The sequence below is a fragment of the Carcharhinus amblyrhynchos genome, chromosome 25 (genome assembly GCF_965287045.1).
Source record: "Carcharhinus amblyrhynchos chromosome 25, sCarAmb.v2.hapA, whole genome shotgun sequence".
NCBI classification, from domain to species: Eukaryota; Metazoa; Chordata; class Chondrichthyes; order Carcharhiniformes; family Carcharhinidae; genus Carcharhinus; species Carcharhinus amblyrhynchos.
In genome coordinates, this window is record NC_137348.1 from 14652126 (window position 1) to 15798618 (window position 1146493).

At 41.5% G+C, this 1146493-nt stretch overlaps 4 protein-coding genes across 15 annotated transcripts; 2 read left to right on the forward strand and 2 right to left on the reverse strand.

Moving 5' to 3' along the window:
- Positions 1–1110: 1110 nt before the first annotated feature.
- On the forward strand, positions 1111–38513 carry phf19 (PHD finger protein 19). Its single transcript, XM_080212480.1, has 14 exons — positions 1111–1310; positions 2590–2671; positions 6651–6746; positions 10211–10311; positions 12043–12191; positions 14002–14097; positions 16319–16387; positions 19557–19680; positions 22984–23051; positions 28960–29136; positions 29850–29952; positions 32249–32334; positions 33087–33182; positions 33901–38513. Exons 1-14 carry the CDS (start codon positions 1122–1124, stop codon positions 34226–34228), a joined length of 1764 nt encoding a protein of 587 aa, XP_080068606.1. The 5' UTR covers positions 1111–1121; the 3' UTR covers positions 34229–38513.
- A 9957-nt stretch (positions 38514–48470) lies between these two features.
- Positions 48471–70787, reverse strand: LOC145358110 (protein CutA homolog). The gene is made up of 7 exons (XM_080211782.1): positions 70764–70787; positions 65786–65976; positions 59821–59880; positions 55872–55917; positions 55158–55207; positions 50718–50826; positions 48471–50045 (listed from the first exon to the last, which is right to left on the reverse strand). Exons 1-7 carry the CDS (start codon positions 70785–70787, stop codon positions 50028–50030), a joined length of 498 nt encoding a protein of 165 aa, XP_080067908.1. The 3' UTR covers positions 48471–50027.
- Positions 70788–132754: 61967 nt separating this feature from the next.
- LOC145358418 (disabled homolog 2-interacting protein-like) lies at positions 132755–871757 on the forward strand. 8 transcript variants are annotated; one of them, XM_080212472.1, is made up of 18 exons: positions 132755–132838; positions 244785–244906; positions 263184–263310; positions 580918–581021; positions 642622–642740; positions 750231–750384; positions 762573–762671; positions 770787–771341; positions 812004–812148; positions 814003–814147; positions 817697–817933; positions 819583–819784; positions 822966–823147; positions 826830–827703; positions 852848–853003; positions 859498–859700; positions 863709–863796; positions 867877–871757. In XM_080212472.1, the coding sequence occupies exons 1-18, from the start codon at positions 132763–132765 to the stop codon at positions 868042–868044; spliced, it is 3756 nt and encodes a 1251-aa protein (XP_080068598.1). In that variant the 5' UTR covers positions 132755–132762; the 3' UTR covers positions 868045–871757. The 8 variants fall into 8 exon arrangements, with proteins under 8 accessions (XP_080068598.1, XP_080068599.1, XP_080068600.1 ...); XM_080212473.1 differs by having other exon boundaries at positions 826896–827703; XM_080212474.1 differs by lacking the exon at positions 852848–853003.
- A 118659-nt stretch (positions 871758–990416) lies between these two features.
- Positions 990417–1123630, reverse strand: ttll11 (tubulin tyrosine ligase-like family, member 11). 5 transcript variants are annotated; one of them, XM_080212169.1, is made up of 10 exons: positions 1122862–1123630; positions 1110965–1111064; positions 1106621–1106754; positions 1076450–1077025; positions 1066994–1067089; positions 1048600–1048718; positions 1006758–1007006; positions 1002359–1002465; positions 992616–992939; positions 990417–991573 (listed from the first exon to the last, which is right to left on the reverse strand). In XM_080212169.1, the coding sequence occupies exons 1-10, from the start codon at positions 1123204–1123206 to the stop codon at positions 991398–991400; spliced, it is 2226 nt and encodes a 741-aa protein (XP_080068295.1). In that variant the 5' UTR covers positions 1123207–1123630; the 3' UTR covers positions 990417–991397. The 5 variants fall into 5 exon arrangements, 4 of the variants coding, with proteins under 4 accessions (XP_080068295.1, XP_080068298.1, XP_080068296.1 ...); XR_013889460.1 differs by having other exon boundaries at positions 991472–991573; positions 992196–992939; XM_080212172.1 differs by lacking the exon at positions 1076450–1077025.
- Positions 1123631–1146493: the final 22863 nt, after the last annotated feature.

Consider the following 1146493-nt stretch of genomic DNA (forward strand, 5'->3'; position numbering starts at 1 on the left):
AATCAGATGGGACTCAGATGGAGTGGGTGCCAGGGATCCCCAGCCACGGGGAGCCCTGAGCCCACATGTTGGAATGTACACACAAGCACTGTGTGGATCTATATCTGTGTTTGTTTGCTCTGTAAAATAAAAGAAAATTTTTCAATAAACATATCAAAAAAGGCTTCAAAACCAAGCTCCAGAGATATAAATGTTAGTTTACTGTCAGTGGTGGGGAAGATACTAAACTCATTGTTTATTAGTGTCACAAGTAGGCTTACGTTAACACCGCAACAAAGCTACTGTGAAAATCCCCTAGTTGCCACATTCCGGCGCCTGGTCGGGTACACTGAGGGAGAATTTAGCGTGGTCAATGCACCTAACTAGCACATCTTTCAGACTGTGGGAAGAAACCAGAGCACCCGGAGGAAACCCTCGCAGACATGGGGAGAATATGCATAGTTGGTACAGACAGTGACCCAAGCTGGGAATTGAACCCGGGTCCCTGGCGCTGTGAGGCAGCAGTGCAAACCTCCGTGCCACCCCCATCACTAAAAGATCAGATAACAACATCTAGAGACAGAGAATATAATGTAAAAATGCATGTGTTTCTAAAGTCAAGATCATGCTTGCCCAACATTATTAGCATCAGTAATAATAAGTATCTATTTATATGGGATCTTTTACATAATAAAATATCCCAAAGTGTTTCACAGGGGCATTTTAAAACAAAATATGATTAATGAGCCACATGAGATATTAGAGCAAATGACCAAAAGCTTGGTCAGAGAGGTAGAGTGCACCTCAAAGGAAGGTAGGGAGGCAAAAGAAGACTACTTATCCTTTGAAAAGTAAGGAACTAATTGGTAGAGAATATGTGGGGCGCGAGGAGGCTAGTGTGGTGCAAGAACAAGCTGGGTCAATCGGTCTGTTTTCTGTGCTGTAGTTTATTACTACTACACAGAAACTATGCTTTCAATTCTATTTGTAGTAACTTTGAACTAAACAGTTGGAAGTGGCCCAAGGTCTCCAGAGATGATGAACATTTGAGTGCAGCAGAATTTGTAGGTTGGCTGATCTTATGTTGTTAATGTGATTTTTTTTTCTCTCTCATTTTGGTTTAAAGGCAATAGGAGGAGCTGATGGAGAAAGGCACATTGCAATCACAAGGGAGAGACGTTGGTCCCATCTCCAAATGCATCCAGAAGATCTCCAAAAAGTCTCTGCAAAATGGAACAGTGCATTTGGAACAGCCTTGTGTATTTACTGAAGGGCAGTATGTCTTATCCAGATGGACAGATGGGTTATTCTACCTGGGAAAAATCAAGAAGGCATGGATATTCCTTACTAAGACAGTTAAAGAAATGTTTGTTCCGTAAAATGTCTCTTCATATATATGACTGTGTATTTCTATTTATTTGTCTTTTCTTTGTCCCTTACTGTCCTCTCTGGTTGTGTGGGCATGAGATCCCAGATTGTGTAAATCTTGATACCCCTTAACCAATCCACCAACAGGTACAAAGAAACATAGAAAATAGAAGTAGGAGGAGGCCATTCAGCCCTTCGAGCCTATTCCGCCATCCATTATGACCATGATTGGTCATCAAATTCAATATCCTGATCCTGCCTTCCAATCCCCATATCTCCTATATCCCATGATCCCTTTTAGCCCCAAGAGCTATATTGAATTTTTTCTTGAAATCAGACAATGTTTTGGCCTCAGCTACATCTGTGGTAGTGAATGCCATCCATCACCTCTCTGGGTGAAGAAATTTCTCCTCACCTCAGTCCTAAAAAGTTTACCCTTATCCTCAAAATATAACCCCTAGTTCTGGGCACTTCCACCATCGGAAACATTCTTTCTGAATCTCCTCTGCCTAACCGTGTTAGAATTTTATAAGTTTCTATGAGATCCCCTCTCACTCTTCCAAACTCCAGTGATACATTTGGCCAATGCGGGAAGGAATGTGACCATCCACAACCAAATTCTTTTCTGCCCTTGCCTTCCAGGCACTGAACAACCCCAGGAGAAACGCAATTATGAATTGCAGTTGAGCTTGAGGTCCAGACCCAAGTTTCCTGAGTTTTCAAGCTCACTTTGTGATTCTTGGTCCATTATTATGACTGTGTAATGAATGTTAGCGAGGGAAAGATAAACCCCAATATGGAGGAAAAGCCTACTGAGTTCATCCCCACAGTGAATTGACTCTCTCAACATGGTCTCTAACTGTATTTTGAATAACTCAGTTTTCTCAAATCTGGTTACCTTGTAAACATTATAGAGGGAATTTTTCCATCCCGCCCACCATGGGAATCGTTGTGGACGAGGGGCAGATTCTGGAAAGGCCTGTTGACGTCAGGCGAGATTTTCTGGTTTTAAGAAGTGTGGCCAGAAAATCCTGCCCTTAATGTTAACTGAGTAAAAAGTAGTTTTCCATAGTCTGCTGTAAGTAGATTTCCCTGATACAATAGCATTTTAGAGAAAATCTGGAGAAAGTAATGAAAATAATATTTATTTTTAAGATAATTATCTATTATTAATCATTGCTGAAATATTAATCATGCATTTGGAACTAAACTAATGAATGGATTTTGCTGAAAACTTTCCAGGTGAACAAGCATAAACACAGTTGTCTTTTAGTCTTTGAAGATAATTCTGAGTTTTGGATTCTTTGGAAAGATATACAACATGGTGAGTATGGTAATCAGCACTGTATGGACAGCTTTTGAATGGAGGGTCACCACATTACAGAATCATTCCTCTGCTTAAAAGGTCAATATGCTGACTTTTCATAATAATGGACTCTCTTTCACTCAATAATATTAGTATTGTATCACTACTTTTTAATGTTAAAATTAATGAGAATAGTAAGGGGAACCTGGATTGTATTGTATCGGATTATTTTATGGTTTAGCTGCCGCACCAGAAGGCTGCTACGTAAGATAAAGGTGCACAGTGTTGCAGGTAATATATTAGCACAGATAGAGGATTAGTTAACTAACAGACAGCAAAGACTGGGGATAAATGGGTGTTTTTCTGGTTGGCAATCAGTGACCAGTGGTGTGCCTCAGCGATCAGCGTTGGGAACGCAATTGTTTATGATTTACATAGATGATTTGGAGTTGGGGACCAAGTGTAGTGTGTCAAAATTCGCAAATGACACCAAGATGAGTGGCAGAGCAAAGTGTGCAGAGGACGCTGAAAGTCTGCAAAGAGATATAGATAATCTAAGTGAGTGGGTGAGGGTCTGGCAGATGGAGTACAATGTTGGTAAATATGAGTCATCTATTTTGGTAGGAACAACAGCAAAATGGACTATTAATTAAATGGTAAAAATTGCAGCATGTTGCTGTGCAGAGGGACCTGAGTATCCTTGTGCAAGAATCTCAAGGAGTTGGTTTGGAGGTTAACAAAAATTTATCTATCCTTGCCTTAAAAACACTCAACTCTGGAATCAACGCAGTGAATTTCTCCTCTGCACCCCCTCCAGTGCCAATGTATCTTTTCTCAAGTTAGGAGACCAAAACTATACACGGTACTCCAGGTGTGTCTCACCAGCACCCTATACAGCTGCAACATAATCTTGCTGTTTTTAAACTCCATCCCTCTAGCAATGAAGGACAAAATTCCGTTTGCCTTCTTAATTACCTGCAAACCAACTCCTTGAGATTCCTACACAAGGACACCCAGGTCCCTCTGCACAGCAGCATGCTGCAATATTTTACCATTTAAATAATAGTCCATTTTGCTGTTTATTCCTACCAAAATGGATGACCTCACATTTACCAACATTGTTCTCCATCTGCCAGACCCTCGCCCGCTCACTTAGGTTATATATATCTCTTTGCAGACTTTCAGCATCCTCTGCACACTTTGCTCTTCCACCCATCTTAGTGTCATTTGTGAATTTTGACACACTACAATTGGTCCCCAACTCTAAATCGTCAATATAAATCATAAACAATTGCGGTCCCAACACTGATCCCTGAGACACACCAGCAGGCACTGATCGCCAAATAGAGAGGAGAGACTGAGTACACTGGGGCTATACTTGTTGGAATTCAGAAGAATAAGGCGAGATCTTACAGAAAGAATAAGATTATGAAGGGAATAGATAAGATAGAAGCAGGGAAGTTGTTTCCACTGGCAGGTGAAACTAGAACTAGGGAACATGGCTTCAAAATAAGGGGGAGCAGATTTAGGATTAAGTTGAGGAGGAACGTCTTCACACAAAGGGTTGTGAATCTGTGGAATTCCCTACCCAGTGAAGCAGTTGAGACTACCTTATTGAATGTTTTTAAGGCAAGGATAGGTAAATTTTTGAACAGTAAAGGAATTAAGGGTTATGGTGAGTGGAACTGAGTCCACAAGAAGATCAGCCATGATCTTATTGAATGGTGGAGCAGGCTCGAGGGGCTGAATGGCCTACTCCTGCTCCTAGTTCTTTTGTTCTTAAGGTACAGTATCACAGGTGCCAAAGGCTTTCGTCCAAGTGCAAGCTGTTAGGACCAGGTGAGAAGAAGTGAATGGGCTCCCCCCTATTCCATCCCCTCCATTGGTCACCACAAAGATAAGTGTCTTTTTCACGAGGGTATGCCGTTTCCAAATCAGAATGTATTTAACTGTTGAAGCTATGAGAAATAAGGAGCCAATCAAACAAGGTCTTCTGGTGGCAAAGGAAAAACAGATGCAGAGTTAAGCATTGAGCCTCTTGCAGTTATCTGGACATTTTAATCAGAGTAGTAAGGGTGTGGAATGCCCTGCCTGCAACAGTAGTGGATTCACCAACATTGAGGGCATTTAAATGGTCATTGGATAAACATATGGATGATATTGGAATAGTGTAGGTTAGATGGGCTTTAGATTGGTTTCACAGGTTGGCGCAACATCGAGGGCCAAAGAGCCTGTACTGCGCTATAATGTTCTACGTTCTATTTGTGCAAGTCCACACATGTGTGTGCACACAACACACGGGTGGAAAATAAAGGGAATGAGAGTCCAGTAAAAAAAATGGTAAAATAATATATGGTTAAGTGCCTTCTGAACTGTAGATTTTAAACATTGCAACCGATTTGGGTTAGCTGGTTTCTTGGATGCAGTCAGATGTAAAAGATGTTGCAATTGTTACGAAAACTCAGTTCACAGCTGATTTCTGGTAGAGTTGGTTTCTCAAGCAGGGCAACACATTTATCCCAAAAGAGAGACGGAGAGCTGCTCCAGCCTCTTTCCTCTGCTGAAGACTTTCGCAGGACACAGCCTGTGTGTCACTTACAATATTTCTCAAGTGGCTGGGCTTGCCTTGACAAACTTCACCCGTTGTGTATTTCACAGAGGTTTTGGGTCAGTCTGCCTGTGGGAGTCGTTGTTTTAATATCCAGCACTTTACATTTTTAATATCTATTCCTGAGACAATTACAAATTTTGATTGGTGTCTGGATTATAGGAATTGTCTCTCTCTTCACACTCCCCAGAGGATGATTTGTTTGTTTCTTATTTTCACCTTGGGGTGTAGCTTTGCATTTTTAAGCAATTTGCTCTGTATCAGTTCAAATCGCAAAATTTCCAGTCAGCTAGTTGAAAAATCATCTTTTCAAAATCAAAGGGGCATAGCCTTGTAGCAAGTCCAGAGTGTAGTTTGTGTGTTCAGTGTGAAGATTGTTGTGCATGTGCTCCTTGTGGTCCTCAGCCTCACATCTACACAAGTGAATTTTCCTGTCAGAATCCATTGATAACAGTCAGCTTTTCCCCTCCTTAGTTTCCTCTTGAGTTCTCTTCCTGAAGGCAGGTGCTTGACAGTTATTTGTTGAACATGTTTGGACAGTGGTTAGCACTGGTACTTCACGGCTCCAGGAACCTGAGCTCAATACCTGATTTGGGACACTGTCTGCGCGGAGTTTGCATGTTCTCCCCGTGTCTGCAAGGATTTCCTCTGGGTGCTCCGGGTTTCCTCCCACAGTCCAAAGATATGCAAGTTAGGGTGATTGGCTATGCTAAAGTGTCCCGGGATGCGTAGGTTAGAGGGATTAGCAGGATAAATGTGTGGGATTATGGGGATAGGGCCTGGGTGGGATTGTTATCAGTGCAGACTTGATGGGCCGAATGGCCTCCTTCTGCACTGTAGGGTTTCTGTGATGAAGCTGATAGCAGCTGTCCACTACTTCCCCCAGGTGACCACTCTGTATTTGAACTTAGAAGTGAGAGTCAATGGTCTGTTGGAAAATGGGGAAGTGTCATTGCTGAGATGACCCTGAAATTTGCACACACACATGCTGTATAACAGCAGTCAATGGGGTAGTTATTGATCTGGTGCAGTGGTGTCAGACAGGTGCTAATGAGATGGCAGCCTGTTTTTACACCTCTCCTGATTTTTATTGACTTTAATAGAGTTAAACCTCAGAGAGATACAAAACAGTGTGCTGATTCACTCACGTCCACTTCGCAATATTAGGCAAAGTCAAGATCTATCCTGCTGCCTTCAACTGGGGGTAGAAATCTGAGCTGAATTTCAACCCCCCCCCACACCTTTTCTGGGCAATTGATGTCATTTGAAAACTGCAGCCCTTGAAATACATGAAAATTATTTCACTCTTGTTTGCCTTCTAATTTTCCCTTGCACTTGTTTCACTGTCCAAGGTTTGCACATTAAAAGACCATTTTCTTTTTCTAACAGCTGGCGTTCCTGGGGAGGAACCGAGATGTAACATCTGCTCGGAGAAAACATCAACAGCACCTAATGAAATTTTGATTTGTGGCAAGTGCGGACTAGGTAAGAGGCACTGATAATAACCCCCTTGGAGAATGCTCATGGCTTACCACAGAAAGGGCTGGAAGGTGATTGGAAACGGTGTTCAAATGGCAACCTGCTCTCCACAGAATCAGTTTCTGAATCTCGTCCAGAATTTCTCCTGAGCAGCACCCCAGGGGGTTTCCCAGTGAGAGAGAGAGAGAAGGCAACTGGGGGGAGGGAGAATCCCTTTGAGCAACATTAGCAGGGACTTCAGAACAGACAATTTGAGCCATGTAGGAGATGTGACAAGTGAGCGTTTACAAATGTACCCCATTCCATGCTGTGTGGTGCTGAGGAAATAACAATGCAACTGGGAGGAATGAAACTGAATCAAATCCATCTTCACTATAGGCTTACTACGCTGGTCATTAAAATCAAAATGCGGAAGATACTCATTAGGCCAGGCAGCATCTGAGGAGAGAAATAGAGTTAATGAACAGGATTTTCCAGCCCTTCCTGCTGGTGGAATCTTCCAGTCCCACCGAAGTCAACTCCCTGTGGGATTCCCCAGAGGTGGGGCTGATGAGCCACGCACAACACCGTAGACTTTGGCAGGACTGGAAGACCCCGTCAGCGGCTTGCTACATCGGCCACGAGAAAACCTGCAGCCAGGGAAGCAGGGGGAAATCTCGGCCACTATCTCTGGTCTGAAACATCTTGAAAGTTAACGCTGTTGCTCGCCACAGACGCTGCCCGGCCTGTTGACTATTTCCAGCCTTTGCTTCAGATTTTCAACCTCTACTTTTGTCTTGAAAGTACTGATCTGAGAAACAGAGAAAACACTAAATTACTAAATGATATATAGTAAATATTCCTCATTCTAACATTCTGGTATTTCATAACCTACCCCCATGAGCTGCACTGTTGAAGTAACATTAGTTGTATTACTGGCTGCTGGAAGGTTCCAGGTACACTCGTGTTTGGAATTGTAATTATCCCATGCTGTGTGATTAAAGGCAAATTGTCACCTGTTTCTTTTTCCAAAGTTTACATTTTGATGGTAGAAAAGATCGTGATCAATTTATTACCTATTTGTCTTAGTAAACTGCAGGACCACAGGATTTATCACATCAGCGATAGTGGTGACTCTCCGCTGCGCTTTGTGCATCGCTGTAAATGGTGTGATTAAAAAGCCCCTTCCTATAAATGCAGCCCCTGAGGTTTGTTGCAGCCTAATTGACTTTGGCTCCAGCATTAGCAGGGATTTTGTATAAAATGTTCCTATCGAGCAGGCAGCATTTTATGTCATTGAGAGATACCATTGTTGCACCGAATCCTAGAGATTACATTATGGAGGACATTCAACCCACTGTGCCTGTCCTAGTCCTTTTAAATCCAGCTACTTACTCCACACTGCCCTTTCCCTGTGTCTTTTATGTTTTTCCTTTTTAAGTAGTTACCCAATTCTCTCTCTTTAAGTCACAGTTTACTCAATAACCACTCTTGTTACAGTTTTCCATGCCCTAATAACTCCCCCACTGTGTGGGAAAAGTTCTTTTGAATGTGACCCTTCACTCTGTTTCCCCAGCAAGCAATGTAGGGACACAGTGAGTAGCATCACAAAACCGTATCATTTGGAAGTTTTATTTGCTGAAGTTTACTTGTTGCGCATCGTGGGATTGTAGGTTGTATATGTGAACAGTGCCTGGGCAAACAGTTTGTCAGTTTCAGTTCAAATTCAGTTGAAATTTCAGTTCAAGCAGAAATTATATGACATAGGAATTGAAAACAGACTGGAAAATCTTAGGCTAGAATTCTCAGGCCATTCACGCCCTTCAGCCACTGCCAGCGAGATTGGAGAATTTGGTACTCAGCCAAATCTCCCTTCACTGCAGCAGGACTGGAGAATCGCAGCAATTGGCAGAGAATTAGCCATTTAACCAAATTCTTATGAATTCATATAATATCAGCATCGCTAATATATTATTCCTTTTACTTTATGCAATTTCCTCTTGTTTAAGACTATGGGTGGAATTTTTCGGCCCCATCATGGCAGGGACAAGACTGGAAAATGCAGGAGCCTCTCAAATGTCCATTCAGTCAGCAGGACTGGAAGATCCTGTAGTTGGGAGGGGCTGTAAAATTCCAGTCAATTACAGAGAGTAGTTCATCCCTTTGGATCTGTTTACAATATTCCTTTTTTGTTTGCTCTCTTTTCCTCTCCCTCTTTCCCCTTTCTCTCTCTCCCCTCTCACCCTTTCTTGGTCATTTCCAAATTTGGCTGGACCAAGAGTAGAAACTCAATGTGCAGAATTGGACACGTTAACAATCCATATTAGTGCATACCATAACTAATCATAGAATTATACAGCGCAGAAGGAGGTCACTGTTTCATTGTGTTTGTGAGGTCTCCCAGCTTAACAGATACTCCCATTCCCCAGCTCTTTTCCCATAGCTCTGGAAATGTTCCCTTTGCAAGGATTTATCCAATTTCCTTTAGAAAGGTTCTAATGAATCTGTTTCCATCACTTTCTCATGCAGGGATTTTTGAATCAGAAATAAATGTTTTTTCCTTTCCTCTCTTGTCCTGTGATTTTAAACCTGTCTCTTCTTTCTGTCTCTGGTTACTGTCCTGCCTGCCCTTGGAAACAATTTCTCTCTATTTACCCTGTAAACCCCATCATAATTTTGAATGCTTCTATTAAATCCCCCCTTAACCTTCTTGGTTAGAAGTGGAATAGTACCAGCTTCACTAATCTCGTCAATAACTGAAGTCTGCCAATTGACATTCTTGTTATCTTGTACTTTGAAAGAATATTTTAACTGATAGGTGAGTTAACTGAAATTTCCTAACTTGTAGATCAGATGTTCTGATTAAATGGAAATGATAAAGAACAATAAATGCTGTTTAGTAAAGTGTATTATTTTACCCTGTTGCATAAGTTCATCTAGTATTTCTGAATATACGGTGCATTGGAGGAGTAATGTTTGAGTACACCAGCTGCCCGATACATTACATTACATTACATTACTCTTAAGGGGAAGAGGAACCTATTAGACTGAAGGGAGTTCTTGCTTTCTTTTCAAAGGAATGGTTTTAAATTGAAAGTTATTAGAATAAAAAGCTGATTGTCAGGGTTGTTTGTGACTTTGAACAATGGATTCCACCGCGCAAATTCATCACCAGACTGGCCTAGATTAGTAATCTCACACGGCTGGTATACAAAATATTACACTGACGAGGTCCCTTGTTGAAGTGGGCTTTACCCTAAAGCTAACGATACCCTTTCTAGACTGGGAGTATTCAATGCCAGACACGCCTCATCTTGATGGGCACTAAATCTCACAAAAATGTTCCTATTTGTCTCCGAACGTATTTACCAAGTTTACTTGTTGCAAACACTCTATTTTTTACTTGCGCTACCAGAATGCAGATCATTTGTCTCTCGTCGTCAAATGTAGTATATATTCAATTTGAATAGTAAAACTCTGTTTCTCTTTAGGTTACCATCAGCAATGCCACAATCCCAAAGTAGATAGCACAACAAATTCATCCACCTCACCTTGGTTTTGTCGACAGTGTATATTTGCATTGGCTGTCAGGGTAAGAGCAGTTCCGGCTTAAATAAATTTGTATGTTTTGGCAATACTGTCTCCAAGCTACTAAAAATTATAAGTGCATGTTTATAAGATTATTCAGCTTGTCTAATGGGTAGTAAATAGTTCTGTATCATTCCGAAGGCAGAGTCATTATGAAGCAATATTTGGGAAAAGATTTAAAACAATTGGTATTAATGTACAAAACTCCAGAAAGCTAATGGAGAACATGAGGAAAGAAGGAATTTAACTGACAGGTTTGCAAGAAATAAAGAAGTTGTTGGCTATGAGCTATTGTATCTTCATCCCAGTTGTTGATGGGTTTCCATGCTGCTCAGTGCACGGATTTCTCAACCTTACAGGACATGGAGCCAATGATGGGCACGCTTCGTAATCCCTCACTGAGGAATCAAAACTGCATCTGATCCCATCCTGAGGATGTCCCAAGGCTTTTCCGAGCCAGTGAATTACTTCTCAAGTGTGACAGTCCCTGTTGCTATTTAGGAAAACAGATAGCCAATTAGTGCACAGCAAGATCCCAGCAAACAGGATGAACGACTTTTTTTTGGCATCATTTGGATGAGGGAAGATGTTGGGCAGGATAATGACCTGTGTCTCAGAACTCTGAAAAGCAATGAAAATTCTCTTCTTGATTATTGATGGGTTCTCACTGGCGTGAAGAATTGTCAGAACAAAATCTGAATATTCAACTCCAAAACACAATTCTTCACCCTATACCTCTGAGTCTGCACCCTGTTTCATGCTAGCTTCCTCAGGCTGCACAATGTTAGTCTAATACTTGGAGAGTTTCATGTCTTAACATGTTTTGCCCTGCTAATCATTTTTTTTCAAATGACTAACAGTTCTCCCATGGAACTACTTGCAGAAAATTGTAGGATATGCTGTTTTATAAGGACAGCCTGTTATCCACATGTCGCTAAGATGTCCTTTTACATCGCAAAGTTTAATTGCTGAGAGTAGGTATTATCTGAGTCCCATTAGGAGGTAATTGCTGTCAGATATATCCTGAGTTCAGATTCAGTTTAATTGCTATTCCTCTTTCTTCTTACTCTCTTTTTTTAAACATTTCATGCATTGCTAGGTTCTCGATCCATTCAGTTGTGATTTTTGATGCTGTTTGGTGCAGGTGCCCTATTTGTAAATCAGGTGCAACTGTGAAACCTTCATGTTAACCAATGCACCACCTACATTAAAAGGACACGGCCCAATCTGAAACCAAATTCCAAAAGTTCTAAATCCCCCAACCACCAGGAAAAAAAAACTAGATGCCAGAAACCAAGTTCTCAGCACAGATGAATCAGTCACAGCCTGTTTGTACCCATATGGTGGATAAGTTGGTGCAGGCAGCGCATAGACTAAGCTTTGAGGTTGAAGGATAGTACAGGGTCAGACCAAAAGAGAAATGCTGGATAATCTCTGCAGGTCTGACAGCATTTGTAAGGAGAGAAAAGAGCTGATGTTTCGAATCCAGATGACCCTTTGTCAAGCCTACTGTTCAGTGGGGGAATAACAGGCTGCAGAGAAAGATGATCCAGCTTGGGTGGGTTCGATAATTACCAGATTTTAGACTTAGGCAGCAAGAAACCATAATGAACGCTTTACTTGTACTGAGCGGCTATTGAAATGTGTAGAGTTTCTGCTGGGGATGTAATAATGCTGAGGTATTGTGTCTGTGTTGCGATAACACTGGATTTGTTTTGCTGTCTCTTTATAACAGAAAGGAGGTGCTTTGAAAAAGGGGCCACTTGCTAAAGCCTTACAGATCGTCAAACGAGTTTTACCCTACAATATGGATGAACTTAACTGGGATTCTCTGCATAGAACTAACCTTCAGCAATGTTACTGTTACTGCGGTGGACCTGGAGAGTAAGATTTACAGATTAGATTTTCTTTTAAATTGCACTCACCCCAAACCTGCCTTGATGTTTCTCCCACTATCCTGGGTACTTTATCCTATTCCTTGACCAATCTCTGGGATACATCCACTGAGAGTGGCACAGGTAGATGTTACCTCAGAATGTATAATCCACCCCACCCCAACTGACTAATAGAGTAGTCAGAGTGCTCAGTACTGGCTAGACGCTGGTATAGTGGTATTGTCACTGGATTTAGTAATCCCGAGGTCCAGGCTAACACCTGAGGAGCACAGGTTCAAATCACACCGCTGCAACTGGTGCAATTTAAAGACAATTAATAAATCTGGAATTGAAAGTTACTCTCAGTAACAGTTACCATGAAACATTGGTTGTTGTAAAAATCCTTCTGGTTCACTGGTGTCCTTTAAGGAAGGAAATCTGCCATTCTTGGTCTAGTCTTCATGTGACTCCAGACCCACAGTGATCTGGTTCACTCTGGAACAGCCTAGCATGGTTCAGGGGTAACTAAGGAAGGCAATAAATGCTGGTCCAGCCTGTGATGCCCACATCTCATGGAATAATTTTAAAAAGGCACAATTTGGGTCAGAGCTCATCTCCCCGCAAATGCACATCACTACTTGTTGCACCAAATCTGAAGGTTTAAACACCATAATTAAAATGATTAGATAGGAAGGACCATTAAATGTCATTTGGGTAGCACAGTGGTTAGCACCGCTGCCTCACAATGCCAGGGTCCCAGGTTCAATTCCAGTCTTGGGTGACTGTCGATGTGGAGCTTGCACGTTCTCCCATGTCTGTGTGGGTTTCCTTTGGGTGCTCTGATTTCCTCCCACACTCCAAAGATATGTGGGTTAGTTGGATTGGCCATGATAAATTGCCTCTTCGTGTCCAATGATATTTTGGTTAGGGGAATTAGTGGGGTAAGTACATGGGGTTAGGGGGATAGAGCCTGGGTGGGATTGTTGCCTGAGAGGCAGACTGGATGGACTGAATGGCCTCTTTCTGCACCATAGGGATTCTATGTCATTCCACCTAGTTTCCAGCACTTTTGCTTCTCTACAATGGCAAATTGACAGAATAATAAGGTGCTTAGACATTTTAACAATCTTTTTGTCTATGTTTAAGATCTAGTGAATCACGATATTTCTGCACCTGCCCTGCATTATATTGGTGCGTAAAACCCCCCTTAATGAGCCAGTGGGCACAGCTACTGAACAACACACACCAGAGGATCTCAGATTGGTTTCTAATTTCTGTTGGGACAGTTACTGAGGAGCAGCATTGGGCCTTGGCTTAAAGAGGGAAAACGGTTGGTTAAGGATCACATTCCTGACTGTTGCCCCATGTCTGCTGCTGGATTTAGGGTTTGTGGACTTTAGTTGGCAGTAAACAAAATGTTTCTCATGGTTAATGAGCCCGCCAACAGCAACCACTTGGCTGAGGGACGTTGGCACTCGTGGGAATATATTCGAGGAATGGTCTTCACTGGGAAAAGTGGGAGAAAGTGGGGAAAATGTACAAGACTGAGAAAGCTTTACATATTCCCAAAAGTCCCATTGCCATTAATTTTTTAACAGTCGCTACGAGAGAAATATCACACAGAGGGTACACGATCTTTATGCACAGATAACACTTTTTAAAACATTCCGAATTCTCACTGTCTAGTCTTCAGTTTACGAGTTCGAAATGATCTTCAGCCACTCATGTGTTGGAGAAGGAAGGTTCAAATGCACTGACTTGTTTGATTATAAATGTGCTGATGTTTCACATGATGTAAACCTCTTGCCTTCTGACACCAGGTGGTACCTGAAAATGCTTCAGTGCTGCAGATGTAAGCAGTGGTTTCACGAAGCCTGCACTCAGTGCCTGAGCGAAGCCATGATGTTTGGAGACAGGTCTGTGTTCACATTCAGTCATTTTCCTAATGTCACGATGAATGATAAAGGGTGGGGTATGGGGTGGAGTCATTCTTTCACTCACTGCCACAGTGTACTGTGACTACTATTCCCACATGCTCTGCAATGTGTTCTAGTACATGTCAGATGCCTTTTGTGTTGACACCTACACTTGGGAAATTGGCTAGTCCATATTTGCTTCAGTTAGAAATGTGTTTGTTTCTCTTTTCTTGTTGTTACTTCGCTTTGACCAAAGGTTTATTTCACACGTTTTGCTGAAAGTGGATATCGTGCACCTATTTTGTGAAGTTAGAAATTTTTTGGCTAGACAAAACTCTTCACAGTACAATGTGGAATTTTCCCAGGGTATTCCTGATGCTGGGGGGTGGGGAGTAGCGCTGGAATTCAGCCACCTTGCCCGCCACAGAATAGGAGCGGGCAAGGGGCAGACAACAGAAATGTCTGTTGACCTTGGGTGGGAATTTCCAGTCTCACTTGACCAAGGTCATAAAATCCTGCCCCAGATTTCAGGTGGCAAGTATTGTGGTCTCCTCGGCATTTGAGTACGTAGCACTGTGGTTAGCACTGCTGTCTCACAGAGCCAGGGACCCGGGTTCAATTCCCACCTTGTGTCACTGTCTGTGTGGAGTCTACATGTTCTCCCCGTGTCTGTGTGGGTTTCCTATGGGTGCTCCGGTTTCCTCCCACAGTCCAAAAGACGTGCTGGTTAGGTGCATTGGCCATGCTAAATTCTCCGTCAGTGTACCCGAACAGGTGCTGGAGTGTGGTGATTTGGGGATTTTCACAGTAACTTCATTGCAGTGTCAATGTAAGCCTACCTGTGACACTAATAAATAAACTTTAAAACTTTATTAGCTGGAGGCTCAATGGCATTTTTACAGAAGAAATTTTAAATGTGCAACCAGGCTGGGGGAATGGGGCAAGAAATCACCCCCGCTTTCTGTTTTGTAAAGAAGGTTATCAGCCCGTGTCTCAGAGGTTTCAGTACTTAGATGACTGGATGATTAAATTTAGCTTTTTGCATCTCGTTTTTGTTTAAGTGCCCCACAGGTGCTCTGCTGTTCATGAGCTGAAGTTTACTGGTGACCTGAACGTAATTGAAGGCACTTTCCATTCTCCCTGCACTCAAAATCACACTATCAGATGTTGCTGGAATAGCACAACTCGTGGTAGATGCCTTTAGTTAAAAATATTCCCACTTTCTTCAGTTCAAATTGCACCATAACTTGCTGAAAGGGAAGGCGATGGACTAGTGGTATTATCGCTGGACTATTAATGCAGAAACTCAGCTAATGTTCTGGGGACCTTCTGAAGGGCAAGTAGGCTTGGGTAATAAATGTTGGCCAGGCAGTGATGCCCACGTCTCATGAATGAATACAAAAGATGTCAGGACTGATCATAGTGTGGTGAGGGTGACCAGAGTATCTGTGACCTCAGTGAACATGATGTGGAGATGCCGGCGTTGGACTGGGGTAAGCACAGTAATATACTGTGCTTATACATAATATAACTGTGCTTAACCTCGGTGAACCCCAGACCAACAATCTTAACCAAACAGATTTGGGAATAGAGAAATAAACAGAGGAATGACTGAAAAGCAGGACAAATCAGAGTCAAATCAGATATAAGAGAGAGAAATAAAAAGAGGCATAGGAAGATTTGTTTAAAACAGTGCAAAAAGAGACAAAGGAAAAAGAAGAATGTAAACATTAAATAGTTTTACATTTTTAAACTCTCCCAACATAATCACTGTTTGAAAGAACAAAACTCATTAGTTTAAATTGATTGTGTTTTCTGGGCCACAGAGTTTGTTTGTCTTTACAGTAACTATTCTCATCTTGCTGAAAGAGGGCTTATGCTATTAATTACCACATTTATCTTTCTGTGGCAAGTTTAATGGACACTTGATATGAAAATTCAAAAAGTCCTTAAACCTAAAGTGTGGCTAAGAGGAAGATATCCTTTGTGCAGAGCAAATGGTGAAACTGTATTAATTGGCCAGCAATTCTAGAGGTTTGCAATTTAAATCCTATGGACTTCCTGACTAGTTTGCACATTAATAATGGTGTGCATTGCCTACTCCTAATTCTCCCAAGTTCCACCCGAATGTTTCCATTTGTCAAACATCCTCATTAACAAGATGCCCAATCACCACATGTACCTTTATTGTTTTGACTGTTTATTGTTCTCCTCTTTTCAGGTTTTATTTGTTTGTATGCTCAGTGTGCAATAAAGGACCTGAATATATCAAACGCCTACCCCTCAGATGGTAAGTTATTCAATGGATTTTAAAAAAATAATTTAAAGTTTGATTCACAGCAGGTCGATTGTTTGTCTTGTTGCTCAGGCATTTTCCACCACTTGGAGTGAATGAGGCACTGACCCCTACGCCAGGTCACATTTGAAAGACAATCCTCAACTCAATCACCCCCAAGCTGGATATAATCATAGATCGTGTTGCTATATTGGGATGGGTGGAGGTGAAGACTGAAGCAAAGTGCGTGTGAATTACTCACCAACAGAAATCAGTCGTTAATGGGCTATCGACTGCTGACAATTTGGCATGCTGCGTAGTTATACACCATCAATTAATAATATGATCAGAGGTCCAACCAAAGAAACTCAAGTGCCACTTCTTCCTGCTTAATTAGCTTTCATTAATATTGTATGATTAATATGTGGAGAAAACAGATGCTTGGCTTTCAGCATTGAATATTTTTAGAAAGACCTTTATATTCTTTTTTAATGAAACAAAAATGAATAAATTAAAAAATGGTGGTGGGTTGGGAGAATTACAGCCCCTGGTGGGGCAGTGTCACAAAAAACAAAACATTCAAATAGGTTTATCTGATCAAACCAAAACGTCATTCCCAAGGATAGTGATGTGCTCCAGCCACTGTGGTGCCCACCAGGCATGGAGCATATCAATGGACACACCAGCCTCCCTTTCCAGGGGCCCTCAGCCATGTACATGACCACGGTAGAGGGACAGATAGTCAGGAGAAAAACGTTTTATGAGGAATTGAGTTTTACAATGGATTAGCACATTGCATCTCGGGCCAGTATTTTAATTCCTGCCTGTGTAAATGGGATGAATGTCTTCTTTCTCTGCTAGTCTTGTTTAGATGAGTTTGTCAAACCTAGTCCTAATAGGCAAAGTTCTACAAGAAAGCGATAGTCTGCACTAACAGTAAAGTGGTAATCCCACGCAGAGTGAGGACAGAAGTTCTGCTGTTCAAAGTGTAAATTCACGCCGTGCTTTTAGGAATTCTGTTCTGAGGCTGGGCCTCATCATCAGTTCGGGGTAGAGGGTACTTTAGTCTACACGTAAACCATGCAGTAAATTCCCAAGTGACCTTGATTCTGAAACTGGGTGCGAGAAATGGGGAAATGTATAATATTGCTGTATTAATATGTTTGATCCCAGTTGTTAAGACCCAAGACCAGAAACTTCAAGATGTTTTATGAAATTAATCTAGATCCTAAATTTTACATTTGAGTTTGGCATTCAGGTAAGCATAGGGTGTTTAGCACCAGGTATGATTCAAGTGGCCCACTAGGAAGCTTTTATCAAACAAAGTTTATTGAAGAACACGGTTAAAATATAATAAAAAGAATTAGCATAACTTTACCAATTACAAAAATTAAACACGGCACAGTATAAACCTTAGCAGCTAGCTACTATGTTGTTCCAAGTTAAACACCATCCTACAGACATACACCTTTCTTCAGTCTTGGCACAGAAACAAGTATGCTCCTGAGATGCTGGCTTTCCAGCTTTTTAACAACTGCTGTGAATTGATCTTTTGAATGTTGGATCAGTTCTCTGAGGTTTCCCAGTCCTGGGACATTCAGCATGCCTCTAGAGACAGAGAGAGAGAGAGAGAGAAAGAAAGAGACACTGCATTCTTCCACCAGCTCCTAAAAGCAACTGAGAAGATTGAAATAAAACTTGAACTTTTCTGTGGAGGAAAAATGTACCTGTCCTCAGGCATACCACCTGACCTATAAATCATCCCCAAATCAGCTCCACTCAGCAATCCTCAAAGGACTATAAAGCCCAGGACACTGTTAGTCCAGATTAAAATCAGCATGTTGTTCACTATATTGCTCTATAACAATAGAGGACACCAGTTACAGACAACATGGCACCAATAAAATCTCCCAAGGAGCATGATTGAAATACATTTCTTAAAGGCACAGTATCATCAGTAATTAACATCAAAAATTAAAGTAACAAGAGAGGGTGAAAATCTTCTCCTCTAAGGTGAACTGGGTAGCAATAGATATGACTCACTTTTCTTTATAACCCCATGCATTGACTCAATTTCACAGCACAGCACTCCTAACCTCTCTGGGGTTAGATCACAGTGCAAAATCTCACCATTCTGGGTGGCTGAACAGGGACCACTGGAGTATCCTCGTCTGGTCTCAAAATGGCAGAATCCCACCCCACATGTTCAATGACAGTTTCTATTTTCTTTTAAATTTCCTAATCGAAAAGGAAATTGGCCATATCTAAATTCCCAATTTACTCATGGAGAGCATCGTATCATATTGGATAATTCTGGTATTTGGTGACTGAATACATCAAACTCCGCAGGAAATGACAGGATTTTAGGCAGCATCTTTTCAAATCTGCGACCACTACCATCTAGGGCGAGGGCAGCAGGCGCACGGGAACACCACCATCTGGAAGTTCCCCTCCAAGCCAAACACCACCCTGTCTGGGGAATGTATCACCATTCCTTCACCATCACTGGGTTAGAATTCTGGAACCCCTCCGCCCCCCTCCCTCAACAGCACCATGGGTGTACCTACACCTGAAGGGGCAACTGGGGATGGGCAGTAAGTGCTGTCCTAGCCAGCGACGCCAACATCCCACGATTGGGTAAAGTAATTCCAGTGCTTTGTCAATCATATTCCGATGCTCTGTCTGTTTTCTAGGAAAACCACAGGTCACCAGCACAACAGGCCAAAGGTGTGCAGGTTAGGTGGATCGACCATGCTAAATTGAACCTGGTGTCAACGGGATTAGCAGAGTAAATATGTGGGGTTACAGGAATAGGGCCTGCGTGGGATTGTGGTCGGTGAAGACACAGTGGGCCAAATGGCCTCCTTCTGCACCGTAGGGATTCTATTCTATTCTAACACAGCCTGAAAATGACATGTTCACACAATCTGTGTGGCTACACCAAGGGAGATCAGGATCAAAGCTACTGTTTGTACTGAGCAGGTGACTGGCCCAAACGTGCGGCACCAGATATTTGGGCAAGATTTTGGTGGAGTGATTCTGGAATCAGTGCTGAAGTGTAGTATAACTGAACGTCACACACTGGGGGCTTTGAGTGTCTGATTTCCATATCAGTAAATGCTACACATGTTTTGGGAGCACCTCATTCTTTTAATAAAACCCTATCCCTGTGCTTTATTTCCAGGGTAGATGTCGTGCACCTTGTTTTGTACAATTTAGGGGTCTGTGGGAAAAAGAAGTACTTTGATTTTGAAGAGGAAATATTAATATTTATTAATCAAAACTGGCTGAGCCTCCAGCTTGGAAAGGTAGGTGTACATGTTTTTGTGGGGCGGGTGTAGAGTTAAATGCTCTCCTGTTCTGACACAGGCAGTATTGTTCTGGTTTCCTCCCACAGTCCGAAAGACGTGCTGGTTAGGTGCATTGGCCATGCTAAATTCTCCCCTAGTGTATCCGAACAGGCACCGGAGTGTGGTGACTAGGCAATTTTCACAATAACTTCACTGCAGTGATAATGTAAGCCTGCTTGTGATGCTGTTAAATAAACTTTACAATTCCACATCAACAATCTTTTCTAATATTAAAAACTAGTTTATCTTCAGCAGTATCTGGCAAAGTGGTTGAAAGGTTATTTGATTTGAAGCCAGTTTGATGGATGTTAAGGAATAGATCCCCCCAGTGTTGGTCACCAACATTCGAATGTAGCTTATTTCGGATTCTTAACCTTTCAAATGCCAGCATAAAATCAGAAAAGCAAACACTCAAATGTGACTTCCCGAAGAAATAAAAATCAGGAATACAATCAGACATATACCTTGATTTTTAGAACTGCAGAAAAGACATTCTTTGTTTTATGGTGATAAGGGTTTAATGTTTTTTTCCATAAAATGTACTTTATTCATAAAATGTCTGAAAAAAACATTTCAAATTGAATCATAGGAAAATGCAATGAAATTCACATTCTCTTCAGAGATCAAGCTGCACCCGGAGGTGTTTCAATACATTAATGAGATTGTTACAAACATTTCAATATTTTCATCACAGAGCACAATGCTGTTCAAATTTTACACAGTCACACAACACCAGCTTAAACTCCAACAGGTTTATTTGGAATCCAAGCTTCTGATGTGGTACTCCTTCGTCAGATGAGCTCCGAAAGCTCATGATTCCAAATAAACCCGTTGGACTTTAACCTGGTGTTGTGAGACTTCTTACTGTGTCCACCCCAGAACAAAGCTGACATCTCGACAGCGATTATTTATATATATATGAGGTGCTTCAACATTTGCATATATAGTCAAGGTTAAGCTTACAGTCCAAGGGGTTTTACAATGTTACTAGCCCCTCAGTCTATATTGGCTGAAAGGCTACACATTGGCCTTTCCCCATTAGGTCTTGGTGGCGGCTGCCACAAGCTTGAGTGATCCTGGACCTTGGAATGTGCCAGTCTGCAACACTTGGCCAAGTGCAATTGTTTGCACTGGAATCTCAACAAGTTCAATCAGAGAAAGAAATTTAACTGCTTTATTTACTAAAGACTCTTAAATTGATAATGATGAGACATTTTCCATCAGTAAGTCACTCTTGCGCTCGAGGAATTCCTTTAAGAACATAAGAACATAAGAAATAGGAGCAGGAGTAGGCCATCTAGCCCTTCGAGCCTGCCCTACCATTCAATAAGATCATGGCTGATCTGTCGTGGCTCAGTTCCACATTCCCGCCCTCTCCCCATAACCCTTAATCCCCTCTCTTATCAAAAACCCATCAACCCGTGTCTTAAAAATATTTAGCGAGGCAGCCTCCACCACTTCAACGGGCAGAGAATTCCAGAGATTCACCACCCTTTGAGTGAAGAAGTTCCTCCTCAACTCCGTTCTAAACCGCCCCCCCCCCCCTTTATCTTGAGGCTGTGCCCCCTAGTCCTACTGTCTTTTTTGAGCGGGAAGAGTCTCTCCACCTCTATCCTATCCATCCCATTCATCATCTTATACGTCTCAATGAGATCTCCCCTCATTCTTCTAAACTCTAACAAGTACAAGCCTAGTTTATTCAGCCTCTCCTCATAGCTCAACCCCCTCAACTCCAGTAGCAGCCTAGTAAACCTCCTCTGCACTCCCTCCAAGGCCAAAATATCTTTAAGTGAGCATCTTGACTGGATATCTTCTGCATATTTCCCCCTGGTCTTAATCATGGATGGGAAGTGTGGGGTTTGAAGAAATGGGCAAACTGTCTGGTCCCCAAGAGTTTACCTTTGTTCCCTCTGGGCAGGGAGAGAGGAATTGTGATTGTGGTAATGTACACCTCAATGGGGCAGCGTGGTGGCAAGGTGGTTAGCACTGCTGCTTCATAGTGCCAAGGACCCAGGTTTGATTCCCAGCTTGGGTCACTGTCTGTGTGAAGTTTGCATGTTTTCCCTGTGTCTGCATGGGTTTCCTCTGGGTGCTCCGGTTTCCTCTTGTATTCTGATAGACATGCTGGTTAGGTGCATTGGTCTGAACAGGCACTGGACTGTGGCGACTAGGGGAATTTCACAGTAACTTCATTGTAGTGTTAATGTAAGCCTTGTGACTAATAAATAAACTTTATAACACAAAACCTGATTAACAAAGACATAAAAATTAACTCAACAAAAGTCTTAGATACTGAAATCAGTTGCAAGATTCTCAATTTTTGAGCCTGAAAGTAAATAGGGGGTACAATAGAGATAGGAGGCCTAAGTTAAGCTCTGTGTAAGTGGGCAGGTTTCAACTGAGTTTAAGATCTCAGCTAGAGAGTATAGTCACAGAATCATGGAATACTACAGTGCAGAGGAGGCCCTTCGGCCCGTCGAGTTTCCACCAACACATGAAAGGTCCTGACCTGCCCACTTAATCCGATTTGCCAGCACTTGGCCCATAGCCTTCAATGTTATTGCATGCCAAGTTCTCATCCAGATACTTTTTAAAGGATGTGAGGCAACCCACCTCCACCACCCTCCCAGGCAGCGCATTCCAGACCGTCACCACCCTCTGGGTAAAAAGGTTTTTCCTCAAATCCCTAAACTTCCCACCCCCCTCTTTTAACTCGTGTTTCCTCGTAACTGACCCTTCAACTAAAGGGAACAGCTGCCTCCTGTCCATACCCCTCATAATCTTAAACACCCCAATCAGGTCACCCTTTCAGCCTTCTCTGCTCCAGATGATTCCTAGTGTAAAGGGAATAAGCTATGGGAAGAAATCCAGGCTTTTTACTGTTGGATCTTGATGGGTAATATCCCAACCTAGAGTGAAATTTAATCTCAGTCACCTGCATAAATTGAGTTTTCCATTTCTGAGCGAGCTCGTGAATCTAGCATGCAGAGTGAGAACAGTATATTCATCTCACTAGACAGAGCAAGGAAGCTGCTGAGACAAGATCCAAACGGTTAATAATTCTCTTCTCAGCTGTGGATCAAAAACATTTCTGGTCCATGTGAGATCTGGAGCATTTAAAAAAAAATCAATAATTTTTTGATTAAAAATAATCATCGACCCCCACCCCCCGTCTCTTTTCCAGATTAAAATCTCAAGAGATATTGTTGCTGAAATATTGCAGTGTTTCCGCATGGAATAATTATTCTTATTTCTCTTCAGTTGACAGAAATGACAATGCATGAACGGAAGCAGCATCTTCTCGATGCTTTAAACAGCTATAAAAGCCGGTGAGATGTTACCTTGTGTTTTATGGGTGGGACTTGGTGAAATTGCAAATGCCACATCTCCATTTGATGAGTTTCACGAGAGGCTTAGTGATGAGAATAATTTGTACATTCATGAGGGGGGTGGGGGGAGGCACTGCCTGTCACCCTCGGGTGCTAAATTTGCACCCCGCTCATGTTCGATATCTCTGTCTGCAGTACATGTAAAAGTTCAAAGTGAAAATGTGTTTTTGCTTTTCCTGAAGGGAAAAACATTCCAAAACTCCCAATGAAGATCGTACCTCATTTAAAAATCCTGCAATTGCTGTGCACAAACTTCACTTCCTGCACTCACCATTTTTGGTCATGTTTTTACACCATGATAGAATCCTACATTGCAGAAGGAGGCCATTTGGCCCATTGAGTCTGTACCGACCACAATCCCACCCAAGCCCTATCCCCATAACTCCTCCCATTTACCCTCGCTAATCCCCTTGACACTAAGGATCAATTAAGCATGGCCATTCCACCTAACCTGAAATCATTGGATTGTGGGAGGAAACTGGAGCACCCAAGGAAACTCACGCAGATATTGTAAGAATGTGAGGACTCCACGCAGAGAGTGACTCAAGCTGGGAATCGAATCCAGGTCCCTAGTGCTGTGAGGCAGCAGTGATGACCGCTGTACCACCCTGAATGGTTACGATCACTGAGGGAGGCCATTTGGACCCATCATATCTATGTTCCCTCTCTGCAAGAGCACCTCACTTAGTCCCACATTCTTGCAAGTCTTTCCTCTGGATAATTATTCAGTTCTCTTTTGAATCTGCCTCTGCCAGACTCTCAGCAGAACATTTCAGATCCTCAGCACTTGCTGTGCAAAAAGGTTTTCCTTGATGTCAGTGTTGTTTCTTTTGTCAATCACTCAAACTTCTCTTGCCCTGAATCCTTCCGCAAAAGGAACACTTTCTCCCTGTGTCTTTCACGATCTTGAACACTTCTGTCAAGTCTCCTCTTAATCTTCTCTTCTCCGTGGAAAACAGCCCAAGTTTCTCCAGGCCGTCCACGAAACTGAAGTTCCTCATCCCTGGAACCATTCTTGTAAATCTTTCCTGTCTGCTTCCACCTCTCTCCCTCCCTTCTCCAATAGCTTCACATCCTTCCTAATGCATCACACTTGGTGCCCAAAAATAATCCAGTTTTTAAAAAAATTCACTTGTGAGACATGGGCGTCACTGGCTAACCAGCATTTATTGGCCATCCCTAGTTGCCCAAGGGTAGTTGAGAGTCAATCACATCGCTGCGGTTAAGTTCAAACCGATGTTTCTAGCTTGTTTATCATAAAACTTCCTCACTTTTTAAAATTATTTTGAGCTTCACACCCCTATTTATAAAGTTCAGGTTCCCATTCAGTTTATGAACTGCTTTCCCAACCTGCCCTGCCACCTCTATTGATTTCTGCACTTATACCCCAGTTCCCTCCTGCGTCCTCTTTGGAATGGTGCTGCTTATTTTGTTTTTATTACCTTCCCTCGTTCTTCCTACCCAAATGATTCACTTCACACTTCTCTGCATTAAATTGCATCTGCCACTTGTCTGCCCATTTTACTGGCCTGTCAATGTCCCATTGAAGTTTAATACTTTCCCCCTCCCCATGTAACACTGAAAAATTCAAATATGGAATTCTCCAACAGGGTGGCACAGTGGTTAGTACTGCTACCTCCTAGCACCAGGGAGCCAGGTTCAATTCTGGCCTCGGATCACTGTCTGTGCCGGGTCTGCACACTCTCCCCATGTCTGTGTGGGTTTCCTCTGGGCGCTCTGGTTCCTCCCACAGTCCAAAGATGTGTGGGTTAGGTGGATTGGCCATGTGAAATTGCCCCTTAGTGTCAGGGGGACCAGCAGAGTAAATATATGGAGTTATGGGCTTGGGGCCTGGGTGGGATTGTTGTTGGTGCGGTCTTGATGGGCTGAATGGCATCTTTTTCCGCTGTAGGGATTCAGTGATAAACTGGTTCTCTGCTGCTGTATTTGCAAGTTACAACCACTAAGTGGCAATGTAGCTCTACAGTCCCCTGGTTGGGATGGGGGCCAGGGACTTTGCTGTCACTGGGGAAGAGGGAGAAATTGATTGAAACCTACAAAATTATAATGTTCTTATAAAGTACGTTAAAAACACAGAGGATGGAATTTTCCCCAAAAATGTGTTAATATGGGTGAGAAAAGATCCCAATTTTCCCACACTTTTGTCATTTTTTTGGGAAGGGGTGAGTTTTGCACAGGCTCTGAGGTGGCGGGACCTAAATGCTCTAGCAAGCCCAGTGTTAGAGACCGGATGCTGTTTTCAAAGTGTGCTCCAACCTCAAAGTGAAATTGAGGACTTCCTCCTTCACTTGTGGTCATTGAGACCTCCCCCCACCATCCCCAACTCACCGAAGGCACATCTCTCCCCTCCCCTCCCCTCCCCACTGTAGATCGCCAGTATTGGGACATTCCCAATGGGTCCCACTTCACGGTCCAGTCCCTTCGTGCTCCACCTCCTTGGCACTGTCCCTGATGCCCTGGCAGTGCCATGCCAAGTTGGCAGTGTCCAATGGGTACGGCCCAGCCACGTCCCCAACTACCCAGGGGCTTCAGTGGCCTCTGAGCCCCCCCCCACCCCCCCAGCAGTGTGGCCACCATGGCTGGTCTCTGCTTATGGAGACCAGTAGCGGTTCTCGGGTGTTCTCGCCGTGCCAAGGATCGGAAAATCCCAGGGAGCAGGGAGAATCCGACCTCAAACTGATTTGGTGTACGTTCACCTGTTATCCCAGAGTAAGTCCAGGAGCGGTGGCTGGGAGGATCACAGTGGGATTTCGCACTGGTGGTGAAGGTGCTAGGCCCCTCTCCTGCCATTCTCCAACCCCACTCTGTGCTAACGCAATCTGTGCCAAACCATGGCCAGATTTTCATATTTCTATAAATAAGTGAAATTTAATAATTATATAACACTGTTCTGCTTTATTGTTGTTTTCTTTTTGTTGGTGCCCGTTTTTAAAGTTCACACTTCAAAAACAGCGTCTGGTCTCTGCGATGCTGGGCTTGCTAGAGTATTTAGGTCCCGCCATCTCAGAGCCTATGCAAAACTCATCCCTTCCCAAAAAATGACAGTAAATTTCAGGGGCCAAAATGGGGTCACATCAGGAACACACTTGGGGAAACACTGGCCGGAATTCTCCCATCCCTGGAATTTTAGCGGGTGTGTGTTGCCGACAATGTGAAACCCCCATTGACAGTAAGAGGTGAATTTCTGTCTTTTAGACGACAGCAGTCAGAGAATTCCACCCACCATTTAATCCAAAAAGTAAGATTTAAAAGCACCCTAGTGTTGAGAAAGGCTCCGTTGAATCTTGCTTGGGAGTGCTTGATGTTGAGACCACCAGTCTCATATTGGCACAGTTTTTTATATAGTTTATCCCTGGGGCAGTTTCTGCATTTCCTCCTAAAAATATGTTAAGACTTTTTTTTTTGCCAGAGTCGTTTACCTTGCAATATTTCTTCCATTATTATTCTTAACTGTACAACATTAATGTAAAATCACACTTCTGATTGATCGGGCAACTGCAAATATTCAATTAATCACCCACTCGGTGGAAGATGTCATGGGGGAGATGATCAGTTATCACCGTCCTAATGTACATCAGCTAGCTTCCTTCACATTCCCGGCACATTGTTGCTGTTGAACCAAATTTACCAGCCTGCCGTTTAAAAACAATTCTGAGTCCAAGTCTCTGGGGGAATTTTGTCTTTATTTTACCCCAGCGACCGATGTGAGGATATGGATGGAAAGGGACAAATTAAATTCCAGCAAATATCATCTCGATGCCACATGAATAATTTATAAAAGATAACTTTTAAATGAGAAAAATCTTACTCCAAGAGCTTCAAATAAAATACCAGCCAGGACCCTCACTCGGTGACTTACAGTCACTACACTTCACCTTGTTGTATTTTTTAATATTCATCCTTGTGATGTGACCATCTCTGATAAAACTGGCATTTATTTCTCCCACTATTGCTAAAGCACTCACCTCCCCTTCGCAGACAAAACAGAACCAAATAATGCACCATTTAATAAGGAAAGGAATGTTTTATTATAAACCAGATTCATGTTTTAGAAAAACAACACTTGACTTTTTCCCCTCTGTATGTTTTTGCTGGCCACTTCATGGTCCAGGAAACCAGCCCAGGTTGGAACGAGGTACCCAAACTGACAGGAGAATAATTGGCCATTTTTTTTTTAATATTCCTTCATGGGACATGGGTTAGCCAGCATTTACTTACTGCCTATCCCGAGTTGCCTGAGGACAGTTGAGAGTCAGTCACATTGCTGTGGCTCTGGAGTCACATGTAGGCCAGACCAGGTAAAGACAGCAGATTTCTGTTCCCTAAAGGACGCTAGTGAACCAGATGGGCTTTTACGACAATGGTTTCATGGTCATCAGTAGATTCTGAATTCCAGACTTTTTTTATTGAATTCAAATTCCACCACCTGCCGTGGCGGGATTCAAACCTGGGTCCCCAGAACATTAGCTGAGTTACTAGATTAATAGTCCACCGATAATACCACAAGGCTATCATCTCCCCCGATACCCTACTAGCTGCTTTACTTGAACTTTGTAATCTGGGACTGGTGGCACCGTGCTTGTTTAATCTGCCTGTGAGATTGACAATTGTTTTCCCAGCTCTGTGCCCATCAACAATCTCAAACTCCCCAGTGTAGCCGTGCTTCACCGTCACAGTCAGGAATCCCTCAATCACCCTGGAGCACAGTCAGATGAGAACCTGCTGCTTTCCATATTTCTCTGCATTCTTGATGCCTCTCGGGGGACGGGGGAGAATATTGATGCGCACTGTGGTACCGCTCCATTAATGTGGCAAAAGAGAAGGAAGCTCAGGCCCACGGTGGCTGAAAATCAGTGAGAATTAGGAGATAGGGAGGGGCTGGCGTGCATGCCAAAACCCCGGAATGATGGGAAACCTTGCTGGAAGTTTGGGGCTTCAACAGCTGGAGGCTATTTTCACAATGAATATCTGGCAGTGAAAGGGGAGATTGTCCATCTGTCACCCACTCACGGTTTCTGGGTGTACCTTGTGAAGTTGAGCTCATCCTTAGTGGGAAGACATTTAGTGAACTGGATCACATCCAGATTGAGTCCACACCTGTCACATAACAAATTGCTGACAGTTTTTGCTTCCATGAGAAGGTGTGAGTTTGAAGTTGGGTGGGTGAGTCTCCAAAAATGGAGAAGGAGAGGAAGAAAATCTACTGGTTAGACTCCTGGACCTCTCTTGTGGGTGTTGATGGAGAGACATTCTAAACAGCCATGGGACAAACCTCCAGACTGGCCTTACAGTTAGAGAAAGAGTTGTGGTATTTACAAAAGGGAAGAAAGATACATTTTTATTGATTCAAAAGCTTCGATTTAATTATCATAGAATCATGGGATCCTTACTGTGCAGAAGGAGGCCATTTGGCCCATCAAGTCTGCACCAACAGCAATCCCACCCAGGCCCTCTCCCCATTTACCCAGCTAATCCCGCCAACCTACACATCCCGGGACACTGAGGGGCAATTTTGCACGGTCAATCAACCTAACCCACACATCTTTGGAGTTATATTAAAGGGCTGTGAGTTCAACCATCTGCTCGGCCCACCTTTCCTATTCAGCATTTAACATTCTCCTTACTGTCGCAAAGAATTCCATGAGGTTCATCCACATGAGAAGTGCAACAATTTCTCAGTGATACAACTCCCAACATCAATCCTCAGGGATTTAATGTTGAAAGGGTGTAGTGTCATGATGTGCATTGGAGGCTAATGACTGAACCAAAGGGAACCTTCGATCATGCTAATAAAACAACCTTGATGTACTTATCTTTTATGTTAAAGGTTTGTTTGTGGTAAAGAAATTAAAAAGAAAAAATGTATTTTTCGTCTCCGTACTCGAGTACCCCCAGTTCCTCCAAACATCGTTTTGCCAGAGAATATTGGTCAATTGACTGATAATGGTTCCAACGAGATCAAGAGGAGAGGAAAAAACATGTTAGTGTTTGCGCCAAAGTATGGGTATGTATTGAGCATGTTTACGGACTCACACCGCTGGCTATGTGGCCCGTTAATCCAGTGAATACTTCAGTTTGATGGAAGTTTACAGTAAATGCTCAGTGTCTGTAGTTATATGAATGTCACACCCGTGGATGCAGAAATCTCATGGCACAGTGGGTAATCTTCCTGCCTCCGACCCAGAATCGATTCCATTTATTTTTATTTATTCAGTTTATTTGTTATTTTGTAAATTGAGTTTGTGTCTTTATATGCCCTGTTTGTGAACAGAACTCCTGCTTACCTGATGAAGGGGCAGCACTTCAAAAGCTAGTGGCTTTTGCTACCAGATAAACTGGTTGGACTTTAACCTGGTGCTGTGAGTCTTCTCACTGTGTCTGACCCAGAAACTCAGGGTTCAAGTCCCACCTCAGGACTTGATGGCGATGGAAGGTGTACTCAATCTTATCAGCGTGTAAATCCTTCCAGTAAGCCTGAAGGCAGGCAGTAAGAGTGGGAGACTTTGGTCAGCCGTGCCACAGAAGGTAACGTCAAACCACTGCAATACTTTGCCAATGTAATCATGGAATTCCATGGAGGTCACCCCCAGTGCCCTCTTAGGGCATGGGATCTGAAGGAGCAGGAATAACTGTTTAGACTGACTCGATTGTTTATGAGAGCCTGTCTGGATCTCAACCTGGTTTAATTGCCTTTGATTCTTGCTTGCTATGTAACAGTCCCTTGCCAGAAGTGCCTCAACCTCGCAGGCGAAGACTCCCATTGAAAAGGGGAACGAAGAGCAGAAAATCAAACTGGTTTCTGCAGGATGCAGTTCCAGAGGTTAGTTACACCCACGCCCCCCCCACCACCACCTCCACCTTCTGCTTCAGCTGTGAATTGTAAAGCCCCCTGTAAGACAGTCTGTATCATAACCAGTAAAAGAAACACATTATTCTGCTCCAAAACCAACTTCCTGAGTAATCCGGGATGCAGTGCAGGAATGCTGGTGACCCAAACAACCTGGAGTATGTAACAATGCATTGGTCATCAAAAGACACAGGGAGAGAATTCTCCAGCCGTTCTCACCAGGGTTTTCCAGTCCCGATGGCAGTGCTTCCCCCTCCCACGGGTTTCCTAGTGGCCTGGGGGTGACATCAATGGCAAATCCCATTGACTGCGGTGAGACCGGAGACACTCGCTGCTAGCGAATGGGATGCTGCCTCCTGCCACCGAGAAACACGTGGCTGGGAGGCCTGAGAAATCCCCCCCTCCGTGGGCTGGAATGTTTCAGTCTCGCGTGCCCCGCTACCACTGCCAGGGAGATGGAGAATTTGGCACTCAGCCAAATCTCCATTCCCAGCCGCGGGCGAGTTTGGAGCATCCCGGCTCCAGGCAAGGCCAGAGCATCCCAGCCGCGGGTGAGGCCGGAGAATCCCAGCCATAGGATTTGTTTGGGTAGGTCTTATGAGGAAAGGTTGAGGGAGCTGGCGCTTTTCTCTTTAGAGCAGAGGAGGATGAGAGGTGACTTAATAGAGGTTTATAAAATGATGAGGGGGATAGATAGAGTGGATGGGCAGAGACTATTTCCTCAGGTGAATGTAGCTGTTACTAGGGGGCATAACTTTTAAGGTTCATGGTGGGAGATATAGGAGGGATGTCCGAGGTAGGCTCTTCATTCAGAGAGTGGTTGGGGTGTAGAATGCACTGCTTGCTGTGATAGTGGAGTCGACACTTTAGAAACTTTCAAGCGGTTATTGGATAGGCACATGGAGCACACCAGAATGATAGGGAGTGGGATAGCTTGATCTTGGGTTCGGACATAACTCGGCACAACATCAAGGGCCGAAGGGCCTGTACTGTGCTGTACTGTTCTATGTAAAGAACGCAAAGGAGATTTCCCAGCACTTAAATTATGTTGAGGGAAGATGAGATTGCCCTTTGTACAGCTCGAGAGGCCGAGGGGAGATTTAATAAAGGTGTTTGAGGGTTTTTGATAGAGTAAATCAGATAAAAATTATTCCACTGGAGGATGGGTCAGTAACCAGAGGGCAGAGATCTTAAAAACTGAGCAATGCGCTGCCTGACAGGGTGATGGATTCATAATTAAACAGTAACTTTCCAAAGAGATTGTTTGTTTGAAAAGGGAAAATGAGTGGGGCTGTGGGGAAAGGGTGGGGCCGCAGGAGAAAGGCAGGGGTGTGTGGGGAAAGGGCAGGGCTGTGGGGTAAGAGTGGGGGCTAATGGGGGGAAAGGTGGGGGCTAGTGGGACTTTGGAAGAGAAGATTCGCCATGGCTCCTTCAACAACACCTTCCAAACACACAACCACTACCATCTAGAGGGATGAGGACAGCAGTACACTGGAGCACCACCACCTGCAAATTCCTCTCTGAGACATGCACCATTCTGACTTGGAACTATATCGCCATTCCTTCGCTGTTGTTGGGTTAAAATCCAGGAATTTGCTCTCTAACAACAGAGTGTACTGATATCACACGGACTGCAATGGTTCAAGATGGCAGTTCTGCTATCATGTGACTCTCTACATCATACTGTGGGTGGTTCTGTTCTCCAGTCCCACCTTAACCTATACTCTGTCAAACGCTCTTACACTAGATTTCCTCCCCCTCCCAAGTCCTTATCTAAATACATTTACAATATAACCTTTACTTGTTACCCTTTGTCCCCTACCTCAAATCTCTGACATTATAAATTCTGATGGTCTGGATGCTTGACACTTTGGGAGGAAACTGGACCCCCTGGAGGAAACTCATGCAGACTCCACACAGCCACTAACCCAAGCCAGGAATCAAACCCAGGTCCCTGGCACTGTGAGGCAATAGTGCTAACCACTGTGCCACAGTGCTGCCCATGTGACTCTGCATTATACTGCAGACTGTACTGTTCCCTCGTCCCACCTTAACCCTGCTCTGTCTTATCCTACACAAACTAAAATTCCTCACCCATTGCACCAAAACCTGGCCATTCCTTTCATTGTAGGATGATGTAGGCAAAGTAACGCATGACATCCAACATTCAAATATTTCCCGATGATAAGGTGTTTAATGAGTGAGTGAATTATAATAATTTGCAAGTAACATTCTAATTGTTCATCATTTTACTTTCCTCCAACCATAGAATGATTTCTCAACCGCTGAAAATACCAGCTACTATTTGGCAAACATTTTTGATTTCACCGTGGATGACATTCAGAGTTTGAAAAGGTGAGTGGGGTCCTGCCTTTGAGTTGCATGTTGTAAATAGTCTCAGGATGTGCGAGCTGTGTCAGAGCAGGTCAGACATCTGTAAGGATGGGCTGAATGGTGCTCCCTGCCCTTGAGCCTCCCTTGAAAGTTGTGGACAGCACGGTTGCACAGTGGTTAGCACTGCTGCCTCCCAGCGCCAGGGACCCGGGTTCAATTCTGGCCTCGGATGACTGTCTGTGTGGAGTTTGCACTCTCTCCCCGCGTCTGTTTGCGTTTCCTCCGGGTGCTCCAGTTTCTTCGCGCACTCCACAGATGTGCAGGTTAGGTGGATTTTCCGTGCTAAATTGCCACTTGGTGTCCCAAAAACGTGTAGGTTAGGGTGATTAACAGGGTAAATACTTGGGGTTACAGGGAACAGGTCTGGCTGGGATTACGTGGGGTTACAAGGATAGGGGCCTGGGTGGGATTGTTGTCGATGCAGACTTGATGGGCCAAATGGCCTCCTTCTGCACAGTAGGGATTTAATGATTCTATGAAGCTCAGCGAAAGGTGGGAGACACCTGGTGATAACAGATTCTAGCCTCTGCACAGCAGCGTTAAACTGGCTGCAAGGAGCAGCTGCAGACACAAACCCATTTGATGCTCAAGTTCCAGCCTGGTTGGACTCCGACATGCCTCACCTTCTCTGCCCTCCTCAAAAACTCTGTCAGGCATGATTGTCCCTTCTCCCTGGAGATTTTAGATCTGTCTCTTTTTTAACCTGTTTTCAGTGATCGCTCTGAGGGGACTTTTAATTCTGATCTGGACTCAACTGACGCAGCAAGCACATCCGGTTCTGCTTCCACCAGCTTGTCCTGTGACTCTCTGTAAGTTTTGTTTCACGATTAATTATGTAAACGTGTAGAGTCTGCCTAATGTTACTGTCCAGCTACAGAAAGATCCATCCTGACCCACACAATACAGGCAGTGAGAATGTTTTTCACAGAAAGATGGCACATCTTTCATTAAAGCTTAGGCAGAATTGTGTCATAAAAACATTCTTCCTACAATTCTGCAGATCTTATGAGGGGCAGCACAGTGGCATAGTGGTTAACACTGCTGCCCCTCAGCACCAGGGACCCGGGTTCACTTCCGGCCTTGGGTCACTGTCTGTGTGGATTTTGCACGTTCTCCTCGTTTCTGTGTGGGTTTCCTCCGGGGTGCTCCGGCTTCCTCCCACGGTCCAAAGGTGTGCAGGTTAGGTGGATTGGCCGTTCTACGTTGCCCCATGATGTGTGAGTTAGATGGATTAGCCATGGGGAATGTGTGGGTTTATGGGGATACGGTGGGGGAGAGGGTCTGGGTAAGATACTCTGCCAGAAAGTCAGTGCAGACTCGATGGGCCAAATGGCCTTTGCTACGCTGTAGGAGTTCTGTGAAAGAAGCAAACTATTGCAGATGCTGAAAATCTGAATTAGAAAATAAATACTGGGAATGCTGAGCAGTTCAGGCAGCGTCTGTGGAAGGAGAGGAACATTTTCCGTGACCTCACCAATATTGTTATTTATTATCTTGACTTGTTCTGTTTAATTTTCTTGCTCTTAGAAAGACAATGGGGAGTCGTAAAAGAAAGGCACCAATAGAATATTCACTGAACAGCAAAAACCAACAGAGGGAAGGCATTGATGACCCAGTGAATGGGGTGGATCAGACTGATCAGTGCATGGATAATAATTACATTAACGGCCACACCTTTAACAACATGAGTGACGATGACACCACCTTGTCCCATCTTAAATCCTCGATCACAAATTATTTTGGTGCTGCAGGAAGGCTGGCGTGTGGCGAAAAGTTCCAGGTGCTTGCCCGGAGGCTGACTCTGGATGGCAATGTGCAGTATCTGGTAGAATGGGAAGGTGCCACTCCCTATTGAAGAACAAATGGGAACTGCCCCTCAGTGACCAGAGGAAGCCTGGACTGGAAACCTGGTGTCTGCAGTTGTTTTTTTTTTAAAAAAAATCAAAGCAAACTACAGTGGAGCTTTCTTATTTAAAACATTAAATCAAAGACTTGAGATCGCCTTAGCTGCCAGCTGTACTAATACAACTTCCTTTAAAAAATGTAGGTGGGATCTTCTGCTGCTGGTGGTAGCTCGAGTACATAGTAAAGATCCAACTGAAGAACATTCCAGTGGCCCTGAATGAGGGCTGCACCTGCTTTATTCAGCTGTGCAGATAACCTGATGTGGAAACATCATCAATGGAATGATCTTTCTCATTACGAGGAGGATGCGGAGCGTATGTAGAAGTTATTGAATGGTGGAGCAGGCTTGAGGGACTGTGCGCTCCATTCTGCTGCTCTTATTTCTTAGGCTCTTGTGTTTATTTTTGACTGGGTTGCTGGTGTTGATGTCAGTGGCCAATGAGTGAGTTTGTGGTCATGAAAGTCTTATTTAAATCATGATTTGCAGGAGTTTTTCTGCTCTGGGTGAGGGAGACAGCTCGTTTAGTTTTAAGTGACTGAAGAGCCAAGTCGAGATGTGAAAGTTGTGATTGTAAGTTTCGATTTCGCAGATTTTAAACTGCAACGTTGGATGCTGCGGTGAATGGAAATGGCGTATACTGAGAATGGTTTATCATAAAGTGGGATTAAGTTTTCGCAAAAGTTGATCTTAAGTAGAGCCCACTGTATCTGCTGCATACCTAACTCTCTCTACTGATCCATTTTCATAACATGACTCTGCTTTAGAATTATGCCAGCTGATAGTGCAGCCAGTTGCTATGTAACTGATGGGACCACAGCTAGCTAGCTTTTTGAAAAAGTTTGTACTTTTGCATTTGTTGGCCTCTACTGCTTAAACCTTCCTTTCAGCCAGCTTTGCTAAAAGTTTTATTTTTGGCAAAAAAGGAACCCTTGTTTATCAGATGGAAGTCAATCTGTCTGCCAAGGGCACATCCAGCTTCTGCAGATGAGGCGATACATAGATTTGTTGCTGCTGCATGTTACCTGCTTCTGTGGGTACTGACAAGTTCCTTTATTGGAACTGGAATTTCCAAGATAGAGAATATATAGAACCCTGCTTGAGAGAATGTGAATTGACAAATATTTAAGCTGCTGCTTTTGCTCCGTGGGTCTGTCTTATTTGTACAGACTTCACGTGCTTTGCCATCTTTACCCTCCCTTCAGAGTTAGCTTGATATACCCATGCCAAATGTAACCAGGCTAAAACCTTTTCTTTTTACTGCCAGGGTAATGACCGTAACATTGTGTGCGGGCCACACACTGTTAGATTCTTCCTTCTGTCACCCTCATTTGGTTGCCGTAAATTGGGATTTTGTTCTGTCATTTCCCTGTTTCTCGAAGGATTTCATGTTGTTTCTGTTGTTTAGCGGGCACTTTAACTTTTGCGTTGGATTTTCAGCAGACCTTGACACCTTTATCAAGTGTCCTGACCCTCCAACATTCTGTAAACCTAAAGGAGAATGGAGGCCTGGCAGAGTACATCAAATATTTCAGCTTACTAAGACCATGAAGTCTGAATTTTCAAACGTTCAGGGGCCACTTTACCCAGTCCGTTGGTTAGAGAACAAACTGGACGGTCAACCACTCTCCCTTTCCAAAGTGAGTGTCAACACGCTATCCGAATCCGGAAAGCATCTCGAGGGACAACATTTTTCAAGGCCTTTGGAGAAGAACTTGGAGACAGTAAAGTTGGCAAAATGTACGGCATGAGGTGCTTTGCCCAGGGCTTCTCATTACATTGCCATTTTGCCAATGTGGCCCACCTGCCCAGAATCCAATTGAGCAACTTAAGTGGCCAATTAAGCACTTCTTGCTGCCTCCATTGCCATTTTACCAGCACGCCAGTGGGTACTGTCATAAGAGTCATAAAATTCCTACAGTGCGAAAGGACACTATTCGGCCCATTTGAGCCAACGTTGACAACAATCCCACCCCGGCCCTGACCCCGGAACCCCACAAATTTAGCTTGCTAATCCCCCCCACAGTAAGGGTCAACTTAGCATGGCCAATCAATCTAACCTACACACCTTTGGACTGTGGGAGGAAACTGGAGCACCCAGAGGAAACCCATGCAGACATGGGGAGAACGTGCAAACCACATATTCACCCAAGGCCGGGATTGAAACTGGATTCTTGGCGCTGTGAGACAGAAGTGCCACCATACCACCTCTATTGGGTGAGAAACAAGTCAGGTAAACCCTGACAGACACTAAGGGTGGGGTGCCTTTTTGGGCACTTGTTGGCCCACAAAGGAATGCCCTATCTGCAGTCACCATTGCCGTGCATTGGTGTTGCAATGCCCTCAGTGACCACAACCCCTCCCACTCACCAGAACCAGCCTGAAGGACCCTGAAACTTCCAGACCCCACTTCCTGTGTTCGGAAACTTTCAGGAACCATCTGATCTTGCAGCCTCTTCTTCCAGATGTAATTCCAGCAGTGGCCACTCAATTATTCCCCCCCCCCGCCCCCTCACCTCCAGCCCTGGCAACAGCATTCCTGCCTTGTCCAAAAAAATTCCGACTGTGATCTCAGAACTGTCCTCAGCTAATCCAGCAAGATTCCCAAGGTAACTATCGGGAGCAAGAATTTCTATCGATCGCTTTAGTTTTACTCCCCCCAGACTGGTCCCAGATTCCAAAACCAAATCTAACATTCCTGACAGCCAACCTTGGTGGAGATCAGCACAGAAGCAAGGATCAAGCCTGGGACTTTCCTCTTCTGCTTGGCTCAGCTCCAACTATCTATGCACTTACTAACCGAGCACTCATAAAAATCTAAAAATACTTTAATAATTCACTTCTGCAGGAAGGCAAAGAATTATCCACTTTGAAAGCTATAGAGATTCTGTTTGTGCTCCAAGGTTGAGCTTTAATCTATCCAAATGTACCAACCTGGTATTGTGAATGAAATGCTTGGACATTGGATACTTTAGTTGCAATGGATAATCAAAGTGTGTGATTGATATTGTCGCGGTTAAGTGTTGCTGGAGCTGTCATGGTCCAATAGCAATTTAAATGTGAAAATGAGCTCTTTTCAGATAATTCTCAAACAAAATTAGTCTCTTGTAGCCACATTAAAGATGTCAGTGAATTGTATCTTCTCTCAATGAATGCCAAAGGTATTTTTATTGTGAGAAATATAGCTCTTTCTCTGATTTATCCTGTGTGGGATTGAAATTGACAGGGAAGATTATTCACTCAAATCATGTGCTCAGGAAAACTGGCAACTTGATTGAGTGGGATCAAAATATGCTGTTCTTAAACACCCCCTGCTTTAAATCTTTAAGGGAGACAGATCACCTTTTTTATTTCGATTTATGGCAATAAAAAAAGCACAATATTTCAAGTGGTTTTTTTCATGTGTGCAATATGGAGAATAATTTAGTGGTGATTTTAGGCTCCGCTAAATAGACCCGGCCCGTGCCAAAGACTTTGGGGCTTTTTGTGGCTTTGTTTTCCAATGGACAAAGCTGTTACAAAATTGAGAAGGGAGAGGAACTCACCTTGGTAAAGGAGCAAGAGATAGTGAATTATCAGTCAGAGTAACACTCTCCAATTTGTTTTTCATCAGTTGGGAGTGATGGAAAATGGGCAGCCTGTTTGCTATCTGCAATTTTGCGCTATGACCCAAGGTGTCTAATGAACATGAAAGGCTCATCCATCCATCAATAACTACCAAGTAGGAATTTTTACCATTGAACTCACACACATGGGGAAGACCCTGAACTTTCTATGCCTATTTTACAGGCATACATGTGGGTGCAAAAAAAGAGCCAATATCTGGAACTAGTGGCCCTGAACCTCCAAAGACCCTGGCAAAATATGATCCAATAATGGCACTCTGAGAGGTCACCATTACAACAGTTAGACCCTTTGCAGGTGTTAATGAGGGACTTGTGTGCAGCCCTACGGAGGAACCAGGCATCTGCTCACGATTCTTTCGCAGTTATTGAAGCCTAATCATTGGCTGACAATGGAAGGTAATTTTATTCAATAAAAGTTTCCAAAAACATTGTTCTGAAGTCAGGCAAAGCAAGTTTGAAATCCTGCTGTTGTATTAAACCTGTCCCTACTCCAGGATCCAGCCAGAATGAGATCTGAGCCAGTCAAAGGCTGGCTTGTTTCTCCCTGTCCATCTGCCTCTACCAGCTGAAATAAAACCTACCCAACAGACAGCAATTCACTTACTAAGTTACATCCATGTCAGCTGCGGTGAGCTATTCAAAGCTTTTCACAGCTTCTGTAAGTTGAAGGTTTTACACTGATGGTATCACTTGACTGACGCTCAGTTCTGGTTGAAAACAGGTGAAAAATCCCATTACTGTGGCTAGAAAATGCATAGTCTGTTTCATGAATTTCCTTTAAATACACTTTGCTGAGATAATCTTTATAAGGGGGGGAAGAAAGAATTGAGTTGCAAATATCAATATTATTTCAGAAACTTTTTGTGTAAAGTCTTGCTGTAATTTGTTCAATCAACTTTTCACTTCCAGTTTATTTCGTCATTGTAATGTTCCAGCGATTGCTCTGTGCTCTGATCAGTCACTGACTAGACTTGAAAGGCTCTAACTTTCAAAGTTGGTACAGAACCATGAGTGGGAGTACTGGAGGGAAACTGAGTATGAATTATGCTTAGATCTGTACCAGGTCTTCACCCATGTAATGCATCTTTCAGTCCTCTGCCCTCCCAGCATTGTTGACTATTTTTTCCCTTTATTCTTTCATGGGATGTGGATGTCACTGGCAAGACAAGCATTTGTTGTTAGCAGCAGTGTGTACCATCTAGAAGATGCACTGCAGCAATTCACCAAAGATCCTTTGACAGCCCCGTTCCAAACCCACAACCACTTCCGTCTGGAAGGACAAGGGCAGCAGATAAATGGGAACACCACCACCTGCAGGTTCCCCTCCAAGCCACTCACCTGACTTGGAAGTATATCGCCGTTCCTTCGCTATCGCTGGGTCAAAATCCTGGAATTCCCTCCCTAACGGCATTGTGGGTCAACCCACAGCACGTGGACTGCAGCGATGCAAGAAGGCAGCTCACCACCACCTTCTCAAGGGTGACTAGGGATGGGAAATAAATACCGGTCAGCCACCTTCCACAAATGAATAAAAAAAAGTCCCTAATTGCCATTGTGTTGTGGGTGGGGCCATTTCAGTGAGTGCGTTGCTGTGGGTCTGGAGTCACATCACCTGGAGACCCTGGTCATGAGTGAACTGGATGGACTTTTACAACAATCAGTGATGGTTGTCATGGTCACCGATACTGAGACCAGATTTACGAATTGAATTTAAATTTTACCAGTTGTCATGGTTTGATTTGAACCCATTAATCTGGACATCTGGATGACTAGACCAGAGACACCATAATTTTCCCCTCCCTCCCCGCAACAAGTCTGACATGACAATCTTCATAAGAATGTTGCCTGCACAATGTGATTTGTGTAACCAGTAGAGGTTCGACAGTATTACTTTAATATTGTACATTTGTAAGCAAGCACAATTACCCTTTACTTCTAACGTAACATGTACTCTTCACTATGCAGTCAGTATTCTTTACTGTATTATCCAGCTATGCAAAACAATTGACAATAAATCCTTGGGTTAAGTTGTTCTGTGCTTTTGTCACTTTTCTCACTTGTGATCACTTTCCTAGAAATGTGTACAAAATTATAATTTTAAAAGCAATATGAATTCAGTACTTATCACTACTGTGCAGAAAGAAGTTATCTGGCCCAACAGGCCTGCACTAACAACAATCCCACCCAGGCCCAATCCCCATAAACCTCACATATTTACCCTGCTGGTTCCCCTGATACAAAGGGGCAATTTTAACATGGGAATCAACCTAACCAGCACGTCTTTCAGACTGTGGGAAGAAACCGGAGCTCCTGGTGAAAACCTACACAGACACTGGGAGAACATGCAAACTTCACACACACAGTCACCCAAAGCCACAATTGAACCTGCATCCCTGGCGCTGTGAGGTAGCAGTGCTAATCACTGTGCTACCCGGCCATCTTTCCAGCAGTTCCCTACTACTCTCCAAAGGAGAAAACTGTGTGTGTGAAAGTATCAATTCTAACATCATGTCTCCCCCTCTTCTTACAGTGCTCCCTAGGTGGCAGGAGCTTGGCCTTAGAGGACATTCCTGTTGACCTCTGTTTATATCATACAGTTTTCTGTAGAAAGCTCTTTTTTTAAAAAAAATTACCCAATCATTCTGCCCACACTTTGATTAAAATCTAAGATTTGTGTCAATTTCATTATCCCATTCAGGAATATATATTGTCCAGCTATTTTGTCAAAGGTTTTCATCTTGCACTCATCAGGATAGTCATAAGAATTTTTATTTGATTTATTATTGTCACATATATTAGTATGCAGTGAAAAGTATTGTTTCTTGCATGCTAAACAGACAAAGCATACCGTACACAGAAGGAAAGAAGAGAGTGCAGAATGTAATGTTACAGTCAACTATAAGGTGTGGAGAAAGATCAGCTGAATTCAAAGTAAGTCCATTCAAAAGTCTGACAGCAGCAGGGAAGAAGCTGTTCTTGAATCAGACTTTTGTATCATTTTCCTGACGGAAGAAGGTAGAAAAGAGACTGTCATTTGGCAATGGGGTTCTTAATTACACTGGCTGCTTTGCCAAGGCAGCGGGAAATGTAGACAGTGTCAATAGATGAGAGGTTGGTTTGCGTGATGGATTGGGCTACGTTCACGACCTTTTGTAATTTCTTGTGGTCTTGGGCAGAACAGGAGGCATATCAAGCTTGATATAACCAGAAAGAATGCTTTCTATGGTGCATCTGTAAAAGTTGCTGAGAGTTGTCATGGACATGCCAAATTTCCTTAATATTCTGGGAAAGTAGAGGCGTTGGTGGGCTTTTTTAAGTAGTGTCGGCATGGAGATACAAGGACAGGTTGTTTGTGATCTGACACCTAAAAACTTGAAGCTGTTGACTATTTCTACTTCGTCCCTATTGATGTAGACAGGGGCATGTTATTCATTGTGCTTCCTGAAGTCAATGGTATACTGAGATTTTCAATGTCAGGAAAAACAATAACTGTCAAATCACCATTAACTGGTGCATTCCCGTGACAGCGTCTCCACCAATCTACTTAATAATAGATCAGCACTCTTCTTATACATTACACTCCCCAACATTGACATTCTTGCCATTGTCCTGGGGAGTGCAAGATGAAAAGTTTGACAAAATGTTCTTTTTTCGGCCAATACTAAAGTTCTGTATTGCCAAATGACTAACTGTCCAGTTGTTGGTTTATTTGGAGTTCCATGACCTTCATAAAGCAACTGTCTCTCATCTCTTCAAAGCTTCCAATCTGAAACGATAGAGCAATGGCTGAGCTTGAGCTGAGTGAGCCACCCAGACAGCAACCCAGCTCCATGGAGGAGCTATCGATTGACTGGGACAATGGCTTCCAACACTGGGATGAAATCACTGAAATCTGGCTGAGGGCTTTATTCTCATTATGGTTCTCGAGAGCTGTGTGTTCACACGAGCAGCCTGACATTTTGTCAATACTGTTTCCATGACGACGTGGAAGAGTAAGTGTGTGTCTGGTGGGTTTGTACAGTCGGTCTGTAACTCAGCATTTGAAAGGCAGTGGTATAATCAGACAAATACGGCATGGATTTACAAAAGGGAAATTACGCTTAACGAATCTATTTGAATTCATTGAGGATATAACCAGTAGAGTTGACCAAGGATAACCAATGGATGTGGTTTATTTAGACTTTCAGAAGGCTTTAGACAAGGTATCTATTATGTCAAGTTAAAACACATGTGATTGCAGGTAATGTCTCGATGGAAAGGACACTGGTTAGCAGATAGGAAGCAAAGAGTTTGCATCAATGGGTCTTTTTCTGATTGGCAGTCATTGACTTGTGGGGTCCCGCAGGGATCTGTGCTAGGAACTCAACTGTTCACATTTTATATTAATGATTTGGAAGAGGGAACTGAACGTACTATTTCCAAATTTGCAGATGATACAAAGCTGGGTGAAAGGGTGAGCTGTGAGGAGGATGCAGAGATGTTTGAGCGTGATTTGGACAGGCTGAGTGTGTGAGCTTATGCATGGCAGAAGCAGTATAATGTGGACAGATGTGAGATCATCCACTTTAGCAGCAATAATAGGAAGACATTATTACTTGAATGGGTTTAAATTGAAACAGGTGAATATTCAGCGAGACCTTGGTAGCACCCCATGCATCAGTTGCTGAAAGTTAGCACATAGGGACAGCAGGCAGTAAAGAAGGCAAATGATATGTTGGCCTTCATAGAGGATTTGAGCATAGGAATAGGGATGTTGTGTTGCAATTGTATAGGGCATTGGTGAGGCAACACCTGGATGCAGTTTTGGTGTCCTTATCTGAGGAAGGATGTCCTTGCTATAGAGGGAGTGCAACAAAGGGTTAACAGGCTGATTCCTGGGTTGGCAGGTTTGACATGGAGAGAGACTAAGTTGGTTAGGATTACATCACTGTTGTTTAGAAGAGTGAGAAGGGATCGCATAGTAAAATTAGAATTGTAGAGGATTACAACATGAAAACAGGCCTTTCGGACCATCTTGTCCATGCCTCCCAGTTTTCACCATTAAACTATTTCCAATTGCCTGTGTTTGGCACGTATCCCTCTATACCATTCTTAACCATGTAACTGTCGAAACACTTTTTAAAAGATAAAATTGTACCCACCTCTACTACTACTTCTGGCAGCTCATTCCAGATACTCACCACCCTCTGTGTGAAAAAATTGCCCCTCTGGAGCATTTTGTATCTCTTCCCTCTCACCTTAAACTTATGCTGTCTAGTTTTAGATTCCTCTAGTTTTGGGAAGAAATGTTGACTATGCCCCTCATTATTTTATAGACCTCTATGAGATCATCCCTAAGCGTCCTACACTCCAGGGAAAAAAATCCCAGTCTATACAGCCTCTCCTTATAATTCAAACCATCAAGCCTTGGTAGCATCCTAGTAAATCTTTTCCACACTCTTTCTAGTTTAATATCCTTTCTATAATAGGGTAACCAAAACTGTACACAGTATTCCAAGGGTGGCCTTACCAATGTCTTGTACAACCTTAACAAGATGTCCCAACTCCTGTATTCAATGTTCCGACCAATGAAACGAAGCATGCCAAATGCCTTCTTCACTTTGTCCATCTCTGACTCCACTTTCAAGCAGCTATGAACTCGTAACCCCAGATCTTTGTTTTATAACTCTCCCCAACCCCCTACCATTAACCAAGTAAATTCTGCTCTGGTTCGATCTACCAAAATGCATCATGTCACATTTATCTAAATTAATTTATCAGCCCACTGGTCCAACTGATCAAGATCTCCAGGATCGCAATCCTAGATAACCTTCTTCAATATTCAAACAGGTTAGACAGGATGGATTCAGAAAGAATGTTCCCGGGGGTGGGGCTCCCGTACTAGGGGTTGTAGTTTAAGGATGAGGGGTAAACTTTTCAGAGTTGAGGTGGGGAGAAATTTCTTCACCCAGAGGGTGGTGAATGTGTGGAATTCACTCCCACAGAAAGTAGTTGAGGCCAAAACGTTGTCTGATTTCAAGAATAAATTAGATATAGGTCTTGGGATTAAAGGGAATCAAAGAGGAGGGATCAGGATATTGAATTTGATGATATCAGCCATGATCATAATAAATGGCAGAGCAGGCTAGAAGAGCCATATGGCCTACTCTCACTTCTGTTTCTATGTTTCTACGTCTCATCAGCTTGTTGCTCAATTTCTGAAAAAGAAAATTGGAAATGAGAAGCAATCCATTTATAGAATGTCAACACTGCCCTGGTGAGAAAAATTGGACATGTTAAATGGGGGGCAATTTTTCCAGAATGCAGCTGAAATGGATAAAGTATCTGGACTGGAAATTATAACAAGTGGCTTTGAGAGCCGGAGGAGCTTTAAATAATTACAATAAACAATCCCAGATTCACTGTGTGGACCCACCATTCAGATTGTAATTACTGACAAGATGGGTGGAATTTTATGAGCTTTCCTCTATGGGTCTGGCTAGCACGAAAACGGGAGAGTTCCTGATCCATTTTTTGGGGGAGTTTTCACGTTCAATTATATGCTTTGAAAATATGGGCTAGACTGTTTCTAGTCGCTAGAAGCAGTGGGCGTGATCTAACTCAGAACAAACTGTGCATGTGCAGCAAAATTGGGGGAAAAAATTCAGCTGTCTTGGCAGAACCCTCCGGGACAGATACAGCCTCCCCCCAACCCCTCAACATTACTGACCCTCTTACCTTTGCCACCCCACCCCCACACCCTCTTGCACACGGCCCTCTCGTCACCTCTCCTGGCCCCAATGGCTGACTGACATGACCCTTTCTCTTCCCTGTTTTTCCACCTCCACCCTGCCCCGCTTATCACTGAGGCACAAACTGCAGCCCAACCTCCCCCCCCCCCCCCCGCCCCACACTCCATCAGCACACCTACAAAGTGCTGCCTTGGCTTCCCCTCCATGGTAACAAGGCAAACTGCATAATACTCACTGGAATTCTCTAACAGGTGTGTGCCTCACTCAAACTGCCCGCAGCTGATCTGCCCCAACAAAGAAAATCTCCATAAAAAGCCCAAGGATGGAGAGACAGACAGGCAGGCAGTGCAGGGAGAAATGACCTCCAGGAAGATAACCCCATTTTTCTGATGCTGATCTGGCCAGGTTGCTGGAGGCAATGGAGATAAGGCAGGACACCGTCCCAGGGGAAAGGATGGAAATGGAGCCTGGGAGGCAGTGGCAGCATGCCTCCAGAGTACAAGCCAGGAAACTGAATGACCTCATCTGGGCAGCAACTGTGAGTGTTTTACCTAATCTTGCATCTTTCCCCTGAATGACCCCCAGATCCCCTCACTCCCAGCAGCCTGCTTGCTTCCAGCACCTGACCCTCAGGTATCTCCTTTCACCCACTCCACCCCCACACTCCCCACCCTCAACAGCATCTCAACCCTCACCCTCTGAGGGCCACCCCCTGAAACCCTGCAGGATTTGTGCTGTCAGATTCAACATGGCTCCTTCTGTCCCCACAGGAGAAGGAGAATACCCATAACTGTGAGAGGGGGCGAAGACAGGGGGTGGTGTGCCTGAGATCCGGGTCCTCCCCCCGCCTTTGAGGAGCTGGCACTAGAGCTTGCAGGAGAGGAGGGCATGCAGACCATTAGTGACACTTGTTGGAGAAATCTCAAGTAAGTTGCAGGCAAACCAGATTGTTTTCTAGCAACACATACTCCCCATAACTCTACACAGACCCCAGCAACACCCACACCCCCCATACCTCCCCCACAGACCCCCAGCAACACATACTCCCCAAAACTCTGCACAGACCCCCAGCAACACACCTCCCCATATCCCTCCCTACAAATTCCAGAATGGCAACACCCCCGCCCCCACCCCCCCAACCCAAATCGCAACATGGCCACGACAAACTAACCCCCTCTGAGCAGCCCAAGGCAGTATGAGTACACAGACTTACCTCTTCCCTCACTCTCTCTACTCCAGTACCTGAATGTGTCTTTTTTACGAGGCGTATCCCTGACCGATTCGGCTGTAGAGACCGAGGTGGTGAGGACAGGTGAGCTGGGACGATTGGGAGTGAAGCTCACTAATTACTTTGAGGTGAATGCAAATTGACGTTTTGGGCAGGATTCCGATCGTGCCAATTTTTTTTTGATAAAATGAGAATGGGCGCAAAAACGGCCCATTCCGGCCAGTCGCATCACGCCTGATTTTACAACATTTTCCTGCTGCAAAACAGACACGATGAGGTCGTAAAACTTCCTCCCAATTTCTTCCCAAATCGTAAGGCTTCCTATTATTAACTGAAGGTGGTGGTTGCTGTGCTATCACGATAAAGTTTTTCTTTGCTAATTAGGAAAACTCATTCGCTTAAAAGGTAAGAGCTTTCTGTATGATGTGAGTGCTTGTATCCACAAGCATTAGAAAAGATCATTTGTTATATTTATCCAGTACTGCCTCACAGCTTGAGAAGAAACAATCCAGTCTGGGTTCAATTTTACAAGGATGTTACTTTAGATTGCTGAAGCTTTCTCATGTTTTAGGGTGGTACAGTGGTTAGCACTGCTGCCTCACAGCACCAGGGACCTGGGTTCAATTCCTGGCTTGGGTCACTATCTGTTGAGTTTGCAGATTCTCCCTGTGTCTGCGTGAGTTTCCTCTCACAGTCTGAAGATGTGTGGGTTAGATGGATTGGCTGTGCTAAATTGCCCTTAGAGTCAGGGGGACTAGCCAGGGTAAATGAATGGAGTTATGGCAAGGACTTGGATGGGATTTTGGTCAGTGCAGACTCAATGAGTCAAATGGTCTCCTTTTGCACTGTAGGATTTTATGAAAGCATTTCACAGATGAAACATTTGCAGATACATTTTCTTTGTGTTTGTGCTTTCTCGCCAGCTGGGTAGGGGAAATTGTTTCAGTTGCCTTGCAACGTCTATTCTCGACTGGTTTCCAGGAGGCATGTGCCTGAACATTGATTAGTGGACTCGCCTATTCTTGTTCCTTGAAACCTTGGCAAACCTATAGTGAATTTTTAGCATTTCTCAGTCTGGGTAAGCGAAAAATAATGTGCACACATGCTCCATGTTGGGCAGAAAGAGCTCTCATGAGCCACAGTCCCAGGAATGCCTCCCTCACCATTCAGGCATCAGAATATGCTGTTCCCAGATATTAAGGATCTAACTCTGCTTTTACTCTCTGCTTCAACCATGTCTCCCATTCCAGTCCTTTTCCAACTCCGAGTTTATCCCCCTGCTTTGCTTCCCTGCATTCAGGTTGAAAATACAAGCGGATTGACATTGAGTGAGATTTTCTGGCTGTTGCTCAGTGTTTATCTCAGTGACGGGAGGCAGCGTGTCATTTGCTGGTGGGGGAAATGGGGGTGGGGGGGGGTCGAGTTCTCTGGTTCTGCCACTGTCAATAGGAATTCTCATTGAAGCCACCCCACACTGCAGGGAAACGCGTGGCAGGGGTACATTGCCACCAGAACCAGAGAATTCCACCAGTGAGATCTTTCTGTCCAGGGAAATCTAGGACAGAAACTTCCTTACTCAGGACTGTGACTCTTTGGAATTCTCTACTCAGAGACTTGTGGATACTCCATTGATGAATATATTCAAGGTTGGGATCAACCTTTTGGGTCTCCCAGGAATTAAGGGAAAAAAGGGGGAAAGTGGAGTTGAGGCAGATCTAAGTGAATGACAGAGTAGACTTGAGACGCTGCGTGTTCTGCTCCTAGTTCTTAAATTCCTACACTGTAGCCTGGGTGGCACAGTGACACAATGGTTAGCACTGCTGCCTCACAGCACCAGGGACCTGCGTTCGATTCCTGGCTTGGGTCACTGTGTGTGTGTGTGTGTGTGTGTGTGTGTGTGTGTGTGGAGTTTGCACATTCTCCCTGTGTCTGCATGGGTTTCATCTGATGCTCTGGTTTCTTCCCACAAAGATTAGGTTGATTGGCTGTGATGATAAATTGTCCCTTATAGTGTCACCTGAGACTAGGAGGGTAAATATGAGGGGTTACAGGGAACAGGACCTGGGTAGGATTGTTGTCAGTGCTGCTCGATGGGCCAAATAGCTTCTTCCTACATTGTAGGGATTCCATGATTTTGACCCAGGTTATCCATGGCCTACGTTGTATTATCGTTAGACTATAAATCCAGAAACTCAACTAATGTTCTAGGGATCTGGGTTCGAATCCTGCTACGGCAGATGGTAGAATTTGAATTCAATCAAAAATATCTGGAACTAGGAACCTACTGCTGACCATGAAACCATTATTGATTGCTGGAAACTACCTACTGTCCTTACCCAGTCTGGCCTATTTGTGACTCCAGAGCCACAGAAATGCGGTTGATTCTCAACTGTCTTCTGAACAAGGGTAACTAGGGGTGGGCAATAAATGCTGGCCAGCCAGCGATGCTCATGTCCCACAAATGAATAAAAAAAGTACATGTGTGTTTATATTAGTTTGTGTCCTATTTTGTTACATTTTCAAAAATCTGTGTTGCACTTTTTTTTTGAAACTGACCATTTCATTTTGCTCTCACAGAAACGACTCAAACAACTGAAAATACCATTTTTATTGACCAGATGAGGCCAGCTACATACAAATCTCTTAGACAACAATAGAAACATCACACACCAGCTTGCCCTCACCTCAGTAGCGATGCGCAAGGCCATGGGAGATTGGATAACTTAATTTTTATCAGCTATTCTCAAAGCACGCCTACTGGGCTAACAGTAAATATTTCAGTTATAAAAGTCATAGTCTCTTTTTTTACTTTGCCACTCTTGCCTTTTTTAAAAAAATGAATATATAGTAATAAAAGTTTCAGTATTAAAAAGTTAAATTGTGAAGGGAGAGCTGGAGTTTTCCAGTCCTGCCAGTAGATATGGTGGGCTGACCAAAAGTACATTTGACAGGGACTGGAAGATCCCAGTAATGGGTTGGGCTGGAAAATCATTTACAATTAATTCAAAGTTAAGGGTCGGATTTTTCTGGGCTGTTCACGCCAGTGGGATTTTCCAGTCTCGCTGGCAGCACACCCCCGGCTGCGGGTTTCCTGATGGCATGGGGTCACGTCAGTGGGAATTCCCATTGACAGTAGCGGGGCCAGAGAATCCTGCCCCTAGCAAACAACGTGCCACCTCCTGCTGGCAGGAAGCGTGCTGGGGAAGGCCAGAGAATCTCACCCCAGATGTTTCACTGTTGCATACATCTTTAATTAAAATTCTCATCAGTCACTAATGTGTTGGAAAAAGCTGTGGAGTACAAGACAACTGCACCCATTTTACAATCGCAAACCTTTTCCTTTACATTTGTGAGCAGTGGGAAAACATGACTTTCTTGTACAATATTGAGCAATGAAAACTTGCAGGTGTATTTCGGTTATGTTTACACGCACTTTCGTTTAGGTATATTTTTAGCCTGAAAATGTCTTTGTTTTGAAGGCTGAGCTTGTCTTTGGCTTCTCTCTTAGACTGGTGACCGAGGGCAGGAGTTTATCATCCTTTCCGACAGGATCTTCCGGCCCTGCTGAAGGCAATGCCGTCACAGCAGCTTCCCCGGCAACAGGATAGGTAAGTCATGCCAAATGCCATAGACATCGGCAGGACCAGAAGATCCCTTCGGTGGCCAATGGGGAGGTTGGGGGGGGGGGGGGCGGAGTTTGGAAGAGAGAGCAAAACCAGTATAGGTATTATGAACATTAGTGAGGAACAGGGTTCCAGTACAATCCTCTGGATCTGCTTCTCTGAGTTAAATGACAATCATTCACTGCACCAGGCAGTACAAAGGCACCTTCTCCTCTGAAGCGGATTCATTATTGAGTCTTACCGTGACTGTTCTTCCTTAACAGGTCAAGTTGTGCATTCATACAGCAATTTTTAAAAGTCTGTAATGGAGATTGAATTCTATGGGCAGGATTTTCCAGACCCACACACCCTGAAACCAGAAAATCCGGCCCAAGGACAAAGACCTTTCAATGGTCCACCCCTCGCCCACTCCGATTCCCATGGCGGGAGGAATTTTTTTTTTTTAAACAATGAGTGAATCATTCTTCTGGCACAGTCTCTTCTATCCATTTCAAGTATAAAGGGTTGCCTTGGTCAACTGAGAGGCTTATAACTTCAGGAATTTCAAAAGGATGAACTGACCTGGGGGAGGGAAAGAAAGCAAGATTTAAGGAGATAGAGGTTTACAGCTTTTCTGGCAAAACTAATTCCAAAATGTTTCTTTCAAACCCCAGCAATGCCCTGGTAGAATCCAGAACAAATAAGTTAAACAAAAACAAAGACTTATTCATCATCTTGATGTCAATAATTGGCCCCTGTAGGATCTTTGATCTCATTCCTGCCAGCTGTAAGGGAAAAAGGATAACAACTTGGACGCATTAAATGAAGAAAGACTGCACAAGGCAGCAGCACAGAGGGATTCAGGGGTCCTCGTGCATAATTTAAAAAAAGCTAGCATGCAAGTTCCACAAGTAATAGGGAAGGCAAATGGAATCTCAGCTTTTATTTCAAAGGGAATGGAGTATAAAAATAGGGAAATCTTACTAACATTATACAAGGCACTAGTTAGACCACACCTGGAATACTGTGAACAATTTTGATCTCCTTATCTAAGAAAAGCTATACTGGCATTGGAGGCTGTCCAGAGCAAGTTTACTGGGTTGACCCTGAGTACAGAGAGATTTTTTTTTAACAAGGAGAGATTGAATAGACTGGGCCCATACTCATTGGTGTTTAGAAGAATGAAAGGCAAACTTACTGAGACACAGAATTCTCAGGGCCTTTAACAGGGTATATACAGAGAGGTTGTTTCACCTTGTGTAAAAGTCTAGGTCCAGAAAGCATAACCTCAGAGTGAAGGGTCGCCCATTTAAGACAGAGAAAAGGAGGAATTTCTTCTCTCACAGGATCGTGAAATCCTTTTCTGCAGAGGGTTGTAGAGGCTGCATTGTTAAATATGTTCAAGGCTGAGGTAAACATATTTTAGTCAGTAAGGGAATTGAAGATTATGGGGATAAGGCAGGAATTGGATTTGAGAATTATCACATCAGATCAGCAAAGATCTCATTGAGTGGCAGAACAAATTTGATGGGCCAAATGGCCTACTTCTGGTCTTTAATATAATAAAACATTCCAAGTTACATCAAGGAACATTAGAAAGCAAAGTTTGTTGATAAATCATACAATATGACAGCAGGTGACCAAAGTTTGGTCAACAAAATAGGTTTGGTGCACCTTGAAGGAGGAAAGAGTGGTCGGGGTACACAGAGGTTTAGGAAGGGAATTAAAGAGTTTGGGGCTCAGGCAGCTGAAAGCACGACCAGCATTAGTGGGGCAGTTAAGATCAGAGATGCCGTTGAAGCCAAATCAGAGGAGCACAGATGTTGAGAGGGATGAGAGGCTGGGAGAGATTCAAGATTGAGCAAGCCCATGAAGAGATTTGAAAACAATGATGTGAGTTTTAAATCTGAAGTTTTGGTTTGATCAGAAGCCAATGCAGGTTAGTAAGCACAGGTGATAGGCAAAACATGTGTGGACAATGGCAGCAGAGTTAGAATGACTTGAAGGTTACAGAGGGTAGAATACAGGAAGTGAATCAGAGTGCACTGGAATCATTGAGTCTTAGACGGACAAGTGTTTCAGCAGCAGACAAACTGGGACATGAGATGAGTGGGGCAATGTTACAAAGGTGGAAATTAATGGTCTCAGTAATGGTGCAGATATGTGATCGGTGAATCACCGTCAAATCATGGTGGCACAGTGGTTAGCACTGCTGCCTTACAATGCCAGGGACCCAGGTTCAATTCCCGGCTTGGGTCACTGTCCGTGCAGAGGTTGCACGTTCTCCCCATGTCTGCATGGGTTTCCTCTGGGTGCTCCGGTTCCTCCCACAGTCTGAAAGACGTGCTGGTTAGGTGCACTGGCCATGCTAAATTCCCCCTCTGTGCACCCGAATAGGCGCTGGAGTGATTAGGGGTTTTCACGGTAACTTCATTGCAGTGTTAATGTAAGCCTATTCGTGACACTCAAACTTAAACAGTGGGGATGATTTGGGTCCTGAACTTCTTTGTAACTGATTGAGCTGATTCAGGTAGCTAATCTCTGGTGAGGTCACGTGCTACCATATTTTGCTTGAGTTGAAGCCAGTTAAGCAGAGTAACTCCTCTGACTGAGCTGCAGTAAGCCTCAGACTCAAGCTTACAGCATTGCTGACAGTATAATCCAATAATGCCTATCTCACTGCTGTGTTTCCATGGAGGATTCACTTTAGGAAAATAGATGTGTGAAAATCTAATTAGTCATTTATGAACTGCTCCAGAGCACCATGAGTAGGATTTACATACAAGTTTTTCTTGTTTGTATTGAAAGCACCTAATTCTTTATATTTGGAAATCAATGGATGTCTTCTTACGAGCAGCTGAGTGTAGTTTCAATGATTAAACTGTAAAGATTCACCTGAGTCAGCGAATATTTAACTTTTGTAAATTGGTTAATTTCAGAGAGTCAAATCCATAGAGTAGAATCTCTACAGTGCAGAAGGCGGCCATTCGGTCCACTGAGCCAGAACTGACAATAATCCACACAGGCCCACCCCTCCCCACTCTATCCCGTAACCCCACACATTCACCCTGCTAATTCCCCTAATCTAAAGGATGAATTAAAATATGGGCCCTTCACAAGGACAAGATATTAAAGATTATGCTAGTTCCTTTAACACTGCTGTACACTTTAAACTCCTTAGGCATCATCTCTTCAAGATGTACCTTACGTGAATGATTTCTGAATTGATGGTCTATTGTCTGAGAAGAAAGCAGTTCTTGAGTTCATCTAATGACCAATGGCTCCTTCAGTGCTTGGATCTAGAATCTAAAACCTTAGGTCTTCACCTAAACTCAAATTCTGGTGCAATGATCTTTCGACTTTCCTTTACAATGCCTCTCTCTACACGCAGAGAGTGGAGGTTTGGAATTCTCTTTCTCAAGCAGCGGTGGATGCTGGTTCAGTTGTTAGGGTTTAAGTCTGAGACAGACCATTTTTTAATTGAGCAGGGGTATCAGGGATATGGGCATGGGGCAAGTACATGGAGTTAGGCAACAAATCAACCATGATTTCATTGAATGGCGGAGCAGCCTTGAGGGGCTGAATGGCCTAATCCTGCTGTTAGGTAAGATGATGCTTTCATTTTCTTTAATTAGCTAAATGCCTGTATATATCTCGGTGCTGGCTGGATTACACCGGATAAAATGGACTGAATCTCAGGCAGATTGGGAGTACAAAGTGACTCTCAGAGTGGAATTACAACATTGAGGAATGCAGCATCTGCAAAAACTCCTTTCATAATCTAGGGACATCCTAACTTTGAAGGAAGCACAGTAGCTAATGTGATCAAGACCCCACCAACAACAAGAGGTTGTTGCCTAAGTATAATAGTAACATCATAGAATTTTCCTACAGTGTAGAAGGAGATATTTGGCCCATTGAATTGGAACCAGCAACAATCCCACTCAGCCTCTTTCCTCATAAAGATCACGTTTACTCTGATAATCCCCTGGCACTAAGGGCCAATTTAATATTGACAATCTACCGAATCCACACATCTTTGGAGTGTGGGAGGAAACCAGAGCACCCAGAGGAAACCCACGCAGACATGGGGAGAACATGCAAACCTTACACAGACATGCAAGCGGGAAATCAAACCTGAGTCCCTGGCACTGTGAGGCAGTGGTGCTAACCACTGTGCCACCCTTTAGTAATGTGAGACATTCTGTACACGTGAAATAGAATCATAGAAACTCTACAGCACCGACCACAATCCCACCAAGGCCTGACCCCCATACTCCTACATATTTATCCACTAATCCCTCTAAGCTATGCATCTCAGGACACTTAGGGAAATTTTAGTACGGCCAAATCAACCTAACCTGCACATCTTTGGACTGTGGGAGGAAACCGGAGCACCTGGAGGAAACTCATGCAGACACGAGAAGAGTGTGTAAACTCCACACAGACAGTGACACAAGCCAGGAATCAAATCCAGGCCCCTGGGGCTGTGAAGCAGCAGTGCTAATCACTGTGCTACTGTGCCAGCTTTGACTGTATTTTAGCATCTGGATCAACATCAGTGACAACAAATCTTTTCCCAACTAAATGTTGATCATGTTGTGAAAGTCTGTTAGAAATGGGGACAACAGCAGGGCAACAGTCACAGAGCAAGGAAAGGGAGGGTGGAATGTATATGAAAAATGTACTAATTTCTTTATAAGCTTATACAAGTCTGTACAAATTCTCCAGACCTACAGAAGCAAAAGGTGGAAAAATATTTTGTTTGGGAAAAGCAAACAAACTACGATTCCAAATTCTGAAAGGTTCCTTCTCAGTAACTCACTTTTCCATCTCTAAACATTACCTCCAGTTGAGTGAACGATAATCAAACTATAACCGTGACAGTTCACAGGAATGATTCATTATGAAATTAAAGTGGACAGGTGGCAAAACACAAGTGTGCCACAGGATGGTTCATTCTGCCAATAAGATAATGAAAGGTTCAACCGTGGAAGCACAACCCAATTAAATTTTAATCATATTCTGGAGCTCTTGCTTGATTACCTTTATGGGTCAGTTCAAAATATTGAGTAGTCTACTCTCGGGACAGTAAATGAGTTAAAGTTTAAGATTGTTCACATTTTGGGTCGACTGGGCCTATATTCACTGGAATTTAGAAGAACGAGAGGAGGATCTAATTGAAACATAAAATTCAGGCAGGGCTGGACAGACTGGATATTTCCTTTGGTTGGAGGGTCTACACCAAGGGCTCACAGTCTCAGGATATGGGGTCGGCCATTTAGACTGAGATAAGGAGAAACTTCTTCACTCAGAGGGTGAACCTATGGGATTCTCCACCTCAGAAGGTTGTGGAGGACAAATGACTGAATATACCTGAGAAGGGAATAGATACACTTCTAGACTCTAAAGGTGTGGTGTCTGAGGGGTATGGGGAGAGCACTGAAGACTGGTGTTGAGATAGAGGATTGACCCCCAGTCATAGTGAAGGGCTGAGCAGGCTGGAATGGGCAAAAGCCCATTCCTTCTATTTTCTGTGTTTCTAGGTTCACGGTTTGTGAAAGGAATGAGTTTGAAGGGGTTGAATGTTTTTTACAATTTATCTGAGATCTTATTTTCTTAAAGATAAAGAAGGACCTGTATCTGATGAGGTAAAACCAGCCACAACCACCCATGGGTAATGAATATACTCACTTAATAAATTCTGTCAGTTCATGTATTTTTGAGCTTCTTGTTTTTATCACCTGCAGAAATATAGAAATCACCTATTAATCCTCATTTGCAACTAATTAAGTTCTACCCTGGATATCTGGAATTCTAAGGGGCAGCTTTCAATGCCATGAGGCAGGTGCTATCATCTCCTGCTTTCCCTACAGGGGATGTCTAAGCACACTGCCTTGCTGCCCTCTGGGGAGAGTGCCCTGGGGAGCCAAACCAAGCAACCTTCCCTGTCTCAACATAACGCTACACTTAATCATTCATCATGCCTGCAAGTCTCCATTTTCCTGTCTCTCCATTTACTTAACCCTTCTGGCAGCCACATATTTTGTTTTCCCTTATAATCTTTCAAAAGGCTGGAAAAGATTTTTCAGAATTTTTTTTTAAGTAGCTGTGTCCCTTGAAAGACCACAATTTCCAAATGCTTTTCAGCGAGTTCCTACCAGCTGGTGTTATGCAGAGACAATGTGGACTGAAATCAAATTGCCCTAAGCTGGATAAGTGAGAATCCCCCTAGCTTTGTGGTCCAAATACCTGATCAGAAGATAAGATCCCCCCAACATGCTACAGTGCCTGTCAGTCAGTCTGCCATGTTAACACTGAAAACATCATCGACCAAACCCACAATCGAAGGGCAAATTCTCAAAATTCTTCCCATGTTTTGAACAATCCAGCCGTGCAGCAACTCACCATCAGAACTTCAATGGTTTCTGTTATTTCACGGTCCCAGTTGTATCTGAACATATAATGGAGGGAAACACAGTGGTCAGCTGGGCGGAGGTGATTATTGGCAATTCTAGAATCGTTCCATCTGTTAGTCTTGTGTGGGACATAGTAAAGGACAAGCTTTAAAACTGCACAAATCTCTTTCAAATGTCATAGAGTTTGGTTATTGCACAATTGTAAACATCCATGTGTAATTGTAACTGCTACTCCTTATACCTTCCATACATTACTTATAGATGAGATTTAATGTGAACATCTTGCTCTGGATCAGCAAGGACAAGCTGGGCTTAAGGGCCTGTTTCCTTGCTGTATGTCTTTATGACTTTATGGGGGGTATTTTCCAGCCGTACTTGCCCCAAGACTGGAAAATCCCACCTGAGGTCAGACCTTTGCACGATCTGCTGCCACCCGCGATGTTTCCCACGGTAGGCGGGATGAGAAGATTCCACCCTATGACTCTGTCCTTACTGATTATTGGGTGTTAAAAATATTTTTAAGGGTTACATGTTTGGTCTAACCAACATAATTCATAATAAAAACAAAAGAAGGCTAGACTAACTCAGGAAGTCTGGCAGAATCTGTGGAAAGGGTTAACGTTTTGCGATCATATAGCCCTGCTACAGAACTGGTTATTTATAGAACATGGTTGTCGTGTACAAGGCCACTTTTGTTTTCAGAATGCTCATTTCTACTTGGAGCCAACCCCACTGGGATTTCCAAAGATAAGGTCATGATGCCCTTAAGATCAAGTGGAAAACTGCAGAATATTGGGATGCTAAATGCCAGCCAATAGGGAAAGAGTTTAGGAGACTTTAGAAAGCAGAAGGAGCCAACAGAATGACAGAATTGGAATTTCAGAAGACAATGACATGGTGACTGATAGATCAGCCTCTTAAAGTGAAAGGATTAGGAAATAAACTGTCACCAGGGTCCCGGAAGCGCAAGATGCCTCCTGAAGGTGATTTGATAGAGTGGAGTAAGGCTATGGAGTAAGGGATGAGGACATTGATCAATTCACTGGGACAGAGTGCCACTGGGACCTCCCAAGGAGTGTTTGAGAGGCACAGGGACCATGCAACTTATGGAATTTTGAATTTTTGTGAAGGTGAAAAGGTAATGAATGTGTGGACTAAGATTTGCGCAGCAGTGACAATGCTAGAAGCTGAATGTGGCCTTGCCAACATGGGAGGTGATGGTCTAGTGGGGAGAGAGGCAATCAGTGGTTGGGGGATCTCGTTACCACTCTGTACTTTGGGCTGAGTGACAGAGGGAGGGAGGCCAGTGATTGGGGCTGGCCTTCAGAGCGGAGGTGGGGTTGGCAAGCGTCGAGGTGGGCTGGGAGGGGAGTCGAGGCTAGGCCAGACATGTTTGCAGGGTCAGTGATCAACCCATGGTTGGCTCGGAGGGTCAGTGTTGGGGGGGTCAAGGGGCTGGCCAACGATCGGGAGACCAGCAGTGCGGGGCTACTGCAAATGCACCAATCTCCGCAATGACAGATCAGTGTGATGCTGCTGGCCTCTCCAGCGATAATAGGCCCTACCACCTGATTTTTTTACATGATTTACACTATTGCACTCTGCAGTGCAGAGAGTGTGGGAGGTTCATTTTGAAACTCCTGCTGAAAAAACCAGTAGCATTTACTCCAGTTTTTACGTGAATTTGCTTCGGGAGAATTGCCCCCATTCATTTTATAGAAATAGCTATTTAAAACACTACGCAAAATTTACTTTGCAACATTTCATCGTTAAATGTAATTTACCTATTCACCATTAGACATGTGTAAAAGATGTCCTCTTCTATTTCCACTAAACTTGGAAACATATTCTGCACTTGACAATCTGTGGAGATGCCGGTGTTGGACTGGGGTAAACACAGTAAGAAGTCTCAAACGTCAGGTTAAAGTTCAACAGGTTTATTTGGTAGCAAACTCCAGTAGCTTTCGGAGCTCTGCTCCTTCGTCAGGTGAGTGGGGAGTTCTTCACTTGCTCACTTGAGGAGGGTGGGGGGTGGGGAGTTCTCCACTCACCTAACGAGGGAGCAGCGCTCTGAAAGCCAGTGGCGTTTGCTGCCAAATAAACCTGTTGGACTTTAACCTGATATTGTGAGACATCTCACTTTGACAATTTGGACAGAATTCTCCCAAAACATTCCTGAGGCTGGGATTTTGATCCCACGTTGACCGTCCTGGGGATCAGCAGTGGGAACTCAACATCAGGCAAAAGCCGGAATTTGTGAATCTCACCAGCGAGTTTGAGAGTTCCAGTTTTCACTGTCCTCTCACCAGTGACATAAACAGGCCCATGGCTGCCATGTCCATGAAACTGATTTCACAGATTTTAATGGAGAAATCTCCATTCTCTGTAGCGGGACTGGAGAATCCCAGCACCTCCCTACCCCCTCCCCAAGTGAGCAACACCCTGCTATCAGGTCACTAAAGGGCTTCTCTCAGGTCCCCCTGCATGTGTGCCCCCCTTCTTCAGGAGCCCCCCCCCCATTCCCCTGCTTTCAGGCTGTCCCATGTTGGCACTGGCAACTTGTCATCCTGGCAGTGGCAACCTAGCAACTGCCGGGTTCCAGGGCACCTCCCAGCCACTCAGGGACCTCAATGGCCTCCAAGCCCCTTCCTGTTGTGGCCATCATGACTGGTCTCCAGTTGTGGACATATGTAGTAATTCTCGCTGGGTTCCCGCTGTGCCGAGGGTTGGAGAATCCTAGAATCCAGAAGAAATTAAATGTGCTAAACTGTTTCATGTCTTCCATTACCTCAGCATGCAGGGGTTGGGAGAATCCCATAAGGAGTTCTCGCTAACTGTGTTATGGCCCCTCCTTTGGCCTGAGGGTGACATGGTGGCACAGTGGTTAGCGCTGTTGCCTCACAGCATCGAGGACTTGGGTTTGAATCCCACTTGGGTCACTGTCTATGCAGAGTCTGTACGTCCTCCCTGTATTTGTGTGGGTTTCTTCCAGGTGCTCCTCCCACAATCCGAAAGAGGTGCTGGTTAGGTGCATTGGCCATGATAAGTTGTCTGTCAGTGTACCTGAACAGGTGCTGGAGTGTGGTGACTAGGGAATTTTCACAGTAACTTCATTGTAGTGTTAATGTGAGCCTACTTGTGACTAATAAGTAAACTTTAAAACTTTAGATATGCACTTGAGCACTGAAGGCTAGAGAATTGTGCCCCTTCATAGACATTCACAGATCCCCTACAGTGCAGAGGGAGGCCATTTGGCCCATTGAGTCTGTACTGACCAGAATCCCAGACAGGCCTTATTTCCATAACCCCACATGTTTACCCTTCCAATCCCCCTGACATTAGAGTCAATTTAGCATGGCCAATCCACCTAACCCGTTCATCTTTGGACTGTGGAAGGAAACTGGAGCACCTGGAGGAAAGCCATGCAGACACAGGGAGAACATGCAGACTCCACACAGACACAGTGACCCAAGCCTTTCTCCTTAATAATCTTTGTGAAGACAGAATTCTACAGTATTTGGATTAATAACATGCAAAAAATCTTATCAAGATTAATAGTGGCAAGTAAGGAAATTTTTAACCTCAAAATGATTCAAGTCCTAGATGCATGAAAAGATCACTCAGCTCAGTGGGCCAGTGTAGCATTTTGTTGGCCATATTAGTTCTGTTTTATTTTATCCCAATTCCTCACCCTTTCTCCTTGTCCTTCTACACTGCCTTCTAACTAACTGATTATCTGTTTTCCACATCTCACTTGGTCCTGTAACTAAGGTCGCCTCTGCAGGACAAATTCTCACAGGCCTTGGTCTGGAAGTTTGGCTGAACTCCCTGACGGTACTCATTGTAATGGAAATAGGCACGGGTGTGAATTCTTGTAACTGGTTTGCTGATAAGACTAAACCTTCAAATAAAGTTTTTGTACTCCGTCTTTAACTTACATGGAAAACACCTCTGGTAAAACGTTCACACAAGCAGCCAACTTCTTCTCCATTATGGTTCTGAAGGGGGAGGTCAAAGAGGAAAAGTTCATTAACAAACCAACTGAACCCGTGGCTGAGTTTTAAGATTTGAGGTTGATTTTTTTTACTTAATTTTATTATTGTTGTAGTCGTCCTTTCTCATCTTTAATGTGCCCCAAGAACCATCATGTTATCGTGGCAATTCAATCAGAGATAGGGACTCAAACCTCGGAGATAAAAGCAAAATCCAGTAAAATACACAAAATATAGCACTTGGGGTGATTGGAATCAAAGGTCATGGGAAGACAGCAAGATTAGGCTATCAAATTGGACGATCAGCCATGATCATAATGAATGGCAGAGCAGGTTCAAAGGGCCAAATAGCCTCCTCCTGCTCCTATCTTCTATGTTTCTAGTGCAGATGCTAGATTCTGAAACAAGACCAAAAATGCTGGAAAATCTCAACAGGTCTGACAGTGCTTGAAGTTACCGTGAAGATCCCCTAGTCACCACACTCCAGCACCTGTTCGGGCACACAGAGAATTTAGCATGGCCGATGCACATCTTTTGGACTGTGGGAGGAAAACAGAGCACCCAAAGGAAACCCACGCGGACACGGGGAGAACATGCAGACTCCGACAGTGACCCGAACCGGGAATCAAACCCAGGTCCCTGGCTCTGTGAGGGAGTTCCTGAGTTAGCATTGGCTATGCTAAATTCTCCCTTAGTGTACCTGAATGGGGCCGGAGTTTGGTGACCAGGGGATTTTTACTGTAGCTTCATTGCGGTGTTAATGTAAGCCTATCTGTGACACCAATAAACAAGAACTTAAAACAAAAGATGACTGGAGTTAGGTTGATTGATCATTGTAAATTGTCCCTTAAGTGTCCCAAGATATGTAGGTTGCGGGTTTAGCAGGGTAAATACGTGGGGTTACAGGGATAGGGCTTGGTTAAAATTCTAAGTTGGAGAGTTGGTGCAGACTTGACAGGCCAAATGGCCTCCGTCTGCACTGCACGAATTCTAATCTATGCAATCACGGTAATAAATAGAAGGAAAAAGTTAGGTTTTTAGACTCTAAGACTGGAAATTTCACATCGCACCGCAGGAATTGTAGCAGGTGGGGCATAGACCATGCAAAGGTTCACTGAGGTGAGCACAACCAGAAAATCCTACCCTAAAGGTGTCAAGGGGTCTGTGGAGCGTGCAGGGATGCATGTTGAGGTGGAGGATCAGCCAGAATCATATTGAATGGTAGAGCAGGCTCGATAGGCCAAATGGTCTGCTCCTCCTCCTATTTTCTTTATCTATGTAAACGCTCCCAATATCAGAGCTCAGTAATAACACTTCTCTGTAATAAGAACATATTAAAATAACATTTCATAAACTATGTACAGCTTAAGGGGAAATAACTGAATTTAGTCGCTGCAATTTTTATGTTTTCCCAAGTCATAGGAATGAGAAAATTAGGTGCATCATTAATTAACAATGTTCAACCAGATTTCAAAAGAAAATTTTTGTGCTGGAACAGTTTAAACTACATTTCGGAATGCCTGTGGCCAAGTGGATTAATGTTAGACCCAATGTCTGATATCGTGATAGTGCTAAAGGGTTGTGACCAAAAGAATGCAGCATAATGTTTATCTCAAGAGTAAAGTTGTTTTGCGTTTTAAAATAATTTCTTCAAATGCTCACTTCCTGCCAAACCTTCAAAATAAAATTCAATTTGAAGGATTTAGCAATAACTTAGCAAGAGATTAGCCATGTCTCCAATAAGAATAGGACTACCATACTGGGCAGGTACCTATAAGGAATGAATGGCACCCCTTGTTCATTCCAAAAAGATAGTTAAAATTAAACTGTCATGCCCTAACAGTTCATCTGTAGTGACCTTAGTCCCATTGCTACAAGATGAGCACAAGAACTTCACACTGTTCAACACATCCCAATGTTGAATCAGACAATGGGCAGGATTTTCCAGTCCCTCTGCAGAATCCTTTCCCATGGCGGAAGCAGTGCGCCATTGGCGGGACCTTCCAGTCCCACCGAAGTCTCCGTTGTTTTGTACAGCTCGCCGACCCCACTGCTGGGGAACCCGCCATAAGGGGGAACTTCTTTGGCGTGACTGGAAGATTCCAATGGCAGGCGGGTCTGAAAATGCTGCCCAACAAGCTGCGAGTTTTTGTGCTGTTTGAGAAGAAAGGGCACACCTTGGACTGCAACTCCAGGACTTCTGTCTTTAACTGAATGTGTGAGCTCACCTGAAACTGTTATCCAATTTGTGTGTAAATTATCACTGGCCGCATTGGCTCATTGTCATTTGATAGTAAATTCTGGCCATTTATTATTTAAAAGCTACATGTTTTAAACTGACATGGATACAATTCCAGTAACTCATTCAGGAACTAAACCAAGTGATCAGTGAACCAGCTGTACTGGCCAATGATTTCTCAGGGTCAATGGAGTTCGAAACCAATCAAGAATTTTAAAACTATTGGGTGTTCATCTTCAAAACAGAGGGTAGAGTTTCTTGACTTTTATTTCTGCTGCAGTCTCAAGTTGGAAAAGCAGAGCCAGTTGCTTTGCCGGGTTTTCCTGCTGTATTTTTAAACACAATGGAGGACAGAGGTCCTTGATGCTAAGCTGGCTCTGACTTAGCCTCTCTGCTCACAACTCAACTCCTGACAGTGCGCCCCCCTCTAAAACAATAAAAATAAAAGCAGGAACACCCCACAGAATCCCCCCTCCCTCTCACAATGGACACAGGATTCCCCACCCATGGAACCCCCTCCAACCCCAAAATGTCTTCAACAGAAGCCCTCTCCCACCTCTCGCACTACATGAGTGTGAACCTTTCCCTAGTGGGTTCTGTTTGCCAGATGCCCATTTGTCAAGGTCTGTTATAAACCCTGCCAACACGATGTCGTGCTGGCGAGGCAGGTGGGAGATGATGGGGCAGAAAGTCTTCACATGACTTCCGCTGATGACACTTTCTACATTTAGTTGTGCTTACTTTATATCATGTCAAGAATTTGAGTTTTCTTCACTGTTACTTGTTTACTTAGTCCACTACTTAATTAACCTACTTCAACCTATTGGTACTGATGGAGACCTTGAGTTGATTTTAAAGTTCTATTGGCTGTGTGAAGATTGTGATCTGATTATTAATTAAATTTAATTTAATTAATACACCATCTCCAATCGGAAAAAAAAGTTGCATAATTAATAAGATTCAAGTTACAAAAGATAAAGTAGGTCAGACAAGCTGTGGCATGAATTTACAAGCATTTGACGAACCTTTTGAGGCAGGGTGCCACTTATAAGATGGCTTGATTCATCAGTGCTCACTGTGCTGAGATGCTGACAAGACTGTTTCTCAGCAATTACAGCACATGGTGTTGCTCCGATCAGAAAAGTCAGGGATTTATGTAGTCACATCAAGAATGCAGCTGCGTTGATGCCTGAGCTGTAATTAGGTCTCGCTTTTCTTGGGGGCTGCAGGTGCTGCAGCATCAGTGGAGGATGGAATGAGGTTTGGTTGTAAAGAGATCTGTCAATACTCATTGCTGAGGCTTCCAAGAATGGTTACTTTGCTGAGTAGTGCGCACACAGAGTAAGTCCATCGTTATTCTTTCAGAGAAGTCAGTAAAGGAAAGAAAATGTGTTTAAAAACACAACTACTGAAACTACAGACAAACAAGTTCAAAGTTGGCGGGGGGGGGGGAAGGAGTGATCTTACCATCGCGGCCCACTGACTCATGGGTGGGGCAAGCCAGTAAAATCATGAGGGAGCCGAGAAATTAGGTTCACACCCGATTTCTTACCGGCACCGGATATCCAGCACAATCATGCCCATTTGTGGCACAAAGCTGAATAAATCATTTACATTTAGTTTAAAAACTCATCTACATGGAATTAGTGAGCCCAGGACGGTTTGTCTGAGCCCACTTGCCTGTGTGGCATCGCCAGGGGAGTTTCTCCATCAACGGGTGACCAGACGTGATGACCTCACCAGTAGAACCAGAGGCCATTGGGGCTGCCCCAGGAAGTCAGAGGCATGGGGTGTACCCTTGGGCAGTGCCAGTCTGGCACCTTGGCACTGCCCACCGGAAACCAGGCAGTGCCAAGGGAGCAGAGTGATCAAGAGAAATCTCTGTGCACTCTGCTATAGCGATCAGTTTGGGGGAGGAACAGCTGTGCACTCTGCCACAGCGATTGGCGGGGGGGAGGGGGGTGGGGGGTGGCGGGGGGGGGGAAAGGAGGTGGGGACTGCTGAAATTTCTGCACAATGATCGTGGGGAGAGAAGGAGGGTGGTGATTGATCTGGCTGGAGATGGGGGGTGGGGGGGGCAGGGAATGATCGTTCTGGGTAAGGAGGGGGGTTACGAACATCCGCCCCACTGTAGTGGGGGAGAGGTGCTGGGTTTAGGCCACGGAGGCCAGTCTGCTACAGCAGCAGAGGCAGTGACAGCTCTCTGCTGGTATCAGCATAGAAACCTGCACATACGTTAACTGCGCCCTCTGCTGCTATCAGCCAGCTTTCGGGTGAGTTAGGCTCCGCCCACTTCCCCTAAGGCAGGAATCGGATTGGGGGAATTTTGTTTCTTCACAGAGTACCTAAGGTTTGACTTGTGGCCTCACCAAAAAAACGGATCTGAAACTCTCCCGTTTTCCCACCCATTCTGGACGTTGAATTTTTTCAGGAAGATCATCCCCAGAGAGTTTAAAATTGCTCTGCTCTATGGCACAAATCATTCAAAACATCTGTCTGGACAATAACATGAGAAATTTCAACCTTACTACAGTTCCCCACTTCAACCAACCATTTGGAAAGGCTATTGTGAAAATTCATTAAACCTTTAAAATCCTTCTCTCAGTTAAAGGTTTACAGGAGCACAACTTGCTGTTTTGCTTCCCTTTGCTCATCAGCAGGATAACACGGTAGCAGTGGTTAGCACTGCTCCTTCACAATACCAGGGACCTGGGTTCGATTCCCAGCTTGGGTCACTGTCTGCACATTCTCCTCGTGTCTGTGTGGGTTTCCTCCGGGTGCTCTGGTTTCCTCCCATAGTCCAAAGATGTGTGGGTTAGGTTGATTGGCTGTGCTAAAAATTGCCCTTAGTGTCCTGAGATGCGTAGGTTAAAGGGATTAACGGATGAATATGTAGGGATATGGGGGAAGGGCATGGGTGAGATTGTGGTTGGTGCAGACTCAAATGGCCCCTTCTTGGTTTCTGTGATTCTTTCTATGCTTATCTGTGGGAAAATTTAAGTTAAACAACATAAGGTGATAGTGTTGCAGTTTTCTTTAAAATAAAACTCTGAAACATGACAAAAATAAACAATAACTTCCTAAAATCAGCATGGTGGCTAGTACAGCTGCCTCATAGTGCCAGGAACCCAGGTTCGATTCCTGGCTTGGGTCACTCTCTGTGCGGAGTCTGCACGTTCTCCCCATGTCTGTGTGGGTTTCCTCTGGGGACTCCAGTTTCGTCCCAAGTTCAAAGACGTGCTGGTTAAGTACATTGGCCATGCTAAATTCTCCCTCAGTGTACCCGAACAGGCACCAGTATATGGTGACTCGGGGATTTTCACAGTAACTTCATTGCAGTGTTAATGTAAGCCTACTTGTGACATAACTAAATAACCTTTTAAAATCATAACTCTGAAAGAATTGTATGAATGTATGATTTACGCAATGATGGAAAACCATGATTTTACCAGAATTGATTGAAGGAGATGGGAATTATACAAAGGACAACAGGAAGGCATTTTAAACGAGGTAGGGTTCTTTGTGCATACTGATAGACTTGTGTATTTCCTGAACAAATTGCTTTTAATTCAGTGATTTTACTTTGGTGAGTGAACACTATAATGGTCCTCAAAGCGAATTCAGGTAATGAATTGGAACATGATGCCAGTAACCAAATAACTTATTTCATACCTCGCAATGACCTTGCCAACTTGTTCATTGGGGCAGCTGATGAAAACTACAGAGTGGCTTCCAGAAATGTAGCTCCCTGTTACTGCCGAGTGCAAATATACAGCAATGTTCTTCAGCCCTGGATACAGTAACAAGTAAAAAGTCTGACAACACCAGGTTTTAGTCCAACCTAACAAGGCCATAACAAGAACCTAAACATTAAAAAGTGGAGAAGCATTAGCTAGTTAATTGTCTAAGCTTTAAGCAATTACAATAGTCTGACTGTCAGATTAACAGATGACTGAATACTTTCAACTTCACTCTGCAATAAAGAATAAGCTCACACAATTTATTCCAAGTCTGTCAAGCATCCACAATCGTTTTTCTGTTGTCCCTCCCCCAATCCAAAGTTCACAGAATCCCTACAGTACAGAAGGAGGCCATTCAGCCCATCAAGCCTGCACCAACAACAATCCCATCCAGGCCCTATCCCTGTAATCCCACATATTTATGCTGCTAATTCCCCTGACACTAAGGGGCAATTTTAGCATAGCTATTCCACCTAATCTGCACATCTTTAGACTATAGGAAGAAACTAAAGAACCTGGAGGGAGAACATTCAACTCCACACAGACAGTCACCCTGAGGCTGGAATTGAACCCAGGACCCTAGGGCTGTGAGATAGCAGTGCTAACCATTGTGCCACCAGGTCACGACTAAGTTCATAACCTAGGGAAGTCTAGAGAATGAATTCCAGATTATCAGGTCAGATGATTCAACTGTCTTCTGATCTGAAATTACATTTTGATTTTGGCAATCTAACTAGTGCCAGAGCCTGTGTTACCTTTTCAATTAGTGAAAGCTTTCAAATGACAGTGCCCCATGGTTGTCTCTTGACAAAAATATTTTTCTTTTAAAATTGCAAGAATATATCACACCATTGAGCCTGTTGCTCTCCATTGCCCTCCTTTCAAGTGTTGTCTTGGGCTCTGGCACTTGCTTTAAATATTGAGATTCAACAAAAGTTTCTGCCTTCCTCTCCCTACAACTAAAACAAGCAGAACTCAAGGATGTCCATTTAATGTTGTGTTTTACAGCATTCATTATTAGTACAGATGAGTCAGTATAGTGTAATGTGTAGTTGCTGTGTACAGTACAATGTTTCACCCTTCTCACTAAATATTTTTAAGAAGCGGGTTGATGGGTTTTTGATAAGCGAGGGGATTAAGGGTTATGGGGAGAGGGCGGGAATGTGGAACTGAGCCACGACAGATCAGCCATGATCTTATTGAATGGCGGGGCAGGCTCGAAGGGCTAGATGGCCTACTCCTGCTCCTATTTCTTATGTTCTTATGTTTTTCTGTATTTCAAAATTTTACTCCATTCTTAAAGTTACTTCGCCAATGTTCAGAGTAGACTGGGCAAATCCAAATCCATTCCTTGCTTGTTCCAAAAACCAAATTCAAATTGAATCCAATTCATGGTCCCAACAAGAGAGACAAGCAAGATCCAAGCTGACAAGATAAAGCACTTCTTCTTGGGCTTGATCCAATCACCCATATTTGAACAAGTTCCAGAGGCAGTAAAATAATCACATCAGAATTTGCAGGTTAAATAAGGGAAAGGCTGTTACAGTAAGACTGACAGATACATTGATATCTGCACACACACATTTACATGTAGAATTCAGGAAGTTACTGTCAGAGGTATCCGGCTCCTCCCTCACAGGCTCCAATGTTGTAGTTTTCACCAATGGAATTAACATACAAATCAGAGCTAAGGCTTGAACTTAAATTAATTGCTCACTATTTTTACTCTAAAGGCCGATTTTAAAAACAATCTTGTTTATTTAGGAGGAACTGAGTAATTAGGGGTGGCTTTGCGATGGAGGATGCAGCAGAGAACAGTTAACAGCTTTTCTTCAAATTCAAACCAGGCAAATTGACTTCTCGCCTGAGAGTCAGGCAACGCATTGCCATGGGGAATGAACCCAGGAATGGCTGTCCCCAGTGCATTTGCTTAGTTGAAAAAAGCCCAATGTGTGAACATGTTCCTCAGGATGGGCCCCTGTATATGAATATATCTGGCCTTCAATATCTGTAGGTGAGCCACACTTCAAACACAACTGATTTATCTTAAATTGATTTTCCAACTTACAAGTGTTACATGAAACAGTCTTGTAATTTTTAATCACAGTTGGGATTGTTTAGCAAGTGTTGTCCAAATCACATCTAATGTTAAACAGCATATTTTGAGTTTTGAAAGCACGGATTGGTTGGTTGCAATCGCTACTTTTCCAGTTGCAAACAGCCAAAGCTACATTATGTTTGATACAATCAGCCAGTCGTTGGGCAGTACCAAATTCCAGCTAACACTGGGAGTCCTGTGCTTGAAAACCCGTTCAAATTATGGACAGCTTTATTTCAGCAACATTCCTTCGCCACTGACTGCAAAACTCAGCCTGATGTTTCTGAGTTTTATTTGAATAATGAGAAACCCAAGTGCCACAACACTGGCCTCACTAACCAGGAACCATCATATTTTAAGCAGCATTTAATCAATTCTCTAACTTTTAGTCCAATTCTGTGACACATATTCAATCAGTAGTGTTTATCTGTATTAATTGATTGCAGTATTTTCTTTTGCTCACTTTTTTTGCTCCAATTATCAATGTAACAATGGCAGAAATAAAATTTCTTCCAATCTCAGCATATCTGAAGCTTATTATTCATCTATTTGTGTAGTTTAGATCTTGTAATATAAATGAAATAGCTTACTTTGACCAGTGTTAACTATTTCATTCATTATGTGTACAGCTGCAGCAGGTATCTTGTGTCTGAGCCTGACTTACTGGTGATTATAAAGGCAGAACCTGAGGACCCAAGATAGGGATCTTCCTGCAATTACTTACCTGCTGTTTTATTGACCTTGGTTCTGCTGAGTAAATATGTGTCTTTAAGCTAATGAGTGACAGGCTCTTGTCAGTGATGTAAATGTCTTTACTTCCTTTTCATTAATCACAAGATGTAATATAGGCCACTGACAGCTTAAATGAATAACACAGAAGTGAGAGAGTCAACACTAAGCCATATTGGATTTTCCAACTTACAAGTGCTACATGAAACAGCCTTTTACTTCAACTGATGAAAATAAGAATGGGCTGTAACATGTTCACTAGGCAGAAGGGTATTAACAAACTCTGATCATACATGCGCAATTTTAACAAAGGTTTGCTCCTTAATTTCTAAAGAGTTCACTATGCTCAAGTTGAGGCAGGTAAGTAAATGGTTCAAAGTACAGAGATTGCCAGGAAAAAGGCACTATGTACAATGGTAAACATTTAATTTAAGTATAGCACTGATGTACTTTGATCTGTTCACAAAGGTATGTGAATCTAGCTCCTTTATGTCGGAGTTGAAGATACATCTTGTTGATCCATTGCCCCACCAGTGCCAGGCTTTTAGCAGCTACGCCTTCAGCTGTCTAGACTCTAAAATTTCCAAAATAAACCCCTCTGTTTTCCTCACCTCCTATAAGACATTCCTTAAAATATATCACTATGACCAGCCTTCTGACCGTGTGTTCTGATGTCTCAATGTAGCTCTGTACAAGAACATTGTACTTTAAAAACACTGTACAGATGAAGTTGGCACTATATAAATGCAAGTTGACACTAGATAAATGAAGTTGGTGATGTTAAATCAAGTCACTTTTATTTTACAGCCATGCACCAACTTCTGCTACACTGTTCTTGTGCACTGAACAACATTCCCTACTGTAAACTGCCTGACCTATATTGTTCTGGAGACAGTGGAGAGGAACACTTTTTTTTCATGTGAGAATTAGTCAAGGGCTGATAAGTTTCAGTAACACTGACACCACACAAGTACCATCTCTCCAACGAGAGAGAATCTAACTACCTTCCCTCGATATTCAATGCTATTTCCAATTCCAATTCCAAATCGCCCAACATCAACATCCAAGAGAAACTCAAATGGAGCAGCCACGTAAGTGCTTTGGTAAGCATGATGGGTTTTCTGGAGTATGGCCCACCCCTTATCTCACCAAAGCCTCAGCATCAGCTCCATGACGTGTTAGGAGTGTGACTGAATACTCTCCACTGAGATGGGTGCAGCTCCAATAATTCAAGAAACTCAATCCCATCCAGAATAAGGCAATCAACTTTGATCAATAACCTATCCACTGACTTTAACATCTACTCCTCCACCTCGCTCTTGTGAGGTCTACAAGATGCACCACAGCAATCACCTCCTTCAACGGTATCCCTTATCACCGGGTAAGACACAGGAACCCTACAATTCCAAGTTTCCTTTCACACTGCATAACCACTCAGAAAAATTTTGCCCTTCCTTCACTGCCACTAAGTTCGGAAGGCCTGAAATTTCCAGCTTGGCAGCTGTTGGGGGGAGGGTACTTTCACCACACAGATGGCAGGGTTTCAAGAAAATACCCCCCCCCCCCCACAATCTTCTCAAGGGCTGCTTGAGATGAACAGAAAATGCCAGCCTTGCCCACATCCCAATGCCCTGAAGCAATGTGCTTGGAGAACTCAAGTCAATCTCTCCACAACTATTGCTGGGCGAGATTCGATCTGACAGCCCTCCAAATCAGTTCTCAGTTTATTTTTGACAGTGTCGCACCCAGCCTGAATTTCACCCCAAACTCTTTCCAAAGTTGCTGTTATCTTGCCCAATGGGCCCAATGGCACATGGGTATGGAGCTATTAGAACTAAGCAATAAAAATAACCTAATCAACTGGGAATGGAGCACAAAAAATAATGTTCCACTCATTTGAATTAAATAACATTGGATGAGGAGTGGGGGAGAGGGCCTGGGTACTAGTCAAGGAGTCTCTGTGGACTCAATGGAACAAATGGCCTCCTTCTGCACTGAAGAGATTTTATTGAAGTAAACTGTTATAAGTAAAAGATTCCAGTTACAAAGTCCAGTGTTCATATAGCTGGAGTATGTTACTTACCTGTCTCAGTATTAACACTATCATGTTAGTTGGTAGCTGTACAAAAAAAGGGAAAGACGGATATGGAGAACAGGTAGGGAGGTGGATTTGAGGCCAGAGAGAGATCAGCCATGATCGAACTGAATGGTAGAGCAGGCTCAAAGGATTGAATTTGTCTACTTTTACTCCTAAATCCTACGTCCCTATGCCATTGCTCTGAATCAGATGATAATTGGACTATCATGGATCTTTACCCATATCACCAAATGGGCAATGGCGAATCAGCTATTTTTACATCTCGCCCAATCTTCCTTTTCCATTGGGTTACCCAAAACTTATTTCTTCCCTTTTTATGTTAAAATCCCAAGTTCATACGCTCACTGATTCAGTGGTAACCTTCAGAAGATACTTGGATAAATAGTTGAGAGAAAATTAAAATGCAGGGATGTGGACTGGAAATAACTGGAATGTTCTTTGAAAGAGCAGTATTCCCAGACACGATGGATTGAATGGCCTCCTCTGTGCTATTCAATGATCATATGATACAGTAACATAGCACAGAAATTGGTGGCACAGTGGTTAGCATTGCTGCCTCTCAGCATCAGGAACCCAGGTTTGATTCCTGGCTTGGGTCACTGTCAGTGTGGAGTCTGCACATATCTGTGTAAGTTTCCTCTGGGTGCTCCGGTTTCCTCTCAGTCCGAAAGACACGCTGGTTACATGAATTGGCCATGCTAAATTCTCCCTCAGTGTACCTGAACAGGCACCGGATTGTGACAACTAGGGGATTTTCACAGTAACTTCTTTGCAGTGTTAATGTAGGCCTACTTGTGACATAAACAAACTGTTAAGTGCTACTTTGTCAGAAGTGTTTTTTAATCGAACTGTTGCAACAGGTGGAAGTTAAAAATTCTATGGAAAGCAGTATTCCCAGTGTCCTGTTTAATATTCCTCCTCATCCAGTACCATTTAAAGCAAATAATAACTAACTGTTCATTTCTTTCTCAATGGAAAATAGCTGCCTGCATTTCAAATCCTTGTGACGTACTTTGCAACCTTTCTGCAGAATGGTGACAGCTTACTATAAAAATATAAGTTTTATTTATTAATTTACATTCAACTAGTAGTTAAAACATTAACTGCAGTTATGAGGGCTGTGTGTTTGCAAATAAAAAATTCAGTAACTTCCCTAAAAACGTTCTGTTTGTTTGCAAGCTGCTGAAGTGTTTTGAATATAGTAATGCTGTACTCAAGGAGCTTCTGTGCAAATCTTAATATTTACATCTGCCATTTGTATGGCCATTTAACTCTTGCATTTCCAAATAGTTTCAACTCTTCCAGATAAAGCTCCAAAATAGTTTAAAGCAAATCAAATTAAAAAAAAAATTGCTGGAGGAAAAATAAAATCTTAGCAGTTTTGGAGTTACCATTTCAGGTCTGTGAACTTGTTTCACTCTCTACACAATTGCTGTCTAACAAGCATCTTCCGTTTTTATTTCAGATTTCCAGCATCTGTAACACTCTGTGTTTTGATTAAAGTAAACCAAGTATTCTTGATTTTCAGAAGGCCTTTGACAAGGTGCCTCACAAGAGGTTATTGCAGAAGGTAAGGGGGCATAGAGTTGGGGGTAGGGTGTTAGCGTGGACAAAGGATTGGTTGTCAAATAGGAGGCAGAGAGTGGGGATTAATGGGTGCTATTCGGATTGGCGGTTGGTGACTAGTGGAGTGCCCCAGGGGTCGGTGCTGGGGCCTCAGCTATTTACCATTTATCTAGATGATCTGGAGGAGGGAACCGAGTGTATGGTGTCAAAATTTGCTGATGACACCAAGATTGGTGGAACGGCAAATTGCGCGGAGGGTGTGGAGAGTCTGCAGAAGGATCTAGATAGGCTGGGCGAATGGGCCAGGAACTGGCAAATGGAATTTAATGTTGGCAAGTGCGAGGTGGTCCACTTTGGTAGGAATAATGGTAGGAAGGATTATTACTTACATGGCGAAAAACTGCAGCAGGCGACGACGCAGAGGGACCTCGGGGTCCTTGTGCATGAGTGGCAAAAACCCAGCCTGCAGGTGCAGCAGGTGGTCAGGAAGGCAAATGGGATGCTGGCCTTCATAGCGAGGGGGATTGAATATAAAAGTAGGGAGGTCTTGCTGCAGCAGTATAGGGCATTGGTGATGCCGCAGCTGGAGTACTGTGTGCAGTTTTGGTCGCTGCACTTACGCAAGGATATTTTGGCCTTGGAGGGAGTGCAGAGGAGGTTTACTAGGCTGATGCCGGAGTTGAGGGGCTTGAGCTATGGAGGAGAGGCTGAATAAACTAGGCTTGTACTTGTTAGAGTTTAGAAGAATGAGGGGAGATCTCATTGAGACATATAAGATGATGAATGGGATAGATAGGATAGAGGTGGAGAGACTCTTCCCGCTCAGAAAGGACAGTAGGACTAGGGGGCACAGCCTCAAGATAAAGAGGGGGGGGGAGCGGTTTAGAACGGAGTTGAGGAGGAACTTCTTCACTCAAAGGGTGGTGAATCTCTGGAATTCTCTGCCCATTGAAGTGGTGGAGGCTGCCTTGCTAAATATTTTTAAGATGCGGGTTGATAGGTTTTTGATAAGCGAGGAGATTAAGGGTTATGGGGAGAGGGCAGGAATGTGGAACTGAGCCACGACAGATCAGCCATGATCTTATTGAATGGCGGGGCAGGCTCGAAGGGCTAGATGGTCTACTCCTGCTCCTATTTCTTATGTTCTTATGTTATGAAAATGTATTAATTTTAAAATAAATTGTGAGATAGTGTCTAGACAAATGCATGAATAGGATGGGAATAGAGGGATATGATCCCCCGGAAGGATAGGGGATTTTAGCTCAGTTGGGCAGCATGTTTGGTGCAGGCTTGGAGGGCTGAAGGACCTGTTCCTGTGCTGTAATTTTCTTTGTTCTTTGTTTAAACACTTGTACAAAACTTTGGCTGTGAGCAATGTTTAAATTAAACTGATCAGAATTTAATAGAGTGGGAGTGGTGGCCGGGGTTAGGGGGTGGGGGAGGGGGGAGTTAAGCCTTAATATCATCACTTTTAATGCATCTTAGAACATATTAGAATTTCTAATTTAAGGTCAGTTGCTTGTCTGCATGGTTGCAGTGTACAGTCAGGAGGGAGACAGTGAGGGTGATGAGTAATTTAGAAAGCTGGATTAATTCTCCAGAGACGTGAGTGCAAATCTCAACACAGCAGCTGGTGTATTTTAAATTCAATTAATTAATATATCTAGAAGCTCCATCTGGTTTCTAATGTCCTTCAGGGGAGAAAATCTTGTTCTTATCAGCAGTTAGACCTATATGTGACTCCAGACCTACCGCCCTCCAAACTGGCCAAGCAAGCTATTCAATTCATCACTACCAGAGCAATTTCAGATGGGTAACAAATGTAGGACTTTGTTGTTGATCCTGTTCTGGGCCGGGTCAAACCATTTTACGTTTGAGAAATTTGTGATGCTTACTGTTCTAGTTAGCTATCTGATTCAATAGAATTAATTTGAAAATCCAATGGTCGAGAGTCACTTTCATCACATTTAATGCGACAATGTTGTATTAAGCAATTAGTAGCAATAATGTGACCTGAATTAGGCCTTTTTAAATTAATTTTTGAATTATGGAATCCCTACCGTGCATAAGGAGGCCATTCAGCCCATCAAGCTCATTTGACAACAATCCTATCCAGGCTCTATCCCCATACCCCAAATGTTTACCCAACTATTCCCCTAACACTAAGGGCAATTTAGCATGGCCAATCAATCTAACCTACACATCTTTGGACTGTGGGAGGAAACCAGAGCACCCGGAGGAAACCCACGCAGACACGGGGAGAACATGCAAACTTCGCACAGACCCAATTCCGGCACCCAAAGTCACATTAAACATGGGTCCCTGGAGCTGTGAGGCAGCTATGCTGATCACTATCCACCAAAATATTTTACCAAGTCCTTCTTCCAAAACCTTACACATTTACCACGCCTAATCCCATTTTACCTACTTATTTTTGGATCTTTGGACAGTAAGGAGCAATTTAGCATGTCTAATTCACCTAACCTGCACATCTTTGGACAATGGGAGGAAACCAGAGCTCCCAGAAGAAACCCACGCAGAGACAGGGAGAATGTGCAAATAATTTAAGTTTAGTTACTAGTGTCGCAAGTAGGCTTATATTAACACTGCAATAAATTTACTGTGAAAATTCCAAAGTTGCCACACTCTGGTGCCTGTCCGGGTACACTGAAGGAAAACTTAGTATGGCCAATGCACCTAACCAGCATATCTTTCGGACTGTGGGAGGAAACCAGAGCACCCAGAGGAAACCCACCAGTTTTTGCATTGATCCAAGTTGATTAGTTTCTTGTGGCAGGGCATTGTATCAAAGTTTCCTGACCAAGTGCAGCCTGTTTTCCTTTCCAACCTTTTAATGTATTTACTCATCAGATAGACTCTTCTCCAACAAAAGTCTTTCAGTTTGCTCCTATACGTAAAAATAATGGGCCCCCCGATTAAAACCGTATCACCCAATTGATATACAGTTTACACAGGAGATGTGCCTCTTGTAGCTAAGAGCTTCATAGTGTTTGGTGAAAAAAAAGAAGGCATTGTCTTCAAGAGTTTTGTAATTTTCCTATTAGATTTGTTGTACAACTGAAGTATTTTCTGAAACAAAACATAACACCACATGAATTCTCATGATTGGATTGTTGGTGTATGCAGGAATAGAATTGTTCTAAACATTCTGATGTTAGATATTCTGATGTGTTACAAAATCTCCATTAGTTGGAAATCTTAGCTTCTTTCAGAGTGGAAAATAATTATTCTTATCACAGAAACAATCTAGGTATGATGAAATTTAAGCAAAACAGATTGTAGGACATGGATTCTTCATTTTTGTAATGAAGGCATTGGAATACAGTCCATTAAAATGCGCTGCATGAAGTGAGTTTTGAATGTTAGCTGAAATCTAAATTCAAATGTGGATTCTTATTCAAATCCCTCCATGGACTTGACTGTCCTATCTCCGTAATCTCCTTCAGCCCCACAAACTTCCAAAATATCTGCATTCCTCCATCTGAGGCCTCTTGTTCATTTCAGTTTTGATTGTCCCACCATTGGTGGCCGTGTCTTCGGTTGTCTAGACCTCAGGTCTCGGGTCGGACTGTGGCACAGTAGTTAGCAATGCTACCTTATAGTGCCTGGGACCCAGGTTCAGTTCTGGCTTTGGGCAACTGTCTGTGTGGAGTTTGCAAGTTCTCCCCATGCCTGTGTGGGTTTCCTTCCAAAGATGTGCAGGTTGGGTTAATTGGCCTTGATAAATTGCATCAGGGAATTAGCTGGATACATTCCTGAGGGTTATGGTGATAGGGACTGGGTGGGATTATGGTCAATGCAGGTTCAATGGGCTGAATGGCCTCCTGCACTGTAGGAATTCCATTCTATATTCTCCCCTCTACCTTGCTCTTTTTTTTAAGCCATTCTTTAAAACCTACCTCACCAATTATAACTTTTAATCATCAGACCTTATATCTCTTTCTGAACCTTGGAGTCACAAATCAGTTCTTTTATATCTCTGTGAAGCATTTCATTATGTTAAAAGTGATAAAATGTGATATCTGACATTGAAATACGTCACTTCTATTTTCTGGTTTTATGTCACTTCTACCATGAACACATTTGAACCTGTGTGGAAAGTTATAACATGAGATGTATGAATGGATTTATTATCTTCTTTCTCCTTCAATAAGGCTGGATGCAGTTTGATTTGTATGTTTGGTGAAGTATTCACTGTATCAATGTACAAACATAATTTTTTTTGCAAATGTAATTAATCACTGTGACAAGCTGATAAATTGTGCTTTTTGGCAGCATTGTTTGTGCCACTGTGAAGCAATGTAAGGCACAGTGTTCAGCACAAGGGAGCATTGTCTCTGTGAGTTACTTGATTTGCAATGTGAGTAGATCTCGATGGAACCATTATTATTGTATTTCGAGAAAAGAACCATCTCAGGTTGGAGAAATTTGACGGTGTAAGTTTTATCTCCTGCCCAATGTAACCAGCTTGGTTGGCAATGAGATGCAACAGTGGAACCATCAAGTCAAAGCCAACACCCTGGCGACCTGTACTGGCACACATCACTTACCCTTCTCCCACCAGTTCGCCATGACTCAGTGAACCCCTCCCCCCTTAAAACCCAGCAAATCAAGGGAAAACAAATACCTTGCTACTCATCGCGTTCCTTACCTCTGCTGGAAGTCACTTCATCCCTTTTGGACCAAGCACACAACCTCAGGCAATGCAATGTAAACCCTGAAGAAGCTAGGAAAATGAATGGTTTTCACAAGATGTTACGAACAAACACCTCAGGAAAGATCTGACACAGAAGCCCCCTGGTTTTTTTTTATTAGTGTCACAAGTAGGCTTACATTAACACTGTAATGAAGTTACTGTGAAAATCCCCTAGTCGCCAAACTCCAGCGCCTGTTCAGGTATGCTGAGGGAGAATTTAACACAGCCAATCCACCTAACCAGCACGTCTTTCAGACTGTGGGAGCACCCAGACAAAACCCACGCAGACATGAGGAAAACATGCAGGCTCCGCACAGACAATGATCCAAGCCAGGAATCAAACCCCTTGCACTGTGAGGCTGAAGCACTAACCACTGTGCTACCGTGCCGCCCCATTTGACCTCCCACAAAGCTCATGGGCATCCCACAATCGCATCTGTACAAACCATGGCAGGTGCAGATTTCTGATGCATAAAGGGAAAATTAGAGTCTCTCCTGAGTGCGACTATGGTCACCCAGAACAGATCATGGAACACATAACAATTCAATCCCTCACCCATAAATATGAAGGAAGTATTACAGCAATACATACTGTCACTCCTAACGTAATATCCTGGCTTGATCATCTCAGTGTAAAATTATTATTGTTCCATCTTCAGATATATGAAAGAAGAAGCAAACCCATCAGCACAGTGTTTAGCAGTGCTGCCTCACAGCTCCAGGGACATTCATTCAGCTTGGGTCACTGTCTGTGTGGAGTTTGCACATTGTCCCTGTGTCTGCATGGGTTTCAGGTTGGTCAATCTCACAGAATTACAGATTTTTATGATCCAGAACCAGGCCATTTGGTCCGCCCCAGTGCTTTGGTTCCACTAGAATCACTTGGTGCAATCCCATTACAGAAGGAAAACGCTGCAGCTGCTGAAAATCTGAAATAAAAACAGAACATTTCAGAAATGTTCATTATGTCAGATAGAATGTGTGGACAGAGGCAGAATTAATGTTTCAGGGTAACAACTTTTCATCAGACCAGCTCTGAGAAAACATCATCCAACTGAAATTTTAATTTTGTTCTGCCTCTGAAGACAGTGGAAGTAGTGCCATGGAATATTTTTAAGACAAAGATAGATAGAATCTTGTTAGGCAAAGGAATTGAAGGAATACGAAACACAAACACATTGGCACAGTGTTTAGCACTGCTGCCTCACAGTTCCAGTGACCTGGGTTCGATTCTCAGCTTGGGTCACTGCTTGTATGGAGTTTGCGCATTCTCCGTGTGTCTGTGTGCTTTCCTTTGGGTGCTCCAGTTTCCTCCCACAGTCCAAAGATATGTGGGTTAGGTTGATTGGCCATGCTAAATTGCCCCTTAGTGTCCCGGGATGCGTAGGTTAGAGGGATTAGTGGAGTAAATACATGGGGTCACAGGATAGGGCCTGGATGGGATTGTTGTCATTGCAGACTTGATGGGCTGAATGGCCTCCTTCTGCACTGTAGGGATTCCATTGTATGATTCTATGATCTTATCAAATGGCGAAGCAAACTCAAGGGGCCGAATAGTCTACTTCCGCTCCGATTTCATATGTTCCTCTTCGGATAGATATTGCCGGACCTGCTGAGTGTTTTCAACTTTTCCACCTTTTAAATTAAGTTAATCCCATTGTCATCCTGGATTCCAAAACATTTAATATTCCTCCTCTTCAGACAACAATGTAATTTCATTTTATGGACTCTGCTTCCACAATGGTCTACAATTGAGAGTTCCTACTTCTAAGTAACCTTCTGTGTAAAGAATATTTCTCTATTGTTAGTTTCAGAATGTATTGTTTCACACCTTTCTGTATTGACCTATATCTGCCCCTGTTGTTATCCTATCTGTTTCATAATGCAGTGTAGATTCAAAAAGTGAATCCTTTCTCACTGAAATAGTACAAGAGACCTTGGAACGTCAGAATCTCACACAATAGGTAAAGATCAATAGGTTCAAACATAAAGTTCAAACATGCAATAGGTAAAGTTCCCTACTGCTCTCAACTTCCAAATCTTAGTGTGGCGAAATTCCAACAGAGCCTGAGATTAATGATGATTGTTTCTCGTATGGCTTAGCTGATTAAAGGGGTGACCGACACAGCAACTACAGACAAGAGCTTTTTTCACAGTGCTCAAGGAGACCATTCAGCCCATTGTGTCTGCACAGGCTCTCCAAAAGAGAAATTTACTTAATGCCATTCCCCCCATAATCGTGCACATTGCCTCTTTTCAAATAAATCTAATTCCTTTTTGAAGCCTCAATTGAACCTTCCTCCACCAAGTCTCAGATAGTATTCCAGGCTGTAATGACTCAGGAAGTCCAACTGGAAAGGAATGCAGAAAGTAAAACCATTACCATGATGTACACACTTGCCTGGGACTACAATTTCAGCAGACCCAGTCCTAGGCCTGTTTCATAAAAGACTCAGGTAATGAGTTCCAGTTGGGCAGGCCACTGCCTGTTACCAGGAGAACTCATATTCAATGAGCCCGACAAGGAGATCAATCAATGATTCCACATGGGCTTATCACATAGTCCTTAACCATTCATTGTGTGAGGTGTTTTTCTCATATCACTGTTTTGCTTCTTTCATTACTTACTTTAAATCTGTGTCCTTTCCTTCTAGATCCTGTCACTAATGGGAACACTTTCTCCCTTTTCACCCTGTCCAGACCCTCCCTCATGATTTCAAATACCTCTACCAGAGCTCCTCTCAACCTTCTTTTCTCCAAGGAAAACAGTCCCAACTTCTCCAATGTATCTTCATAACTGAAGTTCCTCATCCATGGAACCATTCTTGTGAATCTTTTCCGCACTCATACCTTCATATCTTTCCTGAAGTGAGGTACCCAGAACTGGATGTAATACTCCATCTGAGGCCAAACTAGTGTCTTATACAAAGGAAAGTTTTTGAATTCGATCTGCAGTTTGTGCTGAAAGAGCTGACCTTAGCCAGGCTGATGTGTGGAAGCTACAGTTGACCTCCTGCTCTGTGCTGGATGGAAGATAATTCATAGTTAGTGCTTTTTTTAATTACTATCCAATGATGTTTAGGACATGGACACTGGCTAAAGATAGAATCAGACTCATTTACATCTCATCTGACTCATCTAGTATATTAACCTGATGAAACCCACTACCAGCCTTGTCAATACAAAGTGGATATTTGAGTGAGATATTGCAACTATTTGCATGATCGTCCCGCATGGAGATTTTAGAGGAGGGTGTGGAGAAAAATAGTGATTATAAAAAGAGCAGTTTATGTATATATTTTGTTCATGTTAACTCTTTGGTGGGTTAGGATTGGTATAAGCAGCAGCATCACCGTGCCAGAGTCTATACTTTCTTGATTAATAGTGATTTGGTAGTACAGAATTTCAGTATTGCTGTAAAAGACACATGTTGTCAAATCTTTCCAACTTGTACTCATCAGGACAATTTGCAAGAATATCAAATGTAATGGGAACAACAATTTATATAAGAAAGTGCTGATTTGTTGGCAAATGGATTTTGTAGAAGTATTGTCATGGGCAACTCTGAACCACTTTTGAGCCTTGTCAATAGCTCTGAGAATGGAATCCTTCACTGGCACATCAAATTGGCAAATAATGTCCCAATCATTGCTTACAATAATATGAGTCTATGCCCCATTCTTTAGATTTTTCCCATTTTTGCAGTGTCTACCCAGTCACTTTACACATTGGCATATGTGTACTTTTTGCCTGGGACACATCTATCAGATTTTGCACTTGCAATGCATTTATACATCACCTTTAGCATCATTGTAAAATGGAACTGCTTTTCAAATGCAGGATGTGGAAATTAGATTGATTTACCCAACTCCAGCATCTGGTAGTTTAAGACCCAAACTATGAATCTCAGACTACAATGTAAACCCTTTGGTTGTCTCTCGTAAGGATAGAGTTTAAAATTATTTTAAAGGAAAAAAACATCAACTATTGTGAGCAGAACATGTCCTGGATATTGCCATGAAGCCATCAAAAAGATTCTCGTGAGCTTGCATTAGGTTTTGGAGGCGTGAATGGGAATCAAAACTGACTGATGTTGAGGGTAGTTCACTGCAGGTTGTATCGATGGAGTATAAATAAATTGTTACCTTGTTGCAGAGTCCAGTAAGTACATTTCTTTTTATGGTTTGAATCTTCAACAGCAATTATTTTCCATTTGGAACTAATTAAGTTGCTAATTAACATGCCGATAGCCCTTGCTGCTTTAGTCATCATGGTTGCAACTTGCAATCTGTTTGTGAGTTCATAGACCTCCTACTTGATCAATGCACATTAAATTCTCAAGTACCATTTCATGGTCTTAAGGGATTGAATAATTTGTGATGGAAGGGAAAACAGAGTAGGGCAGGTGAACTCTACAACACCTTAATTGAGAACAAAAGCTCGATTTTCATCAGCATCAAGTTTAGTCCAGTCAGCATATACTGACACACATAAAAACCTCCTAAACTCTTGCTTAATTTCAGTTTGGTTTTTCTATACATAGATTTGTGACCACAACAGTTGGATATGTGCAAAAGTGGTCTCTGGGTGGCAGTATAAAACTGTCAGGTTGATTTGGAAGAAATAATCAATGTAAGAAACAGATTAGGCATAATCTTTCTCTGTGTCACAAGTTTGGAAGAAGAGGGTGAATGGCTTGTACAGAAGCAAGCCATTCACCCCCTTCTTCATAGATAAATATACAGAAGCATTTATCTATATGCGGCAGAAGGCAATGGTGAAGAGGTATTATCACTGGACTACTAACCCAGCAACCTAGGAGAATGCTGTCTGGACCTGAGTTCAAATCTCATCACAGAGGATTGTGAATTGTGATTGAATTCAGTAAAAACTTGGAATTAAAGATCTACTGATGACCATGAAACCGTTGTTGGTTGTAAAAGCCCATCTGGTTCACTGATATCCTTTAGGGAAGGAAATCTGCTGCCCTTACCTGGTCTGGCCTACATGTGACTCCAGAACCACAGTTATGCAATTGGCTCAAAAATACCCTCTGAAAGGTATGTTTCCAGCCAGAGAGCAAGGAGTCTGAACCCACTGCTTTTCTCTCTTGGGTTTCTTCACTAAACAGATGATTGGCCTCCAGCCACTTCTTCTATTCTTGGAAGACCTTAAATAATGAGTAAATCATAGAATCCCCACAGTGCTGAAGGAGGCCATTCAGCCATTGAGTCTGCACCAACACACTCCGACAGAACATCTTACCAAGACCCACCACCCCGTCTTAACTCCATACATTTACTCTGCTAATCCATCTAACCTAACACCTTGGGACACTTAGGGGCAATTTAGCATGGCCAATCCACCTAACCTACATATTTTTGGACTGTGGGAGGAAAACCACCCAGACGTGGGGAGAATCTGCAACCTCCACTCAGACAATCACCCAAGGCTAGAATTGAACCTGGGTCTCTGGTGCTGTGAGACAGCAGTGCTAAATGAGATGCAGGAGGTAACAGAATTCCAATGAAATGAAAGTGAATCCAAGCCAAAATAGCTTTGCAAAACTACATTATTTTCATCTTCCCAATCTAAATCAACAATGGTTTCAAAGTCATCATTGGACTTTTTTTTTAAATCAAATCATAGAATGCCTACAGTGCAGAATGAGGTCATTCAGCCCATAGAGTCTGCACTGACCACAATCCCCATAGCACCATGCATTTACTCTGTTAATCCCCCTGCAACTAAGGAGCAATTTAGCCTGGCCAATCCACCTAACCCGCACATCTTTGGAGTGTGGGAGGAAACAAGAGCACCTGGAGGAAACCCACCAAGACACTGGGAAAACGTACAAACTCCACACAGACAGTGACCCAAGCTGGGAATCGAACTTGGGTCCCGAGTGCTGTGAGGCAGCAGTGCTAAACACTTTGCCACCGTGCTGCCCTTTTAATTCCAGAATTTTTATTCAATTCGGATTTCACCATCTGCCAAGGTGGGTTTCAAACCTGTATAATCAGAGTATTACCCTCAGCCTCTGGATTACTAGTCCAGTGGCAAAATAACGGTGTCACTGCTTCCTTAGTCACCTCTACTTACAATGTTTTTCTGGCAACTCCTGTCCTATAGCTTTTATGAATTCAGCTCATCTGAAGTCTATATCCTGTCCTGTATTGGGTCTCTTTCACTCGTCAACTCTGCCCTCACCCTGTTTTTAAAAATTCTTCTTTCACGGGGCATGGTCATCATTGGCTAGGCCAGCATTTTTGTTGCCTGCTCCTGATTACTCATGAGTTGCTGTTGCTTGTAGCTACTCTCCTCATGCCTCCAGTTTAAAATTCACTTTGAAACATAGAATGAGAGAGAAGGCCACAAGGACCTATCTTTCATGGGAAAGCATTAGAGGGATATGAGACAAACACGGGCAATTGGGACTGTATGGGATGGCACCAGTTGGTTGGCATGGACCGGTTGGGCTGCTTTCGTGCTGTATTCCTCTATGACTTTCCAATCCAAGCCACTGTATACTCTCATCTTCACAGTAACTTTCAGGATGGGTGGGCACTTTTTATTTATTAATGAGATGTGGGTTTCTCTGGCAAGGGCAGTATTTGTTGGCCATCCCTAATTGCCCTTGAGAAGGTGGTAATGAGTTGCCTTCTTGCACCGCTGCAGTCCCTGAGGCGAAGGTGTATCCACAGTTAGAGAGGGAGTCCAAAATTTTGATCGAATGGTGATTGAAGGATTGGTTCCAAGCTCCAAGTAAGGATGGTATGTGGTTTCGAAGGGAAACTACAGGCAGTGGTGTTCCCACATGTCTGATATCTTTGATCTTCTAGGTGACAGAGGTCATGAGTTTGGAAGGTGCTGTTGATAGAGGCTTATTGAGTTGCTGCAGTCCATCTTCTATGTTAACACTGCTGATGTTATTTGCCAGTAGTGGAGATATATTTTGGGGTGCTGAACAAGCATGCTGCTTTGTCCTGGATGGTGTGCCGAACTTCTCAATTGCTAAAGCCACCCAGACAAGTAGAGACACACAAGAACACAAGAAATAGAAGCAAGAGCCAGCACCGGGCACATCAAGCCTGCCCCACCATTCAATATGACCATGGCTGATCTATGCTGGCCTCAGCTCCTTTCCTGTGCCATTTCCCCATAGCCCTCGATCTATCAAATATTTATCCACCTCCACTTTAAATACTTCTAATGACCCAGCCTCCACTGCCCTTTGGGCAGAGAATCCCATTGATTCACCAGCCTCTGCTATTCCCTTGTACTCCTGGTCGGTGTCTTGTAGATTGTGTACAGGCTTGGGGGAGTCAGGAGGTGAATTACATGCTGCAGAATTCCTAACCTCTGATCTGCTGTTGTAGCCACAGTATTTATAAGGCTGGTACACTTGAGTTCTAGTAAATAGTATCACCAGTGTGTTGATGCTGGGGCTTTTAGCAATGGTCATGGGTTTTCACCTTTTATTTTGCAACTACTGTACACGAAGGCACAGTATCACAATAGCTCAATGTACAGATCTTCTCATGAACAGCATCAGAGTTGCTTCTACATGGTTGGGCTGAGAAGAAGATGTATAAATAGAAGCACCAGAGTCCATCTGCCGTATAAATTCAACAAAGCCTGATCAGTACCACATCTTCAGCAGCCGTTCACCTCTGCCTCATCTTTCATCTTTTACACTTCAGCCTGTACATACACTTCTTCCACAACTTGCTCTCATGTCGACAAGGATCTCAAAATCCCAGAACTGAAAGGAAGCAGGGCCTTCATTTTCCAGCAGCATCAGGGTTTGGTTTCATTCAGTTGGACCAGGTTTATTTGTGCAGAGTATTCACAGCAGGACTCAAACCTACAGTTGTCTGGTAACATCACAGCTAATGTCAACTGATCCATTAGGCCATGCGGTCTTCACACAAAGCATTAGCCTGGGCACCTGGATTACCAGTCTGTCAATATTATCACTACACCCTTGTCTAGTTGAATGTCGATGGGTGATGGTTAGATTGTCTCTTGTTGGGGATAGTCATTGTGTGGCATGAATGTTACTTGCCACTTATCACTCAGGGTATGGTGTTGTGGAAATCATGAGGGAACTTGGCTATGTCCCAGCTTCATCTACTTAGGCAAGGGAGAGCCAATGATGGCCAGTTGGAATAGGTCACAAAGACAGCACAGGAGGGAAATAATGACTGTAATTTTTTAGGGGCAATGTTTTGGGGCAAGAGCCTCTCTCCCCCAATTACCTACCAGATCACAACGACATCATTCAAAAAACAAGAAGACATTTTCAAAAGGAAAATCCATGCCTGCGTATCCAAAATGGGGAAAAACATTTTGGGCCGGATTCTCTGACCTCCCCCTCAGCCGGGATTCTCTCGTCTCGCTGAGTGCCAAATTCTCCGTTCTCGCTGGCAGTGGCATCTGGACTTGAATGGCCAGAGAATTTCAGCCTACATTTATCAATGGCATTCCTTAACTCAATAGATAGAAAAAAATCTTCTCCACACCAACTCTCAGCAAACTCACTACAGTGACGCAGACAACACAATTACTCCCCCACCAACCCATCACCATCCCCAACTCCCCCACTTCCCCCCATTCCTGGAAGTTTTGTTTTTGTATTTTCCAAGGCTTGGCTTCTGCACATATTTGAATAAAGTTTGGGAACATTAAAGACCAATAAATAAATAATTTGTTGGGATAAGCAGGCAGAACACAGCCATGTTTGATCTTTATTGAAGAAAAAGAAGAGTTTGGTTTTCACACTGACTGAAAACGGCTTGCTATAAATAAGTGACTTCTATCTTGTGGGGGTTTAATTAGCTTAGTTTCAGAATGTGAGATGCTCACACTACAAAAATATGAGGCACTTAATGAAGCTCAAAGTGTTGGCAGCAGATAGAGATGTTAACCCATCTGGAGTGACAGTGCATTATTACATTCTTCAACTTTTAATAATTCCTAATAGTTAGAACATTAGAAAAATGTAAGCTTCAAAACGAACGGGACTGTTCAATATACAAGTCCTTCCACAATCAGCATTGGAGGTGCCTCTAAATTGTCAGTCGTGGAAAATGATGTATGAGTAGAAGTGTAAGAGTCCATTTGCCATGTAAAAAGCCTGATCAGTACTGCATCTTCATCATTTGTTCACCTGGACCTCCTAATTATTCATGAGCTGCCTCACTGTTTGATTACCATGAGGAAAAATATCAGCATAGCTTTAGTTTGCTAAATTAAGGACTGCAGAACATTGCGACACTCCTGAAGTTGAGTTTGAGTAAGTTTGGGTGATTTGATAGATTGCTCCATATTGTACTCAGGTACACGTGTGTGTCAATGAGGTGTGTAATTGAAAAACTGTCACTGAATGCATATTTGGGGACAGTGGGGGAAATTGACCCCAAAAGAGGTCAATTGGGGTAATTGCGAATATAGCTTCCACGTTTGAGTGAAAGCAAATAAAATAGGGAATAGGGTTGAAAGCAAATGTTTTTCTCACCACGATAGAGCCAAATGCTTATGAGGATCTGGCAAGCTAGTATGGTCTGTGAGACCACAGTACTATGGATAATTCAGGAATTAATGACATTTTGGGCCCATATAATGGCACGATCAAGGGTGAAATTACACTGAGTGTTACACTCCTTAGAATCATGATATCCCTACAGTGCAAAAGGAGACTATTCAGCCCATCCAGTCTGCATTTACTCTCAGACAAGAGCATCTTACCTAAGCCCTATCCCAGTAAGCCCACATATTTACCCCACTAATCCCCCTATCCCACACATTTTGGAACACTAACGGGCGTTTCAGCATAGCCAATCCAACTGACCTGCACACCTTTGGACATCCTTCAAAGGAAACCTTTGCCAAGTGAGATTGTAGGTTACATTCTTGAGTTAAAAGAATTCTCCCCCATTCCCATCGCCACCCCACTGCGTCCCCCAATCCTGTCCCCATGGATTTAGTGCAAAGCCACCTTAGAGACATATTCCTGGAAGCCAAAAGAAAAATAAAGTACATGTTAAGCTTTGGAACAAAGCCGATGCAGAAGGAGGCCAGGGATGAGACCATATCCATGAACATAATGGGAAAAGATGGTTGCAAATTGCAAGGGAGTTCTTTCCCTGAGCTGACAGGAAAGGTCCACATACAATTTCTGCGAGATCCAGACCACGGCAGCTGAGTTCACAGTCACAATCAGAAATTTCAATATTACTATTGCAATTGTGGCTAGCAATTATTTAAATGCTCCCTTTTCCAATCAAAGCCTGTGGGAAAGTCAATCACATCCTGATAGCCTGCAGGAGCATAAGAAACAGGAATACTCCAGGTCACAGTAAAGAAGCAAGTTGCAGTGATGCATCAGGGTATGGTGTATAAACCTAGTTCAGGAAATCTGGAAATCCACGCGTGTGTATATGATCGATATGGAAACAGAATTGATGTTATGTAACAGAAAGGTCAAGATTTGTACTCCATCAGACAGCACAAAAAAAACACATGGGAAACCAGAGTAAAAGGATAAATTTCAATACCCACAATAAAAATGAAAATCCAAGATTCACACCTTACTTCCTGCATTGGAATAGCTGCAGCAGTGTTTGTTATATCAGACAGTACAAGAAATCCCAATGTCCTGCTCCCTTACACAAAATTGGTGTGAAGCCGACTATTTATTCAAATAACAGTATTTCCAGCCAGCATAATCAGTATTTCCAAGCAGCCACACACTCCAGACATAACCTCTTCCACTTTCTTTCGTCAGGAAAAAGATACAAAAGTTTGAGATCACATACCAACCAACTGAAGAACAGCTTCTTCCTTGCTGCTGTCAGTCTTTTGAATGTACCTACCTCAGATTAAGTTGATCTTTCTCTACATCCTAGCTATGGCTGTAACATATAGTAGCTGGGCTCATTCCTACACCCTTTTTTTTTGACTGAGGGTGTAACATTTATCTCCTGTTCTCTGATTCCACCCTTGAGTCTAAGGAAGACTGGAAGGAGTCCAGTGACTCAGCAATTCCCATACGTGCTTCCCTCATTATCTTTGGATGCGTCTCATCTGGTCCTGGTTCCTTGTTAACTTATCAATTATAATGCCTTCAATTGTCAGAATGGCCTCCTCTTTCACAATGACCTACAAAGCATTTTCTTTCTTGATAAAGACAATTGCAAAATATTTATTTAATAATTCAACTGTGGCCCTGTCTCCATTGATAAATTTCCTTTTTGATCTCTCATCAGTCCCATTCCTCTTTTCATCAGCCTTTTACTATTTGTACATGTATAGAACAGACATTTTAGGTGCTTGATAAACAGGGACTAGGCATGGAGGCCGTCGCAAATCAGAGTACTTGCTTCATGCCCAACTGTACCAAGTTTTCGCATCCGAAAACGGACACAACTTGATGGTTAAAATCAGGCCCTGAGGGTAAGAAAATATGTCTGGAATTCTCCAGCCATTTACACCGGAGTGGGGTGATGTCAATGGGAATTCCCATTGTCGATGGCTGGACCAGAAAATCCAGAAACTTTTGCAGCACATCTTTGACATACAAACATACTGATCACAGGTTTACAAAGTAACACATCAGTTCTGTCCATGGCAAAACTGGATGCTGCAATCCAGGACAAAAGCCATTGCAAATGAACCAAATTAAACTTCACAGGAGGAGAGAACAGAGCTCATATTTCAATATTAGCTCAGTTTTCTCTTCACAGATGCTGTTAGACCTGCTGATTTTCCAGCACCCGTCGTGATTTGCTTTTATTTTAAACTTTACAGGAATTGGAAGAGAAGGGAAAAAGTAACATAGCCAAAGTTGTTGAAACAAGAAACAAAAGGGATTACAGCAGCAGGCTTTGTGAGTACGAACAATAGTGAATAAGATAGCTACTTTCAACGAGAAAGCATTTATGCAAGAGGAGGATCAAACTTGGCAAAAAATAACTCATAAACATTAACAGTTAAAAACTTTAGCTAAACAGATGCAACTGCATCTACATAATAAAGCATGATGATTCAGGGTGCTAAGGAAAGGAAGTTCTATACTATACAACTATACAAGGCATTGCTGAGACCCCCACCTGGGGTGTTGTGCACAGTTTTGGTCACCTTATTTGATGAAAGAAGTCGTGGCATTGGAGACACTTCAGAAGAGGTTCCCTAGATTGATTCCAGAGATGAGGGGTTTGTCATATGAAGAGAAATCAAACAGTTTAGGCCTGTACTCTCTGGAATTTAGAAGAACGAGGGGAGATCAAATTGAGGTATACAAGATGGGAGCAGATGCTTCCACTGATGGGGTATTCTAGGACGAGAAGTCATAACCTTTGGGTAAGGGGAGGGTAGCAAATTTAAAGCAGAGTTGAGGAGAAACTACTTCTCCCAAAGGGTTGTGAATCTGTGGAATTCGCTACCCCAAAGTGTGGTGGATTTTGGGACAGTGAGTAAACTTAAGGAGGAGTTGGACAGATTTTTAACTGGTAATGGGTTGAAAGGTTATGGGTGGGGAGAAGGCAGGAAAATGGGGATAAGGAGCATATCAGCCATGATCGAATGGCGGAGCGGACTCGCTGGGCTGAATTGCATAATTCTACTCCTATCTTATGAACTGATAAAAATACTGAATGAGAATCTCGGCCTCACTCCAATTTTGGAACAGGTAGAAGATACAGCACCTGAAACAGGCCTAATTACTGTACCCCAGATCTGTCTCGAAGAACAGATGCTAGAGTTGGAGCTTCAGGAAGGAGAGGAGATGGAATTCCAGGAGAGATTTCTAATGTGCTTCCCTGTTCAAAGACCTGAGAAAGAGTTGTGGACAAAGAAAAATCAGCACTGGGACAGATTACAGCAACTAGGTAGAAACTGACTTTACCTAGCAGTATTTCAATGTTCTTCACCAAACAACAGGCAAACATTAAGAGAGATGCCTCACACGGTCAAAGTGCCACGGGGCAATGGAACCAAAGCTGGCCATTCACCTGTGGTAAGTAGTGTCCCAAAGAACAGATTGGGGAACAACTCATCATAAGGGTAGTACAAACAGGGAAGTCAACATGCTTTCAGACGGACTGCATTTGTAAAAGCCACATGGGAAGTACAAGTGCAGCTAGCATAGAATTAACCAGTAAACCATCACAGAATCAAGTTCAAAACTTAAATCCACCTGAACCTAGCAGTTCAATTTCCAAGGCAACTGATGATAAGGTGCCAGAGGCAAACCCAGACACCTCACAGAGATTTAAATCGATACATCTCACACCATCAACCTAGAAACAAGAATAATCAATGAACCAGAACCTAAATGATCAGAATCCTTTGTTGTGGAATCAGCTGTGAAGAGTACAGGCCATCCAATAAAACCAGCACAGTAATTTACCTAGACAGCATGGAGTTTGCACTTTCATCACCAGCTAACTATATTGAGAGTCATATGTCCATTCCTTGGGTACCAATATTAATAAACAATCAACAGATAATTTATAACGGCAAGGGGATTTTAAGAAAAGGGAATGAGACAGAGGAACTGTAACAATGCCAGATTACCGTGTGTGTGAATATCTGAGTGTGGATGAATATTAACATTTTCTTTTGCCTTGCAAAGAAGCCATGCAAAAATTGTCATCAAGAGTCCGTTGTTCCCATGCTTTGGAGGTGTGTCATGTCATAGTCTATTCGATTTAATGTTGATATATTAAAAAACAGACAGCAAAAAAGAGGATCACATGATTTATGGTCACCTTGGGCTTATCCGATCAAATGGCCTCAAGAGTTCTAGTTGTCAATCGTTCATGATTAGAAACAATTTAAGCACATTATTGAATAGGAAGTTAACAGGCCGTTGCTTACATCACCTGATTCCAAACACCCTTTAATACTTTGACCTAGTTCAATTTATGCTTACAACCAATCCCTGTGGTAGGCATTGTCAGACTAATCAACAGAGCAATGCAACAGTTTATTTTCATTTTGAAGAATTGTAAGGAAAGTTAGCTCCCATTTTCAATCTAATGATTTAAAAATTGAAAAAATAGAATATTTTCCTTTCTATTTTATCATATAGGTTTATGCTATTGCTTTCCTGGGTGTCAATTTTCAAGCTTTTATATTAAAATAAATTCTGTTAGCATATATGATATTGTGCAAGTGGTGGGCTTGGATAATTAAATATTGTGGTGTGCTTAGTGCAATTTTAAACATCTTATTGGTTGTTTTTATGAACTATCTCCTTCAGTAACCGAATTATTTCATAGAATCCCTACAGTACAGAAGGAGGCTATTTGGCCCTTTTATTCTGTCCTGACCACAATCCCACCCAGGCCCTATTCCCATAAGCCCAGACATTTACCCTGCTAATCCCCATGACACTAGGGTCAATTTAGCATTGCCAATCAAACTAACCCACACATGTTTGGACTGTGGGAGGAAACCAGAGCACCCAGAGGAAACCCATGCAGACATGGGGAGAATGTACAAACTCCACACAGACAGTGACCAAGGCCGGAATTGATCCTAGGTCCCTGGCACTGTGAGATAGCAGTGCTATCCACTATGCCACCCTGCTGCCTATTGCCACCTTGCCACTCAAATTTATGTTAGTTGGTCCTGAGTTCTCATACTCTGTAAAAAAAATCATGATGGGAATTGTCAATTGATAAAAAATGGTCCTATAACAGCTTCTCGTGCATGTGATGTTCATGTTTATCAAGACAAAGTATACAAATATAAGGGAAGGATGGTGCTGGTGGACCTAAAAATGGGGGAAAAAAATCTGAAATGTATGTTTAATTAATTGAGATGTTTGATGAAACATATATGATTACGTCTCTCCAAATTATTTTTAATTGTGTTGAAAGTCTGTACATAATGTTATTCTTTGAGATGTTGCTACACCAGTTAAGTTTCCAGGCTTAATGCAGACCTCATTGAGCACTGCTACTGTTAGAGCAATAGGAAAAGCATTGTACAGAGATAAATTAAGTTCTGTATAATATTTCTAATCCCTGCTGTGCTACACGGTGCTAAGATTCATCAGAAGAATAACTTGATAAATTATACATAATAAGCAGATTTTGTTCTGTCTGAAGTTGAATTATTTTACTGAACTTCTAAGCTTCATGATGAGAAGATGGTAAATCATTTTCCTTCAGGTCTGCAAACTGAACAACACAAATGTTAAAGATTTGATTTCCTTTGGGATTTGTAAGCAATTTTCTTGTCTGGTGATTGGCTTTTTGCCACCTGTTACTGTTTTATTTCGACAAAACCCAGCATTGGGTGAGGACTACCAAGTATTGCAATATTATTGTTTTGTGTGCAATTTACAAAACTCGATGACTGAGAGCAAATGATAGACCTGTCACTCGATTTGCGTTATAGTCTATGCACATGGTACTTCTTAAATCCAGTGACAAATCTGTAATTTACTCTCACCTTTCATTATTTTTATCAATGTGAATGACAATTTGCATTAAATGTATTTAAATACATTAAGATACAACAGATGCTGGAATCTGAAACAAAAACAGAAAAATGCTAGAGAAACTCTGATAGCTTCTGTGGAGAGAGAATAGAGCCAACGTTTCAAGTTTGGATAACCCTTTGTCAGTGCTGAAAGCTTTTATATCAAAATAAATTCTATGAATATATGTGATATTATGCAAGTGGTGGGCTTGTATAATTAAATGTTTCTTGTGGTGTGCTTAGTGCAATTTTAAAAATCTTCTTGGTTGTTTTTATTAACTATCTCCTTCAGTAACCAAATTATTTTATAGAATCCCTACAGTTTTATACTATATATCCTATGGGATGGGATTGGGTAAACAAGCTGTCAAACATCATGAGGGAAGTGGAAGGCAAAGAAGGTGGGCAGAGTGAAAGAGACAAACGGAAATTCTGTTGGAGAGAAGAGCAGTACAGCCCCCGCTCTCCCCCATCCTCATAGTATAAAGCTCATCCAATTTTCCTTGCTTTCAGCGCTGATTAAGGGTCATCCAGACTCGAAACATTGACTCTATTCTCTGTCCAAAACTGCAGTCAGACCCATTGAGATGCTCCAACATTTTCTGTATTCAAATACATCCCATGGTTGCATTTGCAAGACTTCAGTTTTGATGATGCATAATGTATATAAGAACATAAGAACATAAGAAATAGGAGCAGGAGTAGGCCATCTAGCCCTTCGAGCCTGCCCCGCCATTCAATAAGATCATGGCTGATCTGTCGTGGCTCAGTTCCACATTCCCGCCCTCTCCCCATAACCCTTAATCCCCTCGCTTATCAAAAACCTATCAACCCGCGTCTTAAAAATATTTAGCGAGGTAGCTTCCACCACCTCAACGGGCAGAGAATTCCAGAGATTCACCACCCTTTGAGTGAAGAAGTTCCTCCTCAACTCTGTTCTAAACCGCCCCCCCCCTTTATCTTGAGGCTGTGCCCCCTAGTCCTGCTATCCTTTCTGAGCGGGAAGAGTCTCTCCACCTCTATCCTATCCATCCCATTCGTCATCTTATATGTCTCAATGAGATCTCCCCTCATTCTTCTAAACTCTAACGAGTACAAGCCCAGTTTATTCAGCCTCTCCTCATAGCTCAAGCCCCTCAACTCCGGTATCAGCCTAGTAAACCTCCTCTGCACTCCCTCCAAGGCCAAAATATCCTTGCGTAAGTACGGCGACTAAAACTGCACACAGTACTCCAGCTGCGGCCTCACCAGTGCCCTGTACAGCCGCAGCAAGACCTCCCTACTTTTATATTCAATCCCCCTCGCTATGAAGGCCAGCATCCCATTAGCCTTCCTGACCACCTGCAAGCTGGGTTTTTGCGACTCATGCACAAGGACCTCGAGGTCCCTCTGCACCGTCGCCTGCTGCAGTTTTTCGCCACGTAAGAAATAGTCCCTCCTACCATTATTCCTACCAAAGTGGACCACCTCGCACTTGCCAACATTAAATTCCATTTGCCATTTCCTGGCCCATTTGCCCAGCCTATCTAGATCCTTCTGCAGACTCTCCACACCCTCCGCGCAATTTGCCGTTCCCCCAATCTTGGTGTCATCAGCAAATTTCGACACCATACACTCGGTTCCCTCCTCCAGATCATCTATATAAATGGTAAATAGCTGAGGCCCCAGCACTGACCCCTGGGGCACTCCACTAGTCACCAACCGCCAATCCGAATAGCACCCATTAGCCCCCACTCTCTGCCTCCTATTTGACAACCAATCCTCTATCCACGCTAACACCCTACCCCCAACTCCATGCCCCCTTACCTTCTGCAATAACCTCTTGTGAGGTACCTTGTCAAACGCCTTCTGAAAATCAAGAAAGACCACATCCACCGGCTCCCCTCTATCCACCGCCCTAGACACATCCTCATAGAACTCCAGTAAATTTGTCAGACACGACTTCCCCTTAGCGAAACCGTGCTGCGTCTGCTCTATCAAGCAATTCCCCTCAAGATGCCTTACAGTACTAATATTCATGAAGAGTATTGCTACACCTGTTTCCTCAATTGTATTTGCACTAGTGCGACGTTTCAAGGGGGTTGCTACCAATTTGAAAGTTATTGTACCCACTGGTCACAGAGAGCTCTGTTATCACATTGAGTGGCATGGTAGCACAGTGGTTAGCACAGCTGCCTCACAGCTCCAGGAACCCAGGTTTGATTCTCGGCTTGGGTCACTGTCTGTATGGAGGCTGCACGTTCTCCCAGTGTCTGCATGGGTTTCCTCTGGGTGCTCCAGTTTCCTGCCACAGTCCAAAGACGTGCGGGTTAGATGAACTGGTCATGCTAAATTGTCCTTTAGTGTCAGGGGGACTAGCTAGGGTAAATGCATGGGGTTGGGAGGATGGGGCCGTGGGTAGGATTGTGGTTGGTGCAGACTTGATGGCCAAATGGTCTCCTTCTGCACTGTAGGGATTCTATGAACTCTATGATTCTATTATATGCCGCAAGGGCAATGAGCGTCTTGTGTCTGAATTGTCAAATAAAATTACTGCTGAAAATAGTTGTTCAATTGCTTAATCAGAATTGTAGTTAATTTCAGCACGTTTTTACTTGATGTGTATATTTGGTTTCCTAAGAAGCTTCCTACATATGAATCCAAAGTGTAATACCTCAGCCAAGAACAGATCAGATTCACCCAAGTGAGTTAAGCAAATCTGACAGTTATAGCTAGCTTCAGGGCTTCAATACAGGTCCTTCAGCAAGGAATCAAATCCTTACTTGCTTGAGTTACTGGACCGTTTAGGGGTTGTTTGTGATTACTTTGTGATGACAATCAAAATCCCAATACAAGAGCAACATTTTTCATAATTATGCCAAATGATTTTCAGAATAAGCTTTGAAGCACAAGGTGGAATAACTAATTATTATGTGAAAACATTCCAAAACCTAGCCTTGGGTCAGCAATCTGTCCTCATATTTCAATTATTTTACTTTATTTCTATAAAACCCCAAGTGCTTTCTGAGAGTCAAAAAAAAAGCATGCCGGAGGGAAACTGGAGGAAAAGAAACACTCCGCCCATACATTACAGATTGTAATATCCCACCTAAAACTAATAACCCTCATTACGTATAACTGTCAGGTTCTACTCTGCCACCAAGACTAAAACCTGTTACTATAGCAATGTGAATCAAATCATCTTACTGTTGTTGTACTGGTCCATTGTTCAAAGTCTAGATTCTGACTTCTGTAGCACCACAATCTTCTGCCCCTGTGGTTTACTGTAAGGCTGCCTCTTGAAATTTATTCTATCCTGCAAGAAATATTGACCCATTCAAATTCGATTCACATTGTGGGGAAAATAAATCATTTGTCAAACTGGATACACTCGTCTGGACTGAAAATGTTTTGACATAAAAGGAACCTTCTGCAGGTGTGAAATATATAGATCCTGGAAAGCTGCAAGTGAATTATAATGCACTAATATAATTGAATGGGTCATAAGCCTGAGCAGTTTGTGTTTCTTGTCTTAGCTCTGAGTCAGATTATTATCTTTACCCTTCAAATATCCTTCAATCAAGCAATGAAAATGTTGTTTCTAACGACTCCCTGAAAGTAGTTTATTCATATCTCTCATGGGCTCAGTGCATCTTTAACCTCTGGTTTTACCTATAGTTCTTCATCCATTGACATTTTTAAATGCACTGCAGCAGGTTTGTCACCCAAGCGTAAGACTGATATGGAAAAGAGAGTCCACTATAGAAACTGCTGGATTCTCAGTTCTGTCAATGTCAGTGTAACCATTGTTCCTCTGAACCTCTTTCTTTCTTTCCTGCCGAGCTCCATGTCATTATCCAGCATGGGCTTCCCTGCATCATCAGTGTAGCTAAGATCAGGATTTATCGCACTATCTATCTCTTCTTTGCAGATTCTGAAAGCTGTAAAACAGTTTCAGTTTTACTTCCATTCTATTCAACACTATATTCTGAAGACTGCTTCTCAATTCATCTCATTTTCCCTTTTTGGCTTCAGTGATGTTCAGAACTATGAATGTGGTCCTTAACAAGGGTATCATTTTTGTAAAAGGAGTCAGTGTGATACTGATAAATCATTTCATAAAATTTTATTTGGTTTGCTAAGAAAAGTTGTTCAATAGTGACATTTCTTTTGTGTTAGAAAATAGTCCCAAATCATGAGCTGATTAACATTTTTGTCCTTATACCTTAAAGATCACAAAGTATTTATACAGAATTTCCCTCAGGATATTGACTGGATAGAATAGGGCTCAAAATAGGGTTGATTGTAACTGGTGGGTGGATGAGTCAAATGTGTTTTTAACTTTATACTGCTCAGCTATGGCTCAGTTGGTGGAACTATGAGTCAGAAAGTTGTGCTTTTGATGTTTCACTCCAGACACTTGAGCATAAAAGTCTAGACTGATGCTCCACTGTAGGCTAGTGGAGATGCTGTCCTTTGGAATGTGTTGGTAAACTGAGAGTAATTCTGCTTTCTCCGATGGAGATAAAAGATCTCACGGCCGGTTCCTCAATCAACAACACTACAACAGGTGATCTGGTCATTATCATATTCCTGATTGCGGGAGCTTGCTGTGCACAAATTGGAAGCCATGTTTCCTTCATTAAAACAGTGACTGCACTTCAAAAGCATTTCTTTGGCTGTTGCATGCTCTGGGATGTCCTGAGGCCTTGAACGGCGCTCCATGTAATGCAAATCTTCCTTATATCCAATAAGGAAGCCACAGAAGTCTAAAGACATGATTTTCTGCCCCTCCTACCCTGTTTTCTGGTGGAAGAAGCAGGTCACCATTGGCCACTGGTGGGATCTTCTCGTCCCACTAACGTATTTTTTAAAATTCTGTTATGGGATGTGGGCGTAGTTGGCAAGGCTAGCATTTGTTATCCATTCCTAATTGTCCTTGGACTGAATGGCTCACTAGACCGTTTCAGTGGGCAGTTGAGAGTCAACCACATGCTGTAGGTCTGGAGTCACATGTAGGTCAGACCAGGTAAGGCCAGCAGATTTCCTTCCCTAAAGGATATTAGTGAGCCGGATAGGTTTTTATGACAATCGACAATGGTTTCATGGTCATTATTTAGGCTGTTAGTTCCAGATATTTTTAAAATTAAATCCTGTCAGTATCACAGTGACTCCTTTTACAAAAATTTCACCATTTGCCATGGTGGAGTTCGAAACCAGATCCCCAGAGCAATACCCTGGGCCTCTGGATTAATCCAGTCACCATACCATTATGCCATTGCCACCCCCCACCGTCCCCCCACCACGTCTGCAGCATTTTGCGTGGTTCACTTGTCTGCTGCCAGAGGGACAAGGAGATCCCACTGGCTGGAAGGGCTGGAAAATCCCATTGTAAATGAATCATAGATTTACAACATTTTGGACTGACTTTAAGGAATAAAGAATTAAAAATAGGACTCATTATTTTCCATTCAGCCACCGTTTGATAATTACATTTTGTTTACTTTCAAATTACCCTTGGGTAACATCTAAATTGTTTTTGAAATCAAGACTACCTTTCCTAATGAATTTTTAATGGTTGAAAACTACACCATCATTTCACTTCAGAAAAAGTCAGTCTTTGTTACTGATTGTGATCTTGTATGTCCAATATAAAACACATCTGGGACTCTCACAAACTAAAATGCAAGTGGACTCTTTTATTCCAAACCTGGTTTTTTATGATAGTTGTTGAGTCCTGGGTAGACGGAAAAAAAAATTCCATTCATTCAAAGTAATTTACACAATTGTAAAAAGATGAAACAACAATAAATATGGTTCAAAACTCCTTTTTGTCCACAATGGGTGAGAGAAGAAACCTCAGTTTCAGACTATGAAAAAAATTGTGTTTTTCTAACACAACACTTTTAAATTATTTCTGTGTCTTACTCAGTTGATGTCATAAGATGTCAAAATAACTTACTTCCAAAATGTTACACTTGAAGTTCATCAAAGCTGCTTCTGTAGATCAACTGGTATTAATATTACTCCATTTCATAACTATTTTTAAATTTTTTGTCCATATCACTTGTAATCACTTTTCAATTAGAATTTAAAAATATGTAGAGAATCTTGCAATATTTTAGCATACGGAATGGAATTTTAGGGAAGTTTAAAGTATGTGAGCTTGTGTGTGCGTGTGTGTGTGTGCGTGTGTGTGTGTGCGTGTGTATGTGTGCGTGTGTGTGTGCGCGTGCGCGTGTGTGCGTGCGCATGTGTATGTACATGTGTGTGTACATATGTATGTGCATGCGCATGGGTGTACATATATGTATGTGTGTGTGCATGTATGCATATGTGTGTGTGTGCGTGTGTTTGCGCACACACGTATATATGTATATCTGTGTGTATACGTGTGTGTGTGTGTGTGTGGGTGTAAATTGTAAATTAAATGTAGGTGGCAAATTATGGAACTGTTAAAAACTGTCCTTTTTAAAGATATTGATGATTGCTACTAATATCGTGCATGTAATTGAGCTTATACATCTTACCTGGAGTCGACTTGCTAATGTTCAATTGTAACAATCAAAGAAAAATTACTTTAGTTGCAACATCACTCACTTTATTAACAGAATAGGAACATCAAATTACCTGGGAGAAATCAAATATAGAGTAGCCTTGTAAATTGAATGCTTAGTTTTTGATTAATAAAATATTAATACTTCATACATTTATTGAAACCTTGGTCTCCATTTAGCCTCTTTAAGCAAAGTATTTCCTTTTTGCAATAAATAAAATCTATTGACTACACACAGGGCTGCAGATTATCACCCAAAATGCACCAGATGAATTGAATAAATGGCATTCTCCAGGGTGCTGAGTTACAACTTGGATTTGTCCACTACACGCCAAGACTTAGCAGGAAATATTGTTTGCGTGTAAGCTGTTAAAACATCAAATAACATAACACTGAGCTCCCCAGTTCCAACATTTCTCCATGGATTTGCAACAGAACAGCACTCCTTGACACCATATTGGAATATCAGTTTGATGTATGGATTCAAGACTCACAAATGATGCTTAATCCCCATTCACAGACCATTAGCTATAAATCTGGACCAATTGACACTTTGGGAGCAGTCTAATAAATACTTCTGTTGCCATATAACTGGCTCCATAAATCCTTGGTCCAAGCTTAGACACATAAAATATTTTTTAATGATGTACAATTCTGCAAATTATGCAACATTTACTCCAAGATGATACTTATTATTTATTATCAGTGATAGTGCTAAGAGTGCTGAAATTTATTTGGTAGTTTGAGTATCTTTTATTTGTAAATCTGAAAACTATAGATCCAAAAACGATCTTCTTTTTGAACCCCGTCTGCCTTCAGTGTGGGAAGACTATTTGTCTGCATTGTTTATCTTGCGATTCTTATGCTGAACATGTCAAAGAAAACATTTCTCAAGCACCCTGTATTCATTATTCAAAGTACAGCACAGGAACAGGCCCTTCGGACCTCCAAGCTCGTGCTGACCATGATGCCCAACTAAACTAAAAAAAAAGCCTTCTGTCCTTACTCGGTCCGTATCTCTCTATTCCCCCCCATTCATGTATCCATCCAGGTGCCTGTTAAAATGTTACTTATGTGCCTGCTTCCATCACTTCCTCTGGCAGCACGTTCCAGGCACACACCACTCTCTGCATGAGAAACCTGCTGCACACATCTCCCTTAAACATTCCCCCTCTCACCTTGAACCTGTGCCCCCTTGCAATTGAAGTGTGTCTTACTTTTCTTGCTACTTTATTTACTTCCGATTATAGCTGGCCTATTGTAAAGTATATGAAAACTGAAAAAATGTAACTAGCTCCAATGGATTTGGATGAAGGATTTTTGAACTGTATATTGCAATTGTAGGAAAAACATGCAGATGCAAATAATTATTTTTCAATCTAAAATTAATTTGAATCACTAGTTGGTTAAAATGTGCACAGAATGACACTACTCTAGTTAGAAGAGAATACACCAAGAACTGAAATATTTCCACCAAAATTCCCCCTGTTTCTTGGATCACTGGGATATTTGTGATATTGCTGCTCCCATGATGGTATTGAGACCAATTGTTATAACAGCATAACAAATAGAAGCAGGAGTAGACCATAGCGTAGTGATAGACATGCCCCTGTCTACATCAATGGTGATGAAGTGAAAATAGTCAAGAGTTATGACTGTAACATTATATTCTGCACCCTCTCCTTTCCTTCTCCCCTATGTACTCTGAATGGTAATCTTTGTCCGTACAGCTTGCAAGAAACAACATTTTTCACTGTTTCCCCAATACATGTGACAAAAATAAATCAAATCAAATCAATACTATTATGGTTGATCATCTACCTCAGTTCTATCATCCTACCCTGTTCCCCACATCCATTGATTCTTTGAGAGACCAAGGCCATTTTCATGGAGACGGGAGAACTCTATGACTTTGTAAAAATAGTGCTCGAACTCCAAATCCAGAAGCCCCACTCCCATCTACGGCACCCATAACTTTGGTAAGGGGACAGTAATAGGGGTAGGATGTATTTGACATGTGCACAGTACATGGAGACAGTGGCATGCTTAGAATTGCAGCTGCCTTCACTCAGAAATAAATCTCATCACCAAGTTTACTGAAACATGACTTGTGGAATTTACAAGTTTGAGACAAAGGTCTAAACCTACCAGAGTTATTTGCAGGAATCAGATAGCCTTTTGGTGAAGTCAAGTACCCTTTTCAGATATTTAAGAGTAGATGTCAATTACGTAAAATGTAAGTATGGTCTGTGGAACTATCAAGACATTTAAATCTCCTGCTTTTCAAAATTTGGTACAAAAACAGCATGCTATTTCTCTTGAATGAAGAAAAAGATACTTACAATTTCAACAGCTTTTGAAATTATAAGTACCATTTTGTTGACACACAAGTGAGGGCTGTCATTATAATATTCATACTATTTGATTGTTTGCACAACCTATTGTTATCACAGTGGGAAGCCTGTAATTTCACAGTTTAATTGACAACTCAGAGGTTATTAAAGCAAAAAAATTCCAAAGATACACAACTCTTTGAGTGAAGACATTTATCTTCATCCAAGTTCTAAATGATCATCCTTTATCCTTAAATGGTGCCCCCATGCTTCTGCAGGTGGGAATTAACCTCTCATTGTCCACATTGTCAGCTTCCTTCAAATTTTGAATTTATGACAAAATTTATGACTGGGTGGGATAATGTGTCATGCTCAGTTGAAACACGAGGATATTGGAAATTATGGACTCTAAGATCAACCTTTTTGGAAGTGGCCACAAAAACTGTTAAGGTGGCTTCAATTTAACATGTGACTATGTGACATTTAAACTGTGGACAGTGTTCGATTCTATGACCAAAATTTAGTTAATTATGAACCTGAATACAGGATCTTTCCAACCACCTGTAATGTTTAAACATCTCGGGCGAGATTCTCTGGTCTCCCAGCTGCATGTTTCCCACTGTAAGTTTGCTAGTGGTGGGATTCTCTGGTCTCGCCACTGTCAGTGGGAATTCCCCCTGACGTCATCCCACGCTGGTGGGAAACCCATGGGTGGGGATGCACTGCTGGTGGGGCCAGAGAATCCTGCTGCATGAATGGCCAGAAAATTATGGCCCTTCTTTTTTAAGGATGAAGCAGTGTTTGAGGAATAGGAAATCTCTTGATCGTTGGGCTCTGAATTCAATAATGAATAAAGGAGACTATTTAAGCTCTGGGTGGGACAGAGTTAAGAATGAAATACCATAGGCAACGGATATTGTGTTGTGGTGGTCTGAATCCCAGATGTGTTAACCCTGCAGTCATGTGACTGAAATTAACTATTCAGGATTGCAGTGTAATACCACATCAGCAAAGCTGTGCACCTGAGAAACATCTGAAGCACCAGGAAACATCTGAAGCGGCTGAGACATTGGAGCTGAAAGTCTGGGGTGGCACGGTGGCATTGTGTTTAGCACTGCTGCCTCGCAGTGCCAGGAACCCGGGTTCAATTCTGGCCTCAGGTCACTTCTGTGTGGAGTTTGCACATTCTCCTCGTGTCTGCGTGGGTTTCCTCTGTGTGCTCCAGTTTCCTCCCATAGTCCAAAGATGTGCGGGTTAGGTTGATTAGCCATGCTAAATTGCCCCTAATGTCGGGGGATTAGCAGGGTAAATATACGGGGTTACGGGAATACAGCCTGAGTGGGATTGTGGTGGGTACAGACTCGATGGGCTGAATGGTCTCCTTCTGCACTGTGGGATTCTATGATTCTTCTAATGCAGCCAATGTGCTTTACTTGTCCCAGCTTCTAACTCTACCTGATAACCAACCTCCTGGCTATTGGTTTATAAGAAGCTTTGCAGTTTCACGAGCACCTTTTATTTCTAAAATATCTTGGCTGCGATTTTGCATCTGTGATCAGCTTGAACATTAATGGTGATGTGGGCACAAGATATTGTGAGGCAGGAATTCTACTGCCCCGCTAGCCATGGAATCGGAGCAGGCGAGGGGTGGACAATGGAAATATCCATTGTCCTCTGGCAGGATTTTCCAGCCCTGTGCAAGCAAAGCTGTAAAATCCTGCCCTGAGACTCTGAAAATGGGAATATCGTTATTGTAATCTTGTTTTCCAATTCTCTCCTCCCCTCACCAGTAACCTAATAAGGTTCGGCCCCCGGATGTTCGGAAACCTCATTTCAATAAATTTAAATATAATTAGCAAGCTTCCCCACTGTATCGCACCTCCCATTTGGAATTCCACCTCCCCCCATATCCATAGAAGGGGGGTGTCCTGTATCCATGGGGAAGTGGGGAAGGTCTCCATGTGAGTGTGGGATTCCTGTTTTTCCTATCAGAGATCTAGGAGCCCTTTATCAATCTCAGGATCCCCAGCTTCTGGCTTTGTCTGGCCCCACCTCACCAGCGTGTTGATGTGGGCCACACCAGCAGAATTTTTTAGCACAGAGTGCTGGATTACCTGGAGAGAAAGCTCGGCTTTGCAGCCTGCCAGCTGCATGCTGGCTTTCTCACCTCAGCTAGCACTCTGTGCAGAGAATGGAAAATTCAACCCCTTCGCTCCAACTGAAGTATCAGCCAAACCAGGAGGACATCTGCTTGCATTAATAAGATTATGAATTCAATTTTTATAATTACAGCTTTAACTTCATTGGTACCTAACCTTTGCACGTGAGATAAATATGTGTGACATTGCATTCAAATATCTAGGGCAAGTGTGCAATAATAAATAACCTCTGTTTTTAAAATATGCACCAAAATGCTGACTGCTTGAATATATTTTAAACTAGGAAGAATATCGTAGAATCACAGAACCTTACAGTGTAGAAAGAGGCCATTTGGCCCATCAAGCCTACACCGACAACAATCCCACCCAGACCCTATCCCCGTAATTCCCGGAATTTACCTTGCTAAGGGACAATTTTAGCATGGGCAATTCACCCAACCCACACAACTTTGGAGTTTGGGAGGAAACTGGAGCACCCGGAGGAAACCCAGCAGACACAGGAAGGATGTGCAAATTGCACACAGAGAGTCATCCAAGGCTGGAATTGAACCCAGGTTCCTGGTGCTGTGAGTGCTAACTACTGTGCCACCATATGATCCATGAGGATAAGGTGATATATACATTTTACACACATATGCCCTGATTATGAACAGGAAGGGATCATACAAATTCTGTCTGTAGCCGTATCTGTCTGTAGTCGCATCAAATTGCTATTTTTCTCCTGCCAGTGATAATGTGGTAATGAGAGTAAGGGGTTGTTAATGAATTCTGGTAATATTTACTGCATAGTGATGGAGCAAGTGGACATTTATTTCAATAGCGAGGCACTGATAAAACAAATTGCTTTGTCTTGTCTGGTGCTGAGTTTCTCAATCAAGTATTTTTGGTGGATGTAATGTCCTAGCTGTCTTAGACATTGTGAGTTTAACACAAAAAGAAAAAAAGATGTGGTTTACACATGCAGATTCAAAGTAACAATGTGGCTTATTGAAGAATCTGTTGCCTGTATGGAGTATAAATTGAAACAAAGCAGGAGCCTGTGAAACACCCTGATAACATCGCCATCAAGTCATATGTCTGGTTCTTAAAGCAATCACGCAACCACTTAAACATGTAACAGTAGGTCACTTGTTTACATAGTAAGCTGATGTTTCTCTCTACCCATAACTGCAACACTATATTCTGTGCCCTATCCTTTCCTCGTCCCTATGTACTCTATGAACAGTATCTTTCGTCTGTATAGCGTGTAAGAAACAATACTTTTCACTACATACCAATTCATGTGACAATAATAAATTGAATCAAATCAAATCAGACCTGACCCCTGTCCTGCTCTAGTTGATGTGGCTGGGCCAATTTCTGGATAAGTCTGTTAATGCTGAGAGTTTCAACAGTGTTACCATAGAACACCAGCTGGAGGGGCTTGGAGATTATCACTGTCTGGTGCTTGCATAACATAAATGCTACTTGACACTTGGCAGTCCAGGCTTGGATGTTACTCAGATTCTGTCACAGGCTGGTACAGGGCTACTTTATCATTGAAGGGTTGCAAAATGAAGGAGCTGTGAATAAACCTGACGACTGAAATCATCGATGATCGGCCCCATCGTATATTTTTGATGGTGGAACACTGAGGAAGAAGCTGAAGATGGTTGGGCCAAGGAGTCTGAGGAACTTGTATTCAGTATGCCTCAGCCATTGAAAGGTTCCCTTTTGACCTTCAAATGACTTCTGTTTTGGTCAACTGTTATGAATCATTGAATCATAGACCTCTACAGTGCAACAGGAGGCCATCTGGCCCATCGAGCCTGCACAAACAACAATCCCACCCAGCCTCTATCTCCATAACCCCACATATTTACCCTGCTAATCCCCTAACCTACATGTCTTGGGACACTAAAGGCAATTTAGCATGGCCAATCCACCTAACCTGCACATCTTTGGACTGTGGGAGGAAACCCACACAGACACGGGAAAAATGTGCAAACTGCACAGTCACCCGAGGCTGGAATTGAACTCGGGTCCCCAGCACCGTGAGGTAGTAGTGCTAACCACTCAGCCACCGTGCCACCCCAATGGTGCCATAATTGTTTGAATGCCTTGTAGATGTAGAAGAAAATGATATATAATATATCGATTAAAAATGACAAATTCAAGTTAACCAAAAGCCCTGTGTAAATAGAATAAATCACAAATGATTAAATCCTCAATTTTTCTGCTCACAAGTGAGATTATTAGTCCTGTTAGCTATGCTGTTCTCCAGCATGTATATCTCAGAGCTGTGACCTTGGCTGTCTCCTACATACATCTGCTTAGAGTTTAATTCATAATTTCATTTGTAAATGTTTTTAATTTGTTCGAAGGGCTGATTCATTCTTTAAGAAGCAGTAGAAACACAACCTGAAAAAAAACGTTAGGTTAAATCTAAAACATATTTATAAAGAAACTGTGCTTCGTTATCTGAATGCAGCAGGAATGTTATGTATATTTTATAAACGCTGAAGGCACATTGCACCTGGAAATCCATTGGAGGCTACATTGTAAAGAAACTGTAACACCTTTGACAAGTGAATTAAAAAGCTCCAAAAATAAAAAAAATCAGTTAAAGCGGATTGAGGAGACAGATAATGAACTGAGAGCTTTCAGCCGGTGCAAAATCACGAGGGACATACTATTGGCAGAGGAAGCCCATGAATATTCATGAAATTGATCTGTAATAGCTTCCTATTTTCCATAATCATCATTAAAACTTATTCCAAGAGAATAGCACATCAATATACTTTTTGTGTTTGAAAAAGTTTGGCCCCCGGGTCTTACTCGTGACTGGTGCTTAGGGGATATATTTTATCCTTTATTTTATTGTTCCGGAAAGGGCAGAAGACATTTTGTTTTAACCATCTTCTGCTGTAACATGCTATAGATGGAGCTGTTGTGCAGCATAATTGTTATTTGGTTAGATCGCTTCAGACAAAGGCTGTGCCACTGCAGTGGAAATACTGTTGAGTAAATTTTCAGTGGTTACAATTACATTTAAACCTAAAAAAAATAATTATTTGGCAGCAAATTTTGGAATTGTCTTGCACAATATCTTTTTTTTAACAAAATGAGGATGTCCAATATAGTGGCCAGCATGGTGGCACAGTGGTTAGCACTGCTGCCTCACAGTGCCAGGGACCCGGATTCCATTCTGGCTTGGGTCACTGTCGATTTGATTTGGCTTGATTTGATTTATTATTGTCACATGCCCGCTATACACAATCAAAACATACCGTTCATAGAGAAGGAAAGGAGAGAGTGCAGAATGTAGTGTTACAGTGATAGTTAGGATGCAGCGAAAGACCAATTTAATGCAAGATAAGTCCATTCAAAAGTCTGCTGGCAGCAGGGAAGAATCTGTTCTTGAGTCCACAGACTCTTGTAACTTTTTCCCAAAGAAAGAAGATGGAAGAGAGAATGTCCAGGGTGCGTGGGGTCCTTCATTATGCTGGCTGTTTTGCTGAGGCAGCGGGAATTGTAGACAGAGTCAATGGATGAGAGGTCGGTTTGCTGATGGATTGGGCTACATTCATGACCTTTTGTAGTTCCTTGCAGTCTTGGGCTGGGCAGGATCCATACCAAGCTGTGATACGGCCAGAAAGAATGCTTTCTATAATGCATCTGCAAAAGCTGATGAGAGTCGTAGCTGACGTGCCAAATTTCTTTAGTCTTCTGAGAAAGTAGAGGCGTTGGTGGGCTTTCTTAATTATAAGGTCAGCATGGGGGGACCAGGACAGGTTGCTGGTGATCTGAACACTAAACCCTTGAAGCTCTTGACCCTTTCTACTTTGTCCCCATTGATGTAGACAGCATCTGTGTGGAGTCTGTACATTCTTCCTGTGTCTGCGTGGGTTTCCTCTGGGTGCTCCAGTTTCCTCCCACTGTCCAAAAGACGTGCTGGTTAGGTGGATTAGCCATGCTAAATTCTCCCTCAGTGTACCCAAACAAGCGCCAGGGTGTGGAGACTAGGGGATTGTCATTAGTAACTTCATTGCAGTGTTAATGTAAGCCTACTCATGACATGAATAAATAAACTTGAAACTAGTTTACAGTGTGCAATAGCATCAGAAGAAAATAGGTGGGATGTTGCTGGATGTGATTAAATGCTTAGACAAAGAAAAATTGCCTTACACAGAGATGTTTCATGATCACAGGATGCCCAAAGTGTTTTTGTGAAAGGGAATTTTTTCGATAGACTATGAAGATGGTCAGAGGAGCAGCCTCAATAGTGTAGGAACCTGATGCTGAAAGGAGAGGGGGTACACACTGAGCACCAGAGAAACAAACAGGGGCTGTGTGCTGAGATGTCGGGAAGGTTGCCAAACTAGCAGGGGGTCATAGCAAAGCTTGGCCAGGATTTTACAATTGTTACATGGGGAAGCAGGAGGTAGTAAATTGATAGTGGGTGGGATTGTGGTTGGTGCAGACTCGATGGGCAAAATAGCTTCCTTCTGCACTATAGGGATTCTATGATTCTATCCTGTGACACGGAAAACAATGGGCTGCCATTCTTCCCCGATGCCTGCATTGAGTTCATGATGGCACTCTTTGGAAAATTGCAAATATTAATTGTGAATCCCTACTTGTAGGTTAGGTAGTGGCTTAGCTAACAGGAACAACAGTTTTAAATGGGAGGCAAATGAGGAATCTGAGGGAATTACTGAATTTCATCTGCAAACCTGCACAAGCAGTCCCTAATTAGAGTAAGAACAGAGAATGCTGGAAAAACGCAACAGGTCTGACAGCATCTCTACGGAGCGAAAACCCTTGGCATGGTGGCAGAATGGTTAGCACTGCTGCCTCACAGCACCAGGGACCCGGGTTTGATTCCAGTTATGGGTCACTGTCTGTGTGGAATTTGTACATTCTCCCCGTGTCTGCATGGCTTTCTCCCGGGTGCTCTGGTTTCCTCCCACATTCCAAAGATATGCAAGTTAGGTTCATTGACCATACAAAATTGCCCTTTTGTGTCCAAATATGTGTAGATTAGATGGGTTAGTCATGGTAAATGCACGAGGTTACAAGGATTGTGGCGGGGAAAGAAGACCTGGGTGGGATGCTGTTTCCGGGAGATGGGGCAGACTCAATGGGACAAATGGCCTCTGCACTGTAAGGATTCTATGGTACTATGCTGCCAGACCCGTTGAACGGAATTTTCCAGCTGCACTCACACCAATGCACCCAAGATCAGCAGACCTTCATATGGTCGATGTTCCACCTGCTGTGATTCCTGTGATGGGCAGGACAGGAAAATTCTGCTTACTAAGTTTTTCCAGCATTCTTTATTCTTGTTTCAGGTTCTCACATCTGTAATATTTTACTTTTATCAATAATTCGGGCTTTGCATCTATGTAGAGCTTACCTTTTACCAGTTTTACCCTTCGCTCTTTTCAGCAGGTATCCTCCGTTTTGGAAGAGTTACACCTCCAATGCTAATATATTCTTGTTTTTGTCCTGTGATTCCAAACATGAAGCATGCTGTTGCAAAATTATTGATTAGGTTTGGTATTCTGATTCTCCATGTAAAATACACACAGTTGCCAGGTATATAATATTAGAGCCAGCATTTAAGATGTCCAGTCACGGTGGAACATCATCTGTTGAAAATAAACAGAATGCTAAACTATATGGTGAAAATAACAACAGTTGGAGCCAATGGTTGTCCTGTTGGCAGGGGTTACATGTTAAAGCTACTGAAAGACTAATTTAACGTTGATGCCAAGAACCTGTTCATGCAAGGAATGATAGGCACTTGGAAAAGCTCTGGAATCGTTTAACAAAGCCCTTGGCTGGCTAGAGATGCTGAAGGGGAACTGCATATTTTTCTAGATGAATGAGCTAAGTAGCTTGCATGCTAACTTAACCATCACAACAAACACCCTACCATCTCAGCTTTTTTAATTTGCTTGGTAAGTAAAGGTCCCTAAGGTCTTTCTAATTTATTCCACGATAACACCAACTGCCAGATTTGACAAAAGCCAAAAATTTTGTGAATAAAATGGAGAAAATTGAGAAAGGTCATGTTTTGCAGAACAGGAGCTGATCTCCTTTTAAAGAGTTAAATGCTTGTGAGGTGCTAGGGATTAAACAGCTGCTAACGGTTTCTAATATTGCTTAATGTAAATCACAGATTTCATTCGGATAGTGACACTAATCTAACAGCATTCATGGAAACCCATTGTTGAAATATGGGATTTGCGTCCAGCATTATTTTAAGGAGTGGTGTTTCAGATTATGCAAGCTTTGTGAAATAACTCCTCAGAGGCTGGTGCCCGTTTACCACATTCCTTTTATTTACAAACGTATTTCCACTCCCAAGGGTGCATCAGGTACAAAGTCAGAATCTGGAGTGCCAGTGGACCCGACAAGTGCTATTATATACACAGGTGAGACTTGCTGATTGAGCAGGCCGTCATTACCTCAATCCGGGAGCTCACACTCCAAGAGACCAACCTCATGGGCCTCGCTGCGGTCATTGTACTTTGGGAAGATTGCACTTACAATTAATTTTGCTTACATGCGGCTTATATTTTGTTATTATATACATTATTACATGCACTAGACATGCTAAATTCTCCCTCAGTGTACCCCAACAAGTGCCAGAGTGTGGTGACTTGAAGATTTTCACAGTAACTTCATTGCAGCGTTAATGTAAGCCTATTTGTGACATTAATAAATAAACTTATTTGAAATATTTAAGCTATTAACTGATTAAAAGCAAACTAGCAGTCTGACTGAGATGAAAATGATTCCCTTCATATTTTACTTCTCAATTCATAACTCTACAGTATCACTGCTCCCTTGTAAAATGTGCATCAATATGCAAGCTTGTTTACCCATATTAAAAAGCAGGATATTCTTGAGAAGGTAACAGAAGGTGAACTGTTGATACTATTCATCTTAATCCCACACCTGAATCCAGTCCCGATGTGGACAGAGAAAATTCACCAAATGTTGGTACGGATTAATATCTTGAGTTAATTGAGTGAGGAGAATTATAGAGATGAACAGTTTAGTTTAGCCAGGACTTCGAATAATTTCTGTATAAGAATATTTTGATACCCCAGTTCCCAGGTGGAGGTGTGTAAGGGAGTTTATAATAGATCCACCAAGTGAATTTAATGCACACTAAAACTTAATTGTGATTAGAAGTTCTATGTGAGCATCTGTTCCAGTCCATGCAGCAGAGGATTGCAAATTATCATCCCAACATGGCAGATTGGATTAAACGCTTGTGATTCTGATCATGAACTTCATGATAGACCCATGTCTTTACCATACCACACCAAATCTGTATCACTGCAAATTGCTGCAGAGTTTCATACAGGCACAGCAAACCTGTTATATAAACAGAAGATAACAGGGTAGTCCAATGTGCAACCAAATGTGCTCCAAACTAAAAGGTGTCTTGTGAACAATTGCTTACTGAGATCCCTCCTTTAATGAATAGCTTGAGCTAAATCCTTCTCTGCCCATTCCATTCATTCTGTAATGACTTGTGCCATAGAATAATTAAGGAACTTGAGTGCCAATCTTTAATGTTCCTTTTCAAACTGCCAACTTGGAAATAATACTTTAAATATGGAATTTGCATTTATCATAGAATCCCTACAATGCAGAAGGAAGTCATTCAGCTCATTGAGTATGCACCGACCACAATCCCATCCAGGTCCTATTCCCATAACCCCACATATTTACGCTGCTAATCTCTGAGTTGACACTAGGGTCAACTCAGCATGGCCTATCAACCTAACCCAATCTTTGGACTGTGGGAGGAAACCGGAGTACCCGGAGGAAACCCACGCAGCTACAGGGAGAATGTGCAAACTCCACACAGACAGTGACCCGAGGCCAGAATTGAACCCGGGTCTCTTGTGCTGTGAGGCAGCAGTGCTAACCACTGTGCCACTGTGCTGCCCATTCAGCCGTTCCAAAATGCTTCATGTTAACTGCAATGGGGGAAAATCGTAGACTCGAATTGCATAGCTTTGTGAGATGTGTTTCTAGAAATAACATTTTTAAACCATATTTAAAACTATTTCAGAGCTGTAAACTGGGATTCTTACATCATTTATATAACAGCATGATTGTGAATAAGTTTTTGCAAAGCAGCCAGTCATCAACTTGGGTCAGGCTACTGTGGATGCCAACCTGAATGTCTGTTAATCTTTCCTGGAGTGCATACAGCAAAACAGTCTCAAATGTCAGCCAAATCAGTCAGAGCTGAATCTGTTCCAACCTGTATGTCAGCAAAACAAGGATACTTCACAGATTATATTGCAGTGCTTCAGGCAGTTGATATAATAGCATCAGTAGACTGTAAGCCAACCTTCACAATGGTTAAACTAAACATCATTGTGACTGGAATCATCGACAAGAAAAATCCAGTGTAACATTGAAGCCACTGAAACGACCTTTATATGACTTGCAATTGAGTATCGAGCATGTCATTGGACAGCAATAGACTGCCCTCTTGCAAGCTTTGCCACGTTGAGAACTGCAAGTTTCTGATGTCTTCAGCATCCCATCGCTGTAATATAATTCAAACAAGAATGAATAACTTGCTTAATATTTGACACATCTCATATCAAAGGTGTTTAAAAATCAACACACGTTACTGTTGAACCTGCACGTTGCATTTTTTTCTGCCATTTTGCACAGTATTAATGAGCCTCACAAATAATTACATTAAAAGAGACACATACCGAAAACCATTAATGACCCCATTCATGACACAGTTATGAACTCTCTGGAGGGCGTTGGATAAGATCAGGGACTCCCTCCTCAAAATCTACTTGTTCTTTTAAGTAGATGCATTGTTCGCTCTCCTTATGGTAACATTAAGCCGAGTGTCTGGTTTGATTTGAATCTTAACTCCCAAACGCAAGTGGCTTAATGTGTGTTGGGATGTAGAAATGTTAAAAAGCCGAATCCTCACCCCCATCTGGCTCCAATGCACCACTTCCAGATTTAACATAGGCAGAATAAGGACAACAAACCTGCTGCTAAGTTGGTCCTCCATTGAGTTTTCCAGGCTTTAGCAATCCTGACACCTAGATGTGCGGGTTAGGGGCATTGGACACATTAAATTGCTTCAGTATCCAGGGGATTAGCCAGTTAAATATCTGGGGGGGTTTTCTTAGTAATTCAGAATTTTTTATGTTCAAAATGATAAGCAAAATGTTGAAATCTATTGACTAAATATTTTGTAATATTATGGACAAAATTGTGTGTTTACTTATCGCCTGCAGTTGAAGTATTTTATATGTGAGGCACATGTATTTTCTTATCTATTGAGCCATTTCCCCAATTTAAATAGCAACAAACTTTTTGTGAGTTCAAAAATAAAGGTTTATAATCATATACTTGCCCTGGAGGTTTGAAAATGCAATGCTTTACTCTCTCAACTTCCATACAATATCACTCATTCAAAAATTGAATTTAGATTAAGAACAAAATATTATGTACATCGATAAAAAATATATTAAACAAATTATTTCAATCTCTTTCATAGCAGGATTGTGGTTTCTTAGGTAAGTTGATGCTTATCTAAGTTAGAGTGCAAGTCTTGAAAAAGCAGAGGATTCTCAGTAAGCTACAACACTTCTTGTTGTTGGTTTTCAGGTGAACTTGAAATTTGAACAGGTTTGAGAGAATCCTGCTACCAGTTTCAAGGTACAACTGTTTATTACCTTAGTTACTTAGTTGACTGCAACTGGTTTGGTGGTATTTTGCTGGTCTCCCTGCTTTAGAACAGCTTCTGCTGTAATTTTAAAAGCAGACAAGAAATGTCGCTATCTTGTCTTTTTTCAAATAGGATGGTCTGTTCGGCCAATAAACATCATGTGTTGTGGTTTTTCACACCTTGAGAGTTTGAGACAGCCAAGGCCTTTGTGTCTGGATGAGGCGGTCACATAAGGATCCATTTCACATATGGCTCATACCCATTGAGTTTTGATATTCCTGACGAAACATGGATACGAGTTGTCTATAAACCTCATTATCTCTGGGTTCTGGTCCATTCTTAAACAATGATATCTGTGAATTTCAGAAGCGGCTGTGAAGTTTCTTCACTCAGGCTCACATTTAATCTGGTACTGGCCGCAGACTCTGTTATCCGCAGTTCAGATGCCAAAAGTAACATGATGTGCTGCAGCCATCTTAACAGCTATTGTTGTCAAAGCAATGCTTTGACAAAAGGGTTGTCTGGGCTCGAAACATCAGCTCTTTTCTCTCCTTACAGACCTGCTGAGATTTTCCAGCATTTTCTCCTTTGGTTTCAGATTCCAGCATCTGCAGTAATTTGCTTTTAATGGCTATTGAGCAAACTTTTTGTAAAAGATATAACTTTAAACTTTGTAATATCTTCATGCCTGTATTCCTGTGTTTCTGTACTGGGCATGACACAATACGTTATAAATTTACCCACTGGCTGTGTCTCCTCATCCCTTCATTGAAGTTCACACTTCCATGTCTAGGTTTATCCCAGAAGCAAGGGCTTTGATGGAATATTTCCTCTCTCAATCATATCTGTACATTTGAAGAATGTGCTATTTGGTAGATTATTTTATCATTCAACTGTGCACAAGTCTGAAATGAAGAGTGGAGAGGACGGCCCATCAAACTCCTTCTCCAAATGAAACTGTGCTTTCATTTCAGCCACATATGACATTAATTTGACAAATGCTGCTTCCTTGTGTAGTTTCACACACATGGATAACATTTATTACAGGAATGTATTTTTCTTTTGGAAACAGATGAAAAGGATACAAACAAATGTGGCCATGTCAGCCTAACCTGCCCAGTGGCAAATTAGCAGGATCCGATTGATTTGCTACTTCTGGAATATGCCGGAAATAAATATTGGAAAAATGTATAGTGTTTAGCCAAGATTCTCCATCTATTTGTTTTGAGAAGCAAAGTACTTTACTGCAGGAATGTAAATAGATGATTAGCTGATAATAGGGAAAGCAGTGGGAAATGAGAAGGCTCAAATAGGATGCAGTTGGGTTGGAGGAGAAGATTAGTGGCCAAGAACATGGTGGTGTGGGGGAGTTAGAATGACAGAATTCCTACAGTGCAGAAGGAAGCCATTTGGCCCATTGAGTTTGCACCAACTCTCTGACTTAAAATCTCTGTTGTTTCAATAAATTCTAAAATCAAACTTTCTGCTATAAATAGCATATATAAGCAAATGAAAAGAAGCAATGATAGAATTTAAAGCTTTGCAACACTTTTCTCGTTTCAACATATTTTCCCCTAATTTTTGATTGGATTTTCCATAGAAGACAAATAAAAATGTATCTGTCAACAACCCTTGCAAACTCCCAGAACATGCAAATAATACAATTTCTATTGAACCACTGACATTTAATTATGAGAGAGGCTTACTGTACCAGTACCACTGTTGGCACTGCATTCTGATTTCTTGTCTCTTTTCCAATATCTGTTAGACGTGAAAGTGGAGATACCAGACAAATCAGAAATAATGGCTCCTAGTTTACAAGTGATGCAGACAGAAGGACCAGACAGAAATACTGCCAAGATTAGAATTTGTCTGCAACCAAAGATGCCCAGAGATGAATAACAATCAATTGTTTTGGATTACACTAGGAATACTGAATGAGGGTGAAACGGAAGAGAATGTTCAGGCATGACTAAACATTCCACAGATACTGCACATGTGTTTGAAGGAAGAACGTGATGGAATTCTGATTCCACTTATAAGTCATTGGGCTGAATTTTATAGGAATTGCACCTTCACACCCCCCCCAAAGAAATTCAAAGCCAAGTTGACCAATGCTCAACAAGACTGTCCCGCTGTGATAAAGTGCTGCCAATGGCATGAACAAAGTGAGAGCGGGACTTCTGTCCAACAATGATTAATTGGTAGCTCCAGAAAGCCAGGAATTGAACCCAGGTTCCTGGCGCTGTGAGGCAGCAGTGCTAACCTCTGTGCCATCATGATGTCCTTGAGACACCATGCCAGAATCAGTAATGGGCATTAAATTTGGCCTAGCCCACGTCATTGGACACATTTTAAAACATAGTATGAACAAGAAGGAGATTAATTTGGATGGCACAGTGGCACAGTGGTTAACACTGCTGCCTCACAGCTCCAAAGATCCGGGTTCAATTCCCGGGTCACTGTCTGTGCAGAGTTTGCATGTTCTCCCCCTGTCTGTATGGGTTTCCTCCGGGTGTTCTGATTTCCTCCCACAGTCTAAAGATGTGCAGATTAATTGGCCATGCTAAATTGCCACTTAGTGTCCTGGGAAGTGCAGGTAAAAGAGGTAAATATGTGGGGTGTTGGGGATAAGGCCTGGGTGAGATTGTTGTCGGTGCTGACCCATTGGGCCAAATGGCCTCCTGCTGCACTGTAGGAGTTCTAAGAAGCTATGAATTTAGACAGCCCAGATTATTTAAACAGTCCTGATTTCTCCTCTCACCACCCGCCCATTAACAGAAAGGTGTTTTTGAGTGTGGAATCCTCCCTTTAAATGTGGTGGTGTATTTTCCCAACCATTTGCCTTTAGTATGATCCAATTTCTACTAAAATACCCACGACAAGCTTGAGCTATGGAAAAAAATCTGAGGATAGTTTATTTAACACACACTCAAAATACAGGAAGTGGGTTTGCAACAACATCCCCCACGCCGCACCTTTTGCATTCTTACAGTAAAAGAACAAAAAAAAGAGGCACAAGGCAAAAACAACAATCATAGAAATCACAGAATCATAGAAACCCTACAGTGCAGAAGAAGGCCATCTGGCTCATCGAGCCTGCACTGACCACAATCCCACCCAGCCCCTACCCTCATATCCCTACATATTTTATCTGCTAATCCCTCTAAGTTATGCATCTCAGGACACTAAGGGGCAATTTTAGTCTGGCACATCAACCTAACCTGCACATCTTTCGACTGTGGGAGGAATGATGTGGAGATGCTGGTGTTGGACTGGGGTAAACACAGTAAGAAGTCTGACAACACCAGGTTTAAGACAGGGGAGAACGTGCAAACTCCACACAGACAGTGACCCAAGCCAGGAATTGAACCCAGGTCTCTGGAGCTGAGAAGCAGCAGTGCTAACCACTGTGCTACCGTGTACAAAGAAAAATGTTGTTTCAGATGAGTCCAGAATCAAACGTCCAATGGTGAATTCCTTCACCAGGTCAGCAAGGTGAGACAGACGCTGGATAACCTATCTTTCCAATAGAGATGACTTCCGTCATGTGATAGGCAGATGGACACAGATTTTAGGTGCTGATACAGAAATTCAGAAGTTCCAGCAGAAACAGCATACATGGGGCCAAACATTCTAGTTGAATAGAGCTCTGGTACTGAGCTGCTGCTTGTGAGACTGAACTTTGCACCTCCAGCAAGATAGGGTAACTGTTTCTCCCAGCTATGGAGGGGGGGAGGCCCCCCTCTCCATAGTGTCATATGATACGTCTTCCTCTTCTTCACTTTGATTCAGACAGAGGATATATATTCCTTTGTCATTTCAAAAGAGAACAAAGAACGAAAAACAGCCCGGGAAACAGGCCCTTCGGCCCAACAAGCCCGCACTGCCATTTTAATGTTACCAGTCCCCCCCTCCACCTATGACCCTTATCTATTGTTTTATGGCAATCCACATTGAGGGAAACTAATTTAGGGACAATTTATTACTTCCAATCAGCCTAATAGCACATCTTTGGGGTGTGGGAGGAAACCGGAGCACCTGGAGAAAACCCACGCAAGCACAGGGAGAATGTGCAAACTCCCACAGACACTGGCCCAAATCCATGTGTCTGCACAGCAAATAGTGATAGTCACTGATCTGTCGTGTTGCCCAGCATCTGGTCCCAGTTTAAGCACACACTAAGGACATGAAGCACTAGGCCAATCTCGAACATTCAAGAGCAGCCCAAGTACAACCCATCGCGTGTATGCCCCTCGTTGGAGAACAAGGCGGACCGACTTAAAACCTGTGAATTAAAAGAGAAAAGACATTATTATCATACCATATCCTTTTACATTACCAGGGACGTCCCACTGCTAATGAACTTTATTTAAAACAATCTCCTATATCCTCCCATCTCCAACCCACTCATGTGACTGTCTAAGTTACTCTTAAACAACTCCAGCGTGCCTGCCTCCACCACCTTACTTGGCAGAGCATTCCATACCCCCACTACCCTCTGTGTGAAAAACCTCCCTCTAATATCTGTGTTATACCTCCCCCCCTCACCTTAAGCCCGTGGCTGCTCGTACTATGTGTCTCTAACATAGGAAATAGCTTACCTCTGTTTACTCTATCTATTCCCTTCATAATCGTATATACCTCTATCAGATCCCCCCTCAGTCGCTGTCTTTCAAGGGAAAACAGCCCCAATTTGCTCAATCTTTCCTCATAACCCAGTCCTTCCATACGAGGCAACATCCTGGTAAACCTCCTCTGCACTCTCTCTAGAGTCCAGTAGTAAGGTGACCAGGACTGGACACAGTACTCTAAATGCGGCCTAAGGTTTCGGAGTCCTTGGTCCTCGCAGAATGGTTATCTCCATTGGTTGTCTTGGCTTTAGAAATATATTTATCCTTTGTACAATTCCCTTGGAATTTAGTCTCTGTTGCCACAGTTTCTTTAAAGATAATGAAGTGTCAGCTTCTCTGAATGCTGAAATGTTCATCTTGTTTCAGCCGAGGCCAGTCATGACTTAAGATATTTGAAAGCCTTTGTCCAGTTTTTTTAGAAAAGAAAATTAGCCGCTATAAGAACATAAGAACATAAGAAATAGGAGCAGGAGTAGGCCATCTAGCCCTTCGAGCCTGCCCCGCCATTCAATAAGATCATGGCTGATCTGTCGTGGCTCAGTTCCACTCTCCCGCCCTCTCCCCATAACCCTTAATCCCCTCTCTTATCAAGAACCCATCAGCCCGCTTCTTAAAAATATTTAGCGAGGCAGCCTCCACCACTATGTGTTTAAATTAAAAATAGCGAAGTCTTAGTCCCTGACAAATGGCTTTGGGTTTATGAGCTCCTCACAAGAGAAAAATTGGGCTTAAGCATCAAGAATTTTTTTGTATTACATTTATTTAATATTAAAGGATTTTAGGATTATTAAAATGTTAAATTACATTCAATTTTGCTGAGACTTTTTGTATAAATGTAAATCTGATTGCTGATTAATATTAGGAACATTTTTTTTCTTGCTCCCTTGGAATTACTATTAGAATTAAATGAATGGTTTGCTGTTCAATTCCCATGGGCTGCTTTTAATGAATTTCACTGAACAAATTGAAAGGCAAATCTGTTATTTAATGATTCTAAAATCTATTGGTAATAAAGTGTGCAATATTTTATTATGACTTCATTATTCCACTTGGATAGACTCCAGTGCTTGTAACTAAAGACAACAGTGTAGATTCTTATGTGACTACTTCTATCAGTATGGAGGCAAGAACAGCCAGCCTGTCCCAATTCTAATGGAAATAATTGTAGGCCCAAGTCTTTTTTGGAGTCAGTTCTCAGGGAAATTGTAATGCTGCACGCTCAGAGACTTTGTCAGAAATGCAAAATATATTTATTAACAAGGAAAAACTGTACAGAGGCCAGCAGTCCTCCAGGTGAAGTCCACTGGCTGCATCATATCTTCAAACTGTGTTCTGCCCAGAAGAGGACTCCAGCCTCTGGGGTGATTACCCACTCTTCTGCTGTATTGTCCTTAAAGGAACAATCACCACAATTTCTCATTGCCAAGCTTTCTTCTTCAAGCTCTTATTCTCCTGATTCAATTCTTCACTGGAAATATTCTTATTTTATCATTGATTTTTTTATGGAGTTCAGCTTAATCACCAGGTTTCTTTAAATTCTCCTTTTTCTTAACCTTATTTTGTCAATTTATGCAACTTTAATCAAGTTTGCTGTCAGTCATTTCATCTTGCTGTTTTAATGTCTTCGTTCGTGCTTTTAATTATTTTTTGCTGATTCCTTCCTATGTTCAACCTTCTGAGATCATCTCCAATTTTCCTGCCCGTTGCTGCTTTAAGGCTGTCAGTTTTTTAAAGCTGTTAGCCACTGCAGGTTCTCGCTATGTGTTTTTCCCGTGCTTTTGAAGTTTTGCTGGAAACCTGCTGCTCTTCTCTTGAACCTTTTTTTGATATATTTATTGAAGATTTTCATATATTTTAGCAAACAAACACAGATACAGATCCACACATTGCTTCCGTGTACGTTCCAACATGACTGGGCTCAGGGCTCCCCGTGGCCAGGGGACATGCCCGTACTCCCAGCACTCACCCCATCTGAGCCCCGTCTAATTGCACTGGGAATGATGGTGATAATATAAAAACAAAAAGGCAGAGGAACATCGCTGGGAAACCAACTGAGCACCCAAGCAACCCAAGCTATAAACTAACAAGCGGAGAAAAGAGAAACAGTGAAGGTGAGAGAAGAAAGAGAGAGGGAAAAGAGTAAAGTTCTCAAGTTGGCCCCCACATCTCGGCAGGGCGGGCGGGTGTACTCAGGCAAAGGGCCAGGGTGTGTCCACCAATCGGGGGTGGGGGAGAGGTGGGTTCTGTGGAGCACCCAGGGTCCTATGACCATCGGGTATCTACTCATCTGGCTCCAACTGCAGCATCCCAATATGCACTATAAATAGCTGCCAGGTCCTATACAACCTAGCACTGGACCCATGTAGCGTGCACCTCATCTTCTCCAGCTTAATGATATCTACCACCTCCTTCACCCACTGAGAGTGTCTTAGGGATGGACTTGACCTCCACCTAAACGGGATTAGTTGTCTTTGTCAGGAGTGTCATGAAAGCTACGAAATCTGCTTGGAATTTTGGCAGTGGCGGATTCAGTGGCACAACCCCAAACAGGGCAGCCTGGGAGATGCACTTATATCCTGATCTAGCGTTGTCACAGTTGTCTCAAATATCGATGTCCAGTAGTTATTGAATGATGGGCAAACCCTGAACATATAAAAGAGGGTGGTGGGAGCTTGCTGGCACCACTCACAAATGGGGCACGTGCCTGGGTACATTCTAGAGAGTCTAATCCTGGTTAGATATCTCTGTGAAGGAGTTTACGTTGTATCACACCCAGCTTGGCACATACTGAGGAAGAGTGTACTCGATGAAGCATCATGTCCTAATCCTCCTCAGGACTCCTTCCCCAGATCCCATTCCCAAAAAAGATTTAACCACTGATAGAGAGGAGTTTTGTTGGGACAGAATTTAAGATTGAACCTTTTTTAACCTTTTAAAAACTTCACTTATTTTTACTAACGGAAAACTCTGTGATCTCTGTAGGTTTTTTTTTCTCCTCCTGCTATTTGAAGAGTCTGTTTTCCCTTTGCTTTAGATGTTCCTTTTTTTTATTGACTTCACAGGAAGATTCTGCATTCTTGAGGTCCAAAGGGCTGTTTATAAAACTTTCTAACTTTTCATTAAAACAGGTTGAGGACTTATTTTTTAATATTTCAGAACCTTGCTGCTCGCACTCTCTTGGTGCAGGGCCCCACTGCTACAGAGGCACTGCTTAGATCAGGAGTCTGGCAATATCAGCCTCTTTATTTTCCTGCGCTTCTGGAGACTATGCTATTGTTCCCTGGGGCATTTCCCCATTCCCCCCAAAACATTGATCTCTGTTCTTTTCTCATTTTTTAAACTTTTCAGCAACTCTGATTTTTCCTTAAGCTCCATTTTTTTTCCAGACTCTCAGCTTTTTTCTGAAGGTTATTTTTTCTTATTTTGTTCTAAACTTCTGACTGTACCGGCCAGGCTTGTTCCATGTCTATCTGTCATGATCTGGCAATATCTCTACATTTCACTTTGGGTCGATTTGCCCAGAGGCATCCAGGTGAGTATCTCTTTCTTCTGCCTTTGATTAAAACATGATACTCACATGTATCAGGCCACAGGCAGTATTCTCATAATCCATCCCATCCTCATCAATAATGTAATGATGAGGATGGGATGGATATTTACTAACAAGGAAAAACTTTAGAGGCCAACAGCTCCCTAGCTACCCCAATAGCTTCATGTCTTCTACCTGTCTCCAGACTGTCTTCGATCCAAGACTCCATCCACTGGAGTAATAACGCATTCTCAGTCCCAAATGGTCCATCTGGCCAGATGATCCTCTCTTGCTTTGTCTTTTTAAGGGCAACAATCACCTCAATTACTACTGAAATATAAATCCTCCATGAAGCAAAGCTGGTCACGGAAATCAAGGTCATTCCAGGGGAGGACCTGATATCATAGGCAATTTTTGTATTAATGCTTCTTCTGGCCCCACAAAATAATATGAGTGAGTTACTCATGAGGTTTTTAGAGCAGCTTGTAGCAGTCATTTAAGAAGCTGCTGATTTGGTGGTTTAATTCCATGCACCAATGGTAGAGCTGTGTGTGTGTGTGTGTGTGTGTGTGTGTGTGTGTGTGTGTGTGTGTGTGTGTGTGTGTGTGTGTGTGTGTGTGTGTGTGTATACGTATTGCATTCCCAGCCCAGTGATACTTGAAAATTGCTTAGGAGTCCTATTCATATAATAGGATTTCTCCATTTTGCATTTTGATGATGGTTCCCTGTTTTTGTTGGGTATCTGGGCATTCCATTTCGGGGCTTCTACCAAAATGGTGGCAACTGGAATAACAAGGAATGGTTCATTAAATGCTGCACTCCAATTTTTGGTACACTGCCACTTCCCTCCTGTCTTAAGGTGAAGGTGGAAGTGAGTCTCCATATCACTGAGATTATTTCACTACAATGATCAATGAGAACGTTGAAATCCATGTATTCTAAAGTTTAAAAAGAGTAAGTGAATTTTGTGAATTTATTATCCATGTAGCTTTCAGCTTAAAACTTGAAATCTTGATACTTCACCATTTGTGATGTATTTTTATATACTGTATAAGTAATGTACAATGTAGATACAAACAGTAATTATTTAAATTGAACATGGATGGATTTAATTTTCAACTTTTGTGCTACATACTTGAGGATCTCAAAAGGTATTATGTGGCATAAGCATTATTTTAATAATTGACAGACAGACCCTTGATAGCAAACTAGGAAATAGCAGAAAATAAGCAGAAAAACTCAAATGCGTTAATGAATTCTTGTGCAGGTGACCATTTTATGCCATTGCAGCATTTATTGAACCTCCAATTTATATGCTAAGATGACAGAGTATCCACGTTCAATTCCTGCACACCACTGAGTTCTAAATTCCAGTAATGTTGTTGTGTGGAGCAGTGAAGAGACTCTTGATATTTGACAGCTGATTCCTGCCTATAGGAATAATTACTACAACACCTGCTGCATTAATAATTTCCTCAATACCAGATAGGTTGAGAATACCCTCCAGCTACACAGGAAAATAATAAATTCACAAGACTCACTTACTCTTTTTAAACTTTAGAATACACTTTTCCAAATAATGGCTGCATTTGAATAACTCAATATACTTTCTCTTTGTAGTTACAGGTGCACAGATACAACCTTCTGGAAGACAATCGCTATTCGAGTCCCAGTGCAGGAACAGCAGCTGTCCATCTTCAGCGTAAGGATTCCTGGATAATGGTCTCTCGCTGGGATGAGCTACTGTTATAAAAATGTTAGTAGGTGGTGTGAAACAGCAGCCAGAATAGTGGCATAATCTATTCTGTTGGGCAACATAGTGACATAATGTACCCTACCGGACAGCATGGTAGCACAATGGTTAGCACTGGTGTCTCACAGTGCCAGGGACCTGTGTTCGATTCCCAGCTTAGGTCACTGTCTGTGTTGAATCTGCACGTTTTCCTCATGTATGCATGGGTTTCCTCCGGGTGCTCCAGTTTCCTCCCACAGTTTGAAAGACGTGCAAGATAGGTGCATTGGCTGTGCTAAATTCTCCCTTGGTGTATCCGAACAGGTGCTGGAATACAGTGACTAGGGAATTTTCACAGTAACTTCACTGCAGTGTTAACATAAGCCTATTTGTGACAATAATAAATAAACATAGACTTAAACTGCTGTGCACTTACCTGAATAATTGATTGGGTGTGCCAGATTACAGATGGTGATCATGCAATGCAATGCAATACCGGAATTAACATCTAAAGTTCCATTTAAAAAAAATAAATAATTAGAACACAAATTATGTAGGTTTTACTGATTATCAGAATGTAATTATTACCTTAGCCATGATAACATAGAGTTGTTAAGCACTGTTCAGGTACTTATCCATCAGGCAGGTGAAAGTGTCCTGCAAGGCACTCTTAACATAAGAACATAAGAACATAAGAAATAGGAGCAGGAGTAGGCCATCTGGCCCTTCGAGCCTGCCCCGCCATTCAATAAGATCATGGCTGATCTGTCGTGGCTCAGTTCCACTTTCCCGCCCTCTCCCCATAACCCTTAATCCCCTCTCTTATCAAAAACCCATCAACCCGCTTCTTAAAAATATTTAGCGAGGCAGCCTCCACCACTTCAACGGGCAGAGAATTCCAGAGATTCACCACCCTTTGAGTGAAGAAGTTCCTCCTCAACTCCGTTCTGAACTGCCCCCCCTTTATCTTGAGGCTGTGCCCCCTAGTCCTACTGTCTTTTTTGAGCGGGAAGAGTCTTTCCACCTCTATCCTATCCATCCCATTCATCATCTTATACGTCTCAATGAGATCTCCCCTCATTCTTCTAAACTCTAACGAGTACAAGCCTAGTTTATTCAGCCTCTCCTCATAGCTCAACCCCCTCATCTAACAGCTTATTTCAGGGCATCATTAGTACAGACCTTGGAGAAATCATTTTAAATCCAGAAAAGAGAAGTGGAGAAAAATACGTAATTCCAAAAGAATCTTCAGGTGCTGAGGTGAGAACTTTTTGTTTATAAATACTTCCTAAATTTTAAACATTTATTTCTTATTATTACCTTTTTACAGTCCTTTTCTTAAAATGTGACCTGCGCCTGGTTAGAGGTTTTCAAAGTGTCTCTCATGAAATGTCTCCTTAGAAGCTACAGCAATTAGAGTGTATGCATCAATAAATCTGCATCCTTACTGACCAGAATGCACCTTGTACAAGCATGTGATAGTTTTGTACAGTCTTCCTCATGAACAAGTGATTTAAGGTGATGGTTTTATTCACCTTCCATGTGCCTGTGCATATTTGACATGGAATAATCAAGCAGGATGATTGACAGGAGAGTCAGATGCCATGGCTGTAATTGGTGTGAACCTGACACACCGCATCCTTTTTTAACTACCTGTACAACATTTTTCTTATTTAGTCAAAAACACTATGTCAAACAAATGAATAAAAGTAATCCATTGTCTGTAAGTTCCAAGGGGTGCCTCTCTTTCTGCAATCTAAACATGCAAGTGCCACTAATAGCTGTCAATCAATGTTAAAGTCAGAAAGCTAAGCATACAAATGATATTCATTTATATTCCCCACTGTCATTTACTTCCCTGTAAAATAGATTAAATAATGAAGTAGGAAACTCACATTTTTAAAAGATTCCCGTATAACCTTTCATCTATGGTTCAAATGTTCTGGTGAAAGGTCATTGATCTTAATTGCTAACTGTTTCTCCCACAGATGCCACCTGACCTTCTGAGTATTTGCAGCACTTTTGTGTTTATAGCCATCATCAATACTATTTGCTTCCACTCCTGCAATGTTGCTTGCTCCTACTTGAGTCTGCCAATAGAAATCCTTATTAATGAACTGAGCTATAAAATCCTGAGGGGATTTGACAGGGTGGCTGCTGAGACGATGGGAACAATTCTCCAATCTGGGACTAAGTTGCGTGATGGAGGTAAGGGCAGAGACATGGGTGGGGACAGGGAGTGTTTTCCACTGTGGAGGCTGATGGGATCATTAATTATGTGGGTTTTGTGATATCTTCAATAATGGGAACGGCTGGATGGCATGTACCCCCCATCATCTCCAGGTAGCATCTTAAAAAGGGCACCCAGACATCCCCAAGGTCAATACAAACTACGGATGTCTGGAAGAGGAAGTGGAGGTGAATGCACTGTGCCCAATTTTAATGATACCTCCCTGCAAGATCTCCTGGTCCATTCCAGCTCAGCAGTCATATTTTCACCTACCTGAGGGGAGAAAGAGGCCAAGCAAAGAAACCAATTCTGGATGGGCACAGGTGACTGATACCATCAGCACCTTGGCTGTGCAAAAGAGGCAAGAAGATGAACAATCTCATTTGCTCTGCCATGGTAAGTAACTCAGCTGATTGCAATGAACAAAATGAGACCAATGTGTCAGGGTACATGGGCATTAGTGGCAAAAGCATATTCATAGCTGACAGCTCCTCTGCACTGCATCCACTCTGTGATGGAGTGACAACTGTGCCTCCTTCACCCTTCAACACACGTAGAAGAGCTGAAGATTGCTGTTGACGGGGAATGGAGCTTCGGCACGGAGGGCACCAATAACCTCAGCAAATCAGATGCCTGCATGAGCTTTTTCCGGTGGATGGGCTCAGCACTCTGGAAGGAGATGGTCCACAACCTTTCTAGACATCTTGCGGTGCAGTTATGCTCTTCCACACCAACAATCTTACAATTATGAGGATAGATCTAAATTGCAATGTTCAAATGAATGCAACATGCAACTCCTCGTTAACCCACTTTGTGTTCTCTTTGAGCAGGAGAAGATGAGGCAAACTGGAGAAAACGGGACAAGGGGTGGGGTGCATTCACATTTAAGATATCTGACAGAGTTCAAAGAGAGGGCAACTTAGATGGCAGGTGTGGAGTGGGAACCGACCACTGGTAACGGGGGGCTTGGACTTGGGCATCTACCCAATAAGGAACCATTCATGGCAAAGAAACCAGAGGGTCAAATGTGCCTCTATGTTGGAGCAGCTGATGCTGTCACTTGCACTCTCCTCTCTCACTTACAGATACCTCCAGGAAAAGGCCAAGGCTTGAGAGGAGGACTCTCTCGCAGGCCTCAGCCCAGAGAGAAGCCAGCAGAGAGGAGGAGAGGTCAACACTTGCATTTTCCGATTTTCTGCTGACTTCCTGCCCATGTCTGTGATCCAGCAGACTCTAATATGGGCTCAAAACCGCCCTCAAGGGTCTCTGTTTAAGGCAGATACATTTTTCTCTGAATGTGTGGAATTTTCTTCTCCAGAGAGCAGTGGAGGCCAGGTCATTGAATGTACTTAAAGCTGAGTTGGATAGGTTTTGAACATCATGGGTGTCGCATTATATGAAGCAGATAGGAAAGTGGAGTTGAGGCCACAATCAGATCGGCCATGATGTTATTGAATGGTAGGACAATATCAAGGTGCCAAATTTGACACAAAGCTCTCAGTTTGACCTCTCAACCTCCAGAAAGCACCAGACTTGCTGAAACTATGTCATATATAGCCTGTCTTACATGTTTAGCTTGTTGACATATTCCTTGTTGACCTATTGGCTCCCCATCACATTACATTTAAAATGTTTGCCATTGTTTTTTAATCTCCTCCAGCCCTAAATGTCCTTTTCCTCTCACTAGTGTTCCGTGCATCTTGACCTCTTTTCACCTTACCATCAGTGCACAGCATTAAGTTTTCCACCCTGGTCTTTTGCTCTCAAAAAAACTCTCTGCTTCTCTCTTTACCTTTAAATTATAAGACTCTTCTCCAAAGATATGCAGGCAAGGTTGATTGGCTGTGCTAAATTGCCCCTTAATAGCAGGGTAAATATGTGGGGTTACAGGGATAGGGCCTGGGTAGGATTGTTGTCAGTGCAGGCTCGATGGGCTGAATGGCCTCTTTCTGCACTGGAGGGATTCTATTCTAAAAGCTATCTGTTTGATAGGCTGTTAGTCAACCCCACTATCCACCTCCCTGCCCGCCCCCACTGCAATTTTGACCTTGTGGCTAAGCATCCATTTCCTTATGCCTTGTTTGTGTTGGAGTTTGGGACATTTCTTTTCAAAGGTATTAAATAAATGCAATCTGTTGTTCTCTGACTTAAGAGCACACCAAACATTTTAGTGACTGATCAAGGTAAGCTAGTAATTGCATTTATGCCCCTGTAGGGAGGTGCTTAGAGGAAGCTAATCGCTATTGCACTATAGCTTGTGAAAATCAGAGTCAAACTTGAGCATTAATGCATTGCTCGCTTGCTCAGAGCAACATTAACAGAAACCTGTGAGCACTGCATCTGCCTGTTTTCCCTCCGTTACAGCCTACACGTGGGCTGGGAAACCAGGGAATTGATGAGATAATAAGAGGATTGCAAGAGAAAGAAACATTAAAAACCTATTCTTTTCCTGTCTGTTTTTGCTGAAGCATGTGCTAATGACATCCTGAATGATAAAAAGCTGGACTAAATAGTCAGGCCATCAGTGTGGTGACAGAGCTGAATCAATCTCAATAGTTAGTCATTAACCTGGCATGATACAAGGATCTACCATTTAATTGTACATGCTAATTCATTTCCTCTATATTGTCTGAGTCACCTGACTCCTCCCTGCCAATTTCTCCAATTAGGTCATCAGTATTTATTATTTAAGCAAATTATCAGAAAATCACTAATACTTTTGTTAGAAAAATCAAGATATGCTGGATCATTGATTAACCATGGAATCCCAAAGGTTTGCTAATTTATCATGGAATCCTTCAGTGCAGAAGGAGGCCATTTGGCCCATCAAATTTGCACTGACCACAATCCCACCCAGATCCTATCCCCATAACCCCAGTTGTTTACAATAGCTCGTCCCCCTGACACGAAGGGGCAATTTAGTACAATCAAAATCCAACTAACCCACACATCTTTTGACTGTGGGAGGAAACCCACACAGACACAGGAAGAATGTGCAAACTCCACACAGACAGTGACCCAAGATCGGAATTGAACCTGGGTCCCTGGTGCTGTGAGGCAGCAGTGCTAATTCTTTTTGCAAACAAAATGATTCCAATGAATGGCTAGTAGCCCACTTAAACTTTTTATCATTGGTGAACCCAAATTTTTAATGCAATTTTCTGGTGTTGGTTGGTCACGAGAAAATGAAATACAGTAATTTTTAAAAATGCAGCAAATTTAGCAGATCTAATGGAGATAATTGCAGCAATATTTTGTGTTATTTAAAGCTGTTATATAATTTTATGTCAGTTAATACAAGTCCCAGAAAAGTATAATTTTATTTTAAACTGAACATGATCCAAAATTAAAAGATGGAAGTGTATTCCCCCCACTTCTCAGTACAATAATGTTAAAGTCTATCCAATATTTATCACCAGATTTTTTACATTTTCTCAAAATTCAATTAGACATACTTTATTTGGAAATAAGATATGCTAGCAAAAATTCAGCATAGCTCCTAGATCAGCAGTAAGTCCATTTGGTTGGAAGTGCATTTTACATATTTTGTTACATTCTGTACAAGCACCAAATACCTGTACAGCACTACATTTTGGAGGGAAAGTACTTCAATTTAAGTTTAATAATATTTTTATTATAGTAAAATGTGTCTAAACCCGGTTAATAGTGCATAACTCTAGGACAATTACACTAATGCAGCATAATAGACTGCTGATAATGAGTTACAAGGAAATTCAATACATTGGGACTGTCAAAACAATTGAAGCAAGCCTCCAGTTGTTCATGTATATCTGCAGAAACCCTTGAGATTTAGTCACTAGCAATTAGAAATAATACCACACAGCTCATTAGATGAAACGGCATTCTTCTGAAAATTATGATTTGATGTTATGCAAAGAGCAAGTGATGGTGGCTACTATAGAGTATCCATTATTTTAACATTTTAAAACTAACATGTATACATATAGAATGCACAGACACAGAATAGCTTATAATGATTTTAATATTAGTTTTATCAGTACAAGACTTGGGCATGTGGCACGTAAGAATGAATAAACTGACATCACTTTGGATACTATAAATTTCACACAGAATTGACAAGCAGTATATGTCCTCAGGAAGTTTCTGTTCAAACTGGGTCAATTAATAATTTCAAACCAGTGACAGATTTTTGTTAATGGGATATGGACCACAAGAAATAGGAACAAGAATAGACTATCTGGGCTGTCAAGTTAATTCACCATTTGATAAAATCATGGCCATTCTTGGGCTTCAACTCCATTTTCCTATCCCCTCCCAATATTCCATTCCCCACGAGGCCAACAATCTGACTCTCCCAGTCTTAGCTATATTGAGGGATGCAGCATTCGCAAACCTCTGGGGTAGAGAATTCCAAAAGAATCACACCCATTTGAACGAGGTAACTTCTCACCTTAGTACTAAATGATCAGCCTCTTAAGTCGAGAGTCTGTCCCTGTGTTTTAGATTCCCTGGCCAGCAGAAACATTTTCAATCAAGCCCCTTCAGAATTCTGTCAGTTTCAATGAGATGGGCCCTTTAAAACTACAGAGAATATAAACCCAGATTAGTTACAGTGGCACAGTGGCTAGCACTGCTGCTTCACAGTGCCAGGATTCAATTCCAGCGTTAGGTGACTCTGTGGAGTTTGTACATTCTCCCCATGTCTGCATGGGTTTCCTCCAGATTCTCAGGTTTCCTCCCACAGTTCACAGATGTGCAAGTTAGTTGATTGCCATGCTTAAATAATTGCCCATAGAACCAGGCAGACTATTAGAATAAATACATGAGGTTACAGGATTAGGTGCTGGATGGGATTGTTGTTGGTGCAGGCTCGATGGACGTACCTTCAGTACGGTAGGGATTCTATGAGTTGGCCTCTCATTAAACACCAAAGTGGGTAAAAGAAGTTAAGTTGCAAGATCGCCCATAATCTAAATGAGTTTAAGTTTATACAATAGTGTCATATGCAGGCTTACATTAACATTGCAGTTGTTACAAATCAAGTCAAATACTTCAAGGTGTTCTATGAAGCTTACCTGCCCAGCAACATATTACGCTAAATTTGTCTAGGATGAGCACGAGAAGTGATTCAACTGATCCACAAGGAGCTTTTATCAGAAACAAAGATTAATTGAGAAGATTGTTGACATGTATAGTAAGACAATGAGCAAGAACTTTTAACAATTACGAACAAGAAACACAACAACCATGATAATGTATAACTCTTAAGGAATATCTCTAATATGTTCCAACCAAAACTAACATCCAATACACAAAACCCTTCAAATAAACACAATACAGCATTGGTTAATGCGTACTTGTTACAGGAATCCAGCCTCCTGGGTTGAATGCTGAAAATCCCTTGCATAGAAACTCAGAAGAGGTTATAGTAAAATCTGTTTCGCAAAACATAGCTCCTTTAAGGCAGGCTGGCAAAAAGTCTTTCCTCCGGCTAACTTATAATAGTTTCAGAACCAATCAAAAAGAACAGGGAGAGAAAGAGACTGCTTCTTAGCTTGCTGCTAAACAGTTTCCAACACACTCACCCCAAAACAAAACTGAAAGCCCAAAGAGAAAAAAAACTATCACCTGACTGCCACAAACAAAACTAAAATCCCTATCACCTGACTGTCACAGCTTAACTCCACCACCAATTACATCACTGAAGCTGTAAGCTGCACGATTTTTAAAAGAAAATCTTTCTTAAAGGTACACTCACATGACACAATGAAGTTAGTGAAAATCCCCTAGTTGCCACACTCTGGCGCCTGTTCGGGTAGCTGTGTGAGAAGCTGGCATGGCCAATGCACCTAACTAGCACGTCTCTCAGACTGTGGGAGAAAACCGGAGTACCCGGAGGAAACCCATGCAGACATGGGGAGAATGTGCAAACTCCAGTCTGACCCAAGCTGAATACAGCGTTGGAATAAACTTGAGGGTTGACTCCAGTTCCTATGTTCCTGAGTGCCTTTTCTCAGCAGCCAAATTATTAACTGCGAAATCAGTTTGACATGGTTTATGCCATGAGAAAAATACGTTGAAACTGCATTTCATGATGCAGACTGAGTTTGCAAATCTATTCTCACTGTTCATTTTGTAGCTAATATACAAACTCAAGGGCAGTTGACATTGAGTCCATTTAAACATAGTTACAGATGGGAATGGGACTGATGAAGACTGAAACTAGTCTGCAGAGCGAGGCGGTGCATTCTGAACAGCAATTATCAGTGCATGTTGGGGACTTCTGATAATGAACTTTTTCCCTTTATTAGACCAGGATAGATAGGGCAGCTCCCTCCATTTACAGTGTTAGTTAAAGTTCAACATTCGTTTTTGGTTATTTACAGATTTCCACATCAAAGTTTATTGCCCCCCTAATGGTGTTGCATTGTAAAGTTGCATAGTTGCATCCCGTGTCTAAAACACAAACAGAACATTTTGGAAATACTATGCCGGTCAGGAAGCATCTGCAAAATATAAAATAACATTTTAGCTTAATGACCATTCATTGTGAAACATCGGCCCCCATCACAACTCTGAGTTAAAACCTGTCCATTTCCATTCACTGTTTCTCCATTGATGTTATCTGATCTGTTACCTGATCAGCTAAACATTCTCAGTATTTCTGTTCTGTTTTCGATCTCCAGCATTCGCTTTGTGTTCCAGAAACACAAGTGGTTGTTGCCTGCAGTGGTTTCCTGGTAAATGCAGTAAAAATGTTATTTAACCCTGCAGCAATGTCAAATGACCCTATCTGTACACGTTGCTGCCAAACCCGCAAGTTGAGAAGTTTCCTAGTCTCCTTGCTACATCGGGCCCGCCCCTCGCCGCCACTGATTGGCCATTCGGCTTGGAAGACGCCCCGCTGCCGCGATTGCCTATGGCTAATGTGACTGTCGATCACATTGAATATGACATATGATTGGATAAGAAGTCTGTCGATCAAACTTAGAGCCCACTCGTGAGTGGACAAAGCGGCAGTCAAGCATTCCACATCCTCCAATCGGATTGAAGTTGGAAGGCGGGAGGTGTGTGCCTCTTCCCGCCCACACCGCCGGCTGGAAGCTCGAAGGCAGGTGATTGAATTCGAGGCGCCGACTTTGACCAGGTCTGGGGAGGAGGGAGAGAGCCTTTAAAAGTTGGTTTTATTCACCCGAGTGAAAAATAAATTAATAATTTCCAACAACAAAAAAAACCACACGCACCACACACGAGGCGCTGAAGCTATTTGTTGGTGTTTGGGTGTGGAGCGAGGGGGACCGTTGGTCGACGGCGATGTGAGGGGTGGCCGCTGGGTGCTGACCGCCATTCCATGGAGCCTGTCATCGAGGTGGACTGGCTTCTCTACTTTGCTGCCAGTTTGTATCAGGGCTGGCTCCGAGTTTACGGTGAGTACTTGTCAGCTTTATTAACAATTGGCAGCCGTGAGAATTTCCATCAAACTCAAAGTTTCTACCGACCGCTGAAAAAGTGCGAGGCGCCTCGACCAGTCCCACTCCCGCCTCAAAATCCATTCAATGTTTTATTTTTTTTGAAGTAGTGAAGTAGCTTCTGTCTCCTGAAATCGGCATTTTTTTTCGGTGTATACTTAGGCAATAAACTTGCACGGCGAGGTGGATTCGTGCAACATCGAAATCAAGCGCCGCTTCATGTCTTGTTTTGATTTTAAAAAAAAAATATTTTTAGTTCTGTCAAGTAGCTTTCCTTTAATCCCAGGTGTTATTGTCAGGAGTCCCCCTCCTTCGGGGCTTTGAACACGCTCGGGTGTGGGAGTAATGAACGTGTGTGTAATATAGTGTCTCGAGCAGGCTAGGTTGCGAATGTTGTTGTAAGCTGGGTGTGTGTGTGTGTGTGCATGTTGGATGTGCTCATGCAGATGCCAAACAAGATGGTAAAATGTGAGTCCTGTCTCCCGCCCCCGTCCCTTGCATGTTGTAAGCTGAAATAGCATTAGGTGCATTTGAGTCAAGAACAAAGTGCACCTGAGTCAAAGTGCGAGCACAGAGGATGTCCCTTGGGGGAAAGTGCAGTTGTAGTTACTTTGTCAAAAAAAATGTGGGCTAATCATTGAGGTTGGGAGAATCAATTGGAACCGAAGAAATGCAGCTTTCGGGCTGCTTGTCAAGAGATGGAAAACGCGAAGAGAGGTGTGTGGGTGGTGCAAGTTAAGTTGTGGGCGTGGTGTTAAGTTGACATATTGGATGTGAAGGCATGCAGAGACTTTGAAGGGCATGTATAGATGAACATTGCAAGGGCGGGATTCTCCGGCCACGCTTGCCTCAAAACGGAGAATCCAACCTGAGGTCAGTGGATCTTTGCATGGTCCGTCCCCCGCCCACTACATTTCCCGTGGCGGGTGGGACGGGAGAATTCCGGTAAGGTGTATACAGGGTTTCAAGAATATTTATAGGTGGGACACTGGTCAGGTGAACCTACATTGTTATGTTTTGGAAAGTTTTTGTTTTCTAGACCTCGTTTTGGTTGTGATGTTAAATTGTTGATTGCAAAAGATTTTTTACTCGCAGCTAAGGAACACTGATGATCTATACATTTCAGTGGTTGACTAACACATTAAAATTTCAATTTAATGTTTGCTAGTCATCAAATTTATCAGCCTCTGCAGAAGCATTGTTTAGTGGACCAAACTTCCCAATGTACGAAAATTGGCCAATAGTATACAAATTGCACAGCACCCACAGATCATCTGTTTAGTATAAAATTAAATCTTGTTAAGGTTCTTGCTACTGATGCTTCACTAGACACCTAGTTCTAATATGTCATACACATTTGTTCCTAATCAGTTGTACATTAGCCAGAATCATAGAGGTTTACAGCATGGAAACAGGCCCAGTTTGTCCATACTGCCAGTTTTTACCACTAAGCTAATCATAATTGCCTGCATTTGACCCATATCTCTCTCTACCCATCTTATCCATGTAACTGTCTAAATGCTTTTTAAAGGACAAAATTGCACCTACGTCTGCTATTACCTCTGGCAGCTCGTTCCAGACACTCACCACTCGGTGTGAAAGAAATTGACCCCCTGGACAGTGGCATAGCTAGAGGGGGAGCAGGAGGAGCAACCACTCCCCTGAGCACATTCTTCAAAAGTCGCGTCTTTTCAATGTGGTGTTCCTCACGGGCCCCTCAGATCTCTTCCTGAGATCTGAAGTCCTCAATCCGTGTACTGCAGTCGCAGGTTGCAATGTGGACGTGAGGACTTCAGGCAGCGATGAAGACATGCAATCTCCTGAGAGGACAAGCAATCATGAGGATAATTGCAGAGGCCATGAAGGGCATAAATATGAAACCACTTTGATGAATGGGCAGTTGAGACTGAGCATCCCTCGCCGACGGACATCACCAGCCGAGATTGGGTGAGTGAATAGATTATCACTTGAAGAATTTAAACCACTACAGAGTCCAACGTTAGCAGGTTTAATTTAAATAAACCAGCTTATTTAAGAACATAGCAAAGGTTAAGAACAAGAGTATGACATCGCAGGAATGGTTTAGTGAAAATATTCGCTGCCTAATTTATAGATTTCATCACCATTCATTCAATACTGTGTATCATCAGAATTAACTACTTAAAAACTGAACTAGAATCTGGCGCCATGTATCTGTCTGTTTGCATGAGCATTTGATTGCTTTGTCCATTTTAAGCACTGATTATTTTGAGCTAGCTGTATCTTGAGCATAGCCAATGAATTAATGAGTTTACAGAAGTGACATGATTGCCTGTTTCTGGAGGGTACAAGTGCACATGCCCTGCCATGTGTGCTTAGTGGGAGCAAAGTGAGAAAGGCGATGTGGATTACGAGGTTGTTCAATTTAATATACAGCATATATATTGCAAAGGCAAATTTAAGTTGCTTTTTCATTTTATTATGAGGGTACTATATGTCTATTGTTAAGATTGCCTAGAAAAACTATCATAGGGTTGTGGAACGATCCTTTAGCTAGCTCCAACACATAAAGCCCTATCTTTGTTCTACAGTGGGGGAGGATAGATTGTCTGGATTAGCTTTGGTCTCCATTGAAAGACAGTTGGCTACTGAGGTAGATTATAATAAGGTAATTTTGCTAGAATGAAGCCTAGATGAAAGAGGCTGTTGTCGCTTTGTACTTTTTTTATATATTGCTTTGTTTTGTTTTGATTTTGTTTAAAATGTAAAATAATTAAATAACGTATTTTATTATGTTTTGATTTTAAATACAAAATAAAAATGTATAATGAATTTAAGGTTATTTGGTATGCGTGGTGGCACCTTCTTTATGTGCTCACTCCTCCTAACTTTAGAACCTGGCTACACCCCTGCCTTTGCTCCCTTTTGTATCTCTCTCCGCTTAGCTTAAACCTATGCCCTCTAGTTTTAGACTTCCCTGATCTTTAGGAAAAGGTGTTGTCTATTTACCTTATCAATGACCTTCGTTATTTTATAGACTATATAAATTATCTTATATAGCTGCCTCCACTCCAGGGAAAAAAAGTCCAATCTATCCAGCCTCTGCTTATAACTCACCTTCTTCACCACTATACCCACCTTTTGACTCCACTTTCGAGGAACTATGAACCTGTACCCCAAGATCTCTTTGTTCTATAACTCTCCCCAGCGCTCTACCATTAACTGAGTGAACCAGGGCAGGACTTAATCTGCCAAAATGCATTACCTCACATTTATCTAAATTAAACTCCATCTGCCATTCGTTAGTCCACTGGTCTCTCTCCTCTGGCTGACTGTTGCAGTACGGTTTCATGGTACCAGTCACATTTCAGAACCTTGCATAAAAATTGGCATTATTTATTTTTTAGTACTGTGACTAGAGAGAATGGGGAAAATGAAAATGTCTGTATAGTGTTTTTCAAGGCCAGCGGCCATCTCAAAGTGCTTTACAGCCCATTATGCACTTTTGAAGTGTAATTGCTGTTGGAATGTAGTAAACACAGCAAACTCCTATAGCTAAGTCACCTGGTACTTTGTGTAATACAGAATGAGGGGTAAATATTGGCCAGAACATTGGGGATAATTCCCCTGCTTATTCTTTGAAATTGTGCCATGAGATCTTTCACAGCCACTAAGTAGGCAGATGGAACCTATCTGATCTGAAAGATGACATCACCAGTGGTGCAGTCCTCCTTCACTACAGCCATGACCTTGATATTGCCCTTAATGTCCCAACACCAACACTTCATGGCTCTTATGAGTGGACAGTTCAGGTTTAGGTGGGTAAGAGGAAGAAATGAAATAAAAACTTATTTTTATGGATGTTACATAAATGTCTCAGGACCACCCAAAGCCATTACAGCCAACTAAATACTTTCATTAAGTGTAATCACTGATATTTAATAAACGCATTTAGGAATTTAAATATTTCATAATCACAGCTGTGAATTTGTAACTGAAGTGAATATAATACACTGTTGCATTCACAAGACTATAAAAAATGAAATGCATACCTTTTTTCATTGGCTAGACCTGTGTCCAATTTTCATCCCCTTAGAATCATGGTAGCTTATCATATGATTATAGTACAGAAGAAAGGATAATTAGCTTGTTGAGCTTGTGCTGACTATCTGCAAGAGCAACTTGGCTAATCTCATCCCATGCTCTTTCCACATAACCCTGCCAATTTTCTCTCTTCAGATAATTATCCCATTTCTTATTGAAAGCCATGATTGAATCTGCCTCCACAACACTCGCAGACAGTGAATTCCAGACGCTAACAACTCCCTGCATAAAGAAGTTTCTCCTCCTGTCACATTTTTTGTTTCTTTTGCTGTTTACCTTGCATCAGTTTCTTCTGGTTCTCCATCCTTCTACCAATGGTAACAGTTTCTTCCCACCTACTCTATGCAGACCCCTCATCATTTTGAACATCTCTATCATATCTCCTCTCAATCTGTTCTTCCCTGAGGAGAATTCCTGGAAGCAATCTTGTAAATCCTTAAATGCCTTTGCATCGTTCCTAAAGTGTGGTGCTCAGTACTGGATGCTATTCTGTAATTGAGGTCGAACTAGTGTTTCATAAAGGTTAATTAAGCATAATATACTTTTGGACTTAATAGCTCTTTTTATAAAGTCCGGGATCCACTATGGCTTCTTAACACCTTTCTCAACCTAGTCTGCAATCTTCAGTGATTTGTGCTTACATATCTCCAGTTCCTCTTGCAGTCTTTTTAGAATTATATCCTTCAATTTAAATTGCCTCTCATTGTTCTTCCTACTAAAATGTATAACTTCACACTTTTCTCTAAATTTCATCTGCGTTGTGGTTATTTTCCTTGACATTTATCCCTGTCCTTTGAGTTCACAATATTTCCAAATCTTGTATTATTGGCAAATTCTAAAATTGTGCCCTGTGCTGTCAGCTCTGTGTAGGTCATTAATATAAATTAATAAAAGCAGTGGTCCTAATACTGCCCCCTGAGGCAAGAACACAAGAAATAAGAGGAGCAGACCACAGCCCATCAAGCCTGCTCTGCAATTCAATATATATCTTTGGGCTGCAAGATTAATTCCCAGATGGGCTTAAAATCTTACTTTTATCTTCTTCAGTGAAAAAAAGACTGGGAATTTCATCGAGGCTTATAAAAAATATTAAAGGACAATATTATGTTCGCATTAACAATCTTTTTTCAGTTAGACCATTTAAACAGGATAAAATTAAAAGATTCTTTACGGAAGTTGTTGGCTTGCACATTGAGCTCACTTGCACTGTTATGCCTTCAAGGGGTGGAGGTTGCAAAATATCGATCCAGAGTGCCAAGTCATAGTCAATGTGTCTTGGAATAATTTTTGTTGCCTGGGATGGTTGGAGAAGAATTTGCCAGAATATTCTCTCCTCAGACAGTTGCATGGTTGGGAAGGAAGTGTCTGAATTGTATAAGACATCATGATTATATTAAGAGTCTAGATGGATTCTAGTTTTTTCTGAATGACTTTTTGTTTGTACATGCCTATTTTAGCAAGGAGCTCTTGACAATGATCACATATTTTTCCCCCTTTGCTAGCCTAAGGGGATTCACACCATCCCAATTATTGCTCTGGGTAAAATTAAATAACCCTGTGGACCAGGGACCAAATCTGATCCCTTTCTATTCTGTGTGGCTCATCTAGTCACTGTCTAAACTGGCTCAGTCATGGGAAAGTGCTGCAGTAGTTTAAAATATTTGTTTGGAAAGCATAGTTATAATTTTGCAAATCTAACTGCAATTTCACTGGATATATGATTGTTATATTTCCATTTGCTTCTATTTCATGGACATCCAATTTTTTTTTTACAGTACTGAGTAATTCAGAATTCAGCCTCAAGCTCTAGAAACTAAATTCCTTCAAAACTGAGCACAGTTAGTGGTTGTACCAGAGTCGCATATTCTTTGTGGTAGTCATAATTTAACCATGTCATTGTTCCTATGTCAAATATCCATCCCTAATAACTTCATTTTGAACGTAGCAGTAATTGCTGTCTTTGCTAGGGAATTAACATTTGAAAAAAAAATTGTTGATATTAAGTATTGTAATTGTGAACTGATGGTTGAGATGGAGTATAGAGATCATTTATTTATAACTGTTACATGGGACTCTTTGATTTCATACCATAAAATGACTTTCTTCTTTTTATAGCTTCCTCAGTAGAATGAAATGAGTCCTTTACATTGCAGTGGCAGTTCCATCATTCTGAATGTAACAGTGAGGTCAGTAGTTTCTGTGACAGATCAACCAAGCTGATGATAAAAGGCTCACTAAGGATGATGCTTCAGACATTGCTTCTCTACTGGTTCAGATTTGTGGGCAAGGACTTGCAGAAGACAGGTTTATGAAAATATAGATCTAAAGTGTAGAATGTAGAATCTTCATTTTTAATGTGCAGATCTTTTGGGGTCCTTTTTATAAAGCTTGTTCAAGGAAGGTTGGTGGCTTATTTAGAATTATGGAGGGAGTTTTTTTAAACTTGATGTGCTAGTCGTGGGAATGTTGTAGGGTGTCTGATACCGTTTGGTAGGTCTTAATGAAGTCTTCGTTGTCTTGGAGAACTGTATCTGTTTGTTAGCTACAAAAATGAAGTGAATATATACGGTAATAGGTTCAAGCTAGGAACTGTCTTCATGCCTGTCCACATAGCTTTGTCCAACAACAGATTAACCTTTGGGTGCACTGCACATGTTCTCTTGCATCATTGTATGGGCAGTAATGTGGGGTTAACATGGGATGGGGCACATGTGCACCTCCCCTAAGCCTTTATTCAATATATTTCAAGTTATTCTATTTTACCCCCTGTATTTTTCACATTGTTATTATTATCATCCCAACCTAAAGTCTCTGATTTCATAGATTCAGGCAGTCTGGAGGTCTTGTGACTCTTCCATATCTTGTTTGCATTGTTGGTGGAAGAGTGGTAGGTTCTGTTGCTGCATAGAAACTGTATGATTTGGAGGTTCTATTCCTTGGTATTGAATCACTTAGTTGATTTAACAGTTATTGTGATTGGTTGTTGTTCCATTATGTTTCTTGCAGGTGGATGAAGATTGTGCTTGCTTCAATGTAATTTTGTTTCTTTTTCCTTTGTCATGTGGGTCATTGTGATGGAAGATGGTTATTCCTGTTATGAGGATGTAGTTTTAATTAACTCATATTTGTGTTAGGCTGTTGACAGTGGACACCTACTACTTGGTTTCAGCGTTCTTTTGTGGCACAGGTATGTTGGCCGGGAGTTGCAGCATTTGCTCTGTGGTCGTAGTGTTGACCTCATCAAAATAAATCAGAGCTGAGGTTGAAGCTCCTCTGGCAGTTTGTTGCTCTCTTGTCTATCCTCTACTGGAGTCATTGTGATAACCATCTTTGTGGTTGATAGGTTAGGCCAATGATTGCTTTCTGACAGCTGTAACAAAAATGCTCTGCAAAGAGTTCTGAGCTGAAGTCCTAGTCTAGATAGTCTTTCTTATTTGAGCCCTTGGGAACTTGAAGTCTTGTATAATTTCTGACAGTTACTGTCTTGATATTGACATTCAGGTCCACACAGACATCTCTGCGGGAGAGTGTAAAAGACTGATTATGGATGACGTACATCAGCTTGAAGATTTGCTTGCTGCCTCATACAACTTATTGGTTCCAGAATCATGCTTATGACTGGAAGTCTGATTACCTTTGGCTGCCTTCTTGGATCTTCAGGGGGCCTGTTCTGAACCCTCTACTTAAAGCCTGCTCCCTGCAGCCCCCCTCCCCTCTTGTTTGGAGCCTGTTTCACTTTTGTTTACTGAATGTGGGACCTATTCCTGTTCAGTTCTCAATTTTTGGGACCTCTCCCGGTTCTTGCTGGCCACCTGGCCTGGGCTTTCATACTTCTTAAAATTTTCATGGCTTTTTTAATCTAGATGTGGAGATGCCAGTGTTGAACTGGGGTCCAACCTTTTTAACCTTGCACAGGAATGCTGGTTCCGAAGAATGTAAAAATTGCTGATCTGCAGTTGCAAAAGCTTTGAGGTCTGTCAAGTTGAAGTTCTTGACCTCTGCTCTTAACAAAGTAAGTACAGCGTTGTTAACAAATGCTATAGTGATGGTATAGTTCATGGAAATTTGTCAGTTGAATGCGTGCTAGTCCTGTGGTGGCTTGTATCCTCTTTAATATCACCATAACAAAATAGGGTTGATGGAAACGTAGCCTTGACCCTTGAGTACCCCGCTGATGTGCTGCAAAGTGTTGTCCGACTTATTGCTATCTACCTATGAATTTGGTATTAAATCACAGCTAATGACTGTGTAACAGAATCTGTAGTTTATCGCAGAATATAGAGGTTGTCATGCTCTTGAAGTCAGTGCTAGAAAGAGCATTTGGAATGTTCTAAGTACGTTTTATGTCTGGATTAAGGGGAGGGGTGATTGTGAATGCTGTATAAAAGTGCTGTTGTTACAAAATAATTTAACATCAGTATGAATTTTCTGTATGAATGTATACTTCAACAATAAAGGATACTGCAAAACAAGAGCCTTTTCATGCAAGTGTTAATTCTGGTTGTTGGTGATGCATAAACTGTATTCCATACCTCTTGAAATCCTTAATATTCCAGACTTGTTTTTAACAAAATCATAATCTTAGACAACTTTATGGCAATAAAACATTTGTTTTTATTATCAGACCACCAGTGTCAAACAGCAAGAATGTATAGGTTTATACTGTACAAAGTATTTATGAACTATCTTTTGAGTAACCACAAGTTTTGATACCAATTCTGTTATTTATTCATTGAAGTTCAGGATTTCATGATTCCCCCTCACTTTGTGTATTTTCCACTTCTTGCTGAAAACTTTCCTATGGCTATAATTGATGCTTGAGTGAACTCTTCACCCCTTGCTCTCTACGTTATGCTCTTCTGTGCCTGGCTCTGCTGCTAAATTCAAATTAAGATTCATTGAACAATTTTGCATCCCATTTTATTGTTTGAAAACTTTTGGAACTATGGATATACAAACCAGTTATTGTCATTAAATTTTACTGAAGCTCTGGTGTTTATACATCATAGATTTGTCACCCAATTTAATTTCCTGATTTATCTTTTACATTTTTACACTTTTGAATACACCCTGCATCTTGGAGCTTGACCCTTCAGTTTCCTCCAGTAATTACATGAATGTTTGTTATGCTGTTTAGCTAATATCACTACCATTTTTAAAAAGTGCACCTTGATGAGAGAAATGTACTCCTTTCTTCTGTAGTGATGATGGTGGAGGAAGTCACGATTCTGTAAGCTTGACTGTCAATTGCATTCTTTTACTTGGCAGCCTTGCTGACATCATAGAATAGTTTCAGTTCAAAAACATGCTGCCAGTTTATGACATTGTAAAACAACACATTGGAGCACCTAACTTTTTCAGCTGTTGAACTTTAGTTTGGCGGATTGATGGTTGCCCTCTTCCTCAGTATCTTCCATGATGAAGTTTGACCGCCTTTGCATAACTTTAGTTTGCTGGTTTTTCTTTTGGGATATCATTTCGAGTTAACATTACTGGAGCCCAAATACCAACTAGTTAACCTACTTAAAGAAATTGCATATTGTAAGTGATCTTGTAAGTTGAAGCTGTCAATGGAAAACAATACTTGTTAAAAAGGTTACTATTTAATGGATGTTATTGTGGAACAGATCTTAATCTGTTAGCCACATACTGCAAATCATTGGAGAAAAGAAAACCTTATTGGTTTCAGCAGATGTGGATGCATGTTTCTGTTCCAATTTCCATGCAGAAATCAAACAGACATTGCCTCAAAGACAGAAATAGCTGCTTTAACTGGTAGTAGAAAAGTTTGTGACAATTCAATTTATTTTTCTCTGCCATCAAAAGGCAGATGTAGATGCTTTGTATTAAAGCATAATTGGGCAGTACAATATTAGAGAAAAGAACACCAGCAGTTTAAGCAGCAGAGGTTGTGAAGCAACATTCAAAATTGTCTATGCAGACACAAGCAAAGTGGCAGATAAAGATTGACATTTTACCGGGTCTCTGACAGTTTCTGCTGAAGATATGAAGATTGTAAGATTATTGATGCAAGAAAAGCAGAGAAAATTGATTAAATAGAAATTATGTACCAATGAAACAGGTTCTTCAGTTTTGTAAAAGAAGCTGTGGTAAATCTTGTGCAGTTGATACTGCTATATAGTATGTGTATATAAATGATACGCTAGATATTATGAAATAAAGATTATATTACTATGATCATGGCTTTTGGGGAAAGGAATAAACTGTTGTACACTTTTTTGGATTCTAATTAGATAATAAAACAAATTGGTGGCTGTTCAAAGGCACACACATTCATGTTATTTTGTAGATAATTCTACTTTTTTACTGGCATATTGACATTTGTTAACTTTGAGTTGTGAAGATTTGCATTTTTACATGAACTGGGTAATTAGTATAAATTTTATATTTTTCAGGTGTTTGCTCTTGGCTAATTCATGCTTTTGCTGAGCCCGACGACATTATTTCTGAAATAGAGGAAAAGAAGTATTGTTGGGGATGCGGTTGCATGTGTTAACTTGTGTATTGTGGAAAATATAACTGGAAACAATTTGGCAAGATTGATTTCAGTAGAAACTTAAATGTGATCTTTCAAACAGAGCACAGCACATGCACAAATGAGAAAGTTCCAGAAATGTTCCAGTTAATGTTTTTGGAATTATTAATGCTTTCGATGAATTTGTAGATTGGTGTGATGCAGCAGATAATGATTAGGAACAATGATCATAGATCTTATCCAAAATCTGAAGATAGAAAGAAGTTTGGGGTGGTGACAGCAATGCTAAGGCCAGAAAACCTCAACATGCTGTGGGATAATATATACAAGTGGAATTGTTTGCATCAGTCAAATGACATCCTATGTGACTGTGATAAAGGTATCCTATCCTGTCTTGTCTTTGGTTACGATTCCCATAGAGACCAACAACTTTTAGAAAGAAATAACTTCCAATTAATAGGCGAAAGGGTGATCCAACAAGGTTTTGTGTTTTATTTTAATGAACAAATTAGGAGCAATATTTGATGAAGCACTATGTATGTGGCAACTTGTACTTTAAATTACAGAACAGAACTTCCCCTTTTTCTTCTGACATGGTTGAAAACCCACTTCACAACTCTATTTTACACAGTTCTTTAAGTAGATGCGTTATTCTCCCAGAACCAGTTCAAAGTGCTTTTTGGCTGCTAAGGCTTTACTTCTGTTCTTTTCCTAGCTTATTCACTTTTTTAATCTCAACTGTCTCTCATGGTGAGGGTTTTTCTTAGAGATCTAGCACAAAGTAGGCAAATCTTCCAATCTTGTTTCAAATGCTCATGAATTTGGTCTTTTCAATTTGAGCATGAGCTTCTACCTGCATTCCTGTTGGTGAACCATAGAGCTTTCAGCCTATTGCTACTTTCTTCTAAGATCCTGATAGACTAACTAGTTTGGGAGGTTTTTAGGAAAGCCTGCAACCTGATCTTCCATGGTTTCCTGAAGACTTTCTTGTCTTCGGAAAGCCCATATCCATGGCAACATTAATTATATGAGCCTGTATCCAGTTAGAAATACTATCAGCTATTCTTTAGATTCAAACCTCAGCAAGAAACAATGCGAAATGTCTGCACTTCAGCACGGACATTCTCATTGAGTTCTGCCATGCCCTGGAAAATCTGAGGGGAAAATTGTATAGCTGTGAAATTGACCATGGCAATTAATTATTATGCGTATGGTTCCTTCTGGGCTGGAAGTGCAGCTATTTGTAATATCTTGCTGTTTGCTGAAGCATCTAGACTCAAAGGGAATTGATTTGCATTTCATTCTCTCTCTTTTCTGAGAGTGAAGCAGGCAGAATGAGCATAGCATAACAATTCAGGCTTCCTCATGTTGCAGGGTGCCATTGATTGCTCACACACCACTTTGTGGGCATGACAGGAACCAAAAATGTGTGTGCATATTTGTGTAAGGATGGCTACTCGGTATCCAAAACTATTTCCTGAGGCGTGATTCTGACCATTGTGTCCATATATGTTGTCCTGTATACTCAGCACAACAGGTGTTAACATTCGTGATGGTTTCCAAGCTGCAGAACCTTGCCACCACGAAAGACCACCCTTGCCATTGGTTGTACGGTGAGTAGTTGAAGAGTAGGATATGATGCAGAGGAAGAAGTGATCATAACCCTTGGGCTTTCTATGGAAAATTCATTGGAGTGTGGTAACTGTAACTTTTACAATCCCACACCATACCTTCCTCCTTGTATCTGACCAGCATAACAACTGTTTAGCCAATGTAACAATAAAAGCTGCCGCAATGAAAATTCCAAACCAAACTGATGCCAAATTGTATACAAAAAAACAACTTATCATCCTTTTGTATTCCTTTAATACCTATCTTAATGCTGTAATGTAGTGCTCCTTTAGTGGCTGTAGCAAAGCTGATGACTTTCAGTGGAGAAGAATGCAGATGCCCTTGGAGGATGACTTTGAAAAGCTCTGGCTTAGAAGGTCTGGCTCCAGACTGTACCATCTTGGCATGGGCAGTTGGGTAACTGTTAATTTTCTAAAGCAGGCTCATGCTCCCAGGCTGCACTGCCACTCCCTTGTGGCAGCAACTTGCCAATTCTAGTGATCCGTTGAGCTATTGCTGGACTGCTGTGGTGGTAGAAAGCTGCCATTTCATGAATTAAACCTGAGCTTACATGTTGTATCAAGCTGCTTGTGCTGCTGTGGAAACTCTGACCCACCATCAGATCCTGTATTGTGGCAGGGTCCCTAAATGTTTAAATGGAGTTATCTATCACTGGAAAGAATGGGCTCCAAATTCTGTACAAAATTGGTGTTGTATCAAACATTTCATTATGCAGACCAGTCAATGTTCTTTTTTAGGCTGCCCCATTGAAGTGTCGATGAATCCTGTGCAGCAAAACCTGCATGTGATTTTGATTTCCGCCTCTGGCAAGATGGCAACATAAGAACATAAGAAATAGGAGCAGGAGTAGGCCATCTAGCCCCTTGAGCCTGCCCCGCCATTCAATAAGATCATGGCTGATCTGTCGTGTCTCAGTTCCACATCCCTGCCCTCTCCCTTTAATCCCCTGGCCTATCAAAAATCTATCAACCCTCGCCTTAACCTATCAACCCCCCCCCCCCCCCCCGTGCCCTCTAGTCCTACTGTCCTTTCTGAGCGGGAAGAGCCTCTCCACCTCTATCCTATCCATCCCATTCATCATCTTATACGTCTCAATGAGATCTCCCCTCGTTCTTCTAAACTCTAATGAGTACAAGCCTAGTTTATTCAGCCTCTCCTCATAGTTCAACCCCCTCAACTCCGGTATCAGCCTAGTGAACCTCCTCTGCGCTCCCTCCAAGGCCAAAATATCCTTGCGTAAGTGCGGCGACCAAAACTGCGCACAGTACTCCAGCTGCGGCCTCACCAGTGCCCTGTACAGTTGCAGCAAGACCTCCCTACTTTTATATTCAATCCCCCTCACTATGAAGGCCAGCATCCCATTCGCCTTCCTGACCACCTGCAGGCTGGGTTTTTGCGACTCGTGCACAAGGACCCCGAGGTCCCTCTGCACCATCGCATGCTGCAGTTTTTCGCCATGTAAGTAATAGTCCTCCCTACCATTATTCCTACCAAAGTGGATAACTTCACACTTGCCAACATTAAATTCCATTTGCCAGTTCCTGGCCCATTCACCCAGCCTACCTAGATCCTTCTGCAGACACTCCACACCCTCTGCACAATTTGCCGTTCCACCGATCTTGGTGTCATCAGCAAATTTCGACACCATACACTCGGTTCCCTCCTCCAGATCATCTATATAAATGGTAAATAGCTGAGGCCCCAGCACCGACCCCTGGGGCACTCCCTGTGCTATCCTTGATTGCAGTCCTGGCTGGAGGTTACTTTTGCCTGTTGTCTCACCACGTGCAGATATTGCCTCTTTACTACCCTCTAAATTGTGCACATATTATCTCTGAGACGATTAAGTGGCTGAGTGCCCTTGACTTGTTTTCACTGTGTACCTCCATAGCCTGACCATGTTGCACTTCTTTTGAGAAAGACATGAGTGTGAGAGGTAAAGTAAGCGATACATGCTTGTGCCATCTACAGAGCATACATCAATGAATGGGATGAAGGCAAAATGTGAGAAGGATGATCAATTATGAAGATACTGTCATCTTTGATGGTTTGCACTGGCAATGGGAATCCCCAATTTTGTCCAACATCATCATCTCCATAAGAGTTAGGAAATACAGGTGCAACTGTCCCTCTCTGGTTGGCCCCTCTTGCTGTGTCCTACCTTGTCTTGCAAGAGAGATAGAAGTATGTCAGTAAGTATTGCGCAATCAGTTTGGGTGATGTGCTGGGTTGATTAACTGGTAGCGTGCACTTTTTGTGAAATCTACGTGAGGCTTTCAGCAATGCTAAGTTTGAGGGTATGGTAGAGAATGAAAGTCAGGCATGAGTGCTGAAAGAGATTATTGTAGTGGAGTGAATTGTGCCATGTCTGAAGCTAGGAATATCGGGGATGTGACATTTAAAGAGCGTTCATTAATCTTGACCACTTGTGTGAAGTAATTTGAATCTCTTCTGACATTGCTTCTAGGTCCTCTGACGTAAGTCTCATCATTAACCTCTTTGGCTATCTGCTCGAGCTTCCATTTGAACAAGTGCCTGGAGGTCAGCTGACCTGCAAATAAATGTACAGGCAGTCCTTAACTTTGACATTCAAGTTGCGATATACAGCACTTGCAAAATTTATAAATTGACATGCAATTTTGACGTTACAATTTCTGTTTCCACTTTATGATGTCATGCCAAAATATCATGTACGCATTAATGTTCTGCACTGTCTATCTGTATAACTGAGCAGGTCAAACTGCCTTTATTAGGTTGAAAGTTAGTGTCTTATATTGTTAATGAGTTGGTGCAGACTCAATAGGCTGAATGGCCTGCTTCTGCACTATAAGGATTCTACGATTCTGACCTATGGCATTTTGACTTGCAATTGGTTCCTGAAAACTGCGTTGCAAGTCCAAGGACCGCCTGTAAGCATGTCTTCTCAAGGGCTCTGAAGCGGTTTGAAAATTGAGTGCTTTCTTCCACCTCGTGTTTTTAATGCTTCCCAGGTCAAATTCACTTCTGTATGCCTGCCCCTGCTCCAGCTTCAATGCACCCAAAGTTCAGGATAGCTTTAACCAGTTACTCATATTTGTCCCCTGCTGATGCATCCAGCCAAGCAATAGCATGGTTAGTATTGGCTGGAAACTGAAGTCAATGAAATGAGCAGGCAGCACAAAGTTTTTGGCTTTCTGCCTGCAGGATGACCTGTACGTATGTATTAAAAGCATAAGAACATAAGAAATAGGAGCAGGAGTAGGCCATCTAGCCCTTCGAGCCTGCCCCGCCATTCAATAAGATCATGGCTGATCTGTCGTGGCTGCACTGGTAATGGTGGAAAGGAACATTAAGATGGAGGTTGGAAATGCTGAATAAGCAAACTGCTTTGTCTTGGATGATGTGTTGTGTTCATCGCAAGCATTTTTGGGGGCTGTATCATTTCAATTCTGTTAGTCTGAAATTCCCCCTTTAATTGAGGCTTGAACCCAGTGAAAATACTGTTTAAAGGCTGTTTCTAAAACAGCAGTTAGGAATTTCAAACAAGACTGGGTGGAATTCTCCTGTCCCACCTGCCATGGGAATTGTAGTGGGTGGGGGGGGTGGACCATGCAAAGGTCCACTGACCTCGGATGGGATTTTCTGGGTTTAAAGCAAGCATGGCCAGAGAATCCTGCCCCATGTCTGTTATTCCATTGTAATTTTCGAGGTGCTAATCCTTAAGGTCAAATCATTTAAGCTAGGAGTTAATCATTTATCCTGCTTTGCAAGTGGATTAGAATTTGGTTCAAAATTTTAATAACTTATTCTTTTGTTCCTAAACTGGATATGCATGCTGCGCTGTTCTTGAAATAGTATGAAGTGTAATGCATTATTTTATTCTGCAACATTATAATTTGAAACCACATGTTGTGATCCTGGACCAGACCCCAAGTTATTAATATGATCTTTTTAAGGATCAGTAATTCTGATTAAAGTAGACAAAGTTTCAGATTCAAGATAACTGCTAAGAGAATAAAGCCATATCCTGCAGCTTTTGAGCAAACAAAATGCACTTCATACAAAGTCAAAGATAAAGCTACAATATCTATCCTGTATTAACCCTGAATCTTGGAGTTTTAGTACATGTGAATTTACAGCAATTTGTGGACAAACACAGCACAATAAATGGCAAATGTGACCAAGATGCTTCCCACAAATCTTTCAACCTACCCAGTATACACTGAGTCAACTAATCTTGTTGAAATGCTCCCGCGTGAGGGATTGCAGTCTTTACCTTTTGAAAATCTAAACACTGAACTTATTTCAAACCTGGTCTGCTTCAATGACTGCACACCTCACAGGGTTTTGGTCTCCCTGGATTCCTGTACTCCAGCACCCACTCAGGAGAACTATTCAGCTTTTTGGTAGAGCAGAACTCTATTGCTGCAAAGGATACCTTTGTTCAGCAGCCTCAGAATGGAATTGCTAATCTCCTGCTGCCTTTAATTCCCAGGGCTTCTCCCTTGAGCCCTCATTACTTAGTAGCCCCTTTTATATTTGGTGCCTCTTTCTCTGTTGCTTTCTCTTCCTTCTCAGATAGGACCTCTTCCTGTCCCTTGTATGGGATTCTTCTCTGATATGCTTTTGTGTACTTTGTCACATGGTTGGTATTTTTGCGTCTTTTTATGCATGTGCACTGGATATATGGCTTTGGCATGAAGAACTAATGCTGGTCCGCCTACCAACAGATACTCATGGGGCCTTTGACCCTGCTCAATGAGAAGGTAAGTCTTTGGATCACGTACCACATGTGAATAGAATATTGGAAGTGAGTAAATTTAAGGGAGCTTAGAGAACTGCCTCATTAGATTTGGCGTTGTTTAAAAGCGTAATTATCTGCAACGTTTGGGGAATCTTTGCCTTCTCAAAATGAAATTATCTTTTGGAAAATAAATACTTGACAGTTAATGATTTCTGACATTGTAGTCAATGGTTGATGATCACCTTTGATCAATTATTCATGGATATCCCATATCTTAAAATGCAACGAAGGAATAGCAATTGGGTTTACTTAATGCGTATTGCTTCATTCAAAAATTGAAGTGTTGATAATTTCTATTGTCATTACCCCACAGAGACTTAAGATAATTTCAGTTAAAATCGCATTTGGCTATTCCCTCACTAAGCTTGTAAACATTAAAACTATATTTGTCTTTATAATAGTACGATTGAAGAGGCAGCATGGCAAGTTCATCTTCTTTGAGTACTTTGTCAGTATCTATGTCTGCTTAAACAATTTTAAGTCTTAGATAATGGCAACAACTACTTGTCTGGTGCTTTTAATGCAATAAGTCCCAAACCACTTCACAGGAGTATTATAAAACCAAATTAAAAATATTGGGAAAGATGGTCAAAAGCTTGGTCAAAGATGTTGTGAGGTTTTAAGGACCCTCTTGAAACAGGTTTAGGTGAGGAATTCTAGAGCTTGGGAGTCTTAGCAACCAGATGCATGGTCACCAGTAGTTGAGCAATTAAAATTGTGGATATTCAAGAGGCTAGAATTGGAAGAGTATGGATATCCCTGAGGATTGTGGGATTGGAAGAGGTTACAGAGATGGTGGTAAGTGAAGCCATAGAGGGATTTGAAAACTGATCAGAATTTTAAAATTGAGGTATTGGTTAACCATGAACACGTGGAAGTTAGGTGAACAGGACTTGGTAATGGTGTGGATATGTGGCAAGAAACTTACCTCTGGGTTAAATGACACGTGCACATATACAGATCAGAAGTGAGAAATGGGTTCTAAGTTTTAATAATAGGTGTACAAATGAAAGAAACGTTCTGACTGTTGCAATTTGGGTAGCACTGACTTTAGCAGGTGAATGGGATTGAGATACCAATGTTCTGCAGTTTATTTGAGAAGCTACACTATTTCCCTTTTCAGTTATAGCTTGGCTGACTTGGCTTGCTTCAACAATTGGAGAGCACCTCCAGACCTTTGCAGGGGCCTGCTGCTGCTATTTTTTCTCTTGTGTTCCACAGGCTGACACACCAGCACTAGCTGACACTTGATCAAGCTTTTCTCCCAGTCTTTGTGTATTCCTGGCAGGCGCAAACCACCTGTCTGGGCCATTGCACGCAGGATATGTTCTTGTTGAGATACTCATCTCACACTGTCGCTGTAGGAGATGGTGATTAGTTTCAGGATGGCATTTGTGCTTTTGCTGTATCTTTGGGAACAGGGTAGAAGTCCATTGTCTCTCAATACCATCTATCAGTAGTTTAGCCAGTGATTGAATTTACACCCTAGGCTATCTTTAGCTGATACATCACTTTTAAAAATCCGCAAGTCTTATTTAAAGCTCATTATTTCATATGTAATTTTGGTGTTTTTTTTCCTCCCAACATTGTGACAAGGAACTGGGTTAGTCTGTAGACAAAGGTTTCAGTCTTTCCAATTAAGTGGGAGCATTTTGTTTATTTGGTGCTGGATGTCTGACAAGCAGTCAAACAGTAGATTTAGACAGCAAAAGGTTGAGAGGAGAGGTGTTGATGTTGATATTGGTGTCTCCTATATACATGTAGAACGTGACACAGTGGGCCATAACTTCTTTGTGGTGGCAATCAGTGTTGTCGGACTGCCAATCTGTGCCTACTTACTCGTGCTAAAATTCTGAAGTACCTGTCTCATCCAACTTTCCTGACTCGGACTGCATGAGATGCAGGCAGCAAATCATGTCCCTGGCACCAGCGTCTAAGTCCAAAAGAAGTGGTGAAAAGGAGAACATTATTTTTACCACACTAGCAGCCATAAAGCAGGTGAATTTAAAAGTCCTATTGAAAATAACAAGCTAGAGAAAAGGTAAGTGGAAAGGATTTGGAAGTGGGGTTGGGCATTGTGGGCGAGGGTTAGGACATGGTGATGGGGTTGGGGGAGGGGGGAGTGTGCATGTGCGCCAGCCAATGGGGAAGGGCCAAAGATGTATGCTGAGCATCTATTAGAGGTAGTGGTTTAGGAGCATGTCTGATTTGAAATACATATTGAAATGCCAGCTCAGGGAATCTATTTTTGCTTGCGTTGTGTTCCTTTTGTCATTCTGAAGACTTTAAGGACAGCCTAATTATTGCTGGTCCATATTTCATTTGCAACTGCTGTTGATTTGCTGTGTTTAAAACTTGGGTTTTGCTCTCATTTTGTTCTGATTTCAGTGAGTCTAAAATAGCGTTTGAAACGTGAACTTATTGAGCTTGTTACAAACTTCCAGGAGCTTCTTGAAATAGTGTTCAAATATTAGAAAGCCCTGTTTTCGTGGTTTTACAAATTATCATGTAAATTATCATGCATTCAAACTTGCATTTGTGACACTTCTTAAAAACATCTCTTAAAATTTAAAAAGACGTACAAAAGGTGTTGGGATGGAATGTGTCCTTCGTTGTCCATTAATCATTTAAACTGGATTGAAGGTATTAATATATTGTGACGAAATGATATAATTTCATGGTTTAAAGATAGTTGCTAGAGGTTGTGTTAGTTTTTTTTTGCTTCAATGATGGAGAATGGAGAAAAAATTGTAAAGGATCATTGTGATAATCAACAGTCGCGCTTTGATTTTAATGGTAAATGTTCTTTAACTTGGCTCCCCTCTTCCTTCTGTAAACAGATCTGATTTCTCTTATGAGCTAGTGTAGCTTTTCTTGAGAAGTAATGCATCTTTACCTAATCAATATCCAGATAAATGTATATACGATCAAACAGATGACCTTAATCACTGTATAGTCTGATTTAGTAGAATATTTAATGTGTTGCCATTTGACTTCCCTTTTTCTGGGTGGCAGAATAATATATACTGTCATGTCTCAGCCTGGGTCGTGAACTAACAGACAAATTAACATCAGATAGCTTAAGTGCATAATAATTAATGCAAACAGTATATTTACAGTGGCTGTATACTTTACTACTCTCCTTGAAATGTCAAAGCAAGCAAATGCTTCTCTTGAACTAGTCCTCAGATTATCTGATCCGTGAAATTTAATCACTTGCTTATATGATGAAATGCTATTAAAGCCTTATTTTTGTTAGCCCAGTATCTTTAATTGTTATGATCTGGTTAGGGACCAGCAAATTTTTGTTTAAAGTAGACTAAGTTTGAAATCCCAATCATGCACGAAGAGAATAAAGCCACAAGAATCCATGGTTTTAAACAGTCAAAAAAAGTCTCCAAAGTAAAACAATTTGTAAAACCTGTCTTATACTCTGACATGAGGAAACTACGAATTAACAGGCAAACTGTGGTTGAACACATCACACTGCACATTAAATGGCAGATGCAACCAAGATCGATCCCATGCATTTCTCAGCAACCCTCCTGGATGTTAATCACTTATCTCAATCTCGTTTAAAATTTTCTCACTGATGGAGAACTGAAACTCTTCACTTTAGAAGATGTAGCCTCTGAGTTCCTTTGAACATCACTCTAACTTGGACTGCCGCAGCAACTGCTCGCCTCATGGTTCAATCTCTTCTGAGATTGCATTCCACAGGATTCACAAAGCTGCGTTCCTGCCTATATTTACTGATGCACATTCAACTGTTTTTCATAGACTGCTAGCTTTACCAAGCTGGCACTGTACATGAGTATTTTAGGTTCATAGCTGCACAGAGCTATAAATGGATTCCAGGGCTTCTCTGAGCCCTAACTGTCTGGAATGGAACCAGTGACCTTCTGCCACCTTCAGTGCCACCTTCAAGGGTCCCAAGGACTTCTCTGAGCCCTAATTGCCTGGAGTCTGCTAAAAGCAGTATCCTTTTCAATATGGAGCCCCTTCCCCTGCTGCTAAATACTCTTGATAAATTGAAACCAAAGAACTTTCTAAAGCTGCACACATCTCCATTGCACTGCAGCCTTTCAGGGTTCACTGCTGTAAAACTAATTCAGCTGTGACTTACTAAACATCTCTCTGGACTGCATTCTTTGCAAGCAGTGTAAACATTGCGTCAAATACAGAATTTTAAGTGTATGTTTAATTTTAGTTCTCCAGCTAAGATGTTCACCTGCTGTTTTATGGTAGCATCTCTTCAATTCTGCTTCTTTATTAAATAAACACAGGTTACCTTTTGAACTACTATTTTCTTCTGGTTGCTCTGGTAGTCTTTAGAGTCCAGCATTTTAGTTACCTTATCTTCACAATGATAATTTCCCAAAAACTAAATATCTCTAAAATAGCAACATGACTAGATATTCGTCACATAATACAGTGCTTTCCAAACGTTTTCGTACATTTTAATACTTTTTAAGTTGATGTGAGCCTTGGGAGTGGAGGTAGGAGCTGTGCAAGCTGTCAGGAGGAGGGAAGAGTTGTATGACTTCCTTGTTGTTACATTGGTTGTAAGTAATGTAGCTGAAGTCCTGTGAAGGCCTCATGTGATGGTGGTGTTTAGGACTTGAGAAATTGGGTATATCTAGCCCAAAGTAAGGTATTGTGATTGTTCCAGGTCTATCATTTCAGTCCTAGGATATCACTGCTGCAGTTCCTCAGAGTAGCGCCCTAGGCTTAATCATCAGCTGTTTCATCAATGACCTTCCTTCAAGTGAGGATGTTCATGGATTTTACAATGCTCAACACTATCATGACTCCTCAAATACTGAAGGTGTCCATGTCCAAATGCAGCAAGGCATGAACAATATCCTGGCATGGGCTGACAAGTGACAAGTAACATTCATGCTATCCAGAAGAGAGAATTTAATTATGTACTTTGATTGTTAAGATTGCTGAATACCTTGCTCAACCAATATCTTTGGGGTTATTGTTGACTAGAAACTGAACTGGATCCACCATATTAAATACTATGGCATGAATACTACAAGGGTAGATCAGGGGCTAGGAATCCTGTGATAGGTAACTTGTCTCCTGATTTTCCCCAAAGCCTGTCTAGAAGAGACAAGTCAGGAATGTGGTGGAATACTCTTCCCCTTGTATGGATGAGTGCAGCTCCAACAACAGCAGAAATTCACTAGCCATTCCTGCCAGCAGGATTCTCTGGTCCTGCTGCTATGAATGGAGATTTGGCTGAGGGCCAAATTCTGTCCTCACTGGCAATGGGACATGAACGGCTGGAGAATTCCAGCCAACATTTTAGAAGCTTGACACCTCCCAGGACAAAGCCTACATAATTGGCTCCCCGCCCATAAGCATTCACCACTGATGCATTAGTGCCAGCTGTGTGCACCATCTGGAAGGCTCTTTAGACGGCACCTTCCAAACCCATGACTGCTGCCATCAAGAAGGACATGGGCAGCAGATACATGGGGACACCACCACCTGCAATTTCCCTTCAAGCCATTCACGACCCTGCATTGGAAATAGCTGGATCAAAATCCTGGAACTCCCTCCCTAATAGCATTGTGGATGTAGCTACCACATGGACTGCAGCAATTCAAGGAGACAGCTTTCATGGGCAGTTGGGATAGGCTGGCCTAGCCAGTGAGGCCCATGTCCTGTGAATGAATGGGAAAAAAACAGGTTGGTGCAGATTCCCCTGCAGCAGGTCTTGGTGTTTTAAGTTATCTTTACATTCAAATTGTAATGTGATTGTTTGGTGGTTGCGTTATTTTAAGGTAAATATGGTAGAGTTGGCTCTGGTATCTCTAACTTTTTTGAGAGATCCCTTTTTATTGGCGAATGGCAAACTTGCTGGCTTTTAGTTACCATTTTAAATAAATACGCATAATGTTGCAAAAAGCTTAAATTGTGGGTTGCTTCAGTATGGATTGATTTGAATAAAAATTGGCAAGGCAGTGATAAGATCTGTAATTCATGATTTCTGTTCCTCTCTTGTTGTTTCCATTTATGCCATTTTCATTGGCTGAATTTTCCAATCCATAAAGGCACAAATAGATGTTTGGCTGGCAACTAATATGATATGATAACCATTTGGTGCTTCATCTATCTATAACTTTTAATTATGTGAGACTGCTTGTGGGGTAACGTGCATAGCTGCAGCTAATAAGATAGTAATTCATTCAAGAGATTCTGATGCTGTAAATCTCATGAAGCTCAAACAATTTAAATGTCAGCTGACTTCATGGTTGATATATTGTTTATTGAATTTTATTACTATACATAATGTCCATTCATACTATTTTTAAGATGCTCAGGTTACTGTAGCAACTGTAATAAAGGTGTAGAATGAAAAAAATAATGTAAGCGCTAAGGTTTTGTGCCTGATCTGGCATTATAATAAAGTTTTATTTTCCTTTGGTCGACTAAAAAATACATGATAACATTTTCATCTGGATGTAGTTGAAAGCTGCAGATAAGCAATTGTCTATCCTTTTATCATTTAACTTTTAAGATGGCAGGACTATGATGAATACAGGCTTTTCATAAATGCATAAGCAGCACAGTATTCAAACTGTGATACCAGCAGATATTTGCATGGTAAAGGGGTTCATAGAAGTTATTTTTCTTTGTCATGTGATTTACTTGACTAAGATTTTTGGGAAAATTTGTTGACCATGTTAAATGTTGCATTATCCTTTTCTTCCTTTGCCAAAGACTACATTGAAATGGTTCCCTCAGCATTTTCTGGTTGAACCTGTCTGAAATCAATAAAGAACATAAGAAACCTCTTCATGAAAGAGGAGCAAAAAATTGCCGGTAAAATATTCAGCATAATGGCAAAGAAATGGTGTATGAAATCTGAATTTCAGGCTCTGCTATAAATATTGAACTACTACTTCTGTTTTTACTTAAATATTGTTGCTTTTGGAATCACTTGGCACAGAGAGTAGCCACTCGGACAAGATGATCTGTGATAAATATATTTTAATAATAAGTGAATAAGGAAAAAGCATTTTAACTTGTGTTGCCAGGCTCAGATGTTGGGCTGGAAATGTCACTGTATACCCCTTCAGCGAGCTGCTGAGGATGATTCTGTCACTGACACAAATATATTTGTTTTCTTTCCAGTTACCTCCCCCCGTAGTTTCCATTTGTGCATCTTGATTGTGAATTTTTAAAAAAGGACAAACTGTGCATAAGCTGGCATCTTTGTTTATTCATGAGTTATGGCCGTTCTGAGAAAGGGGAGATAAATCTTTTCGAACTATTGTTGTCCATATGCTGACACGCACTCTGGGCAGGAGGGTTTATCGTGGTTTGATGCAATTAAGTGATTTGATTTGTTTGGTCACTTCTGAGGGTAGTTCAGAGTCAACCACATTGATGTGGGGACGGATGTTACATTTGGGTGAACCAAGTTGAGAAGGGCAGGTTGCCAAGGTAAGTTTGCACTTGTTCTCTGGATATTGGTTCATGCGTGTGGATTACTATTCCAATGACAAAACCACTACACTTACAAGGTCTCTGCAGTTACTTGCAGTATTATATCTGCTCCCAAGTCATTTAAGTTCTGTAGGAGTCACAATAACTGGAGATTCAAACAAATGCCCGGGACTGAAGGATCTAAACCACTCCACCTTTTCCTGCATCCTTAAGTCTCCACTCTTCAAATTTAGCTTTTGATCACCTTTCCTCATCTTTTGCTCTATGGCTCTTTTCTCTATTCCCAAAATAGTGACATTGTGTCTTGGTGCAATTTGTTCTTGGAAAACAAAGAAAAATTGGAATGATCACTGAGTAATCTGTAATGCCAGTGTTAAAAAAAAGTATGCTTATGTACCCAAGATTTCCCTGGGAGCCAGTGAAGATGGTCCTTTGTATTAAGTTTTGGCACATCAAACAATCCAATTTTTAAAAAATTGGAACTCTATTTGAAAGAGCGTGGAATTCATTTATCTGACAAAAAACCCAGCAAATTTTCAGTTCTTAACAATTCCCTGCAGCTCAGTTTGCTGGACAGCTGATGCAGAGTAATACCAACATTGTGGGTTTAATTCATGTACTGGCTGAGGTTATTCATGAGGACTTGCCTTTTCAACTTTGCCTTTTGCCTGAGGTGTAGCGATCGTCAGATTTAATGTGTGACAAAATTAGTGCAAGCCAACATTTTTCGCACAACTCCAATCAGATGTTTTATATAAAAAAAATCTTGGCCCCTATTGAACTGTGACTGTTTTGAATCTTTGTGCAATTTTGGCTTTTTCCTCTGAAAACAGGCACTGGAAGAAAATTGGCAAAGAGATTTCGAAGGTGAATCCCACTGGGCTACTCATTCCTACCAATAATAACTGACATTGGGACACAACCAATCCACTTTTAGTTTTTACAATAAATGAAAGACGTAGACTTAGCTTGAAATTCACAGCTGCGACTTGATATAGTTGTGTTGAAATTTCTCCTGCCTGTAACTTACAAATCTGTAGTTTCCTCCAGTTATGGCTAGGGAATTCCTGGATTTGTAGTATGTTGAGTTAAAATGAAACATACTAACTAACCTCTCCTCCTGACACTAAATAAATGGGCCTTTTTCGCAAGAAGCCTCTTATCTCCTGCAAGGGCTGGAGCTGCTGGACTTATCAGGGTAACTGGTCTCTATCATTAAAAAGTCTGACAACACCAGGTTGAAGTGTGGATATGCTGGCGTTGGACTGGTGTAAACACAGTAGAAAGTCTGACAACTATGTTTACTGTGTTTACCCCAGTCCAATGCCGGCATGTCCACACTTAAGCCTGGTGTTGTCAGACTTTTTACTGTGTTTACTCCAGTCCAACGCCGGCATATCCACATCATGACTCTATCGTTAACCCATGGCCATCCAAAATTTATCAATAATGATGGAAATGTTTGCTAGGAATGTGGCCTTCTTGACGGTCTATATTAATTTTGGTCTACATTGGGAAAGGACGATGAAGGTGGAAACATCAGGGTTGGAGGAGGAAAATAATATAAAAAGAGGTGTAGATTTAGCAGGCTTAAAAGTAGATAAGTTCACAGTCTCGGATGTGATGTATCTCAGGCTGTAGAGGGAGGCTAGGAAGGAGACATCAGTGGCACTGGCAGTAATTTTCAAATCCCCTCTGGCCACAATATTCAAAAAGGGAGGTAAGGATAGACCAGGAAATTATAAGCCAGTCAGTCTAACTTCAGTGATGGGGAAGTTGCCAGAAATAATTCTGAGGGAAAGAATATATCTGCACTTGGATAGGCGTGGATTGATTAGCAAAGGATAGCCAACATGGATTTAAAAGAAGCTCATGTATGAAAAAAAAATTGAGGTAACCAGGAGTGTTGATGAAAGTAATGAATTTGTGGTTCGCATGGACTTTAGCCAAGCTTTTCATAAGGTCCTTTATCACAAACTGGTCAAGAAAGCAAGGGCATATTGGATCAAAAATTGGCTAAGAGGCAGAAAGCAGAGGGTGATGGTGGAGGGATGTTTCTATGACTGGAAGTGTGCTTTGAGTGGGGTTCACACAGTAAGGAGTCTCAACACCAGGTTAAAGTCCAACCAATTTATTTGATAGTAAACTCACAAGCTTTCGGGGTTTGCCCTTTGTCAGGTGAATGGAGAATTCTGACCCCAGACAGAGCATATAACAGCACACACCTTACAGATTACTGATAAGAATGCGAGTCTTTACAACTAACCTGCTATTCGAGTCTTAAGGATGCAGACAACATGAGTGGAAAGAGCATTAGGCATAGGTTAAGGAGATGTGTGTTGTCTCCAGACAGTACAGTAAGTGAGGTTTTGTAAACCCAGGCAAATCATGGGGGTTACAGAATGCAACATGAACCCAAGATCCCGGTTGAGACTGTGCTCTTGTGCAGAACTTGGCTATCAGTCTCTGCTCAGCGACTCTGCGCTGTCGTGTGTCATGAAGGCTGCCTTGGAGAACACTTACCCAAAGATCAGAGGCCGAATGCCTGTGACCGCTGAAGTGTTCGCCAACAGGAAGGGGACAGTCTTGCCTGGTGATTGTTGAGTGATGTTCATTCGTCTGTTGTCATAGCATCAGCATGGTCTCCCCAGTGTACCATGCTACCATATGTTAGTTTAACGTCTGTGGTAGGTAAAATGTTAGAATCTGTCATTAAGGAGGAAATTGCGAGGCATCTTGAAGGGAATTGCTTGATAGAGCAGACGCAGCACGGTTTCATTAAAGGGAAGTCGTGCCTGACAAATTTACTGGAGTTCTATGAGGATTTGTCTAGGGCGGTGGATAGAGGAGAGCCGGTGGATGTGGTCTTTCTAGATTTTCAGAAGGCGTTTGACAAGGTACCTCACAAGAGGTTATTGCAGAAGGTCGAGGGACATGGAGTTGGGGGTAGGGTGTTAGCGTGGATAGAGGATTGGTTGTCAAATAGGAGGCAGAGAGTGGGGGTCAATGGGTGCTATTCGGATTGGCGGATGGTGACTAGTGGAGTGCCTCAGGGGTCGGTGCTGGGGCCTCAGCTTTTTACCATTTATATAGATGATCTGGAGGAGGGAACCGAGTGTAGAGTGTCGAAATTTGCTGATGACACCAAGATTGGGGGAAACGGCAAATTGTGTGGAGGGTGTGGAGAGTCTGCAGAAGGATCTAGATAGGCTGGGCGAATGGGCCAGGAACTGGCAAATGGAATTTAATGTTGGCAAGTGTGAGGTGGTCCACTTTGGTAGGAAGAATGGTAGGAAGGACTATTACTTACAGGGCGAAAAACTGCAGCAGGCGACGGTGCAGAGGGACCTCGGGGTCCTTGTGCATGAGTTGCAAAAACCCAGCTTGCAGGTGCAGCAGGTGGTCAGGAAGGTGAATGGGATGCTGGCCTTCATAGCGAGGGGGATTGAATATAAAAGTAGGGAGGTCTTGCTGCAGCTGTATAGGGCATTGGTGAGGCCGCAGCTGGAGTACTGTGTGCGGTTTTGGGCACCGCACCTGCGCAAAGATATTTTGGCCTTGGAGGGAGTGCAGAGGAGGTTTACTAGGCTGATACCGGAGTTGAGGGGGTTGAGCTATGAGGAGAGGCTGAATAAACTGGGCTTGTACTCGTTAGAGTTTAGAAGAATGAGAGGAGATCTCATTGAGACGTATAAGATGATGAATGGGATGGACAGGATAGAGGTGGAGAGACTCTTCCCGCTCAGAAAGGACAGTAGGACTAGGGGGCACAGTCTCAAGATAAAGGGAGGGTGGTTTAGAACGGAGTTGAGGAGGAACTTCTTCACTCAAAGGGTGGTGAATCTCTGGAATTCTCTGCCCGTTGAAGTGGTGGAGGCTGCCTCGCTAAATATTTTTAAGACGCGGGTTGATGGGTTTTTGATAAGAGAGGGGATTAAGGGTTATGGGGAGAGGGCGGGAAAGTGGAACTGAGCAGCGACAGATCAGCCATGATCTTATTGAATGGCGGGGCAGGCTCGAAGGGCTAGATGGCCTACTCCTGCTCCTATTTCTTATGTTCTTATGTTCTTATGTTCATGCTTCGGGAAATCCTGTCCTGCAGCGTATTAGGTAGACAACATTGGCTGAGTTGCAAGAGTATGTGATGTGTACCTGGTGGATGGTGTTCTCACGTGTGATGTCATCCATGTCAATGATCCATCGTGCCTTGCAGAGGTTCCTGTGGCAGGGTTGTGTGGTGTTGTGGTCATTGTTCTCCTGAAGGCTGGGTAGTTTGCTGTGAACAGTGGTCTGTTTGAGGTTGTGCGGTTGTTTGAAGGCAAGAAGTGGGGGTGTGGGGATGGCCCTGGCGAGATGTTCGTCTTCATCAATGATATGTTGAAGACTCCGGAGAAGATTTCGTAGCTTCTCTGTTCCGGGGAAGTACTGGACGACGAAGGGTGTTCTGTCCACCGTGTCCCGTGTTTGTCTTCTGAGGAGGTCAATGCGGTTTTTCACTGTGGCGTGTCGGAACTGTCGATCGATGAGTCGAGCGCCGTATCCTGTTCTTATGAGGGCATTTTCAGCATCTGGCGGTGTCTGTCACAATCCTCCTCATCTGAGCAGATCCTGTGTGTACGGAGGGCATGTCCGTAGGGGATGGATTCTTTAACGTGTTTAGCGTGGAAGCCGGAGAAGTGGAGCATTGTGAGGTTATCTGTGGGCTTGCGGTACAGTGAAGTGCTGAGGTGACCGTCCTTGATGGAGATGCGTGTGTCCAAGAATGCCGCTGATTCTGGAGAATAGTCCATGGTGAGTCTGGTGAGGTGGAACTTGTTGATGTCAGCATATAGCTGTTTCAGTGATTGTTCACCATGAGTCCAAAGAAAGAAAATGTCATTGATGTATCTAGTGTATAGCATTGGTTGAAGGTCCTGTGCGGTGAAGAAGTCTTGTTCGAGCCTGTGTGTGAAGATGTTGGCATATGGAGGTGCGAATTTAAGCCCCATGGCTGTTCTGTGTGTCTGGATGAAAAACTAGCTGTTGAAGGTGAAGGCATTGTGGTCCAGGGTAAAGTGAGTGAGTTGTAAAATTGCATCCGGAAACTGGCAGTTGTTGGCGTTGAGTACTGAGGCAGTTGCAGCAATGCCATTGTCATGGGGGATGTTGGTGTAGAGCGCCGAGACATCCATTGTGACGAGGAGTGTCCCTAGTTCAACTGCTCCATGTGTCATGAGTTTCCATAGGAAGTCCGTAGTGTGCGACAAAAGCTGGGGGTTCTTTGTGCAATGGGTTTCAGGATGCCCTCGACATAGCCAGAGAGGTTCTTGCACAGAGTCGTATTGCCCGATACGATGGGACAGCTGGGTGTGTTTGCCTGATGTTTCTTTGGGAGGCAGTAGAGATCTCCAACATGGGGAGTACATGGGATGAGAGCACAGAGTGTGCTCTGAAGGCCTGGATCAAAAGTCTTGATCAGAGTGTTGAGTTGACGGGTATGTTCTTTGGTCGGATTTGCGGGTAAATGTCTGTAGCGTTCCTCATCGTTTAGTTGTCGGTACACTTCTTTGTAGTAATCCGTTCTGTTCAGTGTGACAATGGCCCCTCCTTGTCTGCTGGTTTGATGACTGTTGCGGTCGGTCTTGAGAGCGTGGGTGGTGTTGCGTTGTGCTTAGGTGATGTTTGGGGCTGTCTTGTGAGTGCAGCTGATGAATCTGGTGTTAACGCACCTCCTGATGGTTTGGGCGTACATGTCCAGCCGAGCGCAGCAGCCTTCCGGAGGAGTCCAGTTGGACTATTTCCTCTTTGCACTGCAGATCTCTCTGGCTGTTCTGGTTCATTGGCTGTCTCATTGTGTTTGCCGTTGGCCTCTTGGGGTTTGTGGAAAAACTCCTGCAGCCTCATTCACCTGGTGAATTCCTCTGTGTCTGCTGTGAGACTGATGGGGTCCATTTTGGTGGTGGGGCAGAAATTGAGCCCTCGGCTGAGAACTTCGATTTCATCTGGTTGAAGTGTGTTGTCTGACAAGTTGACAATTGACTTCCCTCCGGCAGTACTGTCTTCTACTGTGGTGCTGGGGGAGGCTTGGTTGTTGCTGCTGGTGATGCTGAGTTTTTCAAGTTTCCTGTTCTTGATGTACATGTAGATGGTGTAGTTTCTTTGTCTGATCTGCTTGGCAGAGTTTCACAGCTGGTCTGCATCCTGAGTGCAAGTTGAGAATATGTATTCTATTTTAGTTTCCAGGGTGTGGCGTTTGCTGTAAAGCTGGTGTAAGAGGTGGTTGAGGAGTGAGAGAGAGGTGCAACGGCAAAATCTCAGCGTAGTCTGTGTTTATAGGTTGAAGGATGTCCCGAAGCATGGTATGTTGGGGAGACCATGCAGATGCTACGACAGTGGATGAATGAACATCGCTTGATAATCACCAGGCAAGACTGTTCCCTTCCTGTTGGCGAACACTTCAGTGGTCACGGGCATTTGGCTTCTGATCTTTGGGTAAGTGTTCTCCAAGGCGGCCTTCATGACACACGACAGCGCAGAGTCGCTGAGCATAGACTGATAGCCAAGTTCCGCACATGAGCACGGTCTCAGCCGGGATCTTGGGTTCATGTCGCATTCTGTAACCCCCATGACTTGCCTGGGTTTACAAAACCTCACTTACTGTACTGTCTGGAGACAACACACATCTCCTTAACCTATGCCTAATGCTCTTTCCACTCATATTGTCTGCATCTTTAAGACTTGAATAGCAGGTTAGTTGTAAAGACTCGCATTCTTATCAGTAATCTGTAAACAGTGTGTGCTGTTATATGCTCTGTCTGAGGCCAGAATTCTCCGTTCACTTGACGAAGGGGCAAACTCCGAAAGCTTGTGAGTTTACTATCAAATAAATTGGTTGGACTTTAACCTGGTGTTGTGAGACGACTTACTGTGTTTGCCCAAATCCAATGCTGGTATCTCTGCATCTTGAGTGGGGTTCCACAGGGCTTGGTGCCGGGGCCCCTGCTATTTGTGGTGTACGTTAATGATGTAGAATTGTGGGGTATGATCAAGAAATGTGCGGATGACACAAATTGGTAGGGTGGTAAATGTGGAGGAGGATAGCCTTAGATTGCAGGAGGTTTTATCAATGTATCGGTCAGATGGGCAGAGTAGTGGCAAATGGCATTCAGCCTAGAACAATGAGGTAATGATTACACCGTGGTAGAACCCTGGAAAGTACAGAACATCAGAGATCATTGAGTGCATATCCACACACTCCTGAAAGTTAACAGGATAGCTGGATAAGGTTGTTAAGATGCCTCATGGGATACTTGCCTTTATTAGCTGAAGCATAGAATACAAGAGGAGGGAGGTCATACTGGGACTGTTTAAAATGCTGGATAAGCCACAGTTTGCTTTTCTGGTCACCATGGAGGGGGGGAGGGGGTGGGGGAGGCTGCAGAGGAGATTTACCAGATGTTGGCTGGGCTAGAGGATCTGAGCTACGAGGAAAGATTGAACAGATTAGGGCTGTTTTTCTTGGAGCAATGAAGGTTGAGAGGGACCTGGTAGAGGTGATTGAGGGGCATAGGGTGGTAAGGCACTTTTTCTATTTGCAGAATGGTTAATAACCAGGGCACAGATTTAAGGTAAGAGGTAGAAGTCTAAGCGGAGAATTGAGAAGAAATATTTTCGCCCGCAGGGTGGTGGGAATTTGGAACTCTACCATTTAGTTATTAACTTATACTGTTGTAATCTCCAGAGCTCTGGCCATGCACTGGAAAATGTAGTCAGATCTTTGTTGACTGGCATGGACACGACTGACTACCTCCTGTGCTGTAAACGTCAATGAATCTTTGCATTAATGTGGACTTGTAGATAAACAGTAACAAAAGCAAAATCCTATCCAAACAAGTTGTCAATTCATTGTCACTCATGATAAAACAGTTCAATTATTTAAATACTTTGTGAAAACAATGCTCAATTTTATTAATAATTAAAATTTCTAATGACAAATTTACTCAAAGCAAACTGTATTTTAGGATTCAGTTTTTTATTCAAATTAAAATGCTTCACAATTGCATGGTTGCAGTTGCATTTACTATTGAATTTAATACTTAAACCTTTTTATTTGAAACCGCAGCCTGTTTCAACTTGTGCTTTGATTTGATATTTTAACCTGATATCATTTGAGTCACATTTTCAACTGTATCTGTGTATTCTGAACGTGTCTAGCTTGCAGAATCTCCAAGAAAGTAAGTTATATACTTTGAATAGTTTGCAGGGCTTTGAGCAGGTAATCTAAATCCACTGTACTTGAGCCCCATATACCCTTGTGATGGTTTGAAATTTTATTTGATTTTTCCAAAAGTCATATTGAGACAAATGATGTTCATTAGCACTTGCACTATAATCCTCAGACAGCAACAGTGCTCAGCCACTGCGGTAATTGTGATGTCTATTGTTTTCTATTGGAAAATGACATTGTTTATTGGAAACATTTTTTGCTCCGTTCATATGGAATATCATTTGGACAAATGATCTTGTGCACTGTTCTCTTAGGCATTCTATAAAGGTTCAATGGTAACTTTCAAAAGGAATTGAATAAACACTGTTTTACAAGCTGATGTAGAAAGGGCATAGTGGTGGACTAACTGGATAGCAAATAATCTAACGTGGCCTGGATGGCTTCCCACAAGGATGCTATGGAACAATTATTTAACAAGGAAATAACTAAGCTATCAAATGTACTCTCCTGAATCAGGAGAAACTTTTAAGAACAGCTACAGTTTAGTCTGGGGGAACAAGTATTAAGTAGGTCAGGTGGAAGTAGCCATGGCAGAGACAGGCCCAACTCAATGCTCTAGGATTTAATCCAAGTTGTAATCAAAACAAAAAACAGCCCTTGCCCCCTCCGTCTTTCATGCATTCCTCAGGCCACCATAGTCAGCCCTCAGAAGCCATGTTAAGATGAAATAAAAGTTCACTATATTTTAAAATAACTCTTTTTGATAGTCCACCTAATGTATTTAAGTTCTGTCAAGTACTTAATCATTTATAAAAACAAGCATTTCCTCCAAGGACTTAATCCTTATGAAGATAAACATTTATATTCATAGCTGCACATCAGAAACAGCTAATCTCTTTATAGTCACTTGGAGCTATCAATCAAACTGTGAACTCGCAGGGCCCCAGCTGTGGTGATGGGCTGTGGAAGCATTGAAGCAATCCTACAATGAAAACCCCAGACTTGTGTTAACCAACATTTGACATTGCAAGTTCCGAACGTTTTTTTAAACTAGGGGTCACAACTGACTTTTTTATTTTAAAATTTAAAGGCCAGGAGAATTGATTGACTTGATAGCTTAATATTTCCACGGAGCAATATCATGGAAATCATGACAAAATCATGGTTGGAATGCGAGTCTCCAATCATTCCAACCATTATTTTGTAAATTGAGCTTGTGCCTTTATATGCTCTGTTTGTGAATAGAACTCCCACTCACCTGATGAAGAGGCAGCACTCTGAAAGCTAGTGGCTTGTGCTACCAAATAAACATGTTGGACTTTAACCTGGTGTTATGAGACTTCTTACTATGTTTATCCCAATTCAACGCCGGCATCTCCACATCAAGAATCGCAAAGGCATATCTGAACCTCTGCTAAAAACTCCAGTAGGATCAAGACCTTTTACTCAAATCATGTTTCTGAAACTTCAGAGACCAAAACTATTTCTGTTTGAACGCTGCTGCACTGTGTTCTGCCACCTCTGTGATCTGTGAATTTGTGCAATACCTCTTTTTTTCCTCATCATATTTGGCTAAAATGATGGGTGCCTGGTTCATGGGCGGGATTTCTGGATTTTGGGCTCTGGTATTATTTTGATTAAGGCATGGAGCCCTTCTGACCTCAAATTCAGGCCTACGCCTGTGATTTGCCACATACAAAGTGATTCAACTCATCCGTACTGCAAGGAAACACTGATATGCAGAATGAGCATCAGATATTTGCAGAGTTTGCCAGGCCAGTCAGAGGCTGTGGGTGGATTTGGTGAAGGGACATCTACATTCCATGAAACACATGATGAACTGGAAAGCACTGGGCAGAATCAAAGTTTTCATTCCTCTGCCAGTTCATTGCTATATCATATTAGTTAGGAGTCCTGGCTTTACGTTGTTTAAAAAGCTATCGGCGTCTGGTAAAGAGAAGAAACTAACAGGCATTCAGCCCCAGCGCAATATAATTGGAATCTTCATTTTAGGTACCAATTCCAGCGACCAGCTTTCAATTTTGGGCTGCTAAGACAGTACTGCTGGTAAATGTATGGGTCAGTCTCTGAGGTCCAAAGAACCAAATGAATGGTGTAAAACATGTGGAACTTGCTGCCTCCTTCAAACACCTACCTACTGGTTTTAAAACTCAAACCTGTCATCATTTAATCATAGATTCCTGATTCACCTTGACTTTTTTACTTTTTAACTTTTCAACTGTAATGCTTTCCCACACCATGGATCTTAAAAATGTTGATTTCTAATTTTAAAGCAAAAGATGAATTTGTAATTATTTATTTTGTCTTCTGAGAGTACACATAAGCTACTGCCAAAGAGCCCGATGCCCACTAAAGGCATTAAGCCAGCCAAACCAAAATTTCCTTTGTCGTGATGATCATGGGCTGAATGGCCTCCTCCTGCACTGTTGGATTCTATCGAGTTTGTACCAACCACATACCCTATCCCCATAACTCTATTTACCCTAGTTAGTTCCCCCTCATACTAAGGAGCAATTTAGCATGGCCAGTCCATCTAACCGGCATGCACATCTTTGGACTGTGGGAGGAAACCCATGCAGACATGGGGTGAATGTGTAAACTCCACACAGACAGTGACCCAAGCTGGGAATCGAACCGGGGTCCCTTGTACTGTGAGACAGCAGCACTAACCACTGCCACCATGATCGGTGGTCATATAAATGTTATGATTTGTAAAACAAATGCTGACCTTGCCAGGGATGCTCATATCCAATGAATGAATAAAATAAAAAGGTTAGCATCAGAAGAATGGAATATTCAGAGACAGAAGATTGCTAAAATAAGGTGAGGCTAATGTTTCTCTTTGTTTTATGGATGATTGCCAAATAGAACCTTTTTAATCAGTGGCATCTAACACCTTTTATTATGGTATTCTTTAGCATGTTTGGTATATTGTCTGAGGAGAGTCTTGAACTTGGACTGCATTTTATAGTCAAGATTGAGCTAGAAAATTTTCAAAGCTATCATTTAGACTTAGTGTAGTGCCTACTATGGCATCATAGAATGATATAGCACAATAGGAAACCATTCAGACTATCGAATTATCCCCATTCTCCTGCTCTCTCCCCATAGTCCTTTTTTTTATTTGCAAGTTCTTATCAATTTTTCTGTTATATATTACTATTTAATCTGCTTCAACCACTCTTTCAGTGCACTAGAAGTCACATCATCTCTTGTCTTTTGTAGTTCTCTTGTATTTCACGCATGAACTCTAAACTGAGAACCCCAACTGTGTTCCTTGTGATGTACAATAATGTTGGTTTGAAATGCAGACCTGTCATTTCACGTTGGCTCTCTTAATCCTGTGCGATGCCAATCTATACCAAAATAAAACTACAACTATGTCTGATCCATGAAATGAACTGCTGATAACTTAAACAAAAGAAACTCCTACCGTCACAACCTGATTCTGACAATACAGCATGCTTAGTGATATCCTCAAATTAAAATCTAAATTTTACCTTCAGCACAACACTATGAAGAAGTTGCATTTTTAATGGATGTAATGCCCCTTTACCAGACTTCCTGGTTCCACTAAGTGGTCAGAGATGGTCACCCAGTTTTTTTCCCCTCACCATTAACTCTGACCTTGAAGCTTAATTAAACCTCAGCTTGCTTGATTTGCCTTCGTACAGAGTTGTTTATCAGTTTCTTAACTAGGCTCTTCCGTTGTCTTGTGTTTAACTGGTTCATTACCAAGACTAAAGTCATATGTTTTAGAATATACCTTTATAAACTAGATATACTTAATGTAATCATTTTAAAACTTTGTCCTCTAGTTACTGACAATTCTGTCACAGGAAATGTTTTTTCTTTATTTGCTTTGTCAAAGTTGCCTCTTAATTTTCTTTGCTCCGAACAGCTCAATTCCAGTCTCTCCACGTAAATGACTGCTTGACTGAGAATTGAATACAACATTCCAGCTGAGGCCTCACCAGTGCATAACTTCTTTCCTTTTATGGTCTATGACTCAATCAATAAAGCCACCTTTCCCATATATTTTAATAGCCTTCTCAACTTGCCCTACCTCAGGAATTAGGAGAAGTAGGCAAATTCAGCCCTTCAAGCCTGCTCTGCCGTTAAATCAGATCACAGCTGGTCTCTCCACAGTCTCAAATCCACCTCCCCACCTGTTCCCATATCCCTCTTTCCCTTTACTAGAAATATGTCTATCTCCCAAAAAACGTTCAACTCCACTGCATTATCGGACAGCAAGTTCCATTATTTCACCTCTCTCTACAAGAAGTAGTTCCTCCTCATCTCAGTTTTAAATCTTCTGCCTTTCACCCTATACCTATGACCTCTTGTTCTAGATTGCCCCATAAGAGGAATCATTTACATTTAGTTTACCAATCTCTTTTTATATGCTACAATCAGGTCCCCTCCTGTCCTTCTAAACTCCAGCAAGTACAAGCCCAAACTGTTTAATCTCTCTTCGTCATACGTCAACCCCTTCATCCACAGAATCAATCTGGTGAACTTCCTCTGAACTGCCTCCAATACTACCACATTTTCCTTCAAATAGGAGACCAAAATTGGACGCGCTACTCCGGATTGGGCTCACCAACTGTCCATACAATTGCAGCAACCCTTCTCTACTTCTATACTCCTGTCCTTTTGCAATAAATACCAGCATCCCATTTTCCTTTTTATTACATGCTGCACCTGCATATCAACTTTCTTCAATTCATGAACATAGATACCCAGCACCTTCTTCCCAGATGCTTTGTGAAGCTGCTTTCCATTTAGGTAATTTGCCTTTCTATTTCTGCCAAAATGGATAACCTACATTAAATTCCATCTGCCAAATTTTGGCCCATTCTCTTAGCCTATCTTTGTCGGTAGAATCTTTATCCCTTTCACTGCCTGCTTTCCCACCTATTTTAGTATCATTCACAAATTCTACTACATTACACTCTGTCCCTGCTTGCAGGTCACTTACGTAGATTGTAAATAGTTGAAGTCCGAGGACTGACCCCTGCGGCACCCTGCTAGTTACATTTTGCTGGCCAGAGAAGGACCCATTTACCCCAACCCCCTGCTTTGTCAGTCAGCCAATCCTCAATCCAATCTAGTACTCTATTTTGATCATCTGTGATCTCACCTTCTGGATCAGTCTTTTATGCAGCACCTTGTGAAACAACTTCTGGAAGTCTTGAAATACCACATCCATAGGCTCCCCACTATCCACCTTGCTGGTTATGTTCTCAAGATTTGTGTGCGTACAGCCTGAATTTTTTTCCTAAAAAAACATACCTGATAACATTTTAAAAAGTAAGTCAAAATATTTTGACTTTGGAGACACATGGAAATTACAGTACAAAAAATTCAAAGAGAATGTTCTGAAGTGCCTCAATGGAAATTCTTTGTGGGTTTGATATTTACAATATGCACTCCATGTTGGGTCAGAGGATAAAATGCTTCCAATTGAAGGTTACAGAATGTGCGATAGAATTGAACTTTTCTCCATACGGCATGGTCCACTGTGGGGTGTTTTAATGCAATTGCAACACTCAAGTCAGGCATATAGCCCAAGGGCTCTACATAGTTTCCAGCCCCTCAGTGCACTATGGCTGAAAGGTTTTGGTCCTTTTCCTTCTCTATTGCACGTCTGACAGCTGTCCCAGACTTCAGTGCACTTGTAAGCACATAATCCTGGACCTTGAAATGTGCCAGTTTGCAACACTCAGTTGAAGGCAACTCTTTGCACTGGAGGACCAGCAAGTTTCAGGGAGACCAAAGAACACCTTTCACCAACTTAATGGTCTTCCACCTGCATTTGATTTTCATCTCTGGTATATGCCTGAGAGCCCTGAGTCCTCTGCTAGGAATGAACCTTGACATGCATCTGTCCCCAGATTTCTTTTTGTAAAAATACTTTCCACAGGAATGTCTCTATTCTATCACTGCCACCTTGAAGGCAACGTGTGGAGGGGGAGAGACTCCAGGCATGTACGATGAGAGGGCCTTTTTCACCACCCACCAAATGACATCTTGGTTATTTGAAAGTTCTGGTGATGAGGTATTCTGCCAAATTATTTTGCTGGCCTGCTCAGGGAACCAGCTGACAGGGTCTATGATCTCCTTTACCCACAGGGCCTTGAGGATGTTACTTGCAAACCACTGCCTGATGGACTTGTGGTCAAAGGTGTTTTTCTGTATAAACTTTTCAGTGAAGGTTGGGTGTAACGGAATGGTCCAACTGAATCTGTGGCAATGTGGCCAGATTTGTCTTGCGCACTGCTGAGAGCAGGTGGAACCCAGTGATGTGCAGGATCGAAATTCCTGTATGAAGTGGGCCTTTGGCTGGTATACCTCTTGCCTGAGATGATTCTCAAGGTTGGCAGGGCTGGCAAACCCTGGCCATTGTGTTTTGTACTGAGGTTTCATGTGCAGCTTGATTCAGCCTCGCAAGTGGCTGAGGTTGATGTTGCGTATGTTTTTCATCCCCCCCTTTATCTAGAGGTTTATACGTTATGTCCCTACAATGATGACCTATTTCCAACCCTCAGATAGAGTGGAAGATAGTAATGCCATAGTGCAGGGGCGAGGAGTGGACAAGACCTGCTCTATGTACATCAACATTGAGAGTGTTTTGCAGCTTTATATTGTGATAGAGAAGGAGCATCACTGTCAAATGCCCATTTTTTGTTTTTAAACCATTGCTATTTGTTCCTTCCAATATTTAGTACATGCCCTGGCTCTTTTAAACACCTAACTTAAGGTAGTCAGGCCTGACTGTAAAAGGGACAAAGGATAGACTCCATGTTCCCCTCTCTCCCCCCGCACCCCCCCCTCCAATTTTTCTATCATTTAGTTTATATTGAAGTTCATTTATTCTTTATATTAAAATGAATCATTTCACATTTGTGTTAAATTTCATCTGTATGTATCTTCATTTCACTTTTGATCTCTTGAAGTCTTTTGCTAGCCTTCTCGGTTTACTATATTTTAGTTCCATCTGCAAACTTTATATTATGCTTTGCAGAGGGTTAGCGGGATTAGTGGGTAAATATGTTGGGATATGGGGGTAGGGCCTGGATGGGATTGTGGTCAGTGCAGACTCAATGGGCGAAATGGCCTCCTTCTGCACTGTAGGGTTTCTATCATTCTATATCTAATTGATGCATTATTTATGCACTAGTCCATGTAAGCTAAATCTTCAATAAAGTCTAGCTTTGTGCTTCTAGTTCTAATTCTGTGAAAGATGAAAAATATATCAATATGTGAATGGTTAATCTATCGAATTTGGTAGACCTTGTGCAGCACTTCCTTTCATCCACTGGCCTGTTTCCTAGATTCCAGGAATAACCTATTGTGTGAGTGGATGCATACAGACCTTATGATATAAGAACATAACATAAGAACATAAGAAATAGGAGAAGGAGTAGGCCAACTAGCCCTTCGAGCCAGCCCCGCCATTCAATAAGATCATGGCTGATCTGTCGTGGCTCAGTTCCACATTCCCGCCCTCTCCCCATAACCCTTAATCCCCTCTCTTATCAAAAACCCATCAACCCGTGTCTTAAAAATATTTAACGAGGTAGCCTCCACCACTTCAACGGGCAGAGAATTCCAGAGATTCACCACCCTTTGAGTGAAGAAGTTCCTCCTCAACTCCGTTCTAAACCACCCCCCCCCCTTTATCTTGAGGCTGTGCCCCCTAGTCCTCCTGTCCTTTCTGAGCAGGAAGAGTCTCTCCACCTCTATCCTATCCATCCCATTCATCATCTTATACGTCTCTATGAGATCTCCCCTCATTCTTCTAAACTCTAACGAGTACAAGCCTAATTTATTCAGCCTCTCCTCATAGCTCAACCCTCTCAACTCTGGCATCAGCCTAGTAAACCTCCTCTGCACTCCCTCCAAGGCCAAAATATCCTTGCGTAAGTACAGCGCCCAAAACTGCACACAGTACTCCAGCTGCGGCCTCACCAATGCCCTATACAGCCGCAGCAAGACCTCCCTACTTTTATATTCAATCCCCCTTGCGATGAAGGCCAGCATCCCATTAGCCTTCCTGACCACCTGCTGCACCTGCAAGCTGGGTTTTTGCGACTCGTGCACAAGGACCCCGAGGTCCCTCTGCACCGTCGCCTGCTGCAGTTTTTCTCCAAGTAAGTAATAATCCTTCCTACCATTATTCCTACCAAAGTGGACCACCTCACGCTTGCCAACATTAAATTCCATTTGCCATTTCCTGGCCCATTCGCCCAGCCTATCTAGATCCTTCTGTAGGCTCTCCCCACCCTCTGCACAATTTGCCTTTCCACCAATCTTGGTGTCATCAGCAAATTTCGACACCCTACACTCGGTTCCCTCCTCCAGATCATCTATATAAATGGTAAATAGCTGAGGCCCCAGCACCGACCCCTGAGGCACTCCACTAGTCACCATCCGCCAATCCGAATAGCACCCATTGACCCCCACTCTCTGCCTCCTATTTGACAACCAATCCTCTATCCACGCTAACACCCTACCCCCAACTCCATGTCCCTCGACCTTCTGCAATAACCTTTTGTGAGGTACCTTGTCAAACGCCTTCTGAAAATCAAGAAAGACCACATCCACCGGCTCTCCTCTATCCACCGCCCTAGACACATCCTCATAGAACTCCAGTAAATTTGTCAGACATGACTTCCCTTTAATGAAACCGCGCTGCGTCTGCTCTATCAAGGAGTTCCCCTCAAGATGCCTCGCTATTTCCTCCTTGATGACGGATTCTAACACTTTACCTACAACAGACGTTAAACTAACCGGCCTATAATTCCCTGCCTTTTGCCTGGCACCCTTCTTAAACAACGGCGTAACATTAGCCGTTTTCCAATCTTCTGGCACTTCCCCGGAATCCAGTGACGTCTGGAAAATAAAAATGACATGTTCTCCACTTAATTTTCCCTATAATTTTCACAAGCCCCCCCACCCCCTTGCCCTGCCAGACAATAACTGGAATGTAGTTTAACATGAGAATGTGAGGAGAAATGTTTACTAAGTTTGTGTTGTTATCAGTGGGGTGGGTCTGTTTTTACTTTTGAGCTCTGGGACCTGTAGTGCTGTGTGCTGTTGAAAGCCAGTGATGATGGAATGGTTTCGAAGTAAGTACGCTCTTCTGGTAACGCTGTTTCATGTTATGGAGTAATGCATCAGTAAATGCTGAATAATTAGCATTAAATTTAAGCTGAACAGAAGTTGAGAAGCAAGGTGTTGTGTGTTTGGAATAAAGAACTGACAGCTTTTTACTTGTTCTGCCTTTTGTTATTCCCAAAAAGAATAGGCAGATGATATTGTTCCAGGACATTGCCAACCAACAGATAGAAAAGGATGCTTGATTGGCTTGGGATAAATTGCCTGCCAACATTCCATTCTTTCACAGTATCTGCTGCCTTGGCAGCTTAGCTGAAATTGTGATTCATTGCGTAAAAATGCCACTGAAGGATCAGTATTAAACAGCATGCACACGTTACAGAATGCTTTGAATAATTAAACCTTTTAATAACAATATATTCCTCTTAAACTTTAACACTTTTTCTTCTTGCCTCCTATGTCCCTTGCACAAGTGCATCTCTTACAAATCTGTCAGTGTCATCCTTGGCTGGTCACCTCTGCCTGACGGCTTCCCACAATGGTATAATGTGGTTTAGCTGAACACATCAGATCTGGACCCTTTATGTTGCCAGGTGTTTTCTCTGAGAGACAAATGTTCAAAATCATTCCTGTTCTAAGTGTCTACCTTTGTCATGACAAAAACAAAATGGACTCTGCTTGGAAATGGGCTGTTTCATGTTGATGCACTTGTAGTACCATGACTCAAAATTGATCAGAATGCTGGTGTTAAAGCCTTTGGCAGCTTAACACTGTCCCATGTTGTCTTAGTGCTAGAATAAGGCTTAGTTTACATGTAGGTTGATAAGGTTTTGTTTGTCATGTTAGAGACACCCTCGCATTAGAGTGAAACTAATAGCAGTTTGGAAGAATGGATCGAAAAAAGGGGTAAGACTGTTGATGCTGTTCAATTTATGGACAACTTGAATACCTAATACGTTTGTAGTTCTAAAGTCCAAAAAACTAATGTGCTTGTTTTGCTATTGAAATCTCCAAGTGCAATAATCATTGAGTTGAAAAATCAGTTATTGTGTCTTTTATTTCTGCAAAGATTAATCTTTATTTGTCAAATCTGATTGGTGTGTGGTTGGTTTTGCTGCTAATCTACATTCACATCACAGATGGTTGTTAAAGGCAGCTGAACATTGGAGATACAATTTCAGCTTATGTTTGTTTTCCTCCCTGTGGTACTTTTTTTAATCATTCCATTTGCTGGAAAGCAAAGTACAGCACAGGAACAGGCCCTTCGGCCCTCCAAGCCTGCACCAATCGTGATGCTGCCTAAACTAAAACTGTATGCACTTATGGAGTCCACATCCTTCCATTTCCTTCCTATCGTATTTGTCTAATTGCCCCTTAAATGCCGTGTTCCAGTCATTCACCACCCTCTGTAAAAAAAAAAAAATTGCCTAGCATATCTCCTCTAAACTTTTCTCCATCCATCTTAATCCTATGTCCCCTAGGATTTGACTTTTCTATGCTAGGAAAGAGCATCTGACTATCCACTCTGTTCATGCCACTCATTGTGTAAACTTCTGTCAGGCCACCACCCCCTCAACCTCCAGTGTGAACAAATCGAGTTTATCCAGCCTCTCCTCATAGTTAATACCCTCCGGATCAGGCAACAACATAAACGTCTTCTGTACCCTCTCCAAAGCATCCATATCCTTCTGATAGTGTGGCAACCAGAATTGTGCACAATATTTTAAATGAGGTCTAACCAAGGTTCTGTACAGCTGCAACATGACGACCTGCAAATTTTTACTCAATTCCCTAATTGATGAAGGCAAGCATGCCGCATGCCTTCTTGACTACTTTATTCACCTGCATTGCCATTTTCAGTGATTGATGGACATGTATGCACAGAGCTCTGTCTGTAAATACTCAAGAGTTCTACCGTTTTATTGTATAATTCCTACCTGCATTGGATCTTCCAAAATGCATTATCTCACACTTGTCTGGATTGTGGTCGGTGCAGATTTGATGGGCCGAAGGGCCTGTTTCTGCACTGTAGGGTTCTATGGTCTAAACTCCATCTGCCATTTCTCTGCCCAAGTCTCCAACCGGTCTATATCTTGCTGTATCCTCTGACAGTCCTTTTCACTATCTGCAACTCCACCAATTTTTGTCGTCTGCGAACTTACTAATCAGATCAGCTACGTTATATACACTCTGCTAGTTACAGCCTTCCATTCAGAAAAGCATCTCTCTACTGCTACTGTCTTCTAAGGCCAAGCCAGTTCTGTATGCATCTTGCTACCTCTCCACTGATCTCATGTGACTTCACCTTTTGTACCAGGCTACCTGAGATATCTTGTCAGAGGCTTTACTGAAGTCCATGTAAACAACATCCAATGCCTTTGCCTCATCTATCATCTTCGTTACTTCCTCAAAAAACTCAGTCAAATTAGTGAGTCACAACTTCCCCTTCAAAACAATGCTACCTGTCTCTAATAAGTCCATTTGTTTCCAAATGTGAATAAATCCTGTCCCTAAGAATCTTTTCCAATAATTTCCCTACCACTGACATTAGGCTCACCGACCTATAATTTCCTGCATTATCCCTGCTGTCGTCTTAAACAATGAAACAACATTGGTTACAGGTGAAGATCCAAAGGACAGCCAGTGAGGATACAAAAATTTCTGTCAAAAGCCCAGCAATTTTCACTCTTGCCTCCCTCAGTATCCTGGGGTAGATCCCATCATGTCCTGGGGACTTATCTCTCTAATGCTTTTTAAGATGCCCAATACCACCATGACTCTCAGTGAATACTGAGGTACAGTATTCATTTAGTATCTTGCCCATTTCCTCTGGTTCCATGCATAGATTCCTTGAGTGGACCAACCCTTTCCCTGGCTACCCTCTTGCTCTTTACATACGTATAAAATGCTGTAGGATTTTCCTTAATCCCCTGTTTGCAAGGACTTTTCATAATCCCTTTTAGCCCTCCTAACTCCTTTCTTAAGTTCCTTCCTCAGTTCTTTATATCCTCAAGGACTTCATCTGTCCTAAGCCATTTAGACCTTATGAATGCTTCCTTTTTCTTTTTGACAAGGCTCATAATATCCCTTCTTATCCAGGTACTTGCCACATTTTTCCTTCATCCTTACAGGTAAATACCGGTTCTGAATTCAAATCAACTGACATTTGAAAAACGCCTACATGTTGGATGTTGCGTTACCCTCAGGCAGCCTTCCCCAATCTACACACTCCAGATCTTGCCTAATGTTGTAGTTAGTCTTTCCCCAATTTAACACCTTTTGCCTGAGGACCGCTCGTGTCCTTATCCACGAACACCTTTAAAACTTATGGAATTATGATCATTGTTCCCAAATGCTCTCCTACTGAAACTTTGATCACCTGGCTGGGCTCATTCCCCAATACCAGGCCTAATATGGCTCCATTCTGAGTTAGGCTGTTTACATACTGTTTCAAGAAACTCCCCTGGATGCTCCTTACCCCTTATTTTTTGGTTAGGTCTTGTTAATGAGCTGAGGGGGTTCATTTGTTCTTTCATGAATGTGGACATTTGTCATCATCTCTAATTGCCCTTGAACTGAGTGTCATGCCATACCATTTCAGAGAGCAGTTAAGAGTCAATCACAGGTGAAGTTCCAGAGGACTGGAGGATAGCGAACGTGGTACCGTTGTTTAAAAAGGGTAGTAGGGGTAACCTGGGTAATTATAGGCCGGTGAGCTTGACGTCAGCGGTAGGGAAGTTGTTGGAGAGGATTCTTCAGAGATAGGATGTATAAGCATTTAGAACACGGCAATCTGATTAGTGACAGGCAACATGGATTTGTAAAGGGGAGGTCGTGCCTTACGAATCTGGTAGAATTATTTGAGGAGGTGACAAAAACGGTTGACGAAGGATGAGCTATGGATGTCGTCTATATGGATTTTAGTAAGGTGTTTGACAAAGTCCCTCATGGGTTGGTGAAAAAGGTTAAGGCTCATGGGATACAAGGACAGGTGGCTAGATGGATTGAGAACTGGCTTGGTAACAGGAGACAGAGGGTAGTAGTGGAAGGGTCTTTTTCTTGCTGGAGGTCAGTGACTAGTGGTGTGCCGTAGGGCTCAGTACTGGGACCTTTGCTATTTGTTATATATATAAATGATTTGGAAGAGGGATGCGGTGGGCTTGAGGAAGAGTTCTTGGAATGCTGTCAGGATACTTTCCTTGAACAGTATGTGACGGAACCAACGAGGGAGCGAGCTATCTTAGATCTGGTGTTGTGTAACGAGGCAGGAAGAATTAGGGATCTTGTTGTGAGGGATCCTCTTGGGACGAGTGATCATTGTACGGTTGAGTTTTTGATGCAGATGGAGGATGAGAAAGTAGGGTTCCGAACCTGTGTCCTTTGTTTGAATGGAGGGGAGTACGATAGGATGAGAGAGGAATTGGCAAATGTAGATTGGGGGCGCAGATTGGTCGGTAGGACTGCTAAGGAACAGTGGAGGATCTTTAAGGAGATCTTTCTCGGTGCTCAGCAGAAATATATTCCGATGGTAAAGAAGGAATATAGGAGAAGAGATAACCAGCCATGGTTATCGAAGGAAATAAAGGAGAGTATTAAATTAAAAGCTGATGCGTTTAGAGTAGCTAAAAGTAGTGGGCGAGTAGAAGATTGGGAGAGGTTTAAAAATCAACAAAGAATGACTCAGAAGTTGATAAAGAAAGGAAGGATAGACTATGAAGCTAAACTAGCACTAAATATAAAAAAAGGACAGTAAGAGTTTTTACAAATATATAAAGAGGAGGCTGGTTAAAGTGAATGTTGCACCCTTAGAGGATGAGAGGGGGGATTTAATGGTGGGAGATGAGGAAATGGCGGAGGCCTTAAATAAGTTTTTTTTTGCCTCGGTCTTCACGGAGGAGGACGCAAATAGTTTGCTGGATATTAAAGATAGAAGGATGGTAGGAGTTGAGGGCCTGAATGCGATTACTGTCACTAGAGAGGTAGTGCTTGATAGACTAACGGGACTGATGGTGGACAAGTCCCCGGGACCGGATGGAATGCATCCCAAGGTTCTGAAGGAAATGGCAGAGGTGATAGTGGACGCCTTAGTGATTATTTACCAAACTTCACTGGATTCCAGGGAAGTGCCGGAAGATTGAAAAACGGCTAATGTTATGCCGCTGTTTAAAAAAGGTAGCAAGCAAAAGGCAGGGAATTATAGGCCGGTTAAGCCGGTGGATGTGGTGTTTCTCGATTTTTCAAAAGGTGTTTGATAAGGTGCAGCACAAAAGGTTGCTTCAGAAAGTTAGGGGGCACAGAGTTGGGGGTAAGGTGTTAGCGTGGATAGAGGATTGGTTGTCTAATAGGAGGCAGAGAGTTGGTATCAATGGGTGCTATTCTGATTGGCGGTTGGTGACTAGTGGAGTGCCGCAGGGATCGGTGCTGGGGCCTCAGCTATTTACCATTTATATAGATGATCTGGAGGAGGGGGCTGAGTATAGGGTAACGAAATTTGCTGATGAGACAAAGATGAGTGGAAAAGCAAACTGTGCGGAGGGTGTGGAAAGTCTGCAGAGGGATCTGGATAGGCTGAGCGAGTGGGCGAGGACCTGGCAGATGGAGTACAGTGTTAGCAAGTGTGAGGTTATCCACTTTGGCAGAAATAATAGTAGGAGGGATTACTATTTAAAGGGAAAAAAGCTGCAGCATGCTATGGTGCAGAGGGACCTGGGGGTCCTTGTGCATGAGTCGCAAAAACCCAGTCTGCAGGTGCAGCAAGTGGTCAAGAAGGCAAATGGGATGCTGGCCTTTATAGTGAGGGGGATAGAATATAAAAGCAGGGGGTTCTTGCTGCAACTATACAGGGTACTGGTGAGGCCACAGCTGGAGTACTGTGTGCAGTTTTGGTCGCTGCACTTGCGCAAGGATATTTTGGCCTTGGAGTGCAGAGGAGGTTCACTAGGCTGATACCGGAGACGAGGGGGTTAGACTATGAAGAGAGACTAAGTACTTGGAGTTTAGAAGGATGAGGGGGAATCTTGTAGAGACGTATAAGATAATGAAAGGGATGGATAGGGTAGAGGTAGAGAGATTCTTCCCGCTCAGAAAGGACAGCAGGACCAGAGGGCACAGCCTCAAGATAAGGGTGGGGTGGGGGACAGTTTAGAATGGAGTTGAGGAGGAACTTCTTCACTCAAAGGGTGGTGAATCTCTGGAATTCTCTGCCTGTTGAAGTGGTGGAGGCTACCTCGCTAAATATATTTAAGTCATGGGTAGATAGGTTTTTGACAGACAAGGGAATTAAGGGTTATGGGGAGAAAGCGGGAAAGTGGAACTGAGCCACTTCGGATCAGCCATGATCTTATTGAATTACGGGGCAGGCTCCAAGGGCTAGATGGCCTACTCCTGCTCCTGTTTCTTATGTTCCTATGTAACTGGTGTGATCAGCAAGTTTGCAGGTGACACGAAGATGGCTGGACTTGCTGATAGTGACGAGCAGCGTCAGACAATACAGCAGGATATAGATAGGCTGGTAAATTGGGCAGAGAAATGGCAGATGGAATTTAACCCAGATAAATGCGAGGTGTTGTGTTTTGGAAGAAATAATGTAGGGGGGAGTTATACAATAAATTGTAGGACTAATGAGTATATAAACACAGAGGGACCTAGGTGTGCAGGTACACAAGTCCTTGAAGGTGGCAGTACAGGTGGAGAAGGTGGCAAAGAAGGCTTATGGTATGCTTGCCTTTATAGGAAGGGGTATAAAGTATAAAAGCTGGTGTCTAATGTTGCAGTTGTATAGAACGTTGGTTAGACCACATTTGGAGTACTGCGTCCAGTTCTGGTGGCTGTACTACCGGAAGGACATGGAGACCCTGGAGAGAGTGCAGAGGAGGTTTACCAGGATGCTGCCTGGTATGGAAGGACTGGGTTATGAGGAGAGATTGGGCAAATTGGGGCTGTTCTCCCTAGAAAGACGGAGAATGAGGGGAGATCTAAGAGGTGCATAAGATTATGCAGATAAGATAGAGTGAACAGTGGGAAACTTTTTCCCAGATTGGATACAAAAAATCACAAGGGGCCACGGGCTTAGGGTGAGAGGGGAGAGGTATAATTCAGATGTTAGAGGGAGGTTTTTCATGCAGAGGGTTGTGGGAGCCTAGAATGCACTGCCAAGTAGGGTGGTGGAGGCAGGCATGCTAGAGTTGTTTAAGGCTTACCTAGTTAGGCACATGAGCAGACTAGAGATGGGGGGGTTACAAAAGACTGTTCTAAATAAGGATCAAGAGCCTCAGGACGTTCCTGGGAATCAGTAGATTCCTATGGGCCGTCCAACATATTGTATGGCTCACCTGTCTTACGTTTGAGCTTCTGGGGATCTTCCGTGAATGCCTGTATAAGCTGTGTATGTTTATTGATGTCTTTTTTCACATCCACAGGTGATTCAGTCCACCTTGTTGGCCAACAAGGGGCATACATGCAGTGGGTCGTGTGAGGGCTGCTCTTGGATGTTGCTTCGAGAATTGCCTCGTGCTTCACGTCATTAGCGCACACTTAAACTGGACCAACTGATGGGCAACACGACAGCTCAGTGACTATCACTGTTTGCTGTGCAGATACATGGACCTAGGTTGGATCTCCAACTTGGGTTGGTGTCTGTGGGAGTTTGCACATTCTCCCTGTATTTGTGTGGGGTTTCTCCGGGTGCTCTGGTTTCCTCCCACACCCCAAAAACGTGCTTTTAGGCTGATCGGTGTTAACAAATTGTTCCTAAATTAGACCTCCCTCAATCTGGCACACATATATAATTCTCTAAATTTGCACACCTTTATTGTGGAGTCCAAGAGGTGCAGGCAAAAGTCATAGGTAGAAGAAGGATTGGAATGAGGTGCTCACTGAATGTTAAAATGGTGGCACGGGCTTGTTGGGCCGAAGAGCCTGTTTCCTGTGCTGTGTTGTTCTTTGTTCTTTTGTTCTTCATTGTTGTGGGTCTGGAGTAAGCCAGACTGGTAAGGATGGCATATTATCTTCCTTAAAGGACAATATTGTAGTGTAGTGAGGTGAAGCCTGAATTCTGGTCAGTGAACTAACAAAGATTTATTATCAGAATAAGTATATACGTTACAGACAAAGAAGGTCTTAAATCCACAGGCCCAAAACTCCCAGCTTTGAGGAACTTGCGCAAGTCTAGGTGAGTCCCCAAATCTGCTGATTGAACAACCCCTTCCCCCACCCCTCTTTGAAGGCCACTACACCACAAATAGACAATTGTTTCAAGGTTAATTCAGCTGCAGTGGGATCCCAGGGCTGGCACTGTAGCATAGTGGTTAGCACTGCAGCTTCACAGTGCCAGGGACCTGGGTTCAATTCCTGGTTTGGGCCACTATCTGTGTGGAGTTTGCATGTTCTCCATGTGTCTGCGTGGGTTTCCTCTGAGTGCTCCAGTTCCCTCCCTCATTCTGAAAAATGTGCTTGTTAGGTGCATTGACCCAAACAGGCACCGGACTGTGGCGACTAGAGGAATTTCACATAACTTCATTGCAGTGTTAATGTAAGCCTTACTTATGACTAATAAATTAACTTTACTTTTATTTGAACCCTTGTTCCTAGAACATTAACCTGGGCCTTGCTGGTGCATTGCTATAGTGCCACTGACTTCCTTGTGACTCTGTAGTGAGCAATGAACCTGTTCATGGTGTGATGAACTTGATTTTTTAAATTTCTTTACAGAAATTAAGCATGAATGTTTGCATATACAAAAAGATCCGAGTTGATCAATGCCAACAATACAAGTGATGTGCACACTTTTTATTATTTGAATTTAATTTACTTTTGTTTCAGATTTTAAAACTGGAGAGAGTGATCACATACATACAAGCAAATAATTTAGCTCCAATGCCATAAGTTTGTTTTTAAAATGCAGAAATGGCTATGTATGTGAATTCGATGTTGGCACTCAATGCTCTGCTGAAGTCCCTACAGTCACAGTAGAGCCTTTGGGTAATACTTAACATTTAAGTTGTACTTGAGAAGCATGAAATGATTATAGCTAAGTCCCAATTGCTTTGATTTATGTTGGTAAAAATGACATTCCCTAAAACTAACTTGCCCAATGAGAAATTTAAGTAATCAACAATGTTAAGACCAGGATGGGAGAATGCACAGTTTATCTAGTCCCTCTCCTTTACAGGGTGCAATATTGGTTTGACAGTTTTTATTCACTCTTCATAATGCCACTTATTTACCTTTTTGTAACAGTTAGACTCAGAATAAAAGACTTTAACTAGGCTTATTCTAACAAATTCAATGATTTTATTATTTAAAAAAAGAGTTTCAAAAACTGGTGAACACACAACTGTAATCAGGTAGGATAACTATCTGTTTTAAAATTCCCCGGTGAGTGAACACGTTGACAAAAGACAGATGTCCCTGTGGAGATGGGCAGTTAAAGAATAAACTTGGGGGGAGGGGGTGGCGGGTACATGTAGTTTAGTGATTTTGTTGCTGTTGATCTGGAGAATCCTTGTGTGAAGATAGATTGTTAGTGCTGATAAAGGCCTGGAGGATCTTACCAATATAGCCAAGCAAATGGAGCCAGAACAATCCTTGCCACCTTGGCCTCTTAGCTTTCCAAAGATGGACAAGTTACACTGCGATGAGGATTCCCAGTGGGATACTGACAATTACATGGCATCAAGCAAAGCAAAGTGTGAGCTGGACAGCTTTTCATTTTCTTGGTTTAGTCGCAGTTGAGTTAAAATTCAAAACCCCAAACTCATCTATCATGTGATTTCCAGTAAACCATTAGCTTTGCCTTTATATCCCCCCCCCCAACAATTAAAATAATTGCAGTACAAACAGCTCTGCCCCATCAAGTACCATGCTGGTCAGCCATTTCTTGGAAAATGTATGCTTGCCCCAGTCCAAAGATGAATTTATGATCTTTTGGAGAAAAACATCTAGGTTAGCTTCCAAATGTCCAGATAATGCCATGTCCTTCCAAATTTAAAAAAAACTATCATTCTTGAAGATATGGTTTTCCCAGCAGCCTTCCAGTTGTAATGGCTTTTTCTTTCTGAAAGTGGAAACTATTCCTTTTATAACCCTAAAGGTATCTTATGTTTTTTAAAAAAGTTTATTTCCAAGAAATGAGAAAATCTTTTGAAACTATAGATGATCTTTTAAAGCATCAGGGTGGGATTTGATGGAGGTGGATTGGATGGGCATTCCTCCATCTGTGTGCCAGGAGCCACGACATGAATCTTCTACTTTCTGGGATGGCCTTTGAGGTGGCATCTTTAGCGAATGAAGGAGCCCATCATTGGGGGTGAAATGTAGTGATTAGGAGAAAAATTCCTGACTGTGGCACATCTTCTAATTTTCTGCCGTAGTTGATTTAGGTATGTTATAGGATAAAATTTCAATTTACAAATGCTGTCTCTACCATATTTCGTTACTGTAACTTTTCTCCTTTTACAAGGTGCATATTGTAACTGAGCACTGCAGTGTGGGAGAGGGGATTTAATTTTCCACTCATCCACTGAGCTTTTGATCTTTGCTGCTCAGCATGTAATTGAGGCAAATCTTTAACAATAAAGATGGGGGTCAGGGAAAAGTTCTCCAATCTCTCCTCATGGCTGGAAGAGGCGTTATATATAGTTTTGGCAAACCTAGGCAAAAAAGAAAGACAAGAAGGGATAATTAGCAGAAAATTAATGTTTTTGAAAAGCAGTCATTTGTTAAGAGTCTGCCAAAAATGTTGGACCATGCTTTCTGTCTTTAGCAGTTGTAGGGTTAGCTTCACTTCTGACTTGATTGTTGTATAATGCAATGTTTTGCAGCTCTCTGGTCTTGTACCTTGAAGTGGATTTAGCAGTTCTGACACTATTAACATTTGATGACCAAGAAATAAATAAATTTTTATGAGCAATTATTTAATTGCTCATAATATACCCTCTGTCAAATGTTAAAATTCAATCATACATTTTGGAGTTTATTTTTTTAAACTGAAGTCCATTGTGCTGTTTTGATCATCCTTGCTAAAGTCACAGTATCCCAGTAAGTTGAGGGAGAGCAAGGTAAGGATGTGCGTAATGGTTTTGATGAAGGGCCATATTCTCTTAGCAGGTTCTGCCTGATCTCAGTATTTCCAGCATTTTCTTTTCAGAATTCGAGAATCTATGGAATTTTGCCTTTGTGCATGTTGGTTGTCTGCTGTTCTATGTGCCTTTTGCATCCACAGCTGGAATATATTGAATTAAGCAGCAACTTGATCACCATGCTAAATTACTTCATTTGCAAAAGCAAGTTTATTACTTGTCAGCCCAGTTAAAGGTGTAGTGTTTGAATCAAATTCAGTGGCAAGGTATTACCGCTTTAGGATGAGGGGCTGAGTTTATTGCTGCACTTGTCTTCTGAGTTCTTAACCAAAGACATCTTTGCTAGTTGGCCTGTTATTTCTCTCTCCCTCTGTTTAGTGGTGGAATAAAAGTTACTATGGTATGAAACTTATTTAACAGATATGCACCAACTGTTTTCTTTACATCCTAACACATTAAAGGAGACCACCAATGCACCAGCATCTCAGTCTGTGTGCCCACTCTGTGCTGTCCTAATGGCAGAGGTGATAGTGGATGCCTTGGTGGTTATTTTCCAGACGTCGCTGGATTCCGGGGAAGTGCCGGATGATTGGAAAACGGCTAATGTTACGCCGTTGTTTAAGAAGGGTGCCAGGCAAAAGGCGGGGAATTACAGGCCGGTTAGTTTAACGTCTGTGGTAGGTAAAATGTTAGAATCTGTCATTAAGGAGGAAATTGCGAGGCACCTTGAAGGGAATTGCTTGATAGAGCAGATGCAGCACGGCTTCATTAAAGGGAAGTTGTGTCTGACAAATTTACTGGAGTTCTATGTGGATGTGTCTAGGGCGGTGGATAGAGGAGAGCCGGTGGATGTGGTCTTTCTAGATTTTCAGAAGGCGTTTGACAGAGTACCTCACGAGGTTATTGCAGAACGTCGAGGGACATGGAGTTGGGGGTAGGGTGTTAGCGTGGATAGAGGATTGGTTGTCAAATAGGAGGCAGAGAGTGGGGGTCAACGGGTGCTATTCGGATTGGCGGATGGTGACTAGTGGAGTGCCCCAGGGGTCGGTGCTGGGGCCTCAGCTTTTTACCATTTATATAGATGATCTGGAGGAGGGAACCGAGTGTAGGGTGTCGAAATTTGCTGATGACACCAAGATTGGGGGAACGGCAAATTGTGTGGAGGGTGTGGAGAGTCTGCAGAAGGATCTAGATAGGCTGGGCGAATGGGCCAGGAAATGGCAAATGGAATTTAATGTTGGCAAGTGTGAGGTGGTCCACTTTGGTAGGAAGAATGGTAGGAAGGACTATTACTTACGGGGTGAAAAACTGCAGCAGGCAACGGTGCAGAGGGACCTCAGGATCCTTGTGCATGAGTCGCAAAAACCCAGCTTGCAGGTGCAGCAGGTGGTCAGGAAGGCGAATGGGATTGCTGACCTTCATAGCGTGGGGGATTGAATATAAAAGTAGGGAGGTCTTGCTGCGGTTGTGTAGGGCATTGGTGAGGCCGCAGCTGGAGTACTGTGTGCAGTTTTGGGCGCCGCACCTGCGCAAAGATATTTTGGCCTTGGAGGGAGTGCAGAGGAGGTTTACTAGGCTGATACCAGAGTTGAGGGGGTTGAGCTATGAGGAGAGGCTGAATAAACTGGGCTTGTACTCGTTAGAGTTTAGAAGAATGAGGGGAGATCTCATTGAGACGTATAAGATGATGAATGGGATGGATAGGATAGAGGTGGAGAGACTCTTCCCGCTCAAAAAAGACAGTAGGACTAGGGGGCACAGCCTCAAGATAAAAGGGGGGCGGTTTAGAACGGAGTTGAGGAGGAACTTCTTCACTCAAAGGGTGGTGAATCTCTGGAATTCTCTGCCCGTTGAAGTGGTGGATGCTGCCTCGCTAAATATTTTTAAGACGCGGGTTGATGGGTTTTTGATAAGAGAGGGGATTAAGGGTTATGGGGAGAAAGCGGGAAAGTGGAACTGAGCAGCGACAGATCAGCCATGATCTTATTGAATGGCGGGGTAGGCTCGAAGGGCTAGATGGCCTACTTCTGCTCCTATTTCTTATGTTCATTTGGGGTCTTCCCCTAACTCCTTTGCAAAAGTACTAGTCTGTTCCCTCTGGTGAGCTGACAAATGAACCATCCTTTACCTCTGATCTGGCGACAGGTTGTCTGTACTTGGTGTCTTACCACATGCTGATCCCAACTCTAGGACGTCTTCAGTGCTGTGCTGTTGCTCTCTTTCCATTGCCTGGGGCTCCTGTGCCTGGCCAGTTGGCAGTTCTTGTGTGTCTGAAAGCAAAAGCAGTGGGGCAGGAAGTGAGAGGTTCATAATCACATCATTAGCTTTTTGCCATCATACCAGATATCCAGATCAGGATGTGCTGGGACTTGAGAAGGGGAGAAGAGATATAAGGCAAGAATATGCCGTCATCCATGTTCTCAGCTATCTTACATGATGTGAGCTCTGTTGCAGCTGGTACATGATTAGTGAACAATTTCCTTTGCAGTGCTCTGGAGATGCTGGCTTCCTTGCATCTGCTGTGCTCCCTTTTGTTGTGTCCTGCAAGAGAGAGGCAAGCATGTCAGCAGTTGTGTAGCATTGTTGGGTGATGTCTTTGGTAACTAGAGGTATATGGAGGCAGCAAGAATTTGCAGGTGAGGATGAAGTGAAGTATCTGGATACTGGTTATTAATGAGTGCCAGCAACTGGATGAAGAATGAGGGCATGTTGCATTGAGCAGTATGCAAGGTTAATGTCGTGGTAGGTTCGGATATCCTGTAAAGATGCACGCGCTGGCATTGATCACCCAATTCTTCTGGCATAGCTGCCAATTCCACTGCTCCAGACCCCAGAAATTGACCTACCTGGCACAAGCACTTTGTCTTCTAAAGGTGGTTCTTGAGGCTCCCAATGAAACCATTGCATCGTTCCCCTTGCCCACCTGCATCCAGTGCTACACCTGTCACCCATGGATCCCTCTGTCTGCCCTGTTCAGTTTGCAAGATTTTCTGTTGACCCTTCACTGAGTCACTGCTTTCTCTTTTTGTGTGCAAATTTCCTTCTGTTTGCATGTGCTCTGTCTTGCTACCCACCCCACCCTCACTCAAGTCCAGTTGGCAGTCAGTGTACTACTTCTGCTCCTGCAACTGGGATTGTTGGGCTCAATTCCTATCATCCATAAACTGATCCTTTACACCAGACTTAAATAAAACCAATGAACCTGGGGCTGCAAATTTTATAATACAAACTTGTTTTCTTCACTGGATACAAAAGTTGCAAGTCTGATTTTTGCGTTGTGTGCTACTTTATAATTCCATCTAGGACACGAGTTGTGATAGTGTGTAACACATACCAATATTACTTTGTAGTAAATGGCTTCTACCTTATTTTCCAGACTATTTATTATGTTAAAAATGTAGTTAATTTCCCCAGACAACAGCTCCCTCTATTGACTGTATGGTACAGCAACATGTATGACCTGAATTTTTTTTGATTAGTGTAAGATGTGGGAATTTTGAGTCCTTTGTATTAAGCCACGTCAAACCTGTCTATGGTTTGCCACTCTGCTACTATTTACTTGCGATGTGGAGATGCCGGCGTTGGATGAAGGAACATCGCTCGACAATCACCAGGCAAGACTGTTCCCTTCCTGTTGGCGAACACATCATTGGTCATGGGTGTTCGGCCTCTGACCTTCGGGTAAGCATTCTCCAAGGCGGCCTTCACGACACACGACAGCGCAGAGTCGCTGAGCAGAGACTGATAGCCAAGTTCCGCACACATGAGGACGGTCTCAACAGGGATCTTGGGTTCATGTCACACTATCTGTTACCCCCATGTCTTGCCTGGGTTTGCAAAACCTCACTTACTATACTGTCTGGAGACAATACACATCTCTTTAACCTGTGCTCTGTGCTGCTTCCACTCACATTGTTAGCCACCTTAAGACTTGACTAGCAGGTTAGGTGTAAAGATTCACATTCTAATCAGTAATCTGTGAACTGTCTGTGCTGTTATATGCTCTGTCTGAGGCCAGAACTCTTCATTCACCTGACGAAGAGGGAAACCTCAAACTTGAGTTTACTATCAAATAAATCAGTTGGACTTAAACCTGGTGTTGTCAGACTTTTCACTATTTACTTGCACCAGAGCTCCATGTTTTTTGCCTGGGTTTCTGAACTGGGAGCCCCTCCTCGTAGGGTAGAATTGTTGAAGGAAGTGCCACTCAAAGGCACTTTGAGAAACTATAAGGAGAGAGAGAGTGCATCGGGGGTAGGGTGGATTGCTGGTGATCAAAGGTTCAGAGGAGAGTAGTTCAGGTCAGATTCAGTAGTACAGTTAGTTACTGTGGAATGAAAACTTTTTAGTCATAGTTTTTGCTTGAGTAACTATTCTGGCAGGAGTATTGGAACCACCTGGCATCTATGACTCCATTTTGGAGAGTTCTAAATGCAGCTGAATTGCCCATCTGAAGTCCAAATTTCCCAGTCAATTCTGTATAGTCAGTGTGTGGTGACCTACAAGGGGTTCCCCAGTACATCTTTGGGGGTGATATGTCTGGGGAATGACAATCTGGAGATTGGAAGCTCTGGGCCATTGACATTTAAAAGGGTCTATTTGGCCTGGTTTACTGCTTGACATGGAGCTTGCTTAATTCACAATCAGTGATGAATGATGATTGTGTCAATTCCAAGCTGGCTTCATTTTTGGAATATTAAGCAAAAATATCAATGACCATTGAGCAACATTGGAATGGGTAAAAGAGATGCACTTAATCTACTTTGCAAGAAATTTCAAATGCTTCTTGTGTCCAGTAATGCCTGATTAATAATCTACATTGTGAAATGCAACTTAAAATTAGGTTGAGGTGCACACATTTTAAGGATGATTGAACTGTATGACTGACATCTTACTGTAAAGAATGATGTGTGCTGTGAACAGTATGTATGTTACTTCATGTTGAACTGATTATGTACTATTAAAATACTTTTCTTGTTCATCAGTATTTTTCTCTTTTGCCTATCTTTAAATCCAGTGTTCAAATATTTTAAATGCATAGTGTGAGGAACATGGTTGAGCGATTCTTTTCCTTTGTTCCTTGCAAGTAGCCAACTGGTTTCTCTTTGCCTTTCCTACAAGTGTATGTAAAGATAGACAGTAACATTTTTGTTCATTTCTTCAAAATGTGTTTGTTTTTTTTGAACAGATTTTTTGTTTTGTTTTTATTCCAATTCAATCCAATCAAGTCTAATTCAGAGTCTCAACAAGTTGAGACATTCCCAATCCAAGCTGACAAGACAGGGCTCTCACCTCCTGTCTTGGGTTTGATCTACATCATCCAAGCTGATTGGAATAGGCATTGCTCCTCCTCTAAGGTTTGATCTCATTTGCATCTTAGCCAAAAGGCCAAGATGCCACTTCTAAAAATTGCTTCAAATGAAGCTAAAATGTAACAATGACTTCAACCAAGCGCAGCATGTTGATACTACACTTGATCTTAGCCAAAAGGCTGAGGGCTGAAACCACAATTTATTTCTATTGCTCTGTTGTGGCCTTTACATTTAGGGTAACAGTTTGATACAGTCACAGTTTGGATTTGACGTAAATTTAAAAAATATTTTGGCATTAGCTAACAGTTTAAGCATCCAGGTACTTGTAATATATTTTAATTAGACTGGTAATATGTTTTTAATAGGTTGGAAGATCTTCTGTGATGCTGATCACATTACATTTATCATAACAATTTTGTAAGGAACTGGGTGCAGTGCCAGACAGCATTGCTAGGGAAGTTGACATTGAACTGGTTGAAGCCTGGGATGAGGAAGTACTAAGAAAGGAGCCTAGAATCTGGCAGAAAATGATGGGTTCCTGGAGTCTAGTGTCACTTTGAATCCTAGAGTCAGTTGGAGGCAGGCAGATAGGATCAGGAAGCACTACAAATCCAATCATGGTATCTGTGAGCACCAGAGAGCTGTAGCATCCCAGGATCTATGGTTTAGGAGGAATTTAAGGAGGGGCTGAGGGGTGGTTCTGATTACTGCTAGATTGCAAACAATGGTTGTTTATGGAATCTTTAACCAATTGGAGGGATCAGTGGCAAATGACCTTGTAAAAGGAGAGTCAGAAGAATGGACCAGAAAGAGCATCCCACCCCTCCGCATATTCCTATTGCTCAGTGTATTTATCATGGCTAATTCAACTATACATCCCTGGATTGTGGAAGGAAACCCAGGTAGAGATGGGACAAATGTGCAAACTCCACACTGTCACCCAAGACTGGAATTGAACCCAGGTCCCTCACCTGGTGTACTTCATCCAGTTCTGGTACTTAAGGATGGATGAAGGCATTGAACTCAGTACAAGTGGAGTTTCACAAGAATGGTTGCAGAGATAAAGAACGGCATCTGTGAGAATAGATGGAGCGGTTGGTACTGTTTTTTTTTGGAGAAAAGAAGGCTGAGAGGAAACCTGACAGAAGTATTCAAGATCCTGAGGGGTATGGACAGGATAAATAGTGAGAAACTGTTCCCACTCGAGAGCATCAAGAATTGGAAGGCACAGATTCAAAATTTGCAAAAGGGTAAATGTGACATGAAGAAAAATTTTTTTCACTTGGAGGATGTTTGGAGTCAGGAACAAACGTCCTGAGAGGGTGGTGGAGGCAGGTTTGATTTGAGGTATTAAAAACTGAATTATTTGCTATCTTGGAAAAAAAAGTGCAAGGTCACAGGGGTAATGCAGGAGAGTGAAACTAGTTAGAATGCTCTGAGAGCCAGTGCATGCTTGATAGGCCATACGGCTGTCTCCTGCACTGTAAAGATTGAGTGTTAATTTTAATAACTATGTACTCAGCATAGGAACACAAAATTTCTTTTACTGTGCTATTATTGAGCTTGCCAACCGTGCAGTCTTTTTTAAAAGACTTAAGTTTATCTCTTGTTCAAGCTTTCTGGTAATACAGTATCAATTTGTATACAGAAAAATCTTTAAAATTCAAACTGAGGTTCAGAAGAAAGATTTCTAACTGAATATTCTACCACAAAAAGATGATGGTTGAAAAAAGAAATGTTCCCATAAATAATTGTTTTCTTTCTGTCAATCAAAGCATGATTTTAGATACTAGTTGGCATTTGTTTTATTTCTCTGGCTGATTTATATTGTGCAAAGAATGTAGGGAAATTCTACAAACTGCACATGGTCTGAATGCATAACTTTTAATTAAAAAAAAATCCATTTGAAGCCAAGGCTTTTAAAATGGGCAGAGGTATTAAAGTAAAAATTTTAATGGAAGTATTTTAAGATGGAAAAGGCATTTGAATGGGTAAATTTAATCCTATTGCTTTGAAATATGTCACTGAAGAATTGTTCAAAATTTTATTTTGGTCACAGAAATTTCAGTTATAAATATAATTTGAGTGATTTGGTTAATCAACAAACATAATGGTGAAATATTTTCATATTTGATGTCTTATCTTCTACATTCTATAATCCATTATCTGTAATGATATAAAGTGTGATTCAAAATTGTGTTGACAGGATGCAGGTTTTTGTCACGATGGAGTACTCAAGTTTTTTATATGTTAGTTTAGTATTAAATTGGTCAGATTTTGTATAAACTGTAGAGCTGCAAAGCAGTAATGGTTAATTAACATTTGACTGAATGATCTGCAAATAGCCACTGAATGCTTCAGGAATCTACTTATGCAAAACATGTGATTGTTGATCTACATTAATGGATGGATTGGTGGGGATGGGGAGGGAGGAAGTATCATCAGACTACAATGAAACCTCTAAATTAAGTACATCTTATGGACTGACATCTGTGTTTTTTGGCAGGTGCTCCTATTTTGAAAATGGTCATTGATTACACTGTTCCTAAACACAAAATGACGAGCTCTTTATCAAGCATTCAGACCCAGAAATTTGTTTTTCCTGATGCTATGCATGCCATCCTCACATTTCTCTCGCTAAACAAGTTGCTCCGTCGTGTTGAATGATGTATACTGACCTCAGCAGGCTCCATCCCATGATTTAGATGTAAAGTGCTTGGTTTCTGTTATTTGTGAATGTCCATGATTTTGGAATGCCTTTAGAAGTATAGCTAGAAAAGTGGAAAGTATACAAGTTATTCAACTCTCTCCAATTATCTATTTTTTGGGAAGAGTCCTATATTATAAGTCCTATATATAAATAATGGCATATCATTTGCTAAAACTTGGCAAATTAGGGTCTTTTTGTAGGTAACAAATCTTCTGATTTTCAGGAAAGGGTAAATTTTGTTTGAAGTAGGAATGTCCTTTGGCCTAATTAACACTTGAAAATAAGTGGGATTGAGAACAAGCTATTGTGAAATTTGAGAACACACAAGCATCCTGGCACCTGACCTATGTGGGTTGGCTGACATAAAAACAGTGCTCAAAAAATACTCTCCAGGTCTGATGGCATTTGTGGAGAGGGGAATGGAGTTTTAAGTCCAAAATGACTTATTTGGAACTGAGCTGTGAATTTGATTCTGCCAGTTGTGGGTCATCCTAAAATGTACAGTCAGTGCTATAAAATGCAAATTATTTTTATTTCAGTGCAAGTAACAGTTATTTATTCCCATACTTCAGGCTTTCCTTTAATTTATTTTAATAAAATCAAACTACCATTAGGAAATGAAAATGTTTCAGCATGCAATCTTGTTGATGTCTGTTCAGCCAGTGAAATGGAAATGCTTTATTTGCAGTATTTTGACGCATGATGAACAAAGGGTAGAATTTGAATAAGATTCATTTTGCAATCAGGATGCAGTGACATCTAAATTTATAACAATTTGCCAGTAGAAATTAGACTATTAAATGAAGCAAACTATTTTCAATGAATTGAATAAAACTAAAGTTCAAGCAGGGAAATAAATGTTCAACTTGTATAGGTTAATGACACTTGAATCCCAGTCAAGATCTCAATATTGAAGAAAGGGTATTGCAGTACTAGAAAAAATGCAGAAAAGATCTGTAAAAATGTTACCAAGATTGAAAGAATGAAACCATAGGGACAAGTTGGCAGCCTGGGCGCGCTCTTTCTGGAAAAGACACAGATTTCAGAGCCCTTTTAAAAATTGTGATGGGGTTCAACAGCATGTGTGATTGAAGACAGCTGCAAACAGATCCTACATACTTCATTTGAGAAATTTATTTTCGTGAGGGGTGAAAATGTATGGAACCTGCTGCCACATGGAATGGTTGAAGCAGATAACATTGTTAAGGGATGGTTTACTGCTTGCATGGGGGTGAAAGCTAGAAAAAGGAAATTAGTGAAAAGATGTGTTTGTGGAATATAAATGCTGGCATTGACCACTTGGACCCAATGACTTGTTTCTTTTACTGTAGACTCTATGTATGTAATTGTGTTACTGCGCTGGACAAAGTTATCATTAACCTGAATTAAAATCTATGCTAGACTAATGGTGCTGCTGGTCTTATGAATAAAATTAAGTAGTAAAGTCTGAATTTAGGAAATCGAGATCATTCAAATGAAGAATAAGGCTAAAAAGCGCTATCTATGCACTTCACTAATCTGTTTTCATTTTTCAACTTGGGTGCACAATTCTCAAAAGAATGCTTTGAGAAAAAATGTTTTTTGTAGGTGTTACACAAAATCACTTTTGGAAATTCTGTATTTGAATTTTTGATCATTTTGAGCAAGAAGAATTTTCACATTTATCTTACAAGCCCACTCATCACTTCCTGTATCCTCAAATCTATATCGCAGACATCATCAAAAAGGGGAGGAGAGCCAACATTTCGAGCCTAGCTGACCCTTTGTGAGCCTTGACAGAGCTCTGACAAAGGATAATCTAGACTTGAAACGTTGGCTCTATTCTCTCCCCACAGATGCTGTCAGACCTACCGAGATTTTACAACAATTTCTGTTTTTATTTCAGATTCCAGCATCTGCAGTATCTTAACTTTTATCATTAATTTTCTGGTATTCAAAAAATTGGTTGGTCAGTTGGGGGTTAGGTTTGGTGGTTGGAGGGGGTGGTGGAGTGTCCCAAGGGGGTCAGGGTGGTTCAGCACTATAGTTGTCCAGGAGTTACTAATGGTTTTAATTTTTAAAACTTTCCTCTGGTAAATATTTTGCTCAGTTTGAGCCCACCAAAGTTTGCAATTTAAATTGTGCTTTCGGATGGTTCTGATTGCAAGACAGTTGCCTACTGGAAGTTTGAACTTTGCAGGCAATCCTTACCTGGGACTCCTGGAAAGGGGGAAGAGATTCCTAGAACATCTGTGGAATACTCCCAGATACCACCCTGAAGCTCAGAAGTTACAGCTCTGTTTTCCAAAGTCAGGTTGATTTGTGACTTGCAGGGGAACATGTACCTGCTACTTTTGTTCTTCCAGATATTGGAGATTGCGAATTTGGGAGGTGCTAATAAAGAAACCTTAGCAAATTTCTATAGTGCGTCTCATAAGTGAGCATTAAAGGGAGTGAATGCTGAAGGTGCTGGATAGAGTGGCAATCGCATGGACTGCTTTGCCTTCAATAAGGCCTAGTTACTTGTTTGTGTTCATCCCAATAAATGGAGAGTATTCCATCACATTTTTGTGTCTAGATGGTGGAAAGGCTTTGGGAAGCTGGGAGATGAATCACTTGCTGAAGAATACCCAGCCTCTGACCTGCTTTTGTGTCCACAGTGTTTTGTATCTGATCCATTTTAAGCTTCAAAGAGATCCTGTATATAGTTGGGGGTTTTGATTATAAAACAATGAAAGATAAGGAGTGATAGTTTACTTTCTTATTGGACATAGTCATTGTCTGACACTTCTGAATCGTACTTGCCACAAATAAGCCCAAGCCTGAATAATGTTACATCTGGATACTGAAGGCCTTGTTATTTGAAGAGTTATGGATGGAAGTGGACATAAGCAAACATCTTCACTTCTGACCTTGGATGGAGGGAAGGTCATTGATTAAAGCAGCTGAGGATACTGAGAAATAATTTCATCAAGCCTTGATGCTGAGATGATTGGTTTCCAAATAAACACAACTATCTTTTTGTCTTTGATCATTCCAGCCAGTTGAGAATTTTCCATCTGATTCCCATTGATTTCAATTTTGTTAGGCCTCCTTGATGCTACACTTGATCAAATAATGCCTTAATGTCAAGGGCAGTGACTCTCATCCCACTGCTAGAGTTCAGCTTTCTCCTCCTGTGGAGGTCAGGTGGAAGTCTCACAATGCCAAGTTAAAGTCCAACAAGTTTCTTTGGTAGCACAAGCTTTTGGAGTGGTGCTGCTTCTTCAGGTGAGACTCACCTGAAGAAAGAGCGACACTCCAAAAGCTTATGCTACCAAATAGTCCTGTTGGACTTTAACTTGGTTTGTGAGACTTCTTAATATGCTTACCCCAGTCCAACGCTAGCATCTCCACATCAGGATCAGTTGGGTCAGTACTATGTTACTTTAGGTAGGAAAGTGAATCATGAAGAGGACAAAAGGAGACCACAAAAGGATGTAGGTGAGTGGGCAAAGATCTGGGAAATGTGGTAAAATGTGAGGTTGTCTGAATGAAAAAAAAAGGCATGCTGAGAGATCAGAGAGCTCTGAAATGCAAAGGGATTTAGATGTCCTAGTGCATGAATTGCAATATGCAGGTTCAGCAAGTAATTACCAAAGTGAATAAGCTGTTATTCAATAGGAAAGTGATATTTGTTATACAGGGCATTGGTGAAAGCACATCCGGAGTACCTTGTACAGTATTGGTCTCCTTATTTAAGAGAAGGTGTAAATGCATTGGAAGCAATCCAGAGAAGGTTTACTAGATTAATACCTGGAATGAACAGGCTGTTTATGGGGAATGCCTGGGCTGGCTAGGCTTGTATCTGTTGGAATTTAGTGGAGTAAGAGGTGAGTGACTTGATTGAAACATATAGGGCGGGATTCTTTGACCTCATACGCTTGCTTCTCTGCACTACCAATGAGAATGGAGAATTTGGTGCTGAACCAAAACTACATTCATTGCAACAGCACTGGAGAATCCCAGCTGTAAATGAGGTTGGAAGTTTTCAGTAATAAGATCCTAATGGATTGACAGCCTGGATGTGGAAAGTTCTAATGAGAGCATCTAGAACTAAGGACCACTGTTTAAAAATAAGGGTTTGTTGAGGAGAAATTGTTCCTTTGTTTTTCAAAAGGCGACTGCAGCAGAGTTTATGAATATCATTAAAGCAGAAAAAAATTGCTTCTTGATAAGCAAGGGGGTGAAAGGTCAAGTGGGCTGGGCAGGACAGTGAAGTTGAAGTTAAAATTAGATTAGCCATGATCTTGAGGGACCATATGATCTACTCCAGCAGCTAATTTGTGTGTTTGTATGTTCAATTTGGACATAATGTAAAGAGGCCAAGTGTCTTAGCTGAACCAAAACTGAGCATTGGTGAGTCGGTTATTGATGAATAAATGCCATTTTGATATCATGCTAATGACACCTTTCATAACTTTACTGTCTCGTCAGTCTGCTTTTAAGTCATCTGTGATTTGGATTTGTCCAGCTTGTCAAGATTAGGACGTACCTACATATTTTCCACTTTGATGTTCTGGAATCTGCAGGTATTTTATGCAACCAACTAAATACATAAATTTTACAGTTGGGTAGCTTGAAAATAACAGGGGAACAGCATAATATAAAAGTAAATTACTGCGGATACTGGAATCTGAAACAAAACAAAATGCTGGCAAATCTCAGCAGGTCTGACCGTGTAAAGAATAGAGCTAATGTTTTGAGTCTGGATGACTCTTTGACAGAGCTCAAGGTGTATCAGTATGCACATTCATACATACGTTGTCAAAATTATTCCCCCAAATTGCAGAAATAGTCACTTGCCTCAAAATTCTAAAAACAGATGAAATAAAAAGAAACAATGGGTGGAATTCTCCCATTTTGGGACCAAGTTCTGTGGCAAGGATGGGAACCCACAGCACATGGACTGCAATGTTTCAAGATGGCAGCTCACCACCACTTAAAGGCAACTAGGGATGGGCAATAAATGCTGGCCAGCCAACGATGCCTATGTTCCATGATTGAGTTTTTTAAAAAAAAGTCAAGTGATCCTGCTGTAGAGGCTGGTGGGAAAACACCATCTTCCAGTGCCGACCTCTTAATTATAAAATCAGGCGTTTTGGGCCATATCTTGTGGCAGGGCAGACCTAATGACCTCCAGAAATTTGGAAGATCCTCCTGCAGATGCTCCCCCAGTCCACCTCTGTGGCATTCCAGAGTTGTGGGTGGCCTCCTTCCTGAATTCTGGGATTGTTCAGGTGAATCCTGACATCTGCAGGCTACTTTGGGCGGTGGGACGATGGCACAGTGGTTAGCAATGTTGCCTCACAGCACTAGGGTTCAATTCCCAGCTTGGATCACTGTCCCTGTGGCGTCTACACATTCTTCCTGTATCTGTGTGGGTTTCCTCCTGGGTACTCTGATTTTCTCCCACAGTCTGACGTGCTGGATAGGTGCATTGGTCATGCTAAATTCTCCCTCTAGGCACCCGAACAGGTGCCGGAGTGTGGTGACTAGGGGATTTTCACTGTAACTAATGTAAGCCTACATGTGACACCAATAAATAAATTGTAAAACTTTATTTCAAGTGTGTTCACGCCAGTGTGTTTCTCTGCTAGCGTTGCAGAGAATCTAGCGTGAAGACTGGTGCCTTCATCTGCATGCCATTAATGGGAATGCAGATTACTTTCTCGCCAACCCGTAGTGGATTTTCAGACCACCATGGTGGGTGCTAGCAGAAGATGCTGCTGTAAATTCATGCCAGTGTGAGATTGATTTCTGGGCTCTCTACTCCATATCCTCCCCCATGCCCACTATCAAACTTGTTGATGGCTTGGGAGAATTCCACCGAATAAGTTTAAACACTGAGCTACCCATCCCGTCCTCCAGGGTCAAATAGGCTGATAGTGCCAACATTAATGTTCAGAAGTCCCTTTATAAAAATGACATTTGGAACCTTTTAAATTAATCTAGCACCATTAAGCCTGTTTTTAGGTACAAAAGTAATGCATTTGCATGTTGTTTGAGAGAAATCTGATTTTGCAACTGATAGTACAAAACCACACTAGTTATTACTGTGTAAGGTTTTAAAGAAAATAAAATCATGATTTTCTTCTGTATTTTGGGGCACTGTAGTGTGTAGGAACAATTTGCCAAATTGACTTTAACCTGCTTTTTAGTTTAGAAGCATGTATCAACTGCTCCCTTAACAGGATGGGTTTGATGACTTTCCCTTGCTATATGAATATTGTACCTTAATTTGAAGAAAGGTGACTGCAGTAGCCAAAAGCTGAGTCCAAGTACCTGAAAGGTCGACAAAGGACGAGCCGATGATGTTGTCTATATGGATTTCAGTAAGGTGTTTGACAAAGTCCCTCATGGTAGGTTGGTAGAGAAGATTAAAGCTCATGGGATACGTGGCCAGGTACCTAGATGGGTAGAGAACTGGCTTGCAAAGAGGAGTCAGAGTAGTAGTGGAGGGGTCCTTTTCTACCTGGAGGTCTGTCACTAGTGGTGTGCCGCAGGGCTCAGTACTGGGACCTCTTCTCTTTGTAGTGTATATAAATGATTTGGAAGAGGGAGTAGGTGGTGTGATCAGCAAATTTGCTGATGACACCAAGATCGCTGGATTGGTGGGCAGTGAGGAGCAGTGTCTGGCAATACAACGGGATATTGATAGGCTGGTTGATTTGGGCAGATACATGGCAAATGGAGTTTAATCCGGATAAATGTGAGGTGATGCATTTTGGCCGGAATAACATAGGGGGGAGTTATATGATAAAGGGTAAGCCCATAAGGAGTATAGAATCGCAGCGAGACCTGGGGATGCAAGTGCACAAGTCTTTGAAGGTGGCAGTGCAAGTGGAGAGTGTGGTGAAGAAAGCCTATGGTATATTAGCCTTTATAGGAAGGGGTATAGAATATAAGAGCTGGAGTCTAATGTTGCAGTTGTACAGAACGTTGGTTAGGCTGCATTTAGAGTACTGCGTCCAGTTCAGGTCGCCTTACTACCAGAAGGACGTGGATACTCTGGAGAGAGTGCAGAGGAGGTTTACCAGGATGTTGCCTGGTATGGAAGGACTGGGGTATGAGGAAAGATTGAAGAAATTGGGGCTCTTTTCCCTTGAAAGACGGCGACTGAGGGGGGATCTAATAGAGGTATATAAGATTATGAAGGGTATAGACAGAGTAAACAGAGGTAAGCTATTTCCTATGATAGAGACACATAGGACAAAGGGCCATGGGCTTAAGGTGAGGGGGGAGAGGTATAACACAGATATTAGAGGGAGGTTTTTCACACAGAGGGTAGTGGGGGTATGGAATGCTCTGCCAAGTAAGGTGGTTGAGGCAAACATGCTAGACTCATTTAAGAGTAACTTAGACAGGCACATGAGTGGGTTGGAGATGGGTGGATATAGGAGATTGTTTTAAATAAGGGTCATTAGCATTGGGGCGTTCCTGGAAAGGTAAATGGATATGGTACAATAATGTTTTTTTTCTTTTCATTCACAGGTTTTAAGTCAGTCCGCCTTGTGTCCTACAAGGGGCATACATGCGATGGGTCGTACTTGGGCTGCTCTTGAATGTTTGAGATTGGCCTAGTGCTTCATGTTGTTAGTGTGTGCCTAGACTGGACCAGATACTGGGCAAGTCGACAGCTCAGTGACTATCACTGATTGCTGTGCAGACACATGGATTTGGGCCAGTGTCTGTGGGAGTTTGCGCATTCTCCCCGTGCTTGCGTGGGTTTTCTCCGGGTGCTCCGGTTTCCTCCCACACCCCAAAGATGTGCTGTTAGGCTGATTGGCAGTAATAAATTGTCCCTAAATTAGTTTCCCTAAATTAGTTTCCCTCAATGTGGATTGCCATAAAACATTAGACAAGGTTCATGGGTGGAGGGGGGGACTGGTGGTGTTGGGATGGTGGCGTGGGCTCGTTGGGCTGAAGGGCCTGTTTCCCGGGCTGTTTTTGTTCTTTTGTGTTTTTTTTGTTCTTTGTTCTAAATGGTGCAGTTTATCAAATCAATTACTTTATGCTACAAGCAAAGATTGATTGCTGTGTAATTAAAAAATCATGTTATGTGGTTAGCACTGCTGCCTCAGCTCCAGGTTTGATTCCAGATTTCAGTGACTGTGTGGAGTTTGCACGTTCTCTCATGTCTGTGTGTTTCCCCGGGTGCTCTGGTTTTCTCCTACCGTCCAAAGATGTGCATGTTGGGTGGATTGGTCATGCTAAATTACCCCTTTGGTGTCCAAAGATGTGTAGATTAAGGGTATTAGTGGGGTTACAGGAATAGGGTGGGCCTTGAAAAGATGCTCTTTAAGAGAGTTTGTATAGACTTGATAGGTTGAATGGCTTCCTTCTGTACTGTTGGGGTTGTGTGCATTCTTACACTAATAAAACCTGATTGGAAGAAAGAGTAATTTTCAATGGCTAATATAAACAGACAGGGCAGTAATTGGCTGGCTATCATTTAACTGATGAGCAGAGTTTAACCCTTATTTACTAGATATTGTATATCCTCCATTAAGTTAACTGTACTAATTAATTTCAAGGGTGAGTAATTTACATTTTATTTTCTGTCAGCTTCTCTTGGGATTATTATATGGAAGAAAGAGACCAGCTGTGAACAGATTAGTAGTCATTTACAGAGCCAGTCAGAGGGCTACACATATTGCTTTGAGGCCTGTATAGCCATATTGCCAAGTTAACGGGATAGTAGATTAAGTATGAATGCGTCTATAGTATATTGTAACACATCTAATATTTGATCTTTACACTAAAAGCTAAACTCTAGTATAGCAATAAACAGTAGCTGATGTCCCCAGAATGATAGGCTAAAGACTAATGTGTGTGTGAAAACAAAACTGTATGAATTAACATCTGAGAGAAACTTTCTTAATGAGCATGAATTGTGCTTAACTACCTTTTGAATTTTGGCACAGAGCTAAAAGTAACTGTGCTGCCTGATGTTAGTTGTTGCTCCAGTTCCACAATGAACAGATGGTTGAACTATGCTTTCAACTGTAACCACTGAAGGGACTTGATATTTCATTAGTTAATATTTTAGAGGGTAATAGATTTTTAAATTGTATGATTTGTACGATTTCTTTCAATAATGATGTCTTGGCTGTTAGTTGAACAAGTAGTATATAAATAATACATTTTGAAGGTGGCAACTTTTATTTTTAAACATGTTCAAAATGCATAATTTCCTGGTTGGAAAAACCCAATTTCTGCCATTTGTTTTCCTGTGTAACTGCAACTTTAACACTCATCACTTTCATGGCTGTCTGCATCGCCCCCACAGCATTTGAATGTTGTCTTTATTTCTTGAGATGGTGATGATGACCCCTGGATTTGAACAACAGTTTGAGAACTGAAGATTGTCTGTCCTCTTTGCCCTTGATCAGCTGCCCTCCATGAACAAATGCTCTCATTTTTGTTCTGCACAATTCCAGCAGAGTGGGATCCATTGAATATGGAATCATTTCCATCTATGCCTGTTAGTAGCATGCAACCAGATATTTTATCCAATCTATTTTCCATGCAGTTACTGTTTTACAAGCAGCTTCTAAAAGATAAAGGTAAGTTAAGGGAATGGGCAAAGATCTGGCAAATGGAGTATAACGTGGGAAAATGTGGAATTGTTCATTTTGGCATGAAGAATAAAGAAATATTAAGTGGTGAGAGATTGCAGAGATCTGAGGTACAGAGGGGTCTAAGTGTCCTTGTGCATTAATCACAAAGCCAAAATGCAGGTGCAACTAATTAGGAAAGGAAATAGAATATCATTTATTGCAAGGAAAATTGAATACAAAAGTAGGGAGGGTATGCTAAAGTTGATAATCCACATGTGGTCTCACTATGCCCTATGTGTCTACAGTATTGGTCACCTTCTTTAGGGAAGGATGTAAATATTTTGGAAGTAGTTTAGAGAAGTTTACTGGACAAATATCTGGAGTGGGAGGATTGTCTTATGAGAAATGTTAGACAGTCTATTCTGGTATCCGCTGGATTGAAGAGCAAGAGTGACTTGATTGAAACATGTAAGAAACCTTGTTAAGACCCTCAGGATATGTGGAGAGGGTGTTTTCTCCTGAGAATCTAGAACTAGTGGTCACTGTTCAAAAATAAGGGGTTGCTCATATAAACCCGAATGGAGCAATTCTTTTTGAGTCGTGAGTCTTTCAAACTCTGGAGAAAATGGTGGAAACAGAGTCTTTGAATATTTTCAAGGTAGAGGTGGATAGATTTTTGGTAAGCGAGGGGGTGTTAGGTAATCGGGGGTAGGCAGGATTTGGGACTACTGTCGGATTTGGGTCTACTCCTCTATTTTCGTATGTTTAAAGGCTTTTATTGGTAAAATTGCCATGGTTCCAGGTAAAAAGCTACTCTCCCCTTTTTGAGGGGGAGAGCTGACTGGTGGTGATGTGACCTGAGGATCATCACAGCTCAGGCGAGAGGCAGAGTTGAGAGGCTTAGTCATGAATAACCTTAGCCGGTACAGAAATTGAATCCATGGTATTGGTGTTGCTCCACATCACAAACCAATATAACTCCTATTTGGAATGTATTTTTACAGACAAAATATTAAATTAGACATTTGAAAAGATTTTGTCCAGTGTTAATTATTTCTCTGCATCTTATCCTATTTGAGATTTCCAGATGAAGGAATTTGTCACATTTGATTAAAAATGTGACAATTAACAATTTCTCAGCCCATAATTTAGTATAGCCAATAGTCTACAACACTAGAGCAACCCAATGAACAAAATCTGAAGCAGAAGTTTATTAATTTCAGACTGTTTTCTTATTTCCATTGTACTGCAATAGTTCAAAATTATTTGTGTATTAGAGGATTTGATTCAAATCCTGATGCTTTTTTAATCAACAGTGAAACAGCAGATGATTGCACAGTGAGAGATTAATTAAGTAGTTAATTTACTACTTTAGTTTACTGAAGAAGTCAGGTGACTCTCATCTTGTATATATTGATGGATGCAAAGTCGTACATAGAATGTTATCATATTACCCAGTTCATGTTGAGTTGCAGCCTGTGAAGTTGGATCATGGCTCAGTTGAGTCTCAACACAAGACAGTGTCAATATGTGTATTTCTGTCCTTGATATTTCTGTATGATGTACAGTCATGAACAGAACTGTGCAGGTGCACCTTTGAGAGAAGAAATTCTCTCAACTCATGGTGTATGTCTGTTATATTTCCTTGTATTTGATCACAGAGTGCATTGGGAGATGCCTGGGAGCAGGGTGCCTGCCTTTCCTTTTTCCAAAAATAGCACTAAATTGGATCTGTGCAAGCAAATTAGGAGCAGGTGTGGCTACTCAGTCCCGTTCACTGAGATCATGCCTGAACTGATTGTGGTCTCAGCGCCACATTCTGCTAACCTTCCTTTATTTCCCTTGTTAGTCAAGAATCTATTTTTGTTGAAAACTATTAATTTCCCCAAAGAATTGTGGAGGCAGTGTCAGGGAGTTCTAAAAATTCATGACCCTCTGGTGAAAAAAGTGTTCTCTTTGTCTAAAGTAGGCGACTTCATGTTTTTAAATTGTTTCACCCTCTAGTTCTAATGTCTCTCAAGATCACCAGCATCTACCCTGTCAAGACCCCTCAGGATCTTTTATGTTTTGATAAGATCACCTCTCAATTTTCTAAATTCCAATAGCCATAGCACCATCTAAGATATCAGTCAACTGAGCCTTCATTGTATTATTTCTAACACATTCCTATCCTTGCTTCATACAGTTTCGTTCTTAAGGATGTTAGATGTGGTCTCACCAATGTCTTGTGCAAAATATCCCTACCTTTATATTCCATTTCTCTTGCAATGAACAGCATTCCATCTGCTGTACCTGCATATTAACCTCTTGTAATTTATGAACCAGGATTATCAGATCTTGCCATATCTCGAGTACTGAAATTGCTCCTCTAATGGCTATGATTCTTAGGGCCCATTTGCCATGGGTGCAAGTCCTATTATGGTCACTAAATCCCGTGAGAGGGCCATAATGGGAATTGCACCGTTGAAATATCAGAGAATGCAATGTCCCCAACTACTTCCAATGAAGTGATTCTGTGAATCTGATTTGCATAAATTTTAATGAATTTAAATTTCATTAAATGGTTTTATGCCATTGCTTTGGGCTACATCAAGTGCTCCCATCAGCATGATGTTATGCCAGCAGGAATCACTACCAGTTACTGTGTGTGTGGGTGGGTGTGTGGTGGAGTTTGTCCTCTGTGTTTGAAGCTGTTCTCCGTGGTGTGTGTGTGTGTGTGTGTGTGTGTGGTGGAGGAACTGGCCTTGCCAGTGTTTTTACATGCTGCCCCTCAAAAATGGTGATGCAGAATCTGCATCCCTGCTTTTTTTGATAATACTTAAGATCTGGAGAGAAAACATGGCTGTTTCTCTAAGGAGAAACACACTGGTTTTCAGTCAGAACCTGGTGCTGACATATGTTTGCCCACTCGCTTAACCTATTCATGTTCCTTTTGTGGCCTCCTAATCTTTTCATGCCTCCTTATGATTATTTCCTCACCTATCTTTCTGTCAATAGCAAACTTGCTAATTATATGATCAGTCTCTTCATCCAACTCACTAATGTAACTTATCATTAGTTGAGTCCCCAGCACTGATCCCTGTCACACTCCACTTGATCCTTTTAGCTTGATGTTTATTGCCTGTTAGCATGATAAAGGATTGGTTAGTTAATATATTACCCTCTACGCCATGAGCTTTTATTTTGGACAGCAAGTTTTTGATGTGGCACCTTGTCAAATGTCTTTTGGGAATCTTAAGTACAGAACATAGACTGGTTCCCCTTTATCCACGTCACTTGTTACTTAACTCCTCAAACATCATTTTGCAAAACCACATAAGAACATAAGCCTTCCTGACCACCTGCTGCACCTGCAGGTGGGTTTTTGCGACTCATGCACAAGGACCCCAAGGTCCCTCTGCACCGTAGCATGCTGCAGTTTCTCACCATGTAAGTAATAGTCCTTCTTACCATTATTCCTACCAAAGTGGACAACTTCACACTTGCCAACATTAAATTCCATTTGCCAGTTCCTGGCCCATTCACCCAGCCTATCTAGATCCTTCTGCAGACTTTCCACACCCTCCGCACAATTTGCCGTTCCACCAATCTTGGTGTCATCAGCAAATTTCGACACCGTACGCTTGGTTCCCTCCTCCAGATCATCTATATAAATGGTAAATAGCTGAGGCCCCAGCACTGACCCCTGGGGCACTCCACTAGTCACCAACCGCCAATCCGAATAGCACCCATTGACCCCCACTCTCTGCCTCCTATTTGACAGCCAATTCCCTATCCACGCTAACACCCTACCCCCAACTCCATGCCCCCTAACCTTCTGTAATAACCTCTTATGCGGCACCTTATCAAACGCCTTCTGAAAATCAAGAAACACCACATCTACCGGCTCTCCTCTATCCACCGCCCTAGACATATCCTCATAGAACTCCAATAAATTCGTCAGACACGACTTCCCCTTAACGAAACCGTGCTGCGTCTGCTCTATCAAACAATTCTCCTCAAGATGCCTCGCTATTTTCTCCTTGATCACGGATTCGAGCATTTTACCTACAACAGACGTTAAACTAACCGGCCTATAATTCCCCGCCTTTTGCCTGCCACCCTTCTTAAACAACGGCGTAACATTAGCCGCTTTCCAATCTTCCGGCACTTCCCCGGAATCCAGCGAGGTTTGGAAAATAATCATCAAGGCATCCATTATCTCCTCCGCCATTTCTTTCAGAACCCTTGGATGCATTCCATCCGGTCCTGGGGACTTGTCCACAGTCAGTCCCTCCAGTCTGTCGAGCACTGCCTCTCTAGTAACAATAATGTCATTCAGGCCCTCCACTCCTACCATCTTTCCATCGTTAACACCCAGCAAACTATTCACGTCCTCCTCCATGAAGACCGTAACAAAAAAGTTATTCAAGGCCTCAGCCATTTCCCCATCCCCGACCACAAAGTCCCCCCTCTCATCCTCTAAGGGTCCAACGTTCACATAAGAACAGAAGAAATAGGAGCAGGAGTAGGCCATCTAGCCCTTCGTGCCAGCCCCGCCATTCAATAAGATCATGGCTGATCTGTCGTGTCTCAGTTCCACCTTCCCGCCCTCTCCCCATATCCCTTAATCCCCTTGCCTATCAAAAACCTATCAACCCGCGTCTTAAATATATTTAGCGAGGCAGCCTCCACCACTTCAGCGGGCAGAGAATTCCAGAGATTCACCACCCTTTGAGTGAAGAAGTTCCTCCTCAACTCCATTCTAAACCGCCCCCCTTTATCTTGAGGCTGTGCCCTCTAGTCCTACTGTCCTTTCTGAGCGGGAAGAGCCTCTCCACCTCTATCCTATCCTATCCATCCCATTCATCATCTTATATGTCTCAATGAGATCGCCCCTCATTCTTCTAAACTCTAACGAGTACAAGCCTAGTTTATTCAGCCTCTCCTCACCCTAATCAGCCTCTTTTTATATATTTATAAAAACTCTTACTATCCTTTTTTATATTTAGCGCTAGCCCAGCTTCATAGTTTATCCTACCCTTCTTTATCAACTTCTTCGTCATTCTTTGTTGATATTTAAACCTCTCCCAATCCTCTTCTCGCCCACTACTCTTAGCTACTCTAAACGCATTCGCTTTTAATTTAATCCTCTCCTTTACCACCTCCGTTATCCACGGCTGATTATCTCTCCTCCTACGATCCTTTTTAACCATCGGAATAAATTTCTGCTGAGCACCAAGAAAGATCTCCTTAAAGATCCTCCACTGTTCCTCAGCAGACCTACCTTCCAACGTGCTCCCCCAATCAACTTTCGCCAATTCCTCTCTCATCCTATCGTACTCCCCTCTGTTCAAACAAAGGACACAGGTCCGGGAACCCACTTTCTCCTCCTCCATCTGCATCAGAAATTCCACCATACAATGATCACTCTTCCCAAGAGGATCCTTCACCACAAGGTCCCTAATTCTACCTGCCTCATTACATAACACCAGATCCAAGATAGCTCGCTCCCTCGTCGGCTCCAACACACACTGTTCAAGGAAACTATCCCGGCAGCATTCCAAGAACTCTTCCTCAAGCCCATTGCGTCCAGCATGGGTCGACCAATCAATATGTGGATTGAAATCCCCCATAATTATTGCCGTTCCATTCCTGCGCACCGCATTTATTTGCGCGTTAATAGCCCGCCCCACCTCCAGATCATCATTATTTGGGGGCCTATAGACAGCACCCACCAGCGTCTTCTTCCCTTTGCTGTTCCTGATCTCCACCCACAACTATTCCACTTGCTGCTCTTTGGTTCCTATATCATCCCTTACTACCACCCTGATGCTATCCTTAATCAGCAGAGCTATGCCCCCCCCCCCCCCCTTTTTCCTCCCGCCTATCCTTCCTAAACACTTGATACCCCTGGACATTCAGCTCCCAGTCCCTGTCACCTTGCAGCCACGTCTCTGTAATGGCCACCAGATCATATCCATTTGTGCTGATCTACGCCACCAGCTCATTCACTTTATTCCAAATGCTTCGTGCATTTAGATAAAGTGCCTTCATCCCAGCCTTCACCTGTACCCTATTTGCAGGAACGCCACCAACCTTACTCACACCCCCTACTCCCTTTATTATTGGGACATCCTTGGCCTCTTCCCATACCTGTACCCTCTCCTTTACTTTAGACCCTGTAATTTCACCTACCCGCCCCCCCCATTAGTTTAAAGCCCTATCTACAGTCCTATCTACACGATTCGCCAGGACTCTGGGCCCAGCACGGTTCAGTCCAACCCCATCCCACCTGAACAGGTCCCACCTACCCCAATACTAATGCCAATGTCCCATAAATTCAAACCCATTCCTCCCACACCAATCCCTGAGCCACCCATTCACTTCCTTAATCTTATCAACCCTACGCCCGTCTGCACACAGTTCAGACATTCACTCTGTTTGCATTTTTCTAAGTGTCTGAAATAATTTCCTTGGAATAGATATCAATAATTTCCCTATGACTGATGTTAGGCTAATTGACATATAGATCCTTGCCTTCTGTCTCCCTCCTTTCTTGGACAGAGGAGTCACATTCGCTATTTTCCAATCTGGTGCGACCTTTCCAAAATCGAAGGAAATTTGGAAAATTTAAACTCCATTTATCTACGATCTCGGCAGTCACTTCTTTTAAAACCCTAGAATGAATTCCATCAGGGCGTGGAAACTTTTCAGACTTGAGTGGCAATTTTCTTAGTAACCAATCCCCAGTGATTATAATTCAAGTTCTTTCCTTTACCTCCAGATTTGCAATTATTTCGGGGATGATACTAGTATCTTAGTGAAGACAGACACAAAATACCTGTTCATTTTATCCATTTCCTCATTTACCCCAAATTCCCCATCCTTGCTGCCTGTAGACGACCTTTTTATGTTTATCCTTTTTAAAAACCAGGAGAAACTCTTATTACCTATGTTATATTTCTAGCTAGCTTTCCCTACTTATTAATTGTTTAGACATACATTGCTGTTCTTTATATCCTGTCTAGTCTTCTGACTTGCCACTCATCTTTGCAAAATTATATACTTTTTCTTTCAAATTGACACTATCTTTAACTTTAGTTAACCATGGAAGGTATGTGCTTCCCTTTGAATGTCATCAAATAATTCCTTAAATCTATGCCACCTCTGATGATTGGTCCCTTAACCTAATTTTCCAATTTATTTTAGTCAGCTGTGTTCATGCCCTCATAATTGTTTTTATTTAAGTTTAAAACACTAGTCTTAGATCCACTTCTCTCTCCCTCAAACTGAATATGAAATTCAATCATTACAATCACTCTGACCAATCTTTACTATGAGGTCATTAGTTAATATCTATCACCGTGCACATTCCTAGAATGTGTGTAGCCTGCTCTCAGGTTGATGCTAAAATGTGTTGCTCAAATAAACTGTCCCAAAAACGCTATGAATTTATCATTACCTACCTTTGCCCATCATTTGTCCATTGGCAATCTTTATGTAGATTAAAATCAGCCATTTTTCACAAGCACTCATTATAGGGGCTTATAAACTACTCCCAAAAGTGACTTCTTACCTCGACTATGTCTCATCTCTACCCAAACTAATTCTACATCTTGACATTGAACTGAAGTCTCCTTTCTTTCTTGTACCAATGTCATTCTTAATTAGCAGAGTTACCCCTTCACCTTATCCTAGTTTCCTGTCCTTCCCATGTGTCATGTACCCTTGAATATTCAGACCCTAGTCTTTGTCATCCTGCAGTCATTTCTCTGTAATGGCTGTCATATAACATTTATTTATATCTGTATTATCAATTCATCTGTCTTTATCATGAACACTGACATACAGAGCCTTAAGTTCTTTATTTGTAGTATCAAGCCTTATCTGTTGTTACACACTACCCCTTTGTACAATACTCCGATCATTTCCCTAGTTCCTACCTTGCTGCCTTGCCTTGTCTTCTCTAGTTATATATTCCTAAATTTTATCCCTTGACCTCACTATTTAGTTTATGCCCTCTCTAATGCCTTGATTACAAAATTTGCTCGAACACTTGCCCTAGTATGGGTTAAGTCAAAATTGTCCCAAAGCTACAGCGTCCACTTTCCTCAGTATTTGTGCCAGTGCCCTATGAATCAAAACTTATTTTTCCCATACTGCTCTTTGAGCCATGCATTTAACACTCTAATCTGATTTACCCTGTGCCAATTTGCTTATGGCTCAATTAGTAATCTAGAGATTGTTACCTTTTTTTGAGGTTCTACTTTGTAATTCAGTCGTAAAGCTTTTTCCTAGTTCTACTTATGTCTCTTGTACCTCCGTGGACCATGTGGGACCACCACCACCGCTCCCCCCCTTTCTTTCACAAAATCCCCATCAGACCAGGGTAGATGTCTCAAACCCTGGCACCAGGCAGGTAATACTGCTGTCTTGGCTGCAGTGAATGGTGATCATCCCTTTGTACTGTCCCCAACTGCTACTACACTCCTATTAACTGTTCACATGCCCCCACCTAGAATGGCCTGCTCCCTGTTCCATGGTAAGTTTGTTCATCCATCCTGCAGCTACCACTTTCTTTCTTGCAGGTGGCAAGAACCTTGAACCTGTTAGACAATTGCAAATACCTTGTGGGTTCCAGTACTTGCCTGGATCGCATTCACGCTTTCTGACCAGAGGATCCTATCCTAAGAGATATGACCACCTCCTGGTGCGAACTGTTCAGATAAATTTCCCCTTTCCTGATACATCAGTGTTTGCAACTTGGTCTCCAGATCAATGGCCCTGAGCCAAAACTCCTCGAGCTGCAGACATTGCCTTGGATCACCATGATGTCCAGGAACTCCCATTCTGCAGTCACAACATATTACCTACTCTGCTGTCTTTACTATGTGTAATTTTAATAAAAATAATTTATACTTGTTAAACATTGCTACTCCCAATAATCTTTTTACTATTGCTAGTAAACCTTGCTGCAACTAATAAAATCCTGCAATTACTAATAAATTATTTGGCTTTTGAAGACAAAAGGGCAAAATATTCACCAGTCACTTATTTGTTTTCCTGTGATCCTACACTTGATTTCTCTCAGAATTTGGCTGCTTCCCTTGAGCTGCAGACCGGACTGCATTAAGTAGCTTTTCTAGGTGCTGCTGACTGCCTCCAGGTTATCTTGTGCTGTATACAATGGGAGCAAAATCTGTCAGATAAATTCTTGGCCTGAAACATGAATTGTTTCTCTTTCCACTCATGCTGCCTGATGGCTGGGTTTTATTTTAAGCATTTTCTATTTATTTTTGTCTTAAGCTGTACTTGAACTTTATTTCTCTTCAGTTAAGAAATTCCCATGTAAATAGACTAGTGTTCGAAATAATATCAGATTTATTGGGTAAAATTCACTGACACTATTTTTATTTGTATTTTTCTCGGTGTGTAGTCCCAACTCTTGGAATGTGCCAACCTGCAACAGTCGATGGTTGACGACTTTCCAATGGAAGACCAGCAGGTTTTGGGCAGGCCAAAGAGCCTCTTTCCAGCAGCAGTTGATGTTTATCTTGATGTGTCACTGGGAATAGCCAGCAGAGTGCCCAGTTCTGTGTTACGCATCTGTTTTGTAACCAAAAATCATTGCATACCTCAAGATGCATTCTAGAAGAAGGTGCGCAAGTATGGACGTGGTGAGAATCAAGGCCTTCTGACAGGGCGGGCCATTCTCATCACCAGCCAAGCTATGTCTTTGTGCTTGTCTAAAAGTTCTGGTGATGAGGTATTACGTCAAATTACTTTGACAGTGTGCTCAGGGAACCATCCATCAACATCTACCTTCTATTTTTCCCACAGGCCTCTAGGTGATTACATGCAGATCACTGCCTGATGGGCTTATGGTTTTTATGCACAAACATTTAAAGTACATGTGACAGTCTTTCAGTTGCAATGTGATCAGACCCAACCATCTCAATACTAGGGACCAATAGAACCATGGCATGTAATAATGACGTTTTTGTGCCAAGCTTGATACAGTTGCAGACAAAGGTGATCATCAGGATGTTTTTCTCCCTTTTTATTTAGAGATGCTCTCATCACATCACTATGAATGTGGTCCATTTTCAATCCCCAAATAAAGGCTGAGGGCCTCACTGATTGCCATGACACAGGATGGGGAATGGGCCAGACCCATGCCATGTATATCTCTTTGCAAATGTTTAACAGCACTTTCTGACAGTGTTGTAACATCTTGGACTTGCCATTTTGGCCTTTTTAATTCATTTATGGGATATGGCATTGCTGGCAAGGGCAGCATTTTATTACTGATCCATAACTACCCTTCAGGTGGTGGTGGTGAACTGCCTTCTTGAACTGTTGCAGTCTGTGAGAGGGTCTATCCACAGTGCTGTTAGGAAGTGAATTCCAGGATTTTGATGCAGTGACAGTGAAGGAAAGGCAGTATATTTCCAAGTCTGGATGATGAGTGACTTGGACGGGAGCTTCAAGGTGGTGGTGTTTCTAGGTATCTGCTGCTCTTGTCCATCTAAATGGTAGTGGCTTTGGATTTGGGAGTTGCTGGTGAAGGAAACTTGGTGAGTTCCTGCAGTGCACTTTTTGGATGGTACTACTGTTTGGTGATTGAAGGATTGAATGTTTGTGGAAGGGATAGCAATCAAGTGGGCAGCTTTGTCCTGGTGGTGTTTCTTGAGCATTGACACTCATCCAGGCAAGTGGAGAGTATTCCACCACGCTCCTGACTTGTGCCTTGTTGATGGTGGACGGGCTTTGGGGTGTTGGGAAGTGAGTTACCTGCTGCAGGATTTCTAGTCTTTGACCTGCTCTTGTAGCTGCAGTATTTTTATGGCTAGTCCAGTTCAGTTTTGGGTCAATGGTAATCCCCAGGTTGTTGATAGTGGGAGATTGTAATTGCATTGAATGTCAAGGACTAATGGTTAGATTATCTCTCGTTGAAGATAGTTATTGATCAGCAGGACTTGAAATTGTCCAGGTCTTGCTGCATTTGGACATGGACTGTTTCAATATCTGAGAAGTCGTGAATGGTGCTGAATATTATGCAGTCTTCAGTGCACATCTCCATTTCGGATCTTATGATGGAAGGAAGGCCATTGGTGAAGCAGCTGAAGATTGTTGAGCCTAGGAAATTACCCTGAGGAACTCCTGCAGTGAAGTTCTGGAACTGAGATGATTGACCTCCAACTATCATAACCATCTTCTAAGCTAGGTATGACTCCAACCAGTGGAGGGTTCCCTCTGATTCCCATTGACTCCAGTTTTGTTCAGACTCTTTAATGCCACACTCAAGCAAATGCTGCTTTGATGTCATGGGCTCTGATCTTATGTCTGGCATTCAGCCTTGTGTTAAGGCCCAGGGCAGAAACTCCAAGGTATTTTGTAAAGCTAACCTAAACCCTAAGTTTTACATTTCATTTAAACATTAGTGAGCATAAGGTGTTTTACTCCAGGTATAACTCAAGTAACCCACTAGGAAGCTTTTATCAAACAAAGTTTACTTAAGAATACAGTTAGAATATTACGACAAGAATTAGCATACCTTTTACCAATTATAAAATTTAAACTTGGCATAGTACAATTCTTAACAACTGGCTATTTCTGTTGTTGCAACTTAAAGCCGTAGATGTGCACCCTTCTTCAGAATTAATTAGCACTAAAACAAGTTTGCTCGTGATGCTAGATTTCCAGTTTTTTAACACCTATGGACAGAAATCCAAACAGCAGTTTTCAGAGAAGGATATATCCTCAAGACAGCAAACAGAAGTAAACCTTGTCTCCAGACTTTGGAGACATGAAAGGATGCCTCCCTTTCTCTCTCTCTGCAGTTTCCAAAACAGCAACACGCAGACAACTCCATAGAGGGGGAAAAAAAGAAAGACTATTCTCTCTCAACTCCAAACAGCAACTAATTCTCTGTGAATGTCTAACTGTCTCCAGGCTTGTGACCTGGTCTGTTAGTCATCCCAATCAAGTTCTATCCTGCAGTTCCAGGGGAACCCTAAAATAACAGAACACTGCATTAGCTCAGGTTAAAATAAATATGGCATCAATTATTCTGCTTCAGTAACAGAGGATACCTGTTGTAGGCAAATCGGTTCCAATAAAATGCCAAGGACTGATAGAAACATCCTGCAGCAAAACATGATGAAAATACACTTCTAGGCACAGCATCTTCACACTTTTATATGAATCATGGACAATCTTCTTAACTCTCCTAACATGAGAGAAAGGGGCTGCAATTAGTGCGTTACTATATGTGCGCAGTAAAGCATATATTATTGCATAGTAATAGTTTTGTAGCCTTCTATAAAAATTGTACTCTTATTAACTTAACATTAAAGAAGAAAATTGTGGATTTTGTTTTGACTTGTATACAGTTTGAAAGGTAATTTATTACTTTGTCGTGGTTCAAACCTGTCACATCTTGATGCAATGACTCATCTTCATTGTTCTGTGTAGTATCTGAAGACAACACAACAGTTTAGGAATATAATTTTGTGAAAGCAGGTTACAACTTGAGTTGATTGAGGGCTGAGGTTGCTTGTGAGTTAGGGTCCAGTTGTACAGATATCCAGAACACTTGTCAAACTAATTGTGCTGTGTCAAACTAATTGCTGTATACTGTGTATTTTGGAAAGTCATACAAGAATATATTTAATACAGCTTTATTTTGTAGCATCTCTATTTTAATATCATTGCACCATTATTTTTCTGACATTTCACAAATGTATTTTTTAAAGCATTTACATCAAACTGATTGCTCTACTTGCCCTATTCTGGCATTAAATGCTTGGCTTAACGTACCTCTCCAGGCAGGTTTGGGGGATTGCCTTTTAGCATTACAGTGAAGAGCGCAATCCAGTGGGGTCTAAGCCAGGCATCTAAATCAAATCCACCTTTTGAGCAGGTGGGTTAGGGTAAAATCATTGTTTTAATAATTGACTGTGGTGTACTTAAATCACGTCTTTCAAAATTTACCAAATATTTTATCTGATCTACTCTAAGATTGTATGCTTTAAAACTTTGTGCTGAGTACATGAAATATTGTTAGAAATTCTCATGACTAACATTAATAATTTTATACTACTAAGGAATGTATCAATATTTTCTTTTGAAATCCATTGCTAGTAAGAAGTAGTGAATAATGTGGAGCTTCCCTGTGTCTGCGTGGGTTTTCTGAGTGCTCCAGTTTCTCCTCTCTCTCTCTCTCTCTCTCTCTCTCTCCAAAGATGTGTGGGTTAGGTTGACTGGCCATGCTAAATTGCCTTTAGTGTTGGGGGACTAGCAGGGTAAATACACAAGGTTATAGGGATAGGACCTAGTTGGGATTGTTGGTGTAGGCTTGATGGACCAAATGGTTCCTCCTGCATTGTATGGGTTCAGTGATACTAATGAGTAATTATTGAGTTATCTAATCAAGCAGTTCAGTGATCTATCTTGTAAATGACTATTTTAGAAATTTTAAGAAGTTATTGGAGATTGCCAATTTGTAGTGGAGATGCTGGTGTTGGAATTGGGGGTCAAAATGAGAGGTCACATGACGCCAGGTTATAATCCAACAGGTTTATTTGAAATAACAAGCTTTTGGAGCACTGCTCACTTCCCCTGACAAAGGAGCAGCACTCCGAAAGCTTGTTATTTCAATTAAACTTGTTGGGCTATAATCTGGTTTGTGTGACCTCTCCTCTTGCCAATTTGTAGAAATGTTGTTTCTCCTTTATGTAGTTATTTTATAATAACAGTGGCAGTTGTAGCATTACATTCGCTTGATATGCCATAACTTTGGAAAGATTAATGGTTAGGATGTTGCAATTTTGTTAATTGAAGAATAAGTCCACAGGTGACTATAAGGAACCTTCACAGTGCTTCATGTTTTTTGGGAAAGTATAGTAATGATGGATCAGCTTTTTTTTGATAGCATTCCGCATCAAAGGTCATTGTGGAAAATAAAAGTTCATGGTGCTGGGAGTAATGTATTGGCATGGATGGAGGAAATCAGAGTTGATATAAATGGGTCTTTTCTTGGTTGACAGGATGTGATGAGTGGTGTGCTGCAGCAGGGATCAGTGCTGGGACCTCAGCTTTTTTCAATTTATATAAATGACATGAATGAAGGGACGCAAGTTGCTAAGTTTGAAGACAATGAATGATAGGAGAGTAAATTGTGACAGTAAGACGTCCACAAAGGGACGCAAGTTAAATGAATGAGCAAAGATCTGGCAAATGGTATCGTAAAATTCTCCATTTTGGCAGGAAGAATAAAAAAAAAGCTTATTATCCAATTGAATATCAGAGCTGCAGTCCCTTGCCAGAATGCACGAGTCACAAAAGGCTGGTCGGTGCTGGGACCACAACTTTTCACTATACATTAATGATTTGGAAGAAGGAACTGAAGGCACTAACGGCTAAGTTTGCAGATGATACAAAGATATGTAGAGAGACAGGTAGTATTGAGGAAGCAGGGGGCTTGCAGAGGGAGTTGAACAGGTTAGAAGAATGGACAAAAGTGGCAGATGGAATACAGTGTGGAAAAGTGTGAAGTTATGCACTTTGGAAGGAGGAATGGAGACATAGGCTATTTTCTAAATGGGGAAGTGCTTAGGAAATCAGAAACACATAGGGAGTCCTTGTTGAAGATTCTCTTGAGGTTAACGTGTAGGTTCAGTCAGCAGTAAGGAAGGCAAATGCATTGTTAGCATTCATGTTGAGAGGGTTGGAAGACAAGAGCAGGGATGTACTTCTGAGACTGCAAAAGGCCCCTTTGGAATATTGTGAGCAGTTTAGGGCCCCATACCTAAGGAAGGATATGCTGGCCTTGGAAGGGATCCACAGGAGTTCACAAGAATGATCCCTGGAATGAACTTGTCATATAAAGAACGGTTGAGGACTCTAGGTCTGTACTCATCATAGAACCTACAGTGCAGAAGGAGGCCCTTCGGCCCATTGAGTCTGCAGCAACCACAATCCCACCCAGGCTCTACCCCCATATTCCTACATATTTTACCCGCTAATCCCTCAAACCTAAGCATCCCAGGATGCTAAGGGGCAATTTTGGCATGGCCAATCAACCTAACGTGCATATCTTTGGACTGTGGGAGGAAACCAGAGCATCCGGAGGAATCCCACGCAGACACGGGAATGTGCAAACTCCACATAGACAGTGACCCGAGCTGGGAATTGAACCAAGGTCCCTGGAGCTGTGAAGCAGCAGTGCTAACCACTGTGCTACTGTGCCGCTCGTTGGGAGTTTAGAAGGATGAAGGGGGATCTTATTGAAACTTGCAGGATACTGCGAGGTCTGGATAGAGTGGACCTGGAAAGGATGTTTCCACTAGTAGGAAAAACTTGGACCAGAGGGCACAACCTCAGGCTAAAGGGATAATCCTTTAAAAAAAAAGAGGAATTTCTTCAGGCAGAGTGGTGAATCTGTGGAACGTTTTGCTACCAAAGGCTGTGGAGACCAGGTCACTGAGTGTCCTTAAGACAGAGATAGATGGGCTCTTGATTAATAAGAAGGTCAGGGGTTATGGGGATGAGAAAAAATCAGCCATGATTGAATGGTGGAGCAGGCCCAGTGGTTTTATAAGGAATCTTATTTCCACTTGCACATGAAATCTGGCAAGGATTTTGCCATATGGAATCAGCCTTTCTTCTTCTTGTTTTCTCCCTGTGAGCTTTGGTCCCTGGTTTTTCACAATGCCCCAAGCCCTTTATGTTAGCCTTATACTCCAAAAATTCCCTGCCAATCAGCCAATGAATTGATCCGAAGTCTGATTGCATCATTCCATTAGGCCAATCAGATAGAGCCAGGACAAAGGTACTGGTCCTCTCAGACTCCATGGTTCGGCCTCAGCTGTATATAGCTCATATTCCAATACCCATGTAAGGTACACTGGCTTCAAAAGTCTTTCTGCTGGGGACAGGTTTGGCATTTAACACCTTGTGTCCTTTGATAAGTTACAGGCGAGCTTGACTACATGAAACCCTCAGTATAACAAAAAAAAACACTGACCAAAATTCAGGTTTGCTTGATGAAAGGTCTTTCAGCATATTAAAAATTAAATATCTGCAGGCTGTTCAGACACACTATGGAAGAATATGTCATGGAATTTGAGAAAAGCCATAACAGACTAATGAGAATTGGATCAGAATTTCCAGATGTGGTATTGGCCTTTTAAGTTGTTGGAGTATGCCTATCTGTCTCAGATGGATAGTCTTCTGGTAAGAAAGGATCTTTGATCAAATGGTAACATCTTTTAACATGTTCATTTGGGAAACAATTGTTCTTTGCCATTTTTTCAATTCAAATGGAATGGCATAGCAGCCAGAGTAGAGGATTCAATGGTAGCTTGGATGCATGTTGACCAAATGGTACACGAAGGCCCCTATGCGAAGGCAATTACACTAATAACAGACCTGACTTTGAAACCAGCTATAATTGATTTAATAATGGAGATAGAAGATGCACATGGGAGGGTGATAAAAGATGCGCCAACCAAAGAAATGGCAAAGGGATAGTGAATCGCTGTTTTCAATGTGATTTCCCCATATCACTAAAAGTGAATTGTCTAAGAAGAAGAAACCATGTCTTTGCAGCCCCACACAAAATGATGTAGAAACCAAGAGTAATGAGGACAAGGGCCATGAAGGCTTTGTTTTGGTCACACAAAATTTGAACCCAACAATGAGTGTGCTGATGATGGACTCTTGTAACTGTGTAATGTTGGATAGTGGATGTACATCAACTGTACATGTTAAAAATTGACTAAATTGCTGTTTATGGTCCCTTTAATCTGAAAGACCAAAAGAAAATTAAAGAATGTGACAAGCTCCATCTTTCTCTTTTGAAAATGTTATACTTTAACTTCCAAAAGGGTGGTACTACTCTGTAGAATTGAAGGAATCAGCTTGTTCATAAATATGGATGTTGTTTCAAGTGACATACCTTTGTTATAAAGTAAGTCTGCCATGAAAAGAGCCCAGATGACTATAGATTTGAAGCATGACAAAGCTGTACTTTTTGGAAGATGTATAGATCTACATTTTGAGGTCAGACCATTATCTCTTCCCTTTAGTGAACTGAAAATATCTAATCAGAGGATTCATGACTGTTTTATTGTCAGTTATAGACAATGGCTTGGTGGGCAAAGATTATTTTGAAACTTATTAAAAGTTTGCTCATCTAGCACCCCAGAGACTGAAAGCACTGCTTTAGGATTCAGGTATGTTGGATAATGGCTATGATGACTTAATGAGCAAATATCAGCCCTATGTGAGATTTGTATAGAATATAGAAGGGTGCCTCTGTGTCCAGCCGTGAATCTACAATTGGATCGGAATTTCAATGATGTAATGGCTATGGGTTTGAAGATTTGGGATAAAAGGCATCTATTTACTACTATTTGTGTATATGGTGATTTTATAACAAAGACAAAAAGGCTATTGTAGACAAAGTTATGATTTATTGGGATTGGAACAGAGTTGGGAGTATTGTCTAAATTCTTGACAATCAATGGTGTTTTATTTGCGAATAATGAGTTCCAAGAATATGTTACATTGAATATTGTGGTGTTGCACACTGCAGCAGAAATCCACTTCAGCAATTATCTCTGAACAGAATCATGCAGTAACAGATGATATGCTGCGTTAGATTTTGGCCGATCAACCAGGCTGCAAATTGCAGATTGCATTAGCATGGATGGTGCATGCGAAAAATTCATTACAAATAATGGGGGGCTATTGCCTGCGCCAATTGGTATATGAGAGGGAACCCAAAGTTACCATCAGTATTACGGATACTCTTCCGGTATTAGAAAGCAATAGCTCCATTTTTTTCTGCACATACAAATGCCAAACGTGCAGGGAGAAAGGCCTTGATTAAGGTCGAGGTTTCAGAGTGGATATGGTGAACCCGAAGGCATTACACGAGTCCTTTGGGAGTACATTTCAAAAAAGATTATATGGTCTACTATAAAAGAGGACCTAAAAGAGTGGAAAGGGCCATTAAAGTGATAGGGGTGGATGGCAAAACTAGTCATACTACAACGCAGTAACCAGATAGTGCGAGCCCACTCTTCGAGATTAGTGGGAAATGATTATGAATTTGAAGCATCTGAACAAGAGGTAGAAATACAAGAAGCTGTTATACCTCATATACATGTACCTTGAGCAATTATGATCAGACAAGTACAGGCGAGATGAAATCTAATGACCAGCTAAGTAACAGACAGGAGATGAAGCTGTTACTTCAAGGGCTCAGCTACCCAAAGTGGACACTGGTATTGCATATTCCTCCAGGATCAAGTGAGTGGAGGGATGCCACTAAAATCGGAAAAGCATCAGGAAAATAAAACAAGGCCAAATTAGTAACCTGTGGGTTTGTGGAACACTGCCGGGGGCGGGGGGAGAGACATTAGGGTTGATTCACCTACAGTGGGGAAAGTGACATTGAAAACTTTTTTTCCCACTGTGCTAGCCTCTGATCATTGGGAGTGCAAGTCTATAGATATCAAAGTAGCATTGCTGCAGGGTAAAGAAGTTTTTTTTTTGAAGTTAACCAAAGAAGCAGGTAGGATGCAGAGGGAGAGTTGTGGAAACTGAACAAATATGGATATGGATTGAGTAACGCATCAAAGGTTTGATATTTTTCTGTACAATCCATGGGGGCGATTCTCCCAAAATTGCTGAATTGATGGTAAAACTGTTCTAGATCACGACTGTTTTTGCAGTGCAGATTCTCACTCGATTCTCCCCATCTGTGCAATGCAGAGATCACAATTGGGAATATCATTAAAAACCCAGTGGTGGCAGGGCCTATTCACGCTGGAGTCTGACAGCTCCGGAACTCTGTGCATTTTATGGCCTTGCTCGAGTGAGACAGGAATTCCAGTCGAAGTTCTGCAGAGATTTCCATTGTTGGACCCTTGCCTGTGCTGGTTCCATGGCGGACGAGGTGGTAGAGATCCAGCCATAATGTCCTAAAATTAAGCAATATGTTCAGTACAAGTGATCTTGAAGGAAGTAAAACTTTAAAGGTGAAACTAGAAGAATGTGTAATTGAATTCCCGGCACTTGGAAAACTGGAAGACGTAAAGTTTAATTTGTTTTGTGATGTTTCACATGCCATTCTCCCAGATGGACATTCAAGCAGTGCTGATTTTATTATAATTGTAGTCGTAAGGAAGGAAAATGTTGCCCCTTGGCCTGGGAAGCAAAAAAAAAAGGGTGGTCAAGAGTACTTTGTCTGAAACCATAGTGTTCGTGGAGATGGGAGAGGGGGGTGTATCTGTCTGACATGTTAACAGAATTATTTTTTAAAATGACATCGGGAAAGAAGATACCAATTGAGTGTTTATGTGGACAGTTGGTCCTGGTTAAACAATATTCACTGTACAAAACGTGTAACAGAAAAATGAGTGGGAATTGATTTGGCCAGCATTAAACAAATGTTGGAAAACAAGGAGGTTTCCGAGTTAAACTGGGTTTGTGTGAATCTCCAGTTAGCCAATTATTTTACTAAAATGGGTGCAGGTGCTGGAAAATTGTTGAGAATACTGAGGATGGTTACCTAAAATTAACTTGGGGAAAGAAAGGTGAATTTGACCACTGGCAACATGCTGTGGTGATCAGCTGATCTGGTAGAAATAGGAAGCAGATGGGGATTGGAGGAAGTATTTGTGGTCCAGGGCATGGTCCACATGGTTGTGCAACAAAGGATCTTTATTAAATCTTTACTTTGGATTTACTTTCTGAAGTTTTTTGTTTATTGCTACTGGAGGATTCTTAGTGCTGGAATAACAACAGAGACAAAATATTCATTTAAAACCCTTCCCACAGCCTCTGCATCTATACAAGTTTCCTTCATCTCTTGATAGGTCCCACTTTTCCTTAACTAACGTTTTACCATTAATATATTGGTAAAAACATAATTGTGTTTTTAACATTACTTGCTCATCTGTTTTCGTGCCCTCTCTTTGATTTCCTTGTTTCCTTTTTTACTTCCATCCCTGCACTACTTATATTCCTCTAGGCTGTCTGCAGTGCTTGGTTTCTTGTGCCTATCGTACACTTTTTGTCTGTTTGATCAACACCTGTATTTGTCTACACAACCGGGGGCTCTAAATTTGACAGTGCCACTCTTTATTTTTGGAGGGGACATGTCTACTTTGTATATTTAGAATCTCTTGCTTTTCAAAGCTGTCCTTTTTCATGGCAATGCTAAATCTAACTAAATTGTAATCACTATCTCCAATATGGTCATCAACTATCACTTCACCTACTTACCCTTATTTGTTCCCCAAAACTAGACCTAGAATTGCATCTTGTTGGGTTTGTCACCAATTGGTTGAAAAATATTCCTGGACGCACTGCATGAATTCTTCGCCCTCAGTGCCCCTTATATTGTTTGAATCCCAGTTGATAATTGGATAGTTAAGTCTCCTACTTTTTTGTTCTCACTGGCAGAAATTTGCCTGCTCATTAGTTCCTCCAACTTCTTTTCACCATTTGGGGGACTATAGTATACTCCCAGTAGTGTCATTGCCCTTTTTCTAAGCTCATAAAGCCTTGTTTGTTGACTCATTCAAAATGTCATCCCATCTCATTTCTGGAATTGATTCTTCTAATCTTTAGTGTTACTTCCTCTCCTTTGATCTTCCAGCCTATCGTGTCTGAAGACGCTAACCAGTGATATTTAGCTGCCAATTTTGCCCCGCCTTTAGCCAGGTTTTCAGTATAGCAATGACATCACACTGCCCTTAATTCGTCAAGGTCTTGCATAAAGAAGAAGGAGGCTAATATCCGGATGAGACTTGAGGGCTCAGATAGTGCACTAGAAAGCTTTAGATTGGCTAGGAGGGAGTTAAAGAGTGAGTTAAGAAGGGCTAAAAGAGGACATGAGAAGACTTTGGCTGATAGGATTAAGGAGAATCCTAGGGCGTTCTATAGATAGGTTAAGAACAGAAGGTTGGTTAGGGCAAGATTGGGGCCAGTTAGAGACAGCAGTGGGAATTTGTGTGTGGAGCCGGAAGAGATTGGAGAGGCATTGAACCAATATTTCTCTTCGGTGTTCACGCAGGGGGACACAAATGTAGCTGTGGAGAACACTGGGTTACAGGGTTGTAAACTGGACAGTATTGCAGTTGACAAGGAGGATGTGCTAGATATTCTTGAGGGTTTGAAAATAGATAAGTCCCCTGGGCCGGACAGGATTTACCCTAGGATTCTCTGGGAGGCAAGGGAGGCGATTGCAGAGCCTCTGGCTCTGATCTTCAGGTCGTTGTTGGTCACAGGTATAGTGCCAGAAGATTGGAGGATAGTGAATGTTGTCCCATTGTTTAAGAAGGGGAACAGAGACTTCCCTGGGAATTATAGACCAGTGAGTCTTACTTCTGTTGTGGGTAAGGTTTTAGAAAAAATTATTAGGGATAGGATTTATAGTTATTTGGAGAGTAATGAATTGATTGGAGATAGTCAGCATGGTTTTGTGGAGGGTAGGTCGTGCCTTACTAACCTTATTGAGTTTTTTGAGAAAGTGACCAAAGAGATGGATGGGGGTTAGGCAGTTGATGTGGTATATATGGACTTTAGTAAGGCGTTTGATAAGGTTCAGCATGGAAGGCTTCTGCAGAAAATGCAGATGTATGGGATTGAGGGTGATTTAGGTAATTGGATCAGGAATTGGCTGGCGGATAGGAGACAGAGGGTGGTGGTTGATGGTAAGTATTCGTCATGGAGTTCAGTTACGAGTGGTGTGCCTCAGGGATCTGTTTTGGGGCCACTGCTGTTTGTAATTTTTATAAATGATCTGGATGAGGGTATAGTTGGGTGGATTAGTAAATTTGCTGATGACACCAAAGTCGGAGGCGTGGTAGATAGTGAGGAAGGGTGTCTTAGTTTACAGGGGGACTTGAACAAGTTGCAGAGCTGGGCTGAGAGGTGGCAGATGGAGTTTAATGTGGAAAAGTGTGAGGTAATTCACTTTGGTAGGAATAACAGATATGTAGAGCATAGGGCTAACGGTAGGACTCTGAATAGTGTGGATGAACAGAGGGATCCAGGTGTATGTGTATGTAGATCCCTGAAAGTTGGGAATCAAGTAGATGGGGTTGTTAGGAAGGCATACGGTGTCTTGGCGTTTATTGATAGGAGGATTGAACTTAGGAGCTGCAGCGTCATGTTGCAACTGTACAAGACTCTGGTGCGGCCGCACTTGGAGTATTGTGTGCAGTTCTGGTCCCCACATTATAGGAAGGATGTGGAGGCATTGGAGAGGGTGCAGAGGAGGTTTACCAGGATGTTGCCTGGTATGGAGGGGAGGTCCTAATGAGAGACTGAGGGATTTGAGGTTGTTTTCGTTAGAAAGAAGGCGGCTAAGAGGGGACCTTATTGAAACATATAAGATGATTAGAGGTTTAGATAGGATGGACAGTGATAGCCTTTTTCCTTTGGATGGAGAAAGCTAGCACGAGGGGGCATAGCTTTAAATTAAGGGGTGGTAGTTATAGGACGGATGTCAGGGGTAGGTTCTTTACCCAGAGGGTGGTGAGGGATTGGAATGCCCTGCCTGCTGCAGTTGTAAATGCGCCTAGTTTGGGGGCATTTAAGAGATCCGTGGATAGGTTTATGGATGGAAAGGGTTTGGTTTAGGTTAGAGGGTCATTGCTTTTTAACTGGTTGGTGCAACATCGTGGGCTGAAGGGCCTGTTTTGTGCTGTAATGTTCTATGTTCTATAATGGATTACTATGTAAACTTTTGATAAGGTTTCACAAAATGGTTTACTACGTAAAGTTAAAGCGCATGTAATGTCTTGAAATGGATTAAAAGCTGGTTAGCAGTTCTGCTTTCGGTAGACTGTGCTGCACTGTATGGGAACATTGAGGAATCAGCGCAGTAGCAAAACTGAAGGTCTACAGTGCTGTGGTACTCACTACCCTCCTGTATGCCTGTGAAACGTGGACTGTGTATCGAAGGCATGCAAGACAGCTCAATCATTTCCACATGACTTGTCTTTGAAGAATATTATGCATCAGATGGCAAGACAAAGTACCAGACATAGACGTGCTCTAGAGAGAGCTTCAATCATCAGTCACACACTGCTGATGAGAGCACAGACCCTGTGGGCAGGTCACGTCATCTGTATGCAGGACGAGCGTATACCCAAGCAGCTCCTTTTTGGGGAACTCTCTGCTGGAAGAAGCTCGCATGGAGGGCAGAAGAAACATTACAAAGACACACTCGAGGCCTCCCTGAAGTCGCTTGACATTGACATGACCACCTGGAAAACGCTGGCACAAAACAACCCTACCTTGTGCTGCCTCATCCACAAGGGCTATCAAGCTTATGAAGCAAGCTGCAATGCTGAAACACAACTTAAGCGCGAGCAGTGCAAGTCCAGAGCCACCAGCACAACAATTACAATGTCTACACAAGTCTGCCCAATATGTGCCAGGACATTCTGTGCCCGAATTGGCCTGATCAGTCATCTTCAGACACACTGCATCCAGCCTCAAAATGACTAATGGTGTCAAGGTCCTCATCGATGACGATGGACGAATAACAACTATGTAAACTTTTGACAGAGTTTCACGGAATGGTCTACTGTGTACTGTGTAGTTAAAACGTATGTAATGTCTTGAAATGGATTGAAAGCTGGTTAGCAGATAGGAAGCAGAGTTGGCGTAAATGGACCTTTTCTGATTGGCGGTCAGTGACTAGTGGGATTCCACAGGGATCTGTGCTAGAACCCCAATGGTTCACATACATTAATGATTTGGAAGAGGGAGCTATATATGTATTATCTCCAGATTTGCAGACGATAAATTTAGGTGGGAGGGTGAGGAAGATGCAGAAATGCTTCAGTGTGATTTGGACAGGCTGTGTGTGTGGGCTTGTGCATGGCAGATGCAGTATAATGTGGATAAATGTGAGGTAGCAGTAATAGGAAGACAGATTATTACTTGAATACGTGTAAATTGATCATTATTAGTGTAGTCAGGATGTGGATTTGAGATTGCATTGAATGGTGGAGCAGCTTGAGGGGCCAGCTGGCCTATTCCTACTCCTCATCTATATGTATGACAAATTTAAAATGTGTTAGAATCACTGTAGAGACTGCTTATTATTTTAAGAGATTCAAACTTCTAGTTTTCAGGTGAATAAATGACAAGTTTTTACTGTAACAAATGTCTAAAGATATAATTGTCTAAATACTATTTGTGTTTTGCAAGCAATTTTTAGAGAGTAACATTTCCCTTTTATATTTATCACACTCCCCACGAATGACAGCCCTTATAGCAAACCGTTCAGTTATGGATTCCCAAGTTGTAACTTGCAAGTGACTATGTCCAAGCATTTCCTCTTTGATGGAGAGCTTTTTAAATCCAACCACCAATAGTAAAACTCTGTTCTGATGATTCTCCTTCTCCCGGCCTTGCCAGGGTGAATCTCCTGGTATACTTAGGATGTCTTTAACTAGAGACCATTTCCTGCCTGCATCTGGCTAAGGTAGCTTGAAAAGCCAAGCGGCCTCAGCCAAGCTTCAGATGGTCTTTGCTGACTCTGGTATTGATTTTGTAGGGATGTCTGTAACCAGATCTTGGCTTCCTCTGAACTTCTTCCCATAGCACCGTGACACACATTAACTATCCTTGATCACAACTCCCTTTCATATTGCAAGTAAAAGGACAGCCTACAATACAACTGATTGCAACCCAAAACTACCAAGCCCTTTCTAGGCCTGTGGGACACTGAAACCCACTCATTTGTAGACTGCTGCCGTTGCCTCAAGGTGAATACCTTGCACCTTCTCAGTAACACAACTTTAAGCCACCTTATGATCTCCAGTGTGACTAATGTACCTTTAAGAAATGCATTTTTAATCATGTTCTCTGCAGTTACAAGCAGGCATCAAGCTGTCTGCTTAGATTTCCTTTAACTGCTGTTTAAATGGGGTTTTGTTTATGTTTAATCTGGGCCTAATATCTTTTCTGGGAATTTACGACCTTTTTGAAGGGTTGTGGGAAGATTGATTGACAGATCAGGTAGGACAGTTTTTTTTCCCCTCCTCCAAGAGTTCTTCACTTTCAGTTTTGATTGCTGGCTGTTTTTAGTTAAAGGCTGTGTGGAATCCAGACTGACAAGTGCATTTCTTGCCCCTTCCTCTGGAGTGAAAATTCTGTCGTCGGTGGTTTGTTAGCTAGTAATTTGAGGCAAAGATCACCTCTATCGCTTGCAGTGGTTTGCTGGCTAGAAGCTAGAGGCCAGCAGTGGCATTATCTCAAGGCAAAGTGCTGGCAATTTCCAGAAAGGAGAAGCTAGAATTTCAGTTCTCCTACCAAATGACTAAACGCTGGCATTATGTGAGCATTTTTTTTTTGTGATAAGCCTGTGGCAGGTGTAAGTTTTTATAAGGAGATTTGTCATATTGGATGAGAGGTTTTAGTGGGTAAACATGAAAATTAATTTTGCCTTGGGCGGAAATGAAATAAGTCCTTTCTGTGAACAGTTGGTGAAACAGAGATTGTTTGAAAAAAAATCAATATCACTTCCTCAGTCAAGAAAAGATTTCAGTAGAAATGTACATTTTGAAAGCAACAAAGATAATCTATGTTGCAATAGACAATTGAATTTTTGTTGCATATGCTAAGACTGTTAAGTACTATAACTTCCTTCAGCTGTTTCATAGAGTTGCAACTTCCTTCTCGCTCCTTGGCCACACTTAATTTTCATCCCCATTGAATTACATATTGGCAGTTAGGCTTGATTCTAACCACCAATGAGCACAGGGTATTGTCATTTTTTTTTGCTGCCTTTTATTTCGGAAGTTATCGGTAATAGCAAATCCATATATAAAAGCAAAATTTTGCCAATGTTGGAAATGTGGAAATACTTGGATTAGGTAGCATTTGTGAAAATAGAAAAAGTTAACATTGTAGGTTGATCATTTTTAATCTGAGTTCGGAAACCTTTAATCCTCGTCTCTCCATACATGCTGCCTGACTGCTAAATATTTCCTTCATTTTCTGTTTTTATTTTACATCTGTCTTTAAGTAGTCCTATGTAGTTGATATTGACATTGAAGGATAAACACAGCCTCAAGTATTAGATTGCAATGATCATGCCTCTGATCTTTTCTTGATGGAAAATAGACAAGTTTCACATGAGGTATCTACCCTTGATTGAGACCACTTTGGGTCTCTGATCTCCTTCTGTGCTTGTCACTTCCCTTGACTCTCCTGTGACTCAAAAATGTTGAGAGTAAAATGATTGTCAACCCTTTTAAGACTGAATTGGCAACCTGTTTAGATCCAAATGATTTTCTTATGCTTTTATTATTATTTGTCCAAACCTTTACATACTGTGCCATTGGCAATGGCTCTAGAAATGTACATGGTATTTTATGTTGTAGCTATTAAGTTAACATTTTCAATGTCCACCGAACGAGGTTAAATTGCGTAAAACTGGTGCACTTTTTAACCAGGAAAGCGCATCATAAGATGAAAGCAAAATACTGTGGATGCTGGAATCTGAAACACAAACAGAAAATGCTGGAAAAACTCAGCATTTCTAACTCCATCTGTGGAGAGAGAATAGAGCCATGTTTCGGGTCAGGATGACCCTTTGTCAGGGCTGGAGACAAAGAAAATCAGACCAGATATATACTATGAGTGTATGGGGGTGGGTTTGTAATTGATAGAAATGACACGGACAGAGAATTTAAAGGGTGACGATAAAGGCTGAGAATGGTGCGAAGAGCACCTGTTAAGTGATCGGAGTGAGTGAATGGCACAACAAAGGTGCAGATTGTCAAAGGACAATCTGAGGAATGTGGCAGTTGACTGGGGTGGGGTGGGGGGAGAAAGAGAGAAGACAAGATGGAGGACGTGATTTCAGAAGTGGAAAAATAAGAATATAAAGTAATAAAAAATAGATGAATGAGATGAAATGAAGTGCATCATCATATTGGTTCTTGGAATGATAGATCAATAAGTGGAAATAAAGTATTAAGGGTGTATGTGAGCCTTTTAAATCTTTGTGAATTTACTGTAATGGTTTGACTTGCTTGGTTTGCATGTAATATGTATTGATTTGTACCCAAAGCTCATTGCTTTAATTGAAATTGTATTGGTGGGAGTTTTCACAATGGATCATAAATGGTTTACTGTAGGTAACAAGAGACCTCTCATAATGGAAACATAGATAACCAAAATGCATCTTAAACTTATCACCATAAATATCACAGTGCACTGTAGCCAGAAGTGCTCTGAGTGCTGCATTAGTGTCAGACTAATCACTGGCTGTTCAGAGGTGTCCAAAGTGTCAAACTTTATTTTGGAAGGGAACGGGTTCATGGAATAAATGAATGAATGTGTGTTTTGGATGGCCCATTGATGATGTGAGAAAGCCGAGCTGAAAAACCACTGAATCAGGGTGTCCCTGCCCACTTGAAGGTTCCGCATTACAGCCTTATTGTCCTTTCTGTCTGGCAAATGTCATCAGCTGAGTCCATGTAGGTGTCCACAGTTGAAACATCATTGTTCTTCTGTTTGAGGTTCCCCCCTGGAGAGAGAGATTGTGAAGAGTGCAGCAAACCACTCCAATGAGCTGCATTTGTTTGGGCATAATGTGGATATGCCGGCATTGGACTGGGGTAAACACAGTAAAAAGTCTGACAACACCAGGTTTTAGTCCAACCGATTTATTTGATAGTAAACTCACAAGCTTTCGGGTTAGTCCCTTCGTCAGGTGAATGGAGAGTTCTGGCCTCAGACAGAGCATATAAAGCACAGACTGTCTGTGCATTCACCTGACGAAGGGATTAACCCGAAAGCTTGTGAGTTTACTATCAAATAAATCGGTTGGACTAAAACCTGGTGTTGTCAGACTTTTTACTTTGTTTGGGCAGGCACTGCGTGGCGACTTCTGATCAGTTGAAACATCTGAACAGCAGCCTAATGGTCCTTTCCGTGATCACCCCTGTGGATACATAGCAGTGGTTGTATGATGACCAGCAAGGCATCATCTGCTACCTTTTTTAGCTGGAGACCTTTGTTGCCAACCTGCCTCAAAGAGCCTGGGCACCCATGAGTGACTGAAGAATATATGCACTGAGTGAGCTTCAGGTACCTTGAACACACCTGCAGAATCTGGATCTTGTGGTCACATATAATCTGAACATACATTGAGTGGAACCACTTCCTGTTCACAAAGACACTCTGCTGGCCAGCTGGCACCTTGATGGCTACTTGGATGCAATAAGTGGCACCTTAGATGCAGGGGGAACCCTGCAATGACTGCAAGTTATCTTGTCTGCTCAGCCTGGCTGAACTGATCCAGCCTGAAACCAATCAATCTGTTCACATATCTTAATGGAGTGTCAGTGTGTGATGGCACTGTGCTATGTTTGGGAGGGAGGGAGCTGGTTTAAGAGGCAGTTTTGTTACAAGCAGTTAGTTTGGCCAGAATTCAGCAGAAGCTGAGAAAGAAGGATAATTACTCATTTTGACCATGTGTTTATTTTATAGAAGGCTTAATGTGGTGTTTTCTTAGTAAAGTGATAAGGCGAGTCAGGTGTATGGGGACCAAGTCATGTGATGCTGGCAATGAGAAGAGCTAGGCTTGAAGGAAAAAGTTTAATTTTAAAATAGAGGTTGTTGCCTAGAGCTGGTAAACAGAAGAGGCTCTCGCTCTTGCTCTCAAGGAGGCCATTCAGGCCATTGAGCATGTGTCGACAACGATCCAATCCAGGTTCTATTCCATAACACCACGTATTTATGCTGCTAATCCACCTGACACGAAGGGGCAATTTAACATGGCCAATCAACCTAACCTACACATTTTTGGACTAAGAGGAAACTGGAGCACCCAGAGGAAACTCGCACAGACGTGGGAAGAATGTGTAAACTCCATACAGACAGTCACCTGTGGCCAGAATCGAACCCGAGTCCCTGGTACTGAGGCACCACTGCTTTACGAATGCTCCAGGACTGTTAAGCCAAGTTAAAGCAAGTATGCCTGGATTTGTTAACTATTTTTGCTAACCACTTTTAAAGAAGGGTTTAAGTCTGTAAGAAAAATTTGCTTAATGGAACGGAATAGTAATAAGTTAGGATTTAAGAGTTTGTTTCTTTGCATGTTCAAGATTCTTCAGCTGCTAAGAGTTAAATTGATTTACTTGGTTAGAGGTATATTAAACTGTTATGGATAAAGCTTGTTAGATCAAAAAGATTCCAAATTTGTCAATGGAATCGCTTCTGATGTGAAGCATCCTTTCATTATATTCAAATCAAATTACAAAGATTGTTGGGGTCTAGTTTGGCTTCATAGTATACCTGAGGTTTCTGATATGGCACCCAAACAAGTGGCCAACTTGACACCACTGTGTGCAGCTGACTGAGACTCCACATAGGTCACCTGTAGGTCCCTGAAAGAGGTATAAAGGTTTAGTGCCACTGTGACCTTCAGTGGCATGGGCATTGGGTGTCCTTCCACACAATTGAAGACTATCCAGGGCTCAATTATTTGGTAGATACTTGTCGTGGCTTCCCTTGAAAGCCATTTTTATTTTGTATATTTAAAAACCATGAGCGACCAGACAAAGCACTTCTTCAATCATTTGTGAGTACATCTGGATGGTCTTTATGTATAAAAATACATTGCAATAAAGTCAAAATCCACTCGAATTATTTTTTCCATAATCTTCCATGTTCAGTTTTCTAGCTGAAGTCTCTTTCCACCAATTATGGTTTTACAGTGGCCCCAATAGGATCCAATCCTCCAATACTTTTGTCACCCAAGAGCATTCAATGTCAGCAGCCTATTTAACTTCCGTAGTCATCAAAACTGACCCTTTTCCTCTCTTTGCCTTTTGTCTATAAATGCATGCCACCAGCGTACATTGCATTCCAAAGAAAGAGGAATAATATCAGAGGTGAATTATATATCTCACCAATTCTTCTGTATAAGACCAGTTAGCTCTGTTCAGATGTTTTTTCCAGGTCTTTGAATCAATGCCATAGCAGATGACATATAGTGCACTGTATATATAAATAACATTTGAGTGTTTAACACAAATGGTTTAAAGTTTGTGCACCTGGTGATCGTACTGTGTATGAGTAGGCTTTAGGAAATAATTAAAAGTATGAATACTAGTTTAAAATTTTGATAACTTTTATAATGAACAGTTTTCTTGTATATTTGAACTAACTAGTGCTAAATACCAAAGGAGTTCAATTGTATGTGTTACGTGGGCACTTTAAGACAACAGAAGCAAATTAAAATCAGTCATTAACTTTAACTTTGTACATTTACCTCCATCATTTTGTTAGACATGATAAAATCAAATCTTCCTCAATGATCTGAATAAAAAGACAAAAATCAAGTTGATTACTATTAATACTCTTTATAATTAAAAATATTTTGATGTTGCAATCCATAAACTCTCAGTTTATGAACATACATCATACAGTTGAGTCATGTATACAATTTACACATCAGTTTTAAATTTGTACCAGAATTATTTGTAAGTCTTTTTATTCTTCAAATTCCTTCCAACAAATTTTACTAAATTGTATTTTACACTGATTTTTTTTTTATTTTAGACTAAGTTCATTTCTCAAGAATTGTGTCTCTCTCTCTCAATGTCCTCATTGTTCAAGGGTTTCTAATTAGAGCCTAATGCCACAGTATCACTGCAAGGCAGGAAGATGGGTCCCATTTCACTACCTTAGGTTTGTTCTTGCTGCTACTAGTAGTATTATAACAATTTAGAGATGCTAGGCTGTGGATCTAACATGCCTCTTTCAATTTCCATAAAACATTAGGGAAATAAATTTTAATAAAAACTAAATATTTCCCAAGGGAGTTTTGGATGGTATCAACTGGTCTAACAATTTTTCACACGGATTTAACTCACTAGCGGTAGCCTTAGTTCTCTGAAACAGCTGTGGGGATTGCAATATTCACCAATAGCTGGTAGGAATTCAGGTCTGGCATAGCTACTTTTGGGTTTAAATGATGTCAGTGACTCCTATAAACGCTCTGAATCTCTCTTATGGGAGTTAACTTGCACTGTTTTATAGCTATCTACTTGTACAATGTTGTAACCTAAACAAGGTATTTGTCTCTTGCATATGTACTGTTTCAGTCTCTCTTGATGCAGATTGAGCAAATATATGGTAAGACTACAAGATACGAATCATTAAGCTGTTTTATTCATTGTGAGATGAATGTACAGAACAGTCATTATGATCTGTGCAAATTACTTCTGCGTGTGGAACATCAAATCGAGCTCTGCTGTCACCTTGCGGCAATTATGGAATGTTTTGACACTAGCTTTGGCTTAGTTGGTACTATCCTCACCACTGAGTTCCACTCCAAAGATTTGAACACTAGTCTGAACTGGCACTCCACTGTAGTACTAAGGGAATACTGCTCTGCTGGATTTGTCATTTTTCATATGAGGCATTAAACCAAGGCCTGGTATGTGCTTTCAGGTGGACATAAGATCTGTTGCAGTACTTTTAAAAAAGAGCAAAGGGTAATGTACTCGTTTTATTTCTAGTGTTTCGTCATTAGCAGCTTTGCGGTGCAACAGGGTCATTTTAAGAGCCTGATCATGTAGTTTATCTTGGTGTTAACATCCTTTCAGTAAAGCCCTGCATTTGTTTAAACTATCAAGGCCTGAAACTTCAGAAAAAGCTTTCCACATGCTCTGTAACAGTACAAGGAGCACTGAGAGTCACAAATACTATGCAATTACAAATTTAGATTCCTTAGAGAGGTGTTATAAAACACAAAGGGAAACAAGCTGAGTTTGGGTTTGCCCTGTTTTGGGGGGAGAAAAGAAGCAAGGCTGTGCTGAAAATTCATGGCATATGCTCACACGTCCTTTTTTTATAGTAAACAGGTGGGTGTTTTTGGTGATGTGGGGCCATTCATAGGAACTACTGAGTGATGGAGCTTGTCCAAGCAAACAAGACAGCAGCGGGCATAATAGTCCCAACTTTCCTGAGCATGATGGAATTGGGGAAGAAGCCAGAGAGGTCTGGTACAGCCAGAAAGGCCAGGCATGAAAACCGACAATGAAATAGTAGAAATATTGTAGGACCACAATTCACAGAAACCTTCAGTTATCGTCGATAGATTTGCGTTCCATAAGCTTAACCAACTAGAAGGTGAATCAATCACAGTTTGCAGGTACCTTGAGAATAGCTGGCCGCTAAATTTGGGAACGTCATGAATACCATTCCAGAGAGATTAGTCTGTGGCTTAAGGAGCGAGGCTATTTGAAAGTGGTAGTTAACAGCAAAGAACCTAACGCTAAAGAAAGCTTTTAAAGTTGCTCTATCCAGGGAATTAGTAGCTAAAGAATCTCAACAGTTGAGTTCAAGAATAAGAATTTGTAAGATATTAAGAACATAAGAACATAAGAAATAGGAGCAGGAGTAGGCCATCTGGCCCTTCGAGCCTGCCCCGCCATTCAATAAGATCATGGCTGATCTGTCGTGGCTCAGTTCCACATTCCCGCCCTCTCCCCATAACCCTTAATCCCCTCCCTTATCAAAAACCCATCAACCCGGAGTTCAGATCTCAGTTTGTTCATCCAGTAACATAGCTACTCTGCTACTGGACCCATGCGGGATGAGGTGTGCCTGCTTACAAGAAACTGATGGCTTGAGGTTCCCAAAGCTGTCCACCTGTGTGGCCATCCTCACCTCATGCCTGAGTCTGGTGCAGATTAGTAACAGGATTTTTACTGGTTAATAACTTCATTATCAACACAGCATCTGATTCCTTGTCTGCTAGAAGATGATTGAGACAGAACCAGCTCTTACATTGTCATTTGTTATTATTAGCTGAAAATCGAACGCAGACACAGACTAGCAATTAACTTTGCAAAAACCAGGCAGCCAGCAGCAGATTGCTAGTGCAAAGACATGCAGTATTTGTGGCAAAATGGGCCACATTGAATGTGCTTGTTGAAAAAACAAACATTTCAGGCCAGGATTACAAAAGCCAAATAAAAGAAAAAGCATTCACCTGGTAGGAGAAGGGCATGATAAAGGACTTGAGTCTGATGGTGAATTATCATTAAATGTACTGGCTCTTGTTGGTGCAACAACCTGTTACTGGGTCACTCTTTTACTGGACAGATAGCTGGTGAAAATGGAGGTCGCTACTGGAGCCACAGATGCTGGATTCTGCAGATTTGTTGGTACCAGAAACTACCAAGAATAACTTTGACATATTGCTTTTGAAACCCTCGAAGGTACAGTTTAAAAACCTATACTGGAGAAGTGGTTTTGTTGAGAGTCCATATTGACATTGATGAGACCACATTTGGAATATTGCGTTCAGTTCTGGTCACCTCACTGTAAGAAGGATGTGGAAGCTTTGGAGGGAGTGCAGAAGAGATTTTCCAGGATGCTGCCTGGTTTGGAGGGTAGGTCTTATGAGGAAAAGTTGAGGGAGCTGGGGCTTTTCTCTTTGGAGCGGAGGAGGATGAGAAACGACTTAATAGAGGTTTATAAGATGATGAGAAGGATTGATAGAGTGGACGGCCAGAGACTATTTCCTCAGGTGGATGTAGCTGTTACTAGAGGGCATAACTATAAGGCTCATGGTGGGAGATATAGGAGGGATGCCTGAGGTAGATTCTTTACTCGGAGTAGTTGGGGTGTGGAATAGACTGCTGTGATAGTGGAGTCGGACACTTTAGGAACTTTCAAGCGGTTATTAGGTAGGCACATGGAGCACACCAGAATGATAGGGAGGGGATAGCTTGATTTTAGGATTGGATGTAGCTCGGCACAACATTGAGAGCCGAAGGGCCTGTACTGTGCTGTAATGTTCTATGTTCTGTGACGTAACTGTGCACATTTGTTCATGCACGTCGTTAAAGGAAACTGACAGGAAGAACCTGACTGGAAAAATTCACATTAAATTGGGCTGAAGTAGATCTCATGACAGGTTCTGAAGCAGGTCTACCGAAGAGACATACCATTGAAGACGATGGTGAACTTGGAAGCATGAAGGATATGTTAGGTTAAAGATTACTGGGATACCTATACCTTAAAATGTCAATCAACTTTAATTTTTTTTGGACCTACTAAATTATTATGGAAGGTAGTCCCTAATCTAGCCTCCTATTCTCAAACCCTGACACAATTTATTGTGTCAAAACAGAAAATGGAAATGAATGGATCAGTGCAAGAAAGTCTTTGTGCAAGCTGTGGAGGCACTACTAAAGTCAGAAGTCTTGACACACTTTAATTCGAATTTACCCTTGCTGCTGAGGTCATTCAGCCCACCGACTCTCCAGAGCATCTAACTCGGGCCGATTCCCTTAACCTTATGTATTTTCCCTGCTAATCCCCCTAACCTACATGTCTTTGGACTACGGGAGGAAACCAGAGCACCTGGAGGAAACCCAAACAGAGACAGTGCCCACAGTGAAGAGAAGTCAATAGCTTTCACATCAAGATCCTTGAATAAAGCAGAAATCAATTATGCATAGATAGAGAAAGAAGTCCTCGGAATTATTTTAGGAATAAAACTTTTTTACCAATTCCTGTGTGGGAGGAAATTTACTGATGGACTATCATCCTTTAACAATGATGTTTGGACATTGTGTTTGGATTCCATCAATGGCAGCACGCAGAGGTGGGCATTGCTGTTGTCAACACATGCATGCGTAAATTGACAGTCAAACCTGCATGGGAATGCTGATGGATTCTCCTGGCTACCCTTACCCATTGATTCATAGAACATTACAGCGCAGTACAGGCCCTTCGGCCCCCGATGTTGCACCGACCTGAGAAATCAGTCTAAAGCCCATCTAACCTACACTATTCCAATATCATCCATATGTTTATCCAATGACCATTTACATGGCCTCAATGTTGGTGAGTCCACTACTGTCGCAGGCAGGGCATTCCAAACTCTTACTACTCTCTCAGAGTAAAGAATGTACCTTACCATGAACAACTTGAGCGATTAAAATTTGCAGATGATACAAAGTTGGGTGGGAGAGTGAGCTGTGAGGAGGATAGAGATGCTTCAGTGTGATTTGGATAGGCTGAATTTGTGAGCAGATGCAGTATAATGTGGATAAACGTGAGGTTATCCACTTTGGTAGCAATAAAAGGAAGACATTATTACTTGAATGGGTGTACATTGAGAGAGGTGGCTACGCAACGAGACCATGGTGTCCTGGTGCATCAGTCACTGAAAGCATGTGCCCAGGTAACAGCAGGCAGTAAAGAAGGCAAATGGAATTTGGCCTTCATAACGAGAGGATTTGAGTAGAGGGAAAGGGATGTTTTGCTGCAATCGTATAGGGCAGTGGAGGCCACATCCTGAGTATTGCTTGCCGTTGTAGTGTCCTTGTCTGAGGAAGAATGCCCTTGTAATAGAGGGAGTACAGTGAAGGTTTATCAGGTTGATTCCTGGGATGGCAGGTCTGTCATGTGATAGACTAAGTCAGTTAGAATTATGTTCACCGGAGTTTAGAAGATTGAGGGGAGATCTCATCGAAACTTATAAAATTCTAATCGGGTAAGACAGGGTAGATTTGAAGAATGTTCCCAGTGGTGGGGAAGTGCCTAGAGATAGGGAGCAAACCTTTTTAGAACTGAGGTGAGGAGAAATTTTAGTGACAGGTCATGTCATTGACTGAGGCTAATTATTTTCACAGACCATTCCAGTTTTGTTTATAGAATCTCCTCTCTGGAGTTGGAGTTTCTGCTGTTTATATGTTGCAGTGAGGCTGATATTACCACTGAGGTTTTGCTCTTTCAGGAGCACGTCCTGCTGAGGACTGGTGTTGGGTTCACTATCCAGAAGTGTTAAACGCTGGAAATCTAGCATCATGTAAACATATTTGTTTTTGTGCTAACTAATGTTGAAAAAGGTTGCATGTCTGTGGGATATCGCTTTACATTAGAACAACAAAGGTAACTAGCTGTTCAGACTTGAACTGTCATGTTTAAGCCTTGTAATTGGTAAAGGTTATGCTAATTAGTTTGTTATATTTTAACTGTTGAATAAATGTGTTTAATTAAAGCTTCCTAGTGGGTCACTTGAATCACACCTGAGGTGAAACACCTTATGCTCGTCTGTGTAAAATAATGTAAAATTTAGGGTCTAGGCAAACTTCACAAAGTACCTTGGAGTTTCTGGCCTGGGTCTTAACACTCCACACTCAACAAACCAAGTTTCTCTGGCATTGCTAATGGTTGAATGTCAACTACGCACAGCACTTGATTTGGTTATGCCATCCGAGACGAGTAAAATTGTCGCCGAGAAACAGCAAAATCAGATTACATAATGAGAGAACAAGGCAAAACTTTATGCTTTTTGTCAGGGTCAAGAATTCTCACAAATGAAAAGTGGATACCTGCTATCTTGGCACAGACAGGACTGGTCTCCTATCCAAGATGATGTAATAGGAAAAGACACATACATCAACTTTTGGCAACAAGAATTAATCTACCAGGGACCGAGCCAAGAGGAGACCCTGGACCTTTTGAGAACCTAACACTATCCGAACCAGTTGGAGAAGTTGAACATTCAAAACTGAGTGATCCTTGGAACGCTACATCATCTCCATTTACAACAGTCACGGATGACGTCCAAACCAAAGACACCAGAGGCCGCAGTAAATATTAAAATGCAAGAACTTGAGGTTTGTTGACAACCACACACACAACGAAGAAAATTACTGCACAGGAACAGGCCCTTTGGCCTCCCAAGCCTGCACCAACCATGGTATCTGACTGAACTAAAATTCCCTATCCTTCCAGGAACCATATACCTCTATTCCCATCATATTCATGTATTTGTCAAGACGCCCCTTAAGAATTCCCTTTCTACTTTTTTTCCTCTATATTAGCATGTTCCCACCTTGGAGCCGTCCTTTTCCTTACATGCTACCCGAGACTAAAACTTGGTGATGGTTTCCAGAACACTACCTGACCTATTGACTGTTTGTTTATTGTTCATATTGCTAGTTTTGATATAGTTATACTGGGCGTCAGCCCTTCCTCCAGGATGCCAATGGTTCCCTGAGCAGCTGGCCTGAGCTCTAGAAGCCCTAGCATCCCCTAGACCTGCCAGTCCCGGAGGCCCAACTGCGTTTGCCCCACATTGTGCGAGCCCTCGATAATGGTCCTCTGGCCTAAGCTCTCAATGCCTGCAATAAGCCCTTTGGGGACTGGGCCAAGCTCTGGAGCCCAAGGTGATGGTCTGTTGTGACTGGGCAATGTTCTCTAAGCTTACAACCATGGCCTGTTGTGTCTTGGGCATGCCTTGGACCCTGCCACCTATGCCGACTACTTCTTGATACATGCTTTTCATTGTGGACATCACCTTTGCAGTGTTGACGTGGGTTCCTTGCAATGCCGGCAACATATCCTGTAGAACTCTTTGCAACAGCCTTGCAGCTTCTGCAGTGTTGCCGTGAGCCCCTCCTGCATTCCCTGGCTTTGGTACTGCATCTTCAGCACCTTAGGGAGAGCTAATCCAAGTGGCCCGGCACCTAGCTTGGGGCCAGCTGATTCTTTGCTTCTGGCAGATCTCCCCATACCCAAGGCCTTGGACATTCCTGTCTCCACCTGACCTACATCAGCAGTGACCCAGAAGCCTCACCACTAACTTGTCCCACTGTGGTGGTGATATTTGCAGTACTGGATTTTGTGGTGGAAGCCTATGCCAATTGACTGGTGCTGACCTTGGAGGATTCTTTGGGGTCTTCCTCCAAGGTTTCCTACGTTGTTATGGGGTGTCTCAGGAGCAGCAGGGGATGCGGGGTGTTGTGAGACAGGCCAGGTGCATTGGGAACACCTCTGGCAACAAAGTCTGCAAGGGAGAGACAAGTATCTGGGCAGCATGCCGTGTGTCATATGAAGAAGGATTTGCGGATGCTCACTTCCTGGTTCCCCTTTGACCTGGCTGTCGTTCACGGTCCTGCCTTCCTCCACCCCCACCAGATAAAGGGCTCTCTCCTCAAAGGGAGTGAGGATCCGCAGTTGGGGACCCCACCTTCTCTTGTTTTCTCCCGCTCCCTCCTGTTATGGGCCATCTTCTCCTGCCAGGACAAAAGAGAGGGTTGAAAGCCTGATGACTGGGGGTGGGGATGGACACTCACCCTTGCTGCCCAAGTGAGGTCATTACATTTCTTGTGGAACTGGCAGCCGGCCCTTCAGACTATTGCATGGGCACTGACTGCCGCTGCCACTGCATTCCAGGCCGTCTTGCCGGTGTGATCACTGGCTTGTTGCCTTGTCTGGGTGGAAGAAAATGTCTTTTTCCTCGACTGTGTCCAACAGACGGCCCAGCTCTGCCTCTAAATCTCGGGGCATTTCTTATGGATGCCATCTTCGTGGCGTGACTGCTTGTGTCCATCGTTAGCACTTATTTGCATCTCTCCATGATTAATGCCATACAGTTGCAGCCATTTTGGGTGACTCGCATTTGGAGCATCCATGGTGGTGAAAATTGCATCAAGCCTCTTTTATTGCAGCACTAGGTGTTGTAAAAATGTTACTTGCAACTCACCAAACACCTGGTGCCATTCACTCCCATTTTCTCGCTCATTTGGCATTTAGAATTTTTTGGAAGATCGCACCCTTAAAATTATTTTGGGGAAATTTGACCCCATGACTTCTACACCACGACTTTACACTTTCTGAAGTGTTCAGATAATTTTGAAATGTGGCAACAGACATGCACGATGATTGAGGCATAGTGAAAGCAGAACTGTTTTGGATAATGAGGCATATATTAATCACATAATTTGTCTTCAAGAGTAGACAACAAAGTGGGAATAGCACATTCATATTAATGTGTAAGTTTGTCCTCCAAATACAGAAAACTAAGCATGTTTAGGAAAAATATATGTTGTCCTTCTGGACTTGGTGTGAAATTAAATTAAAGAGAACTTATTCAGAATGTTGGCTATGGATTTTAGTGTCAGTTATAGGAATATGAGTGGAAATAGAACTTCCAGTAACCATTGTGTTTTTTAATGAACTTAGCATTGCTCAAGTGGTGGAAGCAGGCACATTAGCACCATTTAAGAGGCATCTGGATAGGTACATGAATAGGGAGGGAATAGAGGGATACGGACTGAGTAAGGGTGGAAATTTTTGGTTAATTAAGGCGTCATGATTGGTACAGGCTTGGAGGGCTGAAGGGTCTGATGCTGTGCTATACTTTGTTTTCTTTGTTCTAAGCTGGGAAATGATCATTACAGTCATCTGGTTGTAACCTTGCATAAAGAAATGCAACTGTCTTATGTTCTGTGGCAGCACAGTGGTGAGCACTGCTGTCTCACAGCGCCAGGAACCTGCGTTTGATTCCTAGCTTGGGTCACTCTGTGGCAGTCTGCACATTCTCCCCATGTCTGCATGGGTTTCCTCTGGGTGTTCTGGCTTCCACAGTCCGAAAGATGTGCTGGTTAGGTGTATTGGCCATGCTAAATTCTCCCTCAGTGTACCTGAGCAGACGCTGGAATGTGGTGACTAGGTGATTTTTCACAATAACTTTATTGCTGTGTTAATGAAAGCCTACTTGTGACACAAATAAATTAAATAATTGTGTGTGTACAGACAGCAGAGTGACATTTAGCTGTGCACAGTAGAAATATCCATAGATTGCTTTGTGGAAATTAAATTTTATAAACTATTGCATTTATTTAAATCAAAAGCAATGCTCTTCTGAATTTGTAGCAAATCTAATGACTCATTAGTTACCCAATATGTTGAAGGGCTTGACTGCATTCCTGGGAGATTGCAATATTGCTTCCAAGAAAGAAAAATTTGAAAGTTAGTGATTTCTGGTTGTGTTGAAGTTAGGTTAGGCAGTGTAGCAGGCACTCTTACTTCCTTAGGCGCCAAAGTAATGTGCAGGAACAATGTGCACACTTGGAGTCAAAAGTATGCTGCCCCTCTCATTGCACAAGTATAACCAAAGGTATTAATTACCCAGACCTGAAGCATATGCAAATAAGGGGCACATTTCTTCTACAATCATGGTTTTCCCTAAGACAGCAAGAGCCAGGAAAATATTTATAAACATCTGTATTTGTTTAAAAAAAAGTACCTTTTTTAATACTATGACCAGCTTAGTTGTTAGAATGGGCCAGGTGCCAGGATTGCATGACATCCTTCACAACACCAATCCCCACCAGCCTTCTGACTTCTGATACCACTCTGACCTCCAAGGTCCCAATTACCCCCGGTTCTTGATGTCTCGGTGACATCTAAGCCTTGATCTTCCTCCTTTCTGATCACAATCTCTCCCAAATGCCAGTATCTCCACTTCTGACCTTCACTGCCTTTTGCTGCGAGCCATTTGAAACCTGTGAATGCAACGCCACCCTTGCTTGTGGGCTGCTTTGTTGTAGCAACTAACTGCAGCACTGTTTTCAGTAATGATCCCAAGGTCCATATCTGGGATTTTTCAGACCTGACCATTTCTGCACAGGGTAATTAGACTGAGTTTGGAAGTGCTGTCAACAAATTGGTGCGCCTCAATTTCTTTTTTTAGATGGGACCAATTTTCTTGGTTGTGCACATCTTTTACATGAGCAACTTGACAATGTATTCAGTTTTTTAAATATGAATTGATGAAACTAAATATTATGAGCAAAGTCAAAACTTCTCTATAAATTTAATATTGCAATTCTATGACAAAGGAATTTCAAGAAGCCATTGAGTGACATGTGAAAACACTTCACATGTGCAGAAGAAGATTTCATTTTCATCCCAAGCATTGCTTTATCTCCATAGCAACTTTTAAATATAAAATAAACTCTTGAATGCTGCTTTCATCTGTGTTCTAGCATCTTTTGTACAGAATACATGGAAAAGTTTTTTTAGTGATCCCATTTCTCTCCTTCAGCCCCGATCCTATTTGGCATTCTTATCTTCCATGAATGCCATCTCTCGCTTTCACATGTACAATCTCTCTTGCCTGTCTTACTGATACAAGTACTATTATGCGCAATGTTCATCTGAGTTTGTTCTTTAAACTCTCTACAAATATCATCACATAGGCGTTTGCTTAAATGTACAGAACTATTACGTTTTTAAAAATTTTCCTTGGCTTAAATTCAAGAAATCACTGAAACCTGATTTACCTTGATTTTACTCTTTACAACTGTTATCCAATACTCTGAGCATTATCTATTCACCTTTGCTTAATCAAATGCTGGTGTTAGATGCTACAGATGCGAATTGATTGATCTGATTGTACCCTCTCAACTTGTTTCAATCCCTATTAAAATTATAACTTTGGCTAAAGTGAATGCAAATAAGGACCTCTAATGAATAATTTAAATTCTTCTGTCAGATCAATTTGCTTACATATACCCATCTTTTCATAATGTTGAGAATGTTCAATTTGTGTTTCAGATGTAAGAGGTCCACCCACACACAGAATATCTTGTGGAAAATCACAGTATGAACGGGCAATATGGAATACCAAATTTTGTGTTGTCACAGATGGTCAGTTGCTTTTGCTGGATAAAGAGGAGGTATGTGGAAGATTAATTTGGAAAATTGATTTATTATTGGAAATGTTATGCTTTACAAATTATATATTTGCATTGAGTTAACTTGTTGTGAAGTGAGGATGATGAGCACTAATTGGGTGAAAATGTTAACTATAATCAGGAATTTTTTTTTAAACTTCTGAGCTGAATTAGCTTATTTTAGCAGGACAGCTGTGTTGGATACCACTGATATCTGTTCTTGGGTTAGGGCATATAAGTCCAACAGATTTCCAGTGAACCCAGTTGAAAGATATGTATACGGATGTTGGATGAGGATAGGTTCTCACTGAATAGTGTATTCTTACACACAAAGTGGTAGATAAGACGCATTTGATCTTTCTCGTGGCATCCCTTCCCCTTACGAAAATTCTGCACACAATCTGCACATTCACTCAGCAAATGGCAAAAGGGCTTCACCGGGCCCAGTACTGTACAACGCTGCACACCTGGTGAGCTATTTGCTGCGTGAATGTGAGTAATGATTGCAAGTGAGGATCACTGATAAATGGGACTACAGTTCACTTGGAAACAGTGGCTTGGATTGACACTTTTGGCCATCTAGTGGGAACTTTTTTGAACATAATTGTACATGAAGTACTAATATCACCATAGGATTCAATGGTTCTATACAGTGTATAGTGAATTAGTGGGCGTGTAAGTGCCATAGTTTGTTTTAGGGGACTGAAGGGATCAAAGATGGTGAATGGAAAGGCAAGCTTGGCATGGGGGTATGGGAAGATCTTTTGAATTTGTGTTTTAAGAAGTCCACTCAGGCAGACTAGGGCTCATAACTCCTCCTATGGGCTGTGAATGTTTACTCTTAAAACCTGGCCTGGCTCCATGAAAATTGTGGAGGAATATAACATGCATATTACTGCAATGAAATTGGTCAGTTTGGGAGCATGTGTTGTGAGCCTGCATTCTTTAAAGGCATTCCTGAAAACTGGGCAGCCAGGGAATGGGGTCGAGAATCCTGGAACTGGGATATGCTTACCATTTTTAGGTGCTCTGAGCCATCCTGATTTGGTTAAAAATCCAATCCGATATCTTCAGATGTGGCAAAAATATTGGATGTTAGTACAGAAGGATGCTTAACAAAATGGTGTACTTGCGTATTTCTAAAAAAAAATGTGTGAATTGAGACATCATACCAGTTTTCAGAGAATCCCACCCATGGCCTAACAGAAGAACTGTCTGCATGAGGACAGTATGAACACTAAGTGACTTAAATAAATTAGATTTGAATGGATATTTCTGATTTAAACATGTATTTTGATTTTAAAATGTATTTGATTTTAAAATCCTTAATTTTTAAAGTAATTAAACTTCAGCCAAAGGCAGGCTGCTGCGAGGCATGATGGGATCAAGACTTGGCAGACAAACCACATTTTTTGGAACAATGAAATTAGAGTGTGCATCATTTTATCAGCAAAAGTTACGAACAGTATGGTTTCCAAAGCTACTTCACGAATAGGGCTGTTCAAGATGTCCTGATAAGACAGTTCTTCTCAGACATGAGAATTTCAGCCGTCTGGCTTGGCCATTGACATAAATGAGAGTTGGTGGGAACAATAGCTTTGACTTATGTAGCTAAGCGTATGGGGTTGCTAAGCTACAGGGGGTAGAAGCATCCAAATTCTATGGATCAATGAAATCCCATGATGTCAGAGGGTAGAATGTAATTGGCTAAGGTATACAATAATTGTTAAGTGATTGATTTGCACTAATGATGACGGGTTCATAACTAGCTGGAAGGCGGGCAAAGCAAACTTGAGTAATGTATAATTGTTTTGACGGATGTGTCTTAATCTCAGAATGGTATTGGAATGCTGAAAGTCTTTTCTTCTAGTAAGGCATTGGATTGCCCAATGTTAACCTCTGCCTTTGATCGTTGGTCAATAAAGGTATGTCTTTAACCGGGACACTTGCTTTGTGAGTCTTGTATTTGCTGAAGTTTTTGGTGATACCTAGTCTCTCAAAAAACCCTGCAACAGGGCGTGATGTTAAGATCATCCCAAGAAAGAGACCATTTAGCCATCAGGCCCTTGCTCCTACTACCCTCATAGGCAATAATTTCCAAGTCATTAAGAATTTCTCCTCAAATGTCTCGGGTGAAATATATTTGCATCAGAAGAATCTTAGCATTCTTGCCGTTTTGATCTGCATTTGGCCACCCGGGTCTACCACTGTGATATCCCTGCAGAGCATGGAGACAGTTCTTCAATTCTTGAGCCTTTTCCTTGTCTTCCACTACTTCTTCCAAGGAGCTATACTATTCCAGTGCTTCACTCTCTCCAAGGTCTACATTTCTTTGCAGGGCTATAATGTGGAAAGCCCAGTAGAATGCCCTAAAGCAAAAGAACATTAAGGGAATGAGCTCAAGAGAATCACCTATCCAGGTTGGTGTTGGCAGCAGCATTAAGAACACCTCCACTGGAAGGCCCTATGTAAAGATTGTATGGCAATTGCCTTGGAAGTTGAAACTTGCACTGGGCAATTGCCCTGCACTAGGAACTGTCCTAAACTCCAATTTAAATCAGTCTTTGCTAGTTACCCAATAGTGTTCCCCATTTACCCCCCCCCCCCGCCTCGCAAACATGATCACTTGACCTTCCCTTCCCCTGCCCACCTACCGTACAGACTTATTTTCTCTCCAGCTTCTTAAAGTGACTGGACCTTTAAACGTATCTACAGTTAGTGCCAAAGTATATTTCACTTCCTGTAGACTTGTTGAATAGTTACCTGTATAAGCCTAAAAGATTATTGTATCCTACTTTCCATTGTATATTGCATTTAGGCAAGTTATATAATACATTGGTATCATTACACATGAGGGAAATACCACAGTATTTTTGGATGGTGAAAAGAACAATAACAGACACATTGCATAATTTAAAACATCCATAAATAACACTCATAAACCACACCAAAAAAGCTGTGTTGATCTTGCAAGCAGAGTTACAATCTGGTGGGGAACTGTTAATGTTATACGTGTGTGCGTGTGTGGAGGTGGGGGGGTAGATAGTGAAGAGGGGTGTCATAGTTTACGGAGAGACTTGGACAAGTTGCAGAGCTGGGCCGAGAGGTGGCAGATGGAGGTTAATGCAGAAAAGTGTGAGGTAATTCACTTTGGCAGGAATAACAGATGTGTAGAGTATAGGGCTAACGGTAGGACTCTGAATAGTGTTGATGAACAGAGGGATCTAGGTGTATGTGTACATAGATCCCTGAAAGTTGGGAATCAAGTAGATAAGGTAGTTAGGAAGGCATACGGTGTCTTGGCATTTATTGGTAGGGGGATTGAACTTAGGAGCCGCAACGTCATGTTGCAACTGTACAAAACTCTGGTGCGTCCGCATTTGGAGTATTGTGTGCAGTTCTGGTCCCCACATTATAGGAAGGATGTGGAGGCATTGGAGAGGGTGCAGAGGAGGTTTACCAGGATGTTGCCTGGTATGGAGGGAAGGTCCTATGAGGAGAGACTGAGGGATTTGGGGTAGTTTTCGTTAGAAAGAAGGCGGCTAAGAGGGGACCTTATTGAAACATATAAGATGATTAGAGGTTTAGATAGGACGGACAGTGATAGCCTTTTTCCTCGGATGGAGAAAGCTAGCACGAGGGGGCATAGCTTTACATTAAGGGGTGGTAGACATAGGACGGATGTCAGAGGTAGGTTCTTTACCCAGAGGGTGGTGAGGGATTGGAATGCCCTGCCTGCTGCAGTTGTAGATGCACCTAGTTTGGGGGCGTTTAAGAGATCCGTGGATAGGTTTATGGATGGAAAGGGATTGGTTTAGGTTAGAGGGTTATTGCTTTTTTAATTGGTCGGCGCAACATCGTGGGCCGAAGGGTCTGTTCTGCGCTGTTATGTTCTGTGTGTGTGTGTGTGTGTGTGTGTGTGTGTGTGTGTGTGTGTGTGTGTGTGTGTGTGTCAGAAAATAAGAACTAGGAGCAGGATTAGCCCATCTGGCCCTCGAGCCTGCTCCGCCATTCAGTAAAATCATGGCTGATCTTTTTGTGGACTCAGCTCCACTTGCCCACCCGCTCACCATAATCCTTAATTCCTTTACTGTTTGAAAATCTATCGTTGCCTTGAAAACATTCAACGAGGTAGTCTCAACTGCTTCACTGGGCAGGGAATTCTCTTTGGGTGAAGAAGTTCCTTCTCAACTCAGTCCTAATCTGCTACCCCTTATTTAGAGGCTATGCCCCCCCTCAGTTCTGCTTTCACCTGCCAGTGGAAACAACCTTGCTGCTTCTGTCTTATCTATTCCCTTCATAGTTTTGTTTGTGTAAGCCCCCCTCATTCTTCTAAATTCCAATAAGTATAGTTCCAGTCTACTTGGTTTTTCCTAATATGCCAACCCTCTCAACTCCAGAATCAACCTAGTGAATCTCCTCTGCACTCCCTCCAATGCCAGAGTATCCTTTTTCAAGTAAGGAGACCAAAACTGCACACGCTACTCTAGGTGTGGCCTCACCAGCACCTTATTCAGCTGCAAAATATCCTCCTGTTTTTAAACTTATCCCTGTAGCAATGAAGGACAAAATTCCATTTGCCTTCTAAATTACCTGCATGAACAAGGACATCCAGGTCCCTCCTGCACAGTAGCTTGCTGCAATTCTTTACTATTTAAATAAAAGGAGTCCATTTTGCTGTTGTTCCTACCAAAATGGATGACCCCTCATACCACCATTGTACTCCATCTGTCAGACCCTTGCCCGCTCACTCAAACTATCTGTATCCCTTTGCAGCCAATCAGTATCCTGTGCACACTTTGCTCTACCACTCATCTTGGTGTTATCCAAGAACTTTGACACTCTACACTTGGTCCCCAACTCCAAATCATCTATGTAAATTGTAAACAATTGCAGCATCAACACTGATCTGAGGTACAACATCAGTCACTGATCGCCAAGCAGAAAAACACTTATTTATTCCCAATTATTGTTTTGTTAGTTAACCAATCCCCTCTCCATGCTAATACATTATCTGTAACACTGTGCACCTTTATCTTACACAGCAGCCTTTTGTGCGGCACCTTGTCAAATACCTTCTGGAAATCCAGATGCACTGCATTCACCGATTCCTGTTGTCCACTGCGCACCTAATGTCCTTAAAGGATTCCACTAAATTAGTTAAACATGACCTGCCTTTCATGAACCTATGTTGTGTCTTTCCAGTGGGACAATTTCTATTCAGATGCCTCACTATTTCTTCCTTGGTGATGGATTCAAGCATTTTCCCCACTACAGAAATTAAATTAACTGCCTATCGTTACCTGCCTTTTGTCTACCTCCCTTTTTAAACAGTGGTGTCACATTTGCTGCCTTCCAATTTGCTGGAATCATCCCAGAGTCCAGCGAATTTTGGTAAATTACCATGTGTATGTGCTATTCCCCCTGCCATCTCTTTTAGTACCCTGGGATGCATTCCATCAGGGCCAGGAGATTTGTCTACCTTTTGCCCCATTAGTTTACCTAACACTGTTGCTTTTGTGATAATGATCGTTTCTAGGTCTTCACTTGCCGTAGCTGCTTTGTCATCAATTTTTGGCATGTTATTTGTGTCTTCTACTGTGAAGACCAGCACACATTATGTTCAATGCCTTAACCATTTTCTCATTTCCCGTTATTAAATTCCCCTTCCCATCCATAGTCATCTTTTTCTGTTATATTTGTAGAAACCTTTGCTATCTGTTTTTATATTCTGAGTTATTTTGCTCTCAATCTATCTTACTTTTCTTTATAGCTTTTTTTTGTGGCTTTCTGTTGACTTTTTAAAGCTTTCCCAGTCCTCTAGTTTCCCACTAGAGTTTGCCACTTTGTATGCATTTTGGTGCCCTCCTTTATTTCCTAAGATATCAGTGGCTGATTATCCCTTTTTCTGCAGTCTGTCCTTATCACTGGTATATATTTTCGCTGAGCACTGTGAAAAATTGCTTTTAAACTTCCCCATTGTTTCTCAATTGTCCTGCCATACAATTTAAGAATGTATGTGATAAGTATTTTGAGGATTTGTGTGTGTAAAGAAAAATTCCAGGGATATGTGAAGGATATAGATGAGGAAGAATCTGGTCTTGCTTGACAGTATAATGCAATTGCATTATTTCCTTCCAAATGCAGACTTCTGTCCATATTCCATGAAATAGATTGTTGTCCTTTTTTGCAAACATCTAACAAACAAGTTAAAATTGAACAGGAATATCCTCTCATGGTGCTTTAATTGTGAAGACTTGCCCAATCTGTAGTGAGCTACTCAGGGCATGACTTGACTTGCAACAAAGGTTCAAACACAAGATATGAATCTCAGGCTAGAGACAAAAAAAACACTTGCTCCCCTGAACCTCGATGCTCTCCAGTGCTCCTGCTGAAAATGCACATTTAAATGTTGCTTTATTCATAAAGTTCAGAGTTCCGTTCCATAATTTGAACACCTCTGAGAGGGTCTCACGTTGTTGGGGATATCATCTTTCAGGTGAGATATTAGACTGAGGCCATGCTTGCCTGTTCACTAAACACAAGATGCAGTGGCTTTTTTTTGTTTTGGAAAACAGCAATGTACATCACTGAGAAAAATCTACTCAGTTTAATCTCATTGCTGTTTGTGGGTCCAGTTGTAGCTGCCATATCTATAAAATAATAGTTACAATGTTTCAAAAATAATGAAGTGGCTTAGACATGCCTGAACACACTTTTAATTTGTGATGTTTGAGTTGTGTATGTACAAGTCAAACTTTTTATAGCCTCCTAAAACTTTTGGTTCGCAAATGATAAATGGTCACTTACCTCAGGTACTTATCCTTAGAGCCATATATTGACATGAGCCACTTCTTCGGCAGGGGAAGAGAGATAATTGGAATCACAGGAAGTTCTCCAGTTGAAGCTGGAGCAACAAGATGAAAAGATCGTCTTCTCCCAGATCCTCCAGGGAAAAAGATTGTACTAGATTTTTAAAATCTAAATATTATTAATCAAGTTTCTGGGTTGTCTCCTTAAATTTTTAAGTTTGAGGCCTTTGACCACCAATACAAAAATATAACCCATCTCTGTTTTTGACAGCCATGCAAAAATAATATTGCAGAGAGAATATTTTACACAACATCTTTCTTAATGACGGTATATGTACCCATAGCCTCTAGAGTTGTATTATATGTCACAATGCTGATCATGAACAAATTCCTGTAATAAGTACGGCTGTACTAAAAATAAAACTTGCTGGTCCTTGATGGATTTTTTACTGCGTGAATCATGTTAAAATGTAACCCAGTGGCCAGTGATTTTTTTAAAATGCTTTTAATGGATCTCTTCTTTTTGGCTTCTAAGTGGTAGCTCAGTCAGTATGTGAAATGGAAAGGACTTAGTGTAGCTAACTGCTGTCAGCACAATCATTCTTGGCACTTTGATCTTATTAATAATTTTCATCTTGACGGTGATATCCCCTCTTCAAAGGAGCTGATGCTTTCTGAAAGGCTGTGGGTGTATAGTTTTATGTTTGAAGTGCTTCCCGGCACAGATTCTAAGGCGCAATCTTACGACCTCATGCCACCTACTGTTTGGCATGGCAAGGTGGTAAGATTGCATGCAAAGTGAAATTTGGAAATGCACCCAGTTTCACGCTGGTTTGGATCATGCTAGCCACTTTCATGAACTGCTTTGCGCCCAAAATGGGTCAGACATGTATTAGCATGCATTAGAATGCATTTCAATATCATTATCAGAGGAGACAGAGACCCCAGCAGTTCAGAACATGCATGTTCTTCAGAGAGCTGATGGATGGTTTGTGCCACTGCAGTCACCGGCTCAGTACGCAGACCTCATGGGACAGGGCAACACTGCTCCTGGTAGTGGTGAATATTATGGTAGCTCTCAACCTTTATCAACGAGGTCCTTCCTTCCAGTCTGCTAGTCAGGGCCCCTGTGGGATTTCCCAGTCCTTGATCCGCAAGTACATTTGCGAAGTGACAGATGCTGTGTGTGCCAGGACTGGCCAGCTCCTCAATTTCCATGTGGGCCAGGGCCAGCAGGCAGTTGGGGCTGCAAGCTGCCCCCCCCCCCCCCCAAAAAAAAATCAGGCACTCAGTTCATCAACAGAAAGGGGTTCTATTATCTGAACATGCAGAACATGTGCAACCACAGAATGATCATCATACATGTGTGCACACACCACCCAGGGACATACACAACTTTCATCCTGTGGAGTTCTGACATCCCTGCAGCCTTCAAAAACCAGCTGCCAGGATGGCTTGTGGGGCAATTGCTATCTGCTAAGGGCTTGACTGATGATGCAGTCTGGTGTCCTGAACCTATGCGGATACCCATTATAATGAGGCCCACACTGCCATGTGGTGCACCACGCTCATGAAGCGGTTCCATTGCCTGGACTGCTTTTGTTGGGGCCCTCCATTATAGTCCTCTGAGAGGCTCCTGCATTGTGGTGGTCTGCTGCGCACTCCACAACCTGGCGCTGCAGTGGGGAGACATCCTGGAGGAAGAGGAGTGCGACTAGGTGGATGCTTCTGAAGGGCCCATGAGGTCATGGAGGAGGAGAAGGCCATCAAGGAACCGGGGGGTGGAGACCATGCAGCAAAAACGGCCTGGTGGGGCAATGAGGCAGGCCCTCATCGCCACAACGTTCTCCGACTAGAAGGGTGTGAGATTCATTACCTCCACCCCTCACCACCTTCCACCCGCACAGTCTGCAAACCCTGCCATGGGTCTCATTGACATCATGCCATGGTGATGGACCTCGATTTAGTTCTTTTGGCGAGTTGCTGGTCCAGGCAGGAGGCTGATGACGTTACTATGCGGCACGCTGTGATGCGGTCCCAATGCCACACAAGTCTGACTCCTAGCTGTTCTCTAACCACACACCAGCATTTGGGCCCACGTTTTGATTTGATTTATTGTTGTCACATGTATTGGTATACAATGAAAAGTATTGTTTCTTACATGCTATGCAGACAAAGTATAGCATTCGTAGAGAGGGAAATGAGAGTGTGCAGAATGTAGTGTTACAGTCACAAGATGTAGAGAAAGATCAAATTAGTGTGAGGAAGATACCTTCAAAAGTCTGATGGCAGCAGGGAAGAAGCTGCTTTTAAGTCGGTTGGTAGGTAACCTCAGACTTTTGTATCGTTTTCTCGATGGAAGAACGTGGGAGAGAGAATGCATGGGGTCCTTTAATTATGCTGGCTGCTTTGCTGAGACAGCAGGAAGTGTAGATGAGTCAGTGGATGGGAGGCTGGTTTACGTGATGGACTGGCTTCATTCATGACCCTTTGTAGTTTCTTGCAGTCTTGAGCAGAGCAGAAGCCACACCAAGTTGTGATACAACCAGAAAGAATACTTTCAATGGTGCATCTATCAAAGTTGGTGAGAATCGTAGCGGACATGCCAAATTTCCATAGTCTTCTGAGAAAATAGAGGTGTTGGTGGGCTTTCTTAACCAAAGTATCAACATGGTGATGGGGGGGGAGACCAGGACAGGCTGTTGGTGATCTGGATACCTAAAAACTTGAAACTGTCGACCATTTCTACTTTGTCCCATTGATGTAGACATAGGCATGTTCTCCAGTATGCTGCCTGAAGTCAATGACTATTTCCTTCATTTTGTTGACATTGAGGGAGAGATTATTGTCATTGCACCAGATCTCCTATCTCATTCCTGCACTGCGACTCGTCATTATTTGAGATACGACCTACTACGGTTGTGTCATCAGCAAATGTGAAAATCAAGTTGGAGGGGAGTTTGGCCATGCAGTTATAGTGTGTAAGGAATATAGTAGGGGGCCAGCCCAACCCCAGCTCATTGCCTCTCCAGGGGGGAGAAAATGTCCCTCCTTTCCTCCTCTTGTGTCTGACAGACAGCCAGCTTTCCCTCCTTGAACCTTGGAGTAGTTCTTCTCGGTGCCACCTTCCAGGTATGACTGCCTGTGTCCATCATTAGTACTTGTATGCATCTCTCCGTTGTTAATGGCATTCAGCTGCAGCCACTTTAGGGAGTCATGCGCCTAAAGAGTCCACTCCAGCGAGAATTGCATTGGGGCTCTTTTATTGCACTAAGTGCTCGCCAAGAACCAGCGCCATTGACTCCTGTTTTCTCACTCGTTCGGCGCTTAGATTTTTTTCGTAAGATCGCATGTTAAATCTGTGGACCAAAGGTATTTGAACAAAATGCATTACGTAAACAAAATTCTGAGAGAAATTTCTGTAAGCAAAACTTATCACATCCAACATTCATAAAATTTGTATACCTTTTCTCAAATTCTGCAACGAATTTAACAATATAAAAGTGCAAGACTTCTTACCTTTTCGGAATGGCTTCTATAGTACATAGTGAAGCTAAACAAATTGCGGTAATAATCAAGTTAATTACTCTGCGCATTTAATATAGTCTTTCCCAGTAATGTACTAAATGTCTGTTATTAGCCATTGCTACCTTAACATGATACAGTTTGATTATTTTATCCAAATAGCTTGAAACCAAAACAAAGTCATTTATGAATCGACAGACTGCTCGACAGACTGGAGGGATCTGATTGTGGACAAGTCCCCAGGACAGGATGGAATGCATCGGAGGGTTTTGAAAGAAATGGTGGGGGTGATAGTGATGCCTTGGTGGTTATTTTCCAAACGTCTGTGGATTCTGGGGAAGTGCCGGAAGATTGGAAAATGGCTAATGTTACGCCGCTGTTTAAGGAGGGTTGCAGGCAAAAGGCAGGGAATTATAGGCCGGTTAGTTTAATGTCTGTTGTAGGTAAAATGTTAGAATCCGTCATCAAGGAGGAAATAGCGAGGCATCTAGAGGGGAATTGCTTGATAGAGCAGACGCAGCACGGTTTTGTTAAGGGGAAGTTGTGTCTGACAAATTTATTGGAGCTCTATGAGGATGTGTCTAGGGCGGTGGATAGAGGAGAGCCGGTGGATGTGGTCTTTCTTGATTTTCAGAAGGCGTTTGACGAGGTACATCACAAGAGGTTATTGCAGAAGGTAAGGGGGCATGGAGTTGGGGGTAGGGTGTTAGCGTGGATAGAGGATTGGTTGTCAAATAGGAGGCAGAGAGTGGGGGTCAATGGGTGCTATTCGGATTGGCGGTTGGTGACTAGTGGAGTGCCCCAGGGGTCGGTGCTGGGGCCTCAGCTATTTACCATTTATATAGATGATCTGGAGGAGGGAACCGAGTGTATGGTGTCGAAATTTGCTGATGACACCAAGATTGGGGGAACGGCAAATTGTGTGGAGGGTGTGGAGAGTCTGCAGAAGGATCTAGATAGGCTGGGCGAATGGGCCAGGAACTGGCAAATGGAATTTAATGTTGGCAAGTGTGAGGTGGTCCGCTTTGGTAGGAATAATGGTAGGAAGGACTATTACTTACGTGGCGAAAAACTGCAGCAGGCGATGGTGCAGAGGGACCTCGGGGTCCTTGTGCATGAGTCGCAAAAACCCAGCCTGCAGGTGCAGCAGGTGGTCAGGAAGGCAAATGGGATTGCTGGCCTTCATAGCGTGGGGGATTGAATATAAAAGTAGGGAGGTCTTGCTGCGGCTGTATAGGGCATTGGTGAGGCCGCAGCTGGAGTACTGTGTGCAGTTTTGGTCGCTGCACTTGCGCAAGGATATTTTGGCCTTGGAGGGAGTGCAGAGGAGGTTTACTAGGCTGATGCCGGAGTTGAGGGGGTTGAGCTATGAGGAGAGGCTGAATAAACTAGGCTTGTACTCGTTAGAGTTTAGAAGAATGAGGGGAGATCTCATTGAGACGTATAAGATGATGAATGGGATGGATAGGATAGAGGTGGAGAGACTCTTCCCGTTCAGAAAGGACAGTAGGACTAGGGGGCACAGCCTCAAGATAAAGGGAGGGCGGTTTAGAACGGAGTTGAGGAGGAACTTCTTCACTCAAAGGGTGGTGGATCTCTGGAATTCTCTGCCCGTTGAAGTGGTGGAGGCTACCTCGCTAAATATTTTTAAGACGCGGGTTGATGAGTTTTTGATAAGCGAGGGGATTAAGGGTTATGGGGAGAGGGCGAGAAATTGGAACTGAGCCACGACAGATCAGCCTTGATCTTATTGAATGGCGGGGCAGGCTCGAGGGGCTAGATGGCCTAGGCCTACTCCTGCTCCTATTTCATATGTTCTTATGAATCAACTTGATCTTTTATTTAAACCAATCTTTTATTTAATTTCATTAGCAACATTGTTCTTTCGTTATGGAAGAACTGTATGTGCCATGTATAAATGTTGAATCATTGTCACAGATATGCGAGGGTCCATTTTCTGAGTATTTTGCATTGCATTTATGGTCTATTTGTTTGCTGTTAGTTGTACTGAAGTAATGTCAGTAAATTCTCAGTGGTCTGAAAATCTGCATGTCAAAACTATAAACAGTGAAAGGAGATAATTCTGAAAGTACACTCAAGACATTTTAGCATCTGTGTGGTTTGTAATGTATTGGGAGTGCATTTATCATTAGATCTGAAGACCATTAACAGCAGTGTTTTTAGTACACAAGGGGGCCGATCTTACCAAAAAAATTTCTAAGCCTACGTCGGGCATGAAAATGGGGGACTTTCAGACCTGTTTCTTTGGGTAAGTTCACATCTGCTGTCTTATGCACTCATTGCATGAAAAATCAGCAGAAATGGTTTCTCGCCTGTAGGGGAAGGGTGGGGCTTGAGTCGTCTGAATGCTGGCTGAGAGCAGCAGAGGCTGTCATTGCGCATGTGCAGATCTCTAACAGCAGACCTGTCACTCAGCCTCTGTGCTCTCATCTTGCCTCCAAAGCTTAACCACAGCAACCCCCCTGCCCCCCAATCTGCCTGGACCAATTTCCCCCTGACTCCCCCGCCCTGCCCCAGGATCCCTAATGCAGAGTAGCAATGAGTCTCCCATCCCCACCAACCCCAACGAACTGGTGCCACACCCTTGGCACTGCCTGATACCCAGTGGCCAGTGCCAAGATGCCAGGCTGACACTGCCCAAGGGGCACTGACCTCCCCAGGAGGCCTCAATGGTCTCTGGCTCTACTGGTGAGGCCATCACAACAAGTCTGTTGCTGGGGACCAGCTGTGATTCTCGCTGGAGAATTCACAGGCAAGCGAGCCTAGATGTTTCTGTCCTGGGCTCATTGATTCAATGTAAAACAGGTTTTAAATATATTTGAACAAATTATTCAGCCTTGTGCTAGAAACTGAGATCGCTCTCTAGGGGTTAGTGGTTTAATGCTGGACTCTCAAATTGTTTCTTTGAGTAGGTGAGATCTCAAACATGCCTTATTTAGGGGTGAATGAAGATTTGAGTGTTTGAACTTGTTAAGAAACCAAGACTATTCACACTGAATTCTATACTACTGAAGGGCAATTAATTTCTTGTGGCTATATTTATCAATATTGTACTTCCAATGATTGCCCATTTTAATGCTTCATTTGTCTTCATGCTTTCACAGAGAAGATTTAAAATAATGCTGGAAATAGTGGAGAAACAAAGGTTGGAGTGAGGAACTTCAAATAATCTAATTTTTAAAACAAAAAGTACCGGAGAAGTTAATGGGACCAGAAGTGTCAAATCCTCTGGACCTGATGGCCTGTATGCTAAGGATTTAAGAGATGGTGGATTCATTGATTCTGATCTCCTAGAATTTCACAGATTCTAGAATAGTCCTCTTAGATTAGAGGCTTGCAAATACAACAATGCAAGAACAGCGAGTGATGAAACAGGGAATTGTAAGCCAATTTACCCTGACGGTAGTAGGGTAAGACGCATTTTGAAAATCAAGTGGTTAGGCAGAATCAGCATTGCTTTATGAAGAGGAAATGATGTTTGACACACCTGATTGTTCTTCAGGTGGTAACTGTCAGGGTAGAGGAGGGAGAACCTGTGGTTGTAGTATTTTTTGATTTTCAAAAAGCATTGTTAAGATACTGCACAAGATTAGGGCTCATGGGTTGGGTTTTGACAGATGGTCGTCTGGACTCAACATCAGCTCTTTTCTCTCCTTACAATGCTACCAGAACTGCTGAGATTTTCCAACATTTTCTCTTTTGGTTACAGCTCATAGGATTGTGGTTAATGTATTAGCATAGATTGAGGATTGGTTAAAGGATGGCAAGTGAGTTGAAATAAATCAACCCGATGGATAGAGTAGATGTGTTATATTTGGACTTTCAGAAGGCGTTCGACAAGTTACTTCACAAAAGGTTAAATTATAGATAAGGTTCATGGTGCTGACTTGAATAGAGAATTGGCTAATGGGCAGGAAATACTGAGTGCGGAAAAGGGTGCTTTTTCAGGTTGACCTGTAACCAGTGGGGTTCTAAAGGAAGCAGTGTGGATCTGCAAGAATTTTGATCAATAAGGGAATCGAGAGTTACAGGGAAAGGGATGGAAGGTGGATGTGAGGAATGTCAATTCAGCCATGATCCTAATTGAATATGTAGCAAGCTCAAGGGTCTTATGGGTCATTTTCCTGCTGGCAGATTGTAACTAGTGGAGTGTCGTAAGTGTCAGTGCTTGGGTTAATTTGCACATCCTCCTTTCAGCTACAAAGATGGGTGGGAAATTAACATTTGAGGGCAGCACTAAGATCATATAGGGGCATAACACAGTCTGTAATTGGGAAAGGAGGTTGCAGATGGAATATGTGAGGAAATGTGAAATAATTCTCTTTGTTCATAGGAATAGATGAGCAGAAATTTTCTTTGAAGTGTAGATGTTGGTAATCAGAGAGTAGAGTCTTAGAGATGTTGGTTATCAGAGGGAGCTGTGTGTCCATTTATGTAAAATACATAGTTAACATGTGGGTCCAGTAAGCAATTAGGAAAGCAAATGGTATGGTAATCGTTGAAAGGAGCACCAGAATAAGGAAAATTTATATTGGGTTTTGGTGAGATCACTTGTGGAATATTATGCATGGTTTTGGTCTCTTTGCTGAAGGAAGGATGTACTTATTTCGAAAGGGTTGCGCTGAAAGTTTGCCAGATTGATTCTTGGGTTGAAAGAGTTGTCTTGTGAGGAGGAATTGAGAAGTGTGAGCTTATGTTCTCTCAAATTTACACGAATGAGAGGTTCTCATTAAAATGTATAAAATTGTCAGAGACCTAAACAGGATTGTTGCTGACAGTCTGTTTTTCCCTGACCATTGAGACTAAAATGAGTGACCATAGCCTCAGGATAAAGCTGCATGTTATTTAGGACTGAGGTGAAAAGAAATTTCTTCATTATGGGTTGTGAGTCTTTGGAATTCTCCAACCCAGGGGGATTGTAAATACTTAATGAATACATCAAGCTAGTTAAAATAGTATATGCGATACATTCCTTTAATGGCTGAAATACAGAATATGAGAGCTGGCTGGTCATGCTAGAATTTAGACACTGGAGTACTGGCTTTCTTCAATGCTGTAAATTTCTGTGGTTCTATGGGTATATTCTGGATGGAGCTTGATAACCTTTTTGGATATAAAAGGTGTCAGGGAGGTAGAAAATCAGCTTTATTTTGATTAATGGCATAGCAGGCCTGGCCTACTGTATGTTCTTAGCTACTTTCAGGAAAATATTTGATTTTTTTTTCTGTTTTATTAATACATGCAACATGAGAAGCATCTTTATAAATGAAGTGCTTATGGAAACTGACTGTTAAAAGAGCAGAATGGTTTCCAAGTTCTAAAATTGTGATAGTTATTGACAGTGTCTTGGAATAAATGACTTGTGGACCATACTGTTGAAAGAAATCAATAGAAATGAAAAATATGTTACTTTTTCAGGCAGTTGAACTCCAACATCAGTTTACGTCCAGGCAGCAAGTTTTTTAATAAAACTGTCTCATGGTGTGGAAACCACTTTTGGGGGGAAACAAAACTTTTCCCTAGACCTCAACATTTTTGCCAGAGCCTCTGTTCGTAAGTTGTGCAGTAATCTGAATTTAGTTCTGATTTATACAGGGTGGAATTCTCCCTCCAAAAATTCTAAGTGTCGAATCTGCGTGGGAACTGGATAATTCACGCTGGTTTTTTTCTCTAATCTCCCACACTCTGTGCACTGCAGAGCGCACCAGCGTGAATATCATTAAATTTCAAGCGGTGGGGCCTATCCCCAATAGAGAAGCTGAATCAGCCCGTTGAGTGGGCTACTGTGTATGCTCCGATGTCAGTGCATGCGCATTGGTCCTGCACTGATAGCCTCCCGTTTGCTAGCTAGCCGTGCAGTTCTGCCCCCCGCTCATCCTGATCGCTATGCAGTGTGACAGCGGCACACCCCATTCCCACTGATCGCCCCCACCCCCTTAGCACTGCCTCATGCCTGATGGGCAGTACAAAAGTGCCCTCTGGGCATTAGCACTTTGCCTCTTGGGCAGTGGCAGGGGGTGCAGGCTGACATGCAAGGATGCCAATGCCTGGGGGCACCACTCCCGCCAGCTGACCCTCTGGGGAGGCCCCAAATGCCCCCCCCTTCATTCTACCCAGGTCAGATAGCTAGTTCCCTGAAAATGGGAGCTGATGTAATCCCTGCTGGGGTGAACCAGTCTGACGGGTGCTGTGTTTGGGTTCTGCAAGGGCTGCTGAACTCCAAACTTCATTAGAACCTTTGTCCAAACATGGGCAGAAGAGCTGAATTCCAGTCACGAGTTGCAAATTACTGCCCTCGACATCAAGACAGCATTTGCTTAAGTATGATCTCAAGTATTGTGATATGATGTACGTTTACCACCTTCAGATTGTCTGTGTTTTAAACTGCTGTCAATCACTACCACTGATTCAGCATATGATGTAGTAGTCCTATATTTCTTCCTTGTGGAAGTCAGCTATGCTTACTCGGCGTCCCAGTTAACAGTATACATATGTAGTCTTATCTACAAATAAATTACACATATTGTGTAACCATTCGTTGTTTTACCAATCCTTGTTGCATGATTGGTACGTTTACGTTGGACAATGTAACATCAAGGAACTCTAGTAAAATTGAAGTCAGAGGAAATTGCGGGGGGGGGGGGTGTGTGTGTGTGGAAGGAAGCTTTCCACCTGTTGGTCATACCTAGTACAAAGGAAGACTGTTGTGGTCGTTGTCAATCAATCATCTCAGCCCCAGGATATGACAGCGGGAGTTTCATGCCCTAACATAGAGTATGGATGTTCGCTGATGATGACACAGTATCCTTAGATACTGCAGAAGCCTGTGCCCATGTGCAACAAGGTTCAGACTTGGACTGATGAGTGGCATGTAACATATACACCGCACAAATGTCAGACAATGTTAATCTCCAAGAAGAGAGAATTTGACCATCTTCACTTGTAGCATTCATTGATAGTAATGCTGTTGAATGACAAGCTCAGGGTTGGGTAATCTGCGATGATTGATTAACTCCTGACTCATCGAAGTGTCCTCACTTGCCTAGATAAGTGCAGCTCTAATCACACTCTAAGCTTACAACCATCCAAGACAATCAGCCTACTAGATTGCCACTCCATTTACTCTTCCACTGCCAATGCACAGTGGCAGCAGTGTGCACCATCTACAAGATGTGCTGCAAAAATTCACCAAGGCCCTTTTGACAGCACCTTCCAGCAACCTCAACTGCCTGGAAGAATAAGAGATGCATAGAAACACCACCACCTGCAAATTCCATATTCAAATCAAACACTGTCTTGATCTGGGACAATATATCACCGTTCCTTCACTGTGGGTCAAATTCCTGGAACTCCTTTTCTGTTGTTACTAGGTGTTTCTTTACCACATGGACTGCTGGGGTTCAAGAAGGTGCTAACCATCACCTTCACAAGGACAGTTAGGGGTAGGCAATAAATATTGGTCTTGCCATCAATAGTCAAATTTATAAGAATGAAGAGCTGGGGCGAAAATGGGGAATTCTTGTTTCCCCAAATTCTGGAAGGGCCAACATGTGGACATAAATTAAGGCAGTATTAAATCCGAACCAAAAACCGTATATATCATTTCACAGTGAAACATTTATTTTTTTGCCTTCACATAAAGGAATAATTAAAGGAAGTTGTCTGTACATGCACGTCTCATATGATATGACACTTTGATTTTGAACTTCCCTTTCACTGATGCATCAATTCAGTGATCTATCTGTAATTAGAATGCATTAGATGTTTGATAGCCTTGACTGCACTAACTCAGATAAAGGCCCTGTGGATCCCCCGTAGTGTTGTAAAATTTATTGACAGTTGACTGATGAAGATATTCCAATCAAGATGTTTATGGACAGTTATTCTCCTGTGGATTTGAAGATTTGGATTTCTTTTTCCAGATTCATCCATTGCTGCTGCAGGAACGGCGAGCCGAGTCATGTAAGGCAAGGCTACTACGTCGAACCGTTAGTGTTCCTTCTGAAAGCCAGTTTCCAGAATATCAACCAGATCTCTCAGTGGAGGATGGTGAGTTTACCTGTTCACTACAAATAGCCATCTAGTTTTAGATTTGATAACTGTCCTTTTGAGATGCCCTTATTTGACCTTGTGCAAAATGTATCAAATTCCAATTTCTCTTGCATTGGAATTGTTTGATTTTAAAGTGGATATAATAACAATTTGCTAAAATTGACTGTTTATATTTACTGAAGAAACAAGAGGCCAAAATAATTTTGATTGAATGCTTATACCTGAGTGTAAGGTGGAACTGAGAGCTCCAGAATACAACTATTATAACCCAAGTAAGCTTTATGAAGAAATATCAGACCATCATTGTATGCAACAGAACAAAACAAAAACAAATGGTTGTCTGTTTTCAATAGCTGTCAAAGCAATTTTGAGTGCTGTGAAATGACCTTTATGATTTCTTGTGATACCATATTTGTCCAAATTGTGAATAGGTTTGTCTAAATGTGAGTAATAATGAAAATTGTCATGAGGTTATTCTTGTTTTGAAATGACAGCTAAGTGGATTTTGGATTCCATAGATTTATCCTTGAAGAAACTGACACATTGATATTTGGTGAATGGATGTTATAGCTTGTGTTTTCTGTGACTGTTCTTATAGTGTATATAGGATTGTGTGTATAGAAAAAAAATTTTTTCAATTTAGAAAGATGATAATAGGCCAGTGTAGCTTAACTGCATTTGCATAACTTAAAGATTATGACTGTGAATATTATTTTGTTTCTATGTACTTTTACTTGGCTATTTGATAGTATTCAGGCTTTTGGATAAAACATTTTCATTTTTTTTGCAAGCAATAAAAGTTCACCTATACATTTGCACAACCCAAAATTTTATTTTCCTTTTATCTCTGAATATTGCTGATAACAGTGAATTTATGTTTATAACATCTGCATGACATTCCTTTGTCCATCACCAAGAGTGGCATGGTAACACCACTACAGACTGTGCTGGCTGAGTCCTAAAGCTGCTAGACTGGGCTCATGGCAGATGGTAAGGGAACCAACAAGAGGGACAACTATACTTGACCTTGTCCCCACCAACCTGCCTGTATCAGTTGGAATGGCCATCGCACAGGCCTTATGAAGATGAAGTCTCGTCTTTACGTTGAGAATAGATTCCATTATGTTGTGTGGTACTGCCATCATACTCAATAAGATAGACTTCAAACAGATCTAGCAACTCAAGATTGGACAACCATGAGGTACTGTGAGCCATCAGCAGCAGTACAACTGTGCTTGACCGTCATCTGTAAGCCCATGGCCTAGCATATCCCCCTCTCTACCATTACCATCAGATCTGGGAATGAACCTTGATTCAATCAGGAGTGCAGGAGAGCATACTAGGAGCAGCACCAAGCTCACCATATGTAAAAATGAGTTATCAGCCTGGTGAAGTTGTAGCACAGGACTATTTGCATGCCAAACAGCATAAGCAGCAAATATTAGAAAGAGCTAAGCAATTCCACAAACAACAGATCAGATCTAAGTTTTGTCCTGCCACATCCAGTTGTGAATGGTGGTGAACAATTAAATAACTCGGTGGAGAAGGAGGCTCCAGAAGTATCCCCATCCTGAATGATGGGAGAGCCTGAGTTCAAAAGATAAGGCTGAAATGTTTGCAAAAATCTTCAGCTAGATGTACTGACTGAATAATTCATCTTGGCCTCTTCTGGAAGTCCCCAGAATTACAAGGTCAGTTTTCAGCCAATTTGATTCACTCTACGTGATACCTTGAGCTGCTACGTCAATAACCTTCCTTCCATCCTAAGATCAGAGTGGGGATGTTTGCTGATGATCACCACTTGTGATTTCTCAGATACTGAAGCAGTCCACGTCCAATTGCAGCAAGACCAGGACAATATCCAGACTTGGGCTGACAAATAGCAAATAACATTTGCACCATACAAGTGCCAATCAATGACCATCTCCAAGAAGAGAAAATTCAGACAATTCCCCATAATATTCAATGACGTTACCATTGACCAGAAACTGAACTGGACTAGCTATATCCGTACTGTGGCTACAAGTAGGCCAGAAGCCAGTGTGAGTAAAACTCCTCCTGACTCACTAAGTCTGTCTGTTATCTACAAGGCACAGGTCAACAGTGTGAAGGAATACTCTCCATTTTCCTGGATGAGTGCAGCTTCAGCAACACTTGACACCATCAAAGACAAAGCAGTCTGCTTGATTGGCACCTCCATCCACATACAATCACTTCACCACTGACACACATTGGCATCAGTGTGAATCATCTACAAGATGCATTGCAGGCACCAAGGCTCCGTAGCAGTATCTTTCAAACCCATGGCTGCTATCATCTCGAAGAACAATAGGTCAGCAGCCACATGGGCGCACCACCAGCTAGAAATCCCCCTCCAAGCCATTCACTTAATTTAGAAATATACTGTCGTTCCTTCATTGTCGCTGTCAGAATCTTGGAACTTGCGCCCTAACAGCTCTATGGGTGGACCTACACTGCATAGACTTCAACAGTTCAAGAAGATTCACCACCACTACCTTGCGGGCAATTAGAGATGGGCAATAAATGCTGACACCCACGTCGCGTGAATGAATAAAAAACAAATTCTGTGGTGTTAACCGATTTAAAATTAACTGACTAATAGCGACATTAAAACGTCAAACAAAAATGTCAAATTAGGATGGTAATTATTTCTCTAATTCCAGTTTTAAGATTGTGAGCTTTGATGCTCTATTATGTTGTTTCCTAATTGCTAGGATGAGGCTTGCATTTACTAGTCTTAGCCCTAGTGAATCTTCAAATTTTATACTTTTGGAAGTCATCGTCAGCTGTCCTTCAATTTGAGAAAGACACCGACTCAGTTGTGAAATTTGGCCATGGGTTTTTGTGACTGAACAGGTGCTTCTCGATCCACAGGCCTTTGGAAACATGGGGCAAGGTGGCTTATCAGGTAATAGGACCCAGTGTGTTGGATTTGCTTTTGTTTGTTTCCTTCTCTAATGCTGCTCTGCCTCATCATGTAAGATGTTGCAGCTGAAAGCATGATGCATCCTTGCCTTTTGAATGATTGGTAGTAAGCTCATCCTATTCATTAGTATCAATATTGCTGTCAAAAGACCTGGGAGTAGGTTCCCCACTTTTCGCTCTCCCATAATTTTCCTGCCTCCCACTTGAGGGTGCTGGATAACCATAACCTTCAATAATATGTTCCTGTGACTATTCGTCATGTGTGAACGTGGACTATGAATGTTACCAGGTTATTTGACCATGAAGGATATTAAAAAACAATCTGATCCTGCTCCTTAGCACCAAATCATGAGAATTTCTTCCTTTTGTTGGAGGAACTGGCTCAGGTTTAGAATTATTGTATCTGGGACCCATCAGGTATCATGAGTCTGCACCGACCACAATCCCACCCAGGCCCTACCCCCATATCCCTACATATTTACCTGCTAATCCCTCTAACCTACGCACCTCAGGACTCTAAGGGGCAATTTTTTTCAGCATGGCCAATCAACCTAATCTGTACATCTTTGGATCATGGGACAGAGCAAATGTTAATGGCAGTGTTATGGTTATAGTATGCGGTAATGGTATAAAAGTAAGATATCAGAATGTGTTAATGGGAGAACAAAGGTCAGTGCTCAGTGGAAGCAAGACTAAAGTAATCTTGAGGCACATGAGTGGCAGTTAAGAGTCAGCCACATTGCTGTGGCTCTGGAGTCGCATGTAGGCCAGATAAGGTAAGGAAGGCAGATTTCCTTCTGTAAAGCACATTAGTGAACTGGATGGGTTTTTTCGACAATTGACAATGGTTTCGTGGTCAGCGATAGATTCTTAATTCCAGATTTTTCAAATTCCACCATCTGCTGTGGCGGGATTTGAACCCAGATTCCAAGAACATTAGCTGAATTTCTGGATTAATAGTCTAGTGATAATACCACTAGGCCATTGCCTCCCCAGTTGCTGAGAAGGAACAGCATTGCAGGTTGTTTGGTTATGCCTGAGGTTTCACAGATACTTTCACTGCAGGCAATGGAGACAATTTCTCTACATCTTTTTCATATTTCCCCCTGGGCTGACTCCTGTTGATAGCATTGAGGGTTTGTAACCTAACTGGCTTCAGTTTATAGTGTGTTTTCACAGGTCTATACAAAGCTTGAATTTTGTGCTTCATATCTTACAGTTCAGCTCTATTGTGAACGTTTCCTGTAGAACTGTTTTATTTACCGTCAACTCATTCAGTTAATTGCACTGATATGATTAATAGACACCTTGTGGTTCACTTGAATCTGTCTCCTTCTCTCTGGGTTCTCCTGTCATCTTCATTTTGGAGTCTTTGTCGCTGTGGGTCTTACTGTCACCTTCTCTCCAAGGTGTTGTAATGCCCTTTTTTTTGTTGGCACATTCTGCTGAGATGACTGACTGTAGCATCCCATCTTATGATCTGGAATTCTAAATCTTCCAGTTGTTTTTGCAGAGAATTCTCAGACTAATTTGTCCTCTTGGTATGACTGTTGTGCCACCTCACTTTTAAGGGTTTCACTTTCAGATCACCGTGATGTGTCACTTTACACAGGTCTGTGAAGGGCATGATGTTTCATGATGCACCAGTGTCTGTCTAATTCATTTGATATTCTTCCTCTGTGGTCGTCATTGCAACAGTCACAATATCATTCGTCATTTGTGGATTCGATGGAACCAACCTGTTGTATCATGTATAGTTCTTCAGACTCTCCAGTTGATAATTCCCCCCATGCCATCTGTATAGGCCTGTTTTGCTCCTTTGCAGCCAAACACATGTTACAATGATTCTACTTTTTGTAGTTAAAACAATGCTTTTGCCATGTTGGGCAATCCTTTTCCTTTGTATGCTGTCCTTTGCAATACCTGTGTCTTGCATTTTGCAATTGCTCTACGCTTTTGACCTGATATGTTTGTCAGCATAACAGATCTGCTTGTTTATTTTGTCATCCATGTGCTTTAGTTGACACTGCTTTTTGATGTGTCTATCATTTTCTTTAGTATCAGTTTCTCATCTTTATAGTAAATTTATTCTCATCTAAGATTAATCCATCTTTAAGCTGATTATCATTTAACTGACTGAATCCCCATGATTTTGCCAGCTATGTTACTGCTTGGTGGTCTTGTTTTCACCCTGATCTCTAGTGTTGCATATATATTGTTCAATGTAACAATTACTCTGGGTTCAAAATGTGCATTCAAGGAACTCAATATCTCTTCTGCCTGTTTTCCTTGATCTTGAGTAGGTTTAGAGTGGTGTACTCTTTGTAGCCATCTCTGTCCAGCAGTTTTAAAGGGGTGGCTATTCTTATCGATTCAGGTTTGTTAATTAGGTCCATTGCAATTTCATAGTTTTGCCATTTGAAGTGGGAAAAATTGCTGATTTTGTCACCCATCACCTTTAACTTGATTGGAGAAGTTACTGTAGACATTTTACTCAGTAACCTGTTCACAAACCACTACTACATTTCCTTTTGTCCTTTTTTTGTGGCTCAGTACTTTACCTAAACTCCTCCTTCAGTGGTTTCTTCGTTCAGATTTGAACATCTGTTTGTTTGTCTGAGCTGAGTCTTCCCTGCCCCATTTCCAGGTTTCAAAAGTATATATCTTTTTCTGACAGATTTTTGGCAGACTTGAACATTTCCATGTGTATGGGCTCTGTGTTTTCTCTGCAGCATTTGCAGGATTCAGAAGTCTTTTTTGCTTTTTTTTGACATGTTCCGTGTATATGGACAGCTTCTTCATTGTTTTCTCAGTAAGGCTGTGTTGAATTGATCAGGCATGGTAGCCTACAGCGAGCTTGCCTCATAGCAGAGTTGCATGATTATAGCAAGCCAGACGGTATATGTTATAAAGACTGCATTTCCCAAAAACCCGAAGTATTCTTCAGGAAGGAAAATTTAATTTTTCTTGGTCTGACTTATGTGGTTGACTGTTAACCACCCTGTAAAATGGCCTAACAAGCCATTTAAAAGTTTATTTATTAGTCACAAATAAGGCTTATATTAGCACTGCAATGAAGTTACTGTGAAATTCCCCTAATCATCACAGTCTGGTGCCTGTTCAGATCAATACACCTAACCAGCATGTGTCTCAGAGTGTGGGAGGAAACTGGGGCACATGGAAGAAACCTTGTTGTATACGGATGGGCACCCGGAGGAAACCTTGTTATATACAGATGGGCAGTAAATACTGATCTTATCACCGAACCCTATGTGTAACTGCAAAAATTAGGTCCATGAGAAAAATGCTGACTACATAACCATTTTTTGGAATTACATTACGAATCAGTGGTGACGATGGTTGATATTTAAAAAATGAATTTTTTTGTTGGAACTAGTAATATACTGATAACTATTCAAATGATAGTGTCAACATGCATATTGGTGGAAATTAAGGTTTCTAGCACTAAAGTTTGCATTTAGCAGATCAGTTGCAAGTACTGTTTTGGCTTTTGTAATTTGCAGGGATGTTTACAGAGCTAATTTCCTCTCTCTAACACTGAGGAATAGAAAAATATGTGTTTACGGCATCTTGTCTCTTCAAAATTTTATCCGGTGTAGATTTTAGTAGCAGTATTGTCTTCATTTTTTGCAGGAATACTTGTTCGTTGTCGAATTTGGCTGTGAAAAACAGAAAAAGAGTGCACTTGCGTGAATTTACTGAGTTTAGATTTGAATTATTTCTTAAAGCTATGAAGAATGAGTATCAAAATCTCATGGTTGGACCACTCCTGAATTTACTAATAACTGTTTCCTGATTACAGAGCAGGAACTTTCCTCTTTCCTGACACCCTGCTTGCTGCATATCATAAAATGAAAAATCTGTTAAATTGGCATCCCTCCTTATACCATTATTCTTCATGCCCACATTTATTTCCCCAGTACAGCCAAACATTGCCTGGCAAAATGGCATTGCTCTTACCAGTCATCCGCAAGGGAGATCGCAGAGCTGCCAGCATGGTTGTTCGTGAGGGACTAACCTTTTAATTTCGTGCATCTTCAAATCAGCTTCTGACATGGTAATTTAAATGAAAACTTATTAGTATTCATCAAGCTGGTACAATAAAAAAAAATCCATTAACTTTAAAAATGCACAAAGCGTCTGGATGTTATAGCTGGTGCTTTAATGGATTTGCTCTGTTTTTGTAACCTCACCTGTCCTGTGATTGTCTGTGCTCAGTATCTAATTGTGAGTTCAGTAGTGCATGAAGTCCACTCTTTTGTTATAATGAGGGGCAGTAGAAAGTTCCTGTTCTCTATTATTTCCTTAGACGGCACACATTACTTTGAGCACAGTCAGTTCATCCAGGAGAAGCAGCTTTATTCTCTCCGAAATATCCTTGGAAATACTGTGAAGATTGCAGTGTTATTTGGTTCCAAAGGTGGATCCTGTTGTGCCTATTTTGCAGGAACAGAAATTGGCAAAAATACAAATTTCACTGTGCTATATCCCTAAGCCTGCGTGAACTATATGTGACCCCATGTTAGGTTGGATGATATTCAAGAGCCCTGGCTTTTGATTGTACAGCCATGCAGCAACTGGAAAGTGCCTTTGCAGATTGACACATTTGCTATTTCAAGTTACAGTATAGGCATGGACATGCAAAAATGTTGAGGACCTGTATAGTTAAATTAGTTGGCTGCTCACTGCAAAAAAATTAGGGACGTTGGTCCTGGCTGCTGCCTAAAATCTGCATTTGATTCCTTGCACAGGCTAAAGAGAGGCCTTAATGCTTGTTGTGGAACCTTTTTGGTTAGCTCTAATCAGCATATTATGCATCCTGCAGTTTTTTTGGCATTCAGTAGTCGTTATAAGATACTTCTGGCCAAAACCTAAGAGCTAATTTAAGTTTGCCATCACGTGGATCTTGGAGGAGCGCTCTTACTGCTGTACTTGGTTTTGCACAGAAGTAATGAAGTATAGAATGGTAGTGGGAACCCTTTATCTTAACCCCTCTAGATGGTCGATCATTCAAGTTCTCTTCGTTTGTCGACGTTTTAATAGCACACAAGGAAATAAATGAGCTTAATCTAATGACCGTTATGGAGACAAGGTTGCAGAGTGACTAACGTGCAGCACGATAGCACAGTGGTCAGCACTGCTGCTTCACAGCTCCAGGGTCCTGAGTTCAATTCCTGGCTTGGACCACTGTCTGTGTGGAGTTTGTGTGGGTTTCCTCCAGGTACTCTGGTTTCCTCCCACAGTCCAAAGATGTGCAGGTTAGGTTGATTGGCCATGCTAAGAAATTGCCCCTTAGTGTCCAGGGATGTGTAGGTTAGAGGGATGAGTGGGTATAATATATGGCGGTAGGGCTGGGTGGGATTGTGTTTGGTGCAGACTCGATGGGTCGAAGGGCCTCTTTCTGCACTGTAGGGTTCTATGATGATTTAGACTAACACTTCCAGGATACTTGGCTTTTACAAGAGAGGCAAAATAGAAAAAGAGAGGTAGCCCTGGTAATAAAGCATGTAATAAAGTCAACAGAAAGAGAAAGGATCTTAGTTTGAAAAATCAAGATTTAGAACCAATCTGGGTGAAACTAAGAAACAAGGGATATAATGCACAGGTGGGTGTAGCTTATGGGCTTCTTATTATAGTTGTAGTGACAATATATAACTCAGAAAATTAGTGCATGTAACAGAGGTTAAACGGTTATTGTGAGGATCTCCAATTTTCATATAGCAACCAAGTTCATAGTGCGAAGGATGTGTTTGTACGATGAATTCAAGATAGTTTTCTTGATTAATATGTCGAGGAACCAACAACTGAATTGATCAATTTAGTATTGTGTAGTGACCCAGGGTTTATTAATTACCAAGTAGTAAAGGAGTTTTTGGGGAAGAGTGGCCATAATTTGATATAATTCTATATGAAGTTTGAGAATGTTTTAGTTAATATGAAACTAGGATCTTAAATGTGAATAAAGCAAACTGTTTTGTCTGAGGTGGTTAAGGTAGATTGGAAAATTACATTGAAAGATATGTTAGTAGATGAACATTAGGGGCAAATAGCTCCACTGAGAAGCGATCTAAGCAAGGGTAACAAGAAAAGTAAATATGGCCTTAGATTAAAGGAGGAAGCTCATAATACTCCTAAAATGAATAGTAAACCTAAGGCTTGAGGAGAATTTCAAATTCGGCAAAGGAGAATCAAGAAATTGATACAGCAAGAGAATAGGAAAGTAAATTAGAGACAAAGCATAGATTGTAAAATCTTTTCTAGATATCTAAAAGGAAGTGATAAATGAAAGTTAATGACCTGACTTTTGGAAGAAATGGACAAAATAATAATGAGAAATAAGGAAATGACAGATTTTAAATAAATACTTTAGCTTCTATCCCATGAAGATGCAGAAAATATTCAGAATGATCAAGAGTCTAGTGAGAATGAGGAACTTAAAAGAAATTAGTATTGGTAAAGAAAATAGTAGAATGAAGTTAAACGATTAGTGCTTGGATGTCAACTATTTACAGTCTGTATCAATGACTTGGGATAAGGGGACTGAATGTAAGTAGATGGTATAAAGTTAGATGTGAAAATAAGCCAAAAGATGGACATGAAGGCTGCAAAACGTTTAGGCAGGTTAAGGGATTGGGCAAGAATATGATGGAATATAATGTGGGGAAATATGAAGTTTTCCACTTTGGCAGCAAAAATAGAGAACATTCTTTACAAGGAGGCTGACTATAAAACGTTGGTATTAGGATGCTTTTAGGTGATTTATACATGAATAACAGAAAAGTAACATAGAACCATTGAAACATTACAGTAAAGAAAGAGGCCATTCTGCCCATCGTCAGCCAAAAAAAAGAAAAAGAAACTAGCCACCCATTTAATCCAACTTCCTAGCATCTGGTCTGTAGCTTTGCAGATTACAACATTTTAGGTGCAAATCCAGGTACCTTTTTAAAATGAGTTGAGCATTTCAGTCTCAGCCATAAGTGTAGGCAGTGAATTCCAGATGCCCACCATCTGCTGGGTGAAAAAGCTTTTCCTCATCTCTCCTCTAATCCTTTTACTAATCACCTCAAATCTCTGTCCCTTGGTAATTCACCCCTCAGACAGGGGAAACAAGACTTTCCTGTCTATCCTATTTAGACCCCACATTTTGTACCCATTAATGCAATCGCAGCTTTTTTTCTAAAGAAAATAACCCTAGCCTATCCAATCTCTCTTCATAGCTGCAACTATCAAGCCCTCACAACACTCTTCTGAATCTCCTTTGCACTGTCTCTAGAGCAGTTGTCATTCCTATAATGTGGTGACCAGAATTGTGTACACAATCCTAGCTGTAACCTCATCAACTTGCTACACAGTTACATCATTACTTCCTTGCTTTTGTATTCAATACCTAGCCCAATAAAAGAAAGCATTGCATATTCTTTCTTGACATCTTGTCCACCTATCCTGCCACCTTAAACAACCCATGGACAATGCACTCTGAGGTCTTTCTCTTCCTCAGCCCCTCTCAATATCATCTTGTTTATTGAGCATTCCGTTGCTTTGTTTGCCCTTCAATTGCATCACCTCACACTTTTCCAGATTGAATTCCATTTGCCACTTTGTCCACTCAACCAAACCATTGATATCACCCTAGAGTTGACAGCTATCCTCTATTGTCAACAACACAGCTATTTTTTGTGTCATCCACAAATTTCCCAATCATGCCCCCCACATTTAAGTCTAAATCATTAATGTATACAACAAATAGCAAGGAATCTCTGTGGAATGCCACTGGAAACTGTTTTCCATTGCAAAGGCATTGCATGCTACCTTCTAGTCCTGTCACTAAGCCGATTTTGGATCCAACCTGTCACCCTGCTCTGTATCCCATGAGATCTCTCTTTTCCCACCAGCCTGTTATGTCAGACTTTGTCAAATGCCTTACTGAAATCCATGTAGTCAACATCTACTGCACTTCTCTCATTAATCCTCCTTGCTACTTAAATTCTATTACATTAGTAGGACAGGGTTTTCCCCTAACAAAACCATGCTGATCAACTTGTGCCTATCTAAGTGACAGTTTATCCTGTCTCTCAGAATTGTTTCCAAGGATAGCATGCAATTAGGAAAGTAAATTAATCTAAGTTGGCCTTTATTATAAATGGATTACCGGTTGAATGTAAAGAAGTCTTGTTGTAATTATATAACACCTTTAGTGAGACCATATTTACCTTGTGTATAGTTTGGGGCTCCTTCCTGAAGGTCAGATGTGCATACTTCGGAGGAATTGCAACAAGGGTCCATTAGGCTGATTCCTCTGAGAAGTGATTGAGTAGATCTGTTTTTCACATATGAAGAATGAAAAATGACCTAATTGAAACACAAAATTCTAAGGGTAGTTACTGGAGGTTTATATCTTTGGCTTGGCATCTAGAACTAGGGGATACAGGGCCCTATTTTACCATTTTGATTCTAAGTGCATGGTGGACTTGAAACTGGGAGTTTTAGACCTGTTCTCAGGCGCCCCCATACACACACTGCCTGAAAAGTTATCAGCGATTCCGAATCATGCTGCATAAGGCTGTGGGTGGGGCTTAATGTGCCTGAAACCCTGCAGCTCCGATCGGCACCTCCAACTGCACAAAAAATGATCGAATAACACACTCCTGGCACATCCCTCCCAGGCTGGATATTGCCTCCCCCTGGCCCCCACAGCATTACTGATTCCACCCCCCCCCCCACCAAGCCAACTGTGGGTGTACCCCTCCCAACTACCACCACCACCAAATCACTGATATCAGACAGAGATCAACCCTCCCCTCCTCCACCCTACAGATACCCACCCCCCACCACCACCACCATTAGCACATCTGTAAATGCTCACTTGCCTGCCCCTCAATGCAAACTGCATGTAACTTGTGGGAATGCTCTGCCAAACTGCCTGAAGCTGATATCCCTTTGAGGGGCAGCTCCATTGAAAACTCAAGAATGGACAAGCAGGCAATACAGGACAATGTGCGCACAACTAGCCTCTAGTTTTCTGGGGGCGGTGCAGCAGAGGCAGTGACCTCATCTGTTTAGCAGTGGGGGGCTGCTGAACCCTACCTTGCATCTTCCCCCAATCCTCCCGTCACCAGCACCCTGCATGCTTCCAGCTCCTTCCAGTCCCCCCAAGAGCCCCACTGTGCTTGCCCGCTAAGGGCCACCACATACTCTGAAGGGGTCACGCCACCATTTCTTTCATGGCCCTTCTGTCTCAGTAAGAAGTCTCATAACACCAAGTTAAAGTCCAACAGGTTTATTTGGTACTAAATGCCACTAGCTTTCGGAGTTTGCCCCTTCAGGTAAGTGGGAGTTCTGATTACAAACAGAGCATATAAAGGTGCACACAGTTATCAGAATACTGATTAGAATGCGAGTCTTTACAGCTAATCAAGTTTTAAAGGTGCAGACAGTGTGAGTGGAGATAGCATTAAGCATAGGTTAAAGGGGTGTGTATTTTCTCCAAACAGGACAGTAAGTGAGATGTTGCAAGCCCAGGCAAGTCATATGGGTTACAAATAGTGTGACACGAACCCAAGATTCTGGTTGAGGCCATCCTCGTGTGCGGAACTTGGCTATCAGTTTCTGCTCAGCGACTCTGCACTGTCGTATGTTGTGAAGGCTGCCTTGGAGAACGTTTGCCCGAAGATGAGAGGCTGAATGCCAGTGACTGCTGAAGTGTTCGCCAACAGGAAGAGAACGCTCTTGCCTGGTCATTATCAAGCAGTGTTCATTCATCAGTTGTCTTAGCGTCTGCATGATCTCCCCAATGTACTATGCCTCAGGACATCCTTTCCTGCAGCATATCAGGTATACAACATTGGCTGAGTTGCAAGAGTACGTGCTGTATACCTGGTGGATGGTGTTCTCAGGTGAGATGATGGCATCCGTGTCGATGATCCGGCATGGCTTGCAAACGTTGCTGCGGCAGGATTGTGTGGTGTCGTGGTCACTGTTCTCCTGAAGGCTGGGTAGTTTGCTGCGGACAATGGTCTGTTTGAGGTTGTGCGGTTGTTTGAAGGCAAGAAGTGGGGGTGTGCAGTTGGCCTTGGCGAGATGTTCGTCTTCGTCAGTGACATGTTGAAAACTCCGGAGAAGATGATGTAGCTCGTCTGCTCCAGGGAAGTACTGGATGATGAAGGGTACTCTGTGTCCACCGTGTCCCATCTTTGCCTTCTGAGGAGGTTGGTGTGGTTTTTTGCTGTGGCGCATTGGAACTGTTGATCGATGAGCCGAGCACTATATCCTGTTCTTACAAGGGCGTCTTTCAGCATCTGGAGGTGTCTGTTGTGATCCTCCTCATGTGAGCAGATCCTGTGTACACAGAAGGATTGTCTGTAGGGGATGGCTTCTTTAACATGTTTAGGTTAGAAGCTGGATAAGTGGAGCATCATGAAGTTATCTGTGAGGTGCTGAGGTGATTGTCCTTGATGGAGGTGTGTGTGTGTCCAAGAATGCAATCGATTTCGGATAATAGTCCATGGTGAGTCTGTTGGTGGGATGGAACTTGATGTCATCATGTAATTGTTTCAGTGATTGTTTACCATGAGTTCAAAAGAAGAAAATGTCATTGGTGTATCCAGTGTATAGCATTGGTTGAAGGTCCTGTGCGTTGAAGTCTTGTTCGAGCCTGTGCATGAAGATGTTGGCATATTGAGGTGCGAATTTGGTCCCCATGGATGAAGAACTGGTTGTTGAAGGTGAAGACATTGTGGTCCAGGATGAAGCAGATGAGTTGTAAAATTGCATCTGGAAACTGGCAGTTGTCAGTGTTGAGTCTGTCTCCACAGGAGAAGTGCGACCGTAACACCTGCGAGGGGGCAAAGACGGAGTGGTCAGCCAGACCTATGCGTTCTCATCTCCTTTTGAGGAGCAGGCATTGGAGCTGTTAAGAGAAGGGCAGATGCAGGCTGTCAGTGACAGTATGGTCAGGCTGCTGTCCAGATGTGAGCACCTGTCATTCCTCCATTCACTTTGAGGCAACTTCTTGGGGGCGCAAGTTTCTGGTGCGAGGAGCAAGGTTTAAAGGAGATGTATGAGGCATGTTTATTTGCACAGAGGTGCCAGGAACTCACTGCTGGGGGAGGTCACAGATGAGATACGATAGCTGTAAAGCCCCTTAAAGGTCACTATGTGAATAGAGGCACATGGTCCGTGGAAGGGTAGGAGGTTACAAATCAGACGGGCAGCCTGGTCGCTACAGGCTTGGGGGGGTGCCGAAGGGCCTGTTTCTGTGATGTAATTTTCTTTGTGCTTTGTTCTGTGTTCAATGGAGAAATGTGAATCACGTGTTTGGCATCCCGGTTTCTTCTCCCTCCCTTGCACTTAACCTTGTGTTACAGGCACTGATCCAGACGCCCTGCAGCCTCCTGGACTACAGGCCCCTGCTGCAGCTCCCGTCCATCCTGGTCAAGATGGCTTGGACGAGTCCTTGGAGGATATGGATGAAGGGACATCTGAGGGTGGCACCGTTTTGACATCAGCTTCCACCTCACAACTCACCATCCCAGATACTGACAAGTCGGTGGGTCCAGTTTGTGGTGAGGCTTCTGGATCACTCTTTGGTGAGCATGACACATCTGATAATGTAGATTGGGTGGAGGAGGGAACGTCTGAAGCCTCTGGCATGTGGGCGCCTGCTGGAGGCGAGGACTCAGCTGGCCGCAGGCTATATGCTGGATCTCTGAGATCATTTCTCCCTCAGCTGTTGGAGGTATGGTAACAGAGCCAGAGAATGTAGGAGGGGCTGATGGCCACACTGGACCAACTGCGAGGCTGCTGGGAGGAATCCCAAAGATTTTAGGTGGACCAGCTATTGCCTGTCTTGCGTGCTTCCTAGGTCAATGCTGCAAGTATGGCATCTGCCTTGGAAAGCCTGGGGCAGGGAATCCTCATAGTCGCAGGCTCCAATTGATGACCGAGTCACAGCAAGCCACAGCAGAGTCCGAGAGGGCTGCAGCTGAGTCACAGCAGGCCACAGCTGAGGGACTGAATAGGATTCTTAAGGTTTTCCGGCCCATGGCTGAGAGGCTCAAGAGCTTGCAGGAGACCCAGCGGGACAGCACTGAGACTCAAGCGCTGCTGCCGTAGCCTGCTGAGAGCTTGGCCCAGTTGCAGAGGGTCATGGCTGAAGGGTTGCAGAGTGTGGCCAATTCTGAGGGCACTTGCTGCAGCCATTGAGAGTTGGCTGCTGACTGGAGGTGGATAGGATGTAGGTGGTCCTCCAGGACTGGCAGGGCCAGGTGACACCGGAGCTTCTGGAGCTCACTGCACTGCACCACTGTCCCATGAAGTGACCCAGGGGCCTACGGGAACCCCAAGGAGGAGAAATAAGTCAAGCCTATGCTGGGGCCTTCCAGCAAGGAGACTGTCGTTGTGACTCCACACTTCTGACACTGGGACATCTCAGGGGCAGCGGGATGAAGAGGGTGTCATGGAAACATCCCAGATACCTGGAAGCAGGCCAGGGCCTCCAGAGCATGCCTGCTGTGTGCACCACAGGCCATGGGACGTGGTAGGCAGCTGGCCTCCTCCACCACCAGTGTACACCTGGGAAATCACTGAAACGTAGTGGTAGGCCATGTTAGGTTAGGAAGTTGTTGTTGTATTGAAATAGATGGATGAAGGGCTGCACTAGTTAGAAAGATAATTAAGCACCTTAACGTTTTCTATTCACAAGTTTTTATGTTAGAACCTCTGACTTAAACACCTTTATTGCAATTAAATGTTTTCTCACCACCCACCTGTGACTTATTTGTCTTGAATAGAAATCCTGTTCCATTGATCGCTTGAGGGGTGCTTCATGTTGATATCAGTTGGGGAGGTCCCTCAGTGCTGTGTCATTGAGAAAAGGGAGTTATTTGTTCCCCAGACCTCATGAGGGCCCTGTGGGGGGTTTCAGATCCCTCGCACACTACAGAGAGATGTAGGCCCAGGTGTCAGTGTGCATGTGGAGCTCAGTAGGAGTCAGACTAGTTTACGACTGAAGTGCTTGGTGATCAGGACCTCCCTTGCCAACCCTGCATGCCTCATTTGAGCAGCCAGTCCTCCAGCGCCTTGGTGCTGTTCCTTGATGTGCTCTTCCTCCTGCTGGCCATCCTCTCCAGCGGCATCTGGCTGATCAGCCTCCTTCTTCTCCGTTCTTCCCCCCTTCCCCTTCCTCTTCCTCCTCCAATAATATGTCAGCTCTCTGTAGAGCCCAATTGTGCAAGGCACAGCACGTGACCACAATGCAGGAAGAGATCACAAGGCTGTACTGGAGGATCCCACCAGATCAGTGCAGGCACTGGAATTGCATTTTAAGGAGCCCAGTGAACCTGTCCACTATTATGCGGGTGGCTACATGGGACCTCATTATAGCAGGTCTCCGCCTCAGTCACAGGCCTTCGCACAGGTATCATCAGCTATGTCTGAAGCGGGTAATCCATATCACCCACAAGCCACAACCGCAGCCTGGGATGATCCTCAAATGCCTCCTGGATGTCCAAGCTCCTGACAATAAAGCTGTTGTGCACTCTACCTGGCTATGTGGTACAGACATGTATAATGTTCATGTTGTGGTCACACACTAGTTGAACATTCAGGAAATGAAACCCCTTTCTGTTGATGAATCTTTGTGGATTCAGTAGAGGGGGCTTGAGGGTGGCGTGGATGCAGTCGACGGCCCCCTATATGTTAGGCATGCCTGCAGTGGCTGCAAACCTTGCCGCCCAGGCTTCCTGATGGGCCTGCTCCAGGTTAAAACTAATGTACTGCTCAGTCCAGGCATACAGGGCTTGACCTGCTTGACACAGGTGTGCACAGCTGATGGGGCGATGCCACATACATCTCCACTCGGGGTCTGGAAGGAGCCAGTCCCATAAAAGTTCAAAGTGCTGTCAATTTGACAGCCATTGAGTGGATGCTTCCCGGTCTCTAGGTGACAGGTCCGGCAACAGGTTGCACAGGTGTTGCACTGTCTTCCTTGGAGGCGGAGACATCGGTGACACATGGTGTCCAACTTCTGTTCAGATGTCACTTGTGCACAGCACTGCCGGGGTCTCTGCTTCCTCCTTCTCCACCCGGGTGAATGGTGGCCACCTCCTGCATCTGGTGGTCATCTCCCTGTACTTCTGCAAGCGATAAGGCTCGGGCCCCCTGTGCACACAATTCTTCCTCCAGCTGCTCCTCAGCAGTAATCAAAAGAACAGCAAGATCGATCAGTTGCACTACGACAACCATCTCATCACTCTAAGGGGGTGGGGAGATGGAGAGGAACATGTGAAGAGGTTAAGGATTGCTGCTTGCCTCTAGCACATCAACAATCACAATCCCCCTTTCCCCCCCACATTCCCCCAGCCACAGGCTCCCTACAATCACAGCACCCCTCCATTCCCACAGCTGCATGCTCCCCACAATCATAGCCTCCCCCCATTCCCCCAGCCACATGCTCCCCACAATCACAGCTGTTTGAAAAGTTGAGAGGCTGCAGCAGTGCAATTTGCAAGGCCTTTGTGCATAGTCTTCAGCTGGAAGTGAGCTGAGTCCGCTAGGACCCAGCAGGACCACAAGACCTGAGGTTGGTGCTGCAAATCAGACATCAGAGGATCAGAGGACTGCCCCCCCCCCCCCCCCCACACACACACACACACACACACACACACACACACACACACACACACACACAACCACCACCTCCCACACACTCGCAGAGCCACTACCAAACCGAGAAAGAAGATGGCCGCGACAAAAAGATGCCCGTGAGCAGTTGGACGTTATGTATTTACCCCCTCACTAATCCTCACTGATGCGAGTGCACAAATCAAACTTTTATGGAGCAAGTCCATTTCGTACTGATTCTGGATGGGCAAGGGTGATGGTGAAGGGGAAAGTGCTGGTAAAGTTGGGCGTGTGGCCCATTAATTCAATTTAAATGCATTTAAAAGGCTGTTGCGCCTGTTTCGGGCGTGGTCCCGATCACATCTATTTTTGGGCCTTGGTAAAGGGAGAACTGACACGGAGGTGGGCACGTATCGCGTTACTCCTCGCACCCGACTTCATCAAGTTTTCACGCCCGAAAATGGGGGCAACAAGATGGTAAAATTGGGTCCATTTAGGATTGAGATCAGGAGAAATTTCTTCTGTGAATCGCTGGAATGTTCTACCACAATAGATGGTGGATTCCCTGTTGACCAATGTTTCCAAGACACAGATCAATAGAATTTTGGATATTAAGGGTATCGAGGGATAGGTGTATTTGAGGTAGAAGAGCATCCATGATCTTATTGAATGGTGGAGCAGACTTAAAGGGCTGTGTGGTTTACTGTTGTTCCTATTTTTTATGACGTATTTTCATCTCTGTAGGTACTGTCTCTTTTCAAAACTGGCAACATTGCCTTTTCTCTTGAGCATTTTGTTCCATCTCTTCTCACTTTCAATTTTAAAGCCTTTGCCTTGTTGGATTCCAAACTCTAATCTTAATTTCAATCTCTTCAAGATTTATTTCTGGCTGTATGCCAAAAAGGCCTTAACGAAAGTCACATCCTTTGTAATTGTGACCATGGTGCATTAGCCTTCCTTGCCCTTCTTAGCCTCTTGAATCCTGTGACACGATTGACCCCGCCATAGTCCTTCAGTGTTTCTCCTCTGTTGTCGAGCCAACTGTCTGCTTTATTTTTGTGCCAGTTTCCTCTATCTATTGTCACAGATTTAAGCTTTTGATCACCTTTCCTAATATCACCACTTTTGGCATCTATTTCTGTCTGATTTAGCAGACTGTGAAAGACCTGGAACCCTTTTTATACCTTTTAAGGATGCTATATGAATCCATTTCATTGGTAAGATTATAGGCTATGATTGCTATCTAATATTTAATGGGAACTAAATTGCAGCTAAATTATACTTAAGTCCCAAATAGAATTCATGGACGTGAAGGGGAAAATGCAGAATGCTTGGTTACTAGGGCTGAGTAATTTACAGAAACCCCACTCCTACAGGTCCCTGTCCTTGGAAATATTTTTCTTGTTTTCATAGTTAACAAATCAGGACATGTTGCATCAGTCTTTCCTTTCATGGAAAAACATACATAAACAGGATACAAATGAGAAAAGAATTTTACATTCATTAGATAAAAAGGAAAAGTTCTTGCTACATTTAAAAACCAGTACAATTTTGGATGATTTACTGGTGATTGTTGGAGATTTGCTTTGTGTGATTGCATGTTCATGCTTTTGTTTTACATTTTCTGTATTGTGTTAAGCCTTGCTTCAACTCTCTTTCAGCCCTGACTCATTCTTTCTCCTGATCTTGGTTGCAGTGCATGTATCAACAGAAATATGGGACATAAAGAAGTGTAAGAGCTGTGCATATATTAATGGAATGTATTTGTGTACATGCTTATTAATGTGCATTGACTTTGACATACTCAAAAATAAAATTAATTGGTGCTTTGTTTGGTTGTTTGCTATGCAGATGTATGTAGTACCGAGGAAAGGTTTATAGCTAAGTCCAACTGACTTGCATTTTCCAATGTTTTAACCTGCTGAGTGTCTACAGTGTTTTGTTTTATTGCATTTTTTCTGCATCTGCAATAGTTTGCTTTTCATTGCTGCTATCCTTCTGTGAAGAAGTTCTGTGTATTGTTTTCAATTTTCTTTCATGCTTGTTGCAGAGTACACTTGTGCTTCATATTTTACCGAGCGTTAGCTGGAAAAAAAATTCTGCTATTTGCCTGTTTGCTGCTAATTATCTGCCCTTTTTATTCACATTAATAATTATGCGGAGGTTGAATAATCCAGTTATTTTTTAGGTGATGGATGACAGGAGAAATTTCTTTGCATCCTTATTAAATCATTCATGTTGCACTTGTTTCCATGCGGATCAACCATCTGGATGGTTTTGTCTGTTATGTTAATGTATTTTGGTGATTCTGTCAGATTCTTTGATCTATATGTTTCATGAGTTGGAGACGCTGTATAACGAGATGGATTTAAATTTTGAAGTTATTGGTTATTTGAAAGCAAACTTGTTTCAAACTAAATATTCTCTTGATCTTAAAGAGAACACGCAGCAGACGTTTGGAATAATTAGGGGAGAAAGACTGGTTCCTTTTGGCTTGCTGAGATCTGTGTTCAATTTTTCCATGTTTCTTTGAGGTAATTGCTGTCTGTAAAATTTTGAACTTGAGCGAGAGGAATGAGTATGCTGCTGAGGTGGTTTCTGATGGTAATTTCTTGAAGCGCTGGAGGCAGTTTTTTTAAATAACAGCTTAGTGTTATTGGCTTTAAATGGAACATCTTGGCTAAACAAAATATGCTGCAATGAGCACATAAATGTTTTTCATGTGTTCTTTAATGTGACTTTTAATTTTACAAAGACTATCCTTTACGCTTCGGGCACCAATTGTTCATCTGGGGTTATCGTCCCAGTTGTAGAGAACGCCACTGTATGTCTCCTTTCCTCTTGATCTACTGTGCATACTTTTTGGGCAAATTTTCTTACCTCTTAATGAATCAGGCTGACACCAATTTTAAAAGAAAAACTTAAATAAATGTATCTTGTTTATAGTGTCTCAAGTAGGCTTACATTAACATGGCAATGACATAACTGTAAAAATCCCCTCGTTGCCACACTATGGCGCCTGTTCGGGTATACTGAGGGAGAATTTAGCATGACCAATGCATCTAACCAGCACGTATTTTGGATTGTGGGAGGAAACCAGAGAACCTGGAGGAGACCCATGCAGACTCCACACACTGACTCAAGCCAGTAACCGAACCTAGGTCCCTGGTGCTTTGAGACAGCAGTGCTAACCATTGTGCCACCCTACATTAGATGCAAATATATATGATCTGTAAAATGAATGTGGTTAATAAATTTAGGTTTATCTTGAAGTGTTGCTGAGTTGCAGTAGACATATCTCATTGGATGTAAGGAAAGAGGCAGAGTGTAATTTAGGTGTATAGGCCTCCTGTTGAATTTTGAAGACCATGACTATCCAGATACTACTAGACAATGTACAAGTTATTTCATCCTTCAATTTTTTAAAAGCATTTGGATGGTGTAGACTTTGTTGAGTTTGCCTTCAAACTTATCTAATCGTCAAGCCTACTGACAGTTTACCTCACTACCTTTACTTTAAGGACAGAGGTTATATGACAAACATATCTTCCTTCTAGCATTTCTGTAGTTTCATATAGGTTACAATTTGTGCCCGTGGACCAAATATATCAAGCAAACTAATGAAGCCACCTTTCATGTGTTTTATGACGTGCAGAAAATGGCAAATACAAAATCACTACAAATTGCCACTAAAACCAGACTATGCTTCACAATCCATTTTGGTTATGGAATGAATGTCATGATATATCATTAGCTCATTGGCAATGTTTCAGACTACTTTTATTACCTTACCAGTAGTTCTCTGAATTTTAATAGGACCCAAGGGGTTAATCCATCATTTTAATAACTTGCTTGTGACAGTAGAGTAGCTGAGTGTATAGATAAAGCCAACACAAATTATATTCCTAGTCTAAGCAGCATAAATAAGTAAATGTCTCAAAGTTTAATGATTTGAATTGACGAAGTCAATATTTACATGTTGCTAGTTTCATATTGAAGTTTTGTTGATTCAAAAGAACTTCAATTAATTATTTAGCTAAAATGAGCTTAAAAGAAACATGTACATAAAAACAGGTTTATGTTAGAAATTAAAATGGTTAAATTTGGATAGATAGAATAATAGAATTTTGAGTATTTCATCTGTTGAAAATTGCAGTTTGATTTTTTAACTATTTTCTAGCAGCAAACAGCATAGGACCTGTATATTAATATTTATAATCTTTTATTGCTGTCTACAATTTGTCAATAGTAATATTAGTGCCAAAATGTAATTAATATGCAAGCAATGCTATTATCATGTTCATAATGTCTCTTTCCACTTCTCAAAATATAAATACAGCAAGTGAAAACCCTTGAAAAATAATTTCCCAAAGATGCAATAATTACATGACATTTTGACCAGTCATGCGAGAATTGAGGCTATTGAAAAGTGGTATTGTAATTCTAATTGAAAGGAAGTGGGATGAGCCATGAAGAGCAAGAGGTTAGTAAAATGAAAATGGGAGAGCATTAGACATTGATTTTAAAAATAAATAAAATTATAAGTGGAAGAAAAAATAAGTGGATTAAAAAAAACTATTAATAGTGCTCAAAATCAGTGGATAAAGTAAAAAATATTTTGTGAAAATATGTTTTTGTATGGGAACTTTAAATGAGCTGTTGAGCCTCTTGTCAAAGTGTTTTATTTCTTTCGAATTCATTTATTTTAGACAAGGGAAGTTAGCTGGTGAATAAACACGTTCTAGTTCATGCATACATTTTGTATGTAAATATGTTAAATAAAATCAGTCAAGTGAGTGTGGCTATGGATATGTATTTGTGGCATAGAATATAGAAGTATGTTATGTTGCATATACAATATTGTATGTTGTAGTACATATGTCTCTTTACGTGTAGAAAATTCAGCCCAACTGATGGTACAGTGTGTGTGTGTAGGCTTTCTCCACTTGCATTACAGCGTTACCACTTCATATCAGTCATTGGTTATGAAAGGAAATAAGCATTTACATAAATATGCCTGCTATAAGTGTTGGGGCCTTCTGAATGTTTTTATTTGTAAGTCTGACACAAATACTATGTGTATTCGTGTGTGTGTATTCAATCAAAAATATTGGATAAAACATGCCTATTTCCAAATACTGCATACACTTAAGCTGTTGTTTGCTGCTGTACACAGCAGTTATATAAATGTAAAACATTTATTGGGGATATTTGAAATGTTGATTTCTGACTGCTTACTCTTATTTTGCTTTCTTTTGCCTTCCTTGACTTTATCTTGCAAATTCTTTTTGTTCTTTCCCCAGTTTTGTTTTTTGAATGGTGCTGATTTCTGATAGATTGTGGTTTTAACATGCTGGCTGACAGTACCTTTCCAAACAGGAGCCTGCTTGCCACCATAAGAGTATCACAGCTGAGTTTGACACTCGGATGCAATTAGGAGTGGGAATCTGATTTTTCCCTTCTTGAGTCAAGGGTCATTGACAGGCCAGTTATGATCCATAATTGAGTCATGCTCCAGCCTGTATAGTTCAATACTGGACTGATTGGTTCCTTTTTATTTGGTAGGAGAGTACTGTCATAAGGAAAACAGCTCATAGTAGCTTTCGATTTGAATGATGGAGGACGTATTCTGGATTCATTAAAAAAATTACAGTAATACTGTTTACTGGTTTCTTATGAAGGGTATTAAAATGTATCAAGTATTTTTTTAACAAAACGGAATTATTACCATTTAGTATCAGAATGTGCCAGGCTTCAGTGAAATTGAAATTTTAATTATTGTGCCCTTAATGGATCCTGATTGAAACTTAGTTGTCACGAGTTGTATGTTGATGAATTTTTAAGACAGTAATTGTGTGTATGGTGGGGATGGGTTTGTGGGTGGATGTGTGTCTGTGTTGTGTGTGCATGAATGTACTGTAAAATCCTAGTATGTCGAATCCCAGGGGGCCCCTCACATTTAAGTGGAGTTCCATGATAGCAGAGGAGGTCCCAATCCACATGACTGCACCTTCTATCTAACCCAATATGTCTACAAGTGCTGTCTAGGTCAACAATAACAGATTCAAATCCTAAATGCAAACACAAAGCAATAAATGTATGAAAAGGGGTCATTATTTGTTCAGTATTAATTTGTTCACACCTTACGATGGTCTGAGCTTCACTTTCTCACTGACAAAACTTTTAGCTTTCTCACAGCCTTAGCCATTGTCACAGGCTTTGCCCTTTCATGGGGAGGCCTCAGTGTGAAATGATGTTTTGCCCAGCTCTCCATGATTTTCATAGCATCATAGAATTCCTACAGAAAAAGACCATTCAGCCTATCGAGGCTGCACCGACAACAATCCCATCCAGGATCTATTCCCATAACCCCATGTATTATCATTTTATATGTACATTAGGAATAAGAGGGTTGTCAGAGAGTCGGACTTCTCAAGAACAAAAGAGGGGAATTATGCTTAGACCCCAAGGAAGTAGGTGAGATCCTAAGTGAATACTTTGTATCAGTATTCACAAAGGAGAGGGACATGTTGATTGGTAGTGTCTCAGAGGGATGTGTAGACACTTTAAAACAAATCACAATTGCAAGGGAGGAAGTATTAGGTGTTTTAGGAAGCATTAAGGTAGACAAATCCCCAGGGCCCGATGGCATGTGCCCTAGCTCACAGAGACGAGATGAAATTGCTGGACCCAGAGGATTGGAGGATAGCAAATGTGGTCCCATTATTTAAGAAGGGTAGCAAGGATAACCTGGGTAATTATAGGCCAGTAAGCTTGACGTCAGTGGTAGGGAAATTGTTGAAGATTCTTAGGATCTGTACACATTTTAGAACTGAATAGTCTCATTAGTAATAGACAACATGGTTTTGTATGAGGGAGGTCATGCCTCACAAATTTGGTTGAGTTTTTTGAGGAGGTGACAAAAATGATTGATGAGGGAAGGGCCGTGGATGTCATCTGTGTGGATTTTAGTAAAGCATTTGACAAGGTCCTTCATGGCAGACTGGTGCAAAAGGTTAAATCTCATGGGATCAGAGGTGAACTAGCTAGATGGGTACAGAACTGGCTTGGCCACAGAAGACAGAGTAGCAGTGGAGGGGTCTTTTCTGATTGGAGTCTGTGACTGGTGGTGTTCCACAGAGCTCTGTACTGGGACCTGTGCTGTTGTGATATATATAAATGATTTGGAAGATGATGTAGCGGGTCTGATTAGTAAGTTTGCAGACGACACAAAGATTGCTGGAGTTGCGGATAGCGATGAACATTGTCAGACAATACAGCAGGATATAGATAGGCTGGAAAATTGGGTGGAGAAATGGCAGATGGAATTTAATCCAGACAAATGTGAAGTGATGCATTTTGGTAGATCTAATGCAGGGAGGTGCTATACAATATAAAACGGCAGAACCATCAGGAGTATAGACACAGAGGAACCTGGATGTGCAAGTCCACAGATCCTTAAAGATGGCAGCACAGGTGGAAAAGGTGGTGAAGAAGACATTTGGCATGCTTGCCTTTATTGGATGGGGCATAGAGTATAAAAGTTGGTATGTGATGTTGCAGTTATCTGGAACGTTGGTTAGGCCACATCTGGAATACTGCATCCAGTTCTGGTCGCTGCACTACCGGAAGGATGTGGAGAGAGTGCAGAAAAGGTTTACCAGGATGTTGCCTGGTATGGAGGGTATTAGCTTTGAGGTGAGATTGGGTAAACTAGGGTTGTTCTCCCTGAAAAGACGGAGGTTGAGGGTCGACCTAATATAAGTTTATAAAATTATGAAGGGCATTGATAGGGTGAACAGGTGGAAGCTTTCTCAAGGGTCAGAAATGACAAACACAAGGGATCACTAGTTCAGCGTAAGGGGGACAAGATTCAATATGGATACGCAGGGACGTATTTTACAGAGGGTGGTGGGGGCCTGGAATGCACTACCAAGTAAGGTGGCTGAGGCAGACACGCTAGGATCGTTTAAGACTTTAGATAGCCACATGAACAGACTGGGAATACAGGGATACAAACGGATGGTCTAGTTAGGAACACATGATTGGTGCAGGGTTGGAGGGCCGAAGGGCCTGTTCCTGTGCTGTATTGTTCTTTGTATTTAAACCACCACCACCCCCCCCCCCCCCCCCCCCCCCAAGACTCCAAGGGGCAATTTGGCTTGGTCAATCAAGCTGCACATCTTTTGAGTGCGGGAGGAAACCAGAGCATTCAGAGGAAACCTACGCAGATACAGGGAGAATGTGCAAACTCCACACGGTCACCTGAGGCTGAAATTGAACCCAGGTCCTTGGCACTGTGAGAAAGCAGGGCTAACCATTGTGTCACTGTGCTTTTGTTTTGTCTAACTCTGCTCTGATCAGTGTGGTAAAAAGTCTGACAACATCAGGTTTAAGTCCAACCGATTTATTTGATAGTAAATTCACTAGCTTTCAAGGTTACCCTCTTTGTCAGGTGAATGGAGAGTTCTGGATCAGTGTGACCATATGACCAGATTGGGCAAGCCTACAGTTACCAATCCAAAACTTGGTTTATCACAGGCATTGTTCTGAGATTTGCTATTCTGCCAGTGGAATTAATTGACGATTTATTTTGTGTCTTCCAAGTTTGTCTCATCACAATTTCACTATAACTTAATATATTCTACTAAAAATATTCCTTGATAATTTCAGTGTAGTAACTTGGTTTCAATTGCAACTGAAAATGGTTTCTCAGTTGAAAACAAGTTAATTGAATGCTTAGTTCACCATCCATGACTAGCTTGATTTACAGAATCATTTTACAGCAACTTCATTGCAGTATTAATGTAAACCTACTTGTGATAAATTTAAGAAAAACTTTAGTTTACTTGTTTCATTAGCGTAGTCATTTTCTTTGATATTTTTTATTTAAGGATGTCTATTAAATTCCTTGATTCTTAAACGTTTAATTTGTGTCTTCTGGAAGACTCGCAAACAGCTGCAATTAACAGGTGTTCACAGTGCTAATTAATTCTGTTGGGTGGTGAGATTGACAAGTTCTGACATGGAGATGACTTCTGTTTGCACTTTACGTCATTTAGTTTTACAGTCACAGAGTTTTTAGAGCCAAGGTTGCTGATTTACCTTTGCTTTTGCATTCTCTTGGGTCTGGTGCCATGACCTGATTGACATTATTCTGAAATGAGTGAGGGGAGAAGCCCTGAATTGCACTTGAAGGAATTAATCACTTTTTAGACTTTGGAAAAAACTTCTCCAGGTGTTCCTGCTGTGGAGCTTTACATTGAGTAAGACAGAGGCCATTTTAAAGTCTATGAGAAGGAGGCATGTGCTGCTGCAGACTGGTTAAAAAAAGTTACTACCCTGATCAGGGTTTGTTTGGCTGACTCCGGCTTTGCAATCTTATTAAATTTGGAGATTTCTAACACGCAAATCAGAAAGGCCATTTGAGAACTGGTGAGCATGGTATTTGCTGAAGATGAGGGAGAGGAGCCATTTTAAAGCTGATGAGAGAGACATTTGCTAAAGGTGAGGCAAAGAAGCCATCTTAAAGTTCTTTGATTCCAATTGATATTGCAGCATTAATCACAAACCCAAAGTAATCTCAATCAGTCTTGTTCAGGATCCAAAAATGCCCAGCTGAACTACCATGCCCTCTACTTTTGTCAATGAAGTGGCTGTCAAGAGCTTTCTGACTCATTGAAGAGGTGATATGGAAATCTTCATGGAAGGTTACCCAAATGTAGAGCACAGTGCCAGAGTGAACAGCATGATCAATGAAGGGATTAACTGCTACAAGGAGATCTAGCAAGAGAAGAAAAGAAAACCATCCAAAGGTCCTTTCTTAAATTCCTTAAGATTGTTGACGATCCTGTCCCCTCATCCCATTAACTCCTTCAGAACCTGGCTGTTCAACTTACACCACCTCCAATTCTAAACCAAAATTACCATAACTTTAGCTATTGAGCTTCTGTATGGAGGAAGACGATTTTGTCTGCACTCACTCATGAAAGAATGGGCCTTTTACTACTAATACCAGGAAAACAAAGATCCTTTTCCAACTAGCTCCCACAGCTTAACACCATCCCCTTCATTGGCCTAGATGACATCACTGCCAAGATGCTCACTGTGTTCTGCCAACTAAGAACAAGCACATATCAAGATTAAACCCAAGATTAAGATCATGGCTCACCAGGCAGCAGTGATTGCCACATATGTACCTATGTCGGACAACTTGCAACAGACACTTCAAAGTACCACTGGCAATGTCTTCAATATGTTCTCCAGATTAAATGGCAAGAAAATAGTGTAACGGTAAGCTCTTCTCCGAAGCAAGTATGGACAACACTGAGGTGCTAATCAAGCATCCCTGAAGAGTTTAAATACCAGCTCTGGTAGCCAACCAAATTGTGGGAAGATTACTTTGAGAATCCCACTGGCGTAAATAACCAAAGAATTCCAGCCTATATATAATTCTGGGCAGGTTAAGCCTTGCAGTTACAAAAGAACATTGTGTTTTGCCACTGGATTCCTCCAGATGCAGCATGGCATTAATTGCAGCCACCTGACCATTCAAAGCACCAAAATGCATCTAGCCCCTGAATGTTCAACTGGTCCCCAATCACAATTACAGATTCCTTTGTGTATGCTCGTATTCCCAAAAGCTGCCATGTTTCCTTCATCCTCTGCCAGACCACAACCCTTCACTCAATTCCTCAAACATTATGGATAGATTGTTGTGGCAAAAAGTATCCCATGAATGGATGGCTACTCATTCATCTGCAATAACCTGAGACACAGGCTGAGGTGATACTACCAAAACCGTTTGGAGGACAATCATTAAGAATGCCATGAGGCCTCTGTAAATGTGGCTCCAGAGCTTGGACTAGGCAGGTGGAACCCTGTAATACGCTTGTGGAATGGTCTTGCACATGGTGGTGATCTTCTGCATTCTGTATGATGTGGCCTCCAATGTGTGGATTTTGGGAGAGTGAGACCCTGGAACGATACAATTCATTGAAGGAGCAGGACCTGGAAGTGGAGACACAAGAAGAATGCAGAACAGTAAGGTCCCTCACTTCACAGGAAGATAGTCAGGCCAGATGCAAAGTAATCATCTAATTCATATCTCTGACTCCAGATGAACAGCATGGCATGAAACTTGCTGAGTTGCTTGTGCTAACATTTCACTGCAGACGCTTACTGCCAATGAAGGATGTGTATCTGCCTAGAGGTTACCATAGATGTGCCCTTGCTTGCCTTCACCACTTTATGTCTCCGATGTCATTTAATAAAGAGGTTAATGTGCCTGACTTAGTGCTTGTATTTACTTGTGTTCATAAAGAAAATATATGCACAGTTATAGGTAGAAGATGCCCCAAAGACTTACTCAGTGCTGTATCCAAATCAGTAGCCAACATACCTGGTCATTCCCATGCGATGCTTGTGACTTCAAAGTTGATGGAGCATTCTCACTTGTCTCTGCCCGAGGCTGAGATGTATGTGGCGGTAGTACCCTCATTGGAGGTATTGATGGGGGCACCTCCAGAGGCTCACTTGCCCTCTACCATCCGAGGAGCCAAGAAGGCCAATAACGAGGATGCATCTCAGGGGAGGCACCCTCATCCTCTTCTACCCTTATGCATTGCTCTGGATGCCCGGAGGGGAGCATCAAATAAGACGCAACTGGCATTCCCTCTGGACGTCCCTGTGCCATCTGCGCCCCTGACTGATCAAGGCCACATAGTGGCTTTCTGTGGACATCAGTGCAAAGTTCCTGCAGGCATTCTAGTGCTATTGCTTTCCTTGTGATTTCCTGCACAATCGATGGAAGCTTACCTGCTCAAATCCCTGAGCTAAGCTAGTCAATTTGATTTGCATACCCTCCATTATCAGCCCATGACCCTGCACGGCTTTGGAGAACTTTGAAATCTGGGCATACATCTGCAGTTGGTCTAGGTTGAACCTTTTCTCTTGGGGCCTGGCATCTGTATTGAGTTAAGTAAAGCTGCTTTGTACCCTCTATCCCTGCAAGGGATTGTTCATAATTGCCTGTGCCTCTGGCACCCCTCTTTGCACACTAATACTCAGCTTCTGATTCAATGCTACCATGCCTCACCATGTGTGAGGATACACTGTGGTCACTATATCTGTGCTGTGCAGGCTGTACTTATATGGTGTGTTATGATCTCAATCCAAACAGTAATGTGTGTTTATTTCTTTTAGAATCCAAAAACTCAGGTATTTCCTAAAGGAATGAAGAGCTAGTTTAAATCAAAAGAATTTTATTAAACAAAAATTTAAAAAATGAATATTCATAACCACACTTTAGCTTTAATGGTCAGTCAAGTTAATGATATCATACAATGAACAGTAACTGATTTGCTGAACCAAACTTACAAATTAATTCTCCTTTCTTTCTCTACCCAATCTCATTTTTTATACATGCAACCCAAAACTAATGTCAATAATCACTTGGTCTGGGTGCTGCTTTGAAGATTTGTATAAGGTTGAGATTTTTTGGCCTTTGTTTCCTTCTGCCAAGATTTTACCTCCAACAATGCCATGCTTGTCAGCTCCCAGTTCAACACCTGCCTCTTAAATGTAACCAGCTTGGGTCAGACCCCTCCTGATTCTAATATCCTTTCACTTTGGAGTCTTGCATCTTGATCATGTATGTTCCTTCTCTGAAGTATGTCACTGCTATTCAGTTAATAACCAGTTAACTTTTTTAGTCTTCACACACCAAATTTCAAATGAACTCTGCTGGAAGCAGATGTCCTTGCTTTGGAGTCAGGTTGTCTAAACTCAGAAGATCTGCTTGAACCAGAACATCTCTGTCTCAAACTGCTCACTCGTATAATTAACTTGTTGACCCCTTTGCTGTTCTATTGTTCATCTCCCTGGCAACTTGTTCACATGATCAGTTAGTGGAAGAAAGATGTTTCATGAGAAGACATTTTGTGGAAAATTCTAATTGTTAAAGGGACCAACACCCCCAACTTAAATATAAAAACTAAAATATGGCATCAAGGACCCCTAGTGAAACTGAAGTCAATGGGAGTTGGAAAATTCTCTCCTGGTTGGAGTCCTACTTGACACAAAGGAAGATGGTTGTAGTGATTGAAAGTCAATCATCTCAGTTCCAGCACGTTGCTACAGGAGTTCCTCAGGATAGTATCCTCAGCCCAAACATCAGTGATCTTCCTTCCAGAGGTGGGAATGTTTGCTGATAACTGCACAATGTTCAGCATCATTTATGACGACTCAGATTTTGAAGCAGTTCAGGCTAAAATGCAGCAAAATCTGGCCAGTATGAAGGCAATGTGTGGCACTAATGACCATCACCAAAAATAGTGGACCTAACTATCTTGACATTCAATTACATTACCATTGCTGAATCCCCCACCATCAACATCCTGGAGGATACCACTGACTAAAAACTGAACTGGACTAGCCATGTGAATACTGTGTCTATAAGAGCAGGTCAGAGGCTAGAAATCCTGCAGTGAATAATTTACCACTTGACCGTCAAAAGTCTGTTCACCATCTATGAGGCTGAAGTCAGGGGTGTGACAGAATTCTCACCACATGCCTGGATGAGTGAGCTCCAACTGCACTCAAGAAACTAGACACCATCCAGGACAAAGCAGCCTACCTGGGAGACAGTTGCTGGGAGTCATGGTCTCTGGAGCCAAAAAAGAAAGACAAGACTCAAGTGGCTGTGGAAAGGGCCCAGAGGAGATGGAGGTCAGCGAGTCGTGCATTGTTTCAGCCCACTACTTCCCCTACATCAAAAGAGGTTGCCATGTCAGAGTGGTGCTCCTGAGCCATAATAAGCGAGGCTTAATACAGAGTTGACCTCCATAGTGCAGAATATTGTTTTATGAGAAAGGAAGCTATACTGGATGTTGGTGAGACCACGTTTGGAATATTGTGTGCAGTTCTGGTTGCGTCACTATAAGAAGGATGTGGAAGCGTTGGAGAGTGCAGAGGAGATGTACCAGGATGCTGCCTGGTTTGGAGGGTAGGTCTTATGAGGAAAGGTTGAGAGAGCTGGGGCTTTTCTCTTTTGGAGTGAAGGAGGACGAGAGGCGACTTCATAGAGGTTTCTAAGATGATGAGAGGGATTGATAGAGTGGACGTGCAGAGACTATTTCTTTGGGTGGATGTAGCTGTTACAATAGTACGGGGAATAACTATAAGGTTCACAGTGGGAGATATGGGAGGGATGTCCGAGGCAGATTCTTCACTCAGTGGTTGGGGTGTGGAATAGACTGCCTTCTGTGATAGTGGAGTCGGGCACTTTAGGAACTTTCAAGTGGTTATTGGATAGGCACATGGAGCACGCCAGATTTATAGGGAGTGGGATAGCTTGATCTTGGGATTAGACATAGCTCGGCACAACATTGAGGGCCAAAAGGCCTATATTGTGCTGTAATGTTCTAAGTTGCTATCTGCGAACATTCAATCCCTCTTCCACTGGTGAACAGTGGCAGCATTGTGCACCATCTACAAGATGCACTGCAGGAACTCACCAACGTTCATTAGGCAGCACGTTACAAACCCATGACCACTACCGTCAGGAAGGAGAAGAGTAACACGCGCCTGGGAACTCCATCATTTGAAGGTTCCCTTCCAATTTACCCACCATCCTGACTTGGAGAAATGGAATGCGGAGATGCAGGACAAGGGAAGTGGGATGCGGAGACGGTGACAGTTCTGATGAAGCAGGTGATTGCAAAAGGTGAAAAGAGGAAAGATAGCAAACTCAAACATATGGTAATTTGAATATTCCCATGTATGGTTTAGAGATTTGTGAATAAAAGCGATGGTCTGGATTTTGCAATCAGTGGCAAAGCAAGGACACTCATGACTGGCCTCAAAGAAAGCTGCGCTGAGGGATCTATGTGAAAATTTAGCTTTTTCTCAATTTATTATTGATTGTACATAATTAAATGGAATTCCCAGTGCTAAGCTCTAAAGATGCCATCAAGCTGCCTAAGCAGACAATCACCATAAAGAATTCTCATTGCCAACTAGGAAACGAAAAGCACTAATAATCAAGTAACTTGAAAGAATAAATAAATATTGGGGATATACACATGGTGTTAAGGAGAAGCTGAATTATGAATGAACTTTAAATAGAAGAAAAAATTGTTTAAAAAACTGGTAATTTATCAGAAGACATTGTCAATAACAATCAGTTTTTGTATAAAGGCAAAATACTGTGGAAACTGGAATCAGAAACAAAAACACAAAATGCTGGAAAATCTCAGCAAGTCTGACAGCATTTGTGGAGAGAGAAGAGAGCTCAAGAGTATTTGTCCTGCAAATCCACACATCTTTGAGACATTAAGGGGCAATTTAGCACAGCCAATCCACCTAACTTGCACATCTTTGACTGGGAGGAAACCTGAGCACATGGAGGAAACCCATGCAGACATGGAGAGAATGTGCAAACTCCACAGATGGTCACCTCAGGCTGGAATAGAACCAAGGTTTTTGGCAATGTGAGGCAGCAGTGCTAACCATTTTTGGTCTCATTCTCTACAAACATTTCTCCTTAGAAGCCATCCTTTCAACATTTAAGTGTGACATGATTTCTTATGTCTCCGCTTTGCATTCATCTCTTGTGTAGTTTTAACATTTACAATTCTATACTTTATTGTCCTCCACTTCACATGGGTAAATACCTATTTATCCTACTCCTAAACTAGTTGACATATCAAAACCCTCCAGGCAGTGCACTCCTTATCAGTTCCCTTTGAAGCATTTTTTTAAAACTTTATTTTATCCAAGATTCATTATCTTGCCTTTATTCAAGCTTCATGACAAAGTCTTGCATTTATATAGTGCTTTTCATGATCACTGGACATCTTAGTGCTTTACAGCCACTGAGGTACTTGGCCTAATCACTGTTGTAATGTAGGAAATGTGCAACCATATTATGCAGAGCAAACCTCCACAAACATAAGTAGTAATAATGATGAGATAATATCACAAAAAACAAATTGAGGGATAATTATTGGCCAGGGCTCTGGGGATCCTTTGCTCTCTCAAAATGGCACCACAGGATGTTTTACACTTGCCTGAGGAGGTAAATGGGATTTTAGTTTAACATGGCATCCAAAAGATGGCACCTCCAACAACTCACCTCATGACTGCACTGAATTGACAGTTGCAGATTTAAATTTTTGAAGTTTTGGTCTTGAGCAATTAATTACAGCTGGTGCTGTGGGCGTGTTACATTGTTGGAGATGCTGTTTTGTAACTGAAACATTAAACTTGAGGCTCAGTTTGCCTATTCAGATAATTAATGTGAAATATTTTAGAATTCATTTCTTCATTGAGTTATGGAATTCTGGTGCATTCACCCAACATGGATTAATGAGTCATTCCTTTAGTGATGTCTAGCTTTGTGCACAGTCGCCTACATCTTCCTATTTAGCAAAAGTAACAATACTTCAAAAGTAATTAATTGGCTGTGAATTACTTTGGGATGTTCCGAGGGTGTGAAAAATGGTGTACAGTTTATATAGATTATATAAGCATTGTACTGGGGTTAGTGAAGCTATGATGGGGATCTATTTTCAAAATAGATTTTCTAGTAAAGTAAGGTACATTAATACATCCAGTGGATTTCTTCTTTCAGAACTAAAGATTATGCTGTTAAATGTCATATCAAGCACAGTTTGTTGGCAGGCCCCTGATTCTGTACTAAACATTGTTTTTCTATTCCTGATATTTAGAAAAGATGTTGTAAGTGGGATAGGAGATAGATTGAATTAGAGAATAATTGGTATAACGTGGTTCAATGATGGAGGAGTGGAAGAGATGGTGAGAGGGTCCTGGGATTTGAGAATAGTGGAAAAGATGTGCTTGGGATAGTATTGCCAAAAGTTTGGGAGGAAATTGGGTTTGTAACCAGAAAATTGGTTTTGTAAGTTGGTGTGTGTTGAAATATTGAGATGGTGGTAAGAAAGTGTGGGAGAATTAGGAGGTGATTCTGTTTTGAAGCACTGAAGAGGTGTTCCAGTGCACTCCTTAGGGGTGGTGCTGTGGCACAGTAGTTAGAACTGCTGCCTCACATGCCAGAGACCCAGGTTCAATTTTGGCCTTGGAGTGACTGTGTGGAGTTTTCATGTTCTCCCCATGTCTGCGTGGGTTTCCTCTGGGTGTTCCGGTTTCTCCCAAGTCCAAAAGATGTGCTAGTTAGGTTGACTGGCCATGCAAAATTGACCCTTAACGTCAGGGTGATTAGCAGGGTAAATGTGTGGGGTGATGAGGATAGGGCCTGGGTGGGATTGTTGTTGGTATGGGCCAAATGGCAGCCTCCTGCACTGTAGGGTTCTGTGATAAGCTTATGCAGAACACTGGTGCTCATATCCTAACTCTCACCAAATCACATTTAATTAGAGCTCAGCTGACTTTTGCTTACTCATGTTATTTTAATGCTTTCTCTTTGAAGCATTTATCCTTCTCCCTATGAAAAGATCATGGGTTCTGCTCCCATAACTCCTAATTTACTTTATTAAAATACCTCATGAATTTGAATCTAAGTCCTTACTTATAACTGTCTTCATTTTAATAAGAAAAGTCTGAGTTTCTCCATTCTCCTTTAATGATAAAACCATTCATTTTGTCATCTTAGTGAATCTATTCCATGTGCTCTTCATTACCAGGATCTCCTATATAATGCCCAAAACCACGCACAATATGTGAAGACCAAAGTTATGACTTCTATAGTAAGAAGTCTCACAATACCAGGTTAAAGTCCACCAGGTTTATTTGAAATCACGAGCTTTTGGAGCGCTGCTTCTTCAGGTGAGTGGAGAGTTGGGTTCACAAACACAGCAAATATAGACAGAGATGCAATTGCAAGATAATGGTTGGAATGTGAGCCTTTGCTAATAACCAAGTCTTTACAGGCACAGACAATGCAAGTGGTGTGTGATAAGATGTAGGAATTCTAACGAACATTCTTTTCCCCCCCCTCATTCTTCAAAAGCTGTAAATTTCCATTCCGCGCACACTCCCTCCATTCTCACTCTGCTATATCTATAGCTCGTGATTCCAAATAAACTTGTTGGACTTTAAACTGGTGTTGAGACTTCTTACTGTGCCCACCCCAGTTCAATGCTGGCATCCATCATGGTTTATATAAATTTATTCCAAATATTTGTATTTAACATTTTTATAAACCTAGAATTTCATATCCATTTGCTTTTTTTAACATGCTTATTGATTTAATTTGTCTCTTGAAGGTTTGTGCATCTGAGCCACAAACCTTCCCTGCACCTCCACTCTGTTTCATATTTAACTTGTGTATGTCTATTCCTGATTTCTGCAAAATCTCATTTTTCCATATTAAATTTCATCTAACATCCAGCCAATCTATTAATATCTCCTCCTCATGTTGTTTACATTCTTGCAGGACCCATACTCCCTATTGTAGTGCTGCCTACAAATTGGGTCCCTATCTTCAAGTTCAGTGTATTCATGATTTTAAAAAAAATAGCAATCCCTGAACTAACCACAAAGGGGAACCACAGTTTAAACTCCTTTAGTCCAGAAAAATCATAATGTTTCCTGTCTTTTAACCATCTCCTGTTGTTTCTGTAACTCTTCATTTAATACCATGTGTATTCATTGTATTAAAAATCTTCAATAGATAGCAACTTCCATAGGTAGCTTCAGTAGCCCCTTCTGCAGGAAATTTACACTTGTGCCTGTCTATTTAGAGTCGTAAAATTATATGGAGATCTTGTGGCACAGTGGTAACATCTCCACTGTTCGATCAGAAGCTTTGGATTCAAGTCCAAGGCAAGGACTTGTTGGCCATGGAAAGAAAGTTAATAATGTGGTTCAATGGGCTGATAACCAGATCGTGAATCATTTCACCACACCTCCACCCCTCTCTCCAGCATTCCCCAAAGGGAAAAAATGTGAGTTTGAAGATATGTGGGGGGAAAAAATGCATCTCTGCAGTTTCCTAGTTTCCCAAGTTTGAACCTATTTTGCTGGCTAGCCCTGCATTTATTGCACACCCCTTGTTAGCCTGAAGAAGATTGTTGTAAGGTGTCCCCTTGAACTGCTGCATCCAGATGAAGCAGGTAGAGAGGAAGTTCCAGGATTTTGATCCAGCGACAGTGAAGGAACATTGATATATTTCCGAGCGAGGGTGGTAAGTGACTTGGAGGGGAACTTTAGCTGGTGGTGTTCCTATGTATTTGCTGCCCTTGTTCTCCTAGATGGTTGTGGTCATGGATTTGGAAACTGCTGTCGAATGAGGCCTTGGTGAGTTCCTGCATTGCATCTGGTTAATAGTACACATTATGATGTGCGTCAGTGGTGGATGGAGCAAAAATTTATGGGTAGTATGCTTATCAAGTGGGCTTCTTATGTTGTGGAGCTGCACTCATCCAGGCAAGGGGAGGATATTTTATCACACTCCTGATTAGTGCCTTGTAGATTGTGGACAGATGTTGGGGAATCAGGAGATGAGTTACTTATTGAAGGACTTGCTCTTGTAGTCACAGTGTTTATATGGCCAGTGTAGTTCAGTTGGTAATCCCCAGGATGTTGATAGTGGAGGATTCAGTGACAGTGAATGTCAAGTGGTGTTGGTTAGATTCCCATGTTGCAGATGTTCAGTCTGCCGCTTGTGTAGTGTGAATGTTACTTGCCACCTGTCAGCCCAAGTCTGAATATTATCCAGGTCTTGCTGCATTCTGACTTGGACTGCTTTAGTATCTGAGGAGTCGTGAATTGTACTGAACATTATGTAATCATCAGCAAACATCCCCACTTCTCTTATGATGGAAGAAAAGTCATCAATGAAGTAGCTGAAGATGGTGGGCCTGGAACACTACTCTGAGGAACTCCTGCAACGATAACATGGAACTGAGATAACTGACTTCCAATAATCATAACCATCTACATTTGTGCTATGTATGTCTTCAAGTAGTAGAGAGTTGTTCCCCCATATTCCCATTGACTCCCAGTTTCGCTAAGCGCTCTTGATGTCGTACACGGTTGAGTCTCACCTCGCCTCACCTCTGGTCCTGGTGGAACCCAATCAAAACATCAGTGAATAGGTAAAGGTAGAATACTACAGATTTCTGGAATCTGAAACAAAATCAGAAAATGCTGGAAAATGTCAGCAGGTCTGACAGCATCCGTGGACAGAATAGAGCCTGTTTAGAGCCTGGATGATCCTTCGTCAGAACTGGATGAGTAGGTTATTGCCAAGTTACTGCCACTTGATAGCACTATTGATGACACTGCCATCACTTTACCGATGATTGAGAATAGACTGATGGACTAGCAGGGTTTAATATGTCTTGCTTTTTGTGTACAGGGCTGCTGGGTACATGACAGTGTTATAGCTGTATTGGGAGAGCTTGGTTAGGCCAATGCCTTCAGCCATTTTTTGATATCGCCTGAAGTGAATATAATTGACCGAAGATTGACCTGTGATGTTGGGGACTTCAGGAGGAGACCAAATGGATCTTCCACTTGACATTCCTGGATACAGATTGTAGCAAATGCCTCATCTTTTGTACCGATATAGTGGGCTCCCCCATCATAATGGATGGGTATATTTGTGGAGTTGCAGTGTTTTTAATTGTCTACCACCATTCGTAGCTGGATGTGGCAGGAATGGTGAGCTTAGATCTGATGTGTTTATTGTGGAATCACTTAGCTCTATCACTTGCTGCTTGTACTGCTTGGCACAGAAGTTGTTCTGTGTAGTAGTTTCATTAGGTTGACGCCTCATTTTTAGGTATGCCTGATGTTGCTGCAGCCATGCACTTTTCAGTGAATCAGGATTGATCTTTCTGACTTAGTGTAATGGTAGAGTGGGGGATATGCTGGGCCATGAAGTACATTTCTGCTACTGGTGTTGGCCCACAGTCCCTCATGGTTGCCCAGTCTTGAGTTACTAGATCTGTTTGAAATATATCTGATTTAGCACAGCAGGATGAAGAGTATCCTCAATGTAACGTTGGGACTTGTCTCAGAGAAACTCTACAGTGCAGAAGGAGGCCATTTGGCCCATCGTGTCTGCACCGACCACAATCCCATCCGGGCCCTACCCCCATATCCCTACATATTTACCTGCTAGCCCCTCTAACCTACGCATCCCAGGACACTAAGGGGCAATTTTAGCATGGCCAGTTCGTCTAACACACACATTTTTGGACTGTGGGAGGAAACCGGAACGCCCAGAGGAAATCCAAGCAGACACGAGAATGTGCAAATTCCACACAGGCTGTGACCCAAGCCGGGAATCGAACCCAGGTCCCTGGAGCTGTGAAGCAGCAGTGCTAACCACTTTGCTCCCATGCTGCCCACTGGAAGGATTCTGCAGTAGTCAGCTGCAACTGCGGCAGGCAGTTTGGTGAGGTTGAAGTCAAGTGTGTTTTTTCTCCTTGTTAATTCCCTCACTATTTTGTGCAAATCCATTCTAAGATTTGGCCAATGTGATCAGTAGTGGCCACTCTTGAGCATTGAAGTCCCTCACCCAGAGTACATCCTACACTGAGTGGTATGATACCATGTGTATGATTATGTCAGGCTGGTGATTGATTAGTTTGAGAGACAGCTCTCCAAATTGTGACAAGCCGCTGGATGTTTGCAAGGTAGACATTGCAAGTCTGGATTTGCCATTGTCATTTCCTGTGCCTAGGTCAATATCGGGTCGTTGGTCCGGTTTTATTCCTGTGAGACGTTTTAGCGGTCTGATACAACTGTGTGGCGTTCAATCATTAGTTGTGCCATTCAATCATTAGTTGTGCCACCAGAGGGCATTTAAGAGTCACATCTAGGCCAGATCAGATAAGGACGGCAGATTTTTTCCCCTAAAAGACAATCAAGATTAGTTTCATGGTTATCAGTAGACTTTTAATTCCTTTTTTTTTTACTGAACTCTAATTCCACTATCTTTTGTGGTGGGATTTAACCCAGAACATTATCCTGCCTGAGTGTCTGGATTAGGAGTTCAATACCACTATATGTCACTTGTTTATTCACGCTCCTTTCTAAAGGTTGTATAAATTGCGGAGGTGCTGACCACAGTCTTTGAATCCTTATGGATGATGCTGAGCCCTAGAGAGTTGCTAATACACTCTTGTTTACAAAAGGATAAATCACAGAAACATAAAGCGCAGAGGAGGCCCTTCGGCCCATTGAATCTGCACTGACACATTAAAAACAGCTGAATTCCCACCTAATCCCATCTGCCAGCACTTTACCAACAGCCTTCATTGTTATGATGTGCCAAGTGCACCCATCACTACTACCCTCCCAAGTAGCACATTCCAGACTGTTGTCACCCTCTGGCTAAAAAGGGTTTTCCTCACATTCTCTCCCCCGCCCCCCCTCATGACTTATCCTGCAACTAAGGGGGACAGCTGTTCCTTATCTACTCTGTCCATGTGTCTCATAATCTTGTACACCTTGATCAGGTTGCCCCCTCAGTCTTCTCTGCCTCAGTGAAAACAGTAAAACAACCCACACAACCTCTCTTTATAACTTCCATCCCAGGCAGCATCCTGGCAAATCTCCTCTGTATCCCCTCCAAAACAACCATATCTTTCCTATAACTGCATACGGTACTTTAGCTGTGGCCTCATCAAAGTTCTATACAACTCCAACATGACTTCTCTACTTTTGTAATCTATGCCTCGATTGATAAAGGCAACTGTCCCATATGCCTTATTCACCACTCTGCTGGCATGCGCTTCTGCTTTCAGAGATCTGTGGACAAACATGCCAAGGTTCCTTTGCTCCACAGAACTTCCTAGTGTCCTATAATTTATTGAGTACTTCCTTGTCAAATTACTCCTCCCAAGGTGTATTACTTCATACTTAGATTCCATCTGCCACTTAACTGCCATTTGACCATCCATCTTTATCTTCTTGTAGCCTGAGACACTTTGCCTCACTGTTATCTACCCATCCGATCTTCGCGTTATCCACAAATTTACTAACCCTACCCCCCACTTTGTCATCAATGTCATTTATATAAATGACAAATAAGAGGGTCATCTGCAGACTTAATAACCATGTCTCCTATTTTCTCATGCAAATCATTAATATAAATGACAAACAAGAGGACCGGCACTGATCCCTGAGGCACACCGCTGGTCACAGGTCTTCAGTTTGAAAAATAATTCTCTACAACCACCCTCCGCCTTTTGTCAAGAAGCCAATTTTGTATCCACTTAGGTACCTCACCCTGGATCCTAAGAGATTTAACCTTATGCAACAACCTACCATGCATTACCTTGTCAAAGGCCTTACTAAAGTCCATCTGCTCTCATGTACCTTCTTGGTTACCCCTTCAAAAAACTCAATCAAATTTGTGAGACATGATTTTCCACTCACAAAGCCATGCTGACTGTCCCTAATCAGTCCTTAAGTCTAAGTGCCTGTCGATCCTGTCTCTCAAAATACCTTTGAACAATTTATTCACCACAGATGTGAGGCTCACTGGCCTGTAGTTCCCAGGCTTTCCCCTGCAGACCTTTTTAAACAAAGGCACAACATTTGCCATTCTCCAATCTTCAGGGACCTCACCTGTGGCTATTGATGATTCAGATATCTTGGCTAGGGGACAGCAGTTTCTTCCCTAGCCTCCCTGGGATACACCATCAGGTCCCAGGGATTTATCTACCTTGATGTGCTTTAAGACTTCCAGCACCACCACCTCTGTAACATGTACACCCCTCAAGACATCACCTTTTATTTCCCCAAGTTCCCTAACATCCATGCTTTTTCTCAACAGTAAATACTGATGAGAAATATTCATTTAGAATCTCACCCATCTCTTGTGGATGACCTTTTTGATCCTCAAGAAACCCTATTCCCTCCCTTGTAACTCTTTTACCCTTTTATGTATTTGTAGAAGCTCTTTGTATTCTCCTTTGCCTTATCTGCCAAAACTTGATTGAGTTTGTGGATGAGGACAATGCAGTTGATGTGTATATGGACTTGCAAAAAGTGTTTGGAGTCCATATATGTAGGGCATGGTTAATAGGCTCCATTTCTCAGGGGTCTCCTCATAACTATAGTGTGCCGTCCCTTCAGTGAATCTGGTGAATATCTGCAGCAGTGAGTTGGCTTCGACATGATGTGCTTATAGAATTATAGCTAGAATTCTACTACCCTACCTGCCACAGAATCGGAGTGGGTGAAGGGTGGACAATAGAAATGTCTGTTGACCTCAGGCGGTAATTTCTAGTCTCACTCGAAGAAGGCTGTAAAATCCCGTCCATAGAATCCCTGCAGTGCAGAAGGTGGCCATTCGGCCCACTGAGCCTGCACAAGTATCTCAGACTCTATCCCCATAACCCCACATATTTGCTCTGCTAATACCCCTGACACTAGGTCAATTTAGCATAACCAATCAACCTAACCCCACACATTTTTGGACTGTGGGAGGAAACTGGAGCACTCGAACGAAATCACAAAGACAAGGGAAGAACATGCAGACTCTGTACAGACAGTGACCAGAGGCCGGATTTGAACCTGGGTCCCTGGTGCTATGAAGCGGCAGCACTAATCACTATACCACCATGCTGCCCGTTATTTGCTTAATGATTCCTGTTCTGCTGTGTTAACCTTTTTCTTGAAGAACAAAATGAATGAATGTAATAATGTATGGAGAAAAAGATACCCGTAGCATTTATAACAGATTAAAAATCTGTGCAAACTTGTATGAAAAAGCTTTATCTTATTAGCACAACTTTTCTTTCACACTAACTTCTGCTGCCACTGAACAGAAAAAGGAAATTGGGATGTCAGCTCCCACTCAGTCTTCTCTAAATGCTGGTGTAACTGTGCATATGCTGCCCACCTCAACTCCCTCCTCTGCTGCGCCCTTTCCTGCTTCTCTTCCTCGCTTTTGGATAAGGGGGAAATAGGAAGCAGTCAGAAGAGCAGAGGGAACAGGGGAGTGAGGTGGGAGGGAATGGGGCAAATGGCAGAGGCAGAGAGATGGTGAGCAGGAAGGGAATGGGGTACAAGACTTCATGAAGGGAACCAGAACAGTGGTGTTTTCTTGTCTGTTTGGTCTTTGCCATCTTTAATGCAGGCAGATGCTTGTAATGTTGCTATCAGTAATGTCACAAGTAGTGAAACTGCATGTGTGGGGAATGTATCTCTCTAGTCATGGCATCAGCAAGCATAGTCTGTCTTTCATAAATTCCTAAGGCTGGCCAAATTTGATTGACTAACTATTGATGTAAAATTATTATGCTGTAATTAAACTTCCTGCCGTTGGTGGTGCTGCAATGCCTCACTTTTGATCTAAAGTGGATGGCCCCGTTTCCTCATGTTGAGCCATTGGAAAGGAGAAAGAAAAGGGGCATGGATGATAGTGCCAAAATAAGAAATAGGAAGGTATTAGGTAGATCAGATTCAGATTTGTTTACAGTGCGCATACATGAGCACATGAAGCCTGTTAACTTGGTTGGTGCTCTGTAAATGCACGTAGTCACATAGGAATATGATGTGATGAGACCTGGAGGCTGGAATTTTACCTGCACACCTGCCCCGATTCCGGAGGCGGGCTCGGCTCAAGAACAGCGTTCTCCGTTGGCCTAGGGTAGACATGCCAGTAAAATTCTGCCCAGAAGGTCTGGATGCTGAATATTCCCAGATATAAGAGGTAGGATTTTCTGGCCAAGCTTGCCCCAAGATCAGAAAACCCCATCCAAGGTCAATGGGCCTTTGCATAGTCAATGTCCCACCCACTATAATTCCCATGGTGGATGGAATGGTGAAATTCTTTCCCAGGTGTTTGGGGAAAGAAAGGAAGATGAATGGAAGTACTAACTGTTGGAGAATATGGCTGTGCTAGAAAGAGGAATCAACGACAGAGGCTATTTGGCTTAAGGTTTAAAAAAAAACAGAGGTAGACTTATTACTGGGTGAATTCGAAAGGCCATTAACTTGTTAATGATATGGAAAAACAAATCTGCAGGGCAAGTTAAAAAGTGCAAAAGCTATGAAGCACTTATAATGGGGACTTCAATGATCATAATATAGACTGGATTAGAATAGTAATAGTATAAAGGGCAGAGATGAGGAAGACTTTTAATGTGTGTTCAGGAGAATTTTCTTGATCTATATTTTTCAATCTAGTGAAGAGACTTGATGGATCTGACTCTAGGTAACGAGGTAACAATGAAGGAAATTCAGCACCAAATTGGAGAATGGGTCTCAGGTAAATTGGAATCAAAAATTATCTGGCAAAATGGTAAAGAAACAATGGTTCAGCTATAGTCGGAGTACATTGCAGTGAGGGGGAACGTCGACAAACAAAACCAGTGCTTCTCGGATGACCAACGAGATGGAGACAAAGATGAAGCCAAGAAAGGGTGTATATAACAGATGTGAGGTTGATAATTCAAGTGAGAACCAGGCTGAAAACATACTCTGAGCCCACTCCACAACCTACAAACTGGTAACTCTTAATGGCACACATCCTCGTGGCTTGCAAATTTCAACATCTGTAACCAGGTAACTAACCTGAGTGGAAAATCCCAGGTTTCAACTTTCTACCAAAAATCTGGATAATTTTCAGCTGCTTAAGAACAACGGGGAAGATGTGTGCTCCACAAGGGAACATGAGGAACAACTTGAATTGTGACTGTTATCAGCCAAGCCAGACCGTAGCCTAGATGTTTAACTCCTGTCCTGAGAAATCTATCCCCGATGGTATCACGATCATTCACATTGTGTTAGTGGAAGCTGTTGAATGGATTGTTAACCTTCTCATTGAACTACAAGTATTAATCATAAGAACATAAGAAATAGGAGCAGGAGTAGGCCATCTAGCCCTTCGAGCCTGCCCCGCCATTCAATAAGATCATGGCTGATCTGTCGTGGCTCAGTTCCACATTCCCGCCCTCTCCCCATAACCCTTAATCCCCTCGCTTATCAAAAACCCATCAACCCGCGTCTTAAAAATATTTAGCGAGGTAGCCTCCACCACTTCAACGGGCAGAGAATTCCAGAGATTCACCACCCTTTGAGTGAAGAAGTTCCTCCTCAACTCCGTTCTAAACCGCCCCCCCCCCCCCCCCTTTATCTTGAGGCTGTGCCCCTTAGTCCTACTATCCTTTCTGAGCAGGAAGAGTATCTCCACCTCTATCCTATCCATCCCATTCATCATCTTATATGTCTCAATGAGATCTCCCCTCATTCTTCTAAACTCTAACGAGTACAAGCCTAGTTTATTCAGCCTCTCCTCATAGTTCAACCCCCTCAACTCCAGCATCAGCCTAGTAAACCTCCTCTGCACTCCCTCCAAGGCCAAAATATCCTTGCGTAAGTACGGCGCCCAAAACTGCACACAGTACTCCAGCTGCGGCCTCACCAATGCCCTATACAGCTGCAGCAAGACCTCCCTACTTTTATATTCAATCCCCCTCGCTATGAAGGCCAGCATCCCATTAGCCTTCCTGACCACCTGCTGCACCTGCAAGCTGGGTTTTTGCGACTCATGCACAAGGACCCCGAGGTCCCTCTGCACCGTCGCCTGCTGCAGTTTTTCACCACGTAAGTAATAGTCCTTCCTACCATTATTCCTACCAAAGTGGACCACCTCGCACTTCCCAACATTAAATTCCATTTGCCATTTCCTGGCCCATTCGCCCAGCCTATCTAGATCCTTCTGTAGACTCTCCACACCCTCTGCACAATTTGCCGTTCCACCAATCTTGGTGTCATCAGCAAATTTCGACACCCTACACTCGGTTCCCTCCTCCAGATCATCTATATAAATGGTAAATAGCTGAGGCCCCAGCACCGACCCCTGAGGCACTCCACTAGTCACCATCCGCCAATCCGAATAGCACCCATTGACCCCCACTCTCTGCCTCCTATTTGACAACCAATCCTCTATCCACGCTAACACCCTACCCCCAACTCCATGTCTCCTGACCTTCTGCAATAACCTCTTGTGAGGTACCTTGTCAAACGCCTTCTGAAAATCAAGAAAGACCACATCCACTGGCTCTCCTCTATCCACCGCCCTAGACACATCCTCATAGAACTCCAGTAAATTTGTCAGACACGACTTCCCTTTAATGAAACCGCGCTGCGTCTGCTCTATGAAGGAGTTCCCCTCAAGATGCCTCGCTATTTCCTCCTTGATGACGGATTCTAACATTTTACCTACAACAGACGTTAAACTAACCGGCCTATAATTCCCTGCCTTTTGCCTGCCACCCTTCTTAAACAACGGCGTAACATTAGCCGTTTTCCAATCTTCTGGCACTTCCCTGGAATCCAGCGACGTCTGGAAACTAACCACCAAGGCATCCACTATCACCTCCGCCATTTCTTTCAAAACCCTTGGATGCATTCCATCCGGTCCTGGCGACTTGTCCACAATCAGCCCCTCCAGTCTGTCGAGCACTGCCTCTCTAGTAACAGTAATGTCATTAAGACCCTCCAGTCCTACCACCTTTCCATCTCTAACACCCGGCAAATTATTCACGTCCTCCTCCGTGAAGACAGAAACAAAAAAGTTATTCAAGACCTTAGCCATATCCCCATCCCCTACCACTAAGTCCCCCCTCCCATCCTCTAAGGGACCAACGTTCACCCTAGCCAGCCTCTTCCTTTTTATATATTTATAAAAACTCTTGCTATCCTTTTTTATATTAAGCGCTAGCCCAGCTTCACAGTTTCTCCTACCCTTCTTTATCAACTTCTTTGTCAATCTTTGTTGACATTTAAACCTCTCTGAATCCTCTTCTCACCCACTACTCTTAGCTACTCTAAACGCCTCCGCTTTTAATTTAACACGTTCCTTCACCTCCTTCGTTATCCACGGCTTATTACCTTTCCTCCTACTGTCCTTTCTGACCATCGGAATAAATTTCTGCTGAGCACCAAGAAAGATCTCCTTAAAGATCCTCCACTGCTCCTCAGCAGACCTACCTTCCAACGCGCTCCCCCAGTCCACATTCGCCAATTCTTCTCTCATCCTACCGTACTCCCCTCTGTTCAAACAAAGGACGCACGTCCGGGAACCCACTTTCTCCTCCTCCATCTGCACCAGAAACTCCTCCATACAATGATCACTCTCCCCAAGAGGATCCTTCACGGCAAGGTCCCTAATTCTACCCGCCTCATTACATTGCACCAGATCCAAGATAGCTCGCTCCCTCGTCGGCTCCAACACACACTGTTCAAGGAAACTATCCCGGCAGCATTCCAAGAACAACTCCTCGAGCCCACCGCGTCCAACATGCTTGATCAACTCTGCTAGGCAGGCCATGTCGTCTGCATGCCTGAAATGTGACTTCAGAAACAAACACTCTGCTCTACTTGGAGAGCTACAACACAGCAAGTGAACCCCAGGTGGGCAGAGGGACACCCTAAAAGCCTCTTTGAAAAAATGCAACATTCTCACTCACACCTGGAATCCCTGGCCCAAGACCACCTGAAGAGGAGGAAAAGAATCCGGGAAAGAACTGAACACAGTTTTATTGCCAAGAGCAAGATGAAGCTGAGGGTTGCGGTGAAAAGAACGTGGCAATCTCGGCTCTCCACCCTCCTGGTCCTCTGACCACCATCTGCTCCGTTTGTGACACAGGTTAGGTGGTGCATTGGGCTCCCCATATCTGAAATTCATTTTTTGTGTGGAAGCAGACAGCCATACCAAAAAAAGTCCTTTAAAAGATCATTTTGACTGGAATGGTTTCACTTTGTTGTTTAGTCTTTTTTCTGGTATTAACAGAGGAATTTCTCACCATTCGATATATTTGAATGGTGAACCAGACTGAGATGTCATTTCCATGCAGCTTATGGAACGCACCTCAGACTGCAACTTTAGATTTTTATGATTAACTGCACACGTGATTGCTGTAAATTGCTGATTTATGCATAAATAATAGTGAATAATTAACATTATTCCCTAATGAAATATGGCCCACTGCCTTTTGATAAATATTGTGAACAGAGGAAAAAATTACAAATCTGTCCCAGTTTGGCTAAGAATTCAGATGGCTGTGGTCAAAACTTCTCATCAGTGCATGAATTCATGATGAAACACAGTTGCTGCGTTTTATAACCTTTTGTGGAATGTGATCAAAGATTTTTAAAGTGCACTTTCAAGTTTCCCTGCTTTAGTTTCCCTCAGAACAGGAAATGCAGCTTAGTTTTCATTTTTTCTTTGCAATATTACATTACTGGTGGTCAGATATTATCAGCAGGAACTGGAAAATAAAAGATTTATTTTGACAGGAGATAATAGTTAGTAATTAAATGCAGTAATTGAAAAACAATTGCGCTATGCTGGAGGCTGAAAAACTTGGAAGAACGCATAACTTTTATCAAAAATTCATCACAATACAAATTTTGTGTAAATTTCTATCTAGTAAATATTCAATTTTGTATATGCATTTGGTTTTTAATGCAGCAGTGAAATCATCCAGCATTTTATGCTGAGGTTAGAAATATGTTGTTCTGTTGCGCTGTCTGTGATGCAAAAGAAAGGGCTACCATGCAGCTCATAGCAATTAGGCAACTGTATAGGTAGGCAAGAGCCTCATGTAGTTACTCAAGTCAGAGCCCTATTACGTCACTATGACCCTGGAAGTATTTTAGCACAGACTTGGGTCAAAAAACTTTCCCACCAGGTGGCGGCAAATTTGCAGTTGTCAGGGAGGACAAAGAGTCTCAAAACTTACTGAAAAACATTCCTTAGTGGGGTTCCCACTATCTTCACTTCAGCGATTTTAATTTATTTTAAATAGCTGAGTGTGCACACCATTAGGACCTGAGTTATTCCCCCCCTTAAATTTTACTAATCTTCTTTAAAAAAAACATTTTTAATTGGGAAAATGAAAGACTGTGTACAGCACCTGCCCAACAAGCTGATAAACTGTGTACAACCTCCTTCCCAATGAGCTGTGCTAAACCATTTGCCTCTATCCTAAAGAAAGTCCTTCACCCAGTCTTGGGCAAAGTCAAGGTCGAAAGAAAAAAGGTGCAGCAGCAAATGGTTATGTCACCATGCCAACTAAATGGCGTTTGGATATGGTTATAATCCCAAACTCACCTGCTCTAATAAGAATTTGTGTGGATTTAACTCGACTAAATAAAGCAGTGGAATGTGAGACCCACGCAATGGTCTGTGGATGAGAGCCTCACAAAACTAGCTAAGGGCAATTAATTTTCCAATTCGGATGTCAAGAGTGGATTCTGACAGTTGCCTCTTGACAAATAATCCAGCATGCTGACCATGTTTATAATGCCCTTCAGTCGTTATTGTTTCAATAGATTGCCCTGTGGAATCATGCCTACTCTGGAAATTTTCCTGAGAAATACATCCATGGAAGCAGGATCATGGGAGGGGAGCATGATAAAAGAATTAGAGCAGTTCAGAAAGCCTTACAGGATGCAGGCCTAACATTGAAAATAAGTCTGTCAAACCCATGATTACGTTTCTAGGTCACAAGCCACTGGGATCACAGTTGATCTACAAAAAGTGAAAATTAGAAGAAATTTCTGCAACCCAGGAAACATAACTGAGCTTCAAAGGTTTCTAGGGATGGCAAATCAAGTACACAAGTTCTGACCAAATTTAGCAGAGATCAACAAGCCCTTGAAACAGCTGTGGAGATAGGAGGAAAAGAAGTGCTGGCACATGGATCAATCAAGTGCACTTGAAATGATTAAACAACTTTAATCTCTTCTGAAATCTTGGTACATTATGGTCCATACTTATCAACCATAGCTGTGGATGCATTGTCTATAGGTCTGGGGACAGTACTGTTTCAAATGCAAAAAGATGGCAAGTGTAGACCAGTCTACTAATACCTTGGCCACTGACAGAAGCAGAACATCAATATGCTGTAATATAAAAGTAGGCTTTGGCAGTCCTTTGTGGGTGGGTGGAAAATTTTCAGACTGTTATGAAGACTGTTGTATCTTGCCAACCAGAAAAAAGTCCATTTATGCCTATTCTCGGTTTCCTGTTAGCTAGCCAATCTTCTATGTCAGTATGTTACTCCCCCTGCATCATAAACTTTTATTTTCTGCAATAGCCTAAGAATTGGGATCTTGTCAATACCTCCTGGAAATTTATGTACAGTATAGCCATCAGTTCCCTTTTTATTCACACGGCACATGTCCCAAAGAACTCCAATAAATTAAACATGATCTCCCTTTCACAAAACCATGTTGGCTCTGCCTGCTGATTACCTTGAATTTATTTAAAAGCTCTGATACATTGCCTGAAATAATAGTTACTAACATCTTTCCTATGACTGATGTTAAGCTAGCTGGCTTGCTTTTTGTTTCCCTCCTTTTGAATAGTTTAAAATATTGATCTTGGATCCATTCTTCTTTCTGTCAAATTGAATGTAAAATTCAATCATATAATGATTGCTGATATACAGGGGTGCTTGCGCAGTGAGGTCAATAATTAATCCTGTCATGTTGCAAAATACCAGGTCTGAGTACATTCTGTTGTCTGGTAGGGTCAGAATGTGCCATTCTAATCAACTATCCTGAAAAAGTTCTCTGAACTTCTCATTTAGGCTACCTTTGCCCATCTGATTTTTCCACTTTATATGTAGTTTAAAGTCTGTCATGATGATGGAGAATAAAACGTGGAATTATACACAGAAATATTGGACTTTAAAAAGACTGGAGTTTTTGATTTCAAAAATGGACCCGAAAGTTTCTGAGGATATACAACTAGCCACTGAAGAATGGCTGCAGGACATTTCTCTAAGGAATATAGGTGTTCCAGGCAAGGTAGCTCTAATAGAATCCAAAGATTGATTACCAGCTCTGGTAAAAACAGAGGAACATAATGACTGTGCGTTTATGTGCTGTGAGAAATGGCAGCTGGAGGTTTGCCATGCTGAAGGTGATACACTAACCTAAACAGAACAAATGATGAAGAATCAACTATTCACCAGCAGAAGCCAGCTACTGGAATCAACTTGTATCAGCTGCCCAGAAATTGAAACCCATTTTTCCTGCACCAGTCTTTGAGTGCTGTATTCATCTTCAGAATTTTATTCACCCAGTTTGCTTGTGGCTCAGGTAATAACAGATATTATTACCCCTGAAGTTCTGCTTTACAAAGTGTCATGCAAGGGCACAACAATCCGGTGATCAGCTTTTACTCGTTTACCATAAACAGCTAAGAGTAAAAGGAACCATTATTTTTAACAAGGCTGTGGGAGTGCCTGGGAATGGACTTTTTGAATTTAAGGGATAACCTTCCATACCGTTCAGCCTTTTGGCTAAGATCAAGTGTAGTATCGACATGCTTGGTTGAAGTCATTAAGTTACATTTTAGCTTCGTTTGAAGCAATTTTTAAAAGCGACATCTTGGCCTTTTGGCTAAGATGAAAATGAGATCAAGCCTTGGAGGAGGAGCTATGTCAATTCCAATCAACTTAAATCATGTAGATCAAGCCCAAGACAGGAGGTGAGAGCCCTGTCTGGTCAGCTTGGATCAGGAATGTCTCAACTTGTTGAGACTCTGAATTGGACTTGATTTGATTGAATTGGAATAAAAACAAAAAAAAACTGTTAGTGATTATTATTCATAATGGTTCAATCTTTTGCATATTTAACATATGGCATTCTATACGTTATAATACCTGACAATAGGGACTGTATTTTTCCACTGAACAATCTCAAAACTTTGTAAACAAATATGGCTTTGATCAATTGTGTAACTAATTCACCTCACTATCTTGAAGCGAACAGAGTTGACCGAGGGGTACAAACCATTAAGTACTTATTGAAGGAAAATGAAACCCTTGACCTAATTCTTCTGAGTTATTGATCATCTTCATTACTGAATGGTTTCTTGCAATTAGAGTTGCTAATGTGTAGGAGATTATGACCACTGCTTCTATCTCTGACAAATCAAATGCGACATCAGTATGAATGACCACCAATAGGTAAACCAGTGTGAGGAAGAACAGAAAAAGAACCAGCCTTGGAACTTTAATCACAGCCATAGAATATCTGAATTAGCAGCTGTGAAGCTTGCAGAGAGGGTATGGTCTGAGACAAATGGAGAAAAGGTATACTTATTGAAAAAATTCCTCAACCAAGATTGTACAGGGGTTGAAACAGGCCAGGGAAGCAAAACTGCAGGCCGTTAATACTGTCTGAAAAGAAAACCAACAGAAACCTGGGCTTGCTACTCAGATCCTGAAGAAGAGGGAGAACCTAATGGAAGCTTTGCAGCTATGTAGAAGAACTCCCACACCAAGAAGGGAGAGTGTTGAATATCCTTGACCTCAATAAGATTAGAATGAGATCAGTGAGATTGGCCAAGACAGCTCAGAGACTAAACCTGTGAAGGGACAGGCTTTGGGGAGGAAGATGTAGGAAAAGGCAATATGATGGGGATAAAAACTTGGGGGATGGGTGGGAGTTGTAGAGTAAATAGTGTGCATGTGTCACATCACATGACTGAGAATTATGATTTTGAAGAGAGCAGCAGCTTGTACCTCAGGTGGAAGTTGATACATACAATATATAAATGATTCTGAAGAAGAATCATACAGACTCAATACAGTAACTCCTGTTTCTCTGGATACAAATGTTGCCAGACCTGCTGAATTTTTCCAGCATTTTCTGTTTTATTTTTGCAAGTAAGTAGTTACGTTTAAAAAGACTGGGTGCAGCATACCTTTGTGAGGCTAGACAATTCTCATCTTCAGTCCTGCTACACAACAAAACACCAGGTAGAAATGCTGATTAGCTATTCTTGTCCTCTACTCCCTTTTCATCTTAGAAATAAATGGTTAGTTTACAGTGCAACTGAATACTCCCAGATACCTTTAACATCTTTCTGGGACTGAGGGACACTTGGTCTATTCAGCATAATGTCACGAGGCTGCTGCCGTTGTCTCAAAGCATAATACCTTGCACCTTTTTTCTCATTTAAAAATCTAAGCCACCTTTTGATTTGTAACAATCAAAGCCCTCACTGTCAGGCATAATAGTTAACATGACCCCCTTCATTTATCCTAAATTTAAAGCTACAATCCCTATATACACACCTCATAATTATATATTTATATAGTACATAATAATAACATATTATAAACCTCATCATTGTATAATTGGAGCACCTCATCAGTTTTTAAATTGTCATGACTAGCTGATGAATAGATTGATAGGAAAGAAAGAGATAGCAAGCTGGGGAGGTCCTGGCAACCAGGAAGTGGAAATTATTGAGAGCTTCACGTTTCTACATGGCCAGATTCCCCCACCAACTTTTGATGTTTTGGTTTGATTTATTATTGTTACGCGTATTGGGGTACAGTAAAACATTGTTTTTTGCGCACTGTACACACAAAACACATTGAAACATGAGACCCCACCACCACCTCTACTTTACTTTCTCAGGAGGCTAAGGAAATCCCCCCCACCAATTTTTACAGATGCACCGTGGGAAGCATCTTTTCTGGATGTATCATAGCCTGGTTTGGCTTCTCTGACCAAGACCGCAAGGAACTATTAAGGGTCATGAACGTGGCACAGTCCATCGTGCAAACCAGTCTCCCATCCATTGACTCTGTCTACACTTCCTGCTGTCTTGGAAAAGCAACTAGCATAATCGAGGATTCCACACAGCCGGGACGTGCTCCCTTCCACCTTCTTCCATTGAGGGGGGAAAAAATACAAAAGTCTGAAAACCTATACCAACTGTCTCAAGAATAGCTTCTTTCCTGCTACCATCAGACTTCTGAATGGACCCACCAAATATTGAGCTGAGGAGTGTGAGGGGTCAGGAGAAATGACTGGCAGTGCCAAAGGAGGGTGGGGGTGTGTCTGTCTGTCGGGGGAGAAGACTGGGAGTGGGGGTGGGGAGGGTGTCGGGGACGAAGACTGGGAGGGCGGGGGGTGGGGAGGATGTCGGGGTCGAAGACTGGGAGGGCGGGTGGGGTGAGGGTGTCGGGGAAGAAGACTGGGAGGGCGGGGGGGGGGGTGAGGAGGGTGTTGGGGGGAAATCTGGGGGGGGGGCGGCGAGGAGGGTGTTGGGGGGAAGTCTGGGAGGGTGTCGGGAGAGATGACAGGGAATGCAGAGGATTGAGAAAGTTCAAGTATTGGTGGTGGGTTAATGTGAAGGCCTGACTGCCAATCAGGAGGGAGGGTGGATTGGAAGGTCACTGGTAGGTGATGTTGGTGGAGGTGGAAAGATGTCAGACGGGGGAGGGGGCTGTGTGTCAGGAGAAGGCTGGGAGGAAGGGGGGGTAGGGTGTCAGGAGAAGGCTGGGAGGACGGGGGGGGTAGGGTGTCGGGGAGAAGCCTGCTGGAAGGGCAGGGGGGAGGGTGTCAAGGGAGAGATGACAGAGTGCAAAGGATCGAGAAAGATTAGGTGTTGGTGATGGGTTAGTGTGAAAACGGTCTGACTGGCAATCAGGAGGAAGGGTGGATTGGAAGGTCACTGGTAGGTGATGTTAGCGGAGATGGAAAGATGTCAATCTGTCAATCCGTAAGGAAGGGACTGGAAGAGGTTGCAGCAGAAGGTATAATTAAGCACTCCTCCTCTCCCTGACTCAAACATAGTATTTTAGAAAGTATTTAACCTGTTGGAAACAGCTGTTCTTGCATCCCTTTAGCTGCTGGGTTTAAATTCATTTCACCCATCATTAAGGGGCTGCCAAATTATCACAATTTTACAGATAAAGTCGACCATCTTGCCGGAGTGCATCTTGCCAAACTATTGGTGCTATTTCGCGATGGGCTGTAGTCGTCTTTCTAGAATTTGTGTTTGCCTGCCCCTCCCTCCCCATCCATGGTGGAGGTAAGAAAGTTCCCCCTTATGCTCCTTGCTACCAATTTGCCAAACAGTGGAAGACAATTATTAAGTATCTGATTTCTGAAAACCTTTCACAACTTTGAAATCTTGTTTCAGGTACTCCTTTATCTTCTCATTCCAATTTTTAATAAAAAATTATTTCCACATAACTTTTGCGGCACCCTTTCATGGTTCTTTTTATTCCTGCTATAATGGATTGCGCAGAAATATTTGAAATGTCCACCTGATATTTTCTTGTTTTCAGTTAATGTTTTCAGTGCATGTTTCTTACATTAATGAGTTCAAAATGTGTTTTCTTTTTTAAACTATACTTGGAATTCCCCTGAAGCTGTTATCAAAGGGTCAAGCAATATACAACATAATGTGCCCATACTAATGTTCTTTTTTTAATATCCCAATGTTAAAATTATTCCATTTAATAATGTGAAATACCAGTTTGTGTTGCTAAAGAAGTATGGTCAATGATGTATTTAGTTAAACTACTGGAAATCTGAAATAGAAAAACTAAATGCTGGAAATACTCAGGCGGTCAGACAGCACCTGTAGGAAGAGAGATATATATTTATGTAAATCCCACTTAAAAGTTTATATATTGATTACTTTTGCATGCACTAAATTTGGAGGCGTTTGAAGTTGGAGTGACCCGACCATGCAACAAAATTCAAATGTTGGAGCAATAATGTTCTTCTGTCTGTTCAGATCCAGGCCAGAAACTGGCATGGGTGAGCAGAAGGTGTTTCACACTAGCAAGTGACCCACTAGCAAACTTTTAACAAATAACGTTTATTTAAGAATAGTTAGAATAGAACAAAAAGAATTAGCATAACTTTTACCAATTATAAGGCTTACGCATGACACAGTATATTTCTTAACAGTTAGCTACCTCTGTTAGTCCAATTTGAAGCGATATCCCATAGACATACACCCTTCTTCAAAATTAGCACAAGAACAAGTATGCATATGATGCTGGATTTTCAGCTTTTTAATAGTTCTGGTCAGATGCCTGGATATATCTTCAAAACAGCAAAACCTCAAAGTGGCAAATCAAGCCTCTGGCAGTTCCCAGTCACCAGACAGCAGAGACAGAAAAGGATACCTCTCCCTCTGCAGCTTCTAAAGCAACAATTCTGTTACAGCAGAATCTCCAAAAAAGAGATTTGTTTTCTGGCAGATTCTGGTCTTCCCCTCTCAACTCAAAAGCAGCATCTAAGCTTGAGTATCCTGTGAAAAACCTCAGCTTCCCTGTCACATGACCATGCCTGCCAATGATCCCAGTGAAGCCCCACTCTGCAAAATCTCAGGGGAAAACAGCAGAACAGCATAAATTCAGATTGAAATCAACATTTTGGCCATTAAAATCAATTAAACTGCTGCAACATCAGTGCAGCATACTGGTACTGGTATGCTGCACTGATATGGCTCAGTATTTAAGAAGAACTGTTACAACAGATCCCACACAAGAACATGGCTCAAAAACGTTTCTTAAAGGCAAAGCATTGTCACATACTTATCTTCAGTAGACTACTACAGAAGTAAACAATGGGAATGTTGACGGAGAATAATAAAGTGATGATACTTATGAGCGGCATAAAACTGTTTTCTGCTGAGTACATTTTGCAGCAGAAAATAAGTTATTTTCATCGCGATATATTACTGATTCTATTCAAATTCAATAGCTGTCTTGTCTTAAAAAGGTCAAGTAAAGTACATGTCATCTGGAAAAGTTACTAGCATTTTTCTCAACTGGCTAATAAGAGGACAGCCATCAAACCTTTGTTATTTTATTTCACCAAAATAATTCCACAGGAAATAGATGTTAGAAAATTAATGCAATTTGTGCAGCAACTTTGAAAGGGAAAATCAAATAATTACATCAGATCAAACTGATATATATTCAGTAAGCATGGAGATGCATACTTTTGGTTTTAATAAACATTAGAGAGCAGAAGTAGTATTTTTGCCCGAATATCAGTATCCCTGTAAGGTTAACTGAAGTTTAATGACGTGATTTTATGCCAGGATTGTGCTGGCCCAAACAAGAATATGCACCCCTTACAAAATCATAGAGTTCTGAAATACTAGCCTGGGCTTTTTAAACTTGGGACTTTCCAATAAATCTGGGATGGATAGAGGTGCAAGCTATTAGTGATGCTATGTCTCCCACATCCTTGCATCCCTTCTCCCATTAACCAGCGTTGAATATGAATAGAAATTTGGGAATAATGTTCCGTACTGTTTCCTGCCATTTTCATTGAAACACTGGGCAAAAAGGCTGCATGTTTGGCCTGGACATCTGCACGGTAAAACATTTTTTTTTGTAGGAACCAGAGCCCATGCAAACACCAATAGAACAAGGTATTGTACAGGCAAAGAGGGCAAGACAATTTCTTTTTTAAACCCACTTTCCTGATTGCCTGGATTTCTATACCACAGCAGGCCTCTGGTGCCTTCACATCAGCACTGCCGATGTATCAGTAGAGCTGGCAGAACTGATATTAGCATTCAAATTTTAGCCAAGGGAGCTGACAAGTGGAAATCCTAACCCACTTCTCTCACTGCTTGAAATGTGTCCCAATCATTGAGGAATTTGTAGAGATTAGGGGGAAAGCTTAGTGTGTAAAGTAGTTGTGGCGTGTACATTTCTACTACAAAATAGAACCATAAAATCTACAGTTTTAAAAAAGATGTGTTGTTTGAAACAAGATATTTTTTGCCTTTCTACCTTTGAGCTGATGAATGAAGTCAAAGCAACTGGGTTGTAAAAGTAAGAATTATTTTTGGGCAATATTGTTAATTTACCTGAAATACCAACCAGTTAAAAGTTAAGGGGAAAAATGGATTTATTGCGCTTGGAACATATGCTTATTTTTCATACTGTGTGATAGTTATTGCTTTCCTTGCAATTTGCTGACTGGTTTCTCTAATTCAGTTATTGACTGGTTTTACATTTAAAAAAAAATTGTGGGATGTGGGCATTGCTGGCTAGGTCAGCATTCATTGTGAGAAGATGGAGGTGAGCTGTGTTCTTGAACCATGGTAGTCCATGCAGTGTAGATGTACTCAGTGTTGTTAGAGGGAGATTAAGAATTGTGACCCAGTGACAATGAAGGAATGGCAGTAAGGTTTCCTCGTTGCGACGCACCACCATTGTGAGTTAGATCTCGAACAATGACGAGACAGATTACAGGAATGAGAGAAGCTGGTGAACTGGTACAGCAACAATAATCTCTCCCTCAATGTCAACAAAATGAAGGAGATTGTGATTGACTTCAGGAAGCTTAATGGAGAACATGCCCCTATCTAGATCAATGGAGACGAAGTAAAAAAGGGTCAAGAGCTTCAAGTTTTTAGATGCCCAGATCATCAACAACCTGTCCTGGTCCCCCCCATGCCGACACAATAGTCAGAAAGCCCACCAATGCCTCTAGTTTCTCAGAAGACTAAAGAAATTTGGCATGTCAGCTACGACTCTCACCAACTTTTATGTATGTACCATAGAAAGCGTTCTTTCTGGTTGTATCGCAATTTGGTATGGCTCCTGCTCTGACCAAGACTGCAAAGAACTACAAAAGATCATGAATGTAGCCCAATTTTTTATCCAAACCAGCTTCCCATCCATTAACTCTGTCTACATTTCCCACTGCCTTGGCAAAACAGCCAGCATTATTAAGGACCCCACGCATCCTGGACATTCTCTTCCCCCTTCTTCCATCGGGAAAAAGATAGAAAAGTCTGAGGCCATGTACCAACCGACTCAAAAACAGCTTCTTCCCTGGTGCTGTCAGACTTTTGAATGGACTTACCTTGCATTAAGTTGATGTTTGTCTACACCTTAGCTGACTGTAACACTACATTCTGCATTCTCTCGTGTCCTCCTTTATGAATGGTATGCTATCTCTGTATAGCGCGCAAGAAACAATATTTTTCACTATGTTAATATGTGTGACAATAATAAATCAAATCCAGATAGTAGTCTTGGATTTAAAAGGAGCTGTAGATGTAGTCTTGGTGAGTTCCAGCAGTGCTTCTTGTAAATGGTACACAGTGCTGCCACTGTGGAGGGAGTGACTGTTTGTTTGTGGGTGGAGTACCAGTCAAGCAGACTGCTTTGTCCTGGATGGTTCTTGGGTGTTGGAGCTGCACCATTCAGGCAAATGAGAGAGTATTCAGTCACCTTCCAGACTTGTGCCCTGTAGATGGTGGCCAGGATCAGGAGGTGAGTTATTCAATGCCAGGATTCCTAGCCTCTGATCTGTTCTTATAGCCACAGTATTTATATGGTTAGTTCAGTTTCTGATTAATGGTGACCCTGAGAATGTTGATAGTGGGGGATTCAGCAAAGATAATATCACTGAATGTTGAGGTGTGATAGTAGGTTGTCTCTTGTTGGAGGTGGTCATTGTCTTGGATCTGTATGGCATGAATGTACTTGGCACTTGTCAGCCCAAGCCTGGCTATTATCCAGGTCTTACTCCGCATGGACATGGACGTGGACTGGTTCAGTACCTGAGGAGTCATGAATGGTGCTGTACATCGTGCAGTCATCAACGAACATTCCCACTTCTAACCTCATAAGAACATAAGAACTAGGAGCAGGAGTAGGCCATCTAGCCCTTCGAGCCTGCCCCGCCATTCAATAAGATCATGGCTGATCTGTCGTGGCTCAGTTCCACATTCCCGCCCTCTCCCCATAACCCTTAATCCCCTCGCTTACCAAACACCCATTAACCCGCGTCTTAAAAATATTTAGTGAGGCAACCTCCACCACTTCAATGGGCAGAGAATTCCAGAGATTCACCACCCTTTGAGTGAAGAAGTTCCTCCTCAAGTCCGTTCTAAACCGCTCCCCCTTTATCTTGAGGCTGTGCCCCCTAGTCCTACTGTCCTTTCTGAGCGGGAAGAGTCTCTCCACCTCTATCCTATCCATCCCATTCATCATCTTATATGTCTCAATGAGATCTCCCCTCGTTCTTCTAAACTCTAACGAGTACAATGATAGAAGGAAGATCACGATGAACCAGCTGAAGATGTTTGGGCTTAGGACACCATCCTGATGAATTCCTGTAGCAATGCCCTGGAACTGAGATGATTTACCTCCATCAACCATAACCATCTTTCTTTGTACTAAGTATGACTCCAACCAGTAGAGAGTTTGGCTCCGATTCCCATTGACTTTTGCTAGGGCTCCCAAATTTGGTCATGTACTGTCTTGATGTCAAAGGTATTTACTTTCTCCTCATTTCTGCTATTTAGCCTCTCTGCTGTGTTTGGACCAAGGCTGTACTGAGGTTAGGAACTGAATGGCCCTGCCAAATCCAAATTATGCACCAGCAGGTAATTGCTAATGAAGTGTTAATTGTTGCACTGTTGATAGTGGCACAGTGGTTAGCATTGCTACCTCTCAATGCCAGTGGCCAAATTTGATTCCCGGCTTGGGTTATCATCTGTGTGGAATCTGCACGTTCTCCCTGTGTCTGTGTGGGTTTCCTCTGGGTGCTCCGGTTTCCTCCCACAGTCTGAAAGATGTGCTGGTTAGATGCATTGTCCATACTAAAATCTCCCTCACTGTACCCTATCGGGCACCAGAGTGTGGTGACTAGGGGATTTTCACAGTAACTTCATTGCATTGTTAATGTAAGCCCACTTGTGACACTAGTAAACTAAACTAAACTTTCCATCACTTGCTGACGATTGAGAGTAGACTGAAGGAGTGGTAATTGGCTAGGTTGGATGTGTCCTACTTTTTGTGACAGGGCATGCCTGGGCAATTTCCCATGTGGACTGCAACTGTTCAAGAAGGCAGCTCACCACCACCAACATTTGAAAGTTGATTAGGGATGCGCAATTAAATGTTGGCCTGATCAATGAGACCCACATCCTGTGGAAAAAACAATTGCTGGTTAAGTACCACTGTTGTAGCTGTACTGGAACAATTTTGCTAGGGGGCATGGCAAGTTCTGAAGCACAAGCCTTATTGTAGGTACTATTGCTGGAATATTGTCAGGGCTTATTGTCTTGACACCAAGGGTACTGAACCCTATGATTTGAGGAAATACTAAGAATTGGAATTCTTGAAAATGGATATTCACCAATGCCATATGGATTGTTCCTTAGGATGTTAAAGGTGGTCAGGGAGCAAATGACAGATGCTCTGAGGATTATTTTCCAATCTTCATGAGACACAGATGAGGTGCTGGACGACTGGAGGAATGCATATGTTGTTTTGTTGTTTGTAAAAAAAAGTATGATGGAAATGTCAAATAATTATAGGCGAATGGAACGCGCTACCGAGTAGGGTGGTGGAGGCAGGAACGTTGGACTCGTTTAAGGTTTACTTAGATAGACACATGAGCGAAATGAGGATGGAGGGTTATAGTAGGGGGTATTAAATAGGGTCAGAGCCTCAGGAGACACCGGAAATGCAGACTTGTATGTTAACATTTTTGTCTTTTTATTCCGCAGGTGGAGGTCCACCTTGTTGTCAAATGAGGGGCATGCACACGGTGGGTCGTGTGTGGGCTGCTGTTGGAGGTTCCGGGAGTGGCCTAGTACTTCGTGTCAGTGTGTGTGCTTGATCCTGGACTGGTAGACGGGTGCTGCAACAGCTCAGTGACTAGCACTGCTAGCTGTGCAGATACATGGATTTGGGCCTGTGTCTGTGGGAGTTTGCGCATTCTCCCTGTGGTTGCGTCGGTTTCCTCCGGGCGCTCCGGTTTCCTCCCACACCCCAAAGATGTGCTCTTAGGCTGATTGGTTTACCAAATTGACACTGTTCTCCCCTGAATCTGGCTAAGTTAGGGGTTCCACTCGTAGACACGCAGGGTAGAATAGGTGTAGGAGGATGCGGTGGCGCGGGCTCGTTGGGCCGAAGGGCCTGTTTCCCGTGCTGGGTTGTTCTTTGTTCTTTGAGTTAGCCTTACTTCGGTGGTGGAAAATTGGTAGAATCAATCCTGAGACATACTCATCAATCCTGAGATAAACTGTCATTTAGGCATGGCTAATTGTTAAGGAAAAGTCATGCCGTACAAACTTCATTGAATTCTTTGAGGAAGTGATAAGGAGGATCGATGAGGGTAAAGCAGTAGATGTGTAAACATAGATTTTAGTAGTGTATTTGAAAAGGTCCCGCATGGTCAAAAAAGTAAAAGCCCATGGGATACAGGCTAATGTGGTGGATTGGACCTAAAGTTGGCTTAGTAACAGGAAACAAGGGATAATGGTCAATGGCTGCCCTAGCAAATGGAAAGCTGTTTCAAGTAGTGTTCTGCAAGGTTCATGAATTCAGACCCTTATTTGTTTCATATATTAATGATTTGGACTTGAAAATGGGAGCATGATTGGGAAATTTGCAGATGACACAAAAATCGGCCATTCAGTGGATAATGTGGAGGATAGCTGTAAGCTGAAAAATGCTACAGATGTACTGGTGGAGTTGCAGGGAAGTGGCCGATGGAGTTTCAGTCTTAAGTATGAGATGATGCATTTAAGGAAGTCAAACAGCAAAAGGGAATACATGATAAACAGGAATATACTAAGGGGGTAGATGAAGTGAGAGTGCTTGGCATGCAAATACACAGTCACTAAAGGTAGCAATACAGAAATCATAAGAATCCCTACAATGCAGGAGGAGTCCATTTGCCTCATTCAGTTTGCACCAATCCTCTGACAGAGTATCTTACCCAGGCCATCTCCCCTGCCGTACACCCGTAACCTCATACATAACCTAATCCAACTAACCTACACATCTTGGGGCGCTAAGGGCCATTTACCATTGCCATCCACCTAACCTGCATATCTTTGGACAGGTTGATAAAGTTGTAAGGAAGGCATATGGAATGCTCTCCTTCCTTGGCAGAGGTATAGAATACAAATTGGATAAATGATGAAATTGAAGATACTGATGAGGCCATAACTGGGATATTGTCTACAGTTCTGGTCACCACATTACAGGAAGAATGTAATTGCTCTGGAGAGTGTGATGTTAGTGTCCCTTTAAGAAAGTTTTTTTTGAAAAAATATGATTTTTGCAGCCCACAGCTTCAGTGGTTTCAGCAGGTCAGGTGATGGGAAGGATTTCAGTTTCATTTTGGCTGTAGTATTAGAGCAATTTTAGAAGCAAGCTGGAAAAGAAGTTTCTTTTTCTCTCTGTTTTGCATTGAAAATTTTACCAGTTAGGTGAAAGACTTGTTGCCATGCTGCAGTAATTAATCTGTGCTTTGGTGTTTTTGGGGAGCTGATACGACTGCAAGCTGCTTTGAGTTTTCAAGACCATTTGAAATCAGCATTCAACTCCAGTGGCAGATGGATTAAAGGGTAGATGAGGAAATACATTTTTATGCAGAGTGTTGTGGGTGTCTGGAATTTACTGCCTGAGTTGGTGGTGGAAGCAGAGGCCCTGAACTTGTTTGAAAAAATACCTGATTCTGCATCTTAAGTGTTTTAAGTTGTAGGACTGAGGACCATGTGCAGGAAGATGGGATTTGAAAGGGCACTTGGCTGTCTTTGGGTTAGCATGGACAAGAAAGGTCAAACAGCCCCCTTCTGACCTGTATCGTTTCTGTGGTTTCAATGAATCGAATTGGCTGAAGACTGGAATTTGGATGCTGGGCTTTTCTGGAGGAAGCTAAGATGGGTCACCCACTTGGCACTCCTGGCTGAAAATTGTCCCAAATGCTTCAGCCTTTTTTGCATTGTTGTGTTGGGCTCCCCCATCGTTGAGGATGGGGATATTTGTGGATCCTTTCTTTCCTAGTGAGTTTTTTAATGGTCCACAACTATTCACAACTGGATGTGGCAGGACTGCAGAATCTCTATCTGATCTGTTGATTGTGGGATTCCTTAGCTCTATCACAAGCTGCTGATGTTTGGCATGGTAGTCCTCCTGTTTTGTAGCTTCACCTAGTTGACACTTCATTTTTAAGTATGCTTGGTACTGATCTGGGCATAACAACCCCCCTTTCCCCCACTGTACCAGAGTTGAACCCCTGCTTTGATGGTAATTGTAGAATGGAAAATATACTGGCCAAATGAGCTTATGGTTGAGTACAATTCTGCTGCTACTGATGGCCCACAGCGCCTCATGGGTACCCAGTCTTGACTTGCTAGATCATTTTGAAAGCTTTCCCATTTAACATGAGGGTGGTGTACGCAACATGCTGCAGGGGTTTCCTGAATGTGAAAAAGTAGACATTACTACCTTTTATGGTGCATTTATATCTCATTCCAATGAAATTTTAATTCATTTTAGTTTCAGGTACATTTTTAAAATATCGCCATTTGAGTTGCACTGTTGCACAAATCACCATTTACTGTCGGGAAATGAAAGAAACCTTTTCGCTTTATGTTTTCCATCTATGTAGATGTATTTTGTAGTGAGTAGAAATTTCAAACGTTTTTGCTGGTTAACTAAATTTAACTACGAAGGGAAGTATTTACAACATGCTACTCTGCAATTATATCACATGATTTTTTATATTGAATTAAAGGGCACACCCTCCCACAAATGTCATGTTTGCCAAAATAGTATAGCATTGAATAAAGTTAGATTATGGTTGAAGTTGGAATTACGAAATAAGACTGCTGGAAGTGAAGTCTGATGAATAAGGCCTTCCAAGGATACTGTATGCAAACAAATGATGAGATTTTGACTTCAGTTCCATTATAACAATCTAATTTATGGAGCTAAAACTGTGAAATACTGAGTTTGAGTCACAAGTGTAATTTTGTTAGGCAAAATTTTGGTATTCATTGTGCTAAGGCTGTTAGGCCGCACAGTGGTGATTTTGTGGAATATGCAATGTTTCTCACTGCCTACTTTTAAAGAAAGCTTTGTGTTGAAGAGAATCAACATCTTGGATTTAGCTCTTCTAAAATGCGAAGAGTGCTGTACAAATGTAAGCGGTTGTTGTTGCAAAACTCGCCTGAAAGTAAACAGGTAAGTGTTTCCATGTGCCAACAAGTTTAGCAGAAATTGAACACGATCTGGAGGAGGGGGCTGAGTGTAGGGTAACAAAATTTGCTGATGACACGAAGATGAGTGGAAAAGCGAATTGCGTGGAGGATGTGGAAAGTCTGCAGAGAGATCTGGAAAGGCTGAGTGAGTGGGCGAGGACCTGGCAGATAGAGTATAACGTTAGCAAATGTGAGGTTATCCACTTTGGTAGAAATAATAGGAAGAAATATTATTTAAAGGGTGAAAAGCTGCAGCGTGCTACTGTGCAGAGGGACCTGGGGGTTCTTGTGCACGAATCACAAAAACTCAGTCAGCAGGCGATCAAGAAGGCGAATGGAATGTTGGCTTTCATCGCGAGGTGGCAAGAATATAAAAGCAGGGAGGTCTTGCTGCAACTGTACAAGGCATTGGTGAGGCTGCAACTAGAGTACTGTATGGAGTTTTGGTACCCTTATTTGTGAAAGGATATAGTGGCCTTGGAGGGAGCACAGAGAAGGTTCACCAGGCTGATACCGGAGATGAGGTGGTTAGCTTATGAGGAGAGATTAAATAAACTGGGCGTGTACTCATTGAAGTTTAGAAGGCTGAGGGGGGATCTTATAGATACTTACAAGATAATGAAGGGGCTAGATAGGGTAGAGGTAGAGAGATTCTTCCCACTTAGAAAGGAAAACAGAACTAGAGGGCATAGCCTCAAAATAAGTGGGGGGGGGGGGCAGCTTAGAACAGAGTTGAAGAGGAACTTCTTCACTCAAAGGGTGGTGAATCTCTGGAATTCTCTGTCCATTGAAGTGGTGGAGGCTACCTCGTTGAATATATTTCAGTTATGGGTAGATAGATTTCTGATAGACAAGGGAATTAAGGGTTATGGGGAGAAAGCGGGAAAGTGGAACTGATCCACTGCAGATCATCCATGATCTTATTGAATGGCGGGGCAGGCTCGAAGGGCTAGATGGCCTCCTCCTGCTCCTATTTCTCATGTTTTTAGGAATAATCTGGCTTGACAGTAATTTTAACTAATTCAGGATCAACAAGGTCACCTATGTGCGGACCCATAAGAGATGGTTGAGATCCTAAATGAGTAGTTCTCATCAGCATTTACTGTTGAGAATGGCATGTATGTTAGGGAACTCAGGAAAATAAATACTGATGTCTTGAGGAGTATATATATTAAGGAGAAGGTGGTGCTGGAAGCCTTAAAGCGCATCAAGGTAGATAAATCTCTAGGTCCAGATGAAGTGTATCCCAAGACATTGTGAGAAGTTAGGGAGGAAATTGTGGGTCTGCTAGCAGAGATATTTGGATCATTGACAACCACAGGTGAGATGCCTGAAGATTGGAAGGCAACAAATCTTGTGCCTTTGTTTAAGAAGAGCTGCAAGGAAAAGTCTAGGAATGACAGGCCGGTGAGCCTAACATCTTTAGTGGGTAAGTTGTTAGATGATATTATGAGAGTCCGGATCTACAGGCAGATAGAGAGGCAAGGACTGATTAGGGACAAGCGGCATGGTTTTGAGGAAAATCATGTCTTACAAATCTGATTGAATTCTTTGAAGGGATAACCAAGAAGGTCGATGAGGGTAGTACAGTTGATGTTGTCTACATGGATGTGAGCAAGGCCTTTGACAAGGTACCACATGATAGGTTGTTGCTTTAGGTTAAACCTCACAGGATCCAGGGTGAGGTAGCCAAATGGATACAAAATTGACTTGATGACAGAAGACAATGTGGTTGTAGAGGGTTGTTTTTCAAACTGGAGGCCTGTGACCAGAGGTGTGCTTCAGGGATCGGTGCTGGGTCCCCTGTTAGTTCTCATTTCTTTTAACGATTTGGATGAGAATTTGGGAAGCATGGTTAGTAAGTTTGCAGATGACACCAAGGTTGGTGGCATAGTGGATAGTGAAAAAGCTATCTAGAATTGCAATGGGATCTTGATCGTTTGGGCCAGTGAGCTAATGAATATCCACTGGAGTTTAATTTAGATAAATGCAAGGTGACGCGTTTTGATAGAACGAACCAGTCAGGATTCAGTTAGTGGTAGGATGTGGGGGAGAGTTATAGAACAAAGATCTAGCGGTGCACGCTCATGGCTCCTTGAAAGTAGAGTAATAGGTGAGCAGAGTGATGAAGAAGGCATTCGGCATGCTTGGTTTCATGTCAGAACGTTGAATACAGGAGTTGGGACATCTTGTTGAAGTTGTACAAGATATTGGAAAGGCCACACTTGGAATACAGTTTTCAGTTTTGGTTAGCCTATTATATGTAGAAATTATATTATTGAACTAGAAGAAGTGCAGAAAAGATAGACTAGGATGCTACCAGGACTTGAGGATTTGTATTATAAGGAGAGGTTCAATAGATGTGGACTTTTTTCTCTGGAGCATTGGAGACTTAGGGGTGATCTTATAGGGCTTTATACAATAATGAGGAGCATAAATCAGCTTGACAGTCAACATCTTTTCTCAAAGATAAGGTAGTCTAAAACTAGAGGGCAAAAGTGATACAAATGGGTCCAGAGGGGCAATATTTTCACAGAGGGTGGTAAGTGTCTAGAACAAGCTGACAGGTGGTAGTAGAGGCAGGTAAAATTTTTTCTTTCAAAAAAACATTCAGTTACATGAGTAAGATGGGTATAGAGGGATATAGAACATAGAACATAACAGCGCAGTACAGGCCCTTCGGCCCTTGATGTTGTGCCAACCTGTGAAACCAATGTAAAGCCCATCTAACCTACACTATTCCAATATCATCCATATGTTTATCCACTGACCATTTAAATGCCGTTAATGTTGGCGAGTCCATTACTGTTGCAGGCAGGGTATTCCACATCCTTACTACTCTGAATAAAGAACCTACCTCTGACATCTGTCCTATATCTATCACCCCTCAATTTAAAGATATGTCCCCTCATGCTAGCCATCTCCATCCGAGGAAAAAGACTCTCTCTGTCCACCCTATCTAATCCTCTGATCATCTTGTATGCCTCTATTAGGTCACCTCTTAATCTTCTCTCTAATGAAAACAGCCTCAAGTCCCTCAGCCTTTCCTCAAGACTGTTCCATGATACCAGGCAACATCCTGGTAAATCTCCTCTGCACTCTTTCCAATGCTTCCACATCCTTCCTATAATGTGGCGACCAGAACCGTATGCAATACTCCAAGTGCAGCCGCACCAGAGTTTTGTACAGCTGCAACATGACCTCATGGCTCCGAAACGCAATCCCTCTACCAATAAAAGCTAAGGCACTGTATACCTTCTTAACAACCCTATCAACCTGGGTGCCAACTTTCAGGGATCTATGCACATGGACACCGAAATCTCTCTGCTCATCCACACTACCAATATCTTACCATTAGCCCAGTACTCTCTATTCCTGTTACTCCTTCCAGAGTGAATCACTTCACACTTTTCTGCATTAAACGCCATTTGCCACCTCTCAGTCCAGCTCTGCAGCGTATCTATGTCCCTCTGTAACCTGCAACACCCTTCTGCACTGTCCACAACTCCACCGACTTTAATGTCATCTGCAAATTTACTAACCCATCCTTGTATGCCCTCAACCAGGTTACTTATAGAAATGACAAACAGCAGTGGCCCCAAAACAGGTCCTTGCGGTACAGCACTAGCAACTGAACTCCAGGATGAATATCTCCCATCAACCATCACCCTCTGTCTTCTTACAGCTAGCCAATTTCTGATCCAAATTGCTAAATCACCCTCAATCCCATGCCTCCATATCTTCTGCAATATCTTATCGTGGGGATCCTTATCAAATGCTTTACTGAAATCCATATACACCACATCAACTGTTTTACCCTCATCCACCTCTTTGGTCACCTTCTCAAAGAACTCAATAAGGTTTGTGAGGCATGACCTACCCTCTCAAAACCGTGTTAACTATCCCTAATCAAATTATTCCTTTCTAGATGATTATAAATCCTATCTCTTATAATCCTTTCCAAAACTTTGCCCGTGATAGAAGTATGGCTCACTGGTCTATAATTACCAGGATTGTCTCTACTCCCCTTCTTGAACAAGCAGACAACATTTGCTATCCTTCAGTCTTCTGGCACTATTCCTGTAGACAGTGGTGACCTAAAGATCAAAGCCGAAGGCTCTGCAATCTATGGGCCAAACAAGGGCAATTCGGACCAGCTCAGTAGTTTAAAAACAAAGGGACAGTGTGGAAAGTTAGGCTGAAGGGCCTGTTTCCATGTAGTTAACCTCTATGACTCAGTGTGCCAAGACATTGTCATTTTGAAATTTTCAAATTATTTTCTGCAGCATCTTGTTTTGTCTTTGCCTTCAGGAAGTACATCCTACCCTTGCTCAACATCAACCAGATTGATTTCCTTCTCTCCCTCTAATTCGAGCTCTGGTTTTGAGGCCAATTGTATGACTACTGGCATCAGTTGACTTAGTGTCAATTAATCCTTCTTTTCCAAATTGTTCTTGGTAATGCATTTGAAAGTTTGTTGAGATTACAGTGAAATCCTACTGTTCGTATGGGGTTATAAGAACACAAGAACTAGGAGCAGGAGTAGGCCATCTGGCCTCTTGAGCCTGCTCCACCATTCAAAAAGATCCGGGCTGATCTTTTTTGTGGACTCGGCTCCGCTTACCTGCCCTCTCACCATAACCTTTAATTCCTTTACTCTTCAAAAATTTACCTATCCTTGCCTTAAAAACATTCAGTGGGGTAGCCTCAACTACTTCACTGGACAGGGAATTTCACAGATTAACAACCCCTTGTGTGAAGAAGTTCCTCCTCAACTCAGTCCTAAATCTGCTTCCCCTTATTTTGAGGCTATGCCCCCTAGTTCTAGTTTTACCTGCCAGTGGAAACAACTTCCCTGCTTCTACCTTATCTATTCCCTTTATAATCTTTTATGTTTCCTTAAGATCGCCCCTTATTCTTCTGAATTCCAATGAGTATAGCCCCAGTCTCCTCATAAGCTAACCCTCTCAACTCCGGAATCAACCCAGTGAATCTCCTCTGCACCCACTCCAGTGCCAGTATATCCTTTCTCAAGTAAGGAAACCAAAACTGTACACAGTACTCCAGGTGTGGCCTCACCAACACCTTATACAGCTGCAACATATTCTTGCTGTTTTTAAACCCCATCCCTCTAGCAATGATGGAAAAAATTCCATTTGCCGCCTTAATTACTAGCTGCACCTGCTAACCAATTCCTTGAGATTCCTGCACAAGGACACCCAGATCTCTCTGCATAGCAGCATGCTGCAATTTTTTATCATTTAAATAATAGTCAATTTTGCTGTTATTCCTACCAAAGTAGATGACCTCAGATTTATTAACATTTTACTCCATCTGCCAGATCTGTGCCCACACTTAGATTATCTACATCCCTTTGTAGACTTTCAGCGTCCTCTGCACACCTTGCTGTTCCACCCATCTTAGTGTCATGTGAATTTTGACATACTATACTCGGTCCCCAACTCCAAATCATCTATGTAAATCGTAAACAATTGCCAGCCCAACACTGATCCCTGAGGCACACCACTACTTACTGATCACCAACCAGAAAAACACCCGTTTACCCTTGATAGTTATGATAGTCATGATAGTTATGCTCCTGTCAAACCTTGTAAATGCTGAAATTGCAAATGATGACCATACTTTCCAATAGGAATCAATTAGATAGGTTCCAGCCATCCTAAAATTTTGTGCATAAAGGATCAAACCTCTTCTAATAAATTTAAAGCAAAATTTACTGGAGAAATTAAGTAAAACAAGAAAAATGTGAAATTTGTCACACAGTACTTTGCTTGAGAATGGAAATGGACTGTGATGAGTAATTAAAACACAGCAACTAGGAACATCTACATGCAAAGAATGGCAGTAGATGAAAATGCAGTCGCACTTTCACTGCAGAGAAACATTGTTGACACATTACTTTTTTTCAAAATTTTGGTGGTTTTCCTTTTTCAGCATTTTCTAAAGCTGGCTTCTATTTTGTAATTTAAAACCATGGACAAGTGAATATTTGACCTCGGAATGGATGAATTGGTACACAAATACTTTTCACAGATAAATAACTTTATCATAGAGGAAAGTTTGTAATCAATCCTAACTTTGTTTATTAATTTGTCGCAAGTACGGCTTACATGAACACTGCAATGAAGTTACTGCGAAATTCCCCTCGTTGCCAACTCCGGCACCTGTTCGGGTCAACACACCTAACCAGCGTGTCTTCTGGACTGTGGGAGGAAGCTAGAGCACGTGGAGGAAACCCATGCAGACATGGGGAGAACATGCAAACTTCACACAGACAGTGACCCAAGCTAGAAATTGAACCCAGGTTCCTGGTGTTGAGAGGCAGCAGTGCTAACCACTGTACCACCATGCCTCCCACCAGTTTCTAAATGGTGGGATTTTACTGCAGGTGACACTTGTCCATGATGCTCAATTGTATATTTTCATCTAATAACTGTGATATTTATCAAATGTGTCTATGTGGGAAAATAATTGCCCTATTTTAAAAATTGCTTGAAAAGGAAAATGTATGCCTAAAGTTGTATTTGGGAGAATTGCTTTTCATTTTTTAAGGGAGGTGCGAATATGAAGTTGAGTTTCCAATCAGATCAGCCAAGCGGCCTTCTACTGCTTCTCATTTCATATGTTCGTATGAACCCAATAACTTCAGTTGGTGCCCTTGTTCTTGGCAGTTATTTACTGAGCCACAGCAAAGTGCTGTGATTTACTTACTTTAGATAAGGTGAGGAGGAAGACTCTGAGAGCTGGGGTCAAACCCATGTAGCCAACTGAGCTAATCAGCTCAACTGATACCAATATATACGTTTTAAAAATCTAAGAATCATTGAAATATTAGAAAAACAGTCCCCTGTAATTTACAGCGCAGTAAATTTTTAAAAATTAGTGTGCAGTTTGAAAAGGGTAAAGGAGTTATGTATGCATTGTGAAATGAATGGGAACTGGGAATTTGATTCTCATCTTTACTCTTTTTTGACTTGGATTTAATGGAGTAGTTATAAAAAAAAATTAATTGTCTAGAATGTAGTATGATCGTTCCCACATGTTGTTCACTGTTAAAAATATAAGTCACATTACCTTATTTATTTGGTTGGAGGGAGTGGCAACAGTACAGAGGAAAGAAGTGATGGTTAGAATAGAATAGAATCATACAGTGCGTTCGGCCCATTGAGTCTACGCCGACCCCAATCCCACACAGGCTTTTTTCCCATAACCCCATGCATTTATCCGAACTAGTCCCCCTGACACTAAGGGGCAATTAAGCATGGCGAATCCACCTAACCCACCCATCTTTGGACTGTGGGAAGAAACTGGAGCTTTCGGACAAAACTCACACAGACACAGGGAGAATGTTTGTGCGGAGTTTGCACAGTGATCCAAGCCAGGAACTGAAACTGGGTCCCTGGTGCTGAGGAAGCAGTGCTAACCACTGTGCCACTGTGCTGCCCAGGAATTAGATTAACTCTAATTTCTCGAATGAGAGGGTTGTCCTATCAAATATTCTGAATCTGTATTCCTTGGAGCTTACTCAAGCATATACAATTCTGAGTCGGGTTTGACTGAAAGGATGGTGACATGTTTTCACTAATGGGACAGTTGCGAAAAGGGCCATACCTACAAGATAAAGGACCGGTCATTTAAAATTGAAATGTGTGTGGAGAAATTTCATGTTGCAGAGGGTGGTTAATCTCTGGAATTCTCTGCTCCAAAGGCTGGTGGATGCAGGAGCATTAGAAGTATTTAAAGTGGAGGTGGATAAATATTTGATAGATCAAGGAATAGAGAGGGCTGTGGGAAAATGGCACAGAGAAGTTGAAGCCAGCTTAGATCGTATTGAATGGCAGGGCATGCTTGAAGGGCCTGGTGTCTTCCTCCTGCTTTTATTTGTGTTTTGGTGTGGGTGTACCTACAGTACTGTGGCCTACTAGTACATTGCTAAAGAATCATGTTCTCGAGGACAATTGGGGACGGGCAGTAAATGCTGGCTAAGCCAGCGACACCTACATTTCATGAACAAATACTGAAATATTCTAAAACACAGTGGAAGATCATTTCAGTCCCATGTTCTGCACAGTGATGTTACAACTAAGGATATTGGACTACAAGATGCTCAAGGATGATAAAACACAACTTCAAACTCAATTTCGACTTTAATACAAATGTAAGAATTAAAATTTTGATTTTGGGTGGAATAATTTCTTTGGGAATTAACACGTGTAAATTTGTTTGGGGTATATTCACTTGAGTTGATTGTCAGACCCGTTTGTACAAAAAAATTGGCCAGTCTAGATGTTCTGCATGATGGCACAATTACATTAATTGCCATATATTTGTGTTAGCACAGATTTAATCAGTTCTTTTCAGAGGTTCATTAATAATTAGTTCTTGTTGTGAATTAAATAAAAAGCAAGGTAATTATTTGATGTGTATTGCTTACTTGAAGCCTTTTGAAATACTAATGGTAAATGTATTTGCCCGTAGCAATATTCCTTAAACAGGTGCTTATTCTATTCCGTATTCTCCATTTTAAAAGCATGTCCCACTTTTGTCTGGAATAGCTGTTAGTCTGTACGCTTTCCCATTGTCGACAGCTTATTCATCTTGTTATGGTGAAAGCTGTAATGTTGTCTGTAAGACGCTAGGCTATTGAATGCAGTCTCTTGAAAAACCTTTGGTGATTGGCTGTTGCGGAGGAATTCAGCTTGTAGAGAATGTGTGAACACCATCTGCTGTAGGGGGTTGCAGCCAGTGTGCAGCTGGCTCTGCAGGCTTTCAGCTGAAGAGACTGTAGCAACTCCTGATTTAACTTGCAAGTTTCTAAACTTTATCTTCTTCTCTTGAGTTTTATGTGTTGAATATTGTTCTTGCTTGCAGTGATTAGTTTATGTGCTGTTACTTGGAATTGAAGCAAAATTGAAAGAGGAAAATTACAAAAGGATGGCAACTTGTTGCTTTTGGCCTCTGATATGAAGAGGGAAATCCAACGTTCTTTTCGGCATTTGTTCGTGCCTAGTTAATCAGCAGTTAAAGGTAGGATCTTGTTCCAGATAAGTAGCTTTAAATAAAGCGCAGTGTTCATGTTTTGAGAGAATGTAAGAGAGTGCTGTTTCTCCAACAAGTCCTTGTTTGCTGATTTGTAAAACAGATGTACTCTTTTTTTCCCACTAACTTGTCTACGTGAAGTTCCTTAGGATTCCTTTTTATTTTGGTTTGTGACGTTTGGCATAATTTAGCCCTTTTTTTAATTAACAAAGTGGGATCATTTTCTTTTGTATGCTTAAGTCCAAAGTGTAATTCTTCAGTAAATCTTTTCAAGTCTGGGAAGTACTGGTGACCGTCCACAACTGCTATTTACCCTATGTAAATGTAATCAGGATTAAAGCATTTCTGATTAATTTGTTTTTGCTGTATTGTAGCCTGCGTGTTGCTTGTTACTCTAAGAACTATAATATGTTAATTACTTTTAATTTCTGACTGGAGATCGCATAATTTGTAAAGAGATGAGCAGTCATGTTTATTTCTCTCAACCCACTCCCCCAACCCACTCTCCATTTCCCTTCCCACTTTTATTTTTCACAGCATGCACAAATGCACTTTCAGGAGAAATTCTCCGATGGCAATCGGGTCTAAGAACCCTGCTACCTTTTCCCCCTGCCAAACCTAGTTTGGGGTTGAAGAGGCTAATGATTACAAATCCTGCTACCCTGGGTAATTCAGTACAGCTGGGATTGAACTGGAACCTTCCTGATTTGTATGATTTAACTGTCTGTTAGGTAAACTTGTTGAATTATCATACCATGAACAGTCAGATGTTTGGTTTCATGGTTGTGAATGTAAATGGTTTTGATATGATATATGTACAAAGTGAGCTTTTCTAGGGTGACATAGTTTTAACTATTTTGAAACACGCATCTGAGGCAGGCTTGTTGGATATTGACCCAGCTGCAAACGGAAAACTAATTTTTAAAATATTTCTAATTAGTTACAAAAATATTGTTGATACAAATTGACAACTGTGATTGCAAATTCATGTTGTAATTTTATTTTCATCGTTCTCCATTCTAAAGGGTGGGGAGACATATTATGAGGCCCATACTTGTACCAGTCCCCTGGGAGTGGGAGTGTAAGTGCTAAGCCTAATCTCCAGATTTCCCTACTTTGACTACCCAAATGCAGTTGGAAGCTCAATGAGAATTGATTGCACAGACCCACAGCCTACCTCTATCATACTTTCCTGCTGGCCCCAAAAACTGTGACTTTTTAATTCATTGAGAAGCAAAATACATGCCATGTTGAGTACAGGGCATTTTCAACTTTTATACATGGGATAATACAACTCAAATGAATTTCAAATGTGCTTTCTTATAGTGATTTTAATCTCAAGAAATTGTATGATAGCCAATATAGTTCTAAGTTTATTTATTACTGTAACAAATAATCTTACAATAACGATGCAGTTACCCTGAAAATCCCCTAGTTGTTACACTCCAGTGCCTGTTTGGATATACTGAGGGAGAATTTAGCATGGCCAATGCATCTAATCAGCACATCTTTCTGACTGTGGGAGGAAACCAGGGCACCCGGAGGAAACCCACACACAGGGAGAATGTGCGGAGTCCACACAGTGACCCAAGCTGCAAATTGAACCAGGGTCCCTGGTGCTATGAGACAGCAGGACTAACTGCCATGCCACCCCATTGCCTTGCCTAACTGGTCTTTCTTGAATATGTTTTTTGCAAAAGTACTGGAATACCTTTGTTTTTCTTTGAATAATCCTGAGGAAATGAATGAGAGACATACAAATTAATATGCATATTTTTAATTAGTATTCTCTGAGCATCAAAAGCAGAAAGAGAATGCATACATCTTCATGTCTATTAAATGTAACCTGCTAAAATGCTATTGGAGGAAAATCCTATCACATTCCTGCCACGTTATCTAATGTTTAGGTTCAACATTACAGTCAGTCATAATACCTTTGATGGATTGTGTCAATCCTGTACCTTAGTTCAATCTGCTTGTCAGAAAATTAAAAAATTAATATGGAATTGTTTGCTTTGATTTCACATTCTCTTTCACTTTCTTCACTTCCCTAAATTCTTCTTTACACTCTCAAGAACAGTGGACATGGGGTATGTTATTGCAACAAGTACTGGGAGCTGCAGCAGTCAATGTCTCACACATTGTAATTGTGGCTCCAGTGTACATCATCAGGCATTTGACTTTAAAACCAAGCTCAATCTTGCCCCCCGCAACACACGCGCGTGCACACATGCACACGCGCACACACACTCTTATTTTTCTTTAATGACTTGTTATAGGCTGCTTAGAGTTTTATCTTGCAATCCCCTATGTGTTATTGTAATTACTGTCTAGCACTTCAATTTTCTTAATTACACAGTATTGGGTGGTAACTAAAAGCAGATGCTGTTGGCTATAGTATGACTTCTGCTGTTTATTCATCCATTTTACTTCAGCTCTTTAGAAGTTTTGTGAATCCATCCTGTTGGTAGAATGAAATACCACAGGCCAAGAAGGCTCTTCGAACGCTGTAAATTTTTAAAAAAAAGTTTGTTCATGGGAGGCGAGTGTTATTGTCCATTTCTAATTGTCTTTGGGAAGCTGGTGGTGAAACATTCCCTGCTGCAGTTCATCTGCCGTAAGGGAGGATGTTCCAGGATTTTGACCCAGCGACAGCAATATAATTCCAAGTCAGGATGCTGTGTGGGGCTCGGAGGGTACCTTGCCAGTGTGGTGTTCCTTGCATCTGCTGTCTTTGTTCTTGATGGCCGAGGTTGAGGATTTGGAACACACTGCTGTCAATCTGGACAAGTGGTGGAGAGAATAAACATTTAGAGTGGATGATGGGTTGCCGTCAAGCAGGCTACTTTGTCCTGGATGGTGTTGAGCTTGTGTTGTTGAAGTTGCACTTATTGAGGCAAGTGGAGAATATTCCATCACACTCCTAATGTTCCTTGCAGGTGGTGGACAGACTTTGTGGAATAGGAAATAAGTTAGTTGTTGGAGAATTCCTGGCCTCTGACCTGCTGTTCTGGCCACATTATTTACATGGCTAGTCCAGTTCAGTTCCTGATGAAAGGAAACTCCCCAGGATGTTGATGGTGGGAGAATCAATGTTGGTAATGCCGTTGAATGTTGAGGGGAGATGACTGGAATCTCTGCTGTTGGATTTGGTCATTGTTTGACCCCTATGTGGCACAGATACTGCTTATCAGCCTTAGCCTGAACGTTGCCCAGATCTTGTTGCGCAAGGACACGGACTGCTTCAATACCTGAGTAATTGTAGATGGATCTGAATACTGCAATATTTGCTTCTGACAATGTTGGAGCGAAGTAATTGAAGAGCAGCTGAAGGTGATTAAACCTAGTCCTGAGGAACTATTGCAGCAATGTTATATGACTCGGATCATATTGTAGAATCCTTACAGTGCAGAAGGAGACCATTCAGTCCATCAAGTCTGCATCGACTCTCCAACAGAGCACCTTACTCCGGACCAATCGCTGTAACCTCTCATATTTATCCCACTAATTCTCCTAATCTATGCATTTTGGGACATAAGGGACAATTTAGCAGCACCAATCCATCATTGACTTACAATTTTAAAAAAAGCATCACCATTTACCTCCTTGTCAATTATGAAATCCAATTGGTGGGGAGTATTACTCCTGGTTACCATTGACTTCATCTTTGCTAGAGCTTCTTGATGCCACACTCAGTTAAATGCTGCGTTGATGCTGAGGACATGTCACTTGCCTCTGGAATTGAGCTCTTTTGCTCATGTTTGGACCAAGGCTGTAATAGGATCCAGAACCAAGGAGCTCTGGTGGAACCCAAACTGAGCACTGATAAGCAGGTTGTTACTAAGTAAGTGCTGTTGATGCATTCCATCATTTGTCTGATAATTGAGAGTTGGGATGATAATTGCCTGGATTGGATTTGTCGTCCTTTTAGTGGACAGGACATGACTGGGCATTTTTTTGCATTGATAGTCTTGTAGCTGTACTGGAGCAGGTTGGCTGGAGATCAGCTGGTCCTGGAGCAGAAATCTCCATTAGTAAGCTGGGAAGTTATAAGAACCCATAGCTGTTGCTATAGCCAGTTCCTTCAGCTGTTCCATGACATCACGTGGAAAGAATTGAATTGGCTTAAGATTAGCCTCTTTTGATGCAGGGGACCTCAGTGGGAGGCTGAAATGAATCACTTGACACTTCTGACTGAATATGGTTGCAAGTGCATCAAGCCTTGTCTTTTGCACTTCGTCTGGGACCACCTATCATTGAGGATGGGGATGTTTTTTATTGTTAATTGTTTAATTGGATCTCCAGTTTAGAACTACTAGGTTTGTTTTGAATCAGTCTCCCTCACACAGTGGTAGTACAAAACAGCACTCTGAAGGGGATCCCTATGTGAAGCTGGGGTTTTGTTTCCACAAGGACTACGCAATGGTCAATCCTACCAATACCGTCAAGGGCAGGTACATCTGTGATCGGTGGATGAAAATAAAATGTGAGTAGGAATAGACACCTAACCCCTCAAACCTACTCTGCCATTCAGTATGATCATTGCTAACTGTCTGTCTGCCCACCATACCCCTTTTCTTCCCTGAGATTGATGAGGATGTGATCATGTGGGTTATTTTTTGTTGTTCTCTCACTACTTGCTTCAGGCCCAGATATGTCCCTCAGGACTCAGCCAGTTGAGTGAGCGGTAATGTCCCTGAGCCACTCTTGGCCATGGACATTGAAGTCCCACACCAGGAATACATTATTTGCCCATTCTACCTGCACTACTGCTTTCAAGTGCTGTTCAACATGGTGAAGCACTGATTCATTGGCTGAGAGTACATTGTAATCAGTAGGAAGTTTCCTTGACCATGTTTGTACTGATTTCATTAAATATCCTGCCTAGCACCCATGCTAGGCTTAAGAGAAGCCTCTGAAGACTCCGCCTCAAATGGAGATGGAAGCTTTGGAATCACAGCCCGAGGTCATTGCTGAGGGCAAGTCATCTACAGTGGCACTTTGATATTCATCGAAGAAGAGATGATTGCCTACTCTGTATACCCCCCTGATCAGACTTACATATGCAAAGGAAAGAAGGCCATGGAACAAAAGACAAAGACAGTCCCGATGACTTAGGAACGAGGGGAAAGCCTCGGACTCGGAGGGGAAGAAGTGTGATAACTCTTAGGACTTACATGGGGAATCCTTAACTAATCTCACTGTGGGACTTGTGGAATACAGGTTCTCTTGGTAGTAGGTGATTGCCTACCCAGGTGGAACTCATCTTCTGAGCCCCTGATAAGGTGGATTTCTGAGCAGGTCCAGTGACCTGTCGTCCCAGATGGGACTCATGTATGCACTACAAGGTTGTGATTTAACTTTTGATTTAAAAATAAAACATTGTTCCTTTCCTGTCAGTTTCCTGAGTTATTACACTTGCAATGCAGCCTTGACTAGTCTTCAAAAGTGCTTGATTATCTGTAAAGTGCATTGGGTTTAGCCTAATGTCATGAAAGACACAATATCTATTTATTCTTTTAAACTCTGATTCTAGAATTAATAATCCTGTAGCCACTTTATTAATAAGGATGAAAAAAGCAACTTGTATTTATTGCATCTTTTGGTATCCTCAAGACATTTCAAAGTGCTTCACAGCCAGTGTTATGGTGTCTGTAAGTCAGTTTGTGTGCAAAATTCCACAATGGCAAACAAATAATGACCAGATAATCTGTTAATCTGCCAGAACCTGAGGATAATTTTTGCTTTTTGAATAGTGCCATGGAACAAACTTAGGCAGGCTGGGACTTCAGTTTTGCAACTCGCCACCTGAAAGACTAGATTGTATTTGCAACTTGTCAGCCATTTCATTGAAGGAAATTAAAATTGGTTTCTGAACAGGCTGCAGATCTTCAGTGCCAATTTGTGTCTGGACAGCAAGTTAAAAATCTGTCCCTTGACGGGATCTCTGATGTTGTCCATACCTGTCCTGCTACCTGTGAGAATGGAGAATTTGGTGCTCAGCCAGAACTCCATTCATTGCAACGGTACTGGAGAAACACAGCAGCTGACAACCTCAAATTCAACCTTTTACAATGCCAGCTATCCCACGGCACGCCTCTTTTGAATTGGTCTATCATTGAGGATAGTGTCAAATATTTTCCTAAAGTTAAGGCTAATGAAACCCCAATACTTATTCCACAATTGACGTAAGACTCTCAGATACGTTTAGCATTTTCTGCTTTTATTCCCAAATTTCTTTCCTACTCGGTTACCTTAAGCACACTGCCATACAGTTTACAATGTGTATTCTTTTACCTAATTTTCTGACTTTACAGTTGTGTGTTAAGTTTTATTTTCCATCATTCTGCTTTCAGATCCCTGTGGATTACAGCATATTATTTAGCATTATTGGCCAATTTTGTGCAATATGTAAACTTAGATACTGTAGACGTCACCCTGTTCTCAAAGTCAGTGTTATTTTTAAATGCAGATTCCTGTGAGACTCCACTGTCAACCAGTTGCTACTGACACTTCCCACGTACCATTATTCAGTGATGCATCAATTCAACCTTTTACAATGCCAGCTATCCCACGGCACGCCTCTTTTGAATTGGTCTATCATTGAGGATAGTGTCAAATATTTTCCTAAAGTTAAGGCTAATGAAACCCCAATACTTATTCCACAATTGACGTAAGACTCTCAGATTTGTAATTGGAAAATTCAACTCCTGTCCTTTTTTTGAAAGATGGATCTACTTGTATTTTGACGTGTATCCCAGAAAAAGGTTACTGTGTGTTATGATTACACATGAAAAGAGTACTCAGATTGTTGCTGTTTAGTTTCCACTGTAATGGAAGGTTTATTTAAACAATTACTATATATTTTTACTTCTGGTTGAAGGTTGATCTTGGACAGCAAAAGGACTTGCAGATCTTTATGACTTTGCTTACAAATATCATTCAATCTCCCTTTGACTATATTCTCGACAATGTTGTCTACGGTTGCTGATATTAATGGTGTCCCTCATTTAAAACTGGCAGTTTAAGTAAGCGGTTCAGTTTCTTCTTTATTAGAATGAGAAACATCCCTTTGAAGTACTCAAAGACTTTAGATAAAATGTATTCAAGTTATCAAACAGTTTACAGTTTTCAACAACATAAATGTTCCAAGTCATGCATTCACGTGACTTCCAATTTGTTTCTTATTGCTTACATCAAAATTGTGCAAAGCTTACTGGGTCTTTAGAACTGAATTCTGCAATATAGCAATTACTAGATATTTGTGATTTCTAAAGCTTCTGTTAGTTGGACTGCACAGCCTGCCAATACTGAATGTGTGTTTGACACTAGTTCACTCTTTCACTTTTACATTTTGAAGTGGTAAGTCTGTAACCAATTAAAACACTTCATTGGTGTTCCAATTAAAAATAACAAATTTAGCTGAGACAGAGTTTTAATTCCACTTGCATGGCCGTAATGTGAAGTGGGGAAAAGAAATCTCAGTTTTAGGTTTAATAATATGTTCAGATCTGGGTTCTATAATGTCATGACAACTCCAAATCCATTTTTAGTTGCAGTAGGTGGGATTGCTTTTAAGGTGGTAATCAAAAGCAGCATTTAAAATTTCATGCAAGCATATGATTCATTGGTATATCCTTATTATAGCATTGTTTGGATTTCCACAAAATGCTTGTTCTCTTTTTCAAGAATCAAAGGAGCCAAACTAGATGGGTTTTAAAGAAGGAAGAAGAGCAGCAGCGGACTGTACAAACACGACGAGCAACAGTTCCTTACTGTTGGGGAAAATATTTCAGTTTGTTTGAGATACAGAATGGATCTGTTTCCACATTGCATCTGCTTTCACTGGTCACTTATTCTTCCTTTGTTCCTTTATAAGAAGAATCCTAATACTGTAGGGGTAGAAAGGATGCCAATAATTGATGAGCTACAAAAACTAAAAGAGTAGAATACCTACATATATTGAAGGAAACTATGGAAGAGATAGCAGAGGTACTTGTTGATAGTCATATCTCATATTTTGCTTAAAAAAAGACATGCCAACTAAGCTTTTTGTCTTGTACCCATCAGGATAGACAAGAATACCAACAGCAAAGGGAATAATCATTTATGCTGTATGAGGTGAGAGTGCTGATTGGTTGGCAGGTGGACTCTGGTTGCCATGGAGATTGCAATCCGAGTCCATTGCCAACCAATCAGCATTCTCGCTTCATGCAGAATAAACTGTTGTTCTATTTGCCATTGTTAATCCTGTGATCTGCCTTGATGAGTGCAGGAAGAAACATTGAGGAAGCATGTCTCCTTTTTCTCCCCCCCAGCAATACCCAAGTTTTGTACTATCGAACAATTGCCTTTATATTTTATTTAGTCTTAAAGTTAGATGATATTTCCATAGAGGGGATAGCGACAGGGGATTGGCAGACAGGTAGTATTCTGAGATACAAAAAGGGAGATAACAATGCTTGGAACTGTAGACCAGCCATCTTAGTACCCATAATAGGAAATATTCCGAAAGCTATACAAAGTGATGGAAAAGGATTAAGTGACAGAAAGTGTAACAAATATTCAGCTTAGATTCTGAATGGTTTGAGTTGTGCTTAAATAAGCTGATATAATTCCTTGAATAGGCAATGATAAAAATGACTACCTCCTGTCTTTAACAACCTAAAGTGTTTAAAAAAAACAGCATTCTGAGTGTCTTTAAAGATCTCATTTGGACCTCCCACTGGACAGGTTTTAACTACTGGAACTTGTGAAATGTTTAAACTGAAAAATATGAAACTCTAGCAAAAGCTTGCTGTGATCAAAAGTTTTAGATGCGTTGTTTTACCAGGCACACCATCATGTGCCATTGCATTAATGGTTTACAATTGTCCACAAGCTAATCAGTTAAGTCTGAAAAGGTGACTAAAACAAAACTTTTGGAATTGGCAAAAACATTGCAGTTGACATTGCCTGTCGCTGTAAGGAAAGGGGAGATAATTATGGTGATAGCTCAGCATTTAAAACGGCTAGAAACACAGTCAAATGAAACAGCTTGAACATGAAAAAGAATAAAGGCAGCTTGAATTTGAAATAAAGGCAAAAGAGAGGGTAGTGAAAGAAAAATAAAGCATAGCCTGAGCAGAACAAAAAGCAAAAGAAGGGGAGGCTGTAGCAGCAGAGAATGCCAGAGAAAGCAAGGAACAAAAAACAAAGGAAATTAAACTGATTGAATTACAGGTCAGGGAAAAAGATAGTCCTAGCAAAACAAAAAGAGAGACAATTTGAACTTTGGAAACTGATAATCGAAAGTGAACATCAGTTAAAATGGGTGGACGTAAAGAGAAAAGTACAGGTTGAGTATAGTTATGAGGACTGTGAGAAGGAGCAAGAGCTTCCTAGTCAAAGGCTTGAAAGAGATGTATTTAAATATGTCCAGGCATACCAAAGTTTGGTGTGAAGGATGGAGAAGCCTTTTTCATTTCATTCGAGAAAGTGGCTAAACAGATGAAATGTCCACAGACCATGTGGGTATTACTGACCCAAACAAAGTTGGGAGGTCGAGCTAGTGAAGTGTTTGCATCACTATCAGAAGAGATATTTGGGAAGTATGATGGGGTGAAGAAATAGATCTTGGATGCATGTGATCCAGTGCCAGGAGCCTCCAGACAATGGTTTACAAATCTAAGGAAAGAACTTCGTCAAATGTATATGGAATTTGAAAGGATCAAACACAGTCATTTTGATAGATGGATAAGGACTTTGAAAGTAGACAAGACATATGAAGCTCTTAGAGAAATGATTATTTTGGAGGAGTTAAAAATTATTTTCCTGATGTAATGAGAACTTGTGGAAGAGCAGAGGATTAAAATTGCAAGGTTAGCAGCAGAAATGGCAGATGATTATGAATTAATTCATAAATTAAAAGTTGGTTTCTGTTGTCAGTTTCAACCTGTGTGGCATAGAAACTGAAGAAAAGAGAAATCCTCAGGTGTAAAGGTAAAAGAGATCTTGTGGGAGAAAATAAAGATAATGTACTTCAAGTTAAAAAGGAAATCCAGGAGGGTGGAAGAGAAATGAAAAGCCTCAGATGTTTTCACTGTAATAAATTAGGCCATGCAAAATCGCAGTGTGGTGGTTTAAGAAAAGCATTGGGAAGACTGATGTGGTAAAACGGGATAAACCAGTGGGGTTTGTTTAAAATGGTAAAGGAAAGCCCAGATGAAGTGAAAATAATGGACAGCTGATCAGGAGTTGATTGGTAAGAAGGTGTCAGATCTCTTTAAAGAATTTCCCTGTGTGGGTAAAGTTTACTCTTGTACCAGGAGGAGTAGGAAAGAAGTTAGTATTTTAAGAGATATGGGAGCATGGTAAGAGATGAGGAGTTATGTAGTCTGGAAGGCGTATTGGCAGAAAACGTGGTAATATGTGATATTCAGGATGAGAAGAGTAGTGTTCCATTATATAAGATGAGGTTGGAGAGTCTGATGGAATGGTGAAGTTGTACTAGCAGTAATAGAGAAATTATTTTGTCCAGGAATACAGTTTATCTTGGGTAACAATATAGTTGGATCACAGGTATTGAGTTATGCTTACTAGTGGTTGAAAAGCCAGTGAAGAATCAAACAACTGAGTTGTTGAAGGACACAATTCCTAGGATTTTTTCTTACTTTGTTGTAACAAAATCTTAGAGCCACAGGTTAGTACAAGAGGAAAAATCAGAGTGAAGATCAGAAGGTTGAAGTTCAATTATCAGAAACAATTTTTGATCAGATGTTTGGACAAGAAAGTGGGTAGAATTAGAACAAAAAGAGAAAACCAGCACGCTTAAAACCCATTCCAGCATTTGAGGAACCATATTTACCAGGGTCTTAGTTGATTGCATAGGACCCCTAAAACAAAATGTGGGAATCAGTATCTTTTGACCATAATGGATGTGTCTAGTAGGTTTCCAGAAGCCATTCCATTATGCAATGTTGCAGCTAAAAGGCAGCTAGAGGAGTCACTTCAATCTTTTTACTAGATATCAACTACCCACAGAAATACAATCAAATCAAGGATCAAATTTTACATCAAAGTTAGTCAGGGGGGCTATGGATTGCTTCGGAATAAAACAATTTAAATCAACTGCGTACCACCCAGAATTGCAGGAAGCATTAGAACAGCGGCATTAAACTTTAAAGACAATGTTGAGGGCTTATTGTCAATGTTATTCAGAGGATTGGGATAAAGGAATTCCATTTGTAATTAGGGTTGCACCTAATGAGTCAACCAAATTCTGTCCGGTTGAATTGATTTTGGTCATGAGGTAAGAAGACCATTTAAATTGATTAAGTAAATTGGTGATTGAGCGTTCTGAGACTACATTGGACTGTGTGTCAAATTTTAGGGAAAGATTGAATGGAGCAGGTGAATTGGCTAGACAGTGTTTAAAAGTGGCACAACATGTGATGAAACAGGAAGCAGATAAGAAATCAAAAGTTTGTAGCTTTGCTATTGGGGATAAAGTCTTAGTACTGCTACTGGTGGTAGGTGAACTTCAAAAGCAAAATTTATCAAATTGAAAGGAAATTGAGTGAGGTGAATTATTTGATAAGTACACCAGATAGAAGGAAAACTGTATCATGTGAATATGCTTAAAAGGGAAGGAGAGCAAAAGGAGGAGGTTTTAGTGCTCATAATTCAGAGTGAAGAGCCAATGCAGATGTCTCTGGATTTGGTATTCCTCCAATTAAGTTGGATAATGAGGACATTATTGAATATTGGAATAAATTGTTGAGTTACGTCCCGGAGGAAAATCGACCTGATCTGAAAGACTTAACTTTCTAAAGGTTGGCACAGGTTTGGATGGAAAAGCTGATGCTTACTCGGTCTGAGACGCAACAGCCAAAAGTCTCAATCTTTCGTGGAGAAGGAGAACCAGTTAATGGCCAGTAATGTGAACAAAGTGAGCTAGTGTGGAGACAGTTACAAGTCAAGTTGAATGTTTTGGAACATGTTCCTGAATTGTTCAAATTGGCTGAACACAAAACTGCAGAACTGTCAAAAACAGCTCTTCATCAATGCAAAGGAAATTGTGGATGAATCAACAGTCGTGTAATTTCAAAAGAGTTTGAGAAGTGGAAGCATCATACTAAGGTGAATCAAAGGAAAGAACAACACCGTGGAACTGGACTGTTTGCCAAAATTGTACTATCTTCTAAAACAAACTGATTCTGTACAGTGTACAGAGATGTGGATGCCTAGTGAAATCATAATGTACACAGCTTGCGTTTGAATAAATTATAGTGATCTTTGCAGCAATAACTACCACAGTGTGGAATCATTGTTGAAATGGGTTCTGACACCAAGGAAGACCATTTGCTTTGTGCCTTTACCAAAGAATGTGCAGAAATTGATGGTGTAGTTCTAGAACACACAAAGGAGGAGGAGCTAAGGCCAATGAGCAAGAAAGGAGGCAGAGATAAAATGACTTCTCTAAATGGCCCTGATTACACACATTTAATGTGTTATCCTGCTGATCCTGCTTAATTCTGAGGACATTACAATGATAAACTAGCTCAGGTAATGACAAACCTGAGTTCAGATTTGGAATCATTGCGGGATTAAAGACAGAAGGAGAATTTTGGAGATTGTGGTTTGTCATAAATGTAATAAAAGGAGTGTTCAGTGGGAGAAGACAAGGACTTCCACATAGGAGACTGTTAAATAAGTTAAGTACCCATGGTGTTGAGGGTAAGTTCCTTAGATAGAGGATTGGCTGACCGGCAGAAGGCAGAGAGTGGGGATAAAGGGGTCTTTCTCAGGATGGCAGCCGGTAACTAGTGGTGTGCCTCGGGTCAGTGCTGTGACCACAACTTTTCACAATTTATGTTGACAATTTGGAGGAAGGAACTGAAGGCACTGTTGCTAAGTTTGCAGATGATACAAAGATATGTTGACGGGCAGGTAGAATTGAGGAAGTGGGGGGGGTGCTGCAGACGGGCTTGGACAGGTTAGGAGAGTGGGCAAAGAAGTGCAGATGGAATACAGTGTGGAGAAGTGTGAGGTTATGCACTTTGCAAGGAGGAATTGAAGCATAGACTAGCTTCTAAATGGGAAAATGCTTAGGAAATCAGAAACACAAAGTGACTTTGGAGTCCTTGTTCAAGATTCACTAAAGGTCAACATGCAGGTTCAGTTGGCAGTTAGGAAGGCAAATGCAATGTTGGCATTCAAATCGAGAGGGCTAGAATACAAGAGTAGGGATGTACATCTGAGGCTGTATAAGGCTCTGGACAGACCCCATTTGGCGTGAGCAGTTTTGGGTCCCATATCTAAGGAAGGATGCGCTGGCCTTGGAAAGTGTCCAGAGGAGGTTCACAAGAATGATCCCTGGAATGAAGAGCTTGTTGTATGAGAAATGATTGAAGATTCTGGGTCTGTACTCTTTGGAGTTTAGAAGGATGAGAGGGGATCTTATTAAAATTTACAGGATAGAGTGGACCTGGAGAGGATGTTTCCACTAGTAGGAAAAACTAGAACCAGAGGGCACAACCTCAAGCTAAAGGGACAATCCTTTAAAACAGAGATGAGGAGGAATTTCTTCATTCAGACACTGGTGAATCTGTGGAACTCTTTGCTGTAGAAGGCCGTGGAGGTCAGGTCATTGAGTGTCTTTAAGACAGAGATAAATAGGTTTTTGATAAGGGGATCAGGGGTTATGGGGAAAAGGCAAGAGAATAGGGAAGAAAAAAATCAGCCATGATTGAATGGTGGAGCAGACTCGATGGGCTGATTGGCCTAATTCTGTTCCTGTGTGTTATGGTCTAATGGACTGAAATGGACTATGTGACTATTAGGTCTGCATGTTTTGATTTTTGTAAAATGTATGTATATTTATTGTAGAGTATTAGTGATGTGAAACTGGAAGGGTTTGAAAAATGAAACCATCTTTGAATGTTGATGGTTCGTTTTTTTCTTAAGGCGGAGGCGTAATGTTAGTGTACCTTTAAGAATTTTTTTTTAAAATCATGATCTTTGGCGATTTCACAGCCTCGGTGTTTCTCATTGCTGCCAAACTGTCCACCAGCTGTCCTTTTATTGCTCCTTAAGTGGCTTAAATGGAGGTTTCAGGTACTTTGCGATTAGTTAGGAAAGCTGGTTGACAGGTCAAGTGACAGGAGCTTTTTCATTTTCAGCTCTGAGCTGCAGGTTAGTTGTGCAGCAAGCCAAATGGAAATGTTTTTCTTTCTCACTTTTTTTTTTGCAAATTCTGCTGGTTATTTGAAAATAGCCTTTATCTGAAGGGGAGAGTCTGCTGTTGGTGGCTTGACCAGAGTCTACCTGGTGTTCTGGAAAGCTATTCTGACTTCAAACTGTTCTGGGTGTGTAAAGAGGACTACTAGAACTTACAGAACTTAATTCCACTATCATGTGAGCTTTAGACTTTGCTGTGTTGAACTTGTTTAAAGGTTTTGTTCATGGACTTGGTTTGATTGGATCTTAGATATATTTGTTAAGGGTTAAACATTATCGTGGTTGTTTTTTTTTGTTTGTAATTGATAAAAGTTATTACTAATTTTCTTCCCATATATGTTAACTATATTCCTAAATAAATGTTTTGATAAAAGTCCCTAGTGGGTCATTTTAATCATACCTGAAATGAAACTTATGCTTGTCTTAGTCAAATTCAAGATGCAAAACTTGTGATGCAGGCAGGCTCCGTAAAACACTTTGGAGTTTCTGACCTGAACCATAACAAATAAACCCTGTCATTTCAGCATTCAAGCATGAAGCATTTGACACAATGGAACTATTCGAACTCCAAGGAACATATTGATTTACTTTGAATTGTTAGAGTTTGATGTTCTTTTTAAATGGAATTATGTTTACAGCAGATTTTAGATACAGTAATAATGAATGGCCAAATTTTATTTGCAAAACAAACCTGATTATTTTCAGACCAAAATCAAATTGGGTGCAAATGGTATTGATAACTGACCAAGTTAATTACATCTTGAGTTAAGATGTTTATTAACATTAAGATGTTAATAATTACTTTGTAATATTGGTAAATATAAATGGTTTTCTTAAAATTGCTCAAAGTATATCAGGCTGTTATGTACTTAACTATTCTGCAGGAATATAGATTAAAGCTGCTTGAATAATGTATGCTTTATTTTAATACATGTTTTGAACTGGTGAAACTTTTTTCGTGAAATACCACTCTGACTGAAGTAGAGCTAAATGTAGACTAATGGATAGTTGCGAGTATCTACAAGGTAGTAATCTACTTAACAGATTCAGATGACATCATTCAAAGAGTAAAAACTCAAATTGTTTACAACCCTTGAGTAGGGTGCAGATTTATGATTACTTCCTGGTTTATTATTTTAGTTCATAATGGATCATTACTCATGGATTCAAAATGAGCTTCATGTTGATGAAAAAGTGACAACTTTTACAGTAAAGCATTGAGAGCTAGTTAATCAGTTTAAGTTGATTGAGAATGAAATTTGCATTTAGATGCTGGAAAACAACCTGTATACATTGTATTATGCAATACTGTACTTGCACTAAATATTGCAGTACATGGTATAACTGAAAAGTGTCATGTGTTCAAAAGGATACTGATGTCCTTAAAGCTATGATGGGACACTCTGGAGGATGTGATAAAATGCTATATATAAATATAGTGCAAATTCTTTTTAAATTTGATCTCATTCCTTAAAATGGCAACTTTTTTTTGATGCTTATAACAAGAAAGCAACATAGAATTCTGATTGTTGTCTACAGTGAGATTTAATACATAGTTTAAACTTATTGTTACATTGCTGTTTTTGTTTCCTACACTGTGCTTACCTTCTAAACCATTAGTCTAAACCTGTAGATAAAAGGTTAAAAAAACAGCCTGGATCTGAGTTAATAACAGAAAATGCTGGAAGAACTCAGAAGGCCTGACAGCATCAGTGGAGCGAGGACATAGTTAATATTTGAAATCCCTATGACTTCAGAGCTAAAGAGAAATGTGATGAATCGTATACTGTATGAGGGGGTGGACCAGCTGAAACACAGTGAATGATGGGAGCTACGAGAGATGCTGGGTTTATTCAAGACTTTGTTTTTATTTCTTTTATTTCAGATTTGCTGCATCCATCCACAATATTTTGCTTTCATTATAGCCTGGTTTGGAGTGTTGCGTATCATCCAAATGAGTAATCTGCATATTTTAATTCCCATTTATAAACAGTAAATAGTTCAGTTTGTACTGCATTATATTTAGAAAGGGAAATGCAGTTTGCTTTTGATTCTAACGTAATCAGTGACGTAGCTAGAGGGGGAGCAGGGGCAGGGACTGCTCCCCCTGAGCACATTCTTCAAAAGTGGCACCTTTTCAACAGGGTGTTCCTCACGGGCCTCTCAGATCTCTTCCCGAGATCTGAAGTCTTCAATCCGTGTACTGCAATCGTGGGATGTGATACAGATGCGGGAACTTCATTGAAAGACAGTTGGCTTCTGACGTAGATTGTAATAAAGTTACGGATAACTTTGCTAAAATGAAGCCGAGACGAAAGAGGCTGTTGTAGTTGCTTCGTACCTTTTTCATATTGCTTCGTTTTATTTTCATTTTACGTTTAACGTGTAAAATAAATAACACGCTTTTATTGTGTTTTGATTTTAAATACAAAATAAAAATATATAATGGATTTAAAATAATTTTGTATGCATCGTGGCGCCTTTTTATGTGCTCACTCCCCCTAACTTCAGAACCTGGCTATGCCCCTGAACATAATCTATAGGGTCTTTATCCTCAAGTTGTATCAGTCTGCTACGTCTTCAAAGCCATTCAGTATATTTTGTTTACACCCTGTATGTGGTGATAGAATTTTAGTCATACCTAAGGATTTCTAGGTAAATGACAGTTAACTGTCTGCTGAACAGCTTTCCAAATGAAAATTGCATACCCAAATCTGAACTTCCTTTTTCATGTCTATCAAATATTTTGTGATCCTTATCAGAACCTTACTAATTGAATACATCGTCATAGTACCTACTAGTGAGGGAGTCTGGAAGAAAGAGGCATAAAATTAATATTAGAGCTAGGCTGTTCAGAAGTGATGAGGAAGCACTTCTTTATACAAAGGGTAATGGAAATATTTTTGAAGAAAGAGACATGTGCTGGAATTCTACCATCTTGCCTGCCATGGGAATTAGAGCAGGTGAGAGGCAGACAATGGGAAGGTCTATGGACTTCAGGCAGGATTCTATGATTTCATTATGAATGAGACTGTAAAATCCTGCCCATGGTGTTGAAGCATCAGGACAGATGCAAGGCTGCTAAATTTCAAGGGGAACAGAAGTTTATGCTGCATGAAAAGGGGTTCTGATTAGTTGGTAATTTGACTTTGATTAGTCAAGATATTGCCATGGTGAATACGCCAGGCAGCTATTGCTTTTGTTTATTCAAGTAAAGTGCAATATTTGGGCATATTCCTATGGCCTGCAGAGGACAGGAATGTGAATATGGAATATGAATATGCATACCTTCTAGCAAATGTAAATCAACTAAATTGCGAGTCCCACTAATAATCTTAATTTGGTTGTTAGTGTAATTCATAGTATACTCAAGATTATTCAACAAATGCTACTTATTTGCACTACCATGTTCTAAGTTTTACAGACATGGGTTAGTTGGGCGCTGTTAGTACTCCTGCTAATTGCAAACAGCCAAAAGGCAGTGCCATTTGATTTAATCCACCAGTCATTGGGATGTATGGCCTGTGTATCTAGCAGTTCACTGACATTAAAATTCGTATATCACAATACTTGTTGGTGTGTAGGCAGAATTTCTTTTTAGCTAGACAGCAGCAGACTAAAAATAGCACTTACGTTGCACTGCATTGTAGTAGTTTGAAATGGCCGGCTTCACCTTTGCTTAACACTGCCAGGGTAATTTGAGATAGTGGGCACTTCTCATTTCCATTTGTAAGTATGTACAATACACAGCAAGTGATGGTTTAACTAGGGTAGCCATTATCCCCGTGATATCTATTTCAGCATCAAACTTGCATGCTGAAATCCACTTTCCAAGAATGTCCATAGGCCAAAATTGTAGCATGTGGGGCATACACGCGATGGGTCGTACTTGGGCTGCTCTTGGTTTTTCGAGATTGGCCTAGCACTTCATGTCGTTAGTGTGTGCCTAAACTGGACCAGATACTGGGCAAGACGACAGCTCGGTGACTATCACTGATTGCTGTGCAGACACATGGATTTGGGCCGGTGTCTGTGGGAGTTTGCGCATTCTCCCTGTGCTTGCGTGGGTTTCCTCCCACACCCCAAAGATGTGCTGTCAGGCTGATTGGCAGTAATAAATTGTCCCTAAATCAGTTTCCCTCAATGTGGATGGCCATAAAACATTGGACAAGGGTCGTGGGTGGAGAGGGGGACTGGTGGCGTTGAGATGGCGCTGCGGGCTCGTTGGGCTGAAGGGCCTGTTTCCCGGGCTGTTTTTGTTCTTTGTTCTTTGTCAGCAGCTCAATACATGTATAGACCAGTGAAGATAGGCTTGCAGTATATGGTAACAGGGAACCCTTTAACAGATTTCCCAACACATAGAGGAAAGGGAGCTTGTTAGGCTGCTCCATTTCAAAGCTGAAATGGAACTCATTAAGCTGTATAAAATTCTTGCATGCAACTGCAAATTCAAATATACCAAAATTATCAGCCATGTTTTGGAAACAGGCATTGGATAGGTTAGGGATTATTCCATTGAAAACTAATTTTTGGTGGAAACTGACAGAACTGTTAGAGAGCTGGCCTGCAAGAGGAATGATCTGGAGATGCCAGACTGGGGTAAACATAGTAAGAAGTCTCTCAAAACCAGATTAAAGTCCAACAGGTTTATTTGGTAGGTTTATTTGGTATCTTCAGGTAAACGTTCTCCAAAACGGCCTTCAACATATGACAACGCAGAGTCGCTGAGCAGAAACTGATGGCCAAGTTCTGCACACATGATGATGGCCTCAACTGGGATCTTGGGTTCATGTCATACTATTTGTAACCCCCATGACTTGCCTGGGCTTGCAACATCTCACTTACTGTCCTGACTGGAGATGATGCACATCTCTTTAACCTATGCTTAATGCTATCTCCACTCACATTGTCTGCACCTTTAAGACTTGATTAGCTGTAAAGACTCACATTCTAATCAGTATTCTGTAAACTGAGTGTGTGCCTTTATATGCCCTGTTTGTGATCAGAACTCCCCGCTCACCTGATGAAGGGGCAAAGCCCCGAAAGCTAGTGGCATTTGCTACCAAATAAACCTGTTGGACTTTAACCTGGTGTTGTGAGACTTCTTACTGCAAGAGGAACCCAGGGCAATACCACTTATTTAGGAATACATGGCGTCATTAAAGCTCAATTCTACCGCACGAATTGCTAAGTTCGTAAGTTCGATGCATATTCAGAACATGTTGGTGCACCTAGATTGCCATGATATATTGAAGCAGCAGAAGTGTCTATGGCAACTGAGTGGCACTTTAGCAAATAAGTTCGCGATGCCGAACAAGCACATATACATGGCATTGCTGTCTATATGGAGGCTTTGTATAGTCTTTGTGAAAGTGAAGGAATTCTCCCGTACATATAGAATTCTCACAAACTAGCTGTAACAACTTGCTCAACTATTTGGCAAATTAATCTTGTGCAGAGCCAGTCAGACATTAGGGCACAATGGAACATATTTTTTGTATGTCTTGGACAGCCCATATATATGTGGACTTGGTGAGCCATGAGGACAGATCCTGTCTCACATTTAACTAGACAGCTCGTTACTCTGACACAAGTCGCACAAGTATATTTGTAACTTGCTTTTGAGCAATCTGATACAAATTTGGATACGTCATTAATAGTGTGTATTTCCTTAATGTGATTGTGCCACATTACACCACTGTTCATTTTCAAGCATTTTGATAATGCTGAAGTGAGACATAGGTGAAATTTTATCAGCACGTCCGCCTGAGGCTCGTACAATTCTGCTCGAGGCCAACAGAAAATGCTGTTCTCTGAATCTCGTCGGTCCCCAAAATCGGGATGGGCATGCTGGTAACATTCTGGCCATAGTCTGACAATTGAGTGTTCATGCAGGATGAGATTGAACAATTTGGTTGTTGGATTCTTGTTTTTTTTTTGATTTAATCCTTTTGACCTGCTATATTGCCTCACTCTAATGAGTACCTGGTGGAAATATGACCACATAGTAAAATCACTTAAGCAGCAGCATTTTGGCAGAGCAATTAATGATGCAACCAAGCACATAGTGTACTCTCAAATCAAGGGATTTGTCCTCATGTATGACTTCCAATTTGGTGTCCCTACTTCTGTCATCAGATGGGAAGAGTTATTCGTAGGATTTTCTCAGATATCCTGCCGGACCCTAGTGTTAAATGAAAATGCCAAGTCTTTGAGAGTGCACCTAGCTGACCTAGCACATGCACGTAGTGGGATGCCCAATGACTTGTCTGATTTCTGCATACAGCATAAATGGCATTATAAGGCCTCAAAGCCAATCCAGAGATATGCATTTATAAGCTGGACAAAGGTACTAAAATAGTCGTCCTTACCAAACATGACCATATTGATGAAATACACACTTGGCTCAAGCACAGACCTGCTCGAAATCAAGTTACAAAAACGTTTTTTAGTCTTGCATAAGAGTAATAAGCTGCCATTTGGGGCGGCATGGTGGCTCAGTGGTCAGCACTGCTGCCTCACAGCGCTAAGGACTCGGATTTGAATCCCGGCTTGGGTCACTGTTTGGCGTTTGCACACTCTCCTTATATCTGTGTGGGTTTCCTCCAAGTGCTCCAGTTTCTTCCCACAGGCTAAAAATATGTGGGTTAGATTGATTGGCTATGCTAAATTGCCACTTAGTGTCAGGGGAAGAGTTGGGTAAATATGTGGGGTTGTGGGGATAGGGCCGGGGTGGGGTTGTGGTTGGCGCAGACTCGACGAGCTGAATAGCTTCCTGCACTGTAGTGATTCTGTGTGGGGTATTTGAAAGATTTGGCCTCAAGGTTCACTACATCCATGTTTGGATGGGCTGCCCGAGATATGGAAAAGTGGTGCCCCATTATTCTGTATCTTATGTATGACTGGTTCTGCACCAGGTGAAATGGCCAGTGGTGAGTAAGATGCTACCAGTTCTGATTATTTCACATTCATCGTGAAGAATTCATAGAATAGAATAGAATCCCTACAGTTCAGGTCAAGAAGGGGCTCACCACCGCCTGCCCAAAGATAGCTAGAGCAATAAATGGCCTTGCCAGTAACACCCACATTCTATGAAAAAACAAAAAAAAATGGTCAACTCTGTCAAAGGCAGCAGCGAGTTTGAGGACAGATGATGCATCACAGTCAGAGGATGTAATTTTTGACTTTGGGGCCATTTCAGTGGTATTGCCAACAGAAAAACCATATTGAAGAGATTAAAATGTAGAGCTGTGTGAAAATGGTGCACATATTTGGGAAGCACCTATACATTCAAGTTTGGAGAGGAAACTAGGATTTAGATGAGCATTTGCAATGCCATAGTAAACACCAAGTGTTGGAAAATGGCATTAGAATAGGCACTGATAGTTGGCACAGACATGGTGGGCAAAATCTTACCAAAAAATGGCAGTGGTTCTGGCGTGAAAAGCACCTGTTCCCTGCTGATGGTACCGGCATGTTTCCGGGACAAATCTTCCGGCTCGTTTGTGGGAATACAAATGGTATATTCCCTGTGATTCATCCTAAAACTACAGACTTGTTAAAATCTACTAAAATATTTGACCTTCCTAACAGATGGGACTCCAGTGCTTAAATACTGAACACACATCTCAGTGTGCTGTGCTAATGACTGGCTGTTCATATCCATGATTCTCCATAACAAGAAGCGCATCCAGACAGATTCTACAACTGCAATTTCATTCACATTGAGGGCAAAGCACTACAGTGGAAGCAAGTTTATATTACTCAAAGTGAATAAAAGAAAAAGTTCAGAGTGTGTAGAGTTTGCAGTCCTCTTCCCAACAGCTTTGATTAGGAATAATGGAATATGCCTGCACAATATTCAGGAACTGACATCTAGCTGAATTGTGCTTTTGGAGACTGTTCTCTACTGGGTTAAAGACTGACTGCCACCTGCATTTGTAAGCTGCTTATTGCTTTGTTGAGTACCAGACTGGATTTGCAGTGTCTGCTGGCATAATATGAATTAATTATAGGAGAAACAATGGAATTTACCCTTTTTTTTAATAGTCTGTGATTAATTCAGAATTAGAATTTTCTTGAATCGAACAAATTTAACAAAGATATTGCTTTTATGCCCCAATCATTTGGGCAAACATCTTTAGAACACATGCATTTCAAGGAAAGCTGCCTCAATATAAAGAGGTACTATTGTGTGGGAGAAATTCATTGCTGCTTAGGCCAGTGTTGACACATTTGTCAACATTTTTTATTTATGACTGAGGTTGTATGTTTAACGTGCCAGTCTGAATTACTAGTGGAATGTGTGAAGGACACTCAATTGAGTGTCTCAATTGTGACTCCATGGTAGGGAAATTGTTGGACAAGATTCTTAGAGATAGGACCTGTACACATTTAGAACTGAATAGTTTCATTAGTGATAGACAACATGGTTTTGTACAAGAGAGGTCATGCCTCATAAATTTGGTTGAGTTTTTTGAGGAGGTGATACAAATGATTGATGAGGGAAGGGCTGTGGATGTTGTCTGTGTGGATTTTAGTAAAGCATTTGACAAGGTCCCTCATTGGCAGGCTGGTGCAAAAGGTTAAATCTCATGGGATCAGAGGTGAACTAGCTAGATGGGTACAGAACTGGCTTCGCCTTAGAAAACAGAGGGTAGCAGTGGAGGGGTCTTTTTCTGATTTGAGGTACGTGACTAGTGGTGTTCTGCAGGGCTCTGTACTGGGACCTCTGCTGTTTGTGATATATATAAATGATTTGGAAGATGATGTAGCTGGTCTGATTAATAAGTTTGCGAACAGCACAAAGATTGCTGGAGTTGCGGTTAGTGATGAACATTGTCAGAGAATATAGCAGGATATAGGCTGGAAAATTGGGTGGAGAAATGGCAGATGGAATTTAATCCAGATAAATGCGAAGTGATGCATTTTGGTAGATCTAATGTGGGGGGAGCTATATAATAAAAGGCAGAACCATCAGGAGTAAAGACACAGAGGGATCTGGGTGTACAAGTCCACAGATCCTTAAAGGTGGCAGCACAAGTGGAAAAGGTGGTGAAGAAGGCATATGGCTTGCTTGCCTTTATTGGATGGGACATAGAGTATAAAAGTTGGCATATGATGCAGTTATATAGAATGTTGGTTAGGCCACATTTGGAATACAGCGTCCAATTTTGCTCGCTGCGCTACCAGAAGGATGTGGAGGCTTTGGAGAGAGTGCAGAAAAGGTTTACCAGGATGTTGCGTGGTATGGAGGGTATTAGCTATGAGGTGAGATTGAGTAAACTGGGGTTGTTCTCCCTGGAAAGATGGAGGTTGAAGGGGCGACCTAATAGAAGTTTATAAAATTATGAAAGGCATAGATAAGGTGAACAGTTGGAAGCTTTTTCCCAGGACAGAAATGACAAACACGAGGGGTCACAAGTTCAAGGTAAGGTGGGGGCAAGATTCAATACGGATATGTAGGGACGTATTTTACAGAGTGGTGGCGGCCTGGAATGCACCACTGAGCAAGGTGGTTGAGGCAGACATGCTAGGATGATTTAAGACTTACCTAAATAGCCACATGAACAGACTGGTGTCTAGTTAGGAACACATGATTGGTGCAGGCTTGGAGGGCCTAAAGGCCTGTTCCTGTGCTGTATTGTCCTTTGAAAAACAGAATACAGAATTTTTAACGAGGTTGTAAAGGTCTTTATCATGAGTGGAATAAGTTTTCTACTTTGCAATTCTCTGAATAGAGTTCTTGATAATTTTGAATTATAGAACAGGCATATGAATTTTGGTGCATGTAATTACTTCCAGAATTTTACCAACATTTTAAAATCAGATAAGGCTGGATTTATTAGCAGTAGATGTACTAAAGTTGAGATTTCAGCATTAATCATGTACAAAATGTTCTCTATTTAATTACGAAAACATTAATTGTTACTGTCCATACTGTTTTCTTGAAACGTTCACTGTTCTCGACCAACATCTTTGATGCCAGTGAGCTAAAGAAACCATGGATATGCTATTATGAATATGGCTTGGAAAATCAGGGCAAGCTGCTAATATGGTGTATAGGGCAAGATATAATGGCCTCTCAATTCTCTGTTTATCACTACCTGGTTTTCAGGTATTACAACATTTGATTGAGACTGTATGCTCACAGATAGTCTGGGTGCCTTGAAAGGGCATGGCAATCTCACAGCAAAAAGTGGAAATGAGAAGATGGTTCGCAATAATAGTGATGTGGAACTAATCATGGGGCACTTGGGAAATCCCTCCAATCCAACGAAAAAAATCTGTAAACTACACTTCCCCCATCAGAGGTGGCAGCCATCACCCCATTATCTCTGACCACCCTCCCGTGTCTCACTGACTCACATCCAAACTCTAACTCTGTCCCTTTACCCACCTCCTTCCGATCTACAACCTCTTCCAGTTTTCATTCTGAAGTATGACAAGTGAACAGAGTGGAAGAATTTTGATGTCGATTTCCGATTTTAAAATCTGTACTTCTAACAACACTTTGTACCACGTTGCATGAACTGCAGCGGTACAAGAAGGTGCACCACCACCTTCTCGAGGACAAGTAGGGATGGACAATAAATTCTGACCTAACCAGCAATGCCCACATCCCATAAAAGAACAAAGTCTAAACAAATCCTTGGAAATAAATATTTTATGTAAAGAACAATAGCAATTAGTTAAACTGTTGTAGGTTTGAAATGTCTTTTTTGAAAAATAACCTCATAAGTGCAACCAGATGTTTCCATTCTTTTAGCTTTCCCCACCGAACACATGTTCATTTAATGGCAAGCAGTTGGCAACTGCTTCTTTTACCATATAAGGAAACTTGCACACTTATCAAACTTGCAGCAAAAAGAGGACAAGTGCTTTGCTTGCAAAACTAAAAATTGTGGTGTAAAGAAAATAATACATGAGAAGTTAAAGCAAATTTGGGTGGCCTAATGTGTTTATAAATGAAGTCGGCTGAAAGAGCCAGGAGTTAAACTCTGATCTTATTTATGAAGCAACAAAAAAAAAATGCTTGAAGAGCTCTATGTTAAAAATATTCGCAGACCACTAACTGGCTTGAATTCTTTTGATCCTTTCAAAACTGAGTTCCTGTTGCACCAAAACATAATTTATTTTTTCCTCCCTTCCACATTGCAGCTGCTGCATTTAATCTCCTCCAGCTAAGACATGGTGGTCTTGGAATCTTTCTTTGTTTCTTCCGTCAGTTTATTTCAATATGAGGCCACTGTGAGTGGGGCATAATGTGCTTATAGATTCTTCACCAGGTCCTAGCCTCAATCATTTTGTTTTCACTTCTTGCCCTAGAATTTATTGACAAAAGGGCAGGCAGTGTATTTCCAGAGGAATGAAACAGATGCTAGATCGTGAAAAACCACGACACGACAAAAGCAACTTGATCCAATAAGCTTGCACCTTTTAGTTTGCCTTTTGTAGTCAACCACCATAATTTTTTAAAGACTAAAGTTGGGAATGAATGAAAAGTTCCTTCATAATGCCAATGTTGATGAAATGCATATTAATTATCTTGTAAAAATTAAGCATTTTTTTGGTAAAAGATATACTGAAATTTCTGGTTAGCAGGTTTGACAAAGGAAGTGTAGCTGGACTGGAAAATCTGCCAGAATTATCATTCCTGTTTGTATTAATAAATTAACAAACTTAACCTGCACACAGTAACTAAATTCAGAAGTAATTTACTGGTTGTGAGATGTTTATGATTTCCTGAAGGAGTGACTGGTTATATAAATGCATGTCTTTTATTATAATGCTTAAATTGACATACAATGGAGCAGCTAAACATTGTCATTCTTACAATTCCCTCCTTGCATCTTAAGAGGCTGAATTTTACAACGAAGCAATGATTTCTTAAGGCTTGAATTTGTGTGAATGTCAGCAGACTATTCCATCACGAGTGTCATCATAACCTGTTATCACCCTGTCCTCACCCAGTGTCCAAACACATGCTTTCCATTATATCATTGATAATTGAGCACAGTTTGAATGCTGGCTGATAATTTTTTCCTGGATCCATTGCCCAAGAGTGCAGATGCCAGTGATAATACCTCTGCCACTGCTCCAGTTTATATCTGTTAAATCACAGGAATTGAACCCATGATTTTCCTGGTCTTTTTCACTCCGAATAATACTATATTATTTACCCAGTTGGTGGCGGCTTTATTTTAAAGAGCGCTTGCCTTTCCGGAATAGTGCAAATGAGAGTTTGGGAAAGTTTAGTGTCACCTTACGTCCACTTTACAACATACATCCCTACCTACCTTTGTCATCCGAAAATTTAGCTACCATGTTTTGCTACCCTCATCTAAGTCATTGATGTAAACTATAAAATGTTGAGGCACCAGCACAGACTGCTTTGAGACTCCACTCATCACATCCTGTCAATCATTCAGAGACCTCTTTATGCATGCTCTCTACTTTCTGCCAGTCAGCCAATCTTCTGTCCATGATAGTATGTTAGCCCTTACACCATGAGCTTTCATTTTCCATAATAACCATTGATGTGGCACATATAAATGCCTTCTGGAAATCCAGGTAGAGTATATGCACAAGTCAGTCTTTCAAAGATGTCCAATAAAGTTGCAAATGTCACAAAGCCATGCTGACTCTTTGATTCCTTGAGTTTATCTGAGTGCCCCTTAATGATTGGCTGAGATAAAAGTGGCCTTTTGTTGTTTTCTGCTTCCCTACCTCCCTTCTTGAATAGAGGGTTTATATTTACGATTTTGCAGTGTGATGTAACCTTTCCAGAATCTAGTGAATGTTGGAAAATTAACACCTATGCATCTGTTACCTCTTTAGCCACCTCTTTTAAGACTTTAGGGTGAAGTCCATTAGGACCTGGAGACTTGTCAGCCCACAGCTCCATCAGTTTGCTCAGTACTGCTTCCCTGGTGATTGTAATTTCACCAAGTTATCTTTTCCCTTCCACTTCTTGATTTACTGTTACTGCTGGAATGTGTTTTGTATCATCTATAGTGAAGCAAAATATTTGTTCATTTTATCTGCACAAAGATGAGTGGCAGGTCAGGTGATTAATCAGAATATAAAAAATGGTGCAGAATAACTAAAAGGGAGGGAGAGGAGGAGGAGGAGGTGAGACCAGGTAGTCACTGACTAGTTTTTATTTAACTATTTCTTATGTTCTTATGTTCTTATAGTATAGAGGGAGGACAAAGGATAGTGGAAGGAGGCAGAACATCAGTTGTAGATGTAAGGAGGGGGGAGGAATACAAAATGGAGGAAACAGCCAGGGTAGAATAATGGCAATGTGGTGATATGGAGATAACTGTCAGGAGGGCTTTGGGGAGATCATAAGGGGTTTCTGTTGCTGGGGAGGTTAACAAGGTAACTTTGGCGGGGGGGTGGGTGCGGTTGGATGTGGGGGAAGTAATTTTGTGCCTCTTGGTCTGCAAGCAGTGCTGGAAAGGTACTTGACTATTCCATCAGCCCTCCTTCCCCTTAGCTGCCATGTTTCCCAAGATAAGGGAAACTTGGTCAGCCAAGTTTAAAGCTGAACTTCAGCATGTAGCTGCATTGAAATATTTAGATGAGGAATCTGACCCTATAGAGTGGATTGTTTGGCCCAGATCCTGGGCATAGTTTTGAAGCTGTTGGGTTTGGATTTGAAATTTTAGTTTTTAACTTCCCATTTGATCCAAAAACATCTGTTCTTGGGAGCTGAATTGAAATGTCACCTAAAATCTAGTACAAGTAATGGTATTTGAGATCAGTGTATTAAATAAAGGTGGAAATATAGGGGGCAACTTTCAACCTACTTTTGCCGTCAGCATGCAGGCTGAAAATACTCTCCGGAGAGTGTTTTTTGCAATTTGCCCTGCTTCTCGCCAGTGACATAGTGAAGTTCATGCTCACAAAGGGCAAGAACCTTGTTTTAATGAGTTTACATAAATTTTAATGCAATTAACAGGACCCCCTGCCATATTTGCTGTCGATGAGGTTTACAACAGGTTCAGCAGAGGTGAATCTGTCATGGGGATATGGGGATTCCCCTGGGGACACAAAGGTGAGTATAGCCCCTGGGGCAGAGGGACATGGCTAGGCAGAGCCCCGGCACAGGTTGGCTGCCAACCTGGCAGTACCGCCCATAGGGTGTAAAGTAAGAGTGCGATCCAACATAAATGTCACACAGATACAGGATCATTTTTTTACATGATGTAAGTGAAATAGAATTCAACCTGTAATCAATAAATAGTGCAAAACACTTAATTGTGCACCAATGAAAGTCAGGAAGTTAATGATGTACTTAACTGACAAAGCTTTGACGAATCAGCTCTGTCTAAGCCATCCAGATTCATAACATTAGCTGTGTTCTCAGTCCACAGATGCTGTCAGACATGCTGAGATATTCCAGCATTTTCTGTTTCTGCTTAAGATTCCACCCTCGATAATTTGCTTTTATGCACTGAACTGTTAAATATGAATATCTACTAAATAGCTAAGCAAACTGCACTGACCACTTTTATCACTTGCAGCTTTTGCCAATAATTAACTTTAGTTGCTCAAATGTAGACACAAGGTTTGGGATTCTCTTTGCACTACATTTCAGCTTTTACATAATTTATTTAGAGACTGGAACATGAACTACTTTTCTATTGGCAGTTTCAGATCCTGAAATTTCTGAACTTGGAGCTGCAAAATGAATTTTGAACATCCATATCTGGGTAAAACATCTCAGATTATTTTTCATTTGGCAGTATAAATGTATCTTAATATTGTGATTTTACTGGGGCATGCACCTGCTTTAGTTTCACATTGGGAATACCTGAAAAGATCCTGTAATGTGAGTGCATATTAAGGTAAAGCAGCACTGGTTCATTTTACACCCTAGTAAATTATGGAGCAGATTTTCAATCCAACGCTAAGAAATTATTAACGTGATGTATTTCTGGAATCTGTAGTTCATCCTTTTTTAAATATATCCTTCATAGGGATTTCAGGATTGGTTTATTGTAGAATAATTTATGACGCTTTATCAGATACGCATTTATAACTTAAATGCAGAATTGAATAAAGTTTTTGTCCTACAAGCTGCAAAACTCACCTTAGTCAGGAGTAACAGAGTATCTTTGTTCAGCATTGGGGAACCCATTTCTTATTCTGTGTTTAGATAGTAAGCATTTGTATATCTTCCACTTAGAACGAAAAAATTTCAAGCCATAGAATGAGGTTGTCGTTCCCAAATAGCTGTGATTGAACAGTAATCTGCTCAGTCTTGCAATATAATTGATCAGAAATATCAGCAAAAATGGTAATCATCTGAAAAAGTACATGCTTACTATGAACTAGATGTATTTAAAATATATGGGTATAGAGAGAGTAGCATTAGCATTTAATTTTGTAGGGAATTCTTTCAGAATGTAAAGTGCAACTGTTCAAACTGCATTTTTCACTTTTTTTTGTCAACCAAACCAAGCAAGATTTGTTGAAGTAAAATAACTTTAAAACTCTTATAAAGACAATTTTGTTCTCAAATAGCATGGCCATTAAGAGAGATCAATGGAAAAGAAAGGCATTATCAGTTTAGCAACAACTATCTGTGTGCTTAATTTAGTTGAATTGGCAATAACCTAAGAGGATGGTTTATCTGTTTTCATTCTCTGTACTTTATTTATTCTGGGCATTACTTCATTGCCATGATACAAGTTAATGCACTTAACTGAGCTGATATATTTCAAATTAGATCGCAGTTTTTATTTTCTTTCCCTCCCTAATGCCTCAAGCTTCATTTTCACTTTTGCTGACAGTACAGGCATTTAATCTTTCACTGAATATTCATGATGATCAAAAGATTACAAGACAGAACAAATGAACATGTTTCTTTGTGATCTGAATGCCCAAAGTTTTGAAATAACCTTTCAGTCATTACTGTAAATGGATAATAAATTATGTTCATAACCCACACAGTTGGTATTTTTTAATTGTTCTACATTGTTTATGGATGAAGGGGATTAATATAATTGTAACAAAATTTAATAGTAAACTTTTGATGGATTTCTAAAACTGTTTTTTTACCACTGTCCATTGAGCACAGTTGTATCACAGGTTGTGACTGTAAGTCAGGTCACTGGCTTTTGAAACTGCAAATGTGATTAGCAAAATAGGGCATGCAGCATTTAGAATCAAAGAAACCCTACAGTGCAGAAAGAGACCACTTGGCCCATCAAGTCTGCGCCGACCACAAACCACCCAGGCCCAAACCCCATAACCCAATGTATTTACCTTGTTAGTACCCCTGACACTACGGAAAATTTACTTTGGCCAATCAACCAAACCCACACATCTTTGGAGTGTGGGAGGAAACCAGAGCACCTGGAGGCAACCCACAGACACGGGGAGAATGTACAAACTCCACCCAGACAGTGACCAAGCCAGGAATCGAACTGGGTCTATGGCTTTGTGAGGCAGCAGAGCTAACCACTGTGCCACTGTGCTGCCACCAGTGTGCCACTGTGTTGGGGAGTATCTGAGACAGACTGCCTTTTTTTCAGGAGCCATGGACTTAAGTTGAAATGCCCACCTGAGTGTTGAAAATTTTTGCTGTTGCAGGAATATTCAAAGTAACTAATACTACACAAAGACAGCTCTAAACAGCAACCACATAAAAAGGGCCAAGAGAATTCAACCATGTCGACAAACTTCAAGCGAGGATATTGTGAAAATTGTAATTTAAATCCTTCAGTCTGTAAATGATAGTATATTGTAAGCAAAGCAGAACAATAGGCGAATAAAAATGTAATCTTGCACACATTCACATACTGAATAAAAATTGGATGGGTTTTCTTACATTGCTGAGCAGAACTAATGTTTGTGTCAGGGATATTTATTAGGTGCTTTGTGTTTATTAGGTACTTTTCCCTGCATGGCAGGTCCCCTGACTGCCACTGATTGAAACCCAGCAGCAGCAGGATATGGCCCATAAATGAGTATCAATTGCTGCCTTTAAGCCTTCCCACCTGGACTTAATTGGGGGAGACAATGGGCTGTCCATTCCAGACCCTCCTCCCCTATTAAATGGCCCCCACAGCTAGGGCTGGTATATAAGTCCTGCCCATTGTATCCAATTTCCGAATATGGTGCTCACTCATCTTTACCAGTTATTGTAAGATGTTCTTTTTAGCCTTTGTTTCATTTATCAAATCTGCATCCTGTAATGATGTACGAATTGCCATTCAAGATGAGGTTCTAGGATATAATGGATAGATTTCTCTGTTCAAATTGCTCACCCAAAATGCGCGTAATTTTCATTGCCACTTGCATGTTTGAGACTAGCCTGGACAAAAATCTGTTGGATTGTCTCCACAATCTCACTTGAATCTGAGCCATGGCATCATTGTGATGTAGATTACATAGTATTCTTTGGACAAATACATTAAGATATAATTTTACCACAGTAATATTAACACTATCCTAACCATTACATGCCTGCCGCCAGTTATAAGGTTCTTAACAGTGCCATGCAAACTTCTTGAATCCTTTGCTTCATAAGCTTAGTACTACTGCCAGGTCTTTTAGGCTGAAATAGCTCTATGTATTGACATAATCACAGGGAAAACAAAGTATGACTGGCATTTTTTTTAAATGCAGGCGTTTGAATTAATCTGGTAACAAGTAACTTTTATGAAGTTAATCATACACCATGTTAAACTATGCTGGATAATCATGAAGTATTAAATTGCGGTGCGAGTGAGGCAGAATTTTTGCAGAGTTATAAAGCCTTTTGTTTGCCTTCGGGGTATATTCGCAGTGGAAAATTATCACCTGCAAATGAGATGGCGATGGAAGATAAAGAATTTGAAAAAGGCTTATTAACTATCAAGTTGATTCCTTTCAATAGACTTTCATGCTCGCAAAGAATCTTGGACAGATGGTCCACATCTACAGTGAGGCATAGGTTCCTGTTAAGAGGAAAGCTGGCATGCAGATGTAGGAATAGGGTGCAAACCTCCAGTTAAATAGGAAGGAAGTTTGTAAGAGCTGTGGTATGAGACAGTTTGGTAACTTTTCCTTGATCAATCCTTCAAAGGTAAATACATGTTTTATCTAAAATATGCAATTGTCTCCTACAAAAAAAAACTCTGGAGGTTTCTTGTGATCAGCATACTTACAAATACCTTTTTTTGACTTGATTTTGATTTGATTTATTATTGTCACATGTATTAACATACAGCGAAAAGTATTGTTTCTTGCGTGCTGTACAGACAAAACATATACCGTTCATAGAGAAGGAAATGAGAGAGTGCAGAATGTACTGTTACAGTCATAGCTAGGGTGTAGAGAAAGATCAACTTAATGCAAGGTAAGTCCATTCAAAAGTCTGACTTTTGTATCTTTTTCCCGAAGGAAGAAGGTGGAAGAGAGAATGGCTGGGGTGCATGAGGTCCTTAATTATGCTAGCTGCTTTGTCGTAGCAGCGGGAAGTGTAGGTTGTCAATGGATGGAAAGCTGGTTTGTGTGATGGATTGGGCTAGTTGCACAATTTATCCAAATTAATAGTGATCTCAGACAGTTGAATGACAAGATGATTAACTTCTATTAAATCACTAAATTTTCCAGAGGTCTCCGATTGCGCAGATGTAACACTGAGAAGTAACATGATGCATTCATACTGTAGTAGTCTTGCAGCACAGCTCTATTACAACGTAAGAGCAAGTTTGAATATGGCTTCTGAATGATGAAGCCTATCCGTGTCTCTCCTGTTGTTTCTGTACTTTGGACTGCAATGGCTGCAGGGGAGCAATACAACAAGGCTCTTATTACAATAAGAATCTCGATTGTACAACTCATTTGAAGGGATATTTCAGGCAGCTGAGTTGGTAAGAATGTCAACTCAGTGTGTCCCAAGAATAGACTTCCTAAACGGTGGTTCTCTTCTGTGACTTGCACTGTTTCACCTTGTAGAAAGACCAGGTGTTCAGGAGCATTCCACCGTGCAACTAGATTAGATGGTGATAACTGTGGAAGTAACTATCAATAGGTTAATGTCAAAGTTAACTGAAATGCTTCGAGGTTATCTATCTATTGATTGGTCCGAACAGATAATTATACTGATAAAGTGACAGAAACTTCTTTTAAGGATTTTTTTAAGCCATGTTCTGACTTCTTTACAAAAACAATTTGAAGGTTTTACTGTTCTAATTCTGGATTTTGATCCATGTCAGCTAATACCTGTTACTTGGCAACAAGCTACTTTGTCACAAGAACATAACTGATTAAAGGCAGACACATGAGTGTTATTAGTTAATTCTCCCCACTTTCAATTAGTTTTTGTTTCTCTTGCACTGCTTTCTGTTGTACCGCTATGTAGTTGAGAGTGCAGACAATTAAAGCATTCTTCGGTATGGCCAATGCTGTGATTGTAAGCTTGAATTTAATTAAGCTATGCTGATTCCTCCCCCATTCCCATGAGAAATACTGCACCCTTAATTAGCGCTCGTTCTGAAGTAAAAAAATTAAAACAATAGATTGAAAAGAAGAATCACAACTCTGAACTCAGACCTTTTGCATCTTGAGGCAAAGGAGATTTGTGTACCAATGCCTCTTGTCTATGTAATGCTCCTAAATTGTTATTAGATATTACTTACAGAATTGTGTTGAAGACACCAAAACACTCTTACTTCAGCCTGTTGCAACTGGCAGTAAATGCAATTCATATGGGTGTTGCACTAGTTTCCTTCTGCCATTAACGTTGATCTGCTATGTGTTATTACTCTGAAAGAATTATAACTGCAAATATAATCTTAAATGTACAAGGAATAGTCATTTTCACCTGTACTGCCAGGAAAAACAGGGCAGCTTATGCATGATGCAGGTTTTGCCTACTTGTCTCCCAACATGGCAGTCGAGATCCTGTAAATAAGCTGAACATTTAAAAGCTCCAACCACCTAAAACAGTAATAGTTCCCTTTCAAGAAGCCACGGTTGGACTAGGACTGGGAATGGGATAGTAGTTTTATCACCAGGATTTTCAGGGCTCAGCTGTGTGCCTCCTCCTTTCCTGGTGGAGCCAGTGAAAATCTTCCCATTTCCCCTTAGACTGTTCTGATGATGGATCCTCAACCAAAATATTAACTTATTAATTTTTTCCACAGGCAATAACTGACCGTTGCCAGCATTTTTCAGTTTCTTTTCATTTTGATAAATTGTATATTCTATTTGGTATGGCCTGCTTGACACTTATACACAGCAAAAAGTCTGACAACACCAGGTTTTAGTCCAACCGATTTATTTGATAATAGACTCACAAGCTTTCAGGGTTAGCCCCTTCGTCAGGTGAATGGAGAGTTCTGGCCTCAGACAGAGCATATAAAGTACAGACAGTTTAGAGATTACTGATTAGAATGCGAATCCTTACACCTAACCTGCTGTTCAAGACCTGAAGTGGCTGACAATGTGAGTGGAAGGAGCACTGATCACAGGTTACAGAGATGTGTATTGTCTCCAGACAGTACAGTAAGTGAGGTTTTGCAAACCCAGGCAAGTCATGGGGGCTACAGATAGTGCGACATGAACCCAAGATCCCTGTTGAGACCGTCCCTCATGTGTGCGGAACTTGGCTATCAGTCTCTGTTCAGCGACTCTGCGCTGTCGTGTGTCGTGAAGGCCGCCTTGGAGAATGCTTACCCGAAGGTCAGAGGCTGAATGCCCGTGACCACTGAAGTGTTCGCCAACAGGAAGGGAACAGTCTTGCCTGGTGATTGTCGAGCGATGTTCACGTGTGATGATGGTATCCATGGATACCATCATCACACGTGAGAATACCATCCACCAGGTACGTGGTAGATACTCTTGCAACTCGGCCAACATTGTCTACCTGATACGTTGCAAGAAAGGATGTCCCGAAGCATGGTACATTGAGGAGACCATGCAGACGCTACGACAACGGATGAATGAACATTGCTCGACAATCACCAGGCAAGACTGTTCCCTTCCTGTTGGCGAACACTTCAGTGGTCACGGGCATGCAGCCTCTGACCTTCGGGTAAGCATTCTCCAAGGTGGCCTTCACGACACACGACAGCGCAGAGTCGCTGAACAGAGACTGATAGCCAAGTTCCGCACACATGAGGGATGGTCTCAACAGGGATCTTGGGTTCATGTCGCACTATCTGTAACCCCCGTCACTTGCCTGGGTTTGCAAAACCTCACTTACTGTACTGTCTGGAGACAATACACATCTCTGTAACCTGTGATCAGTGCTCCTTCCACTCACATTGTCAGCCACTTCAGGCCTTGAACAGCAGGTTAGGTGTAAGGATTCGCATTCTAATCAGTAATCTCTAAACTGTCTGTACTTTATATGCTCTGTCTGAGGCCAGAACTCTCCATTCACCTGACGAAGGGGCTAACCCCGAAAGCTTGTGAGTCTATTGTCAAATAAATCGGTTGGACTAAAACCTGGTGTTGTCAGACTTTTTACTGTGTTTACGCCAGTCCAACGCCGGCATACCCACATCATGACACTTATATGACAGACAGGCAATTGGAGAGATTCATGGGGTGGCACAATGGTTAGCACTGCAGTCTCAGTGCTAGGAACCCGGGTTCAATTGTGGCTTTGTGACTGTCTTTGTGGAGTTTGCATGTTCTACTAGTGTCTGTGTGGGTTTCCTCCAGGTATTCTGGTTTTCTCCACAGTCCATAGTGGTGCAAGTTAGCTGGATTAGTGTGGGGTTATGGGGATAGTATGGAGGGGGAGGGCCTGGATGGGATGTGTTGTCAGAGACTCGATAGGCCAAATGGCCTCTCTCTACACTAGGGATTCTATGGATTCTTCTGAACTTGATTATAATGGCAGTGTGAGCAAACATTTTTGAATGATTGTTCATCTAATGCAGTTATGAAAGATAAACCTATCTAACATTTCAGTGTGTATTCAAAATATATCGAATGATCTGTCTGAAACTGCTCAGCTGAATTAATTCTTTTAAGATGCAAATTGCAGATGTCTGATGTATCTAGGATTCCAATTGCACACACCACCCAGGATAAGTTGGCAGGTCCAGCCAAAGAGGAGTCCAACAAATGTTTTCATTAATTTTGAGACTGGGAGGAATAAGCTCTAGAACAATGCCCCTTAGTGTCCCAAGATATCTAGGTTAGATGGATTGGCCTTGATAAATGTGGGGTTACAGGGGTTGGGGGGATGGAAAGAGCTGGGTAAGGTACTTTGTCAGGGAGTTGGTACACATTCAGTCAGCTGAATGGCCTCTTCTGCACGTAGGGATTCTACGATCAGCCAGTTTGTGGGTGGGTGAGGGCGGGGTGTGGGGGGTTGGTGGCGATGGCCATGGCATATGGGGTGCAAATTGGGCAGCACAGTAATATCTGTAAAGTAACTTGTTTCAAATTCAAGGTGCTGGAACTACTCATTTTTGATAACCATGGATCTTAGCAATCTATGTTACAGGATCATATCATTTTAAATTTAATTTCATCTAATGCTGTTGTGCTTTCAAATTTGAAAAGGTTACTGACCAAATATAATCAGAACTGAATACTCTTATGTGTGAGTGTTGAGAGAAGAAGAGGATTGGGAGAGGTTTAAATGTCAACAAAGATTGACAAAGAAGTTGATAAAGGAGGGTAGGAGAAACTGTGAAGCTGGGCTAGCGCTTAATATAAAAAAGGATAGCAAGAGTTTTTATAAATATATAAAAAGGAAGAGGCTGGCTAGCGTGAACGTTGGTCCTTTAGAGGATGAGAAAGGGGACCTAGTGGTAGGGGATGGGGATATGGCTAAGGTATTGAATAACTTTTCTGTCTCTGTCTTCACGGAGGAGGATGTGAATAATTTGCCGGGTGTTAGTGATGGAAAGGTGGTAGGACTGGAGGGTCTTAATGACATTACTGTTACTAGAGAGGCGGTGCTCGACAGACTGGAGGGGCTGATTGTGGACAAGTCCCCAGGACCGGATGGAATGCATCCGAGGGTTCTGAAAGAAATGGCGGAGGTTATAGTGGATGCATTGGTGGTTATTTTCCAGACGTCGCTGGATTCCGGGGAAGTGCCGGAAGATTGGAAAACGGCTAATGTTACGCCGTTGTTTAGGAAGGGTGGCAGGCAAAAGGCAGGGAATTATAGGCCGGTTAGTTTAACGTCTGTGGTAGGTAAAATGTTAGAATCCGTCATTAAGGAGGAAATTGCGAGGCATCTTGAAGGGAATTGCTTGATAGAGCAGACGCAGCACGGTTTCATTAAAAGGAAGTCGTGTCTGACAAATTTACTGGAGTTCTCTGAGGATGTGTCTAGGGCGGTCGATAGAGGAGAGCCGGTGGACGTGGTCTTTCTGGATTTTCAGAAGGCGTTTGACAAAGTACCTCATAAGAGGTTATTGCAGAAGGTCAGGGGACTTGGAGTTGGGGGTAGGGTGTTAGCGTGGATAGAGGATTGGTTGTCAAATAGGAGGCAGAGAGTGGGGGTCAACGGGTGCTATTCGGATTGGTGGATGGTGACTAGTGGAGTGCCCCAGGGGTCGGTGCTGGGGCCTCAGCTTTTTACCATTTATATAGATGATCTGGAGGAGGGAACCGAGTGTAGGGTGTCGAAATTTGCGGATGACACCAAGATTGGGGGAACGGCAAATTGTGCGGAGGGTGTGGAGAGTCTGCAGAAGGATCTAGATAGGCTGGGCGAATGGGCCAGGAAATGGCAAATGGAATTTAATGTTGGCAAGTGTGAGGTGGTCCACTTTGGTAGGAAGAATGGTAGGAAGGACTGTTACTTACGGGGCGAAAAACTGCAGCAGGCAACGGTGCAGAGGGACCTCGGGGTCCTTGTGCATGAATCGCAAAAACCCAGCTTGCAGGTGCAGCAGGTGATCAGGAAGGCGAATGGGATGCTGGCCTTCATAGTGAAGGGGATTGAATATAAAAGTAGGGAGGTCTTGCTGCAGCTGTATAGGGCATTGGTGAGGCTGCAGCTGGAGTACTGTGTGCAGTTTTGGGCGCCGCACCTGCGCAAAGATATTTTGGCCTTGGAGGGAGTGCAGAGGAGGTTTACTAGGCTGATACCGGAGTTGAGGGGGTTGAGCTATGAGGAGAGGCTGAATAAACTAGGCTTGTACTCGGAGTTTAGAAGAATGAGGGGAGATCTCATTGAGACGTATAAGATGATGAATGGGATGGATAGGATAGAGGTGGAGAGACTCTTCCCGCTCAAAAAAGACAGTAGGACTAGGGGGCACAGCCTCAAGATAAAGGGGGGGCGTTTTAGAACGGAGTTGAGGAGGAACTTCTTCACTCAAAGGGTGGTGAATCTCTGGAATTCTCTACCCGTTGAAGTGGTGGAGGCTGCCTCGCTAAATATTTTCAAGAAGCGGGTTGATGGGTTTTTGATAAGAGAGGGGATTAAGGGTTATGGGGAGAGGGCCGGAAAGTGGAACTGAGCCACGACAGATCAGTCATGATCTTATTGAATGGCGGGGCAGGCTCGAAGGGCCAGATGGCCTACTCCTGCTCCTATTTCTTATGTTCTTATGTAAAACAAAATGGCATTTTCAGCATTTGATCATCATAAGTGTGTACTTGGCTGATTTCTTCCTCCTTTTACTATTACTGTAGTTAAGAATAGCAAATTTAGCATCGATTAGGGATTGAACTTGATACTCCAGACCATCTACTGAGATGTCTTATTAAGGCAATAAGAATCCCAATTGTGTAAATTTGGATAAGTACACAGCGTTGGATGAATGTGAAAACCAAATACGTGTACATTTTTGTGGCTTTGGATTAATTTTGCAATAGTTTGTTCGCCTAATCCATTTCTCCATCACTTCCTTTGATTTATTGCCAGACACACACCACCTTCTTATCTCTCATTTACTTCAGCTTGGCATTCCCCATACCTTTTGATTTCATTTATGGCTATCGCACCTTTCTGATTTTCTATTTAACTCTTTAGGAATGATTCCTTTCCATTTGCATTTTGTTCATTTTGCAGAGTTCTACAAACGAATGATGCCCTTAATCCTAGATTGGGTTTCGTAGCTACTGTCTTGTAAAATGACTGCAACACAAGTCGTATCAGCTCCGTAGTAATGCTTAACTTGCAGCAATTTGAAAGACTTGTTATTTTAAGGAAGTGTGTCTGGATGCATTTCTTTACGCAACTTTAGTTTTTGTGGCACACGTTTTTGCCTGTATTTCTTGTAGTCAGTTTCACTTCTGCGAACTTGTCACTATGATTGAGCAATCTGGTGACCTGCTGTTCACAAATCATGCAAATACTTCCTGAAATTTTTTATTTGCCATTCTTTCCCCTCAGTTTAGTAGCTGAAATTTCTTGGCTGGAATTTTTTGGCCATTCACGCCAGTGGGATTCTCTGGTCCTGCTGCAGTGAATGGAGATTTGGCTGATTGCCAAATTCTTCGTCTCGCTCCCAGCAGCAGCAATGGGATGTGAATGGCTGGAAAATTCCAGCCCTCGTGTCCAAGCTAAGAGTTTGTCAAAATCAAGAGTTTACATTTTTCTCTAGAACATGGTAGCATATTGGACGAATAGTTTAGAAGTCTGGACTAATAATATGGATAGGTAAACTAAAATCTCAACACAACGGCTGGGTGTTCAAATTCCTTTACTTTTTTATTGCACGTTTATTTATTATCAGCAGTGTTGACAATGTAAGTATTGGATTGTCATGAAATCCTGTCTGGTTCACTTTTAAAGAAAATCTGATGTCCTTGCCCTGTGTAATATGTATGTAACTCTGGACGCACAGCAATGTGATTGATTCTCAACTGTCCTCAAATGGCAGTCTACTTGGTTAAGGGAAATTAGGGATGGGTAATAAATGCTGACCGTGCCAATGATACCCATGTTCAATGAATAGGTAAAATAAAATATACTGAGTTGTCTTTAATTTCTTTAATGGCAGCCTTTTAAGTTTTTACTTAGAGGCCTTGAGCTTCCCCCAAAAGCTGGGGATTAGACAACAAGATGTTTTTGCTCAGAGCTGTTACTTTGTGAATTAAGTTTGGATTGTGTAGTCTGAACATGCCAAAGTACCTAATTCCCATTTTTCACCACTGCTGTTTGATCAGTTGTTCTGTTGGAATACTCTTAACAGGTTCTGTTCAAAGATTTCTCAAAGTGTTTTAACTCTGTATACATTTTCATTCATAAACTCAAACATGGTGTGTATTTTTCTTTTGAAAACAACCTGCCAATTGCACACCTGTATAGTTTTTATTGTGTATATAAAAGTAGAAAGTACATTGAGCTTGAAAAGAGATGGCATGTTTTCTTCATTGTAATTGCCTTAATTTTAGATTAAAGATTATATGAATGTTGAAGCACTAGCCTTTAATTATCTCTACTGATTAGTGCCAACTTGCTGATAGTCAGAAAATATAAACATTCTTGTCTCTGACAGCTGTTGGAGAAGAGTTAGATTTTAAAATCTGTAATTACTAACTTTTGTTGCTATTTAATAATCAGTATTTACATTCAGAATGTAAACAGACTAATTTTGACTTTGAATGTTAGCTTCCACCAACCATCAATTGCCTCTGATTTTGTTTGAAACAGAAACCAGGAGAGATGTTTTTAAGTTAGCCAAACCAATATTGTGCATTTTACACTGATGTCCAAAGTCGAAGCTATTCTTTCAGCACTTGTGCATTTGTGTTTGCATGAGACAAAAATAAATTGTAACAACACTGCATTTTCAATGTTTGTAGGTATGCCTTAAAAGTCACAAATCATTAATGTTATACATGGAACTCCCAACACACACCACCACCACCAGTGCTGTCATGCTCATGCCCTTGCCCATTATAATCAATCATGTGAATCAATGGTCTTATTGTTCACCCTTTTTGTGGCATAAGAACACCCAATTTAAAAAAAATCACCATCTCTCGCTTTTATGAACATGCTTTAGGATGATCTGCTAGTTATCTTAAACAAAGAGAATAGGTGGGATCTTAAACCCGCACACTTCATCTGCCAGATCACTGACGGAGGATGAAAATTCAACGAGACCCAGAAATGGCGAATCTCGCCAGCAAGATTGCCGATTTTCACTGCCTCTCCCTGGTGACGTAATCAGGTTCTCACCCATAATGGATTTGAACTTGATTTCCATTCATTTCAATAAATTTGAATGTAATTAAAGACTCCCCTCACCAGATCTTCCCACCTCAAGAGATTTGATGTGACATCGTATCAGCAAGATTTACAGTAGGTTTACTCAGATGTGAACCCGTTGAGGGGATCCCCCGGGAGGGGGATTAGTTTTGTTTTTCGGATTTAAAGGGCACCCCAAGTTCAGTGGAGCTGGTTCCTGGCTCTAAGAGCCCCCCGTCTTGCCAAAGTGATGCTGCAAACCACATCCACTCTTTTTGGCAGTTGAATGGACAAGATCTGGAGAGAAAACTGTCCAGGGGAGCTCACCAGTTTTCTCCCTTGAACTGACACTCCTCCAAATTCCTGTGAGATTCGACCCAATATCTCAGAAAACTTCTTTGGATGTAAAAATGTAAATTGCTTATGACACGCAGCCTAGTTTACAGCTTCTCAATATTTTAATGCTTTATTGCTAGCCATTTCAACCTCTACCTTCATTATTTGGTCCTTGAATGGATTTGCAAATGAGCATTACCTGGTCCTTCAGGCTTCAAACATATATTCTAATGGTTAAAGGATTTCATCTTTTGTCAACATATCTCAATTTATAGGTTTGTGTGGATTTAAAACTTCATGATTAAAGTATAAATAAGCTGCTCAATGCTAACTAACAAATAAGGTAATATTATAATCTCCTTAGAGGCATAACTTAAAAAAATGACCCCGGTGATCAGTGCAAAGAATTGTATTAAAATGCACGTTTTAAGACTTATTATAAACAAGCTAAAATTAGCATCAAGTAAGTACCATACTGTGATTCTATAACATACTAAATTATAGAAGAAGTTACTACCTTAACTTAATGCAAATGAAAACCTCACATGCTATTTATATATAACACTGCATTCTTAGCAGAAGTGTACTCTTGCATGTGAAGTCCCTGGCTAGGCATGATCTCTTTTCACTATCCACCAGGGTGAATGTTCCACTGCCTTTTTATAATGTCCCTTTACTCAATTTAACATAATCAAATGGACCAAAGTGACACACTTTAGTGACTCTTTGGTCTTTAATTCTCCACATGTCTTGTTTGTAAAGGGATTCATTTGTACCAGCCCTCTCTTGGTGGTTAATCTGTAAACAGTCCTTTTCCTCTGCTTGATGTAGCAACATATGTTGTGGGTCTTCCTTCATAAATCTCACTGTCTGACAGACTGAGTTGCACACAAGACAGCTGCCTCCTCCATTGTATCCAGGTGTTAAGACTTGAACCTTTAAATAAGTTTTGATGTGAGGCTCTGTTTCTGTAAAAACTAGGTCACAAGGGCTTGTCTCTACTTCCTCCCAAAATGCACCATTTTACCAGGAATTAAAGGAGACAGTTTAAAATACAAATCTGTTATGAAGTTCAGTATTTGCAATGGTAATATATTCAATTCTATTAAATATGGCATTCTCATGCAACATTTGCTTCTGGAAAGACACTTCGTTAAAGTAACTGGGAAATTCTAAGCTTCCAATGTTTGCATCAATTGCAGTATAAACCTTTTTAAATGAGCAAAGAACTTGCACTTAGTCTCCATAAGGATCAAATGGGTGCAAAAACGTGGTAAAGTCGGGTGTGAGGCTATTAACGTGATCCACACCCGTATCTGTGCAGATTGCCACTTTACCGAAATTTGGAAATGGCGGCAGTCGGCTTCGCACCCAAAAATGGGCACAAAAGCGATTTAAATGCAGATCGTTGTCTGGAGGGAGGGGTGAGGAAGGGGTGAGTGAGGCCAGATCATTGTCTGGAGGGGAGGAGTGAGTGAGGCCAGATTGTTTGGGGAGGTGGATAAGGGGGGAAGTGATGTGTGTGTATAGTGGGGGAGTGGATAAGGGGGAACAGTTCTGTCTGTGGGGGCCATCGCTCCCGCTGCTTGCTCCTGGGCCGCTTTCTCTGCTTTCTGCGGCCCGGGAGCAATCTGACATTGGTGCGCCTTTTCAAATCGTTTTCTAACTGCGCATGCGCAGTTCAGAGCTTCGATCGTTTCGGTCGGCTAAGCCCCGTCCACAATGCAAATGAGACCCGCGGTTTCTTTTACAGGCTGAGGGCATATGGGGTCGCCTGAAAGCAGATTTCCAAGTTGGATCTGCATTACGCCCAGATTCAACATTTGGAATGAAAATGGTAAAATTGGGTCCGAAGAATCATACCGTGCAGAAGAGGCCTTTGGCCCATCAAGTTCGCATTAGAAACACACAAACTCCCACCCAATCCTGTCTGCCAGCACTTGGCCCATAGCTCTGAATGTTATTCATGTCAAGTGTCCATCCAGGTATTTTCTAAAGGATGTGAGACAACTCACCTCTATCACCTGAACCAATCTTCAGTACGATGAGAAATGATAGCTAGCATTTACCATGATAGTCCTTGGAATGAGAGTTACTAGTGTATATATTATTTTTAAAAAGTTATTTTGATAAATTTGGACTTGATTTAGTTTAGTTGCATGCATCCTAATTAGTGGATCATAAATTAACCCTTTAAACTGATTTAGCTCAACTGAGATATAACCCTCAGGCAAAGATTCAGACGCTGAATTAATAAATAATGCCAAATTTTATTAAACATAAGCAAAATAATACAATATACTTATTAGTTCACTGAAGTCTTAACAATTAACTAACAAAAAGAATGGCACGATGGTATAGTGGTTAGTACTGCTGCTTCATAGTGCCAGGGACTCAGGTTCGATTCATAGAATTCCAACAGTACAGAAGGAGGCCATTCGGCCCATGAAGCCTGTACCAACTACAGTCCCACCTAAACCCTACACCTGTAACCCCATGCATTTACCCTGCTAATCCTCCTGATACTGGGTCAATTTCATTTGGCCAACCAACCTAACCTGCACATCTTTCGACTTTGGGAGGAAAGAGGAGCACACGGAAGGAACTCGCACAGACACGGAGAAAGTGCAAACTCCACAAGACAGTGACCTGAGGCCAGAATTGAACCTGGGACCCTGGCGCTCTAAGGCAGCAGTGCTAACCACTGTCATCATGCCACTCCATTCCCTTAGGTCGCTGTCTGTGCGGAGTCTGCACATTCCCTGTGTCTACGTGGGCTTCCTCTGGGTGCTCCGGTTTCCTCCACACACAGATGTGTGGGTTAGGTTGATTGGTCATGCTAAATTGCTCTAAGTGTTAGGAGATTTGCAGGATAGATACACAGGGTACAAGAATGGGGCCCTGGATGGGATTGTTGTTGGTGCAGACTTGATGAGCCAAATAGTAGTCTCCTGTACTGTAGGGATTCTACGATTCCATGAAAACAAAAGTATACTTATCAGCTAAACACTGCAGACTTTATACCTTCATATGGATAGCGAGTCTAAAAGAATTGGAAAACAATTTCAACTCTTTGTGCCAGCAGGTATTGCCTGTGCCTCCAAAAGAAAATGCACTATTCAGCGTCCACACTGTGCCAGGAATTTTGCCTCTCTACCTCAGCCCAGTTCTTCACTACTGATCCATAAGACATAGGAGCAGAATTAGGCCACTCGACCCATCAAGTCTGCTCCGCCATTCAATCATGGCTGATATTATTCTCATTCCCATTCTCCTGCCTTTGCCCCATAACCCCGATTCCCTTATTAATCAAGAACCTATCTATCTCCGTCTTAAAGGCACTTGATGACTTGGCCTCCACAGCCTTCTGCGACAAAGAGTTCCACAGATCCACCACTCTCTGGCTGAAGAAATTCCTCCCCATCTCTGTTTTAAAGGATCGTCCCTTTAGCCTGAGGTTGTGCCCTCTGGTTCCAGTTTTTCCTACTAGTGGAAACATCCTCTTGACATCCACTCTATCCAGGCTTTGCAGTATCCTGTAAATTTCAATAAGAACCCCCCCTCATCCTTCTAAACTCCACGAGTACAGACCCAGAGTCCTCAACCATTCCTCATAAGACAAGCTCTTCATTCCAGGGGTCATTTTTGTGAACATCCTCTGGACCTTTTCCAAGGCCTGCGCACCCATCCTTAGATATGGGGCCCAAAACTGCTCACAGTACTCCACATGGGGTCTGACCAAAGCCTTATACAGCCTCAGAAGTACATCCCTGCTCTTGTATTCTAGCCCTTTTGACATGAATGCTAACATTTTATTTGCCTTCCTAACTGCTGACTGAACCTGCATGTTAACCTTAAGAAAATCTTGAATAAGAACTCCCAAGTCCCTTTGTGCTTCTGATTTCCTTAACATTTACCATTTAGAAAATAGTCCATGTTTCCATTCCTCCTTCCAAAGTGCATAACCTCACACTTTTCCACATTGTATTCTATCTGGCACTTCTTCGCACATTCACCTAACCTGTCCAAATCCTCCTGCACCCGCCCCCCCCCCCCCCCCCCCCCCACTACCCGTTTCCCCAATATTACCTGTCCCTCTACATATCTTTGTATCATCTGCAAACTTAGCAACAGTGCCTTCAGTTCCTTCCTCCAAATCATTAATGCATATTGTGAAAAGTTGTGGTCCCGATGCTGACCCCTGAGGCACACCGCTGCCATCCTGAAAGAGAACCCATTATCCCCATCTCTGCCTTCTGCCAGTCAGCCAATCCGCTATCTATGCCAGGATCTTACCCTTAACACCATGGACATATAGCTCATTTAACAGTCTATGTGGCATCTTGTTAAAGGCCTTCTGGAAATCTAAATAAATCACATCCATTAGTTCTCCTTTATCTAACTTCCTTGTTGCCTCCTCAAAGAACTCTTAACAGATTTGTCAGACATGACCTCCTCTTGATGAAACTGTGCTGACTCGGTCCTACTTTATCATGCAATTCCAAGTACTCTGTGATCTCATCTTTAATAATGGACTGTAAAATCTGGCCAATAGCCAAAGTCAGGCTAACCAGCCTATAATTTCCTGTCTGCTGCCTGCCTCCCTCCCTTAAATAGTGGTGTAGCTTTATTGTCTTTATGGTCTAATATTGTAAGGGATGATTTCATTGGATCTAGCCATTTATGCACATTGCCTTAAACAGTGGATTATTTCATGATTGTTCTTTATCTTGATGCTACAGAAGTGTCTTATTCATGAGGTCAGCATTGGGCTGGTCAAGAATGGTCTGTTTTGATAGGATGACCAATGGTTAGTATTCCTATGTAATACTGTTACATTGTGTTTAAGTTTCAGACTTTTATAAACTTTCAATGTTTGCATTAATTGCAGTACAAATCTTATTAAATGAGCAAAGAATTTACACTTAACTTTTGTTAGAATCATACACTGCAGGAGAGGCCCTTTGACCCATCAAGTCTGCACCGACACATTAGAAACACAAGAACTCCCACCCAATCCCATCTTTCCTGTGCCCATAGCTTTGTGCCAAGTGTTCATCCAGGTACTTCTTAAAGAATGAGAGACAACTCACCTCTATCACCCTCCCTGGCGATACATTCCAGACTGCCACCACCAGGTTTTTCCTTCCATCCCTCCTCCTAAACCTCTTGCATCGTGTTTTAAGTTTCAGACTTTTAACTGAACATAGGAATATTAGTAGGAAATACAGAAACTAAATATGATCTAACTCAACTATTTGATTATTAATTATTTATCCTTCAATTACATGGTAATTGAAGTACTTTCTTCTGATACAATCATTGTTAGTTACTACATCGCAATACCCAAATTTTATTGGCTTTTTGTAAAAGCTTAGCAGCGTCAACATGACTCTTTTTCTGATGTGTTATTACAAAATGGCGATTTGACCTAGTTGACCGGTTGCAGAATACATGTTTGTGAAGTGCCTTAAAATAAATTGGTCAATTTAAGCAAGTGTACTAAATAAAATCTAGAATCTTGGCCAGTTTACGTTGGGAAGAGCAGGGAAACTGGGATTGTTCTCCATTGGCGGAGAGAAGACTAAGAGGCAACAAAATGGAGATGTTTAAAATCATTACGATACAGTTAATAAAGAGAACATCTTTCCAATAAGAGGATTGATTTAAAGTGATTGGCAAAAGAACCAGAGGCAACATCAAAAGAAGCTTTTATATGCTGCCATTGATTAGGATGCCCTGCCATGGTGGATACAGATTTAATAGGAGGTTTAAGGTTTTGAGGTATAAAACCCTTCTAATTTAAACAAGTTGTAAACTTCAAATTATTCATTTCTAATGCTCAGTTGTGCTTGACTTACAAGGTACAAAATAACTAGTATTTATGTATCAAGTAGAATTTATTAAGCAAGATTTTGCACTCACTTAATAAACAGTCAAGACAACATATAAGTTTTCATTTCCCAAGATCCCAGGAAATCTTGGTGTCAGAGCAGATGATTTCCCTGTTCTTTGAATTTGGAGTGATCCAGAAGAGTCATACTCCAGAAGCCATAGTAACGTGGTGCCAATGAGAATTACGATTACTCAACTTTTATTCCCCAATCTCCCATTCCTCTTTCCTTTCCTTGCAGGTGATCAAAATTCACTCATCCTACTGGCTATAGGACACAATTCATCTCGTGTTATCCCACCTTTGCAACAACCCCTGCTTTCTAGGTTATAAACTTAGAAGTTTTTATTCCGTCACAAACAAATGCTCATCTTCCAGCTACAGAGAAGCGTTAACAGTCACATACTCCTGTCATTTATCTTAATCCAACCCAAACTAAAATATTCTATCTCCTTCACAATTGCATTGGAACGAGATAGGATCAGGCAGGCTAGGAAGGTGTTTGTCTGGAGTAAGGGGAGATACGAAGAAGTCAGGAAGTTACTTGGACAAATAAACTGGAAGGAGGCGTTCTTAGGGAAAAGTACCGAAGGAAGGTGGTGGATATTCAAGGAATGTTTGTCTGGAGCTATGCATGACAACGTTCCGATGAGACAAGGGGGTTTTGGTAGGTCGCGGGAACCGTGGTGCACGAAGGCTGTGTTGAACCTAGTCAGGAGGAAAGGGAAGGTGTACAAAAGGTTCAGGGAACTAGGAGAGGTTAAGGATCTTGAGGAGTATAAGGACTGTAGAAAGGAGCTTAAAAGGGAAATTAGGAGAGCCAGAAGGCGTCATGAGAAGACCTTGGCGGGTAAGATTAAGGAGAATCCCAAGGCCTTCTATAAATATGTGAAAGGTAAAAGGATGAGAAGAGAAGGGATAGGACCTATAAAAGGTGAAGGGGGAAAGGTCTGTGTGGAACCAGAAGAAATGGCAGAGGTGCTTAATGAGTACTTTGCCTCAGTATTCACGGTGGAAGCTGATCTGGGAGATTTTGCTACGGATTTGCAGCAGATGGAAAAGATTGAGTTTGTGGATATTAAGGTGGAGGATGTGTTAGAACTTTTGAATTCTATCAAGATAGATAAATCGCCGGGACCAGATGGGATGTACCCCAGGATACTGTGGGAGGCGAGGGAAGTGATTGCAGAGCCCCTGGCGATGATCTTTGCGTCGTCAATGGAGACGGGAGAGGTTCCGGAAGATTGGAGGATTGCGGATGTAGTCCCTATTTTCAAGAAAGGGAACAGAGATAGCCCGGGAAATTACCGACCGGTGAGTCTGACCTCGGTGGTTGGTAAGCTGATGGAGAGGCTTCTGAGGGACAAGATTTATGAGCATTTGGAGAGGTTTGACATGATCAGGAATAGTCAGCATGGATTTGTCAAGGGCAGGTCGTGCCTTACGAGCCTAGTTGAGTTCTTCGATAATGTGACTGAACGCATTGACGAAGGAAGTGCCGTGGACGTGGTGTACATGGACTTCAGCAAGGCGTTTGATAAGGTCCCCCATGCAAGACTTCTTGAGAAGGTGAGAGGACATGGGATCCAAGGTCCTTTGGCCTTGTGGATCCAGAACTGGCTTGCCTGCAGAAGGCAGAGAGTGGTTGTGGATGGGTCTTTTTCTGAATGGAGGTCAGTCACCAGTGGAGTGCCCCAGGGATCTGTTCTAGGACCCTTGCTGTTTGTCATTTTCATAAATGACCTGGATGAGGAAGTGGAGGGATGGGTAAGTAAGTTTGCTGATGACACGAAGGTCGGTGGTGTTGTGGATGGTCTGGAAGGATGTCAAAAGTTGCAGCAGGACATAAATAGGATGCAGGACTGGGCGGAGAAGTGGCAGATGGACTTCAACACGGATAAATGTGTAGTCGTCCATTTTGGCAGAACCAACGGGATGAACGAGTACACTATCAAGGGCAGGAGTCTTAGTAGTGTTGAAGAGCAGAAGGATCTTGGGGTCCGGGTCCACAGGACTCTTAAATCGGCCTTGCAGGTGGAGGAGGTGGTCAAGAAGGCGTATGGTGTACTGGCCTTCATTAATCGAGGGATTGAGTTTAGGAGTCGGGAGGTAATGCTGCAACTTTATAAGACCCTTGTCAGGCCTCATTTGGAGTACTGTGTGCAGTTCTGGTCGCCTCACTATAGGAAGGACGTAGAAGCTATTGAAAGGGTACAGAGGAGATTTACAAGGATTGGGAGGCATGCCTTATGAAGTTAGGTTGAGGGAGCTGGGTCTCTTTTCCCTGGAGAGACGAAGGTTGAGAGGCGACCTGATAGAAGTTTATAAAATGTTGAGAGGAATAGATAGGGTGGATTCTCAGAGGCTATTTCCCCGGGTTGAAATGGTCGCTACGAGAGGACACAGATTTAAGGTGCAGGGAGGCAAGTACAGAAGTGATGTTAGGGGTAAGTTTTTCACTCCAGAGGGTGGTGAGTGAATGGAATCGGCTGCCGTCAGTGGTGGTGGAGGCGAACTCGCTGGGGTCTTTTAAAAGACTTCTGGATGAGTATATGGGGTTTTATGGGATTGGGGGTTATAGATAGGTCTATAGATTGGTAGGTGTTGATGTGATCGGCGCAACTCGTGGGCCGAAGGGCCTGTTTGTGCTGTAGTGTTCTATGTTCTATTAGAATAAACAGGATCATTTCTTATCATCGTATCAGAGAATAAAGGTTTTCCCTCTGATCCAGATCTATTAAAACATGTATTTTTTTAATCAATGTCGTCCTAAATGCACACTGTTTCAGCCATTTCTTCAAACTGATTTAAGAACAAACGCCTAATTGTACTTTGGCCATTAAGACAGCTTCAGCTCAACTAAAATGAGCTCCATCATAAGACAATAAAACAAGTTTGATTCTGCACAACCATCTTTATTGTTAATTGCCCAACAAAGTCATAACTGAACCATTTGATTTTAAACTGTGCTTGCAGAATAAAATCCATAGATATTAAAGATTGTAAAAATTAGTAGAATTTTCAAAATCTGATACCATGGTTCTTACCCAGTTCCCTTTTGGAGGAAAGGCAGGGGTCTATCTTATGCCGTGGCCAGTATTTGTCCTTTAACTATTACTGAAAACAAGTCAAATTGTCATTTCACTCATTAGTTTCTTGCGATCTTGCTTTGCGCAAACTGGTTGCATCATTTGTACTTCTGGGGTAAGAAAAATGGATGGATGTGTTAGTGTCTAAATTTGTGAGGCTGTGTAAATATAATTTCTTTCAAATACTAGCTAAATGTGGTGGGTTGATTTGCATCATACCTAGCGTATTACAGAAAATATATTGGTTGTACTGCCTTATATGCTAATATCGAAATTCTTTGAGCTTAGCATCGAAATTGATGAAGCTTGGTGCTGATATTATTGGCGAGAGAGAAAGCAACCAATTAATAAGCTTTATCTTGATAGGTTAAACTTGTAAGCAAACCTGACCTGAGAACTTGTGTGTCTGGGATACAAGAGTTAGTACCTATGTTGACAACTCCAGCAGATTTGAGTTTCTGTCTGTGCTTATCAGGGGATGCATAATATTTACAATTAAAACAGTTTAATTGCTCTTTCCCAAGGTTTCTTTTGATTTAATAACTAACATGGATTGTAATGAAGAAAGGTAATCTCTCAATTACATTCAAAGCAGCACAGAGGGCTGGGAGAGCCAAGCAGAGGCAGTTTCGTGGGCTTCTTGCTGGGCGTCACAACCTCTGAGTCTTGGGCTGCCACTATAATATACTTTACATCTGATTAGCGGGTCTGGGATTCACGATCCCTGGCCTGCTAAAGTCTCCCCTGCCCCAGCAGGAGAGTTTCACTCCAACGGGTTTACAATCACTCCCCACTTGTGTGGAGCTGGTGACCAAACCCCGCTGGAGTGAAGGGAGTTGGGGGGCATGGAGGCTCCTCTGAAGGTTGAAAGTAGGTGGGAGGGGATTGCCAGCCTGAGCCCCTGCACTGCCCCAGGCGTAAAGTGACAATGCCCAGAGAGCACCTTGGCACTGCCCATTGGACATCAGGCAATGCCGAGGGGGACAGTGTGGGCCCTAATGGGGCAGGGCCTCGGGGGGAAAATGGGTGGGGTTCCAACTGCCACTCTGCAGTCGGGCTGGGTGATAGAGGATTGCAGGGGGGCGGTGGGGGTGTGTGTGTGTGTTGGTCGCAGGGCCAGCAATGTGCGGTTGCAGGGCCGGCTAGCAATTGGGAGACTGGCAGTGCGGGGCTACTGCACATATGCCGAACTTGGTGCTGATAGATCGACCCATATGCTGCTGGCCTGTCCAGAGTGAGGCCCCACTCACAGCTTTTTCATGTGAATTACACTGGTATAATCTGCAGTGCACCGAGTGTGGGCAATCCAGTTTGGAATTGCTGTTGAAAAAACACCAGGAGTTACTCCAGTTTTTATGTGAATTTGACACTTAGAGAGAGGATCCCCCCCACCCCACGCTAGCAAATGTGTTCAAATTTGTTAACTTAAATCAGTTATACTCAAATTTTCAAACACAGGGCTACATTGCATAAAGTGTGTTAGGCTATGTTGCAGTTCACATTGATAATTATGATGAAGTTGCAATGATTAAATTCTGAATGCACGTTTTTAATACAGTCAACATTCTTCACATACTTTAGAAGTAATTCCAGGCTATTAAAACATTTATACTGATTTGAACTACACTCATTCCTCAGTGTCTGTTCTGCCATCTGTCCCACATCAGTTCTTTGGAGCTGATCAAGTTGGACTTTTTGAGTGTATGTGTGTCAGAAGGGGAACTCTGTCGTGTTTCAAACTTTTAAATCTCTTCATTTTACGTGAAACCTTATGCTTTTCTGGTGGCAATTTAAAATTAAACTTGTTAGCTTTTGTTTGGAATTGATTACTTCCATGGGGGGTCTGAAAACAAAGATGAGAATTTTAAAACTGAGATGTTGTTTGGCATATATCAATATTAATCAATGAGTCCGGGGAGATGGGTAAGCGAGACTTGGTGTGAGTTAGGACACAGGCAGCATAGATTGAATGACCTCAAGTTTACGGTAGGTAGAATGTCACAGTCTGGCCAGGAGTGTTTTAGAATAATCAAGTCTAGAAGTGACAAAGACATGGATTAAGGTTACAGCAGCAGAGAATTTGAGGCAGGGGTGGAGTTGAGTAAATAGGATGCCTTAACACTAATATGGGTTTGTTGTAGGATGGTCATCTCAGGTCCAATATAACATCAAGGTTGCTAAAAGGTCTCAACCTCAGACAGTTGCCAAGGAGAAGAATGGAGAGTTTCTGATTTCTGGATATTTAATTGTAGAAATGTTCTGCTCATATAGTACTACACATTGAACCGGACCCCATTTTCTCTGTAACGAGGAGTGCGAGAGTTACAAATTGTTTTAGAGTAGACATAAATGCTTGTAAAGGGTGGATAACGTCTGTAGGACTGTCAAGATATGAAGCTATTTAAATCCCCTGCATTTTAAACAGAAAAGAAAAGCCCGTCTGTGGCAGTGAGAGGCAAAACAAAATCTTCTTGAAGTTATAAACAGCTGTTTGTTGTCATTATTAATGTTTGGCTGCTTTCCACAAGCTATAATTTTCTCCATGGGGGTTCGAAGTTCACAGTTTGATTGCCAACTTGGAGATTATTAAAAGATAAACTGCCTTTGATTTGGGATGATGAATGCAACTTGCCTGTTTTTATAAGGAATTAAGTACTTGAGTTTGAATGGGAGTGTTTTTGCAATAGCAAAGGCTATAATAGATTTATTTTTATTTTATCTCAGCATAGCTGTTGAGATCTGCCCATTGTGGATACTGGGTGGGTTGACATGGAGGATGTAAGGGAAAAGGATGTGGTGGGAGGGGCAATGGATTGACTTATGTTGGCATGAGCTGGCTGCGGGGGGGGGGTGGGGGGAGTTGGCATTAAGTTGGCTTGGAGGAGAGGCCATGGGATTGGCTGTGGGGGATGGGGTGTAGGTATTATTTGACCTGTGTTTATCTACAAGCATGGATTGGCATGGGGCATTGATTGACAGGTGGTATGGAGGTGTATAGTGGAAATGGGTGACAGGATGATAGGATGTGAATGATGAAATGTACAGGACTTAAAAATTAAGCAAACAGGAATTACTTCACAGACAAATTTTAAACAACCTATGTCGAAGCTTAACAGTCTCTGACTGCCCCTGATCTATGTCCAGTGGGGAGCAAAATGGGGCAGACCCAACTCCACCCAACATCAGTCTCCTCTGGAGTGAAAATCAGGTTTCATAGTGTACTTTCTCTTGAAGACAGTATGGTGAGCCAGGAAGTTTCCAGCTTCTCACTGCTTGTCTCGGGGCTGGAAATCTGACCTCATGATTTCAGATACCAAGTGGCAGGATATAGACTTCAAAGATTTTAACCTTTTATCATAAAGATTCTTCTGTGTAGTTTAGGATGAAGCATTTTGTGTAATTTACGGTATCTGCAAAAGATAAGCAGTCTAATGACACTGATTTAGAGGAGGTGCATGCATGATTTTGGTGATAAGATTGATTTTCTGAACTTGGTCAGAAGAAAATTTTGAAATTGGACAAAGACCTGACAAATATTTCTACAAAGTTAGCCAGTAGCATAAGAATTCAGCAGAGATTTTTTTCTACGTGATTTAGCAGTAGCTATGTTGATTAACTTCAAAAGACAGCTGGATAAATAAAAAATGGGATTGATCATTTGGAACACTGGGACAGTAATGGACCGGTTAGCTCCTCAAGAAACCATGGCTGATCTATTTCCCAATTCCATCCACCCACCTTGGCTCAATATCCCTTAATACCCTTGGCTAGAAAGAAATCTACCAATTTAAGATTTAAAATTATTTGTTGAGTTGACATCTGCTTCCGTAGGTGCAAGCTCCACACTTTAACTACTCTTTGCATGAAGTAGTATTTCATAATTTCCTTTCTTATAGGTTTGGCTTGATTTTAAAATTATCCACCCTTGTCTTGGACACCTCCACCAGTACAAAAGGTGTTTTGCTATTTATCCTATTAATTCTGTTTAAAATTCCAGATATCTTGAAATAACTTCTTCCTTTTCTATATTTCAACAAGTACAAGTCTTGTTTATGTAATCTGCCTCACAATCTAACCATTATTCCCCATGTAACATTCTGGTGAAGCTGCATCCCTTCTGAGGCCAATACGTAAATATAGAAAGAGGTTAACAAATATTCCAATATTACAGTAGTTTCTTATTGGTATTGTGTTTATGTAAATGCTAACTTCCTTGAGTGTTTTCCCAATTGGCTACAGTAATTGAAGTGGAAACCTCATTTACATGTATCTAAGCTCTAATGATCTTCTACCAAACTTGCGGCACTGATTGGGAGAGCACCCTTCCCTGCACCAACTCACCCCAAAAAATTTTCTGGCACTTGTATGGACAGATACTTTATGTTTAATTTTCTTTTATCTCGTTTGCATCTCTTACCTCCTTCACGTTTTTATAATTAAGGCAGACATTTATATTTCATGTGAACTTGATTTGTGCCAATTGTATGAAGTATGCTAATAGCAAATTTGCATCTTTATACTGCAAGTTATTTAATTTCCATTGATTTCGACAAGAACTAATGGTGTCGACATTGGATCTTGCATGCATCAGTGCTGATTGAGCTTGTACTGGCATCATGGCAAGTTGATCCAATTGCCAAAGATTGCCTATTTTTAGTGAGCTGTGATGCATGTTGTAATCTCAGAGGCATTTGGAGGGCAACTAAAGGTCACTGAGAGAATTGGAAGAATGTTCATATGTATTCTAGGAGGTGTGTTACTTGCTGCATAATTCCCATGCACTGACGTGCTCTCGTAGCTACAGTATTCATATGCTGGCCCTCTTTAGTTTCTGGTCAGTGGTAACTTCCAGGACTTTAACAGTGGGAAATTCAGGGATGGTAATGCCATGGAGCGTTAGGGGATCACTGCTGGATTTTCTCTTGTTGGAGATGGTAATTGCCTGGCACTTGCATGCTGTGAATATATTTTTGTTTTTCATCCTTCATTACAATGATCGACAATTCTGCACATTACACCTTGTATGTGACTGGAACTGATGCACTTCCCATTTTGGGGTTTTTTTTTCTCCTCAATAACTGCAATTTTATGCGTGATTTTGCCAGTTGACTTAATATTTGACAGTATAGCAATTCAGGAATCATGCTATTGCACCTGTGTTAACCTCCATGTTTACTGGACTTTATCTAACACTACTCCTATGCCCTGCGGACTTGTACTGGGCATCTTTATGCTTTGAATGGTATGGGTCTCAGTTGACCCTTCATTGACTTGGTGCTGTTTGAGAATCATATGCAGTGATTGCCATTTCCTTCAGCCAGCATTTTCTCTGTTGTGTTTTCTTGACATGCTTTTGCAAGATCTGCTTTCCCCTTGTAGCTGTAGCATTCTCCCTTCAGAAATGGATAATTCAGGTGCCGAATGTTGACCTAAGCACGAGTAACAGGACTTTGTAGTACCACTACAAAGCTTCTCCTTACTCAGTGGCAGCAACTGAGGATCAGCAACTGTTAACTCTAACTTCTCTTGAGTAACATTCTTCCACATCCATTGACAGTGCTGTTTGACAAGCTGTGCTGAAAGTTAACTTTGGCAATGTCAGCAATTTACTGCAAATGCATTCACACTTTGAAACACGTACAGATCTATCCTGCAATTCTCCCTCTTGCAGATCTCCAAAATTACAATGAATGGATAGCTTTTTCTCAGCCACAATAGAGTCTCCTAAATCCTCACGAGGCAACTGATCCTTGTTCCGAATGATGACTTTTACCATTCTCCAATGTCTTGGGACTGTCGTACTGCTGAAGCTTGCACAAAATGCCAGATTGTGGTGTGCCTTTGGGCTTAGCAGGGGTGAGCAAATTCTTAAGTGTTTTATATATACTTGGGACACAATTCTGCCAAAATATTCACCCTTTTCAATTCCTCCGCTGCTTGACTAACAGCTGGATTATCAGGATCTTCGAAGATATTATTAACATCTTGAGTCATTCACATACACACCTAAAGTCTCTCACAGCTGTACTCTCCTGTTGATGCCGACAAGTTTGAAGGTCAGGTCACCCATGTGTGCAAACAGCCTGTTTCCTCAAACCAGAGTTTTAAGCCAATTTCTCAGCAAAAAACACTGTTTCTCTACTGGTTTGCTGGAAGCTTCTCCAACCCAAATTTGTTTGACTAGGGAAAATCTAAAATCCTACCTCCTTGCAAGATTGATATCTTGCCGGACAGAGAAACTGATGCATGCGCATTGAGTTCAATTACCCAACTGAAACTGGTTAATTCCAATTTGCTGATTTGCATACACAAGTGACCATAGCTGCTATTCTATCTGCCTAACAAAAAATTGTTTACACTTTTTACATGTTTCCAATAATAGCTACTACTTAACATTTGGCTCTGTTACTTTGTTTTGTTGAACGAAGTAATGCAGCTAGGGACCAAGTAATGGGTAATCAATAGCTTGTTTGCCAACACTGATCACAATTATGGTCAACCAATACCAATCTTCTAATTTATTGCTTACTAGCCTCTTAATCTCTCTGCATTTCATACTTTGCATACTGATCCCAGCTTCTATAAAACCATCTGATATTAAAGAGCTGTTATAATGCTACCTGCTAATGATGTTTCTGCAGACATTGACATAGGATCTATTAACATTACTAATTTGTACTATTTAAGTTAACCTCTGCTACTTTAAGCCAGCCTCCCTTTTTTTTTAGAAGGAGAAGTGTATTGTGGTTGGAGCAGATGCTGAAAGCTGTGCTGCAAGTGAATCTGATTTGGAAAAGTGCAAAGAATGGTTGACTGTGGGAGAGTACAGCCCTCCACGATTTCAGATAGTACCTGGAGGTCTTGGTGGAGGAGGTGGAAAGTGGAGGCGTTCCATATCTGCAGGGGTGCAGGAGGCCTTCCAGGCACATGATGAGAAGACATTTGGGACATGTAGCAATGGAGATCAGTGCATGGAGTATGGTACCAAAGACCTGGATACAGTATCACAAAAAGATTTTCTCAGTCTTGGCCATGGAAAATGACAAAATTTGCATAGCAATTGCACACAATGCTGGAATTGTTTACTTCAGTGTTATGAATAGATGCACCATTGTTGTAATACAAACTTGTTATGGTTCTAACAACTAATCATTTTCACAGTGAATGTTCTCATAATTAGTTTACATATACAAATGTTCAATTATCATAATGATATAAAAACAAAAATGTGCTAGAAGTACTCAGCAGATCAGACTGCATCAGTGGAAAGAAAGAAGCAGTTAATGTTTCAGGTAGATCACCTCTCTTTTTGACATTAAATCTGTTTTTCTCTCCACACATTTTCTCCCCTGTAGTGTCTGACATTATTTCAAATTTATTTTATCATAATAATGGTTTAATCTTGAAACATATGTGTTCAGTGTTTTGCCTTTTTTTATTAATGTCATACTAAATTAATTGCAGATCTTTTGCATTTCATTGTTCTGATCAGTTGTCATGGAAATATACTGAACATAGATTGAATTTACACGGTGTTTCTCTGAATTCACCAATTTAAGGTTGTTTGACCTAACATAATGGCTTTGGACTTAAATATTTGCAGAGCACAGTCAGAGCAGTTGGTATGGAGGCTATGCCAGAATTTAGGATCCTATACAAGATGGTATCTTTGTCCATTATCTGTCTTCTGTTGATGAACTCCATTGAACTAACCTTGAATGGTTCAGCTTCCTCATGTAAAACAGATCAGATAGTTACTGATAAATTGAATAGCAAATTCAGGAGAAAATTCTTTATCCAGAGAACAATTGGAATATGAAACTTGCTACCATAGGAGCAGTTGAAGAAAGTAGCATATGTGCATTTATTGTGCAAAATGCACCAAGGAGAAAGAAATGGAAGGGTTAGATGCAGGTTGGGTGGTGGGGTGGGGGCGGGGGGGCAGCAGCACTGGTGGAGGCTTGTGTGGAGGATAAACATCAGCATACATTTGATGGGTGAGATGGCTTGTTTCTGTATTGCGCATTCTCTATGTTTATAATCCATCTTAATACCCATCTTTTCAAATAAGCTTTTGGTCTCTTCCTATAACTTGCTCACAAAGGGTCAACACGTGTTATTTTTCATTTATTTATTTATTGATTCTGCCCTGTACTTCCTTTGGTATGTTAATGGTTTTCTTCAGCTGAGTAGTTTTGTTATGTTGCCATGCTGTAGTTGTTTCTTACACTCAGTAACAGGACAGCCTTAATCATAGCATTGTTATAGTACAGAAGGAGGCCATTCACCCCATCATGCCTGTGTTCGCTGTCTGAAGAAGAGCATAATCGTGATCAGTAGTCTTTTAAGAATTAGTGCCAGGAGATAACTCACGGTTTAAACCGCACCTGTATCTAGCGCATGATTCACTGTGCAGCGAACACTTTAAGAGATTATATAAATAAGTTAGCATGAAAACATTTTAAAGCATTGCAAGGTATACACTATCAAAAGCTGCCGTCTTTGTTGTTGCACTGGGATCACATGAATGGTCCATCAAATCTTGTGAACGTGATTTCTTGTTGATTTGCACATTCGAAACTCAAGGATACAGTAAAGAGCGCTGAGATTATATGAGACAGATTTCCCTGTTCAGCACCAGGATGGAAAATTGTAAGCAGTTTGTGGAAAGGGTAAATGATTCTGTTAATTAGACAATAATATTAAAGTTGATGTCAGCATAACGTTAGGTCAGATGATCAGGAGACTCCAAGGGAAGGAGATAAGAACACCTAGGGCATGACTTTGCCAAAATAAATCTAAGTGACCAATGAGCGGGAAAATGGGAAGCTTTTATGGGCGAACTGACTTTTGATAATTTACAGCATTTTGTACAATATGGAGACAGACAGGAGAATCATGTTGGGAGGGGTGGGGGAGGGCCTAATCCTCCTGGAGAGGCTAGCAGGAGTGCAGGGGGTCATTGTGCTTGCGCCAATCTCCCTGGGCGATCGGTTGACATGGCCGAACGCTGATAGTAGTTTGGCTTTTTTGTCTCCCGCTTATATTTCTCGCTGTGTGCCCAGAGGATAATGTACTTGCATGAGATCTTGAATGTAAATAGTCCTAAATAAATAATTTTGAGGAAAACTAAATACTGACTGTCTCCAGGTCATTCATGGTGAGTGAGACCTCATTGAGCCAAAGGGCAACAAGCCAAACCAGCTTAAATCTGAATTTGTGATGGGCATTTCTGCCTTGCCATGTCCTTCACCAGAATGCAGAGGAAAATCTGTCCCTCTGTGTCCATCATTCCTATTGCATTGCTGGTGTATTATAATGCCTAAAACTAGCACATTATCATATTTTAGAACTATATTTTGCAATTACTGCAGTTGCACACTGAAAATTGAAACAAAAGCTCCCATCACCTGATGTGCCAACCAGCCTTTTCTCCTAGCAAAGCAGGATGGTTAAAAACTAATCCCAAAATATACACAAACAGCCCTATTTAAACCACTTAAGTAACAATAAAGTGATTCACTGTAGTCAGCCCAGCAACAGAATGATATCAGCTAAGACTGTGAGCTGAGAAACCCTGAGGGTTAAATCTCAAAGGTACACTAACATCACACCTTAAAGTCTTTAGCTGATCATTTTGCTTATATTTCTCATGACTTTACTTTAGTCAAAGTCTGTTTTGAGTAGAATAATTCAGTACATCAATTATGTGATCCAGTACTGTACTGTGCACTGTTACCAAATAGCAGATGGAAGACTGCAAACCTAAATTTACAAGCATTGTGAAGGCTTATGTACACATGTCCTTGGTTCTATTAACAGTGTAATTACTATTAATCATTATTTGCAAGGAAAAGAAGCATAGGAGTTTTCATTGGGGAAAATGCCCAGTGGGAAAGAATACTACTTGCACACTAACTAAAGCCAGTTTTATAAAAACTGCATATTCAAACAACTCGTCCATGTCAGTAATGCAAATTGTTGGATTAAACAGTTGATGCTTGCTGAGTTTTCTGTTTTAGTTTGTATTGTTAGGATTTATTTGCTGCTTGCTTTCTTACCAGCATATACTGTAATGGAGATTAACTTTGACAGTGACGGATTAACAAGCCACAGTTTGAGCACCACCTGCTTTCTACACGTGGTGCACTATACAGCAGGCATGTTAGGAGATTAGAAACTAACCTGGAGGGTGGGGTGACCAAATCACTGTTGAACTTTTATGTTAACTTTGATGAGGGTTGGAATCATAGACAATATGCATGGGCTAAAATGGTGCAAGGGGATTCAGTAGTAACATTCAGAAAGGAATTGGAAGAATACCTAGATGGTATTTTGTAATGGTTTTACATAACTTTTTGCACTTGTACCAAACCAAGGATCCCGTATATCTTTTTAACTATCTTTTCAATTTCTGCCACATTTGAAGCATGTACATCCCCAGGTATATCTATCTTATTTAAGAAATAATCATTTAATATATATATTGCTTCTCCTCATTCTTCCGACCAAAATGAATCACTTCATACTTCTCGCATTAAATTTCATTTGCCATGTGTTTGCTGTTAAGACTGGGATGGGAGAGTGCGCAGTTTATCTAACCCTACTAATCCACAGTCCGCACCACTAGGTTAAAAGTTTAATTTACGCACCAAAATGGCCAATTATTTACCTTTACTATCATTAGACTCCGAGTAAAAGAGAAAGTAATCAAGCTTCTTTCAATAAACACATGCACAACTGTTGTGCTGAGGTTTGGAATAAAGCTACAATAAAGCCGCACATCTCCAAAACACTCTCCATTTCCCGTTTAGTTTTGAGGACAGCGCAGGACGGCACCATCTTGGACTTTTGGGTATCTCCTAATGCTGACTCTGCAACTTAAAAATGTTAACCATGGATCATAAATCCACACTTCCAGGTCAATATTATCTGAGGCTGGAATCAATCTCAAAATTGGGCACTTTGAACAACGAGACTCTTTAGATACATGATTATTTAGGTTTAAAGAAACAGACATAAGTTGAGCTGCATAATGCAGTTGCTTAATTTGGTAAACCTGATATCTGACAACAGAATAGAAGGAATCAACAGATCATAACAATGATAATAATGACCTGCAATTCTGAGCTATTCAGGGCTTGTTGTAGGATTGGTGGGTGACAAACTCTCAGGCAATTGTCAGGCAGTCTGGAATATGTTTGCATCACAGACCCGTATTACAAGGCGAAAGCAAACTGTGGTAAAAAGTAAATCCACAGTCCAGTACCCTGAAACTCTTGGCCAAAGGAAGCAATACCCTAACTGACTGTTAGAGACCGTGCCAGTGCCATGGAGCAAACTCATCTGACAGGCATGAACAACATCCAGCAAATTATGCTCAATGCTTTCAGTATAGAACACTTTGTGCAATGCCAAAACTTGAAAATGCACAGTGGATTCCAAGAGGATTCAAAGATCAAGGTAGCACACCAAGGGAGCAAAGATGCTGGATTTTTGTTTTGGAATGTGGACATCTCGGGTAACAGCCATCTCTCTCACTCAAACTTTAAATTGGACATAGGAGCCAGTATTGTACATTGCACCATGGCTGAGTGACCTCTGGCCATTGAAAAGAGACACAGCACTTTATAGGCCTGGAGAAATTGAGCTCTGATGTCTGGTCACAGGCATCATTCTAGAATCGCTCATATATGGCGGCAAACAAATCTTCGAGCTGATATACATCATCTGTAACCAATTGTTCTCTCTTGGAAAAATAAGCCTGCATATTCCTTAATCTGCTGAAGATGATGGAAGATATCATAATATATAGGAACTGCAAGTTCCCGAGAGCTCCAACAAAGATTTTCTTGACTGGAACTTCAGCTCTGAAATGTCTTCTCTTCTTGTCCACTTTTGTAATAGGGTCCTGACACCCCTCATTGATCAGATCAGCTAACCACTCGGATGGTCACCACTACACCTCAAGTTGATGACATTCAAGACAGGAGCCAGCAATGAGAATAGCCTTGACCTCTAACACTGATACCAATGGAAGAGATAGACCCTGAGGCTATGGAGCAGCAAACAATGTGCTACAAACAATGCTGGAACCAAGTGACAGCCACCCCTTGACAACAGCATACCATAAACACAAACATAAAGTGAGTTAACCAACCAGTCACATCCTTTCAACAAGAAGAGTCATCTATCCCAGTGTGCATCATGGAAGCCGCATGAAGGAAGAAGAGAAAAAATATATAGGGACAATCTGAGTTTGTCTGTGCCATAATGAGTAGGTAAACCAATCGGCATCTGTTGGCCAACTCCGAAGACCAGCCATGCAGAAGAGGAAGGCCCTGCATCAGAAGACATGGAAACAGCGTACAGAAGGATGACGTGCTTAGCCAGCATTAGCTCTTTTTGTTGGGGTAATATCTGTCTCGCTCTGTGATTACTAAGGAATTGCCGTGGAAACCAATGGGAGTATATTTAGACTGCATAGTTTAGATAGACATGCTTATGTCCTAACCATAGTATGATTTATATCGTCACTGCCAAACAACAATAATAAAGTAAATTACTAATAGAGACAGGATGTCTCCCTGTTTTTTTTGTACCGAGCTGATAATGATTGCCGGTAAGATAGGACAACAATCTATCCCCAGAACTTGGGAATTGACAATGAGCAACTCTATGTCAAAGAACAGAAAAAGAGGATGAAAGGATGCCAGATGTCAGAACAACTTCTAATTCAATGAAGTTTACCTGCAACAACAGATAATACCCATCCTCTGATACAAGTGAAAACAAGATATGAAAGGGCTGTAAGTCCTCTGGACTGCCTTAAGCTATGAACTCAGACTTGGGGAGTGGGGGCGGGAGGGTTGTGGGGGGTGGGGTGAGGACTGGTAGTAATGATATGTGAGGCAATTTGGGATAGCTTGGCAATACATGGTCCAGACTCAGAATCATAGACTTTGTATTACAGCTACAAATGAGGATTGGAGAAAGTTGTACTGGTTACACTGCATGCCCTAAGTGAATCTCCCTTGAAACTCTTTGTATCCCACATGTCCACACTGCTGGCTTCACCATCTGCAGGAAGTGGATTGGAGAGCATATGACTGGATTAACACAGGACAATAAGAGTCAATTCTACTGCAGCTCTTTGTGTCAGAATGGCTTTCTGCATGAGGGCTTATTTTGCACAAATACTAATTCAGCACTTCTGTTTTGGTTAGTTGTTAAACAATTCAGAACTTAGTTGAAGGTTTGTTTCATCTAGCTGGTACTCAAGCATTCACAATATCCTGCTTTCTCCAGATAACCATCTAAATAACATTGTTTGGATGGAATACAGGTTGTGGATCTCATTATTTGGAATGGGGTATTACTGTGATGATTTGCAAGTGTAATGTACAGCTATGAATTTTGAGTAATCTAAGGGTAGAATATTAAATAAAATGGAAAGACAAACTAGATGCCTGAAGTTGCTGGGGTCATCTCTTTAATTTTGATTTTGCCATTGCTCTTTTTTTTTCTGGCATAGCAATGCTTTTTGATTGAAGGTTTAGTTGACCTTAGCTCATTGGACACAATCCACATGGTAAAGCTAAAGGTCATAATTAGGGTTAGTTTGGTCTTTTTTTTAATTTAAAGGATGGAAATGGTTAAAAAGTAATTCTGTGGCAAAAATGGCAATGCAGAAAAATAAAGCTAAAATTGGCCATATACTTCTCACCAATATACAACCTGAGGGAGGTTCTGTTGAACCTGATTTAGAGGTTTTGGGAACAAAGCCCGCAAGGTTTGAATTCACTTTTTAAATTCTACGAAAGATGCCTATATACTTGTAAACTGTAAGTGAAAGGATAGCTTTAAAAGTAAATGAAGGATTTCAGATAACGAAGAGCTCTTGATAGTCCCTGTGGCAACCTGTCATTTTCAGATGCGAATAGACGGAACTCTAATCAACAGCTGCCTCGATTAAATTATGTTGCAGAAAGTAAAGAGCTGAATTTGTTGCCTCTGCTTTTGTAGTTTTTAGTGCAACAGAAACAAGGATCAGAATTTGCTCTAATAAATGCAGGCAAACTGCCAGAATTTGTTTAACAAAATTGTGATGTTTTCATTGTAACTGCATGAGATACTACAACACCTTAAGGGTTTTATGGGAATCTCCTAACATGGAAAGGAGCACCGAAATTTAGTGCTGCAAAGATACAATTCATTTGAAGCAATAAGTATAAGAAAGATTGGAACTAAAAATGAAGATCTATAAATCACATCAGTGGAAGGGGCAGTCATTTGTGTTTTGTCTTTGTGTGGTGTTTGAGATGTAGATTTTAATCAGCATTCCTCCAGTAAACTGTTCCTTAGACCTGTCAGATAACTATTTTTGTATAGTTATTTCACAAATGAATCATGGTTTTCTCCTCCTCACGTTGATTGCGTTAGTTGTGTGTAGTATCATTATACAACTGTAGGAAAACTACTTGATCAGTAGGTGTTTACTGCAGCTCATGATTATCATTGTGTTGTCTGGAGGAACAAAAACCAGAGCTTAATAAGAACATATGTTTGTTAAGTAATATAAAAGCAAAATATTATGAATGCTGGACATCTGAAATAAAAACAGTGCTGGAAAACTTCAGCAGAGAAATTAAAGTTTTGAGTCCAAAATGACTCTTCTTCGGAACTGAAGAGAGGTAGGAATGTGGTGGATGTTATGCTGTTGAAATAGAGGAGACGTTCAGGTGGCGCAAAATAAGTCAGAGATAGGCCAGGGATATTGGTACAGTGTCTTTGTTGGAATAAATAACCAGGTTAAAGTCAACAAGGCACTTGTTGATCAAGGCACGTCACAGAATCATTAAAAAACAAAACATGACACAACTCAGAAATGAGATAGTGTGACTGACCAAAATTCTGGTCAAAAGAGGTAGATTTTAAGAAATGTCATAGAATCCCTTGAGTGCAGAAGGAGGCTATTTGTCCCGTCCAGCTGCACTGATAACAATCGTACCCAGGCCCTATCCACCCAACCTCATGCATTTACCTGGCTAATCCCCCTGACACAAAGGTGCAATTTACAATGGCCAATCAACCTGACCTGCACATCTTTGGACTGGAACAACCAGAGGAAACCCATGCAGACATGGGGCGAACATGCAAACTCTACACAGGCAGTAGCCAAAGGCTGGAATTGAACCCGGGTCCCTGGCGCTGTGAGACACAGTAATAAGTCTCACAACCCCCTGTTGACTTTAACCTGGTGTTGTAAGATTTCTCACTGTGCTTACCCCAGTCCAACGTCGGCAGCTCCATGTCATGGTTGAGAGTGTAAACCATCATGCCGCCATGCCACCCTCAGTGTGTGTCACGGAACACTTTCTCATGGAAATAAGAATTATTTTCTATCACTCTGCCTACTTTTTTCAATTTAGGGATAAGACCGTTGTATAGGCCAACCTCAGCAGTACAGTCTCAAGCTATCTGGGTACGTTTTCTAAATTGCTGTTAAGCCCAATCCATCATACAAACCAGCCTCCCATTCATTGACTCCTTCTACACTTCCTGTTTAATTAAGGACACCACGCACCCTGGATATTTTCTCTTCCACCACCTTCTGTTGGGAAAAATGATATTGTCAGTACAATATCTCACTTATGAGTTTATTAATGATCCTGTGATGTGCCTGGTTATTTATTCCAATATCCCTGGCCTATTTCTGTTGACTTCTGCTCCACCTGAACATCTCCTCTATTTCAACAGCATAAAATCCATCACATTCCTACTTCAGTTCCAAAGAGGAGTAACACATCAACCGAAGTCTGCGATTACATATCAACCGATTCGAGAACAACTTCTTCCCTGCTGCCATCAGACATTTGAATTGACCTATCTTATATTAATTTGATCTTTCTCTACACCATAGCTATGACTGTAACTATATTCTGTGCCCCCTCTTTTCCTTCTCCCTTATGTACTTTATGAATGGTATGTTTTGTCTTTATAGCATGTAAGAAACAATACTATTCACTGTATCCTAATACATGTGACAATAGATCAAATCAAATACCATTACCTGTAAGTTTCCTTCCATGTCGTTTCCCTTGCCTTTTTACCAGTTTTAATTACCCTAACTTTTCTTTATTATGTGACCCTATTTGCCTCTCACCCTTGATTACCCTATCTGTCATTTTCGCATTTTACTGTTCTTTCTTTTATTACTGTCCTTTTATCCTCTTTCCGATGTCACTCTGCTTAGGTTTCCATCCCTTCCACTGGGAGAGTTTTATGCCTCAAAACACTAAATCTTACAAGGTGGATTCCTGATTGGAGGGGTTTAAATATGGAATTCCAGGAAAGATGGACATGAATTTGGTATGTGACAGTGTATTAAAAAACTTTTTGCTGAGGCAAGAGAAGTTGAAAATGAGACAACAGTTTGGAAGGTAAGCAAATCAGGGGTTGGTATTTTTGAGGAGATGGATAATGATGGCTGATTAAAAGGAGAAGAGGACAGCATCTGAAGAACATGAGCCACTGAGAATATTAGTTGACATTCAGACCAGGTGGAAAGTTGAATGGTCAGTTTAGTGGGAATAGGGTCAGAGGAGTTGTGGGTACCTAAGCTCTGCAATAATGTCACGAACAGCCATGTATAGATAATTAAGCAACTAACTGGAGGAAGAGGCTCCACAAATACTCCATTCTCAAGGATGGTGGAGCCCAACACATGTGCAGAAGACCTAGTTGAAGCATTTGAGCAATCTTCAGCCAGAAGTGCCAAATAGATGATACAACTCGACCTCCATCTGAGGTTCTAAACATCACTGATGCCAGTCCTCAGCCAATTTGATTCTGTCCATGTGATATGAAAAGATGGCTGAAAGCAAAGGTTATGGGACCTGAAAACATTGCAACAATAGTACTGAAGATTTTGGTGTCCTTAGCCCATTGACCGAGCACTGTGGAAAACTATTGGGTATGTCCAGTACACAAAGCAGAATTGAACCAACCCAGCCACTAACCGCTCCATCAGTCCAGAGGTGAAGTGAGTGTGACTTGCCTTCTCATCAAGGGAGCAATTGACTGATTTGATTTTATTATTGTCACATGTATTCATATAGAGTGAAAAGTATTGTTCCTAGTGCACGAAACAGACAAAACATACCGTACAAAGAGAAAGAAAGGAAAGAGTGCAGAATGTAGTATTAAAGTCATAGCTAGGGTGTAGAGAAAGATCAACTTAATGCAAGTTGATCCATTCAAAAGTCTGATGGCAGTAGGGAAGAAGCTGTTCTTGAGTTGGTTGGTGCTGGTCCTCAGACTTTTGTATCTTTTTCCTGACGGAAGAAGGTGGAAGAGAATATGCCTGAGGTGCGTGGGGTTCTTGATTATGCTGGCTTTTCCAAGGCAGCGGGAAGTGTAGACAGTATCAGTGGCTGGAGGCTGGTTTGAGTAATAGACTGGGCTTCGTTCACAACTCTTTGTAGATCCTTGCGGTCTTGGACAGAGCAGGAGCCATTTCAAGCTGTGATACAACCAGAAAGAATGCTTTCTTTGGTGCATCTATAAAAGCTGGTGAGAGTCATAGTGGATGTGCCAAATTTCCTTAGTCTTCTAAGAAAGTAGAGACCTTGGTGGGCTTTCTTGACTATAGCATCAGTATTGAGGGACCAGGACAGGTTGTTGGTTATCTAGACACTTAAAAACTTGAAGCTTTTGACCTTTTCTACTTCGTCCTCATTGAGGTATACAGGGACGTATACTCCACTATGCTTTCTGAAGTTGATGACTTAGTTTTGTTGACACCGAGGGAAAGATTATTATTGTTGCACCAGACCACTCTGGAATAAAAAGACTCTCCATCTCTTTCTTGTATTCCGTCACATCAGTGTTTGAAATCTGACCCCTATGGTGGTGTCATCAGCAAACATGAAAATCAAGTTGGAGGGAAATTTTGGCCACGGAGTATGACTGAGTATTGGCGAAATATGGCATCAAGGAACTCTAGCAAAACTGGAGTCAATGGGAATTTGGGGAAAACTCACCACTGGGTTGGAGTCATACTTAGCACTAAGGAAGATGATTGGTGTGTTGAGGTCAATCATCTCAGTTGCAGGATGTCATTGCAGAAGTTCCATAGGGTAGTGTTCTAACCATCCTCAGCTACTTCTCAGTGACCTTCCTCCAATCTTAAGGCAGAGAAATGCAAATGTTCATTGATTGCATCATGTTCAGCACCATTCATGACAAATCGGATGTGGAAACTTTGTACCCAAATGCAACAAGAACTGGACTGTCCGGCTTGGGCTGACAAATGGTAAGTAACATTTGTATCTCACAAGTACCAGGCAATGACCATCTCCAACATCTCTCCTTGACATTCAATGGCATTATTGCTGATGAGTTCCCCACTTTCAGTTTCCTGGGGTTTGCCATTAACCAGAAGTTGAACTGGACCAGCCACACACATACTGTGGCTCCAAGAGCATGATGTGGAGGTGACAGCGTTAGACTGGGGTAAACACAGTAAGAAGTCTCTCAACACCAGGATAAAAGTCCAAGTGGTTTATTTGGTAACAATTCCACTAGCTTTTAGAGTGTTGCTTCTTCATCAGATGAGTGGAGAGTTCTGATGACAAACAGTGCATATAAAGGTATATACTTGGTTTACAGAGTACTGATTAGAATGCGCGTCTTTACAGCTAGTCAAGTCTTAAAGGTGCAAACAATGTGAGTGAGATAGCATTAAGCATAGGTTAAAGAGTTGTGTATTGTCTCCAGACTGGACATTGAGATGTTGCAAGTCCGGGCAAGTCATGGAGGTTACAAATAGTGTGACGTGAATCCAAGATCCTGGTTGAGGCCATTCTCATGTGTGCAGAACTTGGCTGTCAGTCTCTGCTCAGCGACTCTGTGCTGTTGTGTGCCATGAAGGCCACCTTGGAGAACGTTTACCTGAAGGTCAGAGGCCGAATGCCCGTGACTGCTGAAGTGTTCGCCAACAGGAAGAGAACAGTCTTGCCTGGTGATTGTCGAGTGGTGTTCATTCATCCATTGTCGTAGCGTCTGCATGGTCTCCCCAATGTACCATGCCTCGGGACATCCTTTCCTGCAGCGTATCGGGTAGACAACGTTGGCCGAGTTGCAAGAGTATGTGCCGTGTACCTGGTGGATGGTGTTCTCACGTGAGACAATGGCATCTGTGTTGATGATCCAGCATATCTTGCAGAGGTGGTTGTGGCAGGGTTGTGTGGTGTCGTGATCACTGTTCTCCTGAAGGCTGGGTAGTTTGCTCGGACAATGGTCTGTTTGAGGTTGTGCAGTTGTTTGAAGGCAAGATGTGGGGATGGCCTTGGCGAGATGTTCGTCTTCATCATTGACATGTTGAAAACTCCGGAGAAGATGTCATAGCTTCTCCACTCTGGGGAAGTACTAGATGATGAAGGGTACTCTGTCCACCATGTCCGGTGTTTGTTTTCTAAGGAGGTCAGTGCAGCTTTTTGCTGTGGCGCGTCAGAACTGTTGATTGATGAATTGAGTGCCATATCCTGTTCTTATGAGGGCATCTTTCAGTGCCTGGAGGTGTCTTGTTGCAATCCTCCTCATCTGAGCAAACCCTGTATATACAGAGGGCTTGTCCATAGGGGATGGCTCCTTTAACGTGTTTAGGGTGGAAGCTGGAGAAGTGGAGCATTATGAGATTATCCCTGGGCTTGCGGTACAGTGAGGTGCTGAGGTGACCATCCTTAATGGATTTCAGAGAGTAGTCCAGGTCAGAGAATGGGAATTTTGTCGAGAATATTTCACTTCCTGACTCCCCAAACACTGTTCACAAGACAAGTCAGGATTGTGATGGTATATTATCCAAATGACCCCCAGGAAGCTCAACCCCACCCAGGACACAGCAGTCCATTTCATTGGCACTTCATCCAACATCTTCAATATCCATCCCCTCCACCAATGATGCACAGTGGCAGCAGTGTGTACCATTTACAAGATGCTTTGCAGCAACTTGCCAAAGCTCCTTTGCACCTTCTAAAACTGAAACTCTACTACCTAGAATAACAAAGACAGCAGAGGCATGGGAAGACCACTCCCTACAAATCTCTCTCCAAGTCACATACCATCCTTCCATTCTTACTTGGAAATATATTGTTATTCTTTTACTATCAGGAAGTCAACATCCTGGACTTCACTCCCTAACAGCATTGGGTGCACCTACACCACATGGCCTGAAGCAATTCAAGAAGACAGTTCACCACCATCTTCTCAAGGGCAATTAGGGATGGGCAGTGAATGCTGACCTAGCCAATGATGCCCACATCCTGTGAAAAATAAATTTTGAAAGGTTTTTCTGGAAAATGTGTAAATGCTGCTTTTACAGTTTACAGATTTGAGCAAAGGAGCATATTTATGGAATTTGAAACTATTTTCATAGAATGAGTATTGTTTTGCATTATTGTTCTTAAATGCACAAGAACTAGAATGAAGGAAAATTGATTGCAACTGCAAAATGGATATTTTACAGTATTAATATTTAAATTGTTAATCATTTACATAACCTTATTGTCACAATTTATCTTTCCTTTTTATTTCATGTAATGCATGCATAAGAGAGGATGACAAATTGGAAATGGCCATAACAGATTTTGAATTAAACATGCAGAACATTGGGAGAATGATCACCAATTCTAATGGGTAGAAGTAGCACAGTTCAGATATTAGAATGCACACCAATGTTTCATGAGTCTCTGAGTGGAAGAATTGAAAAATCCCAAGTTCAGCCCAATTGGGATGAACCATTGTGTATAATTTCTGTTTATAACATTGCATTATTTCCAGCTCTGCGCAAAGTTTTCCTGAAACTGCAGAGGCGATTCTCCCAAAAGTGCTGAATTGGCAAGAAAACTATTCTAGATTGCAACCGTGCTTACAGGTCAGCTTCTCACCTGAATCTCTGCACTCCGTGCACAGAAGAGGTCCCAATCGTGAATCTTGTTTGCTGGCCAGCCTTGACCCCTGCAGTGCTGCCCCCCCCCCCCCCCCCCCCCCCCCCGCCCCATTTGTGCGCGCGCAAATCCCCATTCAAGGCCGCAGACGCACGTGTCCTGGCCGGACCCGCCAGAAAAGTGGCGGGCGCAGACGGGAGAATCGCAGCCTGCATTTCTGATTTCTATCTTGACATCTGAATGACAAGGTTTTGGAAGGCTTATGTAGTCAACTGGATATAATATGTATAGGATAAACATGCAGTATTGTTGATGATTAACACAATTAAATTAACCGGAATAGCAGAAACGGATTGAAGAGTTGAGAAAAATAGAACAAATAATAACATTTGAATACCTAGTCTTTAGGCACTGTGAATACTTCATTTGAAATAGGTTAACTTAAAGCAATGCCATCTGTGTCAGTTGGTATCACTCTCCTGCCTGAGTCAGAAGAAGATTGCTAGTTCAAATATTACTACAGTGCATAGAATCTAGGTTGGCACTCTAGTGCAGAATTGAGAGAATTTTTTAATGTTGAAGGTGCTGTATTTGGGATGGAGTGTTATATTCAGTGGCCCATCTCTCTCTCGTGGATTACAGGACATAAAGAGCAGGTGAGTTCTCCTTGGTGTCCTGGCAAGTACTTGTATTTAAATTGGTATCATTTTTTTAAAAATGATCTTGTCATTAATTGCTTGCTGTGTGCAAATTGGCTGCCGTATTTCCTACATTACAACAATCACTGCATTTCATTGGCTGTAAAACATTTTGGGATATTTTGAGGTTGTGAAAAGCACTAAATAAATGCAACTCTTTAATTACTTGAGGTTTATTGACTGCAAACTTGGGCTCTGTAGTGCCACAGTGTCTTTGCTGCTGCATGCCAATACTTCTGACTTACAGTGACTGTTGTACTGTAGGAAAGACAGAGCCAATTTGCACACTGCAAACTCCCACTATTAATTTAATGCTTCATCTGAAATACAGCGCCTCCATTGTTGAAGCACTCTCTCAATACTGCACGAGAATGCCAACCTAGATTTTATGCTCTGCAGTCAATGCCATCTTGGTTGAGGGTGTTAGTATGGATGTTAGGAGTGTGCACCAGAAGTATACAGAGTAAGCAGATTGTGAAAGCAGTCTGTGTGTAATGCTCGTTTTGACAGTATAGCATTCATGTTCTCATCCCTGCCATTCTGCCAATTGCTCTCGCCTGTAAGCCAGTCCGTTCAGACTGATGCCACTTGCTGTGGTGGTGCAATCCAGGCTGGGTCTTCAAGGCCCAGAGCTGGTAAAGGGCGCTTTCCAAAAACATTTACCGTTCCCCATTGAAATTCAGCAAACTTCTATCAGCCAGGCTATAGTCAGTCAGGCAGCCCTCAATTGGACCTCTAGGCCAGGCAGGCACAAAGGAAGTACACAAAGATCGAAGCTGATCTTTGGCTGTAATAATGAATGGTTTGTTGGATAAAGTTAGTACAGTTATTGTTGTTCGTCCATCGTCAACGATAAGGACCTTGACACCATTAGTCATTTTGAGGCTGGTTGCGGTGTATCTGAAGATGACTGATCAGGCCAGTTCGGGCATGGAATGTCCTGGCACATATTGGACAGACGTGTAGACACTGTAGTTGTTGCGCTGGTGGCTCTGGACTTGTGCAGCTCGCGCTTAACTTGTGCTTTGTGAGCTTGACAGCCTTTGTGGATGAGACAGTGCCAGGTAGGGCGGTTTTGTGCCAGCGTTTCCCAGGTGGTTGTGTCAATGTCAAGAGACTTTAGGGAGGCCTTAGTGTGTCTTTGACATGTTTCTTCTGCCCTCCATGCGAGCGTCTTCCAGCAAAGAGCTCCTCAAAAAGGAGCTGCTTGGGTGTGTGCTTGTCTGACATACGGGTGACATGGCCTGCCCGGGTCTGCGCTGTCACCAGCAGTGTATGGACTGATGGTGGACTTGCTCTAGAGAGAACTTCAGTGTCTGGTACTTTGTCTTGCCAACGGATGCATAATATTCTGTGAAGACAACTCATTTGGAAATGATTTGAGCTGTCTTGCATGCCTTCAATACACAGTGCACGTTTCACAGGCATACAGGAGGGTCGTGAGTAGCATGGCTTTCGGTTTTGTTACTGGGCTGATTCCTTGACGTTCCCATACAGTGGAGCGCAGTCTACTGAAAGCAGAACTTGCCTTTACTATTCTGCAGTTAACTTCTTCATCAATAGTCACTGCTTGGGAGAGGGTGCTGCCAAGATAAGTGAACTGGTCCACTGCCTGTAGTTTCTGCCCTTTGATTGTGATTATGGCATGAGGAGCAGGCTGGTGCATGACTTCAGTCTTTTTAATGTTGATGGTGAATCCAAAGTTGTCACAAGCCGTTGAAAATTCGTCCATACTGACTTGCATCTCTGGCTCTGAGCCAGCATATAGGGCGCAGTCATTGGCAAAGAGGAAATCTCTCAGAACAGTCTCTTTCATTTTGGTAATAGCTTGAAGTCTCCTCAGGTTGAAGAGCTTCCCATCACTCTGTATTTGAGGCTGATTCCAGCAACACTGTCCTGGAAGGCATCATTTGGCATGGCAGTAAACATCATGCTGAACAATGTGGGTGCGAGCACACAGCCTTGTTTAATGCCATTGGTGACTGGGAATGCCTCAGAGGATTCTCTGCCATCCAGTACTCTGGCCATCGTGGAACTGGCATACCATCTGAATGAATTTGGCAGGACAGCTGAACTTTGACATGACCCTCCACAGGCCTTGTCAGCTTACAGTGTCAAAGGCTTTCGCGAGGTCAACAAAGGTTGTGTAGAGCTCGCGATTCTGCTCCTGACACACAAGTTGGAGCGCAGCAAATATCATGTCAGTAGTCCCATGACCTTTGCTGAAGCCCACTGTGACTCTGGAAGCAGGCCCAGCTCCAGATGAGTGATCAGATGATTTAGCAGGACTCTTGCAAGGGTTTTTCCTGTGATGGAGAGCAGCGAGGTTCCTCAGTAGTTGTCACATACTTGCCGATTGCCCTTCCTTTTGTAGAGATGTACGATGGAAGCATCTTTAAGCTCCCGAGGAATGGATCCTTGCTTCCAAAAGGACTGGAACAACTCGGTGAGTTTCTCGATAAGTGCAGGACCAGCAGCTTTATAGATCTCTGTGGGTATGGCGTCTGCCCCTGGGGCTTTGCCACTGGACAGCTGGCTGACAGCTTTCGTGACTTCGGCTACTACTGGTGGATCATCCATGGCGCTGTTGATATCAACCTGGGGAATCCTGTCTATTGCCTCATCGTTAATAGATGACGGTCGGTTGAGGACGGCTTCAAAGTGTTCAGCCCATCTCTGCAGGATCTGATCTTTCTCTAATGAGAGTTGTACCATCTGTACTCAGGAGGGGGGAGCTCCCGAGAGATTGAGGTCCGTAGAGAGTGTTGAGGGCTTCATAGAACTGTTTCAAGTTGTTTCTGTCAGCGTACCCCTGTACTTTATCTGCCTTGGCACTCAGCCAGGCATCCTGTATTTTACGCAGTTTATTCTGGACTGTCCTGCGAGCACTGGTAAAAGCATTTTTCTTGGCAGCCTAAGATGGGTCGTTCTGACAAGCTTGATGAAGACTCTGCTTTTCAACAAGTATAGCCTGTATCTCCTCACCATTCTCATTGAAACAATCATGCTGATTGTGGGTAGAGGGCCTGAGCATCTTCAGCGCAGATGCATGGATAGCACCCCTGAAGCGTTCCCAGTTATCCTCAGCACTGCCTGCAAGGTGTAGGTTAGCAAGCTTGATTTCTAAATCTTCAGCCAGTGCTGAAGCTATGCTGGGGTTCTTTAGCTTAGCCGCATTGATTCTTCTCATAACCTTACTTCCTTGTGGTCGCCTCTTGGGTCTGATGCAGAGCCTCATTTTGGAGACAATGAGCCTGTGATCTGTCCAGCAGTCAGCACCACACATGGCCTTGATAACTCTGACATCCTGCCTGTCTTTTCTCCTGACAATGACATAATCGATGAGATGCCAATGCTTAGAGTGGGGGTGCATCCAGGAGGTCTTGTTACACATAGGCAGACGGAAGGTTGTGTTGGTGATGAGGAGGTTGTGTGCTGCACAGGTCTTCAGTAAGAGTAGGCCATTACTGTTACACTTGCCTCCCAATGACTCCCTGCCAGATTGCAGAGTCACACCCTACTCTTGCATTGAAATCGCCAAACAAGATCAGCTTGTCGCTACTGCTCACTGCTGATAGGGCGTCTAGTTCTTCGTAGAACTTGTCTTTCATCTCATCCGGGTTGTTCATTGTGGGGGCAAAGGCACTGATCAGGGCGGCTTGACTTCTGTTCCATAGTGGAAACTGTAATGTCATAAGCCAGTCGTTCACACCCTTGGGTAGACTATCAAATTTCCGAACAGGGTGATTCCTGATGGCGAATCCAAGTGCAGCATCACGACGCTCATCGCTGCCGCGACAGCTCCAGAAAAAAGTGTGTCCACCTCCAGTTTCAGTCAACTGATCTACGTTGGCAAGACAAGTTTTACTCAGGGCTGCAATGTCAGTGTTGTATCTTGCAAGCTCTCTGGCAACTAAGGCTGTTCTTCTCTCCGGTCTGTCTGCTGTAGGGTTATCCAAAAGCGTGTGCACGTTCCAGGTGCCAGTGGTAAGTGGTGTCACCTTGTGTTTTATTTTGTTTGTTCAACTGCAGGATGGGATCTCTGCCAGCCATGGTATACTAGCCAGGGTGTAGTGAAGCAGGCAATGTTTAGGGCACCTTCCTCATTCTATGGAGGTGGGCAGTGCGTTCCTGAAGAGGACTGCTCAGTCGCCCAGTAGACGCCGAATTCCACTGCTGCTTTGGTCAGTGAAAAACGACCATTTAGACCTGAGCCGCCTGCGTGCAGGTCCGTGTCTACAGCTCCGAGTGTATCCACACCTGCTTCGTCGCTCGCCCATCGCCACAGGACTTCAAGGGTTGAACAGGACACTGATGATGGTGTCGAAACTAGCGCTTGATTTGGATTAAAGTGAGGGAGAGTTGTGCAGCGTCAGCCTCACTCTCCCCAATTCCCATCTAGATCCAGTGGCAAGACAAGTGCCAAGACGGTTGTACAGTTATATATAAAATGGATTTACTAATTTGCTGTGAAATTAATTTTAAATTGTTGAGTGACTGGCATTCAAAGCTCTCAAGTGCTATCTGCCATGAATTGTAAAGATGTGATATTTCTCAGCCGATTATGCCCAGCAGGGTATATGAACTTTGCAAGTAACTACTATTAATGTGCATAAGGCAGTAGATTCCTTGGGGATGGTTTTTAGCTGCTGATGCTTTTGAGTTGCTTCTTTACGTAAAGCTACCTTATCCAGGCAACAACTAATTTTGAGTTAAAGACGAGTTAAAATTAAATTGTGTTTGAATTTATTAAACAGTTCTTTAGTGTCAGTCATTCTCGATCAGCTGTGCACATTTCATGAATTAAATTGTGTCTGCTAAAAATGCTCAATGTTAATATAAACCATAGAATGAATAAAGAAAACGGAAATAGAGATTCTAAGTCTAAAGTTGAAGCCAGAAAGAAAAAGATTTTAACATCAGTAAACAAGATGTAATTAATACAGGAATTAGTTTTTATTTTGTGTATGAACCATTTTTTATGTAGCTTAATTATTATATTTTCCTGTTGAAGTGTAGCACAGCAATATGTTGAAGTAATCTAATGCGATCATCAATAACTTGCAATCAGTGAAAATAAAGTATTTGATGCCATGCAGTATTATGTCAATTACACTTCTATCATTAAAGCAAACTGCTGTAATTGCAACTTGTGTTTGCAGTTCAGCAACATGATATAAACCAGATGAAAATAAGTTTCATATTGTTAATTCAGTTATCCTGATGTTCATTGAATTCCTGTGGTTTAAGTGACAGTTGTTTAAATATTTCAGAGTTGGTAATCCGGTTTGAAACCAGACATTGCTGCCAGCACGTGAATAAAATTTTAACATTCACAAAAGAAGAAGAAAGATAAAGAGCTTTAAACAATGTGGGAGATAGTACTTTATATAGTCTGTACCACCCACAGGTGCTTCCTTTTAAGTACATGATAATCTAACATCAGCCCATGGTTGTCAGCACTACAAATATTGTTATATATAAATTATATATACATATTAGTATAATCAGTGACTAGTATTAACCAGTAAATAGTTAATACTTGCTATTTTAATTCCATTCTATTTAGGTAGTTCTAAACTATTCTGTGAACGTAAACATAAAAAAAAGTTGTCCTAATAGTTCACTAGTCCAGACTCGCTGGTAATTGGCTAGTTGGTTGGAGCATAAATTTAGGTCCCTTGCTTATCCTGGACCAAAAGCCAAGATGTTAGTGATTTAAATATTCATTACTATCTGGGAAAGGAGCTAGTTAGAACTTTTCAATGTGTGACGCTAGTGTGCCTTTAGGAAACATACTGTTTTAATCATGTTCTCTACTGTTTGCTTCTTCACTGTTGCCAAGCTATCTGCTTAGAAGTCCTTTTATTGCTACTTCAACGATTTAAATGAGGTTTTGTTTATTTTTGCTGTGGGCTTTATGCAGTGTCTGGGATTTTACAACCTTTTGTGTTGTTGGGAGAAGAATGATTGACAGGTCAGGAGACGGGAGTGCTTTCATTTTCAGTTTTGGGCTGCTGGCTGCTGTTTTAGTTTAGAAGGTGTTTGGACATCAGACTGAAAAGCAACGTTTCTCTCTTTCTGGGATTGTAAATTCTGCTTGCTAGCTGGAAGCAAGGCTTCTTACCCTCCTGGAGTAAGAATTCTGTCTTTTGCAGTGGTTCATTGGCTGAAAGTTAGAGGCCAGCAGTGGCATTATCTTTACCTCAAGGGCTGCTGGAAGTTACATGGCTGGGAAGTCAGAGTTTAAATTCTTCAGTCAAATGACTAAGTTTCCACCATCATGTGAGCATTTGTATTTTCTATGCTAAACCTGTGGCAGTAGTATGTTTATTTTTTTCCATTTGTTGGCTAGTCAGTATTTATTGCCCATCCCTGTTTGTCCGAGGATAGGTGAGAGTCAACCACATTGCTGTGGTTCTGGAATCACATGTAGACCAGACCAGGTTAAGATGATAGATTGCCTTCCCTAAAGGATATTAGTGAACCACTTAGGTTTTTCTGACAATCGACAATGATTTTATGATCATCGGTAGATTCTTAATTCCAGATTTTTAAAATTGAATTCAAATTCTGCTCACTGCCATGGTGGGATTCAAATTTAGGTCCTCAGAACATTGGCTGAGTTTCTGGATTAATAAGGAAATTATTAGGAAGTTTAAAAGCAAATTACTGCAGATGCTGGAATCTGAAACCAAAAGAGAAAATGCTGGAAAATCTCAGCAGGTCTGGCAGCATCTGTAAGGAGAGAAAATAGCTGATTTTCAAGTTGGAACATGTCATATAGTTGTTAAGGTTTATACACTATCATGGTTGATTTTTTCCCTCGTTTATAATTGGTAAAAGTTAAAATATGTTAACTGTATTTTTAAATAAACATTATTTGATAAAAGCTCCCGAGTGGGTCATTCGAATCATACCTGAAGTGAAACATATCATGCTAGCCATAGCCAAATTAAAATTGCAAAACTTACGATCCATGCGGACTTCATAATACACTTTGGAGTTCCTGAACTGAGTTATAACATGAGCCATTTGGACTTGTGTTGCAAGTATGCTGTTAAGGCATTTGTCTTGAATGTGTTTTTGGTCTGTGACCCACAAGATGGCTTATTTACTTTTATTTTCTGTCGTAACTTTCAACTTGAAGAATAGAAATATCACTTGATGCTGGCACAAAACTACAGCAATTGCGACAAAATATAATAAAACAGCATTTTGAGTGTTATCATCAAATGCGGTTTTGCCATTTGAAAAGCTTGCCATCATTGTAAAAATAAGTTGAACATTCCAACTCAATATTTCACAACTTGCCAATAATCCAAGTGATGTTTTCTTGCCATTCTTTGAATACAATAAATGGTGCATCCTTTCATTTGATGTAAAGCAGGATTAAACCCAGACATCCAAATATTTCAATTATTTGAATGCAATGGCTTAATGGCTAGGATTCCACAGTCAGCAGTGTAGCAATCATATCAGCAAGCAGGACGCAACCATCAAACTGAAGTATTCACGCGCAATAAACCAGGAAGTTATTTTTTCAGGGAGCAAAATAAATGTGTGACTGTATTGTGATAGAAACTAAAATAAAAGTGAACAGATTCTAAAGTAGGATTTTAAAATGTTTTTAAAAACTTTGCAGAATTTTAATTATTGTGGCGAAATTAGACAGTTCACAAATGTAATTTGTTTTTCTAGGCCAGTAAGGGAAGGTAGTTATGAAGTTTGTGTGCTATTTGGAAGCCCAGTTGCATTTACCTCAATCAACTAAATGTAACTTTTTCCTAGGGTTTTAACAACAAGACTTTTTTGTTAAATCATAATTGTAAGGCTGATGCAGTCGTTGAGAATGTCTACAGTGCACCCTATGGCAAGGCATAGCTTCATTGACTGACTTCTGGATTGCCATGTTATTCTGCACATGTCCATACCCCCAAAGTTGCTGATAGTTTAGTGGAGTTACGATAGTGAATGTTGACTCTTTCACCATCACTTCACCCTAGCAAAACCCAGTCCACTATGTTGCAGTTGACCATTTTAATGATGAATGAATATGCTAAAGCTGCATTTGCAAAACTGGGTTGCACAGAATCCTGGGGTTCCATGAGGACTTGTTCAGGGGCTCTGCAGTAGGTCTGGAAGTTTTAAATTTGAAAAAACTGCCCTTCCGGCTTGTTAGATCAAAGGTTTTTTTTTCACTTTCTTGACTACTGATATGCTGATCAATGTATCTATCAGTAGCCAATACACTGAAAAGCTAGCCTTTGACTGGATGAATTGGGAATGGTGGCAGTCAGGGGGAGAGCAAAGGTGACCAGATGTTGAAGCAAATAGGCTGCAGCCATTGGGAGGTCGAGGCGAGAGGAATGGGGCTGGGAGTCCAGAGTCTTGTAGTGCAAGAGAGAGAGATGGGAGGGTGAATGTCAGAGGGAAATGGTGGGTGGGAGAAACAGGGAGAGAGGTGAATGGGTGGATGCACGAGAGAGAGAGAGGTAGGATAATGATGGGGGGAGAAAAGTGGCAGGGTGGGTGGGAGAGAGATGTGAGAGAGGGGGGAGGTGGGGGTGCACGAGAGTCTGTGTGGGCATGGGCATATGTGAGAGAGAGGAGAAAAAGGCAGGTGGAGTATGCATGTGAGTGAGAGAGGCAGGAGTTTGCATGTAAGAGGCTTGAGGAGAGAAGAGATGCGTGTGTGTGTGCTTCTGTGTGTGAGGCGGGGGGGGGGACGACGACACACGTGAGTCTCAGTTTGAGTTTGATACAAGAACCCAACTCTCCATCAGCAATCCTAATAAATGATTTATGAGCAAAATAAGCTGCATCACCTCTCCCATTAAAAATGACAAAAAGGTAAGACTTAAGTTTTTATTGAATAAAGAAATGTAATAAAGATATACACAAGAAATAGAATAGCCTTTAAACTGTTTTCATATGCCTGTACCTATTGTGCAAACAATTATTTTTTTCTGGTTTATCACTTTAACATAATTAGGGGTTCCATCAGTACTCTTGGGAGGCCAAAAGGGTTCTGTGGCTAGAAAAGTTCTGGAAACACTGTGCTGAAGGATGCTTATTATGCCTATGTCCGGATTATCAGGCAATAACAGATTTATAATGCATTGGGTTATAAAATAATTGTGGAATTAAATCAATATCATAAATTGCACAAGTAAAACTTTAATAGATACTAAAGCCATTAAACTATTTGATGAAACTATATCTTGGCAATAGATTATTCAAGATATTTCTTACTGTTTAACATTTAACATCTTATTTTTGCTTTTTGGGAGCATATCTTTTACAGTATTCATTTATATTTGATGTGGCAGAAAAATGTTCACATGAAAACGTTATCAGAATGTTATAAGATTATTGAATGCATGTGCAGGATAAATAAATCTCTAGATTTTATTCATCTAAATCTGCTGTTTTATGGAGATTTGCATTTTGTTGAATTTCTTGTATTTCTGGTCATTTTGATTTTAAATAGGACATTATTTCCAAACCAAGCCAGTTTGAACACCTGATTTGAAATTGACAGTCAAGTTATATTTGGGTAATATACTGCAGGAAAATAAAGAATTATCCAATTCTGTGGCCAAAACTGAAACATTGGATTAACAGCATGCACATATTTAATGCGTGGCTAAGCATTGATATGTTGTTATTTTGAAATTGGAACAATGAATACTAGAACTACAATACGGTTGTTTCCAAAGTCAGTGCAGTGAGATATGAGTCAGCAATAAACACAGACTTGCACTTGCATGGTCACAGCTTTCCCATATGTCTGCCATTATCTATAACGCAATGAATAAAACAAATTATTGACATTCAACATATATTAATTTATCTGTTCTTGTTCAGTTACTGAGCTCGTAAATCTTAAGGGAATAATCATTATTGTTGGACAAACAGCTTGCTACTTGAATTGTATGCCACGCCTCCTATACGGAACCAAGATTCACAACTCTTCATTATAAAGTCTACTCTCTTGGAGAAAATAAACCATTTTTTTGTTGTGTGTGAAAATGAAAGCACTTTTTTCACTTTTTCAAAATCTTTGCAATTTTGGTGGAATCACGTCTGATTAGAACCTTGTTCTTTTTTGTCCCTATCTTGGAATGGGTTTTGTGACCTGCGGGTGCCGGCATATTGTACATCTATCAATGAAATCATTCACTCATCTCGGAATCCATTCCTCCTATAATTTTGGACAACCTTTCATCTGCATGATCCTTCTTTGCAGGTTAGTAGATAAAATCACAAACTAATGACCTGGCTGTTTTGCTTTTCTTACTGTGAAACACCTTGCATTCATTTTTATTGTCAATATAAGCAACTATTTAATTGTACTGCTTTATATTTAAATAGAATTGCATGGCAATTCAATGCAGTTCATGATTGGTATGATCATTTTGGAATATTTTTTAATGCTTTACGATGGAGTACATGAATAGATTCAACAACAAGCAAAGCATTCTGCAGCACTGAAATTATGTCTCAGTTGATTTCACGGTCTGACAAATTTCTAACAAAGTTAGTACCCAGTAAAATTGCAGCTGTTGCTTTCCTTGAAGAATGGAAATGCTTTTGTAAAAAAGCTGGCGTTCATCAAGCTACTTCGTTGTGTTTTGGAATCTCTGATAGTTTATACTTCCTGACTTTGATTGGATATTAGTATACAGTGAAAAATATTGTTTCTTGCAAGCTATACAGACAAGGCATACCATTCATAGAAAAGGAAAGGAGAGAGTACAGAATGTAGTGTTACAGTCATAGCTAAGGTGTACAGAAAGATCAACTTAATACAAGGCAGGTCAGTTCAAAAGTCTGATGGCAGCAGCTACAGTTGTTCAAAGGAGTCTTTTGTTGTATGTAAATGTAATATTACTTTGTTAAAGATAGCATAATTGTTTATATATTGAAATTTAGTAAGGTAGCAGTAGTAAGAACATAAGAAATAGGAGCAGGAGTAGGCCATCTAGCCCTTCGAGCCTGCCCCGCCATTCAATAAGATCATGGCTGATCTGAAGTGGCTCAGTTCCACTTTCCCGCCTTCTCCCCATAACCCTTAATCCCCTTGCCTATCAAAAACCTATCTACCCGCGTCTTAAATATATTTAGCGAGGCAGCCTCCACTACTTCAACGGGCAGAGAATTCCAGAAATTCACCACCCTTTGAGTGAAGAAGTTCCTCCTCAACTCCTTTCTAAACTGCGCCCCCCTTATCTTGAGGCTGTGCCCCCTAGTCCTACTGTCCTTTCTGAGCGGGAACAGCCTCTCCACCTCTATCCTATCCATCCCATTCATCATCTTATATGTCTCAATGAGATCTCCCCTCATTCTACTAAACTGTAACGAGTACAAGCCTAGTTTATTCAGCCTCTCCTCATAGCTGAACCCCCTCAACTCTGGTATCAGCCTAGTGAACCTCCTCTGCACTCCCTCCAGGCCAAAATATCCTTGCGTAAGTGCGGCGACCAAAACTGCACACGGTACTCCAGCTGCGGCCTCACCAGTACCCTGTACAGTTGCAGCAAGACCTCCCTACTTTTATGTTCAATCCCCCTCGCTATGAAGGCCAGCATCCCATTCGCCTTCCTGACCACCTGCTGCACCTGCAGGCTGGGTTTTTGCGACTCATGCACAAGGACCCTGAGGTCCCTCTGCACCGTAGCATGCTGCAGTTTTTCGCCATGTAAGTAATAGTCCTTCCTACCATTATTCCTACCAAAGTGGACAATTTCACACTTGCCAACATTAAATTCCATTTGCCAGTTCCTGGCCCATTCACCCAGCCTATCTAGATCCCTCTGCAGACTTTCCACACCCTCTGCACAATTTGCCGTTCCACCAATCTTGGTGTCATCAGCAAATTTCGACACCCTACACTTGGTTCCCTCCTCCAGATCATCTATACAAATGGTAAATAGCTGAGGCCCCAGCACTGATCCCTGGGGTACTCCACTAGTCACCAACCGCCAATCCGAATAGCACCCATTGACCCTCACTCTCTGCCTCCTATTTGACAGCCAATCCCCTATCCACGCTAACACCCTACCCCCAACTCCATGCCCCCTAACCTTCTGTAACAACCTCTTGTGCAGCACCTTATCAAACGCCTTCTGAAAATCAAGAAAGACCACATCCACCGGTTCTCCTCTATCCACCGCACTAGACACATCCTCATAGAATTCCAATAAATTTGTCAGACATGACTTCCCCTTAACGAAACTGTGCTGCGTCTGCTCTATCAAACAATTCTCCTCAAGATGCCTCGCTATTTTCTCCTTGATTATGGATTCGAGCATTTTACCTACAACAGACGTTAAATTAACCGGCCTATAATTCCCTGCCTTTTGCCTGCTACCCTTCTTAAACAACGGGGTAACATCAGCCATTTTCCAATCTTCCGGCACTTCCCCGGAATCCAATGAGGTTTGGAAAATAATCATCAAGGCATCCACTATCACCTCCGCCATTTCTTGCAGAGCCCTTGGATGCATTCCATCTGGTCCTGGGGACTTGTCCACAGTCAGTTCCCTCCAGTCTGTCGAGCACTGCCTCTCTAGTAACAATAATGTCATTCAGGCGCTCCACTCCTACCATCTTTCCATCGCTAACACCGGCAAACTATTCACGTCCTCCTCCGTGAAGACCGCAGCAAAAAAGTTATTCAAGGCCTCAGCCATTTCCTCATCCCCCACCACTAAGTCCCCTCTCTCATCCTCTAAGGGTCCAGTGTTCACCCTAGCCAGCCTCTTTTTTTATATATTTATAAAAACTCTTACTATCCTTTTTTATATTTAGCGCTAGCCCAGCTTCATAGTTTATCCTACCTTTCTTTATCAACTTCTTCGACATTCTTTGTTGATATTTAAACCTCTCCCAATTCTCTTCTCGCCCACTACTCTTAGCCACTCTAAACGCATCCGCTTTTAATTTAATACTCTCCTTTACCTCTTTCGTTATCCATGGCTGATTATCTCTCCTCCTATGATCCTTTTTAACCATCGGAATAGATTTCTGCTGAGCACCAAGAAAGATCTCCTTAAAGATCCTCCACTGTTCCTCAGCAGACCTACCTTCCAATGTGCTCCCCCAATCAACATTCGCCAATTCCTCTCTCATCCTATCCTATGTGGCGAGGTGTTGCACTGCTTTTTGTCTTTGGGATGACTCACTACTTTGTTGCATCAAACTATGCATTGTGGAAAGCTAAATGGTCACATTTGTATCTTAAGTTGGCTGTCACAATTCTTGTGAGATGATAAGAAATAGAGAATGGCTTTTGAAGTAAAGTGGGAGAAAAAAAGATTAAAGGGTGGAATTCTTCATAATTTCAGCAAAAAAGTTAGGTTGAATGAAAAACAGGATTTCTAATTTAGGAACTTAAATGTGAAATGAGAAATGGGTTAACTTGCATCTGCATCAGTGCCTGCATTATAAACGTCTCCTCCATGCAGCTGCTGACACCAGCTTTTCGGAACAATTATGGAAAGTCTATTGATAGTTCTATAGAGCTGATTGCCACTTAGTTCAGGCCCTTCTGGCCCCATAAAGACAAATTTTACTTCTGCTGACCTTGACTCTTCTCCCATTATGTTGGCTTGGTAGAAAAACCACAATGCTTCTGCAAATAGGTCTATGATTTATATAGACATCAGGCCTCAATGATATAATTGGAACCCCATCTACATATTTAACAAGAGGTCCACCATTTGAACACAAAAACATAAGAAATAGGCCATATGGCCCTTCAAACCTGCTCCACCATGGACTGTGTTCTTGGTTGAATTTCTGCATTAATTCCACTTCCCCACCATATTTCCAGTTCTCTTGTTTCCCTTAGTCCCCAGAAAGTCTTTGATCTCAGCCGTCAATGCATTCATTGAGCCTCCAGGGTCCCCTGGAGTTCCAAAAATTCAGAACTCAGTGTTGAAATTTTTCTTGACATCAGTCCTACATATCTGACCCCTTACTGTGCAGTTATCACTCCAAATTGCAGAGTCGCCAGACAGGGGAAGTGGCTTCTAAGCATCTATCCTGTCAAGTCCTCTAAGAACCCTCACCCTTGGTTGCTGTAAGTACCCATCTCACTTGCTCAGAAGAGCTGATTAAAATTGGAATCAATGTGGGATTTCAGCTGTTGGTTCCTTTGGATGATTTTAATCTGACCAGTTCCTGTCTCCATATATCCTTGTCCTTGGTATGTCAGTGACTTAAGACTACTTCATTATATTTAATACAAGCTTCACATGGAAGGACATCCTTTCATTGCATGCTGGGATTTTATTTAAAAATGGGCATCCAGCCACTATCTGCACATCATATGACTCCAAAAGTAAATGCTATTTCAGCAACTATAACTTTTATTATTCATCTTGTTAGCATTATATTTAAAGTCCTTGACATTGATTTTATACCAGTCAAATAAACAAAGTACTACACATAAAAAGAGCACTCTCGATCCTTGTCAGACAAGTATCTGCAATTAATATGTTTGCACACACCATCAGTTTTATTTTCATAGGCAAGTTAAATGTTTGATTTTTTGATGTTTCTAAATGTGAATAAAGGTTTTAGGCTATTACACAACTATCAATACATTATACACTTCCTGAAGATCTTATTGGTAGTACATATAGAATAGTTTTATATTTTGAGCCATAATTTTCTGCATGACACATTGATATAGGACTCTCAAAGACTGTATAATCCATTCACTGTTAGTAGATTGTGTTTTCACACCTGGAAAACTAATGTTAGAGTGTCTCTATTAAAGACACTTGTATAATTTGAACTATCCTGACATAAATATTGCCATAGTATTCTAAATGTGTAATTATTTGGAGCTTTTGCATCTGCTTCAAAATTAATGCTATGATGAGAACAGTTTAGTACCTTTAATATAATAAAACATCCTAAGGCTTTCATAGGGGCATTATAAAACAAAATATGGCATGGTGCCATATAAGAAATATTAGGTTAAATGGAGTCAAAAAAAAGTGTGGGGAGGAAATTCTGGAGATTAGCTTCTGGGCATCCGAAGGTGTGGAGCTTCTAGACAACTGAAGATGTGCTATCAGTGGTGGAGCAATTAAAATCAGGAATACTCAGGATCAGATTTGGTTGAATGCAGACAGCTCAAGGGGGTTGTAGGTCTGGAGAAGATTACAGGGAGAAGATTGCAGGAAAGGATGAGGCAATGGAGAGATCTTAAAACAAAGGTCAGAATTTTAAAATGAATTTAACTAGCAATAAATCTTGACTTGAGAACCAGAGAGCATAGTCCCTCACCTTTTAATCTTCAAACTATTTGAAAATTCTTTTTCCTTCTGATAGCCAGATTAGTTCAAGTAAAATATTTGCATTGTAATTTGATTTTCATCTCTGGACAGAATCGTTAAGTTGATGTTTCAGTTCTAGACTCTTTACAAAAACTAAATGGGATCAAACCTAAAACATTAATCTTTTCTGATCTGATGCTGACTTAACTGCTAAGAGTTTCCAGCTTTTTTTGTTTCTGCTTAAAATGTGCAGGATCTGCAGTTTTTTGCTTTGTGATCAGTTTGACTTTGGCCATTCTAATTAGCAACGACAACCAATTCTATCCTATTCAAACACTTCCAATTTCTGTTAATTAGTATATTTTCCAGATAAACCACATTGAAATAAAGTTTTTGTTTAATTATATGTCCCTCAGATATTGTCAGGGCTCTATTTATTACCCATCCTTCATTGTCCTGACAACTGAGGGCTTAAATAGGCATTTTGGAGGGCAGTAAAAATGAACCACTTGGTAGTGGTTTCTTTTCATGAAGACGGGCTTACAGATGCCTACGTGGCGATTTCTGGGGAGCTGGTGGGAATTGGCAAAAACCCTCTACTGTTGGTATCATAACTTACACAAAGGAAGATGGCTGTGGTTAATGGATATATAAATACATGAATTATCTGAACCTCTGGACAGAACTGCAGGCATTCCTCAGGATAGTTATCGAAGTTCAACTATCTTCAGCTGCTTTATTAATTACCTTCCTTCCATCATAAGCTCAGAAGTGGGGTGTTTACTGATGAATGCACGATGTTCCGTATTATTCGCAATTCCTCAGACATTGAAGCTGTTGTGCCCGTATGCACAACAAATTCAGCCATAGTAACTTCCATGACATACAAGTGCCAGGTAATGACCTTCTCCAGCATGAGAGAAATGAGATCCATAAGAACACAAGAATTAGGAGCAGGAATAGGCCATCTGGCCCCTCGAGTCTGCTCTGCCAATCAATAAGATCATGGCTGATCTTTTTGTGGACTCAGCTCGCCCACTCACCATAACCCTTAATTCCTTTACTGTTCAAAAATTTATCTATCCTTGCCTTAACATTCAATGAGGTAGCCTCAACTACTTCACTGGGCAGGGGATTCCACAGATTCACAACCCTTTGTGCGAAGAAGTTTCTCCTCAACTCAATCCTAAGTATTTTTCCCCTTATTTTGAGGCTATGCCCCCTGGTTCTAGTTTCACCCGCCAGTGGAAACAACCTCCTTGTTTCTATCTTATCTATTCCCTTCATAATCTTAGATGTCTCTGTAAGATCTCTCCTCATTCTTCTGAATTCCAATGAGCATAGCCCCAGTCTACTCAGTCTCTCCTCATAACCCAACCCTCTCAACTCTGGAATTAACCAAGTGAATCTCCTCTGCATCCTCTCTGGTGCCAGTATATCCTTTCTCAAGTAAGGAGACCAAAACTGTACACAGTACTCCAGGTGTGGCCTCACCAGCATCTTATACAGCTGCAACATAACAGCGCTATTTTTAAATTCCATCCTTCTAGCAATAAAGGACAAAATTCCGTTTGCCTTCTTAATTACCTGCAAACCAATGCCTTGAGATTCCTGCACAAGGACACCCAGGTCCCTCTGCAGAGCAGCATACTGCAATTTTTTACCATTTAAATAACAGTCCATTTTGCTGTTATTCCGACCAAAATGGATGACCTCACGGGCATTATGTTCGCTGAATTCCCCCATTAACATCTTGGGGTTCATCAGACTAGAAAATGGACTGACCCAGCTATGTAGACATTATGCCTGCGAGAAGTCAGAGGCTGGGAATTCTTCAGTGCATAATTGTGTTTTTGATTCCACAAGACCCGTCCACCAGCTACAAAGCACAAATGAAGTGTGTGATGGAATATTCTCCACCTGCCTGGATGAATGCAGCTCTAAAAATACTGAAGAAGCTCAACATCATCCAGGACAAAGCAGGCATAATTTTTCCTTAATTTTCACCTGTTGCTTCTTCCATCACTGGTACACAGTGGCAAGAATGTGTACCATCTACAACACGCACTGCAGCAGCTCACCATGGCATCTTCAACAGCATCTTCCAAACCTGTAACGTCTACCACCTAGAAGGACAAGGCAGATGCATAGGAACACGAACCCTCCAAGCCACACACCATCCTGATTTAGAAATACATTGCTATTCCTTCAGCCATTGTGTGATGAGGAGGAATTACTTCACTCAGAGTGGTGAGCCTGTGAATTCTCTACCACAGAAAGCAGTTGAGGCCAAAACACTGTGTTTTCTCAAGAGGAGTTAGATGTAGCCATTGGGGCTAAAGTGCTCAAAGGACATGAGGGGAAAACAGGAACAAGGTACTGAGTTGGATGATCAGTTATATCATAACGAATGGTGGAGCAGATTCGAAGGGCCAAACTACCTACTCCTCTTTTCTATGTTTCTATGTAATTCTGGAATCCCTGCAACAGTACTACGGATATATCTATTGATACAGATAGACCCCAGCATTCAAGAAGGCATCTCACCACCACCTCAGGCAGTTAGTGATGGGCATAAAATGCTGGCCTTGCCAGCAACACACACATTCCAAGAATGAGATCAAGCATGTGGAGTGGTTAAAACACAACTATTTCTGCACATTCAGTTATCCCTCATATAGCACCCCTATTTTGTTTTAAAATCAGCATACTAGATGAAAATCAATATTACATGTTTTGTTTTAATGGACATTGATGGGCTGTGTTTCTGACTTGAACTTAATAGGCCAAAAATCCTTTCAACCTACTACTACTCAAGCCAACTTCTCTCCTCTTCTATTTACCTCCCACTTGCTGGTTCCCATCACCTGCTCATTTATTCCCTATCTCACTCTTACCACTTCTCGCCCCTCTCACTCTGTCGCCCTCAACATTTGACCATCACTTATTACCCCACTCCCCTCTTCCAGTTGCTTTTGTTCCCTCCTGCTAGAGTCATAGAGATATACAGCACAGAAACAGATCCTTTGTCCAACCAGTCCATGCCGACCAGGTTTCCTAAACTGAACTAGCCCCATTTGCCCACATTTGGCCCATATCTAAACCTTTCCTATCTACGTACCTGTCCAAGTGTCTTTTAAACGTTCTAATTGTACCTGTCTCTACCACCACCTCTTGCAGCTCATTCCATATACACACCACTCTCTGTGAAAAAGTTGTCCCTCGGGTCCCTTTTAAATCTTTCCCCTCCCACCTTAAACCTATGCCTCTACTTTTGGACCCCCTTACCTTGGGGAAAAGACCTTGGCTGTTCACCTTATATCTGCCCCTCATGATTTTATAAACCTATAAGGTTACCCTTCATCCTCCTATACTCCAGTAGAAAAAAAAATCCCACCCTCTCCTTATAATTCAAACCTTCCAGTCCTGGTAACATCCTTGTAAATCGGTTTTGCACCCTTTCCAGTTTAATAATATCCTCCCTATAGCAGGGTGACTAGAATGGTATGCAGTACTCCAAATGTGGCCGTGCTGATATCTTGTACAGTTGTAACACAACATCCCAACTCCTGTACTCAATGCTGTGGCTGATGAGGACAAATGTGCCAAACAAAATGTGCCTGCTCACTTGATCTGCTTGTTGCTGCCTGTCCCTCATTCTTTCCACTTGCTGCTTCAATCTCATGACCCCCTCCCTCCCACTCTCCGTGTCCCTTTCCAGACCATCCTGCTGTCCTTCTCCTGATTCCTTGCTCACAGCCGCAAGCAAGAAGGGGTGAGAGGGGAGTGGTGAGCAGGAGAGAGAAGCAGCAAGCTCGTGATTGGAGGGGATGAAACGGTGTGTGGGAGTGAATAACAGAATTGAGTTAGAAAAGCAGCATGTGGGAGAGAGTTACAGGATGGGGAGTGGGAAGAGGCAGTGAAGGAAATAGCATAGTGTTTTAAAAACAAATTACAGGCTGATCATGCATAGTTATGATGTGGATTGTGGAATGTGAGCAGGAATGTTGATAAAAATGAAAATGAAAGCAGCACTGTTTGAATAGCTTCCATGATTTACAAACCACATTAAAAATGAGAATGTGCATTAAATGGAGGTGCCTTTTCATTGACTGAAATAGCGTTTTCTCATGTACTGCACAAACTTATAAAAATGAACATATTTATTTATTTTGGATTGTAAACATCCTTCTCATAGGACTTAACTGTGGTATCAGCGGTGGCTGGGGAAGTCAATTGTCTACCTCCTCACCTGTTGACTATATAGAGAACTGATGTATCACGTACCATTTGTGTAGCGATTCAGACAAAAGTTATGCCTCACCTGTTAATTATATTGAGAACTGATGTATAAGCTTGTACTATTTGTGTAGCGATTCAGACAAAAGTCATGCAGTTATGTAGATTGAAATCATATTTTGTGGCATTAACAGTGAAAGTCTCCATTCCTTTGTCATGTCAGTGAAGATATTGGGGGTTAATGGTTAATATTTAATGCTAACTACACAAGTAGTGTAGGGGATGTGGGGATGGTTAAATCTGATGGGCCTTTGAATTCCACTTGAATGCAAGAATTTATAGGGTTGATTTAAACTCAGGTGGGGCTGCCTGGATTTTGCTATTTTAAAATTGCTAGCCAATCACTTAATTGTTTTAACTGGAAAGAGATAATTGACCAAGGATGAAGATCCATTAGTCTGGAGGCCACCCACAGAGACCAGGAGAAAGCTACAAACTGCAGGTTAGGTTGCTGGGGAGTAGAGTGTAGAGGGAGGAAGTGGTGAGGAATATTCTGAGGATCATATGGCTGGACGAAGAGAGCCCAAGCCCTCAAAGGAAATGTCATTCATAGGTCAGATTTCCTTGCCTTGGTTCAATTTTGACCCTAAGCAGCAGATTTCTTCTTGAATTACTTGATTTATTTTCCATTTAATCCCAGCTGTGAAAACCATTTTTGTGATTGATTCTTGCCACCGATGTTGTGAACTGTTACACTTTAATCCTCAGTGAAAATGGCAATTGAGGAATATGATCTGTACAGTTCTTTTCTCAGTTAGCAATTCATTAACTACAAAAAAAATCCTGTTGCACTTAGACGCAAGAGACAGATGGGGATAATGGCAGACAGCCAGAATGGAAAATCAAGCAAATGCTGAGAAATGGAAGCCATTCCAGACACAAAAATGAAGAATATGATTATGCCAGTTAAAAGAATATTTCAAAAGTGATGGAAAAATCTAATGTTTTGTGTATAGAAAATGGAAATTGGATTGAAGATAATTGCGTTCCAATGAGGGCATGCAACCATCTTCCCCATACCAACCCAGTGGTTATCTTGTTCTTTAGGAACCATTTGCTATTTCTGATTTCTGGGAATTGTGTAAGTATAAGCTAGAGGAGACACTACTCTCCCCACTCATCAGAGAGATGTCTGACGTGTACTTGATGCCTCCTATGACAATGTGACTAAAATCAGTAATTCCAGAGATTACGAGCATTAAACATTTTGGTTTTGTGAATTGCAGTTGACATTTATTTTCCCTTCAGGTGCTTTGTCATTAGGTAGACTAATGAAAGCACAGAAACTGGAAGCAGGAATAAGCCGTTCGGCCCTTCAAAAATTGTTTTGAGTTTGAGTGTGCTTTGATAACCATTTGAACTTAGATAACATTTATTTAAATCAATAACCTTATCTCAAGTGCATATAATATTTGGAAGAAAATGGTTCAGAAGGAGAAGTGTGAAAATATAGTGAATCATAATCGGGTTAGGTTGATTGGCCATGCTAAAAATTGCTCTTAGTGTCCTGAGATGTGTAGATTAGTGGGTAAATATGTAGAGATATGTAAATATGTTGGGGCCTGGGTGGGATTGTGGTCGGTGCAGACTTGATGGGCTGAATGGCCTCTTTTTGTACTGGAGGGTTTCTATGATTTCTATAGGGAAGAATTCAGTATTTTCCAAAAATAATTGAATCATATCTAGTTTGGTCCTCTATACATTCTTGCTATTTTCTGAAAATTGCCACTTTCCTTCTCTGGGGTTATTTATGCTTCTTTCCCAGTTAAAGCATATCGTTTTTCACAAAGTACTCAGTGATACCATTCCAAATCAATACCATACCCTGCCTAAGGCTTGCATTTCTGCTGTCTCCATAACTGCAAGTGTTACCTTTTAACAAGAATAAATTTACCTGCTTTACCCTTGTATTCAAATATAGCTGAAATCATAAATTTCAAAATGACAATTAGCAACTCCTATAAAGATGCTTCTAATTTTGATGTGTTTGAAGGCCTTTAAGGGGCCTCGTAGGTATTTGTGTGAATGTTACTAGCTGCTTTGTTGATGTCCTGACACCTTTTGAATGAATATTTGAGCACAAACAATTCCCAGATCTCTCATTTCTTTCACTGCCCCTGGAATTATTTCAGAGTGGAAGTCCTGTTCCAATTTCTCTTGGTCTTTCATTCTAAGAGTTTCTAAAGCCTAAGTTTGACATCACCTAATCACTGCTCCCTAATCTGCCTCATTTCTTTACCCCTTGTGCCTAGGCTTGCATTCTCCATACTAGCACTTGCCCATTTAAATGGAAACACAGTTTTCTATTGTCAGGAAATAGAGAACTGTTTCCTGACGATAGTTTTAATAATTTATTTTTGTTTTTGTGGATATTAGAAATTAGGTATAGCTTTAAATAAACTTAATTTTGTGCTAAGAAAGGACTTATTACTTCAGTTTGGTTCAGATGTCTGCATTAATGAAGATTTTATGACACTATGCAAACAAGGTTTAAATAAAAAAGGAGGGTGTTGCTGTGCGACCTGGAGCCACCCTGAAACAGTAAGATTTTTTTGCATCAGTAGTAAGCTAGTGCTAGGAGAAGCTGAACACAGGTCTGGGAACTGCAGAGAGCAGATTTCCCAAAATCCAGGCAATGGGACAAAAGAGAGTTCAAGGAAGATTGAAGTCAAAGGAACAAGCAAAACTGGAATCTGAGCAAGGTGTTCAGGTAAATTAAAGAACATAACAAATAGGAGTAGGCCATCTAGCCCTTTGAGCCTGCCCTGCCATTCAATAGGATCATGGCTGATCTGAAGTAGATCAGTTCCACTTTCTCCCCATAACCCTTAATTCCCTTGTCTGTCAAAAACCTATCTACCCGTGACTTAAATATATTTAGCGAGGTAGCCTCCACCACTTCAACGGGCAGACAATTCTGGAGATTCACCACCCTTTAAGTGAAGAAGTTCCTCCTCCAACTCCATTCTAAACTGCCACCACCTACACCCCCCCCCCCCCCATCTTGAGGCTGTGCCCTCTAGTCCTGCTGTCCTTTCTGAGCGGGAAGAATCTCTCTACCTCTACCCTATCCATCCCTTTCGTTATCTTATACATCTCTGTAAGATCCCCCCTCATCCTTCTAAACTCCAACGAGTACAGACCCAGTCTGTTCAGTCTCTCTTCATGGTCTAACCCTCTCATCTCCAGTATCAGCCTAGTGAACCTCCTCTGCACTCCCTCCAAGGCCAAAATATCCTTGCGCAATTGCGGCGACCAAAACTGCACACAGTAATCCAGCTGCGTCCTCACCAGTGCCCTGTACAGTTGCAGCAAGACCTCCCTGCTTTTATATTCTATCCCCCTTGCTATAAAGGCCAGCATCCCATTTGCCTTCTTGATCACCTGCTGCACCCGCAGACTGGGTTTTTGCGACTCATGCGCAAGGACCCCCAGGTCCCTCTGCACCGTAACATGCTGCAGCTTTTCACCCTTTAAATAGTAATCCGTCCTACTATTATTCCTGCCAAACTGGATAACCTCACACTTGCTAACATTGTACTCCATCTGCCAGGTCATCGCCCACTCACTCAGCCTATCCAGATCCCTCTGTAGACTTTCCACACCCTCCACACAATTTGCTTTTCCACTCATCTTTGTGTCATCAGCAAATTTCGTTACCCTACACTCAGCCCCCTTCTCCAGATCATCTATATAAATGGTAAATAGCAGAGGCCCCAGCACCGATCCCTACGGCACTCCACTTATCACCAACTGCCAATCAGAATAGCACCCATTAATACCAACTTTCTGCCTCCTATTAGACAACCAATCCTCTATCCACGCTAACACCTTACCCCCAACTCCGTGCCCCCTAACTTTCTGAAGCAACCTTTTGTGCGGCACCTTAACAAGCGCCTTTTGAAAATCGAGAAACACCACATCCACCGATTCCCCTCTGTCTACCGCACTAGTCACATCCTCGTAGAAATCCAATAAATTTGTCAAACACGACTTCCCCTTAACGAATCCGTGCTGCGTCTGCTCTATCAAACCATTCTTTTCTAGGTGCCTCGCTATTTCTTCTTTGATGGATTCAAGCATTTTTCCAACTACAGACGTTAAACTAACCACCCTATAATTCCCTGCCTTTTGCCTGCTACCTTTTTTGAACAGCGGCGTAACATTAGCCGTTTTCCAATCTTCCGGCACTTCCCCGGAATCCAGCGAAGTTTGGTAAATAATCACTAAGGCATCTACTATCACCTCTGCCATTTCCTTCAGAACCCTGGGATGCATTCCATCCGGTCCTGGGGACTTGTCCACCATCAGTCCCGTCAGTCTATCAAGCACTACTGAGCAGAGAGCTCGGTAGAGAGCAGAGAAAGAGCTCTGAATTAAAGAGACAGTGGCAGGAGCCAGATTTAAAATCAGCTTGTGAAAAACCAGACATCTGAGCTAATCAGTAGATTGACTCCTTATTGCGGACTGTGAAGTAGTGTTGTTCTGTTGGTATGGCTGGATACCTGAGAGAGACTGTGGAAGGCAAAGCTTGAATGTACATCGCAATCCAGGGATGGGCACTGAAAGAAGAGGTTGAAATCCGGAAGGTGAAACCTTGGTGAAGACATCCAAAAGAGAGTGTCATTTTGAGGAAGATTCCAAGGTATGTTCTTAATGAGCAGAGATTAGAAATCTTGTGTGAAAGTCAGAATTCCAGTGAGATTCAGTGTGACAAACGCCTGGGGGAAATTGATGAGAAATCCACAGTTTGTCTTGGATGGCATCTGTTAGTTTCAGAGTGTGGGGAGTCTGAGCATGTTTTGCCTGTTGGTTTACATGCAGTGCATACTTACTGTGAACATAAGAATATGAGAGATTTTGTGACTTGTGTTATTCTTACAAATCTGTATATATCTGTAGAGTAGTAGCTAGTTTGCGGGATTATTATATTATAGTTGACTTTTTTTTGTTAATGGATGTTTCATCTTCTGGTACAAGTTCATCGGCAGTCTTGTGACTCTCTTCATCCACATATCTAACCAAAAGTTCGATCTTATTTGTCCAATAGAAACGCCAGCTGGGATCCTTCTACTGTTTCCAGTTAAACGACTTAGCCATTGTTCATCTTTTCTAAACAAAAAACTCTGATTATGTTTAATTTACAATTGGTCTTGTTTATTTTGTTTCAATTTTCACTCTGTTTTGTGTTTCAATTTAAAACATTGATCATCCTCATTTATAATACTCCTTGCATTTTCCCCCCTCACTTCTCTCTGAATGATGGGAACAGAGAATATGCACAATTTTGATATGTTGCTGATTGCACAGGTTCTTTGACTGTGTCAGCTAGAATTGGAAAGCATCTGTTTACATTAATAGTTTTGTTAATTTACCTGAATATCTAAAGTATAACATACAAATTATGTATTTGTGGGTAGTATTTTTACTTCTTAATTTACTACCGTCCCCATAAAATACACAAATCTTCAAATGTCATGAAATCAAGAGGTATTATGTGATTTATTGCATAACTAAACTTGAACTCTTGACTTATGCTCCAACCAATATTTTGTTGTGTGGAATGACCAATAGATATCTTTAGGCATATAGATACCCTTTTGGTAATAAAATGGAAAGAGAAATATATTTTTGTTCTGATTTGCAATAATGCATTTCGCCCAAATTAAGTTACTGGATGCCATCTACCACACCCAATTTCAGATTAGCAAACATATTTGAGTGAAGGGTTTGGATTTTGCTGTGAAAATAAACAATAGTGAACACAGTTAACTTCCAATTGGCCGGGGCGGCGGGTGGGGGGGGGACCAGGACATATTGTTGGTCATGTATCCTCCTTATCATTAATTTAATGGCATAATTGAAGTGAATTGAATAGTTAAACATTTAATTAAAATATTAGATCCAAACTAACAAAATAGGAAGTTGTCATTCTGTGTGGTTTGCTGAATGTTCGTGGCTGACCCAGATTATTTCATTTAAGAAACATATATCCATGTTTTAATTGGTTGCTCTAAGGTATGTGTTTGGCTGCTAGTGTGTTTTGAAGTAGAAAATTTGAATCTCTCATTTGTACTATTGTTTTCATTACACATTTTTGAAGATGCTTTGATAACATCACTCACTGAAAAACGTCAATAAGTGTCATGCAATAAATTTGAAGGCTCCCTCTGCTGGTTGTAAAGACTTAGCAGCTAAATAGAACACAGAGGTGACCAACCCTTTCTATGTAAGCAATAGCATGATTAAATCCAAAACAGAAGTACTATAGTATATGATGCTTTTGTCTACAAAGCTTATTGAGTGAGCTAGGAAAATCTTTTTAATTTTCTGCAAAATCTTTGGTTCTTGTTAATGGAATTATGAATAGTATTACTTTGGTATTGTCATGACAATGCACCATGATCTTTGGTGGATCTTCAGAATATAAATAAAGAAATACATTTTGCGGGAAATAGGGTTGGGAGTCACAATTGGAACACAAATTCTATATTGAGGTGCTGATAGTTCAAAATAAATAAAAGGCACAGTGACACAGTGGTTAGCACTGCTGCCTTACAGCACCAGGGACATGGGCTTGATTCCTGGCCTTGGGTTACTATCATATGTGTGGAGTCTGCATGCTCTCCCTGTGTCAGCGTGGCTTTACTCTGGGTGCTCCAGTTACCTCCCCCAGTCAGAAAGACATGCTAGTCAGTTGCCTCATTCTCCATCTTATCGTGTGAAGCCCAAAACTAGGCTTATTTATTAATGTCACAAGTAGGCTTACATTAACAGTGCAATAAAATTATTATGGTTTTGATTCAGTCACTAACTCTGGAAGTGAATTCCATTGTCTGTCAACTCTGATGACATTTCTCCTACCTTCTGTTGCAAGTTTCCTCCAATTAATCTTTTATGTATTTGGTGCAGTTATGAAGACCGGAATTTTCCAGTCCTTCATGTTAGTGAATCTTCCAGTCCCACCTAACCAGCGTGTCTTTCGGACTATGAGAGGAAAGTGGAGCACCCAGAGGAAAGCCACTCAGACACGGCGAGCATGCAGACTCCACACAGATAGTAACCCAAGGCTGGGAATTAGAAAATTCTCCCTCGGTGTATCCAAATAGGCATGTGGTGACTAGGGGATTTTCACAGTAACTTCATTGCAGTGTTAATGTAAGCCTATTTGTGACACTAATAAATAAGCCCAGTTTTGGGCTTCATATGATAGGAAGGCAATTGAGGCTGTATACACATTTTCCTCCTTCTGCTTAGCTAACCTAACCAGACTGTTGTGATTTTGACTCAGTCACTAACTCTGGAAGTGAATTCTATTGTGTCTCAACGCTGTGTGATGACATTTCTCCTACCTTCTGTTGCAAGTTTCCTCCAGTTAATCTTTTATGTATTTGGTGCAGTTACGAAGACTGGAATTTTTCAGCTCTTCATGCCAATGGATCTTACGGTCCCACTGATGTGAATGGAGATTTCAATGGCCTTACTGCAGATTTTGTTTTATCACTCCATCTGCTGCATTGTACTAATGAAGAAAAAATGTTTTTCAAGCCATTCCACATAGGTATATTTTTTCATATTAGCAAACATCCATGTGAACCTATATACAGCTTCAATCTCTTTCCTATCGTGTGAAGCCCAAAATTGGGTTTATTTATTAGCGTCACAAGTACGCTTACATTAACACTGCAATTAAATTATTGTGAAAATCCCCTAGTCACCACACGCCTGTTTGGGTACACTGAGGGAGAATTTAGCACAGCCAATGCACCTAACTAAAGCATGTCTTTCGGACTGTGGGAAGAAACCAGAGCACTCGGGGGAAAGCCATGCAGACTCCACATAGATGGTAGCCCAAGGTCGGGAATTGAACCCAGGTCCCTTGGGCTGTGAGGCAGCAGTGCTAACCACTGTTCCACCGTGCTTATTATTCATTTACCAGCACCGCAAATGCAATTTAAGGTGACCTAATTGTGATTCCCAACCTTATTACTGTAACTGAGGATTTAGTAAGTTTTTAATAACATCATTACTTGTATTTCATATTTTACATCTCTCAATAAAATCCTGAATTTCATTGGCTTTTTTCAGTCTCTTATGGTGTTGTCTTAATGTCCTATGACCTTTGAAGCCCTCTGCATTTCCAAAGTAGTGAGCCTGCTTCACATAGAATATAACTACTGCTATTTTTTATTGTGACCAAAGCGCATTACCTCACGTTTGTTGACTTTGAATTTCATCTGCCACTTTCCTTTCATCCAATGAATATTCCTTGCGCAACTTCCTTTGTCTTCTGAAGGATTAACTTTTCTATATATTTTGATGCAATCTGCAAATTTTGATACCTCTCCCTCGAGGCCCATGTTCAAATGATCGATATTCACAGCAAACAGAATTGAACCCTGAGGGACGCAACTACCCAATTCCAGTCAACCTGAACTCCTTTTTTCTAATAATTTTAATCCAATTTTCAATCTTTTCTCTCATCCATATCTTTTATTTCTTGTCAAAAGCATTCCTGTGTGGTAGTTTATCAAAGATTTTTCTGAAGTCCATATATATTGCATCCACTCATTTCTCCAGTTACCAAATAATTCTAGGTTTGCTGAGCACAATTATTCCTTTTTAAATCAATGCTGATTTGCCGCTATTTTCTCTCTCTCTCTGCGTGTGCAGAATTTTATTCTTTATAAGAAACCTTTAAAGGAATTTTTAATCCCAGATGTTAAGAGGACTTCTCTGTAATTACCTGTGATATTTGAAGATTACAGAAATGATTCAAAGTAGGCTGTGATATTAGAAACTAGAAGGTTGCGAATACTGCATATTGAAAAGGCATTTCTGTGACTTGGAAGGGACATTTGATCATTGTCACCCAAAAAATGTGGTTTGTTTCATATTGTTCCATCATTGCAAAACAAAAGGGAAATGTTTAAATTTGTAGATTACTCAATGTAGGCTTATACCCTTAATTTCTCTGTCCCAGTGACAAATTTCTCAGCTGGTTTGTGCCATTAAGGTGAGGTGAATAGTGGAATCCATGTGCTTCTTAGAAGAAAAGGATGCTGAGGGTGATTCGCATCAGACATTTATCATGAACTTGTACCAATCAGCTTGAGCTTGGTATAGGCACAAACCTCTTCATCAATTTCTGCAAGCTTTAGTCTGTACTTTGAGACCTGCAAATAATGGATTCTCTCCATTCTATTACTTGCTGCTCAGGAAAGACCATTTCCCACTGACATCAGCTAGGTAATAATAAAAGCAATTTTCTCAGTCGTGACGGCTTTTCAGCTAAATCACATTTTTAGCATTCTACTCCAAGGGTATAATAATCGACTTGTCATTCATCTAAGCCACAGAAACAATGATTCAGATAGTTGACCAAGAAGAATATTGTAGTGGAAAATCTTTGAAGTACATATTAGTGGACTCTCCACAAATGGATGTGCATTTGCTCTGCACCTTTTGTTAGTACCATTAAAACTACTTACATAGACTAAGGCATTTTATCATTTTATTTATTAATTAAACAGAAGCTGTTGAAATTTTTTTTAAACAATCAGTAGGCGGGATTTTCTATGCAGCCTACTTACTACATGTTTTGCGGCTGTGGAGGCAGTGAGATCTTCTGGTCTTGTGGTTCTCAATGTGGTTTCTCATTGAGCGTGCTCCTTGCCACTGGAAAACCCATGGTGCGGGTGTGTTGTCGGTGCGACCAGAAGATCCCACTGGTGTCAATGGCCAGAAAATTCTGGCTAGTAGGTCTTATCTGAAGAAGATTGTAGGATTTTCCTATGCTTTTTGAATTACTCTTTTTGACAAGTTGTTTAGTATTCACCTCCAACCTTCCAAATAATCTTGTGAAATTCCTGTGTTTAGCATTCATAAAAATGTGGGTGCTGGCGCACCATTAAAGGGGTATTGTCACCACCGTGACTATTTTGACTTACAAAACAGGCTCATTAATTCTCATGACAGCTAGTAATGGGCTATAAACATGACCGTAGAGCATCATCCACATTGCAAATACAAATCAATATAAATTATTCAAACCCTTGACTGGAAATTATTGGGTCCTTGATAGTGACAGAAGGAATGGGATGCCTGCTAGCATCCAACAGTGGTTCTCAACAAGTATGCATTGGCACACTGGTGTGCCATGAATTTAAAATTATTAAAAGTCCATGTAACGTAACTGAACTAAAGCTAACCTTTGTCTTGAGCACTCCAAGTCCCTTAGACCTCCTACACATGCGCTACTGGGAAAGTGCCACACTTGTGCCATTTGGATTTTTTTTCTGTTGGTGTATGTGCATGGGCCTGAACAGCATGAAAAATCAGAACTGGCATGTACAGCTGTTTTCTGACCACGCATGTACAGGAGGCCCACTGTTCCTCTAGTCTTGGAGATGCCAACCACTGAGCTGAAAATGGAGGTCCTATACATCAAGCAAAAATTCCAAAAGGACACAAAACCCTGGCAAAAGCTAGGGAGAAGATGAAAAAAACAGCAGTGAGGACAAGGGGATATGAAAAAACAACGTTCCCAGTAATGGAAGAAGACAAAGTTATAAAAAGGAACCAGGAAAACTGAGGAAAAGGAGAAACAGGCTACAACAGAGGGCAACACAGTGGTTAGCACTGCTGCCTCAATGTCAGGGACCCTGGTCTGATTCTTGGCTTGGGCTCACTGTCTGTGTGGAGTCTGCGTGTTCTCTCCATGTCTGCGTGGGTTCTCTTCAGCTGCTCCGGTTTCCTCCCATTGTCCAAAGACATGCTGGTTAGAAGCATTGGCCATGCTAAATTCTCCCTCAGTGCACCTGGAGTGTGGCAACAAGGGGATTTTCACAGTAACTTCATTGCAGTGTTAATATAAGCCTACTTGTGACACCATTAATAAACAAACTTTAACTTATTTAGAGAAAGGGATATGAGAAGCAGACCTTAAGTGATGTGGGATTGAGAAAAGCCCTTGTAGCCAAAGATGCTCCAAAGATCCGAAAAGCAACTGAAGGCTGGTAACTCACTGCTGTCGTTGGGGCAATGGTGCACCTTTTGAGCAGTACTGTTCAGCCGAAGAGCTCAAATTGTCCTTTTTAGTTGATGCTTGTGGGCATTTATTGTGTAATGTGGCATGGTCGACCACAGCTTGCTATGGGTAAGATCTTGAGAAATGAAGAATCCGGCTCTGATTCAAATGTGGCCAGAAGAGCAACCTTGAGAGAATAAAATCGAGGCCCATACACACAGTACAGTGACAGACACTTGGCCTTTGGATTATTGTGGACTTGTGATGTCGCTTGCCCTGTCCCAGAATGTCTAACTTGCAAGGAGAAACTGTCAAAATCTGCAGTGGCACCAAGTGAGGTGAAGCGTGATTTGAATACAAAGTACCACTCATTCTTCAGCAAGGATATACAGCACTTCATGTGGCTGAAAGAGCAAAATGTAAAGCAAAATCAGCATATAATGGAGTGTGTGTGGGTCTGGGATAAAACGCAGGAGGCGAGTGGACGAGCTCATGGTGAAATGGGAGAATCTGCATACCATTGCCAAAATCCTAATTCTGCCGGTATGCAAAAGTATTTCGAAAGCAGTGTTGGGAGCTGATGCTGCCAAAGATGCTGCGACAAATTTTCTCTTTCTGATAATACAATCACTTGCCATTTTGACAAAATGTCGGTTGATGTTGAAAAGGAGCTTCAGAAGAAAATAGAAATGTGCAGAAAATTAAATTGATGACTCTGCAGATATTAGTGGACACTGACAATTCTTAGCTAATATTGAGTATGTTGATGGGGATTCTACCAAAGAGAATTTCTTCTTTTGCAAAGAATTGTCCAGACCCAGTCATGTGAGTGGAGAGGAAACCTTTTATGTCATAACTGCTTAAATGGAGGAAAACAATCTTAACTGCACCAAGTGTAATAGCACCTGCGCTGACAGACCAGCTTCCACGATAGGAAAAGTCAAAGGATTTGTGAGTAAGTTGAAAGAACAGAATCCTGATATCCTGATCAGTCACTTTATGCTGCACTGTTTTGGCACAAGGGCTTCACAATGTCCTCTGAGTTAGCTCCAGTATTAGACTGAACAGTGAAAATCATGAATTGGGTAAAATTGGGTTTGTTTACTATCCTGTGTAAAGAAATGAGAACAGGGTAGCTGTGTTTATTCGTGCATACGCAAGTGTGACAGCTCACTTTGGGATAAGGTCTTCTCTTCTGAGCTCTGAAAAATGTTTCGACTGCGTGAATTGCTACACAAAGATTTAATATTTGACAATTCTTGGTGTGCTAAGTTTGCATGTTTCAAACATACTCAACTATCTGAATGTGTTAAAATATGGGGGAAAAATGAAAACACTCTGACTGGCGCAGATAAACTTCAAGGCTTCAAATGAAAATTGGCTCTTTGGAAGAAAGAAGTGGCAAGTGGGTTGACTGAGATGTTCAAGCTGGCATAAATGAATGCTGCTGACAACACACTATACTCAACCTCATCTCCACACATCTTAAAACACTACAAGAGAAGTTTGAATGCTATTTCCCTTCCACAAATATGGTTGACTTTGGGTGCACCATCTATTTAGTTCACCTTCGTTGGAATCATCAAAGACATTGTCATTAAAAGAACAGGAGGAAATTGCAGAGTTCAGGATGGATCGTACTGTAAAACTGAGATGCCTCTTGACACATTTTGTTTGCTTGTAGGACAAAGATATCTTCTATTTCAGATCACGCTTACTGTTTTCCACAACCTGTCTGTGTGGGTTGCTGTTCCCCACACTGAGTTATGTAAAAAACAAAAGGTGGGTGTGTCTGCCAGTGGAACAAGATCTGAGAGTTGCTGTCATTAGTTCCTCCCTGGATCAGGAGCCCCTGCTCACAGAGACAGGCTCAGGTGTTAACATTGTTGGAAAGATGCTGTGCAAAGTATTTCCTTCACTTATGATTTTTTACATTGAGAAATACAGAATTAAAAGAACTGAAAACAATTGAAGTCTTCAATGGGAAACATTTTTAAATTATAGACACTTTCAATAAAAAAAATGTTGTATTTGACATACGATTGGTGATGAGGCTTTCACTGTAAACTTAAACTAATCATATTTGTATTAGCTGGTGGCTTGATGTGTTTCTAGGAAGCTTTAGAGATAAAAGGCTTTTGCTGGAGGGCAGTTCAGTTGGAGAAAATAGGAGGTGGTCATCAAAATTTTTAATAATATAAAGCTTTGCCATGACCCATAGAAAAGGTTGGGAATCACTGTCCTAAGGACTAACTGCCAATAATCCCATTAGCCAATTACCGCAAAGGTGCGAGTCCTGCCAGCCGTAGACTAGGTATGGCGGGGGTCATAGAAAAAGGACATTATTTCCTTATATAAAGAGCTGCATCCATATTAAGTGGTGAGGAGGCTTTGATAAGAGGTAATGTAGTGACGACTGCAAGCGAAAAGGCAAGCATTGCACTTTTCAGAAGCTGATGCTGAATTGCTACTGTCAGAATTTAGAGCAAGGAAGGACATGACTAGGAAGAAGTTATTAAATGCATGTGTATGAATTTATATGCATAGGGGATGGTGTGACTGGTTGGTACTTCAGCAATCCCAAAATCCCCCCTACAGACATTTGTGATAACATAATTGAGGAAGAAATATCTCCTGTCAGTTGATTAACAGGGCAATGTATTAAAACACAAGGAAACAAATGAGTGTTCTCTACCATAATATTCAAACAATGCTCTTTGGAAGATCACGAGGCTTCTTTGCCATAAACAATGCAACATGGTACCACTAATGTTATTATTTCACGTTGTTTGATTAATTTGTCTTCCCTTACTCAACTAGCTTCTTCCTCCAGCTTGTGAATCGCATGAAGCTAGTAAGTTTTACCTCCAAGTTTCCCGTTTCTCTTCAAGTACAGTGCTGTCCAAGGAAAAATGCAGGTAACAGTATTCCATCACACTTCTGACGTCAGCCTATTGGGAGAAATTATAAAATATGTAATGTGGCTGGAGAGGATCCATTTTAATGTGAATAAGTAGCTAAAATTACTTGGTTATCAAGAGTGGAGAAGAAATGATTTAAGGCTGATTAATTTCTATGCACTTTTTTTCACTCCACTGAGATGAACATTATGTGTTTTTCACCCCATCAGTGAATTGATATATCCATTATTTATGTAATATCAGTCTTTCTGTGCATTTTCTCTCGTGTATCCAACTGGCTGTGAAAGAAACAATACTTCATGTGAAGTGGTTTTCTACTACAAAGTGTTTGAATAAACATAATTTAATTTCAGCAATCTGTCAAGGAATTTGAAATCCCAAGGATTCCGTTGGAATACTTTCAGCAGCACAAGGACTGCTGCCAACATATTTTCTGCATCATGATCTGGACCATCATCATCAGCAAAAGTGTGCCTGTGGGCAAAAAAAATGTCCAAAATTATCAAGCTACTCCTGGGGGGAAAAAAAACCTGCAATTGTACACACACAACCACTTTTACACATTTTACTCATCATCATCCCGAAAGAAAGCTACAGGTCCTGTGTGGTAATTATTTGTTGGATTTGGCTTATTAAAACTTATGGGATGTTGTTTTGGGGAAGGTGGATTCTCAAAGTTCAGGAAAGTACATAGATTTAGATAGGGGGAAGGGTGGGATAGGTAATTTAAGCACTCTGCCTGGGTAACCATTATTGTAATCAATCGTAAATGTTGTTCTTTACTGTTGCCTTTCTAGTGCGTTTTAAAGTTGAATAAACAATTCATTATTTGAATAATTTGCAACAGGATTGACTCCTTTCCTCTGTGGGTTTCATCTCTTTTCTCATTTTTTTTTCCAAATCACAAAAATAAATACTTAAGAACTGCCATTCCAAGTTTTCCTTCTTGGATTTGGGATGCCATTGAACATCAGTGGGGCTCATAACACAATGCCTTGATCAGAGTCAATCCAACTGGTTTGCATTTGAACAAAAGCTTAGCAATTAACTGCTCCCTGCTGCATTCTCCATCTTATTCAATGGTTTAAGGAGGTGGTGCTTCACTATCTTCTCAGGGACTCTTGGTGATGGACACTAAATACTAGCCTTGCCAGAGATGCCCAGATCCCATGAATAAAAAATAATTATATTTTAGTGCTATTCAATTTGCATTCTGTAAATTATTGTGTTCCCCTAGGTAATCGTTTGCTTTTGTCTGACATTTAATGTTAAGCTTTAAGGTTTAAGTTTATTAATTTGTGTACAAGTAGGCTTACAATTAACACTGCAGTGAAGTCACGGAAAACCCCTAAGGGTGAACAGTGGACACATTTAACTAATTTTGAATCATTGGTTATCTAACATGTATTTCTTACGTTAAGAATTTGTTGAATGCTTTGCAGAACAAATAAGTCTTTAAATATTATTGGATTTATAATAAACTCAGCTTAGGGCTTGTTAAAATGAAACACTAGCAATTAACTCTGCATTCACGTGAATTATCTTCATAATGCACTGCTTTAGGATTTTTTTTCCTTTTTGCTTATACTGCAACACGTACTCTTGCAAACATCAGCACTGATGATTGTGATGCTACTGAACTATATCAAAACATTTTTTATTGTATTTTAATTCTGTATATTTTTTTCAGTGTGGAATCACGAAGCCACGTGACTATAATTTATCCATCTGTTGTTTCTGCACCTCCAGAAATAATATTAGGATGCCAATATATTTTTCCTCATTGTTTTATTTTTCCTACCTCTCTTGCACCCAGAACATCCTCGATATCATGCACCATGCCTAAACCCAGAAGGCATGCAAGGTGGATGTTTCTGGGCACCTTTGGAAAGAGCTAAACCTACTAACATGAATTGTAGGGAGTATACTAAACAGAATAGAAAACTAAATGAAAATGTAGAAGCTAGTTTAAAAATCAAAGTATTATTGGTATTATTGGCAGCAACAAAGTGAGTATGTTTCAAACCATAAGGTTGAGTGCAGTTCACTCTCAACCTTGTGGTTCAGGAATTATCTAGTCATTGTTTTTTTGTTGAATATAAATCATCCGTGTCAGCTGCAAAAAAAACGCAAATATTTCTACTCCGTTCCTGATGGTGGCAGTGATGGAACAGTAAGCTGTGTGATCCTGGTTGTTTCTAAACAACTTGCTACAAATTTTGCAGTTAATTTGTCTTGCTGATGTAACTGTGATACCATAAAATTAACAGTTACATCTATTTGCATAATTGTTCAGTGATCATACCCACCTGGAATGGAATAGCTTCAGAGCTAAATTTTTCAACTGGCAAGTGTGGAATTTGAATTCTGTGTGCTTAAGCATTGCTATCTGGCTGTTGCAGTTTCAGTAGCTCCCTTCTGTATAACTATGACAAGATGAGTGACTGCACTCGTTATTAATTGAAACATTATTCTTCACTTCTGAGTTTGCTTAAATATTGGGAGGGTGGGGAACGGTGGCACTGCGGTTACCATGGCTGCCTCACGGCTCCAGCGACCTGGGTTCAATTCCAGCCTCGGGTCACTGTCTGTGTGGAATTGTACATTCACCCCATGTCTGCGTGGATTTCCTCTGGGTGCTCCAGTTTCCTCCCACAGTCTAAAGATGTGTGAGTTAAGTTGATTGGCCATGCCAACTTAGTTTCCTGGGAGCATAAGTTAGAGGGATTTGTGGGGTAAATATGTGGAGTTACAGGGATAGGGCCTGGGTGGGAATGTTGTCAGTGCAGACTCGATGGGCCAGGTGGCCTCCTGCACATGCAATATAATCATAGAATTATATTGCACCTCAACTGAGACATTATTCTAAAAGTCAAACAGTACTAGGGAAGTGTGAGCAACGTTTGTGTCTCCAGAGACAGTTCACCAGTCGAGACGACTAGCTGTCCTTGACCAGCTCGTTAGGACCAGGAGAGAGAATAGGCAATCGGGAAGGAGTGAATGGTTTTATTATTGAACTGAAAGCAGCTTAGAGATTAGTACAGGCTTAAAAAAGTAACTTTGGTGTCAGTGAGAGCAGGAGCTGACTGCTGAATTGAGACTGGGGTAGCAGCAACTGGGAGGGACACAGCTGCTTCTCCAATCACAGATTCTGTTTCTCCAATGCTTCTGGCTCCAGCTCTTCCAATCATAGATTACTTCTGTCCCGTTCTTCCTTCTCCTCCAGGGATGAAATCTATGTTTAGAGAAGCAGTGAGGAGGGAACCTATGATCGGAGGAGCTGTGTTAACAGAATCCACACCAGTCAAAACTAAGATACACAGCCTTTCCTTGCTGAAAGAACTTGTTTAGTGTCAGCAGTCCTCACCCACACAGTACCCTCAACTACTCCCTACTTGTATGTTCAAATGCCCACCACTTGTTTCCCATTCAATGTAACTGACACTAATAAACTGTAACAATGACAATCCTTTACCATCCTCTGGGAGTCTGAAGTGAAAAAAAGAGGAAGGAACTTGCTGAGTTACTAGCATGAGGGGACATAGCTTTAAATTGAGGGGTGATAGATATAGGACAAATGTCGGAGGTAGGTTCTTTACTCAGAGTAGTAGGGGCATAGAATGCCTTGCCTGCAACAGTAGTGGACTCACCAACATAAAGGGCATTTAAATGGTTATTGGATAAGCATATGGATGATATTGGAATAGTGTAGGTTAGATGGGCTTTAGATTCGTTTCACAGGTCGGCGCAACATTGAGAACTGAAGGGCCTGTACATAACTGTTATGTTCTATGAATCTTTACAAGTAATGAGGCCACAGCAGGTCCAGAGGAGCTGTCATCCAACCTTGTGACAGGCTGTACCCAGCTACCAAACACATCTGCAGTTTGAGCCACTACCTGGGACTGGCAGACACTAATTTGGCTGTTTTCACTTCTAGCAATACTGAGAGTTAAGCCACCAGTTAATTTAACAGATATGGGGATGTTGAGTGAGATGAGCGTTCTGTCATGTGTGCAGCAATCATAGCTCAGGAACAGGGTCAGCTGTGCAGACTTTGGATGGGGGCAGTAGGCGTGCAACTAATAAGGAAGAGAGGTGTGGCGTTCCAAACTCTGCTCTGTATCTACTCCAAATATCCCATACCTAGCTGTCCTATCACATCAGACTAGAACTGGCTTTCACCTAGAGATGTGATGTGGTGCTTACATTTTGTTAATGTACAGAAAACTACCTGCCACTGCTACCACATTTCCCACTCCTCCTCCCCGTCTCTTGGATATCACTGACACTTAATAGCATTTTATAATGATAAAACTGGAAATTCAGCTTCCTGGCCAGATCAGGTGGCTGAAAGATTGAAAAATTAACCCAACTGCATCCATCTCATGGCACTTTTGCAATTCCAACTTTTTGCAGTGTCCTAAAAGCATTTGCATTTCATCACAGATGATTTAAAAAATGTTATAATTTGCAGCCCCCTCCTGCTGCAGTGACTTTGCCATTCTGCACTATTATGTGTATATGATTCCTTGTCACACAAAAAAAACACACCTTTTTGTCTTTGGCTACTTATTTTCAGACTGAGTTGTATTTGGCCACTGTCATCCCTAAAATTGCAAAATTTGCCTTCAGTGATCTCTTTAAGGGTGACCAATCTGACTGCTGAATCCTTAAAGAAACTGAATGTGTTATGCATGCCCCTTTGGCCATTTGCAGACCCATTTGGCAAAGGCATGTCAACCAGCTGTTAGGCCCATTGTATATGCCTGAACATTTACTGAAAGGCCCTAACCAACATGGCAAATGGCACACTTCTGGTTTGAAATGAATGTGCAGATTGTCTGTCATTGTAGACTCTTAGGTGCCTGTCAACTGATTTCAAGGCCAGGGGCTGTAGTCCTAATAAGGTTGATATGAAATATTTGAGTGTTAATTTTGCAGAAAAATCATAAGAAATAGAATTAAATAGAATTAGGTTTATAATTGATAAAAAATGATTTGGAATTTTTCTTCATTACCTTTTCTGTTTCCTTATTTCAGTATTCAGCGTTCTTTCAAACTCTTTTTGGAGTAATGCACCTCCTAATACTATTTGTGCTGTCTTTTAATCATCAAAGGACATGCTTGAACATACTAGGATAGACTTACTTTCTTACCTTGTGGAACTGGGTAAGCTTCTTCTTTAGGCTTGGACAACTTAGATGATGAAGCGAGAGATAGAAAATAAACTTGAGGGCTGCTAATCATGGCTCCATGATATTATATCAATAGGAGCAAGGAGAAGAAGGAAGTTCCAAAAATGACCTCAACTAGGACAGGGACTGAATCTGTGCTACTGGTGTTATTAAACACACACCCATACAGCAACTGACTTAACAGTCCCTCACAGAATAATCTTATACAGACTTAAATCACCATTAAGATTACATTGGAAAATGTCACACCTTTGAATTCCAAGATGACCTTTTTTAATACCATATCAATAACTTTGTAAGTAACTTGATTTGTGCAAAACCTGGTATTAAGTCATCTCTAAATACTGTGATAAATAAGTTACCCCTTTGATATTCGGGATGGTTACATTCCACTTTTTCTCTTGTATTCCCTCATGTTGGAGTATAATTCCATGAGTGCTAGCAAACTTTTCATACCTCATCAAATCCACTTGTGTGTGAACAATGTCACAACTGAGCTTGATGGTATCATCAGCCATTGGTCATTCTGATCATTCTCTGACAAGGAGGACCTTTGAAAAGAGACAGGAGCAAGAACTTTGACTGATGTGTCCAACTTCCAAACTGTGAACACAGAGGCCAGTTGTAGTGCTGCCTTCCCTAATTCAGCACAGACCAAACCTGGAAACCATTTACTTGCAGAACTATTGAGTGGGCTCATAATATGTATTTGTGAACGTTTTTATTACCATTCTTTGGGAGTAATTTTCTAAGTACATGCTGATAGTGGTGAACCTCAGTTGTCAGCAGTGCACATCAGAAAATTATGCAGCAGTGCAGGTAATTTTTCGTCCATTGAAGTCAATGAACAGAAGTCAGAAAATACCACCTGTGGATCTTTTGGCTTATGGCAATAATGTTTGATCTGCCTGTATACTTTAGAAATAGTCAGGTGGGAATTTTAGGAGAGCTGGAAACTGTATTTTAGATTCTTAACAGTCTGATTTCCGATTTGTAGAGTGAAGACATTACAGTACTCTATACTTCCAAGAATAAGTCTACAATTACATTGATTTAGATTTTGACACCTCAGCTTTTAAAGATTGTGGGCTCAAAACCCATGCAGACGTTCAGTACATAATGTAGACTGACGTAATGCTAAGCGAGTTTTGTATTGTTGGAGGTAATTCCCTTGGATGAAATATTAAACTGAGGGCCTATCTGATATGAAAGTGATTGAAAAATATTTCAAGGCACAATTTGAAGAAGAACAAGATGTTGTCCTGGCATGGCCAACATTTATCCTGTAATTAATGCCACCTATTCAGATTAAATGATCAGAGCCAGAGAGGTTTACAGCATAAAAATAAACTCTTCGGCCCGACTTGTCCATGCCGCCCAGTTTTTACCACAAAGCTAGTCCTAATTGGCCCAATCCCCTCTGTACCCATTTTACTCGTATAACTGTCTAAGTGCTTTTTAAAAGACAAAATTGTACCCACCTGTACCAATGCCTCTGGCAGCTTGTCCCAGACACTCATCACCCTCTGTGTGAAGAAATTGCCCTTCTGGATCCTTTTGTATCTCACCCCTCTCACTTTAAACCTATGTCCTCTAGTTTTAGACTCCCCTGCCTTTGGGAAAAGATGTTGACTATCTACCTCATCTATGGTCTTTTATCTCAGTTGGTATCTGTGTGATTATGGGTCAGTCTCTCCGATTGTGCTGCTGTGAACAGAGATTTGGCTGAGTGTCAGATTCTCTATTCTTGCTGGCAGCCTCGACAGGAGAATTCAAGCCCATATGCCTAATTTGTTAAAATGTGTATGGTGCTGCAAAGGCAGCTTTTATTGGCCAATGCTGATTGATTTGTCCAGAGAAATTTGTGATTGACCTTGTTATTGAACTGTTGTATTTGACTGAGACTTGCTACCATCTGTAATCCGAATGCCAAAGATTACAGGGATTGCGACAGCTATTTAGCCTATTTGAGAAGGTATGCAAATTCATAATAGGGTGTGCTAATATGACAATTAACGTTGCTGAGCATGACAGAAGACTGAGGAAAAGGACTTTTGGCAGGCAATGTACATTATTAATCAATGAAATGGTTACAGGCTAGTAAGTCTCTCCTCTATCATGGGCACAGTAAGAAGTTTCACAACATCAGGTTAAAGTCAAGCAGATTTATTTGGAATCATGAGCTTTCGAAAGCTGGTGATTGTGAGACAACTTATTGTGCCCACCACAGTCCAACACCGGCATCTCCACATCATTTATAGTGGCGGGGGGGAGGGGTTGTGGCAGAGAGTGGGGAGGAGAGATATACTTGAGGACATTCTACAGGGTGCCATAAATTAATATTTAATGTGCACAGCTGTCATTGAAAGCAAATCGCATAGCTTTTTGTCATGCCATTGAATCTCTACAATGCAGAAGGAGGCGATTCAGTCAGATTCTTTGAAAGGGCAACCCACCCAGGCTGACTCCCTGCCCCGTCTCTTAACACACTGCATTTACCATGGCTAATCCACCCAACCTGCACATATTGGACACCAAGGAGGGCAGTTGAAGCATGGCCAATCCACCTAACCTGCACATGTTTGGACTGTAGGAGGAAACCAGAGCACCCAGAGGATACCCACACTGATGCCACAAGAACGGGCAAACTCCACATATCTCCCAAGGCTGGAATCAAACCTGGAACTCCGGATCTGTGAGGCAGCAGTGCTAACTACTGTGCCACTATGCCGCCCCATACATATTTGTATTATTCTTTAAGAGGTGGTTAAGTTAATGGATAAGGGTAATCCAGTTGCTGCAACTTACTTGCGATCTTTTGGAAGAGATTTGACAAAGTTGCTCATGTAAAATTAATATTGCTTATGCAGCAGATGACAACTTGTCAAGATAGATCAAAAATTATCTCAGAAAAAGAAAACAGATGGTGATGAATGGAAAATCCCATGCCTGGGAAAAAGTAACAGAGTTCTGCAGAGATCCCTTTCTTCACAAGGTATTTCAGTAAATTGGAGAAGAATGTCTGTAGTTAATAAAACTACTGTTAATGCAGCAAATATTTGGGCAAGTAATTCGTGGAAAGAAACTTGATCCTCTTCAGAGAGATTTTCACCAATTACCTAGATGGGCTGGAATATTGCATGTCTGAATGGAGATCAGTGTAGGAACACATAGGACAAGCAAGTTACAGCCATGTCAAACACAAAATATATGTTACTTTTTTATTGGTAGAAGCTATAAAGGAAAATGACTGGCGTGTGGTCATTCATCGTGTCCTGAATCATCATTTATAGAAGGAAGCTATTTAGCCTATCATGCCAATGGTGATTTGAACCGTTCAGTTGAACTTAGCAATTTTTTTTTCTGTGCTGTCCTGTACAATTTAGAAATAAGAATTTCCTTCTTACTACACACTCAATAAAATATTGCAAGTTTGAAGAATCTCCTTGATTTAAAAACAAAACCTTCTATCTTCCCATTCATTTCTGATGGTGACCCCAGTCATATTTCCCATGATATGATTCTCCAACCAGTGGAAATTCTTTCAAAATGAGTATCATTTGTAAATCCCTCTTAAATTAATACTTTAACCTTTTAGTGAAAAGTGTCCTAATTTAGAGTCTGAAATCTTTTATCACTGTATATCATAACAAATTAACTTTCAGTATCGTTTCTGTGGCTTGAACCACAGCTCAACTTCCATACTTTTATATTAATTGCTTGTATTTAAAAGACCCTGTATCTCAATTGTCTGTATTAGAGATTGAGCAGTTTAGGCCTATACTCTCTAGAGTTTAGAGGAACGAGAGGAGATCTAATTGAAGGATATTGACAAAAGAGTGGATGCTTTCTCTTGTGGGGCAATCAAATCCTAGTGTTAGGATAAGGGATAGCAGATTTAAAATAACCTTGAGGACAAATTACTTCTCTCAAAGCATTATGAATCTGTGGAATTCACTACCACAGAGTATGGTGGATGTCCGGACATTGAGTAAATTTAAGGAGGAGAGAGATTTTTAGTTGATAATGGGTTGAAGAGTTACAGAAAACGGGCAGGAAAGTGGAATTGATTCTGAGATGAGATCGGCCATGATTGTATTGAATGGCTGAGTAGGTTCTAGGGGCTCAAATTGCCTACTCGTGCTCCTAGTTCTTATGTTTTTGTTAATTGGCCTTTTTAAAAGCCTTTCTTGTTTGAACTTAAAGCTAAAGATACATGTGTCTACACTAGTAAATCTTTGAGATTCTTATTGTTATGATCCCTTCTCTAATTTTTTTCCCCAACATCTAATATAAAATATTACCTTACGTTGAACTGGGGGATGTGCTACACTACCTATCTGCTCGCCCTTCTGTTAATTTTAATCTTTCCCAATTTTACTATTTTAATTCAAGTATAATTCATTATCAGTAGTCAATCAGGATTGACTTCAACCAATATTGTAAACATCTTGAGTTTAATCAGAATTTAAGATGGGATGTAACAAACTAGTTATATAGCAAATCCATACAGATGTGATAATTGGCATATACTGATCCTGGCTGGACAGGCAGGTTGATGAGTGCAAACGCCTTTTTCTTCCACTGCTTTTCTCAGTGTTCCAAGTCTTCGCAACATCCAAGAGTGTTAATATGGAGCAATATTTTGGAGTTTCTGTCCACTAGTGCACAGAGTCTTCCCAAAGTCCCTGGGGGCAATCTTAACATTGCGCCCTGCTGGCTGATGGGCAGGGCAAACCAGTAAGATTGTGAGAAAGCTGAGAAATCAATTTCTTGTCTCTCAAGATCTTACGAGCACCAGATATCCAGTGCAATAAGCCTTGCACAAGGCTGATTATAACATTTAAATTTATTTTAAATTTAATTTGAATGGAATCAGTGAGCCTGGGATGGAATTGTCAGCGCTCACTTGCCCCTGTGAACTAGCCATAGAATGTTCTCTCCGGCAAGGATCACGTATGGTCCCCCATTAACGGGAATGAGACGTGATGGCCTCGTCTGTAGAATGGGATGAAGGGGAGACTGCTCCGCACTTTGCAACAGTGATTGTGGGGTTGGGGGGGGAAGGATCTCTGCGCATTCTGCAAGAGTGATTGGTGGGATGAACCAGAGAGGGGGTTTGCGATGGTTCTGAGCTGGAGGGGTCACGATTTCCACACGGTGGGGAGTTGGGAGGGGGTGGGTGGTGCTGTAGGTGTTGGGTCACAAAGGCTAGCTATAGCAGCTGAGGCACTGACAGGTCTCTGTGTTCTCACAACACAGAAAATTGCACATGTACAATTGCACTCTCTGCTGTTATCAGTCAGATTTTGGGCAATTTAGGCCCCGCCCATTCCCCTTACTGCTGAATTTCAAGTCTTTTTTAACCAGAGTGTGGTAAGATTCGATCTTTAAGTTGCCCAAAAAAAGGCACATGTTGCTCGTTTTCATACTCATTTAGCACTTTGAATATTTTTGGTAAGATTGCCTCCTCCCCCTTTACTTTATATAATTTTTGGCTATGTTATTGGCAGTCCTATAAGTGCACTGTAAAGAATTTATTGGGTATTTTAGAAATAAAATAATATTGAAATTTTTATCTAAACCATGGGATAAAAGCTTGGCCTAAGTGTTATTCACATGCTGTTAGCTTCTTGATGCTTCGCAGATACCTTCTGTCCTTGATCAATCAGACCTCTGCATTATCATCTTCTCATTTCATCTCATGTTGTTATCCTGATCAGCTCAAGCTTCAGTCTCCCCAAAATCATTCCCTCGCCATGTGCAAGTTTACCACCTTCTGCTAATTTCCATCCTTGTAAGTTTTCCCTACATGACTGAAGTGGTATGCATTAAAGCAAGGGCAAATGAAGTGAGGTGCATGTTTGTTCCTCACAATATTGACCGAGAGTCATGCACTCCCTCTCTGTCCAAAGTAAAAATATTTTTCTTATTTTTACCATTTGAAGTTGATCAGTTCCAGTAACATATAAACAATTAAGCATTTCCTATAACTCATTATGAAATATTTACATGAACTAAAAGTATTTAACTCACGCTGTCATGATTAGTGAACAAGCCTGATTCCGATATTGGGCCTGAAATGAAGTAATCCTAACTGGCCTAGCCAATATGCTGAAACTGTGACTTCTTGTTCTAGATCCTCCAGCTAGAGGAAGCAATATCCTTGCATCCAACCCATCAGAATTTTATACATTTCATTTAGATCCCCCCTCATTCTTCTAAATTCCAGTGAATAAAGGCCCAGTTGACCCCATCTCCCCTCATATGATAACCCTGCCAGCCTAGGCATCAACCTGGTGAACCTTTGCTGCATTCCCTCTATGCAAGTACGTCCTTTCTTAGATAAAGAGACTAAAACTGCATGCATGCTCCAGGTCTGGTCTCTCCAACGCTCTGTACAGTTGCAGTAAGAACTAGGAGCAGAAATAGGCCATTTGGTCCCTCGAGCCTGCTCACCATTCTATGAGGTTGAGGCTGATCTTTTCATGGACTCAGCTCCACTTCCTGTCTGCTCACCGTAACCATCAATTCCTTTACTGTTCAAAAATCTATCCATCTTTGCCTTAAAAACATTCAATGATGTAGCCTCAACTGCTTCACTGGGCAGGGAATTCCACAGATTCAGAACCCTTTGGGTGAAGAAATTCCTCGTCAACTCAGTCCTAAATCTGTTCCCCCTTATTTTGAGGCTATGCCCCCTAGATCTGGTTCCACCCACCAGACATCCTTCGTCTACTACAAAGGCCCTTTTGCACTGAAGACCAGTATACCGTTTGCCTTCCTAACTGCTTGTTGTAGCAACATGTTTGCGTTCAGTGCTTGGAGTACTAAGATACCCAGATCCCTTTTGTATGTCAATATTTCCCAGTCTCTCACTATTTAAATATTGTTTCTCCATTCTGTTTCTCCATCCGAAATGGACCACGTAACTTGTCTCAATGGCCTTGAAGCCTCTTAGCTTCATCTTCACCACTCACCTTCCCACCAAGTTTTATGTCATTAGCAAACTTGAGAATATTGCTTTTAATCCACTCATCCAAATTACTGATGTGTGAATGAATATTATGAAAACACCATTAGCTTTGTCAAGCACAATTTCCCTTTCATAAATCTATGTTGACATGCATTGATATTTTCTAAATGTCGTGTTATCACATCCTTTGACACTAGTATTTCTCCTACTATAGATACACTAATCAGTTTGTAACTGCCTCTTTTTAATAATGGGGTTACATTTGCCACCTTCCAATTTGCCAGGACTCTTTCAGGTTTTACAGAACTTTGGAAGATGACTACTAACACAGCCACTATTTCCATGGCCGCCACCTTTCGTAACTGGGGTATAAATTACCAGGTGCTGGTAATTTCAATGCCTGATTCCATAGCATTTCTGGAAAGTTAATTGGGTTTTTCTCTGTGAAGACAGAACTCTGCTCGCTGTTCAATTTTTCTCAGCATTAGCATACATCATCACTTCCTCCTGCCTGTGGAACAACAGAATTATTGCACATACAGATCTATTAATTTAAGTAGGGAAGGAATACGAAGATAACATTTATGTTCCTGCAGTGAAAAAGGAAAGCCTTTTATTGATTAACAAATCAGAAATACTTGCTTTGCATGCCTGTGCGTATCTCTTTGTCATCTTTGCAAGTCTTTCACCTGCAGAAATGTGCAGTTTTCGCCACACAATACTAACTCATCTGTTGCAGAATTTGATTCACAGTTGTAGACTTCTGAAGTTACTGCTGAGCTTTTGACTCTGGCCTCCCTATACAAAAATAGACAGCAAATTGTGGGATGATGTAATTATCTCCAGCTCCAGCCTGGATGAAGCCAGACACCTGAAAGTTCATGGCTATGGTCACCTTCAGAGCCATTTGTAATGTGGCAACTTTCTGATTTTCTTACTTAACAGAGCATCTGCAGTTCACTTTATTCTGTAAGAACAGTAAACACTAATAGAATCAGCGTGTATTTCTAATCACTAATCCATTGCTTATGGATAAGGAAACTTAACTGCTCTGAGGAAATGCAAGCACATTAAGCAGAGGCAGAAAGATGATGTACGATGCAATCTCACTAGTAGTGTACTCATGCATTTCATCTTATGTTTTTACATAGTAATCTATGGTTTATAGTAAGGGAATACATCCTGATGCTGAATTGCTGAAGCTCTTGACATGATTTTTTTTTACGGTTTTGTGTTTTCTCCCATATAAAATTAAGTGAAAGCATTTATTCAGTGGCAAATATATTGCCAGTGAGACCATTTTTAATGTTAGTCATAATCATTAAATTGTACTTTAAAAGAAGCAGTGGGAGAAATGTGAAAAGGGAGCAAATACAAAGCAGGTAAATGCAGAAGGCATTTGATAACATGTCACATCAAAGATTAATGCAGAAAATAAAAGCTCATGGTGTAAGGAGTAACATATTAGCCTGAATTGAAGATTGGTTTGCTGATAGAAAACAGAGTATGCATAATTTTTTTTTGAATTGGCCAAATGTGATGAGTGGAATCCCGCAGAGGTCTGTGCTGGGACCTCAACGTTTTACAATTTCTGTCAATGGTTTAGGTGAGGGGAGCAAAGGCCTGGCAACTAAATTTGCAAATGACATAAAGATAGGTAGGGAAGTATGTTGTGGGTGAGCCTAGAATTAGGTGACACTGTTTCAAAATTAGGGGTCATCTTTATGAGATAAAGATGAAAATATTTTTCTCTGAGGGTTGGGTGACTTTGGAACTCTGCTTGAGAAGGAAGTGAGGTCACTCAATATTTTTAAGCCAGAAGTAGACAGATTTGTTGTGGGGAAAATCTATTAGGGTCTTTAACTTAAAGAAGGTTACTACTTGTCAAATTGACGGTGGCTTAGAGAAACAAAGTAACCACAGTGAGACCCTGATTGGATGCAGAATTATAGCAGACTTTAATATTGTTGCAACAAGAGACATGAACTCTCAGAGCCACCTCTGCAGAGAAAGACCATTACAGTGTTCTTATAGTACGACTTTTACACTGTCCCATTGAAACATATCTCCCCGGAGGTTACGTGCAATGCTCAGAGATCGTTTGCCCCTTCATAGTCAATGATATGATACAGCAGAATTTCAGTACTGGTATGTCTAGCATACACATTAATAGCTCCTGATTAGCCGCAAAGTTGTAAAAGTACCTTTTTAGTGGCATGCTAATTCAAAACCAGATGGGATACATCCTAGGATACTTTGGGAGGCAAGAATGAGATTGCAGAGCCTTTAGCTTTGAACTTTGGGTCCTCATTGCCCACAGGGATTGTGCCAGAGGACTGGAGAGTGGCGAATGTTGTTCCTGTCTTCAAGAAAGGAAATAGGAATGACCATGGTAATTATAGGCCAGTTAGTCTTACTTCGGTGGTCAGTACGTTAATGGAAAGGGTACTAAGAGATAAGATTTATGACCGTTTGGAAAGACAGTAAGAAGTCTGACAACACCAGGTTTAAGTCCAACCAATTTATTTGATAGTAAACTCACAAGCTTTCGGGGTTTGCCCCTTCGTCAGGTGAATGGAGAGTTCTGGCCTCAGACAGAGCGTGTAACAGCATTCTCTGTCTGAGGCCAGAACTCTCCATTCACCTGATGAAGGGGCAAACCCCGAAAGCTTGTGAGTTTACTATCAAATAAATTGGTTGGACTTAAACCTGGTTTTGTCAGACTTCTTACTGTGTTTACCCCAGTCCAACGCTGGCATCTCCACATCATTTGGAAAGATGCAGTTTAATCCGGGATAGTCAGCGCAGTTTCGTGATGGATAAGTCGTGCCTCACAAATTTGATTGAATTCTTTGAGGAGGGTAGAGCAGTTGATGTCGTATACATGGATTTTAGTAAGGCGTTTGATAAGGTTCCCCATGGTAGGCTCATGAAGAGGCAAGGAGATGTGGGACAGAAGGAAAATTGGCCGATTGGATAAGTAACTGGCTGTTTCATAGAAGACAGAGGGTGGTAGTGAAAGGAAAATTTTCAGACTGGAGGCCAGTTACCAGCGGTGTGCCACAGGGATCAGTGCTGGGTCCTCTGCTGTTTGTGATTTTTATCAATGACTTGGAAGAGGGGGCTGAAGGGTGGGTTAGTAAATTTGCTGATGACACCAAGATTGGTGGAGTAGTGGATGAGGTGGAGGGCTCTTATAGGCTGCAAAGAGACATTGATAGGATGCAGAGTTGGGCCGAAAAGTGGCAGATGGAGATTAACTCTGATTAGTGCGAGGTGATTCATTTTGGTAGGACAAACTTGAATGTGGATTACAGAGTCAATGGCAGGGTTCTGAGGAGTGTGGAGGAACAGAGAGATCTTGGCGTTCATATCGACACATCGCTGAAGTTTGCCATTCAAGTGGATAGAGCTGTGAAGAAGGCTTATAGTGTGTTGGCGTTTATTAATAGGGGGTTTGAGTTTAAGAGCCGTGGGGTTATGCTGCAACTATACCAGACCTTGGTGGGACTACATTTGGTATATTGCGTTCAGTTCTGGCCACCTCACTGTAAAAAGGATGTGGAAGCATTGGAGAGAGTGCAGAGGAGATTTACCAGGATGCTGCCTGGTTTGGAGGGTAGGCCTTATGAGAAAAGGTTGCGGGAGCTGGGGCTTTTCTCTTTAGAGCGGAGGAGGATGAGAGGCGACTTAATAGAGGTTTATAAGATGATGAGGGGGATAGATGGAGTGGCCGTGCAGAGACTATTTCCTCAAGGGTGGATGTAGCTGTTACTAGAGGGCATAACTATAAGGTTCATGGTGGGAGATATAGGAGGGATGTCCGAGGTAGATTCTTCACTGAGTGGTTGGGGTGTGGAATACACTGCCTGCTGTGATGGTGGAGTCGGACACTTTAGGAACTGTCAAGCGGTTATTGGATAGGCACATGGAGCACACCAGAATGATAGGGAGCATGGTAGCTTGATCTTGGATTTGGACATAGCTCGGCACAACATTGAGAGCCGAAGGGCTTGTACTGTGCTGTACTGTTCTATGTTTCTATAACTGCCAATCAACCTGTTGCATATGCAGACAATTATAAGTTGAGTCCTGACTTCTTGTGAATTATTTTAGGACATTGTAAAAATGTCAAATTTTATATTTTTAGAAATGGTTTTTGTTTCCTTTCCGTATACTCCTTTTTTCCATCTTAATCCAATCTTTGTACAGAATTTTCCAACTAAAATGGCAGTGTCAGGTTCTGACTGAAAATTGACGTGTTTCTGTATAGAAATACAGCTAAGTGCGCTCACCAGATCTTCTGAAACTCTGCCCAAAAAAAAAGTGGGGCGTGGTTTATGCTGTCACTTTGGAGGAGCGGGACCTGATCGAGCTGGCAAAGCCGACTCCACAGAGAAGGGGGTGCCCTGATCTATGAGAATAATAGACTTCCTCACACTCCTCCCACGGCCATGGATGACATTCACCACCCCCCCCCCCCCCCCTCCCAAAACCAGGGAAGTAGTGGGGGCATTCTTCCCTCCTATCCCCCCACCCTGTTGAGCTGCCCTCTCTCTTCCCCATCGCACAAAAGGGGGACCCCTCCCAAGAGGCAATGCCCAGCTTTGGCCCTCTACTTTCTGGTTCTCCAGGCACCCCTATGTGGCCCTCAACTGTTTTCTGTTTTTTGAAAACCAGTAAAGAATGGCAGCGGCATGATTCTACAGGGCCAGAGAATACGTTGTTGAGTCTTTTAATAATATTTAAATATATTTAGATCCATGCTAATCAGGTTTATGTCCTTTTAGGCATGAACCTAATTATGTTGCCGGCAGGAGGGTGAAAAAGATCTCAACACAAGATCTTGCAAGCAGAAATCCAGTTATAACCCCCTCTCAAAATTTAGCGGCCATAACTGGAATTGTGCCCATGGTAAACGGGCTTGCTAAATCCTGGCCTTTTTTCTTGCTGTCTCTTTCTGACCTACTTCACCATCCTTTGTAGCCCTTCCTCTGTTTATTTCTGAGATGACCTACTCGTCCCACTTCTCACAAGGTCCCAGATGTCACGTTATAGTCAGTATGCTGTTATCAGCTCACATTTCAGCAACATCATGGGCAAAATGTTTTTAAAAACTAAACATGATCAAATAATCCCAGGGCATCATGCCCTGCTCCATTAGGCTTTGGCCCAGTGTGTAGTAAAATATTTATAATTATTCTCTGTTTAATGTTAGAATGAAAGTCTTTCTAATTATACTGGTCCTTTATAATTAATGAGGTCATGTATACTGTGCAAAGAAGTAACACAGATCAATCACTCAGTCTAGTAAAAAAAGATGTTGTAATACAATGCTTTTCCCATGGACTATCATGTAAAAAGAAATGAAAATAAATTTTAACATACACAGCCAGGATGATTTGTATTTATATGCTTAAGCTCTGATTGTTCAGTTTGAAAAGAAATCAGATTTTCATGTCATATAATTGCAGAGTGGACTTCTGTTTGGGGAATAACACCAGTATTAATAAATTGGAATTCACAATTTTTTAAACTATACATATTAAACGTATATATATTATAAATGTATTTATAATGTGCCTTCAGTCTCCAAGTTACATCTTGGTCAATGGTATGAATGACTGAAAAATTGAATATTTATTACAGAACCAGCGTTAATGACCTCCATGGAGACCAAGAATGTCTAAAATGAAATTCGAACTTCCAGCTAATAACTAAAAAGGATGACCTAACAAGATTTCACATTTAAGACTTTGACTAAAACAAATGGCTAGAAACACTTACTAAAACTATTTCTGTAGGCAACTCCTATTTCAGTTTGCTGCACTTTGCCAGTTACCAGCTCTTCAGCTTGCAGTTTACTCTGCGCCCCTACAATTCAAAGCTGCTCTCATTCTGCAGGTTGCTTTCTGTCTCTCACTGCTCCTTTCCCGAGCTGTCACTCAAGAGTGAGCGTTCAGGAGAAGGATGTAGTGAGCAGGGAGTCTGGCCAGCGAGAAGGTCAAGGAATACCATCATTCCTCCAGTTCTACTAACTTGTGCATCTGCTGTTTATCCTGAGGGTTCCTGAAAGGATGTACGTGGAAAGGATGTTGACTTTGTGGGAGAACTGTTTAGCAATAGGGAGTCATCCATTTAAGACAGAGATGAGGAAAAAAAAATTCTCTAGGAGTCGTGAGTCATTGAGACGCCTTTCCTCAAAAGGCAATGGAAACTGAGCCTCTGAATATTTTTAAGGCAGAGGTAGATAGATTATTGATTAAGGAAGGGTGAAAGATTATTGGGGTAGGTTAGAATATGGAGTTTTTGTTACCGTCAGATCACCCGTGGTCTTACTGAATGGCAGTGTAGGCTCGAGGGGTTGAGTGGCCTACTTTTGCTGATAATACACATAATAATCAATAGCGAGCCAGAGGGTTGGGGCACGGGAGAGACAAGGAGCAGAAATAATAAGCAGAGAGACATTGGGTGGAAGGTAAGTAGAAAGAACCATCTCATTTATTTTATGTTTTAAAAGTTGTTGCATTTACTATTTTAGGAAGAGTAATGTACTGAAATTAAACTTAGAGTATGTTTTCATATAATTTTCTGATGGGAAAGGTCTTACGGAACCAAACTTAAAGCTTTTACTTTGGTTCTAATGAGAAGATTTGATCTGCTTAGCATTGCTTCATTTAGGAACTCAACTACAACATTAAGTGAGGGATTACTGTATGTTCCCTCATTATTCTTGGTTCACATTGCACTCTCTATGGAATTACTGATCTTATAGAAAACAGTCCATAGTTGCTGATGCCCTCCAGTGGGTTCACATTTCACTGAGCAGTAACTTGGAGTGAGTGCCTCCAGGCACTTCCCTTGATTTTTGGAGAGTTTTCTAAAGCCACTACCAGCAGTAAAGCTTGCCTTGAATCCTTAATTGTGGTAGTTCACAAAGCTAAGCAGCCTCTGCTGACCACACAAAACTGCTGTATGCACATTTATGATGTGCATTGATTTGTAGGGAAATTTGTAACCTGATCTCAAAAATAGCTTTGCCTGCGCTCTTCTTCATGGCAGTGTAAAGCACATTAGCCTTGCATCTACTTAGAAATGCTGATTAATTATTTTGAGCCCCTATTCTTTTTCATCATGGAAGTAAATGGACAGTTTTTTTTCATCCATTCATGGGACATGGGCATCGATGGCTGACCAGCATTTATTGCCCATTCTGAGTTACTCAAGGGCAGTTGAGAGTCAACCATATTGCTGTAGCTCTGGAGTCGAATGTAGGCCAGACCAGATGAGTATGGCAGATTTCCTTCTCTAAAGGACATGAGTGAACCAGAAGGGTTTTTTTGACAATTGACAGTGGTTTCATGGATATCAGTAGATTCTTAATTCCAGATTTTTTATATCGAATTCAAATTCCACCATCTGTTGTGGCAAGATTCGAACCCAGATCCCCAAAACATTAACTGAATTTCTAGATTAATAGTCTTGCGATAATGCCACTAGGCCATCACCACCTTTGACAGCAGAGCTTGATATTTTCAACATCTTTCTAGGCTTTGGGGAACTCAATCTCCACTATTAACACACAGGCTGCTGCCATTGGCTCCAAGCATAAATGCCTTGCACGTTTGTTCCAGTTGAACAATCTAAGCCGCCTTTTAATTTCTAGCAATCTAATCACCTAGGCTTACTGTTAGACTTTTACAGGTCACATGACCCCCTTAATTTTACCCTAAATTTAAATATACAGTCCCAAAACATCATAAACTTATGAACCTCATGATTATAGCACCAGAGAAGTAGATTTAAATTGCAAGTTGCTTTTATAATGTAGTGTGTCCCAGGAGAGCGACTTAAATCCATTTCTGTCTGTTATTTGTCTCCTGATGATGCAACCAGTTTCATTGTAAACTGGCTGCACAATGAGTCTGGTATTTTGCGTATCTGTAAGCTAACTGTGATGGTTTGACAAGTATCTTTCCAGGAAGTACTGGGATCCTCAGTGTATGCAAGCACTGAATGTATATTTGTAATAATGTTACTGCTAGGATTTTATAGGCACTTTGGAGTAGAGTGTTTGCTTCCCACAGGAAGGCCAGCAGCAGTTAGAAAAATCCAGTTTAAAGAAAAACGTGTCTTTTCTGGACCACAGTCTATAAAACAAAATCTGGCATGTTTAGCTTAGTTTTGTCCTAACTTTTTGAGATTTACACATTGACAGAGAGTAGAGCAAGAATAACGTAAAAGCCAATTGCTGAATGAAGCTTTATAGAAAGAGGATAAGGTGGTGAAAAATATTTTATTAAACGTACAATAGATCCATCAAATACAACCACATTATTCATTGTTTGGTAAGCATTAGATTGACTCAGTGGTGTTCACAGTCATTCTTATTATTGACCATGATGATCAACTTGCAGACTGAGAACACATTATAGATGCAAGAGGCCGGATTCTCCCAAAAAAAAACTCTAAGTGCTGAATTGGCAGGAAAACTGATGTAAATCACGATTGTTTTTTCAGTGAGAGTTCAGACTCCAATCTCCCATACTTTGGGCAATGCAGAGATCACAATCGTGGGGGGTGCTATTCATGCCGGAGTGTGACAGTTCTGGGGCTTTGCGCATGTGCAATAGCCCCGATCTGTCAGCCTCCCATTTCCTGGCCAGCTCGATCGTGGGGCAGCCTGGATCCCCAGCAATGCTGCCCCTACACCCCCCCCCCCGCCCCAATCCCCCACAACTATTCCTGGGCCCTGATGCCCCCTCCCCCAGCAGTGCCGATTCCCTCTGGCAGGCAGACCCCCATCCTACCCTGATTGCTGCCCTCCAGCTTTGACCAATCTCCATGAAGGGTGGCAGCAGGATCCCCCACCAATCGTGCCTAAACCCCACCCACAATAGGTCCCACCCCGTTGGCACTGCCCGATCTCCAGTGGGTAGTGCCACGGTGTCCCTTGTACATGGGCACTTTGCTGTTTGGGCAGTGCCAAGGCACAGGCTGGCACTGCCAGGGTGACGATGCCCAGGGGGCATGACCCCTCCCACTGCCAACCCCCAAGGAGGACCCTGATTGCTTCCCCTTCAGTGGCGTCTTCTACTAGTTCCTGGAAAGTGGAGAGTTACTCTAAACCCTGGCGGAGTGAAGTATCCCTGGCAGGGTGAGAGATGCTATTGGGGCTGGAGAATTCCGTTCCGGGCCCAAGTTATCACATTTAATGAAAAATAAATTAAAATCACTGAGCGGTCTTCCCGCCGGTTTCCAGTGTGGTCGTAATTGCACGTGCTCTTTGGTGATGGGAGATGTGCACGCCTCGGGAATGCACGTGTGAATCCCGTAAAATGGCCGAACGAATATCTCCCAACCCAACTCTCCAAAAAACTAGCGTGCCATGATGGCAGAATCAGGCCCAAGGTTTGTACTAATCCACATTTTCAGAAAACTCAACTTACTGAAAAATGTTTTCATATCATGTCCTGTTTAGTATGTACAATTCAAAGAATGTTATGAATTCTGACTCTGAAGGTTGCAGTCTAAACCCCACTCCAATTCTTGACCATAATTAGGCTGGCACTTCATTGTGGTATTGTGGGAATGTTGCATCTTTCAAATGAGATGTTAAAACAAGCCCTTGTCTGCTTTCTCAGAGGGATATAAAATATGGTAAGGTGTTACCCGTAATAAAATGGAGCAGTTCTCCTAGTGCTCTTCCCAACATTTACCTCTTAATCAGCATCCTTCCTAGGCAGTCCCTCAGGATCACGGATGATTCTGAGGGACTGCCTAACTTTTGCTCCAATTCGTTGGACTTATCAGAATCCAATGTGCGAGCTGCTGACTTTGCTGTGTCTGGGCCAGGTGTACTTAAAGGGTTGAGTAGATGGGTTTTTTGGAGGCTTGTGCGCTCCCTCTGATGCCTCAGCGTCACCTCTGGACTTTACTGTCAAAGTATTTGATAGTTTCCCTTATGAGTCATCTCTGTTTTGAACTGACACAAGCCAGGAACTCCAATGAATCGTCAGGGATGCTTGACTTCTTCAGGGATACTTAGAAGAGTCAACTGTTGCAACAGAGTTCTGTGGACAGCAATTGCTATGGGGATTTGATGTTAGCCATAAGAACTACATGTGGAGCTGGTTTTGAGTGATTGATGCCTTGATGCTGGGCAAGCTGGGTAGGGAGAGAACGTTGCTGTTGGACTGCCTTTTGTTCTACAGATTTGGAAGACTTTATGGAAGCATTGCTAATGGTTCTTCTCAAGTACCCTTGAGGAGCCTGCTGTAAATTTTATAAGTCTCTGAAGCATTACAGGAGTGCTGTGAACAATAACTTAGTGTCAGGTTTGACATCTTGGTTCTCAAGTACTCTTTTCCTCAGTTGGCCAAAGGCTGAGCTGGCTCATTTGATGTGATAATGAATATTGTTGCCTATGTCTGCTTTCAATGAGAGGAGGCTCATGTGGTATGGAAAATGGTTGGTCACAAGCCAGGAACATGAAGCAGTGTTTCATCTTATTCTGTTTGCTATGCACAAATTAACTGCCATGTTTGCCAACCAAATAACAATGGCTGCACATCAGAAGTACTGATGTGGAGATGCCAGCATTGGACTGGGGTAAACACAGTGAGAAGTCTCACAACACCAGGTTAAAGCCCAACAGGTTTATTTGGTAGCACAAGCCACTAGCTTTCGGAGCGCTGCTCCTTCATCAGGTGAGTGGGATTCTGTTCACAAACAGGACATATAAAGACACAAACTCAATTTACAAAATAATGATTGGAATCCAAGCCTTTACAGGTAATAAAGTCTTAAAGGTACAGACAATGCGAGTGGAGAGAGGGCTAAGCACAGGTTAAAGAGATGTGTATTGTCTTTAGCCAGAACAGTTAGTGAGATTTTGCAAGCCCAGGCAAGTCATGGGTGTTACAGATAGTGTGACATGAACCCAGGATCCCGGTTGAGGCTGTCCTTGTGTGTACAGAACTTGGCTATCAGTCTCTGCTCAGCCACTCTGTGTTGTCGTGTGTCGTGAAGGCAGCCTTGGAGAACGCTTACCTGAAGATCAGAGGCCGAATGCCTGTGACCGCTGAAGTGTTCCTCAACAGGAAGAGAGCACTCTTGCCTGGTGATTGTCAAGCAGTGTTCATTCATCCGTTGTCGTAGCATCTGCCACAGAAGTACTTCATTGCCTATAAGGTGTTTTGGAATCTCTTTAATACATGAAGCTGGGAGTTTATTTTGTAGCAGCAGCAATGTGAAAATCACCAGCCAATTATATGAAACAGTTGTTGCATAAAATATGAAGTAATTCAGCAGCTTATTTGTAAAACAATGAACCTTCCAATAGATGAGAAGCCTGGTAACAGAGCCCTGGCAATCAGGAAATCCCTGGTTGCAATCCTTTCACCCGGGAAAGGTGGAAGCTAATATTGAAGGTCCAAAGAGCGTAAATGAGAAAAACATGCACACAAATGGCAATTCGAATGTGTTTAGAATATATCAGTGAACTTCATGAAATTTGATTTATGACCTTAAAGTTACATCAATAGAGGTATTCAGTTTAAATATGTTCTTCCCGATGGGAAAGTGATTGATTGCACACATGAAATTCTTGAATAAAAAGTGCCAGGGGCTTAAAGTGACTTGGAATTGAGGATAAAGCATACAGAGAAACACTGTTTCCTCAACGTAAAACAATGCATTAATGTATTCCAAAGTCATTGACATAAAAGAAAACTATATAATTTATTTCAGACCATATCAGATTCCATGTAAATGCTACAATGGAGGCATAACTAATAATTATAGTGGTATCAACATGTAATACAAAAGGTAATTTGACCTGTAAATAACGTCAAGTGACCTATAACCAAAAGAATGATTTGAAACAACATTATTCATTGCACTAGCATTAAACAGCTTTTTATAAGAGACTGCTTATCATCGCAACTTGTCACTTTTATTACAATGTCCATAATTGTTTCATTCAGATAGCATTACAAATTAATGCTGTATGTTCTCTTGTCCAATGAACAGTGACTGGTTTCTCTCCACTAGTTTCTCTTTCAGGTTTTGTTTTTGTCTTCAGCTTCATAATCAAAAGGCATAGTTGGGTAGCCTCTCTTTTATACTGCCTGGGCTTGAAGCATCACAACGGCAGAGTACAGAAACATAAAGATAGGATTGCACATACAACCTGTTGGATTTTCTTTCTGTTTACATTAATAGAAGGAAAATATAATGAATTCTGGAAGGATGAGCAATTTGAATTCAATTAATAAATCTGGAATATAAAGCTAGTCTCAATAATGATTTCTGATGTAATAATGCTGACCGTGAAACTATCATTGATTGTTGTAAAACCCATCTGATACACTAATGTCCCTTAGGATATCCTTACTCAACCTGGCCCAGAGTTGACTCTTAACTGCCATTTGAAATGGCCTAGAAAGTTCATTTGTAATGGACACCAAATGCTGCCTTGCTAGCGCTGGCCCACACCTCATGAAAGAATTTCATATTTGTACATTCTTGCCCTTTGATGTTGGACCCTAAAATGCATGGCATGGTGACAACGATGTAAATGTGACAGAGTAGCCATTCATGATCTTCCCTCTTGACCCAGAAGCTAATCATAAGCTCCTGTATTTCTAACAACATGCAGGGCAGGCCTGTAATATGAGCAACAGATTTTCTGACCAGGTCATTTACTTGTTTAATGACACCTTTGCAAAATGTTAGAGAAGAAAGGCATAGTGTGGCCAGAGATTGGTATTTAGAATAGAATTCATTTCAAAATGACAAATGTGAACTTGTTTGTGTATCTTAATTACTGCTAGGGCAAATGTGCAATCAGTAAAGAAGCCTTTTTGTAACGTAACATCTAGCAGCTGTAGCTTGCTTCCTGGTGCCACAATTTATTAAGTAAATTCAATATGTTAACTCTCAAGGCAATTTTGTGAATTTGAGACGGGCCTGAAACTGTTGTGCAACTTGAGGAATTGCCCTGGAGCTTGAAAATAAGTCTCTTCAGACTTCCAAGACCAAAATAAAATTGAACAATGGACTTACAGTTGTGCAACTGCTGCAGATTTTTTTTGAAGTATTTTAAATGGATTTTTTGCCCTTTAAGCACACAAAATTCAGTTTCGTAAATTTTAACCACTGCATCTGTGGGATTGTAAATATTTTGTGTGATAATGGTTAAAATAACATTCTAAAGCATGTATGAAGTGTTGCCAAATGAAATATGAGTAGAATAAATGCTATATTCATGACCATCTAGTGAATACTTACTTAAATCTCTGGAAGATTGTTCGTTAGAATATACTTTAAAGCACAGGTTTTCAAGATAGGGTCTTGAAGTATTATCGGATTTCTTTTTTTGATATTTACTGTGTGATCTTTCATGCCATTGATCATGGTGAGTTAGATTATATTGTTGTGAAGTGGAAGTGAATACTCACCTGCAATGAGAATTTGTGCATGGGTCTGCAGATATAAACCTGAATCTCCTTCAGCATTGCTCTTTGCAAGTCAAAGACTAAAGAAGATGGAAGCAGAGATAGTGGAAGGGGTTGTCATAATCGTCCAATCTTCCCTAGATACAGGGGAGGTGTCAGATGATTGGGAAATGGCAAATGTGATACACCTATTCAAGAAAGGGTATGAGGGCATGCTAAAAGACTGGTCAGTTTATCATTCGTGGTGCGTATAATTTTCAAATCAACAGCAATTAGAGAGGTTTAGTTAATTAAGGGCAGCCAGCATGGATTTGTACATCGTACTTGACTGATCTAATTGAATTTTGTTTGGTGAAGTAATGGAGAAAGCTGATGAAGGGAAAGCAATAGTTGTCTGTTTGGATTTTAAGAATGCGTTTGACAAAGTGCCACGTAAAAATCTGTTTAACAAAATTGAGGCTTTTTGATTGGAGGGTCAGTGTTGGCTCAAGTTTAAAAAAAGGCTCGAACAGAAAACAGCAAGTTTGATAAATGGTTGTTTTTTGGAGTGGAGGATGGTAGATGGTGAGGAATCCAGTCGACAGCAATAGAACAAAGAATGGGTAGACTGGCAGATGGAGAAGTGTGAGGTGATGCACTATCTCATGGCACGATTTTAAGTTTGCAGGAACAGAAAGAACTGGGGCTACACTTGCTCATGTTTTTGAAGGTGATGGGACATATTGATAGAGAAGTTAGCTATGCATTTATGATCTTGGGTTTCATAAATATGTGGTAAGGAAGGGGCGTGTGGTATTGTCAATAGACTAGTAATCCAGAGACCCAGTTATCATTAGACTTCTAATTCCCAATTTTTATTTTATTCAAATTGACTTGAGTTCAAATCCTACCAAGGCAGATGGTGAAATTTGAATTAAATAAAAATGGGGAATTAAAAGTCAAATGATAACCATGCTGATTGTCTTAAAATCCCATCTGATTCACCGACGTCCTTTTGAACATAACAACACAAGAACATAAGAAATAGGAGCAGGAGTAGGCCATCTGGCCCTTTGAGCCTGCCCCGCCATTCAATAAGATCATGGCTGATCTGTCATGGCTCAGTTCCACATTCCCGCCCTCTCCCCATAACCCTTAATCCCCTCTCTTATCAAAAACCCATCAACCCTCTTGTTAAAAATATTTAGTGAGGTAGCCTCCACCACTTCAACAGGCAGAGAATTCCAGAGATTCACCACCCTTTGAGTGAAGAAGTTCTTCCTCAACTCTGTTCTAAACCGCCCCCCCCTTTACCTTGAGGCTGTGCCCCCTAGTCCTACTGTCCTTTCTGAGCGGGAAGAGTCTCTCCACCTCTATCCTATCCATCCCATTCATCATCTTATACGTCTCAATGAGATCTCCCCTCATTCTTCTAAACTCTAACGAGTACAAACCTAGTTTATTCAGCCTCTCCTCATAGCTCAACCCCCTCAACTCCGGCATCAGCCTAGTAAACCTCCTCTGCACTCCCTCCAAGGCCAAAATATCCTTGCGTAAGTACGGCGCCCAAAACTGCACACAGTACTCCAGCTGCAGCCTCACCACTGCCCTATACAGCCGCAGCAAGACCTCCCTACTTTTATATTCAATCCCCTTCGCTATGAAGGCCAGCATCCCATTCGCCTTCCTGACCACCTGCTGCACCTGCAAGCTGGGTTTTTGCGACTCATGCACAAGGACCCCGAGGTCCCTCTGCATTGCCGCCTGCTGCAGTTTTTCTCCACGTAAGTAATAATCCTTCCGACCATTATTCCTACCAAAGTGGACCACCTCGCACTTGCCACCTCGCACTTTTGGGAAGGAAATCTGCAGTCCTCATCTGGTCTGGCCTACATGTAACTCCACAGCAATGTGGTTAACTCTCACGTCTTCTGTAATAGAGCATAGGGACGAGCAATAAATGACAGCCCAGCCAACGACGCTCAAATCCCATAAAATGAATAAAAAGTTATGCTGCACCATTATAAACTTCTTAAGAACATAAGAACCTGGAGCCATTCAAAACGATCATGGCTGATCTTATTTCTGGCTCAGCTCAACTTTTTTGCCCATTTTCTCTAACTCTAATCCTTTACTGATTAAAAATCTCCTCAGATTTACTCAGTTTCTTTGCATCCACTGCACTCTGCGGTAGTGAATTCCACAGATTCACAACCCTTTGAAAGAAGTAATATCTCCTCATGTCTATTTTAAATCTGCTACCCTTTTCCTAAAACTATGACTTCTCGTTCTTGCTTGCCCCACAAGAAGAAAGTATTCTAACTAAAGCAGTTTAGCTCGACATCTCTTCATAATCCTAACCCCTAATCTCTGGAATCAATCTAGTGAACCTACTAAAGCGTTGCATCCAATTTTGATCACCACACTTTACAAAGGATGTGAGAGTCCTTGACTGGATCCAGAGGAAATTTATTAGAATAGTTTCAGGAATTAGGGATTTTAGGCACAAGACTGTGTTAGAGAAGCTGACGTTCTCTCTGAAGCAAAGGAGATTGGAAGATTTGACAAAGGAGTTCACGGTTATGACTGGTTTAGATAAGGTGGACAAAAATACCTGTTTTCATTAACTGATGGTACAAGGACTAGGGATTTAGAAGTAAAATTTTGGGCAGATGCAGGGGAGAAGCAAGGAAAATCTTTTTATGCAACAAATGCCAGTAATCTGGAACTCATTGCCTCTGAAGAAGATGGGAGCAAAGACAATGAATGACTTCAAAAGGAAATTGGCTGGACACTTGAGTGAAATGAGCTTGTAGGGCTATAGAGATCAAGCAGGAGCATGGAACAGATTGGATTTTTCTATAGAGAGCTATATGACCTTGTGTGTCGACATGACTATAATGCACTGTTCTTACAGAACAGGAGCTTTATATCATTCAGGAACATTGTAGTATTTAGAAGTTAAGTTGGAGTTGTGTGCTGCTGGGTCACAAAGTCTAATTATTAGGTGAACATGGTCAAACCAGTCAGTTTATTTGTTTGGCTAGAGAACTTCACAGGGGCAGGCTCGAGGGGCTAGATGGCCTACTCCTGCTCCTATTTCTTATTGGAAAATGTTAATAAATTTTAAGCTGCAGAGCAGAGGCACTCAGCATTAGGTGACTATCTTTCTGCTTTACAAAAATATTTATTTGCATCCATAATGAAGTGCAGTTTCTGCATGCTAAACATACCTTTGTTATATTAAAGACATATTAGTCAAATGTTATTTCTGTTGTTGCATGCAGAGAAATTATATTTGTAATAATGGCATTGCTGACAGAATTGGAGTATTTGGAAATATGTCAGTAATTTCAGGGATCTGTAATGAAGAGAAATCCTAAAAAAAACTGCATTGAAGGACTGTCAAATGACTAGAAACAGGGCCCAATAAGACATTTTCAATAAATGCCTACAGCAGATTACCAAAGCTAATTAATGCAGGAGACAGCTCTTTAATTCAATAATGTCCACAAATGACCTTGTCCTTCAGCCATCTGTTGTGGTCACAAGCATCATGATTTCAAAAAGAGAGGATAAAGGAAGTTGGCGGAGCCTGTGTATTGATAGCAAAAATTTTATAATTGGGTGAATAAATAAAATATTGTTGCTCAAGAAAGACTGCTACAAATGGGAGGGCCACCAACATATGTTATAAATTTTTATGACATTATTGCTTGAAGTTCTAAAGTAGACAAATTGGAAAGGTCCCAGCTTCAAATCCTGGCTGTCTTGATTTAAACCAGAGTAGAGCTGGAAGCATTGCAGTTATCTTTAACATCCTTAGACTAGAGAGAAAGGGCTGAGGTGCCTTATAGACCCCGATAATCACATTTTGATTTGACGTGTCTTAAGTTTCCTTTGTACCTTTTGTTTCTGTTCGGGCCGTTCCCCCTCCTTTTGGGGAGCTGCCCCCTTTTTCTTTGTCCGAACGTAATTTAAGTTAGTTTACTTGGTTTGACCAGAAAGATGGGGGGGAGAGAAAGGGGAAATTAGCCAGAGCTCCTGCTGCTGATCACTATCTAGTAACTTCAGCTGCAAGTAAATGAATGTGAGAACATGATTTGTGCTCACCAGCCACAGCCCACATTTGAATATCTTCCTGTCACTGTTCTCATTTGCCTAATAGATTTTTGGGTAAAGCACGCCTTTACAGGTGTCACTGGTGCAGTAGGAACGATCAACTTCAAGCACATAATTAGCAACTTAAAAGTTCCTGCTAATTGATATTTTCCTGAGGTGTTTGACAGCAGTGAATTCTTTCATCAGCTAGTCCAAAATTGCATGCCCATTGATTTTTATGAGCCAATACAAGAAGAGGTACTTTCCCATTGGTGACATAATGGAACAGTGATAAGTTTCCAAGGAGAGCCAGGGTTTAGGGTAAGCACATTCCTTTCAGAGTGAAGGACAAAGTCAGTAGAAGTAGGGAACCCTGGATGACTTGGGATATTAAGGCCCTTGTCAAGAAGAAGGAGGCACATGACATGCATAGGCAGCAAGTGGATTCCTTTAAGAGTATAGAGGTTGTAGGAGTAGAATTAAGAGAGAAATCAGGAGGGCAAAAGGAGACACAAGATTGCTTTGGCAGATAAGGCAAAGGAGAATCCAAAGAGCTTCTATAAATACTTAAAGGGCAAAAGAATAACTACGATAAAAGCAGGGCCTCTTAAGGATCAATGAGGTCATCTGTGTGTGGATCCACTAGAGATGGGTGAGATCCTAAATGAATATTTCTCATCAGTATTTACTGTTGAGTAAAGCTTGGATATTAAGAAACTTGGAGAAATAGTGATGTCTTGAGGACTGTACATATTACATAGGAGGTGGTGCTGGAAGTCTTAAAGTGCATCAAAGTAGGTAAATCCCCAGGACCTGATAAAGTTTATCCCAGGACATTGTGGAAGGCTAGGGAGGAAATTGTGGGTCGCCTAGCAGAGATATTTGAATCATCGACAGCCACAAGTGAGGTGCCTGAAGATTGGAGGGTGGCAAATGTTGTGCCTTTGTTTAAGAAGGGCTGCAGGAAAAAGCCTGGGAACTACAGGCAAGTGAGCCTAACATCTGCAGTGAGTATGTTGTTGGAAGGTATTCTGGGAGACAGGATCTACAGGCATTCAGAGAGGCAAGGACTGACTAGAGACAGTCAGCATGGTCTTGAGTGGAAAATCATGTCTCATGAATTTGATTATCTTTGTTGAAGGGGATAACCAAAAAGATAGATGAGGGCAGTGCAGTTGATGATGTCTGTATGGATTTTAGCAAAGTCTTGGACAAGATACCGCATGGTAGATTGTTGCATAAGGCTAAATCTCACAGGATCTAGGGTGAGGTAGCCAATTGGATACGAAATTGGCTTGATAACAGAAGGTGGTTGTAGAAGGTTGTTTTTCAAACTGGAGGTCTGTGATGAATGATGTGCTTCAGGGATCAGTGTGGGTCCACTGTTATTTGTCATTTATATTAATGGCTTGGATGAGAATTTAGTAGGCATGGTTAGTAAGTTTGCAGATGATACCAAGATTGGTGGCATAGTGGACAGTGAAGAAGGTTATCTAGGATTGCAGTGGGATCTTGATCAGTTGGGCCAGTGGGCTGATGAATAGCAGATGGAGTTTAATTGAGATAAACATGAGGTGATACATTTTGGTGGATCAAACCAGGGCAGGACTTACTCAGTTAATGGTAGGGCATTGGGGAGAGTTATAGAACAAGGAGATCTAGGAATTCAGGTCCATAGCTCCTTGAAAGTGGAATCACAGATGGACAGGGTGGCGAAGACAGCATTTGGCTTGCTTGGCTTCGTTGGTCAGAACATTGAATAGAGGAGTTGGGACATCTTGGTGAAGTTGTAAAGACATTGATAAGGCCACACATGGAATACTGTGTACAGTTCTGGTCACCTTACTATAGAAAGGATATTATTAAATTAGAAAAAATGCAGAAAAGATTTACTAGGATACTGCCTGGACTTGATGATTTGAGATATAAGGAGCGGCTGGATAGACTGGGACGTTTTTCCCTGGAGTGTAGGAGGCTTGGGGACAATAAAATAATGAGATGCATAAATCAGGTAGATAGTCGACATCTTTTCTCAAAGGTAGGGGAATCCAAAACTAGAAGGCATAGGTTTAAGGCAAGAGGGGAAAGATACAAAAGGGTCCAAAAGGGCAATTTTTTCCACACACATGGTATTGAGCATTTGGAACAAGCTGCCAGAGGTTGTAATAGAGATGAGTACAATTTTGCCTTTTAAAAAGCATTTCGACAGTTACATGGGTAAGATGTATAGAGGGGGATATGGTCAAATGCGGGCAGTTGGGATGAGCTTAGTGGTTAGAAATTGGGCATCTTGGACAAGTTGGGCGAAGGGCCTGTTTCCATGCTGTAAACCTCTGACTCTATGACTCTAAGATGAAAATATAATTTGAAATGAATGAAGTAGAAACCAACCAGGGCAGCACGGAGGCACAGTAGTTAGCACTGCTACCCCACAGCGCCAGGGACCTGGTTTCGATTCCTGGCTTTGGTCTGCCTGTGCGGCGTCTGCAAATTCTCCCCTATCTGCGTGGGTTTCTTCTGGGTGCTCCGGTTTTCTCCCACAGCCCAAAAGGCATGCTGGTTCAGTGCACCGGCCATGCTAAGTTCCCCCTCAGTGTACTCAGTGAACAAGCGCTGGAGTTGACGACTAGGAGATTTTCACAATAACTTCATTGCAGTATTTATGTAATCTGACTTGTGACACAACAAGTAAACCTTAAAACCTTTCAACTTCAACAGCAGCTCATGGAACTGACATAAATATTTGGAAGTTGTTAGCCGTATAATGGGAAGTGTGGAGGGTGGCTGGAGAATCATGCAACTCTGGTTGCATTATCGTAAAAATGATTTTGAATAACTATTTAAGTACTATAGTATGGCATTTATTGCTGATTAATAAACAATTTCCTGTAAGCATACAGGAAGTAAAGCAATCATTGTGCTGTACCGGAATGACTGTTCATTTTTTTAAACTATTTTGCCTCAAACATTTTAAATTGTGATTTTTATACTTTGTAAGATTCTTTTTAAAGGAAAAAGCAATTTTATTGTATCCATACTTTCAAACGACCGTTCAAATATAAGTAAACTATTTCAAAACTGAAATGTTGTTTAAACAAAAAAGCTAGTGAAAGAAATAAAAATCTATAGAACATTTTGTTGAGACTGAATAATTGTGGTAGTGGTTTCATTTTTTGTGAATGTTTTTATAGCTTTCTCTCCTTTTCACATGCTTGTAATGATCTGTTGTAGTCTTACCATTTTAATAAGTTGTAATTTGTTTAGAATATTGGTGTGGTATGACAACTGAGGACAAAGATTATATTTCTGTGGTAGCTGCACCATCAATCTTTGTTCATTCAATCTTTTCAATAGGCTACCTGTCCTGTAACTCCACAAGCCTGTGGCAACTCTTCTGCCTTTTGTTACACTCTTTACAGTAATAATACCATACTTTTGCCACGCTCCAATGCCTGTTCAGGTACACCTGAGGGAGAATTAACATGATCAGTACATCTAACCAGCACGTCTTTTGGAGTGTGGGAGGAAACTGGAGCACTCGGGAAACTCACACAGACATGGGGAGAACATGCAGATTCTACGCAGGCAGTGACCGAAGCCGGGAATTGAAATCGTGTCCTTGGTACTGTGAGGCAGCAGTGCTAACCACTGTGCCAAATACTGGTAAAATGAAACAAATGTTAACAAAAAACAGAAAATTCTGAAAACTCTTAGGTAGCATTTGCATAGAATGCTTTGTCCACTGAGTCTTGAGCCTTTCAGTTTCATGGTGGGAAAAAAGAAAGTTGAGTGCTACTTAAGTGTGCCCCTTCTGTTGTGATGTAACACAGTTAACATTCTAATGGTAAGGAAGAGAGCATAATCTATACTGAGTTGTTGCTGGAGTCCACTGATTTATTTCATTAATAATGGCATTGCTGCCCACTGTTCTTAAAATTATGCACAACTTCTGGTGTCTCATATGGAAATGGTTAGTGAGACCTCCCAAGTGAGCAAATGTGCTGTTATACAGATCGAAGAAAGAGCACTAGATTTGATTTGGGCAGTATTGTAGGACAAATGACATCTATGAGGTCAGCCGTAACTTGAACAAGTGGCACTCCTGACTGAGTCAGACAGTTGAATTCTAGTCCAGAACCCCATTTATAAAAGTATAGGCTGATACCACAGTGTTACACAAGTGGAAGTCCATGTTTCAGCAGAAATGTCAAACTGAAGATTTATCTGCCCTATTGAATGGATGTAAAGATATTATGGCACTTTTTTGAAAAAAAGCTAGTAATGTCTTCCTGGCTAATACTTATCCTGTTTGGATATGCACCATCTTCTTGGTGATCCTCTCCACTTGGAGTGAGCAGTTTGCGGTGTCGATGGTAGCCACGATGTGGAGATGTGGCATGTCCACCTCATGGCGAATATTTATCCCTCAACCAACATCTAAAAACAGATTGGCTTGGCATTATCATATTGCTATTTGTGGGACCTTGCAATGTGCAAATTGACTGCTGTGCTTCCTACAATACAATAATTTCATTTCAAATAATACTTAATTATTAAGTGCTGTGAGGCACTTTAAAACATCCTGAGGCTAGCAATGTTCTACATAAATGGACATCTTTTACTGAATAAAGTTCAGTTTATGCATTGCAGAGACGACAGAAAAGATTTTGAATTTGGCTTCTGGACAAAGGTGTGAGCTTCCTATAATTTTACCTTTGCATAATTACTGATGGAAGACAAAAAGCTTAACTTCTTTGTAGTGGTTGCCTAATATTTGTCGCCCGGGAGCTGATTTGGCAGAGAAGTGCTCCCACTCTCCAGATTTCTGAAGGAACTCGGGAAGACCAACTTGTAATGTGTACTCACAAGACCTGGATCTATTGCTACATAAAGCTACATTTGAATCAATGACTTTACTGCTTATGAGTAATTTGGTTCCCTCATTGATGGAAATAAAAATCATGTCATGGACCTCTGTGCCAGTCTTAGCACAGACAATCAGAAAGGGATAAATTATCTATTCATTATCACGTAACTGACAGTCAAGTCTGCATTATTATTTGCTACAAAACTGGCAGTGGTGTAATTAGGATCATTTTGAAACACAAGGGCACATAGAGGTCTGAACAAGTTGAAAGGATTTTTAAATTCTGTTCGTGATTCATTTGTATTATACCAAGAAGTGCAACTATACTCATGTCTTGACATGAGACTTTATGATAGCATCAAGAAAATAAATGCACTGGGTTGCTGAGCAGCCTGCCTACTATGGTTATGTTAATAGTTTTCTAAGGGCTGGAAATTGAATTTAATTTTTCTGTGTTGCTTGACTGCCAGATATAAGTGCCAAGTGTTTCTAAGTTTCATGTTACCCTTTAAGTAGGAAATAAGTGGTAAATGATCAAGCACTGAAATGTAGTTGTCCTTTCTGGCTCAGTTCATTGGGAAAACCTATCAATATCTAAATGCACACAGCATTTGTGACAAAACTGATGCGTTGTTAGCACAGATAGAAATGAATATATATCACCTAATAATCATTCCAAAGGCATGGTTGCAAAGTGACCAAGACTTGGATCTGAATATTGAAGGCTATTTAGCATTTCTGGAAAGGTGGTGGGGTAATTCTGTTAATTAAGCTTGACAAGAGATGACCTTAGCATGAAAGAGTAAGATGCAGAATAGGTTTGTGTTGAGGCAAGTACAAAAGGTAAGTGGTCACTTGTGGGAGTCGTTTATATGCCTGTTAGCATTAATTACACTGCAGGACAGAATGTACAGGAAGAAATAAATGGGGCCTGTAAGAAAGATACTTCAATAATCATGGATGATTAGCATTGAATCATATTCACAAAGGTAGTCTGGGGAATGAGTTTGTGTATTCGGGACAATTTTTCACAAGAGTCATACAGGAAACGGACTATTGTGGACCTTTTAATGTGCAGGATTAATCAGTAACCTCATGGTAAAGAAGCCTTGAGGTGATGGTGATTATTACATGACAGAATTTCACATGCAGTTTGAACGGTTAAAGGTTACGTCAAAGACTAGTGTTTTAAACCTGCAAATAAAGTCATTGTAAAGGTATGAAAGCAGAGCTAATTAATGTGAAAGGAGAAACTAGGTTAAAAGGTGGGACAGGAGAGATGCAATAAGAATTTTTTAAGGAGATATTTAATAGGTCTCAGCAAAGAATTATCCTAATAATAAAAAGACTCTTTGAGAAGGGTGCATCATCTGTGGCTTAGATAACGAAGTTGAGGATATATCAAATTGAAAGAAACATTCGTAACAAAGCTGATGATCAATTGGGTCAGTGGGCTGATGAATGGCACATGGAGTTTAATTTAGATAAATGTGAAGTGATGCATTTTGGTGAATTGAACCAGGGCAGGGCTTACTCAGTTAACGATAGGGCGGTAGGGAGAGTTACAGAACAAAGAGATCTAATGGTACAGGTTCATAGCTCCTTGAAAGTGGAGTCACAGGTGGACAGAGTGGTGAAGAAGGCATTCAGCATGCTTGGTTTCATTGGTCAGAACATTGAATACAGGAGTTGGGACGTTTTGTTAAAGCCGTACAAGACATTGGTAAGGCCACACTTAGAAAGCTGTGTACAGTTCTGGTCACCCTATTATAGAAAGGATATTATTTAACTAGAAAGAGTGCAGAAGAGATTTACAAGGATGCCACTGGGACTTGATTTGAGTTATGAGGAGAGGCTGGATAGACTGGGACTTTTGTCTCAAGAGCATGGAAGGCTGAGGGGTGATCTTATAGAGGTCTATAAAATAATGAGGGGCATAGATCAGCTAGATAATATCTTTTTTCAAAGGTAGGGGAATCTAGAACGAGAAGGCATATATTTAAGGTGAGAGGGAAGAGATACAAGTGTCCAGAGGGGCAATTTTTTTCAGAGGGTAGTGAGTATCTGGAACAAGCTGCCATAAGTGGTAGTAGAGACGGGTACAATTTTGTCTTTCAGAAAGCATTTAGACAGTTACATGGGTAAAATGGGTATGGAGGGATATAGGCCAAATGCGGGTAATTAGGACTAGCTTAAGGGCTTTGAAAAAAGGTAGGAGGCAACCTGCTGGTCCTACCGCTGTCGATGGAATTGAGCCTGAAACAGCTCTCTTACCACCTGTCCACGTGTAACTGTGTTAAAAATAATTGTGCAGGTTGATTTGGATTTTAAAATCAAATTAGGAGAGTCGGGAACCCAGTGACGTAGGTGGTTGACCATTTTTAGACTGATGTGGCAGGAAAGGTGGAGATAAGATTTCTGAGGGCTTGTTAGTCTCTTCCACCGAAAGCAATGGTGATTTGCTCATTGAATTATTTCTGGCTGAGTTAGATAGATTTTTGATAGACAAGGGAGTCAGAAGATATGGGTGGCAGATAGAAAGGTGGAGTTGAGACCACACCTGATCAGAGTTAATGAGGGGGAGCTAGTGGATATGGTTTATTTGGACTTTTGGAAGGCTTTCACCAAAGTCCCACATGAGAGATTAGCATGTGAACTTAAAGTGGGTGTGGATTTGGGGTGATATATTGAGTGAAGTGGATAGGAAACTGGTTGGCAGATAGGAAACAAAGAGTAGGAATAAACGGATCTTTTAAGGGCTAGTGGGATGCCGCTGGGAACCTAGCTATTCACAATATGTATTACTGATTTAGATGAGGGAATTATATGTAATATCTGCAGATTTGCAGATGACACAAAGCTGGGTGGAAGAGTAAATTGAGAGGGATGTAGAGATGCTTCAGTGTGATTGGGCAAATGCATTGTGGATGCTCAGGATGGTGTGGATAAATGTGAGTTTATCCATCTTAGTAGCAAAAGTAGAAAGGCAGATTATTATCCGGCTATAAATTAAGCGAGGGGACTGTGCAGTGAGACCTGGGTGTCTTCGTACACCAGTTGCTGAAGGTCACCATGCAGGTACAGCAGGCCATAAAGAAGGCAAATGGTGTGTTGGCCTTCATGGCAAGAGGATTTGAGTACAGGGGCAGAGATGTCTTGCTGCCAGTACCCTGGTGAGGCTTGGAATATTGTGTGCAGTTTTGGTTTCCTTACTTGAGGAAGGATGTTCTTGCTATAGAGGGAGTACAGCGAAGGTTTACCAGACTGATTCCTGAGATGGCGGGACTGAAGTATGAGGAGATTGAGTTGGTTGGGATTATATTCGCTGACATTCAGAAGGACGAGGGGGCATCTCAAAGAAACCTATAAAATTCGAACGTGACTAGGCAGGGTAGATGCAGGAAGGTTGTTTCTGATGGTGGGGGAGTCCAGAACCAGGGTTGGTAATCATAAGGATGCAGGATAAACTTTTTAGGGCAGCGATAAGGAGAAATTTCTTCACCCAAAGAGTGGTAAGGTTGTAGAATTCTCCATCACAGAAAGCAGTTGAGGGCAAAACATTGTGGAAGCGATAAGTCCAGGACAAGGGTGAAAATGGGAGAGTTTCTGATCCATCTTCTGGGCAAGTTCAAATCTAATACATTCACTGCATGAAAAAAAAGCAAAAACCATTTCTCGCCTGTAGGGGGAGAGAGTGGGGTGGTGCCAGGCTGGCACTCAGCATACTAGGCTGGCAGTGCCCAAGGAACACTGCCCTCCTTGCCCCTGACTCCTGGGGGGGGGGGGGGGGGGTTGCCTAATGACCTCCGCTTCTCCTGACGAGGCCATTATGTCTGGACCAGCTGTGAATCCCACCAGAGAAAACTTCTCCCAGTGAGGCCACAGAGGCAAGAGAGTCTGGACGATGACATCCTGGATTCAGTAATTTGATTTTAAATTATATAAAAATTAGATTTCCATAATTTATTCAGCCTCCTGCAGGAAATGGTATCCGGTGTTGGTAAGATCGCAGGAGACAAGAACCTGATTTCTCAGCTCTCACGCGATCTTACCAGCTTGTAGAGCATGATGGTAAGGAGGAATTAGGTATAGCTCTTGGGGCCAAGGTGATCAAAGGATTTGGGACAAAGGCAGGATTAAGCTGGTGAATTGGATGATCAGCCATGATCTTAATGAATAGCGGCGTAGGCTCAAAAGGACCCAATGGCGTACTCGTGCCCCTAAGTCACATGCTCCTATGAGAATCTTAGATGTGTGAAATATCACTTTGTTTGGATCTTGAATGTCATTCATTAGGAAACACTGAAGTGGTTACTGTTGGACCTTTTGGTGTCAAATGATTACTCATTGTATTTGAATACAAAATGATGTCAAATATTCTGGTGGGTGTACCCTTGGTAATTCCAGTAACCGAAACAGCAAACCTTGGAGGAACATAGGGAAATTAGGTTAGAATAAGTTGAAAATTCATTCAATCGCAATGCCACACCAGATGTTGTTCTTCCAGCTTATGAAAAATTGAATTTCCTTATCCTAGAAATGTTTTGATTACATTTCATAATTTTTCTATGCGTATGCCTCTTGAGCAGCTATCTCCTTACATTTCATAACAAGAGACATCTGGTGCTCATTGACCACAAATATAGGTAGAAAATGTAGCCCAAAATTTGAAGAAGTTGGCAAATTCAATTTATATTGTTCATTAAGTTTTTTTTTAAGTTTGCATTTTCTGGCTAGCAAGGAACTTGTCTAAGACATAAATGTTATCTTGGACAACTGTGCAACCTTGAGTAAACATGTTCCTGACGTAAATAATAGATAACTGTTTCTGAGAACAGTTGCTTAAGCATATGTAGTATTCATTCATTCCTATTTTTATCATTTTAAAATTGATATACTGTCTAGGTTTTCTGTTCAAGGTATACTATTTTCACCCTGCTTTGTGTCCCCTCTCTTGGAATTACACCAACATGGTGATGATGTTTGCCCAAACAAAGGCAGGTACTTTGTAATGATGTGCATTCGATGGAAGTGTTTCACCCAGCATGTGTGCTGCAAACTATGCCATCGGATTTTTCATACTTTCATGGGATGTGAGCATTGCTGGCAATTTGTTGCCTGTGCCTAATTGCCCTTGATAAGGTGCCCTGGAATCCAGTGCTGTTATGGGTGGCAAAAAAACCTTTTAAATTTTAAGTGATGAAAGCATCTTTGCAGGCAATTGCAGAATGATTAATTGATTGCGTGTGATTTGTCACTTTTTTCAAAATAAAGCTGCCATTTATCGAAGGGTAAAGCGGGCAGGCCAGAGAACTTTCTGCAAGCAGTACTGTATCCGATTTCACCTGAGTTATTTTTCTGCATTGCCGCCATGGAGACCTTCACTGAAGAAGCTGCTGAACATTCTGCAAAATGATTCTGGCCTAGGCATTTAGCCAAAAGTGTATTCTTGTGATGAACAGAATTTTTGACCTGCTTAAAATGCGCAGAAAACATCAGGTCACAAGGATCCATGTGATGTGAACCTGGACAATGTCAATCCAGTTCCTTGGTACAACACGTAAAACTAATCCTAATTCAGCATTAATTGGCAGTGACATTCAGAGGGAGGCCCACAGGATGGCTGCAGTGGAAAATGGATAAAGTCGTGCTGGTGCAATATATTGTGTTCTAGTGAAGTTGGGACTGAACAGCATTGTTAGAATAGAAGGAGCTTTTTTCATTGTGTCTGGCTGCGATGTTTGACAAAGTTTAATGTAAACTGTGAAGTGGGAAAACTTCCCATTTCACAACACTAACATTCCTCACCTTGGTCAGTGTAAAGGTTACACTGTGCAAGTGCTTCAAAGTTTTTGTGCACGGTGGATAGATTTATGCAGCAAATAAGCAACCTCTTTAAAAAAAAATAACTAGACCTTGTCAGAAATATTGGAGGCATTAAAATGGTGTAGAGAATGCTATTAAAATTATGACCATATGCTGCTGATTGTGTTGTAATTACAGCACTGTGGGCTGTTTCAATTTAAAAATAATTTTCGAGTAATGTTGTTTGCAGGTGACTGTAATAAACTGATAGCCATAGGAAAACAATTTTGAGCTTCAAAGGAATTTCTTTAGCCTGGAGGCAGCAGCCTAAGTGTCTATCAGATTTGTGCAGCACACAGGGGAGGGTGAAAGGACTATTAGGAAATATAAATTTTTGGCCTTTTTTGAATTCCTTGCTGTTTATAAGATGTCAATTCTGCAGCGGTTAATCTTTTCAAAATTGCACTGTTTTACTGACCTGAGGCAAAATTTAAACCTCTCAAAACAGTCCCAAATTGAAATTTTGTGAGAAGTGTAGATTCCTGTCTTCGAGAACTGACATTTCCTGAAAATCCTGTTTCCATGGGCAACTGGTGAGCTATTGAACCAAATATACCTTCCTGTGTTGAATCAAGTTTCCAGCTAAAGAATAGAGCTTTCCAGTCACTTGTGGACATTGAAATGCTTAATTTGCTGTCGTGAAATGTCATTGTTCATGTCTTAACAGTTTGCAATTTTATTTTATCTGGATAAAAACATAAAAAGAAACAGCTACAATTATTAATAGCACTGAGTATGTTGTAAATATGAAAATGAATATGTACCTAAATTAATTCATTTGTACTTTCATAAAGAGTCATGTTTTTCCCTTTGCTTGTTAACATACATTCATTTCCATTTCTTTGATATAAGAAAACTTATTTTCCTTATACAGTGATGAGAGTTTGTGTAACCCACTGAGATTAAAATAACACAATAAACTTAAGCATGTAAATGAAAATAGGGAGCTAAAATTAAATACTTTCTTTAATAAGCTTATGGAGTTTACCTTACTCGCCTTCAGTATTCCCCATAGGCTTGGCAAATGGTGTAAAACCAGTACTGCATTCTGAACGTCCTGATTTGCTTATAAAACATTGTTACTCTGTCTGAATTTCAGTGATGAGGGCTAGAGCATATTCTAAAGTTCACTTTTAATTCTAGTATGAAATTGGATTCATCTGTTGTCCAGCTGTGAACTTGCCTACTTGACCTGAACCCATCTAATGTTAACTTGATTGGCTCATTTCCGTACTGCCTTTAACTTCGTATGGGCCCCATGTATTTTTTGAAAACCTGGAATAGATTCCTACAGAGCAACTACTTGTAGAATGTCATGTTAATGTTTTAGCTTATTACTTGGTAAACTTTAGTAGAATTGTATTTTTTGGTGTAGTAGTTTACTTACAGTGCAACTTAGCAATAGGATATGAACGTCTGATGTATTTTGTTCTTTTACAAGAAGTCACAATGTGAATGGAAAAACTCCAGTTCAGGATTTGGTAAAGCTCAACTCCTGCTCTCTGGTCCATAGAATGCTACAGCATTCAGTTTCCAAATGCAACAGGCTTATCTTCTCATTGTGTAGAAGTATGACTAACAACAAGCTTGGACAAGCTTGCACTTTAAAAGAAGTTCTGTTATGGAATTTTGCTGTGTGCATTCACCCTTGTGAAGGACTTTCAGCACTGAGGAGCTTAGTTTGTTCAGTTTGAAGAAACTACTGACAAAATGTCAGTTAACAACAGAAAAATTTCAGGACGTCCATCCTATTACTACAGACTGTTGGGCAGGTCACGTCTTCAGAGACAACGCAGTCGTTCCAGGAGTCGCAGCAGACCAGGCAGCAGGGGTAATATAGTGTTAACCAGACTATAGTGGTGCAAAATCTGATTTGTCTCATGCTTTGGCTCCACGTTTAGAACCTATTTTGCTGTTGTGAACGTGAATTTTCAGCAAGAAATTTGTACGTCTCCAGCGATTTCCTTCCCATATTGCATAATTGCTTGTTTTAATTGTGTTGTGTGAAAAAAATCTCATCAATCTAACTCCCGGTTCATGATATGGCTATACTTTGCTGCAATTTTACCAAAGTGTAAGTTGAAATTTCTTTAATGGCCAAAATATGGTTGTTACAAAATGACGAATTGACGTGAATTCAAATCAATGAGATCTATATTTAACAAAACGAAAAGGAGAAATAACAAAAGCCTCAGATCTGGATAACAACTTTTCGTTGAACGTCCATTTTGCTACCTGTACAGAGGATTTATGGCATGATATTACTGTAAACATCATACCTTTTAATACCAATTTTAACTTCTGCTTAATAACTGCTTTCTCACCTGTTATTTTCTGCTGTGTTATAAGACAAAATTGAAAATAGTCCAAAGATAAAATTAACTCTTGCTTAATGGAACAATAAAATAAGTACCCCTAAAGTGCAGAAGGAGACCAGTCTACCCATTGAGACTGCACCACTCTTCAAAAGAGCATCCTACCAGGCCCACACTTTCTTCATAAACCACTCACTTACCATGGCGAATCCGTCTAACCTACACATTGTTGGACACTTAAGGGGCAATTTAGCATGACCGATCCACCTAACCAGCACATCATTGGACTGTGGGAAGAACCCCAAGGAAACCCATGCAGACACAGAGAGAACGTGGAAACTCCGCACAGTCACCCAAGTTCAGAATCGATCGTTATTGGAGCAGTGTGTCACCCGTTATAGCACCACCTTATTTAAATATAAAACCTTTAAGTGCTATACAATTGTGACTAAAACCAGAAAAGATAGGACGTTGTACAATAGATGTTTGTTGGGTAATTGTTTCTCTAAGTCTATAGTTTTGGTTTATTCTTGAGCTGTAGTATATCTATGACAGAATTCTCTGGCAAAGCAGCCCTTGGTATTATTAATCATATTGACGGTGAAACCTGCATATATTGTTTGATCAAAGATGCATTTGACAGGCTTGTGAGGATTTACTATGTATATAAATGAACTGACAGTGACTCGACCAAAGCATGGGTTGCTGTTAAAGACGTAACACCTGTCACTTTGTTATGTGTGTGTTGATTTAGTGAAAGCTTGTGGCAGCACGCTGAAAGTCAGGTCACTAAGACTATTCTTGCATGAAGGAGCTGCTGTTATGGTTAAATAACAATATTGTTCACAGAGACACTTGTGAAATAAAATGAAGTGCAATACTCTGAACTGATTTGTTGCACACTCGAGAAACTGAAAGATGAGCATTCTTAAAACATCCAAACAAAATTCACATTACAAATGATAGTGTCAACCAACACTGGATCCTTAGAAATGATCTTATGTTTATTGATGGGGAAAGTTTTCCTAACTCCTTTGAAAACTTTAAAGTTCTTCTATTTTTATTTTGAAGACAAATTTTGTCAAGCTATTTTTGATAAAAATGCTCTATGTGCAGGCCAACATTTCCCTAATTTGATTTGGTACTGTATGTTTAAAACAGTGGATTTCAAAATATTCTGGTTAAGCAACAGGATGCAAATATTGATGTACTTCCAGCCCTCCACATCCTAACTTGCTAAAGAATACAGCAACTATGCAATGAAAATTACACATTATGCAGAGATTTTTAAAATGCAAATGAAATATTCAGAAATGACATCATATCTCCAAATAAGCCAACAAATTACAAAGAAATTAGAATGCAAAATTGGTGCTTGATGTACACAATATGCTTGCTACTCAGATGGAGCAATATCTGCTAGACATTAGTGTTAAATTGAACCCCACAGCAGTCAATTTTCAGATTTTCACCAGCCTCCCATGGACCCAAAATGACAGGCAGTCAGTGTGCTTACAGATGCCATCTACCATATTGGATTAGGACAGACAAGGGATGTCCTTTACCTAGAGCTGAAGGACATGTTAGACAGTTTGCGCATGTAAGGGCCTTAATACCTGACCATGTCCTTGCTTCAACATTGGTTTGCCATTTGGCACCCAGTTGCAGGGAAACCAATTACAAACATTACCTGCATTTTTAAAAACAAAGGTAATTTACATACCAAATTCAGTATCCAGAACAATGTTGCTACTGGACTCAAGAATTCCAACTTCCAAGGCTTCCTGTCTCCACAGCCACCAGCCGGTGATCTCCCTTCCTGTTTATAGATTGTGAGCTCCCACCCAACCAACCACACCATTCACAACCCCTGAACCACCAATTGCATGCCTCCAGGCCCAACCCCTTCCTCCCTGAGAATCCAGTTGCCCCCATCAACCTCCAGCCACTTACATATAGATAGGAACTTGCAGTTTTTGCTGCATGTTCTGCTCACATGATATCATCTTTAATCCAATGAAGTCTGAGGTCTTACATCAAGGCTGTTTGGACCCCACCATTTCACTACTGTAATTCCTGTTATGTGTTTTTTCTCTATTATTTTTGTGATGTTCTGTGGACTGATGAAAAGGCATGTTTAAACATAAATATGTCAAAAGATGCTGAAGTGTTTGTGAAAGGGGTGGCATTTTGTGATGTGAAGAATTGAATTGCCTCAGGAATATGGGTAGCAAGTTGCCAAATTTGCAACTAGGGGTTTCTGTCCCATTAGTTTATCTGTGAGTAAGTTCAATCAATTCTCAGCTTTAATCTGTATTTAGTGAGATAAAATATATTAGATTGTTAGCTTGATTTCTATGAAGTGCAATGGATTAAATAATGTCTGGTGGTGTTAATAATTTTATTGCCATCTGAAAGGCAGACCTTTTCCTGTGGAATATACAAATGGAAAATCAGAAACTGCAATAAATCTTTCAATTCGAATTGGAGAAAAAAACATGGTAAATGGCTTAGTGAATACTGGCTATCAAGCTAGCCTAGCAGTATAGTGTAGACCAACTTGCTTCAAATAATTAGCCATTGTTGAATCCATGGAACATTTACCACCAGGCAGTATCAGTAAATTACAGAATAGATTAGCTGTCTGAGGAAAGTCTGTTTTTCAGTTTCAGACTTGAACATTCATCTTCTAAATTAATTTTTGATGTATTCCTTTTGATGGTCTTATTTGAATTTAAACCTGTAACTTGATTTTCCATTTTTCTGCATTTTTAAAGAGTACAAGGGTTTTGACTGATAATAACCCATATCAGCTGCTATTGAAGCAAGGGTCTTTTATAAGACTCATTATTTTTTCATGTGACATATCCGTCCCAGCATTTAGTAAGTCTACAAGTCTAGTAGGATTTTGATATAACAATGTGCATGCCGGCACAAAATGTATGTAAGTGTAACATACTTTTCAGACAGATTCATTCACATTATGTATTTATAGTGACTGTACATTGTATAAATGAATCCATCCATTTCTGGTATTTATAGTATGCAATGAAATTAATGCAGTGAAATAGACAATACCCAATCACTAGAGACCAGCCAATTAGCTAATGAACATATACTTTATATATAGTTTGTTTTCTTAAAAATTGGAAATGTATGACTAGTTCTGGCAGTATTTATGATGAGACATTGCAATGCAAGAATATCCAGAACCTGATGTCATTTCTATTTTGTTATTGCATGGTAAGTAACTATTAGGTGTCCCCTACAAAGGAATTTTCATAACCCATTTTCAGCTCCCAACCATTATCTCTTATATGCAGTCTATTGTTATTGATTCTCATCTATATGAGTGCATAGTGTGGCTGGTGAAGTTATGGGTGCATTCTGTTTATTTTTTCCTGTCTGTAATGTAGTATGTCTAGTTCAACACACTGTGGGTTTAGTTATCTTAACTGCTCATCTTTTCTGTGCAACATTGAACCAGAGTCTGACCTCAGACCTTGAGAATTGGTACAAGGGAGAAATGCCTGAGTATGGTTGAATCTTGTGTGTCGTCTTTGGCATGATAATAGACATGATAAAACTGACTCATTGTAAATTATTTTTGTTTAATTATTTACTGTTTTGAAAAAGTATTTGGACATGATGGTATTTATCAGATCTAACCATAATTGATCCTATCTGTTTAACTGTAATACATTAGTTAGTGACAATTACGAGAACCTACACATTAGACTTTCCATTACTCTACCCTGCCCTCAGATTCAGCAGGTGAGCAAAGTTATCAATGTCATTGAACTTTGAAATGCAATCATATAAATATATTGCTATTAGCACTGTATGTGTGATTATACTGGCAACCAGAAGGATAAAGAACACCGTTGTTCATGTTGCAGAGCCATAATTGAATTTAATGTAAGAGTTAAAGTTCAAATTAGTTTTGAGCTGTGTAGAGCCACATAGCTTTCAGTAGAACAGAACAATGGTGGAGGCAAATGTTAATTTGGAAATTGCGCAAAGTTGTTTCAGCTACTGAGATTTTAAGCAATGTTGATATTTTTGACTAAACTTGTGGTCCCTTTGGAGCTTACTCTGAGATTGTTGCAAATGCCCTGCAATATTGAACAATGAATGAAATTTTCAGTAAACTATCGCTTTTAGTCAAATCCAACAGCAACAGCTTCCCATCTATATGTGACTTACTAAACAAAACTTTACTAATGGAGGGAATTTTACCAGGTCCAGTATTGCAGTTCTAAATATTGCTATTGATGTATGCATTTTGTACAGACATAAAACAAATATATGGTGATGCTATAGAACAGCTTTCATTCCACTCTTTGTATATTAAAACTTATTCAAAGTAGCAATTATAACAATCAAAAATAGATGACTGAGTAATGGCATCCTGTTGTGCGATGAAGGTCTGGAGGATGAACTTTAATTTCCTGCTGATGTTTTGCATGTAATTACATCAAGAAATGGTAAAGCCAAGAAAAACAAATGATATTCTTTCAGTAGTAATAGCATATAACTAGAGCATTAAAGCCAAATATTACTTCTGTCTGTCTAGAAAAATGTATCCAGTGCTTGCAGCAACTTGCCTTTATAGTTCTTTATGTACGGATGGATGAAAAACTGCATTTGGTCCACCATTAGTTTCTAATCTGTTAAGTATTTCTTTATTTTCTGGGATTTTTTGATAAAATCCACTTTCAGGTCTCACAGTTCTGCCAAATTCGTTGAGTTGTGATTAGATGAGTCATGTTTAAGGTTTCAGGCATACATTGTACATTCCACAGCATTTCGGCAGTTAACCCGAAAAACGATGCTGCAAGTGGTCACATGCAAAGTCAGTTATTGGATACCCTGGTGGTAGATTTTGTTGATGGGTCATCTAATTGTGAAAGACTGCAGCACAACAGGGCAATCAGCAATATGTACCTGAACCAATACTGGCTCTCCAAATGGAACTGTCTACTCAAATGTCGCTTCCCTGCCTTTTTCTTCAATTTTATTTTCTTTCTCTTGAAATATTTAACCAACTTTAAAATAATGTTCCTCAGTAGTCTCTAACAGGATCCCAGTTAATGTTCTAATAAAGCTTCATATGAAAAACCTGTTCTAAATTTCTTGTTTATTAGTTTACTAATAACAGGGTGGCACAATGACACAGTGGTTAGCACTGCTGCCTCACAGCGCCAGGGACCCGAGTTCGATTCCTGGCTTGGATCACTGTCTGTGCGGACTTTGCACGTTCTCCTCATGTGTGCATCGGTTTCCTCCCCCACACAAATTTGTGGGTTAGGTTGATTGGTTATGCTAAATTACCCCGTAGTGTCAGGGTAAATACTTGAGGTTGAGGGATGGAGCTTGGGTAAGATTGTGGTTGGTGCAGACTTGATGGGCCAAGTGGCCTCCTTGTGTGCTATAGGGATTCTACCTTCTATCTATATCTCTATCCCTGATGCCATTTTCTCAAGCAATAACAAGAATCTTTCACAATTTACTCCTTCAAAATGCTTTTATAATTTTGAAAACTCTATTCAATATTCTGATGAAAGAAATACCAGTTTTTCTACTGTTTATTATTTTATTCTATTGAATCTTTACTGCATCTTTTTCATGACTAATTTTTTTTTTCTATTATGGAATGCCTAGAATTGCATGTGGTTGTAACCCAACCAATGCCATGTACAAATTCAGCATGACCTCCATGCTGCTTTATTTATATTTCAATGTAATGCTGCACTGTCAGAGGTGCCGCCCTTTTGGCTGAGACATTAAGCCAAGCAAAATGCATATAAAAGACCTCCCTCCAGAGACAGCCAGCAGTAGTTTGATGTACCATATCCTTTAGCCTTAGTAAATCCCATTGATATTGCCACCACCAAGGCTGGTAACCATCTTTCCCTTACAGATGGGATGTAAAATATCCCCCAGCACTATTTGAAGAAGAAGTTATGCTGGAATCCAATGTTTACCTTTAAACCAACATCATCAAAAACAATTTAATTGGTGATTACATCATTGTTACTTGGGAACTTTGTGTTTGAATTGGCTGTAGCATTTGTCTACAAAACAATAGTGACTGTACTTCAAAAGTAACTTATTAACTATAAAGCACTTTGAGATCTTTCTGAAGAAGTGAAAGAAGTTACATAGATGCAAGTTAATTCTTTCTCTAAAATGAGAATCCCATATGTCTTTTTCATGGCCTTTGAGTTTCACCTCTTAAGATTTATGTATTTTTATCTCTTTTTCTATTGTTAATTTGTTTACATTTTTGGAAATAGTTTATTTCTCATTTCTGAGCACTGACTTTCAGCTATAAGCAGCAACACATTCTAGAAACTTCCACAGTTTATCTCTGTTCTTTGCTTCTTTAGCCATGCATCCCTCCACAATTCAGATAATATTGTGTTTTCATATAATGCATCATCAAAACACCTGACAAAACCTTATGCAGATTTTTTTTATTGAGACGAATAACATTCAACTTTTAAATGGCTTTTATAATGTTTGGATGGAATTTAAGTGACTCTGAAAATAAAATCCAAAGATTAAAATATTTTTCAATGTTCTGTTTCAAAAATGCTATTTGAATTTCAGGAGCAGCTGAAACTTGAGGTCATGTCTAGAAATACAAACAATAATGCTTAACAAAATTAACGTTTCAAAGATACAACTTCCTATGACTAGCACAATAAGCTGTGCAGCAAAACCACATTTGTCTCCACTGTTTGTGCTATTTTGCTTTAACGATTTGCCCATTGTGTGATAAGAACGTTGACTGTTTACATTTGAACAGTCATTTGCATTTTATAGGAGTGCAGTAATTTTACTGCAGGAACAAAGTACACCTTGTGTTTGACTTTTGAATAGCCCACAGCATCTGATCCTTATTTTGAAAAGAACAAAGACAAAATCAGTAGATCAAACTGAGCTTTCTTTTAATATCAATGCTTGCTTTTGTTTACTAATCACACAGCTTGTTAATAGATTGAACTTTAATCATTTTGTTTTTTTCCCTAGACATGTTAGAAATTTAAATACAGTGATTTCTTGTTTAATATTTTATTGCATCCTAGAAAGTGTAAATTTAGGTAAAATGGCTTTAACCAAATATTTTTCCATTACAGTAAAAATCAAAGCTGTTGTTGGGTTCTGTGTGGCACCGTTCTTGTCAGAAAAAAAATTAAAATATTAAACCCTATATGTTGAAATACTTTATATTGCTAAATTCCTATATTTGTAAATGAAATAACTTTTTGAAATTAAATACATTTAAAAAATATAGAAGAAATATGCTACCTTTCTGCTTGCTGTCTCTCTTGATTGCTAGCCCTCTCGCTTGATGACTCTCTCACTCACCAAATTTTCTGCTCGTCCTACAACGTGCCCTCTAACTGAGAGTGTGTTTGGGAGATGAGTGGGAAGAGGCAGGAAGAACAGTTTTGGAGCGAGACAGCTTTGAGTCAAGGGTTGCACAATGAGTGTCAAGCAAGAGGGTTGGCGAACAGGAAGGTCAGCAAGCAGCTGAAATAATTGGATGTATTAGCGAGAGGCAACATTATTTTGTGAAGGGGAGGTTGTGCCTCACTTGATTGAGTTTTTTGAGGAAGTGACGAAGATGATTGATGAGGATAGGGCCGTGGATGTTGTCCACGTGGACTTCAGTGAGGCCTTTGACAAGGTCCATCATGACAGACTGGTGCCGAAGGTGAAGTCACGTGGGATCAGAGGTGAGCTGGCAAAATGGAAGCAGAACTGGCTCAGTCAGAGAAGACAGGGTAGCAGTGGAAGGGTACGTTTTTGAATGGAGGGCTGTGACAAGTGGCATTTCTCAGGGGTCAGTGCTGGGACCTCCTATTTATAATATATAAATGATTTGGAGGAAAATGTAACTGGTTTGATTAGTAAGTATGCGGATGACACAAAGGTTGGTGGATTTACAGATAGCGATGAAGATTATCAGAAGATACAACAAGATATAGATCGGTTGAAAACTTGGGTGGAGAGATGGCAGATGGAGTTTAATCCAGACAGATGTGAGATATTGTATTTTGGAAGGTCTAATACAGATGGTAAGTATACATCAAACGGCAGATACCTTAAGATTATTATTTGGCAGAGGGACTTGGGTGTACAGATACACAGGTCAATGAAAGTCGCAGTGCAAAAGGGAAGGTATTCAAGAAGGCATACGGCCTACTTGCCTTAATCAGCCAGGGCATTAAATTTAAAAATTGGCAAGTTTATGTTGCAGCTTTATAGATACTTAGTTAGGCGGCACTTGGAATATAGTGTTCAGTTCTGGCCCCATACTACCAGAAGGATGTGGAGGGTTTGGAGCGGGTACAGAAAAGATTTACCAGGATGTTGCCTGGTATGGAGGGCATTAACTATGAGGAGATGTTGGAAAAACCTTGGTTTGTTCTCACTGGAACGATGGAGGTTGAGGGGCAACCTAATAGAAGACTACAAGATTGAGGAACATGGACAGAATAAGTAGTCAGAAGCTTTTTCCCAGGGTGGAAGAGTCAGTTACTAGGGGGCATAGGTTGAAGGAGCAAGGTTTAAAGGAGATGTACAAGGCAAATTTTTTACACAGAAGGTGGTGGATGCAGGGAATTTGCTGTCGGGAGTGAAAGTAGAAGCAGATATGATAGTGACTTTTAAGGGGCGTCTTGACAAATACACGAATAGGATGGCAATAGAGGGATATGATCCCCGGAAGGGTAAGGGTTTTAGTTCAGTTGGGCACCCTGGTCTGTGCAAGCTTGGAGGGCCAAAGGGCCTGTTCCTGTGCTGTAATTTTCCTTGTTCTCTGACTTTTCCAGCATTCTTCACATGCTTGGAAAAGAAACAGGACCGCTTTCCATCCCCTCAAAGTAGCCTTTGGCCAATCCTTTTTTTCTATCTTTCCCACTAATAATTAATGATCTCTTGCTGCCACTTCTCCCAACAATTCCTTACCCCTTTTCCGTGATCGCTGACCTTCTCCCTGCCCTCATTCCCTTCTGATACTGGGGTCTACAATCCTGTTACTACAATACAGTTTTGTGCTGAAGTGAGAATGAGTGTGAATCCAGTATCGAAGTACTTCCAAAGCATCCTGTCAATTTCAAACCCCATGATACTCCCAGCGACAGCAGGACAAAAAAACAGTCATTCTAATATACAGGTTACTTTGTGAATTAAACAGAAAGTTAAGGAACATGTTGACTTTGATATCTGCTTATCAACTGGCAGATAGTCGGCTGAAGGTCACAAAAGCACAAGTATTCCTTCAACTTTGCTTACTATTGTTTGAAAATATGATTTACTATGCAAAGTTCAATGATTATTAAGGCCTGGTATAATTTCAGACTTCGAGCTGAACAAATGCAAAGGCCATTCTGTGGGGATTGAGACCCCTTTTTTTAATGAAATATATACATTGATATGTTTATCACCATATCTGTCTGTGACCTTGAACAAAAGAGCTACTTAGCAGTATCAAGGAAACCCATACTTTGTTAGCTCTGAAGAGACATTAATGTCCTCCCCTGGCTGTACAGTCCAAGTTAAAGACAGCAACATCAAGCTGATCTGCATTTTATTACCAGAGCCTCCTTGTCTGCTAGACCAGGGCCCTACAACCTTCCTTTCAAGTCTTTAACAGTTGAGATATATAACTATCTCTGGGATCAATGTGAGGGATACACATGCCTTGTCAACAAGCAGCCTTGTGGAAAAAGAGCCCTGGTCCAAGTTTGGACACCTGGTCCCATCTACATTGTCTTTCCTGGAATTTCTGTGCCTTTGTCTCCAAGACTGACCTCATCCCTGCACACACATCTCAATGTGTGATGTCAACACCATCGGAGAAGTGAATTGCACAGCACGTATTCTCGCGCGCCCCCGACCCCCATGTAGGAATGCCTCATTGGACTTGGAATCTGGACTGTGGATCCATGTGAAACAATATTTATTTTCTCTGTGACCTCTGAACTATAAATCTTTATTTTCTCTATCCTTTTATACTGTATGAGTGCAAAGGACATTGACAACTTACCCCCCCCCCCCCCCCAACCCCTAACCCAGCATTTAACAAAGAACAACCCAGCACGGGAAACAGGCCCTTCGGCCCAACGAGCCCGCGCCCCCGCATCACCCTACACCTATTCTACCCTGCGTGTCTACGAATGGAACCCCTAACTTAGCCAGATTCAGGGGAGAATAGTGTTGAATGTGTTCAAATGAATTAACCCTTTGAGTTCATCCTATCTCTAGTTTTCTATAGAACTATTAGTAGAAATTGGGTCACGCCAAAACTGAGGTGTTGAGAAATACACCAGCATTTGTAATAGTAGAAGCAGGCTACAATGGTGAGAGGATAAATTAATGCTGTTTAAATTAACTCCCTTCCTGTCCATAACATTGCAATAAGTCACATCCAAACCAACTAATCTATAAAATGGAAATGGTATGTAACTATCTTTGTGACCAACTGTTAAGATATTGCTTGCACTGTTAAGATATTGGACAATACTTTAGGATCGTGAACAGAAAGTGCCAGTTGGTATTATTTTTTAAATTGCAGCATGAGTTGTAGTCAACTAAGAATATTTTAGCCTCCGTTCAGACCATTATATCTAATTTTAATTTTTAGATCTGTTTAATCGAAAATGGATATCAATCTGGTCTGCCAGAAATATATTTCAAGGTCCATGTGACAAATTTTATTGGTTTCCTTAATAGACAAATTTTTATCATCACGTATGTAGTTCAAAATCCAGATTCCAGCATTCCTATAAAAAGAACAGTAGTCTGACCAAGTACACTATACAGTGTACTTCTGCTGACTAAAATTTTCTTAGCTCATATTCCCAGAGGCATCGATGGTTAAATGTTTATTGTTGCGCGACATTCTATTTTGGCAATTGTTTCCATCATGTTTCTACATTCTGAAAGATTATGATCTAGGCCATAACCTTTGTCATTTTGTGATTAATAATCAGTTGTTTTATAGGTTGTAGAAACCATCTGGAATTCCAGTTTAATCATCTTTTCAACATTGAAAAAGTGCTGGTTAGGTGCATTGACCCGAACTGACACCAAACTATAGCGACTCAGGGACTTTCACAGTAATTTCATTGCAATGTTAATGTAAGCCTTACTTGTGACTAATAAATAAATAAACTTTAAACTTTATTAGATTTGTTTGTCGACAGCAACATATGAACAGAAACTCGTGATAATGGTGGCCAATTTTTCTTTTCAGTTGCTGTTTGTCTGATACATCACACCTGCAGATCTATGTTCATGGCACAATTAATAAATACATAGTTTTGTTATTCTAGAAGTTTCTAGTTGATCAAGAGTAGAAAGAAGATACATTAGTTGGAGCAGTTTGGCGAACCATAATGTTGCGAAGGCTGTGGGTTTCCAACTGTGATTCCTCACATTGTCTCTTCTTGAAGATGTGGCTGACGAAAAAAGACAAAATCTTAAGGGGATTGATTGCTCCAAATTGCTCGGTTTAAGAGAAGCAGGGGAAATCTTGGACCATGTTACCCTTTCTATGGGCAATTATACATGGCACATCAAGATTTTAAGGACAGGAAAATAAACTTTTAAAATATATTAAAAACGATGATTTGTGCTTCAATAGAGCATCATTGTGTAAATCCCTAAAGCATCTTTAAATCACATTTCTACTTTATCTTTTAAAAAATATATTGGAGGAGTACATGGTTAGTAGTTGCATTAAATATCAATTTAAAATTGTATTTATTTTTATTGCTTCAAATATATCTTGTATAGAAAAGTACCATTATAATGAATAACTACTATATTGTCACTGTGGAGGGAACTGGAAGCAGAATTAGTTCAATATAACTACATATATATGTGCTGTTTAAGTTTTAAGACTGAAAAGAGTTCCAAGTTGGCAACTAACTAAGTTTGTCCAGCTGCTAGAAAGTGGACTTTGTTTCAAATTTCCATATTGTGTTAGTGCTTGTTAGGGTAGTATCACAAGGTACTTGCTCAGTGTAGTCTGCGAATTAAGAATTATTGTGTGTACATATGCAGCCCCCTTTTTAATTTGAGCGATTCAATTTAAAAATAACACAACAGTCGAGCAGTATTCCAAAACAAGTTTATTACAAAATTACTGCTGCAAGTTACTTAAGTAAAAATGATAGATAATCTTTGTGTCTGTACTTCAGTTAATGAAGTTAAAATGCAGATAAAAGGAGAGGGAAAAGAAAGACATTTAAAACTGAGATTTCTAATCAGCCAATGGGAAATCATTGTAGGCCTGTGGCTGGAATTCTCTCTCTCTCTCCAAGAGTTGAAACTTGACATTCCGTTTAGCAGCTGCTTAAGAGGAGGGGTTGAATAGGTTGGGCTTGTACTTGCTGGAGATTAGGAGAATGAGAGGCAAATTTATCATCACATATAGGATTCTCATAGGGCTTGATAGGGTAGATATTTCCCCTTGTGGGAGAGTCTAGGATTAGAGGACATAACCTCAGAGTAAGGGGTCGCCCATTTCAAAGAGAGATGAGGAGGAATTTCTTCTGTTAGGTAGTGAATCTATGGAATTCTTTACCATAGAGGGCTGTAGAGGCTGGGTCGTTAAGTATGTTCAAGATTGAGAGAGACAGATTTTTAATTAGTAAGGGAATCGAGGATTTATGGGATTAGGCAGGAAAGTAGAATTGAGGATTATCATATCAGAACAGTTATGATTTCATTGAATGAGCTGAATGGCCTTCTTCTCCAACATCTTGTCATCTTAAATCATGGCTTTTAAAGTTGGATAGTTGGAGTTATCCTGCATAGATGGACCTGATAGTAGAAAAAGTGCTGGGAGAGGCAAGACTGTCCTTACTAAAAACTTAATAACCCTAGGAGCTGCATGATTTTTTTTTTGGAACTGTCAGATCTATTTTCACAACACCAGGTTAAAGTCCAACAGGTTTATTTGGTAGCAAAAGCCACCAGCTTTCGGAGCGCTCACTGCTCCTTCATCAGGTGGGTGGGAGTTCTGTTCACAAACAGGGCATATAAAGAGACAAACTCCATTTACAAAATAATGGTTGAAATGCGAGGTAATCAAGTCTCAAAAGTACAGACAATGTGAGCACAGGTTAAAGAGATATGCATTGTCTCCAGACAGAACAGTTAGTGAGATTTTGCAAGGCCAGGCAAGTCATGGGGGTTCAGATAGTATGACATGAATCCAAGATCCCGGTTGAGGCCATCCTCGTGTGCGGAACTTGGCTATCAGTCTCTGCTCAGTGACAGTCTCAGTGACAATCTTTAAAGCCTTGTTTGTGAACAGAACTCTCACTTACCTGATGAAGGAGCAGCTTTTGCTACCAAATAAACCTGTTGGACTTCAACCTAGTGTTTGAGGCTCCTTACTGTGTTTATCAAGTCCAACACTGCATTTCCACATCGTGATCTATTTTCAGCAGAACGGGGATGATTTTTCAAATACCCTATTCTGTAACCCCAGGTGATGGGGAACCTAGCTCTTCTATGTGGTTCATAGCTGGTTCAGCTGAATACTGGTATTGTTTCTCATACTGCCACATAAAATGGCACTTACAGCCTTCTTTATAGAGTTCAGAAACACAAAACTGGCTGATTGACTTAACATTGTTCCACAGGATAAAGAATTTAATTAAATTGAAGTCTTTTGAAGAGGTCTTTCCTGTCGGTATCAAAGGGCTGAGTTTTCACACCTTTAGAAGACCCCATTGTCTGTTCAGGACTCATTAAATTTCAAATGTCATTTGTGACCCTTCTTGAGATAATCACAGTCCGGTTCTTTCAACTGGCTGATCGCAGTTGAATCTGCAAGAGAAAACATGTGACTTTTAGGAACTATGATTTTAAGGTTCCTTTGTATCCTTTTTAAAAAAGATTACAGTTGTTACAAAACTCTGTACTATTATAATTAAAGTTAGGAGGAAGATGCCATTTGAAGGTGTGACCAATTCTGTCCTGCAGATCATTGAAGTTGGAAATAATGGTAACTTATTTCTTCATTATTTTGCCTGTCTTGAATTCATTGCGAGGTTCATGAATTTCAGATACCAAAGGCAGACTTAAGCCTTTGGTTTGGGAAGACTCTAGTGACAGAGGAAGAACAAAACTCAGAACTATGAAAACACAGGGAAGTCTAGGGTGGAAGGAACAGAAAGCAAGTCAGACTATTGGTGAGGTGATATTAACTATCATATTCAGGAGCTGAGTGTAGTTTTAGCAGATTAGGCCCTTCTCTGTGGATATTAGAGCAAAGTATGTGCTGTTCTGTCCAATACAGCATCTTTGATTTATGCAGTTCCTTTAACGTAATGAAACATCCCAGTGTGTTTCACAGGAGCATTTTTAACCAAAATGTGACACAGGTCGTTAGGTCAGATGACCATAGGTTTGTTGAATGATGTTGGTTTTAAGGAGTGCGTTAAGGGAGGAAAGACCATTGAAGAGGGGTAGGGAGACCATTCCAAAGATTTGGACTTAGAAAATTGAAACCACGGCCGCTGATGGCATGCGATTAAAATTGGAACTGCTCAGGAGGCCAGAATAAGATGAGCGCAGGTATCTAAGGTTGTCAGGCTGGAGGTGATTGCAGAGGTGAAGAGGTGAGGCCATGACGGGATTTGCAAATCAGTTTGAAAATTTTAAAAATCATAGCTTTATTGAATGGGAAACAATAGGCGAGCACAGTGAAGAAAGCAGAATGGGACTGATGTGAACGAGGACATCATGATTACAGGGTAGAATATTGGTAGTCAGTCAGAAGACATTAACAGGATTCAAGCTGGTTGGCAAAATCAAAACTTAGTCAAAATTAGGGCAAACAGCCTTTCCCTGCTGAGAGAGTTTAGATTTTGTTTATTGTCCATCCTTGCCCACACTCAGTCCCACCTGGCCTGGGAATCGTAGGGGTAGGGGTGGGGCCCATGGAAAGGTCCATTGACCTTGGGTGGGATTTTCCAGTCTTAGGCAATTGCAGCCTGAAAATCACATCTCCTGTTTCCGTTAACAGTGTAATTGACATTAACAAACTTTAACCATGTCTTTATTAAGACATTGAAAGAGACCCCTCTTTTCTTTAAATTAAACTTTTGAAAGTAATTACTCTTCCAAAGTAAATTGGGCAAAAAATTTAAAGTTGTATTTGTTTTCATCTTCCACATCTCACATTATAGTATAGCCAAACATTATTAAATCCCTTATTCCCCCTTCAAATGTTTTTTTTCCTTTACTGTGTACAAAGTAATCAAAGAAAATTTTGGATTTCCATATTCTAATTGTTACACAAGGTAGCCACCTTCCAGTACATCTAATACTTTTTTGGAGCCAGCACCTCTTCATAAAACAGTGTGACAATTGGTGACTTGCATCCACCCATTTTGTTTTGGAAATCTCTCTTCTTTCCAACATTTCATTTATGCTGGTAAGGTCGAAGACCCTTTGTTGAATGAACAATTGTCCCATTGCATTTAATCGGCAAATCTTTCTCAGATTGCCCCTTGCACAGAATATCCTTCAGAATATTAGATAAGAACACCCCATATCTCTCTCTTCTACTAATGCCAGTGTTTCAATACCCAAATGCTCTAACTACTCTTTTTATTTTGTTTGCTACTCAGGTCAATGGGCAACATTTATTATCGTTTCCCACCAGGAAAATGATAAACTCTGCTGTGCTAGAATATCCATCCAGAAGATTGGCATGTGAAACATTTGCTAAAAATGACTAATCTCATATCTTCTGGATCACCCAGGGCTGGAAACTTGAGTGCACATTTCTCATAATTTGCACACATAAAACTCATTTCAATACCAGACTGATGACCAGTACATTTCCTTCTAATTGATAAGTATCCTTACCTTCCTCTTCAGCTACTTCCTTATGTCACTTCAAAAACCCTATTATTCTCTTTTGGATAATGAGTCACATCTGAAACATCTGTTTACTCTTCCTTGGTTATTCCTGGGATTCCTCGTATCATAGTTACCCAATTCTTGTCCTCCGCTAAAAGGATCTCCTCGTTTCTTTTGTTTGCATTTCTTCTTTCATATTGATGCTTGCATTCTTCTAAGCCTTCTTGAAATGCTGCCATGGTGCCATGAAATGGCTGGAAATGAATGTTTCCCCCAATTTTTAAAAAAAATTCAGACATCTATTCCAGGAGTTTATCTCTTTCTGAGACCCCAACTCCAGTCAAAACCGGAAGCCTATCCATGTTTGATATTTTAGCACAATCAATAATTTGAAAGCAAGCACTGAATTAGGGATCTCCCAAAATCATTTCTGCAATCTTAGACATAACCTATTAAATTCTAAGATATATTCTTTTATGGAATAACTGCTCATTTTTCTAGCTATCAAAGCATGTCCTTGCCTCATATGCATTGAATAGATGATCTTTGTCATGAATTGTGTCCATACATTTAAAGAAGTTATCTAAGCCTTTCCTTAGTGTCCAAATGATTTGCCTTTATCTCTGAAAACGCTTTGCACCTGATCTTCTGTTGGGAAGCAAAAAAGCCATATCATGCTTTTTCTTTGGTGTGATCGTAACTTGTGTCCAATTATCCCCTTAATTCTTTCATTGACCATAATATTCAGCTTCACAGAATGACAGTGGAAAATCATATCCTGGCACTTTACACTTGGTTTTAGCCACTCTTCTCCATAGTAATTCCAATTGCATTCTTTGATCTGATAAGTATCATAGATTCCAATTTTCACTTTTAGGCCAACTCTCTACTAATGTTTAACAGAATTCAAGCTAGTTAGCAGATTCAAGGCTAAGGCATGGAACCTTTCTTTGCTGAGAAAGTTTATTGACTTTGTCCAATGTCAACACTCCTTGCCCATACCAGTGTCATAGCTATCAACTGTTTGTGTTCAAATATCTTAACAGTGTGTAATTGATAAGACATTGACAAAGAGTGCATAGGATATATGGCATTGAAATAGGCCATTTGGCTCAATCAGTACATACCGGTATTTATGTTCCATTTGAACCTTCTCCCATCTTTCCTCATCTAAATCTATTGTAATCATCTATTTCTATCTTCCTCATTTGCTTGTCCAGTTCCTCTTAAATATATCTATACTATTCTCTCTAATCATTCCCTGTGATAGTGAGTTCCTCCTTTTCACCATTCTTGAAGAAGTTTCTTTGGAAATAATGAAAAGTCATACCGAACTCGAAACATTAACTCTGTTTCTCTATCCATAGATGCTGCCGACCTGCTGAAATTTTTTAGCATTTTGTCTTTTTCGCTCAGACTCTCAGTCTTGAAGCCAAGTAGCAATTAGTTTTGGCTCTCTTCCCTATACTTCATATTCTTTCTTATCCTTTAGTCTATTAGGAAGCACCTATTGATGGCCTTTTGAAAGTCTGGATAAATTGCATCTATTGGATTATCTTTTACTCTAGTATCAAAAAATTCAAGAAGATTGGACAAACAAGATTTTTTCCTTTTGAAATCCATGCTGACAACTGTTCACACTTCTAGATGTTGTCCCATTCTGTCCTTTTGTAAGGCTTCTATATTTTTCCTGCCACTGATAAGTTGGCCTGTAATTCCCAGGACATGTTCTACACCACCCAACCCCTTGAATATAGGGAATTACACTTGCTATCTGTTAATTCTCTGTTCCATACATTTTCCTAAACACATTGTTAAATATAAGCATGGATCGTGCATAACAGTTTGAGAAGTAACATTTGTGCTACATAAATACCAGGCAATGACCATCTCCAGCACGAGTGAATCTAACCATCGTCCCTTAATGTTCAGTAACGTTATCATCATTGAATTCCCCACCATTGATGTTCTGGGGGTCATTGTTGATGAGAAAGTTTACCGGAGTAGTCATATAAATACCATGGCTGCAATGGCTGGTCAGAGGCTGGGATTTCTGCAGCAAATAACACCTCTTTGATTCCCCAAAGCCTATCCACCATCTAGAAAACACAAGTCAGGAGTGTGATGGCATACTTTCTACCTGCCTGGATGATTGCAGCTCCAAAACACTCAAAGGTTGACACCATTCAATATAAAGCAGTCTGCTTGATTGATACCCCATGATCACCTTAAACATTCACTCCTCTACCACCAAGGCCCTGCAAAAACTCACCAAGGCTCCTTTGTCAGCACTTTTGAAACTTGTGATCTCTAACATGTGGGAGGTTTTTAAAGGCTAGTTGATTGAAGTGCAGGACTTCATAGAAGAAGTCCTATTGTCCCCGCAGAAATGAACGATAGAAATGGCAGGAACCATGGGTGATAATGGAAATTGTAAGCTTAGTTGAAAGGAAGAAGGAAGCATATGATAGATCTAGGCATCTAAAAATTGATGAAGCCTTTGAGCAGTACAGTGAAAGTGGGAAGGAACTTAAATGTGGAATTAGGAGGGCTAAAAGGCTATGAAATGTCTTTAGCAAAGAGGGTCAAGGAGAATGCCAAGGCTTTTTATGCATATGTTAAGAGAAGGAGAGTAGCAAGAGAAAGGGTAGGCTCAATCAAGGGCAGTGGAGGGAAATTAAGTGTGGAGCCACAGGAAGGCGGTGAGATTCTAAGTACTTTGTATTGGTACTCATCAAGGAGAAGCACATGATGAATTTTAAGGTCAGGGTTAGGTGGGTGAACGCTCTAAAGAATGCCAATATATTGAAGGAGGAACTGTTGAGTATCATAGACTGCATTAAGTTAGGCAGGTCCCCGGGGCCGGATGGCATCTATTCAATGTTAATGTAGGAGGCAAGGGAAGAAATTGCTGAGGCCTTAACAGATATCTTCACATCCTCTTTGACCACAGGTGAGATTCCAGAGAATAGCCAATGTTTTCCCCTTCCTTAAGAAAGGAAGCAGGAAAGTATAGGCTAGGGACCCTGATGTCAGTGGTGGAGAAGCTTTTGGAGAAGGTACTGAGGGACAAGATATATGCACATATGGAAGGAAATGGACTACTTTGTGACAGGCAGCATGGTTTTGTACAGGGAAGGTCAAGTCTCACCAGCTTGATTGAGTTTTTGAAGAGTTGACAAAGAAATTGTGGATGTAGTTCATATGGACTTCAGTAAGGCGTTTGACACAGTCCCACATGTCAGACTGGTACAAAAACTAAAACACACGCGATTTGGGGTGGGACAAATGGGATTTGGGGTGGGCTGGCTAGGTGGATACAGAACTGGCTTGGTTTTAGAAAACAGTAGCGGTGGAAGGGTCTTTTTCAGAGTGGAGACCTGCAGTTAATGGTCTTCCACAGGGATCAGTGCTGGGACCTCTGTTGTTTGTAGTATATGTAAATGATCTGGAGGAAAATGTGGGGGGGCTGATTGGTAAGTTTGCGGATGACACAAAGATTGCTGATAGTGCAGAGGATTGTTAGATTGGAGACGTAGGGTGCAGAAATGGTAGATGGAGCTTAATCCAGACAAATAGGAGGTGATGTATTTTGGAGGATCAAATTTAGGTGTGAATTATACTGTAAATGGCAGAACCTTAGGAACATTAATATACAGAGGGATCTGACTATGCAAGTCCACAGTTCCTTAAAAATTACAACACAGGTAGCCAAGGCGATTAAGAAGGCATATAGCATGCTTGCCCCCATCAGCTGTGGCATTGAGTACAAGGGTTGAGAAATCATGCTGCAGCTATATAAAACTTTGGTTAGGCTGCATTTGGTGTATTGCGAGCAGTTCTGGTCACCGTACTACCAGAAAGGCGTAGAAGCTTTGGAGAGAATGGAAAGAAGGTTCACCAGGATGTTGCTTAGTCCCAAGGGTGTTGGCTATGAGGAGAGGTTGAATAAACTAGGATTGTTTTCACTGGAAAGATGGAAACTGAGGGGAGACCTGATAGAGGTCTGCAAAATTGAGAGGAACAGACAGGATGGATAGCCAAAGGCTTTTTCCCAGGGTGGAAGTGTCAGTTACAAGGGGCCACAGGTTCAAGGTGAGAGGAGGAAAATTCAAGGGAGAAGCCTGAGGATGTTTTTTCACATAGTGAGTGCTCTGTACGTGCTACCAGAGGAGCTGTTGGGAGCAGGCACATTAGCAACGTTTAAGAGACATCTGGATGGGTACATGAATAGCAAAGGAATGGAAGGATAAGGATCGAGTAAGCCAGAAGGTTTTTAGTTTAGCTTAAAAAAATCGTGATCGGCACATGCTTGGAGGGCCGAAGGGCCTGTTCCCTGTGCTGTACTTTGTTCTGTTTGTTGTTTGTACCACCTAGAAGTACAATGCAGCAGGTGCATGTCGAAATCACCTGTAAGTTCCACTAAGTCGCACACTATTCTGACTTGGAAATATATCAGCATTTTTCACTATCGCTGAGTCAGCACCTGGAACTCCCAGTTGAGCAAAAATGCGAGTATACCAAGATCACATGGATTATAGCAGATCAAGGTGGTGGTTAACTACCACTTCGCAAGGAAAATTAAGATTGGGCAATTAGTGCTGACTTTGACCAACACTTGGACTCCATCAATGAATTGAAAAATGTTTGTGAAATCAGTAGAACTAGACTTTGTATGCTCATACCACTATACAAATTGTGCCGTCAGCATTGTCAAAAGGGTCTCAAGTCATCAAGATTGAGTTGTTGTCATTTAAAAGTCATTGACAGTGTCCTCTCTTGTACTTCAGTTTGTCTGCGGGTTTTGTTAACTGCATCTCTGCTGAACCTTTACTATGTTGCTACTTTGTTGTGTGCAATCAAACACAATCTCTATTAAATCAGCTAAATAATCTGTTGGCCCCTAGTTGTCATATGCAAGTATCTTCATGTATATAGTGAGACTGAGATTGGAGCAAAAATACTGTACTGTAATCATTTTGAGAATTAATGAGCAATATTGTCACTGTGATTAAAATTCTTAAAACTCAGTTGTAGACAGCACTAACATGCTCCATGCAGCCTGCCTTTTAGAGAAGCATCTATCCAGTGCCAATCGCAAGCATCTCTCTATGCTGAACCACACCTGGGATGGAATTATAACCCCTGTGTGTGAACTGACTCAGAAAGCAATTTTTGGTTGTAAGGAAGCCTGTTTCAGTGTAAATGGCTGGACCAGACATAGAGGTTTGAAACATTTTTTTAAAAACCTGAGAACCATGACACACCTGGTGCAAACTGCTCACGATTCGTTTTGATGCCCTCTTGGATAGACATTGCTGAACTGCTTAGCAAAGCTACAGTGACATTGTGTGCTGTGAAATGATGACTTGCTTGTGGATACCACTGCGATTTTTCATCTGCGCCTACAAATATCAAAATTGATGCATTCAAAAGCTACTTCAAGCAATCTTCCTATTTTAAACTACATGAGCTTTTTGAGATTGATTGCCTTTATGTCAGTAACTAAGTAAACCATGAGCATAATGAGAAACAAAATGGTATTGGCCTAATCTTTAAGAAAACCTCCAGCTTCATCCTTTTTTATTTCTTCCTTAATGCTTCATTGATAGCCTTGGTCACTGAAGTCCAGCCAGCCTCCTTATTTGTTGCCACGGCTGAGATTCCTTCATTTCATATTCGCTTTTATTATGTTTCGACCTGTTATGTAAGCACAAGTGTAACCTTCAGCTGTTGCTTGTTGAAGTATCATGAACAGTGACATATAGTTTCCCATCCTGTATGATTCTCAATGAATATTCATCCTGCAGCGAGGTTATCCAATAACTTCTTGTGACATACCCTTTTTAAGATTTCTACTTGGTTGTGGTTTCAGCTGGAGGTTATAAATTGATGCTTGAATTTGTCCAAAGCTGCTGTATGAAAATGACTTGTTTCTCTCATGGCAGATTGACAGAGTAAGCTTCTTTAAATGCTTTTAGGATCTCTCTGTACAAAATGAACTACAGGCTGTGAGGGTTCACATTGTGCTGTGTACACTTGAGACAGGTATTTGGCACAGAAAGCTGAATTGTAGTTTTACCGTAGCAGCTTTCTTTAAGTCAGTCATTTTCCTGGCTTGTATCCTGGTCAGCTGGGGCTTGCAAACTGATGAGTCTGTAGCAATCTGCTCTCACGCTTGCTGAGCCAGTTGCCTTTGAGGAGAGTGTCTTCCATCTCATACAGGACAACCCTCCTTTCCCACACTCCATGGATGAGGATTTCCACTATTTGGTCAGTGAATTGGATATTCTTGTTCCGATAGCGTATGTTTAACATATTTACCAGTAATCATTCATTTGGTCTCGCTTGTGCAGAAGCAGGAATTTAAATTCATACATAATCTATTAAAGTGCTCGTCAACAGTATAATCAATTATGTGTTGCAATAAACAACCTGTTCTGTGTGCAGAAGTTTGCCTTGTTTTCATTTGGTGCTAAAACTGCAATATTGGGGTCCAATGGCAGGGTGGATTTATCCATTATCTAATGAGGCTAGGAGAGAAGATTGTTTTAATAAGTATTTGGTGGAAGACGACCTCGAGATGTATACTTATTGAGAATATGGCAGTGCTGCTGATGAGCATGAAATTTCCTGATTTGAATTTGTGTATTATGGAAAAGAAACAGTATAAAGCAATTGCCTCTGAGAAGCACTGACATAGCTGGAAATGCTGAGCTATACTAGAAGCAACAGTCTGATTCAATTTATAGTCAGCTGTTTATCCAGTTATATCTTGGTTTCAAAGTGCTTTTCCATCCATTCTGCAAATTTCAAGCTTTGTTTTTGCAGTCACTAATCCTAGCTTATATGCATTTCCCTTCATTGTTGCTTGGTTTCTAAGACTTTCTGGGAGAAGAACTGTCTGTAAAACTGACCATACCAAAATATTGGAGTTTAGCAATTGTTTGAATAACCTTCTTTTGTCTTCGATTTAATATGCTACTTTCCAGACTATTCAAATGGGACGCACATAGCTGTCTGGTGAAAATATTGACTGGAAACCCAAGATAGTTATATAGTTTTACAGCATGATATCCTATTCCAGACCATTTAATGTAAATGAATGATTTAGGGGCCAAATAATCAATCACATTTGCAAAAAGCTTAACATTGGGAATATATCCCATTCAGGAAATATTTACCGTGCAAGAACACACCCTGTAATAAATTTTGAGTGAACTATGGTAACCATTCTTCATGCTGCTAGCATCTATTAATTTTTCATCATTTTAAAATAAATTTATCAATAAGTTAGCATTTTTTTCCATCACCGATATGAAGCTGTTTTCCTGCAGCAGCAAACAGTTTTAGTTCAAAACATTTTCTCAGCATTCTAAATGTCTTTGCAGATTGTAATATTGGGTAGTGATTGTATGTAGAAGGTCTCTTAAAAATGAATTCTGTTCAGGCATGCTGCACACCACAACAATAGTTCAGTAAGCACAACAGGGAGACAGACCATAAAGATATAAGGTGGCATTTTTTTGCTAATGATTTACTGGTATTATGATTTCTTTTTACAGTGAAAGGGGAGGACAGGAAAAAATATTTATTTTAAAAGAATAGCATCAGCCTAAGAGACTTGGAACGTGTTTTTCCATTTCCAACTGGTACAAAAAACTAAGTCAGTTGTGTGGTTTCCTGTTGTACTCCATACAATACCACAGATATATGTGTGGGCTTTTGGAAATGTACTGTTTAGTGATGATGTATTTCTGTTTTGCTCTAATTGTTGCTATTTTGTCAGAAAAAAGCAACTTGAATGTGAACAATTCTTCCACTGCCCCAGACGTTTTCCTGCAGTGATAAATGCGCTCATTAAGTGCTATTGAGAAATTAGTTTAACCTGATGAACGTCAATTCAAACCGTTGGAAAATAGATCAGTAATTTTCTTGCCCATTCTAAGATTAAGGCCATAGTATTCGATTGTAAGTGCAGAATACTTTATTATGGATGTAAGTAAAACCAACAACTTCCATTTCTGTGTTCCATGCTTCTCAGAAAATGTTACAAAAGCTTTTTATATTTAAAAGAAAAATGGTGAACAAAGCATAAGAGCATAAGAATTAGGAACGGGAGTAGACCATCTGGCCCCTTGAACTTGCTCCACCATTCAGTAAGATCATGGCTGATCTTTTCGTGGACTCAGTTTCACTTACCCACCTGCTCACCATAGCCCTTAATTCCTTTACTGTTCCAAAATTTTATCCTTGCCTTAAAGCCTCAACTGCTTCACCTAGGCAGGGAATTCCACAGATTCACAACCCTTTATATGAAGAAGTTCCTCCTCAACTTAGCCCTAAATCTGCTCCCCCTTATTTTGAGGCCATGCCTACTTCTAGTTTCATCTGCCAGTGGAAACAACTTTCCTGCTTCTATCTTATCTATTCCCTTCACAATCTTATATGTTTCTATAAGATTGCCCCCCCATTCTTCAGAATTCCAATGAGCATAGCCCCAGTCTACTCAGTCTGTCCTCATAAGCCATCCCTCTCAACTCTGGAATCAACCTAATGAATCTCCTCTGCACTCCCTCCAGTGCCAGTATATTCGTTCTCAAGTAAACATGACTGGGGGGGTGGTAATAGTTGGAAGACAATGACATAGTGGTACAACAGCAATTTATGTAGCACCTATGATGTAATAAAGCATCCCAAGGAGCTTTACCGAAACAAAATATTGCACTGAGCTATATAAGGAGATGTTGGGTCAGATGAGCTGAACCTTGGCTGAAGAGAGAAGTTTTAAGGAGTATCATAAAGATGGTAAGTGAGATGGAGACGCAGACAGATCCTCTGGGAAGAACAAACCAAAGCCTGTATTCTCGAGTTTGGAGTCCAGATAACTGAAGGTATAGCCACCAATGGTGGAACGACTAAAATTGTGGATGCACAAGAGGTCAGAATTCAAGGAGTGGACTATCTGAGAGGGTTGTGGGGCTAGAGAACGGGTGAGACCATGGAGGAATATGAAAACAAGGATGAGAATTTTAAAATAAAGACATTGTTTTATCTGTAGTGATTGTAGGTTAGTAAGCACAAAAATGATGAGAGAATGGGTCCTGGCAAAGATGGGTGTGGATTTGGGAGACAACAATATGTTGAGGGACTTTGGAGAGGAAAGGCAGGTTGGAGGTGGGACAGCACTTTTCAAGAACGGTGGGATTAAGACTTGTTTTGCAGGAGAAAAGTGATTGCAGCCCATTTTTAGAGAATGGCAACATGTGACGAAAAAGAAACATTTGCAATGTTGGCTAACATATAGAATAGGAAGATAAGTTGTGTGATCAGTTTAGTGGGAATAGGATTAAGTAGATGGGAGGGGTATATCATAAAATGAGTTCAGAGAAAGAATGGGGAGAGATAAAATGATTTAGAAAAGATGCAATTTCAGGGATTGAGAAGGAAAAGACATTAAAGGTCATATTACCAGGTGAGCTAGTGGAAAGAAGGAACACAACCAAGGCAGTTAATTGGATGGTCTCAATCTTGGTGGCAAAGAAGTCCATGAACTCCTTGCATTTATAGTTGGAGCTGAGGGTGAAAGGGACAGAAGAGAGGAGTTGAACTGGAGAGAATTTTTAGATCAAGAGGTAAGTGGAAGTACAGACAGCAAAAGTATTGGGCCTGGTTGTTATGGTGCTGAAGTAACAATCCAAAGGCTATTACTACTTAAACTACTGGGGAAGCAGTTGTCTACTTCACATTCTTGTTTCTGTTATTAACTGATGTTAAAGCTTATGTGAAGGTACACAGTTGCTTTTCCAGTTGTGAGGGAATCTGTATTTTTGGATTTGTGCAGTGTTTTCTGGGCAGATGACCACAATTCCTGGCATCCCTGAGACTTCAGGACAAGCGCAAAGTATGTAGGGATATAGGTGGTGTATGCTCGGTTTCTAGGTCTCCTTTGACAGCATTCTCTAAGAAAACGCAGAAGTTGCTCTGTTGACCAGGTTTGAGAATGTGTGTGAACAATTAGTCAGGATTTGGCAGAAGACTGTGTAACTAAGTGCTTTTATTAGCTAGGTGCCACTGAGCCCAGCAAGCACCTGGAATTAGTTGATATCTCTGTGCTACTGGAGAGCTGGAACTCAGAAGCTCAAGAACAATCATGGTTCGCTGAAGCTAGGAGTTGGGGTAAAGAAAAGTTTGTGAACAGTGGTGCTCTGCTCAGTGGCGCTAGAGGGACGGGATGAAGATGCTGGGGTGTAACCTTGTAAATCCAGTAGGATGCAGTCATAAGAAAGAACAACCCAGCATGGGAAACAGGCCCTTCGGCCCAACGAGCCCGCGCCGCCGCATCCTCCTACACCTACCCTGCCCTGCGTGTACGCGAGTGGAACCCCTAACTTAGCCAGATTTAGGGGAGAATAGTGTCAATTTGGTTTACCAATCAGCCTAAGAGCACATCTTTGGGGTGTGGGAGGAAACCGGAGCGCCCTGAGGAAACCCACGCAACCACAGGGAGAATGTGCAAACTCCCACAGACACAGGCCCAAATCCATGTATCTGCACAGCTAGCAGTGCTAGTCACTGAGCTGTTGCGGCGCCCGTCTACTGGTCCAGGATCAAGCACACACATCGACATGAAGTACTAGGCCACTCCCGGAACATCCAAGAGCAGCCCAAGCACGACCCACCGTGTGCATGCCCCTTGTTTGACAACAAGGTGGACCGCCACCTGCGGAATAAAAAGACAAAAACGTTAACATGCAAGTCTACATTTCCGGTGTCTCCCGAGGCTCTGACTCTATTTAATACCCTCTACTATAACCCTCCATCCTTGTTTCGCTCATGTGTCAATCTAAGTAAACCTTAAACAAGTCCAACGTGCCTGCCTCCACCACCCTACTCGGTAGCGCGTTCCATACCCCCACGACCCTCTGCGTGAAGAACCTTCCTCTCATATCCAAATTATACTTCTCCCCCCTCACCCTTAGATCATGACCTCTCATAATTGTCCCCAATCTAGGGAACAGCCTATCACTATTGACTCTATCTATTCCCTTCAGTATTTTATATACCTCTATCATGTCTCCCCTTAATCTCCGTCTTTCCAAGGAGAAAAGTCCCAGTTTCCCCAACCTTTCCTTGTAACTCAGTCCTTCCATGCCAGGCAACATCCTGGTAAACCTCCTCTGCACCCTCTCCAGAGTCTCCACGTCCTTCCAGTAGTAAGGTGACCAGAACTGGACGCAGTACTCCAAATGCAGTCTAACCAACGTTCTGTACAACTGAAGCATTAGACGGCAGCTCCTATACTCTATACCCTATACCCCTTCCTATAAAGGCTAGCATTCCATAAGCTTTCCTCACAACCTTCTCTATTTGTGTCGCCACCTTCATAGACTTGTGAACCTGCACTCCCAGGTCCCTCTGTATTTCTATACTCCTAATCGGTCTACCTTTTATCACGTAGCTCCTCTCTGCATTATTCCTTCCAAAATGCATCACCTTGCATTTGTCAGGATTAAATTCCATCTGCCACCTATCTGCCCAATATACCAACCTGTCTACGTCCTGCTGTATCACCTGACATTCCACCTCGGTATCCGCCAATCCTGCCATCTTGGTGTCATCCGCAAACTTGCTGATCACACCACGTACGCTCTCTTCCAAGTCGTTTATATATACTACAAAGAGGAGAGGCCCCAGTACTGAGCCCTGCGGCACACCACTGGTCACTGGCCTCCAGCCCGAAAAGGTCCCCTCGACAACTACTACTCTGTCTCCTATTGCCCAGCCAGTTTTCAATCCACCTAGCTACCTGTCCTTGTATCCCATGTGCCTTAATCTTTTCTACCAGCCTACCATGAGGGACTTTGTCAAACGTCTTACTGAAATCCATATAGATGACATCAACGGCTCGCCCATCGTCAACCGTTTTTGTCACCTCCTCAAAGAATTCTACCAGATTTGTAAGGCAAGACCTCCCCCTAACAAAGCCATGTTGCGTATCCCTAATCAGATCGCAACGCTCCAAATGCTCATACATCCTACCCCTAAGAATTTTTTCCAATAATTTTCCTACCACCGATGTCAAACTCACTGGTCTATAATTACCAGGGTTATCCCTTCTACCTTTTTTAAACAGCGGTACAACATTAGCTACCCTCCAGTCTTCTGGGACCTCACCTGTGTCCAAAGAAGAGACAAAGATTTGCGCCAGAGGCCCAGCAATTTAATCTTTCACCTCCCTAAGCAGCCTGGGATAAATACCATCAGGCCCCGGAGCTTTATCCGTCTTTACGCTACCTAAAAGCCTTAGCACTTCCTCCCTCGTAATGGATATTTCCTGCCACTGATCTACAGCTCCCTCCAAGACACTGCACGACACTGAACCCCTCTCCTTCGTGAATACCGACGCAAAGTATTCATTCAGGATCTCCCCCATTCCCTCCGACTCAATTCCCTCATGAGGGAAGAGATTGAGCAACTGAGGGATGAGAAGTCATTGAGGCAGTCTGCATTGCAGTTGCTGTTGAAGGGAAATCAGAGGCTAAATCCTCAAAGGAGGGGAACCGAAACCCATCCTGAGAAAGACCGAATTGAAAAGTTTTAGTGACTCGTGGTGATCACTGATATCAGGGCTGGTTGCTGAGAAAATTTGTGGCATTTGTGTTGGTTGTTTGCTACTTGATGTACTGTTAGTCAGAATTTGGCAGAAGAAGGTTGGCTTTGTGCAATTGAAATGTTTTTGTTAGCTCTGTGCAGCTGGCTTTTTAATCTCTGCAAATTCCAGTGCAAAAACCCATAGGGGAGTTTGTGGACAAGCGTACCTTAAATGAATGACCGGTGACATTTGTTTGCATAGTGAGCGCAATCCAAACTAATGTTTGTATATTTTCATACATATTAAATTGTAAAAAAAACTGTCTACAAGTCAAATTTGTGTATTTTGGTATACTGTTTGTTGATCCTTAGTATCTCTCTCTGCATTTAAATGAATGTTGTCATCTCTCACTTTTATTAAAAAGTATTTTACTCCCATACTTATGAAATAGATGTCTCATGATGCTCTGGCGTTGGTCATATGAAATTTGCAGCAATCGCTGCTTTACTCTTATCTGCCTCAAAGAACTAGGGAGCACTTGGGCTGATTACATTACAAATGGGAGTAATTTTTAATAGTAACAAAAGCAACTGTTTAGGATAACTCGCTAAGTATATTTGAATGACTTCTTGGAGATATTTACAGGAAAAATAATGATTGTGGCAATAATTATGAATGAGTTGACAAATTTAAAATAAAGTTAGTGTTAAGGTCTGCAGTTCTTGTGGCTAAATTATCAGCAGAGAGAACCATTTTTCAATAAACATTAATCGGATTCGATGGAAGACTGAAACCAGCCTGGATTTATGTATTGTACCGAAACGAAACTTGTTTGTTCAGTTAGAGTGTCAGCTGTGGCTCATTTGATAGCATTAGCATTCTCCCTCCTGAGGCACAAGGTCCTGGGTTGAAGTCCGACTCCAGGAGTTAAAAATCAAGACTGAAAATCCAATGGAGTACTTGGGGTGCTGAACTGTTGGAGGTGCCTTCTTTTGGCTGAGACATTGAATTGAACATTGGATTGAGGCTCCCATCTGTTCGTTCTGGTGAACATAAAAGATCCCATCACACCTTTTTGTAAAAGAAAACAGGAATTCAAGGTTCTGTGAATTATTTTTCACTTAACCAGCATCATTATCACATAGTTATTTAGGGAGCTTTCTGTCTGCAAAATATTGGCCGATGAATTTCCTGCATTACAGCAAAGACTACACTTCAAAAGTAATTCACTGGCTGAAAAACACTGGAATATCCATTAGTCATGAAAATGCTACTTAAATGCACTTGCATTTAATTCTATAGCTGTACTTTTTTTAATTGTAGTGATGCATGGAAATAATTTGTTGTCAACTTGGTCACCGGCTTAACTTGCATTTAAAAAAAATGTAATTAAATGAAAAATGTTGGATAAAGCTGAGACATGGTGGGACGTAAAATGCAGAGTTTGTTCTTGATAGGGGAATTCTGGCATGCATACTTTAATACTTCATTCAGAGATACTCCGCGCTTCTGCTTTTCTAAAACTTGCTCTTATAAAGTGTTGTGATTGATTCTGTCCTATCGTCATTTGTGCACCAATTGTTGACGCTGGGTTATTACTGCCTGTAATGGTAAGAAGGAGAGGATTCCATTTGTTTTCTAGGAACCATTTTTTTTCAAACCACTATGTAGAAATTGTTTTTGTTCATTGAAGCTCCTTTTCATCCTTATCAAGCAAAAACAAATAAAACAGAGGGTGGAATTTATCACAGAATTTGACTATTATTTACAAAATATTGCAGATTGCTTGTCATTTGCAAAGTATTACGTGACACTCAACATTGTCATTCTGTGGAAGTCATACCACACTAGTCCTGTAATCATTTATACTGCATGAAGTGTTTGCAAGGCACATCCATGCAAATTTAAGTTGCAACTTAATCTGGTTTGCAATGAGTGCATAGTTATGTATCCTATAACTTTATACAGTTTTGCATACTATAAATAGTGATGTAGCATTGTGGTAATGTTGTTGGGCTACCTATCCCAAAGCCCAGATTAATGCTTCAGCGATGGGAGTTGAAATCCCACCACAATAGCTGGTGGAATTAAAATTCTGTTAATTAATAAATCTGGAAGAAAAAGCTAATCATGAAATTACTGATTGTTGTAAAATCCCAACTGGTTCCCTAATATCCTTCAGGGAAGAAAATCTGCTGTCTTTGCCTGGTTTGGCTTACGTGTGTCTCCAGACCCACAGCAATGTGGTTGACTCTTAATCACCCCTTGAAATAATCTAGCCAGCCACTTGGTTTTAGAAAACAGTGGCAGAATCAGGCAGAGTCAACATGGACTTATGAAGGGGAAATCATGTTTGACAAATCTGTTGGATCTTTTGAAGATGTAACTAGTAGAGTTGACAAGGGGGAGCCAGTCGATGTGGTATATTTGGACTTTCAAAAAGTGCTTGACAGAGTCCTACATAAGAGATTATCGTGCAAGATTAAAGTGCATGGCATTGGGGGAAATGTATTGAGATGGATAGAAAACTGGCTGGCAGAGAGGAAACAAAGAATAGGAATTAATGGGTCCTTTTCAATTTGGCAGGCAGTAACTAGTGGGGTGCCCCAGGGAACGGTGCTGGGAGACAACATATATTAATGATTTGGCTGAAGAAAAAAATGTAATATATCAAAGTTTGCAGATGATATCAAGTTAGGTGGGAGGGTGATTTGTGATGAAGATGCAGAGATTCTTCAGCATAACCTGGACAGGTTGGGTGAGTGGGCAAATCAATGGAGGACGCAGTATAATTTGGGTAAATGTGTCATTTCCAATTTATGGGGGTCCAGAGGAAAAAAAACTACTTCCCAGACCTCCCTATGACCACTTCCTGTATCCGGTTTAAAACTTAAAAAAAATGCTAGCGATGTTAGTTTTAAAAAAAAACACAGTAACTTACTCACAAGCTCTCCTCTCACCAGTCTCTCCCTCTCTGAAGTGCTCCCAAGGAACAATGAGGATGTTCTTGCTTTTGGGGAAGGTTTACCAGGCTGATTCAGGGGATGGTGGGACTGACACATGAGGAGAGTTTGACAAGGTTAGGATTGTTTTTGCTGGAGTTCAGACAAATGAGGGGGGATCTCATAGAGACTTATAACATTCTAATAGGACTAGACAGGGTAGATGCAAGGAGGACGTTCCTGATGGTGGGGGAGGCTAGAACCAGTGGTCACAGTCTCAGGATTTGGGGTAGACCCTTTAGGACAGAGATGAGAAGACATTTCTTCAGCCAGTGAATGGTGAGCCTGTGGAATTCATTATCACAGGAAGTAGTTGATGCCAAAACATTGAATCTATTCAAAGGCAGCTAAATATAGCACTTGGGGCGAATGGGATCAAAGGTTATGGAGCTAAAGTAGGATTAGGCTAACATCGTAATGAATGGTGGCGTAGGCTTGAAAGGCCAAATGGCCTCCCCCTGCATGAAACATCTTCCATGTTTCTATGTTGGTTGCATCAAAGTGCTGGATAAAATTTGAATAAGAATTAACTGAGGAAAAACCATCTAGTAGTGACCAGAAACAACAGAACTGCACTCTGCCCAGACAAATAAACTCCTTTTTACTAACCTCTAGGAATTTGTGCAAAACTAAAAGAGCAACCCACAGATAAATTGAGCAACAATCTAACATAGACTCACTAAATTGTACCTTACAGCCACTGTTCTGGATTCTTCCATTGCCGTATCTGAGTATGTCTTGCTCCATTTGTAAATATCTCATTTTATTGCAACATTTGAATCAAAGTTGATTTCAATGGCATATAGTGGTATATAATTGAGAGGTAGCGAATGACCCTGGGAGTCCTCAACATTGACCCCAGGCCCCATGAGGTTTCATGGCATTAGTTCAAACATGGGAGAGGGTATGCAATTACTACTTGTCACCAGGAGCACATCACCTGAGTTGCTACTTTAAAATGACATTGAGCTCTAAAGGGGAGGCACAGAGTTCTCATCAGAGAAGCAAATTTACCCCTCTTGTGAGGTTGTACAACTGATATAATAAATTCAACACTTTGATTTCAGAGACTCATCTTGTGCAGAGCCATTTGGCTCATTCTGTTTCTTTTGAAATAACTACCCCAGTTAGCCCTGTTCTTTGTCCATAGTTCTGAAACTTTCTTTAAAACTTAAATCTGGACCATAATGTTTTCATTTATGAAGGCACCGGGAACTCCATGTCTTGTCAGACAGCAAAATACTGCACGTTGGAAATCTATAAAAATGGAAAATGCTGCAAAAACTGAGTAGGTCAGGCAGCATTCATGGGGAGAGAATCAGCTCGATGACCAGGTGGCGCGGTGACACAGCGCTTAGCATTGCTGCCTCTTGATGCCAACCAGGGACCTGGACTTGATCCCAGCTTGGGTAATTGTCTGTGCAGAGTCTGCATGTTCTCGCCGTGTTTGCGTGGGCTTCTACTGAGTGCTCAGGTTTCCTCTGTAGTCTGAAAGATGTGCTGGTTAGGTTCTTTGGCCATGCTAAATTCTCCCTCAGTGTACCCGAACAGGCGCCGGATTGTGGGTTTCACAATAACATCGTTGCAGTGCTAATATAAGCCTATTTGTGACAACAATGAATAAACTTTCCAGAGATCTTAAAAAACTATTAGTTGCTGATGAATTAGTGCTCCTTTTTGTTGTGTGTAACTAAGAAGAAGCACTGAAGGTAGCAAGGACACAAAGTGTACTCTGGGTGGAGATTTTATTGTTCACCACCAAGTGTGACTTGATGATAGCATTACTGACCAAGCTAGCTGTGTCCTAAAAGGTGTGTATCTGCTAGACTGGACCTTTGACAGGTAGAGACAGAATCAACAAAAGGGAAAGAAGCTTCCTTGAGTTCTCCCTTAACAATCTACCTGATGTTGATGCATGTGTCTGTAACTGTATTGATAGGAGTAGCCACCATAAAGTTCTCGTAAAGCTGAAGTTCTGTTTTCACATTGAGATTACACTTCAATGTGGTTCTACCACCTTATTAAAAGGGATAGGCTGAGAACAAGACAATTTAAAACTGGGCCTTCATGAGGCATTATGGGCCATAAGCAGCAGCAGTTTTCTATTTGACCACAATGTAATCATATGGTTTGGCATATCCAATACTCTGCATTATCGTCAAGCTGAGGGACCAATCATGGCTGACTGAGGAATGTGTGAGAGTATATTGGGAGCAGCACCAGGCAAACCTGAAAATGGTGTGCCAGCCTGATAAAGCCATAACATAGGGCTACATGTATGCTAAACAGCACAGAAGCAACATTAATTAGGCAGAGCTAAGGTATCCCACAACCAACAGATCAGATCAGAGCTCTGCAGTCATGCTGTAGTCAGACAAGCTCCACAAGCATCCCCATCCTCAATGATGAGGAACCTAGAACATCAAAGCTACAGATGAAACTGAAGTATTTGCAAACAACTTTAACCAGAAGTGCTGAGTAGAGCGCCATCTCAGCCTGCACCTGCAATCCCCAGCGTTACAGATGACAGGTTTATGCCTACTCAGCTCACTCCAAGAGTCATCAAAAACAGTCAAAGGCACGAGATGCAGCAAAGGCTATAGGCCCCTGACAGCATCCTGGCTGTAGACTTCTGCTCCAGAACTGTGCCACTTGCCAATATATTCAGATACAGCTACTGCACAAACATTCAACCACCAATGTCAAAAATTGCCCAGGTACATTCTTCCCACAGAAAGCAAGACAAATCCAAACTGGCTAATTACAGCCTCCTCAGTCTACTCTGTGATCAGCATGGCGATGAAAGCTGTTGTCAACAATGCCATCAAGCAGAACTTTCTTACATAGCAATAACCATCTTATCTCTATGCAGTTTATTTCTGCCAGGACCACTCCACTCCAACCTCTACTGCCGTGGTCCAAACATGGAAAAAAGAACTGAATTCCAAAGGGGATGTGAGTGACTGCCTTGACGTAATTTGGCCATGTGGCAAGATTGAAGTCAGTAGGATTTGGAATACTGTCTACATTGAAGTCATTACTAGCACACAGCAAGATGATTGTGGTTGTTAGAGACCAATCATTGCTGCAGGAGTTTCTCAGGGGCGTATCCCAGACTCAACTGTCTTTAATCGCTTCATCGATGACTTTCCTTCCATCATAAAGATAGAAATGGGGATGTTTGTTGATGTTTGAAAAATGTTCAGTATCATTGACAACTCCTGAGAAAATGAGGCAGTCTGTGCTTGCATGCAGCAAGATGTGGGCAACATTCAGGTGTGGCTGTGTTAAGTGGCAAGTGACATCACTGCACACAAGTGCCAGATGTTGAATATCTCCAACAAGAGAGGATCTAATAATTTTCCCATGACATTTAACAACATTACTATCACTATCAAATTTCCCACTGTGAACACCCTGGTTGTTACAATTGATCAGAAACTTAACTGGACCAGTCATACAAATACTGTGGCTACAAGAGCATCCTGAATCTAGGAATTATGTGGCAAGTAACTCGCCTTTTGACCCTCCAATGCCTGTCCACCAACTAAAAGACTCAAATCAGGAGTGTAGTTGAATGCTCTTCATCTGCCTGGATGAATTCAACTTCAACAATTGTCAAAAAGACCAACACCATCTAGGGCAATGCAACCCACTTAATCAACATACCATTCATAACCTTAAACACTTGCTCTCCATCATCAGAGCATAGTGGCAACAGTGTGTGCCATCTACAAGACCACCTTCCAAACTCTTAATCTTTTACCACCAAGAAGGTCAAGGGCAGTAGATGCATGGGAATCACCAGTTATAAGTTCTTCTCCAAGCCACACATCATCTTGTCTTGGAACTTCCTTCATTGTCACTGGGTCAAAATCCTGGAACTCCTTCCCTAACGGTACTGTCGGTGTACAGTAGATAACGGTTGTGCAAGAAGCTGATTCATATTCACCTGCTGAAGGCCAGTTGGGATAAATAACAAGTGCCAGCAACACTCGCAGCCATGAGCTAATAAAAAACAGAACTAAAAATCAGTTTAAAATTAATTATCAAAGTAGCAAGCTTAGCATATGCTTTTTTTAAAGTGGTTTTGGAAATTGTTACACATCACAATTTTCGTCTTCAAAACTTGAAGACAAAAAATAGACATTTTAAAATCTATTGATCCAAGCTGATTACGTGTAGTATGAGATCTGTGTCAATCAGACCAAATCTTTAGAAACACATCAAGTATTTTAGAAGCGTAAGCATTTTTCTTTACTGAACTGTACACCCCGGAGATAAAAGCGTAGTTTTGGATTTTGTTCACCGGTGTGACAGGCTGTAATTTTTACAGACCAGACATTTTTCCCATATTTCTAATCAACAATTTTATTTTCTTAGCTTTAAGCGTTTTTTTTTAATCTGACAGGATTTCTTTTCCAAGCACAAATGTTTCAATTCATTAATGACCTTTGCTTTTGTTTATTTTGACTTCAACTATCTATGTTAAATTTAAAGCAGAGTCATCAGTCCTTTCTGTAAGCAGATTGCAGTGTGATTAGTTAGTATGCAGTCTTGATCCCAAGATCTGTGACTGCAGGGAGCAAGGATTCACACAATAGCTCAACATTTCAGAATGCTGTAGCATGCCGTCCATTTCAGATCTACTTGGCAGATGACATGTAATTCTTTCCAATGTTTTGACAAGTCACCTTTAATAAAATGAAAACCAAGTTGAATGGATCTCTGTGTAAGTCTGAAAAATGAGCAATGGTGAAAAAAGCAAACCTATGTTGTAAACCATCACAGTATAATTGCTTGTCCACCAGTTGCTGAACTATTGTGCTAATCTGCTGCTTCATTAACGTTCTTTAACTTACTTTTCTGTTTTGAAGAGCTATGGACATTGGGGAGCATTCCAAAATAGAATGTATTGTGACATCTGACATAGCTACTGCAATATTTTTATATGTAATGCACTATATCTGTTTTACTCTTTAATTATGTTAGGACAAATGCAGGAAGTTAAATATTGGTGTATATATGCTCTGTCCTTTGAAGTGTTAGAATATGGACTATTAACCGTGGAGATTAGCACAATGAGGTCTAATTCTGTGTTGTATGTACTTTTTAAGAGAGGGTCACTGGATAATAACCAAGAATGGGAAAAAAAAGTCAACATTATCTTTCATTCAAAGTTTTGTTCTAATGGATGCAATGTAAGCATGAAATGTAGCAAAGATTAGTGGGAAGCCCGGGGATTGGGAAGCGTCTAAAGACCAGCTGAAAAGAAAATAAGGGGGAGGAGAGGAGAAGATAAAATATGAAGGTAAGTTAGCCAGTAATATAAAAGAAGATTGCAAGAGTTTTTTTAGATCTATAAAGGGTTTAAAAAAAAGGCAAGTGTGGACATTGGACCCCTGGGAAATGACACTGGAGAAGTAGTAATGAGGAACAAAGAAATGGTGGAGGAACTGAATAGGTACTTTGCATCAGTCTTCATGGCGGAAGACACCAGTAACACATCAAAAATTCAAGAGAGTCAGGGCTGAGTTGAGTGTGGTGGCCATTATTACTAAGGAGAAGGTGTTAGGAAAGCTAAAAGCCTTAAAATGGATAAATCACCTGGACTGACTGGACTATACCCCAGAGTTCTGAAGAGATAGTGGAGACATTAGATCTTTCAGGAATCACTGGAGTAAGGGAGGATCCCAGAAGACTGGAAAATCGCTAACGTAACACTACTGTTTTAAGAAGGGAGGGAGGCAAAAGACGGGAAATTACAGGTCAGTTAGCCTGACCTTAGTTGTTGGTAAGATTTTAGAGTCCGTTATTAAGGATGAGAGTTCAGAATACTTGGTAGTGCATGGTAAAATAGAGCGAAGTCAGTACAACTTCGTCAAGGGGAGGTCATGTCCGACAAATCTGTTAGAAATCTTTGACGAGGTAACAAGTAGGTTAGACGAAGGAAAGGGAGCTTGCAGTTGTTATATACTTGGACGTCCAGAAGGTCTTTGACAAGGTGCCGCACAGGAGGCTGCTAAGAAAGATAAGAGCCCATGGTATTGAAGGCCAGTTACTAGCATGGATAGAGGATTGGTTGACTGGCAGAAGGTAGAGAGTAGGGATAAAAGGGTACTTTTTAGGATGGCAGCTGGTGACTAGTAGTGTTTCGCAAGGGTCAGTGTTGGGACCACAACTTTTCACTTTACACATAAATAATCTAGATAAAGGAATGAGGGCATTGTGGCTAAGTTTGCAAATTATTCAAAGATAGGTGGAAGGACAGTTAGTATTTAAGAGGTGGGGAGGCTGCAGAAAGACTTGGACAGGTTAGGAGAGTGAACAAAGAAGTGACAGATGGAATAGAACGTGGGCAAATGCAATGTTAGCATTCGTTACAAGAGGACTAGAATACAAAAGCAAGGATGTACTGCTGAAGCTTTAAGGCTCTGATCAGACCACATTTGGAGTATTCTGAGCAATTTTGGGCCTCACATCTAAGGAAGAATACACTGGACCTTGGCGAGGGTCCATAGAAAGTTCATGAGAATGATCCCAGGAATGAAAAGGTTGACATATGAGGAGTGTCTGAGGACTCTGGGTCTGTACTCGATGGAGTTTAGAAGGATGAGAGGAGTGTGGGGGAGGATCTTGTTGAAACTTACAAAATACTGAAAGGCCTGGATAGAGTGGTTGTGGGGAAGATGTTTCCATTATTAGGAAAGACTAGGATCCAAGGGCATGGCCTTAGAATAAAGGGACAACACTTAAAAATTGAGATGAGGAGGAATTTCTTCAGCCAGAGGGTGGTGAATCTATGGAATTAATTGGGACAGAAGGCTGTGGAGGCCTGGTCATTGAGTATATTTAAGATAGGTTTTTGACTGGTAAGGGGATCAAAGGTACGGGTAAAGGCAGGAGATTGCAGTTGAGAAACTTATCAGCCGTGATTGAATGGCAGAGCAGACTCAATAGACTAAATGGTCTAATTTTGCTCCTATATCTTATGGTCTAATGTGGCTGTTTACCTCTGCATTTGTTACAATCCAACTCAATCAGTGCTAACCTTGGGTTTGACCACAGGGTGTTACTGGTCTTTGTAGACTTGTACCAAACAAGCTCAGGTTACCACTGAGCAAATAGGGAAATGTTGAAGAAGTACAGATAGAAATAATTGGATTGCTAAACAAGATACATTAGAATGATTTCCTATAACTCCAGGTGATCTTCAGAGATACTGCTATATATCTCTCCAGAGACGTAAAAAAGAACACTAAGAATGCTAGAATTACTGCTTACCTATGAAATCAATATGGTTTTTATAGGAGATTGGGAAAAGCCATATGTTATCTAATTTTACACTTAAGGCCAATTGCTGGGACCACAGGTAGTTGTACAACACCAGGATTAATCTGAAGTCTCACTGGGCAAAGTTGACAGATCCTGGTCAGAAGAATAGGAAGAAGATTTGAGATAATGGGAGAAATGGGGTGGTTTTGGGGAATGGGAGTTTAATCCTTTGGAGTAGGAGGATGGTGCCTCCAATGGGCCCAGAATCATGCAAAGGTTCTGCCCCCAACACATCTTTTGCCTGACAGCCGTCGGCACAGCTGAATTTGCTGGGATTCCAGACCAATTTGGGCCTTCTCCTGCCATGGGTATAATACCGGCAGTGGCAGGATGAGGACTTTAATTGACCATTTAATTAGACATTTAAGGGCCTCAAAAGGCCCAAGGGCAAGCATGTAACCCAGTACATGTCCCGTCTCCTGTTTAATTGAAATGGAGGAGAGGGTGGTGGCGGAGGTAGGTGGATAGATGGCAGACATAGCACCAGTGGATTTACTTTCAAACCTGCCTGCCAATGAGCGTATAATTGTTATACATTTAAATGATTGCTTTAAGAGCTGATCACATGATTTGATGGTGATGTCATTAGGGTGCTGCAGGCTGCTGCTCTACTTTGTGCAATGCAGAAAAATCTTTTTCAATGAAACCTATTTTGTGTTAGTTTGAATCTAGGTGTGCAAATCACAGTTTTTTTTTGTTAAAATCCACAACGCCTAATATAGTGAGGATAGTACACAAAAATAAAATTGGCGACAAGTTGGGATTTTGTTTTATGGCGAAAGAACCCTAAGTAGAAGACAAAATCATTGTAGATCCTCACGCTTCGAATATTAGAAGGTTGGGGTGAAGCAATGACAGGATTAAAGGTTGAAATGCCAATGCAGGAAGACAAGTAAGAAAAAGCTCTCTGTAAAATAGAGGTTTTTTCCAATCAAAGGAGGGTGAGATTCGGGGCAGTATCTGGCATATTTGAAAAGAGTAGATGCTTTGCTGTATGGCTGGAGCTATTTGAAAATAGAGATCAAGTGAATGGTTTCCAAGGTAAAAAATGGAGCACTGGGAAGACAGTAAATTTGAAAAAGCTGAGCAGTTTTTAGTCACTGGTGCCTGCAAGAGAAATGGTAGGTCAATTTAGATCCATGGAGCCTTTCATGAAGAAAATAAATCATGGTGTTCCAATGCAGAGCATTTTCAGTACTTTGTGCAAGCAAATAAAACTGAAAACAAGTTGTTCGTCCCAGTTTTCCTCAGTATAATAGGATGTAAAACCTACAATTTGCTCTGAAGCTTGATTCATCCAGCAAAACCAGGAAACAAAATTTACGATGACTTGACAAGATCCTTGAAAGTCACTGATCATCATGGAATAGTTCTGATTCCATGGAAGGAATTGAGTGGAACATAAGAGCATTCCTCAGTTCGTGACACCTTAAAAAGGCTGGCACAGCATTGAGAGTTTGGTGAGTCATTTGAAGACACTCTTTGAGATAATCTAGTCTCCAAAATGAGGCTATCCAAAGAAGATTGCTTGCTGAATGTGCTTTGACTTTAAAGATAGCAGTAGAAATTGCAGTGTCGATGGAATTGGCTTCTATAAGTGGCTTCACAGTTTGGTGCAGGAATGATGATCCGCAAGTTGGGGACTGTCTATAGGAAGTCAAAACAGCAATAGGTATTTCAAAGATGTGCCAAAATGAGCCATTCAGTGAGTGAATGCTGGAGAAAAGATATTGATGCAAGAATTGTGGCAAAATGAATCACGTTGCTAAAGCTTGTTGGGCTAGACCAGCTTTCCTTGAGAAAAATATTCAGATGAAGAATCTGAGTACCTTTAAGAAGAAAAACAATTAGCATTTTACAAAAATAGTTTACAACATGGAAGAAAAGAATTATGACTGTGAAGAAGAGAATATCCCGAAATATGATATCTTCAACTGAACATTTTATCCATATAGGGTGAATCATGTAGCTTCTGGATGATTCCAAAGTGGACAAACTGTTCGAAAGGAGGCTGATACTGGTGCTGCTGTATCTTTAATTCCTGAGACTACATACCAATAAAAGCTGAAGCATCTTCCTTTGAAACTAGCTGATGTAGTTTTCAGAACATACACAGAAAAGACTGTGCCATTAAAAGGCTACATCATGGTCAACATAGAGTTGAGTGAATTTATGACAGTATTAGACTAGTAAATATAGACAAGGGGAGGTTGTTTGAGGGTAAATCCACATTCGATACGTGGGAGTCTTTTAAAAGTCAATCGTTAACAATTCAAGACAAGTATGTCCCTGTAAAAATAAAGAATAAAGATGGCAAGAGATGAAGTGGGTGAGGTTTTTAACAAGTACTTTGCATCGGTATTCACAAAGGAGTAGGATATGAATGGTGAATATAGAAAGGAGGATGTTGACATTCTAAGACATGATGAGATAAAAAGGGAGGCGATGTTGGAGATTTTGAAGAACGTTAGGGCGGACAAGTCCCCAGGGCCAGATTGGGTCTATCCCTGAATATTAGAGAGGCGAGGGAAGAAATTGCTGAGGCCTTGGCCAAAATATTTGTATCCTCTTTAGCTACGGGTGAGGTACCAGAGGATTGGAAAATAGCTAATGTCGTTCAGCCTGGGAAATTACAGGCCTGTGAGCCTTACATTAGTGGTGGGGAAAGTATTTGAGGATATTCTTCGGGACAGGATATATTCTCATCTGAAAGAGAATGGGCTTATTTGCGATAGGCAGCATGGTTTTGAGTAGGGGAGTAGTGTCTCACAAACTTGATTGAGTTCTTTGAGGCGTGACAAAAATTGACTAGGGCAGGGCAGTGGACTTGAGTGAAGCCTTCGATAAGGTTCCTCAAGGCAGGCTGATACAGAAGGTGAAATCATATGGGATCCAAGATGAACTGGTAAGATGGATACAAAACTGGCTTAGGCACAGAAAGCAGTGAGTAGCAGTGGCAGGGTATTTTTCTAACTGGAGGTCTGTGACAAGCAGGGTCCTACAAGGATCAGTGCTAGGGCCTCTGTTTTTAATAAATATAAATGATTTGGAGGAAAATGTAGCTGGTCTGATTAGTAAATTTGCAGATGATACAAAAATTGTGGGAGTAGCAGTTAGTGAGGAAGATTGTCAGAGGATACAGCAGGATATAAACCAGCTCAAGACCTGGGCTGAAAGATAGCAGTTGGAATTTAACCCAGATAAATGTGAGGTGATGTGGTTTGGAAAGTCTACAGAGCCCTTAGAAATATTAGCTCACAGAAGAATCCAGGCGTGCAGATCCACAGTTCTGTGAAGATGGCAACTCAGGTGGCCAAGAAGGCGTATGGCATGCTGGTCTTCATTGGTTGAGGCGCTTTGGAAAATCATGTTGCAGCTGTATAAGGCTTTGGTCAGGCTGCATTTGGAGTATTGTGTACAATTTTGGTCGCCACACTACCGGAAGGATGTTGATGCATTGGAAAAGGTGCAGAAGAGATTTACCAGGGTGTTGCCTGGTTTGAAGGACATAGACTATGAAGAAAGGTTGAACAAACTTAGATTGTTTTCATTGGAGCATCAGAGAATGAGAGGGAACCTGATAGAGGTTTACAAGATTATGACAGGCTTGGATAGAATGGATAGTCAGACTCCTTTTCCCAGGGTCAATTACTTGGGGGCATAGGTTGAAAGTGAGAGGGGGAAAGTTTAAAAGAGATATAAGGGGCAAGTGTTTCACTTTCAGGATGATGAATGCTTGGAATGTGCTGCCAAAGGAGGCTGTGGAAGCAGATTCAATAACAACACTTGAGGCATCTGGATAGATAAATGAATAGGCAGAGAATAGAGGGATATGGACCATATAGAGGCAAGAAAATATTAGATTAGAGAGGCATCTGTGTTGGCACTGACGTGGTGGCTGAAGGCCCTGTTCCTGTGCTGTACTGTTCTTTGTTCATTGTTCTGTGAACAGTGGAGGTGTCTCTCCATGTGGCCTGTGGTAATTTTCTAGCTCTATTTAGAAGATTGTGGTTGGAGAAGATGAAGCTTAACTGGAGTGCTGTTAAACAATTGGTTGATTTCAAAACAGACCTACAGCACCTTCTGAATAAATACGCATTCTTCAGTCCTGATGTAAATTAATTTTGTCTAAAGGTAAGTCAAGGAAACCAGTTCATTGGTTAAGGTTGGCTAAATTAGACTAGGAAAGTGTTTAATGGTATACCAAGTAAAATGAATAGTCACTCTAGTAGATCATAATTTATCTAAAAAAAAAATTGCTGTCACAAAAATTAAAAACATTAGTTGCTTCATCTGATAGTCACAGCCACTGGCTCAGATAATCGAGGGTCAGCGATCTCCATGAGCTGTTCAGGAAGGTGGGGAGCATTGTTTATGAAACCAGGATGGCAGAATGACCTAGCTGGGCTTTCCTGGGATGGCACCAGAGTATTCACAAAAATTGTCTGAGGTAAACTTCTTGTGGTTGGAAAATTTTGGAGTATCAATGAACATATTGTTTGTTTTCTTACCATAAAAATTGAGACTATTCTGTTCTTTGAAATTCACTGCTTCGTTTACTCTTGGAACCATAGAATCCCTACAGTGCAGAAGGTGATGATTCAGTCCATTCAGAGGTCAGTCTGTACCAACTCTCCGAAAAGAGCTTCTTACCCAGGATAGGCTTGGAGTTCTGCAGTGCCTCATCCCAAGTTAGAACCAAACCTCCCCATGTTCCTTGTCAATGATTAGTCTGTCTGGCAGGCCTGCCCATACAACGAGCATCTCCATGTGCATGCTCATCAGCATTATCCAACAAAATCCTCATCTGAGTTCCTTGTAGCAATACTGATCTGTAATCTTATCCCCTGGTGACATATGCTATGTAACTCAGCACAAATCATGACTCTATTTTATCCTGAAGTTTATGCAGTGCCAGTATCTGAGCCAGTGGCTGTGACTATCAGATGAAGCAACTAAGGTTTTTAATTTTTGGCTTAATGTTGTTTTCATCCTTCCCACTGAAGCTGCTGTGGCTGGGATAATTGCAGCTTGTTGGTGTCTGAGAGCAGAAAAACAATGGGAGGGTTGGGGTAAATCAAGAAGCCTGTGGTCACACCATCAACAGTTGATGCTCTCTATTAGCAGTTTAAAGCTGAGCTGGGAGTTTAGAAAGGGGCATTAGACAGGAACATGCTGCTGGATGCCAAGCTCCATGAATTGCCTTCCCTATCTGCTCTGTCCTCCAACAGAGAGGCCTCAAGCATTACACCCTTGAACCTGGCTCAGCTACTTACAGCTAATGCAGCACTGCTGGTCGGCAGCAGTCTTCTTCAACTGCTTGTGGTTTCCCTTCAGGAGGAGTCAGCTGCTTTTAAGAACACAGATTCTAGGTGTGTATGTTATCCTTCTTCCACCACCCCCCCCCACCCCCATTTCTTTGCAAATGATCCTATTTTCAGGTATTCTTCATGAATATTCAATAACATCTTACTTGATACCTCTACCTGATACACAATCTCAAATCTCTTGTCTTTGAAACTTCAATTACAACTGGTAGAACTGAGATTTTTTTTTGCTTACTGTCTCATCATTCTTATCACCATGAGGAATTCTGCATGGGAATAATACCAAGCCTAATTTTGCCTCTAATATATTTTTAATTTATTACAACTAATTTAGTCCTTGACTTGTTCTACTTAAGTCAACTGCATTAAAAGATTCCATGTAGCTTTTGATTACCCAAGCTCTTGTGACAAAGACAGTCTCATATATGCTGACATAGCAAGAAGACCAAAATTATCTTTATCAATAATGGACAAAGCCACACTACATAATTCACTTACGAGGTCAAATGCCTAGATGAAATTGCAAAATGATACTCCTGTGTCTGAACCCTTGTTCACTGGATTTAAAACATTTATAAAGAAGATGCATTATAGTTGAGATTCCCACATTATCACAAACTAGCCTGACACTGTTTCCACAAGGGTCTACATTTCAGTTGATTCCTTGAGGTTTGAGATTGTGTACATGAGGGAAAAGGCAGATAAGGGTTAAATTTGATTAAGTTGGAGCTTTTGAGGTGAGGACTTTCAGTGCTTGCTCCGAACAAAGTGTTTCTTGAAAAAGTTCATAATAAAATTATAATGTCCATTTGGCATTTTTAATCAGTTGTTTTCAGTACTCTGAAAATGTATGCACACAGCATCCTCTCAAAATGCAAATGTTAAATTGATTAATTTAGTGGTATGAACTGTTATATAATACTGAAAAAGCAATTGATAATTCAGTGAGGAACTCTGGAGAATTTTTCCATCTCCTTGTGAAGGTTAAAGGGAGTTGATCTGATCAATACTGCACTCAGAAACAACATGCCATTAACTTTAAAGGATGAATTAACCCTCCATTATCGTTTATTCAAAAAATTAACACTTCATTGCAGTAATCTCCTTAAATTGATTCAGAATCTAGTTACATTAGAGGATGAAAGCTTAGTGAGTTGACCTGACACTACTTTTGTCCATTATTTTAGCAGATGTGTTAATTGTGAAAGGTCACTCTCTTCTTCTCAACTTGCTGGTAATTATTTGTCATCTTCTTGAGGGGCAGTCACTCAAGGCCAAGGATATCTAACTTGCACTTAGTTTTAATGAGCTCTGAGATGACTAATAATTCAAATTCCAAATCTGCTGATTCTGCCACATGCAGGCATGTAATGCTTAAACGGTCAGTAGACCCATTTTTTGGAAGTCTGAACACACCCTCCAACAACACAAGTTCTTCTCTGGATGTTCCAGAGGAAATCTGTCAATGCGTTCACTGCCTTTCCAAATTAATATCCTCCATATTTTGTCGGTCATAAGCCAGAGCTCCCAAGAGTCAGTAAGGATGCTTTGGGAACATTCCTAAAGCATACCCACTGTTATCCTGCAAGTCCCACGCATGACCAAGTTCCAAGTAAAACAGATGTGTTTGGAGTGTGGTGTCAGGCATAAGAATGCCATGTCCCACCCAGTGGAGTAGATTTTGAGTGATTTGTACTTGATGCTGGACAATGCTGGCTTGGGAGAGGATATTGCTGTTTGATCACCTTTCTTATCACCAGATTTGGAGTATCTTGTGACGGCATCATTGTGATACTTGGCCAGTGCTTTGAGGTGCCAAGTGTAGGTCGGCAAAGTCTCTGAAGAATGTAGAATTGTGGAAATCACTGCTGTCCAGGAAGCCATGACCTTCGTCCTGTGTTCGAGATCCTACCCTCAAATACTCTTTCAATCAACCAAAGGCTAAGCTAGCACATTAGAGATGATGATAAATTTCTTTGTTTATGTCTGCCTTTGTCAAAAGGAGGCTCTCAAGATATGAAATATGGCCTAGATTCTCCAAGATCTTAACTGCTGATCTTAGCAACTGGGAAAGGTATTGTGTTGTGGATTACATTTGGAAAAGGAACATGGTTTTCTGGCTGCTAAGTGAAAGGCCGATTTTCTTGCATGTTTTGATGAAAACGCTGGCAATGACCGGAAGCTCAGTTTCTGAGTGAGCACACTCGAGCATCATCAGCCTTAGTCATTGAGCTTCCATATGTAGAAATGATGTTGGTTTGGATTGAAGGTTTATAGGGTGAACAGTTTCCCATCTGTTCTGTAGATTATTTCCATGCCTATGGCTAATTTGCTGGAGATGAAGTGTAGTATTGCAGCAAGGGCTGGTATGATGACTCAGCTTTGTTTGACCTTGGTCTTGACCAAGACACTGAGTTTGTAGTGATTACATTCGCGAGGATCATGGCTACATGTCATTGTGGTTTTGGTGGAGGATGCTGAGAAATGTCTGAGGGCAGCCACATTTGTGGTTGACAGAGTCAAAGGCTTTTGTGAGATCAAGAAAGCCTATTTACAGTGATTGATGCTTACATTTGCCATAGTGAAAATCATGTTGCCACTCATTGGATGAAAACCACACTATGATGTTCAAAAGAGCTCTTCGGAAGAGTCAATTGAAAAGGATTCTTACAATGATGATCCCTGTAACAGACAACAATGCAGATTGTTTCTCTTCTTGATTATAGACTAACCCAGTTTAAATAATAAACCAGAAAATAGTCATTTGCCCTTCTACATTCAAATGCTGTCCCAGGCAGTGAAACTAATATTTTCCTGTTGCCTACTTATGAACTATGTGGTCTTAATTAATTTTGCCCTCTTTTTGTCTCTAATTTCCATTGTAAGGGACTGCAGGGAGGTGGGTAGCATGTGGGACAGAGGCAGAAAATTCATGTGGCTTTTTGGTGGAGCACCTCTTGGGGTCTGCATCTGTCTATTGCTTGACATGAAGGTTTTGGAAAGGAAATTCAGCTTTTGGATTATTTTGAGTTATTTTAGTCACAGGCTGACATCAGAAAGATGTTAAATCATTTGCATCAAGACTTTTCTCCCAGTTTAAAATTATTAGATGTTTGTTTCCACAATAGGTTCTAGAACAAGCAGCGTTTTCATCTGGCTGTTGTATGGCTGACTGCAAATCATTGGAAACCTATATCAATCTAAGCAACTTCATTGTTTTTTTAAAGAGAAGCAGATTTAATTCAGAATTTTTTTGGTGCAGTCTTTAACTGCTTCCTTGCATGCTAATGCAGCACATGATGCGGAGGGTGCGGAGAGTCTGCAGAAGGATCTAGATAGGCTGGGCGAATGGGCCAGGAAATGGCAAATGGAATTTAGTGTTGGCAAGTGTGAGGTGGTCCACTTTGGTAGGAAGGACTATTACTTACGTGGCGAAAAACTGCAGCAGGCGACGGTGCAGAGGGACCTCAGGGTCCTTGTGCATGAGTCGCAAAAACCCAGCTTGCAGGTGCAGCAGGTGGTCAGGAAGGCGAATGGGATGCTGGCCTTGATAGTGAGGGGGATTGAATATAAAAGTAGGGAGGTCTTGCTGCAGCTGTATAGGGCATTGGTGAGGCCGCAGCTGGAGTACTGTGTGCAGTTTTGGGCGCCGCACCTGCGCAAAGATATTTTGGCCTTGGAGGGAGTGCAGAGGAGGTTTACTAGGCTGATACCGGAGTTGAGGGGGTTGAGCTATGAGGAGAGGCTGAATAAACTGGGCTTGTACTCGTTAGAGTTTAGAAGAATGAGGGGAGATCTCATTGAGACGTATAAGATGATGAATGGGATGGATAGGATAGAGGTGGAGAGACTCTTCCCGCTCAAAAAAGACAGTAGGACTAGGGGGCACAGCCTCAAGATAAAAGGGGGGTGGTTTAGAACGGAGTTGAGGAGGAACTTCTTCACTCAAGGGGTGGTGAATCTCTGGAATTCTCTGCTCGTTGAAGTGGTGGAGGCTGCCTCGCTAAATATTTTTAAGACACGGGTTGATGGGTTTTTGATAAGAGAGGGGATTAAGGGTTATGGGGAGAGGGCGGGAAAGTGGAACTGAGCCACGACAGATCAGCCATGATCTTATTGAATGGCGGGGTAGGCTCGAAGGGCTAGATGGCCTACTCCTGCTCCTACTTCTTATGTTCTTATGAACTTTGTGGTTCGCTATGAAATGCGGAAATGTAAATATTTCGTGCTAAAAAGAATTTGAGAGTGACTTGTCAATTTGATCTTTGCTGATTCAGTAACCTTGACAATCCAGTATAATTTTCTACAATGTTTGCATCATTTTCTGTGTAAATTTGATCTGGCAGACTTTAAATCTAGCTGAATTAGCTTTCAATGAATGTAATCAAATTTTATTCAATCACTACACTATTTGATTAGCGGAGAATAAATGACCTTGCAGATAACTGAAGCCCATCTTTTAAATTTTACACCTATGTTTTTGCACATAGATGGCTGAAATGTTTTTATGCCGTGAACAAACATAACGTAAGTGTTATGTCAGTAATTTGCTAGTTCTATTAACTAAGGTTACATTGCACTGTCATAATTTTGTTATGATGTGAATTTAGCTTAAGTAAATAAACATATATGAATATGGAGATTATACAAGAAATACCAGTGTTTAGCAATTAAAACTATAGTGCTAATTGGATACAATATATTGTATGTTTCTTGAAATGACGGAGGTTAAGAATCTGGCTTTTTAAATCACCAGTGTTATGGCAGAGATCTGAAACCACTGATGTGAATTTAGCTCTAGTATCTTTATTTTAGAGAAAATATCACGAACACAGTGCACAAAATGTATATTTACTGAGAATGAGAGGTTTTCTTTTAACCCTTTATTCATATTTTTGGTGATTTATTGTTACTAAAACAATTACAATTTCTTTTTTTCCCCCTCTGAAGAAATGGCTATCAATTCAAACCTAAAACTGGGAAGCTAATTTTCAGCTAACTCCATTTTTTTTGTCTCAGAATTTCAGTAACTTAAATTGATGCGCAATTCTTCACTTCTGTGAGCATAGTCAGAATAATACTTTATTCATGTGTAACTATGGGACTTTTTGAAATTAAGAATTGCATGATGGTCAATACTAGTATTAGGCTAGTGTTAACTTTCTGTACAGTGGCCAATTATCCTCAGGTTTCCTAAGGATAATTTGATTAGGTGTGCCAAACTATTTTTCTGTCCCAATTTTAATTGTTTTTGCAGCAGACAATGACCTACAGCATTTCCTACATGCCTTCATCAGAAAATAATTTATACTCCAAGAAATGGCTTAACAGCACTTGCCCATTTCTCTATCACAGAAATTCTCATAATTAGAAAGTATGTAATGTAATGCAGAACCTAAAAACAGTACTGCTTTGTAACTGAATTCTAATTCCTTCAGTGCCTTCAGTTACCATTTCGCTGCTTTGCGTGTTAATGGGAAAACAACTGAGAATACTGCTGGGCACTGACATCAGCCACTTTGGGAATATTTCCCCAGGGTGCAGCATCCTGTAGACAACAAGTAAAGGTCAGGGAGTTGGGTCACAGGTGTGCAAGCCTCGGTTCCTTTCCCAACAGGAAATTTTAGGAGTGAAAGTGAGGTCATGCTAGTCACATTGAAGTGGTTGTACTGAGGGTCTTGGGGGCTTTCCACTCTGCAGCAAAAAAGACAACAGAGTTGTCCCATGAGCGCATTGTGATCAATTACCCCATTTTTTTGTCCCCATTCCTTTTAAGAGCTGATGGTTGTTTTGATTCCTGGTAAATGGCTCTGGCCAAGACTTTTTCCATGTTTGTGGGCAGGGAACGGGAGAACTAGCGTCACAATTTGGTCCTGATGGTGCTCTGTACAGTAGAGGCAGATGAGCTAGTGCATTGATCCTGCTCAATTCTATTTTAACCAGATTCTCAAAATCAGGGTTATAGAAACTTCTAATATGTATGTACATGGAGACCAGTCAAGAAAAACAATTAGTTGGAATTGCATTATCCAAACTACACATTCAGTACTTTCAACATAGTGATATCATTCTATTTGCATCAAGTTGTATATGAACAAATTTATGGACAGAAATATTGAGTTGTTTTAGGTGTTTCCTATTGATAACTTCCCTGGATTTTCTAATGTGAGACACAGGATAATTTAACTACTAATTTAAAGTCATAGGACTGAATTTTCACAGTGGCGAGTGCTTGTCATCCGGATGCTTCCCTGCCAATTCGGACATTGCTGTATCTGGATGGGCTAATCGTATATAATTAGAATTATGGTTTCAATCGCTAAACAGTGGTACGTTTTGGACAATCTCCAAAATCATTTATGTTTATTTACTTAAGCTAAATTCACATCAAAACAAATTATTACAAAACCTAATGCAATGTAACCTTAGTTAATAGAATCAGCAAATTATTGCTGCCATTTCAGGCTCTAATGAACACTGGCAGCAGGCTGGACAACTGCTGCCATTTCAGACTCTAATGATCATTGGCAACAGGCAGGACAACTGTTCACCCATAGAAGTTAGTCCTGCCTTGGAGAGTTGTCCAGTTCTTCAGCCCATCCAGATACAGCACTGCAGTGGTCAGAAGTGCCATGCCTGAGACCAAATCCCAGGAACTGAAGTACCAGTATCCTGAGGAGGGGAGGGTAGGTGATGCCCTAGGAGGTCAGCATAAGGGTGATCTTTCTGTTGGTAGGGTATTGGGAGGAGGGAGAATTGGAGGTCTCTGGTCTATGTGGGGAGGACACACCAAGTCTGAAGGGGCTTTCCAATGGAGGCACTTTTCCTGTCCAACTCCTTCCTGTCTGAGATCGAGGATAAGAACTTTTCCTGTTTCTTACTGTCTTTGAATGTCTGCTAGCTTAAAAGTTGAAACTGGGTGAGAAAAGGCAATTGGGGCAGCTGGGTGGAAAAAGCTTAAAAATTCTCACTGTCATCGAATGCCCACCAGTATAAAAATTGTGGCTGGGTAGGAAAAGGCAGTTGGGGCAGGGTGACTTTCCCCTCCACAGCCATGACTGCTTCATTGCAGAAGCATGTTCGGGCTGGGCAGGTGGGATCCCAGACCCTTCCATAATGTCTTAAGCTTCTGCTCGCCAGCAACTTAACTGGTCCCACTTCCCTGCCTTTTCTCTATAGCCCTGCAAGTCTTTTCTCTTTAGGTAATCATCAAATTCCTTTCTGAAAGCTACATTTGAATCTCTCATAAGAACATAAGAAATAGAAGCAGGAGTAGGCCATCTAGCCCTTTGAGCCTGCCCCGCCATTCAATAAGATCATGGCTGATCTGAAGTGGCTCAGTTCCACTTTCCTGCTTTCTCCCCGTAACCCTTAATTCCCTTGCCTACCAAAAACCTATCCATCCGTGTCTTAAATATATTTAGCGAGGTAGCCTCTACCACATCAACGGGCAGAGAATTCCAAAGACTCACCACCCTTTGAGTGAAGTTCCTCCTCAAGTCCGTTCTAAACTGCTTCCCCCCCCCCCCCCCCAAATCTTGAGGCTGTGCCCTCTAGTCCTGCTGTCCTTTCTGAGCGGGAAGAATCTCTCTACCTCTACCCTATCCATCCCCTTCATTATCTTATATGGCTCTATAAGATCCTCCCTCATCCTTCTAAATTCCAACAAGTACAAACCCAGTCTACTCAGCCTCTCTTCATAGTTCAACCCCCTCATCTCCGGTATCAGCTTAGTGAACCTCCTCTGCACTCCCTCCAAGGCCAAAATATCCTTGCGCAATTGCGGCGACCAAAACTGCACACAGCACTCCAGCTGCGGCCTCACCAGTGCCTTGTACAGTTGCAGCAAGACCTCCCTGCTTTTATATTCAACCCCCCTCGCTATAAAGGCCAGCATCCCATTCACCTTCCTGATCACCTGCTGCACCTGCAGGCTGGGTTTTTGCAACTCCTGCACAAGGACCCCCAGGTCCCTCTGCACCGTAGCATGCTGCAGCTTTTCGCCCTTTAAATAGTAGTCCCTCCTACTATTATTCCTGCCAAGGTGGATAACCTCACACTTGCGAACATTGTACTCCATCTGCCAGGTCCTCGCCTACTCGCTTAGCCTATCTAGATCCCTCTGCAGACTTTCCACACCCTCAGCACAATTTGCTTTTCCACTTATCTTTGTGTCATCAGCAAATTTCGACATCCTACACTCAGCCCCCTCCTCCAAATCATCTATATAAATGGTAAATAGCTGAGGCCCCAACACCGATCCTTGGGGCACTCCACTAGTCACCAACCGCCAATCCAAATAGCACCCATTGATACCAACTCTCTGCCTCCTATCAGACAGCCAATCCTCTATCCACGCTAACATCTTAACCCCAACTCCATGCTCCCTAACTTTCTGAAGCAACCTTTTGTGTGGCACCTTATCAAACGCCTTTTGAAAATCGAGAAACACCACATCCACCGGTTCCCCTCCGTCTACCGCACTACTCACATCCTCATAGAATTCCAATAAATTTGTCAGACACGACTTCCCCTTAACGAATCCGTGCTGCGTCTGCTCTATCAAACAAATTTTCTTAAGGTGCCTCGCTATTTCTTCTTTGACGGATTTAAGCATTTTTCCTACAACAGACATTAAACTAACCAGCCTATAATGCCCTGCCTTTCGCCTGCTACCCTTTTTAAACAGTAGCGTAACATTAGCCGTTTTCCAATCTTCCAGCACTTCCCCAGAATCCAGTGAGGTTTGGAAAATAATCACTAAGGCATCTACTATCACCTCTGCCATTTCCTTCAGAACCCTGGGATGCATTCCATCCGGTCCTGGGGACTTTTCCACCATCAGTCCCGCTATTCGATCAAGCACTACCTCTCTAGTGACTGTGATCGCACTCAGGCCCTCAACTCCTACCATCCTCCTATCTTTAATACCCGGCAAACTATTTGCGTCCTCCTCCGTGAAGACCGAGGCAAAAAACTTATTTAAGGCCTCAGCCATTTCCTCATCCCCCACCACTAAATCCCCCCTCTCATCCTCTAAGGGTCCAACATTCACCCTAGCCAGCTTCCTCCTCTTTATATATTTATAAACACTCTTACTATCCTTTTTTATATTTAGTGCTAGTTTAGCTTCATAGTCTATCCTTCCTTCCTTTATCAAGCACTCTTCCTTTCTTTCTTTATCAAGCATCCTTCCTTTCTTTCTCCAAGCACTCAGGCAGTTCATTCCAAATCCTAACCATTTGCTGTATAACAAGGTTTTCCTCAGGTTGCCTCTGGCTCTTATGTTAATCGCTTTAATCATTTTCTTCAGTTCTTGATTCTTCAGTTAATGGTAACAGGTTCCCCCGTCTACTTTGTCTCAATGCCTGATGATTTTGAACACTTCTGTCAAATATCCTCTCTACCATTTCTCTTCAAAGGACAACAGTCCCGTGATGACAATCTGTCCATGTAAATGAAGCTTTGTATTCCCCAAGCCCCTTTGTCTTAAATCTTTTCTGCATCCTTGCCAAGGCCCTTTGCATTCTTCTGAAAATGTTGTGCTAGAATTGACAATATGCCATTTGGCATAATGCAAACCCAAATGTAGGCCACTAATATAAATCAAGAAAAACAGTTGTCCCAATACCAACCCTTGGGTGGAACCCACTGTAAGCCTTTCTCCGCTCAGATTAACAATTGTTTCGCTACTACTCACTGTTTCCTATCAACTGGGGGTTATTAGCAATGAGGAGAGGTTGGATAAACTTGGTTTGTTTTTACTGGAACAACTGAGGTTGAGGGGTGACCTGATAGAGGTTTACAGGATTATGAGTGGCATGGACAGTGGATAGCCAGATGCTCTTTTCTAGGATAGAAAAGTCCAGTTCTAGGGGACATAAGTTAAAGGTGCGTGGGGAAATGTTTAAAGGAGATGTGCAAGGCAAGTTTTTTACACAGAGGGTGGTGAATGTCCGGAATGTGCTGCCTGGGGAGGTGGTGGGAGCAGATAGTGGCAGTTAAAGGGGCAACTAGATGAATAGGATGGGAATGAAAGGATACAGACTCTAAGTGTATACAGTTTTAGTTTAGGCAGGCATCATGATTGGTGCAGGCTTGGAGGACCGAAGGACCTATTGCTGTGCTGACCTTTTCTTTTTCCTTTTGTTCTTTGATTTTAGAATACATAATGCAGGAGAAGAACATTCAGCCAGTTGAGTCTGTATCAACTCTCTGAAAAAGCTTAACCCCCCCCCCCCCAACCCGGTAATCTCACCGATTTACCATGACTAATCCACCTAACCTACACACCTTGGGACACCAAGGAGCAACTTACCATGCCAATCCGTCTAACCTGCACATCATTGGACTGCGGGAGAAAATATCTTTTATGTTGGTTATCAGTTTCTCTTGTTGTGCCTCTTTGCTAATTATATTCCTTTTTCACTTCCTAACTAAACTGTATATGTTCATTCTGGTTCCCACTCATGTTACCAACCAGACATCTGTCAAATGCACCCCTATTCTGCTTCCTCTACTTTATATCTCTTATCATATAGGGAGCTCAAACCTTAGTTAACTTCCCTTTCCCCTCATGGGAATATACCTTGATTGTATCCAAACCATTTCCTCTTTCAGGCAATCCATTGTTCAGTCAGTTTTCTGGTGGCTCAGTGGTTAGCACTGCTGCCTCACAGCACTAGGGATCTAAGTTCAATTCTGCCTTTTGGTCACTATCTATGTGGAGTTCACCATTCTCCCTGTGTCTGCGTGGGTTTCCTCCAGATGCTCTGGTTTCCTTCCACTTTCCAAAGACGTGCAGGCTCGGTGGATCGGCCATGTTAAAATGCCCCTTAGTGTCCCAAGATGTCTGGGTTAGAGGGTCAGCCATGGTAAATGCGTGGAATTACAGGGATAGGGCGGAGGAGAGGGCCTGTATAAGATACTCAGTCAGGGGGTCAGTGTAGACTTGATGAACTGAACAGTCTCTACTGCATTGTAATGTTTCTATGATTTTTATGATTCTACCAGTCTTTGATTACAATTTATCCAAGCTAAATCCATTCTCAACACATTGAAATTGGCCTTCCTGCAATTCATTATTTTTACTCTGGATTGCTCCATGTTCTTCTCTATAGCAAACTTAAGCATTATGATACGGTGATCAGTGTTCCCTAAATGTTTTCCTACTGATACTTGATCTGTCTAATAGTGCTTGCTTCCTTCCTGATGTAGAAAGTTCTCTTGAACAAACTCTTAAAAAACCTCTTTGCCCCTTACACAATTACTATTCTAGTCAATATTGGGTAATTGAAGTCCCCCATTACAACTTGTTTTTGCTATTGTATAATGTTCTTGTTCCTCTCAATCTTTCTCACTAATTAGTAATGGAGCTCTAAATGTTTGTAGTATGCAATCCTATCTTAGGAAGATAAAATCAGAAATCCAGCATGATTTGTCCTCATTTAACTCCACTAAAATATTTTAAATAGATTCAGTCTTTCCAAAATTTGACTAAACTCTTTAGTATTCTGTGAACCCAATATGGTCTGTACTAAGCTGGGACAATGTCTGATAGTTAGATGCACTGTATAAGTCTACATTCACATTAAGACCTGAAAGTTTAGTTTCAAAATAGTTTTTGATTTTTTGAATGAACTAAGATTTTATTTAGCATCGAAGAGTGCTATACACAATAAAACATTTTAAAAGTTAATTTATTAGTTACAAGTCAGGCTTACACTGCAATGAAGTTACTGTGAAATTCCCCTAGTCGCCACACTCTAGTGCCTGTTCAAGTCAATGTACCTAATCACATTTTTCAGACAATGAGAGAAAACTGGAGCACCCAGAACAAATCCACACACACACGGGGAGAACATGCCAACTCCCCACACACAGTGACCCAAGCTAGGAATCTGGTGCTGTGAGGCAGCAGTGCCAACCACTCTTAAATGTTGGATTGAAGTATTTTTGTGCAACATACAATTTGGGGGCGGGGGGGGGTGTCAACAGAGTAGTGAAAAGCTAGAACTTTCAATTGACCTTATTTTAATGTTCTTGTTAACCCACTTAAAATTAACAATTGCCAACCCAATGTGGCAAATCTGGCACAACCATTGGACTGCTGCATTGTCAGAGGTGCTATCCTTCAGATGATGAGGTCCCTCTATGACAAAGACATGTTACATGACATGCAAGTTTCTTGCATTTGTGTTCACAGTGCTCTCAGGGTAACTTGGAATGGGAATTATAAGGCACAGATGCTGCTAGATTCAGCTGAGATGGGTAGAGATTTCTGAGCCTGACAAGAGTTAGACTAGTGATTTCTGCAGCTGGGAAAAGTTGTGTTAGTATTTTTCTTTGCCAGCCTGCCTTATACATATTTGACAGGGCTAGATTACTGGCATATTTTCATCACTTCCACCTCTTATCCACAATGAGGATCTGCAAGGCATACCTTATAGGCATATTGCAGAATGCAGTTACCATTAAAAAGGAAGGTGAGGAATGCAGGCAATTGTAAAGGAGAGTTGCTTAGAAATGATCTTATGTGACACTTCTGTTGATTTTTATTTTAAAATGTACATATTGAATGTTTGAATGGAACCCACCTGTAGATCACAGATGTAGCAGTTCCCTTAGTATTATTCTCCCACCTTCTCCTGTAATGACACTAAATAATATTTGTTCTTATGATCAAAGTGGTGGCTGCTAAGTCATTTATCATTTTAAAATTTCAGGCTTTTGGCAGAGTTGATGATTAATTTACCAAGTGAGTTTTAGTTCTGATGAGAACTAAATTATTGTTCTCATTGGAAGTTTAGTTATTATCCAGATTCCTGTTGATAATTTCACCAAACAAGATTCTGTGAGCTGCATAAAAGAAGTAATGTTGAAGTTACAATTTTTAAATATAGTATCAAAGTCTCATTCACAGTAGAATTATCAGATATATATAACAGTTCTACTTATGCCATTAATCATTTAAATGTTTGGGAGACCCTCTGGATAGAGCTGAAGAAATTAAATCTGTTAAATTATCAGAATGGATACAGCTTTAGGTTGCATTTTTATCCCTCAATCAAGTTGGAAGAAGTATAAATAACTATTTTTCTTTTTATATAATACCTCATGAGCAAGCTTTAAATATTTTATTAATGTTCTGTCTGAGATCATGTTGGCACTCCTTGGGAGAAGCCATACAATTGATCGTGAGGAAGAATATTTGGCTTTATTGCTGGAACAGATGCAGAACCAATTTATGTTAAGATTATACACAACAGAAATAACATCACCCTGTGCTACCCCTACCTCAGCACATCTGCTGATAAAGTCTTTATTCATGTCTTTGTTACATTCAGACTCAGCAATACTACTATGGCACAGTGGTTAGCACTGCTGCCTCACAGTGCCAGAGATCTGGGTTCAATTCTGGCCTTGGTGACTGTGTGGAGTTTGCATGATCTCCCAATGTCTGCATGGGTTTCCTCTCACAACCCAAAGATGTGGAGGTTAGGTGGATTGGTCCCTTAGTGTTTCAAGATATATAGGTTTTGGAAATTAATGGGATAAATATGTGGGGCTTCAGTGATAGGGCATGGGTAAGATGCTGTGTTGGAGAGTCGGTGCATATTCGATGGGCTGAATGATCTTCTGCACTTTAGGGATCCTGTGATTCTAATACTCTGTGCCAGCCTCCCACTCTTTCTTCCCTAAGCTTGAGCTCACCCACAAATCTGTCCATCCTGTACCCTTTTCCTCACCAATTCCATTCATGTAATGTTTGTACTGTCACTAAACTTCTGAATTCTTGTGCTTGTGTTTAAATTCCTTTGTGGTGTTATCTCTTCCTATCTCTCTAACCTGCTTTAGCTCTATAGGCACCACTCTCAAAATTTTTGATCTGTCCAACTCCGGTCTATTGTGCCTTTATGCCACCATACACTGCTGTACCTTCATTTGTGTAGGAATTTGCTTGTTTGAAACTTGCTTTCTAAATCTGTCTTTCCACCTTCTTCTGACCTTCTTAAATCCCACTTCCTTAACTTAAAATTAACTTTCTAACCTGTCTTTGTTCAGCATCCATTTTCCTCACATTTTTGTGAAGTGCTTTGAAATGAAAGACTGTATATAAGCTCCAATGATTCTATGAAGTTTGAGAAATACAATTCCTAGTGAACACAGATGCACAGCTCAGAACTACCTCTGATTTTGCTCAAATTTTCAGCCTCGTTTCAAGGTTAAAAGTTGTTAATATGTGAGACAGAAATGTGTCACATTGATGCTCTGGGGATTGTTCTTGTAAAGCACATTGATTGGATAATGTGGAGAGAGGTTAACTCAGCACACATTTGTGATCTGATTAAAAGCTGCTTCTTATGATACATTGCAGGTTTAGAGGCATTAGCTGGGATTTTTCTATTGTAATGGTAAAAACATGGACAGCATCCATTGTCATTACTCAGGAGAAACTAATAGCAAGTCTGATGTCTGCATGCACAGCTAAACTTAGAAGTCCAGAGATTACTGTCAGCAATTCCTTGCTTCTTTATAGGTTGTGCTGTTAAAGTCCTTATAGATAGAATTTTTATGTGGCATTGCTTCCATTGCCTTTGCTGTTTGGGGGTCAGGCTGATGGAGATGGTACATTGGACAAGGCAGTAATTGGTCCAACAGTCATCAGTATCTGCCATGTTGTTGGTGGTGTTGTACATTTCTGTGGTACTTTGCTTGAATGTAGTCATAGTTGAGCACGTGCAAGTGCTATCATGGGGTCATAAGAAAATTAACATCGAAGCTCTCAAAGATACCATGCAGGCTGCCCTTCTCAGGAAGGGCATCGCTGCCAGCCTCTCAACATCCAGCCATTGGGAGCTATGTGGTGCCCATAGAGCCTGATGGACTCTGAAGTTCACTATAACAAGCACCAGTGAAGAGGTTTTTGCCCCCTCTATCAATAAATCAAGACTGGTTTGCCTAAAACAATCGAGAGGTAACTGGATCTAATTGAACATAACAGCAAAGCTTTCATTGACCAGAAACTACCACAGCTCAAGGGAAAAGTAGCAACTCTACAGGCAGCTGGAGGTAGCAGTGCAGTACAAAATCCCCACCATAAAGAAGAAATGGTTGGTTGAAAACAGCAAAGCCCCTGGAGCAGATAGCATTCCTGCTGAAATTCTGAAACACGGTGGGGCAATATACCCCTCGCAACACTGCACAACCTCATATCCCTCATCTGGGAAGAAGAGCACATGCCCGAGCTGTGAGTGTGACTATATATAAAACGGAAGATAAATCCAATTGTGGTAACTGTGAGGAGTCTCCCTGCTGTCTGCCACAGGGAAGATAATTGCAAGGATCCACTTAAACCGCCTCCTCCCAGTGGCTGGGGAAAGTCGTGGTGTGGTTTTCACCTGTTGAGAGGCACCAAAGACAGGATCTGCACTGCTTGAAAAATTCAAGAAATGTTCAAAGAATAGCACCAACTGCTGTGCATGGCCTTTTTTAACCTCACAAAAACCTTTGACTGTCAATTGGCTGTCCTCAGAAACTGTCACAATACTGCACCTACTCCACGGTGATATGCATGCTTGATCCTCAGAATGGAGTGGCCAGAAATTCTGTTTTAGTGAGAACTGTGGTCAAACAAGGCTGTGTCATTGCTACATCCCTCTTTGTTTTACTTGCCTCAATGTTGAAACTTCATCTTCAGCAAATTACTGACATTCATGGTGATAATCTACAGAACAGATGGAAAATTTTAAAAAACATGTTTTTATTCAAGATTTTCATTTTACCACATAATGCGACAAAGCCATAAAATCCAGTGCAGCACAGAATAATCATTATTCCACATGTACGTACGGAAAAGACCGGTTAATATCATTGCAATTGGTTCAGATTATCAATTGCAATTTGCTGTAATTGACTACTCCCTTCGCACGGATAATTAAAGGATATTTCAAAGAGTTGGGGGGGGGCGGATATCAGGATATCACGATAACAGGATTCAGAATATCCACAGAATAACAAGGACAAAGCTACACAACATAAGTGGTGCGAAATACAACCAATTGAAGTCTAAAACAGCACATCAAAACCTCTGCACAGTAACAATATACCCCAGAAAGAGGGGAACATCAGGGTAGCACCCTGGACCTAAGAAAGAAGTGTGACAATGTACAGTGTCACTTACAGGATAACAGGAGCAGAGCTATACAGCTTTACGGGAAGAATGCAGATAAAACAGAGCCCAGGTATCTAAACCCATCCTTGAATCTCACATATAACAGGATACTTTCCATTAAGGAAACTTAAACCTCAACAAGAGATGTCCAGATGTTTCCCCCAAAGGGGAGTTGTCTCTCTTCCCCTGGCAACATCTCGAGGGAAGACAGACAATTCCCCTTTTAATAATATATGATCATCTCCACACCTTACAAATGCAAATTTTTAAAATAACTGCTACATTTGCCTACACAGCCTAAGAAAGTAAAGGATACTGAGACGGTTAAATAGAGAAGCTGGTGAACAAAAATCTCTCCTTCGAAAAATTGAAGGGGATTGTCATCGACTTCAGGAAGCATAGAGGAGAACATGACTCTGTCTACATCAATGGGGATGAAGTAGAAGGGGTTGAGAGCTTGCATTTTTAGGTGTCCAGATCACACACCACCTGTCCTAGTCCCCCCATGTCAACACTATAGTTAAGAAAGCCCACCAACGCCTCTATGTTCTCAGAAGACTAAGGAAATTTGGCATGTCCGCTATGACTCTCACCAACTTTTACAGATGCACCATAGAAAGCATTCCTTCTGGTTGTATCCACAGCTTGGATCTTAAAACGGTTAAGAGGCAAGCTAATGAGATCAGGCTTCTCGCACCATGCTTGGGCTCACAACAAAACAGGGTCCTACTCATTTTATTTGATTTTGATTTGATTTATTATTGTCATACGTATACAGTGAAAAGTATTGTTTCTTGCACGCTGTACAGGCAAAGCATACCCTTCATAGGGAAGGAAACAGAGCGCAGAATGTACTGTTATAGCTAGTGTGTAGAGTAGGATCAACTTAATGCAAGGTAGGTCTATTCAAAAGCCTGATGGCAGCAGGGAAGAAGCTGTTCTTGAGTTAGCTGGTACATGTCCTCAGACTTTTGTATCCTTTCCCGATAGAAGAAGAGAGAATGCCCAGGGTGCGTAGGACCCTTAATTATGATGGCTGCTTTGTCGAGGCAGTGGGAAGTATAGACAGAGTCAATGGATGGGAGGCTGTTTGTATGATGGATTGGGCTGCGTTCATGACCTTTAATAGTTTCTTGCGATCTTGGGCAGAGCAGGAGCCATACCAAGCTGTGGATACAACCAGAAGGAATGCTTTCTATGGTGCATCTGTAAAAGTTGGTGAGAGTCATAGTGGACATGCCAAATTTCCTTAGTCTTCTGAGAATGTAGAGGCGTTGGTGGGCTTTCTTAACTATCGTGTTGGCGTGGGGGTACCAGGACAGCCGGTTTGTGATCTGGACACCTAAAAGCGTAGGCTCTCAACCCCTTCTACTTCGTCCCAGTTCTTGTAGACAAGGGCATGTTCTCCTCTATGCTTCCTGAAGTCGATGACAATCCCCTTCATTTTTTCGAAAGAGAGATTTTTGTTCATCAGCTTCTCTACTTCATTCCTGTACTCTGTCTCGTCATTGTTTGATTGGAGTTGCTGCTCAAGTTTCACGCTCAACCAGAAGATTTAACTAATTTTTCCACCAAAGCGATATCACCAACTGGAAGAAGAAGAACCTTGAGACATCCACAGACTAGCATATCAAGGAGATACAACCCTCCTTCCGACAAAATGAGAGAAACGCTGTAGGACTAAATATAACAAGTCGGAACCTATATCAGCATTCCGCTTACCAAGATATCGAAAGGAAACCCCAAAGAATGTAACACTGTGATAAGACCATAGAGATGAGATGTGGTTTGAAAATGTATACTCTATATATGTATAGAGTGCCATACAATATAGTCTATTGTATGGCTTTCCTGCTTTTACAGGGTTGTGAGCACTACCTTCTCTCTGTTTAGCTCCAACTGCAAACTAAACTCAAAGACCTTCCTGTCCTAAAGGTGTTCCTAGTTGCTAAACAAAGCTGATTCTTTGCCAAGCTCTTGTTTACTCACCATAAACTCTCTCAGCAAAATAAAGACACGGCTTAAAATTAAATCAAAAACCACATACGTGTCAACACCTTTGTTTAACATGAATCTAACTTGAGTTTTAACTTTTCTTACCCAGAAGCACTAAACTAAATCTACACATTTCTAATATCCAACAATACAAAATATCAATCACTTAAAACTGCCATTAATGATGCAATCCTGAAAAATGTGAATCATTCTCCATATCCTGAGAACCTTCTCTCGATGAAGGCAGACATAGACAACAAAATTCACTGTCGCTTCCAGAGTGTTGGCTCAGCTCATTCTTTGGCTGGCTGAAGAACAGTACTTGTGGACCAAGATCTAAACCCAGGACTAAGATCATGGTTTACTGGGTGACTATGATCCCCGTACTCTTATATGCTTTGGAGACTTGGACATCCTGCAGCAGGCATCTAAAAGTACTGAAGAAGTACCACCAGTGGTGCCTTCACAAGATCGTCCAAATCCAATGGGGAAGAAAGGCTAGCCGTTAACAGTATCTCTCCCAAGCCAACTTGTTCAGTAAAGAAATGCTAGTCATTGAAAACCAGCTCCACTGGATGAACCATATTATTCATATGCCTGTCACCAAATTTCCAGAGCAGCTGCTCTGTTCTGAACTCTATTGTAACAGAGAACCCCCCCCCCCCAAACACACACACACTCCCCAAGAGGGCAGCTGAAACACTTTTTTGATGTCCTCAAGTAATTCCTAAAGTGGCTAGTTATACCCACCCAGTCATGGGGAACCCTGGCTTGCAGCTATCCAAAATGCAAAAGGCTCATTCAGCAAACCTCCAAACAACCCATCAACCCAACCCTTCAGGCACCATCTTCTGCTCAGCATGTAGCAGAATCTGCAGATTGCAATTTTTTCAGAACCCAATTAACTGGAATGGAAGCAAGCCAAATCCTGAGGCCTAAGATGAGAGAAAGAGATGGACAGCAAGTAGAAATCACTTAACAAGAACTTCCATTCGCTACAGTATTAACCCTGTTCAAAAACCCCCAGAGAAGTTGTGTCTTCTTGTTTGAAGTTTTTTAATGGATTACTAAGTCATAATTACTCCTAGACAACCTCACTTGGCCTGGGAAACTCATTTAATATTTATGGAATGTTAAATTTCTTCTTTCTATGATTAAAAATTCCATGGATTAGCTTCTTTCAAAGTTCATTCATGTGACAATCTTTATTATGTTTTCTGTAAAAATTATAAAAAAGTGAATTAGAAAACCTTGTTACCTCTTGGTTTGCTGTCTTAGAATTTTTCAATATCATTGGCTGATGAACCTGTTTGACAATATTACTGTTGCTGGATGCCAGAGACCTGTTATAGATAGCTCCAGAATTTTATTAATGTTGAGAAATATGAATCTTCCACCATAGAGATCATAAGACCTTTGTGGACAGCATTCTTAAAGGTCAGCTGAGCCTGGTATCTTCACCTTGTTCTCAAAATTCAGATCATTGTTTATTCCTGAACTCCAATTGAGATCATATTCAGTTGAAATGCAAATATGAACCAAATACAGTTGCATAGATTATATATTTGTGGCAACGCAGATTTAATTGTTATGGCAGATGTTATTAAACTACCTGCTTAATATATTTGTGCAAAAAATACATTACATTAATTATTAGCTGAACAAGCTTCAGACAACCTAGTTAGGCCAAAACTGAAGGTTAAATTGGAGTATTCGTACTATGAAATCGATATAAAACAAATTGTTCTGCACATGATATTGTGAGTGATACATGTATAAATTGCACAAAAAAGGCTGAATTACTTTATCACTTCTTAGCTTCAGGAAAATTTCCAAATATATTATTTGTATCCTTGTCATTGCCATCCTTCTTGGGTAAAGCCATTCAAAGGTAGAGCTCTAAAATTTTAATCTTCTTAAAAAAAAATCCAACTTGCATTTGTTTGTGTATTCGAATCATAAATTGCTTTTGTGAAATTGCATCCTTTTTCTGCCACTTCCATCCCTCCCAAACAAATAAGCTATTCAGATCGCTGAATAGCCTGTTGGAAGGAAAATACCTGCAATGTACTCGTTCTCACTGTTTCCATCATTTTGAGACTGCAAATTGATCCACAGTACTGCAAAGAAATAGTGGATGGAAGCTCTGCAGTGACTAGCTATTAGAACAAATGACTGGAAGAGGGGAGGCACACAGTTAAAGGCTGTTCGTGACTCGCATATCTAGCTTTGTTCAACTAAGACTACGTACAGCTTTTATTCCCAAGCACCAAGGTCAGGTCAGGAACAATGTATGACAAGTGGAACAAGCTGTAAGTAAGATATCCCACCTACGGTGTTGACAGTAATATTTTGAAGAGCATTTAACAAGACAGAAATGTAGCAGTATGACAACTGCATAATAAATTGTTTCTTGGCACATCAGGACTTGTATAACAATAGTGTTGGTGTTTGATTCTAACAGGAATATGAAACATCTGTTACATTCTTACATTCATATTTGGCTTTTTGTTTGGAAAATATAAATTCTAATTTCCAAACAGAAAATTGCATCAAGGAGGATGGATCATATGGCAATGTTTCTCTTTCTGGAAGTGAAACTGAAGAATTTTAGAGTCCAATTTTCCTGTCCTGTTTCCACCCAATACCCAAGTATGAGGGAGATGATAAAAGGGTCGGAGATTCATGGTGCTTGACCACTTTCTCTTCACAATATCCTACAATTTCCTGGGATTGCCTGCCTAATCTTTCATCAGGTGCTGCCATAGGGGCACCCAAACATAGGTACACCAGAAAAAGTTGGTAACAGGACTTGTGTCTGCTCACATCAGAAGGTCTTCAGGGACTGGTGGCAAGGCAAAAGAGATGTTAAAAAGTAAGTGCTGTCCTTCTTTTCCAGACTCTTCAAAGATCCATGCATATAAGAAATAGGAGCAGGAGTAGACCATCTAGCACCTCGAGCCTGCTCCTCGATTCAGTAAGATCATGGCTGATCTGATGCTGGGTTCAGTTCCACTTACCCGCCCTCTCCCCATAACCCTTAATTCCCTTATTGGTTAAAAATCTATCTATCTGTGACTTAAACACATTTAACGAGGTAGCCTCCACTGCTTCAATCGGCAGAGAATTCCAAAGATTCACTACCCTCTGGGAGAAGTTGTTCCTCCTCAACTCTATTCTAAATTGACTCCCCTGTATTTTGAGGCTATGCCCCCTAGTTCTTGTTTCCATTGTAAGTGGAAATAACCTTGCTGCTTCTACCCTGTCCAGCCCCTTTATTATCTTATTATAAGATCGCCCCTCAACCTTCTAAATTCGAGTGAGTACAGGCCCAGTCTACTCAATCTCTCCTCATAAGCTAACCCCCTCATCTCAGGAATCAACCTGGTGAACCTTCTCTGTACCCTCTCCAAAGCTAATATACCCTTCCTTAAATAAAGGGATCAAAATTGTACACTGTACTCTAGGTGCGGTTGCACCAGTACCTTGTACAGTTGCAGCATGACCTCCCTGCTTTTACACTCCATCCCTCTCACAATAAAGGCCAACATTCCATTTGCAGCCTTGATTACCTGCTGCACCTGCAAACTGACTTTTTCTGATACATGCACAAGGACCCCTAGGTCCCTGTGCACAGTAGCATGTTTTAATGAGGCTTTCTGGTTTCTATCCAATAAATGCCCATTGGCAGCAGAATTTTCTGTATCCTGGACATGAAAGTAATATGATTTGGGAGGAAGTGTAGTTACAGACTAGACGAGAGATAATATGTTATTATCACTTGGGCAGACGATGGGAGGAAATTTACCCCTTGAAACACAATGATAGTGTATCACTTGAGTCCAATTTTAGAAAAGCAGGAAGTATGGCTTGAAGTTGAAGTACTGAAACTAGGCATAGTTGTTGATGTTGAAGTACGAATAGTTAATTTCACTTTCAAGATTATGAAATGAATATTAAACTGTAGCAGTTTGAAATATGCACAGAGAGACATGATTGTCACAATAATCATACTTATCTAGCTTTTAATAGAAGTCTGCAGTCTGTCCAGCCCTGTCAGAATTTTAAATGTTTCGATCAAATTCCAATGAATACATGCCCAATTGATCCAGTCTCTACTCATATGACAATCCTGCCATCCTTGGAATCATGATATCAAGATGCCAGCATTGGACTGGGGTAAACAAATTTGGACTTTGATCTGGTGTTATGAGACTTCTTCCTTGGAACTTTGCTGCAGTCTCTCTAGAGCAGTATATCCTTCCTTAGGTAAGGAGACCAAAGCTGTGAACAGTACCCCAGGCGTGATCTCATCAAGACCCTGTACAATGCAGCCAGATATCCTTGATCCTGTGCTCAAGTCCTCTTTCAGTGGTGGCCAACATACCATTTGTCTTTCTGATTGCTTGTTGTATGTGCATGCTTGCTTTCAATGATGGTGTACTAGGACAGCCCTTTGTATGTCAACATTTCCCAATCTATTGCCATTTACATAATACGCAGCATTCTGTTTCTCCATCCGAGGTGAATAATCACATTTATCCATGTTATACTGCATCTGCCATGTATTTGCCCACCCATTCAACTTCCCTAAATCATCTTGAACCCTCTTAACATCCTCCACATCATTTACATTTCCACCAAGTTTTGTATCATCAGCAAACTTGAAAATCTTACTTTTGGTTCCCTTACCAAATCATTGATGTGCATTTTGTCAGAAACTACTTGTGTTTATTTTAGATGATAGTTTGGAATCTTTGTGCAATATTGTAAGTTTATATGGCAGTAAAGCGACAGACCTTTTTACATTTATTCTGATTTTGGGCCTGAATTTACCATTCTCATTTAAAGTGCTGAATCTGGGTGAAATTCAGATCTGACTTGGAAATCTATTTACACCCACCCCCCATTAACAATTAGGTTGTAAAACAAATCGCGGGTCAGAATCATGCAGTGGGCGGGGCTTAGCGCACCAAAAATGATCAGAGCTCTGAACTAAACGTGCAGTTATAAAAAAAAATTTGAAAAGATGCATCCGTGTCAGATTGCTTCCGGGTCGCAGAAAGCGGAAAAAGCAGTCCAGGAGCGAAAAGTGGGAGCGATGGCCCCCACAGACATCACTGTCCCTCTTATCCTCCACCCCCCACTTTCCCAGACTGATCACAACCCCCTGCTGCACCCCCACCCCCCACTTTCCCAGACCGATCACAACACCCTGCTGCCCACATGCTAAAGGTAAATATGTGTGCCTGACACGTCAGAAAAGTTTGCATTACTTAAAGAGCACAAAGTGTGACAGTATATAAACACATAATTGGCAATGTTTGGGGTGTTACAGTGATGTAGAGATGCCAGTGTTGGACTGGGGTAAGCACAGTAAGAAGTCTCAATTGATGGCTAAGAGGTAAGATGACTACCAACAACACAGCAAACTGCCCACTCCAAATGGAGAGGATCTCCAAGATCGCGCATATCGACACTCATCAAATTTCTACAAAAATACAAGAAAGCATCTGTAACCTGGTGTTGTGAGACTCCTTACTGTATTACAGTTGACCATGCTGCCTCTTGGCCAGGTTTCCTACTGCTATCCAGTCATTAGTGCCCAGATACTTTTTTTGAGAACAGGATTGAACTCAGTTATGATATTAGTGCATTCTGAGGTTCATACAAGCTAATGGCTACAAAGATAAGGTACTGGAGAATGACTGGCACCTGTGGACCAATTTTCTAATGAAGGAATCAATAGGGTAAATAAAATCAAACAAGTTCCCTTAAGGGCATATATTATTTCCTGCCCAGCTGATCCAATCAGCACAGATACAGAAGCAGAACAATCAAAATATAACAGTTTCATGGAAGAGATGACCTTTGGTTCAGCTAGTCCATCTATGCACAGTGTTAAAACAGGAAATGCTGGATGAGCTCCACAAATCTGGCAGCATTTGTGGAGAGAGAAACAGCGTTAATGTTTCGAGTCTATATGACCATTCTACAGAACCGTGCTGCGGAGGAGTCATATGGACTCAAAATGTTAACTCTTTAACTGCCATGGACTCCAAGAGGGAGAAGTGGGGGGAGGGGGAAGGAAGTAAGTAAGTGCTGTTCTCATATGCCCCCCCTCCTGTTGTCTGGCATTGGTTGGGGGGGGTGGGGGCGGGGCGGGGGGTGACCTCTGGGCTCTGTCCTGGGATGGTGGTCTCATGGCTGCACTTCTCACTCTTGCCAAGTGAAACGTGGAAATCATTCTTAGGTGGTGATTTTAGGCAACTTTTTGATTGAAGCCTTTGCTCGTGTTTGTGTTCTGTAAAACCTTTGAAGTGGCATGGTCAATTTTAAATCCATGCCCTCTGAACACCTGAAAGCCTTCAAAATTAAAGCAGCAGTCCATTTTACAGTAAGGATTGCTTGATATTTTGATGGACACAAAATGTCAGTTTCACTAGAGGGAGCCCTTTCTAGCCTGAATGAGCCACAAGCGCTGCCAAACTTGCTTTGATGGACAGCTCCACAGCAGATGAATGACTTCACTGTTGATGCAATCATGTCACACTCCATTAAAAAGTACTTCCTCTTTTGTGTTGCTGCGGTTTCTAACCAAAGTTTTTTTTTAAACAGGCTTTTTATTTGATCTGAAAACCTTTCTAGAGAAACCAGGCGTACAGACTGACTTTTTTTTCATAGTGTCTTTAAATTTATGCCTTTGGAACCCCCAGGTGATCAGGCACATGGCTGGACAATGCCCTGGTTCTACCTCCTGCAACCCAAGCTGACACTGCCAAGGAGGATCTGAAAGGGATGGGGTCTTTGCTGCCCCCCCACCCTTTAGAACGTGGGAGGAAATCGGAGCACTCAGAGAAAACCCACGCAGACACGGGGAGAATGTGCATACTACACACAGACAGTGACCCAAGGCCAGAATTGAACCCGGATTCCTGGCATCTTGAGGCCACTGGTGTGGAGGAGGTTGTCCCACTCTGGTAAAGGATTATGGGTGCTCTCATTGTGATGTTGCTATGTCTGGGGTGGGAGGACCGAGCAGTGTAGTCTGAGAGAAAGACTCTGATTCTGGGCTTGCCAGTATGTTTCCTGTTGGGAATTTTTTTGCCACCACAGTGTGGTTGAATCCCACCTGGTTAGTGCTACCAGTTTCCTACTGGCAGCAGCACTTTGTTTCTTATCAGGAAAATCGCAGCCATAGTCTCACCACAGCCAAATATAATAAAATTGCCTTTTAAGGTTTATTTGTTATATCCCTTGCTATGTATCCCTATACTCTGGCTTTTTTTGATGTCCTGGCAAAATAGTGGATATTGTTCCAATGACATTTCTACTGAAATCCCAAGAACCCCCGTGCTCTGATACCTTCAGCATTTTCCCTTATCACCCATCCCTCTACATTGCTCATGATGTTACATAACCTCATTTTAAATTGCACTTGCATTTCTCAGATTTCTCATAGATCACACTTGTCAAGATCCTTTTGAATTTCTCTTCAAAAGAGGAAGAAAGAATATGGGATAGAAACAACATTTTGAATTAACTTAACCACCGATGGTGGTGGGGGAATTAGAATTAAGCATATGTTTGCAAGCTGTCATATCTCATATTGTTAATGTTGTTCAGAGTTGATGCTATGGTTAGATTGGGATTAATAAACTAGACCTTTGTTTAACTCGCATGTTCAATTTTGAGAACCACTATTAGAGCCAAAATAAAAGTGATGTTGGTGCAGTAATGAGTTCTGAACAGCTTCAATATCACTCGCAAACATTTACTGAAAAGTACTATTTGTTTAACGTGAGTTACATCTTCAGTTAGAATGTCAGTTCTGCACAAGTCTTAAGTGTAACTGATACTGACCAACTGTAAAACAGTATATTGGATTACAGTGTCAACCATTCTTTAGATATGTGGCTAGATACTATAATAAAACAATTAATTATTTTAGAAATTAAAAGTATCTTGGCCTCACTGCTTGAAGTTGGAAAGCATGTTTGATAATACTAAGAAATATTGTGCGAAACTTTTCCACAAATAAATGTTGTCCCCAACAAGAAAACCAGTGAGATTCCCGCTGGGAGGGTCGGTATGATTCAGTTGACAATTCAACCATACTTCAAAATTTTCTGAAGCTTGGAGAGAGTCTCGCTGAATTCTCACACACTTAGAATTTTTTTGGAGTGGGGACCTAAAGATGCTGGAAGACCAGATCTCCAGACAGCCATATACAATCCCCTATGCTATGGCATTGCCAAAGGAACCTCTCCCTCCCAGGTCCCCTCGTTGGCATTGCCATAGCTGAATGTGCTATGGCCCCTCCCCCATGATCCTCTAACCCCAGCGTGATGAGCCCATGGAGCCAGAAAGCCACCCCTATTATTTGATTTATGAAATAATATTAATTTGCTACTGAAAAATATCATAAGTTGAATTTAATACCATTTCATTAAATAGAAAATGTTTAAAACACTGATTACTTATACAATATAAATTGGAATTTAAAGTAGAACATCAATTATTAACTTTCCCATTTTGTTTAAATCTCTTATTAATGATGAAGGATGAAACTTATGAATGTAATGCAGGTTTTGCTTTCAAAAATTGATTCTGATTAAATCAAATGTAAAAAAAAAAGTGTGTAACTGTTTATTGATTGATTCATAAGGTCTACTAATCTAATGAAAAGATTATACTGATCTTTCTATGCCTGGACATAGCCTTGCAAGTAATTTCACTGTTCAAATGTTTAATGATACTGCCTGGATTATAAAATTGAAAATTCCTCTGAAATATACTCTATGAAATTGAACATAATGTTTTTTCATAGAATCTTATTGAACAGAAAGAGTCCATCTTCTGCCTGTGCTGGCTCTTTTGAAAGAGCTGTGCCAGCCTTTTCCTCATAATCTAGCAAATTAATTATCTTTAAATACATGCCCAATTGCTTTTTGGAAGTCTAGTACTGTTGAAAGATTCTGTCAAGCTTTCAGTTAGTGCATTCCAGATCATCATAATCCTCAGTGTGAAATATTAAGTCTGTGGCCTCTGGTTACCACTCACTAGCCAGAGGAAAGCGTTTTTTCTACTTTCTCTATCAAAACCCCTTGTAATTTTGACTTCTATTGAGTCTTCCCTTTACCTAGTTTGCTTTAAGGAGAACACTATGCCATCATGACACACTTCCTCTGGAGTCCTCTAAGGCCTTGGCATCTTCCTAAAATGTGGTGCCCGGAATTGTACATCGCAATACAGTTGAGGTCTAATCAGTAATTTGTAAATGTTCAGCATTACTTCATTTTTTTGTGAATAATTTGATCAGCTTTGGAAAAATAGAGGGTGTGATTTTCCTGGCCTGCTGCGTTGCTCCCTACTGGGAGATCAGTGCATGCGCAGTAGCTCGCTTAGCGCACTGATGCTGGTCTCTCAGGCAGGATGAGCCCCCCCTGCCGGTATGTATCTCCCAGCAGACTGTGTGAAGCTCAGAGTGCCGGAAATTTGCCCAAAAAATGAGCAGGAAGATCTCCCGTTTTCTTGTCCATTGAAAACTTTGTTTCTTTTGGGAAAATCATTCCCATGGTCTTCCTGGATCTCTGAGATTTTCTTTAAATTGCCACAACAATGTTGGAAGGGGAATCAGATTAAATCAGTGGAGCTTCCTTTTCTTTTGTGCCGCTAGCTAAGTTTTCATGTAGCAACAGTTATCCAGCAGTGTGCACAATTTCTTGGGTATCTTCTAACCACAAAAACACTGATTAAATCTAAATCCGTCAAATATCATATCAGTCTCCTCTCAATTATCAGTGAGCCATAAGTAATGTCATTAAATAGCACCCACTCACCGGTAACCTGGTCATTAACATACACAAAGGTTGAATGATAGGGAAGAGTAGCTGTCCTTGATGTCAGGACAACATTCAACAGAGAATGGCACCAAGGAGTCATGTAGATCTGCAGGCTAGTACAATTAAAGTATAAGCCTTCCAATGCTAGAGTCATACCTGACACACAGGACAGTTGAAGTTGTCCAGGCCACTTTTTATGGTATCAGGGCATCACTACAGGAATTATTCAAGGCAATGTCCTGAGTGAGCCCGAACATCTTCAGCTATTCACATATCACAAGTGGGGCTGTTTGCTGTTAGCCCCTCTGTTCAGCTCCATTTTCAGTTCTAATAAAGATTCAAGTTGGTGCCGACCCACAACAGATCTTGGACTGACGGTTTGAGTGAAACCCATGCAATGACCAAATAGACCGAGGTACTGCTGACCTTGGAACGCAGGATCTCCTGCTTTCTAGACAACTGCTTTAACCAACTAAGCCACTGCAAAATTGATTTTCCCTGTCTGGGAATTGAACCTGGGCCACAACGTGAAAGCTCTAATCCCTGACCACTAGGCCATTGGGAACTGACAAGTGGTCACCTCCCACAAGATAAACGTCCAACCATTGCCTGTTAGCTATCAATCCTACCACCATTGTCAATATCTTGGAATCACCACTAACCAAAAGCTGAACTGAGCTAGTTCTGTTAGCACCATGCCACAAGAGCTGGGCAGATGCTGAATACTTTTCACCTCTGAATCTTGCCAAGCAGTGTTACGTTTCTATATGTTACAAGCAGTAATTTCCAATAGTCTGTCATAAATACCTACTATAAAGTTCATGGTACAAGGTAAAAAAAGTGACGTACTGTAAATTAGCTGTTGGATGTTTATTTGAAATAGTTAATTGTAATTCCTAAGGGTTTAGTAAAAGTTTTAAAAAATAGTAAAATACTTTTCCTGAAGTTCTGATGTATTCTGAGAGAAAGTTTGTATTACTTGATTCAATATATTCCGTAAAATAATAACCCCATAAGTGTATGTGGCTTAAAATACCCTGTTTTTCACTAATCTGTTTGAACTTGATAAGTCAAAGAATCAATGTCGTTCCTAGAACTGATTTGTGCTAAGCCAAATTAAGAACTTTCTCTTAAAACAAAGTATATATTTGTGACAAAACAAAGACTGAACAAACACTTGGTTGAGCAGTAGCCAGTTAGTACTGTTGTGTCATATTGTTGCTGCATATACAATATGTTGCTGTCAGAAATATAAAATATGTCAGTAGGAAGTTGCTTGGCACATAGACTGCTGCTGAATTTGAAGAACCCTAAATATTTACAAAGAAGTTGGGTAGAGGTTTTTAAATAATTCACAAGAGAACCTGCTCCTTGTATCACAGTGGTTGTTGGGCTGTAGACATATTCCGTCATTTAAAACAAAAATTTACTCACACTTAAGCCAAAATAATGTAGATTCTATTATCTTAAAATTAGGATTTTCTTGGGAAGAATTGCACAATTATATGAAATGACGAATGTTAAGCGCTTGATTTATTCATCTGTAACTGCTTCATTTGTAAATTATGATGAAATCAAAACTTAAAATTGCTCATGAAATACTTGACTGTTCGAGTTCAGATTGGAACCCCAGTGGGAAGGACTATTTATTGGTGAAAAATAGCCCACTCATTATGTTTGAGTTTACTTGTTGCTGTTCTTGGTTATTGTGTGAATCTTTATTTCCATATTCCATTCTTCCTTTATTCCAGATACAAACCTTTTTAAATCTATGTAAAGATGGGGCTAACAAGAATTCATCCCCAACACAAAAGGTTACAATTATAGTTTTGAAGTATTTTCCATTGCAACTATTAAAGTAGTTGCTAGAATTATCAAGTTAGAAAACTAACAAACCTCATGATAGCTTATATGTATTCATTAAAATTTTTAGTGCCGATCTAGTTACTACTCACTGTCCTGTAAAGAAATTTCAACACCATGCTCCACCCCAGTGGTGCTGCATCAATATGTTCCAAGACGCAGAAATGTCAAAACATTAGGCTTGTTGTTTTCAGTGCTAATTGAAGAGCTTATGCTGTTCTGATCCTAGTCCAGAACCCAAAATTGCTGGTAAGATCCAGTTAGGAACCAACAACATTTTGTTTGAAGTAGACAATATTTGAGTTTCAGGATATTTGCTAAGAGACTAAATCTACAAGATTCTACATGTTTTAAACAAATCTTACTATACAAGGTCAAAAAAAATTACAATTCCCATCTTACACTCTGATATTCAGAGTTAATATGAGGTACATCTGAAGTAACAAGCAAAATGTGGTTGAACATAGTATACTGTACAATAAATAGCAAATGCAACCAAAAAACATTCCATGGATTTTTCAGGAACCCACTTATATGCCAGTAAACAGTGTGAGCCTCTAAAATACCTCAAAATCAGTCCATTCTTTAATGACTGCACACTTCCAAGGATTTCAATCTTCATTCCCCAGATTTGAGTCATTACAGCCATTACTGTGGGTACAATTTCAGCTTTTTGGTAGCCATTTTCTGGGCTGACACTGTTTCTGGATTCGACCAAGCTCCAATCTCCGTAGCTGCGACAAGGCACAGATGGCTGCAGAACTGCTTCTGAATCCCAATCCTTTTCAGCACTGAGTCAGTGACCTTCTGCCATGTCCTTAGCTCCCCAGGAATTATCCTGAGTCCTAATTGCACAGAGCTACCAAATGGCTCCTGGAATAATTTCTAAGCCTCAACTACACACAGCCATCTAACAGCTACTCTTTAGTTGCACCTTATTAACATGGCTTTTCCGTGCTGTAGAGCAATCACTCCCCAGCAAGCACAAACAAATTGAAATCTTAGAACTTTGTTAAACTCCACCCATTTCTGTAAAAACATTGCCGTTCAAGGATCACTGAATTATTTTAAATTAATTGTAGCTCTAACTCTCAAAACAAAACAACACTGTGGGCTGCATTTCTTTGAAAGCAATGTAAACACCTGAGAGGGACAATCTTACCAAAAATATTTTAAGTCCCGAATGAGCATGAAAACAGTTGCCTTTTTTGGGCAACTTAAAAATTGAATCAAACCTAACTTAGTCAAAAGAATCAAGCCAAACTTGGAATCTGCCAGCAGGGGAAGTGGGCAGGGTCTAAATCACCCAAGTGCTGACAGATAGCAACAGAGGGCACAATTGTATATGTGAAAATTTCTGTGCTCAAGCACAGAAATCTGTCCTTGCTTCCTCCACCTATAACTAGCCTTTTTGGACTTGAGGCTGATCTCGCTGGATGTACGGTACTGGTAAGATTGCAATGGGCGAAAATCGGGTGAACCCGACTTCTTGACTCTCTTACAATCTTACGGCTCACTCTGCCCATCAGTTAAGGGTGTAAGATAGTTCCTGAGGTCTCCAGTTTTCTAGCTAAGCAAGCCCACCTGTTGATGCTCTTCCTTTTCTAGCTCGTCAACATGGCTGCAACATTTTAATTAATTTTCAAGCTACTTTAATAGTAGTTATCACACCTTCTACAGTTAACTTTAATCTTTCTAGAAAGAAGTTAAGGTTAGTATCAAATTGAAAGGAAATGCATATAATTTAGCAAAGAAGAATGGCAGCTCAGAAGATTGAGCAGAATATAAAATACAACCATGAATGACTACAAGGTTAATAAAGTGGGAGGAATTAGAGCGAATGCTGTCTAGAAGTATAAAAATCAGTGGTAAAGAGTTTCTATAGATATGCAAAATGTCCTCAAAACCAGTCCATTCTTTATTGACTGCACACCTCCGAGGGTTTCAATCTTCATTCCCAGATTTCTGAGTCTGCACTCAAACCACTACTGTTGTTGGTCCTCTAGATGTAAGGATAAGGAATTAAAAATGGGAAATAAGGAAATGGCAGTTCAATTGAACAAATATTTTGTGTCCATCTTCAATGACAAATAATTGTGAATCAAGAGATGGAAAGCAAGGTAGGAAATTAGAATAACTACAATCATTGGGGAAAGGGCATTAAGAAAATTATTGGTACCAAAAGCTGGCAAGTCCTCAGGTCTCGATGGACTTCATCCTAAAGTCACAAAAGAGACTGCAGAGATAGTAGATGCATTGGTTTTAATTTTCCAAAGTTCCCAATATTCTGAAAAGGTCCCGTCAGATTGGAAAATAGCAAATGTGACGCCTCCATTCAAGAAAGGATGGAGACAGAAAGCAGGAAACTACTGACCAATTAGCTTAACATTTGTCAGAGGGAAATTGCTGGAATCTATTATTATGGAGGTTATTGTGAGGCACATTGCTTTCAGCAAATTTAGCAATTATACACGTTTGACTAATTTATTGGCGTTCTTTTGAGGAAGTAACAAACAACATGGATAAAGAGGAACTTGTGGATATGGTGTACTTATATTTCCGGATGACATTTGACAAGGTGTCATACCAAAGTTACTCCACCAAATAAGAGCTCATGGAGCATGGGAAAACATGTTGGCATGGATGGAGGATGGGTTTTACAAATTTATTTACAGGATGTGGACATCATTGACAAGACCAGCATTTATTGCCCATTCTTAGTTGCCCTTGAGAAGGTAGTCAGCATGGCTTTGTCAAAGGCAAATCGTGCCTTACGAGCTTGGTTGAGTTCTTTGAGAATGCGACTAAACACATTGATGAAGGAAGAGCAGTAGATGTGGCTTATATGGACTTGAGCAAGGCGTTCGATAAGGCCCCCCATGCAAGACCTTTTGAGAAAGTGAGAGGGCATGGGATCCAAGGGGCTGTTGCCTTGTGGATCCAGAACTGGCTTGCCTGCAGAAGGCAGAGTGTGGTTGTAGATGGGTCTTTTTCTGCATGGAGGGCGGTTACCAGTGGAGTGCCCCAGGGATCTGCTTTGGGACCCTTGGTGTTTGTAGTTTTCATAAATGACGTGGATGAGGAAGTGGGGGGATGGGTTGGTAAGTTTGCCAACGACACGAAGATTGGAGGTGTTGTGGATAGTTTGGAGGGATGTCAGAAGTTGCAGTGTGACATAGATAGGATGCAAGACTGGGTGGAGAACTGGCAGATGGACTTCAACCTGGATAAATGCGTAGTGGTCCATTTTGTCAGGTCAAATGAGATGAAGGAGTATAATATCAAGGGTAAGACTCTTAGCAGTGTAGAGGATCAGAAGGACCTTGGGGTCCGAGTCCATAGGACTCTTAAATCGGCCTCGCAGGTAGAGGATGTGGTCAAGAAGGCGTATGGTGTTACTGGCCTTCATCAATCGAGGGATTGAGTTTAGGAGTTGGGAGATAATGCTGCAGCTTTTTAGGACCCTGGTCAGACCCCACTTGGAGTTCTGTGCTCAGTTCTGGTTGCCTCATTACAGGAGGGATGTGGAAACTATTGAAAGGGCGTGGAGGAGATTTACAAGGATGTTGCCTGGATTGGGTGGTATGCTTTATGAGGATAGGTTGAGGGAGCTCGGTCTTTTCTCCTTGGAGAGACGAAGGATGAGAGGTGACCTGATAGAAACGTATAAGATGTTGAGAGGTATAGATCGGGTGGATTCACAGAGGCGTTTTCCCAGGGCTGAAATGGCTGCTACGAGAGAACACGTTTAAGGTGCTGGGGAGTAGGTACAGAGGAGATGTCAGGGGTAAGTTTTTCACTCAGAGGGTGGTGGGTGAGTGGAATCGGCTGCTGTAAGTGGTGGTGGAGGCAAATTCGATAGGGTCTTTTAAGAGATTTCTGGATGAGTACATGGGACTTGATAGGATTGAGGGTTATAGGTAAGCCTAGTAGGTAGGAACATGATTGGCACAACTTGTGGGCCGAAGGGCCTGTTTGTGCTGTAGTTTTTCTATGTTCTATGTTCCATAATGTGGAAAAATGCAAACTTGTCCAATTTGACTGGAAGAATGGAAAAGCAGCATGTTATTTAACTTGAGAGATTGATTGCAGCATTCTGAGGTGTGGAGGGATCTGGGTGCCCTGGGTGCATGAATCAGGAAAAGTCTGTATGCAGGTATGGTAAGTGATTAGAAAGAGAAATGGAATGTTGTTGTTTATTGCATCTAGCATACTGTGCACAGTTTTCATCCTCTTATTTAAGAAAGTACATAAACGTATTAGAAGTAGTTCAGAGAAAGTTTACTTGACTGATACCTGGGATGTGGAATGAGGTTATCTTACAAGGAAAGATAGGAAAGACTGGGCCTGTATCCATTGCAATTTAAAACATTGAGAGGTGATCATATCGAAAGGACCACCTACATGGTCCTGAGAGAACTTGACAGGGTGGATGCTGAAAAGATTTTTCTCCTTTTGGGAGAGAGGAGAAGTAGGGGACACCATTTAAAAATGAAGAGTATCTCATTTATGGTAGAGATTAGAAGATTTTTTTGTGAATCTCTGGAATTCTCTTCTCCGGAAAGCAGTGAAGGCAGGGTCAATTCTAAGTCATTGAGATTTTTGTCTAAGAAGGGAATCAAAGGTTATCGGGGTGAGTGGAATGTGGCGTTGAAGCCATAATTAGATCAGCCATGATCTTACTGCATAGTGGAGCAGGCTTGAGGGTCCTAATTGGTATGTTCATTTGTTGTATGTCAATAGCAATTATCTCTAAAATGTCTCTGTGAACCATGAACTAGGTATTCATAACAATACATTTGTAGAAGCTTTTGAGTGCACTCATTCTGTCTAAGTCGTCATTGCTTGTCAGGATAATTTGCCATGCTCTGGTTTTAGCTAGGTGTAAAATAACTTTTGGAGCAATTTTTCTTTTAATTTCATTGAAATTATTTTGTCCTTCTATAGATTGCAGTATGAATTTTACTTTGTATTTCTTGATGAAACCCCCTCGCTCAACCACCATCAATACTTCACAAGAAATAGATGAATGAATAGCTTATAAACATTCCATTTTCAAAGTTCATAAATGTCAGTCATCTTCATCCATGTTTAAAGTGGAATATTGATTGTCAAAGTGGTTCTCTATTCTAAAGGATGTGCTCAATCTTAAAGTTTGGGTTGATTTTGAATAGAAGTAAATACACGGCCCTTCTGCTTTGCAGCGACTTGAACATTTGTAATGTTATTTGCATTTTTATTACAAAATATTGAAGGACACTACATTATGAAATTTAGAATTGACACCCCTCTGTCCTAACAGCCAATCACAGCCCTATAACAATCTACATTTGGCTGATCTTAGGATTGGCTTACCCTTCCAATACTGTGAAAAAGTCTTTAGTGGTGTTCCACTATTTGACAATGGAACAGCAATCACAGCCAGCCACTATCCACTGCTGAACCACACACCATATATCCTTTCCTTATCTAAGTATTTTGGATGCCAGCCAGAAGTGGGAACCTTGACTGATGCCCAAGATCCTGAAGCTCGTTGCAGTAGCTCAACTGCCAGCTAACTTGGCAAAACCCTGGATTATCTGATCTGCGTGATGCTGTTGCACACAGCATTAAATAACTGAACCATAAAAAAGCTGCTTGCTTTGGCTGTTTAGTTGCCCATTGGTACTTTGAGATGCCTGAATGCATTGTTGAAAATGTTTTGGCAAGAACTTGAGGCTCCTAGATGGCAGAACAAAATTACTCTTCTCTATTTTTCCTACAGTCATCCTCCCACTAGACTCCTCCAAGCTTGCTCTTACAGATTCAGTGCACCTATGCATTTAGAAATGCAAGCTTCCATTGAGATTACTGCAATAATTACATTACATGAGTTGATTTGTTCTCATAAATATGATCATTAAATAATATGTCATTTATGATGATGTTTTATGCAAACAATCAAAAGATGATGACTTGTTACTGCCTCCAATATGATTAATTCTCCTAAGTATTGTGTATTTGAATTTGTAGTTCAATTATCTGTTCACCTCCATCATCTTGTTGGTCCAGCAAGAAAAAGTAGAGAAGTATATAAAATGTGACCAGCAGATTCCAGTATCAAACACATTCTGTACCAATTTGGGAAAACCCTGTCTATATTGGTCTTTGCTTGAATTTATTAGGCTCCTGGATATGTTTTGTCATCCAGGAATCTTATAGCATACGTTCTGCAGCTTTCATCTAGTGTTACATGTTATGTCGTATTTAGGTATTTGAGAATTTTAAAAAATTAAATTGTGGGACGAGAGCATCTGTGAAAAGTGCAGCATTTATTGCCCATCCCTTTTTGCACTTGAGAAGATGGTGGTGCACCACCTTCTGGAACTGATGCTTCAGCCTGATTTTTCAGACAAATGTGCCGGTCTTACCATGATTGCAGATAAGGTTATTTGTGGAGCATCCTCCTCTACTGATTTATTTAATTGTCCACCACCATTCGCAGTTGTTCTGGAAGGTGCCATCGGAGGAGCCTTGGCAAGTTGCTTCAGCCACTTTGTGTTGGTGGAGGAAGTAAATGTTCAAGATAGTGGATGGGGTGCCCATCAAGTGGGCTGCTTTGCCTGCACAGTGTTGAGCTTCTTGAGCTGCACATATCCAGGTAATTGAAAAGTATTCCATCACACTCCTTATTTGTGCCGTGTAGATGGCCAGGCTTAGAGAGTGGGGAGGTTACTTGCCATAGCTTCCTATCCTCAGATCTGCTCTCCTGGCCTTAATATTTATGTCTGGTCCAGTTCTGTTTCTGGTCAATGATTACACTCAAGGGAGGGTTAGTTTCTTTTTTTTTGCTGGAGATGGTCATTGCCAGGCACCTGAGTGGCAGGAATGGAACTTGTCTGTGTATTGCAGCAGGTGAGCATGACTGCTTCAGTTAAACATCATGTAATAGTAAGAAAACATAACCTTATGTTCAGGAGGAGGTCATTGATGAAGCTGCTGTAGATCAATGGATCTCAGACACTATCTGAGGAACCCACACAGTGATATCCTAAGACTGAAATGATTAATCTCAAAACCCAAGCTTCCGTTGTGCTAGGTATCACGCTAACCATTGGAAAGTTTTCTTCCTGATTCCCATTGACTTCAAATATGTTAACGTTCCTTGGTGCCTAACTTGGCCACAGGCTGCTTTGATGTAAAGGGCAGTCGATTTCACCTCTGGATTTAGTTTTTTTGCCCGTACTGGGACCAAATTTATAATCAAATCGGGAGATGAGTCACCCTGCCTGAACCTGGACAGTTTGAAACAACATAAATGCCAGGTAAATTTTCCTGAATCATCTTATTTAAACAAAACATTCATCCTTCAAAAGTGAAATTCTTCAGTCACACTGTGTCTATTCGGATAATAGTGGAATTTTGAGAACTCGGATATCATCTGTAAGTCTGCGTATCTAACATGGCAGATAATATTTTACACAGTAACTGAGTCAAACATTCCTTTTTCATGTATGTGTTATTTTATTGAGAGCCTTTTTTTTACCTAGGTCTAAGCTGCAAACCTGAATCTTTCCAAAACCAAGATCAGCTACTTCTGTAATATTGTTGCCTTTATCCTTAACACAATGCCAAAAGCCTCATCCACATTCCATCAACTCAAAATTTGATTTTTTGCAATAAATTGTGCATTGGCCTCCCAAACCTCAGCTCATCTAATATTTTGCTGTTCATTATCTTTCAGCTATATTCTTGTTGGTTTCCATCGGCTCCCCTCTGCCTTGTTTCTGTAAATTTCTTCAGCTCTGTGCCTACATTCTGATGTATCTGCCACTTTCCTTTACTTTGCAGTCAGTCACAGAGCCTTTATCTGCACAAGTCATAGATTCTGAAACATTCACTTCCTTTCCATTTGATTAGCTTGTTATCACTTCTGGAAATTGGAATTCCCAATCTTTGGGCCATTATTCACATGAGAGTGAGCATTGAACTCCTTGGCCAGAACTTTCTGGTCTTTCATACCAATGGAATTTCTGGTCCCGTCAATAATGCACCTCCACCATAGATTCCACAGTGGAGATGGGTGCATTCAGTGGAAACCCCATTGGCAGCGTCAGAATCAGAAGATTCCTCTGCCGGCCAATGGCAGGCCGCCTCCTGCTGCCGCAAAATACGTGGCAGATTGCACGGTAAATCCTGCCCCTCGTCTACCAACTGTTGAACTCGTAGCTGAACCTAATCCTTAACATACATAACCACCTCCTATGTGAATTTCCACCAGTGGCCTGGAAATATCAAGAAATATCAAGCTCTGACTGACTTTCAGATAACTAAAGGCCAGTGGCTTCGGACTGCAGCATTCAACTTGAGATCTTTGGTTTGTATAGTTCAGTTGGTAAATGGGAATTTTTGTGATTCCCCTCCACACCCTATAAACTAGCAACAACCCCACCTCTTGATGGCGCACCTCCAGGCTGACAGAGAACATCATCAACCACAACCTGGTAACTGGCTCGAGTGGTAAAGTCCCAGGTTTCAATCTTCCACAGAAAATCCGGGCAACCTTGAGCCATGTAACGATGGGCTGAGGAAGATGTGGCCACTTGGCTCCACAGGTGGTACATGAGGAACAGCTCAAAGTGTGATTCTGGCTGTCCAAGTCAAACCATAGCCGAAATACTGAACTTCTGCCCTGGAGAGATTCATTCCTGGTGTCATCTCAACCATTCACGCTTTATCACCTGAATTCTTTGAATGGATCGTTAATCTTGACCTTGTGAGATATTTGATCTAAGTCAGGAGCATGTGGATTCAGAGTTCTACCAGCAAACCAAGCTAACACTAAAACTGACAATCCAAATGGGGCAGCGTGGTGGCACATTGGTTGGCACTGTTGCCTCATAGCACCAGGGACTCAGGTTCAATTCCTGGCTTGGGACACTGTCTCTGCAGAGTCTGCACATTCTCCCTGTGGGCTTCCTTCAGGGTTGCTCTGGTTTCCTCCCACAGACCAAAGATGTGTGGGTTAGGTGGATTGGCAATACTAAATTATCTCTTATTGTTAGAGGGAACTAGCTAGGGTAAATAAATGGGGTTATGGGGATAGGGCCTGGGTGGGATTATGGTCGGTGCAGACTCGATGGGCCGAATGGCCTCCTTCTGCACTGTAGGACTCTGAAATCAAAATGGACCAATAGCAAAATGTTGCCCATCCGAAATAGGGCTGGACACTCCGTAGCTGAGTAAAGGGACAGGTAGCTGCAGGAAGACGTGCTAAGATATGTCAAACATAATAGATCAAAAGCCAGCAAGTTTTATAGATTGCCAATAAAAATATCTATCGCAGTATTTTTTAATAATCCAGCCTTTTCTGCCCCTCAGTGGATTCATAGTTCAGGATTTTTATGTACTGAATTAGTGTTCTAAACAAAGCATAAGAATTTGAGGTCAGCACTCCATATTAGACGATAAGTTTATGCTCACTGCTTCCATACTGAGCTACTCATCCATGCTTAACCAAGGACAGTTTCTTCCCCACAGAGAAGCTTGGTAAAGATCAAAAGGAATACAATTCTCAGAATATTCTTCTACACTGGAGCAGTATTTTGGAAAGGTTTGGAAGCAAATTCCAGTTTCATTCTCTGAATATAATCAACTCGCTTGTTAAAACATCAGCGTAAAAGTACTCTTGTTAGACTTGATCCAACTAAGTTCATGTATTCCCCCCACTATTTAGCACATCTACTTCAAATATACTATATTTGCATTTAAGAAAAGTATACTAAGCGTAACATGATTGCATGTTATCAAAATGCAGTCCTTTCAGCACATAGATTTGATTTGTACCATAAATGGTATGGTTCTAGCATTTATGAAATATATTGTGCTGCATGTCACTTTGCAGTAAATGCTCTTTAATCAAGTATAAGGTAGAGTATGTCCTGTCTTTGCAGCACATTTAAAAGGTTGCACAAATGTGTGTTTAATGTATGAAAAATATGATTATTTTAATAAAGGAATCATTTTTATAGATTCACACTGCTGCTGTCTGATCCTCTATGGATAAATACCCTTTACTTTTATGGTAGAATACAAAGTGCAGTTTTTGCATAGAGCAACTGAACAAGTGATCTTACTGAAATTCTACCCTTAATGTTTTACATCCTCATCCTCTAGCATTCTCTACCATGAGGAGGAACAGAGAGATCTTGGGGTTCATATCCACAGATCTCTGAAGGTTGCCACTCAAGTGGATAGAGCTGCGAAGAAGGCTTATAGTGTGTTAGCGTTTATTAACGGGGGTTTAAGTTTAAAAGCCGTAGGGTTATGCTGCAACTATACAGGACCTTGGTGAGACCACATTTGGAATATTGTGTGCAGTTCTGGTCACCTCACTATAAGAAGGATGTGGAAGCATTGGAGAAAGTGCAAAGGAGATTTACTAGAATGTTGCCTGGTTTGGAGGGTAGGTCTTATGAGGAAAGGTTGAGGGCGTTAGGGTTTTCCTCTTTAGAGCAGAGGAGGATGAGAGGTGACTTAATAGAAATTTATAAGATGATGAGGAGGATAGTTGGAGTGGACGTGCAGAGACTATTTCCTCAGGTGGTTGTAGCTGTTACTGGGGGACATAACTATAAGGTTCATGATGGCAGACATAGGAGGGACATCTGAGGTAGAGTCTTCACTCAGAGTGGTTGGGGTGTGAAATGCACTGCCTGCGATGATAGTGGAGTCGGACACTTTAGGAACTTTCACGCAGTTATCGGACAGGCACATGGAGCACATCATAGGGAGTGAGATAGCTTGGTCTTGGGTTTGGACGGAGCTCGGCACAACGAGGGCCGAAGGGCTTGTACTGTGCTATGTTCTATGATGGCCTGATGTCAGACTTGTCATATCTATCACCAGCCTTTTCTGTCAGACTGAATTTATTCACACATTTAACAACTTTAACTTTGATTCCATTAACTTCCTGCTAATAAAAGATGTTGCAGTGGGAAACTTTTTGTGAGTCAGCTACACCTCCCCATTTGTGAAATATCACAGCATCTTTATTGTGCAAAAGGAGGCCATTTGAGCAATCGAGTTTGCACCGTGGGCAACATTCTTTGTCCCAGTCCTACTTGGGTGCTTTACCTCACAATCCGGTATGGTAATTACACTATCAATGCTATTTCGTACTATCACCCACTATTTGGAAAATTTTAGCAACCTTGTTTCAATTTCTCCCCCTTCACATAGTTCATCCGTTTTCCTTCTTTGTCTCCGTTTTTGGAGATGGGTTAACGACCAATATCCACTATATGTTCTCTAACTCCCAAAGCTACCTTGACGACCTGTTTCCTGAAAGAACTTTATTCCATTCACCTAGTTTTTCCATTTCCATCATTTCTGTTCTGGCAATGCCAGCTTCCATAGCTATGTTTCTGATATATCTTCCTTTATCCTCAAACAAGTATTCTCCCTCACAGTGGATGCCGAGGCCCTCTACAGTGCCCATTCTATTACTTGCTCTTCTGTCACATCTTTCCCTTGCTGCCAAAATCACAATAGAGTCTCCTGTGTCTTCACCATCCATCTCATCAGCCTCCACATTTATTAATTTTTGCCATTGCTGGAAATTAGAACATGATACCTCCACCAAACACACCTTTTCCTCCCTCCCCCATCAGCATTTTAAAGGGACTGTTCATCTTTGAGACGTTGGTCCATTCCTCAATTACACTCTCTTCCCATGACACTAATCCACACAGTCATGATGTGGAGATGCTGGTGTTGGATTGGGGTAAACACAGTAAGAAATCACTCAACACCAGGTTAAAGTCCAACAGGTTTATTTGGTAGCAAACACCACTAGCTTTCGGAGCACTGCTCCTTCGTCAGGTGAGCCTCCTGATGAAGGAGCAGCAGTCCATAAGCTAGTGGTGTAGCAGTCCATAAGCTAGTGGCGTTTGCTACCAAATAAACTTGTTGGACTTTAACCTGGTGTTGTGAGACTTCTTACTGTTCCAATCCATATACTCAGGGGATGCAGCACCTGATCTTCTCACTGTCTAGCGCCCCAGACACTCCTTCAGGTGAAATAGTGATTTTAGTTAACCTGATGTATTTGCTCCTTTGTTTTGGGAGGCTAAATGTAGATTGGGTGACTGCTTTGCAGAACACCTCCATCTACTCTGCAAGTGTACCCTGAAGCCCCAGTTGCCTGTCATTTTAATTCTCCATCCTGCTCTCACACTGACATCTCTGTCCTGGGGATGCTACATTCCTTCCAAAGAAGCTCAATACTGAGAAATGGCTCTTTAGAGACATCTGTCAACATTGAGTTCAACTGTTTCAGATCATAACCTTGCTCTTTATTTAGCAAAAGTTGTTGGCGATAATTCTAAAATCCCCATTTACACCTTCTCGACATTAATCTTCTGTTTCTTTGCTTGTCCCGTTACCACCGTCCCTTGGACTAATTAACCTCTCCTGCTTTCTACTCTAGCACAAATGTGTTTCATTGTGTTCTTTGTACCTCTACTTTCTTAAAACATTTTCAAGTTCTGATGAAAGATCATTAACCGTTAATTTTGTTTCTTTCATCACAAATGCTGTTTGACCGGCTGTATATTTACAGAATTTTCTCTGTTCATTTCATATTTCTAGCATGTGCAGTGTTTTGCTTTTGTAAACAAGTAGTTGGCTCAGTGTACTGAGCAGAACAGTGATTTGTATTCCGACTTGTCAGGAGGCCAATCATGGTCCTGTTAAGTACCAGTTATTGCACAAATAGATGGACAGAATTGTTGATCTGCTGCTTAAAATTTTTGGAATTGAATGAATTATTTGTGCGTGATAAATTCCTTGAATCTTTCAGGGGCAACAGACATCCAATAAGTACACTGTAAAATTCATTAGTTACATTGCCAATTTATTTTTAAATGCTGTCAAAGTGGACTACTTATGCTGTATAGGAGTGAGTGGCATGTCAGAACTATTTTTGACAGATTAGTATGCCGAAGAAAGCTCCAACTGTCACTGAACTTTGTGCCACTAAAGTGCCTCAATTTACAAAACAATAATAGTAGGTACAACAATCCAGCTGTGTCATGGTGTTTAGTTCATGTATGAATTTAATATTTTTCCATAATACAGCGCTCAAAGTAAATGATGTATAGTGCAATAATCAAACTCATTAGCCTAGTTACATGGTGCTATTCTCTGCTATACTCCTAAGGGTGTTGTTAACAGCTACATAGAGAGAAATACTTAATTTCTTCTTCCTTGTGTGTGTGACAGTGATGATTCTTTTTCCTAATTTCAACCAGTAGTTTAAATTAATTTACCATTTCAACTTATGAATTTCTAACATTGTATAATAGCCATAAGATTTTTCAGTATTGTATTTTGCTATTTTCCCAATAACTGACAAAACAATTTGTGGGCACTTTTAAGTGATTAATACTTGTTTTCAGAATGACATACAAAATATTATTTCCTAGATGTTTTCATATTGCTAACAAGTTGAAATAGAATGGATCAGCTCATTTGGAACACGAATATTTGATCATATTTCAGCAGCATCAAAATATATACTTGTGTTAAATGCTTCCTAGATAATTTAAAAACTAGGCCTCTTGTTTAGCTGCAAAGATTTTTGGAACAAAGGGAGGAGTATCCAAATGATATACTGAGTGAGTACATGTCCTTTCACCTCTCTGATTTCAGTTTGAATTTTACTCAGCTTTGATGGGACTTGGAGGCAGTTACAACTAAAGTTAATAAGTAGGGCAAAATAGTCACTTGTTTTATCCTACATGTAACTCACCCTGTAAGTAACAATGGAGTTTAGAATCACAGAGTACTACAGTGCAGAAGAGGCCCTTCAGCCCATTGCAAGGATGTGAGGCATTCCGCTTCCACTACCCTTCCAGGTAGTGCATTCCAGACCATCATCACCCTCTGGGTGAAAATGTTTTTCCTCAAATGCCCTCTAAATCTCCCAGCCCTCTTGATAAAATATGGAAGAGGCCAAAATGTAAAGATTTTTACTTTCTTTGTGTGCGGTAATCCTTGGCCTCAACAGGCCATAATTCACGCATGGGGTGGAATTTTACCACCTTGCCATACCAGGCACAAATGGCAGTGCGCTGAGAAAATAGAGTGCAAAGCTAAAAGTCTGATTTGTGTCTGGCACAAAATGGTTTACGCTCTTCCAGGCCCCTTACGAGTGCCACAAACCACATCAGGCCCAGAAAGTGTACAAAACTTATTAGCGTGAGAATGACTGGATTTCAGTATCATAAGTGAGCTCGACAAGCAATCATTCTCCCTCCCAGAGGCTTCCCACTTCTCTGGCGTGACTAACAGTGACACTGATTAGCATAGATCTTTAGAAGTGTGGTCAAGGTGCAGAGGTTGTAAAGGAAAGCTAGGAGTTGAATACTGCTGAGCACCAACCTGCGGAGTGCAGGGGAAACGGGGAGTCAACAGCTGCCTTGGGGTGGAGGAATTGCATGGAAGCAGAGGATTGCTGGGGGAGCTCAGGCGTGTTCACAGGTCGGAGATTGCTGCAGGATTGGGGCTTATGTTGCGCGCATTCCCCTTGGCCACTGAATAACTCTTAAGTGATTTTAACCCCGCTAATGTTGCACTGGCTCCTCTGTCATCTGTCAGCTGGACAGGGTCTGTGGTTAATGCGGACATTCTATCCCAGGTCCCACGATCAGCAACGAGCACCACATATGGCAGCTGTCGCCCCAACTGGGGGGAAGCCCTGCTGGTGTTAACACAGATCCTCACACTGCATGAACTCTGCAGTGCTCCCCACAATGGACACATGAAGCGTGATAGTCACAAGGGTGCTTCTCCACCATCTTGTCTGCCGATGCTGCCAACAATAGCCTTTGGTCTCAGGATCCACGCCTGGGTGGCTGCCTATCGAGAGGTAAAAGCTTGCAACACACACCAGTGACCACACAGCAGCACTGGGGGTGCAGAATGCAACATACAGCACTATGTGAAGGGAGGGTACAGCTGTGTGGAAGGCCATTGGCGACCATGAGGGTGCACGGGAATGTGATGCAGCATGTATGATCTGCAGGATGCAGTGCAACAGCTCATCAAGGTTACTTGTATAATACCACCCTCCCAAATGGGATCGACCACTGGGCAGGACAGGAGTGGCAGTGTGGTTGGAACACACCAATTTCAAATCTCCCCTCATCTTCAAAGACACACTATTATGAAGTAGATACGTGTGACTTCTTGACTGCTAATTCAATGGGCGGAATTTTACCACTGCGTTGCACCCGTTTTTGGGCGTGAAAAGGTCGTAAAGTGGGGCATGAAGCAATTAGCGCAATCTGTGCCCATTTTTGCACCAGTTCCCACTTTATGAAGCTAAAAAATCGGCATCTGAATTAAATTAGTGAGTTGCACGCCCCATTTTACAAGCCCACCTGCCTTTGCCACCCAGCCGCGTCAGTCTGGAAAGCATTTCCTCTTTAAAAGTCAGTTTCTGGCACTCAATCAATGAGGGTTAGTGAGGAGGTAAGTGCCTACCATTGGACAGCTCCATGATGCTCACGGGGTCGTTTGTGGCGACCATGTTCTGTTTCAGATTGGGAAGGGTCTACAGGGGAGAGGGGGGCTGTTGCTGATCATGGTGTCCAATGTCTGATTTTCAGCATGGACCCAGGTCTCAGCACTGACCTCAGATCCTAGGGATGCTGCTGGGTGCACACAGCACTTCTGCAGGTGGGAATGTGTTGGAAATCCTTTGAAGTGGCAGTACTGCAGCCTCAGGACTTTTCAAGCAGCACTGTCTGTGGTCATAACTTCATGGATTTTGGGTGTGTGTTACGGGGGTGGGGGATAGTGGATGCTGCCACTCTGCCTGCATTGGGGGTGGGGAGGGGCTGCTGCCACTCTGCCTGTAATTGGGGGGGGAAGGGGGTTGCTACCGCTCTGCCTGTGATCGGTGAGGGAGGGAGGCTGCTGCCACAGTGCCTGCCATCAGGGTGGGGGCGGGGAGGCTGCCCCCGCTCTGCTTGCGAGCGGCTGGGGGAAGGGCCTGCTATCAGTCTTGGTGGTGGGGGGTTAAGGGGATCAGTAATGTTTGGGGGGGTTGAAGTCCAATGTCTGGCGCAGGAAGGATCTGGCAAGGGAGCTACTTTATTTTTTTGCTGCGCATGTGCGGTTGGTGGATCCAATTGGAACTGCACGGTTTCAAGTGTGTTAAGTCCCTCCCACACACTTCTGCAATCAACTCGCTCAAAATTTTGCAGCCAAAGTGTGTATGGGAATCCTGAGAACACGCCCAAGAAACGGATCTGGTTCTACACCTGCCCGCGCTTAGACAAAAAGTCGTAAAATAGCACCCAATATTTTTCTAACATTCTTTCTACCACCATTGTAGAAGTATCATCACCACAAAGCACACAGTGCAGTGATTTAAAGAGAAGGGCCATCACCTGAAATGCTAATACGTTCTTGCCAGAATCATCCAGATTTTAAATACAAATTTATCTATTTAGGGCAACATTGAATTCATATTGTCATTTTCTTGCATTTTGTGCAAGGGGATCATCGGGAAATCAGTGACATAAAAGAAACAGCAAGTTTTTGTTTCATATTTTTTCACAAATGAATTTAACCATGACATTTTATAAAGCTTTAATGGAAAATCCAGTTTATTCGTTGCAGGGGAGGAATCAAATGCCCCCCTACCTTTACGGGTGTGCTTTTTCTGTAATTTGTTCTTAGCATCCAATATCTCTTTCATAAAATATATTTATTTTTCAATACCACTGTCCCAGCTTTAGTACTTGTCAGAAATATTTGACTTAAATGCTTGTTTCAAAAGACATTGCAAGTCATCCTATATCCAGCTCTGACAATGTACCTCGTGTATCTCCTCAGAAGAGCATCCTGCAAAGTGCAGTATTCTGCCATCTTCCCTTCCACACACAATAATCCTTATACACTCAAAGCAAAAGTGGTGAATCAATGCCAAATTTATCAGCTGCTTTTTTTTTGCTCTCCTATCTAGTTGATTGAAACTTCTGAAATTCATTTCATTTAAAACCTTCAAATAGCATTGCAGAGGCCAAAGCTTGAACTAAGCAAAAATATAATTTTTGAACCGAGGTCGGAGATTTCATAAAAGGCCTTTGAGGACAAGCAGATTATTTTTAAATTGAATGTTCAGTGATGAAGGTTCATACCTAATTTAGATGATTGTTCTTAGCATTATGCTTTTTTGAACTTTAAACATCCTTGAGCAAAACATTTCCCATGACATTGCTGATAACAAGAATATCAAGTACAGCCATTTATTAAAGAGTGCCTCTCTGTATTGCACCTGCAACAGACGCTACATTGACATCTGCACTCCTCCACATGCAGCTGTGGCACTGTGGGGAGCTACTAAGTGAAGGCCATTCAATCCCCCACAGGGAGGGAGGGGAAACTGGAGGGTGACTTGTCCAGTGTTTGCTCTTGTATGTGTCTTATATTGAGAAGTATTAGGACTGGATCATCCACTCACATGGCTCTGGATGCTCTATGGAATGCAGAAACCAAGAAAAACCAGGGGAGAAATGAAAAAAAATCTCACCCTTAAGCTGACATTTTAAGCCATACCATTGGGTATTTAATAGAGGCAGCATTCCCAGAGCTCAGGAAATAAATTACTCATGTCTTCCCAGCTGGGGTATGGTTTGGGGCTCAGGAGGAACAAAAAAGTGAAAAATAGTTTCATAGTGTTGCCTTAACTTTGTGGTACACTGTCACTTCTGTGAGAGAATCAGTTTCAAAGTTGCTTTTGCATACATAATCTAGATTGATATTTCAGTGCATTACTGAATTGCAGCATTAGAGGCAGCTTTTGGATGGCACATTGATCCCTGCCTACCCTCCCGGATAGATGTAAAAGAAAATCCAGTGACGTTTTGAAATAAAGCAGGGAGTTCTCCATATTGTCCTGGCCAATATTTATCCTTCAGTCAACATACTTAAGACAGATTAACTGGTCATTATTGCATTGCAGTCTGTGGAACCACGCTTTGCTTAAATTGACTGCTACGTCTCCTTCGACCTAAAATTAATTCTGAGCTTGTGCCGAGTGAAGTGACGATTTCCTTGTTCTCCCAGTTTTCATGGAAAACATATGATCATCAAGCTGGGGAAAAAGCTCTCAGAATTAATTTACAAACTCATAGCTATTTTAAAAAAATCACTTCCTATATAAAAAATGTGCCAGTGGCAGTTGTAGTTATCTAAGTACTGCCTCATTAAGCTTTCCAAGGCCTAAGCCTCCTATATTGAAATGTTATTCCAAAAGCCTGTCTTGTAGGGCAGTACAGTGGCACAGTGGTTAGCACTGCTGCCTCACAACACCAGGGACCCAGGTTTGATTAGGTCACTGTCTGTGTGAAGTCTGCATGTTTTCCCTGTGTTTGTGTGGGTTTCCTCCAAGTGCTCACAGTCCAAAAGATGCATTGATCGTGCTAATTCTTCAGTGTACCCGAACAGGCGCCGGAGTGTGGCGACGAGGGAATTTTCACAGTAGCTTCATTGCAGTGCTAATGTAAGCCTATATGTGACTAATAAATAAACTTTACTTTTTACTGTGGAAAACTTGGCAATTGAGAAAGGAAGTGAGGTGTAATGCAACCATGTATTTTAGTAATACAGTTTCCTTATGCCCTAGTGACTTACAAGGCTATTCTTGAACATAAGAACATAAGAAATAGGAGCAGGAGTAGGCCATCTGGCCCTTCGAGCCTGCCCCGCCATTCAATAAGATCATGGCTGATCTGTCGTGGCTCAGTTCCACTTTCCCGCCCTCTCCCCATAACCCTTAATCCCCTCTCTTATCAAAAACCCATCAACCCGCTTCTTAAAAATATTTAGCGAGGCAGCCTCCACCACTTCAACGGGCAGAGAATTCCAGAGATTCACCACCCTTTGAGTGAAGAAGTTCCTCCTCAACTCCGTTCTAAACCGCCCCCCCTTTATCTTGAGGCTGTGCCCCCTAGTCCTACTGTCTTTTTTGAGCGGGAAGAGTCTCTCCACCTCTATCCTATCCATCCCATTCATCATCTTATACGTCTCAATGAGATCTCCCCTCATTCTTCTAAACTCTAACAAGTACAAGCCTAGTTTATTCAGCCTCTCCTCATAGCTCAACCCCCTCAACTCCAGTATCAGCCTAGTAAACCTCCTCTGCACTCCCTCCAAGGCCAAAATATCCTTGCGCAGGTGCGGCGCCCAAAACTGCACACAGTACTCCAGCTGCGGCCTCACCAATGCCCTATACAGCTGCAGCAAGACCTCCCTACTTTTATATTCAATCCCCCTCGCTATGAAGGCCAGCATCCCATTAGCCTTCCTGACCACCTGCTGCACCTGCAGGCTGGGTTTTTGCGACTCATGCACAAGGACCCCGAGGTCCCTCTGCACCGTTGCCTGCTGCAGTTTTTCGCCACGTAAGTAATAGTCCTTCCTACCATTCTTCCTACCAAAGTGGACCACCTCACACTTGCCAACATTAAATTCCATTTGCCATTTCCTGGCCCATTCGCCCAGCCTATCTAGATCCTTCTGCAGACTCTCCACACCCTCCGCACAATTTGCCTTTCCCCCAATCTTGGTGTCATCAGCAAATTTCGACACCCTACACTCGGTTCCCTCCTCCAGATCATCTATATAAATGGTAAATAGCTGAGGCCCCAGCACCGACCCCTGGGGCACCCCACTAGTCACCAACCGCCAATCCGAATAGCACCCATTGACCCCCACTCTCTGCCTCCTATTTGACAACCAATCCTCTATCCACGCTAACACCCTACCCCCAACTCCATGTCCTCTGACCTTCTGCAGTAACCTCTTGTGAGGTACCTTATCAAACGCCTTCTGAAAATCCAGAAAGACCACATCCACCGGCTCTCCTCTATCCACCGCCCTAGACACATCCTCATAGAACTCCAGTAAATTTGTCAGACACGACTTCCCTTTAATGAAACCGTGTTGCGTCTGCCCTATCAAGCAATTCCCTTCAAGATGCCTCGCAATTTCCTCCTTAATGACGGATTCTAACATTTTACCTACCACAGACGTTAAACTAACCGGCCTATAATTCCCCGCCTTTTGCCTGGCACCCTTCTTAAACAACGGCGTAACATTAGCCGTTTTCCAATCTTCTGGCACTTCCCCGGAATCCAGCGACGTCTGGAAAATAACCACCAAGGCATCCACTATAACCTCCGCCATTTCTTTCAGAACCCTCGGATGCATTCCATCCGGTCCTGGGGACTTGTCCACAATCAGCCCCTCCAGTCTGTCGCGCACCACCTCTCTAGTAACAGTAATGTCATTAAGACCCTCCAGTCCTACCACCTTTCTATCGCTAACACCCGGCAAATTATTCACGTCCTCCTCCGTGAAGACAGAAACAAAAAAGTTATTCAAGACCTTAGCCATATCCCCATCCAAAACTCTGCTATTATTAATGTGTCTTAAGGGATGTAGACATTGTATATTTTGCACTCTAGTTGTAACCTAATTCTTCTAAGAGACATTTTTCACCTAATAGGATAAAAGTAAATCCTTAATATTTTAGTAGAAAAATGCAAATTTGCAAATGAGAACCTCAAAGGCTTGTGATTGAGAGATTGAGAGTATTTTGTTGAGATTGTCCTTGTTATTCATAAAATGTGTGTGATTTGAAGGGCCATGCTGTTGTCAAGTTTGCTATTTATCAGAATTACACTCTCTCCTTCCTTTAATTTCTCTTTTCCTGTCTTTAAATAATTTTAATTTTACACTTGCTGTTTGTATTTCCGCTTTACCTTTTGAAGAGGGCTAGGGACTTCTGGTGTCCTGGTCAACATTCTTCTTTCAAGCAATGCGGCTACAAAGTACTTAACTGGACACTTATTATTTGCAAATCTTGTGCAAAATATGTGATAACTGTTTGACTATATGACAAGATTGATTACATAAGAAACCGCTGTGTGAAATAATACAGTTATATATAGCATGTGATTAGGTATTTCACTTAACAATTATCTTTTTCTCATTTTCTCCTTGGGTGGCAACACTCATACTGAGCCTTTGTTCTGCCGATTCTCAGAACCCTTTTCTATATTGTCTCAAGTATCCACTCTGTAAACCTAGACAGCAGTTGTTAGCAGGCTAATAAATTATAGGTGACATTAGAGCTAAGCCCAATATGATCCTTGACAGATTTTCATGCATGCGTATTTTGTTGCTATAGACCATTGAATAATGATGTGGAAACTTCGGCTAATGATCATCATTTCCTAGCATAATGACATTAGTGTCAATTGTAGCATCTGACTGCACAAATCGTTGGGGCCTTCCTAGTCTGGTGGCTCTGTACAGCAGCATAATGTGCATTGCTAACTAAACAATCAGAATTGTGAACATTTGTTCTAATTCAAACTATGATAAATCTGTTTTAAAATAATCTTCAAATGAATAAGTTTTCTATATACATATATGATCACAGTTAACAAAATGGATTTGTAAATCTTTTCTTAGATTCTCCAATTGAGAGACCTGGCCGGAGACGCAGCATGCCGGGGAGTGCTCCAGAGGATAATCCCACAGTGGAACCACCCACCTCTACACCCTTTCGTGTGACGGTAAAATTATTTAAAATTTAATAGCTAAATTAATGCTCTTTGAATTTATATCACTGAAAATTGAATTTAATTGGTCCTGACTCACTTACATAAGGCATAGACCATTTTAACTCCTGGTCTTAAACTATATCTATTCCGTTGAACTTGTGCCTGAGTCAATAGTAATGATGCCAGCTTGGTAGGTACTTGTCAGTTCAGAGCACTCCAGCTGCCTACTAGAAAGCCATTTATTTAAAAAAAGCATACCTTTTCTGCCCTCTTCTGGCCTGCTACACCTGCACATCTGCCTCTTTTGGCAAGAATTGTACCTGGTATCAAAGCTGCCGAGGCTTAAAATAGTCAGGGCCTGTCATTTGTCAGACCCCCAACTTTTGAATTTAAATTTCACTTAGCCCCTGTCTAGCTTGGTGTGAGATCAGCAACAATCAGGTAAGCATACCTCGACAAGAGTTTTAACCTCCTTGTCTCATTCTCATCAGGTGTAAGGGTTTAAACTTGGATTTTATCCTTCCTTCTTTAATTCCTTCCCAATTACTATATATCTCTTCCATTTATATAAAATGCCTTGGGATGTTTATTACATTCTTCTTGTTAGATGAATGGCTGATGGTTCTGGACTGTCTTACTTGGTGCCAATCTTCAATTAACCATTTTCTAATTATGTTGTATGAATAGTGCTTTTTAATGATGATGGTTTGGTAAAGTAATTCAAGAAAGTGAATAAAGTTGAAAACCCAAGAGCTGTATCGTATTTGTGTATAAAGGGTTTTGTTCACCAAAGAAAAACCTAACTGTTAAAATATCAAATTCAACTCAGCCTGATTGAAATATAATCATTCTATATGATACAGTCACAAGAGTGCAGAGTTACAAATTGACATTTATATTCGTAAAGTGACACGTAGGGGATGTATCTTCCTGTTCTGCCCACCATGGGAATCGTAGCAGGTGAAGGACAGACCATGGGAAGGTCTGTTGACCTCAAGCGGGATTTTCTGGTTTCAGGGCGAATGCCTTCAGAAAATCCTGCTCATTGTGAAGTGCACATTTGATAGGAATCATTGTACAAAGCCGCTGTGTTTCAGAAATGGATTTGAGCACAAATTCTGTTGTTGTAGAGAATTAATATTCTGGTAAATGCGCCGTAAGAGTAAAATAGCAAAACTGAATTTCAAATGTTAACCAGTCAGTAGAAATATTTTGAGTATTGTGTTCTGAACCAGTGGTTGTACACGACATTAAGGAAAAGAGCTTTATTTATTGCAATTGTTTCAGATCACTCGAACATTGGCTGATCAATAAAGATCAGTTTCCATAAAGCCCTTATTGATTATGCTACTTTAGAAATTAGTGGCATAAGCAACTCTCAAAATACAAATCACAAAATGTATCCATTTCAAAACTGAAATAAACTTGTATGTGGCTGCAAAATCCATGCTTAGCCCATTACTCATAAATTCTGTTCTATTAAGGTACTTGCGTGGCTTTTCTGCTTCAACTAAAGACAATTACGATGGCATTAGAAGAGTTTAATTCTGATCATTTGACGTTAGAAATACTGATAGCAAATGTACTTGGACTACGAAGGAAGGTGGATGTCAGACATGTGGAATATCCCATGTGTAGGTTATCCCAGTTGGCAAGCTTCTTGTGCTGAAAACCAGTGGGATCCATACAAAAGTAAAATATTGTGAATGTTGGAAATCTGAAATGAAAACAGAATATGCTGGAATAGGCAGCTGGTCTGATAATATCTATGTAGAGAGAGACACAGGTTCACAGATGTTGGCAGACCTGCTGAGTACTTCCAGCATTTTCTGTTTTCATTTGGGATCTATATGTATTTTGATGCATCCCTGGACAGATGCTAGACTGTATAAAATATGAGGCAAGTTATTGTTTAGCAGTATTCTCCGAACGATTATTGAATTCGGAACAGGCATGCTGAGTTGAACTTGGATCTTTTAAGCGCTTATTGCTTTTTGAAGTATTCCTGAACTGAAATGTGTCTTTCTGATGCACATTGCTGATCATGCAGACTCTTAAATTATATGCTGCTCTAAAGTAAGCCTCAGTAAAGCTGGGAGAGGAACTAAATGGCCATTCTAACATCACCCTGCCATTTGCACTGAGATAAGTTGCTTACAAGCTTTTAGTTTACAGCACTTTATTCCGTGGTTGAAATGAATGTATTGTTGTATCAGTGCATCCTGTTGAATTAACCGGGATGACTGCCGTGTTTAATCTCTGTGGGTAGACAGTAACGCTAAATGTAAAGAATTTGTTCAGTTCTTCCTAAAAAGAAAAGCACAGGTCCTTTGTTACTAATGACTGAGAACCAGACATCTGTACATTGGAGTGATGTTAACCAAATTATCTTCTTGGGCCTTATCTGATCTGTAATATTGATGGCAGGGAAATGTGTCTCTTGGAGGCATTTTTTCCCGTCTCGCCAGTACTTACTGTAATAAAAAGGAGACATTTGATGGTAATAAATGACTACATATTGGAAACTACTAATACACTCACTGAATGGCATTGTTTTTGATTCTGTTCAACAACCTGTGGTGTCTTTATGGGTGCACTTGGAATATTTAGGAAGCAATAAATAATTATTAATACTATGCAGTTATTAGAAAACCAATGTATTAACTAACCAACCCCAGCCACTTGAGCAGTGACAGATATGTGGAACATATACACTGGTCTTATATGGATAAACCAGCCAGATCTGGAGTTTGAGGTGTTCCTTGAGCACAAACTGATGTTAGCTCTAGATCCCAACCTGAGATAATTAAAAAAGGACAATATCAATCAACAACAGAATGATCGACAAGCTCATTTCAATAAAGACAAATGTGAAGTGTTACATATGGTAAGAAGAATAAAGAGGCAAACTTTGCTTGAAATATAAGGCCAAATGGGAAGAGGTGAAAAGGGATTGCAGATACATAAATCAAAAGTACCTTTGCAGGTAAATAGGGCCATTATGTAAAGAACTATGTACTGGAGGTAATTTCTAGAGAATTGAAAAGTCAATAAGTTGTTAAACTTGTATTAAAATCTTATTGGACCACACTTGTATCCAGTTCTGGTTTCCATATTTATTTAAAAATGAGATTGAGATACTGTAGAGGGAGCAAAAGAAAAGATTTACAAAGCTGATACTAAAATTGGGAGAATATATGTATCGGCAAGAGACTGAATAGGCTGAACTCTTTTTTTTTAAAAAAAAGAGGTAGTGGTGATCTGAGAGGGTTTATGATGAGGTAGAGGTGGACAATGTGTTTTGATGTGCAAGGGAGACCATAACTAGGTGCTATAAATATAAGATACCAATAAATCTAATAGGAAATTCAGGAGAAACATTTTTTACTTAGTGATACAAGTGTGGAACTCACTGCTACATTGGTAGCTGAGACAAATAGCACTATGCATGGAGCAGCTGGATAAACACATGAGGGAGAAAAGGATATCCTGATAGGATTAGATGAAGAAGGGCGGAAGGAGGCTCTTATATAGCATAGATCAGTTGGGCTGAATGGCCTGTGTGATTTGGAGGTGCCAATCTAGTAATTAAGTGTATTGTGTGAAAGAAAGCAACTATATTTTGATTGGCCAGATTGTACTTCCTCTTGTGCTGAGTACTTTAGATTATTTTGAAACTTACAACTGCTTTGCCCATGTACTGGATTGTTATATTATTGACCTTATCCATCAATATTACTTAGAAGCACATTGAATATACAGCACTGAAAACTAGCCTTTTGGCCACAGTTCAGGAGGAGGCCATTCAACTCAATTCTGCACCACTATAATCCCTCCCAGGCACTATCCCCATGACCTCAGATATTTACCCTGCTAATCTTCCTGACATGAAGGGTTAATTTAGCACGGCCAACCAACTTAGTCTACACATCTTTGGACCATGCTTATGCTCTGTTTAAATTTCAGCATCTCTTTCCTTGTTTAATTTTTATCAGCATTATTCTCTATTTCTCTTTCTCTTATGCTTATCTAGTATACCCTTAAATGCAGTTGCATGGTTCAGCACTGCTCTTTGGTAGCAAGTACCACAGTCTCTCCACTCTCTGGGTAAAGTGGTTTCTTGAATTCTCTATTTGATTTCTTGAGACTGTCTTATATTGATGGCATACAGTTTTGTTCCACCCCTTCAGTGGAAATACTCTTGCTGCGTCCTCGCTATCAAAACCTTTTGTCATTTATAAGACTTCCAACACATCACCCCTGAGTTTACTCTTTACAAGTGAAAAGCTACCCAGTCTTTTCAATCTTTCCTGTTGAATATAACCTCGCAGTTCTGTTATTTTGTTTACATTCTCTCCTGCCTCTATATTCTTTTTATAATATTACGACCCAAACTGCACAAAATACTAATTGTGTTGCTTGACTAAGGTTTGACACATGTTTGGCAAAACCTCTCTACTTTTCCATTCTAGCATTATGCCAGAGTGTTTGATTTGCTATTATTATCATGTTCTTGACTTGCATTACAGCTTTTAGTGAACTGTGTTTTTGTAATCCCTGATCCCCTTTTCCCTCTATCCTATTTAAATTCTTAATTTCTAAGTAATGTGTGACCTGCTTATTTATCTTACCAAAATATAACATCTCTCTAAGAAATTAATTTCCAGTTATGTATATATTTTGCAAATTTATTAATGTTTTCCAGTAATTAGTTGAAGTGTTGCTCAATGACTATTCTGCTGTGAACTCCCAAACTTAGTGCTGTGCAAAATTTTAAGAGATTTTAGATTTTGATTCCAAAATCTAAATTGTTAATATAAGTCGTGAACAAAGCTGGTCCCAGTGTTGATCCTTATGGAATTCTACTTCCCACCTTCTTCCCCTCTAAATAGCTTTACCCTTTACCCCTATACTCTGCTTTTGTCTTGCAGCTATCTAGTCATCAATTGCATTACTTCCAGTTTCTGCATGCTCTAGCCTTATCCATTAGTCTATTATGTGCTGCCTTGTTGAAGGCTTTTTGGAAAGATAGATATATTACATTCAGTATATTACCCTTGTCAACTCTGAATTCTTTGAAGAGTTAATAGAATCGAGTCGCTTGAGCAAAACTCTCTTAAAATGCAGACTGACTATTGATTATAATATTTTTTGTTTTTTGCCTTTAGTAAGGAATCCCATCATCATTCATTGAGTCATGGAACAGCACAGAAGGAGGCCATTTGGTCCATTGAGTCTGTGCCAGCTTATTTTAAGAGCAATACATATCTCTGCTTTTTTCCCTGTTCACGTATATATCCAGTTCCCTTTTGAAGGGCACTATTGAGTATGTGTTCACCATCTTATCAGCAAGTGCCGTCTCGATGTCAAGCCTTAAGCCATTGGAAACAGTTTTTCACGATTTACTCTATCGAGATCCTTACTGATTTTAACTATGTCTATCAAATTTCCTAGCCATTTCTGCTTTCAAGATAACAACTTCAGTTCTTCAGTCTATCTGCTTAACTTCAGTCTGCCATCCTTGGAATTAATTTAGTAAATGCTGGATACTAACTAGTTCGATTCTTTTTCATGATATTCAGGGATCTTAAGATTGACTCAATTCTGGAAAAGTTTTGTTCATAGATATCACACTGTTGACCATTTATCTTTTTGATTAGTTAGCTGATTTGCATAAAAACTGGACAGACTTTAAATCAAGATACTGAGATGCTCATACAAGTAGAGTTTCTGTTTGCCTGTTTAAACCCTCCCCTGATAGAGACATAACTGCAACCAAATGTACCACTGATCTATTGCTCCCTGAGCATGTTCTATTTCCCTTTCTACAAATAGTTTTAACATGTGCGGTCCCCCAGTCCTCTGGCACCACACCAATCTCTAACAAATTGTTAAAAATGAGTAGTAATGCCTCTGCTATTTCCTCCCTAGATTCTTTTAAAGTGCAATTCATCCAGACCAAAGGTTTCTAATTTTGATTTGTCTATTTTATTAATTTTATACTGTGGGAGATATTTGGGGGAATAAGTTCAAAGGGAATTAAAGGTAGCATCTCAGATTGATAACATTTTTTAAAAAATCTAATAGGTATTATCCCAAGAAATTTAGAATATAAAAGCAGAGTGGTAATGGTGAGTCTATACATGATATGTAACCACTACTGACAGCAAGGATGAGCTGCATGTCTGTCACTGTGTATAAACTACTTCAATTTACAACATCCAAGATCACTTCTCTGCTTGTATGATACAAAGGAACATTACATAATCTAAACTGGATGAAATTCCAGAAAATGATATTAATATGTCAGACTGTTGGTTATGTTACTGGATTACTAATCCAGAGATCTGGACTAATAATCTGGGAACATGAGTTCAAATTCTATTATGGCAACTGGGAATTTATATTCAGGTTATTCAGTAAATCTAAGTTTAAAAAAAAAGTACCTGTGGTGGTGACCATGAAATCAACAATTGATTCACTAATGTCCTTTGGAGAAAGAAATCTGCCATCCTTACTTGGTCTAGCCTATTTGTGGTTCCAGATTTACAGCATTGAGCTGACCCTTAGCTGTCCTCTGAAATGACTTAACAAGCCACTCGTCCGTCACCTCTACTTTTTTATAGGCAACTAGGATGAATGTTAAACATTGGCTTTGCCAGTGACTCCCATGTTGCACAAATGGGTTAAAAAAAAACCTTCAGCTGTCTTGGAAGAGGTCTGCATTCTGAGTATTCTGGCATCTCCAAACATCGAGGAAGCAGAAAAAGTAGAAGTAGTGGGCCTCACTAAAGCTCAGAGCTTTGTCATCCTCATTCATTCCAACAAAGAGCCACAAGCAAGCTCTGTTAGTAGGTATAGACACTTCAATTCTAACTTCACATCCTGGAGATGTTTATCTTTAACATCATATTATGGTAGATTTTTAATTACAACTCTAACTGAGCCTATCAGTCTATAGCAATGCATCTGTAGATCAACTTTTCTATCTGCCACAAGAGTTAGCTAGTATGGCCAGATGGACAGCGAAGTTTTCCAGATCTATGCTTACTTAAATCCCATTTTGTTTGTTTTTTTCATTCAGACCCATTATAAATAAAATAATGGAAATTAAGCTTGATCTTTAAATAAACTAAATCTGTAAGTAGTCTTGATTCTAAATTTGTGTGCTTCACATTGGCTTTCAGCTTCATAAAATTAGATGGAATCTATCGCATTTGAAATGAATAAAGAGTGACTAAATAATTATCAGTATTATCACTAATTATCACAAGTTTATTGTGGTTACATTTTATGGTGATTTAATTACATTCTCTCAAGTCTAAGCACTGTTTTGTGTTATTGTAAGAATTAAGAGTAAATGTTCCATAAATTTAATAAATCTTTTTAATTTAAAGAGCCATAATCAAAGATACTGTTTACCTGAGCCCTGACTTTTCCAAGGCTCAGTCAGTGGCTTGAAGCCTCACTGGATAAACAGGCACACAGTTGATCTCTGCATGCATTGTTATTCATTATTCACTAGTGGTTATGTTACTGGACTAGTGATCTGGACTAATAGGTTGTGAGTTTGACTTGTGTATGAAAGTTATCATTGAGGAATGTTAGAAATTTGAAAGGAAAAATATTGGAAGAATTCCAAAGCAGACGAACATCCGCAAGACGAGTACAGACAGAGTTGAAAACCATGATTAATGTTTAGAACACTGCTTTAATCTATGACAAGATACCCCCAAATTCAAGCACCTTGCAATTTCTGGGGCAAACTCAGCAAATAACAGCAAACTCAACAAATAAAACTGTACAATGAAGGATCAAACTGAATTTCACGACTCCATGGGACTATGCAGGGAATGGAGTTTTATCCAAAATACACACACAAAACAGGGCTTTCTGCCAGTGAGATTGGTTTTAATTTGGAGCTTAACACATTTGCAAAATCAGCAAATCTGAAGCTTCGCCGCCCTCTTGTTGGTGGTAAAATTTGGCTTCCAGTCATTTTTAAGTCTCAGCTTGCTACCAGCTGCAACTCACCGGTTATGTGGGAGAGTGGGAAAGAGTTCATTCTTGTATTAAGCTGGCTAGCAAGTTAGTTCTGGAGTTGTGTGGAACTGATTCAGTGAGGGCGACCAAAGGCTTCAACCCAGTTGACAGTGGCCTGTGTTTACTTGGCATTTTTTTTAAGGATCACTGGTAGATCATTCAATACCTAGTACAGATTATTGCCTGGTACGTGTGTGGCACAAATGTTACTTGCCACTTGTCATCCCAAGCCTGAATGTTGCCCAGATTTTGCTGCATATAAGCACAGATTACCTCAATATCTGAGTAATTGCGAATGGGGTTGAATATTGTGTAATCATCGGCAAACATCCCCACTTCTGAACTTATGACGGAGGGAAGGTTACTGATGAAACAGCTGAAGATGTTTGGGTTTAGGACATTAGCCTGAACTCATGCAGTGATGCGTTGGAACTGAGATGATTCAACTCCAGCAATCACAATCACCTTCCTTTTCACTTGGTATGACTCCAATCAATGGAGAATTTTCCCTCTGATTCCCATCGACCCCAGTTTTATTTAGGCTCCTTAATGCCATATTCAGTGAAATGTTGCCTTGCTATCAAGGGCAGTCATGCTTGCCTCACCTCTGGCTCTTTTTTCTATATTTGGATTAAGTTGCAATGAGGTCAGGAGCTGAGTGGACCTGATGGAACCCACAGTGAGTGTTAGTGTGATTATGCTGAGTATGTGCTGCTTGATAGCACGGTCAACAGCCCCTTCCATCACTTTTCTGATGATCTAAAGTAGACTGATGGGACCGCAATTTGCCATGCTTTTTGTGGACAGGGCATATCTGGGCAATTTTCCACTTTGCTGGGTGGATGCCAGTCTTGAAGCTTTACAGGAACAGCTTGACTATGGACACAGCTAGTTACAATTTTAGAATCCCTACAGTATATAAGGCCATACAGCCCATTGAGCCTGCACAGACAACAATCCCACCCATGCTCTATACCTGTAAACCCACATTTGTATCCTGCTAGTCCCCCTTGCGTTGAGGGGCAATTTTAGCATGCTCAGTCCACCTAATCTACAAATCTTTGGACCGTGGGAGGAAATCCATGCAGACATGGAGAACGTGCAAACTTCATTCAGACTGTCACTCAAGGCTGCAAGGTAATAATGCTAAGCACTGTGCCGCCCTGTTCTGGAGCAAACGTGGTCAGTACTATTGCTGGAGTTGTGTCAGGGCTTAGTAGCCTTTTCAGTATCCACTGTCTTTGGCTACTTAATATCATATGGAATTAATAAAAATTGGCTGAAGACTAGCATCTGCAATGCTGGGGATCTTGGGAGGAGGCAGCGATGAATCATCCACTTGGCACTCCGAGCTGAAGGTTGTTGCAAATGCCTTCAACCTTGTTTTTTGCACTGAGATGTTGGGTTACTCCATCATTAAAGATGGGAATATTTATGTTGTCTCCTCCAGTGAGTTGTTTAAATTGTCCACCGCTAGTCACTACTGATGCGGCAGGACTGCAAAGGCTAGATCTGATCTGTTGGATGTGGGATTGCTTAGCTCTGTCTATCTCATGCCGCTTTAGCTGTTCGGCGTATAAGGACTCCTGTGTTGTGACTTCACCAAGTTGACAGCTCATTTTAGGTCTACCTGGTGTTGTTTCTAGCAAGCCTACCTTCACTCTTCATTGAACAAAGGCTGATCTCCTGATTATGCAATAGATATATTATTATATCTTCCAATATCTCAGTTTCTGAAAATTTTTAAGGAGATAGAGTGTGGTTATTTTTGAAATTAACACTGGAAACTAAATCTGTGAATATTGGAATCCAACATCTCAAGAACATATTTGGCTACAATCAAGCATCAGATCAAGCCTAAGATGGGGTGCAATGCCTCATCTTGACAGCTTGGATCCTGTTTGTTTCTCTTGTGGGGACTTCGAATTGGATTCAATTGGATTTTGAATTTGGTTTTTGGAGCAAGCAAGGAATGGATTCAGGTTTGCCTCATCCACTCTAAGCATTGGCTTTGTAACTTTAAGAATGGAGTAAAAAGTTTGGAAGAAAAAGAACCAGCACACCGAAAGAAGCGAATGGTAAAATGTTACTCCCATTCATCAGAACTGCATAATTTTAAACTTGACTTACCAGTGCATCATAATGATGAGTTCCCTCAACGGGAGCACATTGCAATAAATGGTATATGTGCAATAAACAGTACATTTAACACCCCACATAAAAAAAAACCAGCATTAGAATACTAAAACATCAAGTTGCATTCTAGATGTCAAGGGCTTATTAATTCACAGCAGAAGCCTTGGCTATTAACAATAGTAATCCTATTAGAGGTTGGTCCATTCCAATTAAAATACATTTAAATTATGCAACATGAGCTTAATGGTTTGAAAACTTAATTCTGAAACGACTTGGTCGATTATATTTTGTGACAATGACGCATTTATATGGCTATTTCTGTTTTCCAATCAAATTTGTTCAATGCTTACCTCATGGCAAATAAGTTTTCATGTGCACTTAATCATTTACCTGATGTCGAGCACATTATTATTGAGATCCACTGATTAACACTAGACTAGTTGAAATTGGAAGAATTGCTTATGCACACATGTTGCTTTGTAGAGTCGATACAAGTAAATCTTTAATAAAGAATGAAATAGTTGGGCATGTAGCAGTGTATCCATAATGTAGATAGTATGTTACTGCAAGTAATTTGTTTTAAGCTCCCTATGCACTCTCAAGATTTATTAGCACAGCTGAAATTCTGATGTCTGCTGTGCCTTCTGGTGTAAGCAAAGTCCTGCAGCTACTTGGTTGGATTGGTAGTCATATCAGCTAATGTATATTGTGCAGTGTTCACAGTGCCATTGTTTATTAAATAATTTAACTGTCAATTTAACTGTAGCTATCTAAGAAATCACTTTAAAAATCATTTCTACTTGTTGCACAGTGGCTTTAAAATTTGTTCATTTCCTTTCAATAATTTGTCATGCAAGTGTTGGACTGACCACACTGCCAGGGCTTCATTTAGTAATCCTGCTGGAACAGGCATGGCGACAGGACAGGGTGGAAGAATTGGGCATTAAATTGGGGTTGGGAAGATCTTGATGTGGGAATCCCACCCACTGACAGCAGGAAGACAATTAGGCTCTTTAATGAGTCACTTGAGAACAATTATCTCTGAGCCCACTGGAATTTAGGAGTGATGCAGACATTTCTCTGAACTTGCACGTTTCTCCTGTGCACCTCCCAAGACCACCCAGCAAACCCCTATTGGGTTTGCCTGCAGACTCATAGAGGGGGGTCCCTCAGTCACAGGCACTTAGAGCGGCACAATGGTTAGCCCAGACCAGTCCTCTACCCCTTCTTCATTGAAAGGCTGTATCTCCATGTGATGCCCAGGATTTTGCATAGGTGTTGGTGGTGAATAGATGACCAGGGACGAGGGACTTGGGTTTGATTTCCAGCTTGGGTCACCATCTGTGTGAAGTTTGCACGTTCTCCCCATGTCTGCATGGGTTTCCTCCCACATTCTGAAAGACATGCTGCTTAGAACATAGAACAGTACAGCACAATAAAGATCCTTCGGCCCTCAATGTTGTGCCGAGCAATGTTTGAACCCAAGATCAAGCTATCCCACTCCCTATCATTCTGGTGTGTTCCATGTGCCTATCCAATAACCACTTGAAAATTCCTAAAGTGTCCGACTCCACTATCACAGGCAGTGCATTCCACACCCCAACCACTCTGAGTAAAAAACCTACCTCGGGCATCCCTCCTGTATCTCCCACCACGAACCTTGTAGTTATGCCCCCTAGTAACAGCTACATCCTCCCGAGGAAATAGTCTCTGAACGTCCACTCTATCTATTCCCCTCAACGGCTTATAAACATCTATTAAGTCGCCTCTCATCCTCCTCCGCTCTGAAGAGAAAAGCCCCAGCTCCCTCAACCTTTCCTCATAAGACCTACTCTCCAATCCAGGCAGCATCCTGGTGAATCTCCTCTGCACTCTCTCCAATGTTTCCACATCCTCCTCATAGTGAGGTAATCAGAACTGCATACAATATTCCAAATATGGTCTCACCAAGGTTCTGTATAGTTGCAGCACAACCCCACGGCTCTTAAACTCAAACCCCCGTTAATAAACACTAACACACTATAAGCCTTCTTCACGACTCTATCCATTTGAGTGGCAGCCTTCAGAGATCTGTAGATATGAACCCCAAGATCTCTCTGTTCCTCCACATTCCTCAGAACCCTGCCGTTGAACCTGTAATCTGCATTCAAGTTTGTCCTACCAAAACGAATCACCTCACACTTATCAGTGTCAAAATCCATCTGCCACTTTTCAGCCTTGCTCTGCGTCCTGTCAGTGTTTGGTGCCTTAACCCAAACAGGTGCTGGCGACTAGGAGAATTTCAAATAACTTCATTGCAGTGTTAATTAAGCCTTATATGTGACTAATAAATAAACTTTATTTTACTTTTACTTTTGAGTCCTATCAAAGGGCCCAGCATCAGGAAGGCAGTCTGCTGAAAGCCCTGTCCTTTCCTCTGATCCCACCTTTCTAGCATGCTTCATCCTTGTGACCTTCATTTTTCCTCATTCGCCTGTCCTGGGATCCAGAATGAATCCTGGCTGGGGTTTTAGTACATTACCAACAACGGGCAGTGTTCTTGGTGCCTAGCCTCTAGTTGGCTGACAGCTCTCAGGGACAGGGTTTCTGCCCTGAATCATATGGGAAGTCTGACTCTGTTCAGTTAACAGCCTGATGGGAACTTAATTGTGTTGTGCTTCCCCCGGAAATAACACTGGATAATTTCCAAATCTTCAACTGATGAGGGCGTGGAGGAACCCACATTGCTGAAAAAATAATCCAGCTCACTGATACCTGAGGAATATACATGGATTTTAATTTAATTTTGATTTTGGTAAGGACAAGAAAATAATTCAACAAAGACAACAAAGAACAACCCAGCACGGGAAACAGGCCCTTCGGCCCAACGAGCCCGCGCCGCCACATCGCCCTACACCTATTCTACCCTGCATATCTACGAATGGGACCCTACTCAGTCAGATTCAGGGAAGAAATAGTGTCAATTTGGTGGAAACCAATTAGCCTAAGAGCACATCTTTGGGGTGTGGGAGGAAACCGGAGCGCCCGGAGGAAACCCACGCAACCACAGGGAGAATGCGCAAACTCCCACAGACACAGGCCCAAATCCATGTATCTGCACAGCTAGCAGTGCTAGTCACTGAGCTGTTGTGGAGCCCGTCTATCGGTCCAGGATCAAGCACACACACCGACATGAAGTACTAGGCCACTCCTGGACTTCCAAGAGCAGCCCACGCACAACCCGCCGTGTGCATGCCCCTCGCTTGACACGAGGTGGACCTCCACCTGTGGAATAAAGACAAAACATATTAGTTATACAGCCTGCCCTTCCGGTGTCTCCCGAGGTTTAACCCTATTTAATAGCCCCTACCATATCCCTCCATTCCCGTTTCACTCATATGCCTATCTAACTGCATCTTAAACGAGTCCAACGTGCCTGCCTCCACCACCCTACTCGGTAGCGCATTCCAGACCCCCACAACTCTCTGTGTAAAGAACCTTCCTCTTACCTCCAAATTATACCTCCCCCCCCTCACCCTTAAGTGATGACCTCTTGTGTTCGTACCCAGTCTAGGGAGCAGTCTCTCACTATTAACTCTATCTATTCCCTTCAGTATCTTATATACCTCTATCATGTCCCCTCTCAATCTCCTTCTTTCCAAGGAGAATAGCCCCAGTCTCCTCAGTCTCTCCTCGTAACCCAGTCCCCCCATGCCAGGCAACATCCTGGTAAACCTCCTCTGCACCCTTTCCAGAGACTCCACGTCCTTCCGGTAATAAGGTGACCAGAACTGGACGCAGTACTCCAAATGCGGTCTAACCAACGTTCTGTATAACTGAAGCATTAGACGGCAGCTTTTATACTCTAAGCCCCTTCCTATAAAGGCTAACATCCCATAAGCCTTCCTAACAACGTTCTCCACTTGTGACACAACCTTCATGGATTTGTGGACCTGCACTCCCAGGTCTCTCTGTACGTCTATACTCCTAATCGGCCTACCTTTTATCACATAGCTCCTCTCTGCATTATTCCTTCCAAAATGCATCACCTCGCATTTGTCAGGATTAAATGCCATCTGCCACCTATCTGCCCACTGCACCAACCTATCTATATCCTGTTGTATCACCTGACAATCCAGTTCTGTACCCGCCAACCCTGCCATCTTGGTGTCATCAGCAAACTTGCTGATCACACCACCTACTCCCTCTTCTATCCTTTTAGGGATAATAAAAAAAGTGTATTGGGCTAATTTATGTAGCTTATTTTAAGGCCATGGACACAAAATCAAGTCCTGGTCACCTGCATTGTGAGTTAATAGTTTTGAGCTTAAGACTGTGGATTGAGATATTGAGAAAGGAAACCTCTAGTATGTTTATTTACTTAGACTTTGTTGCAAATGTGACTGGAGGAACTATGGGCTGCATGATTCAGGCTGCCAATCATTGCAAATGCCTTAGCTCCAGCCCAGGTGGTGTCCCACTCCTGGCGGTCCTCCTCAAATGTACTTTGCAAGGTCTTCTTTGGCCAGCCTCGTCAATCATCCTCCATCTGGTAGTGTCCATTCTACTGCTGTGCTGGCAGGGCGTATGGCCACAAGGTGAAATACATGACCTGCCAGTCTCAATAGTCTCCCCATCATGATGTGAATGACTTGGAGGGACACCTCCAAGTCACTCACCATCCTGACTTGGAAATATATCACTGTCACTGGGTCAAAGTCCTGGAATTCCACAACCATCCCAGAGCCATCCTCTAGCCCTGCTTCATTGAAAGGCTGTATCTCCATGTGATGCCCAGGATTTTGCATAGGCATTGGTGGTGAATAGATGACCACTTTGTGATACCTTTGTTGCTCTCTTGCATGTCTCACTGGCATAAATTGTGGTTGGTACTATTACAGACATTTAGAGTTGCAGTTTCATGGCCATGTCAATGGTGTTGGATGCCCAGACCATGTGAAGTCACTGAAAGACTGATGTTGGTTTGCCAATTCTGTTGACACAAAACTTTACATCAGTCTTACTGGAAATGGTGCTCTTTAGGAAGGGAAACTGGTTGACAACCAGTGTTCTGTTGCCTGATGGTGACAGGAGGGCCTTGTTGTCATCTAGTCGTTGTTTTCTTGGTCTATTCACAGCTGATGCAGAGACCAACCATGGTGTTGCTTCTCTCAGGACTAGTAGGTTTAGAAGGTACAAAATACCATGTAAAACTAACTTTTACTACAAGTCTGAAGAACTTTCAACAAAATAGTGTGCTGGGAGGATTCATGCGAGTGTAGATTTGGAAAGTTGAGGGGAAAGGACAAAAACAACAGTGCAAGATAGCAATACGATGACAAACATAAGGGTGCAGTAGCAAATATAGTGTTAGTAGGGAAAATGAGAGTGAAGGGAGAGTTAAAAACTCAAAGATAAAACTTGAGGCAATAGTAAAGTATATTGATGTGGGTACAGATAAGCTGAGTGGGACAGAGTTTAATTATAGTTGTGTATCAGAAACTAAGATCCATGTAGGGAATGGTAAGAAAAAAGAAAATTGAAGTCACTTCATTGGAATATGCAAAGCATCTGCAAAAGATAGATGAACTAGTGGTACAAATAGAGATAAATAGTTTAGATCTCACTGCCGTCACAGTGTCATGTTTACAAGATGACCAAGTTTGGGGAATAAATATCTCGGGATACACAAAAACTCAGGCCAAATGGAAACAGGAGTAATAGCCCAAATAACAAAAGATGACATAAGTGAGAAAGGATCTTAGCTGAGAAAATCAGGAAGTAGAATCAGTAGAGGCTGAAATCACTCATGGGGAACTTAACAGTATTAAATGCTGTCACCTCTTGTCTTGTTGAACCACTGAGGAGATTGCTGATGCCTGCACACCTTAGCTCAAGTTCTGCGGTGGGCAATATAATGAAGCCACCAATCAGTCAGTTGTCAGTTTTAACTTTGCGAGCCTGAGTGCATATTAGGTGATGCATTGAGTGTGAAAACGGTTGTACCAAAAAAAACTGACATTGGTTTACAGATGGATTAATAGAATAAAACACTTTTTGCTTTTCCTCTCCTTCAGTGTTGTTAGCACAGAAGAAGTCATGCATGTGCTCAGTATATTGGGCCCAGCCTTGCCTACTGGTATCATAGGGTGTGGGTTTTCCAAAAACAGGCATAATGCCTTTTTCTTACTGGAGAAGATTCTTATGGTGGTTTCCTGGAGGGAAAGATGGAGAAAAAATAATTCTCTTCGTTGCCAAAGGCCAGTTACCTGTCACCAACACTCTTTATTATGCACCAAAGGAAAGGGCTGTACTGGTGCCTTACAGTCAAGTAGTCTTCACCTGGGACCTAAAACAATGGTCCAGGTAAAGTAACTGGTTTAAAAACCCCTGCTGACCACTTCCCATTGGGTGAGCCTCTGCTGTCTCAATAAGGCAAGCTTCGTATTTTACCAAGCTTCTGAGGAGATCTACTGAATCCTCTGTGGCCTTCATGGCCATCGTAGCATAGAGGATAAAAGTAACATAAATAAACACTTTTATTGCCTTAAGGCAGAGCATTTGAAACCAATTGTTAGAAGCTGAACTGTTGGCAGTAATGAGAAATTTAAGGTGTCTTCAGAAAAGGTTATACCAGAAACAGTAGCAATGATACAAATGAAATGTGTTCCCTCAGAACCTACTGGAATGGAGCTCAGGGTAGTCAAAGTCTTGCTTGAATATTGATAGGGTGTCAAGTTAGTGGAGTTTATAGTGGTTTAGTCTCGAAGGGAGAAGTGTTCCTTTACTCCTCCAACTACATAAGGAAGCAAATTATTTTGAGAGATAATGGAGCAAATCAGATTTCGATTGTGACTAATAATATAATGTATCCCAAATGGTTTGATGAAAGACGAAGTAATAATAATTGGACTTTATGGAACTTTTAAATCTGCTCCATTGTGTGAAGTCAATTTATCAAGTGACTTGGTAAACAAAGTTGTTGCTACAGCAATTATTGCTTCTTTTACAAATTGAAGATGTAGATTGCATATTGGTTTCCTTGAACAATATGCTGTGGAACTAACAAAGGAAAATACTTTTAGATCTAATATTGTACAATGAGACATGGTCAATCAGTAATATCATGTAATAAAAAAACACTGGGAGATAGTGATCATTGTACAATTGAACCTCACATTAAGTTTGAGGACAACATACTCTAATCACAAACAAAAATCTTGAACTTAAAAAATCCCAATTTATAACTGAGGGGAGAGCTGGCTACGGTTGATTTGGTAAATAGGCTAAACACTATGACACAAATAAACAGTGGGAAAATAAACCATTCAAAATGCTCCACAAAAATGCATCCTATTGAAAAACAACTTAGAACAATATATCCATGGCTTACAAAGGAGCTACAAGATAGAATTAGATTAAAGGAAGATGCTGAAGATGTTGCAAATAATTATAGTAAGTCGTCTCACAACACCAGGTTAAAGTCCAACAGGTTTATTTGGTAGCGTGAGCTTTCAGAGCACTGCTCCTTCATCAGGTGAGTGCAAAATTTGTTTCAAAAACAGGGCATATATAGACATAAACTCAATTACAAGATAATGGTTGGAGTGCGAGTCTTAACAGGTAATCAAGTCTTTACAGGTGCTGACAAATGTTTGTGTCTATATATACCCTGCTTGTGAAACAAATCCTGCACTCACCTGATGAAGGAGCAGCGCTCTGAGAGCTCGTGCTACTAAATAAACCTATTGGACTTTAACCTGGTGTTATGAGACTGCTTACTGTGCCTACCCCAGTCCAACGCTGGCAGCTCCACATCACAAATAATTATAGTAAGTCTTAGAGTTGGGAATGTTTTTGAAACCAGCAAAGAACCACCAAAAAGTTGATAAAAGGGAAAAGAGTAAATTTGCAAGGAATTTTTCAAGAGATGATAAGAACATTTACAAAATATAAAAAAAGAGACTAGCTAAAGTAAATGTTGGTCCCTTTAAAGCAAAACCATGAAAAATTGTCATGTATCAGCTTCATACAATTCCATGGTAAACAATCTGCTATGTTCTGTGATTGTGCTTACGATCCTCTTCTAATAATGAACAAAGATAAACCCTTTCACTAGCTTCTAAAAATCTTTGCAAGTTATTGTACAGGTGTTACAATAGTCCAATAGTTGAGTGTGCTAAATGGGGCATTAGAACAGTTCTAATGCTGTTCTTAGCCTTGGGGGCTAAGAGGCCCCGCACACTAAGTTCCTAATTCCAGGCTGAGAATGAGAATCTACCTTGCAGTACTTATTGGAGTCCACTTTTTATAAAAACTTAGAGACAGACTTTTCTTGATCAGAAATCGGTGCATGGCATGGAAGATGGAGTAGGTGACCAAAAATTTGGGAAAGGTCTTGGGGTGATTCTCCCAAAAAAATTTCGAAGTGTCGAATTCACGTAAAAACTGGAGTAAATCATGCTGGTTTTTTCAGCGAGAGTTTAAAAATGATTCTCCCACACTCTGCGCACTGGTGAGTGCACTAGCGTGAATTCCATTGAAAAGCTGGGGACGGGGCCTATCCCCACTGGAGAGGCCAGCAGCATAGCACTGAGTGTGCCACTGCATATGCACCAATCTGTCAGCACCAAGATTGGTACATGCACAGTGGCCTCTGCCAACCTCCTGATCGCTGGCCAGCTCCATGATCCTACATTGCTGGCCCCCAGAACATGTCTGGGCCCTGTCCCAGCCCGCCTCGATTTCCTGCCCACTCCCAACCCACCTCAATCCCCCCCCCCGCCCCCAATTTTGATACAAAATGGGTTACAGAAAATACGAATTTTGTTAGATGCCAATCACTCATTTTCATGCACAGGGGCAGGAAATGTTTTCATAACAATCACTGCCAGCATTCTGTGTACTACTTCACACATTATGTTGTTTTTCTAAATGAGTAACTTGTCTGACGATTGAGCAATACAAGTGATCTGATGTAATGTGACTGATGTATGTTTGCTAAGGAGACTTGGCTGTTTAATTTAGGTGTCATTCTTGTTGACAGTCCTGAAACAACTTTTCTTCTGTAAAATGCTTAATGAGAATGATTTTTTAAAAATAATTGTTCATTTACAATTTCAAAAATTGTCCATGCGTTTATTTTCATTCAGAAATCTCACAACGCCAGGTTAAAGTCCAACAGGTTTATTTGAAATCACGAGCTTTCGGAACGCTGCTCCTTCATCAGGTTCATTAACAGATCTGTGATTCAGTCAATGCAAGCTGACAGCCACTATTAAATTTAGTCAGTTATGAGATGTAAAATTTTAAGAGTTTAAGTCCTAAGGTTCCCTGTCATTACAGCTTGATGATTTCAGCTTCGTGAGCACCTTCAGTCCTTTGTAGGATTGGAAAGAAAGTATTTTGTTGGTAAAGGCTAGAAAACCTGAACTTGCTCAGCTGAATCGACTTGACTGACAACTTCTGTCAAACACAGGCAATATTTAAGCAGAGATCCAGCTGGAGAAAGATGTGTGTTCAGAATAAATGAGGATTGTTTTAAATTTACATTGTTAAACTTCTAGTGAAATAAAACCCTGAGCTTACAGTAACAGCAATTTCTTGATGCAGTGGATATTTGAGAATGTTGTCAGGACAGGAAAATCTAGCTAAGAGGAATGATTTAAATTGGCTTTGGTTGTTTCTCTTGGAACAGCGGAGGCTGAAATGAGGATTTGTGGGGAGCTGGCAGGTTGACCCCGCTAGAGTGAAAGTGGTTATCAAGGCCCCCCAGAGGGTTGGGGCCTGGCACCTCTTGAACATTGCTATCTTGGCAGTGCCAACCTGAACCCCTGGCTTAAGGGGCGAAGTGCCAGTGTCCAAGGGCCACTTGGCACTGCCCTTCAGGCATTACAGTGCCAAAGGGGCAGGGCCTAATGGGGGCAGTACCTGTGGGGGGAGATTGGTGGGAGTGAGAGGTCCCACTGCCACTCTACATTTGGGCTGAGTGACAGAGGGAGTGAGGCCAGCGATCGGGACAGGCTAGCAGGATGGAGGTCAGACTGCTGGGGGGGTGGGGCTGCAGGGGGTTACTGGAGGTGGGAGGGGGAATTGGGAGATCGGTGCTGCAGGAAGGGGGGTTATTGAGGTTGGCCCGGACATGTTCGGGGGGGCCAGTGATCGGGCCATGGCGGGATCAGAAGAGGAATAGAGTTGTGGGGCTGGCCAGTGATCAGCGGACCGATTGTGCATGTACCGATCTTGGCAGTGACAGATCAGCGCATGTGCAGTGGCCCGTTCAGCACTATGCTGCTAGCCTCTCCAGCGCATCTAGACCCCACCCCATGAATTTCAGCCTGATTTATGCTGAGGCAGTCTGCAGTGTAGTATGGGAGATTCATTTTGAAACTGCTGCTGAAAAAAAGAGCGATATACTCCAGTTTTTACGCAAATTGGACACTTAGGGCCCGATTTCACCATTTTGATTCTCAGTGCTGAATCTGGGCACAATTCAGATCCGACTTGGAAACCTGCTGTCAGGCACCTCCATACGCACTTAGCATGAAAACAAACCCCTGAATTGCGATGTGGGCGGGGCTTATCGCACCCAAAATGCTGCAGCTTTAATCGGAGCTTTGAATTGCACGTGCGCAGTGGAAAGAAAATTGGAAAAACATGCCGCTATCACATTGCTCCCTAGCCACAAAAAGCAGATGAAGTGGCCCAGGAGCGAAAAACGGGAGCAATGATCCCCGCAGACATCACTCCATCCCCACAACATAACTGCCCCCTCATCCACCTCCCCATACCCAGACCAATTGTGACCCTCTGCCCCCTTTCCCCCCACCAATCACCCACAGAGTGGCAGCGGTCTCTCCTGCACCCCCTCCCACCCCCACCACCACCAGAGATCCATCTGGCCTCCCTCCCCCCACCAGAAAACAATGTGGCCTCCCTCCTCCCTCCCACCAGAGAAGGATTGGTTCTCCCTACTCACCCACCCCCACCCCCATCCCTCCGCCGCCACCCGCCCCCACAGAGAATGATCTGGCTCACCTACCCCTCCCACCACCGATTTGAGTCAGAGAGCTGTTGGAAGCCCTGAGCTTGCTTCTTCAGAAGCTGGAGTCCCCGAAACAGACCTTTGCCAAACAGGTCTGTTTCGCCCCGAATCTTGATGCGCGAATGCGATGGTAAAAGGTGAAATGCTGGTAAAGTTGGGTGGGCAGCCCATTAGTTCAATTTAAATGCATGCAAATGCAGTTAAATCGCCAATGTGCTCATTTTGGACACAGTTCGGATCGTGGCCATTTTTGGGCTTTGGTAAAGTGGGCATTGACACAGGCGTGGATCGCATTAATTATCTCACGCCTGACTTCATCAAATTGAGTGCAACGTAATGGTAAAATCAGGCCCTTAGAATTTTTCTGGGAGAATTGCCCCCATTATCTTTTAGATGAAAGGCTAAATGGAAGCTCCATCTTCCAGTTAACCCTCAAGCAACATTACCAAAATAATATAACCTGTCATTTGCACCATTGCTGTTTGAGTTATTATGTGCAAGTTCCTTACAAAAAAAAACTCACTAAATTTCAGTTGTAATTAAATGGCATGTTTCCAATATTCTGGCCAGGGTATAAATTCATGAGACTGGTAGCAAGCATACTGTGGGTGTAGAATAATACTGGAGCACACCAGAGGTGGCACAGTGGTTAGCACTGCTACCTCGCCGCCAGGGGCCCTGGTTCGATTCCAGCCTTGGATGACTGTGGAGTTTGCACGTTCTTCCCATGTCTGTGTGGGTTTCCTCTGGGTGCTCTGGTTTTTCTGCCACAGCCCAAAGATGTGCCGGTGAGATGGACTGCCATGCTAAATTGCCTCTTAGTGTCGAAAGATGTGCTGATTAGATTGATTTGCCATGTTAAATTGCCCCTTAGTGTCCAAGATGTTTTGGTTGGGTGGATTAGCATGGTAAATGGCAGAGATTGGGGAGGGGGGGGTGGGCCAATTGGTCTCCTCCTGTACTGCAAGGATTCTGGGATATATTTTATAATGTGATGCCCATATATTTTATTTTATAAACCTTTGATTTAATTCTGACAGAGAGAATTGGGAGGTCATCTGCAGCTGCATCAATGCTGCTTCTAATTATCAGGTGCTCACACGGTGAAGCCTTCCATTGTTTGCTGGAGCAGACGAGTGAAGGAGCAGAGAGACAGATAAGAAATTACCTGTTAAAAACCTGTTTAAATAAGTTTAAAGCACTTTTGTAGTAAGAACTTACCTGGTAGAACTGTTTAAATCATTTAAAAGCATTTTTGCGGGCTTTTTGTATCTACTGCTTTAAGAATTCTAAGGGAGTGGATAGCAGGGAGTTGTGGGGGAGCAGGCTTTAAAACAGCGCTAGGCTTAAAAGGAGGCCAGGTGTAGACAGCGGGCAGCGGAGTGAGAGGGAAGCAGAGTGAGCTACTAGGGCTTGGGAGCAAAAGGGCCAGGTAAGTTCGTGTTGAAATTTTCAATATTACTACAGTGAATAATGGAGGGGCATGTGATGTGTTGTTTCTGTATGATGTGGGAGCTGGTGGACCCCAGGGTCCTTCCCATTGACCATGTCTGCAGTAAGTGCAGGTTGCTGGAGGAGCTCCAGCTCAAGGTAGATGAGCTGGCCTCTGAGCTACAGACACTGAGGCTCATCAGGGGGAGAGAGGGTGCCATTGTCAATGGGGTGTAAGTGACATCCACCCCCCCCCCCCCAGACTGGCTAACTCTAAGGGTCAGGAACAAGAGGGGGCTACTGAGAGGAGGAAGGAGGGTGGGGAGCGGATGCCTCAGCCTCTCAATCTGCATAACAGGTTTGAGGTTCTTGCTTCCAGTCTGGACGAGAACGAGGGAAGTGAGGTTGGTGAGCAGACTGCACACAGTACAGTGATGCAGACACAGGATATAGGCAAAGAGAAGGTGATAAGGAACGTAGTCATAATTGGGGATAGTGGGGTTAAGGGTATTGACACTGTCCTTTGTCACAATGACAAAGTGCACAGAAGGGTGTGTTGTCTGCCTGGTGCTCGGGTCCAGGATGTCGCATCTGGGCTGCAGAGGAACCTGGAGTGGGAGGGTGAGAATCCGGTCGTTGTAGTACATGTGGGTGCCAACGACGTAGGCAAAATGCGAACTGAGGATCTGGGGAGGGAGTATGAAAAGCTGGGAATGGAATTAAAAAGTAGAACCGACAAGGTGGTTATCTCTGGGCTACTGCCTGAACCGAGTGCAGACGGGCGTAAGGTTGATAAGATTAAGGAAGTGAATGGGTGGCTCAGGGATTGGTGTGGGAGGAATGGGTTTGAATTTATGGGGCATTGGCATCAGTATTGGGGTAGGTGGGACCTGTTCAGGTGGGATGGGGTTGGTCTGAACCGTGCTGGGACCAGAGTGCTGGCGAATCGTGTAAATAGGACTGTAGACAGGGCTTTAAACTAATTAGGGGGGGGAGGGTGCGAGGGTAGGTGACATTACGGGGTCTAAAGTTAAGGAGAGGGTACAGGTAAGGGAAGAGGCCGAGGATGTCCCAATAATAAAGGGAGTGGGGGGGTGAGTATGGTTGGTGGCGTTCTGGCAGATAGGGTCCAGGTGAAGGCTGGGATGAAGGCACTTTATCTGAATGCACGAAGCATTCGGAATAAAGTGGATGAGCTGGTGGCGCAGATCAGCACAAATGGATATGATCTGGTGGCCATTACAGAGACGTGGCTTGCAAGGTGACAGGGACTGGGAGCTGAATGTCCAGGGGTATCAAGTGTTTAGGAAGGATAGGCGGGAGGAAAAAGGGGGGGGCGTAGCTCTGCTGATTGAGGGTAGCATCAGGGTGGTAGCAAGGGATGATATAGGAACCAAAGAGCAGAAAGTGGAATCGTTGTGGGTGGAGATTAGGAACAGCAAAGGGAGGAAGACGCTGGTGGGTGTTGTCTATAGGCCCCCAAATAATGATCTGGAGGTGGGGCGGGCTGTTAATGCGCAAATAAGTGCGGCGTGCAGGAATGGAAAGGTGATAATTATGGGGGATTTCAATCTACATATTGATTGGTCGACCCATGTTGGACGCAGTGGGCTCGAGGAGGAGTTCTTGGAATGCTGCCGGGATAGTTTCCTTGAACAGTGTGTGTTGGAGCCGACGAGGGAGCGAGCTATCTTGGATCTGGTGTTATGTAATGAGGCGGGTAGAATTAGGGACGTTGTGGTGAAGGATCCTATTGGGGAGAGTGATCATTGTATGGTGGAGTGTATGGTGCAGATGGAGGAGGAGAAAGTGGGTTCCCCGACACGCGTCCTTTGTTTGAACAGAGGGGAGTACGGTAGGATGAGAGAAGAATTGGCGAATGTTGACTGGGGGAGCGTGTTCGAAGGTAGGTCTGCTGAGGAGCAGTGGAGGATCTTTAAGGAGATCTTTCTTGGTGCTCAGCAGAAATTTATTCCGATGGTTAAAAAGGACCGTAGGAGGAGAGGTAATAAGCCGAGGATAACGAAGGAGGTGAAGGAAAGTGTTAAATTAAAAGCGGAGGCGTTTAGAGTAGCTAAGAGTAGTGGGCGAGAAGAGGATTGGGAGAGGTTTAAATGTCAACAAAGATTGACAAAGAAGTTGATAAAGAAGGGTAGGAGAAACTATGAAGCTGGGCTAGCGCTTAATATAAAAAAGGATAGCAGGAGTTTTTATAAATATATAAAAAGGAAGAGGCTGGCTAGGGTGAACGTTGGACCCTTAGAGGATGAGGGGGGGACTTAGTGGTAGGGGATGGGGAAATGGCTGAGGTCTTGAATAACTTTTTTGTTTCGGTCTTCACGGAGGAGGACGTGAATAATTTGCCGGGTGTTAGTGATGGAAAGGTGGTAGGACTGGAGGGTCTCAATGACATTATTGTTACTAGAGAGGCGGTGCTTGACAGACTGGAGGGACTGATTGTGGACAAGTCCCCAGGACCGGATGGAATGCATCCGAGGGTTCTGAAAGAAATGGCGGAGGTGATAGTGGATGCCTTGGTGGTTATTTTCCAAACGTCGCTGGATTCCGGGGAAGTGCCGGAAGATTGGAAAGCGGCTAATGTTACGCCGTTGTTTAAGAAGGGTGGCAGGCAAAAGGCAGGGAATTATAGGCCGGTTAGTTTAACGTCTGTTGTAGGTAAAATGTTAGAATCCGTCATCAAGGAGGAAATAGCGAGGCATCTTGAGGGGAATTGCTTGATAGAGCAGATGCAGCACGGTTTCGTTAAGCGGAAGTCGTGTCTGACAAGTTTATTGGAGTTCTATGAGGATGTGTCTAGGGCGGTGGATAGAGGAGAGCCGGTGGAAGTGGTCTTTCTTGATTTTCAGAAGGCGTTTGACAAGGTACCTCACGAGGTTATTGCAGAAGGTAAGGGGGCATGGAGTTGGGGGTAGGATGTTAGCGTGGATAGAGGATTGGTTGTCAAATAGGAGGCAGAGAGTGGGGGTTAATGGGTGCTATTCGGATTGGCGGTTGGTGACTAGTGGAGTGCCCCAGGGGTCGGTGCTGGGGCCTCAGCTATTTACCATTTATATAGATGATCTGGAGGAGGGAACCGAGTGTATGGTGTCGAAATTTGCTGATGACACCAAGATTGGTGGAATGGCAAATTGCACGGAGGGTGTGGAGAGTCTACAGAAGGATCTAGATAGCTGGGCGAATGGGCCAGGAACTGGCAAATGGAATTTAATGTTGGCAAGTGCGAGGTGGTCCACTTTGGTAGGAATAATGGTAGGAAGGACTATTACTTACGTGGCGAAAAACTGCAGCAGGCGACGGTGCAGAGGGACCTCGGGGTCCTTGTGCATGAGTCGCAAAAACCCAGCCTGCAGGTGCAGCAGGTGGTCAGGAAGGCTAATGGGATGCTGGCCTTCATAGCGAGGGGGATTGAATATAAAAGTAGGGAGGTCTTGCTGCAGCTGTATAGGGCATTGGTGAGGCCGCAGCTGGAGTACTGTGTGCAGTTTTGGTTGCCGCACTTAGGCAAGGATATTTTGGCCTTGGAGGGAGTGCAGAGGAGGTTTACTAGGCTGATACCGGAGTTGAGGGGGTTGAGCTATGAGGAGAGGCTGGATAAACTAGGCTTGTACTCGTTAGAGTTTAGAAGAATGAGGGGAGATCTCATTGAGACGTATAAGATGATGAATGGGATGGATAGGATAGAGGTGGAGAGGCTCTTCCCGCTCAGAAAGGACAGCAGGACTAGGGGGCACAGCCTCAAGATAAAGGGGGGGCGGATTAGAATGGAGTTGAGGAGGAACTTCTTCACTCAAAGGGTGGTGAATCTCTGGAATTCTCTGCCTGTTGAAGTGGTGGAGGCTACCTTGCTAAATATTTTTAAGACACGGGTTGATGGGTTTTTGATAAGCAAGGGGATTAAGGGTTATGGGGAGAGGGCGGGAATGTAGAACTGAGCCACGACAGATCAGCCATGATCTTATTGAATGGCGGGGCAGGCTCGAAGGGCTAGATGGCCTACTCCTGCTCCTATTTCTCATGTTCTTATGATGGCTGCTGAGGGCAGTGCAATAGCAGGCTTGTGTAAATTCTGTACACCCCAGAGATGCAGCTGAGACTGAAGAATTTCTTGTGGAATGGTGGATTGTGGGCACCAGTCTTTAATTTACCTGACTATAGCAGGGCACACTCAACCTGTGACAACATGCCTACTTCACTATGGCAGAGCTATAGTTTCTCATCCTGGTTACTAATTTATTGAATTTCTTCATTCATGAGCTAGATAGGTGCTCTACCAAGTCTACAGCAAGTCCGTTTTCCCATAGTATTTTTCCATTGTGCAAAAAATATGTTACTGATCATACCATTGCAAGTTAAGCCAGAGAATCTAATACACTAAACAAAAACTGGTCAACCTGTTAGTATATATGTAATGCTTCTTTTCATTTCCAATTCTGCAAAGGTTAACTCTTGTACATTTCTGTATTAGTCAGCAAATGTGAGTGTGGTGTCTAAATACTGTAATTAATACACGCACACACTGACTTCTGTTTTGTTCCAGTGGTTAACTTATTTTCAGTTTTATTACTTTGTTCATTGGAATGAATCATCTGTCTGCATTGATCCAAATATAAAACAAAAACAAGTATGAATCTTAAAGTATTACAGACATTCACATTCTGAGTAAGTACCACCCTGTGGGTATAGACAGTTTTTTTTCAGGGTCATTTGCTTTATTGCATTTCCTTGTTAGCTAACAGAAACCTGAATCTGTCAAAAGCAATTTGGTAAGAGAATCACAGTTTGCAAATTGAGAGAAAATGTTAATCAGGAGAGATGCATAGAGAGTAATGTTGCCACTGAATATCTTTTGAATCTTTTTATTCAAACTCGCCTGAAATTGAGTCTTTTGAAATTCCTTTTTTCTATCAGTGTTTCAATAGCAGTTGTTGGGTGAGCTTTCCTGATGATGCCTGCTTAATAGACACACACAGTGGCAATTATAATTCTTAATCTTCTGCTGTTTGTCTGTCATTTAGTGTTTAATTCCATACAGTGGAGGCATATATTTCTTTCTTGTTACTGCAGCAGATGCCTTTAGGTGTATCATTATAAAACCATGGCACACTTGCAGTAGGTTTTATACACAAGAATAATAGACTGCATAATTAATTTTTTCACAGTTGCTACTGACGGTATGTTCAATTTTTCAGGACTCAGAAATTAAGGAAGTCATGACGAATCCTAATGAAACATTGGATTGGCCTCAGCTGAAACATCTGGATGAATTTTACTGTCCCACCCACCCCACGGATCAGAGCAGGCAAGGACCAGGCCATGGAAAGGTCCGTTGATCTACAGGTGGGATTTTCCGGTTTTGGGGTGAACAAGGCTGGAAAATCCCACCCATTGTGTCCAATTCTAGGTAGCGTATTTTGAGAAGAATGTGAAGGTATTAGAGAGGGTACAAAAAGATTCATGAGAATAATTACAGGGACAAGGAACTCCAGTTACATGGATATGTTCAAGAAGCTGGAGTTGTTCTCGATAGCGAAAGTTAAGAGGAAATGGCAGAAGTGCTCAAAAGCTTTAAAGGGTCTGCACCGAGTAAATGGGGAGAAACCATTCCAGAAGGATTTAGAATTAGAGGAGATCAGTTGAATGTGACTGGCAAAAGAACCAACACCATTATAATGAAAAACATTTTTATGCAGAGAGTGATTAGGATCTGGAATGCACTATCTAAGAGTGTGGTTGGAGAGGCAGGTTCAATTGTGGCTTTCATAAAGAAATGGGATAAGCAGCTGAAGAGAGAGATTCCCAGTGTTGCAGAGAAAAGACAGAAGTGGAACCAGCTGAGTTGCTCTTCCAGAGAAATGGCATGGACACAATGGACGGAAAGGCTTCCTTTTGTCGTGCAATCATTCAATGACTCTAAAAGAAACACTAACTTTCTCGTGAAATAACTGAATGTAATGAGTACATTGCATTGAGATCTGGAGAAGTGCTTCCAATTTGCAAAAATTGATCGCCTTGCATAAGAGAAATTTCTAAAGCTCAATACACAAATATTTCAACATTCAATAGCCACATAATTTACATGGTATAGATTTCCATTTCATTAGTTACATGGAAATTTTTTATTGAACAATTAAATTATTTTGATGCACATTATTAGAATTTAACAGCTGGGAGTGAGGGGTAAATATATATATATTATATTTGTGTTGCATGTTATAAAGTACAATTGCAAGCATCAGACCTGCTGAGAACAAAGCTAAGCCAGAGTACAACTCTGGCCTAGTGATGCCACCATCTGTCCTCTGGCCAAAGAAAATGGAGTTCTAGCCAGCAGCATCCAAATTCCTATTCAGTTTTCATGCAAGTGAGAAGTATAATGCCAGAAGGATTAAAAGTGAAGTTTCTATGAGGACTCCTTATGCTACAAGTGGTGTTAAATAAATTATGGCCTGGAGGTGGCCTCAAATCTCCTGCCCAAATTTGATTTGGGCAAGTTTATATTCAGATTACAATAAGCAGTTTTTGTTTATATCAAATTGAATCCGCTGCATGTTTGCAACGACTGCAGTGTGCTTGGCCTGTTCTACTGTCAAATAGATGCAACAGTTCAAAAGTGCACTTCTTTTGGAATTAAATACTATTTGTTGCAAACAAGTAATTAAGGCACAATTTAGATCTGTTAATGACCAGTTTTATGCAAGATTGTCAGTGTAGATGGAGAGTGCCATCTAATGGTTAGCTGTTTCAATTTTTTTTCTGTTGAGTCATTTTTTGATATAATTATTTTAATGAAAAAGGGTGTTTAATTTTGCTCTTCACGTTGTCCTGCTGTGCTTTACTTTAACAATGCATTACATTTATTTTATATAAAAGTATAAAGTAAATTTTTGTTGATGCAATGCTTGCACTTATTTCAATGCTGTGAACAATTAGTACATGGCAAATCAGTATTTTCAGATTGGTATATTATTAATTATCAACTGTGCACATACAATACATGAAATAACTGGTTTACATTTATATGGGCTTTCACAACCGATGCATTAGTTTTGAGATGCAGTCATGGTTGTCAGGTAGGCAGATCTGGTGCTGAGCAAGATCTCAAGTAGAACAAAAGCAATTAATGACCGGTTCATGTGTTTTTTTTCTCTAGTGCTGATGCCAACACACAAGTTCTTGGAATAGTGTGTTGAGATCTCTTATACCAACTTGAACAGCCTAAATAGTGTTTGAAACAATTCCACACTCCCTCAGTGCTGCGCTGAAATCTCAACCTTTGTTATATGGATTGGAATTTGGATCTAAGGTTTTCTGTGTAATAAACAAGAGTGCTACATGCTGAGCCAAACTAACAACAAATGCACTTTTTTAACCACAAACCACAATTTTTTAACCACCTCAGTACTGTCTGACTGGTAATCTAATATAAGATGGACAAGATAGGACATTCTCCAAGTAAACATGGGGAAACCAAAACTATTCTAGTCAGTACCTCTCAAAAGAATCACAGAACCATAAAAGGTTTGAACCTCTGCTCCTGAATCCAGCTTTCTCTTGGCAGTTTATGCAGGTTCAACCGGGAAATGTGTCACTTCAATGACTGTTTATCCTGGAAATGTATTTCAAACCCAGACTTTATCCAACTGTATTTCAGTCAGATTTGCTGTCAATAGACAAACATGGAGGAAGGCAAGTTGTGGGGAGAATGCAAAGAGTCTGCAAAGTGATACAGATAGGTTATGTGAATGGGCAAAAATTTAACATTTTCAGTATATTGTGTGAAAATGTAGGTTTGTCCATTTTAGCAGCAAGAATAGCAAAGCAGAATATAATTTAAATGGGGAGAATCTGCAGAATGCTGCAGTACAGAAGGATTTGGGTGTCCTGGAACATGAATCACAAAATGTTAGCATGCAGGTACAACAAGTAATTAAAAAGATACATAGAGTTTTGACCTTTATTGCAATGGGGTTGTATTGTAAAAGTAGGGAAGTCTCACTACAAATGTTTTTCATTTCCTATAATAATACATTTTTCTTTTGTCTCAATTTTTGAATTTACCACATTTTAGCATTTTTTTTTAACTCCTTCATGGACATGGCCATCACTGGCTGGCCAGCACTTATTGCCCATCTCTAGTTGCCTTTGAGAAGGTGGTGGTGAGCTGCCTTCTTGAATCACTGCAGCTCATCTTCTGCGAGTTGACCCACAATGCCAATAGGAAGGGAATTCCAGGACTTTGACAATATCAACTGTGAAGGAAGGGCGATATATTTCCAAATCAGGATGGTGAGTGGCTTGAAGGGGAACTTGCAGGTTTATGTGTTCCCATTTATCAGCTGCCCTTGTCCTTCTAGATGGAAGTGGTTTTGGATTTGGAAGGTGCTGTCTAAGAATCGTTGGTGAATTGTGCAGTGCATCTTGTAGATGGTACACACTGCTGCTACTGAGTGGCGGTGGTGGAGGGATTGAATGTTTGTAGATGTGGTGCCAATCAAGGGGCTGCTTTGTCCTGGATGGTGTCAAGTTTCTTGAGTGTTGTTGGAGCTGCACCCATCCAGGCAAGTGGGGTACATTACATCACACTCCTGACTTGTGCCTTGTAGATGGTAGGCTTTGAGGAGTCAGGAGATGAGTTACTTGCCGCAGTATTTCCTATCCTCTGACCTACTCTTGTAGCCACTGTGTTTATGTGGTGAGTCCAGTTGAGTTTCTGGCCAATGGTAACCCCAAGGATGTTGACAGTGGGGGATTCAGTGATGATTATACCATTGAATGTCAACCACTAACCAAGATGGTTAAAATGTCTCTTTTTGGAGATGGTCATTGCCTGGTATTTGTGTGGTGTGATTGTTACTTGCCAGTTGTCAGTCCAAGCCTGGATATTGTTCAGATCTTGTTGCATTTGAACAGGGACTGCTTCAGTATCTGAGGAGTTACAAATGGTGCTGAACACTGTGCAGTCATTGGCGAACATCTCCACTCCTGACCTTATTGTGGAAGAATAGATCATTGATGAAGCAGCTGAAGATTGTTGGGCCTAGGACACTACAAAGAGGGACTCCTGCAGCAGTGTCATGGAGTTGAGATGACTGACCCTCCACAATCACAACCATCTTGCTATGTACCAGGTATGACTCCAACCAGCAGAGAGTTTGCCCCCTGATACCAATTGATTCTAAATTTGATCCCTTGCCTCCACTGTTTAGTTTAAAACCTTCTACTTCCCTAGTTATGTGGCTTGTAGGAACACAGGTCTCAGCATGGTTCAGGTGTACAACAGACAGTACAGATCCCACTTTCCCCAGTATTGGTGCCAGTGCCCATTAACTGGAATTCGCTTCTCTCTCACCAATCTTTCAGCCATGCAATCATCTCTTTAATCTGATTTGTCAAAAGCCAATTTGCATGTGGCTCAGCTAATGATTCAGAGTGTGTTCGGAAACCTGCCAAATGTTATTGAAGAAATCACTAACTAGTTAGGTTTGAGTTTGTAGAAACATTGGTCGTCTTTGATTGATGATTATTAATGCCCTCTTTTGAATAAAATTTCCACCTGCATTAAAAAAAGTTATCAGGCTCAACTGTGTAAATCAGAGCCCAAGGTGAATATTTCAACCAACAATTAAATATTAAATGGTAGAGATTATTATGCACAAGATTTTCATTTTAATTTAACCTTTGAAGATTGGTACGTCTAAAATATATACTCATCTGTCATGAATCTGATATGTTATATGTTATGTTCTGTTAGCTGTTAGCGAAGACAGTACGTAAAATGGATTAATGCCTCTATAAAGTAGCAGACAATAAAATGTCTGAATGAAGAAATAAAACACGTATCCACCAATAACACCAAGAGTTATTCCTAGCCTTAAGTGAACTCTGGTTCTACAGGCTGCCACGGTACCTCAAAACTGATTCAGTCATTATTGAAAATGATTGTAGCCATAGGATGCTATTCCACAAATAAAATACAGACTGCTAATTTGTTCCTACAAGACCAAATGCCACATTTATATTGTGGAGCTACTGCCATGAGTAATTTTGTGATGTGCTGAAGCAGCCTGTACCCTGTGAGTCTATGCTGCTTATAATACAGGGTTGTTATACGAACATCAACAACAATGGAGATAGGATTGAAAAACTGTATTTTTGGAAAAGGCACAATCATGACATTAACATTCTGACCCCCTCCAAGGTGACAGTTGTTTATGGTGATATGGCAGCATTGCAAGGCAGCTGTTTAGGTAATGATACCCAGAATGTGACAGGATGGGACAGAGTGTACAAACATTAAAAAACAGCAATTAGGATCAAAGGAGGAAAAAATAAATAAAAAGACAAAATTAATGGCTCTTTACTTAAATGCATGTATTCAGCACAAAATAATTAATGGCACAAATTGAGGTTAATGGGTATGATCTTATAATGTGGATATGGCGGCATTGGACTCGGGTAAACACAGTAAAAAGTCTGACAACACCAGGTTTCAGTCCAACCAATTTATTTGATCCAAATAAATACAAGCTGGATTAAGTATAGATAGCAAGAAATGATCTTGGATTGGAAGATGAAGAATCCATATGAGTAGAGGTAAGAAATAACAAGGGGACGAAGACACCGGTGGGAGTTGTTTATAGATTCCCCCCCCCCCGACAATAGTTATACTGTAATATAGAGAGAAGATAATGAGGTCATGGGCAGCATGCTGGCACAGTGGTGTTAGCACTGCTGCCTCAGAGCGCTAGGGACCCATGTTCAATTCTGGCCTTGGGTAACTATGTGGAGTTTGCATGTTCTCCTTGTGTCTGCGTGGGTTTCCTCCAGGTGCTCTGGTTTCCTCCCACAGTCCAAAGATGTGTGAGGGTTAGATTGATTGGCCATGCTAAATTGCTCTTTAGTGTCAGGTAAATAAGTGGGGTTACAGGAATAGGACCTGGGTGGGATTGAATTCAGTTTAGACTTGATAGGCCGAATGTCCTGTTTCTGCACTGAAGAGATTCTATGATTTTATGATTTATAGGTCATATAAAAAAAGGTGGTACATTAATCATGAGTGATATTAATCTTCATGTGGATTGGCAAAATCAAACAAGCAAAGGTAGCCATGAGGAAGAATTCATAGTGTATTCAGAACAATATGTTTTGATTCCAACCAGGAATCAGGCTATTTTGAATCTATTAATGTGTAATGAGGTAGGCTAAATAAAGAATCTCAGTAAAAGATCCCCTCGGAAATAATGATCGTAGCATGGTAAAATTTAACATTCAGTTTGAGAGTGAGAAACGTGAGCCAGGAACAACTATGCTAAACTTAAATATCAGTAATTACGTATGAGGGTAGAGTTGGCTGGAGTGGTCTGTGGAAGGAGTTTAGCATAAAAGATGTTTGATCGGCAGTAGCAGATGTTTATGAAAATAGTTCATGACTCACCACAAAGATATAATCCAGTGAGGGGAAAAAGGATTCTAGGTAGGGGATAAATTAACCAAGGAAGTCAGTGATAATGTTAAACTAAAAGGAAATATTGTGGCAAATATTAGTGGTTAGCCACAGGAGTTCTAAAAACAAACAATTAATAACCAAAAATAATAGAGGGAGAAGATAAACTACAAGGGTAAAGAAGCAAGCAATATAAAAATGGACAGTAAGAGCATCTTTAAATATATATAATGGAAGAAAGAAGTCAAAAGGAGCAAATGTCCCCAAGAGAATGAGACAGGGGAAATGAGAATGGGAATCAGGAAATGGCAGAGGTGTTAAATAAATATTTTGCATCAGGCTTCATGGGAGATGACACTAACAGTACTCCAAAAGAGTCTACATTGGGATACAGACAGGCTGTGAATTGGCAGATAGAACATAATGTAGGAAAATGTGAAATTATGCACTTTGGTAGGAAGAATAAAGGATTGAACCTTATTTAAATACAGAAAGACTATTAAAAAAAACTGCAGCACAGAGAGATCTATGGTACTTGTACATCACAAAAACTTACCACGCAAGTTAAGCAAGTAATAGGGAAGGTAAATGGAATACTGGCCTTTATTCAAAGGGAATGGGGTAAAAACAAATAGGTGCGTCTTGCTAAAACTATGCAAGGCACTAGTTGGAGCACAACTGAAATACTGTAACAGTTTTGGTTCCTTATCTACAGAAGATTATACTGGCATTGCAGGCAGTCCAGAGAAAGTTCAGTTAGTTGATCCCGGGTATAGAAGGAGGAGAGATTGAATAGATTGGGTCTGTACACATCGGAGTATGAGACACAAATCTGGGGCTTTGTCAGGATAGATACTGAGAGGTTGTTCCCCCTTATGAGAGAGTCGAGGACAAGAGGGCATAATCTCAGAGTAAGGGGGCACCCATTTAAACAAATATGAGGAGGAATTTCTCCTTTCAGAGTGTAGTGAGTCTATGAAGTTGTTTACCACAGAGAGCTGTAGAGGTGCATCATTAAGTATGTTTAAGACTGAGATAGACAGATGTTTAATCAGTAAGGGAATTGAGGGTTATAGGTATAAGGTGGGAAAGTGGAGTTGAGGATTATCATATCCAATCAGTCATGATTTCATTGAATGGCAGAGCGGACTCACTATAGACCAAATGGCCTACTTCTGCTGTTACATCTTATGGCACCTGCTCACTTACACTCAACTTGGGGTTTGCCATGATCACTCAGCTCCTAACCTCGTTAGAACTTTGGTTCAGACATGGACACAAGAGGTAAGTTCCAGAAGTGAGAGTGGCTGCCCTTAAGATCAAAGCAGCATTTAACTGACTGTGGCACCAAAGTTCCGTATCAAAACTGGAATCGGTGGGAATGGCTGAAAATCCTCCACTGGTTGGGGTCATACTTGGCATAAAACAACATAGCTGCAATGGTTGGCGGTCAATTATCTCAGTTCCAGGATATCACTGCAGAAGTTCCTCAGCTGCTTCATCTATGGCCTTCCATTGTAAGGTTAAAAGTGTAGATTTTCACAGATAATTGCACAATGTTCAGCACCATTCACAACTTTTCAGTGACTGAAGAGGTCTATGTCCAAATGCAGATGACCCGGACAATATCCAGGCTTAGGTCAACAAGTGGCAAATCACATTCACACCATACAAGTCCCAGGCAATGACCAACTCCAATAGGAGGGAATGTAATCATTGCCATGACATCCCCCAATACCAGCATAATGGGGTTACCCTTGACCAGAAACTGAACTGGACCAGCCAGATAAATACTATGGCAACAAGAGCAAGTCAGAGGCACAGAACTGTGGCAAGTAACTCGCCTCCTGACATCCCAAAGTCTGTCCACCATCTGCAAGGCACAAGTCAAGAATGTGATGCAATACTCTACTTGCCTGGATGAGTGCAGCTCCAACAACACCCAAGAAGATCTTGTTGTAAATTATTCAAATAACAATATGTTTATTCAACTGAAAGACACACAAAAAAGGCAACAGCATGTAACAATATTAACACGTGACCACAATAGTGGTTACGTGGATAGTATGTTTCATTTACCTTCCCATCCAAATCTATCTACTTTCCTAAACTCAATGAATACATTTTCCCCACAACAACATCCCATAGATTTTGACACACAGCCAAATCCAGCAAATAATTACCACACAGGATTTGTAGTTTTCTTTTGGGAAGTCTTACTTCTTATTTAAAGTAAAATCTTCAGTGTCTGACCCAGACTGCTGCTGCTTTCTTTTCTGCACAACAGTGTGATTCGGTGTGAAAGCTTTGCTTTGCAGCTGGGCAGTTGTGATTCAGATCTCTGGTCTTCTAATTTCCACTTTGCTTAACAATGTATCTGCTTCACCCTGCTATCAGGCTGATGTGTCTCACAAGTCCTCAGTGCAGCTAAATGTTGATCAGTTTATTTTTTAGCCAAGCCTTTACTTCTCATTTAATTCCAACTTCCTAACAGTGTTTAAACAGAAAACAGTGGTTGAATAGTCAGACATTACGTACATTAAGTTGTTACTTGGAAAGAATATTGACTTTGCTTCCTTTTTGGGAAACACTGATTTGTAGTACTATAGAATAAATTGGTGATAGTATTGAATGTTCTATTACAGTACATATTGGGTGCCAGATAAAGTAGACAAGTTTACAATACTTTAAGATCAGAATGTGACATAGCAGTTTAGAGGAAAATCAAAACGCGAGCTACCCTGGTCAACACGATACCATGGTCGGTCAAACCAGAACCGTGAGGTTGAGCTGTCATCAGTCCTTAATACTGATCAAAAGACTTGGCAAACTGCTATTGCATTGATGCATGGTAAATGCAGTAACAACAACACAAATCTCATTGACAGATTTAGAGGCCTCAGATCAAAATAACAGATCCGATTGAAATGCATTTGTAAACTGAGCTTATTGTACATGGAAAACTTTATTGGGAGGGAACTAAATCAGCTTACTCGGTGTTCTGATTTATAGGTTATAGCGTGCTGTTTCCCTCATGAAATATATTTAGGGCTCTCAATGTGTTATATAAGGATATACACGAAAAGAGCAAAATTCAGTAAAGTTTTATTTAGGATTTTATTCATTCTTGATGTGTATCAAGCATAGTCTTAGCCATGTAATTTTTGAGTTTGTATGAAAGTATAATTGAATGCTATTCAAAATCACCTTCTCATTCTTCTGTGCTAACCCTGTGGTATTATGAGTTTATTTACGGATGGAGAGCGATGATCTGGGATAAATTCCCACTTTAACCACATCTGGGCTGACTGGAATAAGATGTATTTTAGAGATGTTTTAAGTCTTTGCATACTGTGACTTTCAAGAATAGGCATGGACAAGCTTTCTTGTAAGTTTCAATCAACAGAAAGAATAAATGTTTATTTTTCACAACATCCAGAATGTAGTTGCAACAGTACGACTCCTCACACATTCTAGATGTATACATGCATACAAGTACGAACATTTGTTTACAATTTACATCGATGATTTGGAGTTGGAGACCGAGTGCAGTGCGTCCAAGCTTGCAGATGCCATTAAGTGGTGGACAAAGTCTACAGAGAACATGGAGGTCTGCAAAGAGATATAGGTAGTTTATGAGTGGGCGAGGGTCTGACAGCTGGAGTACAATGTTGGTAAATGTGAGGTCATCCATTTTGGTAGGAACAACAGCAAAGTAGGCGATTACCTAAATGATAAAAAATTGCAGCATGCTGCTGTACAGAAGCACCTGGGTGACCTTCTGCGTGAATTGCAAAAAGTTGGTTTACAGATGCACCAGATAATTAAGAAGGCAAATTGAATTTTGTCCTTCATTGTTAGAGGGATGGTGTTTTAAAAACAGGGAGGTTATGTTGCAGCTGCATAAGGTCCTGGTGAAGCCACACCTGGATACTGTGTACAGTTTTGATCATCTTACGTGAGAAAGGATATACTGGTTTTAGAGGAGGTGGAAAAGAGATTCACTAGGTTGATTCCAGAGTTGAGAGGATTGGCTTATGAGGACCGACTGAGTAGACTGGGGCTATGCTCATTGGAATTCAGAAGAATGAGGGGGGATCTTATAGAAACATACAAAATTAAGGGAATAAGTAAGATAGAAGCAAGGAGGTTGTTTCCACTTGAGGGTGAAACTGGAACTAGGGGGCATAGCCTCAAAATAAGGGGAAGCAGATTTAGGACCATGCTGAGGAAGAACTTCCTCACCCAAAGGGTTGTGAATCTGTGGAATTCCCTGTCTGGTGAAGCAGTTGAGGCTGCTACTTTGAATATTTTAAGGCAAAGATAGATAGATTTTTGAACAATAATGGAATTAAGGGTTATGGTGAATGGGTGGGTAAGTGGAGCTGAGTCCATGAAAAGATCAGCCATGATCTTATTGAATGGCAGAGCAGGCTCGAAGAGCCAGATGGCCTATTCCTGTTCCTGGTTCTGATATGATTTTTAAATACGTAACCTGCGCTTAAATTACTTAAAGTGTTTAAAAAAAGTCACTTCTAATCAGTCTTCCAGATGATAGCAGAAACATTAAGGCAGGAAGGAACTCCTCTTGATATTTTTAAAAAAATGAAGGGCTGAGGTTCAAGTGATGCATTTCACACTGGCTCACCCCAAACAACAACAAGCTTCTGGCTTTTCAGTTGAAGTTGTTTGGACCCCAGCAATGAAGAACTATATTTGGACAGGTAAAACAAATAAACCCCAATTGTCTGTCTAAGGTGAATTTGAGGCCAGGTCTTCCCTTGGGCGAGCGATGGCTCCTTTTTCATCTTCGTAATCCATAATAAGCTGCTGAGGCCTGTGCATGAGGATTAAAAGGTACTTCCAGGTATTTCTTATCACAAGGCAGTTTCTGACACATGACACCAGTATCGATGTTTCCATTGTCTACACCATGGGTTGACGACTAAGCAGTTCACCACAAAATGAAGGGTCTTTGTGATTTTGTAAACATTCTACACCGATTTGCCTTTGAATGTATTTATTTGAAATCCCATCTCCATGGGGACAGCAAGCCTAGCAACCACTGTCATTTTAAATCTCTCCCATTGAAATGGTGAAAGGAAGTCAATCAGTATCTGGGAAGATGATTTGCATATCAAGTAACTTTTCAGAGATATGTTTAGACATGTCTGTCTTGGTCTATACAAAAACTACAAAGTAAGCCACTTGACTGTCGAGTCCATTTTGTGAAGGAACAGTGTGTATGTTCCATGTTGTTTTTTAAAATAGTGTCTATTTCTCAATAGGTTTTATAGGCAAATGAAGTGATTAAATTACATGATCAGCAGAGATCAATCAAATCCAAATATTAAATCATTAAAAACTAAAGCTGGTTATAGTTTATAGAATCTTGTAGCACAGAGGAAAGCAATCACCAACCACATCATGCTCTTTGAAAAAGCTATCCAAATGGTACCAAAAACCATAGTGGTTTCCTTACATATCTGTAAATCTATCTTTTCAAACATATATCAAATTTCACTTTGAAGGTTCATATTGAATCTGCTTCCACTACCAATTTAAGTAGTGTGCTGCAGATTGATACAGCCAGTTCACTGTGCGAAGAAAATTGTCCTCATCTACTTTGGTTCTTCTGCCAATTATTACTGTTGCCAATGGAGGTGATGTTTTTGCATCTGTTTATCTGTAAACAATATACTTCAGAAACTAAGGGATGGATTTCAACAAAACGTAATACAGAGGGTACATCCCAAAGAAGAATTGATTAGTCTTGATGAAGATGCAAATCTGGATTTGGGTGCTGGATTGTTTAAAGGATCTCTTGATGGTGGGTAATAGGTAAATTGACCTTTTTTGGAAGAATGCTGTGGGTTGCTTTATTCAGAATGTTGTTAATTGTTCTAGAATGGTATGTATTTTCTCAGCTGCACAACTGTATGCGTGCAGAATTTTCAGAGCAGGTTTTTGGGTGTGGATTGGCCAGTAGCCTCCTTAGTGAGATGGAAGCTCTTAATTTAAAAAAAAATTATTTTCCGCTTTGTAGATACAGAGCACACAAGTAGGGGAAAGCCTCAAGGAAGAGCTGTGTTATTGTAATAATATTGAGTTAATACAGAGTGGCAGAGGCACGAGCATTACTGATTGCGTCTTCACTTGTCTTAAATCTGTGTCCTATCTGCCAATGGAAATGATCTTCATTTACTCCATTAAAACCCCTTATAATTTTGAACAATATTAAATCTCCACTTGACATGTTTCCCAGTTCCGAGGAGACTTTTTCTGCCTCTCCACATCACTGAACTGGCTGATCCTTGATATTCTGATAAATCTCATCTGCACTTCCCCAAGATCTTAACACCCTTCGTAAAATGTGATGTTCAGATTTGGGAAACAGTACTCCAACTGAGGCCAAACCAGTTATTTACACATGTTTCACATAACTTCCTTGCTCTTGTGCTCATTATGCTTGCATTATAAAACCAAGATTCTCATATGCTTTTTAACAGCATTAATTGTTCTGGCACTTTCAAAGTTTTATTCAAGTTCCATGATAGAAGTCTACAACATTGAGGGGCATGGACAGAGTGGATAGTCAGAAGCTTTTTCCCAGGGTGGAAGAGCCATTTACTAGGAGGCATAGATTTAAGGTGCGAGGGGCAAGGTTTAAAGGAGATGTACAAGTTTTTTACACACAGGGTGTGGGGTGCCTGGAACTCGCTGTCGGGGGAGGTTGTGGAAACAGATACGATACTGAGTTTTAAGGGGCGTCTGGACAAATACATGAAAAGGATGGGAATAGAAGGATGGAAGGGTAGGGGTTTTACTTCAGTCAGGCAGCATGGTTGGTGCAGGCTTAGAGGGCCAAAGGGCCTGTTCCTGTGCTATAATTTTCTTTGTTCCACAATAGAAATTTGAAGTTTAAATTTCAAATATCTCCAACCACCCAAACATCATAAATAAAAGTTTATCTGAGTTACCTGAAGTAATCAAACATAAATTAAGACATTTTATCTAGATTGATGGTGTCGGCTTGATTAATCCTGAAGTCCCTAGAAAAGCTTGGGGCTGAATTAATGGCGAGTACAATCTGAGATGTCAGCTTTTAATCCTGTTCACTCTTTCAAAATATATTTTTTTAATTTGTTCAGAAGCAGTGCCATGGAATATCAACTAATATGCTGTTCCTAAACAATGTAACATGTTCTAATTTCCTGGTTTTCATTAATGCTTAATGTCAGCATATTTTAAGTTGCTTCAGTTTGATAATTCTTTCTAACATTATGTATTCCTATTGTACTTCGTACTTCTGCAATGTAAATTAGTTGAGTATTGTGCTAAATATTAACTGTGGCAAACCCGCAAGGATCCAATAACCACTTCCAATAATTTCAGAAATTGCAATCCTGGTTTCAGTACATTGCTCAGAATCCTTCTATTTCTCATCTTTTGTGTCTGATTTGTAGACTCCCATTATTTAAAGGTGGTGAGCTGGAGTTACTAAAAATTCACATTACATGTCTAAATCTAGTCACAGCATAGATTTACAGAGCATGTTCCATCAGCTACTTTACATTTTTGTGGATTGAAAAATTTCTGTGTTGAAACAAGCCCAATTTTAAGAACTTGGAAGTTCAAAAGTTGGTGATGTCACATCGATCAAATGCCTTGTGAAGATCATGTCTATGCAAAGGAGTAACAAGTTGAGAATAAACTGGTTTCAGGAGTACATTTTTTGATCAACAATTTTGGCATGAGCAATTAATGTACCAAATTAGATTGCATACACTTGGCTTGTCGTCCTTTGTGTTGTAAAGAGTGAGGGGTAAGATTGAGAGGAAACCGGAGCATCCAGAGGAAACCCACGGAGACACGGGGTGTAAACTCCACACGGATAGTCACCCAAGGCTGGAATTGAACCCATATTCCTAGAGCTGTGAGGCAGCAGTGCTAACCAGTGTGCCACCATGCCACCCTTTAATTGTCCTTGAGAAGGCAGTGTGAACTGCATTTTTATACCACTGCAGTCCATCTGGCATAGGATAAAGCCACAATGGTATTAGGAGGGGCGTTCCAGCTTTTTGACCTGGCCACAATGAACAAATGGCAATATACTTCCAAATCAGGATTGTGTGGCTTTGAGGGAAGCTTGCTGATGGCTGTATTCCTATGTTTCTGCTGCCCTTGTCATAAGAACATAAGAAATAGGAGCAGGAGTAGGCCATCTAGCCCTTCGAGCCTGTCCCGCCATTCAATAAGATCATGGCTGATCTGTCGTGGCTCAGTTCCACTTTCCCGCCCTTTCCCCATAACCCTTAATCCCCTTGCCTATCAAAAACCCATCAACCCGCGTCTTAAAAATATTTAGCGAGGCAGCCTCCACCACTTCAACAGGCAGAGAATTCCAGAGATTCACCACCCTTTGAGTGAAGAAGTTCCTCGTCAACTCCGTTCTAAACCGCCCCCCCCTTTATCTTGAGGCTGTGCCCCCTAGTCCTACTGTCCTTTCTGAGCGGGAAGAGTCTCTCCACCTCTATCCTATCCATCCCATTCGTCATCTTATATGTCTCAATGAGATCTCCCCTCATTCTTCTAAACTCTAACGAGTACCAGCCTAGTTTATTCAGCATTGTCCTACCAGGTGATAGGTTGCAGGTTTAATGGTACTGTCAAAGCAGGCTTTAGGAGTTGTCTTAGTGCATCTTTTACGTAGTACACTTTACTGGTACTGTGTGCCAATAGTGGAGGGATTGAATTGAGGGGCTGTCATGATTGGTTTTCAACAACCACGCCATATTGCTTTATCTAGGTATGATTGTAACCAATGCAGCATTTTCCCCATGATTCCTGTTGACTTCAATTTCATTAGAACTCCTCCTTAACACACTTAGTCAAATGCTGTCTTGATGTTATGGTCAATCATTTCACCTCCCTACTGGAATTCAGCTCTGTTGTCCATGTTTTGACAAAGGTTGTAATGAAGTTAGGCACTGAGTGGCCTTGGTGGAATCCAAACTGAACAGCAGAGAGCAGGATAATGCTGAATAAGCCGTCTCATGCTTCCGTCAGTTTTCTAATGATCAAGAGTACATTGATGTGGTGGCAATGAGTCCAGCATTTTGTGTGTAGGACATACCAACTGCAGTCAGGATGTTGTCAAAGTCTTTTACCTTGACTATATCAAATTACTCGTCTCAATACAAAATAGCCTAACTCGTTTAATTAAATGCATTGGTGAGAGTCAAAAATTAATTTTATTAACTTTTTTGTAGAGTTTTGTGTGACTGAAATTAAGTTAAATATTCAGTGCATAATGATTGATCCTTCATTCTAACCAACATTGGGACTGCACTTTGGGCACAGAACAGTGTGTCATGGTCATTTCATGAGTTTGATTTTCATCATGTTGCTAAATTTAATTTCAGCCTTATATCTGAGATAGGTACACAGAGCAGTGGTGAGTGCAGCTGCAGAAGGGTCAAAAATACAGGAAGATGGCAATCTCTGGGCATTGTTACACGTTTCCTAACAACTAGTTTTTGATGATATTGTCAGAAATCTAAGACTAAGTCATCTGTCTCCTTTTCATTTTAGGCATAGTTGGTAAAAAATTGGAGGGAGCAAAATTTTAACAGCAAACAATTTGTTCAGGCATAAAAGGGGAGCTCTTCCAGTTTGATAAAATAATGCTTTGATACCTAGAGGGCTGAAAACTTATTTTTGCTATGCTGCAGAGTAAATGATTCCACAAAGTTAATTAATTTCAAAGCTTTGTGAATTTAGGGCTTATGGGTTTTACATTTTAAGGAAAATGTAGATTTTTAATAAAAATTTGCATATGAAACTTGAATTTAATTACCAACCCTCATTACTATGCGATTAATAGCATAACATACTCTCAAATTCCATAAAACTAGCACTTAAACTTTTGAGATGCAGAGAAAAAGCAATTTTCTACTTAGAATTTGCATATGCAATTTGGGTGCTAAATAGCCTAATTAATATTATGAAGTGGTCTAATGAAGATATTATCCACATGCTCTTGTGGTAAGACTCAATTATTAATAATAACCCATTGCTCCCTGGCTAGTATTTTACCCTGCAATAATGTTGATTCATTATCCATAATTATAAATTTTCAATGCATAACTTTAAAGTGTAAAATTAGTCATTTGGAATAGATGCAAAATAATTCAATTTACCCGGTTTTAAAAACACTATCATTAATCCGCAGCTAGTTTGGAAGCGAGATATTAAGGAATATGTTGCTATTTTGGTGGATACAGTAGCATAACATAAAGTTTCCCTATTTCAATTAAGAAACAACTTTGATTTGATATCAAAATAAGTAGCACGTATTTACTACCTTTCACTTTGTACAAAGAAATAACAATGCCCTTAGTCAGTGTTAAAATTTCCTGAACTTCTATAGCTGGCTCCAAGACAATGACCAGAGACATTTACAGGCAGAATGCTTTTACCTGTTCTAAAAGGTAAAATACACATGTAAGTATTGAACATTACTATATAAAGAACATTTAATTCATCGCAGTACATTCTCTCTCCTGCAAATATATTGTACAAGTATGAAGTTGTTAGAATCTCAATGAGTAAGCTGCCAAACAAACAGAAAGGAGAAGCAAAGAGCAACGGAAGGTTCAAGAACAGTCATCATTGGGATTTAACTAACTGATTTTTTTTCCTCTTTGTGTTGGCTCTAAGCCATATTTGCCTGTGGAGTCTCATACAGGCTAAATTGCTTCCCTTGGTTCTGCAACACTGCTTATCAACGTTAATTTTCTTTCCAAACTATATTGTCTTGAAAATGTGTTTGTATCATAATTGTCATACATTCTCCAAAATTTGGAGCATGGTGTTAAAACTGAAAATGTTAGAAATACTCAGCAAGTCTGGCAGCATCAATAGAGTGAGAAACAGAGTTAATAGGTTAAATTTTCCAGTTGGTCTCAGGAACGTATATGGATCCGATCCCAATGGTGTCAGAGTCCTTACATCTGTATTATCTTGTGGAGATGGCCAATGAACTGGCCACCTCCAAGACCCTTGCTAATTAGGAACTGTGGGTGGTTGCACAATGGGAGTGCCGATTGGAGTTCCTGAGGCTTTGGTCAGCCAACAACCCTGCCTGGGAGAGGAGGGTGCTGCTGATGTAGTGAGGCTTGAGAGAGTGCTTCCAAGATGGAGATGTTGAAAATGAGACTGGCCACATTGTAGAGAGGATGTCCTTCCACTGGCTAACCTACAGCTGTGGCATACTGATTTCCCCAGCTCCAGGAGGGGATCCGATTTAGAGGTGACATAGAGGATCCTAGTCGTGTCACCAATTTGCCATCAAATGAACACTTAATTAATCTTAATTAGCCACTAGTTAACCAGTGCCATTCAGATCCTATGTTTGATCAAGGGTGAAAATCCTTCCGGAACCACCCAGTGTGAGATTGTCTAATTATTCTCATGCCTAGCCTCCACACCTGTCTGTTTGGGATTGGGAAAATTCAACTCTTGTTTCAAATCAACGACCTTTTTTATAGCTGGTGAAGAATTATACAACTGAGGTCTCTGACACTGAGGACTGCTAGAGAACAGGCCCCTACTAGTCCAAAACAGATGATGTGCCTCTGGACCTGGCCCTAAGAGACTCTTGAGATGCAGAGACAGGCGGGGGAACGTCAGGCACAGGCTGTCCACACACTGGACATGTTACGTCTGCTGGCGTGGCCATGGCACACAAGCACTTGGTCATCTCTTTGAACATGATGGCATGTGGAGACCAAGTTCCAGAAGAACACGGTTTATGCCAGATGTGCACTCAGCATTGCACTCTATTTTTCTAGCCATGGACTGTATTGCAGCAGTGGTTAGATGAAAGAAGGAGGAAGGGACACATTGATCTCCCTCCAGTTCCCCTTCCCCCTCAAGCAGACAAGGAGGTGCCTTCAGATACTCACAGGGTGGAGGTGTGGCATGCAGGCTGGGGACACTGACCCAAGTTACTCCAAGGATTCAGTGATTCCAGCAGGTCAGGCTGAACAGGCTGCATCTCCACCTTAGCAGGCAGGGACCCTCTAAGCCTTGGGCTACTGGAGGACATCTGCCAAAGCTATCTTAGTCAACAGGCCACGGCAATCAGCAAGCTGCCTCCAGATCAGCTGCAAATGCCAGGGCTGAACCTAGATATAGTGATTGCACAAGTGTATACTCATTGTATATGGTATTGTAAACATATTTTGAATTTAACTCTTTGCAAGTCTCATGGATTCCATCCGTTAATAGTTGTTTTGATGTCCCATGGTCACTTAAGATTCCAGAATGCCAGTCCCCAGCTGAGTCTGATCAGGAACTTCTGTTGATTCCGTTTTCCCACATTATCATCAAAGTGATTAGTCTGTAATCCACATGTGCACAATTAGGCACTGGTCATCAGTTGTCAGTGTGTTGCCTGGACATCAGCCAATTCTCAGATCTCACCATGCTCTGGCCTTGGGCGATGTATTCATCAAGCTCATAGTATCTCCTGCTGCTATGTCATTGATGTCAGATGTGTGTGGATGACACAATTATCTGTGGGGACTTAATATGTGCGGTTCATTGTGAATGTAGTTTCAGGGATGAGGGACTGTATTTGGATACTGTCTTCCTAACAATCAAAATCTAGAAGCTACCCTCACTGTTTGGAGGAAAATATGATGATCACATTCAATTGTGAATATCCTTCCTTGATGATTTGTCGATTTCATGCAGCTGATCGAGACAAGTAAGAATGCAATTGTCACATTAGACTTGGCTGCAAGAGGGATTTGAGAGTAGGCTTTCAGAAGTATGTGTCTGTGTCTCTCATTGAGAGTTGTTTGACCTGCTAGCTGCCTTATCAAGATTATCAGTAGACCTTGGGTAAAGGGTTAATCTGATGGCACAGTGGTTAGCAATGCTGTTTCACAATGCTAGGGACCCAGATTCAGTTTCAGTTTTGAGTGATTGTGCGAAGTTTGCACGTTCTCCTTATGTCTGCGTGGGTTTCCTATGGGTGCTCTGGTTTCCTCCTACAGTCCAAAGATGTGCAGGTTAGGTTGACTGGCCATGATAAATTGCCCCTTACTGTCCCTGGATGTATAGGTTAGGAGGATTAGGGGAAGTAAATATGTGGGCCTATGGGGATAGGGTCTGTGTATGATGCTCTATCGGAGGGTCGGTGCAGACATGATGGGCCAAATGGCCGCCTCCTACACTGTCGGGATTCTATGAAATTGATTTGGAACTCATTGCCTGACATGGCTTTTAGTGAATTAAGAGAGTGAGTGTAGAATGGGACTGAATGCTGGACATTCTCGAGTACTGTGATGCATAGCTAGCTCTCTCAAGCTTCTGCAGCGTCCGTGCAAGAAACATTTTCGCCTTGGCTGGTATATCTAAAATGAAGCTTCATGGCTTTGCATGAATGCTAATGCTAACCCCAACCCCCCTCCCCCTCCCCTCCCCAAAGTCCTTGGGAGCAGGTGGCAGGGTGACAAGAATGCATCTCTGGCAAAATATAATATCTGACCATTGAGAAGCTGCCATGCATCCTGACTTGGTGAGGTCACGGGTGAAATTGCTATTCTAATTAAAGTTGCCTAAGATCATGGGAGAAGAAAATAAATGATCAAACCAACATCTGGACAGATGGTGAGTGCTGGTCAAGAAAACCAATCAATTGAGAAAAGGTGTGAGATTCCTCTGGAATCTGGTAGCTATCAAATTGTCACAGGCACATCTGCATTTTACCACTGCTATTGCCTCTTCAGGTGGCTCGTCAACATCCTTGCTCTCGTGACTCCATCCCCTTCAAAGTCCTCCTCAATAGAAGAGACACTATACTTCTCTGTCTCCTTCAGTCAAGACATCCCCAATTTGTGGTGCAATGTTGCGCAGGGCACTGCAGACAATTATGAACTTGGACACGCTGTGGTGAATATCACAGGGCCTTGCCGGAATGGTTCAAACATCTGAAACATATCCTCAAGGAGCCCATCATTTGGTCTGTCATGGACCTGATGGAGGCATGTGCAGCATTGTACCCCTCCTCAACAGCTCACTGTGGGCAGGAACTGGCATCATCAGTCATGTCTTCTGGAGATATTTCTTGTTCCCCAAGCCAGCCCTGTAATTGCCAAGGTCCCTCAAATATCTGTGGCACCTGACAGTGGCTCAACATGAGATCTCCCTGGGTATAGAGCATAAACATGCAGGATTTGTCTTTGTGATCACAAATTAGCAGGATGCTCATGGAGTGAAATTCTTTCCAATTGATTGATCTCGCTGACTGCTGTCAGAGAGTTCTCAAGCGCACGTGTGCAGCCAATGACATACTGCACTAGTAGAAAACCAGATATTGTTGCAAATCTCACCTTCCTGGCATCCTGACTTTTGGCATCCACACAGAACTGGACATACTGATGAGCTCTCATGAACAGGGCATCTGTCACTTCCCACATGCATTTGTGTGTTGCCAATTTGGAGATGCTACACAGGTCCCCAGAGAAGCTCTGGAAGGAGTTACTGTCAAAATGTTCAGTGCAGAGATGACCTTCAGTGCTACCAGCATGGGTTGCCCTTCAAGTCCTGCAGCTGCAGCTCATCCTGAAGAAACTGGCAAGTGTGAGCTACATATCCATGAACAAGCAAAGGCATTTGAAGTGTTGCCTTTTGTTTATTTCCATATATGAGCAGCACCTGCAATATACTCATGATTGAGCCAGTGGCCAGTGTTTATTTGGCCCTCTTTATGAGCTTCATGAACCTTTTGGGGGCCCACTTCTTCTTGTTGTTCAGGCCACTGCACCTCCTGCTCTTGTGCCAATCTATGATGGACCCTTCCTCTCCTCATTTGTATGAGAGCCAGAAACAAGGCAGCCTTCACCCTCAGTGACTTTTTGTATCTGTGAATGAATCAAATTGAAACTTTTATTCGGCATATCCTTAACTGGTAACCTCCGTTGCCAAACCAACAGGCCAGTGCTAAGCCCTTGTCCTGGCCTCCATCTAGACATGTCATCCCCAGCCCATCCTTTTCAGGTGAAGGACATCCTGGAAGACTACAATAGATGTTACCCCCTTCATATGTGACTGCCTATGGAGGCCTTAAGAATTGACCTGAGTGATGACAGCCATGTGAGAGAACTCTCCGTCAGGCCAATGCCTGCTTGCCTTCATTGCCATAACCATTCTATGGAGAGAATATAGCCTTAGCTTGATGGGAGTACTTTGAACATTATGCCTTGTCACCCATGACCATTTATCAGGGAGTTTGGAGGTTTGGAGTGTGCATCTAGCTGCTGCCCAGCAGCCATGCTCTTAAATGAATTCACCTCCATCCTTTCTTTTCTGTCACTAACAGGAGCAGATGGCTAATCACACGCAACACCTGCTCCAAACCTTGGTGCCTTCTCATAGGAATGCAACCCGCTAGTCATGGAGTAACACTCCTTCAGTCGGCATTTGAACCCCAAGAAAAATACTCAGAAGAGCCTGGTTCTCCATGGCTTGAGCTAATAATTTATAGGGTGCCCCTTTGCTTGACCCAAAAGTGGAGTTATTAGAATAGCTCACCAGCTTTGAGTCTGTATAATTTTTCTTGATAACTTTGTCGAACTGCTTCAGAGAATTTGAGTGCTTCCAACACATTCCAACCTTCTCTGTCATCCACCAAGTTCTTCCTATCATCCTCCTCAGTTACCAGCTCTAATTCCCCTCCCTCCTGTAACCATTCAGCCTCTTACCATTACCCATGATCCCATTATTAATTACGTCCATGATCCTGTTCTTCCTCCGTTTCCTTCAATGTTGAAATCCCCATTCTCACGGCCTTCCTGAACCTGACCTCTCCTATTCTCGAAGCGAGCTGCAGCCTTGCTGATGGAGACACACCCCTTGAGACTATCCAATACCTTGCCTTACCCATGAAACTTGAACTGCCAAGCTACCAGTTCCAACTTCCTACCCTGAATGTGACTGTACTGTCTGTGTCCTAGTGCCTTGCTTCCAACCAACAGGACCAAATGCAGTAAATCACAAACCCGGCCCTTTTGACATATTTTGTCACTGCCCAGAGAGGCCTTCCCTGCCCATAATTATGCCATGCTGAGCCCTGTAACATGCACTGTAACAACCCCCTCAACTCCGGTATCAGCCTAGTAAACCTCCTCTGCACTCCCTCCAAGGCCAAAATATCTTTGCGCAGGTGCGGCTCCCGAAACTGCACACAGTACTCCAGCTGCGGCTTCACCAATGCCCTATATAGCCGCATCAAGACCTCCCTACTTTTATATTCAATCCCCCTCCCTATGAAGGCCAGCATCCCATTCGCCTTCCTGACCACCTGCTGCACCTGCAAGTTGGGTTTTTGCGACTCATGCACAAGGACCCCGAGGTCCCTCTGCACCGTTGCCTGCTGCAGTTTTTCGCCCCGTAAGTAATAGTTGAGGAGGAACTTCTTCACTCAAAGGGTGGTGAATCTCTGGAATTCTCTGCCCGTTGAAGTGTTGGAGGCTGCCTCGCTAAATATTTTTAAGACGCGGGTTGATGGGTTTTTGATAGGAGAGGGGATTAAGGGTTATGTTGAGAGGGCGGGAAAGTGGAACTGAGCAGCGACAGATCAGCCATGATCTTATTGAATGGCGGGGCAGGCTCGAAGGGCTGGATGGCCTACTCCTGCTCCTATTTCTTATGTTCTTATGTCTCGCTTCATTCTCCAGATAATCTCTTAAACAATCCCTGGATAGTCTGGCTTCATTTCCCCAGACAGTGTCTTAAACATGCCAGGCCAGTCTCTTATCCTACCCTGATTATCCATTCACCCCTCAATTCTGTTTCTGTCTCACCTTTCCTCTCTGGTCTTTCCTCCCCGCCCAGTCATGCCTCCTCTACCCGGCTTTCTTACAGCTTTTACTGTGAACAAGGCAAAAACAACATTGGTTGAATTCAAACTTGGAGAAGAAGTGAAGTTCGTTAGGTTTGCACCACTTGTGTACAGTCGTAAAACTAAACATTCTAATTATCCATTGTTGGGGAACTTAATTTGGAGGACACATTTAATTCCAGTGAGGCATTCTTCTAATGAGCACTCATTAATGCATATAAATGGGGTTCCCGATGTTACTTGTTGGGAAGCTTGACCCACCTTGAAAGTTGGGAGGACAATATTTCCATAGTTTGTTTCACATTGGGAAATAGATTTTTTTGCCTCCTGCCAAATTAAATGCCTCATCTGTCTCGATTCCGAATGATAAGTTTGCAACCTCTCCTGTGTTTCCAAGAAAGCTAAGGGAGAGGGTTAGCAAACCACCTAATAGTTGATTCTGGAGTGTTATTAATAAGAGGTTAGGAACAAGTCAGCAGCATTTTATCTTCAGCTGGGGATAGTGAAAATTGAGGGAGGGAGCACCAAAACTTGAAAAATGCCAGCAATAAATAGTGTTGGAATCCCAATCAGAGGATACCAGTTGAGATCCCAGGATTCCTTCAGATTTGTATTAATTCCTGCCTGTGAGTGCAAGAGGGAGTTTTCTAGAATGCATAAGGCCGAATGAAGAGGAAGTAAAATGTCAAAAATATTTTGACCAGAATTCTCCAATCACGTATACTGCTGCCAGCGAGAACAGAAAGTTTGGTGCTCAATTCCATTCACTGCAGTGAGACCGGAGAATCCCAGCTGTGGGCGAGATTGGAGAATTCTGGCCTACAGTTCTGTTGAAACAACTAAAGCAGCATTATAAGAGACTGTGGTGAACGAGCAGTCCCAACGATCCCTTTGCCTATCGATAATTCAGCAAGGCTCTAGGTAGCATATAAAATACTGCACTGACATAACTTTATATTCTACATTCAAATTATAACTAAATAGATCAATATAACGTAAGTATTGGTATTTGGATTACATGAGTTTACCACATCATTCTGGCACAAGGTGAAAGCAAATGCTAATACAATTAGCAATATCCAAAGACTCTTAGACAAGAGCGTGTCTTTGTGTTCAGTATTACATCTATAATAGTGGTAAAGCTTAGAATCCAAAACTGTTACTGAAAGGATCTGCTTGTAAACATTTATTATACTGAAACATACTTGTCTAAATTGAATGTCTAATTACTATGAGAGAGAACTTCTATATTTCTTCTCAGAATGTGGATATTATTGGTGAGAGAACAGCTTTGTAGTCTACCCCAGCTGCCCTTACAAGATGGCAGTGAGCCTCCTTTTTGAAGTACAAGCAATTCGATACAACTGGACAACATGTAAGATACTACAGAAGACAATTAAGCATCAGCTACATTGGCGTGGTACTCAGTCACATAGAAGCCAGATTCAGTTTCATGGCTCCTTTTACTGATGTCAGCTTTGTACTTCCATGTCTTTAAAAAAAAATTAAACTCAGATTCTCAAACTGCTTTGGCAGGATTTAAATTCATCCTTTGAGGAAAGTTATAGGGACTTGAAACATTAAGTCTGTATCTCTCTCCAGAGATGCTACCAGACTTGCTGAGTTTTACCAGCGTTTTCTGTTTTTATATCAGATGTCCAACATCGGGAATATTTTGCTTTTATTTTAGTTGATGCTCTTAATCGTACTCCATTATGATAACCACCATGCTTCTATACCTGTAAATGTACTTGGTTCATTTCAGTTCCCATTCTCCACCCCCACCTTCCCAATTTTAATGCTCTAAAACTGTTGTTGAGAAGCAGCTTGGAAAATTGTTATTTTGATATTTACTTCACCGTGACATTGCTTTATTCCATTATTGCACTCAAATTTATATTGAAACTTCATTACCAGTTCATTGTCACCTTGGAAATTCTGGCTGTACTATAGTTATTGAAACATGTAGTATCGCACTGACTGGAGGAGTTACATTAAAATTTGTCTTTGAATTAACAAACCTTGAAAACGCTACTAGTTCTACAATATTTCAGAAGCAGAACTCTAAGCAATTCAGTCAGCTGCCTAGTCTATGCAAGTATAAATCTATCAAATTACAGTCTATTTGAGATTGTTTATACTGTAATGGAACCTTCAACAATATAGCACCCACCTACTGCTTCCCCCTAGCAGCCCCCCTCCCCCACCAAAATGGAGTACCTAACACTTCACCATTTTACATTCCATTTGCTTGTTATCTGCCCATTCTACGAATGTATTTATAATTCTATTCTTTGGTGTCACAAATTTGGTATCATCTGCAAATTTCCCTCCAAAATTCCAATTTCCAACTTCAAATCCAAATCATTACCTATTTGATGGACATAGAAACTGGAAGCAGGAGTAGGCTATTTGGCCCTTTGAACCTGCTCCCCCATTTATTTTGATCGTGGCTGATCACTGAATTCAATATCCTGGTCCCCCCACTTCCCTGCCATATCTCTAGATCCTCTTTGCCCCAAGAGCTATATCTAATTTCTTCTTGAAATCAGACAACATTTTGGCCTTAAATTCACTACCACAGAATGTAGTTCAGAATTCACCAGCCTTTAGGCGAAGAAATTTCTCTTCACCTCAGTTCTAAAAGGTTTACCCCTTATCCTCAAACTATGACCCCTAGTTCTAGACTCCCCCACCATTGGGAACATTCTTTCTTAATCTACCCTGTCTAAACTGGTTAGAATTTTATAAGTTTCTATGAAATCCCCTCCCTCTCTTCTAAACTCCAGGGAAAATAATCCTAACCAATTTAGTCTCTCCTCATCAGCTGGTAAACCTTCGCTGTACTCCCTCTGTAACAAGGACATCCTTTCTCAGATAAGGACACCCAAAACTACTCACAATATTCCCGATATGGCTTCACCAATGCCCTATACAATTGCAGCAAAACATCCTTATCTCTATACTCAAATCCTCTCGCTATGAAGGCCAACATACTATTTTCCTTTTTTACTGCCTGCTGTACCTGCATGCTTACTTTCAGCAACTGATGCACCAGGATTCCATGGTCTTGTTGAATATCCAGCTCTCAATTTATACCCATTCAAGTACATAAGAACATAAGAAATAGGAGCAGGAGTAGGCCATCTAGCCCTTCGAGCCTGCCCCGCCATTCAATAAGATCATGGCTGATCTGTTGTGGCTCAGTTCCACTTTCCCGCCCTCTCCCCATAACCCTTAATCCACTTTCCCGCCCTCTCCCCATAACCCTTAATCCCCTCTCTTAACAAGAACCCATCAACCCGCTTCTTAACTCACATCTGTCCACATGATACTGCATCTGTCATGTAGCAGCTCTCACATTCAGCCTGTCCAAATCACGCTGAAGCATCTCTGCATCCCCCTGAGAACTCGCCTTCCTATCCAATTTTGTATCATCTGCAAATTTGAACATCAGTTTGCTGGACATTACTTCCCACTTTTTGCCAGTGTGAGAAACTATCCTTAATTCCCAAATTCTGTTCTTTAGCCATTTTTCAATCCATTCTGCTGACTTAATATACCTTGACCTTTGCTAGGAGTCTCTTATGTGGCACTTCATCAAAAGCCTTCTGAAAGGCCATGAATAATACATCCACTGCATTGCTCTTACTGATTTGAAGAAAAAATAAACAAAGGTTGGTTATGAATGGCCTTCCTTTTAGAACTTCATGCTTTTTTTTCCATATATATATTCAGTCTCTCAATTTTTTAGAAGCAGATCTTTTAGCAAAGATTCTAGTATTTTTACCTACCACCGGTATAAACTAACTGACCTACAGTTCACTCAGGCAATTCTATTTCCCTTTATGAAGGCAGAAATTACATTTGTTGTGAACACTATTCCTTTTTCTATGGAAACTTATGGACCCTAATGCCTTTGATCCCCCCTTAGCTTTTAAGTCTTCGCTGATATTTATCTGAACCCAAGGTTTTATTTTTCTCAGGTTTGGTTACTATCTCCTTTCTTAAACTGTTATAATATGACTTCTGATGAATTCCATTGTTGTGATTTGGTATCTGCTTCTGTGAAAACTGATTCAAGTTATTTACTCAACATTCATGCCATTTCAATATCATTCCCCAGGATTAGCACATAACAAATTTTGGTTCGTCTCATTGAGGCTCTATCCCCATCTTCATTCTCTGTTACTTATGTGCCGATAACTGCTGTATATTTTAATATTGTTTACCTATTTTAATTTGCATGTCTCATAGTCTATTTAAATCTGTCTGTGCTTTGCCTTTGTGCATTGATCTTCCCTTTAAATATTGTTCATTATTGTTTAATTTCTTTGTCAGTGATTTTTTTCCACTTTACATTCCTTTGTTCTATCCTCATTCCTCATGTTTAGTTTAATTTTGAAATTAAGATATTTTATTATTACTTCCTATTGCCTTTGCTAATTCCTGCATCTCTCATTGTACACTAACCTTTGCTCTCATCCCTTTTTCTTTATTTTAAGTTACTATTGTATTCACCAAAATCTCCCTCCCATTTCTGCTAGTTTAAATAAGATAAAAGACTTGCATTTACACTAAAATGCACTTTACAGCCAGTTAAGTATTTTTCAATTGTAGTCATAGGTATTATAGGAATTGTCCTTGCTGTCCTATTTCTGCAAGGACATTGGTAACCTTTCCACCATGCATTGACTTTCTGATGTATTGTTCCTCATGCTCAGAAGCTCAATTCTAATCCAGAGATTATAACCCTCGAGGTTCTTTACATTTTACTTCCTAGCTTCTCATTCTGTGTAAGCAGGACATCCACTCTATTCTTTACTATGTTATGCTTCAAAATAGACCATGGCAATTGGTTCTTCACTATCCCCTTCCAAAATCTCCCTTATGTGGCACCAGGTAGGCAAGGGGAGATCAATGCACAAAGGCAAAGCACAGACAGATTTAAATAGACTATGAGACATGCAAATTAAAATAAGTAAACAATATTAAAATATATGGTAGTTATAGGCACATAAGTAACAGAGAATGAAGATGGGGATAGAGCCTCAATGAGACAAACCAAAATATGTTATGTGCTAATCCTGGGGAATGATGTTGGAATGGCACGAATGTTGAGTAAATAACTTGCATCAGTTTTCACAGAAGCGGATACCAAATCACATCAATGGAATTCATCAACAGTCATATTATAACAGTTTAAGAAAGGAGATAGTAACCAAACCTGAGAAAAATAAAACCTTGGGTTCAGATAAATATCAGCGAAGTCTTGAAAGAAGCTAAGGAGGGATCAAAGGCATTAGGGTCCATAAATTAAGTTTCCATAGAAAAAGGAATAGTGCTCACAACAAATGTAATTTCTGACCTCCAATCACGAATAGTGTTGATTATGCTTTATCTTATTCTGAAATCAGATCACACTTCACAGATATTATTAGTGGTGATTATTAGGTAAGTCATTGAGTTCCTGAACATCTGTTGATAACATAAATAAGACAAAAAGAAAATGGTTCGTTTGAAGATCATGTGGCAAATTAAATGGTCAATACTGAGGTTTAAATTTGAATTCAAAATCATTACTTTTCACAAGTAATTTCAGAACAGTTCAATGTCAATTTAAGCTACTGAACATGGAACCCAATGAAATGTTTTGATCTGAAAATATATTATTCTGTTCAATATTTCTGCCATTCTGCTGACAATGTCTGAACTTAACTAAATGTTTTAGTTTACTGTGGAGAAGGGAAGGGGTAGTATGCTTGTGCTTTTCTAAACCACCTCCTTAGGTCTCCAACATCACAGATGCTAATTTTCAGCCACTTTGATTCACTCCATGTGATACCAAGAAACAGCTGAAGGCACTGGAAACAGAAAAGAATGTGGGCCCTGACAAATCCCAGCAATAGTACTAAAGACTCGAACTCCAGAAATGACGTGCCCCTAGCCCAGCTGTTCAATACACTTATAATGCTGGCATCCACATAGCAATGTGGAGAGTTGCCCAGATATGCCCTGTACACAAAAAGCAGGGTAAATCCAATCTCATCAAATACTGCCCCATCGGTCTGTTCTTGATCATCAGCAAAGTGATGGAAAGTTATTCAACAACACTATCAATGCCATTTACCACCTGCCCACTGATGCTTGGTTTGGATTCTGCCAGGGTCACTTGGCTCCTGACCTCATTGCAGCCTCAGCTCAAACTTAGACATAAGAGCTGAACACAAGAGGGAAGCTGAAGTTGAGAGAATGAAGGGATGTACTGCTGAAGCTTTTTAAGGCTCTGATTAGACCACATTTGGAATATTATGAACAATTTTGGGCCCCATATCTAAGGATGGGTGTGCTGGCCTTGGAAGGATCCAGAGGAGGTTCACAAGAATAATCTTGGGAATGAAAAGCTTGACATTTGAGGACTTTGGGTCTATACTCAATGGAGTTTAGAAGGATGAGGGTGAATCTCATTGAAAGTTACAGAATACTGAAAGGCCTGGATAGAATGGACGTGGGGAAGATGTTTACATTAGTTGGAGAGAGGGCACAGTCTCAGAGTAAAGGGACAACCCTTTAGAAGGGTGATGAATCTATGGAATTCATTGCCACAGAAGGCTGTGGAGGCCAGGTCATTGAGTGTTTTTAAAACAGAGACAGGTTCTTGATTGATAAGAGGATCAAAGGTTACGGGGAAAAGGCGTAAGAATGGCGTTGTGAAACTTATCAGCCATAATTGAATGGCAGAGCAGATTTGATAGACCAAGTGGTCTAATTCTGCTCCTATATCTTATGGTCTTATAAAGTGACTGCCCATGAGACATCAAGACAGTGTTTGACCAAGAACTTAACCAAGATTCACCAGGATGCTGCCTGGGATGGAACATTTAAGTTATGAAGAGAGGTTGGGTAGGCTTGGGTTATCTTCATTGGAGTAGAGAAGACTTGGGTGGCAACTTGATTGAGGCATACAAGATTATGAGAGACATGGACAGAGTGGATAAGGAGCAGCTGTTCTCCTTAGCTGAAGGGTCCGTCACATAAGAACATAAGAAATAGGAGCAGGAGTAGGCCATCTAGCCCTTCGAGCCTGCCCCGCCATTCAATAAGATCATGGCTGATCTGTCGTGGCTGAGTTCCACATTCCCGCTCTCTCCCCATAACCCTTAATCCCCTCGCTTATCAAAAACCCATCAACCCGTGTCTTAAAAATATTTAGCGAGGCAGCCTCCACCACCTCAACGGGCAGAGAATTCCAGAGATTCACCACCCTTTGAGTGAAGAAGTTCCTCCTCAACTCTGTTCTAAACCGCCCCCCCCTTATCTTGAGGCTGTGCCCCCTAGTCCTACTGTCCTTTCTGAGCGGGAAGAGTCTCTCCACCTCTATCCTATCCATCCCATTCATCATCTCAATGAGATCTCCCCTCATTCTTCTAAACTCTAACGAGTACAAGCCTAGTTTATTCAGCCTCTCCTCATAGCTCAACCCCCTCAACTCCGGCATCAGCCTAGTAAACCTCCTCTGCACTCCCTCCAAGGCCAAAATATCCTTGCGTAAGTACGGCGCCCAAAATTGCACACAGTACTCCAGCTGCGGCCTCACCAATGCCCTATACAGCCGCAACAAGACCTCCCTACTTTTATATTCAATCCCCCTCGCTATGAAGGCCAGCATCCCATTTGCCTTCCTGACCACCTGCTGCACCTGCAGGCTGGGTTTTTGCGACTCATGCACAAGGACCGCGATGTCCCTCTGCACCGTTGCCTGCTGCAGTTTTTCGCCACGTAAGTAATAGTCCTTCCTACCATTATTCCTGCCAAAGTGGACCACCTCGCACTTGCCAACATTAAATTCCATTTGCCATTTCCTGGCCCATTCGCCCAGCCTGTCTAGATCCTTCTGCAGACTCTCCACACCCTCCGTGCAATTTGCTGTTCCACCAATCTTGGTGTCATCAGCAAATTTTGACACCATACACTCGGTTCCCTCCTCCAGATCATCTATATAAATGGTAAATAGCTGAGGCCCCAGCACCGACCCCTGGGGCACTCCACTAGTCACCAACCGCCAATCCAAATAGCACCCATTGACCCCCACTCTCTGCCTCCTATTTGACAACTAATCCTCTATCCACGCTAACGCCCTACCCCCAACTCCATGCCCCCTTACCTTCTGCAATAACCTCTTGTGAGGTACCTTGTCAAACGCCTTCTGAAAATCAAGAAAGACCACATCCACTGGCTCTCCTCTATCCACTGCCCTAGACACATCCTCATAGAACTCCAATAAATTTGTCAGACACGACTTCCCCTTAACGAAACCGTGCTGCGTCTGCTCTATCAAGCAATTCCCCTCTAGATGCCTCGCTATTTCCTCCTTGATGACGGATTCTAACATTTTACCTACAACAGACGTTAAACTAACCGGCCTGTAATTCCCTGCCTTTTGCCTGCCACCCTTCTTAAACAACGCCACGAGTGAACATAGATTCAAGGTGAGGGGCAGGAGGTTTAGGGGGAATGTGAGGAAAAATGTTTTTACCCAGAGGGTGATGACAGTCTGAATGCCCTACCTGGGAGGATGATGGAGGTGGGTTATCTCACACCCTTTAAAAAACGGATGAGCACTTGGCATGGCATAACATTCAGGGCTATGGGCCAAGAGCTGACAGATGGGATTAGATGGGAGTTCAGGAGTTTCTGATGTGCCAGTGCAGACTTGGGCCGAAGGACCTCTTCTGCACTTTTTAAAAATTTGTTCATGGGACAAGGGCGTCGCTGGCTGGCCAGCATTTATTACCCATCCCAAGTTGCCTGAGGGCAATGGAGAGTCAACCACACATTGCTGTAGCTCTGGAGTCACACATATAGGCCAGACCAGGTAAGGACAGCAGATTTCCTTCCCTAAAGGACATTAGTGAACCATGTGGGTTTTTCTGACAACTGACAATGGTTTCATGGTCATCAGTAGATTCTTATTTCCAGATTTTTTTAGTGAATTCGAATTATACTATCTAGCCTGGTGGGATTTGAACCCAGCTTCCCAGAACAGTAGTTGAATTTCTGGATTAATAGTCTAGTGACAATACCACTAGGCCATCGCCTTCCCCTGTATGATTCTATGAAGTATGGCGTCAAGGGCAGCACGGTGGTTAGCACTGCTGCTTCACAGCTCCAGGGACCTGGGTTCAATTCCTAGCTTGGATCACTGTCTGTGTGGAGTTTGTGCATTCTCCTCATGTTTCCTCCCACAGTCCAAAGATATGTGGGTTAGGTTGATTGGCTATGCTGAAATTGCCGCTTAGTGTCCTGAGATGCATAGGTTAGAGGGATTAGTGGGTAAATGTGTAGGGATATGGGAGTAGGGTCTGGGTGGGATTGAGGTTGGTGCAGACTTGATGGGCCAGATGGCCTCTTTCTGCGCTGTAGGGTTTCTATGTCCCTTTCTATGCCTAAGCAGATTATTGTACCAAAAACGCATCAAGACCTCATTTGTTTTGATTGCTCCAAAACCGTTTCTTGAACGTTTTTTTTAAAAGTTTACTACTCAATCACCATATTTTGGTAACAAGGCAACTATAAAAACTACATTTAAAATGCTAACACTTAGGAAGTTGGAAATGACTTATCACTGACAGACCTATGCTTCTATGTATTCATTATCAAATGTGCACCTTTAATAAAACCATCACCACGTCATACGGCCAGTGGACATTTAAGCAGTTCGCTCCCGAGTGTAACTGGATGATCTTTTTCCAGCTTAATGAATGAAAGGCAACGTCGCGACTAGAAACTGACATTACTGCCTTTAAATTTATCAGACTGCGTGCGTTGTGTTTTAAAACGTGTACGTGTGATTTAAATCGTTATTGTGCTCTTCTTAATTTCATGGACAATTTAGCATTTATCTATTGTTTACTGACGCTTAAAAATCCTTGCACTTCGACACAGATAATGATCGCATCAGAAATACGACTTCATCTTCAGTGTTGAGAGAAAAAAAACACGTTTTGCATTCTAAAGCTGAGCTCAATTTAAAAATCTGACACAATGTGAAGTCATTTGGTTTAAGGTCACTCGCCTCAGATTTTCAAGGGGAATTCTGAATAATCTGTTGCTCACCCAGTGTAACGCTTATTTTTACTCTTTGCCTTACTATGAGAAACTTATGGAGCATTGAACTGCTTGCTGTGTGTTTCCAGTTTTCTTACAAGGAGACGAGACTGCCTGTAAAAGCAGCAGTATTCGTCTGTCGCCCAAATTGTTAACACCTGAACAGTTACTAGATGTAACCACAGTGTTTCAAAAATACAGAAAAGTTTCACAGGTGCTGAACTGGTAACAGGCCTATGCTATTTTTTCTTGAACACAAGGCAGATGCAGTTATTCTGAGAGTTAATAGTCGCTAAGGCAACCGAGGCGGAGGGAGTGTGCAGTGAGCGGCGCGTTGCCGCTTCCCACCCACTGTTCCCAGCTGTGGGATGTGCTGATGTGCAGCGGCGCTGACGATGTGCGCTGCTCGCAGTAAAGGCTGTGCTGGCCAGTCGCAGACTTTCAGTCGGACGGAAGTGCCTCAATAGTCTCTCCTCTTGTCATTTGCCAACAGGGGTTCCTGAGCCGTCGACTGAAAGGCTCCATCAAAAGGACAAAGAGCCAGCCCAAGCTCGACAGGAACAGCAGTTTCCGGCACATCTTACCTGGATTTAGGAGCGTGGAGAATGAAAGGTAAAGAGCGACTCTGATGTTTCGCTTTCCTCGGTGCCTTTTACTATCGGCACCGCGCGAATCTCTTTGCATTAACAAATGTTTCCTTTGTGGCGGACGTTTTGCCCAATTGCTGCCTTCCTTGGCGATGGTGTAATGATTTTATACAGCTGCCGAGGATTCAACCCAAATATTAATACAGCCGAATTATAAAGATCTTTTCTAGCATAATTGTTCCCACATTTATTTCCCGTGAAACGAGGCGTGCCATTATTGTGATTATTGGTCCTGTTCCCCTGTGATGTGCATCTTTTCTGGATTTTGGAAGAAATTAATTATTCAAAGAAGTAGTTAAAATTTATACAGCTCAGCAGCCAGATATGTTTTCAGGAGAATGAATAAAACGGGCTGCCAGTCTATTGTTCTCTTTCAACACATACGTATATGCTTTGTTTTGAATATCTAGGTTTAACTATTGCAATTGGGGTTGGGTTGTGTGTAAAGTGTAGTGCTCGTTAACCTGTTCCGCTTGTACCTTGACCGCGAGTTACTGTCAGGAGAGGTTACTGGGATACAAGGATATCTGAAAGTGAATCTCATATCAACCGATATTTACCCCCACCCATCCCCCGAAAATGCAGGTATCAGTGCGTAGGTGGGGAAGAGTTGCTTAGTCTTATCACCTGTCCGTGCGATTGTCGTCTTTTAGCGGAGGTATGGTGCTGAATCGTGTCTTCAGTCTCCTACATTAATGTAACTGTATGGATGAGGCATTTAATGTGCCCCCCCCCCAACGCCATCATAATGAATAGCAAGATACTGTCCACATGAGCGGGGTATTTATTATTCAGTCATGTCGACGATCCGTAGTGTGGGTCACAGTCATTGATCTACTGCTGCGTCTCTTCACGCAGCCCGGACCACACATTCTTTTCGCCAGGCCATTCTGTCAATTTTGCAATTCGCTTTTAAAAGTAGTGATAATTAGCCATCTGTTTCCTTCAAACAGCATAGATCATTCCACACTTACTAAGGCATTCAACATATTTCTTATTAACCAAGGGACAAAGTGGAAGAGAAATTATGGATAATCCATCCACATATTGAGATGGGGTGGGATAATTGAAATATTTAAATTTGATGTACAGGTCTGCTGGTTGTAATGAATATTCTATAGCCTTGTACAAAAACACATTGTGCCAATGAATAGTGCTGGTTACCCAATTGCTTCCCTTTTTCATATTTATTCATTGGGACACCACACTAGAATTGGTCACGGAAGCAATGTTTGTGTCAGTTCCTCAGTAGTGGTAAATTGATAATGAGTGTAGCACAAACTCATGTAAATCATGTATAAGTGAAATTGAATCTAATTATCCCCCAGTCCAGTCTACACATGCTCTGTCTGTTCAAATGATAAATGGAAAAAAGATTGGTGCACTGGCCTTTGGAAAGACACTTTAAATCCAGTCTGAATTTGGTGACAGATGTTCCCTATTAATTTAGCTGCAATTATTGTTTACCATGAAGAGGATTTTTGCCCCATGCCTTTTCCAGAAACTTAAACTGCAATTTAATAAGCCAATAAAATGTGCGAGTATGGCATCAGTGCTACAGCAATAATACTTTCTCTTTAATGCATGTCATTTGTTATATGTCAGATTTTTCAAACTTGTTTAAAATTGAGTGTATATGATCCAATTTTTTAATCATTTAATAATGAATGCCTGGTCACATAGCGTTTTGGTTGGACTTCCAAAAGATTAGGGATCCAAAAGAGAAAAATGGCAATCAATGCTGTGGAGAAAATGAGCCTTTTTGAATATCACACTTACTCTGACATTCCTAGCTTGCTATTCCAAGCACATTCATCCACAAATATTGCATTTATTTGTTTGAATTATCCTCTCCCAATCCCCTTCCCCAAATGTCATTACATGCACTAAAATGCTTCTCTTGTTGAAATTCAAACTGAGTAGATGAATGGCTATCCAGATGGAGCCTTCCATAAAGCATTTGACCTTGAGGGATCCAAAGGGATGAAATAAAGAGGTTGTTTTTTGATAAAAGCTTTTGATATGTTATACAATTTTCTCTTTTGGTTTTCTCTCCTCCTTCAGTGCTGAGATTGGGACATTCATTTCATCAGACCTGGTACCACCTGAGTAACCATTATTCTTAAACAGCGAACTAATGGCTTACTGCAGATTTTTGACAACACTTTCTTAGTAGGGTTATTGTACTGCAATCAGGCATGAAAATCACAGCTAATTTTCTTTTCCCCCTTCTCCAGAGTTTGAAGCCTAGTTTGGTGCCATATTGCCACCTCAACTGAGATAACATGGACCAAGTATAAACCCAGGACTTCCTGGTCTCTGTGGTTTAGATACACATTTCCCTTATCAACGGTGATTATTAAGGAGCAATGAACCTCCTAATGCAACAGCTGATTTTATTTTAATGGTGAACGTTTTTAATAGCTAAATGAGTTAATCACAAACTTCTGCCATCACCCCAATGAATACACTTAAATGTCAATCTTTGAGTCCTGATTTTTTTTTTATCATTAACTCAGTATTAACTATTCTGATTAAATGCACATTTGGGTAAGGCAGATCCTGTTAAGTTCATAGCTTTCCAAGATATTGCATAGGTCCTTCACTCACTTCAATGCACAGTTTGTTGCTTCCTCAATTCCATTGTCTCAAGCAGACACGATATTTCACATTTTCTGGCACAAAGCAATTGGAGTTTATTGCTGCAGACTGGTTTGCTCAAAGTGTTGATAAGGTTGATTGACAGCACATGGTATGCTCAATCAGTCGCAGTGTCTCTGGACAATTGCTGAGGATAAGTGGTTATTGATATAGTTTCAAATATAGAGCATGTTAAATCCAAGGATGTATAGGTCAACAAAAAAAAGACTGACTCTTTCCAGCTTCAATTAGTCATTCTGTTTTTCAAATTCTGTTATCTTTACATCTGAAGTACACTTGTTTGTGTTTTTGTTGCCTTTATACCTAAAGGGCTAAACGTGTTCAGACTTGATGATCTGGTTCCACATGACTCACACTGCTGTCCCTCCTTTCTTCTGGTGTTGCTGATGCTCTTTAGTAGAGCACTTCCGTCAGGAGACAGAGAAAGATGCTGACCTGACAGCTGTCTTAAATGAACCTAGCCATTGACTTGCTTTACCTTAAGAGGTTTTATAATACATTGCCTTTTCTTTTATTTTGAAAAGTAAGGGATATTAAACCGCTACTGCAGAAGAATAGGTAGATTTTAATGAAAGAAAAATGTTAAATATAGTATATAGTATGCAGCATAAAAAGAAACAAGCCTCACTTTGCAGTTTTGGATGTCATAAGAATCCTGATGTTTTACAATCTTTGTATGCTTTCACTTAGATTCTATAACTATATTATGCAGCAATGAATACCAGCAGATGCTTCATCACAGCTACGGTGTAGCATTTGACCATGCTGTTTCTATGGCTGTCGGTGCTTGTCCATCTCCAGTCAGAAAGTGCTCATAAACATCTTCAAGTTTCTTTGATGAGTAAAGTACTATGGCTGCTAACTGAAGATGGATTCAATCTCCCTTTGTTTTTGGAATTTTTGCATACAGTAAGTTAAGACTCTTACATTGGTATGGTTTTTATTTTATTTACCACTTTCACAGTCCATCTAGCTGTGGTCTTGCATTTCTAATATCATTCTAATTTCTGCTATTGGTGCAAAACTTTATTCTCTTATAGAACAATCAAAAATATTACATCATTGCTGTGTTATTTAAAAACAGACCTTGATTGTTTTCAGTGCTGGAGTGAAATTAAAATGGTTCTGTTCACGTGTTCTCTAATTCATAATTTAATGAGCTGCCTCAGAACCAAAATATTTGTAATGCTGATAAGTGCACATTACATTAGAAGCATGAATTGGATGTTCCTGATTTAACTGTAGGACAGTGAAAGTTTATCAATAACTTTACTTGTAAAACCATGTATAACTAGAGCATAGGCAACAAGGATGGTGAATGTAATAAAGCAGAATGATACACTAGAAAAGAAGTAAGATAAATTAACACACAACTCCACTAATCTTTATGCTGTAATTACTGCATTTTCGAATATGTGATTGGTGTAATTTTGTGTTTCTTAGTTTATCATTTCTATGTTACCCCTGCACTAGGACTTCAAGAAAACATAATGGTGGGTGGGTAAGAGTTTCATATATCTATTTAAACTGAAAAGCACGCAGTGCTATCCTTCAAACGTGGACTGTATTTGGACAGGGCATTTTAAATTAAATATTGCCAACATGAAGTGCCAGTGCCTGATTGGAAGCTAATTGTGGTGAGAGTAAGTTGAGATGATGAATTATGAACATCTCACGTGAAGCATATCACACCACATTAAATGTTATTCGTTGAAGATTTTTTGCTATAAACAAATGACTAGTGATGCTGTAGTTGATTGTAGCTATCAGCTTTTTTTATTCTGCTCCCCCTCCAGCATCAGATTTTGACCCACTTATTCATGAAAGCAGATGGTTTATCACATATAATTGAAGCAAGCTTGGTTATAGTCCACCTTTTTTGGGCTGTCAGGCTCTTTTTAAAAAAAAATCCATTGTTAATGTTCAGCTTGGTCTTTGCCCAGTCATGGAAGCTGCCTGACACTCTCATCCTCACGCTTGGAGACATTTATTCCACGTTTTCGCCTTTGTCCATGCTCAGAATGGCTGTTGGGTTAGGCCTTCCCATGTTTTGGTTTCAATTATTTAAAGATTCTAAAGAATAAATATATTAGTGAATTGCTTGCTTTAAAGTGTTGTAGACTGGAGCCTATTTTTGATATATTTTAACTCTTTAGATTGTTTTAAAATTCTCTGTGGATCAAGGACTTAACCTCTATACTGTTCAGCTGATTCTAGGGGAAAAAAGAGTTGCATTTCTACAGTTGCATTTCATTCTTGTAAGCTGGTTTCCCTTATCCACCCTGCGGCTGGTTGGTTAAGGGTGCAAGGTTAAACGCATTGAAGTCAGTGGAAGAAATTGATTTGCTGCTAATTAAGGAATGAAAGTATTTTCCCAGTGTGTTACATCTTAAAGCTAATCTGTCAATAATGACAAGAAGGCAAAAGAGGCATTGACCCTAATTCCATTTACTCTGAAATGGGGTAACTCATATAAGTCTAGGTGGAATTTTGTAAGTATCTTTAATATATTTTGCTTTTTCTCAAAATAGCATTTTTTCTGCCTTTTCTGTAGAAAACATATCTTCCAGCAAAGTTGGTAAAGCTACCTTGGAATCCATGCTTTTGAAAATTATATATATTGTCATATAACTTAGGAACTCCTGTTTAATTACAAATACTTGAATTTTATTAAGAATAAAACCCCAGTGCAGAAAGAGCCCATTCGGCCCATCGAGCTTGCACTGACAACAATCCCACCCAGGCCCTATCCCCGTAACCCCTTCTATTTTGCTAATCCCCCTGATACTTAGGGATAATTTAGCGTGGCCAATCAACCTGACCCCCACGTCTTTGGAGTAGCACAGCCAACAGATGAGGATGGGCTCGCTCAGTCTCTGGTACAGTCAATACTGCTGCTTCAGTATGTTGATTTGATTTATTATTGTCACAGTGAAAAATATTGTTTCTTGCATGCTAAACAGACAAAGCATACCATACCTAGAGATGGAAGGGAGAGAGTGCCAAATGTAGTGTTACAGTCATAGTTTGGGTGTAGAGGATAATGGGTCTGCCTCAATGCTACAGGAGGGACTTTTCCTTGTTTTTTTTCTTCTCTGTGAATATGAATAAAAGCTTAAATTTTCATTTCAATTTTCCCGTTAACAGTAAAGTGACCTGGTGTGCAGTTTGTTGATTTTGATTGTAGTATATGATTTTTCTTTAGACTTTTAGCTGTTTGTGCGAATGAGGCTGACATTCGCCACCCAAAATTTCATTATGTATTTAAATTGTTTAATGCAAAACTAATTTAGTCTTACAAGCAAATCTTCGTAAAGTACATTTATACATGTGCTTTTTAATATTGCTGATAGCAACCTCCTGAATGCCTTCATTAATTTGACTATATCATGTCTCACACAAACATTGCTGTTACAATAACAAGACATAATGGGGAATTTTTTAACAGAAGCAATGGTTTAATGAGCTATAAACTTTGAACTAGGAGCTTGCACATTTCAGTGATTTATCTGTGGGATCTTCACACTTGGGTATTCAACCAAAGTCAACTTATCTCAGACAACAGCCATTCAGAGGTCCAAGACTGGCTCTGCATGTTTAGAAAGGTATTGTTTCAACAAATGTTTACCTTTTGAATCTATAAATATAAACCCAAGTCACATTTTGCCATGCTTTCTCCTCTTAATTATTCATCAAAGTTAATCAACATTCATATCTGATAGAGAATACCATCCTCACTGCTTCAAAGAAGAACCAGAACAGTGAACACAAGCTCTCAATTCAACCTTGTTCAAAAATAATTCTTCAATTTAATCTGGTCAGTTTTTGCCTCATCCTGTGAGATTGTTCTCCTCTGGCTAGCTAGTACTTGTTGCTAGTCTCACACATCTCTAGTGATGAGTAGAATTGAGCAAAAGAGATTTACAAATAGGTCAAAGGTTACTGACAAGCCTGTGCTCTTGTCACCTCATGATTAAAAGTTTATCAACAAAATTTAGTTTAGAAATCCATAAGCAGATCACAGCCTGTCATTTAAGGATCCACAATCTAATTTGGAAATGAGTAAATCCTGTATCCTATGATATGGCTTTGACTGTGTAATGTAGGAAAGAACTTGAATGTATTAGTACCTTATCACCATGACTGAAGGATGTCCCATACTGCTTTCAAACCAATTAGTTATTTTTTAATGTGCACTTCAATAGACATCTTTAAGTGTATTACATTAAATAGAACCAAATTATGGACACAAATTAAAGGGGAAAATGGTGAGCTGTCAGCTAAGGAATCAGGGATTAAACTGCTTTATTACTCTTAAAATCTCTAGCTCTTCACATCTATCACCAGAATCTTAGACCACTTCATCTACGGCCTGAGGCTTGACTTCTCTCGAAGTCTTCTTGTGGGCTTCCGTGGCTCAAAGAAAAGAAGGAAAGAAAGAACCACCACTTCATATAGCAACTTTCATAATGTCAGAATATGCCAGAGTGGTATACAGCTGAGGAAGTACTTTGAGTATATTCATTGTCGTAGTAGAGGGAAATATGGCAGCCAGTTTGTACAGAACATGGTCCCACAAACAGTAATGAAATAAATAACCTTTTGTTGCAGGATATTGGGAGTATTCCACTGCTCAGTTTAAAGAATGGTGTGAAATCTCTTGTATCAACCTGCAAGAGGAGATGCAACCTTGATTTAACGTTTCGTACAAAATATAGCACCCTCCCAACAGTCTAGAACTGCACTGGCATTGCATGCTAATGTCGCCTTGTTCAAGTCCTGTAGTGTGCCTTGATGCTAGGACCTTCTGATTCAGGGCTAATGGTATTACTATTGAGTGAAGACTAATATAGAATCATGGAATGTGATTCAACCCTCTACAAGTTGCAATTCAGTCAAAATGCTACTGCCCACATCCTCAATTTCTCATCAGCCATCTCCTTTAAGTCCCACTTCATGCCCTCTTTGATTTGGCTTTGCCATTTTCAAATCCCCTTATTGCTTTTTTTCCATTATTCAATATTCATCTCCTTTTAAGTTTATGTTTCTTATGTCTTATGTTCATCTCCTTTTGTCACGCATTTTTACATTGTATCTGATGCTTCCTTTCCATACTTGACAATCATTAGCTAAGCCACTACACTCCTGCCCACAAGGTTGCTTGCCCAAACAGACCCCATTTTCAACATGTTAGCAAAACCCTTCTCCCTCTCTCTCTCTCTCTTTGGTCTTTGATTTGTTACTTATTTTTCTTCTATTTTCTCTTCTTGCTTGATATCTATTGATTTGTTCTCAATATAAAAACACTTCAAGATGTATTGTGTATGTGAAGACTGCTGCAGAAATACAAGCAGCTATATACTGACAGCAAATTGTGCAACATATGGAAAGTATAGAAATTAGTTGAAGTTATGATGGGATGTGGTACTGCAACAAATAACATGCTCTAACATGTGTGAAACAGCAATTACTGAAATCTGTAAAACAGATATCCTGAAGGATGCACATTAAGAATGCAATTAGAATTTAAAAAGTGCCTGAAGGAGCCGGCCCGACCCCCCCCCCCCCCCCCCCCCCGGCCAACTTCATGGTCCCCCTCTGAAGTCTTCAGTTTCCCTTCTGCCATCCTCAACCCCATCTCATCACTGCTGCCATTGTATCAACATCCATCCCTTGAAGGCCTCACTCTCAATGCCAAGATTGTGCTAACCTCCCCCTCATCTGTGACTGTTCTCAAGCCCCTAGTGCTGGCATTCCCTATCCCAAAACCCAGCTGTCAATTTGGAAGTTGGAGGAGGATGTCAGTTTAGATGGCATTCGAGAGAGCAGAGAGGCAAGTTTCACAAGTTATCTTTAGTGACTTGACCAGGTGCTGTTTCATTACTGTGGCCAATACTGGCATAGTGGTAATGTCACTGGGTTGATAATCCAATGACACAAGCTAATGGTTTAGGGACATGGGTTCAAATCCCAGCTGGTGGAATTTAAATTCAATTAATAAAATTGAAAGCTAGTCTCAGGTGAATTGTTGTAAAAAGCCCATCTGTTTCACTCATGAAATGGAAATGAGAAGGAAATCTATCATTTTACTTGTCCACCATGTGACTCCAAATCCACAGTAATGTAGTTGATTCTTTAATGCCTAGCAAGCCACTCTATTCAAGAGCAATTAGGGATGGGCTACAAATGCTGGCTTTGACACTGCCATCCTATGAAAGAATAAAAAAAAGGAGGGTGTCAGATGCAAAGGGGAGAGCTGAAATGCTGGGATCATAGTTCCAACAACACCACGACAAATGAAAAGTAGGAGTTAGAAAAAATTGTGAATTTGAGTGAATTGATAATATTGATCACGAAGGAGATGCGTCAAAAACAAGTAATTACAGCAGAGAAGCCTCTAATTTACTGGAGTTCTATGAGGATGTGCCTAGGGCGGTGGATAGAGGAGAGCCGGTGGATGTGGTCTTTCTGGATTTTCAGAAGGCATTTGACAAAGTACCTCACAAGGGGTTATTGCAGAAGGTCGAGGGACATGGAGTTGGGGGTAGGGTGTTAGCGTGGATAGAGGATTGGTTGTCAAATAGGAGGCAGAGAGTGGGGGTCAACGGGTGCTATTCGGATTGGTGACTAGTGGAGTGCCCCAGGGGTCGGTGCTGGGGCCTCAGCTATTTACCATTTATATAGATGATCTGGAGGAGGGAACCGAGTGTAGGGTGTCGAAATTTGCTGATGACACCACGATTTGGGGAACGGCAAATTGTGCGGAGGGTGTGGAGAGTCTGCAGAAGGATCTAGACAGGCTGGGCGAATGGGCCAGGAACTGGCAAATGGAATTTAATGTTGGCAAGTGTGAGGTGGTCCACTTTGGTAGGAATAATGGTAGGAAGGACTATTACTTACGTGGCGAAAAACTGCAGCAGGCGACGGTGCAGAGGGACCTCGGGGTCCTTGTGCATGAGTCGCAAAAACCCAGCTTGCAGGTGCAGCATGTGCTCAGGAAGGCAAATGGGATGCTGGCCTTCACAGTGAGGGGGATTGAATATAAAAGTAGGGAGGTCTTGCTGCAGCTGTATAGGGCATTGGTGAGGCCGCAGCTGGAGTACTGTGTGCAATTTTGGGCGCCGCACCTGCGCAAAGATATTTTGGCCTTGGAGGGAGTGCAGAGGAGGTTTACTAGGCTGATACCGGCGTTGAGGGGCTTGAGCTATGAGGAGAGGCTGAATAAACTAGGCTTGTACTCGTTAGAGTTTAGAAGAATGAGGGGAGATCTCATTGAGACGTATAAGATGATGAATGGGATGGATAGGATAGAGGTGGAGAGACTCTTCCCGCTCAAAAAAGACAGTAGGACTAGGGGGCACAGCCTCAAGATAAAGGGGGGGGGCGGTTTAGAACGGAGTTGAGGAGGAACTTCTTCACTGAAAGGGTGGTGAATCTCTGGAATTCTCTGCCCGTTGAAGTGGTGGAGGCTGCCTCGGTAAATATTTTTAAGACGCGGGTTGATGGGTTTTTGATAAGAGAGGGGATTAAGGGTTATGGGGAGAGGGTGGGAAAGTGGAACTGAGCCACAACAGATCAGCCATGATCTTATTGAATGGCGGGGCAGGCTCGAAGGGCTAGATGGCCTACTCCTGCTCCTATTTCTTATGTTCTTATGGTCTGTGTTTAATTTACTAGACAGGTTTCTGACTCATGGCTTTAATGAAAAAAGGTAGGTGTTAATTGCAATAAAAATGAAAAGGAAACAGGTTAAAGAAAATGAAAACAGCAGAGGCGGTTAAAGTGTGGAGCCTTCAGAGATATTCCAAAACAATTGAGGTGAGATTAACAGCAGGTCAAGAATGTTCAGATAGGTATTCTTATAAGGAAATCTCAGAACCAGAGACACCTACAAAATACGTTAAATTGACAATGATCTGAATTCAGATTTTCAGTTTGTGCTGCAGAATGGTAACTCCCTGATTGTTCCAAAATAATACTTAGAGGTTGTAAAAGCAAAGTTACAGCAGCCCTTGGTGCTCTATTTCCCTTCCCACAGCAACGACTTTTGATAAACCATGATACTTAATGTTGCAATTCGTGAAATTGTTGTTTCAAGTATACTTGAAGAACAAATCAGCTGCTACTATCTTTTGCTCTCCTCTCAAACTAACAAACAAATAAAAAAATCTTTTATGCAATTACTGCATATTTACTTCATAACAAATTATTTAACTAGGTGTTTTCTGTTTCATATTCTTTCTATGATCTTGATATTAATGAAATCAACTCCCCATTAAGATAAGAGGATGGGCCTTCCAAACTGTAACTACGATTCCATTTCTGATGGCATGAAACCATAACCTGGTGGGTTCATCATTTTGTTTAGTTCCATGGAGCTGATTATATCCAGACCCCTTTCACTGGTATTCATTTATAGTTTATTTATACAGAAGCACATCTACATTTAAGATGCATGTCCTTGAGGCAATCTTTTATTATGAACCTATTAAAACAAATTATTCATTATCAGTGCATTAGTATGTCAGAAGTGATGTTCCACTAAAAGTTGTTCTTAAGGCAAGTAATGCCACTGGAGTAAGTTACTAAGCAGACTTTGTCTCTTAAGATTGTAAATTACTAATGCAGATGTAATGTTGCTAACATTTAGAAATGCTTCATAAAAATTGTTTTGTGACCTTTCTGGTACTTTGACGACAAAGCTTCGGTAAAATGAGACTTGTCTTGTAAGTTTTTGTACCTCCGTAGTTAATGCTTTGAACAAATTCCAAGAAAAATCTACAAATCGTATGTCTTTTTGGCAATAAAGATGACCAGTATTTTCTTGGTATCTAATAACCCAAACTAAAGACTTCTATTGTTATTTCACCAACCAATGGTGCATTAATTTGATGCTTGGGTTGTGATTTTAACTATAGATAAATTGTTTGAAATAAGATTTTATCCCTCATGAAACTTGGCATTTTCAGTGTAAAATTCAGAACTTATTAGAATCTTTTAATTTGGTTTAACAGAGTTGTTTTTGTGATCTTGTGCAGAAGATATGTTTAAACACAAGCTACAATTGGGATTAATTTCTGCTGCCTCTACTTTGCGGTTTGACCTAGGATAGTGGAATATTTCACTGTAGTCAGTTCTTGCAAATGATACCTGAAGGACGGCTCTGATCAGGGGAATATATGTAATTTGTTGATGTTAATGAGAAAGAGGGATGATCTGAATCCTCTGCTGTTTTGCCTGCTGGTTATATTTTTCATTTACATTATAATTTTTGTTCGAATGTCAAATAATTTTTATCCTTGCTTTATATGAAAAGACATGCCACCTGTTTAACTGCCAGGTTCTTTTAGCAGTTTAATGATGCTTGATTTGATACCTGAAAGCTATCATTAGTGATTCTTGTGTGATAATCCATGTCCAGTCTGAATGATAACCCAAGTGAAAACCTGAAAGGAAAATGAATTGTGCAGTTTAGTACTGTTTTGCAAATACTTGAATTCTGCTCAAATTCATCTACGTTACCTTGTTTATTGTTCTTTTGTGGGTGCAGTATATTCACTGCAGTGTTCTATAACATGGTGCGTGTTTGGTTCCACAAGCAAATTCACAATCTTTGACCTTCTATCTGTTGTAACACAGAGCAGAGATCAGATGCTTCTCTGTTGTTTGGTGGTGGGGATGATTTTATTTCACGTAATCCAGCCCAACTGATTCACATTTGCTAGTTGTTTGTGTCAAGATGGAAAAAGAAGCAATCCACTGTGAGAGCTAGAGCATAACGCAAGCAAAAGTAATTAAAGGCATACAAATAAAAATGTACATATATTTTTAATGTGATACATGTTTGCTGGACTTGAATACACAACCTTTTGACTTAGGTGAGAATGCTGCCATTGGCCCGCAATCCTGGAATTACCTAAAATTCAACAATTTTCTTCCTTTTAATGTCCATCTTGAAACCTAGCTCTTTGACTGAGCTTTTAGCCACCCCTCATAATATCTCCTCCTTCAGCCTCTTGTGTGATATCTTGGAACATTTTCCATTGTTAAAGACGTATTATAAATGCAATTAGTTGTTGTTTTCAATGACTTGAACATAGAGGGGGGTGTGGGGATGTGGCAATGTTACTCCATACTCGCTGATGGTTTGGGAAGACACTTTTGGCATGGAATACTCATTTTTGAGTTTTACATTTCAGAACATGCATCCTGGAGAAAATGTGTAAATTGCCACTGGGTTGCAAATCTCAAATGAATTCCTGAAAGATTGATCATGTGACTGGTTTCCACCTGAAGTTCTAATAGCCAACAGGCCACCAGATGAAAGCACATACATGTCAACCATAGATACAAATCTCTCTTTTCCTCCCCAGTTGCCAGTAGTAGTGGGGATGCATCTTCTAGTCCTGAAGGCTCTTGGATAATCCACACAGGTTGGCAACTCTTATGTTCTAAATCCTGCTGTCATATCAGTCAAGCACTGCCACTTATTTACAGAGATAAACACAGATTGCAATGACTAAAGCCAACTTTCTTTGCCAATTCCTCCTCCCACACGTCAGCTTTCAGCCCTGTTCACTTAAAACACACCCCCATGTTGGCATAAGAATCTGTTTCTGTCATTGTCATTAATTACGTTTATGCTGGTAGACTGATTGAGTAAAAATGACATTGAGAAAAAACAGTACTGCTTTGCGAGCAATATTGAACCATATTTTCTTTTCAGTTTAATTAATTTTCATTGAAGTGTTTGTTATCAATGGACATGTTAGAGTAGATTTGTTCAGACTTAGTGGAATGCATTGAATATCATATATTGAGCATAGATCCATACTCCTGTTCCTGTTGATATAGATTTCTTTATATTCTTTTTATAGGATTTGAGTGCCGCTGGCAAGGCCAGCATTTGTGGCCTGGACTTAATTGCCCTTGAGAAGGTGATGGTGAAAGTCATTGAACTGCTGTAATTCATCTGATCTAGTTATGCCCACGGTTGTGTTAGGAAGCGAGTTCCAAGGTTTTGATGCAGCGGTAATGAAGGAATAACAATATATTTCCAAGTCAGAAACATAGAAGATTGGAGGAGGCCATTTGGCCCTTCAAGCCTGCTCCACCATTCATTATAATCATGGCTGATCGTCAAACTCAATAGCCTAATCCTAATTCCCCATAACCTTTGATCCCGTTTTCCCCAAGTGCTATATCTAGCCACCTCCTGAATACATTCAATGTTTTGACATCGACTACTTTACTGTGGTGATGTATTCCACAGGCTAACCACTCTTTGGGTGAAGAAATGTCTCCTTACCTCCATCTTACCTTGAATTCTCAGACTGTGACCCGTGGATGATGTATTGTTCGGAGGGAACTTGCAGGTGGTGGGTGCTCCCATGCACCTGCTGTTCTTGCTATTCAAGGTTGTAAAGGTCATGGACTTGGAAAATCTAAAGAGGCTCGGTGAGTTGCTCCAATGCATCTTGTGGATAGTACGTACTACTGCCACTGTGTTCAGAGATGTTTAAGGTGGTGGATGGGATGCCAATCAAGTGGGCTACTTTGTCCTGAATGGTGTCAAACTTCTTGAATGTTGCTAAAGCTGCACTTATCCTGGCAAATGAAGCTTATTCCATCACACACCTGAGTTATGTTTTGTAGATAGTGGATAGGCTTTGGACAGTGAGGAAGTGAGTTACTGCAGAATTCCAAGTTTCAGATTGCTCTTGTAGCCTCAGTATTTATATGACTGGTCCAGTTCAGTTTCTGGCTTCTGGTAACCCCCAGGATGTTGATGGAAATTCCATTGAAAGCCATGGGAGATGGTTTAGATTCTCTCTAATTGGGGATGGTCATTGCCTGGCATTTGTGTGACACAAATGTTACTTGTCACTTATGAGCTGAAGCTTGAATATTGTCCAGGTCTAGCTGCACAGGGGCACAGACTGTTCAGTACACAAGGAATCATGAATGGTGCTGAATACTAATAGCCCTACTTCTGGACTACTGATGGAGAGAAGGCTGTTGATTAAACAGTTGAGGCTGATTGGGCCTAGGACACTACACTGAAGATCTCCTGCAGAGATATCCTGGGGTTGAAATGATTGGCCTCCAGCAACCATAGCCTTGGAGCTATGACTCCAGACAGTAGGGACTATCTTCCCTTCTCCCCTGATGTTGGGATTTGTCCAACAATTAAACAACAGTGCCAAAACATTCTCTCCCAACACTCCAGGTCCACAAAATTTAACAGCACAACAATGATCTGCGTAATTCATTGTGTAGAACATTTTCTTCTTCAGCTATTGGGTAGACAATGCACAATGTTCGGGGACAACAGTTCTAGTTGATGCTGCACCAGTAAAAAGGTCATCACCAGAATTCTATCTGTTCATTTAACACTTCATCAAATTTCATCCAAGTAGAGATTTTTGACTTTATCATTGTCAGGCGTGTAAGTCTAAATGCCACTAAGTGTTAGTGGGAGTAGTTGCAAAAGAGAAAAAGACAGCTTAGTGAAATATAAATTTTGTGTACACGATTTGAAGAAATAAGGCAACATAATATATTTGAAATTAAAACAGAAAATGGTGGAAATACGCAGCAGGCAGAAGAAGATAGGTTACATCTTTGAATTGTTTCACATGTTTTATCTTTAAAGTAACAGCTGCAGTTACCAAAACTTCTACGTGAAACACTTATTGCATGTAACCAACACTCTGCTAAGTTAAAAATCTATACAATTACAGCATCATAAATTACATAGGTCATACTCTTAAGGATGATAGGACAATCATTACCACTGTGTTGAAACTGTGCTCCAAGGTTGTTAACCCAGGTTACAGCAAGTATGCCTGTTTTGCCAACTAATTTTAAAGAGCGGTTTAAGTCTATAAGAAAAATATTTTGATTCGAACTAGGTAATAACTTAGCTGTTTAAGAATTGTATTCTGTTACATTTAAGTATTCAACTGTTAAAGGTTAAGCAAATTCATTTATTATAGTTAAACTGTGTTGTTAAATCATTTTTAATTAATTTTAATAAATTAATTTTCATAAATGACCTGAATGAGGAAGTGGAGGAATGGGTTGGTAAGTTGGCCAACGACATGAAGGTTGGTGGTGTTGTGGATAGCCTGGAGGGATGTCAGAAGTTGCAGCATGACATTAGATAGGATGCAAGACTGGGCAGAGAAGTGGCAGATGGACTTCAACCCGGAAAAATGTGTAGTGGTCCATTTTAGCAGGTCCAGTGGGATGAAGGAGTATAATATCAAGGGTAAGACTCTTAGCAGTGAAGAGGATCAGAAGGACCTTGGGGTCTGAGTCCATTGGACTCTTAAATCGGCCTCGCAGGTGGAGGATGTGGTCAAGAAGGTGTATGGTGTACTAGCCTTCATTAATCGAGGGATTGAGTTTAGGAGTCGAGAGATAATGCTGCAGCTTTATAAGACCCTAGTCAGACCCCACTTGGAGTACTGTGCGCAGTTCTGGTCACCTCATTACAAGAAAGGTGTGGAAGCTATTGAAAGGGTGCAGAGGAGATTTACAAGGATGTTGCCTGGATTGGGTGGCATGCCTTATGAGGATAGATTGAGGGAGCTAGGTCTTTTCTACCTGGAGAGACGAAGTGTGAGAGGTGATATAAGATGTTGAGAGGTATAATCGGGTGGATTCTCAGAGGCTATTTCCCAGGGCTGAAATGGTCACTACGAGAGGACACGGGTTTAAGGTGCTGGGGAGTAGGTACAGAGGAGATGTCAGGGGTAAGTTTTTCACTCAGAGGGTGGTGGGTGAGTGGAATCAGCTGCCATCAGTGATCATGGAGGCGAACTCGTTGGGGTCTTTTAAGAGACTTCTGGATGAGTACATGGGATTTAATGGGATTGAGGGTTATAGGTAGGCCTAATAGGTAGGGATATGATCAGCTGAACTTGTCGGCCAAAGGCCCTGTTTGTGCTGTAGTTTTCTATGTTCTGTGTTCCAAAGTTTGTTTTGATAAACCCTCCCTAGTTTGTCAGAAGAATCGCATCTGGAGTGAAACATCCTATCCTCTTTGACCATAAGGTTAAAGTAGGAAAATTGTTGGAGTCAAGTCTGACTTCATAATATCCTTTGGGGTGCTGCTCTGATACCTGAACACACATGATTCATTTTGATCTGGGTTCTGGGATAAAGTCTACTACTGTGACAAAATCACCTTTAAAAAGAAAGATGATTATATGTCCTGCTTCCAAAGGTTATGTTACTGATTTGGTCAAATAAAACAGTGCTTTCAAAGTGCTTCGAAAGATTAATCATGGCACAAATCAATTCTGGCCTCCCAGGTTGCCTGGATCCACTACAGTTCGCCTACTGCCGCAACAGATCCACAGCAGACACCATCTCCCTGGCCCTGCACTCAACCTTGGAACATCTAGATAACAAAGACATCTAGATCAGATTCTATTTATCGACTACAACTTAGCCTCCAATACCATTATTTCTTTGAAACTCCATGGCCTGGGCTCGACTCCTCGATCTGCCAATGCGACAGATCCTGAACTTAACCCACAGACTGCATGCAATCAATAAGGACAGGCAACAGCAGCACCTCCACAATCATCTTCAACATTGGTGCCCCAAAGGCTGTGTCCTCAGCCCCTTACTTAAGCACTTATAATTGTGTGACCAAATTCCTCTCCAACTCAATTTTCAAGTTTGCTGATGACACCACCGTAGTGGGTTAGATTTCACACGATGACGAGACAGGAATGAGATAGAGAATCTGATGAACTGGTGTGGCAACAGTAATCTCTCCCTCAATATCATTGACGTCAGGAAGCATAAGAGGAGGACACGCCTCTGACTCCATCAATGGGGACAAAGTAGAAATGATCAAGAGCCCATCAATGCTTCTACTTTCTCAGAAGGTTAAGGAAATTTGGCATATCCGCTACTACTCAACCAACCTTTACAGATGCACCATAGAAAACTTTCTTTCTGGTCATATCACAGCTTTGTACGGCTCCTGCTCTGTCCAAGAACGCAAGAAACTACAAAGTGTTGAGAACAAAGCCCAGTCCATCATGCAAACAGCCTCTCACCTATTGACACTCTCTACACTTCCTGCTGCCTTGGAAACGCTGTCTCGTCATTGTATGAGATCTGACCCACTACGGTGGTGTCATCAGCATAATCAAGGACCCCACACACCCTAGACATTCTCTCTTCCACCTTCTCCCTTCAGGAAAAAGATAGAAATGTCTGAGGACTCGTACCAACTGACTTAACTTCTTCCCTGCTGCCATCAGACTTTTGAATGGACCTATCTTGCATTAAGTTCATCTTTCTTTACACCCTAGCTATGACTATAATGCTACATCCTGCACTCCTTTCCTTTCCTATGTATGATTTGCTCTGTCGGTATTGCATGCAGAAACAATACTTTTCACTGTATACCAATTATGTGACAAATTAAATCAAAAATAAAATGATGCCTGAAAATACAAAATGCCAGGAGCTGTACAAGAAATATGATAGTTAACAGACTAAATGATCACTAGTTCACAAGGTGATCATCCTTCTCCAGTCTACTGTTTATTATGGGAGTGCTCCCTCCTACAGTTTGCAAATACTTGAGGGAGCTGCATACTTTGCAGCAGAAACTTGGCGACTGTGCTCATTTTCTTTGATAAAGTTTTGGAAGTTATTTATCGAATGGTTAAGATTGCTATGCAGTAGCTCATTTTAAATGATGTCAATCAAATAAGTCAGTGCATTAGCCAAATGGAGTGTTGCAGTGAAGTAGCCGCAACCGAAGGAATGGCTAGATGCTCTAAGGATGGAGGTATGTGGAAACAGAACTCCATTCCACTGAGGATTCTCTTCTCCCCCACTTACAGCCTTTCTGTATTAGTAGCAGTATGCGTAGCTGAGTAGTATTTTTAAGCATCATGCATTATTTAGTCCTGTTCATTTCCCCATTTTAGATCTCACGTTTTTCTAGTCTATTCAGTACTTTCTGTCATCACCTCTTAGATTTCCTTTCATCCTATTGAGGTGAGGTTTCACTCCCATGACTTGCCAGTTATAAATTTATTCCTGTTGAGCTTTCCGATAATCCTCTTAATTTCTTATTGTCTTGTCAGGTTGTTTATTCCGTAATTTTTTTTCTCAAATACTTGGCCATTTTTTCAGACTAGACCTTATCTGTTTTTTTTTCCCCCTCTGGCCATACAGAGCCAGAGGGGCTGGCAATGAACCTAGATTTGGCTCTGGGGGCTTAAGGGATGAAGGGACGTAGGGGAAAGAGGGGATTAGGATATTGAATTTGATGATCAGTCATGGTCAAAATGAATGGTAGAGCAGGCTCAAAGGGCTGAATGGCTTACTTTTGTGTTTCAGCCTGTAACCAGGCTGTTGCTAGTTTCTGGGTTGCTAGGAAAACTGCAATGGTGGTGTCAGTTGGTCAGTTCTTATTCTCAGCATTTCCTTTGCAACAACCATAATGAAGTAGACCTCAGCAGTGCTTGTGATGATGTATATCCTATTTAGAAGGGACCCATTCAAGGGATTTCCTAGATGAGGAACAGAGTTGGGCATTAATATAAGCAAACCAGAATCTTTTCTCTCTTGGATAATATATATTGTGTTAGTTGCATTGTTTCCCTTTAAAAATTGAAATTATGGATTCATATACAGGCCTAATGACATAGCAGAGAGAGAAGTACAAAACATTATTTTGTTGAGTTTATTGGGCACAAAATGGGTCAGGCTCCTTCAACATCAGAAGAAGCTAAAGAAACAAACACTAGTGCTACTGCACACTGAGTAGGATGAAAATAAATCAGACTGATAAAGTATCAAACAGAAGTCTGTTTTAACTGGTAAAATGTTCAGTATACTTAAGTGATAATGTTTTAAAATTATTTTCACACAAATCATGAGCAAAATGCCACTTCTATTACTCAGGTAATCAAATCTGCACGTTATAAAATCCCTTCAGAAGGAGACCATTCAGTCTGCACTGACTCTTAGAGTGGCTGGAATTTTACCATCCTGCCAGCCACGGGATTTGTAGTGGGCAAGGGGCGGACCATAGAAAGGCCCTTTGACCTCAGGTGGGATTTCCGGTTTCGGAATGAGTAAGGCTGGAAAATCCTGCCTCATATCTTACCCAGGCACTCTTTCTCATGGCTAATCCATCTAACCTACACATCTTGAGCCACGAAGGGGCAATTTAGCATGGCCAGTCCACCTACCCTGCACATCTTTTATTCTGATCCCTTTGCTATTCATAGTTGTTATATGTATTCCTTTTTAAAAATGAAGTGGGGTTACTCTTTAAATTATAAATGAATATTAAAAGCTACTTGTATATCTTTGAATTCAATTATTTCAATTAGGAATAAACATTTTACTATACCCCTGGAGTACAGAAACATTCAAATTTTGAGGTTTTTTTGCATTTATTAACTATTTCTAAGTTAATTCTATATTTTTAACCTTTAGAAATTAGGTGGTATTTGGGGATGCGTATTTTACACATATTAACTGGATTGAGCTGCTTTTTAATGATACATTTATAAAGCATTGAACCAACATATGAATCAGATTGTTCATTAAGCAAACCTCCCACGGGATTGTTGATGATGAATCTGCAGGTAGTTTGTTTATTTAACTTGTTTATTGTCATAGCACAAATAGTTGCTTGGTAGTACAGAGCTTGAGTATTGCTGAAAAGAGCGACGTTGTTGAAGCTTTACATCTTGGACTCATCAGGACAGACGCAAAGATATCAATTTCATTAGAAGCAACAATTTACACTGCATGAAAAAGGAGCTGATTGGTCCACTAGTCATCTCTTGGTTGACGTGTTGCCATGGAGAATGCACTATGGGTTATTGTTCCCCATGCTTTCACTTAAAAAAAAATGGTGCAATATCTGGACATGTTCTTTCTGCTTGCAGAGGACAGGGCCCTGCTTATGAACAGCATACAGTGTGATTCAGCAAATACAATATGTTGACTAAGATGAGAGCGTATGTTCTCCAGTTACACCGCAGAGACTTGAGCGCATAATGTTAGACTGATCATAAGAAGTAGGAGTAGGTCATTCAGCACATCAGGCCTCATCTGATCTGATTGTTTGCTTTAATTCCTCTTTCTGGCCTGTCCCAAATCCCATGACTTTCTTGTTGATCAAAACTTTAACCAACTCAGATCTGAATATATTCAGTGATCCAGTCTCCACTGCTCTCTTTGGAAGAATGCCAAAGATTAAGTGCCCTCTCCCTGAGTAAAGAAATTCCTCTTTTCTGTTTTAAATGGGAGACCCATTATTTTAAACTGTGCCCCCTAGATCTTGATTCCATCCCCCCTCCAATGAGAGGAAACATCTTGTCAACATCTGACGTATCAAGTCCCTTCAAGATCACTTGTCATTTTTCTGAACTCCAATGAGTATAGGTTCAAGCTGTTAAATGTTTTATCACAAGATAACTCCTGTGCCCCAGGAAGCTGGTAAATCCTAGCCTAGTAAATACTCTCTGAACTGCTTCCAATGAAAATATATCCCTCAAGTAAGGAGACCAGAACTGTCCACGTGTGGTCCCATCAATTCCTTGTATGATTGTAATAAAATTTGCTCCCTTTTATACATCTACCCCTTGCAATAAAGGCCAACCAATCCATTTACTTTTCAAATTATTTGTTGTATCTGTATGGTGATGTTTTAAGATTCACAAGGACACCCAGATCCCTTTATACTAGAATGTTCTGCACTCTATCTCCATTTAAATGATGTGCTGCTTTATTCTTCCTGCTAAATTTGACACATTCATATTTTTGCGCATTATTCTCCATCTGCCAATTTTTTACCCCCTCACTTAACCTAACTGTAATCTCCTTGCAAACTCTTTGTATCTTGGTCACAACTTACTTTTCTACCAATCTGTCTATAATTACCAAGTATGGCTACAATACAGTCAGTCCCTTCATCAAAGTCTCAAAAATAGATCTTAAGAGTGTAAGAACTAGCCAAATGTATCCTAGCCATGTTTATCCCTCAACCAACATCTAAGAGCAAATTTTCTGGTCACTCCCATACTGCTGTTTGTTGGAGCTTGATGTGTGCACATTGGTTGCTACAATATTACATGTTGGAGATGCAATGCAAAAAATAAAATATTTAAGTACAACTGTGAAATGGTGTGTGGCCAACATTCCTGCCAGCTGTATCAGTCAGTGTCACTATTGTTAAAGACTAAAAATACATTGTGAATGAATTGTACAACACCCTCACAAACATACACGTACCGATGTAATATCACTGCCTATGTAATGTCACGGCCTTAAGAAAATAGTGGTTGTGATGTCACATCCACACTGGTGTACCCATGAATGTTTGAAAAATGAACAATTTGATTTGTTTAAAAACAACGTGGAGAATGGATAATCTGTGTTGCACAAAGTGGAGTCAAGGGGGTTAGGATACTGCCCTCCATTCCCGTAAATATACATCAAACTGCCCAAGGTTAAAAATACCCTGCTTTTCTGGTCAGGACATCAAACTGTAAACAACCTTTTGAAACATTTCTTTGAGAAGACATTAAAAATGCAATAGATTTCAACTGTGGATTTAACAGTGACAATGGTCCAAATGCCACAAACTGATGAACAGTGACAACAGACTTAGTGGCTGTAGAATGAAATTTCACAGAATGGATGTGAAGAAAAGAGATGCAAATGGCCTACACATGTCAATCCCAACATTATTTGGCCATTGGGAACAACCATAACGATGGTCACTTGACAGAAACCTGCTTCTGTTGAGAAACATTTACTAATAGACATCTTGAGCAGCAGCTTCATGTCACTTAGTCTGGGATCCAAAGAGACCATGGCAAGAAGAGATCCTACTCAGAAAGGAAGAATCTTGCCTGAAATCCACTAACACTCAAAGAAGCTATCCTTTTATCTACAGATTTGTAGGACCAAGCCAAATTTCACTACAGAGGCTTGACTACACCTTTGCCTGGATTAAAACTGGAAACCTATACTTGCAAGATGTAAGCCAATAATTAATTGCTAGAAACACCCAACTTCCATTTTCTTCAGTTACCAAAAGAAAATTATGTCAGGCTTCTACCTCAAAAGGCAAGAACAATGGTGACTTTTTTGATTGTTAAAATCCTAAGTGCATGCTGGCTTTTTTGTAATCATCTTTTCTTATGTGCATGTTACCTTGTGTGCGTGTATGAGTGGGTGTTGTTGCAATTACATTTGGATGTTGAGAAATAAACTTTTGGGCCAGAATTATCCGACCTCACCTGTGACTGAGATTCTTGGGTCCCCCTGCAGTGAATGGAGATTCAGCTGAGCGCCAAGTTCTCCATTAGCGCTTGTAGTAGGGCTTAAGAAACTGGAGAATTCCAGCTTTTTTTTAAACTTGCAAGAAAACCTGTCTTGCTTTGTTCCTGAGAGTCATGGCACTCAAGGGGTTAAACCACTTGTTCCCTAAAATGCATTTTCTTGTGATAAGTTGAAAGGTTGACTAAAAATACCATCACTGTCACGTCTGCAACCCATTGGCCTTGCAACCCAGAGATCATTAGTTGAAATCCCACTGTAGTGAGTTGCAAAATTGAATAGAAGGGGGAAAATTGACCATGGGAAAAGTTGCTAGATTGGACTTAAAAAGCTAGTTGTTCACTAATTTCCTGCCAACTAACTCTACCTGGTCTGGTCAAAAGCAAATACTCTCTGAAATAGTCTAGCAATTGGTTGTTAGAACAGTTACCAGAAAGTAGCCCAGAAAAAGATATCCTGGGCAAAGAGGCTCACATCCTAAGAACGGTGAGGAAAGAAAAGTCTGCTTAAAACAAAACTACTTTAGAAGTGCCTTATCCAATTATTGTTGATAGCCATATAAACTTAATTTGAGGAATGGGGTGCAATGTGTGAAAGCATGGGGAAAGGAGAATGAGGATGGAGAACCAAAAACGTGGTTGAAAGGTAGATTTTCAGAAGTAGGATGGGAGGCAACTTTACCTGGTCTGCTTTTGACCAGACAAGGTAGAATTGGCAGGAAATTAGTGAACACCTAGCTATTTAAGCCCAATTTAGCAACTTTTCCCATGGTCAATTTTCCCTCTTCTGTTCAGGGTGATGGGACTTGGTTGCAGTTCCAGAGAACAAGCATTAAATGCTGAACAAGGAGCAGTTAATGGTAGAGAAAAAAGGATGAATTGTCTTAATACATCCAACCCTAGAAAAATAAGGAATGGGTAAGTTGAATGAGAAAAATAGCGTGCCTCAACATCCCACTCCTTGCATCAGTTGAAATGTGGAGCTTGTTTAAGGAACAGCTACTGCGTGTCCTTGATAAGTATGTACCTGTCAGGCAGGGAGGAAGTGGTCGAGCGAGGGAGCCGTGGTTTACTAAAGAAGTTGAATCTCTTGTGAAGAGGAAGAGGAGACTTGTATAAAGATGAGATGTGAAGGCTCAGTTAGGATGCTTGAGAGTTACAGGTTAGCCAGGAAGGACCTAAAGAGAGAGATAAGAGCCAGAAGGGGACGTGAGAAGTCTTTGGCAGGTAAGATCCCCTAAAGCTTTCTATAGGTATGTCAGGAATAAAAGAATGACTAGGGTAAGATTAGGGCCAGTCAAGGACAGTAGTGGGAAGTTGTGCGAGGAGCCTGAAGAGATAGGAGAGGCGCTGAATGGACATTTTTCATCAGTACTCACACAGGAAAAAGACAGTGCTGTCGAGGAGAATACTGAGATACAAGCTATTAAACTAGACGGGATTGAGGTTCATAAGGAGGAAGCGTTAGCAATTCTGGAAAGTGTGAAAATAGATAAGTCCCCTGGGATGGATGGGATTTATCCTAGGATTCCCTGGGAAGCTAGGGAGGAGATTGCAGAGATTTTGGCTTTGATCTTTGTTGTCATTGTCTACAGGAATAGTGCCAGAAGACCGGAGGATAGCAAATGTTGTCCTCTTGCTCAAGAAGGGGCGTAGAGACAACCCAGGTAATTATAGACCAGTGGGCCTCACTCCTGTTGTGGGCAAAGTTTTGGAAAGGCTTATAAGAGGATTTATAATCATCTAGAAAGGAATGATTTGATTAGGGATAGTTAACATGGTTTTGTGAAGGATAGATTGTGCCCCACAAACCTTATTGAGTTCTTTGAGAAGGTGACCAAAGAGGTGGTTGAGGATAAAACAGTTGATGTGGTGTATATGGATTTCAGTGAAGCGTATGATAATGTTCCCCACGGTACGCTATTGCAGAAAATACGGAGGCATGGGAGTGAGGGTAATTTAGCGGTTTGGACCAGAAATTGGCTAGCTGTAGGAAGACAGAGGATGGTGGTTGATGGGAAATGTTTATCCTGGAGTTCAGTTACTAGTGTTGTACCGTAAGGATCTATTTTGGGGCCACTGCTATTTGTTATTTTTATAAATGACCTGGATGAGGGCGTAGAAAGATGAGTTAGTAAATTTGCAGGTGGCATTAAAGTCGGTGGAGTTGTGGAGAGTACAGAAGGATGTTGCAGGTTACAGAGGGACATAGATAAACTGCAGAGCTGAGCTGAGAGGTGGCACATGGAGTTTAATGTGGAAAAGCGTGAGGTGATTCACTTTGGAAGGAGTAACAGGAATACAGAGTACTAGGCTAATGGTAAGATACTTGGTAGTGTGGATGAGCAGAGAGATCATGGTGTCCATGTGCATAAATCCCTGAAAATTGGCACCCAGGTTGATAGAGTTATTAAGAAGGCGTACGGTGTGTTAGCTTTTATTGGTAGAGGGATTGAGTTTCGGAGCCATGAGATCATGTTGCAGCTGTATGAAACTCTGGTGCGGCCACACTTGGAGTATTGCACACAGTTCTGGTCGCCGCAGTATAGGAAGGATGTGGAAGCATTGGAAAGAGTGCAGAGGAGATTTACCAGGATGTTGCTTGGTATGGTGGGAAGGCCTCATCAGGAAAGGCTGAGGGACTTGAGGCTGTTTTCGTTGGAGAGAAGAAGGTTAATGGAGGCATACAAGATGATCAGAGGATTTGATGGGGTGGACAGTGAGAGCCTTTTTCCTTGAATCATGATAGCTAACACGAGGGGGCATAGCTTTATATTGAAGGGTGATAGATATAGGACAGATGTTAGAGGTAGGTTCTTTACTCAGAGTAGTGAGGATGTGGAATGCCCTGCTTGCAACAGTAGTGGACTCACCAACATTAAGGGCATGTAAATGGTCATTAGATAAACATATGGATAATATTGGAATAGTGTAGGTTAGATGGGCTTTAGATTGGTTTCACAACAACATCGAGGGCTGAAGAGCCTGTACTGCGCTTTACTGTTCTGTCTTCTATATACAACCTTCAGTCATCGAAAGCACCCACAGTTTATTCATTCATTCAAAACTGGAACACTTTCAGTTACGTAAATGGATTTGTGATAGACTTAGTTCCTGTTGATTATAAGTTATGCTTGTGAATTATCAAAGATTTGAAGCTGTTTTTAGCCACAAATGCATGTTGTCCATCTCCCGCTACGGAAACCAAACAGTTCTCAGCCGATCCTAAGAACATCGAATGTTACTTTTATCCGCAACTTTCATCTCCACTTTGGATAAATGTTCCCAAGACGCAGCAAAAGAAAATCAACCCTATGACAATCTTCACAAAATTATCTGTGATGGTTGGTGGGGCGGGAGGAAAAGAGAAAAATGCTTTATTTTAAACTCTCTTGCAGAGTTGATCAGAAAATAATTCTGCGTGGAAACTAATACATCAGGTTATATTTGGTGTGCCTGGAATACTAACCTATTTTCTAACTGCCACGGGGCTTTGTCTTCTCACTGTAACACACTATGACATGTGTCACGGCTCTTTTCTTTCAGGTTGCTGATGTAAAATAGCATTTAAAAGGACAATTTTATTGTCTTGAAACAGTGGTTACGGAATCGGTATATTAAAAAAAGGGTTTTCTCATGAATGTATCATCTAAACTCAGCTGGAGAATTTTGCAAATAGTGCACAAGCGTGAAGGATAATTTTAAATCAACCTTTCAAAACTTCCTGATTTTTTTTCAAACCCACAATTTGCTTTGTCAGCAGTAACTCTATTATTTCTAGTGATCCAACAGATTTATTTGTACTCGTTGTTTGAAAAAAATTAGCTATTAGCTACATGAAATATTTACAAAGCTATCTATACATCTGTACCTTTAATTTACTGCACACTTCTGCTTTTTAGTATGATCATTACTACGTTTTAGTGACTGCAAATCAAAGAAGACAAATTTAAATGACCGCAACATAGACTTTTTAAAACATTTATCTTAAAAACATTGGTGATACCTGTTCATGTTCTGCTTCATTGTGTACTTTGAGTTTGATATGTAACTTGAGCATCACAGCAGCGGATGCAGATAATGTACCAACCTTTATGAAATTCCCTGATTGCAAGGTTGGTCATAACCACAGAATAATTTACTGGGGATTATTGTAATTCATCTAAGTAGTAGAAGTAGAGTCCAAAGGAAATTCTCTTCTATGTAGTTCTTAAAAGAATGTTTTTATAGCACTGTGCATGATGGTGCATCGAGCTTCATCAGTATAATTAATGATGACAGGATTAACCTTTTTCCAGCTAATTCACTAAATCCTCATTAGCAGCATGCAGCCAAGTGGATTTACTGGGGAAATGCATGACTTGTCAAATGTGCAAATTAGCATTAAAATTATTTTAATTCAGGTATTGTATTGAGTAAAATAGTGATTTTTTTTTAAAGAAAAGAAACTAAATAGTGCAATGTATATTAATCTGGCCAACAATGAATATTATAGATAATTGGTTAAACTGTGATTAGATATTTAAAAGACCATCATTAAATTTAGTATTCTCAATTGCTAATAAATTTGACAATTATTTATTACATTTACCTATTAGATTGTCATTTTATTTTAATTAAAATTCAAACCTCAGCCTGTCTCAAAAGCCCAGGGCAGTTAAAAGGAGTTACCTGAAGGACGCTAACGGATCGGAATATAGTGACTACAGGTATGTAATAGTTCCAACATGTTAAGTAGTGGCTCACACCTCATTCTTGCTTCTGTTCTTCAAAGCTACCAGACAGTAGCACTGTCATTTTGCCTTATCAGGGACATGCTATAAGCTCCTGAATCCTGCAAATTCTAGCTCATTGATTCTAGAACCATTTCCAAGGATACGCCGAGGCAATAAAACAGCTCCCAGTGTTACAAGATCCTGGGCCCACCATTCCCTTTGTACTGCAACTTGACGCAGTGGATTTTTAGATCCCTGTTGGGGATGGGAATAGAGGCAGGAAGGTGCTAAAGCCACTGATTTCCTATTGCTGTTCCTGCTGCCAGCCATTTTCCTCAGGATGGGGAAGGCCAGACCAGTTTGGGAATGTGACCAATTAATGTTGTTAACCAACTTGTTGGCAACTTCTGCAGTGCCAGTTTGGGATTTTGATGGAGGCATATGGATTACTCATTGGATCAGATACACAGTTACGTGGAGGTGACAATGCAGTAGAGAACCTGTCATGGCCATACCATCAATTTAAGTACCAGAAAAGTGAGCATGACTCAGGGGGTCACTCAGTGATTGGCACATAGGTCCATTGAGTGTGTAGGAGATGCAGGAGAGCATCTATTCTTGCTCTGGCAATGCAAGGGGTTGCGACCCTTCTAGCATCATGGGTCAGAGGAGGACGGGTCCAGATATTGATGTGAGTCCAGCTGAGCGAAGTTATAGCACCTGATAATGGGAGCGTGACTCTCAGATATTGGGTCTGGTGATGGTGAATATCAACATCTTCAACAGAAACACAGTCCCAGGAATGAGGATGGCAGGAAACAATGGAGGCCATACTTCCACCATAAGGTTGACTGAAAAAGGCAAAGTTACCTGCGCATTGGATAACCAGTGCCATAGGGGTCCCATTGAGATTTGTACCTTTTGTGACAGAAGACCTCAACCTTGCAAAACACTGCTCACCAAGCCTTACCAGTAATTGTCAAAATCATTACGCCTGAACCTCTTTACCTGTCACTCTTTCCGAGGTGTGGAGATGCCGGCATTGGACTGGGGTAAACACAGTAAGAAGTCTGACAACACCAGAGTGCTGCTCTCCGAAAGCTAGTGGCGTTTGCTACCAAATAAACCCGTTGGACTTTAACCCGGTGCTGTCAGACTTCTTACTGTGTTTACTCCTTCCAAGGACCAGATGCGGATCTCAAGTTTGTTTATTTATTAGTGTCACAAATAGGTAGTGTTAAAATCCCCTAGTCTCCACACTCCAGCGCCTTTTCAGATACCACAGGGAGAATTTAGCGTGACTAGTGCACCCAACAGCACACCTTTTGGACTGAGAGGAAACCAGAGCACCCGGAGGAAACCCACGCAAGCACAAGAAGAATGTGCAGGCTCCACGCAGACAGTGACTCAACCAGGAATTGAACCCGGGTTCCCACCATGTGAAGTAGCAGTGCTAACTACTGTGCTACCGTGCTGCTCATATCTTGGTGGTGTCTTGCAAATGGCTGAACACCACTGTATCTCACAGGTCACTGATGCCCTATTTTCGAACTTGCAAGCAATTTCAGACAGATTGGTTATTGCAAGGTAATAGGGTTTGCCTCCATTACTGGGTTCACCCTCATGATGGATATCAAAGATTTCACTCGTGTGGCCATCAACACAAGTGACTGGCCAGTGAGATTCATCAGGAGAAAGGATTTCCCTTCCCATTCCTTCAATGTTCATCAAGTCTGTGATCACAGCCAGAGATTTGTGCATACACTCTTGGCACCTGCTATAACTCCTTCATTCACTGGCAGCCCAAGATTCCACAGTTTATTTGCTTCCCAAACTCTGTGAATGGATTCTAGGGAACATGGGTTATCCTTGAAGAGATGGCTACTTGCCCTTTTATGTGACCGCAAAACAGAACATCAGTCTTTGCAATTTTTTGATAGGATTGAGGTTTTGCAGCCTGTTAGGATGTGGAGTGAGAGTTGGGGATGCATTGTGGTGACTGCAGAGTGGATGAGGAAACTGATGGTGACTCCACGGCAAAGGAACCCACTCAAGTGAGGATAGCAAAAAGGAATGTAGTGGTAGTAGGGGGCAGTATAGTGAGGAGGATTGACATTGTTCTCCACAGCAAAGAGCAAGAGTCCAAGTGCCTGCATTTCCTATGGCCAGGTTTTGGGACATCTGCTCAAGGCTGGAGAGGAATCTGCGGTGGAAGGGGGAGGATCAGTTGTCATGCTCCAAGGAGGTACCAAAGATACTGGTAAAACTAGAAATGAGTTGCTGCATAAAGAGTACAAGGAGCTAGACGCTAAATCAAAAGCAAAACCTCAAAAGTAATGATTTCTGTCTTTATTGTCTGAGCTAGATGCAAGTTGGTATGAGGTACATAAAATTACAGAGATTAATACATGGCTCAAAGACTGGTTTGGGGCACTAGCAGCAGGATTGGGGAAAATGGGGACTGTATTGTTGGGACCATTTACACCTGAACTATGCTGTGATCAGTGTTCGACTGATCTATGGTGGTGTCATCAACAAACTTGGAAATCAAGTTGGAGGGGAATTTGACCATATAGTTATAGGTGTTTAAGGAAAACAGTAAGGGGCTGAGGACACAGCCTTGTGGGTCAGCAGTATTGAAGATGATCGTGGGGGAGGTATTGTTGCCTATCCTTTATTTGACCCTATCAAGGCCACATGCAATGTGTAGAGGATAAAATAAAGGTTGCCCATTTAGGACACAGATAAGAATTTTTGTGCATCTTTGGAACTCTTCTTCTGCAGTGGAAGTGGAATCTTTGAATATTTGAAAGGCAGAAGTAGATTCACGATAAACAAGGGGGTGAAAGGTTTTCAGGGGTAGGCAGGAATATGGAGCTGAGATTACAGACAGATCAGCCATGATGCCGTTGAATGGCAGAGCAGGTTCAAGGGACTGAATGGCCTGCTCCTCCTAACTTACTTGTATGTTAATAGGAAAGGATTTGAGAGTGTAGATAAAGATTAACAGTTTCTACTGGTGGGAAAGCGGTAACTAGATTTAACATAGTTGTCAAAGAATCGAAGCAGAGAGGATATGAGCAAGCTATAATGATCCGCAAGGGTAGTGGAAACAGTTTCATCAGAATAAAGTAATTTTCAAAAAGGGATTGGATATATTTTATGAAGAATGTACATGGCTATGAAGAAAGAAGGGGAAATGGAACAAACTGGATAGCACTTTCAAAAGGTCAGCATAGCTAGCTTGATGAACTGAGCAATGATTCTATGAAGTGCTGTGATCCAGCAGATTGCAATTGCTATGTAAGTGTGTCACAACTCTTTACTGTATTTTGACCAAGAGAAAATAATGAATTCAGAAGCCACAAATTCCAGTAATACTTTTGAGACCTTTAAACATTAAAACAGTTATCAGCAAAAGTAAGGAAAACGTAAACATACAAGATTACGTTTACACAGTGAACATTAGTTTTAAGAAGCATTCCCCCAATAGACTTGTCAATTGGTCAGATGTACAAGTTAACACCTTTTAGATATTTGACTATAAAAAAAACAGTATGCTTAACCTTAGGGCGAAACTACTGTCACTTTAGCGAGGCATAGCACCTGACACTCACTCCTCACTTCCACTCTGTTGTGGAATTTCAAAATGTCAGACACTAGACTGCTATTTTGTAGCCTTAGGACTTTTCTGGTTTAACTGAGTAACTTACTCGAAACTGCTTTATGAAAAACAGACACTTCTCAGGCTTTGGTAAACTTAAGTATTATTATTGTCTCCTTTGTGTTTGATTCCATTGTCTTTAGCCCCTCTTTGAAACTCAACTTTCCCAGAAAATAAAATCTTTCATGTTCTCCCCATTATCCCCTCTTTCAGGTCAAATGAAGTTTAATAACCATGACTGATTTATTTACGAAACATTTTCAAGCTGTCAAAGTGTTTTACCAGGTTGTGAAATGTAACTGCACCATCCCATATCTCCTAATGCACATTTCTACCCGCAGCTTATTTACTTTTGGAAATTCAACTGGTCCGTATTTGCATCAAGTGCATGCCCTTCACATCTAGACTTCATTGATGTCCTAAACGTTGTAGACTATAAGTGCCCATTTTAATTGATTTATTTTTACACGTGTGCCCACACTCATACCACATGTGCACACACACTCGGGGGGAGAATATATGTTGGAATACGTCTGATTGGACTTGCCCTGAAAAAAGAATAGACCCACCCTTTTACAGGTGGTGGTAACACCAGTTGGGCATCAGAAAGCAGATGATTCAGCCGTGCTCACTGACAGGGAAAAAAAAACGTCTGAGCTCTCATCCTGCCCACAGATTGGGAACCCCAATTTTTTATTCTCATTGGAGCGACGGAGGTTGAGGGGAGACTTGATAGAAGTCTACAAGATTGAGAGGCATGGACAGAGTGAATAGTCAGGAGCTTTTTCCCAGGATGGAAGAGTCAGTTACTAGTGGGAAAAGGTTTAAGATACAAGAGGCAAGGTTTGAAGGAGACGTACAAGGCAAATTTTTTACACGGAGTAATGAGTGCCTGGAACTCGTTGCTGGGGGAGATGGTGGAAGCAGATACAATAGTGACTTTTAAGCGGCGTCTTGACAAGTACATGAAGAGGATGGGAATACATGGATATGGTCCCTGGAAGGGTAGGGGGTTTTAGTTAAATCGAACAGCATGGTCGGTGCAGGCTTGGAGTGCCGAAGGGCCTGTTCCTGTACTGTAATTTTCTTTGTTCTTTGTGCACAAATAAATAGTGACTTTTTTTAAGACCTAGCAATAAGTCCTTCTAAAGACTTTTGTGAACTTGTCAAGATGTCAAGCTTTTACTTATGAAAAATAATCAATAATATGTATCCCTCTGGCCTCACTGTAAAATTACTACCAACTGTCAATACTTCAATGAAGTACATGGAATGTACTTGAAAAGTAAAACAGACATTTCTTCTGCACTTATCACCCCACCATTTTCCATTATTCATTTTAATGAAGAGAGGGAAAAATTATGAACTGGTGACCACAGAAACTAGAATCTAGAATTCACCCGAGTAAAATGAAACATAACTCACCAAAGCATTGGGAGTGAGCAAGGTTGTGTATCCTTTACAAAGGGACAAGTTTTCTTAAATTACTGGACTCATAAATATTTATGTTCTTCTGAGACATAGAAAAACCAACTACGTTGTATGTCAGGCTTTCTGAAAATGAAGGCACACAGATGTTGTAGAGGGGTCACTGTTGATGAGTTTATCCAGTTTGCTGAGACATAGGGATAATCTTCACTGCACCCGCTACCCCCCCCCCCCCGGGACCAGAGATGTGGTGATGGTAAAATAGTGAGGATATGCAAGGGGTACTCCCTCATACTTGCACAATTGAGTGAGTTCCTCGGTGGTGGCCCAAAGGCAGAGCAGGGTGAGGAATTGCTGTTCATTGCGCAGAGACGGGGCAGCTGACTTGTATTTTTAATTACTTTGCTGCTGCCAAACACACACACCTTCCCCTGTGCTGCATAGAGAGGCCACCAGTTTAACTGAGGCAGCCTCCTTGTGGCAATTGGAGTCAGATGGTCCATGGCTCACAGGGCTTCAGGCAAGAAAGCCAGGCCGTTGCACACCAACAATCCCTCCAGAGTAGTTTTCCCCTTTGATCCATGGGATTGATCTTTCACCATCAGTCTTTCGTTACTAATTTCTTTAATCTAACTTAACCCCTCTAATGCTTGAGATCTTCCCTGTCTGCTTCACGTGTCCATCTCTTCTTCTGAAAATACAAGCTGTCAGCTACACCACTGTGGCTGACAGCATCGGGAGCCCATTCACCAATGTTCAGAGACTATTCAGGTAATGTTGTAGATCCTGTCCCACTGCTGGCAAATATTTGTTCAGGACTTGCTTTTTACCCTAATATTGGGGCACAAACTGTGTTTGATACGGAAATGGCCATGAACAATTGGTACTGAAAAATACACCTCTATTTTCGGAAATCTTTCAACCAAGACCTTTGCATTCTTGAAGATATTGAAGCGTCTGATTTCATTAAAAATTTAAGTTTCATGTCACTTCAATTGAGGAGCAAATCCATCTCCCCAAATATTCAATGTTTCTATAACTAAAAACAGGCATCTTATTAGGAAGACCAGAGAATAGTTTCCCACAAATTGCTCCCAGATATGAAACTTATCAAGAATTACAAATCAGCTTTCGAAATCAGTTCTGGAAAACATAGTGTAATGATGCTTTTGTCTAATGAGTAGAAGTTCATTGTCAGAAAAGCAAAAATAAAATGGCCTACACAGAGGCACATCTTCTCTGCTGTTTTTCACTTGCCCAATTAAAAGCACCAGGGGATGCTTTTCTGAGGTTAAAGTAGAGGTATAATAGTGGAATAATGTTTGAAGGTTTCCGGTATTGCTTTTGGACTCTACGGTGGTTCATCAGTGTGCCCTTTGGACTAAAAAGAGAGCAGTTTCCTCAAGTAAAAATAATCATCTGGATTGTAGAGTGCGGTGTTCAAGCCTTTACTGACCATTTATTCCTTACCATCAAACACCAATTGGCCTGAATTGATGTTTCTGTGGCCTTCCTTCTAATTTTCTTCTATTCTTAAATCAATTTCAGAAAAATATGAGATAAATAATGAGCAAAAAATTGGTATTTGCATGCTTAATTGATGCAGTGTTTCCATCTATTTAATGCTTGCTAGAATTTTAAAATTTTGTACGCTCATGAAAATGTAGTTATAATTTGAGAATATGCTTTTTTGGGGGACAGGTACTGTTATTGTCATAAAGATAGGTTGATTAAAATCCATTTTTAATGTTTTTAAATCTGATCAGTATTGCTTACTGTATTATAAATAATCCTAATAATTGTCAATAAAATAGTTTCTTTTGCATGACTGTGGTCAAGCATTTCAGTAGCCAGAGTACGCAGCGTGACATGATCCAGTAATTGTTTTCTTTATTAAACTACCTTAAGATGTAATTCTAACTTTGTAATAATGCATGTAATTATAAATGAATATGCAAATAACGTGGCATCCTTTAACTATTTTAATTCTAATTATCCTATTTAAAAATGTAAGAGTATTTTAATTGTTCAATTGCAGTTCCTTAGCTGATTTTATTTTACTAAGTAAATTGCCATTTGAGGATTTAGTATTTATTATTTATAGTTAGAAATTTGGGAATGGCATAATTGAAAATATTTGTAACCCATAAAAGGTCAGCAGTAAGATTATTTTTTGAGTCGGCAGAATGCTATTTGTCGTCTTAGTTATTCCCATTGTCTTGTCCATGCTGTAGGTTTTTCTTTAAATCATGTACTGTATTGGCATTCTAACTCAATTTAGTTCAAGACATTGAAGTCTCTATACAATTTTGTAAACTGTAAAATACAATTACGTTTCCATCCAAGCATCAGTACTACATAATATCAAGTCCTGAATAAAATGCGGTAGCAACAGTATAACAAAAAATAATAATTATCCAGGTAGCTAAAGCAAAAACATGATGCAGTTTCATAAAAATGGATTTTAAAAGCTCAGTATATTTTACAGATTTTAAAATAATTTGGAGAATGAGTTCGGAGCCTAAGATGAAACCTGGATAGCGTGCTAAACAATTTCCCCATGTAGTTTAGTGAAATGCAATCATTAGTAGCCAATATGAGTTTAATAATTTAAGTTCTTTACCACTGAAAATGTTTAGGAACTATTAAGCCTATAGCACTTGGCTCTAATGTTAGATCTTCGCATAACCAGGGGAAGGAATTATAACATTCTAACAAGTTTAGACAGGGTAGATTCAGAAAGAAAGTTCCCAGTGGTGGGGGAGTCCAGAGCCTCCAGGGGTCATAATTTGAGGATAAGGAGTAAAACTTGTAGAACTGAGGTGAGGAAAAATTTCTTCACCCAGAGGGTGGCGAATGTGTGTAATTCACTAGCACAGAACGTAGTTGAGATCAAAACATTGTCAGATTTGAAGACGAAACTACATATAGCTCTTGGGACTAAGGGGATCTAGGGTTAAGGGAGGAAAGAGGGAATCAGGATATTGAATAAGATGATCAGCCATGATCAAGATGAATGATGGAGCAGACTCGAAGGGCTGAGTGGCCTACTTCTACTTCTAGTTTCTTTGAATCCTCCACTTATAGTTATTTACATGAATAATAGCTGTCAATCCTTGTATTAAAAATTATTTAGTTTTTTTCTCTATGCCTATGTTAATGTTTTTAATGGTAATTGTTTTCTTTTTATCTTCACTGTCTTTGCTAATTCTTCAACCACATGGCCATTGTATTTTACTTAATTAAAATATTGGCATACTCCCTTAATGTTTCACTCATCGTTCAAATCCCTCCAGATTTCAAAATCATTTGGAGGGTTCCTTTCCAGTTACATTTACTTTGAGTTCAAATGCTTTTCTCCTTGGGCTAGATGAAAAATGGCAACAAAGAGCAGTGCTCTGTTGTCTGCAGGAAAATCCACAAAACGTTTTCAATTGTAATAAAATTTGACGCACCAGGAAATATCTGTCAAAATTGAATGTGATCATTGGATTCCATGAGTATTTTGTAGAATTACAAATAAGTGGTGGCCATTCCACCCATCATTACTTATGCTGGCTCTTTAGAAGGAGCATCCATGTGGTTCTCCTTTATTTTTTTTCCCCATAGCCATGCACATTTTTTCATTTTTAAATCTAGTAACAATCCATGGTGGCAGGTTTGGAGGCAGGGAGGGGATGGGAAAATAAAGGGCAGCCATGTTAAGATGGCCTTTACGTATTCCCTATGCTGGGAATGTTTCCCCTGGATGCCTGAGGAATAAATCAGCTACCTGCTCCATAGAGGTGGGAAGTCGATTTGTGTAGTTAAGTCTTCAATTGGAGCAATTTATGGTTTGTGGCATTCTGCTTTCAGTAGACCAGCACTCCAGTGCAAACAGAGACTTGGCTTAATAGAGGTGGAAGTTCTGTACCCAAAAGAGGGGGCCACTGGCACAAAAACTTCCAGATGCACCAGGTCCAACGATGCATCTGGAAGTTTTTCTTCTTCTGATCGGAAGTTCTACTGGCTTCACTTCTCTGCGGGTGCCTCCATTTTGAGGCACTGTTGAGGGTTTCTAATTACCTCAGCAATGCCCACCACTCTCAGTACAGCTGGCGAGGCTCTAGAGCTACTGATACTCTGGACTGTCATCATCAGGAGCCCATCCATCACTCTTAATACAGTGACAAATGTGGAGGTGCCATTAGGATACTGCCACTAGGAATATCACTGAGCTGGTCTCATTGCCAGCAAGCACAGGCTCAGACCCCCTCTCCCCCACATCAGGGTCCCACACAGTCTGTGTTAAAGTGCTGCCCAATGTTTCAGCTCAGTGATTTTTCAACAGAACAGAAAAAAACTAAAAGTATGATCATCACTAAAAGTCTCATTAGGAAATCAGGAGAAAGGGTTGAGGCAGCTGGGGCTTTTTGGAGCGGAGGAGGATAAGAGGACTTAATAGAGGTTTATAAGATGATGAGGGGGATAGATAAAGTGGACGTGCAGAGACTGTTTCCTTGGGTGGATGTAGCTGTTACTTGGAGGCATAACTATAAGGTTCATGGTGGGAGATATAGGAGGGATGTCGGTAAATTCTTCATTCAGAGAGTGATTGGGGTGTGGAATACACTGCCTGCTGCGATAGTGGAATCGGACACTTTTGGAACTTTCAAGCGGCTATTGGATAGGCACATGGAGCACACCAGAATGATAGGGAGTGGGACAGCATGATCTTGGGTTTGGACATAGCTTGGCACAACAATGAGGGCCGAAGGGCCTGTACTGTTGTTCTCTGTTTGTATGTAGACCTTTTAAGGCAAAGAGTGGTTAGAATGTGGAGCTTGCTACCATTTGGAATGACTTGGGTGAAGCTAGATAAACAGAAGGGAGAATGGAATAGAAGGCTATATTGATATGGTGAGATGAAATAAGTGGAAAGAGGCTCATTGCTCACCATTATGGCAGCCTGTTTCCATGCTGTAAATTCTATGTAATTCTATGACTTAGGCACAACTGGCATGAAATATCAATGATTCATTAGCTGGATTATTTCTATAAATGGTATGTTTGCTTCCAAAATAGTGTATTAGCATGAGAAAAGTTGTGTGGTTGCACTTAAAATGTCACCATGCTTCTACTTTCATTTAGTTTTGTGGGAGTGGAAGAAAAAAACTGGAGCCATGCAAAGCAATGGGTGCGGCTGCTCTGAAACCCATTAGTAAATTCTGTTGAAGTCTAAAATCAAGACTGAAAAGTATCCTGCCTTTTGCATCATAGATGGTGTATTTTCATTTTAGTTTGACCACAATGTGAGCTGACAGCTGGAATTCATGCAGCAGTTATTACCAGTTAACTCTCCATACTATCACCTTGTCACAGCTTATCTACCTTGCAACAGATTTATGTCACTAATGTGGTCTAAAATATTGAGCTGCTGCTTCTAGTTCTTGCAACTTTTTAACCAATGTGCTTCAAACTGTGAAATGCAAAAACCTCAGTACGCATGCTCTACTTTTTGTAACATGCATGATATGATCAGGCAATGTTCATGGCTACCTTGAGCTAATCAAGGTTTCGCTAAGCTCTGTACGGTCGTGCAGCAAAGGAATGTTGATGGGGTGGTATTGTTGTGGTTGTGATATATCTGATGTAGTGCATGCAGAAAGAAGCATGTGCAATCAGTGATACCCTGCACTATGGGGCTGCCTGCAATCTGCACTTAGCCATGTGCTAACTCCATCAGAGGCTTCAGAGAGATTGAAATACAGTCACCTGTCTTGGAATGCAGACTTTCCTTAAGCAAAGATGCTCAGCAAACTGAGAGATTTTGTAAATATCCTCTGCCCCTGCTGTGTGTTTCGTGGACGCAGCTTGCCATTGGTCAGCAGTGGGACCATCTTGTCCTGCCGTTGTCATGGGGTTTTCCTGTTGAATGCAGCTCTCGTCACTGTGAAGTCCATGGTTGGAGTACACTGTTGATGGGACTGGAAAATCCCACTGAAATGAACAGTCAAAGTTCTGGCCGATTAATTGCCATGATTTTTGCTATGATTATATCAAATTTACAATCACCCATAAGATACTAGATAACTTTGGAATCAAGATTTTCTCTGCAACTTGTAATCAAACTACATGTACAAGAGAGAGAGAGTTTGCTATATTGTGAAAATGTGGTTGTGTAAATTAAATTACTTGTTTACTGGACAAGTAAACCTCTTATAATGCCATTATTCATGATCTGAGCGTGAAGTCTCTCCAGTCTTGAATTTCACAATAATGACTATTGATTTATATAAGCCAGTCCACAGCACAAACATATCACACCTAGACATTGCACAGATTGATCTGAGACTTTCATATAATTAACTTGTAATTAACAGATGTGATCTTGCATTCTGATCTAATCCCTGTTAAACATGATGAAAACATGCATTCCAGATTTTTCATCTTGCTGATTTTATTTGAGTACATTATTATCTTTTAAATACTAGGCAAAATTTTCAGTCCACACGGAGGTGTTCCTGGGGTCAAAAAGCAAGTATGGCCCCCAGGGGAGAGGAACACGGCCTGGCTGTGCCCTGACAGTGCTCCCAGAACTGACTTCTGGCATATTGCTACCCTGATACTGACAAAGTGCAGGCCGTAGTGGAAGGGCAGAGTGTGGTGTTAAGGCATATATGGTTGTGGACTGGGAGCAGACAGATAAGTAGGGGTTGCCAGTGGGAAGGGAGTCCAGCTCTGACTGGAGGGGGGAAGGGACCAATGACTGTGGTGGGGGGGGAGAAGGGGCCAATAGTGGTGGGGGGGTGGTTGGTAGTTGGAGTGAATGCTGGCTCTGATCGGAGGGAGTGAGGGCAGCCTCTAAGGCTTCAGTGGTGGGTAAGGGGAGGTTTATTGCAGTTCTGATTTGGCACCCCTGAATGAATTGTGTGTAGCCGGGTCTTGCTGGTGTGTTTAGGTCCCACTCCTCTCTGACAGCGTGACTCACACCCCCATTGTGGTAAAATCTGGAGAGAAAACCAACCAGTTTCCCTGGAGAGCAATGCATGGTTTTCTCGTCAGAAACAACTCTACTATTTTTTGCCCACCGTTGCCCAACATCTTGATTATTTAGGATTTTGTCTTGTGAACTTTTGTGCTTTTAGAAGATGAGGAAGATGGAATGGTGGGAAACGAATTAGATGCTTGTGGCTGGTGGTTACATTGGGCATCCCTGGGTTTGAGAATAGTCAGTGACTTAGAAATGCACTTTGACCATAGGCCCCTGTTACTGCTATTTTCTGAGGGAAGACATTCTCGATATAACGGAACCAATGTCTGTGGCATGTAACAGAGCCTGATCCATGAACAAAGCAGATACAGATCATACAGGGAGTGACAGGTTCCATTTCATCACAGAAGAAAAGACTGTGGGTGCCAGAAATCTGAAATAAGAACAGAAGATGCTGGAATGCTCAGCAGCATCCATGGAGATGAGCACAATTATTGAGTAACTTCTGTGGAGTGTCAGTTGGAGCCAGATTGCCATTCTGTTCCTAGTTTTTATCTTGAAATCCAGCCATTCCTTTCTCTTCCGACTTAGGCTGGGCGAGAAGGATGCAGTACATCAGGACCCTGAGGCCTGGTGTCGTAGGTTGCTGAGTCAAAGATAAGGAAGAGAGACTCCCCTGCTTTTGTTTTTTGGCACTAGCTGACGTAAAGCAAGATTTAATGGGCCAGCCACTTTGAGAAACCAGAGAGGAGATAAATGGGTACGATGACAATGCAGTGGTCAGTGGGATGGGGAGGGGGGAATTGAGTGGCTGGTGGGGAGGGTACTTGGGAGTTGGAGGAGGGGGTTATGTGGTGTGCCAGGGACTGGGGATAGTTGGGGGAATGAGTGGTGACTGTGGGGAAGTGATCTGGGTGGGTCAGAACAGTAGTTATCCAGACATTAGAAGTGGCTTTAATTCATCTATCTTTTTCTCGGTAACTATTACTGTAAGACAGAACCATCCAGAGTGTGCAAATTATGTTGTAGTTTCAGATGCTTCCCATCGAAACTTCCTGGGCAATTGCCATGCAATCCTTGTGTAGGGACTCCCCTATGCATTTTATGGTACCCCAGAGCTTGCAAGTTACAGACCAATGTTTCATGTCTGTGACTTTTCATCAGAGCTAGGAAAATATCTGAAGCAAGTGAAAGAAGGGAGGATGGAAATAAGAACAAAAGGGAAGATCTATCTGTGATAGGATGGAGGGCAGGAGAGAATAAATTACCAAAGGTCATTCCTCCATCTGTCTTGGACTTTCCCTTTGGTTCTTTTTCCCACCCTAACTCCTTTCACTCACTCAAATCCTATTTTATTTCTAACTTTTCCCAGGCGTGGTAAAAGGTCACAGACCTGAAATATTAACTATGTCTTTCTCCACAGATGCTGCCAGACCTGCATTTTCTGTGTTATTAGTGGTGAATTGTCATTTTTGCCCCCTCCCTGTTCACAACCTACATAAGCGCAAACAAACTAACCTTATTGAGTTTTTTGAGAAGGTGACCAAAGAGGTGGATGGGGGCAAGGCAGTTGACGTGGTATATATGGATTTTAGTAAGGCGTTCGATAAGGTTCACCATGGTAGGCTTCTGCAGAAAATGCAGATGTATGGGATTGTGGGTAATCTAAGAAGTTGGATCAGGAATTGGCTATCAGATAGGAGACAGAGGGTGGTGGTTGATGGTAAATATTCATCATGGAGTTTGGTTACGAGTGGTGTGCCTCAGGGATCTGTTTTGGGGCCACTGTTGTTTGTAATCTTTATTAATGATCTGGATGAGGGTATAGTTGGGTGGATTAGTAAATTTGCTGATGACACCAAAGTCGGAGGTGTGGTACATTGTGAGGAAGGGTGTCATAGTCTGCAGGGAGACTTAGATAGGTTGCAGAGCTGGGCCGAGAGGTGGCGGATGGAATTTAATGCGGAGAAGTGTGAGGTAATTCACTTTGGTAGGAGCAACAGATGTGTCGAGTATAGGGCTAACGGGAGGACTTTGAATAGTGTGGATGAACAGAGGGATCTAGGTGTATGTGTACATAGATCCCTGAAAGTTGGGAATCAAGTAGATAAGGTTGTTAAGAAGGCGTACGGTGTCTTGGCGTTTATTGGTAGGGGGATTGAATTTAGGAGTCGCAGCGTCATGTTGCAACTGTACACTACTCTGGTGCGGCCGCACTTGGAGTACTGTGTGCAGTTCTGGTCCCCACATTACAAGAAGGATGTGGAGGCTTTGGAGAGGGTGCAGAGGAGGTTTACTAGGATGTTGCCTGGTATGGTGGGGAGATCCTATGAGGAGAGACTGAGGGATTTAGGGTTGTTTTCGTTGGAAAGAAGGCGGCTAAGAGGGGATCTTATTGAAGCATATAAGATGATTAGAGGTTTAGATAGGGTGGATAGTGATAGCCTTTTTCCTCGGATGGAGAAAGCTAGCACGAGGGGGCATGGCTTTAAATTAAGGGGGGGTAACTACAGGACGGATGTCAGGGGTAGGTTCTTTACCCAGCGGGTGGTGAGGGATTGGAATGCCCTGCCTGCTGCAGTTGTAAATGCGCCTAGTTTGGGGGCGTTTAAGAGATCTATGGATAGGTTTATGGACGAAAAGGGATTGGTATAGGCTAGTGGGTCATTGTTTTTGTAACTGGTCGGCGCAACATCGTGGGCCGAAGGGCCTGTTCTGCGCTGTAATGTTCTATGTTCTATGTTCTAAAGCTACCGGGCAGGTATAGAGCTTCTTGTCCCTCATGTCTGCACCATGATGGTTGGAAATTGTGCCTAAATGAAAGGAGCTTGTGACTCAGGCCAGAATCTGTTGCTGTTCAACTGCTTTAAAAAAGAGTGAAAGTTTATTTATTAATCACAAGTAGGCTTACATTCACACTGTAATGAGGTTATTGCAAAAAATCCCCTAGTTGCCACACTCCATCTGTTCGGTAAAGTAAGGGAGAATTTAGCATAACCAAACCTAACCTGCACATCTTTGGACTGTGGAAGGATACCAGAGCACCCAAAGGAAACGCACGCAGACACATGCAAACTCCGCCCTGATAGTGACCCAAGCTGGGAATCGAACCTGAGTCCCTGGCACTGTGAGGCAGCAGTGCTAATCACTGTGCCACCATACTGCCCAAGCTAAGTACATACTTGAGAACTCATCTGAACCCTGGATCCATTACATTGTAATACTTGAGGGTGGAAGTTTACAATGCACCTCTGGTATCTGTAATTTTCGTATCAGATTCAGGAGCAATAATGATGAATGGGGACAAATTTTATAAGAGATGAAGTGTCACTTTTGCAGACTTTTTGAAAAAATGTACCTGAATTTCTCTAGTGATACTGACCATTAACCTGGGCTGCTCTCAAAACTGAGCAACAGCAGGGAGCGACTGTAATCATATCAGAAGAAGTTAGCTGATTTAGAAAAATGCTGCGGCGAAAACCTTCAGTTTGTCTTTTCTCTGCTGATATTTTGAAATAAAAAAAATTGATAAAATGGTTTTAAAATCTTGACCTCAGACCTCTGAGATAACTGATATGGAGGTTCTAATCTGAATGGTTACCTTGTCAAGAAGACAATTCAAGTAGTTTAAAATTTGTTCAGGAGTAAAAATAAACACCTTTTAAAAATTGTACTTTTAATATAATTGTACCAGTAAGTATCCTTACTATTTTGTCAGTTTATTAATTAAGCTTTTCAACAAGGGTTTTAGTACTTCAGCCTTAAGACACTGGTTTATAATTTTAAATAAATAAATTAAACATCCCAAAGTAATAAATATCTTTGTTCACCCTTGTATTGCTGGACTGATCAATGAAAATGTGGCCAGAGATTGCTTTCACAGATAATGCTTAGTAAATGCAACAGATAAAAGGGAGAAGCGAATTTGATAGGGTCTTTTAAGAGACTTCTGGATGAGTACATGGGACTTAATAGGATTGAGGGTTATAAGTAAGCCTAGTAGATAGAGATATGATGGGCGCAACTTGTGGGCCAAAGGAGCTGTTTGTGCTGTAGTTTTTCTATGATTCTAACATAAGAACTAGGAGCAGGCGTAGGCCAATTGGCCCCTCGAACCTGCTCTGCTATTCAATAAGATCATGGCTGATCTTTTTATGGACTCAGCTCCACTCACCTGCCTGCTCACCATAACCTTTATTGTCCAAAAATTATCTATCCTTGCCTTGAATTCAGTGAGATAGCCTCAACTGCTTCAATGAGGAGGGAATTCCACACATTCACAACCCTTTGGATAAAGAAGCCTCTCCTCAACCCCGTCCTAAATCTGCTCTCCCTTATTTTGAGCCTATGCCCCCTAGTTCTAGTTTCATTCTCCACTGGAAATGACCCTCCTGCTAATTTTATAATTTCTATAAGATTCCCTCCCTCACTCTGGTAAATTCCAATGACTATAATCCCAGTCTACTAGTCTGTCCTCATAAGCCGCCCTTTGAACTCCAGAATCAATTTTGTGAACCTCCTCTAAATCCCCTCCAGATCAAATTTCTAATTCCATTTGCCTTCTTAACTATCTGCTGCACCTACAAACCAACTTTTAGCAAATTGTGCACAACAACACCTAGGCCCCACTGCACAGCAGCATGCTGCAGTTTTTTTACCATTTAAAGAATAGTCCAAATTGCTGTTGTTCCTAACAATGGATGACCTCATATTTACCAACATTGCACTCCATCAGCCAGACCCTTGCCCACTCATTTAGATTATCTATATCCCTGTGCAGATTTTTAGCATCCTCTGCCACTCATCTTAATGTCATCTGCGAACTTTGATACACTACGCTTGGTCCCAACTCCAAATCATCTATGTAAACAATTGCGGTCCCAACACTGATCCCTGAGACACACCACTAGTCACTGATAGTCAACCAGAAAAACACCCATTTATCCCCACTCTTTGCTTTCTGTCAGTTAATCAATCCTCTATCCATACTAATTTTCATGTCTGATGGGAACACATACTTGACTTGTGGATTTCAGTCACCGTTCTCATCTCAAGAAAAGAGATATGACCAATTCAGTTCATTTTTGATTTATGATCTATTTTTTAAAAATATTTATTTTTTCCAGTTTTCTGAATAATCCATTCATATATGCTCACATTACTGAGTTCTGAAGTTCTTTACTAACTACATATGGCATTTCTTAGAGAAGTATCAGTTACAATTAGAGATTCCTGATTTGTAGTATCAATTCTCAACTGTGTTTTAGGATATTTGTTTTGCTTTGTTTTTGAACTAGTTTAAATTCTAAATTGCTACATTATATATAAAATATAATGTTTATATTTTAATATGCAGTGCATGATTCTGGAGAACAAAACTAATCCTTCAAATATAAACATGTTTGGTGATGTTCCATGGTGCTTTAATTCATATCTGAATCATAAATTTGTCAAAAGGATCTCCTTTGAAAATGCCTGATAAAATCAAAGAAGACATTTAGGAGCAGATGAACCATATGCTGACTCTGAAGTTCCAGATCCAATGCAGGAAAAGTAATAAATTATTTTTATGAACGTAAGGCAGTCAACCAAGTCTAAAAGAGGAAATATATACTTGTTTTTGAATAAAAAATACTTTAGTGCTATCAAAGGTTTTCAGGAATTACAGGCTAATTTCGCAAGGCACAGGGGTGCAAGGTGAGGAAATAGCAAGTCATCTAATCATTTTCTACAGGTATTTGTCTGTTAGATCACCCAGAAATAGATTGATGGTAGTCATGCCAACCAGGCTTTCTCACCCACTGAACTAGGCAGGGATTATGTAAATAGAATAAGCTTGGCAACCTTTTTTTTCCAAAAGGGCAAAATCGAAAATGATATTCAGATTTTATTTACCATTTCACTCAGTAAGAGAATGATGCAAGTATATTATTCTATAACAGTCTCATGATTAAATTAAATTGAAATGCAATTGAAAAGTGGTGGTCTTACTGGCAAGATGAAAGGCAACCATGTTACACAGTATGGGGTTTGTATTCTGCTGAGTGAATATTCTCCCAGTAGATATTAATCAAGCTATGTAGAGTATCTGGACAACTCATTGTAGTTATTGGCAATGTAAATCACCATGTGAAATATGAAAGTCCTGCTTAGCATTCAAGAATTGAAAATACCGTTTCTCAGGAGCAACCCAAAGGGGCAAGGCTGAGTTTGAAAAAAAACCTTTGTTGACATTCACAGTGTTAGTTACTGAAAATTTGGAAGATTCATTGGTTTGTAACGGTCCTTGATTTATTTTCAAAGATCATAGCTCAGATTCTGTTACTATGTATATCTTACATCTTGTGTCTGCTGCCTGCGGTACTCTCCTTGCGAACTGTTGTGAAGTACTGTTCCTTGCCAGAGGATTGAAAATGTTGCATCAAAGACTGTCTGTTTACAAATAAATACTGGAAGTAGTGAATCTTTTTTTTGTGTCCACAACAATTTATTTTGCTACATTATGAATACCTTGACATTCAAAACATACTTTAAACAATGCACACTTTTAAGAAGCTCTTAAAAGCAGCTGAACAGTGTAACTAGATATAGATTATCTCACTATTCAGCAAACATTTCACAGCCATCAATTTGGGAGATTCAGGCAGAAAGTTAAACTGACCTTCCCTTGTTGACTATTAATGACACATTATTACAATCCCAATGGTGACTGGTAAACCAAAAGAACCAATATTACTGAATGACCTCCAAATGAAGACTTTATAGAACAAAATTTCATTTTTGTAGATTTTATTTTCATGTTGAATTTGATTCAATAACCAGCAGATGGCAGTTGGTAAAACTACAAATTAGGCACGGAATAGCAGATACCATAAAGACAATCACCAGAAGGTGGTTCACTCTACTTGTATGGCCAACATTTTCAGTTTCTTCCAAGCTCAGCTCTTCCAAGAGTAGAATTCTAGTTTCTTTGTTTCAAGGACTTAGTCAATTCTCCACAAACAGTAGTATAGATGTAAACAGGGTTCTACCATGCAATCTTCCACTAAATGACTTGCTTCTTTCTAAAACCACCTTAACTCTCAGCTCCATCAGTCATGCTCACATGGATCTAAAGAATCCTGCTATCCTGGCACCATATAATCAATTCTGGTCATCCAGTCACTCTGGAGTGAAAGAAACAGCAGTAGGAATCTTAAGAATGCTTTCCGGAATCAAGCTCTCCAACTCAGTTCGCTAAACAGCTTCTTTCCCTAGTTCTTCTTTTTCATCTTTTTGTCTGCCACGTGGCCTCTATCTTTTAACTTCCTTCCTGTTTGTACGGCCTCCAGATCAAGAGTCATCAGATCACGTGGACCAATATTTCTTATAACTCAAAAAAATACAATTAATCTCATTACAAGGAATTCAAACGTTTTTAAAAGCAATTACAGATTCCCTAAATATTTGAAAGTAATTATACATTTTCTGCTTCCAGGTCAAAGGCCATCACAACATAAAATACACAGAGAGACATAAACAACCAAGCAGAGGGGTTTGAAAAAGAAAGTTGTGAGTCAGTAGAGCAGCAAACAATTTGGTGTGAAGAACAGAATGGTCAGAAATGATCTTTTCTAAGTCAAGTTCTTCCACACAGTAATGGGAAGTCTAACATCATTGTTTTATATTACAGCACAGTGATAATATCTAGACAGCCTGCTGCCAGCTCTGGGTACAAGTGCAGGATTGCCCATTTTAAAGGCTTGCCTGAAAGGTGATTCATGCAGGCAAGTAGATGCACAGGATTGTCAACTGCTGATCACCCATTTTTCAGGCTAAAAACAGGCAGCTGAAAGTGACTCTGCCCCACCAACTTAATGTAAGTTTGTGAAATTGCACTACAGTTACTATTAAATGCCTATTGCACTAGTCCTATTGTAAGATGACACAATCCCATATGCACTGAGTAATTTATAGATACAATTGTTTGAAGTTCCCTTTTACAGTGTTCATTCTGTACACTTAATAAATCTAGATGAGCCCATCTTTTTTCTTATCAAAGCAAAGTTTTACATTTATTGAAAGCATATGATGGCGCTAAATCTTCAGAACTGATTGTTATGATCCCAACTGATACTACCAGACAGTCAGGCCCCAGACTAGCAAACTGGCTCGATCATAACTTTTGTTTCTAGTTTAGAGATGTGAACGAACAAAGTAACTGAACTGCCCACTAACATTTAATAAAACATTTATTAAAAATAAAAAGATTGACTACAGCACAATACCTCTTCACCATTCATCACACCTATACCTTCACAGATGTACACAGATTTTTAAGGATAACACAAATTGTCACAAATATATCTTACGATTTTGTATTCTCGGTAAATACACAGTCCATTTGAACTAACAGGCCAGCTGTGGTCAGACAAACCACATTCTGAAACCGAGTAGCAGATGTCACCCAACACAACTTCTGTGGATTTTGTATCAAACCCCACCAGATGCTTGTTACACTGTGAGCCAACTGGTCTCACTGGAACTCTGATTTACAAATTCCACTCTCAAAGAAACACACCTTGGAATCTTCTCCCAAACAATGTTTTCTCGCAAATATTTTCTCTAAGGATCCACTTCAGGATTTCAGTCTCTCTTTTCAGTATTCCTCTGCCTTGGGTTTCCATGTGCATTCAAGCTTCCACACAATCACAAGCTTCCACAGTGAAAATCAAAACTAGACAAACATTATCGAAGCAGATTAATGTATTCCTGTTAATGGGGAGTGAAATGGAGATGTACATACATGTGCCAATAGAACACTACTGCTCACAATTTGTATTAAAATTTTACCAACAGTTTTCAAAACATTAGTGGTACTGGCAAGCTGTATTTGTTGCCCACTCCTAGTTCTAGAAAAAGTGGTGATGGATCGTCTCCTTGATCTTCCCTGAGTTTGTGCTCATGACACTGCTTGTTGATATTCTAGAATGTTGACTCATTAAATATAAAAGTTTCCGTCTTCGAATATCTATCCCTTCCTCCAATTATCCTCAAGTTTAATTACTCCACCATTGGCAACCATGCTTCAGTTGCCCACATCTTAAGCTCTGGAAGTCCATCCTGAAACCTCTCCACTTCCCAGCTTTTTTCTGCTCCTTTGAGATACCCCTCCTTAAACCCTACATGTTTGACCAAATTTTTGGTCATCTACCCTAGTATCTCGTTATATGGTTTAGTGTCAAGTTTGATTTGATAGTCTTCCTGCAAAGTATCTTGGGGCATATAGCCCCTTAAAGGCACAATATAATTACAAGTTGTTGTTGACAATATCTGATCACACCTGGGTAATGAATAGCTTAAAAATGAACGTGGGAATTGATGGTTTTCTCCCAACATCATTAATCTTATTCTTCTTGATGGCAGAGATTACAAGGGAGGATGATGTTGTCAGAGTAACCTTTTGCTGAGCTGCCACAGTGCACTCTATATCATACATCTTTTAGCTGTGATAAACCACTGGTGGATAGGATAGATACATAACCCAGTGGGGGAGGGGACAAATGTTCTGTCCAACTGATGTATGGCTCTTGGAGTGTTGTTGTGAGTGCATCCATTCACGTTCCTGACTTGTACCTTGTTGATGGTGCTGTGTGGGGTCAAGGCAAGTGTGCAAATGCGCAGCAGCTCCTCCTCAGTGACAGAAAATGGCCACATATAGTATTGATATTGCTGTTTTTAAGCACATTGAAACTGTTTTAAATGTTAAATGCAATTTGCAAGTATAAGCTGTTGTTGATGAAGATGAGGAAGGTAATGATGATGATTACCAGCTATTTGTTAGCCCAGGGCTGAATGGTATCCAAGTCTTTCTGTGGGATCGCATTGACTAATTATCGGGGGAGTTTCAAATCAAGCCAAACATTATGGAATTTTCAGTGAGCAACCATGTTTCTAACCTTGCAGTGGAAGAAAAGCTATTGGAGAAGTAGCTGGAAACCACTGGGCCAAGAGTGTCATTACATAAGAACATAAGAAATAGGAGCAGGCGTAGGCCATCTAGCCCTTCGAACCTGCCCCGCCATTCAGTAAGATCATGGCTGATCTGTCGTGTCTCAGTTCCACATTCCCGCCGTCTCCCCATAACCCTTAATCCCCTTGCCCATCAAAAACCTATCAAACCATGTCTTAAATATATTTAGTGTGGCAGCCTCCACCACTTCAATGGGCAGAGAATTCCAGAGATTCACCACCCTTTGAGTGAAGAAGTTCCTCCTCAACTCCGTTCTAAACCGCCCCCCCCTTTATCTTGAGGCTGTGCCCTCTAGTCCTACTGTCCTTTCTGAGCGGAAAGAGCCTCTCCACCTCTATCCTATCCATCCCATTCATCATCTTGTATGTCTCAATGAGATCTCCCCTCATTCTTCTAAACTCTAACGCGTACAAGCCTAGTTTATTCAGCCTCTCCTCATAGTTCAACCCCCTCAACACCGGTATCAGCCTAGTAAACCTCCTCTGCACTCCCTCCAAGGCCGAAATATCCTTGCGTAAGTGTGGTGACCAAAACTGCACACAGTACTCCAGCTGCAGCCTCACCAGTGCCCTGTACAGTTGCAGCAAGACCTCCCTACTTTTATATTCAGTCCCCCTCGCTATGAAGGCCAGCATCCCATTCGCCTTCCTGACCACCTGCTGCACCTGCAGGCTGGTTTTTTGCGACTCATGCACAAGGACCCCGAGGTCCCTCTGCACCGTCGCATGCTGCAGTTTTTCACCATGGAAGTAATAGTCCTTCCTACCATTATTCCTATCAAAGTGGACAACTTCACACTTGCCAACATTAAATTCCATTTGCCAGTTCCTGGCCCATTCACCCAGCCTATCTAGATCCCTCTGCAGACTTTCCACACCCTCCGCACAATTTGCCGTTCCACCAATCTTGGTGTCATCAGCAAATTTCAACACCATACACTCGGTTCCCTCCTATAGATCATCTATATAAATGGTAAATAGCTGAGGCCCCAGCACCGACCCCTGGGGCACTCCACTAGTCACCAACTGCCAATCCGAGTAGCACCCATTGACCCCCACTCTCTGCCTCCTATTTGACAGCCAATCCTCTATCCATGCTAACACCCTACCCCCAACTCCATGCCCCCTGACCTTCTGTAATAACCTCTTGTGTGGCACCTTGTCAAACGCCTTCTGAAAACCAGGAAACACCACCTGCCGTCTTTTGTTAATTTAGGGCAATGTAATCCTTCAAGGGAGTGAGATTTTAACAGGTTGATATATACTTTCTCCTCATTAATATTTAACAATATCTTAACTACGTGAAAGGTATTCTGTTGAGGAATCTGGCATGCAAGTTGCTGTCAGACCTTTGGCCATTTGAGATGTGCAAAGGCATGGAACAATTGCCTACCCACTAATCTAACCTATTCAGTAAAGTATTCGTGTGTCCTACTAATCTGCCAAAACTGTTCGCTATTCTGGGTTAAACCTAGAATCCAAAGATAAGTCTAGGCTTCTTTAATCTAGTGCAAAACCATCCCTGTTTTTTCCATGCTTATTTTCAACAAGGTAAGAAGTCTCACAACACCAGGTTAAAGTCCCACAGGTTTATTTGGTAGCAATCGCCACTAGCTTTCAGGGCTTTCCCTTCTTCAGGTGAGTGGGGAGTTCTGACCACAAACAGAGCATATAAAGGCATACACTCAGTTTACAGAATACTGATTAGTATGCAAGTCTTTACAGCTATTCAAGTCTTAACAGCTATTCAAGTCTTAAAGATGCAGACAATGTGAGTGGAGATAACATTAAGCATAGGTTAAAGAGATGTGTATCGTCTCCAGGCTGGACAATAAATGAGATGTTGCAAGCCCAGGCAAGTCATGGAGGTTACAAATAGTGTGACGTGAACCCAAGATATCCCGGTTGAGGCCATCCTCATGTGTGCGGAACTTGGCTATCTGTTTCTGCTCAGTGACTCTGTGCTGAGGTATGTCGTGAAGGCTGCCTTGGAGAACGTTTACCCGAAGATCAGAGGCCATATGCCGCTGACCGCTGGGGTGTTCCCCAACAGGAAGAGAACACTCTTGGCTGGTGATTGTCGAGCGATGTTCATTCATCCATTGTTGTAGCGTCTGCATGGTCTCCCCAATGTACCATGCCTCGGGACATCCTTTCTTGCAGTGTATCAGGTAGACAATGTTGGCCAAGTTGAAAGAGTATGTACCTGGCCACGATTGGCACCACACCGGAAATAGGCGCGGCGTCAATTTAAATGTATTTGCATGCATTTTAAATTGAGCTGGACGCCCAAACTTACTGGCCTTTCCCCCTTATCATCGCGTTCGCCCATCCAGATTTGGTACAAAACAGACATGCTCGGCAAAGGTCTGTTGCGAGCGCTCCAGCTTCTGAAGAAGTAAGCTCAGAGCTTCCAGTGGCTCTCTAACTCAGATCAGTATTTGGGGGGTTGGGGCGGGGGGGAGTGGACCAGATTGTTCTCTGGTGGGGCGGGGGGAAGGAGGCCAGATCATTCTCTGGTGGGGGGAGGGGGGCAGGGAGAGTCCCCTGCCGCTCTGTGGATGATTGGTGGGGGAAAGTGGGATAGGGAGTTGTGATTGGTCTGGGTGGGGGGGTGGAAAGGAGGACAGTTATGTTGTGGGGGTGGATTTATTCGCTTTTTGCGGCCTGGGAGCAATGTGACGGGAGTTTTTCAAATTTTATTTTACTGCGCATGCACACTTGAAGACTCCAATTGGAGCAGCATTTTGGGCGTGATAAACCCCACCCACAATGCAATTCAGACTTGCGACTTTTCGTTTCAGACTAAGTGCGTATGGGGCGCCTGAATTATGCCCAGATTCAGCACTCAGAATCAAAATGGTAAAATAGGGCCCTAGTGTTCAAAAATATGTAGGTTAATGGATTAGCCATGATAAATGTGTGGGGTTATGGGGATGGAGAGGGGATTGGGGTGGGTCTGGCTAGAATGGTCTTTTGGAGAGTCTGTGCAGACTTGATGGGCCAAATGGCTTGCTTCAGCACTGTAGGGATTCAGTGGTTCTTGAGATTTGCTCAGTAGCTTTGCCATATAGATTAGGAAGGTTCCAGATTTATTTGACGTTTAAACTAGTTTAGCTGAAATTAGATTGCCAACAGGAAATGAATAATTGGCATTAGATTGGCTGGTTGTTGGACTCTATCAGTACCCTCGTGCAGCCAGTTGTCAAGATTACAGAAAGAAATATCAGTCAGAGTTCCTATTCATACTATTCGTAATGTCCATGTATTAGATGAGAAAAAGGAGCAGTACTGAAAAATTGATATATTCTAAATACATTACATATTAAGTGCACTGTTTCTGCCTAATACAGGACCACATAAACTCAATATGCTTTATATTGGTGATTGCAAGATGGTGAATATTTGCACTGTTGGCACTCTGGCACAGGCCTGATCTCTGGAAAGAACGGCAAACTGGGAAAGCGAAGGACTCTAATCAGTCTCCAGACCACAGCCCAAAGATCCAGTGCCAGATGGAAACTCAAAAACAATTTCTATTCATCATTTGAGATCATAGAATCCCTACAGGAGGAGGCCATTTGGCCCATCAAGCCTGCACCAACAACAATTCCACAGAGGCTCAATCCCATGTATTATTACCCTGCTAATCCCCCTGACACTAAACGGCAATTTAGCACAGCCAATCAACCTAACCCATGCATCTTTCGTGGATTGTGGTAGGAAACCGGAGCACCCGGAGGAAACCCATGCAGACACGGGGACAACGTACAAACTCTACAGTCATCTGAGGCCGGAATTGAACCCGGGTCCCTGGAGCTGTGAGGCAGCAGCACCAACCACTGTGCCGCCCATAGCATCATCTTCAGTTTTCTTTTTGAACCCTTCAGACTCAGCAGTCAGAGGGGAGTCATATCTTAAAGTACAATGGCAGCTTGAGGAAACACTCTAGCATCTCTGTCCTTTTAGGGAAGTCCTGGTACAGCAAATGGAGAATTCCCAGAATTCCCGACAAATAGATCTTCACTCCCTTTTTCCTGGCATTTGTGCAGTAAATAAATGTGTTCCATGATAGTAAGTAAATTAGCCACTTACTACCCTGGACTTCACATTGACTGAATTGTAGTATTTACTGCACAGAAACAGACAAATGGGCCCAAAAGATCCTTGCCATTTTTGTAATGCACAAGAGTCTTCTGCCTGGCTTTCTCATCCAACTCCATCAACATGTCCTATTCCTTTCTCACTCACTTGTTTATCTGGTTTCCCCTTAAATCACTTTGCTTCAACTGCGCATTCTGGTAGTGAGTTCCACACTCTTGCCACTCTCTGGATAATCTTTTCATTACATCAACTCTGCAGTCTGGTTTTATCTGACAGCTGTTTTCAGTTTGAAATACCTTAATGATGAACACAATCATGCAGAAATGGGCTATAAGTGCTACTTGGCAATTATTTTTTTAATTGAAAAAGACATTTTCTGCTGAAACTGACAGCACTTTTTCCCTGATGGACGCACAAAGCTAAAAGAGAGAGAATCCTAAATCTGCAATAATTATATTGGATAGATAGGATAGTAAGAATTTTCATAATTTTATTTTGCTAAACTTCAATTATACCATTCATTTCATAAGTGAACTAACAAAGTGTTGATATATTCTGTGTAAGTAGCTATCAATTTTATTATAGCGGGAATGTTAGTTCCTTCAATCTGAATTGAGACAGAACGTTTAGTGAATTTTACTGTTCTTTTTTTAAAGAAACACTTAGTCATGTAGCAGCATACATGACCTCAGGACATTTCAAAGCAGTTTACAGACCATGAATTTTGTTTGAAGTATAATCTGTGTTGCAATATAGGAACATGGCCACTAATTTGCACACAGCAAGGTCCTTCAAACAGCTATTTGATTATCAGATAATTTGTTTCAATGCTGTTGGTCGAGGAAAAGTATTGGCCAAGACGACATGGACTACTTCCCTGCACTTTGAAATTGTTGTCTTGGTGGATCTTTTACATCCATTGAGAGAACAGACATGGCCCAGTTTAATGTCTCATCCAAAAGTTGGATCATTGGGGAGTATGTTATGCGATGCAGAATTTCCTTGTCAGCTGGCAGGGCCAGGAACACCTGACAAGCCTCAGAGTTTTGGCACATTTTGAAATTCTTTGGGCCGAGGACATACCCATTGCAGGATAAGAATGCTTCAGGAATGCATACAGGAAAAAGTCCCAATTAAGGAAACAGAGAAGAGGCAAGAAAGAGATACCAAGCAGAAAAGGGTTTGCAGTTGGCAGTCTTTAAATAATGGGGGCTCGGGAGAAGCATGAAGATTTAAAAAGACAGCAGAAGGTTGGTGACTCCACACTGCGGGTAGTTAGGACAAAGGTGCCCCTTTGGAGAAGTAGTATTCTGCTGGTCACAGCCAAAGACTTGATGTTGTCGTTGTTAGTTGATACTGGAGCGCATATTTGGGAATCCAGGAGAACAGAGTCTCAGGAAACGAGATTGAAACCCTGCAAGGTGAGCTGTCATTGAGGCCATCTAAGTAGGAGTGACTTTTGGAACAAATTCCAAGGTGAAATCTTTGAAGTTGAAGATTGGAATTCCTTAAGAACCCCACTAATGTTAAATGAGAGGGTATCCCAACAACCAGAAGAGTGATTTGGAACATCGGTACTTAGCAGTGTATATTTTCAGTTTGGCATAATATGAGAAAAGATGTGAAAATCAAAGAGGAACTGTCCAATCATTTTGTGATCAATTAATAAAGAATATTTATTTTAACTTAAAAATACACAACAAGGACTATAAAACAACAGTTCACTTAACTATAATAATGACTATACACACTCACGATCTCATGAAGTTACCCAACTACTTACGTTTCTTGAACTCTGAGAACACCGCTTTTTCCCAAACAGCACCCAATATTACATAACTGTATGAGCTAAATCCAGCAAATAATTACCATCCACAGGTTATTTGTCCACTTGTGGGAAAGCTGTCTTCAGTTTCAACGAAGAAATAATCTTCTCTGTTCAAGTTTTAGATTTTAAAGAGCAGCTTTTTAGCAAAAACTTGTTTTCAGGAGAGCCTGTTCCCCACAGCTGCTTCTACTGTCTCTTTCATCAGTTTATTTCTATGGAAATATCAGTTTTCCCTTTAACATTATTACCCTGTGGACCAGGCTTTAGCAAATAAGTGCCAATTCCCTTATCTCTCCACTTTCAAGTCACCTCTTCTATATACCATTGTTTTTCCCCCTGTCACGTAGCTAAACACTTGTTTTTCTCACTGGTATGCTAATATCAAAATGCTCCTTCAGATAGCTGCACATTACAGTTCCCTTTTTATCCCCTTTATCATATCCCAGATTTATTTTTTAATCTTGATTTTTCTTGGTCTTACCACTAAGTATTGGGAGATATGGGGCTAAGATGGATAGATGGAGTTAGGATACAGAGTAGCCATGATCTGATTGAAGGCTCAAAGAACAAGAGGTTACACCTGTTCCTTTGTTCCCATAACTATTATTTAATTATATTTATATTTAGTCTGCCATAGCCTTTGCCTGTATTATCAGAAGAGTGTATGTCCAATCTACTTCGACTCCATCAGTATTCTTTTGAAGCTAAGTGCTAGGTGTGGCTCAGGATGACGTAGATCTTCTCAGCACAAAGTGCTATTGCAACCTCTGTTAGCTTCCTCTCCATTCGTCACTATTCAGGGGTGTCATTTGTGACCTCTGTTTCAACTCGATGATGCTCCTTCAACATTGAAGCTGTAAATTTTGACTGGTTAAAGTATTTGACGGAATGGGGGAATGTGTTCTTTTCTGTCTGTCATTACGGTTGTTATTAGCATTATTGGAACTGTCAAAATATCTACACCATATAAAATTAGGAACATAAGGATATTTAAATTAATAAATGATTATATATTCAGTAGTTATGTTTGAATCCTGTTTTAAACAGACTGTTATCCCATGAGCCAAGAGATAGATAGTATGATGTGACAACCAGTTTGAATATCATTGTGTTGTCATAGAAACAAAACCCACGTGACATCTGCACTGCTGAATTTGGACTAAAATTAAAGCTGCTGGCAGGATTATGTAAAAGCCTTCTGTGTGAAAATTACACATTAACAAATATCAAAAAGCACATTTATTGTACACACATAGCTCTATAGTATTATCATCTGTGTGCTCTGTGTATTGCCAACACTCTGGTATCATCAGGTTGCAATGTTTAAACATGTAAAACAAGCCAAGTATGCTTGGTAACGGATACAAGCATCCCTCATGCCTGAAACTATAGTGAGTAACGTTGGTGGCAGAGCAAATTAATGTGACAGTCTGGAAAGTAGGACAAAGCAATATATTGAGTTTACAGTTTTGGTTTGATCGTTGCTGGGTGGCATTTAAAGGAGGCTAGATACCTATTCGAAAGAAAGAAGAATCAGAGGCAGGTTAGGGTGTGTCACTCCTGTGCAATCCCTAGTTCTTTCCGATTAACATTAGTTGATGTTATGTAAGAACGTACATCTGGCCAGTGCCAATAATGTGTCACTTGAAGCCCCTTTGAAAAGAGGAGAAAAAAATGTCTGGGAAGAGTACATTTTTTTAAAAGCTGTGCTAATAGATTGTATTCACTTCATTCTGCTAATGATCTGCTTTGCTGTTGTTTTGCTGTCACTATTCATTATAAATATGTAAGTTTATCTATAGAAGCTAATTTCAAGACAGTATGTGTAATGTTGATGATTCAGGCTTAGAAATTCAGTCACAGTGCCTATGCTTTTCAGGCCATCCACCATATTGATAAAGGACAAAAAAATCAAAGTGAAGTTCCATGTCTAAAACAGGCCCTGAGCATGTTGCAATTGCATTTAAGGGGCCTAATGCCCATTTGAGATCCCAGCTGTAAAATTGGTTTGCTAATACCAGGAAACAGTCCATAAAGCCACAGGTCTGAATATCCAAACCTTGCTCTGTTTACCGCACTAATGTCTCAGCGGTTGGCAGAAAAACTGCTGATGAAGTGTGGATAACTAACATGCCCAGTCTGTAAAGAAATCTGATTAAACATTTGGTAAAGTACACTGGAAAGTAAATGGGCAGGTTAGCTTTCTTCACTTCTACCTATTGGGAATAATTGGGAAGATGAAAGCTTTTGACATCTTTGGAATAATACAGAGCCAAGCAAATCTTCTGCTGGCTGGTAAAAAGCCTGTATTTTGTTGGCGATGTATAATATTTCCACGATCCATAAAGTATGCATTTGATTGCTATGGTTTGAATTGAATTTGTAAACTGTGCTCCTGTGTAAAACAGTCAGAATCAACTCATTACAAAATATTTTCATAGTAAATTGAATTTTTTAACCACAAAGATTGTCAGTAGGTAAATGAAGAACAGCACTAAGGGTTAAATGGTGAAACAAAGAATGGCCACATGGTTAAAATGTTACTAATGCTGTATTCACAGACAGTAGAGTGTTTTTGTGAGGTCAAGGGAAGGGCTCTCTGGCTGTCTTGTGAAGGGCAGACACCTGATAAGCGCAGGACAAAGACCACTCAGTCACCAGCTGTGGCCATGCTGAAAGTTGCTGATTTTCTTTACGTCCTCACACTGAATGTTACTGAGACATGGAAGGGTTGGATTACACTGGGAAAAAAAAAGCCGACATCAGCTGGAGCTTTAAGAGTGGAGCAGCTATTAACTGCAACGGAAACAGGGCAGTCTAAGTTGATGCCTGGAATGTATTAAGAAGCTTGTGATGTGCCAGATGAACAATTCAAAAGAGCATGGAATACATATGACTGGAATGGCAAGTACATTTTTATATTTGTTACAGGGAAAGAAGAAGTTGGAATTCTTTAGAAATCATTAGCTGAGATTTTGTTGAATCCGTTTTTAACTTTGACTTAATGGAAAATGAATCAAACATCCAACTGTACAGTGAGCCTGATTTCAAACAAGAGCTGGAAGCCGTTCAACAGCATTCTTAAAGTTTGACAGCTGAGGCTTTTGTCGGACTAATTCACTTGTTGTCGTTTTTTTAAGTAACTCTCAACTTCTTTGGAAATGGAAAGCATTTCTAATGCCGAGGTATTCTTTTTCATTGTATTTATGCAGCCTGAACTCGCTTGCTTTATTATTCTATTGTGAAGAAGCATTTTTAGATTGTGCTTTCAGCCATTTTTCTGAGTGGTCAGAATACTTTGTGAAGAACGTTAGCTTCTTGTTTCAATCAGGGTCAGATGGTGTAACTGCCTGAGAGTTCATTTTGAATTTGTCTCGGTTTTCCCTTTGTGACGAAGTCTGTTTCCTCATTCGGTAACTCAGTGGATTGTAACATGTAGCTGGAAGCAGCTCCTCCTGAAGATTGAAATCCTTTTGTTTACACTTGTTCTGAATTGTGATTCAGCCGAAGCATATTGAAATAATCTCCATAGCTTTTTTACTCTGCTGGACAGGCTAACCATCCAGTTAATTTTATCAAATTAGTTTTGTATTTAAGGCTCTTATATTGAAATGCAGCATTGCAGAGTGTACAGTGCAACAATAGGGCTTTTAGTTAAGTTGATATCAATTTGAAATGATTTCGGTTTTTCTCTGGCCATTTTATAGAATCATTGAATGACTACAGCACAAAAGGAGGCCATTTGATCCATTGTGTCCATGCCATGATACAACTAGAGATTCTTTTTGTCGATAGGCTATTGCAAATTATAGTATTTGAAGGAAGTGACTTGTATATCAGTTCAGTTGAGCACATTAGTTTATATAGACCACATAAATCAGAAATGCTAGATATTATACAACGCAAAGCTGGCAATTCTGAAAGTTATTTTCTAATCTGTTAGCTGGTGTTAGCCAAGACATTGAAGCCACGAACATAGAGATGAATTGCAAAATGGGGTTGTCCCTGCATGTGGTTAATTTGCTGAGTGATGATGCTCTCCAAAGTCAAATGGCCTATTGATAGAACATGTATTTGTTTCATGACAAAATGTTTAATGTGAAATACAGAATGGCCTGGTTTTGCTCACTGGCTATGTTGAATAAAAGTATTGTTAAGTTGCAAGGCTGATCCCTTTGAAAATGGTTTACTTATCAATACTGATTTGTGATTCACACCTTATTCTGCTTGCATCTAAATATTATGATATAGTTTTTGTGACCATTGCAGACAATGACCTGAACATGATTGTTGATTCTGCCTGTGAATTTTATGTAGTGCCAAACATACAGCAAGTGTGAACAACTTGCATGAAGCATGTAAACTAGTTGTCTCATTTTAGTTTTGCTCTCCTATGTATGTCATTGGAATTAAGAGACCAAGTACAAGATAAGTGGGTGGAAATACTATAGCAAAAATGGCAAAACCTACAGTTTACACAAATGATGACTATATAAAAATTCCAGTTCGTGTATAATATGTGAGCATTACCAAAGTGTGTGTTACGATAACAAGTCAGGAATTAAAATCTTCACAATTCCTAATCATGAGCAATTCAGTAATAAACAGTGTAATTCAAGCACTTCCACTGACTACACGCACTTGGTCCTTAGCTTCCAATGTTCAGTTGCTCCCTGTGTATATTACCTGTTCAGTATCTTCTGTTCACACAGCAGGTTGCCTAAGGAAACATTTTCACAAAGTTCACAGCTGACACTAATTTAAAGGGCCTTGGCAGCCAATTGAATACTTGAATTTTCACTTACAACACAAGGGAAAGGGTTTAAAGCTATCAAGTTTCTGAGACTGCAGCTGCTTGAAGGCTCTGAAAACACAACACAGATACAAAGGCCCATACAGATGTGTAAAATGGCATACCATTTGCATCCTGTCGCAATATTTTTGAAACGATGTCACTGACCCACAATCTTGAGCCTTCTACTCCCTCCCTCCCAATTGCTGCTCCAGCAACCCCCTCTTTTGCCCTCACCCCCCACTTTTTGCCCCGTAATCTATCAACATCACACCCTGCCATTAAATTCAAGTGCCTCTACACTCCAGTGATCTCTGAGCTAAATGCCACCACTCCCTGCTCGATTCCTGCACACTCAGTAAACATCAGGGCTGCTGTGGCTCTTCCCTGGGGTGTTGGTAGTAACACTGAGAACCCTTTTCTTTTTATGTAGGCCATTGCATTGTGCATAGAAGCCTTAATAATCAAATAAGTGTTATGCGATCACTGTACTTTGAAAAAATCATGAAGTACACTAACATTTGGCAGCACTGTTGGAAGGCAGTGACACAGTGGTATTGCTGGACTAGTAAGCCAAGAGATCAGGGTAATGTTCTGAGGACCCAGGTTCGTATTTAAATTCAAGAAACAAATCTGGGATTAAGTGTCATTAAGGATAATGACCATGAAATCAATGTCGATTGTCGTAAAACCCCATCTGATTCACTAATGTCCTTTTACGGAAAGAAATCTACCATCCTTACCTTGTTTGGCTGACATGCAAGTCCAGACACAGCAATGTGGTTGACTCTTAAACACTCTCTGAAATGGCCTAGGAAGCCACTCAGTTGTATCCAATTGTTACAAAGAAAATAAAACATAATGAAACCAGATGGACCCCCTGGCATGACCTAGGCACTGGAAATGACACTGGCAAACCTTGCAAAGTTCTCCATACTAACAACTGAGGGCTTGTGCCAAAATTGAGAGAGCTGTCTCACAGACTAGTCAAGGAACAGCCTGACATAATCATACTCTCAGAATCATACCTTACTAATAATGGCTATCTGTTCTGTATCTAAGGAAGGATGTGGTGGCCTTGGAAAAGGTCCAGAGGTGGTTCACAAGAATGATCCCTAGAATGAAGAGCTTGTCACATGAGGATCTTTCCTGTCCCAACAGCAGGACAGACCCAACAGAGATGGCAACATGGTATATAGTCGAGAGGGAGTTGCCCAGAGTGTTGCCCTGCACTGAGGATGACAGGGGCACAGAATGCACTTTGGGTGGAGAATTTCAATGTTCATCACCAAGGGTGGCTTTGTAGTACCACCATAAGAGCAAACTGGCTGAATCTGTAGTCATTGAGAGTTCAGAAGGATAAGGGGAGGATCTTATTGAAACTGACAGAATACTGCAAGGCCTTGATAGAGTGGATGTGGAAAGGATGTTTCCACTAGTAGGAAAAACTAGAACCAGAGGGCACAACCTCAGGCAAAAGGGATAATCCTTTAAAACAGAGATGAGGAATTTTTTCAGCCTGAGTGGTGAATCTGTGGAACTCTTTGCCCCAAAAGGCTGTGGAGGCTAGGCCATTGAGTGTCTTTAAGACAGAGATAGATTCTTGATTAATAAGGAGATCAGGGGTTATGTGGAAAAGGCAGGAGAATGGGGATGAAAAAAAAACAGCCATGATTGAATGGCGGAGCAGACTCAATGGACTGAGTGGCCTAATTCTGCTCCTATGTCTTAGGGTCTTATAATATCCCAGACACCACATCGTGATTTGTGGATATTTCCTGTCCCAACAGCAGGACAGACCCAACAGAGGTGGCAACATGGTATGTAGTCGAGAGGGAGTTGCCCAGAGTGTTGCCCTGCACTGAGGATGGCAGGGACACAATGCACTTTGGGTGGTGAATTTCAACGTTCATCACCAAGAGTGGCTTTGTAGTGCCACCACAGAGCAAACTAGCTGAGTCCTAAAGGACATAGTGGTGAGGGAACTAACATGAGGGAGAAACATACTTGACCTCATCCTGACCAGCCTTCCTGCCACAGATGCATCTGTCTACGACAGTATTGGTAAAAGTGACCACTGCACAGTCTTGGTGCGCCCAAAGTACCGACTTCACACTGAGGCTGCCATTGTGCTGTGTGGCAAAACCACTGCGCTAAATGGGATGGACTTCAAACCAATCCAGCAACTGAAGATTGGGCATGCATGAGGTGCCGTGGGGTCTTCAGTAGCAGCAGAGTTGTACTTGACCACAATCTGTAACCTCATGGCCTGGGACGTTCTCCACTCTACCATTACCATCAAGCCAGAGGATCAACCCAAGTTTATGAAAAGTGCAGGAGGACATGCTAGGAACAGCACCAGGCATACCTAAAAATGAGCTGTCAACCTGGTGGAGCTATGCTCAGGACTACTTGTATAAGCAGCAAATAGTAGACAAGAGCTAAGCAATTCCACAACCAATAGATCATATCTCAGTTTCGCAGTCCTGTGGCATTGAGTCGTGAATGGTGGCAGACAATTAAACAAGTCACTGGAGGAAGTGGCTCCACAAATATCCCAATCCTCAATGATGGAGGAGCCCAGCACATCAGTGTAATACTGAAGCATTTGCAACAATCTTCAGTTAGAAGTGCTAAGTGAATGATTCACTTCTGCCTTTTCTGGAGGTTTCCAACATCACAGATGTCAGTTTTCAGTCAATTCAATTCACTCCATGCGATGTTAAGGAACAGCTGAAGGCACTGGATACAGCAAATGGGCCCGGACAATATTCTGACAATGGCCCTGAAAATTTGTTTTCCGGAACTTGTCCCACTCCAAGCCAAGCTATACCAATATGTCTACAACCTGGCAATATGGAAAGTTGGCCCAGGTACGTCCTGACCACGAGAAACAGGGCAAATCCAACCCAGCCAATTACTGCCCTATCAGTCTACTATTGAACATCAGTAAAGTGATGGAAGCAATAACCTGCTCACAGTTTGAGTTCCACTAGAGTCACTAGCCTTGGTTTAAACATAGACAAAAGAGATGAGGTGAGAATGACTGCCCTTTACATGAAGGCAGCATTTGACTGAGTGCGGCATCAAGGAGCCTTAGCAAAAATGAAGTCAATAGGAATTGAGGGAAAACCTTTCACTGGTTGGAGTCACCACTTGGCACGAAGGGAGATGGTTTCAGTGGTTGGAGATCAATCATCTCCATTCCAGAATCGCTCAGTAGGAGTTCTTCAGGGTTGTATCCTTGACCTAGTCATCTTGAGCTGCTTCATCAATGACCATCCTTCGTAAGTCCAGAAGTGGGGGTGCTCACTGATGAGTGCACAATGTTCAGCACTATTCACGACTCCCCACATACTGAAGCAGTTCATGTCCAAATGCAGCAAGACTTGGATAATATCCAAGCTTGAACTGACAAATTGCAAGTAATGTTTGCGCCACAAAAGTGCCAGACAATGACCAAGAAAAAATCAAACCATTTCCCCCTGACATTCAATGACATTCCATTGCTGAATCACCCACTATCAACATCCTGGGGGTTACCTCTGACTTGACTGGACTGGACTAGCCATTTAAATACTGTGGCTACAAGAGCAGGTCGGAGGCTAGAAACCCTGCAGTAAGTAACTCAGCTCCCTAGTCTAAAAGCCTGACTACCATCTATAAGGTACAAGTTAGCAATGTGATGGAATACTCTCCACTTGCCTGGATGAGTGCAGCTCCAACAGCACTCGAAATTTGATACCCTCCACAATACATCAGACTGCTTGATTAGCACCCTTCTACAAACATTTACTGCTTCCGCCACCAACGAACATGTAGCCATATGTATCATCTATAAGATGCACTGCTGGAACTCACCAAGGCTCCAGAGACAGCACCTTCCAAATCCAGAACTGCTGCCATCTAAAAAGATAAGGGCAGTAGATACCTGGCAACACGACTATCTGTAAGTTCCCTTCAAAGTTTCCCACCATCCTGACTTGAAAATATATTGCCATTCAGGCATCGTTGCTGGATCAAATTCCCTTACAATACTGTGGATGTACCTACACTTCAGGAACTGCAGCAGTTCAAGAAGGCACCTTCTCAAGGCAACTAGGGATGGACAATAAATGCTGGCCTACGTCTCCATTAAGGACAGTCACCTTAGCACCTCACTGTACCGTAAGCCCACGGATAACCTCACGATGCTCCACTTCTCCAGCTTGCACCCTAAACACATTAAAGAAACCATCTCCTACGGACAAGCCCTCCGTATACACAGGATCTGCTCAGAGGAAGAGGATTGCAACAGATGCCTCCAGACGCTGAAAGATGCCCTCATAAGAACAGGATATGACACTCGACTCATTGATCGACAGTTCTGACACGCCACATCCAAAAACCGCACTGACCTCCTCAGAAGACAAATACGGGACACGGTGGACAGAGTAATCTTCGTTGTCCAGTACTTCCCTGGAGCGGAGAGACTACAACATCTTCTCTGGAGCCTTCAACACATCATTGACGAAGACGAACATCTTGCCAAGACCATCCCCACACCCCAGCTTGCCTTCAAACAACTGCACAATCTCAAACAGACCATTGTCTGCAGCAAACTACCCAGCCTTCAGGAGAATAGTGACCACGACACCACATAACCCTGCCACAACAACCTCTAAGACGTGCTGGATCATCGATACGGATGCCATCATCTCACATGAGAACACCATCCACCAGGTACATGGTACATACTCTTGCAACTCGGCCAATGTTGTCTACCGAATACGCTGCAGGAAAGGATGTCCCAAGGCTTAGTACATTGGGGAGACCATGCAGATGTTATGACAACGGATGAATGAACACCGCTTGACAATCACCAGGCAAAGATGTTCTCTTCTTATTGGGGAACACTTCAGCGGTCATGGGCATTCAGCCTCTGATCTTTGGGTAAGCATTCTTCAAGGTGGCCTTCATGACAACACGACAGCGCAGAGTTGCTGAGCAGAGACTGATAGCCAAGTTCCACACAATGAGGACAGCCTCAACCGGGATCTTGAGTTCATGTCACACTATCTGTAACTCCCACAACTTGCCTGGACTTGCAAAATCTCACTAACTGCCCTGTCTGGAAACAGTACACATCCTTTTAACCTGTGCTTAAAGCTCTCTGCATTCACATTGTCTGTACCTTTAAGAATTGATTAGCTGTAAAGACTCACATTCCAATCATTATGCATGTAAATTGAGTTTGTGTCTTTGTGCCCTGTTTGTGATCAGAACTCCCACCCACCTGACGAAGGAAAAATGTGCTCCAAAGGCTTGGGGCGTTTGCTACAAATAAACTTGTTGGACTTTAAGCTGGTGTTGTGAGATTTCTTTCTACTCAGTGATATCCATTTCTTAAAAACACATTTTTAAATGACTGCCATGTTGCTGCTGCTCATTGGGAAGATGATTAAACATTGGTGCAGATGAGCCGTGTGTCCTTGATGCATGTATGATATAACTTAAGGCTGTTGACTATAGAAAATAGGAGCAGAAGGAGGTCATTTAGGCCATTTGAGCCTTTATTATGATCGTGGCTGATCATCCAACTCGAACCTCTTTCCACTTTCCCTCCATAGCCTTTGATCCCTTTAAACACCCAAAAAATACAATGTTTTGGCCTCAACTATTTTCTATGGTAGAGAATTCCACAGATTTATCACTCTCTGGGTAAAGAAATTTCTCCTCACCTCAGTCCTCAATAACTTACTCCTTAGACTCTGATTCCCAGTTCTGGGCTCCCCCATCATTGGGACCATCCTTCCTGCAGCTACCCTGTCTCATCCTGTTAGAATTTTATAGGTTTCTTTTATGATATCCTCCCCTCCCTGCCCCTTCTCATTCTTCTTTATCTCTGGAGAATATAATCCTAACCAACTCCATCTGTCCTCATATATCAGCCCTGCTGTCCCAGGAATCAATCTGGTAAGCTTTCACTACATTCCCTCCATAGCAAGAACATCCATTCTCAGATGCAGAGACCAAAACTGCACGCAATATTCCAGGTGTTGTCTCATCAAGGTCTGTATAACTGCAGCAAGACAACCCTACACCTGTACTTGAATCCTCTCGCGATGAAAACCAATGTGCTATTTGCCACCTTCACCACTTGCTGCACTTGCATGCTAACCTTCAGTGACTGATGTAGAAGGATACCTGGATCTCATTGCACATTCCCCACTCTCAATCTATAACCATTCAATCTGCCTTCCTGTTTTTGATACGAAAGTAGATAATTAATTATACTGCAACTGTCATGCATTTGCACACTCAGTTTGTCCAAATCACACTGAAGCATCTTTACATCGTCCTCTGAGCTTACATTCCCACCTAACTCTGTGTCACCTGCAAAATTGGAGATAGTAAATTCAGTTCCTTATCTAAATCATTAATATACATCATGAATAGCTAGGGTCCTAGCACTGATCCCTGTGGTACCACACTAGTCTCTGCTTGCCACTTGAAAAAAGACCTGTTTACTCCAACTCTTAGTTTCTGTCTGCCAACTAGTGTTCTATCCATCTCGACACAACTCCAAATCCTTTGCACTTTAATTTTACATGTTAATCTCTTTTATGTGGAACCTGGTCAAAAGCCTCCTGAAACTCTCAATGAACCACATCTACTGGCTCCCCCTCATCAACCCTTACTAGTTACAACCTCAAAGAATTACAGTAGATTTGTGAAACATGATTTCCTTTCATATATCCATGCTGACTCTGTCTAATCCTGCCACTGTTTCCAAAATGCCCAGCTATTCAGTCTTTTATAATGGATTGTAGCATCTTCCCCACTACTGATGTTGGACTAACTTATCTGTCGTTCCTTGTTTTTTTTTCTACCTCCCTTTTTAAATAATGGGGTTACATTAGTTGCTCTCTAATCCATTGGAGCTGTTCCAGAGTCTCTAGAATCTTGGAAGACGACCACCATTGCAACCGCTATTTCTTGGGCCATTTCCTTAATTTTATGATCTTGCTGATGACCCCCATGACCTTGACATAAGGGAATTGGAGACATAGTTGAATTCTTGACTACTGTGACTATTGTTTACAGCACTGTCTCTGTGATGGAGGTTGACAGCAAGTCTCCTTGCGCAAGTCTTCAGTTTTGTTAGGGCTGTTATAGTTTAGTGTATTGTAACAGTCGATGTAGCCAGCTCACATCTCTCACATCCTTTCTTAATCTTCATTCTTCTTTTGATTTAGAGCAAGAGGATAAAAATAATTACCATAACTTGCAAGTGCCTTACACTCAAAAGGGGTGAACACTACAGCTTTAATGGATTGACTTCCAATGTACAAGCACCTAAAGCAGGATCTTGTATTCATATCACACTTTTCAAGTCTGAAGGACATTCCAAAGTTAACTTCATATCCAATGATTTATTTTCAAGTCTTAAATCAGTAATTACAACAACCATTTATTTACATTACACCATGGGGGATACACATGTTTGTCTCTACAATTTCACAGGAGGCGAGGCTTAGCTCCACCTCGACATTCATGGTCCTAAACAAACCTGTCTCTGGCTGATTACAGTACATTGATATCTTACCCAATCAATCAAGTAAGTGTACTTACCATGAATAACCAAGGAGAAATAAAAGATTTTTTTTGCTTAACAAAATAAGCATTACAAATCAATTCCCATGCACTATTTATTAATGGGCTTTTCTTGTGTTCTTAAGTCAGTGTTGGTTTGGCATTGCTAACAGATAGCACTTCATTGTTTTAATTTTGATGTTAACAAAAAAATTTAAATTGTGTTCAGTAAATTTATGATTCCATTTTGCATAGAATGTGACTTGGAAAGAGGTAAATTGACCGCATTTGGAAGGAGACTTCCTAAATATTGCTCCTGTGGCCAACACAATAGCATGTAATTCTTTTAATTTTAAAAAAGTGTGGAGTTTCTTTATGAAATGTATAGGCACAGCACAATTTAAACGTGAATATTTCATAAATAGTAACTTATAGGAAATTTTGCACTACAGTAATTTATGCTTTCCAGAAGTATGATTTGAATAAATTGACTGTTTAGTATTTGGTAAAAGCAAAATCCGCACAAAGATCCTGAATGTGTTTCAACTTGTTTGCAGTTTGCTTTCTGACGAGCTCAAATATAATACTCAAACATGAATTCTGTCTTAATTACTGGAATGAAACAATCTGTCCCTCAGGGCTTCTGTAATGTTAGATGCTTTTTGTTGTTTTAACAGCCAGTTATGAGTATGTGGCAGGATGAACTTGCATAGTGAACTTAAACATCCCTTAGAAACTATCCTGGTGTATAAACAAGACTTCTAGTTGAATTATTAATAATTACATTACTACTGTTGCTTGTGAAAAGTGTCCACAGTATTGCACATTTGCAAACTTTCTAGTTGTGAACTTTTTTTATATTTTTGCCATATATGGTGATCATTGTTTTGGCTCATAGCATCTAGAGACTCCCATTTCCTGCTAACACAAAAACTATTACTTCTGTGGGAAAGCCCGACAGCAGCATTTGAAATTTTTCAGAGTTTCCTAATACAGTTATTTGTGGAGAAGTCCAAATTGCAATTTAATCCCGACAATGTGACTGGTAAGTCTCTTTGGGCTAATCTACATTTATGGTAATGACAGATAAGTTCGAATTTCAACTGAAATGTTTTTTGGACAGGAGAATGTAATTTTTATTGTAATCAGCTCATTATGAAGGAAAACCCTGAGATAATCCTGATTTACTATGTGAACTGGGAGCACATTCCGACATGATGGCCTGCTGTTACTGGATGCTTAGTTAATTATTTTTTGCTTTTTAAATATGAATGCGTGCCTTGTGCCCAATGAGGGGAATGGTTTTTATATGTATCTGATAATTCAGCAAAATAAAAGCTCTTAGCACAGATCCAATTTACAACATAGGAAAAAAAAATGCTGCAATTAATGTTTTCATTGTGTAACTGATGCACAGTAGAATTGAGACCCGTGTGAACACCTATTTATTGAATTTGGTGTCTAAACTCTTCTGAATGCCTGCTGTCACAGTTGGATTTTTTTTATTTTAAACTCGATATTTGATTCCATTTTGGTTGAAATGGCTATATTTTCTTTGAGGTGTACAATTTATCTACTGGACAGTGTGGGAGTCCAATTTTTTTTTACTTTGGAGCTGCACTCATTGTTGAGAGGGCCTTGGTGGTTTGGGAAAACGGTAGGCTGCCAAATCCTTTCATTGTAAAAACATCCTCTACAGTTAGGCCAATGACCTCAACTTTTCCAGAGCTATTAACTGCATGGATTAAAACAGGATACATCGTTGACTCAGATTGTTTTTGTCCTTTTAAAAATTTGAAAGATTTTTATGATGCATCCAAAAGATGAATGCAATTTTGTATTCCCTAGAATTTTGCTTCTCTTGTATTTGCAGTTGTTGGTGATCTGTTGTTTTGGCATTGATTGATTGATTGATTGATCTTTTCATTTGGTTGATTGGTGAGAATACTAAATAGTACAGAAAGTGCAAAATAAATGTGTAAATAGACCAGAAGGTCATAATGCAAAGGAGCAGTGGTTTAATATTACTATTGAAAGCATTTCCTTGCTTAATTAAACAGTTATTATCGTCTTTATCTTTCATGTGCATCAGGTTAGGGACTGGCATTTCACCTTTGGAAAAATCCAAGCTAGATTTAAGAGGTGTATGTTCCCTTGCTCATTGTAAGTCTCCATGTGAAATTCATTTGAAAATCCGCAATCCAGTTTCTACAGGAAATTGGTGTACAGTTTAAAACTGTGTCACAAATCTTACTCAGTGTGGAAAACTGAAAAAACGTCCCTGTGGAAAAGTGGAGAGCGTTCAAGAGGGTTGAGCTAAGACATATCAGTGCAAACTTGAGGGAACTTTACTCTTCACTCAGCTGTGGTATACATGATTTGGGAATGCTTGTTATCAACACATAAATAGAAGGGGAAGATGGATATTGCCAGCACTAAAATTCCTTGTTTTGGTGAACACATAAGCAACAAAAGTGTAATTTTTTTGAGATATGGAGTAATTGTTCTTCTGAAGAGGTTAATGTTTTGTTATTTGAGTGTTTTTAATGTTTTAACCCTTTTTATTTTCTTAGCATTCTGAGCTCAAGGATAACATTTTCCATTCTCCCCATTTACAAATATGAAGCCAGCAGGCTGGAATACCCATTAGGAAGATTAGCGTCATTGAACTTAACTACAGTACATCAGAACAAAGTCTCCGGTTTAGCCTGAATGCACAAATAGTTCAAGTTTTGCAATTGCACTGTCTTTTTATAATTTCACCTTTCTGTGATGGCCTAATATAATTAACTGGGATTGAAGTAAAACTCTCTAGTTAAGATTATTGTTTAAAGTTATTCCAGACCTTCCTTGCTTAATATCTAAACCAAAAGGTTCATTAGCCCCACAAATCTGGCTCCCCCCCAATTTTAAATTCTAATCTTTATTAGTAATATATTCAATTTCTGCAGTAACACCCCATTAATAATTGCCTAAAAATGCCAGGAACTTTTTCTTTATAATAATAGTAAAACATTGTGGAAAACAAAACAATTTTCAGCAAAACAGATCTCACCGAAAAAAAAATACCAGACCCAGGAAGCATCATTCACAACATAGAAACATTTGTTTTGTTTCCTTAGATTTCCTACTGCATCTGCTACCTCTTTGGGCAATTTCAGAAACATTTTTTTTCTCTAAAATGTTTTGTGTTAATTGACTTAAACTTCCAGGAATGTAGTGATAAAAGCTAAAAGACTGACTAAGTTTACTTTATCAGCCGTGGGAGATCCCACATCTACAATCCTGTCAACCTTCAAAACCCTTAGTAATTGGCCTTGATTTTGCTTTAATTCCCATCTACAAGGACATTTTCATTACAAATCCACCTAAGTGACAGGGCTGGTTGATCCTGATCTGGTGCCTCAGGATAAATTCTCTCCGATATTCTAACACCCTTTGTTCTGCTGCTCTTTATTAGTTTATCAGCAGCTACCAAAACTTCACAATTATGAGGAGCTTGTGTTTCTAGTTCTGTTGTAAGAATGAAAATATTTGATCTTTTTCATCATTTAGTATCTTTTAAGCTATGGCCTCTACTTCAATTTTTGTGACTGTTGAGACTACTGTTGTGAGATCTCCCTTTCTACTATTGAATGCTCTTTTTCCAGTATATGATTTTGTACCGGTGCAAGAGATACTTTCAGACTCACCATCAGTATTTTGTCCACACTTCCTTATATTCCATTCTTTATTCCATTATGCCACCTATTTCTTGGTCATCATCTTGAACATTCAACTAATATTTTAACTTGCCAGTTGCTTTTCTTTCATATCCCACAATAGTTGTATCATTCCATTCATTAGACTCATCTGGAATAAACGTCACCCGAGTACAATTGGTCAGTGAATGTGATAGGTCTGTCATGAACACTCACAATATCATTATTCAGCCTTTGATCCAACATATCCTCTTCCTTTATCACAGAACACATCAGTATTTGATGTACAAGGTGCCTCGTTTACTTGCACCAGCTGTTGGGTCTGAGATTTTGTAATTAATTCTGAGGATTGAACCTTAGTAGCTTGATTGCCATGTTTGATAAATCTTGTCTTACTGTCACAAAATATTCCCTTACCAGAACATTTCCATTTCCTATGACCCTCTCTTTAATTGTATACCAAATCTCCTATTTTGAAGTCTGTCTCAGATAGTTTTATACATTGCCTCAGTACTCTGTGAATCATCTCAGAAATTTCAGCCTTAATAAAAGTCTGTCTCCCTGCATGGAATGCATTCAAAATGTGCAAAACAAAATTGTACTATTTGTGGTACCTTCTGACACAGCAGATACAATAATATCCTGGCTGAGTAAACTGCAGATCAACTGAATTTCCAAAGTATATTTTGTTTAAATCGTGCTTCATGTCAAGTTTCATTTGTACTTTTTCATTGGTATTTAGCTCAACAGCACAGTTTTCTCACTGGGGACCATAGTAATACAGATAAAATGGCTTATTCTACCTATTTTACATTGAATTGTAACTCATTCTTGATCTCAAGATGTTGTCATCACTAAACTTAAAGCAAGTAGAATTTTGATGTTCCTTAACCCTGTATTGCTCCTCTGCTAGTAAATCATGATAACATTTTAACCAATTGCCCAACTTACTGTTGAAGTACAAGCACTATCTAGTACTGCACAGTTGAAGGTAAACACATTCGTTACAGGACTAAATCTCCTTGTATCCAGTGTAATATGTTAGATTCATCATTATCTTAATCAAAATTCTCTTTGTCTGCAAGTGCCTTTTATCTGCAGTAAGATAGATAAATCAATGGCATAATTAGAGGTAAATGATTTCGCTCTAATTGCCATTATACAGAATTGGTTACAAGGTGTTGAAATACAAAGTGGGAACAAGGTTACAAGGTGGGAAATAAATATTCCAGGGTACATGATATTTTGGAGAGGCAGACAAAATGGCAAAGGAGGTGAGGTAGCCCTTTCGGTAAAGGATATAAAAAAGGACATTCCTGCGGCAGAATCTGGCTGCTGAAGATCATGAAAATGAATCAGTATGGGTGGAAATTAGGAATAGCAAAAGCCTGAAAACACTGGTGGGAGTTGTTCATAGGCCCCATAACAGTAGTTGTACTGTCAAGCAGAGCATTAAACAACAGATTAATGGAGCCTGTGACAAAGGGAATGTAATTAATGTGGGGGACTTTAATATTCATGTAAACAATCAAATTGGCAAGAATGGTCTAAAGATTAGTTTGTGGAATGTTTTGTGATGGTTTCTTGTAGCAATACATAGCTTTTTGAACGGAGCTCACATTTCAGTTTGATGACCTTTCCTGAGAACAAGTCATTGACATGAAATGTTATCATGGGTTTTCTGCTCTGTAATTTCCAACATTTTCTGTTTCAAATCCTAATGGTAGTTCAGTTCAAAAAGGAAGATTTAGATCAGGTGTAAATCAGGTACCAATCCACACAATAAGTTGGAGGCATTTCAGAGTAACACTTTTTTTCTAAATGAGAAAACATTGACGTGGCTGACCTTGTATTCACAAGTCATGACTATGTATCCTGAGGAAGTGGACAGGGAACCGAAGGACCAGTCGTGCAGCTGTGAGAAGATGAAAATTCTGACATCGATGCTCAAATACATTTTTTAAAATGCTGACCATAATTCTTTGCTAATTGATTGTGTTACAATTGCAGATTTTGAAAGTAAATGGATATGGTATGTAATCTAGTTGAAAGTGTGCATCATTTGTACAAATTCTTTACGGCTTCAACTTTTTTAAAAAAGGTTTATCTCCCCTTGTCACTACCTTCCTTCATGCTACACAATCTCCTGGATCCATAGAAAAACCAGGCATTCTGTCAACAGAGCTTTAGAATCAGCTAGTTTGGTATTTTAGTGACACAGGTTAAAAAAAGAAAATAGTTTCAGGGATATTTGTGGAATGTTAATCTGAAGTCATTGACCAAGCAGATTCTCATGGTGTGTCTTCTTTCTCTTAAGTGCTTAGTTTGCTTCCAAACCTAAACCTGAATGTCAGCTCCCATATGTTTTTGCAAAATCCTGTTGGATTGAGTTAAATTATTAAATGGGAGCCATCCACACTGGAAAGAGGAGGTGGTATTATATGCAATTTTTTTTCCAACCTTTTTCTTGTTCCTTCCCTATTATCCTACTTTAGGTCCAGTCAGTGCCAACCAGGGTAGCAGATATTCAAATGAGACTGATAAGTTTGATATCTCCCTGTGATTTGCTACAACAACTAAACTTGAGTACCATTAGCTTAAGCATTCTAGAATTCTATATGTAAATTCTAACTTGTGCCATGTGTAAAGTTGTAATGAATATTAATTTCTTCTTAACTTACAAATTTGTAGGAATTAAACTTGAAATTGTTAATGAACAATAGGTGGCCTCCAAATAGGAGTTCAGGTATGGACAGACAGAGGTGTTGGCCATGGTAAGATGCTCTTTGGAGGGTCGGTGCAGACTCAATTCACTGAATGACATCCTTCTGCGCTGAAGATTCTATGGAGGCCTCCTCCCATCTTTCCTTATCTAAGATGACCATTGTAACCTTCTAATCTCCTGTTCTTCGTAAGCTCACTCAGCTACTTCTAAATCCATCTAACTTGTCTTTCATGTGGTTGTGAATTCCACCAATTCCTGGGTAAAGAAATTCTTGCAGATTCCCTGTTTAATTTCTTGGTGAATACCTTACTATAATTTTGCTCTGCCCCACACATGTAAACACTCTTGCTGTGTTGAACTCTTTCTATATCAAACAATTTCATAATTTTAAAGCATTTACTAGGTTGTCTTTCAGCTTTCTGTAAAAGAGACTCTGTCTGTTGATCCTTTCCTAGTAGCTAAAACATGTAAATCTTTTTTGCACCTTCTCCAGTGCCTCCTTATCCTTCTTACAATATGGTGACCAGAACTGCACACACTGTGGTTGAACCAAGGTTCAATACAAGTTTAGTATGAAATAAAAACAAAAGTGCTGGAAATGCTCAGTTGGTCAGGAAGCTCCTGTGGAGAGAAACAATTAATGTTTCAGGTCAATGACTTTCCTGCATCTTCAACTTTAACATGACTTCTCACATCTATCCCTCTGGAAATAGCCCCAGCACTTGATTTTACCTTTTTATGGTCTTACTGACGTGCAACAACATTGAGTGATTTATGTGTTTGTATTCTCTGATCCTATTGCTCCTCTATCTCATTTAGGTTCTTAATTTGCAAGTAATATGACCTTCATGTTTTTCTTACCAAAATGTGATGTTTTACATTTTGTCGATATGGAAATCCGTTCAATTACATACCCATTCTTCAAATACTTTTGCCCCCTTTTTTAATTTGTTAGTTTTCCTTTGTGCTGACTATTCCCCCTGCCCCAATTTGGTGCCATTTGCAAATTTGAATATTGCATTTTTTATTCCAAATTGTATATTTATTATAAATTGCCAATAGCAGTGGGCACAGCACTGATCCTTGTATGACTTCATTTTCCATCTTCTGCTGCTCTGCATAGTTCCACTTTACCCCTACTTTCTGTCCTAGAGACAGTTAGCTTCCGATCCTGCTAATTGTTTCCTGATTCTGCATGATGTGACCTTATTGATACATCTATTATGTGGTGCCTTATCATAGGTCTATTAGAAATCTAGATATACTACATCAATTGCATTACCCTTATCTACTCCTTCAATTACCCCCTCAAAGAATTCAATGAAATTAGTCAAGAAAGACTTTTCCTTTGAAATCTATGTTGACTATTCATTATGTTTTTGGTTCTAAGTATTTTTCTATTTTCTCCTATAGTAGAAATTCTATTATCTTTCCAATGTTAAGCTAACCATTCTATAGTGTTCTGATTCAAAAAGCCTGGTGAAGTAGGCCGATCTTTGCAGAAGTTTAGAGGGTTTCATTTATTGTGATGCATAAACACTTCATAACCTCACCATCAGCATGCAGTTAAACACTATTACTATACCATTAACATGTAGATTCATGGACGTGTTCTGTCTCCTTTAAATATGGTTGTAATGTTAGCTATCCATTGATCCTCTGGCAAATGCCAGTTTCCAATGAGTCGCTAAATATATGCGTAATGCTTCTGCTTCCTCTTTCCTAGATTGTTTTAAAATACAAGATACAATCCATTCATACTTGTGTTTGTTTAATTTATTTAATATTTCTCCTGTCTTAATGTCATTATATCATCTGATCCATCTCCCTGGTAAAACTGAAGCGAAATAATTAATATTTCTGCCAGTGCATAACACTGCCAGTAAGGTTATTCTGCCCTTCCCTTCATGGCCTTTTCCTTTCTTTATTTATCTGCCTGTGGAATATTTTGCTATTTTGCCTATGTTCGTTGATAATTTAATTTCATAGTTCCTCTTTGTGTAATAATTGTTTGACTTCTTGTCAAGCGCCTTTGTATTTTTCTGTTCTATGCTCTCAACTGCTGTTTACGTTCTGAATGTTTGTCCCTTTCCTCACCTTTAGTTTTTGTCTCATTTCTTTATTTAACCATGGTGTCAGATTGTTGTTTAATTTGTGCTTGTTTTTTTAGCAGGATGCAATTTTCTGGGCACTTTTGAAGAGTGTTCTAAGTCTTTCCTGATGCTGCTCTACGTCAATGTTTGCTGATATTGTTGCCCAATATTGTTTGTAATATTTTTATTGTTCCAAGTTCCATTCCCTTTAAAATCAGCTAATCTCTAATTCATTATTCTGAACTTCATCATATTTAGTTGACTTCCCGCATATTGAGTTGCATGCGCCAGACAAAGCACATAACCTGTGTCTGTTTTCCTTGGTCTGTTTTTCCTAGAACAGGTTGCTACCTTGAAGCCAGAGGTTATAGCTTGAGCGATGTCATTCTTTATAAAGTATGATTGATCAGGAATATCTCCTGCTCTTACTGCCTGCCAGAGGAGTGTTGGAAGGATTTGCAAATTTGATCTCATTATGAACATACATTGCATGGCCATTGTGTTCTGGAATGGGATTTGAACCCAGAGCTTCTGGATCAGAAACAGAGACCCTTCCCTCTGAACCACCAGACGGTCTCTTCTGAATTGTTATCCTAAACCATTTTATACTTCAATTACTATTGATTAGATGCTCTTTTTTTTTTTACTTCTCTTACTTGCTTTGGTTGATTTTCCATTACCAGATTTAATAGAGCAATTTACAGTACTTAACAACAGGAAGTGCATGACCTAAGAATAAGATCATTGACTTGCTGTGACAAAAATTGCAGAAACCTTTGGTAGTAAATCGGTTTTGATCATATTGAAAGATAGGAGAATTTCCAATTCCTGTTTCTTAAGATTTTACATTATCTCCTTTGTTGGGCTTCTTGTAAATTAGATGAGAAAGGAGTCCTGTGTACAATATAGGAATTCATTCTCTTATCCCCTTTAACTCCTCTTTTGGCCAAGTAATTATGGAGTTGTTAAAATTGTGTCTGATCTTCACTTCCCTAATTTGTTTACATATTTCTTTCTTTTCCTCCCCTCCACTATTGGGTGGTCTGTAATTGATTGTTTTTAACTCCCATTTCAATATACATAGATTCTATTTCTGTCTTATTGATGGCTGGATTATTTATTTTACTGTTATTGTGTTATCTTACAACAATTCTGCTTACCCTTTTGTCCACTGTCTTTTCTAGATATGTTATACTCTGCAATGTTTAATCCTGATTTTCCTGGACCAATGTTTCAGTCTCTACTATATTTAATTCCTTGCAGCATATTATTATCCCCAGTTTCTTTGTTTCACTTCAGAACACTGCTGGTTACTGTATGGTCAATTTAACAAATTTTTAATAGCAGTTTCTCTCATTTTTAACCACCTTTTTACCCACTTTACTTATTCCATGGCCATCTATCTCCTCTTGGTTTAGTCTGCCCCGTGCTCTCCCCTGTTTTGTTTATATTTAAGCTTGTTTATGCTTGTTCCACATTTTGTACATCCCTCCCTGCCATCATACAGGGCTATCTTTGTCACCTCCCTATTCACTCTGTGTTAGGTTCCACTTTATTTCAAGATTTCAAGTGGAGTCTGCCCCATCGGTACGTCCTCTTTCTTCCCAGTCCTTGGTACCAGTAACCAAGGAACCCGCTTTCCCACACTATCCTTTATAGCCATGCATTAGCTTGTCTGATCTGTCGCTTCACGAATTCACACTTAACTCAAATATTATTAACCTTGAGGTGCTGTTCTTTTAAATTTAATTCCTATCTCCTGGTAAGGCCAAAGCAATTCCTCCTCCCTGTTACTACCTATGTCACTTGTTCCAACATGGACCACTACAATTGGATTTAACCGCACTCTTTCCAGATTCCTTCCCAGTTACCTGAGAATGTTACACGGGAACTCTTTTCTGTTTAAAAGACCAGTGTATCCACACTCCGAGAGAAGATACCACACTTAAAGGCTCACCTGCCTGATTGGATAGGACCACTTTGCAACTCTTGAGGACAAAAGCATAGAAAAGGATATAGAATCCACACCAAAAGTTATCTGTGGTGGTGGAGGTAGCAGCATTCCATATCATAAGATGATTGTTTGCATCATGATGGTCAACTTGGTGTAAAGTATCGCCAGCTGGGGCTCAGAAGCCCCAATTTGGCAAGGCATCTCTCCTCCTTTTATTGTAGAGAAAGTCAGCGAGCTCTGAACATGCACAATTCACTGGCCTCTCTTTACTTTGGGCCCTCTTGGCCAGTTGAGCTTCTCATTTATGCTCACCTCTTTAAATGCCCTTTCGGCAGCATGGTCAGTGCAGGCTTGGAGGGCCAAGGGGCCTGTCCCTGTGCTGTAATTTTCTTTGTTCAAACAGCCAGCCTCCAGAAGTCACAGGGTCAGCAACCATCTTTCAGTTGTCTATGACCGATTCTGCCATCTTCATATTTCATTTGCAGGTATCCTTGTATTGGAGTTATGGATGCCCAGGAGTCGTGAGCCACCAGTCAATTCACCACACTGAAGACCTTTGGGTATGCAACATAGTTGTCATCCACTTGATGAATGTGACCGAGCTAGCCCATGTTTAGTTGTAGAAAAGAGGATAAAAATAGCAAAGGAAATTTTTAAATTGAATATGGAAAAAATGAAGGTTAAAATAAAGCTTTTTCTAAAAAAAAATTAGAATGAAGAGAGAAAGCTGTGGGGACACAGTGGGATTGTCTGAAGGTATGACAAATAATCCTTTGCAGGCTGTAAAAGTGAAAAGTAATTTGCCGCTATGTTTGCAGAGGAGAAGACAAGTAACCTATTCAGTCTGGAAAGGACAGGGTAAATGGGACATTATTCACCTTACTATTCAACCTGGTTGCTGTGCAGACTTCATGTAAATAAATCTGAGGCCAGAGAAGATGCATTCATGGATCCTTAAGAACACTGCAGGGACTCTGACACTAATCTTCCAGAAATCACTGAATACTGGAGAGGTCTCTGGGGATTGATGAAAGGCAGATGTTGCACCTTTTTTTAAAAGGTGTTAGCAAAAGTAATCCAGGAAACTAAAATTGATGATTTTGAATATCCATTGTGGGGTAAAGTTGTGGAGATTCTTATTGAAGATATAAGATCGTGGTGTTGAAATGATCTGTAAAATGATGAGGGCATTACTATAATTTATATAATTTCCATAAAAAGAAACACATTACCACACTATAATGCACATTGCAGAAATGGTTACATTAATATCTTTCTACTAATATCCAATTTTCAGAAAGCGCAATTTTCTGAATCAAGGCAATAGTGCAGGGTGGTGATGCAGATAATGATAGCCAGCGTGTGACAGGAAGGGACAAAATAAAACATAAGAGTGCACCAGCAAATCAGGTCAGAATAGGGAGAAACAGCAGCTATCTCGAGTCCTGACAGATTTTCATCAGCTCAGAGTGGGAAACGCAATGTATGCAGAATAGACCTGGTAGAAATGAGAGGTGATCTTATCAAAACATACAAGGTTCTGGAGGGGTTTTGACAGGATAGGTGCTGACAACGTGTTGTATCTTGAGGGAATTTAGAACTATGGGTTCACAGTTTAAAAATCAGAGGTCTCCCACTTAGAGAAGGAAATGAGAAGTTTCATAATAGAATACCTACAGTGCAGTAGGAGACCATTTGGTCCATTTGAGCCTGCACTGACAACAATCCCACCCAGGCCCCATATCCCGCAAGTCCACGTATTTACCTTGCTAGTCCCCTTGATACTAAGGGACAATTTAGTATGGCAAATCCACCTAACCCCACACATCTTTGGAGTTCGGTAGGAAACTGGTGCGCCCAGAAGAAACCCACGCTTTCTTCTGTGGGTTTCAGAAAGCGGGAAGAATGTACAAACTCCACACAGACAGTGACTTGAGGCTGGAATTGGTCCCTGGCGCTGTGAGACAGCAGTGCTCCTTGTCCTTCAGTTACAGCGTTTTTTTAAATTCATCTTACCTTAACTTGTCATCATCTTTCACACTTATTTCTGTTCGATTTGCTTTGCTCCAAGTCAACAATTCCAAATTCCCCAACCTAACCTTATAGATAAATTCCCTCATCCTTGAAATCATTCTGATAAATCTTCTCTGCACCCTGTCAAGGACCTTCACATTCTTTCTAAAGTATGCTGATACCCCAGAGAAGGTCTCAAATGAAATGTATACTATTCCAACCCTTTGACCAGGTTTGGTTTCCAAACTTAGGAGCCAGTTGCACTCATCTGGATAACTAATGATGCTATCCCTGACGTTGATAATCTACATCTGAATTAAGCATGTTGCTGTGGGAATTCAGAACCTTCCACACACCTGACGAAGGAACACCGTTTTCAAAAGCTTGTGGGATTACTATCAAATAAACTGGTTGGACTTAAACCTGGTGTTGTGAGACTTCTTATGGAATTCAGGGGGCCAGTAAAACCACTCCTCTTTATTGCTAATTTACAAATGCTTGCTTTTCTTGAAATCCCGACACAGGCCAGTGATTTGCAGCATCTTGGCCAATGTGAGATACTGCCTCCCTCAGCAAATGGGATGTCTTTCCCTTCTGTGACAAATTTGAAATTTTACCTCTTAAAATTGAAGAAGTGGGTGGAGTGTTTTAAATCCAGATCTATTTGGGCTATCTACTTATAAATTAGAAACATTTACTCCAACTTGAACACACCAAAGGCGACACAGTGGTTAGCACTGCTGCCTCATAGTGCCGGGGATCTGGGTTCAATTCCAACCTCGGGTGACTATCTGTATGGAGTTTGCACGTTCTCCCCGTCCCTGCATGTGTTTCTTTAGGGTGCTCTGGTTTCCAATCCAAAGATATGCAGGGTAGATGGATTGGCCATGCTAAATTGTCTTTTCATATCCCAAGATGTGTAGGTTAGATGGATTAGCCATGGTGAAGGTTCTGGGTCATGGGGATAGGGCGGGGGTGAGGGTCTGGGCAACATACTCTGTCAGTGCAGACTCCTTTGGCTGAATGGCATCCTTTTCACTTGTAGGGATTCTATTGTTAGATTTTTGTTGTACCTTAGCTAACCAAATCACGTGTCTGGAACTTAAGAAAATGAGATCTTGCCAGCTTCCAACGTAGGGAGTAACGTAGTCCATTACAATATTGGAATGTAAGCTTGTCTGACGACTCAAGTTTAATGGAATTATGAAGCTATTAGAAAAAAGGTATTAGTGTCAGTTTATCAGCATCTTCCAAGCTGTAGAAACTTGCCAAAGGGGATACATTATTTTCCGTATGGATAAGTAACGCAGTATGTACATCAGCTTTCAGTTTAAAACCATGGGACGTAATCACTAGTAAATCACAGGATTCAAAAGAAACATCTTTACCCAGTGATTGGTGATGATGTAGAGCTGACTCCCACATGAAGTGGTTGAGTAGCATAGATGGATTAAGATAAGCTAGATAAACACATGAAAGAGAAAAGGATAAGAATGAAATAATATGTTGTAGAGTGAGATGAGAGTAGGAGGAAGCGTGTGTGGAGCATAAGCACCAGCTTAGAACAGTTTGGCCAAATGGTCTGTTTCGGTGCTGTATAATTAATTTTATCATAGTGATTTAAAAAATGAAATGAAAAGGCAAAAAAGTGGAATTTTTCATTCAGAGACAAATCTTTCTAACAAGGTTTACTTTTTAATCTGCAAAGATATTCTTTCCAAGGTAATTAATTTATTATACTTGTTTTGTACTTTTTATTATTTGCCAAATGTTTTGTACTTCAAATGTATCTAGTTATAATAATAGGTGCTGCACTCTGTTCAACTAATTTGAAAACTGCAATGAGTAGTGAAGGCGTAGCAAAATCCAACAAGTAGTTAATTGCAAGTAGGGCAATTGCTGGAACTCAGGTTACCCAGGATGATTTACAGGAGACACCTTCTGTATCATAGGGAAGAATATCTGTCAGTGGGAAGCACTGTGAAATTACTTGCTGAGAAAATGGTATTATTAAAAAATCCTAATGTAACACCTGCTCTGTAAATGCACCCAACTATTATATACATAGCTAGCATAGAACAGATAACAGCTGCTTGGATTGACAATCATGAGAAAGTATCTGGATTGTAAAAAGTATGAAACATTTCATAAATGAAAAGGTTGGCAATTTACGTCAGTTTGAGAAAAATAAACAACTGTGCTGGTGAAAAGGCTGGCCTGGTGACCACTAGAAATCATTTTTACCCTGGCATATTGCTGATTACTCACAGCAGCAGTTTTATATTGAAATGCTGGCCATTATATTTGACTATTTTTCATCTTGTTGCTGAGGTTGAACATTAATTGGTTCTCTTGTGTATAAGTTGTTGTTGTTGTTCCACTTTGTATTAGAACTCAAAGCTGCAGTATCCTTGGCTTTGTAACCTGTGAATTTAGATTCCTGACGTCCTGCACCAGTGAAATACACAATGACTTTTGACAGACTGAACTATCAATCTCAGCAGTGCCAACTCCTGAAAGCATCAGAGGACAAACCAAGGCATGAGATCAGTATTACCCTGCTGATCTTTTACGTCACCTAATAATGAATTAAAGAGCATGCTTGCTACCTCAAATATAGTTATTCATTGTGCATTGTGGAATAGAAGCTTGTGTTATCCTTGACAGGATAACCTTCACATTTTAATGAACCTACAAACTTGTGTTTCTGATTAACAATGATTTTATTACTGCTCCCTTTATTATAATACTGAGTACGATTGATCTTAAAATTTTATTTTTATTAATTAGGGATACGGGCATCACTCACAAGGCCAGCATTTGTTGTCTATCCCTAACTTCATGTGAGCAGATGGTGATGAACTGCTGTAGTCCATGTCGTATAGGTATACGTACCATACTGTTAGGAAGGGAGTTCCTGGATTTTGACCCAGGAACAGTGAAGGGGGTGAGGTACTTGCAGGTAGTGATGTTTCCATGCATTTGCAGTCCTTTGTCATTTGTGCTTCTAGCTGATAGAAGCCACAACTTCAGACGGTGCTGTCAAAGGAGGCTTGATGAACTGCATTATATCTTCTATGCCACTACGTTGGTGGTTTAAGGTCGTGGATGGGATGCCAAACAAGTGGGCTTTGTCCTAAATGGTGGCAAGTTCTTGAGTGTTTTTGGAACTGCAAACACCCAGACAAGTGGAGAGCATCCCATCACACTTCTGACTTGTGCCTTGTAGATGGTCCACATGTTTTGAGGGGAATGTCAAGAAGTGAGTTACTAGCCACAGAGTTCCCAGTGACTAACTTGATCTTCTAGCTACAATACTTTTTTAGCTAATCCAGTTCATTTCCAGGTCACTAGTAATCCCCAGGATGTTGATAGTGGGGATTTAGTGATGATAATGTCATTCAATTTCAAGGGGAAATAGTTAGATTCTCTTCTGTTGGAGATGGCCATTGCCTGGTACTTGTGTGGCATGAAAGTTTCTTGTCACTTATTAGCTCAGATTTGAATATTGTCTTGCTGCCTATGGATATTGTTGGTTTTGTACCTAAAGTTATGATTGCAAAAGTTGATCATTGTGCAGTTGTCAGTGTAATGTAATTAAATATTACATGGATAAATTAAGCTTAGTTACATCGTTTTTAAATGTGTTGACATAAACACTTACAAATGTGTGTATGGTTGCTGAGTGTGAAAATGGCTATGTTGAAATAATAGTATTTTTTAAAGGACACATTTAAATTGCAATTAAATGTTGAAAGTTCTTTAGTAATGTTATTCTTACTGTGCTAACAATTTAATTGGTAAAATTGTTGGACTCTTATGTGATGGAATGACTTTGTGGAAGCATCATTGCAAGACTAAACAAGAAAGATCCCAGCTGACATCTTGCTTCCACACTGCACTTTTTGTTGCACAGGTTCCTCTAATTTGCATGGTAAGAAGTGAAGTATTTTAGAAAATAGCAAATTTGTAGATTATTCATGAATAAAGGATAATATACAGTTGGTAAATACGTAGCAACAATTTTTATTTTAAATTAAAGTTAATTTAGAGAACTACAAGGAAGTTAAGAAATATGGTATATCTGATTATTTGTATTTTTGATGAAGCCTGAAAAAAAGTGTTTCCTCAAAGCACTTAGTATTTTCTCATCTCCCTTTGGCTCCGTAATTAAATTGGTTTAACTTGGTTCTGTTACAATGATGTTTTCTTACAATTAGTAAGGAAAGGAAACTTTTTGACCCCATAGAGTATCCCCAGCACACATTTGTTAAATCAGTCCAAAACTCCACCTGTATAAACGAAGTTTTCATTTCCTGTGTTGTGCTATTCTTCAATTACTGTTTCTAAGCCTTGTGTAACTGCTTGGCACTTCGGCAAAATTATATGGAACTGATGCATTCAGTTCTCTAATGAGATGGATTTTGGGTCGTTATTTATGAAATTCAGATGTTTTATCATTCGTTTCAGAGAGGATAATGGTTTACTCTGTGCGTAGCAAATAACATTAAATTCAGTGTACGTACTTTGCATGAGATAAATTATACTTCATCTTGATACTGAGAAGAATTGGGAGATTAATTAGTGTATGTGTGGCATAAAGTAAAGGCATGAAGAAATCCATCAATGGTGCCAACCTTGGGAATTGATTCCAGGTAGCCTTTATGGATACTAAGGGTTATAAAATTGAGAGTGTTGTTCTCATTTTAAAAACAGACATCCATTAGGGTTTGTGGAATGCATTTGTATATTTTGAGCAGTACACGATATGCGTATAAACGCCATATTGAAGGCCTGTACCCAAACCAGGCCTTTGACCTTCTGCATGTATAAATATGACATTTTCTGCCTCTTTATCAAATTGATTTCCTCTGAATTGAACCAGACTGTCCAAAAAAACAAAGTCAACATGCAGCCAAAACAGCAGTGCTTGAAGGGACCATTGGAAGTCATCACCAAATTAGAGGTTTTTTTAAACGTCTGAATGAACCACATTAGAATCATGGGTCGCTACTCACCCATATGTTTAACTTCATCTCTATCCCCTCACTTCCAACTGCTTATCAATTTCATCTCGTTAGTCTTTCCTTTCAAATTACTTATCCACAATGCAGTTGATTGTTTTACACTTTCTTCCAAGACCTATTTAATGACAGATAAAGCCTTCTACTGGGAGCTGCTCTTGCACTACTCTCTTCCTCTCCCTTCCAGCAGCCGGGCCTGATTTGTATGGCTTCAGTTTATTCTCCAAGTCATACTGGATTTGGGAATGGCTACCAGTGCCCCTATGTCATGGAGCAACTAATTTGTGCAGAAGCTATAAAGTCAGCAAAAACTCCTTGAGCATCTGCCAAAACCTTTCCCTGCAGACTTTGGCAACCTTAAATAATGAGAGCGAAATACCAAACAGTTGTAGAACCTAAACAACAACCAGAGGTCAACTAACAACTAAAATCTAAGTGCTTGTGACATTAAAAGAGGACATTAGCTAGATAATTAAGTTTCAAAATAGCATGCTGGTGCCATATCAGCATTACACACCCAATGCCATTTTGGACACCAAACAGTGCCCACAACACCTAAACATGGGCACCATTGATCCAAATTAACATCATCTGGCTTCTTGTCAGATTGTTATAACATAAAAGGGGTTTAATTGAGGAAATGATTTCATTCAAATTTCCTAACAAGTGGGCACTTGTGAATATTGGTACCGTGTTTAACGAACACAGACTGCTTCATTTTTAGAAACCATGGTAAAAAGTAAGAACAACAGTGAGAGAAACGATTTTGGCACTGCCAGCACCCACTGCCCTCAATTTTCTTTTCCCATCTTTCACAGCGAGCGTATTGTATATAGAATTTTAACAATTGAACATAGAGTTTTAACAGAAGTTATCAGTCATAGGAAATGGGGACATCTATACAAGCAAACCTAAGTATCCACCAGAACATTGTTTTTCCGTCAATGTCATACAGCCCTCCATCCTTTTCTCTCAATCTCTTTTTCAAGGTGTTTGGGCTAACTCACTTAGTCTTCGAGACCTATGATGTCTTGTCCTAGTAAAACTGCTGTGTTAATGGGGTTGACATAATAGCCTTTCCCTTGTCATGTCAATTGATGCCTATCTAATGTGCCTTTGTGTGCAGGTGTTGAAATATAATTTATTTTTAACCAAATCATGAAACATTGAAAGCCAACATTTTTTTATTTCTGCTCTGAAAAATTGGGATGGCTGATCAAAGTGAAAGGGAAGTATGCTTCTGTAGTATCTATCCATCACAGAAATGTCCCGTGTAATATCTGTGGGTAGAATTTTCCACTCTGTGTACTGAATATGGGCTGAAGTGAGAAAACGAGCGTGCAGCTCTCCAACTGCACAGCTAGGTTTTCTCTCTTGATAATCTGGCATTCTATGCACAAAAGAATCTCAACATGGCTTTCACCATCATGATGGTGGGGCGGAATCTCACAGCATGCAATGCTGGCTCAACAGAGATTAGAGCGCCATTCTTAAAGAACACCCGATCGACACTTGAATTGCATCCCCACCCCCACCCACCCCCACATGGATACAGGAAATCTTACCCCCCTCCCCGTGGAGCTTTCCAAATGGCCAGCCCCTTGCATGGCCCCCTCATTTTCCAATTCTCGTGAGATTTTATGCTTGCATTACCATTCATGCTTGCAGCGGACATGAGTGCAAATGTCATGGAGATGTACCAATCTGGTATCAATATTTCGCCGAAATGTACCTTTCTGGTACCAATGTCACCAGAATGTATGTATCTGTGTGGTATCTAAAAGTCACTAGAATGTATGTGCTATCTATATATCACCTGAATGTACCTGTGAGGTCCCTACATGTTGAAGAATAACTTTAAGGAAGACTTCATCTCTACTTTCTGAAGAGATTTCTTCTGATTTCTGAACTGCTAATTTTTTTGGTTGTTTATTTCCACTTAATAATGACATCTGGCTGAGTTATGTAAAATTATTCTGTCTATGCCTTTTCTCAAATCAATTCACACTGCATGATTGTTCTGGCATGACTGTTTCATTACTTTCTTGTTTGAACGAGACACTCCGGAAAAGCCTTTTGGAGGTGGTTAAATATTAGCTGTGTGTTAAAATTCAAGGAGCTTTCAGGCATTGATCCTGTTAAAGGGCAGATATGAAGACATATTGTTGGCAATGTACTACAAGCTGAAGACACAGAGCTCAGTGTTTGTGCGACCAAAGTAGAAAGCAGTAATGTTCTTGAGCAAAGTTGCAGTTTTATGGCATCGTAATTTGAAATTATTATCAAAAAGCTAAGGTTTCCCTTTAATTTTAAATGTGATAAATCAAGCATATATTAAAAACGTCAATGTTACACCCTATGAATGTGAATATTAGTGTAAAAATGTTCATGCATTTGTATGAGATTCTATTGTCTGTTAAGTTAAAGTCAATGGCTTAACATCTCAGTTAAAACAGTAGACAAAGGAATTTCAGTGCACAATACGCTAATATTGCAGTGTGTGCTTTCAAGTCCTCTCGGTGCAGTGATGCTTTGTTCTCATTTAGATTCAGTTGATTTATCCCATTGAAACTGTGGCTGTTTCATGAATTTTAATACATCTTATCCAACCAAAGTAGGTAGCACTATTGTTCACATCTCCCAGCTGCGTTTCCCAAATTGGTGGTGCTTCTATTGCACCACCCTTGGAGACAATAAAAATTTGGCTTTTTGCATCCCACCATTGCTGGGACGCACCACTGTTCCTGTTTATCCCCCTCCTGTACCTAGGTGCAAACTACATGCCATCACTTCCTCCCTGAGCTCTTTCCAGTGTTTGCCCTCTCCACCCTGCTGCAACATCAGTCTAAGATCATCCTCAAGCCCAATAAGTAATTTGAAATATTACAGCGACTGTTGGAGAGACCCATTTAAGAAACGTGTCCACCCTTCCCCGCTGCTCCTGAATCCTGATGCCCATTCTTGGGACTAGTAGAGGTTATTGTTGCAGTGGGACTGAGAACTGGATTGTGGCAGGGGTAGTACTGGAGACAATGCTTTCCCCTTGTGGGAAATATATGTTACTTAATATTAATAGTCATCCCTATTTTAGATAAAACTGACTTTACCAGTTCACTAATGGTGAAAACATTTTAAGAAATTTTCCTTTCTCATCAGCCCCAACCTTAAGTACCCATGTATATCTTCCCTTCTGCTGTTGCTTGCTGTTTGACTCCTTTGTCAGCACCCAGGGCTTCCAATTCAGTGTTTCTGAGATCAGTACTTTCATACCTAGCAGCTGTAATTCTTTCCCAGTCTGTTTGCAACAACCAGATGAGATCATACCAAGTCTGTAAAAAGATCATACTGACAGTATTCTGAGAAGAGCAGGGAGGTTCTTCCTGCATCCCAACCAACATTTATCCCTCAACCAAAACCACTAAACCAGACGGTTTAGTCTTTTATCTCCTTGCTTGCTGTTTGTGGAACCTAGCTGTACTGAAAGTGGCTGTAGTGTTTGCCTAGATTGCAATAATGCTAACATTTCAATGATACAAAATAACTTTGGTCCTAAGCACATAAGAGGTGCTATATTAAAGCAGGTTATTTTCCTTTCATAAGTTAAACTTTTGTTTCAGATATTTTATATTGAAGGAACAGTCATTAGTAAATCAAAGCCTCCCCATATAGATTCTACTTTTACCTCTAGACCCAGCCTAAAGCTGGGGTCTTAAAAATGGTTAGGCAGGCATGGTCACCAAGACACACAATGGTATTTATTAATCGGCAACTTATATTTTATTCTCTGAGCACTAACTACTAAATAGCATTTGATGTTCAGAGACTGTTTCCTCGGGTGGATATAGCTGTTACTAGGGGGCATAAGTATAAGGTTCATGGTGGGAGATATAGGAGGGATGTCCAAGGCAGATTCTTTACTCGGAGCAGTTGGGGTGTGGAATGCACTGCCTGCTGTGATAGTGGAGTTGAACACTTTTTAGGAACTTTCAAGCAGTTATTGGATAGGCACATGGAGCACACCAGAATGATAGGGAGTGGGATAGCTTGATCTTGGATTCAGACATAGCTCGGCACAGCATCCAGGGCTGAAGGGCCTGTACTGTGCTGTACTGTTCTATGTTCTTTATGCTGCAAACAGATGGGTATTTTTTTTCAGATGCTGGAAACAGATTACCTGTGAAGGTAATCGTAGACCTAAAGGAAAGCATTTTTATAGTTATTTGCATGCTACTCCAGACTCTAATTGATCTTGATCATTGAACTAGATAGCTCTGTGATAGTCATACAGCATTCATTCAGCAAAAAGCCAGTGTCATTATAAATCCCTCTAGAAATTCATTTTTTTTATATAAAAACTTTTGCACAAATACAGGAGAAAAAATTAACTAAGATATTACTGACCAATGCAGGTTACAACTGGCTTCACTTGGATCCCATATATAGATTCTACTTGCATTTGTGTTGGGAATGAACTTAACTTGATGGTCTCAGGGTAGTGTTTCAAAAACAATTTGAGCCTACAGTTACATCATTCACTTTCATGGCATCTCAATTTAATAAATATTGTAATGCATCTATTAAAACTGAGGCAGGAAACAATATCAGCGAGGAGTTAAAGGAGGTATGGAATGGTTAAAACCAGGTTCTGAAGAAGGAAAGCAATGTAAAGTTTCTCTGTTTTTATAGAATTAGGTGATGGAATTTCAGAGGTCAGTGCTTAGACAACTTCAGGCTTTGTCACCGGAGAGTAAAAGGAAGAGACAGGAATATAATGACAGTCTGCAAAGAGTAAGGGCTCATCAATATTGGCTGTCCTTTGATTCAAGGTTGGAATTTTAAATCCAATAATTGTGGAACTCCAATTGTGTTGTCCAAATTTTGAAAGAACCCATTATGCAGAGCTCTCCGTTGAAGTGTGTACAAAACTGATACCAGTGAATCTTCCTACAAATGCACATGCATAAATGTTCCTGAACCCAGGATTAACATTCAAAAATAGCTCTGAAGACCACAACTCTTGGCTATACAATAGTACACTTCACTGGACAGCACTGAGTAGGTTCCGATTTAGTGCCTCTGGCTTTCAGAACACTAGTTTTAATTGTAAAATGCAAATTCTCTTGGGCTCTTTTTTTTCATTTGGTGTTTTCGTGCAGTCTAATTTTTGATCCCAATCAGTTTTGTTAATGAGTCTTGTCAGGATGTTGTTGGCTGGAAGTGATTACTAGAAGCAGAATGTTACACAGTCATGTCTGCAAAACTGATGTAATCAAATGCTTCTGTAGGCTACTGTGATCCCAGCAGCTTGTTGTATGCAGATTTTGTTGTGTGTGTTCTAATGTATTATAGTTTTCTGTTGTTTATCTCTAGGCTAGCACTGAGACATCCAACAATTTAACCTCTTTATACTTTAACTCTTTCAACACTCATGTCAAGCAGAAAGCATTTGTACAGCTTTCACTTAAAACAACCAAAACAAATAACTAGGGTGAAAAACAGAAATGCACATGAATAATGATAAACAGTTCTAGTGAACCACACCTCTGAGTTTATTGACTGGCGATTGTATATTTGCATAGCAGGATGTTGAGAGATGCAAAGCAGAAGTGAAAATTAGGACACAAACAGTAATCAGACAGATATGTAATATGGCTGCAGAGTTACCTAATCTGAATTAATGTCCTCCTTGTTTTCGAGCAAGGTTTGTAAGGAGAAGCAAGTATCCAACCCCATTGCCTCCGAATGCAGGAAGCCCAATCTTGTGCATAACTTGTGATTAGGATTTTTTGAAAATTTTTCAATTTTATGTTGAAACTTTACCTCCAAGAAATTAAACGAATTGAAGAAAGAACATGATAATTCAATCCAAAGTTCCTACACAGGCCCTGTACAAAAAGTCATCCCAATAGATCAGCATCCTATTGGCACCTTTAACAGTCGTTCCCTCTAGCATTGGTGCATAGTAGTAGCAGTGCGCACATCTTCAAGATGCACTGCAACAACTTGCCAAAGCTGCTTCAACTGTATCTTCCAGATCCCAACCTTGATACTTAGAAGAACAAGGGCAGCAGACAAATGGGAGTGCCACCATGTATAATCTCTGCTCCACTGCCATACATCATCCTGATTTGGAAATATACCGCTGTTTCTTCCAGATCAAAACTCCTGAAACTCGCTTCCTAAGAGCACTGGGAATGTACCTATACCGCATGAATTGCAGCGGTTCAAGAAGGGAGCACATGACAACCTTCTGAAGCACAGATAAAGATGGGCAATAAATGCTGGCTTTATTCCTGAATGAATTTTTAAAAAATGCCTTCATTGTTTCAAATTTATTTATTTATGAATGTTCAAAGGATCTTTCAGTGTAAATCATAATTTGTAACTAACTGATTATTAAGTTAGATTGTGAAGGGAAGACATTCTTTCATGTTCAGTCTGTTGCCTTTTGATCCATGCTTCATTAAACATCAGAATTGTGTGACTAGTCATCCATATCACAAAAAAGTATTTGTTAGAGTCTGTCCACCAGCGATGAAAGCTTTAAAATTGCATTTAGTCCATGCTCTAGCCAAACTGGTGATATTGGATCTGCTCTTGTCTTTCCAGCATTTTCAATTATTATTTCAAATTTCCATAATTCTCAAATTTCTGTTTTCTCTGCTGCTTGTTGTTCCAGAGATTCAGCTGGAGTAATAACAATGAAGTGCCACTGTCTCAGTGATGTTCTTTTAATTGGATTCCGGCAGACTGGCCATTATAAACCTGGGCTAAATCTGCATGTGCCTTGCTAAATCTGGATCTTTTATGTCAGGTGGCAAATTTGGATAACCATAACAAACTGACTCTACAAGCCTTTCATGGGAATAAGGGAATCAGTTTTAGATGTAAGCACAAGGACCCAGCTCCTCAACACTGGATTCCAAATGATAGCATTGGTATGAAAATGGCAATAATGTCACTTTCTTGCTTAGGAAATGTGTTTAATTTGCATTGGCAGTCCCACTTAAGTTACAATTATGCTTCAAACCTACCCTCCCACCCCCCCAAGACTAAATTTAGCTTGTCATTATGACCCTAACTCTGAGTTTCCTCCCTTGACACCATACTCTCCCCTTCCCCAGGGTCTTCAAGAAGGTTGCTCCAAGCCAGATCATGAACCAGAGATATTGAACTTAATTTAATTACTGATCTGCATGCAGGCTGACTTTTAATTTACGGTTTAAATCCAATGGCGGCTTGAATGAAGCATTTATGCAAGTGACATTGAAACCACCTACCTTGCAGTCTTGTACAAAATCTGTAGGGGCAATAGTGGGAGTTTTTATATAAAACCTGAACTGACTAAATAACTTCTTACAGTTCATTTGTTATACTCGATTCGGTAATGCTGAAAATTTCCTACAGTATGAATTCTTTTTCTCAAATTAGCAACTTGACATTGAAAATGCTCACAGTAAGTTTGGGTTACAGAATCCTGTGTAAATTACCAACACAAAACTGACTTTGCCGCGGCATACTTCATCAATCTTGACTGAGGGCTGTGTTTTTCCTATTAAGATGAGTATAAAGTATTTTGAACATTCTGAGGTAGCTTTCAGACCCATGAGTCTGAGGTTAGGCATTACTTTTCTTCCCTTTACATGTGTCTCCAAGAAAACCTATTCTTTTATCATGTCCTGCAGGCAAGACTAAAATTGGGTACCTGAGTGATAACATCAAGAGTGGACCCAAAATAGGCTCCATTATTCTAAACCTCTGAAAATTAAGGGTAATATTTTCAAAATTGAGATTACTGCAACAGTATACAGTAACCATGACTCAAAAGTATTTTTCTATTTTATACAAGTGAAGCTATATTGTTCTTCATATCTATATTATGTGGATGTGGCCCTTATTTTAAAAAGTGATAGCTTTTACAGAGCAGCCATGTGCTGAATTTAGGATATTTCATTATGCTGTTTAATGCTAATGTTTAGTCCTTTGTAGCTTTGCCAAACAACAGACTGCTCCTTCATTGGCCATTTTGACATGTAGCTGTTTAAAGAAATAGAAAGAAAACAGATTTGTTGCTGATTTGTTTTCTGAAACTCTTATTGAAAACATTAGTATTGATTTTGATGCACTGGAGGTGACTTTTCATGCAGAAGAACATCTGATTTTCCCTGTCTGATTAAATTGTCACTGAGGTTTGGAAGGCATTTTTAATAACAATGAGATGATTGTGCAGAAAATGTTGTGCAGACTTCTTTGGGGTATAATTTGCTATTCTACATTTTGTTCTCTAGCAAGTACTTAAGGTTCTGTGCCTACACTGTGAAGGTTGCAGTTCCACTGCTGCAGCAAAATTAAAGTAGAATTAAAATGCAACCATTTTGTAATTTCATATTCTAAATCATGTTAATAATTTGAAACAAAATACTTTGCATACAACCATAAAAACTTTACAAATTTCATACTAAATTATATATTGTTTTACAATGTAATATGTCAACATCAACATTAAATTCTTCAACTTAAACATTCAGACAAGACTTGCCAGTTTATTGGGCTGAAATGTTAAAGTATTTTTTCTGAGTTGTTGTATGTGCCTAAGCAAATATCAGATCGTAAGTACATAACCTGTGGTGGTTTTGGAAAATGATCATGCTTCTTGCTAAAAGTTTCATTATTTAAGAGTAATCTAACCAATCATCAAAGATTTGAGTGGACATGCATTTTGGAGTTTTATTTGATTGCCTTTGGGATCAAGAAAGAATTTTGCAGAAGTGGTTTAGTTCTTAATTGAGGGAAGGGGAAAGTTTTGATGGGCTGAATGCCTTTTCTGACTCTGTTTTCTGGTTGTGAAGTGGCACGGCCAATCTAACATAAGCCATAAGCGGTCGCAATATCTTTACAGCCACAGACATAGGTAATTGGATGTAATTGATCAAGCTTAATTGTCACCATTCTAAATCAAATAATGTATTACTTATTTTATGACAATGTCAAATTATTGGACATTCAGTAAATTGTGTAAATAAGCTGTTATACTTAAAATTGGTACACTTACTCATTGTCTTGTACATTAAAGTTTAACAATAAACTTAATGTAGAATTTTTGCTCAAAAGCCAAGGATATTTAGCTCCAACATATCTGTTTCTATTTATCAGCTTAAATTATATTAAAAAAAACACACAGAATGGAAGCTAAAAAGCCAAATATATCCTGTAGTATTTTTGATGAAGACATTAACTTCTCATCCACTTCTATCCTCTCCCAAACACATGGGTGCTTTTCACTAAGCAATGCTGGGTAGGAAATTGTGAATGGGAAGCCTGGTTGATTTTGTCCACCTTCTTTCTTCAATAGTGGGTCAGTGATGAGTTTCTATATGGCACCCAGACACAACGGCGAACCACATGCCATCCAGGTCTACCCTGCCACTGAATTATGCCGTGAAACAGCCAGGTGCATAATTAATTAGGATTCTTTTCAAGGATTAGTATTTTCTCCCACCAGTCTCCACAGCAGGAAACCCTTCATGTTCCCATCTCCACAATGGCACTTAGTCTCAAAATGGGAGAATCCAGCCCATTTATTGTTTCTTTCTGCACAACTGCTACCAAGCCAGCTGAGTATTTTCGGTTTTATTTCAGATGGATTAGAATGCTTAGCAAAGGATCTAATTTATGATTGAACTGTGGAAATGTGCATTTTGTGTGCTCCTTTGAATAGCATTGAGTTCCCTTTTGAAAGAACTACATTTTCTCTGACATTCTCATCTGTTTTACAGATGTAAATTGATTCAGTCGAAGATCACTGTGACTTTAGCCAGTTGGTCAATATCTGCCTGATGGATTTTAAGTTCTGTGAAATTAGCAAGGATGTTTGAAAATGAATGTTGTAAGTTAAATCGGCAGCATACCATAGAACTGTAGATTCCCTGCATGCAGAAAGAGGCTGTTCGGCCCATCAGGTCTGCACCAACTCAGGTCCTAACCCCATAACCCCATGTATTTATCCCACTAATCCCCCAACCCAGATATCCTGGGACAATAAGGGGCAATTTAGCATGGCCATCAACCTAACCAGCACATCTTTTGGACTGTGGGAGGAAACAAGGAGCACCTGGAGAAGACCCACGGAGAACGTGCAAACTCCACACACACTGTGACCTGAGGCTAGAATTGAACACTGATTCCTGGTGCTGTGAGGCAGCAGTGCTTGCCGCTGTGCCTATTTTATGGATATAAATGAATTTTAATAGCTTATGGTTAGCCCTTGTCACTATTTTTCCACATACATATAATGTTTAATATTTAGTCATGTCTGATTTCCAATTATTATGACATTATGTATCGTGCATCTACATTTTAATTTCCCCATAATCAATACACAGTCATTTGTTTAGATTTGTTTTTAGGATTTTTAATTTGCATTGATAAATTTCTCACAATATATTGCCAAAGTCAGAGTTTCCTTAGGTGAAAGTACAATACTATAAATGCAATATGTACTGGAGCCCTCTCTGTTTAATCATATGAATCTGCTATTGAGCATTTCCAGCTCCTACTCCTCTGATTTCCAAGATCCCCCTGGGGATCATCTCCCTGTGTCAGCATGATTGCTAAGCATTACCTGCATTTAAATGATGTCTAATTTGAAACCCAGTAATTAGTGCAGCTGAGTGACATGAAAGTGGAAATACCTAGCTTTGCTGGGGCACATTTTTCAGTGGAATGGAGGAACTTGCTTTTGCATCCTGCTGTACTGTACCCAACCTGTCAGTACTTGACACTCTGGCTGGGTGTGAAATATGAAAAGTTTTCTATTCTCAGATACATACCTCATTTTGAGTACAAAAAGTGCACACGCACACACATGCGCGCATACACGCACGCGCACACACACAAGTTGCAGGTAGATTGTTTTTACTACTTTGGCCAATTTGAGAACTTGGTCTATTTATTTTTTCTGAGTGAGTGTAGTGTAATTACACACCAATAGTAATAGTGGAATTCGCACCACAGACAAATAAAAACCATAAAATGCATGTGTGACTTACCACTTGACATTTGGCAGAGCGCGTTGAATTAAATTAAGGCTACATAAGAATGCATGGTCATTCTCTTGTAAGATAAACAGAATATCTGAGCAGCAGTGGCAAGTTTCGGGATGGTTTCATTCATATGAATGATTGTCATAACTCACCTTTGTGTCTGTGGCATTCGTGAGTTATTGGTCTTTCTTACTCATTAAACGACACCAGTAACTCACTGTCATCAGTGAAATACTGTATTCTATATTTAAACACCAAATAAAGGGTGATACTCAGCTCTCTCATCAATTTAAAGAAAAAGATGCCACAATGTGAAGGTTAAAAAACATGCACAAACATTATTTTTCAGCCAGTGATATACCAACTGGATAAAACCAAATACTGTCATAAAGTTAAAAAAAAGCTTAACACATAATAAGACAATTCAACTGTTTTAAGACAGTTTATATGTATGTTTACTGCACCAATTCATATATGATAGGGGTGTTAAATGTAAAACAAGTACTCCCTTATTTTATAGAAGAAATAGCTTTATCAAAATCTACTTTGACATTTTTCTGGAAAAAAAACTGGAGCATTCTTGTCTGTACCACATGAAGAAACAAGATGAATGGAAATCAACATTGGTCTAAGATCTGTTACAGGACTACAAGAACCCCAAAAACCACACCATTGCCAGGGTTGTTACTATTCTGCCTACTAACATGTTATGTTCTGCCAGACGTTCTGGTTGGGCCTTTCAGACTGGTCTAGTTTGAATATATGAGGTATTCCTTCATTCTCACCTTAAATCAATAGGGCAACAAATGCAGTGGGAAAGTTCTACTTTGCTGTAACTGCTAATTTTAAATTTGTCAGTTCTGCCGCACTTCAGTGCTATTCTCTTGACCAATGGTCCTTTTGCTGACCAACATTCCACATCTCCACCCAATCGCTTACAATCAGTGAATGGATGCCATTCCCATGTAGAATGGGACCAGTCTTCAATGCAATGTTAAATATGCTTTCTGTCAAAATGTTGGAGTCAAAATTAGTTAAAATAAAATTAATTTTAACATTTTTAACATGCATTCTTAGTGTCACATTTTTGCTGGGATCGGTGTTATAATTTGAAGGGAAAATTAATTATTGAGATTCTGTACATTAATTAGAAATATAAATTGAAACTCACTAGTTTCTAAAAAGCTTGCTTTACAGGAAAAATACCAGGGGCAGCGGGAGATCATTTGCCTAGCTTAGAAAATGCACTCAGAAAGAATCTTCCATTTCATTACAATAGAGTCAGCATTTCTTAAATTATTCCAAGGTTTCTTGCCTCCACCGTCCAACTACAAAGTCTAGTTCACGTTTTGATAACTCTGTATGAAGAATAAAAACCATTATTATTTGTCTTAAGTCTGCCTTTGGAGTATTTGAGTCCTGCCGTTTTGATTCATTGTCATGGTTCAATCTGAAGTAGTGTTCCAAGTCTTTTCTTTAATGTGCTGCATACTTCTTTCATATTATAACTCATCAATTTCTGACTCTTCTCCGCAGTCCAGTTGTTATCCTAGGTGAGACCAGCTAACTCAGAGTTCTTTCTGAGCAAAAAAGAGTGGCAACGTACAGCTGTTTCTTCTGCTCCTGAAATAAAACTCAGCTAAATATGTCAGTTGTAGACATTTTATCAGAGCTAACTCTGGCCATCTCATTTGTATAACATTGTCACATTCACCCGCCAAGCCATTTATTGCCCTCCATTCTGTCTTCACCCCAAATTATTGGTAAAATATTTTAAAGTCTATTCACTAATATATTATGGAGCAAATTCCACTTATGTCACACCTGATGTGGCAAGCATCCCCAAGAAGGGATTAAGTTGAGATGTAGAACGGTTGGAAGGAGAGTTAGGGGATGTAACCAGAGTGTAGACTGGTGAGAGAGGTTTTAAAATGATGTAAAATGACAGTTTTAATACATTTATCAATGTAGTAGGTTGAGCGGTTCTGCTATCAGTGTCATATTTTGCAAGTTTAGAAAAAGCACTGAAAAGGCAAAGGCTATTTAAATTGACAAAGGACCTATTCTTCCTGCATACCACCTTCACTTGAAACTTTGTTGGGGCTCAACTATAAGTCAACATAACATCACACAGTTTTCAAACTTCATTTAAAGTTGTCTCAAAGATTCTCGATTTAATCTGAAATCTATTGCTGTCTTTTCATATATTTGGAAGTGGATTTCCAATCGCTTGTGTGAATTTCGATTAACTTGAGGAGGAAACGAAGAAGTAATTTGTCGCCAACTGCAATCTGACCCAGTGGATGTGATTTCATCTTATCAACTCAACGACTCTCATTAAGTGGGACTTGATTAAAACAATTGATTCAGCTATAAAGGAAGGAGAGTGGTTTAGTTATGTTCCAATGCCTTTTTCCAATCTGAAATCTTCAACTATCTGCAAATTTTGAGTTTCTGAATTTTGGAGCATAATTTATTATTGTTATTAATAGTATCTCCCAGATTAGAGGGTGAGAAGAATATGATTCTGATTGCCAATTTGTCCACGTTCAAATCCTAGAATTATCTCTGATCGGCCCCCGTTCTCGCTCGCTCTCTCATCGATGCAACCCCCCCTCCCCCATGGAGCAAAACCATTAATAGATTCATTGATTATGAATGTCACATGAATGTCATGATGTTTAAAGTATAGAAGATTTGCCAGAGAATTCTGGTTTTGCACGCAGTTTGAAGTATGCTGGATGGTCTAATGTCTATTGTGAAGATGAAACAATCAATTTTCCAGAAGAGGGAAGATTGAGCATTGTGATTTTTAATGTTGTTGAATTGAAAATGTAAGCATTTTTATTCATTAACATTGAGGCAATTTACAAAACCTTCTCTGAGGATGTGTGTTTTGGGACATTTCAGTCCAACTGCTTGATGTATTCAAAAGCCTTACTGTTCATACAGAGAATGTTAACCTAATTTTTACAGTAATCTTATTGGAACTGATGAATCTTCCTTGCCATATTTATAGCTCTCACTCTCTTTGACTGCTGATCTTTTATGTTCAAGAACCTTTGGGAAATCAGATGTGGAATGTATTCTGTTAAAGTTTCTATAAGCTATTTCTATAGATATTGCTGAAGATGAATAATAAATTTACATTTTTATGTTTGCATTCTTCCATTCTCATCCATGCATCCTAGGAAAGCTATAATCCTATATATCCAATATTCCAACTTGTCCACAAATTATCCTTAACTTATTCCAGTTGAGACTGTTACATTTGAAAATTTGCACATTTTTATGAACTTGTGAACTCTACAATATTAGTAAGAGGGCTTCGATCCTATTTCCTTGTATATGTTTAATGTACATTGGCTGGCACTAGGTGATTGCATTGGATATCAATATGCTTTATTTAATCACCACCTATGCAGGAACAGCAGCAATGTGCATATATGGAGCACAATTATTGTAATAAAATATCCCAATGCACATAATTGGACAGAAATTGACACAAGTCTAAAGGCAATATTAAGATGGATGATTAAAAACCTGGTAAGAGGTTTATGAGGCATCATAAAAAGAGAAAAGCTTCAAGATGTAATTCAATATCTTAAGAACTTTGACACCTGAAGAGATAATGACTTCAACAAAAGTAACTGGCGTGCACAAGGGAGTGTCCGGAAGCCAGCATAGGTCAGCAAGCACATGGCCATAGATGAGCAGGACTTGATTTAAATTAGGATGCAAGAAAGAGGATTTTGGAGGATGGAAAATGGGAGGTTACCCAGAAGAGTATTGTGATAGCTGTCTGGAAGTAATAAAAGCATAAATAAGGATTTCAACAGCAAGTGGGCTGAGGCAGAGGTGGATGCTATGTATTGAAGATATGTATATGATAATGGCATATTAATAGTGTCAAGAACGTTTTTCCCCTTCATCCTTAATTTTCCTGATGTAAATTCCTTTGCTAACATTCCTGTAGAACAGTCTGTTTTGTTACCAATTTTGCAGAGTTGAACAAGTGCAACACTCTTGAAATTGTTGTTCCTTTTGGAGAAGTTTTGTTGCTTTTCCTTCCTGTCTGGATGTGAATAGGCAGTCACAATGTAGGGAACTGTATATGTACAGCTGCATCCTCCCTCTCCCAGATGCAATTTGTTCAAAAAGCTGTTATATTCATAAAGTACATATGGTCTCTATGGACAAGATGACTTTGTCTTCTCGGATGTACTCACAGGATGCAACTTTGAATCATAGTTTGTGAAAATAAAGCCTCTGGGTCAATTTTGAAAGAAAAATAAAATTGATAGGCTTTTTTTAAACTTAGCAGCAGAAATTCCTGTTGTGAAAGCACAAATTGTAAAATCCAATAATGTCGTAAAATCCAATAATGTTGTAAAATCAGCTGCCTCAAGAAGAGGTGTCTAAATTGATTCACATTCAAATAAAAACGCACCATTAATTTGGCCTTGAAATCCGTGCAAAAGAATTTTAGTGCAAGATTGAAAGCCAAGGATACATGATTGGATCTGTTGGTGTTTTTTTTTCAAGAAGATTCTTATTCTTCAGACTGTTTAAATGGTTTTCTTCCAGAGAGGTGTAGAGTATTGTGGGTGTGAGGAAGATTAAGGTCAGACTGGCCTTGTGCCTGCTAGTAGCTGAACAGATGTTGGAACTTGCAATGCCTTGGACTGCTTGCCTGACTACAGAAAAGCCAATTGAAACAAAGTGCCTGTTAAGCTGTCAACCAAACTGTTCGCTTCTGCTGTTTGGTTCACTGCTATCCATGTAGAGAAGGTTGAGCTCAAGGTTGCCAAGGAACTATTACTTTTACATATAGGCAGGTACAAACTGCTGCAAGCTATGGCATATTACTCTTTGTGCTTTGTTTTGGATTGTGAATATTTGATCCACAGGCAAAGGCAGCCTATTGCTTTTGTTTCTATAAGTATGCTGCATCTTCCAACTTAATACTTTTTAATAGCAGTATCAGACATCAACTAGCTTTGCTGCAGCCTGTAAGCGGATTTGAAACATCTCTGTATTTCCTGTGATTACATGGGCGTATACAGCTGTTATTAGTTATAAAATTTTAGAACAGGATATTGTAAGTGTTCTCTGTGGAGTTGAAAAAGGGCATGATCAACTACAGTACTGCACATAAATGTGACATTTCATTTCTGAAAATTGGTTAGTAAAAGCTGGCTGTTGATTCAACTATTCTTTGGTTTAGAGTAATAATACCTTAAAGATTGCTGAGCAGAAGTTCAAACTTGACCTTTAATGAACAAAAAAATACTTCGCACTTGTCTGTTCGGTTGATTCTTCTGCATGCAGTTCTATTCTGTTAGTTCGTTATGAGGCAGATGGAACAGGAAGCAACAACAATTATTTGGTGCCAAATGACACACTGTGCATATATTAAATATAAAATCATACGTAATGCTTAGGAAAAGAATAACAAAAGGAACAATAACTGTGAAGATGTTCTCCATGTTGATGAACGTTTGAAGGATATCACTGGAAAGTATTTTTCCAACCGGGAAACAGTATTTAGTCAAGTGTTGGCTGGAATGTAATAGCTTTATTTGGGTGGTAGCCTATTTGTTGACACACTGGTAATGCATATAACAAAAGGTCAAGATCAGTGTAAATAAAACAACTGCAGAGGTAATGATAGCTTTTGAAAATGAAGGAGCTGATTAGCTTGTTTGAAGAGCAGACATTTTTATGTGTTAAATATCTTTTTTATTTGTTCATTGGATGTGGGCATTGTTGGCTGGATCAGTATTTAGTGGCCATCCCTAATTACCCTTCAATTGAGCGGCTTGGTCGGCCATTTCAGAAGGCATTTAAGAGTCAGCCACATTGCTGTTGGTCTGGAGTCACATGTAGGCCAAACCAGGTAAGGATGGCTAGTTTCCTTCCCTAAAGGACATTAGTGAATCAGATGAGTTTTTATGACAATTGACAGTGATTTCATGGTCATTAAACATTTGATTCCAAATTGAATCTTCTACTGCATATTATAAAAATGGCACTCCATTCTGTGTAATCTTGATGTATGTTTTTCATGCAATTCTTTTAATGTTAGATCAGTAGTATAATTAGTGCTAAGATTGTAGCAATTTGTTTTGGCAAGTTTGCTATTACTGCCAATTAAAAACATTACAACCAGCATAAAGGAACCTGCCCACCAGTTAATTTAGTGGGTAGCTTGGTATTAATTCACATGAGTATTTTTGTGGGTGGAAATTAAAGCACCACTCTTCATTCCTGGAAGAATTGAGCTTCACTATAATGGTAGCCTGTCCATTAGAAGAATTAATGTATATAGTAGACTGTGCAATTAATTAAATTAATCTATGGGTAAGAAAACGTATAATCACAGTGTGCTTGTCTTTGTGTCAACAATTTGAGGAAAAAAGCAGTTATAATATAGTGAATTCAAGAAGGATTATCCTAGCTAGGAATGTAATTAGTGAAATGGTCTGTATTGAGCCATTGATTGAGTTGTTACAGGTTGATTTTCATTGTATTAACATATCATGATTCACAAGTTATGATGTAATACTGTGTGTTCCACCTTGCAACAGATGCAATAACTTGCAGTATCTAATATATGCACTGAAAGTGATTTAAAAGATCAGACTTTAATTAAAATAGAATGGTCTTTAGGAAATGTTATTGGGTGTCTTTTAAAATGGAAGTGGAACACCACTGTGTAAATACAGTAACGCGTGCAGTAATGCTGAGATGGAATGCAATGTCATAATATTCTCACACCCACTTGCTTAGCATGAGCAGTTTCTTCTCTTCTAGAAATTGATTTTTTTTTCTTTATTAGAAGTTTCACTGTGCGTTTTTCAATTTTTTTGTACTAATTACTATAAATTAAACAGTGGTATTGTGGAAGTACCTAAAATATAGTGGTACAGCAAGTGGGATTGTCACTGGAATTAGTAATCCAAAGACCCTTGAGATTGGCTAAAACAATTGGAAAGCTTTTTCCATTTTTTCTTTTGAGGAAATAGTCTTCTGCTTCTTACTAACCAGTGGTCTCACAGGGATGATGTTCACCACATTCTGGTACATATCAGTGACTTCGGAATGGCTGAGAATTGCCAAACACGCTTCTGGGCCTTAAAGCCCAATTTTTTTTTTTCAAAAATAATATACAATAGAAAGAATAGTTTGCGCCATAAATTCCAGGAATAGCAAAGTGAAGGCCACAGGAGATGAGACCTTGACCCCCACAAATGGTCCAAGAGGGAAGTTTATGATGCACGACCTGTGCTTGGTGTAAAGAAGTGAATGGATATTCATGTCCTGTCTTGTTCATGAAGGTCATGAGACCAGAAATGAGGACAAGGAGAAAGTTTATGGGAACCTGAAGACTTTACTTTTGAGACTAATGTTACCGAGGCCCAAAGGGTTGGGCAAGGTCAGACGGTGAGCAGTACTTCTCCAGGGTTGTGCAAGAAGGGTATCATACATAGTTTAGAATGTTGTTAGACCTGTTGTGTTGCTGTTATGTATTGCGCTTTTACTATGAAAACATCATGTTCAAATGATGACCTTGTGCGGAGGGTGTGGAGAGTCTGCAGAAGGATCTAGATAGGCTGGGCGAATGGGCCAGGAAATGGCAAATGGAATTTAATGTTGGCAAGTGTGAGGTGGTCCACTTTGGTAGGAAGAATGGTAGGAAGGACTATTACTTACGTGGCGAAAAACTGCAGCAGGCGACGGTGCAGAGGGACCTCGGGGTCCTTGTGCATGAGTCGCAAAAACCCAGCCTGCAGGTGCAGCAGGTGGTCAGGAAGGCGAATGGGATGCTGGCCTTCATAGCGAGGGGGATTGAATATAAAAGTAGGGAGGTCTTGCTGCAGCTGTATAGGGCATTGGTGAGGCCGCAGCTGGAGTACTGTGTGCAGTTTTGGGCGCCGCACCTGCGCAAGGATATTTTGGCCTTGGAGGGAGTGCAGAGGAGGTTTACTAGGCTGATACCGGAGTTGAGGGGGTTGAGCTATGAGGAGAGGCTGAATAAACTAGGCTTGTACTCGTTAGAGTTTAGAAGAATGAGGGGAGATCTCATTGAGACGTATAAGATGATGAATGGGATGGATAGGATAGAGGTGGAAAGACTCTTCCCGCTCAAAAAAGACAGTAGGACTAGGGGGCACAGCCTCAAGATAAAGGGGGGGCGGTTCAGAACGGAGTTGAGGAGGAACTTCTTCACTCAAAGGGTGGTGAATCTCTGGAATTCTCTGCCCGTTGAAGTGGTGGAGGCTGCCTCGCTAAATATTTTTAAGAAGCGGGTTGATGGGTTTTTGATAAGAGAAGGGATTAAGGGTTATGGGGAGAGGGCGGGAAAGTGGAACTGAGCCACGACAGATCAGCCATGATCTTATTGAATGGCGGGGCAGGCTCGAAGGGCCAGATGGCCTACTTCTGCTCCTATTTCTTATGTTCTTATGTTCTTATGTTCTTATGTTCTTATGTTCTTATGTTTATGGATAAATGTCTCCAGTCATGCAAGCAAGAACGAACCTGATCTGGCTCCATTCTTAGTGGTGTGACATTCTGCTTGGCTCAAACTGTGGTAAAAGCCATATCAGTTGTCAAGATCAACCCCCTGTTTCTGCCACAAGTCCTTCTGCCTCTGGACCATCTGGCGGAAGGTGTTCACATTCCATTCTTGAATGTGTGGCATTCATTGATAAGCAACATAAAGACTCAGACAAGGTGCTCACAGGAGTGCTCCAGAATTGTCCCTCAGGATCCAGGATGATTTGTTTCCAATCCATTTTGATGGGTTCTTAAATGGCTGCGTGATCTGCAGACTCTGCCACATGCAGGGCGTGAAGAGTTAGATAGGTGGATTGTTTAGAGATTTGTGCTGGTGAAAAGTAGAACCCCCTTAAAGAGGATTTTTGTTTTAAAAGCGTATTTTACAGCTGTCTCGCTTAGTACATGTCAAGAAACTTCAGATGCTTTCCACATCCTGATATATACTTTGGTATTGTATCAAATCTAACAGATTTTCAAACTTAATTAGCTGAGGCAATTAATTAATAGAATGAAAGATTTGTTGAATATTGAGTGCCAAAAGCTTGGCCAGCAGATAGGGAAGATATTTTTGTGCTGCCCAATAATCAAAGACAGAGACTATCTTATTTCCCGAAGTTGGACAGAGTTGGGCTTGCAGGGGAAGAACATGTCCAAGTCTAAAGTGGATGCAGAAATTTTTTTTCCTAAATTATATCAACACCAGCCAATGACAGTAATGAACATTTAACACATCTCAAATAATCAACTTTACCTCGTTCTTCAGGGGTTCTCAAATCCTAGGCTGTGACCCCTAATGGGGCTGCAAAAGTCACCTCTGGGATTGTGAGCAGTCCATCCTCTGAGGCAACAATGCAGACTGTGGAGAGGAATCTGCCTAGTCTGGGAACTCTGGTGGGACAGCACTGGGCCAATGCTATCAAATAGCAAGGAGCGAACAGTGAATCCAGCACTCTTGAATAAACTATTTTTAATGGCAAATTCAAGTAAGGCCCAGGGAATTGAGGGAGAGAGGCTTACCCAGTCTTTTCAGAATATGAAGAGCTTGGCTGAAACCTGCATGAGTAACAAAATAATATTTTTACCAACTACTTAAAAACTCAGATTTTCATATTTATATAATGCATTCGATGTTGATCTACAATGCATGAACTTTAATAATTATATACTCAATGTTACTATGCCTTTTCTTTTGTTTGTGCTTGTGTCTGTGGGCAATCACATGCATTTTCATTTGAGGTCATATTAGAAAATAGTTTGGGAAGCACTGTGACATGCAGTAAATTACTTCTGGTTATATGCCTGCCGGTTTGTGTAGATCAGACTTCAAAATATTAACTGAATTGTACAGAATTTTTGATGAGAACAAACATATAAAAGGAAATGTTGCTTGGGTATGATACCAAAGATTCTCATATTTTATACAAGAGTATATTCAACAAAACTGTCATCCCAGTGTGATGTCAGCATCCAAGGAAACCTGGACGAGATATCGGGTAGCAATGATTCTTTTTCCTGTGTTCTTTTTGGGCATGGGTTCCCTGCTGGAATCATTGAATTCACCCGTAAATATACTCTTGCAACAACTCTTTTAATGGTACAATGCCCCAATTGTGGAATGAGACGATATTGGAGTTATCTGTTGAGTGTTATGTATAACATGCCTAATTAGGATCAACCAGTACTTGTTCTATTGTTTTCAATTATAATTACATCCTGTAAATCGTCATATTCAATGTTAAAACATTGTTGGATACTTCACTAGAAGTGGCCCTTGAAACTTGAAAACTTATGCAGTGATTGTCCAAGCTCTTTTGTGGGAGATCATTACAGCTGAACTCGTTCCTGTCCTTCCCTTGCATCCACTCACTGCAATCACCAGGAACGAGGAACCCTGGCTGACCTAATTTTCTTTCCTTAACCAAGTGATGTGGAGACCATCTGTTGGTTAACTTGATCCTTGTTGACCAGCCTGCTGGTACTGAGCACCTTGAACCAGGGGACCTGTATTGAGCATAAGTTGTCTCCAGCTGAGGAGCACAAAAATATCAGGAAAAAAAAACTGCATCCCTTTGCAACTCTGTATTAATCATAAATGAGATGATTTTATGTACATCCATAATCAGTGTCATTGTACAGAAACAGTTTGGTAGATTTAAACCTTGTCTGTGTATTTGCTTCAGAACAGCTTTTCAGAAGAGAGTGACTGCTTTCTAACCCTTCCTTTCTTTGCTTTCTCTTGCAGATCACGTCTAATGCCGAGGTTGAAAGAATCACGTTCGCACGAATCTTTGCTCAGTCCTAGTAGTGCTGTGGAGGCACTGGATCTCAGTATGGAGGAAGAAGTCATGATTAAATCTGTTCACAGTAGTATTCTGGGACAAGACTATTGTTTTGAGGTAAGCAGGGATGCATCAGTAAGCAGTATTTTCACCTATAGGTTGTGAGGTGATTTTTAGGATGTACAGAGAAATAACTTTCAACAAAATGCAGAATCTTCAACATTAAAACAAAATTGAGGTATTTTAGTGAAAATGAAAAGGAGCAGATGCAGGGCCACCTTGGAATTGTTAGGAGAGTTGATTGAAAGGTGAGTCTTAAGGAGGCTTTTAAAGCTGGAGATAAAAAGCGATTTGGAATGCTTTAAGTAGGATGAAACTATGTTGGCTGGAAGTTCTGCCACAAAGACTGGGGCAAAGTGAGAGGTATTGCAAGTGCTAGGGAGGATGCATGGAAGGCCAAAGTCAGGATCTTGAAGGAGTGAAGAGTGTGTGAGGGTATAAGGCATGTTGCAAATGTAGGGTGAATTAATCTGTGGATGGATTTAAAGATGAGGGCAAGGATTTTGCCTATTAGTCACACAATGTCAGTGTAATATTTCACTCAATGCAGCAGGCCTCATGTTTGGGGTAGAGATGGCTAATTTGCAGTCATCCTTTCACAAATTGTGCTAAATAGAGGATGTCTTATCACTGATGACAAGTTATAGTTATTCCATTAACTTTAAAGACTCAACTCCAATTAAGACCTTTCACATGAATGAAAGGTGAGGCTGCAGTATAATGATATTGTCATTGGTCTAGTAATCCAGATACCCAGGGTAATGATCTGGGGACCTGGGTTTGAATCCCACCGTGGCTGATGGTGAAATTTGAATACAATAAAAATCTGAAATTAAAAGCCTTAAGATAATCATGAAACGATTGTTGTAACAATGTATTCGGTTCATTAATGCCCATCAGGGAAGGAAATCTGTTGCCGTTACCAGGTCAGGCCTACATGTGACTCCAGATCCACAGCAATGTGGTTGACTCTTAAATGCCCTCAGGGCTGGCCTATGAATGCTGGTCCAGCCAGCGACACCCACATCCCATGAATCAATAAAGAGAAAAAAAGGAGAGTGCTGCAGTTGCTGAGGAATGTTGCTTAACCAGTGAACAGGGATCTCCTTGTACAATCTTCAGGATTCATTATGGAACACCATACACAGCTGCAAAGCCATCAGGTGTCATTTTGCACCACTGACTTCTCATTTTTGAGCTCCACACATGTGAGCTAATAATCCTGACATCAGGTTTTATTCAAAAGGACATTATCATGGGAGACTGATTTCTAATTACTACTCACTCCTTAATCTCTATTTCTGTAAGTTTTTATTGCAGCTGCAAATAGATTTGTTAAATATTCATGCTTATAAAAGGTAAATTGTTTCTAGCTGTCTTTTTCAAATACTTAAAACCCGTGAATGCTGAGAATAGAACGCCCTTTGCAGCTTCACAAACTGGACAGAATTTAATGGTTAAATATTACACCAAGGTTGTGAATAGTCTGACTCAGTCTCAGACAATTGCCAGCAAAGAGGGATGAACTCAGTTTCTAGGAAACATTTGTGGCAGGGACTAAAGACAGTGGCTTCAGTTTTAAAATTTAGTTGGAGGACATTTTTGCTCATCTGGTGCCAAGTGTCAGACGAGAGTCTGGCAACTTGAGACAATGGAGGGGCCGTGGAGAGGTGATGGTGAGTTGGAGTTGGGTGTCATCAGTAGAAGTTGACACTGTGTTTTCAGATTATGTTGATGGGCAGTATTTAGGTAAATTTAGGAAATTTGCATGTCAGCTACGACTCTCACCAACTTTTACAGGTGCACCATAGAAAGCAATCTTTCTGGCTGTATCACAGCTTGCTTTGGTTCCTGCTCTGCCCAAGGTTACAAGAAACTACAAAATGTTGTGAATGTAGCCCAATCCATCATGCAAACCAGCCTCCCATCCATTGACTCTGTCTACACTTCCTGCTGCCTCGGCAAAGCAGCCTGCATAATGAAGCACCCACGCTTCCCGACCATTGCCTCTTCCATCTTCTCCTGACTCAAAAAAGATACAAACCTCTGAGGTCATGTACCAACCAACTCAAGAACAGCTTCTTCCTGCTGCCATCAGACTTTGAATAGACCTACCTTGCATTAAGTTGATCTTTTTCTACACCCTAGGTATGACCATAACATTATTCTTGCACTCTCCCATTTCCTTTGCTCTGAATGGCATGCTCTGTCTGTATAGCGCTCCAGAAACAATTTTCACTGTATGCTAATACGTGTGACAATAAATCAAATCAAATAGATAAATAAAAGGGAAAATGCTTGGGGACATCAGAGATAATGATGTACTTTTTTCTGGGATGTGGTCTTGTAACCATCTGATATCTCAGCCACCCATCTCAAACTTCATGATCTTGCCACTTAATCAGGCAGCCTGAAATTGTGTTACATGTGTAGAAAGATGATTAAAGAGGACTTTAGTCTTGAGGGAATTAGAAGATAATAAATGGTACTAAAGACAGAATCAATATACTAAATAGGATAGGTGTCATTAGGAAAGGATCAGGTAAATTGGAGCTGGAAAAGAAGTAATTGCAGATGATTCTCTGGCCACTATTGAAATAGTTAAGCATGGAACCAGCCAAGTGGAGGACAGCATGGTGAACAATGTCAAAGGCTGTAGACAGATCAAGTAGAATGAGAAGGGATAGTTTACCTTTGATACAATCACATTGGATGCCATTTTTGACTTTGGTAAGAGCCATCTGGTACTCTGGCAGGACAGGAATCTGATCAGAAGGATTCAAGCATGGAATTCTAAAAAAGATGGGCACAGATTTGGGAGGCAACATATACGAGGAGAGGAAAGACTGATTGGAAATGGTGTGATGGTTTGCAAGGATGGAGGGGTCAAGCGTTTTTCCTTAAGGAGGGGACGATGATAGCACAGTTGAAGGCGCCGACAGGACCTGAGGAGAGGAAACCTTCAATAATATCAGCCAACATGGGAGCTAGGTAGACCATACAGCGTGAAGGGCAATAGAAGATTAACTGAAGGGAGTTAGGAGAGAAACTTGAGAAAGATACATGTTCAGGGCTAGGGCAGTTGAAAATCTTATAGGAAGTTTGGCCTGGTGGGCCTGGGAAAGGATGGTAGTGACAATGAGCTCTGTACACTTATTGGAGTTAAGGATGGAGGAGATGGGTTTCAGAACAGCCCTATCCATTTCAGGATCAATAGGAAAGTGAGAGATGAGGCTCAGTGCCTCGTGCTATTAGTTAGAAAATTCTGTCCTAACTCTTAAATACGCAAATAAAAAAGTGTCTCATTAAAATGCTTCTTTTTCTTGATCTTTGTTTCTCATTAGTACCAAGCTGTAATTCTCAACTGATGCATTAAATACGTGTCTTTTCTTCTTTTTGAGAGACTTTCTATTTCCTGGGAATGTGTAGTCCTGCCTCTGCGTTTCTCCACAACTGGCAACAATCCTAATCCTCTAAAGCTGTCTTGTGGCACAGTTAGAATGTGTTTTGTTTTACTGTATTCTTAAAGCTACAAAGCCAATGTGCAGAGCGGATCGGGTGGACTCGAATTTCATCTCCTTGCTTTCTCCAAACTTCAGTTCAAATTTCACTCGCGCACACATTTACATGATTTGATAAGATCTGAAGTTCCACCCAGCAGCAGGCTAATGGTCAGAAGCTTATTAGGAAATACCACTTACAGCATGGATTTGAGAGTCAGTACACCAAAGATCACTTGTATAACCCCGTGAGTCAGAAGTTAGTCATGAATAATTTGGGGACTGGGCCACAATTGTGTCCTTAGTTCATTGCAAAAAAATTAAACTGTGGAAATTTAGATAACATATATCTTGTCTATGTATATATTTATATATATATATATAAAATATGGAGAAATAATGATCTTTTCCATGTAAGTAGACAGCTAATGAAAAAGAGATTCAACGCTTAACATCTTCAAGAGTTCATGTTAATATAGTAAGCCAATTTAACTTGAATATTAAATTCTATTGAAATAAGCGTTTAACAGTTACATGTCTCATGCATACTATATTACCTTACAAACAACCTACACTTGACTATAACCCATAATTCTACAGTGATTTGTTAATTTATGTAAATATTTAATGCACCTTCTCACGTCCATTGCAATTTGCCTCAGACTGGTATCAACTGCCTACTAACCTATTCAAAGAATCATTTTCACTCATGCACCCCTCCATGTATAAATATAGTATTTATAGATATGATTACAGTCTCTTACCACAGACTTAACATAAATGAAGGGGAATTTTGGCCCATTTACCTAACCTGTCTATATCCATTTGTAAATTTCCTATTTCGTCATTGCAACTTACTATCCCACCTATTTTAATGTAATCTACAAATTTGGCTATAATACCTTCTATCCCTGCATTCAAGTCATTAATATAGGCACCCCACCAGAAAAAGACCCATTTATTCTATTTGTTGTTCTTTCACTTAAAAAGTCAAGAGAGATAATTTACACCAGATCTGGAACATTTTCTTGGAGATTCTATTTTTGCATGATCAATTAAGAACTAAGAGCAGGAGTAGGCAATTAAACCCCTTGAGCCTGCTCCGCCATTCAGTATGATCATGGTTGAGCTCACCTCGGCCTAACTCAACTTTACTGCCTGTTCTCTGTAACCCTTCAACCCGTTACTAATTAAAAATGTTAATTTCCTCTAATTTACTCAATGTCCTGGCATCCACCACACTCTGGGGAATTCCACAGGTGCACGACTCTTTGAGAGAAGTAATTTCTTCTCACCTCTGTTATAAATCTGCTAAAACTGAGACTGCTCGTTCGCCCCATCGTGTCTATGTCTGCTTTGTCAATCCCCTTTATCGTCTTATTTACTTCAATTAGATCTCTCATTCTTTTAAACTGTAGAGAGTATAGGCCTAAACTGCTCAACCTCTCTTCATAAAATAAACCCCTCATCTCTGGAATCAGTCTAGTGAACTTCCTCTGAACTGCCTGCAATGCAACTACAACCCCCTTCAAGTAGGAAGACGAAAACTGTATACAATACAACTGTACACAAACTATCTCAATAGATTGCTCAGTACTTTATTTTTGTTTCCTAGTGCAGTCTTACTAATGCTTAGTACAGTTGCAGCAACACCCTCCCTACTTTTATATTCTATTCCTTTTGCAATCAATGCCAAAAATCCATTTATTTTCCTTAATACCTGCTGTAACTGCATACAGGAGAGTACCCAGATCCCTCTGCACTGAAACAACCTGAAGTTTCTCTCCATTTAGAGTAAACTGCCTTTCTATTTTTCTGACCAAAACGGATAATCTCACACTTACCCATATTAAAGTCGCCACATTTTGGCCCATTTACCTAACCTGTCTATATCCATTTGTAAATTTCCTATTTCGTCATAGCAACTTACTATCCCACCTATTTTAAAGTAATCTACAAATTTGGCTATAATACCTTCTATCCCTGCATTCAAGTCATTAATATAGGCACCCCACTAGTTATATCTTGCCAACCAGAAAAAGACCCATTTATTCTAATTCTTTCCTTTCTGTTGGTCAGCCTGACATCTATCCAAGCTAATAAATTGCTCCTAGCCCCGTGTGATCTTATCTGTATATTAACTTATGTGCAGTACTTTATCAAATGCCTTCTGCAAGTTCAGACATACCATATCTCCAGGATCCCCATTATCACTTTGCTTGTAATACCTTCAAAGAAAGCTAGTAAATTAGTCAAATGTAATTTATCTTTCATAAGTCAGTGCTGATTTTGATGAATTGTGTTTTGACTTTCCAAATGTCTTGTATAATGTTCTTTTATAATAGATTCTAACAAATTCCCAATGACCTGTTAAACTACCTGGTCTATAGTTCTCTACTTTCTGCCTGCCTCTCTTTTTGAATAAGGTCATTACATTAGCGTTTTACAATCCACTGGAACCTTTTCTGCATCCAGGGAATTTTGGCATATTATAACCAGTAGATCCACCATCTCCATTGCTATTTGAGACTTGTCCACCTTCAATCCCAATAGTTTGCTTGGTACATTTTTTTTCCTAGTGTTGATGATTGTTATAATTTTTCCCTTTCTGTAACTTCCGCATTTGTAATGTACAAATGTTTAATTCAGATAATTTTTCGACTCCCACTGTGAATTATTGAGTGGTTTTCTTTTGCTCTTCACTTAAGTAAAATTACACCAAAATATATTCTTCCCTAGGTGTGATGCTGAGCTATACTGACCAGAAAGCCTACTTTTTACTGTATATCAGTCAGGGTAGTGTTGGAGGTAGAAAATTAGCTTCAGTGGCCCTACAGTAGCAAGGAGAAAGATCAACAAGGATCCCCTGTTCCTGGTTCCTAGCTGCCACCCCAACCCATGTTGGGACTGAGCTTGGCCCTTTGATTGAATAGTCTCTTAAATCTCTGGAGCTGGGAACTGCTTCCATATAAGGACCATTTTCCCTAGAGAAAGTTTCTATCTTCAAGCAAAGAAGGTTCTTATGTTCTTATGTTTCAAAGAAGAAGCGAGCAGAGAAAATTGGAGGAGGAAATAACATATTTGCACCTAAAGTGGATTGTAATCCTGATATTCTTTTATACCAGTGACCAATTTTATCTCAATTTGGAATTTTTATTCTTTTAGGTCATTGGTAATGAAACCATTGCATATTAATTACTTTTAGTAGATGTTGTAACTAACTCCAGGTGAAGCTCAGGATGTTCCCCTCTGTTTCTCAGAGACTTTGCTGTTATATTCGGCAACTCTGAAAAAAAGATCTTTTTCTCTTTCAGTGCCTTAATTAATAAGGAAACTGCTTCTCCCTAATCTTGGTAAAGTCGGGATACTTCTCAAATGACGTCAAAATAGATATCTTAGATCGTAAGTGCAGACGGAGATTCCTAATCAGCTAATAAGATTCATAGGCAGAATGCAGTTTTTCAGAGGATAAGAGATCAGTAAGGAGTTAAATGATTCTTAAGACAAGCTAACATGAACAGTTTACACATATGTAAATGCAGTAGGAGAATCAAAACAAGTAGTTATGATTTCAAAACAAATATGCTGATATTTTATGATACTTTAAATGTATTCTTCACTGCAGCAAAGCAAAATTACTGAAAAGCATAGCGGTAAATATCAATAGTTTAAAACCAGAGATCAGGGAACCTGTTAGTTAGCAGTAGTCATAGTGGGGGGATTCTTACGAGGGAATGTATTTTGCAACATTAATGAATTGATGCATTCACTGGCCAGACACAAGGATAAATACGCTCCTGGACACAGGGACACTGTCTATTCAACTTGGCATGAGCCAGTGGGAACTTCCATTTTGACCTGGGGGTAGCATCTGCCATTACCAGGTTACAGGGAAATAGCTAGAGCTGAGAAGGGAGGCAATATCCAAACTTGTTACACGAATAAGATATCACCATACTATTAAATATCATCTGACTGGCTGAGGCACTTGACAGATTTATATTGATGTGTGATTGCTAAACAAAATTGTTCTTAAACTAATGAAAGGTGGAATTATTGATTCGAAAAAAAACTATAATTGATCTGTATTTGATTATGTACATTAGATCTTTCAGAGTGGTTTTGTTGCTCTATTCCCAGAGCTACTTAACCCTTTGAGAGTCTCTAGTCAGCTATATGTATGTCTGTATACAAATATGTTGTATTTGTAAAATAAATTAGTTACGTCTTTGCACAAAGATAATTGCCTTTCCAAGTTTTGAATTGGATTAGTTAAGACAAAATTGGCCACTGTCCCAACACCTAAGTCATAGAATCCTTACAGTGCAGAAGGAGGCCATCAAGTCTGCACTGACTCTCTGACAGAGTATCTTACCCAGGCCCCTACTCTCATAACGCCACCATTCACTATGGCTAATCCATCTAACCTACACATCTTGAGACACTAAGGGACAATTTAGTATGGCCAGTCCACCTAGCCTGTACATCTGTCGACTATGGAATGAAATTGGAGCACCCAGAGGAAACCCACGCAGACACAGAGAAAACATGCAAACTCCACACAGTCACCCGAGGCTGAAATTGAACCCAGGTCCCTGGCACTGTGAAGCAGCAGTACCAACCACTATGCCACCCTCTGTTCTAGTAATTTCATAGTGTTTAAAAATGGAAATCTTATTTTGGGTTGGTCCAGCTTACTTTGTATTATAATCAAGCTTGTCACTTGTGAACCTCATCATGGACACAAAGTAATTACTGATTACTCTAGGATTCTTTCAAAAAATGAATAGGCGATAGTTAAAAATTTAAGATCAGACAGCAAATAAAAATGGAATAGTGTCATCTAATAATAATTCCCATGTGATAAATTATAGATATCAATTGGAAATATTCAGCCAAGCATAGAATCCTATAATGGTTAGAGCACAAAAAGGCTATTTGGCCTGTCATATCCATGCTGACTCTCTGCTTGTGCAATTCAGCTAGTTGTTTTTGGATGCCATTTCCCCATAGGTCTGCAAATCTTTTCTCTTCAGGCACTTACGCAGTTTCCTTTAAAAGTCACAATTGAATCAATCCCCAGCTCATTCCTCTTGGAAAATTAGTTAAAATGTTTTGTAATATTACAACATTGCTGTGGCAGAAGAAGTATGGATGTGTGGGCTTTTAACGAGTTGCAAGAGTTGGATTTTTTTCTGCATCTAAATAGTCTTTTTTTGCTGGAGGAAGTTACTTTTTTTCTGGGACTTGGTACTGTAGGAACCAGCAACCATCTGATACCTCACCCATGCCTCTCAAAACACTTCATGATCCTGCCATTTAATTAGATAACCTGAAATAGTGTGACACGTGTAGAAAGATGATTAAAGGGGGACTTTGGTCTTGAGGGAATTGAAGATAGTAAATGGCACTAAAGACAGCATCAATATTCTAAATAAGCTAGGTACTATTAGGAAAGGATCAGGTAAATGGGATCCCAGTAGATTATTCTATCAGAAAAGCCAAGTGATGATGCGCTAAATGACTTTGAGGATTTAATTTCTGTGATTGATTGTTTGCAAAATAATATGATTCTATGCACTGGAATTGATTTGACTGTCAGCATATTGCAGACACTCCAGTACAGCTCTGAAGTAGCACGATAATGTTAAAGGTACTGGGGGTTAGTTTCTTGTCGGGTGCAAGTGCGGTTTTTGCTTGAGTAATTTGATGGCACCTGCGTGACAAAACTGATAGGGATTGGTGACACAGTGGTTATATTACTGGTCCTAGTAATCCATAGAGGTCTGGACTAATAACCTGGAGGTGTTTGAATGTCAGCTGGGGAATTAAAATTCAATTAATTAAACAGTTCTGGAATAAAAAGCTAGTACCAGTAATGGGAACCGTGTTGTTAAAAACTCATCTGATCCACAAACCTCCTTTAGGGAACGAAAATTGATCTCCCTACCACTGTGGCAAAGGTGTGACTCTTAAACATTCAAGTTGACTCTTAACCTGTCCCCAAAATGGACTAGCAAGCCAGCCGTTTGGGTGGCGGGCGTCTCACCTTCCTGCGTAATTAGGGGTGAGCAGTAAATGATGGCCTTGGCAATAGTGTACCATATTCCATGAATAAATACAAAATAGAAGCAGGAAGTCGAGACCCAACGCCACCTGGATAATTTTAATGAGCATCAGTATCCATTGAACCCTGACAGACAACACCTAGTGCTTAGCCAGAGCTTCATTAAAAAAAATGCCAGTTGAAACTGGTAGTTGTTATGATCTCATGGTATAATGCTAATCGTGGAGTTTGACTAATTGTTTGATATTGCAGTAAATTCATTGGATAATTAGAGCTTCTCAAAGTGAGAATTAAGTGAATAGTGGATATGTGCGAAAGAAGTAATTAATATTCAACCTTCCTAAATCAATCTGCTGTTAAAGCTCGCTCATTAATCGAGAAAAACATGTAAAATAGCCTGGGGCTGACCTTAATTTCTTGCTTACACACTTTTGTTCAGTCCCGATTATGCCCATCAGACCATTTTTATGCATAGTTGACTATGGTGATGCATTATAATATCATGTTTGCATTAATAAGCATCCTGGGTTGCCCATATTGCATCCTCCTCTTATGAAAGTGTGTTAATTGCATTCACAGAGTCTACACACAACCAGATCTTGTACTGACTTCAACAATATGAATATTATGTGTACAGAAAAAAATCCAAGGTCTGCAGGCTACGGACTAACTGAAATTGGTTTCCTGAAATGGTTCGTAGCAGCCGCACGTTCCCGCAGGTTGGAAAATGATGAGAATGGGCGTTGCCTTATGCCATTCTTGCCATGATCATGTGGCAGGTGGTGAAAAAGCTCTATTTTTCATTATTTTCAACATGCTTTATGTGGCATTATTAAGTACAATTGCAATATTACACAGAATCGTGTTGCATTATTTATTGTATTTTTTACCTTGTCAATGTATGGAAGACTATATCTCCCACCTCCATTTTGGTAGAATATTTGACAGTATTTTAGTGGAACTGTAGATCATATTCATATTTCATATTTTTAAATTTAATATGAAGCCTGGCCCATTAAGCAGCATGACATTTTATTTAATTACAGGATGACGGATATGAAAGGAAATATTTTCAAATAAAAATTCCCTGCTATCTTTGAAATTACATTCATTCTTTTGTTGTCATTATGAAATGACACATTCAGCATTAGAAATCTATCCAAATAACCGAAGTGACGGTTGCTGTCTATAAAACAATGTGCTGTACTCTCAACTCTGTGGGTTGTCTTTCCTGGAGGTGTTGATTGCCTTCCTAGAATTGCATTTGTCTCCCAATACTTGGCCCAAGTGGCAATTATTCTTCAGTAAATATTTGTTTTTTGATTTCGGGCATCTCTGAGCTCATTTTCACCTCATTGGCGGAATGGTGGCTCAGTGATTCGCACTGCTGCCTCACAGCACCAGGGAGCTGGATTCAATTCCCCTCTTAGGTCGCTGTCTGTATAGAGTCTGCACGTTCTCCCCATCTTCTCAGTGTTCCAGTTTTCTCCCACAGTTCAAAATGGTTAGGTGCATTAGCCATGCTAAATTCTCCCTTGGGGTACCTGAACAGGTGCTCCAAGTGTAGCACTGGGGATTTTTTTACAGTAATTTCATTAATGTAAACCTATCTGTGACTAATAAATGAAAATGAAATAATGTGTATATAAGAACATAAGAAATAGGAGCAGGAGTAGGCCATCTAGCCCTTCGAGCCTGCCCCACCATTCAATAAGATCATGGCTGATCTGTCGCTGCTCAGTTCCACATTCCCGCCCTCTCCACATAACCCTTAATCCCCTCTCTTATCAAAAACCCATCAACCCGCGTCTTAAAAATACTTAGCGAGGTAGCCTCCACCACTTCAACGGGCAGAGAATTCCAGAGATTCACCACCCTTTGAGTGAAGAAGTTCTTCCTCAACTCCGTTCTAAACCGCCCCCCCTTTATCTTGAGGCTGTGCCCCCTAGTCCTACTGTCCTATACATTTCTTTAAGCAGGAGTTCCTCAGGAGAAGGAACCTATACTATTCATTAGCCAAGGGCTTCTGCAGCCAACTCTCTTTTCTGTCACCAAGTTCCGCACACATGAGGACAGTCTCAACAGGGATCTTGGGTTCATGTCGCACTATCTGTAACCCCCGTGACTTGCCTGGGTTTGCAAAACCTCACTTACTGTACTGTCTGGAGACAATACACATCTCTTTAACCTGGGATCAGTGCTCCTTCCACACACATTGTCAGCTACTTCAGGACTTGAACAGCAGGTTAGGTGTAAAGATTCACATTCTAATCAGTAATCTCTAAACTGTCTGTGCTTTATATGCTCTGTCTGAGGCCAGAACTCTCCATTCGCCTGACGAATGGGCTAACCCGAAAGCTTGTGAGTTTACTATCAAATAAATCGGTTGGACTAAAACCTGGTGTTGTCAGACTTTTTACTGTGTTTACCCCAGTCCAATGCCGGCATATCCACATCATGACCGTTCTCACTCCCAGATGAGACCCATTAACTTACAGTATGAACCCAAAACCCTTATGAGGTACATGACACATAAAATGTGGAAGCTGGGTTGCCTATGTTCATCATGTTAGGTGAAAACACTGTTGAAAGATTCATAATAGGAGCATACTTTCAGGTTATGTGGATGACAAATCAAATTAAAATAATGCTTTAAAATTAATTTATCCTCTATGCAGGTAACAACTTCAACAGGCAGCAAGTGCTTTTCCTGCCGTTCAGTAGCAGAAAGAGATAAATGGATGGAAAATCTACGGCGTGCAGTACAACCAAATAAGGTAAAAAAAAAAGCCTTGACTTTCACGTTCAAATATATTGCTGCCTTTTAAAGATCAGTTTTGAGTAGTAAATAGTGTATTTTTAATAAGCTGTATAGAGCAGTGTTCCAGACTTTATCTTAGTGTTATATTTCAAACTGGTTTATGCATTTCCATGCAAGCGATAGGAACAGTGATAGATAGTCAGTAACCCTTCTCCAACCATGCTGTGATTCCGTTTTCTCACTGCTTTTTGCCAATATTGCTTCTGAACCCTTTGAAGTACTCAGATCTTTTACAGATGTAAATATTGTCATGCAAGTCTTTGCATCTGGAGGAAAAACACAGTCGGCAGCTAACATAAATAACTACCATGATGGCGGACCTTCCATTTTGACTCTGATGAGTGCAGAGCTATTTGGAGACTAGAGTTATAGTCCTGGCTGCGCCTCATGTTACACTTTTTCATAGAGAAACTGTTCACATGCTTATGTATTTTGGTTATCTGGAAACTAGTATTTTATACTGGCCCAAATTTTGCATTAATAATGATGGCAAAACTGTCAATGTTAATCGTCATTACTCTTCTGAAACTGATGCAACTTTTGGAATTCACACGTGTGGTTAAAGGTACAAGTCCCTGAGTTGCTAGCAATGATTTTATACTTCAAGATGTGCTATTGAGATTCTGCCATTGAGTTGATGAGAATTGCCACTCTTGGTGTTGTACAAATCTTTAGAAAAAGATGTTGATTGAGGTCGTACTAGATTTTTAATGCCATCTAAACTGCCTCACTGGCCCTGACAGTGTATTTTTAATTTGTTGGATGCCAAATATTTCCGTTATACCGGTTGAGCATTCTTTATCTGTAAATCCGAAAGCCAAACACACAAGCTACAATATTTTTTGAACCTCATCAACCTTCAGTGCAGGAAGTTTAGTTGTTTGTACTGTTTTCCTTGTGAGTTTTGTGGTGAGCATATCAAAAAGAAAGATTTTCAGGTGCCCTGAAGCCACTCAGGGTAAAGCCAATTTATTTATTTTGGACTGTAGCTAGCCTAGGCTTTGGCTATTGTAATGTAAGATTATATGTGCTATTGAAAAAACAAAATTATTTGAAATCTAAAATGTGATTAGTCTCAAGTGTTTTGAATAAAGAATTCTTGACTTGTATCTGTAATAAGAAATTTCACACTTTTAACATATTTTAAAGTTTGTTTATGATATTTTAGTTTCTACCTTAATCCCATATATATATCCCAGTCATTTATTTCTTCATGAGTAAAATATAAAAATCAAAAGGATTTGTAATGTTTACTTCCTTGTTTTACTGTCTTTGAGAATTGGTTGTTCATCCTGTTTGATGATAGCACTCTTGCTGGAGATCTCCTTAACACGACAGATTCAACCTGACATCGGGAATGAAGATATTCATACCAAAGGGATAGAGTCATTATGACTCAGAAGAATCATAAAGGCCCATCAAGTCCATGCAAGCTCGCTTTAGAGCAAAGCAGTCAGTCCCATTCCCCCGCACTATTTCTATAGCCCTGCAAGTTTATTTCTCTCAAGTGCCTTTCCAGTTTCCTTTTGAAATTGTTGATAATCACCACTTCAATCACCCTCATAGGCAGTGAGTGCTCGATCTTCACCACTTGCTGCATAAGTGATACATCTCATCTGTACCTCCTTACCAAAAGTGTAAAGTTGTGGCCTTTTGTTCTTGGGCCATGTGAGCTAATGGAAGCAACTTGTCAAATCTATCTAAACCTGTATTCAACTTGTACACCTGAATTAGGTCTCTACTCAATCTTCTTTATCCAAGTAAAACAACCTTGTACCTAAATTATCTAATCAATGGAATCACTTGTGAAAATCTCCTCTGTACCTTTTCACGGACCCTCACCTAAAGTGTGTTCACCAGAATTAAATAAATTTGTTTTGGTCTAATTGGAATTTCATAAAAATTCAGCTTTACCTTTGCTGCTTTTGTACTCATATCCCGATTTATGAAGCCCATGATCTCGTATACTTTGTTAACCACTTTATCAATATGTCCTTGCACCATTATGCACATGAACTCTCAAGCCTCCCTGCACACTTTAGAACTGTACATTAAATCTACATTGCTTCTCCCTGTCTATTATGTCAAATGTGTCATTTCACACTTCTTTGTATTAATTTTCATCTCAAGTTCAGTGTTAGAATATAGTTATTGTGCTAGTAATCAGGTGCAAAGAGCCAGGTGGTGTTAGACATATGGAACTGGGGCTAGGTTGTGAGACTTCTTTCTGGGTTGGGAGTCAAACAAGAGCTAAAGATAGCCACTGCGTGTCAGTTCTCCAGCTCCATCCTGCATCCCATCCATTTTTAAGGAGATGAGATCAGAAGGCGACAAGGCTACCCACCCACAAGCCAATTCACTTCAATTAAAGAAGGCTAATTGGGATTTAATCAGTTGTCTTCAAGGTTCAAGTGGCGGGTGTCTCTCAGTGGTAGACCAGGGTGCTGGCACTCCAGGCAGGCTTAGAGATTCTGTCTGCATACCCAGGTATGCCCTGTAGAGTAATTCACTTCCTTTCCCACTAGTGCCCTAATTCCAAAAACAATATTTAAATTTAGATTTGAGAAAGCTTTAGCTTTAGGGCACCTCTATCTTGATGTCCTCTCAGGTATTTACCTTACTACTGCAGCCTGTTGCTCCACTAAAGCTAGAAGACTGATAGTAGGCCTCTGAGCTTTGAGGGAAAGTGCAGTGAACCTCTGTCCAAGGCCATCTCTCATGATAATCATGAGGAGTGCTTCTTTTCCCCTTAGGGGCAGATTCACCATCCAAAAACAGTCCTGAGAGCTGTTTCCTATTCCAGGAGGGAAAATCCAGCTCATGATCTTGCACTTGGTGTCAGTGTGTTCCAGATTCAGTCTCTGCTGCACTATAAGTAATAAAAATTTGCAAATGCTGGAAATGTGAAAGAAAGTCCAGAGGTGTGTGGGTTAGTTTGATTGGCCCTGATGAATTGCCCTTAGTATCAGGGGGATTAGCAGGGTAAATGCGAGGGGTTGTGGGGATGGGGCCTGGGTGGGATTGTTGTCAGTGCAGGCTTGATGGGTCAAATGGCCTCCTTCAGCACTTTGGGAATTCTATGAAAAGCAGACAACAATGTTTATGGTTTTGTTTTTGCTGCATTATGCTGGTGTGCTTTGAAAAACGTCCAAAACAGCTCCACGTCCGGGCAAAAGCAGAGGATTGACTGTGCTGTTAAATTGATTAAGTTCAGACAAACACATAATCAGTTCTACAAGCCACCAATCACACAACATGTCATTAGGGGAAGATTAAGTCAGCCTGCATGTAACAGTAATCTGCCTTTCATTATTTTATGATTTTGGATTTCAAAATTGTTTTAATTCTATAAAATTAATAAATTCCAATGATGTAATGCACATTTTTTTTGTACACGCTGGAAGATAAGGTACAAATGGAACACATTTTACATGTTATGTTTGAAGTTTTGGGTCACATTTCAATCACCATAATAATGTACTCAGTTCAGTAATGAAGTAACAATATGTAGACTGGAACAGGTAACGTCCCTTGTTTTCCTGTGTGGAAAGTATGAAGCTTTTACAGAGCAGTTGGTCAACATTAGGAAATGCACAGTATAACATTTCTCTCAGTAGGGCAATTACAGCATGTTGACAGCAATATACATTATTTACTGCGCTACACACAGAACAGAATGTGTGGCCATGATGACCTTACCCTGTTGCCTGAAAGAAACTTCATTTGCAGTTCTGATGTGACAGTTCTATCCAAAAGTGATTTAGGTTGCTTGCTGCACTTTATAATCACTATTTTTGTTACACCATGGTGGAGCTCAAAATGAAGGAGTTTCCTTATTATTTGTTTCAAATCCCCACTGGTTTTTCAACGTAAGCTGCGGAAAGCAGATTCTTGATAAACGTAGGCCTGCTGCCAAAGAACAGTTTCATAATTTGAATAAGTTCCTGAGGCTGCATCATGCAGAGCAAACCTGGACTGCAGCAGAAAGTAAATGCATTTAGCTATGAGCATAATCAGATGCTCAGCATGTTAAAGTGTACAAAGTAATTGGACCAATATGTCCACCCCTGGGGCTTGGATCCAAAAGTGAGTCGCTTGCTTCCTTCCAAGCAAATGTAGAGCTATTGATGAATTAAGCTGAAAACTTGCATAAAGTTGTCACTGAAGCTTGTAATAATGGACAGTAAAAATTCCAACGGTGCAAGGAGATAATTTTTAATGGCTTAACACCGCTCTTAAAATTATCTTAAAATATTTTAAGAAGACCCTAATTTTAATATATTTGATAACCCTAATGAATCTTGCACACACACGCATGAGCAGGTTGAAGGCTTCAGCTGCTGTCCCAATAAGATGAAGCACCCATCTTGGCATTATCAGCCCAGTATTTACATTCCTAACTAGTGCAGCTTCTTCATCAGATTCTTCTATACATCTCTTTAACCCTGCACCATCTGCTTCAACCACTGTTACAGAGATCCAACTTTCATCCTGATGACCAAATCTTTGCTTAATATAAAAATTGCAAAATAGTGAGGCTGCACATTACAGCTAAAAGTTGGAGATCATTCTGAATTTCAGACTGTAGAATATGTGTGTGCAGTGATTGTCCTCTGGCACTTCATCCAATTTATTGTGTATGAGGTTTGACAGTTAACGTGATTGTGGTGACCCATTGTCAATCAGATAGTAATCAGGACCAGAAGTTCTAGTGAAGAAAAACTTACTCTCTCAAAATATAATTCTGGGCTGAATATATTCACCGTCTAGTGAAATATTGCAATCAGGTGTTTGATCTTTCTGTGTATTAGGTGTTTTTTTTTTACAATTTATATTGATGAATGGCATAAATGTCCAATTAATCTTCCAAATTTCACCATGATACCAGTTCAAGCTTTTGGTTAAATATAGAGGATAATTTTTCAAGTGCATTATAGAAGTCCGGGAATCCCGTTGGGTGTTGGCACATTTTGGAGAATAATTTATTCTTTCACGGGTGGCTGTTGCAAGGTCAGCATATGTTACCCATCCCTAATTGCCCTTGAACTGAGGGCTTGCAAGGCTATTTCAGGGGCAGTTAAGAGTCAACCATATTGTTGTAGATCTGGAATCACATGCAAACCAGACCTGAGTAAGGAAACAGATTTCCTTCCCTCAAAGGCATTAGTGAACCAGGTGAATTTTTATGATAATAATATTGTGGTCATCATTACTGAGACTAGCGTTATATTCCATATGTATTAATTGAATTTAAATTCCACCAGTTGTCATGATGACATTGGAATGCAGGTCCCGAGAACATTAGCCTAGGCCTCAGGATCACCGGCCCAGTGACATTACCACTGCCCCATCATCTCCCTTTAGTTGAAAGAAGCAATCCTATGATCCTAAGCACATGGCCTCCACTCCTTCAAAAGAACAAAGGCAACAAATGAATGGAAACACCACCATCTGCAAATTCCCCTCCAAATAACACGATCCTGACTTGAAACGATATCTCCATTCCTTCACTGTTGCTCTGTCAAAATACTGGAATTCCCTTCCTAACAAAACTCTGGACATACGACACCATATGAATCACAGCAGTTCAAGAAGGCAGCTCACCACCACCTTCTCAAAGGCAATTAGGGGTTGGCAATAAATGTTGGCCAAGCCAGTGACACCCACATCCCATGAACAAATATTTTAAAAATCTAAAATATGCTGAAGAAATTTCCCACATAGAGTTGGCACTGTAATGTCAGTTAACTTAATTTTCAATCGTTATTTTGGGTGTACCTATATTATAAAATAATACAGGTACCTGATTCTTCTGCTCTTGTACGTGCAGAATAAAATAACTATCTCATCTTGATTAGGTCTGAGCGTGGTCAGCATCTGATTCTCAATGGTGCTAGGGGGCTGATGCAGCACTGCAGTCCTGAAACTCAGTGACTGTCATTGGGAATCAAAAAAATGCTTTTCACACAATGAGGGTACAAGAATAACAAACCTAAATAGAAGTAACAAAAAACAGAAAATGTTGGAAAAACTCAGCAGGTCTGACAGCATCTGTAGAGAGAAAATAGAGCCAATGTTTTGATCTAGATGACCCTTCATCAGAGCTGAAGACAAAGAAAATCAGTCAAGATATATACTACGAGAGTGGAATGGGGTGGAGGGGGAGGAAGTTGGGGGACTGTAATTGGATAAAGAGAATGAAAGTAATGATGATAAAGGTTGAGCAAGGTGCTAAGAGTGTCCATTAAGAGATTGGAATGTGTCAATGTTAGTACAAAGGTGTAGATTATCAAAGAACAAACCTGAAGTGTGGCGGTGGGCTCTAGTGGGGGGGCAGTGGTGGTTGGAGGATAAAATGGAGAGCAATATTTCAGAAGTAGAAAAATAAAAATAATATGAAGTAATAAAAATGGACGAATAAGACTAAAAGAAGAAATGAAATAAAATAAATAGATGGTGGAGGAGAGAGTTCATGCTCTAAAGTTGTTGAACTGGATGTTCAGTCTGGAAGGCTGTAAAGTGCCCAATCGAAAATTAAGGTGGCTTGCTAAGAAAAATTATCACTGTTTCACTAATGCTCTTTAAAGAACAAATCCAGCAACTGTACCTGGCCTCATTCGTCACATTTCATGTCTCCTGAAGTGGCTTAGCAAGCTATTCATTTTAGGAATGGGCAACAACTATATCCTTGGAAATCCACTTAACCAAGAATACCAAGAAAACCAAGAATATTAGGTTGATTTAAAAATAACATCATAAGTGTTGCCTGTAAAGGTGTTTCAGTAGACACTGCACAGGGACATGCAAGTTGATTCTGAGTTCCTGATCTTAATCTGTTAGGGTGCCAGACCAGAACCCCAAGATATATTACGAAGCCAGATTAGACCCCAACAATTTTCATATTTGGGCATATATGTGCAAATAGGATGCTTCACCTCAGGAATAACTCCAGTGTCAAACTAGGGATCTTTTATTGAAGACAATATTATTTGTAACACAGTTGAAGTATGACTCTAACAAAATGAAACGTGAAAAGAAACAACTCAACATCTAACTTACCATTATTTCAATTGCAATTAAGCAATATTTCTCCTATAGACTTAAATGCCACTTTAAATATAGTTAGCTGTGACTTGGGTAACAGTCTTGGAGCTTTCAGAGAGAGAGACTCCTTTTAACAGTTCTAGTCACCAACTGCTCTTATAAAATGAAAATAGAACCAGGAGTAGGCCATTTGGCCCTTCATGGTTGATTGTCAAATTCAATACCCTGATCCCACCTTCCTCCCATATCCCTTTACTGTTTTTCCAGCTACAAACCTAGATCCTCCCATTGACCTAATATCCATGACTCTGTCAATTTAGTCTAAAATCCCAGGAGAACTAACATAAAGTGCACTCTACAAAGTACCATATTTCTAGCTAAAATGAGTTAGCATTCTGCTTTCCCTGCGTCTACTGCTTTCCCACCAGACAAACTGACTACTTGTTAAAAAAACACTGAATCTTAAAGATTAAATATATTAGTAGCATGGGACCATTCACAAACAGTGCTGCTCCAAGGATGTGCTGACTCTGGACAGTTTCCAGGTACCTACCTGCAGGCTGCTATTATTTGCCCTCTAGTGAAGGTTCCAACCTACCCTCTCAGCTGTAGGTATGCCCCAGGACGATTAGGAAAATTTTAAGGAGCAATATTTGCACGAAAAGATATCTTCTATTTTCTCTGTCAGGAGCAGAATAAATGTTTCATCCATTCATATGTAAATTACTGTCAGTTACTGAGATGATTAATCAGGGAATGCAAAATCTGCATGGTTCATTTTACTTTGAAATTAAGAGTAATGTCCAGAAGTAAGTTATTAATAAAAGTGGGAGTTATGTTCCAAATTGACTATTATTGCTAAGTACAGTGATTCAATTGACGGTAGATCTCCAAACACATGTCAGTTTTAATGATACGAAGAAGAAAGTCTAACTATGAATAAATTAGAATTGTGGTCAAAAGACCAAAGAACAGATTATTAGAGAATCAACAGAATTATTGTTATTCCTTTTCTATGTCATTTTAGGATAATAGTAGACGAGTGGAGAATCTGCTCAAACTGTGGATTATTGAAGCCAAGGATCTGCCAGCCAAGAAAAAGTACTTCTGTGAACTCTGCCTTGATGACACACTATACGCACGGACTACCTGCAAGCTGAAAACCGACAATGTTTTCTGGGGAGAGCACTTTGAGTTCAGTAATCTACCCGCAGTAAGAAACATTACTGTGCACTTGTACAAAGAGACTGATAAAAAGAAAAAGAAAGATAAGAATAACTATGTGGGTCTGGTGAACATCCCGATAGCGACTGTGACGGGGCGACAGTTCCTGGAGAAGTGGTATCCTGTGAGCATGCCCAATCCAAGCAAGGGCAAGTCAGTGGGACCGATGATTAGAATCAAAGCTCGCTATCAGAGTATGAGTATTCTCCCAATGGAGCTCTACAAGGAGTTTGCTGAGTACATTACAAATAACTATATGCTACTGTGCTCAGTGTTGGAGCCTGTATTGAGCGTTAAGAGTAAGGAGGAGATGGCTTGTGCATTGGTGCACATTCTGCAAAGCACTGGGAAGGCCAAGGTAAGTGTTGCAGACTTTAGCTTCAGCCTTTTAATTGATCACAACTTTACCCTTTGAGTAACCGAACAAGTAAGAGTTTACTTAAACAATGGTTTTAATACAAGCATAGCAAGGACCCTGGAAAGCTATAGTTCATATCCCTGTAGCTAGCCAAAGTGACATATTCCAAGACACACAGGCAATTAAAGTTTTCAAAATTGATTTCAAGTAATTAGCATAAACCAATCACAACCACTTTACACTCACTTCATTATAATATCCAATCAGCGAGAAATCTTCATAGTACAGTTCATTTCTGTATCTGTGGATCACCTCCGTTTTCCGTTTACAGATATCTAATTTATGTGCTTTGCCTTGGTATCTGTCCCTGAAGGCTTTTATAAGATGCCCTTTGTTTTGCAGCCTGTGTGATTTTTAAACTTGTATGACCATTAACCCTTTCAGTGAGCATCAAGGTTAAGACATGTTAAATTTTTAAACATTAGATTGCACACTTGAACATGTTCTATTCCAGCATGATGTTCATAGGTGATGAAAGAGTTAAACTACGGCATTGGTTTGTTTTCCGGAATCTGCATTTAAGGGCTCTGCTGAAAATACTCCATTGTGTTCCTACGGCCCAGTAGATGCATAAATTGGATTTGTGATGCAATTGGAAGGGAAATATATCTGTATTTAGGTATTTTTGTTGTTCAATTGTCAATTCATATTTCAAGAGGGAGTAAAAGAAAGTAAAATATAAATTTAAAAAAAATTAAAATTATAGAAATTTGCATGATTGTATTTGGGGAAAATATATCATAAAAGAAAATTATTTCCTTTTGCTTTTCTTTTTCACAAGGGCTGGGTGTTGAAGAGAGAATATTTTCAACACTCGCCACTCCATTTTCTAGCTCATGTCCAGGCACGGACTGCAGTCATGCCTACCAAGATGGCCTCAGGAAGTCACATGACAGTCTCCTGAGGAATCAGTGCAAGCAGCTGTGCAGCCTTATTGGACTATATAAGCTGAATGCTGAGTCCTGCTAAAAGAGGAGGCCTTGGGGAGAAAGCTAGGAAAGGGTTTGACTTCTGTGTGGGTTGCCTGCTGGGTACAAATTTTTTGTGTGCTTTGCGGACAATGAACCCAAATTAGAATTTGACTGGATGAGAATCCCCTCTGTAACCAGAACCTTTTCCATTCATACAACTATGAGCCTATCTACATGGCTTCACATGGGTTAATTAATAAGTCCAAAAGATAAACACGTTATTAATTAACCCATGTGGCCAGAGGTTAATAAGGGGTTGTTGTGACTCTGAACCCTGCCTATATTGCCTGACCCCTTGCAACATGACATTCTCTTGTTCTAGATTAGTCTGGAGTAGCACCAACTCTGTTATATATCTAATGCTATTGCTCTCATGGTCAAAGTAATTTCACCCATTTAAAACTTCCAGTAGTTTCTCTGCTGTTGCAATAGAAGAATACTCAAAGTACCATAATAACTTGGTTACCGATTGGACAGTTTGAAGGTTGGGTATAATAGATAAATCTTTTTACTCTACCTACATCGTGAGAATGTATTCAGAGACATTATTTCACAAATTTTTGCATGCATCAACAGTTCTTTAGTTTTACATCAGTTTCCCTCTCTATCCATAGCACAACATTGCGCTGTAATGTTTATTGAGATTTAAATTAACGGAGGGGGGAACAATGACTTACTTGGTGCTCCAGTTCATTGTGTTTCCAGAATGCAGACCCCAGATTCACAGTGAAGATTACAGATAACACTGGAAATGTGGGTTGTATTGTATTCAGCGTAGTTTTGAACATTTACTGTGCTCCTGGAAAATGCAAGATCAGCACGTAATTTGAAGGGAACTAACAGGAAAAAAAATCAAATTTTAAAAATTACATCTTATGACCAATTCTTTCATTAGATTTTACATTCCACTAGTTATTAATAGTAGCAATATTGACTGGAATTTTAAATAATGCAAATGAAATGGGTTCCATTTAATGAAGTTATTAATAGTGCTATTTAAAATGATTTGCTCAGCAGTAGTGCTAACACCAGATAGACAGTATGAAGAAAGGTTTTACAAAGCTGAACAAGTAAAATGTCTGGATCAGGTGGAGGAAATTAAAGCTGTGGTATGACATATCTCTGTTCGTAATATAACATATTATGAAGAGTCTACACAGATCTCTATATTAGTTTTTATTAATCAAAGTTTAGGTATATCCAGCTAGCTGGGAATCATTAATATTCTTACTGAAGGATGATTGGCAAATTTCTAGACTAAATGCAGCAGAGTCCCTGAGCTTCACATGAGTTTCCAAACATTCCGATGTTCCAACTCTTCTAACATCTTTCCATAATTGCTGCAAACACAGTGGGTGAGCTGCTGTCAAGATCTTTTGCTCAGGATCCAGCTAATGTAATATGTGTGAGGGGATCCAGAATCCAAGTAACCGTCCAATTTCATATTGAAATGTCTTTCTTGAGAAGTGTTCAGAAAATGGTGGGGGAACAGTGGCCTTCCTTTCCATTAAGCCTGCCCCCTCAAGGCATGATGTAGCAAATCAACTTGCACCTCTTCCCACCCCACCTCTGATTAGTCAATCTCAAAAGGATACTTGAACACATGATCTAGGGTGCAGTACTTTGGAAGTGCTGCATTGTCAGGAATGCAGTCTCTTCGATAAGATATTTTACAGCAGTTTCGTTTTCCTGCTCAGATAGATGTAAAAGATCCCACGATGCTTCTTCAAAAAAAGAGCAAACAATTTTCTCAATATTCATCCTCAACCAATCCCACCAAAAATATTTTAACTGATCATTTATCTCATTGCTCTTTCTGGAACCTTGCTGTGGGCACATTTATTGCCCATTTGGCTACATAACTGCAGCTGCCTTTTAAAAAAAAATGAACTCACTAACTGTGAAGTCCGTTGGAATGGCTTTAGTGAGATGGATGTTATCCACATGCAAGTTCATTCTCTATGAATATTGCTGGAAAGTGAGACATGTTGTCAAAACATTTTTCCATCAGGTCAAACACAAACATTATCTGGGAGCTTGGGGAACCTGTTGCATTCTCTTTGACAAAGCTGTGGCCAATCAGAGTTGACTGCCAACCACTCAACACCCCTTTTTTCCTCTGGTATGAATCATTGTGGTTGTTTGAAATTTGGCATTCTTGAGATTGTCCCGATGAGTATAAGGTGTAAAGCTTCAACAACATCTTTCTTTTCAGCAGTATTCCAAATACTCAGCAACCTGTGCACCAATCATTAGTTCCACAAAAAAAGACAATATCTGATGTGCTTTCAAGCCATTGAATTGAGAAATTTCATTATACATTGAGTTCTTCAGTGGTTACAACATTGTGTTTATAAAGCATTCTAAGGCCATTGTTAATCTGAACAAGGGGATGAGATTGATATGTTAGACAATGACTCAACCGGTTTCTTTTTTTCCCTTCAAGGCTGTTTGGTGATAATTTGGTTAACAAATGTTTGTATATAAACTGAGAACTAAATGGAGACAATGGGTAGGAGTAATGAAGTTTAAGTTTGTATAACTTGGCTTTAAATTACCTCTAAAGCCTCGTATTCTCCATCATATTATAGCAAGAACAGCTTGATTGTCAGTATTACTGCTGTCATTTTAAATTTGAAATAGAAAATAGTGAACCAATGGAGCATTTATTATCAGACTCCTGGACGTATGAAGTAATGAATGCTTGTTGCCATTGTTCACCTATTATTTGGATATACGTTTAATTGCTCTTGATCACTCAAATAACAGAACTTGCTTAGCGGTAAGCAATTTTGTTTTAAACTGCATTGGAGAAAATATATTGAGTAATTACAACTTGACGTAATTAAGTAAATCGTTCAGTCTAAAGTTATATGGTAAGAAAGTTACTGAATGTACAGATACTCTATTCTAACAGTTCTAACCAAAGGGAAGTCACCTGCATTAAATTTGTTGCTGTATTTCTCATGTCGAGGCAGCTTTCTGCACGTTACTGCAAGCCCTGGGAATTAGGACAATACAGCTACGCGGTTCTGCCTTTCAACATTCTGTATTCAAACCCTTCTAATCGGATTCCAACATTTACTTGTGCCAAGTCGTCGTTGTGAAAGTCTGACTTTGGTCGCTAATTATTGCCTTCTATCTTGCTTCCTTTACTGATTTTGAGATTGTTGAACATTCAGTTCTTTTCTCCATCATCTGTCTTAATTGGTTCCTAACCATCCAGTTTCATTTCCTATTTCTCCCACTGCAATCACTTCATCTCTAACACATTCCCTATGAGTGAGATGCCTCGTGCTCCGTACTCAATCCTAGTTATATATAGCTAACATTTCATAACATTATCCATAAATATGGAATTAACTTCCATGATATCCAGCCTCCACAATTGATTTGAAGGCCATTACAGTTGCGACTGATTGACTCTGCCATTAAAGCCTGAATTAGAAGTTTATTCCCGAAGCTACCTTCTGGTTTCTGCCAACATGTGATCCTCTGACATCAGTTCTGAAACTGTTCCTCGTCCATTCACACTGAATGAAGTTGTGGCATCTGTATTTGAACTAACACCTAATTAACCTACAACAAATGTAGTCACTTTGTAAAATGCATTTATATATGAGGAAGTCCCCTGCCTTTCTTTATCAATGAAATATTAATCTGTGCTTTTGTCATCATCAGGCTACCTTAACTCTTGAGTTCAAGATTGTTGTGTGCTTCATTGTGTCCTCCTATTACCCTTTTCCATGTCAAGCTCAAGGACCCTTTGATCTTAACATCCTTGTCCTTGTTTAGAATCCCTTCTATGGCTCCACCCTTCCTATATAATTGATCTCCTCCAGTTATATTTCCCACTACACATCTCCTCACTCTAATAAGTCACCACTTGCTCCTCCACAATATTGGCTCTTTCAGTCCTGTTGAACAACCCCTGGCCTGCTCTGGGATTATCAACCTGAATCACTCTGCCTTGGAATTATTGACCTGAATCACTCTGCCCTGGAATTATCAACCTGAATCAGCACTTACCTCAGTACCTCTCTCTTTAAGAGCCTCCTTTTATAAAACAAACCCTTCTTATTCAATTGTGCAGTTAGTCCCTCACCACCTGTAAACCTCTCATCCCCTCTCAACATCCTGGAGACAGAAATACATGTGAGATGCAATAAGTAACCAGAAAGAAAATGAAGAAATTATTAAAGTTCTTAAAATAATGGAAGAAATGGGGAAAAATATTAGAAGGAAAGAAACTAATTCAGGAGTAGCTTAAGTGGAAGCGTTTTCAGAATCAGGAAATCAGCTTTGTGCTTCAGGTTGTTGAGTGAAATTAACTGTGTTAGAGTGGTGTGGATTACACTTATTTAAGAAGGAACAATACTGATTTTGAGAATTTAAGGAGCTGGAGAAGAATAAGCCATGTGATAGATAGGGATCTATGTTTTGGGTAATTAAGCTGTTGCAGATGATCACTAACATGACTGATCTCTGACTGATATTTTAGTCAAGCAGCTTTTTTTGAATCCTTCAGCTTAAGATCCCATTCACCTGTAACAAAAGAATGTGATAAAAGTCACTCGGATGGAAGTGACCTGGATGGGTCCAGGTCAGTTCTACAGGACACAGAGCCTGTAGCTCAGGAAGCAAGAGTAAGCCAGATTTCTAATTTTGAGGGAAGTCAATATGCTTTGACCCCATGTAACCCTGCATCCTGAACGTGCCCACTAGTGTGTGTGCCCCTGGAGTGCATGAGTACAAATCGAGCAGAACCTGCTGGACCAAAGCCTTCATGGTGGTTCCTGTAGTGGCGTTGAGGTTATTACATGTTGCAGACATGTCATCAGACAGAACGTGGAGTGACTGCTTCTATCATGCGATCTATTTTGAAGAGTGACTGCGAAGTTCTGCCCAATGTTCTGCGGCCTTCCTTTGCATCTCCATCAATGAACCAGCAGCTCCTTCCAAAAGCTCATCATCTTTCTGGGACTGAGCAGGTGGATGACCAGCAGCCTGCCAAGTGCCAGGGCTGCGCCTCCCTCTGACTGCTGCAGGGACGTGTATATGAGGTGTTCTTCTGAAAATGACTCAGCAGAGAACTGAACTAGGTTGCTGTGGGAAGCCAAGCTCTGTATCACCACAGGAGCAATCCAGGTCCTCACCAGTGACTTCTGCAGCAGCCTCCTTGAACTCCGTGAGACCAATGATCTTGCCTTCCCTGAGTTTGGGCTCACCCTCACTGTGTGCAGCTTTGGCCTGTGTGGGGACAAAAGAAAGAGATGTGATGAGAGGATGTGGAGCAGTGGGTGAGTGAAATGCATGTTTCCCTGTGGCTGGTGAAGCCCTCCACAGAAGGGTCAGAGATTGCAGTTGGAGCAACAAGATAAATGGTGTTGTAAAAGTTTTGTTGAGAGTGAGTGTTGATTTGTGTCATGCAACCCACTAATAGACTTGAGATGTGAACAGAGTAGCCATTTGACTACATGATGTCATGCTGACAGTATGATAGTGGAAGGAGCTGGGAGAGGATGTACTCTGGCGGAGTGAATGAGATCATTCAGCCTCTTCCTATGCTGGATGGTGCTTTGTGGGTCGGTGACAGTTGCACTAGTCCCCTGAACAGTGACTCCCAGCTTGCAAAAATGAGGTTGGCATGCTTCTATGAGCCATACCTCATAGAAGGCATGCTGTTCATCTGATAAAGACCTCAAGGGCCCTACGCTGAAATCCAGTGCTGCCATCTTCTTGAGGCCTTTTCCCTTTGGGTTCCAGACATTTTGGAAGGTCTGGTGATGATAGGTGGGCTGGAGAGAGTGATTAGTGTGTGCTGAACTGGTATTTAAAAATGGCGCCAGACTTTCAAATGCATCACCTGAGGGCAGGCAGACAAATGATCTGTCAATCCACCAGGTGAGTCAGAGGGGAACTCACCTGTGTATAATTAATGAGATTCTAAGTGCTGAACCTGGTGCAGGTTCTGCCATGACAGGCACCGACATAGCTGCCCACCACAAAATAGAACTCTGCCCCTGGTTTCTGATATTTCACAATAATACTTGCATTACACAACATCTCTTCATCAGAAAATGTCTTGCAAGTGCAACTTTTCTTGATTTATAGATTTGAACAGCATATTTTCTAATCAAAAGTGTATTATTTTCACTTGGTTAAGTCAGATTGTCCATAGGAAATGACATTTATATTATGGCAGCAACAGAGCAGTTCAACAGAGTTAGAGTATAGAGTTTTCGGTGAATAGGGGCTGGAGGAAGTTCAATGATTGACATAATCAGGCACATACTGTGAAAGGGGTGAATTTTCTGGGCTAAGTGCCTGCTTCTGATTCCAAATTTTCCTACTGAAAAACTTCAGGATAGAAATTCATCTCGAATGTGCTGCAAAACGGACAGTTTTGGAACAAACCCCTTTATCTGCTTTGGCTGCGATGGAGCTGAATATCAAGCTCTGCCTTACCAGTGCCTTACAATTCAATTACCTCTGCCTTACAATTCAATATCATCTGCTTTGCAGCAGCAGGCTAGGTGAATACTGCCTCCTGAAATCAGTTCTGTAAAATGTTATGAAACTGGCATATCCATAATGGTTTCTCTCTGCTCAGCCTTACCTCTACTAGAAATCCAAGAGTTACTGTATCCCTGTGCTTCTGGTTTCTCCTCAAGCAATATTTCAATTTTAAATCCTCAAATCTTGTTTTCAGTCCTCTCCCAAGGCCTGACCCCCTCCCCATCAATTTAACCTCATCCAGCACCGTGGCTGTACAATTCTAGCCTCTTGAGCATTTTAGTTGGTTCACTGTTAGTTTGTTTGCCAAATCTCTTAGCCTCTATTTCCTCCTTTAAGACTGCCTTAAAGCCCACCTTTTTCACCAAGCATTTGCCCATCTGCCCTTAATATAAGAACATAAGAACTAGGAGCAGGAGTAGGCCATCTAGCCCTTCGAGCCTGCCCCGCCATTCAATAAGATCATGGCTGATCTGTCGTGGCTCAGTTCCACATTCCTGCCCTCTCCCCATAACCCTTAATCCCCTCTCTTATCAAAAACCCATCAACCCGCGTCTTAAAAATATTTAGCGAGGTAGCCTCCACCACTTCAACGGGCAGAGAATTCCAGAGATTCACCACCCTTTGAGTGAAGAAGTTCCTCCTCAACTCCGTTCTAAACCGCCCCCCCCCTTTATCTTGAGGCTGTGCCCCCTAGTCCTACTATCCTTTCTGAGCGGGAAGAGTCTCTCCACCTCTATCCTATCCATCCCATTCATCATCTTATACGTCTCAATGAGATCTCCCTTCATTCTTCTAAACTCTAACGAGTACAAGCCTAGTTTATTCAGCCTCTCCTCATAGCTCAACCCCCTCAACTCCGGCATCAGCCTAGTAAACCTCCTCTGCTCTCCCTCCAAGGCCAAAATATCCTTGCGTAAGTACGGCGCCCAAAACTACACACAGTACTCCAGCTGCAGCCTCACCAATGCCCTATACAGCTGCAGCAAGACCTCCCTACTTTTATATTCAATCCCCCTCGCTATGAAGGCCAGCATCCCATTCGCCTTCCTGACCACCTGCTGCACCTGCAAGCTGGGTTTTTGCGACTCATGCACAAGGACCCCGAGGTCCCTCTGCACCGTCGCATGCTGCAGTTTTTCTCCACGTAAGTAATAATCCTTCCTACCATTATTCCTACCAAAGTGTACCAGCTCGCACTTGCCAACATTAAATTCCATTTGCCAGTTCCTGGCCCATTCGCCCAGCCTATCTAGATCCTTCTGTAGACTCTCCACACCCTCCACACAATTTGCCGTTCCACCAATCTTGGTGTCATCAGCAAATTTCGACACCACACACTCGGTTCCCTCCTCCAGATCATCTGTATAAATGGTAAATAGCTGAGGCCCCAGCACCGACCCCTGGGGCACTCCACTAGTCACCATCCGCCAATCCGAATAGCACCCATTGACCCCCACTCTCTGCCTTCTATTTGACAACCAATCCTCTATCCACGCTAACACCCTACCCCCAACTCCATGTCCCCTGACCTGCTGCAATAACCTCTTGTGAGGCACCTTGTCAAACGCCGTCTGAAAATCAAGAAAGACCACATCCACCGGCTCTCCTCTATCCACCGCCCTAGACACATCCTCATAGAACTCCAGTAAATTTGTCAGACACGACTTCCCTTTAACGAAACCGCGCTGCGTCTGCTCTATCAAGCAATTCCCCTCAAGATGCTTCGCTATTTCCTCCTTGATGACGGATTCTAACATTTTACCTACAACAGACGTTAAACTAACCAGCCTATAATTCCCTGCCTTTTGCCTGGCACCCTTCTTAAACAACGGCGTAATATTAGCCGTTTTCCAATCATCCGGCACTTCCCCGGAATCCAGCGACGTTTGGAAAATAACCACCAAGGCATCCACTATCACCTCCGCCATTGCTTTCAGAACCCTCGGATGCATTCCATCCGGTCCTGGCGACTTGTCCACAATCAGCCCCTCCAGTCTGTCGAGCACTGCCTGTCTAGTAACAGTAATGTCATTAAGACCCTCCAGTCCTACCACCTTTCCATCACTAACACCCGGCAAATTATTCACGTCCTCCTCCGTGAAGACAGAAACAAAAAAGTTATTCAAGACCTTAGCCATTTCCCCATCCCCTACCACTAAGTCCCCCTTCTCATCCTCTAAGGGACCAACGTTCCCCCTAGCCAGCCTCTTCCTTTCTATATATTTATAAAAACTCTTGCTATCTTTTTTATATTAAGCGCTAGCCCAGCTTCATAGTTTCTCCTACCCTTCTTTATCAACTTCTTTGTCAATCTTTGTTGACATTTAAACCTCTCCCAATCCTCTTCTTGCCCACTACTCTTAGCTACTCTAACGCCTCCGCTTTTAATTTAACACTTTCCTTCACCTCTTTCGTTATCCACGGCTTATTACCTCTCCTCCTCCTGTCCTTTTTGACCATCGGAATAAATTTCTGCTGAGCACCAAGAAAGATCTCCTTAAAGATCCTCCACTGCTCCTCAGCAGACCTACCTTCCAACGCGCTCCCCCAGTCCACATTCGCCAATTCTTCTCTCATCCTACCGTACTCCCCTCTGTTCAAACAATATCATCAAGTATGTCAAATTTTGCTTGATGTGTCTGTAGACTTTTATTGCTTTGAAGGTATTATATAAATGGAAGTCTTCGTTGTTGTATCTCTGAACCTCTGAATTCGAATAGCCCACACTGAACTATGTAGTCAGTCCCTTCCACCTGTAGAAATTTTATTCCCAGAGACTAGCAATTGAAATATAACACTTGTCGTCATTTGCTGAACAAGGCTGTTTGAATGTATGCATTAGCTTATGAGAAAGCTCTGGGCTTGCCCTTAGCTATTGCAGTAACACATTATATGAACTTTTATGTGCTGTTTCCAATCACGAAACACAATGCCGACGAGATATAGGCCCTCGTTATGGCAACTGTGTTCTGTCGTTGTACTACCTAATGTGAGATTTTTCCTAAATTGCTACAGGGCCTATTCCTTCTAGCTAGAGGTTAATGGAGTATTGTTTTTCTAGTGGGAAGTGTATGGAGGTGTACCACTGTGCTGCAGAACTTGGAATAGACTTAGGTTTGCCCAGTGACATAGCATCAGGCAGAAAGTTTGTCTGTTACATTTCTTTTCAATAAAAGTACAGGTATAAATAGAACAGCCCTTTGGAAAATATATTGAGCTTATCCTCCTCCTGTGGCCAGTAAGTGATTTCCAATTAAAATATCAACAAATGGCAGTGTAAACAGAGCATCCCAATGGGAGCATTCCCTCTTTGCCATGATATTTAATATCATAAGATTAGGTGCCATTTGCTTTATCCAAAAGTAGCTAAGTCCAATTCATTCCAGAGTTGTTCTTGAAGAATAGGTATGTGCAACGACAGGTAGCTGAAACTACGTTCACGCTGCAATCCAATTGCCCAATAACAATTAAAATAAAACCACCTTTTCTGTTTTCACTGCTATTGAAGCAGACCCACTAACACTTTGCCAGTTGTAAATATCAGGGAAATTTTGAAAATGTGAAGAACAAGCTTTCATTTATGTACAAAAGTAGTTAGTAATGCTTCTGATCCTGGGTGGAACATAAAGCTGCAACCCTGTTCCTCCTGTCTTATGCTGTTGTCGCCCCATGGTAAGCCCTATCTTCTCCAGTTCAGTCACCACAGTCCTACCTACACCATGATGAAATTAAGATGCTGATGGCAAACTTTTTGTTCATCCATATTTCCAGTATCTTCTCTCATAAAATGTTAGACCTTTTCATCTTCATCTTGACCTTTGCAGAAGCAGTTTCGCCTTCTCACTAATGTCCTTATGAACATATCTGTCCTTATACTTGGAATGCTACCATTAATTTATCTCACAAAAAGGGAGAAACTCTTCAATGTAAATATATTAGAGTTGAACTGAAACTACAGTCAAATTTAAGTAAAGTAAATGCGATAATTTGCAGTTAGTATTCTAAGCCTGATAATTAACAAATGTGTCACCTTTATATGTTACAGGTGATTTAATTTTATCATTCATGTTTTTACTACTAATGCATTTCCAAGATCTCTGGACAGCTTGTCAACTTGCTTGAACTTTTTTTAGAGACTGACATTTATCCACTCATACTATCTCAAGAAAGTGTCCTTCTCCCAGACATACAAGGACAGTGGGCACAGGGGAGCACCATCTGCATCACCTCCAAATCACATTGCATTCCAGACTTGAAAATGTATGGTTGTAGGATCAAAATCTTGGAATTCCTTAACTAATAACTCCTGTGGTAGTACATACTCCACATGACTGCAGCAATCCAAAATGGTGGCTCATCACCACTTTCTCAATGTTGATCTTGCCAGCAACACACACATCCCATGAATGAAATTTAAAAAGTGTTATACATGTGCACCAAAACACTGAATTTCAAGCATTTTGATCCACGTGTGAAATGTAAGGGTAGAAATTTTCTGACATTGCAGAATGTTTCTGGACATAGAATCAGAATTAAAGTGTAGTCCTATCTGACTGGTACTGGTGTTTAGCAAAACTGTGTGAGAACGATTTTTGTTCTTGTGTTACCATTTAATTCAATATAGCAGTAATTCCTTTTAATACTATAAGCCAGGTTTTGATTATGGGCCTAACAAATAACTTGCTGATCTTTTGCTGATAGCACAATTTTGCATTTGGGGCAGCATAGTGGTGCAATGGTTAGCACTGCTGCCTCACAGAACCAGGGATCAAGGTTTAATTGCAGCCTCAGTTGACTGTGTGGAGTTGGCACGTTCTTCCTGTGTCTGCGTGCATTTCCTCCAGGTGCTCCAGTTTCCTCCCACAGTCCAAAGATGTGCAGGTTAGGTTAATTGGCCATGCTACATTAACAGTAGTGTCGGGGGATTAGCAGGGTAAATATGAGGCATTGCAGGAATAGATGGGTGGGATTACGGTTGGTGCAGACTCGATGGGTAAATGGCCTTCTTCTGCATGGTGGGGGATTCTGTGATTCTCCTATCTTGCTCATGCTAACTTTGGCTGAGATGAAATCCCGTAAGTTAAGTTGCTGTGCCGCACTTCACCCCAACAGCCATTATTCATGGGTGAACCTTGATCTTTTAATGTTGGCAGATTGTTTGACAATAACAGTATTGCATCAGAACTTGTCCAGGCATTACCAACATGGACTGGGTGAGCCAAATGGTCTGTTTTGTGCCATTTATCATGCTGATTTCTGCAAGAGTTGCTTCTGTTGTCATCTTGCCTAAAATCAACTAACTTAGCTAAGGTCAGGGATTGAACCCAGGACTGAATGTGCTCACTGAACTAGAACAAAGAACACAAGATTAAATGTTAAAAATATAGCAAGCAATAGATGTTTCTTTTTCTAGATAATTGTGAGACTGTGGAATTCACTTCCATGATTGGTGGTAGGGTCACAAACTATATCAACATTTGATCAGATTGGATACTTAGAAGTTAAGGGACAAATATGAGAACACGACTGATGAATTTGATTATGACTCATAAAACCCCTACAATGTAGAGGGCTGCCATTCGACCGATTTAAATATGCATGGACTGTCTGACAGAGCAACTTCCCAGGCCCTATCCCTGCTAATCCCCCTAACTGACACATCTTTGGACTCTTCAGGGGTAATTCAGCATGGCTAATCCACCTAACTTGCACATCTTTAGACTATTTACTCATGTGGAGAGTCTATGTCAATTTGGACAACAAATATTTCTACAACCTGCAACCTTAACCTAAACAGGTGATTATATTTTTTTTTATTTGGTTTATAATGTAGGCTAAAATTTTGTGAATTACTATCCGGGCACCAATAGTTTGTACTGCACAACATTAACGTAGAAATATCATTACTCAAAGGACTACTATTAAGTAGATCTTGTCCATCATTTTCAAATTAAATATATTTGATTGGCCTGCTAACACATAACCCTGCTAGCAGTTGTGAGATGCTGAATGAAAGCTTTAATTTTTAGCACGTAACCCAGGGAAAAATCTAATTACACGTTACCATTCTCCAGACCTCCCCCCCCACCCGCCCTTACATTTCACTTTTACATTTCATGCTGTTACTGCAAAATATCATGAAATGATCTATTTTCACATCTTCATAAAAAATATTCACTAATCTGCTTAGTGTGAATCTCGCACTCAGGTTTGAGGAATTACATATTATGGGAGGATCAGATAATATGATTTGAATGTCATATGCTCAATTCTGTAAGTAGTTCATTTTTTGCCCCATAGCTATTCAGTCTCTGTGCCATTAAAATATGCTGTCCATCAGTAATTATGATGTTCATCAACTCTAGCAACTTATTAAGTGGATTCATAAAATATTTCATGAAGACAGATGAAAAGATCCCTAATAAGGAAGAGGGAAGGAGAATATTCAAATGTGGAAATGAGTATGTTTAGAAACAGACAAGAATGAGCCAGTCGGTGGTGAGGTCAGTTGCTGCTAATTAGGGGAGACTGACATATATCTGCAGGTTTTGAAAAGTAGAAACTCAGTGGAATCTCAAGGTTAAAGTATTAATGCGGTGTCTGCTCACCCTGCCAGCCCAAATGTTAATTGACTGTGTACTATTCGCATGATATCCGGAATAGTAATTGGGTGCAGAAACATACTATTTCAATAAAAGAAGCTATTGCATTATTATTTCTAGTCTTTCAGAAGGATCAATCTTGTGTAACAAATTTTCAATCAAAAATAGAAAGCACAATTGTTAAAGACTTTCCTAAATTGTGCATAGAACATGCAGACCCTTTCATGGCATTTGTGTTCTTCAACCTAGTGTCAACACCAACCCATTTTTAAAATGCACTGTTTCTGCCAAGATTTTTGTTTGGTTACTGTCAATGTTGACATTAATATTAATCAAGATCACTATACAATTAAAATACTTATTATATGGTTTTGTATAGTTTCATGAATCAAAACCATTAGTGCATTATCTCATTTCTTCTTGAGTTGAAGTTTGATGGATAAAATGTTAAGTGCAACGAATCTTTCTCCAGAAAACCCTGAGTAATAGTATCTGCCATAAAGGCTGTAGTAACCACATGCCGCAATCAAAAAAGCAAATGAAATGTTTACCTTTTTCACAAAGGAGTTGGAAAGTAAAGGAGACCAACCATTGCAGTAGTTGTGTGAAACTTGAATTTAGTCCTGGACACCACAGTTCGAGAAGGATATATTTGCCTTGGAGATTTACCAGGCTACTATTGGGGCTAAGTTATGAGTGCAAGTATTAAGTATAGAAGATTGAGGGACAATGTAATGCAGATTTTTAAAATGATGGAAGAGTTCTATGAGATCAAATAAGACAAAATAGACAACTATTTTCTTGTGGTGAATCCCGAACAAGGAGGCATAGCTAATGCCAGGCCATTCAGAAATGAAATTTGGAAATTTATCTTTACACAAACAATAGTAATCCTAGTAGTCACTCGCCCGAAAGGCTGTGGAAGCTGGATTAATATGGAGCAAAGACAGGTAAATGGGTTGTGGTGCATGTCAGCTATGATTTAATTGAATGGTGGAACAGGCTCAAGGGGATAAATTGCCTACTCCTGCTCCTATATTTCTAAATAACTCATTTACTGTGCCTGAAAGGAACAAATTGTGATTCAAGTACTATATGGTTTAAGGTATCATATTCATTAATCAACTTAAGAAGCTTCTCAAACACAGCCTAAGGTTAATTTTAAAGATTTATTTTCTTGCAAAGTTGGAGCCCCCATTATGATGACAGATTTCATTGTCAGTTATTGTTTTGGTAATTGGAATATCTGTAAATTATATCTAAATATCAAGTATAATAAAATTATTTTATTTCTTTAGTTTCTGATCTGAAAAAAGCTTTAGGTATTTATTTGAACATAAGAACATAAGAAATAGGAGCAGGAGTAGACCATCTAGCCCTTCGAGCCTGCCCCGCCATTCAATAAGATCGTGGCTGATCTGTCGTGGCTCAGTTCCACATTCCCGCCCTCTCCCCATAACCTTTAATCCCCTCGCTTATCAAAAACCCATCAACCCGCGTCTTAAAAATATTTAGCGAGGCAGCCTCCACCACTTCAACGGGCAGAGAATTCCAGAGATTCACCACCCTTTGAGTGAAGAAGTTCCTCCTCAACTCCGTTCTAAACCACCCTCCCTTTATCTTGAGGCTGTGCCCCCTAGTCCTACTGTCCTTTCTGAGTGGGAAGAGTCTCTCCACCTGTATCCTATCCATCCCATTCTTCATCTTATACGTCTCAATGAGATCTCCCCTCATTCTTCTAAACTCTAACAAGTACAAGCCTAGTTTATTCAGCTTCTCCTCATAGCTCAACCCCCTCAACTCCGGTATCAGCCTAGTAAACCTCCTCTGCACTCCCTCCAAGGCCAAAATATCCTTGCGTAAGTGTGGCGACCAAAACTGCACACAGTACTCCAGCTGCGGCCTCACCAATGCCCTATACAGCTGCAGCAAGACCTCCCTACTTTTATATTCAATCCCCCTCGCTATGAAGGCCAGCATCCCATTCGCCTTCCTGACCACCTGCTGCACCTGCAGGCTGGGTTTTTGCGACTCATGCACAAGGACCCCGAGGTCCCTCTGCACCGTTGCCTGCTGCAGTTTTTCGCCACGTAAGTAATTTGCTATAAAACTTGATAAAATTTTGATTTCTGTGCTGTTCTTCACAAGCAGAAAGATATTTCACAGGACATCACAGTGTCAGTTAAAAATAGTGGACATTAATCAGCGCTGAAAGTGGAAGTTGCAAAAATTGGCATCAAACAGCAGTCAGAAAGAAGTTTGAGGATATTTTGATGGTTATGATTAGGAAGGCGTTTGAAGGCATGCGCCTGAAATGGCAATGATTAATGTTGGAGCAGAGGAAGTGAGGGAGGAAAGTTTAACCCAGTGTAAGAGGAGCAGTGGGTAAGTGGAAGAAAGAGGGCATCAGATGACTGAGTGAAAGGGATCACTGATGTAGGTTGGGTCAAGAGGATTATGAGATTTTAAAGTGAAGTCATGGAGCATAAAGGCAGTGGAACTGGACAAAGATGGTGCTGATAGGAATGCAGGAGTTTCTGCAATGAAAACTTGAGGCGAATGTGTTCCAAATCTGAAAGGGATGCCGGGAAGAAAGTTCCAAGTTCATTGGAGAACTTGACCAAAGCCTATTTTAGAACACCCATTTTCCACCTAGCCACCACGCTTGACGATGGCTCAGACTCAAACCTGTAAGTAAATGTGGAATAATATATTTTTGTAAGTAAGGTGATGTAGGAGCTGAGAGAGACCTGGTATATATGTACAAGTCATTGAAGGGAAAGGGCACATTGAGAGTGTTGTTAATTGGCATATGGGGTCCTGAACTTTATAAATAGGGGCATGAAGTACAAAACCAGCAAGTTTTGATTAACCTTTATAAAACACTGTTTAGCATCAACTGATATAATTTGTCCAATTCTGGGCACCATAGTTTAGGAAGGATCTTTGTTGGTATATCTTCACAGCCACACAATTTTTTACTCTTTGGGGAACGGTGAGAAAAGTGTTGGAAGGATTCCTGAGCTGACTATCAGCACTTTGAACCATAGTGAATTCTCCTTGCATGGCCACCAAGTCATGGAGTTGGACTCAATCCCGGAGCTTCTTGTCCAGCGATAGGGACGCTACCACTGTGCCAAAAGGCCTCCTAGGAAGGATGTGAAGACGTTAGAGTGGGTGCAGAAAAGACTTATGACAGTGGTTCTAAGGATAAATGTTGCAAATATCAGGAACTCTGTATAACGAAGGATATTATGAGCCTAGTCAAAAAGGAAAATGAAGCATTCGTAAAGTCTAAAAGGCTTAGGTCAGATGAAGCCCTTAAAGAATATAAAGAAATTAGGAAGGAACTTAAGGCGGGAATTAGGAGGGCTAAAAGAGGTCATGAAAAATGCTCTGCAAACCGAATTAAGGATAAGCCTAAGGCATTTTATACGTATGTGAAGAACAAGAGGGTAGCCAGGGAAGGATTGGTACACTCGAAGGTAGTGGAGGGAAATCGGTGAGATACTAAATGAATACTTTGCCTCAGTATTCACCAAAGAAAAGGACTTGGTGGATGAGGAGTCTAGGGTAGGGTATGTAGATATTCTGGGTCATGTTTAATGTCTTATAAAGCATTAAAGTAGATAAGTCTCCAGGGCCTGATAGGATCAACCACAGAATACTGAGGGAGGCAAGGGAGGAAATTGCTGGGGCCTTGACAGAAATCTTGTAGCCTCATTGACTACAGGTGACGTTCTAGAGGACTGGAGAATAGCCAATGTTGTTCCATTGTTTAAGAAGGGCAGCAGGAATAATAGGCTAGTTCCAAAAGAGAAAATGCTGGGAAATCTCAGTAGGTCTGGCAGCATCTATAAGGAGAGAAAAGAGCTGATGTTTCGAATCCAGATAACCCTTGTCAAAACAGCATATAACTAATAATTATTTTATTAATTATAGGCTGGTGATCCTTGCATCAGTGGTAGGGAAATTATTGGAAAAGATTCTTAGGGACAGGATTTACTTCCATTTCGAAACAAATGGACTCTTTAATGATAGACGGGATGTTGTGCCTGACTGACTTAATTGAGTTGTTTGAGAAAGTAACAAAGGTGATGGATGAGGGAAAGGCAGTGGATGTTGTTTATATAAACTTCAGTAAAGCTTTTGACAAGATACCTCATGGAAGACTGGTGTGAAAGGTGAATCCACACAGGATCAGAGGAGAGCTGGCAAGATGGATACAGAACTGGCTTGGGCATAGAAGACAGAGGGTAGCAGTAGAGGGGTGCTTTTCTAAATGGAAGGCTATGACTAGTGGTGTTCCACAGGGATCAGGTCTAGGACCTTTGTTGTTCATAATATATAAAAATGACTTGGAGGAAAATGTAATTGGCCTGATTAGTAAGTTCACAGAAGACACAAAAATTTGTGGAGTTGCAGATAGTGAAGAAGATTGTCAGAGGATACAGCACGATATAAAGTAGTTGGAGACTTGGACAAAGAAATAGCAGATGGATTTAATCCGGACAAATGTGAGGTAATGCATTTTGGAAGATCCAATTCATGTAGGAGATCCCTTAGGAATATTGACAGGCAGAGAAATTGGGACGTACATATCTGCCTATCACTGAAAGGGGCAAAGCAGGTGGATAAGGTAGTCAAGATGCTTGCCTTCATTGGTCAGGGCATTGAGAATAAAAATTGGCAGATCACGCTGTAGTTGTACAGAACCTTAGTTAGGCCTCATTTGTAATATTGCATATAGTTCTGGTTGCCACTCTAACAGAAGCATGTGGATGCTTTGCAGAGGGTACAAAAGAGGTTTACCAGAATGTTGCCTAGTCTAGAGGTTATTAGCTCTGAGGAGAGGTTTGATAAACTCGCTTTTTTTCTCACCAGAATGACAGAGGTTGAGGGGTGACCTGATAGAGATTTATAATATTATGAGTTGCATAGACAGAGTGAATAGTCAGATGCTCTTTCCTAGGGTAGAAAAGTCAAGTTTTAGGGGACATAGGTTTAAGGTATGTGAGGACAAGTTTAGAGGAGATGTGCGAGGCAAATTTTTTACACAGGGTGGTGATGTCCAGAATGCGTTGCCTAGCAGCGGGGTGATGGGAGCAGGTGCATTTGTTATTGTGGCATTTAAGGGGCATCTCGACAGAATACATGAATAGGCTGGGAATGGAAGGATATGATCTCCGTAAGTGCATATGGTTTTAGTTTAGGCAGGCATCATGATTAGCGCAGGTTTGGAGGGGCTGTGCTGTGCTGTTCTGTTCTTTGTTTTGTTGTTGATAGGAAACTTCAGTAATGCGAATAGACTGGAGAAGTTGGGGCTGTTCTTCTTGAATAGAGTTGTTCAGAATCATGAGGGGTCTGGGCAGAGTGGCTATAAGGAAACCGTTGCCATTGACAGAGGGGTCAAGAACCAGAGGGAACTGATTTAAGGTGAATAGCATTCAGAACACAAGTAAAAACATCTTTATGCAGCAAGTGGTCAAGATCTGGGATACACTGCCTGACAATGGATGGAGGCAGATTCAGTTGTGACTTTGAGAGAGAAATGAGATTGTTATTTGAAGAGGGCTATGGAGAGAAGGGCATGGGAGTAGGAATAGAGTTGTTCTTGTAGAGAGCCAAGCAGGCACAAAGGGCCAAATGGCTGCCTTCTATGCTGTAACCATTCTATGATTCTTTGAAACATGTGGTTGGCAATTTAGTTGTCATCTGTTGGAAGCATTGTATTAATGTTCTAAAGCCAAATATCCTAACTGCTGTGCTATCCAGCTCCTCTTAGCATTTTCTTTGGCATTTTCTTATTCCTTATTCTTTTTTAAAATCTGGCTGTGACTGCCTGAAAACACACATTTCCTTAGAGAGCCGTCTTGACAGTTGTCAGCGCTGCCTCATGAATCATGAATCTAAGGCACTTTAGATTGAGATAAAGATAGCAAAGACTGCTAGTTTCACCATTGTAGGTCAATCCCTGAAATGCCAAGATTGTTGAAGAGGTTGACATGCTGGTCACCACTATGGTGCTGTTTTACTCAGCAGCAATTTAGAGCTCTCAGTATCACTACTTCTGTCTCTAAGAATTTGCTGTCTCTGTCTCGTACATTATATTCTCGTTAGAACTTGCTTAGTAGCTCCATTCCTAGGAGCTGCAAAACAATATATTTGAAGGCCTAAGTTTTGTTCTGGCAATTGTTGTGATGATTAAGAAAATATAATACGTGATAGATCTGTGCAAAATTCTTGGAGTAAATTGTTCTTTTGTAAAACTTGTTTCTTGTAATTTGAATACTTCAGATGTTTAACATTTGTACTTGGTTCCATTTGTTAATTCCCATTATTGTCTTGAAAATTTCTATTTACTTTGTGCTAAGGTATTAAAATGTTTAAGTCTCTTCAGGTAAAGGCAAAAGAGGGGGAACACAGTGAACAGACTGTTAAAATCACCTGCAGGTGTTGTAAGTAAATAGCTGAAAAAATAATGGACAAAGGTAGTCAGCAGCAATATTTCTTCCCCTGTTGCTGTAAACTGACTTGTTTGTTATGTAGTGGTCCCTGCAGACAATAAATAAACTCAGTTGTGCTTATTTGATGTTATCTTTTGCCATTGCATCCCATCTAATAGCAGAGTAATTGGTTATTAGGAGCATTTCAAAGACAGTGGGGGAGAAATTTGTCTGTGTAACACCACTTCTACAAGCATTCCAGACTTACCACAATTTCCCAGGATCTGGCATTGCCGCATGTCCCCGTTAGAAATCAGCAATCTGCCTAATATATAAATTTTACTGGAGTCTGTTTTGTTTCTTCAGAAACCAGCTAGTGGAATGGTTATGCTTAAGCCATGACAGCTGTAACTCACCCAGAAAGCAACTAGGTACATAATTACAAATAACTGTACTTCAAAGCTGTGTCAGGATTTTCGATCAACCCTGTTTAATTAAGCTCCTTGCCGAAGTGCAAAAGTTAATTAGTGTGTGGAAGTAGAATAGAAGTTTCCTTCGTGAATCATCCTAAGGTTCAATACTTTGATAAGGGATTATACCACTTAGATTGAATAGCTATTACAAACATCTTATTAACAGGCCTCCTGAACAGCTCTGAGCATCATTCACTAATATTATGCAAATACAAATGAAGAGGCCCCTGAAATTAAGCTTGAAGGCCAAAGATGCTTTCAAGGGACTAATGAGATTGATCATGGGAAACAACTCTGGAACAGATTACGAAAGCAAGTCTTGAAGATGATGTAGGGACAAAAAGTACAGCTGAGGGTAATCTTTGATGGAAGGTGAAAGATAACACAAGGGCGGGCTTTTACTGCATGAATTAAGCAAAAAGTGTGATTCTCTATCGAACATTTTTCATATGAAGAACTTTAACCGTACAGCTACTAACCAATATAACAAACACCCTTATATAAAAGACAAGTTTTGAAGAAAACCATTGCAGTAGGCAGTGGAAAGGAAGGCTCTCGAGAGTGAATCTATGTTGATTTGTTTTAACAGTGTTGGGTTGTTTGGAAAACTTTGAGAAACTGCAAGGCACTAAAAGAAAAGACAAAGCAGAGAAAAAGAGCAGAGCTGCTTATGTAGGCCAGTCGCCCTGTCCGAGCTAGACCAGTACTCACCGCCTGTCGTGGTCAGATGTGTTTGCCATATAACCAATTTGTCATATTTCATCTTAAACTTTAATTATAACTTACCCACAATATTGGTTGTAATCGATCCTGATTGATTGGTAGCAACAACAAAATTGTGCTTAGATGAATTATTTCAGAAAATTGGTAAAATTACTACACCCAAGTGACTTGTGAATGTATTTCTCCCCAGTATCACCATCACTTTTCAAGCTTGCACTTTTTGCAATAACTGAATTTTAAATATGATGAGATCATATCAGGGAAAATTGAGCATGCTGTTTGTGTTTTTGTCTCACTGTTCTTGATTTATTGTTTTGCCCTTCTGCTCTGCAGAGGTGTGCAATTTTTAGACCTTTTCCCATCAGAAGTCTTTACATGTCCCAGTGATTGAAAACATTCTAAATGCATTCAGTTTGAGTCACACTCGAAAATGTCCTTCTTGGGTTCTCTCAATTTCTACCACTTTTGATTATCATTAAATTTGTCAAGTGAATTCTTTCAGGAGTAATTTGGAATAGAGGTGATGGCACTCCCAGATCCAAAACATTAGAAAATGTAACAAGCATGATGCACCTAATAAAACTGTCCATTATGATCAGATGGGAAAATGACCTGTAACAAGCACTTAAAGAAATATACCATCTGGAAGTTAGCAAATATTTTATCATTACGTTATTTAGGATTCCATAGGAGGTTTTGAGTGAGAATTGGATACGTGTTTGAAAGTGATGAATTTTGAGGGCTGCAGAGATGAGGCTGGAGAACGGGACTAACAGGTAGCTTTTACGGGAGTCGGTGCAGGCACAATGGGCCAAATGGTGGCCTCCTGCAGTGTAAAATTCTATAATGTACTGAGATTTTTCTTCCATATTGTTCTTGTGTTCCATTGATAGTGTCTAAAATCTATAAGATTACTGTATAAACTGGTGTGATGATTGATCTTATGTAAAAGTCCACCTCCAGCCTTTGGCCAAAATATCATTGTTTTTATATATCTCACATTGAAGTCAACCAACAAAATTTTTAGCAAAAGATCTTTGTACCTGCCATCCGCTTGCTGCTGAACTCGAACTCACCGTGGTGAAAACCTACTCACTGATAGAATGGCATACTATTGAAGGTAGGATTCAACTCATTGGGTTTGCACATGCCAACACATATTATCAGGGCTACCATCTTGGAGTGTATGCTGTGCTCCCACCAACCCCATCCTCCAATATGACAACATGGTCTCATGAAAAAATGGCAGAGACATGGTGTCCAGTTCAAACTCTAAACTGTTGAGAGTGCAGAGCAGGCAACTAATTACACAGCAGCTAGAGAATTCAAGGTATGGAAGAAGAATGTTAGAGATTGGAGGAAGCTCTCTGCACAGCTTAGGCAGACGCTAAAGAATAAAGGCTTCAGGCAGACGAAAGCCTAGCATATGACTGCAGTTGGAAAATGAAGTTGCAAAATACAGCAGTGAAACTTGCCGGAACAGATTCTCAGTTTCTCAAGGATCTATCCAAAACTTAACTTGAAACAAGCAAGAAGATAAGGCATGGTAAATTTCAAAACAGGCCCTGGATAGTGTATGAGGTTTATGAAAAGAAACAATTTGGTACTGCAACAGAAGGCCAAGATGTCACTGCTTCTCTCAGCAGAGCTTGATTACAGGCTTATCACGTTTCAACAGTTTCTAATCAAACACTAACAAAAGAATGGATGCAAATTGGCCTGCATTAGAAACGTGGGTGAGACTCGCATGAATATTGACAAGCCAGCCAATCAAACAGTGAGCAAGGTCAGAGAGAAAACAGTCTTTGTGAAGGCAACTGGCCATGAAAAAGTAGATTCACATTGTGCTGTGTACGTGTGTCCAATGGGACAAAGCCCAAGTCAATAGTAATATTGAAGAGAAACCACCACACCCAACAAAATAGCAATTCCTAAAAGGATTAGCTGTCTCCATTCAAGATAAAGAATAGAAAACTGAAGGTGGTTTTGAAAATATGCCTGAAGAATGTTTGAAGTTTCAGATCAGGAGGGTAACATGAAGGAAGATATTTTTTCATCTGGGACATGTTCAGGTCAATAACGTAGTTGAAGTTAGATCGCTAAGCAGTGATATTGCAGTGAATCCCGGTGGTCTAATCAGCCTTGTTCGACCATTGGATATATCACTAAACAAATATGAAGGAAGAAGTGGAATATCTGGATGATTGGAGGGGAGAAAATATTCTTGTTTTATTCATTGTGGGACATAGGCGTTGCAAACCCATCCATAGTTGCCCTTGAACTGACTTGAGAGTCAACCACATTATAACTGAATCTGGTAAGGACAACCGGTTTCCTTCCCTGAAAGAGATTAATGAACAAGGTGAGTTTTTCTGACAACCAACAGTGGTTTTATGGTCTTCAGTAGATTCTTAATTCCAGATTTCTTTTTTTAATATTGAATTCAAATTCCATTATCTGACGTGGTGGGATTCAAACCTGGGTCCTCAGCACGTTAGTTGAATTTCTGGATTAATAGTCAAATGATAATACCATCAGGCCATTGCCTCCCCTCTAAGGGAGGCAGCATATGGGCTCTGATGTTAGCGCCCTGTTTGAATGGCACAACAGAGTATAGGTTATAGAGGCCTGGGATGAAATCGGAATGGAGTTTATGATATCCAATGCACTTAATATGGACGATGATTATTTGTGGAATGATATGGTTGATGACGTGATTGCTGTTGAAGAAAAACTGAATGAAATTTTATAAATTTGTATAAATGATTTTTGTTTTTGATGAATTTAGTGTACAAGATTAATGTCTAGCTCCATGACTTGGCAGGAGCAGTCACTGACCTGCCAACTCTGCAATAACAAGACAATGGGAGTGGGTGGCTTTGACTCCCTTGAAACTAATACTTGTATAAAAGTCAACCCCCCATCTGTTGGCTAAAGGTTTTTCACTTTTACACAAATATATACGTTAATGTCAGTTTTGAGGGCGATTCAGAAGAGAATTGGATAATTATCTGAAGAGGAGAAATTTACAGGGTTATGTGGAGAAGATGGGCGAATGTCACCATGTGAATTGTTGCAGAAAACCCATACTGACATGATGGGCCAAATGACTGAACGCCTCTAAGTCAGAATCCTGCCTAGACTAACGATTCCCTAACACCGTGAGCACTGTATGGCCAGGGATAGCCGACGGCGTCAGTGTCGAGTGCCTCCCGTTACTTGTCTGGAGTGCGGCCAGATGGGCGCCGCCTCTGCCTTTACATGCAGCATGTTTGTTGGGAATGTGGTGCTAAAACATTCGTAGACGACCTGATTCTGGCTCAGGGTTTCTTAAGTAGCAGAGCAGCTATCTCGCTGCGATCTATTGAAAGTCACCCCTCGAGTAAGAAAAAAATTCCAATTTTTAAATTTGAGGAGGAACTTCTTCACTCAAAGGGTGGTGAATCTCTGGAATTCTCTGCCCGTTGAAGTGGTGGAGGCTACCTCGCTAAATATATTTAAGTCACAGGTAGATAGGTTTTTGATAGACAAGGGAATTAAGGGTTGTGGGGAGAAAGCGGGAAAGTGGAACTGATCCACTTCAGATCAGCCATGATCTTACTGAATGGCGGGGCAGGCTCGAAGGGCTAGATGGCCTACTCCTGCTCCTATTTCTTATGTTCTTATGTTCTAATGTAGTTCCCATTTGCTGATGTAAGAGATTCACAAGATCACCCCACACCAGCAGTCTTCAGAATTTGCCTTGTTACTTTTTGAATGTGTTTTTCTGGGGAGAAAATAAACGCATTTCTTAGACATCGTTCTTTGACCTGTGGGTTTGACATTGTGTAAGAGTAGCAAAAGTTGTAAATCTGAAGTTCAGAGCGTGGTTTCTCAAGAGTTTTGATTTATGCTAATAGTTTAAAAATCTTCTGTCAGCTGATTGGAAAACTGTAACCAATGGCACTGTGTCAACTCTGCCAATCTTTTTCAATTAGGTCAAAGAGAGGAAAAGCCCCTTCAGCTCAAAGGACTCATTAGGTCTAGAAGGTTAAAGCTGTGATTCCCTTTGTGATTACATTTAAGTAACTCTTGTCCATTCCCATGAGGCAAAACCAACCACTGAGCACAAAGAAAGTCAGCAGTCAAATATAGTATGATATTAGCTGCCTGTAGGTTTGCATGATTTATTCTCTAATGCACACGTATTAAAACAATATAATTCATTTACATGGTTGTTATCCTCAAAACAAAATCCATGTGCAGTTTGCAAATTCTCCCTGTTTGTGTGGGATTCTTCCGGGTGCTCCAGTTTTCTCCCACAGTCTGAAAGACCAGCTGGTTAGGTGCATTGGGCACAGTGAGGGAGAATTCAGCATGGCCAAACAGGCACAAATGTGGTGACTAGAGGATTTTCACAGTAACTTCATTGCAATGTAACATAATAAATAATAACAAAATAATTTTTAAAAACTTTCTTCTAACTTCTCCCTTGCACCCCCTTTCCTGCAGGCACTGATTCTTGTTAAATATGATTCCAAATGTGGCTATTGCCTCTGAGGAATGCATTCTAGTGGTCAATCTTTTGAGTCTCAGTGGTGAAATCATCCATCATTTGGGTGAGATGTTTAGCTGGAGCCCAAACTCCCATCTTAGGTGGTTGTCAAAGATCCAATGCACTATTTTTAAGAAGGGCAGCGGAGTTCTACTTGTTATTGTCCTGGCTGATTTTGACCCCTTAATCGACATCACAAAAGCAGATTGTCTGATGAATATATTGCTGTTTTGGGATCTTGCTGTGCACAAAACAGCTGCCACAGTTCCTTCATTACAACTGTAAATATGCTTCAAAAGTTGGCTATAAAACACTTTGAACATCCTGCGGTTCTGAAGGATACCATATAAATGCAGCCTTCACTGTCAAAATGGTGTTCACAGCACACTATCAGCTTTTGTGGTATTGTTTACTGTTTCCCATGTCAGCCAGTATAATAAGCTCGTTCCAACTTGAAAGTCTGAAGCAAAAACAGAGAATGTTGGAAAATCTCAACAGGTGTGATGGAATCTGTGGGGGAGAGAATAAAGCTGGTGTTTCGGGTCTGGATGCCCTTTTGTCAGTGCTGAAAGTCTAAAGAATGCAAGACAGGTAATATGGAAAGATCTCCTCTTGGTGCTATTCTTTCACTGGTTGATTTATAGCAAATCCAAAGAGGATTTCCTTGCGCTAAAGAAAGGGAACTATGGTTGAAAGAATTTTGCAAATGTTTAATTGAAAAAAATTAAAACCATTGGAAAAAGACTTGCAACTGCACCCACCTCATACCTGATGTTTCTCACGTTGGGCTTTAAGCATGACTGTACTTTTTGTATCAGTATCTTTCTCGAGAGACTTTGCAAAATCAAAATAACTAGCTGCTCCAAATCTGAAAGGTCCTTGACTGAAATGTTAACTTTTCTTCTCTCACCACAGATTCTGCCTGACTTGCTGAATACTTATAGCATTTTCTGCTTTATTAATTACTGTAATTGTTATGGTAAGAAGTGTCACAACACCAGGTTAAAGTTCAATATGTTTTCTTGGTAGCACAAGCCGCTGACTTTGGGAACATTGTTCCTTCATCAGGCGAGTGGGTGTTCTGTTCACAAGCAGGGCATGTAAAGACTAAAATAATGGTTGGAATGCGAGTCTTTACAGGTAATCAAGTCTCAAGTCTTAGAGTCAAGTCAAGTCGCATTCTAACCATTATTTTGTAAATTGAGTTTGTGTCTTTATGTGCCCTGTTTGTGAACAGAACTCCCACTCACCTGATGAAGGGGCAGCACTCTGAATGTTAGTGGCCTGTGCTACCAAATAAACCTGTTGGACTTTAACTTGGTGTTGTGAAACTTCTTACTGTGTTTACCTCAGTCCAACGCTGGCATCTCCACATCATAAAAATATCTGCTTTTTTTATATTAGTCTTCAACTCTCCCTCATGCTTTCTTTTCTGTTGCCTGAACAGGCAGAACTGGACTTTTTCTTCCTGCTGTGACTATTAATCAAGGTCTTTCATCTCACTTGAACTTTCTTTTAACAAATCCGTGATTAACTTGGGTTTTACATCATTAATATGCATGATGCCATACAAAGTCTGTGTACACTCATTATAAGCAACAGATTGTCAGCAGTGTGGTTTGAAAATTCACGCACAGCAAAATACAATGCTGCACAATGTTAGCATCCATTCAGAATGGAAATCAAACGTAATTACTAAATCTTTCAACGACCATGCGTCATTCCAGAAAGATGTGAATACTTGAACTGACAGAGTGAAGAGTAATTTAAAAGATTGCATTGTTGCATTTTTTTTTGGCTTGATACTAAAACAAATGTGGCCTGTTTTTAAAAAAAAATTTAATTGCACATTTACATCAAATGAAAAGCATCAGCAGAGCTCATGGGCCCGATTTTGCCATTTTCGTTCTAAGTGCCGAGTCTGGGCGTAGTACAGATCCGACTTAGAAATCCGCTTTCAGGCACTGCCATGTGCTCTCAGCCATCTCTAGTCCGATTCGGCTGTGGGCGGGGCTTAGTGCTGCCGAAGCGATTGGGGCTCTAAACTGCACCTGCGCAGTTAGAAAAACAATTGGAAAAAGCGCGCCCGTGTCAGATCGCTCCCAAGCCACACAAAACGGTAAAAGTGGCCCGGGAGCGAAAAGAGCGAGGGGAAGATGTATCTTGGGAGGGGGAAGGTGGATCTCTGGTGGGGAGGGGCAGGGGGTCCGCTGCCACTCTGCAGGCGATCGGTTGGGGGGGAGGGGTGGCGATTGGTCTGGTTAGTGGGGGAATGGATAAGGGGGGCAGTGATGTGTGCGGGTAGTGGGTGGGGGGAGTGGTGGATAAGGGACACACACACATATCACTGCCCTCCTTATCCATCCTGACCCCCCCCCCCCACCCCCAAACTATTCAGATCAAGTGCCCCCCCCCCCACCCACCACCACCAATCGCTCGCAGAGTGGCAGCAGACCTGCTTCTGCCCCTCCCCCTCCCCAAAGACAACAATCTGGCCACCCAGCCCCCACCACCCCCCCCAACTCCCTTTCCCCTCCAGAAGAGCATTGACCTGTCTCCTCACCCCCACCACCAGACAATGATCAGCCGTCCACCCCCACCAGAGATACATCTGCCGCCGCCTCCTCCTCCTCCCCTCGCAACTAGACAACGATCTGACCTCACTCCCCTCCTCCCCCCTCTAACCAGAGAATGATCTAACCTGCCTCCACCCCCCACCCCCACCACTGATCTGAGTCAGACAGCTTATGGAATCACTGAGCATGCTTGTCAGAGGCTGGAGCACCCAACTCGTGTTTATTCAGCAGGGCCCCAGAAGCACAGTTCCGGATTGGTAAATGCAGTGGTAAAGGGGGAAATGCTGATAGAGTTGGGTGGACACTTCATTAATTCAATTTAAATATATGCAAATGCACTGATTTTGGCACGGACCGGATCCCCGCCATTCGCAGGTCTCGGTAAAGTGGTGATCTGCACGGATTCGAGTGCAGATTACGATAAAGGCCTCACACCTGACTTTACCACGACTTCGTGCCCAAAAACGAGTGCAAATTGTTGGTAAAATCGGGCCTAACGTTTGAAATAATTTTGAAAAATGGTTGGTATTCTACGGTCTCTACACTGTTAGAGTAGAATTATAGAGTCACTACAGTGCAGAAAAAGGCCATTTGGTCCATCAAGTCTGCACCAACCTTCTGGGTGAGCAAGCTACCCAGACCCATCCCTCTGCCCCATTCCCATAACCCTAAGCTAATCCACCCAATTCACACAACTTTGGACACTAACGGCAATATATTATGGCCAATCCACCTAAACTGCACATCTTTGGACTGTGGGAGGAAACTCATGTTTCAGGAATGTTGTCAGGAAGGCTTATGGAATGCTAGCCTTTATAGGAAGGGGGATAGAGTTTAAAAGCTGCCGACTAATGGTACAGTTGTATAGAACGTTGGTTAGACCGCATTTGGAGTACTGCGTCCAGTTCTGGTCACCTTACTACCGGAAGGACGTGGAGGCTCTGGAAAGGGTGCAGAGGAGGTTTACCAGGATGTTGCCTGGCATGGAGGGGCTGGGGTACGAGGAAAGGTTGGAGAAACTGGGACTGTTCTCCTTGGAACGACGGAGATTGAGGGGGGACATGATAAAGGTATATAAGATACTGAAGGGAATAGACAGAATCAATAGTGAGAGACTGCTCCCTAGATTGGTAACAAATACAAGAGGACATGATTTAAGGGTGAGGGGGGAGAGATATAATTTGGATATGAGAGGAAGGTTCTTTACGCAGAGAGTTGTGGGGGTATGGAACGCGCTACCGAGTAGGGTGGTAGAGGCGGGAACGTTGGACTTGTTTAAGGTTCAGTTAGATAGGCACATGAGTGAAACGAGGATGGAGGGTTATGGTAGGGGTATTAAATAAGGGTTAGAACCTCGGGAGAGACCGGAAAGGCAGGCTTGTGATTAACGTTTTTGTCTTTTATTCCGCAGGTGGAGGTCCACCTCGTTGTCAAACGAGGGGCATGCACACGGTGGGTCGTGCGTGGGCTACTCTTGGAGGTTCCAGGAGTGGCCTAGTACTTTGTGTCGGTGTGTGTGCTTGATCCTGGACCGGTAGAAGGGCGCCGCAACAGCTCGGTGACTAGCACTGCTAGCTGTGCAGATACATGGATTTGGGCCTGTGTCTGTGGGAGTTTGTGCATTCTCCCTGCGGATGCGTGGGTTTCCTCCGGGCGCTCCGGTTTCCTCCCACACCCCAAAGATGTGCTCTTAGGCTGATTGGTTTTACCAAATTGACACTATTCTCCCCTGAATCTGGCTAAGTCAGGGGTTCTATTCGTAGACACGCAGGGTAGAATAGGTGTAGGGTGATGCGGCGGCGCGGGCTTGTTGGGCCGAAGGGCCTGTTTCCCGTGCTGGGTTGTTCTTTGTTCTTTGTTCTCATGCAGATACAGGAAGAACATACAAATTCCACACAGTCACCCAAGGTTGAAATTGAACCTGGATCCCTGGTGCTGTGGGGCAGCAGTGCTAATCACTGTGCACCATGCCACCTTTTCTCTTCTTTACTAAAACAATCTTAGTCATTATTGCAGTGACTTTTATTCATTGAATTTAGAAAAGGCTTGCATTTTAATCATATGAACATCTAACTCCCAAATCCACTGGTTAATCAGTTCACATCTGAAGTTTGTATGTTACTATAATAAATGGAGGGCGACTCTGTGTGGCTTAAAATAACGAAAGGTTTATTGCCAACAATAACTAGGTACTTAGAATAAAGGGTCAGACGGAATTAACCATGTGACTGTATAAAATTTCTCCCTGGCTCCAACTGACGATCATCCCCAACCCGGGATATGTGCCCTTGCACTCAATTGCTTCAGCTTCCTGCCTTGACATTCCATGGGGTCCTCAGGGGGCCCTCGGGGAACGCCTCCTTAAAGTGGCCACAGTACCACACTTCTTTCCTGTAAGTCCCGAATTCACCAATAGATTGTCAGCAGTGTGGTTTGACAGTTCAGGTACAGCAAAATACAATGCTGCACAATGATGGCATCATTCAGAATGGAAATCAAGCATAATAACTAAATCTTTCAATGACCATGTTTTATTTCAGAACAATGTGAATACTAGAACTGACATTAATTTGAAGAGTAATTTAAAAGATTGTATTGTTGCTTTTTTTGGGCTTGATACTAAAACAAATGTGGCCTGTTTGAAAAAAAATAATTGCACATTTACATCAAATGAAAAATATCAGCAGTGCTAAAAGAACATAAGAAACATAAGAAATAGGAGCAGGAGTAGGCATTCTAGCCCTTTGAGCCTGCCCCGCCATTCAATAAGATCATGGCTGATCTGAAGTGGATCAGTTCCACTTTCCCGCTTTCTCCCTATAACCCTTAATTCCCTTGTCTGTCAAAAACCTATTTACCCATGACTTAAATATATTTAGCAAGGTAGCCCCCACCACTTCAACGGGCAGAGAATTCCAGAGATTCACAACCCTTTGAGTGAAGAAGCTCCTCCTCAACTCTGATCTAAACTGCCCGTGCCTTATCTTGAGGCTGTGCCCTCTGGTCCTGCTATCCTTTCTAAGCAGGAAGAATCTCTCTACCTCTACCCCATCCATCCCTTTCATTATCTTATATGTCTCTATAAGATCCCCCTCATCCTTCTAAACTCCGAGTACAGACCCAGTCTATTTAGTCTCTCTTCATAGTCCAACCCCCTCATCTCCGGTATTAGCCTAGTGAACCTCCTCTGCACACCCTCCAAGGCCAAAATATCCTTGCGCAAGTGCGGCGACCAAAACTGCACACAGTATTCCAGCTGCGGCCTCACCAGTACCCTGTACAGTTGCAGCAAGACCTCCCTACTTTTATATTCTATCCCCCTCGCTATAAAGGCCAGCATTCCATTCGCCTTCTTGATCACCTGCTGCACCTGCAGACTGGGTTTTTGCGACTCGTGCACAAGGACCTCCAGGTCCCTCTGCACTGTAGCATGCTGCAGCTTTTCGCCCTTTAAATAGTAATCCCTCCTATTATTATTTCTGCCAAAGTGGATAACATCACACTTGCTAACATTATATTCCATCTGTCAGGTCCTCGCCCACTCAGTCAGCCTATCCAGATCCTTCTGCAGACTTTCCACACCCTCCACGCAATTTGTTTTTCCACTCATCTTTGTGTCATCAGCAAATTTCGTCACCCTACACTCAGCCCCCTCCTCCAGATCATCTATATAAATGGTAAATAGCTGAGGCCCCAGCACCGATCCCTGCGGCGCTCCGCTAGTCACCTACCGCCAATCAGAATAGCACCCATTGATACCAACTCTCTGCTTCCTATTAGACAACCAATCCTGTATCCCCGCCAACACCTAACCCCCAACTCCGTGCACCCTAACCTTCTGTAGCAACCTTTTATGAGGCACCTTATCAAATGCCTTTTGAAAATCTAAAAACACCACATCCACCGGTTCACCTCTGTCTACCGCACTAGTCACATCCTCATAGAAATCCAATAAATTTGTCAAACACAACTTCCCCTTAACGAATCCATGCTGCGTCTGCTCGATCAAACCATTCTTTTCTAGGTGCCTCGCTATTTCTTCTTCGATGACAGATTCAAGCATTTTTCCAACTACAGACATTAAACTAACCGGCCTATAATTCCCTGCCTTTTGTCTGCTACCTTTTTTTTAAACAGCGGCGTAACATTAGCCATTTTCCAATTTTCCGGCACTTCCCCAGAATCCAGCGAATTTTGGTAAATAATTACTAAGGCATCCACTATCACCTCTGCCATTTCTTTCAGAACCCTGTGATGCATTCCATCCGGTCCTGGGGACTTGACCACCTTCAGTCCCATTAGTCTATCAAGCACTACCTCTCTAGTGACAGTAATCGCATTCAGGCCCTCAACTCCTACCATCCTTCTATCTTTAAGATCCGGCAAACTATTCGTGTCCTCAATCAGGAAAATCCCAGGGAAACTCATAACAAGTTTAGTTGACCTGGAGACTTCCAAATTCTGGTAGAATGTCCCAATTCAGTGCTAGGATCTTCTGGAAATGAAGAATCAGGTTGGGACAGATGTGAATGGCAAAATCACCAATCTGGGATTAAGATCCTCCTCCGTAGCTGCTGTATCCTTACTTACAGAAACCACTGGTAGCTCTGGTTCCGAGATTTACTACCGAGATTCCTGCACCAATGCTGGTAAATCCAAATCTACTGCAGGGGTCACCTGTTGAATCCTTGTATCAGGTACTGCTCTTAGAACATAGAACACTACAGCACAAACAGGCCCTTCAGCCCACTAGTTGCGCTGATCACTTCTATACCTACTAAGCCATAGACCTATCTATAACCCCCAATCCCATTAGATCCCATATACTCATCCAGAAGTCCTTTAAAAGACCCCAGCGAGTTTGCCTCCACCACCACTGACAGCAGCCAATTCCATTCACTCACCACCCTCTGAGTGAAAAACTTACCCCCTAACATCTCCTCTGTACTTGCTTCCCTGCACCTTAAATCTGTGTCCTCTCATAGCGACCATTTCAGCCCTGGGAAATCGCCTCTGAGAATCCACCCTATCTATTCCTCTCAACATCTTATAAACCTCTATCAGGTCGCCTCTCAACCTTCGTCTCTCCAGGGAGGAGTCCCAGCTCCCTCAACCTATCTTCATAAGGCATGCCTCCCAATCCAGGCAACATCCTTGTAAATCTCCTCTGTACCCTTTCAATAGCTTCCACGTCCTTCCTATAGTGAGGTGACCAGAACTGCACACAGCACTCCAAATGGGGTCTGACAAGGGTCTTATAAAGTTGCAGCATTACCTCCCGACTCCTAAACTCAATCCTTCGATTAATGAAGGCCAGTACACCATACGCTTTCTTGACCACATCCTCCACCTGCGAGGCCGATTTAAGAGTCCTATGGACCCGGACCCCAAGATCCCTCTGCTCTTCAACACAGCTAAGACTCCTACCCTTGATATTGTATTCCTTCATCCCATTGGTCCTGCCCAAATGGACCACTACACATTTATCTGCGTTGAAGTCCATCTGCCACTTCTCCACCCAGTCTTGCATCCTATCTATGTCCCGCTGCAACTTCTGACATCCCTCCAGACCACCCACAACACCACCAACCTTCGTATCATCTGCGAACTTACTAACCCATCCCTCCACTTCCTCATCCAGGTCATTTATGAAAATGACAAACAGCAGGGGTCCTAGAACAGATCTCTGGGGCACTCCACTGGTGACTGACCTCCATGCAGAAAAAGACCCATCCACAACCACTCTGCCATCTACAGGCAAGACAATTCTGGATCCACAGGGCCAAAGTCCCCTGGATCCCATGCCCTCTCACCTTCTCAAGAAGTCTTGCATGCGGGACCTTATCAAACACCTTGCTGAAGTCCATGTAAACCACGTCTACCGCTCTTCCTTCGTCAATGTGCTCAGTCACATTCTCAAAGAACTCAACTAGGCTCGTAAAGCACGATCTGCCCTTGACAAAACCATGTTGACTATTTCTGATCATTCTAAACTTCTCCAAATGCTCATAAATCTAGTCCCTCAGAAGCCTCTCCATCAACTTACCAGCCACTGAGGTCAGGCTCACCGGTTGGTAATTTCCTGGGCTATCCCTGTTCCCTTTCTTGAAAATAGGAACCACATCCACAATCCTCCGGAACCTCTCCCGTCTCCATCGACGACGCAAAGATCATCTCCAGGGGCTCTGCAATCACTTCCCTCACCTCCCACAGTAACCTGGGGTACATCCCATCCGGTCCCGGCGACTTATCTATCTTGATAGAATTCAAAAGTTCTAACACATCCTCTTCCTTAACATCCACACACTCAATCTTTTCAGACTGCCGCAAACCTGTAGTACAACCTCCCAGATCACTTTCCACCATGAATACCGAGGCAAAGTACTCATTAAGCACCTCTGCCATTTCTTCCGGTTCCACACAGACTTTCCCCTTCACCTTTTATAGGTCCTATCCCTTCTCTTCTCATCCTTTTACTTTCTACATATTTGTAGAAGGCCTTGGGATTCTCCTTAATCTTACCTGCCAAGGCCTTCTCATGACCCCTTCTGGCTCTCCTAATTTCCTTTTTAAGCTCCTTTCTACAAGCCTTATACTCCTCTAGATCCTTAACATCTCCTAGCTCTGAACCTTTTATATACCTTTCCTTTCTTCCTGACTAGGTTCACCACAACCTTCGTGCACCACGGTTCCCGCGCCCTAGCAAAACCTCCTTGCCTCATCGGAACGTTATCGTGCAGAGCTCCAGTCAAACATTCCTTGAATATCCACCACCTTCCTTCTGTACTTTTCCCCAAGAACGCCTCCTTCCAGTTTATTCGTCCAATTATCTGCCTGATGTCTTCATATTTCCCCTTACTCCAGACAAACACCTTCCAAGCCTGCCTGATCCTATCTCTTTCCAATGCTATCGTGAAGGAGATAGAATTATGATCTCCATCCCCAAGATGCTCTCCTACCGAGAGATCTGACACCTGTCCTGATTCATTAGCCAGCACCAGGTCAAGTACAGCCTCTCCTCTCGTAGGCTTATCCACGTACTGTGTCACAAAACCCTCCTGAACGCACCTAACAAACTCCTCCCCATCCAAACCCCTTACCCTTGGGATATTCCAGTCGGGAAATTAAAGTCTCCCATCACGACAACTCTGTTATTACTACATCTCTCTAGGATCTGTTTCCCTATCTGCACCTCAACTTCCCTGTCACTATTGGGCGGCCTATAGAAAACACCCAGCAAAGTTATCGACCCTTTGCTGTTCCTAACTTCCACCCACAATGACTCTGTAGGCAGTCCCTCCACGGCATCCTCCTTCTCTGCAGCCATGACACTGTCCCTGATCAACAGTGCCACTCCACCACCTCTTTTGCCCCCAACCCTGTCCTTCCTGAAGCATCTGAATCCTGGCACCTGAAGTACCCAGTCCTGTCCCTGAGATATCCAAGTCTCTGTAATGGCCACCACATCACATTCCCAAGCAGCAATCCATGCCCTAAGCTCATCTACCTTATTTACTACACTCCTGGTGTTAAAATAGACGCACCTCAGCCCCTCGGTCTGGACATTTCTCCACCACCCGTCTAACCTCCCTCTCATACTGTCTACAGTCCTTCCCTACCCGGGAGCTAACCTTCTCGGTCTCAGTCTCCTCATCTCTGTTCCCTCCCCCCAACCTTTCTAGTTTAAAGTCCCCCCAGTAGCCCTAGCCAGTCTTCCCACCAAGATATTGGTCCCCCTGGGATTCAAGTGCCACCCGTCTTTACTGAACAGGTCACACCTGCCCCTAAAGAGGTCCCAATGATCCAGGAACCAGAATCCCTGTCCCCTGCTCCAGTCCCTCAGCCATGCATTCACCCTCCACCTCATTCCATTCCTGCTCTCATTCTCCCGCGACGCAGGCAGCAATCCTGAGATTACTACCTTCACATTCCTCTTTCTCAGCTGCCTACCCAGTTCCCTATAATCCCTTCTCATGACTGCTTCCCTCTTCCTGCCTATGTCAGCAGTACCTATATGAACCACAACCTGCAGTTCCTCACCCTCCCCTTTCAGGATTTCTGGGACGCGTCCAGAGACGTCCCGGATCCCAGCTCCAGGGAGACAAACCACCATCTCTTCTCCTGAGATGTCTACATGTTCCTTCATGCAACAACCTTGTATTTCTATGATATAGGAGACCAGTCCCATTCTTTGGGGTGGTATGGTGGCACAGTGGTTCGCACTGTTGCCTCACAGCACCAGGGACCCTACTTCAATTGTGGCCTCAGGTCACTGTCTGTGCAGAGTTTGCACAGTCTCCTCATGTCTGTGTAGGTTTCTGCTGGGTGCTCTGGTTTCCTCCCACACTCCAAAGATATGTGGATTAGTTTGATTGGCCATGCTAAATTGACCCTTATATCAGAGGGACTAACAGTGTAAATATGTGAGGTTGTGGCGATAAGGCCTGGATAGGATTGTTGTCATGCAGGCTTGATGGGCTGAATGGCTTCCTCCAGCACTGTAGGGATTCTGTGATTCTTTCCACAGACTTACCAGCCACCCATTCCGGTCTTGCTATAAAGTTTCTGACCATGACTAAATCCCCAACTTTGAAAACTCTTGTTATTTTTCCTTGTCATGATTATCCTTTTTGGGAGGCTTACCTAGCCTCCACCATCCCCAATAAATCCGGGAATATCACATCATAACCATGTCCTTAAGCAATGTCCTGTTAGTAGCTTGGCTGGTGTGACCCCTGCATTTGACATGGTGTTGCAAGCCAAAAAGTGGCTATACATAGCGGTCTATTGATTTATTTCTTCTTCAATGATTTGAACATTTGTACAGCTTGTTCGCTAACCCATTGGGTGGTTGGTTAGGCGCTGACCTAACATAGCGAATACCACCTGATTTGACAAATTTTTGAAACACCTCCACTGTGAATGACATGCCATTGTTGAGACTAAGATTCCAGGATGCCATGAATGGCAGCAATTTTCCTCAGTTTGTCAATGGAAGAAGTGGCTGTTGAGGACTCCTTCAACTGGGCATCCATTCATCTAGAATGTGCATTTGCTAACTCCCTCAATATGGCCACAAAACCTGAAACTGGCTCCCCAACTGCTGAATGAAATTTATATATCAACATGATTGAAGGACAGGGATTGAAATGTTTTTTAACCAACTCAGCGATCTGGTCAAAAGACTCTTGTGTCTGGAGTGTCAGGCGATGTTAAACTTCTCACTAAGCTGTAAGTCATAGATGTGAGCGGAATAACCTTTCACTTTTCTCCAGCTGTTAGTTAATCTGCTACAAAGGAGTAATGCAGCTTTCAGTATATTGACCCCAGTTTTCCACTTCAGGGTCAAATGGTTCCATCTTTCCCATCAAAGTCCAGCCTTGGGTTGCTGTCTATGTGGAGTTTGCACGTTCTCCCTGTGTCTGCTCCGCTTTCCTCCCGCAATCCAAAAATGCGTGGGTTAGGTTGGTTGGCCATGCTAAATTGCTCCTAAGTGTCGGGGGATTAGCAGGGTAAATATGTAGAGTTACAGGGATCGGGCCTGGGTGGGATTGTTGCTGTTGCGGACTTGATCAGTCAAATGGCCACCTCCTGTACTGTAGGAATTCCATGATTATATTCTACAAAGTCATTTTAATGTGCATATATACCTTACTACTTCATATTTCTGCCACTCAAGGCCTTCCCACTCTAGCTGCACGCTGCAATCCCCAACGACTTTGAAAGTTATCCCTCGTTACCAGCCTAACAAATTAAGGGCTCAAAGTAACAAAGAATTTATTGCCACTAATAAATAGGTATTTACAATAAAAAATCAGAGAGAATTAACTATGTGACTAGATCCAAATGAGGATCCTCCCTGACCTGGGATATGTGACCTAGCTTCCAATTGGCTCAGCATCCTGCCTTAACACTCCATAAGGTCCAATCCAGTCACCTGGCCATCAAGGAATGCCTCTTTAAAGGGCCCACACTACTACAGTTAGTATGATTTCTCTCTTGTTGAGAGAATTTCACCAGTTCTCAGCCACTGGCTGGAATATCAATTTTTAAAGTTCAGTAGAATTTTAAATATTTCTTTGAGTATTCTGCAAGTCACAAATAGCTAATGAACTGCCATTCTCGTAACAGGTTATGTGGGCAGGACTTAGAATACTTAGTGTATGTTTGTTTCCATTCCAGTAAAGAAATACACTGTCGATTTTATAATGCACTATAATTGAGTGTTCTAGTTTAAGGAATGCTAGGTAATTTGTTCTGCAGTATCAGTAAAATTGACTTTTCGTGCAAATGCACAGAAGTACAAAATCTTTCTTTCAGTAATGTTCTTTGATTTGATTTATTTTGTAACGTGTATTAACATGCAGTGAAAAGTATTGTTTCTTGCATGCTATGCAGACAAAACATACCATTCATAGAGAAGAAAATGAGAGTGTGCAGAATTAGTGATACAGTGATAACTAGGGTGCAGCGAAAGATCAACTTAATGCAAGGTACGTTCAAAAGCCTGACGGCAGCAGGGAAGAAGCTGTCCTTGAGTCGGTTGGTACATGACCTCAGACTTTTGTATCTTTTTCCCGACAGAAGAAAGTGGAAGAGAGAATGTCCTTAATTATGCTCGTTGGTTTGCTGAGGCAGTGAGAAGTGTAGATAAGATCAATGGATGGGAGGCTGGTTTGCATGATGGATTGGGTTGCATTCAAGACATTTTGTTTTGTGCCACAGGTCTGTCTGCCTGACAGTCTTCAGACTTGTGACGCAGTAAAACTGCCAGCTACTCAGAAGTTCTAAGAGCTGACATATGAGTATGGTTCCATTATTAAAGCATCTACTTAATTAAGAGTCATAGAAGAAATCTTTATTCGTGATTTTTTTGGGGGGGGAACTTCACCTTCCATTAATCAGCTGTATTATTGTTGTTGTAGTACATACTGGTAAGGATGGAAAGATTTTATTTTCAAATCGCTGCCATACAGGGATAGCTTAAGTTGTAGATGTATCTGTCTGGCCAGTCAGTGTATAGGACATGGAACACAAAATGGGAAGCAACAATCAGGATAAAATTTCAAGTCCTCGTTGCAGGAATAAATATTCAAGAATCTCTGCTAATGGGAGGTAGATGTTCAGGGGATTGGACATGGAATTTATAGCAGCACAGTAATTAGTTCAGGTCCTGACATTGGAGAACATACAGGTCAAGAATGACAGGACTATCAGGATAAATGATGCAAGGCCTCATGCTGCTGCCAGAACCTCGGATACACCAGAAATTAGAAGATAAGAAGAAATGTGCCGGTGGTTACCTGATACTCGCTAAATGACTAAAAAGAAGTTACCCTGTTGTGCATGTAGTGCAATCAAACAAATTAGGAAAGTGTAATGTTGCTCAAACTTCAGCACTCTTCCTAACTTAGTACTTAAAAATGCCAGTATTTTGCCAAATTTGTGGGTCCTTCTGTTTTCAGTTTTTCAGGACATCTCCATATCCTTAATCCTATCAGTTTACGTGTTATCACACTGTGATCAGTGGATCAGTCCTTACTTCCACACTTGTAACAATACTCCTTTGCTCAAATCTTTGCATGCTTCGTTTGACTAGTTTAACATTGGAAAAAATTCAAAACAAAGTGCCCATCTTAAAATTAACAATATTTCAGTATCTGTTCTCCTCAGTAAATACTGCAGTAAAATGTAGAATGAATTAACATGTTTGTCAAAGAGCTGTTCATTGATTTAATTCTAACATTCTCTTTTATAGGATTTTTTGACAGATTTGATGATGTCTGAAGTTGATCGTTGTGGTGACAACGAACATCTAATTTTTCGGGAGAACACCTTGGCAACCAAAGCAATAGAGGAGTATCTGAAGTTGGTTGGCCAGAAGTACCTACAAGATGCACTTGGTATGCCAAATGGACAATTGCAAAACCAATGCTAGATAATCACAACTGAGACTTGCACACTAAATTTTCTTACTTTTACAATGGTGCCTTTTTCAGTAGCTTAAAGAAGTAGTGTTAAAATCAATAAATTAATGGAAATTTCCACTACCAATGATTCTTCACCTTTTTGTCTTCAGGGCAAGGGGCCACAATTTGTTTGAGCCTCACTATTTAAATCCACATTCCTTACTCACCAATCTTACATAAACAGAAATGTTACTAGCTAAGGTAATATAAATATTAATTTGAAAATAGAGGAAGAAAAGATGGAAAAAATGTTACTTTAACATCCTATGTAAAATCATGTATGTTGCTGAAGAGAGTAACTTGTTTCAATTGGAGTTTGTTAGTTGAGATACCATTGTTAAATTCCTTCATTCGTCAAATTAATCAATTATTCATCAATGTTAATGTGAAATAGCAAGATTATCATTTGTAGGAATGTCTTCATTGACACCCTAACCAAAAGAAAAATTAGTATAGTTATATCATTATTCATGTGCTTTGTTTGGTGATGTGCAAGTTTGTCGGACGTTTCATTTTCTTTAATCAGTAAGAATGAATGTAGGAAGCACTGAGTTTTTATCTAAACAGCTCTAACTTTAGATTGCCGCCTCAGGTAGCAGTTAAACATTCTTGCTTCTTTCTTCCCTTCTCCCCTGTGTTGTTAGTCAATAACTTAAGGTTACCTTAGCCATCAACTATTTGTGACTAGAAGTCTAAGATCATTCAGTGCTTTCTGTTTCTCACATGGTTTGACCAGCCACTAAAAAAAATGTACAAAACCTTCCATTTGTTGTCTCTCCAGTTAAACTGAGGAAGTGTTCTACTGCTTTTCATTCCTTCTCTGATTAGGTTTAGGAATTAGGAATCTGTGGAAACTGCAGAAGTGAGCCTACATATTGCATTTTTATAGCACTTTGAATATCTTTTCCCCAGGTTTTGGCCACACTCCAAAAAGGAGAATAGCATAATAGATGAATGCAAGATCCCTGAGAAAAGGAAAAGCAACTCAGACCAGATGTACTGCACAGAGATTCACTTCCTGTTGTTGATCAGAGATCAGTCATTTATCTTCACCTTGCATGCTGTCCGTATTTGACGTATTCACTGTTTTTACTCCATTAAGTGAAAGAGGCTAGCAGCTGTATCTTACAATAGGGATAACCAACATCTGTGAAACGCATCACAACTGGGGCAATGCTTTCAGAAGTGGGGAAATAACTAATGTGAAATTACAAGTTCAGTTTGGGGCTACAGACATTTACTTTCAAGTTATATTTCCCAGAGCTATTTTATTACAGTAATAATTTGATGGAAAACATCAACACATCAAAAGAAAATTATTTGGGGAATACGCTTGCATCGGTAACTAACAAAGTTTGTTTTGCATTTTGTCTAGACAGGAAACACTGAATAGTCCTGCGAATGATAATATGTGTTGAATGTTTTTTTGCTGTATTTTTGGGAATATAGGAAATTGTCTTTGTCACGAATTCCCGGTTGTGCTCTGCACTAGTCCTTTGTTCAGAAAGTGATAGATTTCTGATGTTGCTTATTTTTCTCATTATTCCTGTTGCTACCAGTTCAACTGCAGTAATAACGTGTTATACCCTACTGGCTTGAACTAAATCCCTAATTACATATTTTGTTTGAACACACTATATACGATTAATGATTGAGGGAAGTGTGAAAAGGCAGCTTTTTGGGTTTTTTTTGTACGCTCTTAAATAATTGCAGCCTTGATCAAAGTAAGATTTTCAAAAATGTTGTATGGGGATTTAACATGCAATTATTTACTGCTTTTTCCAACAGGAGAGTTCATTAAGGCTCTCTATGAATCAGATGAGAATTGTGAGGTAGATCCAAACAAATGCTCATCGGGAGACCTTGCTGAGCATCAGAGCAACCTGAAAATGTGCTGCGAGTTGGCGTTTTGCAAGATTATTAACTCATACTGGTCAGTTACCTAATTATGCATCTGTTGAGATTTTCATTGCTGTTTTTCTTTTACAAGTTGCTTGGTAAGTTTGTGTTTGTAGCTATTGCTTTAAAAGCACAACATATTATTTAGTATTTGAAAAAGATAATGGGCACGATCTTACCACCCGTTCAAGCCACTCTCCTTTTGTGGTGAAGATGGATAATTTGGCAACAAGCCAAACATCCGTTCACTGCAGCGGGATGCAAAAATACCACTGGTGTGAATGGTTGGAAAATCCCAGCCACCATTCTATATACTGATGAAGGACTGCATCAGAGACCTTCCCCAGTCTTTCTACTTTTCAGACAGAGACAGAAGTAGTGAGCGTTTCTGGTAGCTTTTGTTTTGGATTTTCACTTCTTAATTTCATTTATTATACCTTTCCAAAAACTAAGCAACAAATTTGTATTTAGACTGAAATACTTTGTATATTCATTACCAAGTCTATTCTTATTCACAAACATCAATTAATCTGTTTAAGCTTTGTTCGCTTAAAAATATTCTTCAATTTGCATAATCAGCAGTCTTTGGGATTAAATAGAATACTTATAATTAGTTTCCATCTGTGCAGTGTTCTCTGTTTTGTAGGGAGTATATTTTGTAGTTTCATGCAGGAAAATTCCAATACAATGTTTAACTCTCAACCTTTGTCAGGAGGAGAAGATGCAGCAAAATTCAGAAGGTCCCAGCTGTATGTCTCCTGCTGAAATTTTATTAAACGATTAGTTAAATTGCTTAATGACTGTCAATTCCTGGAACAAATAATAAACATGGGCATTATATCTATCCTTTTATACAATCAAAATAATAAAAAAAGTGAAGTAATACTTTAAACAGCAAAACTACTTCTATCGCTTAACTCCTAAATTGCTTCACTGAAATCCTGTGGTAATTTTTTATAGTCCTCCTTCCAATTTTGATTAATCAATACAGCTCCTGGTGTTTTTTTTTGTCTATCTTTCATGGAATGTGACCATTGTGGGCAAGGGCAACATTTATTACCCATCTCTATGCTTCACAACGCCAGGGACCCAGGTTCAATTCCTGGCTTGGGTCACTGTCTGTGTGGAGTTTGCATGTTCTCCCCGTGCCTGTGTGGGTTTCCTCCGGGTGCTCTGGTTTCCTCCTACATTCTGAAAGATATGCTGGTTAGGTGCATTGACCCGAACAGATGCTGGACTGTGGCACATAGGGGAGTTTCACAGTAACTTCGTTGTAGTGTTAATGTAAGTCTTCCTTGTGACTAATAAACTTTGATTTTAATTTTAATTACCCTAGAGGTGGTGGTGGTGAGCCACCACTTTGAACTGCTGCAGTCCATAATTGAATGGCAGAGTAGACTCAATGGGCCGAATGGCCTAATTCTGCCCCTATATCTTATGGTCTTGTAGTCCATGTGGTGTTAGGGAGGGAAGTTAGAAAGTTGTTGTAGAAATACATTGAAACCCAGAAGTCCATTTCAGATCTCTAGCATTTGCAGTTTATTTTAGATTTGTTATGGGAAATACTCTGGCCAGGGGAATCAAATGCTGGATTTCAGACTTAATTTTTTTGTGCACCTGCTAGAGCAATGCATACTGTCTGGAAGGGTTTTTTGCAGGGAAATATCTGGCAGTCATTCATAGTTTCTTGCTCCTCAAGACCTTCTGCAAGAATTGTTCTAACATCCCTGTCACCCTTACATTTTTTAGGAAACCAGTGAAAGGTTAGAACTGTCTCTTTTCATTCTTCCATATGTCAAACCATTAAAAATTCATACAACATTGAAATTATTTTGCAATGAATAACTATGTTCTTTTTGCTTCAGTGCACAATAGGGAAGATTTGTTTGAATAGAGATTAATTTTCCAATTATATATGTATAATTACATTTTTCTCAGCATTTATCCCAAACTATTTTCCTCATTGCCTTCCAATCAGTCATGGTAATAGTGGGTTATCACCTGAACGTAAATTCAGGTGCTGCTGTATAGTCTTTCACAGAGTTATCATTTACACGCTAAGTTGTTAGAAATGATTTAAAACTAAGAAGGTTTTTATTTACTCAGCTTCTCATGTCAATACCCTCAAGGTTCTTTAGATTGCTGTTCTTCCACCTACAGCACCTTGTCAGCCTCTGCTCGTTCATATACTGATGGGCCATGACATGTTGTTTCTGTGAAAATACGAGGTTTCCGTATTTTTATATGAAGTAGTCTTTATATGCATGCATTTAAATAGAAAAAGTGAACACTTCATTAAGGAACACACTGCCTTTGGTTAAGGTCTTTAATAGGTGCAGTATCGCAAGACATGCAATAAATATCTTTTTAAGTCTCTGAAAATTATCAGGATCAAATGATTTTGACTCAGGACATTATGGTTAAACAGTATTAACTATTTAATAAATCACAAGGTTGTGAATCTACTTAGTGTGGGCAGTAATTTGAAGATGTTTTTTGCTTTGCTAAATAGTCCTGGGGGAATAGGGTTCGAATGGAAACATGTGACCTTTGTGCACTGCTCTCTTTGATAATTGTATCTGGCATGTCCCACTACTGATGGGAGATCGGTCAATGCTGGGGGTCCATGATTCCTATAGGTAAAAGCAGTAACACTCGGTCCTGTACTTGAACTTTAAAACAGGCTCAGCATCACAAAATAGTGGGTATGTAGACATTGTGAATGTGAGATTTCTTGTATTTCCCAGTGAGGTATTTTGTACTTAAATTGGTGAATCTTGCAATTGGCATTGACTGCACATTGCTGAAATAAAAGCATTTTCAAACAGCCAGTTTTAAAACTGGCCACAAAAACAGTCCTTTTGTTTACAAGTAAACTGGAGCATTATAAATAAATTGTTCCTAATTTCAAGATTAATCTAACGTTTTTAGTTTAACGCATAAACAGTTAAATGCTTATAAATCCATGTATTATGAATTATTATCATCACAAAACCGGCAGTGCAGCTAAAACAATAACATTTCCTCTGTTAAACTGATTTTGTCTCTGCCATAAGCTCAAATAAACATCGTCTTCATGAATTATCATAAATTTTGCAGCCTCATTTCCTAAGTAAAATGAGACTGAAAAGTACTATCATGATTTATAATTTGGTTTTAATGACTTCTTCAGTGGGTAAGCATATTATCACCTGTTGTTCATGGAGGGAATAGCTAGGCTCCAAACAATATTTATTCAACAAAGAAATTCAGCTTCTAATTGTAGAGGATACTACAGAAACTTCTTTATAATATGGAAACTTTGACCTAGCAACTTTTCAATTTCATAAAACTGTTATCGTAAGTCTAATGTAACATAGTTTACCTTGTTACATTATTATGATTGACAGCTCGTAATATTTGCATGTCATGTTATAGATATAAATGTATTTCAAACTGCAGAAGGAATTTAGTTATTAAAATCATGAACTTGCTGTCAGATTAACATGACTATCATCGCTTTAAATTCATCTCTTTTCTGTTGTGTACTGACGATATATATGTATGAAGAAAAATAATTTCACTACATCAAATTGTTCAACAGTGTATTTCCACGAGAACTAAAGGAAGTGTTTGCATCATGGAGACAGGAGTGTAGCAACCGAGGGCGACCTGACATCAGTGAGAGATTAATCAGTGCTTCCCTCTTCCTGCGGTTCCTTTGTCCTGCCATTATGTCCCCTTCTCTCTTCAACCTCCTTCAGGAATACCCAGATGACCGCACAGCACGCACTTTGACTTTAATTGCCAAGGTTACCCAGAACTTAGCTAATTTTGCCAAGTAAGTGTTTTTTTATTGTTTTCAATTTAAATCTTGTGGTTTGTATCACATTAATTGGAGTAAATGCCTTCAGATGCAGCATGAAATTAATGTGTGTAAAAACAATTGCATGTGCAGACATGCACAGCCAATCACACACAATTGCACATGTACGCAGGTGTACACAAATATGCAAATGTATGTGTACACTTTTTCCATAGCTGAAGCCATATTATGAATACTCCTCATAAGACAAATCAATCTATATATATACAGCTTATTCAATATACCACTCTAAAATTAAAAGTTTTCTGTATTTATCATTATTATATCATCCACATTCTTGAATCAGAAGTCGCCAGTTGTATAGTGCAAACTGTTAACAGCACAATGATAAAGCCACTTGCTCCACGATGACTGGGGAATACCAAAGCTTAAGCTTTTGAGTCTATGTGAACCCACACCTGCAATGAAGTCATGCAAGTATAGAACCAAGCTCAAATGGGTGACACTCTGGTGCAATGAGCAATTCAATTCGCAAGACACTTGCTCCATTATGAAATATTTGATGTAAACAAGGGGGGTTCCTAAACGACTACCTGTACTAAATATTACACAATTATACTGTAAGATTCTACCAACCCAAAGAAGTTAAATTTTTGACTTTGCTTTATTTTATGTCTTTATGAGGAATGATGGGAGGAGTCGGGGAGAGCATAGAATGCATATAGTCACTTTGCTTTCACTGACCATCAATAATGTGAATATCTATATGTCCCAGTGTGGAATTTCACTGATGGGGAACCACAGATTATGATCAGCTACAAAGATTATACCCTATGAATCAAAACAAAGTAAGAAAATCATTACTAAACAAACCAAAGAAGACAATGATTGTGCTGTCAAGCTGTTAGTTTTATACCAGCCAATAAATTTAAAATCTGTTAAACTTGGTTGGCAGATTCATAATTCGATTGTTTCTGCTGGGAGAAAAATCTTTTTATTGGTAAATCTGAGGCGGTAAATAAAATATCTTGCCATGCATGTGTCTGAATGACATGAACATTATCTTAAGCCCCATACCCTGCTTCCCCTGACTTTGTGTCCCTTTAGCAGCCCCTCCCTTTGTGCCCCATTCCTCCCTTTCCTCCCATTTTTCTACCTTCCCTGAAGCCTGACAATTCAAATTCAACCTCTGCTCTGCACAATGCAAAAATGCTGTTTATTAGCCTGACTCCATCAGTCAGAACCTCAAGAAGCTGTTTAACTGATCTGTTTTTCTTCCCATGCTCAATGCAGAAAGCCCATCTCAATAATGAAAGTGTCACCTCCAAATTAAAAGTCACCATGGTCAAAATTGATTTTATTTCGTTATTAAGAGAAACAAAAGTGGATAAAAATAACTTGAGTGAATTTGATTCAAGGCCTGTGTTTTAGACATATTGAATTTAAGATCTAAGACTGAAGTTCATGAAAGTTATATATGAAACATTAGACAGTCTCATTAATTCCTGGTCTCCTTGGGTTTTAATTATTAGATATTATTGTTGAATGCTCTGGTGTAATTTTGGTGTTTTATTTCACTAAAGGTTAAGACTTGTGCACAGATTTCTGTTGATGTAGAGAAGTTATGAACAACAATTAATATTTTGACCTTAATATTTCTACAGGTTTGGTAGCAAGGAAGAGTATATGTCTTTCATGAATCAATTTCTTGAGCATGAATGGACCAACATGCAGCGATTCTTATTGGAAATTTCCAATCCAGAAACCATTTCAAACACAGCAGGATTTGAGGGCTACATTGATCTGGGCCGAGAACTTTCCACCCTGCATTCTTTGCTCTGGGAAGTGGTTTCGCAAATGGAGCAGGTGTAGTTTCATACTGTCCGCCTAAATCCAATGAATGCTATTTGCTGGATCACTGTATAGATAATTCATTAATGATTGACATTGGGTGTGATGATTATTAGTTCTCTGCTTTTTGTCATGAGAATTTTTAAAACCATGGCATCAGGTCCTTTGTCTGTCCTGTAGTTGCCACGTATTCATTTAATATATTGTGTAGCTTCTGTTTAGCTACAGAAGCTAAACTTTTATGTAGCTTCTGATCTCCCTTGGCATTGGAAACAAAACATTAAAATCAAATGTAGTCTTTGGACGAGGCAGGACGAGAAAGTGGTGATGTTATTTAGGTTCCTATTTTCAAATCATATAGTGTCTTTTGATTTTATACTATTTATAATTGAATAATAATTGGGAAGTTACAACATCAGAGTTGGTAGAATCATAACTGAAATGTTACAATGCTACTAACGGCAAGAAGGGTAATTATGGTGTAATGAATTTACATTGTCAACTTCCATTCTAAATTTGAACATAGGGCTTTAGTTGGTAGGAAAAGCTTGCAGGCAATTATTAAACATAACAGGTGCTGAGAAAACAAAAAGGAAGCATATAGGTTTTGTTCAATCGTCATGGACTGAAATCATCCACAATTTGGCACTGCTTAGATTGTTGAGGCAATTTTCTTGTAGTAACAGTGGTTTTGTCACTCTTGAGATATAATCAAAATGGTTGTTGGTCCCATAAGAAACAAAACCAAAATTCCTGGTGAAACTAAGTTTTGCAAGTTGAACATACAAAGTATAATAGGACATAAACAGAAACCAGGTCTGGCAGCAAAGGATCTCCCTGCCTCAAAACATTGGCTCAATTCTGTCTCCATAGATGCTGATGTCGAGATGTTGGCGTTGGACTGGGGTAAGCACAGTAAGAAGTCTCTCAACACCAGGTTAAAGTCCAACATGTTTATTTGGTAGTAAACGCCACTAGCTTTTGGAGTTTGCCCCTTTGTCAGGTGAGTGGGAGTTCTGATCAAAGAGCATATAAAGGCACACACACAGTTTACAGAATACTGATTAGAATCCGAGTCTTTACAGCTAAACAAATCTTAAAGGTACAGGCAGTGTGAGTGGAGATAACATTAAGCATAGGTTAAAGATATGTGTATTGTCCCCATACAGGGCAGTAAGTGGTATGTTGCAAGCCCAGGCAAGTCATGGGGGTTACAAATAGTGTGACATGAACCCAAGATCCCGGTTGAGGCCATCCTCATGCGTGCGGAACTTTTCTGTCAGCTTCTGCTCAGCGACTGTGCGCTGTCGTATGTTGTGACGGCCGCCTTGGAGAACGTTTACCCGAAGGTCAGAGGCCGAATGTCCGTGACCGCTGAAGTGTTCAACAGAAAGAGAACAGTTTTGCCTGGTGATTGTTGAGCAGTGTTCATTCATCCGTTGTCATAGCATCTGCATGGTCTCCCCAACGTACCAGGCCTCGGGACATCCTTTCCTGCAGTGTATCAGGTAGACAATGTTGGTCGAGTTGCAAGAGTGCGTGCCGTGTTGGATGGTGTTCTCACGTGAGATGATGGCATCCGTATCGATGATCCGGCATGTCTTACAGAGGCTGCTGTGGCAGGGTTATGTGGTGTCGTGGTCACTGTTCTCCAGAAGGCTGGGTAGTTTGCTGCGGACAATGGTCTGTTTGAAGTTGTGCGGTTGTTTGAAGGCAAGAAGTGGGGATGGCCTTAGTGAGATGTTCGTCTTCATCTATGACATGTTGAAGACTCCGGATCTGCTCAGATGAGGAGAATCACAACAGACACCTCCAGATGCTGAAAGATGCCCTCATAAAAACAGTATATGGTGCTCGACTCATCGATCGACAGTTCCGACATGCCACGGCAAAAAAATCGCATCGACCTCCTCAGACACGGGACATGGTGGACAGAAACCCTTCGTCATCCAGTACTTCCCTGAAGTGGAGAATCTATGACATCTTCTCTGGAGTCAACATTGTCTACCTGATATGCTGCAGGAAAGGATGTCCCAAGGCACGGTACGTTGGGGAGACCATGCGGATGCTACGACAACGGATGAATGAACACTGCTTGACAATCACCAGGCAAGACTGTTCTCTTCCTGTTGACAAACACTTCAGCAGTCACGGGCATTCGGCCTCTGACCTTCGGGTAAACGTTCTCCAAGGCAGCCTTCACGACATACGGCTGAGCAGAAACTGATAGCCAAGTTTCGCACACATGAGGATGGCCTCAACCGGGATCTTGGGCTCATGTCACACTATTTGTAATCCCCATGACTTGCCTGGGCTTGCAACACCTCACTTACTGCCCTGTCTGGAGACAATACGCATCTCTTTAATCTATGCTTAATGCTATCTCCACTCACATTGTCTGCACCTTTAAGACTTGAATCGCATTTTAATCAGTATTCTGTAAACTATATGTGCCTTTATATGCCCTGTTTCTGATCAGCACTCTCCACTCACCTGACGAAGGGGCAAGCCCCAAAAGCTAGTGGCGTTTACTACCAAATAAACCGGTTGGACTTTAACCTGGTGTTGTGAGACTTTTTACTGTACCCACAGATGCTGTCAGACCTGCTGAGATTTTCAAGCATTTTCTGTTTTTGTTTCAGATTCCAGCATCTGCAGTATTTTGCCTTTATCAAAGTACAATGGGTGTGTTTTCAAAAAGGCTATTGGTTATTTTGTTTATAAGTTCTTCCATGATTCTCTTTGCCTGAAATGAAATACGTTTTTTTTCCTCAAATGTACAACTTGGATCCTTTTCAACAGGATGCAGGTTTCAACCAGTTCCACATAGCAGAGTGCTCTGCTGGAGTTGCATGTTTCCTGAGATACAATTACCTGCTCTTACACTCAAGTTAAAATAGAAAGGCACGCTCCTTGACTTGTTTCTCTAATTTTCAAGGATGAAATTTGAATTCATGGTATGGATTTCTGTTGTTCCACTTGTGTGTCCTTCTATCATAATACATATCTTATTCATATTTTGTTGGGATTTTGAAAGCTGGTTCGTATTGTATATCCGATGAATTATTCATTATTAAAATCACTTATTCTGATTGGTTTGGCATCAGAAGAACTTCATTCTTTTACATATCCATTTCACTAAATGACATGCACACATTTGTCTATATTCAGTTAAAATGAACATTTATTTCTTCAGGCAACTTCAACTAAGCTTGGTCCCTTGCCTCGTATTTTAAGAGATGTCAACACTGTGCTGACCAACCCAGGAGCTGTACCTGTGCCAACAACCTCTGACCCATGCACCTCAACACCAAATCCCCCTAACAGCAGCATATCCTCAGGACTGCAGAAGATGGTGATAGATAATGAATTTAGTGGGTGAGTGCAAATGTAATCATAGTTTATTGTGGCTGTCATTTTGTACTTTTGAATTGATTTATTATGGTCACATGTATTAACTTACAGTGAAAAGTGTTGTTTCTTGTGCGCTATACAGACAAAACAGACTGTTCATAGAAAAGGAAATGAGAGAGTGCAGAATGTAGTTTTAGGCCTGAATTTTCACGTAGAGGTTCTCCATCTTTGCACAAATGTTTGCAGACACCCACATTAGAAGTCCTGCCCAAACCCAGCTCCCCACCGTTTTAATTGGGGAAAACAGTAGCAGATTCACAGAGGCAGTTGCGCATGTTCAAGTATACCTGCCTGCAGGCTGATCTGACTTTGGCTAGTAGGATGTCCAAAATATGACTTTTGCACTTCAGACCTGGAAGTAGAAACTCTAAAATTAGCAGAGTTTTTTGGAAGATGGTTTCCTTTTGAATATGGTCCAAGCATACCTTTGGGAGATGCAAGATGTCTTTGGGATTGTTAAATTTAGACATTAATGTGTGTAAAAAAAAATTGCATAAATGTATTGGAATTATCAAAAGGACTGGTGAAACAACTATCAAGTTGTTAATGTTTTAAATCTCCTGTCCTTTAATATTTGAAAAAACTGTCTGCAGTTGGTTAAAAGAAAATCAGTGCTTGCTTTTTCACTCTGTTGACGTGTGCCAGAGGTCAACCACTTTAGGATTAGTACTGTATGACTGATTTCACAACCCGTCATTATCAGAGTCCAGTGCCTGTAAGGTCACAGTTTGATTGACAGCTCCAAGTGCACGTAAGTGGGACTATACATACAAATTCTTGTTGCTTAAGGGATTAAGCATTTGAAATAACTTAAATATAGTGAATGGATTTCTATCCATGAGTTTCTTTTAAATAGTGAATCTATCAATAGAACTTCATTAAATCTCATGAGATCTATCCATGGTGGATACTGAGTGTGTTTCAATGGATGCTGTAAGGGCAAAGAGTATTGTTTGGGAGGCATGGGTTGACACTGAATTTCCAATGGGACTCTGAAGGGCCATGAGAGTGGTGAGTGGATGGACTAGGTTAGCATTGGAGTGTATGAGAGTTTATGGGATGGTTGGGTGTCATTGGTTGGCATGGAGAGCATTTGGCAGAGAAATCTGGTGGGCTTTTTTGCTTTACTCAATTTTCCATACCCTCAACAAAGTACCAGAGCACTGACATTGAACTTTCATCCCACTTCTGCACCTGATAGCCTCCAAACACCCCCTCCACCAGACCAAAAATCAGGACTTTGGAGGGATCTCTTCCCAGATCAGGTTTGTGGAGCTGGGAATTGTCCCAATTCTGCACTCCCATCCTACAAGTAAAATTCAGGCCTTAATTCAGGTCTTTCTGAATGTGTGGCATTGAAATTAAAGTCAACAGTTTACTCCCAAACTTTAAAGATTTGGAATAAAGGATGTTAAGAAAAATTAGGACAAAAGAATTTGATGTAAATCAACAATAATGGCATTTGAATTCGTTGTTTTTAAATTTCTTTGGGAAAATAAAGTATAATAATGCATTATAAATTGGTTCAGATATGCCCTTGGAGGATTTATCTTTTTGATTGTAAAATGAACAACTTTCATGTTAGATTAACCTGTTAGTAGTTTTTATTTGCTGATGATGGTTTTAGGTTATTTTTTCTTAAAACCTTTTAAAATCAGTGCTGATTTAGTGGTCAGCTCTGTTGTGCACAATTTCATTTTCGATGAGAAAAGCCTAAATTAAGATTATAATATTGTAAATAAATTTTAGTAGAGTTTTAAGTACATATTCAACCAATTCTTAAAACTGTAGTCTAATAATAAATACTTAAAATTCTAGAAATACTCAGCAGGTCTATCAGCATTCCAAACCAGAATAGATTGGTTAACATTTCAGATGCAGAACCAGACTTTAAACTGTCTCCTTTCTTTTGTCATCTGATGACGTGAGTATTTTAAGCATTTGGTGTTTTTATTTGAATGTCTGCACTTGCTGTAATTCAGCCTGCAGCTTCCGTATTTAATCAACATAGGAACTGTTTATTGCCTTGTAATCCCCTGACAAGCCAAAGTTATCACTTAATTAAGCAAGAGCTATAAGAGACTTCCCATCATCAGGCACCTTTCAAACAAATGGCTTTGCCAACAATAATTGCATATCAAGTTCGTGTAACTGTAAAGTGAACTCCCAGAAGGCAACAGACATTTCAACAAAATTAAATAAAGTGCTTGAAACTTGCGTCAATGACATCTGAGGGAAGAGGCTGCTTGGATAGAGAGGGAGAAAATCAATGGAAGGAATTCCAAAGAAGCCAGAAGGTTTTTTTTGAAGATTTCGCTGTTTAAAAAGTAGCCTCTGCGTTGTTCTGAAACAATGGAGATATGTTTTCTTCCTGCCATTATTGAGGTGGGGAGGGGGTGAAATTAAATTGGCAAAAATGCATTCATGCTTTATGTTACTATTCGAGAACATACTCCATTTTTCTGGTTGGCAATTTTTTCAGGGCAAGATTCTTGACCTATCTAAGTTTTTTTTAATCATCTGATGGATAGGTTTGCTATGTGTGGATTCTAAAGGTCTCAAAGAAACCTTTGACAATGCTTCAAAGCAAGTGATTTTCCAATTACAGTGACATTTTCACACCAGGGTGCACTCTTTTCTTTGACTACTTTCTAAAACACAATTTCTAAGACCTCCTATGTGGTGGTGGGTGGCAACAGTGGGCAGGGTAGCAGGAGGAGGAATTTGACCATTGGAATCTTTCTGTTAAATGCCCTTTGCTTTTAGATATTCACTTCCTTTCACTGAAAGTGAATTGTAATTTAAATACCAACATCCCAGCATAATACATCCCACATACAAAATGGTGTGTAAGGACCCTATATGTTAATAAGTTTGATGCCTTATCATGAAGACAAATATCTTTAAATTCTCAGTTTTGCTGCTTTTATACTCTTAAAACCTGATCAGGAAATGGTAAACCATTTAGTAATAATTATCTGAGGGCACTAATTTTTTTTGGGACAGTAGCTGACCTTCTATAATCTCAAAAGGGTACTAGTTTGGCCACAGTGCATGTGGGTTAAGGATGGTTCCTGATCCTGATCACTAACCAATGAAAAGTGGACTCTGGCCAGATTATGATGCTTTTCATGGTTGAATAACCATTCAGTGGGCAGTATCAAAGCTTATGGATGAGTTGCACCCACAAAGGTGAGATGCCAGAAGGTGATCGCTCCCCTTTGCTGGTCTAACAAAGTGCTTCATGGAAGGGAGAGTTGAGAAAATTCCCAAAAGAGAGGATGTAAAAAGGTTGCTGGAAACCAGCCATCCCACTTGTCCTACACATTTTAAAACAACTATGTAAAAATGAAATGCACAAAGTTATTGATAAAATATCTGTACTGTTTTCAATATGCCATTAAAAACGTAAATTCTGACTGAAAAATGCTTAGCTTTCTTAGGCGATATATAGAAATGCAATTAAAATGAAACAATCATTTATTGTGGAGGTTTACTCCTTGTAGTCTGTATTTCTAAAGCTAAAAACTGACATTTGCCAAGTTTGGTGACATAGACTAGATAATATAAATAATTGGAAATAATTTATTTGTTGAATTTATTTGGTAAGAAACTCCCAATGTTATCTGATTTCTTCCCCTTTCAGTTTATTAGACTGTACAAGGTTACCCTCCCCTACCCCAGAAAACAAGGACTTGTTTTTTGTCACAAGGTCCTCTGCAGTACAGCCATCCCCTGCTCGCAGCTCAAGCTATTCTGAAGCAAATGAAGCAGAACAACAGATGCCAAATGGCAATAAAAGTATTTCAATGGTTGATTTGCAAGAGAATCGCAGTTTGGATAGTACGACCAGTGCTCCCAATACAGGTGAATCCCTAAATGACAGCCAAGACTCCAGTGGGCATTTACCGGCAATGTGGCCTCCAAGACCGCCACAGAATGCAGCATCAAGTGGGCCTGGGCCTGCGAATGTAGGCCGAAAGCCTGGACAAACAGCGAGCACCCCTAATGCGGATGGCACACCAGGAAGGCCACAACTTTTGGCACCATTGTCTTTTCAAAACCCAGTGTATCAGATGGCAGCAGGTATTCCAGTTTCACCACGTGGAGTGGCAGACTCAGGATCAGAATGTCATAGTTCTATTAGCTCACACAGCAACAATGAAGAACTGGGGGCCAACAAACCAATTTTTCATAGCCATACAAGCACAGAAGATTTTACCAGGCGTTCTGGAGAATTCACAAGAAGACAACTTTCCCTAACAGAAAAAATACCCCAGACTTCAGTACCACGTCAGAACAGTGCAGGCCCACAGCGCCGAATAGATCAACCTCCACCGGCAGCTAGAGGTAGGACACCACCAGCCTTATTATTCAACCCCCCTCAGTATCCAAGGCCTTCCAGTGGAGGTATTACACCATCTTCATCAGAGTGGCCGGGCACTGGGACAAAACTACGACAACAATCATCCTCCAAAGGTGATAGTCCTGAAATGAAACAACGCACAATGCAGAAACAGGTTAGTGGTTCTATCATCAATTGTCTACAGATTTTTTAGTAAAGTAAATGTAGGCAAGAATTAAGCTGTAGTTGTGCTGTATTAATATCTTGAGAAAGATCAGTAATAAATTGAGTGAAAGGAGTAGTAAGGAGGAGTCGGTCGTGCTTGTAGTGAAAGTTTGGGGTTCCATTCAAAGAACTTAGATCAAGTTTAAGTCTTCATTGGAATTTTAAGATGTACGTTATGCTGCTTAAATCAAGGATCCTCTGTTACCTTATGTCAAGGGATATATCAGCAATAATCTGTAAATGTTTTCTCAGTGCAACATGTATACTCGGTACATAGATGTCAAGAAAAAAAGCATGTTTCTGTTCTGTCTGTCTGTCTCTCTCTTGCAAGTTTTTGAAAGGGGAGAAGCTAGATCAGATCTAATAATGTATCAAACATCACAGTTAATTTATTTATATTTTCTTTAACCATGGAACATATATCCTTTATTCAAGTTGCTCCACAGACCTAATAAAATTATTTGAAACATCATATAAACCACTTTCACCCAATAAGTAGTAAACTTACAATTTGTAAGATCTTCCTGTAAAATTCACCTCTAATTAAATTTTTAGCTGTACCTCCTGCTGAATAAACTAGGCTTGTACTCGTTAGAGTACAGAAGAATGAGGGGAGATCTCATTGAGACATACAAGATGATGAATGGGATGGATAGGATAGAGGTGGAGAGGCTCTTCCCGCTCAGAAAGGACAGTAGGACTAGAGGGCACAGCCTGAAGATAAAGGGGGGGTGGTTTAGAACAGAGTTGAGGAGGAACTTCTTCACTCAAAGGGTGGTGAATCTCTGGAATTCTCTGCCCGTTGAAGTGGTGGAGGCTGCCTCGCTAAATATATTTAAGACGCGGGTTGATAGATTTTTGATAGGCAAGGGGATTAAGGGTTATAGGGAGAGGGCGGGAATGTGGAACTGAGCCACGACAGATCAGCCGTGATCTTATTGAATGGCGGGGCAGGCTCGAGGGGCTAGATGGCCTCCTCCTGCTCCTATTTCTTATGTTCTCCTAAAATCATCTTTCTCTCTGCAGCCTTTTTTTGATTACACCCCTGTGAAATGTCTTGGGACAGTTTTCTATGATAAGTATGTTCTAAATTGTTGTCAACTTTCTGTAAGGGTCCATGGGAATGTGTGACATAATCATTTGTGCCATTGTTTAACAGTTGAGTTAAGGCAGTGGACCTGACTTTCATTATAATTATATGAATTAAAGTATCAATGGAACCATTCACCAATGACATTCAAATCCAATTTGTAGTAGGTCAAAGGTTGCAGACCAATTTAGATAATTGAGCAGAATTGGCCCATTTGCGTCAAATAACACATTAGGGAAATACAAAGCATATTTATAACATGCGGGACCACCTGTTAAAGGTTAAAATGAAGAGAATTGATAGCTCATTAAAGGTTCATAAGCAATGTGAGGTGATTAAAGAGAAGGCAAACAGTACTTCAGATTCAACTGCTAGTATTATTGAAAATAAAGCTAAAAGAACTGTATTTGGCTTGTATCGAGTTTTGGTTCATTCACATCTCAAGTATCCCACCAATATTTGGGAAGTGAATGTACTATGCTAAATTTGCAGATGACTCAAAAATAAGTGGGAAGGCAATTGGTGAGGATGACACAAAGAATCCACCAAGGAATAGAGACAGATTGAGTGAGTCAGCAAAAACTTGGTAGATGGAATATAATGTAGAAAAGTGTTAAGTTTTTTTTGCACTTTAATGGGAAGAATAAAGGAGCTGAACATTACTTAAATGGGAAAAGACTTCAGAAAGCTGCAGCACAGAGGGATTTGGGGGTCCTTGTGCATAAATCACACAAAGCTAGCATGCAAGTTCAGCAGGTAATAGGGAAGGCAAATGAAATCTTGGCCTTTATTTCAAAGGTAGTGGAGTATAAAAATAGGGAAGTCTTGCTAACACTGGCATTGGAGGCGGCCCTGAGCAGATTCACTAGGTTGATCCTGTATATGAAGGGATTTCCTTTTGAGGAGAGGTTGAGTAGGTTGGGCTTGTACTCATTGGAGCTTAGAAGAATGAGAAGTGACCTTATTGAGGCATGTAAGATTCTCAGGGGCTTGACAGGGTAAATGCAGAGAGACTTTTTTCCACTTGTAGGGGAGTCTAGGGCCAGAGGACATAATCGCAGAGTAAAGAGTTGCCAATTAAAACAGAGATGAAGAGGAATTTCTTCTTTGAGGTGGTGTATCTGGAATTCTTTACCACAGAGGGTTGTAGAGGCTGGGTCATTAAGTATGTTCAAGGCTGTGATAGGCAGATTTTTAATCAATAAGGGAATCAAAGGTTATGGGGATAAGGCTGGAAAGTGGATTTAAGACTTAACAGATCAATCATGATCTCTTTGAATGGCAGAGCAAACTCGATGGGCCAAATGGTCAATTTCTGCTTCTATGTCTAATGGTTTGATACCCATACATTGTGTCAGATTTCTAGGTACCAGTGAATATACAGAATGATTCCTAGCCATTGAGGTCAGAATTGGATTTGTTAATTTTAGGCAAAATAAGGCTTAAAGGGATATGTTTAAGGCATAGCCCGGAATTTGGTGGGACTGCAATGACCCTGTCCACTGGCCAAAATGTCAGGACTAAACCCCTGCCTCTGCCAGCTCTGAAAACCACAACTGGATTTTACTTTGAGCCAGCATTAGTTGTGGCCTCTGCTGCTTAAGGTGGGGTGTTACACCTCCAAGTATTGCTTGGGGGCCCAGAGTGCAGGTAAGTAAGTGGGATCGGAGCTAGCCAGGATCAGTAAGCAAGCCTCTGGCAAGTTTGGGAAGAAGCGTGGAGATCAGTCGTGGATGGGGATGGCAGAAAGGGGCTTCCAGTGGGGGCAGAATGCTACAGGGGCAGGTCGGGCTAGGGCCCCAGTGGTTCATTGGGTGCCTGATCACAAATCACCCCATCCCCAGAGCCTTCAGCTAGTTTTACTGGGAAGTCTCCCCACATGGTGTGGTGCTGATCCAAAAGCATCAGGAATAGGCTCTTAACTGGCCTTAGTCAACTGCTATCTTCCTGGAAAAATCACAGCGATGGGGGGACAGTGGATGGTGATGTCATAAAATCCCAGCTGCTTTTTCTTTCCCTGTTATAAGAGATTTATTGGCTAGGGGATGAATTAGTGATTTGTATACGTGTTATGTTTAGTTGGAATAGATGTCATGGTTTTTAATACTGACATTTTTGTATGTTTACAATGCAGGATTTATCTGATTAATGCTTGTTGTCTGATTTTCGGAATCCAATAATCTATCCACTTTATTTTCTTTACAGGCCGTTAATATTTATATTAACTATTTGTGCACTGTTCGTCACGTGAATCATTTTTCATACTGTCTCATGCAAATTTATGTCATTCCTGAAAAAGATGAATAAATAAACAAGTGCAATAATTAGAAATTATAGCAACAAACCTCCCATTAAAAGGAATTCTTGGAGCCACAATGTCGGTAATATCCTAACTGAGCTATGTTTGAACTTACCCAGTGAGCACTTCATATCAATTAACCTTAATACAACATGGACTTGCACTTTAGCAACAGAATACTATCTGGCATAATGGGAGGGAATTGCGATGGGGAAACTGGGACGGAGGAGGTTAGCTCCCAGGTAGGGGAGGACCGCAGGCAGTATGGGAGGGAGGTTAGACAGGGGGTGGAGAAGGGAAATGCCCAGACTGAGGGGCTGAAGTGTATATATTTTAATGCAAGGAGTGTAGTGAATAAGGTAGATGAGCTTAGGGCGTGGATTGATGCTTGGGATTGTGATGAGGTGGCCATTACGGAGACTTGGATGTCTCAGGGACAGGACTGGGTACTTCAGGTGCCAGGTTTCAGATGCTTCAAGAAGGACAGGGAGGATGGCAGAAGAGGTGGTGGAGTGGCACTGTTGATCAGGGACAGTGTCATGGCTGCAGAGAAAGAGGATGCCGTGGAGGGACTATCTACAGAGTCTCTGTGGGTGGAAGTTACGAACAGCAAAGGGTCGAAAACTTTGCTGGGTGTATTCTATAGGCCGCCCAATAGTGACAGGGATGTTGAAGTGCAGATAGGGAAACAGATTCTGGAGAGATGTATTAATAACAGAGTTGTCGTGATGGGAGACTTCAATTTCCCAAACATCGACTGGAATATCCCTAGGGTAAGGGGCTTGGAGGGGGAGGAGTTTGTTAGGTGTGTTCAGGAAGGTTTCCTGACACAGTATGTGGATAAACCTACGAGGGGAGAGGCTGTACTTGACCTGGTACTGGCGAATGAACCAGGGCAGGTGATGGATCTCTCGGTAGGAGAGCATCTTGGGAATGGTGGCCATAATTCTATCTCCTTCACAATTGCATTGGAACGAGATAGGATCAGGCAGGCTAGGAAGGTGTTTGTCTGGAGTAAGGGGAGATACGAAGAAGTCAGGAAGTTACTTGGACAAATAAACTGGAAGGAGGCGTTCTTAGGGAAAAGTACCGAAGGAAGGTGGCGGATATTCAAGGAATGTTTGTCTGGAGCTATGCATGACAACGTTCCGATGAGACAAGGGGGTTTTGGTAGGTCGCGGGAACCGTGGTGCACAAAGGCTGTGTTGAACCTAGTCAGGAGAAAAGGGAAGGTATACAAAAGGTTCAGGGAACTAGGAGAGGTTAAGGATCTTGAGGAGTATAAGGACTGTAGAAAGGAGCTTAAAAGGGAAATTAGGAGAGCCAGAAGGGGTCATGAGAAGTCCTTGGCGGGTAAGATTAAGGAGAATCCCAAGGCCTTCTATAAATATGTGAAAGGTAAAAGGATGAGAAGAAAAGGGATAGGACCTATAAAAGGTGAAGGGGGAAAGGTCTGTGTGGAACCAGAAGAAATGGCAGAGGTGCTTAATGAGTACTTTGCCTCAGTATTCACGGTGGAAGCTGATCTGGGAGATTTTGCTACGGATTTGCAGCAGATGGAAAAGATTGAGTTTGTGGATATTAAGGTGGAGGATGTGTTAGAACTTTTGAATTCTATCAAGATAGATAAGTCGCCGGGACCAGATGGGATATACCCCAGGATACTGTGGGAGGCGAGGGAAGTGATTACAGAGCCCCTGGCGATGATCTTTGCGTCGTCAATGGAGACGGGAGAGGTTCCGGAAGATTGGAGGATTGTGGATGTAGTCCCTATTTTCAAGAAAGGGAACAGAGATAGCCCGGGAAATTACCGACCGGTGAGTCTGACCTCGGTGGTTGGTAAGCTGATGGAGAGGCTTCTGAGAGACAAGATTTATGAGCATTTGGAGAGGTTTGACATGATCAGGAATAGTCAGCATGGATTTGTCAAGGGCAGGTCGTGCCTTACGAGCCTAGTTGAGTTCTTCGATAATGTGACTGAACACATTGACGAAGGAAGTGCCGTGGACGTGGTGTACATGGACTTCAAGGCATTTGATAAAGTCCCCCATGCAAGTCTTCTTGAGAAGGTGAGAGGGCATGGGATCCAAGGGCCTTTGGCCTTGTGGATCCAGAACTGGCTTGCCTGCAGAAGGCAGAGAGTGGTTGTTGATGGGTCTTTTTCTGAATGGAGGTCAGTCACCTGTGGAGTGCCCCAGGGATCTGTTCTAGGACCCTTGCTGTTTGTCATTTTCATAAATGACCTGGATGAGGAAGTGGAGGGATGGGTAAGTAAGTTCGCTGATGACACAAAGGTCGGTGGTGTTGTGGATGGTCTGGAAGGATGTCAAAAGTTGCAGCAGGACATAAATAGGATGCAGGACTGGGCGGAGAAGTGGCAGGTGGACTTCAACGCGGATAAATGCGTAGTCGTCCATTTTGGCAGAACCAACGGGATGAACGAGTACACTATCAAGGGCAGGAGTCTTAGTAGTGTTGAAGAGCAGAAGGATCTTGGGGTTCGGGTCCACAGGACTCTTAAATCGGCCTCGCAGGTGGAAGTGGTGGTCAAGAAGGCGTATGGTGTACTGGCCTTCGTTAATCGAGGGATTGAGTTTAGGAGTCGGGAGGTAATGCTGCAACTTTATAAGACCTTTGTCAGGCCTCATTTGGAGTACTGTGCGCAGTTCTGGTCGCCTCACTATAGGAAAGACGTAGAAGCTATTGAAAGGGTACAGAGGAGATTTACAAGGATGTTGCCTGGACTGGGAGGCATGCCTTATGAAGTTAGGTTGAGGGAGCTGGGTCTCTTTTCCCTGGAGAGACGAAGGTTGAGAGGCGACCTGATAGAGGTTTATAAAATATTGAGAAGAACAGATAGGGTGGATTCTCAGAGGCTATTTCCCCGGGTTGAAATGGTCGCTACGAGAGGACACAGATTTAAGGTGCGGGGAGGAAAGTACAGAAGTGATGTTAGGGGTAAGTTTTTCACTCAGAGGGTGGTGAGTGAGTGGAATCGGCTGCCATCAGTGGTGGTGGAGGCGAACTCGTTGGGGTCTTTTAAAAGACTTCTGGATGAGTATATGGGGTTTTATGGGATTGGGGGTTATAGATAGGTGTTGATGTGATCGGCGCAACTCGTGGGCCGAAGGGCCTGTTTGTGCTGTAGTGTTCTATGTTCCAGTCCTTGTTTGATTTAATGTATGCAGTATCATGGGAGAGTCACTTATAATAATAAATACAGCATGTAAAATTGTTCATTATTATCAAAGTATTGAACAAATATTAGACAGATATAGAAAGGAGATTATAGATTCACTACAATAATATTCAATTCTTCCCTCCCCTCTTGACTAGATCTCTATTGCCATGCTGTTCAGCAGAGTTATGTTCAGCTCATGAAATAAGAATTGGCCCATGTCTGCGTATCATATTCACTTTCTATATCAAAGTTTTCTGAATGCTGCAATGTCATCTATTCATTCCATCAGTGATCTAATATAGTCATTCAAAGTCATTTGTTAAAATCTCAGTTATTGAGGAGCGATCGTTATTTGAGGCACTTGACATTGCCACAATGACATAAACCACTAGCACTACTCTTTCAGGGGGCGAGCATTCCAATCTAGTTTAAGGTGATCAGACAAAAGTCTCCTCAATCAGATACTTCTTAAAAGGAGTGCAGTTTCAGTCCAGTACCTAGTTAGCTGGAGTGCTCAGGGACGGAGGGAACTTTACTCTGCAATGTGCTATAGCTGATGTAGGGATATTAAACGTTATTCCATTCTTTTGCAATTATCATGCCTCATTATCATTTTACTTTTAATGATAGCAAAGTGAGAAGAAATAATTGTTAGAGCTGCGTTGAACATGTGCCTACATTTAGCTGGTATTATAATTTCTATTACTGAAGCACCTAAAATGCATATCAGAAGTTATTTCCAACCAGAAGCTCTAAATTTACTCTAAGTAATAACCATTTAAACTGTGATTTTTAAATCTATTTCATAATTCTTGGAAGAAGTTAGATTGAAGCATTCCCGCACTGGAACAACCTCCCATTTCAGTACCTCAAAGGACCTTAATTTGCAAATTAATTTTAAAAACATTCAAAATAATTTGTTTTGCCGCCCTTTAATGTACTACCCAAATGTTTATAGAAATGCCACAAGTATCCGTAGCACTTAGACCACTGTACTCCCAGTCAGAAGAGTACAGACTCTCGTGTTGCAAATCTCAACAACAGTACACTGGCCAATTTTAATTGCACCCAAATAATCCAGAATTCCCTGCGAAGAGGAGAAAGTAGCCCCAGATATTCTAAATATCAACACTCTACTCACTGAGTAGTACTAAATTAAATCCAGAAATCTGGTTGATTAATGAACACTTTCACATTCATTTCTACTTTGTGTTAAAGATCCTGAATTTTAGAACGTAGAACATAGAATGCTACAGCACAAACAGGCCCTTTGGCCCACAAGTTGCGCTGATCATATGCATACCTACCAGGCCATAGAACTGTCTGTAACTCCCATTAAATCCTATGTACTCATCCAGAAGTCTTTTAAAAGACTCCAGCGAGTTCGCCTCTACCACCACCGACAGCAGCCGATTCCACTCACTCATCACCCTCTGAGTGAAAAACTTACCCCTAACGTCTCCTCTGTACTTGCTCCCCAGCACTTTAAACCTGTGTCCTCTCGTAGCGACCATTTCAACCCTGGAAAATAGCCTCCGAGAATCCACCCTATCTGTTCCTCTCAATATTTTATAAACCTCTATCAGGTTGCCTCTCAACCTTCATCTCTCCAGGGAGAAGAGACCTAGCTCCCTCAACCTATCTTCATAAGGCATGCCTCCCAATCCAGGCAACATCCTTGTAAATCTCCTTTGCACCCTCTCAATAGCTTCCACATCCTGTAGTGAGGTGACCAGAACTGCGCACAGCACTCCAAGTGGGGCCTGACAAGGGTCTTATAAAGTTGCAGCATTACCTCCCGACTCCTAAACTCAGTCCCTCGATTAATGAAGGCCAGTACACCATAAGCCTTCTTGACTACATCCTCCAACTGCGAGGCCGATTTAAGAGTCCTATGGACCCGGACCCCAAGATCCTTCTGCTCCTCAACACAGCTAAGTCTCCCACCCTTGATATTGTACTCCTTCATCCCATTGATCCTGCCAAAATGGACGACTACACATTTATCCGCGTTGAAGTCCATCTGCCACTTCTCCGCCCAGTCTTGCATCCTATAATGATTTTCTCTATCATTAATTTATAGTGGAAGGTGTTAACCTGAAGAATCAATATATGTACCTTCAATTAAATACATTGTTAGAAAATGATCAATATTATTTACAGTTCAGTTGAACATAATATATGTTTCTAAAATAATATGGCTTTTCTGTTCTGCTTTAATCAGTCTAAACATTGAAGCCTTAAACTGTAATTTGTTTAAGTGGGAATTATGTTGTATCTCAGAAACACAGAGACCCACTTGAGGCAATCCATGAAAGCTCAATCTTAATACTGTGCTGATAATGCATGCAGGTCAAGAATAGGTTACCTGACTGAACATTTGAGTTTCTGCAAGCTTGCTTGTTAAGTAGCTAGTAATATTTTGCCCATTAGCCGTTCAGGGTATTAATACAATTTTAAAAATATCCCAGAATCAGTCAGCTTGTTTCCATAGAGATAGTATTCTTCTGCTGTCAGCTGCAGCTCTTCTCTCTTTCACACTGATCTTCTGATCACGGCCAAAAGCTGATAATGGTACTCAAATACATTTATTGCAAATGAAAAATTCAAATGAGATAGTCTTTAAGCATAATTTATTTCAAGTGAAGATCTGGTATTTCAGCCATAATAATGGATGAATAAAACCAGAAGCTGTTTAAGCTAAGTTTACAACTAATTTGACTTTATGTACAATATATTGACTTTATATGCAATATATATACAATCAAGAATTGTAATTTGTACTTACTCATAATAATGATGAGAAAGTATTTTAATGTGTAATCCCAAAAGTAATTTCAAGAGTTCATCATAGACTTTGCAACCTCTTAATCAGAAGATGTACAAACAATATTATAGAACAGTAATGATCACTAGCCAGCGGAAGTTTTGATTGTAATTTAGTAGCTTTTATTTAAAATCTTATTGATGAAGGTTTTACAGAGAGACTAGAGTGTTGATCCAAACAGAAAAACAAAAACTGTGTCCGTTTACAGAAAGGGGGGGTTGAGGGGGGGAGGCGATTCTCCTGGGCCATTGGCGCCACCCAGGATTCCAAGTGATCTATTGAACCTGACGTGAGGGCCAAAACAGGATTCTCACTGGATGTCAAACCTGTCGTAAATCTCCCGGCCTGTTCCCTCTAGGCAAGTTCTTGCCTAGAAACAATGAGAACCTGATTAGAACTCATTAGCATCCATTTCAATCTCGTTAGCAAGATTGGAGTGAAATGCCACAGCCTCCCAGGATGCTGCTGACTGCCCCAGCTGCAAATCCCGTGGGTGCCAATCGCCACTGGCCCTTAAAAGCGAGGACCAGGCGCCAGGGCAAACAGGAGGTTAGTACTTCAGTCATGCGCCCATGGGCTGTGCAACTACTGCCAGACTGCAGAGGGGCTTTCTTCAAAGTACCTGAGAGTTGAAGGGGCTCAGACTAGTGAGAGAAGAGTTAACCTTGGGAGAGGGTTTTCCCCAGGATGAGGTTCAGGTCGCTACTTTCGGATTGACCTTGAGACTCATGTCTCTATAGTTTTGAATTGCTGTGAAGTCCTTAATTCATATAAAGATTTATGCCCCGTGAACATTTGAGAACATTTGGTTTCACAGCTTCGGTCCATTTCAAAGCAAGGAATCCCTTGGGGAGCGTTGAGTAGTCATTGATAGTCTGTTAAGTTCTTTGAACTCCCTTGGTTTGACAGTTCCAGCCCATTTCAAAGCAGCTAGAGCTCTGTTTGTTTATATAATTACTTCACACTCCATTAATTTTCACAACCTTTTTGATTGACAGGTCCAGGCTAGTTCAAAGCAGGCAGTGGGGTTATTTATTTACCCATGCTCTTCCAAGATCCATTGACAATGAAGTACTCCTCCTTCTGCGCAACTATGTTCTGTAACTGCAATTTTTTTCCTAAGGGACCCCTTTCATCTGAACTGCTTAAGAAAGAACAAGTATTCTCTGACCACAGTTCTTTTTCATTGTGGATATTTTCATTTTAAATTGTGGATTACAGTAAGGACAGGTGTTCTGGATAACCCCAATTTTATCTTAAGCTGATATTTCAGGACATCTGCCTGAATAGAATGCCAGCACTAGAAGTGGCACCATGCAAGGCAATGAAGTGTAGGTGTTCCTCAATGAAGACGTGGCTGCAGCCACTGTATAAACCTCTGCATAGACATGATGACCACAGGGGTGGGGGGAGCACTGATGACTTTGGAGCCCCAGGGTGGTGAGGGAGCTGTTCACTTCCTAAATAATGCCCCTGGCATCCTGATGGTGAAAGGTGGGCCCTGCCAGATTGGCAGTGTTAGAGTGCCTGAGGGCAGTGTCAGGTTGACTCTTCCAACAGGGACCTCAAGAGGGTGGGGCTTTTGGTGAACCCATAGCAGAAAGTCGCTCTCTTTGGAGGGGGTGGGGAGAAGGAATGATACCTGTGAGGATGGGGGACGGTGAGTTTTGGTCACCCTGATACCTGCGTTGTGTGGGAGGGGAACCTGAGCATTTAGTGATGGGAGAGAGGTTGCCTCTATGTTTTGAAAGGGTGGGGGGGGTGTCCCTCTTGTCTGGGGGGTTTGGGATGAGTGTTGGGGAGGGAAATCCTGTCACCATTCTTTGAGATTGGGGCAGCCTTTAAAAATGGCACTGCAATCTGAGTAACAGGACCTGTCAGCATTTTTGGCCCCGCCCCTCTCAAAGCCGGTGCAAAAGCTCGCCCCTCTCAAATAATTTCCATCATTGATTCGCTCCTCGTTAGTCTTGCCAGGAAAGGCAGTGGAAAAGGCACAGATTTTCCTGCTGTCAGTAAGACTCATTTTTTTCTGAAAGTTGCGCTCAAAGTATCTAAGTAAATGCACCTTAAAATGGTTGTTATAGTAGTAGTCATGCCACAAATCCTGCGAATCATTAGATTTGTTGAGATAATTAATCATCACAGCATGAGGCAGCCTAACCACATCTAAGAATTTTCATCCAATTAGTTCTAAAGGGTACAAACAACCAAAAGAATTTGCTCAGCTAAATCATCCGGAATCTGAGACAGTTTCCCACATCCAATTGCCAACTTCCCAAAATTCTAATACAAAGGACCTGAACCCTCAGCAAGCCAGGGGTCATCCACAGATTCATCAGATCCTTTAGTGGGTCCAAGAACAGTTGAAACCTGGCAACAGATTGCCTGCACTGGATCAGAAAGTAGCAAGAGGAGTCAACGTTTATGTAGAAATATTTAATAAGTCCAGCTGATGATTTTCAAAGAATCCCTCAGGAAGAGTATGAATTTGATACTGATAACTTAAAATGAAAGTCTGATCTTATTTGTTTGTATCACTCGTGTCATTTCTCTGGGTTTAATAAATACATTTAAGTGTTAAATGCTAATTTAACCAATAAATTACAACCAAATTATATAATTCTCATAGGAATATATACGTTAAAATATAAATAGTTATTAAATTATTACTCAATGTAGCAAATTAAATAAAGTAACTGGAAATATTTTCCACCAGTATTTATATCAGTGTTAAATAACATCAAACATTATAGTTAAAGTGAAATAGTCACAATAAGTGAATATTGTATCAGAATATTTGATTTGTGCTTTCAAAACAGGTGTTTTGTGACCTAACCATTGGTGATGGTGGAGTTAATAAAATACCAAGGTTTTGAATATTAAGTCTGAGCAGATGTGAATATTAAATATTGTATTGACAGACACTAAATGGATTATATGAATTATAGTTTACCTGATGTCATGGAAAGAAACGTGTCATGGAAAGAAACCTGGTCTAGATGGCTGAGTTACTTACTGGACATGAACATAAGAAATAGGAGCAGGAGTAGGCCAACTAGCCCTTCGAGCCTGCCCCGCCATTCAATAAGATCATGGCTGATCTGTCTTGGCTCAGTTCCACATTCCCGCCCTCTCCCCATAACCCTTAATCCCCTCTCTTATCAAAAACCCATCAACCCGCGTCTTAAAAATATTTAGCAAGGTAGCCTCCACCACTTCAACGGGCAGAGAATTCCAGAGATTCACCACCCTTTGAGTGAAGAAGTTCCTCCTCAACTCCGTTCTAAACCGCCCCCCCTTTATCTTGAGGCTGTGCCCCCTAGTCCTACTATCCTTTCTGAGCGGGAAGAGTCTCTCCACCTCTATCCTATCCATCCCATTCATCATCATATACGTCTCAATGAGATCTCCCCTCATTCTTCTAAACTCTAACGAGTACAAGCCTAATTTATTCAGCCTCTCCTCATAGCTCAACCCCCTCAACTCCGGCATCAGCCTAGTAAACCTCCTCTGCACTCCCTCCAAGGCCAAAATATCCTTGCGTAAGTACGGCGCCCAAAACTGCACACAGTACTCCAGCTGCGGCCTCACCAATGCCCTATACAGCCGCAGCAAGACCTCCCTACTTTTATATTCAATCCCCCTCGCTATGAAGGCCAGCATCCCATTCGCCTTCCTGACCACCTGCTGCACCTGCAGGCTGGGTTTTTGCGACTCATGCACAAGGACCCCAAGGTCCCTCTGCACCGTCGCCTGCTGCAGTTTTTCTCCACGTAAGTAATAATCCTTCCTACCATTATTCCTACAAAAGTGGACCACCTCGCACTTGCCAACATTAAATTCCATCTGCCATTTCCTGGCCCATTCGCCCAGCCTATCTAGATCCTTCTGTAGACTCTCACCACCCTCCGCACAATTTGCCTTTCCACCAATTTTGGTGTTATCAGCAAATTTTGACACCCTACACTCGGTTCCCTCCTCCAGATCATCTATATAAATGGTAAATAGCTGAGGCCCCAGCACCGACCCCTGGGGCACTCCACTAGTCACCATCTGCCAATCCGAATAGCACCCATTGACCCCCACTCTCTGCCTCCTATTTGACAACCAGCCCTCTATCCACGCTAACACCATGCCCCCTGACCTTCTGCAATAATCTCTTGTGAGGTACCTTGTCAAACGCCTTCTGAAAATCCAGAAAGACCACATCCACCGGCTATCCACCGCCCTAGACACATCCTCATAGAGCTCCAGTAAATTTGTCAGACACGACTTCCCTTTAACGAAACCGTGCTGCGTCTGCTCTATCAAGCAGTTCCCCTCAAGATGCCTCGCTATTTCCTCCTTGATGACGGATTCTAACATTTTACCTACAACAGACGTTAAACTAACAGGCCTATAATTCCCCGCCTTTTGCCTGGCACCCTTCTTAAACAACGGCGTAACATTAGCCATTTTCCAATCTTCCGGCACTTCCCTGGAATCCAGCGACGTCTGGAAAATAACCACCAAGGCATCCACTGTCACCTCCGCCATTTCTTTCAGGATCCTCGGATGCATTCCATCCGGTCCTGGGGACTTGTCCATAATCAGCCCCTCCAGTCTGCCGAGCACCACCACCTCTAGGGGATTGGTGTGAGAGGAATGGGTTTGAATTTATGGGGCATTGGCACCAGTATTGTGGTAGTTGGGACCTGTTTGGGCGGGATGGGGTTGGTCTGAACCGTGCTGGGACCAGAGTGCTGGCGAATCGTGTAAAGAAGACTGTAGACAGGGCTTTAAACTAACTGGGGGGGGGGGGGGGGGGGGGAGGGTGTGAGGGTAGGTGACATTACGGGGTCTAAAGTTAAGGAGACGGTACAGGTAAGGATAGAGGCCGAGGATGTCCCAATAATAGAGGGAGTAAGGGGCGTGAGTATGGTTGGTGGCGTTCCGGCAAATAAGGTCCAGGTGAAGGCTGGGATGAAGGCGCTTTATCTGAATGCGCGAAGCATTAGGAATAAAGTGGATGAGTTGGTGGCGCAGATCGACACAAATGGATATGATCTGGTGGCCATTACAGAGACGTGGCTGCAAGGTGACAAGGACTGGGAGCTGAATGTCCAGGGGTATCAAGTGTTTAGGAAGGATAGGCGGGATGGAAAAGGGGGGGTGTAGCTCTGCTGATTAAGGATAGCATCAGGGTGGTAGCAAGGGATGATATTGGAGCCAAGGAGCAGAACGTGGAATCGTTGTGGGTAGAGATTAGGAACAGCAAAGGGAGGAAGACGCTGGAGGGTGTCGTCTATAGGCCCCCGAATAATGATCTGGAGGTGGGGCGGGCTGTTAACGCGCAAATAGGTGCGGCGTGCAGGAATGGGACGGCCGTAGTTATGAGGGATTTCAATCTGCACATTGATTGGTCGACCCATGTTGGACGCGGTGGGCTCGAGGAGGAGCTCTTGGAATGCTGCCGGGATAGTTTCCTTGAACAGTGTGTGTTGGAGCCGACGAGGGAGCGAGCTATCTTGGATCTGGTGCAATGTAATGAGGCGGGTAGAATTAGGGAACTTGCGGTGAAGGATCCTCTTAGGGAGAGTGATCATTGTATGGTGGAGTTTCTGGTGCAGGTGGAGGAGGAGATAGTGGGTTCCCGGACACGCGTCCTTTGTTTGAACAGAGAGGAGTACGGTAGGATGAGAGAAGAATTGGCGAATGTGGACTGGGGGAGCGCGTTGGAAGGTAGGTCTGCTGAGGAGCAGTGGAGGATCTTTAAGGAGATCTTTCTTGGTGCTCAGCAGAAATTTATTCCGATGGTCAAAAAGGACTGTAGGAGGAGAGGTAATAAGCCGTGGATAACGAAGGAGGTGAAGGAAAGTGTTAAATTAAAAGCAGAGGCGTTTAGATTAGCTAAGAGTAGTGGGCGAGAAGAGGATTGGGAGAGGTTTAAATGTCAACAAAGATTGACAAAGAAATTGATAAAGAAGGGTAGGAGAAACTATGAAGCTGGGCTAGCGCTTAATATAAAAAAGGATAGCAAGAGTTTTTATAAATATATAAAAAGGAAGAGGCATCCACTGAACCATCAGTAGATTTTTGTAGATGCCAGGAATCCCTGGTTAAGCTGGTGCAGAGAGACATTAAGAACATAAGAAGTAGGAGCAGGAGTAGGCCATCTAGCCCTTCGAGCCTGCCCCACCATTCAATAAGATCATGGCTGATCTGAAATGAATCAGCTCCACTGAATCATTTTACTGCTGTGATGAAGACTAGAAACATATCTCTTTGCTTCTTCCCTGAGATTTGGTAGGAGATTCTGAATGAAACTGTTGCTCAGGACAAGGATTCAAAACTCCATTCCCATGTTCAGACTTTAATACTCCAGTGTTTCACTAATTGGACACTCCACCATGACCAAATTACAAGCAAGTTGTTCCTGTGTACACAAATCTTTCACAAGCTCCCACTAGTAGAAAGACATCAACATTTTCAAAAAAAAATCATCACTCACTGCCACAAAAGTGAATTACTTCCAATTTTTAATTTTTCTATTTAGAAAGCAATTCTCAACTGGAATGAAATTCTGTTGTACTCAATTCATCTGACTGATAATCTGATAACAACACTGTCCTGGTGGTGTATAACTAGGACTGTAGAGAGGGCTGTAAGTGAAATAGTGGGGGAGGATTATTCATGTGAAGAGAGATCTCAAAATTTAATGGGAAAGGACAAGGCAATTGTGCAGGATAGTGATAAGACGAATGATAGGAGTGTGACAAAAAGGGACAGAATATACAGAGGCAAGAGTGCAACAACAAGTAGAGGTCAGAGTAGAGGGAAAAATGATAGAAGGACAGAATTAAAAGCTCTTTGCCTGCAGCACTCACAATAAGGCTGATGAATTGATAGCACAAATTGAAATACATAGGTCTGATATGATAGCCATGATGGAAATGTGGTTGCAAGGTGATCAGGGCTTGGAACTTGAATATTCAAGGGTATTTGACCTTTCAGAATGATAGGAAGAGAGGAAAATGAGACGGTGTTGCTTCATTAATGAAGAATGAAATCAATACAGTAGTGAGAAGTGATCATGGCTCAGAAGATCAAGATGATTAAGTTTGGGTGAAATAAGAAGCAGCAAAGGAAACAAGTCACTGGTGGAATAGGTTTACCAGGCCCCCTAACTGTAGTTGTGGAGCAGTGTATAAATCAATAAATAACATAACAAGAAATGCACTGCACTGAGCCTCAGTGATTTTAAATTTCATATAGATTGAACAAATTGAATTGACAAAGGTAGCCTTGATAATTTCATCAGATATATTTGGGATCGTTTCTTAGAACAATACTTAAGTATATAATTTACAAAATTCCACAGGGAATAAAAGTTATAATTTGCCATCCAACTATTGAAATTAGTGAAATTACTTTAATGTAAGTGAAATTCAGATGGGCATAAAAAAGGTGGGACTTTAAAAGATTCCTAAAACTAATTATCTAATAAACGGATAAAGCTGTTGGGCATGGACCAAGATGTTCAGTTCAATGGCAGATATGATCATATGCCTAATTTTTCACCTCGACACTGTCAAGAAAGTACTTTTGATATCATAATGTAAATGCAGTAGCACATAGATTCATTCCAAATAGGTGATGTCGGGATAAGAATGGATGCTTCGAGAAGTATTGAAATGTTTTAATTGTGAGAAAGAAGGCTATAAAGGGTCATAAAAATAAACAGAGCTTTCATGTCATTTTAAAGAAGACATGGCTCTGCTTTCTAATTAAATGATTAAGGATCCAACTTGTTATTTCCATCTAAGTCATTAGTTAGGAATATATGCAAATATCCCTGAGGTGAGAGATTGAACCTCAGAGTGTGGAGATTGTGTCTACATTTGGTCAACATGAAAAAGCCCACTTATAGGATTGAATAACTCTCTATATATTCTGTATATACAGAAAGCATCAAGATAAATTTGTTGTATTCTGTACAATAAGTGTTCTTAATTTTGTCACAGAAATTCATTAATACTCTCCAAATTCCAATTCCAGTTCTCTTCCTGCATCTACTGATGCACTAAAGCAGTCTGTTTCCATAGCTAGTTATTCCTGGAATAGATCGCTAGTGTGAAGCCAGTACTCTCCAGAGTATCATTGAAATTGATGCAACACAAGGAGATAACTGGTTAAGTAAAGATTCACTGGCTTTTTGGGCCACAAATGGATACTTCTGCTGCTAGAAACCATGACCTGTGTTACAGATGGAGTGTGGCAGGGATGGGAGGATAGTTTAAACTGCCCTGATTTTCCCACCTGTTCACTATAAACAAAGATACTTTTCATTCTACTTTCTCCCTTTATAAGTGGTGATGTATTTTCCCCAACCCTTAAAGTTGAAGCGTTCCAATTCTCTAAGGTTAACTTGCTTGGCAAACTTGAGACGAGATAAAATAAAAAGGGTCGGTTTATTTTTAAACACGCAGGTGAAAGGGGTTTTGCAATGTCCATCCCTTTTGCACTTCCATAATAAATGGGATAAGGAGAAAGAAAGAGGTTTCAAGGCATGACCCATGATACAACACAAGTATAGGTTTACATGAATCCGGAATCTAAAGGAATGGCCCTACAGAAGGGAAGTTGGCAGATTGTAGGGTGATCGCCTTTCTAGAACCTTTCCACAATGGGAGAAGGCACATGGAATGAGTTAGTCTTGGAAACATGAATTCAATGTTTCCAGTAGTTTACAGTTCTGAAAAGGACCAGGATTCTTTCAGCTGCTGCCTGCTTGATGTAGACGGCACAGGCTGTTTGCCTGGAGTCCTGTTCTCATTGGAGGTCAGATAGTAACTGACTGTAAGGTTCAAAGATTGGAGGAGTTCAGATATCCAAAGCCTTGGTCATATGATCTTGATTTTGGGTTGTTAAACAAGGCCCACCTGTTGAAATCATTGTGTTAGGACAGTCAACACTAAGGCCATTACTGTCATTATTAGAGATTAAGACTTGCAAACAGCTGTCTGCTGGGCTATCGTATTAGCTTGGCTGGAATGTTTTTATGATGCAAAGAGTGTTATTTTCCAGACGTTTGAGGCATTAACCTTTGTTCATTTTTGAAATAATTCTGAAACTTCCAGAAGTCAGCGTGTGACGACTGGAGCCATTTTGTCACTCAGTAACTGTCCAGTTTGAAAAGCTTAAAAAATGACTTATAACGTAGTCCTGCTAACAAAGATGTAGATATTATCATTCATGTCTCAACCATATAACCTGTTATGAATATTTTTTGTTGTACACACATACAAAACAAAATTCAAATTACAAACATGCCATAGCAGGAAATAAAATGCTATTTCATTTATCAAAATCTCATGTCCCACAAACACTTCGTTACTTTCACTTTAAAGCTTTGGATCAAAGTTGAAATAGAGTTTTAGTGCTCCAATTGCAACCAGAAAAATTGCATTTTATCAGCATGGTTACCTTTCATTTGTGAAACTCTCGCGTCTGAGTAAAGCCTAGCCTCTGTAAACAGCTAATGAATGCAACCTGCATTCACTGAAAGTATACTAAGATTATATTTTTACTTATTTCATTCAATACAAAGAGCTGAAATATGACAGAACATTTTTATTAGAAATCTTTAACTCAAAATTAATCGTAATAAACGGTTTCCTGAATTCCACTAACTTCTTGTTATACTCAGAAGATGGCAAGCTTTAATATGACGAATCCCAGAAATTAATACTAGTAAGGTTTTACTGTACTGCTATAATTGAACCTTTTAAATTGGATTTAGGAATTATTCATGAGTTCAAGAAAGTGGTCATACTTTATAAATGCAGCATTACAAAAATAACTTCTTGGTTTTGGCATGACTATAGGCCTGAAAGTCAATCACTTCTCTACCTCTTTGCACATTCAACTTGTGGAACATGAGGTGGAGAAAGAACTGAAGCCCCTCTCTCCCCCTCCCCTTCTCCCCCCACCCCCTCTTCCCCCCTCCCGCCACCCCGTCTCCCCCCTCCTGCCAACCCCTCTCCCCCCCACCCCCCTACCAATGTCTCTCTCCAACAATCCTTTCACCATGGGCTGAATTTACCCTCCAGGGGTTGGGAAATAGGAGTCAGGAGTATCTCCAGCTTCCAAGCTACTGCCTGGGAGGAAACAATCACTCCTTCGAATTTTCATGGAGACACCCTACTATAATGGATTTCAAGATGGGGCAGTACAAGAGGAGGGGGGATAGAAAGTAAATTTCACCCCCCCTCCTTCTTTCTGTGCATTTTTCTAATTATTGAAGAATGTTATGCACATTGTCAACGTATTTTGATTAATGAAAGTCAGCAAATCACGAAAAGTACCAGAAATAAAACAGTAGATCAGTCGACATACACACCTGGAATACCATACTGTGACTTTTCCCTTCACAGATACTGACTGATCTGCTGCATATGTCTATCATTTTCTATTTGATCCAAATTTCACCCACTTGCAGTCTTCATTTTTGTTTTCTAGATAACTTTTCTTTGTGGTGGACTTGATTTCCGTATTCCTGACTGTTGTATGATAAATGCTGGTAGTAAAATTAACTACCCACACACAAATGAAGGGGAAATACTTCATATTTACATATAATCTGCCACTGCAGTAAACAGTTGATTACACGATTCATCAAGCTAGCTACCAATAGACCATTGAAAAGCATCTTATCAATCATATTTCACTTATTCCTCAGCTATTGATTGTAGCTCATGGGTGATATTGAATGGGACCATTTACTGCCAAAAATAACTTACTCAGTGTTTTGATTGCAAGATAATCAAAATACATTGATCAGCGTGCAATTTGTGGTACTTTATAACATTGAAACGTGAAGAGTTCTTTTAATGAAAAGAATATAAATGGAGTACATTTGCGTTCACAATATTTTCAATGAATATTAAGGTTTTGTGCAATTCAGCTGTACTTAGCAATTACTCAGTTTATTAAAACATAATTCTGATTAATATTATCTGTAATAAAGATTGTTTCATGTTTTATGAGTTACACCATTGCAATATACGTGTAAATTACCAGTCATTGATGAAAATACTGCTGTTACAATCTTCTGTCTGAACAAGACTATCTGCAGAGTTTGATGTTTTGGTTTAGTCTCTTTATGCTACAGTAAAAGGTTGATCTTTCAGTCTAAAAACTAGGCTTAAATTGTCAACAGGTACAGTCATCAAATCAGTTATTGAAATGAAAGTCCACATATTGTCAACTCTACATTCTTCGCTAAGAGGTTATTCTGTATTTTTCAAGAGGAGCTGCGATTATGTCCAATTATTTTTTACTTAATGCATCCCAATATCTTTGCTAATTCACCCCGAATATAAAAACAAATTTGGCCTGGATTTCTGCATTACATCAAATCTATCTCACTTGGTTATTTCAATTGAGTTGTGCTGTATTAGGTGGGACAGTGGTTAGTACCGCTGCCTCTCAGTGCAGGGATCCCGGGTTCAATTCCCGACCAGGGTGACTGTGTGGAGTTTGCACATTCTCTCCATTTCTATGTGGGTTTCCTCCGGGTGTTCCGGTTTCCTCCCAGAGTCTGAAAGACATGTTGATTAGGTGTATTGGCCATGCTAAATTCTCCCTCGGTGTACCCAAACAGATGTCATGTACCCGAACAGATGTCAGAGTGTGGCGACTTGGGAATTTTCACAGTAACTTCATTGCAGTGTTAATGCAAACCTACTTGTGAACTAATAAATAAAATTTAAAAAAAACTTTATTTTGGAATTGACTCACTCATGATATGAAGGAATGGTTATTTTAACGATTTTCTAGTTTACATCAAAATTGGCACAAGAAAGGAGAACTCCATGTAAAAGGAATGTAATTAACATTTTCCTGTAGGAAAGTGACATGATAGTCTTAATATTAGCATTACAAACACTGTTTGAATAAAATACATCTTTCCCCCATGGAATATGACCCAAGAAGTCAGAGAAATTATGTTTCACACTCTTGGAAAATTCAAAATCCATTTTGTACAGAACTTGCGTAGTATCAAATAGTAAGAAATTGGTCAAAATATTTCAAACAAGCTCCTGCAGACGGTGAAAATCCAAAATATCTGCATTAAATGCTGAGTGGAGTATTCTGGTGAAGGATGATCAACTTGCCACGTTAACTCTGTTTCACTCTCCACAGATACGTCAGACCTGTTGAGAATTTCCAGCATTTTCAGTTTTTATTCAATGATTGTAACTTAAAAATGGAATTTATACTTTTTTTTTTCCACTTTGGAATTCGTTGAATCATTCATCCCGGACTCTTACCCAAGAGGATAGGTGAAAGAAAGAGAAATATCTCCATGGCCTTGAGCAGTGATTTTCTGTAGACAATTGATGGAGGCTACAGAAATGCAAACAACAGTGATGGTGTGCTTAACAGTCCTGAAAACACTTAGGATGAACAAGTACAACGTAGTGGGAGCGATTCTCCCAAAACATTCTAAGTGTTGAATTCGCTTGAAAAGTGAAGTAAATCACCCTGGCTTTTTTCAGCGAGAGTTTAAAAAGGAATCTCTCAGACTGTGCACTGCAGTATGAATCCTATTAAAAATCAGTGTGTGGGGCGTATTCCCAAAGGAGAGGGTGGCAGTGTAGTGCTGAGCGGGCCACTGCGCATGGGGCACTTTGTCAGTACCGAGATTGGCGTATGTGCAGTGGCCTGCACTGCTGACCTCCTAATTGTCAGCTTGATCACTGGCCAATGTCCCCCTCCCCCTGCCACCACCGGACAGTTCCAACCCCAGCAGTCTGGTCCCACTCTGATGGCCAGCTGGCCTCCCTCCTTTCCCACTGATCCCTATGCAGAGTGGCAGTGCGACCCCCTACCAGTAGGCCCATTGGGCAGTGCCTAGGAGGCACCCCCTGCTGCCCAACCCTCTGAGGGGTTCTGATTGCCCCACCCCCCGCTTCACTCCAGTGAGGTCAGGCCAGCAGCTCCCCAGAAGTGGGGAACTACAATAAACCCCGCTGGAGTCAAGTAGTCCTAGTGGGGTGGGAGAGGTGAGTGGGCCCGGAGATTTTAGTCCTAGGCCCACTAATCACATTCAAATAACATTTGAATTAATCCCTGAAATGATTCCTGCTGAAACCTCCCAGCCTGCTGTGCTAACTTCTTAACACAGCAGAATGGGAGAATTGCCCCTGGTATCTTAAATAGCTTCTCACTTTGCCACAAAATGTAATAGACGTGGTTGGGAATGGTACTTGGAACAAATGTTTGGGTCAGTTATGATATCTCCCACTTCCACTGCAGGTGTTTATAATGTGGCCTTCTGGTACCTTTGCTGCTAATAAAAATGTATTTTTAATGTATCAATTACAGTACTGCAGGAACAAATGTGCATGCAGTATATTTTAGTGTCAAACAATGGAGCCCACTTACAGATCGATTCTTGTTCAAGATCATTTACTTTTCAATGCATTTGCATGATCACCTACATTCACTGCAATGTTAAATAGAATTGTAGAAACATACACCGCAATATCAAACTTCAGCTAATCTTTTAAGTTCAACCATAATTGTAAAAAGTAAAGTTTATTTGTTAGCCACAAGTAAGGCTCACATTAACACTGCACTGAAGTTACAGTGAAATTCCTCTAGTCGCCATACTACGATGTCTGTTCGATCAATGAACCCAACCAGCACATCTTTCATACTGTGGGAGAAAACCAGAGCACCCAGAGGAAACCCATGCAGATATGGGAGAATGTGCAAACGCCATACGGACAATGACCCAGCTGGGAATTGAACCTGAGTCCCTGGTGCTGTGAGGCAGCGGTGCTAACCACTGTGCCGCCCCAGATTTAAGGTGTACTCACCTTTCAGCTCTGACAAAAGGCTACCCAGACTCAATTTTGGCTTATTCTCTTCCTACAGATACTATCAGACCTGCTGAGATTTTTCAGCATTTTGTTTTTTAGTGTTGACAAACTGCAGTATGGTTCTGTTAACCAATGACTATGGCAAACCACCAAGAAACATTTTTTCATGTTGTGCATGAGAGCAATGGGCACATGCAGCACATCACAGCTGATTCTCCTGAATTTGAACACTGTTGGAGGTAAGGATTTTACGCTAATCAAGATGGAGTTGTTAAAACTAGAAAGCAGATTATTTGTTCACTTTGCATCCTGACTTGGAAGTCACGAAAAGCCCAGGCAGCTGCCGAGTGAAGTTGTCTCTACTTCATCTCAACAATATGTTATTTCCCAACTTCCTAGTCACCCCATGCTGGACCAGCGTCACATTTCCATTTCCTACAGTCTCATCGCTGAAATGAGACAACCAAGTCAGTGCAGTGTTTAAATTGGGTCACTGTCATTACAAGTTTTCAGCACTTCACATTCTTACCTGCTTTATTTAGTGGAGTTGCTACGACTTGATTTTTCCTATGCTTCCTGCTATGAACTTAACATTGTGTTTTGCCTCAAGGTTGTATTTTTGCTCACCTCTTCCCCCTTTTAGTACAAGCTGCAGCAAGAAACTAGTGTCTAGGCACCTAGGCAGCTCAAACAGGTTTTGTTTTGTCAGAGTTGGCAAAAATGCTGGGGGTTTCCTCTTTGGGACTAAGTTTATAAAGTTGCACTGTAATTCTTAGTCATGAGTGTGAATCTGCAACTCAAAACTGCCATGGTACGCACTGACTTGGTTGTTTCATTTCAGCGATGAGACTGGTGCAGCATGGAGTGGTTAGGAAGTTGGGGTATGACATATTGTTGAGATGAAGTTGAGACAACTTCACTCGGCAGCTGGCTGGGCTTTTCATGCCCTTCCAAGGCAGGATGCAAAGTGAACAAATAATCTACTTTCTAGTTTTAACAACTCCATCTTGATTAGCATAAAATCCTTAATTCCAACAGTGTTCAAATTAAGAAGAGAATCAGCTGTCATGTGCTGCATGTGTCCATTGCTCTCATGTGCAACATGAAAAACATGTTTCTTGGTGGTTTGCCTTGGCACTTCTCATTTATTTTTATTCTTTTTTGCATATTCATTTTCTGCCTGTTGCCCACACAGGAAAAATGTTTTTTTTAAACCAGTTACGTTTTCCATAATTTCAAATTCATATAGAGAGGAAAATTGGATTTTAATGTCTTATTGCCAACAGAGTATACACAAAGTAGTGCAGGGTAACATGGTGACAGATCAGATATGTGCTTAGTAGGAGTCCTCAATCTGAACAAGTCTGTCTTCAGAGGCTAAGAGCTTATCGCCAGAACAAGATGGAAAAGCACATCCTGGCAGTGTTTATAGTTAGAGCATCACTGAAGAGATGCTCGGAGCAAATTTCTAGCTCGTAGTCAGGGATAGTGAATGGAATAGAGTATTAGATAAAAAGAGATTAAAAACAACATTGGTGTATTGTCCATGCCAGAAACCCTTTATCTTAGTTAAAAAAAAGTTAATATTTACTGGGTTAACTATGGCGTCTAGTGCAGAATGTTTTATTATAATACAACAAATCTTGGGAAAGTTATCAAGAACCTGGATAAAATCTATATTCTCTTGTAATGCAAGAGTTGATCTTAAGAAGGTTCCATTGTAACAATAAAAACAGCCATGAAATCTGTATCTCTACGTTTGCTCTGCTTGATCTTTCTTTGTGTAAGATTCCAACACAAAGCTGAGCTTTATCACACTTTTTTAGGCCCCCTCACCTGCGAATGCCTTGTCCTCTGTGGACCGCACTGCAGCATGGCTGATGAATATGAACATGCAGTTCATAGACGATGAAACAGTGGACCCAGGCTCTAAACGCAGGGATGATGTCAGACCTAAAGAGGAACTTAGCCAGATAGAAAAGGTAAAGACAATTACCAGACAGCTTTAAAGGTATTTTTTTTTCTGTTACACAACCTGACTGTTTTTCTTTCTTGCATATTAAATTGGACATATATATGATAATTTCAGGTTTTTAATCTTTTGGATTATGAAACATATGTTCTGGTTTATGGAAAGGAAGTGTGATCATTTAAAATAATGTAATGTTGCTGTGTCCTATTAGAAAAAATGAATAAAACTGTAGAACAAAACACTAAAAACACAATTAATCATTTCAGAAATGGCTGTTTAAAATTCTAATCTGTTTAATGATAACGTGTATGGTTCTTCTCATGTATTTTACAAGCTGTGGTGAATGGGGAATTGGGTTGTAATATGACATTACATATTTTCATTAATAGATGATAAAGAAAGGCTGTTGCTTTTGCTAGCTTAAAGGGGAAGTTAAGTTTACACAAGTATCATCAGATTGGCATCAGTTTGAAAACAATTTTTTGGGTTTCCTTTCATTTTAGCCAATCTGTCTGGATAGGCTGAATCTAGCAGATGAATTGCCTTCAGCATATGAATTCCATTGAAAGGAGTCTTCCTGTTCAGGTTTAAGAATATGGATTTGCTCGAGTTATGGGGGGGAGGGGAAGAGACATCTTCAGATGAATCTATTTGAGAACAACATGGGAGACCCTGGACGGGCTTATCCTGATTGTTGTCATAGGAACAAGAACAGGCTATTAAACCTCTGCAGCTTATTCCATAGTTCATTTATATCATGGCTGATCTGTCCATTCTATTTACTTCCCTATGATTTAAAATAGATAATCTCACACTTGCCTGCATTGAACTTCATCTGGCAGAGTTTTACAAAATCGCTTATTTCATCTGTATCCCTTTCTGTTCTGCTTTCATCTATACAATTATATGTGGCTTCCTAACTTAATGTTATCTGCAAATTTGGAGACAAGGAGTCTCCAAAGGATATAAATCGGTTCAGTGAGTGGGCAAAAATTTGACAGATGGCGTAGGATGTGTAAAAATGTGAATTTGTCCACTTTGGCAGGAAGATTAGAAAAGCAGCATGTTGTCTAAATAGAGAGCAACTGCAGAAAGCTGTGGTACAGAAGGACCTGAATGCCCTATGAATTAGAAAAACTTTGCACGGAGCTACATAAAGTAACAGGAAGGCAAATAGAATGCTATCCTTTATTGATCTATGAGTAAAGAAGTCTTGCTACAACTGTACAGAGCATTGGTGAGACTACACCTATATTACTGTGTGCTGCTTGGTCTCCTTATTTGAGGGATAATGCTTTTGTCCATGTCATTAATGTATATTGGCAAAGTCCCAAAACCGATCATTTAAAAAACCCCAGGGGCAGAAATAGGCCATTCAACCCATCAAGCTATTTTTGCCAATCAGGAACATCATGGCTGATCTGATAGTGGCCTTAAGTCCACTTTCTTCCCTTTGACTTAGTAAGATAGAGGGTAATAGGTAGGGACATGTTTGGTGCAACTTGTGGGCCAAAGGCCTGTTTGTGCTGTAGTTTTTCTATGTCCTATGTTCCCATCCCCATAATCCTCGTTTAACTCAGCCTGGACTCTATTCAATGACCCAATCTTTATGTCTCCATGAAAGCAAATTCCCAAGCCAAAGGATCCCCTCCTGTCTTAAATGGGCCACTTCTTACTTTTAATGTGTCCATCTAGTTATTGATTCCCCCCACGAGGGGAAACATCCTCTCACGATCAACCCATTAGACCCCTCAGAATCTTATATTTCAATAAGATTCAATCGCATTCTTCTAAAATCTGAGTGTAGGCCCAATCGGCTCAAACTTCCCTCATAAGATAACTACTTCACCCCAGGAATCAATCTATTGCACCTTCTCTGAACTGTTCCCAATGAAAGTAAGGAAAATAAAACCACTACAGGTGCAGTCTCACCAATGTCCTGTACAGTTGTAGCAAGATTGGTTTTATATTTCATCACTCTTTAATAACAGGCAACATTCCATTTGTTTTCCTAATTTATTGCTGTACCTGCATGCTGAGTTTTCATGATTCATGTGTAAGGATATTCAGATTCCTTTGAACCACAGCATTCTGCAGTCTCTCTCCATTTAGATAATCTTTTCTATTCTTCCTGCCAAGATGGACAAGTTCACATTTTCACATATTATACTCTGCCTGCCAAATTTTTGCCCACTCCCTTAAACAACTTCTATCCTTTTGCAGACCTTTTGTATATTTGTCACAAATTGCTCTCTCAAATAGCATTGTATCACAGCAAATTTGTCTTCAATGCATTTACTCCCTTCATCACATCATTAATGTAGATTGTTAATAGTTGAAGGTCCAATACTGGCACAGGTGGCATTCCACTAGTTACAGTTTGCCAGTTTGGAAATGACCCATTTATCCTGACTCTGTTTCCTGTCAGGTAGCCAGTTCTCTATGTGTGGTAATATATCACTGCCAACACCATGAGTCTTATGCAGTAATATTTTATGTGGCACCTTTTAGATTACCTTTTAGAAATCCAAAGTACTGCATCTGCAGAAACTAGATGAAAGTGCAAGTTGTAAGGAGATGCAAAATCCACCTTCAGGGGATCTGGAGAGGCTAAGTGAGTGAGGGGCCAAATTTTGGCAGATGGAACACAAATATGGAGAAATGTGAGGTTATCCATGTCAGTAGGAAAAACAGAAATACTGAGTATTTCTTAAATAGTGAGAGGCTGAGAAATGTTGAACTGTCTTTATTCAGAAGTCACGGCAGGTATAGCCAGCAGTTAAGAAGGCAAATGGTGTGCTGGCCTTTATTATAAGAGGATTTGGATACCGGTGTAAAGAAGTCTTAATGCAGTTACATAGAGCCTTGGTGAGACCACACCTGGAGGAGTGTGTGCAGTTTTGGTCTTATTACCTAAGGAAAGATATACTTTGCATAAACAGCATGCATCAAAGGTTCACTAAATTAATACCAAGATGAAGAGATTGTCCTTTGAGGCAAGATTAAATAATCTGGGCCATTATTCTCTGGAGTTTAAAAGTGACTTTCTTCAAACATACAAAATTTTTACAGGCCACAACAGGGTAGAAGCAGGAAGGATGTTTCCCCTGGATAGGCAGGTCTAGAATCAGGGGACACAGTCATAGAATAAGGGACAGGCCTTGTAGGACTATGAGGAGCAAGAATTTCTTCTCTCAAGAGGATGGTGAACCTTGAAAATTCTCTGGTCCAGAGGGCTGTGGAGGCTCAGTCATTGAGCATGTTCAAGACTAAGATCAATACATTTCTTCTACATATTTGAAAACATGAGGAAATACTGCATGACAATGACATTGAAATAAAAAATCAGCCATGATCTAATTGAATGGCAGGGCGCGCTCAAAGGGCTGAATGGCCTACTCCTGCTCCTATTCCTAATGTTCTTATGTAGTAGTTTCCTTCTATTGATCCTGCTTCTTACATCTTTAAAGAACTCTATTAATAGTGTTGTCAAAATTTATTTCCCTTTCACCAAACTATGTTGACTCTGCGCATTCGTATCATGATTTTCTAAATGACCTGCAATACATCCTTAATAATGGATTCTAGCATTTTTCCAATGATAAATATAAGACTAACTGGCCTGTAGTTTCTTGATTTCCTACTCCTTCCTGTCTTGAATATTTGTGTTACATTTGCAGTTTTCCAATCTGTTTGGAATTTTGGAAGATTACAATCAATATATCCCCCTGCTCTGCAACCACAATATCCTGAGATGTAGGCCCTCAAGGCCATGGGGGTTGTGTCAACCTTTAATTCCATTAGTTTTCCCAATACTGGTTCACTCATGATTGTAATTATTTTTACGTTCCTGTTGTTTTTGCCCCAGTTTTTCCTGTTCAAAGTCTCTGCCATTTCCTTACTTCCCATTATCAATCCCCCAATCTCATCCTCTTAGTAACCAATACTCACTTTAGCTACTTTTTTCCTTTCTGTATACCTGAAGTTTTTTTAAACTGTTTGTTTTTATATTTCTTGTTTCCCCTCATACTCCAGTTTCTCACTTTTTCTTTTAGTCATCCTCCGCTGGTTTCTAAAATTCTATCAGTCATCTGGGCTACCACGAAGCTTGGGAACATTGTACTTTTTTTTCAATTTGATACCATCCACAGCTTTGTTAGTTAACCACAGATGATGCATCCTTCGTGTCGAGTCTTTGTTCTCAGTGGAATATATCTTTGTTAAGCGTTATGAAATATCTCCTTAAATATCTGCCATTGCTATATACAATCTTACCTTTTAACCTATTTTCTCATTCCACTTTAGCTAAGTCTTGATATCCTTATAATTTGTTTCATTTAAGTTTAAGACACTGGTTTCAGATCCACATTGCTCACTCTCAAACTGAAATGAAACTCTTCCACGTTATGATCGCTCCTACAAAGAGGATCCTTTGCTACATGGTCACTAATCCCTGTCTCATTAAACAGTAGCAGATCTAAAATAGTTATGACTGACTAACCTGTAATTTACTACCTGGGTAGAAACCATCAGGGCCTGGAGAACTGACTATTTCAACATATTGACTTCATTACCAATTCTAAACATAGTAACTTGTGAGATTCTGAGTGTTGAATTTGTGGGGATGCGCTGGGGAATTCCTCTTAGACTAGACAGGTAAGGGTTCTGACACCCTCCCCCCATCCCGACTTCTGGCACTCCTTCTTTGGTCTTGCCCCCACTCCCGATATCAAACATCTGACTGCTACCACCCATCCCCTGTGAGTATCCCAACCACCCATATCCCATCCACTTATGTTTTCCCTGGCTTGTCAGTTTCATTGGGCCCTTTAAAATTAGCTGTAGTAAAAAAAGGAGGGGCGTGGCCTCCTTGAATCCACTGGAGCTAAACTGTTCTGGGGCCTGCAAAGATTGGGCTTCAGAAGTTTCAGTGCAGTTTTCAAGAGGGGTAAAGTGTGTGTTAAATTCTTCTAATTCCTGCAGGCCATTTTCTCTGACTTAGTTATGGCCAAAAAATCCGCTGTGTGCTTAATATATTTTTAGTTCACTTGTATCGCTGGTAATTTGACCTCTTCTGCAACTGTAAAAACAGAAACAAAATACTAATTAAGAAGTCTGCCCATTTCTTGTTTCCCATTTTAGTCTTGCCTGGGATGTCCTTTAATGGGTCTACATTCACCTTTGCCACTCCCTCAGTGGATTTATAAAACATTAGCTTTCATATCTCATGTATGCTCTTTTTCATATTTTCTTCTTGCATCTTTTATTTCTATGTATATCTTTATTGTTTAACTTTTCACTTGTGTAAGACTTTTATTTAGTTTAATGCTATCTCTTTATTGGCCATGACTTTCTAACAACACAAGTAGAGCCTTTGCCTTTTACGGATATTTACTGGTTTTGGATTCTAAAGAATGCCTGCTTGAGTACTTCCCACTATTTGTCCAGAGGTTAACCAAAACTTTCCACTGGTTCAGTATTCATCACAGTCTGATTCAGTGTAATGTGTCTGTATTGGAGACTGAAAACTTAGCACTCTTGTGAATAAACATCCCTCCTAAAATAATATCGATTATTTTGGCAAAAAGATGCGGAGGCGATCGTACACTGTGTAATTGTAGCTACTTCCACCTAAAGAGTTGTATTCTCCTTTTTAAGCTTTTTTTTAAATTTCAGCATTTGTTTCAAAAGGCTTGCGTCAGCTGTATACGCTTAAAATGGCAAACTGTGAACTAAATGCTGCATCACCTACCCACTGCTTAGCTGAACAGTGCCCATTATTGATGCGCAGGCTGTTTACCTGGAGGGATGAATGATGCATTTTATATTCATTACAAACTTCGAGAAGCCAATACTACATAGTCATTAAGCATGTTTGATACAGTGAGCTGAAGCCATCCCCAAAAGCAAGTAGGAATGAAGTAATTTACTTTGGAAGGATTTGAAGCTGGTTCTAACACGGCATTAAAGCAGCATTTATAAAGTGATTCCAGATAAATAGCTTTAAGTTTACCTGCTAAAATCATTAACTGATGGTTGCTTTACACCATGTGGTTGTCTTCCAAATTTCTGTCAAGGTCGCAACTTTTCAAGCAGATAACAGAATTCACTTTTATTTTATTTATGTATTATTTGTTTTATTTGATTAAAAAATCCCCAATTCTCTTTTAGATCCATGATTCTCAACCCAAGTCAACGTAAACACATTAAGTACTTATTAAAACATTAAATTGAAAATTATGTAACTGGTTTATTTTTTCTCATGTGTATTGGTAACAGTGTTGAAGTTAGTGGCCCTTTGATCTAAACGCAGTGTAGGCTAGAAATGTTAATAGGATTGTGGTTTAATTATCTGGCACGTTAGTATAACTGAAGGCCCACGGCAGACATGAATGGATACTTAAAAATCTAGTTTTTAAATGGAAAAAATCATTAGGTTCTCCAGCAATATTTTAATGAAACTAAAAATAACCTCCCCTCTTAAGCTTGCCTTCTTTCCATCAGTATCAGCAGGAGATTGCAGTACTTCAAGATAAACTGAGGGCATCCAGTCGGAAGCTGGAGGAGTATGAGGTACATTTAAAAAACCAAGAGGAACAAGCACAAAAGATGATGCTGGAATACCAAGCCAGGCTGGAGGAGGGTGAGGAACGACTTCGTAGGCAACAAGAAGACAAGGATGTGCAGATGAAAGGCATTATCAGCAGGTATGCAGCCAACCATCTGTTTTGCCTGGGGTCATTTCTACTCTAGTGCAGTCTTGTACACAGTGCATCTTTGTGAACTAAGTGTTGATGTTGACATTGAGTCCAATTACCAATGCATTTCTTCAAACCCCTACACCATTTGATGCTCAAGGATTTTATTGGGCAAATAGACAAATATTACCTTGGGGAATTCTAGATCTGGCTCGTTTCACTTCTTACTGTAGTTTCATGCTGCCATGAAATATTTGTAGGTATGTTTTCTGAAAGCCACAGTAAGCACAATCCTGGTGTGAGCCAGGTCAAAAATATGCCCATTGAGTTACAGAGGTCAGGTGGGGGCATGGCCTTACAGAATGGTTGAATGTTGTGCTTTTTACACCTTTCAAGCTTGATAAACTAGGATATTTATTGAACCACTCACAAGCCAATCTGGAGGAGGTGCATGGGGCTGGTTATTGGTTAAAATCCAATTAGTAGCCTGGATGATAAGGGATATAAATCCAGCTCTTTTGTCTCTGAGTCTGTCTGTGTGTGTGGAGGATATGTGTCTTACTATTTTAAGTAAATAGAACACAGTCATTGGTGCAGGCAAGCCACCATGCATCACTGATGGTCCCCTGCTGGGTAAATGGAGAAGGTTTGCAATGGAAAGCATCCGGCTGCAAATCCACCCACCAGATCCAAACACAAACTGATAGTTGATGTGTATGGAGTCGCCAGCATTGCGGTGACTCCATGTAACCTGGGAAAAGCTGGAAGGGGTAGAGGAGTAGATTTCTCTCATTCTGTTAGAACAAGATAGCACTGACCTAATGCACAACTAAGCTAATCCAGCCAGATTTTGAATAGTGTGGATAGATTTCCAGCCCATATTCACCAGGATGAAGCAGCAATTCATATCTGATCTTCACAGGTGCTGCCCTAGCAGTGGATTTACTGTGAAACAAACTGTGCAGTGGCACAGGGTCCCCAAACAACAGGAGATCCCACAATGCAGTATAAATCTGACAAATAATTGCAAACTGCCAACGAAAAGCAAAATTGCCTTTTCTGTATAATGTCTTCACAAGGGAGTGGTGGTCTAATTCAAGATTATGTTTACTGGCATCCTTTGCAAAGATAGACTGTAGAATGTGGGTTTGGCATGGCCTAGAGTTGCTGCAATTTGTGCTACAAAATGTTTCTGGTTGGGGGTTGGTGCACATGCTTCAGTCGATCCTTATAGGTGCAGCATGTGTTCTGGGCATGGGAGAGGGGGATCGAGGTCCAGGGGTGAGAAGTGGCACAAAATGTCATTTACCAAGCGCAGGTGGGAAATGGTCACCATCTGCTCTTCCTAAGCTTCACAACAATACTTTACCACACTCGGTCCTGTACACACCTTCTCAAGGCCCCAGGAAACCCTCCTCCGTCACCAATGCTCTGGGACTCCTCCCTTCTCCAAGGCCCCAGGAATTCCCCCTCTCAATGCCCAGGTACCCCCTACCCTACCCTCCCCTCCCCTCCCCCACCAGGGCCCTGGAAACCATCTCTCCTCGTGGAGGGGAGTTCCTGACTCATGATTCCCCTTTCCTCAATGTCAACCCTGGAAACCCTCTGGTACCCTCCCTGCTTCTCCGTCCCCACTTTCCAAGGGCACTGGGATCTCCCTCCTGTGGCTGACGTGGGATCTGGACACCAAATTTCAAAGCCACGAACGCACTGAGCCGTCTGTCAGCTGAAGTCAAAAAGAGGGCAGGTGCTTCTCAACAAGTTGGTTAAAATTAAACCTGAAATAATTCACTAACAACTGCCTTTAAACACTTTTTAAATATTTGTTGCTTCCTCATCATTTAAATTCACATGCTCAGTTTTGTTTTTAATGAACAGGCCAGACCGAGAACCCCAGACGTTGTCTGGTTTTAGGGTGGTCAGTGGAGGAGGCCATTCTGTCCATCCAGCAAGTGCTGACCTCTGAAAGGACAACCGATTGGTCAGGACTCACACTGTCGCTTCCACACACACCATTTATCTTACAAAATGCATTATGCATTTTATAAAAAACACTTAATAATCTCATGTGTTGGTCTAATTTTGATGAATTCTAATTATCCTGAATTTTGTGACAATCTGATGTGGTTTATCAGGGAATAGAAAATCTGCAATAATAATATAGTGGAAGTTAAACCTTTTTTTCTGTATCTTTAAAGACAGTCCTACTTTACACATTCTAAATGGATTGAATAATTCTTCCCCTGGCAGATTTCTAATGCAACGTGTTAAAATATCACAGCTCTCAGCCTCTCTTAAGTGTAAATGCTGAGTTATCAAGATAAGTGCACTGTAACATTTGCAAAGAAGAAAATGTTTTTTTGCTTGGCTGGGTCCTGAAGGTGGAGGCCCTTAATGGTTAAAATATAAATAAGTGGCTACCTGTGCAGATAAAAATGCTAATAGCTCCTATAAGGCCTCCTAATACTTAATGTAAAGATTTAAATTTTGCAGGCTTGTTTTGAGTAACAGTAGGACCATAAGATATAGGAACAGAATTAGATCATTTGACCCATTGAGTTTGCTCTGCCATTCAATCATGGCTGATAAGTTTCTCAATCCCTTTCTCCTGCCTTTTCCCTGTAACCTTTGATCCCCTTGCCAAAAACTATCTATCTCTGACTTAAATACACTCAACGACCTGAATTCCATAGATTCACCAGCCTGAAATTACTTCTCGTCTTGGTTCTAAAGGATTGTCCCTTTTATTCTGAGGCTGTGCCCTTGGATCCTAGTCTCTCCTACTAATGGAATCATCTTCCCCATGTCCACTCTATCCAATACTTCCAGTGTTCTGTAAGTTTCAATGAGGTCCCCCCCCCAACTTCCTTCTAAATTCCATCGAGCACAGATCCAGAGTCCTCTAACACTCCTCATACATCAAGCATTTTGTTCCCAGGATCATTCCCATGAACTTTGGGGCAGCACAATGTTAGCACTGCTGTCTCGGTGCCAGGGACCCGGGTTCAATTCTAGCCTCGGATCACTGCCTTAATGGAGTTTGCACATTCGCCTCATGCCTGCATGGGTTTCCTCCAGTTGCTCTGGTTTCCTCCCACAGTCCAAAGATGTGTGGGTTGGGTTGATTGACCATGCTAAATTGACCCTAGTGTCAGGGGAAGTGGTAAGGTAAATGAGGGTTATGGGAATAAAGCCTGAGTGGGCCATCTGGGGAAGGCTTCCTTCAGGGCAGTTTGCCTGGAAGGAGGTAAAGAAGAAGATGGTGCCACTCACAGTGCCAGGCCACATGTGGATATTAGCTGCTAATTTCCCTGCAACTGATGAGAAAGTTCTGCATCCGGTTGGTTGTTTTCCTGGAACCTGTGCAGCCATATCTGCATAGAGAAAGAGTTGATGGACTTGTCTCTCCACAGATACTGCCAGATCTGCTTTATACTTATAGTTGATTTTTAAAATTCCTATTACTCTCCTATTGATTAACTCAATCATTTGAGCAAGTCCAAGGTTTAGCTGTTCTCAGCTAAAATGGAAGAATGAGGGTTATTATTGAAAATGGAAAAATCATCCAGGAATCTTGCTGTCAATTGTTATCCAGTGATCCAGATTGGAAATGGGGAATTTGTGGATTCTGGATGATCAGGATTTGGATGTAATACTGCCTACTAGCATCCACTGCAAATGTTCACACAGAAGATCTCCAGATGGGTGAAACACTGAGAGAACGGTGGCACCTACAAAGCTATAACCAGCCATAAATCATCAGCTACAGAGGGGCGAATTTTTACCTTTGTGCTGCTATCTTTAATAATTTTCTCCTCTTCTGTTTTATTTTAGTAAAGGGTTAAAATTATTGAATGTTAAAGCTGTTTTGGTCCCAGATTTACATGCTGTAATGAATTCTGCTTATCAGTACAACATAGTGTCTGATCTCTGATCACTACAGGATTGACTGAGCTTTCTAGTCTGTTTGATCAGTGCCACTGAACCTACTGTGTTACTCATGTTTTCTCTTCATAGATTAATGGCTGTTGAAGATGAGCTGAAGAAAGATCATGCAGAGATGCAGGCAGCAGTAGACTCTAAACAGAAGATCATTGAGGCACAGGTTAGAGACTGTCTCACTCACACTTTATATGTACAAAGTTTGACATAAATGGGGTGCTATCCAACAATGAATGTAAGATTTAGAAAAAGGACACTAAAATTGCATTGGAAGATGATCAGTGCCTAAATGAAGGGGAGGGACAATAGGGGCAATTTTACCATCGTCAGGCATAACGCGATGATAAAGTTGGGTAAAGCGATTGGTGCCGTTTTTCGCGACCAGCACCATTTTACGAGCGCCGGATTTCTATCACAATCAGCCTCGCACCGGAAATGGGTGGGAAGCAGGTTAATATATGGAAATTTATTATAGTACAATTTTACATCTGCTTAGTGAACCCGGCACTCAATCGTCCAGTTTGTCGCCAAACATCCCCCCCAATGACCTCACTGGGAAAGCTTTGCACCGGCAAGGAATAGACATGCTCCCCGTGACGCACGGAGCAGTTGACGTGGCCTTGCTGGTGGAGTCTGAGGACAAAGTGTGTGCCCCTTCGGCAGTGCCACCCTAGCACTTGGGCAGTGCCAGGAGACAGGGACACCGGGGGAAGGGCTAAGAGAGGAGAGGGCCCACTGCCATTCTGCAGTTATTGGTGGGGCAAGGGTGGGCGGCAAGGGGGCAGCGATCAGTCTGGGCAGCAGGGGAGGTCAGCAGTGGCTATATCTCAGACTGTGGGCCAGCGCGATTGCAAGGGGTGGGGGGGCAGCAGCAGCTGCTTCTGTCTGCTTGCACTAACAAAGGTCTGACAGCACTCTCTTTTCTGCCAGTCCCCTCTGCAAGGTTTTGGGCACATTAAGCCCATCCAGCAGGCTTCTGCAGTGAGCCACAGGCTTGCTGATATTTTTGCAGGAAAAGTGTGTATTGAGGGGGGCCTGCAAACACACACAAAAGACAGATCTGAAACTGTCCCCAGTTTCAAGTCCGCCCAGCACTTAGAAAATAAATGGTAAAATGGTCCCCATTACCTTCCACAGCAGGATGGTGCACTAGTACAGACTGAACCATAGGAAAAGCTGAGATCTTTGGCTAATCTCACTTTAGCCTGTGGACTATCGTACATGGTTCAAAGGTCTGCTCTCAAGAACGTTATTAGAAATGTGAGCTGCATGTAGAAGAATTTGGAATCAAAATGCCCATACAGTTAGTTCCTGAGCCTGAAGTGAATTACATTAAAATCACACTTTATTTATAAAGACACTGGATCATAGAATAGTCACAGCACTGAATTGGGCCGTTCGGCCCATCATGTCCATTCCAGCTCTTTGAAAGAGTGACTTCCCTGTTCACCATACCCCTGTTTCCACTTTGGATGATTATCCAATACCCTTTTGATAGACACAGTTGAACCTGCCTCCAACACATTCTCAGGCAGTGTTCCAGCTTTTAACCCCTCACTGTGTAAAATTGTTTTTCTTCATATTGTCTTTGGTTCTTTTGCCATTCACCTGAACTTGGTGCCCTCTGTTTCTCCATGCACCAATGGAAACAGCTTCTCACCATCTGATCTGTCCATATCCCTCATGGTTCTGAGTGCCTCTATCAAATCTCCTCTCAACTTTTGGCCTAGTTTCTCTACTCTATCCATGAAACTGAAGTTCCTTATCCCTTGAACCATTCCTCTTTTCTGCAGGCTCTCTGAGGCCTTCACATCCTTCCTATGGATATAATATTACAAATTACTATTTTATATAGGTTTGCCATAACCTCCTTGCTCTTGCACCCTATGCCTCTATTTATAAAGCCCAGGATCCAGTATGCCTTATTAACCTCTTTTTCAACCTGTGCTGCCGCTTTCAATGATTTTTGCACATATACACCCAGATTCCATGGCTCCTGCACCAGCTTTAGAATTGTATCCTTTATATTGTCTTTCTGTATATTCTTCAAAAAGTTACTTCACATTTCTGTGCACTACATTTCATTTGCTATGTGTAGTACATTCCACAGTCTGCCCACATCCTGCTGAGGACTTAAAGATATCGCTATCTTCACAGTTCACAATACTTTCAACTTTGTGTAATTTGCAAATTTTGAAAGTCTAGGCAATTAATATAGATCAAGAAAACCAACCTTGGCAAATCCCACCTTTTGCCTCATCTGAAAAATGGCCATTCACCTTGATTATCTTTTGCTGTCAGTGAGCCAACTTTGTATCCATGCTGCCATTGTCCCTTTTATTCTATAGGCTTTAACTTTGCTGAGGACAATGTTATGTGGCACTTTATAAAGTGCCTTTAGGAAACTCACATCAACCCCCTCTCTTACCTAATCAAACAACTCCGGACTCGAGCAGCTTCTTCCCTGCTGTCATCAGACTTTTGAACAAACCTATCATATATTAAGTTGATCTTTCTCTACACCCTAGCTGTGACTGTAACACTACATTCTGCACTCCTTCCTTTCCTTCTCTATGAACAGTATGCTTTGTCTATATAGCATGCAAGAAACAATACTTTTCATTGTATATACATGTGACAATAATAAATCAATGTTAGTTAAACATGTTTTGTCTTTAATAAGTCTGTTGTTTTTTTAATCCACATTTGGCCAAGTGAGTGCTAACTTTATTTTGGATTAAAGAGTCAAATCCAGTCCAAGATGGGGTGTAAAGCCTGTCTTGTCAGCTTGGATTTTGTTTGCCCCTCTTGTGGGGACCATGAATTGGATTTGATTTGAATTTGATTTTTTTGGATGGAATGGAAATGAATTTTTAAAAAAGCGTTTTTTTAAATCACCAAGGTTAAACTGGAATCTGACCAGGTGATGTGTTGTCTTTGTAACTTGGGCATAAATCAAGCTTCGTTTAATTGCATGATTTCACCTTCTTAGCATTAGTTTCCACAGTGTATTCTTTACATTTTTTTCACACAGTCTGATTCATGTTAGTCAGATTTAGTGCAGAGCTTTTATCTGTTTTCTAATAGTTTTCTTGTTCCAAAACTTCTGGCTCTGAATCTGCTGTAATTGTTGAACTGATGCAGGCTGACACTGTAATTGCATTGAATTTTGTCTCCAAACCATCCTGTCACAAAAATTCCTGCAATTGTTCAATTATATGGCATAAGCTCCTTATGTTAGATACAAGCGCTTCCTCAGTTAATTGGAAGAAATTACCCCAAAATCTAAATTATTCATGGATTCTGCTTGCTGCACTTACCCTTGTCTCAGGTTATAGTTAACTCTATTAAACTGTAAGTCTTTGTTGCATAAATGTAAGTGGAATTACTACGCAGTCTCTGTTAATATAAACTTAAAGAGTATGAGTTGATGCAATGTGTGTGAGCAACAGAACTGCTCTTGCACAGTTCTTTGTGGGTGGTTACACATAAACATTGGCAGAGATCAAGGAGAAGTTTCCTTAAAATAGGACACAGTATTCAGAAAGAAAATAGCTTACAAAAAGGCAGAAGGTGATCTCTGAAAGAATAAAAGAAAAGTGCCTAAAGGTTAAAATATATTGAATAGCTTAAGAGTATCTTTCTGAAAAAGCAAAATCCTTAGAGCAATTAATTATTTTGAACCTTACAATTCGGCCTAATCTCAGACATGTGTATGTGCACGTATAAATGTATCAAACAGAATAAATTTATAACTTGCAACAGGCCAAGGTTTATGGGAGCCCAAAGCAGTCCTGAATCCACAGAACATTTGGCAGGATTTATGCTTTAGTTAATGGTCAGCTGGTTACTCTAATACATTTTTCCTTGAGTTAAAAGATCTGGCAATGTTGGAAAACCTTAGCGAGGTGGCATAGCTCCCAGCATTTCAAGGGTCTGATGCTGAAACAATCCGTTCTCTGTTTGTTGCTTATGAGTAGTGGGGCCTGATTCTAAGCAACGACACAATATTTCCCAGTGCCTGGCCTTGGAGATGCCACAGAGATTATTTATTTTTTGAGTTGCTGTGGAGTGACCTTCTGCTCAAAGAAATACTCAAAATATTACATTAATTGAGACTCCCTTTTGCTGAAATCTTCACTAAAATAACTGATGATGTCATTTTTTTTACAGGTTCTTTTTGAAAAACAATTAAGAGTATCTTGTCCATTTAAACTGAAGAATGCAATATTGTTTTCAACAGGAGAAACGCATTGTCTCACTGGACGCAGCTAATGCCCGATTAATGAGTGCATTGTCACAGCTGAAGGAGAGATATAGCATGCAAAGCCGCAATGGAATCTCCCCAACCAATCCCACTAAGCTGCAGATCACTGAAAACGGGGAATTCAGAAATAGCAGCAACTGCTAATTTGATGATCAGTATCTACAAAAGGAATTACCGTATACCACGAGTGCTTACAACGCAAGATGTATTAAAGCACAGGCATCAGCTGCAGCTACAAACAAACTTACGTCCAAATATCTTTTGATCAAATTTGTGTTTTGTTTATAAAAAGTTCATTTAAATGGCTATCTGGAGTCACAAGGAAGCATGTTGTTAAGGGGAAGAAAGTAGTAAGCCTTGGAATAGTTTTCAGTCAAATCCCTTGCACTGGAATACGATTGAATCCATGTAATAAAGAATCCTTGGGTGCTGAACCACACCTTCAGTGCGCAGTCGGATGGTGATGATGAAATTACACTAACCACTAAGATGGGCAGAGAAATGTTGTTTCCCACTGACGCAGGTTCTTCTGGTTATTCCTGGGCTACTCCACATTAAGTACAGATATAATATCCTCAATGTCAAATGGATCCATTGATAGTCAACTTACCTTGTAAATACCTCTTGAGTAGAAACTGGGGATGTTTGGTTATTGTTTTATTTCCACCAGTATTGGGTCTACAGACCTAAGTGTATGCCAGTTTTGTACAGATTACAGTACTCCTTCCAATTGTTATGTATACAATGACTTACTGATAATAGCGTTTTCTGATTTTGAACTACCACATGATTCAGCAGCTATTTGTATCCCTGATGGATATGTAAGGGAAAGAATATCTGTCAGTTGCTGTTGACAGCTCTCCAGCTGAGTGTTTGTATTGCACTTTTATCCTACACATGAAGTTGTTTTTGAGGAATACAATTTTCCTATTTTGGAACCTTTTGTAAGGAAATGCTACTTCTTAACAACTCGTGACAATGTGCGGATTCGTGCCCAGTCTGCTATCTGGATCATATTACTCAGCATGACCAACCAGGTAAAGCCATCTTCTGTCTGAGAAAAATGCTTTTGAGGTTTGAAGCTACTACCAGGAAGTTACCAAAGTGATATCAGAGAGTGAGGATTGCGCTGGGAGTACTGCATAGAACAACTTATTTACTGAGAAAACCTGTCCACAAAACAGTTCTTTGACTCAATAATCAGAAGTGACATGAAATTCTGCACATGAATCAAAGTGATATATGAAAGAAACAGGTGGCAGGCTTGTATTCACTGTAAGTATGGGAATCACTACTTTTGGATGCCTATGATACAGATTTATCTTCTGTTATCTTGAGTCGATTTGATAAGCTGGTATTTCTTTCATTTGTGCACCATTTGCTTTTAAATTTCCTTTTACCATCAAAGCTTTCCTGCACAAATTGATGCATTTGTTTGGTGCATTTATTTTCCATATTCTGCTGCTCCCATGGAAACAGATGGACTTGGCTACTGCTGCTTCAAAAAGAAACCTGATTTTAAAATTAAACCTTTAAAAACTATACAGTAAGAATAGTTCTATTAAATTTATACCTGTGTGTGTTTGTGAGGGCATTCTTTTTTTAAAAAAAAAGCCCAAGAGAAAGAATGACTTTCTTCCCGATTTTTATTTTTAACGGTGAGTCAGTTTTTGCATCTGTACTGTGTTAAAATTCTGTGTATCCGACATAAACTGTATATAGTTAACATCTGTTTCTGGTACTGCTTGTCTCAAAGTCGCAACAGAGTGACTGCATCTTTAACTGCTGTTTATGTTGTTAAAAATATGTCTGATAAAAGCCAGTGGTGGCAAATTAAAACCACTCTATATAGGCAAACAAAATCACTGTGTGATTGCAATCTGTGGTTCTGTAGTTCTCAAGGCCATTTGTTAAACTTATTGACTTTTCAGATTTGCAGCATCTTGAGTTGCATTTGTATTTAGCTACACTGACGTATGACAAGTATCATGACTGCACCAGTGATTCAGCATAATAAGCCAACTAGCCAGCTCAGAATGGTTTCACAGAAAAAGGGGAATGGTTCTGCGTACTGATTTAGGTACTGCCTTGGAAGGTGAGAAGCCCAAGGGGGAAATTATCACAATGCCCTGAAACTTCATGCATTAGGAAAACTGAGATGTGCCATATGTAATCATAAATAATAGCATAGTAAACAGGGATTCTCTAGTCTTAGTAATAGAGATGTGAAAGATCTTTCTAAATGCACTGCTTAACAGGAATGCCTATTCCTAACCAGTAACCGGGTAGCTTTGTGTTATTACAATTAAGCAACGTCAGCCTTCCGAGGGTTTTTTTTAATGTTATTTTATAGGGGGTTTGTAATTGTTGTTTAAAAAGTTTTATAATTTTCATTTTTAAGTGCATGTAAAATAATCTGTGGATCCATAAAAAGTCATGTTTACAATTTGAATTAAACTGCACACTGTTAATTTTATTTCCTTTATAAACTGTGAAAGCCCTTTAAAGTAAATAATTCCTCAATGTAAATGCCACTTGACAATTCTTAATAATTTTTCTTTGTTATAACTCCTGCGCAGTAAATGGAAGCCCATTGGCCTTAAGGGGTCTGTCAGGGTCTAGTAGGAGTTTGTCACAGGGCGTCCTTGCAGTCATCAATTCTCTGCAGCTTCTGCAGTGTTATTTCTGTTGCTGTATATTACTAATAACATTGGTTTTCTTTGGGTAGCTGACACTGTCTTTAGAAGGGAGCCCTGGGGATTATTAACATTTGCAAAGGGTCCTGGTGCGTGTGTGTATGTCATTGTCTGCAGGGAGCTCCCTAGACAAACAAAATTAGGAAACCATATATGTGCTAAACATACGTGTGTTCAGATTCATTTGGAAATGCACCATATTTAGTATTACACCCAAGGATGCTTAAAAACAATTTTCTCCACTGTGACATTGTTTTCACCAAATACAAACAGTGAAAAGCCAAAATACTTGAAGAGCTGGTTTTTTTCCTAAAAAAATAAATAATGTACATATTTAGAAAATTCTGTCAACCTCCTAAAGTGTTTGAACAATGGTGGTATGAGCTTAAACAGTGCTAGATTCCAAGATGCCAATGGTGTCATGATCTGCAGCATTTTCTTCAGATAGAAGTTTTCCTAAAAAGGTGACACTGTTCAGCCTCTTTAAACAGAGCCAAAGATTCTGTATCCATTAGCATCTTGGGATACTGTAAATTTGTTAATTTCCATTGGCAGATTTTAGCTTGAAATGTGTGAGCTGCAAATCATCGCATTATTCCCAGTGTTAAAAAAAATCCACAGAAACCCTGCAATTAATTGGAATCAAAAGCTGTGCTGTTGGCTCTGTTTGCAAAGTTGGAATGAAAAAATATAGAGGAATAGGTTATTTCAAAAAGTATTTGTTTTGCTTTTGCTTCAAAAAGCTAAAAATTCAAAGTTGGACAGTGTTTTCAACATTGTTTCCAGAGCCTAAATTAAAAATGCGGTTGTACTATCACAGAATATGTGGCATATGCCTGATTCTTTAATTTGCTGCGAACAAATTAGAACTTAAAATAATTCAAATGATTCTCTCTGCATCTTTGTCCTTAAACGCTGTGTTTAAGGACGTGCCTCCAATTAACTGGTGCCTATTGATACTTGTCCCTGAAAAGCTGTTGTACGTTTTATATCCTTACACTTTTGTAAGTATGTTTAAAGTTTAAAGTATTTGCTGGACTCACTTCAGCTTACTTAACCTGTAATAATGTACAGAGAAGTTGGTTGTGTCAAAAATATGTGGCTGTGCAATTTATGTACATTTGCAACTAGACTTATTAAAGTTTTATTTAGCTATTTTAACTGATTTGTGTAATGTCATTGTTGTAAACAGTTTGTCACCTGGGACATTATTGTTACAGACACTTTCCATCACAAAACATGAAGGCTTTACAAATTAGTTATGTTGGTATTTGTGTAGTAAACAGTGAGGAATATGTCAGTAGACATCAAGAGGATATACAGGCTTGTAGAATGGGCATGATGGATGAAATTCAATGTGGAAAAATGTCTGATGATACATTGTGATTGGAAGAATGAGGAGAAATGATCTAGACTAAATGTTACAATTTTAAAAGGAGAGACATCTAGGATTGCTTATGCACAAATCTGTGGAAGTGGAGTAACAGGTTAATAAAGCAGGGAATAAACCAAAGGATACCCTTCTCAAACTGAGGTTCGCAGAGCCTTTCTGGGTTAGTCGTGGATTTGCAAAGTAAAATGGAAGTGCTTAACAAGCAAGGCCTTGCTGTGGACTGACATAGGACAGTTGAAGGCCAACTTACTTTCAGTCAGGCGCTTGGAGTAGAGTGCAACTATATATGCAGCACAGATTGAGTGGTTGTCTTACCCAGAGAGGGAAACGTATGGAGGAGCACTAAGAATGACACAAAGAACACACCATCTTCAAGTAACCCAAGAAAACGCATATGTAAATAACCCATTTTCTTAGAAAGCACCATTAAAACAGTCTCTACACTCAACAAAATGAATATTGCCTAGGGGTTTATGATACAACCATTTGTAATGGGGGCCTTCAAGCAAAAGAGTTTGAAAACCACTGGCATAGAGTAAAGAAATAAGCCTGTTATGCTAAACCTTCATAAAATTCTAGTTCAGCCCCCGCTGAAATACTGCATTTCCTTCTGGGCACCCACTCTTTAGGAAGTATGTGAAGACTTAAGAGGTTGCAGAGTGATTATAATTCTGTGGATAGATTGGAGAAACTGATGTTCTGCTTAGAGGAGGAAAGGCTATGGGAGGAGATTTGGTAGAGGTGTTTAAAATCAAGAAGGGTTTGGTTAAGAGTAAGGAGAAACTATATCCATTGGCCTAAGGATCAATAAACAGACCTAAGGTGAGTGGCAAAAATGAGCAAGAGGCAACATGAAAAATGTTATGCAATGTGTGGTTAGAATTTAGAATGCACTGTCTGATAGGATGATGGATACAGATTCAATAGTTGCCTTCAAAAGAAAATTGGAGAAATATTGAAGGAAAAATGATAGTGATATGAGGAAAGAGCAGGGAGTGGGACTGACAGTGAGCTGAACAGCTTCCTTCCATGCTGTACCAATCAACAATTCTATGATTTTTAAACACTTTTATTTACGTTGAATTGTAATTTATAAACATCACACCATCATAATTTGCAAGCATAAATAACTATTAATGAGCTCTACAAATGAGGATTGAAAATACAAAATTCACATATTTTCAATTCATTTAGGAATTAGAAAACAATCTCCACAAAACAGTGAGTAGTTGGAACATGCTTCAAGAGAATTCATTGCAATTTGTGATAAATTGATTGCCTGACTTTGTATGCTTATCTGCCTCCCTTTCTTTCGCTTGTTTCCATGTTTCACTCTCTTTCTCATCTGTCTCCATCTTTCCTGTCTGGGAAGATCCCATGTACGATAAGTTGCAATCCAGCTCATTGTTGACAGGTACCCAAGGGAGCTGTATTCTGAATCAACAATGTACTTTATCTGATCAGGCAGTCCTTGATGCTGACAGCTGATATTCATTGCCTCAGTGAGCTCAAAAATAAGAGCAAAAATAACCCCTTAAAAAGTGATATCACTTCAGTCAGCATTTGTTTGAATGAAGGCAAGGTCCAGATATTCTAGCTGCCCTTTTGGACCGCAATAGCTTCACAAATTCAACGAGCAAAAAACTTATTGACAGCCGTTGTGGGGAGTGAAGGCATAGTCAGTCTTGACAGGCTTCTGTTGAGGCAGACAGCATTGTGCTATCAACTGCATTTATAAGATTCACAAGTCAGAATTTTGACTAAATTCAATTTCATTAAGGTGCAGGACAGCAAGGTACCAATGTAGTCCTATTCCCTGCAGAATGATGTCCTTAGTTAAGTATTCAGCTCAGTGCCCGTAATGTAAGAATGGTGTATTGGTTTATATTTTTATATAATTTAAAATTAATATTACCCTGTCATTAATATCCCTCAGCCACCATCTCCCTGTTGCTCCATGTTTTCACTTTAACTCGATTACTTAGTCTATATATGAAACTTGCAATGCAAGTCACACTGCAGTTCAGCCTTTGGGTAGTAAACATATTTCTTAATATGATACAAATATTAATATTATTTCAGCACGCAGCCCAGTGTGACCCAAGCTGTCAGCAGGCTGCATGCTCAGTAGAGGACTTGACTATGTTTAAAGCTAGCATTGTTCTGTCTAACTAGCCTTCAGCTTAAAAAGGAGTAGCATTGAATTAAAGGAGCTGTAGCCATTGCTACAAATTAGAGAGGAGAAATGTAACAGCAGGGCAGAGTGAGAGAGTTCCATTGTTCACAGATATGGAACAGGATTTTGTTGTGTAGGTAAACAGGAGGAGAGACCAAGGAGGTGATTTTGAGCTAGTGTTCATAGAATCATAGAAACCCTACCGTGCAGACAGAGGCCATCTGGCCCATCGAGTCTGCACTGACCACAATCCCACCCAGGACCTAACCCCATATACCTACAAATTACCCACTACTCCCTCTAACCTATTGCATCTCAGGACACAAAATGGCCATGCTAAAATTGCCCATCAACCTAACCAGCACATCTTTGGACTGTGGGAGGAAACCAGAGCACCTGGACAAAACCCACACAGACATGAGGAGAATGTGCAAGCTCCACACAGACAGTGACCCAAGCTGGTAATCGAACCCAGGTCCCTGGAGCAGTGAAGCAGCAATGCTGACCACTGTGCTATCATGCCTCCAACACAGTAGCATTACCGAGCAGTGTTGGAAACGAGATTCTCGTTGCCTGCGACTCAATGTGGGGAGTCTAATTTCAATAAATGTACATGTCATTGTAGGGCCTCCCTATATAATCATAGAATCCTGACAGTGTAGAGGAAGGCCATTCAGCCCATCAAGACTCCCACTCACTGAATATTCATATCTTGCTGATGCACAACAGCTTTAGAAACATGCCAGGTGTGTAAAATAAAGCCCCCAGGAATGGCCTTTCTGGGGAACCCTACTGGGGAGGTTTCCCCTACTACTGTGTAGGGGAGGGGGTTATACCCAACTGTGGGGGATTTTCACCCTGATGCTTGGGAGAGGGGGAGGATGAGGGGGTGAGATAGTCCCCAGATGCTTGGGGTAGGTATAAGATTCACCCTGATGGTTGGGGGTGGGTGGGGGAGGAGTCATCCTGATGTGAGGGGGGGGGGAAGAAGAGAATCACCCCCCCCCCCCCCCCCCCCGTGCTTTTGGGGGGTGGGGTGCCCAGCATTTACAAAAACGGGAAGAAACCCGGCTGTGCAGATGGAGGCTTTACGATTGTTTTCTCATCTCAACCAGCACTCAGTCTGAGGGGAAGATTCCGCCTCATGATGCAGTGGGGGAGAGTGAGGGGGTTGGGAGAGAGTCGTGGGGAAGGGGGAGGACACAAGGGAATCATAGAGTCTCTCAAGCCAAACCATCATGGAACAGGAGCCAGTAGTCAGAAAGGTGAACTGGAATTTGGATCAAAGTGGCTGAAGAATTTTAATGATCTCACACGGGTGGTGAGGGTCAGTGAATGAATCTTTGCCACCAATCTCTCGCAGGTCAGTGCAACACCCCAACTTCTGCTGCAATGCAGAGTAATACTGTATAGGTGCAATAGGACAAGCAAAGTCACAGAGAGGGCTGACTCTAAGGGATGGTACAAGAATGGTTCAATTTTGTTTGTATAATTGGATATGTTCATAGGTCATAGATTCCTACTGTGCAGAAGGAGGCCATTCAGCCCATTAAGTCTGCAGCAAACCGAGACATGCATTTACCCTAGCTAGTCCCCTGATACTAAGCGGCAATTTTAGCATAGCCAAGCCACCTAACCTGCACAGCTTTAGGCTGACAGAGGAAACTGGAGCACCCAGAGGAAACGCGCACAGAGATGGGGAGAATGCGCAAACGCTATACAGACAGTGACCCAAGCCAAGAATCGAACCCAGGTCCCTGGTGCTGTATAGCATCAGTGCTAACCATCGTGCTACCCATTGTTATATGATTACTCTTGTATGAGAACTCTTCGTTAAAACGTTGGTGGCTTCTGTTTTAGGATGTTGCTCAAGGGGATGCTGATGGGGCATCTCCAGTGGATGTCACAGTGAATCCAATGGTGGTAAAGAGAAGTTTGTCTATGATACCCAGCGTCTGGGCTCTCTGGCTGCTGTTGGAACAATGAGGTCGAGGGTGGATCATCTATGTGACTTTCTCACCCTGTTCCTCCTGAGGTGGCCTCTGGATTCCTGGTGGCATAGGCTATCCTTGTGTTGCAGAAAGGTGCAGCAGGCCAGCAGAAACCTGGGCACCCAAATACTGGAGGGTGCCCCCAAACAGGCCAGACATTGGAAGCATCACTAGAGTTTGCTGATGAACTGCTCCATGAATTACCTGATGGCTCCATGGCTCTTGTTACACACAGTATCCTTGTGTGGTCCAGTGGCAAAGCAAGTCTCAACCTATAGGTACGAAGAGTGGCCTTTGTCCTCAAACAGCTGCCCTCCTCCCCTTCCCCCCCCTCAAGTTCTCCCTGGCGAATCAAAGATGGTTGGAACGGTAGAATGCCTCAGAATGAAGGCATCATGGCTTCTGCCAGGATTGTTGATATTGACACTGTGTGCTCTAGCATCCATTGTATATTGGTTTAGCTGTACCTCTCCCAACTCAGAATCCTCAACACCACCAATTCAATTGTGTCCTGCACCGTCAGGAGCTTTGCTATCCTGGCAAAGCCATGTTCTTTCTCCTCCTACTGAGAGCCTCGGTTATTGCCCTGCTGACTGGGAGATGTTGAAGTTGTCTCCTAGGACCGAAACCCTTAGAAGCTCTAAGTCAGTGTAACCTTCATGACTGCTGGCAGATCCAGCCTGGTACATGGCATCGAGTCATGTTGGATGAAGCAGGATAATTCAGCGAATTACCTCCTTGTTTACCCCAAGTTACCTCGGGTACTACACCGAGATTGGAGGGAGGTGTGAGAGTATATGGTATGCAGGGCTGGCTTTGTCTCTGCTCTGCAGACCCTAAAGCAACCACAGCTTCCTGATTGTTAGACGCTGGAGGTTCTTGACTCACTGATTGTATGCAACAGCTCACTACACAACATCTGAAAACATGAACTTTATCACAATTCACCTGCAAGATGGATGCCTGGCTCTCTAAATAATGTCATGTGGATATTTTAAAAGTTTAAACTTAAGGTTGGTTTATTAGTGTCACAAGTAGGCTTACATTAACACTGCAATGAAGGGACTGTGAAAATCTCCTAGTTGCCATGCTCTTATGCCTGTTCGGGTACATGGAGGGAGAATTTAGCATAGCCAATGCACCTAACCAGCATGTATTTCAGACTGTAAGAGGAAACTGGAGCACTCGGAGGAAACCCACACAGACACGGGGAGAATGTGCAGATTCTGCACTGACAGTGATCCAAGCCAGGAATTGAACCCAGTCCCTGGCCCTGTGAGGCAGCAGTGCTACCCACTATGCCCCCCCAATCTGAATTGGTTTATGGAGACTGTGCCATGCAACCTGTGTCATTTTATTCCTTGGGACATTGGTGGTACTTAGTGGCCCTTCCTGCCTTCAACGACTCTAGATGTTTTTCAGTTCATGTTAAAAAGTTGTTAAAGAGGGTGCCTCTAGCTCAGGTTGCTGTCTCCCTAGTGTATTGCAAATGGTTACTTGCTGCTACTTCTAAGCTGCAATGCATTTTCTGTTTCCTCCAGGTTTGTGAACCCACCTCCCCAACCATTATTTGGATAATTTGGAGACGGCCAGGTGACTTCCCCATACAATGCGAGTTTATGACCCCCCCCCCTTCCCCATCCCATTTAACCTTGTTGACGAGATCCTCATATCTATGGCGTACATCAGGACATCTACCAATATGGGAGACAGGTGGTTAGCTAGGAATTGAGGTTTGAGCCAAGGGATGTACTTGGAGTGAGCAATATTGGGGTGAATAATACTGTTTGTGACGAGGAGATGAATTACTGGAGCCACAATGTGTGAGTTTATTCACTGTGTCACCAATGCTGTTTTTGAAGGGGTGTATAGTGTGAGGGGGCTGTCTGCATCACCACTTTCTTTTGTTGGAATGTAAGTGTGTTGGAAGTTTTGGAGAAAGGTCAAAACTGATTAAAAATGCAATTAAAAATCAAAGAGAAATAGTTTGGTACAAAACTAGAATGAAACACATAAATAGGAATGTGAAAAGGACAACATTACACTTAATTAACAAGGATCAAAAGTGCTATTATGAAGATAGGCTTGGAAAGCAGCAGATTGGCATCTAATCAGATAACTTTTGAATATTGACTATTGGCAACACATGAAACTTTAAACCAGCGCATATCTGCAGATAACAAACTCCAAACAGCCAAATAGTTTAATTACATTTTTTTCTCAACCACATCATCATTATGAAACTAAATCTCAGGAGACTTGAGCAAGAAGAATCCACTCTGCAGCCTAATTGGCACAGACTGTTTATCCCAAGTTTCTACACAGTTTCCTGAAATTATAATTTTGTTTGGAATAACTACTGTCTGGGGAATAATTTGCCCATTCCAATTGTCCATTCCAATCTTTTTGTGATCGGGTGCCATCTTTAATGCAGGTACAGCATTCCACATTCTTCATCAAACTTTGAATGTTTCGCATGAAAACTTTAAAATTCCTTTTGAACGTAACCAATATGATTTGCTGAACAGTTAAAGTGATCGTGAATGTTGTGCGACCTTCACACAATTTACCATTTCAAAGAACAAGTTCAATTTAACATTGAATTTTGCAATTGATGTCAGTTTCAGATTTAGCATCACAGAACCATAGGGCAGCACTGTGGCACAGTGGTTAGGACTGCTGCCTCACACTGCCAAGGATATGGGTTCGACTGACTGTGTGAGGTTTGCACGTTCTCCCCATATCTACATGGGTTTCCTCTGGGTGCTCTGGTTTTCTCCCACACTCCAAAGATGTGCACGATTAGCCATGGTATATTGCCCCTTAGCATCTCAAGATGTGTGTATTAGAGGGATTAGTGGGGTAAATGCAAGGGGTTACAGGGAGTGGGGTGAGGGGTGAGCCTGGGAAAGATGCCCCGTCAGGAGAGTCAGTGCACACTCGATGGACCAAATGGCCTCCTTCTGCACTGCAGGGATCAATCAATCAATCAATCAATCAATCAATCAATCAAGAGAGATTCACTAGTTCTACAATTACTCAAATATTTTTGAGAGCTGTGATGTGCTATTGTTCTGACCCCTACCATAAAAGGTGATCAAAGTCTACTGTTAAAGACATTGCCAAGATTATGTCTGTTGGCCAAGATATTATACCAATAACCTTACATTTCCAATCAATATTTTATTATACCTTTGATTAAAAATGCATCATCTTTCATTCCTCGTGTCAGTTTAACTCAAAAGCAAGAATATGGAGAAAATCTAAATAATTTTCCCTTTGAAAGCTTGAAGATCTGGAGATTAATGAGCTTTCAGCCGTGTTGGTGAGTATTCAAGGGGCCATCAGTCTCAGCTCTGTGACTTGAATAGGAAATTATTCCTATTGTTAGATGTGGGTGAGCTCACCACTGCTAAACTGCAGAGCATAAATGAAAACTCAACCAAACTGCTTCCTGCAATGAAGCATGTTTTCAGGCAGATGGCTTGGATTCTCTTCCCCATACTAAACTAGCTGAATATTAATAGCACTGTGCACCCAGCACCTTTGCTCAAATGGGTCACGTGTTATCAAAGTCATGCTTTGGAGTATGCGAAAAGGAAAAAACAATGTTAGTTTGATGAACTCTGCTAATTTATATTGCATAATCCTGCAATAAATCCCTTATTAAAAATCCTAATTGTTTTCTAGTGGGTGAGAGTGATGAGCCATGAATGACAGCAATTAAAAATTTGACACTAATAACACTATTTTCTCATTAAATTGCCACACGATTCATTCCAAAGAAAACTGGAGTGTAAATAATGTTGTTTTAACCCTTCATGTCACTGCACTTACTCAGGAAATAAAGCAATTGGCAGCCTGCTGTTTGTATCAAGAGGACTGAGGACCACGTAGATCTTGCTGACCATGTTTAATCTGCAATGGACAGCTCGCTGGAATGGCAGTGGAGAGCTCAGTTTTTGGGAAGGACGGATAATCAAATACAACAAATGCTGAACAAGTAACAAAAACTCATAAGAACATAAGAAATAGGAGCAGGAGTAGGCCATCTAGCCCTTCGAGCCTGCCCCGCCATTCAATAAGATCATAGCTGATCTGTCTTGGCTCAGTTCCACATTCCCGCCCTCTCCCCATAACCCTTAATCCCCTCGCTTATCAAAAACCCATCAACCCACATCTTAAAAATATTTAGCGAGGCAGCCTCCACCACCTCAATGGGCAGAGAATTCCAGGGATTCACCACCCTTTGAGTGAAGAAGTTCTTCCTCAACTCCGTTCTAAACTGTCCCCCTTTATCTTGAGGCTGTGCCCCCTAGTCCTACTGTCCTTTGAGCAGGACGAGTCTCTCCACCTCTATCCTATCCATCCCATTCATCATCTTATACGTCTCAATGAGATCTCCCCTCATTCTTCTAAACTCCAACGAGTACAAGCCTAGTTTATTCAGCCTCTCCTCATAGCTCAACCCCCTCAACTCCAGTATCAGCCTAGTAAACCTCCTCTGCACTCCCTCCAAGGCCAAAATATCCTTGCGTAAGTACGGCGCCCAAAACTGCACACAGTACTCCAGCTGCGGCCTCACCAGTGCCCTATACAGCTGCAGCAAGACCTCCCTACTTTTATATTCAATCCCCCTTGCTATGAAGGCCAGCATCCCATTTGCCTTCCTGACCACCTGCTGCACCTGCAGGCTGGGTTTTTGCGACTCATGCACAAGGACCCCGAGGTCCTCTGCACCGTCACCTGCTGCAGTTTTTCACCACTTAAGTAATAGTCCTTCCTACCATTATTCCTACCAAAGTGGACCACCTTGCACTTGCCAACATTAAATTCCATTTGCCAGTTCCTGGCCCATTCGCCCAGCCTACCTAGATCCTTCTGCAGACTCTCCACACCCTCCGCACAATTTGCCGTTCCACCAATCTTGGTGTCATCAGCAAATTTCGACACCATACACTCGGTTCCCTCCTCCAGATCATCTATATAAATGGTAAATAGCTGAGGCCCTAGCACCGACCCCTGGGGCACTCCACTAGTCACCAACCGCCAATCCGAATAGCACCCATTGACCCCCACTCTCTGCCTCCTATTTGACAACCAATCCTCTATCCACGCTAACACCCTACCCTCAACTCCATGCCCCCTTACCTTCTGCAATAACCTCGTGAGGTACCTTGTCAAACGCCTTCTGAAAATCAAGAAAGACCACATCCACTGGCTCTCCGCTATCCACCGCCCTAGACACATCCTCATAGAACTCCAATAAATTTGTCAGACACGACTTCCCCTTAACGAAACTGTGCTGCGTCTGCTCTATCAAGCAATTCCCCTCAAGATGCCTCGCTATTTCCTCCTTGATGACGGATTCTAACATTTTACCTACAACAAACGTTAAACTAACCAGCCTATAATTCCCTGCCTTTTGCCTGGCACCCTTCTTAAACAACGGCATAACATTAGCCGTTTTCCAATCTTCCGGCACTTCCCCGGAATCCAGCGACGTCTGGAAAATAACCACCAAGGCATCCACTATCACCTCCGCCATTTCTTTCAGAACCCTTGGATGCATTCCATCCGGTCCTGGGGACTTGTCCACAATCAGTCCCTCCAGTCTGTCGAGCACCTCCTCTCTAGTAACAATAATGTCATTGAGACCCTCCAGTCCTACCATCTTTCCATCGCTAACACCCGGCAATTATTCATGTCCTCCTCCGTGAAGACCGAAACAAAAAGTTATTCAAGGTCTCAGCCATTTCCCCATCCCCTACCACTAAGTCCCCCCTCCCATCCTCTAAGGGTCCAACGTTCACCCTAGCCAGCCTCTTCCTTTTTATATATTTATAAAACTCTTGCTATCTTTTTTATATTAAGCGCTAGCCCAGCTTCATAGTTTCTCCTACCCTTCTTTATCAATCTTTGTTGACATTTAAACCTCTCCCAATCCTCTTCGCTACTCTAAACGCCTCCGCTTTTAATTTAACACTTTCCTTCACCTCCTTCGTTATCCACGACTTATTACCTCTCTTCCTATGGTCCTTTTTAACCATCGGAATAAATTTCTGCTGAGCACCAAGAAAGATCTCCTTAAAGATCCTCCACTGCTCCTCAGCAGACCTACCTTCCAACGCGCTCCCCCAGTCAACATTCGCCAATTCCTCTCTCATCCTACCGTACTCCCCTCTGTTCAAACAAAGGATGCGTGTCTGGGAACCCACTTTCTCCTCCTCCATCTGCACCAGAAACTCCACCATACAATGATCACTCTCCCCAAGAGGATCCTTCACCGCAAGGTCCCTAATTCTACCTGTCTCGTTACATAACACCAGATCCAAGATAGCTCGCTCCCTCATTGGCTCCAACACACACTGTTCAAGGAAACTATCCCAGCAGCATTTAACATTTATTTGCAAAACTAGTTAGGAAAAAATTAATTGAGAAGCAACTTGATTTGCTTTATTATTGTCACGTGTATTAGCACACAGTGAAAACTATTGTTTCTTTATGGTTGGAATACAGGACGTGCTACTGGAAGGTGTGACAGAGGGAAATAAGCATTTATCCTTTTAAGGGCTGGTCAGATCAACGCAAAAGGATCAAGAAATAAAGGGATAGACTGGTGTAGGAGGAGGTTTGTGTGGAGCACAGACATAGACCTGATGGGCCAAATAACCTGATTCTATGCTGTACATGTGACATACTTCTATTTTTAGACCAGTTGCGTTCGCTTCCTCTATTGGAGACAGAAGAATCACAGAATACTACAGTGCAGAAGTGGCCCTTTAGCTCAGTGACTCTGCACCAATGTATGAAAGGCCCTGACCTGCCTACCTAATCCCACTTGCCAGCAATTGGCCCATAGCCTTGAATGTTAAGACAGTTGAAAATAGCCAGGTAGAGACAACAAAGACCTGGTCAACAGTTGAGCATCCGATCAAGTGGAACAGCTTGTAAAGTTACAGTTAAAAGAATACGGAAAGTGAAGAATTCAGACAGAGGATGTCTTGACATTCTCAATGCTGATCTGAACCAGACAGTGTGAGGGGAGTTCAGAATTGCACCCAATATCCATCAGAATGCTTAACAGATCACCAGCCTGTTAACTTTGTCCCCCTTTAGTATGTGGGTGCATTGCTGAAAATGATGTTCATTTAACTAATGCCTTGAGGTGGTTGAGGGTGAAAATTGTAGCCGGAAACCTTGAGGTTGTTGGCTATGGGTTTATTTACAATAGAAGCTATCAAATTCTCAAAACTAAATGGGAGATTTTTCTACATTCTAGCTTCTGTCTTAATGCAATTTGCTTTGTTGGTCATATGGGTTTATGTATTTATATGTAAACATTGGCTCCGAGTCAGAAGGTTAGGAGTTCAAATAACGCATCATAGTCCTGAGTATATAATCCAGACTGACACTTGAATCCATTCGTGAATGTGAGTCTATTCATGGAAGCTGCACTGTTGGAGTGCTGTCCTTTCAAATGTGACTTAAACTCAGATGCTCCCTTTTGGGTGGAAATCCATTGGTGTTATTCTGAAGAGGAGAACGAGTCTCCCGCCCCCAACACCCCCAAACAATGCCAGACCAATATTTATCCTTCAACCAACGTCATTAATGAACAAATCATTTGTGGGAGCTTGCTGTGTACAAGGTGGCTGCCAGTAGTAGTCTTTAAAACCCACCTCATCAATTTGGTAAATGCAGAAATAATGACAGGTGTTGTATAAATTCAAGTTCTTTCTCGTGTCTGTTAGTTTGGTATAGTCGGGAAAACGTTTTGATAATTGTCCATACACTCAGAGCTGGCCACAGAGAGAAGGTGTCATTTGGAACAGTGGTTGCTAGTTAACGAGAACAGTTGAGTGCGGGAGCATTCAGGGTGTGAATTGTTTCACTGAGATTTTCTTTGCCGAGCTGTTGCCATGGCAATTAAGTCACATTCCAAGGCTGAGGAGAAAAAAAAGCCCATAACAAATCTATCTCTATCCTTACAATTGGATTTGTGAAGTCCTGAAATTATTTACTAATGTTACTCCTGAACATGGTAAAAAAATAATTTTATATTCTGTCAGGGAGGGGATGTGGAAAATATTGGGCTGAGAACAGGGAAGACAGAAAAATAACAATCCAGGATAAATAATCGAGGTCTTGATACATGTGTGTTTTTAATCAGAACATGATGATAATACATGGGAATTCATTTCTGGGGATGATAGTGAGAATAGATTTAAATCTTGAAAAGGACACTCAGTAGAATGCATATCTCCACCATTACACAATTATTACAATTACACAACTCTTTTCTGGCTTGTTTTATGCTCTAACTACAAAGCTGGAAAACAAATATTTCTGTTTAGAGCTTCCATCTCACTGAAGAATCTTCAGGTCAATCCAACAACCTGCTCTTAAAAACTCTGCTCACATTTTCACAATGGTGACAAATTCTACAACAGTAAGTGAAACAATCCTTAATATTCTAAAACAATCCAGAGCATTCCAAATAAATTCAACCCTCAAAATTCTAAAATAAATTCAACTTGCCTAATCTCCAACGTTAAGGGGTCCTTTGAAAAATTCCATGATCCGAATCCACACTTTCAAAGTCTATCTGTCTGTATGTCAAATTTCACTGAAATCCATTCATTCTTTGAGATATACTGTTCAAAGATAAATGGATAAAAATGTTACATCCGCCCATCTTCAATGGCAAAGGTAATGGTTTTTAAAAGGTAATTGGTTGAATACTTCAACTGGAAAGAAATTGCAGAAGGTAAGGGAATGAAGTGGATGATCTTAACAAAGAGCTAGCACAAAGACAGAGCACAAAGGTGGTCATTTGGCCCAGTCTATGATTGAAGTCACTGTGTGATGTGCAACCACCAGACTCAAATTACCCTTATAAATGCACTTTACAATTTGTATTTATTTCATGGTGAAGGGACTCTGTGCACACTGTCCCAGAAGATAACGCAGCAGGAATGCTGACAACAATACATTTAACAAGTTTATAAAGCCCCATGTGGGTCATATCGTTATGTCAAAAGTGTCACGTTCCAGTTTGGAACTATACAGCTCCAAAGAGTTGAAGACTCCCCATCAGAGTGGATATCCCATCTCAGTTAATTAATGCATTTGGAATTCAGATCAAAACAAAATCGGAAAAGGGACAGGGAGAGCAGGAATTCTCATTGGGAAAAGGGACACAGAAAGTAGGAATCTTCATTGGGAAAAGGAACAGCAAGAGTGGGAATCTTCACTGGGAAAAGGGACATGGAGAGTGGGAATCTCCATTGGGGAAAGACACAGAGTAGGAATTTTCATTGGGAAAAGAGACATGGAGTGTAGAATCTTCATTGGGAAAAGGGACAGGGAGAATGGGAATCAAAGAACAATACAGCACAGGAAACAGACCCTTTGGCCCCCCAAGCCTGCACCGCTCATTGGTCCAACTAGACCATTCGTTTGTATCCCTCCATTCCTAGTCTGTTCATATGGCTATCCAGATAAGTCTTAAATGAGACCAGCGTGTCCATCTCCACCACCCTGCTTGGCAGTGCATTCCAGGCCCCCACCCCCCTTTGTGTAAAATACATCCCTCTGATATGAGTTAAACCTCACCCCCTTCACCTTGAACTTGTGACCCCTCGTGATCGTCACCTTCGACCTGGGAAAAAGCTTCCCACTGTTCACCCTATCTATGCCCTTTATAATTTTAACACCTCTGTTAGGTCTCCCCTCATTTTCCTCTTTCCAGGGAGAACCACCCCAGTTTACCCAATCTCTCCTCATAGCTAAGACCCTCCATACCAGGCAACATCCTGGTAAACCTTTTCTGTACTCTCTCCAAAGCCTCCATGTCCTTCTGGTAGTGTGGTGAGCAGAACTGGACGCAGTACTCCAAATGTGGCTTAACCAACGTTCTATACAGCTAGAACGTCAGAAGCCAATTTTTATACTCTATACCCGTCCTATAAAGGCAAGCAAGCCATATGCCTTCTTCACGACCTTCTCCACCTGCGATGCTACCTTCAAGGATCTGTGGACTTGCATACCCAGATCCCTCTGTGTCACTGGGGAATGACAATCTTCATTGGGAAAAGGGACACGGAGAGTGGGAACATGCATTGGAAAAAGAACAATTCATGGTAGGTTTGAGGATCAGTTGGGTTCTGAGAAAAGTAAAAGATTGACATGACAGGGAAACAGGTAATTGATTGGTTAGTGAGTATTTTCCTCATTTATCATTATTAAACTCCAGTAATGTATTGTAATGTTCAAGTTTTATAAGTTGGGTTAATCAATCAGTAGGATTAATCAAATTGCTAATTTATTAATAGTTCTACAGTTTACTGATATTGTTAATGCTTTACTCTTAGGTAAGGTTTATTAGCAGCAGTGAGGTTTAACAGCAAGGTTAGCAAAGTGAAATAGAGATATGGTGGGGCTGCACTAACGTCTGGAGCAGTGGTTTTTAAACTGTTTTTCCAGTGACCCACTTTTACAAAATGGCCGCCCTGGTGACCCACTGACGAACTGCTGCTACAGTCAAAATCTAAATGGGATTTTCTGTACATTTAAAAATACATCTTATCTTCTCCTCTCACAAACTTGAATTGTATCAGGCAATACTAAGCTTTTCCTCTACGTAGTGGCTATGTTATTGTCTGAGTCATGAGGTCTTCATTGTCATAGTGCTGTCTACAAAATGTGCTCTATAAACAGAACATGCTGCTTTTCCTTTGAACAGGATCAGCTGATGCAGGTGATAGAGTTCCCACGCAAGTTCCCCTCCAAGACACACACCATCCTGACTTGGAAATATATCACCGTTCCTTTGCAGTCGCTGGGTCAAAATCCTGGAATTTCCTCCTTAACGGCTTTGTGGGTCAACCCACAGAACATGGACTGCAGCGATTCAAGAAGGCAGCTCACCACCACCTTCACCAGGGCAACTAGGGATGGGCAATAAATGCTGGCCCAGCCCGTGACGCCGGTGTCCCACGAATGAATAAAGGATTAAGAACAACTTGCATTTTAACAGGTCAGGACGGAGTGTTAAATATTCCCAGATACAAGGTGTTCAGAAAAGATAGGAAAGGAAGGAAAGTGGAGGGGTGGTGGTATTGATTAAGGAAAGATCAAGGTAAAAGGACGTCCCAGAGGAACAGAACCTATTTGAAAAAAGGTGCAATGACACTGCCTGGTGTAGCCTATAGGCCACCAACCAGTGGGGAGGGTACAAAGAGGTATAAACAATATATTAGGGGACTTCAATTATCCAAATATGGACCAAGAAAGTAGTGGTGTAAAGGACAGAGAGGGACACAAGTTCCTAGAATGTTTCAGGAAAATGTTCTACATCAAATATATTACCATTCCAATGAGAAAGGAGGCACTGGTTCTTGGGAATTCAAATGGATCAAGTGTCAGTAGAAGAACATTTAGAAAACAGTGATCATTGTATTATATGTTTTAGACTGACTAAAGAAAAGGAGAGAACAAACCAGGGTTTGAATAACTAACTGCGGCAAAGCCAACTTCAACAGGATAAGAATGGATAATAATAAGTTGGAGTGAAAGATTAGCAGGAAAAACAGTGCTGAACAGTGGTCTCCTTTAAAGAGAAGAGAATTCCCGCACTGTTAAAGTGTATTACCTTGAAATGGAAAGCCAGAGCAAAAGAATCCAAAACTCCCTAAGGATAGAAATTAAAATAAAGAAGAAAGGAATGCTTATGAGAAGTGTCAGAAAGAAATACTATGGAAAGATCACTGAATATTAAACACTCAGAGGTGAAGAAGCAAATAAAAGAAGCTTGGAGAGAGCATGAGAAGCGACAGACAGCTAATATAAAACAGAATCCCAAAGTCCTCTAACACCACACAAATAATAAAAGGGTGGTAAACAGGAGGAGTAGGACCTATCAGGGACTGTAACTGGGATTTTCACATGGAGACAAAGAGCATAATTGAGGAATTTTGCATCTGCCTTTAAAAAGGAATGATGTGGAGATGCCGATATTGGACTGGGGTGGGCACAGTAAGAAGTCTCACAACACCAGGTTAAAGTCCAACAGGTTTGAAGGAACAACGTTTCTAAAGCTTGTGATTCCAAATAAACCTGTTAGGCTTTAACCTGGTGTTGAGACTTCTTACTGTTTACAAGGAAGAAGGTGTTATCCAGGCCATGATAAAAAGGAGGCTGCTCAGACACTAGATAGATTTAAAATTGAAAAATGGGAAGCTTTTAGATCAGTTATCTATAGCTAAAACGGAGAAAACATCAGGATCAGATGAGGTTCGGCCAGGATACAGAGGGAAGTGAGAGTGAGAATTGCAGACACGCTGGCCTTATTAAAGGCCATTCCATTTTAAAGGCAGATGCTTATAGTTTAACTTTGACGGTGGGGAAATTTGTTGTAGAAATAAAAATCTGGGATAGAATTAGTAATCACCCAGACAAAATGTGGATTAATTAAGGAAAGCCAGCATGAACTTCAAGGTAAAATGGTGTTTAATTAACCTGCAGAAGCTTTTGGAAGAGGGGGGGGGGGGTTGATGAGGGTAGTGCTGTTGATGTGATGTACAAGGATTTGATTCAGTGGCACACAACAGACAGAGAAGTTAGAACTCATGGACTAAACACTGTGGATCCAGAATAAGCAGAGAGACTGGAAACAGTAACAGTTAATGGATGTTTTTCAATCCAGCAGAAGGTATGTGGTGGAGTTCCCCAGGGGTCACTTGTTTTTCCTGATGTATATTAGTGGCCTTGAACATTGGTGTACAGGACACAGTATCAAAGTTTTTGGATGAAACGAAACTTGGAAACACTGAAGTGTGAAGAGGATAGTGTAAAACTCCAAAAAAGACACAGGGCAGTTGATGGAGTGGGCAGAGAGGTGGCAGATAAAATTCATTGCAGTGAAGTGAGAAATGATTCATTTTGAGAGGAAAAACATGGAGAGACAATATAAAATAAAGAATAGAACTCAAAGTGGGTGCAGGAGCAGAGAGAGCTGGGTGTATACGTGCATTAGACACTGAAGGTGGTCAGACAGGTGGAGGGAGAGCAGTTAATAAAGCTTCTCGTATCCTGGGCTTTATTAATAGGAGGAGAGTACAAGAGCAAGGAGGATGTGCTCAATGTTTTAATTGACCTCAGCTGGAAGACTGCATCCAGTTCTTTAGGAGGAATGAGAAGGTATTGACAAGGGTGCAGAGGAGATTCATCAGAATAACTCCAGGGATGAGGAATTTATGAAGGCGAATTGGAAAAGTCAGTAATAGTTTCCTGGGGGATGATAGGACTGGGGAAGATTTTATGGAGGTATTCGAAATATAGTGAGGAGTTTGGACACAGTGGATAGAGAGAAACTGTTCCCATCAGTGGGAAGATTGAGAATGAGAGGGCACAGCACAGATTTAGATTAATTGAGGAAAATTCCACCAACGCCTTCACTTTCTCAGAAGTCTAAGAGAATTTGGCATGTCAGCTACGACTCTCACCAACTTTTACAGATGCACCGTAGAAAGCTTTCCTTCTGGTTGTATCACAGCTGGGAAGGCCTCCTGCTCCGCCCAAGACTGCAAGAAACTGCAAAAGGTCATGAACGTAGCCCAATCCATCACCCAAACCAGCCTTCCATCCATTGATGGTCTACACTTCCCACTGCCTCAGCAAAGCAGCCAGCATAATCAAGGACTCCACTCACCCCGGACGTTCTCTCTTCCACCTTCTTCCATCGGGAAAAAGATACAAAAGTCTGAGGTTGTGTACCAACCAACTCAAGAACAGCTTCTCCCCTGTTGCTGTCACACTTTTGAATGGACTTACCTTGCACTAAGTTGACCTTTCTCTACATCCTAGCTATGACTGTAGCACTACATTCTGCACTCTCCCCTTCTCTATGAACAGTATGTTTTGTCTGTATAGCACGCAAGAAACAATACTTTTCACTGTAAATACATGTGACAATAAATCAAAATCAAAGCTTTTACATGTAATGAGTGGGTGGGGTTTAGAATGCACTGCTTTGAGTGTGATGGAGGCAGCTTCAATTAAATAATTCAAAGCTGTTATCTGAAAAGGAAGAACGTGCGGGGATATGGGGAGAAGACGGAAGAAAGGCACTAAGTGAATTGCTTATTTGGAGAGCAGACATTTTGGGCTGAATGGTCTTCTTCTGCAATGTAACAATTCTCAGTTGCACAATATGTCCACCTGCTTTGCTGTTAATCTCTTTCCCTGCTGCTCCTCGATTACTGATTATTTATCTCCCAAGGCACAATGAGCCTGATTTAATCAGCAGCCTTCAGGCAGGCAGGATACTTTGACCATCGTTAAAACAAATTAAACCATTTAGTGCCACAATCTGCTTGTAGAACTCTGGAGTGGCGAGGCAGGTCAGCTTGTGAGTAAGCATGGGGGCTAATCTCAAAATGTTTCTCTTCAGTCACAGCTGTTTGCACATTTTTGGTGCCTGGGTCTAACATTTGCATCACATTATTCCACATTTATGTGCTGACTGCAAAAACAATGTATTTCCCCTGTTTGTAAGTAATATCCTGAGGGGCAGATTGACAAGAAAACATCTTGATGATGATTTCTTTTTTAAGTTAGTGGCATGCTTCTTAAACTCAAACATAGAAAAAAGACATTGAATGGAGTGATGTGAGACTAACATGCAAATCATTTCAAAATTGTTCTTTTGATTTCAGTCATTGTTTCAGCAGCTGCCAAGAGGCCGAGGTGCCCTGTGCCTGGCTGCCATGTGTTAGGTGTACTGCAGCCTCATTGACGTCAGTCTGGGAGGAAGAACCTTGTCTGTAAGTTGACATCTCCCCTTAGTGAGCCAACTGCCTTCACTAAGGCAGTCAACAGCAAAGAAAATCGTCCAGCAGCTGCCAGTCTTTCAAATCCTACAAATAGGATCTGTGGGCAGCACAGTGGCAATGTGGTTAGCATTGCTGCCTCACAGAGCCAGGGATCCAGGTTTAATTCCAGCCTCAGATCACTGTGCAGAGTCTGCACATTCTCCCCATGTCTCCAAGGGTTTCCTACAGGTGCTCAGGTTTCCACCCAAGCTGCCATGCTAAATTGCCCTTTAATGTCCCCGAACAGGCACTGGAGTGTGACAACTAGGGGATTTTCACAGTAATTTCATTGCAGTGTTAATTGTAAGCCTACTTGAGATTAATAATAAATAAACTTTACTTTCAAGTTAGAGCTAGGGCTAAGTGCAAGAGGGAAAATCAGGAACACATTTTCTTTGATTTATTAGTATACAGTGAAAAATATTGTTTCTTGCGCTATATGGACAAAACATACTGTTCATAGAGAAGGAGAGAGTGCAGAATATAGTGTTAGAGTCGTTGTTGAGTTGTAGAGAAAGATTAACTTAGTGCAAGGTAGGTCCATTCAAAAGTCAGAGTGCAGCAGGGAAGAAGCTGTTCTTGAGTTGGTTGATTTGTGACCCCAGACTCTTTCCACACAAAGGGTTGTAGAATTCTGATATTCTGTCTCACAAAAGACTGGATAGAGGCAAATGGAACTTTCTGTATGTGTTTTGCTGGGTCAGGAGATGAACGGAATTGTGTACAAATCAGATTGAACTGGTGCACCGGGTTCGAGAGGCTGAATTGCTCCCTTCCCTGTGAATTCCACAGCTACACAACCCTGCCTAGAGAAATCTCGCCTGCTTTTGATCAAAACATCTTAAACTCATGAATAATTTCTCCTCGACTGTAAGTACATCCTGAGTGATACATCAAAACATCTAAAAGATGATCATTAGTTTAAACTGTGACAAAACAGGATTCACACAGTGAATGCCGTGTTAGATATAATTATTCCAGTGCTCTCCTGGCCACTTTCCCATCTTCGATAAACCACACCACATTGAAAACATTGTTGCCTGTGTCCTTGCTTTCACCAAATCCACTTCCTCCATTGCCCCTGCACTCACTGACCTACAACACTCCAACTCAAACACTTTCACCTTGATTTCAAATCTCTCCGAATGCCCTCACCCCTCCCGAACCCTGTGACTTCCTCCAAGTTCACAACCCCCAGAGATCCCTGCGCTCCTGCAATTGTGTATCTCCAATTTTAACCACTCCAAAGTTGGCAGCTGGGTCTTCACCTTCCTGAACTCTGAAACTCCCTTCTTAGAATCATAGAATCCTACAGTGCGTTCAGCCCATCGAGTGTGCACCATCCACAATCGCATCCAGGCCTTATCCCCATAATCCCACATATTTACCCTGCTAATCCCCCTGACACTAAGGTGTAATTTAGTATGGCTGATCCACCTAACCAGCACATCTTTCGGACTGTGGAAGGAAGCCCATGCAGACACGGGGAGAATGTGCAGACTCCGCACAGGCAGTGAAATTGAACTCGGGTCCCTGGCACTGAGGTAGCAGTGCTAACCACTGAGCCACCTTAAACCTCTCCAATCAAACTTCTGCTGACATCCTAATATTTCTTTGTGTGTGTCTGTGTCAAATTCTATTTGCTAACACCCCAGAAAAGCATATTTTACTGTGTTAGAGATGCTAAATAAATACAAGTTGTTGTTATCTTATTCTTACCCTGCTTAAAATTTTAGTGAATATCTGGATCATCTCAGGCGGGGATCTTGTGACACAGTGGAACACCTTCCTGCCTCTGAGCCACAATCCAGGGTTCAAATCCCACCCCAGGACTTGGTGGCCACAAAAGGCGTGTCCATAACATGACCAAACAGGTGGGTTATTCTTCGAATACAATCCATGACAGGCGGTCAGAGCTGGAGAGTCTCCTGGCCAGCCACGTTCGATGTGGAGTGACATTCCTCAAGCTCTAAGCCTTTGGTGAAAGGATAGTGACCTGTTCCAGGAAATTAACTATGGAACCAGACAAAAGCAGATACTTTATCTTGCCTCATGTGCCACTAGGGTTTGGAAGTGAAATTCTCTCAGACATTTGGTTGTTTGAACATAAGAACATAAGAAATAGGAGCAGGAGTAGGCCATCTAGCCCTTCGAGCCTGCCCCGCCATTCAATAAGATCATGGCTCAGTTCCACTTTCCCGCCTTCTCCCCATAACCCTTAATCCCCTTGCCTATCAAAAACCCATCAACCCGCGTCTTAAATATATTTAGCGAGGTAGCCTCCACCACTTCAACGGGCAGAGAATTCCAGAGATTCACCACCCTTTGAGTGAAGAAGTTCCTCCTCAACTCCATTCTAAACCACGCCCCCCCCCACTTTATCTTGAGGCTGTGCCCCCTAGTCCTACTGTCCTTTCTGAGCAGGAAGAGTCTCTCCACCTCTATCCTATCCATCCCATTCATCTTATGTCTCAATGAGATCTCCCTTCATTCTTCTAAACTCTAACGAGTACAAGCCTAGTTTATTCAGCCTCTCCTCATAGCTCAAGCCCCTTAACTCCGGTATCAGCCTAGTAAACCTCCTCTGCACTCCCTCCAAGGCCAAAATATCCTTGCGTAAGTGCGGCGACCAAAACTGCACACAGTACTCCAGCTGTGGCCTCACCAGTGCCCTATACAGCTGCAGCAAGACCTCCCTACTTTTATATTCAATCCCCCTCGCTATGAAGGCCAGCATCCCATTAGCCTTCCTGACCACCTGCTGCAACTGCAGGCTGGGTTTTTGCGACTCATGCACAAGGACCCCGAGGTCCCTCTGCACCGTCGCCTGCTGCAGTTTTTTGCCACGTAAGTAATAGTCCTTCCTACCAAAGTGGACCACCTTGCACTTGCCAACATTAAATTCCATTTGCCATTTCCTGGCCCATTCGCCCAGCCTATCTAGATCCTTCTGCAGACTCTCCACACCCTCCGCACAATTTGCTGTTCCCCCAATCTTGGTGTCATCAGCAAATTTCGACACCATACACTTGGTTCCCTCCTCCAGATCACCTATATAAATGGTAAATAGCTGAGGCCCCAGCACCGACCCCTGGGGCACTCCACTAGTCACCAACTGCCAATCCGAATAGCACCCATTGACCCCCACTCTCTGCCTCCTATTTGACAGCAAATCCTCTATCCACACTAGCACCCTACCCCCAAATCCATGCTCCCTTACCTTCTGCAATAACCTCTTGTGAGGTACCTTGTCAAACGCCTTCTGAAAATCAAGAAAGACCACATCCACCGGCTCTCCTCTATCCACCGCCCTAGACACATCCTCATAGAACTCCAATAAATTTGTCAGACACGACTTCCCCTTAACGAAACTGTGCTCGTCTGCTCTATCAAGCAATTCCCCTCAAGATGCCTCGCTATTTCCTCCTTGATGACGGATTCTAACATTTTACCTACAACAGACGTTAAACTAACCAGCCTATAATTCCCTGCCTTTTGCCTGCCACCCTTCTTAAACAATGGCGTAACATTAGCCGTTTTCCAATCATCCGGCACTTCCCCAGAATCCAGCGACGTTTGGAAAATAACCACCAAGGCATCCACTATCACCTCCGCCATTTCTTTCAGAACCCTTGGATGCATTCCATCCGGTCCTGGGGACTTGTTCACAATCAATCCCTCCAGTCTGTCGAGCACCGCCTCTCTAGTAACAATAATGTCATTAAGACCCTCCAGTCCTACCATCTTTCCATCGCTAACACCCGGCAAATTATTCACGTCCTCCTCCGTGAAGACCGAAACAAAAAAGTTATTCAAGACCTCAGCCATTTCCCCATCCCCTACCACTAAGTCCGCCTTCTCATCCTCTAAGGGTCCAACGTTCACCCTAGCCAGCCTCTTCCTTTTTATATATTTATAAAAACTCTTGCTATCCTTTTATATTAAGCGCTAGCCCAGCTTCATCGTTTCTCCTACCCTTCTTTATCAACTTCTTTGTCAATCTTTGTTGACATTTAAACCTCTCCCAATCCTCTTCTCACCCACTACTCTAAACGCCTCCGCTTTTAATTTAACACTTTCCTTCACCTCCTTCGTTATCCTCGGCTTATTACCTCTCCTCCTACGGTCCTTTTTAACCATCGGAATAAATTTCTGCTGAGCACCAAGAAAGATCTCCTTAAAGATCCTCCACTGCTCCTCAGCAGACCTACCTTCCAACGCGCTCCCCCAGTCAACATTCGCCAATTCTTCTCTCATCCTACCATACTCCCCTCTGTTCAAACAAAGGATGCGCGTCCGGGAACCCACTTTCTCCTCCTCCATCTGCACCATACACTCCACCATACAATGATCACTCTCCCCAAGAGGATCCTTCACCGCAAGGTCCCTAATTCTACCCGCCTCATTACATAGCACCAGATCCAAGATAGCTCGCTCCCTCGTCGGCTCCAACACACACTGTTCCAGGAAACTATCCCGGCAGCATTCCAAGAGCTCCTCCTCGAGCCCACTGCGTCCAACATGGGTCGACCAATCAATATGTAGATTGAAATCCCCCATAATTATCGCCTTTCCATTCCTGCACGCCGCACTTATTTGCGCGTTAACAGCCCGCCCCACCTCCAGATCATTATTCGGGGGCCTATAGACGACACCCACCAGCGTCTTCCTCCCTTTGCTGTTCCTAATCTCCACCCACAACGATTCCACTTTCTGCTCTTTGGTTCCTATATCATCCCTTGCTACCACCCTGATGCTACCCTCAATCAGCAAAGCTACGCCCCCCCCTTTTTCCTCCCGCCTATCCTTCCTAAACACTTGATACCCCTGGACATTCAGCTCCCAGTCCCTGTCACCTTGCAGCCACGTCTCTGTAATGGCCACCAGATCATATCCATTTGTGCTGATCTGCGCCACCAGCTCATCCACTTTATTCCGAATGCTTCGTGCATTCAGATAAAGCGCCTTCATCCCAGCCTTCACCTGGACCCTATCTGCCAGAACACCACCAACCATACTCACGCCCCCTACTCCCTTTATTATTGGGACATCCTCGGCCTCTTCCCTTACCTGTACCCTCTCCTTAACTTTAGACCCCGTAATGACACCTACCCTCGCACCTTCCCCCCCCCCCCCCCCCAATTAGTTTAAAGCCCTACCTACAGTCCTATTTACACAATTCGCCAGGACTCTGGCCCCAGCACGGTTCAGACCAACCTCATCCCACCTGAACAGGTCCCACCTACCCCAATACTGATGCCAATGCCCCATAAATTCAAACCCATTCCTCCCACACCAATCCCTGAGCCACCCATTCACTTCCTTAATCTGATCAACCTTACGCCCGTCTGCACTCGGTTCAGGCAGTAGCCCAGAGATAACCACCTTGTCGGTTCTACTTTTTAATTCCATTCCCAGCTTTTCATACTCCCTCCCCAGATCCTCAGTTCGCATTTTGCCTACGTCGTTGGCACCCACATGAACCACAACGACCGGATTCTCACCCTCCCACTCCAGGTTCCTCTGCAGCCCAGATGTGACATCCTGGACCCGAGCACCAGGCAGACAACACACCCTTCTGTGCACTTTGTCATTGTGACAAAGGACAGTGTCAATACCCTTCACCCCACTATCCCCAATTACGACTACGTTCCTTATCACCTTCTCTTTGCCTATATCCTGCGTCTGCATCACTGTACCGTGTGCAGTCTGCTCACCAACCTCACCTCCCTCGTTCTCGTCCAGACTGGAAGCAAGAACCTCAAACCTGTTATGCAGATTGAGAGGCTGAGGCATTCGGTCCCCACCCTCCTTCCTCCTCTCAGTAGCCCCCTCTTGTTCCTGACCCTTAGAGTTAGCCAGTCTGGGGGGCGGGGGGGGGAGGGGGGATGTCTCTTGCACCCCATTGACAATGGCACCCTCTCTCCCCCTGATGAGCCTCAGTGTCTGAAGCTCAGAGGCCACCTCATCTATCTTGAGCTGGAGCTCCTCCAGTAACCTGCACTTACTGCAGATATGGTCACTGGGAAGGACCCTGGGGTCCACCAGCTCCCACATCATACAGAAACAGCACATCACATGCCCCTCCATTATTCACTATAGTAGTATTGAAAATTTCCACACGAACTTACCTGGCCCTTTGATCCTAAGCCCTAATAGCTCACTCTGCTTCCCGCTGTCTACACCAGGCCTCCTTTTAAACCTGGCGCTGTTTTAAAGCCTGCTCCCCCACAACTCCCTGCTATCCACTCCCTTTAGAATTCTTAAAGCGGTAAATACAAAAAGCCCACAAAAATGTTTGAAAAGATTACACATCAAAAAAGAGCTCTTAAAATATCTCAAAGTCTTCAAAAAGAATTATGTTAGAAATACCATTCAAGCAATTTAAAGCTCAAAATTGGAAGTAGAGGTACCTGGAATGTTATTTTTTAGATTTGTTTTACTACAGGTTGAGAAAATTGTTTTGCATCAGTGAAAGCTCATTGTCACTAATTCAGATAAATCTGCCTCCATTGTCCAGATGCACAAATGGAAAGGAATTTGCCAATCTTGTGATAGTCACTGGCAGAATCTCAGTTCTCTCCATAATCAGTAAAAAACCTTCACCAGAATCTCTGAATCGTTTCTCGACCAGGACCTGCTGCCAGAGAGCGTGCGCGATCTTAGGAAAAGGGCAAGGACTCACTGCCATGGTCGTTGCTGAGAGACAGGTCAGGGAGGAATGTCAAGAACAGAACATGAACCTTTAAACTGGAATAATCAAGGACCTCACGCACCCTGGACATTCTCTCTTCCACCTTCCTGTCAGGAAAAAGATACAAAAGTCTGCGGTCACACACCAACCGACTCAAGAACTGCTTCTTCCCTGCTGCCATCAGACTTTTGAATGGACCTACCGCGCATTAAGTTGATCTTTCTCTACACCCTATTCTCTATGAATGGTATGCTTTATCTGTAAAGCACGCAAGAAACAACACTTTTCACTGTATACATGTGACAATAATAAATCAACTCAAATCAAAGACCAGGTTTGTTGGTCTGTCAGTAAGGGCAGTGATCCTGGCATCAAAATCAGATGTCAGGAAGTTTAAAGTTGTTGTTGTATTATTGTCACAAGTAGACTTACATTAACACTGCAATGAAGTTACTGTGAAAATCCCCTAGTCATCACACTCTGGCGCCTGTTCAGATACGCTGAGGGAGAATTTAGCATGGCCAATGCCCCTAACCAACACGTCTTTCAGACTGAGGGAGGAAACCAGAGCACCCAGAGGAAACCCATGCAGACACAGGGAGAACATGCAGCCTCTGCACAGATAGTGACCCAAGCGGGGAATTAAACCTGGGTCCCTGGCGCTGTGAGACAGCAGTGCTGACCACTGCTCAATAGGAAGCAACTCCAAGGACTTAGTGATTTCCTGTTTACTGTTCGCTGTGCTCTAATTTTCTGTTCAGAGCAATGTGGCAGGGCCTCAGTCTCTGGTGGAATAGATTTTTTTTTCTCCAGTGTATGACAACTTTGATCTTACAACCAGCACAAAGAAAGCTGAAGTTACGTACTGACTGACTGGTTCCTGAAAATCCCCACCTCACGTCCAAGGATTCAGTCCATGGCCACAGCTTGTGAGCAGGGAAGAGGCTTACATACCTCAACAGCGCCCTCTTGTGAGCACTCTGTTGATGAGACACAGGCAGGAATTTCCAAATCAAGTGCAGCCTTTGGCAGATTTTGAACATCATTCGGGGAACTCAAAGCCTATGGAGTAAGAGTCCTGCCCACTCTGTTTTACACATGAGAGACTCAGACCATGTACGAGCCTCATCTAAGAAGCTCAACTATTCTCACTTAAGTTGTCTTTGGAAGCTTGTGAAAATGCCAGACACTGGCATGCTCACATGAGCTGACATACCGAACACCCACCCCCTGTGGAGACAATCCCAGCTATATTGGACTGCCCTTTAGAGCCAGAATGCCTGGGCCTCACTTAACAAGGAAAACCTTCTAGGGAGAGCTGGAGTCTGCGGCCTGTCCTCACGTCAAAGGAACCACCAACAAGAACATCCTAAGGGCTTCACTCAGGAATTTCAGTTGTAACCCAGGGTCCTGGCAGGACTTGCCCCAGGTTCGCTGCAGCTAATTCAATCAAATAAATAACGGTGCGGCTATGTACAGAACCAGCCTCGTATAAAAGGCAGAGGGAAAGTGGAGGGACAGGAAATCCTGAATTAGAAACTGACCCGAAACCTGATTGGCTGCCGTATCCTGTCTTATTTACAGCTACATTTTCCAGACATGACTCAGCTTCGAGTTACCGCGGTGCCCACTGCAACCCCTTCAAACAGCCCACAGAGTCAGCATGATTTATCTTTTCAGGCAAACAAGAACAAGGGAATAAAAGTGTCTGGCCCAGTGTAGGAATAGATTAGTTCACAACTCGAGTCTTCAGCTGCACCATTGGACAGGAGCTGGATCTTTCCTAAATTGGGAAAATGAGCTGACTGCTGTGAACTGAAAACACCTTCAACATGTGTGTTTGTGCGCACATATGTGTCCAGGTGTGGGTGTGTGCGCGCGTGCATGCATTTGTGTTGGTGTGAGAGAGAGTGAGAGAGAGAGAGTGAGAGAGAGAGAGAGTGAGAGAGAGAGAGAGAAGGTGGATGTCTGCAGGAACCAGGAGAAAAATCACAAGGAGGGAACTTCCCAATTTCCAATTCAGTTCCACACCACCTCATTGTGTAGCATTATGTCACCATGGTAACAAGCAAAATGTTTCAAACTGAAGTACAAATGAGTGAATGACAAAGAGGGATTCCAAATCACATGGAAAATGAGGCAAAGATCTGAGCAGATTGGAGTTTGACACTGGATTGGTTTACGAGGAAATTTCCTTTCAGACCCATTGGCTTGTATGTGTTTTGTGTTCCAATCAAACCTTAGCAGCAAGATTTTAAATTTCAGGTATGTACAATTTACAAGTAATCCATTTTGAACTGTTTAGAAAAGTTATGATTGACGTGGGGTATGTCTATCTTCGTCTGCATAACCTCACTCATCTGAAATACTTCAAAACATTTTCACTTTGAGAAGATTTTTTTTGTTAACAATATGTTAAAGCAGCACATCAACACAAACAGAAAAATGCTGGAAAATCTCAGGTCTGACAGCATCTGTAGAGAGAGAATAGAGCCAATGTTCCAAATCTGGGTGACCCTCCGTCAGAGCTGAGAGGAGAGAGGGTCGGTGGAAATTGATAGTGAGGTAAGGGAGGGGTGCTGGAATTGAACAACCTTAAACACCCCTTTCACATGAAGCAGCGCTTTACCTGCATCTCCTTCAATCTGGTCTATTGCATTTGCTGCTCCCAGTGCTGTCTACTCTACATTCAGAGAAACTAAACACAGACTGGGTGACAGCTTTGCTTCAGTCCGTTCGCAATCAGGACCCAGACCTTCCTGTCATTTGCCACTTCAATGCACACCCTGCTCTCTTGTCCACATGTCCGTCCTTCGCCTTTTGCAATGTTCTAATGAACTCCAACACAAACTGGAGGAACAGCACCTCACCTTCCAATTGGGCACTTTACAGCCTTCCAGATTGAACACCGAGATGTTCAAGATAATGAGGAGCATGGACAGGGTGAACAGGGAACAGCTGTTCCCCTTCTTTGAAAGGTCAGTTACACGGGGACACAAATTAAAACTGAGGGGTGGGAGGTTTAGGGGAGATTTGAGGAAAAATGTTTTTACCCCCAGAGGGGTGAGGTGGGTCTGGAATGTGCTGCCTGGGAGGGTGGTGGAGGCGGGTTGCCTCATACCCATTAAAAAATACCTGGATGAGTATTTGACACATCATAACATCCAAGGCAATGGGCCAAGTGGGATTAGATGGACAGGTCAGGGCATTTAATGCATTGGTGCAGACTTGATGGGCTGAAAGGCCTCTTCTTCATGTAGGATTCTGTGAAGATCAGAGCATGAATTCTCCCCTCCACCTTCACCCCATCGCCATTTATTTCATTCTCCATTTTATCACTCTCCCCCATGACCCCCACCTCCCCCTGCTTCTTCAGGCCAGATGCCATGTTCCTCAAGCTGTCCTTTACCAAGCTGTACTTTTGTTTTGCCAGTCACACATTCTAATCACATAATGGACACTTCCAACATCCTCAGAGTTCTGCATGCTCACTTACCTTCCTTTAGACCAATTCTACCACCCCTCCCTACCCTCATAGTATCAATCTTTGCCAACTCTTTCCCCTCAGCTCTGATGGAGGGTCATCCAGACTCGAGTCATTGGCTCTATTCTCTGTCTGCGGATGCTGTCAGACCTGCTGAGATTTTCCAGCATTTTTCTGTTTTTGTTTCAAATTCCAGCATCTGCAGTATTTTGCCTTTACGGCAACACAAGGAGCTCCTGATTGCCTTTCGAAGTCTTGCTGTCTGGAAGGCTGTACAGCTTGGTAAAAGGAATGCCTTAAAGTCTTGCTGTGTTGAAGTTTATCTGATGCATTGCTGTATTTTCAGCTACCAGTAAACATGGAATTTTATTTGCTGCTGCAAAGGATTCTTTTCAGCACTCAATTGAAGGGTTTGGTAATCAAATTTGTGGACATTTTTGCTACGTGTTTGCTAGGTGCACTGGAATAGAGGCAGGAGAACTGGAAACAAATGATCTCAAACAATGCAATTAACAGACTTAGTGTTTTGGTTTAAATAGAGCCCACAATCTAAGATTAAAGGCCCTTGTAAAAATATAGTTCATTGTAGTAGGGACAATTTCTAAAGCATACAGATTTATGGGGCTGTTTTTCAAGAGGCACTGAAATGAATGAAGTGAGAAGGAAACAGATACAATCAAGGTCTTTAAAAAGTGAATTTGGATACAATACAAATAGGAAGTGAAGAAGTTTGAAGTGCTGTGAGATTAATTCCCTTGTTGAGAGCAGCATGGATATGATGGACCATGTAGCTTTCTGTGCTGTAACCATTATATGACTCTTTCAATTATCGTTTACCAAACGTCATGAGATGGAACCTGGGATCTACCTTGTCTAGGTTGTTATAATCTAGGTCAGAAACTCCAAAGTGTTTTATGAAGAGGCAGGAGAGGTGGAAGGAAATGGTCTCAAACAATGCAATACATAAAGGCATTTCCTCAGACTTAGTATTGTGGGTATAAATAAAGCCCACAATCTAAATAAGGTTAAAGGCCCTTGTAAAAATATAGCAAGTTGCAAAAGGTGAACATGAGATGTTCCACTTCAGGTATGATTCAAATGACCCACTGGGGAACTTTTATCAAAAAGTTTATTTAAGAATACAATTAACGTATGGCAATAACTTATGAATTACAAAACAAGAAAAAAAACCCATGATATTGTACAAACCTTAACAACTATAGGAAACGTTCAACCAAACAAACCATAGGTTTAACACAGAAAATACGAATGCTGATGTGATGCTGGAACTCAGTCCTTTGGTTGGAGAATTGAAACTCTGACTTCCCAGCCTTGTAACTTCCAGCAGCCCTTGAGGTAGAGATAATACCTCTGCTGGGCTTTAGCTTATAGCCAGTGAACCACTGCGAGACAAAATTCTCACTCCAGGAAAGCAAGAAGACCTGCTTCCAACTAGCCAGCAGAATTTACAATACCAGGGCGAGAGAGAGAGGACACTGCATCCAACCTGAAGTAAAACACCTTTCAACCAAAACTGAAAGTGAATCACTGGATTTCTCTGTGGAAGAACCATCTGACTTTGACTTGTCAATCAATCTTTCCACAACACTCCAATAAACAAAACCCCACTTAAACCATTTAAGCAGCAATAAAATGATTTTATTGTTTTAAGTTTAGGTCTGCTTATAACTGCAGAGAATATGATTTAGAATACCTTTCTTAAAGGTACAGTAGCATCACAGGGTGGCTCAGTTACTTATTGGAAATGAATTTATTGACTGAGCCATCAGTAGAACTTTGTAGATGCCAGGAATCCCTGGTTAAGCTGGTGCAGAGACATTTTATTGCTGTGGTCAGAAGAAGAAACATATTTCTCTCTTTGCTCCTTCCCTGAGATTGGGTAGGAGATTCTGAATGAAATTCTAGCTTAGGGCTGGGATTCAAACCTCCATTCCGTGTTCAGACGTTAATAAGGTTTATTTATCAATGTCGCAGGTAGACTTACATTAACACTGCAATGAAGTTACTGTGAAAATCCCCTAATTTCCACATTCCTGCGCCTGTTTGGGTACACTGAGGGAGAATTTAGTATGGCCAATGCACCTAACTAGCATGTCTTTTGGACTATGGGAAGAAACCAGAGCACCCGGAGGAAACCCATGCAGACACAGGGAGAATGTGCAGACTCCACACAGACAGTGACCCAAGCTGGGAATGGAACCTGGGTCCCTGGCACTGTGAGGTAGCAATGCTAACCACCACCCACTGTGCCACCCCAGTGTTTATACTCCAGGGTTTCACTAATTGGACTACCACACCATGACCAAGTTACAAGCAAGTTGTTCCTGTGTACACAAACCCCTCACAAGCTCCCTCAGATAGGAAGACATCAACATTTTCCTAAAGTTGATCATTATCACTGACCGCTGAAAAAAGTGAATTCTCTCCAACTTTTTATCTTAATTGTTTCTATTTCGAAAAGACGACTGGACTGGCATGCAATTCCGTTGCACTCCATTCCTCCTTTCCTGGAACGTTCTGGTTGATAATCTGATAACAAGACTAAAATGGAGAACGTGAGAGAGTTCACCCAATCGCTCAACTGGAAAAGGTAACATGCAATATAGCTTAGGGCCCAGTCTCAATTCCTGGGGCTGGATTAGCTGATTTCAGATAACAGATACAATTTGCCGTAGCACCCGTAGGGACATTTAATCGTGCTTCCCAAACTTGTTTGCTACTGAGTGATCATTGCAACAACATGGGAATAGCTGAAAACGCTCAGTATTCTGTTCTTCGCACAATTGCTTCTAAACTCTCTGCAGATTTCAACCTATTGCACATCTTAACCTTTTGTCAGTTTAATGCACACAGAATTCTACCATCTCTATTATTAATTCTGAATGCTTTCTAGATAGATTTGGCTTTAATATGAACTTTTATTACGTCCTTACAATCTAGGATCGGGAATTCCTTTATTAACATTATCAACCATTCCCTCTTTCCTTCCAGAAATGTATCTCCTGAAGATGTTATTACCAAGAACATGAAGTTTCCTGTGATGTCCAAATCTGTATGTATTTGATTTGATTTATTATTGTCACATGTATTAACATACTGAGAAATATTGTTTCTTGCAGGCTATACAGAGAAAGCATGCCGTACATAGAGAAGGAAAAAAGAGTGCAGAATGTAGTGTTACAATCATAGTAGGGTGTAGAGAAAGATCAACTTAATATGAGATAGGTCCATTCAAAAGTCTGATGACAGCAGGGAAGAAGCTGTTCTTGAGTCAGTTAGTACGTGACCCAAGACTTTTATATCTTTTTTCCCCCCCAACGGAAAATGGTGGAAGAGAGAATGTCCAGGTTGTGTGGGATTCTTAATTATGCTGGCTGCTTTCCTGATGCAATTGGAAGTGTGGACAGAATCAATGGAGAAAGGTTGGTTTCAGTGATGGACTAGGGCACATTCACGACACTTTGTAGTTCCTTGTGGTCTTGGGCAGAGCAGGAGCTATACCAAACTGTGATTAATCCAGAAAGAACGTTTTCCATGGTGCACCTGTAAAAGTTAATGAGAGAGTCGTAGCTGACATGCTGAATTTCCTTAGCATCCTAAAAAAAAGTGTTGATGGGCTTTCTTAGCTATAGCGTCAGTGTGAAGGGACTAAGGTGATCTGGACACCTAGAGACTTGAAATTCTTGATCGTTTCCACTTCATCACTTCAAAGGTCTGAATGGAAGTCGTGCACAGTGGTTAACACTGCTGTCTCTCAGATCAAGGACCCAGGTTTGATTCCCAGCTGGGGTTATTGACTGTGTGGAGTTTGCATGTTCTCTCCACGTACATGTATGTCCCCTCTGGGTGCTCAGTTTCCTCCCACAGTCTGAAAGATGTGCTGGTTAGGTGCATTGACCATGCTAAATTCTCCCTCAGTGTACCCGAACAGGTGCTGGAGTGTGACAACTAGGGGATTTTTTCAAAGTAACTTCATTGCGGTGTTAATGTAAGCCTTACTTGTGACCAATAAATAAGTAAAACGCAGGGGGGATTTTTTTTTTAAGGCAAGAAATAAAATGAACTTCTGAAAAAATTCAACTCATTAGGAACGTTCATCTTTTACAGCTCCCTGGAAGCAAGTGTTGTTGCTAAAAGGATAGATTTAAAGAAATATCCAGGACAAGATTTTTCTTCAAACCTTTCTCCAATCTTGAATAAATGGTACAGTCCAAAACACACACTGGTCAATTTTAACCACCAACAGGACCGTACCAAAGTGGGTGAAGGGATTCTGCAGCTTTCTATCATGGTTAACAGATGCCCAGATTTCCTTTGGCCTGGAGGAATATTTTTCCCTCAGGAAGTGATTAAAATTCCTCGGACCTGCCTTTGATTTATTTAAGGAACTCCGGCTGGAGTGTAGGCGTAGCCTCACCCCTGGCAGAATCAATGTCATTAAAATTGGCAGTAGACAAAGATGGCATGGCAAACTCAGCAGCTACATTTTAACTTCTCCCATATTCCATTCCCACAATTGCAGAAGGGTTAAAAATCAGCCCTGTAATAACCCTCGGATATACGATTTCAGAATATATTACCCACTTCCACAAAGTCTTTCACAATTAAACATAATTTGTCTTTATACAAATTATTTCACAATTATACATAATTTGTTTTTTTAGTACGTACGCTGATTGCCGTGGCAAAAGATCAGCGAATCTATATAATTTCAGAAAAGTTCAGGAGTTGATTTTTTTTTTATATTAAACAGACTTGAATTATGTTTACTTCCCTGAACTTGAGAGTTTCTGTTGCCACAGCTTTTTTTTGGACACAATTTGCTGGGAGAATAAGGTCACAGCGATGCAGGAGAGGAAGGTGCAGTTAAGCAGCAAGTCCATGCATGCTTGGTGAATGGCTGTCTTTTCAATCATAGACTGAGCTGGGAGCTGTGGGTACAAATGTTCGTTGGGAGTTTCAGTCTGACATCTTTCTCCAGTGAAGGTTAATGATTCTGGGGATCCCTAGGTACTCAGGTTTCTCGAGCAGGACCAGAAGTGTGACAGATAAAGATGTTGCAGGCAATGCAAGCTGAAAATTTGATTGTGTATAGTATTTTTTAATTATTTAGGATGTCTTTTAATACAGTACCATCCTTAACTCTGATAATTCCCATTCAATCTGGGAATTCACTTAACTTGAGTTAAGTGAATAAACCTGTGAGCCATTGTTGTTTCAAGTTCTTTTGATGGGGAAATGATGGCAGCTTGTACTATTTATAATATAGAAACATAGAAAATAGGAGCAGGAGTAGGCCATTCGGCCCTTCAAGCCTGAACCACCATTCAATATGATCATGGACGATCATGCACTATCAATATCCCACTCCCATTTTCTCTCCATACCCCTTGATCCCTTTAGCTGCAAGGGCCATGTGCAGCTCCCTCCAACATATGTAACCAACTGGCCAAACAGCTTTCTGTATTAGAATGCCACAGGTTCACAACTCTGAGTGAGGAAGTTCTTCCTCATTTCAGTGATGAATGGCTTACCCCTTATCCTTACACTGTGATCCCTAGTTCTGCATTTCCCTAGCATCGGGAACGTTCTTCCCGCATTTAGCCTGTCCAGTTCCATCAGCATTTCATGTGTTCTATGAGATCCCCTCTCATTCTTCTAAATTCCAGTGAGTATAAGCCCAGTCGATCCAGTCTCTCTTCATGTGTCAGTCCTGCCATTCCAGGGATCAGTCTGGTGAACCTTTGCTGAACTCCTTCAATAGCAAGAGTGTCCTTCCTCCGAGTAGGAGACCAAAACTGCACACAGTACTCAGTGTGGCCTCACCAAGGCCCTGTATAACTGCAGAAAAAATCCTCACTCCTGTACTCCAATCCTCTTGCTGTGTAGGTGAGCATGCCATTAGTTTTCCTCACTGTCTGCTGTACCTGCATGCCAACCTTCAGCGACTGTTCCACCGTGATACCCAGGTCACGTTGCACTTCCCCTTTTCCTAAACTGCCACCATTCGGATAATAATCCTCCTTCCTGTTTTTGCCACCAAAGTGGATAACCTCACATTTATCCACAGTATATTGCGTTTGTCAAGTATTTGCCCACTCAGCCAGCCTGTCCATATCACCCTGCAGCCTCTTAGCATCCTCCTCACAGCACACACTGTCTCTTAGTTTAGTATCATCTGCAAATTTGCAGATATTGCATTCAACTCCTTGGTCCAAATCATTAGTGTATATTGTGAATAACTGGGGTCCCAGCACTGAACCCTGTGGTACCCCACTAGTCACTGCCTGCCACTCTGAAAAGGACCCGTTTATTTCCACTCTGCTTCCTGTCTGCCAACCAGTTCTCCATCCACATCAATACACTACCCCCAATACCATGAGCTTTAATTTTGCTCACTAATCTCCTGTACAGGACCTTGTCAAAAGCCTTTTGAAAGTCCAGATACACAACATCCACTGGTTCACCCTTGTCCACTCGTCTGGTCACATCCTCAAAAAATTCCAGATTTGTCAAGCGTGATTTCCCTTTAGAGAAGTCATGCTGACTTGGACTGATCCTCTCACTGCTTTCCAAATGCTCAGTTATTACATCCTTAATAATTGACTCCAGCATTTTCCTCACCACCGATGCTAGGCTAACCACTCTAATTCCCCATTTTCTCTCTCCCTTTTTTAAAAAGTGGGGTTACATTAGCTACCCTCCAGTGCACTAGAACTCTTCCAGAGTCTATAGAATGCTGGGAAATGATCACCAATGCATCCACTATTTCTAGGGCCACATTGTTGAGTACTTTGGGACTTATTGGGTTTTAATCCCAGCAGTTCCCCTAATACAATTTTCTGACTAATAAGAATTTCCTTCAGTTCCTCCTTCATTCTAGCCCCTCTGTCCCCTAATATTTCTGGAAGCTTATTTGTGTCCTTTTTAGTGACGACAAATCCAAAGTATTAGTTCAGCTGATCTGCCATCTCTGTTGCCTATATGAATTCACCTGATTGTACCTGTAAGGACCCGATATTTGTCTTCATCAGCCCTGTTCTTTTCACATATCTATAGAAGCTTTGCCGTCAGTTTTTATGTTTTCTGCAAGCCTACTCTTATATTCTATTTTCTCTTTCTGAATTAAACCCTTTGTCTTCCTCGGCTGGATTTTAAATTTCTCCAAGTCCTCAGGGTTGCTGCTTTTTCTGGCCAATTTACATGCCTGTTCTTTAGCTTTAACACTATCGCTGATTTCCCTTGTTAGCCGTGGATGAGCCACCTTCTCTGTTTTATTCTTATGTTAGGGATGTTGAAGTTTATCTTGTTCTTTAAGTGTCTACCATTGTCTATCCACTGTCAACCCCTCAAGTGTCCTTCGTCAGTTTATCCTAGCCAGTGCCATCATACCATCAAAGTTAGCTTTCCTGAAGTTCAGGAGTATAGTTTCAGACTTAACTGTGTCACTTTCTACCTTAATGAAGAATTCAACCATATTATGGTCACTCTTCCCCAAAAAATCTTGCATCACAATTTGCTAATTAATCCTCTCTCATTACACAATACCCAATCTAGAATGGCCTGTTCTCTAGTTGGTTCCTCAACATAGTGGTTGAGAAAACCATCCCTTATACATTCCAAGGGATCCTTGTCTATTGCATTGCTACCAGCTTGGTGAGGCCAATCAATATGCAGATTGAAGTCACTCATGAAAAGTGTTGTACCCTTACTACACGCATCTCTAATTTCCTGATTGGGCATGGCATCAATCTCACTATTACTTTTGGCAGTCTGTACACAACTCGCATAAGCATATTTTGTCCTTTGGTATTCCGCAGCTCCACCCATATAGAATCCACATCATTCCAGGCTAATGCCCTTCCTTATTATTGCATTAATCTCCTCTTTAACCAGCAATGCCACCCAACCCACCTTCCCTGAATATTGCATCCCTTTGGATTTTGAGTCCCCATCTGTGGTCACCTAGGAGCCTGGTCTCCGTGATCACAATTACATCAATTACGTTGCAAAATGTAAAGATTTATTTTGAAATTTGACATTCATGTTTTGGTTGATCACACCTGTAACATTCTATTAGTAACTTTGCGAACAGTAATCTAAATATATCAGCACTGGGATCCTCCCCCCACCCCCGCCGCAGGGTTTCTCCGCCCCTGCTGCTGTGAGTGGAGATTTGACTGAGTGCCAATTCTTCATTCTTGCTGGCAGCAATAGTAGGGTGTGTGAGACTGGAGAATTCCAGCCCAGATAATGTGATTCTATTATTAAACCAATAATCCAGATGCTTGAATGGCACAGTTTCAAATCCCACCTTGGCAACTGGGAAATTTAAACTAATAAAATAAAATCTAGAATTTAAAAGCAGCAACAGTGAGGATGAAAAACCCAAATAATTTATTAATGTTCTTTAGGGAACATGTTCTTCCCTGTTCTGGTACATGTGACTTCAGCAAAGTAGGTGCCTCTCTGAACTGGTCCATCAGTTGTCAGGAAGGTGCGTGACCGCCACCTTCGAGGGCAGTGACTGCTGGTCTTGTCGGCAATGTCACAAAAAGGGAATGAATAAAGAATGAACGCAAGGGACAGTGAGTAAACCGTGATAAATTAATTAACATAAATAAATAACTGCTTGCTTATAGTTATCGACCTCAAGAAAGAAAACTGTTTACATTATTATCGTCTTTTGCTTCCATCTGTTTTTTTTTAGAAAAATTACCTCTGCTTTTTTGTCGACCTTTTCCAAAACTAGGCTGGAAGATTACAAACAGAAAGTCCAAATATTCCGTGTGGATGTTCACCAGACTCAGACGCGATACGTTTAATATTTTCATTATGTTGTGAAGCCCAACTGAAGAACAGAGGGACACATTGTCATTGACATTAAGGCCAATTAATCAGGCCAAGTGAAAATGGTTAAATAAAAGTGGAGCCCAATAAAGCAAGCACTGGCCAAGTTCCCGTGACAGAGTCTCGAGCCAAAGGCTGGGCTTCTCAAAGATCATGTTCCAGAGGGTTACAACTTTAATCACAATCTGAATAAAATTTCACGTTGGATTGCTAATGATTTAGTGGGTTTTCTGTGCTATAAATGTTATTTTTAATTCTAAAAGACTGAGTAAATTCAAGGTGAATCCAATGATTCAGCCTCTCTTTTACATTGGTTGAGGTTGCTAACTGGCCATTTTCCAATTGTAATAGTTCCCACGTTGCAGTTGCCAATTTTCATTGCAATTTACTAATTGCCCATTGATTTTTTTTTTAAAACCACTCCAGTTCTGATTTACAAATAGGAATTTCCGACCCACTCAAGCACAAGTGTGTTCAGTGTGAAAGCTGGATCACTTCGGAGTCAGAAGGGTTTGTGTTCGAGAGCCACTCCAGAGTTCCAAGGCTGGCACTCAGTACTGAGAGGGTGCTGCACTGCCAGAGATACTGGGCAATCATTCAGCTCAACCCACCACATGTTTCACGGTGATGGAAACAGCCAGCCTTGGCCAGTGGTGGGATTATCAGATGCCGCTGTTGGCACCTGGATATGAGGCAACTGGCCTTCACCACCCTCTGGGTAAAAAAGTTTTTCCTCACATCTCCCGAATGTCCTGCCTCTTATCGTAAAGGTATGTCCCCTTGTGACTGACCCTTCAACTAAGGGGAACAGCTTCTCCTTATCCACGCTGTCCATGTCCCTCAATCTTGTACATCTCAATCAGGTTGCCCCCTCAGTCTTCTCTGCTCCAACGAAAGCAAACCAGGCCAACCAAACCTCTCTTTATAACTTAAACTTTCCCTCCCAGGCAGCCTCCTGGTGAATCTCCTTTGAATTCCTTTCAGTGCAATCACATCCTTCCGATAATGTGTGACCAGAACTGCAGACAGTACGCTAGCTGTGGCCTCACCAAAGTTCTAACATGACTTCCCTGCTTTTGTAATCTATGCTTTGATTGATAAGGGCAAATGTCCCATGTGCCTTTTTCACCAGCCTAACATGACCTTCCACCTTCAGAGATCTGTGGACCAACATGCAATATCCCTTCGTTCCACAGAACTTCCTAACATCCTGCCATTCATTCAGTATTTCCTTGTCGAGTTATTCCTTCCCAAGGCGAGGTATCACTTCACATTCTTCAGGGTTAAATTCCATTTGCCATTTATTTGTCCGTTTGACTGTTCCATCTATGTCTTCTTGTTGTTCAAGACACTTCGCCTCAATGTTAACCACCCGGCCAATCTTTATGTCATCCACAAACTTACTAAGCCTACCCCCCACATGGTCATCAATGTCGTTTATATAAAATGACCAAAAGAACCTGGCAGCATGAACAACCAGAAAGTTCTGGCCAATATCTTTTGGGTGAGTTGGGCCCCAAACTTGTTGCCTCCTCGGCACCATTCCAAAGATCAGGGGATTTATCTCTAATTCGCTGCTGTGATTCTTAGATAATAATGGTGACCACAACTCAAAAGCACTTAACTGACCGCGAAGAACTATTTGGTGCCATAAAAATGCTAATATTTATGCATTTGCTGCTGTGACAAAAACATACATGTTGGCAAATTATGTTCCAGTTAGAGAAAACATTGGTTCAGCCACATTTGGAATATTGTGTCCAATTCTGGTCACCACACTATCAGAAGGACGTGGAGGCTTTGGAGAGAGTTCGGAAAAGGTTCACCAGAATGTTGCCAGGTATGGAGGGTATGAGCTTTGAGGAGAAATTGAATGAACTGGAATTTTTGTCCCTGGACAGACAAGGGTTGAGGGTTGACCTGATAGAAGTTTATAAAATTATGAGGGATGTAGACAGGGTGAACTGTTGGAAACTTTTTCCCCAGAGCAGAAATAACAATTACAAGGGGGCACAAGCTCAAGGTGAGGAGGGAAAAGTTCAGTGGAGATGTGTGGGGGAAGCTTTTTACACAGAGGGTGGTGGTGGCCTGGAATAAATGGTCAAGTTGAGGCAGACACGTTAGTGACATTTAAGACTTATCTCGATAGACATTTGAATAAATGGGGAATAGAGGGATGTAAACAGTTGGTCTAGATAGGTAAACATGACTGGTGAAGGCTTGGGGGGGGGGCGGGGGGGTTGCTGAAAGGCCTGTTCCTATGCTGTACTGTTTTTTGTTCTTTTGTGTAACAGACAAATTGACTACACAAAGCATTTTCCTTTTCAGACGCAGACTTACCATAGAGGCCCAGATTGGAATGATAAATTATCTTTGTGTTGGCAGATAACTTGACCAGATTCACCAATACAGCATTGAGCACACAGGCAGCCTATTGCTCGGAATGAAATCAGGTGATATAAAGCCACAGCTGTACCTCACTAATGGGCTATTTAATCACCCTCACCTGAAACTTGTTAATGGGCTATTTAAACACCCACATCTGTGACCTGCTCATGTTCTGTTTACCACCCATATAGTAACCCATATTCAATTTAAACACCATCATTGCAAACAGCTGATATTTTACTTAAGCACAAATGCTGGTAATCTTCTAATGGACTGAGCGAGTGGGTGTACTCGCAACCTCCAGATAGCCCTTTCTTACACCAGAAGACCCTGTGTGACACAGTAAATGGGATTATTAAGAAGCCATCATACCAATTATTTAATTCCTGTGCAAAAAAAGAAAACGCTGTAAAATTTCAGCAGGTCTGGCAGTATCTGTAAAGAGAGAAAAGAACTGATGTTTCGAGTCCAGGTGAGCCTTTGTCATTTAATTTCTGTTGTTTTGTTTGGTCCCACGTTGAATTGTATCATTGCTACTTCCCGGCTCTCACTAGTCCCTTCCTTACGTCAGCAGGTCGATAGGAAATTTTTTTCAAAATTGAAAGAACTGTTAGATCAAACAGATCTCGGACAAATTACCTGATTTGGGCTAATTTCTTGAAACCAATTAAAATGCTGAGAAATATTGAACAAGGGCTTAAATACTATTTGCCCACATAGTGTAGGTAACCCTGTGTACACTTTCTGCTTGTTGGAATTCCTAACTTGGAGAACCCCATTGTTGAAATATCCCATTTCATTTTTATTTTCCGTGCCCTGACCACAGTGCAGATTAATACATCCGATTGTCAATTTGAATTTTAGCTTTTTTATATTACGCATTTGATGTTCCTTATTAAACTAATGGCAATAAATTTTTACTTTCTAAAAAAAAACAAAAGGAATCGGGAAGCACTCTGGGTGAAATTTAAAAGGGACTAAACCACCAAAATTCTTTCAATTGCACGGCGGAAAATGTTACCTGTGAATACCTCTCAAAGGAGCATTTTGCATTTGAGATAAGGATTGGGATTCTCCGGTCCTGCTGTTGCGAGTGAAGATTTGTCTAAGCACCAAATTCTCCGTTCTCACTGACAGCGGAGAATTCCAGCCTTAAATATTCCTTCAGTGGGATATGACACGTGGGAAAGCAAAGCCGGGGTGTTGTACACTGTTTAAGCTAAAGAACTCAGCAGGTTATGGTGAAGAATCTACTGCAGTTACAGGAAAAAATGTCCTCATTGAGACAGGAACACTTTTTTGCTTCAGTGTAGAGGTGAGAAACATCTGCATATCTCGACTCATAAGGGCTTTCAGTAAACTCCACCTGTTACGTAGCAATTACCACCCTTCCTTTCCTGTCAGACTTCCGAGTTTGAGATTTTGCAGTGTACAATATTTTGACATCTCGAGCAAGCTGAAAATGTAAAAAACATCAATGAGACACGTTTTCCTGGTGCTAATGTAAAGACGATAACAACAACTTGCATTTACATATTCTCTTTAATGTACCCAAATGACCTAAGGCCCTTTGCCGCAGCGTAATCAGATACAAACTATAATTGGAAAGGATATCATTTTTCTCAGCTGCTTGCAGATGATTCCATCATCAGTCCGTATCTTTGTACATCACCTCCATCTGAACGGCCAATCATGGCAACAAAACAGGCCACTGATGTGGAACAGATATTGATTGATCTGTACCCTCACCCTGGTGGGATAGAAGGCTTCAGGAAAGAATGTTAATAAAATGCTTTGAGGAGATCATTTGTTTTGTAATGTGGTGCCTCAGTTCACAGCGATTATCTCCTGTTGTGCTCTTTTACAGAACTAGGAGAAAGGAAACAGTGAGATTACTGTCTGCCTGGCTGTGGGGGAATAGCAAGGCAGCTGCAGTATGGAGACCACAGAACTTTGTAACATTTGTAAGAAAAAGTTTATTTATTAGTGTTGCAAGTAGGCTTACGTTAACACTGCAATGAAGTGAAAAATCTTCCAGTCTCCCCACTCCTGCGCCTGCTCGGGTACAGTGAGAGAGAATTTAGCATGTCTTTCGGAGGAAACCCACACACATACGGGGGGAATGTACAGGCTCCACACATTTAAATATTTTAAAAACAATTAAATAAGGTAATGCACTTCTACAAATGGTTAACAGCACCCATGTCTTGGAGAGACTGTCTTTCTCGCTCTGGATTTAAATTCAGGATGGGAATGGAAGGACTCCATGAGTGTGTATGATTTTAGTTTCAGCAGGCATCGTGATCAGCACAGGTTTGGAGGGCTGAAGGGCTTGTTCCTGTGCTGTACTGTTCTTTGTTCTTTATTCAGGTAAATTCAGATGGCTGGAGTCAAACCTGGATTAACCAAAGGGTTCCTTAAAAGTAAAGACTGTTCAGCAGGTTGTGTAGACTAGTCCGGGTGCCCAGGTTGTAACCAGGGGCCCAATCTCTTGCAGGTGAATGTGGAGCTGTTTGAAAGAGGCTGGAGGAGAGTTTTAAAAATATTTCAATGCTCACGTCTGAAAAAGACGAGTGAGTATAGCCTTTCTTTGCAACTGGGATGTTGTATCTGGTGTTCTACAGACTATCCTGCCTCTCAGCTTTTGGACAAAAGGATTTCAAAGTAATGGATCAGTATTGATCAGATGAGGAATGGCCAGGACAGCATGCTGGCACAGTGGGGCGACATGGTGGTACAGTGGTTAGCAGTACTGCCTCACAGCACCAGGAACCCGAGTTCAATTCCAACCACGGGTCACTGTCTGTGTGGAGTTTGTATGTTCTCCCCATGTCTGAAAAGGTTTCCTCTGGGTGGTCTGATTTCCTCCCACAGCCCAAAGATGTGCAGGTTAGGCGGACTCGCCATGCTAAATTGCCCCTTAATGTCCCAAGATGTATAGTTTAGGGGAATTAATGGGGGCAAATACTTGGGGCTACGGGGATAGGACTAAGTGGGATGAACTGTTGGAAAGTCAGTGCAGACATGATGGGCTGAATGGCCTCCTTCTGCACTGTTGAGATTCTATGACTGTTCTGTGAATATTGCTACACAATGGAAGGCAAGTGATGGTGTTTGAGTCAAGAGGGAGTTTCAGTAACATGGACAAAGCTGTTTCATGTACAGTAGAAGATACATAGCATTTTTAGCACTTCACTGGGGATATCCAGCCTTGATCGTCCTCCTTTGTTACATTGCTGAGCCAGAGTCTGAGAGTTTACCATCCCTGTGTTTTGGAATTCAATTTGACAGTAGCTGGTATGAAATTCCACAGATGGGTGCTGCTTGGCCTTGTCTATTCTCGAGAGACTCCCACTCATTATAATCTAGTTTGGAACTTTCCAGAAAGCCTGCTAGGCTGTTCAGGCTGCAGAAGTTGAGTGATCCCCTCAGCAGTCTCTTACTTTTGGTTTAAAATGGGTCCATTTTAAAAGGAAAACAGTTTTTTTTAACAAATGTGCATGGCACCAGCAAAAAACACAAAACCAAATGGGGGCAGAGGTTATTAACTAAAATGTTGATCTCAGTGGTGAGTTCAGGGGTTGCAAAGTGCCCAGGTTTTGTTCTTCAAGCTTTTTAAAATTCACTTATTGCCTTTGAAAGGATGGTAGTGAGCTGCCTTCATGAACTGCTGTAGTCCATATGGTATATGTACACCCACAGTGCTGCTAGGGAACAGAGTTCCAGGATTTTGACCCAGTGGCAGTGAAGGAATGGTGAAATATTTACATGTCAGGATGGTGAGTGGCTTGGAGGAGAACTTGCAAGAACTGGTGTTCCTGTGTGTCTGCTGCTCGTGTCCTTCTGGTAGTGGTTGTGGGCTTGGTAGGTGCTGTCTGCAAAGCCTTGATGAGTTCCTGGAGAGCATAATGTAGATGGTACACATGGCTGTCACTATGCATCGGTGGTGAGGGAGTAAATATTGTGGAAGAGATGGTGTTGAGTTTCTTGAATGTTGTTGGAGCTGTACTTATCTGGGTAAGTGGATCACCCCAACGTGTGCCTTGGAGATGGCAGACAGACTTTGGGAAGTTGGAAGGTAAGTTACTTTCCGCAGAATTCTTAGCCTCTAACCTGCTCTTGTGGCCACTATGTTTATGAGGCTAGTCCAGGTCAGTTTCTGGTCAATAGTAACTCCCAGGATATTGATATTGGGGGAATCAGTGATGGTAATGTTATTGAATGTCAAGGGGCAATGGTTAGATTCTCTCTTGTTGCAGATGATCATTGCTTGGCACTTGTGTGGCACAAATGTTACTTGCCAATTGTCAGCTCAAATCTGGATAATATCCAGGATTTGCTGCATTTGGACATGGATTGTTTCAGTATTGGAGGCATTGTGAATGATGCTGAACATTGTGCTGTCTTCAATGAACATCCCCATTTCTGACCTTATGATGGAAAGAAAGTTATTGATGAAGCAGCTGAAGATGATTGGGTCTAGGACACTAGCCTGAGGAATTCCTGCAGTGATATCCTGGAACTGAGATGATGATCTCCAAGAATCACAGCCACCTTCCTTTTATGCCAGGTGTAACTCCAACTAGCAGAGTGATCCCCCTGATTCCCATTGACTCCAGTTTTGCTAGGGGTCCTTGATGCCACATTCGGTCGAATGCTACCTTGATGTCAAGGGCAGTCACTCTCAGCTCACCTCACCTCTGGCATTAACTCTTCTACCTATGTTTGAACCAAGACTGGAATGAGGTCAGGAGCTGAATGATTGAGTGTCTGTGAGCAGATTATTGCTGGGTAAGTGCTGCTTGACAGCCCTGTTAATGATCCTTTCCTTCACTTTACTGATGATCGAGAGTAATTGGTCAGTAAGTAATTGGCCTAGTTGAATTTTTTTTTGTGTATTGAATATCCCTGAGCAATGTCCCATGTTGCTGGATATATGCCAGTGTTGTAACTGTACTGGAAAAGCTTGGCCAGGGGTGCAGCAAGTACTGGAGTGTAAGTCGACAGTGCTATTGCTGGAATATTGTCAGGGTCCATTGCCTTTACAATATCCAGCACCTTCAGCCCCTTGTTGGCATCATGTGGACTGAAGCGAATTGGCTGAAGGCTGACACTTGTGATGCTGGGGACCTCTGCAGGAGACCGAGATGGATTGTGCATACAACACTTTTGGCTGCAGATTGTTGTGAATGCTTTGGCCTCACCCTTGGCACCAGTATTCAGAGCTCGCCATCATTGGAGGAGTATTCCAGAGACGACTCCTCCAGTGAGTTGTTTAATTGTCCACCACCATTCACGGCTGGATGTAGCAGGACTGCAGAGCTTAGATCTGATCCATTGGTTGTAGAATTTCTTAGCTCTGCCTGGTACTTGCTGCTCACATTGTTGGGTTCTGTGTTGTAGCTTCATCAGGTTGACACCTCTTTTTTGGGTATGCCTTGTGTTGTTCCTGGCGTGCCCTCCTGTACTCTTCTTTGGACCCAGGGTTGATCCCCTGGTTTGGTGGTGATGGTAGAGTGGGGGATATGCTGGGCCCAACTACCCTCAGCTGTTACTTTAATGGCTTTCCTTCCATCATAATGTCAGAAGTGAGGATACTGCTGCCTAATGTCCCTCTGCAGTTATACATTTACACGGCCTGATAATCTGCTGAGTGTCACTTTGCAGGGAGTCAGTTACCTTGGTATAGAGCAACAGATTGTTTGTCCTTTTTTGGCACTGGAGCCAGGGTCTTTATGGGTCCCATGGACGCTCTCTGCCACTTTGTCCTTCTTCCAGCCATCTTGGTCAGATGGGACTGCTTCCTGCTGCCATCCTTGGGGAAACAATGTGTCTTTCCAGAACAGCCTGGAGAGAGAACGTGCAGTGGGAGGGGGCGGAAATAGCTGAATCATGGGCCTACCTGTTGTCTGCTCTGTGACATCCCTGCTTCTGGCAGGGTGAGATCTTTGGGTAAACGTTCTCCAAGGCGGCCTTCACAACATACGACAGCTCAAAGTCGCTGAGCAGAAACTGATAGCCAAGTTCCACACATGAGGACGGTCTCAACTGGGATCTGGGGTTCATATCACACTATCTGTAACCCCCATGACTTGCCTGAACTTGCAACATCTCACTTACTGTCCTGTCTGGAGACAATACACATCTCTTTAACCTATGCTTAATGCTATCTCCACTCACATTGTCTGCACCTTTTAGACTTGAATAGCAGATTAGCTGTAAAGACTCACATTCTAATCAGTATTCTGTAAACTGTGTGTGTCTTTATATACCCTGTGTGTGATCAGAGCTTTCCACTCAATCTGACAAAGGAACAGCATTCTGAAAGCTAATGGTGTTTACTACCAAATAAACCTGTTGGACTTTAACCTGGTGTTGTGAGACTTCTTACTGGGTGACAGTGAACACGATGCTTCTGACTTGCAGTGAGTGTACAGCTGTCCAGATGCTCTTTAATTATGACACAGAGTGGTAAAGTGGTTAGCACTGCTGCCTCACTGTGCAGGGACCCAGATTCAATTCCCGCCTTGGGTTACTGTCTGTGCAGAGTCTGTACATTCTGCATGGGTTTCCTCCGGGTGCTCCAGTTTCCTCCCACAGTCCGAAAGATGTGCTGGTTAGTTGAATTGGCCATGCTAAATTCTCCCTCAGTGTACCTGAACAGGCGCTGGAGTGTGGCAACTAGGGGATTTTTATAGTAACTTCATTGCAGTATTAATGTAAGCCTACTTGTGACAATAATAAGTAAGTTTTTAGAAACACCTGGGCCTTTAACCCCCTGAGGAAAGGGCAGGAATGGTGACCTCTTTTCTGTCCCACCTGCGCTCCCCCTTCCAATGCAAGATTTCTGTGCTCTTTGCACATGCTTATATAATGATTTGTGTGAAATCGGTGAGAGATTGTCTCTCCTGCTAAGCAAAAGACACTCTCATTCCCTCTCCTACCTCTCAACCTACACTCCAGAATGGAGTATTCCACCCTTGATTCTGGGCACAGAGGGGAATCTGCCATGAGGATATGAGGCCAATGCCAATCACTGGATCACAGCATTCTAGGCAGGCTCAATTCATGTTGAGTGGATCATATTACCGAGTGGTGGGTCAGGGGATTACTGGGCTCACAGGGACTGGAGTGAAGCCTGTGCATCCTTTTTAAAGATTATCATAAAAACATCGAATCCTACGGAGCGGAAGGGGACCATTTGGCCCATCAAATCTGCACTGAACACAATTCCACCCAGGCCCTATCCTGCTTTACCCTGCTAATCCCCCTGACACCAAGGGACAATTTAGCATAGCCAATCAACCTAACCTGCACATCTTTGGATTGTGGGAGGAAACTGGAGCACCCAAAGGAAACCCACGCTGACGCGGGGAGAACATGCAAACTCCAGACAGACAGTGGCCCCAGGCTGGAATTGAACCCAAGTCCCTGGTGCTGAGGCAGCGATGCTAACCACTGTGTCATCGTGCTGCCTGATTATGTTGGTTATTGACGCAAGTCTACACAGGACACAGATGGCTTTGTTGGGTGTCGTGACTAGCACCGGTGCTGCATTGCAGTATCAATCACAGATTGGGCCCTGTTCAAGGGGAGTATGGAGTGAGATCCCCCGAGCAAACAGCTCACGCTCTCCACAGTTTGATATTCCAGGGGGTAGGAGATGTGCTGTCAAGTCAGGATTCCAAAGTGTTCAAGAGATGCTGGGAAATTTTATAAACAGGTCCAAAATGTATTGCGATGTATGAAAAGTGTAGTTGATGCTGCCTGTTTTCTCAGCACAGTTTATTTTAACATCCAGGCACAGAGCTTGCCACGTGAGCATTTATCATCAGTTCTCTCTCCTGGATCTGATAGTGTCAGTAGGAGTCAGGCAGTATTTTAAAAAAAAACACTGCCACTGGGAATGCTTCCATCACACTGCACCCTTAATATTCTGAAAGAATGTCAGCTACAGCAAATTAGCCCACAGACACAATACCTCACTGGAATATTAAATTATGTTGTGTATGTACCTCTCATGTCCTTGATAATTAAAAGCTTTCCTTATTCCTTCCCATATCTGTGTGCAGATGTTTGTACAGATATTTATGAATCTTGACAGTATTATTTTATATATGTGAATGAAGTATTTTATGATGTCCTGCTAGTGTAATTACAACTAAATATACTAGATTATTTCAAAGGGAATTGGTTCTAGAAGGACATACTTCATACAATTAAAGCTCCATAAATTTGAGTACAGCTGGCTGTATCATTCCAGTAAACACACGCATTTTTCCAAATACAGATTTTTTTTTCTCTCTCATATTTCCTGTTTCTCTCTCATACACATTTTCTCTCCCTCTCAGACATTTCACTCTCTATCTGTCACACATGTTCTCTTTCTCTCTCACACTGTTTCTCTTGCACGTTCTCTCTTTCTCTCTCACATATACGCTCGCTTGCATTGCTTATGCACATTTCACTCTCCTACTGTTAATAATTATATTTAAACCAGGTTATGTAAAACAATACTGGCAACTTTCTGCTCCCCAGACCTAGAATACCTGATTCTAAAATGCCACTTCTACTTTCTGCGGGAGTTCACCTCCGTTATCCTGAAGGCAATTTACATTCCATCCCATGCGGACGTGAAGATCATGCTGGATGAAATATACATCACTACGAACAGCCTTAAGATGAAGCATCCCGAAGCCTTGTTCATCGTGGCTGGGGACTTCAATCAGGCCAAGCTCAAGAGCGTACTGCTAAGTTACCACCAACACGTCTCCTGCTCCACCAGAGGCCCAAACATCATAAACCATTGCTACACAAATATCAAACTTGCTCACCACTCTATTGCCCGCCCACACTTTGGGAAAGCAGACTGCAAGGCTGTGCTCCTGCTCCTGGCTTACAAGCAAAAACTGAAGCGGAAGAATCCATCAAACAAAGTCGTACAATGTTGGTCTGAGAAATCGGATGATCTCCTTCGGGGCTGCTTGGGGTCAGTGGACTGGTCAATATTTAAAAACCTGCGACCAGCCTGAACCAGTACACCATGACAGTAACTGACTTCATTAGTAAGCGTGTAGAAGAGTGTGTTCCAAAGAAGCAAATCCATGTGTTCCCCAACTGGAAACCAGGGATAAACAAGGATATCCACTGCTTACTGAAGTCCAGATCTGAAGCATTCAAGTCAGGTGACACTAACCTGTACAAGAAACTAAGATATGATCTAAGGAGATCCATCAAAGATGCCAAATGACAGTACTGGACCAAACTAGAGTCCCGGGGTAGTCGCACCGAGCCCTGCCAACTATATCAAGATCTGCAAGACACAACAGGCTACAAGATGAAGGCATGTAAAATCACCAGCTCCAGTGTATCCCTCCCTGATGAGCTCAATCATTCTATGCGTGTTTTGAGCAAGAGGTCAGTGAGAGCATGCCCTCCACCCTGGAAGACCTGGATGAACCTGTATCCAAGGTCACCATTGCAGATGTCAGAGCAGCTTTCTCAAAGGTCAACTCATTAAAAAGTGACTGGCCCGGATGGGGTACCTGGATGTGCACTCAGATCCTGCACAGATCAGCTGGCAGAGGTATTCACAGACATCTTCAACATCTCTTTATAACAATCTGAAGTCCTGATCTACTTCAAGAAGACAGCCATCATTCCGGTACCAAAGAAAGGCCAAGCAGCTCACCTTAATGATGATCAGCCGGTGGCTCTGACATCCATCATTATGAAGTGCTTCGAAAGGTTATATACATGGCATGAATCAATTCCAGCCTCCCGGACTACCTGGATCCACTACCGTTTGTCTACTGCTGCAACAGGTTCACAGCAGATGCCATCTCCCTGGCCCTGCACTCAACCCTGAAACACCTAGATAACAAGGACCCCCATGTCAGACTCCTATTTATTGACTACAGCTCAGCCTTTAACACCATTATTCCCACAAAACTCATCTCTAAACTTTTATGGCCTGGGCCTTGGCACCTCCTTCTGTGACTGGATCCTGAACTTCCTAACCCACAGTCTACAATCGGTAAGGATGGGCAACAACACCTCCTCCACGATCATCCTCAACACGGGTGCCCCACAAGACTGTGTTGTCAGCCCCCCCCCCACTATATTCCTTATACACCTATGATTGTGTGGCCAAATTCCCCTCCAATTCGATTTTCAAGTTTGCTCACGACACCACCATAGTGGGTTGGATTTCAAACAATGATGAGACAGAGCACAGGAATGAGATCTGGGCCTAATTTTATCATTTGGAGTCTAAGGGCCAGATCTGGGCGTAATACAGATCCGAGCCCAGAATCATCTTAGCAGCGCGCCCATATGCTTTTTACCTGCTCCGATCCGGTCTGTGCTGTGGGCGGGGCTTAGTGCTGCCGGAACCATCAGAGTTCTGAACTGCACATGCACAGTTAGAAAACAATTGGAAGAAGCTCGCCCATGTCGGATCGCTCCTGAGCCACACAACACAAAGTAGCCTGGGAGTGACAAATGGGAGTGAGGGTGTATCTCGGGGTTTTGGGGGGGGGGGGGTGAGGCAGATGGATCTCGGGTGGGTGGGCAGGGGGGGGTCTGCTGCCACTCTGTGGACAATCGCTGGCGGGGGTGAGCAGGGGTGGCGGTCGGGCTGGGTCATCCGGGGGGGGTGATTTTGAGCTCTCAGAACTGTGGTTCATGGTGAGGATTTTCTCTGGAAATCTGCCCTCGAGTACAAACTGGGTGAATCTTCCAGCAGCATTTCAAATCTGCACCGTTTGGTGCAAGCTCCCACACACGTTCCTCTTATGTGGTTGGTCCCTTGTTGCTCTGTCTCCCTGACAAGTCCACCCCCTGCTCCCCCCCCCCCCCCCCCACCCAGACCAACCGCCACCCCTGCTCCCTTTCCTCCCAACCGATTGCCCCCACAGAGTGGCAGTGGACCCCTCTGCCCCTCTCACCAGAGACCTATCTGCCCCTCTGAGATACATCTGACCCGCCTCCTCCCCCTACTACCAGACAACAATCAGCCCTCCCCCCACCACCAGGCAATGATCAGCCCTCACTCCCCTCCTCCCCCCCCCCCCCCCTCCAACCAGAGGATGATCTGACCCACCTCAGCACCCCCGCTCCCTCCCTCCCCAGAGGATGATCTGGGTTAGAGAGCTGTTGCAGGCTCTGAACCCCTTTCAGAAGTTCCCCTGCAAAATTAAAATTGGCTTTGGATTTATTTAGCAGGTCACTTACAGCGCGGATCTGGAGCAGACCAGAAGACGATAAAGTGGGATTTGGTGAGAGAGTTGGGTGCGCGGTTCATTAAATCAACTTAAATGCATGCTAATGGATTGAAATCGTCAGGCTGCCCGAATCAGGTGTCGGTAAAGCCACGATCTGCCTGAAAATGGGCACGAATGTTTCCTAAAATCGGACCCAGAGAGTCTGGTGAACTGGTGCAGCAACAATAATCTCTCCCTCAATGTCAACAAAATGAAGGAGATTGTCATTGACTTCAGGAAGTGAAAAGGAGTGCATGTCCCTGACTACATCAATGGGATCAAAGTAGAAAAGGTCGAGAACTTCAAGTTTCAAGGTGTCCAGATCACCAACAACCTGTCCTGGTCCTCCCCATGCTGCCAGTATAGTTAGGAAAGCCCACCAATGCTTCTATTCTCTCAGAAGATTAAGGAAATTTGGCATGTCAGCTACGACTCTCACCAACTTTTACAAATGCATTATAGAAAGTATTCTTCTGGGTTGTATCACAATTTGGTATGGCTCCTGCTCTGCCCAAAACCGCAAAGAACTACAAAAGGTCATGAATGTAGCCCAATCCATCATGCAAACCAGCCTCCCATCTGTTGACTCTGTCTACACTTTCCACTGCCTCGGCAAAGCAGCCAGCATAATTAAGGACCCCACGCACCCCTGCCATTCTCTCTTCCACTTTCTTCTGTTGGGATAAAGATACAAAAGTCTGAGGTCACATACCAACCGACTCAAGAACAGTTTCTTCCTGGCTGCTGTCAGACTTTTGAATGGATTTACCTTGCATAAGATCAACTGTAGAGAAAGTTGATCTTTCTCTACACCCTAGCTATGACTGTAACACTACGTTCTGCACTCTCTCCTTTCCTTCTCTATGAACAGTATGCTTTGTATAGTGCGCAAGAAACAATACTTACTGTATGTTAATACATGTGACAATACTAAATCAAATCAAATTTGGAGATTATCTGTGAAATCTAATTTCATTTGATATTTACAAACACTGCACTACCAAGTAAGGGGAGAATATTTAGCAGAAGAGACTTGCTTATTCATTAGAATCATAAAATCCCTTCAACACACAGAGGCCTTTCGCCCTTCAATCCTTCAACAACAATCCCACCAAGGCTCTGTCTCCTAACCCCACATAGTTACCCTTCCAATCCCCTTTACACTATAGCTATGCTAAATTGCCCCTATCAACCAAATCCAATATCTTTGGACATCTCCTTGAGGCTGAATATTCAAAAACATAAGAAACGATTTATTAGTAGTCACTTGATATTGCAGGACTTGAGTATTGCTGAGGAAAATAGATATACCATCAAAGTTTTTCATCTTGCACTCATCAAGATTTAATTGCAAGAATGCCAAATCTCAACGGGAATAACGATATATGCTTCTTTGGAGTAGCAGTATAAATTGCAGTTCCCATTATGATTTGGTGTTCTTGCAATTCTGACATGAGTGCAAGAAGAAAAGCTGCAACAGCATGTTTCCTTTTTTAGCAATACTCACGTTAAATTATTAATCTCATTTTTAGAAATCCCTCTTAGATAATTCAGTTCAATTAGATCTTAACAAATGTGCATTAGGAATTAAATCCAACATCTCGTTTGAGTATTTAAATAAAAGCTAGTCCACCTCCAACTAATTCCAGACACTCAGATTGTGCAAAATAATCTTTCAAAAATAGACAGTCATTAACATGGAACCTGAAATTTACAAGCAATTTATTGACATATAATTGGTCCAATAATTTACAATCAGCTTCAATTATCTGGATCCCTAGAGGGAGTGCTCAAGAGCCAACATCTTAACAGGCCAGCCAACATCACAACTATTCTCTGAATGGTTCCCTCAGGGAAATGTGCTTTCTTTAAAAAGGATGATTTTGTTTTATATCTGTGAAACTTGTTTAACCTTTATCTCACTGGGGCTCTGTCACGCAAAACACCCAGTGGTCAGTTAAGATTTTCTGTGCTTTCACAGCAGTCATCTCTGTGCAATAAATTGCTTTTTCTCCTTGGGTTCAAGGTATGTTAGAATTTATAGCAGCACTTCTTTCTCTCCTGACTCTATTTCAAATAAAGATATATCTCACCCCATGTTATCATGTTTTCAAAGCAAGATGAGTCTCTTTTGTACTTGTAAGAGTCTGTGAAACTTTGCGAACCTAATTGGTTTGCCTTGGCAGGGAAGCACACATGGCGGTACTCCCTTTAATTAGAATGTCATCGTTTCAGGGTTAGTTTAGGAAATTGGGAGTCTGTCCCTGAGACAGGAGCACTTGTTTCTCCGAATTATGAAATTCTTTCTCCACAACTTCTATCCCAATCAAAGCACGATTATTATTTAAAACAACACTTTTAAGAATTTACGAAGCTGTTTGCTGCTGCTTTAGCAAAATGTTGCTACCATTAGACCTGTACAAGCTGAGAGAATTTCTTGTGGCCTGGAGTTTGAATTTTACAGGTTTGGGGCCCCCAGGAAGAAGACCCAATTTTTGAGCTGCAGAGAGATGTTTTGAGTTTGGTCTTTTTGTGTCAACATCATCTTCCCATGGAGAACAGCATGAAACAGTCGGAAGGATTTTTGCAGACTGATTAATAGTCTGATGGACTGTGATATGAATGCTCCTTCCGTAACTACTATTTCATCACATAGGTTTACAACATGGAAAGAGGCCCTTCAACCCAACTTTCCATGCTACCCTTTTAACCATTTAGCTAGTCCCAATTGCCTGTATTTGGCCCATATCCCTCTATACCCATCTTACCCATGTGACTGTCTAAATGCTTTTTAAAAGACAAAATTGTATCCACCTCTACTACTGCCTCTGGCAGCTTGTTCCAGACACTCACCACCCTCTCAGCATTTTTTTGGGCTTGGGGGGTGGGTTTTATGGGGTCCCACATTCCACAGGGTGAAGCGGGGATGGCCACCCCACCCCACCCCCTCCCACTCCCACCCCATCTGAGGATCCTGCTGGATATCAGCCCAGGATTTCAAGTCGGAGTTTCAATCTGATAGTTTGAGGTATTTGAATTGAGCTGCCTACAGAAAATAGCCCTCATTTTTTTCTCTGGCCAAGGGGACTCTGTAGTGAACAATCACATTCCTCCTAACTGAATTTATTTCCCCAATTTATAGCTGCTTTGTGCTGCCTGGAAATGAGCTATAGGTCCCCAGGCTCAATCATTACTCCGTGCTGAGTTGGCCAAATTTCTAATGGAACTTTACAATTGGCCAAACTCCCTTGTGAAGGGAGAAGAAAAATTGGACAGGGTTGGTTGATCGCTGGCCAGCAATTCTTAGTGAAGCAGCTCCCACTGTTTGAGGTGAATGGCAAGGTAATGGAGGACAGGAATTTTGGGAACTACATCCCATAGGGGTTGCTGCCTTCAGCTGAGGGAAGAAGGAACTTTGTAAACCACCTCTTGCTATGTTGACCTTTAAACTGTTGAATGAGAAATAAAAGGAACTCAAGTACAAGTACAAGCACCAGCTCATCAGGCAGCTGAGTGAGAGTTAATACCAATAAAACCTAGTTTAGGATGGATCTATCACCAATTAAATGGGTGGGAGCTATGGCCTTTATATTACAAGCATCCGTTATCAAGAGTTATGCTGCTCTCACATGGGAGTGTGAAGAGAGAGACATTTCCTATAATCCAGACACACGTTGAAACTTGTAACTGTATCAGGAAAAGGTATTAAAAATGCACAGAACTGGACACTGGAACAATGCAATGGTTGCCAGAGACAGGCTAACTCAAAACCTCTCAGAAATACACAATGGGTGAAGAACTTCAAACCAAAGCTGTCCAGCCACTACAGACAGATTACAAGTGACACAGACAGTGTCAAGAAAATCTTCAGCAGATGAAATAGGCTGAAGGCTACACATCCTCCCTCTCTTTTGGAATGAGCATGTCATCCTGTTGGAGAAGCTAACTCTACCAGAAATCTACTAGTGCACCAAAATCTTGTTTTAAGTTGCAATATTTGTATTATCTGATTGTATCCAAGAAACCAACTAACCTAAATCGGCCGCAGCATTTAAAATCAATGCCTCAAGACAATTGAAGGCCATTTAACAGTATACACTTTTACCCCTTTTTATTGGACTCTAACTCCCTAGTATTTCTGATACCTGTCTATGTGTGTGCATGGGCTCAACTGCTTGTATGAGGGTTAAATGCGCATGCTTGATGTCCCATTTTTATTATTTTTCTCAGGTTTAGTGTTTAATAAATTTGGTCTTTCTTTAACTCAAGAGAACCCTGTTTGATTGGGTCCTTATCACTCACAGCTTAAATAGTTAAATGCATTCTGATTTGGAAAAGGCAAATCCTTGTGAAAAATGAATATAAACCATTGTTGTGACTAACCAAGGAAGTTGAAGTGAGGGGAGCCAATTCACCCCTTCTCATCTGGTTGTTGTGACACTTTGAAGATCACCAATTAGGGATGAGGTTAACCCAGATGCCTCTATTACTGAAAAAACATCTCATTTGGCATAATCCATTGGTCTACCATACATTTAACCAATGAATTTAAGAACATTATGAGTTCCCTATTTGGTGTGTGGCAAGCTGTACAGTTTTTTTCCTACTTATGGCCAACATATTCCTGCCTACTCACATCTAGACTGTTCTCCCTCACTTGTGATCATAAAGCAATCTGATCCTTATTTCCTTAGATAGTTACAAGTTTCACGTGTGTCTGGATTATGGAAAATGTCTTCCTCTTCACACCTCATACTCTATTTATGAAGAAATCTATGAACACATCCCAGTGAAGGGAATAAGAAAGGGTTGCTTTCTCCAGCAATATGAGAATTCAAAAAGCATTAGAAGTGGTAAAGTGGGGCACGTTATGTGGAGGATGGAAGAGGGAGAGTAGGGGGATGTGTATTGGTGTTGCAAGAATGCACTGGAGAAGAAAATGGGACACTTATATCAGGAAAGAAAAACGTGGAGTAAATTCCGACATCAGTGTGTGAGAAGAGGAAAATAATAAGGGAGACTTAATTGGATCTGTAAAGCATACAGCCAGCTAATGTCCTGATGTTAATGTCAGTCAGAGCGAAGATCTAGACAACCTTGTGATCACAAAGGGACAATGATCTCTCTGGATGTTGGAAGGGAAGGACAAATTGAAAATAAATAGTAAGAAATAGTATGTTAAAAAAATCTTTAATGTTTTATTTTTGATGACATTTCAAATGTTTGTACTGATGCCTCCTCATGCCTTTTTCTCTAGGCAATTACCATATTTGTCGGTTGATGGCATTACGGGTATCCCTGATGAATTGTTAACAGAAATAGCAAAGCAGCAATTGATATTTGAACCTGAAAATGGATGGTTGATGGCTAAAATGACACTATATTTGAGTCTATATTAAATTGAAGTTCATTTATATAATTTATTGGCTTTTTGATCTTAAAATAAAGAGCAATCAAAGGATTTGGGTTAGAAAGAATGCATTCTTATAACTCTGTTACTCAAGTTCTTGTAACAGCTCATAAAATTATCAGCCATTAATAATGATGAATTCAATTATGCAATAATAATGAAATCATTTTGAATGGTTTATGGACCACCAGAGACATGAAGTTTTTCCCTTGATATCTTAGGAGCTGCACTAATGAAAGCAACACTACCACACCGCTACAATCCAGGCCATAGCACCAATCCCAGAGGAGACACTGTGATGCATCATGAGAGAGATGAGAGACTTACATCCAGGATAATGAACATCATTTGGCAAAGTATTGCCTCAACAAATAAGCCAAGTCCCAAAGTAAATGTAACCTATTTTTTCCCGAGGTAATAGCGATAAATAGGATGTTGAGGAGAAATGGTTTTCAATTTTTGTTAGGCAACGTGATTTTATGCACATTTTACTTTGAAATATATTGTTACTGTAAATCACAAATGCCATTGAAAAGTAGACCATTTTTCCTTAAACATCATTGTTACAGATAGATTAAATTATACTCTAACAACAGCTGTCTTTTTTTTAAGAGTTGTTAAAAAGCGTTGGCAGCCATATTCACTTCTTATCAGCCCCACAGAGAATAATACCCGAGGAATAATTAAAGTATTTATAATTTAAAGCAAACAAAGGAATTTGCGTTCTTGGTATTCATGATGTGGTTATCTGTGAAAAGCAATTAAATACAGTAGACTTGAAATTAAGCTGTGCGAATGTTCACATAACAAAGACTTGACATGTTCATGTTAAATTCCTTTCTCTACTTTAGTAATGAACACACTAATCCATTCAGAATGCTTCTGTTAAGATAGGAGATAAATAAATTTCACACAGCATATTATCAAGGGCATTGCAGGTTAGAATTTACTAAATTCAGGAGACTATGAGCTGGACACTGAGAAATGCAATGTTCCAATGATGGCCTGTTGTGACAGTGGGTGTTTCTTCTGTCTCTTTAGATCAGATTCATGGACCAATCTCAACATTGTCACTAGGTTTTATATTCTTGATCTTAGTATCAAAGTGAGTCTAGACCTTAGTGGAAGTGCACTTACTTCAGTTCTTGCCGCATCTCTGAAGGGGTCCATTGTCCAAGAGGAGAGAGGATAGAAAGAACAGAGTTCAGAATAATCCTTAGTTTGTCGAATAGAGATCACAGCATATCACCATTTATTATCATGCAATAACCATAGGCTAACATACACAGCAGCTTTGGAGGTTGGGTTTTTTTCTGAGGTGTATCATAACTGGGTTGTAAGCAAAACCTTTCAAGTGTTAGTATTAAATATGTGTTGTTATATTATAATATTGTGTCAAGCGTATAATGTTTACCTATTCAGGGAAGAAAATTAATAATATCACTTCTTTCCCTCTAGTTTATTGTTCAAAGTTTTAACGTTTATTTATTAGTCACAAGTAGACTTACATTAATCAAGACTGCAACAAAGCTACTGTGAAAAGCCCCTAGTTGCCACAGTCTGGTGCCTGTTTGGGTACACTGAAGGAGAATTTTGCATGGCTAATGCACCTAACCAGCACATCTTTCGAACTGTGGGAGGAAACCACAGCGCCTGGAGAAAACTCATGCAGATACGGGGAGAATGTGCAAACACTACACAGGCAGTGACCCAGGCTGGGATTCAAACCTGGGTCCCTGGTGTTGTGAGGAAGCAGTGTTGACCACTATGCCACCATGCCACCCTTTACTTTATAAGCAATTCAGTTTCACAAAAAAAAGCATTGAAAGATCAGCTAAAGCTATGGAATTGTCTAATGTATAACTAGAATCAGAATTCTCATGTAAAGTCATAAAGAATTGGTATTTATATAACGCCTTTCGTGACCTCTAGATATCTCAGAGTTTTATTTGCAGTTAAAATGATTGTCATATGATGGTAATACATCAATTAACTATTTAAAATAAGTGATTTGAGCATTATCCTACACACTGTTTCAACACACTGACCTCTATTTACAGATTTAGAGCTGTTGTGGGTTAATGTAGAAATGAAATTAACAGAAGCTAGCAACAGTGGACAAGGTTCAAACAGTAACTGCACTCCATCGCGCCAGTGTGTGCCTCCCTAAGGCATATGCGCTAAATGTTACAACTGTTACTAAACTTAGACCATAAAAATTGCATATGCCCACTCTTAACAGCTAAGGGCCCCATCTGTTCACTGTAGCATTAAACAGACAATATTGTGAAAGCAGAAATGCTGACTTTCTTTGTGTGTGCTGAGAAGAAGGTCAAAAAATACATCAGATGAATCAATCAAAAATGTCACCAGCGGGACAATGTTACGCTCAGAAATCAAGACACGCTGAAAGCAGGGGCCATCTTTTGTGTTTATTCCCCATTTTGCAGTTCATGTGTACACTGCATTGCCCTACTCACTGAAAAGAGGTGACAGCAATTTTAGTCTCATGTGCACAGGAATAAATTGGACCCTGTAGCAAAGTTCAATTTCAGAGCAAGAGACCATTATATGTTTTCTGATCTGTCAAGCAGATACCCTGGTCCTGAGATGTGCTGCTTTATTCACTCCATTTATTTTTTAACTGATATTGCCCAGGACATGACAGTTTTGAAGGGATTTAGCTTGTTTCCTATTTCAATGGTAAATATCAGGAGCTTATCGTATGCTGTAGCACAGCTTTTGTTAAATATTTATACTGTTTACACCTGTAACATCAATACAAATGACCGTCACATAACTTTTAAAAATACTTTTTAACATCTGAATAATTCTAGTATTCTACTCTAGAGAATAGCTGGTGTAATACGAGGCTGCTGAGATTTCCATTATATTACAGTGTTCGAGAATACAAACTCATTGAAATGGTTTAACCATGTTGGTCATGCTCAGATAATATGGTCGCGGAACCAATCTTTTCAAAATGCCTCTTGACACAGCTCTGTACTGAGTTGATCTCGGATAGGCAAGGGAGGGAAGGTAAGGAGTACAGCAAGCTGCTTTGGGAATGGACCTCCAGGATTCCTGGTCCTGGTCATTTCCAGTGATTCCTCCTGGGAAGTGTGCATGTACCAGTCTGCTGATAACAGAGAACTGAAGCTCAAGTGAGGCAATGGGAGGGCTGCATGAGGCCACAGAATTATACCCCAGCAGTGGTCAGCACCTTCAGAAGAGAAGATAAAATCTATGGGGGGTATTCACCCATCTCCCAGTGAATTGATGATTCATGCTCTGAAAACACAGTTTTAAAATTCTTGTCCCTGTTTACAAATCCTTCCATGGTGTCTCCTCTCCCTATCCCTGTAACCTCTTCAATCCCTATAATCCTCCAAAGTCCCTGGCGGCATGGTGACACAATGGTTAGCACTGCTGCCTCACAGAACCAGGGACCTGGGTTCAATTCCAACCTTAGGTGACTGGCTCTGTGGAGTTTGCATGTTATCCCCATGTCTGCGTGGGTTTCCTCCCACAGTCCAAAGGTGTGCAGGTTTGGTGGATTGGCCATGCTAAATTATCCTGAGTCTCCAAATGTGTAGGTTGTGTGAAATAGTCACGGTAAATGCATAGGGGTTACTGAGATAAGGCAGAGGTGTGGGCCTGGGTACGATGCTCTTTCAGGCAGTCAGTGCAGACTCAATGGGCTAAATTGCGTCTTTCTGTCCTGTAGGGATTCTATAAAGAAATGTTGTGCATCCTGATTTTCATTGTTCTACCACGATAATGGTGTCCTCAACCGGAATCTCCTCCCCAGAATTCTCTGGGCAGAATTTTCCTGTTCCACCCGCCATGGGAATTGTAGTGGGCAGGGATGGACCATGCAAAGGACCATTGATGTCAGGCAGGATTTTCTGGCCTTCGGAGGGAGAGCGGCTGGAAAATCCCACCTTCTGTCTCTCTACCATTCCCTCCTCTTTTAAGATGATCCTTAAAACCTACCTCTGATGAAGCTAAAGGTCTCCTATCCCAATATCTCCTTCTATGGCCCATGTCAGTTTTTCTTTTGGTAATGCTGCTTGGAATGTGTTACTACATTAAAGGTGCTGTATAATTATAGCTGTTTCTTATCTGTCTTCCAGGATGATCAGGCTGATTGTGTCAGAGATTCTGGATACCAGACCCCTTAGACACATTTAGTCAACTCTTAACACAAACACTTAACTGGACATCATGCATCTGATGCAAAGCCTTTAATTACTTGTGCAAAGGAGAACTCCTCTCCCTCCATCGAAATGGCTGGAATGATTCTGACATTGCAGAAAAACAACTCAGCAGTTATACTCAATTACAGCAAATCAGGAACAAGTGATTTTTCACATCCTTCATTGACATGCATATTTGCCAATTAAATCCTAGCTTTCGCCCTTTCTCATTCAATGAAAAATTGAACATAAGAACATAAGAAATAGGAGCAGGAGTAGGCCATCCAGCCCTTCGAGCCTGCCCCGCCATTCAATAAGATCATGGCTGATCTGCCGCTGCTCAGTTCCACTTTCCCGCCCTCTCCCCATAACCCTTAATCCCCTCTCCTATCAAAAACCCATCAACCCGCGTCTTAAAAATATTTAGCGAGGCAGCCTCCACCACTTCAACGGGCAGAGAATTCCAGAGATTCACCACCCTTTGAGTGAAGAAGTTCCTCCTCAACTCTGTTCTAAACCGCCCCCCTTTTATCTTGAGGCTGTGCCCCCTAGTCCTATTGTAATTGACTTCTGCTAATCCTTTATTTGCATAGTAGATCCCCAAACCTCGCCTTTGATATTTGTTATGGAGAAAATCTGGTCTTGCTCACGCCCTGGTGAAGGTCAAAAAGCAGAATGTTAAGAGGTCTATGCAAGTGAAGATTAGCCTGAAAGCAGACAGGCTCCCTTGGAGGTCTGCTACTGATAACATTCTCACAAGCCGTTACAGAGAACACATGTTTTTTTTTAATTTGAGCATTTTAACTTCCACAACTGAACCATCTGAGTTAAGTCATGCAACTTAAGTCTCTCAAACTGCATGACAGTCACACGGCTTTAATTTTTAATTATTATTTTAATTATTCTTTTTAATCAGCTTCAGATGTTCTGAAGAAAAGTCAGATTCACTTTGCAATGTTCACTCTGTCTCTCTTCACAGATGATGCCAGGCCATGTCGAGTTATTGCAATAATATAAATGCACCGATCGCCATAAGGTTTTGGGTTCATTACTGAGACTAGGTGAAGATGATGATGGAGTCAGTGCCATGGACATGAAAGAGGTCAGATGATGTTGGACCAATGATGGGTGAGAACTTCATGCGGAATGAGTGGTTTGTTTTGTTGACTTGGTAAAGGCTCTTGACATGCTTCATCCTTCTTGATGATGACTTCAATATTATTGTTCATACTCAGCCAATTGACTGTTTCTCTTGCAACACTTCTCATCTGCATAATTAAGAAACCCACGCATCCTGGACATTTTATCTTCCACCATCTTCTGTTGGGAAGAAGATACGAAAGTCTGAGGTCACATACCAACCGACTCAAGAACAGCTTCTTCCCCGCTGCCATCAGACTTTTGAATGGATCCACCTTGCATTAAGTTGATCTTTCTCTACACCCTAGCTATGATGGTAACATTACATTCTGCATTCTCTCATTTCCTTCTCTATGAACGGTATGTTTTGTCTGTGGCGTGCAAGAAACATTATTTTTCACTGTATACTAATACATGTGACAATAGTAAATCAAATCAAATCATCCGATTTATGCCAATTTGTGAGCAATGAAATTGTTAAAAAATATCAGGCCACAAAAGTTCCAGTATGATGACCTGCTGACCTTTAAAAATGACCTTTTGGGTGATGCCCAACTTGTTCTGGTAAACCCAAAGTGGTCTCACGTGTTCTTGGATTTGCTGCATTGAATCAGGCACAATGATTAGCACTGCTGCCACACAGTACCAGGGACCTGGGCTTTGGGTGATGTGTTTGGAGTTTGCACATTCTCCCCATGTCTGCGTGGGTTTCCTCCGGGCGCTCAGGTTTCCTCCCACAGTCCAAAGATGTGTAGGTTAGGTGGATTGGCTATGCTAAATTGTCCCTTAGTGTCCAAAGAAGTGTAGGTCTGAAGGACCAACAGGATAAAAGTGCAGGCTTATTGGAATAGGACGGAGGGTGGACCAGGCTAAGTTGCTGTTTCGGAGAATCTGCATGATTTGATGGGCCAAATAGCTTCCGTCTGCACGACGGAAGTCTATTCTACTCAATGATTGTTTTCCCCAGTTTCTGTAGTGTAGAATCTTTTACTGTTTCCTCTTGTTCTACTGGCATTTGCATTTTGCAAAATGTACCAAATCAATTTTGAGAGCATCTTCAAGTACATTGCCAATGTAATTGACATGTAGATTCAAGGAAACATCTTTCATTTCCACTGGGCTAGACAATCTGCTATCTGATGTATCAGATGTGACCATCAAGTTAATCACTTGGCTTGTACACAATCTCACAGTCATTATCTTGCATCATAATCAATGGACATTACCTTGATGGTGAAGTGTGGATGACTGTCACCAAATCATCTCCAGTTGCTTGTGGTTTGTCTCTACCATAAACCTTTTGCCAAACAGATAGGTATGAAAAGATATGATTACAAATATGAGACCTAATGCTTCTGCTTCATGCTGGAGTACTGGATTGCATTATTGACAGAGATTTTGAAGAATAAATGATCAGTTTGCCTCACAGTATGGTCCCAGACCAGATTGTGAGGCCCTGGTCTCCAGGGTGGTTGTCTCGTAAAATCACAGAATCCCTACAGCACCGAAGGAGGCTAATCAGCCCATTGAGCCTGCATCTACAACAATCCCACCCAGGCCTTATCCCCGTAACAAATCCAAGAGCACGCATTTACCCTGCAAATCTCCCTGACACTAAGGGTCAATTTAACATGGAAATCCACCTAAAATTTAACGTTTAAGGTTTAAATATTTAAAGTTTATTTATTAGTGCCACAAATAGGATTACATTAACACTGCAATGAAGTTACTGTGAAAATCCCCTAGTCGCCATGGCCTGGCACCTGTTCGGGTACACTGAGGGAGAATTTAGCACAGCCAAAGCACCTAACCAGCACGTTTTTTGGACTGTGGGAGGAAACCAGAGCACCCGGAGGAAACCCACGTGGACACAGGGAGAATGTGCAAACTCCACACAAATGTAACCGGAGTTAAACCTGGGTGCCTGGCTCTGTGAGGCAGCAGAGTGAACCACAATGACACCGTGTCTCCCTAGGATCATAAATTTGCAACATTGATGCTTTTGATAACGACTGTTTCAGTATTTCAAAGTGGAATTTCCGGTTTCCATGTCATAGGAAAGACATACCATTTTCAACAATTCCCTCAATGATGAAGATCTTTGAGTAAAATTGCGAATGTATGGGGAAAGAAATGAAATGAGACCCTGATGCCTTCGAAGGTCATCCTTATCTTTGAGATAAGACGTAGCTGTAATATCCTCTATTTTACTTGGATCGGGATGTATGCCAGCATTTTTAAGTTTAAAAGTTTTATTGAATAGTGCCACAAGTAGGCTTATACTAACACTGCAATGAAGTTACATGTCTAATGCACTTAACCAGCACATCTTATGGACTGTGAGAGGAATTCGGAGAACCCAGAGGAAACACATGCAGACACAGGGGGAACGCGCAGACTCTACATAGACAGAGACCCGACACAGGTCTCTGGCATGGTGAGGTAGCAGTGCTAACCACTGTGCCACCGTGCCGCATTGGAATAAATAGAACTGAAGAAATTGATCTGTTGCCTATAGATGGTACATTGTGGACTGTTGAATGCTAATTCCTCATTAAGTGCCACTTGCATCACTAAGTGCAGATGATCGTCTTGTTCTTACTTTGATCTACCCACAACATCAACAATACAGGTGCACCCTGGCACAGCACATATAATGCTGTCCTTGTGAACATGAAAGAGACCCTGGCTAACAGCCTGAAGAGAGATCAATGAAAACAGTACCTTCTGAATGGGGTACAAAATGTAGTAAACGCTTGGGACTTCTCCATAAAATGAAGGGATGAGCGGCCATGCTTGGCATCGAGCCTTGAGAAGAATTTTGCACGTGCAGATCTCAGATTTCACTCTTCTAATGTGAGCATTTTATCAGGGCAACATTTCAGAGCTGCGTTTAAACGTTGTGGACTGAGGCAAACTCTCAATTATCCACCCTTCTTTCTGGGACACAAAACGGAGTTGTGCCAATCTGTGTGCCCCTATACTTAACCAATTCTATTCTTGTCCATAATATAAAAACAAAATATTGCGGATGCTGGATTCTGAAACAGAAACAGAAAACGCTGGAAAATCCCAGCAGGTCTGACATCATTTGTGGGGAGAGTATAGAGATAATGTTTCAAGTCTGGATGCCACTTCATCAAAGCTGGGTCACCCTTCTGATGAAGGATCATCTTATCTTTGTCCATTTTATCTACTCAAGCCTTCTATTTCTTTTGTGAGTGGATTCTGCACTGACGTGGTGAATCAATGGGTGAATTTACAGTCTCCTGCACGTGTAATGTTGCAGCTCCCTTGAAATGTCCAATTTTGTGGAAACATTCTGGATATTTTGATGTTTGGTTGTGAACTGAGGTAATAGATGTAATTTCTGTGGTTGATCTGCCGAGTAAAGTCTGTTTAATTCCAAGGATTATTATTAATGTGAGGCCATGACATGTTGGTGGACCTATAATCCCTGGGCATTTCGCCTCTATGATGTTGAAGGTACCTCATTGAATGTTTTTAAGGCAAAGATCAATAAATTTTTGAACAGTAAAGAAAATAAGAGCTATGGTGAGCAGGCGGGTAAGTGGCGCTGAGTTCACGAAAAGGTCAGCCATGATCTTATTGAATGGTGGAGCAGGTTCAAGGGGCCTGATGGCCTACTCTTGCTCCTAGTTCTTATGTACAACATCTGTGACAGGATTGATTGTACTTAGACATTAGGACTATGAATCCAGTGCATGGAATTACTGAACTACTGTACGCTGAAAGTTGTGTAGGTTTCACCATGGTCTCCATTGTCTACGGACACTTATCTTTAAGAATTTTCAAGGATAGTATGTCAGCACTTGCCCCTGTGTCGGTTTCCACTAGCAATGAATTAGGACAGACCTTCTTCAGACAGGTAATATGAATCAATTTGAGGCAAACACTTCAGACAGTGTGATGACTACTGGAATTTCACCGGCATGCCCGCCCTGGGGATGGGGTGAGTGAGGCATGCAGAATGGCATTCTCCATTGGCCGCTGGTGGGATCTTACAAGCCTTAGATGGGCGAGGTGGTAAAATTCCGGTAGACGTCTATGTCATCCACAAAATTGACGGTGTGAAAAATGTTAATTGGTCTTCATCTAATTGTATGCATTATCATCACTTTCTGGTTCATCAATCACCTCATATTTATGTTCCTGATGGGATACCGGATGATCATTTCCTGATGCTTGAAGGTATCGGTTATAAACAGTCTGTTTGGATGAGCCTCTTTGTGTCTGCATCAGTCTTTACTCTCCTGCATTGCTGCTGCTGATGGTCCTTCCTGACACATGACTTGCAGAATTGTTGGAAAGCTGGGCATTTCCTTGGTGCGTTCACAAGGTCACAACATCCACATGGCTCGTGAGGTTTGGCTGTTTTAGTAAGGGTATCAACAGTTGGGATTTTGTGCTTAGGATTTGTAAGCATCATTAACTTGCAAGAATTACTCTGTACTTACCTCCATCCTTGAGTAGTTCTACAATACTACATATTTTGGGTTTGTCTAGCAGATCTTTTTGGAATGTTTCCATGGGAGTGGATGTGATCACCAGGTTTCTAAGGTTGCTAGCTCTGCATTTGAAAAATTACAGTTCATATATTTTTCTCTGCATCCACGAAGGAAATGGTCTATGGATTCTATTGGCCATTGTTGAACTGACATGAACTCTAGTGAATGAATACGGAGCTTACCCTAATTCTATGTCTGTCTTGCAATGTTATTCATATCTTTTGGGATCTTTTAACTTTTCTGCTGTTAATCCTGATGTGTTCATTTTGTTTAGACCTTCATTCCCAATTGCCAGGTTTATTGAGGCTTGCTTGTCTGGTTCAAACACACCTGACTCAAGAAGCCATAGCTCTGCACGCTGTTTAAACAGTTCGGATTTGGATATTAGGTCAAATGCATCCCAATTTAAACTGGGAAATTTTACTCACATTATGACAACATCCCTTTAATCTTCCACCTCCTCTGGTGCATGGGATGAGTGTCACTATAGCTGTTTCCATGTACTTGGCCCAAGCTCTGCTCATTATAATCACAGCCTTCTCTGGCTTGAGTATGATGATGGGTTTTGTTTGTTTCTTGTTTGACTCTCCCTCACTTGCTATTGATCTGGCTCATGCCCTGGTCACTCGCTGTTCCTGATTGAGCTTAACCTGCTGCTGCTCCTCCTCTTGATTCATTATGTCTTCCACTTAACTGACAGACTCTCTGCACAGAAAATATGCCGCAAGAGATCCATCTGCTTACCAGCACTTTACTATCCCCACACAATGGGTGGGATTTTTTGGCCTTGTTCGTCCCAAAACTGTAAAATCCCACCCAAGGTCAATGAACCTTTCTATGGTCTGTCCCTCGCTCTCTGTGATTCCTGTGGCAGGCAGGGTGGTAAAATTCTGTTGTGTGTCTTCAAAGCTGTTCTGTGCAATCAGAAAGCTGCAATTTCAACGCTATGGGGTTCTGCTGCTTTGTAGCGGTCTGGCCAGGATGTTGAGGATTGTCTCGCAACATGTAGCATAAGACTGTTCTCTAGGTCATACCTGTATTTAATCTTGTTACCAGGCTGAGCACTATGTCATTTAGAAGGGACCACTGCTACATGCCAGCTCATGTTTTCCTAATGATATAAAAGCAACAATTGTTCAAAAGGGATTGTGTGAACAACATTGCGGGTTTATTTATTGAGACTAGACACAATGGAACATTTATACAGAAGCCTAAAGCCTGAAGACATGAGAGTTTTCAAGCTGGATGTGTGTGTTCTGCTGAGAGCAGAAGTGAAATCAAACAGGGTGACATGACACATACAAAGAATAGGTCAGCCCAGGAACAGGTCCTTCAGCCCATTGTGCCTATGCCAACACATCAAGCCTTTCTAAACTAAAGATGTTTTGCCTCCACACGGTCCGTATCTCTCTGTATTTCCTACCTATTCAGTATCTGTCAAACGTTGCTTTGTATCTGCTTCTACCTCCTCCAATGGCGGTGCATTCCAGGCACTTACCACCCTCTGTGTAAAAGATTTGCCTCTCACATCTCCTTTAAATTTCCCCCTTTTACCTTAAAACTATGGTCCCTAGTAATTGATATTTCTACCCTAGGAAAAAGACTCTGACTATCCATTGTATCCATGCCTCTCATAATTTTATAAACTTCTATCAGATCGGCCCTCAGCCCCCGATGTTCAAGTGAAAACAAGTTAAGTTTGTTCAGTCTCTCCTCATAGGTAATACCCTTCGGACCAAGCAATATCCCACTAAACCTTTTGTGTACCCTCTCTCCAAAGTTTCCACATCCTTCCGGTAGTGTGGCGACCAAAACTGTGCACAATATTCCAAATATGGCCTTATTAAAGTTCTATACAGATGCAACATGTCTTGCCAATTTTTAAATTCTAAGCCCCAACCAATAGAGGCAAGCATGCTGTAAGCCTTCTTGACCACCTTATCCACTTGTGTTGCCACTTTCAGGGAACTGTGCACCTGTTTAGTGATATCCTTTCTTGTGATGTCATGCTACAATCCCTGAAAGGTATATTGCAACAGTTGGGGTGACACTGTGACACACTGGTTAGCACTGCTACCTCACAATGCCAGGGACCCGGGTTCAATTACTGGCTTGGGTCACTGTCTGTGTGGAGTCTGCACATTCTCCCTGTGTCTGCATGGGCTTTCCTCGGGGTGCTCCAGTTTTCTTCCAAAGTTGTGTGGGGTTGGATGGACTGGCCATGCTAAATTGTCCCTGAGTGTCAGGGGAACTAGCTAGGGTAAATGTATGGGGTTACAGAGATAGGGCCTGGGTGGGATTGTGGTCGGTGCAGGCTCAGGAGCTGAATGGCCTCCTTCTGCACTATTGGATTATATGATTCTATGAACAAGACCTGCTGAGTATTTCTAACACTCGCTGCTTTTATTCCAGATCTCCACAATATTGTGCCTTCAATTGAGACCCAGTTTACCCCCTGTTGCTGCTACCATCCCCAACATTGCCAAGCCGGGGTAGATTTTGAACCTTTTGCCTGAGTGTAAAGCCAGCAATGCAGAGCGGGAATGCTGCCTTCCATAGAAATCAGCCCCACCAAATACCATTTCCATAGGAATATTTAACAAGCAACCAATCCACAACATCCATTTCACACCTGGGCAGAAAGTTGAAAATCTGCACTCAGTGTGTCCAATTATTCAGACGCGTACCAGAGAGCTCCAAGAATATAATTTTTTCATGAAATACAATCCTGGGCAAAGATACAGACATATTCATCTTTATTCGTGCAGCGGCAGCTGACCTCTACACTTCCATCAATATTAAATATACTTCCTTAAATGCTGATTATATTTACTTAAAATAATATTTATTATGTCAAATTGAGGTTGTATTTTATTGAATCATTCATAGTTGTGGTGAGTTATAAATATTTATGACTCTCGTGGATTCTAATACTGCAGGATCTATAAATATGCATAGAAAACAGATTGTTACTTTTCCCAATGTCATCTTATTTTACGTTGAATTAACAATGACAGTGATCACACACAATCTTCCTCCATATTTATTCGCTGGTCAAGAATGTCAAGGATCTTAAATAAACCACATAGATTTTCTTCTGCTTGTGAAAGCTGAGTTATTTTACAGTTAGTGTCAGGTGTTAACCTCAGCCACTCCTCTGTAATGTTGACTCTGATTCCTCCCCCTTTTTTTTGCAAGCTACTCGAAAAGCCCAATTGCCAGATTTGTTGAAACCTGCATTATTTATCAGCGACACTAATCTTCACTCTATCTGCAAACGTTGCTAAACTGGCAGACGGCTTGCTGTGTGAAAGCACAGCGCTGCCCTCTGTCACCACTATCCAAACAGGCTCGATTGTCCCAGGTTTAATTCAGAGCTAGCTGGTGCCAATGGGCTGGGGGGATGGGGGGGTGGGGGCGCTATTTACAGCTGGTCTCCTTATTCGCAGGACTTCTGATTGCCGACCAGTGACTCTTGATAGAAAGCGGAATGGTGGCACAGTCGTTAGCCCTGCTGTCTCACAACTCTAGGGACCTGAATTTGATTCCCGGCTTGGGTCACTGTCCGTGTGGAGTTTGCACATTCTTCGATCACCTGGTCGGGCTCATTCCCCAATACCAGGTGGGCAGCATGGTGGCACAGTGGTCAGCACTACTGCCTCATAGCTCCAGGGATTTGGGTTCAATTCCTGGCTTGGGTCACTGTCTGTGCAGAGTTTGCACATTCTCCTCACGTCTGTGTGAGTTTCCTCCAGGTGCTCCGGTTTCCTCTAAAGATTGCAGGTTAGGTTGATTGGCCATGCTAGATTGCCCTTTAGTGTTCTGTGATGCATAAATTAGAGGGATTAGCAGAGTAAATATGTGGGGTTACAGGGATAGGGCCTTGGTGGGATTGTTGTCGGGCTGAATGCCTCCTTCAGCACTGTAGGGATTCTAAATATTGGTATAGACATGAACATATGAATTAGGAGCCATAGAGTTTTCAGCATGGACACAGGCCCTTCGGCCTAACTTGTCCATGCTGCCCTTTTTTTAAACCCCTAAGCTAGTCCCAATTGCCCGCATTTGGCCCATATCTCTCTATACCTATTGTACCTATTTAACTCCCTAAATGTTTTTTAAAAGACAAAATTGTACCCACCTCTACTACTACCTCTGGCAGCTTGTTCCAGACACTCACCACTTTCTATGTGAAAAAATTGCCCCTCTGGACCCTTTTGTATCTCTCCCCTCTCACCTTAAACCTATGTCCTCTAGTTTCAGAATCTCCTACCTTTGGGACAAGATATCAACTATCTAGCTGATCCAAGCCCCTCATTATTTTATAGACATCTATAAGATCACCTCTCAGCCTTCTATGCTCCAGCGGAAAAAGTCCCAGTCTATTCAGCCTCTCCTTATAACTCAAACCATCAAGTCCTGGTAGCATCTTAGTAAATCTCTTCTGCATTTTTTCTAATTTAATAATCTCCTTTCTATAATAGGATTACCAGAACTGTACACAGTATTCCAAATGTGGCCTTATCAATGTCTTGTATAATTTCAACAAGACGTCCCAACTCCTATATTCAATGTTCAGACCAATGAATCCAAGCATGCTGAATGGCTTCTTCACCACTCTGTCCACTTGTGACCCCACTTTCAAGGAGCTATGAACATGTACCCCTAAATCTCTTTGTTTGTTACTCTCCCCAGTGCCCTACCATTAACTGAGTAAGTTCTGCCCTGGTTCAATCTACTAAAATGTATCACCTTGTATTTATCTAAATTAAACTCCATTTGCCATTCATCAGCCCATTGGCCCAACTAATCAAGATCCCAGTGCAATTGGAGATAACTTTCTTCACTGTCCACTATGCCACCAATCTTGGTGCCATCTGCAAACTTACTAATCATGCCTCCTATATTCTCATCCAAATCATTAATATAAATGACAAAAAACAGTGGACCCAGCACTGATCCCTAAGGCACACAGCTAGTTACAGGTCACCAGCTTGAAAAACAACCCTCTACAACCATTCTCTGGCTTCTGTCATCAAGCCAATTTTGTATCCATTTAGCTACTTCACCCTGGATCCTGTGAGATTTAACCTTAAGCAACAACCTATCATGCAGTGCCTTGTCAAAGCCTTGCTAAAATTCATGTAGACAACATCAACTGTACTGACTTCACCTACCTTCTTTGTTACCCCTTCAAAAAACTCAAATTTGTGAGACATGATTTTCCACTCACAAAGCCATGCTGACTGTTCCTAATCAGTCCTTGTGTCTCTAAATGCCTGTAAATCCTGTCTCTCAAAATATCTTCTAACAACTTACCCACCACAGATGTGAGGCTTACTGGCCTGTAGTTCCCAGGCTTTTCCCTGCAGCCCTTTTTAAACAAAGGCACAACATTTGCCACCCTCCAATCTTCAGGCACCTCTCTCCTGAAGGAGTAGGAGTAGGCAACTCAGCTGCTTAATTCTGATTATTACCTGTCCCAACTTCACATTTCTACCTACTCCTGATAACTGGTAAGTTGAGTGGCACAGTGGCATCGTGGTTAACACTGCTGCCTCACAGAACCAAGGACCAGGGTTCAATTCCAGCCTTGGGTCGCTGTCTGTGTGGAGTTTGCATGTTCTCCCCGTGTCTGTGTAGGTTTCTTCTGGCTGCTCTGGTTTCCTTCCATAGACCACAGATGTGAAGTTTAGGTGGATTGTCCATGCTAAAATTGCCTCTTTGTGTCGGGGGGTGTAGCAAAATAAATACATCGGGTTAAGGGGATAAGGCCTGGGTGGGATTGTTGTCGGTCCAGGGCTGATGGGCTGAATGGCCTCCTTCTGCGCCGCAAAGATTTTATGCATTCTAACCCATCAGCTCCTTGCTTATCAAGAATCTATCCAGCTCTGCCTTACAAATATTCAAAGACTACTTCCATTGCCTTTTGAGGAACAGCGTTCCAAATTTCATAACTCTGAGAGAAAAAAAATTTCCTCATCTTTGTCTTAAGTGGATGACCACTATTTTTACGCAGCGACTCCTTGGTTCTTGTTGTTCCCATTGGAAGTTAGAAGGGCTAAAAGGGGTCATGAAAAGTCCTTGGCAAACAGGATTAAGGAAAATCCTAAGGCGTTTTATACATAGGTAAACAGCAATAGGGTAAACAGGGAAAGGGCTGGTCTACTCAAGGATAATGGAGGGAAGCTATGCATGGACTCAGAAGAAATGGGTGAGGTACTAAATGAATACTTTGCCTCAGTATTTATCAAAAGGGCGTATAGATATTCCGAGTCATGTCGTTATCAAAAAGGAGGTATTGGGTGTCTTAAAAGGCATTAAAATAGATAAGTCCCCAGGGCCTGATGGGATCTACCACAGAACACGAGGGAGGCAAGGGCGGAAATTGCTGGGCCCTTGACAGAAATCTTTGTATCCTCATTGGCTACAGGTGAGGTTCCAGAGGACTGGAGGATAGCCAATGCCGTTCCATTGTTTAAGGAGGCCAACAGGGGTAATCCAGGAAATTATAGGCCGGTGAGCCTTATGTCAGCAGTAGGGAAATTATTGCAAGAGATTTTTTAGGGACAGGATTTACTCACATTTGGAAATAAACGGACATGTTAGTGATAGGTAGCATGGTTTTGTGAAGGGAAGATCACACCTCACTAACTTGATCGAGTTTTTCAAGTGACAAAGATAATAGATGAGGGAAAGGCAGTGGATGTTGTATACATGGACTTCAGTAAAGCCTTTGACAAGATATCTCATGGTAGACTGGTTTGAAAGGTGAAGTCACATAGAAGCAGAGGAGAGCTGGCAAGATGGATACAGAACTGGCTTGGGTATAGAAGACAGAGGGTAGCAGTAGAGGGGTGCTTTTCTAAACGGAAGGCTGTGACTAGTGGTGTTCCACAGGGATCAGGACTGGGACCTTTGTTTTTCGTAATATATATAAATGACTTGCAAGAAAATGTAGCTAATGTGATTAGTAAATTTGCAGACGATACAAAAATTGGTGAAGTTCTGGACAGTTAAGAGGATTGTCAGAGGATACAGCAAAATATAGACTGGTTGAAGATTTGGGCGAAGAAATGGCAGATGGAGTTTAACCTGGACAAATGTGAGGTAATGCATTTTGGAAGGTCTAATGCATGTAGGAATTATACAGTAAATGGTAGAACCCTTAGGAGTATTGACAGGCAGGGAGATCTAGGCGTACATGTCCGCTGATCATTGAAAGTGGCAATGCAGGTGGATAAGGTACTCAAAAAGACATACGGCATGTTTGCCTTCACTGGTCAGGGCATTGCATATAAAAATTGGCAGACCATGCTGCAGCTGTATAGAGCCTTAGTTAAATGTTCATTTAGAATATTGTCTACAATTCTGGTTGCCACACTACCAGAAAGATGTGGATGCTATGGAGAGGGTACAGGAGAGGTTTACCAGGATGTTGCCTAGTCTGGAGTTTATTAGCTCTGAGGAGAGGTTGGATAAACTTGTTTTTTTCTCGACTGGAACGACAGAGGTTGAGGGGTGACCTGATAGAGGTTTACAAGATTATGAGTGGCACGGATGGAGTGGATAGTCAGATGTTCTTTCCTAGGGTAGAAAAGTCAAGTATTAGGGGACATGGGTTTAAGGTGCACGGGGAAAAGTTTAGAGGAGATGTGCGTGGCAAGTTTTTTACACAGAGGATGGTGAATGTTTGGAATGTGCTGCCCAGGGAGGTGGTGGGAGCGGCATTTAAGGGGCAAGTAGACAAATACATGAATAGGATGAGAATGGAAGGATACGGACTTTGTAAGTGCATACAGTTTTAGTTTAGGCAGGCATCATGATCAGCGCAGGTTTGGAGGGCCGAAGGGCCTGTTCCTGTGCCGTACTGTTCTTTGTTCTTTGTTAATAAGTGCCTTACAGGAATCCAAGTACAGGAAGTCTACAGGTTCCCTCTATCCACAGCACATGTTATTCCTTCAAAGAACTCTAAATAATTGGTTAAATTTTGTTTCTTTTTTACAAAACAATGCTGATTCTTCCCAATTACTGTGAGTTTTTATATGTGTCCAGCTATAAACTCTTTAATGCTCAATTCTTATGCAGTATAATGTGGATAAATCTGAGGTTATCCACTTTGGTACTGTAACAGGAAGACAGATTATTACTTGAATCATAGAATCCCTATTGCGTAGAAGGAGGCCATTCGGCCCATTGAGCCTATAACAATCCCATCCAGACCCTATCCCCGTAACCCCAAGTATTTACCCAGTTAATCCTCCTGACACTAAGGGTTAATTTAGCATGGCTAATCAACCTAACCTGCACATCTTTGGACTGTAGGAGGAAACTGAAGCACCCCAAGGAAACCCACGCAGACATGGGGAGAACATGCAAACTCCATGCAGACAGTGACCCGAAGTTGGAATTGAACTTGGGTCCCTGGCACTGTGAGACAGCAGTGTCAACGTGCCAAATGTGTGTAAATTGAAAGAGATGGGTACTCAGCAAGGCCTTGGTGTTCTCGTGCATCAGTTGCTGAAAGTAAGTATGCAGGTACAGCTGGCAGTAAAGAAGGCCTGTAACGTTGGCCTTCATAGCATGAGGATTTGAGTACAGGAATCAAAATGTTTTATTGCAATTGTATAGGGCATTGGTGAGGCCATACTGGGAGCAGTGTGTGCAGGTTTGGTGTCTTTACCTGAGGAAGGATATCAGTTGCTATAGAGGGAGTACAGTGAAGGTTTTCCAGACTGATTCTTGGGATGGCAGGACTGTCATATGAGGACAGACTACATTGGCTAGGATTATATGGAGTTTAGAAGAGTGAGAGGGGATTTCATAGAAACTTATAAAATTCTAACAGGATTAGACACAGTAAATTCAGAAAGAATGTTCCCCGTTGTGGGGGGAGTGCAGAACTAGGGGTCATAATTTCAGGATAAGGAGTAAACGTTTTTAAAAATGAAGTGAGAAGAAATTTCTTCACATAGAGAGTGGTGAATCTATGGAATTCGCTACCACAAAATGTAGTTGAGGCCAAAACGTTGTCTGATTTCAAGAAGAAATTAGATATAGCTCTTGGGGCGAAAGGGATCAAGGGATATGGGGGGTGAGGGAGGATCAGGATATTGAACTTAATGATCAGCCACGATCATAATAAAAGAACATAAGAACATAAGAAATAGGAGCAGGAGTAGGCCATCTAGCCCTTCGAGCCTGCCCCGCCATTCAATAAGATCATGGCTGATCTGTTGTGGCTCAGTTCCACTTTCCCGCCCTCTCCCCATAACCCTTAATCCCCTCTCTTATCAAAAACCCATCAACCCGCTTCTTAAAAATATTTAGCGAGGCAGCCTCCACCACTTCAACGGGCAGAGAATTCCAGAGATTCACCACCCTTTGAGTGAAGAAGTTCCTCCTCAACTCCGTTCTAAACCGCCTCCCCTTTATCTTGAGGCTGTGCCCCCTAGTCCTACTGTCTTTTTTGAGCGGGAAGAGTCTCTCCACCTCTATCCTATCCATCCCATTCATCATCTTATACGTCTCAATGAGATCTCCCCTCATTCTTCTAAACTCTAACGAGTACAAGCCTAGTTTATTCAGCCTCTCCTCATAGCTCAATCCCCTCAACTCCGGTATCAGCCTAGTAAACCTCCTCTGCACTCCCTCCAGGGCCAAAATATCCTTGCGCAGGTGCGGCGCCCAAAACTGCACACAGTACTCCAGCTGCGGCCTCACCAATGCCCTATACAGCTGCAGCAAGACCACCCTACTTTTATATTCAATCCCCCTCGCTATGAAGGCCAGCATCCCATTCGCCTTCCTGACCACCTGCTGCACCTGCAAGCTGGGTTTTTGCGACTCATGCACAAGGACCCCAAGGTCCCTCTGCACCGTCGCCTGCTGCAGTTTTTCGCCACGTAAGTAATAGTCCTTCCTACCATTCTTCCTACCAAAGTGGACCACCTCACACTTGCCAACATTAAATTCCATTTGCCATTTCCTGGCCCATTTGCCCAGCCTATCTAGATCCTTCTGCAGACTCTCCACACCCTCCGCACAATTTGCCTTTCCCCCAATCTTGGTGTCATCAGCAAATTTCGACACCCTGCACTCGGTTCCCTCCTCCAGATCATCTATATAAATGGTAAATAGCTGAGGCCCCAGCACCGACCCCTGGGGCACCCCACTAGTCACCAACCGCCAATCCGAATAGCACCCATTGACCCCCACTCTCTGCCTCCTATTTGACAACCAATCCTCTATCCACGCTAACACCCTACCCCCAACTCCATGTCCCCTGACCTTCTGCAATAACCTCTTGTGAGGTACCTTGTCAAACGCCTTCTGAAAATCCAGAAAGACCACATCCACCGGCTCTCCTCTATCCACTGCCCTAGACACATCCTCATAGAACTCCAGTAAATTTGTCAGACACGACTTCCCTTTAATGAAACCGTGTTGCGTCCGCCCTATCAAGCAATTCCCCTCAAGATGCCTCGCAATTTCCTCCTTAATGACGGATTCTAACATTTTACCTACCACAGATGTTAAACTAACCGGCCTATAATTCCCCGCCTTTTGCCTGGCACCCTTCTTAAACAACGGCGTAACATTAGGGCGGGTAGAGCAGGCCTGAAGAGTGAATGGTCTACTTCTGCTTCTAGTTTCTGTGTTTCTAACAATTCCCAGCAACAAATGCCAAGTTAATTGGCCCGTAGTTTCCTGTCTCCCTCCCTTCTTGAACAAAATTTGCTACTTTCGAGTTTGATGGAACCTTTCTATGGGAATTTGGAAAAATTAACACCAACGCTATCCCAAGAACCATCTGTTTTAAGACCCTAGGAGTGAAGTCTATCTGGACCTGGAGACTTGTTAGGCTTCAGCTCCGTTGTTGAGTGGGCTTGGTTATTATATCCCACACAGGGGATTAGGCTGCCAGAATTCACTATCCAGTTTCACAAATGAGTAAGACAAAGTTGTCAATTGTGGTGAATTTTAGTGAAACCATCTTCACCTGAGGAGACGGGAAATTTTCTCTCTTTACGAATATTCATTTTTTTTGGGCTCCATCAAACCAGCGATTTGTGACAAATCAGTGCTTTTTACGCAGTTAGGAATTGACAAAATCCCTGAGAAATGTTTTAAACATCAGGTTCTTAATGAAAACCCCAGCAAGCTGGCTTTTAAAATGCTCAAAACTTCCATCAAAGGCCTCATTTTAGTTACACATTCTTTCCTGCTTTACAGACAGATGCCTGCTAACTATCCTCTGGTGGTTTGGAGAGTAGGAATGCTGGCACAGACAATGGATTACACTAATGCTGCATTGCAAATCAAACGGCAAGCTAAATGTTTCGCACATCCTGCAACTCAGCTGGAAAAGTGAGAGTGCTTCTGATATGTACTGTTGAATAAGAGGTGCACAGGATTGGGTTTTGTAGAGGGCCGTAGATTAGAGAATAAAAACTTGTATTTATATAGCTCCTTCCATAGTTTCAGGACATCCCAAAGCGCTTTGTTAGCTGGGGAGTTTGCCCCAGTGTCCTGGCCAACATTCATCCCTTGTTAGGATAACCAACACCAGAAGAGATTATCCAGTCATTTCTCTCAGTGCTGTTTGTTGGACTTCGCTGTGAGAAGATTGTTTGCCACATTTCCGAAATTACAAAGTAGCTAAACTTCAAATGCACCTAATTGATTGGACTTAGATTTGTTCAGAGGTTGTGAAAGATGCTTTTTAATGCATAGGACACGATCTTACCAGCCGTTCACACCACACTCATGCTACATTGAGGTCAGAGAATTTTGTGCCCAGCTAAATCTCCGTTCACTGCAGCGGGATGGGAAAATTTCTCCGGTGTGAACATTGGTAACATTCCAACATTCATGAATGTAGCCCAATCCAAGACACAAACCAGCCTCCCCTCCATTGACTCCGTCTACACTTCCCGCTGCCTCGGCAAAGCAGCCAGCATAATTAAGGACCCCATGCACCCCGGACATTCTCTCTTCCACCTTCTTCTGTCTGGAAAAAGATACAAAATTCTGAGGTTGCGTACCAATTGACTCAAGAACAGCTTCTTCCCTGCTGCCATCAGATTTTTGAATTGACCTACCTTGCATTAAGTTGAACTTTCTCTACACCCTAGCTATGACTGTAACAGTGCACTCTGCACTCTGTCCTTTCCTTCTCTATGAACGGTATGCTTTGTCTGTATAGCGTGCAAGAAACAATACTTTTCACTGTATGTTAATACATGTGACAATAATAAATCAAATCAAATGATCCAGGATTCTTTATGTTGGAATTTTTAAAAGTGTAATCACTGTTGTGATGAAGGAAATGTGGCAGTTAATTTGCACAAAAGATTGCACAAACTACAGCGAGGTAGTCTGGTTAGGGAATGAATAACAGCCAGAATGCTACTGCTTTTACATCCATCTGAATGGGTCAATTGGATCTCAGTTTTAGGTCTCAACCAATGTGATAATGCAGCCGGCTCACAATATTGGCCTGAAGATGATGTACTGAGGTGTCTGGAGAGTAGGATTTAAACCAACAGCCTTTAGCCTCTGAGGGAACACGGTGTCGTTAAGACCAAAGGCTTTAAAACCATTGGGATTTTACCTTTAGTGATTTGTATCTGTCATCTGATATTCCAGCCTTGACATCAATATCAGAGCATGTCAGTCATGGCGAAGAGATGTTCTATTTTGGTCTGCTCGAGTGTTCTCCCAGCAGGACACTGTGCTCAAAGGAAGCATGAATTAGGGACAGAGCAGGACCCTAGGGAAGGTCTCCAGATCACTGAATCTCCTCTATAATGCCCTTCAACACTTGTCAGACATAAACTCCAACAAGAATGATGGGTAGCAACTGATTAACAGGAAATATTGTATTTGAGTGACAGTTCTGGCAGGATTCATACTCACATTCCTAGCAATATATCATAGTGAATCCTGGTAGCTTTGAGACAATTTGGAGAAGAATTGACTTTCAAAGTTCCTTACATTTAGGCTGACGAGGATATCAGTGCATATATCACACTCACTGCTGATTTAAGCATTTATTGGGTTTATGAATCGTACACCTGATTTCAGTTCAGAGGATGAATAAGGTGATTTAAACTTGTAAGAAAAACAGGGTGTCTGCAGATTGCTATATTTCTGCGCAGCATTAACACTTTGTTTTGACTCTAAACTTTGCACTTCCTAACATCTTTTGACCTGAAGATAACGCTGCTATTTAAATTGGTCTGTGCAGAGGGTGTAACCATCAAGCTTACTGACACTTTCATCACATAAGAACTGGGAGCAGAAGATGGCAATTCAGCCCCTCGAGCCTGCTCTGCCATTCAATCAGATCACAGCTGATCTCTCCTCAGCCTCATGTTTGATTTTGATTTGATTTGATTTGTTATTGTCATGTGTATTGGTAGCCATGATGTGGAGATGCCAGTGTTGGACTGGGTTAAGCACAGTAAGAAGTCTCACAACACCAGGTTAAAGTCCAACAGGTTTATTTGATAGCACAATCTTTCGTAGTGAGTGGAAGTTGTGTTCACAAACAGGGCATATATTGACACAAACTCAATTTACAAGATAATGGTTGGAATGCGAGTATTTACAGCTAATCAAGTCTTAAAGGTACAGACAATGTGAGTGGGGAAAGGGTTAAGCACAGGTTAATGAGATGCATATTGCCTCCAGTCAGGACAGTTAGTGAGATTTTGCAAGCCCAGGCAAGTAGTGGGGGTTACAGATAGTGTGACATGAACTCAAGATCCCGGTTGAGGCTGTCCTCATGTGTGCGGAACTTAGCTATCAGTTCCTGCTCAGCGACTCTGTGCTGTCGTGTGTCATGAAGGTCGCCTTGGAGAACGTTTACCTGAAGATCAGAAGCCAAATGCCCATGATCACTGAAGTGTTCCCCAACAGGAAGAGAACACTCTTGCCTGGTGATTGTCAAGCAGTGTTCATTCATCTGTTGTTGTAGTGTCTGCGTGGTCTCCCCAGTGTACCATGCCTCGGGACATCCTTTCCTTCAGCGTATCAGGTAGACAACGTTGGCCAAATCGCAACCGTGTACCTGGTGGGTGGTGTTCTCACGTGAGATGATGGCATCCGTGTCAATGATCCGGCATGTCTTGCAGAGGTTGCTGTGGCAGGATAGTGTGGTGTCGCGGTCACTGTTCTCCTGAAGGCTGGGTAGTTTGCTGAGGACAATGGACTGTGCGGGTTGTTTGAAGGCAAGAAGTGGGGGTGTGGGGATGGCCTTAGCAAGATGTTCGTCTTCATTGATAACATATTGAATAGCTTCTCCGCTCCGGGAAGTACTGGATGTCAAAGAGTAGGTACTCTGTCCACCGTGTCCTGTATTTGACTTCTGAAGAGTTGGTGCGGTTTTTCACTGTGGCGCACCAGAACTGTCAATTGATGAATCAAGCTCCATATCCTGTTCTTATGAAAAAGGTGGCAGAGAGAATGTCTGGGGTGAAATGCATCTTTGCTACTCACCTCAACCACATCCATATTGTACAGATTTTCATTGAATCCCTACAGTGCTGGAGGAGGCCATTCAGCCCATCGGGGCTACGCGACTCTCCGAAAGAGCACCTTACCCTGGTCCTCCCATTGAAGCCACAACATTTTTACGTTGGAACAGCAAGTCAGTCTCACTGAGTCACAAGTGGAACATTCAGATCTCCACATGCTTTGGACCTGGGTTCAATTCCTGGCTTGGCTCACTGGCTTTGTGGAGTCTGCACATTTTCCCCGTGTCTGTGTGGGTTTCCTCTGGGCGGTCTGGTTTCCTCCCACATTCCGAAAGACGTGCCAACCTCCTGATCACTGGCCAGCCCAATAATTGGCCAGCCTCGTGAGCCTGCATGACTGGTTGTGTACCCTCCCCACCTTCTCCCGATCGCTGGCCTCACGGACATATCACAACCAGCTCTGACCTCCCAATTCCCCCACCCCTGCCCAGCTCAATCTCTTGGGCAGTGCCGGGGGCCAGGTTGGCACAGCCAGGCTGGCAATGCCCAGGGGGTACGTTCCTCCTTACCTCTGACCTCCTGGGGAGCCTCCATGGCCTCTCTTCACTCCACAGGGTCAGGCTGCTGGCTCCCCGATAGTGGGGAGCTAGTGTAAACTCTGCTGGAGTGAACCATGCCTGGTTGGGGGGGTGTTGGGGGGAGGCTAGCGGGCCAAGAGACTTCAGTCCCAGACGCACTAATCGAATGGTAATTTGGGTATTAATACTCAAATCAGCTCTGCACTGATTTCCGCCACTGGAAATCTGGGGCCTGGTGACGCGTGGAGGCCATGGCGCCCAGTGGGAAACCTGCTAAATAGCCTCCGCTGATATCTCCTGGCCCACTGCACTGCTAGAGCAGCAGAGCGGGCTGAGGGAATTGCCTCCCTGGCATTTTGTCTACATTTTTTGCTACGCAGAAATAATACCCCTCAAATTGGTACTGTCAGTAATTTTCACTATAGTACATCCAATTTCTAAATCCAAACAATTTATTCAAATTGAAAACAACAGTAGTCACAGCACCACATGCAGGAAGATGGGATTAGAAAGGGCACCTGTGTGCCTTTGGGTCAGCATGAACAAGATGGGCCGAATGGCTCCCTTCTGTGCTGTATCATTTCTATAGGTCTATTGTTTGACTATGGAATGCTACTTCTCACCTTCCACCAGTGTGAGTAATGGATATCAACACAATCTTTTCCTGATCCATGTTTTCCTTGTCTTATATCACTCATCTCAGGTGAGCAAATTGAGCATCCTGAAAATGTTACTACATGAATGTTGAAAGAGATTGGAATTCAAAAAGAATCTTATTTTAATAGTCCGACATTTGGTTGTAGTCTGTAAAATAACCATTATTCCTTGTTTTTCTAGCATCTGTGTCTCGATTTGTTGTGACATTATGTACATATTGCATTGGTTCCCCTTTCCTCCATATGGCACATGGCGTACATTAAATGTATCCATACATTCCATTACAGTCAACAGCACAGGTCGGCACAGTGCACTGTCTTCCAGTCACTTATAGAGTGAGATTGGAAGCTACTTGGGACCAGTTTTCCTTCTTGCCCTTGCAGCCTCAAAGTGGTAGAATGCTGAGGGTCAAAGGTAAGAAATAGTTTATTTATTATTGTCACAAGTAGGCTTACGTTAACAGTGCAATGATGTTATTGTGAAAGATCCTTAATGCAAAATTACATATTCCCTTCACCCAAAAAACATTCACTTATTTAAATGCTTTTTCCATTGTCTTTTCCACCTTCAGTAACTGGTTAACCACATCACTGTGAATACATTACTCAAGGCTGCCTGCTCTCAAAAAAAGACATCCACATTTTAACACCCGTTAGGCATTCTATCTCAACAAAAAGAACAAATGACATTTGTTTGTCTCTGTCTGCTTGAATTATATCCCCTGTTGATTCTGAAAGTAGGAGTGATAGTGCTTGGAAAGGAGTCAGTGGTCTGCACCTTGGCACCCCAGCAGCTGGAGTTGAATGTACCGTGGCAGGTTCACTGCAGGGTGAGAAAATCATCTTCATAAACAAAAACTCTTCAAAACAATTGGACTTGACAAATTGTGCACTCAGTTGTATCACTTTGTAACTTAGCATTTGAGATTCTAATGCACCAATTGAAAAGAGACATCAGGAGTCGAACTGGATTGTCCATGAAAATGGGTTACAGAACAGGATGGGGAATTGCTGGACTCATTGGCTAGGGCCCAGAAATTGTAACTAAAACCTAGCTTGCACCTCTTAAAGGGGAGGTGCAGCATGGCTGTAGGAATGCTGAGGGTCAAAGGTAAGGAGAATCTTACATAGTTAGATCGATTGTTTATAAAATAATGAAGGGCATTGATAAGGTAGGTGGTCAACATCTTTTCTCAAAGGTGGGGGATTCTAAAACTAGAGGGCATTGGTTTAAGGTGAGAGAGGAGAGATACAAAAGGGTCCAGAGGGGCAATTTTTTCACTTAGAGGGTGGCGAATGTTTGGAATAAGCTTCCAGAGGCAGTAGTAGACATGGGTACAATTTTGTCTTTTAAAAAGCAATAAGTCAGTTACATGGGTAAAAAGGGGGATATGGGCCTAATGCAGGTAATTGGGGCTAGCTTAGTGGTAAAAATTGGGCAGCATTGGAAAGTTGGGCTGAAGGCATGAAACCTTAATGACTCTATGATTGACCATGGTAAATTGCCCCTTAGTGTCCCAAAATGTGTAGGTTAGGTGATTAGTGGGGTAAATAAATGGGGTTACAGTAATAGAGCTTGGGCAAAATACTCTATCAGAGAGTTGGTGCAGACCTGATGGGCTGAATGGCCTCTTTCTGCACTGTAGGGATTCTATGGGAAAAAATAAGGAATGGCACAGAAAGGGAAAAGTGGTCTCCAAGGTTTTGAAAGTTTGAGTTGGAATAGAGCAGAGATATCTTAGAGATGTTTTTTTTTAAATTTTTAAATTAGTTAGAAACCGGAAGTCGTCACTAAGACGCTTACCGGTAGTTGTAGTTTTTTTTTCTCGTGCCCCTAACACTATAAATTAGTGCAGAGAGGATTCCCGATTCTCTACACTGGTAGAGAATCCCACCCTTCCACCTCCTCTAACCTAATTATAAGTGTGAGGGAAGTTTTTTTTTGTTTTTTTATATTTTTACTTTTCTGCTGGTAATTGATTCAGGGATGGCAGTTCAGGCTGTAAGCTGCATCTCCTGTGGGATGTATGTAGTGAGGGACTCCCACAGTGTTTCAGGTGATTTTACTTGTGGGAAGTGTGTTAGATTGCAGTTTCTGGAGGAGCGTGTAAAGGAGCTGGAAGGGGAATTAGAGGAGCTCCGTATAATTCGGGAAGTGGAGGCGGACATAGAAAGGAGTTATAAGGAGATAGTCACTCCTAGGAATAAGTCTTGGGTCACTGCCAGGAAGAGGGGCAAAAAGCAGTTGGGGGGACAATCCCCTGGGGCTGTTCCCCTCCAAAATAGGTTCTCGGTCCTGGAGGCTACAGTTGAGGAGAAATCAACTGGGGATAGCCAAAGGGAGCAGGTCTCTGGGGGTGAGCCTATTGGCAAGCCTCAGGTGGTTAGGGGTAAGAGATTGGGCCTCGTGATTGGGGACTCCACAGTTATGGGGACGGATAGGAGAGTTGGAGGTAAGGGTAGGGACTCTGGGCTGGTGTGTTGCCTACCAGGGGCTGGGGTCCAGGATGTATCGGACAGAGTATTCAGGACTCTTAGGGGAGAGGGAGATCAACCCCAAGTTATAGTTCATGTGGGGACACATGACATAGGGAGATTAAGGGAAGGGGATATTAAGCAAAGATTTATGGAGTTGGGGTGGAAACTAAAGGCGAAGTCAGAAAGAGTAGTTATATCTGGACTCTTGCCTGTGCCACGGGATAGTTTAGAGAGGAATAGGGAGAGGGAAAGTTTGAACTCGTGGCTGAGGGGATGGTGCAGGAGGGAGGGGTTCAGGTACTTGAGCAATTGGGGCTCATTCTGGGGAAGGTGGGACCTCTATAAGAGGGATGGTCTACACCTGAACCAGAGGGGAATCAATATCCTGGGGGGTAAATTTGCAAAAGCGATGCAGGAAGGTTTAAACTGATTCGGAGGGGGGGAGGGATAGTGAGGAAAGGGGGTGAAAGTGAGGGGGGCATAGTTGGGGAATGCAAGGCACGGCATAGTGGGGGTGGGGCGGAGCAGGGTTTGAAATGCGTGTACTTTAATGCGAGGAGTATTCGCAATAAAGTGGATGAACTTGCAGCGTGGATCAGTACCTGGGACTTTGATGTTGTGGCCATTTCTGAGACATGGATAGAGCAGGGTCAGGAATGGATGTTGCAGGTTCCGGGGTACAAATGCTTTAGTCAGAGTAGAGAAGAAGGTAGAAGGGGGGGTGGGGTAGCATTGCTAGTCAAGGACTGTATCACAGTGTCGGAGAGAAAGTTTGATGAGGACTTGTCAGTTGAGGTAGTATGGGCGGAGATTAGAAATAGGAGAGGAGAGGTCACCCTGTTGGGAGTCTTTTATAGACCTCCTAAAAGTTCTAGAGAGGTTGAGGAAAGGATTGCGGAGACAATCCTGGTTAGGAGTGAAAGTAATAGGGTAATTGTTATGGGGGACTTTAACTTTACGAATATTGATTGGAGTTGCTATAGTTCTAGCTCGCTAGAGGGGTCAGTGTTTGTACAAAGCGTGCAGGAAGGTTTTTTGTCTCAGTATGTAGACAGGCCAACTAGAGGTGAGGCTATATTGGATTTGGTGCTGGGAAATGAGCCAGACCAGGTTCTAGACTTGGAAGTTGGTGTGCATTTTGGTGATAGTGACCACAATTCGGTTACGTTCACCTTAGTGATGGGAAGAGATAGGCATGAACCTCGGGTCAGCAATTTTAGCTGGGGTAAGGGCGATTATGAGGCTATCAGGAGTGAATTAGGAAGCATGGATTGGATTAGGGGATTACAGGGACTGGGAACGTCTGAAATGTGGAGTTTTTTCAAGGAGCAGCTACTGCGAGTCCTTGATAGGTATGTCCCTGTCAGGCATGGTGGATTTGGTAGATCTAGGGAACCGTGGTGCACTAAAAGAGTTGAGTCGATGGTTAAAAAGAAAAAGGAGGCTTATGTTCGGATGAGATTGGAGGGCTCAGATAGTGCACTAGAAAGCTTTAGATTGGCTAGGAGGGAGTTGAAGAGTGAGTTGAGAAGGGCTAAAAGAGGACATGAGAAGACTTTGGCTGATAGGATTAAGGAGAATCCTAAGGCGTTCTATAGGTATGTCAAGAACAGAAGGTTGGTCAGGGCAAGATTAGGGCCAGTTACAGACAGCAGGGGGAAGTTGTGTGTGGAACCGGAGGAGATTGGAGAAGTATTGAACCAATATTTCTCTTCGGTGTTCACGCAGGGGGACATGAATATAGCTGAGGAGGACATTGGGTTGCAGGGGTGTAAAATAGACAGTATTACGGTTGATAAAGAGGATGTGCTGGAAATTCTTGAGGGGCTGAAAATAGATAAGTCCCCTGGTCCGGATGGGATCTACCCTAGGATTCTCTGGGAGGCTAGAGAGGTGATTGCAGAGCCTCTGGCTCAGATCTTCAGGTCGTCATTGGTCTCTGGTGTAGTCCCGGAGGATTGGAGGATAGCGAATGTTGTCCCATTGTTGAAGAAGGGGAACAGAGACTTTGCCGGGAATTATAGACCGGTGAGTCTTACTTCTGTTGTGGGCAAGGTTTTAGAAAAAATTATTAGGGATAGGATTTATAGTTATTTGGAGTGTAATGAATTGATTAGAAATAGTCAGCATGGTTTTGTAGCGGGTAGGTCGTGCCTTACTAACCTTATTGAGTTTTTTGAGAAGGTGACCAAAGAGGTGGATGGGGGTAAGGCAGTTGACGTGGTATACATGGATTTTAGTAAGGCGTTCGATAAGGTTCACCATGGTAGGCTTCTGCAGAAAATGCAGATGTATGGGATTGTGGGTAATCTAGGAAGTTGGATCAGGAATTGGCTATCGGATAGGAGACAGAGGGTGGTGGTGGATGGTAAATATTCATCATGGAGTGCAGTTACGAGTGGTGTGCCTCAGGGATCTGTTTTGGGGCCACTGTTGTTTGTAATTTTTATTAATGATCTGGATGAGGGTATAGTTGGGTGGATTAGTAAATTTGCTGATGACACCAAAGTTGGAGGTGTGGTAGATTGTGAGGAAGGGTGTCATAGTCTGCAGGGAGACTTAGATAGGTTGCAGAGCTGGGCCGAGAGGTGGCGGATGGAATTTAATGCGGAGAAGTGTGAGGTAATTCACTTTGGTAGGAGCAACAGATGTGTCGAGTATAGGGCTAACGGGAGGACTTTGAATAGTGTGGATGAACAGAGGGATCTAGGTGTGTGTGTACATAGATCCCTGAAAGTTGGGAATCAAGTAGATAAGGTTGTCAAGAAGGCGTACGGTGTCTTGGCGTTTATTGGTAGGGGGATTGAATTTAGGAGTCGCAGTGTAATGTTGCAACTGTACACTACTCTAGTGCGGCCGCACTTGGAGTACTGTGTGCAGTTCTGGTCCCCGCATTACAAGAAGGATGTGGAGGCGTTGGAGAGGGTGCAGAGGAGGTTTACTAGGATGTTGCCTGGTATGGTGGGGAGGTCCTATGAGGAGAGACTGAGGGATCTAGGGTTGTTTTCGTTGGAAAGAAGGCGGCTAAGAGGGGATCTTATTGAAACATATAAGATGATTAGAGGTTTAGATAGGGTGGATAGTGATAGCCTTTTTCCTCGGATGGAGAAAGCTAGCACGAGGGGGCATGGCTTTAAATTAAGGGGGGGTAGCTACAGGACGGATGTCAGGGGTAGGTTCTTTACCCAGCGGGTGGTGAGGGATTGGAATGCCCTGCCTGCTGCAGTTGTAAATGCGTCTAGTTTGGGGGCGTTTAAGTGATCTCTGGATAGGTTTATGGATGAAAAGGGATTGGTATAGGCTAGTGGGTCATTGTTTTTGTAACTGGTCGGCGCAACATCGTGGGCCGAAGGGCCTGTTCTGCGCTGTAATGTTCTATGTTCTATGTTCTATGTGTTATATCCAAGATGGGGTGAATGTGGGGAACAGAGACCCTGACTTGGATGCAGTGCCACAAGAAGTTCAATGACCTCAGGAGTGACCAAAGTCATAAATGTATCTTCAAACTTCACATCCCAACTGCCCCTTTAGCCTCAACCACTGCTCAGATTCCAACACCCTGCCATGCAAAGAATTCACGAAGGGAAAAAAACCTTCAAAACTTACTTATTTTCCATATTCTGTTTTTTAAGATGGTCAAGTGCTAGCTCATCAACCCTCCCGGAGTGTGACTTGTATTGTATGAACATTCCAAAACCAAAACAAGTGACTAGTAATTGAGAGCTCAGCCAGCTCTGAAACAAAGGCAGAGCAACGATGACTCCTCATCTCTCATGTTTGTGCCAATGGTTCCGCAGCTATCTGCTCAAAATACAATGGGTTTTAACAAGGGATCTAAACGTACATTGTTAGCTGAATAGTTCAAGCCCAAACCACCCTGTCAAACGACAGAGACCTGTGCTGTTTGAGTTGCTTTAATTACACAGCTTCTGGACACCGTCTCCAGTCGCAATTCAACCTCTGAAAAGAAACTGCACTCCAGGCCAGCAGTGCACGAAAGATCACATTAAGAGAATGCTTAAGGATGACTTTTATATGCCATGGGACATAGTTTCTTATATAAGCTGAATTTGGATTGCTTATTTTAGGGTGGCTTTTACTCTTGCGCCATGGTCAAGCGCAGGTTGTGATGGTCGGTGACAGACGAAGATACGGTGTGTGATTGTCGGTGAAATGGCAATCGAGATTGTGGTCAATGTTCCTCCTAAGCTGTGCAGTTACCACACAGGCTACTCACAAATTGTCATCTCTCCATGCAACTGCACAGAAACATATTAAGAAACTGAAATGAGCAGGTGGGGCACAACCAGAAAGTTGGATTGCTGTTACAAGCATTGCAGACTTCATGGACAGAACTGGCAGCAAAAGGCAGTGTTGCTGTTTTCTTTCTCTTCCTCACTTTCCTATTCAACTGGTGGTGGTGGCTGTTTTCTCATGAAAGTAACGCATGTAGCAGACCATAGTGAGTCTCGACATTACTCTGCCTCCAGAGCAACGGACTTTCTCAGGAGGCTAAGAAAATTCGGCATGTCTGCTACGACTCTCACCAATCTTTACAGATGCACCATAGAAAGCAAGTATGCTTTCTATGTATCACAGCTTGGTATGGGGTCTTGAACGAAAGGGTCCTGAACGAAGCCCAGTCCATCACGCAAACCAACCTCACATCCATTGAATCTGTCTACACTTCTCTCTGCCTCAGAAAAGCAGCCGGCATTAGCAAGGACGCCATGCAAATCAGATATACTCTCTTCCAACTTCTTCCATCAGGAAAAAGATACAAAAGTCTGAGATCATGTGCCAACCGACTCAGGAACAATTTCTTCCCTGCTGCCATCAGACTTTTGAATGGACCTACCTTATATTAAGTTGATCTTTCTCTATACCCTAGCTATGACAGTAACACTACATTCTGCACTTTCTCCTTCCCTTCTCTATGAATGGTATGTTCTGTCTGTATTGTATGCAAGAAACAATACTTCTCACTGTTTATAGTACATGTAACAGAAATAAACCAAATCAAATCAAAGTCAGTAAACAACTTGTTTCAACAAGCCAATCATGGCTTGCATGTATGCACAGGGTGTGCACCAGCCATGCCATTAGTGGATAGCCCTTGATGCAGTGGCGCAAATGCAGCTGGCGTAAGAGACAAAGATATTTTGACTGCTGCCAGAATACCATGTTCTAACCTGCATAATTCACTGTCTTAGGTTGTACACCAGCTGTGTAGGGATCTTTTACAAAGGCTAAGTACAGCCAAATGTTAGCTAATACAAAGACTCGCGAAAACAGTGTCCCAGTAAAAGACATTCTTTATTGTTCAACATACGCTGGGAGACAAGTGTTGGGCATTCCAACACTTTTCTGAAGTTACATCACATTGGAAATATAATTATATAATTTCCAAAAGTCCTTTTACTCACCTACAGGCTCATCCCAGCTGGACATGAATCAATCATCATTCATACAGATCAATCATATTAATAAATACCTTGGCCAATTACATTTATTCTCCGACTGCATGGGAACAGTGGTTAAGAATGACTTCTGACTGTCTTTCCCATTGCCACCTGTTGCTTGCACCAGAGCCTCTAATCTAGTTTAATGCTTTGTCCATTCATTGAGCTGTCTGGAATCGCTAGCTTTGTCCTTGGCTGATGAATATTCTATTCATGAGGACAGTCTAAAGCCCAGGTTGATAATAGCTATGCTTCTGTGAGTGTATTGTTATAAAGGATGTGGTTCACTTTACTTGACTACTTCCCATGATGCCTTAAAACTCTGTGCCATTAGATGTATTCTTTTTCAATAATACTTTCAAAAATACATGTTTTATTTATTCATTTGTGGGATGTGAACGTCGCTGGCTGGCCAGCATTTATTGCCCATCCCTACTTGCCCTAGTTCGGAGGACAGTTGAGAGTCAACCACATTGCTGTCGCTCTGGAGTCACATGTAGGCCAGACCAGATAAGAATGGCAGATTTCCTTCCCTAACGGACATTAATGAACCAGATGGGTTTGTCCGATAATCTACAATGGTTTCATGGTTATCAGTAGATTCTTAATTACAGACATTTTTTATTGAATTCACATTCCACCACCTGCCATGGGGGATTTGAACTCAGGTCCCCAGAACATTAACTGAGCTTCTGGATTAATAATCTAGTGATAATACAACTAGGCCATTGCCTCCCCTAATGAATTGTCTAACTGTGGTTATATGTGTTTCTATGTAAACAGTACCTCTGTAAAATATATTTATAAGGCAGTCAGTGATTCTTATCCTAAACTAATCCACTATGTTTTAATAAACTTTATTAGTGTTGTAGTCCCAGGGTATGTTGAATCCCTCTAACAAGCTGAATTTGAGTGAGTGGAATTCCTATCAGTTCCAGCACAAGGCATAGACTTACAGTGCCACAACGTGATGTACATGGTTAATGGCACTGTGCACTATAGGGAAGGCTGCAATCCTAGCCAAAACAATGTGCTTGCTCTGCCTGCTTGTCCTGCCAAGAGGGTATGAAATGTACATAGCTTTCTTTTGGTTGAGGATCTCACTTATCTCCCTTACACAACAATGGACAGCAAACAGTGGTGTTTCAAATATCTCTGTCTCAAAACTGTAACGTACTCAAGACATAGCAGTTAATCATCATCCACAGCCACTGATAATGTGATCCTTGCCCTGCTCTGTAGTTGTAGAGCAACTACAATGGGCAGCACGGTAGCACAGTGGTTAGCACTGCTGCTTCACAGCGTGAGGGATCCAAGTTCGATTCCCGGTGTAGGTCATTGTCTGTGTGGAGTTTGCATATTCTCCCTGTGTCTATGTGGGTTTCCTCTGGATGCTCCAGTTTCCTCCCATATTCTGAAAGTCGTGTTAGTTTAGGTGCATTGACCCAGACAGGTGCCAAACTGTAGCAACTAGTGGAATTTCACAGTAACCTCATTACACTGTCAATGTAAGCCTAATAGATATACTTTACTTTGCAGATGGCAGATTTCAGTGAGGAAATCTCAGATGAAACAGAGGTGTTGCTTCTGGTTGATACTCAGGTAGAACAATTGTTCCTTGAACATCATTGGGGGACAGGACTCTCTGCTGAGAACCCTTCTCCCTTCCTCTCTTCTAGCACCTTTTCTTGCTCTGTGTGACCTCTTTTCAATCTCAAAGTCATTCTGTCCTCTGAGTGAAATATCCACTAGTATTGCCATATTTGGGAACAACTGATTTGTGCAGAAGTCTTGAGGTCAACAAAAGGTCTTCAGCATCAGCTACGGACTGCAGACCACGGAAAACACCAAAAACTGGTGGAATCAGAGTAACAGACAGAAGAAATCAACCAACAACTCTGTAAGTTGTTAACAATCCCTTTAAGTTGTTTTGGTAGGATGAGGAACCTTGGTTGTCGTCATAATTTGCCTGTTCTGTGTACCATTGCTCATGTACTAAACTGTGCCAATATGGTGTCCGGCATGATTTGTCCCACAAATTCACACAGGTGCCATGGACACCATTTTTGGGCATTAAGGACACCTGTAGCACCCCAAAGACAGGTGCTAATTTATTGCCCATCATTTATACAATGTGTAGAGGAATATTCTGGATTTGAGTAACATTTTCATCCTTCAAACGCTGAATCGGTATTAGTTAGGGTTAAAAACGACAGTTGGGCAGATCACCTTCTTCTGAAATGCACCCTCGCAAAGACCGGTCAGAAAAGAGGGGCAGTGGTTTTTGTCAAGGTTCATTCCAAACTGTTCTGTAACATAACACACAGTGCCCTGTGGTCTGTTTCCATTTGATTTGATTTGATGTGATTTATTATTGTCACATGTATTGGTACACAGTATTGTTTCTTGTGCGCCACACAGATAAAGCATACCTTCTGTAGAGAAGGAAAGGAGAGAGTGCAGAATGTGGTGTAACAGTCATAGCTAGGCTGTAGAGAAAGATCAACTTAATGCAAGGTAGTTTTAACTTGAAAGTCATCATTTGTTGCTGATATCTTAAAATTTTCTCTCTGATCTCATTGTATATTTTGCAAAACTTGATTGGTTATATTATTTGTGTAAAAAATTCAGAAAATACTGACTTTTTTCCAAATTCACCCAAAGGGCATTTCTTAAAGCTCAGGTATATTCTGCAAGTTAGGTGCACTGGCCATGCTAAATTCTCCCTATTCTTTTTAAATAATGATAGAGAACTGGGAGAAGCAGCAGACAGCTTTAGGTGCTGGTGGAGGAGACAGTGTAAAGAATGACATTTTGTGGTATTTATGATCAGCCCAATTATGACAGGTGAAACAAAAAAGATTGCAATTAGGTATAGCTTTTCTTAAGATTTTGTAAAATATTTGTTCAAGTATTAGTACTGAACTAAACTATGCTGCACGCTTAATCCATAAGTAAAGAAAAAATGTAACCATCAAAATGTAATCCATTATCAAACTAAAAATCTATACATTTGATTTGATATTTATAACATTCTAAAAAAAGTATTGAAGTATTTGTACAATTCCAAGTGCCATTACATCCTTCATTGCACTCAATACTCAGGTACCCAATCTTACCTATAAGTAATTTTAATCAATTGTGATCATCTTCATAACAATAAGTTCCATTTAGCTACTCATACCCCAACACCAACATTCCCATTGTGGACATTAGCATTTCAATGATTGAGAATGGGATGGCACAGTGATGAGCACTACTATCTCACAGTGCCAGGGACCCATATTTGATTCCCGGCTTCAGTCACTGTCTGCGCGGAGTCTGCATGTTCTCCCTGTGACTACGTGGGTTTCCTCCAGTGCTCCAGTTTCCTCCCACAGTCCAAAAGATGTGCTGGCTATGTGCATTGGCCATGCTAAATTCTCCCTCAGTGTACCCAAATAGGCGCCAGACTGTGGTGACTAGGAGATTTTCACAGTAAGCTCATTGCAGTGTTGGAATCCCTACAGTGCAGAAGGAGGCCATTTAGCCCATCGAGTCTGCACCAACCACAATCCCATCTAGGCCCTATTCCCATAACTCTATGCATTTACCCTAGCTAATCCCCCTGACACTAAGGAACAATTTAGCATGGCCAATCCACCTAACCCCCACACCTTTGGACTGTGGGAGGAAACTGGAGAAACCCAGAGGAAACCCACACAGACAGGGGGAGAATGTGCAAACTCCAACAGATAGTGACCAATGCCAGGAATCAAACCCTGGTCTCTGGTGCTGTGAAGCAGCAATGCTAACCACTGTGCCACTGTACTGCCCCAATGTTAATGTAAGTCTACTTGTGACACTAATAAATAAACTTTAAACTTTAAGTATAAAGGACTATTGGCCAATGGTACCTAAAATGATTTGTAACTTATGCTATGACAAAACTTGAATTTAGAGGTTAGAATATAGAACATAGAACATAGAACATTACAGCGCAGAACAGGCCCTTCGGCCCACGATGTTGCGCCGACCAGTTACAAAAACAATGACCCACTAGCCTATACCAATCCCTTTTCGTCCATGAAAGAAAATAACTGTTGTCTTCCTTTGCTCACTCTGTATTATCTTTGTAAGCATTTTTTAAAGACATCACATTGCTTCAATAAGATAGATTACCTTTTTCAATTTAGCGTTAGCAACGGCCTTTTGAACCCCACTGTACAATACTTTTACACAAGATAACAAAGACATCAGAGATTATCTGAAATTATTTCAATTATAATGTAACTGGATACTGCCAAGATAAAGTACAAATATTTGTCCGCCTAGCGGATGTTTTATACAGCCTACTTACAGCATCCTATTTCATAGCTCCATCGCCCACATAATATCTTGACTGATACAATACCACTGCCTCTTTAAATAGTAGAAGCAAGAAGAGGATTTGGAGGAAAGTCAACAGTAAATCCCTGAAAGATCTGTTTATCAATGACAATTCTAAGGGCAGCATCTGGAAATGTGGATAAAGAACAATGTCTAGAGGATATCTACGCAATTCACGGTCTGTGCTGCATTAGCTGATCTTAGCTGGGCTTTAACAATTGAATTGAGTGTTTCTGTGTGAGAGAGGAAAAATTATCCAGCATTTCTGATCCTCATTAACACTCAGTGCTGCTTCCAATTTGCTGGGAGGTTTACAGATTTGAAAATTGGGTGAGACACGAGAGTACTATAAAGGAGCAGGAATGTGGAATTAAAGTTTGTAAAATTTATTAGTGTCATAAGTAGGCTTACATTAACACTGCAATGAAGTTACTGTGAAAATCCCCTAGTCGCCACATTCCGGCACCTGTTCAGGCACACTGAGGCAGAATTTAGCATGGTCAATGCATCTAACCAGCATGTCGTTCAGACTGTGGGAGGAAACTGGAGCACCTGGAGGAAACCCATGCAGGGAGAATGTGCAGACTCCGCACAGACAGTGACCCAAATCTGGAATTGAACCTGGGTCCCTGGCGCTGTGAGGCAGCAGTTCTAACCTCCATGCCACCCCATCACAGGTCCATCAGTTGTTCTGAAGTAGCAGCAATTGGATTACATTATGCCTAGTGCCAGATATTGATTGCTGGCAAACTACTTCACCATGGAGGACTGTACTTGAGTCAAAAACTGCCCTCATTTGCTGTCCACACAGCACAATTCCAAACTGATAGCACTGATTGGTAATCTGAGAAGTGTCTTTCTCTCCCGCTTCGCTGCAAGACTCACAGCTGCTGTACTGTCTGAACAATTTGCTAACTCAGAACAGGCCAGAATTAAATACTCTGCTCTGGGTGGGCATCTTAATTAGTTGATTGAAATAATTTATCCCCACTCCTAAGAGTGCTTCAGGTACAAAGTCAGAATTCAGAGTGTCAATAGGCCTGACACCCCCTCATTATATATACAGGTGAGACTCCCTGATTGGACAGGCAAGCATTATCTCAGTCAAGGAGCTCATACTCCAAGAGGCTCACCTCATGTTGAGGTCATTATGTTGATCCTTTAGAATTGTTGTTAAAAAGTACATTTCTGAATTTGCAAAGGTTCATCAATGCACCTTTAAATGGTCATGTACAAAAGGATCAAACAAACCTCCAGAGGAAAGTTATGAATAGGATGCAACTGCATTTTTAAAAATATAGAGGGTGCAACATGGACAACTAATCACATCCTTGCATGTTATATTTTATTTCATGGAAACTGTACACGGTGACGCTGCTCCAGAGAAACCGATTGGTTTTCTCTCCAGATCTTATGACACTCTGCCAAACAAAAATCAAGAGGGCATGTTTCATGCCGTCATCTGGGGGGTGGGGTGGGTGGAGGGGCTGACATACTGGAATCCCCCTTCCTCATGAGGCTCCCACTGGGACCCACCCCATAGCCCAGGTTAGCATGCCAGGTTGGCACCGTGACCATGACTGTGCCAGCATCAGCATCATTTCCAAAAGAATGAAGGCCATATTTTAAAACCTGGCCGTTGCGATTATTGTTGTCACTAAAAGCTGCTCTGGCATCATCTGAGAAATCAGATATGTGTAGCTCTGACGTGGGGGACATCTTGAGCTAGTGTTCGCTGTCCGTGTGAATGCTGACAGGACCTCAAGATGTGGATGATTTCGGATCTTCCTCGTGACTTCACTGGTGACATCATCAGGTTCATTCATTTGAATATATTTAAATGTTATTAACCCATCCCCCTCACCCCCACCAGATATTCCCATCCCCATTGTATATTGGCACCATGCTGATGTGATGTAATTTCAGCATGGTTTACAACAGGTTCACACAGATGTGAGCTTGTGTGTGTCACCCAATGAGCGTAAAGGTGCGTATAACACCCCAGTGGAAAGGGAAAGGGGCAGGCAGTGCCCTGGCATTACCCACTGGCACAGGTTGGTACTTTCAGGTTGGCACCTTGCCCATGACTGTGACAACTTGGCAGTGCTAACCTGTGCTAAGGTGCGGGCCCCAATTGTAACCCTCATGGGGGAGGCAGAGGCCAGTATGTCAGTCCCTCCCCCGCCCCCGGATGACAGCGTGAAACATGCCCCTTTCATTTTTTTCTGGCAGAACGTCGTAAGATCTGGAGAGAAAACCAATTGGTTTCTCTGGAGCTCATTTTCCCACTGGAGACAACATTCTGCCATTCTTCCATCACTAAATTGAGATTGGCAGGAAAGCTCATTCCTCTAAACTGAGAAGAAAAGGGGTATTTTCACTTGTTCAGCTGAAGAGATCCGCACACCACATCAATGCAGGTAAGATCATTATTTATAATCTAGGTAAGTCAGAGATGCGTACACGCTGACAGGGAATTTAGACTTTTGGAAAAGTTTTTAGTAAAATGCAGTTTTACAGAATATTTAAAGCACAGGTTATAATTCCTTTATTGTGAAGGCCAATAGGCGTAGACAAAGGTTATAGGTAGAAGAGGGCACTCACAATGTTAAAATGGCAGCGTGGGCTTGTTGGGGCTGAAGGGCCTGTTTCTTGTGCTGTGTTGTTCTTTGTTCTTTGTTCACAGAGGTTTCAGCAACATGCTCCTCCCTGGACTATAATGCAAAACAGAACAGAAAGTCCTGGACAAGCTTAAACTTGATCTAGTTATTATTTTGTAAATATGTCTACCTGGGCCAATAAGTGTGCCTTCGTGTTGTGACACCTGTTTCATTTTGCAGAAATGAACATCCCCGCACATAATGAATACCTTGCATTCTTGTATATTGCATAACTTTAAAACAGCCATCAGAACAAAACTGCACACAATGCTTTAATTCAATACTTTGCATTAAGTTGATCTTTCTCTACACCCTAGCTATGACTGTAACACTACATTACGCACTCTCTCATTTCCTTCTCTACGGACGGTATGCTTTGTCTGTATAGCGTGCAAAAAACAATAGTTTTCACTGTATGTTAATACATGTGACCATAATAAATCAAAATCAAATCAGTCACAGTGGAATATGCATCCTGATTCATCATCACAGGTTTTCATATCCATGTGTCAGAGGTGGAGGCATTTAAGTGAAAGTTTATGCATGTATTTCATTGCTCAAGTTCACAAATAAAATCTTTACCTCTGTATTAGCTTAGATGTTGGTGCATATTATAGACTAATTAATTGAAGACTGCATTCCCCAGTTCAACAGGTCTTAACTGATAACTGCACATGAATAAGAGGGTGTATTTAATGTCCCTCACAATCAGTAAAGTTTGTAATATTTCTGCCATATGTCATCTGCTAAAAGGGTAAACTTTCTCAATAAATCATGCTCGAGGTGGACTCCTTAACTCAAAAACTATTCAGACCTACAGAAGATTCTAAGATGTTAATAAATGTGTAAGAATAAAAATAAAAACATTTGTCTAGTATACATCAATCCAATTCAAAGTGTCAGGCTTGAAGCATCATATCTCAAACGAACTTGAAAGTATATTTCACAATTTCAGCATGTTGAACTGAATCCAAACTGATTTAGAAAATGGTAACAAATTTGCTATGAATTAACAATTAGCATCTTTTTAAAAAAAGCAGTGAAGTATCACTAGCAGAATGTCCTCTAATTATCCTTCTATATCTACCAATGGTTAGTTGCTAGCTCACCTCAGGATGTGTCTACCTCCGACTTAGATTGTGACCCTAGACAGGCCAGGTTAAATAAAGCTCCATATGAGAATAGTAGATGAATATACTGTGCACTATTACACTTCTACCCTTTAATGTTGATTCTCTGAGTTATCAATAATGAAATGATCAATGAAATCTGAAATGAAGATGCTGGAAATACTCTGCAGCTGCAGCAGCATCTGTGAAAAGAGCTACAGGGCACAATCTTACCGGCCATTCACACCCCACTGCCCCTGCAAGCAAGGATAGAGAATTCAGCATTCAGCCAGATCTCCGTTCACTACAGTGGGACCAGAGAATCCTGCCGATGTGAACTGGCCGAAAATCTGGACCACAGAGTTAATGTTTCAAGTTGAATGTAATTTTGTCAGGGGTCTAAAGGACAAGTAACAGCATAGACAGAGATCACAGAATCATAGAATCCCTACAGAAAGTACAGAAATAGGCCATTCAGTCCATCGAGTCTGTATTGACCACAATTCCACCCAGGCCCTATTCCCATAACCCCACACATTTACCCTGCTAATCCCTCTGACACTAGGGTCAATTTAGCATGGCCAATCCACCTAACGCACACATCTTTGGATTTGGTAAGTACTTGGGGATCTTCAATCTCCAAGTGCTTACTTTCTTGTTTTTCTTTTGCCAAGTTACCATCAATTTCAATAGGGCCTGGAAGGCTGGAAGGAGGATCGTGGCTCCTTCTGCATTGCTAGCAGCTGTTTGTTGTCTGGCAGCTATCCTTACAAACACCTGCAAAAGGCAGAGTGCTCGAGGTGGACTCCTTAAGGAGATGGATTGGCTGCAGCACCTGAGCTAAAATTACGCACCACATTCTGAGGACATTATTGCTTGTTAATAGCATGTAATACAAACTGGTCCCAGGAACTCCCTCAAAAATAAAATAGCACCAATGCTGTAAACCTGAAATAAAAACAGAAAGTACAGGAAATACTTAACAGGTCTAGTAGCATCTATGGAATAGAAACATAGAAACTAGAAGCAGGAGTAGGTTATTTGGGTCTTTAAGCCTGCTCTGCCATTCATTTTGATTATGGCTGATCAACGAATTCAACATCCATCCCCTTGCCCCCCCATATCCTTTGATCCCTTTAGACCTAAGAGCCAGGTCTAACTTCTGTGTGAAATCAGATGTTTTTTCCTCAACTACATTCTATGGAAGTGAACTTCACACATTCATCACTCGCTGGGTGAAGAAATTTCTCCTCACTTGGTTCTAAAAGGTTTACCCCTTGTCCTCAAACTTTGACCCCTACTCCTGGACTCCCCCATCATTGGGAACATTCTTTTGGAATCTACCCTACCTAATCTTTTAGAATTTTGTAAGTTTCTATGAGGTCCCCACTCACTCTTCTAAACTCTAGTGAATATAATCCTAACTGACTTAATCCTTTGTCATATGACAGACGTGCCATCCCAGGAGTCAGCCTGGTAAACTTTGCTGCACTTCCTCTATAGCAAGGATATTCTTTTTAAGATAAGGACACAAAAACTGCTCACAATACTCCATGTACGGCCTCATCGATGTTCTGTACAATTACAGCAAAACACCCTTATCTCTATAAATGCTAGAATTTTACCATTCTGCCCGCCACAGGGATTAGAGAGGTAGAGGGGTAGCCAATGGAAATGTCCCTTGACCTTGGACAGGATTTTACGGTTTCAGGATGAATGAGGCTGGAGAGTCCCATCCAAAGGCTGGAACTTTCTGGCTGTTCACACCTCACCACTGCTGCAAGTGAGGACAGAAAGTTTGGTGCTCAGCCAGATCTCCATTCACTGCAGGGGGACTGGAAAATCTCGCTGGTGTGAACAGCTGGAAAATTTCACCCAGTGTCAACATTTCAGGCAGAGCTTTGTTGAAAGGTCATCAGTTTGAACCATCAGTGGGTGGGAGTTTAGGCCCCCTCCTGCTGGTGGGATCCTCCAGTCCCACTGAAGTCAATGGACCTTTGGCAGGTCTACTGCTGCTACCATGGCAGGACCCACCACGTGGGGATCCAGCCTCGTCTCTGTATCCACAGGCATGGCCTGATCTGCTGTCTATTTCCAGCCTTTTATATTTTTACCCCATGACCCACCACTTTAGTGTTAAACAATTGGGAAAGTTAAACCATTTCAAAATGGGCTTTTCTGATCTGGGTACAAGTAGCTGTTAATCTCTAGATAAATAATTAATTATTCTCCAATTGATCTCAGGAATGTGCCTGTAATTGACTTCAAAATCCATTTAGTACAACGGCAACCTTGCAGGCTTAAAGGAGCAGCTCCATTTTTGCAGCAGAATAGGATATTGCATATTAAATGAAATAATTAGTAGAAATCAGCAAAACAATTATGGTGAATTTGGCATCTTTGCCATCCTCCCCTTCAGTCTTCCCTCCCACAAACTTGACTCCCTTCTTCCTTGCAAGCTGCTCCTTTTTGTTCCCTTCCACGCTGGTCCCCTCCCTTGGATGCTATCATAGACTCTTGCTGCCCTCACCATCACTTTAGCCCTCCCAACGATGTAACCCACCCCACCTCTCATGCTGTTATACTTGCTCGTCCACATGCTGTTCCCCTCTACCTCCCCATCTTCCTCACGCTGTTCCCCTCTACCCCCCCATCTTCCTCACACTGATCCTCTCCCCTCCCTCCCAGGAATCTTCACCTCTTCTTCCCGCTCCCACACCTATCTGCCCCAACCTTTCCTCTTTTTCTATGTCATTACCTCCCTCCTCTTCAAGCTGTCTTTCCTACATGCCATTTCCCTCTCCTCCCCCCATGCCATCTTACCCCTCACTCGTCCAAGCTGCCAACCTCTCTGCTGTAGCTTCTCCCAGCTCCCATATTAATGTAAGTGAAGAGGGGGAACAGCTGGAGCTGGGGGCCAGTAAACCAACATGGATGCGCTAGGCTCTGCCCATTAAATTATTCACATATCAGAAATTGCAGACAGAAAGAATCTATGGCTGAAATTTTCCAGGCATAAAAACAGTGGGTTTAATAATGGCTGCAGTGGGGTGAGTGGGGGTGGGGGAGGGGGGGGGGGGAGGGGAGGGGCAGTGGTGGGTGTGGAGAGGTGGGGGAACAATGTGGCAAGAGCTGAAAAATCAGTTTCCAAAGGTGCACGTCTGGCTGTCATGGTGAGTTGGCATTCCAGCCAGAGATCAGTGTGAAGCCATGTTGCAGCCTGCTAATGGGCTGCAGATGACGGCCCAACTGGAATGGTGCCCCCCTGCCCCCCGCCTCCACCCGCACCCACCCCCCACCCCCATCCATAAGAACATAAGAAATAGGAGCAGGAGTAGACCATCTAGCCCCTCGAGCCTGCCCCGCCATTCAATAAGATCATGGCTGATCTGTCGTGGCTCAGTTCCACATTCCCGCCCTCTCCCCATAACCCTTAATCCCCTTGCCTATCAAAAACCTATCAACCCGTGTCTTAAATATATTTAGCGAGGCAGCCTCCACCACTTCAACGGGCAGAGAATTCCAGAGATTCACCACCCTTTGAGTGAAGAAGTTCCTCCTCAACTCCGTTCTAAACCTCCCCCCCTTTATCTTGAGGCTGTGCCCTCTGATATCCTGCAAGCAGGATATCAGAGCAGTCTGGAACATGTCTAGACCCATGTTGTGTGGACATGTTGGGATTCACCTGGAACAATGGTTGAACAGCTTGCGCAGATCAGAGGATGGAGGCCTCATTCGGCCATGGACCCTGGAACACCCCATGCCACAGTGGTGGGTGGAACATCAACTACCTGATCATAATTCTGCAGGAGCTTCCTGGAGGTGAATCTTCTCGCTATAAGAGCTTCAGACCATAGGTGGACGCGAAGGCCAGATGGGCATGGGGGGAGGTTGGGAATGTTAAGGAAAGAGATAGATGTTGCAAGGGTTGTCAAAAGGATGTGATGATATGGAATGGATGGTATGAATTGCTGCAGTCCATGTGGTATAGGTACACCCACAATGCTGTTAGGGAGGGAATTCCAGGATTTTGATACAGCAACAGTGAAGAAATGGCAATATTTCCAATTCAGGATGGTGAGTGACTCAGAGGGGAACTTCCTGGTGGTGCTGCTCTCATTCTGTCCATGTCTTTCCAGGTGGTAGTGGTTGTAGGAGCTTGGCTAAGTTCCTGCAGTTCATCTTGCTGCCATCTTTCAGGTGTTGGAGGGAATGAATATTTGTGGATGGCTTGTCAATCAAGTCGGCTGCTTTGTTGTGGATGGTGTTGAGTTTTTTGAGTATTGTTGGACTGCACCCGTCCAGGCAAGTGGAGAGTATTCCCTCACATTCCTGACTTGTGCTTTGTAGGTGGTGGACAGGCTTTGGGGAGTCAGGTTTTTAGTTGCTGACCTCAGGACTTCTACAGCATCTTACCTGCTCTTATGGCCATTGTATTGATATGGTTATTTAAGTTTAGTTTCTGGTCAATGGTAATCTCCAGTATATGCAGGTACGAACGGGCATGGCTGACATGTGCAATTGGGAACGGGCAAGTTGGGGAAGAGGGGAAAGGGGTTCAGAAGGAAAGGAAAGTGATAGCTGATGAGTTCCAGAGGATATACTTAGGGAAATGTGGATAGGTTGGTAAGGGTTAAAGGGGGGCAGTGGGAGCCTATAGGGTGGGAGGGTTAATGTCCTGTGATGGCAAGTGAAGTGAAGTTGGGGATTTTTGTTGGAGACACAGAAGTAAAACCGAATTCTGGGTTTAATAAGAAGGGGAAGGCATGGTGGGGATAGGGACATGTCTATTGTCATGGGAGTGGGCTCCTCAGGGAGATAGGGATATGGACATTCGCTTGCAGGAGATGTAGGGTGAAGGAGAAGAGTTATAGGGTGATTGTTGGGGGGGTGGGGGTGCTAAGAACACACCAGGAGGGTCAACGGTTATCGGGAGGGGGAGATTGGAAGATGTTGGACTCCATCTAAATAGTCACATAGCTGCTTGCAGCTATCTAAAACAAAAGGAAATCCCACAACACCAGTTTAAAGTCCAAACAGGTTTATTTGTAGCAAAAGCTGCAAGCTTTCGGGACAGCCAGTCCCTTCGTCAGGTGGCTGGGAGTTCTGGGCTTTTGCTACAAATAAACCTGTTTGGACTTTAAACTGGTGTTGTGGGATTTCTTTCTGTTTCACCCTAGTCCAACACCAGCATCTCCACATAACAGCTATCTAAAGCCGTGAGGTGCTGCATGGGAGTTGGATCAGTGGGGCTGGGTGGATTGGGATGTCACTGGGCCTGGATGGAGTGGGAGGTCAGTGGGACTGGACAAAGTGGGAGATCATTGGGTTTGGACGGAGCAGGAAGTCAGTGGGACTGGGTGGAGTGGGAGGTCACTGCAGCTGGACGGAGTGAGAGGTCAGTGGGACTGGGTGGAGTGGGAAGTCAGTGGGACTGGGCGGAGTGGGAGGTCAGTGGGACTGGACGGAGAGGGAGGTCAGTGGGACTGGACAGAGTGGGAGGTCAGTGGGACTGGACAGGGTGGGAGGTCAGTGGGACTGGACAGAGTGGGAGGTCAGTGGGACTGGAAAGTGTGGGAGGTCAGTGGGACTGGGCAGAGTGGGAGGTCAGTGGGACTGGAAAGAGTGGGAGGTCAGTGGGATTGGGCAGAGTGGGAGGTCAGTGGGGCTGGAAAGAGTGGGAGGTCAGTGGGGCTGGAAAGAGTGAGAGGTCAGTGGGGCTAGGCGGAGTGGGAGGTCAGTGGGGCTGGGTGGAGTGGGAGGTCAGTGGGATTGAACAGAGTGGGAGGTCAGTGGGACTGGGCAGAGTGGGAGGTCAGTGGGGCTGGGCAGAGTGGGAGGACAGTGGGACTGAAAAGAGTGGAAGGTCAGTGGGGCTGGGCAGAGTGGGAGGTCAGTGGGGCTGGGCAGAGTGGGAGGTCAGTGGGACTGGACAGAGTGGGAGGTCAGTGGGACTGGACAGAGTGGGAGGTCAGTGGGGCTGGGTGGAGTGGGAGGTCAGTGGGATTGGACAGAGTGGGAGGTCAGTGGGGCTGGGTGGTCAGTGGGGCTGGGTGGAGTGGGAGGTCAGTGGGACTGGAAAGAGTGGGAGGTCAGTGGGACTGGAAAGAGTGGGAGATCAGTGGGGCTGGATAGAGTGGGAGGTCAGTGGGGCTGGGCAGAGTGGGAGGTCAGTGGGGCTGGGCAGAGTGGGAGGTCAGTGGGGCTGGGCAGAGTGGGAGATCAGTGGGATTGGACAGAGTGGGAGGACAGTGGGGCTGGGTGGAGTGGGAGGTCAGTGGGGCGGAGTGGGAGGTCACAGTGGGGCTGGGCGGAGTGGGAGGTCAGTGGGGCTGGGCGGAGTGGGTCAGTGGGATTGGGCAGAGTGGGATTGGGCAGAGTGGGAGGTCAGTGGGACTGGGTGGAGTGGGAGGTCACAGTGGGGCTGGGCGGAGTGGGAGGTCACAGTGGGGCTGGGCGGAGTGGGAGGTCACAGTGGGGCTGGGTGGAGTGGGAGGTCACAGTGGGGCTGGGTGGAGTGGGAGGTCACAGTGGGGCTGGGTGGAGTGGGAGGTCACAGTGGGGCTGGGTGGACTGGGAGGCCACAGTGGGGCAGGGCAGAGTGGGAGGTCAGTGGGATTGGACAGAGTGGGAGGTCAGTGGGACTGGGTGGAGTGGGAGGTCACAGTGGGGCTGGGTGGAGTGGGAGGTCACAGTGGGGCTGGGTGGAGTGGGAGGTCACAGTGGGGCTGGGTGGAGTGGGAGGTCACAGTGGGGCTGGGTGGAGTGGGAGGTCACAGTGGGGCTGGGTGGAGTGAGAGGTCACAGTGGGGCAGGGCAGAGTGGGAGGTCAGTGGGATTGGACAGAGTGGGAGGTCAGTGGGATTGAACAGAGTGGGAGGTCAGCAGGGCTGGGTGGAGTGGGAGATCTGTGGGAGTGGAAAGAGTGGGAGGTCAGTGGGACTGGGTGGAGTGGGAGGTCACAGTGGGGCTGGGCGGAGTGGGCGGTCAGTGGGGCTGGGCGCAGTGGGAGGTCAGTGGGATTGGACAGAGTGGGAGGTCACAGTGGGAGGTGGGGCTGGGTGAAGTGGGAGGTCACAGTGGGGCTGGGTGGAGTGGGAGGTCAGTGGGAGTGGACGGAGTGGGAGGTCACAGTGGGGCTGGGCGGAGTGGGAGGTCAGTGGGATTGGACAGAGTGGGAGGTCAGTGGGGCTGGGTGGAGTGGGAGGTCTGTTGGAGTGGACGGAGTGGGAGGTCACAGTGGGGCTGGGTGGAGTGGGAGGTCAGTGGGGCTGGATAACTGAAGAGGAAACTCCAACACAAAGTACTGACAATGCTAAGTTGTTTCAACAGATGAGCATGTGAAGTGCAAAGGCTGAGTGTGGCAGGACGAATCTTGAATATGGCTTGAAAGGGCTCTAGCTTAAGTCCTTCCATCCCTGTACATACATAATTCCTGTGGGCAGACCCAGCCTGCGGTGTTCCTTCAAGATGGTGGGCGAGTGTTGGGGGGAGGATGAACAAAGACTTAATGGCCATGAATTGCAATTAAATCAAATCAGACCTCATTAAAATGCAAATGTAGTCTATAAACAAAAGTATAAGAACATTAACAATCATAGTGTACCTACACAACCACTTAGGCAGAGCTGATCACAGAAGCTCATCATCTGACTTAATCTTGTGTTCTCTATGACCTCTTTTTCATTTCCACCCTCGGCATCCACTGCAGGGGTGGTGGAAATCTGCTGACCAGTTTTCTCTGTTGTCCTGGATGGTGGGCTTCCTCTGGAGGCCTGAGGCCTGGAGGGTCCCAGCTTATTTTGGCTGTCCTTTTTTGCCTCCTTGAGGAGAAGGGGCACCTGCAGGGAGGTTGAAGTGCCCCCTCCTCATGTAGCTAGAGGAAGGTAGATCTTACCCATGACTACAATGATGGAGCGCAAGCCTGGCAAATTTCTGACAAAAACTTAGCTTTCTGCTGCATGAGGTTCTTTATTGTGATCACCATTATGACGTTGGTGTACCTTTAAGAGATTTTTTAAAAATCATGCTCTCTGCAGCCCACAGCTTTAGCTAGTCATTGTTGCCAGTTTGACTGGTGCTGTGCTTTTATTGCTACTTAAATGGGAGTTTGTTTATTTTTACTAGGGTGTTTATGACTCTGCATTGTTCAGAAAAAAATAGGTTGGCAAGTCTGGTGATAGGAGGTTTTTTTTAATTTCAGCTTGGAACTGTGAGTTTTTATTAAGTTTTAGAAGGGGCATCAAGCTGAAAAGAAGTCCCTCTCCCTCCCTGGTTTTGGAAATTCTGCTGGTTAGCTGAAAGCAAGGACTTGCCTTTCTGAAGAGGGGATTTTGTTGTTGGTGGCTCGCCTAGAGTCCCTGGTGTTTTGGGGAGCTGTTCTGACTTCAAACTGTTCCGAGTCTATCCACAGGACTGCAGACTTCATCCAAAGGACTCAATTCTAGTATCACGTGAGCATTAGTCTTTGCTATGTTAAGGGTCTTTTGTCTATGGCATTGGTTTGATTGGAACATATTAGGTACATTTGTTAAGAAAAGAGATGGAGTTCTAGCAAAGATCCATGCACAACGTAGTCACGTACAAACCTAAGAGTCATGCATTTCTCTATGCAGGAGGCAAACTTTGCAGACATTTATTCTCTCCTCATTATAGTGGTTGTTTTGTTTCTTGTTTGTAATTGATAAAAGTTATTGCTAATTTTCTTATGATACATGTTAACTATATTCTTAAATCAACTTGGTTTGATAAAAGCTCCCTAGTAGGTTATTTGAATCATAACCAAGGTGAACCATATCATGCTTATCCTAGCCAAATTCAAGATGCAAAACTTATGATCCAGGTGGACTCCAGAAAACATTTTGGCGTTTCTGACCTGAAGCATAACACCATCTTACTCACGGAAATCTCCAGATGCACAGTGATCGGAACCACTTAATCTGGGAGTGGATTCCTCCACCTCTACTTGATGTTCTCCCACCTCTCACAACACTTCCAGCATCTTGGGCAGAGCTGATCACAGAAGCTCATCATCTGACTTAGATGCCAAGATGCCTCTTCCCCAGCAGCCCCAAGTGTTGGCAAGCTTGACTGAGCCTGCATTTTCCTGTTGCAGACATGGGTCTATGTGGAATGTGAGACCCACCTGAACTAGATCTAGTTCCCACTGACGTGTCCGTTGTTGTGTTGTAGGAGGGTGCAGGTGATGGCTGTCATGACTCTATACATTCACTTTCTTCCTCCTGCCCAATGTCCTTGGTCCTCTGTGGGTTGGAGGACTTACTGGAAAAGTGCTTCCTCTTCAGACCTCCACCACCACACCCCTCCCCGCTTCTGCTTCTTGCTTGCACCTGTGAGAGAGGAGAGAATGAATGTTTGCAAGGTCTGCCTCCTACATAGAGAAATGCATGACCCTTAGCTTTCTACGTGATTACATTATGCATGGATCTTTGATAGATTGGTTGTCAAATAGGAGGCAGAGAGTGGGGGTTAATGGGTGCTATTCGGATTGGCGGTTGGTGACGAGTGGACTGCCCCAGGGGTTGGTGCTGGGGCCTCAGCTATTTACCATTTATGTAGATGATCTGGAGGAGGGAACCGAGTGTATGGTGTCGAAATTTGCTGATGACACCAAGATTGGTGGAACGGCAAATTGCATGGAGGGTGTGGAGAGTCTGCAGAAGGATCTAGATAGACTGGGCGAATGGGCCAGGAAATGGCAAATGGAATTTAATGTTGGCAAGTGCGAGGTGGTCCACTTTGGCAGGAATAATGGTAGGAAGGATTATTACTTACGGGGCGAAAAACTGCAGCAGGTGACGGTGCAGAGGGACCTCGGGGTCCTTGTGCATGAGTCGCAAAAACCCAGCCTGCAGGTGCAGCAGGTGGTCAGGAAGGCAAATGGGATGCTGGCCTTCATAGCGAGGGGGATTGAATATAAAAGTAGGGAGGTCTTGCTGCGGCTGTATAGGGCATTGGTGAGGCCGCAGCTGGAGTACTGTGTGCAGTTTTGGTCGCCGTACTTGCACAAGGATATTTTGGCCTTGGAGGGAGTGCAGAGGAGGTTTACTAGGCTGATACCAGAGTTGACGGGATTGAGCTATGAGGAGAGGCTGAATAAACTAGGCTTGTACTCGTTAGAGTTTAGAAGAATGAGGGGAGATCTCATTGAGACGTATAAGATGATGAATGGGATGGATAGGATAGAGGTGGAGAGGCTTTTCCCACTCAGAAAGGACAGTAGGACTAGGGGGCACAGCCTCAAGATAAAGGGGGGGGGGGCGGTTTAGAATGGAGTTGAGGAGGAACTTCTTCACTCAAAGGGTGGTGAATCTCTGGAATTCTCTGCCCGTGGAGGCTGCCTCGCTAAATATTTTTAAGACGCGGGTTGATGGGTTTTTGATAAGCGAGGGGATTAAGGGTTATGGGGAGAGGGCGGGAATGTGGAACTGAGACACGACAGATCAGCCATGATCTTATTGAATGGCGGGGCAGGCTCAAGGGGCTGGATGGCCTACTCCTGCTCCTATTTCTTATGTTCTTATGTTCTTTCCATCTGGACAAGCTTGGTCTGGTTCTTCGCCTGCCAATTTGGCAACCCACTCCTTGAACTGTACAATTATGCAGGTTAGGCTCGCCAGCTCCCTTCTTTTTTTCTCTCCTGTTGTGTCAAAACCTTTCCAGTACAAACAGAGATAATGAAGTTGAGAACAATTGTGTTGTGGGTATCTTTTGCATGCTTCCAATCCTACAAATAACTCACTGAATTGTGCCATGTGACTGATGCACTGTACTAATGCCATCAGTGGCACTTGCTGGTACTCTCAATGCCTAAACTCTCCAAACAGCATCTGAGCTTTCTTGGTGGAAAAATCAGGGAGTCAGAGCGGCCTCACTCAACCTGCTATCTAGATGGACTGCACTGGGGTTATGAGGCATAATATTTATCATATTGAGTAGGTCTTTTATGTGTGGTCCACACAGGAGGTACTCTCTACCATTCAGTGAGGTGATTGTGAGCAGCTGATGGTTTACTTACCCTGGCAGTGCAGGTGAAGTCATTTGCCCATTTCCAACACTGCAGGGCAGTCCTCTGGTGGAGACAGTGGGCACTGACCACCTTGGCTATTTCCTCTAATGAAGTGTAGGTCACATGGATCAGTCTCCTCCTCCCATCCTTGGGGTACAGGTCACCACTCCTGGCTTTCAATGCATTAAGCAACCGTTCAAGGGAAAGGACACTGAATCTGGGATCCAGACTTCCCTGGGATCACCTGCCCATCTCCTCCTTCGATGCTGGGTTTGCCGCAAAGAAGTTAATGCCTGGGTGCTGTTGTATGTGAAGTGTCTGTCTCTTTAAGACAACACAGCAGAAGTGAGTCATCTGACTTGAGGAACCAATGGGATCTAAGAGTGAGTGATCACCCCAGTTCTCTCTCGGGTAATTAACATCACAAAAACTAGACCACTATTCCGGGGCAGCCTACAGCTGCAACTCCTGTACCTAGTTTTCCTTTGTTAGAAACCAAAGGTATTTATTAATAAAGTTTGAAATCTCTTGACGATGCTTGGAATGCCACAATATAACAGGCACCTTTTAAATATGCTGCCTAGATATGATGGTGGAGCATGTGTTCTCTAACGCACCCTGCCATGTATTATGTCGGGAAAGCCCTGACTATATAGTTAATCAGGCTAGCATTACATGATTCAGCGGGAAACAATCCCATCCCCGCCACAGGACTCAGGATAGGAATGGAAAATCCTAGTCTCTATATTCTTATAGATACTCTGGAAAGTCAAAAATTTTTGCTTTTCTCTTCACCTTGTTTCTAATAGTTCTCAACAACAATATAACTTGCTGAATGATGGAACTTGAATAAATGATTAGCGATTAAACACTAAAAGACCTGGACAGAGTAGAGTTAAACTAAAATGAAACTAAACAATATGTTAACCAATCTGATGCACTTTTGCATTGCATGTCCTTTTAAAATCTCTTAACTCATAAGAACATAAGATAAGAACATAAGAAATAGGAGCAGGATTAGGCCATCTAGTCCTTCGAGCCTGTTCCGCCATTCAATAAGATCATGGCTGATCTGAAGTGGATCAGTTCCACTTCCCTGCTTTCTCCCCATAACTCTTAATTCCCTTGGCTGTCAAAAACCTATCTACCCGTGACTTAAATATATTTAGCGAGGTAGCCTCCACCACTTCAACGGGCAGAGAATTCCAGAGATTCACCAACCTTTGAGTGAAGAAGTTCCTCCTCAACTCTGATCTAAACTGCCCCCCCCGCCCCTTATCTTGAGGCTGTGCCCTCTAGCCTGCTATCCTTCCTAAGCAGGAAAAATCTCTCTACCTCTACCCTATCCATCCCTTTCATTATCTTATATGTCTCTATAAGATCCCCCCTCATCCTTCTAAACTCCAACGAGTACAGACCCAGTCTATTTAGTCTCTCTTCATAGTCCAACCCGCTCATCTCCGGTATCAGCCTAGTGAACCTCCTCTGCACTCCCTCCAAGGCCAAAATATCCTTGCGCAAGTGCTGCAACCAAAACTGCACACAGTACTCCAGCTGCGTCCTCACCAGTACCCTGTACTGTTGCAGCAAGACCTCCCTACTTTTATATTCTATCCCCCTTGCTATGAAGGCTAGCATTCCATTCGTCTTCTTGATCACCTGCTGCACCTCGTGCACAAGGACCCCCAGGTCCCTCTGCACCGTAGCATGCTGCAGCTTTTCACCCTTTAAATAGTAATCCCTCCTACTATTATTTCTGCCAAAGTGGATAACCTCACACTTGCTAACATTATACTCCATCTGCCAGGTCATCGCCCACTCGCTCAGCCTATCCAGATCCCTCTGCAGACTTTCCACACCCTCCACGCAATTTGCTTTACCACTCTTCTACAGAAACATTATATGATGAACAAGCCCTCTCTAGATTCAAAGGAAAATATATAAGGCCAGTGTTTTTGAAGTTTCTTTTCTGGTGACCCATTTTTACCAAATGGCCATCCCTCGTGACCTATGCTGCATGAGATGTATAATGAAAAATGATCTTTCCACTTTGTACTAACATTATATAGTGTATTAAACATCAGGGGGCAGTTTCAGAACCATTTTCCAATTTATTTGGGCCATATTCCAACAGAAAGGAAATTGATGTCAGTATTTTGCCAAACTTCTCTGGTCAACATATACATTCAAAACAAATGTCCAAAGTCAGACTCATTTACTGTGCATCAGCCATGCATAGAAAATTGATGCACCATTGGAATGGAGACCTCACCAGATTAACGTATTGTTTTTATCATAGAATCCCTACAGTGTGGAAGGAGGCCTATAGGCTCATTGCGTCCGCACCAAGCCTCCAACAGAGTATCTTACCCAGGATCATTCTTCAGCCTATCCCGGTAACCCCATACATTTACCCCACTAATCTCCTAACCTACATATCTTTGGACACGAAGGAGCAATTTAGCATAGGCAATCCAGCTAACCTGCACATCTTTGGACTGTGGGAGGAAACTGGAGCACCTGAGGAAATCCACACAGATATGGGGAGAATATGCAAACAGTCACCCAAGGCTGGAATTGAACCTGGGTGCCTGGTGCTGTGAGGTAGCAGTGCTAACCACCATGCTACCATGCCATTTTAACTGGACACTCAGTAGGGCAGTCGCTAATTAGCTCTATCTCTTAATATCCCAGGTAGGATATGTCACATCAAAAACTGTACTTTGCTGCATCCAATTAATTTTTTACTAGTGTGTTGATTGTCCTTTCTCATATACAGCCATAATTTTTTTAAAAAGTCTTCATGGTTTTCCTGTTTTTCAGATGTCATCAATTCTGATATTTATTCAATAGCAGAAAATGGACTACCATTTATTTGTGACAGATTTCTCATTTAAGGTGCACCTTTGGCATGAACAGCTTAGCAGATCAATAGAATTCCTATAGTGCAGAGGGAGGCCATTCAGCCCATTGAGTCTGCACTGACACTCTGAAAGAGCATACCATCGAAGACCCCCCCCCCCCCCCCCCCACCCCTCCCCCAACCCTGGCACACAGCAAAAAACCAATGAGTTGAATTGTGCAATAACTACACTGGTCAAATTCTGGAGTTATAGCCTGCCTTCAGAGAAGGAAATTCCAGGCTCAGGCTGAGTCCACTGGCCAAGCAAGCTGCAGTACTGCTGGTACAGTTACAACCTAAACTAAATTTACTGTAGTTTGAAGAAGACACCTCTCAGCTGATTCTTACCTTTCCCTTTCATAAAACGCACATAACCTGAATTCTATCAGGCCTTTTCTCCATATCAGAAGTTCTCACGCTGGTTATGTCATTGTCTTTTACAAAATGGGCACCTTATCCAGACCCACTATCCCTGCAACCCTGCACATTTACTTAACTAATTTCCCTAACCCACATATCTTTGGATACTAAGGGACAATTTAGCAAGGCCAATCCACTTAATCTGCACATCTTTAGACCATTGGAGGAAACTGAAGTATCCGAGGAAAGAAACCCAAGCAGACACATGGAGAATGTGCAAACTCCACACTAAGGCCGGGACTGAACCCTGGCACTATGGGGCAGCAATGTGAACCACTATTTCTAAAATAAAATGATTTCTAAAATAAATTCAGAACTTTACCATTAATATGCAGATTCTTACAAATATAGTACAAAGTGCTTATTTTTAGTTAAAAAGATACAATTGCCTTACAGAAGGATAGCCAATAAATATGCATATAATTGACAACTAATTTACATTGTTTCTAAAGAGAACAGTTGTCTTTAACCTGATAATATTTTGCATACATGCCATTACATGTTAAACAGCAATTATTGTGCCACCACACTATAAAACAGCTAGCGATTACAGCTCCTACATAATTTCTCATTCCCAAAATTACTCAGCCTAGATAAGGCTTTGCAATCTTCTGTTGAAATTAAAGTGAACTAGCATTCAATTAACTGCAAGAGATTGGAATGTGTTAATTGGTTCTTTATTAAACATATGTACTTCAAGAAAGAAGTGCTCAAGCTAGATATATGTATCAGAAGCACATATATCGAATATGCTAATAATAAATACTACAACTGTCTATCATTCTAAAAAAGATTAACTCGTCAAGTTTATACAATGAGCAGCAGTACCATGGAATACTCAAAGTGAAACCCATTTGCTTTGTGCCAGGGGTTAAGCCATCACTCTGTCAATGACAGATTGTGAACCTGTATCTTGAAAATGGAACAGGTGGCTATTTAAAGCAATGAAAGGGATATTTTTGTAGAGGGCAGGCAAAACCAGTGAAATCTATAATGCTCCAGGTAGAAATCTTGCTTCACTGGTTTGTAAGGATGCCATATCAATCAGGGGCTGAAAACAAGTACGAGTCACTTTTTTAATGTCATGTTACAACTGTGAAGGTTATTTTGGGGACTGTGGCTTTAAATTTAGGGTAACTGAAGGGGGCTCATGGGATTCTGTTCCATATCTGCCTGACAGTAAGTGTGAGTGGTTTATTATTAGAGATCAAAGGAAGGCTGAGCTTATTTTACTGAGAAGAAGGTGCAAAGTATTTGCACTTGGAGCCAAAGCAGTAATATCTGAGCTTACAATGAGTAGATTTTAAGGGTAAGAAGTCTCACAACACCAGGTTAAAGTCCAACTGGTGTTGTGAGACTTCTTACTCTGTTTACCCCAGTCCAATGCCGGCATCTCCACATCACGACTACCATAGATTTTAAGGCCTAGGCTTTTTAAAACTGCACAAATGCCTGAAAATCCCATATTCGAACATGGCACTTCCCACTTTTGCAGAGGTGGGAAAGGGGGCATTTCACATATATACACTTTATGGAGGCAGCCAGTGATTTAAATAATCAGCTGTTTGTGCTGATGTTGAATTGTGGCCAGGAGCATGAAACCTGAAGTGTGCAGAGTAGACCTGACAAGAATAGGTCTGAGCTTTGTGGACTGATTTGGATAGTCAGGGTACCCCTTTGTATCTGGCACCAGGGCACTTTTGGGGAAGACCAGATGCCCTCTGGGGGAGGTCAGGTGCCCTTTAGAAGTCTTAAAATTAGGCAAGGAAGTGCATAAAAATGCATAAATGCAATAACAACCAAACTCATTGGAGCTGTCAACAGATTAGTCAAAAGTGTCAGGAGGAATTCCTAAGAGGATGTGTCAAAAATGTGAAAAGGAACCGTCAAAAGTACATATCAAAGAGAGCTGTTAAGGTATTTATAAATCCTGCCTGTTAAATATTTTAAGAATGTATGGAGCATTCAAAAAATCATTGCTTGCTTTTCCACATTCTCTGTTGACATAATCCTGAGAGCAATTATTTATTGGTTATGCACCATTTTCCTCAGCTATCAGAGTGTTTCTTAATTCCACCACCAGCAGTAAAGCCTGTTCTGATGATTCTCCTTCCCCTGATCAAATCTCCTGGAATCCATATAATGCTACAGGTTGTGTGTTTTTGACTAGAGACTGTCTCCCTCTCACAGCTGGCATGGTAGCTCACAAAGTCAAGCAGGCTTTCCTCCTGCTATCCACACAGAACTTCTGTTATCTGTGATATACATTGATTCATAGAGAAGCTTGTAACCTGATCTCAAAAACGTCTTCCTCAACAGTCTTCCCCCGGCAAGGTGAAACATATTAACCTTGCATTCAGGTGAATATTATCACAGAAGGGTGCTTAAAATTTCAGTTTGACAACTACAAATGGTTAAAGACCATCTCGCAGAACAAGATTTCCAGAATGCACTTGAATTAAATGTCCATTGTTACAAGGCTTTTAGTAGTTGATAAATGCAAACACAATAAATTAGTTTTTAATGAATGAAGCTTTTTTTTTACAGTATAGTGAGGTCTGCAATAGATACTCAGAATTTCATCATCTCATCTATGCATGGGTCCTGCGTCTTCCCATTGTGGATATTGGATGTTTTGGAATGGTAAGGGCAAAGAGTCCTGGATGGGGGGGCATGGGAAGGCACTAAATTGGCAAATAGGCTAGTTTAGCATAGAGAGGATGAGGGGCTATGGGGTGGGGGGGACAGGGCATGAGATGGTTTGGGTTGGCATGGGGAGTGGGTGAAGAATGTTTCATGTTTCCTGCTTCTTTCTTAAAATTTTGTACACAGTGCTGGAGTCCCAAAACAGGCCTTCAGCCCAGTCCGCCTCTGCATTCAGCATCTTCCTTACCCTGACTTCTAATCTAGCATCATCCCAGCAGACTGAAAATCAGAAATTAGGTGGGCCTTCACACATTTAACGCATGGATGAAACTTTAAGAAAGGTGTTAAAGGTATTGGGTTGTAAAACCCAAACTGTCATTTACTTTTAAGATAAAAGGGAGTTGGGATCAAGGGCAGATAATTAGCATTTGCACTTGAGTGCAAGGTTAATGTGTTTCACCTTGCCGGGGGAAGACTGTTGAGGAAGACATTTTTGAGATCAGGTTACCATGCCAGATGTATATCACAGATAACAGAGGTTCTGTGTGGTTAGCAGGAGGAAAGGCTGCTTGACTTTGTGAGCTATCATGCTAGATGTAAGAGGGAGACAATCTCTAGTCAAAAACACACAACCTGTAGCATTATATAGATTCCAGGAGATTTGTTCCGATATGATTAGTGGAAGGAGAATCATCAGAACAGGCTTTACTACTGGTGGTAGAATTAAGAAGCACTCTGATAACTGAGGAAAATGGTTTGGAGACAATTGGTTAAAGTTAATTCTCAGTGAAGTAAAGGCATGGGAACCAACTGGGAGCTGGGATCAACTATGAACTGTTGTCTATAAGATATGTTATTTATGGATATGTAATAAGTACCCTAGACTGGGTACGAACACAAGAGGTCATCAATTAAAGGTGAGGGGGGGGAGGTATAATTTGGAGGTAAGAGGAAGGTTCTTTACACAGAGAGTTGTGGGGGTCTGGAATGCGCTACCGAGTAGGGTGGTGGAGGCAGGCACGTTGCACTCGTTTAAGATGCAGTTAGATAGGCATATGAGTGAAACGGGAATGGAGGGATATGGTAGGGGCTATTAAATAGGGTAAACCTCGGGAGACACCGGAAGGGCAGGCTGTATAACTAATATGTTTTGTCTTTATTCCACAGGTGGAGGTCCACCTCGTGTCAAGCGAGGGGCATGCACACGGCGGGTTGTGCGTGGGCTGCTCTTGGAAGTCCAGGAGTGGCCTAGTACTTCATGTCGGTGTGTGTGCTTGATCCTGGACCGATAGACGGGCTCCACAACAGCTCAGTGACTAGCACTGCTAGCTGTGCAGATACATGGATTTGGGCCTGTGTCTGTGGGAGTTTGCGCATTCTCCCTGTGGTTGCGTGGGTTTCCTCCGGGCGCTCCGGTTTCCTCCCACACCCCAAAGATGTGCTCTTAGGCTAATTGGTTTCCACCAAATTGACACTATTTCTTCCCTGAATCTGACTGAGTAGGGTCCCATTCGTAGACATGCAGGGTAGAATAGGTGTGGGGCGATGCGGCGGCGCGGGCTCGTTGGGCCGAAGGGCCTGTTTCCCGTGCTGGGTTGTTCTTTGTTCTTTGTAAGTAATATGTAACAACTAGAGAATTTCACAGTAACTTCATTGCAGTGTTAATGTAAGCCTTACTTGTGACTAATAAATAAACCAAGTATAAAAGCATACCTTGCCTACGGAAAAGTAGTAGTGTTTAATTAAGAGTGTTTTTAGTCATTTGCTACAATAAGAGTTTTAAAATGGGAACTCGTCTAATTATTCTTTCAGATATCAACCGGAAGTTTGAATCTCTTTGTAAAAGTTACATGTCTCCATGAAAATCAGAACACATGCCATCAATCACAACAAATAGTTACTCACTTCCTTTTGAGAAATCCATTTTTCAGGCTGTGACCAGCTCAGTATCCATGGTATTGTGAAAGGAAGGGCTTCAATGCTATAAACTTATTTGATAATTGATGGAAAAATCTACGTTTTGCTTTCTACTTCAACATATTGGACGCTAAAAGTTTTTAGAAGAGTGATCATAATAAGTTTAATATTTCAGGATAGCTAGAGTTATCTAAACTCTAAAAGCTTTGGGGAGAGACACTAGTTAACCCAGAGCATTAAGTCCTGCGCCTGATACCCCCACATTAAAATGACATTAAAAATAGATGTAAATGACTTACCTGATGTTCTCGCTTGTTTCCGGTATAGATGTGACGGTGCTGGAAATCCGGCACTGAGAGATGCGTGCGTGGCAGGAATGTATGCGTGAATCCCACACATGGCCAGATGTGAGATTCTCCCACCATGCTGCACTAGAAAACTAGCGCAGTGGGATGGGAATATATCATCCCCTAAACGTTTTCTCCTGGCCCATCTATCACCTCTGTTTTTTATTTCCACCTGATCATAAACTGAACCGTGTTAACGTCACTTTGCCACTGGCTGAATTACTGAGTTTTATTTTCACAGCAAGTGAACAAGTAAGTTGTCTGCCAGGTCTAAAGTTGGCGAGCGAGGGATCTGTACTAGTCATGAAAACAAGAATGCAAGATAGAGTTTAGTATCCTTTGATTATTGGTATGTCTTTAATAAACAGATATCCAGGTCCTTCTCCTGATTTAAAATTGAGTTGTGGTACAGAGGTTGCTAGAGTTAGTAACTTAAATTCTAAACTTTTAAAGAAAAACCTTGCAACCATATATTTTTATTATAGTCATGTGCATCCTTAACCGTGCGAAGCACAATGCAATTTTCCTATTTTATATTGTGTTATGTAATGCATTATGAGTACAGCTAAAGATCACATCACAAATGCACTATAAATATATCATTAAGACAAAAAACGTAGGTTAAAAATTACTGTTTCTTGAGGATGAAGGCTTAGCACATGTATTACATTCCTCTGCCCACTATTTTGACAAAGCTGTAAATGTATGTAGTAGTGGATGAACAAATGTTATTGAAATGCATTCAACCTTTTTCTACTTTTATTTCCTATGGTAATTTATAGCCCAATGAATGTCAATTAGCAAAGAACAGATATACACAACTGAGGAGCTCTATCTGTGGCACTTGTGATCCTATACTATTGTCAATAGAAGAAAGTGATCTTAAAAAAATACAGAACATTTGCCATGTGATCTCACTAGTGGAAGATTCTGGAACATGAGAAGAGTCTGCTAATGATCATTACAAAGCAATCAGCAACTCATGATAATAATAGAAAACGTCCACTATGAAACTTGTTTAATAAAATGATATAAATGAGTTAGGGCCAGAAGCCAGATAGCAGCAGGCTCTTTACATTGAATTCAAATTGTTTGGAATGTGGAATTCCAAAGGGCCTGAACACTGTTTGCTTTAATTTTCCTTTAAATAAACCACACATGATTCTAAGTATGATATGCAGGTATAACAGCTGTGCTTCAACACAATTGATTCTCAAATATATATCCATCACTATCTTTCCTAAAAGCGAAGAGCTACTTTCCCAGTCAGTGTGCAGGAATGAGTCTCGCAGATGTGGGGACAGGGGGTTTGTCATTTGAGAGCTTGGCCGCTACATAAAGTATGATGTTACGGATGGATGTAAAATTTGTGTCAGCTTGACCCGTTGAGAATGCACATCTTTTAAGCCCATCACAGAGCAGCTTTGGTTGTTCTTACGACAAAACCTGCAGCCCAGATTGTCCCATCCATTGGGATTGAAGGAAGCTGCTGGCGAGCAATCAGTTACTGTGGGCAAATGGAATAAATCATAATTAATGATTTCTGTGTTAATAAAATCATCTGGTGATGACCAAACAAAATTAACATTCACAACCAATTAATACTGGGGCTATGCTCATGGGTTCTCTAGTATCACCATCAGCTGATTGCAATTCACTGTTTAAATTCTTTCTTGCCAATATTTAGACCATCAGCAATAAGAGCAAATTGAATTGGGCAGTTGAAACATGATCAACAGTAACAATTCACACAGAAAAAAACTCAGCAGATCTAGCAGCATCTGTGGTGAGAGAAAAAACATAAGATTAACGTTTTAGTCCATGTCACTCTTCTTCAGAGCTGAAGTAAGGGAGAAATGTGATGGATTTGTATAAGGTGAATCTGTATAAGGGGGGGTAGAGCAGCTGGACCAGGGTAGAAGGTCAGTGATTGCTGGGAGCGAGGAGGGATATGTAGGTCACAAGACAGAGGAAGTGTTAATGGGAGTGTGAAGGGCTACAGTGTGAATGGCATAAATGTATGATATCAGGTTGTAAGGAAGAACAAACATTCAGTGAAAGCAATCTAAAGAACAAGTGAAAGATGGCCCAGTGCGGGAGAGGGATGTTAACACATTCTGATATCTTACCTTTATGCCAGTAATAGTGCCTTCTAAAGCCCTTCACAATGCCACTAAGGCTTTCTGTCTTGCAACCCACACATTTTTGTTGCAATCTCTTCTAGCTCCCACCAATCAGTGTTTCTACTCTGCTGTAGTTGCTCCATTCCGTCTTATACGGCATATCATCCATCACATAACTTTCTCTCTTTAACTCTGAAGAGGAGTCATGTGGATTTGAAAAGTTAACTCTATTCCTCTCTCCACCAATGTTACCAGACCTGCTAAGTGTTTCCATCATTTTCTGTTTTTGTTTCAGGTTTCCAGCATCAGCAGTATTTTGTTTGTATTTTAGTTGCATTTCACAGGTGGGTGACAAAAGCTGCTGTAACAGGATAAATAAAATGCCACAGTGAAGATGGTAACATTTACATAGCTATTGGGAAATACCTCTTGAACTCATTGAATTTACAAGCTGTTGATCCACTGATGTAGCTAATGGTGATGCAGGCAATTTGTTGGATGTGCTCATACGGTTTAATAATTGCATGTGGTTGATAGTCCCCGAGCGAGGACCTTCAGGCTGATACACAGCTAAACTGGATCTTCGTTCTGCTGTTCCACGGCCATATAGAACAATTCTTTCTTCCTGAGCTTCCAACTGATATTCACAAAAGTTCACCAGTGCCTCAACTTGTTCACGTAGGGGTGGGTTCTTGTATCTCCTCTGTGCCAAGTGAAAGATGGCCTCCATAAATGCTTGAAAGCACATACCTTGTAAAGCACAGTAGCATAAAACGTTCCATTAGACATTCTATGTTACATTTTAGTACACTACATATGTCAAAGTATCTCTACAATTGTTATACATGCATAATGTAATATAATGGAACCTCAGTTGGCCATATTCACGTTCATGGAAATTGGAGTTTAGCTTAAATAAACCAAGTGGAATTTAATTTTTTTTAATTGATTTTTTTTAAAAATAAAGGTTTTTAGTTCTTGATCCAGCAGAATTAGTAGTTGTTTCCTACATGTTCAACACCTGGTGCAACTTCTATCTTTGCAGCTCAGAAATCAAACTCTTAGGTCTGAAAAATCAGCAGGAGTCAAGTTTCTGTGTCTAGGAAACCAGCACGAGTTGGGGTTGAGGGAATGGGGAACCTGCAGGAGTCAGGTTTCTGGATCTGTGAAGCAATGAGGAGTTAACATGCCAGTATAAATCTTCCCATCTGAGACTAAGTCCTGTGATGGGGGTCAGGATAGGGAGTGTTTTCCACGCAGAGGGTGCCAAGAAATCGCACCACATTTTACAGCCCCAATCTCAGTAATTATGCATCCAAGAGTTTTGTGCCATCTTCTGTGGCAGGGCAGGCTCGATGGCACGCATCTTTAAAAGGTCATATTTAAAAGCTGCCCAGAATCCTCACTGTTAAAACTTATCTACTGAGAGGTGGGCACAGTATGAAGATTCACAACACTAGGTTAAAGTCCAACTTGTTTATTTAGTAGCACGAGCTTTTGGAGTGCTGCTCCTTCATCAGGTTACTGTGCCCACCCCAGTCCAAAGCCGGCATCTCCATCTACATCATGGCTATTGAGAGATATCAGAAGGTTGGGGGAGAGGGTGGTGTTGTGGGGAAGGTTCAACGTTGAAGTTTAGTAGTAGCTCCCTGTGGATCCTCCTCGACCATGTCAAAATCAGGAGGATATTCTCTACCTAGCTGATGGTAGAAACAGGTCCAGCTGGAAAACAAAGGTGGAATGGATGCAGCTGGCCAATGTTGTAGGTGCCCAGGGGGTGTACTGTAGTTTGGCAACACAGTACAGGAAAAGGATGAACAATCTTATTTGCTCTGCCAGGGTAAGGCTCATATGGTCAGAACAGTCTAGAAAGAATTCTGTAGTCTGCATGGTGAAAGCTACACCGTACAAGACCATAGTTGGAACTCTAAATAGTTAAAACCTACCGATAAAGGTGTTTATGTTTAAACACAGTAAGAAGTCTCACAACACCAGGTTAAAGTCCAACAGGTTTATTTAGTAGTAAAAGCCACTAGCTTTCAGAGCACTGATCCTTCATCAGGTAAGTGGAAGTTCTGTTCACAAACAGGGCATATAAAGACACAAACTCAATTTACAAAACAATGGTTGGAATGCGAGTCTTTACAGGTAATCAAGTCTTAAAGATACAGACAATGTGAGTGGAGAGAAGGTTAAGCACAGGTTAAAGAGATGTGTATTGTCTCCAGCCGGGACAGTTACTGAGATTTTGCAAATCCAGGCAAGTTGTGAGCATCATGAGGGTTACATATAGTACGACATGAATCCAAGAGCCTGGTTGAGGCCATCCTCATGTGTGTGGAACTTGGCTATCAGTCTCTGCTCAGCGACTCTGTGTTGTCATGTATCGTGAAGGCCACTTTGGAGAATGCTTACCCGAAGATCAGAGGCCGAATGCCCATGACCACTGAAGTGTTCCCCAACAGGAAGAGAACACTCTCACCTGGTAATTGTCGAGCGGTGTTCATTCATCCGTTGTTGTAGCGTCTGCGTGGTCTCCCCAATGTACCATGCCTCAGGACATCCTTTTCTGCAACATATCAGATAGACAACGTTGACCAGTTGCAAGAGTATGTACCGTGTACCTGGTGGATGGTGTTCTCACGTGATGATCCGGCATGTCTTGCAGAGGTTGCTGTGGCAGGGTTGTGTGGTGTTGTGGTCACTGCACTCCTGAAGGCTGGGTAGTTTGCTGTGGACAATGGTCTGTTTGAGGTTGAGCAGTTGTTTGAAGGCAAGAAGTGGGGGTGTGGGGATGGCCTTGGCGAGATGTTCGTCTTCATCAATGACATGTTGAAGGATCCAGAGAAGATATCTTAGCTTCTCCACTCTGGGGAAGTACTGGACAATGAAGGGTACTCTGTCCGTTGTGTCGCATGTTTATCTTCTGAGGATGTCGGTGCGGTTTTTCACTGTGACACGTCAAAACTGTCAATCAATGAGTTGAGTGCCATATCCTGTTCTTCTGAGGGCATCTGTTGCGATCTCCTCATCTGAGCAGATCCTGTGTATACAGAGGCCTTGTCCATAGGGGATGGCTTCTTTAACATGTTTAGAGTGAAAGCTGGAGAAGTGGAAGATCGTAAAGCTATCCATGGGGTTGCTGAGGTGACTGTCCTTGATGGAGGTGCGAGTGTCCAAGAATGCAACCAATTCTGGAAAGTAGTCCATTGTGAGTCTAATGGTGGGATGGAACTTGTTGATGTCATCATTTAGTTGTTTCAGTGATTGTTCACCTTGGGTCCAAAGGAAGAAAATGTCATTGACATATCTAGTGTATAGCATCAGTTGAAGGTCCTGTGCAGTGAAGAGATCTTGTTCAAAACTGTTCATGAAGATGTTGGCATATTGAAGTGCGAATTTCGTCCCCATGGCTGTTCTGTGTGTCTGGATGAAGAACTGGTTGTTGACGGTGAAGACATTGTGGTCCAGGATGAAGTGGATGAGTTGTAAAATTGCATCTGGAGACTGGCAGCTGTCGGCATTGAGTACTGAGGCAGTTGCAGCAATGCCATCGTCGTGGGGGATGCTGGTGTCGAGTGCCAAGACATTCATTGTGATGAGGAGTGCTCCTGGTTCAACTGCTCCACGTGTGCTGAGTTTCTATAGGAAGGTCATAGTGTCGTGACAAAAACTGGGGGTTCTTTGCACAATGGGTTTCAGGATGTGCTCAATGTAGCTGGAGAGGTTGTCGCACAAGATCCCATTGCCCAATACACTGGGACGGCCGGGTGTGTTTGCCCTGTGTATCTTTGGGAGGCAGTAGAGATTTCCAATGCTGGGAGTATGTGGAATGAGAACATAGAGGGTGCTCTGAAGGTCCGGATCAAATGTCTTGATCAGTCTGTTGAGTTGGCAGGTGTGTTCTTTGGTCGGATCTGCTGGTAACTGTCTGTAGTGTTCTTCATTGTTTAGTTGTTTGTACACTTCTTTGTAGTAATCTGTTCTGTTCAGTCTGCTGGCTTGATGACAATGTTGCAGTTGGTTTTGAGAGCGCGGATGGCATTGCATTGTGCATGAGTGGTGTTTGGGGCAGTCTTGTGAGCGCAGCTAATGAATCTGGTATTGATGTGCCCCCTGATGGCTTGGGTCAAGTCAAGGGCAGCGGCCTTTGGGGAAGTCCAATTCGAATCTTTCCTTTTCGGTTGCTGCACTACGGATCTCTCTGTTGGCTGTCCGGCTCATTGGCTGTCTCATTGTGTTCGCTGCTGGCCTCTTGCAGTTTGTGGAAGAACTCTCGCAGCCTCATTCACCTGATGAATTCCTTTGTGTCTGCTGTGAGACTGATGGGATCTGCAGAGTTACCCGCAGATAAGACCAAAGAACACACCTGTCAACTCAACACACTGATCAAGACCTTTGATTTGTAACTTCAGAGCACCCTCCGTGCTCTCATCCCACATACTCCCCATGTTGGAAATCTCTACAGCCTCCCAAAGATATACATGGCAAACACATCCTGCCATCCCACTGTATCAAGCAATGGGACCCTGTGCGAGAACCTCTCCGGCTATATTGAGGGCATCCTGAAACCCATTGTACAAGGAACCCCCCTCTTTTGTCATGACACTATGGACTTCCTATAGAAACTCAGCACACATGGAGCAGTTGAACCAGCAGCACTCCTCATAAGAACATAGCATAAGAACATAAGAAATAGGAGCAGGAGTAGGCCATCTAGCCCTTCGAGCCTGCCCCGCCATTCAATAAGATCATGGCTGATCTGAAGTGGCTCAGTTCCACTTTCCCACCCTCTCCCTATAATCCCCTTGCCCACCAAAAACCTATCTACCCGCATCTTAAATATATTTAGTGAGGTAGCCTCCACCACTTCAACAGGCAGAGAATTCCAGAGATTCACCACCCTTTGAGTGAAGAAGTTCGTCCTCAACTCCGTTCTAAACTGCCCCTCCTTTATCTTGAGGCTGTGCCTTCTAGTCTTGCTGTCCTTTCTGAGCAGGAAGAACCTCTCCACCTCGACCCTATCCAGCCCTTTCATCATCTTATACGTCTCAATAAGATACCCCCTCATCCTTCTAAACTCTAACGAGTACAAGCCCAGTCTATTCAGCCTCTCTTCATAGCTCAATCCCCTCAACTCCGGTATCAGCCTAGTGAACCTCCTCTGCACTCCCCCCAAGGCCAAAATATCCTTGCGCAAGTGCGGCGACCAAAACTGCACTCCAGCTGTGGCCTCACCAGTACCCTGTACAGTTGCAGCAAGACCTCCCTACTTTTATATTCAATCCCCCTCGCTACGAAGGCCAACATCCCATTTGCCTTCCTGACCACTTGCTGCACCTGTAGGCTGGGTTTTTGCGACTCATGCACAAGGACCCCCAGGTCCCTCTGCACCGTAGCATGCCGCAGCTTTTCGCACTTCAAGTAGTAGTCCTTCCTACTATTATTCCTACCAAAGTGGATAACCTCACACTTGCCAACATTGTATTCCATCTGCCAGGTCCTCGCCCACTCGCTCAACCTATCTAGATCCCTCTGCAGACTTTCTACACCCTCCGCACAATTTGCTGTTCCACTTATCTTTGTGTCATCAGCAAATTTCGACACCTTACACTCGGCTCCCTCCTCCAGATCATCTATATAAATGGAAAATAGCTGAGGCCCCAGCACCAATCCCTGGGGCACTCCACTAGTCACCAACCGCCAATCTGAATAGCACCCATTGACACCCACTCTCTGCCTCCTATTTGACAGCCAATCCCCTATCCACGCTAACACTTTACCCCCAACTCCATGCCCCCTAACCTTCTGTAACAACCTTTTGTGAGGCACCTTATCAAACGCCTTCTGAAAATCGAGAAACACCACATCCACCGGTTCCCCTCTACCCACCGCACTAGACACATCCTCATAGAATTCCAATAAATTTGTCAGACACGACTTCCCCTTAACGAATCCGTGCTGCGTCTGCTCTATCAAACAATTCTTCTCAAGATGCCTCGCTATTTCTTCTTTGATGACGGATTCAAGCATTTTTCCTACAACAGACGTTAAACTAACCAGCCTATAATTCCCTGCCTTTTGCCTACTACCCTTTTTAAACAGCGGCGTAACATTAGCCGTTTTCCAATCTTCCAGCACTTCTCCGGAATCCAGTGAAGTTTGGTAAATAATCACTAAGGCATCCATTATCACCTCCGCCATTTCCTTCAGAACTCTTGGATGCATTCCATCCGGTCCTGGGGACTTGTCCACCATCAGACCCTCTAGTCTGTCGAGCACTACCTCTCTAGTAACAATGATCTCATTCAGGCCCTCCACTCCTACTATCTTTCCATCGTTAACACCTGGCAAACTAATCGCGTCCTCCTCCGTGAAGACCAAAGCAAAAAAGTTATTCAAGGCCTCAGCCATTTCCTCATCCCCCACCACTAAATCCCCCCTTTCATCCTCTAAGAGTCCAACATTCACCCTAGCCAGCCTCCTCCTTTTTATATATTTATAAAAACTCTTACTATCCTTTTTTATATTTAGCGCTAGCCTAGATTCAACTATCCTTCCTTTCTTTATCAACTTCCTCGTCATTCTTTGTTGATATTTAAACCTCTCCCAATCCTCTTCTCGCCCACTACTTTTAGCCACTCTAAACGCATCAGCTTTTAATTTAATACTCTCCTTTATCTCCTTCGTTATCCATGGCTGATTATCTCTTCTCCTACGATCCTTCTTTACCATTGGAATAAATTCCTGCTGAGCACCAAGGAAGATCTCCTTAAAGATCCTCCACTGTTCCTCAGCAGACCTACTGACCAATCTGCGCCCCCAATCTATATTCGCCAATTCCTCTCTCATCCTATTGTACTCCCCTCTGTTCAAACAAAGGACACAGGTCCGGGATCCTACTTTCTCCTCCTCCATCTGCATCAGAAACTCCACCATACAATGGTCACTCTTCCCAAGAGGATCCCTCACAACAAGGTCCCTAATTCTACCTGCCTCGTTACATAACACCAGATCTAAGATAGCTCGCTCCCTCGTCGGCTCCAGCATACACTGTTCAAGGAAACTATCCCGGCAGCATTCCAAGAACTCTTCCTCAAGCCCACCGCGTCCAACATGGGTCGACCAATCAATATGCAGTTTGAAATCCCCCATAATTATCGCCGTTCCATTCCTGCACGCATCATTTATTTGCGTGTTTATAGCCTGCCCCACCTCCAGGTCATTATTTGGGGGCCTATAGACGACACCCACCAGCGTCTTCCTCCCCTTGCTGTTCCTAATCTCCACCCACAACGATTCCACGTTCTGCTCTTTGGCGCCTATATCTTCCCTTACTACCACCCTGATACTATCCTTAATCAGCAGAGCTACCCCCCCTGCCTTTTTCCTTCCTAAACACTTGATACCCCTGGACATTCAGCTCCCAGTCCCTGTCACCTTGCAACCACGTCTCTGTAATGGCCACCAGATCATATCCATTTGTGCTGATCTGCGCCACCAGCTCATTCACTTTGTTCCTCGTCATAATGGATGTCTCGGCACTCTACACCAGCATCCCCCACGACAATGGCATTGCTGCAACTGCCACAGTACTCAACGCTGACAACTGCCAGTCTCCAGATGCAATTTTACAACTCATCTGCTTCATCCTGGACCACAATGCCTTCACCTTCAACAACCAGTTCTTCATCCAGACACACAGAACAGCCATGGGGAACAAATTCGCACCTCAATATGTCAACATATTCATGCACAGGTTCAAACAAGGCCTCTTCACCACACAGGACCTTCAACCGATGCTGTACACTAGATACATCGAAGACATTTTCTTCCTTGGTACTCATGGTGAACAATCACTGAAATAACTGTATATTGACATCAACAAGTTCCATCCCACCATCAGACTCACCATGGACTACACTCTGGAATTGGTTACATTCTTGGACACACACATCTCCATCAAGAAGTGTACTATCTATGAAGAAAGATTGGATAAACTTGGTTTGTTTTCATTTCAGCATCGGAGACAGAGGGGGTGATCTGATAGAAGTTTACAAAATTATGAGAGGCATGGATACTTGGGTAGCCAGAGTCTTTTTTCCAGGGTAGAAATGTCAATTACTAGCTGACATAAGTTTAAGGTAAAAGGAGAAAGTTTAAAGGGGATGTGAGAGGTAAGTAACACACAGAGGAAGGTAAGTTCTTGGAATGCACTGCCAGAGGAAGAGATAGAAGCAGATACAATAGCAACATTTAAAGAGGCATCTTGATGGATTCATGAATAGGCATTGAATAAAGGGATATGGACCACATAGAGCGAAAGGGTTTTAGTTTAGAAAGATGTCATATGTCAGCACAGGCATGGTGGGCCGAAGGGCCTGTTCCTGTGTTGTTCCGTTCTTTGATCTTAGACCTGCACTCCATTGCCTTTCCATGAGTGAGTTCATGTAGCGGCAACTGGAGAGGTGAATGGGGCACTTCCAGTTGCCCCTTCCCTTCAAGAAGTTAGGCTGGGAATGAAGTGGGGTTGGAGAAATAAAACCCAATGCTCGCCCAAGCAACAAATCTTTTGAATAAGCACTTTGTAGCCAACCAGACCCAACACTAAGTTCAACAGTTTCAGATCCTACATGTATCCCTTTATCTTTGCTAGTTTTGGGGCTTTTTTTTGCTTTTGGATGGCAGCTGTTCATCATTCTGCAATTCACACTTTTACTATACACTGTTTTTGTTCCCTCTCCCACTAGCATTCCATTCGGTCAATAACTATCAACAATAATGTCTCCTGCCTTCCATTCTAACAGACACCTTCCCCTTTGTTTTCTTTCTTCCCCTCGTCCCTTCCATTTGTTTAAGATCTATTACAATCTTAACTTTATCAGAACCCAGTTCTGATAAAAGGTCATTGACCTGAAATACTCTGTTTCTCTCCCCACTACTTTTAAAAATCAAACAGCCCCATACCTACGGTCTCCAAGTAGATATTATCAGCACTCATTGTATGAACATCAATAGGTAGGTGAATACACCACTTTGGTGGAATTGAATGAAATAAATTAGCATTAGTTCATTTATGCTGCAGTGGTTTCCTCCTGTGAATTTCTACCTGATGACTTTCAACTTTGGTTGACTAACGAAGCAGGACAACAAGTGGAGACAAAGCACTAGTTCATAGAGGGATATGCAAGTACTAGAAGTAAAAATGTACCAAACTGCCTACTTTTCAGCAAAGCTGGTGCAACAGGACATAAACACCTGCAGCTGATAGGTCATACATTAACTCTTTTCTTACTAACAATTTTGTTGTGACCCAGAGAGTTTGGTCATAGTTTCCAGAAAATGTCCTTGCCCTAACAAGACTGAGCCCTCTGATATATCACAAAGAAAGAACTATTATTTGCTTAAATGACATCTTTGCTACCTTTAGTTACACTACCGTGCAGTTTTGCTTCAATTCATCCTATATTTCAGTACTCTACAGTTTAAATGCTTTCTTTATTGATCTGAAATATTTATTTGCTTTAACTGTAAACTGACATTGTGATACAGGGTAAAAAGAATCAAAGAACTTTAAAATGTACTTGCTCTTACAGGAGAATGCATTTTAAAGTAATAAATTCAAATGGACTATGATGGGAGAGATACCAATCTAATTAACATTCAAACAAGCTTTCAAAATGCCTGAAGGAAACTGTCAAAAATAAATATGCTGTCAACAGAAGTCTTCAAATGTTACAACTTTTTTGAATCTAGTGAAGATTAATCCTCTGAATGTTAATCTTTAATGAACTGTTTTATTTGAAGAAAAAACATATCTGACAACTTCAATTTTTGAGGCCTGCTTCTCTGACATTCGGACTTGACTGTTACTGGGTTCCAATCATTGATGAAAGGTAGAGTGAACCTATGCATATATTTAATCTCTTTAAGAATTCCTGCTTTCACTTTAGCATCATGTATTTCAATAAACAGACAAAAGAGAATTCAAATTCCGCTGCAAGTTTACTTGAAATTAATTGGCATGATTTTTAAACCAGGATTTCATTTTGTGGACTGACTGTAGTTTGGTCTCATAAAATCAGTGCTATAAAAAACCACAAAGAATAAGTAACAAATGCAATTAGTCAGAAATGGGGGGAAGAATGACTGTAAAAAAGAATATTTACCAGATTCACCCCGGTCTCCACGAATGACATTCCACCTTCTTGCAATATCGATGTATAAAATATCAACGGATGCCATGGACAGATTACTGTTGCTGAGTTTACAGGTCCTACAATATAAAACCAGGGGAAAGAGATGGATGTAGGGTCATGTCCAATAGTGTAGATGGAAAAGAGTAGCCTCCTTTAAATTACAGGCAAAATGAATGTGGGGAATGTTTTCCAATTCCATCAGTGTTGTGTGCTAAAAATAACAAATTTAAACAACGGTCATTAAGGCAAAGTACATTTTGTTCAGATAAGGAAATTTTATATAATCCAGGTTCCCTCTAAATGGGCAACTCCTTACTAGAAAATTGCAAAAAATCATCATTGGGGCTTTTCTTAATAATGCAACATACTGAAATCAGCTTGTCAGTTCTGTTAATGCCCCATTTCAAGTAATGTAAAGTACAATCTGTGAAGCTTCACAAGAGTATGAACAAACAAAAATAGACATTGTGGTATTGGAGACAATAGGATAGGAGAATATGTTTGAAGGAGCATTTATAAGGAAGTGTGATAGGTTTAATCCGGGATAGTCAGCACAGTTGAGGGCTAAGTCTTGCCTCACAAATTTGATTGAATTCTTTGAGGAGGTAACTAAGTATGTAGACGAAGGTAGAGCAGTTGATGTCATATACATGGATTTTAGTAAGGCGTTTGATAAGGTTCCCCATGGTAGGCTCATGAAGAAGGTAAGGAGGTATGGGATAGAAGGAAATTTGGCCGATTGGATAAGTAACTGGCTGCCTCATAGAAGACAGAGGGTCGTGGTGGAAGGAAAATTTTCAGACTGGAGGCCAGTTACCAGCTGTGTACCACATGGGTCAGTGCTGGGTCTTCTGCTATTTGTGATTTTTATCAATGACTTGGAAGAGGGCGCCGAAGGGTGGGTTAGTAAATTTGCTGATGACACCAAGATTGGTGGAGTAGTGGATGAGGTGGAGGGTTCTTGCAGGCTGCAAAGAGACATTGATAGGATGCAGAGTTGGGCCGAAAAGTGGCAGATGGAGTTTAACCCTGATAAGAACATAAGAACAAAAGAAATAGGAGCAGGAGTAGGCCATCTAGCCCCTCGAGCCTTCTCCGCCATTCAATAAGATCATGGCTGATCTGCTGTGGCTCAGTTCCACTTTCCCGCCCTCTCCCCATAACCCTTAATCCCCTTGCCTATCAAAAACCTATCTACCCGCGTCTTAAATATATTTAGCGAGGCAGCCTCCACCACTTCAATGGGCAGAGAATTCCAGAGATTCACCACCCTTTGAGTGAAGAAGTTCTTCCTCAACTCCATTCTAAGCTGCCCCCCCCTTTATCTTGAGGCTGTGCCCTCTAGTCCTACTGTCCTTTCTGAGCGGGAAGAGCCTCTCCACCTCTATCCTATCCGTCCCATTCATCATCTTATATGTCTCAATGAGATCTCCCCTCATTCTTCTAAACTCTAACGAGTACAAGCCTAGTTTATTCAGCCTCTCCTCATAGTTCAACCCCCTCAACTCCGGTATCAGCCTAGTAAACCTCCTCTGCACTCCCTCCAAGGCTGAAATATCCTTGCGTAAGTGCGGCGACCAAAACTGCACGTAGTACTCCAGCTGCGGCCTCACCAGTACCCTGTACAGTTGCAGCAAGACCTCCCTACTTTTATATTCAATCCCCCTCGCTATGAAGGCCAGCATCCCACTAGCCTTCCTGACCACCTGCTGCACCTGCAGGCTGGGTTTTTGCGACTCATGCACAAGGACCCCGAGGTCCCTCTGCACCGTTGCATGCTGCAGTTTTTCGCCATGTAAGTAATAGTCCTTCCTACCATTATTCCTACCAAAGTGGACAACTTCACACTTGCCAACATTAAATTCCATTTGCCAGTTCCTGGCCCATTCGCCCAGCCTATCTAGATCCTTCTGCAGACTCTCCACACCCTCCGTGCAATTTGCCGTTCCACCAATTTTGGTGTCATCAGCAAATTTCAACACCATACACTCAGTTCCCTCCTCCAGATCATCTATATAAATGGTAAATAGCTGAGGCCCCAGCACCGATCCCTGGGGCACTCCACTAGTCACCAACCGCCAATCCGAATAGCACCCATTGACCCCCACTCTCTGCCTCCTATTTGACAGCCAATCCCCTATCCACGCTAACACCCTACCCCCAACTCCATGCCCCCTAACCTTCTGTAATAACCTCTTGTGCTGCACCTTATCAAACGCCTTCTGAAAATCAAGGAACACCACATCTACTGGCTCTCCTCTATCCACCGCCCTAGACACATCCTCATAGAACTCCAATAAATTCGTCAGACACGACTTCCTCTTAACGAAACCGTGCTACGTCTGCTCTACCAAACAATTCTCCTCAAGATGCCTCGCTATTTTCTCCTTGATCACGGATTCTAGCATTTTACCTACAACAGACGTTAAACTAACCGGCCTATAATTCCCTGCCTTTTGCCTGCCACCCTTCTTAAACAACGGTGTAACATTAGCTGTTTTCCAATCTTCTGGCACTTCCCCAGAATCCAGCGAGGTTTGGAAAATAATCATCAAGGCATCCACTGTCACCTCCGCCATTTCTTTCAGAACCCTTGGATGCATTCCATCCGGTCCTGGGGACTTGTCCACAATCAGTCCCTCCAGTCTGTCGAGCACTGCCTCTCTAGTAACAATAATGTCATTCAGGCCCTCCACTCCTACCATCTTTCCATCGCTAACCCCCAGCAAACTATTCATGTCCTCCTCCGTGAAGACCGAGGTGATTTATTTTGATAGGACAAAGTTGAATGTGGAGCACAGGGTCAACGGCAGGGTTTTGAGGAATGTGGAGGAACAGAGAGATCTTGGGGTTCATATCCACAGACCTCTGAAGGTTGCCACTCAGGTTGACAGAGCCGTAAAGAAGGCTTATAGTGTGTTGGCGTTTAATAACAGGGGGTTTGAGTTTAAGAGCCCTGGGGTTATGCTGCAACTATACTGGACTTTGGTGAGACCACATTTGGAATATTGTGTTAGTTCTGGTCACCTCACTATAAGAAGGATGTGGAAGCATTGGAGAGAGTGCAGAGGAGATTTACCAGGATACTGCCTGATTTGGAGGGTAAGTCTTATGAGGAAAAGTTGAGGGAGCTGGGGCTTTTCTCTTTAGAGTGGAGGAGGATGAGAGGAAGCTTAATAGAGGCTTATAAGATGATGAGGGAGATTGATAGAGTGGACGCGTTGAGACTAGTAACAAGGGGGCATAACTATAAGGTTCATGGTGGGAGATACAGGAGGGATGTCCGAGGTGGATTCTTCACTCAGAGTGGTTGGGGTGTGGAATACACTGCCTGCTGTGATAGTGGAGTCGGACACTTTAGGAACTTTCAAGCGGTTATTGGATAGGCACATGGAGCACACCAGAATTGTACGGAGTGGGATAGCTCGATCTTGGATTTGGACATAGCTCGGCACAACATTGAGAGCTGAAGGGCCTGTACTGTGCTGTACTGTTCCATGTCCTATGTTTAAAAAGGGTGAGTCAGAGCTTAAGGCTTACATGGCCAATGACCCTGTTACTAATGGCCAAGGGAGTTGGGGATACATAAAAGACCAGAGTTTGAGGAAAGGAAAGTTCTCTGCAAGTAATATATTTGGAGATGATAAAAACACAGTAAACAGTAATGACATAAAAAAATCAAAATGGAATAAATATCTCGAGTTATATTTAAAGGAAAAGTTTCACTACCACATTTGCCATTTTTATTCATTCTCAGGATGTCATAATGTATAGTCCATCCCATCAAAGCTCTGAAGAAGTTACACAGACTCAAAACGTTAACTCTCTTTCTCCTGGCACAGATGCTGCCAGACCTGCTGAGCTTATGCAGCACTTTCTGTTTTTATTTGAGATTTCCAGCATCTGCAGTATTTTACTTTTATATTAGCAAGTAATTCATGTCCTTATGTGAAAAAAGCAATGAATAATTGTTTTTATTCTCCTCAGATGTGAAAATGTGATCGGTATGTTTTTACATTTAATTGATCCAAAAAATGAAATTTTGTTTATTTCTGTTTGGTTTAATTATATCACTTTTTAAAAAATTTAATCTGATAGTAGTGCAGATGGCAAATGCGAACTGATTGAATGGATTGATATGGATTTTTGGCATACTAATGTATTATAAATCATATTTCACTTGCTATTACATTTTGTTGCATGAGAATGATATTTTCCCATAGCACGATGGGAAAAGTTTGCAGAAATTGTCAAAAAGTAGAAAATGGTTGTTGATTAGCTTGCAAACAAAGTCCTCATTTTATGTCTGATATACATCTTTGGAAAACAAAATTTGATATTAAACGTGTAGTAATGTGGTTTTACTGACCGGATAAAAGTCCGAAATCCTGTTGGACCAAGTTTCATAGTTCCTTTAATGCCGAGAAATCTGATAAATAGCAGTGCGATACGGTCCACAATCAGCAGGTAGCCGAACTGTCTGGAATACTTAGGGAAGACTTGCTTCAGGCAGAGAGGAGCCAAGTTCTGCTCTTTTATCGATGGGGTCTCGGTTACATCTTCAGCTTCAGCTGTCTCCTCTTTGTCGCTTTCTGCTGAACATTCAGTGGCGAGGGGTCTATAGGTGCAAAGTATAATCAGACTGCAGCTTTTACTGGCTTCCTTTAGCACAGAGTTTCAACTTATTACTTCTAATTTCTGACTATTAAGCTTTGCATTTGCATCTTTTGATACAAAATAGGTCATATGTAGATCAATCAGAGCTAAAAATGATTTCTTATTTCATAGATTACTTCACATTACACAACACAGGGATCAAGGCTCCAATAACGAGAAAGGTAGGTTGTGTTGGCAGGACAGGTGTGGAATTCTGAAGGTTTTACTTTATGGCATGGCGCTTGAATATTTTTCTTGACAGGATCAACATTTACATGTCGATAGGAATGTCAGACTTGGCTTACAATCAAGCACCCTGCAATAGGTCTTGACTGTAGGGTGGGAGTCAGCAGCTGCCAAAAGGAGGGTTGGGAGTGGGAGGTTCCAATGCTCAACCCCAAGACAGGGGGCTTTAATACCTTACACCAGGGGCTTTTGTCCATGCAGGTAGAGAGCTTGGGGAGGTAGGGCGAAGCACTTTTGTTTCTGCTGGACCAGGTGTGCTGTAAAGCCCTGACCTTCTTCCAGAAACTGTCCTCCCGACCTTTCCTGAGGTCTGGGAAACCTGGATAGCCAGGGTTTAACCTGAAAGGCAGTTAATATCAGAGGCTGCCCACCTTATTAAAATATTTGCAATGTCAACCAGCATCTTTTTAACACGCATCCCATATCCTTCCTCTGTTAAACCTGAAGTAGGCAGTTTGTGGCCATGTTTGAGACTTTTAAAATCTCACTGGCTTCCAACCCACCAATTTTGGAGCTTAAATTTCATGCCAACATAGGTTAATAATCTAATAAATAATTATTTACAGCAGAGGGTCGTAGGGGCTGGTTTGTTAAGTGTGTTCAAGGCTCTGATAGACAGACATTTATTAAGAGAATCAAGGGTTATGAGGATAAGGCGGGATGTGTTAAGCACATCCGATAAATCATGATCTTATTGAATGGCAGGATAGACTTATTGGGCTGATTGACGTATTTCTGCTCCTTTCTCTTACAGTCTTATTATGGGATCACTGCCAGTGTCACGAACTTGGCTCCATTCAGCATTTCAAATTGAAAACAACTCAATTTAAAAATTAGGAAGGTTGGATCAACATTTTGGGGGATAGCATTGGCCAGGGGCTGAACTGGACAAGCCATTTAAATACTGTGACTACTGGGGCAGGTCAGAAGCTAGGAATCCTAGGTGAGTAACTCACCTCCTGACTCCCAAACTCCATCATTTACAAGTCAGGAGTGTGAAGGAATACTCTCCACTTGCCTGCAAGAATGCAGTTCCAACCACATTCAAAAGGTTCAATCCAGGACAAAGCAGCCTACTTGATTTGCACTGCTTCAATAAATATTTACTCTCTCCACCACTGATGAACATTGGCAGTAGTGTGTACCATCTACCAGATGCACTGCAGGAACTCAGCCCTTTTAAATCTATGACTGCTACCATCTAAGAGGACAAAGGAGCAGATACCTGGGAATACCATCACTTGGAGGTTCCCTCCCAAATCTTTAACATCCTGACTTGGAAATCTATCATGTTCTTTTACTGTCACTCAGTTGTTAAGAGCACAACTGATGGTGAATGCCAGGTTATTCCAAATCCCAAAAGGGAAATTTGAAAGAGCTGCTCTCAGCTACACTTTGCAATTTGATATCATAGGAGGAAAGGTTTGAAAACCAGAGAATGATGTGTCAGACATTTTGTGATGATTTTAAAGAAAATAAATGTTTATTAAACAATAAAATTTAAAATGCAATAAAGATAACTAGAAATACACAATGAAATCAATGGTTATACACAGTATCCCTAACATTATCCAGTTCCAAACACCTATGTTTGTCTAACTTCAGGGCTAATTCTTCCCAAACAACTGGCAGAAAAAATTCACCCAACCAGGTTTGGTGGCAAGTGGGATGGAGAATCTGTTAGGAACTATAAAGTCAGAAACCTACCAGTGTAAAATTATATTACAATTTTCCCAATGGTGGCAAGTCTGTCATCGTTCTGGAAGGTGGTGAGAACACTGTTTGCATTCATCCGCATCTCATGAAAGCTCATTAAAACAGCTGCCCACCAGTGTCCTGTCAGGCCTTCCAATCTGACATCGTGTTAGCAGGAAATCAGGCTGGTGTCAAACCCGATTGCTAATGAGCAGAAAGTGGCCCAGAGACTTTAAGGTGAGCGGAACAACTTTGTGCCAGAATGCTGCACTGCTCCTGTGCTTGCTGTTCATCAATCTGCTGGGGCAGGCCAGTTCCTGCTTCCATCTCCATGCCAAGCTGGTCCTCATGGACAGTGTCATGCTGCTAGACCCACAGACTCTCCATGTCACTAACTCAGATCAGTACAGGATCTGGTGTTGGGGAGTATGGGGGTGTCCTTCTCCCATGGTACCACACACTGTCCATCTGGACAGCATTTTGGTGTATGATTCAATCAGCCATTGGAACAAAAGTCTGAAGTTTGACCGTGGATGAGGTGCAAGGGGATATGGTGGCCTGATGAAAGAAATCTGTGCAAGGTGGTGGGGAAAGAGTTAGGGTGAGGGCTCACAATGGCAGGCACAGGGGAAAGATGGGTAAAGAAGATGAACAGTGGAAGGCAAGTGGGACATTGAGAAGAGGGAAGCTGGGCCTCTGGCAAGTCTGCATGAAAAACTCACAGTGGATCAAAAGGATACCACATCATTAACTGAAAGGGAATGGATGAAGACTCCAGAGGCTGTGGGTAGAAGTCCAAGTAGGTTGCTGAAATCCAGTGTGATCTGGTGAAAACAGGTGAGCTGGAGAGTGACACGAATGTTTTGAGACCTTTGAACCCGCCAGCTGAGGGCTGGTGCACAAATCAGCTGTTGAGTCACCAGGTGAGTTAGAGGGGAACTTGTCTGTGCATAGTTAATCATTGTCCCAAGCACTGAATGTGGTGTAGGATCCCACCATTCTAGTTGGCAGGATAGTGCCTCTGGAGCCGGCTGCCACTATACTTAGTTTCAAAATGGGAGAATGCTACCCAATATCTTATTGGAAAAAAGAAAAACATAAATAAAATCCAGTAACTGTTACCACACCAGGCAGTTATATATTTTGGTGTTGTATCCCTCATAAGAACTTCAGTGATGCACCAATCACTAAACTGCTATGATGCCATTGATACCACTTGCACCAAGCCACATATCATGCACAATGACTCTGTGTCATATGACGAATAATACTGACCCATTGTTTTCATCCCTCAGATGAGTCATCCACCAGAGCCAGGCAGGAGGCCAACGATCTTCCATTGATACCAGAGTAGACACCGATGGCAGATGCACCCACAGCACACCCTCTCTCAGCACCAAGCACCAGCTCACATATTGGCGTGTTAGTGGGCTCAGTAAATACTGCACAGTGGTGAGGCACATCAAGCTCGCAAGAGCAGATGGTGGAGGCAGGGAGTGCCCACTGTGCCAGCAGTCGAAGGACTGCTATATCCGATGAGCGTTTGGGGTCATCAATTTGGTGGCAGATGCTGGATGTCTAGTGGGATGCGCCAGGGAGACCTAGTGGAGATCCCTGAGGATCTGAATACTATGGTCTCCGTCATGGAGGAATCTTTATGAAACATGAATGCTGTGCTTACCCTGAGCTAAGAGTGCACAGCCTTATTCATTGAGAGAGTGGCAGCTCCAGTGACAGAATGAGGAGTTCCTGGGGTTGCATTCAGACCTGCAAGCCCTAATTCAGTCTCTCAGATCAGTGTCCATCCATCAGTGATGAGCAAAGAGGTCCAGACACACTTCACAATGGCAGAAAATCTGTGTGCTCCTTTCAAGGTGTCCCGGATGACGGCAGCAGCTCAGGAGTGAATAAATTTGTAATGGTGTGATACATCTTAATAAGTGTCAAGCAACTGCTTTAACTCTGGAAATTTATTTTCGCAAATTTAGGCCTGAATATCCCGACTTTCCCTGCTGCTGGGTTTTCCTGGTCCCGCTGCTGTGAATGGAGATTTGGTTAAGCGCCAAATTCTCTGTTCTCGCTGGAAACAGTGGCAGAGCATATAACATCACAGAATTCCGGCTGTAGAGTTTCATTCCTTCTGACTTTGATTCGTTTTTGAAATTTTTTAAAGCTATACTTCAATTAAAATAATTTTGAAACTTTTCTATTCCTGTTCTATTTCCCACTTGAATACATGTTTGTTTCATCTATTTTTCTTTCTGTACATGATTTTACATTGAATTAATTTTCTCAGTATTGTTCGTGGTTTAGATTCAGCAGACTGCACTTTCCCACAGGAGTTTGGAACTTGACATAACGGCCATTTCTGGGTCCTGATCTTGTATGTTTCAGTAGCACGTCCGTCAGTTTTATTTTACAGGAGGTGGGCAATTACCAAGGCACCTCTATGTTTACTGCCTAATTAGGGTTGATAGGTGCACTTTGGTGGCAGTGCACTGCTGGGGAGGCCAGCAGTCCCCACTCTGTGACCAGTGGGAGCGGTGCTGAGGTCCAAGCAGAGGTGTCACCAGGGAGGATTACAGTCACCATCAGCATCAGGGGAGTAGCTGAGACATCATGAGGTTCCTTCTGATCAGAGAATCCGAAACATCAGTTACTATGAATTGCACAAGGTTATGACTTGGGAAAATAGCAGCTTTTCCATTTTTGTCACTACCAGTAAGATTTCAATTATATGTAATGCCATATTTGTCAGGGTGTGGACACAGTGGTGACTCATGTGATTTGAACAAGTTTACAGTTCTCTTATGAAATCATAAAATGCCTACAGTACAGAAGGGGGCCATTCAGCCCATCAAGTTTGTACCCACCACAATCCCACTCAGGCCCTATTCCTGTAAACCTATGCATTTACCCTGCTAATCTCCATGACACTACGGTCAACTTAGCATTGCCAATCAACCCAACCCGCACATCTTTGGACTGTGAGAAGAAACCAGAACACACGAAGGAAATCCACACAGACACAGGAAGAACATGCAAACTCCACAGCCAGTGATCCGAGGCTGGAATTGAATCTGGGACCTGGCGCTGTGGGGCAGCAGTGCTAACCACTGTGCCATGTGCCACCCAATACATGCAAGTACCTCAATAATTGGTTTAACTACTAGCCTGCCACCTCTGGGTGCAATGGTCCAGTCTCAAGGGAAAACACATGGAAGTGACAGTTTGTCAGTGGGCTTTTGTCTCCATAGCTGCTCTCCTGGGGCTGAGAAAATTCTGGCCTGCATGTCACAGTGAGGATTTTTCAATTGAGTTGGTTGAGGCATCACACTTTGCTTGCCCTGCTCACACAGGTCCCACAGCACCTTTAGAGATCACCGTGCTGAAATATAGAACATAGAACAGTACAGCACAGTACAGGCCCTTTGGCCCTCGATGTTGTGCCAAGCTACGTCCACACCTTAGAACAAGCTATCCCACTCCCTATCATTCTGGTGTGCTCCATGTGCCTATCCAATAACTGCTTGAAAGTTCCTAAAGTGTCTGACTCCACTATCACAGCAGGGAGTGCATTCCACACCCCAACCACTCTCTGAGTAAAGAATCTACCTCGGACATCCCTCCTGTATCTCCCACCATGAACCTTATAGTTATGCCCTCTAGTAACAGCTACATCCACCCGGGGAAATAGCCTCTGCGCATCCACTCTATCTATCCCCTCATCATCTTATAAACTTCTATTAAGTCACCTCTCATCCTCCTCCGCTCTAAAGAGAAAAGCCCCAGCTCCCTCAACCTTTCCTCATAAGACCTGCCCTCCAAACCAGGCAACATCCTGGTAAATCTCCTCTGCACTTTCTCCAATGCTTCCACATCCTTCTTGTAGTGAGGTAACCAGAACTGAACACAATATTCCAAATGTGGTCTCACCAAGGTCCTGCATAGTTGCAGCATAACCCCACGGCTCTTAAACTCAAACCCCCTATTAATAAACGCTAACACGTTATAAGCCTTCTTCGTGGCTCTATCTATTTGAGTGACAACCTTCAGAGATCTGTGGATATGAACCCCAAGATCTCGCTGTTCCTCCACATTCCTCAGAACCCTGCCATTGACCCTGTAATCTGCATTCAACTTTGTCCTACCAAAATGAATCACCTTGCACTTAGAGGTAAACTCCATCTGCCACGTTTATGCCCAGCTCTGCATCCAATCAATGTCTCTTTGCAACCTACAAGAGCCCTCCACCTCATCCACCAGTCCACCAATCTTGGTGTCATCAGCAAATTTACTAACCCACCTTTCAGCCTGCTCTTCCAAGTCATTGATAAAAATCACAAATAGCAGAGGACCCAGCACTGATCCCTGGGGTACACCGCTGGTAACTGGCCCCAGTCTGAAAATTTTCCCTCTACCACCACCCTCTGTCTTTTACGAGACAGCCAGTTACTTATGCAATCGGCCAAATTTCCTTCTATCCCACACCTCCTTACTTTCTTCATGAGCCTACCATGGGGAACCTTATCAAACGCCTTACTAAAATCCATGTATATGACATCAACTGCTCTACCTTCGTCTACATACTTAGTTACCGCCTCAAAGAATTCAATCAAATTTGTGAGGCAGGACTTACCGATCACGAAACTGCGCTGACTATCCCGGATTAAGCTGCATCTTTCCAAATCGTCATAAATCCTACCTCTTAGGACCCTTTCCATTAACTAACCGACCACCGAAGAAAGACTAACTGGTCTATAATTACAAGGATCATTCCTTTCTTGAAGAGAGGAACAACATTCACCACTCTCCAGTCCCCTGGCAAAATCCCCGTGAACAGTGAGGACCCAAAGATCAAAGCTAAAGGCTCCACAATCTCATCCCTTGCCTCCCAAAGTATCCTAGGATGTATCCCATCTGGCCCAGGGGACTTATCGACCCTCAGGTTTTTCAAAATTGCTAATACATCTTCCCTCAGAACATCTACCTCCATCAGCCTGTATCACACTCTCATCCTCAAAAACATAGCCCCTCCCCTTAGTGAACACTGAAAAGTATTCATTCAACACCTCACCTATCTCTTCTGACTCCATGCACAAGTTCCCACTACTATCCTTGACTGGCCCTAACCTCACCCTGGTCATTCTTTTATTTCTCACGTAAGAGTAAAAAGCCTTGGGGTTTTCCTTCATCTGACCTGCCAAGGACATGGTCTGGAGACTTTGCAAGTGCTGATAATTTTTGTTCTTTTCTTTCAATTTAAATATATCTGTAATTGTATATGTATATATCTATATATCTAACTATAACAGTAATTGTGATAAGTTGCCAAGTAATAACCCACAAAAAATCTGTGGGCAGTTGTAAGAGTACTGAACAGCAAGCACTGCTCCTTCACGGGTGACGGTAAAATCTGGCCATGATCGAAAAATATATGATTACTGAAAGTGTAACACATGCTGAAGATGCATTTTATACCTAAGATTTTTAATGCATTACTCAGCACTGGGTATTTTAAATTAAACACAGAATAGTAAGCTGAATTAGTTTTGCAAGTATCAATAATGGGGCTAAAGGAAACAAATGACATGGGGGCAAGGGGGAGGAATTAGGATATTGAATTCAATGATCAGCCATGAAATGAATGACAGGCTCAATGGGCCAAATGGCCTACTCCTGCTTCTAGTTTCTACGTATCTTACAAATTCTCTCCTTCCTTTCTACCTTCATGCTATTGCTGCATCACACATCCTTCTATAATCAAATAGTGACTCCATTATTGATACTTACCTATGTGTTTTAAAAGATATAGGATATACATCCAGAAAAGCTCTTCCTTCAATTCCTCTCCCCTTTTGTTTGTAGGGAAATAGTTGCTCTCCTATAAACTGCCAACCAATGACACTACCAAGACTGTAAACTTAGCCTGTGAGAACATGCATCCCATTACTCTGCATTAAAACAGAAGGGCTCCAAACAGAATGCAACAGCTGATCCTCACCCAATTTTAATTAGTCCTGTTCCAGAAACAAAGTGATTTTTTTTCTTTCTACCTGCAGAGGGGGACATCGAGTAGAGAACACAAAAATCTATTTCAATTAGGGATTGATTTACGTATGAAAGCCAGTGATAAATTATTGTATAGCCCATAAGTGATATGAAATACTTACTGCATATTTGTAAACCATATCTATAAAAGACAAGAATCTAAATATTGCTCAGTGGAATTCAGTGTGAAGGGCTTAATAATTGGGCGTAGACATATTGGGAATGTAAATCTCAAATTCTGCTTGTGGTTGGAAAGCTGTCGGGCATAACTAGGAAATCCCACTGGCATGTTGCTAGGCAACAGCTGGTACATTTGAAACCTGACTTTTGCAATCAAAGAATATAAGGGTGCCTTTATTTCTTCCTCTTCATATTTTCTTCCCTTGCTTCTTCTGAAGGTGATGTATACTGGAATGCAGGTTTATGATGGAAGGGGCCTCTTGTGTGAACCAAGAAGGTGAACACTGGCAGGCTTATCAACCATAGGTTGAAACATACATTTTCACCTGACTTTTTGGTTGATACATATCAGAAAAGACAAGGTGACATGTGTACATCAGAAAATATAGAATAATTATTTCTGCTGTGGTGATCTCGTCAGGATTTACAATTGAATAAATAATAGGAATTATAAAAGACCACATGAAAATTATATGGACTGTTTAATTAACTTTACAAATTAGCAGAATATGCATCCAATCTATAAGGTCTAGCAGAATATTTTTAAAATTAAACTTTCCCTGTTAGGCATTTCTTGATCATGCTATTTACTATAGTGGAAAGAAAGGCAACAGTTGATCATTCAGGGAATTACTTGCTTCAAGGAGTCTAAAGCTTTAAGGGGTAGGTGTTGTCACATTCCTGGCACATTCCAATGTAAGATGCCTCACAGTGCCAGGGACCCAGGTTCGATTATCAGCTTAGGTCACTGTCTGCATGGAGTTTGCACGTTCTCCCTGTGTCTGCTTGTGTTTCCTCCGGGTGCTCCAATTTCCTCCCACACTCTGAAAGAGTGCTGGTTAGGTGCACTGGCCGTTCTAAATTCTCCTTCAGAACAGGTATGGGAGCGTAGCAACTAGGGGATTTTCACAGTAACTGCATTGCAGTGTTAATGTGTCTACTTGTGACTAAAAGTTCATTTATTAGGGTGGCACGGTAGCACAGTGGTTAGCACTGCTGCTTCACAGCTCCAGGGACCTGGGTTCGATACCCAGCTTGGGTCACCGTCTCTGTGGAGTTTGCACATTCTCCTGTATGGTTTTCCTCCGGGTACGCCGGTTTCCTCCGACAGTCTAAAGATGTGTGGTTAGATTGATTGGCCATGCTAAAAAATTGCCTCTTCGTGTCCTGAGATGCATAGGTTAGAGGGATTAGTGGGTAAAATATGTAGAGATATGGGGATAGGGTCTGGGTGGGATTGTGTTCAGTGGGCCTCTTTCTGCACTGTAGGGTTCTATGATTCTATGAAGATCCAGGACATGATCTTACCACCTGGCCACGTACGGTGATCAGTGTGACAAGCTAGGAAAATAGCATGAGATGCTGTTTGCTATCTTCTTTTTTTAATTGGGTGCAAAGCTTATTAGCATGAAATTGACTGGATTTCAATTTTAGTGAGTTTGACACACAATTGGCCCCCCTCCCTGATGCTTCCCATTTCTCCGGCGTGACATCATGCTACAGTAGCAAAGGAGAGCTAGGAGGTGAGTACCACTGAGCACCAACCCTAACCAGAAGGCTGTAAAGTGCTTGCCAGAAGATGAGACTCTGTGCCTGCAGTTGCGTTGAACTTCACTGGAACATTGCAACAGGTCAAGGACAGACATGTGGGCACGTCCAATGTTCCAGTCTCAACGTTGAATTGACAACTTCAGATGATTAGCTCTACCCCACTTTGACCCCTTTGTTTCCATTTAATTTAACCTTTAACTGTTTGTTACCTTTTATTTCTTTACTGCCGTGCTTTATTTTTCTCCCTCCCCTCTTTTCTATCCCCCTTCTTATACCTTTTCTCCACTTTTGCTTCCCTTTTCCCCCCTTTTCTCAATTTTACCTCTTTCCCACCCATCTCCCCCTTCCCCCACATCTTCATCTGTCACAGCTTATCTCTGATTTCAGCTTCTCTGCCATTTGGCCATTCACATCTTCTATTCTCTTGATGGACTGCCATTAGCAGCCTTTCCCCCTGTTTCTGTGACTATGATTCATCTTTCATTCCCTCACTCTACAGTATAAATATTTCCCACTTTCTATGCCTTTTAGCTTTGACAAAGTCAGCTCATTTCCCTCTTTATAGATGCTGCCAGACCTGCTGAGATTTTCCAGCATTTTCTCTTTTGGTGACCTTTATTCTGCTATTAATCCCTCGTTTAGTCTTTAATACTCATTACCATTCCCTTTGTCTTGTGTTCCATGACATCTTTGTCATTTAATCTCTCTTGACCTCCAAGCCATTCATGGTCTTCTAGTTTGCCCCACTGCCCCTCTCCCTTATTCAATAGCATAAGACCTATCACATTTCTACTACCCTGCAATTCTGGAAAAGAGTCATATTAAACAAGAAACACTACGTTTTTAACTAAGTGTCAACTCAAGCGGGAAAAGCAGTGAACTGCCTGCTAGCTTTTTAGACATTTTTTAAACACTAGTTACAAAAAGTGCTGGAGGTGGGTCCCAAACGTCATGCTGACAGGATGGACCAGTCAACAACCTCGGCTTTCAAGAGATCTAACAAAACAAAAACAAGAATCACTTGTTCTCCTCCCCCCCCCCACCGACATGTGGAACCCCCCCGTTGGACATGGGGAACACCCCTCTCCCATGGACACATGGAACAACACCCCCCTTCTATGAGCATGGTGAGCACCTCCTCTCCTATGGGCATGGGGAACAACCCCTCTCCCTCCCACCTCCAAATGGACACAGGGAACATTCCCATCCTCTTAAACATGGACCCATCACATAGAAATCTCCAATGGAACCCTCCTGTCACTGGCACTAGCCCTTGTACTATCCCCTAGCAGAGCCTGAAAACTATAGAATCATGGAATCGCTTCAGTACAGAAGAAGGCCATTCAACCCGTTGAGTCAGAAGCAACCACAATCCCACCCAGGTCTTATTCTCATAACATTTACCCTGCTAATCCCCCTAACAGTAGGGGCAATTCAGTATGGCCAATCAACCTAAACCGCACTTCTTTGGACTGAGAGAGGAAACTGGAGCATCCAAAGGAAACCTACGTAGATGCGGGGAGAATGTACAAACTCCACACAGATAGTAACCCAAGCTGGGAATCGAACCCAGATCCGTGGAGCTGTGAGGCAGCACTGCTAAACACTGTGCCACCATGTTGCCCATGACCTATGTGAGCATGATACACTCCCACTGTAGTCAGAACTTACCTATGCAGCCCTGGCAGTACCAGTTCACCAGGTTCCGTTTTACAAAGCCCATTGCAAACCCTGCTGAGGTGGGGAATGAGGTAAATCCTATTTAGGGGGAATGATACAGCAAGGAGGCCTGCTCATATATGGTAATGGGATTCCCATCTGAAAGTTTTGGATGTTGACAAGATCTGACAAAGATCTGAAGTTGGCACTGTTATGTTGATGGGCAGGATATGAGATCAGAAGTTCAGTTTGAGGTCAAATAGAAGCCTAACATTGCAGTTAATCCAAGACTGGATGTCTGACAAGTTGTCAAGAGGTGTTAGACTGCTCCCTTGATCCAACATAAGTTTTAGTGGGTTTAACTCCTTGCATGCATCCAAACACTTTTGCCCTTGACTGGAATGATTCCTCCCACAAAATTAATGTCATGATCATGGGTCAAAGCTACTATGCATTTAATGTATTTAAATGTCAAGCTTAAAAGCTTAACTATCCCATGGGGGATTCTTGCATTTTTAAGAATATGCTTTGACTAGAGGTGGAAGCCAGCAGTTTCCTAAGTGCCAGCTGTTTAAGCTGTTTGAACCTGTTGCCACAGCAGAAACTCATTCACCTTGGCAGGTTAAAATTTTCCCCTACATATGTGGAAATTGTACTCACCAGATACTTACAATTAGGTCTGGAAAGTACAAGGAAGGGCTTTAGCAGTATGATTTTGGTTTTAAATACAATCCATTTTATAGTATAGTATCATTACAGTTATAAATAACTGGTCTAAATCATAATAGTGAAGACAGTCATTCCAAGTCTTTCTAATTACAGTGACAGTAAAATGATTAATTAAGGCAGTACTTCATATTATCTATGAAAGTGTGTATGAACAACCTACTTACAAAGCGAATAGAGTTAAATAAGGTTTTTTTTGTGAAACGTGAAACCTCAATTTCATTTACTTGAAACATTAAACCAGAGCATAAGAATTAGTGTTGCCTAATAAGAAAGTGCTTCATTTGTTGTATTTAATCTCACGTAAAATTAACTGGAATGGTTTGATCCTTCAGTAGTCATTCTGTACAGTTCTCTGCCTTTTCCAGCTCAGTGGCTAAATGTTAAATGAGAGGTGGGTGATGAAATGAGTTCACTGCTGCCACATAGGCTTTAATCCAGTTTAGACAAATGGGAAGTTGTAGCTCTACTGTAATGAGTTTGGACAGTCTCAGTGCACTTCCTTGCAGGCAAGATCCAATAGCACAAAAGTACCTCTATTATTAATAAGTAGGAAGTATTAACAATAGGCTAATGCCATAGCAAAAGGGACAAAAATATTAGGTGCATTTGTAAACTTGGCACGGCATTCCTTCGGTCAAATGTAATGTTTAGTTTTCCAATTGTCTGGTTTGTCATTTACCTGACAGTACAAATGGTTTACTACAAGATGATCCCAACAGATAGATAGAAACATCTTTAAAAATCATGTCTCATGTTAATAGCATTTTTTAAAGTAGTAACTGATAGGATCAACAACCTACATTAGATATTTTGTATAAAAATTTTCAGGCAGTGGCCTGAATTTTGTTGAAATACTAAGTATAGCTCGGTGTTCACTGCTATTATAGGGTGAAACTGACAGCAACTTCTGGCATCCACATGCACACAGTTAAATGTGGAATTCCAGGGGTTGCTGTTGGAGATACCTTGCTCCTCTAGAGGGTGTGCTTTTACATTCCTTATCAGCAGGCTTGGCACTGAAATCATTGAAATGGCATGTACTGAGGGTACTTATCAGTTCAGCACAAAAAAACCCCTGAAAATGTTAATGAATTTAGGAGTGAGGTTTTAAATAACAAGTGATAATTACTTACGAACAACCTCTTTGGCTCTGAAAAATTGATTTTATAAATAGGAAATTTCATTCCCTCAGAAGAAAATTAATGTTGTTTATTTTTGTAAAAAGATTCTTTGCTTTTCTCCTTTATCTAACTCCCTGAATTCTTACTGAGAGTCCTAGTCTTTACTTCACTCTTGGACAATAATCTTAATGTAATTTATATTTTGCTTTTCCTTCAGGATCTGCAGTCCTCATGTTTCAATGATGATACTTCAATCTGATAAGTCGAATACACTTAGTGTTGCTTTGCTGCCCTCCAAGGATCAATGTTTGGTCCATTCTCCTATTTCACATCTAAGTGCTGAGCCTATGGCAGCATTATTGAAAAAGTGTTAGTTTTCACATGTCTCATGAAAACATCCATTCTAACTCACCATCACCTCTCTTGACTCCTCCATCGTCGCTAAAGTATCAAATTGCTTATTGAACATTCAATACTATTGAACATTGGGAAGACTAAAGCCATTATTTTTGCTCCCCACTCAAAACTCCATTCACTTCACTTTCTCCCTTGGAACAGTTTGAGAATAAACTAGCCATGCCAAGATCACCTCTTTCCACCTTTGTAACATTGCCTAACTTTGACTCATCTCAGGTCATCAGCTACTGGAATGCTCATTTATGCCTTTGTTACCTTTAAACTTGACTATTCCAATATACTCCTGGTTGGTCTTCCACATTCTATCTTCTGTAAATGTGATGTTTTGCAAAGCTCTGCTGCCAGTGTTTTAACTCCCAACTCCCATTCACCTAACATCCTGGTGCTTCATTGGCTCCTGGTCATGCAACATTTTGATTCTAAAATTTGCAACCTTGTTTGCAAATTTATCTATGGTACTGTTTGTTCCTCTAGCCTCACAATCTTCCAAAACATCTGCACTCCTCTAATTTTAGCTTGCTAAGGATCCAATTTTACTTGTTCCACAACTGGTAGCCAAGCTTTTGGCGACCCACTCTTAAGTCCTGGAATCTCACATTTTAGCTCTCTGTCTCTCTACTTGACTTTTCAGACACTCCTTTAAACCTTTCTCCTTGAGCAGGATTTTGGTCACCTGACCAAATCTCCCCATGCGTCTTTTTGTTTTGAAATGCTTCCGAATGGAGTTTTAGGACGTTACATTCTGTTAAACATGTTTGAAATTGTTGCTGCTTATGTTGCTCATAGACACTAGAGAGCCCTACAGATTGGGCCACATTGGATCACATTGTAGTGGTAGAGGTCTCTGCTGTCAAACTTGCAATTTGGCCTTGGGTGCTAGTGTGATGACCACAGTGGAGGACCTGAGGCAGGAAGTGGTGGCCATGGATAGCAGAATGCAAGGCATTGCTGACTCTCAGATGTCTATGGCTGAGGGCCTCAGGAGCATGCTAGAGACACAGTGGGCTATAGGCATCAAGAGTATAGCCCAGTCACAGCGACCCATGGCTGTGGACCTTGATATCTTGGCCCAGACCCAGAGGGCATATGTGGTGGGCCTTGAGAACATAGCCCAGTCTCAGAGGGTTGTTGTTTGTCCGTCATCATCAATGAGGACCTTGACACCATTAGTCATTCTGAGGCTGGATGCGGTGTGTCCGAAGGCGAATGATCAGGCCAATTCGGGCACGGAATGTCCTGGCACATATTGGACAGACTTGTGTAGACACTGTAGTTTTTGCGCTGGTGGCTCTGGACTTGCGCAGCTCATGCTTAAGTTATGCTTCAGCAATACACCTTGCTTCGTGAGCTTGACAGCCTTTATGGATGAGGCAGCGCCAGGTAGGGCGGTTTTGTGCCAGCGTTTCCCAGGTGGTCGTGTCAATGTCAAGTGACTTCAGGGAGGCTTTGAGTGTGTCTTTGAAATGTTTCTTCTGCCCTCCATGCGAGAGTCTTCCAGCAGAGAGCTCCCCAAAAAGGAGCTGCTTGGGTGTGCGCTCATCTGACATACTGATGACATGACCTGCCCACTGGGTCTGCGCTCTTATCAGCAGTGTGTGGACTGATGGTAGACTTGTTCTAGAGAGAACTTCAGTGTCTGGTACTTTGTCTTGACATCGGATGCATAATACTCTGCGAAGACAAGTCATGTGGATATGATTGAGCTGTCTTGCATGCCTTCGATACACAGTCCACGTTTCATATAGGAGGGTAGTCAGTACCACGGCGCTGTAGACCTTGAGTTTTGTCGCTGGGCTGATTCCTCGATGTCCCCATACAGTGAAGCGCAGTCTACCAAAAGCAGAACTTGCGCCTGCTATTCTGCAGTTAACTTCTGCACCAATAGTCACTGCTTGGGAGAGGGCGCTGCCAAGATAAGTGAACTGGTCCACTGCCTGTAGTTTCTGCCCTTTGATTGTGATTATGGGTTCTGTGTACGGTGCATGAGGAGCAGGCTGGTGCGTGACTTCAGTCTTTTTAATGTTGATGGTGAGTCCAAAGTTGTCACAAGCCGTGGAAAATTTGTCCATGCTGACTTGCATCTCTGGCTCTGAGCCAGCACACAGGGCGCAGTCATCGGCAAAGAGGAAATCTCTCAGAACAGTCTCTTTCACTTTGGCAATAGCTTGAAGTCTCCTCAGGTTGAAAAGCTTCCCATCCACTCTGTACTTGAGGCTGATTCCAGCAACACTGTCCTGGAAGGCATCATTCAGCACGACAGTATCATCATGCTGAACAATGTGGGTGCAAGCACACAGCCTTGTTTAATACCACTGGTGACTGGGAATGCCTCAGAGGGTTCTCAGCCATTCACTACTCTGGCCATCATGGAACTAGTGTACCATCTGAATGAATTTGGGGGGGGCAGCCAAACTTTGACGTGATCCTCCACAGGCCTTGTCGGCTTACAGCGTCGAAGGTTTTCGCGAGGTCAACAAAGGTTGTATAGAGCTCGCGATTCTGCTCCTGACACTTCTCCTGAAGTTGGCACACAGCAAAAATCATGTCAGTAGTCCCATGACCTTTGTGGAAGCCACACTGTGGCTTGAAGCAGGCCCAGCTCCAGGTGAGTGACCAGACGATCTAGCAGGACTCTTGCGAGGGTTTTTCCTGTGTTGGAGAGCAGCAGGATTCCTCGGTGGTTATCGCATACTTGCTGATTGCCCTTCCTCTTGTAGCGGTGTACGATGGAAGCATCTTTAAGCTCCCGAGGAATGGATCCTTGATTCCAAAAGGACTGAAACAACTCGGTGAGTTTCTTGAGAAGTGCAGGACCAGCAGCTTTATAGATCTCTGCAGGAGTGGCATCTGCCCCTGGGGCTTTGCCACTGGATAGCTGGCTGACAGCTTTCGTGACTTCGACTTCGGTGGGTCACCCATGGCGCTGTTGATATCAACCTGGGGAATCCTGTCTATTGCCTCATTGTTAATAGATGATGGTCAGTTGAGGACAGATTCAAACTGTTCAGCCCTTCTCTGCAGGATCTGAGCCTTCTCTATGATGAAAGTTGTACCATCTGTACTCAGGAGGGGGGATCTCCCGAGAGATTGAGCTCCATAGAGAGTGTTGAGGGCTTCATAGAACCGTTTCAAGTCCTTTCTGTCAGCGTATCCCTGTATTTCAACTGCCTTGGCGCTCAGCCAGGCATCCTGCATTTTACGCAGTTTATTCTGGACTGTCCTGCAAGCACTGGTAAAAGCATTTTTCTTGGCAGCTGAAAATGGGTCATTCTGACAGGCCCGATGAAGTCGGAGATACAGAGCCTGTATCTCCTCATCATTCTCATCAAACCAATCATGCTGCTTGCGGGTGGAGGGCCCTAGCGTCTTCAGCGCAGATGGATGGATAGCATCCCTGAAGCATTTCCCAGTCATCCTTAGCACTGCCTGCGAGGTGTAGGTCAGCAAGCTTGATTTCTAAGTAATCAGCCAGTGCTGAAGCTATGCTGGGGTTCTTTGGCTTGGCTGCATTAATTCTTTTCATAACCTTGCTTCCTTGTGGTCTCCTCTTGGGTCTGATGCGGAACTTCATTTTGGAGACAATGAGCCTGTGATCTGTCCAGCAGTCAGCACCACACATGGCCTTGGTTACTCTGACATCCTGGTTGTCTTTTCTCCTGACAATGACATAGTCGATAAGATGCCAATGCTTAGAGCAAGGGTGCATCCAGGAGGTCTTGTTATATGTAAGCAGATGGAAGGTTGTGTTGGTGATGAGGAGGTCGTGTGCTGCACAGGTCTTCAGTAAGAGTAGGCCATTACTGTTACACTTGCCCACTCCATGCCTCCCAATGACTCCCTGCCAGATTGCAGAGTCACACCCTACTCTTGCATTGAAATCGCCAAGCAAGATCAGCTCAGAGGGTTACTGCCTAAGGGGCTACAGAGTTTGGCCCAGATTCAGAGGGCCATTGCTAAGGGTTCAAACACCATGGTGCAGGTGCAGTTTCGGCCTCCAAGATTAGCAGAGCCAGGTGATGCAAAGGCCTCTGGAGCTCACTGCAGCTGCCCACTGTTATATGGAGTGTTCCAAGATGCAAAGAGCATCCTGAGGGAGGAGGAAACGCTGCAGCCCATGCCAGGGGCCCTTCTCCAGATCTTCCAAGTACCACCTTGCTGACATTGGTGCATCTGACAGGCAATGGACTGAATAGTGAGGTACAGCTAATCTGTGATACCTGAAAGTCGGCTGCAATTGTAAGGCTAAGAAGTTGTAGAGTCACCAAGAGGGTATGGGTGAAGGCAAGCACTAGTTTGGGTTTTGGCAAATTGTCACAGAATCCCTACAGTGCAGAAAGAGGCCATTCGGCCTATCTCACCCAGATCCTTTCCCCCATCCTATCCCTGTAACCCCACACATTTGCCATGGCCAATCCACCTAACCTTCACATCTTTGTAATGTTGGAGGAAACCAGAGCACCTGGAGAAAATCCACGCAAATTCACTAATTTAGAAATTCACTAATAAATGTACTGCACCCCATAGCTGCAATTAATCTGTCTGCGATTCCTCCCCCCACCCCCCACACGGATGATCACCCTCTGACTGTGTGCATAGAGGTTCAGAGCATCGTATTATGCTAGAGAGGCCTTTTGGCCTACTGAGTCTGTGATCCCCAGTGCCCAGCACAAATGCCAGATCCCTAACTGCAGTGGTATTTCAAGCACTCAGTCAAAAACGCCACTGGGGTGACAGCTGCCAGGCCTGGAGCTTGTAACTGTTGGCAGGGCCTGGGATGGAATGTCAACAGAAACCACAGCAGACATATGGCAGGGCAACCACACTGATGTTAGTGGAGCTGGGTCTTGACCTAATATACAACCTCTTGGGGGTCATCCAGCAGGCATGGGAATGCACACATGAGCTCCAAGCCAGCGGTAACCCCAGACCGGTATGAACCCTCCTAACTCCTGCACCTATGCAAGTCTCCCACCCCATCTCGCACTGTAGCAGTGGCTGAGCCACATGTTTTCAATGAGGTCACTTCTCACTGTTCTAAAACCTAGAAAGCACATTCCCTCTTATATATACTCAATTCCTCCTCTCCAAGAATCAATCTAATGAACCTTAATTTCACTCTCTTCAATGGCAAGCATACCTTTCCTTAGGCACAGAAGCATGCAATAAAAGATCAAAGATATGATAAAGCTATTGTTAAAATACTGTGCTGTTTTGGATGCTCTAACATATACAAAAAAAGGTAAAGTCATAAAGCATTGATAAAGCAAATATCAAGGATGAAGGTTAGGGTTAGTTTATGCTTGGGTTAGTTTGGTTATGAGAAAAGATTAGGATATTGAGATTATTTTCATTAACAGAGAGTCAGAAAATTGAAAAGAAGCTTTAAATGTATGAAAATGTTCTGAAAATAATATTTTGAACAGAACTTACAGGTACAAATTGTGTGAGTGATTTAGAGTTGTGCGCACCAACATTTCACAAGCAAGATTAGGTAAGTGCTAGTTGAAATAACAGAGATGGAAGAAAAGGATAGTCATAGGATGAGTCCATGGGCAGGATTTTTCACGCAAGCCACTGTGAAATTGAGGTAGCCTGCCATTGGCTGGTGGTGGGATCTTGTTGCCTTGCTTTTATCATTGGGGTTTCCCATTGAATGCTCCTCTCCCCCTTGGGAAACCCATGTCGACAGGACCAGAAGATCCTACTATGAACAACTGGAAAGTTTCAGCCTCTCACCCCAAACAGAATATAAAGACTCAATTCTACCTTTGTAGTTTTCACAGATAAGCCAGATAAATAACATAATCTGAGTAAGCAACTAACAATCAATTTTGTCAAATCATACAGACTCATTTAAAGGATTGACCTTCAGTTTCTACAGTTGCAGTGAAGAATCCCTTGTCAATGACACATTCCAAAATGCTGCAGAGAGCATTAATGAGAAAATCCATGAAAGGTGGAGGATAGTGAAATAAAGGAAATGAAGATGCAGAGGTAACTGGTCCACAGTGGAAGTTTAGTACTGCCTTGAATCAGTTAATTCTGTCAGGCAAATTATCACTGCATTATTTGAATATATATCACTATTTCTCTTAATCATACTGGTTCATGATTGTAAATTATCTGAGGATTTGAGGCACATACTAACTTAGAATAACGCATGCGCGTGGGTAAAACTGTTGCAATCAGCACACTTACAAAACTTGCACCATCAGGTTGAAAATCACAAGCTTAAATATTGAAATGCCAACTGCAGCATGGTAGATTGCATAGTCTGAACTAGCAGATAGGTTAAAAACAAAATCAATTTTAAGATTCCATATCCTTTTGATAGGTTAGTCTAGCAGTAAATTTTCCACTTGCATTTGCAGTAAAGCGTTCCTCAACAACAGCTACTTGTCCCAGGCAGATTGATACAAGTCAAATGTTAACTGTATCATCATAATGAAATTAAAGTAATTAAATCAAGTTGTCAAACTATCAGATTTACTGCTAAATTAACCTGTTGATGGAAAACAGGTTGCCTTAAGAAAATGCCATAAGACATGAAAACCTTATACACTATTAGAATCAAATCTTACTTTCTGCTTATTTAAAAAGTGGGCATTGCTGGACCAAAATCATGACTGCAAATGGTCACATGATTTACAACTTGCTACAGTTCTGGAAACTACTAACAGTGATTGCACTAGAAAGCTCAGCCCTGAACCTTTTGGAATCTCAGACCGACCATTCAATGGACCCAGTACAATTAACAAAATAAGGGAGTAGCAGATGGTCTGTCTCCTTAAGCTGGAGAAACAAAGAGAAAGCCATTGAAACCTGAGGATATGCTAATAGCCATCTCTTAATGTAAACAATGGACTTTGACCAGAGACATCAAAACTAATTGTTAACTTGAAATTGACTCATCAATGTGCAACACCATATGACCTAAATTTCTTTGGCATTTGGAAAGCTTTAATGTTACATTCCTGGACTTCTAGGACAGTTTGCTGTTAAACATCCAGCCTGTCAAATCCAGATTCCAGGCTGAAAACAAAGACTACCTCCAATCAAAACCTCCTCAAAGCCTCATTCTCTATAAGATTCCTGTCATCCTGTAGAATACACCAAGACACTGAAGACCAAATGCATCTTGCTGCATCATCACCAACTTTAAAGGAATTCTGCAACTCCTGCTTTCAGCTAGCTGAATCCACCTGAACCTTAACTCCTATGCGAAGTAACCCTCACTGGACATTGACATTAATGTGTATTAAGATTCATGTCCTTGCTTTTAAAAAACGTTATTCCTAGCTATCAAAATTTCTTTCCCTGTTTCCTTGTATGCATGTAGTGGGGAATGATGGGTGAATGAACAAAGAAGTTTAAGGACCCAAGTACATAAATTATTAAAAGCAAGTTTGCAGGTTCAAAGAGTGATCAAATATAAAAAGCTAATACAAGTAGAGTAGCTCCTTTGACAATTAACTGATTGTCGGTTGCATGATTGCACCTGTATTTGTTACTTTCTCAAAATCCTTTCCTTGAAAATCTGTAATTGTTGATTGTTCAAAATCTGTTTTCTCCCTGACCTTCAGTTATAATGGTCCTTAGCACAGTATACATACATAACACAGCAATCTTCTAAATTTTAACAAGTACAAATTTACAAGTTGAAATAAATCATCTTCAGTTTTAAATCTCCTAATTTGATCTACTTTGAGCTATAGGCTGTTGTTGACAAACAAAAGCAAAATATTTGCTAGTTAAACAGTTATGTATGAATTCTGAAAGTATATTAGTGTATTCAAAAAAACAGAAAATGCTGGAAAAACTTAGCAGGTCTGACAGCATCTGTGGAGGGAGAATAGAGCCAACATTTTGAGTCAGGATGACCCTTTGTCAGATAATATATTCTATCATTTATAGTTAATGCAATATCCAAAAAGAATGCCACTATACATTAGCTTATAAAATAAGGTTAGATTACAACTGTAATATAGTTTTAAAGCCAAATGTAATTTATATTAGAGTCTTGTTTCAAAAACCTTTATTATATGTACAATTTGACACAAATAATTTACCTAAACCACCCCCAAGATCCTTGATATTGGGTTGAAATAAAACATTCTTGAATGTTTATTTTGGGGGAAAATACAACTTCATAATCTTGTGCCTTCAAATATCTTTGTAGCATTTGACTCTAGAGCTAACATTTTGAATGATGTGTTCACCAGATTGATTATGGCGATGAACGGGTTGGATGTATGAGAAGAGATTAAACAGTTTGGGCTTGTACTCACTTGAGTTTAGGAGGCTGAGTGAGGATCTGATTGAGGCATATAAAATTTTAAAAGGGATTGATAAAACAAATGTACACCAACTGTTTCCTCTTATGGGGCAATCTAGAACAAGAGGTCACAGGTATAGGTTGTGGGGCGATAGATTTAACACTGAAATGAGGAGAAACTACTTCTCGCAGAGGGTGGTGAATTTGTGGAACTTGTTGCCCTATCGCGCGGTGGAATCTGAATTGTTGAATGGTTTCAAGAAGGAGATATGTATATTTGTAATAAAAAGGGATAATGGGATGCGGGAAACAGATGGGGAGGTGAATTTGAGACTAGGGTGAGATCAGCCATGATCTGACTGAATAGTGGAGCAGGCTCAAAGGGCTGCATTTACCTACTAATTCCAATAGGAAATATAAAATTCTATAATTCTATTATAGGCAGTATAAACTGCTAGAGTCCAATGCAGCAAGGTTTGGAATCAGATTTTGTAATTTCTAAATCCTGCATTTTTCACTTGAATTCCTTTAAAGGTATTTTATTCACTTTATTTTGTTTGATCACTCAGCACTTCAGACTTACAAGTCTGTAAGCAACCATACTTACGACTCTTTTACCAAACACTAGGAGAAACACAAAAGCCACCAAGATTAAATCTCACTCCTTGACCTCCTTCCTGCCTAGAGGATATATCTGGCAGTCCGTGTGGCTATGGATTAAACCAGTCTCTTCATTCTGTGCACAATCAGACTGAGCTACTTTTGCAAGGAAAAACATGCAAGAATAATTCACACCAATACATTTCAACTGGTGTGAATGTGAATACTTTCATTTTTTTTGCTTACTGTTTCAAATATATCAAGTGTTTCACTAAGTCGTACAGACTAGCAAATCTCAAATGCCCTGGCCTGTGTTTTAGCTGATCTCAGTCAAGGCAGCTGTGACAATTAGCCTCAATGAGCTTGGGAGCACAAAATCTTGTGGTGCTACTGGTTCCAATTAATCTCCAGTAATCAACTAAAAGTATATATATGGATAAATTAGTTGAAGACAGGTTAGATTTATGATGAAGTTTGCTGACATTCACCTTCCCACTGGTAGGTTCATTTACAAGAACTGGGGGAGATAATCCATGTGTCTGTGGGTTTCCTCTGGGCGCTCCGATTTCCTCCCACATCCGAAGATGTGTGGGTTAGGTGGATTGGCCATGCTAAATTGCCCCTTGGTGTCAGAGGAACTAGCTAGGGTAAATGCATGGTGTTACAGGGACAGAGCCTGGGTGGGATTGTGGTCAGTGCAGACTCAATGGGCTGAATGGCCTCCTTCTGCACTTTAGGACGCTATGATAATGCTTCAGTGCTAAGTTCCACAATGGATAGGTAATTCACATTGCTAGTTTACCACACAGGTGAAGCTGAAAATGATTCTTGTTATACGTAGAATAATCTAATCTAACTGGGTGGTTTAGCTAATGACTAAAACTTTGCCAATGAGGTTTGATTCAGTTGTAACTGTCATCAGAATCATGAGATTAAATTACAACTCTAAATCTCACAGAAATGTATTTTTTTAATATAGTGCATAAATGGAGATGCATCAACCTTGACAGGATACTCTGAAAACAGTGACAACCACTGTGAACATGCCACGGACCTGTTTACATTTTTCTTTTAAAAATGCATTTATTTATTACTTGCATTGCGATAACTGAAAATAAGTAATGAACGATGCAGGTACTCTTTTTAATCTCACTATCATCTATTATGTAAAAACTCCTGTTACAGTTCAAATATTGGCAGTTGTGTAGCTGTTTTCAAACTTCACTGCTATTTGACTGATGGTTTAAGAGTTGTCTTAATCTGCACATTTCACAAGCCTTTCTAGGGATTCACAGAATGTTGTCAAATTCAACATTTCATCCAGCATGCACACAATTAAGTGTAAAAAAACTATGAAGAGATTTTATTCAAACCTAAATAGATCATTACCCACTGAATGACATTCAATTCACTTGCTGTGGCATATTCTTATAGCCATTCAAGGCACAGTAAGGAAGATTTTATGGGTTACTAAATGACTTTTAGTTAAAAATCACTGCAATGGTAAACACTGAGCAAATATTACTCAGAGTATATAGGAAGAAACAGGCCATTCAACCTGACCAGTCAATGATGGAAATGATAGCATTATGGTTATTTTACTGGATTAGAAGTCTAAAGACATGTCAAGTCTAACCACGGCACTGAGGAATTTGAATATAGTTAATTAAATAAATGTGGAATTAAAAAATCTTACTAATAATGACAAAAAAAACTATTGGAAACTACTGAAACCCATCTAGTTCACTAATGTCCTTTAAGGGAAGAAAAACTGCTGTCCCCACCTGGTCTGACCTATATGGGACTCTAGACTTTTGGCAATGTGATTGATTCTTGCCAATGAAACTTGCTTCACTTGAATTAAAGAATGCCGCTGTTTATGTTCCACTCAAGCATCCTCCTAACATTCCTGATGTAACTCTAATGCCTATCCTTCTTTCCCTCATATGCTTAATTAGTTTCCCCTATACAACTCACCTCAACTGCTCTCTGTGGTAAGGAGTTTCACATTCTTATCACTCACAGGGATCTCAGGCATCTGGCAGTGTAAGTGGCTGACCCAACTGAAGTTTTCACACAGTCAGCAAATCAGCAATTCACAAATACTGATTCTCCTTTGTTTTTCATTTTAAATTTTCTGATGGATAATATCTTAAACATTTATTTCAATATTTATAAACATGTGAAGAAATTCAGTGTTTTTGTTTCCTGATTTTCTGTCTGTGAGAATGCTTCAATGCAATTGGATGCTTATCTTGCATGAAGACATTCCAGTTGCTGAATTCCTTTCAGTTTCAGAAGAGCATAATGGTCAATGCTGTCAGTTTTGCTGCCATCATCACTATAAAATCTGAATCATTATTTTTTTTCCACTCTGCTGTTAAGTTGACTGGTTTATAGTTCCCTGGAAATGTTCTATCTCCCTCCTTTATTTTAGGCATAATGTTGTTACCTATCTTCCAGAAGGCTGATACTACATGCTTTTCTGACAAACTGTTATGTGTGTGTAATGATGCCTTTGCTCTCTCTTCCTTAGATTCTTTTAAAATGTACTGTACAGTATATCTTAATGGCTTTAAAATCTCATGTCTCTGATAATGTTTCAGATGTAACTTATTCACAAGAAAGCTGAAAGAATCCACAGCTTCTTTTCTAAACCACCAGATGAAAGTTAGAATACTGTATTATGTATAAACAGGGTACTTTTGCACATATGAGGGAGGAAAATGTCATTCTCTATATCAATAAATAATGTAGGCATATTTTTAAAATGTTATACTCATGTTCAGGGTACTTGCTATTTTTAAATACATAAAGACTGTCTCTTCATTGAGCAGAGATGTAGGATAAGATGTCTGCACAGGAAAATTAAAGACTTTCCATAAATGTGTTCCTTTTCAGACAACGTTTATTGCTCCCAAGTATGGAGCATACTTGTTTTTTTCATGGGTGCTCACAAATTTGCCACGCGACCAGTGAAATATGTTACGTGCTGGTGAGCTGAACTATGTATTATGGAAGACCGATGATGTGGGTATGCCGGCGTTGGACTGGCGTAAACACAGTAAAAAGTCTGACAACACCAGGTTTTAGTCCAACCTATTTATTTGATAATATTCTCACAAGCTTTCGAGGGGACAGCCTCTTCGTCAGGTGAATGGAGAGTTCTCCATTCACCTGACGAAGAGGCTGTCCCCTCGAAAGCTTGTGAGAATATTATCAAATAAATAGGTTGGACTAAAACCTGGTGTTGTCAGACTTTTTATTATGGAAGACCCACATACATGCAGTAATCAACATGATACAAGTTGAAAGATATAACTCCTCATTAACTTTGTCAGATACATACACTATTCTTAAAACATAAGCCTCAAGAAATGGGCACTATGTAATACACTGCTGGAAGGTTTTGTGTATTGATTGAGGTGAACATGCAATAAGAGTAGCATCTATCATCGTCTCAAACATATCATGAAAATAAGCAGAGTTGGCTGGCCTAATCTGAGCAGAAAGATGGGCTATTTGATCTTTCAGCCTTTCACAGCAATGTTCATATAATGCTTGTAACTATGAAACGTGTTTAGTAATGTTCCTTAAGCTGTATTGTAAGTTACATAATAAACAGTCTACTTCACTATTACCAGTTTAATTTACACTATTACATGGGTGAGGTGTACAGCAGAATTTCCCAGTGAACTGCTGGGAGAGTTTACCTTCAAGATCATTATTCATGGTACAAATAGAAATAGTTAAAAGGAAAATAATCCATTTGTAATCCAGAATCTGTCATAAATCTGAGTTTATTATTGATTGAATACATTATTGACATAGGGAATCAATCAGTAACAGTGAGGAAGATCAGTTGTCTCAGGCAACAAAAAGAGGCCACAATCAGCATCAGTATTGCTTCGGCTAAATGAGGGGCAGGGGGAGAACCCCTGCTTGGCCTGGCCTGGCCCACATGCAGCACTGGAAAAACATTTACTTGCTGGATCTGAATGTTTCCATTTCCATGTAACTGCTTTTATCGGAGCCCAAAGAAATCTGACCAGCCAGTTTCATTTAAATCATGTTGTATTTGGGAGTCTGATTTGAATATCATAATGAAGTGTCCCATCTTTTGAGTAAGATATGGCCACACCAGGCCAGCCAATGTCATAAATATGTCAGCAGGTGTGCACATGGCAGTTGGTGCTGCCTCATGGTTTAGGAATTTTATCCCTCTCTCACTCCTCATGAGGGTGAAGTTAATATCAATCCCCTCATCTTCGTTTTCTCTCAATATGACATCCATTAGGGCTTTTTGTAAAACATCATATACATATAAATAAATATTTGGTTTGAATGAGTTCTAAAAGGTAAACATGCTGAGTAGCTGATGACACATAGAAAATATATCACTCGGGGGATTTCAACAATCACAACTTATGTTAGGTGAAGTATTTTTCATGCACTGCTGCTACCCAGCATGCATCCTCTCTACAGCTTGGCATATTGATACGCATTTGAAATGTTGCTAGGCAACACATCTTTAAAGTGGGCCTGGAATACATTTAGATACTTTGCTGAATCCTGCACAGTAACAAACAATGAATTTTGCACAAATCAGAGTAGCTTCATTACGTAGGATGATTGAGAGAAATTTGGTTATCTGGATTATCCAAACCACAGAGCAACAATTCTAATTTAATTCAGTCAATAAACTGAATTGATACAGAATGGGAAACAAAGGAAAAGATTCAAAGAAAGAAAACATAACTGAGCTAAGAATTAAGAAATGAACAAAAAAAAAGATAATGTTGAAACTTGGGATCATGGTTATTTTAATTTTGCCATTAAATACTTTTAACAATATTAGTTAGCAACAAATAATTTTTCAATGTCAAATTACAGATGTATAGACATGATTAGAAGCATTTAAAAATGATCAAAATAAATCTATCAAGCTTGAGGCGGAGGTTTAATAAATTAGTGAAATGTCGAGATATTGTCAGAAAATCTGGATAGCGTTTGCATTTGGATGGCGGATTGCAGTGTGTAATCATCCTGGGCCTGGCTCTATTGCAGCTGGCAGCATGAAAACCTTGTACTGTCACATCTAAATTATTTCAACATGCAGGTTAGCACAACACATGCTGCTAACTGGCTGCAAGCTAAATAGGGGGACTTGTCTTGCTTGTGTGGCTAGAAGCAGTGAGCCTGGACCTCGAGGATACCTGCCCCTTTTAAAAGGGAGTGACACTTATGGTAGAGAAGCTACTGTAAACGTATGACTGTCTAGGAGAAAAAGTACATAAAATGTAACAAGTCAAAAAAGAAGGCTCCCAGGATTTTGATGGGATGCTGGAGACAATAATGATGTTTTTCTCACTGGAGATCTGTGACCAATAGTGTTCCATAGGGATTAGTGCTGGAACCCTTGTTGTTTGTAATTTATATATAAATGATTTTTGAGGAGAATGTAGGTGGTCTGATTAGTAAGTTTAGTGATGACAAAGATTGGGGGAGCTGCCAATCACAAGGAGGATTGCCAGAAGGTATAGCAGGACATATGCTGGAGATTTAGGTGGAGAAATGGCAAATATAATTTAATCCAGACAAATGCCAGTTGATGTATTTTGGAAGGTCTAATACAGGAGGCAAGTATACAGTAAATGGCAGAACCCTTAGAGGAATTAACGTACAGAGGAATCTCGGATACAGATCCACAATTCTTTGAAAGTAGCAACGCAAGTGGATAAGGTGGTGAAGAATCACAGAATCCCACAGTGCAGAAGGAGTCCACTTGGCCCATCGAGTCTGCACTGACCATAATCCCACCCAGGCCCAATGCACAGGACGCCATGCATTTACCCTAGCTAGGCCCCCTGTTACTAAGGGGCAATTTAGCATGGCCAATCCACCTAACCCACATATTTTTGGACAGTGGGAGGAAACCAGAGAATCCAGAGGAAACCCACGCAGACATGGGGAGAATGTGCAAACTCCACACAGACAGTGACCCAAGCCAGGAATTGAAACCAGGACTCTGGTGCTGTGAGGCAGCAGTGCTAACCACTGTGCCACTGCGCTGGCCCTGAAGGCGTATGGCATGCATGTTTTCATTGGTTGGGGTATAGAATATAAAAACAAGTCATGTTGCAGCTTTAGTTAGGCCATATTTGAAATATTCTGTACAGTTCTGGTTGCCACACTATCAGAAGGAGGGTACAGAAAAGGTTTACTAGGATATTGCCTGGTTTGGAGGGTATTAACTATGAAGGAGACTGGGCAAACTTGATTTATTTTCACTTGAACATCGGACGCTGAGGGGCGACTTGATGGAAATTTACAAAATTATGGGAGGCATGGACAGAATGGATAGTTGAAATCTTTTTTCTAGGATAGGAATATCAATTACAAGGGATATAGGTTTAAGGTAAAAAGGAGGAAATTTAAAGGAGATGTGAGAGGCAATTTTTTTTTTACACAGAAGGTGGCAAGTGCCTGGAATGCACTGCCAGAGGAAGTGGTAGAAATAGATTCAATAGCAAGGTTTAAGAGGCATCATGACAGATACTGAAAACAGTAAGAAGTCTGACAACACCAGGTTTAAGTCCAACCGATTTATTTGATAGTAAACTGAATAGATACTGAATAAGCAAGGAATACGAAGAGATATGGAGCATGTGGAGGCAGTAGGTCTTTAGTTTGGAAAGACATCATATGTCGGTGCAGGCTTGGTGGGCTAAAGGGCCTGTTCCTGTGCTGTACTGATCTTTGATGCTAGTAGAATGGAGGAAAGATGTCATGTTCCCACAGCGAGGCCCTTGAGGCAAAACTGGACAAAGAAATAGGAACAGTTGACCACTGAGGTCAATTCCCAGTGTTCAACTCAGAAGTTGCAATGCGAGTAAAAATTCCCATCTGCTGAAAATGGGGGCATGGGGGCGGATGAAACCTTATCCCCCTCCTCCCCAAATCTGGTTCAATAATTCCCTTCTGGGAAGGAAATCTGTCATCCTTAGTTGGTCTGGCCTATACGTGACTCTTCACTGCTTCTGAAATTGTCCAGTTAGCCACTCAATTCAAGGGCAATTAAGGATGGGTAATAAATGCCACCATCTCACCCCGCCCCCTCCCCTCCACCACAGGCAATGCCCACATCCCATAAATGAATTTTAAACAATTTGCCAGTTGTGAGAGTGAGTATTCCCTGTCATCCCGCAGGCAGCCTCTGGTTTGCATGGTGGCCAAAGATAGTGAGAAACAGCTGACCATCATCCCAGCCAAATTGGAAGCTGCAAGGGAAAATATCTCTCTGCTCAGTACCACTCTTTATCAATGGTCAAACAGGGAGATATCTTAACCAAACAAGTTTTCTCACTACAACGTCAACCATTTTCAAAGACAAAACATTCCAGTGAAAATGCTCAGGGTACGACACTGATGAACAGAGAATTTATAATAACTGAGTCTTAAGAGAAACACTGAGAACAGCACATTAGAATAGAACTTTTGCCATGTGCTTTCATGCTGTGATAATAACTAATTATTACAGCAATTTACCTTGATTTTTGTAGTTTCAGAGATTTTACTTTCATAGTTCATTGTGTAATTTACACAATGGATCTAATTGTTCCAATAATAAAGTCCAATTAGTAGTTTTGATTATTCATAGAATCATAGGGCCTGAAATCTTTCAGCCATTGAGTGAGCTTCGACACATGAGAACCATCTGACCTCCCACCTTCCCAGCACTTGGCCTATCGCCTTGTTTATTGTTATAATGTATTAAATGCTCATCCAGGTACTTTTTAAAAGGATCTGAGGCAACCCATCTCTACCATCCTCCTAGACAGTGCATTTTAGACCATCACCATCCTCTGGGTAAATATGGTTTTCCTCACACCCCCCTAAACCTCCTGTTCCCCACCTTGAACTTGTGTCCCCTAGTGACTGGCCCTTCAACCAAGGGGCACAACTACTCCGTATCCACTTAGTCCATGTCTCTCATAATCTTGTACACCTTGATCAGGTCGCCCCCCTCAGTCTTTTCTGCTTCAACAAAAACCCAAGTCTATCCAACCTCTCTTCATAACTTAAACGTTCCATCCCAGACAGCATCTTAGTGAATCGCCTCTGTACCCCCTCCAGTGTAATGTGATCAGAACTGCACACACTGGCCTCACCAAAGTTCTATACAACTCCAAATTGACTTTTCTGCTTTTGTAATCTAAGCCTCGACTGATAAAGGCAAGTATCCCATTTGCCTTTTTCACCACCTTATTAACATACCCTTCTGCCTTCAGAGATCTGCAGACAAACACGTCAAGGCACCTTTATTCCATATTAGTTCCTAGTGTCATGCCATTCATTGAATATTTCTTTCTCAAATTACTGCTTCCAAAGTGCATCACCTCATACCTTTCAAGGTTAAATTCCATCTGCCACATATCTGCCCATTTGATCATCCCATAGATATCTTCTTGTAACCCAAGGCACTCAGCCTTACTATCAACCATCAGTCCAATCTTTGTGTCATCCGTAAACCTACTAATCCTACACCCCACAAAGTTATCTCTGTCATTTATATAAATGACAAATAACAGGACAGCCAACACAGGTACGCCACTGGACACTGTCTTCAAGTCATTAAAATAGCCTTTTTGTCATCACCCTCTATCTCCTACAACAGAGCCAATCTTGAATCCACTTTATCAAATTACCCTGTATCCCATTCTTTATGAGTCTTCTATGTGGGATTTTGTAAAAGACTTTGCTGAAATCCATACAAACTATACCAACTGCATTAACCTCATCTACAGACCTGGTCACCTCCTCAAAAATTCAAAGAGTTAAAATTAAAAATCTTTAAACAGGGAAACAGAAGCAAAAACAAAAGTACAATCAGCTTCCAGTAGGGCAACATATTACTAGTCTTTAATGTAGTCCTTAATTTTGCAGGTTTTTTCTCTTTTTTCCCAATGTAGCAAAGAAAGCAATCATTTTATATTGTATTTGTGTATGCACATAATTCTGAAGCAGTATTATTTTCAACTACTTGTGCACCTTTTAGAAGTTTTATATCTTTGCAGAACTATGCAATTTAAAATACAAATAGAATTGTACATCATTACAGCTACAATAGGTGACATTCCGACAGCAAAATCTGTAAAGCTCAAATGCAAATAACAAGTAATGAAATTACTTGGGATAATCATGAGAGAAAATGGCATTTTTTAAACAAGTCCTTTACATTCAGGTTGTGTTTATAACTATATGGGTTTGAAATGGTTGTTTGGAACACAACAAGGAATTGTGTGTACAATAGTTATCTGGGTACTGAGTATTTTCAGAGGTCCAAAATGATGGCCATGGCTCAAGGCATGTTCTGGTGGAGATCATGCCAACTAGCAGATTAACGAAGATGTTAACACAAGTAGTGAACATACGAAGAACCGGCAGATCATGAAGTCAATCTGCATGCGTTGGTCTGACACCAGTCGTGCCACTTTGGGGATCAGTACTCCAACAAATACTCGTTTTGCACAGCTGTAAAAATAGCAGGAAGTTGGGGACCTCGGGAGGTGATTGAGGTGAATCAACTACCCAGTACCCAGCTGAAGAATAAAAAACATTAAATAGTTACACAATCCTAGCAACAGGCAGCTTTAATCAGTCAACAAGGAATCTGAAAGCTGTTGTTGATCATTTTTAAGTAGTGCTGGTGGGTGTCTTTCCCTCTAGGGATCCAAGTCCTAGAAACTCTTGTAAACACAAGCTAATATAGTCCCTCAGCACCTAATATTCCACATTAGCATACAGTGCATAATAAGCCTTTTATAGTGCTTTATCATCAGTCCTTTGCAAGACTTCCTAATAAACATTATTGGTTATTCATGGGGGGGTCTTAGCTCAAAATGAGAGCTGTTTCCTCCAACAGTTTGGATCTCTCCATATGTCTTAGTTATGGAGTTTAAGATCATGAAACAATTCAGATTTGAGTTCTAAAAATAATTTGTACTGTTGATTAAAAGTGGACTAAAAGAGGTTCATTCGATTGTGCAGTAAAATGCATGCCTGTGAAAATGACCAAGGCTGTTCAACTTAAGCACATTTTCAGGGGTTCTTAATTTGATCACCTCTCATAAAATTGACAAAATAAATCCATCAGGTTCCGATTTAAAAAATGTTTGATCTGTGCTATCTTAAGTCAGCTGGTGATTAGCCTAAATTGTCAAGCACCCATAAGTAGCCTTCAGTGAAGCAGGATATTTTGAAACATGTCACACTATTGCCAAAGAAAAAAGCATGACATTACATCCATTCACCAACATGGCTTCATATTTCTTTGAAATTTCTGAAAAGAAGATTGTTTTTGTCAAAGCTATTCATCTTGCACTTCTCAGGACAATTTGAAAGGAAATACCAACATCGGGGGGACCAACATATTTATATCGTATGATTGCAAGTGGACTATTATTGGGAGAGGCGTTGCCATGTAGAATGCACCAATTGATGATGACTGACAGTTAACTGCCAAGCATTGGTTTGAAATTTTAACTAGGCAGCTTGACTCTGGTCAAGAAATTGCCCTGGGATATGAACCAGCATATTTTGTTTAGCTGAAACAGGCACAGTGTGTGTACATATTCTTTCTGTCTGCAGTATCAAAATACAGCAACAAGTCATACTAGTGTGCTGTTAGAACCATCAATAAAGAATGAAAATTGAAAAATTAAACCGCAAAATATATGTGACACGTTCATTTTCCAGTAATGAACTACTCTGTGATTTTTTTTAAAACTAGTTTCCATTCTCATGGTTCATTTGTTTTAATCTTCCAGATAATTACAGTGAAATCAAAATCTTTCCCCAAAGTATATGGCTCATCTGTTTATAAACTGTTCATGTGCTGTAAAGACTTGGCTCCACTTCTTTGAGGTATTGTCTTTTCAACTTTGGAATTATTAAAAATAATGACTAAACACATTATGATGCAGCATACTTCCATTACCAATTTCCTACTTGGGCAACTATTAGTAAGTAAACTTGTAACCCAAAATAGCTAACTGATGTGTTATATGAGAGAGTGCAAAACTTTTGAAGACAGCTTCAATCAATGCATCCACCTATTTTGAAAATTTATAAAACAAAATATTTAGGTGAGAATTTTCCAGTCATTCACACCAGCAGGATTCTCTGGCCCTGCTGCAGTGAACAGAGACTTGGCTGAGCATCCAATTCTCTGTCCTCTCTTGCAATGGTGACGGGGCGTGAATGGCCAGAAAATTCTGACCTTAGAATCCATGATGCAAGCAGTACAAAGTAGACTCAATTAAGAAACCAATTGTCTTTTACCTACTATTAATGCAATAATGATACACTCTAGTGAGCCTATAAATTACAGCAGCACAGTATCTTAAGTCACCCAGCAGAAGGCTTCATTGTATAATTTATATTACATAGCAAAGGAGCTAATATCGGTATTTATCGGACTGAAGGTAATAGAGGCAAAATAGGTCAAGATTGAATAGTTTGGTACCAGCTGATAGTTATCCAGTATATCTGGGAGTAGTCACTCTTCAATGAGTGCTTTCTAGTGTTGATATTTTTTCAATGTTGGCAACCATCTTAAGTTCCAAATCCTATGGCATAATCTCAAAAACAAATGCTAACATAAATAAAATGACATTGCTTTTGCTATCCCCATCCCTCCCTGTCAGGCCTTTTAAGAACTGGTTTTGATAATGTTTATTTATGAAATCTGGGCAAATGTGGCATCCATTTTATATATAGTAAGATCCTGTATTCTTTACCCAGAGGGTGGTGAGGGACTGGAATGCCCTGCCTGCTGCAGTTGTAAATGCGCCTAGTTTGGGGGCGTTTAAGAGATTGGTGGATAGGTTTATGGACGAAAAGGGATTGGTTTAGATTAGTGGGTCAATGTTTTTTTTAAAAAAAAATAAGACTGGTCGGCGCAACATTGTGGGCCGAAGGGCCTGTTCCGCGCTGTAATGTTCTATGTTCTATGTATTTAATTAAATGAATAACCAGGTAATTCAGTTTGGAGGTAAAAGGGGAAGGAATATCAGTGTTAGGGAAGGAAAAAGTTAACAGTCAATGAATGCTTAAGTGGGTAATAAGTTAACAAGTTGAGTAGTTCACTGGGTGTATATAAAGAAGATACAGATGAGACAATCTGTAGCATTTTGTGAGGTCAGAATAGAAAGCTGTCCAGCAGAACCAATATGTGCAAATGAACAACCAGAAGAACTTTTTTATTTGAATAATGACTATCTGAAACACAGAAATGAGCAAACCAAACCTCCGTTTCAATTCTCATTTGAGAATGGCACTTCTAACAATGCAGTTTCTCTCAGTGCTGCACTGAAATATCAGTTTCATTTATGTAAACCATACCTGGAGTGGTATTTGAAAACAAAACCAATGACAAGTGAATAGAGATCTACATTTCTAAATTATAACTTTTTCCCCACACCTTGATAATATATTTGTTTTTTTTTGCTGAAATGAAGACATTTAGCAGGTGGTATATACAATAGAGCAAGCACTGCGCCAAATGAATGTCTAATATGTTGTACAAACAAGGAAACTAAATCTTCCAGAAGGATATTAAGAATTTTATTTTGTTTTCTTATTTATTATTCTTGTGGATGCTGACAGTTTTCATTCCACTTTCCTCTTCAGCCACTGAATTTACATTATGGAGATGGTCCATATTGATCCTACACAGTTTGATTCACTTTAATGGATGTCAGCACATTAAAATGGCCAAAAGGAAAGGAGCAGGCCTCATTCAAAAAGAATCATTGTCCATAAGGTAATGTATCCTTTTAATATGTGTTATGAAACTGACAGTGAGATGGCAGCATGAGAGTAAAACATACCAGACAACAGGGATTTTCTTTCTCAGTAAGATAAGGGAGTATGTGCTGGTGTGCAGGATACTTTTGCAATAAGTTTTATCATAAGGTAAAATCAGATAGCCATAGTAAATAAGATTATACCCATGTTTTATTTGCGGAAATTTCAATTTTTCAAACAAAGTGCTGAGGCAGGCAGGTACCACAGTGCATTTCTTACTGGTCAGACTGGCAGGATATTGGGCCTGATTTCATGTTCTGAACCTTATTAATTATGGATACGTATATGATTTGTCAGGAACTGATTAGTCCATCTCGCCGTTACCTAATAGAATCGAAGGTCCAGGTGCTATTGTTAAATTCACCCATGCACACACATTTCACTCTCTCCAACTCAGTTTCAGGAGACCTGCAGACATGTGTGCGCAGAAAGCAGTGGCTGCTTCGAGGTTTAGCCATGACTTTCTCGAGGCATTGATAAGGGAAGCATACCAACACTATGATGTACTTTACCTAAAGGATGGTTCCAGAGAACACACCTACCTCACCTCTCCAGCATGGGGGCAATAGCAAGTTAAGTCAGCACAGCTGGTAACTGTTCCAACAATACCATTCAAGAACTGAACGAGGATGAATTATTTCTGCTCGCCCAGCTGAAGTCAATCTTCAGCTCACTCCAATCTCACACTCTTACCCTGGCATCATCTACTCAAAGAATTATGCTCTTTAGGGATCACATACAATATTAGTGAGGGACACGTATCAGCACTGAGTATCTCGTGGATACTTTCACATCACCACCATCTAATCCATCATGCAGCACTAATTCCATCCTTAGTCCTCTGGGGAGAGCTCACCACACACAAGAGACTTGCATGATTCTCCCAACCTCTGCTCTATCCATTCCTGCCTTTTCTCTTCGTGCAATCCAAGCCAGCCCATAACAGAAGGAAGAGATGCCAGACACGAGAAGAGAAGGCCAACGAGGAGGGACAGCCTCTCAACGGGGACAAAGTGGAAAGGGTCAAGAGCTTCACATTTTTGGATGTCCACATCACCAAGAACTTGCCCTGTCCCCCCCCATGCTGATACTATAGTTAAGAAAGCCCACCAGCGCCTCTACTTTCTCAGAAGACTAAGGAAATTTGGCATGTCAGCTACGACTTTCACCGACTTTTACAGATGCACCATAAAAAGCATTCTTTCTGGTTGTGTCACAGCTTGATATGGCTTCTGCTCTGCCCAAGACTGCAGGAATTATGATAGGTCATGAATGTAGTCCAATCCATCACACAAACTAGCCGCCCATCCATTAACTCTGTCTACACTTCCTGCTGCCTTGGCAAAGCAGCCAGCATAATTTATGACCCCACACAACCTAGACATTCTCTCTTCCACCTTCTTCCGTTGGGCAAGATACAAAAGTCTGAGGTCATGTACCAACTGACTCAAGAACAGCTTCTTCCCTGCTGCTGTCAGGCTTTTGAATGGACTTACCTTGCATTAAGTTGATCTTTCTCTACACCCTAGCTATGACTGTAACACTACATTCTGCACTTGTTTCGTTCTCTATGAATTGTATGCTTTGTCTGCATTTTGCGCAAGAAACAATACTTTTCACTGTATGTTAATACATGTGATAACAATAAACCAAATCAAAATCGCTGAGTTGTGCAAAGATTAACACATGAGCAGTTGGGAGAGAGTTCATCCTGAGTGAGACACACTGGGAGTGAGTACATTTAGGGATTTGGAGCACAAGTGCCAAATTAGCGCAAAGAGGTGCTCATTTGCTTTCTAAGTTTTCATCTTCATCTGCTCTGTTGCAGAAGTAGAAGTTATGAAGGAAGGATCTAATTAGTAGATAGTGGGTAAGTTGTTTTCTCCACTTTAAAGCTACACTAGGAGAGGTTAGCCAATTCTCTATCCGTTCCAATATACTACCTCTAAGACCATGGCCTCTTTCCTTATGACTTGAGCTTCTGTGAGGTACTTTGTCAAATGCTTCATGGTAGTCCAAATAGAACACATAGAGGTTCCCCTCTATCCACTCTCATCTGAGGAAGTCTCAACCACTCTAATCATTTAGTCAGATATGATTTCCCTTTCATGAAGCCATGCTGACTCCGCTTGAATAGATTATGATTTTCTAAATGTGTTGCTATTACTTCCTTAATAATTGATTCCACCATTTTTTGTTCAATATATGTTAGGCTAATAAGCATATATTTACCTGCTTTTTGCCTCCCTCCCTTTTTGAACAGGGCATTGGCAGTTTTCCAATCCTCCAGTACTTTTCTAGAATCCAAGGGTTTTGAAAAGTTACAACTAATGCATCCACTATCTCTGTAGCTATTTTTTTTAGGATGCAAACCATCCGGACTGGGGACTTATCTGCCTTTAGCCCAATTAGTTTGTCTAATACTGTTTCTCTGGTGATGCTGATGGTACTCAATCTCTCCTCAGTTTTCGTTATTATTAATGGTTCAAAGTATCTTCCATCATAAAGACTGATGCAAAATATGTTTAATTCCTCTGACATTTCCTTGTTACCATAACTATCTCCCCAGATTATTTTTTTAAGGAGCCTTTGTTCACTTTGACCTCTTGCTTCCTTTATATATTCAAGGACAATCTTGACAGTTTTATATTCTTTGCTAGTTTGCCCTTATTGTTCATTTTCTCTCTCTTTATTATCTGTTTAGTTCTCCTTTGCTGAATTCTGAATTTATCCTAATCTTTGGGGCTATCACTGACTTTTGTCTCCTTATATGTTTTTTCTTTCAACTTAATATTCTCCTTAACTTCCTTGGTTAGCCATGGTTGATTTATCCATCTCTTAGAATCTTTTCTCCTTACTGGGATATATTTTTGCTGAGAGTCATGAATCACCTCTTTGAATGTCTGCCACTGCTTGCTTGCTGTCTTTCCTGCTAACCAATCCATCCAGCCCCCATTAGCTAACTCTCCCCTCATTTCACTGTAATTCCCTTTATTTAAGTTAAACACAGCTGTTTACCCTCATCAATCATCTTCATCATTTCCTTGAAAAACTTGGTCAAGTTAGTGAGACACAATCTTCCGTTCACAAAACCCTGTTGCCTCTTGCTAATACGTCCACTTATTTCCAAATGGAAGTAAATCCTGACTTGAAGAATCCTCTCCAATAATTTCCCTACTGCTGATGTAAGGCTCACCGGCCTGTAATTACCTGTATTATCTTTGCTACCCTTCTTAAACAAAGGAACAACATTGGCTATTCTCCAATCCTCTGGGACCTCTCCTGTTGCCAGTGAAGATACAAAGATTTCTCTCAAGGCCCCAGAAATTTCCTCCCTTGACTCACTCAGTATTCTGGGGTATACACCTTCAGGCCCTTGGGATTTGTCTACCTTAATATTTTTCAAGACCCTCAATACTTCCTCCTTCTTGATCTCAACATGACACAAATTATCTACACACCCTTCCCCAGACTCATCGTCCGAAAGATTTATCAAGATGTTTTTGTTATAGCAGATGTTTTTATTCTTTGCACATTCCCTTTAGGTTTCTCAGAAGCAAATTATCTATATGAAATCCTTCATGTACATAAAAATTGTGTTAATGATGAAAGATTCAAATTGCAAAATAATGCTCCAACACCAATCAGTGGGTATATTTATATGCAATCAACATTCCCTTGGAGACTGGGAAAATCCTTGCAAAATTTCACATGAGTATGAGAACAAAGAGCAGGAATTGACCATATGGCACATCAAGCTTGGTCCACCATTCAGGACAATCATGGCTGATCTTAGGCTTCAAATCCATTTTCCCACCTGCTCCTCAATCCCTTAATTTCTTGCTAGGCCAAAATTCAGCAGGATGGCCTGGGCAGAGAATGGCTCAGTGCCTGCTCTGTTCACTTATCACTTTCTTTTTCTCTCCCTGGGCCAGGACTTCTGCCCATGGCTATTTCACTGAGTCTTGAAGCCTATCGCCATCGTGAACCTGGCAAAGTGCTTCCACTGCTGAGCTGTGACTTGTCTGCATGCAACCCCAACACCTGGTGCAACAGAATGGTCTGTGCTCCAATGTAAGCCATCTAAGGACTCTCAACTTGCACTTCCACTGTTTCCTCATCAAGGGCCATAAACTGAAGGTGATCAGATCAAGTAATGGACTGGTCAGTTCATAAAATAACATTTTTAGAAAATACTTTAATAACACAGATTCTCATATCCATATGATGTATTAGATGTTGATTTTTATACACAATTCAATAATTATATACTAAATGTTGTCAAGATACTGAAGTAAAAAGACTCAAGAATTGAGTAAAATCAAGATTAAAAATAAAATTAGGATAAAAGAATTGCATAAAAGGGCAACTGATGAGTTCAGCTGTCTCAAGGGGTGTTTTTGATGTGCAAATTAGTATAGCAATAAGAAAACAAGTGTTTACCTAAGTGACTAGAAGGTAAACAATTGTGTTAGAAATGGCTGTTAGAAATGTAGAAGAGATGAGCTCAAAGTGGCGGATTAAGGAAATAATTTGCACCTATATGTTGAAAACCTGGTTCCTGGGGTTATCTGGATACGATAACGTCAAAGGAGGGAAACTGTATAGTTAGAGCAGAATAACTGAGTACAGGGAGAGAGGGGGCAGCTACCGCCAAAGTAACAATCAACTGGAGAAAGCAGGCTTTGACAAGGAGTCATCTGAACTCAAAACTTAAGCTCTTTTCTCTCCTCACCAATGCTGCCAGACCTGCTGAGATATTCCAGCATTTTCTCTTTTGGTTTCAGATTCCAGCATCCCCAGTAATTTGCTTTTATCCAGGCTTTCCTGAAAACTAGCTGTTGCTGAAAGCTGCTGTTTTAAAAGCTCTCAAAGAAAAAGCTGGACTGAAGAAAGGTTTTCCCAGACTGGAAGAAAACTTGGATGGTGATTACATGCTAGATTTAGCTCATAGAGTTATATAACATTGGATGTTGCTTGGGAAAAGGGACATTTCTCAGACTTCAGGAAATGTAGGGAGTTCTTCATGACATAGTGTGTGTGAATGGCCATTATTGTAGTTAAGTGTACTGCTGTAGTGTATACAAGTCTTTCTTGTTGTGTGTCTTTTAAGTTAATAAATATTCTTTTTCAATTGATTACAAGATGACTGTACTGTTCCTTCCTAGTTTGCATATCTTTTCTTGCATTATGCCACATTGAAAATATACATCACTGAGAGCCAGTGTTCCAAGTTTCTCTTCTGGGTTTTGGGATACCTTTGCATTTAATATCAGCAGTGTTCTTAATAATGTAACTGTGTTGTTTCATTGCTGTTTTGTTTATACTGGTATCCTGGGCCACGTAAGTTTTCAACTATTAAAATGGACTCTTTTTTAGGAAGTAGTTTGAGAAGCACTCCACTAACTGATTGCCTACCATGTCTGCAATCCATTTGTTCTAACACATTTTTATTTAACATAGAATGGGCATTTACTACATAAAGAACTCAAATGACAAATAAACATGTAAGTACATAAAGCACTAAAGTTTATGGTCACATGTTTGCCTTTGGACAGTAGATTAGCTCTCTACTATATGTCATTGTATCTCATATTTAGCCATAGAAAATTTCTGCTCCTAGCTGACAGCTATTTTGAAATGCTAGAGAATTCTGTTAAAGACAAACAACCGCACATCAAATGTCCAGAAAGATCTGGATATACAGGGTATTGTATGCTGACATCACATTTATGATCTAAGATAACTGGCTATGCAATTTGGGAATTCTACTAAAATTAGGTTCCAATACATTCCACAATGTTTCCTATTATTAATTTATTCATCATCAGTAATTTGTGACATTTGTCAACTACATCTCATGTAGTCCAAAGTGACACCGCAATGTCCATAATGCAGCTAGAACTGGTGCTCATTATCAATACTTAAGATTGTGAGACTTCAAAATGTTGTCTTATCTTTTTAACAACCAATAGTGCAGTTAGGGGCTGTCTTACTCTTTTATAGACCCTAAGGCAAATATTCCACATTACATGTTGGGTAGACTGACACCTGGTGTATCAATATGTTTTTAACTAAGAAGATCTGTTCCACATACTGCAGTGTTGAAAAGAAAACAAGATTCTATGATGAGGGAAATTTAAGTTTAACATAAAACTTACTGTTGGAGACAGTTTTTTTTAAGTGCTGGATCCACCAAACGAAGCGTATCTCTAATGATGGCAACTTTTATTTCCTCATCCACAGGACTAGCGACATATTCAAACAGTCCTGGAGAAATCTGTGAAGTAAACAACACTTCAAAACTGCACTGCATCAAAGGCTTCCTAAATCTCACATTACAGCACAAATCTTTGCAATGTTACAAGTTGTTTTTCTCACATAATATCTTTTTAAAAATTTCACAAATAAGCAATAGCTCGTGCAATTTGTAGAGCAACACTTTAAAGTGAACACTTCAATCAATATTTTTTGATCCCTATATGGCTAAGTACAAAACAAAATATATAAAGCTAAATCACAGCATAGACAGTCTGGATATTTGGCTAGACACCACAAGAACAAGGGCAGTAAATCAGCGAATGCAAGTTCCAGTCTTGGAGTCTTCAATGCAAATATCTTAAAAGTTTGAAAATATGTAATCATAAGAAAGGGAGAATTCAGTCACATGATGTTATGTGCTCTTTGCCCTCCCTCCTCATCTAACATTGGAAAAGATTAAGGCATAAATGTTCTTCCTGGCTGGGACTGGAATTTTACATTTCACAATAAATTCTTGGTAAATTCTTTGTTCATCCCCCATTTCTAGTCTTTTCCCCAATCAACCCATGTCATTTGATAATATTACTTTATTTGTTGGAGGTATTTGAGAATTCAACAATGATGTGCTTAAATGTTTTTATATTTGAAACGGGGCGTTGAACATTTACTTTAGCAGATTTCTCAATTTCAGATCTGCCTTGAAAAGGAAGTAGGGTGGAATATAAAGGCTGAGTGGGTGATATCAATGACAAGCTTTGTTATGTCAAATAAACGGTACAGATTTTTCTATTTTCCTCAGATATTTTAGATAAAGTCTCAATCCTCCTATCCATACTAAACCAAAAAGAATTGCTAAGTGAATTCATTTGAGAAACTATCAAAAGACACAATTTGCAATCTCGCACCAATTTCAGATTGGTGAATCTCAGTCTACAAAATCAAAAAAGTGAAGATACTTTTCAAATCATTAGCTAGAAAGTGTGCACTCTGTTACATGACACTACATTAATTTGATTAAACTAGTTCATGGACACAACTGTTAAGAACAGTACATAGCATTCTGGATCCTGCAATCCTTCTATACTGTTCATTTATGAATCAAACAAAGCAAAACAGGCAGAAGGAACAAGTGATTCATTTGAATAATGCCTATGTTTACTTAATTACATGACTCTCTATATGATGCTGGCTGTTATCCATACTTGTAAACAAGAGTTCTGCATAATCATCAATTTCATGTGGTAGCTAAGCAGATCCCCATAGCAAAAGGGGCAAGGGTTATTTTTATGTGCACAATTCTGGGCAGTTAACCCAATGGCATTTGTAAAGGACATAAAATAAATATTCCTTAATTGTACTTGTAACTCTGGAATTATGTGGCCCATTTTAATAGTGGTGAGTATTATTGAGAACCACAGGACAATGCATTAACTATAATAAGTACTTTTATGAGTTAGTTCAAATGCAGAGAGCTATTAAAAATAAAGACTTGCATTTATATAGCACTTTTCACAACCACTGGATGTCTCAAAGTGCTTTTCAGTCAATTATGTACTTTTGAAGTGTACTCAATGTTTTAATGTGTCATTTTTCACAAATGAATTATTCACTGTTTATGCCAATTAAAAAAATTATGAACCATATATTACTAAATTTTAATTAACATGTAATTGCTCCAATATGCAGTAAAGAACTGCATAATCATGAAACAGATTTGTGTCTATCTTGCATCTAGAGAATATTATTCTAGCACAAACAAAACAGGAAAATAATGAACAGAGTCCCTTGACAATGCCCTTTTGTACTGTCCAGGGATTTCTGGGTGCGCCCCAATAGGGAATAGAGGTCTTCTGCCTGAAACAAGCAGAGTAATTAAAATTTAAACTTGATGAGCCTAGATTGACACCACAGACTTTTACTTTTCTTGATTTGCATTCAAAGAGGCATTCATTAATAAGGCACCTTTCTCTTGGCACCCATCTCTCACAATTTGGAGGCAAACATTATTGGTCAGCCAGATATTAAAATCTATCCTTCCATTAGACAGGCAATTAGATTAGCAGTACTAAGCTGGTTGTTATTTTTAAATGGTTGCTAAAAGGCCACTGAGCAAACAATCACATCTACTTTCAAGCTTGCAGTTCCTACTTCTGGGCACAGACATATCAAACTGCACTCTGCTTGGGAATGTCAAGCTCAGAGGAATGTTCTGAACACAGAAATGGAGCATTCAGGTTAGATCACACTAATAAACATTTGGTGACTCTGACTCTTTGCATCCAAACTGGGAAAGAAGGAAATTGCCTTTAATGTGTCATGCAAGCTGTTGCCTCCCTGCAGGGGTAACCAAACTATTCTCACACATGGATTTAATGCTAAATATATATGACACAAAAACAAACTCTCACAGATGTTGAAAATCTGAAGTAAAAACTGAAAAATGAAAATACTTAAATCAGGCAGCATCTGCGAAGAAAAAAACAAAGTTTAACATTTCAGGTTGATGACTTATTGCCAGAACTATACTTCATGTAACAGCACATTGATATTTGTAGTAATTCAGGCCTGTTTCCATAACCTATACCCTTTATTGTGAACCAAAAGAAAAAGCCGCTCCTGTGGCTTCGTCAGGTAGTCTTCATCTCAGAACCTACAACTCCAGTCCAGGTAAAGTTACATGCTTAAGAACCCCTGTTGGCTTCTTCCCATTGGGCAAGCCTCTGTTCATTCAATAAGGCAGCTTGAACTCCACAAAGTCCAAGGATAGATCTATTAATGATCCCCATGGACTTTCTGGCCGTCATGACATCCCTCCCCTCTTAGTTCCAAGTTTCTCTCAACAGCTCCACTGTAAGGAATTCCTTTCTGGTGCTTGGAGCTTGGATGGATATCTGTTGAAGATGGGGCTGGATTATGCTGTATACCAAACAATGGACCTTTTTCAAGAGAGAATCATAGAGTTACCAAAGTAGGTTCCCCCTCAAGTTTTGCTTCAGCTCAGAGGCAGAATTCTTCAGCCTCCATCTCAGAGTCTGTCTTTGCCATCTGGAGGGGCTAATGTGGAGTCAGCTTTAAGCTGAGGGCTGGCAGTAACACTGACTATCTCCATGACTGGCGGCAGGGTGGCTCGGGCAAGGACTCCTTGAGGTGGTCTAAGTGCTCTTTTAGGGTTTTACCCTGAACTTTGATGACCTTGTAAGATACTGGTCCTGTTTTCTCAATAATGATCCTAGGGACCATCCCTGAAGATCCTTACATGAACTAGATCACTTGCTGGAAAAGTTCATTCTGCCCTCACGGAATCCAATTTTTCTTGTTGGGCCTCCACCTTCCCTGCCAAGTTTGGGAATAATACTCAATCTGGCATGAAGTCATCATCCTATTAACAGCTCTGCTGAAGCAAAACCTCAGAGTCACAAAGGTTTATAGCATGGAAACAGCCCTTTGGCCCAACTTGTCCACGCCATCCTTTTTTTAACCACTAAGATAGTCCCAGTTGCTCGCATTTGGCCCACATCCTTCTACGCCCATCTTACCCATGTAACTGTCTAAATGCTTTTTAAAAGACAAAACTGTACCGACCTCTACTGCTACCTCTGGCAGCTCATCCCAGACACTCACCACCCTTTTGTATCTCTCCCTTCTCACCTTAAAACTATGCCCTCTAGTTTTAGACTCCCTTACCTTTGGGGAAAGATATTGATTATCGAATTGATTATCTACCTTATCTATGCCTCTTACTATTTTACAGACCTCTATAAAATCACCCCCAAAATCACCCCCAAACCTCCTACGCTCCAGGGAGAAGTCTCAGTCTATTTGGCCTATCCTTATAACTCAAATTATCAAGTCCCAGTAGCATCCTAGTAAATCTTTTCCGCACTCTTTCTAGTTTAATAATATCCTTTCTATAATAGGGTGATCAGAACTGTATGCAGTTCCAATTTTTGTTCGATTACAGGATTACGCCTGTTGTGGTGTGGGGTGTGGTCCTGTAATCAAACAAAACTTGTGCCAGTTTAGTCACAATTAAACTAATTGTTTAATTATTAGTTAATTAAATAACTAATAGATTTAGTTATTAACTAATAATTAAATCCATTATACTTTAATGGATAATTATAGCATCCATTAATGCTGAGTGCTGCCAGTTGTTCCTTCATGCCATTTTTGAAGGTTTGAACCGTTTGTTTTGTCAGTCCATTTAATGACGGGTGATAAGATATGTTGGACGCCATTGGAGAGCAGGACGTCTGGAAATCATAGCTAATGAAGGCCATGCCCTTATCGAAAACCAGGATTTATGGTATTGTGTGTGCTGAAGCTTTGCCGCAACTTCTTGATCATAGCCTGAGGGGGGCTCATGTAGTGCACCTCCAACCATTTGGAGTATGTGTCTACCATGATCAAAAACACAGAACCCATAAAGCCCACATGTACATGCATCTGTGGACTGCCAGGCCACTCCCATGGGTGTAGGGAGGCTGAGGGTGGGAGTGTTTGATTTTCTTGGTAAAGGTCACTTAGCTTTACCAAGTCTATGATGTCAGAATCAAGGCCAGGTCACCAGACACAACTCCTGGCCAGCAACTGAATTTTTGATACTGCCAGGTGGTCAATATGTAGTTCTGTTAATTTTGAACGCCTCCTGGGGGCAGAACAATTACTTGGCACTGGAATGAATGATCCCATCTTCAACACTAAGTTCAGCCTTGTTGATGAGGTAGGGTTTCATTTCCTCAGAGGGTCATCCTTGGAATCCCCAGGAAGAATCATGTATCTAATTTTGGATAAGGTGGTGCCTTAAGTACAGGCTTTGATCTGCCTTGCTGACATTGAAAAGGTCTCCAAACAGTTCAGGATCATCACAAACTCTTTTATTGCTGGTAAAGGGGCCGGGCCTGTGGGCAGTGGGAGGCGACTCAGTGCATCTGCATTAGCAATCTTGGTCCTGCAGCAGTATTCCAGAATATTTATAGGCTGCCAATAGCAAGGCCCAGTGCCGTGATGGAGCAGAAACATTAGGGGGAATGGCTTTGTCCTCTTTAAAGAGGCCCAGTAAGTACTTATAGTCGGTAACTTTAAGTTCTTCATCAAAATATAATCACCAACCCTTCTGACTCAATTTGAGAATATTGTTGCTCAGTCTCCAAAAAGGTCCTAGAGGCATATGCAATGGCATTCTCTGTCCCGTCTTTCCAGCAATATGACAGCACTGCATCAACTATGTATGGGAAACAGCATAGTTCAAAACAAGTTATTTTTTTGGGTTGAAACAAGCCAGCAAGTTGGATGACAGGACACCTGACCTGAGTAAAAGCCTCTGCTGCGAAGCTCCCCAAGACCATATGTAATATTTTTGTAGTAGGGAGTGCAAAGGGGCCACCATGGAAGCCAAATTCAGGAAAGATTTTCCGTAATAATTTACTAACCCCAGGAAGGGTTTTAGTTCCGTGGTGTTCCTTGGGGTCGGTGCCTCCTTGGTGATCTTTATCCTCTACTGGATGTAACCCCTTACCATCTACCTGGTAGCCTAAATAGGTTACTTTGGCTGCTTGGAAAATGCATTTCTCCTCTTCATGCAGACTCCTGACCTGGAAAATTATTGCAGGACTTCTCCTAGGTTGGACAGGTGTTCCTATTCTGAAGCCCCTGTGACCAAGACATCATCTAAATATACTGCTACCCTGGATAGCCCTTGAAGGATGTTCCTGAAAACCCTCTGGAAAATGACACATGCCAACAAGACCCCAAAATGTAAATGGGTATACTCGCAGAATCTCTTATGTGTGTCGATTGTCACATTTTTCCAAGAGAACTCGTCCAATTCAAGCTGGAGATAGGGATGGCTTATATCCAACTTGGAGAAGGTCTTGCCACCTGTTAACTTGACATAAAGATCCTCGATCTGGGGCATAAAGTAGCCTGAAGATCTCCAACCAGTTGAGCCAAATCTCCAGAGCCAATCTCTCCCCACAAGGCTTGGTCTGTTCCCTGTACGACAATGAGTGAGACACAACCTGATTTTTGACTATACGTCACTAGGGCTACTACAGTACTTTTTATTTGTAAACCTCCCCCCTTGTAGGTGGTGAGCCTGGCATTCATATCTTCCAACCTCAGGAGTTGAACGCCCGAGTGAAGGTACTTAGACATCTTGTCAAGAGGAAAAAGTAAGCGTATGTAAGGATGAGAAAACAGGATGGGTCGCCTTAGGGTTACAAGATAGCTAGGAATGAGTTTAAAAAAAGGGCTTAGGAGAGCTAGGAGGCAGCATGAGAAGTCGGGTCGGATCAGGAAAACCCCAAGGTTTTTTACTTTTATGCGAGAAATAAAAGAATGACCAGGGTGAGGTGAGGGCCAGTCAAGGATAGTAGTGGGAACTTGTCAATGGAGTCAGGAGAGATAAGTGAGGCGTTGAATGAATACTTTTCTTCAGCGTTCACTAAGGAGAGGGGCCATGTTTTTGAGGATGAGTGTGTGATACAGGCTGAAAGGATGGAGGAGGTAGATGTTCTGAGGGAAGATGTATTAGCAATTTTGAAAAACCCAAGGGTCAATAAGTCCCCTGGGCAAGAGGGGATACATTCTAGGATACTTTGGGAGGCAAGGGATGAGATTGTGGAGCCTTTAGCTTTGATCTTTGGGTCCTCACTGTCCACGGGGATTGTGCCAGAGAACTGGAGAGTGGCAAATGTTGTTCCTATCTTCAAGAAAGGAAATAGGAATGATCCTGGTAATTATAGGCCAGTTAGTCTTACTTCAGTGGTTAGTAAATTAATGGAAAGGGTCCTGAGGGATAGGATTTATGACCTTTTGGAAAGATGCGGCTTAATCCGCGATAGTTAGCACGGTTTCATGAGGGGTAAGTCTTGCCTCACAAATTTGATTGAATTCTTTGAGGAAGTAACTAAGTGTGTAGATGAAGGTAGAGCAGTTGAAGTCATATACATGGATTTTAGAAAGGCGTTTGATAAGGCTCGCCATGGTAGGCTTATGAAGAAAGTAAGGAGATGTGAGATAGAAGGAAATTTGGCTGTTTGGATAAGTAACTGGCTGTCTCATAGAAGACAGAGGGTGGTGGTGGAGGGAAAATTTTCAGACTGGAGGCCAGTTACCAGCGGTGTACCACAGGGGTCAGTGTTGAGTCCTCTGCTATTTGTGATTTTTATCAATGACTTGGAAGAGGGGGCTGAAGGGTGGGTTAGTAAATTTGCTGATGACACCAAGATTGGTGGAGTAGTGGATGAGGTGCAGGGCTCTTGAAGGTTGCAAAGAGACATTGATAGGATGCAGAGCTGGGCCGTAAAGTGGCAGATGAAGTTTAACCCTGATAAGTGCGAGGTGATTCATTTTGGTAGGACAAAGTTGAATGCGGATTACAGAGTCAATGGCAGGGTTCTGAGGAATGTGGGGGAACAGAGAGATCTTGGGGTTCATATCCACAGATCTCTGAAGGTTGCCACTCAAGTGGATAGAGCCGTGAAGAAAGCTTATAGTGTGTTAGTGTTTATTAACAGAGGGTTTGAGTTTAAGAGTCGTGGGTTATGCTGCAACTATACAGAACCTTGGTGAGACCACAACTGGAATATTGTGTGCAGTTTTGGTCACCTCACTATAAGAAGGATGTGGAAGCATTGGAGAGAGTACAGAGGAGGTTTACCTGGATGTTGCTTGGTTTGGGGGGTAGGTCTTATGAGGAAAGGTTGAGGGAGCTGGGGTTTTTCTCTTTAGAGCAGAGGAGGATGAGGGGTGACATAATAAAAGTTTACAAGATGATGAGGGGAATAGATAGAGTGGACGTTCAGAAACTATTTCCTCAGATGGATGTAGCTGTTACTAGGGGGCATAACTACAAGATTCATGGTGGGAGATATAGAAGGGATGTCTGAGGTAGGTTCTTTACCCAGAGAGTTGGGGTGTGGAATACACTGCCTGCTATGATAGTGGAGTTGGACACTTTAGGAACTTTTAAGCGGTTGTTGGATAGGCACATGGAACACACCAGAACGATAGGGAGTGGGATGGCTTGATCTTGGGTTCGAACATAGCTCGGCACAACATCGAGGGCTGAAGGGCCTGTACTGTGCCGTACTGTTCTATGTCTGTCCTCCGAGAATGGATACTGCAGCTCAGGGACCTACCACTGTGGGCCTGGTAAAGGAATAGGCTTAAAATCCCTATTGGCTACTTCCCACTGGGCGAGCCTCTGCTTGTTTAATAAGGCAGCTCGTATTCCAGGAAGCTCACGGTAGATCTATTAATGATCCCTATGGCCTTCGTGGCCATCATAACAGATATACAAACAGCAAAACTGATAAAGAATGGGCATTCCATTGGTACCATCATTTTAAGCATGTTATATATTTGAAATGTTTTGTAACTAAATATATTTTAAAGTTTAATTTCAGCTCATATACAACAGTAATTCGTGGTCATTCAAAACTCTAATACTCATTTTGGTAGACTTCCACCCAGGAGCATTATTAAGCAGAATTATTGACAGGAGGGAAAAAACATGAGAACATAAGAAATAGGAGTTGGAGTAGGCCATCTAGCCCTTTGAGCCTGCCCTGCCATTCAATAAGATCATGGCTGATCTGAAGTGGATCAGTTCCACTTTCCCGCCTGCTCCCCATAATCCTTAATTCCCTTGTCTATCAGAAATCTATCTACCCGTGACTTAAACATATTCAACGAGGTAGCCTCCACCACTTCAACGGGCAGAGAATTCCAGAGATTCACTACCCTTTGAGTGAAGAAGTTCCTCCTCAACTCTGTTCTAAACTGCACCCACCCTCCCGCCTTATTTTGAGGCTGTGCCCTCTAGTTCTGGTTTCCTTTCTAAGCAGAAAGAATCTCTCTACCTCTACCCTATCTAGCCCCTTCATTATCTTGTAAGTCTCTATAAGATCCCCTCTCAGCCCTCTAAACTCCAACAAGTACAGGCCCACTCTATTTAATCTCTCCTCATAAGTTAGCCCCCTCATTCCGGTATCAGCCTGGTGAACCTTCTCTGTACTCCCTCCAAGGCCAATATATCCTTTTGCAAATAAGGGGACCAAAACTGCACACAGTACTCTAGTTGCGGCCTCACCACTGTCTTGTACAGTTGCAGCAAGGCCTCCCTGCTTTTGTATTCTATCCCCCTCGCGATAAAGGCCAACATTCCATTTGCCTTCTTGGTTACCTGCTGCACCTGCAGACTGAGTTTTTGCAATTTGTGCACAAGGACCCCCAGGTCCCTCTGCACAGTAGCATGCTGCAACTTTTCACCATTTAAATAATATTCCATCCTACTATTATTTCTTCCAAAGTGGATAACCTCACATTTGGTAACGTTATACTCCATCTGCCAGGTCCTCGCCCACTCACTCAGCCTATCCAGATCTCTCTGCAGACTTTCCACGTCCTCCACACAATTCGCTTTTCCACTCATCTTCGTGTCATCAGCAAACTTTGTTACCCTACACTCAGCCCCCTCCTCCAGATCGTCTATCTATATGTTAAACAGTTGAGGCTCCAGCACTGATCCGTGCAGCACGCCACTAGTCACCAACTGCCAACCAGAAAAGCACCCATTTATTCTAACTCTCTGCTTCCTGTTAGATAGCCAATCCTCAATCCACGCTAACACTTTACCCCCAACTCCATGTACCCTAACCTTCTGCAGCAACCTTTTGAGAGGCACCTTATCGAACGCCTTCTGGAAATCTAAAAACACCACATCCACCGATTCCCCTCTGTCTACCGCACTAGTCACATCTTCATAAAAATCCAGTAAATTCGTCAAACACGACTTCCCCTTCACAAATCCATGCTGTGTCTGTTTGGAGGGAAGCAGCAAGGTACAAGATCTTTGGCAACCCAAATCACTCAGATAAAAACACGAATAATAGTGCCTATGATTACAATTGTGTACGAGTGAAATGCCTGCTGCTGTTACATTAATGATTCTTATTTTGAACTGACTTCAAATTTTTCAGTAACATTATTGATGGAAGGCATTTCTACACATATACTACTACCAACGAAAAGCTCTGCTCACTATGATACACTGTATTAATCTAAGTGTTGCAATGTTGATCAAAACTAATAAATCAAGCAAGACAAATAGTATAACTTGCAGTTTTAAGTGGAAATAAATTATTCATGTAACACTAAGATCAGCAAGCATCAGGGAAACTTGCAAATTGACAACAAACCAATGTGTTATATTCATTTTCACATATTAAAGCAACAGGTAATGAGAGTCAGCATTTATTTTTGATGGTATGTGTATTTTGTTCAGCTGTACCGACATTCAGCAATGAAATTAAATTTATGAAGTGATAATTAAAAATATATAACCCTTTCTCAACATCTATATTTATTAATATTATGATTTTTTTTCACTGCTTTGATTCTTAGTGACATTTCTGAAATATAACCAGTTCTGTACATTGTAAATAAAACAGAAAATGTTGGAAATACTCAACAGATCAGATGACATCTGGAAAAAAGTTAACAATTCAGGTTGATCATTCTTCAACAGATTATTTCAGATTTCCAGCTTCTGCAGTGTTTTGCTTTTGTATCTTGTTGTGCTCCAATAATCTAACATTTTTGAAAGCATGTTTTATGAGTATGCACAATCATGCTGAGTTGCAAACCAAGTATGTTGTACTCTGTTGGGATATATTCTATCAACTAAACATTAAATTCCCGAGTTCAGCAGTGCTATTGAAAAATCGGGCACTTGGGTAATCTGTCAATTTCAGTATGGCACTGGCACATGTTTGGGAGCAGGTAACAAATCTAGCTTCCTATCTGGAAAAGGCATATATTGTAAGGTGAAGAAGATGATTAAGGGGTGAAATGTCAAACAACCTACTTTCACCTTTATTGTTGCTATACTATATCAGTAGCATTGTCATTGCTTTAGAGGACTAAAATTAGATGACTCATTACAATGTTGTGAATTACTGTTTGGGTCAAATTCTGGATAAAACATATACTACAACACATTTTTGAAGATATTAAGAGTGCACATTCAAAATCTTAGGACTACAGACAATTTAATTGCTGTTATTATCGAATATGTTCGGTAATATGTTCAGCTATCCTCGTCACTAATTACACCCCACCAATTTTCATATCATCCATGAACTTACTGACTTACTGATCAACCCTCCTACATTCAAGTCTAAATCATTTATATAAACTACAAACAGAAAGGGTCCTAAAACTGATCCCTGTAGGACTCCATTGGGCAGATGCTTCCAGGTAGAACAGAAACATGTAAATTTACAGGGATATAAACTACTTCATAAGATACATTTTAAATGGTGAATGCGCGAACTCCAGCCTCAAGAAAAAGCAATGCATTTAAATAGTCTTTCAGGACCAGATGTCTCAAGGTGCTTCACAGCAAAGTACTTTTGAAGTGTTGTTACTGTAATAATGCAGCAAATGAGGTAAACAATTTATCAACAATTTATGGGCTGGATAGCTGGTTCATGATGCAGAGTGATACCAACTGCACGGGTTAAATTCCTGTACCAGCTGAGGTTATTCATGAAGGGCTGCCTTCTCAACCTTGTCCCTTGCCTGAGGTGTGGTGATCCTCCGATTAAATGACCATTCCACCTCAAAGAGTCATCTGGGACTACGGTGAGTATACCTTTTAATGCATCCATCCAGAAATAAAGTCCATAGAATCCCGACAGTGCAGATGAAGGCCATTTGGTCCACTGAATCTGCACTGACTCTCCAAAAGAGCATCTTACCCAGTCCACACCTCCCTACCCTAAGCCGTAACTCCACGTGTTTAGCAAAGCCAATCCACCTGATCTGCATATCTTTGGACTGTGGGAGGAAACCAGAGCACTCAGAAGAAATCCATGCAGACATGGGGAGAACATGCAAACTCCGCACAGTCGCCCAAGGCCGTACTCAAAGACAGGTCCCTGGCACTGTGAGGCAGCAGTGCTAACCACTTTGTCCTTTTACTGCAATTTTTTACTAAATGACTACAGAGCTTTGCCTTTACTATTTTATCCTCCAGTCCATTCCAAATGCTAATCATTCCTTGTGCCAAGAAGAATGTCCTGAGATCAATCCTAAACGTTCCTTTCAACAGTTTTGTTGTGACCCTGCTCTTAACCTACATATGATTCAATTTTAAACAGTTTCCAAATTTAACTTCATGCACACCTTCATAAATGGTCATATTAAGATTCCTCTTTTCTTGGCTGCAAATCACAAATCTCACCAAGTTTCCTGTATCTCAAACATTGAACACTAGTGATGAGTCTTGTGGCTTATCTTTGAACTGCCTTCTACACCAAATGCTCTCTGGCATAAATCTAGGTGTGATGTGGAGATGCCGGCGTTGGACTGGGGTAAACACAGTAAGAGGCCTGACAACACCAGGTTTAAGTCCAACTGATTTATTTGATAGTAAACTCACAAGCTTTCGAGGTTTCCCTTTTTGTCAGGTGAATGAAAAGTTCTGGCCTCAGAAAGAGCATATAACAGCACAGACAGTTTACAGATTACTGATTAGAATGCGAATCTTTACACCTAACCTGCTATTCAAGTCTTAAAGTGGCTAACAATGTGAGTGGAAGGAGTACTGAGCACAGGTTGAAGAGATGTGTATTCCAGACAATACAGTAAGTGAGGTTTTGCAAACACAGGCAAGTCATGGGGGTTACAGATAGTGCGACATGAACCCAAGATCCCTGTTGAGACCGTCCTCATGCGTGCGGCGAACACTTCAGTGGTCACGGGCATTCGGCTTCTGACCTTCGGGTAAGCATTCTCCAAGGCGGCCTTCACGACACACGACAGCACAGAGTCGCTGAGCAGAGGCTGATAGCCAAGTTCTGCACACATGAGGACGGTCTCAACAGGGATCAGGTTCATGTCGCACTATCTGTAACCCCCATGACTTGCCTGGGTTTGCAAAACCTCACTTACTGTACTGTCTGGAGACAACACACATCTCTTTAACCTGTGCTTAGTACTCCTTCCACTCACATTGTTAGCCACTTTAAGACTTGAATAGCAGGTTAGGTGTAAAGATTCGCATTCTAATCAGTAATCTGTAAACTGTCTGTGGTGTTATATGCTCTGTCTGAGGCCAGAACTCTTCATTCACGATGAAGAGGGAAACCTTGAAAGCTTGTGAGTTTACTATCAAATAAATCGGTTGGTCTTAAACCTGGTGTTGTCAGACCTCTTACTATGAATATATCTAGGTACCAGAAATGTCCTCCTAAAATCTTGGGGCTTATGCTAAAATTTGGAGAGCTGCCCCACAGACTAATCAAGCAACAGCCTGACATAGTCATGCTCATAGAACCTTATGGGCAATATCCCAGATATCAACATCACCATCCCTAGTTATGTCTTTCCTATTGCAGGACTGATTCATCAGACGTGATGTCACAGTGGCGCACAAATGGGAGTTGCCCTGGATAGTACTGAACAGAGACTCTGGATCCCATGGAGTCTCGAGGCATCAGGACATGCTTGGACAAGGAAACATGCTGACAACCACCTGCAACTCCTCGCTCAGCTGATACATCAGTATTCCTTCATGTTGAACACCAATTGGAAGAGACATTGAGAGTGACAAGAGCATAGAATCTGCCCTTGGTGAGGGACTTCATTCTATTTTTCCATCACAAAGAATGACTTGGTAGCATTGTTGGTAAACACAGTAAGAAGTCTTACAACACCAGGTTGAAGTCCAACAGGTTTATTTGGTAGCAAAATCCACTAGCTTTCGTCAGGTGAGTGGACTGACGTAACAATGGGGCAGCACTCCGAAAGCTAGCGGATTTTGCTACCAAATAGACCTGTTGGACTTTAACCTGGTGTTATGAGACTTCTTACTGTGTTTACCCCAATCCAATGCCAGCATCTCCACATCATGACGAGCATTATTGGTGACAGAGATGACCAAGTCCCACAGGTCATAGCAGCTAGACTGAGTCTGCGACAGGGAAGGAAACCAACAAGAGGGAAAATTCTATATGGCTTCAATCTCACCAATCTACGTTTTGCAGACATACCTGTTTATAACTGCTTTGGTAGGAGGGACCTTGTGAGGACAAAGTTCCATCTTCATCTTGAAGATGCTTTTTGTCATGTTGTGTAGCACCAGAGGCATAGAGGTTTGCAGAGCAGAAAAGACACCAGCCCATTATGGCTGCACCAGTCAAAAACAACCACCTAATTACTCTATTCCTATTTTTCAGCACTTGGCCCTGGCTGTGTAGACTTGGCATCACAAAAACACATTCAAATTTTTCTTGATTATTATGAGGGTCTCTGCTTCCACCACCATTTCAGGCAATGAATTCCATACTCTCACCACTCTCTGGGTGAAAAGGTTTTCGTCACATCCTCTTTAAACCTCCTGCCCCTTACCTTACCTTAAATCTATGCCCCCTGGTCCCTGATCCCTCCACCAAGGGGGAAGGTTTCTTCCTGTCTACTCTATGCCCCTTAGAATTTTATATACGTTAATTATGTCCCACTCAGTTTCCATTGCTCTAAGAAAAATAATCCCAGCAGTCTATCCTTTCTCTCTTCACAACTTTAACTCTCCAGCCCAGGAAAATCCTGGTAAATCTCCTCTGCGCTCTTTCCAGTACTATCATATCCAGCCTGTAATGTAGATTCCAGAACTGCAATACTCTAGCTGTGGCCTAACCAATATTTTATACAGTTCCAGCATAATCTTCCTGGTCTTAAACGCTATACCTTGACTAATAAAGGGAAGTATATCATATATCTTCTTAAGCACTTTATCCTGTTCTGCTACCTTAAGGGACCAGTGTGTATGCACACCAGTGTCCTTCTGATCCTTGATGTTTCCCAAGGTCCTGCCATTCATCATGTATTCCCTTGCCTTGTTTGTCCTGCCCAAGTGCATCACTTCACCCTTCTCTGGTTTGAATTCTATTTATGATGTGGGTATGCCGGCGTTGGACTGGCGTAAACACAGTAAAAAGTCTGACAACACCAGGTTTTAGTCCAACCTATTTATTTGATAACATACTCACAAGCTTGTGAGTATATTATCAAATAAATAGGTTGGACTAAAACCTGGTGTTGTCAGACTTTTTACTGAATTCTATTTGCCACTCATCAGCCCATCTACATCCTCCTGTAATCAAAGGCTATCCTCTTCTCTATTTACCACCCCACTAATTTTCGTATCATCCATGAACTTACCAATCAACCCTCCTACATTCAAGTCTAAATCATTTATATATACCACAAACAACAAGGGCCCCAATACTGATCCCTGCAAGACTCCACTGGACATAGAGTTCCAGTCAGAAAAACAAATTAATCTATCTCTTAGAATTGCTTCAGTAGTTTTCCCATCACTGAGATTAAACTGACTGGCCTGTAGTTTCCTTTCCATCTTCCTTGAATAATGGTCCCACATTAGTTGTCTTCCAGTTTTCCAGCATCTTTCCTCTCCTGTGGCCAGATAAGAATTGAAACTTATTGCCTGCGCTCAGGCTAATTCCTTCCTTGCCTCACTCAACAGTCTAAGATACATTTCATCCAACACTGGAGATTTATCTACTTTTAAGCCTGGTAGACGACTCAGAACTTCTTCTCTGTCTATGTTAATTTATTTAATTTTATCACAATCCTTCTCCGATCTCTATACTCACACTCGTTAATACCATCACAAAGTATTCATTTAGAACCCTACCTATGCCCTGTGGTTCACACACAAATTACTACTGTGGTCCTTAATGGGTCCTGCCCTCTCAGTTATCCTTTTACCCTTAATCTACTTGTAAAACAGGCACATTCATGACTCCCTCAGATATTGAAGCATTGAATGTTCTTGTACAGCAAGGCCTGGAAAACATTCAAGCCTGCGTTTTATATCCACAAAATAGGAGCAAGAGTAGACCGTTCTGCCCCTGAGCCTGCTCCACCATTTGTTAAGATCTTGATTGACCTGATTATGGCCTGTACTGTCCTGTCTACCCCTTATACATCTTGACTCTCTTTTCATTCAAGAATCTTGACGAAGTTAAACTGTCTGGCTTGTAATTGCTGGGTTTATCTTCACACCCTTTTTTGAAAAATGTAATATTTGCGATTTCTCAATCCTCTAATACCACCCAAGTTTATGCTCTGTAGTATGTGCTCCATAGAATGCTCTCACATAAGAACATAAGAAATAGGAGCAGGAGTAGGCCATCTAGCCCCTCGAGCCTGCCCCGCCATTCAATAAGATCATGGCTGATCTGTCGTGTCTCAGTTCCACATTCCTGCCCTCTCCCCATAACCCTTAATCCCCTTGCCTATCAAAAACCTATCAACCCGCGTCTTAAAAATATTTAGCGAGGCAGCCTCCACCACTTCAACGGGCAGAGAATTCCAGAGATTCACCACCCTTTGAGTGAAGAAGTTCCTCCTCAACTCCGTTCTAAACTGCCCCCCCCCTTTATCTTGAGGCTGTGCCCTCTAGTCACACTCTCTCAGTATCCTTGGATGCGTTTCATCCAGTCCTGGTGTCTTATCAACTTTAAATACAGACATTCTATCCAATACTGCCTTATTATCAGTTTTAAATCCTTCATGTCCAAATTACCTCCTCTCAAGTGAGAACCTAACCACTGCTCATTGATATTCAAAGGCATTACCATCATTGAAACCTCCATATCAACATCCTGGGGTTACCATTGACTAGAAACTGAACTGGACTAGCCATATAAATACTACGACAGCAGATCAGAGGCTGGGAATTCTGCAGTGAGTAACTCAGCTCCAGACTCCACAAAGCCTGTCCACCACCGAAATGGCACAAGTCAGGAATGTGCTGGAATATTATCTACTTGTCTGGATGAGTACAACTCCAACAACACTCAAGAAGCTCAATGTCGTTCAAGGCAAATCAATTCATTTGACAGTTAACAGATGGATATCCACTTACTGAATCAGGCAACAGACGACATTCTGTGATTCTTATAACTGTTTTATTGTGTTATACTATAGTTCAATCCAAATAGCAGTTTTCACTTTTCCCTTCTGGGTCCTCTCCCTGTGCAGAAGCAACTTCCAAATCCGCAAGCTCTACCACCTAGAAGGACAAGTGCAGTACATGCAATGGGAACACCATCACTTGCAAGTTCCCCTCCAAAGCATACAACATCCTGATTTGGAACTATATCACTGTTCCTTCACTGTTAAAATCCTATAACTCCCTTCTTCACAGCATTATGGATGTACATACACCTCATGGACTGTGGCGATTGAAAAAGCCATCTCACCACCACCATCTCAAGGGTAATTTGGGATGGGCAATAAATGCTGGCCTTGCCAGGAATGCCCCTTCCCTTGAAATAACAAAATCTTCAGTATTCCCCTCATTTCATGGTGATCAAAACAAAACACGATACTAGAGATAAGATCTGATCAGAACAGCATACAATTTGACCATGACCTTTTGTTTTGGCAATGAAGTTTAACATTTTTTACTGGCTACATCCCAATGACTGTGTATGTTGTGGATCGAGTGTACCAACAGTCCTAAGTTTTTTTTCAACTTCACTGTTCCATTAACACTTATTTTTTGGCCATTGCCGTCTAATGTACAGTACTTTATTCTCCTTCTGCATTGACTTGAGGTAAACATTCACAAAAACACAATCAGAAAAAAGTTCAAGTAAAACCTGTAATAACTTGCATCAGAATGACGCAACCTGGATGCTTACCTACGGTTGGGGAAACATAACTCATGGTGAATAGGGCAGGTACATTCAGATTGTTCTCTAAGCATGGAATCAAACTGCAAGCCTATTATCTTCACAATATATCTGGACATACAAGGTGAACAACCTTCTTTCAAAATACAACATGGTCTGCTCACAATGACAAGTCAAGATGATGGAAGCCATTCTGCCCCTGTAGCTCATCAAAAATGAAATTTAACAGATATAGTACTGAAGAAAATACTATTATCGCTTCAGAACAACGTGACTCAGGTGCAAGTCACTAAATTAAAACTACCCCTGTTCTTTTCAATGTTAACAATGCTTCTCTCAGCTAACAGTATGAAATCAGTTAATTTTGAGACAAAGTGGCATTCTAGCTAACTCAATGTATCTGTCACCTTTATCAAACCTCCTATTCTAAGGCTGATTTGAACTCTTGTTTTAAGGGTTGATAAGTACAACTTAAATAGCATCTTAGCCAGCTGTGTCATTGTTTCCTTTGATATGTTAAGGCAAATACTTCAGTACCAACTAGCTCTAGGCCCCTTACCTCCTGTTCATGTTCTATTCTCATGCTGGGATTGGCATTCACCTCCAATAAAACAGGCTTCATGTTTTTCATGAGAAGTATATCAAATCCTAAAATCTGTGTAAACAAAAATGAAATTTGATAAAGTAATGGCTATTACATTTCAATATTTAATCTCAGCTATCATCTTTACTATGAGAGAGAGAAGTGGGCATATGATAAGGTTTAAGTTCTCAACAGAAAAAAAATGTTAGCACAAATAGCAGATTAGAATAGTGCAAATTTTAAAAAGAGGAGTTAACAAACTGAGGTGAAGTGAAAAGAGAAATTGGCAAAAGATTGTAGAACAATATTTTCTTTTAAAGGGGGCGGAGATGTCAAGTTTCAGAATGCTGGATAAAATTGAAGAGGATGGTGTCTACAGTTCATTGGAATGGAAGAGAATAAAGGCAATTCGAGACATTTAAAATTAAAGACTGGGACAAGTTATATTGCAAAAGGCTCAGTCCAGTAGTTGCGGGATCTAAAATGAGGGGACACACATTAAATACATATCTTTACTCATTTAACTTATATTTAATGTTGACAATTGGGCGTAGACAGCAGGAGAGGTTTTACACTGAGGGTTGTGAGACATGTAGAATGCACCACTAGTGTTATAAATTGAATCCCAGAGTGCATCAAGATTTAAGAATGGGTTAGATGGTGGAATCTATGGAAGAGAAACAATACAATGGATTGGTGAGATCAAACAGTCTATTTCAGTGCTGTAATTTCTGAGACCATTTCTTGAAACATATATGTCAACATATAAAATGAAAGATTATCATTTCAGTTTGGACTGCATTTTCCACTTGAAATTTCATATTACCATTGCACTCTGTTACATGCACTTTTCCATTATGCAAAATTTTCTGGAAAGATTCTGCATAAGTGTGACGTATCATTTTTTTCCCCCAATGTGCCATGGCAGAAGGTACTACTGCAGTGAAGTCCATTAGCACATCAACACTGTATACATCACTTAAACTAAAACTACAGTTGATAGGGATGTTAACCTCAGAAGGCAAGTCTAAATAATTCATTCTTAGGGCTTTGAGACTAGTGTTGAAAGCTGCCCAAATTGACACCATGACAGAGATGGTCAAATTAATCTTTGATCCTAGACATAGCAAATACACAAATGAGATGCTAAACCAGGAATATGTTTCTCTCCAGTAGTCCTGGTGGGAGTATTGAACGACAGAAATTAAAACCCAGATTTAACTGAAATTCATATTTCATCCCCTCACTATGCAGGTTTAAGTGGTTTTTGCTGTAAAACATCAGTGCTGTTTTGCAGACTCCACACACGCAATACAAACACATGGACAAATACATATTTGAGGGAAACAAACCATTTTAAAAATAGCATGTAAAGTTGGAATTCAAAATGGACAAATATTGGTGGTGCTGCATTTGTATTTAACACTGATTTTTACATTCAGCATTGATAAATGAGTTAGAACATAGAACACTACAGCACAAACAGGCCCTTCAGCCCACAAGTTGCGCCGATCACATCTATACCTACCAAGCCATAGAACTATCTGTAACTTCCAATGCCATTAGATCCCATATGCTCATCCAGAAGTCTTTTAAAAGACCCCAGTGAGTTCGCCTCTACCACCACCGACGGTAGCCGATTCCACTCACTCACCACCCTCTGAGTGAAAAACTTACTTTCTGCAGGAAATCTTAGTGTAAACCTCTACAAACAAGATTGGTGTGTAAAACATTCTACTTGCTTCATAAGTGCAATCCAAGAAATTCAGAACATTCTGCATAAGTACGTTATAGTCATGTGTTGTTTAGAACTAAAAATTTTGTGTTATATGGAAGTGCACTCTAAAACCTAATCCATTAGAATTTTACTTAATTCATGCTTTCTGTTTTACTTTTTTTTATTCATTCATGGGACATTGGTGTCACTGGCTGGCCAACATTTTTGCCAATCATTAGTTGCCCTTGAGAAGGTGGTGGTGAGCTGCCTTCTTGAATCGCTGCAGTCCGTGTTGTGTGGGCTGACCTGCAATGCTGTTAGGGAGGGGATTCCAGGATTTTGACCCAGCGATTGCAAAGGAATGGCGATGTATTTCCAAGTCAAGATGGTGAGTGGCGTGGAGGGGAATTCACAGGTGGTGGTCTTCCTGTTTACATGCTGCCCTTGTCCTTCTAGATGGAAGTGGTCCTGAGTTTGGAAGGTGCTGTCTAAGGACCTTTGTGAATTACTGCAGTGCATCTTGTAGATAGTACACACTGCTGCTGAGCATAGATGGTGGAGGGATTGAATGTTTGTAGATGTGGTGCCAATCAAACCGGCTGCTTTGTCCTGGATGGTGTCAAGCTTCTTGATTGTTGTTGAAGCTGCACCCATCCAGGCAAGTGGAGAGTATTCCATCACACTCTTGACTTGTGCCTTGTAGGTGGTGAGGGTAGGCTTTGAGGAGGCAGGAGGGGCGTTACTCACCACAGTATTCCTGGCCTTTGACCTGCTATTGTAGCCACTGTGTTTATGTGGTGAGTCCAGTTGAGTTTCTGGTCAATGGCAATCCCAAGAATGTTGATAGTGGGGGAATTCAGTGATGGTTACATCATTGAATGTTAAGGGGCGGTGGTTAGAGTGTCTCTTATTGGTGATGATCATTGCCTGCCATTTGTATGGCATGAATGTTATTTGCCACTTGTTAGCCCAGCCTGGATATTGTCCAGATCTTGTTGCATTTGAACATGGACTGCTTCAGTCTCTGAGGAGTCGCGAATGGTGCTGAATATTGTGCAATCATCAGCAAACATCCCCACTTCTGACCTTATGACGGAGGGAAGGTCATTGATGAAGCAGCTGAAGATTGTTGGGCCTAAGGCACTACCAAGAGCAATTCCTGCAGAGATGTCGTGTAGCTGAGATGACTGACCCTCCACAACCACAACCATCTTATGTACCAGGTATGACTCCAACCTGCAGAGAGTTTTCCCCCGATAACAGTTTCACTAGGGCTCCTTGATGCCAGACTCGGTCGAGTGCGGCCTTGCTGTCAAGGGTTGTCACTCTTACCTCAATGCTGGAATTCAGCTCTTTTGTCCATGTTTGAACCAAGGCTGTAACGAAGTCAGGAGCTGAGTGACCCTGGAAAAAACCAAACTAGGCATCACTGAGCAGGTGCTGCTTGACAGCACTGTTGGTGACCCCTTCCATCACTTTACTGACGGCTGAGAGTAGACTGGGTAATTGAATTTGTCCTGCTTTTTGTGTACAGGACATAGTGGGGAATTTTCCACATTGTTGGGTAGATGGCAGTGTTGTAACTGTACTGGAAGAGCTTGGCTAGGGGAACAGCATGTTCTGGAGCACAGGTCGTCAGTACTATTACCAGAATGTTATCAGGCCCATTACCTTTGCAGAATCCAGTGCCTCCAACCATTTCTTGATATCATGTGGACTGAATTGAATTGGCTGGAGAGTGGCATCTGAGACGATGAGGACCATTGGAAAAGGCCGAGATGGATCATTCACTCAGCACTTCTGGCTGAAGATTGCTGCGGATACTTCAACCCTATCTCTTGCACTGATGTGCTGGGCTCCTGCATCATTGAGAATAGTAATATTTGTAGAGCCTCCTCCTCCAGTCAGTTGTTTAATTGTCCACCATCATTCTGGCCTGGATGTGGAAGGACTGCAGAGCTTAGATCTGATCCATTGGTTGTGGGATAGCTTTTGTCTCTTGATAAACTTTTTATTATTTCTGACAAATTTTGCCTTAGAACCCTTCACTTTTGAGACTCACTGGCTGGGGTGCACCAGGCCCACTAGTCACTGGCAGGAATCACGACAGCCCATTGAATTGAGCACTGGAGCTAAAATGGGATTCCTACTGGGCGATAAACCCATTGTGATGCTCCAGCCTTGCCCTGTCAGTGCCAATAAGATTTCTGCCCAGAGTGAACCCAATGAATATTCAAAAATGCTAATGTGCATTTAATTATCAGGCTGAAAGCCCAAGGTCCTCCTGTCTCCTTGCCCCCAGCAGGAAGTCCAGCTTTGGTGCAAGTCCTAACACACTTGAACTTGATGCCTCGGACACCAAGGATGCAGGAATGCAAGGTGGGACATGAACTGTACTCATATGTCCCTCTGCTGCTGCCGCCAGGCTTTAGAGGGAGGGGGTCTCATGGCTGCACGTCCTTGTTGCCCTGTATAAGGTAAGGTGGTATCCACTCTCAGGCTGGTGATTTCAGACATCGTTCTATATGATTATTGTCTTTTAAAATCGTTGAAATGCTTTGGTCATTCTGATATCAATAAACACTTAGAAGCCTTCAACTCACCAGGGCACTCCATTCCATATTAGGGATTGGTCCACGTTAATTCCCAAGCTCCAGGTGTTAAATTGCCTTTTTTACGTGGTTTTATAGAAAGGGCTTGTCAGTTTTACCAGGGAGATCCCCTTGCTTTCTTTCATAGAGCAGCTCTGCCTTGAAACTCTTTTGAAATGCAATTGTTTCAATTGGGGAGTTCTCCTTTTAATACTGAAAAAGAGCAGCATTTGATGTTTGGATCCTTTAATATGTTTTGATTGACATAGCTAAAATAAAACATAGCTAAGAGCTATGTTTGCTTTCTTTCCCTTCATGGTTGAATGCATCTTGAATGCTTTGTAAACATTGAGGTTAGAAAAGAGAAAGTTAAACCTGTCAAAGCACTTCAAAGAATTTAGACATCAGATGCTACTCTTTCAACTTTAAAAGGAGAAATTCCCAGTGAAACACAATCCCTACTGACCATCAAAACACTTCAGAGGTTTCAGATCAGCTGTTCCTTATGATAGAAAGCAAGGGGGATCTCCCTGATAAAACTGAGATCCTAACATTACCTCTTTTAAGTGGTCTTATTGAAACACCTGGAGCTTCGGCCATTAATCTTGGCCAACCCCTAACGTGGAATGGAATGCTGCAATATTTTGAAGGTTTCCATGTGTCCATGGGGGAAGGATATCAAAGTAACCAGGGTACTTGAAAGATTTTAAAGGATAGAGACAATAATGAATATCTTACCCAGAATAATGTCTGAAATCCCTGAGTGTGAACATCACCTTTCCCAGGGTGACAAGGATAAGTGCAGCCATGAAACCCCTATCCTGGGGGAGAGTCCTGAGGTCAACCCCTTCTTCTCAGTCTAAGTCCACCCAACCACCAGGTCCCATGAGGGGCAGAACCTAAACATGCAGCAAAACCTGGCTGCACAGAGATTGGGGTGCCATCTTAAAAGATCATAACTTGAGTAAACATCCCGTCCAGCACACCAGAAGTCTCAGGGGCTCCCTTCCTCAGAGTCAGCCCTTTCTAACACCCCCATCCTGGATTATCGGCCCCTGTGTTCCCCCCATCCAACCTCCAATCATTAGCCCCTTCTACCCCCCCATCATCAGCTCCTGTTCTCCTTCACCCAACCCCCAATTATCAGCCCCTGGTCCTCCCCAGTCCCCAGCCCTGCTCTCCCTCACCTATCGACCCGTGTTCTCCCCCAATCATTGCCTCCTTCTCCTCCCCACCCAACCCCCAATCATCTACCCTTTCTCTCCCCCCATTGGATCATCGGACCCAGATCCACCCCCTTCCAACCCTCAATCATTGGCCGTTCCCCCCCCCCCCCCACCCCACCCCACCCCCAATCATCGTTCCATTTGCCTCCCACAATCAGCAGCCCCTGGTCCTCCCCACCCAACCCATAATGATTGGCCCCTTCCCTCCCCCCAATCAGCACTCTCCCCGCTATTGGATCATCAGACCCTCATCCATCCCTTCCCAACCCCCAATCATCTTCCTATTCTCCCCCAACCATTGGCCCCTTCGCTCCCCACCCAACCCCCAATCAGCTCCCGCTCCCCTTCCAACTCCAAATCGTCTCTTTCTTTGACCCATACAAACTGAATCATCAGCCCCTTCTCCCCCAATCAAACAGCCTCTTTACCCTATCATCCAATTCCACCCTCCCCACCCCAAATCAGCAGCCCCTTCTCCACCCCACCCTCCACCATCAGCGGCCTTTTCATCCTCCCACTCAGCCCTAATCATCAGCCCCTTCCCCTTCCACCCAACTCTTGATCAATCATTGACATCCCCAGGCCTTCTGCCTTTTATCGAAATAAATCATGATTGGCACATGCTGGCAGTACCAGGTTGGCATAGACATGATGCCAATATGTGCCATAGGGCTGTGTTGGGGTATTGCCAAGGCACTGCCTGGCCATGTCCCTTTCCCCCAGGGGCTATAAATTACACCCCCAGGGAGATTCCACAACAGTTCATGTCTATTTGAACCTGCTATAAACCTGCTGATGTGGCGTCATTATATGGCAGGGGTTCAATATCTGACAAGCAGGTGGTTAATAACATTTAAATCTACTCAAATAAACGTAAAGCAAATTCACAAAGCAAATTATTGGCGTGAAGGTCATGACATCGTCGACAGGGAACAAGGAAGATCCAAAATCCCATTCTCGCCGATGAGAACTGGGACGTCTGGATTTTGAGTCCCTGCCACCATTCACATGAATGGCTCACGATCATCCCCCCAGCAAGTGCGAATGGGAGAATCCTTGCCGTTATGTTTGTTCACAGAACATAACAGCACTGTCCAGGCCCTTCTGCCCTCAATGTTGTGCCGAGCTATGTCCAATATCAAGATCAAGCTATCCCACTCCCTATAATTCTGGTGTGCTCCATGTGCCTATCCAATAACCGCTTGAAAGTTCCTAAAGTGTCCAACTCCACTATCACAGCAAGCAGTCTATTCCACACCCCAACCACTCTGAGTGAAGACTCTGCCTCAGACACCCCTCCTACATCTCCCACCATGAACCTTATAGTTATGCACATAGCGGTGAGGATTTCAGGAAAGTGTTATCTGAGCTTCTGATAAATTGCTGATGTTTTACAACAAAATCTGAGCTTCTTTGGTGTGTTACTGCATTCATAACCTTGAAAAGGCAAGACTGACTTTCCTGTCTGTACTGGTGTACAAAATACCAGGTCATATGAAATTTACTGCAACACATCAGTAAATCCCAAGCAGTTACAATTAAAGTAGGCAATTTTGTAATCTGTCAGCTAATGAATTGCAGACAGAACAGGAATAAACCTGCAATAGTTCAGTGCAAGCCAGGCCTGAATCTCCACAAACAGCCTCATCATACCAAAGTATTCAAATATTTGAGAATATTTTACATTATTACTTTTAATAGTAAAAACGGTGATATAGTTGTAAACCATGATATTCAATGCAGAAATATTTAAACAAACTTAGAAATGAATAAACAGAAACTGAAATACTTTGTAAAATTTAAAAGTGGTTACTTTGTCATGAGATTTTATAGCATGTTTTAAAATATCTTTTAATCCAAGGTAAAGTGAAGCACATGACCTCCTACTAGGTCTGCAATTGAGAGCCAGCATGAAAGAGAATCAGGGTGTTTGCTGGTTCCAATGCAAGAGACAGACACACAGCAACTGTTGCTCTGTTAGCTACCAGGCAGAAAAGCTAGTGGGTGCATGTTATCTGGTCTGACAGAGAGGACCTATGAAAATGTAAGGACAGTGAAAGATTCAGCCTGGTGTGGCCAGGAGCTGCCACCAGATTGGGCCTTGCTGCTGGAAGTGGAGTTCTCAAAAGGCTGAAGAAAATGACTATGATGTGGAGATGTAGGTGTTGGACTGGGGTAAGCAAAGCAAGAAGTCTCATGACACTAGGCTAAAGTCCAACAGGTTTATTTGGTAGGACAAGCCACAAGCTTTCGGAGCACTGCCCCTTCATCAGGTAATTGGCAGTTGTGTTCACAAACAGGGCATATATTGACACAAACTCAATTTACAAGATAATGGGTGGAATGCAAATCTTTACAGGTAATCAAGTCTTAAAGGTACAAACAATGTGAGTGGAGAGGGGGTTAAGCACAGGCTAAAGAAATGCATATTGTTTCCAGCCAGGACAATTAGGGAGATTCTGCAAACCCAGGCAAGTTGTGAAGGTTACAGATAGTGTGACATGAGACCGTCCTCACGTGTGTGGAACTTGGCAATCAGTTTCTGCTCAGCGATTTTGCTTTGTCGTGTGTCGTGAAGACCGCCTTGGAGAACGCTTACCCGAAAATCAGAGGCTGAATGCCCGTGACTGCTGAAGTGTTCCCCAATAGGAAGAGAACTCTTGCCTGATGATTGTTCAGTGGTGTTCATTCAACCGTTGTTGTTGCGTTTGCATGGTCTCCCCAGTGTACCATGCAGAATCGCTGAGCAGAAACTGACAGCCAAGTTCCGCACACAAGGACGGCCTCAACCGGGATCTTGGGTTCATGTCACACTATCTGTAACCCCTACGACTTACCTGGGCTTGCAAAATCCCACTAACTGTTCTGGCTGGAGACAATACACATCTCTTTAACCTGTGCTTAACCCTCTCTCCATTCAAATTGTCTATATCTTTAAGACTTGATTACCTATAAAGATTCGCATTCCAACTATTATCTTGTAAATTGAGTTTGTGTCAATATACGCCCTGTTTGTGAACACAACTTTCACTCACCTGATGAAGGAGCAATGCTCCGAAAGCTGGTGGGTTGTGTTATCAAATAAACCTGTTGGACTTTAACCCGGTGTTGAGAGACTTCTTTCTGTGAAAACGACTTTTGACAGGCAATACAAGGACACAAATACATAAACATCTGGCTTGGAAGCAGGTATCAACTTCTGTAATGTAATTTATTTCACAAAATCGTCCTATGGTGGCTGCATATTTCTGGCACCTAGAAGATTAGCTACAGGATAGCTTTGATACCCATCTTAAATTTTTCAGACAGAATTTTAGGGCCAGATTCTTAGTGGCTTTTGACTCATGTCCAATTGCTTTCTGTAACCTTAGTCTCAGATTTGCTCTTTTGAATGTTTAGACTTGGATGGAGATCAACATGTTCTGTAAAGATATTTCTGAGGATTATCCCAGCATTTCCCAGAAATCATGTTAATTTTTTATCTACATGTCTTTTTATTTATTCAAGCACTGACAGCTATGTTGTGTGTTGGATAACTGGTTGTTGTAGTCTTAAAAAAAAACAGTATAATAGGTTGCAGAACAGAAATGCATAGTTTAAAAATTAAACGATGTGGGAAATATCAAATAGAGATGGGTTAATTCTGAGAAAAAGTTAATTCTAGGTTGTTTTCTAGTACTTCTGACCAATCCATTCCAAATTAGTTTTCTGATAGGATTGGGCACAAACGTCCTGTAGCCTTTTTGAAATTAAGGCGCTTGAAGAGATCAGTGAAAGCCGGGAGTAGGGTTAACTCAAATGACTAAGCAACACAAATTCTAATGGCTTAAATGTAAAATTCACAACACAGATTTGTGGATCTTAACACTGCAGTACTGTAAAGGTACATGATACTCACCTGGAAGCATGTCGGTCCAGGCTTTCCTGGAGGAATATATGTTTGATGATAAATTTTTAGTTCAGGAACCAGTGCAATAATAGCCCTAATCACTAATGTGATAATGTCTGACCACATTTTCTTCACATCATAGCCTCTCATAGAAAGCTTGGCCACAATACTTGAAAATGTCCTTTTGCTTCCTGTATTTACATTGTCAGAATGGATGAAATTTCCACTATGGACATTCAGGGAATAGTTTGTTAAGTGCATAAATACACGATGAAAATTTTTACTGTTAGGCTCTTGATATGGTTCTGTACAGAATCTAGATAGACCGTCTTTAGCTATGTAGATCTCCAAAGGATCAAGTGACTTGAGCAAGACATACAATCTAATGTCAAATTTTAGTTTTTCAATCAGTAATGGCTTGCTGATATATTCTTGGACGACTACTGGCTTGCTGCGGAGGTTGGCCAACATTCGGACGTCAGTAGAATCTTTAATGAGGTAGATTCCATCACCTTGGGATCCTCCATCTGGCTTTACGATGAAAGTAGGCTTCCAAGATGAATCATTTTCTTTCGATACACGTACCTATGTTAAAATAAGTTAATATCAAATGATTTATTTGACAATAACAAATTTTCAAATATTCAGCAATGAATAAAACAGTCCACCACTTTTCATGCATTTGGAACATTGTGTTAGTATTTTCTGCTATGAGTCCTGTTAAAACCATCCTTGCTACTTTTTTTTTAAATTTAAAAATTTTAGTCTTCTTTAGACTGTATTCTAAGAATACTTTGGATGCCTCCAATGCTGAGCTATCGCCAGCACAATGGCACTGTGGTGAGCACTGCTGCCACAGTGCCAGGGACCCAGTGCGGCACAATGGTAAGATCGCCCCCATTATGTTTGTGTATTCCTCAGTTTCAACCAGGAACCATATCTTGACAGGAGGTAAGTACACTGAGGATGAGTACCCCCACCCAGTGACTCCATTGACTGAAATCCAGAGAAGATTCCAGAAGGGCTAGGAGAGGGGCGATAAATACAGGCATCTGGAGACAAGCCCAGCGAAGAATGCGATCCATGATGACGGAAGACGAAGTGTGAGATCCACTTTCATTCCAAGTGGAATTCATCTGTATACATGAGCTCAGTGAAATGAATCTAATCCAACAGCCCAGCCAAGTTCACCAGAGCAGGCAGTAGGATAGAATAGAATGGAATCCCTACAGTGCAGGAGGAGGCATTTGGCCTGTCGCGCCTGCAGACAATCCCACCCTGGCCCCACCTTCTCAACACTACCTGTATACCCTGACAATCCCCCTGACACTAAGGCCAATCAACCTAACCCACACATCTTTGGACTGAGAGAGGAAACCGGAGTACCTGGAAGAAACTCATGTGGATACAGGGAGAATATACAAACTCCACACGATCACCTGAGGCCGGAATTGAACCTGGGTCCCTGCTGCTGTGAGGCAGCAGTGACAACTACTTTGCCAACATGCTAGACAGTCAGCCTAGTTTGTGGAAAAGTTAATTTATTGCGTCAGAGTTGTTTCCTTAATTTGCAAATGTTTTAATAACTCTATGTTTGAACCAGTCTTTTATTTATCTCAAAGACAGACCACCTGGGTGAATACGATTTTGAGTAATAAACTGGACAAAGTGTCTATATAGAATATTTCACAGGCAACATCATGCAGCATCTATAGAGAGGAAAGGATTGGAGAAATATTTCAGGTCAGTGGGGAATTAATAGGAAACAAAGAAATAGCAAAGGTATTGAACAAATACTTTGTATATGTCTTCCGATTAGAAGATGCAAAAAAAACCTTTCAAATAATAGTAGCATATCAACAGGCAAAAGGAAGGGAGGAACCTAGAACAATCATTCAAGAAAAAGCATTGGGAAAAATAATGGGACTTATAGCTGCTAAGAACCTGAGGTCCTGCACCCTAATATCTTAAAAGGAAGTTGTTACAGAGATAGTGGATGGTTATAACCTTTCAAAATTCCTTGATTCTGGAAATGATCCAGCAAATTGGCAAAATCTCTGTTCAAGAAAGGCAGGAGACAGAAATCAGGAAACTATAGACCAGTTAGTCAAATGCATATAATTGGGAAAATGGTAGCATTCATTATAGAAGAGATAGTAATGAAACATTTAGAAAATCATAATATAATCAGGCAGAATCAACATGACTTTGTGAAAGGGAAAATTGCATTTGACCAACTTATGAGAGTTCTTTAAGGATGTAACAAACAGGGTAGATAGTGGGGAACCAATAAATGTAGTGTATTTGTATCACCAAAAAGCATATGGCAAGTGCCACATATAAGGTTCCTGTACAAGATAAGGGGTTATGATCTTGGAGCGATATTTTCATATGGAGAGAGAACTGGCTAAATTAAAGAGAGTCAGGATAAATGAATCACCTTCAAGATGGCAAACTGTAACTAGTGGAGTGATACAGGGATCAGTGCTAGGGTTCCAACTAATTGCAATCTATATTAAAGAACTAACTATACTCTGCAAATTTGCTGATGATATAAAAGGTAGAGAGGGAAAGCAAGTTATGAAGAGGATACAAAAAGTCGGGAAATAGGTAGGTTAAGCAAGTTGACAGCAGTTTGAACTCTGAAAAATTTTCCTGCTTTGGCAGGAAAAATAAAAAAAAAGCAGGACATCTAAATTCAGACAGACTACAGAATGTTGCAGTACAAAGAGATTGTGCACATGAATCACAAAAGTCAGCATGTGGGTACAGGAGGTAATTAGGTGGTTTGCCTTTATTGAAAAGGGACAGGGTGTAAAAGGAGGGAGGTTCCATGACACCTGTACAGGGGGTTGGTGTACCTGTGCAGGCTTTGGTTGCCTTAAGAAGGGGCCTATTTGCATTGGAAGGAGTTCCAAGGTGGCTCACCAAGCCAATTCCTGGGATTAGGGCTTGAGTTTATACTCATTGGAGTTCATAAGCATGAGAGCTGATTTTATTGAAACATACAAAGATTCTGAGGGGGCTTGACAAGTTAGATGCAGAGAGGATATTCTAGAACTAGGGGCACAGTTTCAAACTAAAAGGGTCTCCATTTAAGATGGAGGAGGAAGAGGAATTTTTTCTTTGCATGGATGGTTATTCTTTGAAATTATCTTCCCTAGTGAGCATTAAATGCTAGTTCATTAAAGATGTTCAAGGCCAAGTTAGATTTTTGATTGACAAGGGAGTCAAGGTTTAAAGGAAGCAGTAGGGTTTAAGCCACAATCAGACCAACCACAATCTTCTTGAATGTTGGAGCAGCTTCAAGAGACTGAATGGCCTATTCCTGCTCCTGTTTATTAGGTCATTAATGCATTGTGTCTCTTTTCATGACTGTAATCATTTTCATAAAAACAGTAATATCATAACAAATTTGATTTTAATCTTTTCCATTCATTTTATACTCTACATTTAATGGGTTACCTAAAACTGTACAATCTGTTAAACTCAGCAGACAAAAAGAATTGAAGTGCAATCATTGTCATTTTTGTAGGCAAAAAAAAAACAGGTTCCACAAATAGATATAGAACATAGAACATAGAACATTACAGCGCAGAACAGGCCCTTCGGCCCACGATGTTGCGCCGACCAGTTACAAAACAATGACCCACTAACCTAAACCAATCCCTTTTCGTCCATAAACCTATCCACGGATCTCTTAAACGCCCCCAAACTAGGCACATTTACAACTGCAGCAGGCAGGGCATTCCAATCCCTCTCCACCCTCTGGGTAAAGAACCTACCCCTGACATCCGTCCTATAACTACCACCCCTTAATTTAAAGCCATGCCCCCTCGTGCTAGATTTCTCCATATGGGATGAATGCAGAAGTTCTGTTTTTGGTGATATAGAAAATAAATGCTGCCCAGGACACCAGGAGAACTCCCTTGCTCATCTTGTAAATGCAAGTTGCAATTACATTATATTATTTGAGATTGCAGGCATGCTGCAATTTAATATCTCATCCCAAAGATGAGAACTGCAAAGCAGTACCCCTTAGTATTGCACTGAAGTGACAGCTTACATTATTCATGCCAATCTTAGTAACGCTTGAACAGTTGAACAAGAATGCTACAATTGAGCTGAGGCTGACATTTATGCAATTACATTGCATTATTGATAACAACATTGGATTTTTAAGGTTTCTTTAAAATCATTAAATAGTTCCGCAAAGCAAAAACAGCATAATGGTTCAGGTTACCTGATGAATGGCAAGGGTAGAAACAGTGTTTATTCTAACCTCTTATGCATGAAGCAACTGGGTTATGAGGGGGTTAAAAACGGTGGCTGCGCGGAAGTGGTAGTATTTCCGCACAGACTGCATCTCTCAATTTTGACATGCATGTTTCAGTAAGTGTATACAAAGCCCTTGTTTCAGGCAGAAATTAGAATTCAATACAAAGACTGGAATCAGATGATGTAATTATTTTTCAGCAAGGTTGGTTGTGTAGGCCCAGAAGAGGGAGAAAACGGCAAGTAGTTTTCATTTTTAATGTTTTCTTTACAGGCCGGGATTAATCCTTAACATTCTTTACAAAATGCTGGATTTAGAATCAATTTTCAGCCATTAAATGTTTTCAGAGTTTACTTCACTATTTATATTTAGAAAGAGTGATCTCGATATCTAATAAACAAAATGTTTCCTTACAAACTATATGGTGAGGGATATTCAAAACTTTTGACATCCAGGCATCAATCATTAATAGATAAAGTAACAAAACTTGACTGGAAAAACCATCCACATACTATGCCTAATTAATGACAGCGCTAATGTATTAAATGATTCAAACCTCAAGCTATAGAGAGCACCACATAAAGCATATCCCTAGGTGGTTATGGCTCAAGTACAAATTGAATTTGTTGTTTTAGACAAAATTTTATTCTACTTCTTAAAAGTTTTCAAGAGTTTCTAGCTTTGAGGCAGGTCACTCACGTGACCATTCACATTGTGTAGCATTGCTATTTGCAAGTATAACTACATAATAATGCTGCAGTGTAGATTATACATGCCGTTCCATGTGTCAATTTGGAGATGTTAAAGTGACACTGCACCTGGCAATAATCAGACATTTTTCTTGGTATTAAAACTTTGAACAGAATTTAAATGAGTAATGCCCACAATTAGCAAAAGTACCTAACAATGTGTTCTTCCTCAAAAAACAAATAAATTTTAGGGAAGAGAACAATGCCATTGGACTCAAGGCATTTTAGATTAAAATCAACTCTCACAATACTGTTAGATTCAACAAGAAACACTACATGAACTGGTCAACAATTTAAAACAAATAAAAAGTTTCTCAGTTATAAATTTTGCCTGCAGCACCAACCCGTGCTGGGGGCAGGGCCCGAGCACTGTCCAGCCCTTGGGTGACTTGGGTGTCAGTGTGGAATTTGTACATTCTCCCTGTGTCTGCGTGGGTTTCCTCTGAGTGCTCCAGTTTCCTCCCATAGTCCAAAGATGTGCAGGTTAGGTGAATGGCCGTGCTAAATTGCCTCTTAGTGTCCCAAGGTGTGTAGGTTAGGGGGATTAGCAGGGTAAATGTGTGGGGTTACAGGGAGCGCCTGGGTCAAATATTCTGTCGAGGGTTGGTGCCGTCTGGATGGATTGAATGGCCCCTTTCTGCACTTAGAGATTCTATGGCCAGAACGTTACAGCTATTAATGCTGGTGTGATTTTCCCATCCCACTGCAGTAAATGGAACACCAAATTCTGACTTTGCTGCAGCGAAAATATGGTGTGAACAGCGGTATGTCTGTTAAGGGTTGTACTCACCCTTGGACTCTGGGGGGATTCCCATGACAGGTTGATACCTGGGTGAATCTGTTGTAAACCCCACTAACGTGATGTCATGTCAGTGTGGTTTGAAAATACGGTGGGTGGGGGAGGGAATATATGGCTGGGAAGCAGGTGTGTTTAATAATATTCAAAGCTATTTAAATTCATTTAAATGAGGTCCTCATTCTTTATGGGCATTAACCTTGTGATGTCACTGGTGAGAAGCAGGGAAAAAAAAAATCGTGAAATGCAATCTCTCCAGAGAATCACATTGCTCAATTCTCTCCAGATTTTCTGCCTGTGTCGTCGTTCCCTCTGATAGCAAAACGTAGGCTGAAAATCATCCCCCCATACTCTGATAGGTTGGTGGACACAGATTCAATAGTAGCCTTCAAAAGGCAATTAGAGAAATGAGAAAAAAGTCACAGGAGTCTGGGAAATGATTCAGAAAGTAAGATTGGTGGGACTGCTCTTCAAAACAGCCAACGAGACTCAGTGAACCAAAGTGTTGCGATCGTTAATGATTCTATAAATGCCTATTTCTGTGCAGTTTATCCTGTGTAATTTTATGTGATAAAATCTTTTGCATTAAGCAAAAGTTTAAGATTTTAACCTCTGAATCTGAACAGTGGATAGGTCCTTTGGAGATCTAGCATAGGCACGTGGGTCAAATGTCTTACTTCCGTGCTGCAAAATCTGAATTCAAAAATTGATTTTGAATAGGATCTTGTACACAACTAAGTTAATTACTGAAAACAAGAATGGTTTGTTCAGGAAACTAATCTCTAATAAAGAGGGAGATTACAAATTGAGAGTTTTATATTTCAGTACAACTCTCCCACCCAGTGGTGTGCACAGCTTGTCTCTAATTGATGCTTCCCCAGAAATTAACAGAATTGGAGAAAAAGGATTTGCATTTAAATTGTTGTTCTGTTTTACAGCAGTAAGATGCTTTACAGATAATAAAATACTATTGAAGTGTGGTCACTGTTGTAATGTAGGAAACAAGGCAGCCAATTTGCATTAAAAAAGCTTCCAAAAGCAGCTAACTGATATGATTTTGCTAAGGGATGCTAAATGGAAGGTGGGAGAAGTGGGAAATGGAAGAGAAAAATAAAATGCAAGTTTGCCATGGCTACTTTTATGTGGGTATGATTTGATGTCTGGCTACACATCAGCAATAAAGATCCAACAGTAGTGGCCCACTTTTCTGAAAGAATTTGGCACAAAGGAACACCAATTGGTGAAAAGGGGAGAAAATTAATCTTTGAAGATTAAAGGTAATATGATCTTGTCACTGATCAGGTTTCTATGGATTACTCAAAATTCAATCTGGTATGGCTCCTGCTTGGACCAAGCCCGCAAGAAAATACAAAGGGTTGTGAACGTAGCCCAGCATGCAAACCAGACTCCCATTCATCAACTTTATCTCAACTTCTTGCTGCTTCAGGGAACCACACAGCATAATCAAGGACCCCATGCATCTCAGACATTCTTTCTTTCTTCCACCTTCTTTTGTTGGAGAAAGATGCAAAATTCTGAGATCACATACCAAACGACTCAAAAGCAGCTTCTTCCCTGCTGCCAGACTTTTGAATGGACCAATCTCATCTTTCTCTCCATCTTAGCAATGACTGTAACAGTAAATTCTGCACCCTCGTGTACTCTATGGATGGTATGCCTTACCTATATAGCAAGCAAGAATATTTTTCACTGTATCCCAATACACATGACAATAATAAATCAATTCAATCCAATCAATAAACTGGATATAAAGTGAGATTAAGTGGATTTTTTGAAGCGTATAGAGGGTGTAGGTGAAGAGTTAAGATAGAAATCAGGATGGCAAAAAGGCGACACAAGATTGCTTTGGCAGATAAGGCAAAGGAGAATCCAAAGAGCTTCTACAAATACATAAAAGGACAAAAGAGTAACTAGGGAGACAGTAGGGCCTCTTAAGGATCAATAAAATCATCTATGTGCGAATCCACAGAGATGGGTCAGATCCTAGAAGAATATTTCTCATCAGCATTTACTGTTGAGAAAGGCATGAATGTTAGAGAACTTGGGGAAATAAATGAGTGACCTCTTGAGGAGTATACATATTACTGAGAAGGAGGTGCTGCAGGTCTTAAAGCACGTGAAGGTAGATAAATCCCCGGGACCTGATGAAATGTATCCTGGGGCACTGTGGGAGGAAATTGTTAGAAGGTATTTTGAGAGACAGGATCTACAGGCATTTAGAGAGGCAAGGACTGATTAGGGACAGTCAGCATGGCTTTGCGAATGGAAAATCATGTCTAACAAATTTGACTGAGTTTTTTGAGGAGGTAACCAAGAAGGTAGATGAGGGCAATGCAAATGACGTCGTCTACATGGATTTTGACAAGGTACTGCATGGTAGGTTGCTGCATAAGGTTAAACCTCACAGGATCCAGGGTGAGGTAGCCAATTGGATACAAAATTGGCTTCTTTGACAGAAGCCAGAGGGTGGTTGTAGATGTTTGTTTTTCAAACTCTTGGCCTGTGACCAACAGTCTGCCTCAGTGATGTGTGCTGGGTGCAATGTTATTTGTCATTTATACTGACGATTTGGATGAGAATTTAGGAGGCATGGTTAGTAAATTTGCAGATGACACCAAGATTGGTAGCATAGTGTACAGTGAAGAAGATTATCTAGGATCGCAATGGGATCTTGATCAATTGGGCCAGTGGACTGAAGAATGGCAGATGGACTTTGACTTAGATAAATGTGAGATGATGCATTTTGGTAGACTGAACCAGGCATGACTTACTCAGTTAATGGTAGGGTATCAGGGAGAGTTATATATCAAAGAGATCTAGGGATACTGATTCAAAGCTCCTTGAAAGTGGAGTCACAGGTGGACAGAGTGGTGAAGGGGGCATTCAGCACGCTTGGTTTTATTGGTCAGAACACTGAATACAGGAGTTGGGATGTCTTGCTGAAGGTGTACAAGACATTATTAAGTCCACGCTTGGAATACTATGTACAGTTCTAGTCACCCTATTATAGAAAGGATAATAATTAAACAGTAAGACTGCAGGAAAGATTTACTAGGATGTTACCAGGACTTGATGGTTTGAGTTATAAGAGGAGGCTGGACAGACTGGGACATTATTCCCTGGAATGTAGGAGGCTTAAGGGGATCTTACAGAAGTCTATAAAATAACGAAGTGCATAGATCAGCTCGATAATAAACATCTTTTCCCAAAGGTAGGAAAGTCTAAAACTACAAGGCATAGGTTTAACGTACGAGAGAAGAAATACAAAAGGGTCTAGAGGGGCAATTTTTTCCCAAGAGGGTGCTGAGTGTCTGAAACAAGCTGCCCGAGGTAGTAGTAGAGGCGGGTACAATTTTATCTTTCAAAAAGCATTTAGACAGTTATATGGGTAAAATGGGTATGGAGGGATATGGGCCAAATACGGGCAATTGGGGCTAGTGTAGTGGTTAAAAAAAAAGGCAGCATGGACAAGTTGAGTTGAAGGGCCTGTTTCCATGCTGTAAACCTCTGGACTCTATAATGTTGCAAGATAAAAAAGGAAGGAATCATTCCTAGTTAGAGGAACAGTTACTCACTAATACAATCATCTCCTCAGTTTCTCAACATCTGGGAGGTACATTGTAGAGAAATCCATTGATTACTAAATATCTTTACTCTCTTGTGAACGACTGAATTGTTAAGCATGCTTTGGGTAGAGCATTCTGTCTGCAGAAGAAGCCCTCAAATTTATCACCAAAACAAATGTGATTTCTTCTTTGAAATGTCTATGTGGAGAAGAGCTAACAGCAGAAGCAATTCTGTTATCAGTGGTAACTGATTAGGGTTAAAGTGAATAAAAATATTCTGTAAAAACAAACTAGAATGGAAAAGATGTAAATGAGCAGAGTATTAATTAGTTTCAGTAGAGGAAACTTGCAGATGTTTCATTTACGAATAATGAGTACCACTACTACTTTTCGATATAGTCTCAAGTCTCCCAAGATAGACTATTTTTTTAAACTACTGCTCTTCTCCTTTTTAATGAGCTTTTCCGTGCAACTACTTTGATCAGTTTGAGATACACATGATAAATGATGTATAAAAAAGTTGCATCTCTTTTGACATTTCAAAACTATTGCAATAATTAAAACGAACCTTGCAACGAACTGTCATGATTTGACTAACAATTAGTTCCCAGATCGCTAATGTCAAGAATCAACCAAAAAGCTCCCCTGATGGCTCAATGAGTTTATCCAATGGGTAATTAAACTATAGAAAGTAGTAAATTCCTAGGTTCATTCTGAATTACTGATCACTGCCAGGTCAATGGTAAAAGGTGCTTAAAAAAAAATGGAGAAAGGGCAGAAACCTGGCATGATCTTCAGTTCCTATTTAGAACCAATCATTGCTGGAAGTATGCAAACATGGACAGATTTGGATTTGGCTATGCTGTTTCTGCAGTCAAATAGCCTCCCAATACTCTCATACATGTGTACATTTAACATGTAACATTTAATAGAGGTTGTAGAATACTGTCAGCACGAGAGGTCTAACCCAAAGGGACTGTAACTCCTTCAAAGACAAACACTTACCTGTTTCTATTTTTAAAAAAATTACTCCTCCACTTCATGCAAGTATCTAAAATATCTTTGGTTTCTCTGGGGACAACACTCCCAAAAAAGTTCTAAATGCTGAATTCGCAGGAAAACTAGTGTAAATCATGATTGTTTTTTCAGAGGAGTTGAGACTCGAATCTCTCACTGTGCAATGCAGAGGTCACAATCAGGAATATCATTAAAAACTTGGTGGATGGGGCCTATTCATGTGGTTGCTGACAGTTCTGGAACTTGCACATGTGTAATGACCCCCAACTGTCAGCCTGCACTTTGGCCAAACCACCATTCAACCCCACTCCCTGCCTCCCCAATGGCTCGATCGCGGCCTCCAACCACTCCCAACCGCCCTCCTCAATCCTGCAGCACCCTGATCTCCAGCACCCGTCCCCAGCATTGATATACCTCAACCCCCCCCGACCACAACAGCCGCCCCACTGGAGGCAGACCCTCCCCTCTCCTCCACAGGAGGCAGATTTCGCCCCCCGCCCCCCCCCCCCACCCCAATTGGGGAGACCATGCAGATACTACGACAACAGATGAATGAACACTGCTCAACAATCAACAGGCAAGACTGTTCCCTTCTTGTTGGCGAACACTTCAGCGGTCACAGGCATTCGGCCTCTGTTCTTCAGGTAAGCGTTCTCCAAGGCAGCCTTCACAACACACCTCAGCGCAGAGTCGCTGAGCAGAGACTGATAGCCAAGTTCAGCACACATGAGGACGGCCTCAACCGGGATCTTGGGTTCATATCACACTATCTGTATCCCCCAGGACTTGCCTGAACTTGTAACATCTCACTTACGGCCCTGTCTGCAGACAATACACATCTCTTTAACCTATGCTTAATGCTATCTCCACTCACATGGTCTGCACCAATAAGACTTGAATAGCAGATTAGCTGTAAAGACTCACATTCTAATCAGTATTCTGTAAACCGTGTGCACCTTTATATGCCCTGATCAGAGCTTTCCACTCACCTGATGAAGGAACAGCGTTCTGAAAGCTTGTGTGTTTACTATCAAATAAACTTGTTGGACTTTAACCTGGTGTTGAGTCTTCTTACTGAGGACACACGTTGGCAGTGTCTGGGTGCCCATGCCCAGGGAGCACCACCTGCCCCTCTGGGGGGCCCTTAATGCCCCCCTTCACTCCAGCATGGTTTCCTGCCAGTTCTCCAAAACAGGAGAGCTACTCTAACCCTTGTTGGAGTGAAATTGTACTACTGGGCCCAGAGAATTCAGCCTGGGCCTGACAATCACATTTAAATAACATTAAAAGTTTAAAATTACTTGCCTGCTGGCCACACCAGTTTCTAGCATGGTCCCGATCGCACTAGATATCCATCATTGGAAGATGCACGCATGTCAAGAACACATGTGTGAATACTGCAAATCGGTGCAATGCATGAATCTCCTGCCTGACATGCTAAAACAAATAGCGTGTCAGGATGGGGGAATCACCCCCTCTTTGATATCGCCCTCTTTTTTTAATCCCTTTGTGCAATTATCACTGCTTTTCTGATAAACCTCACACTTGCGTTCCTTTCCTTTATTTCTTCCATTTTCATGTCTTTCCTTCTCTCAGCAACTTCATATGTCTTTGCTCTCTTCCAGCATCTCAATTGCAGTGTTTCCACTTTATACACCTATTCAATACCTAGTCAATGTTCCTACAACTCCTAAAGAGACCCAAAGTCCAACCTTGATTTCATTTTTGACAAGTACTGAAACAAAGTTCACAGAAAATAGATGAGTGTCGTTTTGTTTTGTGAGAAATTGAGCGTAGGACTGGCCTTTCCTTTGTCACTAAAAGCACGAAACGACAAACGAAAAAAAAAATCTTGTACGCCAAAGTCCAAGATCATGAACCATGACAACTACACCATGGGTGGAATTTTAGGAGAAAACTTTAAGTGTCTAGCTAGTGTGAAAATGGGAGGGCTGAAGATCTGTTTTTTTTTGGCGAGTTTTTGCTCCCAATATTATATACTTCATGCATGAAAGAAAATGGGCTAGACCATTTCTAGCTATTAGAAGCAGTGGATGCTCAACACACCAGCCAGCTTGATCAGGCAGCAAAAGGAGCTATTGCTGGGGTGGGGGGCAAGAGGGGTGAGAAAAAAAAGAGCAGAGAGAAAAAAAGGAGAAAGAGCACAGTCAGGCCTCTGTCAATGCAGCCAGCCTCATCCCAGGTCTCTCCCCACACCCTGCAATTGTGGCAGCCCACGGCCGATTGCAAGCCCCACACCAAATATAGCCCCTGCTGCCCCCTAGACTGATTATAGACTCCCCATCGATCAAAGCTGCAGAGCACTCCGTTCCCCCCTCCACTGATCGCAGCTGCAGAGTGCACAGCAGGTCCCTTCTCCCTTCCTCTCCAATCGGCTGGCCTGGTCCCACCCTTTCTGGTACCACCTCCAGCCCCAAGCCAGCACTGTCCACTGGGGGTGGGGCATTGGCATGTGATGGCTGGCATTGCCAAGGTATCATGCTGGAACTGCCCAAGGGGCACCCACTTCTTCCTCTCAACCTTCCCGGAATGCCTCAATGGCCTCCAATTCTACCAGCGAGGCCAACACAACCGTTCTCTGTTCATGGGGAGCAGGTGTTTTCCCTCGCTTGAGAGAACCTCTCATGGTGAGGCCACAAAGGCAACTGACCCCTGATGATTTGAGTGCCATGCTTGCCGAACACGTTACTAATATTTTACATATATTTACATAATATAATCCAGCCTCTTGCTGGAAATGGGCGGGAGGCTAACCAGGCTGGAAATCCGATGCTGTTAAGATCACGAGAGCCGAGAAATTGGGCATGATCCCGACTTCTCAGCTCTCATGATTTTACCAACTAGCCCCGTCCATTGATAGGTGGAGCAAGCCTGTAAAATTGTGGCCTATATCTTAAAATAAATCACTATTAATAGATATTAACTCAATTATCTAAATTCCATCTTCACTCCAATTTTCTTCTACACCTATTTGACTTAGACCACAAAACTTGTCAGATAGCAGTTAAAAATTGGAGCATTAACTGCTCGGAGTATTGCTTTTGAAGACTGTCCTTCATATCTCCTCAAACCATCCTATAGTTTTAAACCCCCCGTTTGACACGAGCATCTGAAGCGCAGGTGTGACGTTAGTGTACCTTTAGAGTTTTTTTTCAATTCATGCTCACAGCCTTTTGTGATTTAATTGCTGGAAGGGAAAAAAAGACTTGGCAGGTCAGGGGACAAGGACTCATTTTTCAGTTTCAGGTTGGAGCTGCTTTTCGTGTTTTTGGTTTTAGAAGGGACAGCAGGCTAAAAAGAAGTGCTTTTCTTCTCTCGTTGTTTTCCTGAAAATCTGTTACTGTTGGGGCTGGACCAGAGTCTTTCTGGTGCTTTGGAAAGCTGCTTTTATCTGAAAATTGTTTGGAATGAATCCAGAAAACTGCAGACTTTATCCACAGTATCACGTGAGCATTAGTCTATGCTGTGTTAAACCTGTGAAAAGCACCTTCTGATTGGAATATTAGATATATTTGTTAAGGGTTATACATTATCATGACTGCTTGTAGTTGATAAAAGTTTTGCTAGTTTTCTTACTATACATGTTAACTATATTCTGAAATAAATTTTGTTTGACAAAAGCTCCCTAGTGGGTCTTTTGAAACACATATGCTTATCCCAGCCAAATTCAAGATGCAAAACTTGTGATTCAGGCAGGCTTCATGAAACATTTGAGTTTTTGACCTAAACCATAACACAGTTTAGTACTCCTGATATTTATTTAACTGGAGTTTTCCATGTCAAACTCTCTCCTCAGCAGGCTATACTCAAAGTTCAAAATCACTTTTGGAAATGTTCAGCTAATAAGAGTTTAAACTCTGTTGGGTTCCTATGCAATGGAAAAAAGAAAATCCAGCATTTATCCTCAAAATCCATGTTGTTACTGGATTTCCTGCTGGAACAAAAGATATTTGTTACAAGTCACATGACCATAGGACTGGCCTTTTTAAAACTACCCTCAAGTTACAAAAACAAAATAATTCTTTGCTCGGTTTTTGGAATCTCTCACCTTACTGTACAGGCCCTCAGTCACAAGAGACTAGGGGACTTGCATGTCAGAACTCATTATGCTTAGAGATGCTTAAAAACTCATATCACACCTAGGACTGACTAGGCCCATTGCAAAGCGGAAGTAATTTACACCTGATAAGCTTTCCTTGCTATCTGAGGCAATAGGTCTGCCTAGATGATAGTTTTCTAACATGGACGCTAATGTTAGCTCATCGAGCTACTAATAACTGTGACATTACTAACTCTGCAATCAAAACCAATTTCAAATGCTGGATAAACATTCCTGTCAGTCATTGTGGAATAGATCACATGACTCAAGCTACCATGAGATCCTATATGTCTTTGAGTACTGAGAACTAGTGAAATAATGTAACATCCCATCAAGCTTCTTGACTGTTCCCCAACTGGAAGAAGTCTGTGCCTCAAAACCTGCCTCTGCTGGAAAATTTTGTTTCATCGCATACAAAACCAACCCAGTCTCTGCATACTTGCTTCATCTTCATACAACAGCTCTAGTCTACAGCCAGCTGAACTCAAAACTCCTATGTAAAAGATTTTCTCATTGAGCATCATGTGCACCGATATTAATTTCTGGTTCTTGTACTGTAACACTCCTTTTTCTTCATTTTCCCTTTAAGGGGTGCATGTTTTCAGAAAGATGTGAACACTCCTTCCTGCGGTTTTTTGAACATAAAAATCAACTAATCTTCTGATTAAGCCCAACTAGAATTTGCTGTGGATTATTAGTAAATTGAATCACGAAAATGGAGAGATTGAAAAACACATCGCTATATTTTTTTAAAATTCAAATACAAAGGAGGAAAGCAGTCCTGTTTGTCTCTCTCTCATGCATTACAACTTTTAGCTAACGCACAAAATTTCGATGGAATGCTGGTTGAGAAGTTTTTAAAATTAAAACTGTTTGAAATTGAATCACATTCAATTTACTCAGCTTACAATTAATTTATTGACCCTTTTTCCCACTATTGTTTATCTCCCAGGCATTTACAGGAAGCCAGGTGCTTTACCAGAAAAACCTAGTTTTTAAAGGGACCATCACCCCAAGCAAAAATATATCTGTGCTCCCTCAAAAGCGCATGAGCCACAACACCATTAAAATGTCAACTTTCCCATGATATAAAAACTGCTGTATTTCTAGGTTGCTTTAATGTTTAATAAAGCAAAAAAAAAAAGAGTTGATACAAGTCTGTAAAGTGACAACTTCAATTGGAGAACAGTGCAAATCTCTTCAATGGATATGGACATCTCAGATTCTGATACACCTGTATGATCATTAATGTTGAATTGTTGGAAATGTAAGTATACATATAATCAAGGGAACTACTTTTCTAGCCTAGGCATAGTGAAAGATCATTCTTCTGCACTTGCAAGAACAGGAATGAAAATTGTTGTTTCACGTTATCAAGTCTATTTCACCATTCAGCTGGACTACAACTAATAGAACTAAAAACAGTAAGGCACAAATTTAAAACAATTTGCAAAAGAAGCAAATGTGATGTAAGAAAAACTTTTTCACACAATGTATGGTTCAAGTCTGAAATACACTGTGTGGAAGTGTAGCGGAGGCAGATTCAATCAAGGAATTCAAGAGGGCATTAAATGTTTGCTTGAATAGAAATGATGTGCAGAGGGAAGTGCAGAGGAATGGCACTAGGCCATGACGCTCACTTGAACAGCCAGTGCAGACACTATAGGCCAAGTGACCTCCTTCTGCTTCGTAACAATCCTGCAATGCACCTTGACTCAGTTTACCCATCTTTGTTCTGTGTCCTTCAATACTGTTAAACAAAAATCTAGCAATCTCAGTCTTAATTAAATTATGCAAGAATGTGCTTCAGATCTGCTCTACCCTTTGTGATTTTGTTATAAAATGGTTTAAGTTTAATTTTGAGATTATGCCCATTTTCTAGATTGTTTCATCAGCAGAAACATCTGTCTACACTGTTAAATTCCTTATACTTTTAGGACCTCAATTTGATTGCTCCTCTGTGCTCAAGAGAACAAGTCAAGTTTATGCAACCAATCCTCAAATTAACCTTTAATCTTTCTAGTGTCTGCACCATTCCCACTCCATGGCTAGTGTTTTTAAGACGTGATGCCCAATTCCGAATATTGTTTTAAACATAGAACATTACAGCGCAGAACAGGCCCTTCGGCCCACGATGTTGCGCCGACCAGTTTAAAAAAACAACAATGACCCACTAACCTAAACCAATCCCTTTTCGTCCATAAACCTGTCCACAGACCTCTTAAACGCCCCCAAACTAGGCGCATTTACAACTGCAGCAGGCAGGGCATTCCAATCCCTCACCACCCTCTGGGTAAAGAACCTACCCCTGACATCTGTCCTATAACTACCCCCCCTAAGTTTAAAGCCATGCCCCCTCGTGCTAGATTTTTCCATCAGAGGAAAAAGGCTATCACTATCCACCCTATCTAAACCTCTAATCATCTTATATGTTTCAATAAGATCCCCTCTTAGCCGCCTTCTTTCCAGCGAAAACAACCCCAAATCCCTCAGCCTCTCCTCATAGGATCTCCCCTCCATACCAGGCAACATCCTGGTAAACCTCCTCTGCACCCTCTCCAAAGCCTCCACATCCTTCCTGTAATGTGGGGACCAGAACTGCACACAATACTCCAAGTGTGGCCGCACCAGAGTTGTGTACAGTTGCAACATAACGCTACGACTCCTAAATTCAATCCCCCTACCAATAAACGCCAAGACACTGTATGCCTTCTTAACAACCTTATCTACTTGATTCCCAACTTTCAGGGATAGGATTTTGCCGATAGGTTTGACCCAGGCTCTGTACAACTGAAACTTTGTGTTGTGTTCTAGCCCCAAGCTGTAGACAAACATTTCATTAGCTTTTGTAATTACTCTCTGCAGCTCTACATCAGCCTTCTGGGATACATGCACATTACTCACGTCCCTTTGCTCCTCCAGGTTTCCCAATATGGTACAAATAAGAAAATATTCAAATATGTTTTTCTATGATACAAAGTGGATCATTTTACACAAATTATATTGTAATCATTGAACTCCATCTGCCTCCATTTTGGTCACTTGATCTGTCTGAGATTTAGTGCCTCCTAACTCAAATGTTTTCAATGACAGCTCAAAGATGATCTAAAATCACAGCTGTCTATTTTTTGACCAAATAGAACTGAAATTCTAGATGAAATACAGATTTGTTTATTTAAATATTGGACAATCAAGGTATAATCACAGAATAAATGGGTTACAATTGTCATCTGAGAAATTCTAATATGCTATGCTTTAAAAAGAAAAAACAGTTAAAGCAATGATGTTTAATGCTTCATGGATACAAATCAGGTTTTTAATGAAATTGAAAAATATATCTTTTGTTATACAATGGATATTTATGATAGCAATAGGAATAGATCGTATGCCAAAAGATAAAACTATTAACAGAATTTCAGTTATAAAAACTAATGTTGAGGTAATGCACATCTAATTACAGAACAATGTATTTGAGAGAGAAAATTCTCAATGTAAAATTATTGAATATGTATAAAAGGAAATGTCTAAATGTGAAAACAGAAATGAGTTAAGATCTGGTTTTAAAATCTACAGGCTCTAAAAACCCACTGACATTCAAATAGAACCAAGCTGAAGAAAACAGAAACCCGTGCTCCTATAAATTATTTTCTCCAAAAGAAAGACTTGCATTTGTGTAGTGCTTTTCACAGCCACCAGATATCTCAAAAGCAGTTTATAGCCAGTGAAGTACTTTTTGACACTTGTAATGTAGCAAGCATTTGCACACTGCAATCTCCCACAAGTAGCAATGTGATAATGTCCAGATAATCTGTTTCTTTGTGATGACCATTGACAGCAGGGATAGCAGTCCTGTTCTTCTTCAAAAAGATGCAGGAGACCTTTAGATCCATTCACGAGGTCAAAGAGGCCTTGATTTAGAGTCTGATCCAACTGTACAGTGCTCCAGCAGCATTGTTCTGGAGTGTTGGCCTTAAATTTGAGCTCAGGCTTGGAGTGGACTTGAAGTCAGAACCTTGTGACTGAGAGGTAAGAGTGCTATCAACTGAGCGATCACTGACATTTGTTTCCATAGGGAAAATTATATACATGAACCCAAATCCTATCTTTGATGGCATTATATTATAATTATTCTACCACTGTGGCATTAGAAATTTAGTTAATTTGGTATTTTACTGATACCAAATAAACAGCTTGCATTCTTGCCAACTCTAGAAAAGTATGTCTCTAGTCCAAGTTTGTGTTCATCTCCACAGACACCAATGCTGGCTTTCAAATGAGTTTGAGAAATACAAGAGACCCACTTCCAACAAGAGAAACAAGCAACCTTAAATTTACAGAATTGAATTCAAGTTAAAACTGCACAAATGAATTTAAAATTTTTATTTTTGCAGTTGCTACTTATTTGTCAGGTGGTATTGATTTCAATAAAAATGAGAATAATGCTGAAAGTCAGTCATTCTCAGACAACTCAATATTGCAGTTTTTTTTAGATTATAGGTGGCAGAGACAAATGCACTAATGGAATATATTTTAACAAAGATAGACTGCATTAAGCCAGATCTAAATTTGTGACAGTGAATTTTCTGCAAGTTCACATTATTTCAAAATAACCCACAATACCATGAAAGAGCAGGGAGTTCTCCATGTACTGGACATTAATCCTTCAACTAACATTACCAAAATAGATCAATTAATCATTTACCTCATTTGTGCTTGTGGGACCTTGCTACACACGACTGGTTGCTGTAATTGCCTACTCTTACGATCTCCGTAGAGACCAATAACTTTAAAAGAGATTTGAATTTTCAGTTGACAGCTGAAAGGATGACATTTCACGTTTTAAAATGTTTACTGCAACAAACGACAAAGTACTACTGACTGAACATTTTTGTTTTTGTAAGCAACTAATACTTCAGAATCACGGAAGTGCGCTCCTGTTATGCTAATTACAACATTGCTAAAAGGACTGACTTTGTGGAGAGTGCAAACAGTCCACAGTTACCCCCAGCTGCCAAAGGTTCCTGCATCCCAGTTTTGCTGGCAATAATGCTCTTTATGCAGGTTCTGGGGAGTTTTAAATCCACCATCAGCAGCAAATAAAGCTTGTTCTGGTGATTCTTCTTTTCCTGGCCATGCCAAGAATAATCTCCATAAATCTTTAGAAGGCTGCAAGATGCATTGTTCTGACTGAGATAATATCCCTTCCTACCTATTCCATAAGGCAAAGTGTGAGGTTATCCACTTTGGCAGAAATAATAGTCGGAGGGATTACTATTTAAAGGGAGAAAAGCTGCAGCATGCTACGGTGCAGAGGGACCTGGGGGTCCTTGTGCATGAGTTGCAAAAACCCAGCCTGCAGGTGATCAAGGCGGCGAATGGAATGTTAGCCTTCATAGCGAGGGGGATAGAATATAAAAGTAGGGAGATCTTGCTGCAACTGTACAGGGTACTGGTGAGGCCGCAGCTGGAGTACTGTGTGCAGTTTTGGTCGCTGCACTTGCGCAAGGATATTTTCGCCTTGAAGGGAGTGCAGAGGTGGTTCACTAGGCTGATACCGGAGATGAGGGGGTTGGACTATGAAGAGAGACTGAATAGACTGGGTCTGTACTCGTTGGAGTTTAGAAGGATGAGGGGGGGATCTTATAGAGATGTATAAGATAATGAAAGCGATGGATAGGGTAGAGGTAGAGAGATTCTTCCCGCTTAGAAAGGATAGCAGGACTAGAGGACACAGCCTCAAGATGGGGGGGGGGGGGGGGGGGGGGGGCGGGGCGGGGGTGGGATGTGTGTGCGCGCCCGCAGTTTAGAATGGAGTTAAGGAGGAACTTCTTCACTCAAAAAAGGGTGGTGAATCTCTGGAATTCTCTGCCCATGAAGTGGTGGAGGCTACCTCGCTAAATATATTTAAGTCATGGGTAGATAGGTTTTTGACAGACAAGGGAATTAAGGGTTATGGGGAGAAAGCGGGAAAGTGGAACTGAGCCACTTCAGATCAGCCATGATCTTACTCAATGGCGGGACAGGCTCGAAGGGCTAGATGGCCTACTCCTATTATATCTTATTCTTATATCTGGCTCCAGTAGCGCACAAATCCAAAAAAGCCTTTTCACTGCTGTCTACTCAAAATTACAATCTGTCTCAGATATTCATTGATCCGTAAGGAAGCCTGCAAATGGATCTCAAAAAAGTTTCTCTTTGCCCCATTCCCCACACTAGCGTGGAGCACATTAAACCCTACTTCCATGTTTATCTGCTGATTAATTCTTCTCAGATCTTAGAAGTGAATGGGACAGTTTGCAGCACAAGTGCTAATCCAGTACGTTCAATTACTTTCTGGAACATTGGGAGATTCAGAGTTTACTACTGCAAACTCAGATACTGCTGTCATCATCTTCGAGTGTAAACGTTTTGCACATTGTTCTCATAAAACAATTTAAGGCTTTGTTTGATCTTTAATAGTTGAGCCACCCAGACTTCCTGTCAGGCAGACTGAAAACAAGTCAAATAGTCTGCTTTATCCACTCTAATACAAAAATTGAATAATTTGTAAACCTCAAATTGTAACAATACAGAACAGTCCAGAAATTAAATCAATGACTATTACATGTTTTGGGACAGCAAGGAAGGTGAAAGGAACTATACAAATACAAGGTTGTTCTTTGATTCCAAAGACACTTGTTATACCTTGTTTACACTACCTAGAATGGTGGCTTTGATTACCTAGGGAGCAAACATTCTTTGGAAACTCAAGTTAAATGTAAAATCACTAGCTCAAATGATGTTTTCAAATTGTGTTATCATATTAACATATTTTGATTGGCAAATTACAGTCAGAAATGGGGAGGGTGGGTGCACAGATTTTAAACTGCAGAGACAGGTGAGAAGGCAAAACGTTTTAAATTGTATTGTTAACTAGTAGGAATAAGGCATAGATTTAAGTTGGCTTAATTTAGTGGTTGTGTATAAGGAAGAGTAAACCTAAAATTAGATTCATGTAAAAGGTACAGGTGCTTGCATCTGGGTTCTTTCGTTGCAATTAAAAACTGTTTCTATTGCGCTGAGAGTTTATAGCATTAGTAAATAAAAGCTTGGAAAGGAATGAGTGGTTGCTTAGCAACTGGGGCACCTTTAGGGTACAAAGGATTTTTGTGATTGCGCTTAATTGAATTCATAGCAGTTGGTGACAGGAGGCTAGAGAGTTAGTTGCTAAAAGAAAAGCCATATAATTGAATAATGGTTGATAAAACCATTGCCAGAAATCTAAAGAATAGCTAGTCAAGGAAATTAGAGAAAAGAGAAGTTTCCAAGACATTTGAAGTTAGAGAAAACTCAAACTAGAAAAGGATACTGTTCATTGAAGCCACAAAAAGCACTGTGAAGGGGTTGGCTGATGAGTGGCCAGACAAATATCTGAAGTGCTTCTAAGTGGCTCTGAGATATCTTATGAAGCTTGTGAAACATTAGTTATAATTATAGAGCAATCTGTGGCTGGATCACAGGGTTTATGGAGAAGCGTTCAAGATAAAGAAATCTGGAAAGGAGAGTTGGAAAACCTGGAGGCAGATCCTCGCTAAAACCATGGAGAGCAAGTTTTATTTGAAAAGATGGTTGGAAAGTTGTAGGTGGGTTCTTGATAGAAAGCATTGGTTTGGAAAAAGATTTTAAAGCGTGTCTCAGAATGGAATTTGGAAACACTTGTGACAATTGTCTGGGGGGGGGGGGGGGGGGGGCGGGGGGAGTTGCAGGGCAGAATGAGAAATCCATGGATCGGTAAAGCATGGTATCAGTCCTTTGGTTTCCAAGTGGGGTGTTATCCTTGAAATCTATGTACATGTTTGAAGGTAAGGGTGGGGGGTAGAAAGCAGAGTGAAGGAGTATTGTATCATAATCAGACCTCTCTTGTTTGGTAAATGTTTTTTCCCCCTTGTTAAAAACAAATTAGCAGTCCTGTGACTGCACAAGCTACAATCTTTTGAGCCAGGGTTCCATGCTAGGATCTTCCCAGTAAGAAGTCTCACAACATCAGGTTAAAGTCCAACAGATTTATTAGGTAGCAAACGTCACTAGCTTTTGGAGCGCTGCTCCTTTGTCAGGTGAATGGATCTTCCTGTCCAGTAGTTACAATCAACTGGGATTGTACCACAGACTCTGGGAAACCCAGCTGGAGAAAGGAGATGGGAAGGGCCAGATCTGCAAGGCAGGGGGCTTTTTTGTACTTCTGGTGTGTCATGGAGTATTTTCCACACTTCCTGCCACTCCTGTACCCACTACTGCTTGTTCATTTCTAGCTGAGTGTAAATATTAGGACGACCAGGTTATAGACCTCAGTGTGGGAACAGGTGGATCTAAATTCAGTATCAAAAATCACTTGCTTTTCCCAAGCTCAAGACAACTATACATTTCAGCAAAACCGGCACTCATGTTCAAACAATATCAAATAAGTTAAAAGAAGCCAGCGCAAATAAGTAAAACTTAGATTATTCTGACCGCAAGTGTCAACAGCAATGGAATAAAAGTTGTGCTTAAGGTGAGTGTATTACAAACCCTGCTCATGTTATAGCTGAATGGGGGCAAGATCTCAGAATGGAAACCTGACTCAAATGAATGTAGCTTTTACTTCTTATTAGAAAAGATGGAGGAACAGAGTCACAGGACTGCTATTTAGTTATAACAAGAAAAACATTTCTTAAACAGTTGGACTATGATACAATACTTCTTCACTCCCCCCTTAGCTTCACAAATAGAGAGTTAAGATATACTTTGTAATCTATATTAACCTTTTAAGTTATAATAGTCTCAGTAACATGTAGTCCCTTTTAGCATACAGACTAGCTGTGGTCAAAAACACTGCTCTGAACCCAAGTGAATGTCTGTAGATTTCTCCTCAAAATCCCCTCAATCTTTATACCGTTAGCCACCTTGTCTCACTGAATTCCAGCTTCCATGTGCGTTCAAACTCCACTTTCAAAAAGACATGCTTGCAAGTCTTCTTTTGAACAATGCTTTCTCTCAACTGTGTCTCAACTACCTACTGCTTTTGAGAGCACAAAAGCCCTCATAGGTGTTCAGTTGACTGTGCACGAGGGATGGGTGGCCACTGAAGCAGCCTGCCAGAACCCCGTAATGTTGAAATTAAGGGAGGGAACAACCAGACGAGAGTCCATAAGGACATTGACTGGGGTCAGTCAAGTGATGAAATTGGAAGTGCCACAGACATATGAGTATGTGCTGGTCACTGTACAAGGTGTAGGGCTGACAAATTCCAGGACAAGGGGAGGTGGGGGTTGGGGGGGGGGGGGGGGGGGGTGAAATCTGAAGGTACCGGGATGGAACAGCAGCTTCTCTCTCTCTCTCTCTCTCTCTCTCTCTCTCTCTCTCTCTCCCCCTTTCCTCACAGTTCCAAGATTTATCAGGATTGAGCCAGGATTATACCGATCCGTGTTCCTCCAGCACAGACTCCAGCTGTTAAGATACGGCACACCAAGGGAGGTCTCACCTCCAAGAGGTCTGGGGCCCAGAGGATATGCTTGATGGCTCGGCAGTCTCAGGCCCAAAAGGGGTTTCAAAAAAAAACAAAGAGGAAGGAGACCAAGGGATTTGTCACATAGCTATGGGGGTCTCCTGTCAAGCTGTGGGTAGATTGTTAGTCTTGTTAGAGGCCCCTCTGGAAATATTGAAGCTCAATTGGCTATCCTCCTGACTGGAATGAGGGTATATGCTGTGGAGCCATTTATATGCAACACGATTGAAATATTCAGATAATCCCCTACGATGGGCAAATCAAATGCTTTACTCCTCAGATACCATGTTTTCCACATGCCAGTATAACCATGAAACTGCTAAGAATTCATCCAAGTCAAATAAATCCTCAGTTTAGATGCAATTCTGGAAATTTAGCCTGTCCATCTATTATGATGATCCTATTTATTTTGTTGGGTACCGTAGGAATTCAAGTATTTTATTAAAGTAGCTAAGCCCCTGAAAATTTGCCAGGATGCTCTGAAGACCGAGTGCCTTTCAAAAACGAAAGGGTGTTCTCCAAAAATAAAGGCTGAATTTTCCAGCTGTTGACACCCTGCTGCCCCTGCAAGTGAGGACAAGAGAATTTGGCTGGAAAATTCCACTCAAGGTGGAGAATGAGTGGAGTCATCAAGGATATAAACTTTCTGATAAGGGATACAGGGGAAGCTTAGTATATTAAAGAGGGGTAATTATTAAAAGATAAAGGGTGAAATTTTACCAAAAATGGCAGAATGTTGGTTCTGGCATGAAAAACAAAACGATTTCTGCTGATGGTGCGTTTTTGGACCGAATCATATGCCTCAATTTTTATGTTCACAGGTATCGCCTGACCTGCAATGACTTAACTTCTTGTGAGCTCCCAGTGTTTGCAGAATGCAAGTCATGATACTCTGCAGTGGAGAATCTAGCAATAGAGGCAAAAACCTCCACTTTTTGCACCTGCAAGGCCCCATCTATCTGGAATTGAACGCATATCGAACTTGACCCATGACAAAATTTAGGCGAGTGGCCAAGTAAACTGCTCACTTGGAGAATTGGTGCCGACAGAATGGGCCAAACGGTCTCCCTTTGTGCTGAGATTCTGTGTGCAGCAGTTTGTGTCATGTAACCAAGATTTATAGCTGATCCTTGGAAAGAAGCAAAGTCATCCAACACCACAGCAACTTTTAAAAGCTACTAGAAGGGCATGGTGAGCAGTGCAGTGTCTTCTGAATTAAGTGCGCTAATAGTCACTAGCGGCCTGCAGACTCAATCCCCTGCAGCACTGATTCTGTGAGGTGTCCAAATAGCTCTTTGGTAGTAGGTTCTACACTTTCTTTTGGCCTCCTGGTGCTTAGGGCCCTACCTTTCCAGCAGAGCATATTGTTCTCATTTGATACTGCACCCAAAATCACAGTCGTGCTTCTATTGCCAGCTACTGCCTTTCTTGTGCTCAGTTGACCTTCCAATTGTGCCTTGAAGCCATGCAATCCCATGGCATCATGATACCCAGAGGGTAACAATCTTCTTCAGTGCCTGAGTGTGCACTGAACACTTCCTGTAATCTGTTAACAATGAATGACACCTGTGCCTTTCTCCCTATATGCACCCACCTTATTTCTTGGAGCAGTCATGACTGGTTTCCCCACTGTGTTGCTGCCTCCATGCATCTGATCTATGACCCAACAACTGCTCACGTGCCCCATTAAAGTTTCAAATTAGCTCCTCAACAAAGCACTTCAACAACTTGAATTGTACCCGTTAGTGGGCCAGGTGCATAAGGCCACCTCACTTGTTCTGATGAAACTCTGGTCTTGGGAATGGCGATGTGATGCCATGGCAGCCAGCACCAGTGCTTTTATCACCTGCCTCCCTCAGAGCAAAGCCTGGGAATCAATCCCTCATCTCTTTTGTGGAGGTAACATGCCTTTGTTCGCAATGCTTCAGTTAACCGAACTCTCTTACATAAAATATTCTGTGGTAAACTTACGATTGCAATAAGTTACATTAACAATTATGGAGCGCCACCTTCTGTTAACACTGCACAAAATCACTCTGATACAATAAAATTTTTAGACAATTGAGAAATTGCCACAATACTGCTTCTTGCCATGTTTACATACTGCCACCTATCGGTACAACTGGGTAATTTTACAGAATTGTGAATGATTAGAAAGAGTTTAGAATTACAGGAATAGATTTTAACCCTCCTCATCAACAGTGATGACAGGGAACTAAGTTGGTGGAGTGAGGGGGTTGAGTTAAGCACAATTCCCAATGAATATCCATTTCTTAACATTTAATTGGTCTTAAGACAGTCACAGAAGGACAGTCTGGGGTCTATTTTGCATTGGAAAGTATGGGCAAATAAATGCCACTGTGGTGTCAATTGCACTGTTACAGATTCGTGAGCTGCACAGGGAGGAACCCGCCACAGTCACAGCAAGTATAAAAATACTCATCTGGTTAGGCAGCATCTGTGGAGAGAAACAGGTTATAGGAATTTTCCATTTTTGTGACTAAGTGCAGTTCTGGTAGCACCTTTCATGCTGGCCAGAACGGCAGGAACTCATGCCCGATTCCACACAAACTCATTAATTATGCACAGGTGAGTATCAGGCCAAATCATGTAGTGGGTCATGGGCTGATTTGTCCTCCTGACACCAGCTGGCAGGTTCAAAGCTCTCAGCCCCATATTTAAATGGCAGTCAAACACGTTTACTCTCTCCAGCCCATCTGTCTCAGGAAACCATCAAACACACCTGCAAGGCAAAAAGAAAAGGTCATCAGCCTCAAGGAGGCTGCACCCTGCTTCAGCCACCAGGCCCTCGAGGCCTTAATCAGAGAATTCCGGGTGCAAAGACATATCCTCTACCTCAGACGGGTTGAGGAAACAGAACCTCACGTATCAAGCCAGGGTGTGTGCACGTGCTGCTGCTGTTTCCCAAGAGGTCAGCATGGCTGGCAAGCATGCCCAAAGCACCATCTAATGCAGGAAGTAAACACACAATCTCACCCAAGGCTAAGTTACCTCAATTCCCTCCAATATCTAACTCTCTTCATCATGTACTCAAATGGGGATTGACATTGTTCTCTTCAAAGACAAAAGTCCAGGCTGCTACTTTGTCAGCTCAGTGCCAGAGTTCAGGACACCAGCTCCAGGCTGCTGAGGAACTTGTAGTGGAAGGGGTGGGATCCCATTGTTGTGGTTCATGTAGATATCAACAAGATATGAAGAACAAGAGGTTCAGCACAGAGTTTGAGGAGCTAGCTACTAAATTAGAGAACCTCCAAGATTATATCTCTGGATTAAGGACATAAGAAATAGGAGGAGTAGGCCACCTAGCCCTTCGAGCCTGCCCTGCCATTCAAGATCATGGCTGATCTGAAATGGATCAGTTCCACTTTCCCGCTTTCTCCCCATAACCTTTAATTCCCTTGGCTATCAGAAACCTTTCTACCCATGACTTAAATATATTTAGTGAGGTAGCCTCCACCACTTCAATAGGCAGAGAATTCCAGAGACTCACCACCCTTTGAGTGACGAAGTTCCTCCTCAACTCTGATCTAAACTGTCCCCCCCTTATCTTGAGGCTGTGTCCTCTAGTCCTGCTATCCTTTCTAAGCAGGAAGAATCTCCCTACCTCTACCCTATCCATCCCTTTCATTATCTTATACATCTCGATAAGATCCCCCCCTCATCCTTCTAAACTCCAACGAGTACAGACCCAGTCTATTTAGTCTCTCTTCATAGTCCAACCCGCTCATCTCTGGTATCAGCCTAGTGAACCTCCTCTGCGCTCCCTCCAAGGCCAATATATCCTTCCGCAAGTGCAGCAACCAAAACTGCACAAAGTACTCCAGCTGTGGCCTCACCAGTACCCTGTACAGTTGCAGCAAGACCTCCCTACTTTCGTATTCTATCTGGTTGAATCTGTAAAAGTTGAGAGTCGGAGCTATCATGCCAAATTTCCTTAGTCTTCTGAGAAAGTGGAGGCGTTAGTGGGTCTTCTTAACTATAGTGTTGGCATGGGGGAAATCAGGGACAGGTTATGTTAGTGATCTGGACATTTAAAAACTTGAAGCTCTTGACCCTTTCTTCTTCATCCCCATTGATGTAGACAGGGACCTTTAAGCTTCCTGAAGTTGATGACAGTCTCCTTCATTTTGTTGACATTGAGAGAGAGATTATTGTTGCCGCACCAGATCACCAGATTCTCCATCTCATTCCTGTACTCTGTTTCCATCATCGTTTGAGATCTGACCCACTATGGTGGTGTCATTGGCAAACTTGAAAATTGAATTGGAGGGGAATTTGGCCATAGTTGTATAAGGAGTACTGAGTAGTTTTGGTCCCCTTATTTAAGGGAATATATCATTTCATTGGAGATAGTTCAGAGAAAGCGCACTGAGATGATCCCCAGTATGCTGGGATTGTCTTAGGAGGAACGATTAAACAGAACAGATTCTACTCATTGGAATTTATAAGGGAAAGTGATCTCAATGCATCACATAGGGTTTTGACAGGGTAAATGCTGAAAGGGCGAATCCCCTCAAGGGAGAGTCTGAGACCAAAAGGACATAGGGCCAGGGGGCATACTCTTAGAATAAAGGGAGCCAATTTAAAACTGAGTTGAGGAGGAATTTCTTCTCTAAGGGATGAATGCCTTTGGAGTTGTGGAAGCAGGGTCACTGTGTATATTCAAGGTTAAGATAAATACATTTTTTGATCACCAAGGGAATCAAGGATGATGCGGAAAGTGGACGTGAAGAATGCTGGATCAATCATGATCCTATTGTATGGTGGAGCAAGCTCAAGGTGTCGAATAGTTTACTTCTATTTCTCATGGTCTTAATCTTTGCAACATCCCATTTTTCTTTTTATGGCCTTGTCTATGTGCATTCTTACAAGTTTATATCCCCAAATCTTTGTCCCGGTGTTAAAAATCTGATCATATGGCCTGTTTACTTTCCCCCACAAATTACACTACTTCACACCGCTGTACTAAGTCTCTTTCAACACCAATCTAGTAATAAAATCTTGCACAGACATAGCACCATTCATCACCTCATGCAATTCTAAAAGCACTTCAGGGTCAAATTACTTATTTTTAATTTTAGCCAATTTGATATAGGTAAATACCACAGCTAAAAAGGTTTCATGCAGCAAAATTTCAAAATGCAACAAGATAAATGACCAGATAACCTGTTTTAGGATAATTGACCAGTTGTGGTGTAGCAACTGAAATATTTCAGCATGTTTTCACCTTCTTTGATGGGGACCTCTTAGTATATACCTTAAATAGGGCTAAGTTAGTTTTTTTTTAAAAAATGATATTTCCTGCAGGAGTTCCAACTTACTTTTGATATGGCCGTAGATGGTCAGAAAAAGTCTGAGACTACATACACTCTCTTAATTGCTCTGCCAAAAGGTCCATTTCATTAAAATTTTTGAACTAATGAAGATCATCTCAAAACGTCCAACCTGAAAAACGTACCTCCAATAATGCAGCCGTTCCTCAATCGAGCACTGAAGTGTCAGCTTAATTATCTATTAGTGTCTCTGCAGTGAGGCTCGAGAACACAACTTCTTACTCAGAGGCAAGAGTGCCACTACTAAGCCAAAGCTGACACTTCATAATCTGCTTTACATATTCCAAATTCTTCCTCAGTTTTTCCACATTCTATGATTTGCTAAGTTGATATCACTAGGAAATTAGAAATCATCCGTGCTTATATCAAGATAGAAACTATTTATACCACCACACCATTTATTTCCTCTCCAATCTTTTCAGTGTTATGATAGATATGTAGCAGGTGGACTTAGCCACTTTTCTATCTCATTTTAAAAACTGAACAATTTCCATTTGAATATCCATTTCTAGTATCAGCTACTGTAACCTTCAGGTGCTCCTACTAGCCCACCAATATCATTCTCTATAAAACTGAGGTATAATTCCTAACAAAAATGATATGCTCATTTGTCTCAAACCTTACCAGACAACTTAGTTCCTCATCTCAACTCTGGGCTTCCTTTCTTATAACTAATGGACACAGAACAAAAATGATGATGCACTTTGGAATATTTGCTGATCCACAGTACTAATATGGTTGTAATTTTCTCAGCATTTTACCTGATCTGCAAAATTTTGATATTCTTCTGGCAAAATCCAAGAGCGAGGATAAAACTTGTATTCTTCAGGGAATAATTCCTGCATTGTTCGAACAGCCCGACTAAAATTGATTTTACGCACTAGTTCTGTCATGCCTAAAAAGAATAAAAGGAAACTGCAATTATGACCAGACATGGTTGAATTCTACAAAGTACATCAACCTCTAATATGCTAAAAAGCAAATAAAGGTTCATCAAAACAGAGTAAAAAGCAATATACTTCCCGCACTCAGTGCATCAAAAAATGGAGCTCAATATTCAAAAACTGAGCTATTGAACAGGATACCATTCCAAAGTGACAAGACAAACATTTGCACTGAACTACACTTTTTAGCTTTAGCTTCTGTATCTTTGCTCTACTGCTTGTAACTTATAGTAACTTTGTTTAGCTGACAGCCATTTCATCATTATACCTGTTACTTGCAAACCCATGCTGACCACCTGCTTCAACTACTTTTTTGGCCTCAGCTACAGTCTGTTCTTGGGAAAAAATATGTTTCTTCACCACTTCTTGGTTTTATGGTGATGTTCAATGTTGTCACCTTTCTATCTTGCAATAAATTCTGCTATCTCCTGGAACTGAATTCCCACAGACTCAACCGTCAAGTAACTTCTGTGTTCATTACACCTGTCTCTGAACTTGATCAGCAATTCAAATTGATATTCTATGCCAACTCCACTCTACTTCTTAACTCTTTCCCACCACAGGACTTTCGATTCAAAATGTCTTAGTAATTGCCATGTAACTAATTCTATACAACTTCTCTGCATTCATGCATGCATAATTTGACTGATACTCCAGGAGAGTCACATCATTCCATTTAACCCATTCTATCTTATTACTTTCTCTATAACTTTATTTGACCACCATTACCTGTTCTCGTTCTACTTTCATCATCTCTCTCCTCTACCCTCCCAAATCTCTTCTCCTTTCAGAGCTCTATTTTCCTGCTTAGCTGCCAGCATTCCAAGTGTTGTAAAATCAGTCTGTTTTAACCCTTACACAGTGGGCAAATAACGAGTAGATGTCTTATTAGTACAAACAATATTTAAACCCACACAATCAATAATCATCCACCCGACCAACAATAAGTTATCTCACAGAAAATACTAGAATTCAAGTACAATACAAGACTGACAAGTACCCAAACAGATATTGGCCTTTATCCGTGCGCTGGTTTTGGTAGTTGTCTGTGTAGTTTGGTCCTTTGGTCTGGTCTGGCATGGCATTCTGGCTGTAGTCTTTCTTCCTTCCTTCTCAGGTGTGGTGGCTCTCCTCTTGCTGGTGATGTTACCATTGTTGTAGCTCGTTCGTGGGGTCAGAGAGAGAGATTCCTGGTTGTGCAGCACCCTTTATACCCCGTTTGGTTTCACGCCCCTTTTTGGCAATTGCCAAATCAAACAGGACTTGATCACCCTGTTTGATAAGAGTCCAATCAGGTGCTACCACAATCTCCGGATGTGTCCCCAGCGGCCTTGCCTATAGGTGTTGTAGGCACATAGGTCACATACCTTCCTCCTAAACAAAGATTCACAGTGCCCCTATGTCTGGCACACAACCTAGTGTGACCAGAAAGTCTCTTTCATCCTGGAGATGGCCCATATCCTGTTTATTCACTCATCAGAACATAAGAAATAGGAGCAGGAGTAGGCCATCTAGCCCTTCGAGCCTGCCCCGCCATTCAACAAGATCATGGCTGATCTGTCGTGGCTCAGCTCCACATTCCCACCCTCTCCCCATAACCCTTAATCCCCTCTCTTATCAAAAACCCATCAACCCACGTCTTAAAAATATTTAGCGAGGTAGCCTCCACCACTTCAACAGGCAGAGAATTCCAGAGATTCACCACCCTTTGAGTGAAGAAGTTCCTCCTCAACTCCGTTCTAAACAGCCCCCCTTTTATCTTGAGGCTGTGCCCCCTAGTCCTACTGTCTTTTTTGAGCGGGAAGAGTCTCTCCACCTCTATCCCATCCATCCCAATCATCATCTTATATGTCTCAATGAGATCTCCCCTCATTCTTCTAAACTCTAACGAGTACAAGCCTAGTTTATTCAGCCTCTCCTCATAGCTCAACCCCCTCAACTCCAGCATCAGCCTAGTAAACCTCCTCTGCACTCCCTCCAAGGCCAAAATATCCTTGTGCAAGTACGGCGCCCAAAACTGCACACACTACTCCAGCTGCGGCCTCACCAATGCCCTATACAGCCACAGCAAGACCTCCCTACTTTTATATTCAATCCCCCTCGCTATGAAGGCCAGCATCCCATTAGCCTTCCTGACCACTTGCTGCCCCTGCAAGCTGGGTTTTTGCGACTCATGCACAAGGACCCCGAGGTCCCTCTGCACTGTCGCCTGCTGTAGTTTTTCGCCACGTAAGTAATAGTCCTTCCTACCAAAGTGGACCACCTCGCACTTGCCAACATTAAATTCCATTTGCCAGTTCCTGGCCCATTCGCCCAGCCTATCTAGGTCCTTCTGTAGACTCTCCACACCCTCCGCACAATTTGCCGTTCCACCAATCTTGGTGTCATCAGCAAATTTCGACACCATACACTCGGTTCCCTCCTCCAGATCATCTATATAAATGGTAAATAGCTGAGGCCCCAGCACTGACCCCTGGGGCACGCCACTAGTCACCATCCACCAATCCGAATAGCACCCATTGACCCCCACTCTCTGCCTCCTATTTGACAACCAATCCTCTATCCATGCTAACACCCTACCCCCAACTCCATGTCCCCTGACCTTCTGCAATAACCTCTTGTGAAGTACCTTGTCAAATGCCAGGGTTGCAGCCTGTTTGTCTCTATCTTTAAACTGCAGCCTGTTGATTTAGTTTCTTGTCCAATTGTCCCAGAATGCTTTACAAAACACCATTTTAAATGGTCTGTTTGGCTACACAGGATAAGCCCACAGTTTTCTACTGTGTTACTCTTGGCATCTGCCAAAGGACCGACTGAGGCACTTGTCACTTCTTCCTGACAAATTGCAACCCAACACCTCCATCCTGCTCTCACCTGGACTTTCTCAAGATTACCCCCCAGCAGAGTTGCTGCCTGATAATCTTGACAATCTCTTCTACGTCAACCTTACTGTTGACCTAGCAAATTAATCAGCTATCTCTAGAATGTGCATTCATGACCTGCGCCATCTGTAAACTTACTGTGGATAATCAAATCAACATCATGGCTGAATTCTCCCAAAACAAAACCAAGTACTCAATAGGTGGGAAAATTTCACGCCCATTTTTTGGGCATACTTGAATGAAACTCAGGTAAACAATGCTCTTCATTGTAATGCAGTGTACCATAATGTGATTCATGCTGGAAAGAACTCCAGATATGATCTCACCAATGTCCTGTATAACTGAAACATAACCTTTCCATGTTTGTAGCGAATTTAAATTTTCATTTGTTTGGCCGGCTGCAGTTTGAGTTGAAAAGGGACATCAAGCTGGAAAGCAGTATTTTTTTCCCTCTTTCTCCCCCCCGACCCGATATTAGAAATTCTGCTGTTTAGCTGAAAGCAAGGCTTCTTGCCTTCTGGAGTGGAAAATTTGATGTTGGTGGCTAGCATGTGTACAGTCTCTTTCTCCCAGGTATTCTGGGAAGCTATTCTGAGTGTATCCAGAGAGCTATTAGAAGTTAAAAGCTGAGAAATCAGGGTTTCAATTCTCCATAGGACTCAGTTCTATTATCATGTGAGCATTAGTCTTTGCTATGTTAAACATGTGGAAAGGGTTTTGTTTATGGGATGTCTTGTTTGATTGGAACATTTTAGATATGCTTGTTAAAGGTTACACATTATCATGGCTGTTTTGTTTGTAATTGATAAATGTTACTGGTAATTTTCTTTCTATACATGCTAACTATATTCTTAAATAAAAACTTTACTTGATAAAAGCTCCCTAGTGAGTCATTTGAATCATACCTATCATGAAACATATCATGCTTACCCTAGCCAAATTCAAAGTGCAAAACTCATGATCCAAATTGTCTTCTGAACTGAATTATAACACTTTGCTAATTTTACCCCCTATACCATGACTTCTTATTTTTTGCTATGATCCAATTGTTTATTGCCTAAAATTACTAGATCACCCTTCATTCTACTGATTTTCATGCAACAGAACTCAGAACGGAAATAGTTTCTTTTTGGATACTTCCCAATGATTTTTTTCCTAAAGCACAATTCATAAAATTATACTAGAAGAAATAATATTATATTTACCTAATTATTGAAAATCAGATTAGGAAAATGGGCTAGCAATATACTGGGTGAAGTCACAGGGTTGACAGATGTACCTGGATATTTGTTGACTTGACCCGAGCAGCTCACCTCACCATCATGAAAAGACACTCCATGCCAATAGATATCACAAAGGAGGCGACGCCCTGTTGGAAACTGGAAGATTAAAAAAAAGACAGTTGACAGAATTAATAACTGCATTTCAACTCATATGACTGGAAGTGGAAAAGGAAAGAACATTTTCAGATCAAGTCTTTCATATCCTCAGATATCCCAAATTGCTCTACAACCAATGATTTATTTTCTTAAATACAGTTATCATCTAGGCAAATGTTGCAACCAATTTAGAAAATGCAGCACCCCTGTCAGCAGCTAATGAGCTAGTGTCATTTAGCTGAAACAACAAAGAACCCAGCATGGACCCATCACCCACCCAACCATAGTTCTCACTCCCCGGACAGCCGCTTGCTGATCATTGCAACAGAGTCACAAAGTTCCAGTTGATGTTACTACTGAGCAGCCAGGTCCCAGAGAATAATCCCAGCTCTTTGATTTTTCGCAGGTGCCTTCACTAAAGATCCACATCCAGGATTCTGTCTTCATCAAGGATCTACATCCAATATTCCAACCCCTCCTTTCAATATTCCTCTGCCCTGGATTGTCATGTACATTCAAGCTTTCATATAATCTCTCAGGTACCCTGTTAAGAGAACATTACTGCTTCACACACTGTAGTATGGTAACACCAAATTTTTGATTTATCTTGACACCTGGCTTTTCACCTAACTGACTTTAAATATGGTTCTTGCAGCTATTTCTAACTCAGAGCACATTCTCTGCATTTTAGTTGAGTTCTCCTGAACAGGATTTTATTCAACTTGTTCCAAGACATTTTTATGTCCTGCTCCCAGAGAGCAAAAAGTCCAAAAGAGGAAGTCTACTTTCTTCAGTTTCCTGGTCCTGTCCAGCATCTTCTGTTCAGGCTGTCCCTGGATGATCTTTTGTTTGCAAAACAACAGTTTAGCTTTTTTTTTAAAGCCCATAATTGTAAATCCTCATTACGATGCAGGAACAATTTAAAATGGAACTAAAAACTATGACATGCAGCACTTGTTTTAAAAACATGAAACTAAAATTTTAATCCTCTCAACATCATATTTCTAATACCCACAATAGAAAAGAAATTATTTGAACTCTCCCATTTCCTAACACAGTGCAATGTCCGGGCTGTCACATGCATGACTCAGGCACCAGGCTGGCTCCCACATATTCCTAATATATAGCATAGCCCACAGGAGGCTATATATTTGACACTCTTGCTTTAGATCAATCCTTACTGTTAACTTATAATGAACAGATACTCTTCCAGGGATTCCAAATTTAATTAGCCCCAGTTCCAACTCGAGTTTAACCAAATAAACTAAACAAACTGAGGGACAAAGTAAAAAGGTGTAGCCCCTAAACAAAAACAAATCACAAATAAAAAACTTTAAACATGAAATCAAAATGTAATTAAAAGTGTCAATAAGGCACCCCAGGCCCTGCAGTGCTCAACGTGCATAGAAGACCTTAATGGTGCCAGTGAACACCACATGCTCCCTCTCCAGGGGCACCCAACAGTGAATGTAGCTATGGTAGAGGGGCAGTCGGTCAGGTTGAACAATCCCCTCAATTACCCGCTGTCATTCTTTTACATCGTCAGTTTGTTTAATTGGTAAAAGAAAGAAAGGTAGCACCTTAAAGGGGCACCACCGAAACAAAAGCATAGCACAAGTGAAATTTAAAACATCAAACCAAAAGATGATTAAAAGTGCTAATTACACACTCCAGTCCCTGTGGTGCCCACTAAGCACAGAATACCTCGATGATGCCTGTGGACACCACTTGCTTCTTCTCCAGGGACACTCAGCTGTAAACATAGCCATGGCAGAGGGAGAGACAGTCATGTCAGATAACCTGCTTTATTGCCCGCTGCCTGGACCTGTTGATGTACAATTACATCAACTTTGAGCTGATACTGATTTGATAGAAGAGAGCAGAGTCACCAGGAGTAAACAGAAAACTTTGGCAGCGGTAGGATTCAAACCAACGCCTCTATAGAGGCTGGAACTGGAATGCAGTGCTTTAAAGATATTGTGGCATCATAAGCGGTCATCAACATATTCAAAATATGTAATAGTTACTTAAGCATTAAGAGATGCTGTTTCATAACATGTTTAAGATGCTTCTGAAAAAACCATATGCTCTTAACATCAACGAAAGTTAAAACAGCCCTTATCACCTTATTTCAGTACAACGAACAACCATCTAAAATGTAGCTTAGTTAGCATTCTGTTGTGCTTGATTTTGAAATTACAATATAATTGTAATTACTGCTTAGCAAGGGGATAAACTACACCAAATTGACCAGATGTGGTTCCAGACTATAAAGACTTTTTTTATAAAAAGTGAAAGTTGAAGATTAATATCTATTTTTCAGTTTTTAATCCACATAGCTATGCACATTATAAAATTCTAAAAATCAGTTAAATAATTATGACACAAAAGTAGACCATTCTGCTAAGAGTCCATGCAGTCAGTCCCATTCATCTAGTCTATCCCTAGCACTGCAAGTTTATTCCTCTTCCATCGAATTTCCTTTTGAAATCATTCATCAGCTCCACCTCAACCAAATCTGAAAGATTGCAAGTATTAGGTAATCTTCTTTTGCTGCTTACAAAAGTTTTTCCTCACATCCTGCCTTCATATTTTGCCCCTAACTGTAGATCCGTATATTCGAAAGATCTTGTCCCAGCTGAAGGGTAAAATTTACTTTGTCTAAACTGCCATAACCTTTCATATAACTACCAGGTCTCCTCTCAATCTTCTTTGGTTACAAAACAACCCCAGCTTCTCTAACCTAGTCTTGTATCTGAAATCCTTCATCCTTGGAACCATTCCAGTAAATCTCCTTGGCACATTTCCTAGGACACCTAAACAGCAGTAAGCAGAACTAGATCAGTTCTTCAGTTACAATTTAATCAGATCTTTTGAAAGATTCATAATATCTCTGCTTTTGTATTAAATTACATTATTTATGAAGTCCTAGATCCCACTGCTAAAGATTGATGCCCACGATCCCTGGACCTTCTGTTCCTGCATACTTTTAATTGTGCCATAAAGTTAATATTGAGGCAATTTGGACTTGATGGTTCATAGCTAAAAAAAGCATGCAGGAACAAAGGGGTTGGGGATCTATGCATAGATCTTTGAAGGAGAGTCCTAATAATCCTAGGACAGCACAGTGGTTAGCATTGCTGCTTCTCAGTGCTAGGGACCTGGGCTTGGGTCACTGTCTGTGTGGAGTCTGCATGAGTTTCCTCTGGGTGCTCAGATTTCCTCCCACAGTCCAAAAGACATGCTGGTTAGGTGTACTGGCTATGCCAAATTCTCCCTCAGTGCACCCCAACAGGGTATGGCAACTAGGGATTTTGATGTGGGTATGCTGGCGTTGGACTGGCGTAAACACAGTAAAAAGTCTGACAACACCAGGTTTTAGTCCAACCTATTTATTTGATAATATACTCAAGCTTTCAGGGTTAGCCCCTTCGTCAGGTGAATGGAGAGTTCTGGCCTCAGACAGAGCATATAAAGCACAGACAGTTTAGAGATTACTGATTAGAATGCGAATCCTTACACCTAACCTGCTGTTCAAGACCTGAAGTGGCTGAAGCACTGATCACAGGTTAGAGATGTGTATTGTCGCCAGACAGTACAGTAAGTGAGGTTTTGCAAACCCAGCAAGTCACGGGGGTTACAGATAGTGCAACATGAACCCAAGATCCCTGTTGAGACCGTCCTCATGTGTGCAGAACTAGGGATTTTCACAGCAACTTCATTGCAGTGTTAATGTAAACCTACTTGCAACACTAATAAATAATAACTTGCAATGATTGGTTTTCAAACCAGAGGAAGGTAGACTGTAATGCTCCCTAACTGCTGTTATTTTGATACATAGATAGCTCATGGTTTGGGTGTGGTAACACTAAAATGTCAGTTTGCTGGTGTTTCCATTTTCGAGGTAAGGCATCGTTTCACATTTCTCTGTATTAAATTTCATCTGTGAAAAGTGTGGCTATTCTGCTAGCCTACCAAGGCCCTGTAATGGTTGAATACATTTTCATCAACCACACCTCAAACTTTGGACTTGGTTCTTGGAAATGAGGTGGTGGTAGGTACCAGATCAGAAACCCCCAAGGTATATTATGAAGCTAGACTAAACAATTTCCTGTTTTTGGCATTAGTGCGAGGATAAGGGGTGGAATTTTCCCCCCAAAATTCTAAGCATCATAACAGTGAGGAATGGTAGTCTTCCATGCTGGTCCTTTTGGCATGTCGTGCACTGCAGTTTTCCAACAGTGCAATGAAAGTGCCTCCATGTGAATCACAGTGGCATTGAGGCTCCTGGCATGTTACTCATCCAAAGTGGCCAGAGCTGTGTGCCATTAACTAGGGAAAGCTGCATTTAAGTGTTGCTGCAACAGCCAGTCATGCCAGGAAGATGGCACCACATTCAGCAGTTCCACAGTTCACATAGGGAGAGTTAGGACAGTTGCTGGATGCCATGGAACAGAGAAGGGCCATCTTCTTCCCCACAAGAGGTCAATTATCAGGCAAAAGGATGACAATGTGGCCTGGGAAGTGGTGGCAGTAGCTAGTGCCCATGCATTGGCATGGAGGATTGGGGGCCAGTGCAGAAAAATGAACATCTTTCTTCAGGCAGAAAGGGGTGAGTGTCCATCCCACGTCACAACCTGAATGTCCACATCAATCCACTCCGACACCCAGTGGCCTTCTAGCACTTGACATGCTAGCAACCATCCTCCAACCCTTCAGGCAACACCCTCCCCTCCTCCAAACAATCCTTTCCTGCCTTGACATATGCCACCCAACACCCTGCACCCTTCCACCTATCAGGATTTCAATCTCCATTTTGACCTAGGAGAAAATGGCCTATAATTGCCACCGGGAGTGGAAGACTGAAGGTGGGGTCCCTGAGCTGTGCCTCCTCACTCTATTTAAGGAGCATGCAAAACCCAGTCTGCAGGTGATCAAGAAGGCAAATGGGATGCTGGCCTTTATAGCGAGGGGGATAGAATATAAAAGCAGGGAGGTCTTGCTGCAACTGTACAGGGCACTGGTGAGGCTGCAGCTGGAGTACTGTGCACAGTTTTGGTCGCTGCACTTGCGCAAGGATATTTTGGCCTTGGAGGGAGTGAAGAGGTGGTTCACTAGGCTGATACCAGAGATGAGGGGGGTTGGACAATGAAGAGAGACTGAATAGACTGGGTCTGTACTCACTGGAGTTTAGAAGGATGAGGGGGGGATCTTATAGAGACGTACAAGATGATGAAAGGGATGGATAGGGTAGAGGTAGGAAGATTCTTCCTGCTCAGAAAGGACAGCAGGACTAGAGGGCACAGCCTCCAGATAAGGGTGGGGGGGGTGAAAAGCAGTTTAGAACGGAGTTGAGGAGGAACTTCTTCATTCAAAGGGTGGTGAATCTCTGCCTGTTGAAGTGGTGGAGGTTACCTCGCTAAATATATTTAAGTCACGGGTAGATAGGTTTTTGACAGACAAGGGAATTAAGGGTTATGGGGAGAAAGCGGGAAAGTGGAACTGAGCCACTTCAGATCAGCCATGATCTTGTTGAATGCCGGGGCAGGCTTGAAGGGCTAGATGGCCTACTCCTGCTCCTATTTCTTAGGTTTGTGTTCTTATGCACTGACCCAGTAAACCACGGAACCAATTACAGAGTGATGTAATAGTGAGCTGACTCACTATAAATAAGGAACTATGTAGAATTGTGGAGTGACCCCAAGTTTGAAGTTTTGTTGTATTTTCATTAACTGCATTTTGAAGGGTTCCTTCTGAAGAAACATTGGTAGCAGAGGAAAACGCATCGTCATTTGGTGTTTGTTTTTGAAGAAGCTCGACAACTATTTCAGAAGGTAGAAGTAAACTGGTAATATTTGATTGTCCTTGTCTTTTCAGATGCCAAACCATATTGGCATTGGAAGGTGGAGGTGGAAGTGTGGACCCTTGTCATCACAATACCAAAAAAAACGCAAGGTACAGCATTAGCTTTATCGCTTTCAATTAAGAGCAAGATAAGTAGTATTTTCCGACTGGACAGCAGATGCCCTGAATAACAAAGGAGGGCTACAGTTCCTGATACAATACTTAGATAAGTTTTACCAGAAAGCTGAGCTCTTGGAGAATTATGTAGGATGGGTGATGTTTGACAGGATTAGGAGACAAGACACCCAGTCCATTGAACAGCATATCATGAATTTTGACAGGTAAAAGACTAATGAAATTTAATTTGGAGATTCCAGATGCAGTATTGCTTTTAAGTTGTTGGACTATGTGTGTCTATTGCATATGGATACTCTTAGTTATGACTGGAATACAATTAAAGTAGAACAAAACCCCTCTTTGATCAAATGGCAGCATCACCAAAAAGATTTTTCAGGAAACAATCTTTCCCCGCCACCTTGTTCAATGCAGACCGGAATACCATAGCATCCGGAACAGAGGAGTCAATGGTGATTCAAACATGTGCCAGTACAAATGGTACAAGAAGGCCTTTAGACATAGTTATGTTAATAACAGACCTAGTCTCAAAAACAGTTAGAACTGATTTGAAAATAGGGAAAGATAAAGCACTTGGGATACTAATAGAGGACATTTAAAATCGCAGGAATGCTAGAAAGATTGTGAATCGCTGTTTCCAATGTGATTTCCCATACCACTATATTATAAACAGCCCGAAAAGAAGAAATCATGTCTTTGAAACCATGTATCACAGAACACATGGAAACCGACAATGACAAGGATAAGGACCAGGAAGGCATTGTTTTGGTGGTAGAAAAGTTAAGTCCCATAATGAGCGTCCTGATGATAGACTCTTCCAATTGTGCTGTTTTAGCTAGTGAATATATGTCATAAAATATAGAAGGACATCCCTGCATCCTGTTGAGAGTCAATCACTAACAGGAGATTTCAATGATGTAGTGGCGATGGATCTAAAGATACGAGACTTGGACAAACGCACCTATCTATTGCACCTTGTAGACATGGCCACCCGATTTAGCATATACATGGTGATTTATAGCAAAGAAAGACACCATTACAGATTATGACCCACTGGATTGGGGCCACGTGGGAGAATTTGCAAATGATGAGTTTCAAAACATGTGTGAAAATTTAAATATTGTAATAATGCACACTGCAGCAGAGCCCATTCAGCAATGGCCTCTGTGAAAGGAATCACACAGTAATAGAAGATTTATTGGATAAAATTTTGGCAGATCAATCAGGCTGTAAATTGCAGATTGTATTAGCATGGGCAGTGCACGCGAAAATGTGTTACAAATGGTGGGGAGGAGGGGCTATAGTCCATACCACTTGGTTTAACGTGAGGAATCCAAAGTTGCCGTCAGTATAAACAGATGCTCCCTTGGTGCTAGAAGGGACAAGCATTAGCACCATTTTTCTGCATACTTAAACACTATGCAGGCAGGGATTAAGGCTGAAGTTTCAGAAGGGCCCTAAGGCATCACATAAGACCAGAGATATACTTTGGAGAAAGGGGATAGGATCTACTATAAAAGAGAGGGCAAAAAGAGTGGATAGGGTGAGGGAAAGTGATAGGAACCGACAGCAAGGCAGTTATAGTACAACAAGGTAACCAGATAGTGCAAGCTCACTCTTAGAGTAGTGCGACTTGGGTATGAATTTGGTGTATCTGAGCAAGATGCAGAAGTGCAGGAGGCACCTTATACCTCACAAGTATGTACCCGAGTCATTTTGAGAAGCAATGAGAGGGAATCTGATGATCAAAGTACCAGTGAAGCAGGGGATGAAGGTGCTACTTCAAAAGGTTCAGCTACCCAAAGTAGGCACAACAGTATCATACACACCTGAAGGGTCAGAGGCCATTATAATCTGAAAAGCAGGAAAGGCTTCAGGAAATTATCAACACTGGCTCAACGTACAAGAACGAGGGCAAGAAGCCAAAGCTATAGATTGGGAAAATGGGGTAGACAGATGGAAACAAAAGGGAGACCCAAGTCCTGAGAATGAGATAGTAAGCATTCGTGAACTCAAAAAAAAGTCACAAATCTGTGACCAAAGGTGTGTCACCAGAGAACACCAATCTGAAGGTAGCAGCTGAGACTGAAACAGAGATGGCAGTAGAGGCCAGAGCTTAAGGGGGAAGGCTGGGGATCAAACCAACGACAGGAATACAAGCTCCCATAAGTACTGGTAGCTGCAAACAAAAATGGAGCTTGCGGAATGAGAGGACAAACGAAGAGCTGAACAGTTGGAAGGAGTTTGGGATGCACACCAAGGTACCAGATGAAGGGCAGCCTGCTTTGTCCCATAGGTGGGTTTGCACAGGGAAAGTTTTGCAAGATGGAATGTATAAAGCTAAAACCAGATTAGTAGCCCATGGTTATGAGGAACATTTAGATGGAAGAGACATTAGAGTTGATTCACCCACAGCAGGGAAAGTGACACTGAATATTCTTTTTCACTGTTCTAGCATCTCATAATCGGATGTGTAAATTAAATAGCAAAGCAGCATTTCTGCAGGACGAAACATTTCAAAGAAAAGTTCTTTTGAGGCCACCCAAAGAAACAGGTAATACACAGGGACATTTGTGGAAATTAAATGAATCTGTATATTGGTTAAGTAATGCATCAAAGGTTTGGTATTTCTCTGTACAATCTGTATTACTGAAGACAGGTTGTGTCCAGTTAAAAGGAGATTCAGCAATGTTTTACTGGAAGGCTAAAGGAAAATTAGTTGGAATTTTTATAAAGCATGTGGATGATTTCCTATGGGGTGGCACAGAAGAATTTGAAAAAAGGATAATTGAGAAGCTGAAAACAGAATTTGAAGTAGGGAATCAAGCAGCTTTTCAATATCTTGTTCTTGATATCCGACAAAGTACATCTGGTGTAACAATGAGTCAACAGGGATATCCAAACAGTATTGATCCCATTCCTGTAGCAAAGTCAATGGAAAAAGAGGAATGGCCCAACAAAAAAGAAATATGTTCAGGAATATGATAGGACAGCTAAATTGGCTATGCACACAGATAAGACCCGATAGAAGCTATAATGTCCTAGAACTCAGTAATATGTTGAAGATCTTGCAAACTAATAAAACGTTTAAAAGGTCAAATTAGAGGAGTTGTAATTAAATTCCCAGCGCTAGGAAAACCAGAAGATTTGAAATTGGTTGTGTTTAGTGCTGCTTCACACGCCAATCTACCAGATGGACATTCAAGCAGTGCTAGACTCATAATATTCCCAGTAGGTAAGGAAGGAAAATGTTGTCCCTCGGCCTGGGAAGCAAAGGAACTAAAAAGGGTAGTCAAAAGCACATTGGAGGCTGAAACCCTAGCGTTAGTGGAGGTGTTGGATATGGAGATATTTGACAGACACTAAGAATTATTTTTATGGGCACATTGGGTAAAAAAACTACCAATTAAGTGTTATGTCAACAATGTTCACAACAAAAAACGTAGCAGAAAAAAAATTAAGAATTGATTTGGCCAGCATTAAGCAAATGCTGAAAAACAAGGAAGTTTCCAAACTTAACGGTGTCAATGCTAATCTATAGGTATCAGACTGTTTTACCACAAGGAATGCAGGTACTGGAAAGTTATTAAGGATATGGGAGGATGGTTGTTTTAAAATTATTTTGAAAAAAATTTTTTAAAAACCAAAGGGAATCTATTGGAATGTAACGAGTGACAACTTTGTATTGGATGTAACGTGACTAATGGGAACAAGATGCAAGGGTCAGCTGACCCAGTAAACCATGGAATGAATTACAGAGTGGTGTAATAGTCAGCTGATTCACTATAAATAAGGAACCACAGAATTGTGGAGAGTTGAGTGGCCCAGGGCAAGGCCCCAAGTTTGCAGTAATGATGTTTCTTTTATTAAACACTTAATTTATAATTTGGAGTAAGTTTTGTTGTATTTTCATTAGTTGCATTTTGAAGAGTTCCTTCTGAAGAAACGTTGGGGAATGGCACTACGTTGTAATGTTATTTAAGAACATAAGGAGTAGGAGCAGGAGTAGGCCATCTAGCCCTTCGAGCCTGCCCCGCCATTCAATAAGATCATGGCTGATCTGAAGTGGCTCAGTTCCACTTTCCCGCTTTCTCCACATAACCCTTAATTCCCTTGCCTACCAAAAACCTATCTACCCGTGTCTTAAATATATTTAGCGAGGTAGCCTCCACCACTTCAACAGGCAGAGAATTCCAGAGATTCACCACCCTTTGAGTGAAGAAGTTCCTCCTCAACTCTGTTCTAAACTCTCCCCCCCTTATCTTGAGGCTGTGCCTTCTAGTCCTATTTGGAGAGTTAATGCAGACATAATGGGTCAAATGGCCACATCTGCACCATAACAATTTTGAGCACTCTGGAAAGTTTATTAGTATCACAAGTAGGCTTACATTAACATTACAATGAAGTTACCATGAAAATCCGCTAGTCGCCACACTCCGGCACCTGAAGGAGAATTTAGCACGGCCAGTGCACCTAACCAGCACATCTTTTAGACTGTGGAGGGAAACTGGAGCGCCCAGAGGAAACCCACGCAGACGGAGAGAACATGCAGACTGTGCACAGTCACCCAAGCCAGGAATTGAATCCTGTTCCCTGGCACTGAGGCGCAGCAATGCTAAGCACTGTGCCATCTGGTCAGAGCTGAACGATCCTCTCCCCATGAATGCTGCCTGACCTGCTCCATTTTTGCAGCATTTTCCTTTTTATAGATTTCCAGTACCTGCAGTACTTTGCTGTACCACAAGGCATGAAGTCCCTGGGGTGCATTCATATAATATTATGGTCCAAATTTAAGTTTTAAAGTTTCAGAACTATGGACAAAGAACAACAGAATGGGGTTAACTGGGGTAGTTATTTGGAAAGAAACAGAATGAGCCAAAGGGCTCTATGAAAAATGATTCTCCCAAATCAAAGTGTTGAATTTATTTGTAAACCTCCCAACAGAGGCAAATTTACTTCTCTGATGAGAACTCTGTGCCTCCTCTCCAGTGCTCAATATAGTTTTAAAGTAGCAGCTCTGATGATGTGCTCCTGACCATCAAAACATTGCACTTGCATGTTGAGTATCACAAGTAGGCTTACAGCTAACACTGCGATGAAGTTACTGTGAAAGTCCCCAAGTTCCCACACTCCAGCACTTGTTCAGGTACATTTAGGGAGAATTTAGCAATGCACCTAACCAGCACATCTTTCAGACTGGGTGGAAACCCACACACACTGGGAGAACGTGCAGACTCTGCATAGACAGTGACCCAAGCCAGGAATCAAACCCAGGTCCCTGGTGCTGTGATGCAGCAGTGTTAACCACTGTGCCATCATGCCACCCTAGGACAATTAGGACTCTCCTTCAGAAATGTATGTATGGAGCCCCAAGCTCTCTGTTCCTGTATGCTCTTCTAACTTGGAATCATCAAGTCCGAATTGCTTCACTATGAACTTCATGACACAATTGAAAGTGTGTTAGGAACAGAGGGTCTGGGGGATCATGTGCATGTACCCAGGTCCCTGGAGCTGTGAGACAGCAATGCCAACCACTGTCTCACCATACTACCTTATTTATTACATGAGTTGTGAAACCTCACTAGAAGGGTACATTTGCTTCTCTGAAAAAACAACCTTGGGTCTCTCCTTCAGAGCTCAATGTAGTTTTAAAGTACCAGCCCTGATATGCTCAAACCTCCTGACCGTCAAAACACTGCTCTTGCATGTTTGGATTTGCAGAGACGTAAGGGCAGCGAGCAGTGGACAAGCAGCAAGTAGTAGCAGTCCAAGCAATGGACCCCGAGCTGTCACTGTGACTGTGACTGACCGCTCTTACCTCCTTCCACTTGAGCTGCTGGATACAGATCCTCAGTGCCTCTGAAGAGGTCTTGGCTTTGGAGCTGTCCACGGTGACCACGCGTTTGCTCTTCTTCGGGCGGCTGTGGCGGCCCTCCTCCGACCTCCGGGAGCGCCGCGACTTGGCTATCTCCACGCTGAGCGACGCCAAGGCTCTGCGGGCCGCCAGCGGCAGGCCCGGCGGCGGGGGCAGCGTCGGGATGGTGGAGGCCGGCTTCTCTTTGATTGCGGAGGTGGCCCTCTCCTCCTTGCCGGGCCGGGGCAGGCTGCCATCGGCCTTGGCCTCCCTGCCCCCTGCCGTCGCCGCCCGTTGCTGCTGACTCATTGCTCGAGCTCCGTTTTAAACGGCCAACCGCCCGCCTCGCGCTCCCTTACCCCTGGCCTCGCGCTGCGCCGCTCCCATTGTTTACGCGCCGGTTGACAGCGCAACGGCCCCGCAAACGGAAGCCGAGCAGCTGACAGCCGTTAGAAAGCAGCAAGACGGGAGGGGCGGCCACCACCAGAGCTTAAATCTTTGAAAAGCAGCTCCCTTCACAACATACATCGGTGGGTACCACTTATATAGAGCCTCCAGGGGGATAGTTCATGGAGTGATAGAATCCCTACAGCGCAGCAGGGGCCATTTGGCCCATTGAATCTGCACTGACCGCAGTCCCACCCAGGTCCTATCCCCAAGCATTTACCTTCCTGATCCCTCTGACACTAACAGGCAATTTACCATGACCAGTCCACCTATCCTGCAAATCTTTGAACACTAAGGAGCAATTTAGCATGGCCAATCCACCTAACCTACACATCTTTGAACACTAAAGGGCAATTTAACATGGCCAATCCACCTAACTTGCACATCTTTGACACGAAGGGGCAATTTAGAATGGCCAATTCACCTGACCTGCACATCTTTGGACTCTGGGAGCATCCAGAGGAAACCCACACAGACAAGGGAGAATGTGCAAACTCCATACAGACAGTGACCTGAGGCTGGAATTGAACTCAGGTCCCTGGCATTGTGAGGCAGCTGTGCCAACCACTATGCCACCATTTCTGAAACTTCTTGTTTGTATTGGATTTCTTCCAGTGAGAGGTCCTTTTTCTTTGGCAGTGAGAGAGGAAACTCCGGAATGGCTTCAGCTGCAAGTGGGCTCAACTCAAAAGTCTGGCCAAAAGATCACTTGACCAATTCTTTCACCTTGATATTAGCTGATGCTGATGCCAGTGCCATTACATAACAAGGTGGGTTGTTAGCTTTTCAAGTACTTAATACTGTCCAAATGTGTACAGCAGAGCCCTTGCTGCTTCTCTCGTTTTTAGTTATACAGAGCCTCTCAGGATGCCCCAAAGTCAATGAAGGTTATTTTGTATTTGAAGTGTAATCACTGGGCAAGTTAGGAAACCTGGCTGCCAATTTACACACAGCAACTTCCCACAAGTTGCAGTGTGATTATTATCTTGGGACACCATGGCAGAATTTTCCCATCCGGCCCGCCACAGGAATTGTAGCAGGCAGAACACGGACCATGCAAAGGTCCATTAACCTCAGGTAGGATTTTCCAGTTTTGGTGCGGGTGCAGCTGGAAAATCCCAACCAAAGGGGCAATTTAGCATAGCCGCTCTACCTAACCTGCACATTTTTGGAGTGTGGGAGAAAACCGGAGCACCTGGAGGAAATCCACGCAGACACAGGAGAACGTGCAAACTCCACAGTCACCCAAGGCTAGAATTGAACCCTGGCGCCGTGAGGCAGCAATGCTAGCCACTGTGCTGCCCACACTTGGTAATTTGAAATAGTGGTTTTCTCACAGATTAGGAATTTTTTTAGGTTTTTGAAGTTTATTATTGTCACCAGTAGACTTACATTAACACTGCAATAAAGATACTGTGAAAGTCTCCCAGTTGCCGTACTCCGGCACCTGTTTGGCTACACCGAGGGAGAATTTAGCATGGCCAATGCACCTAACCAGTGTGTCTTTAGACTGTGGGAGGAAACCGGGCAGCCACAGGAAACCCATGCAGATATGGGGAGAACATGCCAAACTTCACACAGTCACGCAAGGCTGGAATTGAACCCTAGCACTGTGAGGTGGCAGTGCTAACCACTGTGCCGCCTATGCATGGTGATGTGAAATATGGTTTTGTGACAGAGAAGGAAATTCTTTCCCTAGAAAAGTTCAAAGTGGCCCAATGGTATTAGTGCTATTAATCAAGAAACTCAGCTAATGTTCTGGGGACCTGGGTTTGAATCCTGTGACGGCAGATGGTGGAATTTGAATTCAATAAAATGTGTCTGGAATTAAGAATCTTTTGATGACCATGAAACTATTGTTTCATGTTGGAAAAACCCATCTGATTCATTAATGTCCTTTAGGGAAGGAAATCTGCCACCCTTACCTGATCTGGCCTACATGGCCACTGGGCAAGTTGGGAAATGTGATTGCCAATTTCTGCACAGCAAGCTCCCATTAGTAGCAGTGTGACTATTATCATCACTTGTTAGTGTGAAATGGTAGTTTTGTGACAGATTAGAAAATTCAACCCAGGATGAACAGGGATATCCACTGCTTGCTGAAGTCCAGATCTGAGGAGTTCAAGTCAGACGGCCCTGATCTGTACAAGAAAGACAGATACAATCACTATGGAGAACCATTAAAGATGCCAAGAGGCAGTACCGGACCTAGGCCAATCACATGGACTCCCACTGACTATGACAATGTCTGCAAGACATAACAGGCTACAAGATGAAGACATGTAGAATCGCTGGCACCAATGCACCCTCCCCTCAGCACATTCTGTGCCTGTTTCCAGCATGAGGTCAGCGAGAGCATGCCTTCCACCCTGGTAGCTTCTGCCGAACCAGTTTCTGAGGTTACCATTCAGACATCAGATCAGCCTTTTCAAAAGTCAGCTCTGACTCGGGTGAAGTACTTGGACGAGCACTCAGATGCTGCATGGTCCAGCTGGTGGGGCTATTCACAGACATCTTTAACCTCTCCATACACTGATCTGAAGTCCCTACTGCTTTGAGAAGACAACCATCATCCAGGCAGTGTGCCTTAATGACTATCGCCCAGTAGATCTGACATCCGTCATCCTGAAGTACTTTGAAAGGTTAGTCACAACATGGGTCAATTCCAGCCTCCCAGATTGCCTGAATCCACTACAACTCATCTATTGCTGCAACACATGCGCAGCGGAAGCCATCTCCCTGGCCCTACACTCAACCCTGAAACACCTGGATAATAAAGACACTTACATCAAACCCCTATTTATTGACTATAGCTCAGCCTTCAACACCATTATTTCGACAAAATTCATCTCCAAACTCCCTGACCTAGGGCTCAGCTCCCCGCTCTGTAACTGCATCCTAGACTTCCTAATCCAATTGCAATCAGTAAGGATAGGCAACAACACTTCCCCATAATTATCCTCAACACTGGTGCCCCGCAAGGCTGTGTCCTCAGCCCCTTACACACTTATACACTTATGACTATGTGGCCAAATTCCTCTCCATCTCAATTTTCAAGTTTGCTGATGCCAAAACCATAATGGATCTCAAACATAATTGGATCTCAAACAATGATGAGATAGAGTACAGGAAAGTGATAGAGAATCTGGTGAATTGGTGCAACAACAATAATTTCTCCCTCAATATCCATAACACAGAGCAAATAGCCATCAACTTCATTAAACGGAAGATATGCCCCTATCTACATCAACAGGGATGAAGTGGAAATGGTCAAGAGCTTCAAGTTTCTAGAGTCTAGGACAGACTGTCCTGGTTCCTCCAGGCCGATGCTATAGTTAAGAAAGCCTTCAATACCTCTACTTTTGCAGGAGGCTAAGGAAATTTGGCTACGACTCTCATCAACTTTTATAGATGCACCACAGAAAGCATCCTTTCTGGTTCTACTGCAGCTTGGTATGGCTCCTGCTCTGTCCAAAACCACAAGAAACTACAAAGATTTGTAAACGAAACAAAATCCAGTTCATCACGCAAACCAACCTACCATCCATTGACTCTCTCTACACATCCCTTCTGCCTTGGGAAAGCAGCCAACCTAATCAAGGGCCCCATACACTCCAGGCTTACTGTCTTTCATCTTCTTCCATCGGGAAAAAGATCTGTGATCATGTATCAACTGACTCAAGAACAGCTTCTTCCCTGTTGCCATCAGATTTTTGAATGGACCTACCTCATATTAAGTTGAGCTTTTTCTATACACTATCTATGACTATAACACTACATTTTGCACCCTTCTCTATGAATGGTATGCTTTATATTGCGCGCAAGAAACAATACTTTTCACTATATACTAATGCATGTGATAATAATAAATCAAATCAAATCGAATCAGTTCAAAGACAACTTGTTATGTATATTAATGACCTGTACTTACATATACAGAGCACAGTTTCAAAATTTTCAGTTGACACAAAACTTATAAGTATTGTGAACTTAGAGGAAGAAAGGGACAAACATCAAAATAACATAGGCTGCTGGGATGTGCACACTCCACCAGCCTATGTTATTTTGATGTCTGGCAAACACAAAGTTAATGCAAAGTGTTTATTTTTGGCAAACACAAAGTTAATTCAGAGAAGTGTGAAGTGGTACAATTTAATAGGAAGAACAAGGACAGTTGATATAAAACAAAAGGCGCATTTTCAAAGAGACTATCGCTAAGAGTATAATCATTAAATCAGAGCTAACACTTAATAATTGACATAGCAAGCGCATTTGAGAAGAGCTATCCAAATTTTTGCCATTCAGAATCAGAGGGAAGAGGAGAATTTTTATTTATACAGGGAATTTTATAATCTGAAATGTCTGTATGAAAATGTAATAAAAGCCACTTCAGTACTAAATTTCAAAAGGTTGTATACTTGAAAAGAAAAATACAGGACTCTAGGAAAGAGCCAGGGAGTACAACTAACTTGATAGCTCTTTCAAAGAGCCCACACAGACATTATGGGCCACGTGGCCTCCTTCTATGCCTATGATCCACAAGTGTCTCATTTATTTAGGTTATTGTATTAAATGATTCACTTAAGTTTAAAATTATACTTATTTCACTCCTAATATCACTCTGAAAAATAACTGCTGCTTAATAATTGTGTTTGGATACAGATCACAAACCCCAAGGTATATTATGAAGTTTGACTAGACCCCAACTATTTGGTAGCAGACAAAAGGCAGGGAATTATAGGCCGGTTAGTTTAACGTCTGTAGTTGGAAAAATGCTTGAATCTGTCATCAAAGAAGAAATAGCGAGGCACCTAGAAAGGAATGGTTTGATAGAGCAGACACAGCACGGATTCGTTAAGTGGAAATTGTATTTGACGAATTTATTGGATTTCTATGAGGATGTGACTAGTGCGGTAGACAGAGGGGAACCGGTGGATGTGGTGTTTCTAGATTTTCAAAAGGCGTTTGATAAGGTGCCTCACAAAAGGTTGCTTCAGAAGGTTAGGGTGCATGGAGTTGGGGATAAGGTGTTAGCATGGATAGAGGATTGGTTGTCTAATAGGAGGCAGAGAGTTGGTATCAATGGGTGCTATTCTGATTGGTGGTTGGTGACTAGTGGAGTGCCGCAGGGATCGGTGCTGGAGCCTCAGCTATTTATCATTTATATAGATGATCTGGAGGAGGGGGCTGAGTGTAGAGTGACGAAATTTGCTGATGACACAAAGATGAGTGGAAAAGCAAATTGCGTGGAGGTGTGGAAAGTCTGCAGAGGGATCTGGATAGGCTGAGCGAGTGGGTGAGGACCTGGCAGATGGAGTACAATGTTAGCAAGTGTGAGGTTATCCACTTTGGCAGAAATAATAATAGGAGGGATTACTATTTAAAGGGCGAAAAGCTGCAGCATGCTACGGTGCAGAGGGACCTGGGGGTCCTTGTGCATGAGTCGCAAAAACCCAGTCTGCAGGTGCAGCCGGTGATTAAGAAGGTGAATGGGATGCTGGCCTTTGTAGCGAGGGGGATAGAATATAAAAGCAGGGAGGTCTTGCTGCAACTGTACAGGGCACTGGTGAGGCCGCAGCTGGAGTACTGTGTGCAATTTTGGTCGCCGCACTTGCGCAAGGATATTTTGGCCTTGAAGGGAGTGCAGAGGAGGTTCACTAGGCTGATACCGGAGATGAACAGGTTGGACTATGAAGAGAGACTAAATAGACTGGGTCTGTACTCATTGGAGTTTAGAAGGATGAGGGGGGATCTTATAGAGACATATAAGATAATGAAAGGGATGGATAGGGTAGAGGTAGAGAGATTCTTCCCGCTCAGAAAGGATAGCAGGACTAGAGGGCACAGCCTCAAGATAAGGGAGGGGCAGTTTAGATCGGAGTTGAGGAGGAACTTCTTCGCTCAAAGGGTGGTGAATCTCTGGAATTCTCTGCCCATTGAAGTGGTGGAGGCTACCTTGCTAAATATATTTAAGTCACGGGTAGATAGATTTTTGACAGACAAGGGAATTGAGGGTTATGGGGAGAAAGCGGGAAAGTGGAACTGATCCACTTCAGATCAGCCATGATCTTATTGAATGGCAGGGCAGGCTCAAAGGGCTAGATGGCCTACTCCTGCTCCTATTTCTTATGTTCTTATGTATTCTGGCACTAATGTTAGGATATGAAATTTCACTCCAGGAGAGATTCTACTGACAATCTGGGAATTTTTTATCAATGCAAACTTGATTTAACAAGTTTAACTATAACAAATGAAGTACTTACATTTACTAATTGAGCAATGCTTAAATATGACAAGATACAATTCTTAACTGCTAACGTATTCTTATCAGTTCCAATTCAAGCAGTACTCCTCTTACAGATTTAAACCCTTCTTCAAAATCAGTTAGTGACACACAGGCTTATGTGCTCATACTCACGTTGCCAATCTTAGAGCTCTCAGAGCACTTATGGAAAGAGAAATTGGGAGACACCTCTTGCTTCTTTCAGAACTAGGCTGCAAACTGCTTGTTTTTAAAAATGAAGGAAAATGGGTATCTTCTCCACAAGTTTAGTTCCTCCCATTAGCACATGACTCTGTCTCTATCAATCAATCTGACATGGAAACAATATAGAAGGAGACTGTGTCCTCCATGAGGTTTTGCATTGCATCATTCATTTGGTGTGAAGCCAAGCCTTGGCACTGGATTCAATCTCCACTGACATTGTGACTGCAGCATTTTATGAAGCAGATTACTTCACACTGATATTCCCTTTGTAATGTGAATGCACCCTTGGTCTAAGTGAACTTTATCCTGTGGACCTATCAAGTTTCAATATTAGATTTGCTCATTTTGGTTTAACAGCTGCATCTTTTTTACACGAGGTTGCATGGATCTCATTTTTTTATCAGAAATCTAATCAATCTAATCTAATCTAATTTGTTTATGTGGAGAGCTATGAACTCTGGGCTTTGTATTTTTAAATGTGAGACTTTTAAGTCTCATTCATGTTGCTTTAAAAATCTATATATGGTAGTCTGGGCACAAATTTAAGATAATCACAAATCTTTATTTAAAGATGATTCCAATTTGTAACTATTTGCCATAGTCTGTTGTTGAAACATAGTCCACAAATTATTTTAAAAAATGATTAGATCATTGCTTGAGAAAATAAATGCAGAAATAAGCAGGAGGGTAGCTCAAGTGAAGTAAAACTCCAGAACTTCTTGATCAGAATCAAATTGTGATAGTGATTCCATGGTATCTCACTGAGAACACTCACCCAGTTCCATGTGTTGAAGTGTGTTTGCAATCTGTCACAATAATTTATGTCATAAATTTGGCAGCACACTTCCTTTCTCACTTCAATTTTGATGCTCTGAATTAGTTAATGTTCAAAATGAAATGAAACTAAAGATTCTCATAGAAAGGCAAAATAGTGTGGCTTCTGGAAATCTAAATTCAAAACAACAAATGCTGTAGATACTCAGCAGATCTCTTTCTGGAAAGAGAAAGAGATTTAACATTTCAGGTCTGTAACCTTGCAGATGTTATGAGTTAGGATCCTTGGGACTTAGGATCCAGTCACATACATCAATCAGAAGTGCACAAGTGTATAAAGTGGGAAAGTTCAATGTATTATGAGAGAAAACCAATGCTTCTCATTTCCCATAGACATTTATGAACAAAGAACATGTAGCATAGGAAGAGGCCCTTCAGTCCTCCAAGTCTGCTCCAATCATGTTGTCCTATTTAGACCAACTGCCTGTATCCCTCTAGTTCCCGTTTGTTCATGTGTCTATCCAGATAAGTCTTAAATGTCGCTAACGTATCTGCCTCAACTACCTCACTTGGCAGTGCATTCCAGGCCCCCACCACACTCTGTGTAAAAAGCTTCCCCCGTACATCTCCACTGAACCTTTCCTCCTCACCTTGAACTTGTGCCCCTTTGTAATTGTCATTTCCGACCTGGGAAAAAGCTTCCAACTGTTCATCATATTTATAACCCTCATAATGTTATAAACTTCTATCAGGTCATCCCTCAGCCTCCATCTTTCCAGGGAGAACAATCCCAGTTTATTCAATCTCTGACAGATATCTGCATTTCTTCTAGAGTAATTGATGGGACCCATCTAGGCTTTCGCCAATATTTATCAAATAGTGGGTTTCGTTTTGTATTTGTTGCAGTGACCTTCAGTTTTATTATTTATAATTTATCATAAGATTGGTTATTGTAATAAGAAATGTCAGGAAGCAGACAGAGAAATTTAAATGATCTATGTTTGTATTGTTGGATTTAATAAGATACCAGGAGTTTAATTTAGTGTTTCTGTGAAAAAAATGGTAAAACTAGTTAGATTCATGTTAAACAAAGGTGTTTGCATGTTTGGAGGTTTTTGGTTTCATTTTCAGCTGTGTCTCTATCATGCTTAGACGGTTTATGGCATGAAAAATAAACAAGAGCTTGGAGAAAGATTGAGCTATTGCTTAACAACCAGGTCTGATTTTAGGGGAAGAAGCTCCATAGAATTCCTACAGTGCAGAAGGAGGCCATTTGGCCTATCAAGCCTTCACCAACAACAATCCCACCCAGACCCTATCCCTGTAACCCCAGGTATTTACCCTGCTAATCCCCCTAACCTACACATCTTGGGATACTAAAGGGCAATTTAGCATGGCCAATCAGCCTAACCTGTGCATCTTTGGACTGTGGGAGGAAATCGGTGCACCCAGCGGAAACCCACGCAGACATGGGGAGAATGTGCAGTCACCTGAAGCTGGAATTGAACCCACGTCCCTGGTGCTGTGAGGCAGCAGTGATGTCTACGATGCCACTGTGCTGCACCACAAAATAATTTGTGTTTTTAGTTTAACTGAACCCATAGCAGAAGAAACTTAGCAGTGAGAGAGGGCATAGTAGCTTTGCTAGAATAAAAACATGCAATGGAGTAATGGGCAAGAAAGCAACTCTCAAAGAAACTAAATTACAGTCCTAGAAAGTAGAGAATGATGAGAAGTTTTCAGGGAGATTGAAGTAAAAAGGAAAACTGCAACTGGAGCATGGTACTGTTCACTGAAGCAAAAGACAAAACTGGGAAGCACACAGCTGATGAGGTTGGCTAGAGAAAAGCCAGATATCTGAAGAAATAGTAAGGTTTGGTGTTCTTATTTCCAGTCTTTGAAACAATAATATTCTGTTGGGGACTGAGTACCTGAGGAATCTGCATGTGGTAAGTCAAGACAAAGCAATACTGAAAGGAGAGATGAAAATTGTGGGGATGGATCTTTGCTGAAAATAACTGAGAAAAAGTATTGTTTCAAAGGAGAGATGGGAAACCTGGACATGGATCCTTGCTGAATACATGTATGAGAAAACATTGTTTGAAAGAAGATTCTAAGGTATTCTTTGAGACTGGAATTTGGAAACATTCCTGTGGAAGCTGAGATCAAGTGAAATCAGTTGAATCACAGAGTAATAATCGTCTGGGAGGTTTTGAGAATAAATCCACAGAGGTGTGATTGGGTGCCATCTACCACTTGGTTTCAGAGTGGGGTGTTTGACAACAGTTAAGATTTTATTTATTTATTAGTCACAATAGGCATACACTAACATTGCAATGAAGCTACTGCGAAAATCCCTAGTCACCACACTCTGGTGCTTGTTCAGGTACACTGAGGGAGAATTTAGCATGGCCAGTGCATCTAAACTGGCACATCTTTTGGACTGTGGGAGGAAACCAGAGCACCCAAAGGAACCCACATGAGAACATGAAAACTCCACAAAGATAGTGACCGAAGCTGGGAATCAAACCCAGGTCCTTTGTGTTGTGAGGCAACAGTGCTAACCACTGTGCCACCGGTAGCCTGTTGGGTTCCCTGTTACTGAGAACGTTACAGCATAGGACACATTTTATGACCTGTGTTATTGTTAAAATCTGTGTACATTTGTGAAGATAAGTTGGAGTGAAGGAGTATTATAGTTAAACGTTTCATGTTTCATTAATTTTCTTGTTATATGCTAATTGGCATTCCAATGACTTGTTCATCCATACTTCCTAAAAAAGTAAAAGTTACAGTCTTTTGAATATCACCACCACCCCCCCCCAATCTCAATGTGAATAAACGAATCTGAGTTAATCACAACATGAGCTTTTTGCAAACTATGAGTGAATTAGATCGTATGAACTGAAAATTTGGAGGAACACATCACATCCCACTTTAAAAATGATTCAAAAGTACCTCTGTTCGAGGATAGACAGGGAGAGAGGATATGGAAGTTTAGTTTTTCTTTGTCTATAACAGATTTGTTATTGACTAAATGTTATTTTCAAGATTAAGATCCTTGTCTGTTGGTAAAAGCTGCACTTACTGCAAACCCATTTGAAAATTGTGATTAATTTGAATCCAAAGAAAGATAAAATATACTATCTATAAAATATTTTAAATTTTCTCCTAATTGTTAAATAATTTTGGGGTTTTGTTTTATGTCCTACTATCAGTTCCATGCAACAAAAATAGATTACACAAATTGATTTTTATACAGCATTTTCATGAAATTAACAAATTAGCCACCAGGGGGCAACAGTCAAATGAGATTTCCATTTTAGGATGTCTAAAGAATGTTTTATAAAAGTTCAGGGAATTTATGAGTTTGGTTTATGATTCAGAAACGTTTTACGAAAACTTGCTAATATAACTGAACTAATCCTGCAGTATCTGCCACCATACCTACCTGTTGTACAAATTAGGATCTTTTAATGATGAAACATACTTGATAATTGCAACAAAATATATAATTGACAAAGTAAAGGCTGCATGGAAGCCACAGATATAACACTTTTCCTCCACTTCTCATCCCTGTGTCTGTACTCCCTGCTCCAGTCATCATTCAATATTATTCACTTTGCTGGTGATTAGGAACAGAGGAACAGGATTAGTCCATTCAGCCCATTGACCTGCTTCTCTATTCAACGAGATCATGCTGATCATCTACCTCAATATTTACCCTGGTTATCTCCACACCCCTTGATGTTATTAGTCTTCCACAATCTTGAACAAGCTCAATGATTATGTCCCCTAGTTCTAGATTCACCAGCTAGGGGAAATAACCTATTATACCCATCCTATCATGTCTGTAAAGATTTTGTAAATTTCAATGAAATCATATCTCATTCTTCAGAATATAGAGCAGTGGTCCGTTGAACCAAGAGAGACCATGGAACCCCCCAGGTGGTTCTGTAGTGGGACAGGTGTATTTGAAAAATGCTGCAGACCTACTTATCCAATTAGAGTCTGGCTTCTGGAAGACAGCGCGTGCATGCTGGAGCTGTGTGAGCCGTGAGGGGAGCAGAATAGCAGGAAAGCAGAGCAAGCTTTGGAGCATGGATTGGGGGGCAGAACGGTTTTGGACTGTGTGGTAGGGGGGCAGAGCAGGCATCGAAGTGGGCACTGTAGCACGGGGACAGAGCGGGCTCAAAGCTGAGGGCTCTAGCAGGCCTTGAAGCATGAAAGAGAAGTGATGTGTGTGAGAGAGGGATTGACTGTGTGTGAGAGGGGGTGTGTGTAAGATAGGATGAAGTGTGTCAGAGAAGAGGCTGAGTGTATGTGAGAAAGGAGGATGAGTGTGAGAAAAGGAGCCATGTGCATGGGAAAGGGAGGGGTGTGCGTGTGTGTGTCTGTGTGTGAAAGAGAGAGTGAGGAAGATATTAGGGCAGATGACCAAAAGCTTAGTCAATGAAGTAAGTTCCACTGGACAGTTAGAAAAACCCCACAAAATCATGGGGACCCTGGCTCTGCTGGGTTTCCATCACTTATGGAGAAACTGTTGGTATCCTGCCAAAATTAAAACTTCATATATTTCACTGGTCTCTCATTTTAATTTTGGCAGGAGACCAACAGTTTCTCCATAAGTGATGGAAACCCAGCAGAGCCAGGGTCCCCATGATTTTGTGGGGTTTTTCATATATTTCACTGGTCTTTCATTTTTTGACATCAACTCTATGTGTATTTCCCCTTTGGCCAGTATGGCTCAGTTGTATTCCATGAAATGCATTTTGTACTCTACTATAGCAGCACAATATATCAGATATCTAAAGCATAACTCCACAACAGGAGCAGGAAGTATGATGCACAATGTCTGATTTGATAGTATCGTTTGGTGTCTGGTTGCTTGGTTGGAATTTGTGTGCTGACTCTAGATATTCGACAGAATTCTACCTCTCCACCCGCCATGGAATTGGAGCGGGCGAGGGGAAAACAATGGAAATGTTCATTGCCTTTGGGCAGGACTTTCTGGTCTCGGGTCAAGCGAGGCTATAAAATCCTGCTCAGGTTGTCTAACTTTTACAAAAGACATAAGTTGAAATAGCATAAATAGTATAATTGCATCAATTAATAACTGCTTTTCACAATCTTCGCCATTTTGGAATATTTGACACTTGTAATTTATAGCTTAAGTTTTCTTAAATATTTAATGTTTGTCTGATTTTTCTTCAGAATAACTCACCTATTATACTGTGTTTTATTTTCCATGCCTGAGTCTTTGATTTTGTCCGTACTAAGAAATTTGGATATTTAAATATTCACTGCTAAAATTTACTTATAGATTGATTATACTTGATTAATTTGGATATTTAAATATTCACTGCTAAAATTTACTTATAGATTGATTATACTTGATTCAAAAATGCAATTGTTATTATCTAGGCTTCTGTGGGTTTTTATAGGAATATTAGGGATGAATTCTGGTGGTTCTGTCCTCTTTCAACTGGAAATTCGTTTATAATAATGGAATAAGTTAAATTCTAGTTTTACTCAAATATGAATTGAGCCAATTGATGCTCTGGATTCAATTTAGTGTTGTTGCTGAAAGTTGTTAATCAGTGACTTTTAATACCCTATGTGTTACTGTAGTGGAAAATTGATATAATGGAATGTCAGGGATTTCAAAAAATTTACTGCCAAGTATTCAATATATTGAACTGTTATTTTCTTGTAGCCTCTACGTCTTTAGATTTTATCGTAACAATGCTCAGCTCTGTTAGACTGACTGAATTTGGTAAAGGCACTATACATTGCAGCTGTGTATAATTATTTACATTTGTGGACTAATTTTATAAATGCCAGTCAAGGAGGACTGGATGATGTTAAGCTTTTTGAGTGTTGGGGCTGCAGTTATCAAAGCAGTTGGACAGTTTACCACAGTTCTGACTTGGGCCTTATGGATGATGGAAAGGCTTTGAGATGTCAAAAGATGAGTCACATTCAATAGAATTCCCAGTCTCTGACGTGCTCTTGTAGTCACAGTATTTATGTGACTAGTCCAGTTCAGTTTCTGGTCAGCGGTAACCCCCAAAACTGTTGATAATGGAGGTTTCAGTGATGGTAATGCCACTGAATGTCAAGGAGCAATGGATAGATTCTCTTTTGCTGGAGATGTCATTGCCTCGCACTTGTGTGGCATGAATGTTATTTGTCACTTGTCAGCTCAAGCCTAGATATTTGCCATGTCTTGTTGCATTTGGACATGGACGGTTTCAATATTTGAGGAGTTGTGAATGTTGCCGAATATTATGTAATCATCAGCAAACAATCCAATTCTGACCTTATGATGGAAGGAAGGTCATTGGTGAAGCAGCTGAAGATGGTTGAGCCTAGGACACTACCCTGTGGAACTCCTGCAGTGAATCCTGGAACATAGATGATTGACCTCCAACAACTGTAATCATCTTCTTTAGTGCTAGAAGACTAGCACTAGAACCGAGAGAGTGTTCTCCCTGATTCCCATTGACTCCAGTTTTGTTAGGGCTCATTGATGCCACACTCTGTCAAATGCTGCCTTTATATCAATCCCTCTCACCTTATCTCTGAAGTTCAGCTCTTTTGTCCACGTTTGAAATGAAGTCAGGAGCTGAGTGTGCCTGGCTAACCCCAAACTGAGTGTCAGAGAGCAGGTTATTGCTAAGTAGTTGTTGCTTGATTACACTATTAATGAGCCATTCCGTTCCCTTATTGATGAATGAGAATAGATTTATGGGCCAGTAAATGGCCTGCTTTTTGGGTGCAGACATAATGGCATTTTCCACTTTACTGGGTAGATGTCAGTGTTGTAAGTGTACTGGAACAACTTGGCAAGAGTGACAAGTTTTGGATTACAGGTCTTCAGTTTTATTGCTGGAATATTGTCTTTGCAGTATCCAGTGCCTTCGGCCTTCTCTTGCTATCTCATGGAGTGAAGACTGACATCTGACATGAGCGGCACGGTAGCACAGTGGTTAGCACTGCTGCTTCACAGCTGCAAGACCTGGGTTCAATTCCCGGCTTGGGTCACTGTCTGTGTGGAGTTTGCATATTCTCTTCGTGTCTGTGCGGCTCCAGGTGCTCTGGTTTCCTCCCACAGTCCAAAGATGTGTGGGTTAGGTTGATTGGCCATGCTAAAAATTGCCCCTTAGATTTCTGAGATGCGTAGGTTAGTGAGATTAGTGGGTAAATATGTAGGGATATGGGGGTAGGGCCTGGGTGGGATTGTGGTCGGTGCAGACTCGATGGCCTGAATGGCTTCTTTCTGCACTGTTGAGTTTCTATGATCTGTGATGCTGGTTACCTCTAGAGGAGGCTGAGATGGACCATCCATTTGCCACTTCTGGCAGAAGGTTGTAGCAAATACCTCGACCTCATCCTTTGTACTGATGCACTGGGCTCCCCTATCACTGAGGATAGGGATATTTGTGGAACCTCCTTCTCTATGGAGTTGTTTAATTATCCACCACTATTTAATTGTTCATCACCACATGGCAGGACTACAGAGCTTAGATCTGATGTACTGGCTGTGGGATTGTTTAGCTCTTCTACCCCTAATGCTGTTTGGCATACAAGTAATCCGATGTTGTATCTTCACCAGGCTGACACCTCAATTTTGGGTAAGTCTGGTACTGTTCCCAGCATACCCTCTTGTACTCTGCATTGCACCAGGGTTGATCTGCTGGCTTTGTATTAATGGTGGAGTGGATGATATGTCAGGCCAAGAGGTTACAGACTGTGATTGAGTAAAATCCTGCTGCTGCTATAGCCCATGGCGCACCATGAGTTGCTGGATCAGTTTGAAATCTATCCCATTTGGCACAATGATAGTGCCAGAAAACACAGTGGAGGGTATCCTCAATGTGAAGACAGGACCAGGCCCCGTGTTAATCCTTTCTGCGCCAGAGCCCTGTACTACAAGTACACTGTCATATACTTAGTTACTCCTAACTGAACAAAGTTAAACTTTTTATTGCTCTTAATTTTAGATTAATCTTGCACTTAAATAATTTTGGTGGTGACCCCATGAGCAAAGATTACACAACACAGAATTAGAGGAGCAGGATATTTCTGACAGCAATTTCCAGATTTCCACCTTTAACTTTGCAAGTATAGAAGTTGGCGGTTCTTCCCCTAATAACTGCGAATGCTGTCAACCCCACTATTATTTGTGGAATCAGAGACTAATGTTTAATGCGAAACTGGGGAAACAGTACTGGCCACGTTATGATACAGAGTCACAGGGGAGTAGTAAAGTATAATGGTGAGAAGTTGGTGCAAAATTAGCACACAATCTAAATTTCATGGACATGATTTTCACCAAAAATGGTGGGTGTCTGCAGAACCTGCTTAACTCAATCTGGATAGCACAGTCCCAGATCCAACCGAGCATGTTCAGCAGATATCAAAGTATAATCATGCTGCCAGCCCATTGACTCTGCATAACCCCAAATACCCACCCAATCCTGTGATTACTCTACCCAACGTACAAATAACCTCCTGATCTCCCTGACTACTATGCCAACCTGACTACCATCCTAATGAGTACTCCTCCCCCTTAATACCCAACCTCTCCTCCCTCTGATCAGCCTCCCTCCCTCCCCCTGACTACCAGACTCTTCCACCCAAGCTCCCCGATCACCTGACATTTCTGGCCACCTGATTGTCCCCTGACCACCCAACCCCCCAAGCTGACATCTCATCTCCCTGACCACCTCACCCATACAGTCCCCACCTGACTACACAACAACCCCTAACCACCCAACTACTGACCCCAAATCTCCTGTGGTTGCCTCTCTATGGATGTTTCAGTCCATTAGCTTGTTTTTCAAGTGTTATGCATTGCCAGCACTTCCATTTTTTTAAAAAAATTCCTTTAACTGTATATTTAGAGCTAAATTTCAGCTACCTCCTACTCAGTACAACATTTTCAGTTGTTGGATCAATGGGAGTGAATTCTATTGAAATAATTAACCTGCACATCTTCTCCAGGGAATTGGAAATTGGAACCATCAGTGCTTAAATTCAGTATCTAGCAATTTCAACATTTAAATTTAAATTTCAATAATCTATGATTTTAACATTAACAAGAGAGCTTGTAAACCTGAACACTATTATAACAATTTTCTGAAGTGAAATAAACAAAGTAAAACACAAAGATGTGAAATTGTTTACAAACAGTGTCAGCTTTCTGTAGATTCCAGTGAAATATAATCTAATATTACTGCAATTGAAAGTTCCATGATACATTCACACTTCAAATCACATCTTTCATTTGTGTGAACTGGCAGTCTGCGACAATGTACTGCTAAGAAGTGAATTGGCAAAATATCATCTGAAAAGGACCTAGAAGTCAGGCAAGCAAAATAATTTGCAAGCTATCTGTCGATAATGATCAATTTTGGCACCAGCATTTCAAAAGAGTTTGAACATAAATAGAGAACAAGTATCCTGGTCTTAGGCACATCTATATGGAAAACCCTTGGAGATTGGAAGCAGTGTTCTGGTCAAACAAACAGAAAAATCAAAAGCTGGAAGTATATGATGGGTCAGTCAGAACATGAAATGTACATCTAGTTTTCTGTTTCAGTTACTGGTCAACCTGCTTTGCTTTTCCTGTGCTTTCTGCTTTTTTGTCCCAATTTCCAGCATTTTTAAGCAAACAAAAAAAAATTGTCTCAAATCTTGTTGGCAAAATAATAGCAAGTTAATGACATACTTTTATAAATATGCAAATTGGTCAGTAAGTCCAGGTGAAGTCACCATAACTTGTTGGTCAGTTTTTGCTGATCCACTGTTTGTTTCACACAAAGGGCAGCTCACCTGCAACCTCCTTTCCATTTTTAAGAACTTGCTGGATTTGTACTTTAAATCATATTGAATTTGCCACAGAAAGTTAAAGATCGCACATAACAAACAGTGTGTTTGTTAACAATGTGTTAATTGTTAATGCAATGCCAGAAGGTATTAAAATGTGGAAAATCATTCCTGCATGTAATGAATTCTTCTGAGATTTTAAAAAATTACATTGTTACCTCCACCACTGAAAATGAGTGGAAGTTATGTTTTTTCCTCTGTTAGTCTGTTCATCTGTAAACAAATGGGCTGGATTTTTAGTGAGTTTACTTTCTGGTTGATTGGTATTGCATTGACAACATATTGCTAAAGGGGCATTTTTCATTCATTAACAACATTTGGTGGATTTTTGCTGCCAAGTTCAAATCAGGAAATTTCCCAGCATGGCTGACCTGCCTCACTTTAAAGGGTTTGGTCGCATACAATTTTCACTCCAGGGGAGGGAAAGTCAGCAGATGGGATAGAGACAGGCCACCAATTCCAGAAGCAGATCCCAGGCAGCCTTGGGGCTTGGTGAGTGCCAAACCAGCTGGTTAGGACTTCCTTCCTAACAATGTTGTGGATGTACCTTTACCATATGGACTACAGCAGTTCAAGAAGTTGGGTCACTACCACCTTTCTAAGGGCATTTAGGGATGGGCAATAAATGCAAGTGATGCCCATTTCCTGCAAATGAATACATTAAAAAAATACAGCTTAATTCTAGTTGTCCCAGTTGTGTTAAAGGCAGTTAGGCCCTCTACCCATCACCTCCATTCCATCTCATGCTCTCCAGCCATTCCCCACGGCCTCTCACACCCCCATGTCAAATCAAAGCCAGCTCATTCTCTCCAGCTACTCCCCACAGCTTCTCGTGCTCCCCATATTAGGTCATGTCCCCCAACCACTCCCCATGATCTCTCATAGTCTCCATACCAATTTATGTCTTTCTGTGCCCATTCATCCAGTGAGCCATAAATAACAATGGCAAGTGTAGATTTGCTGAGGAAAAACAAACACCCAACACCCAGATGCCAGAAATCTATAGTGAAAACAAAAAATGCTGGAAATATTTGGCAAGTCAGGCAGAATCAGACAGAAAAACAGTTACATTTTAGGTTGATGACTTTCATCAGATAGACCATTAATGCATCAATAAAAGAGGCTTCAAACACTCCACACCTCTTAATCATGTCCAAATAAACTTTAGAGATATTGACAAAATAAACCACAGAAAGTACAACTTACTATAATCACTTAAAGGTGTCAATCAAGCAAAGCCAATCATTCACTTCACTTGTCAAAACTTGCTTGCTAACTTAGTGCTTATATTGGTCTTGACTCTCAGCCAAGCATGCATCATGAGGACAGGGCCATCTGTGTTTCTTCATACTTGCAGTACCTTACACTCGGTCAGATTAAATTTAATCTGCCATTTCTCTGCTCCACTTGCATATTTTATCCACTTTATTTTGTAAATCTTGAACAGCATCCTCAGATTCAACTTTTTTAATGGAATTATCTGCAGGCTTGTCTGGCTTGCACTAATTTTTGGAATCCAAATGATTTATGTAAATCAGAAACAATAAGGATCCTTGAACTGATCCCTGGAGCTTTCCATTCAGCACTCAACACCCCAGCTTAACTCACTTAACATACTGCCTGATACTTTCTACCCTTCAGCCAATATCTTATCCATTCCTTTGTGTAATCCTGAATTTTCACTGCTTGAAATAATATAGTTCATGCAAAGCTTTGTTAAATGTGCTTTGAAAGTCAAAGTACAAAAGAAACAGTTAAACAGGTCAGATATTTCCTTCCTGAATTCACTTTGGCTACTGCTTACCAGATTAGCATCAGAAAGTAACCCTTACATTTACTTGGTAGTGATGCTACACTAAGGATCTGTCGTCCATTCTATTTTGTCAGCCTTTTTTGAAAATAGGTACCGTTAGCTTGTTTCCGATCGCCAACAGTGCCTCATAAAAATAATTGTTTCTCTTAGTGCTCAGGGATAAATACCATCCATTTCTGTGATTTTTTTTGGCCCTTTTATCATGTGGTTCTTTCAAGTCATTTATTTTGAAATAATCAATTCTACTTTGATTATTGCTGTTTAGGCATGGCATGTTACTGATGTTTTCTCTAATAAATTAAAGAAAGAAATTACATTTGTAAAGTGCCTTTAATATTCCCAGGGCATCCCAAAGCACTTTACAGCCAATGGATTAATTTTGCAGCACAGTCGTTGTTGTTCTGTATGTCAGTGTATCTGCCAATTCGTCTGTCAGTCAGATCCCACAAACAGCAATCAGATGAATAGCCAGCTCATCTATTTTTGGCAATGTCATTGAAGGATAAATGAGGAGCAGGACAGCAGCAAAATTCCTGACTCTTTAAACAGTGCCATGTGATATTTTATGTCTGCACAAGAGGGCAGGCAGAGTCTTAGTCCAGTGTCTCATTCAAAACACAGTAATTGCAATATTGTGCACCCCCTCAGTTACACATAGAAGTGACAGCCTAGGTGGCCTGCCCAAGCTGTTTGAAGTTGACAAATACATGAATAGGATGGGAATAGAGGGATATGGTCCCCAGAAGGGTAGGGAGTTTTAGTTCAGTCAGGCAGCTTGGCTGGTGTAGGCTTGGAGGGTTGAAGGGCCTATTCCTGTGCGATAATTTTCTTTGTTCTTTGTGACTTTCTGATTCAAGAAATTATATCACATTGAGCCAAGGCTAAAACTATTTGTAATGTTTGGAGGATGTCATCATTCAGTATATTAATCTTCTGTTCATCCTTGGGTTGCTTTTTGGATTCGAACAAGAAAGAAAGTAAAATATAAATCTGGTTACTAAACCTGCTCTGAAACTAAAAAAAAATTTTAGAATTCTGTACCAAAGGAAAACAAAGGGCAACAGAAGTGGTGATCCTTATGAGGTTTATAATAAATCAATGGTAAATAGATAATATTATCTTAATGGAACTCCCCATCTAACAGCTGTATGGAACTACCAGCACATTTGACAAGATCCCACTTATAAACAAGGTAAATGCACATGGAATAGGGGGTACTTTGATTAGGTGAGTTCAAAGTTGGCTCAGTTGTAGGAGATAGAGGGTGATGACAGAAGGCTGCTTTAGTGACTGGAAGCCAGTCTCCTGTGGCATACCACAGGGGTCTGTGCTGGGTTTCCTATTATGAAATGGCAGAAGTAATAGCGAATGCCTTAGTAATTATTTATCAAAATTCGCTGGACTCTGGAGAAGTGCTGGAGGATTGGAAAATGGCTAATGTTACGCCGCTGTTTAAAAAAGGTAGCAGACAAAAGGCAGGGAATTATAGGCCGGTTAGCTTAACGTCTGTAGTTGGAAAATTGCTAGAATCCATCATCAAAGAAGAAATAGCAAGACACCTAGAAGAGAACGGTTTGATCAAGCAGACGCAGCATGGATTTGTGAAGGGGAAGTCGTGTTTAACGAATTTATTGGATTTCTATGAGGATGTGACTTGTGCAGTAGACAGAGGGGAATTGGTAGATGTGGTGTTTTTAGATTTCCAGAAGGCGTTCGATAAGGTGCCTAACAAAAGGTTGCTGCAGAATGTTAGGGTACAAGGAATTGGGGGTAAAGTGTTAGCATGGATTGAGGATTAGTTATCTAACGGGAAGCAGACAGTTGGAATCAATGGGTGCTTTTCTGGTTGGCGGTTGATGACTAGTGGCATGCCGCAGGGATCAGTGCTGGCGCCTGAACTGTTTACCATTTATATAGACGATCTGGAGGAGGGGGCTGAGTGTAGGGTAACAAAATCTGCCGATGACATGAAGATGAGTGGAAAAGCAAATTGCGTGGAGGGAGCGGAAAGCCTGCAGAGAGATCTGGATAGGCTGAATGAGTAGGCGAGGACCTGACAGATGGAGTATAACATTAACAAATGTGAGGTTATCCACTTTGGAAGAAATAATAGTAGGAGGGATTATTATTTAAAGGGTGAAAAGCTGCAGCATGCTACAGTGCAGAGGGACCTGGGGGTCCTTGTGCACGAATTGTAAAAACTCAGTCTGCAGGTGCAGCAGGTGATCAAGAAGGCAAATGGAATGTTGGCCTTTATAGCGAGGGGGATAGAATATAAAAGCAGGGAGGTTTTGCTGTACGGGGCACTGGTGAGGCCGCAATTGGAGTACTGTGTGCAGTTTTGGTCCCCTTATTTGCGAAAGGATATATTGGCCTTGGAGGGAGTACAGAGAAGGTTCACCAGGCTGATACCGGAGGTGAGGGGGTTAGCTTATGAGGAGAGATTGAATAGACTGGGCCTGTACTTGTTAGAGTTTAGAAGGCTGAGGGGGGATCTTATAGAGACATATAAGACAATGAAGAGGCTAGATAGGGTAGAGGTAGAGATATTCTTCCCTCTTAGAAAGGAAAACAGAACTAGAGGGCACGGTCTCAAAATAAGGGAGGGCACTTTAGAACGGAGTTGAGGAGGAACTTCTTCACTCAAAGGGTGGTGAACCTCTGGAATTCTCTACCCGTTGAAGTGGTGGAGGCTACCTTGTTGAATATATTTAAGTCACGGGTAGATAGATTTCTGATAGACAAGGGAATTAAGGGTTATGGGGAGAAAGTGGGAAAATAGAACTGATCCACTTCAGATCAGCCATGATCTTATTGAATGGCGGGGCAGGCTCGAAGGGCTAGATGGCCTACTCCTGCCCCTATTTCTTATGTTCTTATCTTGTCATTTATATAAACACGATGTGGAGATGCTGGCGTTGGACTGGGGTAAACACAATACGAAGTCTGACAACACCAGGTTTATTTGATAGTAAACTCACAAGCTTTCGAGGTTAAACTCTTTGTCAGGTGAACTCTTCTTCACCCTGAACTCTTCTTCACCTGACGAAGAGTTTAACCTCGAAAGCTTGTGAGTTTACTATCAAATAAACCTGTTGGACTTAAACCTGGTGTTGTCAGACTTCGTACTGTATTTATATAAACAACATAGATGACTATGTGGGGGGTAGGATTAGTTTGTGGATGACACAAAGATTGATCGGGTGTTAACAGTGAGGTAGAGTATCTTGGGCTACAAGGAGATATAAATGGGCTGGTCAAATGGGCAGATAAGTGACACATGCAATTTAAAGTGTGAGATGATAATTTGACAAGGAAATATTCAATGAAAGGCACAACACTAGGAGGTTCTGTGGAACAAAGGGACCTTGGTGTGTTTGGCCATAGATCTCTGAAAACAGAAGGGCATGTTAGGATGGTGATTAAAAGGGCATATGGGACACTTGCCTTTATCAATCAAGGCTAGATTACAAAAGCAGGAAAGTTATGTTAGAGTTGTATAGAACTTTGGTGAAGCCACAGCTAGAGTAGTGTTTGCAGTTCTGGTCGCATTATAGGAAGGATGTGATTGCACTGGAGAGGCTACAGAGGAGATTCACCAGAATGCTGCCTGGAATGGAACATTTAAGTTAGGAAGAGAGGTTAGACAGGCTTGGGTTTTCGTTGGAGCAGAGAAAACTGAAGGGATGACCTGATCAAAGTGTACAAGATTATGAGGGGCATGGGCAGAGTGGATAAGGAGCAACTGTTCCCCTTAGCTGAAGGGTCAGTCATGAGGGGACACAAGTGCAAAATGAGGGACGGGAGGTTTGGGGTGGGTGTGAGGAAAAACCTTTTTACCCAAAGGGTGGTGACAGTCTAGAATGCGCTGCCTGGGAGGGTAGTAAAGGAGGGTTGCCTCACAACCTTCAAAAAAATACCTGGTTGAGCACTTGGTACATGATAACATTCAGGGCTATGGGCCAAGTGCTGGTAAATGGGATTAGGCGGGAGGTCAGGTGTTTCACAGGTATACGTGGAGTCTCTTCTGCACTGGACGATTCTTTGATTCTATCTGAACTTCAACAGTTCAAGAAGATTCACCACCATCTTCTCGAGGGCAAGAAAGGACCAGCAATAAGTGCGGACCTCGTCAGCAACACTTGAGAATAATAAAAACTAAAGTGTGATCATTATTGGCT

Bases quoted from the DNA above. Each gene is read 5' to 3' on its own strand.
- phf19 (XM_080212480.1), top strand. From the start codon at position 1,122: ATGGAGAAAGGCACATTGCAATCACAAGGGAGAGACGTTGGTCCCATC. The intron at 2,672-6,650 runs GTGAGTATGGTA...TTTTTCTAACAG, and splicing joins TTGGAAAGATATACAACATG to CTGGCGTTCCTGGGGAGGAA. The intron at 33,183-33,900 runs GTAAGTTTTGTT...TCTTGCTCTTAG, and splicing joins AGCTTGTCCTGTGACTCTCT to AAAGACAATGGGGAGTCGTA.
- LOC145358110 (XM_080211782.1), bottom strand. From the start codon at position 70,787: ATGATAGTGTTAATACTGAGACAG. The intron at 65,977-70,763 runs GTAAGTAACATA...TTTAATGTTTAG, and splicing joins TAGTGTTAATACTGAGACAG to GTTCTTGTTATGGCCTTGTT. The intron at 50,827-55,157 runs GTGAGTATATTC...AACCCTCTGCAG, and splicing joins GAACTGACAGAATTTATTAA to AAAAGGATTTCACGATCCTG.
- LOC145358418 (XM_080212472.1), top strand. From the start codon at position 132,763: ATGGAGCCTGTCATCGAGGTGGACTGGCTTCTCTACTTTGCTGCCAGT. The intron at 762,672-770,786 runs GTAAAAAAAAAA...ATGTCATTTTAG, and splicing joins GTGCAGTACAACCAAATAAG to GATAATAGTAGACGAGTGGA. The intron at 771,342-812,003 runs GTAAGTGTTGCA...TCTCTTTTATAG, and splicing joins AAAGCACTGGGAAGGCCAAG to GATTTTTTGACAGATTTGAT.
- ttll11 (XM_080212169.1), bottom strand. From the start codon at position 1,123,206: ATGAGTCAGCAGCAACGGGCGGCGACGGCAGGGGGCAGGGAGGCCAAG. The intron at 1,007,007-1,048,599 runs GTAAGTTTTATG...TTGCACCTATAG, and splicing joins AAAAAAAACTGTCTCCAACA to ACCCCTCGCCACTGAATGTT. The intron at 1,002,466-1,006,757 runs GTCAGTAAAACC...TTTATATTGTAG, and splicing joins GGATTTCGGACTTTTATCCG to GACCTGTAAACTCAGCAACA.